Source organism: Papio anubis, chromosome 1, assembly GCF_008728515.1.
Source record: "Papio anubis isolate 15944 chromosome 1, Panubis1.0, whole genome shotgun sequence".
Lineage (NCBI taxonomy): Eukaryota > Metazoa > Chordata > Mammalia > Primates > Cercopithecidae > Papio > Papio anubis.
Window position 1 is genome coordinate 67,606,293 of NC_044976.1, and position 1,084,288 is coordinate 68,690,580.

The 1,084,288-nt window shown below is 36.0% G+C and overlaps 5 protein-coding genes, 1 long non-coding RNA gene and 1 pseudogene across 41 annotated transcripts; 5 read left to right on the forward strand and 2 right to left on the reverse strand.

Moving 5' to 3' along the window:
• Positions 1–275,239: 275,239 nt before the first annotated feature.
• LOC103885957 lies at positions 275,240–281,245 on the forward strand. Its single transcript, XR_002524084.2, has 2 exons — positions 275,240–277,233; positions 279,072–281,245. It is a non-coding gene; the product is annotated as an uncharacterized LOC103885957 (long non-coding RNA).
• A 13,366-nt stretch (positions 281,246–294,611) lies between these two features.
• LRRC7 (leucine rich repeat containing 7) lies at positions 294,612–847,697 on the forward strand. Of its 12 annotated transcripts, none has more exons than XM_017962453.3 (27): positions 294,612–295,883; positions 407,896–407,993; positions 491,598–491,800; positions 523,770–523,887; positions 560,083–560,161; positions 569,904–569,993; positions 573,334–573,390; positions 649,620–649,683; positions 703,899–703,973; positions 709,765–709,909; positions 717,908–717,980; positions 732,523–732,652; positions 733,710–733,825; positions 737,183–737,252; positions 739,455–739,554; positions 741,767–741,891; positions 743,898–744,146; positions 748,950–749,150; positions 756,881–756,992; positions 757,204–757,384; positions 758,507–760,187; positions 764,343–764,483; positions 773,444–773,563; positions 799,479–799,700; positions 813,649–813,741; positions 829,958–830,032; positions 845,255–847,697. In XM_017962453.3, coding segments are annotated over exons 1-27 (4,728 nt in total). In that variant the 5' UTR covers positions 294,612–295,881; the 3' UTR covers positions 845,363–847,697. The 12 variants fall into 12 exon arrangements, with proteins under 12 accessions (XP_017817942.1, XP_031525598.1, XP_031525596.1 ...); XM_017962449.2 differs by lacking the exon at positions 294,612–295,883 and adding an exon at positions 295,993–296,048; XM_021942826.2 differs by lacking the exon at positions 294,612–295,883 and adding an exon at positions 295,993–296,048 and having other exon boundaries at positions 829,975–830,032; positions 845,255–845,341.
• On the forward strand, positions 638,432–646,125 carry LOC108587415 (annotated as a pseudogene).
• A 19,937-nt stretch (positions 847,698–867,634) lies between the features above and the next one.
• LOC101021668 (leucine-rich repeat-containing protein 40) lies at positions 867,635–930,961 on the reverse strand. Of its 5 annotated transcripts, XM_021942861.2 has the most exons (16): positions 930,678–930,961; positions 912,556–912,737; positions 910,737–910,810; positions 908,254–908,383; positions 904,621–904,744; positions 902,396–902,538; positions 899,334–899,506; positions 897,268–897,355; positions 897,111–897,156; positions 882,383–882,491; positions 878,501–878,608; positions 875,248–875,358; positions 873,952–874,029; positions 871,290–871,475; positions 870,872–870,943; positions 867,637–868,730 (listed from the first exon to the last, which is right to left on the reverse strand). In XM_021942861.2, exons 1-16 carry the CDS (start codon positions 930,826–930,828, stop codon positions 868,625–868,627), a joined length of 1,881 nt encoding a protein of 626 aa, XP_021798553.1. In that variant the 5' UTR covers positions 930,829–930,961; the 3' UTR covers positions 867,637–868,624. The 5 variants fall into 5 exon arrangements, with proteins under 5 accessions (XP_003892099.1, XP_021798553.1, XP_021798556.1 ...); XM_003892050.4 differs by lacking the exon at positions 870,872–870,943 and having other exon boundaries at positions 867,635–868,730; XM_021942864.2 differs by lacking the exon at positions 873,952–874,029.
• Position 930,962: 1 nt separating this feature from the next.
• SRSF11 (serine and arginine rich splicing factor 11) lies at positions 930,963–977,622 on the forward strand. 19 transcript variants are annotated; one of them, XM_021942889.2, is made up of 14 exons: positions 930,987–931,068; positions 946,838–947,059; positions 953,694–953,827; positions 956,356–957,234; positions 957,527–957,636; positions 959,968–960,060; positions 960,810–960,859; positions 962,736–962,863; positions 964,706–964,787; positions 970,252–970,383; positions 972,355–972,444; positions 975,517–975,633; positions 975,960–976,098; positions 976,203–977,622. In XM_021942889.2, the coding sequence occupies exons 7-14, from the start codon at positions 960,840–960,842 to the stop codon at positions 976,398–976,400; spliced, it is 906 nt and encodes a 301-aa protein (XP_021798581.1). In that variant the 5' UTR covers positions 930,987–931,068; positions 946,838–947,059; positions 953,694–953,827; positions 956,356–957,234; positions 957,527–957,636; positions 959,968–960,060; positions 960,810–960,839; the 3' UTR covers positions 976,401–977,622. The 19 variants fall into 19 exon arrangements, with proteins under 19 accessions (XP_009209019.1, XP_017817981.1, XP_021798567.1 ...); XM_021942926.2 differs by lacking the exon at positions 930,987–931,068 and having other exon boundaries at positions 946,611–947,059; positions 956,356–956,464; positions 957,118–957,234; positions 975,538–975,633; XM_021942942.2 differs by lacking the exon at positions 930,987–931,068 and having other exon boundaries at positions 946,611–947,059; positions 956,356–956,464; positions 957,118–957,234; positions 975,538–975,633; positions 976,206–977,622.
• Positions 977,623–984,887: 7,265 nt separating this feature from the next.
• ANKRD13C (ankyrin repeat domain 13C) lies at positions 984,888–1,072,892 on the reverse strand. Of its 3 annotated transcripts, XM_021942947.2 has the most exons (13): positions 1,072,053–1,072,878; positions 1,052,730–1,052,771; positions 1,041,083–1,041,187; positions 1,031,808–1,031,893; positions 1,029,972–1,030,017; positions 1,025,157–1,025,223; positions 1,020,451–1,020,595; positions 1,016,195–1,016,326; positions 1,012,493–1,012,654; positions 998,885–998,964; positions 996,833–996,931; positions 992,955–993,055; positions 984,888–987,136 (listed from the first exon to the last, which is right to left on the reverse strand). In XM_021942947.2, exons 1-13 carry the CDS (start codon positions 1,072,480–1,072,482, stop codon positions 987,006–987,008), a joined length of 1,626 nt encoding a protein of 541 aa, XP_021798639.1. In that variant the 5' UTR covers positions 1,072,483–1,072,878; the 3' UTR covers positions 984,888–987,005. The 3 variants fall into 3 exon arrangements, with proteins under 3 accessions (XP_021798639.1, XP_021798647.1, XP_021798648.1); XM_021942955.2 differs by lacking the exon at positions 992,955–993,055 and having other exon boundaries at positions 1,072,053–1,072,888; XM_021942956.2 differs by lacking the exons at positions 992,955–993,055; positions 996,833–996,931 and having other exon boundaries at positions 1,072,053–1,072,892.
• An 11-nt stretch (positions 1,072,893–1,072,903) lies between these two features.
• On the forward strand, positions 1,072,904–1,073,721 carry HHLA3 (HERV-H LTR-associating 3). The gene has a single exon (XM_009210836.4). The coding sequence runs from the start codon at positions 1,073,042–1,073,044 to the stop codon at positions 1,073,234–1,073,236; it is 195 nt and encodes a 64-aa protein (XP_009209100.4). The 5' UTR covers positions 1,072,904–1,073,041; the 3' UTR covers positions 1,073,237–1,073,721.
• The last annotated feature ends 10,567 nt before the right edge of the window (positions 1,073,722–1,084,288 follow it).

The window sequence follows — 1,084,288 nt, forward strand, 5'->3', positions numbered from 1 at the left end:
TTCGCTCTCTGTTTGTCTGTTACTGGTGTATAAGAATGCTTGTGATTTTTGCACATTGATTTTGTATCCTGAGACTTTGCTGAAGTTGCTTATCAGCTTAAGGAGACTTGGGGCTGAGACAATGGGGTTTTCTAAATATACAATCATGTCATCTGCAAACAGAGACAATTTAACTTCTTCTTTTCCTAACTGAATACCCTTGATTTCTTTCTCTTGCCTGATTGCCCTAGCCAGAACTTCCAACACTATGTTGAATAGGAGTGGTGAGAGAGGGCATCCCTGTCTTGTGCCAGTTTTCAAAGGGAATGCTTCCAGTTTTTGCCCATTCAATATGATATTGGCTGTGGGTTTGTCATAAATAGCTCTTACTATTTTGAGATACGTTCCATCAATACCGAATTATTGAGAGTTTTTAGCATGAGGAGCTGTTGAATTTTGTCAAAGGCCTTTTCTGCATCTATTGAGATAATCATGTGGTTTTTGTCTTTGGTTCTGTTTATATGCTGGATTACATTTATTGATTTGTGTATGTCGAACCAGCCTTGCATCCCAGGGATGAAGCCCACTTGATCATGGTAGATAAGCTTTTTGATGTGCTGCTGGATTTGGTTTGCCAGTATTTTATTGAGGATTTTTGCATCGATATTCATCAGGGATATTGGTCTAAAATTCTCTTTTTTTGTTGTATCTCTGTCAGGCTTTGGTATCAGGATGATGTTGGCCTCGTAAAATGAGTTAGGGAGGATTCCCTCTTTTTCTATTGATTGGAATAGTTTCAGAAGGAATGGTACCAACTCCTCCTTGTACCTCTGGTAGAATTTGACTGTGAATCCATCTGGTCCTGGACTTTGGTTGGTTGGTGGGCTATTAATTATTGCCTCAATTTCAGAGCCTGCTAGGACCTGGCTTCTTTGAAATTGCTGATCCACGCTAATTTTCTTGTCAAATGGTATCTTGGCCATACCATTGTTCTATCCTAAACAGGTTTTTTGATTTGTTTTCAATAGAATTAGGCTGAGCGTTTTCCAGATTTTTAAGTTCTGCTTTCCTTTTGATTAACAATCCATCTTTAAGTCATTTCTCTCTTCTCTAATTTTACTATAAGAACTTAGAAGAAGCCAAGCCATCCCTTGAACACTTTGCTGAGAAATTTCCCCAGACAAATATCCAATTGTATCTCTCACAAGTTTGATATTAGAAAAACAAAACAAAACAAAACTGGAACATGATCACAATTCAGCAAAATTCAATCTGATAACAGATACAGAAACAGAAAGGGGACCTCTAAAAGAAAATGATATTTATTTTGGGAATGGACATTGCAATGGGAATGTACATGCCATAGTGAACTATGCATATTCAGGAAGATAAGAGAAGACAATGGTTTTTTAAAGGAAAAACTAGGAGGATTGCCTGATTGTTTTGAGATACTTACCTTTGGCTACAAGAATCAATAACAAAGATGATGCTGGTTTGAGGTTGGACAAGCATTTGCTGGACAGATGCACTTTCCAAAATTTTATTTTGTGTAAAGTTAAGATGGCTGTTGTGAAAGATTGGAGTTTTTGAGTCTTTTATGATAGTTCTTGTTATCAGGTATTCATGTCTGAGAACCCTCCCTTTATTGCTTTTTTTTGCTTCATTTGTCAGGGTTTTTAACACGAGTGACTCCATTTTGATTCTGCTGTCACAACTGTAAGCACTCAAGAGAAGCCAAGCCACACCTTCAACATTTTGCTTAGAGATTCCCCAGCCAAATATCCAATTTTATTGCTCACAAATTCTATCTTTCACAAAACACTAGAACCAAGCACAATTCAGCCAAGTTGTTTACCATCATTCTGTAAGAAGCACAGCCTTTCCTTCACGGCCCAATAATATGTTCCTCATTTCCATCTGAGAACTCATCAACATGGCTTTTCTGTCTGTATTTCCAAAGCTTCTTTCACATTTTTAGATATGTGTTACAGCAGTACCTCCATTTCTCTGTGCCACTTTTCTATCCTAATCAATTAGGGCTGCTATTAATAATAAAATGTTATAAACTGGGTGACTTATAAACAGCAGATATTTGTTTCTCATAGTTCTGGAGGCTGAGAAGTGCAAGATGAAGGTAATTTTAGTGCCTGGAAAATGCCTATTTCCTCATGGATGGTCATCTTCTCATTGAAGCCTCACATGAAATGATTAGCTAGCTCTCTGAGACTTTTTTATACAGGCATTAATACCATTCATGAAAGCTCCATTCACATGACTTAATCACAGTTCCAAGGCCACACCTCCTAATACCACCTGCATGGGGTTTAGGTTATTAACAAATAAATGTTGAAGGGACCCGAATCTTACGTCCACTGTATACTGTAACAGACTAGGAAGTTATAGTAAACCGTTCGCTTTAATGCATTCCAAAGAAAACTCTCAGCCAAACTTTCTCTTTGGCAAGCAATTCTTACTTTGAGTAATTTATCTGCACAGATCATATTTATTTAGCCTTTATTTTACCTGGTACTGTGATATCAGGAAGTAAAGAAGGCATGTTTCTTGTCTTTTGAGAGGTATAGGAAAAAGTGTGTGTGTGTGTGTGTGTGTGTGTGTGTGTGTAATAAATATCAAGCAGAATAAAATAAGTGGTAGGCATATTTCTTACATTGTATATCAGAAGTATTGTAAATTTAATATTGGAAATATTATAATATGAGAGAGCAGAAGAAATGGGAGAGTTGATCATGACTGGGTTATCAGGAAAGGCTTTATGGAGAAGGTGAGCTGAGAACCCTGATATATGGATAAAAGCTCAAAATTATGAAGACAAACTCCAAAAGAAGACATATTATGATGTACAAACCTACATAATCACAGCAGTTAACCAAGTAACTAGCACATATCTAACAATAAGTGATTATTAAATTAATATAAAAATTAATTTTTTGGTGTGTATTTAACATCGAACAAGAAGAAAGATCAAAGTTGCAAGGTTATGCATATTCATGTTGCATTTGGGTAGTGAGTAGTCTGAAGAGTTTGAATGATGAGTTATATGGCAAGGTTTATGGACAGTTACTTATGGAAGAAAATCAAAAAGTCAAGTAGGAATTAAATTGTGGAAAGTATTGACTTTTTAAGTGAAGCTTGAAGTTAATTCACCAGGAAAAGGCAAGCCTGTGACTTTTAGCACCTAGTATCTATCACAGTGTGTTAAACAATAGTAAACAATAAGTGTTTGCCGAGTGAATAAATAAAAATGTGAAATAACAAATGAGTAAGAGAGTAACACTCATCAGTTTATTCAACAAATATTTGTTGAGCACTGTTCTGTGCTAAGCACCATTCTACAAAAGCAAGAAAGAAATTATCTTTGTCCTCATACACCTCCCTGGCTACTGTGGCATACACACATGTCAGTGAGCAATGATGATGCTGTATGAGATGAGTACTAAAGAGGTGAAAAAGAACATTCTTTGGAGCAATTCAGAAAGATTTTCTAACCTAGTTTATGTGAATTTTCAGGTTTATTTTATTCTTATTTTTTCAGGGAAAAGTGGTTAGTGAAGGACAAATAACATAAGAAAATGACCTTTATATTAAGGCACAAAATATGAGCAAGAGTTATGAAGAAGAAAGAACAAAGTGTGCTAAGATTTAGAAGATAGAAACGTTAGGTAAACCATTCAAAGAAAGCCACAGGAAGAGCTAGCCTGGAGATATAGAAAGGAAAGAGAGAAAAGATAAACTTACAAAATTGAGAAGCTAAATGCCAGGAGGTCAATGAGGTAACTAAAGCAGTAGTTCATGGGAGAAGTGACCAATGCAGTGGCAATGGGAATGGTAGAGGGGGACGTCTTTTTAACCATCATGTACTCAATGTTCAATAAATATTACATGGCAACAAAATCTGGGGACTGATTGCTTGTGTAGAATAAAGTACAAAAGTGAGACAAAATTGACCCCATGGTTTAAAGTTTGAGGCATTAAATTGATTTTTACTATGTAATTTTACACTGGAAATACAGTCATATCAATTAGCATTCTCCAGAGAAACAGAGCCAACAGGACATATGTATAGATATGTAGAGAGGGAGATTTATTATTATTATTTTATTTTACTATTGAGAATTTGGCTTACATGATTATGGAGGCTGAGAAGTTCTAAGATCTGCTGTCTCCAAGCTAGAGATCCAGAAAAGCTGATGGCATAGCTTCAGTCTAACCCCAAAGGCCTGAGAACCATGGTAACCAAAGATATAAAATCCAGTTCAATTCCAAAGGTCCAAGAACCAGCAGGACTCATGTCCAAGGGCAGGAGAAGATGGATGGCCCAGATTAAGCTTCGAGTGAATTTACCCTTCTTCTACCTCTTTGTTCATTCAAGCCCTCAATGGATTGGATGAGGCCCACCCACATTGGCGAGGATGATCTTCTCTCCTCAGTCTACTGATTCAAATGCTCATCTGTTTAGAAAACACACTCACACACACACAATGTTTTACCAACTATCTGGTCATCCTGTAGACCAGTCAACTTGACTCATAAAATTAACCATCACAGACATCGAGGAGATTTTGAGTCTAAGTTAGTAAATTAGTAAATTTAATTTTGTATGTTTTATATACATTTAACAAGCTGATGAGGGTCAGGGCACGCTGCCCCAAAATATGGCACCTTGGCAAGTGAGAAAATGGCAGAAGCAGAAATCTGCTCTCTCTTCCCCCTCGCTTTTCTCCCCTGAAGTAGATCATAAAATCTTCACTCCAGAGGTACCCTCCCTACAGTTGGCACTAAGGAACATTCTTGTCCTCCAAGATACAGACACATCAAGAAGAACAAACAGACCTTGCTAAATTTCCCTCAGTTTATTACCAATAGATCAGACCCCCTTTGCTCAATCATACCTCTGTACCACAATCTACTCTTCATCAAACCTAAGAATAAATCTAAGAATAAGAATACATGTTTCCCTGTTTTTTGGGGTCTTCATTTCTGAAGGACCTGTGTCATGGTCATGTAAAATTTACATTAAAATATTTGTATGCTCTTCTTTTGTTAATCTTTTGTTATACGGGACACAACCATGAACCTTGCAATGGGTGAGGAAAATAAATTAATTTTTTCCCTTACAAAATCTACCTCCCATCTCTTTGGTATTACCTAACAGAGTGGAAATACTGTATTTAGAGCTCAAATATCATATTGGTAAAGGGCAGTCCTCAGGAAAATCCTCTTCCTCACACAACCTTGTGGCAATTTTTCCTTTCTGTGGAAATCAAATGGAATTAACAAATGGTATTTTCTATTGTTCTTAAGCAAGAGATTGGTAATACGGGATTAACCTTTCCACAAAGGTAGGCTGCTTCTCTACATAGAGAATATACAACACCTGCATATCTCCTACTTAAAGGCTTTTAACTTTTGTTTAATCTTTTAATGTATATTCCTAAATAAATAACTTGTAGGAAAATAAGTTCCTTTGAATATTGAATAAAGCAAAACAAAATTATGCTTGGATATTTCTTAATTTCTGCATAAGGAGGATGATGAAAAGAACCAGAATGATCTCTTCTCCCTTGATGAAAGTGTTGCCCATAGACACTTGTCCTTAGGCTGCTACCAAAGATCCTTCCGTGTCCACTCTTTTTCCTAAGCAAGCCCTTATTTCTTAGAACATTGAAAAATCCCATCGTTGACAAAGATCTGAATGCAGTATTGCTTAGCATTTACTTAATTGGGAGTTAAAGGAAAGTGAAATCCCTTCACTAGAGTTTGTCTATTGATGTTCCAAAATATCTATCTAACTGCAACCAGAGAAATCAAAGTATAGTTTAGCCCAGACAGGAAGGCATCCATCATTTTGGGAGATCTTGGAATATTTAGAAAGACAGATATAGCATTTGAGCCCATGAGAAAGAGTAAGAGAGTAGAGACAGAGAGGGGAGGGAGAGAGGAACAGAGAGAAAGAGGAGAGAGGTGTGAAGAAAGGGGAAGAAAGGAGAGGGGAGAGAAAATACAAAATAGTTGAGGCCAAAACTCAGAGGAAAATGTCTCTAGAGAGGCCTGGTGAAGACAGAAACTTTTAGAGGAAAAGGCTGAGATGAATAATTTAAACTGAATATTTTGAAGAAACAAAATTTTAGGAGAGAGGAAAAGTGAAACCAATTTAATGGAAGGTGTTAAGAAATGGTTGAAAGGGTAAAGACAGAGGCGAGACCACTGCATCTGACCACGAGGAGTTCTTTGGTGATTCTGAGAGAGCCATTTTCACAAAACATTTCTACTAGACACAAGGGAAGGGAAATGGATACTGTAGAGATCATATTTATGATGGCAGTGATAAATGTGAAATGAGATAGGGGGTGTGTGAAGGTGAAATGTTTTCGGATTTTAAGAGAAGTCATATTTCTACAGCATTGTGGCCTATTACCCTGCTATGTGCCTGGCACAGACTCAATTTCTTAGTCTTAATAGCTGTAGTAAGGTCTGGTGGGATGACAAAATTAGCCTCCTGTGGAGAGTCCATTTCTCACTAAGTCCATCCTTCAATATTTTGAGTAAACAACAGAAATTAAATACACAAGGTCAGTGCATTTCAGTCACTCAGGTTAATCTTTTTAATTCAGATATATTAGCCAGATAGATGACACTTATGTTTCATCACTTTTCAAGTCCAGTTAATCCTTAATCCTAATTATGCCTGACCTGATCCAAAGTGAACAGAAATTCATTTTCAATGAAGTAAACAGGAACTATAGAGCTTTTGTTATTTGTTAGAACAAGCGTTATTAAATAGCAAGCATCTGCTCTCCATTCCAATTATTGTTCGTGGGTTTTAAGGGTCCAGGTTAAGTAGAGTTGTCAGATTTCACTTTGTTGGATAATGAAATCAGAAACATGAATTAATCGCAGCTCAAATTTGTGTTATATATTGCAGTTTGCTAGTGTATTTATTACTTCATTTGATTCTGATAATGCTAGGAGGTAAGTAGGTTTGACTCCTCTCCTGTATAATGGGAATAAAAATTACACTTTCGTTATAGGGATGATGTGAGGATTAAATAAGTTATTAAATTCAGGGTGTTAAAAATTGTGCCAGGCACTTAGCAAATGTTCAATAAATGAGAGCTGCTTTGGTTGATACTATTATGATTATTAAGGTCAGGGTACTTTATATAGTCTGTATCTCACTGAAAGAAGAGGGAGAGAAAAGAGGATGATCAGAGGGACAGGGAAGGCAGAATAAATGAAAGAGAAAGGATGGATTAATACCAGGCATATAGATGAGAGAATCTGAACCTTGCCGATTTGAAGAGGCTCTTCGGGTTAATGCTATGCCATTAAGAAAAGTGGATAGAAGCTGATATATTAAACTGATATTGATTAGCTTTGTAAATGTCCATTCTCTTGCAGTCAGTAATGGGAGATCATTTAGATTAGAATAAAGTGTGAAGAGACAGGGTATTCTAGGGATTAAATGAAAGGACTGAGAACCACTGACCATCTGTATGACCCTGTGTGCTTGAAATTAGTCTGTCAGGGCCTGAACTACCTTCTCCACAGCATGGACTTAAATAACAGTTTCTTATGTTTATCTTGCAGTGAGGCTATTAAAGCCAGAAAGGCATTTGGGGTCCTTCACATAGGCTGAATCCAATGATAAAGAATGTCAACAAATTGCACCCTCAGTTGTTTTATTCATTATTTGCTTTGTTCTATCTAGCCTGAGTTCAAACCTTCTTTATGCCTCACCTAGACAATTGTATAACTTATTACTCTTCAGTTCTTCCTCCCCTCAATCCATCTGCCATAGTATCTACCAAACATTTACAAGATCAGCTTAATCCCACTGCCCAACAAATAATCAAATCAAACTGCAGCATGGATTTCACCACATGAGATGAGAATTTTTATATTAAAGCTTAGTCATTAGGTCCGTGGTTCTACACTTATACAGACTAATTTCCTATTGCTGTTCCACCATCATTAGCTGTGTGACTTGGCCTTTCCTGATCTCTATTTTTATTTATTAAAAAAACTTTACTGCTTTTTATGTATCAAACACTTTACAAATATTAACCTATTTAATCTTCTGACTTGCCCTATACAGTAAGATCAAATCCATTTTACAAATGAGGAAATTGAGGCACAGGGAGATTGATCACTATGCTAAAGTCACACAACTTGTAAGTTATAGATGTGAGATTTGAACATTGGTGGTCTAACTCCAAATCTGCATTCTGCTTGTATATTGTGCTGCTGTCTTATACTCTACCACCAATCACTTCAGACTTCTGTTTATTTTCATAATATAGCAAGCATTTTTATACTACTGAACAAAACATGATAAGCTTTTTAAAGACAAGAGCACATTGTTGTTCTTAAAATTCTCTGTAACTAGAACAGTGCTTAGCATGGAGTAGACCATATATGAATAAATTAATCAATCAATCCATCAATCTGTCAGCCAGAGTACCCTCATGCAATTTTCCTTCCATTAGTAATACAGGATCCCAGGTACTGTCTTTGACCCTAGAGTAGAATAAAGTTCCCAGAAGACCCAGAGTTTAGATTTAGAAACCTCAGATTTAAGCCCCAGTTCTGCTGCTTCCAAACTGTGTGGCCTTGACCTTGTCAATTAACCTCTCTGTGTTTTTGTTTCTTCAACCTCAGAGAAAGGACATTATTACATGTGCGCGCACACACACACACACACACACACACACACACACTGCACAACTATTGCAAGTATCAAATAAGAGATGCTATATGAAAGTACCCAGAAAGGTTTTATAAACAACTGCATGAATTTGTTAATAATAGGAAAGTAATGATTCCCCGTTGTAGTCCTCAGAAAGGGAATAGGCTAAAAGACTGATTTAGGAGTGTTACTAACTACAAAACTCATCTATAGTAGCTGGAACAAATGGACTTGAAAACTAGGCAGTGCTGCTGATAGTTCATATTTGAGAACAAGCACAGTTTTTATGAACTGCTTGAGCTGTATAAAGGTCTTTTAACTTTCTGGAACCTTCATTTTCAGAGTAAGCAATCAATCAATATGCTTGGTCCTATTCTCCTCCTCCAACTTGCCCTAATTGTTACCCTCATGACAGAAAGTGGACATCACTGTTGTTTACATGGAAACTCCACCAAGCACTGTGCATGCACTCAGGGGGTTGTCCACACCCACCCCACTTCTGTTTCTATGATGTTCCTGGATACAGATTTAGATTTTGTGAAATGTTTGCTTACTACTTATAACCTTGTCCTTTGAATTTGATTCCCTAACTTGACTACTTTTAATAAAAAATCTGGTTCAGAATCAGAATAATGCTGCCCCATGGCACTCTTGGAGAAATATTGACCTTATCCCTCCCTGCCAGTATCAACTCAACTCTGAGATCATGCAGGCTTAAGGCAACCCCCAGATCAGGCACCCAACTATTGAAAGGAAAACCTTAGACAAACTAAACTTAACAAAGTTTAACTGAGCCAAGAATGATTGGCAAATCCTGAAAGACCCAAATCAGAATAGGTCCAGTAAGGTTCTAGCGTGGTTCCATATGGTTCCACATGATTCCAGTAATGTTCCACATGGTAGAAGAACATTTAAAGATAGAAAAAGGAAAGTGAGATATAAAAAATGAAATGAGGTATAGAAATAGCCAGACTGGTTACAGGCCAGTGTCTTTACCTTGTCTGAACATGATTTGAACAGCTGACTGCCTTTGACTGGCCAGACTTGATGACTGGCACAAGAGTAGGTTACAGTCTATTTACATGCCCAGTTAGGTTATGGTTCATTCTGTATGGAGAAATTTTAAGGCCAAACTTAGAATATGTAAGGAGGCAGGTTTAGGCTAAAATTAATTTAATACAACTTATCACATTCTTTGTAAAACTGTAATTCTGAGTATATGTGCTTTGTTATTGCTGATGAGAGAGCTGAATGCTAAGCTTGGCAGTACATGTGGTATTCTCTATCTATTTAGGAAAAGTCATGCACCTATGTGAGAACTTAAACATTACGTAATAAAATTTACTTACTTAGAAATCTTGCATTGATTCATGTTTCTACCCAACAAGAGTTTTAAAATAAAAGAAGGGCTATTTGAGAAACTGAAGTGGGAGGATTGCTTGAGCACAGGAGTTGGAGATCCAGCCTGGGCAACATAGCAAGACCCAGGCTTTGTCTAAAAAACAAACAACTTAATTAATTAATTTAAAATAAAGTAAAATAAAATAACGACCATTAAAGCCCAAGCAGTACATATGGCAGACACTTTGCAAATACAGTGTTTTCAAACCGGAGTTTACTAAAGCCCATTGTCTTCCTTTGGCATCAATTGCTAATATACTTCACTAATCTGAAGCTCCTTGCAGAAGAGTTTCACAAATTCTTGATGCAACTCAATTCCCTATCTCTGCCATCTGGGTATAGGTCGACAGAGAAGTAAAAAAACCAAGCTAATCAGATAGAGCCATTAGGATCCCCGTCGGGCATTATCACAAATGAAATGATTTCACCTCTGCTGCCTTCTTGGCTAATTGACTGGTACTTTTTAAAGTCATCCTAATTCAAATTCAGTTCCTGAGCCCTCATTCCTTAAGTTGTTCTAATTTGTACCAAAATGAGCCAAAAGAGGTTTCATCAAAGGTCAATTTTCAGACTCAAAGAGGGTGAGCCTTAACAAAGAGATAGTTTAAGTAAGGCTTAACTACTCTCAACTAATCAAAGAAAAGAGAGTGAAACTTTAGGCAATTTTAAAACAAATATATTTTGGAGAGTATAATATCTTATTGCCTGATGAAGATTTTTGCTCTCACAAATAAATCAAATGCATTTTGGAGCAACAATCTGAATGCAGTCCTTACAGTTGGCAGATTAAAAATTTCCTCTTTCAATCTTCTTAACTCAATATAATTTTAAAAAAGCTATGAAGATATAGATAAAACAAAAGAAATTCTCAGTATTTCAAATCTCAAATTTTAAAAATGCACAAACTCAGTTTTCTTTTTACCAGAACTTAAAAGACCTGGGTTCTCTTCTCAGCTCCAAACGTTGTTTCCACATCAAATTATTCATCCAAAAACAATGATTTAGTGTCAACTCTGTGCTGCTCAGTGTTTCAGAGCCTAGAGATAAGTGGTAAGAAAAATTGCACACTGCATTATGCATCTTAGTTTGTAGTTATAAGACAGAGAATAATTTTTTAAGTAATCATATAAATATACAGACATCCCCGAGAATTGATTCCAGCACCCTGGCATATACCAAAATCTGTGGACACTCAAGTTCCATAATCAGCCTTGCAGAACCACGTAAATAAGAAAAGTCAGCCCTCCAAATATGAAATTCCATATCTCACGAGTTATCTATTTTCATTCGAAATTTGGTTGAAAAAAATCTGTATGTGAGTGAACACAAGCAGTTCAAGCCCATGTTGTTTAAGCGTCAATTGTATATAATTTCACACAGTGGTTAGTTATACATTTAAAAAATAACTCTGTAAAGGAGCAAAATGTGAAGTGGTATAGGGAAATATGGGAAACCAGAAATTCTACTTACTATATGGTGATTAAGGAATCCCTTTGGGTAACTAACATCTGAGCTGAGCCTTGATAGGATGATTACTCACATTCTATAAACCTCACACTTCTTCACTAAAAAATGAAAATAATAATATTATGTATACCACATAAGGTTGTTAAAGGTATTAAGATGTTGCATTGGAGGGTCTTACCAATCAAATGATGTTGTATTTTAAATACTCAATGAATGATATTAATGTTACTGTGTTAACTATTACAGTGATGATAAGATTGAATATATTTAAATAATAATACAAGTAGCAAATGTTCTCTAGCATGGATGAAATCAGGTGGCATCATTGTCGAAAACATATAGTTAATTAAGAAACTAACTAGGTAGAATGATTACAACATAGCAATAAAACTAAAAATATCAAAAGCCATGTTATGACTTATCACAGTTTTTTACCACTCGTTATCGTATTAGATCAAAAATAATTCTTCACATTTATGTAATACCATTTATCTGTGCATTTTAGCATGCCTGGATCATATCTGATAGAATTAGGGAAGTCATTCCTATTGGTGTTTGATAATAATATGTTTTGGCAGTTATAATACACAAAGTTGAATCAGAATTTTACAGGTGAGCTAGAGTCTTGTATATTATACAGGATATGATTTTCTATCCCTGTAGAACTTCAAAAGCAGCAAGATGGTGTAGAATGTATATTTGTTTGAGAATCACAGATCCTTAGGTAACAATTATTCACTTGTCACTCACTAGATGTACCTAACATCCTGAGACTGTTTCCTGTGTGTAAAACAGAAGACAGTATCTCCTAGTCACAGGATATTCTTGATGTTTAAGTGATATAATATACAAAAAAATCAACTAGTACAATGTTGGTGATGGAGTCGTGAGAGAGCAAATATGGCCCTCTCTCATTTAATCTCGTGAGGAAAAGAGACACAAACAAATATGATTAGGATTGGGCAAAATACTATTAAAAATAAAACAATATAAAAATATGAAATAGCCTGAAAATATCATGAAGAATATTAAGGCCTATTTTTTGCTGTTATTCCTGTTTTGGAAATAAATTTGAAAGGAGTGGAAATCATATTTTCTTCAGTTGCTTGGTCGAGAGCCTAATACAACAAAAATATCATACTTAAAAAATTTATTTGATAAAGGTGATTGATTACTGCAATTTCGAAGTAAAAGTAGGTGACGTGCTCTGGTTAATGCTACAGGAAGATAACGAGCTAACTAACAGACAGTGTCTCATACATCAATGAGTCTAAAATCCTTTGGGCATAGGAAAATAGTCCTCCTTTGTCTGGAAAGATCATCCTCTGAAACAGCTCCTGGAGGAAAGAACAAAGACAAGGAGACGCAAAGGAGAAAGAAAACCTGTCTTGCCAGCAAATCACCCCAATTAGCTCCATGAACCAAAAAGGTGATTATCTTTGTCAGAACCACATCCTTCCCAGTGGCCACAAAAACAAGGCAGAATGCTACAACTGACATAAAAGAGAAACAGATAAGTTGGCTCTGTCCCACATGAGATGAAATAAACAAACAAAAAGAAATCCCTGGTGATCCTCCAAATTTGGGGATTCCAGAAGTTTGTTTCCATTGAAAATAACTTTGAAAGTACTCCAATTTAACTGATAAATTTAGATAAAGCTAAGTTGTAAAAAGAACAATTAATTGTGAGGCCACTAAGCTGAGTGCCTTTTCCTGCCTAAGCAAATTGAATGATCATAACCTTAGAAAAACAGAATATTAACCAATCAGAAACTACCAACTAACTTCTAACTAGAAACTTTGCCAGTCAGAAACCATCAAGTTACCTCTAACTATGGACTCTCCACTTGAACCATCAATTATTTTCTCTGTCTTGCTTCTGGGAATACCTTACAAAAGTTTTCCACCTGTGCCTCTTCATGGAGCCCTGAACTGCTAGTAGTCTGGTGCTTCCCAATTCATGAGAGGCCATTTGCTCAAATAAATTCTTCAAAATTTTGATGTACCTAAGTTCTACTTTTAAAAAATTAACATATAATTGCCAAGTAAGTCTTAGGAGGGAAGTTCTGTGCTGTTAGTTACTTCACTTTGTCATTTTTTCCTTGGATATCCACCCATTTAAAGAACAAAAATTGTGAGCCACCCAAGCTGAAAGAAAGATACTGGTCTCTTGTGTGTAAGATAAATACAAAGATTTTGCTTATATTGCTTCAGAAAATGTGTGCCAAAGAGTAAAAGAGGCCGTGGGGCTCCAGCACACTGTATATTTTGCTTACACAGAATAGAAACTTAAAGATCATTATTGAATACTTGTCCCTATTTTACAAGACTATTTGTCAAAAGGGCATGTTTACATACTCTCTGGCAGCTCATTAATTATCCTGCCACTTCAGTTGTGGAAATCAAAAACAAAAATAGCATCTACAAATGGGAATTTAATATTTTTTCCTTTAAACAGTACAATTTTTATATATACATGTGCAATACATTTCCTTCAAGCAGATTGACTAGCTTCTGCCACTCACATAACTTCTCTTGTTTCTTTGAAAAATGAAAACTCCACATCTTACTGAGAGCAGTAGGCTCCTTGCAACAGAGAGTATTAAAAAATTTGGTGAATACAAATCCCAGAAAGAAAAAACAATTAATGAATATGCCAAATGCTTCATTAGCACTCCATTCTTATTCTTAAGATAAAGAGGTATGAAGAAGTACTAATCCATTTTATTATTTTAATAAAATGTAGAATTGGGCAGATGTGTGAAACAGGAGCCCCGAAATTCTTTTGAATAATAATTATATTCAAATATTAAATGTCATATTTGTTGAGGATGAATGAGATAGGGACAAGTGGAGTGACTTAGTCAAGTTCACACATTAAGTCAAGGGCAGAGAAATTAGATATGCTGACTACCAGTAACATGCCATGTTCCCATGAATGTTCTGAGTGCTGTTATGGACTCTTTATCAGACACATCAATGGAAGGGAAAACACTGAAGCTGCTAACAATAATAGTAACAACATTTTTTTTAAAGGCTGAAGGAAAGCACCCAGCCACAGAAAATTGCTCTGTGAATCTTAAAGGTAGTTAATGTATATAAATATGTTAAAGAACAGAAGGTAGGTGGGATAACATCAACAGCACCTGACACTCCATTTCCAATTTGTAGCACAGAGGAGAGGCCTTCTATCGTCACCTTTGTGTTCCCCTATGCGTCCATTGGCAGAGGAATGCTGTCAACCCAGCAAGTCTCTGGATATCACGAATACCAAAGTCAGATACATTTTGACAATGGTGGGTGACTACTCTTGAACTTTAAAGATATCTAGAGATCTCTTTTTCTTCAAGAAACTTGAAGATGTTTCTGAAATAAATATTTAGGTGCTTAAATTATACATTGCAAAGGCTGTAAAATCATAGCAAATGTATCAAAAGAATCAGCTTCCCTCCAGATCTCAGCATGATGAGATTTGAAAACACAGTATTTCAAAGGAGCCATGTTCTCTGGTTTGATGTAACTTATATGAAGTGTTAGCAGTCCCATATTTTTATCCACAGCAAAAAACTATAACATGATTGATTATTATAATAGGCTAATAATTTGGAAGAATGGAAAAATAATGTATACTGTTTTTCCATTTCTAATCCTTTCTTATTAAGAAGATTTTTCCTGTTAAATACAGATTTAAGTGTCTTAGAAAGCTGCACTTGGAAATGTGGAAGATCTTTGTTGCGGAGGCAGTGCAACACAGGGGTTGAGGGCCAGTTTTGTAGGCAGTCAACCTGAGTCGCACTCTCAACCTCACTGATTACTAGCTCTATGTGATGTCACAATTACTCATTCTCTATGTTGAATGTAACTTATTTGCTTGGTACTCAACATCTATGCCCACCTTCTAGTATGCCTTTCTTTACCATACAGTTTGTAAGGCTGAGAACTATAATACATTTCCCAGATGTTCTTGCAGCCAGCATTCTGGAGGCAAATTAGGTTCACCAATTAGGTGCACTTAGTCAAGTGCTTGAAAGGTGGAGGGGAGATTATGTAGACCATATTCTTACTGCACTTAGCTTTTTTTCTGGCTAAAAGTACCATGGAAATGAGGGCTTTTTTCTGCAGCAGTGCATTAGTGTCTAGCTTTGTAAATATCAAGAGGGAATTGTGATGTTTTTAAGAACTCCCTGATCTTGTATTCCACTTCCAAACTGTGCAGCCGCAGCCGTGTGTTCTCAGATTGAGTAACTCAGCAGGGACCTCCTGATCCTCCACCTTTTTCATGGGAGATCAGGCCTGCCTGTTATGTTCTTTGGGTGTTGTTCCTAGACTCCCTGCCTAGAGTCCACTCCTTCCACTCTTCAGTGATTTTTGGAAGTACCTTAGTCTGTGTGTTAAATCCACTTCTGCATAAATTGCCTGGAATAGTTTTTTTTCTGGACTAAAACCTGACTGATAAAGCTATCCTTCAGCTGGAGCCTCCTCATTTGTAAACTGGTGCAAACTGGGTGTTGTTAAAGTAAGGGAATTTTGAAAATTAAATCAGATGGCTATGTGAAACATTGGACCCAACACCAGTCATACAGTAAGCAACCAGTATACATTAGGTATTATTGCTTTAAATGTCAATTTAATGCTGCACTGCCCACTGATGTAGTCTCTCTAAATTTTGCACACTTGTTCAGTAATGGTAATAGGAACAATTAAGAAAGAGAAATTGAATAGAAACAATTGAGATAGTTATACATATTTTTAGGGTTCATGTGATATTCTCATGATGATCAAATCAGGGTAACTGGAACATCCATCACTTCAAACATTTACCTGTAAGATTTCTTGACTGTATGAATAACAAGGTTAGAAAACAGGCATGTTCCATAAAGATAGATATGGGTCAGAGAATTATCTGGAAAGAGAGGCTCCAAGGAAAAAGAGGAAATCTGTCTCTGGCCAGCAAAGAAAATAATAGTAGGATGATATAGAAATAAGGAAGCAACTGAGAGTGAATGGGGTGGAGAAATCTTTTAGACCAACTGTCACACTAAAATAATTAACTGTGGAAATTTAATAGAAATGAGCTAGTACTGGTTTTACAAACCAGAATGTAAAACTTTTAACACTAGATAACCAAATGTTGTAGGGTAAAGCATTTCTTCTTCTGTCTCCAGTACCTGAGATGCCTGCTGCCTTCTTCACTGCCCCTTGACCAAGAATCATTTTATTGGTATTTAACTCTGACATAAAAGAAACACAGTATATTCAGGGGTTAATTTTTAAAGCTATCAGAAGTAAGGATTATTAGAGTATTTATAGCACAGTTCTTAATCATTTTACCATCTTTTAGCTATGCTTTAAATTAGGCAGTTGCTCCCCCACCTTTGTTAGGTTAAGTCAATCAATCCTGTCTGTAAGCGTAAGTAGTCTGTCTTATGCAAATTGGAGGTCACATCATAGGAGATAAAATTAGAAGAGGCTCTACAAAGAGACTTTAATGAAAGCTATTGATCTGCTCATTACTTGGCCGTCAGTTTTTAGACATCATTAGCAGGAAGGAACTTAACTGAAAAGCCTCATTAATACAGGGAAGGTGTGCTAGCATGAGAAATGTATGAAGGTAAAAACAGATATCAGAACTCTTTAGACAGGTATAAAGTAGTCCCTGTGCAAAGAAAATAGCAGAGAAAATGCCTTTTCTAAAGGCAGTTTTCCTTTTGCCTTATGGTTGTCCCAGCAAAATAATTATGATTATTAATTATAATAATATATATTTAATTATAAATTAGCATACAAATACAACTTTTCAACAGAAATCCATTTTTTTCTGTAACTATTTATACACTCTCTGAAATCTTAAAAATTATAAAACTAATATATAGAATCTATGACCCCGTTGGAAGCAGAGTCCTGATGCACCATTCATGTGAGTTTGCTATCACATTATACTTCTTCCCCCATACTTTGTTATTTGCAATTCATATAATTTATGCCCTAAAGTGATTTATTTTTTTCTGAGTTACCTGGTAAGGCTAAACACACAATTTAATTTAAGTGTTTCATTCTCAGCTTTACATTTCATTATATACTGGGTGGCACTTGTGTCAGAGAGATTCACAAATCTTTATATAAATGTTTTTTCTCAACGTTTCAATTAATTGTCCATGGGGTAAATCTAGTTTTAGAGAAATTCATAAATTTTTATATGAATGTGACAGTCATCATGGAAACTAGGTTTTGAGAAACATAATTTACAAAGTTTAAATGATAGGCCTCATCTTTACTCTTTATAGACTGTGAGAATGTGAGATGGTTTTAAGTAAAAAGTCACAAAAATAACAAAGAAGAAATCCAGAGAAAAGTGAGGAGATGTGTTGGGAGCAAGTCCCCCCAAAACTGGCCGTAAACAAAATCTCTGCAGCACTGTGACATGTCCATCCATAATGGCCATAACGCCCAAGCTGGAAGGTTGTAGGTTTACGGGAATGAGGGCAAGGAACACCTGGCTAGCCCAGGGCGGGAAACTGCTTAAAGGTATGCTTAAGCCACAAATAATAGCATGAGTGATCTGTGTCTTAAGTGCATGTTCCTGCTGCAGTTAACTAGCCCAACCTATTCCTTTAATTCAGCCCATCCCTTCATTTCCCATAAGGGATACTTTTAGTTAATTTAATATCTATAGAAACAATGCTAATGACTGGTTTGCTGTTAATAAATGTGTGGGTAAATCTCTGTTCAGGGCTCTCAGCTCTGAAGGCTGTGAGACTCCTGATTTCCCACTTCACCCCTCTATATTTCTGTGTGTGTGTGTCTTTAATTCTTCTAGTGCCTCTGGGTTAGGGTCTCCCCAGCCAAGCTGGTCTCGGCAGAGATGGAGAGCATTATTTTTATTTTTTATAAAGTCAAAATATGCCTTTGTTTTAGGAAAGATAAATTAGAATTTCAATGGAATGGAAACACGCATAATTGGCATCTGAGCAAGCCATACCAAACTCATTAGGAAACGTCCTCAAGAAATTTTGGCTCTTCTCCTGATCTTGTCAAAAATTCTATAACAGACATCTGGCCAAATCACTTCACCTCTCAGAGCTTTGGTGTTTCTTGTTAGGCAAATGAAAAGATGGCTCTGTGATTCAAGCTGGATTCTGCAGTTCCCTAGGCTCAGCTTCCTCTTGAAGGTCCATGAGGACAAGGGGAAATCTACATGAGTGGGACTTCAAGGAAAACAGAGCAGGTGTGCTTTTGTCTCTCTCATACATTTCACTTATGATTTTGTTTAAAAATAAGAATTCACTCCTTAAAACAAGAAGTCATCCCTATCATTTGAGTATATTCCTAGGTCTGCAATTCTAAGACTCTAAATGGCTGATTTACTTGTCAGATCTCACTTTTAGTAGTTGGAGTAATCCATGTCAGAGGAAATTTGCCTTAGAAGTGGAAATAAAGGAATGTGGCCGGTGGAAACTGTAAGAAAAGATTTTCTTTCCCATGAGAAAATATCTTAGTTAGGCCTCACATTGTACCCTGGTGTCTTGAGTTCACCCCAGTGTGGTTATAAATTCTGTTAGAATCAGCCGACAGTAGGCAGTGGCCAAGTCTTCAGCATGCAGTTATACTCACTGAGTTAACAAATGTTTCCTGAGCTCTTACCAGGAGGTCTTTTGATTCTAGGCCCCAGAAATAAAGAGGTATATAGTCTTGCTCATTGACCTCTGAGACTTAGAGTGTTATGACAGAAGCAGATATTACACAAATCTACACCCAATAAATATGCTCGCTCTTTTAAAAAGTTGTTTATTCTGAAATAATCTTAGATTTTCAGAAAAGATGAGGAGACAGTACAGAGAGTTCCCAACAGTCTTCACCCAGTTTCCCCTAATGTTGACTTCTCACGTAACCATGGGACATTCGTCAAAACTAAGGCATTAACACTAGTAAAAAACGCTAACTAGAGACCGTATTTGGATTTTTCCACTTTTTCTACTAATGTCCTTTCTTCAAAATCCAATCTAGGATACCACATTGCATTTAATTGTCATGCCTCCTTAGGCTCCTAACTTTTTATGACTTTGATACATTGGGAAAAGAACCAGTAAGGTGTTTTGTAGAATGTTCCCCAATTTGGGTTCGTCTGATGTTTTTCTCATGATTAGAGTGAGGTTATGGGTTTTAAAGGAAAAGTACCACATAGGTGAAGTGCTATTTCGTGTTATCACATTAGGAGTACATGCTGGTGACATGACTTATCGCTGGAGCTATTAAGTTATTATTTTAACTTTTTCATACACCATTTTTTTAAATGGAATCTTGCTCTGTCACACAGGCTGGAGTACAACGGCATGATCTTGGCTCAGTGCAACCTCTGCCTTCCGGGTTCAACTGATTCTCACGCCTCAGCCTCCCGAGTAGCTGTGATCACAGGCGCACACCACCTCACCCAGATATTTTTTGTATTTTTAGCAGAAATGGGGCTTCACCATGTTGGCCAGATTGGTCTCAAACTCCTGACCTCAGGTGATCCACCTGCCTAGGCCTCCCAAAGTGTTGGGATTACGGGCATAAGCCACAGCGCCCAGACTTTCATACACAATTTATTACGAAGGAATCACTGAGTCCAGCCCACACTTAAAGGGAGGAAAATTTAGCTTTGTTCTTTGGAGGGAGGAGTGTCTACACTTATTATTTAGAATTACTCTCTAAGAAAGAGTTGTCTCTTCATTCCATTTCCAATAAAAAGTTTTACAAATTATGATAAATGCTGTGTAGGAAAATAAAAGGGAGATGTAAGAGAGAATAACAGGAGAGATCTATTTGGAACTCTGTAAACAAGATATAAGCCTTCAGATGTCCTAGACTGATACCTGTAAGGACATTAGAGAAGCAAAAGAGAAAACGGCAGGAGAAAAATGTACCCTTACTCATGTCCTTTCCTCCCCCATCACCTACAGCAGGGATAACTTACAGATATTCAGAATTAGTGGTACGGGGATACAGCATCATTAAAAAAATAAAATAAAAAATAAAAATAAACAACCGAAAAATGTAACATTTTTTTTCTAGGGCATAAACAGAACTTGTAGCCTTCAATGATGGCTACTATTGAAACAGTATCCTGAAGCAATTCTTGAAGAAGCAGCTAACTTGAGCAAAAAAAAGAAAAAGATCACAAGTTAATTTTGCTGTCTGGGGTGTACTAGAAAGATTACTTCCTCTTTTTCATACTTATTAAACCCAGTTGGTATACAAAAGACAGGAATTACAATACACAGTATCACAGGATCTGAGATTGATATATTTGAGATGTATAAATGAGAAGGGTAATTGAGGTAAGGATATGGAGGACATAGGATGGAGTTGGCATTGCAGAGCCAGCTGGAATGAAAGGAGTCAGAATGAGTTCACATCCTAGTTTAAACCCATGTAGCCCTAGCTTATTGGACTAATGAGAAACTGGTAGATATAGATGTCTGACTTCAGAATCTTTTCTCAATGGAATGTGAAACTACAATCCCCTGTGAGTTTGCAAAATTATACAGAGATAAAATACAAAATGTAAGAAAATAAATATTTTAAATAAACACTTAAGATAACTACATTATGAGACCAAAGAGGAAACAGATTGGTTAGTTAATTGGTACTCTACTTCCAGCAGGAGAGAAGATAAAATAAGCAGACAGAAGTGCTATCTAAGCTTCTCTGCCCTTGTTTTATATGCTTTAACTTTCTTTCCACAGCTCTCAATCCTGTGCCCTATTTCAGAGCCTTTTTTTTCCCCTACTCATCTTGTGAACCTCAGGACACTGAGGAAATTTGATGTTCAGACATTTTATTTTTAGGATATCACATTATGTAATATCTTAGGCTGGTGTCATTCATCCCAAAAACTGCTGTTTTGAACGAGAACTGAGACAAATGTACCCAGTGGATATCAATCTTTTACATCCAACCTATGTCAAAAACACCTATAAAAGTTCAGCAATCCCTTCGGAAAGCATTTTTCTTCTTCTTTCCATTAACAAATATGTATGTGACTCTAGGTTCATTTTCAAAGTCTAATGCCTGCATCTCTATTTCTGGCAGTATTTCTCAGGTAATTAACATTCCTATGAGCACAGTTAGGCACAATACTAAAAAAGAGAATTTTTACTTATTTGATTTTTCTGCTGTGTAAAGAATGTTACAACTCTACTTCATCCTTTGACAAAATATACTCTTGTTCTCCCATCAAGGACACACATGAAAGGAAAATATAGAAAAGGAAAAAAGTTACAAATACAAGGAATAATGAAAGATGTTGCATGTGTACTAAGGCTCCAAATATCTATAGGGCTCTGCCTGATAAAGGGCCCACAGTCACGTCTGCTCACCACTCAATATGATCTTTTCATCTCAAAAAAAGAAATTTTGTGGGGTGTCACTGACAATGAGACCGGTGTCAATTTAAAATTCCACATGGAAAACAATGGTGAGCTTCTGATCAGCAAGTGCTATAAAATCAAAACATCTTATACTTTTATGCTGAATTAGTAGAGTAGTTTTGATATGATATTTATTTAAAAGGCTTTTCATCAACTCTATCAATCATTTCCTCAGTGCATCTTGGTAATGTAGCTGGTGTGATGTTTAAACAGAAAACTGCAGCAGTGAAGTGGGACAGCAGTCCTAGAGTGCTGCTGAAATACCCATGGATCAGCCAGCCTACTCATTAGCTTTATTGCTAACAAAGAGGAAAACCATGCATATAATTACATGAATTGCAGAGCCAGCAACACAAGTTGGCACCGGGAATTCGTTCTCTGCCACCACTGCTTCATCAGGATCAGATATTGCCTGTATGCCTTCAAAGGGGCACAGGTTTGGAAACAAAATAAGCAAGTGTTCTTTTTTCACTGTAGACTATTTTTCACCCCTAAGCAAACCTCTCTCTAGCCATGGCCAGCCCACCTACTATTAGAAGTCAGTGTACCCAATGAGTCAGTGACTTTAGGCTTCTTATAACTAATGTCAATACAATATTACTAGTAACATTACCAGTAATGTAAAAAATAATAACAATATTATAGAGAATATGACTTAAGAACTGAGGTTCAGAGAAGTTTGCGTTATTCAAATTTACAAGCCTAGTAATGTGTGGGGGGTGTGTGTGTGTATGTGTGTGTGTGTGTGTGTAGGGAGGCTGGAGCCGGAACCTAGGTCTTCTTGCCTGTCTAGCATCTTCTACATGTTCTTGTTCATTGTCATCACTACAGTGGGAGATAAAACTTTTGAGGCTCATTCACTGAGAGCAAGACTCTAAGTGCCATGATCAAATATAAATACAGGACCAAATAGACTCACTACTTGGAACTGCTTTGAGAATTCTTATATTCTTATTCTATATGGTTCCTTTGGATATCAGCTTTATAGTTATTTTGCATTTCTATTATTCTATGAACTTAAATATGATAATATGAATAACTCATTAGCATGGCTCCTGACACAAATCAGACATTCTCCATTCTCCAGATACATTCTTATTTTTCTCTCCTAATGTAGTAGAAGGGCCCCCGCCTTGGGACACAAAGGACTTTTGCTGACAATGATTTTTAGTCATTCTAATTATTCCCTATAGTGTGCAGTTTATACCAACTGCCCTACTTTTCCTAAAGAGTTGATATAAAAATTGAAGGAGACAATGCATATGAAATTGTTTAATTTATGATTCATTGGCTGATTTTACTTCAAAGCTAAACAGAATTTTTTATGAAGCATTGTTGCTTGAAGCCATTGGGATTCCTTTTCTCTAGGAAATCAGACTTCTCACTATCCTTGATTTTCTTTGGCAAATCATGGTATCTATTGATTATAGAAATTCTTTTCAACATGTCAAGTGCTTAGAGATTTATAAGCAAAGGGAAAAAAATCCCTGTAAGCTTCATCAATTTGGGGATATTCGTGAGATGAAATATTACCATGTAAAATGAAAATAAATCACAGTTCCAAATAGCCTTGTGGCTGGACGCCTCCCAGTGACCCACCCCAGCTCATAGATGCAGCTGCGGCAAATAATAGCCAGGAGTGATGATCACTGTGCTTTCAGTCCATTACCAGAAGACTGATATACATAAAATATAGGTCAAAGCATTCTATTTTAATGCCATATTTATCTTCGGAACATGAAGCATGAGAATGTTGTTATAGGACTAAAGAAACAGAAGTGATAAATGAATAGTTTCCCAAATGCTATTTAAATGACTACATCGAACTTCTAGCTCCTCATTGAAACATAAATTCCACAAGAGAGAGCACCATGTTTGTTTTCTACTATGTCTCAGGGCTTAGCACAGTGCGTGCCTCATATCAGTCCTCAATGAAATACATGTAGATGATTTAACTCATTAATTTGATTGAGATCTATATTGCTGCACTTATTTACTTACAACTGTTTTTCTTTACTAAACCAGCCCCCAGTGTGGGAAGAGACTATGCTTTATTCATCTTCTTTCTTTTCTTTTTTAGACGGAGTCTTGCTCTGTTGCCCAGGCTGTAGTGCAGTGGCACAATCTGGGCTCACTGCATGCTCCACCTTCCAGATTCACGCGATTCTCCTTCCTCAGTCTCCTGAGTAGTTGTGATTACAGGCACTTGCCACCATGCCCAACTAATTTTTTGTATTTTTTAGTAGAGTCAGGGTTTCATCATGTTGGCCAGTCTGGTCTTGAACTCCTGACCTCAAGTGATTCACCCGCCTTGGCCTCCCAAAGTGCTGGGATTACAGACTCATACAGACATGAGCCACCACATCCAGCCTATTGTATTCATCTTTAGCCACTACCTATGTAGGTGCTCATTCAGTGAACAAATGACTATAAGAAGAGATGCAGTATAAAGAGTAGTTGAGGTCAGTTACTTCTCCTCCAGGTCTTAAGCATATGTAAGAAGAGAATAAAAATTCTGTAATGGGGAAAGTTGTTTTCAGGGATTAAACCAGCAAGAAGAGGAACTGATCAATGAAAAAAGATAGAAACTATTATGGATAGAAAAAGTTATAAGAAAGACAAGAAAATAATGGGATTTTCTAGACATAGGCTCATTAGCACAGAAAACTGAAGGTAACTCTGGAACAAGTTGAGAAGAAAGAAATGCAGGGAATTCATAAACTCAGAGAGGTTTCTAGAGAGTGGTAAATACAGCATAGTATGTTGCTTTTTAAATGTCAGAGCATAAAGAAAATTTCAGAGTTAAGTTATGGGTTTCAACAGCAAAAATTTAAAAGAAACAGCATGGAAACAATTGTTGGAGGGTTAGTGATGTGTTTAGATGTAATTATGTGAAGAATATGGCAGTTTTCATTATGAAAAGCTGTGGTTAGAAATACAGGAAACTGTTTTTTAAGCTAAATGAATTCAGATTGCTGGAGATGATCCAGAAGCTGCTGTGCATAGAATTTAGTATTTGCATCTTGGAGACTAACACATTATATTTGGCCTTTAGTTAAAAATGATTTATTCAATGCTTTCTCAGAGATGATATGAAATTTATCACAAATTAAATTCAGACATTTGAAAATTCTGGGGTAAAAGTTAGACAGTGGCTGTCATTTATGCAAACTTTTAAAAATGTACCTCGCTCTCATGTAAAGATGAATTTTAACAGTTTGTCTGTTACCAAAATATACTTCCTAAAAATTATGAAAATAATAATCTTAAAGGTGAAAAAAATGGCAGAGCAATACTTTGTATTCCTCAAAATGATTGATTTGTTGATTTAAAATTATGTTTATTCTAAATTTTAAAAGTCCTTTCCAGTGTATAAACATTATCACCTAACAGATAGTAATAATTCAGTAATCAACCATAGTGAATTGCGTGGTGATGCTTAAAGCCAATAATTCTTGTGGCAAATATTTAAATGTATCAGTAAATTAAAATGATTTTTGTTATGCTAAAGTTAACACTCAAAGAACCAATCGTCCTATTTTAGTTACATAAAAGATATACTATGTGTTTATATAAAGGTTAAACAAATGGAAATTGGTAAAATGGCAAACATACATTTTAATACACATTGATTACAGGTAGGACTTCTAATTAATGTCCTCACTATCTGGGGTTTTTAATGAAAATCTGAAATATCTACACTATTATTGTCATTTGGGTTGCTACCGGTCAAATCTTAACAGTTCAAGTGTGGGTTTATGTTTCTGTCTGACTGGTTGGGGATTTATTTAACTAGATTTATCATCCAGTTAATGTTAAAATTAGAATGTTAATATTGATTTTGATTCAAGTCTAACAAGCACTACACATGACAAAGTTAAAACTAGAGCATTTGACTACATAATTATGGGCAAAAATCAAAGCTAAAATCAAGTATTTTATAAGTCATGTTTTGTAGACAATTTCAAAGTTTCAACTGTTTTATAAAGAGCAATGACATAAATTGAATGACCTTAAAAAAAAACCCAGCTCTGGAGCACGTGTCTAATTACGTCATGAACAGCTGTGAGGTTGACTTCCTTAACTTTCATTTTAAGCATAAAACTATTGTGGCAGTGCCATAAGGAATATAATTAGGTTTAATTGTCTATTTACTTATGTGCAACAGTGAAACCAAAATATCTTTCTAAAAAAAAAGAATTGATCCTACTGATGAGTTTTCAGACAACCGTCAGAATGGATGTTTATTCCTGTCTCCCATGATCTGTTTAGGTGCATGGGTCTTTAAACAATTGACAGCATAAAATACCTGTTTACCAGTACCTTTTATATGACTAAACAAATTTGAGATAACTATAATGTAATTTTGTCAAAGTTCGTTTGAGAGATACAATATACAAAAAAATACGCGCAAAGCAAACTACCCATTCACTTTTCCAGATATTCCAAAAGATCAAGCTAGGTCAGTGAAGAGCTAAACATACAGATTATATATTAAAGACTACAAACCCTCCCGAGTTGCTTCTTCTGGATTGTCTTTTGATGCGATGATAACTTCAGCCTACACTGACAGTTGTAAGAGATAGTCTTGTGAAATTCAGTTTAGTTAAATGAATTATTGAGCACCTGTTATGTGCTAACCATTAGACTGAGGGAAAAATACAACAGTAAGCAAAACAGAGATAGTCTCAGCGCTGATGAAGCCTGGAAAAGTGTCCAGCTAATTACAACTCAGAGAGATAAATGCTGTGGTGGGAGCCACATACAGTACTCTGGGAGCCACAGAGTACTGTGGAAGGCAATCTGGTGGCTAAAGAAGGGCTTACTACGGAAAGTAATATCCCAACCGCTGATTTGAAGGATGTGTGAGAGTTAGCCAAGGAAAAGGACAATGTCATGCACCATTAAATCTTCTTTAGTCAAGAAATATCCTCAAGAGGATATTTCCAAGTATATATATTTTTTAATGTCAGAATGCTATTTTTTGCTTTTTTTTTTTTTTTTTTTTTTTTAAAGCAGCCATAAGGTCTGGCCTTAATACTATGATTGCTAGCTTCTAAGAGTTCAGATCAAGTGTTTAAGTGACTGTGAGCTAAATGTTTTACCTAGTTTCTGGCAACGACTTATGTCTCTATTCTTTTTTTATTTTATTTTTCAACCAGTTTATTTCTTATAAATAATTTTTCCGGTTACTAATGCAGTACATGTTCAATGTAGAAAACTTTAGAATTTTCTACAGTGATTTTGTATCCTGAGACTTTGCTGAAGTTGTTTATCAGCTTAAGAAGCTTTGGGGCTAAGGCTATGGGGTTCTGTTACAGATATAGGATCATGTCATCTGCAGACAAGGGCAGTTTGACTTTCTCTCTTCTTATTTGGATGCTCTATACTTCTTTCCTCTTGTCTGATTACCCTGACCAGAACTTCCAATACTATGTTGAATAGGAGTGGTGAGAAAGAGCATCCTTGTCTTGTGCCAGTTTTCAAGGGAAATGCTTCCAGCTTTTGCCCATTCAGTATAATGTTGGCTGTGGGTTAGTCATAGATGGCTCCTATTATTTTGAGATATGTTCCTTCAATACCTAGTTTATTGAGAGTTTTTAACAGGAAGGATGTTGAATTTATTGAAAGGCTTTTCTGCATCTATTGAGATAATCACGTGGGTTTTGTCTTTAGTTCTGATTATGTGATGAATCACTTTCATTGATACCAGATATTATATTGTATACCAGTATGAAACCTACTTGATCGTGGTGGATAAGCTTTTTGATGTGCTGTTGGATTCAGTTTGCCAGTATTATGTTGAGGATTTTTGCATCAACCTTCATTAAAAATACTGGTCTGAAGTTTCCTTTTTTGTTGTATCTCTGCCAAGTTTTGGTATCAGGATGATGCTGGCCTCATAGGATGAGCTGGGGAGGAGTCCCTCCTCCTCAATTTGTTGGAAGAGTTTCAGCAGGAATGGTACCAGCTCTTCTTTGTACATCTGGTAGAATTCAGCTGTGAATCCGTCTGGTCCTGGGCTTTTTTTGGTTGGTAGGCTATTTATTACTGCCTCAATTTCAGAATTTATTATTGGTTTGTTCAGGGATTCAGTTTCTTTCTGGTTCAGTCTTAGGAGGATGTATATGTCTATAAATTTATCCATTTCTTCTAGATTTTCTAGTTTATGTGCATAGAGGTATTCATAATATTCTCTGATGGTTGTTTGTATTTCTGCGAGATCAGTAGTAAAATCCCATTTGTCATTTATCATTGTGTCTACTTGAATCTTCTCTCTTTTCTTCTTTATTATTCTAGCTAGTGGTATATATATATATTTTTTTCAAATACCAGCTCCTGGATTCATTGATCTTTTGAATGGTTTTTCATGTCTTTATCTTCTCCATTTCAGCTCTGATTTTGGTTATTTCTTGTCTTCTTCTAGTTTTGGGATTTGTTTGTTCTTGGTTCTCCAGTTCTTTTTTTTTTTTTTTTGAGACGGAGTCTTGCTCTGTCGCCCAGGCTGGAGTGCAGTGGCAGGATCTCAGCTCACTGCAAGCTCCGCCTCCCGGGTTCACGCCATTCTCCTGCCTCAGCCTCCCGAGTAGCTGGGACTACAGGCGCCCGCCACCTCGCCCGGCTAGTTTTTTGTATTTCTTAATAGAGACGGGGTTTCACCGTGTTAGCCAGGATGGTCTCGATCTCCTGACCTCGTGATCCGCCCGTCTCGGCCTCCCAAAGTGCTGGGATTACAGGCTTGAGCCACCGCGCCCGGCCTCTCCAGTTCTTTTAGTTGTGATGTTAGGTTGTTAGCTTGAGATCTTTCTAGCTTTTTGATGTGGGCATTTAGTGCTATAAATTTCTCTCTTAACACTGGAGCTTACCTGTGTCCCAGAGATTCTGGGATTTGTTTGTGCTTGGTTCTCTAGTTTTTTTTAGTTGTGATGTTAGGTTGTTAATTTATGATCTAATTTTTTGATGTGGGCATTTAGTGCTATAAATTTCCCTCTTAACACTGGAGCTTACCTGTGTCCCAGAGATTCTGGTATGTTTTATCTTTGTTCTCATTCATTTTAAAAAACTTTTTGATTACTGCCTTAATTCCTAAAAGTCATTCAGGAACAGGTTTTTCCATTTCTATGTAATTGTGTGGTTTTGAGTGAATTTCTTAGACTTGACTTCTAATATAATTGCACTGTGGTCTGAGAGACTGTTATGATTTTTGTTCTTTTGCATTTGCTGAGGAATATTTTATTTCCAATTATGTGATTGATTTTAGAGTAAGTGCCCTGTGGTGATTAGAAGAATGTATATCGTTTTTTGGGGGGGCTGAGGGATTGGGGCAGTGGAGAGTTCTGTAGATATCTATCAGGTTCATATGATCCAGTGCTGAGTTCAGGTCCTGAATATCTTTGTTAATTTTCTGTCTCAGTGATCTCCCTAATATTGTCAGTTGGGTGTTAAAGTCTCTCACTATTATTCTGTGGAAGTCTAAGTCTCTTTGAAGGTCTCTAAGAACTTGCTCTATGAATCTGAGTGCTCCTGTGTTGGGTGCATATATACGTATATATTTCGGATGGTTAGATCTTCTGGTTGAATTGAACCCTTTACCATTATGTAATGCCATTCTTTTTTTTTTTTTTTTTTTTTTTTGATATTTGTTGGTTTAAAGTCTGTTTTGTCAGAAATTAGGATTGCAATCCCTGTTTTTTTCTGTTTTCCATTTGGTTGGTAGATTTTCCTCCATCCCTTTATTCTGAGCCTATGTGAGTCATTACATGTGAGATGGGCCTCTTGAAGACAGCATGTAAATGGATCTTGGTTCTTTATCAAATTTGCCACTGTGTGTGCTCTTATTGGAGCATTTAGTCCATTTACATTTAAGATTAATATTTATAGGTATAAATTTAATGTTGTCATCATGGTGTTAGCGGCTTATTTTGCAGACTTATTTATGTAGTGGTGTTATAGTGTCTGTGGTCTGTGTACTTCAGTGTGTTTCTCTAGTGGCTGGTAATGCTCTTTCCTTTCCATATTTAGTGCTTACTTCAGGAGCTCTTGTAAGGCAGGTCTGGTAGTAACAAATTCCCTTAGCATTTACTTGTCTGAAAAGGATCTTATTTCTCTTTTGTTAGGGAAGCTTAGTTTGGCCAGATATGAAATATTTAATTATCTAGAATATTTATCAGCAACTAATAGATTCACAATAAATATTTTTGTTGACAAAAGAAAAAGATCACTCTATAGACCCTGTTTTGTGACATGGTGTTGTTTTTGTTTAATAAATAATAATGTAAAAAAATTTATAACAGTAATATCAACAAAAAATCAGATATGAAAATAAATTGCCCAGAAATAACTTCAAACAATTTTCAAATAAGAATATACTGTATATTCAGAATGTTTAGATAGAAAAAGATAACAACATAGATTTTTTAATTGAACTGCCTTGCATTTTAACTAAATATTTACTTATCAATGCATCATAAATGCCTTCCTATATCTCTAAATCCTATTTGGCAAAAGCAATTTAGTGGTTATATAACAGCTTATACTCTGAAGGTATTATAATTAATTTATCAACTGGAATTATTTTCAGACATCTTTTTTTTTTTAATTTAGCGCACATGCACAATTCAAACTTTCCCTTAAGAAATATTTTATCGAAGTATACCTCCATCATTGTTTTCTTTCTTTTTGTTTCTTTTCTTGCCTTCATATAATGTAGCTTTTAAAAATATTGAGTCTTCATCCATCTCTGCTGTGAAAAATTGTATTGTTAATTGAGATTTGATTAGGATACCAAGAACTGGCAATTGGGCCAGCTACCTAGGAATTTCTGAAACTGCCTTATTTAAATGTTTATGCTTTTCTTTAGGTATTTAACAGTTTGATTTATGATATATTGTAGTTTTTTTCAACTTATTTTGATATTATCTCGTATGTAGTTGAAAGTTGTTTCTGGAGTATATTAGAACTCACAAGAATGTTTCTTTATGTTTATATCTTTGGTTATATTCTTGGGAAAGCACTTCACCATACCAATATCTACAAAATGCACACACACACACACACGTATATATTTCTTTTTTTATTTTTTTTTACTTTGGTTTCCTATACTCTTAACTTATATCATCTTATTTTATTTTACATACTTTTACATGTTGTTTTAAGTCATTTCTAGAACAAACCAGTATATAAATAACAATATATTTCTTGAGATCAAAACAAACTGAAATCTGAACACATACATTTAATGTATAACTTAAAGAAAATATTTTAAAGTAAAATATTTATTATTTTTATATAAATATTAAATTAGCAACTTATAACTTGACTCTAAAAATCATAAGTTTCACTGAGTTAAGGGCATTTATTGTGGAATGCAAAGTACATAACATTTAAATGTAATTTTGAAGCTGAGAGCATATTTTCACTTAGTCATACTAATTAATAGCCTTCATCAAGAGAAAGTGATAAGATCTTATTTAAGCCCAGAAAAGCATAATTTTCACAGCAAAGGTGCACAAATGTGTGCATTGCTAGTCTTTACTGTAGACATTAGTCAGTATTCAGCATTTTGCTGTGATGTCCATAAGAAAAGATTCATTAAAAATGGCAACTTGAGGTATCTTTTTATTGCCATGTAATTGGGAAGACTATGTTTTTCTCATTTTAAGCAGAAGTTTAGTCTCTTGAGATGACATATAAGCATGCGATGGCAAAGCAAAATCTTTTTCCTCCTCTTAATCAGTAGCTTTTGGATACACACTAAATTGGACCACATGGATTAAACACACATAAAAGTCTCTAATTTTTTAATGTCTATATTCATAATTTTGGTGCTATGAATTGAGATATTTGATTTTACTGAAAACTAATTTAGTCATTGCAGTGGGCAAAATTTTTTTATAGAGTAAAGAATATGGATTACAGTCAGAAACATCTGGGTATACCTCCCAATTTTCTAGCATGTTGTATCTATGACTTTGAAAAATTATGCAAGCTGCATGTCTCAGATTGTTATCTATAAAATAAGAGTAATAATAATTACCTTACCATGGCTTACTCTAATAATTAAATTAGGTTACAATCATATAATTTTAAGGCATGAAGCAGTGAGCCCAGAGTAGAGAAGGTGCTCAATGGTTATTTATTTATTTTTTCCCTTAAATATTAAACTTCATTATTCTTGTTTATATAGAAGAAAGAAACTTCAGTTTAGCAGTTACGATATTATAAGCATTACTGGACACTTTTTTGACTGTAAAAATTTGTTAAATATTTCTGGTTCAAAGCGGTAGAATAAAGTTCACATTATCCCACTTTTTCTTCTCAGATACCACCACAGTCAGCAAGAATAACACAACTAGAATCATAAACACTCCTTCCTGTAACTATGGGCTGTCTATGTCTACAATATGCAAAATATCTAGAAGTGTGGCTGCAAGTAATAAACACCAAGAAAGCTGAAGTAGGAGTAAAAAGAGAATGTCAATCTAGCAATTTCTCTCCTAGTTATATACCCATAAGAACTGAAAGCAAGGACTCAAACAGATACTTGTACACCATGATATAGAGCAGCTTTACTCACAATACCCAACAGGTAGTAATAACTGTTTTCCATCAACACTTTAATGGATAAAGAAACTGTGATGTATACATGTAACAATATACCATTCTGCCATAACAATTTTGTTGTCATGCTACAACACAGATAAACTTTGAAAAGATTGTGCTAAGTGAAATTAGCCAGACACAGAAGGAAAAATATTGTATGATTTCATGTATATGAGGTATCTAAAGTAGGCAAATTTATAGAGAAAGAAAGTAGAATAGAGTTTACCCAGGGGAGTGGAGAGTTATTGTTTAATGGGTACTAAATTTATGTTTTGGGTAATGAAAATGTTCTGGAAATAGATAGTGATGATGGTTGCATAATATTGTGAATGTACTTAATACCACTGAATTGTATACTCAAAATCATTAAAATGGTATATTTTATATTATATATACTTTACCACAATAAAAAGGGGGTGCAGAATACCACTGGCTACAGATCTCAGAAAAAGTGCAAAGTAAACCTCTCCATGATGAAGGAAATGTCCTTAAGGGAAGAATCAAAATATCATATTTACAACAAAGAATAGAATGTCTTGGCCTAACAATGAGTACTTTTTTAAACTTTTGTTTGATTCTAAGTACCAAAATAGGAAAGAAAGTCTACATTGTGAGCAATCTTACAGCTACCTGGATCCACTAGCATGCTAAAGGTGAAGGCTAAAAGATTTCACTCAATCCAAATAAAAATTTCTGCTGACCTTTGAGCAAAATATGGCCTAGATATCCTGCCAACATAAATCTGCTGCAAAGAACTAGTTGGGGAGAAAAAAAATCACAACCAAAAACAAAAGTGAAGAGCAGGAAAAATAAACTGCAGATTACAATCACCCACCAGAAAGATGGTATTATGAACAAATAAAAATTATACTCAAATATGACCATATATTGGATTTTTAATTATTAATGAAATAATGCTATTAAACAGGACTATAGGCAGAGATAAAAGAGTTCAGAGAAGCAATTTTGAGAATTATAGAAGAAATAAAGAAAAAATAGAGGCAGCTCAAGAATAAATAGAAGTGAAAATAGATACTAAAGACAGGAATGAAAAACTGAACACAATAAGGAGGAGATAAATGTCTGACAAGATTATAGAGAAAATGATAAATATCAAAAATAAACAAAGGAGATTTGAACTACGCATTATAGAATTCCACAAAAAAGCAAAATAATGAAACAAAAGAAATTTCAAGAAATAGAATTAACAGGGCCTATCTAGCGAAATTTGGTATTGCATAATTGATCTTGTTAAATCTGTTAAATATCAAATGTGAAAAATAAATCCTTGTTTAAAAAATGCTAAAGTTGAGACTGGGCTAGTGACTCACGCCTGTAATCCCAGCACTCTGGGAGGCCGAGGGTTGGATCACCTGAGGTTGGAAGTTCAAGACCAGCCTGACCAACATGGAGAAACCCTGTCTCTACTAAAAATACAAAATTAGCAAGGCATGGTGGCGCATGCCTGTAATCCTAGCTACTCGGGAGGCTGAGGCAGGAGAATTGCTTGATTCCAGGAGGTGGAGGTTGCGGTGAGCCGAGATCACACCATTGCACTCCAGCCTGGGCAACAAGAGCAAGACTCCATCTCAAAAAAAAAAACAAAAAAACTGAAGTTGAAAAAGAGGGCATGGAAAGCAGAGGAAGATAAAGTCATATCTTCATTTGTCAATGAGAATCCCTTAGAAAAACTGGCCTTATAGTTTATCTATGAAGTTCCTTTCCGTAGGGTTCCTGACCAATGGAAAGTGGAGAGTGTCACTTTCTGACAGACCTAGAAACCTCAAGTTGTTTTGGGTCCTCAAGAAGAGAGGGGTTCACCCAATTCTTACACATATTTTTAAGTGCAGATGGATCCTTGGTTGGGCTCAAGAGGCCTTTGGAAGTCAAGTCTGAGATTCCTAGTGAGAGATTCCAGCAAAGTCCATTTAGGAGAGCCCTGTTGGACAATGATTCTTGCTGTACTCTGTATGAGTAGTCAGACCAAGTACAGTGGGACTGAAGCTTATTTTGCAGGTAGGTTAGTACCGCTGTGATTTGTCCTTGGTGCAAGTGGGGGACTGAAGAGAAAAAGATTATGTTTCAGAAGAAACCCATAGTGTTTAATATTTGATTCCTGGTAGGAACCTGCTGACAATGTCCTCAACATGTAGCAGCGAGAAAGATTGATGACCACATTCCCCATGGTTTAGGAAATGATAAATTGAAAGGGGGAGAGACTGAAACCCACGCAGTTTTCTCATAGAACTGATGTTTGTGGCTTCATCTGAATAAACATAGAAATTGACTCTCCCAGTCTTAAAACTTGAGAAAGTTATATTTGTCTTACCTGAGTTCCTCTCTCAGGAAACCAGCCATCTGTCCTCCCAGATAGTATCAAGGAACTGAATCTTGCCAGATCACTGCATTTGGACAATGAGATGCAGGACTCCTCACCTGTCATGATTGCCCAACCAACCACCTGCTTCCTATTGAAAAACTCCTCTTCTTTATCCCTTCAACATTCCTGTTTCCCACACATAGCTACATTTCTTCCCTGCTATAAAACCCCTAATTTTAGTTGGTCAGGGAAATGGATTTGAGAATTATTTCCTATCTCCTCAAGTGCAGCACCTGATTAAAGCCTTCTTTCCTGGCAATGCTCATTGTCTCAGTGAATGGCTTTCTGTGTGGTGAAGAGCAGGACCTAGACCAAACCCCTGGCATTTCAGTAACAATATCAGGAGTACCAGAGTCAGGGGTAAGAATGGTCACTATGAGCTTTGTGCAGAAGGTGACATTTGAGCAAAATCTTGTAGACATTGAGGCAGTTAGTTGTAAGTATATTTTAAGGGTTTCATAAGAATATTTTAAGGACTTCATAAGAATATTATAAGGAAGTGCTAATAGAAATATCTTAAGGCAATAACACACGTGCAATATTTGAAGAAGTAAAAGATTAGTGGATTTAGAGTAGAATAAGCAAGAAGAAGAGCAACTGGTGATTAGGTCTGTGAATGAATATGGTCTAGATCATGTAGGGAACTGTAGGTGTAAATAAAACCAGCATTAGAGGGTTTGTGCAGAATAGTGACACATGATCTGAATCACAATTTAGCAAAATTACTCTGTTTGTTATGTTGAGATTAGATGGTAGGAGAGCAATAATGAAAGCAAAGAGATCAAGTCAAGAGGACTTTCCAATTGCCCAATGATATGACTTGAATCTGTATCCCTATCTGATATGGCTTGACTCTGTGTCCCCACCAAATCTCATTCTAATTGTAATCCCCATGTTTCAAGGGAGGGATCTGATGGGAGGTGACTGGATCATGGGGGACCGATTTCCCCCTTGTTTCTGTCAATAGTGATAGTGAGTTTTCATGAGATTTGGTTGTTTAAAAGTATACAGCAGCTCCCTTCTCTCTCTTGGTCCTGCTCTTGCCATGATGATTCCTGCTCCATTTTTGCCTTCTGCATGAATTAAAGCTCCCTGAGGCCTCCCCAGAAGCAGATGCTGCCATGCTTTCTGTACAGCCTGCTGAAAAATGAGCCAATTATACCTCTTTGTTTATTACTTATCCAGCCTCAGCTATTTCTTTATAGCAGTGTGAAAATGGACTAATACATCCGAGTGAGAAATGTCAGTGGCTCTTCCCGTGTGATAGTAGCAGAAACAATAAGTGGTTATACTCTTTCTATATTTTGAAGGGACAGTCAATAAATTTCAGAAAAATAAATACAAATAAGTATTAATATATTAAAAGTTTATTGTCATTTATATTAAGAGAAATTCAAATTAAAACTACACTAAGATATAGCCATTAGAATAGCAGATAAAAAAATATGTAATTGCAAATGTTAGTGAGGATCTGGAGCTACTCAAATTCATAAAAATTGCTGATGGTGGTGTAAATTAATATGACCACTTTTTTTCCACTAATTTAGCAGAATCTACTAAATTCAACATATGTATACCCTATGATCTCATAATTTTACTTCTAGATACAAACCTAATAGATATGTATATAGGGGTCCACTGAAAGACATACATAAGAATGTTCAAAAATCACTATTTGTAAAAGCCACAAACTGGAAATTTCCCAATGCCCACCAGTAGTAGAATATAAATTGTGGAATAATTGAAACCAGCAAAGTTCCTTTATCTCTCTCACAGAGCATGCGATCGGGGTGTGGCTAATTTCTTCAGTGCCTGGCTGCTTAAACCTCCAGGGGAAGCATGCAGACAGGCAGATTGTGGGGCTCCGACCCCACTGCAGCATCTAGAGATGAATGCTGACCATTTTTGAAGCCCCAGTGTGTGTGTGTTACAGTGTGCTCTTTCAGTTTAGTCGTTGTGTTTATCAGCTCAATTAGACCCTCTGCCTTACTGCAAGGAGAGAGGGCTTTCTGTATCCCGGGTTCTTGCCTTGGTGTACCAGAAAAATTGGATCACATGTGAGCTTGGAGGATAGGTGCAAGGTTTTTTATTGAGTGGTGGTAGCTCTCAGCGAGGTGGATGGGGAGGCCAGAAGCAGGGTGGAGTGGCAAGGTGGTTTTCCCTGGAGTCAGGCCACCCAGCAGCTGGGCTCTCCTCCAACCACCTGGGTCAAACTCCCCATCATTCTGCCAGTTGACGGCCTGCTGACATCTCCTGGTGCCTGTTGGTGTGCTCTTCTGCCTGTGTGTTCCTCTCGACATCCAGCCACTTGTGTCTGTGCCTGCTAGGATCTCAGGGTTTATACAGGTTTTCTTCTCAGGATGATGCTAGCTGTATAAAATGAGTTAGGGAGGAATCCCTCATTTTCAATTATTTGGAATAGTTTCAGAAGGAATGGTACCAACTCCTCTTTGTATTTCTGTTAGAATTCAGCTGTAAATTCATCTGGTCCTGGGCTTTTTTTGGTTGGTAGGCTATTAATTACTGCCTCAATTTCAGAACTTGTTATTTGTCTATTCAGGAATTCAACTTCTTCCTAGTTTAGTCTTGGGAGGGTGTATGCATTTAGGAATTAATCCATTTTTTCTAGATTTTCTAGTTTATTTGCATAGAAGTGTTTATAGTATTTTCTCATGGTAGTTTGTGTTTTTGTGGGGTCAATGGTAACATCCCCTTTATCATTTTTATTGTGTCTATTTGATTCTTGTCCATTTTCTTCTTTATTAGTCTAGCTAGTGGTCTGGTTTTTTTGTGTGTGTGTGTGTGTTGTTGTTTTGTTTTGTTTTTCAAAAAACCAGCTCCTGGATGCATTGATTTTTTTGGAGGATTTTTTGTCTCTAACTCCTTCAATTCTTCTCTAATCTTAGTTATTTCTTGTCTTCTGCTAACTTTTGGATTGGTTTGTTCTTGACTCTCTGTTTTAGTTGTGATGTTAGGGTGTCAATTAGAGATCTTTCTAGCTGTCTGATGTGGGCATTTTGTGCTATAAATTTCCCTCTTAATATCGCTTTAGCTGTGTCTCAGAGATTCTGGTACATTGTATCTTTGTTCTGATTGGTTTCAAAGAACTTCTTGATTTCTGCCTTAATTACATTATTTATGCAGAAGTCATTCAGGAGGAGGTTGTTCAATTTCCATGTAAGTGTGTGGTTTTGAGAGAGTTTCTTAGTCCTGAGTTTTAATTTTATTGCACTGTGGTCTGAGACACTGTTTGTTATGATTTCAGTTCTTTTGCATTTGCAGAGGAATGTTTTACTTCCAGTTATGTGATCAATTTTAGAATAAGTGCCCTGTGGCACTGAGAAGAATGTATATTCTATTGATTTAGTGTAGAGAGTTCTGTAGACATCTATTAGGTTCACTTGGTCCAAAGCGGAGTTCAAGTTCTGAATATCCTCATTAATTTTCTGTCTTGTTGATCTAATCCTGACAGTGGGGTGTTAAAATCTCCCACTATTATTGTGTGGGAGTCTAAGTCTCTTTGCAGGTCTTTAAGAACTTGTTTTATGAATCTGGGTGCTCCCGTATTGGGTGCATATATACTTAGAATAGTTAGCTCTTCTTGTTGAATTTACCATTTACCTTTACCTTTACCATTATGTAATGCCCTTGTTTTTTTTGGGAGGGGGATGGTTTGGTTATTGTTGTTTTGATCTTTGTTGGTTTAAAGTCTGTTATTCAGAGACTGGATTGCAACCCCTGCTTTTTTTCTTTTTTTTTTTTCTTCTCATTTTCTTGGTAAATATTTCTCTATTCCTTTATTTTGAGCTTATGTGTGTCTTTGCATATGAGATGGGTCTAGTGAATACAGCACACCAATGGGTCTTGATTCTTTATCCAATTTGTCAGTCCGTGTCTTTTAATTGGGACATTTAGCCCATCTACATTTAAGGTTACTATTGTTATGTGTGAATTTGATCATATCATTATGATGCTATTTGGTTATTTTGCATATTGGTTCATGCAGTTTCTCCATAGTGGCATTGGTCTTTATATTTTGGTGTGTTTTTGCAGTGGCTGGTAACCGTTTTTCCTTTCCATATTTAGTGCTTCTTTCAGGAGCTCTTGCAGGGTAGACCTGGTGGTATCAAAATCCCTCAGTATTTGCTTTTCTGGAAAGAATTTTATTTCTCCTTTGCTTATGAAGCTTAGTTTGGCTGGATATAAAATTCTGGCTTAAAAATATTTTCTTTAAGAATGTTGACTATTGGCCCCCAGTCTCTTCTGGCTTGTGGAATTTCTGCTGAGAGGTCCACTGTTAGTCTGGGCTTCCCTTTGTAGGTGACATGGCTTTCTCTCTGCCTGTCCTTAACAGTTTTTCCTTCATTTCGATTTTGGAAAATCTGATGATTATGTTTCTTGGGGTTGATCTTCTCATGGAGTATCTTAATAGTGTTGTCAGTATTTCCTGAATTGCATGTTGGCCTGTCTTGCTAGATTGGGGAAGTTCTCCTGGATAATATTCTGAAGTGTGTTTTCCAGCTTGTTTCCATTCTCCCCGTCTCCTTCTGGTACTTCAATCAATCGCAGGTCCAGTCTTTTTATGAAGTCTCATATTTCTTGGAGGCTTTGTTCATTCCTTTTCTTTCTTTTTTCTCTATCTATACTTGTTTGCATGCCTCATTTCAGCAGGGTGGTCTTCAAACTCTGATGTTCTTTCTTCCACTTGGTTGATTCGGCTATTGATACTTGTGTATGCTTCACGAAGTTCTCGTGCTGTGTTTTTCAGCACCAGCAGTTCATTTAAGTTCCTCTCTAAACTGATTATTCTAGTTAACAATCCCTCTAAACTTTTATCCAAGTTCTTAGCTTCTTTGCATTGGGTTAGAACATGCTCCTTTAGCTCTGCATAGTTTTTTGTTACCCATCTTCTGAAGCCTACTTTTGTCAATTCTTCCATCTCATCCTCTGTCCAGTCCTGTGCCCGTGATGCAGAGACATTGTGATTATTTGGAGGAGAAGAGGCACTCTGGCCTTTTGGGTTTTCAGCATTTTTTTCATTGATTGTTTCTCATCATGAGTTTGTCTAGTTTCAGTCTTTTAGGCTGCTGACCCTTGGATGGGTTTTTTGTGGGGCTTTTTGGTTGTCGTTGTTGATGCTGTTGTTGTTACTTTCTGCTTGTTTGTTTTTTTTCAATGGTCAGATCCCTCTTCCTTAGGGTTGCTACAGTTTGCTGGGAGTTCACTTCAGGCCCTGTTCATCTGATTCTCTCCCACGCCTGGAGATATCACTTAAGGGGCCTGGAGAACAGCAAAGATGGTTGCCTGCTCCTTCTTCTGGGACCTCTGACCTCTAGGGGCACCACCCTGATGCCAGTAGGATCACTCCTGTATAGGGTGTCTGACAAGTCCTGTTTGAGGGTCTCAGCCAGTTGGGTGGCATGGAGGATAGGACCCATTTAATGAAGTACTTTTTCCCTTGGTGGAGGGGTTGTGCCTTGCTGGGGAGAAACACACTTGTCTAGGCTACCTGGATTCCTCAGAGCTACCAGGAGGAAGGACTAAAACTGCTGGTCTGCAGAGACTGTGGTCCCCCTTTCCCCTAGGGGCTCAGGCCCAGGGAGATCTGGGTTCTGTTCCTGAGCCTCTGACTGGAATTATTGGAGTTCCTGTAGGGAATCCCCACCCAATGAGGATACATAGGTCAGGGGCGGGCCCGAAGAAGCACTCTGGCCGCAGACTGCCACATCCAGTGTGTTGGGCTGTGGGGCACAAGTCTTGGGACCAAGACCTCTGGTCTCACTGGCTCCAGCAGTGGAAAAGCACAGCCTAGAGCTATAGAGATGAATGTTGCCCTTTTCCTGCCCAGGGAGCTTAGCATGTTAGGCATTTGCCAGTCCCAGTGCTGGCTGCTGCCCCTCCCACAAGGAGCTACAAGGGCTTAGACAACTAACAGCCACAGCATGGCGCTGGTTGCCCCGCCCCCAGAACTCAGCAGGCTTAAGCAGATTCCAGGTGAGAGAGGCTGACGAGGATCCGCCTGTCCCGAGATTAGAACGCTAGGCCCGATGGCGTGGGTTCGTGAGTGGGGTCTTCTGATCTGTGGGTTGCACAGTTTCATGAAAAAAACACGGTTTCCCCTCCTATGTAGCATGCTCACTCACCGGCTCTCTTGGCTGAGGGGAGGGGACTCCCCTGCCCCATGTGGCTCTCAGGTAGGCTGCAGGACCACACTGTTCTTCCTTCTCTCTCTGCGTCATGCCAGCCTTCTAGTCAGTTCTGATGAGAGAACCTGGATACGCTGGTTGCTGGTGAAGGATTAACACTCTTACTATGTTTTTTTTCCCAATGAGAGCCACATGCTGCTGTTTCTAGTTGGCCATCTTGGCCCCACCTTATACTTTATTTTTAAATTTTCATTCTATTGTTATAAGAATACTTAGCATGAGATATATCCTTTTAACAAATTTTAAGTGTACAATACAGCATTGTTGACTAGAGATACAATGTTGTGCAGCAGATGTCTAGAACTTACTCATCTTGCTTAACTGAAATTTTATAACCATTTATTAGTAACTCCCCATTTCCTGGACCCCTTGGCTCCTGGTAACCACCTTCCACTCTTTGATTCTAAGAACATGACTATTTTAGATTGTTCATATAAGCAGAATCATGCAATATTTTTCTTCATGCGACTGGTTTATATTACTTATAATGTCTTCAAGTTTCATCAATGTTGTTGCATTTTGTGAATTTTCTTCCTTTTTAAGGCTGAAAAATATTCAATTGTATGTATATTCCACATTTTTTTTATTTTTTTATTTTTATTTTTTTTGCAGCAGGGGTTTAATAAGCAGAAGAAAGAGAAAGGAGAAGGGAAAGACCATATTCCACATTTGTAATCCATTTTCTGTTCAAGGACATTTAGTTTGTTTCCATATGTTGACTATTGTAAACAATGCTTCAATGAACATAGGAGTGCTCATATCTCTTCTGGATCCTAATTTCAATTCTTTAGAGTAAATATCTAAAAGTAAGATTGCTGGATTATATGTTGAAGCCCTTGACTGCATTTGGTATTTCATTCATTTAATTATTTAGTATCAGGATTTCTGTTTGATTCTTTTTTTTTTTTTGAGACGGAGTCTCGCTCTGTCACCCAGGCAGGAGTGCAGTGGCCAGATCTCAGCTCACTGCAAGCTACGCCTCCCGGGTTTACGCCATTCTCCTGCCTCAGCCTCCCGAGTAGCTGGAACTACAGGCGCCCGCCACCTCGCCCGGCTAGTTTTTTTTGTATTTTTTTAGTAGAAACGGGGTTTCACCGTGTTAGCCAGGATGGTCTTGATCTCCTGACCTCGTGATCCACCCGTCTCGGCCTCCCAAAGTGCTGGGATTGATTCTTTTATATATGTGTGTGTACATATACATAATATCTATATATATAATAACTATATATATATATATATATATAAAATCTATCTCTTTGGTAAATTTCTCATTCATATCCTGAATTGTTTTTCTAATTACTTTGTATTGTTTACCCATGTTATCATGTATGCCAGTGAGCATCTTTAATACCATGGTTTTGAATTTTTTTTCAGGTATTTCATAAATTTTCTTTCATTGGGATTGGTTGCTGAAGAATTACTGTGTTCCTTTGGAGTGTCATATTTCCCTGCTTTTTCATGGTTATTGTGATCTTTTGTTGATGTATAAGTGCATCTTGTGTAATACTTTCTTCTTTCAATTTTTTGAATTGGCTTTTGCAAGGGGAAGAAATTTTCCTGTAGCTGTATTTATGGTGTTAGTTGGGTAGAGTACCTTAGCTTTGATTATGGGTATGTGAAGTAGTGTAAATTTCGTATCATTTTTTGGCTGTAAATAGCGTCAGTGGTATATGAGATTTCCTCAGTGGTTTATGGTATGGTTTTTATTGCATGCTGTGGTGAGGTTTTGCTGGTGAGACCAGATCAGTCGGTACTCAGGCCCCAAGAGTGGGAGCAGTGGCAGACTGTGCCTGTCCTTGGGGCCCCCAGGTGATGTACACAGGCACCAGTATTTACAGGTCAAGGAGGGTCAGTTCTTTGATGTCCAGTCTGCTTGCTTAGGTGCCAGTAGTGGCAGCAATGGAGTGGTTGAGTAGGCAAGTCTTTGGGCAGCTGGGCAGCATATGTGCTATGGGCGATGGTAGTAGCAATAACAGGACAACCCTAGACCTCTAAGGCATCACTTTGTGTTAGCAGTGGCTGCAGTGGGATGAAAAGGCCAGTTCCTAGGTTCCCAAGTGGCACATGTGGGTGGTGTCAGCAGTGGTAGTGGGGGCATGCTGAATGAACCCTTCATCAGGCCCTTGGAGGAGTGCCCAGATGCCAGCAGTGGTGGATGGGGTGAGTAATCCCCAGGCCTTCAAACAGCTTGCTTGGGTACTGGAAGCAGGTTTTCTAAGCCTGTGGTTAGACACCCTGGTACTACACATGCAAGCCTGTGGCAACTGACAAAGTAAGGTTATCTCCACGAACCCAGGTAGAACGCTTGGGCTGTGGTGGTGGGGGTAGTATCAAGTGGGGTAGGCCTGTTCTCAGGTCCCTCTGATGGCGCACATGAGCATGGGGTATACAAGCAGGGTAGGGCAAGCTCCAGGCCTCTGGTCAGTGTGCTAGGGCACTGGCAGAGGCATGTGTTCTGGGGTTGTCATTAGACCTCTGGTACTGTGTATATGCTCCTGGGGTGATTGACAAGGCAGCGCAATATCCAGGCCCCTGGACACCATGTTCAAGCACTGAAGTCAGGGCGGTGTCTCACCAGGCAGGTCTGTCCTCAGTCCCGGCAGTGGTGTGCATGGGCACAGGCTGTGGTGAGTGGGGCAGGGTGTTCTCTAGACCCTGTGCAGCCAGCTTGGCTTGAGGCAGCAGAGGCAGCAGTAGATGAGGCAAGCCCATCCTCAGGGAATGAGCAAGTATGCAGTGGCCCTTCTTCCACTGCTGAGGGGAGTGGGTTTGCTGTCTGTAGTAACCATCCTAATCAGGCTGGTTTCAGGCTCTGGGGAGCGCAGTCTTCAATCTTTAGCATTGGTAGTGGCGGCAGCAGCAGCACACAGGGAGAGCTTATCCTCAGGGTGAATTCAAGTGCTTGGCAGCTTTGATGCTGGGGGATGGGGCCAGGGTCTGTCTGTGGTAGCTGTACCGGGCAGGTGGCTGTCAGGCTCTGGGAAGCACATGCTTTGCTCCTGGCAGTGGCATTCCTCAGGGTGCATGCAAGTGCACTGTGACTCAGCCTGTCTCTGGGGCAGGGTTGCTATTGATGACAGTGGCCCTAGGCAGGCAGGTTTCAGGTTCTAGAGCACATTTATTTGGCTGTAAATGCTTCAGCTTCCTTTGTCATGAGGGCAGCCTCTCTAGTGTGCTGTGCCACCCTTTCCCTAGCATGCAGGTTGCTGTGTGGGCTGGAATGCTGGGGAGCCAGCCACTCTGCTGGGTTGAACCTGAGTTGCACCACTGCAGCCTTTTAGGCAGATGTAGGGAGATATCAGTGGGGCTCCAGGGACAAGGAGATGCAGGGACTGTTTGGTCCAGGACAGGATGCTGGGGAGCCAGCCACTCTGCTGGGTTGAACCTGAGTTGCACCACTGCAGCCTTTTAGGCAGATGTAGGGAGATACCAGTGGGGCTCCAGGGACAAGGAGATGCAGGGACTGTTTGGTCCAGGACAGGATGCAGTCTGGTGCAGGTGGGATTTCAAAATGGCAACATGCTGCAACTGCCCAGAACTTGGGGGGTAGGGATGCATGGGCCCAACATGCCACTCTCTGGAGCTGTACCATCAGGAGGACTCCAGGGAGCTCTCTATGGTAGTTTCAGGAACCACAGAGGACAAAGGGCTCCCTTGTTGCTAGTATTGCAGTTCACGGTGAGAATGTGAACAACTGGGGATGTCTTATTTGCCCTTTCTCTTGCACTGGGACATCTCTTCAGGCTCCTGACCGATCCCAGCCAGCTGTCCGCCTTGCCTCCCTTTTCTTCAGCATCTCACGTGTTTTGTGTCATTTCTCTGATGGATTCCAGCATTCTCTCTTGGATATTCTATTCAAAGTGTGATTATCTACTCGCTATTTTGGTTCTCCTTTGTGGAGGAGGCAGGTGTCCAGTGCCTCTAGTCTGCCATCATGAAGCCCCATGTGTCCTTTTTAAATTAGGAACTTTTAGAGCTCAATTGGCAGGATGTCCATTTTCAAATGCCAGATATTATTTGCTTAGGCAATTTAATCCCTATGTGTGACATTTTCTTTCCAAATAAAGTATAACGACATGCATATGTAACCACATATCATGATTTTAAGTAATGCTATACTCAAAATCTTTTTATCTGTGTTATATAGGATCAAAATTTTGTTTTGAAAGATTCTTAGTTATACAGTACAAATTTACCTGCTTTAATGTTAGCATAGACTTATTGACTGATTGGTTAAGCTATTCACTAAGCATATTTATTATAGGCTGACTATATGGAAGACACTGTGGTAAAGGCAGGAGATGTTTGAGAGTTGCTGCCATCAAGGATTTTCTAGTTCAGTGGGAAACATAGCTTTATAAACAAATTATTGTAATCAATATTAATATATTCAGAAAGAAAAATAAGGGGCTACAGGTGTAGAGAAGAGAGCTTACAAATTTCAATTTTTGGAGAAAGGATTCACAAAATGACTGATATTTAGGGTCTTGAAAGTTAAGAAAGAGTTCTACCCTGGGAGAAAAGGATATTCCACACAAATGAGGAAAAAGAGTCTTCCATTCAGCAGCATGGAATGTATGTACACAGCCATGAATGGCGGGAAGAAAGAATGTGCTCCAGATATGTTCCAGAAGCTGCAAGTCTTATGCTCAGTGTGACTGGAGTACAGCATGCATGTGTCCAGGAGATATACCAGGACAGTTTGGAAGAGGGGCTGCACTAGGGAGCTTGGACCTATATCCATAGTATGGACAATGGGAAGACACTGAAGAGTGTACTATCATGAATAAAACCAAATTTCCTGGTTTTGTAGCAAAGAAAAGGATGAACTGAGAACTTGGGCAAGTTAAGAGGTAAGGAGGCCAGGTCCCATAATGGTTATAAAAATGAGTGAAAAGTTCTGAAGATCTGAACTAAAGCAGTTGTGGTAAAACAATGACTGGAACAGAAAGAGGTTTGATAAGTATTTAGGAGGTAAACTTAAGATAACTTCCAATTTGAAGTAGTTAATGCATATGTGTGTATATTCATGTGTATACTCATTCATTCATTCATTTCAAAAACGTCTGTTGTGCAGTCTTTATGTAAAATACCATGATAGATCAGTTACTGTTCCTGCTGAGCCAAATCACAGGTGAGAAACAAAGAAATGTCATATTTAAATACATGAAAGGGAAAGTAAAATGTGATTAATATCTCACCAGTCAGAAACTTGATCTATAAAGTGTAAAAAGACTTGGAAAAAACTTGAATTAGAGTATTATAGACATTACTAGCTCATTAGTATGTAAAATGAAACATTGATTTCAAATATTAGGGTATGACCCATAGGCATATTCATTCTAGGAATACTAGTTACTTTATGTACTAAGCTTTCATATGTACCCCTGAACCTAAAATAATAGTTTACAAAAATTGAAATATATATATCTCAAAACAAAACAAAAAAAGTGAAATGACTTTCTTTTATCTTCTTGAAGATAGTGTTATTAAACTAAAAAGAAAGTATTAAAGGCTTCCTACCTTGTGTTTAGAGTGACACAGAGGGAATGGAAGGTATTTAAGGCTGGGCAAACAGTATGAACAAATGAAAAAGTGAAAAGGAGATTCCCTGCCTGACCAGAATTAAGACTGAATTTTTAAGGAGGAGCATTTCTTAAGAAACCTGGATCTTAATGCTAGGGAAAGCAGCCTTACTATAAAACATAAACCATTAACAAGAACAAAGAAAAAGTGAGATGAAGCAAATATTTATCATTATTTAGAAACTCCTTATTGAAAGACAGTAAAATGTCATTAAGCACTGGTTCGTTAGAGGGGCGACCTTGGATGAACTGCTTGAGCTTTCTGTACCTACATTTTTTCTGTGAAATAGAAATAATAATACTATTTACTCTATGGGATTATTAATTAGTTGATATATGTAAAGTACTCAAAACAGAGTACAACACATAGTAGCTGCTCTTTAGACATTCGTTATTATCATATACAATATTATAGGCAGTTTTTTATGGTAGAGAGCTCATCACCTATGGCACATGGTAGGTTCTCAAAAAATATTTGCTGAAAAAAGATGAAGAAATGCTGAAAATGAAAAAAAATATGAATATGAATTCTTACTCTGTTATTCACAATTTTTGTGATCCCAGGCTAATGGGTTAACTGATCTATGCTTTATGTATTCATTCACTTATTAAAATAAGCACTTACTGAATATCTATTTTGTGCCCAATACAATAGAAAATGAGACAGATCTGTTCTTTGTTTTTATAGTATTTACCTTTAGAGGAAAAGACAACAGCAAGCATGTAAACAAATACATAATAAGAAGAATTTCAATTTGTGATAAGCATCCCAATTCTCTCATCTTCAGGTAGAATATAGCAAAACTTACCCTCTAACATGGTTTGGCTCTTTGTCCCCACCCAAATTTCATGTTGAATTGTAATTCCCAATGTTGGAGGAGGGAGCTGGTGGGAGATGATTGGATCATAGGAGTGGATTTCCCTTTCTCTTCTCGTGATAGTGAGTGAGTTCTCAGGAGATCTGGTTGTTTAGAAGTGTGTAGCACTTGCCCTTTAGCTCTCACTGTCCTGCTCTGACATGTGAAGACCTACCTGCTTCCCCTTTGCCTTCTGCCATGATTGTAAGTTTCCTGAGCCTTCACAGCCGTGCTTTCTGTACAGCTGTGGGAAATGTGAGTCAATTAAACCTCTCTTCTTCATAAATTACCCAGTTTCAGGTAGTTATTTATAGCAGTGTGAGAATGGGCTAATACACCCTCTAAAGTCCCAGTAATGATTATAAATAATATGCATAAAAATACTTGCATAGTGCCTGGAATAAAATGTAGGCAAGTACTCAATGATTCATTAGTAGTATTATTAGTATTCAAATAAGTATAGCATAATTTTGGCATTTAGTAGTCAATGGTTTAATATAGCTGTCAGAAATGGACAGTCCTTGGGCTGGCCAGTTGTTTTTGGTTTTATTTTGTAAATAAAGTGTTACTGTAAGTGAAGTTTTTGTAAATAAAGGTTTTTGGGTTTTTATAAACAATCATGCCTATTTATACGCTATCTAGAGTTGCTTTCTTGCTACAAAAATAGGGTTGAGTAGATATAACAAAGACCATATGACTCCCAAGCCTAAAATTTTTTATTTGGCTTCTAAAAAGTTTTCTAACTCCTGATCTAGTGTTCTAGTTATGCTGTATTTACAAATAATTAGATCTAACATAGGGCTATTATGATACATCCAGTGATGGATATAAATCTTTTTTGTTGTGTAAGAAGAGAGATTGCTCCTGATTATCAGAGAAATCTTCCTAGGGGAGAAAATATTTGAACTAGACTTTGAAAGATAAATAAGAATTTAGGAGGTGGAAATCACTGGGGGGAGGGCATTCCAGGCAAATTCTATACAGAGAAAGACATAGTATGAAGCATAGTATGTGACAAACACTATGATTTTAGGAAATGTTTAGTTATAAAGCTGAAAAACATGGGAGGAGAAACACTGATAAGTTTTTTAAAAACCAGATCAATGTGTTTGAATTTAATTTGGTAAGCAATTGAAATTCACTGAAAATTTCTGAGCGTGAGAATGACATAATCAGTATTTTAAAAACATTCATTTGCCAATTGGTGTGCAAAATAAATGGAAGCAAAGAAACATTTTTTTAAAAAGGCAACTCTCAGTAATTGACTAAAAAATTTACATAGGCATAAGATAATGAGGGTTAGTTAGCACTAGGATGATAAACAGGGAGAGAAAATATAACCACAGACATTGCCACAGTTCTCTAACAGATTGTGCATGCAAGGTAGAATTGGGGGAAAAAGTGAAAGCTTTGTGCTAACAGTATCAATGGTACTGAGAATTGATAAGAATGATGAACAATGTCAGAGTCAGCAGAGAAATCAAGATGAATGTGGACTAAGAAAAGATCAATGGATTTTGGTGTGTAGGAAGTCAATTGTTGCCTCTAGAGTGATGGTGACAGATGTGAGATTATGGCTTAAAGAGATGGTGGGCTTGAAGAAAAAGGAGAACAGAAACTATTAAGATAGTGATAATAAAACGTATCATCATTGAGAGTTTATGATGTGCCAGGTAGTGCTTTAAGCACTTCAGGGAACTACTTCATTTAATCTGCATAATGACCCTATGAATAGTCACTGTTATTATCATGCCCGTTTTACAGATGAGGAAATTAAACTTCGGCATGATTAATTTTTCCCAGGCTTTCACGGTTAGTTATGCCAGTGTTTGAACTCAGATAGTCTGACATCAAACCCTTGTGCTTAGCCACACAACTGCACTGCATACCCCGCAGGAACAACAAAAAAGTAACGTAAAATGAATCAAAGCAATGGTGCTTTTAAATTTTCCTGTTGGTTATTGAAATTTTTTGTTGCTATTTGATAAGGGTTATCTGACTACTATTTATAAAGAAATCTTCATTGTTATGTAGATGAGGGCTGCTTAATTTAGAATCTAACATCTAGTCATCAAAAATGTAGCATGATGGTATTTTAACTAGTTAGCCTCTTCGTAAGTGTTGAGAGGAGAGAGAGTAGCTACCTAAGGCTGACCTGGTTTGTAAAAGAAACAGCAGGACTCTGCAGCCACCTGCTGTAATGGTGGTTTCCAATACCCCAGCTTCCTGTGTGCAGCAGAGGTGGCCTGTCTGGTGGGCCAGTTCTGCAGGGCTGTTCTGTGAATCACTTCTAGAAGCTCAACCTAAAGCCTGTCAGACTGACCTCCAGCTCTCTCAGTGATTTTGTAAGCACCAAATTCCCTCAGTTAAATTCCTTTTTACTTCGTCTCCCTGCAGTGATTTGTGTTATATGAACATTAACTTATCTTATAGAGTATTGAAGCAATAAAATTAGTAAGCATGAGATTGATGACATTGACATTCCAGGAATTTCCCTGAAACTTCTTTTTAAACATTCTCTGCCAAACAAGGGCCGTGCACCATCAGGCAAGGGTGGGATTAAAAATGATGTTTCTTTACTTGTGGCTGTTTTCTAAATTGACAAGTGGTTAGAGAAAAATGCCAACAGCCAATAGATAAGGTTTTTCAGGTTTAAGATCTATGTGTTTGGATACCTTTTACTTTCTTGTGAAATTGACCAGAATCAAATAGTCTTGATGCCTTCTAGGATTTTAAGGAAATTGTTCCTAGAAAATCTGCCCAGTAGCTGCTGGTGGCCATTCCATCCAAAGCAATCCCTGGGCTTCTGAATCCACACCAACAGGAACAAGTTCTAAATTCTGTGCACTTCTAGAAGGGCAGCCTCTTCACAGCCTGAGACAGGTGATTTTGGGGGATTTTATATTTGGTCTTAATTTCCAGTTGAATTGTATTGTCATCAGATAACGCAAGCTATACTAATTCAAGTTTGGAATTGAATGACTTTTTCTTTGCAGTTTAATATGTGTTTGTTTCTATAACTGTTTCATGGGTGAGTTCTTTTTTTTTCTGCACTTCTCTATGGACTTATATTTATTCGCCTTCCTTGTAAGCTCCATTAAAATCCCTTCTGTTCTTATATATTTTTTCTATTTATTCTAACATGGAAAAAAGAGATGCATATAAGATTTGGCTTTCACTATTTTGATACTATGACATTTAAGTATCAGGGACAACTGTGTCCTTATTGTGGGTTTCTGCATTATAATTACAAAGTGGTACTGCCTATGCAATTTAATTCTTCTTAAATTTAATTTTGTCTCACATAGTTTTTAAAACTTTAAATACATCCTCACCTGGTCTTATTAAAGAATCATAAAATTTAAAGATAGTTAATAGGCAAAAAGAACCACCACCCCAAAGATAGTGTCATTATTCCCTCTTTTCCTTCATGGTCAGCTTGTTTAATCTGAAGTTTGTAGATAGAAAAATGATTATATCTTGCAAGGGTCATAAATTGTATTTGTTTACATATTTTTAAATATTTGCATAATTGGGGTATTAGAATTCAAGAGATCATTAATTCTCAATATTTAATCTCTTCAAAATCCCAGGTAAAATGTTATTAAGTAATTCTCCCTCTATTTAGTCAATATAATAGATTTTATTAGGGCCTTTAGTAGAAAGAAGCACGCTATTTTCTACCATGCTTATAATCCAAATAATAGATTTTTCATAGCTTTGTGGAATTTTTCTTTGATCTCATTGGGAATTTTAGAAAATTAATCTCATTCACCAGAAATATTACCTTAATAATTCTTACACATGTTAAATAACCACAATGAAATGAAAATATCTTGAATGGCAGCTGTGCCACAATCCAGACTGATAGTTATGATTGGGCATGTTTGGCTAATCAATGCTTATAGTCATCATTTAGATCAAATCTAGAGTGTCTGCCTTTTTTTCTCTTTTATTAGTTTTGACCTTCCTTTATGTTAGTCATGACACACTTAGCAATCAGATTAGAAAATTTATTTTGGCATTTGAAAAATATTCTCAACTCTGAGGGGCACCCACTGTAAATCCTGGGTTATTACTAGTTGGCACTTAGTAGGAGCAAAGAAATGTACAATAGAACTGAGGGAAAAATCTTATTTTATACTTTTCCATTTTTCTATTTCCTCTTAGATTTTATTTTTAATTTGTCACGTTTGTTGCTTTTTCATACCTATTAATTTTTAACTAAGTTCTCAACATTAATTGTTTTATAGCGATTTCCCTACTCAATCTAGTAAAGTCTTGATAATTTTCCCAATTATCAAGAAGATGCACCCCTATTGTGATGAATCTTTTCTCAAATATTTTGGCCAGTCTGATGCCTCTCCCCCAAGAAGTGTCTGAGTTTACAGATATCTCCACATCTATGACTTCATTGTTTGGTCTTCCACAGGGCTAATTTGTGAGTCTGTCCAGATCTTCTACGCTGGTTTCACCTCCTGTTTTCATTCCTTCCTCTGCTCTTTCAACACCATGTTACTCTGCCTCTCTTTGTCTACTACTGACCCATCCCTGTCACCTGCTATGCTTCTTCTTCCTCTAAGTCTATGTCAGCCTAAATGGACAGACTTATATCTTTCTTCCTTGAGTCCAGACTGTCATCACAGGGTTCACTGTGAAGAGTATAGAATAATTTTTTTTTTTTTTTTTTTTGAGACGGAGTCTCGCGCTGTCGCCCGGGCTGGAGTGCAGTGGCCGGATCTCAGCTCACTGCAAGCTCCGCCTCCCGGGTTTGCGCCATTCTCCTGCCTCAGCCTCCCGAGTAGCTGGGACTACAGGTGCCCGCCACCTCGCCCGGCTAGTTTTTTTTGCTATAGCAGTTACTCAGACTAGTTCAGTATTTTTAAAAGTCTACCATCTAGTGTGCAAAAATAATGATCTTACTGAAGTCATTTTACTATATTACTTTTTAGAATCTTTCTTCCATTTATGAACATTTACACTTGGTACCCTGCATACTGCTGGACAGATTTCCCTGCATAGTGGCAATCTGGCGACATTAAACCACACTTCCATCTTTGTATTCTTCATATCTGTTCCTCAAGAAATTACATTCTCACTGGAAACTTACTGGATCACATGGTCTTTTGAGGGACTCTTCTCCAAATCATAGGTCACAGATCAGGGACCTCAGGGCTCCCATGTTCTGTCTTCCTGGCTTTCCGGACTATATTATCTGTCTGACATCACCTAGACTGACTCTTACTTTGAAAAGTAAAAATAAAAAATATTATCTTTCTCTCTGACACGTACACTTAATATACACAATCACACACAGAAACTAACTCTCAGAAAAGACTAGGGATCAATAAGCTCTTTCTAGGGGATTAAATACTGCCTCATGTGGATGACCAATTAATGTGTTTTTAAAAGTAAGGGTAGTGTTAATACAGCAATATGTAAAATTTGAAATGATCAATTATTTATACAGATACACGCCACTATTGTCTTAATTTTCATACTTGTTAAATGTTCTGAAATTTTTTGCTTGTGCCATTGGGTACCAAGAGTTAACTTTATTATAGAAGCAGAGATAATGTCTATTTCCATTGTTTTCAATAGCATGAGGGCAAGGCTTACTAGATGATTTTTTTTCAATAAGGATGAGATTAAGTCAGGCCTATTGTCATGTTTAATGCCAGAGAGATTCAAAGATGTGATTGATAATTTCTTGAGACAAATCCCTAAATTAATCAGTTATACAAGACATCACTGTCAATCAGTATCTAGCTATAATTGGTCCCCAGATTTTTCTAGGTACTGCCCATGGCCTCGTAGGACTAAAGGAAAATTAGAAAAAGCAAAGACTGGTTAGCTCACAGGTACATGGAGAAATTTTTTAGCTATTAGAAGTCACAATATCCCAATCCAAATCTAACTCAGAGAAAGACATTTCATCAACTTCTTTGGGTTTCAATATTAGAGTTTTTCTCCAATGCCCCTTCTAATCTTTTTCCTTCTATTACATCCACCAAACCAGGTAATGTCTATCCAGTCCTTGTCTTTCATCTGAAATCATATGTTATATATATTTAAAAAAATCTTCTAGCACCAAGTTTAGCCATTGTGCTTTTGAAGATTTTAAATATTATAAATCTACATAGATGAGTTTCTCTCAAGGAGCCAAATAGGTAAAAATAGGTTCAATATTTTAAAAACAATCAGTGGGCACAACAGGAAAAATGAGACTAATCATTTATTACACATTGAGCAGATAATGGTGCATCTTATTTATAAAGACCAAGAAATGCTTCTGTCCTCTCTGCTTAGTATTGGTAGGAAAAAGGATTCAAAACTTGTAAATAAGCAAAAGGATGCCTATCTTTTCAATGTCACACTAAAGCATTGTTTAACAGAATCACAGAACCAACGTTAATGTTTTAGAAGGATATATTATTGTTTGACTTTGTTATTTATTACTTATTAAGAGTTAAGACTGTACAGTTATATGTGAATTTTGAGATTTTTTTTATCGGGTAAAACTAGAAACAGTTTCTGCTGTAGAAAAGTTAACCTTACAGTTTAACTGTAGGACACTAACCATTTTTTTTTACTCCAACCTAGTAATCTTTTTCTGATATTCCTTTATCAATTATCCTATATAAGGGTACCCTCTAAAAATTATTTTTTGTGGGTCTATTCCAATTCTGCTTGAATTCTAAGCCTTTTATTGCAATCATTTTTAGACTGTATGGCAAGTGCTTCTGCAAACGTAACTCACCAATTCTCCACAGATGATGAAATTAAAAGGATTCTCAAAAATGAGGAAAAGAGGGCCCCTTCTGTGGGTCTACATTGTTTTTGCTGGGCACTAATCTCATCTGATTTCCTGGGCTTCCTGACAGAGGAACCAACTACTAGAATGGAACGAAGATAATCAGTTGACATGGCCCTTGAAGGTTCAAACTGGATCATTATAAAGGTGGTTTCCAGGCTGCCTCGAACCATCAGCTTCCTGTTACATTTCCATGTTGGCTTTGTTTTCATTACTGTTATGTTAACATTTCTTGCGGAAGCAAGCCTTTTGATTTTACTTTCTGGCCCCCTTCACTTCCACTACTCAAATATCTGGCTATTGCTGCTTGGCCAGTTAACTGGGGTGCCAAAGGAAACCCAAAATATCATAACACAGTTCTTATATTCTATTATATTTTGTAAATAAAAAGGATTCAATAGAAAACAAAACCATTCAAGGAAAGAAACAGCAGGTGAATACAGATTTCTTCTGTGAGAATGGTTTTAGAACTAAGCAGATATATTTATTTTCTACTTTCAAGATCAAAAAATTTGAAAGAATATATCAAAGGCCCAACATCATTATTACAGAAGTTCCCAGGGGTCAGAGAAAACAGACTGGAGACAGTACTGTGGGCACTGGATATGACCACAGTGCAGACTTCAAAGAGCAAAAAAGGGTCTGAAGGATGCTAAAGTGGTTCTGTTGGCAAGTTCTGAAAATAGTTCGCCAACCAGCATTTTAAAGCTGTAATAAATTTTGTAAAACCCCAGGGCCATAATTGACATAGAATGGAAATAAATCCTTTTCTGATGTTACCTATGTAGCCCAGCTTGTTTCTAATCTTTGCATCCTAAAATGGAGGCAGTTAATGGTGGGCATTTTCTGTTCTGTTCTTTTGCAGGAAAAAATCCTAGTGTTCTTATTTTAATTTCAACGTGGTGCTATAGCTATTTATCTTAATAGTTAGCTGGCTTAACACAAAGTGACTGAATAAAACATTTTGACTTACTAGGTTGATTAATTCCATAAAATCAACTGCATATTTGGTGAAACAAGCAGTGGAGGTTTGGTAGGGAGATTGTAAAACACTCGTACGTCCTATGTGCTTGTTTACCGAACTTATTGAATTACTTTGGTTCGGAGACCAAGTATTTGAGCTGTATGTGACAGTAAAATAACACATTGACATGGTTATGTTTTGTTTTTAATCAAACCAATTATTCAATACTTTATAGACCAAAGACTTGATTAGACAAATATAATGTATTTTTCCAGAATGCACTTAAATGACTTATGTGCTAGTGTGTATTTTAAAACTCATACAATGAAATTCCTGAACAATGAGATTCCTGAACAGATTCAGATTTTCTAAATCTGACTTTAGAAAATGCAGACATCTCTCTGAGGGAACACAGCAGGAAATCCAGCATCTGCTACAGCAATAGGAGAAATCCCTTGGTTTCAGAACTGCCTCTGTCTTAATTTCCTGTCCTCCTTTTTGTTAGCTTATTTAACCTGCAATTTTATAATTAATGTACAATGTTTTCAGCTCACTAAAAATAATCTTAGTCAACCTTTCTCCCCTCATGTGGATACAGAAGTCCTGGTGGATTTTCAACAGGTTAGAGGAATGTCTCTTTTTTCCTGAGCTTCTCCACTCGGCACAGAGTTTTACAAATTGAGTGCCTCATCATATAGCACAAAAGGGAAGAAGATGTGACTACTCGTGTGGCATTTGGATCAAATGGTATGGGTTTAATTCCTTGGATCAAAAATAATAATAACAAAATGACCCATTGAAGATGTTTTGTCTGGAATTCTAAGGAACCTTTTAAATGTCAGGCCTCACAAAGAAAAAAGCCATCTATTTCCTTTAAAATTCAGAAGATTGTATGCCAGAATAAAATTCACATTCTATCTTTAATGTGATTTTGCATATTTAATTCTTATTCATTAGGTCTTGATTTCTTGGTTAAATTTACACAGAGAAATCTTATTTTCCTAATTTAAAGGGTCTTATGGGAAGCATCTCAGTGGCTTTATCTACTGACATCGGTGTCATCTTTACATCTTTTCTTTTGAAATTTCTTTCCTTTCTTTTTTGCTCAGCAAGCCTTTCTCCATCTAGCAATTAGAAAATACCTACCATATTAATCAGGATTCTTTCAGATATAAAAATCTAATTCAAACCCACTTGAGCAAAAAGAAAACATAAAGGAAATGTATAAATTCTGATGGTATGCAGCCTGCTCTCCTCAACTCCTGTCATTTTTTATAATAATATTCTCCTTTCCTTAGGTAAAGATGGATACCATGGATTGCAAATATTATTAGGAATTTGTCTCTCTTCATTCCTTAGCTCTACTTCTCTCCAGGCAGTCTCTACATGAGATGGCCTGTGGTAGTTTCAAACTTACCTCATCCCAGCCTAGTAACCACAATGGATACAAAGTGCTTCCTTCCTGAGAATTCTAACAAAAGTGTATAACTTAACTTTTATGGGGATAGTGTGAATGTCTTTTCATTTGCTTGTATCCTCTTCAATTTCTTTCATCAGCGGTTTACAGGTTTCGTTGTAGAGCTCTTTTACTTCTTTGGTTAAGTTTATTCCTAGGTATCTTGTTTTGTTTTTGTAGCTGTTATAAATGAGATTGCTTTCTTCATTTCTGTTTCAGCTAGTCTCAGTATGGGTGAATGGAAATGCTACTGTTTTTGTATATCAATTTTGTATTCTGCAACTTTACTGAATTCATTTATCAGCTTTAAGTGGTAGGTTGCTGGTGGAGTCTTTCAGTTTTTTATATATAACATTATGACATCTGCAAACAAAACCAGTTTGACTTCCTCCTTTCCAATTTAATGCTCTTTATTTCTTTCTATTGCCTAATGCCGTGGCTAAGACTTTTAGCACTATGTTTCACAAAAGTTGGAAAAAGTGGGCATCATTGCCTTCTTTCAGCTCTTAGACAAAAGACTTTCAGTTTTTCTTCATTCAGTATGATGTTAGCTTTAGGTTTGTTATATATGGCCTTTATTATATTGAAATACATTCCTTCTAAACCTAATTCATTGAGATCTTTTCTTGCAGAAAAGTTAAGTTTTGTCAAGTGCTTTTTCTGCATCCATTGAGATGAGCATATGGATTTTGTTTTTAATTCTGTTAGATGTGATGTATATCATTTATAGATTTGCATATGTTCAACCATTCTTGCATTCCCAGGAAAAATCCCACTTGATCATAGTGTATACTGTTTTTGATGTACTGTTGGATTTGATTTGCTAGTATTTTATTGAAAATGTTTACATCTCTGTTAATCAGGGATATTGGCCTGTAGTTTTATTTCGTTTATGTGTTCTCACCTGATTTTGGTATCAGGCTAATGCAGGCCTCATAGAATGTGTTGGACAAATTCTCTCTACTTTATTGTTTTTTTTTGAATTATATTTTGAAAACTGTGTGTTAGTTCTTTAAAAGTTTTATAGAATTCAGCATTGAAGTCATCTATTCCTAGCCCTTCTTATTGGGGATACTTTTTGTTACTGATTCTATCTCATTATTCATTTTTGATCTGTTCGGAGTCTATTTCTTTATGGTTCAGTCAGGATATGTTCTATGTGTCCAGGAACTTACCCATTTCCTCTAAGTTTTCCAGTATGTTAGTGTATAGTTGTTCAAATTATTCTCTAACGATCCTTTGCATTTCTGTGGCATGGTTGTAATGTCTTATTGTTTTTGATTTTATATATTTGGGTCTTCTTTTCTTTTACCTTAGTCTAGCTAATGTTATGTTGATTTGTTTTACCTTCTCAAAAAACAAGTTTTTATTTTATTTGAAGAAAAAGCTTTCAGATTTCTGTTTAAGTCTCTATTTGTTTATTTCTTTTCTGCTCTTATTATCTCTATCTATTACTTTTAGGTTTGGTTTGTTCTTGCTTTATTAGTTCCTTGAGATGCATTGTGCATTGTTAGGTTATTTATTTAAAATCTTTCTACTTTTTTGATGTAGACATTTATTGCAGCTTCTCTCTTAGTACTGCTTTTGCTGTATTCCATGGGTTATGTATATTATGTTTCTATTTTTATTTGTTTAAGGAAACTTTTCAATTTCTTTCTTAATTTTTTCATTGACTCATTGGTTGATCAGGAGCATGTTGTTTAATTCTCATGTATTTGTATGGTTTCCAAAGTTCTTCTTTTTTGAAAAAAAAAAAAAAACCTGAAAAAAAAAAGTTTAGAGTTGAATGTTGAAGTCCCCAGGTACTTTTGCATTGGAATCTATCTCTCTCTTTAGATATAATAATATTGTATTCACATATCAATGTGCTTTGATTTGGGGTGCCTATGTATTTACAATTGTTATATCCTCTTTCTGAACTAATCCCTTTAACATTACATTATGACTTCTTTTTTCTCTTTTGGTAGCTTTTGATTTAAAGTCTTTTATTTGATATAAGTATAGGTACTTCTGCTCACTCTTGGTTTCTGTTTGTGTATGTATTAGTTTGTTTCACATTGCTTTAAAGAACTACCTGAGACTGTGTAATTTATAAAGAAAAAAGATTTAATTAACTCACAGTTCTGCATAAATGGGGAGTCCTCAGGAAACTTACATCATGGCAGAAGGCGAAGGGGAAGCAAGGAATATCTTACATGGCAGTAGGAGAGAGAGAGAGGGCAAGTGTATCAGATCTCATGAGACTTCACTTTCTATCAGAAGAACAGCATGGGGAAATTTACCCCCATGATCCAATCATCTCTCATCAGGTTCCACCCCCCACCCCCCGACATGTGGGGATGATAATTTAACATGAGATTCGTGTAGGGACAGAGAGCCAAACCATATCATTTCACCACTGGCCTCTCCCAAATCTCATGTCATTCTTACCTTCCAAAATACTATTCTGCCTTTTCAACAGTCCCCCAAAGTCTTAAGTCATTCCAGCATTAATCCAAAAGTCAAGATTCAAAGTCTCATCTGAGACAATGCAAGTTCCTTCCACCTATGAGCCTGTAAAATAAAAAACAAGTTAGTTACTTCCAAGGTACAATAGGAGTACAGGCATTGGATGAATTCTTCCATTCCAAATGGAAGAAATTGGCCAAAACAAAGGGACTACAGGCCCTATGCAAGTCCAAGATCCAGCAGGGTAACCGTTAAATCTTAAAGCTCCAAAATAATCTCCTTTGATTCCGTGTCTCACATCACATCCAGGGTATGCTCATCCAAGTGGTGGGCTCCCAGGGACTTGGGCAGCTCCACTCCTGTGGCTCTGGAGGGTACAGCCCCCACAGCTGCTTTCACAAGCTGGATTTGAGTGCCTGTGGCTTTTCCAGGCTCACAATGTGGGTTGTTGGTGGATCTACCATTCTGAAGCCTAAAGGATGGTGGCCCTTTTCTCACAGCTCTGCTAGGCAGTGCCCCAGTGGGGACTCTGTGTGAGGGCCCTAACCCCACATTTCTCCTCTACACTGCCCTAGTAGAGGTTATCCATTAGGGCTCTGCCCCTGCAGCAGAATTTTGCCTGGTCATCCAGGCATTTCCATACATCCTTTGAAATCTAGGCAGAGGTTCCCAAATCTCAATTCTTGCCTTCTGTGTATCCACAGACCCAACACCACGTAGAAGCTGTCAAGACTTGGAGCTTGCACACTCTGAAGCAATGACTCGAAATGTACCTTGGCTGCTTTTACCCATGGCTGGAGCTGGAGCAGCTAGGGTGCAGGGTGTCATGTCCCAAGGCTGCACAGAGCAGCAGGGCCCTGGGCCCAACCCACAGAACCATTTTTCCCTCCTAAGCCTCCAGACTTGTGATGGAAGAGGCTGCTGTGAAGATCTCTGAAATGCCCTGGAGACAGTTTCCCCATTATTTTGGTGATTAACATTTGGTTCCTTGTTACTTATGCAAATTTCTGTATCTGGCTTGAATGTCTCCCCAGAAAATGGGGTGTTCTTTTCTCCCACATGGTCAGGCTGCACATTTTCCAAACTTTTAGGCTCTGCTTCCCTTTTAGATATAAGTTCCAACTTCAGACTATCTCTGTCTTTGTGCATATTAGTGTACAGTTTTAGTAATAGCCAGATTACCTCTTGAATGTTTTGCTGCTTAGAAATTGTTTCCACCAGATACCTTAAATCATCTTTCTCAAGTTTAAAGGTCCACAGATCTGTAGGGCAGGGTCAAAATGCCACCAATCTCTGTTCTAAAGCATAGCAAGAGTGACATTTTATACAATTCCCAATAAGTTCCTCGTGTTCATCTGAGACCACCTCAGCCTGGACCATATCACTATCAGCATTTGTGTCACAACCATTCAGCAAGTCTCTAGGAAGTTTCAAACTTTTCCGTGTCTTCCTGTATTTTTCTGAGTCCTCCAAACTGTTCAAACCTGTGCTTGTTACTCAGTTCCAAAGTCACTTCCACTTTTTCAGGCATCTTTATAGCAATGTCCCGCTTCTCTTGGTACTAATTTTCTGTATTAGTTTGTTTTCACAGTGCTGTAAAGAACTACCTGTCACTGGATAATTTACAAAGAAAGGATGTTCAATTGACTCACATTTCCACATGGTTGGGGAGGCTTCAGGAAACTCACAATCATGGTGGAAGGGGAAGGGGAAGCAAGGCACATCTTACATGGTGGCAGGAGAGAGGGGAAAGTGCCACACTTTTAAATAATCAGATCTCATGAGAACTCATTCACTATCATGAGAACAGTGATCCAGTTACCTCCCACCATGATCCAGTTACCTCCCATCAGGTCCCTTGCCTGACATATGGGGATTACAATTCAACATGAAATTTGAGTTGAGACATAGAGCCAAACCATATCAGTGTAGGATATCTTTTTCCATTTATTTACTTTCAGCCTATGTGTGCCTTTACAGATGAAATGAGTTTCCTATAGGTTTCTTATCATTGGGTCGTTTTATTTTTATTTTTATTTTTTTACTTATTTAGCCAGTCTATATCTTTTAATTGGGAAGTTTATTTGTTTACACTCAAAGTTATTATTAAGAATTGAAGCCTAACTCCTTTCATTTAGTAATTGGTTTGTGGCTGTTTTGAATGTTCTTTATTCCTTTCTTTATTGTTGTCTTTCAAATTTGTTGGTTTTTTGTGGTGATAAAGTTTAATTTCTTTCTTATGCCTATTTGCATATTTGATCCACAAGTGATTTTTATCACTTCGTGTGCTTCCATGATGGCAGTTATTGCCCTTTTTCTTTCAGATGCAGGACTCCCTTAAGTATTTCTTGTAAGGACAGTCGAATGGTGATGAATTTCCTCAATTTTTGCTTATTTAGAAAAGACGTTATTTCTCCTTCATGTCTGAAGGATAGATTTACTGGGCACACTATTCTTGGCTAGTAGGTTTTGTTTTGTTTGTTTTGTTTTGTTTTCAGCACTTATATCATCCCATTCTCTTCTTGCTTGTAAGATTCATGCTGAGAAATATGCTTTTAGCCAAATGGGGATTACTTAACATGTGACTTGACACTTTTGCTGTTTTTAAACTTCTCTAACTATAATGTGCCTCAAAGGGGACCTTTGTGGGTTGAAACTATTTGGAAACTTTTGGGTTCCCTGGATCTAAATATTCATATCTTCTCCGAGATGAGATAAATTTTTCAGTTACTATTTATCAAATATATTTTCTATGCTTTTTCTTTATATATTCTTTTTCTGAAATTCGCATAATGTGAGTATGTGTTCATATTTTTGTCTCACGAGTCTCTTAAGTTTTCTTTGTTTTTTAAATTTCTTTTTTTCTCTCACAAAGTTATTTCAAAAGACCTGTCTTAAAGTTCAGAAATTCTTTCTTCTGTTTAAACTTGTCTGTTTTTGACGCTCTTGCTTTTCTTTTTTATTTCAATCATTGAATTATTCAGCTCCACATTTCCTGTTAGGTACTTCTTGTTAAGTTCTATAATAATTATCTCTTTGTTGAATTTCTCATTCTGATAGTGAATTGTATTTTTGATTTTGTTACATTATCTATCTGTTTTCTCTTGTGTCTTACTAAACCTTCCTCATAATCATTATTTTGAATTATTTTTTCAGGCATTTCATAGATTTACTTTTCTGTGGATTCTGTTACTGGAAAATCATTGTGTTCCTTTACAGGTATGTTTCCTTGTTTTTTCATGTTTTTGTGTTCCTATATTGATATCTGCAAATCTGATGGAATAGTAGCCAATTCCAATTTTATGGAGTAGCCTTCACAGGAAAAGACTTTCCTGTAGATATGCCCTGTAGAATAAGTTGGGTAAGGCATTTTTGGCTTTGGTTCTGTGTGAGCGTGGCACACAGCAGCTCCATTTGTAAAAAGAACAAGGTTGCCTGTTGCAGCAGGTGCTGGGCAGACCAGCCTTTGGTCCCAGGAAATGCACCTGGTGTTCAGGATCAGCAGTGGCAGTGTGGTTAGATAGCCGATCCTTGGGCCCTGGGTTCACATGCTTTGCTTCACCCATTTGTGAGAGCAACCTCCCTGCTATGCTGGGCCACTCATTTTTAGTGTGAATGGTGCTGAGTGGGCTCAGGTGCCAGGTTCATGATTGTACTTCTGAGTCTAGTTGGGGTCATGACACTGCAGCCTTTCATATGGGTGTGGTGGGATGATCATGGGACTTCAGAGATGTGGAGATGCTCAGGGGTATTCGCTTCTAGTACAGAATATACTCCAGCAGTGACTCTGTTCTCAAATGGTACTGTGCTACAGCAGGTTGTGTACTTGGCAGTTGAGGGTACCCAGTGTGACTTCCTTCGCTTGAGCAATGCAGCTGCCAGAAATGCAGGCAGCTCCTTATGCTGAGCTCATGGTCTTTGAGGACTGCGGGTCTCTCCTGTAGCTGGAATAGCAGGCATCCATAGTGGCAAGGGGGACCACTAGCAATCTCATGCCTAACTTTTCCTACAATGGGGAGTTCGTCTTGTCTTTGAGCAAATCCCAGCTAAGTGCTTCACTCTCCTCTCTGTGCTGTCATCCTGAGCCTCTGTGCTTTAGAGGATTATTGTTGCTTCTCTCCTGAACTGCATTGTTCTCTCCTAGACACCTTACTGGAATTGTAGTTATAGACTTGTTTCCCTGGCCCCTCCTATCTCATGATTTTGACATTATGTTTCTCACTAATTTTGAGTGGCATCAAAGTCAAAACCACTTCTATATTTGTGATGATTCAGTGAATATTTCTTTTTCTGATTTGAATTATAAAAATCTCTTTTCAACTCAAAGTAATGACTGACTGATTATACACTCCTCCTATAGAATGGCAATGACATTAAAATCCAAATATGCTCTCATCCTTTTATACCTTAAAACATTTAATGCTGATTATGTCAAGCATCTAAACATCTATTTTTCAAATACAGAGCTTGAAAAGTATTAAAAACATTTGATTGGACAAGTATTCTACTTTTATATCAGTTCTCAAATTTCAAGTGTTGCTATCTTTAGCAATCCAGCAATATTTACCACATCTGTGAGTGATCAATAACTACTGAAGTAGGTTTATGCTGATTTTCATAAAATTAGATTGATAAGATAATATTTGACTTTAAGGTTTTTAAAACCTTTGCATCACAATTTGGAATATGGTATCTATTTTGTGTCTGTTTGGATGTGGAGTATTGATTGAGTTGCTGAGTGAAATTTTTCAATACTAAGGTTGCAAGTCTTTAGAAAGAGTTAATACAGCACAGTATACTTCATTTCACTTTTAAGTGCTGATACATAATACAAGGGTTTATTATAACTATATCCAACTACATTGAAAACATTATTTGTAACACATATGATACAATGTAGTATAACACACTGTATTATAACTTGTTGTATACTTTCCTATAGAGCAAGAACTATGCAATGCATTCCACTAGTTCACTGCTTAGCCTAGGGCCTTAATAACAGAGAGTATTTGATAAATGATTTTTGAAAACACATCAATCAATAAGTGTACAGGAGTTCTACATTTTAATAGATGAAGTTTCTAGTAATGAAATGAATATCAATGTTTTCAGCATATAAATTGATCCACATAATGATCTGTTTATAGTTGTGTTATCTTTTATTATAAATAATCAAATCACAATTAAGTTAGTAACTGGCTAATGTTAATTAATAAAAAACCACCTAAAAGGTTAGGCCTGTGACACATTTTTTAATGATTTTATTGTTTTGTTTATATTGAAAGAAAAGATCATGTATATTTATTGAGTACAACATGGTTTTTTGAAGTATGTATACATTATGGAATAACTAATAATTTATTTTAAAATTTCCATCCTCTTTGAAGTCATTTAATCAACTAAGGTGTGTTTGTTGACTCTATCAGAGGGAAAACGTGTTTGAACTGACTGTTTTTTTCATTTTGGAATGATTTTGTCAACATGAATATTCTTATATTTGTGACTTGAATTTCACATATTTCTATATTCATAGTCATATTTTATTTTAACAATCTTATATAAATATAAAACTAATATATGTTTAATTACAAACACTTGCAAAATAAATAAAAGTACGAAGGAAAAAGTAACCCATGATGCCATGAATGAAATGCCCCATTGTAAGTAGGTTGTTGTAATGCAATTCATATGTAAATAGCATTATGTTTGTTTAAATTTATACATTATAATAATGTACATACTGTTTTAAAACTATTTTATTTTTACATAACATTTACCAATCAGGCAATAAATATTTTAATAACATTATTTTTAACATCATACATTATTAAAACATGATTTAATAAATTAATTCCTCATTGTTGAATATTTAGGTATTGCCATGTTGCTAGTATTATTAAATATAATGTCCTAAGCCTTCTTATATCTGTTTTTGTTTTGTTTTGTTTTGTTTTGTTTTGTTTTGTTTTTTGAGACAGAGTCTCGCTCTGTCGCCTAGGCTGGAATGCAGGGGTGTGATCTCGGCTCACTGAAACTTCCGCCTCCCGGGTTCAAGCAATTCTCTGCCTCAGCCTCCCGAGTAACTGGGATTACAGGCGTGCACCACCACGCCCGGTGAATTTTTGTATTTTCAGTACAGACAGGGTTTCACCATCTCAGCCAGGATGGTGTTGAACTCCTGGCCTCGTGATCCACCTGCCTCAGCCTCCCAAAATGCTGGGATTACAAGCGTGAGCCACCACGCCCGGCATCTTATATCTGTTTTTTTGCACACATATCTGCAATTTATTGGTAGGAAAAACATAAGTGAATTGTTGTTTCAAAGTGTATGTACATATTTAAGCCACACTTCACCTAAAAGATTATTTCAGCTTCCATTGTCTTCTCCCAACTTAAATGTAGAAGAGTTTGTTACATGGTATTTTTTTAAAAATCAGTGTAAATTGAATAAGCAATTTGCCTTACCTCACATCATTTGTTTTACAATCACTTATGAATTATAATGAACCCTTCTCATATAAGACAGTATCAATAGTATAAAGAAATAACTGCAATTATAATCATATTCGGTACTGACTGAGTGCTTACTAACGTCTGGCACACTCCTAAGACCAGCATGCTCCTAAGACCAGCATGCTATAGCATATTAACTCACCTAATTTTGCAACTCCTATGCAGTCAACACTGTTAGTTTTCCCATTTTAAAAGTGAAGAAACAGTCACAAAGAAGTTAAGTAGTATGTTCGTGGTAAGAGAGATAGTGAGTGACAAAGCTAAGTACTCTGGCTCCAGAATCTATATCATTAATCATTATGTTGCAGTGTCTCTAATATAGCAATTGAGATATGAATAGTCTGAATAATCTATTTTCTATTGATTGGCAATTGGCAACCCCTAGCATATACTTCATGGAAACTATGTTCAATTTTTTTAAAGTGCTTACAGACTTATTTTAGATTAAAATGTTTTCAAGTAAAAGTAATAGCCATTGATCTGGCCCTTACTTAGGGTTTCATGTATAAGATGTTTTACTTATACTGTTTTAAAATACGGAAAACTGAACATCTTTCTCCTTACGGGATAATGTATCAAGTGTAATATTTGAAGAAAGGAAAAATATGATCTGATGGATACCTCAGCAAAAACATTGCTAGTCTTTCTATGAAAGCTAATCAAATATGTTTATAGTTGGTACAAAACAGAATCCTCTAGATGTATTTCATTTGAAATCTCTTGTTTCAAAAGGCATATTTACTTCTGAAAGGAAATTAACTACTACAAACTCTTATTATTAGCCTAAACTACAAAAGAGATTAAATTGCTCCATTCTTTCCTACAGCTGAGACCTTGATCTATTAATTTTCCTTACTCTCTTAGTCTACTTTTCCATATCTGCTTATCTCTTCCTTTAAATTAAACGGTAGAACACCACAGACTTTGGAACCATGCAGAATGATGCCATTAGGTAAGAATAATATAAGGGGCCAGTGCAGTGGTTCACACCTGCAATCCCAGCATTTTAGGAGGCCCAGGAGAAAGGATTGCTTGAACTCAGGTATTTGAACCAGCCTGAGCAAAATAGGGAGACCCCATCTCTACCAAACAATAAAAAAATAAATTAATTAATTAACTGGGCATGATGGCATGTGATAGTAGTCCCAGCAACTAGGAGGCTAAGGTGGGAAGATCTCTTAAGCCTGGGAAGTTAAAGCTGCAGTGAGCTTAGATTGCACCATTGCACTCCAGCCTGGGCAACAGAGTGAGATTCTGCCTCAAAAAACAAAACAACACAAAAAGAAAAGAACAATAAAAGGAATAAAGATCACAGTAACACTGTTGTACATGGATTATTTCATACTCAGTCTTTGAGGTAGATAGCTTTCTTATCTCCATTTTACAGGTGAAGAATTGAAGGCATAAAGACATCACATGAATTACCCCAGAATACACAGCTAGTAGGTAGAAGATTACATAGACTTCAACCCAAGCCCTTTGACTCTATAGCACTTGCTTGTAATTCACTATTAGCAGATTTTCTATAGCATTAAAACAACAATCACTATATTGCAGAGTTTCTGTGAAATTATCTATCACAGCAGCTGGAACATGATGTACAATTAACAAATAATTGAGTTGTTGATGATATTACTATTGTCCCATTAAAAATATACCTTATTATGCATGTTAAATATTTAATACACACAAATAATATATTTATTATGAATAATCATAAAACAAACACCTACCCACTACCCATTTTAAGAAATAAAACATGACCTCTGCCTCTAAAACACTGTGCAGGCCAGGTGCAATGTCTCATGCCTATAATCTTCACACTTTGGGAAGCCAAGGGAGGCAAATCGATTGAGGCCAAGAGATTAAGACCTCTCTAGCTATAAAAGTCCTAGGTGGCTCATATGGTTTGGTTGTGTCCCCATCCAAATTTCATCTTGAATTGTAGTTCTCGAAATACCCATGTGTTGTGGGAGGGACCCAGTGGGAAGTAATTGAATCATGGGGACAGGTTTTTCCCATGCTTTCTTGTGATAGTGAATAAATCTCACGATATCTGATGGCTTTTATAAAGGGGAGTTCCCCTGCACATGCTGTCTTGCCTGCCGCCACTGTGAGATTTGACTTTGCTCTTCCTTCACCTTCTGCCATGATTGTGAGGCCTCTCCAGCCATGTGGCACTGTGAGTCCATTAAACCTTCTTTCCTTTATAAATTATCCAGTCTTAGGTATTATAGCAGTATGAAAATGGACAGGGTAGTGGGGCATGGCTGTAAAGATACCCAAAAATGTAGAAGCAACTTTGGAACTGGGTAACAGTTAGAGGTTGGAACAGTTTAGAGGGCTCTGAAAAAGATAGGGAAGTGTGAGAAAGATCAAAACTTCCTAGAGACTTGTTGAATAGCTTTGACCAAAATGCCGATAGGGATATGGACAATAAAGTTCAGGCTGAGGTGGATGGAGATGGTGGATCTCAGATGGAGATGAGGAACTTGTTGGGAACTGGAGTAAAGGTCACTCTGCTATATAAAGAGACTGGCAGCATTATGCCCCTGCCCTAGAAGTCTGTGGAACTTTGAACCTGAAAGAGGTGACTTAGGGTGTCTGGTGGAAGAAATTTCTAAGTGGCAAATTGTTCAAGACCAAGCAGAACTTAAAAGTTTAAAAAATTTGCAGGCAGATGCTGCAATAGAAAAGAAAATCCCATTTTCTGGGGAGAAATTCGAGCTTGCTGCAGAAATTTGCATAAGTAACAAGGAGCCAAATGTTAATCACCAAGACAACGGAGGAAATGTCTCCAGAGCATGTCAGAGACCTTTGGGGTGGCCCCTCCCGTCACAAGCCTGGAGGCCTAGAAGGGAAAATGGTTTCCTGAGCTGGACTCAGAGCACCCCTGCTTTGTGCAGTCTTGGGACTCGGTGCCCTATTTTCTAGCCATAGCTAAAAGGGACCAATGTGCAGCTCAGGCCATTGTTTGGGTGCAAGCCCAAAGCCTTGGAAGCTTCCACATGGTGTTGTGCCCGTGTGTGCACAAAACTCAAGAACTGAGGTTTGGGAACCTCTGCCTAGATTTCAGAAAATGTATAGAAATGCCTGGATGTTCAGGCAGAGGTGTGCTGCAGGGATGAAGCCCTCTTGGAGAACCTCTGATAGCGCAGTGCAGAAGGGAAATACTAGGGCACTGCCTAGTGGAGCTGTGAAAAGATAGCCACTGTTCTCCAGATCCCAGAATCGTAGATCCACCAACAGCTTGCACCATGCACCTGGAAAAGCCACAAACACTAAATGCCGACCCATGAAAGCAGTCATGGGGAGGGGGGCTGTATCCTGCAAAGCCACAGGGTTAAAGCAGCCAAAGACCATGGGAACCCACCTCTTGCATCAATGTGTCCTGGATGTGAGACATGGAGTCAAAGGATATCATTTTGGAGCTTTAAGATTTGACTGCCCTGCTGGATTTTGGACTTTCATGGGTCCTATAGCCCATTTGTTTTGGTCAATTTTTCCAATTTGGAATAGCTTTATTTACCCAATGCCTGTACTTCCACTGTATCTAGGGAGTAACTAGCTTACTTTTGATTTTACAGGCTCATAGGCAGAAGGGGCTTGCCTTGTCTCAGATGAGACTTTGGACTATGGACTTTTGAGTTAATGCTGAAATGAGTTAAGATTTTGAGGGACTGTTAGGAAGGCATGATTGGCTTTTAAATGTGAGGACATGGAATTTGGGAGGGGCCAGGGGCAGAATGATATGATTTGGTTGTGTCCCCATCCAAATCTCATCTTGAATTGTAGCTCCTATAGTTCCCACATGTCATGGGAGGCATCTAGTGGGAAGTAATTGAATCATGGGGTTGGGTCTTTCCCTTACTGTTCTCATGATAGTGAATAAGTTTCATGAGATCTGATGGTTTTATAAAGGGCAGTTCCCCTGAACATGCTCTCTTGCCTGACACCGTGTAAAATGTGACTTTGCTCCTCCCTCACCTTCTGCCATAATTGTGAGACTTCACTAGCCACGTGGAACTGTGGGTCAGTTAAACCTCTTTCCTTTATAAATTACCCAGTCTTGAACATGTCTTTATTAGCAGTTTGAGAACAGTCTAATACAGTTGATGTCATGCATAGAGCTCATCTGTGATCCCCCAGACACTGCAAAGGAAATAGGACTCATTCCAGATTCCAAGTATTAGTGGAAAGTAGCTCCTAAGACACTAATACATTTTTTTTCTTCTAAATTCTCAGCAACTGTCTGCCATGGATGACACTTGAAGTTTAAATGTTTCACAGTCTGACACCAAGTAGAGCTGGTGAAGAAAGCAGGGCATATTCCTGTTTCTATGTTTTCAGTTTCTACTTCCCCCTTCTCTTGTAAATGTGGTCTTTAGTTGTAACACTTTACCAAATTTTTCCCATTATCTTAGTTTTTTAGCCCATTTTCCTTTAATTTTTCAAATATTGTCATGTATTGCATAACATTGTTTCTGTCAACAATGGGCAATATTACAACAGTGGTCCCATAATATTATAAAATCATATTTTTATTGTACCTTTTCTATGTTTGAATATGTTTAAATGCATAAATAGTTAGCATTGTGTTCCAGTTGCCTGCAGTAATCAGTACAGTAACATGCTGTGCAGGCTTGTAGTCTAGGAGCACAGGGCTATATCATATAGCCTAGATGTGTGGTAGGCTATACCAACCAGATTTGTGTGTGTAATCTCTATGTTGTTTCACAAAGATGACATCACCTAATGATCCATTTCTCAGAACATATCCCCATCATAAGTGACTCATGACTATATTTGAAAATATCAACGAATATTTCTAAATCTTTCTTTTTTTCTTAAAATGAGTATCTCCTGGTTCTCCTATTATTATTCCGTATCTTACTTGTTTATCTCATTTGCTGGTTGTCATTCTACTTCCTTTTTCCTAAATATAATTTCAAATGATCTGCCTTCATATTTTTTTGTAATTTCCACACAACCTCCTGTTGACTAACCCATTCCTATAATTCTGAACTACTGTCTAACCTCTCCTTTGAATTCTTGTTCCTCACTTCCAACTTGTTATAAGTAGCCTTACATACATATCCCACATCTATTCTTAGTATAATCTATAACTGATCTAATTAGCTTCTGCCCCAAAATTGGCCATTCTCGCGTTTCTTGTTGATGATTAAAGCATCGACATTATGCCCAACACCCAAACACAAAACCTTGGTGCTGCAGTTCTCAACCTCTCAGAGAAATCTTTCCTGATTAGCGCATTTTTAACATTTGTAAGGCCTGTTGAGTTGGGATTGTCATAACAATTCAGGTTTGCTAGCACTACTGAGTATGCAGAGGGTTAGAATGCTACACATCTTGCAGATCAAGCTGCCCATGCACCAACGAATTGTTCTACATTTTGAATGAATTTAAAATGTCCTACTAGACATTTAGATAGGTGAAAAAGAAAAACCTATTTTAGAAATTTCCTCAGCACAGAATCTAACTGTTTTACATAAAACATAAAGGATTTTTGGCAAAGTTTTAATATATATTGAATTTCCAGAAATTCATACACTATGTAAATTGTCCTTTTTCCCCAAACATTGCCAGGAGTTTTTCACCATTATAGAAAAGTATATCATTGTTGGCAACACTGCTCATGGTGTTTGAGTCAGCAAGTACACAAGCAGGCCATAAGTTTGCATTTACAGCTGTTGCATTTTTAGTGATTATTCATGTGGATGCAAATGTCTGAAGAATTACTTTTTCATTTATTTACTCATTCAAAACTTATTGACTTTATTATTTCCTCACAGGTTACTTATGTTGAGGATTTATATACCTTAGTATTTGCTATAAATTATTTTCCTTTAATTTCTCTTTTATATGTCACATTTTAAACATTTAATCACTTTGTTTGGGGTATATAAAAATTACATTGCAAGGTAAACAAAGGGGAGTTGTTAGTAATATTTACATAAAAAGGGAGTTTAGTGGTCTCATAGAATTGAGAACTATTAACTTAGAGTCCTTTGTAAATTTTCCCTCTCTCCACTATCATAAAAATATTCCCAAATTCTACAAATGTAGGTTTCATTAATATTGTATTTCAATAATTTTAACTTTTATTTTAGATTCAGGGAGTACGCATGGTGTGATGCTAAGTTTGAGGTATAATTGATCCCATCAGCTACATAGTGAGCATAGTGCCCAAAAAGTCTTTTAATCCTTGCTTCCTCATTACTATTCTTACATGTATTTTCAAATATTACTATTCTTAATTTCAGTTTACATGCTCTTCATCTAAATGCTCAATGGCTTCCTAATTAACTTTGTTTATTTGAAAGGTGAGGTTATACAGGTTTTTAAAATATAGGTTTTGGAATCAGACTGACATAGATTTATATATTATCTTTTCACTTATTATAGCTTAACTGTTTTTATATTTAAGAAGAAACTGTTCATATCCTTTGCCCACTTTTTGATGGGGTTGTTTGATTTTTTCTTGTAAATTTCAGTTCTTTGTATATTCTGGATATTAGCCCTTTGTCAAATGGATAGATTGCAAAAATTTTCTCCCATTCTGTAAGTTGCCTGTTCACTCTAATGATAATTTCTTTTGCTGTGCAGAAGCTCTTTAGTTTAATTAGATTCCATTTGTCAATTTTGGCTTTTGTTGCCGTTGCTTTTGGTGTTTTAGTCATGAAGCCTTTGCCCATGCCTATGTCCTGAATGGTATTGCCTAGGTTTTCTTCTAGGGTTTTTATGGTTTTAGGTCTTAGGTTTAAGCCTTTAATCCATCTTGAGTTAAGATATAAGGTTAAGGTATAAGGAAGGGTTCCAGTTTCAGTTTTCCACATGTGGCTAGCCAGTTTTCCCAACACCATTTATTAATTAGGGAATTCTTCCCCCATTGCTTGTTTTTGCCAGCTTTGTCAAAGATCACATGGTTGTAGATGTGTGGCATTATTTCTGAGGGCTCTGTTCTGTTCCATTGGTCTATATGTCTGCTTTGGTACCAGTACCATGCTGTTTGGTTACTGTAGCCTTGTAGTATAGTTGAAGTCAGGTAGTGTGATGCATCCAGTTTTGTTCTTTTTGCTTAGGATTGCCTTGGCTATGCAGGCTCTTTTTTTGGTTTATATGAAATTAAAAGCTCATCATCACTGGTAATTAGAGAAATGCAAATCAAAACCACAATGAGACACCATCTCATGCCAGTTAGAATGGCGATCATTAACAAATCAGGAAACAACAGACACTAGAGATCATATGGAGAAAAAGGAATGCTTTTACACTGTTAGTGGAAGTGTAAATTAGTTCAACCATTGTGGAAGATGGTATGGCAATTCCTCAGTGATCAAGAACCAGAAATACCATTTGACCCAGCAATCCCCTTACTGGGTATATACTCAAAGCATTATTTATTCTACTATAAAGAGACATTCACATGTATGTTTATTGCAGCACTGTTCACAATAGCAAAGACTTGGAACCAACCTAATTCCCCATCAATGACAGACTGGATAAAGAAAAAAATGTGGCATATATACACTGTGGAATACTATGCAGCCATAAAACATGATGAGTTCCTGTCCTTTGCAGGAACATGGATGAAGCTGGAGACCATCATTCTCAGCCAACTAACACAAGAAGAGAAAACCAAACACTGCATGTTCTCACTCATAAGTGGGAGGTGAACAATGAGAACACATGGACACAGGGAGGGGAACATCAAACACTGGGGCCTGCCAGGGTGTGGGGGACTAGGGGAAGGATAGCATTATGATAAATACCTAATGTAGATGACGGGTTTATAGGTGCAGCAAACCACCCTGGCACATGTATACCCGTGTAACAAACGTGCACGTTCTGCACATGTATCCCAGAACTTAATGTATAATGATAATAATAAAGAAGAAACTAATATTTCTTATCTACCAATAACAATGTTGTTAGAAATAAATAGGCAATGTGATATGCCCAATGTATAATAGTAAATATTCATTTAATGTTAGATGTCTCTTTCAGTTCTCTGTTATGTATAAGGTAATCATAACATTCTGGATTTTCTAAAAGAATCTTGATTGTAGTGTCATATACAGCTTGCCAAACCATGTGACATGATGGTAGGCTTAGAAAATAAGGTGAACATAATCACAATGTATCTTTTGGTGTATGTACTGAAGCCTCAAATGTGTTTGTATCCACCTCACAAATAATTGAGAACTCCTTTAGTAACAGGCGTTACGTGACCTCAGGAGATAAATTTTCATTACTTCTCCAATAATCTTGCAGCTAAATTTGATGCTGGGCATGAACCAAATTTTCTTCTCCCTTGCAAACTGCCATTTCTACTGAATGTCAGCAGCTTACTTATTTTCAGCTTACATTTTTTATAAACTCTTTTCCATTCAATTTCTGTTCACCTGAAATAAAAATATGAAGTACTTATCAGAAAGCAGGACTTTTTCTGCCTTGTTATAAATGCAACATTCTTGAAAATTAATGTGGTACCTTAAGTTAATAGCAGTAATTTGAATGCCTGCATGGATGCTACATAAAGGAACTGGAAACATAAGTCTTTTATTATTATCATTATTATTATTATTTGTAAAGCCCATTTCAGAAGATTGTTTATTTCCTCCAGTTTGGACTTTCTTATTTAAATATTATCATTATTATTATTATTTGTAAAGTCCATTTCAGAAGATTGTTTATTTCCTCCAGTTTGGACTTTCGTATTTTAAATATTCATTTGTAAAATAACTTGTCAGAAAGCTAGTTTGAATCTGCAATACTGGCCAGTTTCCATAGATGACTTTTTAAAACTTTCACGGATTAGTTCATTTATGTCAGGAATATTCCCAAAAGGAGATCAGAGACAACTGTAGAAAAGAAGGAATGAGTCAAGTCTGGGACATTAAGGACAGTAAAAAAAAACTTGCCTTTAACTGATTCTAAAGGGCTTGGTATACCCACAGAAATACAGAGAGGGAGCTCAGAGTATTTTGAGTCAGCAAGGAAAATGTGTGAGGTTGTTGATGAGACAAGATTTGCAGGCAGAGAGGAGAATGTCATTCCAAAGATGCAGACTACGCACAGTTCTGAGAAATAAATACAAAAGTATTGGGAGGATTACAGAGTAAGAAAATATGAAGAGGATTAGGGAACAGGGAGATGTAAAATTGATCACATTAGATTGAAAGAGAGAGAGATTTTGAAAGATTTTGAAAAGAGAAGAAAGGAGGAAGGTTGGATTTAACACAAAATGTAGGTATCAAATTGTATGTGTGTTGATAAAAAACATTGTCAAACAAAACATACAGTCAAAATCCAGGATGAATATGCTTAATATAAGAAAACTAGATGGCTCCTTTAGTTAAATCAAACAAAACCTAGAGTTTTATGCATGACTTTACATTTGCAGCATGTATTTTTTAAAACATAAGTTCATTGTCAGGTGTCCAGCAATTAAATCAATAGCTTTCTTTTACTGTTAATGACAAAAATTAATCAAATTTGAAATCACCTAGATTTTCTAATTAGTTAGCATTTTGGAAGCTAGAAAATTCTGGCTATATTGTTAACCCAGACTTTCTGAGAATTAATTTAAAATGTCAACGTTTAGGGACATAAAATACAAATGATCATTGGAAATTCTGCTTCCAGCCACCACAAGAAGTTATAGAGTAAGTTGTCTGAAACTACCATCCTGCTTTAAACAGCTATAACACTATACAAAATATACGAGGCAACTGATTTAGGCATTGAAAAACCTGCAGTGCAGGACCGGATACTTGAGAGAAGTTAATACAAGGGGTGGTGAACTCCCTGTTCAACCCTTTCCATCTAGATGGAGGCATTCCCCTGACCATGGCAACAGAAGGTGGACCCCCAGTAGAGTACAGTGAGAGGCAGAGACTGGAGATCAAAGCTGCAGAAACACTTGTAATTTGCAGGGCAGAGAAAGGGTAGCTGTGGAAGAAACTACCAGAAGTCAGGAGAGGGTTCTATGAAATGTATTGCCAAGGACAGTACTGCACATCACAGGGCAAGATTCTGCAATACCTTGCAGAAAGCAAGTGTTGTGGGTCTGAGAGTTGAATGATATGCCAATAGTCATATGGTGCTGAGAGACACTGGGGTCCTAATCTAGCTGTGGGGTAGAGACCTCACTGAATGAAGAACCTCTGACATTCAGTAAGTTAGAAAGAGTAAGGACCAAAGTAACAGCCTAGAGTAAAAGTCATATCCTAGAACTGAAGTAAAACACTAAAATAGATTATTTTCCAGTAAAGAATAAACTCGAAGTTGACGGGATCAAAAGTACTTGCTAGCAACTTAATTATCTGCTAGAACAAAATTCAGTGTCAATTAAAAGAAGACATCATAATCTAGACTCTCTACAACACATCATTCACCAAGTCATCCACAAGAATTCTACATGTAGTGAAAATAAGGGCATTTTCAGGTAAATAAAAGCTAAATGACTTCATTTTTAGTAAACCAACACTACAATAAATGCTAAAGAATTTTTTAAGGCTAAAAGGAAATTATACTAGATAAAAACATGGATTTATAAATAACGTATTAGTTTGCTATAGGTACTATAGCAAAGGACCGCACACTGCATGATTTAAACAACAAAAATATATTGTCTCACCATTCTGGAAGCTAGGAATCTGAGTTCCAGGTGTTGGCAGGATTGGTTCCTTCTAATTCTCGAGGCTGTGAAGGAAAGTATGTTCCATGCCTCTTTCATAGTTTCTGGGGTTTTATTGGCAATCCTTAGTATTTCTTGACTTGTTGAAACATCAGCTGATCTCTGCCTTCATCTTCGTGTGTCATTTTCCCTGTGGGTGTCTCTGTGTCCAAATGTCCTCTTTATATAGGACACTAGTCATACTGGATTAAGGCCCATTCTGTTTACCTCATCTTAATTAATTTAATCCACAAAGACTATGTCAAGTAATGTTAAATTTTGAGGTTCTGGGAATTAGAACTTCAACATATAAATTTAAAGGGGACATACTGTAACCCTTAATAAACAAGGATAAGGAATACCAGAAGGTATAAATAGCTGGATAAGTAAAATAGACTACTGTGCGTTTTTTCCTTTTCTTTTTTTAAGAGATAATTGATGGTTTAAGTTAAAAAATAACAGCATTGTCTCATAAACTTTATAATGTTTATAGAAGTAAAATATATGACAATATAACAGTGAAAGGAGAGGGAAATGGAGTTATTTAATTCTAAGGTGTATTTTTGTTCAAATTTAATGTGAAATACACAATGCTGACTCTAGGAAGACTTCGTAAGTCACAGAAGCATATTGGAATACAAAAATAGACATTAAAATGAAAAAACTAACTAGAATAATAAAACTGGAATACTCAAAAATATCTAATTGAACAGAAAACAAAAAAGAAGAAAAGAAAGTGGGGGCAGATCCATATAGAACAAAAACTATACAACTATCAACATTTTTGAATAAAATGAAACAACATTTTGAATAGAATTAAAACTAAAATTTGAATAAAATTAAAAATAAAATTAAATGTAGCTGAATTAGACACTCTAATTAAAAGTCAGAGATTCTGGCACTTTAATTAAAAGCCAGAGACTCTCAAGCTGAACAGAAATGCATATCCCAACTACATACTGTCTACAACAGATGTCCTTCAAACATAAAGTCAATTCTTTATGACTTTAAAGATAAGTAAATATATAGAAAATATATATCATGCAGATAGTAACTTTTAAAAGGTAAGTATGGCTATATTAATATTAGACAAAATATACCTCAAGACAAGTAGTATCAGAGATGAACATTGCTTCAAAATGACAAAAGTGTCAATTCATCAGGAAGTCAGAGTGATTACATATGTGTGTGGCAGTGTACCTCCGTGTGTACACATATACACACATGTGTGTGTACTGCATATGTGTGTTTATATGTGTGTATATATTGTATATAATTACACATATTATATATGTGTCAGACTTCAAAATACAAGAGGCAAAAATGGCAGAAATAGAGAAATAGAACAAATATTTGATCATAGTTGGAGAGTTTAACACTGCACTGTCAGCAATTGATAGAACAACTAGATTACAATCAACCAACTCAATCCAACTGATGTAGAATACTGTACCCAAGAACTACAAAAACCACAATCTTTTCTGAAGTGCACAAGGAACATTTACCAAGGTAGACCACCTACTGGATCACAAAATACTTCTTATTAGTTTCAAAACATTGATTCTTCTAGAGTATGTCCTTTGTTCACAACAGAATAAAATAAAATTGGTAATCAATAAGTTAAGATAGCTGAGATATCTAGAAAAATCCAGTTATTTGAAAAGTAAACAAGACACTTCTACATGAGCCAAGGCTCAATAAAGAAATGACAAGGGGAATTAGAATTGATAGCAAGCAATGATAATGAAAAAACAACATAGCAAACATTGTGGGAAACAGCTAAAGCAGTGCTTAAAGGGAGATTTATAGTTCTAATTTCTTATGTTAGAAAAGAAGAAAAATTTAAATTCAATGTTTTAATTTTTCAGCATGAGAGAGTAGGAAAGCAAGGAAAATTTAAGTCAAGTAGAAGCATGAAAAATAGGACTAAGAATAGAAATCAATAAAATGGAAAACATATAATAGAGGAAAATAACAAAGGCAAAGTTGTTCCATTGATAAAAAATCAATACAATTTTTAATACTGTAAATAAAATGATAAGGAGCAAAAGGGAAGAAAATATAAATACCAGTATCTAAAATAAAATATGAGATAAATCTATAGATCTTACTATATACTGAAATGATCAAAAGGAAATATTATGGACAATATAAAGCCAATAAATTTGATGACTTATGTGAACTGAACAAATTCCTTGAACTACCTGACTCAAAAAACTGAAAAGAGATGTTAAAATAGAAAATATAAATAGCAATTATATATTAAAAGAATTCATTATCAAAATCCTCATAAAGTAACACCCACGCGCACAAGATGTTCTTGTGAATTCTATGAAACATTGAAGGATGAAAACAATAATATTCTTCACAAATTATTTTAGAAAGTAGAGTACCCAAGAACACGTCCCCATTTATTTTATAAGGTCAGCATATCTCCAACACCAAAACCTAAACTAATAGAAATAAATTCAACAAAAACAATGTAGGGCTTCTACATTTAAACCACAACACTTTGCTGAGGTAAATTAGAGAAGGTTTAATTGAGTGGTGATATTCAATGATTGGAAGATACATTGTTAAAATATGAACAGACCAATTGAACAGAATTTGTAGTTCAGGAATAGATTTTAATCAAAGGCACCAAGGTAACTGAACAGGGAAAAGAAAGTCTTTTCACAGATTGTGCATCTCAATAAATGTATAGACAAAAATAAACCTTGACCTCCTAACTCACATAATATCCAAAATTTAATTTAATCAATTATTTTTTTAGAGAAGGAATCTCGCTTTGTTGCCCAGGCCGAAGTGTAGTGGCATAACCTTGGCTCACTTCAGCCTCAACCTGCTGGGCACAAGTGATCCTCCCACCTCAGCCTTCGGGATAGCTGGGACTACAGGTGCATACCACCATGCCTGGCTACTTTTTGTATTTTTTTGTAGACAGAGTCTCACCATATTATGTTGCTCAGGTTGGTCTCAGACTCCTAGGCTCAAGCAATCTTCCTGCATTGGCTCCCAAAGTGCTGAGATTACAGATATGAGCCACTGTGCCCAGTCCAAAATTTAATTTTTGACAGATTATAGAATTAAATGTAAAAGGTGAATGTATACTGCTTATAAGAGAAAACACAGAAGACTATATTTGTCACCTTAGGGTAAGTACAAACTTTCAGACAGGTTACAGAAATTACTAACATAAGAAAGATAATTAATAACCCATACATCATCAATATTAAAAACTGCTCATCAAAAGACAATTAAGTAAGATCAGGAGCTGCAGATGGAATAATATTTTGCAATACACATATATAACTAAAGACTTGCATCTAGTATTAAAAAATTTTGAAGACTAGTAGTAAAAAGGAAACAACCCTGGCCGGGCGCGGTGGCTCACGCCTGTAATCCCAGCACTTTGGGAGGCCGAGGCGGGCGGATCACAAGGTCAGGAGATCGAGACCACGGTGAAACCTCGTCTCTACTAAAAATACAAAAAATTAGCCGGGCGCGGTTGTGGGCGCCTGTAGTCCCAGCTACTCGGGAGGCTGAGGCAGGAGAATGGCGGGAACCCGGGAGGCAGAGCTTGCAGTGAGCTGAGATCCGGCCACTGCACTCCAGCCTGGGCGACAGAGCGAGACTCCGTCTCAAAAAAAAAAAAAAGGAAACAACCCTACAATTCTTAAACATTTCACAAAAAGAGATGTAGAAATACTCAAATCATTTAGTCATAAAGAAAATGAAAATTAAAATCACAATGCGATACCAATTTACACTAGAGAGGAAAAAATTAAAAAGTGTGGCAGTGTTAAATGTTGATGAGCAGGTGAAGTAAATGGAAATCTTATTCTTTGTTGTCTATTAGGAAGAAAGTGTAAAATAGTATAACCACTTTGGAAAACTCTCTTTTTGTTTTTTGAGACAGAGTCTCGCTCTGTTGGCCAGGCTGGAGTGCAATGGCGTGATCTCGGCTCACTGCAACCCCCATCTCCTGGGCTCAAGCAATTCCCCTGCCTCAGCCTCCCAAGTAGCTGGGATCACAGGCATGGACCAGCATGCCCGGCAAATTTTTTGTATTTTTAGTAGAGACGGGGTTTCACCATGTTGGCCAGGCTGGTCTCGAACTCCTGACCTCAGGTGATCTGCCCGCCTTGGCCTCCCAAAGTGCTGGGATTACAAACGTGAGCCACCGTGCCCAGTGGCAGTTTCTTATAATGTTAAGACAACCTACATTATGATTCAGTAATACCCTTACTTGTTTACCCAGGGAAAATGAAAACTTCCATACACTCCTAGGTGTTTCCCCAAGAGAAATGAAAACATCCACAAAAGAGAAAGTTTATATGAATGTTTATATGTTTGAACATATATATTTATCCATAATATGAGAATGTTTATAGCAGTGTTACTTACAGTAATAAAAACCTGGAAACAAAACAAGTGTCCATTAATGAGATAATCAATAAATATGCTCAGAAATTCAGCAATAGAAAAGCAACTGAACTACTGATAGACACAACAAAATGGACGAATCTCAAAAATAGTATGTTGAACAGAAGAAGCCAGGCACCATGGAGTACATATCATAGGATTATGTTATATGAAGTACAAGAATAATATAAAATTAAGGTATGTTGATAGAAATGAGAACCTATGGCTGGGGTCTGGATGAAGTGAGTGGTTGGAAGAAGGCACAAGGGAATTTTCTGAGATAATAACAAAATTTTATATGTTGATTTGAGTGTGTGTTACATAATTTTGCTAAAATATGTCAAATTGTACCCTTACAATTTTTACATTTTACCATACGTACATTTTAACTCAAAATAATGATCATGATAAACCATCTCAAAACTATTGTTAAAGTTCAAGTGCTCATTTTTCAAATGTCTATAAAATCCCTCTGCCTCACCTAATGAAAAGTCAATTATCTTCAACCTCCTTCTCTCTGCTCTTATAAACCAGTTCTTCTTGTTTTTCATGTCATTTCTGACAATGGCAGCATTCTTCTCCCAGTCAGTAAGAGCTGGGAACATTTGATTTATCTTCTCTAAATCTCTTTCTTTCAAGCCTGTTGTAGCCAAATTCAACCTCCTTTTCAGAGTTACTTTTTACCTCCTGTCAACATTTTAATTTAGACCAAAGGCGATTATGCTTTTTCTGCAAAGGATCAAATAGTCAATAGTTCATGCTTTTCAAGCCATACTGTTCCTGTTGCAAAGACTCAACTCTGCCTCTGTAGCACAAAAGACATCTGATATAGACAATCTACAAATAAGTGAGCATGGCTGTGTTCCATTAGACTTCATTTACCAAAACTGGTCATAGGCTGGATTTGGCCAGTGGACCAAAGTTTCCCAACACTTCATTTAGATTCTCATTGGGGTTAACAATTTTGAAAAATCTTTTGACCTTTAGTTACTTCGGTAAACCCAAGCTGCCACTAATGCCATTAAAATTTATTCTCCAGACATCATCCAAAGTAATGGTCAAAAACATAAACCAGATCATATTATTCTGTGGCTCAAAATCTTTCAGTGACTTCCCACAGCTCATAAAATAAGACACCTAATCTTTAGTATGACATTTAAAGGACTTCCTATCTTGGTCCTTGCTACCACTTCAAGCTTATCTTCTATCACTCTATGTTTTCTTCGCTATGATTTGCCCACATTGTCTTTGTGAATCAATAATTCACACTAAGCTTCTTTTTAAGGGGACATTTTGTTTCCTGTCCTTCTGCCAGGATTACTTTTCTCTAATCATCACAAGCCACTTCTTTTTATCATTCACGACTTAGCAGAAATGCCACTTCCTCAAAGTATCATTCTAATATAGCCCTCCAAGCCTCTGTCACAATCACGTTATCCTATTTTACTTTTTTTTTTTTTTTTTTTTTTTTTGAGGTGGACTTTCACTCTTGTTGCCCAGGCTGGAGCACAGTGGCGTGATCTCGGCTCACCGCAACCTCTGCCTCCCAGGTTCAAGCAATTCTCCTGCCTCAGCCTCCCCAGTAGCTGGGATTACAGGCATGTGCCACCACGCCTGACTAATTTTGTCTTCTTACTAGAGATGGGGTTTCTCCATTTTGGTCAGGCTGGTCTCGAACTCCTGACCTCAGATAATCCACCCACCTCAGCCTCCCAAAGAGCTGAGATTACAGGCAAGAGCCACTGCATGTGGCCCATATTTTACTTTTTATAGCATGAGTCTCTAGTATTATTTCACTTATTTATTTTTTGTTTAGTTCTGCTGTGTTTCCTATACCACACATTCCATATAAAACAGCAACTTTGTTGTATATTCATTACTGTCTCAAATAGTACCTGGCCATAGTAAGCACTCAACAAACATTTGTTGCATGCAAGCATGCACGCATGAATCCTAAATCATGTATACAACTAGGAGGTCCATTTTCATACACACCAGCCAGTCTGGACTATTAAGTCTTCCCTAAAAGTACCATCATTTTCTTGTTATTCACTAATTTTACACACACACACACAAACACACACACACAAACACACACACACACGCACACATGCATGCACACACACACACTCATATTCCTAGAAATCTTACCTATGCTTTTAGGCTCTTCTAAAATGTAATCTACTGTACGAAGCATTTTTAATTTACTAACTAAATGCAAACTCCTTCTCACTTGAAATCAACATTAGACTTATACTAGTTGTAGGACATTTATCTTACATAGATACTCATTTAAATTAATCTGGACATTTGCTTTTCTCTTCTAAGCTACTTAACTGTTAATTGTTGTTAATATGCCACTTAACAACAGCCATACATCTGAAAAATGCATCATTAGGTGATTTCCTCCTTGTGTGAACATCATAGTGTGTACTTACACAAACCTAGATGGTATACCCTATGACCCACCTGGGCTATATGATATATATAGCCTATTGCTCCTAGACTATAAACCTGTATGGAATATTACTGTACTGAATACTGTAGGCAATTATAATAGAATGGTTGCTATCCAAGAATAAAAACTGCGACAGTAAAATACAGTATAAAAGATAAAAAATATACTTATATAGGGCACTTGCCATGAATGGAGCTAGCAGGACTGAAAATTACTCTGGATGAGTTGGTGAGTGACTGTTCAGTGAATGTGAAAATCTAGGACTTTTCTATTCACTGCTATAGACTTTATGAACATCTTCCACTTATGGTACAGTAAATTTATTTTAAAAAAATTTTCTTCAGTAATAAATTGACCTCAACTTACTATAACTTTTTGCTTTATAAACTTTTAATTTTCAAAATAGTCTTGACTCTTTTGTATGAACACATCTCGAAACACAAACATATTGTACAGCTGTACAAAACATGTATATCATTCTATAAACTTTTTCTATTTTTTAATTTCCTTTTTTTTTACTTTTTAAAACTTTGCTAAAAACTAAAACACACACACACATTAACCTAGGCCATCAATAACACTGTCTTTCACCTCCACATCTTGTCCCACTGGAAGATGTTCAGTAGCAATAACACACACGGAGCTGTCATCTCCTAATAGCAATACCTTCTTGTGGAATACCTCGTGAAGGACCTACCTGAGGCTGTGACTACATTTTTTTTGCTTTGTTTCTACAAGTAGAAGGAGTACACTCTAAAATGATAAAAGTATAGTATAGCAAAGGCATAAACCAGTAACATATTTATTATCGTTATGCAAACCAAGATTGTTTTGTTTTGGCCGAGTTTACAGTTTTATAACCTTCTATGCCAAATGCTGACATCTCAAAATAACTAGCAAAGACAAACTTAAAATCTAGAAAAAAAATGTATGCTGTCAATTCTGAAGGCATTTCTATTTTTATTTTACCAATAATTTTAAAGCCAGCTTGTTTAGTAAAGTTATACTTAAGTAGCGTGAACTTGAAAATTGCTTAGACTTATTTGCTTAATTTATGGGCACTCTTTTACTTTTAAGCCAATTTAGTAGCCACAACATACAACAATAAGTGTACATACAAATAAACACATTTAGACATGTACACACACAAAGACCTGATAGCTTTGAACCCTAGCCATGAGATAGCAATACAAGCTCACCAGTTTTACTTTGTTTTCCTTAATAGATAATCCAATGAAGGCCAGGAATCAAAATTTGGGGGAAATCAGTTTCCATGGCAGTTTGATTTTCAAAGACCAAACCTCCCCAGACTTCAAAGAACACCGAGGCCAAATAGCACCACAGGAGAGCATCACGCGTTAACCAACCCCACGGCTTAGAACAGCAGCACAAAAGCCTGGATATATCCAATGCCCTCCTACTTTCCCATTCACCGGTAAACTCCAGATTCCAAAAACATTGGGGCCAAACAGTATTGAAACTGTGAGAGAAAGTTCTAAGGAGGATTCAGTGTTAAACCTCAGAACCATTGCCAAGGATGTCCCTTTTGGAGAGGCTGAGGTCCACAGGATTTCCTGGGGCTTCCCCCTGTGAGGGCCAATCTTGGAGCGCCAGACACCTCTGACCTTAGGTGGGCACTAGTGCTGCTTTGCATGCTTTCCTCCAGGGGGCAATGGCTTACCGTGAGCTTCCTTTGGTTCCTGGGTATAATCCCCGACTTTCAGCATCTTTATAATTTGGTAAGGTTACACTTTCCTATGCTTCCTGTTCCACTAGAGTGATAATCATGAACTATAGTGATAGGAATTGGAGGTTGAGTAGGCTTCTTTTGTCCTTGGCCAGTTGAGTAGGGGAAGGAAAGAATTTAGAATAAAAAAAGAAGGTTTACGTTTCCTGAAACACGTGGGAGTTTGCTCTGAGCTGCACCACACTACAGATCAGGGATCACAACTGGAAAAGATAGAAGAGTCCTTCAGAAGGGCCCGGCCAGAAATCTGCAGTTGCCGCCATGTTTAGGTACTACCCACCAAGGGTCCCAAGTTGGAAAGGAAAAGAGAGAGGGAGAGATTCCTCTGTATGAGGCAGAAAGAAAAAGGAGAAAAATAAATCTCAAACTTTGGGCTTACCTCCTGACTAGCTTGCCAAAATATGTCACTGGTGGAGGGTGTCCAGGTTCTTGGTGTCTTGGAAAAAAGAATTGGACAAAACACACAAACAAAGCAAGGAAAGGATGAAGCAACAGAAGCAGAGATTTATTAGAAATAAAAGTATACTCCACAGTGTGGGAGGGGGCCCAAGCATAGGGGTTCAAGAGATCAATTACAGAATTTTCTGGGGTTTAAATATCTTCTAGAGGTTTACATTGGTTATTTGATGCACACCTTATGTAAATGAAGAGGATATTACCTGTCATTGCTGAAGTGTTTCCATTTGATTTAGTCCTTAGGTTCCCTGCCTCCAGGGCCTATTCTGCTGGCTCACAATTATTCTTATTTCTTTATTTTTGCTTGTTTATTTATTGTTATTATTATTTTCACTGGAATGGAGCCATAACTAACAGAATAATATTTCCAGAGTTTAAGAAAGTCAGCATGGAACTCAATAGGATTGAAACTGATTACTAACTATGATGTTTATTTCATATATTGTCTTGAACCACTTACATAACTGACCTAAGATCCAATTCTTTCATCTGTAGAATGGGCAAAACAACAACAAAAACTTGTTTGATAGGATTGTGGAGAGGAGCGAATGTCATAATACATACATGAAAGCATGTAATACACAACATGGTACATGGAGGTGCTAGGTTAGTGTTAGCATTTACTAATAATATTTACTAATGTTACTATTTTGAAGCCAATTTCTTATTGTTCTTATTTTAATACGACTTTCACAACAAAATCATAGAGATTAAATCAAGGATAAATCCTCATAGGAGCTGATGAGATGATGGAGAGGTAGTGTACTTCTGAGAGGTGTTCACAACACTGCTCTGATTCATCCAGCATATCACAGGTACTGGCCTATAGCTCACAGGTGACCAGAGAAATCTGCAGTGTGACATGATCCTCACAGCCACAGTCAATATTTTTAAACTGATTAGTATGTGCTGGTCCAGAAAGCATAGAGAACATGTTTTCCTCAGTGGCTGGCCACTGATGTTAGTCAAATCTGAATTTATCTCTAGACAAATGAATGTCTCAAAACTAGACAAACTTCTTAGGAGACATGAGCTAAGCCTATAAAAAAATAGTAAAGTAAAAAGGCAAGTAGTACAAACTCTAATTAATAAAGATTTGGAAATGTGTATGATGAATGTGACATCTGCCTTCTATTTTACATTTAAGGCACTTTCCTAAATATTATCTCAGACCCTTTATTTAATATAAACTAATTTAGTAGTTCAGCAGAATTTCTGAAAAGGCTGCAGTATGCTAATGTGCATTACAACTCTCTAAGAAGTGTCATAAAATTAATCATTTCTCATTCATTTCCCTTCAAGCATTATTAACCTTCCATGGGTCCAAAATTCCACAGAGCACAGCTTAGAAAGTGTTTACACTGAAAGTTTTTGAGGTCTTTAGGGGTATTGTCTGTGCTTCAATCGAATCTCTATCTTCAGAACCAAGATCACAGATTTTAAAAAAATACAACAGCAAATAAAAACAACATTTTAATGCCCATATCAAATAGTTAATGGCAGAGATGGGATTTAATTCTTATTTGCAGTCTTCTGCTCTGTGAACTCAAGTGGTCAGGCTTCCTGCTGGAGGTGGACAGGAGATAGGGCAGCAAGGATATCAAATTGGTAATTAACAAATAAATGCTCTGGTAGTGTGTCTTGAGGCAAATTATGCAAACCATCTGGGCCTCATATGCTCCTCTGGTAGGAAATAGAGAAAGAATTAGCTTAATGATTTCTGAAATGCCCAGTACCTCTAAAATTATCTTATTTGATTTGAGTTTTGAAGGAATGACAATGTAAATTGGTGAAGAAGATGAGAAAGATAGTTTCAGTTATCTGGAGAACAACTTGAGCCTTCAAAGCTATCTATTGGCAGACTCTTCCTAAACCTGAGCAATCACCACTAGTCATCTTGTTTAATTCATGTTGCTTGTGTTTTTAATCTCTTTATTATTATCAATAACAGTATTAATAACAATAATAATGGTTGCTTAAATTAATAGAGCATCTTCATTTCTTAAAACTGTTTCATCATTTATTTTCCCATCTTATCCTTTGCTAATTATGAGGTAGAAAGTGAAGGCAGACATATCTCATTGTATCTATTCTGTTAAGGCAACAAGGGATTTGCATAAGGTCCCCCAATAAGCAAAATGCAGAGTCAAGGCCTCCTGACTTCCAGCCTTATGTTTTTCTTTAAAAAAATGCTTTTTCCTTTCTCTCACTGACATTTAAAATTTTTTAAACATGTAGACCTCTTCCAGATTTATATTAATCAACATTAATTTTGCACAGGGATTGTGATCTCTATATATCTGAAGCCAGAGCTGCTTATTTTCTTTAAGTCCTGCAACTTTCTTCCTTACCTACATATAGATGATTAAAATATCTCACTAATTGTAGGACTGCCCCTTGTAACATCATTGTAAATGCAGACTTCAAATCTCCTCTGATGAAAATGCCTTAAACATCAAATCACAGATAAAAGTATCAGGCATTGAAACTATATCAGAGATTTGATCATTCTCTCTTTAAAGGCAGTTTTCATACAAATTATTTTATATATTCACGGTATAATAAAAGATAAGAATGTATTTCAGGTTGCAAACATGTTTGTCAGTTATTTAACGGTGAAGAAGATGTTGGTAATAAAATGTAACTACAAAATTTGGCAATGAAATATAACTACAAAATACCTGATAGATTAGTTAACACAATAATGTTCAATAATTCTCAAATGATGTATCTTAAGTGGGTAAAATCATTCCTTTTATGTGGTAACATTTATGCTTCCATAAAATATTGATTGAGCAACAACTTTTGTCAGGTTTTCTGCTAGGCTCTGTTGGATTTAAAGATAAGTAAGATAAAAAGAAAAATAAAATCCTTGGCTTCAAAGACTTCATAGTCTACCGGGGAAGAGAGGAAACAGCTTTATATTGTTGAAGTTCAAGATAATACACCTCTAAAGGCAGGTCCTTCTCAGGACTGATTCAGAGAGGAGGTGGGGCTTGAGTGGAACCCTAAAAGATGGATGGGAATCCTCCAAGTAAAAAAATGAGTGAGGATACGGTAACTCCAGGAACAAATTTCAAAATATGGAAAAAGCATGTCACTTTATGGGTAATGGATACTCTTTGTTACGTCTGGATTACGCATATGGATGTGAGAAAGTTCTCTCTGATGGCTAAGTGAAGAAAATTGGCTTGAATGAAATCATGTGGAAAGCTTGCAGAAGTCTAAATGAGGACAGTGTTTCTTGTATTGGGTTGATCACCAAGTGAGGGAGAGATATAATGAAATAGAACATTTTGGATATAGAATCAATACAGGTAATGGATTAGAAAGGATGAATAAAAATTTTTCTCAAGTTGTATGTATTAACAGAAAAGTAGTTACTTTGAAAAGGGAAATTTGGGAGAACAAGGGTTCTCCATTACATAAAATATTAACTATCCAAGTAGAAATATAGAAATTTGGATACACAAATATGTAATGTAGGGAAGATTTATAGGCTGAAATTATAAATTTTAGCAACATCAGCGTAAAGGTAAGACTTGAAACAAGGGTACTAATAAGTTCACCTAGAGAAAAAGTGTAGAGATATCTTTCAGTACCTTGGCTGAGAATACGTAAGGGAGAGATTATTATTTGAAGAAAATAACTGCTATTAGAGAAAATCAAACCTCATTCCTTCCCTTCCATTACCAAGTGCAATCCAAGACTGTACCTGGAGCATAAACAAGAAAGTCTCTCTGCAAAAAATGAAGGCATTACTTAAGTTTGAGAATACTCATTGTGGACAGAGATTACAAAGCAGATAAAATGCTAGCTAACTTTAACATGGACTGCTCTTCTTCCTCTTCCACCTATGTTGTAGAAGGACCTATTATTTTAGGACAAGAATAATCCTTCTGTCTCTTCTCTTTGGTAGATGACCTTTCTTTTTCCCATGTGACTGTGAAGCTAAGGACTATTTCCCTAACCTGGACAACCATGATGCAAACAGCTTAGACCATATCTGTTTAATGAATTTAATTTTGTTAATTAAAAGAAATTAGCACAATGAACCATATCTGATATGTAAATAAAACTTTGAAATGTGACAAATGGAGTATTAAAATTACCAGCAGAGTATCCTTCTGTAACCACTGTTTTTCATTGTTGATGCCAATATTGTCAGGCATTTATCTCTTTCTAAATCTTCTTTTTTTTTTTACGATATGGAGGCTGATGAACAATTTCTGAAAACATGAATATGGGATAAAAGAATGCATTCTGATCAGTCATATTTTAATTGCCTATCTTGAGGAGATCTGTGTTATTTAGCTTATATCCTACTTACAAGCCTCAACTAACCAATTAGACTGAAGCAAATATAGTATTTCTTATTGATCAACTTGTGAATGGTACATGGTTCACACCATGACTAAAAACTCTTCCAGGGGAGGGGTGAAGACAATGTGTGTTCTTTTTATTATCACACAAAGCCAGAAAGTGAAGTCGTAACAACAGATATTCACTTTATTTTTAATTTTTATTTTAGGTTCAAGGGTACATGTGCAAGTTTGTTATATAATAAACTCGTTTCATGGAGTTCATTGTACATATTATTTCATCACTCAGGTAATGAGCATAGTATCCAATAGGTACTTTTCAGTCCTCTTCTTCCTCCCACCCTCCACCCTTGGATAGGCCCTAGTGTCTGTTGTTCCCCTCTTTGTCTTCACAAGTTCTCATCATTTAGCTCCCACTTATAAATGAGAACATGCAGTATTTGGTATTTTGCTCCTGTGTTAGTTTGCAAATGATAACGGCCTCCAGCTCCATCCATGTTCCTGCAAAGAACATAACCTCATTCTTTCTTATGGCTGCATAGTATTCTGTGGTGTATATGTACCACATTTTATTTATCCAGTCTACCAATGATGGGCATTTAACTTGATTCCATGACTTTGCCATTGTGAATAGGGCTCCAATGAACATACATATGCATGTGGCTTTATAATAGAACAATTTATAATCCTTTGAGTGTACACCAGTAATTAGATTGCTGGATTGAATGGTAGTTTTGTTTTTAACTTTTGAGGAATCACCACAATGCTTTCCACAATGCTTGAACTTATTTACACTCCCACCAGCCGTGTATAAACATTCCTTTTTATCTGCAGCCTCACCAGCATCTGCTATATTTTACTTTTTAATAATAGCCATTCTGATTGATGTGAGATGGTATCTCATCGTGGTTTGATTTGCATTTCTCTAATGATCAGTAATATTGAGGTTTTCCTCATAGGCTTATTAGCTGCTTGTATGTCTTCTTTTGAAAAGTGTCTGTTCATATCCTTTGCCCACTTTTTAATGGGGTTGGTTTTTTCTTGTAAATTTGTTTAAGTTACTTATAGATGCTGGGTATGACACCTCTATCAGATGAATAGATGTTTAGGCTGCAAGTATTTTTCCCAGTCTGTAGATTGTCTGTTTACTCTTGATAGTTTCTTTGGCTGTGCAGAAGCTCTTTAGTTTAAATAGCTTCCATTTGTGCAATTGCTTTTGGCATCTTTGTTACAAAATCTTTGCCAGCTCCTTTGTCCAGCATAGTATTGCCTAGGTTGTCTTCCAAGGTTTTTATAGTTTTGGGTTTTACATTTAAGTCTTTAATCCATCTTGAGTTGATTTTTGTATATGATGTAAGGAAGTAGTCCAGTTTCAATCTTCCACATATGGCTAGTCAGTTATCCCAGCACCTTTTGTTGAATAGGGACATCTTTCCCCATTGCTTGTTTTTGTAAGTTGTGTCGAAGATCAGATGGTTGTAGGTGTGTGGCCTTATTTCTGGGCTCTCTATTCTGTTCCATTGGTCTATGTGTCTGTTTTGTACCAGTACCATGCTGTTTTGGTTACTGTAGCCCTATAGTATAGTTTGAAGTTAGGTTGTGTGATGACTCCAGCTTTGTTCTTTTTGCTTAGGATTGCCTTGGCTATCTGGGCTCTTTTTAGTTCCATATGAATTTTAAATTAGATTTTTCTGGTTGTATGAAGAATTTCTTTGGTAGTTTGATAGGAATAGTATTGAATCTATAAATTGCTTTGGGCAATACTGCCATTTTAACAATATTGATTCTTTCTACCCATGAGTGTGGAATGCTTTTTTATTTGTTTGTGTCATCTCTGATTTCTTTGAGCAATGTTTAGTAATTCTAGTTGTAGAGATGTTTCACCTCCCTGGCTACCCGTATTCCTAGATATTTTATTCTTTCTGTGGCTATTGTGAATAAGATTACATTCTTGATTTCACTATGAGCTTGTGTATTTTTGGTGTATAAGAATGCTAATGATTTTTGCACATTAATGTGTTTATTCTGAAACTACTGAAGTTATCAGTTTAAGGAGATTTTGGACTGAGACTATGGAGTGTTCTTGGTATAGAATCATGCCTTCCGCAAACAGATAGTTTGACTTCCTCGCTTCTTATTTGGATGCCCATTATTTATTTCTCTTCCTGATGCTTTCACCAGGACTTTCAATACTATGTTGAATAGGAGGGGTGAGAGAGGGCATTCTTGTCTTGTGCCAGTTTTCAAGGGTAATGCTTCAGGCTTTTTTTTTCTATTCATTATGTTGTTAACTCTCAGGTTGTCATAGATGGCCTTTACTATTTTGAGGTATGTTTCTTCAATACCTAGTTTATTGAGAATTTTTGACATGAAGGGATGTTGAATATTACTGAAAGCCTTTCTACATTTTTGAGATGATCATGTGGTTCTTGTCTTTAGCTCTGTTTATGTGATGAATCACATTTATTGATTTGCATATGTTGAACTAACCTTGTATCCTAGGGATAAAGCCTACTTGATCGTGCTGGATTAGTTTTATGATGTGCTGCTGTATTTACTTTGCCAGTATTTAGGTGAGGATTTTTTGTTCAGTGTTCATCAAGGTTATTGGCCTGAAGTTTTCTGTTTTTGTTGTGTCTCCACCAGGTTTTGGTATCAGAATGATGCTGGCTTCATAGAATGAGTTGAGGAGGAGTCCTTCCTGCTCAATTTTTTGGAATAGTTTCAGTAGGAATGAAACCAGTTCTTCTTTGTGCATCTGGGAGAATCCAGCTGTGAATTCGACTCGTTCTGGGCTTTTGTTGATTGGTAGGCTATTTATTACTGATTCAATATTGGAGCTAATTATTGGTCTATTCAGAGAATCAATTTCTTTTTGGTTCAGTCTTGGGAGGGTGTACCTGTCCAGGAATTTATCCATTTCTTCTAGACTTTTTAGTTTATGTGCATAGAGGTGTTCAAGTTGTCTCTGATGGTTATTTGTATTTCCCTGGGGTCAGTGGTAACATTCTTTTTGTTGTTTCTAATTGTGTTTATTTGGATATTCTTTCTTTTCATCTTTATTAGTCTAGCTAGCAGTCTATCTAGTTTGTTAATTTTTTTTTTTTTTTCCAAAACACCCGCTCCTGGATTCATTGATCATTTGAATGTTTGTTGTGTCTCAAGCTCCTTCAGCTCAGCTCTAATTGTGGTTATTTCTTGTCTTCTGCTAGTTTTGGGGTTGGTTTGCTCTTGCTTCTCTAGTATTTTTAGTTGTGGTCAGGTTGTTAATTTGCAATCTTTCTAACTTTTGGATGTGGGCATTTAGCACTGTAAATTTCCCTCTTATCACTGCTTTATGTATGTCTCAGAGATTCTGGTTATGTTTATCTTTTTTCTCATTAGTTTCAAAGAACTTCTTGATTTCTGGCTTAATTTCATCTTTACCCAAAAGTTATTCAGGATAAGCTTGTTTACTTTGCAAAAACTGTATGGTTTTGAATGATTTTCTTAGTCTTGAGTTTTATTTACTTTTTATTTTTTTGCACTGTGATCTTAGAGGGTGGTTGGTATGATTTCAGTTTTTTGTTTGTTTGTTTGTTTGTTTTGGGGTTTTTTTTTTGCATTTGCTGTGAATTATCTTATGTCTGATCATGTTGTTGATTTTAGAGTATGCACCATGTGGCAATGAGAAGAATGTATATTCTTTAGCTTGGGGGTGGAGGGTTATGTAGATATGTGTTGGGTCTATTTGGTACTGTATTGAGTTCTTTGTTAATTTTCTGCCTCGATTATCTATCTAATACTGTCAGTGGGGTGTTGAAGTCTTCCAATATTATTGTGTGGGAATCTAAGTCTCTTGGAAGGTCTCTAAGAATTTGCTGTATGAATCTGGGTGCTCCTGTGTTGGGTACATATATGCTTAGAATAATTAGGTATTCCTGTGAAATTGAACCCCTTACCATTATGTAATGCCATTCTTTGTCTTTTTATATTTAAATTCTGTTTTGTCTGAAATTAGGATTGTAACCGCTCCTTTTTTCTATTTTTCACTTGCTTGGTAGATTTTTCTACATTCCTTTTTTTGAGCCTGTATTTGTCACTGCAGGTGAGATGGGTCTCTGAAGACAGCATACCACTGGTTTTTGCATCTTTATTCAGTTTGTTGCTCTGTGACTCTTCACTGGGGTGTTCAGCCCGTTTAAATTCAAGGATAGTATGGATATGTGTAGATTTGATACTTTCACCACGCTGTTACTGGTTTATTATGCCACCTTGTTTTTATGGTTGTTTTATAGTGTTAGTGTTCTGTGTACTTAGTGTTTTTTTGTAGTGACTGGTAATGGTCTTTCCCTTCCTTATTTAGTGCTTTTTTCAGGACTGTTTTAAGGCAGGTCTGGTGGTAACAAATTCTCTCGGCATTTCTTTGTCTGAACAGGATCTTATTTCTCCTTTGCTTATGAAGCTTAGCTTGGCTGCATATGAAATTCCTGATTTGAATTTATTTTCTTTAAGGATGTTAAATATAGTCCTCTGATACCTTGTGCTTCTAGGGTTTCTGCTGAGAGTCTGCTGTTAGTGTAAAGGGTTTCCCTCCGTAGGAGACCTGTCCTTTCTCTAGCTGCCTTTAACATATTTTCTTTCATTTCAATCTTAAAGAATCTAATGATTATGTGTCTTGGAGATGATCTTGTGAAGTACTTTGTAGGTACCCTTTGCATTACCTGAATGTGAATCTCGGCCTCTATAGTTAGTTTGGGAAAGTTCTCATGTATGATATCCTTAAATATGTTTTCCATGTTGTTTCCATTCTCCCCATCTCTTTCAAGGATGCCAATGAGTCATAGATTTGGTCTCTTTGCATAATCACATACTTCTCAGAGATTTTGCTCACTCCTTTTATTCCTTTTTTTCTTTATTCTTATCTGACTCTCTTATTTCAGAAAGTCAGTCTCAATTCAAGCTCTGAGATTTTTTTCCTCCACTGGGTCTATTCTGCTATTAATACTTGCAATTGCATTATGAAATTCTTGTAGTGTGTTTTCCAGCTCTGTCAGGATGGTTACATTATTTTCTCTATTGGCTATTTTGTCTGTCAGCTCCTGTATCATTTCATTGTGATTCTTACCTTCCTTAGATTGGGTTTTGATGTTCTCCTGAATCTCAATGATCTTCATTCGTATCAATATTCTGAATTATATTTGTGTCATTTTACCCATCTGAGCCCGGTCAAGGACACTTGCTGGAGAGCTAGTGCAGTTGTTTGGAGGAAAGTAGATACTCTAACTTTCTGAGTTGTCAGTTTTTGCACTGCTTCTTTCTCATCTTTGTGGGTTGATGTTCAATCTTTGAGGTTGCTGTCTTATTTTTGCTTTCATACTATTTGATGACCTTGGGGGTTTGATTGTGGCATAAGAGGTGTTTAGTTGACTGGCTTCATTTCTGGAAAATTTTAGGGGGCCAAGTGTCAGCTCATAACTCCTGGACTGTGTGCTCTAACTCTGGGAGACTGGTATCAGGTCTTGCCTTTGTTATCTAGTCCCTCAAGGTTAGGACGTGCTGTGCTGAAGAAACTGAGGTGCTCCCCAACCACAGGTCACAACATTCTGATGGGTGGTGTCAGCCAAAGAACTTCATAGTTCTGCCACATAGGTGGCAGCAGGATCTGTCCTTCACATCTGTCTGAAGCAGCAGCAGCACCAGCACAGCAGGGGTACTCCTTGTTAGCTGAGACAGGGTACTAGTGGGTGCTGGGTTTAGGCCTCCATGCAGACGTTTGCAGCAGCAGCAGTGGCAGTGTGACTCAGGGGCTTGGGGGACCCCATCAGTAACTGTATGCATCCTAGCTGGTGTCGTAGTGGTGTTAGCATGGGGGCAGGGCACCTGTGGCTGCAGGACAGTTTGTGCTCTCTGTGCACATTCATAGTGGTGGTGGTGGCCACTCAGGCCAGGAGCAGGTCCTTTGTATTCCATGTCTAGTTTCATGCTAGTGGAAGTGTCAGCACAGGGGCAGGATGCTGGCAGGTGTGGGACTGGCAGACAGGGTGCCCTCCAATGATCTGACAACAATGGTGACGTGGTGGAGAAGGGGTGCACTCCTTTGGCAACAGTGGCACTAGCAGTAGCAACAGTGCACTCCTGTTGGCAACAGTGGCAACATACACGCTGGTGGGGAAGGGAAGGCAAGAACATCCCAGAGCTTCGTGAGGGGCTGTCATGGGTGGTTGCATGCCAGCAAAGCAGCATGGGTGAGGCTGCAGTGAAGGGGATAGTAGGGGTGGGCTGGTGTGTCCATTGGGGCTGCTCTGTTGGAGCATTCTATCAGTCAGGCACAGTCCACTAGCACAGGGGCTATGATGTGGGCCCTCAGAAGGTATCTAGGGACTGCAGTGCAAGCATGCACAGCCATGCTGGACCCCGGGAGAGGCCATCAGACCAAGTAGTGCTCAAGTCAGACTGACTCCATCTCATGGGCAAGGTTGTCCTGCAGAGTGTAGGTTCAACCTTTCCCCTAGGGCTAAAGTCTCATATTGGAGGAAGTTGAGTCTGGGGGTTGAGGGTCCCTGGCCATGTTTCCCTACAGATGCTCTGTTCCGAGCCCTCTGGGCTTTGTAGGGGCTGGAGTTCTGCCCCTACTAGTTCTCTAAATAGCTCTCCCTGTCAGCTCAAGTGTCTGTGGTGGTTACGGGACCCCATCCTCCTGGCAAGATTCCAGAGACCTGTCGTGAGAGCAGGTTGCTCCTTATTTGTTCAACTCACCCCTTCTCCAGGAGTCACTGGGGTCCAGGAATGAATCCTGGTGTGCAGAAGCCCCATGAAACATTCCCAGCTTCCTCCCACTTCAGCCCAGCATCTGTGTTTTCCCTCCATTCAATCTCAATGCCTTTCCTCTGAAGATGAGTTGGAAGTGCACCAGTCTTTCCAATGTCCCATTCCCTTGGTGGAAGATGTTCCTCTTGGCTATGTCTAGTTGGCCATCTTGGAGCAGCTCCTGAATATTCTATTTAAAATAGCCCAGAAATGTAGTAATCTTGACCTGTATTTCCCTTGAGTGCTGGCAAGATTATTGCTTTGCCATCCTATTTTGTTTCTCGGGAAAGTAAAACAGTAACTACATATGCCGTTCAAGTGACAAAGAGCACAAAAAGTCCCATAGCTGCACATGTAAATGGAGCATGCTGTTTCTGGTGGTTTCCAGGGAATAAAGTTTGTTCATATGAAGAAAGTAAACATATGGAAGGTACGAATTATTCATCCATTTAAATTTCAATGTATGCTTTCATAAACAATAATAAAAATCTTCTCAGCATTCCTATGCTTAGTGTTATTATAATTTTATAGATGAAGTCCAGAGAGTATATAGATTCACCTAATCTTATGGGAATAAGTAGCACAACTAAAGCCCAACATAAGACTTCCCAGAAAGGTTCATGAGCAGCTAGGAGAGAAAATGAGATCTCAACACATTAATCATGACAAGCGCAATAAGGAAAGAAATCCTAGATAATGTTCTACAAATGCTTACTGAATTTTGACACACTCAATAAAGTCTTCAGAGTCTCCATAATCCTTTATGAGACTCTTCTCTGACCTTTTTGTTTCCCAATCTGCTTCATTTAGCAAGTACAATTTGCAAGTGAGGATGCTGATACCCATGAGCCCATCCACTCCAAGCCTAAGAGCTTCACTTTCTTTCCAAGAGGGAAAAATAAACAGAATCAATGCAGGGGTGTGTGTGTGTGTGTGTGTGTGTGTGTGTGTGTGTTGATCACACTCAGGCTAGAGAGAGTGACCGGACCAAAGACTGAATTTATCTCCAAATGTAGACTGACAAACCAAGTTAAACAAGAAGGATTATGAAAACACAGTAAAAATGAAACCAGAGTAGGTTTAATCTTTTAAAATATATACATATATATTTACTGTCACTTTGAGAATTTGGTTTATTTGATAACTTGGACAAATATTTATGTACTGCATTATGCATTTGAATTTAATATAAAATCAGTTTAAAATATTCCCAATTGCAACATAGCTAACAAGCTGAATACTGAATAGGATTACTGCTGTAAGTCAGAGTCTTCTCTTGGTTTTCCTTAGGTGAAATGATATTCTCATCTGCATGCCCCTAACATCAAATACACCAACTTGTTATCAAAAGGCCAGTTTGGAAGACTTCCATTTTCAATTACTCTCTTATCTAGTCAAATAGAATTACAATGAATAAAAAAATTACAGCCAATGTAATTCCAAACATTAGAGGGTAGACAAGAAACAGTCTCTTGCTCTGAAGGAATAATGCCTTACATGAATATGACGCTTTGTCATTTTTAACTTGCTTTAACACAAACAATCCCATTTTTGTTTCCTTTAATAAATACTCTATTTTATAAATAAGGAAACTGGATCAGTCACCTAAAATTACACAAGTAGGATGAGGTGGGCCTACGGCTAACATTAGATGTCTGGTCTACTTTCTAGTCTCTAGAAGTCTCTGGCACAAACTTCCTCTAGTATTTCCAGAGTATGTTATTTGCAAATTATAAATTTTGTGGAAAATTAAGGCAATCTTTCATTGTAGGGACTAAACTTTCATGAAAGCTACTTCATTATTCAAAACCAAGAGGCTATTTCTCTTATTGCAATAATAAAATTTAAAAGTTCTGCTTTTGTTGCCTTTCTCTTCTGGTAATTGGAAGAAAAGAGAATGGAAGACAAAAATAAGACTGAGTGAAGACAGAAGAGAGAAATAAAAAGAAAGGAAGAAGAAGAAGAGAAAGAAGAAGAAGAGGAAGAGGAAGAAGAAGAAAGGAGGAGGAGGAGAAAGGAAGGAAGGGAGGGAGGAAGGAAGGAAGGAAGGAAGGAAGGAAGGAAGGAAGGAAGGAAGGAAGGAAGGAAAGAAGGAAAGAAGGAAGGAAGGGGAGGGAGGAAGGGGAGGGAGGGAAAGCAAAGGTGGGAAGAAAGGAATGAATGATATTGTGAAATTATTCAGATTAATTGCTTTAGCTATATTAAATGTAAATAATCCAGAAGATGGTAAATCTATCTTTTCTTCACTATTTAAGACAGAAGGCACCTAATGTGTAGCTGTTTTTCCACAAAAACAATAAGCTAGCTCATAAGCAGGCTCTCTCAGCACCAATTCTCTTATATCACCTAGAAATTATTTTCAGATGAAATCTAAGTACTTTATTTCATTATTTATAGGTTTAAAATATACTACATGTATGACATACAAATTTTTCTGTTCACTAATTCCACAATAAAAGCCTTTTGATTCTATTAGCCAAACATTCCTGAGCTGGCAGATAGAGGCCTTGGAAAATAGTACAAATGCTTGCTTATCAAATTAATCTTGCTTATAAATTAAGAAGTGATTCAAACAGCAATTGTTTAACATGCATATCTACTTCAATAGAAAGGGAGAGATGGTTTGTGGACTCTAAACTGAGTATAGTTTGAATTTGAGGAAACCTAATGTTAATAAGTAAAAGTTTTTAACATGCAGCATAATATGAATTTTATATAAACAATTACTTTACAGCCTTTTGAAATTATACAATTGATAGCACAGAGGACTACTTAATTTTTAATAACTCAAAACTTTTATCCTGTGAAATTTTCATAGCAGAGCTTATCATTACTCAGTAGCACTACTTGTAAAGTGTATTGCTAAAGCCCTGCTCTTACGGACAATATATTATAGTATATGGGGAAAAAAAAAAAAGAGAAAGAGAAACAGAGATAGAATAATTTGATTATGGTAAAATTGTTTATTTAGCATGTTATCCAAATTTTCCGATGTATGAGAAAGTGTGATTTCCAATTATTGAATACATTTCTATGTTCCACGGCCATATAGAGATATAACTAAAGGTGGAACAAAGATCACCAACAATAAACAAAATATAAAACAATGTTCAAGTAGGGACTATATTTTTAGGAAACTTCTTTATTCTTTTACTCAGCAAGTATTTATTAAGCTGTTATTCCATTGAGGGCACTGTGTTTGTTTCCCTGGTATGTAGCAGTCCATCTTCTCATGTGGGTGACCATGTGTTATGAGAAGAGTTTTGACTTTGTTATATGTAGACCAGGGATTAATTTTTGAATCCATCCCTTGTTAGTGGAGTAGTACTGCATTATCCTGAGATTGTTTCTTATCTGCAAAATAGAAGTACAACAGATGTATCATGAGTTCATGAGCGTTAATTGAGATTCTGTCTATAAATCAAGTGGGAGAGCATCTGATTTAGAATTCAGTAGTTCTGGGAATTTTTGCGGTGAAATAGGTAAAACCGAAGATATTTACATGTCAATAAAATCTCTTTCATAATGAAAAAATAACTTTATATAAAAGTATGTGCTGAGGCCAGGCGCGGTGGCTCACACCTGTAATCCCAGCACTTTGGGAGGCCGAGATGGGTGGATCACGAGGTCAAGAGATCAAGACCATCCTGGCTAACACGGTGAAACCCCGTCTCTACTAAAAATACAAAAATTAGCCGGTGCGGCGGGCGCCTGTAGTCCCAGCTACACGGAGGCTGAGGCAGGAGAATATGAACCCAGGAGGCGTGAGTTGCAGTGAGCCGAGATCGCACCACTGCACTCCAGCCTGGAGGACAGAGTGAGACTCCATCTCAAAAAAAAAAAAAAAAAAAAAGTGCTGAAATCAATCACTTAGGAATGATAAAATATTTTATAATGATAAATAAATAATAATGACATTTATTTTAGTTTTAAAATAATTATTAGATATTGATGATGGTTGATTTTATATGTGAACTCAACTGGGCTAAGGGACGCCCAGATAGCTGGTTAAACATTATTTCTGAGTGCATTATTGAAGATGCTCCCATAAGAGATTAACATTTGAATCAATAGAACAAGGGAAAAAATAAAAAAGTCTGCCCTCACTAATGTGAGTAGGCATCATCTAATCTATTGAGGGCCCCAAGAGAACAAAAACTGAAGGGAAGAAGGGCCAATTTTCTCTCTTCTTGTGCTGGGACATCCATCTTCTCATGCCCTTAGATGTTGGAGCTTCTAGTTCTCTGCCTTTAGACCCTGGGACTCACATTGTTAGCCCCCCTGGTTCTCAGGTGTTCAGACTCAAACTAAATTATACCACTGGCTTTCTTAGTCCTCTAGCTTGCAGACTGCAGATTGTCAACTGCTCAGCTACCATAATCTTGTAAACCATTTGCCAGAAAGTAGGAATATACATATATATATATATATATAAAACTTATACATAAAGAATATACATATGTATATTCCTTATTTTTGGGAAATAAGGTACATGTATTAATCTATGTCTTCATAGAAACAGAACCAATGAGGAATTTATATATATGTCATATATATTCCTTGTTTTTTATTTATATACATTATATACATATGGAATAATATTCATGATGGTTAATTTTATATGTTAACTTGACTGGACTAAAGGATGCCCAGATAGCTGGTTAAACATTATTATTAAAACATATATGTATCAACAAAGATAAATTCTATATATATGGAATATACATTACAATATATGAAATATATATAAATTAAGAACTAAAGAATATATATCTTATAAATAAATAAGGAATATATATATGTATTCATTATTGGTTCTGTTTATGTGAAGAAACAGACTAATACATCTCCCTGACTAATATATTTACCTTAGGTTTAGAGAGTTTGAAAACATATATTCAAATATATATAATATTAACTAAAGAAATAACTAGAAATCCATAACCAAAGTTAAGAAATGACATGGCAAGCATTTTCAAAGTTTTTTTTTTTTTTTGAGACGGATCTCGCTGTGTTACCCAGGCTGGAGTGTAGTGGCGATCTCGCCTCACTGCAAGCCTCCGGCCTCGGCCCACGCATTCTGCCTCAGCCTCCCAGTAGCTGGGACTACAGGCTTCGCCACCACGCCTCCGCTAGTTTTTGTATTTTTATAGAGACGGGTTTCACCCATGTTACTGTGATGGTCTCGACTCCTGACTGACTCCACCTCGGGCCCCTCGGCCTCCCAAAGTTGCTGGGATTACAGGCTTGAGCCACCGCGCCCGGCCTCATTTTCAAAGTTTTATCATGTTCCTGGGCGTCCCTCCTCAATTATACCAGCCTTATTCACCTTCAAAAGGAAACTACCATTCTGATTTGTGTGCTAATAAGCCCATTACATTTCTGTACAGTTTTTGTTATGTATACTGGTGACTCTAAGGAATATGTAATTAGGGTTTTCTATTTTCACATTTTTAAATTATGAGGTTATATTTTATTTGGTTACATGATGTATTCCTCCCAATATTATGTTTTGGGAATTAAATTAATCTAATTCATAACTGTAGTTAATTTATTCTGACTGCTGAGCACAATTGTTAATTCTACAACTGATCAGCATTTAATATGTAAACTTTTCTTTTTTCTATTGCAAATGTTATTGCCTTGTAAGTTGCCTTCTGCACATGTGCAAAATTTTCCTCAATGTGTACACCTAGAAATGAAATTTGCCTATTCGACTTTACTACACACTGGCAAGTTATCTTCCAAGGTGTCTGCAACAATTCTCACCTCATGAGCAGTGGATGAATGTTGCCATTGTGCTGCTGGTTGTCAACACATGGTGTTGTAAAATGATATGTTATTGAAACATCAATATACATTTCTGGAGTTGCTAATAAATTTGAGTGTCTATTCGTGTATTCAAAGGTCATTCATCTACCTCCTCTATGAAATGTCTGTTTGCTTTTTGTTGTTGTTCAATTTTAATTGGTTGTTTCCTTTGTTTCTTGTTGATTGATTGGCAGGATACTAGTCCTTTGTTGGTTATATATGTTGTGAAATTTTTTCTCAGTTCCTAGTTTCTATGTTGTAGTCTCTATGATGTCTTTTGATGACCAAAAGTTCATAATTTTAATCAATACTATATTTTATGTAAAATATAATCTATGATGTGCATTTTCTGTTTCTTGGTTAATAAACTGTCTCCTTCCCTGAGGTCATAAATTGTCTTGTAATAATTATAAAAGTCTCCATTCCTGCTCACATTTTTATTCATCTACAGCTGATTCTTTGAATGATGTAGAGTTAATCTGACATTTTTTCTCAAGTGATAAACAATGATCCCAGGATCATTTATGAAAAACCATACTACTCTCCATTGCTATACATTGCCAACTGTCACAAATTCAGGTAAATTTTCATATATGCATGTGATCATTTCTGAACTGTCTATTCTGTTGCATTTGTCTAGAATTCTATTCTTGAACCAATGTGGTATTATTAAAATTACTATAGCTTCACAGTAATTTTTATTATAGTTAAGAAAATATTCTTCTTCAGGGTTAGTTTTGACTCTTTATTCTCTCTTTAAATTTATTTAAAGACTCTTGAAAATTATTTAAATAATTTTAAAAACTAGTTTGTAAAATGTTACAAAGATCCTGAGAGCATATTGATTAGAACTGATCCTTAGAAAAGTGGCATTTTTATTACAGTGAACGTTCCTAACTAAATATGTAGACACCTTTTCATATTCAGGTCTCGTATAACATCAAATCAATGTCAAAATATTTTTCACAAGGCTCTTGAACTATTTTCTTAGCTTTATTTATAGATAGCATTTGCTTTTTCCCCTTCCTATAAATAATAAATAGTTTATCTTGAATTCCATTGTTTAGTCAATCATTACTTTTAGTTTACATATTGATTTGGTATCCATTATCCTTGTTAAGGTCTTTTATTAATTCTAATATGCTATCTGTGGATTTTTAACTTCAATTTTATTATCTGCCATCATGACAAGTTTTGTTTGCAATTTACTCACTATAGATTATTTGTTGTTGCTGTTAATAGTTGTAATCAGTCGTCAGACCTTCAGTGTCTTGCAGAAGGTTCTCAGATACCTTCAGTATCTCTAAGGTCTTCTTTTAAAGATACCTCTGTGTTCTTTAAAGTACCTTTTAAAAGATACCCAGTATCCTAAAGGTCTTCTTTAAAGATACCTTCAGTATCTCTAAAGGTCTCCTTTAAAGATACCTTCAGTATCTCTAAAGGTCTTCTTTAAAGATACCTTCAGTATCTCTAAAGGTCTTCTTTAAAGATACCTTCAGTATCTCTAAAGGACCTTCAGGACCTTTAATATCAGACCTTGTCTCTGATATTAAAGAGAATAATTTCAACATTTCACTTTTATATATAGCATGTGCTCTAGATATTTTTTAATGTGTCCTATATCAGCTTAAGGAAGTCCCTATCCTTTTTTGATCTCTGTTTGTTTTTATGTCTTGAATGGATGTTTTTAGAATGCCTAGCCCTTACAAATGGTCAAAACAAAAAGTCTTACACTCTCTGGCTATTCCCAATGATCTTCTCCATCTCCTTTTCCATCCCACTTCTACTCTACCACAGTCCCAGTCACACTGGACCCCCTTTTACTCCTCTAACAATCCAGTCATGCTTCTGCCTCATGTTTTTGTTTGATGTATCCTCTACTCTTTCCCCAAAATATGTGCATGGGTTCTCCCTTCCTCCTCCACAGTCTTTGGGTTATTACTGGAAAGTCTCCTTCTTAAAAATGTATTCCAGGGATGCCCCACCTAAAATTGCAATTCTCGCTCTCACCATGATGCTTCCTGTTTTCCTTCCTCACTTTATCTTGACATTGGAACTTATTTGTAATATGCTATATGCATTTTTTATCTTCTTAGTGTTTTACTAAGGAACATTTTCTCTTTAAGTATGAATCTCTGCTTTCAAAAACAAATCAACTGAGAAACTGTGTTAGAGACAAATAGACTTGGTTCTGTCTCCTCCATTAAATGCTTACTATCATTCTAGGTAAGCTGAATGTTCTTTGTCAAAAGGTAAAAATACTTCAAAAAGTTTTCAGTAATATATAGATATATTTGCTGCAATTTATTCCATTGATCATGTCTTCTCTGACTAGGCACAAGGGCTAAATTATGGTTATGGTTGTTGTTCATTTGTTTTTTAAATTTTATCTATCAGATAATGATTGTCTCAATTATAGAGGAATACAGTTCCTTTCCTAGTTAAAAAAGTGACATATAGAAGCAGATTGACTAGAACTATGTTTCTATGGCTACTAAAATTATCCAACAACAAGAGATAAAATAACAGGCAGATTACTGAATATTATGGTCTCAGTATATTTTGTTTTCTATGGGCATTTTACAAGTAACAACAATTGTCTTTTATTTAAACCAGAGAAAAAGTGAGTAAATTTTCACTTGTTTATAGAATCATTGCATTGTGATAGACAAAAGCATGCTTGTTGACTTTATCTGGCATTGAACTGTTGTTGGTAGTTTTACAACAGGAGGAGGGATTAGGTAGATAATACATGGAAAAAGGGCATTGTATTAGTTTGTTTTCATACTACTGATGAAGACATACCCAAGACTGGGCAATTCACAAAAGGAAAACGTTTAATGGACTTACAGTTCCATGTGGCTGGAAAGGCCCCACAATCATGGTGGAAGGTGAGAGACACGTCTCACATGGTGGCAGACAAGAGAAGAGAGCTTGTGCAGGGAAACTCCCATTTTTAAAACCATCAGATCTTGTGAGACTTATTCGCTATCATGAGAACAGCATGGGAAAGACCACCCCCATGATTCAATTACTTCCCACCAGGTTCCTCCCACAACATGTGGGAATTCTGGGAGTTACAATTAAAAATGAGATTTGGGTAGGGACACAGCCAAACCACATCATTCTGCCCCTGGCCCCTCCCAAATCTTATGTCCTCACACTTCAAAATCAATCTTGCCTTCCTCACAGTCCCCCAAAGTCATGACTCATTTCACTTCAAAGTCTCATCTGATACAAGGAAAGTCCCTTCTGCCTATGAGCCAGTACAATCAAAAGAAGTTAGTTACTTCCTAGGTACAGTGGGGGTACAAGCATTGGGTAAATACATCCATTCCAAATGGGAGAAATTGGCCAAAACAAAGGGGCTGTAGGCCCCAAATAAGTCTGAAATCCAGTAGGGCAGTCAAATCTTAAAACTCAGAAATGATCTCCTTTGACTCCATGTCTTGCATCTGGGTCATGCTCATGCAAAAGATGGGTTGCCATGGTTTTGGGCAGCTCTGCCCTTATGCCTCTTCAGGGTACTGACTCCCTCCTGGCTGCTTTCACAGGCTGATATAGAGTGTCTGTGGCTTTTTCAGGCACACAGTGCAAACTGCCTGGATTTCATTGTCTGTATCACTATCAGCATTTTGGTCAAAGCCATTCAACAAGTCTCTAGGAAGTTCCAAACTTTCCCTTATTTCTCTGTATTATTCTGAGCTTGCCAAATTGTTCCAACCTCTGCCTGTTACCCAGTTCCAAAGTTGCTTCCACATTTTCAGGTATCTTTTCAACAGTGCCCCACTCTACTGGCACCAATTTACTGTATTAGTTTGTTCTCATGCTAGTGATAAAGACATACCCAAGACTGGGAAATTCACAAAAGGAAAAGGTTTAATAGACTTAAAGTTTTTCACATGGTTGGGAAGGCCTCACAGTTGTGGTGGAAGGTGAAAGACGTGCTTCATATGGTTGCAGACAAGAGAAGAGAGCTTGTGCAGGGAAACTCCCATTTTTAAAACTATCAGATCTTGTGAGACTCATTCACTATCACAAGAACAGCATGGGAAAAACCCACCCCCATGATTCAATTACCTCCCACAAGGTTCCTCCCATGACACATGGGAATTCTGAGAGTTACAATTCAAGATGAGATTTGGGTAGGGACACAGATAAACCATATCAGGCAGACTGTGACCAATACTGCAGATTAACTTTTCAAGTCCCTTCCAAGCCACTCTATTGGGGAAGCTGAAAAACTTAAAGCTTCTCAGCACAGGGTGGGGGGACTAGGATGAGACAAGTGAGGTGTCTAGGCCCCCAAATTTAAGGAGGCATTCAATTTCAAGCTTATACAAGTATGGGACTGGCATGTGAGAATGAGTGCCTCCTTAAATTTTGTGCTCTGGATATCTTTCTTGCCTTACACTAGTCCAAATCTTGCTTCTCAGGTTCCCTGTCAGCTTATCTCCATATGTGACCCAGCTGCTGCTAAGACAGCGCACCTTTGGAGATTTAGAAGTAAGAAGTGATGCAGGATCCCTGCTCCTGGGACTTCTTTTGTTCCTACTGGAAAGCAAGGATGAGAAGTTTGGTGTTTGGGTTTTATTAGCTTCATCAGAGGTTTCAGTAATTGTTTCCCACACATGTAGGCATTGAAAGGAGAATTCAAGGAAGGACATTCATTTTGCTGGCATGAAACAAAGATGTGTTGAGTAGTGGCGTGTTAGAGCTAAGAGTTTGATGGCAACATCTTGATCTTCAGAATTCAGCAGAGCTGGGATGATCCTGGAACCATGAACTAGAAAAGCAGCTTCTGACTCCAGAAGCATCCTGATCAGACAGGCAGCAACTCCCTTAGTGGCCTTTCTATATTGGTGTTCTGGAAGTAATCTTAGATGCTTAACCTCCACCTGCCCTTTTGACGTGCCAACAGTTTTCTTAGCACATTATTCCTTTTTGCCTTTCTGATACCTGCGACATGAGCCTTGACTGATACAAACAGAATGAATGGTTTTCTCTATTTCTCTAAAGACTGAAATAAGGAGTTTTCTGGTATATCATCAGGATTGACTAGAAACAAATGAATCCCCAGGAAATATGTGTTTATGTACATATTTATTTTTACATATATACATATGTTTATGTACATATTTTATTTTTAATATTCACCATATGAAACATATGGATGCTAGTTTAGACTGATAAAGAGAAAATTCACTTTGTGCCATGCAAATAAATCAATCAACAATTCTGTGATTGTGATTAGACTCTGCTCTAGAGTCTGGGAGATGAGAGACACAAAAACTATATGATAAAAAGTTCTTTAAAAAGCATGTAACTGGTCGGGTGCGGTGGCTCATGCTTGTAATCCCAGCACTTTGGGAGGCTGAGGCAGGAGGATTACCAGGTCAGGAGATCGAGACCATCCTGGCTAACACGGTGAAACCCCATCTCTACTAAAAATACAAAAAATTAGCCAGGCGTGGTGGCGGGAGCCTGTAGTCCCAGCTACTTGGGAGACTGAGGCCAGAGAATGGTGTGAACCCAGGAGGCAGAGCTTGCAGTGAGCCGAGATCGCACCACTGCACACCAGCCTGGGCGACAGAGCGAGACTCCATCTCAAAAAAACAAAATAAAACAAAACAAACACGTAACTATTATCATTTTAATGATAATAAAGAACTTTAAGTTATGAAAATAAGATCGCTCTCCAAGAAGGCAAGAAGTTTCTGTAAGAGACAATATATAATGATTCAGGACATTCATATTCAAAGTTATCTAACCGAATATATGAGTGATTACAAAGAAAGAATCTATCAATGAAAGGGGTGAGGGACTGGTCTGCCACAGAATAATGATAAAAGAAGAGTCAGAGAGGCAAGATTGTTGTCTCCAGTGAAGTACTGGCCAGAATAGAGGATCCATAGTCATGGGTCTTGAGTAGCTTCAGTTTCTACCACACTGGAAAGAACATTTCCATTATACAAACATGACAAATTATTTTAGCTTTATACCACTGCACTTCCGATTTCTCCAATACCCTTTATTCTATTTTTCTGCCCCAAGTTATAGTTTAATTATGTTTTGGAGGAAGTATACTGATCATGTTCATCCACTTTCCGTTTTGTTGCAGTACTTATACGTCTCATAAACTGTGATATTGCTATTCTTTCTTCATTCGTCACTCTTCAATTCACTTTATGGGTATCTGTGGCTACAAAATATATTCCTTCCTGATATCTTTATAAAATCAAGTTTGAAGACTAAAAACTGAAGGCCTAGACTCTGGAAAATTTACCAGTACTAACCCATGATGCCTCTTCTCTGAAAATGAATGCATCCTTCCACAGGAAACAGGCACAAACCAGACACTGTAAGACAGCAAGTAAAATGTACTTTCCTAGAAGCATAAGAGAATGAATCCTATAGGTCCTATCCTACTTATTGACCCATTTCATCTGAACTTCTAAAGTTTTCTAAAGCTATGTCCAAATTTTCTTTTCCTGTACAGGTATATTGAAGTCTAATCCAAATAATGCATACTATACTAAAATAGAATATCCATGCCATATAATTTTAAATGGCAGCAAATGTTTTCTATATGATTTATTATTCTAGATGATCTCTAAAGTAATTTTCAACTATACAAATCTAGAGTATCTAACATGTTCACCATCTCTTTAGGCTCCTGAGTGCTTCCATATGGTGGCTTTAATGTTAAATTATGAATACTTAAAAATAAAATGTAATCTAAACTACAAAATGCCTTATACTTATTTTTCATCATGCCCGCTTCAGTGAATAGTAAATGATTTACAAATATTTCTTGATAATGATGAAACAAGTTTATTTTAACTAGACTATGCTAAGAAATGAATTGTACCTTTCATAATTTTCTTCTATAGCCAAATTTGAGGAAATGAGTAATATATTTGCCACTTAATCTCTTTATCTCTTTTAAAAAGTAGTCACGATAATTTAGATTCAATTTTGTACCAAGAGAAGGGGATTATGACTTGGGCTTTGTGGACACCTTACCAGCCCTCCAAAATATATCTAATCCCAGACTATTTATAAGCCACAAAATATTATCCCCAAATTTTTGATGCAATAATAATATTTCATAACTCATTTCCAGTGCTTTGCATTTTTAAAAGCACTTTTGTAGCTATCATCTATTGACTTTAGCTTGTAAGCAAACTTGTTATGTAGGCTGGACAAGTGTAATTTACTATTCCTAGCATGTAGTTGTAGAAAATGGGGCTTAGAGATTGTTGTACTGGGTTCCTACTCATCTGGTTACTTAGTAGTAGATCCAAGTCTGAATTGAAGTGTTTTTTTCCTTCCTTGAATCAACTGTATTGAGGTATAATTTGCAAACAATGCAATTCACTCATTTAAAAATATACAATTTGGTGTTTGAAAATTTTATATACCCATGAAACCACTATCACAATAAAGATTTACAACACCTACATCAACTAAACCAATTCTCTTGTGCCATTTTGCAACAAATCCCTCATCACCACTACACATGGCCCTCGGCAATCATTGACAGGTTTCTCTCCATAAAGATTGGTTTTACCTCTTCTAAAATGTTATATAAATGAAATAGTGCAGTATGTGCATTTTTGTGTCTGGCTTATTTTGCTAAACACGTATTTGAGAATCACTTAGGTTGCTGTGTGTGTCATTATGGACTGAGACCTTTGAATCCTACAAATGGTTATTTCTAAGGGACAGTGTTCTAATAATGTTCCCTTCTTTCCATTCCAGCTTTAAATAGCCCTACATTTTCATTCCACTGGACTATTAAAAGTCTCTTAACTAATATGCTTATTTTGAGTCTCAATCCTATCTATCGTACTGTTAAAGAGTGCTGTTTCAAATATACAGCTTTGTCAGCCCATTGCGTAACATCACTTCTCCAAAAGCAGTAGTTCTCCAAGTGCTCCACAGAGTGTAATGAGGTGGCAAGAGCAGGATGGATAAGCTCTGCTTCTGGATCCACCTTTCTGCCTTCAATCAGAGCAAGCCAATGTCTTATCCAGTTATATATCATACTTCCATGAAAATTTTTAATTTTAGAAAAATATATTTCCTTTAAACATTTGAAGGTAGCTAATCTATGGAACACATCTACTCTCTGGCGACTGCCTGCCCCTCCAATTTGTGTTTCACACTGAACCCCCTCTTCAGTCATTTTTCTACCATCACAGATATGAATCCCACATAGCTATGCACCACACCCTTAAATCCCCAGGCTCTTTCACTGGCAAGTCCTTTGCTCCAACTGCTCCATTTTCCTGGAGTAATTTTCTACTCCCCACCTTTACTTACCTAGCAAACACATACTCATGGCTTAAGACTTTAAGCTACAGGTACATCTTATTTATGAAGCTTCCCAACTTCATCCCCTAATATGTAAAAATAATAGCTTCTTACTTGTAACCATACAGTTTCCTAAACATATTAACACTGTACTAGGAAAATACTTTTTTATATCCATGCCTGTTTTTTAGTAATTATATACACTTATACGATTATCTTGAAAGTAACCACTGTACACAACACTGACTAACCAATGGCCACAGTTAATTTATATGGAGTAATTCATAACTCAACTCAGGCCAGTGAGAGACTCTCCCCACGTGCTGCCACCTAGACACATCCATTGGTTCAGGATGGGCACGTGATACAGAATAGGTCACTCAGAGGTCGTAAGTTTTCATTTTTTGATTAGGCTAAATCCAGTTAAACTATTCTTACTTGTGACTGAAAACACTCCTAAAAGTTTTCTAACACCAAAGTGCATTTATTTGTATTTTCTAATTTGTATATTATCTTTCTCTCTCTTTTTTTAAATTACACTTTAAGTTGTAGGGTACATGTGCACAATGTGCAGGTTTGTTACATTGTATACATGTGCCATGCTGGTGTACTGCACCCATTGACTCATCATTTACATTAGGTATTCCTCCTAACGCTATCCCTCCCCGCTCTGCCCACCCCACGACAGGCCCTGGTGTGTGATGTTCCCCACCCTGTGGCCAAGTGTTCTCATTGTTCAATTGCCACCTGTGAGTGAGAACATGTGGTGTTTGGTTTTCTGTGCTCGTGACAGTTTGCTCACAATGATGGTTTCCAGCTTCATCCATGTTCCTACAAAGGACATGAACTCATCCTTTTTTATGGCTGCATAGTATTCCATGGTGTATATGTGGCATATTTTCTTAATCCAGCCTATCATTGATGGACATTTGGGTTGGTTCCAAGTCTTTGCTATTGTGAATAGTGCCTCAGTAAACATACATGTGCATATGTCTTTATAATAGCATGATTTATAATACTTTAGGTATATACCCAGTAATGGGATGGCTGGGTCAAATGGCATTTCTAGTTCTAGATCCTTGAGGAATCACCACACTGTCTTCCACAACAATTAAATTAGTTTACAGTTCCACCAACAGTGTAAAAGTGTTCCTGTTTCTCCACATCCTCTCCATCACCTGTTGTTTCCTGACTTTTTAATGATTGCCACTCTAACTGGTGTGAGATGGTATCTCATTGTGGTTTTGATATGCATTTCTCTAATAACCAGTGATGATGAGCTTTTTTTCATGTGTCTGTTGGCTGCATAAATGCTTTCTTTTGAGAAGGGTCTGTTCATATCCTTTGCCCACTTTTTGATGGGGTTATTTGATTTTTTCTTGTAAATTTGTTTAAGTTCCTTGTAGATTCTGGATATTAGCCCTTTGTCGGGTTTGTAGATTTCAAAAGTTTTCTCCCATTCTGTAGGTTGCATGTTCACTCTGATGGTAGTTTCTTTTGCTGTGCAGAAGCTCTTTAGTTTAATTAGATCCCATTTGTCTATTTTGGCTTTTGTTGGCATTGCTTTTGGTGTTTTAATCATGAAGCCCTTGCCCATGCTTATGTCCTGAATGGTATTGTTTAGGTTTTCTTCTACAGTTTTTATGGTTTTAGGTCTAAACATTTAAGTCTTTAATCCATCTTGAATTAATTTTTGTATAAGATATAAGGAAGGGATCCAGTTTCACCTTTCTACATATGGCTAGACAGTTTTCCCAGCACAATTTATTAAATAGGAAATCCTTTCCCGATTTCTTGTTTTTGTCAGGTTTGTCAAAGATTAGATGGTTGTAGATGTGTGGTATAATTTCTGAAGGTTCTGTTCTGTTCTATTGGTCTATATCTCTCTTTTGGTACCAGTACCATGCTGTTTTGGTTACTGTAGTATTGTAGTATAGTTTCAAGTCAGGTAGCATGATCCCTCCAGCTTTGTTCTTTTGGTTTAGGATTGTCTTGGCAATATGGGCTCTTTTTTGGTGCCATGTGAAATTTAAGATAGTTGTTTTCCAATTCTGTAAAGAAAGTCATTGGTAGCTTGATGGGGATGGCATGAAATCTATAAATTACCTTGGGCAACATGGCCATTTTCACGATAATGATTCTTCCTATCCATGAGCATGGAATGTTCTTCCATTTGTTTGTGTCCTCTTTTATTTCATTGAGCAGTGGTTTGTAGTTCTCCTTGAAGAGGAACTTCACATCCCTTGTAAGTTGGATTCCTAGGTATTTTATTCTCTTTGAAGCAATTGTGAATGGGAGTTCACTCATGACTTGGCTATCTGTCTGTTATTGGTGTATAAGAATGCTTGTGGTTTTTGCACATTGATTTTGTATCCTGATATTTTGCTGAAGTTGCTTATCAGTTTAAGGAGATTTGGGGCTGAGATGATGGGGTTTTCTAAATACACAAACATGTCATCTGCAAACAGGGACAATTTGACTTCCTCTTTTCCTAATTGAATACCATTTATTTCTTTCTCCTGCCTGATTGCCATGGCCAGAACTTCCAACATTATGTTGAATAGGAGTGGTGAGAGAGAGCATCCCTGTCTTGTGCCAGTTTTCAAAGGGAATACTTCCAGTTTTTGCCCATTTGGTATGATATTGGCTGTGGGTTTGTCATAAATAGCTCTCATTATTTTGAGATATGTCCTATCAATAGTTTATTGAGAGTTTTCAGCATGAAGAACTGTTGAATTTTGTCGAAGGCCTTTTCTTCATCTATTGAGATAATCATGTGGTTTTTGCCTTTGGTTCTGTTTATATGACAGATTATGTTTATTGATTTGTGTATGTGGAACCAGCCTTGCATCCCAGGGATGAAGCCAACTTGATCGTGGTGGATAAGCTTCTTGATGTGCTGCTGGATTCGGTTTGCCAGTATTTTAATGAGGATTTTTGCATCAATGTTCATCAGGGATATTGGTCTAAAATTCTCTTTTTTTGTTGTGTCTCTGCCAGGCTTTGGTATTAGGATGATGTTGGCCTCACAAAATGAGTTAAGGAGGATTTCGTCTTTTTCTATTTATTGGAATAATTTCAGAAGGAATGGTACCAGCTCCTCTTTGTACCTGTGGTAGAATTCGGCTGTGAATCTGTCTGGTCCTGGACTTTTTTTGGTTGGTGGGCTATTAATTATTGCCTCAATTTCACAGCCTGTTATTGGTCTATTTAGGGATTCAACTTCTTCCTGGTTTAGTCTTGGAAGGGTGTATGTGTCCAGGAATTTATCCATTTCTTCTAGATATTCTAGTTTATTCACATAAAGGTGTTTATAGTATTCTCTGAAGGTAGTTTGTATTTCCATGGGATCAGTGGTGATATCCTCTTTATCATTATTATTGCATCTATCTCATTCTTCTCTCTTTTCTTCTGTATTAGTTTTGCTAGCAGTCTATCAATTTTCTTGATCGTTTCAAAAACCAACTCCTGGATTCATTGATTTTTTTGAAGGTTTTTTTGTGTCTCTATGTCCTTCAGTTCTGCTCTGAACTTAGTTATTTCTTGCCTTCTGCTAGTTTTTGAATGTGTTTGCTCTTGCTTCTCTACTAATTTTAATTGTGATGTTAGGGTGGCGATTTCAGATCTTTCCTGTGGGCATTTAGTGCTATAAATTTCCCTCTACACACTGCTTTAAATGTGTCCCAGAGATTCTGGTATGTTGTGTCTTTGTTCTCATTTGTTTCAAAGAAAATCTTTATTTCTGCCTTGATTTCATTATTTACCCAGTAGTCATTCAGGAGCAGGTTGCTCAGTTTTCACGTAGTTGAGTGGTTTTGAGGGAGTTTCTTAATCCTGAGTTCTAATTTGATTGCACTATGGTCTGAAAGACACTTTGTTATAATTTTTGTTCTTGTACATTTGCTGAGGAGTGCTTTACTTCCAACTACGTTGTCAGTTTTGGAATAAGTGTGATGTGGTGCTGAGAAGAATGTATATTCTGTCAGTTTGGGGTGGAGAGTTCTGTAGCTGTCTATTAGGTCCACTTGGTGCAGAACTCAGCTCAAGTCCTGGATATCTTTGTTATCTTTCTCCTTGATCAGTCTCCTTGATCTGTCTAATGTTGACAGTACGGTGTTAAAGTCTCCCATTATTATTGTATGGGAGTCTAAGTCTCTTTGTATGTCTCTAAGGACTTGCTTTATGAATCTGGGTGCTCCTGTATTGGGTGCATACATATTTAGGATAGTTAGCTCTTCTCGTTGAATTGATCCCTTTACCATTATGTAATGGCCTTCTTTGTCTCTTTTGATCTTTGCTGGTTTAAAGTCTGTTTTATCAGAGACTAGGATTGCAACCCCTCCTTTTTTTGTTTGTTTGTTTTCCATTTACTTGGTAAATCTTCCTCCATCCCTTTATTTTGAGCCTATGTGTGTCTTTGCATGTGAGATGGGTCTCCTGAATACAGCACACTGATGGGTCTTGACTCTTTATCCAATTTGCCAGTCTGTGACTTTTAACTGGGGCATTTAGCCCATTTACATTTAAGGTTAATATTGTTATGTATTAATTTGATCCTGTCATTATGATGTTAGCTGGTTATTTTGCTTGTTAGTTGATGCAGTTTCTTCCTAGCATCAATGGTCTTCACAATTTGGCATGTTTTTCCAGTGGCTAGTACTGGTTGTTCCTTTACATGTTTACTGCTTCCTTCAGGAGCTCTTGTAAGGCAGGCCTGGTGGTGACAAAATCTCTCAGCATCTGCTTGTCTGTAAAGGATTTTATTTCTTCTTCACTTATGAAGTTTAGTTTGTCTGGATACGAAATTCTGGGTTGAAAATTCTTTTCTTTAACAATGTTGAATACTGGCCCCCACTCTCTTCTGGCTTGTAGAGTTTCTGCCGAGAGATCTGCTGTTAGTCTGATGGGCTTCGCTTTGTGGGTAACCTGACCTTTCTCTCTGGCTGCCCTTAACATTTTTTCCTTCATTTCAACTTTGGTGAATCTGACAATTATGTGTCTTGGAGTTGCTCTTCTCGAGGATATCTTTGTGGCATTCTCTTTATTTCCTGAATTTGAATATTGGCCTGCCTTGCTAGGTTGGGGAAGTCCTCCTGGATAATATCCTGAAGCATGTTTTCCAACTTGGTTCCATTCTCCCTGTCACTTTCAGGTCCACCAATCAAACATAGATTTGGTCTTTTCACATAGTCTCATATTTCTTGGAGGCTTTGTTTGTTTCTTTTTACACCTTTTTCTCTGAACTTCTCTTCTTGCTTCATTTCATTCATTTGATTTTCAATCACTGATACCCTTTCTTCCACTTGATCAAATTGGCTACTGAAGCTCATGCATGCATCACATAGTTCTCGTGCCATGGTTTTCAGCTCCATCAGGTCATTTAACATGTTCTCTACACAGTTTATTCTAGTTAGCCATTCGTCTAATCTTTTTTCAAGGTTTTTAGCTTCTTTGCAATGGGTTCAAACATCCTCCTTTAGCTCAGAGAAGTTTGTTATTACTGATCTTCTGAAGCCTACTTCGGCCAACTTGTCAAAGTTATTCTCCATCCAGCTTTGTTCCACTGCTGGCGAGGAGCTGCACTCCTTTGGAGGAGAAGAGATGCTGTGATTTTTAGAATTTTCAGCTTTTCTGCTCTGCTTTCTCCCCATCTTTGTGGTTTTATCTACCTTTGGTCTTTGATGATGGTGACGTACAGATGGGGTTTTGGTGTGGATGTCCTTTTTGTTGGTGTTGATGCTATTCCTTTCCATTTGTTAGTTTTCCTTCTAACAGACAGGACCCTCAGCTGCAGGACTGTTGGAGTATGCTGGAGGTCCACTCCAGACCCTGTTTGCCTGGATATTACCAGCAGAGGCTGCAGAATAGCAAATATCGCAGAACAGCAAATGTTGCTGCCTAATCCTTCCTCTGGAAGCTTCATCTCAGAGGGGCACCCAGCTGTATGAGGTGTCGGTCAGCCCCTACTGGGAGGTGTCTCCTGGTTAGGCTACTTGGGGGTCAGGGACCCACTTGAGCAGGCAGTCTCAGATCTCAAACTCCGTGCTGGGAGAACCACTGCTCTCTTCAAAGCTGTCAGACAGGGATATTTAAGTCTGCAGAAATTTCTACTGCCTTTTGTTCAGCTATGCCCTGTCCCCAGAGGTGGATTCTACAGAGTCAGGCAGGCCTCCTTGAGCTGCGGTGGGCTCCACCCAGTTTGAGCTTCCCAGCTGCTTTATTTACCTAGTCAAGCCTCAGCAATGGTGGACGCCCTTCTCCCAGCCTCACATCACCTCAGAGTTTGATCTTAGACTGCTGTGCTAGCAGTAAGCAAGGCTCCGTGGGCGTGGGATCCACCAAGCCAGGCACGGGCTATAATCTCCTGGTGTGCCGCTTGCTAAGACTGTTGGAAAAACTCAGTATTAGGGCGGGAGTGTCCCGATTTTCTAGGTACCACCTGTCAGGGCTTCCCTTGGCTAGGAAAGGGAATTTCCCGACCCCTTGTACTTCCCAGGTGAGGGGATGCCCCACCCTGCTTCTGCTCACACTCCATGGGCTGCACCCACTGTCCAACAAGTCTCAGTGAGATGAACCCTATACCTCAGTTGGAAATGCAGAAATCACCTGTCTTCTGTGTCACTCATACTGGGAGCTATAGACTGGAGCTGTTCCTATTTGGCCATCTTGGAATGATCTCCCATCTTTCTCTTTTTAATTACAATTTTTTTTTTTTTTTAACAAAAGACAGGGCCTTCCTCTGTCACCCAGGCTACAATGCAGTGGTGTGATCATATGTAGTCTCAAATGCCTAGGTTCAAGTTATCCTCTTGCCTCAGTCTCCGAAGTGGATGGGACTACAGGCATATTCCACCATGCATGGCTTATTTTTAAACAATTTTTGTAGAGATGGGGTTGTACTACATTGCCCAGGCTGGTCTTGAAACTCCTGGCCTCAAATAATCCTCTCACCTCAACCTCCTAAAATGTTGAGATTACAGACATGAGACAGCACACCTGGCTCCAGATTTGCATTTTATCGTGACAGCCTTCTTGGTCTTTATATGTCTAACACCTAGCCTAATGCCTTCTACAAAATGGATATTTAATACATACTCAAGGAGTGAATGGAAAAATCGGTGAGTGAACCAAATATGCCTATAGAACATAATAATTGAGAACTTATAGCAGTGAATTTATTTAGTAATTAAAATTAAAGGCAATTATACATAAAATATATAGAAAACCTGATGGAATTTAACATAACAATATGATAGAATAAAGGCATAAATTCAAGTGGATATAGAAGGATTAAGTCAGAGAACAAGGTTAAGTAACTTGAAATTTCAGACTGCCATAAGGATCTGGTAATTTTAAATCTTGTAGGGTACCTTCTTTAATAGACTTTTTTTATACATAGTCTTCCCTCGGTATCCATGGAGAATTGGTTCTAGGACCCTTCTGTGGATATCAACATTTGATTGATGTTCAAGACCCTCATATATTAATAAAATGATGCAGTATTTGCATATAACCTAAATACATCTTCCCCATATACCTAAATTATCTCTAGATTGTATGTAATACTTAACACAATGTCTACACATCACTTCATTCATGTGGAATTAATGTAGCACTCAGGGCACAGCAAATTCATATTTTGCTTTTTGAAACTTTGTAGAATTTTTTTCCCTGAATATTTTCTATCAGAGTTGGCTGAATCCACATATGTGGAACTCATGGATACAAAGGGCCAGTAGAGACCAACTGTATATACAATTGCTAATAGTGATTTCCAGGAACCCCAAAAAGAATGAACCAAAATTGCACAAGTAAGCATTTTCACAGATGAGCAGATAAGAGTGAAAGTCACAATATTGGCCTTTGCTTTTTAACATAAATAAATGAGGCTTGTGTATTCATTCTTCCATGGATAATATATAACAGAACCTGATTAATATCTCATGTCATCTTCAATGTAGGATGAAATAATAAAGATCATTTGACCTCTAGACTTTCTTTAAATGTCATTAAAGCATTCATATAAACAATGATGTGGAGAGTGCATTTTCTTTATTTTACCACAGAGTTTTATTGAGTGCGTAAGGAGTACCAGGCATTTGTTATACAAAATCAGTACAACAAAGACCATATCCTAGAATGCATTACAATGCTATAGAGGACATCAACCACAAAAGAAATTATAAGACAGAATGATAAAGTGCTATAAAAGGGTATGAATAAAGCACAGCAGAGGTAGACTTAAAATTCACCAAACAAAATTCTCAAATATCTTAGTAAAGAGATTGAAGGATATGATCTGTTCTGAAAGTGAGAATTTTAACAACTATTCGCATCTCTTTAGCTAACTGTAGCAAGTTTTATTGGCTGTCTCTTCCCCCCTTCCTCATATTTCATTGAGTGTCATATTTACTAAAGGGTTCTAGGGAGAAAGGGCAATTCACTAAATAGAATAGAATCAAATGGGAGAATGATTTGGGTCCAATTATTTATTACCATCACAAATATTTATGTTGCATATTCTTGTGCTTGATCATCTACAAGGTGCTAATTCTTATGAGCTTAAAAACCAAGGATAAATTAATGAATTACCTTCATACATATATGAGACATGTTTAATAATGATGCATAGGTAGGAGTGACCTTATGAAAGATGAGGATGGGCAGCTCTTTATTTGATTTGAGAAATACAGGCTCTTACCTGCAAAAGGGGTTAAACATATTAAATTTTGATTTGGTAGTGAATTTGCTACTTGTGACTGAAAACATTCCTAAAAGTTTTTAACACCAAAGTGTATTTATTTGTTTTTTCAAATTTGCATTTTATGTTTTTCCTTTTAATTAAAAAAAAGGTTTTTTTTAAAAAAAGGACAAGGTCTTCCTCTGTCACCAAGGCTACACTGCAGTGTATTTAACCCATAAATGGGTTAAGAATATTACCTTCCCACTGGGCTGGCTTTGAATACATTTCTTTTGATGAAACCCATATTTTTTGTTTAAGTTATTTCCTTTAGAAAGTCACTTATACTGTGCATATAAATTTACTGGAAAAGGAAGTCTCATTGGAATTCTGGCAATGACTAATGTGCTAATGTGTCAATTAGTGTCCTGTCCTAAGAATGATCTGAGGAGATAGGATACAAAATTGTTCAGTCTTGCAGGAACACAGGGAAACTAAAAACATCTTGAGGATGAAAAGACTTTTTAAAAAGACAGATCCAGAAAACAACAACAACTACTACTACTACTGCAGTTGGATGAAAAAAAGGAAATCAAGCTCAGAAAATACAGAGAAGCACAAACCATTCCAACATGGAGAAACCCCATCTCTACTAAAAATACAAAATTAGCCGGGCGTGGTGGCACATACTTGTAATCCCAGCTACTCAGGAGGCTGAGGCAGGAGAATCACTTGAACCTGGGAGGCAAAGGTTGCAGTGAGCCGAGATCACGCCATTGCACTCTAGCCTGGACAAAAAAAGCAAAACTCTGTCTCAAAACAACAACAACAACAACAAAATATGTTGCTTTGCACTTTATATTGTATGTTATCCTTGTAACCAATTATATATCTTTAGTACAATGTGTGTTTGTGTATGCATGTGTGTGTCCTATTTTAAGTAACCTACACGTTTATGTAAGGGAGTGCTATTGAACACCTACATTTGCCAGAATATTGTGGGAATTGGAGATGTGATAGTAAGTAAGAACCCAGATTTCTACATCTTAAAGAGCTTACAGTATACTGGAAGACATGGGCACATTTAGTGAAATATGCTCTATGATAGGAGATATACCACAAATATCGGAGCATTGAGAGGAATTTATGTCTGATATGAAAGGTTAAGGATGGCTTACAAAATTAGGGATTTCTGAGATGAGATATGCAGTATGGGCACAAACATGCCAGGAAAGCCAGGAGAGGTAAGAAGTGAGAAGGTAGAGAGGGCAACATGTGCAAATATCCAGCAAGAGGAAAGAGAATACCCAATTCAGCGATCTAGGAAACATTTGCTCCTCTAAAGTTCAGAGGATAAAGAGGGAATGTTGAAAGATACGGCAGTTAAGTGTATTAGAATTCTTTTGGAGCAAGACACGAAACCAGATAATTCCCAGCTTAAGTAAAGGAAGAATATATTACAAGGCTAATGTGATAGATATCTTGTAAATTCAACTGTGAGGAATCTCTTTGGCTTCAATAAAGAAAGGAATTGAGCACTTAAATGGTATCGAGATTGCTTCAGCATCATTCCTCTCTGCTCCACTGTCTGGGTTGGCCCCATTCTCCATGCTCACTGCTGACAGACTCTCTCTACTCAGTATAGAGACTTTCATCCTCCTTATTTCTTATAGTGGATACCCAGGAAATTATTTGTTTAGTGCCTCGTCTTATACTGAAAGACCTCTTTATACTACCTAAGCCATCCTTGTGGATTCCAGTGGCAATTTTGTACCTAACTGATTGATACAGAAATGGGCATTAGGCCCAGGAAGATATAATAAGAATATTTCCCCTGGCTAGTCCCTTTAATGGAGATACTTTAAGCTTGGTTTATACGGGACCAACATATCACCATGAGGCTCATATGAGGAGCTATTTAGAATTAGACAAGAGCTAAACAAACACCTCTGCAGGTATTTACTACAATATAATAAATGGGATTGAGAAATTTGGACTAGAATGATTAAAAACGAGTTCATCAAACTGCTGAAATTTTTTGCTTTTTGAGACGGAGTCTTGTTCTGTCACCCAGGCTGGAGTGCAGTGGGGTGATCTTGGCTCACTGCAACCTCTGCCTCCCAGGTTCAAGCAATTCTTCCACCTCAGCCTCTCGAGTAGCTGGGATTACAGGTGCATGTCACCATACCTGGCTAATTTTTTTTTTTTTTTTTTTTTACTAGAGACAGTGTTTCACCATGTTGGCCAGGCTGGTCTCAAACTCCTGACCTTGTAATCCGCCTGCCTTGGCCTCCCAAAGTGCTAGGATTACAGGTGTGAGCCACTACACCTGGCCTTTTTTGCTTTATTAAAATAAAAATTATTTGAACTAGTGTGCTTTTCTTTTATATTTAACATTTGCTAAATTTTCATTTGCTTGCAACTTATTAGGAGCAAATTCACTGCTAAAACAAAGTGAATTTTTGTGTGGTTGAATCCCCTTGGTGCATATGAATTTCTGACATCAGGTCTGCAGATGTGAGCCATTCTCATCAAATACCACACTGGCCTCCACAGAGCTCGTTATGATTATTTGATCCTTCAGACTCCATGTGAGCTAGAAGTGGTGGGTGGGAGCAGATGCTATCCAAGCATTTCCATCACTTTTGGCATTTTAGTTTCTGATCTGATAACATTTTCCTACATTTATTTTGGATGTAGTCCTGCAATTTTCTCCTGGGCACTATTATCTGCACTTGACAGACTGTGTACAGCAGAAGTGCTGATCCTTGGTCATGGGGCAGATAATATGACATATGAATGGTGCAGTATGCTACACACCAATAATCAAATCCCTTGAAAAAGCATGGAATAGAACAAACAGGCTGAGTGGACCTTTCTTATTCCTACCGACACCGTTTTGAAAAATAGTTTTAAAAAGCCCTGGATCCTGTGATATTGAGAAGAAAAGAACATTTTTGTTTCTTGTGCTGTCACAAGTAAGAAGAATAACAACAATCTTTTATTAGGTACATGTCATATTGCAGGTACTTTGAGTAATAATAGTACACTCATATGGGAATCTTTCTTACTTGGCTTTGGTAGCGATTTAAAGCTGGGATGACAGGGGGCACAACAGGTACCTCTTCTGGTTATTACTGAGTGACAAATGAAACCAACATTTAGAAGCTGAAGACAGCCCTTTGATTGTGCTGACAAATTCTGTGGGTCGGGAATTTCAATACAGTATCTGAGGCCTCAGCTGATTCCAAGGAAGGGGATTATTCAAAACCTAGGGACCAAACTCACCTGAAGGCTCATTCATGCACACTCCTGACACTTGGGCTGGAGGATTCAAGGACTGGAATTGACAGCTGGAGTTCCTGCCTGTGCCTTCTCCAGGTGTCTTGGCTTCCTCATAGTATGGCCACGTCAGGGTACCTGGCCACTTACATGAAGCTCAGGGAATCCGGTGCAAGTGTTTCAGCAAACAAAGCAGAAGCCTCATCACTTTTCATGACCCAGCATCAAAAGTCACATGGTGTTACTTTTAATATATTGTATTGATCAAACCCCACCCATATTCACAATAACATAGATCTTCCTATTAATGGACACCAAAATTTTGGTGCCATGTTTTCAAAAAGCCAAAGTATCAGACCACAAAGGCAAAGTGGCATTGTCAGTTTAGGCTGCTATAAGAGAATACCATAGACTGGGTAACTTAAACAACGAACATTTATTTCTCACAGTTCAAGAGCCTGAGAAGTTCGAGATCAAGATGCCCATAGATTCAGAGTCTAGTGAGGACACTTCCAAGTTATAGAATGCCAAGTTCTTGTTGCACTTTACGTGGTGGAAAGCAGAAAGAGCTGTATGGGGTTTCTTTTATATGGACACTATTCCCACTATGAGATTGGCATTACCTCCCAATCGACTTACCTCCCAATCTAATTACTGCCCAAAGGCCTTGTCTCCTAATACCATCACATTGGAGGTAAGGATTTCACCATATCACTTTGGTGGGGAAAGGGTACAAAAATGTAGATCATAACACTTATAATGGTTTAAAAATTATAAAAATGGTATTGCAGCCAGGAGCAGTGGCTCACACCTATAATCCCAACTACTTGGGAGGCTGAGGTGGAAGGATCACTGTAGTGAACTATGACTACGCCACTCTACTCCAGCTCAGGCAACAAAGAAAGACCCTGTCTAGAAAAAATATTGTAAAAATGGTACTGAAATTCTTAACTCGCCATCTACTTCAAAGATTAAAAAAAAGATGCTAAGGATTAGAGAAAGCAGACATGAGAACCGCTTTGGAGAAAGTGTCAGTATTTCCTGTATTCCACTGCTCCATGTCAACCGCTATGAAAAACATAATGAGAGGAGATAACTTTGCTCTCGCCCGAGAGGAATAGACACTTTCAGAGTTTGGGGAGCCTGATATGATATGCATCTCCTGAAATTTGAGGGATGCAGTGACTGGTATCTGACTCATGCCTAAAATGTCTAACATTAGCAGTTTTGACTAGCTGAAATAGTCTACAGCAGCAGAATAAAATAGTCTTCACTGAAGCAAGCCACCTTTTCAGAGTCTGTCTGGCTAAGGACACCTGTGTGATTTCCACGTGTCAGAAAAGAGATCACTGTGAATTGTCTTGAAAATGACTCAGCTGGGCACAGTGGCTTATGCCTGTAATCCCAGCACTTTGGGAAGCTGAGGTGAGTGAATTGCTTGAGCTTAGGCATTTGAGATCAGCCTGGGCAACAGGATGACACCCCGTCTCTCCAAAAATATAAAAATTAGCTGGGTGTGGTGGTGCATGTTTGTAGTCCCAGCTAGTCAGGAGGCTGAGGTGGAAGGATAGCTTGAGCCCAGGGTGTCAAAGCTGCAAGTAAACCACGATCAGGCCACTGAACTCCAGTCTAGGTGACAGAATGAGACCATGTCTCAAAAATAAAAATAAAAATAAATAGAAAAAGAGAGAGAGAGAGAAGATAGATTACGCCAATCTCTTTTCTTCAAAGATTAAGAAGACCTTGGCATAAAGAAGCTAGGATTAGAAGGAAGAACTAAAGGGGGTTGAATGTTACCAGCTTGAAATTATCACCTGCACCAAGGAACTAAAGTCAAATATTCATAGAATTGATGCAGGGAATATGTAAATTGTTTCAGATATCCACCACATCTAGAAAGCATCACTGCAAGATTACAAGTAAGATCTCCTTTGTCTCATAACTTTCCTATCTCCCATTGTGTTAAAAAACAACTATCTGGTGATGGAGGTGTCATATGAAATCATAGTAGAATCCCATTCACACTAGAGGATAAGGGAAAATAAAAGTTTTTAATTGAATGAGAAACCTGTGTTTCAATGTCTACAGACTGATCTGCTGTCATTAAAACCTGGGAAAGGAAAGTATTCTTGGAGTACCTGAGAATGACTAAATGTTCTCTGATATCTGACAGAGATTTTATGCAGGATTAGAGATAAATGAGCCCTAAAAAGATGACAATTGGCAGGATCAGTTGGTAGGAGGGAATAAAAATTTCTTGCTTCCTAACTTTTTCAAGTATTTCAATAAAGTTGACTTATATACAGTCATGCACTGTATAATGAGATTTTGGTCAACAACAGATCATATATATGACAGTGGTCCCATAAGATTATAATACTGTATTTTTGCTGTGCTTTTTGTATGTTTAGATATGTTTAGGTATACAAATAGCTAAAATTGTGTTACATGCCTACAGTACAATAATATATTGTACAGGTTTGTAGCCTAGGAGCAATAAGCTATATCTTATAGCTTAGGTTTTTAGTAAATGATACCATTTAGGTTTGTATAAGTACACTATGTTGTTTATACAACAATAAAATTACCAGTTGATCTATTTCTGAGAATGTATCCCAGTCATTAAGCAATGCATGACTATATATTAAATTTATTTAATTCTCATAACTCTAATGAGGTAGGAAATAATATCTGAGGCAAATAAAGGATGGCTATAAACTCTTTGTCATTCTTCCCATCAAGAGCTGAAGTCTGTGTCTTCATCTTGAATATAGGTCATCTCTGTGATTGCTATCATAAAAAGAACATAGCAGAAGTGATACTGTACCAGGTTCCAGGCTGACACCTAAAAAGACTGACAGCCTCCATTTCCTTTCTCTTGGAAAACTCTCCCCAGGGGTCTGGAAGATAATGAAGTCCAATTACTCTGAAAGCACCCTGCTAGAGAGGCCATGTATAAAGCTGACTAGTCCCAGTAGAGCCCAAACATTCTCCCCACACAGGTGCCAGTTCAGGGAGGGAGTGAAGTCATCTAGGATGCTCTAGACGAAACTCTCTCTCAGATGAATACTGTTGAATGATTCTTAGTCAATGCCTCATGGAGCAAAGAAATTGTCCAGCTAAGCCCTGCCCAAAGTAATGACTCATGAAATCATGAGCTATAATAAAACAGTTAATGGTTATTGTTTTAAGACACTGAGTTTTACAGTAATTTGTTACACAGCAATAAATAGCCAAAATATCTCTATTTATAAGTAAGGAAACAGACTAAGAAAGGTCAATATTTTCTCAAGAAAACCTGTTTAACAAATGGACAAGAAAAATATCCTCATAAAGCTGACCTACTAAATAAGGGGAATAGAGATAATAAACAAGATAAAGGATAAAGGAAAAAAAATAAAGCAAGGAGTGGATAGAGGTTGAAATATAAGAAGTGGTGGTCAAGAAAGGCTGAACTGAGAAGTTGACTATTGAGTAATGAGCTCAAGGAATTGTAAGAACAAAACATATGGATTCCAGGAGAGAATATTCTAGGCAGAGGGAAAAGAATATGCCAGAGGCACAGACAAAACCAATATTTTCAAGTAAACTTTGTATTATTTTGTTCACATGTATGAAAGATTATCATGTACATTATTAGCTATATCCAGTCAAGAATTAAAATGAAGGTGACTTAGACCAAGGTAGTAATAGAGCAGATGTTGTTGAGAAGTACAAATGTTTTGAAGGGAGAGCCAATGGAATTTGCTGACATATTGGATATGGTATATGAGAGGAGTCAAGATTAATTTCAGTGTTTTGACCTATGTAACTAGAAAACTGGAGTAGCCATTAACAGAGATGGTGATGGCTTTGGTAGATCAGGTCTACTCTGTGGGAAGAATATAGCAACGACAACATGAGCGGATGAGTGGATAGAAAGGTAGTTATAGATGGAAGAAAAATTAAAACATACAAATGTCACCAATGCTACACCTAAACCCAGCTATTTATATATATATTTTAAATAACTAGTGTTTATTGAGTTCCTATAAGGAATTAGGTGTTATACCATGACTCTGACCCTTAATCAGAGTCCTGTTGGGAAAACAACAAGTATGTCAAGTATTTAAACAGAGTCTATTTTATGTAGAGAATCAGTTACACAATTGTAATCACATTTGTTGTCAGCTTTCCCCTAGATCTGTAAAGAAATGTTATAGAAATGTAAGATTAGGTAGATATCATGAGCCAGAGTTAGGTAGCCAGGCTAGAACTTGTAGGAAACAACACAATGTTTTCAGGAAAAAAACAGTGGTGAGACATCAGGTGGATAAGACCTAAGACATTTCAAATTTGCTATGGTAAAGCAAATATTGAAAAGTGCTGTGCTGCTCTTTGGATGTGTCAACTTGGCTAGACCATAGTTACCTTATTCAATGGAACATCAATTTAGCTGTTGCTTTGAAGGTGTTTTGTAGATGTGATTAAAGTTCATAATCACATTATCAGTTGATCTGAAGTAAGGGAGATTATCCCAGATAATCTGGGTACCTGTGATTCAATCAATTAGAAGGTCTTACAAATAGAGCCGAAGTTTCCCTGAAGAAATTCCATCCATGGACGTCACCTCTACTTCATGTCCCAGAGCTCTAGTCTGCCATTCCTGATGGCCTGCCTTAGTGATTTTGGATTTGCTGAGCCAGCCCCCACAAACAACATGAGTCTTGCAATAAATCTTTTACCTTCAGGTGAGGAACTATGGGAATGGAGTGTACACAGCAATAAGAAGGTGGAATCATAGTGAATGAAATAACTTTTGCCTCAGCAATGGGACTTTGGGTTATCTTTTCTGTTTGGATAGTAGTCAGTCCTTAGCATGGGAGCCAATCACAATCCCAAATGCCATAATCCTGAACACCATAATTTTGAATGTTGAAATCCAAAAAGGTCAAAATTCTGAAATATAATTCTGGAAAAATAATAAAATTATTTAAAAGATATTTACTTACATGTTTAAAAGAGGATTTATTTGAGAAACATAAAAATACAACAGAAAACTTCACAGACCACTTTACATAGTAGGCAATAATAACATAAATATTTTTGAAAGCATAAGCACTCAGGTATACTAACAAGAGTCACATGGGTATTTTAGTTATGAGCAGGCAAACTGGATTCATGAATAAATAGCTCACATAACTATGGTCATTTGAAATACCATGGTTGACAACCTATGTGTTTTGACAAGATCAATAAAAAACCATGATAGGTCACCAGTACATGTACAGTCATCCAAAAAGCCAAGATCTCAGTAAATTTTATCTTTCACAAATGCAGATGTACAAAAAAGACATCTCTACATTTATTGAGGAAGTTTCAATGTTTTTATGTACAAACACAATGCTTAAATACAAATTCAATATTGTGATAACGCACCTTTGTGGAGTCAAGTTTGCAAAAAATACATAAAACAAATTACAACTTCATAAATGTCTACGCGATTTATACTCTGGTATTGTAAATAATGCAAAGATGAAATACACAGCATAGCAAATTTACCAAAATAATGCTGACAACTCAAAATAGTGAGAGCGAAATCCAAAAAACAACAAAGAAAACGTAAAAAGGAAATTTGGTGTATGAGAAAGCATCTTACAGGGGTAGATTAGGGGCAATTGCACAGACGTAGTCCATAAGGGCTGGCCAACTTTCTATTAACTATATTTCAAAATCTTGCATTGCAGTGAATAGCTGCTTTTTCCTTGGAGAATTTCTTGCATGGCTTTCCTTGAAGAATACACTCATATTAATTTTTTTTAATAGAGGCAAGATCTCACTCTGTTGCTCAGGCTGATCTCAAAATCCTGGGCTCAAGCAGTCCTCACACCTCAGCCTCCCAAAGTGCTGAAATTACAGGCATAAGCAATGGCGCCTGGCCTCGCATTCGTTTTCTAAGTGGTGTTGCTCTTTTTGAAATTCTTTTGTGATTCAATACACATGGACATGAGCATGCACTATTAAATTTTTCCATCTTCTGTGCCATGCTTCTATGTAGTTTTCAGCACCATAAGTCAATTTCACATACACTCATATACGGACCACAAATTTGGTGGAGTAGTGAGTGAACTGCAACACCATTGCAAATCATCTTATCCTACAGTGCATGTAATTATTTTCAAAGCAGTCAGTAATTTCATGGGCTTTTTAAAAAAAAAATCTATTTTAGGTTCAAGGGTACATGTGCAGGTTTGTTATATAAGCAAACTGTGTGTTATTGAGTTTTGGTGTAGAGATCATTTCATCACCCAGGTAATAAGCATAGTGCTCAATAGGTAGTTTATTTTGTTCTCTCCCTCTCCCCACACTTCACCCTCAAGTCAGTTCCCATACCTGCTGTTACCTTCTTTGTGTTCATGTGTTCTCATTGTTTAGCTCACACTTATAAGTGATAACATACAGTGTTTGGTTTTCTGTTTCTGCATTAGTTTTCTTAGTGTTATGGCCTCCAATTCCACCCATATTCCTGCAAAGGACATGATCTCTTTCTTTCTTATGGCTGCATAGTATTCCATGGTGTATATGAACCACATTTTCTTTATCCAGTCCTACTATTGATATGCATTTAGGTAGATTTCATGTCTTTGCTATTATGAATAGTGCTGCAATAAAGATATGTGCACATGTGTCTTTATGGTATACAATTTATATTCCTTTGGGTATATACCTAACAATGGGATTGCTGGGTCAACTGGTAATTCTGTTTTAAATTCTTTAAGGAATCACCACACTGCTCTCCACAATGACTGAACTAATTTACCTTCCCACTAGCAGTGTATAAGCATTCTCTTTTCTCCACAACTTCACCAGCATCTGTTATTTTTTGAGTTTTTAATAATAACCATTCTTACTGACGTAAGATAGTATCTCATGGTTTTGACTGCATTTATCTAGTGACTAGGGATGACGGACATCTTTAAAATGTTTGTTGGCTATGTGTATGTCTTTTTTTGAAAAGTGTCTGTTCATGTTCTTTGCGCACTTTTTAACAGAATTGTTTGCTTTTGTTTTTTCGCATGTAAATTTGTTTAAGTTACTTACAGTTTCTGAACATTAGAACTTTGTTGGATGCATAGCTTGCGAATATCTTCTCCCACTGTAGATTGTTTACTGTGTTGATTGTTTCTTTTGCTGTGCACCAGCTCTTTAGTTTAATTAAGTCCCATTTGTCAATTTTTGTTTTTGCTGCGATTGTTTTTGGCATCTTTGTCATGAAATCTTTGCCAGGTTCTATGTCCAGAATGATATTTCATAGGTTATCTTGCTTTTTATAGTTTTTATAGTTTTAGGTTTTACATTAACGTCTTTAATCCATCCTGAGTTGACTTTTGTATATAGTGTAAGGAAAAAGTTCAGTTTCAGTCTTCCACATATGGCTAGCCAGTTATCCCAGCAACGTTTATTGTATAGGAAATCCATTCCCCATTACTTGTTTTTGTTGACTTTGTTGAATGTCAAATGGTTGTAAGTGTGAGGTGTTATTTCTGGGCTCTCTATTGTGTTCCATTGGTTTATATGTCTGTGTTTGTACCAGTACTATGCTGTTTTGGTTACTGCAGTTGTGTGGTATAATTTGAAGTCAGGTAACATGATGCCCCCAACTTTGTTCTTCTTGCTTAGGATTATTTGGCTATTCAGGCTCTTTTGTAGTTCCATATGAATTTTAAAATAGTTTTTTCTAGTTCTGTGAAGAACATCATTGGTAGTTTGACAGGAATAGCAATGAATTTGTAAGTTGTTTTGGGCACTATGGCCATTTTAGCAATATTGATTCTTCCTATCCATGGGCATGAAATGTTTTTCAATTGTTTGTGTCATCTCTGATTTATTTGGTCAGTATTTCATAAGTCTTGTAGAGATCTTTCTCTTCCCTGGTTAGCTATATGCCTACGTGTTTTATTTTTGTCAGTGTGGCAATTGTGAATGAGATTCCATTCTTGATTTGGCTCTCAGCTTGGATGTTGTTGATGTATAAGAATGTTACTGATTTTTGGCTGGGTGTGGTGGCTCACACCTGTAATCCCAGCACTTTGGGAGGCCAAGGCGGGCAGATCATGAAGTCAGCAGTTTGAGACCAGCTTGACCAGCATGGTTAAACCCCATCTCCACAAAACATACAAAAATTAGCCAGGCATAGTGATACATGCCTGTAATCCCAGCTACTCAGGAGGCTGAGGCAAGAGAATCGCTTGAACCTGGGAGGCGGAGGTTGCAGTGAGCCAAGATCACGCCACTGCACTCCAGCCAGTGCGACAGAGACTCCATCTCAAAAAATAAAATAAGAATGTTACTGATTTTTGTACATTAATTTTGTATCCTAAAACTTTTCTGAAGTTGTATATCAGGTCAAGCAGCTTTTGGGCAGAGACTATGGGGTTTTCTAGCATAGAATTATATCATCTATAAACAGAGATAGTTTGTCTTCCTGTCTGCCTATTTGGATGCTTTTTATTTCTTTCTCTTCTCTGATTACTCTGGCCAGGATTTTCAGTACTATGTTGAACAGGAGTGGTGACAGAGGGCCTCCTTGTCTTGTTACAGTTTTGAAAGTGAATGCTTCAAGCTTTTTCTTATTCTGTATAATGTTGCCTGTGGGTTTGTCATAGATGGTTCTTATTATTTTGAAATACGTTCCTTCAGTGCCTATTTCATTGAAGGCTTTTAATATGAAGTGATGTTGAATTTTATCAAAAGCCTTTTCTGTATCTATAAAGGAAATCATGTGGTTTTTGTTTTTAGTTCTGTTTATGTCATGAATCATGTATGTTGATTTGTGTACAATGAACCAGCCTTGCATCCCACATATAAAGCCTGCTTGATTAGCTCTTTGATTTGCTGCTGGATTCAGTCTGCTAGTATTTTCCTGAGGATTGTTGTCTCAATGTTCATTGAGGATATTGGCCTGAAGTCTTTTTGTGTGTGTATTTCTCTGCCAGGTTTTGGTATTAAGATGATGCTGGTCTCATAGAATGAGTAGGCAAGGAGTCCCTTCTCCTCAATTATTTTGGAATAATTTTAGTAGCAATGGTATAAGCTCTCCTTTATACTTCTGGTAGAATTCAGCTGTAAATGTATCTGGTCCTGGGTTTTTTTTGATTGGTAGGCTATTTATTACTGATTCAATTTTGGAAATCATTATTGGTTTGTTCAGGGATTCCATTTTTTCCGTTTCAGTCTTGGGAGTTTGTACATGTCTAGGAATTTATTCATTTCCTCTAGGTATTCTATTTTATGTACATGGAAGTATTTGTAGCAGTCTTGGAGGGTTTTTTTTGTGAAGTTAGTGGTAATGTCTGCTTTGTTATTTCTAATTGTGTTTATTTAGAGCTTCTGTCTTTTTTCTTTACTCATCTAGCTAGTAGTTTATCTATTACTTTTTAAAAAGAACTATCTCCTGGATTTGTTGACCTTCTGTATAGTTTTTTTGCATCTCAATTTCCTTTATTTCGGCTCTGATTTTGGTCATTCTTTGTCTTCAGCTAGCTTTGGGTTTGGTTTGCTCTTGTTTCTCTAGTTCCTCTAGTTATGATGTTAGGTTGTTAATTTGAGATCTCTCTAACTTTTTTATTTTATTTTATTTTATTTTATTTCATTTTTTTGAGATGGAGTCTGGCTCTTATCACCCAGGCTGGAGTGCAGTGGCATGATCTCGGCTCACTGCAACTTTGCCTCCTGGGTTCAAGCAATTCTCCTGCCTCAGCCTCCCATGTAGCTGAGATTACAGACACCTGCCACCACACCTGGCTAATTTTTGTATTTTTTAGTAGAGATGGGATTTTGCCGTATTGGCCAGGCTTATCTCGAACTGTTGATCTTGTGATCTGCCCACCTCAGCCTCCCAAAAATGCTGGGATTACAGGCGTGAGCCGCCATGCTTGGCCCTTTCTAACTTTTTGATGTGAGCATTTAGTGCTATAAACTTCCCTCAACACTGCCTTTGGTGTGTCCCAGAGATTCTGGTACATTGTGTCTTTATTCTCATTCATTTCAAATAATTTCTTGATTTCTGACTTAATTTCATTATTTGCCCTAAAGTAATTCAGAAGCAGGTTGTTTAGGTTCCATGTAATTATGTGGTTTTAAGCAATCTTCTTACTATCGATTTCTATTTTTATTGCATTATGATCTGAGAGTATGGTTAATACTATTTCAGTTATTTTGAATTTACTAAGAATTCTTTTATGTCTGATTGTGTGGTCAATTTTAGAGTATGTGCCATGATGTGATGGAAGGAAAGTATATTCTGTTGTTTTGGGGTGGAGAGTTCTGTAGATGTCTATCAGGTCCATTTGGTCAAGGGTTAAGTTCTGGTCCTGAATATCTTTGTTAATTTTCTGCTTCAATTATTAGTCTAACATTGTCAGTGAGGTGTTGAAGCCACTCACTATTATTGTGTAAAAATCTAAGTCTCTTTGTAGGTCCCTATGAACTTACTTTATGAATCTGGGTGCTCCTGTGTTAGATATATATACATTTAAGAAAGTTAGATCTTCTCATGAAATTTAACCCTTTACCATTATGTAATGCCATTCTTTGCCTTTTAAAAAAAAAAAAACAAAAAACTTTGTTGGTTTAAAGTCTGTTTTGTCTGAAATTAGGATAGCAACCCCTGCTTTTTTCTGTTTTCCATTTGCTTGGTAGATATTTTTTTCCATCCTTTCAGTTTGAGCCTATGTGTGTCATTGCATGTGAGATGGTCTCTTAAAGACAGCATACCATTGGGTGTTGCTTCTTTATCCAGCTTGCCACTCTGTGCTTTTTAATTGGGGCATTTAGCCTGTGTACATTCAAGGTTAGCATTGATATGTGTGGATTTGGTCCTGTCATCATGTTGTTAGGTGGTTATTATGCAAACTTGTTTTTGTGGTTGCTTTAGGTATCAATGGTCTGTTTACTTAAGTGCGTTTTTGTAGTAGCTGGTAGTGGTCTTTCCTTTCCATATTTAGTACTCCTTTCAGAACCTCTGGTAAGGTAGACCTGGTAGTACTGAATTCCCTTAGCATTTGCTTTTCTGAAAAACGTCTTATTTCTCCTTCAGTTATGAAACTTAGTTTGGCTGGATTTAAAATTCCTGATTGAAAACTCCAGCCTGGCTGACAGAGCGAGACTCCATCTCAAAAAAAAAAAAAAGAAAATTCTTTTCTTTAAAAATGCTGAATATAGGCCCCCAATCTCTTCTGGCTTGTAGGGTTTCTACTGAAAAGTATGCTGTTAGTGCGATGGGCTTCCCTTTTTAGGTGACTTGCCCCTTCTCTCCAGTTACCTTTAACATATTTTCTTTCATTTTGACCTTGGAGAACCTAATGATTACGTATCTTGGGGATGGTCTTCTTGTGTAGTACCTGACAGGGGTTATCTACGTTTCCTGATTTTGAATGTTAGTCTCTCTAGTGAGGATGGGGAAGTTTTCACAGACAATATCCTGAAATCTGTTTTACATGTTGCGTGCTTTCTCTCTTTGTCTTTCAGTTACGTCAATGAGTCATAGACTTGGTCCCCTTACATTGTCCCATATTTCTCAGAGGTTCCTTTGTTCTTATTTATTCATTTTTATTTATTTTTGTCTGACTGAGTTAGTCTGGGGAACTGGTCTTCAAGCTCTGAGATTCTTTCCTTCTATTCTGCTGTTAATACTTGTGATTGCATAATGAAATTCTTGTAGTGTATGTTTAGCTCTGTCAGTCTGGTTCTTTCTTATAATGGTCATTTTGTCTATCAACTGCTGTATCATTTTACAGTAATACTTAGATGCCTTTGGTTGGGTTTTGAGTCTCTGCTAAATTTTGCTGATCTCCATTCCTATTCCTATTTTGAATTCTCTTTCTGTCATTTCAGCCATTTTATCCTGGTTAAGAACCCTTGCTGGGGAACTAGTGTGATCCTTTGGAGGAAAAAAGATAGGCCCCTAATCTTAAAAAGCTTTTTAAGTTGCCAGAGTTCTTACACTGGTTCTTCCTTATCTCTGTGAACTGATATTCCTTTAACTGCAGTGTTATTTGAGTACAGTCAGTAGACTTTTTTTTCTGGATGTTTTCAGAGGATCAGGGGTTTGTGCATGATCTTTATTTATAGCTGAATTATTGTCCTTGGTTTCACAGAGGGATATAGCAGCAAGTATTTTTGGTGTTGAAGTTTGGGCTATGATCCAGTAGACGGCGCTTAAGAGTAATGGCCAGTAGGTAGGCTCTTGCTCAGTCACATGGCTCCTCTGTGTTTCTTCACTATTGCAGCTGTCCTCCCACTCAGTGTTCTGAAAGCAGGACCTTCCCATCCACTTAATTGTTTGCTGTAGATCTTGAATTGGCAGTCCCGGGCTGTACGCCACAGCTCTGGGGTGAGCTGAGGCTTTATGTTCTCACCAGCTTGAAGACAGATGGGAAAGGGACCTTGGCAGTGGCTACAGCAAAGGGCCTTCAGCTGTCTCTTGGGGCTTCACCCCAGAGAGATGTAGAGCTGCTGTCAATCAATGTGATCAATCCAGGGTTGGTGGCTGCACTGTGGGCCAAAGCCAGGGAGTTCTGCCTGGTGACAACCAGGGGTTTGGGGTAGTCTCAGAGAGACAGGCTGGCCTCTTCTCCTTAGGGCAACTGCATCTTGCTGGAGGTGTGGTAAAAACACGCAGGGTCTTTGCTCCTCCTCAGTCCGAGGGCAGCAAGAGCCATACCACCACAGCTGCAGTGGCACGGGGACTTGCAGTTGCCTTTGGGAGCTCCACCCCAGCAAAATACAGAGCCACTGCTACTGGGAATGTTCAGCCAGGGGATGGGGTGGCTATACTGCTGGCTCAAGCTGAGGGCTCTGCTGGGTGAAGAACAGGGGCTTGAGGGCTCACAAGGAAGAGAGACTGGGCTCCTTTCTTTATGGTGATTGTGGCATGCTGGGAAGTGTGAGTGAAACCCTTAGGCATTTTGTTTCTTCTCCAGACTAAGGGCAGCAGAGGCAGAACCACTACCATGGCAGTGGCAGAGGGGCTGTTGGTTGCCTCTGGGAGCCCCTCCTCAGGGAAACACAGAGCCACCACTGATGGCAGCAGTGTCCTGTCCGGAGTGGCTGCTGCAAAGACACCAGCTGCAGTGGGGGAGGCACGGCTAAGGCTGTGTGCCCCGTGGAAATGGTGGGAACTAGGAATGGGGAAGAGCACTGCCCTTTTCCGAGTTGGCGGGGCAGGAGCTCTGCACTCCGGGTCGCAGCTTCAGCTGCTCTGACATGGCTGTGGACCTGGGCATCCCTGTGCTCTCATGGGCCTGGGAAGCCCCCCTGCTCCCTCAGGCTCAGAAGAACCTGCTCCTGCTGCCTAGCCTCTCACTGCTCCCAGCTCCCACTTCAATTTCAGAGCAAAGTTGCAGCCAAGCCTGGGCACTGTCATGACCCAGCTGGGTGTGTGAGTGCTCAGGGCAGTACTGATATGTCAGCCGCCTGCCACCCCAGCCCCCTCTGGATCTTGTGCACTGACAGCCACAAGAGGGAGGCCAAGAAGGGGCTGAGGGTGGCTCAGCATAGGCCTGCAGGTACCTCTCAGCATGAACAGCCTGGGTGCCATGAACAGTGGTAGGAGGCAACAGCCTGGGTGCCATGAACAGTGGCAGGAGCCTGGGCAGAAAGGGGAAGGTCTCCTGTGAAACTCCACCTTCAAGCCAGGGATGGCCTGAAGCCTGGGCCTGGGCTGCAAGTTCCGTGGACTGGAGTGAGCACCTATGGTGCTGTCTCTGGCCCCGCCCATGGCTGCTCATGGACCAATCAGCACACACTCCCTCCCCTCTGAAGCCCATAAAAACCCTGAACTCAGCCAGATTCAGGCAGATAGTAGAATGACCTGCCTGTGGAAAGGAGCTACCCATTTTGGGTCTCTTGAGAGCTGCTCCCTCGCTCAGTGAATCTCCTCTCTTCCTTGCTCACTATCCAGTTGTCTGCATTCCTCATTGTTCCCAGACACAGGACAAGAACTCGAGAGCTGCTGAATGGTGGGACTGAAAGAGCTGTAACACAAATGGGGCTGAAACATGCCCCCACTTGCCATGTTTCAGGCAATAAGAAGGAGAGAACTGTGGCCCTTTGGGGATCCCAAACCTAGGGGCTCCCTGAACCAGGTCTGTGACACCCTCTTTGGGGTTCTATGGTTCCTGGTATCTCCAAGCTTCTAGGTGCCAAAACATTCCCCAGTGCCTGCAGTGGAAGTCACTTGCAGTACACCTGATCCAGCCACAGCCTTGCATGGAGCCAGCACCTGTGCTGGAGTGTGCTGCTGCTCACCCCTCTGCAGCCAGCACACCTGACTGTGTGCAGTGTCTGGACCCCATGCTCACCCACCCCTCACTGCTCTGCACCTGGCCCACCCTTGGCAGCCATGGGATCCAGGCCTGCAGTGTGAGGTCTCTCCTGGCTCCATGCCATGCCTGGGTGGGTGGTCATCCTGTCTCACTCCTCTCCATTCTCCATGGGTCGAGTTGTTTCCTTGATGAATCCCACTGTGTCCACCTGGATGTTGCAGTTGAAGAGCTAGTATTTACTTGACACTTTTTCTTTTGTGAAAGCAGCACACACTAGCTGCTTCTAGTCAACCATCTTAGGGCCCTCCCTATCACTGGCTTCTTAAGGCAAATGCAACTTTAATTTATTAAAACCTCCTTGAATGTTATCAGCTGGAAGGAATTCCATTGCAGGCAAATGATGCCTTTTTACCTTTATTTTTACTGTTATATAATGTGTCTGCATATTTATGGAGTACATGTGATATTTTGTTACATGCATAGAAAGTGTAATGATACAGTCGGTGTATTTAGGGTATCCACCACCTCCAGTATCTATCGTCCAGGAAATGGGAACATGTCCTATCTTACAACTATTTTGAAACATACAATACATTGTATAAATAAAGGTTTTCATCTTTTGCAATTTCAACATTCAGGATTGTCAGTGGAGATGGTGTGTTTGGGGATCATGATCCAAATCTGTAAAGTAAGATAGTTGCGATAAGCTATAGGCTGAGTTTGTGGAATATAGAGAGCATTCAATATCAGTAGCTGTTACTAGTGGCCATGGTTGTTATTTTCATGTGTTTGCTGGAGGGAATACTTGAAATTCTTCCCAGCTAAGTAAATTAGAAGACCAGTCTATCAGTAACTTATTTGCTGGCCCACACAATGCTAAAGATCTCAGATAGGAAAAAATGTCACTTTTTCTCATTTGTTATAGAAGGTAATTCTGAATCGGATTTAATGAGTTTTACATCTGTGGACTTGAGGCTGAGTCATTCATCAAAGTCTGCTATAAGTCTTCTCTGCCTGCTCTAACAGTGGCAGTGTCTCTGCTCCTGGTGACCCTCATAGTGTGCCATCACTCACAGGTGTTAAACCTGCTTTATCCATGGTGTGGCTTTTATATACAGAACCTCCAAGCAAGCTCCAGAGGGCTTTATCAAAATCTGGCACTCTGAAAATGAAAAGCCCAGTGTGTGTGCTGAAAGTTGTCATAATACACGATCTCAATAATTGGTTCCACAGAGCAAAGGATAGGCATTTGGGCTATGCTGCTTAGAAAGCTATATGTGGACAAAATCTCTTTTCTAAGACAGAGATTCTTTGCAGAGAGTAAGAGTGATGTAATGAGATAAGCATTGAACCTGGCATCAGGAGAACTGGCATCCCAGATCAGTTTACATATGAATTTGTTCCAATGGTTTCCATCTCTGTGTCTCAGTTTCCTCACTGGGAAATTGGAGATAATTATACCTACTCCAGAAGGCTCTGTGAGGTAATACATGTGACAGAACTTTCCACTGTGCATATTAAATAATGTGTATATGAATCATGTTTGCACAGGAAACATTTAAATGTCAATTCCTGGGCCCTCCACCAGAGATTTGGACTTAGATCTGGGGTGAGACCGACAAATTTAAATATTGATCATGCATTCTGTAGATGATCATGCAGGTTACCTGCTGACCATACTTTGAGAAACTTTGGAATTTTTGTATATTGTGTACATGAGTTATTTAGTACTACTAATGGCTATAAAAGAAGCAAATGTACTAAGTTATTTTCTCTAATGTTTGAAAATATCAAATAGAAAACTCCCCAAGAGAAATATGTAGATTCAGAATATTACTTTCTTCCCCACTGTTTTCAGCATAAGTATTCTTATCAAGAGTGAAGCAAGCAATGAAAACATGCCAATAAGTAAAGACAGATTCTAATACCCTATTATATCATGAGTCTAAACAAACTGAAGGCTTGAATATGAATAGAAAGACTGTGTTAAAGAACAGAGAGTGACATAAACTAAACGTATCTTTGTTTTGGCTTGAGTAAGATAGGCAATACCACTAACCTGTGTCTTCTCCTTAGCCACATAGCTACGGCCTCAAAATTAACTAGCAGTGTCTTTTTAATCAATACCAAAGTCCTGGGACAAAGTAATAAATGGGGAAAAATCAATACCTAAAGGAATATCACAGTATTTCTATCCTATCAAAACCAGGCTCTGAGCCACTATTGTCTTTGTGCAATTTATACTCTTGAAACAGGTGTTATGATTAGTTTCCAGACACCAGTATTACAAGCACAGATGACCTCTACCACCCGTATTACCAGGAAAGCTATTTACAGAGACAGAGTCATAGTTTCCCTCTGGGTCATTATTTGAAAGGTGCATAACGGACTCCCTTCTCTGGCCAAAAATGTATTTCTTCCACTGACCTGTCACCAGCTGATTTCATATAACCTCTCTTAAAAAAGCTTTTAGGAATCAACTAAGTAGTTTTGATGAGTTAAATTAAATAGATGTTTTATTATATGGTAGGAAGAGTCAGAAACACAGGAATATCCTGGATTCCTATCTCTTTTAAGAAGTTAAGTAGTCATTAGAGGTCTTAAATTACATTCTGTAAGTTTTGTTTCAGACAACGTAAACTAGTTTATTTTTAAAGAACTCTCCTGCTTAGAACAACTGGAAAATTGCAGACAAAATAATAAAGTAAGGTCTGTGTGTAAGCATTGTTTGCAAGCTATCAAGGAAATAAGGTTTATCAGCCCAAGATCCAAAAAATGAAAGAAACACAGAAATATGAACCTGATACTTGGGACAGCTCATTCCCTTAAAGCATTTGCTGATTTGAAAGTGGAAGTTGATAGGCTAAGAAAGGGAAACAAGAACTTTTGGCAGCTTCAGAGCCTAGGGGAATAAAATTGGAGATCAAAGACCATCAAGAGTGAGGGGTCTCAAATTGGGGCGTCCAAAGTTTACGCCCTAGGAATAAAAGTCAACCTGAAATATACCAGTCCTTTCGAGATTAACATTTTCTCAATCCCTGTTTTTATGAAGGTAGCATGCTCTTCCCCTAGGTATCTGACAGGAGAAAATTCATGACCCCACTACTGTAACGTATCATTATCTAAAACTTCAAATTATCTCTGGAAATGTTTACCTAATCTTTTCAACCAGTGCTACTGGTTTAATTGGATTATCTTTACAGAAAAACAACAGCTTCATTTTTACTTTGTACTCTACACACAGAAAATTCCAGTTATTTAATAAAACTAAAAGTGAAAGGCAAAACAGTAAAGCTTATAGACCATGACACAGAGGTAATAACTATCCAGAAGAACATTTTTAACTACATTAAAATTAAAGCTTCTTTTAAACAAAAGAAACCTTTAAACATGAGCAAAACAAAACATGAGCAAAACAACCTACAGACTAACACATGACATTTGCAAAATATGATGTATCCAGTAGGACGCGAGGCCAGGTTATATAAAGAATTTCCATAAATCAATAGGAAATTTTCAGACCCCAGTGGAAAAATGAGCAAAAGGCTTGAACGGGCACTTGAGTAGAGAGGATACCCAAATTGTCATCAATAGGGAAATGGAATGAAATGAAAAATAAAACTGCAATGAGCCATCATTACATAGCCACCATAATAGCTAAAAAAATTGTAGAAGATTGACCATAATGTTGATAAACACATAGAACAATAAGAGCTATCACATACTGCTTGTACAAGTAAAACTTAGTATAATCACCCTCAGAAAGCTATATGAAAGTAACTATTAAAATGAACATATACATGCTTTATGACTCAGCAATCACCATTCTAGAAATGTGTACACACGTGCACCAAAAGACAGTTACAGTTCAGGAACATTTACAGCAGCATCATTTATAATTGCTCCAAACTGGGAAATAACCCAAATGTGCATCAACAGATAAATAATTGTAATGTATTTAAATAGTTGAGAAAATATAGAGAATAACAAGAAGCAAACCTTTGCTACATACAACAGCATGAATTAATCTGGCAAATACAATATTGAGTGAAATAATTTAGATTTTTAAAACTCTATTACTTCATCAGTATGAAATTCAAAATAGGTAAAACGATCTTTAGTGCTAACATTCAAGGAAATGGTTGCCCTTGAAAAGGCAGTGTTTAATGCTTTGAAAGGGTTATGGTTGGGGCGGGGTGTGGGGGGGCTCTGATTTTTGTTATTATTCTATTTCTTGACATAAGTGTGTATTACATGGGTATGCTCCTTTCTGATTATTCATCACTTGTGACTTTGTACTTTACCTATATTAAACCTCAATTTTTTAAAATATACTTTAAGTTCTGGGATACATGTGCAGAACATGCAGGTTTGTTACATAGGTATACACATGCCATGGTGGTTTGCTGCACCCATCAACCCGTCGTCTACATTACGGATTTCTCCTAATGCTATTCCTTCCCTAGCCCCCACCCCCTGACAGACTCCAGCATGTGATGTTCCCCTTCCTGTGTCCATGTGTTCTCATTGTTCAGCTCCCACTTAAGTGAGAACATGCGGTGCTTGGTTTTCTGTTCCTCTTTCCTGTTTTAGTTTGCTAAGAATAATAGTTTCCAGCTTCATCCATGTCCTTGCAAAGAACATGAACTCATCCTTTTTTATGGCTGCATAGTATTCCATGGTGTATATGTGCTACATTTTCTTAATCCAGTCTATCATTGATGGGCATTTGGATTGGTTCCAAGTCTTTGCTATTGTGAATAGTGTTGCAATAAACATATATATGTATGTGTCTTTATGGTAGAATGATTTATAATCCTTTGGGTATATACCCAGTAATAGGATTGCTGGGTCATATGGTATTTCTGGTTCTAGATCCTTGAGGAATCACCACACTGTCTTCCAAATGGTTGAACTAATTTACACTCCCACCAACAGTGTAAAATCATTCCTATTTCTCCACATGTTCTCCAGCATCTGTTGTTTCCTGACTTTTTAATGATCACCATTCTAACTGGCATGGGATAGTATCTCATTCTGGTTTTGATTTGCATTTCTCTAATGACCAGTGATGATGAGCTTTGGTTCATATGTTTGTTGGCCACAGAGTCTTCTTTTGAGAAGTGTCTGTTCATATCCTTCACCCCCTTTCTGATGGGGTTGTTTGTTTTTTCTTGTAAATTTGTTTAAGTTGTAGATTCTGGATATTAGCCCTTTGTCAGATAGATAGATTGCAAAAATTTTCTCCCATTCTGTTGGTTGCCTGTTTACTCTGATGACAGTTTCTTTTGCTGTGCAGAAGCTCTTTAGTTTAATTTTATCCCATTTGTCAATTATGGCTTTTGTTGCCATTGCATTTGGTATTTTAGTCATGAAGCCTTTGCCCATGCCTATATCCTGAACGCTATTGGCTAGGTTTTCTTTTAGAGTTTTTATGGTTTTAGGTCCTACCTTTAAATCTTTAATCCATCTTGAGTAAATTTTTGTATAAGGCGTAAGATTTCTACATATGGCTAGCCAGTTTTCCCAGCACCATTTATTAAATAGGGAATCCTTTCCCCATTGCTGTTTTTGTCAGGGTTGTCAAAGATTAGATGGTTGTAGATGTGTGATGTTATTTCTGAGGCCTCTGTTCTGCTCTATTGGTCTATATGTCTGTTTTGGTACCAGTACCTTGCTGTTTTGGTTTCTGTAGCCTTGTAATACAGTTTGAAGTCAGGTAGCGTGATACCTCCAGGTTTGTTCTTTTTGCTTAGGATTGTCTTGGCTGTACAGGCTCTTTTTTGGTTCCATATGAAATGTAAAGTAGTTTCTTCTTATTCTGTGAAGAAAGTCAATGGTAGCTTGATGGGGATAGCATTGAATCTATAAATTACTTTGGGCAGTGTGGCCACTTTCACGATATTAATTCTTTCTATCCATGAGCATGGAATGTTTTTTCATTTGTTTGTGCCCTCTCTTATTTCCTTGAGCAGTGGTATATAGTTCTCTTTGAAAAGGTCCTTCACATCCCTTGTAAGTTGTATTCCTAGGTATTTTATTCTCTGTGTAGCAATTGTGAATGGGAGTTCACTCATGATTTGGCTCTCTCGTTTGTCTATTATTGGTGTATAGGAATGTTTGTGATTTTTGCACGTTGATTATGTATCCTGAGATTCTGCTGAAGTTGCTTATCAGCTTAAGGAGATTTGGGGTTGAGACGATGGGATTTTCTAAACATACAATCATGTCATCTGCAAATAGAGACAATTTGACTTCCTGTCTTCCTATTTGAATGCCCTTTATTTCTTTCTCTTGCCTGATTGCCCTGGCCAGAACTTCCAATACTACGTTGAATAGGAGTGGTGAGGGGGGCATCCTTGTCTTATGCCAGTTTTCAAAGGTAATGCTTCCAGCTCTGCCCATTCAGTATGATATTGACTGTAGGTTTGTCATGAATAGCTCTTATTATTTTAACATTCGTTTCATCAATACCTAGTTTGTTAAGAGTTTTTAGCATGAAGGGGTGTTGAATTTTATTGAATTGTAAAGACCATCGACACTATGAAGAAACTGCATCAACTAACGGGCAAAATAAACAGCTAGCATCATAATGACAGGATCAAATTCATACATAATAATATTAACCTTAAATGTAAATGGGCTAAATGCCCCAATTAAAAGCCACATGCTGGCAAATTTGATAGAGTCAAGACCTATTGGTGCCCTGTATTTAGAAGACCCATCTCATGTGCAAAGACACACAAAAAATAAAGGGATGGAAGAATATTTACCAAGCAAATGGAAAGCAAAAAGGCAGGTGTTGCAATCCTAGTCTCTGATAAAACAGACTTTAAACCAACGAAGATGAAAAAAGATAAAGAAGGGCCTTACATAATGGTAAAGTGATCAATGCAACAAGAAGAGCTAACTATCCTAAATATATATGCACCCAATACAGGAACACCCAGATTCATAAAGCAAGTTGTTAGAGACCTAGAAAGAGACTTAGACTCCCACACAATAATAGTGGGATACTTTAACACCCCACTGCCAATATTAGACAGATCAATGAGACAGAGAATTAACAAGGATATTCAGCACTTGAATTCAGCTTTGGACCAAGCAGACCTAATATACATCTACAGGACTCTCCACCCTAAAGCAACAGAATATACATTCTTCTCAGCACCACATCACACTTATTCTAAAACTGACCACATAATAGGAAGTAAAACACTCATTAGCAAATGCAAAAAAAAAAAAAAAAGGAAATCATAACAAACAGTCTCTCAGACCACAGTGCAATCAAATTAGAACTCAGGATTAAGAAACTCACTCAAATCACACAACTATGTGGAAACTGAACAACCTGCTCCTGAGTGACCACTGGATAAATAATGAAATTAAGGTAGAAATAAATAAGTTCTTTGAAACCAATGAGAACAAAGACACAATATACCAGAATCTCTGGGACACAGCTAAAGCAGTGTTTAGAGGGAAATTTATAGCACTAAATGCTCACAGGAGAAAGTAGGAAGATCTAAAATCAACACTCTAACATCAAAATTAAAAGAACTAGAGATGCAAGAGCAAACAAATTCAAAAGCTAGCGGAAGACAAGAAATAACTAAGATCAGACCAGAACTGAAAGAGATAGAGACGTGAAAACCCCTTCAAAATATCAATGAATCCAGGAGCTGGTTTTTTTGGAAAGATTAACAAAATAGATAGACCACTAGCCAGACTAATAAAGAAGAAAAGAGAGAAGAATCAAATAGACACAATAAAAAATGATAAAGGGAATATCACTACTGATCCCACAGAAATACAAACTACCATCAGAGAATAGTATAAACACCTTTATGCAAATAAACTAGAACTAGAAGAAATGGACAAATTCTTGGACACATACGCCCTCACAAGACTGAACCAGGAAGAAGTTGAATCCTTGAATAGACCAATAACAAGTTCTGAAATTGAGGCAGTAATCAATACCCTACCAACAAGAGAAAACCCAGCACCAGACAGATTCACAGCCGACTTCTACCAGAGGTGCAAACAGGAGCTGATACCATTCCTTTTGAAATGATTCCAAGCAATGGAAAAAGAGGGACTCCTCCCTAACTCATTTTATGAGGCCAGCATCATCCTGATACCAAAACCTGGCAGAGACACAATAAAAAAAGAAAATTTCAGGCCAATATCCCTGATGAACATCTATGTGAAAATCCTCTTTAAAATACTGACAAACCAAATCCAGTAGCACATCAAAAAGCTTACCCACCATGATCAAGTTGGCTTCATCCCTGGGATGCAAAGCTGGTTCGACATATACAAATCAATAAACGTAATCCATCACATAAACAGAACCAATGACAAAAACCACATGATTATCTCAATAGATGCAGAAAAATCTCAATTTTTAAAGTTAACATTAAATCCTTGGTGCAAGGATACTTGGTGCAACCTGATTTTTCAAGTATGTTTTTGCTTACTTTAGATTGTGAGCTCCCCAAGGACCTTGGCTAGTGCCATTTCCAAGATTATGGTCATGACCTGCAATTGAATTAGAATCTTTCAGAATGGGACCCAGGAATTTATTTGTTTGTGTTGTGTTTTATTGTATTTTTTTATATATGCCTACGTGATTTTTGGCAGCCAAGATTAAGGACAACTGCACTAAGGCCTCCAAGTTTTCCTCAGTTGCACTTACATATTTTCCCCCTTTGGTACCCAACAGTTACATTTATTAGTATGCAAATGTGTATAAAGTAAAACAAACATTTTATTATCTTTCCATAATTATTTCTCTAAGCCCAATTTTTGCAGTAAAAGATATTTGATCTTTGGGTGAAACTGAATTACTTGTATTTAAAAGACTTTTTCTTCATGAATGATTTATATAAAACATAGGTTTCTGTTATATTTAGTGTATTGAGTTTTATCTCAATATAGATTTCACTGGGATTCATCAAGCATTACTTAAAATAGTAAAGCTCAGAATACAAAAATTATGGGAACTTTGCAACTATTATTGCCTCCTTGTTATTATATCTGAATGCGAAAAAAAAAGAATTAAACCTGATTTATATAGGCCTTTAGAGGCAGACATTGAGCTAGATGATATCATTCAAGACAATTTAACATATTATTATAATGGTAGGTAGAATCCTAAGATACCTCCCCAAGATATTCCATGCCTCTGAAGTACATGCCCTGTATAATCCTAGGGATCATGAAGATAACAGATTTTACTCCTGTGATTAGGTTGTGTTACAGTTGACTTTAAGAAAGGGAGATCATCCAGGTGGGCTTGACATGATCACATGAACACTTTAAAGTAGAGTTCTCTCCAACTGGTAGCAGAAGAAGTTGAAGAAAGATGCATTCTGACTGGCAGTAAGAAAGCAAGCATCATCTTGTAAACCGCCAATAGAGAGGGGTGACCATGAGGAGTTGAGGCCCCCAGCTGATAGCCACCAAGGAGAGAAGGACCTCAGACCTACTATCACTAGAAACTGACTTCTTCCAACATACGGTGAGCTTGGAAGGGGACTCCAAACCTCACATGAGAACTGCAGCCCCAGAAGACATCTTGATGTCAGCTTTATGCTACTTTGAGCAAAGAACCCAGTTGTACCATGTCCATACTTATGACCTAAATAACTGTGAGTTAACAAATGGGTGTTGTCTTAAGCTGTTAAATTATGTCAATTTATTACATTGCAATAGAAAACTAATACAGATTTTGGTACCCAAAAGCCGGGTCCTACTGTAACAAATATCTGAAAATGTGGAAGGGCTTTGGAACTAAACAGTGAGAAGAAGCTGGACGTTTGAGAATACTGTTGAGAAGCATGCCAGAGAAAGCCTCAATTGCCCTGAACACACTGCTAGTAGAAATATGAATGTTGAAAATGCTACTGATGAGGGTTCAGGAGGAGAATAATATATTATTGAACATGGGAGCAAGGGGGCTGAATCCCTGTTCTATAGGGTGGAAACTGTGTCCTACAGTTATGTAGAAAGCTGAATTTATATGTAATGAACTTGGATATAGAGCTAAGAAGATCTACAAGCAAGTAATTAAAGATTCTGCCTGATTTCTTCTTGTGGCTTATAGTAAGATGAGAGAGGAAAGGACAGAGATTGAGGGAAGAACTATTAAACTAAGAAATTCACCATCTGGAAGCATATTCTAGAGAAAAGGCTGACCCTTTTGCTGAAACTTCAAAAAGCCTTTTGCTGAAACTTCTAAAGATCAAAAGGTCAGAGTATTCATTCACAAGACATTAAGAGCTAGCCCTACAGAGCATCTCAAATAAACCAGAAGGCCTCGAGGAAGCTCGAGAGTATTATTCCTAAACCACCTCAACAGAAGGCCAGAACAGAAAAGTCATTATTTCAAATATCTGTGGATGTTGCCTTTATCTAATAGAATAAATGCCCTATGAAACAACACAAGGTCCACAACATTCTTGAGAATATTATGTCAGCAGAACATTTTCCGCTTAGAGGACAAGAAACAGAAAGAGTGTGAAATAAAAAGAGGCTCTTGAATGCTCAGAATTTTATAGGAAGATTGATAAAAATACTCAGCCCCACTGTGGATAAACAAAGATGACTCAGAGAACAGAAACAAGAACCCAAAGGCATAACCAAGTTCCAGGAGGCAAAATCAAGAGCCATGGAGGATTGTTCCCAGGCCTAGAACCCTAATCAAGGAAGTCTGGCTGGATTGCCCAGCAGGATTTCAAAATTACTTGAAGACTTCTTACTTTATTTTACTTTAATTTTAATATTTGTGTTTATTTTTGGTTTTGCTTTGAGCAGGAATGCCTGTAATTGTTATCCTATACCTGCCCCATGATGATTGTTTGTTGGGAGTGTTTGGGGCACATAATATGTTTCTTCAGTTTCAAAAGTTCAAGGATGTAGAGGAATTGTGCCCACAACCTTCATTTAATGGGTTACTCATTTCCACTTGATTTAAATGATTGAGATGAGGAAATTTGGAACTATGAACTGAGGCTGTAATGAGGTGAGATCCTTGGTCACCTTGGGAAGTGGAAGGGGAAGATACAGAGTGGACTAAAAGTGTGCAGCATCTTAAGGATAGAATAAGTGGTATATTCCTTAGGTAATAGGAAATCAGAAATAACTCGTTAATTTTAAAAAGTGATAAAGTTCAAGAAATGCCTAAAGTAAAAGCCTCTGCCTCTGTAATGTAAGATTTTTTTAAAAAAATTAGTGTGTGAAATGAGTCATTCTTCAGAAAATGAAAAAAAAAATTACTGTAAAATAAACTTGATCTCAAAGAGATTTAGCTTCTTGTCAGGGATGACCCTACAGATATAAAGGTTCTATAAAGTAGGATGTAAAGATTTTTCATCATTAATCATTTTAGAATTTGCATTTTGGTTGGAAATATTCATTGAGCTCTTTGATGTTTCAGAAAGCTTTCTTCCCTTTATGTCATGAATGGTTGTGTAAATACTCTGATGTTTGTATTTATTTATTCCTTACAGATTTAAGGCAAGTGCCTCATCAGTATTGCATATGTGATAGTATTTTAAAGTACAAATTATAAAAACCTTAATTTCCCCCAGTTACCTTTATTTTAACTGTAAAGGATGCCATTTCTCCCAGAGTATTATTGTATCATGCATTCAACTATAATGAGGCCATTTTTTCTTTTGTTTAACAAATTCTAGAGTTGTATGCTTTACACTCCCAAAAACCTCGTCATAGTTTCTTTAGCAGATTATGGCCTCCTGTGCTGTAACTGATGACAGTATATCCTGGATTTACAATGTGAATAAATCTTCTAGACTCTCTGTTGACAATGGAGTTTTCTGAATTTTAGCAGAAGCATTGAACCACAGTCCCACCAATTAATGAGAAATCAGTTGCAATAATGGAGCATTTTCTCAGAAATTTTGGCATAGGCCTGAGCGATCTAGAAATCGTGTCATATGAGGAATGACGGGAGAAATTAGGGGCATTTAATCAGGTGGAAATGAGGCATACTCAGTGTTCACTAAAGGGGCTTGTAGCAGTGGGAGAACATTAAATACAAATCACTATTTGGGAGTCATACCTAAAACCTTGATTTTTTTTTTTTTTCAGCAAAATAGTTTCTCCTAAGTGATCTGTTAACCTTTTTCTAGGACAGCTAATTGATAACCTATCAAGTATTCATTGGGCATCACAGACTTTACTGTTTGTGTAGCAGCATCAGGTAAAATGGACTAAAATTCCTTTCAGCACTCTCTAGGATTCTCTCTTGCAGGATTTCTGATGTAAAGAAGGCCAGCTCAGCTGGTACAAAAAGAAAAAAGGAAAAAAAATACATGACTAAAGGTGACCTATATTATTTTTGAGATAGAAACTTTGCCTAACAGAATTATAAGCAAAAGTAAAAGCATACTATTCCAAAAAGATCTGAGAGCAACTTTGGAATTCATCTAGTTCAAACTCCTAATTTTTCTAATGAGGAAACAGACCCAGGGAGTTGATGTGACCTGCCTAAGATCACACTAAGGTCACACTCCTAAAAGGTAAACAAGTCAACTCCAGATTCCTGGTACTTAGGTTGTAGCTCTTAGCACTGGCCTGGGCTGTGTTACAATTGCAGCGCTGTTGGTTATTTATTCCTTACTGAATACCTTAAATAATAGTGTGTCCTTCCTCAATTTCCCTCTATCATCTCACACAGTTCATTGACAATGTTGATTTCTTCTTCTTTTCCCTATCCTTCCACATCCTCTCCAACCTCACACTACACACTCAAAGACCTAGCTACTTCAGTGAAATAACAATGGGCAGACAGCTGCCTGATCTCAAGTAATGTGGACTTGAGGTCTTAGGGACAAGGTAGCAATACTAAAGGGGGAAAAACTATTACTTGCTATGGTCAGAGCAGATCAGAAACCCTGATCAGAAGCCAAAAGTCATGACAATGAGAATAAAAGGGAACAGGAAATATAAAGAGGTGATTCTGTAGGAAACCTAGGACTAAAAGATTTCTAGACACGGACAATGCACGAACATTTGGTGACAAACTCCCTTTCCCTTCCTTGGCCTTCTGAAGCTCTGATCCTACTCATTACATAAGAGGACCATATGCTCGCCCTAGAATATAGACACTGTCAACAAACTCTGACACCAAACTTACATAGAAAAACACATCTCCTACAAGTTTCCAGACCTTTCTGGAATTGTTTATTTACACTAGGGACAACAACACAAATATTAAGATGCTGTTCTCTTTTATTTAGTGGGTTTCAAAGGTTTTCAAAGATTTTTCTGATGATAGCTTAAACATTTAATGTAAAACTAGTTCAAACTGCTTATCTCAAAATTTGATTTTAGGATTCAGAATGAAAAGAAAACTTGTTTTTAGCTGACAATGCATACTTCAGCTAAACCCACCAAGCACCCCCAGACCTATGTCAATGTATTTTTTAGTTTAAATATGTGCATCAAGTACTATGTAGGATATTAGTCTGTTTATTCTCAGATCCTTTTATCTGAAGCATTTAAATGTGTAGGGTAGTTCAGTCTATTTTTCTAAGTCTGTTTTCACCTTGAAATTTTGTTTCCCTTCCACTATTATGCATTTTATATTCTAAATAGGAAAGTGCATTAAGTAACCATTGATTTTTTTCTCCCACTCTCCTCTGCACACTGAATACTTTTGAGAAAACATTAGGCTTCCACATGGGAATCTAGGTTAAGTATCAAAATGTATTTTTTACACAATGAAGCTAGAGTAGGATTGACAGGGAGACGAAATATTAATGTCATTTTGTGATGATCAATTAACTATGCTTGTTTTCAAAAATGTACTTGATAAAAATTTAGAGGAACTTATATCCATCCATATACAACTGGAAGGTTGGGGTATTATAACATCTATGTCAAACAAGTCCAAGGACTCCAGCATGGATATACAGTAGTCAGTAAACCCAGAAAATAAAGAAGCCTTGATAAAATACATTTGGTAAGGTATACTGCTAACTTATTTTATCCATCCAGGGCTCTCCTGACATAAAAGTCAGAAGGGAGCTACTTTGGTCAAATACCTACCTGTAACAAGGCCTGAAGGTGTTCTTAATCTCAGGACATATGAAGATGAAATGCCTTGTTAAAAATGACCAAACTCACGATGAGAAAATAGATGTCAACCTATGTTACTGTATGTAATTGTATACTACTTATTCTAAATTGTATTTAGGTTGCAATAAAATATTTGAAATGTATCATTTTTAAAGACTGACAGAAATGAGATTCTGTGTCTTTAAGTCTAGGTCTGTTTTCTGATCCTCTTCTGTTCCTCATTCTTCTGCCTACGTGGCCTATGGTCTGAATCACAGGATGCTCTTGTTTATACTCACTTACAGTGAATGTTGATATTTTGTATTTGGGAAGACTACAGTGTTACTTGAGATCAGGCAGCTGTCTGCCCATTGGAGAGCAGTGCAGCCATGGCATATGGATTAGTGCCATAAATTTGGAATAAACAGCAGCCTGGGTGAATCTATGACCATAGGTCAGATAGGAACACGTATGTGTCAATAGGTGTTACAATAGACAAATAATAACATAGACTTTGTTGTGTTATCTCACTCCTAACATGGGAAGACCACAGTGATACATAAACCCACTCTTCCTCTGGAATTTGTACAGTCAATTTCTGAAAGCATATTTAAAATAAATTAAAGCCACTAAAATAAAATATAACACTTCGGGTTTTACACACTCCAATTTGTGGCTTTCCCAATACATACAACATACCATTGATAAGGACCTAGTGCTCAACTTGAATTTTGAAGAAAGATAACATACTTCCCATTTATGGCACTAATCCCTACGCCATGGCTGCACTGCTCTGCATGCATGAAGGATATGTTTTATGAATTTGAAACCCATCAGGCTCTGGGTACCTTTCACACTAGTACTTTGGAAGGCACCGCCTTAGTTTTACTTTAGCTCTGTGAGCATTCTTAATAGGTGGTCACACCAAGTGTATGCTGAATAATTTCCTATCTGCTTCCTCAAGAAATCTTCATGTGATGTGTCAGGGGCAGGGCGCAAATCTACATACATACTAAATGCCACATACTAAGCTGTTTACATTCTCTCTCATCCTTCTCTCATTTTCTCCCAGAGAAACTCCACCTAATCTGGGGAGGGAGATAAGGTGGGTAGTCTGTTTTCTCATCCTTTCTTTCAAAGTTATCACTTGTGCCATGTGATATATGAGTTCTTAAGAGTTTAGGCTTTTGAATAACTGAGGACTGGATTTTGGTAATCCTATAGATTTTTATTTTTTTAAATGCTTGTGTGCTGTATTGTTCCTCCAAAGAGGGAAGTACAAAGGGTACAAGAAAATCTGAGGAAAACTCTTTGGTAAACATTTCAAATACCAGCCTTGGTATTTGCTTTCCTCTAAAATGGTTTGCACACATCCTGCTGTGCCTTCAGGCACTATGTGAATTTCTCCTCCAGTTGCCTCTGTCTTCTACACAAACTGCAACAACAGGAGGGAACGTTACTTTCCCTACAAAAGAGCTGATTTTTAATTTTCTGTTTATGACATTAGTGGCTCCCCTATTGAGAAGAAATATGGATGCCATGACACACACTGAGCTATGTCATTAAACATTTTCCATTCTGCCACACCTCCATCCTGCTGGCTTTGGTAGCCCAGCAGTATAATCATGTAATAAAACTATACTCAATATTTTATGAGCTTCAGAAGCATATAATAAACTCTTAAGTGCTATTGATATATGTAATGCCAAGCAATCAGCACAGATCAAAGAATCAGCTAGTTTAGCAGGATGAGATTCAATTTGAGCGGCTGTCATTGAGGAAGGGTCATGTTTAGTGGTTCAATATCAAGAGTATTACAGTAATTGACTCTTCTATTGAGTACAGTGCAGATGTTAACACTACATTGCAGTAGAGTAACATATTTAATAAGTAAATGACACAACCTCAATCTTGGCTTAAAGGACAGTAGCTGAATGTGCTGCAAGGCCGACATATAACACGAACACTATGGACTCTATGAACACTATAGACTCTATGTCCATAATACATAAACCTTATGGCTGCTAGTAATTAATTAAACTGAAGAATTATTGTCTTCTAAAACAGATCCTTCCTGAACCTTAACTGAAATATGTTGTCTGATTAGAAAAAAAAGTTAAAATAAAATTAACAAGTATATAATTAAATTTTAAAAAGCAGGACAAGCATCATAAGAGAAATAATCTTTTAACATGTTATGAAAGGTAAGCTGAATGTTCACATTCAGCTGGAGAGATCCAAAAGTGTTCATGGAGAAGTTGTCACCTAAGACAATCTTAGAAGATGACTAAGACTTTAAATAGCAGACATCGTGCAAAAAAGTAAGAAAATATTAACGTGAGTAAGATGGAGAATAACATGACTAAATAAGAAAAATATGGGGGATATCCAACGAGTAAGTTTGACCTATGTGACTGGAGCATAGGATTATTAAGATAAACTAAAAGTGGGTCTGGAATTGGTAGGTGCAGCAAACACCATGGCACATGTATACCTATGTAACAAACCTGCATGTTCTGCACATGTATCCCAGAACTTAAAGTAAAATTTTAAAAAAGAACTAACCACCACCCCCCAAAAAAAAACTGGGTCTGAAGCCAGGTACTGAAAGACCCGACATATCAAGTTAAGAGGATGTACCAAAGTTGTTAGGCAATAACAAGCTACTGAGGGAATCAAACTATGTTGAGTGTGTTTTCTGCAATTTTTCTGGATTAAGAATAAGCTGTCACATATAAAAACTAACTCTTACTCTTTTTTCTTGATCCCTTTTTCTATGTCTATTTTTAAATCTAGGTTCCCAATATTAATCCTTATATTTCACTCACCTCTACCACATAAACACACAGACACACACATGAATGAATGATCATGTGTCCACAACCCTGGCAAGCTCCCTTTCAAGCTGACTTACTGTTTGTTGTCTTATTATTGCCTATGCGTATGTTTTTTCTACCAGGAAAATATACCCAATAGCTTTAGATTAAAATTATGATGATTTCTGGTCAATTTTTTGAGAAGCCCAGCTTCCATTCAGTATATTTTTTTTTCTTTTGCTGTTTATACCACAGAGGCTAAAAAAAAAAAAAAAGAAAAGAAAAAAATAAATACTCACTCTGTCAGATTTTCTTGCAATGGAGAGCTGTCATGTGATAAATATCTTGGTGCACAAACACAAATCTTTTTTGGTGGCTTCTGGGAAAGCTCTTGCCCAGGCAAAGGGGTTGAATTAGTATCACTAGCACCACTTCCTTCCTCTGTCTTCTTCCTGAAATGTGAACATGATGCTTGTAACTGAGGACAGTAAGGAGACCGAGGGGATTTCAGAAATGTTGGTTTTGATATCTTTGAGCTATTGAACTAATACTAACAGACTATCTACATATATCTGATTATATGAGAACAGTAAACCTCAAGTTGCTTAATCCACTGTTAGTATACTTGTTGCCAAAACAATGTTCCTATTATATGACATTTATACTTTACATAAATCTTGACTTTACATAAATCTATAGAGTGTGTTTAAGTCAATAACTTATTTGCTGAAGTCCCCATATGCTGAGTCTCACTTTTTTCATTTATAGAATGAGGAAAATATCACCTGCTAAGAAGAATTATCAGAACTAAGCACAATAAAACATCCAATACAGGATTTAAAAAGACATCTACAACAAGGCCTGGCCCAGAGCAGTCAATAAATAAATACATTAAAATAAATGAATAGATGAATGAATAAGACATTTATACCTCTGACAAGCTCATTTGAATGGTATTAAATTTTTATTGGGTTGATTGCTTAGAGGTATCTTTGAACAATCTTTTTGGTGATCTTTTCTTGCTATTAGAAGAAAGTTGAATATCAAAGAATATTTGCAACCAATCCAAATATAGATTTTCAGGTCAGTGTTATGTCTATAGTTAAGGTCAATGATTGAGACAGCATTTTGGGTTTTGTGTCTCTACCTGGAAGCAGAACTTGATACTAAATCAATCTCGGTGATCAATACGTGACAAATATCGTATTCAAATTTAATGCTGATGTGATTTCACAATGTTTGGAAGCTTGCTAATGAAACCTTTTGACTTCTGTGACCCAAGATTATATTCCTTCTTTATTTGTGAATGGCTTAAACCCTTACTATACAGATAGTTAGATATACTAAAAGCTCTCAACATTGTATAGGAGCTACAGAATACTGTTTGTCAAGGACTCCTGCTATATTATGATTCCACTCAATACCATTGAGCTTTAGCGTGATGCTGACTGATACTAAAAAATATTTATTATTTTAGTGCTTAAACAGCAAAGAAGCAGCCATTGTATGAAGAGGAGTACTGACATTTAGTCACTGTCAAATCAACATCACCCTCAAGAATTTGATACATGAGCAGAAGATAATATCCAACTCCTAGATGAAGAGGGGGTGTAGCAAACAAAGTCAGATCAAAAGTGGTTGAAGAGTATGTAGGTTGAAGCTGGCAGCTTGGGGTCTGATCATATCAATCTTCAGCATCTTCTTGTAAGATTAATCTATGACAATTGAATTTGTGTACAGATTCTTACAAAACTCTATTTAGAATTTTTGAAACTGATTTTGTTTGGAATCACAAAAGTTGGCTACAAGGTCTTGTATTTAATGACATCAAAATATTTTTTTCCTTTATAAATGATTCCTACCCAGAACTCCTGCTGAACATGTAGAGAGTCAGAAGAAATTTTACAGAGGGTTTTTTATTGTGGCTCACTCCCAGAATCTAGGTTGAACCTTTAAAACAATAAACATGACCTCATTGGCCACAATGTCACAAGTGAAAGAATCATGGACTTCAAAAAGCTCCAGTAAGACTTTTTGCTTTCGAAGTTGAATAAAGGACAAGTAGAAATATGCTCAGCATTTTAACAGTTTCACATTTAAAGAAAAATTTTCCATTCAGAGCATTTTTCAGGGTCTTCCTATCAATGATGTGAATGTATTGTTTACTTCCTTTATTATTTCAGTGGATTGTAATGAAGACACTTTCTTCATATATCAACATGGGAGACAGCAAAGGTGGGAACTTTTACACAGAGAAATAATGGATGTGGTTTTAGATTTAAAAAATTTTCCACCAGTTAAAGTAAAATTTTTCCTAAATTTCCCAAAAATAGTTTTTATTAAATGATAAACAAGTATTCCAAACCATACTGAAGATAGTGGCTTTTCATGTCAAATTTTGCCAGATAAATTAAGATAGAGCTGGGCACAGTGGCTCACTCCTGTAATCCCAACAGTTTGGGAGGCCGAGATGGGTGGATCACTAGAGGTCAGGAGTTTGAGACCAGTCTGACTAATGTGGTGAAACTCCGTCTCTAGTACAAATACAAAAATGAGCCGGGAGTGGTGGTGCATGCCTGTAATCCTAGCTACTCGGGAGGCTAATGCATGAGAATCATTTGAATCCAGGAAGCAGAGGTTGTGGTAAGCTGAGATTGTGCCATTAAACTCCAGCCTGGGCAACAAGAGCAAAACTCCATCTCAAAAAGAAAATAAAAATAAATAAAAAATAAAAACAAAAATAAAACATAAGTTAAGATAGAATAAGCTAATCACGATGGCAATACCTTTAGTGTACGTCTTCACAGTCAAGGAGCACTTCACTGACACTAAGAAGGGGATGAAAAAAAAAGAAAAAAGCACATTTGTGTGTAGGGAAATTTAACATAAAGGTAATTAAGGTAAGGACTAAGATTACATCATCCTGAATTAAGGGTGGGCCCTAAATTCAATGAGAGAAGCCATAGAAACAGCAGAAAAAGTTACACAGAGACAAAAATGGAGGTGATGTGAAGACAGTTTCAGAGACTGAAATTATGCCAGCCACAAGCCAACAAATGCCAGGAGCCACTGGAAGCAGAAAGAGGCATAAAACCACTTACTAGAACTTTTGGAAAGAGTGTCATCCTGCTAACATCTTGATTTTGGACTTCTGACCTTCAGAACTATAAAAGAATAAATTTCTGTTGTTTTAAGTCATCAAGTTTGTGGTCGATTGTTGCAGCAGCTCTAAGAAGTAAATATAAGTAGCTTCCATCCTCTGAGACTTCTTGTGCTTTGAAAGCTACAAATTTCAGGTACTCATTTTTCCAACATTCCTCACAGATAGGGCTCAGGACCAAGGTCTAAGTTCGTCACAGATTTAGTTATCTACTGCTAAATACCAGTAGCCACGCTCTTGGTGGCTTAAAAAACACACACTTTTAACTTCATAATTTCTGAGGGTCAGCAGTCTGAGCAGTACTTAACCAGGTGGATGCTCTGTCTTGGGGTCTCATAACACCTCAAATTGTCATCCAGTGTTGCAATCTCATCTGAGCCTCAACTGAGGTAGGTTCTATTTTCATGTTTATGTGGTTACTGTCAGCATTCAATTCCCTAAGGATTCTGGACTGGGGGCTTCAGTTTTTGCTGGCTGTCATCTGGTGCTACCCTCAGTTTCTTGCCAGGTGGTCCTTTTCAGCATGGCTGCCTGTTTGCTCAAAGTCAGTAAGGAAAAGTGTCTCTTTGGAAAAGGTGTATTACAATCTTACGTAACATAATCACATACCTTCCAATCACTGTTTTCTATTACTTACAAGCAAGTCTCAGGCTCTGCTCACACCCAAGGAGAGGGGATTACATAAAGGCCCTAGGAGGTAGGTATTGTAGGGGCCACCTTAGAGTCTGTCCACACAGTAAGTTGGACCCATCTGTACTTTAAATGGGGAAATGCTGACATAGAGAATTAGGAAGAGTGAGGAATCCATTCTGGAGTCACTAGCGATGGTGGCAGCAGTTTTCTGCTCCCAAGACAGCAGTCTCCAGGGTCCAATACCTGCATTTTACTGGCAAAATACCAGTACCAGTAGAGGGTGCTACTGAGACTTGAGTTCGTGGGGAGGGGCTGCTGTCATCAAACTAGTTCTAAAGCATGATTTTGGCTATGGTTTTGGCTACAAAACCTCTCTTGCTTCTACTCATTTTATTCATCTGTTTTTTAACCTTCCCGGTGATTTTGTGACCTACCTGAAAACTTTCCAATAAATTCATTTTATGCTTTAATCAACTACACTTGATTTCTATTGTGTGTAATCAAGAACCCTCACTGATACACTTAGTAAACTAAAGATTGCTTTCTAGGATTCCAGTCTGCCTGCCTACACCTCTCCTGCCTTTCCTTACTATAAACAATAGAGTCTACGATCATTAAACTTGGATATAAACATAATCTTATTTCTCTCTAGAAGAGCCTCCCTGACTCCTCACTTAGGTTAAGTATTCCAGTTATATGTTTCTATAGCATTTCCCCTTTGTAACAGTTATTACGCTCGACTGTCATTATTTTTCAAATAAAGTCTTCCCAAGTAAACTCAAAGTTTCCTTTCTCCACAGCCTTCATTAACATCTAAATCAGTGCTGTTAGATAAATAGAATTTAAGTGCTAAAATAATAAAGGTATGAATGAAATTTTATTACTATGTTCTCCACGGACCCAGTCCCACCTAGTAATCAATTCTAACATTGGATAACTATTTGTCAAAAGGGTAAAGTTAACCTTTGCTGTCATTATTTTGAATTTTTTTTCTGAAAATACTGGTTGCAAAATTCGTTCATGCTAAGAATTCACAGTTCCTCAATTCAGTGTCAGAAAGCAGAAGTATTATTTCATCTTTTGGTCTACCTAGATTCCTTATAACATGTTCCAAAATTTTCTGATATTTATACAATAGCAGATGAAATTCTTAGTGGATGTTTGCAACCAAGTTTATCTGTTTTATTGCCATATGTTCACTACACTTTCAATATTCTTTTTTTCTTCCCTTCACATATTCTTTGCTGATCTACTAGATCACCATGTTCTATCAGCATAGCTTTGTTTGTATGTTTCCTTTCCTTCCAATGCTCACTTCCTCCTTCTACAAATATTGACATGCTACTCATCCAACAAAAATATAATGCTTTCTGCTACCATTTCCCTGCCAAGTCCAAAGTGACATTTTCCTACTACAAACTCTCACACTTATTATTTTATAACTTCTGTAATAATTATGTATGTCTTATCTCTTTTAGCACAATATAAGTTCCTTGAGTATAATGTATGACTGATTCATCTTTATATTGTCTGATTACTTTATATATACCAGGCATGCTATAAATACCTGACTGATCTTACAGTGAGGAGAATACAGAATGGAATGGATATAAGAGCAATTCCCATTAAAGACTACCTGTGGATATTAATCATCTTCCAAACAAAAGATGCTGAGTTCTCTAAATTGCTTCACGTGAGATGTAACACAAAACCACATGTGAGTATAACCTAAAAGAATTGTGTAATCCAAATAATACCATGCATAAAAAAACTTGTAGAATTAATCACCTCCCTCAGTTTCTGTAGTATTCCTTAATGGTACTGTGTGCCAAATATTTCTGGCTTTATTCCATCTATCTTCCAGGCACACACACAATTTGGGATTGTGTGGAGTTATGTGACTTGTTTGATGAGTGTGAGTGAGAGTGACATCTGCCAATTCAAAACCATAGAATTTAATGGCCTAATGAGATTTTAAGAGACCTTCTTGTACTTGGGCATGGTAACTTACTGCATTTGAGATGATGCCACCCCACATTCTGGGTCCCTGGCACACTATGATGAAGAGAGTTTTTGCTAACCTAAAATGGACATTTAGCATGAACAAGAAATAAAACCATGGATTGTAAGTCACTGAGAATCAAAGTTATTTGTTAAAATAGTGTAAGCCTACTTATTCTAACTGATAATACATTTATTTTCTTTACCATCCAGGAATCCTGGAGATGTTTAATAACACAGTATGCTTATGATTTTTAATTTCTCACTGTTCTTTGCTTCACATTTCCCATCACCAACTGTTTAGAACATCAGCCATAATTTATGCATGTGCAAAAGGAAGTTAGAATTATTGATGGGAAAAATTAGCTGTTATGAATTGCATATGAAGAAAGATGTATTCAATAAAAATATAGGGGTATAATAGAATAAATTCCTTTAGAAAATAAGTAAAGGAATAAAATTTAAGTGTAGAATGTCATTAATATTATACTACTCTCAAATTCCTGTGGACTTTTGTTGTTTATTTTGAGAATTATCTATAAAAGGAACACAAGATGATGAATGCAACTGATAAAAAGTGTGGGTTTTAGGCTATGATTATAAAGGTAACTTTTTCTATGGTAAAAATCTGAATATTTATTAGATGAGCATGTTCATAGAGAAAATTTATATTAATATACAAATACATTATTATGCTTTTTAGAATGTTACATTTGTCATATGTTACCCAAAATTTTAATGAATTATTTTTCTTTTATAGAAGATCAAAATTTTAGAGATAAGTTACTTGCCGTAGGACACAATTGCAAGCAGTAAAAGTTTAAAAAATAATATGGTCTGCCCACTTAGTCTTGGAGTAACTAATTTAACCATGTGATGGCCAAGAAGCAATTTTAGCATAACAAGCGTTTTCTATAGAAGATTAGAGTAGGAATTCTATCCTAGAGGATTCTTAATTATGATGAATTAAAAATTCTTAAAGATGATATTATTTTAGCTCACTATGATGTTTGAGGTGTTAGGAAACTTCTTTATGTGTCTAAGAAGGAGCATATATGACAATGGTAAAGCATGGAGAGGACAGTAAACAAGGGAGCCATCACAGTCTTATGGGAGCCAAGAGGAAGGATAGAGTGAGGTCTTATCTTGGAACATGCAAGGGCAAGAGTGGTTGAGGCAAAAGAGTGAAAGTTTTCATAACTATGGTTATTTTCTAGACATACAGGGCTCAAGATAAAGTTTATCATCATCAATCCCAAATCCAAGTTTCAGTTAGGACACAGAAATCACTCTAAGTATTTTTTAACAAAGAGAGATTTCACATAGGGGATTAATTGCTTACAAAATCTTTGAAAGAACTAAAGATGCAAAAGTCAGAGGTAACTTCTGCTAGCTTTCAGGTTCACCACTACAGGAATAGTGTGGAAAACCAGGTGGTAACCAGGGCCTGCCTACCAGCACAAGGAACTCCAGAAAACTATTCTTGATGATCACAGCAAAACCTCTACAGAAATTTCACATCTGCTGAAGCACATGGCATTTGCCTAGCACTGCCAAAGGAAAAAATAATGTATTCGTGTCTCTCTTCCACCTTCAAAATCATGCTCCAGTGCACCTTGTTGTTAGAACATAAATTGTATTCTATTCCATAGAGTCAAGAGAATCTAGAGAATGTGGTTTCTAAATTCCCAGCTCCTTCAAAACAGAAGAAACCTTAGAAGGGTTTTGTTGCTTGCAAAATGAAATTAAACCTGCACACCTATTTCTGTTCTCTTAATAAAGACTTTGAAGAGATTAATTCATTATACCTGCAATGTTTCTCACATTTTCTTAGACCATCTCAAATCATTCATACCTGTGTTTCTCCCTTGCTTTTCAGTTGCCCTGCTCCCAAATACCTTCACTCTCATCCACTGTTTTTTTTTTCCTCTTTGTCCTACTCCCTTCCCTCCATTCCTTTATGTTACTCAACTTAAAAACGAAAAGCAAACAAATAAACAACAACAACAAAAAAGACATTGAGCAAGCTTTGGATTTCCCACTGGATGTAAGATTCAGGCTTTTAAGCAATTGTATGTAAATTTCCTAAGCCCACTCAATGTGTGTGTCTTTTAAGTTCTTAGGTGTTTATGAGATCCTGGTCACTATGTATAGAGTAATATGTTCTCTAATCAAAATTGACCTTTTGTATGGGACCTAGTTCCTTTCTTTTGTTTACTCACAACAGCACTCTTGAAAGTCACTATCAGCGCAAAATGTTTGGCCTGACTGAGTAAGGGATACGTAACAGCATCATATGGCAAAGGTAGATTAGATATTCAACACTTCTTTTTATTTGGCCACCCATACCACTGAGAACTTCTTTCTCTTGTCCTTCTCTTCCCCTGTTTTTGCCTTCCTTTTTTTCCAACTCCTAATCACTCTTTGTTTCTTATGCAGAATGTAAGTTTCATGATCTCCTTTTATACTACAGTAGGTGCAGGGAGATAAGGAGCATCTCACTTTCCCTTCCCAAGGAGACCTATGAAGTATTTTATTAAATGAAAAATCATCTACTCTAAAGAGCAGTTATGTCATTCCCATACGGACAGAAGTAGTGGCCAATATTGTTCTTCTAAACAGAGCAATTTATTTCATACTATGCTATTCAAAGAAATACCAGTGCTTTCATTCTCAGTTCTTAACCTCATAAAAGGGTGAACTGTATAATTAGTACAGAAGCAAACTGAAAACCAGAATGCACAGAGAAACAGACTATTGTTATTACTAGTTTGATAATCTGACATAGAACCCAGAGCAACACAGGCTTCCTCAGTGAAGGCTTCAGTGATGTTTGAATGAGTAGAGGAATTGCAATCCTCCCTTCCTGAGCCATGTTTGAATTATTTCTATGGAGAAATGGTGGGTGTAGTGGATAAGGGTGCGGAGCGTGGACTCAGCCTGCCTGAATTTGAATCTTGTCACTGTACTTAATTATGATGCAATCTAGAAAATCTGGATCTAGGACAACTTCGCTAACATTTCTAAGACTCTGTCTCATGGATAAGAGATGAAATACAGACAAAAACTTCCCTCATAGCCGTTGAAAGGATTAAATAAGGTGATATGTGTAAAGCATTCAACAACACACACACAGATGTGTGCATTAATGCACACATACTCTTATAAAACCCAAGTTACCAAAACAAAAAACCTCATTGTCATTCCAGGCTCCTTTCTCCACTCAGCCTCCATATCCAATTGTTCACAGCATTTAGCCAATTACACCTTTTAAATATCTTCCAAATCTTTTTCCTTCCTACTTTAGTTTAAACCCTCAAAAACATCTCCTGCCTATACTGTGGCAATCACATCTTAACTCATTGTTATTATTATGGTTGTGTCATAACCCTACCCACCCCACATTACCATTGATTACTCACACCACAGCCAGTGTTCTTACTGTACAGAAAATGTGACATCTAACTCCAATTTAAATGCCTTCACTGTTTCTGAAATTCCTACAGAGTAAACTTTAATCTTTATATTTTAGTAAATATGAACCTTATCATCCAAATTTGCCAACATCTACAACAGTGAGTATCAAACTCCAGAGTGTATCAGACTTTCCAGGAATATTGCAAAAAATGCTAATTTTAGATCCTTACTCCATGAACAGCCTCATACAGTAGGTCTCAGTTAAGACCGTCAGTCTGAATTTTATCAGTTAATCCAGGAAACTCTGAAGCAAGATTCCTGTGGTCATCCCATGAGACCTGTGGCTTCACTATGTAGTCACATAGCCACCCATTTCTTCACTACACCCACTTTCTGTCCACCCTACACAACCAGTGGATCTTCACATACAATATAGTTTAAATGCCTTCATGCCTCTACTACTTGGAAAGTACATACATACTTGGGAAGTACAACCCCATATTTCTACTTCTTGGAAAGTCCCCCCACCCTTTCTGTCTAGCTAATTCTCATTCATCTTTCAGCGTTTCATTCAAGGTCACTTCTGTGTGAGTATATCCCTAGTCCTCTCATGGGGCTGTTAGTTATATCTTCTCCTGCATTTCAGTAAGCTCTTGTACTAACCTCTGCTTGTACTTGTTGCATTGGGTTACAAGTGAATTTTAAATGTTATTCCTCCCTACTAGACTAGGAAATTATGGCATGCAGGGAAAACTTCCTACTTATTTTTGTGTTGCCATTATTCAGTACCTGATACATACTAGATGCTCAACAAACAAATATTTGTTAGCTGAATGAATAAACTAATAAATATTAGAAAGTCACTTACTTGGGATTATTTAAAAATTGAAGTCACCTCCATATGACAAGATATTTCTTCCACAAGCTTTCTGTTCTTATTCGAACAGCCATCATTGGATACCACCTCAAATCTTTACAAGACTAAGAGCTAAATGTTATTAACTTTATACTTAAAACATTTGACAAAATTGAAGGCTGTTTTCTATTTATCTGATTAGTTGGTTTAACTGAATGAGAAATTACAAGACTCAATGAGATGGAAAGTGGAAAGGAGTATTACTTTTCCTTTATTTCCTTTTAAATACGATGTCTGGAATAACCCAGGTGTCACCTGAAATGTTGATGACTTTGCCTGACAGTGGAATTCTCTAACCATCTGCAGCTGGTGCAATTGACTGTAGGAGTGGATGAGCTATAGGTTTACCTGACACTTGTAGCCAAGCTCTGTCTGCACAATAGAGTGACCATTTAAACAAAGGCTAGCATTCTTTCCAACTTTTTACTATTTCACTGAAAGTAGATATTAAAGACTAACAGTGCTGAACTTTACCCGAGTTTTGTGCTCCTAGAAAACAGCAGTGATTAAGAAATCCTTCTACCCTTTTGTATTTTAGGAAATTGCTTATTACAAAGAACCATCCTTTCTCATGTGATTTAAGTAAGACTCCCAGATGACCTCCTTGTTTTTCTATGACAAAGCTAGATGCACATCCTCCAAGTGTTCATTATTTGTCTTCTAAATGATTAGCTAAAATGTTTACCCCCACTCACCAATCTGGAAAAAATGCCTACTAATTTGACTTGACACAATTGTCTACAGGCTTCTCTGCTTCCTTAGGCTCCTGAATTGGGCCCACCCTGGAGCTTAATAAGCAAGCACTGAGAGCTTATTTATGCAGTAGAACATGGAAAAACTCCATTTAAAACCCCTTCTCAAGATTCAGCTGGTTCTTAGAATGACATGTCTGCTCAGCTATCCACTCATGCCCACCTGCTTATCCAGCTTCTCATACTCATGCACCAAGGCATCAGGGTAGATAAAGAGGTAAGTTATGATTTTCTTCTTGTCAAAAGGCACTGGTCTGCAATCATTTCTACTTTAGAATCATCACAGAATAGACTTTATGGCAATTTATTAAGTGCAGAGGGATGAGAAGAGTAAAAAAGCGCCGATCATACACTGAGTAGGGTTGCTCCTAGGGGCTAAAGAATGTGCTAGGATTTTACTTCTCAATGAAATTGGAGGAAACCAGAATTAAAAGGTAACTAATAATGCATTACTTAAATAAGGTAACCATGGGTCAAGTTTGAGATTTAGTTATGAGAACCAGTAAACACACAAAAGTAGATTACCAATTATCAGACTTTTCTTAATTTTAATAGGTAGAAGCACAGGCATTAGGCACTTCAATTTCTGGGCATATTACCCTAGGAATTGCAGAAAGAAAAATGTAGAAAATTATAGAGGATAATTGTCTAATACAAATGTCACGCTGGCTTTTAAAAAATTGATTTACTTACCTTCAGCTGGGCCCTGGCATACAGCTGGAGGCACTGAAAGATTTTTGTGTGAAGGGTAAAATCTCAGGCAGCTCTACTTAGCATGATTGATTTTTTTTTTTCTCAATTCCATGATTCTCAATTAGAGTTCTTCATCTAGGGTATTTGTTAATTGAGATATCACTGTACAAGGCAGCATGGCATGCAATGTATTTATTTTAAAAATGGCATTGTTCTTTGGCTTGAAATTCTACTACATAATACCAGAATGTTTAGGTTTTGTAAGTTTACAAATTCAATGTTTCATTATGTCCCAATTCTAAGCATGTTATAGAAATCGTTATCTTTTGCCTGCATAGTCTAATCACATTGCTAAGAAATATAGATGTGATTAGAAACACTTTGATATTGAATGTAACATAATGACTTTGAAAAGTGATATTTATGGCTGATAATATGTATGCTTCATTATTCTCTATCTGAGCTATCATTGCCTTAAAGAATGGAGATAGCTATAGTTATAGTAATGCAGACAGAATATTCAATAAAAATTAACAATAAAACAAGAAAATAACATTTCCCAAATTCTACCATTACAACAGTGGATGACTTATAAAAATAAGAATATTGGCCGGGCGCGGTGGCTCAAGCCTGTAATCCCAGCACTTTGGGAGGCCGAGATGGGCGGATCACGAGGTCAGGAGATCGAGACCATCCTGGCTAACACGGTGAAACCCCGTCTCTACTAAGAAATACAAAAAATAGCCGGGCGAGGTGGCGGCGCCTGTGGTCCCAGCTCCTCGGGAGGCTGAGGCCGGAGAATGGCGTGAACCCCGGGGGGCGGAGCTTGCAGTGAGCTGAGATCCGGCCACTGCACTCCAGCCTGGGCGACAGCGCGAGACTCCGTCTCAAAAAAAAAAAAAAAAAAAAAAAATATCAAGAGAAGGAAATAGAAAACTGTTAGCAATTAAAATTTAACTATAAAAACACTAGTAGTACTAGGGGTAGGGGTAGAAATACTGGAAAGCCATCATTTGGCATATATGATTTCTCATGCAGCATTTTACCAAGCGCTCATCACTTAACCAAAACAGGACAGTTACTTTTACACAACTATTAATATTAGAATAACTCCAAATTCATATTAAGAGAGATTCACAACAGCTGGGTAGAATAGTACTCCTGTTCTGCATTATGCTAATTTTATTTGGAAAGTGTTTTGTCTTAATTACGTTGGCTATCCACCTATTTAAAAACTAGGAAGATTATTTTTGTTTTAAAGACAAGAGTTTCTGTGAAATTTTCCGGACTTAATGCACTGAAATCAAATTTGACTATTTCCAGTATAGACTACTCCTCCTCACAGAATCTTAGTCAACTTCAGTTCTTCTACCCACTTCCTCAACTCTCTTTTTAAAATTCTATTTATAAAATATGGCCATGGAAGAAACAACACCACGTTTCAAAACATATTCCTGATCTTATAGAACAACACCCCAACTTCACAAGGTGTTGCCTCCGACATGACACTATAGTCAATTAGTTAATGGGCCATTTCTACATCCTATAAGGCCAGCTGCAACATGGTAATTGAGAATCAATGAATCCTATAGTTTTAAGCCATTGCTCTGCTTCTCTTTCTGTAAAATTCGTTATTTGGTCAGGAAAATTTTTTTAGCATATTATACTGTAAATCAGACATTTTATGAATCCACGTATGGAAGCATTGCAAGTATGGAAGCCATATTCATATCAAGAAAAAGTGTCTAACCAGTTAGGATTAACCACTACTCACTTCATGAGAGAGGGTTTCTGATGTAATTATTCTGCTACCAGTGCCTTGGTGGTTGAGTACATACATAATCTTCAACCGCTGATGCCATATCCACTTGGCCGTTGAGCAAGTACCATGTGTTAGGTTGCCTAGGGCTGCCATAACAAATTATCCCAAACTGAATAGCTTAAATCAACATAAAATTTTCCTTTTATACTTATGGAGGCCAGAAGTCTGAAATCATGGTGTTGGTATGGTTGGTTCCTACTGGAGGGCCTTAAGGAAAAATCTATTCCACCTCTCATCCCTGGATTTTGGAGACTGCCAAAAACCCTTGGCACTCCTTGGCATAACTTCAATCTCTGCCTCCATCTTAAATGACCTTCTTCCCTGTGTGAATTCGTATTACAAATCTCCCTCTTCTTTCTCTTTAAAGGATACAAATTGTTGAAATTAGAGACCACCACTAAATGTAGTATGATATTATCTAGAGCTGCTTAAATTAATTGCATCTACAAAGACTCTATTTCTAATTAAAATTATATTTACAGGTACCAGGTCCTAGGATTCAGTAATAACTTTTTGTAAGACATAATTCCATTCTACACAGCAGTTGAAGAAAAGTGATTGACTGGACTTGACTGACTATAACTAAAAGTTTTTTCTTTTCTCTGTGAATATTGAGATATTGTTCTGCTCTGAACACCCTTTGTTATTCACGTGAGGCACAAATATCATTATAATCTGCCTGTATTAAGCTAACCACCCATATACCTCATCTGTATATCTTTTTGTTAACAATTCACCAACTTTTTCTCTCTAAGTTCTGACCATTTGGCCAAACCATTAGCCATGCTCCATGAATCAATGTAAATACATTCAGCGTAGATCCATTCATTGTAGATTCATCATCTCTCAATTAAAGTGTCAGTAAGATGTACTGCTTTAATTTCTGATGTATTTTCTTTAATCCCTTTGAGAGAACTCCTTATTCTTTATCTTTCAGGAATTTCCTTAAGTAGAACTTTAATGTTGCAAAAGTTCTCTTCTGGCTAGTGCTAGCATATTGTGGAGAATGATTAGTAAGCCCAGACCCAGTATTTTTCTCTTTCAGTCAACGAGATGTAAGAAACTTTCTGTGATAGGGGTTGGTACACTATGACCCATGGGCCAAATCTAGCCCTCTGCCTGTTTTTATAAATAAAGTTTTAGGAAAACACAGTTATATTCATTTGTTTTCATATTGTCTGTGACTGCTTACACACTATAATGGCAAAATTGAATAGGTATGATCAAAGCCATAAGTCCACAAGCCTAAAATATTTATTTATCTAGCCCTTTACAGAAAAAGTTTGCAAACTCATTCTATGAGGTCTTAGAAGTTGGTTGAAAGAAAGTAAACGATATAGTTTTCATGGAGTCCAAGATCACAACATTTCATTATGCTTTCAAAACCTATTCATGGCCAATCTTGTATATCCACTTCCACTTACTGATGATGTACTGGCATACTCAGCGGGTGGGTCAGATAAGTCCAGTCGTGTCACTTGGTGTCTCATGGTCTGGAATCCAGACATTATTATGGACAATAGCAAACTACATATATTATTATTCTAAAAGACAATTGTTATTTTTTAGAAAGAATATGCATTTTTTCCCAAAACTCTGTTATTCACCACATCTGGATTGTATCAATAGCATTCCTGTCTGTTACATATACTTTCAGCATCAGCTAATCTCTTGGATCATTTGGACCAAGTGGAGAGAAGCTTGCATTGCATAACAGATTGTTATGAAAAAGAATGAAATTATTTTTCCAATTTGTTCATGTCTCAGATTACTATATTAAAACAAACTTTACTAAATTCCCAGAATTGTCACAAATATGTCTTCCACACTGGGATTTTTGTGTTTTGCCAAGTCATTTAAGACATTCCTTGCAATGATGTCTACTTCGCAGAATGTTGTCAATGCAGGGGACCAGTGGGTGTTTTTGTAAAGGCAAAATGGTCAACATGCTTGTGATATAGATCATGACAAAGAGTCAAAGAGCTGACATACGTCTGAGACAACACTCTAAGGCATACAGTTGTCACTGTCAGATGAAATCAAACTCTTTCGTCTAGTCATCACTAAACAGTGTTAGAAGAGCATTTTTCAGCCCAATAACTCTGTACCAAATGCCAGTGGCTGTGTTGATTTGCTCCAATTAAGAGCTCAATCTGGAACAGGAACTGCAATTGTAGTAACCACCTGGTTAGGTTTATGATAATACACAGTCATTCTCCAGGACCCATAGGACTTTTTAATAAGTCAAAAAGTAAATTAACTGAAGATGTTACAGGACTACCTTGCATCTTTCAAATCTCTGATAGTGGCACTACTTCCTGAAATGACCCCAGAGATGCAGTATTACATTTGATTTTCTACTTTGGTAGGTATTGACATTTCAGTAGCTTCTACTTGGTCTTTCATAATAATAAACCTCACTGAAGAGGTCAGGAAGCCAACGTGGGGATTTTACAAGTTGCCAAAAATGTCTATTTCAACTATACTTTCAGGAACTGATTATGTCTGCATAATCACTGGGGCTGTCTTTGAGAAGGTCTTAGGTCCAAATTCAATTTAACACCTGACCTCCATAAGCCTCTGTTTGGACTATTGAACCACTGTGTTATTTTAGGTCTCTGGGGATTAATGTCACATCAGAACCATTGTTTAGTAATCCTCCAAAGGTCTAGATGTTTCCCTCCATTTCTTCAATTTCTTTAGCAAAGATGAAGATTTACAGTATTACTTGTGACAGTATTGCAAAGCAATTTGATTTTCCCTTCAATAAAGTGGCTCTGGATCTGTGTTATTTTAGGTATTGAGACTAGATAAAAACCACTGTGACAACTCAAGTCAGAGTTCTGAGCACCAGATCTAGAGTTTTATTTTGATGTTATTTAGATCAAGTAATATTTCAGTTGGCTCTTGAGCCCTTTCCTTCCTAAGAACACCATGCTTACTTAGCCACTGCCAAAACTCCTTGCAGGTGAAACATTGTAATTGTTCTGTGGTTTTGCTGCCATTTTGTTAACTACACCCTGCTTTGTATATGTGTTTTAAGTACTATCAACAGTCCTCCTCTATTCCAGGATCCTATTATCTGAATATGGATACATTCTAAGGTTCTGGGGTTGGGGCTTCAAGAAGTAAATTTGGGCAGAAAGGACAGAATTCAGACCATAAGTGTTAGGTAAGTGCAGCCATATCAATAAATTCATCTCAGTGTAAGATGATTTCATCCTTCTTGTTCTAGCACAATCCCATATAAATTTCTTAGTCTCTGCTGATACAAATTGTCAAAATCTTGCAAAACTTTTAGTGGCTAGATTATCTCCTCGATGCTGAGACTTTATATTTGTTGTGCTGGGACTATCTGAGGTATCTGATGCTAGTTAAATGGAAATGAAGGCTAATGGGATGACAATTGAGGAAAATGGGCATCATTAGATAAGATCACTGATGCTCTTCAAGCAAGAGATGTCTAATTTCCTCAAATAGAGAAGAAAGGGTTGCTCTTACAGTCAAGGGAGGCTCTGATTCTATGGGAGTTCAAAGTTCTCTAATCCATCAAATCCAGCTGAATATAATTCTCATTCTCACAGTCTCACACCTTTACAGTCATTGATTTAATATCAGAGACATGGAAAAGCTGAATTTAATGTATGTTGTAATTCTGTAACCTACATAAAAGTCTTTGTATCCCCAGTGTAGTAACTATTCAGAAGTCTTTCCTCATGGACCCTGCTGAAGAGAGTGGAATAAACAACACCAACAGCCCGGCTACTCAAAGTCTAGATACCTTGGTCCCAGAGAGAGTAGCAAATTACACAGAAACCACTCAAGGTCTTTAAAGGAGGCAGAAATTGAATCCAGGTTTTATTTTTAGGTTGTTTATTTTTCTGTTTCTGAAATGAGAGAGAGAATTCCAGAATTTTAGATTAAAACAAAAAAAAAAAAAAAAAAAAAAGGAGGGCTAAAGGAACAAGAGTTTTTGCTATTATCTTTGGATTTAAGAAACATGAGAAGTTATAATCATCACTCCATAGGAGTCCAAAGGTTCCCACAGAGCTGATATTCCTCAAACTCCCAACTCTATTCTTTCGCAGAATCTGAGTGGCCCTCACTCAGCATTGTCACTTCTGGAGCCATTAGCTGCAACTGGCCTTGCTGGAGCTATTGCTGCTGTTACTTCCCAGGCAGAGTGGCTTCTACCTTCTCTCTGCCTGGTAATCTCAATTGAGTGACTCTCACAGTCTCTAGAAATTCTCCTCACAGCATCTATTTTTGTTGATTTGTTCTCCCAACAAGGTTTTTCTAACCTAGAGATACATTTAAGGAGGTAAAAATGAAGAGAAGTTTCTAACACATCTGAACACAGACATGTGTGGTCTTTGATTTCGTGGATCCTGCCTTTACTGGGATTCTGCCAACTTCAACAACCAATGAAGGCCCTTCCTCACTGCTTCTCTAGATTTACCTGACCACCCCTCTTTTGTCCATAATTTTTTTGGTAGATAGGTCAATGTTACGGATTAAACTACAGTCAAATCACTGATCCTAACAACCTAGTAGACCTTCTACATTCAAATATGAGTTATCTAGCTTTTTTATCTAACAAATAGTGCCTTAAAAATACTAACACATGAATCTTAATATGAACTTTATGAAACAAATATAGTCATGCTCCACATAATAACATTTTAATCAATGATGGGCCGCATATATGATAGTGGTCCCATAAGATTGTAATGGAGCTATATGATGGAATAAACTATACCACCTAGGTTTGTGTATGTACATTCTATGATGGTCATATGACAAAATCACCTAATGATGCATTTCTCAAAATATATTTATGTCATGAAGTGAGCATGCATGTAGTATCATTACCTCCACCTTACAGCTGAGAATTGAGGTAAATAAAGGTTGAATAACTTGTTTAAGGGTATATAATTAATAAATGGTAGAGCTGGGATTATCAGCCCAGGCAGTCTGACTCCAGAGGCCATGCTGTTAACCAAGATGCTATGCTGCTTATGAAGTTAAAATTTTGTGGCTGGGCGCGGTGGCTCACACCTGTAATCCCAGCACTTTGGGAGGCCGAGGTGGGCGGATCACAAGGTCAGGAGATCGAGACCACGGTGAAACCCCGTCTCTACTAAAAATACAAAAAATTAGCTGGGCGCGGTGGCGGGCTCCTGTAGTCCCAGCTACTCAGGAGGCTGAGGCAGGAGAATGGCGTGAACCCGGGAGGCAGAGCTTGCAGTGCAGCCGAGACCGCGCCACTGCACTCCAGCCTGGGGGACAGAGCCAGACTCTGTCCCTCACCCAAAAAAAAAAATTGTAATTTTATAATCCATTTTATGTTTCATGATTTGGTTTCATAGTATGAATTTTCTCTTGTTGTCTCTATCTCACCTTTGCTAAACGTCCCCAATGCACATGTGAGTACACATCACACCTGTGTACATATGTCCATGCACACACACACACATATACATCCATACATACTTCAGGCTTCAGAAATGTTGAACTGCTGGTTGTTCTCACAGCACAACCTGTTGCTTCCTACTTAAATTATTTTGTATTTGCCTCCTTCTCCCTAGTATGCCCTCCCTTACCTTATTAGCCTAAAGAGCACTTCTTTGATGTATGAAATTCTCCTCCCCGACCATGCACATACTCCAAATAGAGTTTGTAGCTTATTTTTAATCAGTGAAGTTTGTACAAACTTCTACTATTGCAGTTGTTATTTATATGTCTGCCTCTGTTATTGCGCTACATGCCCAATGAAAAAAAAAAATCAGGTCTCATTTATCTTTATAGCCCCAGCACCTAGCATAGTACCTGGTACATAGTATATATTCTGCAAATACTTTGTCATGTTAAACTGAAAGTTATTTTTCCATTCCTTTGCTTAAACAATCTTCAAAAAGTCTCTATTGACTATATTTTTAAAAACCTAAAATCTCTTAGCACAATGGTAAACCCTCCTTAGTTTGCCCACAATTTACTTTTCCAACTTAAACTCTCACATAAACACAGGTGAAAACACATACCACTTTGGGCTCCAGCAAAACAAAACTGGGATCATGTGAAGGTTTCAGAACACAGTTTTTAGGGGGAGCAAAAATTCACCATTGTACAAACATATCTTGTGGTTTCTTGCTTTTGTGCTTTTTCTCACATTGTCTTCTCCATCTAGAATGCATTCTCCAGTTTCCACTATTCTCTGAATTCTGCTGAGCTTTCAATGCTCCACTTAAATGCCATTCCCCATTAAACTGTCTTTTATTCTCTAAATCAGATAAAATTTACCTTTTTATCTTCTGTTCGACCACTCATTATACTTCACTCTCCCTCTAATTTATAAACAGCCATGCTTTATTTCATGCAATGCACTGTTAGCTCCGTGGAGGCAGGCACCGGCACCTGTTTAACTTTCCATTTTCCTTACCGTCTCCTCAAAGCATTTTGCATTGAATGTTGCCCTCATACAATTTCCCAGTATTTGTTATTGCACTGACATAGTAGAGTGGCATGCCTGTCCACATTCTTACTCACTGCTAAGTATAAACACATGTATTTTATGACAGAGTAATAATTAAGATATGATAATAGCAGAATAAATATGGTTCGCCAGTCACATTTCATTAATAAGCATGTAGATTCATAAAACTTGAAAAAATAAAGTCAGAAAGTAATACAAGTGGCTACCATTTACTAAGTGCTTACAGTATGTCAGCACTATGTTACCCATTGATCTAATAGTGTAAGTTTTAGCATCCGTATTTTTGAGATAAGAAAACTAGGGCTCAGAAAGTTTAAGAAACATGCCTAAGATCACACATGTAGTAAGCTGGAGAGCTTTGAGTTAAATCCTGGTCAGTCTCTTGCACCTGTGCTCATAACACAACCCTAACTATATTTCCCACTTTTCATACACAAATACATTACCCTGAGCATTTTACATGTACTATCATATTTGATCCTTACAATAACCTCATAAGGTAGGTATTGTATTCTTCATTTTACAAATGAGAAAGCTGAGATTCTGGAAAATTAATTTATTTCTTAGAATTCATACAGCCAATAAGTGGTAGAGTTGAAATTTGAACCAGGACCCACTCATGTCAATCTTAATCCTAAATTCTAAACTGTTTTCTGCATGGATTTTTCTGCTCTAACACTTTTTTCCTTTTTGGCTGTGGACTATTTGGAGTGTAGAGAGGAAGCCATACTAGACTCACCAGGTTTTAAGATGTTATCTTCTGGTAGATAAAGGACTTTGAATGCCCCTAATTTACAAGCCATTATCCACTTTATACTGCTAAACAATTTCTTGTCTTCCCTAGCCTTGGAGTAGAAGAAAGACCCTAAATCTACATCTAATTGATTCGTTGGGCACCTAGTTCTTATTTCACGAATCATTTTTGGAAGGATTATTGATTCAAGTGTGAGCTGATTTTTAATTAGTTTACCTCTTTATTGCAATAAAATTTATAGTTAAATTGATCAGCAGGCAGGTAAATAACTCACGGCAGGTATACATGCACCTAAATTCTCAATCAGTATCTGACATTTTGGCTTTGATAGAAACCCTATGTTCAGTGATTTGTTGAGACACACTAAGGTTTCCAAAGGGGAGAAGCCCATACTCTCAGGCAACAACTGGTAAGGTAAACATGGGGGCTGGTGCTAATCCTCAGGAAGGGAAGAAAAACTGAATCCCAGCCTGGTGTGGCCCTGAAACAAGCAGCCAGGCCTCACCCCACTGTATCTGCTCATTAGAGCAGATGCCCCAGAGAACAGGCAGCTGCATATTGGCATCCTAGCTAATTTCTTTATCAACTTAGTAGGCTTATGATAAAAATAATAGGAACAGTGATGCCTTTCGCAGTTAATAGTTTTAAAGGCTTTTCCTTGTAGCTGTGCTTCTCAAGTTCCATAGGCATATACCTTGGAGACATGTAGGTACTCCAGAGGTTGCCACAGCTTCTTAGAATATCAATTCTATTCTGTTTTAAGTAATGTAAAACATTATTTCATATTAAGTCAAACATAGGTGTATTATGAAGTAGACTGAAAAATAAGCATAAAATTTTAAGATAAAACTACAACTTCAGAGAAACGTGTCTAAGTTTTACCTCTAAGTTGTTTCAGTTAACTTGAATTATTCATTCAGAACCTTGGGGGGTTGCCTCCTCTTTTACCTTTGGAGGTACTTACGAAGAAAGTTTGGAATGCACTGATACATTCTTTTATAATTTTACTAAGTGGATCAGAATGATTTTTATGGTTGTAGCCTAGGCATTCTAAGATTTGCGAGATATATCTATAATTCTTGCCTTTCCCACCATCCACTTTAAAACCACTCAAAGCTCTGGGTATTTCCTGGAGCATATGGGAAATAAGTGGGTGCTCTTAGAACATGAAAGATCCCACCATACTCTACATTTGTGCTTTCCGTGAATGTTCCATTAGCACCCATTGACCATTTATTGTCTTTTTCATTAACCTCTTGGATTAGCTGTTTGTTGTGACTCAGTAAACTCTTTTGGATGGCATAAGTGATCAGTTGATATTTTAGATACTCAATGGCTCACTTTTTCAAACTTCAGTTCATAAGAATCTATAACTAGCGATAATTCTGCCAACATTCCCTAGTTTCTTTCATAACTTGATCTCATAATTATATCTTATGTGGCACTTGGTCATTCTAGCCTAAATATTTTATCATATTTCTCATTTGCAACTTCTCTCCTAAGACAGATCTTCAACTGACAGCTCTTTCCTTCAACGGGTGCAATAGTACATAGCATTTGGGAATGGTATTATGGAATAATTTAACACATGCCCTTTGATGTCTGTAGACCTGGGTTTTATTCCCAGCTCTACCACTGACAAGCAAATTGTTTAACTTTTCTAGGATCAACTTCTTAGTAGTCAAAATGAATACAATATCCTCATGAAACTGATGTGAGAATTAAATAAAACAATCACTTAAAAAGTATTCTGTTCTTAACTTAGAACATGATAAAAAAAATGATAATCATATTTATTATTGTTGATATTATTGTTTTTAATGTTTAAGTGTAATATTAAAACTTCAAAAACCTTATTTTTACAACTCAATAAAGTTTTACAAAGTTATTCCACTGTGGGCAGACCTGTGAAAACCTACTGTCAAAAGTCCGAGGAAGCCGGACTTTTTGTCCGAAGAGGACAAATAACGTGGCTGACATATACAGCTCCTCAGAAAGAAACATATAAAGATATAATGGGCATTTACAATCAGAAGCCATATGTGTGTCTTAGGGAGCAGCAAGACAAGATGGTGAGTCTGCATGCCATTGTGGCTCAGACTCAAGGAAAGAATATATGTGCTCCAGAAGGGGTGTATACAACAGTTGCTTAAAGGTAAGATTAATTTTAAGTATGATAACATCAAAGTTGTCTTTACCTAAGGGCAGGATTCACAGTAAGGACATGTTGTTACACAAGGAAGAGTAGATATAACAGAAATCTTAGAGGCCTTCCCCAAACCAGGGTTAATCAGAAGTCAACATGATGGATTAGTATCCAAGATGGAGTTGCTTTAGACTTCACAAAATTAGCTACTTAGGTCAAGATATCAGCATACTTAAAACCTTGCTCATGCCTCCATTCAGTCATTAACCGTCTTAAGGAAATGATATCTTTACTTCTATCATCATGCTACGGCTTGAATGTCCCCTCCAAAATTCATGCTGAAATTTAATTGCCATTGTAACAGCGTTGAGAGATGGAACCTTTAAGAGATGATTAGTTGATAAAGCTCTGCCCTCATGAATGGATTAATGCTGTTATTGCAGGGGTAGATCAGTTTTCTTGAGAGTAATTTCATGATAAAAGGAAGAAGTCTGGCCTTCATCCTCTCTGACTCATGTACTTGCTTGCCCTTCTGCTTTCCACCATGGAATGATGCAGCATGAAGGCCTTTGCCAGAATTAGGTGCCATGCTCTTGAACTCCTCAGCCTCCATAACTGTGTGCCAAATAAACTTCTGTTGTTTATACATTAGCCAATCTGTGATATTCTGTAACAGCAGCTGAAAATGGACTAAAAACAGAAAATCGGTACTGAGAATAAGATTGTTGCCATTAAGAAAACAAAACATTCTAACTGATGTGAGATGGTATCTCATTGTGGTTTTGATTTGCATTTCTCTGATGGCCAGTGATGATGAGCATTTTTTCACGTGTCTGTTGGCTGTATGAATGTCTTCTTTTGAGAAATGTCTGTTCATATCCTTTGCCCACTTTTTGATGGGGTTGTTTGTTTTTTTCTTGTAAATTTGTTTGAGTTCTTTGTAGGTTCTGGATATTAGCCCTTTGTCAGATGAGTAGATTGCAAAAATTTTCTCCCATTCGGTAGGTTGTCTGTTCACTCTGATGGTAGTTTCTTTTGCTGTGGAGAAGCTCTTTAGTTTAATGAGATCTCACACCAGTTAGAATGGCAATCATTAAAAAGTCAGGAAACAACAGGTGCTGGAGAGGATGTGGAGAAATAGGAACCCTTTTACACTGTTGGTGGGATTGTAAACTAGGTCAACCATTATGGAAAACAGTATGGCGATTCCTCAAGGATCTAGAACTAGATGTACCATATGACCCAGCCATCCCATTACTGGGTATATACCCAAAGGATTATAAATCATGCTGCTATAAAGACACATGCACACGTATGTTTATTGCGGCACTATTCACAATAGCAAAGACTTGGAATCAACCCAAATGTCCATTAGTGACAGACTGGATTAAGAAAATGTGGCACATATACACCATGGAATACTATGCAGCCATAAAAAAGGATGAGTTTGTGTCCTTTGTAGGGACATGGATGCAGCTGGAAACTATCATTCTTAGCAAACTATCACAAGAACAGAAAACCAAACACCACATGTTCTCACTCATAGGTGGGAACTGAACAATGAGATCACTTGGACTTGGGAAGGGGAACATCACACACCGGGGACTATCATGGGGAGGGGGGGGGGGGGAGGGGGGAGGGATTGCATTGGGAGTTATACCTGATGTAAATGACGAGTTGATGGGTGCTGACGAGTTGATGGGTGCAGCACAGCAACATGGCACAAGTATACATATGTAACAAACCTGCATGTTATGCACATGTACCCTAGAACTTAAAGTATAATAATAATAAAAAATTTAAAAAAATTAAAAAAAAAAAAGAAAACAAAACAAAAAGTAAACCTGAGAATGTGGAAGTGGCTTTGGAACTGGAAAGTGGATAGAGACTGGGAGAATTTGGAGAAGCAAGCTAGAAATAGCCTAGATTTCTGGTGAATGGAGCATTAAGGTCAATTCTAGTGAGGGCTTAGAAGAAAAGAACTGTAGGAAGAGTCTGAAACTTCTTAGACGTTGCTTAAGTGGTCATGACCAGAATGTTGGTAGAAATATGGACAAAGAAACCATTCTGATGTGGTCTCAGATAGGAATGAGGAAGAAGGTACTGGAAATTGGAGTAAAAGTATTCTTGTCATACAGTTGCAAAGAACTTGGCAGAATTATGTCCATGTCTTCGGACTCTGTGAAATGCAGAAATTAAGAGTAATGAACTAGGATATCTGGTGGAAGAAATATCTAAGGAGCAAAGCATTCTGGCTACTGTGTGGCTACTTGTGAACACATACAATGAAATGTGACAGAAAAGAAATGACTTAGTGATAATTTATAAATGAAAGAGAAGCAGAATAAAAAGATTTGGAAAATCTGCATTCTGAACATGTGAAAAGTAAAAAGGCATGTTTGAGAGAAAATACTAAGAGTATGGTCAAGTAATTGTTTGCTAAAGAGAATCATATGGCTAGAAGGGAGCTAGGTGCTGTTCATTAGCACCATGGAAGAAAGACTCTAAAGGCATTTAGATCTTGGAGGCCATCCCTCCCTTCACAGGTCCAGAGCTCTAGGAGGGCAGAATGTTTTGGGAAAATGGGCTTGGGGCATCCTCTGTGTACTCACTACCCAAAGCTGCCTCAGGACTCTTCTTCCTGCATTCCAGCACCATGCCCCTTAGGCATGGCTCAAGCAGGCCCAGGTATACTTCAACCCATCACTCTGGAGGTTACAAGCTATAAATGTTGATGGTGTCCATGTGGTGCTAATTCTGCAGGAATGCGGAATGCAAGACCTGTGCAGGCATGGCTACTTTCACCCTAGATTTCAAAGGATGTTCTGGACAGCTTAGGGGCCCAGAGAGTCTTCTGCAGAGACACTGCAGAGACCTCCTCCTCTACTAGGGCAATGCCAAGTGGAAATGTGAGGTAGGAGAGTTTCCACTAAGGCAATGCTTAATAGAACTGTGGGAGTGGGGCCATTACTAAGACCTCAGAACTGTAGAACAACGAGTGTGCAATGCCAACCTGAGAAAGCTGCAGGCATTAGACTCCAATGGAGAGAGCTGAAACATGGGCTGAGCCCAGAAAAGCCATAGGGACATGGCTGCCTGAGGCCTTGAAGTCCCAACAGCAGTCACAGTGTGCCCAGGATGTAGGACATGAAGTCAAAGGAAATTATTCTGGGGTGTTAAGATAGTGGTGTGGGCCGGGCGCGGTGGCTCAAGCCTGTAATCCCAGCACTTTGGGAGGCCGAGACGGGCGGATCACGAGGTCAGGAGATCGAGACCATCCTGGCTAACACGGTGAAACCCCGTCTCTACTAAAAAATACAAAGAAAAAAAAACTAGCTGGGCGAGGTGGCGGGTGCCTGTAGTCCCAGCTACTCGGGAGGCTGAGGCAGGAGAATGGCGTAAACCTGGGAGGCGGAGCTTGCAGTGAGCTGAGATTCGGCCACTGCACTCCAGCCCGGGTGACAGAGCAAGACTCCCTCTCAAAAAAAAAAAAAAAAAAAATAGTGGTGTTCCCTGTGGAGTTTTGGACTTTCTTGGGATCAATTACCCTTTCTTCTTGCCTATTTCTCCCTTTTGGAATGGGGTTGTCTATCCTGCATCTGTTTCACCACTGGATTTAGAAGCACTTAAATTGTTACTTTCGTAGTCTCACAGCTGGAGAGCAGTTTGCCTCAGGATTAATTGATCCTTGAGTCTCACTCAAGTCTGATTCAGATGAGACTCTGGATTTTGAACTTTTGAATTGACGCTGGAACTAGTTGACACTAGGGCTACTGGTATAGAATAAGAGTATTTTGTATGTGAGAAGGTCATGGATTTTGGGGGGCCATGGAAGGAATGCTATCATTTGAATGTCACTTCAAAAACTAATGTTGAAATTTAAGTGCCACTGAAACAGTAAAACAGATGTCAGACTTTTAAGAGGTGATTAGGTCATAAGCTCTGCACTCATGAATAGGTTAATGTTGTTATTGTGGGAATGGGTTAATGCTGTTATTGTGGGAATGGGTTAGTTATCATGAGAGTAAGTTCTTGATAAAAAGAATGATGTTTGAACTTCATCCTCTTCCTGTCTCATGCTCACTTCCCCTGCTGCCTTCCTCAATGGGATGACATAGCACAAAATACATTGCCAGATGTTGGCAGCATGCTCTTGGAATTCCCAGTCTCCAAAACCATGAGTCACATAAACTTCTATTGTTTATAAATTACCTAGTCTGTGGTATTCTGTTGTAGCAGCAGCAAACAGACTAAGACATATGATAAATTAATTTTTGTCTGTGTTTGTAATTTACATGCACACAGTGAGATTACATGTACTCTTCTGTGTCTGACTTCCTTCTCTCAATATTTTGTGATTCCTTCATGTTATTGCCTGCAAGAGCAATTTTTTCATTTTTATTTCTGGCCTGCATCAATATAAAATATTTTCATTCATTCTTTTGTTGATATTTACTCTACCATTAAATGTTGATAACATTTATTTCTAGTTTGGAACTAATGTGCTAATGCTACTATGAGCATTCTTATACATCTTTTGTTCTCATTTTTGTTAGGTTCCAACTTCGTTTAGAATTACAGGACTATGAAATGCGTATCTTTGGCTTTAGTAGATACTACAAAACACTTTTCTAAAGTAGTTGATCTAATTTGCACTTGTACAAGCAATGGATGAGAGAGTTGCAGTTGCTCCACATCTTCATCAACAGTTGGTACTGTCAATTTTTAAAATTTTGCAGGTGAGTAGGAAATGGCATCTGATTGAGGATATAATTTGTATTTTCCTTATGATTAGTGAGGTTGAACACCTTTCAATATGCTTATAGTCGATAGGATATATTCATTTTGTTGAAATCTTTCACTAATATTTCTATAGTATCTGCTTTCTGTTTTATGACAATACAAATTTTGTACATACCATGGGTTTTAGTTCTTTATAACCTGTCTGTATTTCAAATATTCCTATTTATTATGTGGCTGGATTGTTCATTCTGTCAATGGAGATTTTGATGAACAGATTTTTAAAAATGTTAATGAAGTCCAATTTTCTACCTTTTCCTTTGTGATGAAGTTTTTTTCATGTTTTTAAAATATTTGCTTATCTCAAGGTCACAACAATTTTTTTAGTGGTATCTTCTAGAAGATTTATTGTGTTAAATTTCACATTTGGGTGTACAAATCATATATTTATATATGTGAATTTATATATGTGAATTTTCTCCTTTAATTTTACCAATCAATCTAGCATCATATTTTCTTCACTGCACTGCAGTGTCAACTTGTTGTGAAGTGACCATATGTAAGTGGGTTTGTTTCTGAGCTTTCTGTTTCATCAGTCTTTTATCACTCCTTGCATAGTACTATACTGTTTTAAATGTACTAACTGTACTAAGTTTGTGTACCTGATAATATAAATCCTGGCTTAACTTTGTTCTTTTAAAATATTGTCTTTACTATTCTTGGCCTTTTAGGTTTCCATAAATATTTTGAAATTGGCTTGTCAGTTTTTAATACCCCACCTCAAAAAATGTCTTGGGCTTTTAATTGGGATTGTATTGAATCTAAATTTTTGTAGCCTTGAATCATTTGATATTGGCAAATATTTTACAAATATAATTTTTTATAAATAAACCTATTTCTTTTTGGGAAGAAATAACATCTTTACAATACTGAATTTACTAATCTATGGATATTCAATATTCCATCATTTATTTAGGTCTTTGATTCAAAGTGAGATTGTTCATTCTCTCTTTTGAATTGGTCAGTTTTGCTAAGAAGTCAGCATTTTATTTGTTTTTACAATCAACTTTTTGGGCCTCCTTTGTTGTATGTATGTTTTTATTTCATTGAAGTCTACTATATTGCATTATTTGCTTTATGACACATTTTGTGATATTTTCTGTTCTTTTTGTTGTTTTGAGACAGGTGATTATAATCATTAATTTTCAGCTTTCTTATTTTCTACTTTATGGGTTTATAGCTAAATGTATATCTCTAGCGTCCTTCATGTTTTGATATGTCACATTCAAATAATTTATTCTGAATATATTAAAATTTGTATTTTTAAATAACCCATAGGTTACTTACAAGTGTGTGGCTTAACTTCAAATCATTTGGGGATTTTCTAGCTATCTTTTTTAGTATTCCATACTAGCTTAAGTTCTTTGTAGTCAGCAAATTCTCAGAATTATCATGAGATTTGCTTTATGGCATACTAATCTATCACTTTTGGTAAATGTTCCATGAGTGATATGGTTTGGCTCTGTGTTCCCAACCAAATCTCACCTAGAATTGTAATCCATAGGAGTTGAGAGAGCGACCTGGTGGGGAGTGATTAGGGAGGCAGTTTTCCTCACGCTGTTCTCCTGATGGTGAGTGAGCTTTCATGAGATTTGTTTGATAAGTACTTGGCATTTCCTCTGTGCTCTTTCTCTCTCCTGTCACCTGTGAAGAAGGTGCTTGCTTCCTTTCACCTTCCACCATTTTGTAAGTTTCCTGAGGCCTCTCAAGACATGCAGAAATGTGAGTCAATTAAAATCTCTTTTGTTTATAAACTACCCAGTCTCAGGTTGTATCTTTATAGTAGTCTGATAATGGACTAATACAGTGCATATTTGAATACAATGTGTTTTCTTCATTCACTGATGCTGTGTTTTAAACATGTAAATTAGAACATTTTGTTAATTATGGTGTCTACCTCTTACTAATTTTTTGTCTTTTTTTTTCCTCTCAGTTACTGACAGAGGTATGATAAAATCTCTGGCTGTAATTATAGGTTTTCCTGTTTCTCCTATAATTCTGCCAGTTTTTGCTATGGATATTTTGGATCCATGTAATTAATTGCACACAGATTGTGAATAGTATGTTTCTATTGAATTAACACTTTTATTATTGTGAAAAGTATCTTTTGTCCCTGGTAATATCTTCTTACATTGAAGTCTAAGTTGTCTTCTATTAGTATAGCTCTCTGGCTTTCTCTTAATCATGGATTTTATAGTGTATCTTTTTTCATCACTTTACTTTCAATCTTAGTCTGTCTTTATGTTCTTGACTCTACTATTAAAATCTATCTTTTTAATTGGATGTTTAGGTTATATGCATAATAAAAACTAGTTTGATTTTAATTTGTCATATTTTTTGTTCTTTGTTCCATCTCTTGTTTTTTTTTTTTTTTTCTATTAATGTCTTATCTTCTATTTGTTGGATCAAGTATGTTTCAGTTTTTGTTTCCCTATTAAGCTTGTTAGTTACACTCTTTTTTACTGTCCTAATTGTTTCCTTAGAGGTAGCAATAAATATTGTATTAGTACAATTAATGTACTAATTTAAGGTAGAATGTACCTTAATTTTCCATTTTGTGAAGTGTTTGGAACAAAACTCTTTTTACTTCACACCCAACTTCTAATATCCTATTTTTACCATGCATTGCAGTCACACATACTATGAAACTACTCAAGGCAGATAGTTAGTAAACCAATCATCAACTGATTGTTTCTCAGCCCCAAACCCAACCCTGTTTGCCTGCTTTTCTCAATTCAAGTGGCACCCTCTGAATGTTCCCCTTGCCATCTGGAGTAATGCTAGACTTTGTCAATAGAGGACACTGTGATGACAATAGAGGACAATAACAGCAAGGAGACACTCTTTCTGGCTGGGGTATTCTGTGTTTTTATTTAGCATGAATACCCCGCAAACCTCACAGACCAGTTTCAACCAAACCTTCAAGACTTGCTCTCCTCACCCAATGGCCATTTCCAAGTGCACCATTTGCTCTGTTTTGGCAGCCATGGCTGAACCCATTTCTCCCCACCTCATGGCGGGTTCTGAGAAGGTCCACTGCACTGCTTGCCTGGCAGCTCTGGCCACACCCTCAGGCAACCATGTCCCTGCTTAGAGGGTTTTTTCCATTTGTCAACTCTAGTCTGCCCACAAGTCCCAGCACTGACAGGACATTTGTAAAGATCATTCCTGACCTGTTACCTCTGGCATCTTGCTTCACAGCTGTTAGGCAGCATTTGCTGTGGTAGCCATGCTCTCCTTAAAGAAGTCTGCATCTCAGCTTCGGGGTGGGGAAGCTGTCTCTTGAGTTCTCAGTTTGTTTATTTTCTATATTCTCTCAGTCTAGAAATACCAGCTGTTTTATGTTTGTTTTGTATGCACATACTACTTATGGACCCTTTTAAGTCTTCGTTTATCCTTTTAGGTAGTTAGTTATCTTTGAAATGTACAATTCTTCACATCACATTTTCTTTGTTCTAATAACTGGTTTGGTTTCTGTCTCCTGACTAATATACTCAAAATTTGTGTTTCCGTAATTTAGCATTTCTGATGCTTTTTTCCTTTCTGCATTTGTGTGATTCCATCTGAGAGCATTTTCTTTTTGTCTAAAGAGTACTCTTTAGTGTTTTTTATAGTGCATGTCTGCTGACAATAAATTATTTAAATCTCTGTCTAAAATGACTTAATTTTACATTACTTAATAATTAATAATTTTGCTTTGTGTAGAATCTGAGGTTGGCAGTTATTTCTCTTTAGCACTTTAACGATGCCATTTCTTGTTTTTGGTTTTACTGTTTCTATTGATGAGTCAACTGTCATTCCCGTTGATGTTCCTTTGAAAATAATACACCCTTTCTGTTTGTTCTTGCAGAAAAAGTTGTAGATTTCTTTTGTGTTTTTAAGCAGATTTTACCATTATGTGCCTAGAAATGGTTTTCTTCACACGTTTTCTTAGAATTCATAGAAATTCTTGAATCAGAATTTGACATGGATCATTAGTTTTGGCAAATTCTCAACCAATATTTTTTCAACTATTGCTTTTTCCCCAGTTCCTTTTCATCTTCCTTCTGTGACTCTAATTATATTTACATTAAACCTTTTCATGCCCTTTTCACTCATGTAATTTCATCTTTAAATTTTTGTCTGTGCATCAACTTGCAGACTTTTTATTGACCTGTCTTCTAATTTACTATTATTCTCTCCTGCAAGGTCTAATTAGTTGCTCAAATAAATATACAAAGTGTTTATTTTCCATTATTAATTGCTCACATACAGTATTTTCATTTTTTTTTTAACATAGACCAGTTGTCTCCACATTTTCCTCTGTTTCTATGAACACAGTAACATGCTGTAATGTTCTGTTTCACAACTTCAATATCTGGATCACACATAGATTTATTTCTATTGCAAACTTTCTTCATCATTTGCTCTTTCTTCCTGTCAATTCTTGATTAAGCAACAGAAGTTTTATAAAATTTACAAATGTACATTTATAGTGCGTGCCCTGTTTCAATTTTTGCTGTTTTATTTTTATAATTTTTGAAGTATTTTCAAAATAAAATATAGATTCTAGGCCGGGCGCAGTGGCTCATGCCTGCAATCCCAGCGTTTTGGGAGGCTGAGGCAGGTGAATCACAACGTCAAGAGTTTGAGACCAGCCTGGCCAATATGGTGAAACCCTGTCTCTACTAAAAATACAAAAAATTAGCTGAGTGTAGTGGCGGGTACCTGTAATCCCAGCTACTCGGGAGGCTGAGGCAGGAGAATCACTTGAACCTGGGAGGCGGAGGTTGCAGTGAGCTGAGATTGGGCCACTGCACTCCCGCCCTGGTGACAGAGTGAGACTCCATCTCAAATATATACACATATATATATAGTATATCTAAAGAAAAGTGAAGTTTACTCTGACAGGAGTTTTTCTGCATGTCTATCTTTTTATAGGGCCTAATTCTAGAATTACAGTTTATAATTAAATTCGTTATAAACCACTACATATTTATTACTGGCCTTTTCACTTCATTCTGATATCTTCTAATATCTTTCTATGGAAAAGTATATGTAATATATTTTTGGAAAGATAATAAAAAAGTAGTATGAAATAAATATCATCTTTATTAAGGGAGTAGGTCACATTTGGAAGAGATTTACTTTTGTCCCTAGGCATTCACACTATAAACCTACAACAAATAATTGTTTTTGAAATGTAACAATTGCTATTAAAACAAAGAAGAAGATACCAAGCATTTAAAATTTTTGTAGACCTTGTAAAGTCACACATAGTTCACAGCTAAACATTTAATTTCTGGATATATGTCATCATCGCTTCATGTTTTAAAGCCAGAGAATTTCATATTGAAAAAATATTTGTGGAGAAAAAAATCTTTACGCAGTGGTGTGGGTACATGACTATGGGCAAAGACAGGGAAGAAAATTACGTATGATACACAGGAGAGAATTACATATAACAAAAGGTAATATTTCCAAGGAATTTTATATTCCACCATTGTGGAAAAATTGTATTTGCATAAGTCATATCTAAATATAACATAACAAGTCAGTATGGTGAGAAAGGGTATTAAAATAGAATTGCCTGGGCCTGGGTGTTAACAGGCAACAGAGGCAGACTCCAAATTTCAGTCTGGAGGAAGGTATTTTCTTCCTATATTTTACTCCTGTATCTGCACCTCCTGAGAGTATAAATAAGCAGCATTTTTCCTAAGCAACACTGTCTGCCTGGGTTAATTCACCCTGGGACCACTGCTACATAAAAATTTTGATACCCACGCTCTCCTGTGGCCCAATACTTTAACAGGCATATTTACATAATAACTTTTAGAGATGGAGCTACTCCAAATATCTCAGTTTTCAAACATTGGACGTTGATCCATATGGCTGCAGGGATAATGAACTTGGATCTCAAAGGATCTCCATATTTTTAGTAACAATACTGTTAATTATGCAATGAGATAAATATAAATAAAATCAATCTTCTTGTTTTTCTGTGTTCCACTAAAGACCGTTACGTGTATGATGGCCTGCATTAACCAGATTGGGTGTCAGAATATTGACTGTTAACTTTAAGACCTATGAAATGTTGAAATTTGAAAGGAAGAGTAGATAATTATTCAGTAGGAACTCAATATGACTTGTTAAACAAATCTTTGATGTTGTTTGTCAAAATTCAATACAAAGCATTGAACACCATAGACTGAAGTTCCTGGATTTCAAGAGACATTTCAGTTGGAAAAGTTATCACAATACAATAGAGAATTGTTTGATTTTATTAAAAATCACATTTAATAGAAATTATTTTGTATGTTTAGGAAAACACAGGAAAATGACAAACCCAAAACACTTCATTTTATATTTTAATTTTTATTTTAAATTCTGGGATACATGTGAAGGTTTGTTACATAGGTAAACATGTGCCATGGTGGGTTTGTTGATAGGCTGTACCTATCAACCCATCACTTAGGTATTCAGTCCAGCATGCATTATCTATTTTTCCTAATGCTCTCTCTCCCGCAACCCTACCCACCAACAGGTCCCAGTGTGTGATGTTCCCCTCCCTGTGTCCATGTGTTCTCACTGTTCAGTTCCCACTTATAAGTGAGAACATGCAGTGTTTGGTTTTCTGTTCCTGTGTTAGTTTGCTGAGGATAACGGCTTCTAGCTTCATCCATGTCCCTGCAAAGGACATGATCTTGTTCCTTTTTATGGCTACATAGTATTCCATGGTAAATATGTACCACATTTTCTTTATCCAGTCATCATTGATGTGCATTTGGGTTGATTCTATGTCTTTGCTACTGTGAATAGTGCTGCAATGAACATACAATGCTTTATATTCCTTTGAGTATATACCCAGTAATGGGATTACTGGGTCAAATGATAGTTCTAGTTCTAGATCTTTGAGGAATCACCACACCGTCTTCCACATGGTTGGAATTTACATTTGCATTCCCACCAACAGTGTAAAAGCATTCCTATTTCTCCACAGCGTCACCAGCATCTCTTGTTTCTTGACTTTTTAATAGTTGCCATTCTGACTGGCATAAAATGGTATCTCATTGTTGCTTTGATTTGCATTTCTCTAGTAATCAGTGATGTTGAGCTTTTTAAAATATTTGTTAGCCACATAAATGTCTTCTTTTAACAAGCATCTGTTCATGTCCTTTGCCCACTTTTTAATGGGGTTGTTTGTTTGTTTCTGGTAAATTTGTTTAAGTTCCTTATAGATTTTGTGTATTAAATCTTCATCAGATGAATAGATTGCAAAAAGTTTCTCCCATTCTGTAGGTTGCCTGTTTGCTCAGATGATAGTTTCTTTTGGTGCGCAGAAGTTTAATTATATCCCATTTGTCAGTTTTGGCTTTTGTTGCAATTGCTTTTGACGATTTAGTGATGAAGTCTTTGCCCATGCCTATGTCCTGATTGGTATTGCCGAGATTTTATTCTAGGGGTTTTATAGTTTTGGGTTTTCCATTAAGTCTTTAATTCATCTTGATTTAATTTTTTTATAAAATATAAGGAAGGTGGCCAGTTTCAATGTTCTGCATATGGCTAGCCAGTTCTCTCATCACCATTTATTAAATAGAGAATCCTTTCCCCATTGCTTGTGTTTGTCAGGTTTGTCGAAGATCAAATGGTTGTAGATGTGTGGTCTTATTTATGAGTTTTCTATATTCTGTTCCATTGGCCTATGTGTCTGTCTTTGTACCAGTACTATACTATTTTGGTTATTGTAGCCTTGTAGTATAGCTTGAAGTCTGGTAGCATGATGCCTCCAGCTTTTTTCTTTTTGCATAGGATGATTTTGGCTATATAAGCTCTTTTTAGGTTCCATATGAATTTTAAAATAATTTTTTCTAATTCTGTGAAGAATGTCAATGGTGGTTTAATGGCTATAGCATTGAATCTATAAATGACTTTGGGCAGTATGGCCATTTGCATATTGTCTCTTCCTATCCATTAGCATGGAATATTTTTCCATTTGTTTGTGTCCTCTGTGATTTCTTTGAGCAGTGGTTTATAGTTCTTCTTGAAGAGGTCCTTCACTTCCCTTGTTAGCTGTATTCCTGGGTATTTTATTCTCTTTGTAGCAATTGTGAATGGGAGTTGATTCGTGATTTGACTCTCTGCTTGCCTGTTGTTGGTGTACAGGAATGCTTCTGACTTGTCCACAGTGATTTTGGATCCCGAGACTTTGCTGAAGTTGCTTATCAGCTTAAACAGTGTTTGGGATCAGAAGATGGGGTATTCTAAATATAGGATCATGTCATCTACAAAAAAAGACAATTTGACTTCCTCTCTTCCTATTTGAATGCCCTTTATTTCTTTCTCTTGCCTGATTTCCCAGGCCAGTCAAAACTATGTTGATTAGGAATGGTGAGAGAAGTCATCCTTGTCTTGTGCTGGCAAAACATTTTATTTATTTATTTATTTATTTATTTATTTATTTATTTATTTATTGAGATGGAGTCTCACTCTGTCACCCAGGCTGGAGTGCAGTCATGCGATCTTGGTTCACTGCAACCTCTGCCTCCCGGGGTCAAACAATTCTCCTGCCTCCGCCTCCTGAGTAGCTGGGATTGCAGGCATGCAACACCACACCCAGCTAATTTTTGTATTTTTAGTAGAGACAGAGTTTCACCATGTTGGTCCAGCTGGTCTCGAACTCCTGAACTCAGGTGATCCACCTGCCTCGGCATCCCAAAGTGCTGGGATTACAGGCATGAGCCACCGCGCCCGGCCAAAACGCTTTATTTTAAATACTTCTGTTTAGATCTTCAGAAGTCATTTTCTGCTTACCAATGAATTTTTTTTTTCTGTATTTGGTCAACAATCAAGCTTTCATTAGTTTTAAGAAATGTATAGCGTATATTACAAAAGCATTGCAATGTTTCTGGAAAAAATATTGATGACACTCTCAGTGAACATTTCCACTTGAAAATTCTCTGAAAAAGCTTGCAATGTTAGTTTCATTTCATCCAGACCTATTCTATTCAAGGAACTCTGCTAGCCACAGGGAGTACAAAGATAAGTAATAGAGATTTCCTGCCTTTAAGAGATAAGACACAAATTTGCAGGAAGATGTGCTATGCTAGTTTAAATATGGATTTCAGCCCGGTTTTCTAACTGATCTTTCAGCTTCCTAAGGGAAAAAAATTAGATATTTGATCATAGTATGGGTCAAAATACAGCAATGAATTAAAATGATTGTCAATACAAGCTATTTTTTTTGTCATAATTACAAAATTTTTATATAGGTGAAATCATATGAAATAACCTCTTCTTTATAAAATTAAAAAAATATGGCCCTGAGATAAAGTAAGTCACAAAGCATTTCCAAAATCCTTTTTTTGTCAAAGTATTGGTTGTGTAATTTTTTTAATAAGAAGAATGATTATAAAAACAATTTTGTGGGGCTGGGAGAAGTGGCTCATGCCCGTCAGCCCAGCACTTTGGGAAGCCAAGGCAGGAGGATCAGTTGAGGTCAAGAGTTTGAGAACAGCCTGGGAAATATAGTGAGACCCTATCTCTCAAAAAAAAAAAAAAAAAAAAAGCTTTGAAAATTTTTTGGGGCTTGGTAGTGCATGGCTGTAGTCTCAACTACTCGGGAAGCTAACGTAAGAGAGTTGCTTGAGTCCAGAAGTTTGAGGCTACAATGAGTTATGATTATACCACTGCACTCCAGCCTAGGTGACACAGTGAGACCCTGTCTCAAAAATAATTATAATGATTTTGTGAAATAATGTTTGTTATATCCATCTGTGAAGAATCCCTATATATAGTACCTATATATAGTATTAAAATGTTTGCAAAATCATCTGATTTAAAACTTCTATTTCAGTTTGTTTAACCTAGCTTTTTCCAAATTTATTTAACCACAGAGCTTCCTTTGTGAAATACGCACAAAAAATAATGAATTGTGGACAATGCAAAAAGAACAATATCAAAATTTTTATTCTCAAGCCTAGATGCTTTTCTCTAAGTACACTTGCCTGGCCAAGTGATGATAAGAGAGAAAAGTTAATGTCCTCACATGGAGATTGTGTCTATGGCATGAGTCTTATAAGGCAACTGACTAAAAAGTGAAACATTGACCAGAATGCAGAAAGGAGCTATGTAGGAGAAAACATCAAAAGTTTCTGGAAAAAGCCTATATCATGCTTAACAGCAAGGGCTCTGGATTCAGACTGCTTGTAATCAAATCAACTTCAGGCATATTAGCAGTGGGACACTGAAATTTTCATTCAATCCTTGCATGCCTTAATTTTCCTGTATGTAAAATGGAAACAGTAGAGATTAGCACCATCATGTATTATGATCACTAAATTATTTAATATGATTAAGGCACAATGTATGGCACCTAATAAACAGCATTTAAGTTTATAAATAAATAATCCTTGAAGTTCTTTTTCTTTTCAAGTCTCCTACTTGGTGAATTGTTTTCTTCTAATTGGGAAATTCCATTTTTCTTACAAAGTCAAATTCACTGGACTAACACCCATCGAAACCACCATATTTGGGAAATGTTTAAAAATGTATTTCTGGAGTGAATAAAGTGAATGGAAAAAAAGGAAATACTTCTTTATATTTGCTAGCCAAATCTTTAGTGCATGTTCATACCCAATACCTTGGGGCATATTCACTGGAGAAAACCAACTAACCTCATGTAATAAGAACAACAAATTATTTCCTGTATTGGTCCCTGCTGCCTCCAAATGCTTGCTTGTAGACCTTGGTTACCCAATGTTACTAATAATAGTATGTTTACTCAGTGCTTACCATGAGCTGTGTGCTCTTCTTAGGGGTTCATATGTCATTTTTCAATAAATCCCTACAACAATCCTATGCATGGGATATTGTTATCCCCATTTTATAGATGAGAAAATGAGAGATGTCTTCTTAATATTAAATTTAAAGTTTCATAATTTTAAAAAATATTTCAAATGTTTTCAGTTTTTAACATAGAAAATAGCTATTAAATAAGAACCTTTTTTAAATATAGAATTGTTGGGCACAATAATCATAACTTTACAGGTGGATATTCACAATTTGTTCATTATGCACCAAGAAGAGCATAGACACTCACCCAAACTTATGAGGTTGCTATTATTACTCCATGTTACTGTAAAACAAACTGAAGTTCAGTGAAGCTAATTGACTTTGTCTATGTTTACAATAAAAATGATTTATCTCCTTTAAAATAGGCTAAAATTTTTGAACATAAACTACAGATGCTTTTAGCACCAAGGCTAGAGAAAGAACTGTTAGCAGCGGAGTAGATATTTAAGAGATTATTAAACAAAGGAAGGTGTTCCAGTGCTGAGCTAGAAAAGTAAGACATAACTCAGATCAAGCTTTAGTGAGATTTTTTATTACTACTCACTTTTACTGCAAAGGCTGATTATGGACTCATATATCTTATCAAGAACAAAGCATAAGGAAGTTACTTTAGTACGTGTTAAATAGGACACACAGAAGATGAATATTTAAATATTTCAGTATTTCCAATACAGGTATATGTCCACCTCTGAACTGAACATAGGTATTTGAACCACTGTTGCAATTATAGGAAGGGTCAAGAGAAAACTCACAAAGATTTCTTATTATCTCCAATCTTAGCCTGTCTTGTGTTATTATAATAGAACACACGAGACACAGTAATTTATAAAGAAAAAAGGTTTATTTCACGCACAATTTTGCAGCCTGGGATGTTCAAGGGCATGGGCCTGACTTCTGGCAAGAGCTTTTGTGCTGCATCATCACATGGTGGAGAAGCTCAAAGGGGAAGCAGACAGGTGTGACGACATCACATGGCAAGACAGGATGCAAGAGAGTGAAACCGAAGAAGCCAGACACTTTTTAATAACCTACTTTCTCAAGAACTAATCCATTCCCATTAGTGAGCAAGAACTCCCTCACTCCAGCAGGAAGGTGTTTATGTCCTTACTCATGAGGGATCCCCCCCATGACCTAAAAAACTCCCACTAGGTTCCACCTCCCAATACAACCACACTTGGGATGAAATTTCAACATGAGTTTCAGAGGAAACAAAGAAATCATATCCAAACCATAGCAGTATCCATTTATATCTGGTTTCCCTAATAAAATGACATGGAGCACCCTCCAAACAGCATAAATATGCATATCTTAGTTATGTGCATATTTTCAATTCACTGAAAAACTTTCAGTTTCAACAAAGAATGCATTGTTTATTTTTCTCTGTACAAAAAGCTTGCTGTGAGTCTGTCTCCCCCAGGAGAAAAATAAATAAATTTCATGACTTTGTAATTGTCATCTTAAAAAATTTCTTGCCTTCATTTAGTTATTTAAGAAAAACATATCAAGTACTGTTTATGTCACTGTAAAGGTTGGAAAAACATCAACTAATTGTCAGGGAAAAATTCAATTTATATTCAAAGTTTCCAACATTAAATATTGTGAAAATGCAAAGAAGCCCTTCTACTTTCACTTCTCACTTGTAGGATTTAGATCTACTGTCTAAAATATGATAAAATATTGGGTGACAAATTTCCTTTGAATACAAGGTGTGGAAACTAAAATAAAATGTGATTCAGTTCTCTTTTGTAACCTAGATAAAAATAATGCCTGGATTAAAATTCTTATCACATTCAGAGAACTTCAAGTAGTTCATGGTGGCCGTAATGTGTAGGTTAGAATTCTGGGCTCTAACAGTAGGCTACCTTGTTTTTGAATCCCACCCAACTATACCACTAACTGGTTTCATGACTATAAGCCAGCAACTTTACTTTTCTTAATCTCAATGTTTTCTCATGTAAAATTGCAATAATTATAACAATAAATTAATTATAAAATATATATTAAAATTATTTATTACATAGATAAATATTTATTAATTTCCAATATAAAAGAATGCTATGTAAAGCTTTGATGAGATAATGAATGTAGTCTACACATCATGCATTGTAAATGGTAGCCACTGTTACTTCTTTGGCTAGATGAAAAATCGTATTTGAACTGGAGGGGTCATACCCACAGCTTGAAAATCTGTTATTCCATGTAAGGATTTCAGATTTCATATTGTGGTAGACAATGGACAATCACTAAAGAATTTTGTCAGAAGAGTACTATGTTGCATTTTGCATTTTAAATGATCATTCTGCTTGCTATGTGGGGGATGAATTGGAGGGCACATAAGGAAAACAGTTACAAGACTATTTAAGTGGTCCATGAGAGAAATGATAATTGCTTGAACCAAGTCAACCACAGAAACAACAGAGAGCAAAATGTATGAGATTATGAGAAGCCAGAAGTAATGGAACAAAGTTACTAATATATGCTGCAATATGGGAAAGGAGGGAATGAAGAATGACACCCAACTTCCCAAGGGATGACTTTTATCGAATACAATAGTATTTTTACAAATACAATAGTAGACCCTGGTAGGGGAATGTTGGGAGTGTGGAGAGGATGTAAGGAAGGCTAAGTGAATGGGATAAGGTTAATTTTGAAGAAGTAGAGTTTGAGTTATCTCTGGAACATAAAATCACAGGTATTTATTATGCAATTTGTTACATTGGTTTTAATTTGGAGTTCAGAACATTCATGAGTCACCTACACATAATAGGCAGATTAAGTTATGAGACTGTATGTGATTGCCTATATAGACTAGATAGATTAATGAGAAGAGATCTAGAATTGAACATAAAGAAACATCAAAATATAAAATATAGGTAGAAGAAATAGTACTTAAAATGGAGACTGGGAAGGCATAACTAGGTAGTATAAGGGAATTAAGGAGATACTAATGCCAATGAAACCAAAGTGGAAATGTATCAAGAAAAGCAAGTGGTAAACCATGGCAAATGTTGCAGGTATAAGTAAAATAACCTTAAGACAAAATAAAGATCATATGATTTGGCAATTGAGTCACTTGTAATGTTTATAGACCAGTTTCATTGCAGTGGAAAGACTGTAATCAGATTGCCAAAGGTTGAAGGAAAATGAAAAGTTCTGGTAGATTGTCTTTTTCCAAAAGTGAACACAGCAATATTGCTGATCCCAAATATTTCAGAACCTTGCTACACACCTTCATAGGTGGAGGCTGTTTCCTATTTCCTTGAACCTAGGCAGGGCTTTGTGACTGCCTTAATGAACAGAATGCAGCAGAAACAATGCTGTGTGACTTCCAAGTCTAGATCATAAAAGGAAATAAATGTTGTGTGCATCTCCCCCCATATACCCTGACACTCCTCTCTTGTTCTTGAAACCCACCATCCACATTTTGAGAAAGTTCAGACCACATGGAGAGTACATGTTTAGATATTCTGGCCAACAGACTTAGCTATCATTTCAGTTGTAATGCCAGCACCAACTGCTTAAGTGAGCAAGCCTTTGAATGGTTTTCATACCTAACCTTTCAGCTGCTCTAGCTGATAACATTGAAAATAGACATAAGCTGTCCCTGTGGAGCCCTTCTCAAGTTGCAGATTAAATATTCTAGACATTATAGGCCACTAAGTTTGGAATCATATTTTACATAGCCATACTAGTATAGAAGCAAAGGAGTAGAAACCGTAAACATAAATTATCCTTGGAAAGGTCTTAGAACTGAAGAATTGCAGGATGAAAAGAAACCAATAACCAGATGAGCATAGAGTCAAGAATGTTTAGGAATTTTTAAATTTTGTTATTAAAATAAGGTCAATGTGAACAATAGAAGATGTAACATGATAATGCATGTTAGAAAGAGGAAAGAATCATTGGTGTAAATTCTATACCCTGGTGGATACAAGGGATATCACATAGAGAGCATACGGAATGTGATAGTTTTGAATAAGGAAACTGACATTTGTACATAAATAGGTGCTTATAGATGGGACACAGGAAGTTAAAGAGGATCATTCCCAATATTCTAAGTTGTCTCTATGAAATCAGAGGCAAAATTATCTGCATTGAAAAAGAAGTAGTGATATAGATGTTAGGCGGAAGGGGTATGGTGTGCAGAATAGTAGGTTTTTTAAATAAGGAAGCATGTAGAAGAAAAACAAAAGAAGGAGATAATCAATAATAATTTAGAAAAATTGCCAGGCTCAATTGAAGCTGGAGACCATAGTTTTTAGTGGCAAAATCCTATCAGCTGTATCATTTCATTTTTAATAATGCTTAGTACCTCAGGTGCCTGATGATATAAGCATTACATAAATTTAGCAGCTCACTGATTTGTCCTTTTTTAAACTTTCTGCAGAGAGGCACTACACTAAGAGTTCTTGGATATGGAGTTGAGTCCAGCAATGTCAAGGAACAACTCACAAGCTGTAGGGTTCAGGGCTATAGGACATAACTGAGGTGTCTCTCTAATACAACAGTCAGTTACTCTCCCTTTCTTGACAAATACCTCCTCAACAGCATCCCCCAGTACAGGCAGCTTTTTGCCTCCAGGAAATTTATTCTACTACCTACTCCTTATTCTAGGTACTTACTACTTAATTCTTTCAGAGCTGATTAGTGCAAAGTGAATACTTGACTCTACTGCACCAATCATATTGTCTCTGAGGAAATTTGGCATTGGAATAAAAACAGATTCAGTTCATTTCTTCCTTCCCAAAACTTTAATGATTAAATTCAGAGGCTTTAAAATATCTAAATGTGACATAGTTAAAGCTATATATATATAGTGATAAATAAAAGTATATTACAGAGAGGAACAAAATCAAGAAATTGGTACAGAGTATTGTCTAGGTTTCTAAATATTTTTCTATTTCCATAGCTTGATTTTTAACTGAGTTTTTGCCTACAGGATATAGATAGACTGATAATATAGATATGGAAATAAGTGTGGATACAGGCATAGATATAGAGATAGATGTAATCTAGTTTTTGTTATTTTTGAAACTAGCAATCAATCAGAGAGTCTAAACTTGGAACAAAGTTGATGTAAGAGATTGTCTTCCAAGTATGTAGCCAGAATCAAGAATATAAAAGAAATTATAGATAAGACTCCAAACTGAAATTCTTAGGCAGTGGGACAGAAATCAGAAAGATCCAAAAGAAGAGTAACTGGTGAAAAACAAAAAAAAGTGGGAGATTCCTCTTAGAATCCTTAGAATTCCACGTATAGAAGTTTCATAGTATGCCCTCACTGGCCTGGAGAGAATTCTCAAGGGGTTGAAGCCTGATGAACAAATAATACAAAACTGTATTGTCAAAAAATAAATGAAAACTTTTAGTTCACTTAATATACTCATGATTATTTTTGAGAACCAGAGTAAAGAAAAGCGTTCAATACCTGTTAACCTATAAACTGTTGATATTGTAGAAAACACACATCTTTTTATTCCATATATTTAATTAGCAGGCCAGGCACGGTGGTTCACACCTGTAATCCCATCATTTTGGGAAGCTGAGGCAGGCAAATCACTTGAGGCCAGGAACTGGAGACCAGCCTGGCCAACATGGCGAAACCCCGTCTCTACTAAAAATACAAAAATTAGCCAGGCGTGATGGAGCACACCTGTAATCCCAGCTACTCGGGAGGCTGAGACAGGAGAATTGCTTAAATGGGGGAGGCAGAAGTTGTAGTGAGCCAAGATCGCACCACTGCACTCCAGCCTGAGCAACAGAGCAAGACTCTTGTCTCCCCACCGCCCCACCCCCCAAAAAAATTCAATTAATGAACATCATCAAATTCCCCTATGCCCAATCCTTGACTCTGAGGTTAACCATTATATAGTGACATCTATTACTATTAACTAGTTTTGTCTATTTTTAAAATGTATGTAAATGAAATCACAGAGTAGATACCCTTGTGTCTGGCCTGTTTTGCTCAACATTATGCATATTAGATTCAAACATGTTTTGCATGTAGGAGCAGTTTGTTTATTAACATTACCAAATAATATTACATGATATTAGCATAAAAGTCATTTTCTCATTTGAATATCTGGACATTTGGATTATTTCAAGCTTGGGGCTATTAAAAGTAATGCTTTTATTGGATATTCTTGTGCATGGCTTAGCTGCAAATATGAATACATTTCTGTTAGGAAGATACTTAGGGAAGGAATTTCTGGGTTAATATATGCATATTTTCAGCTATAGTACATATTATGAAACAGTTTTGCAAATGGTTATACCCATTGACATTTCCACCAGCAGTGTATGTGAGTTCCAGACCTTCCACATCTTCACCAACACTTGGTCTCATGGATCATGTTAATTTTAGCTGTTTGGGTACATGTGTAATCCTTTTCATTTTTCTATTTGATTTATTGTCTTTTTTCTTAAATATTTGTAGAAGTATTTTTAATTTTTGATTTTGTTCTTATTTTTAATTTTGGGTTCAAATCTTTTTTCATTTATTTGCTTCACAAACGTTTTTTTCCTTCTGTGTGGTTTGCTTCCTCACTCTCTTAAGAGTGTCTTCTGAAGAAATAAAGGCCTTAATTTTAAGGTCATCTACTTTATCAGTCTTTTGCTTTGTTGTTAGTGTTAAGTAAATTAAAATGGAGAGCAAGAGGTGGAGCAAGATTCAAATAAAACCCTCAAGCAACCATCTTCCTGCAGGAACACAAAACTGAACAGCTATCTACACAAGAAAACACCCTCATAAGAGCTAAAAATCAAGTGAGCAATTACAGTACTGGGCTTTCACATCATATCAAGGAAAGAGGCACTGAAGAGGGTAGGAAAGACAGTCTTGAATTGCCTACATCAACTCTTACCCCCAAACCCTTGGCAGAGGGAGAACAAAGTAATGGCAGAACTTTGCATTGGAATCCAGTGCTGCCCTGTCACAGTGGAAAGCAACTCAGGGCAGAATTCAGTCATGGACAGAATATTTAGACCTGCCCCAGACAGAGAGGAATTGTTCATTCCAGTAGTTGGAACTTGAGTTCCAGCTATCCCCACCATCACAGACTAAAGTGCTCTGGGGTACTAAATAAATTTGAAAGGCAGTCCAGTCCACAAGGACTACAATTCCGGGGCAAGTCCTGGTGCTGTGGACTTGCTGTGCATGTGACCCAGTGATACACTAGCTGGGGCAGCCAAGGGAGTGCTTATGTCACTCCTTCCCCAAATCCAGGCAATGCAGCTCATAGCTCTTGCAGAGACTCCTTTTGCTTAGGCAAAGGAAAGGGAAGAATAAAGAAGACTTTGTCTTGCAACTTGGATACCAACTCAGCCACAGTAAAATAAAGCACCAAATGAACTCCTAAAGCACCCATTCTAGGCCCTAGCTCCAAGAGGACATTTGAGATCCACCCTGGGCCAGAGGGAGACTCCTGCTCTGAAGGGAAGGACCATGTTCTGGCAGGATTCATCACCTGCTGACTGAAGAACCACTGGACCTTGAATAAACATCAGCAGTAGCTAGAAAGTAGTTCAGACAGGCCTTGGGTAAGACTCAGTACTATGCTGGTTTCAGGTGTGACCTAGCACATTCCTAGCTGTAGTAGCCATGGGTAAAGACTCTTGCTTGAGGAAAGGAGAAGAAAGAGTCAAAAGGACTTTGTTTTATGACTTGGGTACCAACTAAGCCAAAGTAAAATAAAGCATCAAGCAGACTCCTAAAGTCTCCAATTCTCGGCCATAGCTACCACAGTACATTTCTAGATCCACGCTGAGCCAGAAAGGAACCTGCTGCCCTGAAGGGAAAGACATAGACCCTGCACGATTCACCACCTGTTGGCTAAAGAGCCCTTGGACCTTAAATGAACATCAACAATAGCCAGGCAGTAATTGCCACAGGCCTTTGGTGAGACCCAGTATCGTGCTGGCTTTGGATATGACCCAGCGCGGTCCCAGCAGTGGTGGCAATGGGAGTGATTGCATCACCCTTTTGTCAACTCCAAGCAGCTCAGCATGCAGAAAAAGACTCCAGTTGTTTGGGGGAATGTAAGGAGAGAACAAGAAACACTACCTGGTAATCCAGGGAATTCTGCTGGCTCTTAAATAAGGCTACCAAGGAAGAACTTCTTCAGTGGGCTTAGGATGCCTGCTAATGCAGATATAGTTGCTGTGACCCAAGAGTTAGGTCACAACATTCAATTCCCTTCAAATATTTAGAAGGCTTTCTAAAGGACAGGTGAAACAAGCCCAGACTGCAAATATTAGAATAAATACCTAACTCTTAATTGCCTCAACGTTGACAAACATCCACAAGCACCAGGGCCATTCAGGAAAACATGACCTAACCAAACAAACTAAATAATATACCAGAAACCAATTCCACAGTAAGAGATAAGTAACCTTTCAGATGGATAATTCAAAATAACTGTTTTGAGGAAGCTCAAGAAAATCCAAGGTAACACAGAGAAGGAATTCATAATTCCATAAGGTAAATTTGACAAAGAAAAAGAAATAATTTAAAAGAACCAAGCAGAAATTCTGTAGCCAAAAAATTCAGTTGACAAACTGAAGACTGAATCAGTCTCTCAACAGCAGAATGGATCAAGAAGAAATAATGAGTGAATCTGAAGACAGGATATTAGAAAATGCACAAGCAGAAGAGACAAAAGAAAAAAGAATAAAAAGAAAGAAGCATGTCTACAAGATACAGGAAATAGCATCGAAGGGGCAAATCTAAGAGTTATTGGCCTTAAAGAGGAGATAGAGAGATCAGGGTAGAAAGTTTTTTCAGAGAGATAATATCAGAGAGCTTCCAAAACCTAGAGATAGATATCAACACTCATGTACAAGAAGGTGATAGAACACCAAGCAGGTTTAACCCAAATAAGATTACTTCAACACATTTAATTATCAAATCCCCAAAGGTCAAGGGTAAAGAAAGAATCCTAAACACAGTAAGGGACAAGAAGCAAATAATGTATAAAGGAGCTCCAATATGTTTTTACATTCTTTTTGCATTCTGTTTAAAAAGTCTTTGCTTATCTCAAAGTCATAAAGATATTTTCCCATGCTATCACCTAGAAACTTCAAGTTTATTCTTTGCATTTATATAAATAGTACATTGTGAGTTAATTTTTGTGTATGATTTGAGGTAGAGTTCAAGCTGTGCTATTTGTTATGCAGATGACCAAGGACCTTTTAATTTAAAAAAACATTATTTCTCCATTGTACTAGTGTCATATTATGAACATATGTGCCAGTCAGTTTTTTGGGACTCTATTTCATTTGTCTGTTAGTCCTTCCACCAACACAGCACTCTATTTATGACTGCAGCTCTTACATTAAATACATTAAACTTTGATTAGTGACAATGTTAGGCATAGAGGTTTGTCATCCTGAAGATAGTCTTGGCTGTTGTTTGCTCTTTGCATTTCCATGTATATATACTTCAGAATTGTCATTTTCATAAAAAATAAAATCTTACTGTAATTTTGATTGGAATTACAGTAAATATATAGAATAATTTGGAAACAATTGACATTTTTATACTGTTGAAACTTTCAATCCATGGACATGATATATTATCAATAGATTCATCCATATTGTAGGAGAAGCAAAATTTTACCTCTACCCTCTCTGGGTTTTTCAGCCGAGCCTAATAAAAAGAAACTGACATAGGATAGATTAACAGGAAAAAGTATCCAAATTTACTTAAGTTTTTTGTGTCACCAGATCTTCATAAGGAAATGAAGACCCAAAGATGCAATTTGTATGTATATATTTTATATACATATATAGATACATGACTTTTAGTTCATCCTAATGTATTGATGTTTTTATCATTGTAGAATGTCTTTTTTTCTCTCTTATAACACTGCTTATTTTGAAGTCCATTTTATCCCGTATTAATATAATGATTCTAGACCTCTTTTGCTTGCTGTTTGCATTGTGTATTTGTTCCATCTCTATTCAGCCGCCCTCTGTCTATATTTAAAATGCATCTCTTGTGACAACAAATAGTTGGATCTTGCTTTTTTTTAATCCATTCTAACAATCTCTGAATTTTAGAGTGTTTACTACATTAAAGTTTAAACAATTAATTACATGATCAAATTTACACGATGATTGTTTGTTTACTGATTAACATTAACCTCACTCTGTGCTTTGGTCTCTGTTTCTCCTGACCTGCCTTTTGCATTGCTTAAATATGTTTTCTAGAATTCTGGTTTAATTTTTCTATTGGTACTTTAGTTATGCCTTTTAGTATTGTTATTTTGGTGGTTTTTCAAGGTATTTCAATAAACATTAATCATGTTTTACAGTCTAGTTAGGGCTCATATTGTAGTATTTCATAAAAAAATGTGGAAATTCTGTAATCATGTAAATCACCCTTCCTTGTTTATGCTGTAATTATCTAATATATCACATATATTATAAACTACAAAAGAAAATGTCATAATTTTGCTTCAAGTAATGCATGTATTTTAAAGGAAATTGATGAAGACATTTACAATCACCCTGATACTTAACAAATTTTGAAGCTGTTTGCCATTTCCTCCTAAAGAGTCAAATTTCCATCTAATCATTTCCTGTCAATCTGAAGTACTTCTTTAGCACTTCTTGTAGTGTACATCTGCCAGCAATAAATTATCTTATTTTTTAACAATATCTTCATTTGCCTACTGTATTAAATAATATTTTCATTGCATGTAGAATTCTAGGTTGAATTATTTTTCTTTTAACACTCTGAAAATGTCATTTGGTTATCATCTTGGTTCTATAGTTTCTAATAAGAAATCAGTAATATTTATTTTTCATCAATGAGCATGGTTATAATAGCTACTAAAAGTCCTTGAAGGCTAATTTCAACATGTGGGTCTTCTTGGTATCCTCCATTTTGTCTTTTCTCTTGAAAATTGATTGCATTTTTCTGCTTTGAGTTTTTGTTTCCATTGTTGTTGTTTACACTGTGGACATTGTGAACATTGTTTGCAAGTCTGAATCCTATTATAATCCTCTGAAGAGTTTGGATTTGTTTTTACCATACATCATTTCTCTTGATCCTAATTCTTGATATGTCAAAAAATATTTTTCATAGGCTCGGGATAAAGTTATCCCTCTCTAGAGTTGATTTACCCTCTACTCTGATGGGTAACAAAGAAAAGATCGCCTAGATCTAATCATGCCTGAATTGACTTGAAGCTGGCTTGCAGTCTGGCTGAAACTCTTTTCTGCCATCTTCCTAGAGGAAAGCTCTCCAGAATTATCAATTGACAACCTGGGTTGTATTTTAGAGCTCTCCTTCTTGGTGGCTCCTAAACTCCATTTCTTTTCTCAGCATCAGAAAACTGCCAAAAACTCGCCTCTATTTTATAGTCACTTTCGACATAATTCTTAGCTTCTTGCCATTTACAACTGCAGTGGTAAATGTTTTGGTGGTTAAACATGTGTTCAGTGTCAAGGTGACTTACTTGCACCTTTCTACTCTCCAAGATCTTATTTTTTCAACACCAGGTTGCTTTGGTAACTGCAAACCAAATTTTTATCTTTCCATACTGAAGAGGTTGTCTTGAAACTCGAGTGGCTTCTCTGTTAGCATCTACTCTGGCCATTTCCTTGGCCTCTTGGCCTTTTGACCTCTTGACCCTTACTGAAAATGGGCAAATACATTAAGAAGAAAAAAAAATGCAGAAAGTTGGAAACACTTCAATGAATTTTCCTTCTTTGTTTGATCTGGCCCCTCATATCCTGGTAGCTTAGAAATTCTCTAATATCTTACAGATTTTCATGGGTTTTTTTTCCTGACTTTCATAAATCATAGTAAAAGTGTTAGTCTGCTACAACCTGTTCCACCATTGCCAGAAGAGGTCCCTATAATAAATATCTCCGGAAATTTGTCAGATTATTTTTGTAAAAAAAAATTTATGATTATGTTATATTCCACTGAACTGGTGTTCTATAACTTTCTTAATGTCTTCCTATTTATTGCATTTACAATAATCTTATTTTAAAAATTTTTTGCAGTGGGCATCGTAATTTATGTGTTTTTTTCCCTGAGGAATTTATTTTTTTCCAAATGAATTCCTAGGAGCAAGAAATCCTTTACTGTTTAAAAACATATGAACAATGTATTGTTCATTAAAGACTTTTTTTGGATAACCTTTCAGAAGGATTGTACCAATCTGTAACACCACATAAAATGTATAATTGCTGCATTTTTATTACAAGCTCTCCAGCAGGGAACAATTTTATATTTAATTTTGGATGATTTAATAATTATAAATAATATATGTCGTTTCAATTTAAATTCTCTTTGATCACTTACAAAGTAAAGAAGTGTGTTATATGGGCAGGCCAGGAGTAATTTCAAAGACTGCATGTCAATAGAGCTACGGGGGAGTTTTCATGATTTTAACAGCACATGAGTTCATTTCCCAGTTGTTTCTGGTGTATTCTTCCTTGTATTCTCAGAATTTTGCATAGGCTATGTTCAATAAACATGTATTAATTACTACCATTCTTCTTTCATTTTTCTTTTTTCAATGACTTTACACAGAGTCTTTGAAAAATATTTCTGAGGCTTTAGTTGCACATGATACAAAATTGTGTCTTATCTGTTTAAATCACTTACCATATGTCCAATATCCTCCTTTCCTGGATGCCTCTTTCTGATCTATTTTACCATCATGAGAAATAATAGATTCATAAGTTATGCACCTGTTATCTAGACTTAGATTGGTAGGTTTTCCTTTTTATCTGTAGCAAACTGGCAAAGAGGACACAATTGTATTTCTGGATTTGAGCAGGCACGTAATAACAAAGTTTTGAAAAATGAGGACATTATTCAAGGCTGCAAGATAAAGCATGACAGACAGAGTTTTTGATTGGGCAAACAGTCAGTTCTGCTTAACCATCATTCTGTAAATGCCCATCTTTCTGTAAGCAAAAATAATGCAGCAGCTAATTTGTTATCAATAGTGTGGTTTTGAGTTGCTTTTCCAGGAGTAGTAATCAATTTGCAATGATTCTATCTTGTATTGTAAAATTTCCTGACAAACTAAAATTATGGCAAAGCAGAAAATATTAATTTTTTAGATAATAAATTGTCACTTTAATATACATAATATCTTTTATAAATTTTTATAGACTTTTCACTTAGAAACAAAATACATGCATCTTTATTTTCTCACAAACTATTATATTTGCTGTGTTAAATTCAGATGTATAGTTTATTCAAGCAATAGCTGCAAATGTCCTAATTTAAATTGTTTGCAGTTCTTTTTTTAAATATGAAGTCATAAACTACTTCACATTAAAGATAACATCTCTTGAGTTACACAGGCTAAAATTTGTAAAGTGGAGAAAATGCATTTGCTAAATAAAAATAAATATAAATACATACTTTAGATCTACTCTCTCCTAGAAAGATAAACGGGTAGAAAAATATTTTCTTTTAAACAGAGACACTAAAGAGAAAAATTTTAAAGCTTGGAATAAAGTTTTATTTATTTGGTTTCATTTCCAGGTTGGAAACAAACTTTAAATTTGTCCATTCCTTACTATCCAACAAATCAATACTATTTCAGTTATCTCTCATAGACAGTTTTCTACATTTTGGTATTTCATGGCTGAAGAAAGACATGCATTTCAGGAAATGTCCAGAGAAACAAATGTTGTTTCGATAACTCATCCATTTTGGTGAGTTAATGACAATAGAAACAGCAACCGATAAAACCTAAAATCTACAAACATTATTTTACAATAAAAAGTGGATTTGAATACCTAAATAGAGGCAAAAATTAGTCTCAGGGTAAAGACAGACTTTTCATCAAATCTATTAACCTTTTAGAAAAGTTGTTACTGGTTTTATAGTTTCTTTTTCTCACCTTTACATCTTCATGTGCAATACTTATTTCTAGAACTACATGTCAATTACATGGGTATGTTCACTTTGCTTCAATAGAACAAAAATTGTTTAAAAATTGGAAAAATATAGAAAGCTTTCCCCACAGCCTGGAGCCAATACTCAGACAAACATGCATCTAATCTAAACACTACCAACCACAGAAAATTTACTACTTTATAAAATAGGAAAGCTTTAAGTTTTAAAAATATTTTTATTATTTTAAAACAAAAGTTACTTCCCTGTAATTTCCTGTCACAATACTCTAGGTCAGTCTTTTGGAACTATTTAGAACAAGTCCATTCTCCTTTTCTGTAAGTATTAAGACAATTAGTGAAGTAAAAGGGTTGGGATCGTATTAGTAGTTTCCAAATGTCTTCATGCCACATTTCATCATTTTCAGGGACTTCTGAAACTCAAAGCTTTAAGCATATTCAATACAACTTTCTGCAATTTAATGGGCTAGTTTATTTCTTGATTTGGTCTGAGTTCAATCCGGATATGTGAGCTTCAGATAATGGTGGACATCTTTGAAGTAAGCAAGAAGCAATAATCAGAGACCTTACCCACAGAGTGCCAGAAGGCTTTTCTTCTTTGGCAGCTTCTGCGACTGCATTCCTGGATCAAACACTGGAAGGTGCATTCTATTTTCCAACTGTCGAAAATGCCTTTCCACCACAAGTCTTCATGCGCAGCATGGTTTTCTATCGCATGAGTGCCATTATAGCACTGCCCTTATCTAACGAGAAGTGTCCCTGGAGGCAGACATGAATCTCACTTGCTTCTGAGAGATGTATTATTTGTCCATGGTTACGGAGATAGTAATGATCTGTTCCTGTGTAATTTAACATCCTCCTCTTGCAACATTCATAGGAATCATCTAAGGGAGTAAAAGCTGATAACAGTATTACAGCATTTAACCAAAGGGATATAATTCTAATATTATTCTCATCCTATTTGCCACGCTGCTACAACACTTTCTGTAAATATGTTCATTGCTTTTATACTGGTATCATGTTATTTGCAAAACTTAGGGTCTTCTATGTGGCTTAGAAAATCTTTCTGACCTGAACCTGCCTGCCCTATCTGCATCATCTTTTGCTATTACTACCCTGACTCAAAACTCTGACATTGAACCACAAGTTCCTTGAAACCCCACACTCATTCTTGCCTCAGTGGCTTTGAGCTGGTTACTTCCTCTTCCTAAAATGCCTTGTGCCACCAGTCTTCTTCTGGATTATATAGCAACAGTTCTCATCTCATCAAATAAGCATCCCCTAACTCCTGCATGTCTCTATATTACTACAACATGCCACATGCAGCTCCATTCTGCACAAGTCACACTTGTATTAGAGCTTTTATTTTGTATTTCTATAGATTGTGAGCATCTTAAAAATAAAGACCCTAGCATATCTAACTCTATATCCTCAGCAGTTTGCACAGTGCCTGGCATAAACTAATCTCCTTGGATAATTTATTTTTCCTGTTCTCTATTTTGATAATTGATAAATGCTCTTTCATATTATCTTTTTTACAGCCTGCTATAGACATATATAGGAAAGCTGGCTAGAAGATAGAATAAAAATGGAAAGAAACACCCCTCCATGCCCCAATGCATATCAAAAGAGCATATTTAGGCTCATTGCCAAAGTTGTCCAACGGCATGGTGAATACATCATGAACCTTTGATATATTTTGTCTTACCAGGTATAATTGTCATTTCCCTTTTTGGTAGTGCCGTGATACTTGGTGGTTTTGTAACAATACATAGATTGTACTGTTAGTGTCAATCAGAATGCCTGTGTGACCACTGTATGTAGAATGGCTGACAACTGTGAAGTTGGGATTACAATGAATTCGTCATGCGTTCTTATAGTGACAAGTAGAAAACACTGCTTTATATTTTCAGCTTCCCAGTTAAATATATTTTGTATCTTCTTTCAAATATTTCCCAGTCATCATGCTTGATGGATTGACAACCTCAAAATCATTTTCTTACAGGAAAAATTTAGCAAAGCATCACAACTTTGTTCAAGATAGAATAAAGTTCAGAAAATAAAAGAACATGGATTAAAGAAAATATTGGGTGTATCAGGACATATACTACTTAGATTAAAAAGAAAAGTCAGAAGACATTTCTCTGCAAAGATCATTCCACCTTTATACACACACCTGCACACACATGCATTTTTTGTGTGCACAGTAAAATAATAAATGCTGCCAATCGAAACTTCTAAAAACAAAGCACTTTTTTTCATAGTATTAGTCTGTCAGTAATCATCGAGTAACCAGCCATTTTAATTAAAAGAAAATTAGCCAATTTCTCTTTGGAACCCTCAGCAAGTTTGTGGCTATGGATTTGCTCAGTAGAATTGGCATATCTGTGTGGTGGGCTCCGCCATTCTCAGCATATTCAATCACTTGTTGTATTGCAAGTGTGGCATAGGCAGAGATGGGATGTAATATGCGAGAACTATTTACTCAGCGCCAACTCTTCACCAGATATTGGGTCAGTTTCATTACAGCACTATTTAATTATTATGTGAACTCTCTAGGTAGTTGTATCTCCTTTTTATGAAGGAGGAAGCTGGCTCAATTATACAGGCAACCCAGAATTCAAATCGATGTAAACATGACTTCATAGCCCCTACTTACGCTATGGTGTCACAATATCAATGAGATATCTCATTTGTGGTTCCATCTTCATCTAGTCTACACCAATACTGAGTAAGACAGGAAATAGTTTATGAGGAGCTGCCAAATAGGTGACATGTATATTTTACCCCATCAAGTTGGCCCAGTTCATATGCTTCAGTATTATTTGCTCAAATTTCTTAAAATCCATAAATCTAAGTATTACTTCAGGTCTACATAATCAGAAAACTTAATGAGCAGAGCCCAGGTATCTGTAGTTTTAAAAGCTTCATGGATGATTCTAATGTGCATGCTAAACTATTTTCCGAACTTTTCTATTTTTTTACATCCATAATTATTTATTGAAAACCTACTAAGGTATCTACCAAAAGCTAATTTTGTTACAAGAACCTGGTAAGTACTAAGAAACACATGTTATTATTTTCCTAACTGACATTTGCCCAGGGCCTGGAAAGTGATTTTGATTGACCAAAGATTGTCCCAAGGGTGCTTTAAATATAAAAAGAATTCATCAGCCTATATACAGATGTCTATCACGTATAGGTAAAACTAGGTACATTGTTTTGCTTATGCTCATCAGGAAACAATCTAACCCCGATCTCTGTTTTTTATTGTCAAGAGTGATGTACAATCCTATGGACACATGCTCTGGGCCTTTCTTGAATCAAATCAACAAACAGCATGATTTTGATACTTGAAAAAGAATCAATGAAGTTTGAAATATTATGCTAATGGTCCCATTACATTATCAATAAGTCTTAAATGACCTTGTTTTCTTCAAACTAGAAAGAAAATAAATTTTCTCTTGTTTGGGAAAAAATATTTCCTATTTATGGAAAATCACAAACCACAGATTCCTGGTTTCCAGCCAGGCATATAAAGAGCTTACAAGTCACCACTCTACCCTAACAAGTGAAAAGCTAAACAAACTGAGAAATCAACAACTCTTCTTACATCTATCAGGGATTTCAGGTCACTCAAGTCAAACACTGCTACTGCTACTCTCAAAATTAGAGAGACAGACAGGCAGATACAGAGAATCACACTTCACTGGAGCAAAACCCACTGGCAGAAACCTCCACATGAACCACTGCAAAAGTAGGAAACCTAAACTATAATTGACAGCTTGCTGGAGGCTTGATATGGACAAGTATGAGAGTTAAAGATTTCAGGTAGACCTAATCATAGGTTGGCTTGCATACTTTAGGGAGTTTTCCCTCCAGGAGACCTACCGGGTCCTCACAGTGAATGTCAGGGAAAAAAAATCCCCTCTTCTGTCAGGGAGAGGAGAAAAGGAGTCATTTTTAAATACACCAGAACAGTCTATTCTTCACAAGGCCTGCTCTCAGGAGAAGCTATTTTACCAGAACCTAATCTGCTGGGGTTTTATCAGAGTCTAACCTACCTAGGGAAAAGAAAATGCCCAACTCCATTTCCCACTAGCCTTCCAGGTGGGAGAAGAAAATAGCCAACTCTAGGCCCTCTAGCCTTCCTGTCCCACCTAAGAGGGGAGAAACACTGAGAAGCACTTCAGAAGTTCATAGTTCATGAGCATAGGCTCACCAAAAGACTGAAACCTAATCATAGGACCACAGTATGCATCCCTTTCCCCTTCACACCTTAACACTAGTATCAAAGTCTCATTCATCACAATTCCTTTTACCAGAACATCATGCACCTCTTCCAACAAAAAATTACAGGCATACTAAAAAGGGAAGAGACGGAACATGCATCAGAACCAGAGTCAGATACAGCAAGAATGTTAGAATTATCAGATCAGAAATTTTTAAAAATCTGTGATGAATATGTTAAGGAATGTAATGGAAAAAGTAGACAACATGCAAGAACAAATTGGCAGTATAAACAGAGGTGAAAATTATAAGAAAAAAATCTGAAAAAATGCTACAGATCAAAAGCACTAACAGAAATGAAAAATGCCTTTGCTGGACTTATTAGTAAACTGGACACATCTGAGGAAAGAATCTTTGTGCTTGAGTGTATTACGATAGAAACTCCTGAAACTGAAAAGTGAAGAGAAAGAATAAACTAGAAAAAAGAACAGAATATTCAAGAACTGTGGGACAACTACAAAAGGTAATACTAATGTGTAATGGGAATGCCAAAGGAGAAGAAAGACAGAAAGGAACAGAAGCACTATTTGAAGCAAGAATGATTGAGACTTTCTCCCCAGTTAATGTCAAACACCAAATCACAAATTCAGGAAGCTCAGAGAAGACGAAGCAGACGATAGGTTAAAAAAAAAAAAAAAAAAACTGCACCAAAAAATACATATTATATTTAAACTTCAGAGAATCAAAGACAAAGACAAACTCTTGAAAACAGCCAGAGGAAAACCAAACCTTACCTATAGAGGAGCAAATACAAGAATTAAATACAAGCAAGAAAATAATAAAGTGAAATATTTGAAGTGTCAAGAGAATACAAAACAAAAAGTGTAGAATTCTGTTACTCTGCAAAATTATCTTTCAAAATGAAGGAGAAATAAAACTTTCTCAGACAAACAAAAGCCAAGGGTATTGTTACCTTCATTGCAAGAAATGTTAAAAAAATTTCTTCAGAAAGAAGGAAAATGGTAGAGGTCAGAAGATCAGATTTACATTTAAAAAGGAGCAACAAAGAAGGAATACATGAAAGTAAAATATTTTCTATTTTTTATTCTTAACTGACCTAACACATGACAGTGTTTAAAATAATAATAGTAGCAACGTATTTGATTATATATTTTATGTATACATGTATATGTAATATATACATATGTATATGTTCATATATATCTTACATATATACATATACATGTATACACTTATGTATGCACTTATATATAAGTGAAATGAATGACAGCAATAATATGAGAGATGGAAGAAGGAATTAGTAATATTTTGTGTTGATAAGGTACTTGCACTACCCATGAAGTGATACAGTGTTGTTTGAGAGTGGAGTTGGATTAGTTGTAAATGTATATTGTAAACTCTAGAGCAACCACTAAAAATATTAAAAAGAAACATGTAACTGATATGCTAAGAAAAGAAAGAAAATTGAATCAATGAAAACTCCAGAGGCAGAAAAAGTGTGGAAGACAAAATAGGAACCAAAAATAAGGGCAACAAGTAGAAAACAGTAACAAATATGGTAGATATCAATTCAACTATATTAACAACCACTTTAAGGGTCAAAGGTCTAAATACACCAATTAAAAGACAGAGATGGTCAAAGTAGATCAAGACAAGATCCAACTACATATTGTTTACAAGAAACTTACTTTATGTAATATATAAAAACGTATGAATTAAACTGATGGAGAAAGATATACCATGTTAACACTAATCAAAGAAAAGGCAAGAGTGGCAATTTCAATCAAAATCTGAGCAAATTATTTTGAGGATATCAGCAAACTGATTCTAAAATTTTATTTGGAGAGGTCAAATACCCAAAATAATCAAATAATACCGAAAGAGAAAAAGTCAGAGGATTGACACTACCTAACTTCAAGACTTTACTATAAAACAATACTAATCAAGACTGTATGGTATTGGTGAAAGAATAGACAAATAGATCTATGGAACAGAATAGAAAGCCCAGGAGTAGACTCACATAAATGTAGTCAACTGATCTTTGGCAAAGGAGCAAAGACAATGGCAATACCACAGAGCAAAGATACTTACTCAACAAAGAAACCCATTTCAGCACATGGTATTAGAACAAAGAGACATCCACATGCACACACACAAAAAGTGTCTCAACACAGATCTTACATCCTTTGTAAACATTAACTTAACAATGTGTCATAGACCTAAAAGTAAAATATAAAACTCTTAGAAGGATAACACAGAAATAAATCTAGATGACTTTAGGTATGGTGATATTTTAGGTATAACATAAAAGGCATTTTCAATGAAAGAAGCAAATGATAAGTTGGATTTTCTTTTTTTAAAAAAAAAATTTTGTTATACTTTAAGTTCTAGGGTACATGTGTACAACGTGCAGGTTTGTTACATATGTATACATGTGCCATGTTGGTGTGCTGCACCCATTAACTCGTCATTTACATTAGGTATATCTCCTAATGCTATCCCTCCCCCATCCCCCCACCCCACAACAGGTCCTGGTGTGTGATGTTCCCTTTCCTGTGTCCAAGTGTTGTCATTGTTCAGTTCCCACCCATGAATGAGAATATGTGGTGTTTGGTTTTCTGTTCTTGCAATAGTTTGCTGAGAATGATGGTTTCCAGCTTCATCCATGTCCCTACAAAGGACATGAACTCATCCCTTTTATATGGCTGCATAGTATTCTATGGTGTATATGTACCACATTTTCTTAATCCAGTCTGCCATTGATGGACATTCTTAAAGTTAAAACTTCTACACTGTAAAAGACAAGTTCAAAAGATTAGAAGACAAACCACAGAATGGGAGAAAATATTTCCAAAGACATATCTGATAAAAGACTGTTATCCAAAATACAGAAAAGGTGCTTAAGAACTCAACAGGCAAACCAACAACTTTTTTAAAAAAAATGAGCAAAAGACTTGAACAGACACCTCATGAAAGTAGACATATAGATGGAAAGTATGCATATGAAAAAATGTTCAACATCATATATCATTTACAAAGTGCAAATTAAAATAAAATGAGATACCATTACTTCCCTATTAAAATGACCTAAATTTGGGAGGTGGATGCAGGTGGATCATGAAATCAAGAGATTGAGACCATCCTGGCCAACATGGTGAAACCCCATCTCTACTAAAAATACAAAAATTAGCTGGGTGTGGTGGCACATGCCTGTAGTCCCAGCTACTTGGGAGGCTGAGGCAAGAAAATCTCTTGAACCTGGGAGGTGGAGGTTTCAGTGAACTGAGATCATGCTACTGCACTCTAGCCTGGTGACACAGTGAGACTCCATCTCAAAAAATAAAAAATAGATAAAATAAATAAAATAAAATGAACTAAATACAAAACACAGGCAATATCAAATGCTGGCAAGGAATTTGGCAAGGAACAACAGGAACTCTCATTTATTTCTTGTGGTAATGCAAAATGGTACAACCACTTTGGAAGAGAGTTTGACCGTGTCTTAAAAAACTAAGAATGCTTTTGTCACACGGTCCAGCAATCATGCTCCCTGATACTTACCTAAATGAATTGAAAGTTTATGTCCATACAAACACCTGTACATGGATGCTTATAGCAGCTTTATTTATAATTGCCAAAATTTGGAAGCAAGCAAAATTTCATCCGGTGGGTTAATGGATAAACTGTGTTATATCCAGATGATGCAATATTATTTAGCACCAAAAAGAAATGAACTACCAAACCATGAAAAGAAAGAGAGGAAACTTAATTGTATTGCTAAGTTAAAGAAGCCAATCTAAAGAAAATTACATACTTTATCTTTCAACTGTATGACATTCTGGAAAAGGCCAAACTATGGAGACAGTAAAAAAAAAAAAAAAAAAAAATGAGTGATTTCAAGAGGGTTAGGAGGGGGAGAGAGATAAATAAGTAGAACACAGAAGATTTTTAGGGCAATGAAACTATTCTGTGAATGGCAGATACACATCACTATACATTTGTTAACACCTACTGAATGTACAACTCCAAAAGTGAAACTTAATGTAAACAATGGACCTTAGGTGATAATGATGTGTCAATATAGGTATATGGATTGTAGCTAATATACCACTGTAGTGTGGGTTGTCAGTGGTGGGATAGATTATGTCAGTGGCCAGGGAATACATGGAAACTCTCTGTACTTTCTGCTAAATTTTGCTGAGAACCCAAAACTTCTTTAAAATTAAAGTTTATTAATTTAAAAAGAATCACAAACTATGTAATACTATGTCAAAGTCCCAAAGGTATTCTTTAGGAGTGAAAATATGTGCAGTAAGTAAATACCCATGATTTTTTTTAAAATTGAGGGCACATTGATCTAGTGATACGGAATTTGTTTAGATCTCTGTCTTTACCTGGAGAAATGAACCATTTGTTAATGGATTAGGAATCAACTCATTCCATGGTGTACTTATTTCACTTAAGGATAAGTACCTATTATAATTTGACTTCCAAAAAGGGACAAGCAACCAGAATGTGCTTTTATATATATATCTACTTTAAGTTCTAGGGTACATGTGCACAACATGCAGGTTTGTTCTATATGTATGTGTGTGCCATGTTGGTGTGCTGCACCCATTAACTCATTTACAGGTATATCTCCTAATGCTATCCCTCCCCGCTCCCCACTCCCCACAATAGGACCCGGTGTGTGATGTTCCCCTTCCTGTGTCCAAGTGATTTCGTTGTTCAGTTCCCACCTATGAGTGAGAACATGCGCTGTTTGGTTTTCTATTCTTGTGATAGTTTGCTGAGAGTGATGGTTTCCAGCTGCATCTATGTCCCTACAAAGGACACGAACTCATCTTTTTTATGGCTGCATAGTATTCCATGGTGTATATGTGCCACATTTTCTTAATCCAGTCTATTACTGATGGACATTTGGGTTGATTCCAAGTCTTTGCTATTGTGAATAGTGCCGCAATAAACATAAGTGTGTATGTGTCTTTACAGCAGCATGATTTATAATCTTTTGGGTATACACCCAGTAAGAGGATGGCTGGGTCAAATGGTATTTCTAGTTCTAGATCCTTGAGGAATCGCCACACTGTTTCCGCAATGGTTGAACTAGTTTACAGTCCCACCAACAGTGTAAAAGTGTTCCTATTTCTCCACATCCTCTCCAGCACCTGTTGTTTCCTGACTTTTTAATGATTGCCACAGAATGTGCTTTTTTAAACCATTAAACACTTTAAACCATTAAATGCACATTTAAACCAGAATGTGCATTTTTAAACCATAAACACTCTGTATTTTCTCATTAAAATAGCAGGCTACATTCTTAGTGAATGACCTACCACGTTCACCAAAATTGACAATTTTGAAGAATATTCTTTAGATTCCTTGGTTATAAACAATCACTTTATTGTCTGATTAGACATAATCTGTCAGTAGGCTCTAAATATCTTAACATTATCCATAGAAGTGAAGGAGCATATTGATGTTTCTGTGTGTGTACATACACACATAATGATATAAACCATGAAATTACTATACTCAGCCATAATGCTTTTTGCCATTATGTGAACTCTCAACTCCTACCTTTCTGCTCCACATGTACACAGGACCTATGCGACCATGCATATAGCCAGCATGATAAAGGGCGGGGGGCGGGAGAACAATCTCCCATCTACTCCATGTGCTCAATATTGTTCATGGGCTAGTTACTAGCTTCTTTGTGCCTCAGTTTACTGCTTGTTAAACATTACTTATGACAGCCAACCATATCAAAAGAGAAGAAAATATGAACTAACATGCAAGTATAGAGATGCTGCTATATAAGCAAAATCTTACCAAACCGTAACATTAATGTGGAGTGATAGGAAGCAAGGAATCGAGAGTTAACAAAATTTCCCTTAATGGAGAGAATGTTTTGAGAGTTTGAGAGGTCCTGTGAGACCTTGGTGGTTTGAACTTAACAAAGATCTTATACAACCCACACCTGTAGCTGGGTTAAGGGAGTGTAGGATACAGCTGCTTAAAAGGAATTTTTCATCTCTATAGGAATCTAGCAGTCCAAAGGGACATTGCAAATAGTAAAGATGTAGACTACAGTACAGCAGGCTTAAAACTCCCTATCAAAGCAGGAAATAAAAGGCCATTCTCAAAGTGGGTAAGTAGACATCTATCCAAAGGTCAGAGGAATTGAGCACTTGTGAGCACATCTTGAGAGTTTGTTGGCTTGGTGGCAAAGGACATTTATTGTTGGGAAGCTGAGCAGTGTCACACAAATGTACTTTGTTTCAGCTTCATTGGACTTTCCCCCAGGTATCTAGGGTAAGTAACGCTAGAGGTATCTGGGGACCTAAAATCAGAGTCTGGTGGAAGACATGATGATATACTTCAACATATCAAAGTAGCAAAATCATCTTTCCAGGAGAGTAAACATAAAGGAACCACACCCGAGTTAGAATCTGGAGAAGAACCAGATTCACAGGAGACTTTGATTACCTCAGGTCATCATTCAAAGCTTGGAAATAGCAGTGATATTTTCAGCTCATGTGGATGGAGTGAACAACAGTATGAGTGATAACTGGCAGAAACAGCGAATAGTGAGAATATTTACCAGGGACACCGCAAAATGATGAAAGGACTTCACTGTCATTCCTCTCACTCAGTTGAACTGAGAACTAAATGTACTTTTTCAAACCATTCTATTAACCAAACAGTCCATATATGGTATGGTCCAAGGATACAAGAATGACATAAATAAATAAATCTAAAAATTAATGATGGATATGGGGGAAAGTATTTCTTAAATAAATTAATAACAACAACCTGAAAGCAAAGAAAAAATGAAAATGTATAGATCTCTGCAGAGGAGTCATGAATCTATAAATATAATCTCATTTTACTTAGTTCTCACAGCAAAAGATAAAAATCAGCCATACTGAGGTTTAAGTACTAGATCCAACATGTTGATCTGACTCTACCCTATATAAGTTCAGTTTCCCAGGAATTTTGCCAAGACTGTCTCCTTTGAAAAGGGTACACAAAAGCATTTCAGAATTTTCTCATAGGAGAAATATGAGTCATCATTTGCTTTATACAAGTTTTTGTGTAATATTCAAGGGGCAAAACAAAATACCTGCTTTTAGAGATGGTGTTAGAAGCAAACTTCTTAGACAAACTGAAAACAATGTCTCAGAAATGAAGAAATAAAATTTCTTGGACAAACTGAAAACAATGTCTCAGAAACAATGCTTGGAAATGTGTGTTTCAAACTTAAAATACCTGTGAATGAGGTAGAACTATTTGTAGGAAATGTGTTTGTATCTCTATGAGTCAAGGTTCCCCAGAGAAACATAACCAATAGGATATGTGTATGTGTGTGTATGTGTGTGTATGTGTGTGTGTGTGTGTGTGTATATATATATATATATATTCAGTGATATTTATTTTAAAGAATTGACTCACACAATTATAGAGGCCAGCAAGTCCAAAATCTGCAAAGCGGACCGGCAGACTGGAAGACCTGCAGAGCTGACTGGCAGGCTGGAAGATTGGCACCCAGGAAGCACTGCTACTCAGTTTAGGTCCAAAAGTTGTCAGGCTAAGAAACCAGGAGCCAGTGTTGCACCTCAAATCTGAAGGGTGTCTGGCATGATTCTCTTTTTCTTGACAGAAGTCAATCTTTTGTTCCCTTCAGGTCTTCCACTGCTCGGTCGAGGCCCCCCATTCACATTTGTGGAGGGCAATCTGCTTTATTCAAATGTCACCAATTTAAATGTTACTTTCATCCAAAAATATCCTAACAGAAACATCCAGAACAATGTTTGATCACATATCTTGGCTTCATGGCCCAACCATGTTGACACATAAAATTAACCAACACGGTATCTATATAAGCCACTTTATTTTTTAAAAATTTTAGTCTTTTGCCCAAAAATCATAAACACGTTTTCAGAGAAGACCCCCTAAATGTAGAATATTACATTAATTGTGTATAATTATGAAATAAATGAACTCCTCATAGTTCCTGTTAATACTAGTACTTCAGGTACCTCAGTGGTTTGATAAATAAGCTCAAAATTTGCCAGAGAATTGTATCTCTGCTTAACAATTACAGAAAGAGAGTACGAGAGACCACTATTCTCAGAAGAGCGTCCTTTCCCTCTAGATAACTTTACATTCAAAGCACCTAGATCATTTACCAATATTTGACACACCTGTAAGACCACTTTGCTGAAAAAACTGCTGACTGAGACTCAGCCCAACTTCAAGGCCAATGGTGTTTGACACATACTAGACATTCAATAAATATGTATGGAATATATGAATAGAAGTAGTCTATGAATAACCTGAATTTGTCCTTGCTTCTTGAGATAGTATTAACCACAACTATTGAAACTTTGATATGACTTATCATAAAAATTCCTTCCATAAACAATTTCATGAAAATCTTTCCGTCTGGAATTTGTGTCTTTGATATCACTAAGTGGTGCTCAAGCTAATTTTTGAAAATGTTTGAAATTCATTTTTATATATGCCTGCATGCAGCTCTCAGCACAAATATATGCTTCTTTTATTATGTGTTCCTTTCTTCTTTCTAACTCATTCGTTTCTTTTCTCTTCTTATTTTTCTCTTTTAATATGTTTTGTTTCTCTTTTCTTCTTTGCAATGGTTTAGGCTTAAAAGAGCCCTCTCCAGCCCCCTGTGATATTATTTAGTTCTTTTACAGGCACTTGAAACTATAGTCTTTCAGCTTTTCAGTGGTCTTAAATTCAATCATTTGTTATTTGCATTAATTTGCTTCAGTGTTTATCTCATAAAGTTCTTTCTACAAAGTGTAAAGTTAATGACAGATATTATAAGGATGAATCATGATTGATGAAGATGATGGTGACAATGATGCTGTTGTTGGCAAATGACTTGCAAAGTGGACTACTGACATTTTTTACCACCTGGCTTATCTCTCATTTTGATAGAATAACTGCCCTTTGACAAACATGCCTTTTAAACTTTGCTTTTTAATTTTTTTCTAAGTGAGACAAACAAAATTGCACCTGGCAAATGCTGATTAAGTCAAGGGCAAATGTCTGACTCTAGAAAAAACTCGTATAGGTTGACCAGTGATTTGTGGAACTCTTAGAAAAGAGAAGCTGGTTTATTATTATTCCAACTCCAGGACTTCGATATATAAAAGACTCTGTTAAAATGTGCTACATCTGGGAGGTCACAATAAAAGTTTACATTGGTGGTCATTGCCCGAATATATGTATGAATCAATCAAGCCAGAGGGTGGGTATAGTTAATGGTGGAGATAAATACAGCCAATTCAGGAGAATAAAAGTACAGAGAGACTATATAGCACCTGAGAGATGCAGAAGAGTCAAATTTTCCACTTGAAATTTCTAGTTCTACTTGTTTCTAAGATTCATGAGATCCCCAGGTGGTTTTCTGTTTCTTGATAGCAGAAGAGTCATAAAAGATTTTCAGGAGTCTCTGTCTCAGAAGAAAGAACAATTATAATTTTTTATATCCTTTAACATATATTCTACTAGCTATATTTGTTCAGCATCTACTGCATACAAAATCCTCCCCAGAAATCACAGAAATAGTGTAGGATAAAGCAAAGAAATAGGATATAGTAATCCTGTATTTTATCTTCACAGAATTGGATGAGTTTTAGTATGTCACATATTCCAGAAAAAGTGTGTTTTTCTTCGTTTCCCATGCAGCTAGGTGAGGTCACGTGAGTAGCTTCTAGCTGTGAATTGGAAGTGCTCTGTACAATTTCTAGGTGAAGTCTTTAAAGATAGGGAGCATGCTTTCCACCCTCCCTTATTCCTTTCCTATTGAGTAGGATACAGTCATTATAGTAGCAATCATCTTAGACTACAATATGGTAGCCAGACCATGGCGACGGCAGTCTCTGATATTACGGACCTTTTATTTAAGATCTGGATTCTTTACCCTTGCATTCTTGCATGAAATCTCCATGTTATTTAACTCATTGTTAGTTTGTCTTTGCTACAGCAGCCAAAGAGATATACTAACAAACAACATTGATGAGAAGGAGATTCTGTTAATAGGAGGAAGGAAAAGCATCAAAGGTAATTAGATGAAGTAAGATGATTTAGTTTTGGAATTTAGAAGGAAGTGAATACTTCACCAAGATGTTAAAAGAAACAGGCAAAAAAAAAAAAAAAAAGAGGAAAACTGCATAAAGTTAATGTGTTCTCAACCACAAAAATAAAGTGAGTAAAGAACACAGCAGATGTTTCCCCAAATATAGTTGAGGTAGTGGTTAAGGATGAACTTCATATGCACCCTTCTGATTGCCCTAAAAAAAGTACACCTTTCTACGTTTAATATAATCTATATGCAGATATAGAAAAAAAGATATAACCTGCTACATATTATCTAATTAGCAACTCATCCAGGGTAGATCCAAGTATTTCTGCCATCAACAATAACTAAGGTCATGGTTAGAAAACTTTAATTATGTAGAAAACTATGAATTTGAACTTGTGCTTGAAAAATCGTCTGTGAACGGTATGCTTGTTTTTTCCCTAGGACTTTGTTAAAAGTAATGTAGATAATAAGTATGTAGTCCATATCTACAGTCTCATCAGTTTCGGTTATTGGTCTTACCATCTTGAAGAACTCTTTATCTGAGAAGTGGTTTAAGTTCTTTTTCTTGGTGACCTGTGTGAGCTGCTCTGGGATGAGAGTAATAGTAGAAGTTTGCTGTTAGATTGTTTTCCTTGCACTTATCATTATTAACCAGGGAGAATGGAATGGCCCAGCGAGGGCTGTGGGAGAAAGGGAGGGAGACAAGAATCTGTAGAAACCTTAAGAGTTTAATAAGGGTTCCAAAAACAAATATGCTGCATCTAGATCTGTAATCAACATGAAATGTTTTTGTTTTGGTGATAGGGGGATGGACTGTCCTCTCCACAGCTATAATGATGGTTAATCTAAGATGGAATGCAAGTCTTAATTAGATATATTAAATGCATTTATTCCTATTAAATACTGGCTTTATTTTTTGTATGACAACAATAATGATTAATGTTACAGAATTGCATTTGTGTAAACATAGTTTTTAGTGTTTAACAATAATTATAAAAAGCTATGATTTCCAAGGACAGAGAGAAATAAAGAAGTAAATAATACTAATTTATATGGACATGTTATATTCTAAATATCAGAATAATAATTTCTTCCCTTGAAAGACTTAGACAGTTTTTGCTCGGGGAAGCCTTTCCTCAGAATTCCTACCTGTGTGTCTAGGTTAGGTGTTTCTTTTCTGTGCTTCAATAACACAACTTATCACTCCATTATAATACTTTCATAAATTTATTTTTCTGCCTCTATACAGTAAAGTCTCTGATAGTAGGAACATATATTACTTGATCACCATATTTTCCAGTTATCAATTTCTGGATAACAAATAACTCCAACACTTTGTGGCTTAAAGGAATAATCATTCTGTGTAAACACATGTAACAAATTATGTACAAATTCTGTTGTAAACAAATTCTGTAAAATTCTGTAACCAAAATAGTGGGTAGTGTCCTGCCATTTGGACAGGACTCAGTGAGAAAGTCTTGCCTTTGTTCCACACAGTGGCAGGGGAATGGATGAACTGGGGCTGGGAAATCCGCTTCCAAGATGGCTTCTTTGAATGGTTGGTGTATTCATTATCTACTACTGCATGACAATTTACCTCAAATGTAGCAGCTTAAAAATATTATCAGTATGTGGGTTTTTTCTTTTTAACACAGTTTCTGTGGATTGAGTACGTGAGGAAGAATTAGCTGGGTGGTTCTGCTCAAAACCTGTTCTCAGAACAGTTTTGTGATTGAGAATAGCTACGTGGTTCTGCTCAAAACCTGTCATGATACTGTAGCCTAGGGTTGCAGTCACCTGAAAGTATGACTGAGGCTAGAGAATCTTATTTATAAATGGCTCACTCGCACAGATAGGGAGCTGGTACTGTCTATTTGTGGAAGACCTGAGTTCCTTACCACATGGACCGATCATCAGACTGCATGACACAGCAGTTGGCTTTCCTCAGAGTGGTCTAAGAGACAGCAAAACAAAAGCTGCAATGGCTTTTAATACTTACCCTATGAGGTCACATGCTGTTATTTTTGTAACATCCTGTTGGTCGCACAGGTCAGTCCTATTCAATGTGTGAGGACCCCATGCAAGGCCATGAATACAAGAAGGTAGGAATTATTATAGCCACTGTAAAGTCTGGCTACCTATCACAGCTGTTATATTGGCATTAGCTATCACCTATGCTTTCCCATAAGGCTCCTCGGACTTCCTCAGAGCATGGTGACTGGGTCACAAGGGAAAGAAGAAGCAAGGAAATTAAGAGGCAAGAAGTAACACAGTGGCTAGACCAGTTTTTAAAGCCTATACCTAAAGATAGATACATCATCTCCACTTTATTTTACCAATGAAAGCAGTTATTTCCACACAGCATAATCTATAGAAGGAACGACAAAATAATTTGTAATTTTTTTTTTTTTTTTGAGATGGAGTCTCGCTCTGTCACCCAGGCTGGAGTGTAGTGGCACTATCTCAGGTTGGGGTGATTCTCCTGCCTCAGTCTCCCAAGTAGCTGGGACTGCAGGATCACACCACCATGCCCAGCTAATTTTTGTATTTTTAGTAGAGACAGGGTTTCACTATGTTGGCCAGGATGGTCTCCCTCTCTTAACCTCATGATCTGCCTGCCTCAGCCTCCCAAAGTGCTGGGGTTACAGATGTGAGCCACTGCACCCAGCCATTTGTGATCATCTTTACAATCATGTGTATGACATCTAAACTAAGCACAATGTTCTGAATTCCATAGGCAATCATTAAATATGGGTTCAAAACATGAATATACTCTGAGTTTAATTTGTAAAGTATTGACTGGTATAGGAATACGCAATTTTTATACGCACTAATAAATTAACAAATAGAAGAAATAAGAGATGTTTTTATGTTCCAGTTAAAATGCATATTATATTATTTCGTATTAACCATTATCATTTCTTCCATGGAAGCTGCTTTCTCAAAACATTTTTTTTTTCCTGTAAAAATGAGTTTTGAGTGGAACCTGAGACTATTAAAGGCTACGAAGACATAATACTCTTATTATTAGGTTGGGCACATGGCTCATGTCCATAACCCCAGCACTTTGGGAGGCTGAGGTGGGTGGATCACTTGAGGTCAGGAGTTCGAGACCAGCCTGGCCAACGTGGTGAAACCCCATCTCGAACAAAAATACAAAAATTAGCCAGTCATGCCAGTGGGCACCTGTAATCCCAGCTGCTTAGGAGGCTGAGGCAGGAGAATGGCTTGAACCCAGAAGGTGGAGGTTGCAGTGAGCTGAGATTGTGCCACTGCACTCTAACCTGGGTGACAGAGCGAGACTCCATCTCAAAAAGAAAAAAAAAAAAAAAAAAGAAAAAAATTCTGTTACTATTTAAGGTTGAGATAGTAGACAATATATAGTACAGCCATTAAAGAAAGTTCATAGAATTTATTTGAAGGGATGAAGACCTTTATAAGGTAGAAAAATCAGAAGACAGCTAAGATAAAGTTTCACAAAATATCTTATAATATGTGACTTACTCATAATGAACTATACTAAGAAGGTATAATTCCAAACATTTATTTTTTTTTTGCACTGTTATAAAAAGATATACCCAAATTGGTTCAGGCAATACTCATCTAGTTTAAAAATAGCACTTAAAGCATAAATGTCTATGTTGTTTATACTTTTTAACAAAGAGCTAACTGTATTTTTTGAAAGGTAGTAAAATAAAATTGCAGTTCTGTTGGATCCAGTTTCATCTTTAGACAGTTCTTTTCAACCAAATTATAAAGGTTTTATAAAAGCAAGGCAGGCATTTAATTACTATCACAAGAGCAGTACCATTCCAATATAAGTCAGTAACAACACATACTATCAATCAAATTGAATTTTCAAGACTGCTTTGTGCAGAATACACACTCGATTATGTACTTTGTGTCACGAAGAGTTTTCTAAGGACCTTAATCCATATTGGCTTTAACCCTGTCCCCTAAGGTTCTCTGCAGCATTCAATCTGGAGTGAGAATTTGTAATGAATAAATAAACAGTATGGTATCTAGTAGTTGTAGGCAACCAAAGCATGGACTGGATTTTATTGCTATTTCACAGCTAAGCACAAGCTGCAGCAACTTGACCATGACCTGAACAATCAGAAAAAAATGTGCATTAATTTTCACCTTGAGTAGCTATACTGAAGTTTTATTTATATAATTTATATATAATAAATATAATATTTATTTATAAATGAAATTTATTATATAAATTGTCCATAAAGTTTTCTCTTTATTAATATTTATCCTAGTAAATTATTTTGGAAACAAGGCAAAGTCTATACTACCTTTATATATTAAATACTATACACAATGAAGGTAACTTGGACAGACTGATATGCATTCACAGGAAAAAAAAATTAATAAATAGAAAAAGTCAATAAATAGAAAAAAAATCTCTTCAGAGGTAATATTTAAACTGAAATCTGAAATATGAGAACACAGCAGATTTCAAGGATCCCCAGGAACATGATTTTAGTTGCAATGAAAGAGAAATGCAGAGCAGAGGAAAGAAATGAACTTAGCATACACAAGGGAATATCAGAAGCAAGTGGCTGAAGGGTAGAGATGAAGCAAGGAGGAGGATGATACAGTATAAGTTTGGACACATAGGCAAGCAACAGCTTAGGCAGACAGTAAGTGCCATGATAAAGAATTTAGACTTCTTCCCAAGGACAATGAAAGTAATGGAAGGGTTTTAAATAAGAAAGTGTTATGATGAGATAAAAATTTAGCAAATACATTGTAAAGGTTCAAAGGGAAATATGGAGACAAATTAATACCTGATTCCAACAAGGCTGCAGATGGTGGTTACTGACACTGGTGTGGAAGCAGTGATGATGAAGTGGGACAGGCATATTTGAAATGCATTATATAGAACCAATGGAACTAGGAGTGGATCAGATGTGGGATCTATAAGAGATGAAAATATCAGGAACGATTACCACGTTCCTGAATTTAGCAGCTGAATCTATTTTGGTGCCATTTAGTGAGATGAGGGTAGACTAGAGGGAAATATTTAGAAGGAAACTTATATATTATAATTTGGGGATATGTTAACTCTGAGATGCTTATGAACTGTATAAGTGGGTAACAGTTCTTGCTTTGGTAATAAGAAGTCAGAATATCAGGGGGAAATGTCCATACTGTACATATAAATATGGGAGTTCACAGCATAAAGATGATTTTCAAAATCATAAGAATTGATGAGTTGGCCCAGCAAGAAAATATAAAGACAAAGACCAATGACTGTGCTCAGCAGAGAATTACAATAGTTTAGCATAGAAAGAGAAGCTAAATTCTTTGGAAGAAAACCAGTGGAGCATAGTACTATTAAAATCGAGAAAGGATTTGTTCAAAAAGACAGTGGCCAACTAAGTTGAAAGATACTTCGAGGTCCAATAAGATAAGCATAGAAAATTCCCCATCAAGATTTAACAATATAGATGTGTTTTGTAAATTAGAGAACATCAATTGCAGTGGCCTAGTGGGGACAGAAGACTGATTAGAACGGTTAACAGAATGAATGGGATGTGAAGAAATGAAGACAGTTGATGACTCTTTCAAAATATTTTATTATGGGAGAAAAGCAAAGAAATGTATAGAAACTAAGGGGCATATGTGGAATTGAGGGCAGATATTTTTTAAATGGGAAATACTCTAGCACATTTATATACTTCTAGAAATCATGCGTAGTAGAAAAGGAGAAAATGATGATGCAGAAAAGAAAGGTTGTTGTCAGAGTGTCCTCTTGCCTGGCTGATGCAGAGGTTAAAAAAAAAAAAAATAGAGGAAGCATAGCGAGACTCTGTCTCTACAAAAAATAAAAATTAGCCAGGTGACTGTAGTCCCTAGCTACTCAGGAGCGTAAGGTGGGAAGATCACTGAAGCCCAGAAAGTCAAGGCTGCAATGAGTAATGATTCTGCCACTGCACTTCAGCCTGAGCAAAAGAGGATTAAGGTTTTAAAAGAAAGAGTCATATTCTCAAGAAGACTAGAAGAGTGAGATGTAGAAAAAGAAAGAAAAGATGAGGGGTACTTTTTCTTCTACAGCAGGAGAAATCAGGGACAGATGGGGCAAGGTGTGAAATAATTATTTCACAGAGTGAGAAATAAATGGTATAGGAAAACACAGCAGAACTATGTGCAGAATTAGGGACCTGTTTGAGGTTTGTACTCATGAATTTAAAGTGAAACCAGTGCTGTGTGATTATCTCTGGCAATATTCATTTCCCTGGGTACAGGCACAGAGAAGTAAATAATGTGTTTACTATATGATTGGGGATATATCAGGTGATAACAGAGGGAGAGAGGGGCAATGAGCTAGGGATATTTCCTAAGGTATGAGTATAATTATAGACAAGGGAATTTAACCAGGACAAGGAATGCAGTAAAGGGGGAGGGAAAGAAGCAAAGAGATAGTGATGGTAGAGAGCCTGTTTTAGGACTCGGGGAAGTTGAATAATTAAAGAAAGTGTGGTTCCAGAGCAAACGTCTTAGAAGTATAGAAAGTTATGGTTAGATATTGGGATATTTGAAATCCACATCTAAGAGAAACCTCAGTTTCTGATGATGGCCACATCCAATGTGTATCCAGAGGAGCAAATGACTAGGGTGGAAGGAATTGTCATTGGAGGTGGAGAGGGAAAGAACTCAGATTCAAGTTCCCACAGAGATCATTGACATGTAACCTACTACAGATGTGTGGGGAGAACGACTGTGAGCCGAGAACAGAAGTCTTCAGTGTGCATTAAACCAGATTCTGATTGCTACCCCTATGAGGAACAGAGCATATTTATTTTATTGAATTGGTCTTTTTAATGCAATCAGATTTATTGCTTTTCAGTTTACATAAACTCATGAAAAATGGAACTTTTTCCAATACAAGTTTTTCAGTTATATATTCTGAAAATTTATGCATTTCAAACCAGAACACTTTGCCACTGCAGTTCTGGGAAATGTCGAATCTAGAAATGACTAGGGACAGCTGTTGAGGTTGCAAGACAAAACCAGGGAAGTCATAGAGGAGCAAAACACCTAGGAGCAGAAGAGAGAAAGATCCAGGAGCAAACGACATGGGAATGGAAAGGGGAAATTAATTTAGGAAAAAATAATCATATAATATTAAAAAATGGGTTATCTATTCAAATCTTTTCTCCAGTATATATGAGCTGAAAACCTTGTTACATAGCCTAGTGTCTTGAACAGAAGAACAAAATGGAGATAATACCCAAGATATCTGATGGTTTTAAAACTTAAATGAGGAAATACATCTGAAGTTCATTTATTAGTTGGGGTACAGGCTGAGATACTGGTTTTTATGGGGTTTTTTCATTTTTCATTTTTTTGCCACTAACAGACCGGGATAGGTAGGTGAACCCTGCTTTGCAGGACTTCAGTTCTTTCCACCCCGTCATATCCGATGGTGTGGTTTTCCTTTCTTACGGCTGAAACTAGCTGAACTCCATGTCTGCATGTCTGTCAGGGAGGAGGCAAGAAAGAGTGGAAGTCCAGGGCAGACAGCTTGTCTTCAGGAAGTTGACACATGCTGTACCTGTTATTTCAACTTGCATTCCACTGGCCCAAACTTAGTCACGTGACTAGTGTGGTCTCTAGCAGGCTAGTCTCATTCTCAGCCTTAATTTAGGGGTTTGGGAAACTACTACCAAAATTAGTAAGAGGAAACTGAATTCTGAGGGAGAATTTCAGTCCCTATCATGGTACCTATCACAAAAATTTACCCATATTTTTTCTAATTAATAGTTCCATTAACTACAGTTTCCATAAATTTCTTTATTCAGCCTTTATAGATTTTACAGACATTTAAGTGCAATCACAATGGATTTTTATTTATAAATAGAGGTAAAACTGAATTTGTTAATGATTATAGACATAACCTATCAACAGTTCAAAAACACTTTACAAGTACAAGCATTTAACCTGGTCGTTGGCTGAGTCTATTCACGTAATAAAATGGTAGCACAGTGCATAGTTTAGGTAAACAGAGAACTTTAAAATGGAGCATACACTGAGACACTTGTTATGTATGGAGATGAATGCATATGACTTACTTAACTAAGTGCAACAGGTTTTCAGCCCAAAGAAAAATACTCATAAGTAGCAAGTTAATGCAACATCATAAATCACATCTTATTCACTTAATTCAGTAAATGGCTTCACAGTAATACATTATCTCTGCTAAAAAACAAAACAAAACAAAACAAAAACTGTAACTATTTAATTTAGTTATCTCTATTTTACTTATTAAACATCTTTTTGCTTTTGAATACCTCTGATTGTCCATCATATGTCCAGTGAAGCAAGAGAACATTTGCCTCTAATTCCACCAAAGCATTTCCAATAACGGGCCTGTGCTAAATAAAGCAACTGTAGAGGCACCAGGGACATGTAAATCAGGATGTTAACGAAGAACTAAATGCTATCAGATTTAAAGAGTTTCCAGGAACATGACCAACAGAAATAAAACAGGTCATTACTACTCAAAGTCAATTTTATTGAGGAAATAAGGTATTTAACTTCCATTGACAAGTGAAGAAGTTTGTAAGAGGGTGTCTGTAAAATCAATGAAAAAAATTATACAAGTGATTTTTATTTAAAACAGTAACTTTTTAATACATGTACCTATGTAAAGTGCCTCCTCACTTCTCTCCTTTGAAGTGATATGCATCATCTCCTTTAAGGTAATTTTATAGTTCTACTTCTCCAGAAGGTTTTTCTTGATTATTATACTTCTGTGTTCTCTTTTTAATTCTTTAAAAATATTTGAAACCTTTTTATACTTGTTGATATCTGGGTCTGTAACAGAAACAATATTATGATTTTATTGTTTAGCTACTAACATTATGAGTACAAACAGGGAGGGAGAGAAAGAAACCAGCATATACTTAGCACAGGATATGCATGTTTCATTCACATAAATATTTTTATTTATTTCAATGCAGTATTGTATAGTGGTTGAAGCTCATGTTCCAGAAACAGACAGTACTAGGTTCTGTTGCCAGCTTGCCAATTTTTGCTTAAGTAACCTCAGGCAAAAATCAGCCTAAATTTCTTCATTTTGATAATTATAGAACCTACCCAATAATGTTGCTGAATGATGAAGTGAAGTAATATGTATAAAGCTCTTAGCTTATCCTAATATGGAATAAACTGTTAATAAGTATTAGTTAGCTTTGTTGTTATTACCAATTCCTTCTGAAGCTATAGTTATGATATCTATTGTATAGGTGACAAAACCAAATTCAAAGATTAGATTACAGGTAACTTGAAAATATATGTAGAATGGAAGATTTAGAATTCAAAACGTTGTCTAAATTCTAATGTGTTGTGCTTTCTTATCACTTTTTTTGTTTGTTTGTTTTTTGTATCTTCCTCTCCACCAACACCTAAGCAAATACTGTTGTTTTCAGAATGATTACTAGGAACAGCAGCCCATTTGGAGGAAGAGTGCTGATTGGTTATTCTGTATCTGGGGTGGCTTGAAATAGAAAGATAGTAATTGCTTTTTCATACACTTTGTCTCCTTTGCTTTTCACAAGATGTTGTTAGATAGGCAAATATTTTTACTTTGGCTCTGCAAATCCATCTTCCTTCTTTCTCTGTCTTCTCTTTAAGGGAAGGGAGAGGAGAGAGAAGGAACTAAAATGGATCAGACCAAAAGCAAAATGTATAAACAGTGAGAGGACAGTGAAGGAGCTCTGCATTGGGTCTGAAAAGCCTGGGTTCCTGGATTACAGACTCCAGGGCTAACATTTTTACTATGTTACATGATGCTACTTACTTTGAGAGAAATAACATTTATTATCTTCTGAGAAGCAGTGTAAGGACTTCTAAGCTATAAGTTTTGTGCCAAGCAGAGTTTAAGATAAATCCAAGTTCAGATATCAAAGAGAGAACATAAGAATATCAAGTTTAAGTGTCAACATTCTGAGTCACCAAGCTACACTATATTGTCCATCCTGTTTTGGGGAACAATTTGCAATCCAGCCATAGTCATAATATTCATATATATGTATATGTATATATGTGTATATAACCTATCAACAGTTCAAAAACACTTTACAAGTACAAGCATTTAACCTGGTTATATATATATATATATGTATGTATGTATGTAACTTAAATTGAGTACTCCTAAGGTTTAGTGCTGATTTTAATTAATAGGAAATTTCTTTCTTTTATCTCAATATATGCTGGTGTATTGGCAAGCATGTTCCACTTCTACATGTATCATTTTGTGAAGACAGGTGGTAAAATACTCTGCATGCTACTGGTGTATGGACCTACCTTTTACCATTATTTTACTGTTATTAATGTTTAATACCAGTGTATGGACCCACTTTTAGGAGCAACGTTATGGAAGGATGGGGCAGGATGGGTGGCAGGGAAATAGTTTATAATTGTATTGTTGTGTGTGAGAGGTGATGAGAAACTGAATTAAGTGGAGATGTGGTGACAGAGAAAAGATATGTTAAAATACCTGCAAGCATCAGGCTAGATTAATGCTTGGAATTTAAGAGGACAAAAGAAAGAGACTTGGGATGAAGCTTGGATCTGGGTTTTGAAGACAGGTTAAAAGGTTTGTAAAAGAAAGGTAAAAGTGGGAACAAGTTGAGTTTTAAGGATTATAAAATCACAAAGGTCATTCAGATGAAATTCAACTACATACAGTAACATTTTTAAAATTTTTATCTAAAACCTTATTTAATCATTTAAAAATCTACATCAACCACTATGTGCTTCATCATAGCTCCTTTTAAGCATCATTTAGAGATATTATTCTTATTTTAAGACATAACCCAAAGCAAAATGTAGTATTTTGAAGACATTCATTAAAAATGTTTAAAGTAATATTTTGAATCTGTCTGAAACTTCCTCTTCGTTCAAGATTTGTTTTGGCTTAATGTAAGATTCTCTGACCCAATATAAATATAGTTGACTCTGGTTATTGCTGGAACACTTACAGAAGAAAGTTTCACATATTATATAGTGGGTTATATTTGTTTTAGTTAAAATGATGTCCTGAAAAGGATTTAAAAAAAAAAAAAAACACAAAACCTTAGCTCATTGCTTTGGTATCATCATAACCAGGCAACATTCATTCCATCCAGAGGCCATGTCAGACATCCAGATTAACGTAAAACACTCATTTAATTTGAATGGGCCAAGGACATTGCAAGTACTACCACAAATCAAAAATTCCATTTTAGCATTTTTTTATTAAAGAAAGTGAATTTTATCCAGATTTCTCATACATTGGAACATGAACAGTTCAGTTACTCTAGTTCATCCAGCTGTCTACCAAAATTCAGAATGGATATTTTAATTATGAATACAATAAAATGTATATTTTACTTTTATTAGTGATTCTATTGACATAGCCTTAGACAAGGCAGCAACAAGGCACAACATTAATCAACACTTCATTTCTTTATATCTGTCACAAGGGCATTTTCAGTTTTAATTCTACTTGATTGGAAATAGAAAACAGTTTTGCAGCAGTGATTATAGCTTTCTTTACCATTGTTCCCACTTTCCATATAGAAACCTCTAACTACAGTGTCTAAATAGCATTCTAATGACATACATTTTCTAATAGATGTGACTCTTTTTATTTGTTTCTTCTTATTGAAAAGCTTTATTTATGTATTTATTTATTTATTTAATTTTTTTGAGAAAGAGTCCTCCTCCATCACCTAGGCTGAAGTACAGTGGCACAATCTCAGCTCACTGCAACCTCCACCACCAGGGCTCAAACAATTCTCCTGTCTCAGCCTCCTGAGTAGCTGGGATTACAGGTGTGCGCCATCATGTCTGGCTACTTTTTAAAATTAACTAATGTATTTATTTTTATTTTACTTTAAGTTCTGTGATACATGCATAGAATATGCAGATTTGTCGTATAGGTATACATGTGCCATGGTGGTTTGCTGCACCTATCAACCCTAATTTTTATACTTTTAGTAGAGGTGGGTTTTCTCCATGTTGGCCAGGATGGTCTCAATTGCTGGCCTCAAGTGATCCACCTGCCTCGGCCTCCCAAAGTGCTGAGATTACAGGTGGCAGCCACTGTGCCAAGACCCCTTGTCTATAAAATTAGAGAAACAACCCAATTCTCAGAGTTAGTGCAGGAGTAAGATAATAATTCAGGTATCAAGTGAGAGAGTAAGATAGTAAGCTATTGAGATAGTAAATACAAGGCATTTTGTAAACCTGCTAAATGTAAGTATAAAACCCTATTAATTGCAAAAGGTAACTTGTGCATTCAACAAACAGTAAACATTATAAAAACATTAGCTGGACACAAACTGTGCCAGCTATTAAGGATGTGAAGATAAACAAGGCAAAAGCCCTTTTTGTAAGAAAATCCCAGTCTAGGTGGAGATATGGTAGCATAAACAAACACAATCTGTTTGATACGATATGACAGTAAACACAATAAGGCGTGCACAGGACTTTGAGAATGCGTAGAGAAGTACATGTCTACATTTGCCAAGAGGTTCACTTAAGAGAATTCCTGACGGGCGAGTAGGAGTTGTTCATTAGGTTAACAAGGTGAGCAAGGCAGTCTTACCTTAGGGATAGGATGTCCAAAAGTAGAGAAGCTTAAAAGGAAATGTTGAGGCCAGGCAGGGTGACTCATGCCAGGTAATCCCAGCAGTTTGGGAGGCTGAGACAGGAAGATCGCTTGAGACCAGGAGTTCAAGACCAGTCTGGTCAACATAGCAAGACCCTGTCTCTATATTTAAAAAAATGAAAAATAAATGTAAAAAAAAGGGAATGTTGAGACTTCAGATTCCATGAAGATGGAGTAGCTCTATTCCTTCCAGGTTCTGTTCCTTATAATTAAAAAAAGCTTGAACCTAGCTAAGTAAGCATAAGGAATCTAAAAGGTGGGAAAATGTGGAAAACCTAGGGAACTCAGGATTTGAGGAATGACTCAGTGATGAGTTACCTGGGTTTTCTTATTGTCTCTCACACATCTCAAAAATGGTGCTACAGACACTTCCAATCCATACCACCAATAAGCACAGAAAAAAAAAATTGGGTTTTTAAATAGCCCTTACTCCTGATAAAGGCCCAGGAAAGGGGTGACTAAACAACAGAGAACGTTTATGGCAACACTGGTCCTACTTCAGCCAAATATCACTTGGGAAATCCACACCTTCCCCTATCCCAGCCCTCACTCCCTGTGGTTTGAATGAGCTCTCTGCCCCTAAAATAAAGTGATGTTCTCATTCCCCTAACCAGTAGTGTCTCCAAGACAGAGTGAGAAGCAGAACCACATGGTGCTACAATTCCCTGACTGGGAGGGTGACAGCAGGTTCCAGTGGCCAGTGGAACCATACTACCAGCTAACAAGATTCCAGTGGTAGGGAGGGAGAGCTAGACCAGTAGGTTGACAGCTCAGCTCTGTGGGGAGCAGTAAAGTGACCTGAATCAGCCCCCAACTTCCTTCCTCTCCAGCAGGGAATTGTTCTTACTATCCCATTTGGATATAATCAGGCAGTGCCCACTTTCACAGAGAAATATCATCAGGGTCAAGGGAGAAGCTGAACTTCCACCATACTAATCTGCAATAAGGCAGTGTGAGTCTCAAAGTCATAAAATTAATAATATAAATTATTACTTCAAGTAATTATAAAAAGAAGAGCAAAATAAAACCAAGGCAAATAGTAAAGATAACAACAGAAATCAGTGAAATTGAAGACAAGAAAACAGTATAAAAAAATCAATGAAAACAAGAGCTAGTTCTTTCAAAATGTCAGTAATATCAATAAACCTATAGCAAGGTTAACAAAAATAAAAAGAGAGAAGAGACAAAGCACAATAAAACTGGAGGTATCCCTACATATAGGGCAAGCATTAAAAGAATAATGAAATACTGTGAACAACTACATGCTCATAAACTAGACAACAGAAGAAATGGACCAATTCCTTAAAAACCACAAATCAGAAAAACTCAACCAAGTTAAAATAGATGACCTGGATAGTCCTACAACCATTAAATACATTAAATTTTATTTTAAAAACTCCTGAAGAAGATATATCCAGGCCTAGATGGCTTTGCTGGAAAATGCTATCAGGCTTTTGAGAAAGAATCAACACCAATATTATAAAATCTCTTCCAGCAAGTAGAAGAGGAGGGAAAATGTTCCAACTCATTTTATGAAATTGACATCATCCTGATACCCAAACCAGACAAAGACAATGCAACTAAGAAAACTACAGGCCAATACCTCTCATGCAAATAGATGCAAAATTTCTCACAATGTTAGCAAAAGGAATCCAACACTGTGTAAAAAAAAAAAATCTACCATGACCAAGTGGCTTTATTCCAGGTAGGCAAGGTTTATTTAATATTTGAAAATCCATCAGTCAATGTATCTGACCACCTCAGCAGACTAAAAGAGAAACATTACATTGTGGCATCAATTGATACAGAAAAAGCACTTGACAAAATTTTACACTCATGCATAATAGAAAACACTCTCAACAAATTAAGAATAGAGGGAAACTTCCTCACTTGACAAAATCCGCAAAAATCCTATAGCAAACACTATACTTAATGATGAAAAACTCAATGCTTTCCCTTCATGATCAGGAACAAGGTAAGGATGTTCACTCTCACCATTTTTATTCAATATGGACCTGAAAGTTCTAGCCCTTACAATAATGCAAGGAAAAGAAGTAAAAATTGTACAGATTGGAAAGGAAAAAATAAAACTATACCTATATCACCATGATGTGATATTTTATGTAGGAAATTCCAAAGTATATACAAAAACAAAAACAAATTCTTAGAACTAGTAAGTGAGTTTGGCAAGGCCAAAAGTTAATACAATATTAACACTCACAAATCAATAACATTTCTATATACTGACAATGAATGTCTGCAATCCAAAATTAGAATACAATGCCATTTACTACAACTCCAAAGAAAGTGAAACACGAAGTATTTAGTTATAAACTTAACTAATCATGCACAAAATCTGTATTCTGAAAATTACAAAAGACAGATGAAAAAATCAAGGAATAGCCTACCTACATATTTGAAGATTAATACTGTGTTCATGGGTTCGAATGGAAGGCTCAACTTAGTAATAATAGCAACTCTCCACAGTTTATCTATAAATTTAAATTTAATAAAATTCCTTTCAAACTACCAGCAAGTCTTTTGTAGACATAGACAAGCTTCTTCTAAAATATATATGGAAAGCCACACTCTCTAGAATACCTAAAATAATCATAACAAATAATAAAGTAGAAGAAAAGGCATCACTCTGTCTGATACTAAGGCCTATTGTATAGCTACATTGATCAAGAAAGCATGATATCAGTGAATAAGCAGACAACAAATACGACAGAAAATCCTCAAATAGGCCAACACTTGTCCATGTAGCAAAATGATTCTTGAAAAAGCTTCAAAAGCAATTCAATGGAGGATGGAGGGGGAGTTTGAACTGCATCCAGTGATATCCATTTTTTCTTTATTATACGTTTCTTTCCTTTTCTTTTCTTTTTCTTTTTCTTTTTGGTTGGTGGTTTTCTGATTTTTTTTTTTCTTTTTTCTTTTTTTTTTTTTGACAGAGTCTTGCTCTGTCACCCAGGCTGGAGTGCAGTGGCACAATCTCAGCTCACTGCAACCTGTGCCTCCCAGGTTCAAGCTATTCTCCTGCTTCAACCTCCCGAGTAGTTGGGACTACAAGTGTGTGCCACCATGCCCGGCTGATTTTTTTTGTATTTTTAGCAGAGAGGGAGTTTTACCACATTGGCCAGGCTGGTCTCCAACTTCTGACCACCCACCTTGACCTCTCAAATGCTGTGATTACAGGCATGAGCCACCACACCCAGCCTTCTTTATTATGTATGCTATTAACAAAAATGTTTGAGTCCCAAGATATGAAGAACATATACCAACTACAAAATTTTTAAGTATAAAACTATAACTAGGGGTTCTAATAGTTTATTTATTTAATCCAATAGATCATCTTGTGTACTTATGGGATGTAATCACCTCTGTTTGGTGATGGCCATTATAAACAAAGAAAACTTGGTGTTCTTTTTTTGGTTGTTGTTTTAGTATCACATTTTATTCTATTTATTTTCCTGAAACCACTGCCCTGACACATTACAAAAGACTAAATAATATAGGTGTTATTCTCACAGTATTAGTCAGAGCATGCCACCATTCTCTATAAAATATTTTGTGTATTATTCACAGTGGGAAATTAACCATTTTCTGAAGGCATGAGAAATGTGAAGTAGCTTGAGTTTGCTCATTATATTTAAAATATGAGTGATAAGTTTGTAGTGCTAAGGGTGCAGAAAATAAAAATGTACTTTCAAAATTTTTCTTCTAACCAGTCTTCTCTTATACTTTACACTTCCATGCAAAATATATGTTAATTGAAAACTATAGCTTTTCCAGTGTGCACGCATGTGTGTATACTTTTATATTCCATTCTGCTAAAAACTGATGAGGACTTACTGTACTAAATATGTTACCATAAAATGTTTATGTTCTCTGTTTTTTAAAATTTTTTTCCTGCAGCTTATGGAAACAGCTTATAACAAGTAATCTCTGAGGTTTTTATAGACAGGACAAGCTTTTTGTGTCACATTTCTTCTTATGTGACCTATAGGTATACTTTGGTGAGTAGACGTTAGAAAGAATACTCTGTATATGAAGTACAAAATAATCAATAACAAATATTCCAAATGCATTATGAAAACACTAAGGAGGACTTCCAACAAATATTGTGAAAATGTTGGAATAAACATATTTCCACATCACCATCTTTAAAAACCAAGATTTTAATAATAACAAAAAAAGCCCAAATAGAGAAAAAAGTATTGTTTACTCTGATTCCAGAACAGAACTCAACCTTCTACCACAAATTCTAGTGAAAACTCATCTGATACAAAACAGTCTGGACCAACTTAAGGAAGGATGCTAATAACCAATATACAGCTCAGTTGTAAATTTAATAAATATGTGTTCATTGATTGCACAGATAAACATAAGAGAGAGTCAAGGAGACTTCACCTGTAGCATTTCGTGACAAATGAACTTAAATAGAATTTATTCTACCTAAACATAAGTAAATAGAAAAAAAAATAGGACCTTAACAAAAATGTGACCAAAAATGTATTTTGCAATCAAGGACAGCAAAGAAATCGTGGGTTTTAGGAAACAGAAGTTACAGTAATCAATTAAATGAAAGAGACTAAAACAGAACAAGGCAATAAACTATAGAGAACAACAATGATAGTGCAGAACTTATGTATAAACGTAATAAAAGAAAGAAGGCAGTCAACTTTTCAGAAGACCAAAACAATGACATTCGGTGGAGACTTCAGAAAATCACAAATAATACACTGAAAAACAATCAATAAAAAGGTAATAGATGAGAAAGACAACAGATATCCAACAAAAAGATTATTGATATGCCTGGAGAAGAGAACTGAGTTAGTAAACACAAAAAAAATCAAATTCAAAATATAAATGAAAGAAAACTTTCCTGATTTTTATTATTCCTTATTTTTATTATTGACATTGTATTTATAAACATTTAAAATATTTAAAATGTTTACTTTATCCAAGAAACATTTAGCTAGAAGTACTAGGTTTCCTATAAAAGAATAAAAAGTAGGCTGACCTCAGATTTCTCTGGCAACTATAGATGTGAGCAATGGAGCAGTGTCCAAAACTGAACAATAAGGGTACAAATCAAGAACCTAACCCCATCAAGATTGTCATTTACTTGTATTGGTAATAGAGACATTTTCAAATACACCAGGACTCTGAAAGCATCACCTCTGTATCCTCCTTCAAAAATAAAAAAATGTTTCAAGTATTTTGGGAGAAATGAATAAAAATAAAGAATGTATAAATAGCAAAGCCATTGTCCCAATCTCGGAACTTACAGTCTCTATTTTGAAACTCAAAGCTGAGTAGTGACTTCTTTGTTCAGTTAGTATCTGTCTTCTCTCTGATACAGTGAATGGTTTGATGCGTAAATGGCCACAGAACAATAAGAAAAGAGACAGTAAGAAGAAAAGAAAATGTGGTTCATAACCTCAAAATACCTCACCTCAACTGCATTTAGGAGGAACTATTTTAGCTCAAAGTTTCTGGTTATAGTTCTTTAGTATATCTCATTCTTCTACTAACCTATCTATTGATTTTTTTCCCAGAGAGTCAATATTTTTATTTCGAGTATTTCTAGTTTTTAAATTATACACAACATCCTCAGAAATAGTCTGTTATAGCCTTATAAACACCATTTTTTTCTTTCTTTCTTTTTTTTTTTTTTTTGAGACAGAGTCTCATTCTGTCACCCAGGCTGGAGTGCAGTGGTACAGTCTTGGCTCACTGCAACCACCACTTCCTGGGTTCAAGGGATTCTCCTGCCTCAGGCTCCTGAGTAGCTGGGCTTACAGGCACACACTACTACACCTGGCTAATTTTTGTATTTCTAGTAGAGATAGGGTTTCACCATGTTGTCCAGGCTGGCCTCAAACTCCTGACCTCAGATAATCTGACTGCCTCAGACTTCCAAAGTGCTGAGATTACAGACGTGAACCACTGCACCCTGCCCGGTTTATTTTATCAATATTGATGTTTAGTTAGGTGTCTCTCTTTTGTGGTATCTTTTTTAAAACTGTCAAAGATTATTGGCTATCCTCCCATATTTGTACTGAGATTCTCTCTTTGCCCTCATGCCTCTGGTTCTTGTGAAGGATTATGAGGAGAAGTGGGCTAGTAAGTTGTCTTTGGAGTTTGGGTGCCACCTATCCCTGCTAGAGTTATTAGCAAATGTGAGCACTATCTGATTTTCCAGGTTTCAATGTAGATTTTTACTCATTTAAAGCTGCAAGCAAATATACCAGCTACTCACTATTCAGCGAACTGCTCCAAAAGCAGATCACCAAGTGACCACCCTATCATATTCTTTCCCTTCACTTCTATCCATGTGCTCTGAACTCAGTTTCCACAAATCACTCCCATCACCTCAGGAAACTTTTGCTGATATTCTCTACTTTTTATCTCAGCAATTCCTTGACATTTCTGATGTAGTGTCCTTACTGACTTCATTTAAGCAGAGTAAAGAGTTAAAGTAGGACTGGGCGTGGTGGCTCACGCCTCTAATCCCAGCACTTTGGGAGGCCAAGGGGGGCCGATCATGAGGTCAGGAGATCGAGACCATCCTGGCTAACACAGTGAAACCCTGTCTCTACTAAAAAATACAAAAAATTAGGCGGGCGTGGTGGCGGGCGCCTGTAGTCCCAGCTACTCGGGAGGCTGAGGCAGGAGAATGGTGTGAACCCAGTAGGGGGAGCTTGCAGTGAGTTGAGATGGCAGGACTGCCCTCTGGCCTGGGTGACAGAGTGAGACTCTGTCTCAAAAATAAAAAAAAAAAAGAGAGAAAATAAAGTAAGAGAAGACCTTTAGGGAGGTGGTGTTTGAACAGAGACGTGAATGAAATGAGCCATAATATCTTTAATATAATATAATTTACTATTCCATTATCATTCTATATCTAGAAGACTAGTATTCCACATAGTGAGCACAGCAAATATAAAATCTCTGAGTAAAGAATATGCTTGGCTCATTCAAGAAATCCAGTAGGACTGGAATGCAGTGTGATAGTTGCTTCTTGGTAGAAATGAGGAGGGTAAAACCATGACTGTGTCACAATATAATGAGGGTGACAGAAACACACACATATAAAACAACCCAAAAGGCAATAAGATCAAAATATGAGAATAATTATATGCCAAGCGAGCGTAGGAATAGGAGAGACTAATTCAGGCAAGGTAGACCAAGCAAGATTTTCTGAAAGACTTGGGAAATGATCTGATCTTTAAAAAAGGGGGGTTAATTTTGTGTTTATGTAAAAGCATGAGTTTATTTGTTGACCTTGCAATGTGATTTAATCAAAGGTTTCATAATTTGTAAAGAGTTGCTTTTGTCTGAGTAGTCTAAGATGTCTCATCACTGCGCAGGCATTGCAAATGGAAGAAAGAGGCCAGAGAAGGTTGTGATGATTACCCCTTCCTAATAAGGGCAGACTTGAAAATCACACTCATCACTTCTACTTACATTCCATTGGTCAAAAGTTTAATCACATGGCCAACTTTTCTGCAAATGTAGGGTTAGAAGTGTAACCTTTATAACAGGTTGCACACTACCTAGCTAATCGCTATTACACCGGAAGAGGAATGAGGAAATACAAGGGAAAATTGAGTGTCTACATCAAACTTTCTTTAACAAAACCTTTATAATTCCAAAACCCCAAATTTGTCAGTTATAAACTGCTTAAAGCTCTACTGATATATAAACTTCAGTTTTATAACTATTTATGATGGTTAATATTGAGTATCAGCTTGATTGGACTGAGGGATACAAAGTATTGATCCTGGGTGTGTCTGTGTGGGTGTTGCCAAAAGAAATTAACATTTGAGTCAGTGGGCTGGGGAAGGCACACCCACCCTTAATCTGGTGAGCACCATCTAATCAGCTGCTAGTGAATATAAAGCAGGCAGAAAAACGTGAAAAAGAGAGACTGGCCTAGCCACCCAGCCTACATCTTTCTGCCATGATGGATGCTTCCTGCCCTTGAACATCAGACCCCAAGTTCTTCAGTTTTGGGACTCACACTGGCTCTCCTTGCTCCTCAGCTTGCAGACAGCCTATTGTGGGACCTTGTGATCATGTAAGTTAATAATAAACTCCCCTTGATATATGTGTATGTATATATATGTGTGTGTGTCTGTATGTATAGAGATATATATATATCTATTAGTTCTGTACCTCTAAGAGAACCCTGACTAATACACTATTTAAAGAATCACATTTGCCTTAGGATGGAGATAAGTCCACCTTTCCTCATATTTAGCTATAGATATTATGTGGAATATTATTTGACTTGTTGAAATACTGGGCTAGCAGATTATAGCATAAATTATTTGAATTAAGTAGACATTCTCCATCAAAATGACAAATACTTCATAGGTTACCTGTCAGATTCCAAATTGTATTGAATGGAATTTTTATTACTTTATTCCCATCACTTTCATGGATTTTGATATTGCCATTTGTAAGGGTCTTTTCTACTTCAAATGTGATGGCTATGCATATTATATGAAGCAATCTATATTTATGTTCCCTGGAAAGGCTGGAAGTTGAGTAAACACATCTCAAAACTGCTCCTGTAAAAATGCAGTTGCGCACTTCATGAATACGTTATTGCTGCTGCAGCATCTGCAGTGCATTTGGCACAAACTGCTGCAGGCTTTCATTAGACTGCAGCAAAAGGCAAATACATGCTGCTCCTTGCTCCAAGAAGAAAATTCTGCATATTTTTTGTGAAAGTACAATCCCCAAATTTGCATCAACTGCAACAAAACACAAAAACCCTATATAATTTCAACAGCTCTGATTTTCTATAAATGTAAGTTTAAGTAATTCAACACATATGCTAATCTGCAAAAGAAGTTTATTATTCTATGTTATCAATGACTTCAAAATTCTGACTCTGAATGAACGTTAATTTTCAATCTTGATTTGTTACACTAGTATTTTTGTGACCAGAATTCATCTACAAACACTATAAATATAAATAGAAGAAATGATTTCTAATGTATTAAATGATGTAAAAATAACTATTCTCTATTACTTTCATTGCCTATATAATAACAAATAGCCCCATAGTTTAATAAAAAAGAATGAAGAAAGTACACATTTTAATAACCAGGTATATTTTATTTTTTGGAGGAAAGAATCTCTAAAATTAAAGTGTAGTAAAGAAAATACAACAGTGGAAATCAACCCTAATTTGCAGAGCCCCATGACCAGTTTATTTTGGAAAAAAAAAAAATTAAAATCATCAGAATGATAAGAAATTGAGTTGATAAAATATAGTGTCATAAAAATGGAACGATCAGAAAAGAATGAGATTTTGAAATTTTTAAAGTGACAACCAAAATAAAAATATTCAGAAAAACAGTTGAAAAAGTTGGAAAATAGCATCACTTTGAAGGAGAAGAAAAAGATATCAAAAATAGAAAGGAAGGCTAAAAACTTAAATGGCCAATATAAGGGATGATATATCTTAATAATAAACACTTTTGAAAGATCAGAGAAAAAGAAGGGCGATATTATAAAAGAAGTAATAAAGGAATATTTTCTAAAACCAAAGACATGAGTCCCTGCATTGATAAGACCCAGCAAGTCTCCACCACATTAAATAAAAAGGATTCATACCAAGGCAGCATTGTAAATTTTCAGAATATTAAGAAGTCCAAAATGTGGATGCTGAGAAAATTCTAAAAACTCAGACAGGAAAAAAGTTAAGATTCAAAGGAATAAGAAGATGAAATGTCACTAGACTTCTCAAGAGCAGCTCTGGATGCTAAAAATCAATTAACAATGCCTTCAATATGTTGAGAAAAAAAGGAGTTTCAACTTAAAATGTCATATCTGGCCAAACTCTTAACCAATTGTGAGGGTCAAATTTTTATCATATAAAGAGTAAAAAAATACTGCCTGTCATGCACGTTACTATGTGACCAATGAATGATATGCTTCAGCAAGATAAGGGAATAAAGAAAGAAAGATCTCAGCAACAAAAAAGACAGGCAAAGGGCGTTTCCAAAATGGAGGCAAAAGAAATCTCTAGGCGGCAGCTCTTTGCCAGGGTGAGAAAGAAATCTGTCCAAATTAGAGCAAAAAGCACAAAGAGTTTTATGAAGGAAGACTGGGGTGTGGAAAAAATAAAAGCATGGCAATGACAGATCATCTGATGTTTGGCAGTCTTTGAAAATATCACTGCAAGGTATTTGGCAGACTTGTTAGTACTTAGAAGAAAAAATGGCAACTGCTATATGTAACACTAAACAAATGGATAAAACGAGACAAGAATTAGCTCCAGGTAAAACTGACTGTTCTTTTAAAAAGGAAGTAGAGTCCTGAACAACACAGAGGTTAGAGGTGCCATTCCTCACTCTGGCACAGTCAAAAATCTGTGTATAGATTTCAAATCCCCAAAAACATAACTGCTAATAGCCAACTGTTTACTGGAATCCTTATGGATAACATAAAGAGTTGATTGACACATTCTGTTATGTTATATGTATTATATATACTACATTCTTAAATGAACATAAGGTAGAGAAAATAAAATGTTACTAAGAAAATCATAAGGAAGAAAAAATATATTTACTATTTATTAATTGGAAGTAGACCATCATAAAAGTCAGTCTTCATCATTTTCACGTTAAGGATGCTGAGGAGGAGGGAGAAGAGAAGGGATTGGTCTTGCTGTCTCAGAGGTGGAATAAAGGGAAGAAAATCCACGTATAAGTGAGCCTATGCAGTTCAAAACCATGTTGTTTGAGTCACCTATATAGTCATGGTATACCACTTGGCTCTGTAATTTGCATAGTCCTAGCAATGTAAACTGACTATTGATTTCACCAAAAAATATAATGATATGGAGAGGAGAGGAGGGATGTTAGCTCATCCAAACTCTTAACTACTATAACATAAAATTAAATAGATTCTGTCAAAATTAATCAACCAAAACCAGGCATAGTGGCCTGTGCCTATTATCCCAGCTACTCAGAAGCGTGAGGTGCCTTGAACCCAGGAGCTTAAGACCAGACTGGGAAACATAGCAATTACTTATCTCAGAAAAAAAAAAAAAATTCAATGAAGAGCAGAATATCTGTCATATTTAGATTTATAGATGCAAACATCAGAAAACACCAGAAGCAGCAGCTAAAAATTGGAAAATGGCTGCCTCTAGAAAGCATGACTAAAAGAGAGTAACTGCTGGACACAGCTTCTTTTTTAATATAAGGGTGATGTTTATATGGACAAAATTTAATAATGTACAAGTAGAAAACAAATTGATGCTTCCTCTGCTGTTTCAAATATTAGCTGTGGTCTTTTTGTTATTGTTGTTCTTTTTTTTTGCGTAAAATTTCTAATAGGTGCAATAACAATTTTAGGTTATCCTCAGACAATAAAGTACCCTCTCCTCATTTTTAGACCCAGCATAGTAACTACATTGTCCACACTCAGGTCATAATAGTCGAAATCTATATTCGTTCCCAATTTAAAGCTTTTCCTGGATCCTGCCTCAGTATTGTTGTAGGCTGGGTGTGCTGATGGGAGAGAATGAAAACCTTCTTCTCTCTTTAGTGCGTTTCCTTTTCCCTAACCTCCTGATTCTTTTCTGTGGTGAGGGCACTTTTGTGAGATTCTCCAGGATGCCCTTTCTTTCCTTCTTTCTTTCTTTCTTTCTTTCTTTTTCTTTCTTTCTTTCTTTCTTTCTCTTTCTCTTTCTCTTTCTTTCTTTCTCTTTCTTTCTTTCTCTTTCTTTCTTTCTTTCTTTCTTTCTTTCTTTCCCTTCTTTTTCTTTTTCTTTTTTTTTTTCTTTTTTTTTTTTGACAGAGTCTTACTGTTGTCTGCCCGCCCTGGGCTGGAGTGCAATGGCACGACCTCCACTGGCTCACTGCAAACTCCGCCTCGGGAGTTGCAGCAATTCTTCTGCCTCAGCCACCTGAGTAGCTGAGATTACAGGCGCCCACCACGACGCCTGACTAATTTTTGTTTTTTCTTTTCTTTTATTTCTCTCTTTTTCTTTCTTTCTTTTTTTTTTTTTTTTTTTTTTTTTGAAACGGAGTTTCACTCTTGTTGCTCAAGCTGGAGCGCAATGGCGCGATCTCGGCTCACCGCAACCTCCACCTCCCAGGTTCAAGCGATTCTCCTGCCTCAGCATCCGAGTAGCTGGGACTACAGGCATGAATTACCATGCTCGGCTAATTTTGTAGTTTTAGTAGAGACGGGGTTTCTCCATGTTGGCCAGGTTGGTCTCGAACTGCCAACCTCAGGTGATCCGCCACCTCTGGGCCTCCCAAAGTGCTGGAATTACAGGCGTGAGCCACTGCGCCTGGTCCAGGATTCTTTTTCTAAGGTTCCTATCAACGAAGCTTGTTTGCTGTGGAGGACAATAATGGCTCGCCATTGGTTACCTGTCCTCCTAGGATGGTAACCTCAGGCTCTGAATTCAATGATAACACTTTCAGCCTATAGAATACACTGTTTTAAGTTGTCTCCAGACCATGAACATCTTATGGGTCAATGGGGCTCATGGGAGAAAGTCTCATATCCCTGCCAGGCAAAGTAGAAATGCAGCTTCCGTACAAGGCAGCCTCCCACTTTTGCTCTGCTCCATACAGGCAACTCCACCCACTAATTTTCACCTTTAGCCTTTCCAGATGTGAGTTGCTTATTAGTTCTGATGTTCCTTTAAAATCTAAGAGATGTGTACAAGTTGTCATAGTGATTCTCTAAGACCCCTCTCTTGTATCTTGAGATGTGAGGGAGTCATTCCTTTCCCTCCACTTTAGAGAAGTGAAAAACCACATAGCGCATAAAAATACTTTCCAGGAATCTTCTCTTCTACTGCCTCTCATCTTATTGCTGAATGTGGGTGATTATCAAGGCTGAAAAAATGTTTCACAATTGCTGAGTCTGTATAACATAGGTCTATAAGACACCAGCTTCAGAATACAGGATATTTGGCAGCTAATTTTTGCTCCTGGCCTTTAGGCATCAGCTAAAACTAAAAAAGAAATCTCTATTTATTATCCTATTGCATTAGATTTTTAGTAGTTTTTGAACCACATACTTTTTTATTTGGATAAAAAATAAGTTGTTTTTGTTTTGTTTTTTTTGTTTTTTGTTTTTTTAAGTGAAAACATGATGAGACACCACAATGTAAACTAAATAATTTTAACTCTGACTTTTTTTTTGTTGGGTTTCCTGGTAAAGGAAAATTTGGAAATATGTGTCATAATAAAGCAGCAGGCTTCAGGTAAGAATCATAGGTCTGATATGCAAAAGTTGCAAACCCAAATGCCCACAACAACCAGACATACAATGTACATGCATGAAGTAGTGTAACTGTGCTATAATAAGACATGTATTTGGCCTGTGACCCCAGTTCTTAGCACAGATCTACTAAAAACCCTTAGAATTTCTTAAGTGATAGGAGTGTCTTTTGTTATTCATAACAAGGTACTGAGTTCAGATCACACCTGATTTTATGCCAAGAAGGTGACTTAAGGTGGGGCCCCAAAATAACTTCAGGTTGGGGCTGGTCACCAGAAAAACCAGGTGATTAGAGGGTTGAAACTTACAGTACCACATGAGCCCTGGGGAAGTGAGAGGGTCTAGAGATTGAGACTTATAAAACCTCTTAAGGAGATTTGGACAGCTTCTAGGCTGGGGAACACATGGACACCGTGAGGATGGTGAGCTCAGAAAGGTCATGGAAACCCTACACACCATGCCCCATTCCTTGAACTACGCATTTATATTATCTGGCTATTCTTGAGTTGGATCCTTTATAATAAATTGGTAATGTTAGCCCTAGGGAATGTATCTGAGTCACGTAGCGCTAAAGTATGTTAGTGGCAGTGAATCTGTATGGGTCTGCAGCAACCTCAGTGTTTGACTCCTCAGGAGAAAGAATTTGACTGAGGAGCACATGGCAGAGTGAGAGACCACAGCAAGCTTTAGAGCAGGAATTAAAGTTTATTAAAATTCTTTAGAGCAGGAACAAAAAGAAGTAAAATACACTTGGAAGAGGTCCTAGCAGGTGACTTGAGGGATCAAATGGGTGGTTTGACCTTTGACTTGGGATTGGCATGCTTCTGAGGTTGAATTACTTCTCCCCTGATTCTTCCCTTGGGGTGGGCTGTCTGGATGCACAGTTGCCTGCCAGCACTTGGGAGGTGAACATGCGCAATGTGTTTACCAAAATCGGGTGAGCATGCGCAATGTGTTTACCAAAATCGTGCATATGCTTGCTTGAGGTGTTCTTTCCTTACCGGTAGAATGTTCTTAGGGCAAGGTCATATACCAGTTAAATTCTGCTATTTTTGAGGGGTGCATGCTTGAACCCACTTACCCAACCCTTGAGATTTTATCAGGAAGCTGCTGATCACCAATTTTAGGTGTTTCTATCTATTGGGAGACCCTGTTTCCATTGTACCAGCTCCAACCAATTATTATTTTAGAGAGGCAGTTTAACAACTGCCTGCCCGTTACCTGATGGTTTCCTGGCATTCCTGAGGGCTAGGGGCTCTCCTGCCCTGTTTATGTCTCACTACCTACCTACTGTAACAATAAATGTAAATAAAGTGTTTCCCTGAGTTCCATGAGCCATTCTAGCAAATTGTCAAATCTGAGGAAGGGGTCATGGAAACCTTCAATTTATAGCCAGTGGTTGAGAACTGTAGGTGGCCTGGGACTTGTGACTGGCATCTGAAACGAGGGCAGCCTTGTGGAACTGAACCTTCAAATCTATGGAATCTAATGCTAATTCCAGGTGGTTGGTGTCAAAATTGAATTGAATGATTGGACACCTAGCCGGAGTATGGTGTCACAAAACACCCCAGAGTAACCTTAACAAAAACTGCAGTGCAATTATACTGAGAGGAAGCAACCAGTGTCAGAAAGATGGGAGTGAGTAGTGGGGATTTTAAGAGTCCACATAATCTAAAGCAGGCAGCTACTACTCAGTTTCAGCTAACTATGCAATGATTTTAAATACTCCAGTTTCAAAGAGGAACTCTTAAAAATAAAAACGATAGCTGCTTGAAAAAAATCAAAAACATTTTTAAAATAAACTTGTCTGTCAGCCAGATCTAGCATGTGGGCAACCTCTGGACTGTGGATTTCCTTGCACAATGTCTGTGGTGTATCAATGCTGTTAAATAGGTAAATTATTTTCCCCAATACTGTGCAACTTTCTCTGAGACTATTAGTTCTAGATTACAGAACCAACAAAACCAAGGTCAATAACTCAGTCCATTCAATCATTTAACAAATACTTATTGAGCACTTATTATGCATAAAGTACTATACAATGCAAAGAAATAAGACAATGCAAAGATCTACGTCTATAAAACCTTCTTTTGTGTAAACATTAGGGTCAGAATCTTCAATCAAGTAGTTAATGTGTCATAGATGAAGTGTATCAAAAATAAAGACTTTCAAGAAATGAAAAATCCTTTAAGGAGAAATAACTGATGAAAATTAAAGTATAAGCTTAACCTAAGTACAGTATAGAAAGATAGTAGATTCTCACACAGAAAAGATTAACCATGCTGTTGGTGACAATATCTTTCATTACAATTATTTAATGTTATTGGAACTGGGTACACACAGTGACAACTTCTCCTTTAATAAGCAGTGGCATCAAGAATTTCTTGGCTGGGCGCGGTGGCTCAAGCCTGTAATCCTAGCACTTTGGGAGGCCGAGACGGGTGGATCATGGGGTCAAGAGATCGAGACCATCCTGGCTAACACAGTGAAACCCCGTCTCTACTAAAAAAATACAAAAAACTAGCCGGGCGAGGTGGTAGGCGCCTGTAGTCCCAGCTACTCGGGAGGCTGAGGCAGGAGAATGGCGTAAACCCGGGAGGCGGAGCTTGCAGTGAGCTGAGATCCGGCCACTGCGCTCCAGCCTGAGCAACAGAGCGAGACTCCGTCTCAAAAAAAAAAAAAAAAAAAAAAAGAATTTCTTGTGTATCTTTTAGAAACCTATCCATCTCAGACTCTCAATTGCAAGAGGCAAGACAGTATCCTGAAATGAAACTGCCTCTGTAGCTGGGAACCAACAATATGTTTACTTGATCAAATCAGAGTACCAACTTTTAGTCCTTTGCTTTTCCTGTGTTTCTAGGGCTATGAAGAAAAATTAAATATGAATCCCTTCAATTCACATACACACACACACACATTTAAAAGACAGTTGTATCTTTCATATTTTTTATTGTTGTCTTTCAATATTTTACTTTTTCATTTGTAACCATTTTTAAAAATGTAACTAGTATAGGCTGGGCGTGGTGGCTCACACCTGTAATCCCAGCACTTTGGAAGGCTGACACGGGCAGATCACGAGGTCAGGAGATCGAGACTATCCTGGCTAACATGGTGAAACCCCATATCTACTAAAAAATACAAAAAAAAAAAAAAAATTAGCCGGGCGTGGTGGCGGGCACCTGTAGTCCCAGCTACTTGGGAGGCTGAGGTAAGAGAATGGCGTGAACCCGGGACGCAGATCTCACACCACTGCCTTCCAGCCCAGGCAACAGAGCAAGACTCTGTCCAAAATTAAAAACAAAAATAAAAATTATACACACACACACACACACACACACATACACATAAGCAGTATATAAGTAGTATAAATATTAGGAAGTTATTTGTAGATATTCAGCACACATCTTCAATTTATAATGAAGTCTTTTTTGAGTTTATTTTCTCAATAATGTGAATAAATATAACCATCAGAACCCCAGTAAACAGCAAAGTCATGGCTTATATATCTAGTTTACATTCTCCTTTTCTCCAGCTATTCAATTTCCCTAATTAGTGCCTAACCCATTGTGTCAGATGCTCTCAGTGCTCTACCCAAATATTCAGACACCTTTACTTCTTTTCCATGTATCACCTGCTGGTGTGCTATTCCTCCCAAGAGCTGGAAGTTATCACCCATGTATCTTTGCTCTTGCTGCTGGCTACTTTATCTGCACACAACGAAGGCCAGAAGTACCCCCCTGTTCCCCACTCCCCAATCTCAGTAGGCAGCTCTTAACCAATGACAGATGTGTACAGGAGTTCAGAAGCTCTTGCACCCTTGCCCCTGTCAACCTCAATAACAGAGACTTGCTCTCTGATAGAAAATGATGTTTATTTAAGAATAGGGCACTGCAGTGTAAATACACATGCCATAATAAGCTATGTGCATATTCAGATAAGGTAGGGAAGACAAAGGTTTTCAAAGGAAAAGTTAGGAGGATTACTTGTTTTGAAATAATGATCCTTGCCTACAAGAATCAATAGCAAGGATGGCATCAGTTCAATGTTGGACTGAAGTATTTTGTGTGTGTGTAAATGATATGATTTGGCTCTGTGTCTCCACCCAAATCTCATCTCCAATCATAATCCCACATGTTAAGGGAAGGACCTGTAATCTCCATATGTTGAAGGAAGGAGGTAATTGGATCATGAGGGCGGTTTCCCCCATGATGTGATAGTGAGTGAGTTCTCATGAAATCTAATGGTTTTATAAGCGTTTGGCATTTCCCCTGCTGGCATTTCTCTGTCCTGCTGCCATGTGAAGAAGGTCCTTGCTTCCTCTTTGCCTTCTGCTGTGATTGTAAGATTCCTGAGGATGAATGGTGAGTCAGTTAAACCTCTTTCATTTACAAATTACCCAGTCTCAGGTAGTATCTTTATAGCAGTGTGAAAATTGATTAATACAGTAAGGTTATGACAGCCTTTGTGTGAGATTGTGGATTTTGCAGTTTCTTTTGTGATAGTTCTTGTTATCAAGCAAATGTGCAGGAGAACCCTCCCTTGCTCTGGCTCTATTTGTCAGTGTTTTGTTGTTGTTGTTATTTGTTTTAAATACAAGTGATTTCATTTTGGTTTTGACAAGTTTCAAATTTCTCCCTTTTGATCAAGATCTTTTTCCAAAAGTATTGCTGATCAATCATCCTTTAGTTAGATTTTGATGTCCCTCAATACCAGGATGGACCTGTCCTGGGTTGCTGATCTGTTTCTATGTTGGAGGGAGTGACTGGTGATTAGGAATCGTAGCAAAACACTTTTAGCCACATTTGAGCAACAAGGGAGGTTTGAAGGGAGTGGCTCTCAGGCTAAGTCTACCTGAAGTCCATTGTTAAGTTCAATTGTGTCTGTTCCATAGGCTTTTGCTATCATCTCAAAGTGCAGGACCAGCATTATTCTGTTTGGAGTTGTATTTGTGCAGAACTTTAACAAGTAATAGATGCAAATTTGAAAAAGGGAAAATGCAAAGCAAAATTAATATTAATATGGTAACCCCAGTTTGTGTAATGGTTTTTAGTTATGAATCTAAACTTAATATCAACCAACTGAATAAATAAAATGACCATGGGGAATTAGGTAAGACCTGTTGTAACCATGTGAGTTGTTTTGTTATTTTGTGTATATAAGTGTCTCAACTTCCTCAGAGGAATTTATTTAGGCACAGCAGGTAGTACTGGTGATAGCACAGACATTTCCTTATTTAAACATTAGATACTGAAGGATCTCTTTGGTCAGGTTCTGTCAAGTTATTAGCAGAAGCTACTGATCCACAAGCTTTAATTATACTGCTATTCTGCCAAGTGAAAAAGAGAGCATTAAGAGGAGTAAGAGTCGCATGTTATGGAGGTTTGTTCCAACATCTTGGGAAATGCTACCTACAGAGTAAAACTGTCAACTTCCTGTCCTGGTTTGTAGTTTGAATGTATCTTATTTGGGCACTGGGCAGCTTGGTGAACTTCCTTGTGACTCATACCTCAGACAGGGGGACTGGTTCCTTAAAATTCATCTAGTTTTAGCTTATAGGGCTTCAGGAAGAGAACAACTCACATTTTTAGTAGTTCTATAGAAGAAAGTTGGATTGGAGGGATCTAGAAAAATCCAAGATCTAGTCTAGTCTGTAGATAAATAATAGGAACTTGAAACAATGCAAAAATCTGCAATCTAATAGCAGGTGTATCATAGCTATTCTTTAGAAACATACCTTTTTCTCTCTACATTGATCACATGGAAATCTTAGATTTAAACGTCTCTTGAGGCTAGAAAGCCAAACCAAGGCAGTCTTAAGTTTCCTGGGACTGCCAGGAAGTGACAGTTTCTATTCATTCACTGTAAGGCATGGAACCCTTGAAGTCAGTCATCCTTTGCACATTCTCAAATATGACATTCCAGCCAAACCTAGGTAATATAACTGATGTTTCTAATTGTATCCTGTTATAAAGAGAGAGAAGATTTCCATTGAACTTATGTAAACAATTATATTGTCATAAAAAATACTAAAGAATAGTGTTGTAAATACTACTCAAAAATAGTGTTCAAATTTTGGAGGGACCAAGCAGTGTAAAAAGGCAAATATTTCTACCTTTGTTCACAAAAATATACTTTACCAAATTGCTGTAAACTGTAGATAGCATAAGAGGGAATATTTTCTTAATTCTGAAAACATGTCTGTAAAGAGCAAATAGTGTTTAAAATAAAAGTTATAGAAACATGATCTCTATAAGTTACTTAAGCTCATGTGATTGATTTTTACTTTGTCTTATCTTTATTAAGTTTTATATACTGATCAGTTATACTGAGGATTTTTTTTAATCCTGGAAAATTTTCATTTTATGTATTGGCCTTAAAGTTATTAGAAACCTGCATTTAAAGTATTTGTTACAGTCTTTTCCATGAATCTGATTGCAAATGCTTTTAGAGGAAAATCAACACAGTAATGATAGATGACAGAGGCTTTGAATAACCATGGTTAAAAGTATGAAGAAAGTTTATCATAACCAGAAATTGTAGTTACTTTAGTGGCATACAACATAATAATCAGAATTATGACTGATGACATATTACATTTCTAAGAGTTTACACAATTTTAGAACATTCATATCAATCACATACCCCTAAATGTAACTGATAGATCTTGTAGCACTCATCATTTGGCAATGCCTCCCATACAATTTACCAAAAAAGTATAATCATTTAATGTCTCTACAAGATGAAAACCACATTCTTTGAGACTCTCCAGAGGTCCAATTGGAAGATCCCAAAGTTAATTTTAGACCAAAATCTTAATTTAGGATTTTGATCCTAGGGAAATCTGCCAAAGATGTAAAAACCTTCACATTCAAAATACTTGATCAAAACAAAATCACAGGTCATTGTTAAATATCAGTTATTCGTTTAACCAGAGTGATATTCAAAGAAGTCAAAAGCAATACAGAAAGTTACATGGGTATGAAAACTTTAACTATCTTAAAGCAGAGTATTCTCAAGTAACCTAAAACCTGATAAAGACAATGCAGAAATTATCTTGACAAAACATAAACTCTGATTTTTCAGGCCACTTACCAAAAAGATAAAAACTTCATGCAGCCTGTTTGCTTCTCCTTATTGGAAGCATACTTAGACTTAGGTATCCTGGAAGTTGAACTTCATTAATTTAATCAGACACAGGAAGAGTGTTTACAAGGTTCTGAGTGTACACCATATCCTAGAAGAAGGCAAGCAAGAAAACCAGTACATTGATCAGGGGAATACGTGGCTCTTAGAGAAAGTAAAAGTGTGTGAAATACCTGATTACATAGAACAATTCAGGCATATCAAGAAAAGTCAAGAGTACAGAATCCAATTATACTGGAAGAAAATTCTGCTTTTCCTGGCCTTTAATATAACATCGGAGTTAGAATCAGAGAAAATAGTTACAAGAGCTGATGCAAATTTTGAAGGACAGCGTTATCATCAGAGACAAGCAAAAAGATACACATCAAAATGAGAGAGATGAGAGAGAGCTGAAGGCAATCATGCCAACAACAAAAACAGCAATACCTGACTCATTCACTATTAACTATGCATCCAACACTCTTGGAAGCTCTTTATATATTCAACTTATTTTATTCTCACAATAATAATATGGTTCCCATTTTACAGATGGAACTGAGGCACAGAAAGATTAAGTAACTGGACCACAACTGAAGCCAGACAGTCTCATGCCAGAGCACATAATTCTAACTGCTATGCCAGTGGAAAACTTTATTTATTTATTTATTTATTATTTGTTTTCTGTTAATTTCAGGAGAATCACTGTTAGAAGTTAATATTTGTCCTGTCTCTGATTCCAAATCTTGTGTAAAAGATCTAAGCAAGACTACTAAATCTAACAATTTTTAATATTTTAATGTGAGCTTTGTATCATTGACTCAATTGATTTCACCAGGTAAAGCAGCCACGTTACAAAAACAGAATTTTCAAACAAATCAATATTGTCCGAATAGATACAAGTTGATCTACTCAAATACAGCATATTTAAATCTCAGTGGTAATGGATATTTTAAACACTTCAATTTTAAATAAACATTTTATTTTGCTAAATTTCATGGCTTTAGCTCTTATATTTCCATGTGCTGAAAAGAATCATAGCATATTTGAAAAGGTGCTAAAACTGGCATTTTAGTTTTGGTTTTATGCTTTGAATTTTTTTCTTCATCTTTCAAATAAGGAAGAAGAACTAGATTGTTTCTAATTTTGCTTCTAGCTCTTACATTCATAAATAGAAAACTGATAAAATTTCTCAAAAACATATTTCCTACGGTTTAAATCTATATGTACTTAAACATAGTTATATTAAAAAACCCCAAAGCATCTGAATTTATACACTAAAACATTTTCATATATATTGTATATGTGTGTGTATACACACACATAAATACATACACACATACACACACAAACAGATACGCACATACTATTTTAGAACATGTATTAAAATACTGCTTAAGCAAATAGCCTTCTCTCTCTCAGACAAATGACTACAAGTTAAATTTTCACAGGCAAATTTAGAGTATGTCTGTTAAGTACATTGAGTTTCATTGGCATTCTAAAAACTAATATAAGACATTGGTATGGTTTTAAGTATCAATTATAGTTTCTCTCTTTGAGTCAAATCAGTGTGAAATAGAAAGTAAGTTTAACTACTTGACATAGAGCACAAAAACACCGACATTAATTTTTCTTTTTCTCTTATATAGTTCGAGTAAAAGCAGTTACTTATCATGTATTCAGTTTGACCCAAGGACCTTGGCCACGCATCGGCTCTCAGCACACAAAACAGCTTTCAGCACAGCTAAAACAGACACAGCAGACAAAATACTGTCAGAAGTTCTAGCTTTTCTCTGATACGGATTTGATATTTTATAATACGCATTGAGGGTAATGAGTCAAACTTTCAGTACATAGAATAACACTCAGGTTGTCTAGGAAGTCACATTAAAACTTGGAAGCAGCCTTATGAAATAGAGAAGCATATATTTGGAATTAATGTCTTGCATAATCATCTTGGTTGTATCTGTGACTTGTGGGTATTTTATCTAATATTTGGCTTCTTTATCTATAAAGAGAGGCTGAAGATGATGCTTACCAAACAGGGTTGTTACTATAAATTCTCTACTAAGCTAAAAATATATGGTTTTCTTAGTAAATGAGTACAGTAAATGAAATCAAATTTCTCTCCTAAGCACTAAATCTGTACGTCAGCTGTCCAACAATGAAACCAAAAAGACTGTTAATTGAGCACTTATGATGTGTCAAGATTTTAAAAAATGAAGACTATCTACATTATTGGTAGACTAAGTTGTCATGGAACAGTCTTCTGCTTAAATATATAGACTACTTGATGAAATATGGAAATGTAAAGATGCATAACTTAAAATAGAAAAGATGAAAAGCCCCAGATAACAGAAGTAATGAAATGTCATTTCAATAAGGGCATGGGTTGATTGCATGAGAATTTAGGGAAGCATTACACCACATATAATCCCTAAATGTTAGGGTTTGTGATTCTAACAAACAGCAGGAAGCAAGAGATGAGGCCTTGGCTCACAATAAGGTAAGGATCTAAAACTTAGATATTTATGCTAAGGGGACACCATGGAAGAGTTCATCCCAGCACTAAAATGAAAAAAATAAAAGTTCCTATCTCACCCTGGGTTTGACATGGTTTGGGAGTTCATACTGACACTATGTGGAATGGAAATTTCAAACTTTGAAGTATAAAAGTTGGCCCAAGACCAGTAAAATTCTGGTATTCTAACTATGGAATTCCAAGAAAAGGCAAAACTTTGCATTAAGGAAAGTTTTACAATCCAGGACACATGGGATGCCACCAGATATGGAAAATACAAACAAACAAACACGGCAAACAAAGAAATAAAAACCTCCATAGAAAATGACCATGGGGGAAAAAAAACCTGATAAGCCACTACCAAGTAAAGAAATAATTCAAGAGAGAAAGTTAAAGAAAATAGAAACAAAAGAATTAGCAACTCAAGAAATTGAGATTAAGTCTGCAATCAACAAAACATTCCTGTTTAAAGTAACAACAAAACAACAGTAGCTAACATTAATTTTGTGCTTACTATGAGTCACGCACTGTTCTACCTGCTTTATATGCATTGTTATTTTATTTTTACAATTACAGGTACAACACGAAGACAACTTAAAAGACAGGTCATCTATAAAGACAATATTTAAATGAATAGCAACAATAGTAAAAGTCTTACAGACTGAAAAATATTGGAATACCTTCTTTAAAATGCTACAGAAAAATAACTTATCAATCTAAAATTCTATAACCAAATAAATAATAAACTAAGAGTGAAGAAACAAGGGTATTTTAGACAAAGCCTAAAAGAGTTTGCCATATATAAACCCTGTTTCCAATAGCCACTAAGGTCTATATTTTAATAAGGAGAAATTCAAATCCAGAAGAAAAGAATATTATGTAAGGAATAATGATCAGCCTAGTAATTGGTATTGGCAAATCTAATAAGCGTTGAATATATAAAATCATAATGATGATGACTAATTTGAGGATATAAAGTCAAGTTGGGACTAAAATACTGAACATCAGCATGTAAGATGAGAGGGGAATGTAAAGTTCTAAAATCTTTATAGTTTCCTGGAAGAAGTTTTATGGATTAAGAAAAAATTTTATTAGGTCAAGTATCTAACAAAGGAATAAACATGAAAATGCATAAATCTCCAATCAGTAGAGGAGAGGAAAAGAAAATGCTTATGAATACATTAGAAAGTAAGAAGGGAGTTAAAAAAATCTAAAAGTATTGTGAAAAGAAAACACAACTAAGATGTTAAATATAAGTCAAAATAATCAGGAATAACAATAAAAATAAACATAATTTAGTCATTGCAAAACAGACCACTACACAATCTATGCATGTAACAAAATTGTACTTGTAGCACATAAATTTATATACATAATTTTTAAGAAAGTTTCAGATTGTATTTAACTATTTAAATCCAGCTACTTAATAAGACATTCACCACTATTTCAGACACACATTGAACATATAAAGATAGACAGATTTTTTTAAAAGGGATAGAATACTGTATGCCAGCCAAAGACTAACTAAAAGATGCTGTGGTTCCATTAAAATCAGCTCAAACTGACCAAATAGCAAAAATATTATTTGGGATGACAAAGGTAAAAGTACAACAAATTTAGTTATAGATCTAACTGGTTTTTATTTGTGATTCATGAGTCGGGGGTAGCCTCCATTCTATAAAATAGAATAAGTGCTCCACTAAACAATGTCAGAACAATGAGTTTTGTAAAGTGGCAGCGAGGAAACAGAACAATAGGTAAAAAAACAGATTGGTTAATGTCAGGGTGCTTCAGGTTACTTTTCTGTAGGAGTTAAAGCCAGGGAGACTTTCTTATTATCCTGACTCAAGTAGACTAGAATCTCCTATTTTCAGGAAACAAAACAAAACAAAACAAAAAACAAAAAACTGGTCTGTTTGGTAATCTGTCTGCTTCCTTAAAACTTCAATTGATTCTGTGGCATTAACATGAGTGACTCCATTGTTTGGTCTGGTCTGTTAGGGCTTGGCCAGGGCCTGTGTCCAACGCAAGAACCTCCTTTAATATCACACAATAGGACAAACAAGTATAACACTCACCGTGAAGATACTATAATTCTAAATACACACACACTGAGTAACAAATCCCTCAAATACATAAAGCAAAATTGACAAGATTACAAAAATAATCACAATTAACCACGATTATTGTAAATTTTAATATATTTATCTCAATAATTGATGGATTGTGCAAACAAACATTAGTGAGAAAATGGAATGTTTAAACTACATAATTACTAAATAAAACATTGAACTTATCAATTAGATAATCCATTTTCTTCTCAAGCACATGGCACGTATAAAACATGCTCAAAATTTGATCACTGTCGTAGTTCATTTTGCTTAGCTATAAAGGAATATATGAAACTCTGGATAACATAAAAAAAGAGGTTTGTTTGGCTCAAAGTTCTGCAGGCTGTACACAGGAAGCATGGCACCAGCATCTGCTTCTGATTCAGCTCATGGCAAAAGGCAAGGGGGAGCTGGCTTGTGCAGAGATCACATGGCGAGAGAGTAAGCAAGAGAGCATAAGGTGCCACATTCTTTTCAACAACCTTCTTAGAGTATAGAACCAGAACTCAACCCTCTCAAACCCCTCATCCCAATCCCCAACCCCCAGCCCCCCAGGCCATTAATCTATTCATGAGGGATCCACCTCCATGACCCAAATACCTCTAATTAGGCCCCACCTCCAGTGTTAAGGATCAAATTTCAATAGGTGATTTGAAGGAAATAAACATCCACACCATAGCAATTACCTACTAAACTACAAAGAAAATCTCAACAAAGTAAAATACAAATTACAAATTCAATAATCTCTGTCCATAAAACATTCTTACACTCAATAACAAAACACTCCCTAATTACTATATGATTTAAAACAAAAACTATAATTCCAAATATATTGGAATATCTCAAAGAAGAAATATGTATGCAAACGGCACAATGTTAAGAATATGACAATAAAGACACTAAAAACAAAAACTTTTGAGATGTCACAGAGAAATCAATGGCATTAAATGTAAAAAGATTAAAAATTAATAAGCTAAAAGTTTTAAAATTATGTAAGAACAAAGTAAATCGAAAAATAGAAATAGTGAGAGAGACTGGGCACTGTAGATCACTCCTGTAATCCTAGAACTTTCAGAGGCTGAGGCAGGTGGATCGCTTGAGCCCAGGAGTTGGAGACCAGCCTGGGCAACATGGTGAAGCCCCATCTCTGAAAAAAACAAATACAAAAATTAGCCAGGCATGCTGGTGGCCACCTGTATTCCTAGCTTCTCAAAAGACTGAGGTAGGAGAATCACCTAAGCCTAGGAGGTTGAGGCTGAGGTGAGCCATGATTGTACCACTGCACTCCAGCCTGGGTGATAGAGTGAAACCCTGTCTCGAAAAATAAATTAACAAATAATAAAATAAAGAAATAGTGAGAGGAAGGTAATAATGAAGATACACATTAAAAGTATTGAAATATAACACAAAATGATAGAATCAATAAAAGTAAAAGCTAAATCTAGAAATACCAATGAAATGTGGAAGTTTATTTAAAAGCTAGGGTTGGGGAAAGAGGGAAAAGTGAGAGACAATTATTAATATTTAAAATGAAATGAATCCAGAAACACAAATCTGATACACAGTATAAAATATTAATACTGTAAAAACAAATAACAGCAAAAAGCCTCCTTTCTAGAAAGTTCCTTCCCCAAATACCTACATTGCTTTTTCTTTGCCTACATTTAGTCTATATTCAAATATGCCTCCCAACTGATTGATATAGGTAGTTTGATGGAAAAAACAATAACATATTATTACTGAATGATATGACTGCATATAAAACCAGTCAAATCTACAAACCCTTAGAATTAATAACTAATTGAACTAATAGCTAATTACTAATCAGCAAGTTTCTGGATATAAGTTCAATATCTACAAATCAATAATAATAATTCCCATCTAATATCACTATCAGTTAGAAAATACAAGTTTTAAGGAAATGGTTATATTTACAATATGAAAATAATTTGTGGCCGGGCGCGGTGGCTCAAGCCTGTAATCCCAGCACTTTGGGAGGCCGAGACAGGCGGATCACGAGGTCAGGAGATCGAGACCATCCTGGCGAACATGGTGAAACCCCGTCTCTACTAAAAAAAATACAAAAAACTAGCCGGGCGAGGTGGCGGGTGCCTGTAGTCCCAGCTACTCGGGAGGCTGAGGCAGGAGAATGGCGTAAACCCGGGAGGCGGAGCTTGCAGTGAGCTGAGATCCGGCCACTGCACTCCAGCCTGGGCGACACAGCGAGACTCTGTCTCAAAAAAAAAAAAAAAAAAAGAAAATAATTTGTAACTAAATATAAATCTTGATGATCAGAAAGATCATGAGGAGCATGAAAGAATATTTTATTATATCTAGCAATCTAACATATTCATCAGTTGTAAACCCATGCTTGCTAGAAGATAAATTTTCCCCAAATTGAATCTGTACATTCAATGCTATTCCCATCAAAATTTCATCAGGGTTTTTCAGTAATTTTTGAAAAGCAAATCAAAGTCAAAAATTTGTGTTTAGGTTAATGGATGAACCAGAATAGCCAGGAATATTTTGAAGTATAATGAAGGGGAACTTGTCCCATCAGATACTAGAACTTACTGTATTTATTTTATTGTAGACTCATTTGACATAGTGTCACTTGTAGGAGTGAAACAGAAATGGTTCCACAAGTACAGGGGAAATTGATTTATAACAAATTTTGGAAATTAGTAGACAAAAGATCAAGATCAACTAGTTAATGTATGGCATTGGGAAAATCAGCTATCATATGACATAACAATGAATTATTGCTATTTTCTTCTCATTTCCAGGAAAACTCACCCAAACAAACTTCAATGTTTTTATCATCCAGTATTCCTTTAACTTGAAGTTTTTTTGTTTTTGTTTTTTGTTTTTTTGTTTTTGTTTTTGTTTTAATTTTTTGCCTGCCAATATACCTCTTTCTGTATTCAACCAGCCTCTTGATCTTTCCATTTTATTTGTTTCTTTCTGATCTCAAGTCCTTCCTTAGATTTCTTGGTTGATTACATGAACCCCTCTCTCATCAACACCCTCAGATTCTTCAAATTCATGTTTTTTGTTTGTTTGGTTTTTGTTTTTGTTTTTTTGTCTTCCATATGGAAAAATCCCAACCTTGGATCATTTTCACAGCTGACTTTTTCTGATCAGAACACTGACTGCATGGTAAAAATTACACAGTCACGCACATTGGTGCCATTTAGATTCAAATTTATGGATTTTAGTCTCAGCATTCGATCACTTTTTACACTCAGTCAGAACTTTGGTTATCTCCTCTATAGGACTTTTTGGACCTTCACTATTTTTTTCAGTTTTCTTCAAATCTCCTGTTCTAATTACTCTCAGCAAATATCTTTCCTTCCTACTTTTTTTTTGGGGGGGGGGGACAGAATCTCACTCCGTTGCCCAGGCTGGAGTGCAGTGGTGTGATCTCGGCTCACTGCAAGCTCCGCCTCCTGGGTTCACGCCATTCTCCTGCCTCAGCCTCCCAGGTAGCTGGGACTACAGGCGCCCGCCACCACGCCCGGGCTAATTTTTTTGTATTTTTAGTAGAGACAGGGTTTCACTGTGTTAGCCAGGATGGTCTCAATATCCTGACCTCGTGATCTGCCCGCCTCCGCCTCCCAAAGCGCTAGGATTGCAGGCGTGAGCCACCACGCCCAGCCTTTCCTTCCTACTTTAACAAACATTTAAGGCTGTTTGGCCTTAAATACCTCATCTTCTCTGCTGTCCACTTAGAAATATTTGACATTTATGCTCATGCACACTTCTTTCTTCCTACCTGCCTCAGGAGTAGAGGTGGCTCTCATCCTATTCTTGATGTGGCCCTCCTTTTGTACTCTTGATGTGACCCAACTTCATGGCCTTTGGGACTTTACTCTATTCTCCTTTCTCTATATCTTCAATAGCTTACTCTGAGTAACTCATTTCCCTCCATGTAAACATCTTCATGTCTCACCCATCAAAAGCAAATATTTCCCATTGATGGTCTCCCCTCTAGCCACTGCCCTATTTTACTCCTTCCTCAACCAAGCTCCTTGGAAACAAAATAGTGATACTCACTGCTTCCATTTCCTTACCTCCCACTCTTCAGTCTCCTAAAACAAGCAAACAACAAACAAAAATGTCTTAACATCCCCAAGAAGTTCATTGATCATTCAGCAGTGCATTCCAAGTCCTCATCTTGCTAAACTTTTCACTTGTATTTTACTTGTCGTTTATTTGTTCCTTTTTAAAACTCTACAGTCATTCTTAGCATTTCAAGAAAATTTGTATCTTGAAATATTCTTTTTGTTAAAAGGTCTGTGTGATCAAGTTTAAGAGAAAAAAATAGATCACTTCCTTGCGGATCTTTACATACATTATTATATTTAAATGCAAACGCATACCTTTTTACTCCTCTGTCACAAAAATCATGCTCACTGCAATATTTCCATTAGTCTAACTTCAGGGAATGGAAAATGGACTCAATATTTTCTCTGGAAGGAGTATACTCTGAATGAAAGGAAATCTGGTCAAATCCTGGGGAAATGGAAATTTTGCCTCTTTCATTTCAGATAGATAGTTGGAAGGAGAAGAGATCCTGAAGAGGAGGAATTAAGCAATGGGATATGTGTGGCCTGTTCTTTCATTTCCAGCCTAAAGTAGGGCTGTTTGCTGTGTAGGTGAGGGGAAATTCAGGAGCAGAAAGGCCATTCTCTCATTGGTCTTAGTAGGGAGAACCTCCTGCAAAATTATTCTGCATAACCAGTGGCAACTACATTAATATATTTAAACAAAGTCAAGTCAGTGGCATCATGTGTTTGGACAGAGGCTAACAAGAGTTATCCGTCTAGTGTCAATTCCACCTTGCCCTTTGGGTTTAGCAGGTGTCCATAAGTTCCAAGTAGCCTTCGAGAGGCACGCGAAGCTGCTGGCTAGCAAGCTTACCCTACAAGTTGCTGTCTCTGCAGTTGTAGATTAGGGTTCAATTAAGGTACATCCAGACCTCAAGTGATGGTGAGGACTAAGATAGGGTCGAGTTATCAGCGGGGACAAGAGGCCCTGGCCAAACTCAGAAAAAACATCATATGCTCACCAGCTGCCAACTTGGGTAGTAAATTTTAGCTGAAAGAGCAGTGACCAAGTAGACAAGAGAGTAATTGCTGCAGAGTCCAAAAAGAACACCCATAGATACAGGGCTCTCTTTCTAGCACAAGAACACAGTAATCTCCTATAGAACTCCAAATGCCATTTGCAGGAAAAGCAGAAGTTTGCAGAACTATGAAAAACTGAGCATGTACCTATGAGAAACTAATTTAAACTAAAAATTATTACCATTAGGTAGTTTGTAAATTTAAAATGATTTTTAAAAATAAAAAGCAACTCCCTAACTAACCAGAAAAGTGAGGGTGAATTAGAAATATTAGATTTGAAAATATTTTAAAAGTTCACATTTTACACTTTACATGGGTTGTGCTATGAATGCATTTAAAATGGCACCAATAAATTCCCCAGATATAATTACAGCAAAACTCTTTCTTTCTTTCTTTGTTTTTAGCACCCATTAGCATGCAATAGAAGAGATATTCTGAGGAACTTATTTGATTACTCTCCCCTCTACAAATTTATTTTCATGATAATTTGCTTTCACAGTTTCTGAATTACTCAGGTTTCTCCAGAGAAATAGAACCAATAGGACTGAGAGAGCCAAGGGGTGTGTGGAGAATAGAGATACGCCTGGCAAGTTCACATCTGATCCGCAATGTGGGCCAGTAGGCTTGAGACTCAGGAAACCTGATGGCGCAGGTGAAATCTGAGAGCAGTTTGCTCAAGAACTTTCTCTTCCCTGGGTAGGCTGGTCTTTTTGTCCTATTGAGGCTTTCAGTTGATTGGATGAGACCCACCCACCTTACAGAGAGCAATCTGGTTACCCTAAATTCACTGATTTAAGTGTTAATATTCATCCAGTAACAGTTTTGCACTCATCTTTCTGCCTTTTCATTTGCAATGTCGTCCATAGTTTCCTTTTCCCCTGCTAACTCTCATTTCCTGAGACATCCACTCATCCACTCTTGGTTCCCTGCTCTTTTCTCTCCACAGTCTTTTCACTATTTCATCTAGTCTCAAAATTTTAATTTTAATTGCCATTTAGACACTAACAGTGTAAATCCATCCCACCCATGATGTCACCTTTAAGCTTCAGGTGCATATATTTATATTCTAGCAGCACCAATTCACTTGGCATGTTATAGACACAGATTCAACAGCTTCCAAGTTAAACTCTCCAAATTTCCCTTTTCCCACTCCACTCCTTATTGCTGCCTGCTAACATTCCTTCTATGCCTAAATCATCCCCTAGTCCTGCTGACATAATCTCAGCATTTTAAAGTTGTAACAACTTAGCTGGGCACACAAAGCTCTGAGTGACCTAAAACCCATCTTTTTCTAACTTCATTTTTTGAAGTATCAAAGTATATATAGATGTTGTGTCTCCATACCTTAATTCAGGGTTACTCTTTGGCCTAGAGCACTATCCTGTCTCCTGTTTATTCACCTGGGAAATCTCTTTTCAACTCTGGATGTCGTTTCCTGAATCTGCAGACAGAACTAGGTGTCCCCCTGTCTTCCTGTGTTCTACTCATTTCCCTCTGCTTGTCTATCAGAGCACTCACATTATAAGGGTCAAAATTCTACTCTCAGGCCTAGAATGATTCTAGCATGTTCCTGCTCCTTGAGAGCAAAAGCATTCTACATCTTTCTAGCCTTAGCACCTATCACAATGCCAAGGAGAGAAGGTGGTTACAAATATTTTTTTTTTAAACCTTTGAATTGAATGTACAAGTTAAATTGGCTGACTTTACAAGGTTTCTGAAGAGCAGTAGTTTTCAGACTTTAGACCCTTGAATGTCCTTAAGGTCTTTATAAGTAATGTGAAAAGTCAAAACTATTTTCATAATAATATCAAGACATTCTTTGCTTTACTCATTACATTGAAATTTTCACTAATGGTGCAAGAGCAATGATCAGAAAAATTGCTGGCTTTTAGGCAAGAATCAAGGTGGTGGCCCTGAGTTATACTGTTAATTTCTAATACAAGCTATACTGTTAGCCATTGCATTTTATCACACACTTTCATTTTAAAAATAAAATTACATAATAATCATACTAATAATAAGAGAATGTCAATTTCACTTAAGAATGGTTTTGGTGAAAAAAATTAAAATTATTAATTTTATTAAATGTCAACCTTAGAATATATTTCTTTTCAATGCATCCTGTGGAAGAAAAATGAGAAATATGCCAAAACACTTCACTACATAACCAAACATATTTGTATCAAGAAAAGCACTTGTGTGATTGTGTAAATTGCAAGCTGAAATAATCGCTTTTCATAGAACATAATTTTCATTTGAAAGAATGACAACTAGGCAAACTATAGCTATTCATACTTGGATATTTGGCACACATGTTCTCAAAAAATGAACAAAGTGAGCCTGACATCTCAAGGACAACTGACAGTATTTTTGCCAGTAATAAAATTTGAACTTTCAAGTGGAAGAGTTGGAAAACTTACGTCTGCTTCTGTAAGCCTGACAGCTTCCCAATACTTACAGACTTTCCTAATAAGATCAGTGGCAATATTAATAAATATGATGTTTATTGCATAATGAAATATGTCAACTTTGGAAGATCTGTATAAATAAGTAAACTAATATTTTTAAATTAACATGCATAACAGTACAAAAGTATACGTGAATAAAAGATTCATTCAAAATTCAAGAGAAGCCAATGGATTTTGTTGTAACAGAATACAGAAAATTCAGTGATATGGTTTGATTGCATATTGCAACCACCTTTTATAAAGTATCATATGTCAAATTTTAGAGTGGTATCAAGGAAGAATATACAAAATTATCTTAAAATACTCATTATTTGCCCAGCATGGTGGCTCATGCTTGTATTCCCAGTACTTCGGGAGGCCGAGGTAGGCAGATCACTTGAGGTCAGGAGATTGATACCAGCCTGAGCAACATGGTAAAACCCCTTTTCTACTAAATATACAAAAATTAGTGGGGTGTGGTGGCACATGCCTGTACGTCCAGCTACTCAGGAGGCTGAGGCAGGAGAATTGCTTAAACCCAGGAGGCAGAGGTTGCAGTGAGCCAAGATCACGCCATTGCACTCCAGCCTGGGTGACAAGAGCGAAACTCCATCTTAAAAGAAGAAAAAAAAAATGCTCATTCTTTTTCTGTTCACTTATTTATGTAATGACCTTGTTTATACACTTCAACCAAAAAATAGATAGCATGGATATAACAGATAAAATAACCTAGCTGTCTTCTATTAAGTTAGACATTAAAGAGATTTACAATAATATAAACCAATGCCCCTCTTTTTAATGAATTTTAAAATTTGAAATATATCATTATTTTTAGCAAAAATATACTATGTATGTTAACATGTCATGGGCTTATTAATGTTATTTGAAATGAATTAATAATTTAAATTTGTTTCCATTTTTAATTTCTAATATGGTAAATAAAGATAGGTATAACACATATTTTTAAATCTCTTTATGATCCTGGATGGTTTTTAAGAGTGTAAAGGGACATTAAGGCTGGGTGCAGTGACTCACTCCTATAATCCCAGCACTTAGGGAGGCCAAGAAGAAAGGACTGCTTGAGCCCAGAAATTCAAGATAAGCCTCGGCAACATATAGAGACACTACTTCTACAAAAAAAATAAAAGAGAAAAATTAGCTGAGCATAGTGACTCATGCCTGTAGTGCCAGCTACTCAGGAGGCTGAGGCGGGAGGATCACTTAAGCCCAGGAGATTGAGGCTGCCATGAGCTGTGATCATGCCACTGCACTCCAGTCTGGGTAACAGGGTGAGACCCTGTCTCAAAAAATAAAAATAAATAAATAAAGGTAATCCTGAGATCAAAATGTTTACAACCACTGCTATAATAGTATTTACCTTAAGCTGTGAACAACTGACCTAGATGTATTTTTAACAATACCACTGATTCCTAAATTGGCTACCTAACTTAAATATTTATTTAAAAATATATTTAAAGTAATTTATTCTGTATGTTTTCATATTCAATTAGACCACCAGTTAGAGAGGTGCATGGAGTTATGCAGACCAATCTTCAAATCCTGGCTCTATGACTTAGATGCATTAGGAGCAAGGAAGGAGAGAAAAAATGGATGTCTGTTAGAGGTAATTGATAGAGTGTATCACTGTTCCAAATTATTATGAGAGGATTCGATTTTGCTGATGGGATAATTTGACTTTCCTGCAGTCATGACATCATAAAATTAGCTTTACCCAATGAAATGTGAGTTGAAGTGATATATGCCAATTCATCATGAGGTTCTGACGTTGTCTTTTTCTCTCTCCCACGAAGGCCCCCAAGTCTCATACCAGGCTACTCCTTCAACCCAGTTCCCAGAAGGAAGAAGACATGGAGCAAAACTATATGGACAACGTAATATGAACAAGAAATAAAGCATCATTTTTGTAAGACAGCATAACCTGGCAAAATTTGATAAATGTGCTAGGTCACTAATAGTGTCTATCACCATAGTCACTGTTTATATGGATAATATGATAATTACATATTTTATGAGTAGTAATCCTATTATAATATCTTAATATAGTAGGCTCTTGGTGAATAAAAAATGCAATTGACTTTTTTAAAAAACTTATCCTCACCCATTCACTTCTTTCTTCCCATGAGAACCTCATTTTTCTTTCATATAGTAGCCTTTTCTATGCAGGAAAAGGCTCATGATTCAGGACAAATGTCCCCATTTCTTAGCTCTGAGATAGCCCTCATTATTCTAACAGTCCTATTCCTCCTTGTCAGAAATTGGTCAAAGAATATGCAAATGTGTTAGTCAGTTCAGGCTGCTATTGAATATAAAACGTATAGCAGACTGAGTAGCTTATAAACAGCAGAAATTTATTTCCCACACTTCAGGAGGCTAGATGTCCAGGATCAGGGTGCTAGTATGGTCAAATTCTGATGAGATCCCTTGCTAAGGTTTGAATGTCACCTCCAAAACTCATGTTGAAATTTAATTGCCATTGTAGCAGTGTTGCAAGGTGAAAGCTTCAAAAGATGGTTAAGTCATAGAGTGCTCTGCCTTTCCTGCATGAATTAATGCTGTTATGATGGGAATGAGTTAGTTATCAAGGGAGGGGACTCTTGATAAAAGAATGAGTTTGACCTCCATTTTCTCTCTGTTTTGCATGCTTATTTACCCTTCTACTTTTCTCCAAGGGATGACCCTAGCCAGGTGCCAGCTGCATGTTTTTGGACTTTCCAACTTCCAGAACCATGAACCAAATAAATCTCTTTTCTTTATGCATTACCCCAGCTGTGGTATTAGGTTACAGTAGCAGAAAACAGACTAAGATAACTATCTTCCAGGTTGCATACTGCAGTCTCCTGATTATATCTTTACATGATAAAAAGAGGGTGAGATAATTCTCTAGAGTTTATTTTATAATGGCACACTAATCCCATTCATGAGGGTTCTACACTCATGACCTAATTATCTCCCAAAGGCCCTCCTAATATTGTCACATTGGGAGTTAAAATTTTAACTTACGAATAATTTTTTTGATGGTGGGCGGGTGAGACAAAAACATTCAGTCCATTGCAGCAAGTGACCCAATTCCAGATCCCTGAAACAAAACCCAGAAAAATATATGGTAGAAGATTCTAGAAATTTTTTCTTTCTTTTCACTCCATATATTTGTATATGAACAAGACAGAATATGGATTCCATTACTACTAGCTATAATCTAATCATCTAGGTGTCTATAAGTAGGGATATAAAAAGAACCTGGGGTTTTAACAATACTATTGAGATATTAGATCAACCAACCCTGAGACCTTTTCTCCATTTGGACTTCATATTATTTGAGCCATCGAATTTTGTTACTGTTAAACTAATTTGAGCCATATTTTGTGATCTCTGTAGCCAAAAGCATCCTAAGTGCTATAAGACATCTATTTTTTATTATCAAATTTCTCATAAAGTAGAATTTTACAGATTTTTGATCCTCATATGTTGCTTTTTGCCATAGGTAATAATTTGCAGGGAAACTGACGTTAATGTTATTCCACTAGTCTAAAACACCCTCCCCACCCATTTGGCTGATTTATTCAGGCCCCAGGTAAGGTCTTTTAAACTTTGGGTTTATATTTTTCATAGCAATGAGAATTTATGATACTGCACTAACAGATTTGCTGCTTACCTAGAATTGCTAGTGGTTTCATAAATGCATCCTTCTCACACTTTTGAGAACCGTATTGGAGAATAAAATTACACTAAATCAAGTAATGCATTGATGACTATCCAAGGATGCTGTAATTTTACTCCAAAATGCACTGCTGATGTTTTGTATATCATATTTGGTGTGTGATCAGATAAGATATCAATAGATTAAAATATAAACTAAACACATAGTTCATGTCTTTTAAACTAGGCCCATGAAAACTACCCCATGAATCTGTAAAATTTAAGAAAGTGTGTAATTAAATGTGACTTAAAATTGTTGTTGTTTTTTTTTTTTTTTTTTTCAGTAATAACAAAATGTCTGGCAGAAGATAGCCCAGGATTGATTCAACAGGTGAAAAATGTCAGCATGCTGAGTCAGGTTATCAGTGATTCTCTGGGCTTTTCTTCATAGTCTGAACATGACTGCCACAGTTCAACATTACTTTCTCAACTTACACAATTCGAACTCAGAAGCAACAGAAAGCACAAGTCTTTTTTGTATTCCTCTTTTTTTTTTTTTTTTTTTTTGACTGTGGCTTCCCTCTGGACCTCTTTCCTTTTGATCAGGAAGGAACTTATTCCCCTAGAATATCAGGGCATACTACCCCTCCCATCTTATGGCAAATGCAAACCAAACACTGACAAAGTGTTATGGGATTATTATGACTGGCTAGCCCTCTTTTCCTTATCATATTGATACTCAATATCTGAACAAAAGTGGGACTTCTTTATTAAGTAAGAAGAGGATACAGCCTGAACATAGGCAACCAAAAATATCTGCCCCTTACCATCCCTAGATGAGATGTAATTTCATCCTGTTTCTCCTAAACAACTCTACTCCCTCCAAAATTGAATTGACCACTTATCACTTTGGAAAATTAAAGTTGTTTTCACCTACTTCAGAAAAAAGTAGGTTGACAGTGCAAACCAAGAAGGATGGGAAGGACCAGTCTGCAAATCAGTGTCATTCACCTATGCGTAATAGAAAAGGTGACCCAGTCTGGTGTATTCAACACCTGGTGACTTAACAGATAGCACGTTTCCTAAAAGAATGACATTTCAGCATGAAAAATCGTGAATGACATAATCTCAAAATAAAAGGTAGTTCTCAGGAAGAGAACAGCTGTAAACCTATGCTGATAATGCATAGACAGACATAGATAGGTAGATCAATTTTTTTTGTTACGTTTGAATTTCCCTCTGGACCAAGACTGGTCCTCAGATTAACAGTGTAAGTGAACTAAGTACACATTAGAAGTAGTATCTAAACAAATTGAGGCATTGTATAGCAATATGTAGAAAAAATACGAATCCCTTTGTACAAGTCAATTGTCCATCATTTTTCCTCTAACTTTCATCATCAGACCCAAATTAAAATAATCCAACTTTGCTAGTCCCATCTTTCTAAGTAGCTTTAATTTATTCATTTATTTAGTCTATTAGCACAAATTGAGCATGTATTGCATGCAACCACAGTGATAGATGCTTTAGGAACATAGTGAAGTAACGCAGGGGTCCCCAACCTCTGGGCCAAGGACTGTTGGTAGAACCAGGTTGCACAGTAGGAGATGATCAGCAGGCAAGTGAGTGAAACTTCATCTGTATTTACAGCTGCTCCTCATCACTCTCATTACCACCTGAGCGCCTCCTCCTGTCAGATCAGAGGCAGCATTAGATTCTCATAGGAACACAAACCCTATTGTGAACTTCATATGTGAGGGATCTAGGTTACATGCTCCTTATGAGAATTTAATGTGTGTGATCTGTCACTGTCTCCCTTTACCCCCACATGGGACCATCTAGTTGCAGGAAAATAAGCTCAGGGCTCCCACTGATTCTACATTATGGTGAGTTGTGTAATTATTTCATCATATAATGCAAGATAATAATAACAATAGAAATAAAGTGCATGATAAATGTAATGTGCTTGACTCATCCTGACACCATCTCTCCCCACTGCCCTCTACCAGTTGTTGGAAAAATTGTCTTCCATGAAACTGGTCTCTGGTGCCAAAAAGGTTGGGGACCACTGATGTATAGAACCGGGTCCATTCTGTCAATTACTCTCCCCATTCCCCAGTTCTGTCCATCAGGTTCCCAAGGTATTAAAATGTCTTGCTTAAAACTTATCAAAGAAAATGAGAATATTTTCATCTTATTTTTCCTTTTTAAGTTCTTTGTGTTACTTACTCTGTGCATTTCTCTCTGTTCTAACAATGACTATCTTCTTTGCCACATTTAGAAGAGGTTGCCTTTAATGTTTTTTTAACTTATAAGATTAGCTTTACAATCAGGCATATCGTCTTGTTATTTGCTTTCATAGTGCTTTCTCCTTCATATAATTTACCATGAGAATAGGCAAATTATGGCTTGATGTCTATTTTTCCTGCTAGCCTACAATCTGTATTAAGGCATAGTCAGAACCAGCCAGTGCACCATCATATCCGCAGTACAAAGAGCAGTTTCTTAAACATTGTCAGAACCCAGTCAGGTTTTTTGAGGGAATAAATGAATGAATTCCTAACCCAATTCAGCATTATCTTCATTTTTCACTGGCAGTAGTCGGTGTATACCAAAGCAATGAATATCCATTGAGCAAAGGTTGAATGAGCACGTGCTACGTGTCAGGTATAAAGGTTGAATGAGCATATGCTATGTGTCAGGTAATGCAGAGTTAAAGCTTAGGTTCTCAAGGAGCTTACAGTACAGTGAAACTTACTTTACTACATTTAAAAAGTTGAATCTGATTTATAAAACCAGTAAAAATGGTACCTACCCATTCATCCATATCATTCTCCAGACATTATTTTTCTTTCAGTATTTTAAACAAACTTGAACATAAGGAAATTGCTTTAAATACAAGCTATATAATACATTCCTGTTAAGAACTCAGACAGAAAATAGAGAAGCTAGAGGGGAATGTTTGAAAGCCAACAGAGTCATGCAAAGGGTGATTAGGGACGTTTATGATGTCCAGTGCTCATGGAGTGAAAGCCGGGGGATTGAAGGCACACATGCATGAAAAAACATATCTGAACTATACAAATAATGATCACAGTTACATGGGTTTCTTTCCACTCAAATAGTGGGATTCATAAGAATTGTTAAATAATATTTTTATTGTGGAAATGTGGTATTTTTTCATATTATTCTCCAGTTGTCTGACCCATGCTTCAAGTGCCATCTCTTCTAAGAAGTCTTCAGTGATTCCTCTAGCTAAATGTAACCCTACCTACTGCACAGAATTGTTAGGAAGAGTAAAGAACAAATTTAGGTAAGCACACTTTCTGAACTGTAAATATTAAACAACCTTTAGTTTATTCATTCTTTATTTCAACCAATTTTGATTATCCACAATGTATCAGCATTCATTTTTCCAGACACTGGACAAATACTAATCAAGAAAAAGACAAAAACAAAAAAAAAAACAAAAACAAAAACAAAACAAAACAAAAAAAACCTCTCATGAAGTTTACACTATAGCGAAAGAAACCAACATTAAAAACATAAGTAAAATGTATTATGTGTAGAGCTAAATGCTTAGGAGAATAAACAGAAAAGAGTGATGTAAAATAGGTGTATGTGGTTAAAATTTATATAGGATGACTGGGAAAGGTCTCATTGAGAAAGTGATTTTTGACTAACAATCAGTAAGTAAGAAGGTGAGCTCTATGGAGATCTGGCAAAGAAGAACTCCAGGCAAAGGAAAAAGAAAATATAAAATTCTCTAAAGAGGACTTGTGTTTGGAATATTGGAGGAACAGTGAGTAGGTGTGTGGCTAGAGTAAATGAGTGAGGGATAACAAGTAGAGAACGAGGTCAAGAGATCAGATATGGAGATTATATAAGGACTCAGTTATCAAATATGCCAATCGGTTATTAGCAGTTAGTTTTTATAATTAACAATAAATATTTCCCTACTTGAGCACTCAAAGTGCACTTTAATGGTATCTCCTTAATGGTCCTTATCATTCTCTTTCTTGCATTCATGGTTATTCTTCTCTATTAGATCATAAGATTAAATCTTACTTATCATTTTGTACCTTTCAACATTACACTGAACAAATTGCTGCCCATAAAGTTATGAGACTAAAACCCGAATCACTTAATTGACCTTTACTGGGTTTTTTTAATCATAGAAAAATGGCCATAAACATGGCTCACCCTCACATCAGCCAAAGAAGGATTCACTGAAATTTTACAAGTTTTATTTAGTCACAGTCCAAACACCTGATGATTGACCCTATGTAGATATGTACTTTTCCAAATTTTGTTTGAAACTATTAATGTTCTCTACTAGTTGCCTAGATGATACCTATTCATTCAGGAAGTCAGCAAATGCAATTCAATGACTACCACATGCCAAGCATTATGAGGATACAGTAGACAATATGATAGACATTATCTCTGTTCTCTAAAACTTATACTGCAGTAGGGAAAACATTCATTTTTTGTGGTTGTAATGCTTCTGATATGAAAGTGAATATTTTTGCTTCTAGACTAAATTAACATTTAACTATGAAGGTTAATGGTAAATAACAACTACCATTTATAGAGCTTTTATGTGTGCCAAGTGTGTGTGAAACACTTTATAGGCATTACTCTATTTAATATTCATACAGTCTAGAGAAGTAGATATCATTCCTATTTTCTAAATGAAAACACTGAGGCACTGATAGTTTTAAAATTTTGCTTCCAAAATACAGACAGTGTTTTGCAGAACTGAGATTTCAACCTAAATCTGCCTAATTTCAATGTCGTATTCTTAACCTCATAGACAGTGTGTTTCTGCTTTAGCGTGTTATATGAAGTAATGTCTTTAGCGTATTATATGAAGTTTTGTATATATTAATTACTTTTGAATGGCAAAATGGCAGGGAGAAGTATGGGTTAATTTTGGGCTTCCTGTAACATTTTTCTCATAATGTCTGAGCACTGTAAATGTCCTTACAATATCCAAATTATCAGATGTTACTTCATGTGATATTGAAAATTAGTGTGTGAGTGACCATAAGGAGAGCAGTAAGAGTATAGGAATGATTCAGGACTACTCAAAGATAGCCCAAGCATATTAATTCTTAGTGAAGGTAATACCTAATTATTATAATTAGTTGTTATTTCAAGGATTTTTTGTATATTTCTTCACAAACACTTCATGGTTGCTTGAGCTAATTTTAAGAATGCAATTTAAGATACCATGTCATAATGAAGCAGCACTGTTGTCTGGGGTAAATACCCAAGGTTCATTGTCTTGCATCAAGAAGATTAAGGACACAAACACACATGAGGAGTGAATTTAGGAGCAGAGGTTTCACAGACAAATGAAAGAGAAAGGAGAGCAGCTCACTCTCTCTCTTGTGAGAGAGGGGAATCCAAAAGGGAAAAAGCTGGCCTGCAGCAGACTGTAGCAGATTTTTTTTTTTTTTTTTTTTTTTTTTTGAGACGGAGTCTTGCTCTGTCACCCAGGCTGGAGTGCAGTGGCGTGATCTCAGCTCACTGCAAGCTCCGCCTCCCATATTCGTGACATTCTCCTGCCTCAGCCTCCCAAGTAGCTGGGACTACAGGTGCCTTCCACCACGCCCGGATAATTTTTTATATTTTTAGTAGAGATAGGGTTTCACCATGTTAGCCAGGATGGTCTCGATCACCTGACCTCGTGATCCACCCGCCTCGGCCTCCCAAAGTGCTGGGATTACAGGCATGAGGCACAGCGCCCTGTCGACTGTAGCAGATTTTATAGGCAGGCTTGAGGAGGTGGTGTCTGATTTACATAGGGCCCACAGATTGGTTTGACAGATGTGACATTTACCTAGCATATGGGGAAGACTGGTTGCCCCACCCTAATCTTATTATGCAAATAGGCTTTCCACTTGGCCAGCGCCATCTTGTCTGATCCTTACTGTACACGGGGCTGGTCAAGAGAAGAGAAGATGGAGCGGCCATTTTGATCATGGCTAGTCCCAGGTAAACTTTTCCTATTGGTGCAACTGTCAATATTCACCTGTGCAAGCTTGCAACTTGCTCGTCTATTTCTGCAGCTCGATTTTACAGGCTGCTCTCTGTTAGAAAAGAAAATGATTTGAGGGCTGCTTTTTATTAACAGGAAAGCCTTACCGAGGATTCCTTATCCTCACTATCTGCCTAGATAATTTCTTTTTAACTCTTATATCAATAATTTGACAAAATATCTTTTTTGAGAACTCCAAAAGATGCAGTAAGCTCCTCTGTCCCATAAAGTAGGCAGAGAACTGACAGAAGCTTTAAAGGAATTGATTTTATGTCAGAGTTTTGTGAGAGAGTTAATAATAATTTCTCTGATGGATAATTTGTCCCATGTACTGTAAAACAATAATAATCTAGACTTTACTGCCCAGGCTAAGAACAGGACTAGAACCTATTGTCTTAATCTCTGAAATACATAGTTAGTTTCTGGTATGAGCATTATCCACAGGTGCACGTGTGCATGCTTTTCTTAGGAGCTTTAAGATTCCCTGAGTTTTGTGAGTTATATAGAAAACTGTTGCTTGGATTATTAGACAGGGGTGATTTTCAACACAAACTAGCAAGGACTTAGACATCTCCTCTCCTTTATGAAAAAATTCCTGATTATCCCACTGTTGAACTCATAAAATATTTCCAGTTGATGTATTCATTCAAAACTAGTCATGCTCTGCCATAAATTCTTACTACATTTTTATATGTATAACCCACATATAAATTGATCATTCTCATAGGCAGATTTTTCTCACCCGTTCAGAAGCTTGTAGGTATTTTTTGTAGGCCTCATTGTTGCAATAAGATTCTAAACACAATTAGCGTTTTCTTACTTTAGCCTTTTTTGCAAAGATTTGGTAAGTTACAAGGCAGAATCACATTTTGGCATTTGATTCCCTTAATCTCACTACGTGATTTTCCAAACTTTCTCATTCCTTGTGATTTCTTCTATAGTTCTACACCAAATAGTGTCCAGTATCCTAGCCTGTACCCTTTTCTTTGATTTTTCTCTTCATGGCAATTGTCAGCACTACCACTACCCACTTGATTTTGCAGAATAATATATCCAGTATCACATTCTACCCTCAATTATTGCACTCATGCCCATTTTAGTCCTCAGAAAATGTGACAAAAATAAGCAATTTCAGCTACAATGAATGATCACATCCTAGGAAACAATGAGAGTTACAAACAATTCTAAAAGATTTTTGTACATTTTACCCCCCTTACTGGTTTGAACATCCTTCAAGGGATTGCTTTGTAATTGTCTGTGTCGTTTAAAGTTCTTTGCACTAGGCACTCTAATATATGTTGTTTGGTTTATTTCCCTAGAATATATCAGCTGTGAAAATAAATGAGTAAAAGAAAGATTTCCTTATCTCCAACATTTCTGGGAAGGGGTGTGTCAGTGGATTTTATGTTACTGGAAAGAGACAATCCAGTAGTCCACTTTGTCAGGAGTGTTTCAAACAACATCTGTGAACTCACTGGACTTCAAGCTCCTACAGGCTAGAGATTTGGTCTCTTTCATCTGCATTGTAAAAGGTCATGGAGATCGAGAATCTGGAATTACTAGACTATAATGGATGAGATTTATAAAAAGTAAGATGAAGGTAAGCAGCTGTGCACAACTGCTCTGCTATATTGTGAGGAATCTAGAACAAAGATAGGGAAACAAGAGTTGAAAGGGTATATGTACATGTTCTGCCTGTGTTTAAGAGCTTATCTATGTTGCACTTTGAGTTATCTTGCCTGAAGATAAGTTTGCAAGTTTGAGGCAAAAAATCTTTGGGATCTTGTGGTAAGATCATCAAGGAACAGCTCTCAGGAGGTGGTGCAGTGCATCAGAGAGAAACTGGCTAGTGGTGGAAAGAATAGACTCCTTGGAAAAAGAAAAAGAAAATTTAAAATGGAGTCTATCTTCTGGATGCAAAGAAATTCTCAGCATCACATGGGAGCAAGGTACCATATATTTGCTTCAACTGTATGGATTATTGAATAAGTTGTATTATGTGGCTAGGATATTTTTACCTTCTTTCTATTCTCTAAGACACCCAAATATCTAAGCCAGTCACTGCCAAGTTAAGTAGTCTCGCTATTATAATTTATATTTTGCATTGCACTTAAAGTGTTTTGCCCATAGTATGTGCTCATTAAATGGGTCAAACGACATTTTATACAATTAATCATGTATTCAGTAGAAGTCAAACGTGAAAATAGAACTTTAAAAGGCTTAAGTTTTATTATAATTTTATATAAATAGTTAATGGCCTGTAATTTAAAGAAAATAGGCATATTATTGAACACAGAAACTACATAATAGTGAAAGCATAAATAAAAAGGAATTTTTACTGAAATCATTTTGATGTAGATTACAGTTACAAAGATATTTGAACGTGCATTGTGGGTAGTATAAGCAGACAGTTCCATCGTAAATTAAGAAATTTTTAATGTAATAGCTCTTCTACCTTTATAAAGTTTCCATTTATTTCCAGGAAAATAACCTAATCCATTTAAATTTAATGTTGGCATAGCTTGAAGATCTTAAATTAAACAGGTGTGTACTTCAGAGAAACAGGAATACATCTAGACATATTTAGATATACACAGTCCCTAAAGGTTACATACCATGGTAAGACCTTCCTGGTTCTCTTAGATATGCATTTAACATCGTAAAATAACCTGTTAGATTTTAGAAGATAGTGTTAGCATTCTGATCCAGTATCTACTTATGTAATAAAAGTAAATCACTTCTGCAGGTTTAATACTGCAAATAAATTGCATTAACAATGATTTGCATATTATCTATTCATTCTCAAAACTTTCCAGATTCTTACTTATGTTTAAGTGCTTTGTATTATACAGAGAAACTACTGTAGAGAAAGAGACACTTCATTTTTATTTGAAATCAAATATCAAGTTTAAAACAAAATGACTGACTGAAATGTATTTAATTTTACTTTCTTATGCAGGAAAAAATACACTAAATAAATCAAGCTCAGATATAGTGGTCTATGGCATTTTCAAGCCATGAAACTGAAAAAAAATAAAATAAAACAATGTTATTGAGTTGAAAATTACACAATGTGAACTATCAGTGTGTGATGACAAGAATAAGGTTATCAAAAACCTTTTGGCTATGCCTGTGTAATGCCAAATTCCTGTATGAATCTTAAAACATTTATTTAACTCAACTGGGGTAAGGTTAGTTTATTGATATGGTTTAAATCCTGGAGGATATCAGAGACTCTCAGCTCTGTGACCTTTTCTTGAAAGAAATGAGAAGGAGCTGGATGATGGGAGAGTGGGGCTATATAATGAGTTGACAAAACTTCAACACGTTTTCCTTTTACTACCAGACAGTATCATGAAACTTAACTAAAAACTGATTTTCTATGGGAAAAAATTATATCTATATTGATACCTAATTTTTACGTATTTTTGGCCACAGATAGAAAATATGATGACAACAAAATCTCGTCCGTTTTAAATAATAAGGTAAGTCCTCTGCATTTCAAGCTTATATAATTCTGTATTTCAAATTTTCATTGTTGTAGGTATAGAAATTAAATAAATGAAATATGTTTGTCTATCAGACAGGGAATATTTAAATGATGTTTGGTATGCAGTTAGGTAGTGTGAAAACAAGAATTCTGATACACAGTTATTAAGAACATGAACTAGTTTAACATTTTGGGAAGGGAAAGTACTATCAAATTTGTGTAAATGTATAGTTTTTATATTATCAATAATATTTCTAAAAATATATGCTATAAAAGTGTTACACCAGAATGCAAAAACATATGTACAAAAATGTTCGTTGCAAAAATTGTTACAATAGTGAAAAATTTAGGATCCATCTAATCATTAATAGGAAAGAGGTAATATGCATGATAGTACGTCATGCAATAAGATTCTATGAAGCCTATAAAAAGAAGGGATGTAGTACATTGGTACTAAAATAGAAGGATATTTCACAATATATTCAATAAAAAGCAAGTTATAAGACAGTATATATAATAAGAATACATTTCTGGGAGATAAAACCAATAATATAACTATGTTTCTATACACTGAAAAAATTTAGAGAAGTATACCGTATTAATAACTGCAGTTATTTCAGGGATATGAATTATACAGAGCTTTTATTTATTTATTTATTTATTTTTTTTAAGATTTTTAAATTATTTATTTTAAAGCAACAAACAATCCTATGAAATATGATGCAGCTTCAGTTTTCAGTTAAATTTCTGCCATGAGTTTCATCATCATGTCTCTGAATTAATGTCTCAAGAACATTGCAGAAATTATTTACAAGGTAAAGTCATGGAGTAGCTCTACTTTGTAATTTTTAAAAATAAAACTTTAGTTACCTCTCAGCTCATGATTTTTCCCCTTTGAGTGTTTACATTTTTAAAAATATACAAATGTAACCAATAGAAGAGTTTAAATTATAAGTCAAATTCTTTTATTTAAAGTAGCAAATATTTACCATACTCTTCAGTTTCGAAATTATAATGCATAACATAAGAGGCCTCTAAAGATCAAAGAATCAAAGATCTCAATTTAAACAGTTTAAGAAAAAAAGACTACCCTTTTATATAGGTTGAGTATCCCTTATCCGAAAAGCTTGGAACCAGAAGTGTTTAGTATTTTGAATTTTTTGAATTTTAGAATATTCAAATACATACAATGAGATATCTTGAGGATGAGACCCAAGTCTAACATGAAATTCATTTATGTTTCATGTACAACTTATACCAATAGCTTGAAGGTAATTTTATTCAATATTTTTAATAATTTTGTACACGAAGCAGTTTGTATTAAGTCCTTATGTCTGAAATTTTCCACTTGTAGTGTCACGTTGGTGCTCAAGAAGTTTTGGATTTTGGAGTATTTCAAATTTCTATACAGAGCTTTTATATTTCACAACATAAAATGTCTATGTTGCTTTGGATCTTAATAAGAATATATTACTTCTATGTTCAGAAAATATAAAAATATAAAAACTGTCAGAGAAATAGGTAATTTTTGTTTTTTCTTGAACAATGCTATAATGCTACTAGTTTTTTTATTACATAATTTCTAGTTTATTGAGTTATCTTGTATGTGTTTATCAGAAAGTTTAAAAAGAGCTAAATTTGCTTGGCTTTCTGTTTTTTAGGTCTCAGTATTAATTGTTAACTGAACATTCGGAACACCTTTCATGATTCAACTTGTTTATGCATTTTGCGTTTACAACACGAAGAGATTTCAGTCAAGTAATTACCATTAATGCTAACCATGAGTGTGCCCTACAATAAAAAAATAACGAATTTTGCATTCATCATCTAGCTGATGGAAATAACCACTATTTAAAAGAGATTTTTGCTTACACTGACCCTGAAAACATATTAGGGTCATTAAGAAAACAACCAAAAATATGTTTTTGTTTGTTTCACTTAGAAGCTATTGGTAAGTAAAGTTAACATTATGTCCTGTGTAATAGCATCATGGTGGCAAGGCTTATTTCCACTGCCATCTCTTAAAATACCATGCTTGACAGAAAGGCAATATACAAAATGCTACTTAACCTAGCTAACTTCAGCATTACTACACCAAAAAAAAAAAAAAAAAAAAAATCACCTGAAAAATTGTTACGTAAACAGATGTTAGTCTACTTCCAAAATATGGCAAGCTAAATGCCATGAAAATACCTCTAGGACAAAACACCTAGAAATGCGGGGGAAAAAATAACAAACTACGTTTTTTATTGTTTTGTGAACAGTGAACTTCCCAAACAGAAGGGAAATGTTTGGAGACCAAAATTAAGAGAAAACAGGAAACCACAATGGCAAGAAACATTAAGTTTACAACTACCCTAAAGGAATTTGTCCATTCTCGTAATCTAGAACTTGTCTACAAAGTGGTAGCTGAACAAGATCCTAGACCTCTAACCTAAGAAAGGTGGGAGGTAACTGAGATCTCTGCTTAAATGTGAGATCCTTGAAGGATTACATCTTCACTAAATGGTTTGTTTAGAAAATATCTACCCTCTTGAAAATACAGATTATAAGACACTTGTCTCCTTCAATCTTGATTCTAGGTGGGGAAGGAAGTGGTGCTAAGGATTGATAATCACAGATGTGTCCTTTTTAGCACTCAGGGTTTATCTGTGTCATCTGGGAAATTCACAGCTTAAGTTGAAACAGTTTAGATAGTTAGCTCCCTGAAGCACCTAGAAGAAACAAATAAAAATCCTCATTGGAAAGAAACAACCAAGGGTTTATGTGATTTCCCCAGATAAAATCTAACCCAAAATTCAAGAAAACATACCAGCATGAGCAAAACTGAGGAGAAAATAAATCAGTACCTCAAATTAGATCCCATGGAATTCAGATAATAAAATTATCAGATACAGCATGAAATATGCTATATAAAGCATAGGTAATTCACTCCTATATCTGAAGGAGTGAATCAAAAATATGGGGAAGAAACATGATGCTTTCAGAAAAGATTAGAAAAAATTGACTTATAACTTCTTGAAATTATAAATGTAATTAATTGCATTAAAACTCAATGGTGAGTTAAATGTCACATTGGATAGTTTAGAGAGAATTAATTAGTCAACTGGAATATAAAGGTCAGAAATTTACACAAAACGTAGCACAAAGAGGCAAAGCGAGAAAAGTATGAAAGAGAGGTTGAGAGATGAAAGATGAAATGTGGAAACAATACAGAAAACGAGGGGAAGACAACATGCAGAGAGTAAAAGGCTAACTTCTTATCTGAAATCAATTTTGAATCCCTAGTGGCATAAAACAAAATAATAGAAAATAAAAAGAAAGGAAATTCCATGCCTAAACATGCAGTATTCAAAGACAAAAAAAGAGAAAATATCTCAACAATGACCAGAATGAAGGAATGAGTATTAGCTACACCAAAATGGTAATTAGACTGAGAGCAGATATATCAATAGCAACAATGAAGACCAAAACTCTTTGGATAACATTTTTTAAATGCTGTCAACTCCTGACTTTGAATCCTATACTAGTTAACTTATTATTTGAGAATAGGTTATGAAAAGACATTTCCATCTAACTAAAAAGTTTATAATTTGGGGTTTCTATACTTATAGATGACAGGATATCAGGTGAACAGGTGAATACTGTTCAGGAGAAAACGTCATGAAATAAAATGTTTTCCTGTATCCTTGTGAATCCCTACTTGTTTCATATTAACAGAATGCTGCTTTTCCTAATGATAAAACTGAATGGTCTTAAAGAAACAAAATTGAATTATACCCAGTAGTATAACTTTATATCAGTTATTCTTATTAATCAATAGTATCAAGACTCCATCTTGAACTGTGATTAAATTTGATGATAAACATCACCATTTTAGAGCATATCGAAATATTCTGCTGGAATTTAGGTACTAAAAGGCATTTCTTCAGCTTTGAAGAGCAAAATAGTGTGACCTAACTAAAATGTCCTGGGCTCTTGACAATATATAATGTCCAAACTCCCCTGCTTTTACTAAAAATAAGTAATTTAATAAACTTATCAAATTGTTAAACTTGCTGGATTTAATACCACTATCTGACTATTTTCTGTCAGGCAAATAGACTAATAAGATTGTACAGACTGGAAAAGTTGGAAAAAACTTGTACAGCAAAATTGTCGAAGTTATCCCAGCTTAGTATATTATCCCATAGTCAAATTAGGATATAATTCTACTTCTATTGTACTCCATCATTTTTATTTAGGTTTAAATGTGGTCTTACATAACAAAAATGTGGTTATAATATTGTTCTTGCTATGTTTATTCCCCCATGATTAAGTGGAAATACATTCTTTCCTAGGAATTTGCTTTCTGAACAAAAGAAAATTCCTGACATTGCAATTGAAGTCCCAAGACTTGAGTTGTGAAAGAAGACAATTTTAGATGGACCAGTGTGACACCATGATATTTTCCATTACAAAACATCACTCCGGCAGTGATTTGAAAAAGTAGAACCATTAGAAATATTTAATTATTGCTAATTTTCCAGTTATGCATCTGGAGGTAAGACAAACACAAAGCAGAAAAAAAAATAAGTATTATTTTTCCCCAACCTCTAAGAAAATATATCTGGTGTGTCTCTACTAACTGAGTTAGCACAAAAAACAATTTAATATTAACAGTATTCAGATTCTTGAATTAAAAGATTACCTAAGGGAAAGGGAGTATTGTGTATGCTCTGGATTATTGGCACATGTAATCTTCTGAACTCTGGTCATCAGTATAATTTGTATTCATATATATGCAGACCACTGGAAGTTTTTCAGTAATTTATAGCTGTCATTAAGAAAGATTTTGTGAGAAAAAAACATCAATTCCCCACCAGATTTTTTTTAATGATTTCTAACTTCTCAAATTAACAATAATGTACTATGTTAAATTTTGAGAGGGGCTGGAGCGGCCAAGATGGCTGAGGAGAAGCAGCTGTGATCTGCAGCTCTCACTGAGAAGAGCAAAATGGCGCATGAATTCACCACTTTCAACTGAGGTATCCAAGTTCTCTCTTTAGTACTGATAGGTGGTTGGCATGACCCACAGAGAGTGAGGAAAAGCAGGGTGGGGTGACAGCCCACCTGGGTGTGGCATGGGGCAAGGGCGGCTCCCCCCACAAAACCAAAAGAGGTGCTTCCACTAGTGATACCTCCAGGTGTACGACAGACCTAGGTGAATAGGGTCTGCAGTGGATCCCCAGCAAACCACAGCAGCCCTACAGAAGAGGGACCTGACTGTTAAAGGAAAAATAAACAGAACATAATAACAGCAACAACATCAACAAAAAGCCCCACATAAAACCTCCAAGCAAAGGTTAGCAGCCTCAAAGATTGAAGGTAAATAAGCCCACAAAGAGGAGAAAAAAAATCAATGTAAAAACACTGAAAATTCAAAAAGTCACAGTGCCTCTTCTCCTCCAGATGATCACATCTCTCCAGCAACAGAACTCACCTGGGGCTGAGTTGGATGAATTGACAGAAATGGCTTAAGAAGGTGGGTAATAATGAACTTCGCTAAGCTAAAGGAGCATGTTCTAACCCAATGCAAAGAAGCTAAGAACCATGATAGAACATTATAGGAGCTGGTAATCAGAATAACCAGCTTAGAGAGGAACATAAGTGACCTGATGGAGCTGAAACACATGAGAACTTCACAATGCATGCGCAAGTCTCAATAGCTGAATAGACCAAGTGGAGAAATGAGTCTCAGAGCTCGAAGACAAACTTGCTGAAATAAGACAGGCAGACAAGATTAGAGAAAAAAGAATAAAAAGGAACAAACAAAACCTCCAAAAAATGTGGGATTATGTAAAAAGAATGAACCTATAATTGATTGGTGTACCTGAGACAGAGAGAACAGAACCAAGTTGGAAAACATACTCCAGGATATCATCCAGGAGAAATTCCCCAACCTAGCAAGACAGGCCAACATTCAAATTCAGAAAATACAGGGAATCCTAGTAAGATACTCCATGACAAGATCAACCCCAAGATACACCATCATCAAATTCTCAAAGTTCGAAATGAAGGAAAAAAATGTTAAGGGCAGCCAAAGAGAAAGGCCAGGTTACCTACAAAAGAAACCCATCAGACTAATAGCAGACCTCTAAGCACAAATCCTACAAGCCATAAGAGAGTGGAAACCGATATTCAAAATTCTTAAAGAAAAGAATTTTCCACCCAGAATTTCATATCCAGCCAAACTAAGCTTCATAAGTGATGGAGTGGTAAAATCCTTTTCAGACAAGCAAATGCTGAGTGAGTTCATTACTACCATACCTGCCTTGCAAGAGCAGCTGAAGGAAACACATATATGGAAATGAAAAACCATTACCAGTCTCTACAAAAACACACTGAAGTTCACAGACCAGTGACACTATGAAGTAACTACATAAACAAGTCTGCAAAATAACCAACTAGCATTCTGATGAGGGGATCAAATTCACACATAACAATATTAATCTTAAATATTAATGGGCTAAATGCCCCAATTAAAAGATACAGAATGGCAGACTGGATAAAGAGTCAAGACCCATCAGTGTGTGGTATTTAAGAGACCCATCTCATGTGTCAAGGCACAGATAGGCTCAAAATAAAGGGATGGAGGAATATTTACCAACCAAATGTAAAACAGAAAAAAACAGGGGTTGCAATCCTAGTATCTGGCAGTACAGACTTTAAACCAACAAAGATCAAAAAAGACAAAGAAGGGCATTACATAATGGTAAAGGGTCAATTCAACAGGTAGCACTAACTACCCTAAATATACATGTAGCCAATACAGGAGCACCCAGATTTATAAAACAGGTTCTTAGAGACCTACAAAGAGACTTAGACTCCCACACAATAATAGTGAAAGGCTTTAAAATCCCACTGTCAATATTAGACAGATCATTGAGACAGAAAATTAACAAAGATATTCAGGACCTAAACTCAGCTCTGGATCATGTGGACCTGGTGGATATCTGCAGAACTCTGTACCCAAAAACAAGAGAATATACATTCTTCTCAGCACCACATGGCACACTTACTCTAAAATTGATCACATACTTGGAAGTGAAACACTCCTCAGCAAATGTAAAAAACTAAAATAATAACAAACAGTCTCTCAGACCACAGCACAATCAAATTAAAATTCAAGATTAAGACATAAACACCACAGAACTACATGGTAATGGAACAACCTGCTCCTGAATGACTCCTGGGTAAGTGTTGAAATTAACGTAGAAATCAAGAAGTTCTTTGAAACTAATGAGAACAAAGAGAAAACCTACTTGAATCTCTGGGACACAGCTAAAGCAATCTTAAGAGGGAAATTTATAGCACTAAATGCCTGTATCAAAAAGCTAGAAGACCTCAAATCGATATCCTAACATCACAACTAAAAGAACTAGAAAATCAAGAGCAAACAAACCCCAAGCTACCAGAATACAAGAAATAATGCAGATCAGAGCAAAACTGAAGGAGATACACACATACAAAAAACAAACAAACAAACAAAAACCCTCAGGACATCAATGAATCAAGTAGCTGTTAAAAAAAAAAAAAAAAAAAAAAAAAAGTAAAATAGACCACTAGCTAGACTAATACAGAAGAAAGGAGAGAAAAATCAAATAGACACAATCAGAAATGATAAAAGGAATATTACCACTGACTCCACAAACAACCATAAAATAATACTATAAACACCTTGATGCAAATAAATTAGAAAATCTATAAGTAATTGATAAATTCCTGTACACCCTCCAAAAATCTGAACCAGGAAGAAGTTGAATTCATAAATAGACCAATAAGAAGTTCTAACATTAAGGCAATAATAAATAGCCTACCAACCAAAAAAAGCCCAGGACCAGACACATTTACACTGAATTCTACCAGAAGTACTAAGAGGAGCTGGTACCATTTCTTCTGAAACTATTCCAAACAATTGAAAAGGAGATACTCCTCCCTAACTCATTTTATAAGGCTAGCATCATCCTTATACCAAAACCTGGCAAAGATACAACACAAAAAAAGAGAAGTTCAGGTCAACATCCCTGATGAACAGTGATACAAAAATCCTCAGAAAATTTTTTGATTTTTGATGTGCTGCAAACAAAATCCAGCAGCACATCAAAAAGCTTGTTTACCACAGTCAAGTTGGCTTCATCCCCAGGATACAAGCTTGGTTCAGCATACACAAATCAATAAATATAATTTGTTACATAAACAGAACTAAAGACAAAAACCACATGCCTATTTCAATAGATGCAGAAAAGACCTTCAATAAAATTCAACATCCTTTCATATTAAGACAATAAGCTAGTTATTGAAAGAACACACCTCAAAATAATAATAGCCATCTATGGCAAAACCAAAACCAGTATTATACTGAATGAGCAAAAGCTGAAAATATTCCTATTGAAAACCAGCACAAGACAAGGATGCCCTCTCTCACCACTCCTTTCAACATAGTAGAAGTTCTGGCCAGCACAATCAAGCAAAAGAAAGAAATTAAAAATTTATTTAAATAGGAAGATACAAAGTCAAATTGTCTTTGTTTGCAGATTATATTATTCTATATTTAGAAAACCTCATCATCTCAGTCCGAAAGCTTCTTAAGTTGATAAGCAACTTAAGCAAAGTCTCGGGATGCAAAATCAATGTGCAAAACTCACAAGCACTACAATACATGAAAAACAGGAAAGCAAAGAATCAAATTACGAATGAACTCCTGTTCACAATTCTTAAAAAGAAAATGAAATACCTAGAAATACAGCTAACAAGGGAAGTGAAGGACCTCTTGAAGGAGAACTACAAACCACTGCTCCAAGAAATCAGAGTGGACACAAACAAATGGAAAAACATTCCATGCTCATGGATAGGAAAAAACAATATTGTAAAAATGGCCATGCTACCCAGAGCAATTTATATATTCAATGCTATTCCCATTGAACTACCATTGACATTCTTCATAGAATTTAAAATAAAACTGTTTTAAAATTCACATGAAACCAAACAAGAGCCCAAATAGCCAAGACAATCGTAAGTAAAAAGAACACAGCTGGAGACATCATGCTACCTGACTTCAAACTATACTACAAGGCTACAGTGACCAAAGGGCATGGAACTTTTACGAAAACAAACACATAGATCAATGCAACAGAAGAGAGAAATCAGAAGACTGCACGTATACAACCATCTGATCTTTGACCAACCCGACAAAAACAAGCAATGGGCAAAGGATTCCCTATTTAATGGTGCTGGGAGAACTGGCTAGCCATATGCAGAAAATTGAAACTGGACCCCTTCCTTACACCTTGTAAAAAATTAACTCAAGATGTATTAAAAACTTAAATGTAAAACCCACAACTATAAAAATCCTAGAGAAAAATCTTGGCAGTGCCATTCAGGATATAGGCATGGGCAAAGATTTCATGATGAAAACACCAAAAGAAATAGCAATAAAAGCAAAATTTGATAAATGGAATCTAACTAAACAAAAGAGCTTCTGCACAGCCCAAGAAACTATTATCAGAGTGAATAGACAACCTGCAGAATGAGAGTTTTTTTTTTTTTCTTTTTTTGCAATCTATCTATCTGACGAAGGGCCAATATCCAGAATCTACAAGGAACTTAAACAAATTACACGAAGAAAGCGTACAAACCCATTAAAAAGTGGGCAAAGAACATGAACAGATACATCTCAAAAGAAGACATTCATGCAGCCAACAAACATGAAAAAAAGTTCAACATCACTTATCATTAGAGAAATGCAAATCAAAACCACGGTAAGATAACATCGCAGTCAGAAAGGCGATTACCAAAGTCAAGAAACAACAGATGCTATCGAGGTTGTAGAGAAATAGAAATGTTTTTACACTGTTGGTGAGAATGTAAATTCGTTCAACCATTATGGAAGACAGTGTGGTGAGTCCTCAAAGACTGAGAACCAGAAATACCATTTGACACAGTCATCCCGTTACTGGGTGTATACCCAAGGGAATATAAATCATTCTATTATAAACATACATGCAGGCCAGGTGTGATGGCTCATGCGTGTTATCGTAGTACTTTGGGAGGCCAAGGCGGGTGGATCATGAAGTCAGGAGTTCAAGGCCACCTTGACCAATGTGATGAAACCCCGTCTCTACTAAAAATACAAAAATCAGCTGTGTGTGGTGGCGCATGCCTGTAGTCCCAGCTACTCTGGAGGCTGAGGCAGGAGAATAACTTGAACCCGGGAGGCAGAGGTTGCAGTGAGCCAAGATTGCACCACTGTACTCCAGCCTGGGCAACAGAGTGAGATTCCATTTCAAAAAAAAAAAATACACACATGCTTATGTTCATTGCAGTACTATTCATAATAGTGAAGGCATGAAATCAACCCAAATGCCCATCAATGATAGACTAGATAAAGAAAATGTGGTACATATACGCATGGAAAACTATGTAGCCATAGAAAGGAACATGGTCATGTCCTTTGCAGTGATATGGATGGAGCTGGAAGTCATTATTCAGCAAACTAACACAGGAACAGAAAATCAAACACCACATGTTCTCACTTTTAAGTGGGAGCTGAACGATGAGAATACATGGACACAAGAAGGTGAACAACACACACAGGGGCCTGTGAGGGGCAGCGGGGAGAGTATCAGGAAAAATGGCTGGTGCAAGCTGGGCTTAATACTTGGGTGGTGGGTTGACAGGTGCAGCAAACCACTGTGGCACACATTTACCTATGTAACAAACCTGTACATCCTGAACATGTATCCTGGAAGTTAAAATTTTTTAAAAAGTAAGAGCATGCAATTTCTTAATATAATAACACAATTTTAGAATTAGGAAAACTTTTGCTTGCTTTAACTACATAATATCCATTTTAGAATGAAGAAAAGAATTTAAATTTTTGTATACCTATAAAACCACCTAGAGATGGCAGATACTTTTTCAGGATATTTGTATACAGTAATGTGGTGGTGAAGTTATCTACATTGTTTTTAAAGATATATTTCATTCTTGACTAGTCTTTTTACTCAGTTTTTATCTAAGATAAACTTTCTGTTGGAGTACTGGCATGATAAATTTAGTCTGAATTTCTTGTGAGACAGAATTGCTAATTTGTTATAACACTACACAGAACAAGGTCTTGTGAAATAACAATCTGTTTTTAAAAGACTTGTGGTGTGAGAAAAATTTTAAATGCTATTATGAATTTGCACCATGCTTAAAAATTAATGGTACAAAAAGAAAGGATTAAGAATAGTCAAACATTTTGAAGAACAAGATGAGGCTCCTTGTTCTCCCTAGATATCAGTGCTGATTATAAAGCTTGAGTAATCAGGACAGTTTTTTCAGTTTTCAACTTGCATAGAATAGAAAGAACAAATTGCACATCCCCAAAAATAAACCAATGAACTGATATATGATATGCTATGCAGTAGTGCAAGCACTCATTTCATAAGGAAGAAAGTAGAAAAGTAAAATTAATCCCAACCTCACACCATAGAAAGAATCAATTTCAGATGATTTAAAGTCTGAAAAGTAAAACATTAAAATTATGAAGCTTTTAGAATACGACATAGAAAAATACATTCATAACTGGGGGAGGGTAATAAAGGTTTTCTTAAGCTAGATATAAAGCACATTCCATAAAGGAAAGTATTGATAACGTTATCAATTAAAGCTTCTTTTTACAAAAATACACCATTATATGAAGATTGAAAGCCAAAGTGATACAACTGGCAGAGGGTTAAAATCTAGGCTACACACACCGACATAGATATACAAATCAAGAAAACCCAATGAAAATTAGTGAAATATATAAATAAGCAATTCATATTGAAAATCGGAATGGTAAATAAACCTATTAAAAGGTGCTCAACCTCATAAGTAAGCAAGGAAATGTGAATGTAAACCTTAATAAAGGACCTTTTTACACCCCTTAGACTGGACAACATGAAAATATCTGATAATACCAAGTATTGCCAGGGTGTGGACAAAGAAAAACTCTTACAAATACTAATAAAACTGTAAACAATGTGAAAAACAATTTAATATTGACTGTAAATCTGCTCCTAGGTGATACATAAACTAGAAATAATTTTAAGGCACATTCATAAAGAGATATAAACAAACATGTTCCCAACAGTATTACTTACAATAGTAAAAACTGTCATCAGAATGTGAATATGATGAGTTTATACAATTAACTATTATGCAGCATTACAAATCAGTCAACCAGAGTGACACATAGGAAGATGAATCTTTCTCATTTACATAATGTTGATATTTTTTTAAAGCAAAAGCAATTTGCAAAAGAATACATACTGTATTATATCATTTATACGAGGGTTACTTATGCTAAGCAATACAAAAAATACTGTTAGTAGTAAAAGTGCACAAAATGTGTGAATGTATAAATGTACAAATAAATACAAAGAAATGAGGTTACCTTTTGTGTGTGGGGGAATGGGGTGGACAGAGAGAGGAATGGGAGAAGAGACATCAGTCATATCCATAATGCTTTCTTAATGGGCATCAATATCAGTGGTCATTGTATTTTTTCATCTTAAACAGGCAAATTAATGCTTACAAAATAATTATTCAAATGAATTAAAATCCACAATAAAGAAGCATTTTCTTGAGCTAGAACAGATTGCTAATTTGAGGGCCAATTTCATAGTAAAACCCTCTAACAAATTCATTTGAAGAAAAATCTTAATGACCTACCCCCATTTTCTATTCAGAACCTCCGCCTGGTTTTTCAAAAACTAACCACAACAAAGCATCACCCTCTACCCTTATGGTATCCCACTCATACTGATCCTGTCTTACTAAGGTCTACTGTCTTTGAGGTTTTCAGACCTTCATCTTCACACATCAAAATTTAGTAACATTTTCTATTTCCCCAATTACCAGTATCTAATTAAGCCAATCCTGTTAAGATATTAACAACTCAAAAACTAAAAGTGTTATCCTCTCTATATGTAGTTTTATATTAATGAGTAATTGCCAAAGGGGATATCTTTTAAGACAAGGGTAACATTTCAGGCATCCAAAGAGAAATATTAGAAGATATTTGGCATCTTATTGTTTAATATCACCACGAGTTTTATTTTCAAATAAGGTTAGTCTTGTTTATCCTAAGAAGCATTATCATTTCAAAGATTTTAGTAGTGTGGGTCAAATAAGTTGATTAACAACTTGCAAAATTTTATAGCCTTAATGTCTAATCATTTATAGATGTAATATGAACATCAAATCTGTTAAAACTGCCTTGATCTAATTTTTAAAATGGTGATAATTTTTAGTGTTGGGCCTCTGCTTGAGCAACATCCAAATGATATTTAGCATTCATCTTTCTCCAATTTTTAGACAGTCATCTGCATTTCCAGAGGGTTGATGACAGGGCAGCTTGAAGTTTAAAGACAGCACCTGCATTTGCATTTCAATGGTTCCATAATTCTATGAAATGGTTCCATAATTCTATGAAACCATTGAAATCTCTTCAATGTCTCAATGTTTAAATAGTAAAGGTGGCCAGATTTTGTTCAAGATTCATAAATCTTACAAAAATATGGAGCCATTGTATTCAAAGCTTATTCTAAAGAAAACACCTTTTCCTACTTTTTAATACCATAATCATGTTTGTTAAAACCCATAGCCATTAGGTGGACATCTGAACATATTTAAAATATTTTATCCATTGGATCTCTATGATCCAAAATCAAGATTCTAGGACAGGATAAATGGGAAAGGAGGACATGTAGTTTGAAATATGTTATATCAGCACCATCCATTTTTAATTTGGGGTTCCAAAATTACCTTTTTCTCCATTGGAAAGGAATATGTTTGTTTTCACTTAGGAAACTACTTCCGCTTAACACACAGAAGGTAACTTCATTGGTAGGTATGCTGCCTTTATGCAAGGATCTGCAGTTACTCATAACTGGCCATGAGTTTAAACAGAATAATTTTTGTCAAATATTTTGATACAAAAGAATGAAACCTGAAGTTAAAATAAATTCTAGGCTCAAGTCCAGGGCAACTGGATACCCCTTATGAGATGAGCCTTTGTGCGCTTCCTGTAAGTGTGGATTAGATTATCCACCACCTAGATTTAGGAAAGGATTAAATGAAAGAATATGTGTGAAAGTACTGTGTTGATTGTATTCAAAAGAACTGGAAACCCGTAAAGGACTGCTATAATTGTGTAATTGTTGTGCCAGGTTATTTTGTCAACACATTTTTAATCAGCACCTAAAATATTTAATGTCACTCCATCCAACTGAGACATTGAGATGTGGCAAGATGTTTAAAAGGACAATACTACAGGTGAAAAAAACAGAGCACAACACTAGTCAATTCGAAAAAATTCTTTTAACAATTTTATTCCATTTCCTTGCCATTTTCAGAACTCTTTCTTTTGGTGTTTTGTAACAATATAAAAAATGATCTGGCCTTTCAAAATATACTCCTTTTCCTTTCTATGTGCAAATGATATGAAACACTGGCAAGTTGTCCTTAAGAGTCAGCCCACCTTCATGGCCCAGATAAAGTGGGCAATAATTCCTCTCTAGGTCCTCTGAACATTAGGTGCCAGTCTCTCAAGACTCTTCTTACACAATTTCTAGCAGCCAGGAAGCATAATTTTTGACCTTGAAGACTTTAGCATTCCAAATTTAAGAATACAATCAGGTGTGTTTTCTTTTGGCAAACTGTGAGCTTACACACACTCCAGAGTGGCATTTGAATGCTGTGCACAGTCTTGACTGTGTTTGAGGTTAGAGAACTAAAGCAAGATTCTTTCTCTCTTGTAATGAAGAAACAAAAACCACATAGCCTATATTCCACAAAAGAATACCAGCATAATATATCCATTTTTAAAGATGTATTTCATTAGATGTGTGTAGAGATAAAAGTGTAAATATAGGCCGGGAACGGTGGCTCACGCCTGAAATCAACACTTTGGAGACCCAAGACAGATTGGATCACCCAAAAGTGGGGTCCGAGAACAGTCTGGGCAACGGTGAAACCGTCTCTAAAATAAAAATTAGCCCGAGGCGTGTTGCGTACTGCAATTAGCCAGTGGGAACTGAGACAGGGTGAGAATCAGCTTGAACCGCAGAACAGAGGTTGCGAGTAATGAGCGAGGATCGCGCCATTGCACTCCAGCCTGGGCAACAAGGCGAAACTCCCGTCTCAAAAAGAAGTGCGATATGGTGCAAAGCCGCAATGTCTTGCTGCTTATGGGACTTTAGAGAAGCCGTATGAGAGGAGAAAAGATGAAATTGGTATTTAAAGGAGCATATGGAGAGAAAGGAAAGAACTATAATGTCAAGAAAAAATGTAATAAAAGAAAGTCAGGTGATGGGAGGTCGGCTCCTGCCAGTGCTCGAGGAGAAGAACAAAACAAACAGGATCTCCTGTGGTTTCTCTTATCTCAAACAGACAAGGCAGGCTCCTAAAGACTCTTTCTCAAAGTCAATGGGCTGGTGCAGTGCAGGAGTGCCTGAGCGGGCGCACAGGCCGGGAGCCGCTTCTGCCGCTCAGGCGGCGGCGCTGCAGGACGCCGCGCCGCGCCGCGCTGCCAGAGCGCCCGGGGCTGGCCCGCGAGCGGGAGGAGCCGGCCGCCGCGCTCCACCCGGCGCTGAGATTCGTGCCACCTGCCTCGAACACCACGGAGACGAGAGGAACCCAGAGAGCTCGGCCTCTCGTCCCGTTATCGAAAAGCAGCCTATGGTGACGGAGCCGGGAGAAGGCTAGCGTTTCAATTCTGTGCGGGACTGGGATTTTTCTTCTCATAATTTGGGGTAGCCCGAGTAGAGGTCAGAGGGACAGGCGAGGATCTCAAAAAGGGACCGAGGGTTGTGAACATGGTTACCCCCTCCTATCATTGGAAAATCTCCTTGACATTTTTCACACTTTGAAGCAGCTGCAGCTGGTATAGTCGGAAAAGGGGGTGGGAAGAAACAGAGGGGGCGGGGAGAGCGGAGACACAGCCAAGAGCCATGAGCGGCGCCTCCTAGCCTGCCAATCCTGGCACCTGTGCGCCGAGCCACTGCACCGAGGAGGACCCTACTCCAGGTGAACACCGGGCTTGAAGCCACGGACACCCAGCCCCTGTGCAGCGGGTTCTCGCCGGCGGGACCTGCAGCCGCCCACTCGGGCCACCGCCACCGCCTCCTGCAGCCGCGGAGCGCTCAGCCCCACCGAGACGCCCGCTGCGCCCTGGCCCCTGGGGATCCTCGCCCTGCACAGGCGCGGCAACGGGCAGGGGTTGTTACAGAGTTGGGTGCAGGATTCGCCTTTCCTGCTCGTCTCTTCTCCGCCCAGGATTTATTGTCTGTGGAGCCTTCTGGGGGCGGGGAAGGAGCTGCGCCTCCGCCACCGCCGCCGCCGCTGCTGCTGCGGTTGCTAGCGCGGCGCGCTGGGCAGGCTGAGGCTGGGGAGTGGACGCGCTCCTGCCTCCCCCGCCGGCGCTTCGGGCTTCCCCTCGGCCCCTTCCCGCGGGAAGCTCTCCAGCCGTCTACCTGAAGGGCACCGGCATCATGGTCTAACGTGGCACCTTCCTGGATTCCCCTCTACCTCCTGTTCTTCCTACCTTCTACTCCTTCCCTCCTCTTCTCCTCCTCCGAGGACCCTGGCGCCCACTCCACTGCGGACCCCTGAACACTTAAGGAATAACCCTTGGCAGCTGCACGACTACGCTCTCCGAAACCTCATGGGCAGTTTCTCCCGCCGGCGATGTAAGTAAGGCACGCTCGCTCAGTGGCGGAGGGTGCTGCGGCGGCCGTAGGCGCGCTAGGTGTGGGACCCCAGAGGCCGGCCGGGGGCGGGGGTGGCAGGGCGGGAGGCTTCGGCGCTCGCGGGAAGCTGCTCGTGCGGTGGCCAGCGGAGGCGGCGCTGATGTGGTAGGTTGCAGAGCGTTTGGAAATGGGGTGCTAACTGGGCGGGTGCATGGGAGCACCGAGTAGCTTGAGCTGGCAAGAGACCTTAAAGGGTTACATACTGCGAAAAGGAAAGGTGAATTTTGGGCGCTGGTGCTGGGACCATTGGTTCCGCTGAAATTAGGTTTAGCTCCTCGTTATTATCTTGGGCATCTCCAGTCAGCTTTTTTCCCAGAGGTGTCTGAGGGATGAAGCGCGTGTTTGATCGTGACACACACACACTCACACTCACACACACTTGTGGCAGGACGCACTTGTCTCTATCTTGGAAGGTGTTGTATCAGTGTCTTGATGTCTGTTTGAAAAAATACAATTAGAAGATTTTTATGCCATTGGGATTGAAGGGAAAGGGTGGGGTTTGGGGGGATGGAGGGGACGAAGGAGCATGAAAGACTGGAGGACGGAAAGAAGTGGGGGAGCCCGTTCCCTAGGAGTCAGGGAGAACCTTGCCTCCCTCCCTGTCAGCTAGACAACTCCTACCCACACATCTCCTTTGTGTGGCACGAGAAGCTGGTGAACCTGCCTATTCCCAATCCAGCGCTGGGTCCCCTTGAGGATCTTGCGTCCACCTCTCCGAGTTATTAAGGATGCAGGACGTGTTTCGGATTCGACGTGGAAAGAGGGAGGGAAGCACATTAGCATTAAGGTAATCATGGCACCCTGGCTCGTGGACTATTAGATTGGCTACCAGTAGTCTCTAATCTTACTGTTTGCAGAGTCAAGAATGGGGGCGGGGGTTTGGGGGACTGTACAGATTGCCTTTTAAAATAGTGTGACTTCATAATAACGGAGATGGCTGCAAGATTGCTTCCTTACACTACTTCTCGGCCATCAGGGCTGAATAAAGGACCCGCCTCCGCCCTCTACTCCCGCTCTTCCCTGACTGTCTCTTCCCCATCAAGTCACAAAGCGAGCGGGTTGGGCGAGAGGGCACAGCTCCAGGCAGAGAAGAGACGGGGTCACTTTCACAACTCCCAGGAATTGGCTTCAGAAAGGAACCATCTACGACTCCCACGTTCCTTTCGAAGTTCTCCTTCAAAAGGAATTACAAAAAAATAAAAAAATAAAAAGCGATGGGGGTGGGGATCGGTAAGACGCAGGGGCCCTCCACCTGCTCTTCTTGATTACTTTTCCGATACTCTTTAAACACATCGAATTTACCTGCAGTGGTAACTGGGTCAGCAGGTAAATAGATTTGTATCTGTGTATGTAGAAATGTGGCTCTCCTGATGGATGAAAAGCAATTTTATGTGAGCATATTCTAACCTAGGCGAAATTTCTAAGCACAATAGAGATTTTTATAGCGTGGGCGAGAAGAGTGCATTCCAGCGAAAGCAGGACACGTGATCCCTCCAACCGGAGAGATACAGTATTAGGAACTCGATTTTCTTTGTTCCAGCCTGAGCCTATGAGATGCTCAGCATCCCGGTTGCTTAAGTCCTCCTATAGAAGGAAAATGATAATAATAATAATAACAACAATAAAGTTGATGGGAGGCGAAATAGAGGGAAAATAAGCACAGATAGATATGCGTGAACGGTTTGAAAGCTTCGCCTCTGCCTTTTTTTTTTTTTTTTTTTTTTTTTATCGCCCACCCTTCACCCCCACCCCTTGCTCCAGCCAGCCCCCTATTTTAAAATGAGACATTTCCTCTGGGAGACGGTGGAAAAGTTCTCCAGCCCCTGCACACGTGGGTTCTCCAGCACTTCAGAACCTGCTGTGATTCACAACAGATTACACCACCTCCCCATTCCAAGTGTCACACCTCCGTCCAGGCTTCCTTGAGTTGGCTTCCAGGACTCTAAGGGAACTACCACGAGGTGTTTTTTATTTGTTTGTTTGTTTGTTTTTACAAAAGACAGTAAAGCAATTAAGTCTTTACTTTTTAGAAATCATTGATTGCGCAGGGGGGGAAATGAGAAAGTAGGGATGTAGGAATTATTTTATTTTTCCTTAAGAGTCATAGGGCTAAAGTATATTGGGGGTGTGTTTAGCGATTGCGTTTGGACTTCTGAGGTGTCTCAGGCCTGTGAAAAATGTCCTGAGGACAGAATATTTATTAATTTAGTGGAGATATAACTTGTTTACCATCCAATATTTAGAGTTACCTGACTTGGAGATTTCTTGTTTCATTTTCACTTAATGCTTTATAATTCATCTTAGTAGGCTAAAGTTTTTAAAAGACGGTTTATTTCTGTATTATGCTGCATTGCATCATACTAATAAGTAATGATAAGAAAAACAGTCAATTTTCATGACTTATTATAAGGTGAGAGTTCTTTATACATTTTTAAGAAAAAATTGACTATCCAAGAAAAAATGTGTACTTACCATGGCAACACTTACATTCTACATCACTTGTGTCTGCACATATGCAGCTTCAGAATTAGAAACAACTTCATAAAGAAACCTGGTCCAATTGCAGTAGCCATATTTTATTCAGAATTTTAGTGCAGCTTTAGGCTGGCATTAACATTTTCTCAATTAAATTCTTATTCCACTTTCTTGTATAAGCTTTTAATTTTTCTAATTCCTTTATAAAATACAGAACATAAGCTTACAGTGTTTTTGTGTGTCTGCATTTTTGTTTCTTTGGATTTCAAAAAATCACTAAAATATAAATTAATATTATGAAATGTTATTGCTTATGAAAGTGATAAACTATATTATCTATATGATGTTCATTCCAAAGGTACTCGTAGATCTCTCTTATTTCAGTACATAGTACATGATTAAATATTTGATACAAAAACTTGATCTTGTTAATCACAACTTTAAAACATTCACTTCTTAGAACAGGTAAAATATTGATGTTAGGTTTTAATTGATGTATCAAAATTACATTTATAGATACTAAAATTTTATTTTCAGATTTATATATTTAATTTATAACTTCATTTCTTATCCAGATTAACAGACTACACGAAGAGTAACCAATTATTGATAAATTATCGTTTGAATTATTTATGGATTCTTCTTACATTTTCTTTCTTCACATAAATTATTTCATAGTTTTTTGAAAAAAATATTTCAAACATATATACTGTTGAACACAATAGTTATAATAGCCACACTATCATTGAAAGACATTATTTGGTGTATTTTATTGTCTCTAATAACAATGACTGCTTTGCAGAGTATCATCCACATTCTTTTTTGAAGCCATGTAAATTTGCAAGATGACTTTAGGGGAATGTTAATTCAAATCTGTGACATATAACAGACTCTTAGTTTATGACAAACTGACTTACTATTAACTAATTTTTATTGCCATGGAAAGATATCATTGGAGATGACTCTAGGCTCTTTGGAGAACCTTGAAGTTTTCACTCTGAATTTCATTAATTTAGTAGTCAATATCAGTCTTCAGTAGAGAGTTCTCAATGTTCCAATATTAAGAAATAAAATTTTAATATAAAATAGCAATTTAAACCTATAATGAAACAAATTATATTCTATTCTGACAGAATAAAAAAAGCAAATTATATAAGCTGTTGTAATTAAATCAAATACCTAAATCAAAGAAGGAGATTCATAGACAGGCTTCACATATGTTTTAAAAAATTGATTTGTGAATTGTCAATAAAAACTCAAAATGAAAAGTGACACTATAAATTAACAATGTTTGAATGATGGTTGCCACAAATCAACAGTATTTTTTCTTGATGTGGCTTTTAACCATGTTATTTATGTGACTCAGGTTTGAATCATTATAAATAATTTTATATTTTTATAGAACCAACTGTAGAGTATTACCCTGAGATAGTGAAAGAGGAGTAAGAAAAACTTAGGTACGTCTAGAAGTAATATGCAGTCTTAGGTAATACGTCTCTTTTAACAAGATAAAATACAGGTGGCAATAATTACCATTTTATAACTGTAGGACGTACCAGATAAGACAAAGGGGTACAATGAAATGTGGTTTGGAAATTTTACAAGAGTGAAGTATAAACATTTGTGTACTGATTAGTTTTTTTATAATAATGTGTGTGTGGGGTATGTGTGTGTGTGTGTGGTTGTGTTTAGTGATAGCATAGTATAATTATGTGTATTATATAATGGTGTAATTAAAAGCATGCCATTTAAATAACCAAATATGTCTATTTCCTATCTCAAAAAAGTGAATATGCTCAGAAATCTATGAGTATCACTTGTCACATTGCTTCCCCTACCATAGTACCCGAACTGTAACGATAATTATAATAAGTTACCACTTGCTAAACTCCTACCATGAGTCATGTACTTTACTTCAAAATAATCCTATAGGAAGCATGATTCTCACTGTTGTAAAGATTAGAAATCTGAAACTCAAAGACAGCAAGTGGCAATTCCATGCCAAATGGAAACAGATGGGCCAAGATTTAACCCCAGATTTGGTCCCTGTTCATTTTTCCCCATTCTGTGCTCTCTCCTTCATGGCATAAATTGCAGTTCGGTAAATAACTGAAATCTGTAGATTACAGAAGTTTTTCCTGGTGTACAAAGAAAAATTAAGATTTTGAGTCAGTTTTTCAAAGCTGCATATTTGACAATAATACACCCTATCATTTTTTGACTATTATTTAGTATAGGTATAGAAAATACTATTGCTTATTATCTTGGAATAATTCATTCATGACAGAAATTTGATAACCTAGTAGAATCTGTCATATAAAAGTACATTATGGAAATTTTCAATAAAGCAAATTTTGAGCCAATAGCTGTCATGTCTATTTTGAAACTATGATGATGCACTTGATAATTAAGCCCCTGGGGAGGCATCATATATGCTAATTAAATTATTAATCATAATAGAAACATTATCATTTGTCATTCAAAGACATATGGGAAAAATATTAAATACATTAATAACCCAAAGGATTTCCTGTGTACACTCATTCTCATTTTATTGTTCACTGCTTAGTAAACTACTTAAAATCTCTATACAAAATATTATTTTACTTCAATACATGTGAAAGGAATAGTAGTTGTCAGGGATGAAGCATTGAAATGTCTATTAACATTGACATGATCTGTTTAAATATTTTAACAATGGAGCAGTTGTTTACATTGTTTAAAGAATTCATTTATAGACTTCTTAAAGATGCAGTTTCTTCAGTTGTACCAGGATATTTTTGCTGTACATGGAGTTCAGTAAGGTTGAAAGCATACTTAACACCAGGGGATAGGTATACCCAAGGTAGTATCATAACAAATGGCTTAAGTTAAAAACAATGGAACTGTAGGATATTTGTGTGTGTGGCGGGGTGAGTCAGATGAGGGAGATACTTAAATGTTGTGATACTCAAGAGGTAAAGCAGTATGAGAACAAGTGAGAAACTATTGATTTCAATTGTAGGAAAGAGGTAGCTGACCTTAAAAACAAAACGATAGCATAAGTACTATCATTATCATCATGAAATTTTCATAGGTAAAAAGAAATGGTACTGTGAAAAGCAGAAAAACAGAGCTAACAGAGGAAAATGTGGGACAAACAATTGGAAAAGAGCTGTTAGACAAGTCACTGAGAAACTACAGGATTTTATGTTATTACATTGAAAAAGAATACTCTTGGTGTAGTGGCAAAATATAGATACTTGGCTGTATTGTCAATTTATTCAATAATGGAAGAAAAGGTAAGAAATGGACTTTATTAAGATAGTGCCTAAGTATTATGAAGACATTTGTTGCATTAAAAAGGTAAGTAATGGACACAAAGCTAAAATATGACAGTTGAACTTAAAGAATTAATGTGTTATAGATGGTGTAACTAAAACAATCAAAACTTGCAAGTAATAGACTTCTAAATACTAACGACTTAAGTGTTCTGCATCAAAAGTATTCATCACTGTAGTTTTTTTTGTTTTTTGTTTTTTGTGTTTTTTTTGAGACGGAGTCTCGCTCTGTCGCCCAGGCTGGAGTGCAGTGGCCGGATCTCAGCTCACTGCAAGCTCCGCCTCCCGGGTTACGCCATTCTCCTGCCTCAGCCTCCCGAGTAGCTGGGACTACAGGCGCCCGCCACCTCGCCCGGCTAGTTTTTGTATTTTTTAGTAGAGACGGGGTTTCACCTCGTGATCCGCCCGTCTCGGCCTCCCAAAGTGCTGGGATTACAGGCTTGAGCCACCCTGCCCGGGCTTCATCACTGTAGTTTTTACCACCAGTAGGTACCTTACAGAGCCATGTTGGATGGAGATATACCTTGGACCACGTATTTTGAGCACTCATAATATTAAATAGTTACTATCCAGTGCTATTCTGATCAGTGTAATTCAAGACATGAAAAAAATTTCTTCCCTATATCAAGTGTGATTAATTTCTTAAGACAATTATAAAAGCTATTGTAATTAAATCAAATACCTAGTTAAACTTAGAGTGAGTGTTAAATATTAGCGAAGTCCTTAGGGTAATATCGTATTGTTGAACACTGGGCACACCACACACATACACACACAGCTGTAATTGTTCTATTTCTCAACACACATGCACACACAGATATAACTGTAATCTTACTATTTCAGGAGTTTATAACACTTCAGAGCTGGAAAGGAATGTAGAGTGTCTCATTTTATAAAAAGAGGAAACTGAGACCCCACTAAGTATACTTTCTTGCTGAGGATCACCAGCTGTTAATGAGAGACATAGCAATAAAACCAGGTCTTGTGGCTCCCACTGTCTGCCAGTAAAACCACACCCTTAGAACTACTGGGGTCTCTTATACCCGAGCAAAGTAGAAGAGAGAAAGGAACCTTAATTCAATAGATCTAATTAATATATCTAGCCAATTTGATGACACCATCCAAAGAACATTTCTTTTTCATTTAATTTTTGGCCTGAATTTCAATCTGAGTTTAATTTTTGGCCTTAATTATGCCCTGAGTTTTTATTTGGCTTAAGCATTTTGGACAATTGCCCTATCCTCCACTTTGACTTGACTGTCTAGGCAAACTCCCATGCTATAAATTTAACATCTATTAAGTATTCTATTTTTAAAAAGATATCTTTATTTAAGAAATGTGGAATTAATTTTCACTAATATTGAAGCATTCTAAATTTGGATACTATATCCTTTCTTAAAATATTAAAACTAAAATGTTCGTTTTAAATCATTGATCTTTTTAGGATAATACCAGCTAAATGAATGTTGGATGATGAAGAAATGTTCAATTCATTTTAAGTATATGAATTCTCTTTTAAATTTGCTAATTTTATTAGGGATCAACCAATGAGTTTTCTCACCAAAAAACAAGAAGGATTTTAAGTGCTGTTAGGGCTTTCTATAAACTATTACTTTGAATATTAATTAGGAAACCATTCTAATCAGGAATATAAAATATAATACAGTTGGAATTTGTAAAACAGACTCATTTCTGAGAAGTTTTTTGCATTATTAAGCTACATTTTGGGCTGGGTGACTGTAATCCAGCACTTTGGGAAGTTGAGGTGGGAAGATTGCTTGAGTCCAGGAGTATGAGACCAACCTGAGCAATATAATGAGAAGTCGTATCTACATTTTTTTTTTTTTTTAAATTAGCCAAGAGTGGTGGTGCTCATCTGTAGTCCCAGCTACTCAGGAGGCTCAGGTGGGAAGATTGCTTTAGCTTAGGAGGCAGAGGTTGCAGTGAATTGAGTTCGTACTACTGTACTCCAGGCTGGGTGATAGAGTGAGACTCTGTTTGAAAAAAAAAAAAAAAAGTTACTTTGGAAGGTCCTTTAAAATAGTAAGATCCTTCCTTCTTCTAAATATCTGGTTATACATCTGTTACGACATAGTTCTTCTAAGACAAACTTGAAATAAACGTTTCATTTATGTTTTTTCTAATGCAAAAATTCTTAGTCCACCATATCTAGAAGCATTGACTACAGGTAAACTTAAGGCAAGATGTTTTATAACCCACCAGCAAACCATATTAGCAATGATTGTAAAGCATTTTTGAAATTATGGTATAATTCTCTTAAAATATGTATTTGGGTTGTAAACAATGAAATGTAGAAATATTTACAAAGAAAAGTTTTGATTAAACAAGATACCTACACAGTCCCATCTAATAATCCTTTTTAAAAAACATAACTCCTTATTAAGGAAATAATGTTTTAAATTGAAGAAACACCATGATGACTAAATTAATGCATCACATATCAGCACATTAGCTATGCTTTTCCTTTGTAAAATGGTTCTTATTCATGCCAACTTTCAGTGTACTGTTCAGAGGCTCGTGGGTGTGATAGAACGGAACATATTTCTGCATCTGTGAGTGTAATCCCACACACCATTTTACATGACAAAATCTCAATGTCCTACGTCTAGGTGTTAACAGTAATACAAGATGTCAACCTCTCGCAGTCCAGGGTTTCAATTACTCCATAATAATACCTGTTTTATCTTTTGCACTATCTAATTTTATTTAATGAGCGGTTATTTACACATGTAATATAAGGAGGATGGACATTTTTTGTTTGTTTACCTGCTTTTTCTGCCTCGTTATAGCTAAGGTTTACTTCCTACAGACAAAAAGCAAGCCACTGAAACTCAAACACAGTAGACATCAATGTGGGATGTGAACACAGGGGGCTGGATGCAAAGATGATGTACTTTTGTACTTTGGTACAAGAAGAAACTACTAGAACTGTTATGCATGTTTAAGTTCCATATAAAAAGGGTAAACTTATCCATAATTTCTATAAAGGAATATTAATCTCCTTCCCCCTCTTCCCTAGTAGAATTTCTTTGTATAATCATGTGCAAAAAATAGAAATGCATGAAAAAAAGTTGTATTTTAGTTCTGGTAATATAGATGAATACTTCCTTGTTTTAAATGCCACTTAATGGTTTAATATTATTGCTTAACAATGGAAAAATAGCATATTTTAGTGTAGAAAATAGAAACTTTATTGGGCGTCAAGAGTTATAATTTAATGAATCAACATAATAAAATGTAATATGATAGCTTCTAGTATTTACATTAAAAAGGAAGGTAACAAAAAAAGAAAAACCCTAAAGTGTTACTTGGGTTTTGTATTCTCTTTTTCTGGATGTGAGTCGACTGAGAAATTTACCCTCACACTGAGTAAAGATCACCATTAAGTTGAATATGAATATAGTTTAATGAAACTTCAGAATCCCTTGGTTATATTCTCCACCTATCTTTTTTAAAAAAATAAAAAAGGTTAAACCTTTAAACTGTGTGATTTGTGTGATCACACAAAGGTCACTTTATATTGGTATTTTTAGGATACTTCAATATATGGACCATTCATTCATTCCCAGTATCATTGTTTAAATAATTATTAAAATGACTGTTTCCCAAACCAGCATATATGTAGAGACTCACTGGATATTTTATCCCAAGCAAACTAGCTCACAGCCTGGTGCAGAAGAAGATGCATGTTGTGTGAATGAATGTTTCAATGAATGAATCGTTCCACTTATTCTTCTGAATGCCTCTAAATGACCTTGTAGTCATTATCCCTCAATTCCTTCTTCTCCTCCTTTCTGAGAATATCATAGGATTCTGCTTCCCAGCCATAGCCATATGACTTGCTTTGGTTGAGGCAATCAGAACAAAAGGTAAGGAGTGTCTCTTTTGAATAGATGCTTTTTTTTTTTTTTTTTTGGTAGAACCAGCATCTTGCCATGTTGCCCATGCTGGTATCAAACTCCTGGGCTAAAGCAATCCTCCTGCCTTGGCCTTCCAAAGTGTGAGGCTTACAGTCAGGAGCCACTGCACCTGGCCTGAATAGGAGTATTTATGACCCAGTGCACTGTCTGCTCTTTTCCTAATATAGTAATTGTGGAAGTACATGGCATGATAGAGCCTCCATCATCCTGGTCCCTGAACAACTACAGTAAATGCAGTCCTCTTGGCACATATGTATTTGACATGTGGTGTGAGAAAGACATAAAGCATTGATATGTTGGGATTTGGGGAGTTGTTTGTTAATAGAGAATAACCTATACTTCCCTCTTTCTCGAATTTATTGAGTTTGAGAGACAAAGTGTAAGTGGAATCCTATTCTATTAAAAGTAGAATCCTGATTTCCAGTTTATGGTGTCACAACTACAGAAATAAGTATGCCACTAATTTGGATTGTAATATTAAAATATATTACATTTTATGACTGATTAAAGATATAATTTTTAACAAAGTTATTTAATACACAAATATATTATTTAAAAGATAAAAAATCAATCTATTTGAGAAAATTTTATAAGTCTTAAGCACTTTGACTTTCTCAGTTGGAAATTTTGTGCACAAGCATATTTTAATATACCAGAAGTCTAAGAACTAAGCTACTGTTCTTGTACAACTCAAGAACAGCTCCTCGGATTTGGAAACAAATCAAAGAAACTAGGGTGCAATATATTTTCTCATTCTGTATATTATTGGGAGAACTTTTATAATAAAACTCTACCGTATCTACTGGAATCTGCAACTTTTTCTGTTTAATAAATTTTACTAAGTTCTTGCCTGCCTGCATTCATTCATTCTAAATATTTACTGTGTTCCAAGCCTCATGCTAGGCACGGCTGAGTACATACCTGGTCTCTGATTTCATGGAGTTTACAGTCTAATGGTATAGACAGACTTTAAATAAATAATAATTCTAGGGACATATAATTACAAATTAATTATGATAAAAGCTAAGAAGAAAAAGACCAAGGTACTCAGAGTGAATATTTTGAAGTTCTGAGATGCAGCATCTTTGATGAACTTCTATTGAAATAAAACCTCTAAGATGATAGAAGTTAGCCAGACAAAGAAAGAGGACAGAAGAATTCTAGTCAGGGCAAATGGCAAATGCAAAACTTTAAATCAGAAGAGGATGGTACATTGGAGGGCAATGTGATTGGCAGGAGGCCAGTGTGACTGGATATGGGGAGCAGAGGGAAACTGGCATAATATGAGGCAGACATGAGCCAGACATCCAAGGACTTACTGACCAGGTTAGGAATTGAAGTTGTTTATCCTACATTCTGTGCAAAGTCATTAAGCATTTATAAACACAAAAGTGGTGTGAACTGATTGAGATTTTTAAATGATTACTCGGGCTCCTATGTTTACATAGCTTCTATTTAGACGAAGGTCAGAGTGGAAATAGAGATTCATGAATTAGGAGATGTTACAGTGAGTTGGACAGTAAATTATCTTGGGCTACAATTTTGGTAGTGGAAATGGGAACAGGTAGATGGAAGTGAAATAAGCTTTGTAGAAGGTATTGGATTCATTGCTGAATTGATAGTAGTGAGGGCTAATGAAAGAAAGTGTGGTATCAAGGATGTTCCAAGATTTCTGGCATGAGAAACTGAATACATATAAGTACAATTTGTTGACTGGAGGATCTGGAGAGGGAAATAATTTATTCATGTGTAACTAGAACATTGACAGAATGAAGGAAACTGAATAACGCTGACATATTGAAGAAGCATCAACTTATAAATGTAAACACTTATTACTAAATAAAATTACTGGAAATGAATACTTCTATAGGGAAAAATAATTAAAGCCTCATTTTAAGAAAAAAGTTTTTAAATACATGAAATTTGGGTATGCATTAGAGTGACTCACCTTATGTTGCTATCTTGGCTTTGTTTTAATTATTTTTTTGGCATGAAAAGAAAATACTAATTTCTTCCATCTTTACTCGGTATGCTTTACGGTTTAGAAGGGCAGTTTACTCCTGGTCCTTTTATACCTGGATTCCTAAGATGAGTAGAAGAGTGTAAACCATTGATAGAGTTTGTTTTAAGCCACCCATCTCAAGCACTTCCTTAGCCTCTTGCAGCGCTACCAAGGGATCCATGCTGTGGGATTCTCTGGGCAAGGTTACACCCATTTGCAATTTGTCCCATATGTGGTACCTTATCCTAGAGCTCTTCATCTTCAAAATTTTTCACAGCTGAATTCTGTCATTTAAGACATGCTGTAGATTATTGCCCAGAGGGTGCACAAATAAGTAGAATGAAAGTCCTTTGCTCATGGATACATCATCTAGGAGTGTATTTAGCTGGAAATAAAAGAAGTATTAATGATTAGTAGCTTAACTAAGATACTTATTTTACCCTTTCTTCCAGTTAGCTTTTGCAGTGGTAATTTTAATCTCAAAATATCTCAGTGGCTTACACCACAAACATTCATTTCTCCCCTACAGACCTGTGGGATAGCAACAACTCCACTCAGCTCTCTTTACCCAATCTTCTCACTCCAGGATCCAAGCTGAAGGAGCAGCCTTCATCTCAGATGTGCTGTTTTCCTGGTAGAGGACAGAAGCAAGAGGTCAAACTGGCCAACTGAAGTTCAATGAAAGCTTCTGCTCACACATAGCATATTTTAGGTCCATTTGCATTCCTCTGGCCAAAACAAGTCACATAACCATACCTGGTACGGCAAGGGAACAAATGGTTAAGCAACCATCTGGTATAAGTGGCTCAGTGATGCCATCAGGAATTCCAGCTCATTCCAAATCTTTATCTACTTCTTTGGTAGTAGTTTAGCACATATACTTTGAAAGACAGTGTTTTCCTTCTTAACATAACTGCCTCTGAGTGGACTGGCACCAAAGGAATGGCAGTAATGGATGCCAATTGTTGAGTTCCCTGGGTCTCTTCCTTGGCTCTTGTATCCTGGCCAGGATGCAAGTCTGTTTAATGCAGTTGTACTTATGAGTATGTTTTGATATTTTTTCTTCTTTGATTAGCTTGAAATGCATCTTACAAATTTCTCAAGTACATTATTTTTGCCCTATTTTCCTAAGTTATAAGACATTTGGGGAAAAATAACATTCATATTAAAATTTAGATATTAATATAAATATCTAATATCTAAACAAATCAATTTTAGCTTGGTTAAACAGTTTCTTATCTTTCAAACACTGAAGTTTAGTTATAAAATAAAATTTTATTTTTTATAATATCTGGAGGATTTATGGAGCATTTTATAATTTAGGAATGGACATACTTAAGCATTTTTCAGATAACTATCAATTCATAAAGCCTGAAATTCCCTTTCATACTCAAAACATTATATATTTTATTTTTGTTCAGACCTACTGTATCTAAAACTTTGGATTATAACTATTATTTATTAAATTAACTATACTTTTACAAATAAATTTTTTTGTTTTGTTAAATGGAATCACAAAAATATGAAATATATCTAATTAAATTCTTCAGAAGTAAATAGATTAGATTATTTATGTTGCTACTTGCTTAGGTGTTTTGGGGAAACTAGTTGTACTCCTACTTTCAAGGGTAACACAGTCACCACTAGGTCAGTGGTTTTGAAACATTTTTATAATTGTGGACTGCTTTTATCCAGTAAGATATTACAAAGAACTCCAGTATATAAAACAGAGACAAGTAAGACTGCTGTGTTTAAAATGACTATGTTTTATGTTCAAGAATTATTATGCCAATGCATGATTATTTTATAATTTCTCACTTCTTTTTTTAACAGAAAAATAACTTGCCCCCAGTTGGGGAAATGATATAAAAATATAGGCATTATTTGTTATTTTCAGCTACAGATTTGTCAACAAACTTGGGGTTTAGCAAAGTCATTTGAATTGTTTTATGGGTACAAATAGGGCTGCATTGCACTATCTCTCAATTTTTTTTCTTTGATTGACAAAGAGTGATATTATCCACACAAAGACTTTCAGAGGGGTTCATTTCATCACACCAATTATCAGTACGTATGCAAGGCCTCTCCAAGACAGAAAGGTATTTGGGACTGCCAGTTCTGCCTCTTAATGAATATCTTCTGTGCCCAGCTAAATAAGCAAAATGGCAGAGAAAAAACACAACTCTAGGGTAATCTGCAGCAGATGAAAAGACTTACTCATTTTGATGAATATGGCTCATTAGGATGGCTGGTTTTGTACTTGTCAATGCTTGGAATCACTTACTTCTCTCATCCTAAATATCCAGTTGACATCGGCTATAGTTTTGTGAAAGTGAACCCCAGGCTGATCAGCAAAAAATAGTTTCAGAGGCAAAGGTGGAAAGAATTATTATTTTCTTAAATTTTATTTCTCTGTTATCCCATTAGATAAAAATATTTGAGGTTATTTTGGGGGTCTTCTATTTTAGAAGACTTAGAAGTTTTACTACTCTTTGTTGCCTACCTTCTGTTACTCCCTTGCCATCTGCTACCCTAGCCTTCAAAATTTTATTTTATCAAATATCTCTCAAAATTGTGTTTTGCCAACAGCTGTGGTTTAGTGGCATGCATAGTTGAATTTCAGTAATACCAAAGATATGGATTTAAATTTGTTTTCTGTTACTTTTTAGCTAGGTGACCTCAGAAAAGTTATTTTAACTCTCTACATCATAACTTATCCCTAAAGTGAACATAATACCCATCTCACATAAATATTGTGATGATTAAGTAATTTTAATTAAGAAAAGCAATCTAACACACTATTACCTTAATAATACTTTAGAAATAATACTTTAGATATACAAACTGAACCATCTTACCCCTTCCCCAATTAAAACAATTTATTGCCTTGCAATTTCTTTTGAGATAAAGACCAAGATAAAGACCTGTGCCTCATAGGAAAACATATGGATTCCTGTAAGTCTAGCTATTATCTACACTCCAGCTTCACTTCCTCAGTGTCCACAAATGTGAGTGTTCTTTCAGCCTAGGAAAGGCCTTCTTTCCTGCCACCTCAGGCCCTTTGCATGTGTTGTTCTCATTCATTTCTCTTTTTATCTGGTTAACTACTATTTTATCTTCAAATTTCAACTCAGTCATCACTTTCTAGAGGAAGCCACTACTATCATCTTCTCTTTTGGCACTGTACATATAGAAAAATATTAAAGAAAATGTTCCATCCATGTTCATTGATTGTAAACTGCTAGACTGATACACAGTTATATGTTCCTGATATTTTGAAATGCTTTATCTCAAACCTTTACAAAACTACTTCAAAATGAATTTGTATTCTAATGGAATAAAAGGAGAAGAAAGGAGTTAATATTTATTGGGGACCTACTATTATTTGAGGAACTCATCTAGGCATAATATATATATTTTTCTTTATGTAATCCTTACCATATTTACTCTGTGAGCAAATATGATTTTTAACAAAAGAATGAAAATATATAGTCATTGAAGATCTTTCTGCCAATTCAAGGAGCAAAAGGGAAGCATATACAATTTATAGACAAAAAGGTACCTTTTCCTTTTGTTGAAGAGCTAGAAGAATCCAGGAAAGTTTTATTACATCAGGAGAATTCTGTGTTGTAGAATATTCTAATCTTTCCAAAGATGCCTCTACCATTTGCATAGATCAGGCTAGATGAAATTCAAAGCTTCTAAAAAGTTGATAAATGGTATATATCTTGCACATAGTGTAATATATTTACATATTGTGTCATTATGAAAATAATTTCCATCATATGTGTAAGTGTGTATGATACCAATACTAATTTGCACCATAAACACAAAAATAGATACTTTGAAAGAGTCTGCAGATGTCAAGAATAAGTTGTGAGCTATCACAGTAAACATTTCTTGGAAGTACAACATGTGATAAAACACTTGCAGCCTGTTAAATGAGGGCCATGGACCCTGTCAGAATGACACAGCCGGCCACCGGTGAGTTCAGAAAGAACTACATAAACTATTACCAAGAAATATATTCTTGTAAGATGTTTAATTAGCAAACTGTTCTGTTGTTTATCTTAAACATTGTACAAGATACTGCTTTTGCTTCTTTTATGTCACAGATGAAATCAGCTGCTAAAAATCTGGCTTACAAAAGTGATTCTTAAAATGGAGAGACTACAAATTTTTGTAACTCTGTAAAGAATTGAGGTTTACTGTAGACTTAAATCTACTGTTGTTAAATGGTGAAATTACCAAGAGCTAGTCTGATAGTCAGCCAGCTTTACTACATCCAGATGTTGGAGGATAAGTCAAAATACTGAAATAAAATTAATTTAAATTTTTGACAATTTAAAATATTGACCTACTTAAAGGACTTTTCTTTCCTTGTCCTTCCTTTCCTATGTGTAAGAACTTAAATATTATTGTAATTGTACTCTCTGACTTTAGTCTCTGTCACCATTTGTCAAACTAATCTTTGTAAATGCCTTCTTTGTAGAATTAATTTTCCTTTTAGAAGATTCCCAATAATTTCCTCTAGACTTAAAAAAATTCTCATTTGGGGGCGGGGTGGAGACAGATGACTTTATTGATGGTACATGGCAAAATGGGGCTCCCTAAGCCTCTTTCAGTCTTCAGGGTGTCTGGCATGAAAACTGTGAGTTGGGGAGATTTTCAATGTGGTGGGGGACTGAGTGCAGTAGGGACTGGCCAGCAGCTGAGGGCCTCTCTCTTTTTCTGGGATCCTAAATAATCTATTAGATTATTTAGGGGGAGAATTCAGTGAGGTACTACATACCATCTACTTAAAATTATTCCAGTAACTCTTGATAACTGTTATTTATTATTATCATAATTGAAAAATGAAATAAATCTTTCAGCTGAATAGATATCAGTGTCAATTTTAAAAATTGAACTATTGATGTAAAAAAGACATTTTACCAAAGTTTATTATAGGCATTTTGAGTATTGTTTAAATTTGTGCCTTAATTCTTTAAAATACTACCCTTTGTTGATTATTTAGCAACAAAAGCTGAGATTCTAAGAAATTCCATTTATTGTTAAACTTTGGATTTTCTATTTTCTGAATTCTGAGGAACAATATAGAATTCAAGTGACTCTAGTAACTCCCAAAATGTTCTTGCTGTTTCACATCTACATCTAAATAATGACATTTGTAGAGGTATTCTCTTGCATTCAGTATACTTAACTGAAGAAATATATTGTACATGTTTGCATATCTAGATATCTGTTGTGCCCCTGGGATATTTGTAAGTATGCAAGTAGCAAAATGTGGTACAATACAACAGAGTGTTTTCCTTTTTGATAGGAAATGGCTTCCTTCTTCAATCCCTTCTCTTTGTCTTTATATTACTTACTCATCCAAACTTAAAATATTCTACTTCTTTCTTCCCTTATGAGCATACGCTTTTTCTTCTAATTTTATGGTCTCCAATTCCTAAATAGTTTTCATTTTCCTTTTCTGTCATTGTTCCCACAACAGTTCCCCAGTTCAGGACTCTTTAATGTCTCCTGTTGCCTGATTCCACTGGGCCCTGAATGGACCTCACTGATCCCTCACTTCCTCTGGACTTTTCTTCCTTCACTCTCACCTCTATGGGGTCCTCCCACCTTGAGATTTTGTGAAACACAGGTCTACGTAGGACACTTCTCCTGATTAAACCATCACTGACTCCTTGTCCCCCAGCTCTTTGATATGGATAACGTATTCACACAGTGGTTCTGCTTCACCCTCTGATACGGTTTGGCTCTGTGTTTCCAACCACATCTCATCTCAAATTGTTATCTCCATGTGTTGAGGGAGGGATCTGGTGGAAGGTATTTGGATCATGGGGTTGGTTTCCCCCATGCTGTTCTTGTAATAGTGAGAGAGAGCCATGATAGTTCTTGTGATAGGTCTTGGAAGAGCTGATGGTTTTAAAAGTGTTTGGAAGTTTCCCTTTTATTATCTCTCTCTCCTGCTGCCATGTAAGACATGCCTTGCTTCTCCTTCACCTACCTCCATGATTGTAAGTTTCCTGAGGCCTCCCAGCCATGTGGAACTGTGAGTCAATTAAACCCCTTTCTTTATAAATTACCCAGTCTCAGGTATCTTTATAGCAGTGTTAGAATGGACTAATACACCCTTCTATGTGCATTCAATATTCTGGCCACACTGAGCTATTAGGAGCTCTAAAAATATACCCTGTCTTGCCCAAGCCTTATTATTTGCCAGAAATACTGAAAAATTCCTTCTACTCATTCCTTAGATTGTAGTTCCAAATGTCATTTTCTCCATGAAGGCTTTCTATACCTTCTGCCTCCTTCCATCCCAGGGAAAGTTAGTGGTTTTTTTCCTCTGTGTTTTGAAAGTGATTTACGTACATTTCTACTGTAAGACTGATCATGTTATATTTTAGTTGTTGATGTGTCTCTTTTTCAGTAAGATGACCATGATTTTATCAGTAATGGCATCTTATTTTTTTGCATACCTAGCTCTTAACATACATTATCTATTCATTAAATATTTATTTGAAGGATAAATGAATAGCCAACAAAATGAATAAACCAGATGTGAAATTAATGACTAACCTATAGACACATTGTACTTTATCAGGCATAATGTGATCAGGCCTATATTCTAAATTATATGAAATAATATATTAAGCATTTAGTTTTATAAATTGAATAGATAAATATAAAATAAAACAAATGCAAAATAGTGGATAAAGTTTGAGTTTTGACATTGTAAAACCTAAATATGGATTCTACCCATGCCAAGTAATAGTGAGGAAATTTGAAACAGGCCATATAATTTTTGTAAGCCTTGTTTCTTTCATCTGTATGAAGAAAAAATATTAATATCTATCTTACCATTTGCTCATAAGAATCAAATGAGATAAATAAATGGAAATATTTTATAAACTATTAAAGTCGAGGTCTTTAATTTATAGTTTAGTAGATTTAAATTTATGGTCATTGTCACAAACTCTGATGTGACAAAATATAACTTTAAAAAACCTATAACTGATATTAAGGTATTTAACAAGGCCTAATTTCTGTACTTGTTAACTGTATGTTTCCTTGACAAACTTATCAAGTTGCTTCGTCTGAGCCAGTATGTTCTTCTTTCCTTCTTCCCTATGCAATTGGTACTGCTGCTTCTGCTGGGTTCTGTGTGTGTGTGTGTGTGTGTGTGCGCACGTGGGATGTAATATACATTTTTAGTTCAATTTGTTCATGTCAATATCTAAGGTTTCTGAGAATTTTGTTGACACTTCATAAAAAGGGTAGGCATGTGTGTGTGTGTAGGTCTGTGTGTGTGAGAGAGAGAGACATGCTGTGGGAGCGGTACTTACTCCCTGTGCCATCCTTTGCCTCTGCTGTCTCTGGCCTCCGCTGAGGTGTCCAACTACCGGATCAACTGCAGTCACTGAAACTGTCTTTAAAATTTCTGTACATCCCCCAGGACTACTAATCACTCAAGTACTTTATGTTCTTATCTGAATGTTCCATCCTTTCAAATCCTTCCACCCTTTCAGCACTTCACACTCACGTCAGAAACACTTAGCTCAGACGCGTTCATGTCTCACTAGGGTATGAAGAATCCACTGGGGAGTGGGTCCTCTGGCCCATGTCTGTAGAGATCTCCCTTAGTCTCTAAATTGATACTTTGTTGCTCGGACCAATTGTAGATCTGAGATGTTCTTAGAGGTTTGTAGACTTCCAGAGTTATATTTTGGGAAGAGGAGCACAAACTTGAATAAGAGATGCTATTAAAGGTATTAATATTTGGATGTTTCTGCCATACCCACCTTGAACTTTTAATCCTAGTGATGGGCCTGTTATTAGGCATCCGCCGGGATTCATACTATAGTTTGACTCACTTTGAATCACTCTCTCTTTCTAGATGGTGAAACACTTGTTTCCCTTGGGGTGGGAAATCAGATACTACATCAACTACTCTTTTGTAGTCTGTGGCTAATAATCACAATCTATCCCTATTTCTCCTAGCTTGATACATAATGTACAGCTTTTGAAATTTCAAGAAAAATCTCTCAGCAAGTGTTTGGCTTTCTGACTATTGTGTCAGAGAATGACATTAAACACTCTATTTTGAAATTCAAGCCTGAGCAATAACTTCTTTGTCCTCAGCTATATTTACCCTCTCCTTCTGAAATGAAAGCCACTGCCTCCACAGTTGTAAGGAAGAAAATGTAGGAAAAATATTATACATGAAATAGCTACAAATATTTTCTGTTCATAATATTATTAGTATAATCATCTGCAATTTGAAGATTCCACTGTTTCTTTAAGCTACTGAGAAAATCCTAAATTTTCCCCAAAATATAGATAACAAATTTCATTGTACTGTGTGGTGTATCTCCAACTAGACTATAAACTAAAGTCAGGAGGCATGCTTAAGTTTCTTGATCTATAAACTAGGGCTAATAATGTCTACATCATCAAGTTATTCAGTATTAAATGGGATATAGCACGTGGTAGGTGCTCAAAAAAGTTAACATCTTAATCTTACTTTCATGGTGTTATGTTGTATTCCTCCATAGTACTTGAAAGAATTAGTTGGCAACCAGGATCAGCAAAATCTAATAATATTAACAATAAATGCAACAGCTCACAATTATTTCCTGTGCTAAGTAAGCCCTACTGTACTCCAAAAATTGTCAGCAACAATGGGGATTGGAGAGCCTCTTCCACAAATCACTACCGTGACAAGTGAAACACATATAAAAGAGACTGTAGTATCACATAAAAATAGCTTTTCATGTCTTTGGGGCATTTAGAAAGTAGTAGGAGCCATGTTCTAGGTTTCTAACTGGTGTGTCCAACTAATCACAATGCCAGCCATAGGCTAATTGCATCTGCCTATTTTGTATTGTTAGGCTCTTTTAGATAGTCTCTGGTTCCAGCCAGTTCTTTAGTCCAGGCTTGATATCAAATATGAGCTTTAGACATAACAAATACATACGGGAAGTAATCTTTGTAGACATTTAGCCTCTCTGAGTTCTTTAATCTCACAGGAAAGGACTGAGAAATAATGTTGAAAAAAGTTTTAGATATATAAAACATGCTATAAAATGTCAGAGACAAGTATTATTATTACTATTCTTTTATTAAGAAGCAATTGTTGGAAACTATAACTGTTTTTTTCAATATAGAATACCTTAGCTACCCATAAAGTTTAATTTTCGATAAAGGTGATGATGATTAATTGAAATTGGAAAAATTAATTCTAAAAAATCCCATTAAAACATTGATCATTGATTTTGGATTACATACCAGAGGAATACCCTGTGCCAAGTCAATTATAGAAGTTTGCTTGCTGTATCTCTTGAAACTTTTCAAAGATTTCCTGACAATAAGCAGGCAGAAACAAAAACGTGACAATCAATGCCAAACAAACATGAGATGTTCAGTTACTATGGAAGAGCTTCCACAGAATATACATTTTTGTTCAATTTGATCATATCAGTATCTAACGATTCTGAGAATTTTTTTGTGTTGCCACTTCATAAAAAGGGTGGGGTGTTGCCACTTCATAAAAAGGGTGGGAATAAGAAACTATTTGGCAGAACAGTGGTTTCCTCATAAATGTCAAGAGGAAAAATCTCTCTGCCCTGCAAACATAAATCACATGTACTTCAAAGGAGTATGATCCTCAAATAATCTCCCTATAGAAAATTGTAGTAAAAACGATAACTTCCACGATGGATTTACTCTAAGGGCATTTATGAATCTGGTCCTTAGTGTTTTCACAACTCTCTGGTTCCACAGTTTTACATAATCCAATATCACCAAGATAAATATTTTTATTTTTCTATATTATCTGGAATTTCACCAGAAATCTAATATGTGATTCAGGATTGATGATCAGGTGAGTACTTACCTATCCATTTCTTCATCCAATTAGAATAAACAAGAATCCAATAAAGCAAGGAGTGGCCATTTTTTATTCTTATTCATAAGTCATTAGCAATCTTATCACATCCATTTGTAGACACTCTTTTTAAGGCTGGTCTACTGTTTTACTCAGTAATACAAAAACTCCCTCCCCTGTTCTCATTTCTTCTTTTATTTCCTATTTAAAAATTTTTTTTTGCCTTGTATACATTTATTCAAAAATATATTAATCTAATTATGTTCCGTATGTGCAAGGCACTATGTTCAGTGTTGAGGAAGGAACTGATCTCTAGTCTCATTCGCCTTATAGTCTACAGGAGAATAAAGGCAATTACATTACTTTGTGCCACTTGCTATAGGGTAGCATAAGGGAACACAACTCTGCCATAAATTTAGTCCTCTCTCTCTCATTTTATCTTTCCTCTCTCCCTTCCCTCACACACATATACACATACCACCCACAACACATGTACTGTATCTCTTTAGTGTGTAAAAAGGTGCAGACATTCCATTTAAATAACAATTTTAAATGAAATTAAATTATTACATAAAGTCTGCTGATTCAAAAGAACATAAGAACATTACCTAAAATGGATCTCCCTCTCAAATTCAGGCAGATCGTATTGTAATTCAGACAAACAAAATAATTTGGAAAAAAAAAAAGTGAGTGCATATATTTTTTTACTCGAAAAAAGCTGACTTTTTAGAAACACTTGAATATTTTCATAACTTTTAAGCTTTAAGTTGTTACATTAAAAGTACCAAATGCCAGCCAAACACCATTGTAAATGTTCCATCTAGCTGGCGAAGATCGCCTGATTTGAGTGCAGGACTAAATTTATGGCTGTTTTCTTTCCGTTAAGATTTTGGCTGAAGCATAGCTGAGCATTTAGGGGAAATTGTGGAAATTTAAGAACATATCAGAGGAGTAGAAATGCTAAGCCTTTTACTTTTAGATTTAGCGATAACAGCTAATATTTTCATTTACCAGATATAATTCAGTATATACCTAACACATACAAGTACTTAAGCTTCACAACATATCTGGGAAAAAGCAAAATTTATATCCCCAATTTTGCAAACAAGGAATGTGTGAATGAGTGCTTTGGGAAGATGAGTAATTTTTTGCCAGGTCTTAAAAGGCAAAGCTAGGATCCAAACCTGGGAATCCTGACACTTGAAGGATACCTTCTAATGTCTCGGAATTTTTAGCATTTTTTTTTTTTTTTTTACATAACTATTTTAAACACACCCACACAATGCAAGTTTAATTCTCATATATTGTAAAAGTTCAAATATAGCTGATCCTGGCCATGCGACTCACTTCTAAACAAGTGTTTCTAATTAATACTTGTTTAATTCTATATATAGGTTTTTCAGAGAATCAGCTTCAGAGAATTAAATTTGTTTGAATTTGTAGTGTATAGCATGGAAGACAGGCTGAGTAATGAAACATAAAGAAGAGCATTTTTTAAATTTGAATTAAGAAATTTCATTATTAGAATTTAATTAAGAAATAAAAAGTCATATTCTATTATAAGCAAATTCATGAAAAATAAAAGTAAGGTCATGAAAAACCTACAGTAGAATCCAAATGGATTTAGTAATAACAAAACAATATTAGGATGTCTAACACATGCTTTGTATTTTTTTTTATTGTTTTTATAGTTTTGCTTTTAGAACCAATTCACAAGTGGTTGAAGGGATATTTCAGATTTATTCCTAAGCAAATAGGAGATATTCGATAAATATTCTGATTGATTTTCAAAAATATACTGACAGTTCAAGGTGTCAGCAAAAGATTTGAGTGTGTGGGGTATACTATAAAATATGTAAGTATTCTCATATGATTTTCATTTTTTTCTTAACCTTAATATCCTCTTGTTTTTAAATGCTCTGTTTTTGTAACACCAAATTGCAACAATAAGGAAATGTTTAAAACTTGCAAAACACAGCAGTTTTCATTTCTCACGTATTCTTCTTTTATCTGCCTTTTAAGGTGTACATATTTACATTTGAAATCAGACACTGGGCATGATTTTCAACTTTTGTCATTTAAACAATAGTTTGTGAGCCGGATGTTCAGAACACAGGTTTTGTAGTCAAGTAAACCCGATCTGAGTCTGAATCTATGTTCTGTTATTTCCTATCTGTGGAAGCAGAGGCTGGGAACTTCTTACAACCATGAATACACACAATTGACCCTAACTCCCTTAATACAATCTATCCCTAGGCAGTTATCTCCTGAGTCTTTGCCACTCATAAGCTGGGAGAGCTTGGAAAATTTTCTTAATTTTCTGCAGCTATTTTCTTTCCTTTTAAAATGGAGATGACAATTTGTGCTGTGGTGTATTGAGATGGATGGCTAAAATAAAGTGTCTAATATATTGAACTCAATAATTGGTAGGAGTTATTAAAATATTAATTTTTACTGTCCGTATCACATTCAATGAAGTTGACATACTACATACCCATTTAGTCTAAATGGATATCCAGACTACACAGACATTTTCCCTATCATTAGTAATTACCAAATTGCATCTTTGTGTACGCCGCTCTTTATACCCTCATTGTAAACTCATTGAGATAATTTATTAGAAGAAAAACTCTAGTAAGTTAGATTATGAACAATTTTATGACTTTTTATATGTACCATTAATTTATTTTCCAAAAGGATTATAGTAATTTTTAGTGTTTATTGAGACCAGTTTTATTTGGCAAGCATTCCAGATATAAACGATCACATGACTATTCTCACGTTTTCTTCTTCAAAGTAGCCCCGAGGACAGCTCTGCTTTGATGCTAATTCTGTTACAGATCCTAATCATTCTGAAATGGCTTTGGAATTACTTTTATTGCCTGCCTCTTGGGGCTTGATATTGAATTTCCCTCTCCTTCCATTCCTATATTCTATACTAAGTCCTGTCCATACTGCATCCATACAGACTTTCACACTCATGCTATTATCTTATTATTAGTATACTAGTAATTTCTCATAACCAGATCCTCATAATCTCTAGGCTGAAATATTCCAGTTGCATCTTTACTGGTCTTTCTGCCACTCATATTTTTCCCCTCCAAGTCATAGTCTCTGGTGCTAACGGGTATCTTTCTAAAACCTAGATGTGGTCAAATCATCATCTTGCATTGAATATCCACTCACGCTGTTTCTCTCCTCGGTGACTTTGTTACCTGTTTGTTTGACTGACTCTTACTCAACCTGGAAGACATGCTACCTAAACTATATGAAAAAATGAAGTTTTTTCATCAGTCCCTTTATTATTAACATACATAGAATATGACATTACCTACAGAACATTTTGTAAAAATGATCATTGTTACTTTTTTTTTTTTTTTTTTTTAGCGCTTACTGTATATCAGGCAACTTCTTTAAACATTGAATATAGACCAACTCATTTAAACCTCACAGCTGCGTTATGAGACAGGCACTATCAATGTGTCCACTTTTCAAATGAAGAAACTAGGACCCAAGAATGTTAAGCAATCCCAGCACTTTGAGAGGCTGAGGCAGGTGGACTCCGAGGTCAAGAGATCGAGATCATCCTGGCCAGCATGGTGAAACCCCATCTCTAGTAAAAATACAAAAATTAGCAGGGCATGGTAGTGGGCACCTGTAATCCCAGCTACTCAGGAGGCTGAGGCATGAGAATTGCTTGAACCCAGGAGGTGGAGTTTGCAGTGAGCCAAGATCGCGCCATTGCACTCCAGCCTGGCTACAGAGAGAGACTCCTTCTCAATAAACAAACGAACAAACAAATAATGTTAAGCAACTTGCTGAAGATCTACAGTTGATAACTGATGGGGCTGGGTTTTAAACCCTGGGAAGTCTGGCCTTCAGCCACTACTGAAACAACAGCTTCCTAGTAACTCATATTTTTTTCAATAGTGGTTACTCCACTGCAAGTACTAACTTTACAACCTTATTTTCCCTGCCTTTGCATTCCTAACTGTGCTAATGGACACTACCACATTTAGTAAAGTTTAACCTGTACTGACTTCACAGCATGTCAGAGGTGGTGAAATGATACCTGGCATTCCTCATTTCAACAACAATTCAGTCTGCCAGATGGTACTTCAATAATATATTATGGTGTATTATGAAGACCGTACAGATATCCCAGCATTTACCTCTTGAAAGTACTTACCTACAATTATACCATTTAAGTCTCCAGTCACTTTTCCTTAACTTCCTCAGCTTTTACAATAAAGCACATATTTTTATCTTAAAAAAAATTTAATAACATACCCAGTGAGTGATTGCCTACTCGTAGACTGTTAAACTGTCGCATATAAAGTAGCTTGTGTGATTTGATGTGAGAATTTAATTACTTTTTACATGAATCTTTTATATAATTATCCTTAATTACTCACAGGATGATGATACCTGTGAGTCTGCATCTGCAGAAGAAGGACTGCCCAGGTGCTTTAAAGCATAAGACTTCTTGTTTTCTGTTCACAGGCAAGTCCATTATAAGAAGAGCACCAGCAGTATTCCAACTAGTTTAAGAAGATTATCTCCTTTGCTCTTTGCAGCAATACTAATGTCACTAACTTTTTTGGATAAAAAAGTTAAAAATCCAGAGAGGTTAGATAACTTGATCAAGGTCACACAGCATACTAAGGGATTAAACCGGAACGAAACCCTGGAAATTTGGCTCCAGAGCCTTTATTGTTAATGATTGTGCAACAACTGTCTCACCATAATGGAATGTCCCTGTGCCTAGATTCCTGTATATAAATGTGATAATACTTACTTCTTCCCAGAGGTCAGTTGAGGCATAAGCAAACTGGTACATAACAACGTGCTCTAAATTCTGATGATAAACTACCTGATATAAACAATAGTATCCACAGAAGTATCTCAGAGAGAGAACCTGTTTTATAACTAAATTGTGGTTACAAATACATGTTAAGCTTTAAGTGGGACAAACTATTTCTTTCATCTTAAGTGAACTGGAAGTCAATCATTGGAATATTGGAAAATCTGTCACAAGATTTAGCTAAAAGCTAGATGACTTATCTTCTCCTTTAGAATTAAAACTTACTTTAAAACATTTCCTTGTACCTATTTTGAGAGCAAAATGGACGGCAGATGATATCAAATGAATTCCCACAAGTTCACCCATGAATGGACTTTAGATTCATTGTGCAGTGTGCGGTTATAAAGTGAGACGTGTTCCTCTTTCCCCTCTTTCACTGGCGTCAGTTGGTTGCATTTGATATACGCAGAGCTAATTTCAGTGTATTGAGTGAGAACAATCTGGTGTCAGCCACTTACTGTGTTGGTGAGGCAGGCAGAGAATGATTAACTTCAGATATTAATTCAAATTTTCACTGATTATATAACTGAAAAATCAAAGTTAATAAATATTTAGTTTCCAAGTTTCCATTTTCCAATATTTTCCCCTCTTATTGGAGCAGTAATCAAATGAATGGTCAAATAAAAATAAGTCTATATGTGATAGTAAGTGTCTTATGACATTTACTTTTAGGTTTATCTTTCAATTGTAAACATAGTTTCAGTGTCTATATTAACAGAGGGGAGGACTAGGAGAAGGAGTAAAAGACAGGAGTTAGATAGGCCTGGGAATTAATCTTATTCCACCACATTCTAGCTAACCTTGGATGGGTTATTCAATTTTGCTGAGTCTCAGGTTCTTTATCTGTAGAACAAGGATATCTGTCTGAAGAATCATTACGTGAGTTAGAGATAATATATGTAAAGACCTTAATATGTTACCTAAAACAAAATAAACACCAATAAATAGTATCTACTATTACTCACGGTTTTCCCACTCTTCTAGGTTTCTACCACATGCTATAAATAAAAAATTTCCATTAAATGAGACTGATCTCACTAGCTATAATTTGAGCAATACATCTTCCAGATTGAATTTGAATCCTGGCATCAAGCGTAATGTCTCTAGCACCTAAGAAAATGCCTGATCCATAATAAATCTCAATAAATTGCTGTGGACTCAAAAAATTTATTGATTGGAAACCCCAAAGTGGCAGGTTTCAGAATGGATGTGAAGATACAAAGTAGAGCTATCCGAGGGACATTCTTCTAGACTGACATCCATTTCACAGGATGGCCATTTACCTGTAACTTCAAAATTGAGTACTAGGGTATTAATTCAAAGAATTAGCATCAGGCAATAACACGCAGCAATATGATCATTTTATTTGCAGCTTGCATCTTTACAAGTATTTGTGATCTCATTTAAATCATCGTAATAGAAAATAGAGTGGAAACAAGAAAGACTCAACTTACCTCTCAAAATAATCACTAGAGAATATTCTAGGAGAGACTCCTTTCATCTACCAAACAGAATTTTTAAAGTGACATAAAATGATTTGTTGAGCAAAATCCTGCTAATATATACTTGAATAGATTTAAAGCTGAATGTGTTGTCCTGTCTGCTAATGCATACCTGGAAAGATGGGTTTAGTCACAGGTAACTAAATTCCAGCTTTCTAATGAGGTGTGGGCTTTTCCTACTCTGCTGCTATAGACTGTCAGCTAATGAAGCTTCATTTACCTACGATCCCGAGACTAAACTTTCAGGAATATAGTCTATGGTAAAGTATCAGAAAGTATGTTTTGATCTGGTTTAAACAAACTAAAATAAGTAGTGATGGCAGGATCTTGGGCAAAATCAGTAGTACAATTATGGCCTGAAATATGAATACATATATTTAGATATATCTATCTAGAGAGAGAGAGATTTATTTTAAGAAATTGGCTCACATGATTGTGGAGGTTTTGCTCACAGGATAGAGTGGGTTGTGGAGACTCAGGGAAGAGTGTGTGGGTCCAAAGGTAGTCTACTGGCAGAATTCTTTCTTGCTAGGAGAAGTCAATCATTTTCTATGAAGTCCTTCACCTAATCAGATGAGGCCCACCCACATTATGACGTGTAATCTGCTTTATTCAAAGTCCATTGATGTAAATGTTCATTTCATCCAAAAAACAATTTCACAGAATGTTTGACCAAATATATAGGCACCATGATCTAGCCAGTTGGCCCATAAATTTAACCATCACATATTCCAGCATGTTTCCAGACAAAAATGTTTCTCAGTACAAAGGGATATTGGATGCAATTAGTTAAATCGAGGATCCAATCAGCAAAGTCAATAATCCAACATTCTGTAGATTTCATGTTCCAAATATTTCTACTGAACTTTATTCACTTTGGTCCCATTTGAGGCTTCTACTTTTTTTAAATATCCATATGTTTCAGACTATTTCAGGTCATCAAGGAATTCATCTATTTTGTTCACACATTTCCTACCTTACCTAGCATGACAAATGAGGCATAATAATTGGCTCAAATGTGACTGAAGCTCTAGGAAGAATCCCTATAAAGTAGAAAAAAGAAAAACAGCATGTATGTGTACCACTAGCTGATGTATGCCACACAGGAATGAGGTAGACATTATCTCAGTTTTACAATTAAAATAAAGGACCAGACAGGATAAGTAATAGGTCTAGGATCACCCAAGTAGGATGGAATATAGTTGGGGTTTACACCCATTTCTTTGTGGTACATGTTCTTTTCCTTTTGTTCCATGTGCCAAAAATAATTGTGTATACCTGAAGATGCAGACTGGCAACGTTCTTGCCACTTATCTTGGTGCAATTTTCCTTTAGTCCGTGAGCATATGTGCAAGCTAAAATTTCACTGGAAACTTTACTGCATTCCTTGAGACCTTCTGTTCTCATGAGATAATTTATAACAGGGGACTAGATAGAGCATAGAATGAACTCTAGTCTTTATGTCCTAAGCCATTTTGTAAGCTATTTGCCAGTATTTTTAAAACTCATTATAAATAAAATCTAAAATAAGATTTCTGATTATATAAGCTTTAGAAAATAATATGCATCAGGGAGTCACATGTGACAAATTAGAACTGATAGAAGTTGAAGCTTGGGTTATATAGCCTTGGCTTCCATTTGCTTGGTTCTGGGATGGCAGCAGACATAGCTGGTTATCTGCGTGCCATCCAGTCCCTTTTTCTTCCTTGCTGGCAGAGCTCCGATTTTATTTGGATATCTTTCCTTCCCCACAAGTCCTGGGGAAGGATAAATCTATTTTGACCTCCAGGATGAATCATGGTTGTTCTAGCTCAAACGTTGCCATTCCAGTCTCTTTGCCAAAGATTGGTTTAAACCCAGTTCCGAGACTTGAAAGGAGGTCTGCAAAACTGTTTACTCACTCCTAAGAAGACACAGAGAAAATAAACTGCCACTTTGGGCAGAATGGGCAGATGGAAGCTACCTAGTTCCTTGTGATAAAAATTTTGAGACATAGATTAGACTAAGTCTAGAGCCACTCCACCTCTAGGCTTTATCTTATATGTCAGGCAAAGCAATTCTTAGAAAAATTTATTAAACTTTTTATTTTAAAATACATTTAGATTTATAGAAAAATTGCAAAGATATTACAGGGTGTTCCCATATAACCCTAAACCCAATTTCCCCTTTATTATCATGTATTAGTATGATACATTTATCACAGTTAATGAACTATTATTGAGATATTATTAACTAAAATCCATATTTTGGTCAGACTTCCTTAGTTTCTACTGAGCGTCCTTTCTTCTGTCCCAGGGAATCATCCAGGATACCACATTGCCCTTAGTCATCTTGTTGCTATAGGCTCCTCGTGGCTCTGACAGGTTTTCAATGTTGCATATTTGTAATGACCTTGACAGTTGTGATGTGTACTGTGCAGGTATTTTTTTAGAATTGTCCTTAACTGGGATTGTGTTATTTTTGTTCTCATAATTAGACTAGGGTTTTGAGAGGAAGACAAGAGAGGTAAAGTACCATTTATATCAGTAGGGTCTCATTGATGTTGACTTTATATTTTGAGTTATAATCTAATACTACTTTGTTTATTGTATAGCACACCTTGTTCCAGCTTTCACTATTCACTGCTCTTCATTTGACTGCTATGCCCCTTTGACTTTCCCCATGCCTTTTTCTTATAATAACTTTCTTACATCATGGGCAGTACAAGATACGCCAGGCTTATCTTGTATTTATTTTCTGCTCCAGTCTTAGAATTAGCCATTTCTCCAAGGATCTCCGGTTCTTTTTTTTTTTTTTTTTTGAGACGGAGTTTCGCTCTTGTCACCCAGGCTGGAGTGCAATGGTGCACTCTTGGCTCACTCCAACCTCTGCCTCCTGGGTTCAAGCTATTCTCCTGCCTCAACCTCCTGAGTAGCTGGAATTACAGGCACCTGCCACCATGCCCAGCTAATTTTTATACTTTTAGTACAGAGGGGGTTTCACATGTTGGCCAGGCTGGTCTTGAACTTCTGACCTCAGGTGATCTGCCTGCCTTGGCCTCCCAAAGTGCTGGGATTACAGGCGTGAGCCACCGCGCCCGGCCTCTGGTTCTTTTTATTAAAGAATGGTATTAAAAAACCAAGATCAGGACACTAGGTGTACTATTGCTATGTGTCATTGCTTCCAGGACCTCTCCACTGACAAAGCAAGGAAATATATGTGTGTATAATAAAATGTATAGATACACATATTCAGAAATATTTCTGTTTGTAATCATCTGTGTCTGTATCAGCCAAACATGAGTTCATACTGTTTCCAACTCTAAACCGTTACTGCGTGGATCATTCTAGCCTCCCCCTTTTGCTTGTCTGTAACCTCCCTGTCCGACAGTAAGAAAACTGGTTTCCAACATCCACCATCCATCTTTCAATATTTAAATCTGAATATACATGTATAATGGTTTCAGAACTTTTCAGTCATATCTTTGTGGGAGCCTATTTTCTCAACTAGAGGATAATGCTTCTGTGTGGTTACTTATACATTTAGTATTATAGGCTCTTTTCATTTACAAAGTTACTTAGATCAGTATTTTCCCCAGTCAATAATGCCATTTTTAATTTAACAATTTAATCTTTGATTTATTAATGATAAATATGTTTAAAACAAATATCAATATATAAAACTTTTTCCAGGTCAACATGGGAAAATAAAAATATTGGGTTAGGCTACTGACCTCTTTTATAGTATCCTCTTTTTTGCTTATTAACAAGGATAAAGTGAATACACATGTTCTTTTGAGGCCCAGAACATTTTCAAATTTAAAATGTGTTAGTCTAAAGTATTAGTTTTGCACCCTGCTGCTTTAGGACAGCTGAATTCAGTTTTGTAAGGGTACCTCCACTGGTTCACACGTGTATTTTCTTTGTAGTTTTTTGATAAAAACATTATTTAAATAAGAAAACTTTGAAGTATGTAACTCCAACAATGTATAAAACATTCTTATATGCCTGTCATTTGGTTCAAAGAGAATCTTAAGAAGTTGGAGGGGCAAATTCTATCAGTTTTACTTTACAAGTAAATAAATTGAGACTCAGTTACTTTTATGTTCACATGACTTTAAAATGTCAGAACAAGAACAGAACCCAGATGCTCTGTCTTCTGTCATTCAATTTAAAATTTTCCAGAATCTTTCTGTTTTCTCCAAATGGATTCAATCTAATACATACATTTCATTTTTTTACACTTTCATAATCAACCAATGGTATTGATGACAAAAGTAACATTCCTAAACAGCAGTGCAAGGTTGACTGTAGCTTTGCATTAAAATATTGTATACAAAGTAACTACAAGATAGTAAATGTCCTTTGGAATAAACTAATGAATCTTTCAAGTGGTAGACAGCTAATGCTACGATACATATTTTATTATTTTACAAAGTCTTAAAATGGAACATTTTAAATAAAATAAAATTTTGTAAAAATAAAGCTGATTTTAAAATTATTGGTGTTTATTACTAAGGTTAAAACTTTGCTCTGTGCTATCATAGTATTTAGTTTTCGAGGGCTATCATAGCAAGTCATCACAAACTGGGTGGCTAAAACCAACAAAAATGTATTCTTTCATAGTTCTGGTGACCAGAAGTTTGAAATTATGGTGTTAACAGGTTTAAGCTCCAAGAGAGAATCAGTCTGTTCCATGCCTCTCTCCTAGCTGTTGGTGGCTTGAGAATCATTGGGTTACACAGTCATGCACCATATAATGATGTTCAGGTTAGCAATTTGTGGCATACACAGCAGTGATCCCATAAGATTATAATACCTTATTCTTACTTTATCTTTTTATGTTAAGATAAATTTAGATACACAAATACCATTATGTTACAATTGCCTACAATATTCAGTATAGTAACCTGCTGTACAGGTTTATAGCCTAGGTGTGTAGTAGCCTATGAGATCTAGGTTTGTGTGAGTATGCTTTATTCTGTGAGGTTCGCACAATAACAAAATTGCCTAAAACACATTTCTTCAAATGTATTCCCGGTGTTAAGTGAAGCATGACTATACATGCATTATTCCAATTGCTAACTCTGTCTTCACATGGCTTTTCCCCTTTATGTCTTTTCTCTTTTTCTCTCTTACATGGATACTTATGATTGGATTCAGCACTCACCATAAATCCAGCATGACCTCATCCCAAGATTTAAAAACCCTATTCCCAAATAAAGTTATATGCACAGATACCAGAAGTTAGGACTTGGTCATATTTTTTGAGGCAGTTATCCAATCCACTGCAGATATATAGCTTAGAGAGAATTCATGAATACCTTTTGTTAATTACATTATCCTGGTGACATTTGGTAATGCTGATGATGGTTGTGAGAAACAGAAGTGCTCCCTTGCATCTTAGGAAAAGAGTTTACGTATGAAGTGTTTTGCAAATAATTTAGTATGTTATAGTTGTTACATTTTGTGAAGCTTTTGTTACATAAAGTGATAATTTCTACATATACTGTAATTCATATTAACTTTTATTACTGAAGTAGCATTCTGCTAGATCTTTTTTACGGATATTATACAAATAGATATCCTATTTGTCTAATATCTTAATCCAGAAAACTAATAGAAATGTAAGGTTATTAGAAAAAAATAAGTAGAAATTCTTACTTTAATTATTGCTTTTTAGATTCTAGAGGCTAGATGTTTTGTACGCTGTGGCTGAAAAATAATTGTATTCTTTTGTAATAACTCTTTGATAACCTTCCAATTTCTTATTTTCTTTTACATTTATTTTATATTATTTGAAATACCAGAATGTAGATGACAAGGTAGGAAGCATAATAACCACTCCCATTGGCGGTTGTTTCGTTCGTGCCTTTTTCTTCCTTTATCCTTAGGAGTTTGACACATTTTTGATATTAAAATGTAGTTCTATTTTTCACTCCTAAAAATTTAATAAAAAATAAGTGAATAATTCTTCAAATATATGAATAGTGTAAAACATTCAAAAATCAGATTTATAAATTGCTTTTTTTTTTACTTTATCAAACTCTGGAATATTTTAAGATTTTGTTTCCTTTTCTTCAGACCTGGGGAAATGAATTGTATGCTTGGGACTTTTTAAAAAGGCAAGCTACGGCTTCTATGTTGTTTTCTCTAGGAATTTACGTAGATGAATTGTTCAAATTCAAAATCTAAAACTCCAAACCTCTCAAAAATTGTATAGTCTGCTACTTTTACATTATTTGGCCAAGTCATTCCATATTCTATCCTAGCCCACAAAGTTAAATACTACCATTTTATTTTTGGTCTTCAAAACAAAATGATTCTTCATTTTAAATGTGTCAATAAAAAATAATATGAAGTTATGTATTGGCCCTTTAAAAGAATTTGCAGCTTGTAAAATCCCCTAAATAGTTCTCTTGATTGGTGAGAGGCAGATAAATTATAGAAGTCTGCTGTTAATATTCAAAACATGAAACTAGAAAAACATTAATTCATTAATGCCTTAACTTGATTTAGTGATTTGGTTTATTGGATTAGCTCTAGCAGAGAACAGAACCCCAAGAGAGTAACACACATGATAGATTGAGTTTTGGTGAAGGAATGTGATGTTTTTGGCATCACCTTTTATTGTTTTATGAGTTTTGCTGCAATTATTTTTAAGTAGTTCTAAATCTACCAATATTTTTTTCACATTCCCCTGGGTTTGCTTACATTAGGTTTAAGCTGGTAGCACATATTAGGGTGGCTCTAAGGAATTTCTTGCCACTTTAAGATTTGAAAGATAAGAAAATAAAAAGTAAAAAGTGTCCACTCTGTAAAAGAAAGTTAAGCTATTTACTACTAATGACATTATACAAATAAACTAGAAAAGATACTTCATGCACATATAACAAAATATTAAAACTAGTCTTTCGGCAAACGTATGAGAACAATCTGGTTTTAAGATGTGATACCCCATTGAATGTCAGAGTGATTGGCTAGGCTGGCTGGCTAGGCAGTTATCTTCTCACCTTAGTGAGGGTGTGATATGGTGTGGCTGTGTCCCCACCCAAATCTCATCTTGAATTGTAGCTCCCATAATTCCCACATGTCGTGGGAGAAACCTCGTGGGAGGTATTTGAATCATGAGGTCTTTTCCATGCTGTTCTCGTGATAGTGAATAAGTCTCATGAGATCTGATGGTTTTATAAAGGAGAGTCCCCGTACACAAGTTCTCTTGACTGCTGCTATGTAAGATGTGCCTTTGTTCCTCCTTTGCTTTCCACCATGATTGTGAGGCCTCTTCAGCCATGTAAAACTGTGGGTCCATAAAACCTCTTTTTCTTTATAAATTACCTATTCTGGGGTATGTCTTTATTAGCAGCATGAGAACAGACTAATACAGGATGATTGTCCTCATTGACCTGGATGATTCTATTAAATACATAAAATGCATTCAACAAAGCTATTGAGAACTTGCTTTGTGCAGGGCATTTACTGCATGTCATAGAGAGTGCAAAAATTAACAAGGCATAATCTCATCTTTAAAAGTAGTTAGTTCCGTTAAGGGACATGCAATGTATATATGGATAATCATGATTGATGCTACTGGGTAAGTGCTATGTGATGATAGTTTTGATTAGATGGAGAAAATACACAACTGGCTCAGGTACTGGCACAGTTCCTAGAAAAGGGGACATTTCATTTGGATCTTAAAATATAGAAAGTATTTTAATAGACCAAGAAGAAATAAACATATGCTACAGAAAACATACATACATACATTGAAGTAAGAGGACTTGAGTTTTTATTTATTTATTTAGAATGAAATCTACTTTGACTAGATTGTAGGGTTATTTTAGGACTCAATGAGAGTTACGACTGGAAAATAAAGTGTGCCAGAGGTAAGGAATGATTCTAATGCTAGGCCAGAAAGTTAGAGTAATATTATCTAAAAAACTTAAGTCAAACTAAAAGTCACTTTTTAATCTTTCAAATAATTGTATTGTTCTTTTTAAATGGATAAAATACAGTTGCTTTAAATGCATATGTATTTATACATGTCTCAAACTTTCTATACTGAACTAATTCCCTTTCATGCAAGTACAAAATGCCCTTAGCGTTCACACATTCAGCATTTGAGATTTTTTACTAAATAAGGAGCTCTTCAGAAATTCCATAGCACAATAATCTGGTTTTGCTGAGCCATCACACTGAACGGTGTATCTTTAGAGCTGGTTCAAAGCTAATCAGACCACCCCGAGCCTAAAAAAAATCAGTTCTCTAATTATGATGTCATACATTTTGTCTGAGAAATATAACAATGGTATAAAGGATTCACAAGCAACTTAGGATGAACCCTCCTCTAAATGTCAAGGATTTACTTTGCTCAAATATCATAATAAAGAGTTTTTAAAAAATCTTTTATCTTCAAACATCATTCACTCTCCTTTATCCTACCAAAGGAAAAAAATAAGGTACCAAAAGCTGATAATTAAAATATCTTATTAATTTCCAATGATGTCACTATAATATGCATTTTTACTAAAAGAGTTTTAAATTAGTATATGAAATCTCTATTATAGTACACAAGTCCAGCTATTTATATTTCAAAGGAAAAATAAACCTAGATTTATTAAAGGCTTAAGGTAAAGTATAATTTTGACGAAGTGTTCATGAGCTATAGAGTCCATGGCAGTTTGACCTACTTGTGTAGTATCATAGATTCTTTCCTTGAGCAATATGGGGGAGGAGGTAGGTGTAGAATGAATTGCAACAACATCCAACAAAGTCATCATTGCATTTGGTTAATACTTTCCTTTTTGGAGTTTTCTTTTTATTATTGGGAAATAGAAGATTTCAAGAAACACAAATTTTAAAAGATACCATCTTGTCAGTGTCAAAGCAAGTTTGGGTTCCTTATAGTTCATGCTGGTGGTTCACCTACTTAGGTTGTCAGTGCTGGGCTTCATTATGTTTTGGAAAAAGATTTGGTTTTATGATTTGACTATAGGAGATAAATAGACATTGGTGATACTCTTCAGAATGAAATGAGGTGACTGAAGAGTTTCAGGTGGTCCAGGGATACGAATTTTTGTTGGTTTGGCGTATTCAGTCTAGTTTTCTATATTTTAAAACCCAAATTAAGTTTGTTTTAGTGCTCTTCTGGATGGAAGCATAGTAATTAGGCTCCTGTCTGATTATGTGGCAAGATTTTGGATGTACTTGTGTATGTTTTTGTAGGCAAGTAAAAGTCATCGTAATAATCTCCTGGACTTGAACACTGGGGCTCATCTCAGACTCATTGCTACTTTCTTCTCTTTTGGAATAATTTCTCATTTTATTTTATTATAAAGGAGTGATATGATACAAAGTTAAAATTGTAAGCATTGCTAAAAATGACAGGCCCCTCCCAATATTTTTAGAAAGGTTTTTTAATTTTCATTTTTGTACCATTTATACCTTGATATACATTTTGATTTGTTCCAGCTCCTATTTTTTCTGCCTTATGCATCTCTAAGCTTAGTTTTTGCTTGTTCATATTTAGTATCAAAAATGACTTCTTTTGATTTATAAGTCTTCCTAGGTGAATCAGCCTTGATGATGGGTTAGTTTTGTCCTTATTTCATTGTAAAACATTTTGTTCTACATTTTCTAGTGTGCATGTGTTTACTAGAAGCCCAGTAAATCTAATTTTTTCCCATTGAAAATATTTTCCTGCCAAATGACTAGATTAGATACAGGTCTATCAAAGACATTGTCAGTAGATTACGTTCAACTAGAATAGTCAATATCAATTTTTAGTTTGTCCTGAGGAATAGCAAGTATTGACTCTTCTATTTGGAATGATATTCCTTATCCTAGAAGGTCAGTTTCCTGAAGAGGAACTTGTGTTAACCCTTCCCAAATGAACCTTGGAGTTGTCATTACTGTTGGAGCCCATTTCAAAGGGACACATTTCCTGGTTTTGAGCACGATCTTCTATTTCTTCTGAAATATGTTTATCTTTTAAAGCAAACAGCTGACGTGGGGAGTAGTAACATTCTTTTCTCGTGTTGGATTATATCTTGGACTTACCTCACTTTGGGTTTTCCATTTCCCAAATCTCAAACTAACATTCTATTGTTGTCAAACTAATTTTCAATAATATACAAGTGTTGTGATTATTTAGCATAGCATATCTACAAAAAATTTGTCATTTACCAATTTCTGCCAAGTTTTTATTCATTTCTTTTAGTCTTCAAGGCTAATCTGAAAGGGCTTTTTTAAGGCAGCTTTTCTTGGTCATTTTCTCTTTTGGTCACCACTTCTGCCACAGCCCTCTTCCCCTTTAAATTCCAAGGCTCTGCAAGCCTGTTAGCATAGCCCTGGGCACCAAGGCTATGGCATCATCTCCAGTCACCTAGGACTTCTGCAAGGGTATTTAGAATTGTCTGCAGCAGTTGCCCACGGGCTGGCTGAGAGGTAGTCACATGAGAAGATCATGCTGCCAGCCAGTGCAAGCAGAGCCTAACTCAGCCAGTAAGTGTCCCATAATACCTTAAAATCACTTAATAAAAAAGTACCACAGACCAGTCACCTTGCCATATTCAGTTCCTAACATAATTTCTTTACAGCTTCTTTAACAAATTCAGTTGTATTTGTTAAGTGCTTAAACAGGCTGGACATTTTGCTGAATGATTGACATACAGAAGTGAACAAGAGATGTAAGAACTCTGACATTAAAAATCCTTTATTTTACCAAATATTTTACCTAAGTAACTTTAAAGTAAGGACTAGCATCTCCTATAAGTTGCTATATGTATACATATATATACATATAGCATATATATACACACATATATACATATATACACATATATGCACACGCATATATATAAAATTATATACCTATAATTTTATACAGAAAAACATACATTTAACAGAAAATATGTTCATATTACCTAATATGATATGATTTTATAAAATTGACATTTCTCCATGGAAAAAAAATGTCCAGATAATGGGATATTTGAAAGATGAGGAGAAGCAGCTTGAAAGCACCCAGCTTTGTAGTTTGGATGGGAGAAAAACTAGTCTGTAAAAGCAAAGAGAAAGAATGGAGGGAGACTATGGACTTCACAATTTGACCTTGGGCAAATTTGTTTATTATAGTTCTTAGAATATTGCTTTTGATCTTTACATTCAGAAACTATGATATACTCCAGTTATTTAAATCTGACTCACGTCTATGTATTCATGAAGGTGATTAATTAGACACAACAATGGTAGAAAATGATTTAATATGTTAATCTATATATTATTCTAATCTCAGCTAATGAAAAGTTTTATTGTATGAAATTGAGATGAAATAAATTTATTAGCTTATCTTAATTTTTTTCATATACATACACACAGATAGAGGAAATAAAGTAAAACTGCAAGAAAGAAAGAAAAAAATAAAAATGACCCCACCACTGTTTATCAGAAATGAATACTGATGACACTGAACTCTAAATATATCTTGTTAATATGTGTACTATTATAATTACCATCTTATGGATTAAAAAGTTGATGCTTAAATGAGTTAAATAACATATGTGATGGGGTTCAACTGGTACATGGAACAGATGCTATTTGAACCTGTCTACTTAATTTTAAAGCCCTGTTTTAGTCAATGAGAGAGCTGCTCTTCTAAGTTACAATTTTTAATTAGTAATATATATCTATTTTATCTATATCTTCTGATATTTAGATTGTTTCTTTTAAATATACAATGCAACAATAAAACATTGAACATTCTTACCCATTGTTTACATAGAATAATGCCTAGAAATGAGATGACTCATACAACTGACATTTTATAAGCTGTTTCCAGAGTGTTTTTCACAGTTTTTACATTTATAACCAAAAAGTAGAAAGAATGTTAAAATGGACCCACTATGTCCAATCAGCTATCTTCAATAGTGATCACCATTTTATTACTCTTGTTCGCCTATGTTGGTATTTATTTTGCTTACTATAATATTTTAAAGAAAATCCTGATATAATACCAACAAGTGTTTCAGTGTGTATCTCTGATAGATAAGAACTGGACTCTATAATGGGCTCTTGTCTCTTTCTTTCTTGCAATTTATTTGTTGAAGAAAGAGGATCATTTTTTTTCTAAAGCATGTTCATTACCCTAGATTTGACTAATCCTTCGTGGTAGTGTTCAACCTGTTCTTTTTTCCCTCCTTTTCTCCTGTGAACTGATGGTTAGATCTAAAAGCTCAATGAGATTCAAAATCAGTTTTTCTTTGGCAAGAATATTTTATCTATGGTGTTGTATACCGTGTTAGGAAGTAGCATAATTGCATAACCATTTTCAGTGAGACAAGATTGGTCATTGGGTTCAGGCACATGTCCTTTAGTCTGTGTCTCCCACTTCCTTTTTCTCCCCTTAGCCTGAAATTGATGACTTCTTGTTGTTTTCTATGTTTATGATTACTAGTAATTTTGATTTTTTAAACATGCTTATTGGCCTTTAAAGTGCCTTTGTAAATTGCTTCTTTGCCTTTTGTTCATCATAATATTTGCTGTTGTGGAAGAATAAATATTTTGTTGTATTTTAATGTAATTAAATTAGTGATATATTGAATTTTTTACATAGGACATTTTTAAGAGACAACACTTTTAAAAATGTGCTTAATGTAACAAGAAAACACATTTTTTATATGCTAGGCTAATTGATTATAACATATAGTGGTCAACTGTTACAAGATTGGTAAGTATATTCATCTCCAGGGCAAAAATATTTCACAAACCTAAGAAAAAAACCATACTTTTCTATACCAAATATTTTAACAAATATAGTTTTCAATAATAAATATCTGCAGACTGAGAATTACATACCAACAGTCCTTGATTTTTTAATTAAATCTATCATAGGAAAGACCTTTGCTTTTCTTATTAAACACACTTAGGCAAAATGCAACTTTATGATGACAAGATATAGACTAGATATAAATTTAATTAAAGTATTTGTGTAAATATACATAGATATTTGCTAAATTGAATTCAACAAAAGGCAAGTAAAAACATGGTGTTTTCATTCTCAAAACGCTTATGTCAACAGCTTTTTTAAACTTTAAGTTTCCCACTAATACTTTTGAAACTTTTGACCAATGATTTTGACTATGATTTAGCAAAAGTTAAGTTAAAGTCACTCAGTTTTAATATACTTTATTTTCCCACCTTTTTTTTTTTTTGTCATATATTGTCAGTATTAAACCTTTGCTTTCTTAAGTATTGTAAATATTTTTCTAGGTTGTCATTTGCCTTTTACCTTATTTACCTTCTTTTGGATTTATATTAATTTTTTAAATAATGTGAGATAATATAGGTCAGTACAATTAATTCTAATCATGTTCTATCAAGTTGTGTTTCATAAAGTGGTAGTTATATTCTGAAATGTTGCTATAGGAAATACTGAATGAGTGAGTATTGAATCATTGCTCTTAGAGGAAATACAGGTTTAGTTTCCTGCAAGCCTTTAGCCACTATATGTTCATTAACTGATCAAAACCCAATCTTGTTTTATGTGTTCCTGTTTAAAGACACTTCATTTCATATATTTTGCTGATTAATTAATGTTGAACTCATGTCCAACAATGCTGCAACTCATGCCTGAATCAAGCTTACCTAACACACACATTGTCTCCTTAAGGCACATGGCACCCTTTTTGCTCTTAGCAACACTAGACAGTACTTCAGCATCATGTTTGATAGCTGTTTTCAAAGGTGGAGTCTCCAACAAAAAAAGCACAGGAAGCAACAATGTGGCACTAAAAATCTCGAAAAGGATATTTGTTTATAACAGGATGACACAAGAAAACAAAGCATCATCTTAGCCAACCTCAGCTGGAAATGTGCACATTGAATGATTCAAATATTCTACTGTTTTTTGCATGCACATGTCCACAAATGACCATGAAAGTGTCACAAGCATTGATTTTGAGGTACAAATTACTTCTTGCCAGTAGGAAGCTACATAAGTTTGTAAGCTATGCATATTGAGAATCGACTGTATTTTCCTTTGTGATTTTCCCTTTGCTCTTCTATGTCACCCACATTTAATGATGTCTTAGAATAATTCCTATGCTACCCTAATATCATTGATTTATATTGCATTAAAAGTGAATAAATGTATTTCAGCAAAGCTGAAATTAAAATAATATACCAAACCAGTGTTTTCTGCAATAAAATAGTATACTATATATTTTTCAGACTTTAAGAATTAACGCTACTATATCAAAACTTGATCTGATATGAAATTTAAAAATCATCACTTATACTTTCTTGCAATCAATAATAATTATATTTTATATAACTTTCTATTTTATTTTGCTAGACTCAGTATCCCAATAACTTGAAAATACTTGAATATTCATGAATTAAAGACAATTAGGTTATTGGACATTCTGCTGTGTGCTTTAATATACTGAGTTTCATTAATAGAAAGTGGCTACAGCCTAGCACGAATATAAGGACAATATAATGTTCTTATATTCAATATAAGGAAGGTGGAATATTAGGTTTATTCTAAAACTCTTGTTGCTGTCATAGAAGCTTTCTTTTGAGTTAAGGGAATGCCCATAATGGTGAAGGAACATGTAAGGAATTTCTGGATATTGGTGCAAAGAAGTGTCTTTTTAAAATTAATTTGTGTATTTTATACCATATACTGTAACTTACCTAAATAAGTTCTAATGTTTTGACTTTAATTTTGTAACCATAAATGAAACCTATGTATATACATATAAAGTCATTTTTAAAATTCTATATTCAATATATTATTATCTCTCCTATACAAATGAAGAGACTGAGGCTTCGGGGTTCAAATAACACGGTCAAGTAACTTGCCCAAGATCACATAGCAAATGGTGCTAAAACCAAGGCTTATCCTTCTACTCCCCCTATTACAAGCTCTAGCCACACTAAACAAATTCAGGTTCTCTATGTGACATATTTTTTCTCACTCCTTGACTTTTTTACATGGTACTTCATCTCCTGAAATAATCTTACCTACCCCACCCATCTTCACTTAATGAACCTTCCACCACTGTCTTAGCCAGTTTGGCCTGCTATGACAAGTATGGCATACACTAGATGCTGTAGACAGCAAACATTTCTCACAGTTCCAGGACACTGGGAAGTCCAAAGTCAAGGTGCCAGCAGATCCTGTGTCTAGTGAGGGCCCTCCTTCCTGGCTTGCAGATGGCCATCTTCTCATTTTATCTTATTTAATCTGGCAGAGATCAGAGAAAGAACCGACAAGCTCTCTCAGGTCTCTTATAAGGACATAATTCCATTCATGAGGGCTCCATCCTATGACCTAATTACCTACTTCCCAAAGGCCTCACCTCTACATATCAGTATCATTACATTGGAGGTGAGGATTTCAGCATATGAATTTATGGGGGCACATTAAGTCCACAGCACTCATCCTATGGTTTTCACCTCAAGTATCACCTTCCAGTCTGTATAAGGTGCCTCTCAAAAGATACCGCTGAATGCTCATGCATCTCTGTTGTTGTTTACCACAGTGTGTTCAATGAAGTGGCCTTCTTTAACTGCATTCCCAAGTGGTGAGGTCAGAGAGAGAATGTGTTGTTCACTGTTATATTCTCAGCCCATAGCACAATGACTGGCATATAGTGGAAACATTTGATTTGAAATACTTGCTCATTAAGTGGATGTATATTTCAAATGTTGGGCAAAGCAACATGTTTCTAGATTTGGCAAACAGAAGCATTTTGATAACTACTGATGGATTGCCTCAAACCATTACAACTGGCTTATGGGAGGAAGTTAGAAAAGAATTATTCTGGAAATGTGTCTTTGTGCCATTAGGTTACACTTGCAGAATAAATGGCAGAAAAAGTACATATCAAATAACAGAGAACAATGAAAGACAATTATGGATTTTATTAAAAGCCTGGAAAACAATAGGGAGTAATAAGACAATATAATAATATTTATCTAACCTACAATTGTGATAACATAATTATCATTCATAAAATTTCAGAAATTTGAAAATATTCATCTAATCATACATCTAATAGCTATGTTCTTGACAAATCTGCACACTTTTTATTTCATGTTCATTAAATACACATGGGTACATTATATACAAACATAAACTCTTCATTGAAAAGTTTTATTGGTTTATTTACATTACCAGGAATATTTGGTAATCACCTTTGTGCTTGAAGTGGCACATGTGATAACAATGGAAAATGAATGGCACAGACACAGATCCTCTCCTCAGATTTTATTGTAAAGACAAACACCAGGAACATAATAATAAACTTTTCATTAAGACAAACAATTTCCAAATGCAGTCCCATTTTCAATTTATTTCAAGCAATATCAAATACAATTAGAGTACACCCCTGGAGTACATGATAACTGTGTATCGCTATTTTCTTTGCCACTGAAACTGAATGCAAATCAGCTGGGGAATGTGTTCATTTTTACTTATTAGTACTGTAGACAGATAAAACTCTTATATGCCCTGGCCTCTGAGGCACGTTGGTATCATTGACCAAACACCAATTTGGACTGTGCTCTTTTGTGCAAGAACAGGAGCAATTTAAAATCACCCTTAGGCAACTTTCATTGTCTTCATTCATGTTTCCTTTCTTGGCACTGATTTACTTATCTTGGCTCTCCTGTTAACTTCTGTGTGACTTAAGGGATACAAAACTTAACAACATTTGTGATCTCTCTTATTTGTAAAATGCAGCGTATCTACTTACTATGGCTATGTGTGAAATTCCTAACGACACCAGGCAACTCTAATTTCTTGACTGACTAGAAATAATTTGCCCCAAATTTACAAACTAGGCATGGGTTCTAGAAAAAGTCTCTCGGTGTGACATATAGATACCTTCACAACCTATCCCATCTAACAGGATAAAACTAGCTGAAGTATATTTTTATTTGTGGTTTTGCAAGAGCCTGGGATAATTTTCTTCTACTTTTTCCATCTTTGAGCCAAATATTTGGCATTAAATAATCAGACTAAATATAAATATGCTGAACTATAAATCCATGTAATTATCTCTGCTTTAAAATTATTGTTAAATTTTATCACCAACAATCCCTTTTATGAAGAATTTATAAACACTTTTATAGCAAACACTCTTAGTCTCCCTATCCCTCACCACTTCCATTTAGGGAATGAAAATTAATTTCTTTTTAAGAATTTTTTATCTTATTTCCATCTCCCTTTCCTCATACAAAAATTAATTCCTCATTTCCTCAGCTTCCCTTGGAGCCAGGGTCAGGTTTGCAGCAACAGTTCTGATCAATGAAACTCCAGCAGAAGACTACTAGGAGTTTCTTAGAATGTTTTTGCCTTCCTTGTAATAGAAGCAGGGACTGTTGATAAGGTTCCTTCTCCCTTCTCATGTTGAAAGAAAGTTGCATTAGCCATCTTGAGGGAAAAAAAACAGCATAATAACAGACAACATGGAGTTGACATTGTTGAGCTACTCAATCAATGCCAACAGCTTTCTACTTTCAGAATTCTAATCATGTGAGAAAAATAAGGCTTTTTAAAATTTAAGCCACCATAAGTGGATTTATTTTAAGCTAAATACAGTCTTGAAACGAGATGAAAGAGTCTACATATACATGCAATTTTGTATACATGTATATACATATAATTGTTAATAAACCAAGAAATTTGAGAAGAAAGGGTTCAAAAGATTCAATTGTACAAAATTCAGATTTGGGTTACTGTGAGGTTAATGAAAATCACTATTTTAGCATAATTAGTATAATTAAAGATTTAAAAATTTATACAGTTCATAATGAACCACATACTGAATTGGAAAATCTCAAATGATCAGGAAGCAATCCCTTCCTACAGCTAAACTTCCCACTTACACTCCACCATAAGGAAGACATGAATTTTCGCTCCTTCAGAGCTGGTCAGGGGATGGAGCTTAATCACCAATTATGTATTACCCAGATTTCTATTAATTTACTGTAGTGAAAAAGACAAGGCAAATTTTAAATGTGTTTATCAAAGGAATTCAACAACTATATCTGTACTACCATTTATAAAACCAATGTCATGTTAATATTGTGAAGTATACAAGAAAGCACAATTCTTAATACCTGTCCTTAATAAGCTTACAGTAAATATCATATTTACTTAAAACAGTCTTCAATGTTGTAATCATAATGCAATAAATAAAAATTAATGTCAATTTTAGATGTCTGGGAAATTAATTTTTCATTGGTAAAACCTAGGTCTTTTGGGTTACTTTAAATAAATATGCCTAGCTTTTGCACTTACATTTGAAAATGATTAATAGCTCAATTATTCTCTATTAAAATTAAAATTGCTAGTACTATACTGTACATAAATCTATAAATTTTTAGTAAAAGTATTCTATAAGATAGCATAGTGAAGCCTTCAAGCTTTTTGTGAGTTTGCTTCCTCAATTAAGCAATCAAAGTTTCAGCAATCTTTTATTTAAAGTTATCATTATTATATTATAGAAAACTTAATGTAAAATGTTTCTTTCCAATGGCTTGATGACTTGAAACATTTATGGACCTTATGATGAGGAAAGATGATAACGTAAAGCTGAGACTATTAGAAAATAAGTTTCACTTAATATATTCCACATTGCTCATGAGTGACCAGCTTAGTTTAGGCTCTGCCTTAAAGATATGCTGTCAAAAATGTCAACCTTGCTAGGCCTCTAGAGAAATGAGTGGTATATTTCACAGGAGAAGGGCATTTTCAAAATGGCAAGGAATAGGCTACAGTAAGGGCAATGTGAGTAACTTAGGAATTGTCCTACAATGAATCATTTATTTACAACCAATCAAACTTCGATGTTTTGAATATACTGCTGGAAAGTGAGAGGAACATATGTTCATGAAGAAATTCTGTCAGAACATGTGCCTAACTTTATATCACTAGATAAAATTCAAATGTTAAAAGTCAAGGTAATTCATTGTCCTTTGAGAAGAATTTAATTTCCATAACATATTTGCATTTGTAATCCTGCATCTATATATCCCAAGCTGCATGTCAAAGAAATTCAATTTCTAATCTGTAACATGGCTGAGAATTGTAGTGGTCAGTTTCATTGTTAATGTCTCTCATTCAAATATTTGACTCACAGCTGTGATAATTGAATGGATGTGCAAATTATATTGGAATATGAGTCGCAGCAGTTAGAATTTGGGGTTCAGTATTAAGCAGGACTAGTATGGCATATAATGCAAATCGAGTCAAATGCAAATATGTCAGCCAAAGCAATAATATTATTTATATGAGAGGAGGGACCACATCGGATTTGCTTACCATTGTATCACCAGCACTTGCTACAATGCCTGGCACTAGTAATTTCTCAATCAACAGTTTTTGCACCTCCAATTTTAAAAAAGTTTAGAATCTTTTTGGGAGTCATTTGTAAGAAGAATGTATTAGTAAAAAGGATAGAGTGTGGTGCAAAAATCTTTGTGAGTTGAAGGTTGTTATATACTTAGAGTAAAACAAAAATCAGAACTACTCAGACTTTATGGGAGCTGGAGTCTACAAGTGGAGGAAATGATTTTGTCTGCAGGACTCAGCATCTGGGCCTTTACAGTAGTCATTTAGTATAAGCACTAGCAGTACCTGTTGCAGTCTGCTCTTCCTGACTTCATGTATCTGTTTTACTCTTCTTCCCACTCATAGGGTGTACTCAAACTCCTCCTCAAGGAAGTTAATACAAGATTGCATTTAGCCACTGGATCCAGGTCAACATATAGCTACTTGGATAACAGACAGTTCTCCTTATGGAGAACTGGCAGAACGTGGGCCTGCAGCCCACAAACTAAAAAGAGAATTAATCCACAGCCCCATGCATGATGACAATAAACAGTGTTGGGTCATAATCAGAGGGACATCATAGGAACTCTCTCTAAGATAGAGAAATAATGGAAGACACTGGCCCATAACAATTATGAAATCTGATTAGACAAAATGGGAAGATCCCTACTACGGTGGTGGTGGTTTAAAGGAGTGGTGTCCCTTAATTAGAGTTCAATTCTGCTATGTAAGAACACACTTATCTCATTTTTTCCCCCGCAGGAACTCTGGCTCCAAGCTCTAGGAAGTTCTTTTTCCATTACTCTCCATTACCAGATCTGATCGAAGCACTGGGACTGTTCCTTTCTTGAGGGCTGCCCAATATTTGCAGCCTGCATCTGGCTCATGCTGGTATTGAGGCCAGAGAGTTATCTGAATACCAAAGTTTCAGGTTCCTAGTTTCTTTGGCCACACAATTTCCTTGAGAACTTAGTAAGTTTTGATCTATTTTATTTCAGTCAATTCTGTTTCAGCAACTATACCCAAAGTTCTTTAGTCTACATTCCAGTGTCTCTCTGCTTAATCACTGCTACATGAGGCTGTTAGACATAGTTGGAGAGGCTATATCCTTTGTTCCATCTTTGCTATGAAAGCTGTCTTAGTCGACTTAGACTCAGCGACAATTGTTTTTGGTCTTATTTTTTATTGCAAGGAGCCTATAAGCAGTTGGTTTTAAAATTCCTTCAAGGCTTCAGATTTATGAACTTCTTCTTCCCTATTATTTCTGCTAATGAAACCTGCCAATTCTTGTTTTGAGCTCAACTCTTTCTAGTAATATTCTACTTAAAACAGCAATACCATTCAACACACATGATCATGTTGATATTTTCTCATCACTTTGCCTAAAGCTATATGATCTTGTAAGCTGGTGCCTGCTTTCCAAGTTATCACTAGTAATAGTTTTACCAAATATTGGAAAAGGTAGACTAAGGCTTTCTAGCCTCATAGTTTCTGTCTCCTTGCCACCTGTTTTCCAAACACTTAGTATTAGCTTAATGCCCAGTATTTTAATTTTGTGTCATAGTTGCATCCAACTTCAAACTATCAAATTTAGAAGGGTTTACTGCTGCAATAAACAACCTTGACAGTGAGTGGCTTAGACAATAAATGCTTATTTCTGAATCATGTCTCAGTCCAGTGTAGATCTGTGTTTGGTGGAGGGGTCAGCATATGTGTGAGCTTCGCTCCAATCCATCAAAATGTATGTCCTATTCATCTGTGATTCCACTTTCTCCTGATCAGCAGTTCTCAAACTCTGGTCCGTGGACCTGAAATGGAGTGCTCTGCAAGATCAAAACTATTTTCTTAATAATATTTGAACATTATGTGTCTTTTTCAGTATGTTGACATTGGCACTGATAATAAAAAAATCAATGGTGAATAAAACTACCATTATCTTAACACAAATAAAAGCAGTGGCATCAAACTGTAATACTAGTACTTCTATTCTTCACTGCAGCTTACTTACAGTCAAAACACCACCGGTTTCTACTAAGAATGTCCTTGATAAGGAGGAATAATTACTAATTTTAATAGATCTTAATTTTTGAGTTCAAATCTTTTTCATATTCTGCATAAAGAAATGGTGTCTACATACAAAGAACTGCCGCACACAAAAGCACAATGGTTGTCTCATGGAAAAGCTCTTGAAAAGTTTGAATTTCAAGCTGAATTTGTCTTTTTTCCCTTCAGAAATACTATTTTTGCTTGAAAGAAAAGGCAGCTCGGACTTGGGTATTTGGCATTAATTTCCCCAAAAAATTAACAGAGTGAGCTAATTGTTTAAAGGACAACAAACAGAAGGTATTTGTGGCAAATAAGTTCAAGTGAAAATTGGAATTTTGGAAAACTTTTATCTGCCATCAGAAACTTGAAAACTTCTCAATATTTAAAAGCTTCTCTGGTAAGATTGGTGGTGAGATTAATATTGTATAATGAAATGTGTCAACATTTAGAGAATATGTATAACTCAGTGAACCAGTAGTTTCCAAACAACCAATGCATGAAATTGCAAACCTATGTATTGGTAAACAATCTGTTAAAAATGAAAGATAGAGTCATGGATTTTAATATAACAGAATGTAAAAAGTTCACTGCTTTGACTGCAGATCGTATCTTGCAAAGAGACTTCAAGAAACAATGAAATTTTGTGTCATATCAAAGAAGAATATCCAAAATATTCTGAAGATACTCCTTCCTTTCCCGATGATTTATCTGTGTGAACCTGGATTCTTCATATACAGAAGTAGATATGATAAGCCAGCTATCTTATATGAAGCCAACATTAAAGAAATTGGCAACATTCTTCTCACTATTTTTTTTTCTTTTAGAAACCATAACCACTTTGATTAAACTATGTTTTTTTTTAATTAACATGCAATGACTTTAAATGGATTAATAAATAACTATTTACATGTTTTTTACTTTTACACTCTAATACAGTAAATATATTAGATATAATCCACATTGTTTAAAACAAAAAAAGCTCCTTGGGCTCCTTGGATGATCAATAATTAATTTTTAAACGTATATAAAAATTCAAAGACCAAAAAGTTTGAAAACCACTGCTCCAGAATCATGCCCTTTCAACTGGTAACGGGGAAGAAGAGTAAGTATTACAAGTGCAGGTTTTAATAGTTTGGCCCCAGATTGACACATATCACTCTCATTTATTTGCATTAACTAAACTTCAGTCAGGCAGATACATCGTGCTGCAAGGGAGCTGGACAATATCTAGCTGTGTGTCCAGAAATAAGAGAAGACTACTAGTGGGCACTGACCATCTCTGACATGGCACTGAAAGCTTGTAATGACTATACTTTTCATATGACTATAATTGGAAAGTTCTTAACAATATTCCTCCTTTCATAGGATATTGTTCTCATCTTCTACTATTCATTTCTACTGGATATTTGCCTGTCTTGTAAAATGTGTCCTCCTTTTATGTAAATGCACTTTGTTGAACCCTAAACATGAGTTGGCCTGGACAAGATGCTTTATTTGTATTATTTAAAGTCATACTCACAAATATCTTATGAGGTAGTTTTCTTATCCCTGTTTCACAGAAATCTACGTGAAAGACTGAGGTAGCTTACCCAAAATCCCCCGGAATTAGAATTCAAATCTAAGTTTATCTCACTGCCTTTTCTCCTATGTTCTTTCTACTTTCTTATATTTCTTATTTTCTTTTTTTTTTTAATTAATTAATTTTTTTTTGAGATGGATTTTCACTCTTGTTGCCCAGGCTGGAGTGCAATGGTACAATCTCGTCTCACTGCAACCTCCGCCCCCAGGTTCAAGTGATTCTCTGTCTCAGGCTCCCAAGTAGCTGGGATTACAATCATGCGCCACCACGCCCAGTTAACTTTTTGTATTTTTGGTAGAGACAGGGTTTCTTCATGTTGGTCAGGCTGGTCTCATACTCCTGACCTCAGGTGATCCGCCCGCCTTGACCTCTCAAAGTGCTGGGTAACAGGCATGAGCCACTGTGCCCGGCCTCTTATATTTCTTTATAGAAAAATTGACTGTTCCACATCAGAGTCTGACCATTTGATCTTCTGTCAGATTCTATTAGTTCTTATATATTCTCTAATTCAGATTGGATCTTAAAACATTAGCTAATCTTTAGAACTGAATTTACATCATGTTCTTGACTCAGATGCATACTGGAGATATTCTCTCCCTAGAAAATTTCCTGGTTGAAATATCATAGTTGTTTAGTAATCACGTGCAATCTCTTTACTAGAATAAGGTCTTTATTTTTCTACTCTCAGAGTGTTAGCTTGCAAATTGCCTTGTCAGGTTCTATTATGTTTATTTGTGAATGTAGGCCCATACCAGACTTTCTAGCTAGTCTAGTAGCAACTGGAATTATATTCAAAAACTTCTTCCTATGCCTTGGCCTTTCTTTCCTTCTTGCCATGTACTTTCTCTAATCCCTTACTGGACTGGACCACTCCTTTTCTGACTTGTATTGCATTCTCTCAGCCCTTTCCTTTCATCAGTAATGTCTTCTTCATTCTATTCGTGCTTTTGATTCTTCAATGTCCCTCTGAACCATGACCTTTCCCAAAGCTTTACCAGATTATTATCTATAATATTTTCCTTCTCTGAACTTCAAGTTTTCTATTTGTATCTTTTTTAGAGACTCTTATGTTTTGTCTTATCTCTATTTGCATATTTGGTTTATCCTGAAATTAGACTAGTAACTTCCTTGAACAAAGAAATACTAGCTACTCATCTTCTGTCTTAACAATGCTTTATACATAACAGCTGTTAATTCTGTGTGACTATAGGTGAATATAATTTCTCCCCTTCTCAGTTTATAACCACTAATAGGTGAAGAATTCTGAGTTTTAATAAATAAAGTAAATGGATTTCCAAATTATAATTCTCTTGACACTAGTTTTGGAACAGAAACGTTCTTGTTCATGTGTGGCTTACACTTTCATTCTAATTATTCTACAAATGACTTTGTCTAGATATGGCTTTTAAATTATTAGTTCAGACCATTTCCTACATGCTAATCTATTCAGAAAGTTCATGAATAGATGAAAATTGTCTCTTCTAAGAGCCTGAAGATAATTTATTATTTTGGCCCTACCATCTCTGATATGGACTTCAGGACAATCCAAGATTATTCTAAAGCTGGAAGAAGACATCATAGACTTTGTATATTGACATACAAAGATGTGGAACTCTTAGGAAGTACTGGCTCTTGCAAAAACACAAGACCTGAGGTAATGCTGAGTATTAAGAGATTCTGGAGAACTGTATAGAAACTCACCTTGAGGGTAGTGGTGGTGGTTAGAACAATAAGGAATTTTTACGAGGCTCAAGGTCTCAGGAGAAATAGCAGTGCTCTAATCATATGTGTTGCTTTTCCAGGGATAGGAGAGATCTTCTGAATAATTCTCTATAATGTATCAGAAACCATGCTATTATTCAATTTGGCAAGTGAAAACTCAAGTTACTAAATATAGGCAAGGATAAGAAGCTTACCCATCTATTTGAGGTGGCTGCTCCTAAGAGATGATGGGCTCAGGTCCTTCTTAAGACTGTGTCTGAGTAGCTCCTACTTCATTGTCTGTTTCCTCTGGACAAAAACCAAGTTGTCTACTGCTGGAGATGTTCAGAGTATCCCTGTAAATCAGAGTTCAGGTTTTCTGCCACTTGGATCTTTGAGAAGAGAGAGAAAAAGCTTTTTACCCATATCCTAAGTTCTGATCCTAGCTGAAAATAAAATTATTCCCTGTATAACTGACAGTGAAAATTGACATTCCTTCAGGGAAACTCCAACTTCAACCACAGCAACATGATCTTAGGAAACCTTGTGAAGAACAATTAAATTAAAATTGAATTGACTTAAATCAATACCTTTGGGGTTATAGAGTTTTAAATGGTACTTCAAGACACAAGATAACTTCTGTAGTCCTCCATGACTTGGAAATGGAGTGATTATCTATTGACTCAGAGAAATCTCAGTCAACTGAGAGAAAAATTACATTTTAATCTGAATTCCAAAGATACATAGCTCTGCTACAAGGGAAAAAAAAAGAAAGAAAACAGGTCACATAAACCTAAGGAAATTACCAACTTAACTTCTAAGAACATAGTTGATTTTGCATACTTTTAGGCAACTTGGAGAAAGACATAGTTTTTTTTGTTTGTTTGTTTTTGTTTTTGTTTTTGTTTTTGTTTTTGAGACAGAGGTTAGCTCTTTTGCCCAGGATAGAGTGCAATGGCATGATCTTGGCTCACCACAACCTCTGCCTCCTGGGTTCAAGCGATTCTCCTGCCTCAGCCTCCTGAGTAGTTGGGATTACAGGCATGCATCAGCACACCCGGCTAATTTTGTATTTTTAGTAGAGACAGGGTTTCTCCACATTGGTCAGGCTAGTCTTAAACTCCCGACCTCAGGTGATCCACTCGCTTTGGCCTGCCAACGTGCTGGGATTACAGGCGAGGCATGAGCCACCGCACCTGGCCAAGACATACTTTTCTATGACTTCCTTCTTTCAGTCAATATTATATGTATGAAATTCAGTTTATCCATGTTCATTTATGTATAGTTTCCATTGTTTGGTGATATTCACCTCTATTTGCTTGTTTCTCTGTTTTTGTAATGATTGATGAACATTGCATATTTCTCATTTGGGGCTACTATGAATAATGGTTCAGTGAACCTTCATTTCGTGTACATGTGCACACATTTCTCTTGGCTATATATACGTAGGGGTAGAATGGCTGAGTAATGAGAAATATATACTCAACTCCAGTAGATGATGCCAAATTGTTTCCCAAATTTATTGTACTGTTTACAGTCCCTCCAGAAGAGTTTCTGCTATTATATATCAGCTCTAATGCGTAGTGTGATTAGTCATCTTTAATTGTAGACATTCTGGTGGACATGTAGTAGAATCTCATTGCTGTTTCCAATTAACATCTTCCTGATAACTAATGATATTGAGCACCTTTTTATATGTTTATTATCCATTTGTGTATGTGTACTTATGAAGTTCTTGTTAAATATGTAAATATATCACAATTCATTTTGTTCTTTTTTATTAATAGAAATCCTTTATTCCATAGAAGTATTCCATATTATTTGTAAATATCTTCTCCCACTCTATAGTTTGATTTTTCTACTTATCATTCAACAAGCAGTAAGGTTAAATTTTTTAAATATCAAATTTATTAATATTTTGTGGGTGGGGTATGCTTTTTGTATCCTGCTTAAGAAATATTTAGATGCCCAAAGTCATGAAAATATTTTCCTGCATAAAATTCTAAAAGTTCTTTGATTTTTACATTTTAATCTACACTCATCTAGATTTTACTTTTGAATGTGGTGTGATATGGATGTCAAGTTTTATTTCATTTTGTCCAATATGACTACCCAATTCACCTAGCTGTGTTTACTGAAAAGCTCATCCTTTTCTGAATGTTTAGCAGTGTCATCTTTGTTACTAATCAAAGGTCCACATATGCCTAGTCACCTCCTGGACTCTTCTTTTTCATCGATCTGTTTCTCAATCCTTAAGCCATTGCCACATATGTTTATTACTGTAGCCTTATATTAATTTATACTATTTGTGAGAATATTCCCTTTGCTTGTTCTTCAATACTGTCATAAAACTGGGCTATACCATCCCCATTTTCATATACATTTTAGAAATAATTTGTCAAGGCCCTCAAAAAATTGTGATTTTTATTGAGAAAATTTGTGTAAGGCTGGAATTTTTTTTTGTTAAATGATTAGCAAAATTCATTTCTAAAGCCATCTGAGCAAGTTTTCTTTGTGGGGAAATTTTAATTACAAATTAAATATCTTTAATAGTTAAGAGGAGTATCATCTTATGTCAATTTTATTAAGCTGTATTTTACTTGGAATTTGTCTTTTAACTTAATTTCAAATATGTGAGCATAAACTTAGTTATAATATTCTTTAACAATTTTTTATATTGTGGAACCTATAGTGATGGCCTCATTTTAATTCCTGATTTTTATACCTCCACTATCTTTTATTTCTGAATCAGTCTAAGGAGCTTTATCAATTTTGTCAGTCTTTCCAAAGAACCATTTTTGGGCATTATTAATTATCTGCACTCTATGTTTTCTTGATTTTTGTTAATTTATTCTATTAACTTTACTATTTCCCACCTTCCCATATTTTTGGATGTTTAATTTACTATTATTCTTAACTCAAGAATTGTAAATAAATGCTTGATTACTTATATCCAGATGTTATTTTTAATTAATATATTCATTTATAGCTATAAACACCTCACAAGTTTGGCTATAAACAGATTTTAGCTATAACAAATATAGCTACAAACTTCTCACAAATGTAGCATGTAGCATTTCCATTATTGTTGTTTCAAAAATATTTTTTAATTTGTATTTTGAGTTATTCTTTGATCCAGGGTCATTTAGAATACTTTGTTTCTGAATTTCTAAACATCTGGAATTTTCTAGTTACCTTTATGCCAGTTATTTCTTGCTAAATTCCAAAGATTTGAAATTTGAAGAAACTCATGTGTTCCATGCGTATTTGAATACAATGTGCATTTTGCCATTGGTCTGGTGTTCTATAGATGTAAATAAGATAATTTTTTAAAATAATATTGTTCAAATGTCCTGTATTCTTACTACTAATTTTGTTATTGCTTGTTCAATGAAAATTTCTCACTATAATTGTAAATGATCTATTTTTGCTTTTAATTCTGTCAGCTTTTACTTAACTTATATGAGGCTCCATTATTAGTTATGTAACATCTGAGATTGTTCTGAGATGGATTTCAGTCCATCTTGGGACCCATTAATATCTAATTCATTCTTATTTCTAAGGTGTAACCCTCAGGAACATCTTGCTTAAGGACCTTGATCTTATTTTGGCCCCCAAAGACTGTCAGATTCTGTGGTATGTTTTGAGAATTGGCAGATGCCCCTGAGGAAAAGGCTAGACTTAGATTTTTGGGTATTTATTGTCCTGGATATTGACCCTGTATTTCTTTACTGCCTTGTTAGTTCTGTGATGCATTTACTTAGAATTAAAAAAAAAAAAAAAAAACTGTCCAGATTTTTAAATCCATTTTCAGTTGGAATGGTTGGTCTGAATTACTTTCATTACCATTAATGAAAGCATATTTTTAAATATTACTTATGATTTTTTTCCTCTAGAAGTTACACTTTAGTGTAGACATTTCTTACGGTACTTTATTTGAAAATTTTATCATTAGAAAAGTCTTCCCACTCGGAGAATAGCTATTTGTGAGTATATTATTCTCTTAATTTTTGTTGTATATGTTTTGATTTCAATTTGTTTTTTATTTAAGTCTTCAGTTGAATTGGAATATAATTTGGTATATAATGTAAGATAAAGATCTAACTCCTTTTGCTCTAAAAGCTTAACGAATTATTCCAACATAATTAGTTTTATTTTTTTCTTTTCGTTAGTGATTTTAAATTTTGATTTTATATGTGCTTACTTATTTTCAGATTGTATTATGTTTCCAGCTTTATATTTTGGCTCATTTTCTATTTTTTTTACAAATACCGCAGTTTACTTTTGTTAGCTTTACATTAGAGTTAACATATTTGGTATATACCTCCTTTCACTAGGCATTGTCTTCCCAAAATTGTTTCCTTAATACTATACTTAATGGGGAGGAACTGAAGCTTTCCCAAAATGAGGCAAAAATGTCTCTCTCAATACTCATTTTCAGCATTGTACTGGAAGTCCTAGCTAATGCTATGAGAGAAAAGAAGGAAATAAAAGGTATATGTATTGGAAAGAAAGAAAGAAAATTGTCTGTTTGCAGATAACACACTCATTTCTATGAAAAATCAGAATGAGTAAAAAAATACTTTTGGAATAAGTGATTACACCAAAGTTGTAGGATAGAAGGTCAACACACAAAAGTCAGTTGCTTTTTTATATACAGCAATGAACAAGTGAAATACGAAATTAAAACACAATACCATATACATTTGCATTCCCCCAATGGAATACTTAGGTATAAGTCTAGCAAAATATGTACAAGATCAATATTAGGAAAACTACAAAACTGTGATAAAAGAAATCTAATAACTAAGTAAACTCAGAGCTATTTAACATTTATAGATAGGAAGATTCAATATTGTCAAGATCTCAGTTTTTCCCAACCTGATCTATAGATTCTATGTAACCCCAATCAAACTACCATCACGTTGTTTTGTGGATATCAACAAAGTGATTTTGAAGTTTATGTGAACAGACAAACACACCGAATAGCTAATACAATATTGAAGGAAAAGGACAAAGTCCAGATGATCAAAGTACTGAACTCCAACTACTATAAAGCTATAGTAATCAAGACAATGTGGTATTGGCAAAGAAGAGAGAGCTCAGAAATTAACTCAGAATATAGTCAATTGATATTTGACAATGAATCACGAACAGTACAATGGAGAAAAGACAGTCTCTTCAACAAATGGTGCTAGAACAACTGGATATCTATGGGCAAGAAAATGAATCTAGATACAGACCTTACACCCTTCACACACACACACACACACACACACACACACACAAATGGATTATAGACCTAAAGATAAAACTTAAAACCATAAGACTTCTAAAAGGTTACATAGGAGAAAATCTAGATGACCTTGGGTTTGGAAATGCATTTTTTAGCTATAACACCAAAGGCATGATCAATGAGAGAAATAATTGATAAGCAAGATTTCATTAAAATTTGAAATTTCTGTTCTGTGAGAGAAACTGTCAAGAGAATTAGGCAACAAACTGGGAGAAAATGTTGGCAAAAAACATAACTGATAAAAGACTCTTATCCAAAATATACAGCTCCTAAAATTCAACAATAAGAAAATGAATTATCTGATTAAAAAATAAGGAAAGGATTTGAACAGATACCACTTTGGCAACTTTTTTAGTTGAATAGAGATTTTGTTTGAAACTACAAATAAGAATACATAAATTAAGAAGTATTAAACTCTTTATAGTATTTAGACAGTATTTCCATCAAGGAGTATGTTGTGCCTACCTTGAACCATGTTATCAGCTGGAAATACCAAGTCTTTGTAACCTTACGCTTAAGCAATCCCACTCTGCAACCTGCACGTCTCCAAGCTCACTCACTTGGTCTATAACCTATTATTCAAACACACAGAGATTCTAGTCCCAGGGTGACTCTACACTTTCTCTCTCTAGATTCGCCTTATTTCATCTCTGTGTTGACCATAGTTTGGCTCTTTAGTATGTCACTTTATCCAATGTATCTCCAATATATTCTCAATTACTTTCTCTTTGTTATTCTTAATTACTGTCATGTTCTTTCTGTCTCTCTCTGCCTATGTTAACTGTAGAGGAAAGTAAATAACGCATAGATTGATGCTATTAAATTTAATATTTCTTTATTTTACTATTAATCTCTTGTTCCCATTTTATTCAGTAACTATTTCTTATCTTTGTCACTTCCCCAAAATCTAACTTCACTACAATGCTTTCAACTCTCAACAGCTGAGCTAGTTTTCTTCTTAAATTACAGAATGTAGACATCATCACATGTTAAATTTATCAATTTCTTGTCACCAAATATGTAATCATCTTGGCATGTGTACCTATCCTCTTTTTTTCCCTCCAGCATCCTGCTTCCTATAATGGTGACTTCTCTGCCTGTGTATTAGATTACATTGTATTCTGCCTCCATCCATGCATTTATCTGTATTTTCTGTATCTTCCACATCTCTCTATTTACTTGTTCCTTCCTCATTTTAACTTCTACAAGAATTTTCTATTAATAGCAAACAACTTTGTATGTCTTCCGTATATATAATCTATTCCTCTCCTATCCACTGCAAACATTCTTAAAAGAGTTGCCCACTTCCCTACTGATGGACAGTTTTCAATATTGTGCTATTTCAAACAATAGTAAAAGTAGCACATATTTCTATCGGGTAGATTTACAGAATTGCTATTAATAGGTTGAGAGTTAAGTGTTTAAAGGCATGATACTGCCAAATTGCCTTATAAAATGTCTGTAATGATTGCCAACCCATCTACAGTTCAATTTACCTGTATTTGCTACCTTTATTTTGTTATTAGTAACAAATATTATTTAATCTAAAATCTAAATATTTTAATCTAAAATCTGAAATTTTCTGTCAATCATTTTTAATTTCACATACTTTTGATTAATCATATTACTTCATAGTTTTAATTTTTGATTGATTAATAATATTGGACACCTTTCCAAATATTCATTGGCTATTTCTTTTTCTATTAGTTGCCTATTTTCTATCTTTTACTCTTTTATTTTTATATTTCTTGGGGCCATTTATGAGTAAATATTATAATTTTTTTCTTTTTTTAATTGCTTGATATACCAAATAAATTTGAAATTTCTGCTGTGTGAAAGAAACTGTCAAGAGAATTAGACAAATAAACTGGGAGAAAATATTGGCAAAATGCATGATATATAAGCAATTTTGTAAAAATTTTGTAAAAATTGCTTATATAGCCAGATCTGTAACTTTTTCTTTCTGGCTTTTGGGTTATATGTTTTAAAAATCTCCTTTTGAGGAAATTGTGTACATTGACTGCCTGCACTTCTTTTTTTCATTTTTTTTTATTGAATCCTAATAGAGGTACATATTTTCGGAGTACCTGTGATAATTTTATACATCTGTATAATGTGTACAAATCAAATTAGGGTAACTGGAATATCTATCACCTTAAATATCTTTTCTTTATGTCTGTACTTTTTGAAACCCTATTATACCTTAATTCATTGCAATATGGATTTCTGTCTTCATTGCTTGACTTAACTTGCCCTTACCAAGGCTGCAAGTGACCACAGTAAGCACATTTTCTATGAAATTTTTTTTCTGCTGTTTTATATGATACCATATCCTATTCATTTTGGTCCTTGCTTTCTGATTACTCTTCAGTCTTTACACACCTTGAACTCAAATCATCTCATTGTTGATATTCTTTAGAGTTTTGCCATAGAGCCACATCACTCCTCATTTTTCAAAACTCTGACTTATAGCTACAAGGTTTATCTCAAGGTTTGATGTAATCTTGATGATTGTGGATAAGGGTGATGTTCCAGTTCTGTTTGACATCATTATGGCCAGGGCTCCAGGAAGGCCAAGGTCCTCCCCTGACAGTCTTTTCTTTCCCCTCTCCATAAAGCCCCGTGAGAGCTTTTCTGGCAAGAGTTGCCAAAAAATAAAGAGAAAATGCCATTTTGTTATCAAAGGTGCGCTGGTGTGAGATAACCCTCTACGCAGAGCTCTGTTCAATTAAATAATAGTGAAGTGTTTAGGCTTCTTCCACCTCTTCCCCTAAAAATCCAATCTCTACCTTTGGATCTTACTACACTTTAGCTGGCTTGATAAACTCAAACTCATAATCATCCTGCTCAGTGTGTTCACAGTCTGTTTTCAACTCTCTTGCCAGAGTATACATCTTAATCTCAAATCTGGTCATGTCTGTTTCCTATTCATATCACTCCAAAGCCTCCCTTGTTGACTTAAGGTTTAAATACAAAACCTTTATCATGTCTTACAAGACTTTCTGATTGAAAGTCTTTCCTCCTTTTCCAATACAGCCTCTTTTTAAATTTTTAAATATTTTTCTTCTCTCTGCATCAGCCAGTCTGAACCTTTAGGTTATCTAATAAAATGTATTCTCTGTAACCTTAGAGACTTTGTGCAAGCTGTTCCCTCTGGCTAGGACCCCATGCATTTCTTCCTGTGGCAAGTGGCCACTCAGGTGTGCCCACAGCACCCATTGTTTCCCTCCATTCCTCCAGCAATGATCACGTTATATCGTACTTCCCCAGATACTTCGTATTGTAGCTTCCACACTAGACTCTGAGCTATGTGAGAATAGGACACAGTTTTGTCCTCAGCACCTAGCACAATACCCACACTGTGATATATGGTTTATAAATATTTATTAAATTTACGGTTAGCTGAGTGTCAAGTATTCCCTTATAGCATTTTAAATGGTCTCTATCATTCCTTCTAAATTGTATGTAATTTTGATTAATCATTTTATGTAATTGGAGAGATAAAGCCCACTTTACTGATTTTATTTTTCAAGAAGCCATTTTACATTAATTTTTCCCTTTAACGTCTTTTAGTACTCCAAATCACTGTTCTGTTATCATCATATTTTGTTCTCTTCTCATAGTGTTTGCCTCACTGTGGTTATTTGATGACTTGGGTTTATTGAGTGAGTGAGAGGTTGAGTTAATGAGTAAATGCCTCTCACTTTTCCCCAAGCAGACACTAAGTGCCATCTAAGCAAGTATAGAATTCATCTTGTTCATTATTGGAGTTTCAGTGACTAGAATAATGACTATATATGGGATTAATGAATAAATATGTAATTTTATGACTACCATTTTGCTAAATCGTTTCTAATTTTATAATTAAAATTAATGAAAAATTAAATAGTTTTAATTTTCTCTTTGGACCAAGAGTTAAGTAGAGCATTTCTATAATTTCCAAATAATTGAAAGTTTTTTCTTTCCTTTTTGCTTTGTATTAATACTTTGTAATTTTAATGCAATGAGATCACAGAAATATATTATTTACAATTGTACTATTGAAAACTTGTTAAGTCTTTTTTTGTGGGATAATATCTGATTAATATTTTTAAATCTTCCATGATTACTTTATAAAGTTTCCATAAGGTAACAAGTTTGACCTGGAACTATTAAATCAACAATCATATAGTATCCAGATGCCATTCCTTATATATTTTTTGTTTACAGTTCTGTAAAGTGCTTTCTTAAAAAATGAGTTAAATCTACAATTACTGTCCTTTTTATTTTAATTTGCTTGATTCCAACACTTATGCAGATTATATGTTAATGTCCTGTTATTGTTAAAGATTAATGATTATGGAATAGCTTTATCTTTTTATCAAAATTATATTACCATATCTGTCCAATTTAAGGTGATTTGCTTTAAAATGTGCTTTTTGTTATTTATTTATTTATTTATTTATTTATTTATTTATTTAATTTTTGAGACAAAATCTCCCTCTGTCGCCCAGGCTGGAGTGCAGTGGTAGATCTCAACTCTCTGCAACCTCTGCTTCCCAGGTTCAATCAATTCTCCAGCCTCAGCCTCCCAAGTTGGTGGTATAACAGGCATGTGCCACCATATCCAGCTAATTTTTCTATTTTTAATAGAGATAGTATTTCACCATGTTGGCCAGGCTGATCATGAATTCCTGACCTCAAGTGATTTGCCTGCCTCCGCCTCCCAAAGTGCTTGGATTACAGGCGTGAGCCACCGTGCCTGGCCAAACATACTTTTAAAATGTTATATTTTATAAAAACTCTTTTTACTGTTTTAGTTATTTATTTTTTAATCTAGGGCCCATCATGGGGCTGGGGACCCCTCACCCTGGCAAGGGGAAATAATTTTTAATAGTATTATCTTAATGTTTGATTTCTCTTTTTGTTCTTGTTTGATGATATATTTTTGTCTAAACTTTACATTTAATCTTTCGTGTCATTTTGTTTTGAGTGTGACCCTTATAAATAGCTTGTAGTTGTACTTTGCTTTTTGATCCAGTCTGAGTCTTTCCAGTCTGTTAGGAGAATTTAACTCACTTATACTTAGTGACGTTAAAACTAATATTTAATAAAAATTAACAGTTTGGAAGTACTTACAATCTGTCATGTACTACTCTAATTTTTATCTACTAGTACATTTAATTTTTATAATAGTCCAACTAGATAGAGAGTATGAATATACTCATTTTACAGATACGGAAACTGAGACACAAAAAGATTATAAGTGATGTGTTAAGGTCACAAGGGTAAAGAGTGAAAGAGCCATGAAGTGTTCCTAAGTAGTCTGTCTCTAGAGCTTGCTATAGCTACAAGCTATATTGTCATCTAATTTTATGTTAATTTTGAAAACTTTAGATAATTCATTATATATTCATGTGGTCTGCAAGATCTTTGAGATAATCATTTGAAAATGTTGCAAATAGATTTCTTTAAAAATCTGTTTTCCCATGTGGCCCAGCTGTTCTGTGACAGTTTTCATCTATGCTTTGAGTCTTAAAACTACCTCTTGGTTCTGGAAGAATAATGCTATTCATACCTGATTTATGGTTCTATTGAAACTTTGTATCTTTTATGTTTTCTGGATAAGCAGATGCTCACTCTATCAACCTAACTATGAATTCCATTAGATTCCTGTTCCTTTATGTCTATGAAATCCAAATTACCCTTGCTTTCTTAGCTTTGAGCTCTGGTTGTATGTACACGATTCCTGTGACCACCTTTCTTAGGTTACTTTGGACATGGTACAATGCAGCCACTGGCATCTCACTTCTGGGATGGTTTTTAAACTTAAAGATGATTACAGAAAGCCAGTGGTCCTAATGATAGAGTCAGACTGGGCCACAGACTGAAGCACACATAAAAGAAAATTTGACTGAAGAGGAAAATTGAGAAGTGAGAAGCGAAAAATGTCTGATATGCAAGTGTTTAAAATTGCTTGTTTAAACTTCTTATTTTAAGTTCAAGGGTACATGTGTAGGTTTGTTACATAGACAAACTTGTGTTACGGGGGTTTGTAGTACAGATTATTTCATCAGGCTAATACCCATATCTTGTTTTCCTGATCTCTTCCCTCCTCCACCCTCCGCCCTCCAAAAGGCACCAGTGTGTGTTCCCCTCTATGTGTCCTTGTGCTCTCATCATTTAGCTCCCATTTATAAATGAGAACATGCAGTGTTTGGTTTTCTGTTCCTGTATTCGTTTGCTAAGGGTAATGTCCTCCAGCTCCATCCATGTCCCTGCAAAGGACATGATCTCATTCTTATTTATAGCTGCATAGTATTCCATAGTGTATTTCGTGTTTGCTTTAAGCTTAGTCAATGTGATTAATCCATAAGTACCAAAAGATTAAAAAGAGTTCTATTAAAGCTACTTATGGCAGTAATAATTTTGGTGCATTGAATTTAAAAGGATAATGCAGTTATTTTGAGAATCTAAAATAGATAATAAATAAGGTCAAAAAGCAAAAATTAGAGGTAATAAATGGTATAGATAATCAAACAATGCAAACTTTGTGTTTTTGACAAAAAAAAGATTTCTTCATTGTTTATCCATCTAAAACGCTTTTGTAATAAAAATAATTGGAATTTTTCCTGTTGAAACTCATTTTACAGACTACGTTTTCAATATAGTCTTTTTACAATGTCTGGATTTTAAAAATAATAACAATTTAGAACAAAGGATAATGTTTGCTCACAGAAAACAACCAAAAGTTGATAGTGTGCTTGAACAACCTAGCAATATACTCCAGTACTTATGAAACTAATGCAATTAAAGATATATTAAAATAAGTTACACATCACATTACTGATGTTTTTTTTAAAAAAAGTATGTCAATAGTAATGACATGAATCATATAAAATCATCTAATAGCGTGTATTAAATTAGTGAAAATGAGCAAAACACATATCAATTTTTACCTAAATCATGCAGATATTAGTAAATGAATTAAACAAGTTCCCTTAATAAATGAGATGTGTTCATCTTTTTAAGTTGGTAGGTAAAATATTAAATTGAATAAGTTTGTTCAGGTCATAGTCATTGAATGATTGAATAAATGAATGAAACCAAACCCACTTCCTGGTTTCAAAGAATCTACTATGCATCAACTCAATACTACCTAGGATAAGTGTAGAGTTATATACTTCTTCAAAAAAGAATGGCCAGATTCGTGTTTTCAGGTCTTGCAACCACATATGTGATTCTATTCAGTTCTGTTCAATTTCAAATCTATTGAGAACTTTTTATGTTACTTGTATATGACAGTTTCATCTGTTAGGCATTTTTCTTAGACAAAATGAGAATTCAAAGTCCAGTTACATTTTAGAATATATTCTCCTCACCAATAAATTCAAAAAATGAGCTCTACTATCACTACAAATCCAGAGGATTTTAAATCCAGACACACACACACACACACACACACACACACACACACAGAGAGAGAGAGAGAAATTTTGTGGTTAAGAAGTAGGAGGATTAAAGGCTATGGTTATCTAAACACCTTCTGTAATCTTGTAATCATTTTTTTTTTTATTATGGCTGTTCAGAAGTTCCAGCAAAATGTTAAATACAAATGTTGATAATGGATTCATTTATTTTGTTTTTGGCTATAAAGGGAATGTTTCTCATGTTCACCGTTACATTAACCATGATATTTGCTTCTTTAACCTTTCTCAGGTTAAAGAAATTTTGGTATCCCTCATTTACTGACAAATAAAGACCTCAGAGTTGAAATTCATCTAAAATATTTCTGCACATATTGAAGTGGTTATATTATTTTTATCCTTTAATGTATTCATTGGAGGAATTACAATGGACAGTCTAGTGGTAAACCAACCATGCAGTCTGGAATACTTGGAAACTTATATTGATCATAAAAGATATAAATATTTATATCTGACTGGATTTAGTTTGCTAATATTTTATTCATGATATTTCAACTTTGTTTATGAATGAAATTAGACTCTAATTTTATTCTCTCATATTGTCCTTGTCGTGTTCTTTGTATAAAAGTTACACTGACTTCTTATTGGTTGGGGAAACTCTCTCTTCCCTTCCTTCGCCTTCGCCTTCGCTTTTCTCTCTCTCTCTCTCTCTCTCTCTCTCTCTCTCTCTCTCCCTCTCTCTGTCACACACACATACACACACACACACACACAGAGTTTATATAAGGTGGATTAGCTAACCATCTAGATTTAGTGGGGGAATTTAGAGTAGCATTTGTTTCATTTTGAGGAAGTATATCTTAAACTACTGAATAAATGAGTTTAATAGCTCTAAATAAGTTTAAGTGGTTTTGTAATTCTTCTTTGAGTTTGTTTCACGTCAATGTTTCACACTGTTTTTATATTTTCCATAAAAAGTATTATTGTCTTTACATCTTCATATTAAAAATAATTTTGTTCTAAGTCTTGGGGTTAATTCCAAGTAAATATTTGAGCATTGCAGAGTTGGACAGAAGAGTAGCAATACAAGACTGCTAGTTAGAAGACCTGATCTCTTATCACATCCCACATCCCACTTATCACAACTAAACATGGAGTCTTAGGCAAGATATTTAATCTTACCAGTTCTATTTCTACCTAAAATTTTGGAAAATTGAAAGGGTTTTTTGAGAATTAAATGCGGTAATTTATTTAAAAGTCAAATAGTATTTCTTGGGGTTACCAAATACACATTAATTCTCTTTCCCTTTCTTACCTTTCATGACTATTTGTAAATATCTATTCTGTTAAATAGCTTTACCTTATGTAATCCATCACCCTGTAACTAACATATTTTACTTAATTACACAGAATCATTTTAATATGTCAACTGTTGATTTTCTAAAAGACAAATAATTTTTAAGATAAGCAGAGACTTGAAAAAGCAAAGCTGAATTTCTTAAGCCTAGTACAGTAAAAGAAAATACCACCTTGATATAATCTTAGTATTAGTCCAGAATAGAAAGAGGACAAATTTTTAGGGTTTAAGAGACTCACCTGAGATTTTAAGGCTGATTTTGCAAGGAGAGAGAAAGGGTGGGATTGGAGGGCACAATGAAGTGTGTCTTGATAAGCAATATGTCAGTGTCAAGAAAAGAAATTTGGGATTAGTTCACAGAATTATCTTTCAGAAGCAAATATTTCCTAGAGAATAGCCAAGTTTATTTCGTTTGTTTTAAATTTTAATATAAAGATGGGAAAGTATGCACTGTCTCAATGTTGCTTAATTAAATATAGGAAAGAAATCCAGTTCTCAGTAGTGTTTAACACTATGTCAAAAATTATATTCATTTTAGTTCTTAATATTAATCATTCATTTGATCATTTCCAATCCTATGCCTGAATACAGACTATTGTTGTCTGGGAATGACTAATTCAGATCTGTACTTCTGTTTGATACGTCATGATCAAGTGTAGAATTTCTGATGGTAGTCATTCCAGTTTCTGAAAATGGCATATATTCTTGTTCTTTTCATTGGAAAATCATTTGTTGCATCATTTAATGAGACAGAACAGTGACTATGGAGCACCACCTAACACTGGAGATCAAAATTTGATTCCTCTAATGGATACAATAGGGAATTATTCTCCTTAGAGTTTGTAGTCTGCTTACGGGTTAAGAACCGAGAATATAACAATTAAGCCAAGAGCACTCAAACCTAATATGAAGAATCTGTAGAACCAGATATGGGGACATTAAATAAATTATCTAATCTTACTATTTCTTTGCTTTATGAAATTATTTTTGTTTTTGGAACCATAGAGATCTGTTCAAATGAAAGTACAATGTTCTTCACCTAAGACAATACATATTCCACTTCAAGATTATTATTATATTTAAAGCAACTCTGTTTTGAATCACCACTTGTCCAATCTTATGAACCTCTTGGGTGAGTTCTATGGCATATTGTCTTGTTATCCTCCTACTCTTTGCACCGTACTGTGTTATATAGCAGGTAGTCATTTACCCAATTTTCACACCCCCAGTGTAAAGAGTGAAACAAAGTGTGAACAAAGAGGCTTGGGCTGAAAAAATTAATCTAATCTAAAACTCCTTTTAGTATCTAAGTTTTTTAACTCAAACTGAGGCACAGTTTTTTCCTTCTAAAATTAATTTTTCTATTTTTTTTCAAAGGAGGAAAACTGATGGTCCAAACAGGATCCTGGATAATATCAAAGACTAACTTAATGACAGGCATTAGTTTATTGAGTAACAGGTCCTGTCTAAATTAAAGGTAGTAACCAATGGACTTTTGTGTCCCAAATTTGGTAAGAGTTATTAAAGCCTACCCAATTATCTGTCTCAGTCACAATAGCCAAATGGTGTTTTTGAATAGTATTTTAATGTTCTACTATGACTCATCAAGAATTATCATACATTAGATAACGAAACTTCTCATACAAAGATCATCAGATACCCCTAAAGCAAAAATTTAGAGATGAGCCTAGGTGGTATGGTCTCCTAATCGCTTCTGTAAAAGTGAAACATCAGCCTCACAATTATATACCAGTACTTCTTTAGCTTCTCTGCAAACTCTACTTTTGTGAAAATTTTACTACCCAAACAAGCTCCTTGAAAGGACTCTGAGTATTGATTCTGTGACGATAGGAGCCTTCCTGTATAGGTACATCTTTTTTTTTTTTTTTTTTTTTTAAGTGTTTCTTTAAAATAATTTATTCTTTTTATTATTATTATTATTATACTTTAAGTTCTAGGGTACATGTGCATAACGTGCAGGTTTGTTACATATGTATACTTGTGCCATGTTGGTGTGCTGCACCCATCAACTCATCAGCACTCATCAACTCGTCATTTACATCAGGTATAACTCCCAATGCAATCCCTCCCCCCTCCCCCTCCCCATAATAGGCCCCGGTGTGTGATGCTCCCCCTCCCAAGGCCAAGTGATCTCATTGCTCAGTTCCCACCTATGAGTGAGAACATGCAGTGTTTGGTTTTCTGTTCTTGCAATAGTTTGCTGAGAATGATGGTTTCCAGCTGCATCCATGTCCCTACAAAGGACACAAACTCATCCTTTGTTATGGCTGCATGGTATTCCATGATGTATATGTGCCACATTTTCTTAATCCAGTCTGTCACTGATGGACATTTGGGTTGATTTCAAGTCTTTACTATTGTGAATAGTGCCACAATGAACATACGTGTGCATGTGTCTTTATAGCAGCATGATTTATAATCCTTTGGGTATATACCCAATAATGGGATGGCTGGGTCATATGGCCATACTACCCAAGGTAATTTACAGATTCAATGCCATCCCCATCAAGCTACCAATGAGTTTCTTCACAGAATTGGAAAAAAACTGCTTTAAAGTTCGTATGGAACCAAAAAAGAGCCCGCATTGCCAAGACAATTCTAAGTCAAAAGAACAAAGATGGAGGCATCACACTACCTGACTTCAAACTATACTACAAGGCTACAGTAACCAAAACAGCATGGTACTGGTACCAAAACAGAGATATAGACCAATGGAACAGAACAGAGTCCTCAGAAATAATACCACACATCTACAGCCATCTGATCTTTGATAAACCTGAGAGAAACAAGAAAGGGGGAAAGGATTCCCTATTTAATAAATGGTGCTGGGAAAATTAGCTAGCCATAAGTAGAAAGCTGAAACTGGATCCTTTCCTTACTCCTTATACGAAAATTAATTCAAGATGGATTAGAGACTTAAATGTTAGACCTAATACCATAAAAACCCTAGAGGAAAACCTAGGTAATACCATTCAGGACATAGGCATGGGCAAAGACTTCATGTCTAAAACACCAAAAGCAACGGCAGCAAAAGCCAAAATTGACAAATGGGATCTCATTAAACTAAAGAGCTTCTGCACAGCAAAAGAAACTACCATCAGAGTGAACAGGCAACCTACAGAATGGGAGAAAATTTTTGCAATTAACTCATCTGACAAAGGGCTAATATCCAGAACCTACAAAGAACTCAAACAAATTTACAAAAAAAAACAAACAACCCCATCAAAAAGTGGGCAAAGGATATGAATAGACATTTCTCAAAAGAAGACATTCATACAGCCAACAGACACATGAAAAAATGCTCGTCATCACTGGCCATCAGAGAAATGCAAATCAAAACCACAACGAGATACCATTTCACACCAGTTAGAATGGCGATCATTAAAAAGTCAGGAAACAACAGGTGCTGGAGAGGATGTGGAGAAATAGGAACACTTTTACACTGTTGGTGGGATTGTAAACTAGTTCAACCATTGTGGAAAACAGTATGGCAATTCCTCTAGGTACATCTTTAAAAGGGTTTTAGATTTCTGGCTTTCTGGCCCGTTGTGCTGTTTGCCCTCAATTAATGCTTTAGTTGTTAGTTCAAATATCCAGGAAACCAAGTCATTTATTTTTATAAACCGGTGTCAAAGGAAGCTGAATAGAACTGAAATAAAAATGAGTACCAACTCAATGGCTAGATTGCTTATATGTTTTAGCTAAATCATAAGAAATTATATTGCTGCCAGTATTTGAATTATATCAAGGCCTACAAATGCCAAAACCAATATTAAGGATAGAAACTTTCAAGAATCATCATTACCAGCTAAAAAATATCTGTTAATAATCCAAAACTTTAAAGCAAGAAAGAGGTCAGAAAATGGCTAGGACAATAAACAAAAACGTGCAGTTTGAAGCATGACCATCTGTGACTCTAGATATCTCGTTCTTGTTCTGTTGGCATTAGGTGCAAGATATTTACTTCTTGCAATTGTCTACTTGATCTGAGGGCCTTTGGCAAACACTTTATCATACTTTCAAGGTTTGTCCACTTCTGAGGATTCCTAAATGTCTTCATCTTGAAGTCTCCAGGATACAGATCTGAGGAAAAAGACTCTAGCATTTTACTGTTGCTAGTTTTTAACAGTACCAGATAACATCCCTTTCATTGTCTTAAGGGAGATTTTTTTTTCTAATGTCTTTTCCACAAGATGAAATCTCCCAGAACATTATAATGGTAGAAATTGAAATCCTCTATTTACATATAACACACAATTAATTCTTGAGGATGTAATCCATGACTGTCCTGGGAGGAAGAACATGTTATAAACAGTGTAAACTTTTTGATTTGTATAATAGTGAGCACTGTGATTGTTCCTGATTAGTAAGAATAATGAATTAATAACTCAGAAACAAAGTCACTTTTTAGACTCATTATGCATTGTTCTTTGTAGAGAACACAAGGGTGTTTCTGAGAAATACACAATCGTCAAACATAGATATTTTAATTTATGTTAATATAAATATTTATTTTGTTATATTTACTTTATTTAATTAATAGAAGGACTGAATTTCTCTTTTGTCATCCTTTAAAAATTCTATGTTTGGTAAATAAAGTACCTATAATTTTGAGTTAATTAAAATTTGAGGAATGAATCACAAATAGTTCCATTGTCTTTTCACTTGTAATATGGAAGAGCAAAGATAATTTAGGTTTAAATTAAATATTAACAGTTTTATTATTTTGAGTTGCTACTTGAATTAGGAAAAGAAAAAATCAATAAAGGTTGTCAATGCAGTAAAATACTAACATAAGTCATAATATCTACAAAGTCGTTATTGGCAATATTTCATAAACACATAATTAAAATGTTTATTAGGAAATTACCTTTCTTTCAAAAATAATGAAATTTTCTGTCAAAATGATTCAGTAAACAAAAAAGTTCAGAGGGTCATATAAAATATTTTTGGTGATAGAAGGAAATTATTTTGCCTGGATAGAAAACTTGGACATTTTATGACAAAACACACCAGATTCTGAATTTATTCCTTTCTTTTTTCCATGTAATAAGTTATAGTAATATTTTATAAGCTTTTTACATTAGGAATAAATTGGCTCACTCTGGGACAACAGTACTCAAAACAATTTTGAGCTTTATTTATTCCACTCATATATTTCTCATACATTTCATATATTTATTCATTCTCTCCATCAGCACTAGAAACCTAGACAAGCTGAAATTACGTATCTCAGACCTTTTACATCGGCAATATTTTAACTTTGTCTTCTATTTTCTTTTTATTATAAATCTTTCAATTAATCCTTAATACTCTTATGTTTATTTATTTAGACATATACAAATATATATGAGTAGAGAGAAATAAGGGGTAAAATGAAAACTCTAAACATTAGCTTTAAGAAATAAATTAATCAGCACATTCATGTATGTATTACTAAATTTATCATATTAATAAACTTTACAGCTTATTAGAATTACAAACTACTTACAATTTGTATGCATATTTTTATTCCTATGGAAGCATTATAGCTAGCATTATCTCAATTTGTTATAGTAATTATCACCTTTAACCAAAATAATTAACTCACTTTTTGGGCAAAAGAGAACTAGAAGATGAAAAATTAATAATTTTGTAGCTATATTTTCTATAAGCACACATTTTTTTAGAACCTTAACAAATTTTAAGACATATAATCATCAAGACATTTGCACATAGCATTGCTTGATAGCCATTCTACATATAAAAGTTTTAAAAGTTAATTTAAAACTGTATGGTGACATATGCCTGTATCTTTTTCTTAAAATTATTCAAGTAGTCAAATATCATTTCTTAGTTAACTTGTTTTAATAACAGTAAAAAATTTTAAGTTGAATAAAGATCTGGAAGTTATAATTTAAGTTAGCCATTAGAGTTTCACAGTTGATAACATGGTAGCATTAAAATAATTCATAACACTAAACCGTTTAACTGATGCTTAATATTACTTCATGTGGTTGAATGCAATTTTATATTTTTGTAATTTGAAAGCCTTTGAGGAAGCAATAAGAGCTTATAAGGCCTATTGCTATTATGATAATTTTATAAAGTTTAAATCATGAAATGTTAAAACTGAATTTTCTTTTAATAAAAATATGCTAATGTTATTTTTACATGGGTACCATATCAGAGAGAAAAATGTAGTCATTTTACATTTTAAATTAAATCACTCTAACTTACTCAAAATATAACAAATCTTGCTTGAAATTGTTCTAACACAAATAAATCATTGTATTCAAATATCAAAAAGTTGTGATCAATTAATGTGTAATATTTCCCAAGAAAAAAGGAAAATATAAGGATAGGAAGATTAAAAAGGAAATATGAGAAGAAATTACCTTCAAGCAAAATTTAGGAGATCTACTATAGTAAATATAATAACTTACTTTTTAGGCAGACGAGACAGAATCTGTTCATGAGGAGTTTCTCTTTCTTTCTCGTCTTTTCTTTATCTTGTTGTTTGCTGTAAAGTGCCTCTCAACCACACTCAATAATGTCAAAGTTTTCTCAAAATAGCCAGTGCAACTTCAGATTTTCCCTGATAAAATTATGCCAGTTAAAAAGATATGCATATGGCTGACAACATGAAAACATCATGTGTTTAAGTAGAGATTTTAAATAGACTGAACACTTTACAAACATTGCAGAAGTCAGCTGGTATTCCCTAGAGAAACAGAACTAATGACAGATAGATCATAGATAGATAGATAGATGTATAGATAGATAGATAGATAGATAGATAGATAGATAGATAGATAGATAGATTGATTGATTATATGATTGATTGGAGGGAATTTATTGTGGAAAATGGCTCATGTGATTATGGAGGCTGAGAAGTCCCATGATATGACATCTTCAGGCTGGAGAGCCAGGAAAGCCAGAGATGTAATCCATTCTGAGTGAGAACCAGGGGAGCTGATGGTATAACTCTCAGTCCAAGGCTTGAAGGTATGGGAATACTGGGGCAGCCAGTGGTGTAACTCCTGACATCTGAAGCCCCAAGAAGCAGGGACTTCTGTATCCAAGGGCAGGAGACAATGGGCCTCAGCTCAAGAAGATGGAGGAAGAATTCAATCTTCATCGGTCTTTTGTTCTTGGTCCTAAATGGATGGAATGATGCCTGCTCACACTGTTGAGCTTGGATCTTCTTTACTTAGTCTACTGATTCAAATACTAATCATTTCAGGAAAGACCCACACAGACACACAGAGAAATAATGTTTTACCAGCTATCTGGGCATCCCTTAGCCCAGTTAAGTTAACATATAAAATTAACTCTCACAGTCAGTAAAAAAAGAGTGCTTGTACAAATGTGTATCTGCAGAACCTGGCCAACCGCCAGCCAATATCACATGAGGGCCCAATAAAACAACTCTATTCTCCGAAAACAGAAATTCCTCTGCAGCACATTCTCCTCCAGCCTCCTTCAGCTGTTTTCCTAATGATGCGTCCCACATTCTTTTGCAGTTCAAGTCCTCTTTCCCAATGATGAGCAATATGTCTTATTAACCATAGGAAAGTTTTGCTCCTTGCTAGGTCAGGTGATGGATGCACCTAAACTACCCTAATCCCTCTCTCTGTTTAAAATTACTCTCAACTTCTTTGCTCTCTTTACTCATCAGGCTGAGGGATTAATGTCAGATTACTATAAGAAGTTGACAGAAATTCCAAAATTATGTAATTGTTTTGAGGCATCCTCCACTCCCTTATTTGATTTGAAAAGAAGACCAAGTAACCCCTCTGCTGGCCTGTGAACTGTATTCTCTGATAACAGCATAATTAGGAATTTTTTTAAAAAATAGAAGATCCCTAAATGTTCTAAATTAAACAACGTATTTAAAAATAACCCATGCATTGAAGAAGGAATCGCAAACAAATTAAAAATATTTCAAACTGAATAAAAATAACAATGTAGCAAAATGTGTGGGATGCAGCTAATGCAATGTTTGAGAAAAATGTTTAGTTTTGAAGGATTTTATTGTTTCAATGTTCTATATATGGTCTATCTTGGAATATATTCTATGTACATGTGAAAAGATTGTTCTGCATTTGTCGGATATAGCGTTCTGTAAATATCAACAAGAGCAAGGTGATTGAGAGTGATATTCAGATCTTCTGTATTCTTACTAATTTCCTCTAACCTTTTTCAATTTCCAAGAGAGATGTATTGTAAAATATGGCTGCGTATTTTTCTATTTCTCTCTTTTTTTCTGTGAGTTTTTGCTTCATACATTTAGACTCTCTTACTTGGAGCATACACATTTAGGGCTGCTACATCTTCCTGATGAATTATCCTGCTTACCGTTATCAGACATCTCTGTCTCTCTTTTTAAAGTCTTTGTCTTATATTTTACATTTTTCTGATAAAACTGTAGCCTCACTAGCTTTCATATGCTTCCAGTTTGCAAGATAGATTATTTTCCATCCTTTTATTTTCAGTGTACCTCTTGTGAACAGATAAAATTGGGTCTTGCTTTTTTAACCATATGGTTTCACTGGTAACTTCTATCAAGTATTAAAGGAAGAAATATTACCAATATTAAGCATACACATTCAAAAAATACTGGAAGAGGAAACACTTCCCAACTATCCTTGATACCAAAACCTGGTATCAAGTTTTTGCTAAGGAACAGACACAAAAATCTTTAACAAAATGTTAGCAAATTTAATCTACCAATATACTAAAAAAAAAATGCATATTAACAAGTTAGGCTTATCTGAGGTTTAACACTGAAAAATCAAACAATTTTATTCACCATATTAACAGGATGAAGGAGAAAAATCATATGACCATCACAATAAATGCAGAAAAAAGCATTTGACAAAATTAAATAAGCTTTAGTCATAAAAACCCTTACCAAGTCTAGAATAGAAAAAAAATTTCCTCCATTTGATAAGAGTACCTACGAAAATCTACAGCTAATGTTAGACTTAATTAATCAAATGTATTCTTCAAGGTAGGGAGCAAAGCAAGAATATTCATCGCTGTAACTTGTACTCGACATTGTATCAGAAGGTTCAGCCATGGTAGTACAGTAAGAAAAGGCACAAAATTTGGAAAAGAAGTAAAATCTTTTTTATTCACAGATGACACAATTGATTTTATACAAAACCCAAAGGAATCTATAAAACAACTACCTGAACTAATTAAGACTGACAAATTCTAAATATGCAAGTTCAATATAAAATAATCAGTTGTATTTCTGAAAAATTTAAAACTGAATTAACTATAGCATCAGTAACTATAAAATACTTATATGGTGGCTCTTCACCACATAGAGGCTCAGGCCTTCAGTTCTGGAAAACTACCTTGTCTTTCTGTAATGTTTCCTTCATTTTGTGTGTTCTTTATGGAACTGCAATTAGTTAAGATCCTTGACCTCCTACATTAATAACATGAATTTTCTTTTCCCTTTTTGTTTGACTCTCAACATTTTCTTTATATTTTTCATCATTCTTCACTTTTAGAATGAGGCACAGAGAGCCTGGGTAATTCTTCAGGATCACTCAGTTAACCTTGGTTTGAACTGATCTCTGGAAACAGAGCACGTGACTTTAGCGACTACACAATACTGCTTCTTTTAGAAAATGCTTTTGTAATGAATAACCTGATGTTTAATTAATAAGTGTATCCTGTAGGGCAGAGAAGCCACAAAAAGATATTACAATGCATTCATAATACTATGAGAAAATACAAAGGTGAGGTTTTATAAAAATGATACTATAAAAGGTTCCAACTGTTTTGGTTTGGAGCTATGATAAATCTTGGTATTGAATTGATTTTTCTAGTAAACCTTTAAAATAAAATAGAACTGGAATTTTTTCTTGTTCCAGGTTGCAAATTCCTCAAGGTCAAAGGCCATGTTGTATTAAGTCTTACACCTCAGAATGGACTAATAGCTTGTTATAGAATTTTGGAAGTCAAGTTATTTACATGAATGATTAAAAAGATGTACACAATGGCTAACTGGACAGCATACTTATAATTAGGCTCAGAGCTTACTCTCTTTTTTTGAAACTGAAACTATGGCTAATACATGCCATATGTTTTTAAACTCATTTTTGTAACTATAACTTAAAATTGCTATTAAAGTGCTAGAGCCTCATGTATTTATTTTACTTTATTATTTTTTCTCATCTGCTAAGGGATATTTTAAATAGATACAAGAGTCTGATGAGTGTCTTTGCATAGATTTCTACTTAAGCCATTGTTTACATTTTTCTTCATCTTTTTGGAATAAAGCAATAAAATAGTGTAAATAAGTAAATTCATATTTCAAACAGTTATAATAGTATGTGGTACATATATAACATTTAGAATAGCACTAATATAAAAAGGGATATTAGGGACTTACCAATATTTGGCTTTGTAGTTTCATGCATAATCAAAGTTAAATGTTGACTTCTAATTTGAAAGTCAACACTTCCTAATCTAGCTGGAGTGCTTGATGCAAACTCCTTGGCTGCATGTGCTATGCTGTCACAAAGAGGGAAGCCGCTATCATTAAAGACAGGAATGTTGGTCTTCGAGCATTCCTACGCAATCTTCCCACAGATTCAGTACACATTCCCTGCTCCCTATGATATCTAGTCCTTGGTTCTGAAAAATCTGTGTCAATTTAAAACCAGTGCAGCCGAACCTCTATAGTAGTGCTTATCAATTCTGGCTGCACTAATACATCTATTAAATGATTTGACAACAACACAATCCTTTTTAATGTCTGAAATAGGGTTTAAGGATCTCTATTCTTAAGAGGTTTCACTGGCTATTCAGATTGAAAACCCTGCATCATGGGAGTTGCTTTTAGAGGCAGCCAAAAGTTGGGTCCAGCAACCACATATCAGAGCTGGCCTACATCAGTCTAAAGATTACAACATCTAGAGAAAAATCTTGGAAAGAAAAAAAAAGTGTCATAGTAGGAAACAGAATCCTAGAATATATGTCCCCACTAGAAATGTATTATAGGCACAAACCAAAAGATTCCTGCTATCAATGCCAAAAAATATGTAACACATTTTCAGGTCTTTTTGTCTTCAGTGGGAAATGAGTTTGTACTTAAATGGGCAGAAAGTTAGCCAAAAGTCATCCACACACTTTGCTAGCCAGCACGAGATGTGTATAAGGCCCATGGGGTGGGCATTTGAATTCTACTTTCCTACCAGATTTAACTTTCTTTTTATAATGCACTCTTTAAAGATTCTGTGAAACAAAAGAATGCCTAATTTTCAAATTAAAGTGCCTTTATTTTGCTTTCAATCTTGAGTGCTAGAACTCAAGTGAATGTAAAATGCTAATTTTTTGCTCACTTTCCTCAACACAGAAGATATTTCAGTTCTGGCAGCCATCTTTGTGGATAAGCTGGCCATGATTCTGATTTTGATGCTCTGTAGGCTCCCTGGTAACTTTCAAGAATTTATCTTCGTATCTAATGTTTTGCATTCCTTCTACAATTTATTTAGTGTAGATTTATTTTTACTTATTTTTTTCTAAAGCCTATAGGTCCCTTCAATTTGAAGCTTGTATTTTCATTTACTTATGGAAAAATACCTGTCAGTTCTTCAAATACTACTTCTAACTCATTCTCTCCTTTTCAAAATCCCATTATATGTATATTAAGTATGCACAAGCAATCACACATGTTTCTTAATATTTCTCTCATATTTTCTATCTACTTTAGACTACATGCTACATATGGGATGATTTTTTCAATTGATACATTATTTTATTGAGTGTATACTTGCTATTTGCTTCTTTTCCAAATTTACCTGAGATAGCTAGCTAGCTATATTCCAGATCGACACACATAAAATTCAGTGATTCTTTGAATAGATTTATCTAAATACAAAAGAAAATGCTTTTAGCTAATATAAAATGTTTTCAAAAGTTTACCCAGTAATCCTTTTTTCAAATTTATTTCTAGGAATTTTAATAATTCAATAAGAAAGTATGAGTTTCCGGAATGCTAGGTTAATAATACAGAACAAGGTAAATAGACATGCACCCTGTCTTTATGGAACTTAAACTTTAAGAAAAAATACAGACTTGATTTTATAATTGTTGGGAGGTTTAAATGAGAATATGTATAACATTTAGTGTCTGTCCCTTGGTAATTGTTCATAAATTAACTATTATTAATTTGTAAGAAAATAATACCCGAGGTGTTATGAAAAGTGAATTACATGGTTCTATGGGAGTCTATAAGAGGAACAGGGAGATCTCCTGATGAAGGCCTAAGAACAACATATTCACTAGGTGAGCAACGATGGAGCCTATTAACCCTGAAAACCAGTCCTTGCCCTTCTTCTGCCTTGCTCCAGGTCTAGGGAGAAGACCTATTAGCTGGTTTCTGGCTGTAACTAACCAATGGGAGACAGTGGTTGGAGAAGAAAGAGGAATGGGAAAAGCCAGAGTATTTCTCTCCCATCACAGGGGCCTTCACTAGCAGCAGCTACATCTCCTCCATCATGGTTTTGGCTCCTGCCCAATAAGCCTACTATGGTTTCAACCTCTGCTATATGAATCAAGGCCCTGGGCTTCAGAAACATGCCTCTTCCTGTTTACATACACAGTGGCTTCTGGCTCTTGCTACTCTCTGCTTTCTTTTGGGCTTCTCAGCTCCTCCACCTCCTGTGTAACCAATTTCCTTGCACTCAGTTCTCTCTGTGACAAATATTTGAAGCGCACTCAGTTCTCTGTGACAAATATTTGACTTTTAGTAACACTGTGAGACACTAGGTAAAAACATGTGATGAGATGTATTGTAGACAGCACAAAAGGTATATTTACAGGTCTCACTATGAGAAAAGGCAAATGGGGTTGTATTTTTATGGATTCTGGAAAGCCACCAGAAAATATTGAGAAAATATTCTTCTTTTGAGAAAGTAATCGTATGCTGACACAGAATTAAAGATTTTTTTAAAGATTTATTAAACATTACATTGCAGTTTTTCAAGATTTCCCATTATCTAAAATGTTATTACTATTGGAATGTGAACATAGAGATATTATTAGATTCTGATTCACTCACTATACACTTCAGTACTTGGCTTCACCACTTACTGGTTACATGACGTACAAGTTACTTTACTTTTTGTTGCCTCAGTTTATTCATCTATAAAGTGGAAATTATAATAGTAACTTATTTACTTCATAAAGTACCTACAATGGTGCCTAGTTACAGTGAGTATTCTCAAATTGTTAGTTCTTGTTTTATTTATTTTTTCTCAATTTTGAAGAGAGAGAAAGCTATGGGAAGTGAGGATGATATATGTGCTTTGCCTAACCAAGATTTTAAGCAGACCTATAGTACTATGGAAGAAAGGAAGTGAAGTCTGGAAATGTTACTAGGCTTCAGATTTTGAAGATTTGTGTATGACATAAAAGATAATTAAATATCTAGAGTATTCAAAAATATTCTGGGACTGCTTTAGATAATGAAATTGGAAGGAAGTGATGATAGACATTAGAAGTAATTTGGAAAGTTCTGGTAACCCTCCAGAAAAGATGTCAACAAAGACACCACTAGCCCTTATGGCACCTTTGCTAATTGAAAAATGACTCCCCTTCCTCCGTGCAGATGCAGTTCCATGCAAAAGTATATGGTTTGGTAGACAGGCTTCTAAGCCTGGTTCTCTTATGCAGTTCACAAACTGCCTCCAGTTTATTGTGCAAACAGCTTTAGACATTTCAAAAGGGCTTAAGGGTGGTAAAGATGGCTTAAAGAATCAAAGTGATTGAAAAAATAGCAACAACAGCACCCTCACAGGATAATTATTGGCCTTCAATGACAGTCACATGAGGATTAGGCTCACTCCTCAAGAAGATTTAATAGATATGAATACTTTATGGATGATGACAGGCAAGCATGCAATAAGGGATGGTAAGATGCAGTTAGAGAATCCATCAATGTTTTCCAAAACAAATAATAATTTCAAGTCAGTGTGATGCTTTCTGCTAATGAAACTCAAGACATAGCACAACAGTAATAATCTTACTTCATTATTAATTTTGTGGGTTTTTTTCTACAAGGAAAATTCTTTCCCTGGCACATATTAATTTTATTTGTTCCTTATAAAAGAGGAGCAAATTTGCTTTTTAATATTCTTTGGAATATTATTGAAAAACATTCTCATAAAAAGCCAAGCATCTTTGTCATTTTTTATACAAGAATACATTACTTCATACATGTAGCAAATATTCATTAAGCATGCATTGTAGGCTATCTGTGAAGTCTTTGTGTTTGATACACTCATATCTTTAAGCTTTCTATACAACTAGTGTTTGTAGCCATAGCTTCCTAAACAAAATATATATTGTGCAATTTGTTATAATCAGAAAATTTTAATCATTTCTTTTAAAATATACTCTGAGTGCTTCAAGTTTTCAGGTACTCCTTGGCAGAATTTGGGAACATATTGCGAGCATCATTGGTTTGGCACTGTTGATAACTTACCTAATTTACTGGGTATATTTCAGCACATTTTTCATTTGATTATAGCTGCCACTGATAGAAATGCTATCCTCACATGAAAGTTACAGCAGTAGTGACAAGTATAGATGTCAATTTCAAAATTATGGACTGAAGCTTCGAGCTAAATTATTCCCTGAGACAGTTTGGCATGTCTAGATTCATGAAAATAAGTGATGAATGTCAACTCTTTCTAATTAGATGACATGCTGGAGGTACCATATGAATACAGCTAAGTTTTGGCATGAACTTAGAGACATAAATATGTTAACTTTTCCATATTTTATTCATATACTGTATAAATAACTTCAAGTCTGCATATTTATTTAAAGAAAAATATTTTTAAAACCTTGTTTTCTGAGGCAAGTTTAACCTGGTTTACAAATCATTCTACAGTACTGATTAGAAAAAAAAGTGGACCACATTTGAAGCAAGAGCAACTATAACTTTCTCTATAGTTGAGAGCAAAATTATGCATCCTTTGGGACATAATGGAACTTCGAAAATCCAATTATATCTGCCAATTCAAAGAGTTTTCATTTTGTCTTGCTGTATCTACCAAAGTTATTTTTAAAAGCACTGGCAGATAAAATTAACATAATTTATTTAAAAGTTAAGAGAAAAGCACTGTGGGAGTACTGACATCAGCAAAATGACATAATAAGAAGTCCCAGCCCCTCCACAGAAATATTGATTAAGCAATAATAGATGGAGCAAAATACCTTTCTGAGAATTCCAGAATTCAATTAAAAAGTTGCAGTATCCCGGGTGAGCACAAAGCTGGGAACACTTGCATTAAAACAGGTAAGAAGAGCAATTTCACTTTACCTGCATCAGCCCATTCCCAACACTAAGAGAGAATGTCCTGGCTCCCTACTTCTCTGTCAAGGGAAAAGAGAAGAGTGGAACATGCATGTAAAGTTCTAGCTCTTTGGAGGGCTGTCTGGTGGACTGGTTTCTGTGAGTGCCTCATTGAGAGCACTGACAGAACAGGCAGAGTTTGGATTCCTGGAGAGCCACTGAGAACACAAAAAAGGAGGGGATGGCTTGGTCCAATCAGCATGACTTGGTGTGAGTAGAAAAGGTACACAACTTGAAGCTTCTCCTTCAGGAGGAAAGGAGAGGAGTGGAGAGTGTATTCTGCATTTCAGCTCCTGGGATGGCTACCCAAGCAACTGGTAATTGTCTTGCCTGACTTAGGGCCCTGATTAGAAACCAGAATACTTTGGATTTGGAGTTCAACTCTCCTTATATCTCAAGGAACTGGCCAGAACAATTAGGCAAGAAAAAGAAATAAAGGGCATACAAATAAGAAAGAGGTACAATTTTCTCTGTTCACAGATGACATGACGTTATACATAGAAAACCCTAAAGATTCCACAAACTGTTAGAACTAATATATCAGTTCAGCAAAGTTGCAGGATACAAATCAACACACAAAAAAATTGGTTACATTTCTGTACATTAACAATGAATAATTCAAAAAGGAAGTTAGGAAACTAATCTCATCTATAATAACACCAACAAAAATAATTAATTAGGGAAGCAAAAGACCTGTAAACTGAAAATTTTTACTTATTGATAAAATGAATTAAAGAGGGCCTAAATAAATGAAGAAGCTCTTGTGTGTATGGATTTGAAGACTTAATATTGTTAAAATGCCCATGCTATGCATAGCAGTCTACAAATTCAATGCAATCTCTACCAAAATCCCAGTGGCATTTTTATAGTGAATTATATCATTGTTTTTTCAATTCTATAATTTGGAAAAACTCCCCTACCTCCCATGGAACCTCAAAGGACTCTGAATAGCCATAACAGTCTTTAAAAAAAAAAAACCAAAATAGAGGCTTCACATTCCTTGATTTCAAAACTACAGTATGAAAACATTGTATTACTGTCATAAAGACATACAGACCAATGTAACAGAAGAGAGCCCAGAAATAAACTCACTCATCCACGTTCAAATGATCTTTGACAATGGCATCAAGACTATACAATGGGGAAAGGATAGTTGCTTCAAGAAATAGTGTGAGGAAAACCACACAAAAAAAATCAACTCAAAATGGATTAAAAATTTAAACATAAGACTGGAAGCCATAAAATTCCTAAAAGAAAACACAGAAAAAGCTGCTTGCCAATTGGTCTTAACAATGATTTATTGGATTTGACACCAAAAACATGGTCAACAAAAATAAGAATAGACATGTGGGATAACATCAAACAAAATTTCTGCATCACAGGACAATCAATAGAATTAAAAGGCAACTACAGAATGGAAGAAAATATTTACACATGATATATCTGATAAGGGGTTAATATTCAAAATATACAAGAAACTCTTACAATTCAAAAACAAAATAAATAACCCAATTTAAAAGTGGGCAAATAATTTAAAAAATTTTTCCAAAGAAGAAAAACAAATGACCAACAGATCTGTGAAAAGATGCTCAGCATCACTAATAATCAGGGAAATGTAACTCCAAACCACAGTGAGGTATCACCTCTCATCTGTCAAGATGGTCGTGATCAATTTGTTTACGTGTTAACAAGTATGTGTGCTAATAAAAAAAAGAAAACTGTTAGCAAGGATGTGGAGAAATTAGAACCTTTTTGCACTGTTGGTGAGAATGTAAAATGTGCAGCCACTTTAGAAGACAGTATGGAGGTTCCTCAAAAATTTATAAAAAGAGCTACCATATGATCCAGCAATCCCACTTCTAGGTATTTATCCAACACAACTGAAATCAGGATCTCAAAAATATATTTATACCCTTATGATTATTTCAGCATTTTTCACAATGGCCAGGAGGTGACAACACCTTGAGTGTCCACAGTGCAATAGTACTTGGCCATAAAAAAGTAAAGCCTGTCACATGCAAAAACATGGATGAACTTTGAGGATGTTATACTAAGTGACATAAGCTAATCACAGAAGGACAAATATTAAATGTTTATACCTATGTTGAGGTATCTAAATAGTCAAACACATAGAAACAGAAAGTAGAATGGTGGTTTCCAGGGGTTGAGAGGAGGAGAAAATGGGGAATTGCTGTTCAATAACTATAGTGTCAGTCATGCAAGATGAAAAATTTCTAAAGATTTGTTGTACAACAATGTGTATATAGTTAATAATCCTGTACTGTACACGTAAAAATTTGTTAAGAAGTGAGATCTCATGTTATTTTTTTTAACCACACAGACAAAAGCACTATAGTACTAGAATAGATATGATACTAAGCACCTTACATTTATGTTAGAAACAAAATGAAAATATCAAAGTGTGAAAGTACAAGAAACTTTAGATAAAAATATGAAATATGTGAACACTTAAAACTTACATCATTTGTTTAATTATGTTGTTATACTTTCATCTTACCAATGGAAACTATATGTATAAAATGCAAATGAAATTTTGGGTGAATTATAATAATATAAACTGCCAATAGTTTACTTTTTATTTCAACAAATTCAGATGAGCAAAAATATATCATAATAGCTTTTTCTCCATTTTAATTCCTAATAGATCCTCGCTTCCAAAATTAGAGTTGTGATAACAAGTCATGATAACCCTTATTGAAGTTGCCAGTCTTATCACACAAATCATGTGCCAAATAGACTTTAAGATGCCTCTGTATCAGTGCACTTATGTAGTTATGCTCTGTGAAGAAGCAATGTTATTACTCTAAATATAGGAAATCCAGTTTCTTAATTTTAAAACCCCATTTTTGAATCTTTTTTCTATCAGTTCATTTTTACAAAGATGATAACTGCTATTAGGCTTCAAGAGAAGTTATGCATATTATCTTTCTGCAAACAAGTGAGAGGAAAGTTGGGACAAGTTAATAGTGAATATGGCAACTTGCCTGCTACTTATTCACCATTAATAAATGATAAATTGTTTTAATAACAAACTGGCTGTGCTTCTCAGAAATAAAATTAATGTTTAAAATATACATTTTGATAAATTATCAAAATTACCCATTCCAAATATGCTGGCCAGTATTTCAAATAGTTTGGCTTCAACTTGGATGCCCTGTTGTCATTCATCATAATTGAGGTTTTCCCCTAAGTTGGTGCAATATTCTATATCTCAAAGCTAACTGGTCTTATCCAACCAGTAGGCAAATTAATCCCTGAAGCAAGTTAGGCACTTTGAGAAAGCCATGAACTTGCTCAGGTTCTGTGATAAATTACTACCCCATAAATATTTAATGGAGTTAAATAAAAGAACTCACAACCCTTACACATGTGGTTGAATATATTTACTGCCAAGACAGTTGATAAGTTATGGGTTACATTCAAGTGCTAATAATATAAACCACCTAAAACTGTCCCAAACCAACCTGTGTTTTATTTTTTCTATAATTATCTCTACTACCACATAGGAGGCTGATGAGGTCGCTCAGCGACACCCCTGGAGAGTACAGCTTCTTGTAGTTTTCTGCCTAGCCATTTGGCTCTTGTCTTCCTGCTGTTGTGTGCATGTTGTATTTGCCACCGATATACCATCATATCCATATTACAAGCAGAAAGACGGGAAAGGCAAAGGGAGGAAGACACTGAGAAGCCGACAGAGCCTGTCTTCTTTTTCCTTTTAAAGGGCTTTTCCTAAGACTCCTAGCAACTTTGGCTTATATCATTTTAGCTTGTATTGGTTCACATTGCCACTCTTACAGTCATTGAAAGTTGGGAAATGCAAGATTTTAACATGTACAAAATTGGGGCTCTATTAGTAAAGAAGAGGAAAAAGGATAAAAGGCAGCTAGGAATATCTTCCAAAACATGCCTGAATAAAAATCTTTGACTTTTACTTGTACATTAATTGATAAATGCAGGAAATTTTATGGTTTGTTTCTTGAGCTACAGATACTGGAATTGTATCACATTACATGTAAATGATTTAAAACATAGTTTGTACCTAACGTTAATGCTTCCTGAAAGTCAAACCATCAAATCTTCAGTGTGGCCCAATACTGTAAATAAGAATGTCCTGACTTAATATTAGCTATTTGAAAAGCCTGTATGTTAATTTGAATATTAGACTACATATTGAAATTAATGTTTCATATTTACATTGTTGTCCAGATAAGGAGTCTTTTGAACTGCCTGCATTCTCACTTACAGTTATGGGTGTTTCATACGTTGATAAGAATGCCTTTTGCTAAAGAAACAATAAGTGATTATTTAATTTAAACTTGATATACACAGAAATGGGATGCAAAAGAGCCAGTTAGTATATTTTTTCAAGTAGAAAAAAAAAAATAGTAACAATTTGAAGCATTCCCAGTACCGTAATCACCAAGATGGAAACATCCTTAATTTTTTTGTAAACTTTTAAAATTTTAACCACAAACATTACTCTAAGGAAATTGCTGAAAATTTGAGTTCTTAAATTTATGAGATGGTATATTGTCAGTTTGACATACTGGCTTCTGTAATAATAATAAGCTAAGTAATAACACGAACAAAACTACAACTGCATAATAATTGTTAGCAAGGCCTGATGAGTGATCCTGCAAATAGACTATATTATATCACGTTTGTCATATGAGTTTATAGCACTAAGGTAGACTATTGCTGTTTTGAAACAATGTAGTACTTGGTTCAATTCCCATATGTGGAATGGTGACTGTTTCTTTTTTATTAACTCACATATTTCTGGGAACTTTCTCTGAAATACACATAAACTTAAGACTTCATAGTTAAAACTGCAGGTCTTATATTATCAAAGTCTGTGGCAGCATATGTTTGTTTAACTTTCGTCAAATGGAGTACTGATTTGTTCAAACCACTTTAATTGACATTGAGGCTATAGTGGTGAATATGATTTGATTTCTTCCCTCAAGGAGTTAATAGTCTGATTCAATGAATGCCGGTGGTAACTCACACTTGAAAGTTGCTTCCTCCATGTTATTGTAATGAGAGGGGTCTGGGTTAACCACTTGGGTATAACAGTAACGACAGTACGGATAAACAATTTTAGAAACAATGTAATGGGAAGTATCAAGAAATAACTACCATAATCCTTTACTACATTATAATTATTTAAAAGGAAAAGAAAGGGAATAGGAAAAAAGGAAAGGAAAGGAAAAGGAAAATTAAGGAAAGGACAAGACACAAATATTTAATGAGAAGCAAAACATTATAATGTTTCATTTTATTGTAAACCTCCACAGTCTATTATAAACCCCAAACTGGATACTTACATTGTGTGTCTGTGTATGTGTGTGTGTGTGTTACTGGTTACTGACCTAAATTCACACTGACCTAATTTCTCACCAGCATTTCTATGTTACTAAAGTGATAAACATTCCTAACATATCATTATTCTATGATTAATCTGAATATTTTAAAAGTATAGTGACTAGGAGCATTACAATTATTTAAGACAACAATTTATTGGAATTTTAATAGCACTATCTTTTACATAGATTATTTCATGCAAAGGATTAGCAGTGCTTCAAGATATTTCTTATAGGTAGAACTATTTCAGAATGACTTATAAAATCATATATGCAGGATTCCCTCTTTGTCTATTGATTGGAAAGGTTTCAGAAGGAATGGTACCAGCTCCTCCTTGTACCTCTGGTAGAATTCAACTGTGAATCCTTCTGGTCCTGGACTTTTTTTGGTTGGTAGGCTATTAATTATTGCCTCAATTTCAGAGCCCATTATTGGTCTATTCAGGGATTCAACTTCTTCCTGGTTTAGTCTTAGGAGAGTGTATGTGTCCAGGAATGTATCCATTTCTTCTAGGTTTTCTAGTTTATTTACATAGAGGTGTTTATAGTATTCTCTGATGGTAGATTGTATTTCTGTGGGGTCGGTGGTGATATCCCCTTTATCATTTTTTATTGTGTTTATTTGATTCTTCTCTCTTTTCTTCTTTATTAGTCTTGCTAGCAGTCTATCAATTTTGGTGATCTTTTCAAAAAACCAGATCCTGGATTCATTGGTTTTTTGAAGGGTTTTTTGTGTCTCTATCTCCTTCAGTTCTGCTCCGATCTCAGTTATTTCTTGCCTTCTGCTAGCTTTTGATTGTGTTTGCTCTTGCTTCTCTAGTTCTTTTAATTGTGATGTTAGGGTGTCAATTTCAGATCTTTCTTGCTTTCTCTTGTGGGCATTTAGTGCCATAAATTTCCCTCTACACACTGCTTTAAATGTGTCCCAGAGATTCTGATATGTTGTATCTTTGTTCTCATTGGTTTCAAAGAACATCTTTATTTCTGCCTTCATTTCGTTATGTACCCAGTAGCCATTCAGGAGCAGGTTGTTCAGTTTCCATGTAGTTGAGTGGTTTTTGAGTGAATTTCTTAATCCTAAGTTCTAGTTTGATTGCACTGTGGTCTGAGAGACAGTTTGGTATAATTTCTGTTCTTTTATATTTGCTGAAGACTGCTTTACTTCCAACTATGTGGTCAATTTTGGAATAAGTGCGATGTGGTGCTGAGAAGAATGTATATTCTGTTGATTTGGGGTGGAGAGTTCTGTAGATGTCTATTAGGTCCGCTTGGTGCAGAGTTGAGTTCAATTCCTGGATATGCTTGTTAACTTTCTGTCTCGTTGACCTGTCTAATGCTGACAGTGGGATGCTAAAGTCTCCCATTATTATTGTGTGGGAGTCTAAGTCTCTTTGTAAGTCTCTAAGGACTTGCTTTATGAATCTGGGTGCTCCTGTGTTGGGTGCATAAATATTTAGGATAGTTAGCTCTTCTTGTTGAATTGATCCCTTTAGCATTATGTAATGGCCTTCTTTGTCTCTTTTGATCTTTGATGGTTTAAAGTCTGTTTTATCAGAGACTAGGATTGCAACACCTGCCTATTTTTGTTTTCCATTTACTTGGTAAATCTTCCTCCCTCCCTTTATTTTGAGCCTATGTTTGTCTCTGCATGTGAGATGGGTGTCCTGAATACAGCACACTGATGGGTCTTGACTCTTTATCCAGTTTGCCAGTCTGTGTCTTTTAATTGAAGCATTTAGCCCATTTACATTTATGGCTAATATTGTTATGTGTGAATTGATCCTGTCCTTATGATGTTAGCTGGTTATTTTGCTCGTTAGTCAATGCAGTTTCTTCCTAGCATTGATGGTCTTTATATTTTGGCATGTTTCTGCAGTGGCTGGTACCAGTTGTTCCTTTCCATGTTTAGAGCTTCCTTCGGGAGCTCTTGCAGGGCAGGCCTGGTGATGACAGAATCTCTCAGCATTTGCTAGTGTGTAAAGGGTTTTATTTCTCCTTCACTTATGAAGCTTAGTTCAGCTGGATATGAAATTCTGGGTTGAAAATTCTTTTCTTTTTTTTTAATTTATTTTTTATTATTATTATACTTTAAGTTCTAGGGTACATGTGCATAACGTGCAGGTTTGTTACACATGTATACTTGTGCCATGTTGCTGTGCTGCACCCATCAACTCGTCAGCACCCATCAACTCGTCATTTACATCAGGTATAACTCCCAATGCAATCCTTTCCCATGATAGGCCCCGGTGTGTGATGTTCCCCTTCCCAAGTCCAAGTGATCTCATTGTTCAGTTCTCACCTATGAGTGAGAACATGCAGTGTTTGGTTTTCTGTTCTTGTGATAGTTTGCTAAGATTGATGGTTTCCAGCTGCATCCGTGTCCCTACAAAGGACACAAACTCATCCTTTTTTATGGCTGCATAGTATTCCATGGTGTATATGTGCCACATTTTCTTAATCCAGTCTGTCACTGATGGACAGTTGGGTTGATTCCAAGTCTTTGCTATTGTGAATAGTACCGCAATAAACATACGTGTGCAGGTGTCTTTATAGCAGCATGATTTGTAATCCTTTGGGTATATACCCAGTAAGGGGATGGCTGGGTCATATGGTATTTCTAGTTCTAGATCCTTGAGGAATCGCCATACTGTTTTCCATAATGGTTGAACTAGTTTACAATCCCACCAACAGTGTAAAAGTGTTCCTATTTCTCCACATCTTCTCCAGCACCTGTTGTTTCCTGACTTTTTAATGATCACCATTCTAACTGGTGTGAGATGGTATCTCATTGTGGTTTTGATTTGCATTTCTCTGATGGCCAGTGATGATGAGCATTTTTTCATGTGTCTGTTGGCTGTATGAATGTCTTCTTTTGAGAAATGTCTGTTCATATCCTTTGCCCACTTTTTGATGGGGTTGTTTGTTTTTTTCTTGTAAATTTGTTGGAGTTCTTTGTAGGTTCTGGATATTAGCCCTTTGTCAGATGAGTAGATTGCAAAAATTTTCTCCCATTCTGTATGTTGCCTGTTCACTCTGATGGTATAAAAAAATAAAATAAAATACAAAAAAAAAAAAAAAAAGAAAATTCTTTTCTTTAACAATGTTGAATATCGGCCCCCACTCTCTTCTGGCTTGTAAGAGTACAAAGAGAACTCAAACAAATTTACAAAGAAAAAACAAACAACCCCATCCAAAAAGTGGAGTGAAGGTTATGAACAGAAACTTCTCAAAAGAACATTTATGCAACCAGCAGACACATGAAAAGTGCTCATCATCACTGGCTATCAGAGAAATGCACAAATCAAAACCACAATGAGATACCATCTCACACCAGTTAGAATAAATACGTCATTAAAGTCAAGGAAACAACAGGCTGGAGAGATGTGGTGAAATAGAACACTTACACTGTTGGTGGGACTGTAAACTGGTTCAACCATTGTGGAGAGAGACAATGTGGTGATTCCTCAGGATCTAGGGCTTCGCTCTCATTTTACCCAGCCATCCCCTTACTGAATTATATACCAAGGGATTATAAATCATGCTGCTATAAACACATGCACGTATATGTTTATGCAACACTATTCACAATAAAGACTTGGAACTAACTTAAATATCCATCAATGACAGACTGGATAAAAGAAAATGCTTTATATACACCATAGAATACTGTGCATGCATAAAAAGAATGAGTTCATGTCGCTGGCCAGGGACATGGATGCAGCTAGGCTCCCACCATTCTCAGCAAACTATCACAAGAACAGAAAACCAAACACTGCATGTTCTCACTCATAAGGTAGGAATTGAACAATGAGAACACTTGGACACAGGAAAGGGAACATCACATACCGGGGCCTGTCATGCGGTGGGGGGAGAGGGGAGGGGGAGGGATAGCATTAGGAGATATACCTAATGTAAATAATGAATCAATGGATGCAGCACACCAACATGGCACGTGCATACATATGTAACAAACCTGCCGATTGTGTACATGTACCCTAGAACTTAAAGTATAATTTTAAAAAATCATATATGGAAGTAGATTATAAGTTTATCCATATCATCCAATTTGAAAAGTATAAGATTCCCCAGGATCCTCTTAATTCAGGTGCTATATATCTGAACTGCCACAAATAAAATTTATACTTTGTATTTTTCCACATGTGTCTTCTGTATGTAAAGTATTATAAGTTATAATATTGAATTAATTTACCCTATGATATTATTGTCTTACCTAGGTCTGCAGAGAATGTAAAAAGGATAAAGGCAGAGAAAGCATGGGAAGAAAGGAAAATTAACCAAAAGAGACTTGAGGGCTCATGCAGATGAATTTTCTTCCTATTTTAAAATTTTATCTAGGAATAGTCCTGCTAAAATAACCAGGTTTTGTCATGTTATGTTTCAGGCTGTTCATTATTTCAGGTTCTTCACCACAGTCACAGACTTATTTATCCTCTGTGCTTTTTCATAGAACATTTATGGCCAGTGAAATAAATTCCTTTGATTTAATACTATTGAAAATGATGGGAGTCTTTTGGTTAAAATCCATATACTATTTTATTGATTCTTTCCAGTGTATCTCATAGCAGCTGTTTTTCAGTTCATTACTTTCATACCCATAGAATCAGCATTTAATGCTCTAACTTGAGCCTAAAGTAACAATATGGGTTCTTAGTAATATTCTGATGTAATACAAAAAAACCAGGGTTAACAGAAGTGTTAGAGATTTCGGAATGAGTGAAATGTGAATCCTATCTTTGCTACTTCCTGTCTGTGTCATTTCTGGCAGCTTAGAGACAGCATTTGTAAGGCTCCATTACATCATATTTTTAGTATAACATATTTTAAGTAATTCATATTAGCTTGTTTTATCTCTTCTAAAATATATCATCATAACAACTGAATTTATTTGTTTTTTAAAATGGGATTTCCATTATCGTCAGCATGAAGCACTAAACACCCTGAAAGTACCCTTCCAAAAAAACAACTACAAAATCTGGATAAAATACAAGCGATATATTTTTAAGTGATTTGCCACACTGGCTAAAATATTAGGAAGCAGCTAAAAGCCAAATCAAGGAGAACCTCCTAGAAGGTAGGTAAGAATTGAAGGAAGATTTAACTGTAGACCTTGAGCTCCTGTTTTAGTGGCTGAAAATGGTCTTGGAGTCGGGAAATAAAGCTTAGATATTCTTTGGAGTAAAATACACTAATGAGGACCTAAAACAAATCCTCAAAGACAAATGTCCAGAAAAATAAGTTCATTATATAAAACATACAAAGAAACAAGAAACCATAAAAGGAACCACATCCTGTATCAAAGTCAGCAGGAACAAGAATCAGAAGAATCACATGGCAAAGTTCTTAAATACTAGAACCTTCTAAAGTTTATGTGTTTCAAGAAATACACAATGGAAATGTGAGAAAAGAACAAGTCTATAACAATAACTAGGTGGATTTCTGAAAATAAGATAAGTATAATTAAACCAACAAGGTATGATAACAAATCCTGAGGTTAACAACAGCAAAAAGTCATTTTCGCCTCTGTGTCTAAAGGAGCATAGAAAAGGAGAGGTTACAAGAAATTAGAGGGAGCTGTAATTGGAGTTATAGAATAGGGTTGTCCAAGAGGAACTGCAAACTTTGGTAGAATGCAGCTTCTGCTCACCCACAGCCTACTAAGGAGGCAGGTTGGGAAATAAATACTCCTGTCTCTCCCCCACACTCAAATGTCCTGCTGGTAGTTTTCATTGGCCAAGCACACCTGGACACCAGACACAAGAAAACTTAGATGATGCATAATAGAGAAGTTACTGAGCCAGAAAATAGAGCAGAATGGAGAAGAGAGAATCTAGAGGGGGTAAAAAGAGAATCCCCAATGCAGGAGAACAATGAGGATAGAGTGAAAAGGCTTAAGCTACAGAGTTATAAAAGGAAAAAAAAAAAACAACAACAACAAATATTCAAAGATAAAATAGATGACCATATTTCAGAATTGCTGAGACAATACATCTCCAATCCAAAAAATAAAACCAATAAAAAAGTATAAATAGACAATGTCATAGTGAAACTGAAGACCACCAAAAACAAAGAAGACTTTAAACAATCAGCCAAAAAAAAAAAAAAAAAGATTACCTTTCAAAGAAGGACAGTTGAATTAATAACGAATGTCTCAACAGCTGCAATGACGCCATAGAATACAACTGTATACATTTAGTTCCTCATCTAGAAAAGACATTTTTCAACAACAAGGACAAAATATGGATATTTTCAGATGAACAACAGAGAGGGTTTAAAAAATGTCCTGACACACTTTAAAGAAAATTCTAAAGGATAAAGTTCAGAAAGAAGGAAAATAATCACAGATGAAAGGCACCAGATGCAATAAAGAATAGTAAACAAATATTACAAATGTAGATATATCTAAACATAGAAAAATCATGATTTCCAAAGTAGAAAACATAAAAAATAAAATGAAACAAGAAAAAAGGGTCCCAATTCAAAAGAAGAGAAGAAAAGCAAAATGGAAAATCTGTATAAATAAAAAGCACAAAATAAGATAGTAGACTTAAATTCAAGTTATCAGCAAATCAGATAAATGCAAATATAATATTCTGATTTAAAACTCAATTAAAAAAATATTTTAAAATTCACAACCATATTTTTTTCAACAGGCATATCTTAAAAGAACCCCAAAACAACTTATTGCCAAAGTATGGAAAATGATATTCCAGGCAATTAATATTTATGAGGGGTTCTGCAACTATATTATCTGACAAGCCGACTTTAAGGCAAATACTATTTTTAGCTCCTACAATCACTACATAATGATAAAAGGTTCAATCCATCAGAATATTAAAACTTCTGTATACTCAATAATATAGTTTCAAATTACATAAAGCAAAAAAAATGACAGAACTGTAGGAGAAATAGACAAATTAACTAGTTACTAGACAAACAGAAACAAAATCAGCAACTTTCAAATTAACACACATTCTTTCCAAAGCACACCTCAACAAAGAATTCGGCAAAAAAGTAGATAAAAGCCGATGTTAGATGTTGATATGCAGTAAGGTAAAAGAAAAAGTACAGCCTGGTAAGGAGGATCCAGAATGTTGATGTGGTATCCCAAGTGTAGGATTAACTGTGGTTCTCAGGAAAGGCACCTGAAAAAGTAACATTTGAATAAGGACTGAATAGAGGTGAAGGGATTCCAAAGAGAAGACACTGCTAGTGTAAAGGCCTAAGGCGGGAGAATATTGTATATGCTCAACTCCATTAGAAGGGGAAATAAAAGATTTGAGGGAAGGTTACAGCAGCCAAACATAAAGCGCCTTTGTAAAGATGTCTTTTGCTCTGTGTGAAATACGAAGTCCTTGGAGTGTTGCAGGTGGTGCAGTGACACAATTTGACTCATGATTTAAAAGGACCCTCTGGCTGTTGAATTGAGAATAGATAATGAGGGAGATGGGTTGTAGCATAGAGGCTGTACATGTATGCTCTAACATTCCTTTAATGTGTTATGTATTTAATATATTTACATTAATATAAATAACTTATTTAGACACCCACAAAAGAAGCCAATAGAAGATAGCCAAAAAGAAAAAAGAAGGGAAAAGTCTTTGGCCACGTTGGGGTAAGGAACTGAAAATGAAATGCCAGGTGCAGAGTTTAAAGGGAAAGTGTTATATCCCAGTGACGTAATACTTCCTTGTGACTCCACAAAGTTTTAGGAAAAAAAAAAAAAATTTTTTTTAATGCTCCTGGAATTAACACAGAACTGTGATGTCCACTGACCACTTCAAGTTGCTAGTATATTCACTCAATCGCAAATAAAAATTTAATTTTTCCCAAGAACCTATCTTCCTAAATAAATGAGTCATCTTGATTCTTCTTTCCCTAGTAAAAGATACAGCACATTCCATTTTCTCATCTCAGTATAAAATACTAAGAGATTAAAAGTATTTTATGCCTTACAACATCCCAGAAATTACAACCATGAGTGTGATCATAATGTTTTATTTTTCTCATCAATGAGTCATAGCCATCAAACAGTACTCACTTGATTAATCATAACAGTTCATTTATTTTAAAAAATGCTGAATATCTTTTACTCTGAGTGGTCAGCACCATCTGCGACAATCCTAGAGAATTTACCAGGAGAACATTGTGTCAACACTCAAAAAGCCCCTGATCTAGTGACTAAAAACCACTGCCTTAAGATCATAACTACAGCTCAAAGATCATCACCATGGGTAGGACCCAGAAGAAGAGCAGGCTGAAGGCAGAAGTCCAGGGAAGCACTAGGTCTTTACTTCCCTGGTTTATAAAATGAATGTCATTTATATTCTGTGTATGGTATATATTTAGACATTTATGAAAATTTTGAAAAGAATGACATTTTTTTCCTATTTGCCAACTCTCCCCATTTCACTTTGAGGAAGGAATGCATGCTTTTCTTACCAAATCATTACATTCCCTCCACACGCATTTTTATTCTGCATCTAACAGCTACCACATATGGTAGTAGTTCCTTCCCTGAGACATAGGCAGGCTCCAGGGGAAGGTGCAATAATCTGAACCTGAGCAGAACAGTTTTTTCATTTAGGCACTGTGCTCCGGTAGGAAGATTATAGGAATCAGAAAATCTGAGCTTGAATCTGGCTTTGCAGTGACCTTGGACAAGTGGGTCTTAATTTCTTCATCTCTAAAAGGCTAAACCCACAGGTCTTATCCTCACCTTTATGAGGATAAATAATATATGTAAAGATGTTCTGTAACCATAAACTCATCAGTACTGTGTAGGGCATAAATTTAGTGCTAAAACCATTCATTCAATCATTTAAAAATAAATATTTAATGTTTGCTGTGTTCAGTGTTATTTACAAAAGGTAAAATCTAGATTTTTCAAGACATTCGTAATGATACCAATCTATTCTGAATTCTATTTCTTTGAAAATAAAGTGAGAAAATGTACTGTTGTGTTTGATATTTCCCTAAATGTGTGACATGGTGATGTACAAACAAGTTTCTCATTTCTCTTTTGGTAAATCATTGCTGCCCTTACAAATGAGGAATTTTGTTTAGTTTCCAACTTACAGACCTTCACATCTTTTTGTTTTGTTAAGCCTCACCCTTTTTAAGCAGTTTAGGTGTGGTTAATATATGGTTTCTTTTCACACTAATCTTGCCGTTAAACTTTATTTAGATTGTCCTTATTAGCTATCAACTCAACATAGTTGGCTGAGATAATTGGGTACTGATTATTTTTGCACTGTCATTTGCAGTTCAAATTGGATCTTTATAAACACTTGAGACTATTTATCAATGGCTATTGAAAGCTTGATATGCATATGCTTTCAGCATAGTCCTGGTCTGGGATTTGGTTCACTGTGCTTCAAACTCTACTTTCCTTGGAAAGAAACTTAGCACCTCACTGATAATGTAAGGCATGTGTCACTGCTTCTTCAACAATTTTCTCATTTCTCTTGAATTCAGAGCCAAATAAGGAAATCTAGAATTCTGGAGAGGTTTCTTGGTTTTAGGGTTTCATGAAGTTGGATGGTCAAAGTGCTGCCCTGTTCTTCTCTTTCCCTGGGCAGGACAGAGAAGACTATTTATTATTATTTCCAACAATAAGATAGAAATCTTATTTCTTCTTTCTCCATAAGAATGGTTAGTCCTACTTTCAGTTTTAATTCCTAATCTTTTAATTTATTTTTGCTTCCCATGAATTATTTCTGTTGAGTTTTTAGACTTACAGAAGTGTGAGTCATATGTATGTTCAACAGTCATGCTAAGTAGAGGCTTTTAGATGTGCTGTAGTATGTAATACAGCTGTCACATGGTTATTTAGATTCAGTAAGTTAAAATTCAATACATTTTTTAATTTTAATTTTTAAGGACACATAGTAGGTGTATATATTTATGGGTTGCATGAGATATTTTGATACCGGCATACAATGCGTACAATCATATTAGGATAAATAGGGTATTCGTGACCTCAAGCATTTACCCTTTGTGTTATGAGCAATCCAATCATGCTCTTTTAGTTATTTTTAAATACACAATGAAATTATTTTGACTATAGTCATTCTATTTTACTAGTAAATATGTAATACTAGGTCTTATTTATTCTTTCTAATTTTTGATACCCATTAGCCCTCCCTATCTCCTCCCCTACATCCTCACTACCCATCCCAGTCTCTTGTAACCATCATCCTACTCTCTGTCTCCATTTGTTCAATTGTTTTAATTTTTAGCTCAAACAAATAAGAGCATGTAACGTTTATCTTTCTGTGGCTGGCTTATTTCACTTAACATAATGACTACCAGTTCCCTCCTGTTGTTGCAAATGACACAATCTCATCCTTTTTCATGGCTGACTAGTACTTCATCATGTATCTGTACCACATTTACTTTATGCATTTATCTGTTGATGAACACTTAGGTTATTTCCAAATCTTGGCTGTTGTGAATATGTCTGCAATAAACATGGACTGTAGATATCTTTTTGATATACTGATTTCCTTTCTTTTGGATATATACCCAGTGCTGTTAATGCTGGATAACAAAGTAGCTGTATTTTTAGTTTTTCGAGAACTTCCAAACTGTTCTCCATAGTGGTTGTACTGATTTACATTCCTATCAGCAGTGTACGAGGGTTCCCATTTCTCCACATCTTGCCAGCATCTGTTATTGCCTGACTTTTGGATAAAAGCCATTTTAGCTGGGATCAGATGATATCTCATTGCAATTGTGATTTACATTTCTCTGATTTTCAATGATGTTGACCACATTTCATATACCTAGTTGCGATCTGTATCTCTTCTTTTGAGAAATGTCTATTCAGATATTTTGCCCATTTTTAATCAGATTATTAGATTTTATTCCTATCATGTTGCTTGAGTTCTATATTCTGGTTATTAATCCCTTGTCAGATGGTTAGTTTGCACATATCTTCTCCAATTCTGTGGGTTGTTGCTTCACTTTGTTGATTGTATCCTTTGCTGTGCAGAAGCTTTTTAACTTGATGTGATCCCGTTTGTCTATTTGGTCTTGGTTGCCTGTGTTTGTGGGGTCCTCTTCAAAAAATCTTTGCCCTGATCAATGTCCTGGAGAGTTTCTCTAATGTTTACTTTTAGCAGTTTCATAGTTTGAGGTCTTAGATTTAAGTCTGTAATCCATTTTGATTTGGTTTTTTTATATGGTGAGAGATAGGTGTCTAGTTTCTTTCTTTTTTTTTTTTTTTTTTTTTTTTGCCAGTGGATATATAGTTTTTCTACCACCATTTATTGAAGAAACTGTCCGTTCCCCAATGTGTATTCATGGCACCTTCATCAAAAATGAGTTAACTGTAGATATATGGATTTATCTCTGGGTTCTCCATTCTGTTACACTGATCTATATGTCTGTTTTTATGCCAGTGCAATACCATTTTGTTTACTACAGCTCTGTAGTGTAATTTAAAGTCAGGAAATGTGATTCCTTCAGTTTCATTCTTTTGCTCAGGATAGCTTTTGCTATTCTGAGTCTCTTGTGGTTTCATATAAATTTTAAAGTTGTTTTTTCTATTTCTGTGAAGAATGTCATTAGTATTTTGATACGAATTGCCTTAAATCTGTAGATTGCTTTGGGTGGTATGGACATTTTTACATTGATTGATTCTTTGTTCATTGTTCATTGTTGATTCTTCCAATCCATGAACATGGAATATATTTCATTTTTGTGTGTCCTATTCAAATCTTTGCATGAATGTTTTATAGTTTTCATTGTAGAGATATTTCACTTCTTGAGTTAGGTTAATTTCTAGATATTTTATTTTATTTGTAGCCGTTGTGAATGGGATTACTTTCCTTAATTCTTTCTCAGATTGTTCTCTATTGACATATAGAGGATACTACTGATGTACGTTGATTTTGTATCCTACAACTTTGTGAATTTGTTTATAAGTTCTAATAGTTTTCTTGGTGGAGACGTTACATTTTTCCAAATATAAAATCATGTCATCTGGAAACAAGGATAATTTGACTTCTTCCTTTCTAATTTGTGTGCCCTTTCTTTCTTTCTCTTGGCTGATTGCCCTATCTAGAAATTCCAGGACTATGTTGAAAAACAGTGGGGAAAGTGGACATCCTTGTTGTGTTCCTGATCTTAGAAAAAGACTTTCAGGTTTCCCCATTAAGTATGATACTAGCTGTGGATCTGTCACAGGTGGTTTTTGTTATGTTGAGGTATGTTTCCTCTATCCTCAGGTTTTTGAGGGTTTTTAATCATGAAGGGATGTTGAATGTTATCAAATGTTTCTTCAGCATCAATTGAAATGATCATGTGGTTTTTGTCTTTTATTCTGTTGATATAATGTATTACACTAATTGATTTGCATACGTTGAACCATCCGTACATCCCTGGGATAAATCCCACTTGTTCGTGATGACTGATCTTTTTAATGTATTGTTGAATTTGGTTTGCTAGTATTTGGTTGTAAATTTTTGCATTAATATTCATCAGTGATAGTAGCTGATAGTTTTCTCTTTTGATGTATCTTTGGGTTTGGTAACAGGATAATACTGGTCTTATGAACGAGTCTGAAAGCATTCCTTCCTCCTCTATTTTTCAGAATAGTTTGAGTATAATTGGTATTATTTCTTTAAGTGTTTGGTAGAATTCAGCAGTGATACCATTGGGTCCCAGGCTTTTCTTTGCTGGGAGACTTATTACTGTGGTTTCAATCTCATTACTAGTTATTGGTCTGTTTAGAGTTTGGATTTCTTCATGGTTCGATCTCGGTAGGTTGTACGTGTGTAGGAATTTATCAATTTCTTCTAGATTTTTCAATTTATCATCATATACTTCCTCATAGTAGCCACTAAAGATCTTTTGAATTTCTGTAGTATCAGTTGTAATGTCTCCTTTTTTATCTCTGATTTTATTTATTTGAGTCTTCTCCCCCTTTTTAGTCTGGCTAAAGGTTTGTCAATTTTGTTTACTTTTTCAAAAAGACAATGCTTTGTTTCATTGATATTTTGTATTGTTTTCTTCATTTCAAATTCTTTTATATTTGCTCTGATTTTTATTATTTCTTTCCTTCTACTAATTTTGAGTTTGGTTTGCTCTTGCTTTTCTAGTTCTTCAAGATGCATCATTAGGTTGTTTATTTGAAATTTTTCTTTTATGATGCAGGCACTAATAGCTATAAACTTCCTTCTTGATACTGCTTTTGTTTTATCCCACAGATTTTGGTATGTATTTCCATTATAATTTGTTTCAAGATTTTTTTTCATTTTCCTCCTTAACTACTTCATTGTCCCACTGGTTATTCAGGAGCATATCATTTAATTTTCATGTGTTTGTGTATTTTCCAAAATTCCCCTTTTTATTGATTTCTAGTTTTATTCCCTTGTGGTCAGAGAAGACGCTTAATATTATTTCACATTTTTTGAATGTTTTAAGACTTGTTTTGTGATTTAACATATGGTCTATCCTTGAGAATGATCCATGTGCTGAGGAAAATAATATGTATTTTGTAGCTCTTGGATGAAATGTTCTGTAAATATCTATTAGGTCAATTTGGTCTGCACTGCAGATTAAGTCTGATGTTTCCTTGCTGATTTTCTGTCTGGAAGATCTGTCTAATGCTGACAGTGGGCTGTTGAAGTCTCCAGCTTTTATCATGTTGAGGTCTATCTCTCTCTTTAGCACTAATAGTATGTGTTTTATATACCTATGTACTCCTGTATTGGATGCATATTTATTTAAAATTGTTATATTATCTTGCTGAATTCACCCCTTTACCATTATATAGGGACTTTTGTCTATTCTTACAGTATTCATCCTGAAATATATTTTGTCTGATATAAGTATAGGTACTCCTGCTCTTTTTTGATTTCCGTTGGCATGGAATATCTTTTTTCTGTCCTTTTATTTTCAGTTATGTGTGCCTTTATAGGCAAAGTGTGTTTCTTGAAAGCAACAGATCACTGGGTCTTGGTTTTTAATCTGTTCAGTCATTCTACATCTTGTGATTGAAGCGTTTAGTCCATTTATATTCAATGTTATTATTGATGAGTAAGGACTTACTTCCGCCTTTTTATCATTTGTTTTCTGGTTATTTTGTCATCTTCTCCTCATTCTTTTCCTTCTTGTCTTCCTTTTAGTGAAGGTAATTTTCTCTGGTGATATCATTTAATTTATTGCTTTTTATTTTTTGTGTACCCATTGTATGGTTTTTGATTTGAGGTCACCATGAGGCTTGCAAATACTATCATATAACACATTATTTTAAGCTGATAACAACAACACTCTTTGCAAAAACAAATGAGCACAAAGAAAACGAATAAAAACTCACCACCTTAACTTTGCCTTCCCACTTTTTAACATTTTGTGTTTCTTTTCTTTTTATTATACTTTAATTTCTTGGATACATGTGCAAAACATGTAGGTTTGTTACACAGGTATACACGTGCCATGGTGGTTTGCTGCACCCATCAACCCATCATCTATATTAGGTATTTCTCCTAATGCTACCACTCCCCTAGCCCCCATCCCCCAAAAGGCCCCGGTGCGTGATGTTCACCTCCCTGTGTCCCCGTGTCCATGTGTTCTCATTGTTTAACTCCCACTTATGAGTGAAAACATGTGGTGTTTGCTTTTCTGTCCCTGTGTTAGTTTGCTGAGAATGATGGTTTCCAGCTTCATCCATGTCCCTGCAAAGGACATGAACTCATCCCTTTTTATGAATGCATAGTATTCCATGGTGTATATGCGCCACATTTTCTTTATGCAATCTATCACTGATGGGCATTTGGGTTGTTTCCAAGTCTTTGCTATTGTGAATAGTGCTGCATTAAACATACGTGTGCATATGTCTTTATAGTATAATGATGTATTATCCTTTGAGTATATACCCAGTAACAGGATTGCTGGATCAAATGGTATTTCTGGTTCTAGATCCTTGAGGAATCACCACACTGTCTTCCACAATGTTTCAACTAATTTACATGCCCACCAACAGTGTAATAGCATTCCTATTTCTGCACATCCTCTCCAGCATCTGTTGTTTCCTGACTTTTTAATGATCACCATTCTAACTGGCATGAGATGGTATCTCATTGTGGTTTTGATTTGCGTTTCTCCAGTGACCAGTGATGATGAGCTTTTTTTTGTATGTTTTTTGGCTGCATAAATGTCTTTTTTTGGGAAGAGTCTGTTCATATCCTTTGCCCACTTTTTGATAGGGTTGTTTGTTGTAGTTTTTATTTATATCTTATCATACTGTCTATGTCTTGAAAGGTTCTTATAGTATTATTTTGATTAGTCCATCCTTTAGTCTTTCTACTTAAGATAAGAATAGTCTATATACCACAGTTACAGTGTTATAATACTCTGTGTTTTTCTGTGTCCTTACTGTTACCAGTGAGTTTTGTACTTTTAGATGGTGTCTTATTGCTTATTAATGTATTTTTCTTTCTGATTGAAGTACTTTCTTTAGCATTTTTTTCAGAACAGATCTGGTGTTAATGAAATCCCTCAGCCTTTGTCTGTCTGGGAAGGTCTTTATCTGCATGTTCAAAGGGTGTTTTCACTGGAGAAAGTATTCTAGGGTAAAATATTTTTCTTTCTGCACTTTAGATATGTCATGCCATTCTCTCATGGCCTATAAACTCTCTACTGAAAACTCTGCTGCAAGACATATTGGAGCTCCATTGTGTGTTACTTGTTTTTTTGCTCATGATGCTTTTAGGACCTTTTCTTTTTCCTTGACCTTTGGGAGTTTGATTATTAAATGACTTGAGGTAGTCTTATTTGGATTGAATCTGCTTTATGTTTTCTAACCTTCTTGTACTTGGATATTGATATCTTTCTTAGATGGGGAGTTATCTGTTATTATTCTTTAAAATAAACTTTCTACCCCTACCCCTACCACATCTTTAAGGCAATAAGTTTTAGATTTGCCCATTTGAGGCTATTTTCTAGATCTTGTAGTCATGCTTTATTTTTTTATTCTTCCTTCTTTTGTCTCCTCTGACTGCATATTTTCAAAAGCCTGTTTTCATGCTAATTGTTTCTTCTGCTTGATCAACTCTGCCATGAAAAGACTCTGATGCTTTTTTCAGTGTGCCAATTGGATTTTTCAACACTAGAATTTCTGCTTGATTCTTTTTAATTATTTCCATCTCTTAAAGTTATCTGATAAAATTCTGAATTCCTTTACTGTGTTATCTTGAATTTCTTTGAATTTCCTCAAAACAACTATTCTGAATTATCTGTCTAAAGGTCACATATCTCTGTGTCTCCAGAATTGGTCTCTAGTGCCTTTTTTAGTTCATTTCATGCGGTCATGTTTTCCAGGATGGTCTTGATGCTTATAGATATTCATCTGTGTCTGGCCATTAAAGAGTTAGGTATTTATCATTGCTGTCAAAGTCTGGGCTTGATTGTGCCCATACTTCCTGGCAAGGCTTTCAAGGTATTCAAAAGGACATGTGTGTTGTAATCTAAGCTGTATCTGCATTAAGGAGAACCCCAAGTTCATCAATGCTGTGGTTCTTGCAAACTCATAGAGGTACCACCTTAGTTGTCTTGCATAAGATCCAGATATTTTCCCTTACTTTCTCCAAAACAGAGTCTCTTTCTCTTTTCTGAGCTACTTGGAGCTGCAGGTGGGATGACACAAGCACCTCTGTGGCCACCTCCACTGAGACTGCACTGGATCAGACCTAAAGCCAGCACAGCACTGGGCCTCACTATAACTACTCTCTGGCTATCATCTATGTTCAGTCAAGGCCCTGAAGTTCTATAATCAGTAGGTGGTGAAGCCAGTCAGGCCTGTGTTTCTCCCTTCATGGTGGCAAGTTCCCCCAGGTCCCAGGGAGGTCCAGAGGTCCTATCTGGGAGCCAGGGAGTAGAATCAAAAACTTTAGGAGTATACCTAGTATTCTAATTTACTGTGGCTGAGCTGGCAGTCAAACCATGAGACACAGTCCTTTCCACTCTTCCCTCATCTTTCCATAGGGAGAAGAGTCTTAGACCATGGCCACCATCCCCACAGACCCATGGGGATTAGTGCTGGGCTACCACCAATATTCCCTTAAGGCTCTAGCATTCTTTATTCAGTTTGTGGTGAATGTTTTCTGGCATTGGACACATCATTCAGGGCATCAGGCTTCCCTTTGGCCCAGGACAGGTCCCGAAATATCATGCAGGAGTCAAGGCCTGGAACTGGGGACCCCAGGAGCCTGCTTTGTGCTCTTTCCCTCTGTGGCAAAGCTGGTACCTAAGGTGCAAGACAATGTCCTCTTTACTTTTCCTTTCACTTTTCTCAAGCAGGAGGAGTCTCTTCCCATAGCCACCACAACTGGGAATGTGTGAGTTTCACCTGAAGCCAGCAAGTCTGAGTCTCACCTGAGGCCCACAGCATAGGATCTGGGTATCACTGTTGGTTATTCAGGACCTGAGGGCACTTTAGTCAGCAGGTGATGGTCCTTCCCCTCAAGGTAGCATGTTCCCTTCTTGCCTAGGATGTGTCTAGTAATATCATCTAGGAGGTAGGGCCTGGAAAGGGTGCCTCATGAGTTTGACTGGTGCCCTATCCTACTGTGGCTAAGCTAGTATCAATGATCCAAGACAAAGTCTTCTTACTCTTTTCTTTCCTCTCCTCAAGCAGGAGGAAGGAGTGAGTCTCTTTTGGAACCACGAACTGTGCAGCCTGGGGTTAGAGGAGAGGTGGCAGATGAATTCCTTAGTCACCCAGTTGGTATCTCAGTAGGTCACATATTCTCCCAAATCCACTGGCGCTGAGTCCAGTTCAGTCTTAGGACTTACCTTAGAGTTGCAGTTCTAGTGGCCTAGACTACCTTTCAAGTTTACTTATGACCTCAGAGCATTTTAGCCATGGTGGTGAGGCTTGCTGGAGCTCAATATCCTACTGCCGGGATGGGCAATAGTCCTGTGGCTAAGGCTTATTTAAAAACTCCCTCTGTGGTTGGGCATCAGCTGAGTTCAGCCTAGTTATGCTTTCTGCTATGACAGGGGCAGCATTGAGTTCAATGCGATGTCCTAAAACTGCTGCATTCATTCTGTCTCAAGTGCTGAGACTCTCCATGCCATGTGGCCACTGCTGGGAGATAAGGGTGAAGTGATGTTTGCAATTCAAGACTCTTTCCTGCCTTCTTCAATGCCTCTTTCAGTGATATGAAGTTAAAACGAAGCACTATGAGTGCTCACCTGATTTTTGGTTCTGATGAAGGCATTTTTTGTTGTGTGTGTAGATAGTTGTTAAATTGGTGTCCTTGCAGGGTGAGGGTGGTGACGATTGGTGGAGCCTATTTGGCCATCTTCCTCTGCCCTTCTACTTAATACATTTTTTTTAAAAAGTTGTATTAAGTAAAGTTCAATTCCTCTGTCACACTAGCCACATTCGAAGTACTCAATAGCTGTACGTGGCTAGCAGGTACTTTACTGGACAGCACAGATACTGAACATTTCCATCATTGCAGAAAGTTCCATTGCACAGCCCACTTCATAGTTAATAGATCTGAGGTCAAACAGATCTGGATTTAAATCTTGATTTTTTGTACTTATTCTGTGTATGATCCTAAGCAAGTCACGTATATTTCTTAGACTCAGGTGATCCATGGATAAAATACAGATGACGTAGATAATGTACCTATAAAGAACCCAACAAAGCACCTGGCATATAATAGGCATTTGAGAATATTTATACGTGAAACCCTTATTCTCTTATCCCAACTCCCTTTTCCTCCAGTGAGCCAATCATTTTCCTTCTTCTGCCTCCATCAAGTGTAAATCTATTTCAACTAGATTTTCACCCAGACTTCACATCCTTCATTCACCAGAAACACTGCCATCCCAGTCCATGATTCTAGATTAGTCCAAACATATTCCCTGATCCAGCTGAGTCAGCCAAACCTTGTTAGGGGATATTATCTCACTATGGAGATTATCGACAGTGAGTTAATAATATAAATGAGCAGCCTGTAGGTTCCTGTGAGTGACCTCCAGGCAACTTGGCAAGCCTTTGATTGTGCTTTTTTGGTTACTCTTCATTTTCGATAATGTCTGTTCTACTGCAGTCTCTTCCTCAGGCCCTACACCTCTGTGTTAGTAGACAACTTTATCACCTGAATGAATTCAATGGACTTGTCTTCCCTACAATTCCAAGTATATATTTTTTATTTACAGAGGTTCCCAAAGGCCAGTATCTAAACAAGTGTACAGCTGGCTGGCTACTTTCGAAGCACCTGATTAATCTAAAAAACAAAACAAAACAAAAAAAACCATCAACTAGGACTTGACCTCAACCTACTGCATGATAGTCTTTAGTACTGGGAAAATCACTCCTTGGGTGATTTTGAGACCTAGCCAAATTTGGGAGACACCATCAAGAATGTCGTGGACACTTTTTGCTTATAACGGCTGATTGCTATTTCACGCTGTTTGATATTAACCTGGCTGCCCTCATTTCTTCCTAGCAGTCGAACATGTAGGCTGCACTTTTTCAGAGCTCTTCAATGAGTTGTTAGAGCATCTGTCTCACCTGTGGTCATTACATTTCATCTCTCCTTGCTAGAATTGTTAACACACTCCTACTGGTGACTTGCCAAGCTTGAGAGTAGCTAGAACAGCTCCTTTGCCGTGACCTGGCTGTGCTCCAAGATTTCATTTTTGGTCATTTTGTCTGACTATTTAATGCAAACTGTAGATCATAGATAATGGTGGTGAAAGAGTTCAAGTAACCAGAAGTGTAATCTTAAGAAGATGCAAGTTTCAGTTATATAATAATTTAGATGTAAACATTGCTCTGTAAAAATTTTAACTTCATTTTAAGTATGTTTCCAGTGGGCACGACATACCGCATTCCAACGAACAAAATGACTTTTAGTATCTTCATCAATTAGTATATCATTCATGTAATTTGTAGTGAATTGTTTTGGCCCCAGTTATCTTTTTGGCAGTTCTCAAAAACTTAAAATGTCACTGATGGAAGCAAACATTTCAGTGACAATAGCAAAATGATAAGAAATCAGCATGTAATCAACAGATTAACACTAAAAACATATATTTGAAAATAAATATCATATATATGTATAATTTTACATCTATAACATATAAATATGGAGGCAGATTTCACTCTGTTGCCCAGGCTGGAGTACAGTGGCATGATCATGGCTCACTGCAGCCTCCACCTTCCCGTGCTCAAGTGATTCTCCCACCTCAGCCTCCTGAGTATAGATATTAATATAAATATTAATATTATGTTAATAATTTTACCAGAATTAAAAACATGTTATATATTTGAATCTCAGGTATTCAGTCCCCTAGTGGAATTACAATCATGAACTCATGGAAATAAGGGACTAAGAAGCAACTAGAAAAGTCCAGAAAAGATTGGTTAAAGCTTAGTTGAGCCTTCTTCTACTTCCGATGTGGCCTTGAGCAAGTCACTGAGCATATCTGAGCTTAATTTCTTCATCTTTAAAATATTCTTTCACAAGGTTGTTCAAAGGATTAATGAAGTAAATGGTAAATGGTAAAGTAAATGAAGTAATTTAATTCATGAAGGGATAAAGTAAATGGTAAATATATTACAAAATATTTTAATTGTTTCTAAGGTCCAAGTTAACTATAAAATTTTGAAATATTTTCTAAATTCTCTACAAAACCTGTAATGTTGTAGAACTTTAGTTAATTCATGGTGACGACAACCCACTTTTATCCCTGTTAGTGTCCTTGGAAGATTGTCATTAGTAATCCCTTAAATCTTATTGATAAAAAATGAAGTATATTTAGTTAAGTTCTTCATCTATGAAAATTGGCCATTTACATACCTGGATATTTTGTGTTTCCCTAATAATCAGAAAATTTGTAAGCCAAATTTTTTTTTCCTCAACAGTACTATCTGTTTTCATTTTCTTTACTAAAGACCAGTTGTAATATTTTTCCAAATATATGGAACATTTAAAATATTAGTATATGATCACATTTCTATTTGTGATAATCATTATTAATAATAGCTTCATTTACTGAGCTCTCCATTGTGACAGGCACAATGCAAAGCATTTTACGTGTGTTACCATATTTAATCCTCACAACAATCCTGTTGTTGTGTATGTAAGCATGTAAGTAAGGCACAAAGTATGTGAGTAACTTTACCTAAAATCATCCTTTAAGAAAGAAAAAGAGAGGTTAAACCCAGGCATTCTGAATCCAGAGTTGAGGAACATTACATTTAAGCCATACTACATTGCCAGCATTGTATAATCTCTTGCATATCTGCTCATGAGTATTCCCAAGATACAACTTCAACACCATTATTCCTGGGAGGCTAACCTGAGGGTCTTGGATACCAATAGTAATCATCTAAGTCCTCCTAAAGCCTTTGAAAGTACTTTCTAATATGTTTTTGAGTTTTTCTGACATACCCTCAACCATAATTACATGGAAATCCAGTAGACCACTTTTGTTTTCACATATTCGATAGTCAGAGATAAAAAGGAAAAGTAATAGCCTATTCAAGAGAGTAGTTTTCATGTATTCCCCAACCAACATAACTTGTCATTCCCCATCAGAGTGTAATCACAATGAGTAAAAGTGTTTTTAAAAATTACACTACAATTTTATGTAGACATTTGCATGTGCAGGTTCTGTTTGCTATAATTTACTATCTTAAGCTTGTAAATACTAGTGAATAATTATAAGCTCACTTAAATTGTTATCAGATCATCATGGAGAGTTCTGCATTTGCCAAAACACATAATCAAAATTGTGCGTTGAATTAATTCAAGAGTCAGAAACTAGAAAATTTGATATAATTTAGTTCGCATAGCTAATCTTCATGGTGAAATTGCAGGGACAGACCTAGAAGCTTACTTTTCACCCCGCCCCCCACGCACACATATAATGTTGAAGCAGTTTATGTCTTCAATTCTGCAAGTTTCCACTTGGTTTCCTGTCATTGTATTATCATTATCTTGAGAGAAATAACTTTTTCTCACTTGAAATGAATTTTGAGTGAAACTAAGATTCAAGTTATCACTGCACATTAAAAAACAATTTCTTATACTTTACAAACATAGGCATAGGCGTATGAGTGCATGCACACACACACACACACACACACGCGCGCGCGCGCGCGCACATAAAGCAGCCTCTACATATGAATGGACTGATTTCAGTATATTTGGAAGACTATTTTTAAGCCCCAATGATAAGTTCCCATAGGAGTAGTATTATGTTACTATTCCACCCCAAAAGCCTTTTTATCTCATATTTTCCACCACTTAACACACTGCTTTTATGGAATCATCCTTTCTCAATTTCCCCTCCAGATACAAGGAACATAATCCTCTCTATATACTACTAATCCTAGAAAACCCTCTGCCAGTATACCCATAATAATCACACTGTTTTCAATGGTATGCATGTTATCAACCAGGACAGTTATCAAAACCAGTGATATCCCTGGCTGAGGATAATCATATAGATGTTAAGAAATAACGTTTATATTTTCAAAATGATAAATATTATGGTTTACTTTTTCAAATCCTGAGCATTCAATTTTTTTAGTGTTATAGAAGTTAGTAGAGTGTACACTGATGTGCAAAACTGTAAACTTTACTGAAAACAGAAAATACCACAAAGTATATGCTGCTACAGATGCTCACCCAAGTTGTGTTTGATTAATTTATTATTTTCTGGTTGTCAGCATCACCATGTAACTGGTAACAGAAAGGTACAATTTATATTAACCACTCTTTTCAAAAAATCACAATTATTAGAATTTAAAAACGGTCTGATTCAGTCATTAGTATTGAATGAAATCAGCAGTTCCATTCCTGAAAACTGGTACTTTTTGAACATGTTTCTTATTTCAATAGTTTTAGGGGTACAAGTGGGTTTTTATTACACAGATGAATTGTATATTGGTGAAGTCTAGGAATCAGTGCACATGTCACCCGGATAGTGAACATTGTACTCGATAGGTAGTTTTTCATTGATCACCCTTCTCCCACCCTTTCCCTTCTGAGTCTTCAGTGTCCATTATACCACTCTGTGTGCCTTTGCATACTCATACCTTAGTTCTTACACTTATAAGTAAGACATATGGTATTTGCTTTTTGTTCCTGAGTTACTTCACTTAGAGTAATGGTCTCCACTTCCATCCAAGTTACTGAACATTATTTCATTCTTTTTGTGGCTGAGTAGTATATTCCAGTAGTATATATATCCTACACACATATATACATTTTGTGTGTAGATATATATGTGTGTGTATATATTGCACATATACACACCCCACATTTATATATATAGTATATATCATACATATCATATGTCATATATATTTTATATATTATATATCAATATATCATGTATATCTCACATTTTCTTTATCTACTTATAGGGTGATGGGCAGTTAGGTTGATTTCATATCTTTGCAATTGTGAATTGTGGTGTAATAAACATACGAGTGCAGGTGTTTTTATGAAATAGCGTCTTCTTTTCCTTTGGGTTAATCAGTAGTGGGATTACTGAATCAAGTGGTAGATTTACTTTTAGTTCTTTGAGAAATCTCCATACCGTTTTTTGTGGAGACTGTACTAGTTTACATTCCCACCAGCAGTGTATGTGCTCCTTTTTCACATCCATGCCAACATCTATTGTTTTTTGACTTTTTAATAATGACCTTTCTGGCTGGGGTAAGGTGGTATCTCATTGTGAAAAACTGATACTTGAAATGTTGGTAAAAGATATGATTTTTCTTTCCGAATGATGTCCTATTTTTAAATTTATTTACTTTACAAGTAATTACTCTTAGTCGATAGGTCTTTATTTTATTCAACTTGGGCTGCTATAACAAAATACCATAGACTCAGTGCCTTAAACAACAGACTACTGCTCTCAGTTCTGGAGGCTAGGAAGTTCGAGGTCAAGGTGCTGATAAATTTGGTTCCTTGTGGAGGCCTTCACCGTGGCTTGAAGACAGCTTCCTCCCTGTGTCCCCTCATGGTGGAGAGAGAGAGAAGTCTACTCTTTTTCCCTTTTTATTTCTCTCTCTTCCTGTAAAGACACTAATCCCATCATGGATGTTCCACTCATAACCTCCTCTAAACCTAATTACCTCCCACAAGCCCTACCTTCAAATCATGCTGGGGGCTGGTGCTTCAATATTTGAATTTTATGGGGACATATTCAGTCCACAGCAGTCTCTAATTAAAGAATGTGCATAAGTTTCATACACATGGTGTTTTAAATTTTTTTAATTGGAATGCTGGAGAAGTCAAGCACTCTCCAATTTACTATGGTCCCCAATGCTCCTTGCCAGCTCGCTCCTTGCCAGGTCATCTTCATGGTGTTGTCTAGCAAAGTTCTGTGGGTATTTGAATTTTAGACCATTTAACTTGTAAACATCTATCAAACTTTTGGTATTAAAATACTCTTTTGATTCTCTCTTATAGGATGGAGAACCTAATAAGGGGAAGGAACCCCCCACAATACCAGAGAAGTCCTTGTAAAGAGGTTCGTGCAGCACTTCGGAAAAGGCCTGAAGAGGAGTGTAAGTATGTTTAATAGGATTAACTGTGTTCTAGATAGATTTTGGTGAGTAGCATAGTAAAATGAAATGAGTGACCTTTAAATGATTAGTCAAGTAATAGAATATTTGCTGAGTTGAGTTGGTCTTTTAAAAATAACTTACCATATGTTACCTGAATGTAAGTGCTTACTTAGAACATTGCTTTCTTAAGGATATTTCTCTGGTACTTCAAGATGTTCTACTGATAATCAAGTTCCCTGTTCAAATGAGATGGGAAAAGGCTGTACGGTCTGACAAATCTTCCTTAGATATTTATACCATGCAGGTAATGGTTCTGAGACGTCCTGAAGTAAAGAAACTTTTGAAATGTATCTAAAATCAACACTTTCCAGTTTCCCTTTAGCCACAGCACTCTTTTAACATTTTTTTTTTTAACTGAGAACTTTTTAAAACCACTCCTTTAGACAAAGTACTAGATATCTGCCGGTAAATGTAAACCTGTTTGCCAAATGGAAACATTTGATTTAATTGAATTTAGTAAAATGTTCTGAACGATAGATACCATGAATCCCAGTATAAAGTCATGTTAGTTCATCCTCAAATTATTAAATATTAGAATATGCCATTGGCTGTAGGGATTTTATTTATTTTCTATAGCATGTAGTAGATTGTTGGAGACTCTTGACATAATATTCACATTTTGAGTTTATAAAATGATTCATAAGACTATGTTTCCTCATGGTATTTGCATATAATTATTTTCAGGGAACTAAATCACATTTCATTATGATAAAAATTTATCAGAATTTTGCCCTTTTACAGGAACTTCCATTTTACAAGGATAAAGCTAATGTAGTGGGTTCACTGAAGTATACAGTTAAGTAATATTTTAAGATTATAGTGGCATTTTCAAATTAGTTTGAAGTATACTGCTGTGGGTAAAGACCAACTACATTAAAGCAGGGCACACTCATGGTAAATGAAGTGTTCTTGTTTTGTTTATTATAAAGTTAATAGATAACCTTACTGAGCTGACATATATGTCATTCAGTAGTGTTTTGGCCTTCTTTAACCTGGTAGATTTATGGCTTATAACACCACAAACAATATTTAACTAAAACTAAAACTTGAAAATAAAGATAGAGTTCGTGGGCATTTATAACTATGCAGACTCTTGCATAAAAGTATTACGTATTTCTGTTGGGTTTATAGAAAAACTTTGGGGTTTCTTCTCTAGGCTTCAAGGAGACCATCAGTTTAGTCTCTGGTACAGTTCTGTAGATACTTAAATAAAACTTAAAAGGGATATTTGTAGATATGTTTGCAAACGATTATCACAGAGTTGCCATTTAACATAAACAAAGTGATATTTCAGGGCTCTTGTACTGAGTTGGTCTAAGCCAGGGGTTGGCCAATATGGTTTGTTGATGAAACTCAGCCTGACACCTTTTTTGTAAGTACAATTTTATTGAAACACAGCCATCATTTATTCATTGTGTATTATGCACAACTGATTTTGCACTACAAAGGAATAGTTGAGTAGTTGTGACAAGAGACCGTATGGCCCCCAAAACCAAAAAAATATTTACCTGGGTCTTTATGGAAAATCTTTTTGAACCCTGGTCTGGGCCAGTGGTTCTCAAATTGTGATCTCCAGGCTATGAGCAGCAGCAGAAGCATCTGGGAACTTGTTAAAAATGCAAATTCTAGTGCTGCAAGCCACACCTACCGAATCAGAAACTCTTAGAGCGGGGCCTGGTGACCTGTATTTTAAGAAGCTCTGCAGGAGATTCTGATGCAGGCTCAAGCTTGAAAACTACTAGCCTAGGTAAAATGACTGACATCAGATGATACTAAATCGTTATCTATACAAAAGAGGAATAATCATTGGTATAGTTCATAATCAAGTTTTATTGTTCTCTAATGTAAAGTACATATGTTAAGCTACCTAATATGTGCTTAGCAAGGTACATGATATAACCGACACTTGTGTTATAAGTTCTTACCAATTGGATCGTGACAGTCAGGGAAGTCTTTGAAGTGTCACCAAGGAAATTCAGCTGGAGTATGTTATTGAACATGGAAAGATGTACTGAAAAATGCAAAATCTATGCAATTGTTTTCTTTTCCATAGAGGTCTTTATTTTCCCTTGTTAGTGCAGTGAGCAGTTCTTCTTGCTATGTGACAGACTAGTGTGAATTCCATGAGAAAAATAAAAGCCACAATTTTTTTTTGTAATGGAAGCAACATATCATGGTAGTGAAAACTATTAATGTTAGAGACACACAAAAGGATTTTTTCTCTAATATGACACTTAATTTGACCAGATGCAGGACCATGAATAGATAGTTATTTTAAATATAAAATTCAGTTTATCTGAAGAAAATGAGGATACGCTAAAGCCTACTTAATGTAATTATTTTAAGAATGAAGGGAGACATTTATATTAAGTAGTTGGTACAGAACCTGGGATGTAGTGAGTTTTCTTTCCTCTCTTCTCTTTTTCTGTCTCTTTCTTTAATTGTTATTATTGTTCTCTTATTTCAAACTAAACATTTGTTTGAGGATAATAAGGCAGCTTTTTGAGATCAGGAATGCAAATGCACAGATATTACCACCACTGTTTTTAGAAACAATCATGCATGGAGAAGAGGTTCTAAGTAAATATCATAAAGCTGAAATTCTTGCAGCAATGTTCGATGGTAATTCATGTTTGATATTAGTTTAACACAATGGCCTAGTTGTTTTTCTGTGACTCTACAGATTCAGTATAGATCTACACCAAGATTTGTTGGTCAAATCCCACACAAAGGTTCCACCTTTGAGAACTATCGTAGAAAGTCAAATCAAAGCTTTTCTGCACTAAGAATTGAAAGGAATAAGGAAACGTGGTTCAGACCATAGGATCCTCCAGAGTAAGGAAATCACTCTTTCATTGGGAGATATTGTATACGGGAAGGTTTTGCTAAATAGCATACTTTGTATTGTTTTCTTTTATAATTCTCTATCTCACTTTACAATATTTGCAATGTTAAAATCAACGTAAGGTCACCAGACGTAGATCTTAGTTATTTAATGTGAATTATATCTACCTATGCTGCATCTGGCATGGTCAAGTAAACGTTCAGTAAAAATAGATTATTGTGGAAGACAGATTTTTAAACATGTTTAAGTTATTCCCCATTAAAATACAAAATAAAAACTTTGTCCTCAAAGCCACAGCCCCTTTGAGCTACAGCCCTACACTCTTGTTTTCTGTTCAGGAAAAATCTCTTGATTTATCTAAGAGTTATCTATACTCGCTCCATTTACTTGCCTCCCACTTACTCCTCCAAACCAGTCCAGTCTGGTTCCTGTCCAGTCACTCTACTGAAACAGCTTTTGTTCAGAGAGCATCAATCAATTTTTTATGTTGCTCTAATAGTTTTCTATTGCTATGTAACAAATTAGCACAGACCTGTGTCTTAAAACAACATCATTTATCATGTCACATTTTCTGAAGGTCAGGAGTCCAGAGTTTGCTGCTTCAGGTATCACCAGGTTGAAGTCTTATCAAAAGCTCAATTGGGGAAATAATTCACTTCTGAACTCATTTAGGCTGTTGGCAGAATTTGTTTCCTTGTGGTGGTATGACAGTCCCAGTTTTTTGTTGGCTGCCAGCTGAAGTCACTTTTAGGTTCTAGAGGCCTCCAGAAGCTCCTTGCTGCATGGACATTCTAAATTAGCCCATTTACTCCCTATTCTCAGAGAGAATTACCTGTCTCTCTTTTAAGTACTTTCACCTGATTAAGTCAGGCACACCCAAGATAATTTCAATTTTGATTAACTCAAAATGTGGGATCATAATTACACCATTGACTTTGCCATATTTTATTGTCCAGAAGAAAGTGATAGGTCCAGCTTATATCCAAGGAGAGGGGATTATACACGGTTCAGGCATCAAGGAGTATGTTGATGATCATGGGGCCATTTTAGAAGTTAAGCTATCATTTGCTAATCCATCAAGCATTGTTTTCAATGCTCATCTTACTTGACTTTTTAGCAGGGATCAATACTGTTGACCATTTTGTCCTTTTGAAAAATGCAATGCTCTGAATATTACTATCCCTCCAAACTGTATATGTTAAAACCCAATTGATGTTATATCATGAGATAGACTTTTTGGAGGTAATCTATGACAAGGCACCATCTATAAATCAGAAAGTGGGACTTACCACGTACCAAATGTGCCAACATCTTGATCTTGGATTTCCCAGCTTCCAGAACTGTGAGAAATAAATTTTTGTTGTCAATAAGCTACCTAGTTCATGGAATTTCATTATGGTAGCATGAATACGCTGAGACAGAGATCATCTAATGCTTTGGCTACCATAATAGAATACTTTCCTGATTTTTCTATAGTCCCTCTGGTTACTCTTTTGCATGCTAAACTTTCTCTTTACAGCCATCATATATTAGAATTTTGGAAGATAGTTTGAAGTCTTCTTTTTTGTCCCAAATATACTTCCTCCACAAACAATGTCATTACATACAGTGTTAGTTATTCCTATAATCAGATGACTCACAAATTGATGTATCCAGACCAAACCTCTCTCTGTTCATCCCAGTGTGCACTTGACACATTCTTGAATGTTTCAACAACACAAAAAACCCAACAAATCCAAAACCAAATCTATGATCTTTCAAAGCCCGAGCTTCTCCCAGTGTTTTCTGTCTGAATGTGTGATGCTGTTAACCATCTAGGTTCAAAGTTAATAAACCTAGGAGTCGTCTTCCATACATTTCTTCCCCTTTTCTCTCCTATGTTCACTCTAATTTCAAGGCCTCTCAACTTGACCTCCTACGTATGTTTTGAATCTGTTCACAAATCACCTTTGCAAATATTCTATGTAAGATTCTACCAAATGCTCCCCTAAGTGGATTTCCTACATACTGTTAGAAAACCCTCTTTATCTTAAAATAACCCTATGGTTTTCCATTGCTCATTCAAGAAAGACAATAGCCATACTGTGGATTTGAAGATTTTGCAGAGTCTAGCCCCCACCCACCCAATCAGCCTCATCTCATACTCTATTCCTGTGCTCTCTGTGCTTCAACCAAACTGACTGTCTTATAATTATTGATCGTACTCAGTGATAAGAGAAAAAATATATATTTTGAAATAATGTAGAACTAGAGGGAAGAAGTTAACCTGGAAAGGAAGAGTTTGCCTTCAAAAAATAAATTGAAGAAACTAGAAGAAAAATTAAAGAGATTAAATTTTCAATAGTCACAAGAAATACTCTAAGAAATACCTGCAAAATAAACAATGTGGAAAAAACTTTTTTTAGAGAAAAGAAAAGGAAAAATGAACATTATTGAGCAGGGAATTAAAAAAAAAAAAAAAAAAAAAAACCTAAACATGAAGATCACAATTAAAATCTTTACTGGAGTCAATAGAAGAATTTACATGCAAAAATATCAGAAATTGGAACAATTGGAACTGGAAGCACTCCATGAATACAAAGGAAAGATGATGAAATAATAAATAATGATGGGAAACAATTACATGTAGAAAAATGAAGAACGAACATCCAACCTAAGAAGTGTAAATTGTCTTAAAGGAATCAGAACAATTCAAACAAAAATGCTAAAAGATTTAATGTAATGTACTTTCTGAAGCTATTAAAATATCTGATTGCATATTAAAATGTTTTCTGATGTACTGTATAAAAATCAGTTATATAAGATCCATACCCAGATACATACAGATATTTTAGAATTATACTATCAACTTTCTGAGCAGCAAGAACTCCCTCTTATTCACTATATTAATAACACATGACATATTGTCTGGCAGTTAGTAGGTGTTCAACAGATATTATAGAATGAATGAGAATGAGTGAAGGAATTAATTACTTAACTTCAAACATGAAAATTCACAAGAATCTGCCAGAAATAAAGAAAGAGATGGGTAGGAGAGATAAAAAGAAGGAGGATAAAGGGAAGGGAAAGAAAGGCGTAGAGGAAAAAGAAAAAAGGGGAAAGAGAAATGGAGGTTCCCTATTGTCGTGGTGCTGAGGGAGAATTGGCTAGCCTGGTGAAAGCTAAGAGCACCTGGATCCGCTGCTTGCTCATATGAATTAAATTAAAGATGGATTAGGGCAAGCTCATTTAGACCTAAAAAATACCATAAACCCTAAGAAGAGGAAAAACTACGTGGTAAATTCAGGACCTGGAGCATGGGCAAAGAGACTTCGTATCTAAACTTACAAAAACAATGGCGTAGGCCAAAATTGACAAATGGGATCTAATTAAACTAAGGAAGCTGCTGACAAAAGAAACTACCATCAGGTGAACAGGCAGCCCTACAGAATGGGAGAGATTTTTTGCCGTCTGCCTCTCATCTGACAAAGGGCTAATATCCAGAACAAAGGAATCGATCAAATTTACCTAGAAAAAACAACAACCCTGTCAAAAAGTAGGCAAAGGATGAACAGACATTTCTCAAAGACATTCATACAATACATGAGAGACACATAGAAAAACTGCTCATCATCACTGGCCATCAGAGAAATGCAAATCAAAACCACAAGGATACCATCTCCGCACGGATTCAGGTGGCGTGGTATAAATTCGAGCAAGCAGGTGCTGGAGAGGATGTGGAGAAATGAACGCGCCATTTGGTGGGATTGTAAACTGGATTCAGCGGTGGCGGAAAACAGTAGCGGCGTTCCTCGGGGTCGAACTAGATGTACCATACGTTGTATCCATTACTGGGTATATACCCAAAAGGATTATAAATCGGCGTAACCTTCGCAGAACCATTTTACATGTATTGGGCATATTCCTATTAGCAAAGAGACTGGAATCCAACCGAATGCCATCAGTGACAAGGCGGATTTAGAAATGCGGCACCGCCACTTCACCATGGAATGCTATGCATGCGCGGGATAAAGGTTGAAATCGCTGTAGGGACATGGATGCAGCTAAAACCATCGTTTCTCATCAAACTATCACAGAACAGAAACCGAAGCCACATGACCTCCTCACTTAAATTGAAGCAGACAAATGAGATCCGCCGGACTCAGGAAGAACATCACACACGGGGCCTATCAGCAGGGAGGGAGGTGGGAGGGATTGCATTGGGGTTATACCTGATGTAAATAACGAGTTGATGGAGTGCGCTGAAGCAGAGTTGATGGGTGCCTGTAACATGGCACAAGTATACATATGTAACAAACCTGCGTTATGCGCACTTATGTACCCTAGAACAAAATATATTATCGTTGGAATACAGAAAAGAAAGGGAGGGTGAGCTTGCAGTTTATATAACAGATGTGGTATAGATTCACCTTTCCTGATCCTCAATTCTAAATGAAACTAAAAACTCTGGAAAAATTCTTTCATTTAAAAGGAACAGAAACTTACAAAGAGCAAACGAGCTGGGAATAGGACTTAAAGAAAGACATCATGGTATGCTGCTTGCGTTTTCTTTTTATCTCCTGTATATCCCTCGACTGCATACCAGAGAGGCTTGCAATCTGGTACTGTCGACAGGCATGAAGAAAAGAAGGAAAAAAAACAAAAGCGAATCCTACTCTCTCAGTCCAGAGGACCAAGAGAGAAAAAAACAACAGAGGTTTGGAAGAGAGCCACCGATATCTTATTCTATAGTCCTGATCGACAGGCAGTTCAATTCACCTGCAGAAACAGAACAGTAAGGCCACAGGCCATCCCTGCTCTGCTCTCCCTGGTGGGCAGATCTATCTGGTAGTAATGGTGGCAGCAGTAAAGCCCTGTGTCTTCCTATCTTTCACCCAGTGTCATAAAGAGACCCAGGCCCAGTGGCTTCTGTGCCTTCCCAGAGATTTACCTAGGAATATTAGGGAACCCAGAGCAGCACTTTTAACTCTAGCAGATGACACCAGCGGAGTTTTGGCAGAAGCTCCAACAGTGCCGGAAGAATGAAGCAGACCAGATCAGCATTAGCATTATAAAAAATCAGAACACTAACTGCCATTGGAACTAAAGCCCACAAAATTAGTCCAAACCCTATAAGCTAAACCTAAACAGGATACATACCTGCTCAAATAAAGGATTTCAATAGGATTAAAAGTCTCCTAACATAATAATCAAAATATTCAAAATGCAATTGAATGTAACTCATCATACCATGAACCAGAAAAACCACAATCTGAGAAAAGACATTCCACTGACCCCAATACTCAGACGAATTAGATAATGGAATTTCTGAGAAGGAAATTGAAGCATCCATCATAAGAATGCTTCAGGAGACAATTACATAATCTCTTGAAACAAGTCAAGAAAAACAGAAAATCTCAGGGGAAAAAAAAAGGACTTATAAAAAAGAACCAAATGGAAATTATGTAACTGAAAATCAAAATTACCAAAATAAAAATATCACTTAATGGACTCAATAGTAGAGTGAAAATTACAGAAAATAGATTAAACGAATATGTAGATTGGTGGAATTTACTCAATCTGAACAACAAAGAGAATATATACTAAACAAAAATGGACAGAACCTCAGGGATTTGTGGAAAAATAACAAAATATATAATATTTGTATCATCAGAATCCCAGGAGAGGAAAGGAGTATGGGACAGATAAAAGTATTTAAGAAGTAATGGTTGCAAACTTCTACAAGTTGACAAAAGACATAAATCTAGATATTCAAGAAGCTGGGTCAACACCAAAGAAGATAAACCAAAAAAAAAAATCCACAACAGGACATTTCATAATTAAATTTGTGAGAACCAAAGATAAAGAAAAATCTTAAAAACAACCAGAGTGCAATAATACATTACATATAAAGGAGCAGAAATAACTCATTACATATAAAGGAACATCAATTAAAATGACAGTATATTTTCATCTGAAACCACAGAGGCCAGAAGGAAATGACACACAAGATTTTCAAGTGTTATAAGAATTGTCAACTCTGAATCCTATATCCAACTAAACCGTCCTTCAGCAATCAAGGAAAAATAAAACCACTCTCAGAAGAAGGAAAACTGAGAGAATTTGTTGCTAACAAACCTTCCCCAAAACAATGGCTACACAGAACTCTCCAAACACAAAGAAAAAGTTTAACAAAAGAAGACTTGTACCTTCAGGAAGTAAAGAACAGTAGAATGAATAAAAATAGAAGTATGAATAGTAGAATTTTCTTTACCTTATGTTTCATGGTTGAAGCAAAAACTATAATACCATCTGATGTGGTACACATGTATGTAGATGAAATAATTAAGTCAATTAATATTTAAAAAGTAGAAAGGGTAAAGGGACCTAAATTGGTATAAGGTTTCTCTACTTCACTTGAAATTGTATAACACTGATACCAGTAGACTGTGATAAGTTATGTATGTATATTGTAATACCTAGAGCAACCACTAAGAAGACAACAAAATAATAGACTCAAAAACATTTTAGGTAAATCAAAAGTGAACTAAATATATTTATGTAACCTAGAGGATGTGAAGGAAAAAGAAACATAGAAACAAGAAACCAAGAGAACAGAACAGAAAACAAATAATAAAATTAGATGTATTACACTTAAGTCGTAATATATCAATAATTACATTAAGTGTAAATAGTGTAAACACCGTGGTTAAAAGACAAAGCTTGTCTGATTGGATAAAAAAGAAAGACCAACTATATGTTGCTTATAAAAATGTCCTTTAGATGCAAAAATACAAAAAGGTTAAATATAAAGGGATGGAAAAAGAAATACCATCCTAAATTATTTAAATGAAAGCTAGAGTGACTATATTAATATCAGGATAAAAGTAACTTCAGAGCAAAACGTTACAAGGGATAAAGAAGGTCAGTTCATCAAGAGGACTTAATCATGAAATTGTATGTATTCAAATTAATTTTACAAAATTTGTATTTTCTTTTTTTTTTTTTTTTTTTTTTGAGACGGAGTCTCGCTCTGTCGCCCAGGCTGGGGTGCAGTGGCCAGATCTCAGCTCACTGCAAGCTCTGCCTCCCGGGTTTACACCATTCTCCTGCCTCAGACTCCCGAGTAGCTGGGACTATAGGCGCCCGCCACCTCGCATGGCTAGTTTTTTGTATTTTTTAGTAGAGACAGGGTTTCACCGTGCACCATGTTAGCCAGGATGGCTTCGATCTCCTGACCTCGTGATCCACCCGTCTCGGCCTCCCAAAGTGCTGGGATTACAGGCTTGAGCCACCACGCCCGGCCAAAAATTTGTATTTTCTTAAACTTTGTTTCATTAGCTTTGCCACATCTTTTCATTTATTTATCTTTTACTTAGTCCAACTTAGTTGTCAATAGCAAATAAATTCTTGTTAGTAAGTTGTGGTTGCGGTCTGCTTAAAAGAAGAAACTTATTTTAGGCCAGGCCTGTTGTCTCCCTTCTGTAATCCCAGCACTTTGGCAGGCTGAGGAGAGTGAATCACCAGAGGTCGGGAATTCGACACCAGTCTGGCCAAGATGGTGAAACCCAATATCTACAAAAATACAAAAAACTTAGCTGGGCATGGTGGCACACGCCTGTAGTCCCAGCTACTCAGGAGGCTGAGGCAGGAGAATTGCTTGAGCCTGGAAGGCGGAGGTTGCAGTGAGCTGAGATCACACCACTGCACTACAACCTGGTCTACAAAGCAAGACTCCGTCTAAAAAAAAAAAAAAAAGAAAAAAGAAAAGAAAAGAAAAAAAGAGAAATTATTATTTTTATGCAGAAATATTTATGACGGTGTAATTTACTTTCTGAAATCAACCTGAGTCAATATTATGTACACTAAAAGTACATGATGCCTGTCTATTGAGTTTTTGAATAATAACAGAAATTCATTGAAGGGTTTTGGTCCTTTATTTTACCCTTCTAACAGGATTTCTTTAATATTAGCAAGAGATAACACTTCAAATTATTTTGCGTTTATATAACTGAATGTTACCCTTTCAAATGTGAAAATATTCTAATATTAACCAGCTTGGTAAAAATCATTATGATTCGTGACATTCCTACCTTCGCAGTAGAAGCCATTGAATATGATTTAGGCTTTTCCTAGTAACTCAAGGATGGTTTTATAATCTGCCATTATTATAAAGTGTAATAATGGAATTCTGTCTGTTTGCTTCCCTACATATCAAGTTGTCAGCTGTCACTTTTGCTGTAACTGTTCTTGCTTTTTAACTACCTCTTCTTTTGACATTCTGTTTTCCATTTTAGTTTCCTCCTTCAAGAACTGAGAAGTCTGACAAACCATTCTTGTTAAGAATTATAAATTAAACGTGTGTCAATGAATCAGGGATTGAGAATTAATCAAGCTTCAGATGCTTTATGGTAAATCGGGTAAAAGAAGTAAGGAACATTAGTGCAATGTAAGGAGTAGAGTTTATTTGTTGAGTAGATCCTGGAGCCACCCCTTTTCCAGTTGACTTCACCTCAAGTCTGTGCTGGATCCCCAGATACTGGTATTCTTTATCAGTTCCTTTTTTGTAAGCCATGTCCCAGGGACCCAGCTATGATGTTAATGACCTGGTGCTACTATGGTCAGGAGCTTATGAAACAGGGGGTGGGGGAAAATCTCATATCTACTAAAGAAATTTGATGGTTTGCATAACTGGAAGTTTAGAAATAAGACAGGCTTCAGAACGTCACCATTCTCTGGATGTCAGCTTTATTCTTGGGCTGGCAGCGATGTTCTGCAGTTATAAACCTCATGCATGTGCATGAAAATTTACAGAGGAAGAAATGCTGTCTCTTTCCTGGACTCTTTTTATGTTAAAAAAAAAAAAAAAAAAAAAAAAAAAAAAAAAACTTGTAGAAGCCTTAGGAAAATACTCCCTATTTTATCATTTTATTGGCCTAAATGGGGTTACATCCCCATTCATGACCATTACTGTACACCAGGAGAATGCTATGTACTCATTGGCCTCACCCTATTGTACTAAACCAATCACTTTCAAGAGCTGGTTTAATATTAGAAGCAATCTCAGATTTTATATTGGCTATTTGGCTTAGCATAAGCAATGGAGCAGGTAAGATTACTCAACACTATATCCCTTATTTTGCATATACTACATATTTGTCTATACATACTCAACTATCCCAAAATATTTTATGGTTGCAAATGGGAACAAAGGATAGAGGAGGTGGTACTTGGTATATCAGGAATCAGGGCACTAATGTCACAGTGACTTCCAGGCACCTATATATCATTCAGTTCCCTCTTTTTCTATTTGAGCCCTGTAGTTTGTGAGCAGTTTACATTGTCATCATCTTCAGTTTCTCCTTTAAATTCCTTAATCCAATGTCTTTCTGTTTTAAAATCAGACTCACTTCCACTGTGTCTCTCACACTCTATGGCCAGCCCTTCTTCCTTTCAACTTTAAGCAAATGTTAGTCAGATTTTACAGAAAGGGCTGCAGGAGCTCAGAAAGGTTCAGTAATTTATGCAATGTCACATAGCTAGTAAGTGCTGAAGCTGAGATATAAACCTAAGTTTTACTCTAAAAACTGTCTTAGTCATACTGTTTTATGCTATCTGCCTATACCATGCTATATCCTCATTTTCCCTCTCTGGAATTCATCTTCTGCTTAACCCTTAAATTTTTAAAATGTAAAATATCATACCTACAAAGAAATGCATATAACATGTATGTATAGTTTCACAAATTATAAATTAATATTCATGCTGCAATATCAGAGACACCAAACTAAACATTCCTACCCAGCTCTGTTTATCTCTAGTCAGGTGCATGCATTCCAGTCTTCCCCACTTCTGATTGCTTAGGTTCATCATTAAGGTGACTATTACTAAGTTTTACAACAAAGCTGAAAGAATAGCATATATGATTTTAGTACAAAGGGGCTCAAGAGAAACAAGTGGTTAGTGATTTCTCATTATCTCTAAGAGTAAGCTAGAAAATCCTATTACATATTATGCTTCTATTACTATCTTGGGTTGCAGTTAAACAGTTTCATAATAATTTTAAAAAGTGAAGTTGTACTCAGTTGAATTTTATCTGCACATCCAAAATTAATACAGTTGACTATTTATTTTAGCATAATATAAAAATAAGATTAAAGGATTATATCAAATTAGATTCACAGCCTGAATGTTCTTAGACCTTCAGAAAACTGAAATCAAGTTAATGCAAATTTGGTACCAAGTTGAAGTATTTTAGGTGTATTTAGATGGTTTTTTCATTCAAACTTCAGGCAAGTAACTTACCAGAAGTGCATCATAAGCTCTTCTATGGAAGGTCCATAGCTTGGCTCCAGCCTCCATAGTTATTTTTGCAGCCAAACCCTTCCTGAGATGCTACATAGGATATAATTTTTTAAAAGATCCATTGCCACTTATTTTCCTAGCACCTATGGCTTAGCAAATCAGTCATTTGTGTTAGGACTTGAGCTCCCACTGGGCTTTTTAAAAAATGCAAATGTCTGTGAGGAGTAACTGTAGTCAAGTCATAAAACTCTTCAACGTGAAAGTGTTTTCAGATCAATGGCCTCAATAACTAGAAGGAATCAGACAGCAAGAGATCTTTGGATATTTGGAAAGAAGTAAGAAAAAGTCTGAAAAATATTTAAGTGAGGGATTTGAAAAGCAAATTTCAACTACTACATATTTTTGACAAAGGTTAGTTTTGTTATCTGATGAAGGATTTTTTTGAAAAAAATGTCAGCCCTTTTTACACCCTTCCTCTCATATTAGTAGTAACTGTCTTGTTATTCATTCCTTCCTTATGAAAGCTTCCCTGATGCCTCTCCTCCTCTTCTTGGCAGAGGTCAGGACTGTTAAAGGACCAACAGGTTCACATGCCCCCCATGCAATAACACACCAGTTACACTAAGGCAGCTGGATTTGCCCCAGAGAAAGAGTTAAACAATCGCAGAGCAGAGGACCAAGTGCGGAGATAAAGGAGACCCTCAAATCCATTTCCCCATCCTGAAGTTCTGGGCTGGGCTTTTTAAGGGAATCATAGAGGATAAGGAGCTGGAAAATTGGGGTTGTTGGTTGATTGAGGTAAAGAGAATGAAATCATCAATACATGGAAGCCCATTCTTTGGTGAGTCAGCTTGTTGTGGGGTCTTTCAGACCAGCTTGTGTTAGCGGGGTCCTTCAGAGCAGCTGATACCAGCAGTTTTACTAGTATGCAGGACCTGAAAGAATATCTCAAAGGGAAAACCATGTTTCATAATGTTCAGGAAGTTATCTATAGAGCAGCTAAGGGAAAATAATCTTGTAACAGAGTCTGGGTGATTCTGAGGTAATAGGCCCCAAACAACCACCAGGAAGCAGGTCAAAGGGCAAGCTGGCCTCGTGTTTAACATTGAATGGGCTGAAAGTTTGGTTTATTTTTGTTTCTTGTTTCTGCCCTCCCTTCTTACCTGAATAATTTTATGAAGTTTATAGAGATGGTTTCAGGACCTCCCTTCTATGTGTTCTTGAAGCATTACAAAAAGATTATTATTGTAGCACTCATCTAATTGTATTTTATCTCATTGTCTGCATGTCTATTTCTTCCCCAGTGAGTTGTAAATTGCTTAAGGGCAAACAGACACATCCTATCTATCACTAACATTAAGCACAGCGTTTGGTATGCAGTCATCACTCTAATACAGTTTGAAAACATAAAAAGGAATGAATTATAAAAGATACAACTTGGCCAGGCACAGTGGCTGACCCCTGTAATCCCAATGCTTTGGGAGGCTGAGCCAGGTGGATCGCTTAAGCTCAGGAGCTTGAGATCAGCCTGAGCAACATAGCGAAACTCTGTCTCTACAAAAAGAGCAAAAATTAGCCAGGAGTGGTGGCACATGCCTGTAGTCCCAGCTACTCAGGAGGCTGAGGTGGGAGGATTGCTTGAGCCTGGGAGGTCGAGGCTGCAGTGAGTTGTGATTACCCTGCTGTACTCCAGCCTGGGTAACAGAGGGAGACTCTGTCTCAAAAAAAAAAAAAAAGAAAAAAAAAGAAAAGAAAGAAAGACAGAAAGAAAAAAAAAGAAAAGAAACAACTTGATTTAAGCCACCGTAGTTGTAGTTGAAAGTACGTTTGGAGTTTAAAGGCATCCGATAGATAATTTTCATATTGCAAAACAATCTTGAAACCAATTAAAATATTAACAAGATATCATGCATTATTTTTAAATGGTAAAGATCCTGATGATGGTTGATCTTTATTATTTATGATGGTTAGATTGAAGAACACAGTTGGGATTTTTAGCAACCATGGGGTTTTTTCATAATATACTCTAGAAATGGGCATATCCATCCACCTAAACACAGCAGTGCAAAAAACCACAGGGCTTCTTTTTTGGGGAACTCCTCCTACAAAACTTACAACAGTGAGGAGCAGATTCATGTAGTGTATCTTACCTGAAGCAGCTCCATCTCAAAGAAAGATGGAACAAGGCACTGGGCTACTTATGCCCAGTTCTCCTCCAAAGTTTATTAACTGGGTAAATCACCTCACTTCCTAACGAGGTTAGAAACCATATAAGACATCAAGAGTATTGGGGAAATCCCTCCACACAGAAAATAGATGAGTGCATGATAAGCATCTCACTTCTAATGTTCCCTAAAATCTTTATCTCTTAAGCCATTAGGCTTAAATATTAAGGCTTTAGACAGCTAGAGGGGCATTTATTAGGGCAGCCTTTACCCAGATATCAATCCATACTTTTTCATAGGTCCTTCTGAGATTACTGGGAGCAGAGAGGAGCAGCAATGTGGATTTAACTCCAAGACCATTCTAAACCAAGGCCTTGACACTTTATATTCTACTGTCATCTCAAATTGTGTCTTACATTGTTCTCGAAGCTTCCAAAATATGATGATCAAATTACACTAATTTATTCAACAAATATTGATTTAATGTCCGCTGTATGGCTCTCCCTCTTGTGTGCTTGTAATACACAGCATGTTGGATAATTTTATATGTAAACTTGACTGGACCACAGTATGCACAGATCTGGTTAAACATTATTTCCAGGTGTGTCTATGAGAATGTTCTCAGAAAAAAAAACATGGTATGTAAGTTGGTGGCCCTCCCTAATGTGGGCTCTCCCTAAAGCAGGCAGCCCTCCCTAATGTTGGTGGGGACCATCCAATCCATGAGGACATGAATAGAACAAAAATGTGGCTCTGTTCACTGCTGGAACTGGGACATCAATCTTCTCCTGCCTTTGGTGCTCCTGGTTTTCAGGCTCACAGACATGGACAGGAGTCTACACTGTTGGGTCCGTGTTTTACATGCCTTCAAACTACATCACTGGCTTTCCTGGGTCTCCAGCTTATGAACAGCAGATTATGGAACTACTCAACCTCCATAATTGCATGAACCAATTCCTTACAATAAATCTCATTGACCCCTCTCTATATAAATCTATAGATTAGATATAGATATAGATGATATAGGTATAGACATCTGTATATCCCGTACAATATTTAGGCTCATTTCTACTAAAAAAAAATCATTGCCTATCTGAAACTCAAATTTGACTGAGTGTCTGTGTTAGTCAGTCTTCTCAGGAGAAACAGAACAAATAGAATGTTTGTGTGTATGTATACAGAGAGATTTATTTTAGGAAATTGGCTCCCATGATTTTGGAGACAGGCAAGTCCAAAATCTGCAGGATAGGCTGATAGGCTGGAGACCTAGGGAAGAGTTGACATTGCCATTCAAGTCTAAAAGCTGTGTGCTAGCAGAAATACTTTCTATAGAAAGGTTGGTCTTTTTCTGTTAATGCCTTCAACTGAGTGGATGAGGCCCAGTGACATTATGCACGACAATCTATTTTACTCTAAATCCACCAATTTAAATGTTACTCTCATCCAAAAGCACCCTCACAGAAACATCCAAAATAAGGTTTGACCAATTATATGGGCACCGTAGCCCAGCCAAGCTGACACATAAAATTAGCATCACAAGTGTCTTTTATTTTTATTTCCTAAATCTGACAATTCTATTTCAGGGGTCTGAACCGAGTTGCTGAGAGTTTAAATTGCTCCCATAGTCAATCTCTTTCTTTCTTTAACAATGTAAAACTGGCACTATTTACCAGTACTTTGTGTTTTAGTTGTCTATTGCTTTCAGAAGCAAACATATTTTTTTGAACTTATTTTCTTAAATGTCTCATGAGGTTTCATATGTGAGAGATACAAAATCAACAAGTTCTGAGTCTTCCAGAAGCCTCCACTGTTCAAGCAGATCATGTCCATTCTCTCCTTCCTGGGTTCAATAATCCCATCCAGGAAAAAATTTCCCATGAAGTCACTATCAAACCCAAGCCTGGACTTTATCTCTTATTGCTCTGCCTGCCTTTTCCAAGGCCACTTGTAACTTGCCTCATCCTGCTGCATTTCCCCTAATTCCTGAGATTTCTAGAGTGTTCCCTTAGGGCAAAGCAATTACATGTACCCTCAACTATAATAATTTTACCACTTTGAAACTTATCTCATAATGCTTTAAATTTTTTTTAATCTTTTGCCTTCTTATATCTGCTCAAATTTCCTGGACATTTGGTATAGTGTCATCATTCTTCAAGCTATAATTCTCTAATTGCTCTCACTCTGGACTTGTTATCCATAGCTTTAAAAGGCTGATTTTCCCTGATTTATTTCTCCTCTTGGAGATTCATTCCAGACATTCCACACTGCTCTCTGAATTTCTGTCTCTCAGCTTCAGTTAGATGTCTTGATATTGTTTGGATATTTTCTCCCTCCAAATTTCATGTGGAAATCTGACCTCCAAAGTTAGAAGTGGGCCTAGTAGGTGGTGTTAGATTAATGAGGGTAGCTCCCTCATGAATGGCTTGGTGGTGTCCTCATGATATCAAGTGAGTTCTTGCTCTGAGTTCACATGAGATCTGGTTGTTTAAAAGAGTGTGGTACCCCCACCCCCGCACTTCCTTTTCCTCCTTCTCATCATGTGATACGCCAGTTCACCCTTTGACTTCCACCATGATCATAGGCTTCTTCAGGTCCTCACTAGAAGCAGATGCTGGTGCCATGCTTCTTGTACAGTCTACAGAACCGTAAGCCAAAATAAACTTTTTTTCTTTATAAATTACTCAGCCTCGGGTATTCCTTTATAGCAACGCAAATGGACTAAAACAGAAAGCTGGTACTGAGGAGTGGGGAATTGCTATAAATATACATTTGGAACTGGATAATAGGCAGAGGTTGGAAGAATTTGGAGACCTTGAAAGAAGACAGTAAGATAAGGGAAAAATTGAAACTTTTAAGTGGCTTGTTAAGTATTTGTGACCAAAATGCTGATAGAAATATGGATAGTAACATCCAAGCTGATGAGGTCTCAGATGGACATGAGGAAATTATTGGGAACTGGTGTAAAGGTCACCTATGTTATCTCATAGCAAAGAACTTGACTGCATTGTGTCCATGCCCTAGAAATCTGTGGAGGTTTGAACTTATGAGTGATGACTTAGAGTATCTGGCAGAAGAAATCTATAAGCACAAAAACATTCAAAATGTGGCATGGCTTCTTCTAACAGCCTGTCATCAGATACAGGAGCAAAGAAATAACTTAAATTTGGAAATTATAATTAAAAGTGAAGCACAGCATTAAAGTTTAGAAAATTCACAGCCTGGCCATGTGATAGAGAAGGAAAAGCTATTTTTAGGAGACGAATTGAAATAAGATTCAAAGCCACCACCTGCTGGAGAGCTTTGCATGACTAAAATGGAGCCAAGCACTAATAGCCAAGAAAATGGGAAAAGGCCTGAAAGCCCTGTCGGAAATCTTTGAGGCAAACCCTCCCATCATAGGCCCAGAGGCCTAGTGGAAAAGAATGGCTTCAGGGAAGAGGCCCAGGCCCTTGATGCCCTGTGCTATCTCAGGACACAGCCCCCCACATGCCAGTTGCTCTGGCTCCAGCCTTACATTAAAGGGTCTCAAGTACAGCTTAGACTGTCACTTCAGAAGGCACTAACCATAAGCTTTGGTGGCTTCCATGTGGTGTAAAGTCTGCAGCTGCACAGAATCCAAGAATAAAGGAAGCTTGGCAGCTTCCACCTAGATTTCAGAGGATGCGTGGGATATCCAGGGTGCCCAAGCAGAAAGCTGCTGCAGAGACAGAGGCCCTGCAGAGAGTCCCTACGAGGGCAGTCCCAAAGAAAACTGTGGAATCAGAGTCAGCACTGGAGCACTGCCTAGTGGAGCGGTGGGAATTGGGCCACTGTCCTCCAGACCCCTGAATGTTAGAGCAACTGGCAGCTTGTATCCTTGACCTGGACAAGCTACAGGCACTCAACTCCCACCTGTGAGGGCACCCACAGGAGCTGCATCATACAAAGCCACAGAGGTGCAGTTGCCCAAGGAGTTGCCTTGAGAGCCTGCTCGGCACAACCTGGGGTGTTCCCAGGTTGTGGGACATGGAGTCAAAGATTGTTTTGGAGCTTTAAAGTTTTAAGTCTGCCCTGCTGGGTTTCGGACATGTGTGGAACCTACTGCTTCTTTCTTTTCGCTGATTTCTCCCTTTTGGAATGGAAACATTTACCCAATGCCTATACCACCATTGTATCTTGGAAGTAAATAACTTGGTTTTTTTTAAATTGACAGGCTCATAGGAGTCTCAGATGGGACTTCAAACTTTGGACTTGGGACTTTTGAATGATGCTGGAATTCGTTAAGACTTTTAAGGATGATCAGGAAGTGATGACTGTATTTTGCAATGTGAGAAGAACAAGAGATGTGGAGAGACAGGAGTGGAATGACGTGGCTTAGATGTTTTCTCCCCCTCCAAATCTCATGTTGAAATGTGACCTCCAGTGTTTAACATGGGCCTAGTGAGAGGCATTTAGGTCATGGGGCAGATTCCTCATGAGGCTTGGTGCTATCCTTGTGATAATGCATGAGTTCCTGTTGTGAGTTCATGTGAGTCATGATTGTTTAAAATCACTTTCTCTTGCTTCCACTCATCATGTAATATGCTAGCTCCCCTGTTGCCTTCTGCCATGATCATAAGCTTCCTTAAGACCTCACCAGAAGCAGATGCTGGCACCACACTTCTTGTACAGCCCATAGAACCATGAGCCAAAATAAACCTCTTTTCTTTATAAATTACCCAGCTTCAGGTATTCCTTTATAAGAATGCAAATGGACTAACACATCTGATAATAGCTGAAACATCTGCTTTTCTACCTTCCTTTTTAAGATCAATCAGATCTGGGTCTATCCTTCTGCTTTTAATATCTGTTTCTTTCAAGCATCAAGATACCATTCTCTACTTCATGGCTATATAATTTGTCTCATAAAATCTCCATATTTCTTCTAAGGAAATCTCTCTTTTCCTCCAAAGTAATCAACCAGTTTTTCTATTTGTTTAATTTTCTTTTCCACTGCTTCTGTTCTAATAAAAAAACTAAAACATGCCTCTTTCACACAACTGCAGTTCCTCCTGGAGATATTACACAAACTCAATTCTTAAAATCCAGGTGCTCCAAACACAGCCTTTATTCTTTCTCTTCATAGCCTTTAAGTGTGCAATAATTTTAATAACTTATTTGTTAACTTTTTCAGTTCCACTGAAGAGAGAGTAGATTCTCTGTATAGTAAGCACTTGAAACTACTTTTCATGTTTGTTAATCAGATTCACCACCCCACTGTGGGCAAAACCATAATAAGCTTTCTCTGAGTGATAAGGCCGTGGACAGTGCTTGTGTGATAATATAGTTCAAAGATCAAGATCAAACTGCAGTAGCTCAGCCAGCATCTGCTCAGGCCACCAGGGCCAGTACATTAATGATAAAACTGTCCCATTTGCCCAAAAACCACTATTTGCTTAGGAATAAAACCGCTATGCCCTACAATAAACCCCAAAGTCAAAATCTTGCATAGCTAAAGCTGACAGCCCATAGCCCCATGCCCTAGTTTCATCAAAAATGTCTCCAGGTGTTATTTGAGTCACCAAAATCTACTTTGTGTCTATTTATGTTCATTAGTGATAAAACTGATACTGGAGGAGGTGGTTTAAGTGCATGGCTGCAAGGATCTTCCTAAGACTTAGCACGTCTAGCCTCATCCCATGGGGCTTACTGCTGTACAACTGAGGCCTTGGAGGCAAAACCAAATATCCTCGGGTAGACTCCACGAGAAAGACAGAGGAAGTGTCTGAGCTTTGTATCTGTGCTCACATCTTCTTCAGAACTTGCCAATCAGACAATTCCTTAAACATCTGTGAGAAAGAAAAAATGGGGCAAGAGTTCAGAAAGTTTAGGGAAAATGCCTCCTCTTGAAACTTGAGAAGTGAGCAACAAGTCTGTCCTCTCCAACAACACTCCAGTGGCATCTATAGCTACCCACAAGCTCCGACAGAAGTTTTTGTGGACTCAGTCTGCCACGATGTGACTACACATCAATATCTAGGACACCCGCTCTGGATTAAAGTCCCATCGAGAGAGCCTCTCTTGATAAAACTTGCATATATTCAAGGCACTTAATTTCATGAAGATTGCCCTATTTTAGCTTAATTTAGTTTTCAACCCCCAGCACTTTCTTATACTGATGTCAGTCTATCTGATATTTGACAAAAATGATGGTTTGCCGAAACATGTAATCCAGAATGTCTTCCAAATCATGCCCCAGAAAGCAATGGTTCTTGCCAAAGCTACAATTAACTAAATGAACAAGAAGCTTCCCATAATCTTATAGAGAAACCCATCTAGATCTCCTTTTATTATTTCTGCTTCCTAGGAATATCCAGAAAACTGAACAAAATTTCTAGTACCCTTCCTCACCCCTACAACCAGGCTCATGACATCCTCCTTCTATTCTAGACGTCCCAGTATGTATGATTTTGAGTCTGAACAACCACATTTCATGACACAATTAAGATGTAACTGTATTTTCATTACCTTCTGTGCATTGAAAGGGGATTCATCTTACCCTGCCTTGATATCATTAACCCATCGTTGGGTAATAAACAGCCTTGTGATTGCTTTAATTCACAAAACATGGTCTCAATGTTGTTATTAGACTATCTCAGTCCAAATTGTTGGTCCATGCTTTAGTCTTCATTCAAATTTTAGACTTTTCCTACCTCACTCACCATCCCATCTGTAACTCTCTGCTTGTCTGACTTTAGGCTGGAAGATATGGTCAAAGTTACTCCTATCCCTTTCACCTTCTTTCTGACTTCTTTGTTACCATTTCAGAGCCCCTTGAGATTTGAAAAAGGAGCTGGAGACACTTTGTGAAGAAACAGAAGCACTTACCTGGCTAAAGGACTTGCCCATCTCTGAGAGAAAGTTCAAAGTACTGTGAACTATGTTCATGGCTTTTTTTAAGAGAATCCCAGCCCAGAGTGGTGGCTCACCCCTGTAATCCCAGCATTTTGGGAGTCCAAGGCGGGTGGATTATGAGGTCAATAGATCAAGACCATCCTGGCCAACATGGTGAAACCCCGTCTCTACTAAAAGTACAAAAATTAGCTGGGCATGGTGGCACGCGCCTGTAATCCCAGCTTCTCAGGAGGCTGAGGCAGGAGAATCGCTTGAAACCGGGAGGTAGAGTTTGCAGTGAACCAAGATCGTGCCACTGCACTCCAGCCTGGTGACAGAGTAAGACCATCTCAAAAAAAAAAAAAAAAAAAGGGTCCCTTCAATGGCAAAACTTCTTTCCTGACCTCTGCAGATACAACTCTGTTTTGAATGTCCTTGCAACTCCTCCAGTAGCATCTAGAAATTCAATACGTGTCTCCAAGTTTTTGCCTGTGGGGTTCATCTGTCTCTCCAGGCAGCTTTATCGAACAGGGCCAAAGATGGCCCCACATGAGCTGTCTCCTCTGTGTGGCTTACTTCTGATGGACAGGAAAACTGGCACATTTTTTGCTTTCAGCATGGAGATAAATCCTGATGCAGCCAGGTAGCCTCCCATAACCCGCTGACATCTGAATTACTTCTCTAAGTGTAAGCCAAGTACCAGTCTTCTATGTTTTCAACTGCAGGGAATTTATTTCCAGCTCACTGAGGGGTTCTATGGAAGTCTTTCTCACTAAACTGAAGTAGTAGAGGGTAGCGTCATTGACTTCACCCCTGGGTGGAAAAGGTACTCATGTTATGGTAATAGCTTTTGGGGAGATACTCCTTCACAAATTCACCTTCTTTTTCAACATTCTGATCCCTTTTAAATCACTGATCTAGGGATCCAAAAGGTGCAGATCTAGGGATGCAAAAGGTGCGGAACCTGAACTTAGCTAGCACAAAACAGTCAGGAGTGGTTTAGGATGTAGATCCTGGAGCCAAACTGTCTGTGTTTGTATGATAGTTTTAGTACTTACTAGCTGTGTAACTCAGACAAGTCACTTAATCTTCCTGCACCTCAGTTTCCTCTTTGAAAACAACAGTAAGGATTGAGTTAATGTATGTAAAGCATTTGGAACAATTCCTAGCATATAGTAAGCACTATGTAACTATGTGCTATTATTATTCCTTTGTAAATTCTTCATATATTGATCTGGCTTTCTTGCTCCCTTTACTGAAATCTGTATTTTAACACTCTGTAATACTTTTGAGTATCCTATTCTTCTACTGGCCTAGCAGAAGCCCACGTTAACCTTCATGTCTCCTTCCTCACAGCATAGGACAGGAATGTGAAAGATTTCAATCTACTTTGAGGCTGGCTTCACTATTTTATAGAATAGCAATGCTACCCCCAAAAGAAAATGACGTAGGAGCTTAGAAACACACCTAGCGAGCTCACTCAAGCCAAGGGGGAAGAGAGGACCAAGAGAGAAAGAAAGGAACAGGGATCTAGAAAATTACAGGGAACTTGGTTGTAGGAGTTTGTGTTTATTCTCTCTCAGTTGCCACCGTTAATATGACTCAGTTCCAAAGTTTGAAATTACTATGTCCCCATTTTAAGTTTATTTCTCAGGAGAGAAATAATTTGATCAGCCCAAGACCAGGGTCATATTGTGCTGTATATCAAGGCCATTCCAGAAAGAAGAAATCCTTGCATGTCAGACAACCCTTCAGGAGTCCACTGTAGCTCTGAGCCCATGACTGTCCTGCGCCCCCTTGTGACTCCCTCGCTGTTGTTAACCTTACACATCCTTAATTTCAAACCTGCACCAGCCCTAGCTATAAAACCACAAGTGATTGCATTAGATTCAATATATTTTTAAATTCTACTAAATGAAACTGTACTTGTGGCCTTAAAATTATGGATGAAAGTTACAGACCAAACCTCAATAAACTCCTCTCTAGATTGTCAAATCAGTTGTTGCATATAAGGTACCGAAAACTACCCTAGAAGAACATATCAGTTAGGATACCAACACATTTCAGATGTTTCAGGCTCAATGAAGTAAATGAGTGTAAAAATTCCCACCCCACCCCAAGCAGAAATACCATTAATAGATTGTTGTGCTGTTCATTTTTCTTCACCAGACTCTTAGGTCAGTGGAAACGTACTGTGATCTGTTGCACACATTTGTATCACACACACTGAGCCCAGTGCCTGGCACATGGAGATGCTTGAGACATACTTGTTCATTGCATGACTGAATTAATGAATAGGGCAGAAGACATCTGCATTTAAAAAAAACATCCACTTCCATTTTTGTTCTCATCCCCCATATTAAATGAAAATGAAAGTCATTATAATGATAGCATTTTAAAGTCAGATATATTTATGAATTCATGTTCCTTGACATTTACTGATGAACCCATTAATGACTAAAACTCTTTCACATGAGGCTGTTTTTGTATGTGGAATATGTAAGTGTTCCTACAAAATAAAAGTCCTGATAACAAGGAATGCATTCCAGCCTCTTTGGAAGATTCTCTGGTTTCATTAAAGAAAACTTAATTATTTAATCAGAGCATGCTATTTTAGAAACAGTTGACTTAATTTACTTTCGAATTAGTGCACAGAGGATATTCATACTTAACAATTTAAAAATCGTATCACTAGTGTTATCCAAGCTAAAGGAAAGATTCCATTTTACGTATTTAAAATGCTTGAGTTGATGATGTGTCCATGCAGTATAAAGTTCGGAAAGTCTTTGCATTAATAATTTTTAAATTCTGTTTTTATTTACAATTTTGTAACAATATCCAAAAACAAGGCATTGTGTTTTATTTTCTGCAAGTTTGAACACCTTCTAGCCAAAAGCAAAATCAAATACTTCCTTTTTAATTTTAAAAGCAAAAATATATGTGACATTTGTGCCACTTGGCTACATGCCCAGAGGATGAATGATGTGACCTATCTGCTCGTGGGCCATCACGCACCATATTTAATCAAGAACATACTTTCATCTGTAGTATTTGACATGTCACATGCCTATCAGTTTACTGTCAAGTAAGATAGAACACATCATCAAGTGCATCAGTTCTTACTGCTCTCGTCTGGAGCGCAGCACTGCAGATGACAGTAAACATGACAGCTTTTGTGATCAGCAACATTTTTGCTGGCATCTTGTTATTAATAACACTTTGGCTAGACAGTATTTCCAGGGATAATCCATGGTGGGGCAATCGGCCCTGCATTATTGACCACAAAATGATTTTTAAGCCTTTTCTGAGACTTTTTCTTTTCAGATTTTTTTTTCTCTCTTTGCCCAAACTCTTAACTAACTTTGTTATAAAATTAATTGGGAAGGGGAAAAAATGGGAAAGAGACCATTAAGGACTAACTTTTTAATTCTTGACATGGAGGCTATTCATCAACTTTTAAGAGCCACAATGTGTGTGGAAGTATCCAATCAAGAATAAGTGTGGTAAAGAGGTGTACCTAAAAGACAAATATAAATGACGGAAAAAATGATTTTTGATTGAATATACAATTCTAGCACTTGGGGAGTTCATTATTAAGATGAATATTTTTGTTGAGATGTGAAATATAGATAGTATCCTAGGCACAAAATAATATTACTTAGTAGTCGTAAGTACTTTTATGTGGTTTTTCTTTAATCAATAGCAGTCAGGAAAGGGTGAGCAGTTTTATGACAAACCATTATTCAGATGTGTTTTCCTCTCCTAGGATCAATTGCGCTGTTTATTACATGGATGTAATTTCTGTTTCTGGTGTTATGTATTATCAACACCATCATTAAGCAAAGTTCAGAAGGTGACTTGTTCTCTGGCTCACTGATCTGTCTGCAGAGTCCAGCCTTTAATTACTTAATGTTTTTAGTTCTTATGAGACCCTAGAACAGTCTGAAAAGAAAACAGTCAAATTTTATATGAATTTTACCTCAAAATACATTTTACTTTTACATCAAAAAATGAAAACACATTTCACTTTTACTTTGTCCTGACTTATTTTATCTTGAAAAATCTCACAGGACTGAGTCTCTCCTGGGATCATTTTTCTTAAATTATAAATAGTAAAATTAAGCAGATTATTTACTTTCTACAATTGTGCAGTATTTCAAGATAAAAATAAATAAATCTAGTGTTACTTCATTTCATAAAAGTAATACTATAGTTTCACATTTCAATGACAGATCTAAGTATTTTAGACAAATTTTTATATTTCCTAGAACTCATTTACTCTAAGACTTAGCAAAATTTTATTTCATTTCATATTTTTATTCAGAGTAATGGAGCCATGAGAATTGAGAAAGAAGATTATGTTGCACTTATACTGTACTTGCTGGCTAGTTTATCAAAGGACAGTATTACTTTAGAGCTATTTATAATTTGTATTAGTTACATATCAATATATCTATTCTAAGAACAAATTTTAATTTCTTATCTACAGATCAGAAATTAGGAAATCTTCAACAGATTACATAATTGTTGCTTCAAACTCATAAGTTATTGAACTATGTTTGCCAGTGTGTGTACTTATAGCATGTATATGATGTTTTTATTAATATGTATTTGCTTCATTTTGAGGTTTGCCTTTTAATTAACAATCCTTCCTAGTTGAAGAGTATCACCAAAAAAGTATGCAAAGATAGATAGTGCAGATAATAATGTAGTCAACTTTATCAATGTTCTTTATTTTATCTAAAGTTTTACCATTTCTTTTAGAAACCTGATAAAAGATTTGGTCAGAGTTCTTATTTGTAGGTGTTCTAGGTTCCAAGATACATATATCAACAGACTAAATACCTTTCCGAATTTTATAACAAAATTAATATGCTTCTTTGTAACAGATAAAAAAAATGTATAACCTGTACTTTTCCTTCATTGCCTCTCTTCCAGGAACCACAAATATACACTGGGTGCCAAGTCACAATAGATGTATAAGTTTTATGATAAGGTATCTTTTTCTTTTCTTTTTTAACTTAAAACTAGTTTATAAAAGACCTTTTTCTAACTTAAAACTAGTTTTTGGGTATCTTTTATTATGTCTCTTCAATTTTTTTGAAGGAGATAAAGAAAGAGAAATACAATTTTAACAAAATAAAATCTCTGTTTGTGTGTACACTTTATTCATTAGTTCAGGAGGCAGTTACTGACCCCACGATATTTGCACAGTTTTTAATTAGGTGCTTTAGGTAGACTAAATCTCTTCCAATCTTTAGGAATAATCCATCCAGCTTCCATTTCCTCATCAATAAAATGGGAAATATGTTACTACTTCCTAGTGACTTCTGTTGTAAATTTTTAATGTTCTAGAATGGTTTTTGTGCATAGACTATTTATAGCTATTCACAATTTTTAATTTTTACTTCATGAAAGTTAACATTTTTTACTGAAATCTAGTATTTTAGTGTGTTTACAGGGAACATACTAAATTATTATTCTGTTTATAAATATGATCAGTTTTAATAATCACTTTATAACTTTATTGTTTCCAGACTTTGTTAAATTTTTTTATTTTCTTCCTAAATCTAATACATTGTATCTATTTATTAATCACTTCAAGCCCAGATACAACAAGCAAAATATCCCCAAAGGACTAAAACCACTCTTGTAAATCTAATCAATTATATGTATACATGTAGTAAATTTCAAATTGTCTTAAGCATTACAATACTATTGTTAGCCAAGGAAATAAAATTCTCCTACATGTTACGACTACAAATCAAAATTCAATAATTTATTTCTCATTTCATTTGTAATCATGTGTCCTTATACCCTAAGACCAAATTCCTTTAAATATTATGAACACTTTAAAACACCATTTATAGATTTTTTCTACATTAAATCCAAAATTATTTCTGTAAAGTGTTTTCTTTATTATCTCACTTTCTAATTTGTAAACTTTCCCAAAATTAGAAAGATGCTGTTACCCACTTCTTCTTACACAACCTTTATTTTACCATTGTAATGATAAGTAACCCCCAAACCTTAGTGTTTACAACAAAAAGGTTTATTTTTCACTACAATTACTTGGCTCCATATTGGCTAGGGCTCTGCTCTACCTTCTCTTTGTTTCACAATCTAGAAAGAAAATGAAGCCCATAGCTGTGATTGGCCACAGAGGGAAGAGAACACTGGTAGAAGCACAGGAGAGCTCCTAAAGCTTCTCCTTGGCTTGTATTACATTAGTCAAAGTGAGTTGCATTGCCTAACTAACATCATTGGGACAGGAAGTGTAATCCTTCTGTTGAAGTCAAAATAAAACATAGAGATAGGCCTCTAAATTAAACATTTTCTTTGGGAGTTACAGACTTGCAATCCAGGGCATACACCCAGACTAGGGTTATCTTCAGTATGTCTGAAGAACAAAGAAAAGGTTTAGAGTTTCATTAGAAAGAGAAGTGTTTTGGAAGAAATTTTGACATTAGAGAAGACTGGTAAGTGAGGGTGGTAGGTAAAACTAGCTCTAGAGTCATGGCAGGTTGTTTCAGCAGCTACTACATAAAACTGGTATTTGGGTTACAGCAGGCCATTTCAGCAGCTGGGCTTGAGAAAAATTCAGTTCTTGAAGATGGTGCTATATGCCCCAAGTGTTTTATCTCCCAGGCCCCGAGACTCTGATTTTGGACATGACCAGAATGACCTAATTTGTATGGTTAATTTTTAACACTCCCAGAGGAAGGAACATCCATACAGATGAGCCTGATAGTACAAAGAAACGCTTCAAATATTTTTGATCAATTAATGCATTCTACCACATCTTCCCTCCAAAAAAAAAAAGTCATATCATTACCTGATTATCTCTTATATGAGTTTGTAACCTAGCACACAGGGTGCAACTCTCTTCTTTTGGTAATTTATTTGCTGCTTGACTGAATGCTGAATTATTTTCATGTATTTGTCTGGCTCTATATTCAACTAATCACCTTGTCTTAAGGCTTACATTAAATAATGTAAATGAAAGCATCTACACACCCTTAGCAAATATAAGTAGGTATGTATTATTTCTTGTTCTTCTGTTTCCAGCTTCAACCTTACTGATTCCATTTTGCTTGCATATTTCTGTGGTTCTTGTTCAGGTCCAACTATCTTGAGCAAAATCACTCACCTGTACATGGATAAAAGGAATTTTGCTGTCCTGTCCTCAGTTACTCTTGAGTGTTCCAGTCATTTCGACCTCAGAAACAGAGTCTAGCATTCACCATCACTTAACCCAACCTTCGACAGCTCTAGAAATTATATTCCCATTCATGCAACATTTTCACATTGGACTTTTTAAAGACTAGATCACACTGTTTTCTCATAGTACACTAACTGTTGACAATAAGCGACCTGCAAGTCATTTTCACACATGGCCTTAAGAAATATTTCATTCATCCTATAAGGTATGTGTATGCTGTTTTTATTAAAGCTACAAAACTAATCTAACTATCCTGATTATAGAAGGATTTGAAAGTCAGGCAGAAAAGTTAAGATTTAATGATGTAGGAAATAGAAAATGATTGAGTTTCTGAGGCAGAAAGCAGGAACACAGTATGGTGTCATTATCACGATGTGGTAGAGTATGGGATTTATGTCAGACTTTCCTGTATTGGAATCCTGTCACCACCAATATGGCCATAGCTTCCCACCCATTAACGAAGAACACACTACCTATGTCATAGAGATGTTTTTATTCATTGGTTCAACAAATCTCAAGTGGTTCCTACTTTGTATTCGATGTTGATGTACAAAATAAACTCAATTCTGGGCCTTATTATGCTCACAGTCTAATGACAAATATAGAAAACACAATTGTGATAAGGGATCAGATAATATAGAAAATACAATTGTGATAAGAAACAAGTAATAGAGTGTGGTAGGATGTGTCTTTAAGTTGAGCAATAAGGGAATTAAGGGTGTAAAATGATGATGATTAATGAGGAATAAATAAGCAAAAGTTTCTGTAGCTGTTGAGGATCCTCCCATGTCCATTTGATCCTTGTTATTCCAGTCATGCCATGGCATATAAGTGCAGGCACTGTCATATCTGCCTGAGAACAGTCTTTCAGCTTGTGTTCAATGCAGCCTATAAGTACAGCGGAGAGAATGCCCCCAGATGCAGCCTTCCATCATTGACAGATGGGAGTAGAAGAATAAATAGCCAACCCTCTTCATCCCTCTACTGAGTCACCCTGAGGCATATTCCATGGTGTCTGTCAGCATCTGCCCGCAGAATACAGCCTCAGTTACCCAGATTGGTAATCTGCTTTATTACGCGCCCATTTCTGGCTTCCTTTCCTTCCCTGTTTTATTTCTTTACTCTTTTATTGGTGTTTCCTGGTGTTCCCTCCCAAATTATTTATTATCAACTCTGTCTCAGGCAGAGTCTGAGGCAGGGGAAACCAACCTGAGAAAAATATAATCTCTAATCACCTAGAATAATATCTAGAATAAAATATGCATTCAGTAAATGTTAATTTTCCTTTTCCTCATTCTTGTTCCCTTGCCCCCAAGTCAAACATGCATAATGCAAATGTTTTAGAAAGTCATCTCTAGACTGGATTATAGTCTTGGAGGTAGGTAAAGTTAGAGTCATAGAGACTCGTGAAGAAGCAGACTCTTGCTTTAGAACTAATGAAGTGCAATAAAGACCCAGACAGACCAAGGTGAGATGCAGGTTTCATTTAGCTATAATGGCCATTTTATGACTCCTCTGTATCCTTCACTGCACATTATATACTCTGCTGGACCACATGGTTCTAAGGGGTGGTATAAGAGAGTAGTCGTTTTGCAAAGAAACCCTTGGGTATCCTTTATACACACTATTAGGCTAACAAAAGTAGGCTGAGAGATCAGTCTCAGTAAAATTGGTCAGAGCTTCCTTAGTCCTCCTGCTCTTATCTGGCATTCTTAGAAGTACCAAGTGGAAATGTAGAAGGGCCTCTGATGTCCATCAGCACCCTTAAAGCTACAATATATACATATGATGCATAAAACCTAAGTGAAAACAATGTGTTTGCTATATATATAAGTGGATTTTCAAGTCAAGTATTTCTGTCTTCTCTTCCAATTTATTTCCCACCCTTAAGCTATCCTTCAACAGTCCCTATTGGCTGTTGTAAAATTTAAAAATTAATTTCCTACCAGAGTCTACAAGGTCTGATCTCCCCCATCTATTACTGAACTCCCCTCCTTCATGCTCATTAGGGTTAGGCATACTGACCATCATTAAGTTTCTCAAAATATGCCACATACTTTAGTGCCTTCTTGAATGTTGTTTCTTCTCTTAGAATTTTCTCCCTTTTGGTGTTCACTGAAATGTTACCACCTCATTGAGGTCTTTGTCTGAGAAGATATGTTAGTTAGTTTTTACTGTAATAGTGTGTATATCAATAACAAAATTTCTGTGGTATGCAATACTGAACATCTATTTAAGCCAAATGTGTGAGAGCATTGGTTGGGGGCCTGATGGTCAGGATGGACTTCACTCAGTGATTGTGCTGATCTCATATGGGCATGTTCATGTCTGGAGGTCAGCTGATCTAAGGAGTCTCTGTTGGTACAACTCTGCTCCATATGTCACTCATATTCCTCCTAGAACCAGTGGGCTAACCTGCACAGGTTTCTTTTATAGCTTTTATGTGTGGCAGAAATGGAACAATGTGAGCAGAAACACACAAGACCCTTTAGGGGATAGATTGAGAACTGGTCCACCATTACTTCCACCTATTTTATTGACTAAAGCAAGTCACAAAACCAAACCCAGCCAACATCACTGGTATATTCCTTCTATAGAAATAAGGGGGGGGGGTGATTAAATATTTCTGAAATATTATCTGATCTACTACAGTAAGTCTCCCCTGTTACTTCAGTTCAGAGCCCTCAGATTGTTCCCTTCAAAGCAATTGTATTTTCTGTTACTATTTGGTTAGTGTCTGTCTTGCCCATGAAACTTTGTATTATATTAGACAAAAAAGAATAGACTATGCAGTGGTAACAAATTAAACTCCAAAATTAAACTCCAAAATAACATAGTAAACTTTATTTCTCCTTCATGTCACAGTTTAATGCAGATTGAGAGGCTCTCATTTGTAGCTATGCCAACTGGGTATTTGCAGCTTACCAGGGAAAGAGAGGATAAAAAGATCACAAGACTATATTTTTCCAGGGCTAGGCCTAGAAATATTTTTTATTATGTTCACTCATCATTGACCAAACTTTCAGTCACATGGCCCCAGTCTAGCTGTAGTGGGAGGTGCCGGCAGAAAAACCCAATCTTCTTATTTACTAGGGGAGAAAAATTGGTATGGTGAACACAGCTTTGTTTTTGTCAGGACTATGGGGGTTTTGATGACAAGAGTCTTCTCTAGCCCCACAGTGCCTAGCAAATGAAGCTCTTAATTTGCTCAATGAATGAATGAATGAATGCTATCTGACTCCAAGGTCAGGTTTTACATCTGTGAAAAGAGAATAAAGATCCATGCCTAACAAACAGAATCCTTAACTAGATTAAAGAAATACTCTGTATGACAAGGAGTTGTGTTATAGGAAAGACGGACTCTCTGGGGCCTCTTTTAGTTTATGACTTCACTTCTGTTTCAAAAATGCATAAGAAATATTGAGTATGAGTTATAGTTTGTAATAATAATGAAAAATTATTGATTTATGCAACTATATGTGTGGATATATGAAGCAAGACTTTTAAAGTTTCATTTCTTATGATAATGGTAGGGGAGGAAAAGTTATTGATTTATGCAACTATGTGTATGGATATATGAAGCAAGACTTTTTAAGTTTCATTTCTTATGATAATGGTAAGGATGATCTAGAAAAAAAAGTCAGCCAGGCACGGTGTCTTATGCCTGTAATCCTAGCACTTTGGGAGGCGGAGACAGGTGGATCATGAGGTCAGGAGATCAAGACCATCCTGGCTCGCACGATGAAACCCCGTCTTTACTAAAAATACAAAAAAATTAGCTAGGTGTGGTGGTGGGAGCCTGTAGTCCCAGCCATTTGGGGGGCTGAGGCAGGAGAATCACTTGAAACCGGGAGGAGGAGGTTGCAGTGAGCCAAGATTGCGCCACTGCTCTCCAGCCTGGGTGACAGAGCGAGACTCCATCGAAAGAAAGAAAGAAAGAGAGAGAGAGAGAGAGAAGAAAAGAAAGGAAAGAAAGGAAAGAAAGGAAGGAAAGGAAGGAAAGAAGGTCAAGACAGGTGACCCAGAGCAGAGGAAGGCAGAAACAGTGGCCCAGTTTAGCTCAGAGTCTTCACTACAGCTTCAGGGCTTCCTTCTCTTGCCAGCAGCAACCAGCAAAGCAGTTTTGTACTGTCTATTCCTCCCTGTAGGGTTTATAGATTTGGAGATGGGTGCATGTTTAAAGTTAACAATGAAAGCTTTATAGATATCTACAGTCTCTGTTGTTTTTATTTTCTGTCTTTTTTTACTGAGCTGAAGGCAAAACCATGTGCATGAAAGAAACTTGAAGAATCTTGGTTTCGTTTCCTGAAATTTAATTAAAATGTAGTAAAGTATATCAAATGCTTGGAATATCTAAGGCAGTGCCCCATCAGAAGCCCCTATGAATCCCTAGATTGTACTGAATGCCCCTCTTCCAGATTCCTATGATACAATGTATACACATCCAAAATAGCACTTCTCAGGTTATATCTAAATCTGTTTTAGATCCCTGCCCCTCAAAGATAAGCTCTTCTGCGGGGCTTATTCATATTGCATCCCAGAGCCCACACTGACTAGATAACCAGAACTTGGCCTCAATTTGGAATTCTTTTTTTCCCTTTTAGTTTCTGAAGATATTTATACATAGACTTTAAAGACCTGCTTTTAAATTCAAGTGACTCATAGCACTTGCCTCAAAAACATTCTTTGCTCCACCCAGATCTCACAAGTCCAGTATTGAGTGTAGGACCTCATGCTTTCCGGAAAGCCCTCCAACTCTAATTCTTACAGGTTGAGCACCTGTAAGATGTAGCAACAAATCGTAATGAATCTTCGGAAGATATTGGTGACCTTCAAAATATAGTAAATTCTCCCTTACTGAGGATGGCTGTGGTGCAATTTTTCCTAAAATGATAAACTGACTGTGGCTGTTTAAAATTTCCGTCAAACCTGTAATTCAATCTAAATATGTTCTCTATCATAATTCTTGCCTGAAGTAATGCTTATCACTTTTCTTTGCTATGCAGTGTCTGTACTTCAACAGCTCCTAGCACATTGTTGGCACTAAATAATCAATGACTATTAGTAATCATGTCACAGAACACTAGAGACATTGACCATGAGACTGAGTTAAAGTTCTCAGCCAATTCAGTAACTGTTTCAAAGCACCCTTGACATTTCAAATCCCCTGAATTTTTCATTTATTCAGTAATTGAAAACCTAAATCTAAAACTGTGGTATTATCCCGAGTGCCCACTGCACCCTCTCGATTCAAAAGGTTAATTTTAATGAACTTTTAAACACTTGCATTAGGCAATTTCCTTTAAATATAATTGAAATGTGAAGCTGGGTAGTTGTAGTGCTTGGCATTCAAATCTGGCCTATTTACCGTGTCGTCACGGCTCAAGTGCTGTAGCAACACTTGATAAATATTACAGTGTCCAGAGTCATAAACACTGATTATAAGCATAACTGAACAAGGTCTTTGTCCCTGGGAAACCATGTTTTAAGTAGGAGCTTATACCCTAAGGACTTTTAGCACGTACTTTCCACTTTTGAGTAGCATGTTGGAGGCAGGTCAAACTGGAGTCAAATGCAGTTTGGATCACAGAAAGATGTAGAAAGTTCAGGAAGTATATGCTGATGAGAATTAGCATGTACCTAATATGCACAATGAGTGGGGATCTTGTGTCATCATTTACATGTAATCAAAGCACTGCATGAGGAGATTGTATTTCCAAAATTTTGACTAAAAATCTAGAAATCAGAAATGCCACTAAAAAGAGTTATGGCCCAAAGCAAGGAGCCTTTCAAAAGGCTTTCAAACAATACTTTCATATATAAGTTATCTCATAAAGTCATTTAAAATAGACTTTAACCTGGAGGCTCAGTCACTTAGCCAAGTGTATCCCCAACCAATGAGGACAGTGGTAGCACTGAGAAAAAGAACACACACACACACACACACACACGCGCGCACACACGCACACACTTTAAAATTTAATTTTTTAAGTATTTTATTTAGAAAAAAAAAACAGACCAGGTGTAGTGGCTCACGCCTGTAATCCCAACACTTTGGGAGGCTGAGTCGGGCAGATCACCGGAGGTCAGGAGTTTGAGACTAGCCTGGCCAACATGGCGAGACCCCGTCTCTACTAAAAATACAAAAATTAGTCAGGCTTGGTGGTGGGTGCCTGTAATCCAAGCTATTCAGGAGGCTGAGGCAGGGAGAATTGCTTGGGAGGCAGAGGTTGCAGTGAGCCAAGATTGCACCACTGCACTCCAGCCTGGGCAACAGAGCAAGACTCCATCTCACCAAACAAACAAACAAAAGAACCATTAGGGCTGGTATTCTGGTCTTATAACCAAAAGTTCTTTTTATTTTTTCTTTCAGCATTAAAAATGTAATATCACTAGTGACTAAGTGCATTTGGTCTCTTATAAAAGAATAATAAAATACTGCGTTTAAAAGTATGTGTGCCTTGCTGGCTTTATTTCTCTTGTATGAATGAGTGGAGTGATGATGTTCATATTGCACTAGCCATGGAAAGGCCCAATTTCAGCTATCTGCAAGAGAAAAAAGCAAGTCTATGCATACTTAAAATAATAACTGCTGCCTATGTAACACAAAGAACTGTTTTTCTAAATTCAGACACATATTCCCTTCAAGGTATTGAATGGTGAATCTCCCTGAACATGAAGGGGCACTTTTTGTTTTCAGCAAAATGACAAGATTACAGACAACAAGAATATAATAGTTTATTTTGAAGATATCACCTTCATGGATACTGTAATAATATATTTTAGGCACATATAATTTTACCTATTATGATAAAAAATAATAATAACAAATACTCATCTTCTAAGGAGAGTCTTTGCTCTTAAGAAGAACTTATTTTAGGCTGGGCATGGTGGTTCATGCCTGTAATCCCAGCACTTTGGGAGGCCAAAGCAGGAGGCTCACTGGAGCCTAAGAGTTCCAGATCAGTCTGGGAAACATAGTAAGACTTGGTCTCTCAAAAAAAAAAAAAAAATATATATATATATATAATAGAGTCTCACATTGTCATCAAGGCTGTATGTATATATAAAAACCACAACACAAAAAAAAAATTAAACAGGTCTGGTGGCCTTCACCTGTAACCTCATCTACTCTGGAGGCTGAGGTTGGAGGATCACTTGAGCCTGGGAGGTCCAGGCCACCAGTGAGCTGTGATTGTGCCACTACACCCCAGCCTGGATGACAAAGCGAGACCCTGTCTCAGAAACAAACAAAAAGAGCTTATTTTACTTTAAAAAAAAAAAAAAAAAAAACTATGAGATGTTAAGTTTGATGATTACTGCCATTTTACAGAAAAAGAAATTAAATTATCTGATTCCTGTTTTCTAAGTTGTAGGCCTATGCTATATCAAATGGTATTTAATCAGACTGTTAAATGGCTGTTTCCTTAATTTCCAGCTACATTTATGATCATTTCAGCTAAATCTTAGTTACTTGAATTACACAGAGTTGGAATCTGCATGGCATCTGCTATGAAACTCATCAAAGGGTTTGAATTCTGGGAAATAGACAGAATTGTTTAACATTAATACAGCCTTTTGCCCAAATAAGAATTTTCAGTCACAAAATGTTAATCACAATAGCTGAATGCTTGTTGTGTATCAGACACCTAAGAGCTTTGCTTAGAAAATCTACCCAGTAATCTTGCTAATTCCCGGGACTCTCTTCTTCTCTCTCTTCTTATTCTGTCTCTTATTAATCCCAATGCTAAACTCATCCAGCACCCTCATAACAAATATTTTGTACCACTTGCAAAAAGAATCATATGCAGAGAGGTATGTTATATGAAGTGGCCACAGCCTTACACCAATTCACCTTGCTCTCCAGGCCTTCCCTCTTCCTAGAATGAGATCCTCCTTCTGCCACTCCCAGACACACTCGACTCCCCTGTGTTTCTTCTTCTACACCAAGAGGACATACTAAGGAATTTTTCCAACAATATCTAGTCTCCCTCTAGGAGGAAATTTCTTACCCACAAAAATTTGTCCAGTTTAATACATAAGCAATCTTTATCAATTTTTTTAAAGTAGGAAGTGCTTATACTCTACAGTGTACCGTCCTGAAATTTGTTGAAATGCAAAGATCAATCATGGAGGAAAGCAGCTTATGGAAAAGTTACAGTTTAGTCATTTGATGTGATGAAACATAAATAATTAGAATGTATTGAAAAGTGTTATGAGAGGAAATGAGAAATGGCAATTTAGAGGACGGTGAAAGATTACATACAACCGAAAGGAATCAGGAAAGGCTTCCTGGAAGAGGAACTCGTTATCTGGACTTTGATGGGAGTGGTGAAACCACAGCAGAAATCAGTAGAAGGGCAGTGCTAGCGGGAGGAGCAACAAGAACAAAGATGTAGTGGGGGGTAGGGTGGGGAAGATTCCACCAGGTGTTTCAGTCTTCCTGGTCCATAAAGTATGTGTTGAAAAACTGTTGTGGGTAAAGTCAAGGGCAGAGAATCACTTTTTAACTTGAATACCAAGATTAGGAATCCGATGTTTTTTTTTAATTCTGTGAACAGTGGCCAGACCAGAAGGAGCATTTTTATCACGTTAAAACCGTAATTTCTATCTCACTTTAACAATGGATTTATTATCAGGAAATTACTTCTGCCTAAACACATCATTTGCTAAGCTTTATTGATTCTAAGAACATGCATTTTGTGCAAATAAAGAATTATAGCAATTAAACATAATCTTAAGCATTTTATCTGCTATTTATATATTGTCACTGTCGTTTTTATTTTCCAAAATACCCTTTAAAGTTCCAAATCCAAGAAAAGATTTTAGTATCTAAGTCATACTGTGTAAAATTGGCTTGTTTAAGTAGATCTTGAAGTTTTTGGCCTTTTGATTTCCTTTTTTAAATTTTTAATAGAACCATTGCACTAAGTAATAATGATAATGAATCCTCCCTTTATGACTCTTAAGACATACCAGGCCCTGCCTGACTCTGGATATGAACTAGATACTTCTCTGTCCCACTGATAAATGGAAATTCCCTATAGTCCTGACTTATACATTTAATGATTATATAGAGAGTCTTGGGTTTTATAGACATAGATATAAAGGCTTTATATTGAGTATTCATATTAATAAATTTAAAATACATTTTCTTTTTTATTTCCCATATCAACCATGGGATAATAAATGTATAGAGTGCAAATTGCAACAGCAAGTTAATGTGTATATCTCCGTCAGTCTCATGCAAGTCACTTTTCTAAAATACGCTTAATTACAAATGCATTTGGGGATTTTGGGCTCAGTTATTTTAATTATAATATACTGAATACATTAAGCTATGACTATATGCACATATAATAACTAACAATGTCAAAGCATTTAGTTTTGTTTTAATGATCACTGTGAATCACCAAATCAGTGTTTAAGGTATAATAGCAAGAATATAAAATTTTATTGACTCAGAATAATTAGAGGAGAAGGCAACTCTAACCTGTATGAATCTAAATTATATATTTTTTAAATTTTTTATAAATTCAAGATAAGAAAAAATACATTTTACATTTATTATTTAGTTATTAGAAATAAAGTGGGCAAGAAGGAAAAGCACTATACAAAGCAATTTTGCTTATAAATATTGAAGTGTTGCTGTAAGGAAGAATATTGGACAACAGTATCATCCTTTTATTCCACCATGGATTTATATACCCACAGCTCTAATGTTTAGTGGTAGTGTTTGTGGAATTATTTTTATAGGATATGTAACCTGACAATTAGGGACACATCTAATTAAGCTCTTCACATTCCATTCTTGCTTATTATGTTCATTTAGATGTATTTGTCAATTTATAATTGCAGTTAATTGAAATTTTTTAAATTTTCTTTTTTTTTAAAGGAGCCCGCTACATGAAAAAAAAATGCAAGTCAAAGTGGTCACAACCTAGAAGTCTGCAGAGACAGGAATAACTAGCAAGTAGATACTATGTTATTTTACTATGCTTAAGTATATAGAATTCAGTAGTGTTATGGGAATTTTACTCTATAATTACCAAATAGTCTTGTAATTTTAAATTTATACTTAGCAGTTTTCATGTTAACATATATCACATCACAAAAATAATTAGGAAGAAACATGGATCTCAGGAAACTCATTTTCTGTCAGTAATAATGAAATTACTTTCATAAGAAACATGAATTTAAATATTGTATCCTCTCTCAGGTCTTATTTTTAGAGCCCTTAATTCAATACTTATTCCTTCATAAAAGGAGTAAATGAATCTCCCTATGTCTTGTGACATATTTATCCACTATGTAAATGCATTGGTTCCTCTCATAAGCCGTTAATAAATATTATTTTATAATAATGCTTCTAAGAAATAAAGTGAAATTATATTCCTTTTCGAAGGTTACATTTCAAAAATTCAAGGTGATTTCAAATGAAATCCAGGCACAAAGCGGGAGCTTTGCATTTATCAGTATTTCCTGACATTTTCAAGAAATGAAATTGGAGGTTCGATGATAAAAGCATGAAATGTTTAGATAAATGGATAAAAACTGAATTTAAGAATGTGGGAAGAGTAAATAAGATTATTTGAATAGCAAGAAGAATCTTTGAAAATCTCATTGCTCCATGTTAAAGTGGTCGGAGTTGATTCTTTATCCACAAATGTATCCTGAAGATTGTAATAGAATCAGAAAATATTAAATCTAAAAGGATTTTAGAAAGTATTTGCATAAATATTTCATTGGTATGGAGAAGGGAACTAAGTTTGCAATTAAAAACGTATTTTACGTGTATATCTACATATATACATATATTTTTTCAAGATAGAACTTAATACAGCTAATTCTTAATTTAATAGGACTTATTCGATAGTAATGATAATTAAAATATACATGCAAAGAAAAATGTATACGAAATGATGGCAGTATCCATAATCAAAATTTTGTGCATACATGTTTTATATTTAAAATTTTATAGTAGTAGATATTTCTATAAACACAGAAAATGTGTAAAATTGTGTTTCAATTACTTAGCAGTACAGATTCAAAAAAAATTATATAAACCAACAGAAGTTTCTTCCTTTTCAATTTTCTTTGACGGCTTTGTGAATGACAGGTCATGAATGATAAATACTTCACAGATAAACTCTATCTATATATATACAATTGGAACCACACATTTTGATAAGAAGAATACTAAGCAATAACTCAATAGAGATGAAAAATATTTTTATAATGAAAATTATTAGTCCTTAGTGTATTTTATTTATAAAATTAGACTCTTCATCTTTGATTGCCATGAAGTGGCACACGCTTATCCTATGAGGGAGTGGAAAGGAAAGCACCTTCAAAATTCAAAGTTCAGTTGGGCCAACTTCATATTGAAGGAGGGAAAATTGTAAAACTGTATTTATAGATACCTTGGTAATAGTCAATATCAGTTTTAGCTCAGAAGGAACTCTAGAAGGCCATAATTTAAAAGATATTGGAGAATTGAAAGAAAGAGAGAGAGAAAGAAGAAAGAAAGAGAGGAGGGAGGGAGGGAAGGGAGGAGAGAAAGAAAGAGTAAGAGGGAAGGATGGAAGGATGGAAGGAAGGAAGGAAGGAAGGAAAGAAGGAAGGAAGGAAGGAGGAAAGAAAGAAGAAAAGAAAAGAAACAAGGAGGAAAGGAGGGAGAGAAAGAAAGAAAAACAGAGAAACAAAAGAGAAAGTAGAAGGAAAGAGAAAGAAGAAAGAGAAAGAGGAAAGAAAGGAGAAAGAGAAATGAAGAAAGAAGAAGAGAAAAGAAAGAGAAGGAAAAGAAAGAAAGAGAAAGAAAAAGGAAGGGAGGGAGGGAGGAAGGAAGGAAGGAAGGAAGGAAGAAAGGAAGGAGGGAAGGAAGGAAGACATTTGGTAGCAATATGAGACTAGACTGCAGGGAGTTTGATGCTGGGAAACAAGGAAATCAATGGCTTGTTGGAAGCCAGGCTCAGGAATGTGGTTGCAGTAGAGAGAGAGAAGAAGAACTTGATTTGAAAGAAATATCTTCTTTACCAGGGTCCACAGGAACTTGGTTTGTAATCTCGTTATTTGAGACCTGGAACACTAAAAGATTAACAGTTAACTTCAATAGAGGATATTAAAACTGTAACTTTAGCATGGAACGTGACATTCGTATGCCTCCTGCAGAGCAAAATGGGGGATGATCACAGGGATAGTGAAAACACAGAACTGGAGCTCTGGGATTGGATAAAGCGTGGGTTGATCTATTAGAATAGAGATGCTGATAGAAGCTGCCAGAATTTTATCAGGCAAAAAACATGTACTGAGTGAAAGGGAAACATTGCCACAGGTAGAACTTTTAGGATCATCAATGTTCAGTCATCCAAATTCTGTTCGAAGAAAGAGGAATTAACCACAGAAACTGATAGTTAGAAATAAGAGAAAAACTGACTTCTACTGTCTTTGTTTTGTTAACAGAAACCAAAGAAGCCAAGAGATTCAAAGAGGGCAACAGTGTTAAATGCTCTTGAAAATTCTAGAATGATTGAGGGAGAAAAAGCTTTTGGATATTGCAATTAGTAATTGGGAACCCCAACAGAGCTAATCCAACTTTGGACGCCAGATGGTTTTTGAATCCTCTTCAACAGCATCTTTATTCTTTATCTCCTTCCTATATCAATCCTAATGATTCATTAATGTTTTTCAGATTTATCTATGGGTAGTTTTATTTTTGTAAGTCAGATTTACTTATTCTCAGAATATCATTGTTATAAACACGTTAAGTCTTCCCATAATTTGAATAGCAAATTCAATTCAATGTATGTTAGTTAAGGAATTGTTATTCTTCGGTAATCCCATCAAATATGCATGACTTATTCCATCAAATAATCTCAAAAGTAATTTCCCACATTAGACTGACAAATATTCTGTTTGCCTCAGAAATAACAATTTCAGTCAGTACTTGGCACAGAGTAGGTACCCATAAGTAATTATTGAATGAATAAATGAATGAATGAGTGAATGAATGGATCAGTTCTTTCCTCTCTTTGGATCATTCCCACATTCTTTTTGTTTTTTTAGTACTCCTGTATCATCTACTTGCAGAAAATACACTCAGAATTATCTGACTATTTTCTACTCCTAATATAAATAAGTAGAATTAAGAAGAAAATGAGATTACATAACACTTTTTTGTGCAATTTTCCACCTGATTCTCATTAGTTCTCTTTTCATTTCTCTTGACCTGGCATTATAGACTTAATTTTCATAATTGTAATCAGAGCATAATAACCACTAAATCTTTTTAAACTTTTTTTATTTATAAAGATTACTCTTAAATCTTTGTATTGCATTATTTCTTTTTCTGTCTACAGTAAAAAATGGCTTTATTGTTTTATTTCAGGTGATATAAATAATTCATGCTTATTGTAAAAACCTCAAACAATACAAAAAAGTATGATGAAGAATGTGAAAATCACTTTAAAAACCACTCAAAAGATAACCACAATTAACATTTACATTATTCATAGGTTGATCAGTTTATCATTACAAAATGTTACTTTTTATCTCTAATAATGCCTTTTGCTTTAAAATCTACTCTTTCTGTTTTTAGCACAAACACTACCAACTTACATTTGGTTAATATTTGCGTTGCTTTTCTTCGTGCACCCTTCATTCAGCCTTCTGGTTCTTATATTTAGGATCTCTTGTAAGCATCTTATAGTAGCCTTTACTTAAAAATCCTAATCTGATTGTATTGATATTTATTGGGTTATGTAGTCCATTTGCATTTATATTTATTAAAACAAACTTGGGTTTCTATCTATCATGTTACTATTTATTTTCTCTTTAACTCACCTACTTATTTTTTTCTCTATTAACTTCTTTTGGATTCTGGAAATAAACAGATACTTCCTGTTATTCCATTTTTAATTTATTAATTTATTAGATATATATGCTTATACTGTTCTTATAGTGGTTACTCTAGAGATTTCACATTCATCCTCAACTTTTATAGTCTAACACAAATAATTACTACTAGCAATTCCCTGATACTGTTAGAATTTTAGAAAATTTTAACTCCATCTTGTGCCATTATGAAGACATTTTTCACAGTTTATTTAAGGATTACTTAGAACGTTTCTATTCTTGTTTATACAGTCAATATCCATTTATGTTTACCTTCACATTTATTTTTCCATTGTCATTCATTTCTTTTGCATATCTGTGTTTCCATCTGAAAATATTCTCCTTGTGTCTGAAGGAGTCATTTTAGAATTTCTTTTAGTGCTGGTATCCTGGAAATACATTTTCTGTTTTCATTTCTCTGGAAATTCGTTATTGTATCTATGTTTCTAAACCTTATTTTTACTGGTTATAGAATTTCTTTCAGCACCAAAGATTTCATTCCATTGTCTTCTAGCTTTCATCCTTTCTGTTAGGAACCGTCATTAATCTTATTGTTGCTCTTTTGATACTTATTGGTTTTATTGCTTAAATAATGTTTAAATATTTTTTAATTTTTTTACTTATGATAAAATACTCATAGTATAAAAGTTACCATCTAACCACTTTTAAGTGTACAGTTCAGTGACATTAACTACATTCAGATTGTTTTGCAACCATCACCATCATCCATCTCCAGAACTCTTCAAAATAATCATGGAAACATTTACATGTCAACTAGTACAGACTAATGTATCCTTTCTTTCCTTTTACTGAGAATTCTTTTTATTTGAAAAAACATAGACATTATTTTTACAGCAGTGTTAGATTAATTGCAAAACTTGAGCAGAAAGTGCAGAGAATTCCCATTCGCCACACATTTACAGGCTCCCACACTATCGACATCCCACACAAGAGTATTATATTTGTTATAATCGATTAACCTGCATTACCATATAGTTATTGCTCAAAGTCTGTAGTTTACATTAGGTTTTACTCCTGGTGTATATTCTATGGGTTTGGACAAGTGTATAATGACTTATATCCACATTTATAGTATAATACGGAATAGTTTCACTGTCCTAAAACTCCTCTGTGCTCCATCCTCCCTAATCTCTGCCAACCACTGATTTTTTTACTGTCTCCATAATTTTGTCATCTCCAGAATGTCATATAATTGGAATCAGACAGTGTATAGTTTTTTCAGATTGATCTTTTTCACTTAGTAATATGCATTTAGGTTTTCTTCACATCCTTTCATCGACTGATAGCTCATTTCTCTTTATCACTGAATTATATGCCATTATATATCACAATTTATTTATTCATTCATAAAGTATTCTCTTTAATGGCTGCTTTCAATTTTATATCTGGATAATTTTTATTTAAAAATCCCTTAATTAGAGATAATTTATTATTATTTTTTTGCCATGTAAAATAATGGCATATGAGACAAATTGAATCTATCCTTATATACTTACATTTCTCAAAGGATATATACATCCTTAGGTACAGACTTGTTGAGAAACAGGCACTTTAAGAAAATTATTATTTTTAGAAGTATTTTATTGTGTGAACATATACATAAAATTCAATTTACCATTTAACCTTTTTAAGTGTATATTTCAGTGGCATTAAGCACATTCACACTGTCATGCAAAAAAATCATCTTTAATATCAATGAGCAACAGCTCATGTGATTCAAAAATCAAAAGCTTCTAAATGATAAACTGGAAATAGTCTCTCCCAGCTCTATCCCTAGCCAATTTCCCTCTCTAGAGAGAATTAACTGGCATTATCAGCTTCTTATATAAATTTCCAGAAATATTTTTCATATATATAAAATATATATATATTTTATATACTTACACATATATATATATCTATTTTCTCCTTTTCCATTGAAATTGTAGCATATTGAGACACTATTCAATGCCTTTTTTACCTAATAGAAAATATTAGAGATAATTTCATATGTGCTCACAAAAAACTTTCTAATTTTATTTTCTGACAGCTCCTTAGTGACGTACATTGCATTGATTTATTTTGCAACCAGTCTTTTGCTATCATGAACGTAGCTGCTCTAAATGAGCATGTACAAGACTGTTTTGCATTTATGTAAGCATATCTCGAAGAAATAAAATTGCTATATACAATGGTATGCCCTTTTGTGATTTTGATAGATTTTATAATATTGCCTTGCATAGAGCTTCTTCCAAGTTTTCGCCATTATCCATAATGTAGTGAATAAGACTTTCTAAATTTAATAGATGGATAATGCACTCAAAAGCTGTGATGGTTTACATTTCCACAGCATTATATATTCAATATCCTTTGCCCATATTGCTATCCAGAAGTTGGATATGATCACTTTTCTCATTTTTCTCATTCTGCCAGGCATAAAGTAATGTCTGAATTACTTCAAGTTGCATTTTTTCTGTTAGAGAGATTCAGCATTGTTTCATATGTGTATTAGTCATATTCTTTTCTATAAATCGTATATTGATATTCTTTGACTAATTTTTAGGGTTGACTTTTTCTTATCACTTTGTGACTACCCTTTGTATGCACTCTATACCATATATAGTATACACCATACTGTTTGTATGTGATATATACACATACATATATTCTTTGTATGTAATTTTCTTTCAAATGCATTGCAAATATTTTCTCCAGCTTAAAATTTAATTTTTATGTTAGTTTTTTGCCATTTTTATGTTAGTTTTTACCATTATTTTTAAAGGTGTATGAGGTAAAAGACATCTTTTGTTTTTGTAATGGAATTAGCTATTTAATTCTATTATATGTGGTTCTTCTATATATAATTTATATTGGTATTTAATTCTCTTGAAGCAGTTAGGTAATTATTATAGCTGTTAATGACAGGGACTGTCTGTCTTCCTAAAATATTTAATTATTTTTATTTTGACTCACCTGTGATTGTGAAAAAGTTCACTTTTACATTTAGGGAACAGTTAACATCTGCTGGGAAATGCATAAATGAATTCATACGTTTTTTATACAGCTATCCTGAAAAAGTCATTTCCTAGATAAGAGATGTCAATAAACGGAAAGCAGTACAACTTCATTTGAGACTTAACGTATTAAGAGAAAAAAATTATCTCAAAATACCAAAAATGGGAAAGGCATACAGCTGATTTTTTTTTTTTTTTTAATCATTCTGACAGTAAATAAGTTGCCAGAAGTCCTTCTGAGTTCTTTCTTGTTTTCCTTTGTGTTTTACTGGACAGTTGTCACAAATTATTAGTAAGAGAATTTGGAAATTAAAACTTTCATTTTCATGACTATTCATTTCATATGATATTTAGAGACCCTTCTATTCTTTACAAGTTATAGTGGTAGAAAAACTATGTTAGTCCTTTTGGATTGTTATAAAAAAAATGCCGTAGATTTATGGCAGTGACTTATAAAGAATCAATGTTTATTTCTTACAGTTCTGGAGGCTGAGAAGTTCAAGATCAAAGTGCCAGCAGATTCAGTGTCTAATGAGGTCCCCTTCTTCATTGGCAGTTGTGCTCTCACTGTAACCTCACATGGTAGAAGGAGCAGTCTCTGGGGTCGTTTTTATAAGGACATTAATCCCATTTATGAGAGTTCTTCTCTCATGAATTGAATACCTCCCAAAGGCCCCTTCTCCTAATACTTTACTTTGGAGGTTAAAATTTCAACATATAAATTCTGGGGATGAAAAGACTCTATTCATTGCAAGTAGGACTCAAGGCTAGCAAAGACATAGAAGTCAAGGAAGCAGTACTTAAAACCATATGTTCTAGAGTTGAATTGTCTAGTTTAAAATCTAGCACTACCTTCTATGACTGTTTAAAATTGAGCACATTCCTTCATTTTTCATTACTTCTTTTTCCTCATCTGTAAAAAAAAAAAAAAAACAAAAACAAAAAAAAAACAAAAAAAAACAGGGACATGATTGTACTCATCTCTTAATATTGTCTAACTATTGGGAATAAAGCAGCAAACAAAACTGATAAAACTTGTGCCATTCAGGAGAATCGCTTGAACCCAGCAGGCGGAGGTTGCAGTGAGCCAACATCACGCCACTGCACTCCAGCCTGGGCAACAGAGCGAGACTCCATCTCAAAAAACACATGAATACCTGTGCCTTCATGAATACGTGATTTGGGGCTATTCATATGAAATATAAATGTGAGAGCAGTTCGAGAGATGAATTAGTATAGCAAGCAACAGGACACATAGCACATAACATGCAATAACCATTGTTTATGATAATTATTTGAGAATCAAGAAATATAAATCAAATTAGACAAATTTATTTTTGAAAAGAAGTTCTTGCTCACAATTTGTAAAGAAGAATAAAATATGATAAAATTATACAAAAAACTGACAAATTTATGCTTTTTTAACACTAGGATTTATTTATGCAACTAATGTTTATTGGGCATCTGTTACCTGCTGAGTACTATTCTAGGTGCCAGAAATCTAGCAGTAAATGAGATGAGAAGTCACAGAGACTTATACTTTTGGGTAGTAGAGAAATTCCAGAAAATTATACAATTGTGTGGTTATTGAATTTTTTTTAATAAAATCATTTCACTGTACCACAGGAACTTGCTATTTTAGAATAAATCTTTTTCAACTATTACTATAAATAATTAGACATTTATTTGATTCATATATTTAGTTTTCTTAAAGTGTGATAAGCTTATACTATTACAAATACAGTTACCCTTGAACAATGTAAGGGTTTGGGACACCAATCCTCCCAAGCAATGACAAAACCAAATATAACTTTTGACTCCCCAAAAGCTTGACTACTAATATCCTCTGTTTACTGGACACCTTAGCTATAATATAATCAATTAATATGTATGTTTTATATATATGTATATTTGAGAGTATATGAGGCACCGCATTCTTACAATATGGCCAGAAAAAAAGACAATGTTATTTAAAAAATCATAAAGAAGAGAAAATATATATGCTGCTCATTAAGTCAAAGTGGATCATCATAAAGGTCTTCATCCTTGTCTTCACATTGAGTAGGAGGAGGAGGAGGAAGAGAAGAGATTGGTCTTTCCATCTCGGGGGTGGCAAAGGTGGAAGAAAATCCCTGTTTAAGCGGGCCCATACAATTCAAACCTGTGTTGTTCAAGGATCAACTGTACTAACTCCAAACGACTTCCAGGTGCATATCCTACTGAAAGTATATCAGTCATTCTGTTAGGAAGCCAAAGAGAAATTTTAAGTAATATAATATAATACTGTCCATGAAGAATAACCAAAAATTGAAAACCAACTGTTACAGGTTAGAGGTGGCATTTATATGGGCAGAAATTGAAAATCTAAAGAATGAAATTGATGACAAGATTCTTCAGATTCTGTATAGGTACGAAATGCCAGCATACACTCAAGGTGCCTAAACATTTTTAATATAATTAGGGGAAGTTATTGGAACTCTGAGGTGAGCCAGAAATAGTCAACAAAGGAAAGAGAGATTGGAGGCAAGAGGGCAACTTGTCAAACTGTGCTTGTCTCTCAAGACCATGATGGCCAGAGAGAGACTACAACCAGCTTCACACCCCAGGCTCCTGTCCAGACCTGTGCTGCTCTGGGGAGCCCTGCATGATCCAGCAGCTTGGTTTCTGTGCCCTGAGTGTTCCAATGCCAGGAAAACAAGTGGCCAGACCTGTGCTGCTCTGGGGAGCCCTGCATGACCCAGCAGCTTGGTTTCTGTGCCCTGAGTGTTTCAATACCAGGAAGACAAGTGGCCAGACCTGTGCTGCTCTGGGGAGCCCTGCATGATCCAGCAGCTTGGTTTCTGTGCCCTGAGTGTTCCAATACCAGACCTGTGCTGCACTGGGGAGCCCTGCATGACTCAGCAGCTTGGTTTCTGTGCCTTGAGTGTTCCAATACCAGGAAAACAAGTTTTGATGCTGCCATGTCTGTTTGGCTATATTTCTAAATTATCTGTGCTGAACAACGGGCCTGGACCCTACCTGTAGCCTAGAGAGCACTCTCTAGCTGGAATTGACTAACTGAGTTTAGTTGTTTAAACTAAAGCTGTGACCACTAACCTAGAGAAAGATGGAACAGCAAAAGAGAGTAAAATTCACATTTATCGAGTCATTTCTATGTAGTCAAAATACATTCATACACATTTTCTTACTTACCTTCATATTATCTCTATAAGAAATATGAGAAACTGAGATGCAGAGCAGTTACATAAGTGACTTTTTGACAGTTACCCTGGTTACTAAAGGGAAACCCTTTTTCTATAGGACTTAAAGGGGCATTCTATATCTACTGTATTGCCAGGAGGAAAGAGTTTCCTTGAGAGAAATTGGATGAAGAAGCTATCGTAAAATTTTATCACTATAATAAACCTCTATAGAGGTATAGGCTTATTAGATAGAAATGTAAAGATTCCTTAAAACAATAACAATGGAACAATGACAATAATTGTATTGTTGTCATTAAATATGGCGCCTCTGGTCATAGTGTAAAGGGAGATTATGGCAGAAGGTAGAGAGAATGCCCACCAGGAACAGTCATAGACTATCCAGGTAGCAATACTAAGTGGGTAAGTGGGTTTCTGAAATGAAGGACAGAGATCTGGGCTAAAGACGTGGATTCAGGAGATTTTACCATGACGATCAGAACTAAAATCAAGGGTATAAATGAGGTTGACCAAAAAAAAGCAAAAAGCAGGCTAAGAGGAGAATAAAGAGCATAACTTGCCTTTACATTTCTTTAAAATTTGAAGATGTAAGAGGGCCAGAGTCAATTGTGTCCACAGAAGAAGAAAAAAAGAGAATGCCAAGGAAAAAATAACAGAATTAAATAAAAACCTGCAAAGAAAAGAAAGTCTGAGTTCATAGAATCTGGTGGTTAAGATATTTGGGGACCTGCAGGAGAACTTTATAACCATGTAGGTTAAGCTATTGAGTGTGTCTTAGGTTGGATTCTTTGGAAATAGACTCCAAGGTAAAAATTTGTGTGCAGGAGAATTATTGGGTGGTTCTGGGTAGAGAGAGAATTTGAACTGTAGTGACGTTGCAACACAGGCCTCAATGGAGCCTAAGGGTAGCACTGGAGCTGGGAAAGCCCTTCAGTATTGTGCCAAAGTGAGGCAAGGCAGCTGGGCTTTCAAACCAGCCTCAGTCATAGGTGGGACGTATCCTGGATGAGGTAATTCCCTTCAGTCAAGGGCAGGGCCCAGAGAGGGATGCACTGGTGAGCCATTAGTGGCCAACCTTCTGGCAACTGGGAGAATGAATGATTCCATCCTGCAAGGGATCTGGGATGGTCAGCACCTCACAGCTTCCCAGGAGAGAGTGCAGAAAATGAATGTGAAGAATGCTTTGCTGTAAGGTTTTTATAATTGCAGCCACTAATTCTCTCTTCCAAATTTTCCCCGCCATCATCTTTTTGCCAATCTGACTCCTTTACTGACAGATTTTCTTCTTAGATAGCTACTTCTTTTACTTATATGTCCTGCAATTAAGTAGCTGTCTTTTCTGTCACTGTTTCACGGAGTTGTTACTAGTCCCACAGGGGACAATGCAAGTCTAAGTGGATTCCTATAGCCACTCCCATTAACACTTTTGTGCAAAATTGCCATACTTTACAGAATTGCTTTTTTCTAGATCAATTTTCATTAGAAATGAGGCTTTCTGTGTGAGCTCCAAGTTAAGGAATTTAGAAACTATAAACCAAGAGTTGATGTATTATTTGAAGGCTCTGACTGTATTGAAGAGTCTGGTTTTACATATTTTCTGTGGGACTTTACACTTCCTTAGAAGAAGACACTAAATAAATAGGCTACAATTATAACTATGAAATCTTACCATAATCTTATGTTCATAAATATAGAAAAAGATTAAATAAAAGCTGTTAATCATTTTGGCAATTATTAATGTGTGGAAGCTCTGAGTGTAAGGATGGTGTAAAAATAGTTCCCAGGTGGGATTTGAGTCAACATGAACTTATATCATCATGTCAACCATTTTTATCACCCTGTATCTTTCCATTCCCTTCAGGTGCTTAATACAATATCCAGCTGTCTCTAGCAGTCACCTGAGATGTGTATTTACTGGCAGTTTTATTACTTTTTTCAGAATATATAGTACCATATATTTATTTCTCTTTTTAATGTATTGATAGAATAGTTTACTATTTAAGATGTATTAGTGACAGATGTTTTGGAAAGTATGAAATTCTAATCTATTAAATTTGATTTTACCAAAAACAACCCCCACTCACACCCTCCCCATTTAAAAAAATGGGAATCATGTAACATCTTTACTTAGATCTAACTAGAAACTGTTTGAGATGGGCATATTTGTTCTTGCTTTGAAAATACCATACAAACACCAAAAAAAGTCAGTCCCATCTGTCAAATTGCCTGGAGAATGCATTTAACAAGGATTGAAGCTACGATAAAGGCCATAAAATATGCAGCAAGGGAAGGAAGGATAAAGCTATCCTGCAGTTCATTGGCTTCACCTACTGTGCAGTGTACTCCTTGTGAACAAGACAGATTAGATAGTTATTGCTACATCAAAATATCTGCCATTGTGGAGAGTAAGAGAATTGGAAAAAGAAAAAGTGGACTGCAAATCCCAGCTCTTTCCATGATCATGAGCCAAGGAAATGTGAAAATTAATTACATTTTCTTTCATTTTATGAAATTGGATCAACTTTTCCTAATAGAGAATAGAACTTATTTGCAGTAAAGTAAGCTTCAACTTCATTCATACTATTACCCATTTGGCAATTGAAAGAAGTGAACTTAAAGGTTTAGAGCTGAGCCTAAAGGAAAGGGAATAAATTGCTGAAGAGGGTGCACATAAGCTGGATAATACAAGAGCAGTACAAGGGGGTAACCGCCCCTATGATTCCATTACCTCCTACTAGGTCCCTTCCAAAACGTGGGGATTATGGGAACTAAAATTCAAGATGAGATTTGGGTGGGGACACAGCCAAACCATATCATTCCACCCCTGGACTCTTCCAAATCTCATGTCCTCACAATTCAAAACATAATCATGCCTTTCCAACAGTCCCCCAAGCTCTTCACTCATTCCAGCATTAACTCAGAAGTCCAAGTCCAAAGTCTAATCTGAGACAAGGCAAGTCCCTTACATCTGTGAGTCTGTAAAATCAAAAGCAAGTTAGTTACCTCCTAGATACAATGGGGGTACAAGTATTGTGTAAATATACCCATTACAAATGGGAGAAGTAGGCCAAGACAAAGGAGCCACAGGCCCCATGCAAGTACAAAATCAAGCAGGGATGTCAAATCTTAAAGCTCCAAATTTATCTCCTTTGACTCTATGTCTCACATCTAGGTCAGGTTGATGATGCAAGAGATAGGCTCCCATAGTCTTTGGCAGCTCTGCCCCTGTGGCTTTGTAGGTACGGCCCCCTCCAGGCTGCTTTTATGGGCTGGCATTCAGTGTCTGCGGCTTTTCCAGGCACACGGTGCAAGCTATCAGTGGATCTACCATTCTGGGGTCTGAAAGACAGTGGCCCACTTCTCACAGGTCCTCTAAGCAATGCCCCAGCAGGGACTCTGTGTGGGGACTCCAATGCCTCATTTCCCTTCTGTACTGCCCTAGCAGAGGTTCTCCATGAGGGCTCTGCCCCTGCAGCACAATTCTTCCTCAACATCCAGGCCTTTTCAGACATCCTCTGAAATCTATGCGGAGGTTCCCACATCTCAATTCTTGAATTCTAGGCACCTGCAGGCCCAATACCACATAAAAGCTACCAAGGCTTGGAGCTTGCACCCTCTGAAGCAACTGTCCAAGCTGTACCTTGGCCCCTTTTAGCCAAGGCTAGAGCAGCTGGGGCGCAGGGCACCAAGTCCTGAGGCTGCACACAACAGGGGACCCTTGACCTGGCCCAAGAAATCATTTTTCCCTCCTAGGCCTCCAGGCCTGTGATGGGAGGGGTTGCCAGGAGGGTCTCTGACATCCCCTGGAGATATTTTCCCCATTGTCTTGGTGATTAGTTTTTGGCATCTGGTTACTTATGTAAATTTCTGCAGTGGGCTTGAATGTCTTTCCAGAAAATAGGTTTTTCTTTTTTACTGCATTGTCAGGCTGCAAATTTTTTAAATTTTTATTCCTTGCTTCCTCTTGAATGCTTTGCTGCATAGAAATTTCTTCCACCAGATATCCTAAATCATCTCTCTCAAGTTCAAAGTTCCACAGATATCAATGGCAGGGGCAAAATGCCACCAGTCTCTTTGCTTAGCAAGAGTGACTTTTACTCCAGTTCCCAAGTTTCTCATCTCCGTCTAAGACCACCTCAGCCTGGACTTTATTGTCCATATCACTATCAACATTTTGGTCAAAGCCATTCAAGTTTCTAGGAAGCGCCAAACTTTCCCACATCTTCCTGTCTTCTGAGCCCTCCAAGTCTCTAGGAAGTTCCAAACTTTTCCACATTTTCCTGTCTTCTTCTGAACCCTTCAAACTGTTCTAACCTCTGCCTGTTACCAGTTCCAAAGTAGCTTCAACATTTTCAGCTATCTTTAGAGCAGCACCGCACTACCTGATGCCAATTTAATGTATTAGTCTGTTCTCATGCTACTAATAAAGACATACCTGAGACTGGGTAATTTATAAAGGAAAGAACTTCAATTGACTCACAATTCGGAGCTTAGGAGGCCTCAGAAAACTTACAACCATGTCAGAAGGGGAATCTATCTATCTTCACATGGCGGCAGCAAGAAGTGCTGAGCAAAAGGAGAAAAAGCTCCTTATAAAACCATGAGATCTTGGCCAGGCGCAGTGGCTCATGCCTGTAATCCCAGCACTTTGGGAGGCCAAGACGGGCAGATCACGAGGTCAGGAGATCGAGACCATCCTGGCTAACATGGGGAAACCCTGACTCTACTAAAAATACAAAAAATTAGCCGGGCATGGTGGTGGGTGCCTGTAGTCCCAGCTACATGGGAGGCTGAGGCAGGAAAATGGCGTCAAGCCGGGAGGCAGAGCTTGCAGTGAGCCGAGATCCGGCCACTGCACTCCAGCAAGACTCCATCCCCCACCCCCCAAAAAAACCATGAGATCTCATGAGAACTCACTCACCATTACAAGAACAGCAGCATGTGGGTAACTGCCCCCATGATTCAATTACCTCCCACCAGGTTCCTCCCACAACACGTGGGGATTATAGGAACTACAATTCAAGATAAGATTTGGGTGGAGATACAGCCACACCACATCAAGTATAAACTTACTATTGTTTTACCAAAATGTGGAAGAAACACAAGAAAATGTGCTTATTTGGAGAATGCTAACAGGAAACAAACTGTTCCTAACTTAGCCCTCTGAAAAAGCTGAAAAAGAGAATGATACATGTTTTTAGACATCCTTTTCAAAGGTAGCTTTTTGTCTGCATTGTACATTTGAAAGGTGTTCACTTTGCTATTGCAGGACCAATTTGAAAAACATTATCTTGGACAAAATGTTCAATGTCCAACGTATTAATAGGGGTCTCCATCTATGAATGTTAGCAAATCTATACAAGGATTCTCTATTGATGAATTTTGACAGCAGGAGAATATCATTAGACGTTCTGGGCAGTTTATAAGCACTTATGAAATAGGAGCTACACTATTACAAGATCTTGCTTATTATTAGTGAGAAGTTATTTGGATATTTCCAAGTAAAATGTGAAAATGTCCTTTCTACTGTCCCTAAATTTTCTCCTTATAGAACAAAAATAACATGTTTATTGCTAACTAGTTAATATATTAAAAACACTAGATAAAGCATTTTGCTTGATTTCTTTTATACCAATGGAATGATTATTTGAGCCATTTAGTGCCTTGAAAATGAAATAAAAAAGGAAAACAGTCTCTCAATTTAAAGAAGTATTACATATTACAGAAGTAATTCTAATTTAGTAGTAATAATAATTAGCTAGTGTTTAAAATACTGCCTTTTTAAAAAACTGTCTGGAAGTTAACTTGAAGAAAAAGCTAAGTATTTTTTTAAATAAAGGAAACATTTAGTACTAGGACAAAAAAAGGTTTTTTAAAGGTTGTTTAGAATTTTTTTGAGTTGGATAGATTTATACAATCTAATGAAAAATAGGAAAAAAAATACATACAGCTAATTGCTCAAAGAAAGATGAATACTGTTATGACTAAAATACGCAGTCAGTGAGAAATTCCAAAAGCTCTGGTCAGGTTAAAAAAGTCCCTGAAAACGTAGAAATAAAGGATCCAATTTTTCCCCAAATTCACAGAACTTTAAAAGAGCAGTTGTTTAAAGGCCAGTATGTTAACATTCTGTTGCAAGGGAATTTTTTTTTTAAGTTTCATGTTGACAAACAGGTACAATAATCTAGAAAGATTAGATTTAAGTAAATATAATAATAAAGTCCCATATTGAAGAAAACAGAATTCTTCAATCCTCAATTGGGCTTAATATATACTTGCAATGTTTTGATTCTGAATTTTGACAAAATGAAGAACTCATATGTCTCCTTTTTATATACAAAAATATTTTAGTTTCCTTGAACTAAAAATTAAATGTGAATGAAGACGGGGCTGCAACTGACACATGTTTTGAAGATACTTCAATAGAGTAAACCACTTTAACACCTTAGGTATACAGCATATTTATGGTTAATAGGGATTCCATACACTCCTGAGAACATGGGAATTAATCAATGGCTCAGGAATTGATCCGGAGGCTCTGTGCCAGGCGAATGTGATAGGGATATCTAATTTCTAGAAGAGATTCAGTGTAAGAAGAAATCTAGATGTGTTTCTGCAGAAGAGACAATTTAAGAAAAAATACATAGAACATGTATTTTCTTATCTATTTAAGACATTCAGAGTTAGAGAGTCACAAAAATGAGGATCAATGTACTCTATTTATAAATGAGGACATGTGAAAAAAGACGCTTTGACTCAGATGGTGTGGCTACTTAATGGCAGAATTGAGACTAGAATTCACTTCTCTTGACTCTTAATTCAAAGCTCTTTAATGGAATTCTGGCAAGATTCCTGATGATACTTGATGTTCCCTGTTAGACATGCAATTAAGCTTATAATTGGTCCTTGTTCCACTTCTCTGTGAACATGACTTTCTTCAGATTATATGAAATGGCACATTATTCACCCAGGGACAGAGAAGAGAGTATAAAATTAAGTCAGTGAAGTAATTTTATTTTAGTCCTCCAGGAAAGGAGGAAAAATGACATGATTTGATTATTTGTTATTTTCAACTCATGTTTCCTTATTTGCATTAACTGAGTATCTGTTCATCTTTGTTAGCTACAAGTGACTCTCAATTTATTTTTTATTTTAGTTCTGAAGAATGCTAAAATAAAATGGTTGTAAATTGGGGCCTCTCCTGTTGTAACTTCAGATTTCCCCTGAATTTTGGTGCTATATGTCATGCCCGACATTGCTCTTCTTTAAACTATCAAACCATTCTTTGCTAACACTGTAAATCTCTTCCACTTATTTCTCAATACTGCACCTGTTTTGTGCAGAAAAACAGTGCCTTTGCTAAAAATGTCATCTTGTTCAAAGGCATTTGGCTCTCTGTATCAGGTTATGCATCTATAATAGCAGAAGTTTTCCATCTCAGAAATCATGCCATCATACTTTCTTTTTATTGTTAACTGTACTGATTACCCACCAACCAACTCAGCTAGGGTTAGTGTCTCCTAAATAACCCTGTTGTCGTTTTTAGGTTATTATAAACAGGAGTTTGAGTTGATGCGGTGGTTCTTTTGTTTGTAATAAGAAACATCAAAAGTTGGAGCTGCACTTGAAATGACATAAATAGCAAAAGATTAAGTTTGGGAGTGTCACATATATTTATCAGCAGTCCAAGCTCCCGTATAATTGTTTTTGTTTTATATGAGTTTTTTATCTTACTACTAAACCAAAACACAGACATTATAGAAAAATTTAAAAATACACAAAATCAAAATAAAGAAAATGTAAAGCTTCCATGTGCCATCATAGATTACCCCTATTAAACCTCAGTTACCTCTACCTGAACACCCTTTCACACACATATACACATACTACTGACCCATGAGAAGGAATAATTTATAATATGCAGTTTGTTGAGCTTCTCTTACTCTTAGAAATATATAGCAAAGATTTTTTAAATAAATATAATCATTTTAATTTAAAAATCATAATACAGCATGTGAGTTTTGCATGACCATTATTTCTGAGTGAATAAGGTGCATATGAACCAGCGAACTAATATAAACAATATGAACTTTTTATCATCATTATCTACAATATCATTTTAATGGCTATATAGTATTTCATTCTAAGTGCATTCTATATTTGTTTACCCAGTTCTCTATGACTGCATTTTAAGTACTTCTAAATTTTCTTTGCTTTTGTAAATGATTATGCATGACTTTATACATATTTAATTCTGGATAGATTTTTAAGGGTAGAATTATTCTTCAAGTAACATTTCTGAATAATAGTTTTGAGTTCCTTACTTCCTATTTCTTTATGTCCTATTTCTATAGGAAATAGGAAGCAATTAGCAGTAGAAATTTAATTTGGCTTTATGCTTCGGATATTTTTTACTCCAATTTTATGGACTATAGACAAAATGATTGATAAATACTTTTTTAAAGTTATATAGATAAATAGCATGTTTATTCAATGGCAACATACAATAAACGTCACAAGAACAATAAAATGTTTCTAGATTTTTCAGAAACTACTATAAGAAACTGTTAACAATAGGGAAAAAAGCACCTATATAATCTTTACCTAGATTCACTAATTTCCAACATTGAGCCATATTAGCTTTATGTAAGTTGCAGATATCACGATACTTCCTCTTTAAATATTTCATGTTACCTCTCCTAAATTAAGGACAGTCTTTTCTATAACCACCATTATCAGGTGGTTTTCTATAACAACATTATCAGGCTTAAGAAAATTTGCAATAATTCCATAATAATATCTAATATATAGTTCATATTTAAATTTCCCCAGTGGTCCCACAAATGTGTTTTACGACTGTTTATTTGTAATCCAATCAGTGTTCATGCTACAGTAGTTTCTCTTCATTTCTTCAATATGTTTGTTTTTTATGACATTGACTTTTTAAAAAGTCTTCTCCAGTCATCTTTTAAAAGGTCCCATACACTGGATTTGTTATTTATTTCTTCATTATTGTATTTAGATTATCCATTTAGGCAAGACTACTGGATTGTTGGTGCTGTACGCTTCTTATTCTATCACATCAGAAGGCATATTATATCAATTTGTCCCACAACTGATGATACTAAATTTGACCACTTAGTCGAGGTGATGCTAAATTCTTCCATAGTACATTTCCCCCTTTGTAATTAGTAAATAACGTGTGGGTTTTGAAAGTGTGTGAATACCCTGACTCTAACAACTTTTTTACCCAATAGTTATAACTTCCATTGATGATTCTTGACTGAATTCTCATTTGGGACTACAAGATAGACATATCCTACCATTTTTCTACATGGTATTAGCATTCTTTCAAGAAGCTTCCTTTTTATTCCCCGCCTCTCTCTCTTTCCCTCTCCCACTCCCTTCCCTTCCCAATCTGTCTCACTCCCTTCCTTGCAAAGCTTCCTTTTCCATCTTTCTCTCTACCTCTCTCTGTCTCTCTACCCCCACCACCACACCATACCTCATCACCATGGACTCATGAATTTATTTTTAATTACATGATTTTTAAAATTCAATCAAACAATAGAAATTTAATTGTAAGTCTAGCTCACTTTGGCTGGTTAAATGCTCAAAATTATGGTACTGAGAAAAATGGATACATTTAGTAACATTAGCATTGTTCTGTTTCTTAATAATAATTTTGATGCTTTCCTACAAGTCAAACGATAACATGTTGAAATCAATTACTTCACAATTTCTCTTTCCAAAAATAACATTTGAAATTTAGGAGAGTAAACACTACAAAAAAGTATTATATAATATGCTTTTTGATCCTCATAAGATTTGACTACTTTCTCTGACCAATTCACTAACAATAGAAAATTATTGATTTATTCAGTCAACCAAGTAGGTTTAAAATTTTAACATTTGCTAAATCATTTGGCTGTGCTTCATCTCTTAGAAAACAAGGAATATTATTTATAATTACTGCTTTTCTATTTTTAACGTTTTATACAAATAAAATTACTTAATGTTTTCTTCAGACTTTAACAGAATCCAGTAGTATTTGAATGACAATGAGACATTTTTATCATCAAAAGCAGGTTTTTCAAAAATAAATTTATCAGTGTTTGGGAATAAGTTCTCTTTCCAAGGAACAAAATATCTTGTGAGAGATAAAAAAAATTTACTGGGAAAGTTACAGAAAATTTGGGTTAATTTTAATATAAATGTGTGTGTGTGGTGAATAAATACAGTTTCATAGTAAAGCCATCACCTATTTGAATAGGAATTCACTCAGTCATGGCTTTGAGACTTTGTTGCCTTATCTGTAGAAAGGGGTCCAGGCTGTAGGTTCTTTCTCCCTGTTGAGGCTCACAGGAGGCCCTTGCCTATTTAGTGTAGCCATTGTAATTATTGTCATCACCATCATTATCATTACACTGCCTTTGATATTATCAGCCTTTGGATTAATTTGAGATAATAAGTTGTAAACCAATGTTCTGAAAGTATGAGTCTTTTTTATAGAAGGGAGATAAAGATGACCTTTGTGTATTGGTCTTTATATTGTTTGCTTCTTCATAGCTAGCTCCAAGCCTGCCAGTGCAAAACTCAAATTCTTACACCTCTGATTGGTTTACATATAGCCCAAATTATTATATTTTAAGCTCTTAGAGCCTGCCTGCTTTGCATTCTTTACAAAACTTCACTTAACATCCACTAGCCAAAAACTAGACAAACTCTGTGATATGGTTCAGCTGTGTCCCCACCCAAATCTCATCTTGAATTGTAGCTCCCATAAACCCCACGTGTTGCAAGAGGAACCTGGTGGGAGGTAATTGAATCATGCGGACGGGTTTTTCCCATGCTGTTCTAGTGATAGTGAGTAAGTCTTACGAGATCTGATGGTTTTTTAAAGGGCAGTTCCCCTGCACAGGCTCTCTTGCCTGCTACCATGTAAGACGTGCCTTTGCTCTAAAGATCCCTCACCTTCTGCCATGATTGTGAGGCCTCCTAGCCATGTAGAATGCGAGTCCATTAAATCTCTTTGTCTTTATAAATTACCCAGTCTCAGGTATTTCTTCATAGCCCTATGAAAACTGGACTAATACACCCTGTAACAATTTGATGCTACCCTTTGTAGCTTTGACCCAGAGACTCCCCCACATGGCTGCTGAGTGACATCAGCTAGACATATAAGCGCCCCCGTCCAATTCCCTGCTTTCCCAGAATTTCCTTGGCCTAGTTTACTTCTATGTAGTGGTCCCATGCTACTGTATCTGGAAGGTCTTCCAGTGTTAGACACTTCCCAGAACGCTTGCAAACCTGTCCAAGTGCCACATAATAAAGACTGTTGTGCAATACTGCCATCTTGTGGTTGTGTCTTTTCCTTGCTTAGCCCCAAAATCCTTGAACTCACCACAGTCTCATACCAGAGTTTTGGATCAAAGACTAAGAAGCTGAGAGTCTTTTAATAAATATTAGGGCTGGACTCTACTCTTTTGCTTTGTAAAACAGGAGGCAAAGAGAAGGATGGGCTTTGGTCTACATTTATTTCACAACCTCATCCCAGGGAATCTGTGGGCTCTATTGCCCTTGTCAAATAGGGAATCTGACTATTTGGCAGAAATGGCTTAATCTTATTCCAGAGGATGACACATCTTGTCTGGGCTTACTGAGATCGGTTTTAAGTGTCAAATGAAGGCTGAATCACTTAAGGAGGACCATATATGTCTCACTGAGACCACCAAAAAGGGCCATGTACCAAGTTCTAATAAGTAATATTGCATTGATTACTTCACTCGGTTTTATTTAGAGGGAACATTTCTCTTTTATTAGGAAGGTAACTAGAATGATAGAGCTGGTAATTGGAAGAGCTGGGATTTGCACCCTGACCCTGTCATCTCATAAGTCGTGGTCTTTCCCTCTTATCATCCTGCTTACCTGCGCCAGAGCTGGTACTGATCTACAACTAAGCATTTCACAGGACCTTTGAAAACGATACAAACCTATTTTTTAAAATATTTTTTCTTCATCTTTTTACTCCTTGCCTTGTTTTTCTATTGTCAATTCATAAAGTATCTTATAAAATTGAAAGTTGAAACTCTTTAAAATAAAAATCCTACTTTTAGAAAAATTGCCTTTGTGTGTTTCTCTTATCACAGAAAGTGTTAGTTTATCAGTAGGCTGTTGTATAAGCCTGTTGCTTAGGGAGACTGAATAGTACCCCTTTGAGAGAGAGAAAAAGAAAGACCATTTTTATTCAAAAACAACATACTGGGGGTTCAGTTCCTTGTAAAGGCAAGGCCCCCCAGGGAGAGTTTATGTAAGAGAAATAAGACACAGAAAGAGCTAAACTGCTTTATTTAATAAGCTATCAGGAATTACAAATTTGAGTCTTGGCAGATGGAGAAGAAAGAAACTTAAGTGGACCCTGGAGACAGAAAAAAGTAGATAGGCAGGAGCAAGTTATTGAAGACTCTTTACAGCTTGGAAACAAACAGGGCCTAGAAAAAGATGGCCAAGTAAGAAAGCCCTTAAAGGGGAAAATCGGACTATCATTACGCCAAAAATATCAGCTTTTAGGTTACTGGGTATAATACAAAATTCCTGTATTAAACAATAAAAATGGTTTGAGAGGCTTCAGTAAAAGCAAGATAGCAGTAGCTGGTCACTATGGTAACCAGAGGTAAAACGATGCTGATGGGAAAGAACACTGTTAAGATTAGGTTGAGATTATGTGTAAAGGACATAGAGAAAGAAAATCAAGTTGCTTTTTCCATATATTCTTCTCTGACTTAGAAAAGGAGAGATAGAGGGGGGATAGGTACTAGATAGTAAATATAATACAAACCATATAGTTTTTCCTGGCCTTGCTGGGGGCTAGCAGAAGGCAGGCCAAGCTAAAGGTAAGCAAATAATTAAATATATTAGTCACAGAGGGGGCAGCCATAGGGCTTTCAGCTGGTCCCCTGTAAGCCCAGGAATGTAGAAGAAATGCTTCCTACCCACCAAAGACCAGAACAGCTTGAGGTCATCTTTCTACTACTGCCAAGCCTGCTTAGCAGCTGTAGGATGATTTAAACTGTGCAGCCTAAGAATGAATACAACATCAAAGAGCAAAAGATCGTAATAAGATTGGGAGCACACTTTGACAAAGTTAATGGATTTGACTGTAGGCCTTTGTGTTCATTTTTTCAATTGCTCCGAATAGGATTTACATTTTTATTATCAAAGTAAAAGTGAGGTGTTTACTGGTTAACTGGACAATCTACTGGTTAATTGTGCTAGGTAATTTACATCTCATTTAATTTAATGAGGAGCTAGTTACTGAAGATACAAAGTCATATTTTGCCAAAAACAAGTTTAATTTGTGTACAATGATAGCTACAAATCTGAATTTTCAAGATGTCAATCACCAGAGAAGAAACTGGCTGCTGATCTATGCTATTAAATAAAGAATTATCATTAAGCAAACTGAATGCACTCAACAAGTTTACAGTAAAAAAAGGTCTTCTGTTACTTAGAACCTGGTTTTACAGATATGAGCAGCATCGCAACAGAATGCTACTAAAGAGAGCAACCAAATGGAGGAAATAGGCAATGAGAGGTTAGACGTTCTGCTTTATGATTGGTCAGTTTTCTAAATAGAAGGAAAGAAGTACAATGATTTACGATGGCTCTGCAGACCATGGATGGCTGGATAAGTCTTCCAGGGCTGCCATAACAAAACACAAATCGGGTGGCTTAAACAACAGAAATTAATTTCCTCATAGTTGTAGAGGCTGAATGTCCAAGAACAATGTGCTAGCAGGATTAATTTATCCTGAAGCCTCTCTCCATGGTTTGCAGATGGCTCCTTTCTTGCTGTGTCCTCATGGGGACTTTTCTCTGTGTGTACACATCCCTAGTGTTCCTTCTTCCTCTACTTATAAGGGCACCCACACTTTCATATTGGGACCCCAATTTTGTGACCTCTCTAAAGGCTCTGTTAAAATAAAAACTTCAGCCAAATTAAATTTAAAGGAGTTTAATTGAGCAATGAACGATTAGCAAATCGGGCAGCTCCCAGAATCACAGCAGATTCAGGAGATTCCAGTACAGCCACGTAGTAGATTTATGGACAGCAAAAGGAAAGTGAGTTACAGAAAACAGAGGTGAGGTACAGAAACAACTGGGTTGATTACAGTTCTGAATTTGCCTTATTCGAACAGGGTTCCAGCAGTTTGCTACGTGTGATTGGCCAAAACTCAGCAATTGGCACAGCCGTGGACTACGTTCAGTTTACCTCTCCACTTGTTACAGTTCACGGTGTACAGAAAACCTTTAGGCCGAACTTAAATATCTAAGGAGGCAGCCTTAGACTAAACTGATTTAACAACCCTGTCTCCAAATACAGTCACAGTGGGAGTTAGGCTTCAACACATGAATTTGGGGAAAACATAACTCAGTCCATAACAACAGCCAATGCCCTTAACAGAGCAGACTAGTGGAAGTGTTCATTCATAAATATATACAATATTTATTGGATAAATAATGAATATTTATTAAGTATCTATTATATGTACTAGGTACTAGAGGAACTGCAGTGACCAAAGGCAAACTTGCATGTCGTTCTACAGGCTGGTGGGTAAGGGAGTCATGTCAGCAATTTTACTACATGATGTGGAAAGTGCTGAGCTCACTGAGCTATGCAAGAGCATTTAGCAGGGGCTCCTAATCTAGTACTGGCAGATAAAATATACGATGCCAAGTTATGCTTAAATTTTTTAAAAAACCAGTTTTTTGTTAATATAGATATGTTCAAAATATGGCATGGAGCATTCCTATACTATCCATTGTTTATCTGAAATGTACATATAACTGGGTATCCTGGGTTTTTTGTTGTTTGTTTGATTGTTTTTGTTTCTCCGCTAAATCTGGCAACTCTATAATCCAGGAGGTGACATGTAATCTAAGATGTGAAAGAGTAAGAGCAGGAAAAGAAGAAAAGAAAAGAAAAGAAAAGAAAGAAAAGAATCACGGACAAAAGAGAGATACTAGAGACTAGAAGTGGAGGTACAGGCCAGACCACCAAATGCAGTGTAGATGAGAACCAGTGATGAGAAGCAGAAATTTGACAGTGATTAGTGTAGAAAGAGAGGGAAGAATTAATAACCAAATCCTACTAGCCTCCAAAAGTATTCACAACAGGGACAAGCTAAAGAAGACTTACCAAACATGACTAGCCAGTCACTGAGTCTTGCTGATTGCGACTCTAATTTAGTCATTTATTCACTGGATTTTTTTACTGTGTTCACTCCTTTCTTCTGTACCTCCTTTCTGGCCACAGCTTCTTCAGGAGCCTCCTGATTAGTTTCCCAACCTTCTACAAACTATTCTCCACAGAGCAGCAAGATACAAATGCAAATCTGACCAGACCTTTCTCCCACTTAGAAGCCTCACCACATTTCAAAGTGAACTTCCATCGTGTGTGTAAGCCCACATAAATTATTCAGAAAGTGGCACTGAGATTTACACAGTGAACGGAGACTGCAACATAATTTTAAAAGAGCAAGAACAGAAATCTAAAACTATACGTGTGTAGGTATGTTTTTATGTGAGTTATGTGACATAAAAACTCAGAAGAAAAACAGCCTAAAATCCTTAAGGTTATAAATTAAATAAAGTACAGTGAGTACATGAAATAATTGGAATTGTAAGTATTATTTTTGGAGAAGATATGAGCAATCCCAGTCAAAAATTGTTATTTTACATTGAAAAACTAAATATCAAATAGGTTAGGACACTTATTGGTTTGCATCAGAATTAGGGTTAGAATGAGGGTTTCTTGACATCTTAATATAGTTAAAATCATCCTGCTTCATACAAGTTATATATAACTAAGTAACATAGAATATTCAGTGAAAAGATTTCCAAACCAATAATTTCAGTGGCACACATTTTTAGGAGGAAAATAATTTTATGTAATCATATATTTTACGTTGGGTGTATTTAGCATCTTTGGATTAGATGTTCATTAGAAGATATTTATATGTGTGTATGTGTGTGTCTGGTTGTGTGTGCGTGCACATAGTCATGTGTCTAAATACTGTGAGATTTCTCAGTAACCAGCTTTGAATACTTTGGGATGTGAGGTATTTGTTTAATAATGTTTACTAAATTTTGCAGTAGCATGATCAACCATTCTGAGATTAAAGCAGAAAAATAAGGTAACTATTATTTCACAGAGATAACCATACACCTTAGTTATTTTAAATCTTTGTGACTGAAAATATAATTATATTAGTGTCTTTAGCTCTATTAAACCTGACCTTATTGTTTATAGAGCATAATTGTAATGTATAAATGACAAAGAATTTTTTAATGTTATATATTCCTTTTGTATGCAGAACAGAAAAGCATTTCTGAGCCATAGATTTACTAAGAATAACAAGATATTATATTGTTAAAGGAAGCAGAATTGGTGTCTGGTCATGTTTATTATAACCTACCACTTTATTATTTAGAACATTAGTGTCACCACAACAGATATTTTATTAGAAAGATGATTTGTCATTTAGAAGACACCCATATGTAATGTCTAGTAAAGTATGAATATGCTTGGACTTTTCTTTCTGATAAAACTTTAAAAATAAATTAGAATTATCAGTTGGCTAGGAATGGCTATTTTCAAAGCAAAGAATTCTAGAATTGTCTTAGTCAGGAATGAGCAGATTAGAGTCAAGATAAATCCTCAGATACAGCTTGACAGCTTACCACAATAAATGTTAGAAAGCGCTCCAAGAGCAAAAGAAGAGAGTAACTTACACCCTGAGGAAGTTGGGAAAGAAATGCAGAAGGAGTGACATTTGAACCGTCTTAAAGATGATGATTGATTTCTCCAAGAGTGAAGTTTATTCTAGCAGAGGAAAAGAATGCAAAGGCATCATGGATGTGTGTTTGGCAGGAAGAAGTTGACCATATATATAGGGTAGGCCAAGAGGAAACCAAGTAGAAAGCAATTTAACATGTCAAAGCAAGAGAAGAAGACAACATCCAACATTCCAGCATTGTTAAAAAAGGAGGAGCCACATTTAAAAATCAGACTTATTTGTGGCATTGAAAGTAGGAAATGATAGAAAATATAGAGTGGATGATGCTTCCAAAGGTTTAGTGTAGGAGATGGAAAATTGATTCATTAGCTGGAAGGTAGAAGTACCTTAAGGTCAGTTTTGGGGAAAAAAATAATGACAACATATGTTAAACATTGTTATAAGTTTAAAGGACAGTGAAAACAACAGTTGCTAAGAGTCTGTGCAGAGGGAAAAACTTACTGAGGAAAACAGTTTTATGAGACTTACTTGAAATATAAACTTGTAACAAGAAATAAAACCTTTTGTCTGATACTCTGATATTGAGATTGTATGATTGTACGTATTCTTTATACTTCTTTTTAAAAGTGGAAAATTTCTTTAAAATGCTAAGATTCCCTATAACTACTTACTGTCCTCTACCCAATTCTGTCTATTGTAATTTTTACCAAACAGCCCATCAATACTCATGATAACTCAGAGGCAAGCAGAAAAAAATATTTATTATACTAAATATGTTTTCTTTACTATGATTGGGGAAAATATGTTTTTAAAATATAAATAAAATGCTTAACCTAAGAAGGTTAAATAACTACTATACATTATCTAATATATTTACTTATTTCCAAGTGCCCATCTTTTCCCCTGCTTCAATACCATATGCTCTCAACTGCAATACACACGTATATACACACACAAGTACAATATATATAAACAACATATATAAACTCATTTATTGATTGCTTTTCTACTATCCTTAAAGACTGAGTAGGTGGTGCAGGTGAATGATGAAATTATGTCACTTTTCTGCTTCAGGTTAGATTTGGCTCTTGGTTCAGAGACAGTCTAGGAAAATAGTTGTCACTACTTAATGAGAAAGCAGGCGCATTTTGTCTCCATCAATGTTCATTTCTGTACCTTGTTTTGTTCTCCATATATCTGGAAAATGTGAAATAAAAAAAGGATTTGTCCTGAATGCATTCATATGTTAATCTCACTATAATTGCCAGAGGTGGATTGAGTTCTAAATGGGTTCAAGAAAGAATGTGAAACATTGAATTTAAATTGCTAAGGAATTATTTGCTCTGTGGCATTCTATGTCAGTAAAAATATAAATATTCTTGATCTAAGACTTAGTGCAAAATTTCAAGCCCACTCAACAAAAGTGCTACCATTACCAAGAGACATTTCCATTTGAAGAGATTTTGTTTTCCATTGTCACTAATGGAAAACAAAAATAAATATTTTTTCCATTTATCATACTATTATAAATACACTTCCCTAGAAACACACAAATAAAAGATAATATAGTAAAATGTTGTAAATTCCATTAGTCTTCAACATGTAAAGATGTACCCTTTATTTAGGCATGTACATGGTTCTCTTATAATGGATCCACCTGCTCAAAAACCATGGACAGCAGCAAACTTCCAAAAATATCTGGATAATTTATATACTGTGCTGGAACTGTACCTGAGAATTAGCCTAATTATCAAAATGAGACAGTTCCTATAACTAAAATTGCAAAGCTATGGCATTGGCAGATGATCCTGTTCAAGAGATGAGAAGGGAATTCTCAGAAATGATGTTTAAAGGCAGTGAATGGTGAAAAAATAGTTTCCTGTTTGTAGTCCATTGAGTTAAATCCACAAACTATTATAAGCATAAATCAAAGGCATAACAAGTAAAGATATAGACTTAAAACACTTTAAATTACACTTTCCTTCACTAAACTGACAAAGATTGAAAATAAACCTAACATCTGTTGGCACTGGTGCAAGAAAATTGACATTCATATATAATACTCTGGGGAGTATCCATTGATAAAAATAATTGAGTAATTTTGCAATGCTTAATCAGGAAAAGTGTTTAAATCCTTTCAACCCAGTAAATGTACACAAGTTTATATTTTAGGTTGTTTGTTAAGGTATTAATTATAATTTGGAAAAATAATAATATGATTTCCTAGTACAGGAAAAAGATTAGTCAAATAAATTGGTAGACATATCACAACAGAACATTTCAGTCTTCAAAAAATATGTTTCAAGGAATATTTAATGATATTGAAAAATATTCACAGTATAATGCGAAATTTAAAAGCATGACACAAAACGATATATTAATTCTTAATAATATATTTGTGTGTTGGTGTGTGTGTGTGTTTGTGTATGTATTTATTAGTGCAACCTTAAATGAAGGACAGGAAATACTCTACTACATTAATAGTGCTTTATTTCCAGATTATTGTAATATTGTGAATTTTATTTTCTTATACTTTTCTATAATTTTAAAATTCTTAATAATAAACATATATAATTATTATATTCTGAAGAAAATAAATAGTAATTTAAATAACAGAATTTTGATTGAGTAGAATTATGTGTCCAAAATATCTAAATAGTTCTCTCAGTACTCTTTTTTGTCTCTGTGCCAGTGTGCTAATACTCATTAGTAAAGTATCACCCAAATTTATTTCACATGATCTAGTGGCTAATAGCGTATTTTCTAGGGTAATATAACTTCTATTTTTATCCTCTCTCAAAAGCTCTTCAATTTACATCCATGATGAATTTAGGATATCCATATTAACATAAAGTGCTGTCTCTTTTCCACTATATGTCATTCTGCTTCCTCTGAATTAGATATACCCATTCATTTTCATAGGATGTCCATCATATCAATTTTTCAAGACATTTTTGAAATCTTTACTTGATCCTTTGCGTCAAGTTTTTAGGCTCCGGTAGTTTATTATAACGACTGTGTGCATGGCTCAGAAACACTGGGAGTTATTTCTTCTTCTGGATGTTTATTTCTGAAAATGAGTGGACACCTTATTGGTTTTGTTCTCTCTGTGGAATCATACATGTTTTTTAGAGTATCTAATTTTGTAATCTTGTTGAACATTTTTTTACCTGTATCTGAAAATACAGTTTTAAATCCTCTCCAACAGATTGGTGAATCTAATTTCAAGCAAAATTTATATATTTGCTTTATTTATTTATTCATTTATCTGTACAAAACAGAATTTTACTGAGAATGTATTGTATGTCTGCCGTGCAATGTCTGCCATCTATTAGGAGTACAAATAAAAGAGTCTGTGGTCTAATAAACAGCTCATGCTACCTCTAGAGAATGACAAGAAAGCAATGGCAATAAGTCTATGCCAGAGTTGGGCCCCAGGTTCTATAGATGTCAGAGAAGAAGCTGAAGACAGGTGTCACATTAATTTTCTAGAGCTGCCATAACAAATATCACAAACTGGATGGCTTAAACAACAAAAATTCATTATCTCACAGTTCTGGAGCCTGGAAGCCCCAAATCAAGGTGAATCACTGTTGGCTCCTTTTGAGGACTGTGAGAAAAGTATGGTTCTGGGACTCTTTCCTTGGCTTGTAGATAGCCATCTTCTCCTTGTGCCTATTCCCATCACCTTCCTTCTGTGGAACTCTGTCTTTTCACAAGGCCTTCTTTTTAGAAGGATATCAATCACATTGGAACATACTCCAGTACGACTTCATCTTAACTAATTATATCTGCAACAACCCCTTTCCAAATAAGGTCACACTCTGAGGTACTGAGGGTTAGGACTCAACAAATGAATGTTGGAAGGAATACCACTCAACCTATAACAGGGATTGGAGGGAAATTTTTCTATGAAGTTAATCCTTGAGTTTAGTTCAAAATGATAAGGAAAGTAATTCAGGAAAGATGAGCAGGCAGACAGTTCAGGAGAAGAAATAGGAAAATACGAATGTGCAAAGGCATGGGACATAAGGTGCCTGTATGAGTGTGGTCCCAGAGGAGACCAATGTCATGCCAGAGGCTTGTAAGTCCAGCTCAGCAATATGTGATTGATAGTGAAGGTAGCAGAGAGCCAGTGAAGAATTGTATACATATTCAGAGTGGAATTTTAGAAACAATTACGCTGGTAGCACTGTGGTTTCTTTTGATTAAATTCTGTCCACCAACAGGATCCCATTATCTGAGCATGCTTTTTTCATTCTATTCTCTTAATTCATTCAACTCTTGTTGCCTTTCATCATCTTCTAAATAATTTAATTCAGTAACAATTACACTTGATTTCAGGAAGAAATGAATAAATTTCATTTATGGCACTTATTACAACATGAATCAGGATAAGTATTTAAAGATTCAGGATATTGTAAACTGTTTTTTGAAATTGTACTTTGATCCCATAGCATAGACTAACAGTAAAAAAAATTCAAGATGGTAACAAAATCATTCTGTTTTTAAATGAGCTTCTGATTCTTCCATTTCAAGCATTCATGAACCTTTCATTTAACAATTGTTAAATCTGTGAATGCATTCACACATGCCTTTAACTTCCTTGCAGAAGGATTCTTAAATTAATTCTTTTATTTTAACTCTTCTTTCAGCCTGAGGGTGACATTAAGCAGGCTGGTATATTTTATGAATCTCTTAAAAATCTTTCTAATTTTAAAGTAACTGCCTAAATTTATACCCAAAGCAACTTAGTTTATTAAAAGATTATCACAACAAAACCCTGGTTATTTAGTTGAGTCTCAAAATTGTAGCATTTGTTCTAAGTATCCTGAAGGCACAAGTACAGCCATCATCAGCATTAATTAAAATACTAATAAACTTAGAAGACATCAGAAGTTATCTATAATTATGATTGAAGAATGAGTATAAAACAACATGAAATATCATTTTAAAATGCTTTCTCTACATTGTTTATATCAGAAAAGATGAGTCTCTTATCAGGTGTTGTGAAGGGCACCAAATTAACATTGTGTCTTATCACAAAAGGCAAGGAGTCTCTGGGATGAGACAACTACATAGAAAATGATTTCCTACTAGTGCTTACTAAAGCTCCTACTCAAATCTCTAGAAGAGGGTATGGAGTAAAATGCTTCACATAAAGTGGAAATTTTAACAAAATAAATTTTGACCATCAGTATACCCAAAGTTTTATAAAATAAAGTATTTGATTAAAACACATTGAAAAGTATTATACACACCTCTGGCTGCTTAGTAGACCATGCCGAATCATTGATCTTTTTCTTCATAACTGACTCATGGTTAAGAACATAAATCTTGTACTACAGTATGAAAATTTCTTAGGAGATCTTAAGGTGTAAGAACATCATCTGAGTAATATATTCAAGAATCAGGTAAGTGATTAGACTGAGGGTCCTTCCAAACTTGAGAGTCTGTGAATAAAATAGCCTGTATCTGGCTACTTCTGCTCCACTCTTTTATTCTGTGTCTTTTTATTCTTTCATTCCGGGTCAGGCCTTCAGATATTATTCCAGAAACTAGTCACTTTAGGTTATGACCTTATGAAAGTGAGATCTTTGAGAGTATCCTAATGTTTAGAAATGTGTTTCTTCATGCAGCTCTTGGGTCAGGTTTACAACTTGCCTGGAAGCCAAACTCTTCAAGAAACATAGGCGGAATAGTTTATGACTGACTTAGAACTTGTCTCTGAACTTTGGCTAATTTTAACCTGATGTGGTAATTTTCTTTCAACTGTCCTTAGATGTGTATTTGCATATTTGAATAAGTTAGTAGACAAAAATTACAAGAGAGAATGTGTAGAAAGAGAAAAACAAAAGTACTATGGTGTAGTTTTTCATCCAGGTGATATGATGAGGACAGATTTTGAGTGAGTTTGTACATGCCACTACTTAGTACAAACCTTCTCTCAAGGAATTGCTTCTAGCTTGATCCTATAATCCACAAGTTGATGTTCTTTAGTGTTACAATGACTATAATAATGGTGAAAAGTAGAAGACAGACCAGGAAAGCAGTGTTATGTATAAGTATGGAACAGAAGATTTTAAAAAGAAGACAAATTTAAGTTTCAATAAGTGCTCCAAACTCAAATTCTGTGGATTTTGTTTAACAAAAGACACATGCACACGTATGTTTATTGTGGCACTATTCACAATAGCAAAGACTTGGAATCAACCCAAATGTCCATCAGTGACAGACTGGATTAAGAAAATGTGACACATATACACCATGGAATACTATGCAGCCATAAAAAAGGATGAGTTTGTGTCCTTTGTAGGGACATGGATGCAGCTGGAAACCATCATTCTTAGCAAACTATCACAAGAACACAAAACCAAACACCGCATGTTCTCACTCATAGGTGGGAACTGAACAATGAGATCACTTGGACTTGGGAAGGGGAACATCACACACCGGGGCCTATCATGGGGGAGGGGAGGGGGGAGGGGGGAGGGATTGCATTGGGAGTTATACCTGATGTAAATGACGAGTTGATGGGTGCTGACGAGTTGATGGGTGCAGCACACCAACATGGCACAAGTATACATATGTAACAAACCTGCACGTTATGCACATGTACCCTAGAACTCAAAGTATAATAATAATAAAAAAAAAAAACAATGCACACTATGACTAGAAGACAATGACCTAAATAAATTAAGGAGTGAAACAGAATATTCTATCAACCAAAAAGTTCCAATTCACAGGTTTCTGTAACATCATCTACTGTGATGTTTTAAGATTTACAAATTGTAATTACAAACAAATATCATTCAACATTATTTTTTAAAATATCAGTTTTACCACAGATTGGTAGGGTTGACATAGATGAAGAAAATGGATGAAAGATATTCAGTTTGGGGAGTAGTGTAAGCTAGAGCATAGAATAGGGAAAGTGTCTTCATGGAAGTAGAAGGTAGAAAAACTGAAAAGTTCATGCCTGTAATCCCAGCACTTTGGGAGGCCGAGGGGACGGATCACAAGGTCAGGAGATCGAGACCATCTTGGCTAACATAGTGAAACCCCTTGTCTATTAAAATACAAAAATTAGCCGGACATGGTGGCATGTGCCTGTAGTCCCACCTACTCGGGAGGTTGAGGCAGGGGAGTCGCTTGAACTCTGGAGGTGGAGGTTGAGCTTGAACCTGGGAGGTGAGCTGAGAGCACACCACTGCACTCCAGCCTGGTGTCAGAGCAAGACTGTGTCTCAAAAAATAATAATAACAATAATAAATAATAAATAATAACTGAAAAGTTAAGTTAAAGAGAACTTGAATGTCAAGCTAAAGAATCTTGTAGAGCAGCCTTTCATAAAACGGGTAATTCAGAATACTAATGAGGAAAGGTTGGTTAATGGATAAAAAAATACAGTTAGAGCGAAGGAGCAAGTTCTAGTGTTCAGTAGCACAGCAGGGAAACTCGTATTTAGCAAGAATGTATTGTATATTTCAAAATATTTAGAAGATTCAGCATGTTACTCACACAAAGAATTGATAAATGTTTGAGGTTATACATATCCCAATTACTCTGATTTGATTGTTACACATTGTACACTTGTGTTACAATATTGCATATACCCCATAAATATGTACAACCATATGCGTCATTAAATTTTTAATTAAAAAGGTGTCTAGAAAACACTGGTTTGAACAAAGAAAAATGCAGTTTTTAAATTTATCACAAGACCTATGCCTTAGTTCATTTGTGCTGCTATAACACAATACTGAGGAATTTATAAGCAGTGGAGATGTATTTCGCACAGTTCTGGAGGTTAGGAGTCCAAGATCAAGGTGCCAGCAAGTTCATAGCCTGCTGAGGGCCCAGTCTCCGCTTCCAAGATGAGGTCTTATTGCTGCATCCACTGGATGGAACTGTTGCTGTGTCTTCACATGGCAAAGGAACAGAAGCGCAACAGAGCCTAAAATGGTTTCCTTTAGCCCTTTTGTAAGGCATTAATCCATTCACGAGGGCAGGGTCTTCATGACTTAGTCCCTTCTCAGAAGGCCCCACCTCTTGATATCACCACATGGGGATTAAGTTTTAGCATTAATATTGAAGGAGACACAGTCAAACCATAGCAATTTCCATGAGTCCTTAATATGCTAATGCATATGGGATTATGATCTCCTCTCAGCTTATGTCTAAGAGTAAGGTGTAACCCAGGAGCATGGTCTGGGAAACACTATTGTTGAAAATGTAGACTCAGTGAAGCTTTTAAACTGGGGAATGGATGTGCATTTTAAGAGATTAATTAATTTCTTAAATGTATGTGTCAATACGTAAAAAGGATAAAACTCTAATATTTGCTTTTATAGCAATTATAATGTGCAATTATGGATTTATTTAAATAACTTTTTATTTGATGTTCATCTCTCTTACTATCCAATAAATTAAATAGAGCAGGCACCATAGCTTTTTATCTCACTGGTATTATTCAACATATAAACCAGTACCTAACATATAGTAGACAATTAATAAGTATTTATTAAATGTCTAGAAACAGTGTACTTTTGTACAGTATTTTCATTGGCATTGCTACTAGAAGATGGCAAGGGTCTGAATTAGATTGACAGAATGGTAAAGAAAGGAAAAGAAAGACAAAATATTTAATATAGAAGGAAAAAAGGAAAGAAGGAAAAGCAAAAGAGGACTGCAAAGTACAGAATTAAGATAATTAAAGTATAACTAATCAAAACAAGAAATTATGAAGGAAAGCACAATGTCTAGTAAGGAGGAGTAGGAGCTTAGTAAATATGTCCAAGTTCTGCTTTTGACAAGTGGAGATTTATTTAAATTTGGCATCTCATTAAGCAGTTAGAGGCAAAATCAGGGATGATGGTCTATAGTAAGAATCATTCATAGAAAGAAGCTCTTTGAAGTCAGGCGATGAAAATTCCTGGGAAGACCATGTAGAGAAAGAACAGAAGCATGGCTCTTCTTAAAGGAACTAATTTGCCTTAAGTAGAACATAGAAATATGCAATAAGCTCCTTCTTGATAACAGGCACTATGCTTTTCTTCTTGATTTCATGTTTTAATTGCTGATATGATACATCAGCATTAAAGACCATAAGGAGATTTGTCCCAAGAACAGTCCATTGATCTTGGTGAAGAAAAACTGGTTTCCCTGTATTGATAGCAAATCAAACCATGTACAAGGATTCTAGACTTTCAGATACTGTGATAAGATGAAAACAAACCCATGAAATCTGAGTAGTTTCCAAATGTGATCATTTCAAGAGTCAAAATATCCAATAAGCCTCAGATGCCCCATTTTGGAGTACCAGAATCACCATGTATATTCTCTTGATAAAGGGGTTTCAGAGATGTACTTGAGGGTAGGTAATGATTTTAAAGATGTTCTTGAAGTAGGACATGGAGCGAGGCTGGCAGATTTCCATATCCCTGTGGCACACTTAATGAGGAAAAAGGTTTCTCGGTGAATAAATCAGATACATTTGTCATTTGAAAAATGCAAGACTGTGCCAACTAATGAGGACAGCCAGAATATTTTTCACAAGAAATCTTGGAAAGATTGAACTTTCCTTTGTCTCTTTCTCTTTCCAGGTACAGAATATTAGGCAAGGATAACATAAATGAGCATTGATCTAAAATTCTAGAGAATGCATAAGTATTGAAAGTTGAATGTTCTTAATACATATATTGTTGTTGTTTCTATCTGCTACAGGCATACTTCTCAAGTGGTTGAAATTATTTTTGGTTTAAATTGGCAATAGGAAAGGATTTGAAGAAGGTAGCAAGATGCGTCTCACTGTTATTCACCTAGGTTAGGCCATGCTAGCAAGCACTGCTGTTCAAATGCATTTGACTCTGTGGGATAGTATTGAAAAGGAAGCTATTGACTGCACACTGCAGTTGTAGGAAAAGAAAAATCCCCATTAGATATTCAATTTAAATTGAAAACAATATCATTCAAGAGAGAAGGGAATCCATGCAGCATTGTGGATAAACCAGAAAAGGATGTCCTTATCTTTGATTTTAAGAAATTTACTAGAAGGGCCTTAACAGAAAGAGATGAATACCTGTTTTCTTCTTGCCTTTTTTAATGCCTTTGAAAAACTGAGAATCTAAGAATTCCTCTTTTGGCTGTGTGCAGACATGTGGTAACAGAGGAAATCGGATTGTTACTGACTCAAGTCCAAATACTGGATATAAAGCAATGTGTCTCTAATGTATACTGGACAGTGGCCATGTTTCAGGAAAATGCAGATATGTAATTCCATATATTATAGATGTAACATATTTGTGAGTTCTTGTGTATTATGCTCAACTCAGTTTCTGAAACACTTTCTCCATTCTACCATATGGTATGCTCATCCTTTTGACATTAAAAGATCTGGATAAGCAAATTGTTTCCTTTTCTGCTACTTCCTCATTCTGTTTTGTACCTATAAAGTATTCTTTACATAAATCATTGTCGTGTGTGTGTGTGTGTGTGTGTGTTAGCACTACTTCTGGTAAATTCATGTCTGTAAATTCTTATATGCTGATCTATAAATATTACTATCAAGGTAATGCAGAGTCTGCTAACAGGAAAATCAATGGCTTTAGGGCAAAGATAGTGAGATCCAAGCCTAGGTCTACTAATTATTCTATGTGTGACCCTATGCACATCACAGACTCACTAAACCTAAATTAGTTTATCATCAAAATGTGGAAAATAATATATGATCTATTTCTCATGAAAACAACAAGGTGATAGATTACAAGTTGATTTGAATTTTTGCAAGTATTGCACAAATAAAAGTAATTAGTCATCTTTTACACCCATATTCATTTGCTTATACAGGTAATATTTTAATATATCTACTTTAAATCATAGACTTGGCAAGTTACCAGAAATACATATTTTTGAACAATCTAGGCATGCTCTCTATCCTCATAAAACTTTCAATCTAGTAAAGATTGATATTGAGTGAGTAATTAAAATATGATCAAAGTGAATTACAGCATATGGTAATATAGTCCCAAGAATCATAACCTACCTTGATGAACAGAAAGAAGCCATTCTCCCTTTTTAATTTAAATTTTTTAAAGCAAGGGAAATGTACCTTTGTGCCTTATGCAGAGGCAGCCATAGATCTGAAGGCTCTAGTATAGGAGAGGTCATATAGTCTTAAAAATACAAAGGAAGCCATAAGTGTAAAGAGCACAGAAAGCAGTGAGAAGAGTGGTACCTGGCCAGGTTGTGCAGCGGGGCTGGGTGTGAATCTGGAAGGCAAGAGTCAGACAATGAGACCATATCATACTTGGTAGGTCATAGGAAACATTTTGGACTTTGTCTTGAGGACAGAGAGGAGTCATTGAAGTATTTGCAGCAAAAGAGTGACATAATCATATTTGTGTTTTCAAAAGGTCATGTAGCTACACTGAGGAGTGAGAACAATAGAAAGAGAGACACAGGAATAGATGCAAGAGATGATAATGGTTTCAACTAGGTCAATAGGCAGTTGACATGAAGAAAAACAGGCTGGTTCAGGAAACGTTTAGGGTATTTAATGTTTAGGATATGGTGACTGTTAAATGTGGAAAGTGAGACAATTGGAGGAATCAAAACTGATGCCAAGGTTTCTGTCTTGAGAAACAAGGTCAGTGGTACTGCTGTTTGCTGAGATTGGTAATACTGGAGGAGGAGGTTTAGGTAGAACAGTAATTGCTAACACTAAGTAAATGCTTACAACTTGAAGATATAGTTTTCAGAGTTTTGTATGTATTCTAGTATTTTACAGATGAGGAAACTGATAGAGGTAAAATAAGGTGCCCTGGGTCACAGAGCCAGGCAGTTTGCTCCAGAGTCCAAGCTCCTGACAATGGTAATGTGCTACAGACCTCTCAAGAGCACCATGCCAATTATGTGTGTGTGACATACAACTTCTGAGAAATGTGCATCTTTGTAAATTGTTAGATGCCCATGAAACATAACGTAGAAACGACAAGGAAAGTAAATCTGTGTTAAACATTTTAAAAAATGTGCAGTCATCCACTTACCATTTAACTTATGATAAATGAAGTGAGAGTTGGGAAAGCTGAATGATATTGTAAAGAAAAAGAGGGTACAATTAGAAGGGTAACAGGCTAGAGGAGAAATTCTAACATGGTATCTCTCAGTGTCTGGGTAGAGAAAGTGACACCTGGAAAAATTGAAAGGGAAGAACCAAAGTGGAAGGATAAGTGTCAGAAGAGTTGATGTCAGGGGAGCCAAAGGAAGAGGGTTTTTAAAAGGAAGATTTAGTTCTGTGCCCAGAACTACTTGCTAATACGTCAACTAAGGAAAGATTAAAAGGATAAAAGGAACTAAGATCAAAACTTCCTTTAAACATTAAAATTAACCTCTTGCTTTCCTAATACATCTATTCTTATAACAAAGACTCCACTAACATTGAAATTAATCTCTCACTTTCCTAATGTATCTATTCTTATAATGAAGACTCCACTAAACTAAAAGGAATATATATATATACACACACACACACACATATATATTCTCTATCCTTGCAGATATATATATATTATATATATGCAAAAGTGTGTGTGTGTGTGTGTGTGTGTGTGTATATATATATATATATATATAGCAAGGATAGAGAAAATATAAAAGGAGACATCAGCAGGTAAGAAACTTCAGAAATTTTTAGAATACAAGAAAGAGGATGTCATATATATTTATATAAATGCAATGTATATCTACATTGCATTGCATATATATGTGTGTGTGTGTATGTGTGTGTATATGTGTATATATAGTACAAATTACAAAGCACGTTATTGGCAACATTATAATAAAGTACCCACAAATGGATATGAAAATTGATTATATACCACAGACCTTCTTAGAATCTTGGAAATACTGGGTACCAGCCAAGAAATTGAAAAGACTTAGTATTGAAAATAGGAAAACTGACTGAAAGTCTCTATATACATAGTAACATGGCTACACCCCGGGCAGAAGACCAGAATATTCTTCTCCAGAATATTTTTCTGGAATATCTTTTGGCTTACTGCCAGATTACCCTGCAGTAAAACCTATCAAGCCTGCAAAACTTCCAATTAGTTTTTTAGGGTTTCACGCTTCAGTATAGGAGGACAGTCAGGAATCAACAGATATTTGTGGACAACCTTTACCATGAAAGATGAAGATCAAAACAAACAAGCAGAAAGTAGAACTCAAATAACACAGGGAGCAAGGGAAAAAAGAAAGTCTGTAGTTAATATCTTCTAAGAAAACAAAAATGATATGGCACCTTGAGGCACAAATAGGATACTGTGAAAAAAGATCATTCAGGAAACAACATACAACTCTTGTAAGTAAAAATATGCTGTTAGATAAAGGGTAAGTCAGGACCTGGATTTAGGAGATAAAGTTGTGAAAATCTCACAGAAAATAGATGAAAAAGAAAAAAACATGGAAATTTCAAAAGAAAAAAATACTTGAATTATAGAATAAGTCCAAGAGATAGGTCCTCCATCCAGTTAATGGAAATCACAGAAAAATGATTTTTTTAAAAAAAAAATGAAGAACTTATCGATTAAATAATAACACAAATTTAACAGAATGCAGGATAACTGCTTCTAGAGTGAAAGGACTCATCAAGTACCTTGTATGATAGATAGATTTTAAAAACACACAAAGCACTTTGTCATGAATTTTCAAGAGTGAGGAAAAACAGAATTCTAAAATTTTCTGGTGGAGAAGAATGTGGGTGTGAAATAGGATTTTGAATAAGAATGGAAACTAGAAAATATGATAAATAAAAACGTTTTTATTTATAAAGAAAAGGTACTTCTGACATGCAGGTCCTCAAAAAATATACCTACCATAAATCCTTTTTCAGCAAGTGAACAGACATTATGTTCCACAAAACCAAAGGAATAAATCAGGAAAGAAAATGACATGGGATCAAGAAAATAGGAAATATAACACAGGAAAGAAATGAAAAAATTCACAGGATGATAGTGAAGAGAAATTCTAGTATGACAGCTGGAAAAGCAACCACTCCAGACTAAATCAAAAAGATATTTTATTCCTAAAAGGTTACTCCAGAGTGGGGGTTAAGGGGAGTCAAGGAGTAGCACTACAATCAGATTGTTTAGAAATTCAGGGGGAAGAAACCTCTACAAAGTTGAAAGTTATTACGTGTAGGGAGCATAAATCAGGAATAGAAGGAATTGTGATTGAAAGTCAATAAACTAGATACCAGAGTCATCAATGAAAGAATGGGAATGTACAAGAGATTGGTAAACGAAAGGTGTGAGGACAAGTAGAAAGATATTAATACTTTCTACTTATTACTGTCTAATTAATAGAGCATGAGACCATCAAATGAACAGAGATTTTACAAGATGAGAGAAGAGTCATAGTTTTTAGAGTGCAAGGGGTACAGTAATCCCATCTTCCAACCCAGAAATTGGCTAATCAGCATGTGATGTGAGAAAATCAGCTTGCTCTACTTTTAAAGGCTATAAGGTAATTAATGACCTTAGGGGAGAACCAAGTTTTAGTTGGGTCTATGAGGATGAGAGTGAAGAGCATTCAATGAAGAGAGACTGAGCCTCAGTAAAGATGTTTATCACGGTATAGACACAATTGAAGAATTCACATGGAGCAGAGGGAAGAGGAGAAGCTGGGCCAGGGAAGTAGTTCAGCCTGTAGACAGTGGACATTTGCCAAATGGTTTAGGTTCAGGCCTGGATATTCTGTTTTTCCTCTTGGTTCATAATTTAAGAAGTGCAATGACAGCAACACAGACATCAAGAAATAGCCACGGTAAGTGAGAGATGTTGGGCAACAAGAAGCATGAACAATTGATTTATTACTCCTCTGTGGATACAGAGCAAATGGGTGTGTGCCTTGGGTCAGCTCTACTGCGTCACTGGGGGTGGGTTAAAGTGACTACTAGTTACCCAAATAAAAAACCTGGAAATCTTTCAAGACCCTCCCCTCTCTCACAGCCTCTCTCCCACCTCTCATTTAATCTATCATCAACTTTTAGATTCAGCTTCTTAAATATCTTCCCAATCCATCACTTCTCTTTATCCTCACTACCACTACCATAGTCTATGCTATCACCACGTCCCTTTACAACCACAATAATCACAACAAACATTTACTAAGCACCTATTATATATAATATGTTAGATACCTATGAGAGTGCATTTACTGGGTGCCTACTATGTGCTAGATGCCAGGTAATGACATGAAAGGCATCAATCCTGCAATCAAGAATTTCAAGTAAGGTTCTGTAAAGCAATAGTTACAAAATCTTGCAATTCTGGTTCCCAGAAATGAAAAGAACAGGAATTTGAAAGATAGAAAGTAATGGAGAAGAAAGGTTGTCTTTTTAAATGTTTTTATTCAGCCTTCTACAGATTACCATGTGCAAACAATCATATATAAGTATTTATTCATGAACCCGTCCCTAGAACATCCTTTTATTAATTTCAGAAGTTGAAGAATGAAAAAGGATCATTTTAGGCTGAACATCTAACACCTCTTAAAGCATATTCTACTTGATTGCCTCCAAATATTTTTTCTTCTACCTTTTATTTAGGTTCATGGGGCACATGTGCAACTTTGGTTACATGGGTAAATTGTATGTTGCAGAATTTTGATATACAGATTATTTCATCACCCAGATAATGAGCATAGTACCCAACAGGTAGTTTTTTGAATCCTCACCCTCCTTCCACCCTCCACCCTCAAGTAGGCCCCAGTGTCTATTGTTCCCTTCTTAGTGGCCATGTTTGCAGTGTTTAGCTTCCACTTATAAGTGAGAACATGCAGTATTTGGTTTTCTCTTCCTGCATTAATTTGCTAGATAATGATTGTTTCCAAATTTGACTTAACATGAGCAATTTTAAAAACAAAATGCTACATTGTTTTTATAAATGTTACTAATTTCTGTGTAAGCAATAAATTTGTGTTTCTAAGTAAAAATACATTAGCAAGTTAAATGCGAGTTTCAAATTCATGTTTATTAAGTTTTAATTCTGTAGCTGGCAAACTGTACTGTGTACTGTAAATTTAAGGATAAGTGAAACAAGATCTCCTCAGAGAACTTGCCTGATACATGGGGAAACAGCACAAACAATTAGGAAAACAATATGATTAGTGGTCTGGGAAATCAGAGGAAGATACTACTCATCTTTCCTGGGAAGACATTCACCGAGATAGTGACCTTTTCGTTAAAATAAGTTTTTCAAGCAATTATCAGTAGCTGATGGTGATTAGGAGGAGAGTCCCAAATATATTCATTTATTCATTCATGCTTTCATTTGTTTATTCTACAATTATTGTTGAATACATACTATATATCAAGTACCAAGATAAATACAAGAATAAACAAAATAATCACTGCCCTGAAGAGGCCTTACTGTCTAGGAGAAAAATCACATGAAAAACAGTAGATTGAATAAAATGTTGAAGGTGCCATGATACAAGTCTTTGCAAGATTTCATGGCATTTGGTCAGTTTAACCTAGAGGAATAGGAGAAAGATGTGTCAGCAGTGTCACAGTAATTTCTACCATAATTACAAGTTGTTTTATTCCATATTACAAGGTTCATAAAGATAGATCCCCATTTGGAAGTGAATAACCAATCCAATTATAATCTGTGGTTTCAACAGAATAAAAACGCCATGAAAACAGGGTCTCTGTTCAATGCATCACTGCTTCCACTAGAGCAGTACCTAAAACACCTGTTATTCAGTAAATATCCATTCACTGATGACATTTGCAGGCTAAAAAGAGTACCTCAAAAACTTTGGGACTGAAACATGAATATTTTTACAGAAATAGGAGAAATCTTTTTTTCCAACAAATTCTGGAAGTTTCTGTTCTACCCTGTAATTTGTGTAAAAATAGAAAATATATATAGTTCCATGTTTCAAGTGAGGAGGTAAGCATGATAGTAGCATTGAACTGAGACAGGATTGTACTCTAATTAGATTCTGCCTTTCCAAAACTGTGTGATGATGGGAAATCTCTTATACTTTTTGAGTCATTTTCGAATTTGCTAGATGGGAATAAAACCTGTTTCATACCTCGCAGGGCTGTTTAAGGATTTAATGATAAAATGCACGTGTGTGTCCTACTTTAAAGTATTCTAGACCATATACCAAAATTAAATTTCTAAGCTTTAAATATTACAAGAATACCTTCCAAGGGCAGTGGATAAGCTGTTTTGTTTTGTTTTGTTTCTGCGTTTCTCTAGTGCAGTGCCTGGAGATGACCACCAAACGGAAAATCATCGGCCGTCTGGTGCCGTGCCGATGTTTCCGAGGTGAAGAAGAAATCATCTCAGTTTTAGATTACTCCCACTGCAGTCTTCAGCAGGTGCCAAAGGAGGTCTTTAACTTCGAACGAACATTAGAGGAGCTTTACCTAGATGCCAATCAAATTGAAGAACTACCCAAGGTAACTTTTGACAACCTAAAATATACAATGTAAATGAGTATTTCATAACTTTCAGAGACTTTATTATGATGATAATGTTAACTATGGGCTCCTATCTAGGTAACTGACAAGCCATTGAAATTGATATAACTTCGCCCAATATTCTCATCACCTTTTAATATTACTCCATTTATGATTTCACAGAGCTCTGTTAATAACAAATTGAACTCTATGGAAATCACCATTTGATGGATTATGCCTCGTTATCTTCATTTAAAATGACCTCTATAAAAATATAGAGTAGAGGGTTGAGATCAATAGTTTATGTTTAGAAACAAAGGAATAATATGACACTACTCCAGAACTGAAAATTTGTATGTTGTATATTAAGGTGACATTACAACCTTGAATTGTATGCTCTAAGTCTAAGAAATGCTTTTACACACATTAATACTATTATGAAAAACATGTTTTTGTACCTGTATCTAAAATATTTGATTATTACAAGTAGCACTGGATGTATGTGGCATACAACTACTAAAAAGTTTACTAGGAATTTGAAACTATCAAACTTTGTGCACATACACACACACACACACGTGCACACCTGCACACACACACTGCCATTATGGCATTGTGCCATGCAAAGAAAACCAGGTCTCCTGTGACCTTATTCCTTACTGCAAAAAAGACTGGATGATAAGAGATTAGCTAAAGCAGACCAAGGCCACACAGCAGAGAATTTCAAAATCTAAATCCAGGGTTCCTAACAGTCACCTGAGTAAGTAACCCAGATTAAGTAGTGGGCATGGTATTTGCCTATGAAGGGTTTATATGGCTGAGAAGGGAAACAAACGTCATGCACTCAATTTCTGTTGCTTATGCTAAAAAGTAAAAATGTATATTAAATATCCAGCAATCAAGAAAAGAACCTTCCACAATAAAAACTTGAAATTAATTATCAGAATCTGATATTTCAATATGCTGATCAAAATAAATTATGAATAATTATTTTTACTTAGAACTATAAGTTATCACTTGTTGGCCTTTTGGCTAAGATCAAGTGTAGAATTATAAATTATGCTGTTTACATAATACTTCAAAGTTAAGAGCTATTTGACATGTACTTCAAAACCAATATACCTCATTTTTGACAACCTGTGTATGGTGTCGTCTGTCTGGGATATTTCCTTAGATGACACTATAAACAGGTATAGTATATTTTTTAGGGGTAGGTCAGGCCTATAAAAATATTATTGACTACATGTATTCACACTAGGATTGCACATGAAGTAAAGCCTGTACTGAAATGGACTGTCTGTTCTACCAGATGAGGAACTACTTGAGGGCAAAGATGGCACCATATTCATCTCTGTTTCCCAGTACATGGGCAGTCATGATGAATTTCACATACTAGATACTGAGTCTATGTTGTCTCTGATTGATAGAACAATGCAGAGAACTTCATATGCCACCAAGGACTTGATTAGCAAAAGTATATAAGATTGAATAAGTCAGAAACGTGGTAACCCATTCTAATTTAGGAAAATAGGCATGGGGGGTGGGGGGTTTCTAGGTCAGGCTAATCTAGGATTGCCAGAAAAAAATAGAGGACACCCAGTTATATTTTACTTTTAAATTCAGAAACAGACAACATTTTTGTACAATTATGTCCCAAATTTTGCGTGGGATACATTTACACACACACACACACACACACACACACACACACATATATATGTATATATTTACATGATATTCAAATTTAGCTTGTCATCCTGTACTTTTATTTGCTAAATCTAGCAACTCTAGGCCAATCTGGTCATTTAAATCTTTTTCCATTTCTATGCAACAAATTGTGTAAGATTAATTTATCAAGCAAGTATTTATTTAATATCTGTTCTACTACACAGTACTTGAAGCTTTAGAGGGGTTACAAGAGAAATAAATCTCAATCTTTGCCCTTCCGGATCTGACAACCTAATTACAGAGAAAAACTGAAGCATTAGAGGCAAGTGCTCAGTGATGTACAATCAGAGCCAAAGAGCCAAGTACCATTGTAGAGCTTATGTATAGAGACGAGCCCTATTTTTGGAGAAGTAAGGGAAGAACTTCACTAAAAAGCACATATGCAAAATTTAAGATGCATCAAGAGTTAAAGGGAGCAGAGTTGTGAAGAGTCTGGAGTTGCAGGTGCATGGATGTGGATGCGGGCAATATATAGGGAGAGTTGGGGAGGACTCTGGTTATGAAAGTTCTTGAAAGTCACATAGTATTGTTTGAATTAACACATTGATAAGATAGTTCCATTGAAAAGTCTTATACATCAAGGAACTCACTAGGATCCTAAGTAGGCTTGGAAGAGAAGTTTTAAGATATTTTGTCTGTTTGGTTAGTTAAAATAATTGACTAACAATAATTAAAAATAATATAAGTACACCAAAGACTTAATATATTTTACCAGTATATTATAGTTAAGGAGAATTTATTATCCTTATCATTGACCTGCCTTATATATTTCAAAGAAGTTTTACATAATCTTTTAAGGTTTCTGTGAGTGTCAAGGTTGAATTTTTTTTACTTTCATAAAACAACCTTGTAAGCTAGGTTCCCTTAAAGTATCTGCCATATTGAAATATGATCTAAATGATCTGATATTGAGGTATGATCCAAACAGTACATAGATGTATTTGTGCATCATTGGAAAAAAATAAGAAATACAAAAATGAAAGGAATAATGTATCAGAGTTCATTATATGTATTTCAAGTAACAGAAAACCCAATGCAAACTGACTTTACAAATAAATAGGTTTGATTGGCTCTCGTAAGTGGAAGGCCCATCTCAGGACAGTAATCAGAACTGGTGTGTTCCTATTCACCTTGGCAGGAATAAATTTATTCTGAGGCTGACTTTTCTCTTGGTAGCAGAACGGCTGCAGGGGTTCTAGAGTTCACCTCCACAGCATCCAAAAATGGAAATATCTGACTCCTTAAAACTCTTTCTGAGAAAGAAAAAAATTGTCTCCCCTAAAATTCTTCAACTAATTTGTCTGCAGATCTCATTGGCATTAATTGTGTCACATGTTTCCTGCTGATGTAATTCCTTTGCTCTTTGAGCACAGAATAAGCTACTATAAGAAAACTGGGATTACTGTAATTGGGCTAAATAATAATGGGTCACCTCTGTAGAGCTGTGGCTTCTGGTAGCAGTACAAGGGGAAGGAGTGGAAAGGGTAAAACAGCTGTTACAGAGATAACCTTAATGTGCACTATAAAGAAACTGCTATAAAATAATTATTTCAGGAGGAGAAATGGCTCAAAATAAAAAAAAAATAAATAAAGTTCTTAATGACCTATAGGCAGAGCATTGAGCTCTTTAAGGATTTAAATCTTTAAAGTTAGATTAAATAAATTATTTTTGTCTGCCATTTTATTTTATGGCTTTCTTTGAGTTGTTATTCAGATTTGTTGGGTAATAAGATAGCCATTTTTATTCTTGATATTACATCATAGTAAGAATTATCTTTTATATATGTATTTATTCTTTGCTTTCTGATATTGTACACAGACAATATTATAATTGGTCATGAATCTCTACTATAAGATGTTATATAACACAATTGATAGAGAACAAAAAGACAAGGTAAAAGGCATTAGGGAAGATATATCAAGAATGTGTCAGAAAAGACACAAGAATAGACATGAAAGAACAGGAAGTATTTTGATTAGGAATAGTTCAATCTGTGTGTCTTAATTTTCTGTAGTGAAAGGTAAAAATACAAAATGACATGTCTTTCACACAGTGATAGAAACCCACGCAGCTTATAATTTAGCACTGTTTTGCTTGTTATTTTGAATTAGGAACTTAAAATTATAGACAGAATAATAGACCATAACAGGTGCATATTATATATGAAGTAGAGTGGGATGGCAAATTTGAAAAAAGCAATAAAGAGAAAAACTGCCAAAAAAACTTCTTGAAACTGAAGAACTTTTAAAAAGAGATTATAATTAATTTTGGAAAAGCCAATATATGACTAAACTGAAAGACCTGGAGGGTGAATTTGGTAGACAAAATTAATTTAACCACATGTAAAAGAAATGGGACTAAATTTTAAGCACCATACTTTCAACATTTTCTTGGCTTAAAAGTTTACAACCCACTCCAAAAATATTTTAGAGATCAAGAACGAGAGCTCTTGACCCAGACAAATCTGGAATTATATCCTAGCATTGGTATTTGGTTAGAAAAGTATTTTTCCTGGAAACCTGTTTCCTCATTAGTAAAACTAGGGATGTAACAACACTGTCTCCTGTGGGTGGGTAGGTGGATAGATAGGTAGGTAGGTAGGTAGGTAGGTAGGTAGGTAGATAGATAGATAGATAGATAGATAGATAGATAGATAGATAGATAGATAAATAGATAGATAGGCAAGATGATGTCATTGGCATACCTGGAATAGAAAAATATTCAATAATTGATATTTATTATTCTATCACAGCTGAAATAAGATTTCCACGTTAAGTTACCCTGAATCAAACAAAAGTAAGATTATGTAACATCTCAGGATAGTTCTAGGTGTTGACTAGTCGACAAAAAATATTCTGGCATGACTTTCTCTTTATCTGAAATCTTCAAAGACATCTTTTGGGAAAACATTCCCTCGTCCGTAAAACGTGATAGGGTTCTGACCCTACACAATTACAGCAACACATTTGTGATAATACCACTACTTCCCGAGATAATTTTCTTGACTCACACAATAACAATATTACATTATTTTTATTAGAAGCAACCCTGGAGATTATTTAATTTAGTTCTCAATTTTTACTAATAAGTAAATCCAAAGGGAAAAGTTAATTGACTTTCCTTAGGCCACATGGCATGTTTGAGTCCTATCCAAAATTATTACCAAAGACTATGTATTAGGAAAGGAGAGGTTATGCTGCAGTAAAAACAGATCAGAATCTCAGAAATTTTGCTTTCTGTCCATTAGTGCCGGCAGGGACCACTGCTCTTCACGAGCCCATCCTAACAAGTAGTTCAACTTTCTACCCAATGCAGAATCATATGCTTATTATTTCTCTTGCAATGGCCACCCAGGCTCTTCATGAACATTTTTAGTAATGGAAAAAAATCAATAATTTAAAGGATAGACCATTATATTACTGGAAAGTTCTAATTTTTAGAAAACTCTGTAGTATGCTAATGATGTTTCCCTATTTCCATCCATCTATCTATTCATTCAACACTTGGAGCTCAGGGTGATACAAAGATTGTTAAGGTATGCCTTCACTCAACAAGAAACTACGCATCCATCGTCACTGCCTTGATCCTTCAAATATTTTTAAAAATTCATGTACTTTGCTTAATGGTTCTCTTTTCTAAGACAAGTTTCCAACTTCTCTTGACTATTTTTCAAAGACATGGTATCTAGACTCCTAACCATCATAGTTACTTTCTTCTGCACAGATTGCAGTTGTTAGCTTGGTTTTACATATTGCATTATCGAATAAAAATATTTATCCAAGTGAAAGAACCCCAAAAAGCAATATACAAAATACAATCAAACTCAGGAGTGGAGTCATAGTGGGAGACAGATATTTAAGAGTCATCCTTCCAAGAAATGAGTTAAAATCAACAGACAAAAAAAAAAAAAATCCTTAGAAAGGAAAAAGACAATTGCAGAGAAAAAAATATTAAACCTTAAAAAGTGAAATGATAGTATAAACTTACTGCTGGAACGTGCCTAGAAGTTATTTGTGTTTCTCCCAGCAGTCATGACAACTTTGCATACAGAGGCAAAATTGGGAAATGTTATTATGCTTATGAAGCCAAAATATCTCTCCATGGGTGAGAGGAATGTTAACATCGCAACTGATTTTGATCTAGGTTTCTATAACTTATAAAACCTATTTGCTCTAATGAACAGGAGACAAAGAGAGCAATTTACTGTGTAGCACTTTTAAACTAATTCTAGATATTTTCAATCCTCTAAGACATGTGAGATTTGAGGTCTTGCTCATTTCACTTATAGAGATCACACATTAACTGTTTTGTGTCTGAAGGGTGAAGTTCTTGCTTCCTATCAGAGTGCCATAAAACACTCAGAGTGGATAAAACATTAGTGAGATGTAGAAAAGTTATACAGATATTTTAAATGAATTAGCAGGAAAACCAAGCTATGTATTCTTAAAACTTACTCATTTCCTGGAGGCACATTGATGGTGTCTTCATTTGATGCTGCTTTTACCTCAGCATGACGCAGATCAGTTGATCCTAGGCTTCTGGGCTGAAAATCCAGCAAACTGTGGGAACTGACATTCTCTTTCTTTTGCTAAGTAAACATTTTTAAAACACTCATCTATGACTTTTATTATTTAATTGTAAATGCTTTCACACCCAAATGTATATAACAATCATAAGCACAAAACAAATGGCATCCTTCTACAAGAAAAAATAGGCAGTAAACTTACACTGTCTTTTTTTCTTAAAAGTTTTGTCGAGATGTAATTTACATTCCATCAAATTCATTTTTACAAATTCAGTTGTTATTTTCACAGAATTGCGCAGCCGTCATCACTGTCTAATTCTAGAACATTTTCATCACCCTTTGAGAAACCGCCCATATCTATTAGCAGTCACTCCATGTTCTCTGCTTCTCCTCACCCCTGGCAACTTATTTCTCCATCAATTTGCCTATTTCAGAAATTTCATATAAATGGAATTACATAGCAGGGTACTTTTGTGACTGTCTTTTCACTGAGCATAATGTTTTCAGGGTTCATCCATGCCATAGCCTGCGTCAGTACTTCATTCCTTTTTATTGATAAACAATGTTCGTTTGTATGAATATACTGTATGTCATTTAAAAAATAGAGTATAACACTTTTATAAATGCAGAAAATTTGTTGTTATTTTTCTATAATACATATGTGTAACTATTTTCTTAATACAAATCCATCAGTTTGTAGCTTTGTAGTCTTTAGTATACATAAAGTTGAACTCCAATACCCAACGTCCTCCAGTATTTAGGGTTTTGTTTTTTTATTATTATTTGTTTATCTTTTAAGAGACAAGAGTCTCACTCTGCCGCACAGTCTGGCATGCAGTGACACAGTCATAGCTTACTGCACCCTTGAACTCCTGGGCTCAAGTGATCCTACCTCCTCAGCCTCCTGAGTATCTAGGACTACAGGTGTGTGCCACCATGCCCAGATAATTTTTTATAGAGAAGTGGTATTATGTTCTTTGTTACGTATATTGCCCAAGCTGGTCTCAAACTCCTAGCCTCAAGTGATCCTTCTGCATCAGCCTCACAAAGTGCTGGATTTATAGACATCAGCCACTGTTCCTGGCCAATCCAGTTACACTCAATATAGAATATTGTCAGTAAGCTGAGAGATGCCAGAAGAAAAACAGCCTCCATATACCTACAGTTGCTTGCCCTAGGTGAGGGGGAAAAAAAACCCAACATTAAGAAGCCAGATCCAGGTGAGGGCTGCAGGAAGACAGCCGCATGGTGCTCACTACTCCATGCCGGCCACTCATGCTGGGCTATGTAGCTGAAACACCGATCATTCAATATAAAGTAGTCAGGGATTTATCACAAAGGTGTGTTTTAGGCTGGTGAAAATTTTTTCATGGGCTGGCTTCAGTCACTGGCCCATGAAATAGCAGAAATCCTCCCCAACTCTTTAGAAAATAAATGAACAACAAAAATGCATCTGAGACAAGCCAAGCTAGAGCTCCATGTTCATGAATGGCAAATAGGCTCTGACAATTATGCTCGAGCAGTTTGGGCACATAAATGCCAAGCAGGCTTTCTCCTGGGAGACTTTACCCCTGGTCTTTCCACTGCCAGGCTTGCTCTGAACCATGGCTCGCTCCTTTGTTTCCTTCAGATATCTGCTCAAACATCACTGGAAAAGCATTTCCCCGTTATCTTACACAAAATAACAACACCCACTATCACCACCCCTTATTTAGCCTGGACAAAATTTTAAGCCTCACTGTGTCTCTAAGAGATGTCTCATACAACTTGATTGTGTTAACCAGTATTAAGACACTGCCTAACTACTTTATCATTGCCATAAAACATCTCTGTAAATATCTCCCTCTGATATACTGTCTATTATTTTACAAGGAATAAGAGCTTTGACAGTGGCCATAGGTGAGGAAGGAAGGGGAAAGTTGGAGTATATCTGCATATGTGTAAAACACAGAAAATAAAACTCTCATGTAGCAGTTTTTACATTTTTGATGCTCATCCTGGGAGTTGGGGTGACATAGGATAGTTTATGTGATTCCTCCATAAGGCAGGACCTGATACAACACACTCTTTGCATTTTTCCTTCCTCTCAAACTCTGAGTACTTGTATCCATATAAATTAGAGCTGTCACATAATGTTTGCTCAAATAAAGGAATGTGCTGTTTGAGTCTAAGAGCTGTCAAAGGTCAGATGTCATGGAACATGCTTTTATGTTTGGGGATGTGGGGTGGAATAGATTTTGTAAAATTCCTTCCAAACAATATTTTGTGATTCACTAGTATAAGCTTCTTTTTAAATAGAAAAAAAAAAAATAACCAACAATAGAAGGAAGCATTCTGACAAACAGCATAGTAACTATAGTTACCAGTTATTATCACAGATGTACTATAGTACAATGTAAACAATTCCGGTAAGAGAGGACCTCAGTTTAACACAAGTTCTGCCACTAGTTAGTCATGTGACTTCAGACATTATTTAACTCCTTTGAGCCTTAGCATCTTCATTTGCAGTAGTTGCTCATCTAGGTTTGTTCTTCCTCATCTCCTACAATTGTGGTGATGATCAAATAATATAAAGTATGTGAAAGTAATTTAAAAACAGCAAAGTAATCTACAGATTGAGCATCCCTAATCTGAAAATCCGAAATCTGAAATGCTCCAAAATCTGAAACTTTTTGAGCACATACATAATATTACAGTTAGAAAATTTCACACCTGATCTCATATGACAGGTCACCGTCAAAACATAGTCAAAACTTAGTTTCATGCACAAAAGTTATTTTAAAATATTGTATAAAATTACATTCAGGTTATGTGTATAAAGTGTACATGAAGCATAAATGAATTTTGTGTTTAGACTCTGGTCCCATCCCCAAGATATCTCATTATGTATACGCAAGTATTCCAAAATCTGAAAAAAAAAAAATTGAAATCCTAAACACTCTGTTTCCAAGTATAAGGGATATTTAACATGTATAACTGTTGAGTTAAGAGAAATGGCTTATTTTAATAAGAAATAAGAGTCGTTTAATGAAGTTGCTTTTCATATTTAAAATAAAGATGAATCTAACACTAAAATAACAGAAAGCTTTTTTAGTTGCTTAACCAGTGGCTATAGATTACTATTTAATATGGATTTACAGCTGCATCAGTTACTTTTTTATTGTAGGCCAGAAAAACCAACTGGCCATTTTAGGTAAAGATGAACATTTACTGGAAATATATCCAGGCTCTTAGAATTAATAGAAGCCTAAAGGGCTCCTACATGGAAAAGGGACAGGAACCAAGACAGTTCTAGACTGCTGCTCAGAATTTACACAACAGTGATGGTCTGGGCCACACAATGCTGATCTTCTGAGGATGGCAATTTACAAAGACCCCCATGTAACCGTGACAGTTGCTCAAGATTCAAATTCCTGCTGCCTCCACAATGTACAATGAGGAATGTCATTAAAAGGAAGATGAAGGTTCTAATGGAATAAGGGGAATGGATGTCTGATAAGCAAAATAAGCAAAAATAAAGCATTCTCTAATATTCTACATATCATATGCTTTCAATTTTATTGATGCTTCTTTTCATTCACTGATATTTGCAACTTAAGATGTATTAGTTCAAGGCCATGTTTTTCTTAAAACTTTAAGTAAAATTATTTGAAAACAAGGACACTTACTTATTTTGTGAGAGGTCTAATGAGATCAAAGGAGCCATGGAAGAAAGATCTTAGGGTGACAAATTTTGAAATGCTATTTCATAGTTGTGATTGTAGTTTATCAAAACTTGAATGATCATTCATTATTTTATTTTTTCCTCCTACTTAAAAAGGAATCTTTTGAAATGAAAAAAATACTTGTATCACTATAATTGCTGCTTAAACAATGGTCATGATTGAGAATATGAAATGTGTTGCTCGAGATTTAACACAGCCTAAGCTTGCAAATGTAGAACAAAAAAATGCCACTTGTTTAATAAAGTTGCCCCATTTTAAAATTTCATGTTAACACTAATTCCCTGAAGGGTTTGTCTTTCATAAACAAGGAGTTTTCTGTACCCTTGGCATATGTAGCCTCACATATATCTATGGAGGGCTCTCCTTAGATCCTGGATTTGAAAAAAGGTTTTAAAAAACGACCTTTTAAAATGCCTCACTTTCTCACTAATGATTTTGTGCATGATTCTATCCTCCAGTAGAAAACTTAGATTCACCTGACCTAAGTCTTGTATCCACTCTTTGATTAATGTTTCCAGAAATATGAGAACTTATAGCTAACAAGGTTGCATGATTTTGTCCCCCAACACCAAATGTATACAATTTTTCTGAATATATAAAACTACATCTAGGACAAAACTATCTCATATATATGCATATGTGATACATAAATGATCAAAATTTGACTCCGTTTAATCTCTTTCCTAAAGCATCTTTTTTTCATATATGTTCTTTAATTGCAATTATTTTTCAATTTGAATAAATAAATAATGTAGATTAACTCTCTAAAGCCCTAAGGAAGAGTGAGATGAAGGACAGATTAGCAAAAACGTAGTTTGAATGTGGAAAATAGTAAATAATTTTTGCTTACTGAGATTTTTGTTTTTGCTTAAAATGTTTTATTATTTAAAAATGTGTAGTATCAGCAACTCTTAATTATGTGAGTCAATGAGAAACTGACAATCTTCTACAAGTTTACAATGAGTAACATGGCTTACACATGCCATCATTTATTTCTAACCTTTACCCAAATATCAAATCTCATTAAAATCTGATTCGACAACAAATTTGCTGATTTTTCCTGCCAGTTTTTGAGAAATTATACAAAAAAAAAAAAACCTCAAGATTTTAGGTAAAATATATCAATGGATTTGTTCATTCACTCAGCAAACATTTCTTGGTTACCAATTATGTGCAAGCATTGTTCTAGGTGCCAGAGATATATTATTGAGGAAGATCAACAAGTTTCTATTCTCACAAAATCTACCTTGCTGCAAAAGGAGCATATAAATCAACAAACAATTTAAAATAAAAATGTTAGGTGATGGCAAACGCCATTGTGAAAATAAAGCAGGGGGCCGGGCGCGGTGGCTCACGCCTGCAATCCCGGCACTTTGGGAGGCCAAGGATGGCAGATCACCTGAGGTCAGGAGTTCAAGACCAGCCTGGCCAACATGATGAAACCCCATCTCTACTAAAAATAAAAAAAAAAATAGCCAGGCATGATGGCGATGCCTGTAATGCCAGCTACGCTACTCAGGAGGCTGAGGCAGGAGAATCACTTGAACCTGGGAGGTGGAGGTTGCAGTGAGCTGAAATCGCGCCACTGCATTCCAGCCTGGGCAACAAGAGAGAAACTCCATCTCTAAATAAATAAATAAATAAGGAAAAAAGAAGGAAAAATAAAATAAAATAAAGGAGGGGAATTGTTGAGAGGGCATTTGAGGTGGAAAGTGCAGTAAATGCCTAAAAAATGATCTTTTGTGTTGAGTTCTGAATGACAGGGAGGGGTCAACCAGGCAAGATCATGCAAGATCAGAGAAAGAATATTCTAGGCAAAAGGGACACTCTAAAGTAAGGAGTGTGGCATACTTACAGGACAGGAAAAAGGAGGGTGTGTAAAGAATGAGGGGAAGAGTGCTACAAAGGCACCACAGGAGAGTAGGTGGGAGAGGTTGCAGGAGAAAGAGTGGGGCTAAATCATACAAGTTCAGATAAGCTAGGAATGGTCTTAAGATTTTATTCTAAGTGACGTGAAGGGACACTGAAGAATTCTAAGAGAAACAGTGACATGAAATTACTTATATTTTAAAAATACCACTCTGGTTGCAGTGAAAATACATTGTAGCAAGTCAAGAGCACAGAAAAAGAGATTAGAGGCTACTGCAGTTGTACAGGTGAGAGGTTGGTGGCTTCAACTAGACTGATGATAGTGAAGAAAAGGAGAAGAATTTCAGACTATGTTTTGTAGGCAAAGTTAACAAAATTTGATAATGAAATGGATTTGGGAGATAGATTAGGACCAGAAAGGAAATTTAGAGAGAGTTGCTGTTGATAGAGGAGGAAAACAAGGAAAGAAGGGTTTTTGAGGATATAGGAAGAAAACTTATGTTGTCATAAAAGCCAGGAAAAGAACAGAAAGTGTTTTAAAAAGAGGGAGTATAAACTGAGAGATTGGCTAAGAGGATAGAGGAGAGACCGTTGTATTTGCTAGTATGGAAGTCGTTGGTGACCTTAATAAGAGTAGTACAGTGAAAACCTGATTGAAGTAGATTAAAAAGACAATGGTGAATATAAACATCTCTATTTAAAATGTTTTGTTGTTAGGGAAAGCAGAACAATGGGACCAGCTAGAGAAGTGTATGAAGTCAAAATACATTTTGTTTTGTTTTGTTTTAAGATCAGTGACATGAAGGCACATTTGTTCATGACTAGAATTAAATAAGGAGAAAGGGGGAGAAACTAGCTGCAGAAAATTGATGTAATAATTATAGGAGCAATGTCCTGAAGGCAAAAGTATAGGAGATCCTCAGAATGTGTGAAGGGGAGGAATAGACATACTTCATTCATTGTAATGAAAGAGAAAGAAGAAAATATGAGTGCAGATGATGATGGTTGACAGGACTTGAGGGACATAATGACACTGAAGTTTGGTTCAAACCATAGAGGTTCCAATGTGGGAAAGAAATGCTGTGAGCTGAAAGGATGGGAAGTGACAATCTTACAATGTGCCAAGAAGGTGAGAGAGTGGGGTACATGAAAGTTGGGATTAAAGAGGAATATTACTTATAAAATGAATTGAGGGCCTTAAATGTATAAATTAACTGTATTTTGTAAAGTTTCCTCTTAAAATGGTGGTTAGTTGAGAAACAGATATCAAAGGCAAGTTCTCCTAAAGTCTTATATATTGTCTTATATGCCTGGACCAGAAAAAACTAAGAAGACAGATGAACAGCTAAGAAGGCAGGATATGCAACAAAAGTTTATTGATCATCTGCTCTGTGCTAAGCACTTCATATGCGATAGCTTTTCTGTCCTCAGAGCAACCCTGCCCAATAGGTTTTGTTATCTTCACTAAATTTAAGGATCTTAAAGCACAATGAGGTTAAAGAATGTACTAAAGGTTATACAGCTAGAAAATAGAGCTGGGCATGGTGGCTTACGCTTGTTATCCCTGCTGCTGGGGAGGCTGAGGCAGAAGGATCGCTTAAGCCCAAGAGTTCAAGACTGCAGTAAGCTATGACCACACCTCTACAGCCTGAGAGACAGAGTGACACCTGATCCCTTAAATAAAAATGGCCTGGCCCAGGATGGTGATCCTGAGGATGGATTTGAAGGACAGAGTTTGGAGAGGTTTTTAGAAGGCAAGCTTTACTGGATTGGCCATCTTGATATTGGGGGAAGCATCTTGATATTGGAGGAAGGAGTCACAGGTGACTCCTAGGTTTCTGCTACAGGATATCTGGGTAAGCAAAAAGATGGAAGGCATAGAATCCAGGGACCAGAGCCCAGTTCAGAAGAGCAGTAAAGGAATATCTTACAAAACCAGCTGTACATTACCTTGAGAGAGCAATCTTCCCATGCTGCAGCCAGCTATACAGGGCACAGGAGTGAACTGCTCTAGAATAAAATGTAGACCTAGCAATTTATCTGATGTGCTTTATGTTTAGAAATATAATTGCTTGGCATTTGACAAAGCTTTTTGAGCATTTGGAGAAAATTAAGGATAAATGTATAGAAAAAAGCTAAACAATGAAGCAACTTCTGGAACAAAAAAAAAAATTTATGAGTAGCATATACATAAGATGAACAAATCTATAAATCTAATGTATAGCATGAAGACTTTAGGTAATAAAATTGTACTGTATGTGAAATTCATGCTTAATGAGTAGATTTTAGCTACTCTTGCCACAGAAACAAGGAAAAGTGAGGTGATTTATATGTTAATTTGCTTCACTACAGTAGCCTTTTTGCTATCTATGTGTATTCTGTAACATCATGTTACATACTTTAAGTATACATTTATGTTTTAAAAAACTTTTATGAGTAAAGTAAACACAGGGTACAAATCCACTTATTAATGTCAGCATTTACCGCTGATATAACCAAAGATTTGGATGTAAGTATGCTGGGAAGATAGGCAAAAAGAATGGTGGTGGCTTTGGTGGTGAGAGATGATATGATTTTTCAAATACCATAATATGAAATAAATACACAATCTCTACAATTGATAGAAAAAGACAGAGAAATACATGCACATCTTTAGAAATGTAGAAGAACATACAAGAAGTAATAGCTAAAAGAGTTGAAAGCAAATAACTCTACAAGAGAGACTGTGGCATGTGAAGAAGAGGAAAAAGAACTGAGATATTTTTATTTTAAAACATTTTAAGAGGAAAAGAGAATTGAGCTAGAAGAGAAAAACACAGGGATTAGTCGTTCGGTAGAGCTGACCAAATCTGACAATATAATAGCACTTCCTTCTGAAAATGATTTATCAATGTGTCTTATAAAAGCCACACAAATAAAAATATATGTCCAGAACTCCAGTACATTATAAAACATGATTTGTGCAAATTAAATTAGGTAAAAAGTAAAAATGTAATTTCAGGTGTGTCATTTTCTGCTCTCTATTGTTTTCACTACTTCTTTTAATAGTTGTTACTTGGTTATTGCATGTTTTAATATTATTCATTTCCAGCTTAATCCTTAGTATGTGACTTGACGGTTTGTTATACTCTAGAGAATTAATCCCCTATCAACCCAAAAGGCAGATTTCATTCTAGAAGTGAGTCCAAACTGCCACATTAATAGAATGCCCTCTCTGATTTAGAACCACTTTGAGATCCAGTTCTTGACCAGGCACTCTTAGAAAGTCAGGTCACTCTTAACTTGTTACAGAAATGTAGAACTACTTCACAGAGATTATGAAGCTTACCTTGCATAGAACTGACTTCTAGTCAAATGTAAAATTCATATATGGACATTTGCTTTCAAAAATTAGGAGAGCTATATAAGGCCAGGAGTCAGGATCTACTATAGCAAATATGTACTGCATCTTTCTATAATGACAATTAATTAAATGATTTCTAAGAGAAAACCATAAATATGTCACAGAATCAAATGCAAAATTCATCTGAATTGTGAAGAGAAATCATATTTACTGTATTCTGTTGTGAGAGATACTGTGGCAGAAAAGTTTAAGAGACCTTGGACTAGACTTCAGAGATAATGAGCAGTTCCCCAGATTGTGAGAAATGATGGGAAAGAAAAGAAGCAAAGGATATGAATAATGTAAGCTCACCCTTATTGCCTTCTAGCTAGTATTATTTAATTTCAAAGGTCAGCTCCAAAATCCCAATAGAGCCTCTGATTACGGAGACAAAAAGCAGCCCTAAGTGAAATGTCTGGGGTAGGGAAAACCACTAAAGTCTTAGAGTTGGGCAGACTTAAGTTTGAATCCCAGCTTGGGGAAGGTTCTTAGCCTCAGTTTCTCTCCTATGTAAACTGAAGAAAATAGCATCTACCTTGAAAGACTGTCTTACTCATATCTTATTTTTATCATCTACTGACCTTGTGGTAATTCTTCTTCACTGTTATATATTATATAACATAATATATGTGAAATGTGAGTATGGTGTCTGCAAAACATAATCTTTCAACAAATGACAGTAATTACTATGAGCCGCAATACAGTAAAGAATACAAAAAAGCTGGCCTCTCCCTATAAAATGAGAAATGATAGTTGCGCTTTCCAGAAAGAAAGTTATCTTCTATTCCAAATTAACAGCGATATGAAATGAAACAAATCTTTTGCAGATACTTTTTCTTCCAAAATGTATGTGGAAATAAATTTTTAATAAAATCCTAGACATATGTATCCCTTCTATGCATAGAGGCAATTTGTTGTTTCCATAACGAACCTGAAACAGCACTGAGTTAAGTCTCAACCAGTCAGAGATTAAAGGAAACATCAACATTCTACCTCTTTCTTTAGAACCATTTTACTGCTTCTGCGTTTCCTGGTAATAATGCAACCTCACTGCCTTGCTATTGATTTTTCATTTTGGGGTGTGTGGGGGTGTGTGTGGGTGTGTGTGAGCGGGGGGTGTGTGTGCCTGCATGTGCTATTTACTGCTTCTTGCTTTCCTGGTAACAATGCAACCTCACTACCTTGCTATTGATTTTTCATTTTGGTGTGGGTCTGTGTGGGTGTGTGGGTTTGATATTTATTGCTCAGACAGTTAAGTTTTCTGTTTTCTTTAAATTTTAAGTGGGTGAATTAAAGGTTTGTTTCCTTTTTTTCGAGATTCTTTATGGTGAATTTCCCATGGCCCTCAATGGAGCCTGTCCTGTGTGTGAGTGACCTTAAATAGGATTGAATTTTGCTTTCTACCAAGAGCCCTAAATAATTAAGAGCTAACTGATAAAAGCTTGTAGTTTATGTTTATTCATTAACATTAATGACATTTGCTTCTGTCATCACCAGTGGAACACTGCCACTAGCCTACAGAGGAACCCTAACACTTGAGAGGAATGGGGCAGAGCCAGGGCCCACAGAGGCCAGGTATGCTGGATGCCCACAGCAGAAAGGAGCTCTTTTTAGAAGAATGAAGTCAGAGATATCAGAATGGAGTGGTCTCAGAAGGGAGGGATGACATCGTTAAATGGAATAGGGAGGCCAAGAAAGGCAAGAACTGTATAATCCATTAGACCAAGCAATAAAGTGTCATTTGTATCTTTTACAATGCCAACTTCAGGGGAGCAGAGGCGAAAGCTCCTTGATCTTGCTGTTCTCTCTGGGTTATCACCTTCATCTGTTCTCATATTCTCAGTGCCACGGTGAAGACTCACAAATCTACGATGCCAGCTCATCCCAGTCTCTCAATCTTCAAACTGGTACATGCCTCCTGGACTTACCTGAATATTCACACTCAACAAGTATAATTCCCCACCTTGAAACCTGTCTTCTGTCCTGTATTCCTTGTTTCAGTTGGTGACTATCCATTCAGTTTGGTTACCAAGACAGTCATCATTTACTCTTTCTATTTGTTCAGCTTCCACATCAAATCAACAGTTAAGAATTTTGTTACCTAAATATCTCTTAAATCTATCTCACCTCTCCACCCTATGACTGGAGCCTTTGTCAGACCTACATCTCACAGCTGACTAATGGAATCGTCTCCTTAGTGTTATCTTAAGCCAGCCTTTTCCCCCATTCTGTTTCTCACACAGCCAACAGTGACCCATTCCAAATATAAATATGACCAGACTGTAACCTAAGTTAAGGAAGTTACCTGTCTCTTCTCTAACTTCAGGGGAAAAAGCCACGCAGCTTAGCATGGAATGCTGACATGAGGCTTCTATAGTCTGGCTACAGCCTATTTCTTCAATCTCTTCCTTCTTCTGCTCTCTTAGGAAGTGTTCCTGAAACACAAAGCTTTTTCTTGCCTGTAGGTTCATGCTGTTTCCTCTGCCTGGCACACTACTTTGATTCATCTCAACTGTCACTTCCTCCCACAGCCTTCATTATTCACTCCCTGGCACATTTGTTCCACTCTCCTCTGTGCCTCCATATTACCATGTTCCATAGTTGTACTTGCCAAACCTATGGCAATTATTCATTCTATATATATATATTTATTGAATGCTTACTCTGTTCCAGGGAAACAAAGGTGAAGAAGAAAGACACTAATGTGTGTCCGCCTCCCCTACCAGAATACTGAACTATGTCTATTTAATCTTTGTTTCCATGGGAACTAGTGCAGTGTTTTGTCCAAAGCTAGCTTCTCACTAAGTATTTATTGCATAAATACTTATAATTTTGTAACAGTGGGTTATAGAAATATATATGCAAAAGTATGTGAAAACACAGTAGAGAGACAACCAATCCTGCTTTGTTTGGGGGTCAGGGAGGTCCACCTGGCAGAAGTGCATTGCTGAAGACAAGACTAGAGCACAATCTAATTGGGTTTTCAGATTAAAAATGGAACCTTAGAGAACATGGAACTAGCTCAATAATGTGGCTAAGTATGAATGGAGTCAGAATTCAAATCCTGGTCTATCTGATTCCAAAGTTTATAATCTACTTATTATCACTACCAGTGGAGAAAAAACTCCAGTTATACCATGAGCCATCTCTCTGGCTCACTGACCTTAGTAGAGCTAGTCAGCAAAGTTAGCCTTTTGTCACTCACAACTGATCAGGGCATAGAAGGGCAAAACAATATATACATATATATACATATATGTGTGTGTATATGTGTATATATGTATCTGTACATATATATACATATATGTGTGTCTGTGTGTGTGTGTATATATATGTACAGATACATACACAAACCAGCTAACACTAGTGTGGAACTCTAGATTGATGCCGTTCAGCCTAATTGTTCACATACCACATTGATTACCCTCTATAGACAAAGCAGTATTTTTTTACATGTCAACTAACAAAACTCTTACCAACCAATAATTACTAAAAAAGCAACAAAAGGAACCCCCCTTCAAAGGCACACCTGTGAACAAGCATACTCATACACACATATCCTTAGTCTTTAGCTTAATAGAGATATCAGGAATTTACCCCAAATACACAGAAACGATGAAACTGGGTTGAAATTAAGAACACTTAAAGCTATGCTTTTAAGTTCAGCTTTCACATTTTTCTATTTCATTCTGGGTATTATTAGCTTGCTACCATCACATAAAGTAATCAAGGATATGCAAGTTAAATAACACTTTCATTTAAATATTTTAATGCAAATTTTTATTGAATAGAGTAGGTATGGCAATGTGCTGTGTCTTGTACATTCAAAGCAACAGCCGTTATTCCAATAAAACAGATATATTCCCTTCCTTGTAAGATAATAACAAATGTTAAAATAACCTTGGTCTTCCAAAGGGAAAAATGATACAACATCTTTGTACAAATTGTTGTTTAAAAGATCTGTATTTTAAGAACAACAGCAGTGATATTTATTGTTTTCTAGGATAAAATGCCTGGGTATCTACTGTAGTCACCATCTTTCTGCAGGAAATAAAAAGAGCTCTTCTCTGCAGTACGTTCAACATTGCTAAAATGCACTAGAAAGGACTATAATTGTTCCGTTTTCCTATAGCTCCAATCTTACTTGATACTGCCAGCACTTGTCCAGCGCTATACCTGCCCCACCAATCCTACACCATCACTACTACTAGAGACCCTAAAGTCTTGTTTGACTACAAAATCTCTTCTTTGCCCATGCACTGCTGGCACCAGCTCTTAATGATTTCTCCTCTTAGCTGTGTCACTCTGCTCACTTCTACTAACAGTGCTTTAGTGAAGACTCATTATTTTTCATCTGGATGTTTTCTAATCTCCCACTTGCCTGTCTGTTCATAGGTGCCAGTTGTTTCTCAAAAACAAAAATCTGAGTAAGTCACTTCCGTGATATTCACTGCGTATGAATATTTAAGGAGTGGATGTTAGTGTGGGAGAGTAGCATAGAAGAGTTTTTAAAAGCACACAATTCCACGTATTTAAATCCTGCACATCAAGAAAAAAGTATAGGGATATTTCTTTGGGAATAAAATGTTCTTTGCAAAGCCCTCTCTCTGTTATAGTAGTTATTACCTTTAATTTTATTTATAACCATTAGTTAGCTGTATACATGAGGAAGGGGATTCTTTGTTATTAATCTTTGAATCCTGGCACTGTTCCTGTCACTGAGTAGATGTTCAAGAGGTGCTCACTGAACACAAGCAGTCTAGGGGGAAGGGAAAGGATAGAAGGGAGGAAGAAAGGGAAAAGGAGAGATAAAGGAAAGGAGAAAAGAAGGAGGGAAAGGAAAGGTAAATGATGTCACAATTGGAAGTTTACAATTTCACCAAGTAAGTACATAAAACCATTTTTGCTCTCTTATTACTTAGAGTTGGCTCTTTTCTAAGAAAAAAATTATTAACATTTGTTTTAAATGAAAGAATTTTAAAACATTTTATTATAATGTGCATGATATAATTATTTCTTTGAAACAACTTTCAAATGAACTGAACATCTTTAACGGGATTCAAAGGAAGAACTTGTAAGAAACCAGCCATTGAGTGAGGCCAACTCATTAGACAATCATTTCTTTTCCCTGGTGAAGTCTACATGTGCCTACATATGGCATCAATAAACCTCTCACTGAATATTTATGATTTAATATAAAGCTTTTCAGGAAAAGGATTTATCTTTTGAAAATTTGCATACAACTAATACTTTTGTATTTGTGGTGAAAACTATACAGCTTATTTTATTTTTTCTAAGAAACTAAACTATGTTTGAGATATAGTCATCTACATTTATGCCATTTTTATAATGTTCTTAATTTTCCAAGCATGAGTATAAAGATATTAATAAAATGATAATCCAAATTATGATATTTTTCATTTATATGGCACTTTGCTAACCCCAAAGTGGTATAACATATACTCATATTTATGCTATGCTCCTCTCTGTCAGTAGATAGTTGTTGAGTCTGAGTCTTCTGTAATTCTCCTGGGGCCTGTGGCCTTTGTGAGGGCTCACTGGTTCCTTGTCTTAACCACTCTTCCCTCCCAGGAAGCCTGGGAGAGACTGTTGTCAATTCCCACCATTATCTTTCCAAAGCTCGGATCTGATCATTCAGAGGTGATAGTGTGCTAGTATAGAAATGGCTTTGTGGCCCGGCACGGTGGCTCATGCCTGTAATCCCAGCACTTTGGGAGGTGAAGGCAGGTGGATCACTTGAGGTCAGGAGTTCGAGACCAGCCTGGCCAACATGGCGATATCCTGTCTGTACCAAAAATGTAAAAAAATTAACCAGGTGTGGTGCTGCACAACTGTAATCCCAGCTACTCGGCAGGCTGAGGCAGGAGAATCGCTTGAACCTGGGAGGTGGAGGTTGCAGTGAGCTGAGATCATGCCACTGTACTCCAGCTTGGGAGACAGAGCGAGACTCTGTCTCAAAAAAAAAGAAAAAAAGAAAAGAAAGAAAGAAATGGCTTTGTACCCACACGGAACTGATTTTGAATCTTAGCTCTGGGACCTGCTAGCAATATGACCTTGTAAAAGTTACCTCCTGAGTTTTCTCATCTACAAAATAAGGATAACAATACCTTCTTTACAACATTGTTGTAAGTAGAGACAATATACATCAAAGTGTAGTTTAGTCACTTGCACCTATGTAATAGGCACACATAAAAATGGTGACTATCTTGCTATTATGCCACTCTCCTACATAGAATATTCATGAAAGAATAACCATTTACTGAGAAGGTACAATGTGCCAAGCATTATGTTCCACACTTTCCATACTACAGGAACCGGAGAAACTACACTTCAATTTTGTAACCACAAAACTCGGACATCCATGTTTCAATAGGTATAAACGTACAGAACGTTAAAAAGTATGCAGGTGGAGCATGCAAACAGGTCTTAATCTGTGACCTGGAACTTGAACAAGAAGTAGAAGGGAGGTGGGATAGGGTAGAGTGGAAAAGAGCGCCAGTTGGAGACTGGCATTTGTAAAGTCAAGGCAGAGTACACCAGGTGCAGAAACACAGCTGCTGAGTGTGGCTGGAGATGTGGTAATGCAGGACAGCAGACGAGAGCTATGGATGGAGAAGGGACAGGGAAAAAGGGAAATGGCAAGATGAGAAATTGGAGAGGCGAAGAGCCTTGGAAGCCACATTAAGGAATTTGAACTGTCCTGAAGAGAGCAGACAACTACTGAAAAATTATGAGGAGGAGATGGACCTAATCACATTTGCTTTTTTAGAAGGAACATTCCACCACTTCCTTTCTCAGTGGCCATTAACCTAGCCCACAGATCCATGCCTGGGCTTCAGGTGGTTTGCAAGTTCCCTGAAATTGGTTGCAAATGTATGTATTTGTGTGAGTGGATGCGTGCACATGCGCATATGCGTGTTCTCATAAACATTTTTCTGGAGATAGCAACTAAAAGGTTAACTCAAAATTGTGAACAATGACCGTCCAAACACTTCCTACAGGATAAAGCTCAGACCCTTACAGCCTTTTACATTCTGACTAAAACTCTCATTTTTCTTTCCTCTCCAGACAGCTTAGAATACAGCCACTTGCTTTTTGTTATTGTTGCCATTCTGAATATGCTTCTGAGCCTTTCTTTCATGTACAGCCTCTTGGGCTTCTCTGCACTTTCCAATCTTCCCTACCTCCCCATCCCCACCGTCCACTCAGAAAACCACCCCTCTCTCTAAACATGGTTGAAATGTTTCTTCCTTCTCCAGGCATTCTCTCATATTTCTTTCCCATTTTTTAAGAAACGCACACATCGAAGCCATAGAATTCTGGTGACCCAGCTAGAGTGAGAGAGGGATAGACAAATAGACCAGTAGGCTAGAAAGTCCAGAAACTAACCGACACTTGAAGTGGAAATCAGATATTCAAAAAGGTTGTCTTGCAAACCAGTGGAGAAATAATGAAGTTTTTAAAAAATGATGCTGGAGGACGGGCGCAGTGGCTCACAACTGTAATCCCAGCACTTTGGGAGGCTGAGGCAGGCGGATCACCTGAGGTCAAGAGTTCAAGAACAGCAACATGGCGAAACCCTGTCTCTACTAAAAATACAAAAAATTAGCCAGGTGCGGTGGTGAGCACCAGTAATCCCAGCTACCCAGGAGGCTGAGGCTAGAGAATTGCTAGAACCCGGGAGGAGGAGGTTGCAGTGAGTCAAGATCATGTCACTGCACCCCAGCCTGGGCGACAGAGCTAGACTCCCACCTCAAAAAAGAAAAAAAAAAAAAAAAAAAGATGCTGGAAATGGTCATCTATAAGGGGGAAAAGAATAAATCCTTACTTCACATCATTCTCATCAGACCCTTACAGCCTTTTACATTCTGTCTAGCGACAGAGCTAGACTCTTACCTCAAAAAAGAAAAAAAAAAAAGATGCATAAATGGTCATCTATAAGGGGGAAAAGAATAAATCCTTACTTCACATTATTCTCAAAAATAAATTTCAGATAGTTCAAATCAAAGCATTAAAACATTTAGAAGAAAAATAAATAATTTTATTATCCAACTTTTGTGTATGTGCACTAGCAGATGTATATTAGAATATTTTTAGCAGCATTGTTCATGTTAGAAAAAATTAGAAAGAACCCAAAAGCCATGAACAATAGAACGTATAAGAAAGTTGTGTTATATGAAACATAAAGCAGTGAAAGTGAATGAATACATTTTCTACATCAACATTGAATACTATTAATAACATAATATCAAATGAAAAAGGAAAGTTACAGGTGAAAACATACAGTATTACTCCATCTATATAAAGATAAACACACAAATCCAAACAATATATAATTTTAGGATTATTAAACCTGTTGTAAAAATTTAGGATTATTAAACCTGTTGTAAAACCTGCTGTAAAAAAAATAGAAGCAAGGGAATTCGTAAAATAAAATTCAAGAAATTGGTTGCCTCTCAGTGGTGGTGGGTAAAAGACAAAGGGATATGATAGAGAGAAGCATAGGTGAACTTTCTTCAACTGGATTGAGAAATATGGGTCGTAGTTATAATTAAAAAAAACACATATTACATATGTTCTTGGGTATGTGTATTTCACAATAAGACATTTTAAAAGACACAAACAATAATAAAAGAAATACAATGACTCACAAAAGACATGGTTCCTCTCCTTGAGATGCTCACAGTTTGCTGCTTGCTTCAGTTCCTGTGTCCTCCTTGTTCCATAGATTGTTGTGAAGGGCTCCTTTCTCAACTACTGTCTCCCTTCTACGTCCTTTGGGTTTATTCTGTTGCCTTTTGCTGTACATTTTCCTAAGCTGCATGCTTAACTCACTCATTTTCAGCCTTTTGTCTTCTCTAATGTAAGCATTTAAGGCTACACATTTACCACCTATTATTCTAGCTATGTTGTGGCATTTCTGTTATGTAACATTTTATTATTTAATTGTTTTGTAATCTCCATTATCATTTATTTTTTGGTGCATGAATTATTAAATTTTATCTTGTAAATATAGAACACAATATAAATGTTTTTAAAGTTATTTTTTAGTTACAAATTTCTAACTTAATTGCATTATTGATCAAGAATATGGTCTTTTTGTTATGAATTCTTTGGTGTTTGTTGAGACTTCTTTTATGTCTAGCACACGATTAATTGTAAATTTTTATATGCATTTTAAAAAAATACTGTGTAGTAGTTGAGCTCAGTGTTCTATGTGTGTCCTGTAGAACAAACTCACTAATTGTAGCCATTAGTTCTTCTATAGCTTTTTGTATTTTTTGTCTCTTTTTGAGTCAATTATTGAAAAATGTGTTAAACTATCCTGCTATGATAACAGTTTTATAGTATCTCCTTGAAGATCCGTCATATTTTCCTTTAAATATATTAATACTACTATACTAGATAAATTTGTAATTGTTTTACATTACTGGTGAACTGATTATCACTTTGTGGTCACTCTTCTCTAGTAATGTATTTTGCTTTATCGGTATTGCTGTGTAAACTTTCTTTTAGTTAATTTTGACAGTTTTACAACTTTACATCAAGTTTTGGGTGCACCACTGTTAAACAACATAGAAATTGCTTGTTTTTAATTTTAATTCACTCTGACAGCCTGTTTCTTAATTGGAGAAATTAATCCATATTTACTGAAGGCAATTATGGATGCATTTGTATTAATGTATTTCACTCTATTCTTTATTTTTATCTGTGTTGCTACTTCTGAGTCTTTTTTTCATTATATTTATTAAAGTATTTTCTGCTTCTTTATCTCATTCCATTTATTTTGTCTCTATCAACTAGAAATCATACACTTTAATTCTATTTTTTAATTTGTTATTCTAAAAATGTAAACATACCACTTTAATTTAACACGAGTATTTAACTTTGATCTAAAGTTAATCAGTATCTTTGCCTTCCTCCCAAACAATGAAAAAATCTGAAAATGTTTGTAATCCAAGTATTTTTCTCTTGCTATACATGCTTTTGTTGTTCAGAACTTTAGTTCTACATTTATTTTTTAATCCAACAATTATCCATTTTGTTACTGTTTTATGTAGTCAATGTTTAGATGTAACCACTTATTTTTTGTTCTTGTTTTTAATTAATATTCTTTCTTGCTGCTCTGACCTCTCTTCTTGGTCATATTTTTTTCCTTACTAAAAAATATTCTTTCACAGCGGCTTCAGTAGTCTCTCAATAGTAAAGTCTATTTTTGTCTGAAAAATTTATTTTTCCTTTATTAAAAAAGATAACTGTAAATATAAGATTATTTACTCTCAATACTTCAGAGATAGCATCTAATGAATTGCTGCTGTACTTGTTGTTGAGAAGACAGCCCTAATTTCTGAGCTTTTGAAAATAATCTTTCCTTGACAAACTTTAAGATCTATTACCTTTGATACTCTGCAACTTCATGTAAGTCTAGATATAGATTCCTTTTTTATTTATCTTGCTTAGAATTTGTTGGGCTTGCTCAATCTGAATATGAGTGCCTTCCAACAATTCTGAAATTCCTCCACTAACTCACTCATTTTATTTTCTATGGTTTCCCAAAATTCCAAAAAGACCTTCTTACCCTCTCCTCCATGTCATTTAGGCAGTCTTTTAAATCCTACTTTTATTTCTTTAAACATATTAAATGCATTTATTTTACATTTTATGTTTCATAATTCTATTATATCCACCATTTGCAGGCTTGATTCTTTGTTTTTCTGTAACATCTCACTCAAGTCAATTATTTTATTATATATTCAGTGATTTTGTTAAATGATGTTATGTTTTTTGCAATGTTATCTGTGAGACAGAGGCCTAAATTTAAAGTTGAGTTCCTTAGGGGAGACTTGTGTATGCTTCTATCTGGCACTTGGGGCAATACTAACACAGGACCACTTGTAACTCTCAAGTGGGTTTAAAGAAGCCCCATAGATACTGTGAATTCCAGTCTCTAACACAAGAGAGGTCAGGCTTGTGGTTGGCAATTCCTAGAGGACTTTTTTCTCTCTCTCTTTCTTTTTATTATTTTTTTCTTCCTTCTTCCTTTCCTTCCCTCTCTCTCTTCATTCCTTTGCTATTCCTATCTGTCCTTCATTCTTTCCCTTCCTTTCCTTTTTTTCTTCTTTTTCATCCCTCTTATTTTTTCTTCTTTCCCTTCCTACCTGTATTAGTCTATTTTCATGCTGCTGATAAAGACATACACAAGACTGGACAATTTACAAAAGAAAAAGTTTATTGGACTTATGGTTCCACATGGCTGAGGAGTCCTCACAATTATGGTGGAAGGTAAAAGGCACATCTCCCATGCTGGCAGACAAGAGAAGAGCTTGTGCAGGGAAACTCCCCTTTTTAAAACCATCAGATCTTTTGAGATTTATTCAATCACAAAAACAACACAGGAAAGACTATGATTTAATTACCTCCCACTGGGTCCCTCTAACAATGCATGGGAATTATGGGAGCTACAAGATGAGATTTGGGTGGGGTCACAGCCAAACCGTATCATTCTACCCCTGTACTCTCCCAGATCTTATGTACTCACATTTCAAAACCAATCATGCTTCCCCAACAGTCCCTCAAAGTCTTAACTCATTTCAGCATTAACTCAAAAGTCCACAGTACAAAGTCTCATCTGAGACAAGACAAGTCCCTTCCACCTATGGGCCTGTAAAATCAAAAGCAAGTTAGTTACTTCCTAGATACAATGGGAGTACAGGCATTGGGTAAAGACAGCCATTCCAAATAGAAGAAATGGGCCAAAACAAAGGGGCCACAAGCCCCATGCAAGTCGAAAATCTTAAAGCTCCAAAATGATCTCCTTTGACTCCATGTCTCACATCCAGGTCACACTGATTCGAGAGGTGGGCTCCCACAGCCTGGGGCAGCTCTGTACTTGTGGCCTCGCGGGGTACAGCTCCCCTCCTGGCTGCTTTCATGGGCTGTCATTGAGTGTCTGCAGCTTTTCCAGGCACAATGTGCAAGCTGTCAGTGGATCTACCATTCTGGGTTCTAGGGGAAGGTGGCCCTCTTCTCACAGCTCCACTAGGGGGTACCCAAGGAGGGACTCTGTGTGGGAGCTCCAACCTCACATTTCCCTTCTGCACTGCCCTCACAGAGATTCTCCATGAGGGCCCCGCCCCTGCAGCAAACTTCTGCCTGGGTACCCAGGCACTTCCATACATCTTCTGAAATCTACTCAGAGGTTCACAAACCCCAATTTTGGACTTTTGTGTACTTGCAGGCTCAACGCCACGTGGAAGCTGCCAAGGCTTGGGGCTTGCACCCTCTGAAGCCATGGCCCAACCTCTATGTTGGCCCCTTTCTGCACACAGCACAGGGCCCTGGGTCTGTGATGGGAGAGGCTGCCACAAAGGTCTCCAACATGCCCTGAAGACGTTTTACCCATTGCCTTGGTGATTAACTTTCAGCTCCTCATTATTTATGCAAATTTCTGCAGCCGGCTTGAAAGACTTGCCCCATGATTCAGTTACCTCCCACCAGGTCCCTCCCACAACATGTGAGAATTATGGGAGCTACAGGATGAGATTTGGGTGAGGACACAGCCAAACTGTGTCACTTCCTTTCTTCATTCTTTTTCTTTTCTTTACTCCTTCTTCCCCCTCCCTCCATCCCTCCTGCCTTCCTTCCTTCCTTTTTTCCTCCTTCCTGCCTCCCTTCCTTCTTTTCTTCCTTTTTCACACTTCACTCAAAGCCGAGGCTGAGAAATACATGTATCCCCTGCTAAATCCCTTTGCAGATCCAATTTTTTCCTAGTTCACTCACTGGGGGTGGTCTCTAAGCCAATCTCTCACTCTGTTCAGACTCCAAGCAGTCTTCTATCCTTCCACTTGCAATATCTTTAACTCAGGCTTAACCCATCAGGGACCAACAGACACCACCAGAGCAAAAGCTAAATCCAGACTCATGTAAGTCTATGTGTTATTTTTCCTGTTATTCTGGAATTCAAATAATTGCCTCAAATTACAGTCAGAGCTCATTTTATACAATAAAGCAGTGGGTGAGTGTGAGGGTGTTTAGTTTTGCTGTACCAAAAGATTACTCTTTAAATATTTAGTTTACCATACTTGAGAAACAGAAGTTGATATATTTTCATACCTTTATCTTTAGTGTTGAAGACAAATCATAGATATAATAGATATTCCATAAATATATTTTAGATGCATATAGATGTTGTAGGCTCATACCATTCACTCCAAGATTCAAGTCTCCTTATGTTATCAAGCAAATATCTGAAACTAGTTTGAGCTACATATTCTTTGAGTTGGGATTATCTTTAGATGTTTTAACAAAAGTGTGACATTATTGCCTCTTTAGCCTTCATCTGGCTAACTTCCGATGGCTCTCTCATGGTCCACTTTTTCACACCTTTCCTAAAGATACTTTCATAAATCAACTCCAGCACCATTAACAATAAAATCTGGTACAGATATCCTACCTGTGCATTTTCATTACAACTGATATTTGCCCCAACATAAATTTCAATTAAATTAATTTAAACTTAAATAAACATCTGAATATTAAAGTACATTCGTGCCCAAATATGAAAATATATTAATGTCTGAATATTAAAATATGAAGAATCTGGGCTCAAGTATAGTTGTTTCCCCTGCACTTAGCATAGTGTCTACCTTGTGGCAAGTATCAATAAATGGTTTTTCATGAATGAACAAATGAGTGAATGAATGAAATATCTTGGAATATACATTTTTAGCTCCAAATGTATTTTTATTTTCAACTTTTGAGGCTTTTTTCTTTTTGTTAACTCTCAGAGAAGACATCTAGCTGCTGTGTTTCAGTTCTAAATGTTTACTTTGGTGTCAGTAATTTATATTGTATGCTCTTCTCAAACCAATTTCTTCAGAGTTAAATTGCTTCCTTTAGCCCAAGAAAAAAAGAACACTTGAGTACACAAATATTTTAAGACTTGAAACAATTTTATTGTTTTTGCAATGTAAAATACCATTAGCAAATGAAGACAGGATAACCATGCCTTCAATTCAATTCAAGTCTTTGAGAATCATTGAGAAGTTTACCATGACCACTAACAGTTTTACTCTAATTATAATAGCTATCAATTATATTTGCCGTATTCTACTGTACTGAAGAATTACAGGTATTTTGTAATCATTCCTCATTTTATTCAAAGCTTTTGAATCTTGAAACAGCTGTTAAAATGCCTTTTTAATTTATTTGCCAATTTGTATTCTTCATAGTTATATTAAGAAGTTCACTGTTTTATATTTGCAACCTGGATTCCACTGAGACTATTTACCTATCTGAAGTTCCCAATCCAGTGAACTACCACTCTCATCTGGAATTTAGCATTCTCTTTATTTCCCTTTTAATTATCTATGCAGAATTTCAAAAATATTTCCTCAGTATATACTATGTACAGGACACTGTACCAGCCACTTTGGTGTATAGAAGGAAGAAACTGGTTGATACCAAGATAGATCAGGCATGACTCCTGCCTCCATCATCTAGAAAAGTAAAAAATAGATTACTATATAGGTGTGCCTCTGTATCTGGTACATAAATATTAATAATAGCTTACAGTTATCAAGCTTTACTCCGTGACAAACACAGTCTTACATTTTCACAAGTACCTTATTTCATCAAATTCAAGGCCATTGATTATAAGACACATCAATATTATAGTACCATTAAGGAAGAAAAAATACTCCTTAAAAATCATAACTTACTCCTGACTGCAGGGTGCATTCCAAATATCAAAGCTGTTAATATGTGAAAATATGTGTGACTTAGAACTGATGAATCTATTAACTCATATAATTCTCTCAGCAACTCTTCAAGTTAGGTAACGTATTGTTCTCATTTTAGAGGCAAGGAAACTGATGAGTTCAAAGATATTATGTAACTTGCCCAAGATTGCACAGCTAGTAAATAGATGGGTGGAGATTGAACACACGTCAGTCTGATTCCACATACCATATTCTCAGCTTCTACACCAAGGAGATCTTAGATTCTTTTTGTTACAGGCTGTTCAGAAGTTTCTGTGTCTTTTCTTTCTCATGTGACTTCATTTAAAGTTGAAAAAGAATACTGGGACTATTAATAGTGGGACTATTAATTCTTGAGCTCATTTCAGAATTTAGTTGGGATGATGAGACAAATTTATAAAACAAACAAATTGTGTTTTGAAAATCATTATCCTGAACATGGCTTGAAATGGTTGTATAATAGTGATCGGACTAGAGAGTTGTTAGTAAATCTTACCAAAATCAGTCATAAGACAATTGATTTTTTTAAATCTACGAATCTATAACTGACCACACTGCATGCAGATATAGATGTAATAGTCGTAACAGAATTATAGAGACTGGAATAAGTATAAATTAACTTTTACCAAGAGTGTAGGCATCTGTTTTCCTATTTATTTAGAAGGAAAATTAATAGTGGAAACTATCCATCAAAGTATGCATCCAAGTTCTCTTTTTGGGGTTTTATAAAAAGAAATAGCAACATTTATGTCTGAGATATTGACAATTAATTCTACACTACATGAAGTGTTACAAATAATCTTTGTAAGGCACCAAACATGACCCAAAGTAAGAAACTGCATTATTTCATATTAAGTAACAACCAGCCCAATTTATTTTTTAAAGGCTAACGAGTTAAGACATAACAACCATGTGCTACATTGTTTTTGCCTATAAATAACAAATTACATGTAAGAACAAATGGTAGTTAAATGTACTGTAGGCCAATTTCATAGCCATGGATACCAGACTTCATCTGTGGAAATTCAGCAAAACAGAATTAGAAATGTCAAACAGAAAAGATCTCATTAAGATAATTCTTCCAGAAATGAATCAAAAATTCTGTCCCAGATGTTCATATCTGGCAGGAGTCAAGATGAATTAGACAGAGCTAAACCATCTAATTTATTGTTTCTCAAAATATGATACTGCAAACACCTATGTCAAAGCTTCCAGATCACTGATGTGCTTGTTAAAAATGCAGATTGTTGACCCCCTTCCAGGACCTATTTGGGTAAAGCTCAAGAATTCACATTTTAAAGAAGCATCTGCCTCAACCAGTGAATATAAGCATGCTGGATTTCACAGCTATTACTTTAACACTTGGCTCTTTCCCACCTCATCCTTTGGACTGATGGCAGAAATGAAGCAATTACGAGTGATTTTTTTCACCAAATATCAGAGGTTAAATGTCTCATGCACCAAATATTTATGAAACAGTTGGGGGAGGGAGCACAAAAAAAATGTGAGCTCAGGTATTCCAGTGTATTGCAGTTTTTGCATATTAGATAAACAACTGTTTAATGTGATTCAATTAAAATAATACCTCATGAAATCTAATGTGGTCACAGAAAAACAGAACTGAGGTAATCCTGGTAGCTGTCAGAATAGAAAAGAAGGGACAACTCCAGAAGTTACTTAAAAGCAAAAGCAGTCAGTGGGGATTCAGTGGCAAATTGAATGTGAATGGTAAAAGTAGGGGCAAGAATCTGGGTAGCAGAAAATAGAAGCGCTAATATGGGAACAGAATGTGAAGCCATTCAGAAGCAATTGAGAAGATGAGTATGGAGGAAAATGAGGCTTTTATAACTGGTTCTTTTACTACTACATATATAAACATCATGACTTTAATTTTGTTACTGAGTTTATGAATGAATTTAATCAAATTGAGATCTAATTAATGATTATTTTCTATTACAGCAATTGTTCAACTGTCAAGCTCTACGAAAACTAAGTATTCCTGATAATGACCTTTCAAATCTGCCAACCACTATTGCTAGTTTAGTTAATCTTAAGGAACTCGACATCAGTAAAAATGGTAAGACTTTTCTCTCATCATAAAATACCTGGAAGTTTTTACTGAAAATGTGTTTTAATGTCTTCTCTTAGCAAACAATCTAAAATATTATTTTTCTTTGATTTTGTTGCAACTGTAGTTTAATGCTCTTGTAAAGTTAAATCCTAAATTTTAAGTCCAAGACAGACGTCCTCTCTCTCCTCCTCTTACTAATGTGCTTGACTCATTCAAGCCTTGTTTCCCTCTGCATTCAGATATGTGATCTAATCTTTTCTATAATAATTTACTGCCCTCACAAAGGTGACTTCTGTCATTCTCAGAGTAAAATTTTTTCTCAACATGTGTCAAATATCACCTGCAAAACAAGGTCTACCCGTTCACCCTATTTGAAAATATACTCTTAATTTCCCTTACTGGGTTTCTGTTTTTTTCCCCTAGCACTAACCATCCTCAAAATATTGTGTAATTTACTTATTTCCTATGGTTATGGTATATTTTCTCCTAACTGAGAATGTAAACTCCATTTCATAACAGGAAGAATTTTTCTTTGTTTTGGTCACTAATGTGTCCGAAACATCTAGAGCAATGCCTAATAAATAATAGGAATTTAGTAGTTTTTGTTATATTCCTGGACAGACTTGTATATCTGGTGCTTTTGTTGATGATAATGCTGATGTTGATATTCAGGTTGATTATATTTTCTCTTGAGTATTTATGGGAGTGACTTGGAGCTTCAGAAAGTCTCTTGCACCTTGTTCATTCATTAAATCTTCATTTCCTTTCAAATGAACTCAGCTCTCCCTTTTGTTAGCAAGGATCAGTCAAAAAGGGTTATGTCTAGTACAATGAGGATACAAAATATGACCCCTTCATCATTAAGGAAGTCCGTTAAACTTCCTGTGTGTGCACCATATCTGCACAAGTAGTACTTTGGTAATTTATTTGGTTCTATTTAGTGCCAAGGAGACAGGAATGCAGGCATGAACGAAACAGATCCTGCCCTCATGAAGTTTACATTCAAGTGGGTTGCCCATTAAACAGGTAATTGTAGATGTTTAAATAAGCACTTTTGTGTGAAGGTGCATTCAACATGAAGGGCATGCCTAGAGAAGGATGCAGTGCAATCTTTGTAGTTAGGGAAGGTTTTCCTAAGAAGTGATAACCAGATAGGACCCAAAGAAGCTAGGTAAGATTGGCTTGACATCCTAGGAAATAAGGATCTGTTTTGTGAAAGGCCACCAGACAAATACCTTGGTCACATGTAAATATAACTTTCCTAAGAAATTTGGTGCCTTTAGAGCTCCATGACAATATCTCAGTAGCCTTGTCTCTGTTCGTTTGACCAGAACTCTCCTCCACAAATATCTGCAATGCTCATTTGCTTATCACCTTCAGGCCTTTTCTTAAAAGTACTGTCAACAAAGCCCTCCCAGACCACCCTATTTAAAAATAAGATACTGCTGTTATTATTCAATAGAATCACATTCTACTCTTTCTTTCTTTTTCTCATATGAAAAACTGACCCAGTGTGTATTTAAATTATTTATCTATTGTCTGGAATCTCCTTACTAGAATTAAAATTCACTCATGGCCTAAATTTTTTGTTGTTGTTTTGTTTACTGCTATATCTCCATTGCCTGAAACAGTGTATGTCACATTTTAGGAGCCCAATAAATATTTATTCAATGAATTCATGAATGAATGATTGTTCTGAAACATGGAAAACTTGTTGAAATTTACCAGTGTGAAGTGCTAGTGATTTTCTTCAATTCAAGTCTTTGAGAGTAATTGAGAAGTTAATAGAATCACTGTGGATAAGACTGACACTCTCAAATAATCAGTGAAAATTATAAAATACTATACAATGAAGTACCTAATTATAAAGCACATGTTACAATTATAAATTCTTAGACAATGGAAGATTAATTAAGACTGCTGTATTATTAGGGAAGAGTTCAAGTAAAAGATGTGGCCTGAAGATTTTCATGAAACACTGTAGCATCTTAATAAAGACAGTATTTCAGCTGAAGGAGACAATCAGAACATAAATAGGGGACATAGACCTCTTTCTACACCAACTCGACTTGCCACTTAGAAGGTTTTCAGGAAGAGTTCAAGTAGTTGCCTGAAGATTTCCATGAAACACAGTAGCATCAGAATAAAGAGAGTATTTCATCCGAAAGAGACAATTAGAACATAAACAGGGGATACAGATCTCTTTCTACACCAACTTGACTTGCTACTTAGAGGGTTTTCAGGAAGAAAATTCTAAAAGTAACATATGCAGATGTGTAAAGAGAAGAACAACTAAGTTTTGACCCATGGAAAGATGACCTTAGGGATACCATACTTTGAGAACAGATTTACCTATTTGTATAGAGTTGTATTTTGGTACAATAAAACAATCACTACTACCTCCTTATTTATATACATTCACACTTCAAATTTTATTTTTGTTATGATTTCTGAGAAATAGTATATGGACAATTATCACATTCCTTGATTTTCAGGCAGGATTAGCTGGATAGTCCAAGTAAAGAAAAATCTACCTTATTTTTGAAGAAGATTTGAAAATAGTTTATCACCCAATATAAACATGAAATTCCTAAGTGATTTGACATTTTTGTGAGCATGTAATAGTTTCTGGTGGCCCTCTTACATCAAGAAATGTTTGCTCTTAGAAAGTGAACCACAGGTTATATTTTTTCAACTCAGAAGTATCTGTAAGCATCCTTAGAAGTTTTTGCAACTATTAGGGGCTTTTAGTTATGCTTATGATTCTGTATAGTCTAGAAATATTTATGCAAAAAGTCATGCAAAAGATGGTGAACCACTCTGCAATACTAGTACAGTACTATAGGCTTGATGAGTGTAGTGATAGCAACCATTGCTAGAACTTACACAAACAGTAAAAGATTTCATCACATCAGCCATTTCAGAAAGCCATACCTAAGAAAGCTGTCGCTGCCTGGCTCGGTGGCTCATGCCTGTAATCCCAGCGCTTTGGGAGGCCCAGGCATGGGGATCACGAGTTCAGGAGTTTGAGACCAGCCTGGCTAACTTGGTGAAATCCCGTCTTGACTAAAAATATAAAAATTAGCCAGATGTGGTGGCACATGTCTGTAATCCCAGCTACTCAGGAGGCTGAGGCAGGAGAATTGCTTGAACCTGGGAGGCAGAGGTTGCAGTGAGCTGAGATCACGCCACTGCACTCCAGCCTGGACGACAGAGCAAGACACTGTCTCAGGGAAAAAAAAAAAAAGAAAGCTGTCACTGGTTCTGTGACAGAAAACTAGACAGTTACTTAAGGAACATAATACATTCTTTGGGAGTCTGTCAAGTGAAGAAAGAGTAGATAGCAAAAAAAAATAAGTGTAGTGTCAGAACCACAGTTAACAATTTGGAATAGCCCTGATGAGAAAGAGGCAAGACCTGAGAGAATACAAGCAGTATGAGTATTTAGGGACAGGACATACTAGAGTATTTTGAGACACAGACTCATTCAAATATTAGTCAATCTAGGTTAAAATTACCTAAAATGTGCTTAAATTAGATGAGTGAGCCCTTAATGAAATTAATTCACTCTAAGGTCAAGGTTCAATCTGATCTTGATTGTTGATGTGGCCTCCTGCTTTTACTTTTCATGTCCAGTTCTTCTGCCTGTAATCCTGATCCACCATTTTTCCTCTCCATAATTCAAAAATACTATTTTATATTAAAACCTTTAGATAAGTGAACTATTGTGTACAGAAATATATCTGCACAATTTGAGTAAACAGATGTTATCTCCATCTCTAACCACAACTCCAACTAGTCATCGTTCTTCCATTTCACGCTCAGGTAGTACCAGATCGTAATTTCCAAATGCATCAAGCTGGTTGCTTGTGACACAAGGAATCATATTATCTTCTCTACCCAAAATACCCCTTCCTCCCCACTGTCGTACCCCATCAACCAGACAGAGTCCTCTTCACCTTTCAAAAGACATTTCAGCCTGGTGCGGTGGCTCACGCCTGTAATCCCAGCACTTTGGGAGGCCGAGGCAGGCAGATCACCTGAGGTCAGGAGTTCGAGACCAGCCTGACCAACATGGAGAAGCACTGTCTCTACTAAAAATACAAAAAGAAGAAAAATTAGCCGGGTGTGGCGGCGCACGCCTATAATCCCAGCTACTCAGGAGGCTGAACCCAGGAGGCGGAGGTTGCAGTGAGCCAAGATCGTGTCATTGCACTCCAGCCCGGGCAACAAGAGTGAAACTCCCTCTCAAAAAAAAAAAAAAAAAAGGAACAGATATTTCAGATGTCATTTAGTCTAGGAAACTTCCCTGACACCGTATAGTAAGGAGAATGAATTCCTTCTCCCTCCGTGATACTTTTTTACATTGCATGTGTATTTGTTTTGAACTTATTTCACTTTTTAATTTAATTTCTATATATTTGACTAGATAGTGAGACTCTTGAGAATAGGGGCTATTTTATTTATTTCTCTGTTTGGAACTACTAGCGTGATACCCAGTACGCATGGTAGGCATTCATCAAATGTTTGGCAGGTAAATAAGAATTATATAGAGACATTCTTTTAAAAATATATAATGTTGGGTGCAGCACACCAACATGGCACAAGTATACATATGTAACAAACCTGCACGTTATGCACATGTACCCTAGAACTTAAAGTATAATAAAAATAAATAAATAAATAAATAATAAAAATATATAATGTGTATTTAATGACATTAGGGACCCAACATAGGATAAGGTCCCCATCCAAATGTTTTAAGTGAGTGCTGGAAAAGATAGAAATGATGCTGTGATAAGTAATGAGTAGCCACTAAAGTCAGCTCTAACCTGCCATATAATAATAAATTCAATGTTTTTGTTCCTTAGAATAATGACTACCTCATGTCAAGCTTTGGCCTTTCGCCTGAGCTTCAGACTAGAATAACCGACTTAATGTTGGGCATCACTACAATTTATTCCACAAACACTCCCAATATAAAGTATTGAAAACCAAATTCATCATTCTCTCCAACCTGCTTTTCCTCCATTGTCCAGTTCTCTGTTAATGTTACTGTGATCTACTCAGGTTTTCAAGGCAAAAATTCATTCTCTTCTTCAACTTCCATATCCATTCAGTCTTCAACTCCTGCCAAATTTACCTCCTAAATATATGGCAGGTCTTTTTCCTTCTTACTGTTCCCATTGTTACATTCATAAACTAGTCCCATATCTCTTTCCTAGATTACTTGATAGCCTCCTAATTGGTCTCAACTCCATTATTGCCACCACAATTACCAAACCCATTCTCTGCAAAATAGCTTCAGCACTCTTTCATAATTTCTAATATGACAGCATTACTCTCCAACATAAGATACATCATTTGAACTGGGGTAGAATGTAGAGTTCCTAACACAAATTAAAAGTACCCGTAATTGACCTCTATTAACTCCTACATTCCATCTGCCAATCCCACCACGCATGATTTGCACTTCCTTTTTTTTTTGTTGTTGAGATGGAGTCTCACTCTATCACCCAGGCTGGAGTGTAATGGCGTGATCTCAGCTCACTTGCAGCCTCTGCCTCCCAGGTTCAAGCAATTCTCCTGCCTCAGCCTCCTGAGTAGCTGGGATTACAGGCGCCTGCCAACACGCTCGGCTAATTTTTATATTTTTAGTAGAGATGGGGTTTCACCACGTTGGTCAGGCTGGTCTCGAACCCTGACCTTGTGATCTGCCCACCTCAGCCTCCCAAAGTGCTGGGATTACAGGCGTGAGCCACTGCGCCTGGCTGATTTGCATTTTTTAACTTTATGGCCTAGATACTGAAGAGCTTCCTCAAATAGTGAATCTTTGTGACTCTATTTACATTATTTCCTCTTCCCTCTGACTAAATCATTTTTTACACCTCTTTTTACCTGGTTCAATCATACTTACTATTCAAAACTCAATTCAGTTGTTATTGTTTCCACGTGGCCTCTGACCTGACTAAATTAAGTCAAGAGTCTCCCCTCTGTACTAATACACCCTGTGTATTGTCCATCCTAACAATTAATATTGTATTAAAAATGCTTGATAGTTACATTAAAATATTTGTGCACCTTTAATTTTTAAACTATTTTAACGTTTTAAGCATGAAGAAAATAACGTGAGGCACCAATGTACCCATCATGAAAATTAAAGTGTTAATGTTTATTATAGATTTCTTACTTTAGGGGTTTTATTAGTAAATAAAAGGTTAGAGAAACTTGTAAATGCTCATCTCAATCCCTTCCCACTTCCTCCCTCTCAGACTTAATGTCTTTAAAATTTCAGTGAAGTGCTACCACACTATATATATTATTCTTGAAGTTTTTCATTCTATATTTTCTAAGATTTGTCCTTGGTATTACTTATACCAGAAAATTACCAATGTCCCCAATGTGCCATATCTTTGCCACACATAGGGTTATTAAATATATTAGTTGTTGGCCAATCAGATGGCTATATAAGAGTAGCTTGATACTTTATATTTCCCTAATCACTAGTGAAGTTGGCATTTTTTTCTTTTTTGTTTTTATTAGCCAGTTTAGAGTCTCTTTCTTTACATTGTCTCTTTGGGTTCATTTTAGTTTTGAATGTTTGTCTTTTAGCTTTTTGGTGACTTGAAAGATTTATATACTCTGAATGCTAGTTTTTTGTTGTTGTTGTTGTTGTTTTGGTTTTGGTTTTGGTTATGTGGGCTACAAATATTGTCTCCCAATTTGTGACTTGTCTTCACTTTGGGATGCCATTTGTCATAAAGAAGTTGCCAATTTGTTTTTAAATTTTATTTGTATCTCTTTAAGGGATACAACAGTTTAGTAAGATGCACACATTGCATAGTGGTAAATTCTGGGATTTTAGTATAACCATCATCCAAATAGTGTACATTGTACTCATTAAGTAATTTCTCATCCTTCTCCCCACATCCCACCTTACCACCTTTCTGAGTCTTCTATGTCTATTAATCCACACTTTATGGCCATGTGTACACACTATTTAGCTTCTGTTTATAAGCAAAAGTATGCAATATTTGACTTTCTGTCTCTGAGTTGTTTTACTTAAGATAATGGCCTCCACTTACATCCATGTTGCAGCAAAAGAGATGATTACATTCTTTTTTGAATTGCAGGCTAATATTCCATTGTATTTGTGTGCTACATTTTCTTTATCCATTCATATATTGGTAGACACCTAGGTTGATTTCAAATCTTTGCTATAGTTTGCAAATAATTTCTCACATTCTGCCGACTTTCTGTTCATTCTGTTGATTATTTAATTGTGCACAGGCTTTTTAGTTTAATTGTCTCAATGTCTCTTTTTGGTTTTGTTAATTGTGCTTTAGAGTACAAAAGCTCAGAAGGTCTGAAGTCATTAATTATTTGCCTAGTTCAATGTCCAGATGTGTTTTCTCCAGATTTTCTTCCAGTACTTTTATAGTTTCATGTTTACATTTAAGTCTTTAATACATTTTGAGTTGATTTCCATATATGGTGGGAGATAGGGTGAGTTTCATTCTTCTGCACATGACAATCCAGTTTTCCCAGCAGCATTTATTGAAGAGGGTGTCCTTTCCCCATATTATGCTTTTGTCAACTTTGTCAAAGATCTGTTAGCAAAGATATGTCACATTATCTCTGACTTTTTGACTCTATTCCATTGATATCTGTATTGATTTTCATATAAGTATCATGTTGTTTTTGTAACTATAGCCTTGTAGTATAATTTGGGAGTCAGGTAATTTGATGTTTCCAGCTTTGTTCTTTTTGCTCAGAAATGTTTTGACTATTTAGGCTCTCTTTTAGTTCCACGTGAATTTTAGGATTGGTTTTCCCAATTCTGTGAAAAATGGCATGCATATTTTCATATGGATTGCATTGAGTCCATAGATTGCTTTGGGCAGTATGGTCATTTCAACAAGATTAATTCTTCCAATCCATGAGAGTGGAATGTTTTCCCATTGCTTTGGGTCATCTACAATTTGTTTCACCAGTGTAATGTAGTTTTCTTTGTACAGATGTTCCAACTCCATGGTTAAATAGATTCCTAGGCATTTTATTCATTTGCAGCTATTGTAAATGGGATTGCATTCTTGATTTGTTTCTCAGCTTGTTATTGGTGTATAGAAATGCTATTGATTTTTGCACATTAATTTTGTATCCTGAAATTTTGCTGAATTCCTTTTTCAAATCTAAGCATTTTTTTTTTATTTTTTGTCATTTATTTATTTATCTTATACTTTAAGTTCTAGGGTACATGTGCACAATGTGCAGATTTGTTACATATGTATACTTGTGCCATGTTGGTGTGCTGCACCCATCAACTCGTCAGCACCCATCAACTCGTCATTTACATCAGGTATAACTCCCAGTGCAATCCCTTCCCCCCTCCCCCCTCCCCCCTCCCCATAATAGGCCTCGGTGTGTGATATTCCCCTTCCCAAGTCCAAGAGATCTCATTGTTCAGTTCCCACCTATGAGTGAGAACATGCGGTGTTTGGTTTTCTGTTCTTGTGATAGTTTGCTGAGAATGATGGTTTCCAGCTGCATCCATGTCCCTACAAAGGACACGAACTCATCCTTTTTTATGGCTGCATAGTATTCCATGGTGTATATGTGCCACATTTTCTTAATCCAGTCTGTCACTGATGGACATTTGGGTTGATTCCAAGTCTTTGCTATTATGAATAGTGCCGCAATGAACATACATGTGCATGTGTCTTTATAGCAGCATGATTTATAATCCTTTGGGTATATACCCAGTAATGGGATGGCTGGGTCATATGGTACATCTAGTTCTAGATCCTTGAGGAATCGCCATACTGTTTTCCATAATGGTTGAACTAGTTTACAGTCCCACCAACAGTGTAAAAGTGTTCCTATTTCTCCACATCCTCTCCAGCACCTGTTGTTTCCTGACTTTTTAATGATCACTATTCTAACTGGTGTGAGATGGTATCTCATTGTGGTTTTGCTTTGCATTTCTCTGATGGCCAGTGATGATGAGCATTTTTTCATGTGTCTGTTGGCTGTATGAATGTCTTCTTTTGAGAAATGTCTGTTCATGTCCTTTGCCCACTTTTTGATGGGGTTGTTTATTTTTTTCTTGTAAATTTGTTTAAGCTCTTTGTAGGTTCTGGATATTAGCTCTTTGTCAGATTAGTAGATTGCAAAAATTTTCTCCCATTCTATAGGTTGCCTGTTCACTCTGATGGTAGTTTCTTTTGCTGTGCAGAAGCTCTTTAGTTTAATGAGATCCCATTTGTCAATTTTGACTTTTGTTGCCATTGCTTTTGGTGTTTTAGACATGAAGTCCTTACCCATGCCTATGTCCTGAATGGTATTACCTAGGTTTTCTTCTAGGGTTTTTATGGTATTAGGTCTCACATTTAAGTCTCTAATCCATCTTGAATTAATTTTTGTATAAGGAGTAAGGAAAGGATCTAGTTTCAGCTTTCTACTTATGGCTAGCCAATTTTCCCAGCACCATTTATTGAATAGGGAATCCTTTCCCCATTTCTTGTTTTTCTCAGGTTTATCAAAGATCAGATGGCTGTAGATGTGTGATATTATTTCTGCAGACTCTGTTCTGTTCCATTGGTCTATATCTCTGTTTTGGTACCAGTACCATGCTGTTTTGGTTACTGTAGCCTTGTAGTATAGTTTGAAGTCAGGTAGCATGATGCCTCCAGCTTTGTTCTTTTGACTTAGGATTGTCTTGGCGATGCGGGCTCTTTTTTGGTTCCATATGAACTTTAAAGCAGTTTTTTCCAATTCTGTGAAGAAACTCATTGGTAGCTTGATGGGGATGGCATTGAATCTATAAATTACCTTGGGCAATATGGCCATTTTCATGATATTGATTCTTCCTATCCATGAGCATGGTATGTTCTTCCATTTGTTTGTGTCCTCTTTTATTTCACTAAGCAGTGGTTTGTAGTTCTCCTTGAAGAGGTCCTTTACATCCCTTGTAAGTTGGATTCCTAAAGGAGTCTTTAGGGTTTTCTAGGTATAAGATCATATCAATAGTAAACAGAGATCATTTCACTTTCTCTTTTCCAGATTGAGTGCCTTTTATTTCTTTCTCTTGGTTGAATACTCTGGCTAGGACTTCTAATACTATATTGAACAGAGTAGTGAAAGTGGGCATTCTTGTCTTTCAGTTTTTACAGGGATTGCTTCCAGCTACTCCCAATTCATTTTGATGTTGGCTGTGCCTTTGTCATATATGATCTTTGTTTTTTTCAGATATGCTCTTTCTATGCCTAGTTTGTTGAAGGTTTCTATCATGAAGGAATGCTGAATTTTGTCAAATGCTTTTTCTCTGTCTTTTGAGATGATCATATGGTTTTTGTTTTTATTTTTGCTTATGTAATAAATTGCATTTATTGATTTGCCTATTTTGAACCATCTTCACACACTTTGAATAAAACCAACTTGATCTGTTTGATGTGCTGTTGGATTTGGTTTACTAGTATTTTGTTGAGAATTTTTGCATCTATGTTCACAGGGATATTGGTCCATGGTTTTCTTTTATTGTTGTGTCCTTGTCTGGCTTTGGTATCAGGATAATACTTGCTTTCTAGAATGAATTATGGAGAATTCCCTCCTCCTCAATTTTTTGGAACCATTTCATGAGGATTGGTACCAGTTCTTCATAGGTTTGGAAGAATTTGACTCTGAATCCATCTGATCCTGGAATTTTATTTTTGAGGAAATGTTTTATTACTGATTCTATCTCACCACTCATCATTGATCTGTTCAGGATTTCTGTGAATTCCTGGTTCAATATTGGGAGGTTGTATGTTTCTAGGAATTTATTCATTTCCTCTGGAATTTTTAGCCTGTGAGCATAGAGCTATTCATGATAGTCTCTGATTATCTTTTCTATTTCCATGGCATCAGTTATCATGTCTCCTTTTTTATTTCTGATTGTGTTTATTTGGATCTTCTCTCTCCTTTTCTTGATTAGTCTAGCTTGTGGTCTATTCTTTTGTTTATCTTTTAAAGTACCAACTTTTAATTTCATTGATTGTTTGTATTGTTTTTGTTGTTGTTCTCAGTATCATTTAGTTCTGCTCTGATTTTTGTTATTTCTTTTCTTGTGCTGTGTATTTGGTTTGCCCTTGTTTTCTAGTTCCTTGGGATGAGCCTAGAAGCTAGTTTGTGACCTTTCTATTTTTTTAATGTAAGCATTTAATACTATAAACTTCCCTCTTAATACTACTTTTACTGTATTCCATAAGTTTTGGTAGGTTGTGTCTCAATTTTCATTCATTTCAAAAGTTTTTTTTCTAAATTTGTCTGAATTTCATTATTGACCAAATATTGTTCAGGGGTATATTGTATAATTTCCACTTATGTGTAGTTTTGAGAGTTTTCCTTGGTCTTCATTTCTAGTTTTATTCCACTGTTGTCTGAGAGTATACTTAATATGATTTTACTTTTTAAAAATTTATTGAGACTTGTTTTATGGCCTGTCATATGGTCTATCTTGGAGAATGCTCCAAGTGCTGATGAGAGGATTATTTATTCTGCAGTTGTTAAATAGAATGTTCTGTATGTCTATTAGGCCCATTTGCTCTAAAGCTGAATTTAAGTCCACTGTTTCTTTGTTGATTTTCTATTTTTCAATAATCTAAGTGTTGTGAGTGAGGTGTTGAAGTCCCCCACTATTATTGTATTGCATCTATCTTTTTTAGGTCTAGTAATGTTTGTTTAATAAATCTGGGAGCTCCAGTGGTGAGTGCATATATTTTTAGAATTATTACATCTTCTTCTATAATTGATTCCTTTATTATATAATGACATCTTTCTCTTTTGTTTTCACAGTTTTTGATTAAAGTCTGTTTTATCTGACATAAGTATAGCTACTCCTACTCTCTTTTAGTTTCCCTTTGTGTAGAATATCTTTTATCATCCCTTTACCTTCAGTTTGTAAGTGTCTTTGCTTACCAGTAAGGTGAATTTCTTATAAGAAGCACATAGTTAATTCATGTTGCTTAATCCATTCTACTAATCTATATCTTTTAAAGGAACATTTTATTCATTTACATCCAAAATTAATAATGATTTGTGAGGCTTTTTTTCCTATTGTAATGTTGTTATCTAGTTGTTTTGTGGGTTCTTTGTTTCTCTCAATGTAGCAAAATGTATTACTCTTTAATATGTAATTTTAAAAATTATTTAAGAAAGTCTTCCCTACTCTAATATCACAAAGATATTTTTCTATATTTTCTTCTAAAACTGCTTGTTTTTCTTTTCACATTTAGATAACTAATTCATTTGCAATTTATTTCAATGCTCTATATGATCAAAATTTATCTTTTTCCATGTGAATAGATGATTCATTGTTCCAACAACATTGTGTGGTCCCTTGTTTCCCCCACTGATTTGTAATTCTACCTCTTTTACATACAAAAAGCTTTTTCCCAAACTATTCATCCTGCTCCATTGCCTTATTTGCCTATTCCTGTGCTGTTACAACATTGTTCTAATCACCATAATCTAATATTCAGTCTTAACATCTGAAAATACAAGTCGACTTTTTTTTTTTTTTTTTTTGGTTTTCATTTTCAAAAGTGTTTTGCCATTCTTGATACTCAATTCTTCCACAGGAATATTAGGTTCAACTTGTTGAGGTACATAATCTATTGGAATTTTTAAAATTGGCTTTAATTGAAAGGTTAATTTGGGAAGAGTTGACATCTTTGGCATAGTAAGAGTTGTAATTCATGAGCATGGTAATTCCCTTTATTTAGGTCTTACTATGTGTTGTTCTATAAAACTTTGTGATTTTCATCAAGAATATGTACATATTTTGTTATAGTTATGTTTAAGTACTTTAAGTTGTTAGTTTTGCAAATTGTATCACTTTTTAAGAAATATGTTTTCTAATTTTGGTTGATTCTATATAAAAACATTACTAATTTTGATGCCTTGATTGTACATTGAGCTACAGAGCTGGATATAAATTCTAATACATAACCAGCAGATTCTTTTGAATCTTTATTATAAAATCATTTAATCTACCCGTGACAATATCATTTCTTTCTAATCCAATACCTTTATTCTTCTTGAGTCACTTTTTCATAAATTACAATCTAATTAGGAAATAATCTATTTCATCATACTGGTTTTTTAATTTGTTTTCACATATTATCCACAGTCTTCTCTTTCATAAATCTCTACTCTATCTGTGACTGTTTTCTCCTTTACATTCCTAACATTGTTTCCCACGATTTGTCTTTTAGTCTTTTTAGCAACCTTTCCAGAGGTTTTTCTACTTTGTTAATCTTTCAAATAATACTGTTTTGGTTTGTTGGTCTTTTCTATTATTTGATTTGTTTGTTTTCCAACTCATTAATTTCTACTTTCTACTGCAGTTATCATTATTATATCCCTTCTTTTACTTTCTTATTGTTTACTAAATTGTTTTCTAGTGCTCTAATACATTTAGGACCTTTTTACTCATTGTTGTTTTTATTGAAATACATTGCAGACTACAGTTTTGATGATACTGAGTTCTTATTAGTTATTGCCTTTCACATTGTGGCCAAGTATATTGTTAATTTCTTAAATGTTTCTTCTTGCTCGTAATAAAAATACATATTCTTTTATTATTAGGTATAGGCTAGAGATCTATTAATAGTACACTTTATTCTCCATTATATTATAAACTTCTGTAAGACAAATACCACATTTTATGATTTTTACATACTTGGAACATTGAGAGGACCCAATACTTGAAATATTTACTTACTTAGAACATTAAAAACACCTAATGAGCTGGAAATAAATGAACTGGAAAATGAGGTTTTAATCTCTTATGTTCAGTAAAACATATTCTTTCTTTGAAAAAATAACTGTATTAACATTGACCTTTCTAAAGAAATTTTGGTTAATTTTAGTAAAACCTGGTTAGCTAGCCAGCTATCTAGAGGAAATACATAAATATCTGCATTGCATGTAAATTATTCTTCCTCTCTAAATTCTTTTTGTTCCCTAATTATATGCAGCAATCCATGAGTAAATGCATCAGCTTTCTATGCCAATGAATTTTTATCCATGATTCCTCTCATCTTAATTCAACAGTAAAATAAAACTACTATGTGCATCAGAGATGAATACATTTCATGATATTATGATTTCTAAATAAATAGTCCATGCATGTTTGTGGAGATGATACCTGGTCACAATGAAGTAAATTGTTTTGTTTTGTATGATAAAGCAAGATAATGAATTATAAGATTTAATTAGGCAGTGATTCTATTTCAAGTCTGATTGCTGATTTTTCATTGCCTTATAGACACTATGACACTATAAGGACTTTAATGAAAATGAATTAATTTGAAAGCGCTTCCTAATTCTGCAGCAATTAAGTGATTTTTCTCTCATCCACTAAAACTTATTTCTATACAAGAATGGATTTGCACGGCACCATAGTGGGGAAAAAAATAATTATTGTTAGTTATAATGATAGGCAATCAAAATTGAAGGCATTATTATGTGTTTTACCAATTTGCCAACTATTCCACCCCTTCCCTCAAATACATGCAAAACACTGAAGACAAATCATATCCTCTACTTGAAGGATAGGAGGGCGACTTTTTTTTCTCTCAAATACACTAGAAAAAGCATCTATGGGTAATCAGTTAAACGATAGAAATCTTTAAACATTTGAGCACATTACTCTTGAGGCTCTGGTAGTGTATATATTATAAATTCATAAAGGAGTCTACTCTGTAACACCTTGTGTCAGGGAGAAAATGGAACCATGCAATTGTTATCAATAAGCAATAAGTGTGTTCTCTGGTGTTTGGCAAATCATTACACCATTTATTTAGAGTAAAGTTCATTATTTTGTTCCATTAAATACCTCACTTTCAACATTGTCAATGAGTTATTTATCTGAAGTGTGATCAGCACTTCTCTCACTTTAAGACTACCTTCCCTTTCTACAGAATCAACTTCTCCCCTTGGTTATATTGTTAAAATAAACTGAGGATTGACTCCTTCTGTTTCCATTAAAGAACATCATGGTAACAAAACCCAGGGGTTTTTTTAATTGTTATTTCCTCCTGCCACCTTTTTGGCTTGATGCTGGAACTTTTAACTCTTTCTAATATTTTCATTAGGAAATAAAATAAATAATGCCTTATGTGTGTCACTAGCACTTACTCCATGGGAGATAAAACTTACAATCTGGTTATGTACTAAATACAAGGAAGAACACTTCCTAACACTTTTTAAGTCTGTATTGGGTTCTGTTACATAAACTGATCAATTTTCCTAGAGTTGCAGCAGAGCTAAGTGATGAACTTGTCTTCCATGTCTCAGTAGATCCTTAAAAAAAAAAAATTAAAAGAACACGCTTAAATGGGCAATGAAGCATTGCGAGTCCTTCCTCCACAATGCCATGCTCCCTTGCAGCTTCAGTATAAACTCCTTGAAAACAAGAATGAACCTTACATTGTTTCTAGATCCACAATAGCCCCTATCGATGTCCAGGCATAGTGAGTGCTCAGTAAAGTGGTAGATTGATAAGGAAGGAAAAAAAACGTTTCTCAAGTATGAAGCAAGGTTATTAAACAGTTTATTTCACATAAAATGACTCAATGTGTTTGTTGTTGAAGCTGAGAGAGAGAAAGAGAGAGAGAACAAGAGGAATTGAAATGTCACTTAAATTAACTCATTTAGACTAAGTCAAATTCATTCCTATGTGAACTCATTGTTGGCCACGGTCATAAGCACTCCTCAAAATTTTCCCCAAATATGTTTGTAAGGCAGAATCCGTTGTATTACTGTCTCTGTTGATTACCAGCATGTGGCTTTTCACTTTACGATGCTACTAAAATAGGCAGAGTCTTGCAGGAGATCTTTTAACTCTTCTTGCTGAGATTCCTAGTGAGTTCCTGGCTCCCTTTACTGGAGTGGTTAGAAGTAAAGCAAACCATTCTAGTCTGTTTGCTCTTTTGCTATTTTTTTTTTTCTCTCTCTCTGTCCATGAGATCTGATTGGCCTATACAATTTCTCCCAAATTTACTAACCTGACAGCTGTGTGCATTTTTCTTCTATTATACAATATGTTACCCTCCTGAAAGCTCCATATAATCTGCATTTCCTACTCAATAGAGTATTGCCCCATTTGCCAAATATCCTTAAGTTGTACAGTTATACCCACAAACTATTTTCAAAATAAAATTAAAGTTTATCCTTTTATATATCAAATTTTTAATATTGTTTTAATCACTGTGGTAATAAATTATCATAACAATGTTTCTTATTGCATTACCATAGTTAAATGAGTGTAATCAATGAAATTTAACTTATCTATGTTGACTTGAGTTCATCATGGGTTTGGTATTGAACCTTCTTTTTAGCATTTGTGGCTGTTTGCCTCTACAAAAAATAAGAATGGTAGACATGAAGATTTCTGGTGTCAGCTTTGTCATTTTTTCTATCATCTTCTCTATAAATGATACCATCAGCTATAATTTCTTCAGGCTGACACCCTGACAATTACGGAGGCATCTCTTCTTACTATCTCTAATAGCTATTGGTTGAATTGTATATAAAGAGTTACACCTGCATTGGGTACATATATATTTAGGATAGTTAGCTCTTCTTGTTGCATTGATCCCTTTTCCATTATGTAATGCCCTTCTTTGTCTCTTTTGATCTCTGTTGGTTTAAAGTCTGTTTTATCAGAGACTAGGATTGCAACCCCTGCTGTTTTTGCTTTCCATTTGCTTGGTAAATATTCTTCCATCTCTTTATTTTGAGCCTATGTGTATCTTTGCATGTGAGATGGGTCTCCTGAATCCAGCACACCAATGGGTCTTGACTCTTTATCCAATTTGCCAGTCTGTGCCTTGTAATTGGGACATTTAGCCAATTTACATTCAAGGTTAATATTGTTATATGTGAATTTGATCCTGTCATTATAATGCTAGCTAGTTATTTGCCTGTTAGTTGATGCTGTTTCCTCATAGTGTTGATGGTCTTTACAATTTGGTATGTTTTTGCAGTTGCTGGCACCAGTTGTTCCTTTCCATGTTTAGTGCTTCCTTCAGGAGCTCTTGTAAGGCAGGCCTGGTGGTGACAAAAATCCCTCAGCATTTGCTTGTCTGTAAAGGATTTTATTTCTCCTTTGCTTATGAAGCTTAGTTTAGCTGGATATGAAATTCTGGGTTGAAAATTCTTCCCTTTAAGAATGTTGAATATTGCCTCCCGACTCTCTTCTGGCCTGTATGGTTTCTGCCGAGGGATCCACTGTTAGTCTGATGGACTTCCCTTCATGAGTAACCTAACTGTTCTCTCTGGCTGCCCTTAACATGTTTTCCTTCATTTCAACCTTGGTGAATCTGACAATTATGTGTCTTGGGGTTGCTCTTGTCGAGGAGTATCTTTGTGGTGTTCTCTGTATTTCCTGAATTTGAATTTTGGCCTGTCTTGCTAGGCTGGGGAAGTTCTCCTCGATAATATCCTGAAGCATTGTTTCCAACTTGGTTCCTTTCTCCTTGTAACTTTCATGTACACCAATCAAATGAAGGTTTGTTCTTTTCGCATAGTCCCATATTTCTTGGAGACTTTGTTCATTCCTTTTCATTCTTTTTCCTGTAAACTTGCCTTCATGCTTTACTTCACTAAGTTGATCTTCAATCTCTGATATCCTTTCTTCTGCTTGATCAGTTCAGCTATTGATACTTGTGCATGCTTCACGAAGTTCTCGTGCTGTGTTTTTCAGCTCCATCAGGTCATTTATGTTCTTCTCTAAACTGGTTATTCTAGTTAGAAATTCATCTAATCTTTTTTCAAAGTTCTTAGCTTCCTTGCATTTGGGTTAAAACCCAGATTCAAAAAACAAGTTATTAGAGACCTACACAGAGACATAGACACCCACACAACAATAGTGGGAGAGTTTAATAACCCACTATCGATATTAGACAGATCAACAAGACAAAAAATTAACAAGGATATTCAGGACTTGAACTCTGCTCTGGACCAAGTGGACCTAACAGATATCTACAGAACTCTCCACCCCAAATCAACAGAATATACATTCTTCTCAGCACCACATTGCACTTATTCTAAAATTGGCCACATAATTGGAAGTAAAACACTTCTCAGCAAATGCAAAAGAATGGAAATCATAACAGTCTCTTAGACTACAGTGCAATCAAATTAGAACTTAGAATTAAGAAACTCACTCAAAATTGCACAACTACATGGAAACTGAACAACCTGCTCCTGAATGACTACTGGGTAAATAATGAAATTAAGGCAGAAATAAATAAGTTATTTAAAATGAAACCAGTAAGAACAAAGACACAGTGTACCAGAATCTCTGGCACACGGCTAAGGCAGTGTTTAGAGGGAAACTTATAGCACTAAGTGCCCACAGGAGAAAGCGGGAAAGATCTCAAATCGACACCCTAATGTCACAATTAAGAGAATTAGAGAAGCAAGAGCAAACAATTTCAAAAGCTAGCAGAAGACAAGAAATAACTAAGATAAGAGCAGACCTGAAGTAGATAGAAACATGAAAAACCCTTCAAAAAATCAATGAATCCAGGAGGTGGTTTTTTGAAAAGATCAGCAAAACAGACTGCTAGCTAGACTAATAAAGAAGAAAGAGAGAAGAATCAAATGGACACAATAAAAATGATAAAGGGGGTATCACCACTGATCCGATGAAAATACAAACTGCCATCAGAGAATACTATAAACACCTCTATGCAAATTAGCTAGAAAATCTAGAAGAAATGGATAAATTCCTGAACCCATACACCCTCCCAAGTCTAAAATAGGAAGAAGTTGAATCCCTGAATAGACAAATAACAAGTTCTGAAATTGAGGCAATAATTAATAGCCTATCAACTGAAAAAAGTCCAGGACTCGCGGATTCACAGCCAAATTCTACCAGAGGTACAAAGAGTAGCTGGTACCATTCCTTCTGAAACTATTCCAAACAGTAGAAAAAGAGGGACTCCTCCCTAACTCATTTTATGAAGCCAGCATCATCCTGATACCAAAACCTGGCAGAGACACAACAACAACAAAAAGGAAAATTTCAGGCCAATATCCCTGGTGAACATCGATGCGAAAATCCTCAATAAAATGCTGGCAAACCGAATCTAGCAGCATATTAAAAAGCTTATCCACATGATCAAGTTGGCTTCATCCCTGAGATGCAAGGCTGGTTCAACATATGCAAATCAATAAATGTAATCAATTGCATAAACAGAACCAATGACAAAAACCACATGATTATCTCAATAGATACAAAAAAGGCCTTTGACAAAATTCAACAGCTCTTCATGCTAACAACTCTCAATAAGCTAGCTATTGATTGAATGTATCTCAATATAATAAGAGCTATTTATGACAAACCCACAGCCAATATCATACTGAATGGGCAAAAACTGGAAGCATTCCCTTTGTAAACTGGCACAAGATAAGAATGCCCTCTCTTGCCACTCCTATTCAACATAGTATTGGAGGTTCTGGCCAGGGCAATCAGGCAAGGGAAAGAAATAAACGGTATTCAAATAGGAAAAGAGGAAGTAAAATTATCTCTTTTTGAAGATGACATGATTGTATATTTTAAAACCTCAATCGTCTCAGCCCAAAATCTCCTTAAGCTGATAAGCAACTTCAGCAAAGTCTCAGGATACAAAATCAATGTGGAAAAATCACAAGCATTCCTATACACCATAACAGAAAAACAGAGAGCCAAATTATAAGTGAACTCCCATTCACAATTGCTGCAAAGAGAATAAAATACCTAGGAATACAACTTACAAGGAATGTGAAGGACCTCTTCAAGGAGAACTACAAACCACTGCTCAAGGCAATAAGACAGGACAAAAACAAATGGAAAAACATTCCATGCTCATGGATAGGAAGAATCAGTATTGTGAAAATGGCCATACTGCCCAAAGTAATTTATAGATTCAATTCTATGCCCATCAAGTTACCATTGACTATCTTCACAGAATTAGAAAAAAATACTTTAAATTTCATATGGAAACAAAAGAGTCTGCATAGCCAAGACAATCCTAAGCAAAAAGAACAAAGGTGGAGGCATCATGCTACTTGACTTTATACCAAAAGGCTACAGTAACCAAAACAGCATGGTACTGGTACCAAAACAGATATATAGACCAATGGAACAGAATACAGGCGTCAGAAATAACACCACACATCTACAACCATCTGGTCTTTGACAAACCTGACAAAAAACAATGGGAAAAGAATTCCCTATTTAATAAACAGTGTTGGAAAAACTGGCTAGCCATATGCAGAAAACTGAAATTGGATTCCTTTCTCGCACCTTACACAAAAATTAACTCAAGATGGATTAAAAACTTAAATGTAAAACCTAAAACCACAAAAACTCTTGAAGAAAACCTAGGCAATACCATTCAGGACATAGTCATGTGCAAAGACTTCATGACTAAAACACCAAAAGCAAGGGCAACAAAAGCCAAAATTGACAACTGGGATCTAATTAAACCAAAGAGCTTCTGCACAGCAAAAGAAACTATCATCAGAGTGAAGAGGCAAATACAGAATGGGAGAACATTTTTGCAATCTATCCATTTGACAAAGGGCTAATATTCAGAATCTACAAGGAACTTAAACAAGTTTACAAGAGAAAAAACAACCCCATCAAAACGTGGGTGAAGGATATGAACAGCCACTTCTCAAAAGAGGACGTTTATGTAGCCAACAAACATATGAAAAAAAGCTCATCATCACTGCTCATTAGAGAAATGCAAATCAAAACCACAATGAATACCATCTCACACCAGTTAGAATGGCCATCATTAAAAAGTCAAGAAATAACAGATGCTAGAAAGAATGTGGAGGAACAGAAATGCTCTTACACTGTTGGTGGGAGTATAAATTAGTGCAACCATTGTGGAAGACAGTGTGGCGATTCCTTGAGGATCTAGAACCAGAAATACCATTTGACATAGCAATCCTGTTACTGGGTATATACCCAAATGATTATAAATCATTCTACTATAAAGACACATGGACATGTATGTTTATTGCGGCACTGTTCACAATAGCAAAGAAAAAAAAAGCCCAAATGCCCATAAATGATAGGCTGGATAAAGAAAATGTGGCCCATATACACCATAGAATACTATGCAGCCATAAAAAAGGATGAGTTCATGTCCTTTGCAGGGACATGGATGAAGCTGGAAACCATCATTCTCAGCAAACTAACACTGGAACAGAAAATCAGTCACCACATATTGTTGCTCATAAGTGGGAGTTGAACAATGAGAACACATGGACACAGGGAGGGGAACATCACACATGGGGGCCTGTCAGGGGTTGGGAGGCTAGGGAAGGGATAGCATTAGGAGAAATGCCTAATACAGATGACAGGTTGATGGGTGCAGCAAACCACCATGGCACATGTATACCTATGTAACAAACCTGCACATTCTGCGCATGTATCCCAAAAGTTAAAGTATAATTTAAAAAAAAATTTTTTTTAAGAGTACAAAGACTATGAACTAAGCTTCCAGGGCCTCGCATTAGTAAGTGATTCAGAAATAAAGGACTTTATTACCTGAGCATAACACTCAAAAAAGCCAGAAAGTTTATACTATCTGAAATTTGGCCTAAGAAAATTATAGAACAAATTGAGCTTACAATGATGCTTTAAAGATGCTATATAGTCAACCTTGGTTGTGCTTTAAACTCAGAGTTTCAGAAATTTAAGGTTGTTTGTATTTGACCTGAAGAGTAAGTATGGAACAAATGTTGTAAATGTGCATCGCCAGTCTTGTGTAGCTAAAACTTATATCCCAACATAGTTTAAATCTTTGATTTGATGGAAGTAGTTTAACACAGGTTAATATGATAGCATTTGAAATAAGCTTGGCCTAGTTTCAAATTCTGGGTAGCCTCTGAACCTCAGTTTCTTCATTAGTTAAATGGGAATAATAAATCACTTTATAAAATTATTGTGCAGATGGAATAAAGTGCTTATTACATTTTCTTAATACCTTCTGTTCTGTCTATTCTTTAAGTTTAATCCAATTTGTTAGATATACTAATATCTGACTTGCCTTCTCAAAACTGAAAAATAAAATTACAAAAATTTTATCACAATTAAAATATCAGATGTAGATATTGAAATCTTCTAAACATGTTTTCTGTCTTTATTTCATATGAGATATATCATTAGAATTTTTGTCTTTATTAGCATATAACATTTATATCACAGAGTAAACCATTTGGGTTGATGATATGTGTAAAATTCAGAAAACATAAGCATTCAATAGGCAGTATTCCTATTATATGTGTATTGATTTATACAAAAATGTATAAGAAACAATTTTTATGCACTTGAGAGGACACTAAATCATTCAAAATTTGGTACTTGTAAAGAAGTATGTTATGTCTGGTGATGGTTACTTTTTTCATTTTCAAACGGGGAATTAGAATCCATAGTCTCTGTACTAAAATCTATTGTTTCATCTCATGTTTGTAAAGTGTTTTAGATCATCACCTCAAGTTATTGATGTGAAACTGTAACTAGATGCAATTTAACAAGCAATGGCTGAGTTTCCATTGTTTTCCTAGTGTTAACTTAGGTACTGTCAGGAATATCAGGAAATTTAGTGTCAATTGATAAATTCCTGACCCCAAATATCTGACCCCATTCTTCCATCTCCAGAACCCTCCCTATCTTCAACCATCTTTGACCCCATCAGAACCACCAATCCATTATATTGGCATTTCTCATGCACTTCTCCACAACATCGATGTTTTCTCTGCCCTCTTTACGTGATTCAAATTCTATAGTCAATTATCAAATTACTCCCTTGTGGATCCCCTTGACACCCCTTCTTCTCTCTCATGTGATTGTGCTTACTCAGCAAAATTACAACCCCGGCTGAATTCAACTCTCTATATAGTGCTGAAAGGAACTGGAAGAATGACTCAACTACACCAACTGATGGAATTCACGGTTGCAAATCTGAAATTCAGTCTTGAGGCTTACCAGTGATCATTTCATACTTCCCTAGTCCGTTGACTCTCCCTCTGTCCTGGTGACAATTTCATCATATCTTCTCCTCTGGCTTTAAACCATCCATACCTCCTCTCCCATCTTCATGGCTACTAATCCTACTCCTCTAAAAAACTAAAGCTCGCTTCAGAGAAGAAACACGTCTCATTTGCTATTTGTGAATAGGGCAATTTTCCATTTTGTAAATTAAATATACCATTTTACCTATAAAACATAATGCTTCCCATATAATTACTTTAGAGTACAGTTCTTACTGTAATTGGTTGTTCAGCCTAGGTTTGAATATAACCTAAATATAATAAGCTTGGGTCTCCAGGGAATTCAAAGGAAGTGAACTTGTGGGTTCTCTTAGAAGACAATTCATTGTGGGCCTGTGACAGAAATTTGTAGGATATCTCAGCTGAAAAATAGAGACCAGAGCTTGGATTATGTGGTCTACAAATTCTTGACCCTGTTTAATCACAAGTCAGAATGTTTGATATAAGATATATTGCTAAAGTAAGCCTATGTATTCCATGTCTGAATGAATAAATGTAAAAAATCAAAACAAAGTTATATCTTCAAAAATATGTATATGTATATATGTAACAAATATATATAACATATATAATTAAATATATGTACATAAAAATTTCTTTATAAATTGAAAAAAGTTGTTTCTGGGTACCAGACAGATTACAAAGGCTGATTAATAAAAGTATGGGCTCTATTTGTCTAATGACAAATCTAACAGTTTTAACAGGTGGTGGCATAATGGATTTTAAAAAGATACGGTGTTTTAAAAATTTTATTAAATCCCATATATATCTATTCTCATCTATAAACACCCATTAGATATTTAAATAAACCTTCTACTCTTTGTAAATGTGTGGTTCTTCATTTGAAAAATGAAAATCATATTGCCTCATACAGCTTCAGAATTATTGAAAGAATTAAATAATTTTTTCACAGTGACAAAGTGAAGTATAAGTTACCTTATACTTATTAATTAAAATTCTTATTCATACAATAATTTTATCTAGAATTTATCAAGTACTTATCAAGGGCCAAACATGATACTCAGTGTTTTACATTCATACCATCAGATGCTTGGAACAATCCTTTGACTTAAACAAGAAATGACAAATTCATTCAAATATTATAACGCTTGTCTAAGATTAAATGCTCAGTTAAGTGACAAAACTGGTACTTGCTCACCTTTCCAATCTGTGCTTGTAACCATTATACTTTTAACTACTACTATTTCTCTGTGTTTGGGTTGAACTCCTAGGTGAAGATATGCTCAGAGAACTTTCCCTAAACTCTAGAACTCATATATTAATATACATGGTGAAGAGCCACTGGTAACCTACTTTTCTAAATGTGTTCCAAGAAATTAAGCAAATTAAGATAACCATGAAAGCCTCAGCAAAAATGTTGCTGAGCATAAACTCCATTGACTCAATAGCTGAAACAACAGCATACTCTTACTTCCTTGCCATATTTTGTTTTTCCTGAATTTAATGTTTGTTTTGTTGATTTTACTGCTTAACTTTTTGTGTGTTTTTCATCAGTCCAACCCAGAACTCTCCCTAAGCTGTGTAAATTTCCTGTCAATATGTTTAAACACATTAATTGTTCTATCACTTACAACTTATTGGCCAGAAATTCTCTAGGAGCTTTTTGACCTGATGCAATCTAGACTGCTTGCTCTCCAGGCCTGCTGTGAGGCTTTGCCTTGTGAAACCTTCACCATCATTCTGGGGATTCCCTTTGCCTCTCTTGTGTTGGAACATCTGGTTCCTGGTTACCACGTTTCTCCTTTAATACATCATTTTGGTGGCAAACATCCTACACATCTTTGGAAAATGGTGTGTGCAAAATAAAAATTGGGGGAACTTGAACATCTGAAAATATCTTTAAAAAAAATCTAGGAGGTTATTACTTCCAATCAGACAGCTTATTTCCAGCTCAGTTAAGTTTAAAAATCTGTTAGCTTTTCTCTTTAGTATCCTCAGAAGGTTGGCTGTGTCTTTTTTTTTGAAATACCCTTTCACCTGTTTAGTAAGGACAAGACAACTTTAAAAAATTCTGTGTTCTTAGGGAATGTCATTTATCTGGCAGGGATCCCAATGTGCAGCACAGCTTGATCCCCCTTCACAGTCCCCAAAACAGCTAGGCTTGACACCAGGAAGCTCTTTCAATGACAGCCACTCATTTATCAAAATTATTCTCAACTTAAAGAATATGGTTTTAAAATATATATATATATACTCCAAGAAGCTCTTTCTCAGTCTATTCAGGGTGCTATAACAAAATACTGCAAACTGGGTGACTTATAAACAACAAACATTTATTTCTCACAGTTCTGGGGGCTGGAAAATGCAAGATCAAGGCACTGGCAAATCTCTCTCATGAGGACCTGCTCCTTATAGACAGCACCTCAGTTGGCACAAGGTCCCTAGTGTCCTTATTAAAAAAGGCCACTGGGAACAGTCTTGCCTCTTCTCACTATGTCTTCACCTGGTGGAAGGAGCAAGACAACTCTCTATAACCTTTTTTTTTGAGACCTAGTCTTGCTCTGTCACCCAGGCTAGGGTGCAGTGGCATGATCTCGGCTCACTGCAACCCCTGCCTCCTGGGTTCAAGCAATTCTCCTGCCTTAGCCTCCTGAGTAGCTGGGATTACAGGCGCCCGCCCCCACACCCAGCTAATTTTTGTATTTTTAGTACAGATGGGGTTTCACCATGTTGGCCAGGCTAGTCTTGAACTCCTGACCTCAAGCGATCTGCCCGCCTCAGCCTCCCAAAGTTCTGGGATTACAGGCATGAGCCACTGCGCCCAGCCTTAGGGACCTTTTTAATAAGGGCACTAATCCTATTCATGAAGGTTCATGAAGGCTGTGTTATCATGACCTAATTATCTCCAAAATGCCTCACCTCTTAAAAACGTATCACCTTGGGTGTTAGGATTTCTTTTTTTTTGTTTTTTTTTTTCTTTTTTCTTTTTATTTTTCATTATACTTTAAGTTCTAGGGTACATGTGCACAACGTGCAGGTTTGTTACAGATGTATACTTGTGTCATGTTGGTGTGCTGCACCCATCAATTCGTCAGCACCCATCAACTCATCATTTACATCAGGTGTAACTCCCAATGCAATCCCTCCCCCCTCCCCCCTCCCCCTTCCCCATAATAGGCCCCAGTGTGTGATGTTCCCCTTCCCGAGTCCAGGTGATCTCATTGTTCAATTCCCACCTATGAGTGAGAACAGGCGGTGTTTGGTTTTCTGTTCTTGCAATAGTTTGCTGAGAATGATGGTTTCCAGCTGCATCCATGTCCCTACAAAGGACACGAACTCATCCTTTTTTATGGCTGCATAGTATTCCATGGTGTATATGTGCCACATTTTCTTAATCCAGTCTGTCACTGATGGACATTTGGGTTGATTCCAAGCCTTTGCTATTGTGAATAGTGCCACAGTGAACATACATGTGCATGTGTCTTTATAGCAGCATGATTTATAATCCTTTGGGTATATACCCAGTAATGGGATGGCTGGGTCATATGGTATTTCTAGTTCTAGATCCTTGAGGAATCGCCATACTGTTTTCCACAATAGTTGAACCAGTTTGCAATCCCACCAACAGTGTAAAAGTGTTCCTATTTCTCCACATCCTCTCCAGCACTTGTTGTTTCCTGACTTTTGAATGATCACTATTCTAACTGGTGTGAGATGGTATCTCATTGTGGTTTTGCTTTGCATTTCTCTGATGGCCAGTGATGATGAGCATTTTTTCATGTGCCTGTTGGCTGTATGAATGTCTTCTTTTCAGAAATGTCTATTCATATCCTTTGCCCACTTTTTGATGGGGTTGTTTGTTTTTTTCTTGTAAATTTGTTTGAGTTCTTTGTAGGTTCTGGATATTAGCCCTTTGTCAGATGAGTAGATTGCAAAAATTTTCTCCCATTCTGTAGGATTTCAACACATGAACTTGGGATGATACAGATATTCAAACCATAGCAGGCATGTTCTGACAAATCTACAGCCAATATTTCTTCTCCAAAAGTTGTTTTAGCAATAGCATGGTTTTATGGGCACTTCTTATCTTTATATTTTAGTGGAAGGCCTGAAGTGTCCCAGTGAAAAAGGTGTTAAAACATTTTTGACAGTGTCCTTATTTCACAGTTGGCATTTGACTATGTTTAACTGAAAGGTAGAACATAAATATTTAACTTCCATTTTCTATATAATTAAATAAACTATTTTTTTCAAGTATACAGCAAGTATAATGACTAACTCTAGTCCCCATAGTGTACATTAGATCTCCAGAACTTGTTCGTCTTTTAACTGAAAGCTCATACCCTTTGGCCAACATCTCTTCATTTCCCCCACTGCCCAGCACCTGGTAACAACTATTCTACTCTGTTTCTAATAATTATACTTTTTTAGGTTCCCATATAAGTGATATGATGCTATATTTGTCTTTCTATGTCTAGCTTATTTCACTTAGCATGTCTTCCAGGCCCATCCATGATGTTCCAAATAAGAGGATTTGCTTATGTTTTAAGGCCAAATAATATTTCATTGTCCACATATATACTATGTGCATATATTACATGTATAGATAAGATATACATATATTATATGTATCTAGATTTTGCTGTGCAAAAACTTTTTTATTTTATGTAGTCCTACTTCTTACATTTGCTTTTGTTGTTTGTGCTTTTGGTGTCACATTCAAGAAAATCATTGCCAAGTCCAATGTCAAGGAGATTTGCCCTTACTTTTTATTCCAGAAGTTTTAAAGTTTCAGGTTTTTTATATATATATAAGTTTTTTAAGTTTCAGGTCTATATATAAGTCTTTAATCCATTTTGGGTTGATTTTTGTGTATTATCTAAGATAAGGATCCAATTTCATTCTTCTACCTGTGGGTTTCTAGTTTTCTCAGCACCATTTGTTGAAGAGACTATCCCCAATGTGTTTTTGGTACATTTGTCAGCAATTAGTTGATTGGTATATGTGTGGCTTTTTTTCTGGGATCTCTAATGTATTCCAATAATCTGTAAGTCTGTGTTTGTGCCAATATCAGCCTGTTTTGATTGTAATAGCTTATAATATAATTTGAAATGAAGAAAGGTGAGGCTTCCAGCTTGTTCTTCTTGCTCAAAATTACTTTAGCTACTCAGAATCTTTGAGATTTCATATAAATTTTAGGATTATTGTTTCTCTTTCTGTAAAAAGAAGTCATTGGGATTTGATAGGAATTGCATTTAATCTGTGAATTACTTTGGATAGTATGGAACTTTAAGCAACATTAATTATTTCACTCCATGAATACATGATATCTTCCTGCTTATTTTTGTCTTCAATTTTTTAATCAATATTTTGAAGTTTTCAGTGATATAGATTTTTCACCTCAGTTAAATTTATTTCTAAGTGTGGTATTCTTTCCCGCACTATTGTAAGCATTGTTTTATTTCTTTTTCACATAGTTTGTTGTGAGTGTATGGAAACAAGATTGACTTTTAAATGTTAATTTTGTAGCTTGTGCTCTACTAAATTTGCTTAATAGTTCTAATACTTTTTGGTGGATTGTTTAGGGTTTTCTTTGTATAAGATCCTGGCATTCACAAACAGGGACTTTTCAACTTTTCTTTCTGAGTTAGTTGACTTTTTTTTCTCTTTCTTGCCTAACCCTCTGGTTAGGACTTTCAGTACTTTGTTAAATAGAAGTGACAAGAGTGATCATCTTTGTCATGTTCCTGATCTTAGATGAAAAGCTTTCAACTTTTCACTGTTGAGTATGATGTTAGCTGTAGGTTTGTCATATGTGTCTTTTATTGTGTTAAAATACATTTCTTCTACCTAATTTGTTGAGAGTTTCATTATGAAAGGATGTTGCATTTTGTTAAATGTTTTTTTCTGCATCTACTAAAATGATTATGTTTTTTATCCTTCATTCTCTTGACGTGGTATATCACATTTATTGATTTGTGGATGATAAGCCATCTTTGTATCCCAGGGGGAAATCCCATTTTACTATGGTATATGATCCGTTTAGTGTGCTGTTGTATTGGGGTTTCTGGTACTTTGTTGAGGATTTTTGCATGTATGTTCATCAGGGATATTGGCCTGTAATTTTATTTTTTTGTAGTTTCTTGTCTCGGTTTGTTGTCAAGGTAATGCTGGCCTTGGAAATTGGGTTTGAAAGTGTTCCCTTCTCTTCAATTGTTTGAGAAGGATTGATATTAATTCTCCTTTCAATATCTGGTAGAATTCACAGTGAAGTCATAGGGTACTGGGCTTTTCATTGTTGGGAGATTTCTGTTTACTCATTCAATCTCCTTATCAGTTATGTCTGTTCAAATGTTTTATTCAGGATTCAGTCTAAGCAGGCTCTATATCAATAATAATTTATTTCTTCTAGATTATTTGGTTGTTTGTTGGCATATAATTTCTTGTCGTGGTATCTTATCATGATTTGTATATCTGTAGTATCAGTTGTAATGTCTTCTCATTCATTTCTGATTCTATTTATTTAAGTCGGTTCCCTTTTATTCTTAGTCTAGCTAAAGCCTTGTCAATTTTATCTTTTCAAAAAAACTAATTCTAGTTTCATTATCTTTTCTGATTTTTTTCTTGTCACTGCTTCATTTACTCTGCTCTGATATTTATTGGGTTTGTTCTTATTTTTCAAATTACTTGAAGTGTAAAGTTACCTTGTTTATTTGAGATCTTTCTTTGTTCTTAATTTGGAATTTATTGCTATAAACTTCCCTCTTAAAACTGCTTTTGCTGCATCCCATAAGTTTTGGTATATTGTATTTAAATTTTTTTTTGGTATCAAGATTTTCTTTTAATTTTCCTTTTGATTTCTTATTTGACCTAATGGTTGCTCAAGATGGTACTATTTGGTCTCCACATATTTGTGGATTTTCCAGTTTTCCTCTTGTTATTCATTTCTACTTTTATATATATCATTGCTGTTGAAAAAGATACTTGATATTACTTCAGTGTTTGTAAATTTTTTAAGATTTATTTTGTGGCCTTGCATATAATCTTCCTGCAGAATATTTCATATGTGCTTGAGGTTAATGTGTATTCTGCTGCTGTTGAATGGAATGCTCTCTGTGTGTGTACGTGTGTCTGTGCGTGTGTGTGTGTGTGTGTATGTGTGTGTATATATATTAAGTCTTGAAGTCCAATGTTTCTTTGTTGATTTTTTTGTTTGCATAATCTATCCATTGTTGCAATCAGGGTACCGAAGTCCCTACTGTGTTTTTTTTTTTAATTTTTATTTATTGTTTTTTTAAATTATACTTTAAGTTCTAGGGTACATGTGCACAATGTGCAGGTTTGTTACATATGTATACTTGTGCCATGTTGGTGTGCTGCACCCATCAACTCGTCATTTACATCAGTTATAATTCCCAATGCCATCCCTCCCCCCGTCCCTCCTCCCCATAATAGGCCCCAGAGTATGATGTTCCCATTCCCATGTCCAAGTGATCTCATTGTTCAATTCCCACCTATGAGTGAGAACAGGCGGTGTTTGGTTTTCTGTTCTTGCAATAGTTTGCTGAGAATGATGGTTTCTAGCTGCAGCCATATCCCTACAAAGGACACGAACGCATCCTTTTTTATGGCTGCATAGTGTTCCATGGTGTATATGTGCCACGTTTTCTTAATCCAGTCTGTCACTGATGGACATTTGGGTTGATTCCAAGTCTTTGCTATTGTGAATAGTGCCACAATAAACATACATGTGTGTGTGTCTTTATAGCAGCATGACTTATAATCCTTTGGGTATATACCCAGTAATGCAATGGTGGGGTCATATGGTATTTCTAGTTCTAGATCCTTGAGGAGTCACCATACTGTTTTCTACAATGGTTGAACTAGTTGACAATCCCACCAACGGTGTAAAAGTGTTCCTATTTCTCCACATCCTCTCCAGCACCTGCTGTTTCCTGACTTTTGAATGATTACCATTCTAACTGGTGTGAGATGGCATCTCATTGTGGTTTTGATTTGCATTTCTCTGATGGCCAGTGATGACGCGCATTTTTTCATGTGTCTTTTGGCTGTATGAATGTCTTCTTGTCAGAAATGTCTGTTCATATCCTTTGCCCACTTTTTGATGGGGTTATTTTTTTCTTGTAAATTTGTTTGAGTTCTTTGTAGGTTCTGGATATTAGCCCTTTGTCAGATGAGTAGATTGCAAAAATTTTCTCCCATTCTGTAGGTTGCCTGTTTAATCTGATGGTAGTTTCTTTTGCTGTGCAGAAGCTCTTTAGTTTAATTAGATCCCATTTGTCAATTTTGGCATTTGTTGCCGTTGCTTTTAGTGTTTTAGACATGAAGTCCTTACCCATGCCTGTGTCCTGAATGGTATTACCTAGGTTTTCTTCTAGGGTTTTCATGGTATTAGGTCTAACATTTAAGTCTCTAATCCATCTTGAATTAATTTTCGCATAAGGAGTAAGGAAAGGATCCAGTTTCAGCTTTCTACTTATGGCTAGCCAATTTTCCCAGCACCATTTATTGAATAGGGAATCCTTTCCCCATTTCTTGTTTTTCTCAGGTTTATCAAAGATCAGATGGCTGTAGATGTGTGATATTATTTCTGCAGACTCTGTTCTGTTCCATTGGTCTACATCTCTGTTTTGGTACCAGTACCATGCTGTTTTGGTTACTGTAGCCTTGTAGTATAGTTTGACTGACTGAATAACCTTAAATGAGCTGTCTCCAATGTACATTCGTTTTTCCTGCTTGATCAAGTCTGCTGTGGAATTCTATATTGCATTTTCCATTTCATTTATTATATTCTTCAGCTCCAGAATTTCTGGGATTTTTTAGTGATTTCTGTCTCTTCATTTAACTTCTTGTTTTGTTCATTGTTTTCCTGATTTTATTGATTTGTCCATCTGTGCCCTCTAGTTGCTTACTCAGCTTCCTTAAAATATTAATTTTGATGTTTTTGTCAGGCAATTAATGGAGCTTCATTTCTTTCAGTTTGGTTACTAGAAAATTGTGTTCCCATGGTGGCTCACGCCTGTAATATCAACAGTTTGGGAGGTTAAGACGGTTGAATCCCTTGAGTTCAGGAGTTCAAGATCAGCCTGGCCAACATGGCGAAACCCCATCTCTACTAAAAATACAAAAAAATAGCCAGGTGTGGTGGCAGGCATCTGTAATCCTGGTTACTCAGGAGGTTGAGGCTGGAGAATCACTTGAACCTAGAAAGTGGAGGTTGCAGTAAGCTGAGATTGTTCCAGTGCAATCCAGCCTGGGTAACAGAGTGAGACTCTGTCAAAAAAAAATTGTGTTATTTTGGTGGTGTCATATTCCCTTGTTTTGTTTGTATTCCTGAAAGTCTTGTATTGTTGTCTTTGCATTTGAAGAAGCTGTCACCTCCTTCAGTCTTTACTGACTGGCTTTAGGAGAGAAACACCTTCATCAGTCAGCCAGATCAGGGATTCTGAGTCTCTCTCAGACTTTTGCTATGGATGTGCCTGCTCCACCTATTTGGTTTCCTCTTGGGCAGAACTTCTTAAGATTGTTTGCCCTTTCTCAGTCCCACAAAGCCAGGCTGCGTGCTGGGAGTCTCTCACTTGTTTTTTTAGGCAATGCTCTGAAATGCTCAAGTTTATGTTCCTTCTCCCACTCCCACAAAGCCAAGGTGGCTGGCTGTGTATCCTGGCCAGACAACTGCAAGTGCTCACACTGACTATCTGTCAGGCACATGAAAGGAGCTAGCTACAGTTATAGAGGGGAGGCTGAAAAACACAATCTGTTGGGAGGACCTATGGGTCAGTTATGGTGGTCCACAGGTGAGGCATACCGAACAGGTCATGGGCAAACTTTCTGTTGGAGAATAATAGAATATACAGCTCTTTGTTTAGTTTTGAACCTTGGTTGCTGAGAGTCCCTACCTCTCCTCCCAGCTCCTAACCTCTCCCAGCCACTCAGCCTTGTTGATGCCCTCAGTATTCTAAGTGGGGCAAGAAAGAAGTAGGCCTCTAGGACAATGTCCTGCACAGTTGGGGAATCCTCACTCATTACATTTTTACTTTCCCCTGTGGGGACAATTGTGAGTTGAAGGAGTTTCTCCTGGCATGGAGCTGTGCCACCTTGAGGGAGGGGCGAAATGGGTAAAATGAAACTATTCTTACTCTCTTCAGTGAGTCTAATTTCATAAGCTTTGTTCCAATGATATGGTGGAATTTCTCCACTGGACTTCCAAACTCCCACAAAAATATTCTTATCAGCAGGTGGTTGCCAAAATCAGTAAACTGTGCGATGTTAGAAAACTCCTATTTTGCCATCTTGCTTATATCACTTTGCAAATATCTTTATTCCACACTTATTTTCATAGTTTTGGAATATTAGTTTGGTGGTGTATAGGATTTTAGTTGAAAATCATTTTCCTTCAGAAGTTGGATATATTTCTGTATAATTTTCTCATTCCAAATATTTTTGAGAAGTCAAATGTCATCTAGATCTTGATCCTTTGTGTGAAACCTGATTTTTCTCTCCCCTCTTAATCCTCAATACTCCTTGAATGAGTGAGCTTTTCTAATCTGAAATAAACTCGTTCATTGTTTGAAATTACTGAAATATTCTTGAATTGTTCCTTTAGTATTTTCTGTCCTTTGTGTTCTCAGTTTACCCTTCTTACAACTTCATTACTCAGATACTAAAATGTCTCAACTATTAAAAATTCATCTTTACTGTCTTTTTGCCTAATATTACCACATTTTCTAGAAGACTTCTTCACATTTATCTTTTGATTCTTCTATAGTTTTTCTTTCAATCATTCTTCTGAGTTAGAACATCAATTTAAGAAAAATGTCATGAAGTCTTTTTCATCCTACTTTTTATGTCTGTAACCTTGGCACAATGTCTGACACTTTTAAGTCCTCAAAGAACAGCAATTTTAAAAGTGTGTGTGTGTGAAAAAAAAGTGTGTGTGTACACACACATCCACACACATTAATAATGTATATATTCACAGTATATATATTATATTATTTTCTTTCAGCACACTAATTCTTTTTCCTGTGTTCTCTAAGGTAGATAAATTTTACACATTTTTACCTGAAGCCAGATCATTTTGGTATGTTTTTGGTTCTTTTTTTGACTTACATTCTCCAATTCTTTTTTATTTCTAATAATTATAGATAACATTATTACAGCACTTTGTCCCAATTGCTTTTCTGTATAATCTCTTTTAATCTTCACTACAACTCTATGATAAAACCATTCATATAATCACTATTTTTCAGAGTAGGAAACTAAGGCATTGGGAGTTTAAAGGACTTGCCTAGGGCTACCCAGCCAGAAAGTATATAGCTAGGATTCCATCTTAAGCCAACAGACTCTGCTCTGAATTATTTTAAATCTAAACTGTAAACAAATAATATAGCACCATTTTCACCACAGTAGGCAATTCCATTTTCAGTAGAAGATAAAGAGACATCATCTTTTTCTTAAAATCATATTTTAATTTACTTCTGCTTCCATGTCCTGGTTTACACATAATTTAAGGATATACCATTTTAAGGCAGGGACTTGTGGAGATAAGGCATCATGCATATCAGCATGCAATGAACCCAGATTGGAGAGTGAACAGAAAAAGCTAAACAGAGAAAAGGAGAAATTTATACTCCTGTTCGTTGAAGATATTTAAAGTAAAGACTTTTAAGGGAAAATGTTAAGAATGATTCACAACTTATATTATTGACCTGGCTGCCCATTTTTTAGTGACTATTTAATGGAAGAAGTTCTAGGTGTTATGGCCTTCCAAAAACAAGAGAAACAGGCTTTTTCATTAAATTCATACATAATGGAGCTCCCAAACTTTTGGAGGCTCTTATTTAGAAGTCAGAATAGTTCAGTAATAATTTTAGGACCACATGATTTCATGAAATTTTGAATGGAGAGAAGTGGGGTGAGAAACATCACAAATCCCCTACTTTGTACCCCTTTGTACCCCTATTTGGCAGTGGATAAGTGACCTGTTCTGGATTTGACTACCCTCCTGCTGCTTCAAGGGCTTTGAAGTCCTGCAGACATGGTGGTCTAGATGAATGGAATCTAGAAAGGTGGAATCTTTTGTTTCTTGAGCATCCATCATCAAAAAGTTCAATTATATCCTGCCAGAAACTGTTCCTTATCCTTCCGTCAGATATGAAGTACTGGGAAAGGCCAGTTCTTTTTGAAAATTTTTACATCCTTAATAATAGTTTCAAAAATTGAGAGAAAGTAGTACTGCAGGCATATCATATCATAACAGCTTCATATAGCTTCTTCCCTTGTAACTTTTGCAGGGCCTACTACATTGATCCATTTCTGTCAATTGATTGAAATGTCCCCCACATCTTTTATTCCTCTAACCCTCACATTTATGGATTAGGTTTGCAGCTTTTGCATTTTCAGTTTCATAGAAAAATCTGTGTTTTTCTGTCACACAGCCAGTAGCACAGCTGTGACAGCAGATGAGCAAATCTCCAAGGGCAATCAGCCAGGCTGGCTACCTCAGAGACTCCAGGGAGGACCCAAGGAAAGCTGCTTGTCTCTTCACACTTTCAGGCAGATGCAGAGCTACACTCTGTACGCACCAAAAAAAGAATTGTATAAAATTTAGCAGAGCCCAATATTAGTTTGGGAATATCTATCAGTTTTGGGTGTGTTCTTAAGTATTTTTCACATGTATATGTTCAACCTTCCTAGCCTTATAAAATGATTATTGGAAGAAAGATTTTATCTTCTGTTTTCTTTACATCTACTTGTTCTCCCTTCTCTCAGTAGTGGCACTATAACTTAATAACTTAAGCTATTTTTATTTCTTTAGGTTACTAAAGATCAAAGTTTTATCTTAGGCCAAATACACAATTGTCCTCAATCTTATAACCAATTTTAAACTTTTATTATAAAATATTATTTAACATTCAACTTTTATTAAAAATAATGTATATATGATTAATAATATTGATATGTTATTAAGCTTTCATTTCTACTTCAATGGTTATTCTAAATGGTGTTTATACCATATACTGACTCATAGTTTAATAATTATCTAAATATTAGAACTGTAGTTTAAAGAATATTTGTTGGAACATTTTCATGTACTTTGTTTTTTTCACATTTTAGGTGTACAAGAATTTCCAGAAAACATAAAGTGCTGTAAGTGTTTAACAATTATTGAAGCCAGTGTCAATCCCATTTCTAAGTGAGTATGAGTGATTAAATTTTATTTATTTTTATGTTTCCATTGTATAATAATGTACCAAGATAGATGAAATGCACATCATAATTTAAACTGAAATGTAACATTGACATAGCATTTAATAGAATGATGGGGAAAATTCATCAGAATAGTTTGACAAAAGATGATTAAAAGCATTGCTGAGTAGCAAGGAAGACCCAATTGGCAAAAGATGGTATTACTTTGAAGCAAACTTTATCACCATTTTCCACAGCTCTCAGGTAACACTCCATAGATAAGAATTGAAACTAATAAAACGGTTATTAGTAATGGTCATGGTGGAAAACTAGCATAAAGGGCCTGGCAGAAGTTCAAGATAGTGCAAGAGTTTAAGGTAAGGATAAGTGCATAAAAATAACCTATCATGTAGTTCAAGGGAATTAAGTATGACCAGAAATAGAAAGTACTTGTATACCAGAGATCGCAGCAAGAGCAAAGAGATAACCCTAGGAGGTCAGGAAAATGGAAGGCCTGGATGATAGAGATGCTGTGATCAGAAAATGGGTATTTGTAGTCCAAGATCTGTTAATTAAGAAATGCCGTAGAAAAATGATAACCAGAAAGTGACCATGTTGGTGAATTGAGCATATGGTGTAGTGACAGAAGTCTGTGGAATCAAGTAGGTCAGGAAGCAATAAAATAAATTGATTGGAGGAGTCATGAACCTGAATGTTAAAGTCACTTAATAATGGAAGTAGAAATAAAATCTAGAAAGGTTACTGACAGTTGTAATATTTAGAAGAGGTTGAAACAAGTCATTGGTATTGGGCTGCAAAAAATGAGCTTCAGAGTAAGACTGGCATTTTAATTATACAAAGCTGACAGTAGGATTTGAAAAAAATTCCTCAATATTTTGTCTGATGAAGTGCAGGAGACTGGGGGAAACTGAATCCCACTGGAAAAATATTTAATGGATGGAGTGTTTTTAGAAGAAGACATAAATAAATTTGTCAAAGGGAAGTTGATGGGAAATTGTATACCAGTAGAGTTGAGGAGAGGGAATAGTGAAAGTGGTTCTCTGTGGATGATGGAAAGAGGCTCTAGACAAGGTGAGGAGTGGAATAGAATGTAAAAGAATGAGATCAAAGTTTAGATGGAGATCTTTATAGTGAATGGTTTGTAAAATAATCTGAGGCCTTTATGTTAAAAATTACAGTTTTTCTTCCCGAAAAGTAGATAGGGAGGGAAAAAAAGAGAAAACAAAACCCTAAAAAGCTTTTCCCAAAACTCTTAGACCAAAAAAGCAATTTTTTCAACATCTCAATCAAATAGATGTTACTAATTTCTCCCACCAGGACTATAACCATGTCCCTGAATTGAGTCAAAACAATTCAGTATTGACAATAAATTGCTTTTTTTTCCCCCTAATTATTTAATTCTAGTAGCTCATCTTATTTAGGAATCATGGTAGGTCTTTGGGAGTGGAAGCCAGATGATAAATTACATCTCCGAGAAATTTCAAGTCCATAGGTTTATTGGATATGTCTAATTCCCTTCATATGTTTAACTTTTTAAAAGATAAATAAATATGACCTATTTCAGCAAAATGCATAACACTATAAACATTAAACAGTTTTGGAATTCACAAAAATTATGAAAAGTCATTATAAATTGTTTATCAAATTTTAAAGTCAGGTTTTTAAATATGTTTTTTCTATACAATAAAATTCACTCTGGCCAGGCATGGTTGCTCACACCTGTGACCCCAACACTTTGGGAGGTCAAGGCAGGAGGATCGCATAAGTTCAAAACTGGCCCTGGCAACATGGTGAAATCCTATCTCTACAAAATATACAAAAAATTAGCCTGGTGTGGTGGTGGATGCCTGTAGTCCCAGCTACTTGAGAGACTAAAGTGGGAGAATCACTTTAGCCTGGGAGGACAAGGCTGCAGCGAACCATGATCATGCCCCTGCACTCCAACCTGGGCATGAGAGTATGACCCTCTCACAAAAAAATAAAATTAATTATATTTAGGTGTATGGTTCAATGAATTTCAACAAATGTATATGGTCATGTGACCATCTCCATAGTCAAGATATAGACTATTGCATCATCTCAAAGAGTTCCCTTAGCCCAGTCATCCACTGATGATTACTATCCCCATTGCTTTGTCTTTTTCAAAATGAAAAATAAATGATATCATACTTTTGTGTCTAACTTCTTTTACTTAACATAATGATTTTGAAATTTATTTGTAATTTTTCAATAATCAGTACTTTATTCCTCTTTATTGCCAGGTAGCATTCCATTGTGTGGATATAACATTATTTATGTATCTATATTTCAGTTGATAGGCATTTGGGTTGTTTCCAGTTTTTGGCTATTATGAATAAAGCTGGTACAAACTATGCACAAGTGTTTATGTGAGCATGTATTTTCATTTCTATTGGGTGAAGCCCTAGGAGTAGTTTTCTGAGTAGTATGGTATGTGTATGTTTAACCTGATAAGAAGCTTCCAAACTGCTTTCCCAAAGCTATTCAATTGTGCATTGCATCATTTCAGTTGTTCAGAGTTCAGTTGTTCCTCATCTTTGCCAGAATCTGGTTCTATCAGTTTTTTATTTTTTTCCATTTTAACCAGTGTAGTAGAAGTGGTATTTCATTATGGTTTTAATATATATTTCTAATGTCTAATTATCACCTTTCCATATATTTATTTATAATCTATATTGCTTCTTTGCTAAAGATTCAAATTTCTTGTTCATTTTTATTGGCTTGCCTTTTTATTGTTGAATTATAAGAATTATGTATGTATTCTGGACCTTTAGAAGATATTTGGAAGTGAAGATTTGCTCTTATTCTATGGCTGCTCTCTTTATTTTCTAAGTAGTACCTTTCAAAGAGAGGGTTTTAAATTTGATGAATTTCTATTTAATAATTTTTTATGGTTTCTGCTCTTCTTTTTTATCTAGGAGATCTTTGCTAAATTTATAGCCATAGTGATTTTCCCCTGTGCCTTCTTCTGAAACTCTTATAGTTTAGGCTTTACAGTTAGGTCTATGATCCATTTAAAGTTGATTTTGTATACATTGTTGTAAAACAATTGATCACATGTAGTTGAGTTTATTTCTGGATTTTCAATTCTTGTTAATCTATATGTTTGTCCTTACACCAATTCCCTACTGTCTTAATTACTGTAGCTTTATATAATAGTAAGTCATGAAATCAGAAAATATGAGTCCTTCAACTTTGTTCTTCCTCAGAATCATTTGGGCTAGTATGCTCTTTGCTATTCTATGTGAATTTTATAATTAGCTTACTAATTTATACATAAATGTACAAGCATGTTGGAATTTTGATAGGGATTGCATTAAATCTGTAGATCAATTTGGGTAGAACTTAACATCTCAAAAATGTTGAATATTCTCATCCCTGAGTATAGTTTAGCTCCATACTTATTTCAGTATTTAAAATTTTATCAATGTTTTATAGATTTCAGCATACAAATTTTGTTCATTTTTTTCTATGTGTTTTATGGTTTTTGTGCTATTGCGAGTGATTTTTTATTATTCCAATTGTTTACTGCCAGCATGTACAAATACAATTGATTTTTAATATTTATCTGATCTTCTTCAATCTTACTAAATTCACTAATTCCATTAAATTGCATGTGTAGATTTTTGTGAAATTTTCTATGTAGAATATCATGTTACCTGTGAATAAGACGGTCTCATTTTATCATTTTTTGTCTACATGCCATTTATTTGTTTGTTTTTCTTACCTTTTGGTCTTGGCTAACACCTCCTTTACATGTTGAGCATCAGAGGTGAAAGCAGGCATCATTATCTTGTTCCCAATCTTAGAGAGAAATCATTTAGAGCTTCACCATTATGTATGACTGTTACTTGTTTTTTAAATATATGCCATTTATCAGATTGAGAAAATTTCCAGTAATCTGACATTCACTTCCTTTTGAGCCCTCACTAGCAGGGCCATCAAAGTTTAGATTTCTTCTAAACGTCTTTTTAAGAAAACGTATGCTTTATCATGTTTTTCTTACCGTTCTCCAGTCTGTGACCACTGAGTGCTTTCAAAGCCACTGCACATTTTTAGAAATCAGTTACAGCAGAACCCCAATTCCAATCATCAAAAATCTTTATTAATTTTCTAATGCTCTGAAACAAATCGCCACAAATGTATCAGCTTAAAACAACACATATTATTTATTTCTCCATGTCTGTGGGTCAGGAATTTGAGAATGGCTTATCTGGGTCCCCTGCTTCAGGGTTTCACCAGGCTGCACTTTTTGCTGGCTGTCAGCTGGCAACCACTCATGGGACCTGGAGACTGTATGCAGTTTCCTGCCATATAATTCTCCCCCAAGGCAGTTTTGAGTCTCTTAGCCAGATGGAGTTATATAATGTAATTTAGTTGTGGGAGAGACATTCCATCGTATTTGCCACATTCTATTGATCAGTAGCAAGTCACAGCTCCTACCAACACTCAAAGGAAGGAGATTATACAAGGGCGTAAACATCAGGAGGCGAGGATCATGGCGGGGCATTTACAATGTGTCTTCCACATAGCTGATATTATGTGCCCAACTGCTAAACTATATGGGTGTCTGGGTCTATTGTTATTCTATCTTTGTTGTAGTTTTTTAATTGATATATATAGATGTACATTTTGGATGGGCACATGTGATCATTTGATACATTCATATAATCAAATCAGGGTAATTGGGATATCCATCATTTTAAATATTTATCTTTTCTTTACACTAGGAACATTCTAATTCTCTTCTGGCTATTTTGAACTGTAAAATTAATTAATGTTAACTAGAGTAACCCAACTGATCCATCAAACACCATATCTCCTTTGTTCTATGTAACTGTGTATTTGTACATACCACTTCTAATTTAAGCAATTAATAAAAGGAAAACATTTACTTAGTAGAATGAATTATTTGCCAATTTATAAAACATATATATTCTTTGAATTTTTAAATAAATCTGTCACATGTGAAAAGCCACCAAGTTACTTTAGTATAGTAAAATCATTTCATTATTGAGAGCTCCTTACTTAATGTCAGATATTGGATTTCATTGAATACTTTAGAGGAAAGTAAAGGCAGCTTAAGATTGTCATCTTTATCAAGTGTGTCCCGCTTGCCATGGAATACTTTCTTCCTTACAGTTCCTCATACATTTTTCTGGAAGTGATTATATTGATAAGTCAGGCCCTTGTCTCTATTAGAAGCTACAAAATGTACCATAAAATTAATGATAAAGTTGAATATCTTTTTTTGGCAGACTTACTGGCTGTATATATATGATTTTTCAAATAACATCAAATCCATTTTTCATTGTATGTTATTTTCAAAATACAATAATGGACACTTTAAGAGATTTTAAAAATTCCTTATCCCCAAATAATTTATAATTTTTCCCAGGAACAGAAAATTTCCAATACTAGTGCAAAGCATAATTGTATAAACATTCAACTAAATCTGTAAACAGAATCATATGAGAAAAGTAAAGAAGACATTAATTTTGAATCTAAGTGCAGAGTAACGATTCAATAAATTTGTGTTGAAGTGAATTGAAATAAAACATAGATGTCATTAAATAAGACATACTATGTAATCATATTCTTAACTCTACATTTTTAAGAAGAAAAGTTCAATAGAAAAATGTCAATACATCTTTTTTTTTTATAATCAGGCTGATTAAAACTAGCTTACTTTGCAAGCTGGTTTTTCATATAACCTATTTTTGGTGGTCCAATTTTGTCATTGGAATCTGCAAAATGTGGTCAATTCTTAAACCCTGAACAAAATGTTCTATGTAATAAGCCAGATTCTTCTAGGGCATAAGCATTACCAAAAAAGAAGCAAAAAAAGCAGTATATTTTTTATCAAAGAAGTAGTACAATATCGTTTATTACATACATATGGAGAATAGTAGACTGAGAGAACCTGGATAGTTTTGATACATAGGAAAAATATTTGTCCCTACAAATAGAAAATTTGTATTTTAAAAGCCATTTTTTACTGAGTAGTGACACTGTTAAAGTAAATTATTAGATTAATGGTTTTAACAGTCGTCTAATTTTACATGTATCTTACTGATCATCTTTTTGAAAAGTCATATGTAACTAGTTGTTTTGAATTACAAGACATCAAAGATAATACTTAAATCCCAATGGAAACGTATTTAACATCTGTGTAAACAAATGTATTTAACATCATAACAACTGTCATACTATCAGGACATGAGCTCTAATGCATTACAACAAAGTAAAACACAGAGAAAAGTAATGACCTACCATAGCCTTTCATTTCTATAAGATTAAGTTCAAACCTTTGAGTTGAGCATTCAAGGACTGTAAACCCTGCCCTCTCCTGATATTCTTAAATATTAACTCCCGATACTCTCATACATAAAGTATTTGCTGCAGAACTCATCTACTCTTCATTATACATCTCAAGCGTCTTCTTACCTCTACATCATAAAAACCCTCATTTTTCACTTGCCTCCCTTCTTTTTCTTTTCTACTTTCATAAATCCTATGTCTCTTAAAAGCATATTTATGGCAACATCCTCTATGAAATCATATCCACACAATTCAGCTCCAAAATACAAACTAGAAAAATGTATTTACAGCAAAAAAACCAATATCAGATTAATATACAGTAAGTCTTCACTTAATGTCATTGATAGGTTGTTGGAAACTCCAACTTTAAGTTACAGGACATACCAGCAAGTCTTCAAATAACATTTTTTCCTTCAACATCATTTCATTATAATGTTGTAGAGAAGATAAAAAAATTGTTTTGTTATACATAGTTGCACTTAAACTTGCAGTTTCCAAGAACCTATCAATGACATTGAGGACTTATTACTAACAATGTGTAAAGAATTCTCATAAATCAGTATAAAAATATAAATGTGTTTGTTTTAGATTCCCCAGAAGCAGATGTTTAGAAAAGAATATAAGCAGTATATTTAGGAGATGAGCCCAGGAAATACTTGTTGAGGGTGTTTTTTCAAGCTGTTTACAGTATTTGGCCATTGGACTTTAACTTTCTGGGGAGCTCTGGGTAACAGTGTAAAACACATACCAGAGCTGTCAAACACAATGGGAGAGAGAGCAGAAGTATTTATATTCCTACTTGTCATTAGGTGAGGACTGTCTCTGAGAGGGACATTAATTCCATGGAACTTGGGCTACCAGGTGCATGAAGAGACCAGGCTTTAGCAGCTGAAGAAAGCCTTCAAACACGAAGGAAAGGGGCAGGCAATCATGATTTGTTCCAGTGTACAACAAAATGATAAAGGCAGGGAGTTCTGGTTGGGGCACCAATAGAAAAATAGGTAAAATAAGTAAACATGTATTTCACAAAAAAGGAAACAAATATTGCTAATAAACTTTTATTCCTAACTAATCAGTGAAGTGATTATTATTGCTATTTTATATTTACCAAATTGGCAAAAACGAAAAAAGCTAACAAAACCAAGGGTTAGGAAGGACATGGAAAAATGTGGAACTATTTTGAATGAAATTTGGCTACATCTAGTAAATATAGACTTGCATTCGCTATGACCAATGATGTCACTTCTAAGGATATAACTTAAGTAATCTTTTGTAAATGTATACTATATGTTCAAAAATATTCACAGAAGCCAATATTTGTAATAGCAAAATGAAAAACTAGAAACAACTGTAGGCCGGGCACGGTGGCTCATGCCTGTAATCCCAGCACTTTGGGAGGCCGAGGCGGGTGGATCCCCTGAGGTCAGGAGTTCGAGACAAGTCTGGCCAACATGGCGAAACCCCATCTCAACTAAAAATACAAAAATTAGCTGGGCGTGGTGCAGGTGCCTGTAATCCCAGCTACTCGGGAGGCTGAGGCAGGAGAATCACTTGAACCTGGGAGGCGGAGGTGGCAGTGAGCCGAGTTTGCACCATCGCACTCTAGCCTGGGAGACAAGTGTGAAACTCTATTTCAAAAAAAAAAAAAAAGAAGGAGAAGAAACAACTGTAATGTTCATTAGATGGAAAACGGCAAATTGTATATTCATACAATGGAATACTATGCTATGATGGCCAATCAGTCACATCAAAATGGATGGATTTTTTAAATCTAATACTAATTTTTAAAGCCTTTGGAAAATGTTCACAGTATGATTTGATTTACATAATCTTCAAAACCATGCAAAACTATGCAACATGTTTTGTTTTAGGGAATTAAATATTTGTGGTAAAGCTGTTTCAAAACAGAATAGTAAAGATGATTCAGGAATTTGTGTGGCAAATAGGAAGATGTAGACAGGGAGGGACACCCAGAGGGTTTCAAAAATACTGATTCTATTTCTTGATTCTATTGTGGGTACACATATATTCTTTTATACATATATGTATGTACACACATACATACCCAAATACTAAACATTATATATTTATATATATATATCTCTATATATATATATGTGTGTGTGTGTGTATATATATGTGTGTGTGTGTGCATATATATGTGTAAGTGTTTTATATATACATATAACAAAGTATTGGACACAGGAAGAGAAACCATGAATAAAACTCATATAATGTCCCAGGAGAAGGAGAAGCAGCAGGAAAACTGTTGTAGAAGCAAAGAAGGGGAGAACAAGCAGTAATGGCAACTGTTGCTAGGCAGTGTAGGATCCGAAATAAAATGAGGCTAATGGGATTGGAACTTAGGATGTCAGTGGAGGCCTTGGTGAGTGCATTTCAGTAACAGAGTTGAAGTAGATGCCAGAAAACAATGGCTTGAGTAGTAATAAGAAGCAATGAGTATAGGCAGTTTTTAAAATAATTTTAGCAGTAAATGCAAGGAGGAAGACAGGCTGTAATTTGAGGAGAAGGCAAATTTGAAGGCTATTTAAGAGTATTTTATAAAATAACAAAATCTGGACTAGACTATACATAAAAGTATTACAAATGTTTAAATAGAAATTTACTAATAAAAAAGTCAATATTCCTCTAAAAACAAGTCTCCTGAGAAATCCTTGAACTAAATCTTTTTACATTTAAAATAATAATTTAATCTAATTTCTAAAACTCATAAAGGTTATTTTCTTAATTTTTTGATGCAGTTTATAGCCTTTATGATTGTCTAATTATCTTTTCAATGTTCTTTGTCATTTTTAATAGATATTAATTAGACCAATTTGAATCATGATTTACATACATATTGAGCAGGCATTAAAGAAATCATTAGTCAAGGGGACAACATGCTCCTTCACTTTTCATACTGGGCAACTTTAGTCATCACTGTAACAAATTGTAAACAAATTTTGATGATTAAGTGAAATAGTAACTGGATACTCTTGCCTGACTATATATGTGCATATTCTGTTGAAAAAGGAACATTAGTTTTAAAATTACAAACAAGCCAAACAATTTGAGATTTCCATAAAAAATGTCCTGGCTGGTGTGCATAAGATTAGGCCAGCAATAAGAGATGATGTTGCTAATTTTAGCAGTGACATAAATCTTAGTGTAGGAGAGTAGCATGGAAGTGGATAAATGCTATTTACTTTAATAACAGGCAAAATTTTCAAACTGTAACAACATGCTCAATAAATTCTTTCATTACTGTAATACCAAAGGAGAGTTGAAAAATGTATTACATTTATATTTTTTCTCCTCAGAGATACATATTTTTGTTCTGTTTCTATAGCAGTATCAATGCAATGACTAAAACTTTAACTCCTTTTTAGACTCCCTGATGGCTTCACACAGCTCCTAAACCTGACCCAGCTCTACCTGAATGACGCCTTTCTTGAATTTCTTCCAGCCAATTTTGGAAGGTAAGAATAAGAAATTTAAATTATGCAATTATATTTCACCTTAGGTAAGTGCTTTACTAGTGTCAGTTGATGAGACTTCAAAAGTGCCAGCTGTGATTAAAGATAGGCCTCATTATTATTCAATAAATGAAACTCTGTTAATTAATGAAACTTTTGCAAAAAATAAAGTAAAATTAGGCCTTTACATGACATTAATAGTCAAATAAATTCTAGATGAATTAAAGAGTTGAATATAAAAAAATAAAGCCAGAAATGATCTGAGGGGAAAAAAGGAGATGAATATTTATGGCTATTTTGTTGAGAAATACCTTTACAGGCACAGACGCAAAGAAGAATACCATAAATGGATAGATATGCTGACCTAAATACTTTTATCATAAAGTATCAGAAAATCAAAGATTTAAGGTAAAACAATAAACTGAAAAATAGTTTCATTATATATGAAAAAAATTATTTGTATATTTAACCTAGAATTCTTACATATAAATATGCAAACAAAGATTTTAGGGGAAAATGGTCGAATTACAAGAAAAAAGCAATTCATAATAACACATATGAATGGCTGGGGAACACATAAAACATGTCTGTCTTCACAAATAATAAATATAATACAAATTAAAACAATAAAAGACCTTTATGTTCCAACGTATTGCAAAAACTTTTTTTTAGAGTATAAGAACAGAGATGATCTCCTGCTCTCTGATAGGATTGTAGAATGTTATGACCTTCAAGCAGGGCAGTATGCTTTTAAAACCTTTGAAAATATTTACAAATTGTTGCCTCTGTGAATCATTTCTAGAAATGTCTATTACCATTGTCAGTATCCCACTGGGATTTATGGACAAGTTTATTGTTATTTACAAAGTGAAAAAAGTGAAATCACATATCTGTCTAGGATATTGGTTAAATATATTATGGTTCATCTATATGATAATACTGTATAATAATTAATATTATCTTAGGAAAGTATTTTTTTTAATTCTTAAGATGTTTCCAATATTAATATGAATCTATATGAAATGAAAGACTGGTATCTTAAAAGTAAAATTACGAATAATTTTTATTGTCATCTTGACATGTTTTTCAATATTTTTCAGGTGTTCTACAATGAGCTTTTTTGTGCAAAAGATATATCTCAACAGCTAGGACATTTTTAAGTTTATTGTCAACTACATTTATGTAAATGAATATCTTTGAAATTATTCAAATAATAGACTAAGTGTAGTTTGACATCAATCTGTTGACCGAAGCTGGCACAGGACATTAAGAACTCAGTTGAATAATGAAGTCACTTAACATGTGACAGCCTCCATTTACATACTGAGAGCACATCAACATTTCCCAGATTCCCTTACTTTTGCACATCACACCATCACAACACTTATGAACAGCATATACTTGGGCAGTTTTAAACTTCACAGAGCGTCCAAAGAGCATTGCCTGGCTTCTAAATGAATTGGCATTTCATCATTCATCCATAGAAACTAGCCTTGCCTTTCTGGCACTGACCACAGCATTACAATATACTTTGGATTTATCAAATCAGAAAATATTTAATTATTATCTTAAGATACATTTTTTTCTTGAACTTTTGTCAGTTCTCTTTAGTCGTAATGTGAGGAAAAGATTTGGGCAAGTGAAAAACATAATACCAACACCAAAACCACTTGAAAATAGAATATAATTTTGCATAAATTGCCTACAAAAAATATGCTCTGTTTTATTATTATCATCTAAAAAGGTCTCTAACCTTCAACTGTGTAGTTTAACAAGAGGACACTTAAAATTCCTTTTAACACCTGAGATTCTGTGCTCCTAAAAGCCAAAATCAGTACAAAATATCATACTAGTACAATTGTTGACAAGATTTGAGACATGCAAATGCTTAAGAAATCTCCTTTACTAGAATATACCCATGCTGTGAAGAACTGAATCACTTTATTTCATATACAGATTAATCATTATAAGATTAAAATTAAATAAAAAAGCTTGATAGGAGGCAAAAAAGAAAGGGAGAGAGACCTACATGAAAACCTAAAAGTACAGTAAATATGGGAGATGGTAGATGAAAAACTTCGAATAGTAAAATATTTCCCAAAACATTAAGAATTCAGATAATCCAGTTAATATCTGTTCTAAAGTAGCTTCATCTGGGTACATTTTAACGTTCAGTATGGACGTGAATAACAATAGTGTGTCCTAGACTACAAAACTTAACAAGTAATTAAGTGTGAAATGCATTCCTAATCACAAATGTTACTCAAGCAACAGAAACTATGAATACCTCTCATTCTTCTCACGTGATTTCCCCAACCCCAGCATTGTCATGGGACATATGATGCGATAGATTTTTAAATGCATGAACTTTTCATAAATGTTAAAATATGCACCTTAGAGTCAATGAAATATGGTATATTGCAACACTTCTCCCATTGTGTAAATAATGAAAATAATAATAGCCAATTCTTATTAAAACTTGTGATATACAAGAAATTATGCTTTACATGTATTACATTATTTAATGTTCCAAACCATACAAATTTGATACTGCTGTCACACACTTATGGATGAGGAAATTGAATTAAGAGAGGTTAATTAATTTGCCCGGTGTCAGAGAGGCAGAATATGAAAGAGTTTGGATTTCACCCAGGTTTGTCTTCTATAAAATCCCATTTTTTTAACTCTATGCTATAGTATTTGCTTTTTAGTTTATTTATAGTCTCTTGAGAGAAATTATTGCCATATTCCAGTGAACACAGCATCTGATATTTAGTATACATTCAAATATCAATGAAAATATTGAACAACAAATATATTTTTATAAAACGTATGAAATTTAGAAGGCTGGAATCCAAAGATATCTTTTAAATATCTCAGTTAATTTTAGGAAAATGATATTTGTCATTGCCCAATACTGATGTAACCCTACTCATAATCAATATGTAAATTTCTTTAAAATCTATAACCATAGTTAAAAGAATATTTGAACATGGCTCTTTGAATAGTGATAATGATAGTTTACCATAGTAAAATTTATTTTTATTTTAATTTTTAATTATTATGGGTGCATATAGTTGTATATATTTATGAGGTATGTGTGATATTTTAGTACAGACATACAATGTGTAATGATCAAATCAGGGTAATTGGGGTATCCATCACTTCAAGCTTTTATCATTTCTTTGTGTTAGAAATATTCCAATTCTAGTTTTTTAGTTATTTTTAAATATACATTATTGTTAACTATAGTAACCCTATAGTACTACCAAATACTAGACCTTACTCAATAATTTTTTAGACAGAAATACTAAGAGGAAATTTTAAAAATTCATTTCTGTAGACTTGTCAAATTGCGGATCTTGGAGTTAAGAGAAAATCACTTGAAAACTCTACCAAAGTAAGTGACTGTGTATTTTCTGAATTTTGAACTGTGATATTTTTTCACTAGTAAGAAAAATAACTACTTTTATTTTGTTTGTGTTTTGGTACTTTAATTGAGTTAATTTATCTACACATTTTTCCTAATGGCCAAAAAGTATGGTATACTGTAAAAGATTCATATTACATGAGAATGTATTCTGTTTTATAAAACTGTAATTACAGGTAAAGGTGGAAAGAGTTCACTTAAGTTTCTTCGCATGGCTGAAGATACATGCCAGAAAATTATTGCACTAAAACATGTGAAATTGTCATTCTTATAGCTAAAAACAATAGTGTCACAAGATTCAACTTAATAGGATGCTTAATTCTTCAAGTTAATTTATGGATTGTAGTATACCTTTCAGTTTTTAAATCAAGAATATGCCACAAAGTTTTAGGAAAAAAGATTAAAATGTTTCAAGAGATCACAAAGTGGTTTAGCTAAAAGTTATATATTCTTTCAAATTGTTCATTTTTACTAGTCTATTTAAAATTTGGTGTATATAAAAATATAGGGTATTTTAAAGTAAAAACTAATCCTTAAAATTTTATGCAATGTTTACCATAATAAAATGCTTTGTTTCACCCAGCTTTGCCTTATTCATGTGTAACAATAGAATTTTGTGTTTTACAGAGTTATTTTTGAAAATCAAAATGGATTTTTTACTCAATTAAATCATTACACTTGTATATATTAAGATGAAAATATTTAAAGTACTATGTTGCTATTATCACCCTTCTGCAGTATTATAGAAAACTATTGAGTACAGTGACTAATTTTTTAAACATTTCAGTAGGACTTAGATACATCTGCTGAACCAAAATGTAACCTTATTTTTTACTTATTAAATCCTTTTCCAAAGCAAACTGGATTGACTAATATTTCAACAACATACCTTCAAGTACATTTTATGTATGATATTGTGTACTAAAATTGTCATTGTAATATAATAACACAATTATGAAAATAACTTTCAATAATGATATGGATTTAATTTGAATATATACATAAAGATAAAATACCTACTTAATCCTCCATAAGAGAAGACAAGGAGAGAGCATAGTAATGAGGAAATGTCTGCGTATTTCACCATCCAGCACTTCTGAATTATGCCTTTCTCTAAGCTAAAGCACTGGGTATGGGCCTAACCCAGGGGACCCCCTCCCAGGCTGGGGGCATAAACAGGTGGAAATATGGTTGAGGGTGTTAATTGTTCAAGTGGAAATTTCCTGCAAATGCAGCTAGTGCCACGGAGTCCATCCCTCATGCTTTTGTCTGCCACATTTAAAGTAAGTGCGAAACATGGCTAACTGGAAGCTAAACCAAGATAGAAAAGCAGGTGTCCCCTTCACCTAAATATATACATTTAGGTCAAGGAGAAAATATTGAGTATGCAGAGGAGAATCCTTTTCCCTCTGTTCTCAAATAATGGCTTTCCTTTGAAGTAGAAAATAAACCTGACATAGGTTGTTAGGTTTTTAAATATATATCTTTAAATACGAATCTTAAATATAAATTAAAACCTGATATAGATTGATAATACGGACTTTATATGAGGTAGCTGTGTGAATAAATCAGAGTACTGAGGAACAATAATAACAACAATAATTGGTGCTGGGGTATTGTGCAGGCTTTCAGATTTTGGTTCAGTATTAAACAGAATTAAAATAAGTAGAATAATATGCATAAATGAATTTGGACATAGAAAAATGTTGTAAAGATATATTAGAACTGGTGTTGGGTCTCTTTGATAGACTCATATACATATAACTTATATAGCTGTTACATTTTAAGAAACATTTTCAAAGTTACTTGCAATCTAGTGTGTTCATTTTATAACCCACAGACCAAAATCTAAAGAACAAAATTCAGGCATAAAATATAGATAACTTTAGTTTTGGGTCTATAGAATGAGAATCGCAGAAAGAAATTCTTCTTTGAATAAAAATAAACTTTGTTTTCACTATGTATTATACCTTTGATCACCAGTCTATACCTGTAACTTAAAGCCACGTGAGAGCAGTATAGTATCCTTTATTTTGCACTCCCAATAAAAATAAAGGTAAAAACATAGTTTTAGGAAAAACAATTTTAGTTTAACAATAACTATTCTGAGAAGAGATAACTCATGATTTACTTAGGGAAAAAAACAAGATGTTGGATTTTTAGTTATTTTCTCTTCTTTTCATCTTTTAAGTCTATATGCTTAGCGATCTGTGCAAAATGTGAATGTGTGTAAGAATTATAATATAACATGCATTAAGATGTACATCCTTTAAGCAAACTGATAGATACACTTAAATGTATGCAAATTCTAGGATAATTTTTTTCTGTTAAGAAAATAGTATTATAAATTTCCTTATAATGTTTATGATCATTACTCTACATACATCAAGGAGGAGTAATAAAATTAAAAGTCCTTCAGAAATGCATTTGCCTAAAACTCATTGAAACAGTCAAGTCTTGATTATTTGTAATAATAGAAGATAGTAAACGTCTGAAAATAACTAGAACGCCAAAAGGAAAAATTTTTAGATTCCATGATACAGTTTTTCCTTATAGAAGAATTATCTTCTTCATTGTGTTTTTTGAGGGATAGTCAGAAAATGTGGAGATGGTAAAGAGAATTCAAATGAATGTTAGATGTCAAGGGAAAACCAAGCCTTTGTTTCCTTATTTGTTTGCTTATTTATTCCTTCCTTCATTTGTTTGTGTAAGAGCATCTCAGGGTCAGGAATCAAAGAGAGGCTGGATTCTCAGTGATGCTGTCTCAGGGTGTCTCATGAGGCTTGAATGGGCCAGGGTTTGCCTCAAATCTCACTCAAGTGGTGGTTGGCAAATGGATTTCTCACTGATGATAGGCTGGAAGCTTTCCATTCTTTTCCTATAGAAGCTCATGTGTGCTTCTCTATAGGGCTACTCTCAGTGTGGCTGCTTGCTTCCTTCTGAGCAAGTGATTTGAGAGAAAGCGTGTACATCTAAGACAGAAGCCTTGGTCTTTATCTAATCTCAGAAGTGATATACTATGATGTCTACCATATGCTATTGATCACAGAGACCAAATCTGGACCATTTCTTCCAAAGTATGGAAGAAAACAATGTTAAGACTATAAATACCAGGAGACAGGGATTAATGGAGTCCATTGTAGAGGTTCCTACAACAGGTCTGGTTCTCAGCATTGCTAGTCTAGAAATTCAATGCCAACATATACTAGATGCATCAGACACAGGAGGCCGACACACAAATCATCAAATGCACGGGGGATTTTATCTTAGCACAGGACACTCTGTTTTCCAGAACTCCAGCTATACTGGTGTTCCTCTTGAACAAAACAAGTGTGTTCCCATTTTGAAGGTTTTACACCATTGAGAATTTTCTTTCTATACCTTTGCATCGTTAGGTCTTATGATTTATGTCTCTCTTCAGATAACTGCCTCCTCGGGGGCCTTCCCCAATTATGTCATATAAAATTGTCTCCCTTCTTCTTTACACCATTTCATTATTGTATTTGATTTTCATCATAGCACTTACTGCTTTCTGTATGATTTTGACTCTTTGCGTACTTGGAGATACCTCCTCAAGACAGTATAAGTTCCATTAATGAGAGGTTATTTCCACTTGGTCACTGTGGACTCTCCAATGCCTTAAACATGGTAGACATTCCAAACGAGAATGCTGAGCTCCGGATTCACAATAACAAGTATCTGTCATGTGACCTTGACATTTTGCGTCACTTGATTATTTTTCTCCACAGAAAATTATATGGGAAGCCAAACACTATAATCAGATTAATCTTGAAGAGCAGCATGAAGTCAGACAAGGACAAACGATTGGGATTTCTCAATAGCTGATAGCCCAGACTTGGATTTTATAAACCTACACACATTTTCTCTCTCTCTAAATGGTTTCAAGTTAGGCACAATAGTTAAGACATGACAGGGAGAAAAATAACTTCATATTAACTAAATTAATATTTGTAACAACTAAATAAAATACAAAAATGGTATAATATTTGCTTTTTATTAAAATGTGTCACATTTCATCAGGAAACAAAATATATGTCAAGATAAAAATGAAGGGATAAAAACAATTTTTTAAAATGAAATTTAGAAATTTTTTCCACAGAAGTAACATAACATCATATAAATGATTGGTAATAATCATGGGTTTTAACTTTAAATAAAACTGTCCCATATGTGTGAGAAGAATTTTTCTAATACCCTAAAGTTAAAATAAGGCCTCATTCATTAATAATTTATCAAGGCCATGACTAATTTTGTTTCAACTAGAGTTTAAATATATTATGTAAATGCATGTGTTAATTATGAAACTATGAAGTAATATGAAGAAAAGGAAACATAAATTAAGGTAACATGAATATTCATGTCTCCTGATGCACAAGGCATGAAGCATGATACCTCACTTTGCTGTCATAAACACTGACTAAGAGAGGAATGTTCAAATATATTCCAACAGAATTAATGGGGTAATATCGGTAAATACAGTAAAACCTGATGAACATATTCAAAATTGGGAAAGTGGATAGATTTGGTAGATGAAGAATGCTAAGAGTTGTTGGAAGAAGTTCTAAGTGGAAACATAAATCTGAAGTAGTGACAATATCTTTTGGGTCATTGACCCTTCAGAGAATCTGAAAAAAGCTATGGAATATAGAAAAGTATTAATTCTAAAGTTCAACTTGTATCTATTTTCAGTATATGAATAGTCTATTGTGAATATACATGTTCTTATTTTCACCTAGAAGTAGAATATTTTGCCTTTTATGTAAAATAAGCCACATCAAAATACCTAGTATTGGCTAGGAGCAGTGGCTCACATCTGTAATCCCAGCACTTCGGGAGACCAAGGCAGGTGGATCACTTCAGGTCAGGAGTTTGAGACCAGCCTGGGCAACATGGTGAAATCCTGTCTCTACTGAAAATACAAAAAGTAGCCAGGCATAGTGGTGTGCACCTGTAACCCTAGCTACTCGGGAGGCTGAGGCAACTGAATCACTTGAACCTGGGAGGCGGAGGTTGCAGAGATCATGCCACTGAACTCCAGCCTGGGCAACAGAGTGAAACTCCATCTCAAAAAAAAAAAAAAACAGAAAACAAAAAAAAAACCACCCTAGTATAGAGCACCAAAAAGAGGGCCCTCCCGATTTTAGGGTTCAAATTTGTCAAATGGATAATTTTAGTCATATAACCGTTTCTAGTATGTTGATTGAAGATGTTTTTAAGAAAAGAATATTTTATTGAGTAAATTTTATTTTGGGTTGTTAATAGGATTAGATTTCATTATCATCTGTGAAGGTTTTTAATTTCCCATAGTAGAAATTATTAAGGAATTATTTAAGAGAAAAATTTTCCAAAGTACACGCATAAATGATACTTTTAAACTACTAAGCTGTGTATGCTAGATATCTCATAAATGGTGTATCTATTATTTATATGATTTTATCCCTCAAGCATCGTTGCTTTTATTAAGTGATTTTGCCCCTGAAAACAAAGGTTCAGGAACTCTGTAGTACCACCTTTGTGAATACCTAAGGACATGTACACAACACAAATATACTTACAGAAGATGCCAATACATTATACCTTAACTAGACATACTCTTCCAAAAAGATTCACTTTAAATTATGTACGTAAATTAAAACCAGAGCTACACTGACAGCTGCACACTGTTAAGGAAAGATATTAGATCATGAAAGTCGAAAAAGACTAAGGGACTATTACAGATTCAAGAAGACTAAAGAGACTAAAAGAAATGTCCTTCTTAACTGGTTCTTTAGCTATAGAGGACATTTTTGAGACACTGACAAAATTTGGGTTTGAAGATTAGATGCTATTAATTTCCTGATTTGGATGGTTGTATTTTGGTTGTGTAGAATGTTTATGTGTAGGAAATACTGAAGTATTTGGGAGTAATGGGACACCAGATTGGCGGTTTATTCTCAAGTAATTCAGAAAAACATGATTTTTAGTTTTTAAACATTTTTGTAATTTTGTGACTGTTTCAACAAAAAAGTCACTTTATTTTTTATTGTGTTATTCGATTTCCTTTTTAGTTTTTTCATTGTGGTAAGACTACTTAACATGAGATCTACCCTCCTAACAAACTTTTAAGCATACAATACAGTATTGTTAGCCATACACACAATGTTGGACAGCAGATGTCTGCAACTTGTTCATCTTGTATAACTGAAACTTTATACCAATTGAACAACTCCCCATTCCCTCCTGCCCTCAGCCCCTGGCAGCCATCATTTGATGCTATTTCTGAGTCTGACCATTTTAGATACCTTGTGTATGTGGAACGTGCAGTATTTGTCCTTCTTTGACTAGCCTATGTCACTTAGCAGATTCACCCATGTTTTAAGGTGGAATAATATTCCACTATATACATACCACATTTTCTTTATTCGTTCATCTGTTGTTGGAAATTTAGGTTGATTCCATATCTTGGCTACTGTGAATAATGATGCAATGAACACGGGAGTGCAGACATCTCTTCAAGATCCCAGTGTCAGTTCTTTTGGATATACATTTAGAAGTGAGATTACTGGATCATATGGTAGTTCTATTTTAAATTTTTTTAGGAAACTATTCACTATATTTTACCATACTGTTTTCCATAGGAGCTGTACCATTTTCCAATATAACAAAGGGAACATAAAAATGTGTTTTAGAAATATATTTTCAAAGATAAATAAAGATAAAACACTTTCAACACAGATAAAATTATTAACTGTATGAAATATTTGTCAATATACAGGTTAAGGGAAGAATTTACACTTCCATACTAAAATGCTAAGGCCATCAGGCCTATAATTCCAGCATTTTGGGAGGCCAAGGTGGGAGAATCACTTGAGCCCAGGAGTTTGAGACCAGCCTAGGCAACATAGCGAGGCCCTGTCTCTACAAAAATTTCTAAAACTTAGCTGGGATTGGTGGTGTGTGCCTGTATTCCCAGCTACAAGGGAGTTGAAGTGGGAGGATCACTTGAGGAAAGGAGGTTGAGATTGCAGTGAGCTCTGATCATGCCACTGCACTCCAGCCTGGGAAACAAAATGAGACCCTCTCCCAAATAAATAAATAAAATGCTTAAATATTTATAAAAATCAGCATTTTAGAAGTAAAGGTTCTATGTATATGAGTAATATATGCACTGTGTATTTTTTTCCTAACCTGAATGGCAATAAGTGCTACATATTTATAATTATCACTCAAATTTCTAAACTATTCATTTCCAAGTACTATGTTTTTGTTTCTCATATAAGTTCATTTATTCTTTTTTAATAAGATTACTCCATAGGCAGGCTTATCTAAATATAAATTTGCTATGTTTTCTTCTTTTAAAATCCTTCCTTTGTTATCTAGTTTACTACCAGTTATTATCAAAATAATGAAGAAAGCTCATAGATTAATATGTATTCTAAACTGGACAGGTGTGACTAAGTCATGTTTCCATTCTCATTTCAGGGTCCTATTAATGAATTTACCTCATTTGGCATTATGCTACCCTACTAGCTATTTTAATGAAATACATCAATAGGTTCCTTAGTGCCATTGTAATGAAAATTTCATTGTCAGGCACAGCTTACAGAATGGCTTTTTGATGTTTCTATTAACTCTGTATTTGTAATTCTGTTTTGTAACTGTAATACATAATTGGATACTGTGTGATTGTGTTATCATATTACCTTATGCTTTTACTAATTTATATCAATTTACAAGGTACAGTGTTTTTCCTGAACCCATAGTACCATCCTCTTCAGGATTGTCTTTATCAAAATCCCCAGTTTGACAAGCTAACTAACCAAGGGAAACCACATCAGTGCCCTCTGCTTTTAGAGAATTGTACATGGAAACATATATTTTCTTATCACTTGGTGCTATATTTTCAATTCAAATGAAATAAGTGGACAATCATGACATTCTATATTTAAAAGTATTCTATAAATTATAATGTGTTATAACAGAGTGATTATTAGAGTCACTTCTAAAATATCAAATATGTGCTTTCCATAGACTCACAAAGGAAAGACTGAGTTCTGCCTTGTGAACTAATTGTATTTCTTTTTAAACTGATACTCCCCACACAAAATTAAGAATGATAATATTGTGATTAGCTAAGGATGTATCAGGAATGGGAGGAGCTTGGAAGAGGTCACAAAAGCCAAGTAACACCACGGTATTCAAATTGCTCTTTTCAGACTACTTCATTTTTTGTTTGTTTGTTTGTTTTTTCTTTTTTTCTTTCTTTTTTTTTTATTATTATTATACTTTAAGTTCTAGGGTACATGTACAATAGCTACTCTGATCCCTGATGATTAGTTTACCAAAAGATAGAAACTGCCTGCAGTAACAGTGATGCTGAAAATGCTGGGCTTCAGTTTTATAAGATCTCAGAGGCTTAGTCTATAGTGGAACAATTAGCCCACACTCTTACTTCTGTTTCGCTGAGAAGAGCTGTAAAGTACTTGAGTGGGAATGCACTTTGCAGGCAAAAGGCCCTTGTTGCTTGTTTATGAGTTATTTACCTTCTCTGAATCTCAACGTCCTTATTTGTAAAGAGTGCTAGATGTCATTACCTCTTTTAAGCTGGGAAATGTATTTTGGGTAAGAGTTGATGAAAATAAGGCTTATTATCATTTAGACCCAGGAAGAATTTTAGATAAATTTAGTATACACTGACACTTAGAAAATCTGGGCGTGTGCAAGAAAAGATTGGCATGAGTTCTAGATATTTTTCATTTTATCTCATAAAAAATCTTTATCATAAATGAAATAATGTTATTTTTAGTTTCTTATAATAAATTCTTAAAAATAATGCGTGATGCTAACGTGCCTTTCTTACTTCACCAGCAGTACTCTAATGAAAACTTACACGACTCATTTTCTGTCATTCTCAATAAAAAAATATAGAAAATGTTTAAATAGTCTAGTTATTAATTCTTAATGACTTTTTGCTTTTAAAATTGGTAACTTCTTTAGTCAAATATTGAACTTAGCAACTAAAACACATGATAGAAATGAACACTCAACAAGGATTAGGAAAGGCATACATCCATGGTTTGTATCTTCATGTATTTTATAAATTCATTATTGTGGATTTTTGTTATATCCTTTATGGTCTCTAAATAAATATAGTATCTTTCCTAAATGAACATTCTGAAACATTATACTAATATTGACTTTTGTCTCAGCGTCTCAGGCCAGAAAATACACAAACAACCTAGTAACAGATATATTCCTGCGGTCTCAGGTATTACCTCTGTGCTGATGAGCTGCAAACATTTATTTCCAACCTGAACTTTTTATCTGAATTCCAATTCCATATTCCCATAGCCAACCTCATATGGAATATTCAACACATGTTAAAATGGAAATCATCCTCATTGCTCTTTTCCACCCAACACCCCATAACAAAACCAAACTCGGTTAAACCAAATCAAATAGAAATCCTGTTTCTTATTATATACTGCCTAATGACAGCACTACTATGCACAGAATCACCGAAAGTAGAACTAGCCACCTCATTTTCCTCCCCTACTAGCCCCAAATCATTAGCCATCAACTTATGTCACATCTGAGCGCTCTTCCCTTCCCATGTTGTTGCCCTACTTGAGTTTCTTAATAACGCTTGCCTGTGCCATGAACAATTCCTCCTCCTTCTCATCTCTACCATTGGAATACATCTTCCTTATTGTTGTCAGAGCTTTCTTATTAAAACATACCGAGGCACATGTCAATTTGAAAGCGCAGATTGACTGCTCACAGCTTTCAGAAGACAAAATGTCAAGAATTGTCATAGCTTGGAGTCAACATTTCTGGCTTCATTGCCTCCCAACACTTTCATGATCTCACGAGGCTTCTGCTACGTCCAATATACAATGCACCTTTATATCTCTAAGCATCTTCCTTGAGATATTCCCTTTTTCTGTCTGAAAAACTTCAAACTATCCCTTAACTTTCCCACCACTTTAACCATGAAATTAGCCATAGATTTTGCATTCAGAGTGGTAGCTTAGAAATTCTTCTTGAGTTTTTGCAAGGCAAAGTTTCCATGGGAATTCAGATCTAATTATAGTTTTACTCAGAAATATAATAAGCTTAATTCTGTGAGGGTTTTTTTGTTATCTTGAATATATTATCTGAAGCTTTAACTCCATAGTTCAACTGTCAACTAAGCAACTGCTGAGCAGTGTGCTTTCCTACCCAACTGCAGATTTTGGAACGGCACAGTCTCTGCAACAGTGGACACATAACAGGTATTGAGGGATTGATTTTTGCCAGGCTCTCTTCTATGATATTTTAGTAGGTGCAAAAAAAAAAAAAATTAAAAACAACCCTGAATTTCATCAGATATATTTTATTATAGCATCTTAAAAAATTTCCCTGCCACCTGAGCTTTGATTTTTACTTTTAAAAAGGACTCTTCATGAGTAAACAACAAACTACCCCATTATTGATAGTTGGTTCAATAAGACACACTAAAACCGCTGAAATGTATTTAACTCTCCATAGATTTTCTGCTTTCTTCAGGTCTCCTCTCTCCTCTCTACTCAAGTCAGGGTTATTTCAGGTCTTTCAATATGCAAAATACATCTTTAAAAAGCTCGCTTTTCTGTCGAACAGATGCAAGGGGGAATATTTCTAAATTGCTATAGTTTGCCATAGTTTCTGTGACATTTAAGATAAGTGGCTGAGCAATATTAAAAATAAAAATTCACATAAGAAATTAACTTCATGATATTAATTTCTTTAGATGCATATTGTATCTTTTCTTCTGGTAATATAAGGTTATAGCTTGTCCTTTCATGGATTTAAAAATATATATCATTTTCTTACCAAACTAATTTTTCCATTGTGTTTAATTTTATACTGTTTATATTGCATATACCCCAAACCTTTACCTAACTACTTTGCATTTCTATTCTTTTTACTTTAAATTTAACCTTTTCCCATAACTTTAATAGGACTCCCGTTCACATTTACTGCTAAACAGCAATCTTTTCTAGTTATAAACTAAATGCACTACAATTTTATGAGCAAGATTAGAAATAAAATTAATTAGATTACAAAGCTATGACTCTTATCAAGTATTAGCTGTTTACATTTATGTGCATTCTAAAATGATGGGATAGAATAACTTACGCCATATGAGTTGGTTAAAAAGTAAGAACATTCTTAGGAAATATTCAGTGGCACTGTAGATAAATGAATTATTTTTATTTTAATTACAGTAAAATGTTATTAAGGCTATCTATTGGCTCTGGATTATACTGAAATACATCTAAATTAAATGTATTTCTAAAAGCAAAAGCTTCATTTTGCTTAAATGTTTCATGAAATTTTCAAAAGAAAATGGAACAGCATTTCTTGTACTAAATGTAATCTTAAAGAGCATCTTTTAAATTATTACTTCCATCTAAATGGGTATACATTGTAAAATATAAAACACATTTTAAAATATATACATTTTAAAATTTATACTTTAGTTTTATAGAAGGAAGACCAAATACCTAAAAGGTTTACTTAAGAGAGAATATAAAATGAAAAATCTTTGACTTCCTATTGTTCATACAATAATATCTAAACCCCAAAACATGGCAATCCGGGCTCTTCACAATCTGACTCCTACCTTTCCTCCTACCACTCCCTACTTAATTCCCTAAATATGACTCGCAAGTTTGTGCCTCTGAAGATATACTGATAAGTTCTCACTTTATGTAATGAATAAGTCAGTTAAAAATAACTTTAATTGATCATGTACCTAATATGTGTCAGACACTATTCTCGGTGCCAGGGGATCTAACAATTTTCCACTGTTCAATGACTTTCAAGTGTGGTGGAGGGAGACAGATAATAAAATATAAACAAATAAATGAGTAAGATTGGTAACTGCTATAAAGAACACAGGATGATGTTATAGAGATAGTTGGGTTTTTGAGGGCTCATGGAGAAGCTGGATGATTTGGGGTGGGGGTTGGACTTTTTGTTGTTGTTGTTTTTTCTAGGTTGGTCCAGGAAGACCTTTATGAACAGGTCCAGTTTGCATCTAGATTTGAATGGTAGGAATGATGAAGTTGTAAAGAAAGAGAAAGAGCAAAAATAACAACAAAAGAAAAAAAGAAGAAAACCAGGTGTACAAAACTTGTGATGGCAGCAAGCTTGAGATGTCTAAGAAGCACAAGGCCAGAGCAGTTGAACATGCCCAGTGCAAGGTGAACGAATATAAAAGGCCAGTGGGGTAAAATTATGAAGTGCCTTGTGAGCCATGTTGAGAAATTAGGATTGTATTCTGATCATAATGGGAAGCCATAGAGACTTTGAGCAAAGGAGACATGTGATTTGATCTAAGCTTCACAAAGAACAGTGTGACTTCTCTAGAGAGAGGGGATTTTAGGGAGACAACATTGAAAAAGGGACACCAATCAGGAGATGATTGCAATAGTGAAGATGAGTAATGCTGGTGACTTTGTCTAAGATTGTAGTTATGGAGAAAATGAGTGGGAAGATTTGTGATCCATTTTGGAGGTAGGTCCTTGCTGACGGACAGAATACATGGTGAAATGAAAAAGTAGGAATCAGGGCACATTTCCAAAGTCTGGGTTTAACTAATTGGATATGGTGACACAATTTCCTGATATAAAGAAACTTCAAAGAGTAGTAGATGAGGGGAATTGGGAATTTGATATTGGCAATGGAAAGTTTCAGATGTCTATTAAACAATCAATTGTTGGTAGTTAGATACATAAATCATCTGCTCAGGGAGATAGAAAGGTGAATTTAAGAGTCATCACTGTATAGACTGTATTTAAAATTATGAAACTCTGAAGTTATGAAAGGAAAGAACACAAATAGAGAAGAGACGAGGAGCCAGAATTGAGCTTGGAACATTTACAGTTTGAGTATGGAAAAGGAGCGTATAAAAGATTGTGAGGGTGAGTAGCCAGAGAGTTAAGAAGAAAACCAACTACAGGTAGTGCCACTGAAGTCTGGAAGAATGTGGGAGGGAGGGGTCAATTGTACCAAATGTTACTGAGAAGTCAATTAAGAAGGAAAAAGAAAACTAAGCATTGGCATTAGCAAGATATAATTCATTGAGAGGAGTTTGATAAGAGCTATTTTAGTAGTGCATTATGTGCAGCCTTATTAGAGTAGTTGAGGAGCAAATAAGGATTAGCAAAAAGAGACAACAAGCACAATTTCTTCCATTTTTAACTGTAAGATGCAGCAGTGCAAAGATGTCAGTAACTGGACAGGGACATCGCGTCATGAAAAGGACTTTTTAAAGACAGATTTTAGTGGAGCATACTTGCAAGCTGATGAAAATGACCCAGTAGAAAGAAAGGAATTAATGATGCCAAAGAGAAGGGAAATACTTACCATAAGAAATGCTTGAAGGGGTGAGGGAATGGGATGTAGAGCACAGATGAGCAGGTGTCCGTAGAACCAGGGACTCTTCTAACATGGAAACACTAGTGGCCTGGGAGTGGAAAGATAAAAAATGTTCTCAACTAATTTCTTTGATGTTCTCTATAAAGCATGAACAGTCATCACCTGAGCACAAGGAGAAAATATTAGAGATGTGAGGAGACAAGGGAAAGCATGAAGCACTCCGAGACAGAGTGGAAAAGTTAATGGACAAGGGTGGTGTCCTAGAATCTTCTGGCAGTGTTGACCACCGATTTGTGATTTAAGGTTACACATCTGAAGAAAATCCAGTCGGAAAAGTTAGGTAGTCTTCTTCAGAAAGTCAGACACTTTGCAGGCATAGAAGGAGACAGCCAGATAGCTGGAGTTTGCCAAGTTAGCCAGATGGAGGAAGAGGGGACAAGGAAACATAGGTTGTTTATGGGACAGTGACTGGGATCTAGAACTACAAAATTTAAGATGGGAGACAGATGTGAAGATATGAAAAGGTCAGGAAGAAATGTTTTATTTGTCTTTCTCTCCTTTTTGATGTACCGTAAGTCTTTAAAGTGCATTCCAAATGCTACTCTTGCTACAAAGTGTCTCATGACACCTCAGGCAAACAATTATTCTTTTCTCTTCGTTACATTACCATTTATCACATTATGTTGAATTTGTTGTCTATGAGTATATCCCCAAGAAGACTCTAACTTGTAAAGGGAAGAACTACATATATCTTATTCATTCGTCTGTATTTTAGCAACAATGCGGGGCATAAAGAAGGCTTGCAAAGAACATTTACAATGTAGTATGGAAGGAAGTACTTTAGTGCCTAGACTCATGCCAAGCACTTGATGGAATCCTGTGAGTACTTGATTGATTGGAAGGAACAGAAATGAATAGGAAGTTAAGCTCTGTGATATTTTCTTATACAACAGCTGGCTCTTGATTATTGGAAACTTAATAACTCAAGTATAACGTTCATTGTTTATCTTTCTTCTCATTTCACTTGCATACCTATAGCTATTACATCCATCACTAGCCTTGGCGAGAGTTCACTACAGATGTCAACTTGTTTTAGTATCTTTTGCTTTTTAAATAATGTTGGGAATATAATAACATGGCTTAAACTGACACTTTTCGGTTACACGTGGACTTTATTTGCTTTCTTAAGTTAGTTAATTGAACATATAATTGATTTTAATTGAAAAAATAAATATCAACTTTGGGCATATTCTTAGGTGATGTTTCCTTATAGGATAATTTGTTACAGTACATTTTAGATGGAATGAATTTCCATAACATTATGTAAAATGAAAATGTGTTCTAAAGAAAGAAATGACGAAGAAGTTACAGTGTATTGCAAGGCAATATGGCCTTTTCTGCATTGCCAAATGTTGTTGCCTGGTGAGCAAACTGTGTAAAACACTTTGTATCAGAATGTCCATAATGCAATTATAATTGCTATAGGTAGCTTTTTCCAAAGCTTCTGCAGCTTACTAAATGCATCCTGCCTCAAAATTTTACAAAATCTTTTAAGTCATTCCTGATGCCCAAATGCAGCTACTGTAGAGCCTCCTCATGAGGCTGATACTGTGAGAGAAAAAAAAAAAAAAAAAAGCTAATGAATGACAAATGTTATGTTCAAATGATTATTTGATTTATGATCTATCTAAAATTATAAAATAAGCCATATTTTACTGGAATTCTGTTCTATTTGATTTCTTAATAAGAAATTAGCACCTTCCATTTGTTTCTCTTTTTTCTCTTTCTTTCTTTCTTTCTTTCTTTCTTTCTTTCTTTCTTTCTTTCTTTCTTTCTTTTTTTTTTTTTTTTTTTGAGACAGAGTCTAACTCTGTCACCCAGGCTGGAGTGCAATGGCGTGGTCTCAGCTCACTGCAACCTCTGCCTCCAGGGTTCAAGTGATTCTCCTGCCTCAGCCTCCCAAATAGGTGGGACTACAGGCATGTGCCACCACACCCGGCTAATTTGTATATTTTTAGTAGAGATGGGGTTTAACCATGTTGACCAGGCTGGTCTCAAACTCCTGACCTTGTGATCCACCCATCTCTGTCTCCCAAAGTGCTGGGATTAGGGTGTGAGCCACCGTGCCCCGCCCATTTGTTCCTCTTAAATAATTTTAAATAATTTCTGATAGAAAATTTTGCATTTGAAATAAGTTTCAGATGGTTGCAGAAAGAAACATGTGAAAGAGTCTAATCCAAGATGAAGGCAGAGCTAAACTCAGCAAATTGTAGGAGAAAATGGATGAGAAATATGAACCCAGCTGATTTAGGGAATCAGATAGCTTTTTCCTTTTATAATAACAATGAGAAATCTGAAATCCTTGCTTCCGTTGTAATTCAGTCACTTATATAAATATTTTGTAGTGTTTATATTAAGTATAATGATTAGCATTCAATATTGGTTCATAAGTAAACTGTATTACCTTGTAAAGCCTGGCAGATATTTCACTGATAAAGTTTTGAATAGTTGATACAGAGCCTCATTAAATTATGATTGTGTTTGTTAGTCCCAGTTTATCCACAGAATAAGCATTAAATAAGTAAATCAGCATAGTTCTAACTATGGCCTGTTTTTTACTTGAGATCCTTGGATATATTTGAAACAAGGATAATTAACTTCTCTAAAATTTCTTGTATTGTTTTCCATCATATTTTCCATCTGTAGTTTTAAACAGAAATGCACACTGATTCTTCACCCTTGTATTACTGAACAAATAAGATAAAACAGGAACATGGAACCAGGCACAGTGGCTGGTCTGTAATCCCAGCACTTTGGGAGACTGAAGTGGGAAGATCACTTGAGGTCAGGAGTTTGAGACTAGCCTGGACAACATAGTAAGATCCCATCTATACAAAAAAATAAATTTAAAAATTAGCCAAGCCTTGTGATGTGTGCCTATGGTCCTAACTACTTGGGAGGCGGAGGCAGGAGGATTTCTTCAGCTCAAGAGATCTAGGCTGCAATAAGCCAAGATGGTTCCATTGCACTCCAGCCTGGGCAACAGAGCAAGACCCTGTCTCTAAATTTAAAGAGAGAGAGAGAGAGAGAAGCAGGAATATGAATTTTTTGGTAATCGTAAACTATTTTTAAACCAACTTACTTAGGGTAACTTGATCCAATGGGAATCCAGATATCTTTACAATCTCATATAGAATGAAGTTATTACTTGAAAATTATATAGTAAAAATGAGTATTCCTTTGGAGGAAAAACAGCTGTTAAAAGAGCTGTTCCAACAGTTTAATAGCAAAATTAAAAATATTAAAATCAATTACAAATTTTAAAAATATGCCTGCATTTTTAAAAATCAACAGTTCTATTGGTGATTCTTGTAAGTTTACAAGATAAAATCTGGATTCATTTTCCTCAACTTAGTCTTTGGTTCCCTGCCTTTGGCAGAAACATCATGGCCAAGTGGAGGGGACCTGGGCTTTAGAGTGTGGCAAATCTTTTTCGACTCTTAGTACCTTCATAGCTTATAGCAGGGCATTTAGCCTTTCTGATATGCCTTTCTATTTAGGCACTATATGTAATACGATATATGTATTATACCCAATAGTGTCTTTACATGGTTGATGCATGATAAATGAAAGTGGTTGTTAAGTTTGCAGAGGGAAGGAGCATAAATGAAGCCAAGAGAAGCTTCCTAGAGGTTCTCAGTAGTGTAGTAGCCCTGGCTTAAAATACAAATAAATCCAGAGAGAAGAGGGCCATCCAGGCTACACCGATATTAGCACACTAGAAGGTCTCTTTCTCTTTTTCCTTTCATCCTTTGAGTTGGGAGTTGTGGCAGGACCTCTGGATTCAAGGTTTACTATTTCTGAACTTGCTTTGCCTGATTTACTTCACAGTGGCAGTTACAAAGCAGGATCCAGATGACAACTGCTCAGGAAGTCAAAATATTTATATCAGAATCAACTCTTCCTATCCACTAAATTATGAGTCATAAGATAATTGCTCTAAAATGCCCATGGTGCTAGTGCTCATTTTGCATTTCCTGAGTTATCTGACCTCTAGTTCTCAAGGAATGGTCTTTTGAGTCGTTTTATTTATCTTGGTAACCTCCTCAATGCCTAGAATCTTGTCTGTAGAGACAAAGAAGATTATTACATAATATAAAAGGGTCAATTCAACAGGAAGATGTAACAATTGCAAATATATATGAACTCAACAGCAGAGCATCTAAGTGCATAAAGCAAATATTGACAGATCTGAAAGGAGCAACTGACAACAATACAATAAATTTCACTCTTAACCCCAGGTAACTGATCTGGAAATGAATGTCGCTATTCAAAAACAGAAATAAATTCACCTGCTCCTCTGCCTAAAAAATTTTGCATGGATCCTGAACCCGAATCTACTGCTTCATATACAACTTATAATGTTGCATGTTTTTGCTGAGTGTGACAAGCTGTGTATCATCTGTGTATCATCTGTGTATATGAGAATTATATGAAGAAATGCATTAGAATTGAGTCTTGATATTTTTCAGCAAGTAGAATGAAGACTAATTTTAATACACCTCAGTTTGCAGACAGTAAGTACATGCATCATGATTCCTGAAGTTTATTCAACAACTTTTCTAACCCATTATTTTGGCATCACACACCTATATAGTAGTAGGCTTAATATATAGGTGGTATCGAAACTTTACCACATTCATTTATGATCCCAAAATCCAATATGCCATTGACAGATAGCTAATTTGAATATTCTGCCTTCCTTTGTCAGGTAGTGAAGGTTTTTATTATTAGTTGATCCAAGAGATTTTATTCCCTTTTATTTTGCTCTGATGGCAATTAGCGTTAATGGATTCTGATATATATTTAAGTCCATTTCTTTTGACAAGTGTAAATTAATCACTTTTGGGGAAGGTTTTGTTAGCTAAATTGTGTAAATTTAAACGTTAACTTTTCTGTAAAAGTAATGCTTTTGTCAAGAGCTAACAAAGTTGAGAAAGAAATAAGGAATTCAAAAAGGGGAAAATGTTTCTTTAAATGACAGTATGATATGTTAATTTTAATCCATTTTAAAACCAACAAGAAAATTCTCCTAGAGAACCTACTCAAATTAATTAATTTAGGTTTTAATAATATGTATTAATATTTGGAGAAATTATATTAATCTTTTAGTATCAGTAAGTTAAATTGAACTAAGTGATGTGATTTACACTGAATATCTCTATTTCTACTACAGCCAACTTATGAGCTCAATTCTCTTTTTTTTCCAGTGGTTTCCAAAATTCACAAAATTTGATTCACCTTCTATTCCTATTGTATATTTCCTTGTTTATGCACACATCAATACTCTCATCAGGGTTTTTGTTTTTATTTGTTGTTTTTTAAACTTTAAAAAGTTTACTACTACCTGAAATACATTCTTTGTTGAATTCTATTTTTCTAAAAAGTCAGCTGGCATTGTATTTTTTATCTGGACCATTTTTTTCCATGTTGCTTGGAGAATCTCTTCACCTCATCATTTCTCAGTGCTTTATACCTGCCAGATACTAGACTAAAGTACTTTATATGTATTAATACTTCAAGTTCACATAGTATCATTATAATATAGGTACCATTATCAGTTCCCATTTTATAGATGAGGAAGAAAAGACTTAAGGAGACTGAGCAATGTGACCAATATTGCACAACCCTGAAAGGTAGATTAGGGATTCAAAGACAGATCTGTCTTACTTATAAATCTGAGTAGAAATAATGATGAGTGACAGTTATATTCTTTGCTAACCATATGACCATACTATGTACACTTAGCAAATCTGAGGCTTAATATATACTGAAATGAATAAGAATATTTTATAAAATGATTGGAAATAAAATGAGTAGATTAATATCAATAGGTTTTTTTCATTCTAAGAAAAAAAGCATTGATGAAAGAAACTGAAATAAATATTCCATTCACTAGAGCAACAAAACCTATGTAGTATTTAGGAATAAGTTTTACAACAAAGGCATATGCTTAGGAAATGAAACCATAAATTCTTATTGAAGGGCATAAAAGAAGATTTGAATAAATGAAAAGGCATATATCACTTCTTATATGGAAAGATTTAATATCACAAAAGTGTTATCTCTTCCCAAATTATTCATTAATGAAGTTAAATATTTGTCTAACCAACTTTCCTTAGAATTCCAGAGACTTTTAATTAAAAGAAATAATCTTAGAATTTATATGAGAAAAAATAAATTGTAGGTTATATGTTTGGGTACTTGAGGCTGCAGTCAAGGAGAGAAGTAAGTAAGAGTGTGAGAAAGAGGAGGAAAACACTCTCATAAGTACAATTGTAAAAATTAAAACTACAATGAAAAAGCATATATGAAATAATTAGTTATAAATTTATGCAAGTTATATTTTAATTTTATTTATATACAAAGCATTTTTAAATAGAAAAGTTGAAAAGGACTGCCATTTAATTACTTCAATTGCGATTGGCAATTTACAAATTTTTGCATTCTTATCTGCCACATCTTTAATAAAGTTCACATTTTTCTAGAAAATGTTCACAGATAATGTTCTTTAGATAAATGCAGCAAATGGCATTCTTAAACAATTCAGCAGACACAACTTAATGTGACCTTGTATCAACATATTGATTTAGAAAAATGAAAATGTTAGTGAAAAATCTTGCAGTGGTGACTAAAGAATCTCAAATACTTTTTAATGGATTTTGACTCCTAAAGAGTAACAGATTCAATCTACATTTTGAGTCCTGCTGAACATGACAAGCAATTTAACAAGTCCAGCCTACAGAGACATGAGAGCAGAAATCAGACCAAAAAGGAGTAACCTCACAAATGGATCTGATAAAAGTTGAGTTCATCCAAGGAGATAGAAAATCAAGTTCAAGGATATCTGCTAGGGAATAAAGTGTTAAGCTGGGCCATAGAAGTGAAACAGAAAGCAGGATCCCGCTGTCCCTAGAGGTATCCAACTAGAATAGCCGTAACAGAAAAGGCTAATGGAGAATCTTAATTCTAAACCAGAGGCTCTTTGCTTTATGCCTTATACCCCGCAGTGTCTGTGTGTGGTGGAGCTGGAAATCACAGGTGTTCTTACAGTTCAGAGACAAGTGCCTGTCAGGCCCTACCCACACTTCATAAAATCAGTTGCTACAGTGTAGCTTTCTGGTACTTTTTAAAAGTTATCTGAAAAACAGGGTAAGTTTATGAGGTCAAATTACTTACAGCTGTGCCTTCTCTGTTGCGATAATTCTTCAGATCCACAGTAGCTGTGTGTCAGGGTAGCAGGGCAGTCTCTGGCATGTCTGTACACAAAGAGCACTGTCTAGCTTGGATGGTCATTAGCATACCACCTTTCAAAATTAACCACAAAAGTATCCTTGATGAAGAAGTCTAGTCATCACCCTTCTCATTTATAACATAAAGGAAACCCATCTATGGCCCAAGATAATATTGAAAAATATTTGCAGTAAACTACACAACTCTCAACCAGACCCTCATGTCTAGGTTGAACATGGAAAACTGGTAGTGTGTTCTTATAGATGGCATATAGATTATTATGATGGGCAAAAATAGCAAGTGGGATCTTAAAAAATCAGGCTCCTTTCAACGGAAATGAAACTTTTTATAATAAAATCAAAAATTAAAACTGAGTATTTTGACTGATCATTATAGGGAGGAGTACAGTAAAAGACCCCAGATATTCAGATTTCTGCCTGGAAATAATTAGTCCTGGACAAAGCCTACCAAGAACTAATAGTCATGTTACCTTTGAATGTCCACTTTAACAGAAAATTCTGAATCATCAGAACAGAGTCTATTTGCCCTGAATAGCTGCAAGTATTTGGAAAATTTTCAGCAAATGTAGTTAACTAAAGATATTGCCAGTTAAGGAGTTTCACCTAGAGAACATAATTGTAATAATTTTTTAGAGTCATGGTTCATATCTTTTTTATTGTATTTTAAGTTCTGGGGTACATCTGCAGAATGTGCAGTTTTGTTACATAGTTATACGCATGCCATAGTGGTTTGTTGCACCCATCAACCCGTCACCTACTATGCCTCCCTTAGCCCCCCACCCCCAAACAGGCCCCTGTGTATCATGTTCCCCTCCCTGTGTCCATGTGTTCTCATTGTTCAACTCCCACTTATGTGTGAGAATGAAAGAAAGTATATTTTCGAGGTGAATTATTATCCATGTATTTCAATGCATCACAGGTACCTTAAAGTCAAAAGTTTCAGTATTGAATTCATCATTTACATCACTATCTGTACTTTTTTCCAGTATCTCCAAGCTCAGTTAATAGAAATAACATTTTTTAGATCCTATGAATCATCTTAGGTCTATTTCTTACTCCCACATCTGATCAGTCAACAAGTTCTGTCAAATCTATTTCGCTTATTCATTTCCTTCTGTCTGGAACTCTGTGCCCCCAGAGGCTGACTCCTTTTTTATCATTTAAATCTCAAATCAAATGTTACTTGCTACAAAAGGTCCTTGATGACCCTCCAATCTAAAGCAGCCATTCCGACCCCAGACACCTTCCAAAAACTATTTTAATTTCTGCATAACACTGGTTAATATTACAAATTCTCTTATTTTTTTACTTGTCTCTCCCCTTTTAAAAACTTGTCCTTGAGAACAGGAATCTTGCCTAGCTTGTTTATCTCTGTATCCTCATTGCCTAGTATTCTTCCCAGTGCATGATATGCATTAATAGGTTGCACTTTTTAAATTCATTCATTAGAGCATTCATTCCACAAATATACTTATTAGGCATTTCTATGTCCCGCATTGTGTTAGGCGTAGGAAATATGGTAATGGACAAAAGTAAATGCTATCTTGTCCTCATGTAGCTTACATTTAATCAGAGAAACAGATATTAACAGAATAACTACATAAATAAGTGTAAAGCTACAACTATGAGTAATTACTCTTTTCTCTTAATCTCTATTACCATTGCATTAGTTCAGGTTATCATTATCTCCTGCCTCAACTATTAAAATCAACTATTTCTCTGCCTCCACTGTGCCATACTCCTCTCTGTTTTTCCAAAGCTAAAATGCAAATTCAATGTCACTTTCCACCTTAAAAACCATAATAACTTCAATGACAGTCAAGAAAATGTTTCTACATTCCTTAAGATAATGGCCCTTCATGACCTGCCTATCATCTGTCTCTCCTTTCTCTCCTCATGCTGCATGCTTCAGTCACCCTAAATTACACTCTTATCTTGGGGCCTTTGTAGATATCGTTCCCTCTGCCTGATACATTTTTTTCTACTCTTTGATTAACTTACTTATCCTTTATGGCTCAATGAAAAAAAGCTCCTTCAGAAAGCCTTTTCCGGACCCACTCAAACTGGTTCTGCCATCCCTTCTATGTGCTCTCTTAGCAAAAAAATAAAAAAATAATAATTTCATTGTGCTAGAATTGTTTATTTATTTGCTTGTTTCCCTTGCAGGTCTATGAGTTCCCTTATGGGGACTCATAGATAGAAATATGAATGTCTTTTATATTTCTATCTTCATTGCCTAGAGCAGTAGCAAGTATGTAGAATAAAATAGTTGGAAGAATAGTTGGATGAATAGATGGATGGAGGAATTTGCTTCATAAAACTAAAAACAAAAGTCTATAATGATATCCAACAACACAGCTTCAAACATGTACTATTAAAATGTGTGTGAAAAAGCATATTGGCCAGAACAGAAGGCTAGTGAAGCCCATTTGGATGTTTCAAATACTGTGACAGTCAGCACTCAGTAATTTGGTCACTAAATTTATTTCATGTTTTTTAATGTTAAGAAGAGAACATCAACTATCCATAGCCCTGTGTTTGAAGTGTCAGAAGATAGGGCAACATGGCAATTACATTAGCAGACTAAAAGACAATTTGCCATATTTCTACTAGTGATGGCACACTGATTAAAACAGAGTATCCACATTCTCTAGTCTTCCATGAGGAACTTTGTAACTGAAGAAGAAAATACATGGCTACAATTTATTTGTCACTGGTTATAAGGAATTTCTAACAAATAGAGGCAATACCCTGTCATGTGTTAAGGAACGCTGAATATTTAGGCCAATAAATAAAGTATAATGCTGGGTGGAACTTACTGTGGCAACTGGGAATATATGACAACCATTGCTGTCCTAGGGAAACAATGACAATTGTTTCTAGGGAAGAGGAGCATGAGGGCACAAAGATTGCTGGTCCTTGAAAAAGTCTCAGCATCTGTTTGCCATCAGAAAGTTGTTTGTTGCCATTAGTCATTAGGGACAGAATGAGTATATAACAAAAGCATAAAACAAGGTGACTCTGGTTATTTCACCTGAGAACATCCCAGTAGAGGGGAACTACTTCCACCCTACCCCCAATGAACCTAGAGAAAACAACTTTCCTTGTTTTAAAAGGGTAACTTAAGCACCAGGGAAGGTGCTTATATATCAGCGATGGTTCCAATAGAGGCTTCAGTTGACCAGATGGTCAATACAACATCTGCACAACATGCAGTCAGTATTTGTTTAAAATGTACTTTGTTTCAAGCACTTGGTTGCATGATGCCTAACTATCAGAAAAAAAGAGCTAAGGGTAACCAATAAGAATACAACTATGGTGAACATTTGAAGTGCCAGCACTAATAGGCACCAGATTCCTACAGCTAAGGAATTAAGCACCTTGAGAGCATCAGAGTAAGCAAGCCACTGAAGACAGTTCCTTTTACATAAGTGATAAAGAGAAATAGTGCTATAGAACAAATGCCAGTCACCTCAGGAGTGACCTGGCAACCAGCCTGTGGCCAGGATTACCTCAGATTCACCAGCAGTAATGTGTGAAAACAAAGCTCCCTAGGTGCCTCTGCCAAATGGAAAATAACATTTTGTGGCAGATAGAAAGTTTGGAAATAAATAGTTAACTATGTCTGAAGGTACCCGTAACTTTCAGTAGTGGATCAGTTACCATTTGGCAAGATGACACATTCTCAAATGGCAAAAGAATGAAGCCCAAGATAAATTCAACACAAAGCTCTTGCTTTCGTATATTATTATTTCTAACACTCAAATGTTGGAAAGGAAGAGCCCAGGAGGGTGAGTCTTCTAATGACAAAGGTTTGTTGTGTTTGTCTATTTTAAAATCACTACACCTGAAAAGAAAACAATAATAGATGGTGAAAGTGAGAGAAAGTGGAATCTTCTACTTACTTTATCTCCACTAAGGCTAAGAGCTCTTTATGGGAGCTTGGGCTTTGAAAGGAGACAGAGTTGTTGTGTCAGAGGTGGAAGAGGCGTAGGGTCTGCAAATGCAGCATCAAACTGTAGGGAAAGTGGAGAACCAGCAAAGTGTTAACTAAGCAGCAGGCTTGGTAATGAAAGGGTATATACTTTTACCCTCCCAAAGTGAACTTAATTACTTTTTGGAAGTTAGACTCTGATGGCATTCAGAGTTTGCAAGCATGGACCTCCTGATTCCAAGGGTTATTTATCAGTTTCTATTCCTAAATCTTCTTTCTGTAATTGTGCCCTAAATAAAAAGATCTTTACATCTTATAAAATGAAAGCATCAGAACATTCTTAAACATCATAATAGCAAAAATCATAGCAATAAGCATGCCTCGTAGTGATGTCATTCAAAGCAAAGTTTCCTCTCAATTAGACTCAAAATTAATTCATTAGCACTGAATGTCAATTCTGCATTAGTGCTCCTTTGGTAATGATTACTCACTGCCAAGGCTCCATTAAATTTCCAGTTAGAAATGACGAATGCGTACCTCTATTTATCACTGACTGTGATTTTATGAGTTATTTTTAGAATAATAATATTTTTAGCAAAGTATCTATTGTTTTTCCAATATTCCTTAATCCACTAAGCCTTGAAAAGTTTATATATATTAAGCTCACAGTAGGAGTAAAATGTCATTTATTTTTCAGACTCTTTGAGACACTGGAATAAATAAACTAGCAAAGTCTCTATTACATAGAGAAATTTATAAAATTATCATACACCTCAATGTCAAAGGAATTTAGAAATGTGAAAAAATAGTTTTTATTTTTGTTCTGATTATGATTTTATTACAAGTTCTTTATTCTTTACTTTCCTCTCTCTTTTAATATACTTCCCACCTTGAACCTATAGTGAAGATATTGCCAACATAGATGTTTATACATGTTATATATTTTTAGTTTTTATAGATTCTTCTTTCAAATTTCCTATCTTGGGATGGAATCAGGTGCACAGACTCATAAGTAATAATCACAATATCGTTTTCTGAGAAGTAGTGATATAAAATAGAAAACTCGGGCTGATTCCCTCAGATGTTTGTGAGAAAGACTGAATAACATTATATATAAGGTACCTAGTACAGAACCATACCAAAGGATTGGAACTTGGTTTTGAAGGATCCAATGATCCACTGAAGAACATTAAGCTAGGAGTGACGTGATCAGGTTTGTATTTTTCAAGGGTAACAAACAGTTATGAAGCAAATCTAAGGAAGGTAGAATTGAGTAGTTTAGAGACAAAAGGATGGGTTTAGAGACCATTTCAATAGCCTGGAAATTATGAGAACCAATTTAAATCAATGGCAGTGGAATGTGGAATAGAAGGGAAAGATACAAGGTATGCTTAGGAGATAGAGCCGAAACACTTTAGTAAATGATTGAGTTTGAATCAGGAAAGGTGGCAGGAAAAGAGAAGTCAAGGATAACTCATTAGTTGTTAACTTGAAAGACTTGATGCTTGGTGCTTGGGTGAATTATTATGCCATAAAATACAAAATCTTATTATGCTATAAGATACAAAAAGTTTGAAGAAAATTGGAGGACGGGACAGGTACTAGATTAAAATAATGAGTTTCATTTTGAATATATGAAGTTTTAGTGAAATTCCCTGGTGAAGAGGTCCAAGAGATACACAGATCCAGAGATGAGAGAGAGGTCTAGAGTTAGAGGTATGAAAAACATACCATACCATTTGTCATTTTACCCCAGAACAATCAAAAACATCTTCTGAATTTCTGGTTATAGAAGAATAATTAGATTTATTGAAGTCAGCCAACACGGTGGAATATATTATGAAGCCATTAAATTTTTTTTTTTAATGATGGGAAAATGCTCAAAAGAAAATATCAAATCAAATAAACAGAATGCAAAATTTTGTACAATAAAATCTCTATTGTTTAAATAAAATAGGCCTTAAAAAGCTGGAACGAAAATCATTAAACAGTTATAATGCTCACATTAGGGCTAAGAGTTTATGGTAATTTTTCTTTTTTTTTTCTATGTATCAATATTTTACAAGTTTTCTATGTGCATTTCTTAAAAGTCATTTGAGGGTAAGGATAGGCTCCTGAAAAGATATTGATTTAACTGAGTCTAAAGAACTGATAGAGTTGAGCCAGATGAAGAGGGTGGTGTTAGCAGAGGTACAAAGGTGAGGAACATAGTGTGTACTTGAAACTGTAAGCAGTTAAGAGTTGGTGAAGTATAGCATGATGGCAAAGAGTCATCAAAGAGGAAGCTGAATAGGGAGATACGGTCACACTGTGGGGGGTTGCTACATTAAAATTGTATCCTATGTGCTCTGGGAAACTCTTGAAGAAATATACATAGAGGCATGTATTCATTTTCTAGGACTGCCATAACAAAGTGCCACAGACTTGTTGGCCTAAACAATAGAAATTTATCTTCTTATAGTTCTGGAGGCCAGAATATCAATATCCAATATCAAGGTGTCAGCAAGGTTGGTTTCTTCTGAACGTGCTCTCCTTGGCTTGTGAATGGCCATCTTCTCCCTATGTCTTCACATGGTTTTTTTTTTTTCTCTCTCTCTCTGTGTGTGTGTGTGTGTGTGTGTGTGTGTGTGTGTGTGAGAAAGAATGTGTGTGTGGGTGGGTGTGTGTTTGTATATCTTAATCTCCTGTTTTTATAAAGATATCACTCATTGGATTATGGTCCACCCTAGTGACCTCATTTTAACTTAAACACTGCTTTAAATACTTATCTTCAATATAGTCTTATTCTGAGGGACCGGGAATTGAAATTTAAACATATGAATTTTGAGGTAACACAACTCAGTCCATAAAAGGGAAAGATGTGGTTAAATTTCATTTCATAATCCTGTGGAGTTTTGAGGAAGAAGAGATAAATTAACAGGTTATTGTAATAATCAAGGCAAAACTCAGATTATTCTATAGAACTTTGTTAACAGAGATGGAGAGAAAGGGACAAATTACTGAAATATTTAGGAAACAAAATTGGCACAGGATTAAAGTTACTTGGATGTTAGAAATGAGAGGGAGAAGCCTAATCTAGGTCTCTGGATTTCTGATTTGAATGAACCAGTAGATGGTGACATCATCAATGAAGGTTTAAAAAAATCCAAAGTAAGAAGCTTGTTCAGAGAGGAAATGATGAATTCAGTTTGAGGAATCCAATTAGAGTTACCTGAAATACAGTTAGATAGAAGACTGAAGCACAAAGACAGATAATTGGGCTGGAAGTCTATATTTTGTCTTTATTATTCTCATATGTTATATGAAACTATGGGAACACATCCTCACATACTGAATGATAAGAACAATACACTTAAAAAAAAAAAGAAAACCAACATTTATGGGACAGGAAAAGAACAAGCCCTGAAAGAGACAGTAAAGTGCTATGTGAAGCAGGAAAGGCACCTGTCATAGACTCCAAGAGAGTAGAGAGCTTTGATATAGGGAATAATCAATAGTGAAAGACAGCAAAGGGATCCCAAAGGTAAAAATTGATAAATGTTAGCTGGATTTGAAATCGGAAGGACTTTTGGACATTTATGCCTAATAACAATTCCTTAGGCTTTCATGTGCTAGACAATAGATAAAGCATGGCATGTGTATGATATTTCATTTTGAGATTCATTATAATAGATTGAGGAAAGTGTCATTATGTCCATTGTACAGATTGCAAAGATTATAGCTCAAGACAGTCAAATACCTTGCCTAAGTTCAGTCTGAGAACAGCAGATGTGGGAGTCAGTTCTAGCTTCCATCTTACGTTACCAAAGCAGGTGTGATAAGTGGAGGGGCTCAAAATTCAGAGAGCAGTAGGGCAATGAATGAATGGTTGGTGAGGAAGTAAGATAGACTGCCCTTTTCAGCCTGGGAGAAGGTTTAGTACATTGCCTTCACACAGTAGATGCTCAATAAATTTTAGTTCAGTGAAGAAGAAATAAATGTCAACTTGTGCTAGTTATCAGGTTTACATGTTAGGTGTGGAACAGGAGGTAGCAGAGGCGTCGAGTACACACAGCCCAAGATTAGGGAGCCAGTAAAGAGAATAACACCAAAGAAGAAAGGGGAAAATTTAGCAAGCCAGGTCCTTTGTAGAAGAGGTTGATTGAGCCTGGTATCAAGTATACAAGTAAGAATTTTACCTGAGTAGATGAACTCTTTCTTTGAGATTGAATACAAAAGAGTGAGGTATAGAAATAGGTTTAAAGGGACAAAAGGCAAATTGTTTCATCTCCCAACAATCCCCTCCATATTAAACTCCCTTATGAAAAAAATCTCATCATCCCTAATAAGTTATTTGCTTTAAAGTTTTAATAAATGTATACATGCAATTCCCAATGCCTAGAACTACTTCTCTCTTTTTTTTTGTATAGTAAATGCTTATGGAGAAATAAAGACCCAAATTATAAGTTAGCTCTCAAAATTATTTCTTGAATTCTCCAAACAGATTTTATCACTTCCTCCGTTTTCCACCTCTTACAGCACTCACTCCCTCCTCTGTAGAGTCTTGGAATCCATAGATAATTATGCTTTCATTTTTTGTTAAGTTTTTTGAAACACTTTAACATATCAACAAAATATTTGAAAATGTTATAAGGTATATCTTAGAGCAAGCATGACTTAACTTGAACACAATTGCATGTATTTAGCTCAAACTTTTATATGCCAAAAATTATATGATGTAAATTTTCTTAATGGTTAGCTAAACACTACTCTAGCAGATGACTGCATTTTGTAATAAAAATATACTCTTAATTCATTGACTTTTAATAATGTTATACCACAAATGATGCATAAATTGGGAAAATTTCTACAATGTATTTAAAGAATAAAATGTTGCTTGCCATTATAAAGATTTATGTATTGATCATCGTGATGTTTAAAGAAAATGATGTATACTTATGCCCTATCTTCAAAACCAAATTGCACGCTGTAATACCTTAAGCTTTCAGCTGGTGTTAAATTTTGGCTGGTTCGATAGTGGGCTGAGAATATTGATTGCTATATTACTGTTCTGTTAGACAATTTTATTTTTGAACAATCTGTATGCCCTATGAGAAGATCAAATGATACGGCAGAGAGATCTGAGACAAAATACTAATATTTAATTGTTTTAAGTTCAGCAGGATCAAGTTTCACATTTCAGAATCATTCAAAAATGCACAGAATGCATAATTATATTCAATTTGAGTTTGAGCTATGTAGCATGATCTATGTGTAATTTATAAAATATAGTCGAGTATTTAAAATATAAAAATATAATATTCTTTGTAACAGTTTACATATGCTGTTATTTTCCTTATATCAGCAAAATAAGAATGTGAACTTTATAAACATACATTGAGAGAGTTAAGATAATCATGTGAAATGGCTATATCAATCTGTAAACACCTCTTTTAAATGACTATTTAATATTCCATCCAAAAATAAATATAAAACCCAACGTATAGCAAAATCCATGAGACAAAATATTCTCACAAAGAATCTGTTTATGTATTGCCTGTCAATTAAACATGAAGATAAGTAATTTTTGTTCAAATAATCTATGTATATTCCCAGTGTACCTATTATACATGAAATTGTTCAACCTTTAGAGTATTTGCCAAAGTTTTCTAATGTAAGTAAAAATTATATGGATTTGAGAACTATACTTCTTACATTCTATTGTGAAAATATTTTAAGATTCATGTGCACTAATTTCAGTTGTTTGCAAACATACTGTAATGAAACATTATATTTTCATTTTTTAATGTAAAATATAAAAGTCTCTTTAGATGGAGCAAAAAGAAATTTCTAATGCAGCTAATGTATTCAATCATCGTTTAATATTCTGTGTAGTCATAATTGCATTTGTCTGAGCATATCCAACGTTTAAATTAGTACAAGTTGGTAAAATTCTAGCATTTAATTAGTTTGAATAAAATGTAGTACACAAAAAATTGTAAACAAAATATGTGTGAGTCATTAATTGAAATGTGATTGGTGGATTTTCTGGAAGAAATGGGGAGAAAATTAAAGTAGAGTAATAGCATGATTAATTGATTCAGGATGGTTCCTACTGAAAAATTATGTTCAATAAGAATCTGTCATGACTTTTGATCATTTGTTACTCTACAGTATATCAAATATAATGGAGTCAGGTGCACAAGCTGTAAAAGCGACTGTTATAAAAATGCCAATTTCTTAAATTAAAAAGGTGGTTACTTAAATGATTTAATTCCAAATAGCCATACTTTATTAATTTGAGCTATTGCTGTATCTAGAGATGTTAAATATTTTTATAAACGATTTTGTTCTCATATATACATTTATCATTCTGCATTCAAGTCAATGGTTTTTAAAATTTCCTCTCAAGGTCCAAATTACACATATTTTTATCAAAACATGGAGATGCCTGGCAAAAGTTGCTATTTAAATATTTAACAGAAAAATATATTGGAAGAATAATTATTTGTTTACAACCCAAAACATTATTTCAATCAAAATTATTTTAATAAAATGTGTTCTTCTACAGTGTGTTCATTTACATATACCTCTCTCATTGGTGTCTTTCAGTGATGTTTTCTCATATGAGATCTTTTTCAAACACTATGGAGATTAAACTGAATTATCTTAATATGATTTGAACCACTATACTGGAGAAGAAAATTTCATAGAAGGGAAATTCATAAATTTTGTCATTTTCAGAGAGTGTAGGGGACATTAAAATTCATAGTAAAATATCAATGTGTCCATTTCTATTATGCCTTAAACAGTATGCATTAATCATGCTTATTGTCGCAGAGGGTTATTGGAAATCAGTAGAAGCTTGGAAGTGATAGTGTAAGCAAGTTATTTTCATGACAATGGCTTATCACCTGATGATCATCATATGAAAGTTTTGCTTGCTCCTTTCAGGGGGTATGCATGTTTTTCATCATCTGGTCCAATTCCACTCTGAGTTTAATTTTCTGTTTTTATTTTATCTAACATTTTTCCTAATCCTAGAACTATGCCTCTTTACAAAAATATTACTTAAAACCTATTTCTATGGAATTACATTAAAACAAGTAAACTTTCTACCACCCTGTACTGTAAACCAATTGGTAATTATTTTAGTCACCTTCTGCATTAGGAGTTCCATCTTTTGGGCATTGAAATTGATTTTTTTCATCTTAGCATCTGAAGATCCAGAGTGTGCCCCTTGCCCAATCGCCTGAGACTATACAGTGACACCTACAACAGAGGATGTGGAGGGAGCAGCTTTTCGGGCACCAGAAATGGCAGCATCAGGAGCATCAGCACGAATAGACTTTGTAGAGGTAGTTCTCCCAAACTATATTACGAAACCAAACATTTTTGGTGCGCTACCTGCTGATGGGGGCTGCCTTCTTACTGCCTAGTATCTACAAAATGTTTGGTCTTTGTTAAAGTTTAACAATGACATTTCTGACTAATATAGAAAGACCTGATTTTTTTCCAAGTGTGTTCAGTTGCCATAACTTTCAATGAATATGAAATTTTATCAGTCTCAAAAAAACATTAATACCCATATTTTTATCTGATTGATTTCACTATTTGTTATGTTAAGGTGCTGTTGTGTATAATTTGTATATTTTTTATATGGATCAAACTAAGCCATCTTTTAAAAGTCATCCTAATGCAGTAAATAAGATAATTTCTCTAGTTTGTTAAATTCTTCAGAGACTGAATACAATTGCCTCATTTTTCTGTCATACTCCCTGATGATGTTCCATTGTGGACTTATTTTGCAAAGTTCCCAGATGGCACAAGTCAAAATATGAAACGCTGGTGATTGATTGATTTTATGTATCCTTTCATCTTAAGTAGTTTAATGTGAAACAGTTATTTTCTAGCTCTAAAATACATTTGTTAATTAACCATATTGGCTTTTCGTGCAGTTCAATGACTTATAGCATTTCAATTTGCATACAAAATGAGTCTCTGTAATGGTACTTTTGCTAAATAAATAACAATCGACATAATGGGTTCATTTGCTTTTAACATTTTATACATATAGTTTAGAAGTAGGATATATTTCATATTGAAATTTTGAAAAGATTGAAATTCAACATACAAGGGTCACCATCTTCTTACTGATACCTAATGCAGTACAGCAAATTCACTCTTCATCCCATATTAACTCCTTTTTGGAACAAGGCAAAATACAAATAATTTACAATGACTGTGTTGGAGCTAGTGCTTGATTAAATACAATTCAAAGGTTCTTTTTATAAAACAGGTATGAGCAGGACACACTGAGCTTACAGGCTTTTCCTATTGTTTAGTTTCTATTTCATTTTACTGCCTAGGAAAGAAACACATTTTTTTGCAAAACCTATGCTATTGGAGCTGAAATGTACTTTCTTGAATATTTCTATTCTGTTTTATGAATTTCAATTATGTGAAATATATAAATATAAAATTGCCTTAGAATGCGTAACTCTTTGTATAAAACATATATCTGAAAGTAGATGTTGATTTTTTGTTAAACTTGTGTAAATGCTGATTTTTCCATGAGTACTTATGAAGATCTATATGTAAAAATTTTAAGTCTACTGTGTTTGTACCATTTGTTTTTAGCTGTGTATACTATATGCTAATTGACTTCTGTCATTGTCACATATATTGAATATATCACTGAAAAAGTAAAAGGTATATTGCTATTCTAAAAACAAAATTGTAAATTCCTGACATTGCTTTAGAATAAGTTGCACTATCTTAGTGTAGTTTTATAATGTGTTCTTATGAATTCTCAGTGCCCTTCAAATGCCATCAATTTATTTAGCTTTCCGAAATTTATTTTAGAGATTACTTAAAAAGAGATTACTTAAAACATTCTGTGTGAAAGTAGCTTTAAAGATTAAAGAAACATTGCTGTTTTGACTTTATGATGGTCTAAGTAAGAAACTGGACCTTTCATTATTAAAGCTTAAAAATCTTATGCAGCGGCAATGAAAGTCCGCATCAGTGTGTAGACTGTTGAATAATTAACTTTACTGCAGTAAACCATGTTGTCTTTCTGGTCTTGACAATATATAACAATTGAAAACTTGTATGTGTAGCATAAAGGAAATTTTTCTTAATGAAAAGAAGTTAACAAGTAAATTGAATAACTGTTATCAAAGCTAAAGTTCTTTAAAACTTAATCAGCAGAAGTGATTATAAAAGTAAAAGGTTAAAATGAATACAATTGAATATAATACATGATTTATTTTGCCCACTGTCCATGTTATATATCCTGGTTAGTGCTCCAACAATCATAAGTGATTGTAAATTCATTCACAATATTTGTGTGACTCTAATCTTTTATTCCAAGAGGAATCATGCATACCAGTTTAACAAAATACTGACTGTGTTTATCTGTGAAGTTTCATATAATTTCAGCCTCAATATATACTTTTTAAAAAAACAGGTAAAAATGATAATAAGATGAGATGTTTTCATATGCATTTACTCTTACTGAAATAATTGTATTGAACTCTTTTATAAATATATGCTATTGATTTTACATTCAGGAGTAGTAGGATATGCATATTATGCCAGAATTTGGCTAAACATATTCAATAAAGAAAACAACAAAAACGACCCCTTAAGAAAAAGGCAGTACAGTATGTGGTTACCCATTCTCCAAGATACAAATACCATACAGCCCTTTCTCTCTTCATAATATTAGACTACTCTCAGGAACCTGGGGCATGATGTGAACAACAACTATGAAGGGGCTCTTATGCCATAGTTGGGCTTTATTTTCTGGGCAATAGAGAGGTTTTGATGAAATGGTTTTAAGCAGCAGAATGACAAGTTAGATTTGTAAGTGATGAGATAAAACTGGCTAAGTAAGAATTCACACTCTCCTTGCTAAGCAAGCAAAGAACAAAAGCCACTCTGGGCCAAGTGTAGCAGTGTACACTGTATTGCCTTTCATCATTTTATTGGCATCTCATGAAGAGAAGCCAGTTGTTATGCCTTTTAGGAGTGCCTCAGAGAACAGAATATGTATTCCAATATGTTTCTCAGAAGTTACAGGTTTCTGGAACTTCAAGAATTTCATAAATTTACTCTACCAGCCGTATTTTTTGTCTATATCAAACTTTGACAGTTAAGGTTCCTCCTATTTTGTCTTATCTTTTTAATCAAATCAACTCTTCTTGAGCCAAAACTGGCAGATCTAAATTTTGTCACCAAAAATTATGATTATTTTGTCAATTTTTAAAAGGAAGGCATGTTAGGCGTAGTCAGTTTTATTTTGTGTCACTTGTTTCTGCCACTAGCAATCAATATAAGTTGAATAAAGACTGATAGTCTGTATTTATTCATTGGCATAAAAAACACTATTACCAGGGCAAAAATATAGCATCTGGAGGTCTAGTAGAGTAAAAATAATAATTTCAGAACAGATGGGTTTAGAACAGCATGAGAATGTGGAAACTACATCTTGCTCAAATCTCAATGAGGTAGAAATCTTGTATCAAACCAGTAATTCTTCCAACCCTCACACAGGTACAACTTGCTTTGATTTCAGCTGTATTTAACATATAGATAGAACATCGGAAATCCAAACTCTTCATCGCCTCTGGTGCTTGGGCAAATTTTAGAGAAATATAAACCTTTAATTCAATCCAATTCAATAAACATTTGTTGAGGACTGACTGTGTGTCAAGCACAAGGATTAACACTAGAGACACCATGTACAAAGAGCCTCTGCTGTTCAGAAGCTTAAGGTCTGACAAGGAATAGAGACAAGTGAAGCATTATATGCAGTACAGCATAGTACATAGGATTATGGAGATGTGATGAAGGCCGAGAAATAGTAAAGAGAAGTTCTATTTCTTAGTCCTATCTGTAAAGTCCAGGTGAAGCCTGAGGAGTCTTTCAAACCATAAATTGGAATTTTAAAATGGGCAAAAGGAGAATGAGTGTTGCTCATAGAGAAAACTCCATGTCACAAGTGGTTGAATATGTAAAAGAGAAAGCATGAGGAAGGAGTAACCATGAGGTAGACAGAGGAGAAACTGTGAAGGGGCTCTTATACCATAGTTGGTCTTTATTTTGTGGGCAATAGGGAGGTTTTGATGAAATGGTTTTAAGCAGCGGAATGACAAGTTAGATTTGTGAGTGATGAGATAAAACTGGCTAAGTAAGAATTCACACTCTCCTTGCTAAGCAAGCAAAGAACAAAAGCCACTCTGGGCAAGTGTAGTGGTATACACCTATAATCCCAGTGCTTTGAGAGGTCAAGGCAGGAGGATCACTTGAGGCCAAGAGTTTGAGGCTACAATGAGCTTTAATCACACCACTACACTCCAGCCTGGGCAACAGAACAAGACCCTGTCTCTAAAGCTACTTAGACAATTCTTTTTTAAAAAATCAGCTTTATTGAGGTGTGTGAAATACATAATATAAAACTAACTCATTTTAAGTGTACAATTCAATATTTTTAGTAAATTTACAGAGAAGTGCAATTATCACCACAATTTAATTTTGGTCATTTCTGTTACCCAATGCCCAAGTCCCTCCTGCTTATTCACAATTAATCCCCATTCTAATCTCCTTTCCTACCCTAGCCCCAGGTAACTACTAAACTGCTTTCTGTCTTTATAAATTTTCCTTTTCTGAACATTTCATATAAGTAGAATTATTCAAGTAGACATCTTTTGTGTCTGGTTCCTTTCACTTAGCATAATGCTTTTGAGGTTTCTGCCAGATTATTATTAGACAAACAGAATAAACATATTTTACTCCTAAAGAGACTATGAACACTGGGAAAACAAGACGTGTGATAAGGATGTAGTATGAGACTCTCAAAGGTGTAGAGGAGACAAGAGATTGAGGGACCAAGATAGTGAGGGCAGGAGGGCAGGAAAAAAGAATCAGTTGGAGTAGAAGAATCAGAAGTGCACAGTTATGTGAAAGTAGAAGAAAACATGTCAAGATATTTTAATATAATTTGCTGAAGACTAAAGATTTGAACTGTATTGCCTCCCTACCTTAAAGATTTAAAATAGGTATTTGTAAAGATTGGACTTCCTGATTGTCGTTACTACTAGATTCTAGATACTAGAGGTATCACAAGCTTCGTTAGTTTCTTGGAGAAGTAAAGTCACGTCTCCAAAGAATGCTTACCTTAGGAAAAAAAACAAGAATGCATTTGAATAGTGACAGACTGACATCTGCAGTTAAAACATAAAGGGGCAAAAGTACATCTAGAACAAGCTGTGTTATCTTTGAAAAACCACTGTGGAGCCAACAGGACATTTTGATAGTCACACTGAGATTGGAGTTACAGTGGTTTTAGAGAATGCACAATTGATTCAAGAATGCTTGTTCAGGGGGCAGGGGGGAGGGATTGCATTGGGAGTTACACCTGATGTAAATGACGAGTTGATGGGTGCTGACGAGTTGATGGGTGCAGCACACCAACATGGCACAAGTATACATATGTAACAAACCTGCACATTATGCACATATACCCTAGAATTTAAAGTATAATAAAATATATATATCAAAAAAAAGAATGCTTGTTCAGATGAAGAAACAGACTTAGGTGGCATGATGAGGCCACTCAAGTCATAAAAATTAAAAAATTCTTTCTGCAGGAGAAGACAAGGCTACTGGCAGATTTTCTGAGTCTCTATTCAAGATCCACCCCACTAAATGAGAATGGCTGCCTTGCTGATTTGACTGTTACCGTAGGCCTGAAGATAAAGCAAATTTTGGAGTTTTTTATGTGATCTACCATTAACTAGAAAAATCACAGGTTTATAGCACAGCTAATGAGATAAACAGACTTTGATTTTAGGGCAGTGAAGACACTCTGCATGATGAATAATGATACTATATATATAAATAAATGTATATATATAAAAGAACAAGCTGTGTATGATATATATTTACTCTGCTATGTATAATATTTATATATAAATATATATTATAAAATGTATATATACATATATTTATATATTTGGTGTACATTTGATGGGTTTGGACCAATGTATAATGACATGTATTATCCAGGATGGATACATTTGTCCAAACCCATCAAATGTACACCAAGAGTGAACCCTAATGTAAACTCTGGACTTTGGGTGACTATGATGTGTAGATGTAGTTTATCAGTTGAAACAATGTACCACTCAGGCTGGGGATGTGAATATTAGGGAAAGCTATGCATGTGTTGGGGTGGGGAGTATATGAGAAATCTCTGTGTTTTCCTATCAATTTTGCTGTAAACCTAAAACTGCTGGGGGGAAAAAAAAAAAAAAAAAAAGACTGCGCACTGGCCAGAATATGCCTGCCACTTAGTTGTTACCAGGAAGGGACAAACTCAAAAACAAAGAACCCACTAAGTAGGAAATCTGACAAAAATCTCCCCGCCTAATGTTACGACTGGCCTCAGGCCAAGAACTCTGATGAATAAAATTGGAGCCTCAGAAGACAGCACCAAAGATGGTTTCTGAGAGGCTACTGAAAGGACCATCTCTCCAGAAACCACATCTCCAAACCCCTAGGAGTGGGAAGTGGTCCTGCCAAGCACCGTTCCTAGAGGCGCTAAGTGGTCTGCTGTGGCCTCAGTAGGAATGAGAGATTTCTCAGCGCTGATTAGAAATACTGCAGCACCGCGGGCGGGGTGGCACATGCCTGTAGTCCCAGCTACTCAGGAGACTGAGGTAGGAGGATTTCTTGAGCCCAGGAGTTCTAGGATGTAGTGTGTTATGCTGATCGAGTGGTAACAGTAAGTTGGGCATCAATATGGTGACCTTCCTGGAGCAGGGGCCCACTAGGTTTTCTAAGGAGGGGTGAACCAACTCAGATCAAAAACGGAGCAGTTCAAAATTCCCATGCTGAACACAAATTCTCAGGAACAATCCCAGGTTAAGGATTGCAGATTCATTTCCTAAGCCACGGAGTCAGGGTCCCCTGCCTCGTTCAGGGTGAACAGGACAAACCCGGAATCCTGAAGGTTGGTCTTGTTTGCTGCTGTTAAAGTAACAAGGAGCCATTTTACCACCCGTAAAACTAAGACTCTATTCTTTAAAAGAGAGGAAGTTAACTACTAATAGGAATGTGTTTTAATTACAAGAAGTTGATATTTCTCCAGGAAATGCTCCAAGACACTGGAAAAATGTTGGCATACTCTGAGTAGGGCAGAAAAAAAGGCAAATTAAAATGGTATGGGACAAAATGGAGATTTTTGTATTTTTCCTTCCTCCTTGCCCACTTAGCTTTGTTCTCTGTCTCCACTTCCTGAAAGAAGAAAAGACAACAGTCACTGCAAGATGCTCTCAAATAAAAGCCAAAGGAGGAGAATTATTCTCCCTCGTGGACTCTGTGTGGGAGCTGGAGGTGAGGGGACATCAGGAGCTCACTCTGTAGGACTTTAGCACTGAGCAAGGGGATGATCAGGGCAAAAGATGGGGTAAACGTGACGTCAGGAAAGAGAGTTCTTTGGGTAGGAGGGTAAGGTTTTCCTAGGAGTTTTGGTGTGCTATGCAGTAGGATAGAAAATATCAGTAAGAAGTGCTGTGAGTCAAGTTCTCAGATCCCCTTAAATGTTGACAATAACCTCAGGACGGAAATTGCCATTTGGGGTCTATGTTTCTCTAAGTAGCCTTTATGCAAGTATCATAGGCGTGAATATGAGGGACAGGGAGACCAGTTGCTGTAATCATGACAAAAGAAGGACAGTATAATAATAGGGAAGAAAAAGTAAACAGAATTGGGAGACATTTTTGGAAGTGAAATTCAAAGAACTCTCATCAGAGTGTACCTTATTCTTGTCATATATAAGGAAAAATGGAAAAAGTTTGACAGAAACTGCTTCTAGATTGTTCCTTAAATCAAGGCTTTACTCTGTGGCTTTATGATTTAATTTGAAAAGGATTTTCCAGAAAAAAAAGACACAGCCATGTTCAAAGCAACTAACAACAAATTGCAAAGCCAGAATAATGCATCTTGCATTTATAACTGTTTTATATTGACTTATAAATCTGCTTGCCTTTATTAGTTTGACTAAGATCCAGTCCAAATATCAATGCCTCTTTGAAGATTTCTCTGGATCCCCAAATATGTGCATATGGGACTTTGGATATAAAATTTCTAAAATGTTATCACATCGTATTTTCATTAGTTGTTTGAAGGTCTGCTTTCTTGAGCTCTTTGAAAGCGGGTCTATGTCTTATTCATCATTATATCTCCACTGGATGGAAAAGTGCTTTGTCCAAAGTTAGATTTGTTAAATGAATAGAGGAGATATGGCAACCAGAGGAAATGCAATCTTCTGCTGAGTGTCAGAAGTACTATTATATGCAATAACAACAAAATTAAAATGTCTAAAATTAGTCCCTGTATCTATCATCATAAAAATATGAAACTATTTCCAATATTATTCCTATTAAAATTTCCAATGAAACCAGTACTTGTATGTGCTATTAGTTCAAATCATGCTACTAGAACATTGTTGAGTTTGAAATTATTAGCATCATTCAACTAATATGTGTATAGCTGTCACTTCCATTTGAATTATGATGACACCAAAAGCTCAGGCAAAAAAAGAAAAACAAATGAGACTAACTCAAACTGAAAGGTTGTTACAGAGCAAAGGAAATAGTCAACAAAATAAAAAGGCAGGCTGGGCATGGTGGCTCACACCTATAATCTCAGAACTTTAGGAGACCAAGGCAGGAGGATCACTTGAGGCCAGAGTTCAAGACTAGTCTGGGCAACATAGTAAGACCCCCATCTCTACAAAAATAAAATAAAATTAACCAGGAGTGATAGTGCATGCTTGTGGTCCCAACTACTTGGGAGGCTGAGGTGAGAGGATCACTGAAACCAAGGAGGTCAAGACTGCAGTGAGCCATGATCACATCACTGCACTCCAGCCTGGGTGACAGAGTGAGACCCCGTCTCCAAATAAAAAAAAAAAAAAAAGAACAAATACAAGGCACCCTATAGATGGTGAGAAAATATTTGCAAACTATATATCTAATAAGAAGTTAATATCCAAAATATATTTTAAAAGCCCATACAACTGAATAGCAAAAAAAAAAAGCAAACAAAAATAACTCAGTTTACAAAATAGAATTGACAAAGTATGTAAATAAACATTTTTCCAAAGAAGAATTATGAATGACAATAAGTATATGAAAAGGTGTTCAACATCACTAATCATCAGGAAAATGCAAATCGAAGCCATGAGTTATCACTATATATCAGTTAAGATGGGTATTATCAAGAAGACTAGAGATAACAAGTATTGAAAAGGGAGTAGAGAAAAGGTAAATTGCTGAGAATGTAAATTGCTACAGCCATTATGGAAAACAGTATGAAATTTCCTTAAAAAGTTAAAACTACCATATGACCCAGCAATTCCTCTTCTGTATATATTATACCCAAAGGAAATAAAACATGTACCTCAAAGGGAGATTTGCAGGCCCATGTTCATTGCAGGATTATTCACAGTAGCCAAAATATGGATATAATTTAAATGCCCATTGACTGATGAATGGATAAAGAAATTGCATCATAATGTACATACCTACACACACACAAATATAAACACTATATAAATATCATTTAACCTTAAAAACAGAGATCCTGTCATTTGTAACAACATGGATGAAACTACAGGACACTTTATTTATTTATTTATTTATTTATTTAAGTTCTAGGGTACATGTGCATAACGTGCAGGTTTGTTACATATGTATATTTGTGCCATGTTGGTGTGCTGCACCCATCAACTCATCATTTACATCAGGTATAACTCCCAATGCAATCCCTCCCCTCTCCCCTCTCACCCCTCCCCATAATAGGCCCTGGTGTATGATGTTCCCCTTCCAGAGTCCAGGTGATCTCATTGTTCAGTTCCCACCTATGAGTGAGAACATGCAGTGTTTGTTTTTCTGTTCTTGCAATAGTTTGCTGAGAATTATGGTGTCCAGCTGCATCCATGTCCCTACAAAGGACACGAACTCATCCTTTTTTATGGCTGCATAGTATTCCATGGTGTATATGGGCCACATTTTCTTAATCCAATCTGTCACTGATGGACATTGAGTTCATTCCAAGTCTTTGCTATTGTGAATAGTGCCGCAGTGAACATACGTGTGCATGTGTCTTTATAGCAGCATGATTTATAATCCTTTGGGTATATACCCAGTAATGGGATGGCTGGGTCATATAGTACTTCTAGTTATAGATCCTTGAGGAATCGCCATACTGTTTTCCATAATGGTTGAACTAGTTTACAATCCCACCAACAGTGTAAAAGTGTTCCTGTTTCTCCACATCCTCTCCAGCACCTGTTGTTTCCTGACTTTTTAATGATCGCCATTCTAACTGGTGTGAGATGGCATCTCATTGTGGTTTTGATTTGCATTTCTCTGATGGCCAGTGATGATGAGCATTTTTTCATGTGTCTGTTGGCGGTATGCATGTCTTCTTTTGAGAAATGTCTGTTCATATCCCTTGCCCACTTTTTGATGGGATTGTTTGTTTTTTTCTTGTAACTTTGTTTGAGTTCTTTGTAGGTTCTGGATATTAGCCCTTTGTCAGATGAGTAGATTGCAAAAATTTTCTCCCATTCTATAGGTTGCCTGTTTACTCTGATGGTAGTTTCTTTTGCTGTGCAGAAGCTCTTTAGTTTAATGAGATCTCATTTGTCAATTTTGGCTTTTGTTGCCGTTGCTTTTGGTGTTTTAGACATGAAGTCCTTGCCCTTGCCCATGCCTAAGTCCTGAATGGTATTACCTAGGTTTTCTTCTAGAGTTTTTATGGTATTAGGTCTCACATTTAAGTCTCTAATCCAGCTTGAATTAATTTTCGTATAAGGAGTAAGGAAAGGATACAGTTTCAGCTTTCTACTTATGCCTAGCCAATTTTCCTAGCACCATTTATTAAATAGGGAATCCTTTCCCCATTTCTTGTTTTTCTCAGGTTTGTCAAAGATCAGATGGCTGTAGATGTGTGATATTATTTCTGCAGACTCTGTTCTGTTCCATTGGTCTATATCTCTGTTTTGGTACCAGTACCATGCTGTTTTGGTTACTGTAACCTTGTAGTATAGTTTGACTGAATAATCTTAAATGAGCTGTCTCCAATGTACATTCGTTTTTCCTGCTTGATCAAGTCTGCTGTGGAATTCTATATTGCATTTTCCATTTCATTTATTATATTCTTCAGCTCCAGAATTTCTGGGATTTTTTAGTGATTTCTGTCTCTTCATTTAACTTCTTGTTTTGTTCATTGTTTTCCTGATTTTATTGATTTGTCCATCTGTGCCCTCTAGTTGCTTACTCAGCTTCCTTTCCCATTTATTAAATAGGGTGCTGGGAATTTCTTCTTTTTCCCCCATTTCTTGTTTTTCTCAGGTTTGTCAAAGATCAGATGGCTGTAGATGTATGGTATTATTTCTGAGGACTCTGTTCTGTTCCATTGGTCTATATCTCTGTTTTGGTACCAGTACCATGCTATTTTGGTTGCTGTAGCCTTGTAGTATAGTTTGAAGTCAGGTAGTGTGATGCCTCCAGCTTTGTTCTTTTGACTTAAGATTGTCTTGGCGATGCGGGCCCTTTTTTGTTTCCATATGAACTTTAAAGCAGTTTTTTCCAATTCTGTGAAGAAACTCATTGGTAGCTTGATGGGGATGGCATTGAATCTATAAATTACCTTTGGCAGTATGGCCATTTTCATGATATTGATTCTTCCTATCCATGAGCATGGTATGTTCTTCCATTTGTTTGTGTCTAGAGGACACTTTTCTGAGTGAAATAAGCCAAACACAGAAAGAAAAATGCTACATGATCTCATTTACAGGTGGAATCTAAAGAAACACAGACAGAAGCTGAGAGTAGAACAGCGGTTACCAGCTGTCTGGGGGTAGGGAAGATGGGGAGATATAGCCCAAAGGATACAAACTTGCAGTTGTAAAATGGATATGTGTTGGAGACCTAATATACAGCATAAGAATATATTGAGTATTTGAAATATGCCAAGAGAGTGGATCTTAAGTACAATCATACCTCAGAGACATTGCAGGCCCAGTTTCACACCACCACAATAAAGGAAATATTACGATAAAACTATTGTTTTCCACTGAATATAAGCATTATGTTTACAATATACTGTAGTCTATTAAGTGAGCAATAGCATTATGTCTTTAAAAAAATATACATATCGTAATGAAAAAATACTTTGTTGCTAAAAATTCTAACAATCTTCTGATGCTACAGCAAGTAGTAATCTTTATGTTAGTAGAGGGTCTTTCCTTGATGTTAATGACTGCTGACTGATCAGGGTGGTGGTTGATTAAGGTTATGGTGGCTCTAGCAATTTCTTAAAATAAGACAACAATGAAGTTTGCTGCATCAATTGACTCTTCCTTTCATGAAAGATTTCTCTAGAACATCTTTCTCTTTAAATGCTGATTTCTCTGTAGCACGTGATGCTATTTGATAGCATTTTACCTACAGTAGAACTTCTTTCAAAATTTGAGTTACATTTTTTACATTTGTGGTTACTCAAACATTTGTGGTTACTTTATTAATAAGTTTATGTAATATTCTGAATTCTTTCTTGTCATTTCAACAATGTTCACGGCATCTTTACCATCTCAAGAAACCACTTTCGCCAGGTGCAGTGACTCACTCCTGTAATCCTAGCACTTTGGGAGGCTAAAGCAGGTGGATTACTTCAGCCCAGAAGTTCGCCATGAACCTGGGCAACATGCCAAAGTTCTGTCTCTACAAAAATATACAAAATTAGCTGGGTGTGGTGGCATGCACCTGTAGTCCCAGCTACTCAGGAGGCTGAGGTGGGAGGATCACTTGAGCCTGGGTGGTTGAGGCTTCAGTGAGCCAAGACTGTGCCACTCACTCAAGCCTGGATGACAGAATGAGACCTGTCCAAAAGAAGAGTAAGGATATAGAGGAGAAGAAGGAGAGGAGGAGGAGGAGGAGGAAGAAGAAGAGGAGGAGGAGGAGAAGGAGAAAAAGGAGGAGAAGGAGGAGGAAGGAAATCAGTTTCTTAGATCATCCATAAGAAGCAATTTCTTGTCTGTTAAAGTTGTATGAGATTGCAACAATTCAGTCACATCTTCAGGCTCCACTTCTAATTTTAGATCTCTTTCTACCTCACTGAAATTACTTTCTACACTGAAGTATTAAACCCCTCAAAGTAATCCATGAGGGCTGGAATCAATTTCTTCCAAACTTCTGTTCATGTTGATAGTATGATCTCCTCTCATAAATTATGATTGCTGTTAATGGCATCTAGAATGGTGAATCCTCTCCAGAATGTTTTCAATTTACTTTGCCCAGGTCCATGTGAGGAATCACTATATGGCTATATACAAAATGTATTTCTTAAATAATAAGGCTTGGAAGCCAAAATTATTCCTTGACCCATTAACAGCAGAATGGATGTTGTATTCACAGGCATAAAAACAACACTAATCTTGTACATCTCCATGGGAGCTTTTGAATGACTAGGTGCATTGTCAATGAACAGTAATATTTTGAAAGGAATCTTTGTTTCTGAGCAGTAGGTCTCAACAGTAGTCTTAAAATATTCAGTAAATCATGTCGTAAACAGAGGTGTTGTCATCCAGACTTTGTTGTTCCATTTCTAAAGCACAGGCAGAATAGATTTAGCATAATTCTTAAGGCTCCTAAGATTTTCAGAATGGTAAATGAGCATTGGCTTTAACTTTAATTTACCAACTGCATTAGCCCCTAATAGGAGAGTCAGACTGTCCTTTGAGGCTTTGATGCCAGGAATTGACTTTTCCTCTTTAGCTTTGAATGTCCCAGATGGCATTTTCTTCCAATAGAAGGCTATTTCATCTACATTGAAAATCTGTTTTTTGGGTTTTTTGGTTTTTGTTTTTTGTTTTTTTGAGATGGAGTCTCACTCTGTCACCCAGGCTGGAGTGCAGTGGCATGATCTCGGCTCATTGCAGGCTCCACCTCCCAGGTTCATGCCATTCTCCTGCCTCAGCTTTCCGAGTAACTGGGACTATAGGCGCCCACCACCACGCCCGGCTAATTCGTTTGTGTGTGTGTGTGAGTGTGTGTGTGTGTGTGTGTGTTTAGCAGAGACAGGGTTTCACCGTGTTAGCCAGGATGGTCTTGATCTCCTGACCTCGTGATCCTCCCGCCTCGGCCTCCCAAAGTGCTGGGATTACAGGCGTGAGCCACTGGGCCCAGCCAAGAACCTGTTTTTTAATGTAGCCACCTTCATTAATTATCTTAGCTAGATCTTCTGGATAACTCACGGCAGCTTCTACATCAGCACTTGTCACTTCACCTTGCACTTTTATGTCATAGAGATGACTTATTTCTGTAAACTTCATAAACCAACCTCTGCTAGCTTCAAACTTTTCTTCTGCAGCCTCCTTACTTTTCTCAGTCTTCATAGGATTGAAGAGAGTTAGCGTCTTGCTCTGGATTAGTCTCTGGCTTAAGAGAATGTTGTGACTGGTTTGATCTTCTGTCCAGACCACTACCACTTTCTCCATATCAGCAGTAAGGCTGTTTCACTTTCTTATCATTCATGTATTCACTGAAGTGGCATTTTTTATTTCCTTCAAGAAATGTTCCTTTGAATTTACAACTTGGCTAACTGTTTGGCATAAGAGGCATAGCTTTTGGTGACTCCAGCTTCTGACATGCCTTCCTCACTAAGCTTAACCATTTCTAGCTTTCCATTTGAAGTGGAAGACCCACAAATCTTTCTTTCACTTGAACACTTAGAGACCATTGTAGGTTTATTAACTGGCATAATTTCAATATTGTTGTGCCTCAGGGAATAGAGATCCCAAGGAGAGGGAGAGAGAGGAATGGTCTTTTGGAGGAACAGGCAGAATATACACAATATTTATCAAATTAACTTTTCCATCTTATATGGGCATGGTTCATGGCTCCCCAAAACAATTACAATAGTAGTAACATCAAATATCATTGATCATTGACTGAGCATGGTGGCTCACACCTGTAATCCAAGCACTTTGGGAGGCCAAGAGTTCAAGACCAGCCTGGCCAAAATGGTGAAACCCCACCTCTATTAAATACGAAACTTAGCCAGATGTGCTGGTGTACATCTGTAGTCCCAGCTACTCAGGAGACTGAGGCAGGAGAATCACTTGAATCCAGGAGGTGGAGGTTGCAGTGAGCCAAGATCGTGCCACTGTACTACAGCCTGGGCAACAGAGTAAGACTCTGTCTCAAAAAAGAAAAAAAAAAAAACACTGATTATAAATAAACATGATAGTTACAACAATAAGGAAAAGTCTGAAATATTACCAAAAGTGACACAAAGACATGAGTGAGCATATGCTGTTGGAAAAATAGTGCCAATAGACTTGCTCAACACAGGGTTGCCACAAACCTTTAATGTGTAAAACATGCAGTATCTGTGAAGCACAATAAAGTAAAATGAAGTGCAATAAAATGACAAGTGCCTGTATTTTAATCACAAAAAAGAAAAAAATAAACATGTGAAGTGATAGGTATCATAATTCACTTGATTGTGGTAATAATTTCACAATGTATACATATATTGAAACATCACTCTGTATACTGAATATATACTATTTTATGTCAATTATAACTCAATAAAACTGAATAAATTTAAAACTCCAAAATATTGTAAAAGGGGAGGAGTTTTATTTCAACTATTGGAAGGATGGCAGTGGCATATCAGGCAGAGAAAATAGTGGATGTAGGAAAGTCTAGTATCTATTTATGGAATGAGGACTGACCTGGGTTTCTGATCAGGGAAGTAAGTTAAAACAGTGGTAGAAAATAAAAGTGGAAAGGTAGGGTGAGGACTTTGGACCTCACTAAGTGGTAACTCTTAAAGATTACCTGTGTGAGTAGCAAGGACACAGTTGGTACTGAAGGCATGAGTTAAAACCTCAAACGAGAAAAGAAATGTTCGAGCAACATCACGCAGAAAAAGCCAATGATGTATTTAAATATGATACAATACAATACACATTTTTAAAATTCCTTCTGGTACTGTAATTGACCTGAAGATATATGAAGTCATATGAATTATGACTCAAACTGTCATCCCTCTAACAAAACAGTAAGCTAGACAAAACTGATTTAGCCCCTAAGTGATCCCTTATTCCAGAATAATGAGGGGTAAATAATATTTATTTACTGGACATGCCAAGCTCTTTACCTACATGCATTATTTCACTGACCCTTGTAACAACTCAATGAGGTATGTGTTGTCACTGTGTTACACATGAGAAAATTGAGTCTCAGAGAAATTAAACAATTTACTCAAGATCGCTTTGATAGGAAGTGGCAGAAACTGGATTCAAACCCACTTCTCTCCAGTACTCAATCTTGTATTAACTTGATTGTTTTGCCTACAGATTATAGTTTTGCTTAAATTCTGTTTAAGAAACCAAATTATTTATGTCGGTGTCACTTATTTGATTTACCTCCAAGCACTTGATTAAGAATCAAATTATGTTAATGCTTCTTGTGGATGATAGATATTCATTACACGTTACAAGAATTGATTATTCTCTTGAGGTGTTTTTCATTTTTAAAAATACACCCAGGTACATTTCGGGTTCTTGAATCGCAGATTAACCATTCAGTCCTCATAACGTGAGATTAAAGAGATAATCAATGGGTTTCATACAGTTAAAAGAGTGTCAGTTTCTTTGCAATAATGTAATACTGTCCTTAATTTACGACTCAATGTCTTTAGCTATCAATTTTATTTTTCCAACCTTTTAAAATCAAGGTGGTTTCTTTTGCATTTCCTAAGATTCAAGATTGAAAATGTAACAAAATCTCAGACAGCTAATATGTATTAAACTTTTGAAAGCACATGAAACAATACTTTCAAGAATGTGTTTTCTGATCTACACATTAACCTGGTAAGAGGAGCATAAAAAGTATTTCCAATTCCGCTAATAAGAACTTTAATGTTATTTGGTAAGGATAATACACTACTTTTTTGTTTCAGCTTATGCTATGTATTGAAATACATTCTAGTTTTTTTTTCTTGAAAAAATGTTTGGAATTGTAATTTTTATTATAAGTAGAAGCTTTGTAGAAAGATTTTATATAAACTGGTAAAACTTTGAAATGTAAATTATTTCCTACAGTAATTACCATAAATATGGGTAAATAGCTCAGAATGTTTCTATATGTAACCACTGAGTACTTTCAGTATTTCTTGATACAAGTAGATATGGGAACCATGTAGCTTCTAATAATGTCAAGGCATTTGCTATTTTAAGAGATTTTTAAATTTAATTTTTAATATAAAATTTTTCATACTTGAAAACCAAACTTTTTTTAATCCTCTCAATGAGCTCTTGGTTTTGTGGAAGAGATATTCTAGGCCAAAGAAAGTCATGTGCAAAAGCAGGGAGATGAATGAGAAACTGATGAACTGTGCAAAATACCAGGAGATTCATTGGTGTGGGAGGCATTGGCTACTGAATGTCAAGACATTGGCTACTGAATGTCAAGACATGTTCTATTGTCTATTGAGCAATAGAACAGAGCCTATTCAAGAGTGGTTTTATATTCCAGTATAATGGTTAGATCAACAAAGAGAAATAAACCTCATTGCATTGATTTTTTCAAGAAATATTGATCATTTTATTTTACCTAATCTAGGGACCAGAATCTAATAGGTGATATAGTTCCTAATATTTATTGAGTTCTAAATTCTTCACATGTATGAATTCACATAGTCCTCATAGTACCTTGAAGTAGGTATTATTATTATCCCCATTTTACAAATAAGGAAACTAAAACACAAAGAAGTAACTTTCCCAAAGTCAGGAAGCTGGTAAGGTGTGGGGGAAGGATTTGAACCCTGGCAGCATGACTCTGCTCTTGTTCTTTATTACTGTGGCACAGCTGAATAGAGATCAGCCAAACCAAATTGAAGATATGAGGATATGTGATGAGTTTGTTAGAGGTTTGAATACATATTGAATTCGTTTCCTCACATTTGTTAGTAAAATATACTAGCCTTCTTTTTGGTTTTGAAAAGTTTTATTGAAGTACAGTCACCATCTAATAAACTGAAATACTTAACATGTACAAATTCACAATATTCAAGAAGGAAAAGCAACATAAATGTCTATGGACAGATGAATAAAAAACGTGTGGCCTTTGTACACATTACACACAATGAAATATTAATCAGCCTTTAAAAAGATAAAAATGCTACCATTTTAAAAAACATGGATGGACCTGGAAGACATTTTGTTAACTAAAATCAGTCAGTTGTAGGACAAATGCTGCATGATATCTCTTATATGAGGCACTTAAAATAATCAATGGTATAGAAGTAAATAGCAGAATGATCGTTACCAGAAGATGTCAGGGGTATAAAGTTACAGTTACACAATATGAGTAAGTTCCAGAGATCTGCTGCACAACAAACAGTGGTCATAATCAACAATAAGGTATTGTGTACATAAAAATTTAGGCCGGGTGTGGTAGCTCACGCCTGTGATCCCAGCACTTTGGGAGGCGGAGGCCGGCGGATCACCTGAGGTCAGGAGCTCAAGACCAGCCTGACAAACATCTCTGCTAAAATACAACGTCTCTACTAAAAATACAAAATTAGCTGGGCGTGGTGGTGCATGCCTGTAATCCCAGCTATTCGGGAGGCTGAGGCAGGAGAATCGCTTGAACCCGGGCGGCAGAGGTTGCAGTGAGCCAAGATCGTGCCATTGCACTCCAGCCTGGGCAACAAGAGCAAAACTCCATCTTAAAAAAAAAAAAAAAAGAAAAAAGAAAAAAGTATTAAGAAGGTAGATCTCATGATAAGTGTTCTTACTACAAAAATAAATGAACAGCCGAGAGTGGTGGCTCACACCTGTAATCCCAGCACTTTGGGAGGCCGAAGTGGGCAGATCACAAGGTGAGGAGATCGAGATCATCCCGGATAGCACGGTGAAATCCCGTCTCTACTAAAAATACAAAAAATTAGCCGGGCGTGGTGGCGGGCTCCTGAAGTCCCAGCTATGGGGAGGCTGAAGCAGGAGAATGGCATGAACCCTGGAGGTGGAGCTTGCAGTGAGCCGAGATCGCGCCACTGCACTCTAGCCTGGGTGACAGAGCAAGACTCCGTCTCAAAAAATTAAAAAAAAAATAAAAAATGAACACACACAAAAACCCCAGAAAACAAAAAAGCAAAGGTACACAAGGAAACTTTTGGAGGTGATGTAAACCTCCTATCTGGATGGTGGCGACAGCAACTTGAATTTATAACATACACAAACTCACCAAACTGTGTATATTATTAATATGAAATTTTCGTATACTAATAAACTCTAAATAAAACAGAAAAAATGTGTAGAATTTTACAAGTTTTGAAATACATGCACACCAGTGAAAGCATCACTGTAATTGAGATAATGAACAAAATTCGTCAGCCCCAACGGTGTCCCCAAGGCACTGTTCACCCCACTCCCCACCCAGACAAACATTGTTCTGCTTTCTATCACTATAGATGAGACTGACTTTTCTGGAGTTTTATGTAAGTGTAATTATACAGTGTATTCTCTTTTTCTGTCTGGATTCTTTCACTGAGCATAATTATTTTGGGATTGATCCATGCTGTAATGTTTATCAGTTTTTATTGATGAATAATATTCCATTGTAGAAATATTCCATGGCTGTTTATTCTTTCACCTAGTGATGAATATTTGTGTTGCTTCCTTTCAGATTTGGATTATTGCAAATAGGCTGCTATGAATATTTATGATATTTATGTACAAGTCTTTGTATGAATGTTGAGGAAAAGAAGCCACGACGAAATATATGTCTTCATTTATATAGAATACAAAATGAGGCAAAATTATTCTATGGTATTAGAAATCACAATAGTAGTTATCCTCTGGGAAGTATAATAGTGACTAAAAGGGTGCCTGAAGTGGGTTGCTTTTGGACTCTGGTAATAGTGTGCTTCTTTTTTTTAAAATTTTATTTTATATCGATGCATAATAGATGTACATATTTTTAGGGTACATGTGATAATTTCATATATTCATATAATTTGTAAAGATCAGATCAGTATAATTGGGATATTTATAACCTTAAATATTTTTCTTTTATCTACACTGGAAACATTCAAATTATTCTTTTGTAGTTATTTGAAATATGCAATGGATGATTATAAATTATACGCACCCTCCTGATCTATCAAACACTATATCTTATTTCTTCTGTCAAACTATGTATTTGTACCCATTAATCAACCTGTTTCTTCATCTTGATGTTGATTACATAATCAGTCAGTATACGAAAATTCAGTGAGCATATTTTAGATATTTATTATTTTATAGGTATCCTATACATGGATTAAAAGTGAGGCTGCTGAAATAGTTGTGGTTAGATCTAGATGGTTCTGTATACATTGCCTGAGTGGTATGTCTGTTTCTTATTTCATAGCCTATTACTGTTCCACTCATAAACTCCCAGTATCCTCTCTGTTCTTCCTATACCACTGCCTTTATAGCCTGTACTGTAATTATTTATTTTAGTTTAGGTCTTTCTTGTTACACTATAAATCTTCTGCAACAAAAAAAAGATAATGTCTAACTTTTCACCTTTGTTTTTATTCTGCAGTATGGTGCTTGGTACAGAGCAGATATTCAGTGGACCCTTAGATGAATACTATAAAGCCTTCTTTGTTGTTTGCTTACGCTTATGCTCAAAGGTTAGCCCCTGAGTCTTCATTATTTGACTTCTTCTAGAGCCTTCAGTTTTCCTACTGTCTACAAATTATTGACTAGGTTGTGTGATATTGAGAGATTTTCTTCCAAATGAAATGCTTTGTTTTAGCATCATTTTTTCAATGATAATAATTTGTGTTATTGAGTACTTACAACGTACGTACTCTGTTTAAGCACTTTACATCTGCTAACTCTTTGAAGATGCACAACCCAACAATATTCCAATTTTATAAACCAGGAAACTGAGGTACAAAGAAGTAGAATGTCATATCACATTGTTAGTAAGTCACAGAACTCAAATTTGATTCCAGACAATCTGGCTTCAGAACTCATGCTTTTATTCAGTTTAGTCTTTTATGTGTATATATGCTATATTATATCATTATGTTTCCTCACTTCCTTCAGAACTTCAATAAAATGTTAGCTTTTCAGAGTGGCTTTCTTTGGGCACTTTACATGAGATAGCATCTCTTACAATACTGTCTATAATTCTTACCCTGCTTTATTTTTTTCACAGCACTACCACCACTCTATATGTCGTATATTTATTTCTGTTTTCTTCTTGTACATTTCTCCCCACAAGAACAGTATTTCCATGAGAGCAGAGACTTAATCTGTTTTGCTTTTGACTTTATTCCTATCTCATAGAATAAGGCCTGGGACATAATAAGTGTTTAATAAATATTTGTTGAATGAATGCATGAACGTTTCATAGAATCAATCTATGCTATGGCATCGTGGTGCTAAGTACAAAGGGACAGCAAAGGTTTGTAAAAAAAAAAAAAAATCTTCTAGCAGAATCATTTTCTGCTTATAAACCAAAATGGATCTTTCTTAGACAGAAACATGGATACCAATACAAATTCATGCCCTGTCAATCTTAACGCAAGGCCATTTTTAAAGATTCTTTGAAGATACACTGTCAAGTGAGTTTTTATTCTGGGGAAACTTTCTTCTGGCAAAGGGGAATTGAAAGAGAGTTTTTATATTACTTGCATTTTGTCACTTGCATTTTGGAAAGATTTCTATGGCTGCTCCTTGCAGAGTGGATTATATAGTGGGCACAATGGAAGACATGGTAAGCAGTTAACGAAGTCGTAGTGTTCATCCATGAGAGAATTAACTGAAGCCTTGAACTAGAACTATAAAGTAGCTATGTAGATGAGAAAGGGTGGATTTCAGAGAGAGTAAATTCATAGGGCTTGGTGAATAATTCATCATGGGGTAAGGAATACCTCCCAGGTTTCGGTTTTAGGGAATATCAACTACATAGACAGAAAATAAGGAAGGTCTGGGAAGATGATGAATTTTGTTTTCAACATAATAAATTGGAAATGCATGTAGTATATTCAAGTGGATCCAGACAGTAGACAATCAGAAATTTAGACCTGGAACTTAGCACCTGTGGCTGGAGAGCTATATTTCAAAGTCATCAAATGCCCCAAGTTGCATAGGGAGATTATGAAGAATATTATTCCATTGGATTCATATGTATCACACAATAACCAACTCTGTGATTGTAACTGAAAAAGTCTTTACTGGGAGGACCTTGAATAAATGAAATAATTGATGGCAAGACAGGTCAAACTTAGAAACTAAGCAAAAGCAAGTTTAAAAGAACACTACAGTGTAATTCCATTGCACCAGCACTGAACACTGAATGCCACAGTTTGCACTGGTACTCTGCCAGCGCTGAGTACTGGCCACTGCTACTGCATTATCAGCTTGCAGTTTCTGTTGCTATCATCACTGTTGTTGCTGCTGCTGCTGCTGCTCAAATGATCATCAATTCTAAGTGGTCAGGAACTTCTGTAGATAGTATCCATGGAGGGTAAGGAGCATGTGTCTGACTTGTATAGCCTGAGTGCCCAATTAACTGATACCAGAAAGCCTTAAAATCCAAATCTCTGGTTTCTAGGAGGGTTAAAAGTTGAGACCCACCAAGAAGATACTACCAAATATACTTAGTTAACAACATTAGGTTTATTCATTGCTGCTGCAACAGAGATCATATATGATGGAGAACCATGCAGCATCTCAGTAAGAGGGAGTTAGAAGGGACCTATAGATTATTTTGAAAGGGTTCAAAAAATGGGGACTATTACTTTGGGATCTGGAATAGAAGTCACCATAATAGAGGTTCCATTTAGTTTTGGTCCTTATCAGAAAACTCAGAATCTACATCTATTTTAATAGCTTTCAAATTAAGAAATAGTAATAAACTATCTAACACTTTGTTTTTCTTCATTGTATTCGAGGATAAACTTCTTCCCATATGTCTTTAAAAAGTGTTATTTATTGGTCAGCTTCAGAGGAGAGCTCTCAGTTGGCTGCATACAAATCAAGAGTGTTGATATTGTTTTCTTGTTTTTGATCTATAAAAATTATGAGTTTTATTGTAGCATACAATATTCTTCTAAGGTGCCAAATCATAATAAATATTCTCCCCAACCATTCTACCTTAAAAAGCAATTACTGGTTGAGCATCACTAATATGAAAATTCAAAATCCAAATTCTGAAATGCTCCAATGAGCACTTCCTTTGAACATCATGTTGGCACTCAAAATATTTCAGATTTTAAAGCATTGTAGGTTTTGGATTTTCACACTAGGGATATTCAACCTTTATTCTCAATTGTGTGTTTTTCATCTGAGGAGTCCTCTGAGATGTATTTAAAATGACTAGCTTTAGTTTCATGACCTCCAAAACTAAATCTACCGAGAATGACTCCCATGAGAGAGCCGAATTCATTTAGCCACTATAAATAGTTCAGTATGCCTGTAAATTACAACGTATACAGTGGTTTTGCAGGCAATAAAACCAGAAAGGTGTAAGCTGGTGTCAAATTATAAGGTTCCTTGAATGCAATATTAAGGAATTTAGAACTTTTCTTTAAATAATTGTATTTCTGAGCCCAGAAATGATATGATCAAATTATTTTGGGGTTTACTCTGGTGATGATGTATGGACTGGAAGCAGCTGAAAGTAGAGGCAGGAAGACTAGTGAAGAGGCTGGTACAAATGCCTGGGTTTCCGTCATCTAAGAAGTAAGAAGGGCAAAACTAAGTGGCAGAGGGGATGAAAAGAGAGTATACATTCAAGAGAAAATAATGGAGATAGAATACATAGGTGTTTGTAACTAATTGGAGAATGATAGAGAAAAAAGTTTAGAACAGCTTCCATGTTTCTATTATTTAAGGCTACTGAGAGCATAGTAGTAATACTCATTAAAATAGCAAATAGACAAGAGGCAAGTTTTTTCTCCTTGTTTCATTTGAACTCATTCCTTTTCTTATGGGGGAAGTGGGCTTCCTCATCTAGTTTTGGTGCTAATGGTTGTTCTCCATTCCTAAGAATGAAGCCCTGCTCACAGTGTAAAGTGTCAGTACAGTTTTACCCTGGCAACATGACCTACTGTAGCCTGACAGGGAAATAATTTTCTGAACCAGCCTTCTCCAAGAGTGAATTGCTCTTGAGAAATAACTGTCTATCTCTTCCTTGGCCATTAATGTTAAGAAAACAAAATCATCTTTGATCTCCTTCATGTTGCAGAGAACTTTATTGAAAAAAATACATTACTACTTCTAGAACATGCAAAATGCTTTTACACCTAACTGAATGCTGATGGTAGTGTCATTTACTTTGCTTGGGATTCCCATTCTACCTTCTCCATCTGGTGAACTCATTATCTCTTAAGTCCTAATTCCAGTGTTATCTTATGTAAAGCCATCTGTAGGTCAAGCTCTGATTATAAGCTCTCATAGTACTCTGACTTCTGGGTATCATGAATCTCAGCTATAATAAATTAATATATTAATTTCATAATAATTTAACATCTAAATTGTATGATAGAATGTATGCTCCATCAGGGCAGGAACTGCGTCTGCTTTGTTAACCCTTGAATTGCTATGACACACATAATAAGACTTCATAGTAGCCATTATTATTACTAATTGGAAGCTTTTATAACTACTCCATTAGGTTGCAAGGACCTGAAGGCGACAGCTCATCCTTAGCCCAGTGCCTAGAATCTAATACATACTCAAAAGATGTTTGTTAAATTGATTTTAAAAATTAGTTATCTAGTTGATGAAATTAAAAAGCTTTAATTGGGACCAGGTGTGATGGCTCACACCTGTAATCCCAGCACTTTGGGAGGCTGAGGTGGGCAGATCACTTGATTCCAAGAGTTTGAGACCAGCCTGGGCAACATGGTGAAACCTTGTCTCTGCAACAAAAACACAAAAATTATCCAGGTATGGTGGCATGTATCTGTAGTCCCAGCTACTCGAGAGACTGAGGCACAGGAATTGCTTGAACCCAGGAGGTGGAGATTGCAGTGAGCTGAGATCGCCATTGCACTCCAGCCTGGGTGACAGAACCAGTTTCAAAACAAAACAAACGAAAAAAAGCTTCAATTTTCAGAGACGTTATAAAGTGAAGTATCAGTATAGTACAAAAGTAAAGAGACTACATAATCAACCTGTTTTGTCCACATGATAAAAATAATTTGAAGAATCAGACTTTTCTTGCTCTTTGAGCAATCAGCCAAGTGTTATCACATTGACAAAAAAAAATTAATCTTTCTTCAATAAAACTCAAGTTCAGAAACATAATGTTTTATGACAGTATGTTGAAAAGCAATGGTTGATATAAGATTTGCTTTATGTAACTATAATTGCCGATAAGAAATAATGCAATTAGACTTCATGTCTTTTACAGTTCTTTGATTGAAGTGAGCTTTCATTATGAGACACATTTCACAATGGTCTCGTTTAGAGTAGATTTCTTACCCATTGTTATTTTTATTGTACAGTCCATTATTTCTGATAGCTGTCCTATTATATTTTATTTCACAACTTCCAAGTGCTGATTGATAATAGTCATTTTTTTGGCATTATAATCTTTATGATAAATTATATCCATGGGAAAAAATTATTCCTGGTCAGGGTCAAGCAGAAAGTTATCCTAAGTGAAATTTGTTCTTAAGTTGCTATTGCACCAGAGAGCTGAGCAAGGTGGTTGAATAGGAACAGCTCCAGTCTGCAGCTCCCAGTGAGACCAACACAGAAGGTGGGTGATTTCTGCATTTCCAACTGAGGTACCTGGTTCATCTCACTGGGACTGGTTAGACAGTTGTTGCAGCCCACAGAGGGTGAGCGGAAGCAGGGTGGGGCAATGCCTCACCTGGGAAGCGCAAGGGGTCAGGGGACTCCCTCCCCTAGCCAAGGGAAGCCATGAGGGACTGTGCCATGAGGGATGGTGTACTATGGTCCAGATACTGCACTTTTCCCATGGTCTTCACAACCCACAGACCAGTAGATTCCATCAGGTGCCTATACCACATGGGCCCTGAGTATCAAGCACAAACTGGACAGCCGTTTGGGCAGACACTGAGCTAGTTGCAGGAGTTTTTTTCATACCCCAGTGTCACCTGGAACACCAGCAAGACACAACCATTCACTCCCCTGGAAAGGGGGCTGAAGCCAGGGAGCCAAGTGGTCTAGCTCAGCAGATCCCAGCCCCACAGAGCCCAGGAAGCTAAGATCCACTGGCTTGAAATTCTCACTGTCAGTACATCAGTCTGAAGTCGACCTAGGACGCTTGAGCTTGGTGTGGGGAGGGGTGTCTGCCATTACTGAGGCTTGAGTAGGCAGTTTTCCTCTCACAGTGTAAACAAAGCCACCTGGAAGTTCAGACTTTGTGGAGCCCACCTCAGTGCTGGAAAGCCACTGTAGCCAGAGTGCCTCTCTAGATTCCTCCCCTCTGGGCAAGACATCTCTGAAAGAAAGGCAGCAGCCTTGTCAGGGGCTTATAGATAAAACTCTCATCTCCCTGGGACAGAGCACCTGGGGGAAGGGGTGGCTGTGGGTGCAGCTTCAGCAATCTTAAACATTCCTGCCTGCCACCTCTGAAGAGAGCAGCAGATCTCCCAGCACAGCACACAAGCTCTGCTAAGGGACAGACTGCCTCCTCAAGTGGGTCCCTGACCCCTGTGCCTCCTGACTGAGAGACACCTCCCAGAAGGGGTCGACAGATACCCCATACAGGAGAGCTCTGTCTGGCTTCTGGCATATGCCCCTCTGGGATGAAAATTCCAGAGGAAGGAGCAGGCAGCAATCTTGACTCTTCTACAGCCTCCACTGGTGATACCCAGGCAAACAGGGTCTGGAGTGGACCCCCAGCAAACTCCAGTAGACCTGCAGAAGAGGGGCCTGACTGTTAGAAGGAAAATTAACAAACAGAAAGCAATAGCATCACAATCAACAAAAAGGACGACCATGCAAAAACTCCATAAACTCCATCTGAAGGCCACCAACAGTAAAGACCAAAGGTAGATAAATCCACGAAGATAAGAAAAAACCAGCACAAAAAGGCTAAAAATTCCACAAACCAGAATGTGTCTTCTCTCCAAAGCATCCCAACCCCTTGTCAGCAAGGGAACAAAACTGCATGGAGAATGAGTTTGATGAACTGACAGAAGTAGGCTTCAGAAGGTGGGTAATAATAAACTCCTCTGGGCTAAAGGAGCATGTTCTAACCCAATGCAAGGAAGCTAAGAACCTTGATAAAAGGTGTATGGAATTGCTAAATAGAATAACCCAGGTTAGAGAAGAACATAAATGACCTGCTGGAGCTGAAAAACACAGTACAAGAACTTCGTGAAGCATGCACAGTCTTCAATAGCTGATTTAATCAAGAGAAAGAAAGGATATCAGAGATTGAAGATCAACTTAATAAAATAAAGCATGAAGACAAGATTAGAGAAAAAAGAATGAAAAGAAATGAACAAAGCCTCCAAGAAATATGGGACTATGTGAAAAGACCAAACCTACATTTGATTGGTACACCTGAAAGTTACAGGGAGATTGGAACCAAGTGGAAAACACGCTTCAGGATATTATCCAGGAGAACTTCCCCAACCTAGCAAGACAGGCCAACATTCAAATTCAGGAAATACAGAGAACACCACAAAGGTACTCCTTGAGAAGAGCAACCCAAGACACATAACCGTCAGATTCACCAAAGTTGAAAAGAAGGAAAAAATGTTAAGGGCAGCCAGAGAGAAAGGTCGGGTTACCCACAAAGGGAAGCCCATCAGACATACATCAGATCTCTCTGCAGATACTGTACAAGCCAGAAGAGACTGGGGCCAATATTCAACGTTCTTAAATAAAAGAATTTTCAACCCAGAATTTCATATCCAGCCAAACTAAGCTTCATAAGTGAAGGAGAAAATTCTTTACAGACAAGCAAATGCTGAGGGATTTTGTCACCACCAGGCCTGTCTTACAAGAGCTCCTAAAGGAAGCACTAAATATGAAAAGGAAAAACCAGTACCAGCCACCGCAAAAACAAACCAAAATGTAAAGATCATTGATACTATGAGGAAACTGCATCAACTAATGGGCAAAATAGCCAGCTAGCATCATAATGACAGGATCAAATTCACACATAACAATATTAACCTTGAACAAAAATGGGCTAAATGCCTCAATTAAAAGGCACAGACTGGCAAACTGGATAAAGAGTTAAAACACATCAGTGTGCTGTATTCAGGAGACCCATCTCACATGCAAAGACACATAGGCTCAAAATAAAGGAAAGGAGGAAGATTTACCAAGCAAATGGAAAGCAGAATAAAATGGGGGTTGCAATCCTAGTCTGTGATAAAACAGAGTCTAAACCAACAAAGATCAAAAGAGACAAGGAAAGGCATTACGTAATGGTAAAGGGATAGATGCAACAAGAAGAGCTAACTATCCTAAATATATATGCACCCAATACAGGAGCGCCCAGATTCATAAAGCAAGTTCTCAGAGGCCTACAAAGAGACTTAGACTCCCACGCAAATAATAGTGGGAGACTTTAACACCCCACTGTCAACATTAGACAGATCAACAATACAGAGAATTAACAAGGATAATCAGGACTTGAACTCAGCTCTGGACCAAGCAGACCTAATAGACATCTACAGAACTCTCCACCCCAAATCAAAAGAATATACATTCTTCTCAGCACCACATAGCACTTATTCTAAAATCGACCATGTAATTGGAAGCAAAACACTCAGCAAATGAAACAGAATGGAAATCATAACAAACACTCTCTCAGATCACAGTGCAATCAAATTAGAACTGAGGATTAAGAAGCTCACTCAAGCTGAGATCACGCCACTGCACTCCAGCCTGGGTGAAAGAGGGAGACTCCGTCTCAAAAAAAAAAAAAAAAAAAAAAAAAAAGCTCACTCAAAACTGCACAACTACATGGAAACTGAACACCCTGCTCCTGAATGACTACTGGGTAAATAATGAAATTAAAGCAGAAATAAATGAGTTATTTGAAACCAATGAAAACAAAGACATAACATACCAGAATCTCTGAAACACAGCTAAGGCAGTGTTTAGAGGAAAATTTATAGCACTAAATGGCCACAAGACAAAGCGGAAAAGATCTAAAATTGACACCCTAACATCACAATTAAAAGAACTAGAGAAGCAAGAGCAAACAAATTTAAAAGCTAGCAGAAGACAAGAAATAATTAAGAGCAGAACTGAAGGAGATAGAGACACAGAAAACCCTTCAAAAAATCAGTGAATCCAGGAGCTGGTTTTTTGAAAAGATTAACAAAATAGATCTCTAGCCAGACTAATAAAGAAGAAAAGAGAGAAGAATCAAATGAAACAATAAAAAGTGATGAAGGGGAGATCACCACTGATCTCACAGAAATACAAACTACCATCAGAGAATACTATAAACACCTCTACACCAATAAACTAGAAAATCTAGAAGAAATGGATAAATTCCTGGATACATACATCCTCCCAAGACTAAACCAGGAAGAAGTCGAATCCCTGAATAAACCACTAACAAGCTCTGAAATTGAGGCAGCAATTAATAGCCTACCAACCAAAAAAAGTTCAGGACTAGACAGATTCACAGCCGAATTCTACCAGAGGTATAAAGAGGAACTGGTACCATTCCTTCCGTATTTATATACACTATTCACAAATAGACCAGCAATACAGGTTTTAGCATTCAAGTGGTAAGAGAAGAATCTCTAGGAATATCTTACATAGAAGGAATAACTGTGTTGAGTCAGAAACAAGTTGAGTCTGATGCTATATTATTTTAAGAAGAAACAACTTACAAAAAAAGAATTTTTGAGTAATTTCTGGAAGATATAGTAAATATTAAAAAAGAGGAATACTAATTTGAAAAATGTTAACATATTTAATTGTGAAGTAATTAAAAGTAAAAGAAACAATGCATATAGAATCATAGACATGGTTTCTGAAAAAGCAGAAATTATAAACATTGGAAATCACTCTGATATCCACAGAATAACTGATGAAAAACCATGAAAATGGAAACCTAGAATATTGGAAAGTTAAATGTGGGAAGGAAAAAACATAAAGGATACTCCGAATCTTAAATGATTTATGAAAATTTCTTTTGTTAGTTTTTTGAGTAACATAAAAATTATGCAAATATATTGCTATATTCCTTCTATTTCTTTTAAATTTAAATGCACTTTTTCCTGATCTTTTTTTTTTTACATCTTTAAAATTTTGTTTTAGGTTCAGGGGTACATATGCAGGTTTGTTACATAGGTAAATTGCATGTCACAGGGGTTTGAGGTGCAGATTATTTTGTCACCCAGGTAATGAGCATCATACTCAATAAGCGGTTTTTCTATCCTCACCCTCCCCCCACCCACAACCCTTGAGTAGGCCCTGGTGTCTGTTTCCTTTTTTTCGTCCATATATACTCAATATTTAGCTCTCACTTATAAGTGAGAATATGTGGTATTTGGTTTTCTGTGCCTGCATTAATTCACTTAAGATAATGCCCTCCATTATGTATAATTACATATGTAATATTCTACATTTAGATCATAGAACACTACACAGTCATAAAGAACTCAGTTATGTCCTCAATGGTAGACTTTATTCTGTCTACCATTGATGGGCATTTAGGTTGATTCCATGTCTGATTCCAAGTCTTTGCTTTTGTGAATAGTGCTGTGACGAAAATACACATGCATATGCCTTTATGATAGAATGATTTATATTCGTTTGGGTATATATCCAATAATGGGATTGCTGGATCAAATGGTCATTCTGTTGTAAGTTCTTTGAGAAATTGCCAAACTGCTTTCCACAATGACTAAACTAAGTTACTTCCCCATCAACAGTGTTTAAGTGGTCCCTTTTCTCCACAACCTTATCAACATCTGTGATTTTTTGACTTGTCATAATAGCCATTCTGACTGGTGTGAGATGGTATCTTATTATTGTTTTGATTTGCATGCTTCCCTCCCTCTTAAATCATGGAGGAAAATGTTTCTTAGAATCTCCTCCAGCAGAGTCCTCTTCCTATTCCAGTGGCCAGAACTGGGTCATAAGTTCATGTCCTAGTTGCAAAAGAAATTTGGAGAGTGACTATATGACATTTCTTGTCTGATGCAGGGCAGGTTCTGCTGACAAGTAAAAAAGGTAGTTGCATGGGAAATAGCCATGGCTACTTTGGCAGATTACTTGTAAAGGTCCTTAGCCTCTAAAGTTCAAATTCTCTGACAGCTTCGTCACGGAGTTATGCCTGTATAATACACCCATCAGGATATCGACAATCTAAGACCAAACTATGTAAAAGCACAGTTAGACCTCTGCAGATGGAAAATGTTTGAAAAATAATAATAATTACAATAATTTTAAAAATACAAGAAAACAATACAGTATAACAACTCTTTACAAAGCATTTACATTGTATTATGTGTTTACATTGTATTAGGTTTTTAAAGCATACAGGAGGATGTGTGTAGGTTAGGTGCAACTACTATGCCATTTTGCAGAAATTAGAGTATCAGTGGATTTTTTTTGTGTCCATGAAGGTCATGGAACCAATTCCCCCAAGGATACTGAGCAATGATTATACACAAATATTAATACTCAGAAAGCCCAATATAACAAGTAATAACTTTTTCAATGAAATATAGACAGAAAACAATGAGCCTGACACATTGTCTGTGTGTCCTTGTGTATGTACACATGCATATGTATGTGTTAAAAGGGTCTTTTAGAAAAGAAACTTGGTGATGATGGTGGTGGTCCTTTCCCAGTTATCTATAAGAGTTTTAAAACAGCTTAACTTGGCTTAACTATTTTTTCAGTGGCATTCAACATCTCTTCATGAGCATATAATGTAGGTTGCAATATGTTCTAATGAAAATGGGCATATTAGTAACTGATTATGTTTCTCATAACCTTTTGATCGAACTGCTACTACATGCATTCTAGGACCTTCAGCTCTGACAGAGTAGCCCCCCGCCCCCAGATATAATGTCATTGTTATTGCTTATAGGGCACCTTTTCCCCCACAAGGAGCTCAAAAGGTCTATCAAGCATGATCATATCTTTGCTATGTAATCATGAGTTAGGATTGCACAATAATTTTCAGTCAGTGGAAAATTCATGTACAGCATGAATGAATAATTGGTTCTGGTTATAAATTCAAGAAGACTATATAGAAAGTAATGAAATTCAGACTTCTCCTCAGTCTAATTAAACCCTTCATTAAAAGCAGTAGTGCAGTATTTGTCGTATAGCCAGTTGCTGTTATTAAGGTACAATTTTACAATTTATTCTTTCTGTTTTATTAACAAATATTCCTTACTGTATAAACAAGATGTATTCTTAAAAGGTTACTAATGAAGTTATTTCTTTGTACAGTGTCTTTTTTTTTGTATTGTGCATTAAACTAGAGACAATTATAGGAAAGAAAATTTTTTCAATAAGACATCACAATATTAACGTAAACTGTTCACTGTTGAATATCTAAAAGGAAAAAATATTTCCTAAGGAAATCCTCAAAATACGTGACAGCTTAATGCAAATTATATATTTTCAATGTTTATCCTAATAATTTAAATACTGAAAGGAGGAATACCTTAACTGATAAATATTAACAAAGTGGTTTAAAAAATTAGGTCTTCCCAATATTCTTTTACAAAATAATAGATGTTTAATTTGGTCACATATCCTTTTGGAAGATGCCAGAAGCCAGTTTGGCTTTTTGTTGTTCTTGAGGGAAGTTGAGTTGAAATGCTGAAAAGCACATAGCAATCACAGCTGTGACGTTGATTTAAGATATAGTATTAACTAAAGGAAACATTTGATCATAGAAATCATGTTTTATCTGCCATCAGACACTAGGTATTTAATGTTTCCTGGTTTATAACAACAATGAGGTGTTATAATAAGGTGTTCTCATATATGAGGTGTTCTCATAATGAGGTGTTCCACAAGTTTCCTTTATTTATTGATTTATTGATTTATTTGTGTGTGTGTGTGAGACGGCAGTTTCACTCTTGTTGCCTAAGCTGGAGTGCAATGGTGCGATCTCAGCTTACTGCAACCTCCACCTACCAGGTTCAAGCAATTCTGCTGCCTTAGTCTGCCGAGTAGCTGGGATTACAGGCACCCACCACCAAGCCCAGCTAATATTTTGTATTTTTAGTAGAAATGAGGCTTTACCACGTTGGCCAGGCTGATCTCGAACTCTTAACCTCAGGTGATCCACCCACCTTGGCCTCCCAAAGTGCTGGGATTACCAGTGTGAGCCACTGTGCCCGTCCTGAGTTTGCATTTTTGAAGAATATAAAATCCTGGGCCTTGCAGTCTTCAGTAACTGTGCTGTAAAGAGCAATTTATTTCTAAAATTTTATAATGTGCAGTATATTCAAAGAGATTAATTAATAACAAGAGAAGAACATGATTATGTGATAAAATTGACAGGTCTAAATCATAAAATCCAAATGTCCATTAAACATAGGACACAGACTAAGCAAAGTGAAAAAATTCTTTTTTTAAGTTTCATTAAGAGAGAGACATCAGACAGCAATAACTGGGAGAAGTTTTCCTGTCCTCGTGCCATGAATAGCCAGTAATTGGAAAGAGTGAGCACATTTGAAAAACAAGTTAAAAACTGGAATGCGTAAGTCCATGCCAAAAATTTGCAGAATCCTGAGTCAGCAAATCCAAGTTACTGCTCTGGAAATTTATGGGAAAACAACATTCCAGCCAAATTTATGTGGCTTCAGAGGTAATCATACATTTAAATGGATAAAATCTCTGAATCTGATAGAAAGAAAATCATAGATTGTACAATTTTATCAAAGTGACAGATGTACCAAAATATTGCATAAATTCCATCACTGCTTCAACTGGAATATTTTCCAACTTTGCAATTGGATAAATGCTGTAAAGTGATAGCATAATAGGAAAGACTTAATTTTAATAAATGCAACCAAAATGACAATATTGAGAGCAAATGTCTCTGGATTCCAGCAGTATTCCTCATTATTTGAAATAATACATACATATAAATAGTTAAGGATTTCAAATAACACACACATATAAATAGTTATCTAGTGGCAATTTTATAATAATAAATATTCTCAATCCTTAATTTATCTATTATATCTTTATTCAAGGTCTGGAAACTTAAATATTAGACTTTAAGAACAGGCATAGAATAGGGTTGATAGACTATGTCTTTTCCAAATCTGGCAAGTCAGCTTTTGTAAATAAAGATTTGTTGGAACAAAACTATGTCTATATGTTAACATATCATGTAACATAACAATGGTAGAATTGAGTAGAGCCAGAGACCCTATGGACTGCAGATCCTGAAACATTTGCAATGTGGCCCTTTACAGAGAATGTTTGCTGACTCCTGGCATAGAATATAGTGAACTGTAGAGCATATATTTTTCATAAAAACATTCATATTTAAACAATGGTCAAGCCAGACAAAACAGGCCAGATTCAGATGACTGGCCAGTGCTGGAAAAAGAGATGAAGATCCTGTGTCAGCACTGTCACTAATTTTCTGTGTGATATGGAGCAAGTCACCAATTCTCCTCCAGTGAGAAGGGAGTGTCTCCCTTTGCTGAGGTTACAGTGCATAAGGCCAAATGGCAAAACCGCATCGTCTTTAAGGGGAATGTGACACTAAGCCAGAGAACTATGTCCAAAATAATCATAAATGCAAGGAGAGCCTGAAGTGAATATTGGGAGCGGAGGTGCAGAGCCTAACAGGTCAGAGTTTCAAGCAGACAAATGAGGATGATCCAATCTAATTTAAATACTCACAATAACCTACTTAAATATACCCAGGCCTGTGTTTTCATAAATTAAGTATGTATATGCAATCATAGACTGAGCTACACAAGAACTGTTTCATCTTCTGTGAAATGAAGTTTTGGCAGAAAACTTCTGGCAAAGTGTGCTTCTAGTCTAAGAAATGTCCTGCAGGAAAGAAAAAAAGAAAAAATTCCTTGGTTACATAAACAGGAAATAGTCTAAACTATTTCCATCTGTTAGAAATTCACAACGAACATTTGTATATTTTGTCTGAGAAGTCCTGCCAATAAGAAGCTTAACATTTTTTTCAACAAGCTTTGCCAAAATGTACTGGCCATCTGAAATTTTTTAAAAATCATGCAACACCTATAAATCCTTGGAAAAACTTTAGACAACACTTTCTTAGACAATCTCTAAAGCTTTTTCAAACTCTAAAAGCTTTCACTAAGTATTTTAATGTCTAACACAGAGAGTATTTATCATGTGTCAAGCACTATTTACATGGTTTACTTATATTAACTATTTTAATCATAACAATAACCCTATAACATAGGGATTCTTATTATCATTCTTATAGATGACAAAACTGAGGTTCAAAGATGTTATTTAGCTTGTTCAAAGTCAAACAGCTAGTGAGTGGTGGAACCAGGATTCAGACCCAGGTAGTTTGAGTCCAGGGTCTGTTGTCTTAGCTACTATATATATATATAGTTTTGTTGTTGCACTTCAGATATTCAGAGAACTAAAAACTACCTAAACATCTCACCTAGTATTTCTTTCATTATTTGAATTTTTTAAAAACCTATTATTGGAAATGTCAGGAAGTTAACACAAGATTTGAACATACAGAGATTGGGCACTTTGGCTTTATCTGCCTTTAGCTCCATGCATATTCCATGATAAGTGAACTAATGTATCCTCATTATACTATTCATTAAAATAGGCCTATCAGGATTTCTCATTGACCACTGTTAATTAATTGTAGCTGCCCCCTTGGCAACTATCAATTAATTATAGATGCTTGATAGAAATTGAGTGGTTTCTCTTTGTAAATATTCTAGAATTCCAGCTTCTTACTGGTAAAGAATCATTCATTCATGCCTGTGTAAATGTCTTCATTTAACCATCATTGGTTGATAAGCTATTTATGTTGTGAATAACATTGGCAAGTTACTGCTCTAATGGACTTTAAATCTAGCAGAGGGGGAAAAACAACAAGTAAACAAATAAAAACTAAGATATTTTCAGTGGTCGTTAATAAGAAAATAAAACAGGGTAATATATAAAATGAAGGCAGGAAGGATAGTTTATTTTGGTTGGTGGAAAATGGACTAACATATGAGCTGAGATGAGGAAAAGGGACTGGCTATGAGAAGATTTACAGGAAGAACATACAGGCAGGAGCAACAGCAATAATAAAAGTAACGATTTAGAAATTTTACACATTTCAACCATTTTACACGTATAATGTGACTATAGATTGGTAAATATTTAATACAACCATTTTCATTAGAAATTTTCTCCTTAAGATAACTGAGTTAATATGCAAATGAGCCTAAATAATCAGCAAGATATTTGATTCAGAGGGATGAAGTTCAAATAGTTAGCATTACTGATGGAGAATGTGTGCCAAACTTGTGATCAAGTCCTAATATTTGCTCCCTGACCTCCAGTAGTGATCATATCTTCAAGTTCAGCTATTTGTATAGGGAAATCACACCCATGGACTTCCATGTGGGGAAAGGGAGATAGGCCCCAGACCCACCCATGCTTACTTTCACGAAGAAGGAGTAGAGCCAATGAGGGCATTCCTCAAGTAAGCTAGTTTGAATAGCTAAGGGAAAGCCACGTGGGAACCCACCTAGTAGCATAAGGAGCTAACAAATGGAGGTAAGATGCTTACTTTTCTGACAATCAGTAAAGAGAGGAGACATTTGACAATGTCTGGAGACATTCTGATGGTAACAACTGTAAAGAGTGCTGCTTATATCTAGTGGGTACTTTGTATGCTGCTAAACATCTTAGCGTGCACAAGATAATCCCCCACAACAAACAATTATCCCATACAAAATGTCAGTCGTGCCAAGGTTGAGAAACACTACATCCCAGAAATTTCCTTTTCCGTTCATGAGAATAGGATAATAGACTTTCCTGCAACACACTCTAATGGGAATTTTTAGAGCTTCTTCACTTTGGACCAAAATCTTTTACACCCTTTGAGGATGTATTACATATATAAGATTATGTGCCTAACGCTATCTCGAGCTACAATCTCAAAAAAATCTGTTGATTATATCCCAACTTTAGAATTACTCTTTCAGTATTTTCATTATTTCTCTTTACATTTGCAAGTACATGTGATTTTTATAACAAGTTTCTCTAAAAACCAGCTCAAATGTCACTTCTTAAAATTATCCCTAATTACTGAACTGTTCGTTATTCCTTCTTCTGTGTTCCTATAGCAATCTATACATACTTTTATCGTGGCACTTATCATTCTATGAAGTAATTATTCATTTAAAGGTCATTCCCATTTAGAAAATAAGCCCTTCAGAGTAGAGGCTGTGTAGAATGTGCAAAACATCCTACAATGCACACGATAGTCCCCTATGTCAAAGAATTAACCTGTCCAAAATATCAGTGGTGCTGAGGTTGAGAAACCCTGCGTCTCCGGAATCTTTGTAACTCCAGTACCCACAGGGCGCCTGCCACAAAGAAGCACATTACAGGAATGAATGAATGAATGATTGCTTACAAAGAACACTACTAACATAAAATCACCATGAGTTCTATTTTATTTTTTTGAGAAAATCTTACTTGTTTGTATGCTCATTAAATTAAAACCCTATTACATATGTTCATCTAAAGGAACTTTTTTTGGACAATTCGACAGAATGATTACAGTTTAGCAACTGACACATAAAGAAGAAAAGTAATAGACTGTGTTATGGGCTGTCTAAAATCTTGTGGGTAAGTGAAGACAGTCAAACTTAGAAGAGTGAAATATAGCAAATAATACTGAATGCCATCTCTAAAAACAGAAATAAGAATATAATATTTTTAAAGGTATAAAATAGGGAAACAGCAGAAAGACAACTTCAAAAGTAGAAAATGTAATGACAGAATGAAACTATAGTGATAATAATTAAAAACTGATGGAAACTAGGGTCATATAAATAAAATGAGATAAAATTAAAATGGAAGAAATGGTATTTTAAATAAAATAAATAAGCTTCAGGAAATGGGTCATAAAACCCTACGGGACAGCTTTTCTTTCCCCCAGAACAAGCAAAAGAAAAGAATTGTTGCCCATTCAAAAGAATGTCAAAGGAATAGTAGAAAGCTATATTATAAATTTTAAAATATAGTTTCTTGGGCATGAAGTTATGAACCAAAGGTTTCAAAAGCAATAGAAAAAGACCTAGAGGTGGAATAGGAATCAATCAAATTTAAACTACACTAACATAAAAGTAAGAAATATATATATATTTTTATACATTGTCTTAAGTGCCACCAGGCCCTCAAAGATAGGAAATGTTTCAGGCTCAAGTATTCAGTTCCATGGTTGTAGTACACAAGCAGCCAAATGTATCTGCTAGATACATTAGCAAATAAATATGACTGTGTTCCAATAAAACTTTATTTACAAAAACAAGAGCGTGAGGAGGGAAGATGGCGGACGAGAAGCTGCCGCCTGGGTGGGAGAAGCGCATGAGCAGCCCCCTCGGCCGAATGTACTACTTCAACCATATCACTAACGCCAGCCAGTGGGAGCCGCCCAGCGGGAACAGCAGCAGTGGCGGCAAAATCTGGCAGTGGGAGCCCACCAGCATCCATTGCTCGCACCTGCTGGCGAAGCCAGTCAAGGCGGCCCTCGACCTGGCGGCAGGAGATCACCCAGACCAAGGAGGCGGCCCTGGAGCTGATCAGCGGCTACATCCAGAAGATGAAGGCAGGAGGGAAGGACTTTGAGTCTCTAGACTCTAGACTCACAATTCAGCGACTGCAGCTCGTCCAAGGTCGGGGGAGACCTGGGTGCCTTCAGCAAAGGTCAGATGAAGCCATTTGAAGACGCCTGGTTTGCGCGGTGGACGGGGGAGATGAGCGGGAGTGTTCACGGATTCTGGCATCCACGTCATTGTCCACACGGAGTGAGGGTTGGGGCCCCAGGCCTGGCCTCGGAGTGGGGCAGGGCGGCTGGGCCCACCTGCTCCCCCGCTGTCTGCTGGCCCGTGGCCGAACCCTCCACTCCCTGCCACCATCACACAGTATTTATTGTTCCCAAAATGGCTGGGAGGGGGACCTTCCAGATTGGGGTCCCTGGGGTTCCCCACTCCCTGTCCATCCCCAGTTGGGGCTGCGACCACCAGACTCTCCCTTAAGGAGCTGACTTCAGCATGGGTAGGAGGCTCGCAGACCTAGGGCAGTGTGGTGGGAGGGGTGTTCCAAAGAGAAGATGTGGTCAGCAGAGCCGCCCCATGTCCCAGAAGGTCCTGGAGGCAGATGCAAGGGCCCAGAGTTGTTTCTAGTTAAGCCACGCTTCTCTGTTCAGTAGCAAAAGCAAACACTTGTTGGCCCAGCTGTGGGCCCTCTGAGCCACTGTGCAGCACCCTTTCATCCCCAATTAAATCCGGAACCACTAAAAAAAACCACCAAGAGTGCCAGATAGATTTGGGCCTGCTCTGTTTTGGAAAGTAAACATTGGCAAATTTTAGTAGATCTAAATTGAATAATCAGTGTGTTTAGGAGTCTGGAAACACTATTATACAAGGGATTTAAGAGATCATTAATATTTAACCTATAAAAAGATAAGTCCTATTACTAATAAAATATTCCTTAAGACACTGAAGCATAAGATATCACTCATTTCTTCTTTTAATAAAATTAGTTTTGTCTTGGGCCTCAACCACTGGACTGGCAAAAAATCTACTCTCAGCTTTACATCATACCTCCTTGGACATCAGTGAGAACTACAGAATTCAGAGAATCCCGGAAATTGCCAAAGGACCTCTGGTCTTTAGCTTACTATGGTTCTCACTAGAATACATGTTGCCTAGAACTATACAGTCAAGTCAAAAGCAGGTGACCTACTCTTCCTATGAGCATTTCTTATTCACTTGCCACACTTAGCTACTTGGTCCTTCCCCTGGGCCTGCAATACTTTGGTGCTTATTGTTTGTTTGCCACTCCGTATTTCCAGGCTCAGAAGATGATCTAATTCTCTCCTCCTGGGCCCCAACTATTACCCAACCCCCTTTCCCTAGAAGCACCTATTCAGTGGTATAGATTTAGTGAGAGGTGTAGCAGATGTTCTTATAACATTGGCCAAGGTTTCACAACTATCTTTGGACTGCTGGTGGTCCCACACAGGACGTTCTGGGCATCTCGAAACATATTTTAAGATCTGGGGGGAGAAAGGAGACTGATAGATTTGAAAAAACTAACAATTCAAGAAAGTGTGGTAAACTCCAAGTAAATGATGCAAAAGGAAGAAAATGGAATGTGGATTAAAAAGGAGCGTTCGTTTTCAGGTAGAGTAGATAAGATTTTATTCCTCGAGTCTTTATTTCCAGTGAAGACTTTTTGCCTGAGCTCCAGACACATACATACACACATACACACTTTTTCCTGATATAAGTGTCTTGCATTCACCTCAAAGCCAATACAGTATTTAAAATACAATCCATTACATTCAACCTATCTCCACCTTAGATTTATTCCATTCTAATATTCTCTCACTCCGATTCAACTGAGAGCCTATCTTTAATTTTTTCCTCTCCTTTACATCTGACATCCAGTCAGTCATCATCATTAATCAAGTCATGTCTTTTTCCAAAGCATCTCTCCTATCTGCCACCACATTATTCATATTGCCATTGCCTTATTTCTGACCCCAATTATATCCCACATGAATTTCAAGACAGTCTGTTATCTGGCCTTATGGCTAGCATATCCTCTCCACATTCCCCATGTCATTCCAAGCTGCTGATGTGAGCTTTCTAAAATAAAAACCTGGTATATTTTTCCTACCTGAACCTTAAAGCCTTCCATTGCCTTCAAGCTAAAACTCAAATTCCTTGGCTTGACACAGGAGATAACCTCATGATCTAGTGCTTACCTACATATTATTTCTTACTTCCTATCATTTTTCTTATTTCTTATCAATTTTTACATTCTTTCTTTATTTATTTTTTTATTTTTTTTGAGACGAAGTCTTGCACTTGTCCCCCAGGCTGGAGTGCGATGGTGCTATCATGACTCACTGCAACCTCCCAGGTTCGCCTCCCAGGTTCAAGCAATTCTCCTGCCTCAGACTCCCGAGTACCTGGGATTACAGGCACCTGCCACCAGGCCTGGCTAATTTTTGTATTTTTAGTAGAGACAGGGTTTCATCATGTTGGCCAGGCTGCTCTCGAACTGCTGACCCCAGGTGATCCGCCTGCCTCAGCTTTCCAGAGTGCTGGGATTACAGGTGTGAGTCAACACACCCGGCACATTATTTCTTACTATTCCTACTAAACTGCAATTCCTTGAATGGACCATGATCTCTTCCATCCCACCTCTTGGATGTTTTCTCCTGAAATGACCATCTCCCCTGACTCTGTAACCTCATCAGCTCCTCCAAAGTAAAGCTTCAGTAAAGCCTTCCATTTTCTATTCCTACCTCCCTACTGAAAAAGTACCTCTCCTTTTTGTTCTTTAGCAACCTACATGTATGATTTTTATGGCAAATACCATATTAGTAGAAATTATTCATTCCATTTATAATTTATCTTGATTATGAATTACTTAATATTGGGGACAACACCTTTCATCTTTAAAACCCTGAAACTTGAAAGAAAATAGAAAATCAACGTATTTTTATTATTGAATAAATGATTTTGAGTGATAAATGGGTAAAAGCATGTTGAATAGAAGAAAGAACATTAGCAAAAGATTAAAACTTCTAAAACTAATCACCTCAAAATTACCACTAATCTCCATGTTGTCAAATTAAGTGGTCAGTTCTCAGATCTATCAGCAGCTTTTGTCACAATTGGTCATAGCATCCACCTTGAAATACTATTCTTACTTGGCTTCCAGGACTCTACACTCTTCTTATTTTTTCTCCAATGTCCCTAGTCACTTTTCAGTTTTATTTATTTATCCTTCATATCCATTTAGACCTATTCTCTTTTCATCTACATTTATGCCCTTGATGATCTCATATTCTCAAGACTTCACAATAGTATTTTTTCTTCACCTATTATAGGTAAATGCGCAAACTGGCCCAGTTGGAAAGACTTGACCTAGGCAGTAATGAATTCAGTGAGCTGGTAAGCTGGTATGCTACCATGCTCAAATTATGTCTTTCCTAGACTTTTTTCTTGATGTCTAGGCTTGTTTATGCAACTGCATGATTAACATCTCTAGTTGACTCTAGAGTAGAAATTTCCAACTGAACACCTAAAACTGAACTTCCAGTCTACCCAAAACCCTGCTCCACCTGGTCTTCCTCATCAGTCACTTGCAACTCCATCCTTCTAGTTGTTCAGACCAAAACACACCTTTAGTCACATTCAAGTCTCATTCCCCACAGCTGACTCATCAAGACATTTAGTCCTCATCTTAACTATATCCAGAACCCAACCACATCTCAACACTTTCGCCATTGCTTTATTTATGGCCACCACTGTGGCCATAAATTTCTTATAATAAGAAATAAGAAAAAAAATGGATTTGGTCCAAGCCACCATCACCTCTTATTTGACTTATTACATTAGCCTCCTATTTGATCTTCCTGCTTCTACTGTTGTTCCCCTCAGTCTGTTTATAAGCCTGCAATCACAGATATTCATTTCAGAAACATCTTTCATAAAAACTTTTCAGTGACCCCCCATCCTACTCAGAATCAAAGCCAAAGTCTCTACATTGTGCTGTAAGATCCCATATTATGCAACTCCCCATTACATCATCTCTTTACTCCTCCCTCTCTCTCTCTTCTTTAGCCATACTGGTCTCCTAGGATGTCTTCAAGCAAGTAAGATGTCCCTGCTTTAGAATCTCCATATTAACATGCTTTTTCTTTTTCTTTCAGCCTTGGCTCCAATTTCATATTCTCATTGAGGCCTTACCTGATCACCCTACTAAAAATTAAATCCTTATATGTATTATCCCTATCTACCTCCTCTGTTTAATTTTTCTCCGTAGCACTTGTAACCTTTTAATACATTATTTTATTTTATTTTATTATTTTGTTTACTCTCATTCTTCCCTGCTGGATGTAAGGTCCTTTGAGGGAGGAATTTTTAGCTGTTTTGTTCTCTGCCATACCCCAGATCAGCACATGATACTCTCTCAATAATAGTTGCTGAGTGAAGAAAGAGTACACACTTTTTATTTTATTTTATTTTATTTTGCATTTCTGAGTATCTCTGATAGTGTCTGGATTGCAGTAATATTTCCTTTAAGGTTCATAAAAGCCCTGTAAAGTAATTTCTACATCCATTTTAAATGTGATAAAACTAAAATTTATAAGATTTCAGTCAATGGTGTCTCAAGAATTCCTGTATAGGCAGGACTTAAGGACAGAATTCTGATTAGTGGGGACATTAAAAAAAAACTTTCAGAAATTTTATATTTTCTCATAGTGTACGTTTACTTGAGAGTGCTTTGAGAAATGCTGACTGCATGTGGAGTGCACTTGGGTTCCCTGAACCTTTGACACCAACTCTTGCCCAAGGTTTCTGTATTAGTCTGTTTTCACACTGTTATAAAGAACTGCTCCAGACTGGATACTTTATAAAGAAAAGAGGTTTAATTGACTCACAGTTCCACATGGCTGGGCAGGCTTCAGGAAACTTAAAATCATGGTGGAAGGGGAAGCAGATACATCTTACATGGCGGCAGGCGAGAGAGAGCATGTGAAGGAGGAACTGTCAAACACTTATAAAAACTTCGGATCTCATGAGAACCCACTCACTTTCAAGAGAACAACATGGGAGAAACCACCCCCATGATCCAATCACCTCCCACCAGGTCCCTTCCTCAATATAGGGATTATGAAGATTATAATTCAAGATGAGACTTGGGTCAGGACACAGACCAAAACCGTGTCAGTTTAACAACTATTAATAGCTATAGCAGCTTTCAAGTCAATATGTTTGGGAGACAATTACTACAATTTGTCTATAACAGAAGTTTGTTTAAGGGAGTAGAAAATAATAAGACTGATGATGAAATGGTGCCATATTATGAGGTTTTAGAGTGGTTTGCTGAGAATTAGTTTCAACCATTGATTCCCAGACCTGTAGTGACTCTTAAAAATATTGAAGTGGGGCCCCACCCTACACCTCCCACTGGTGTAGATATTTAATAAGCTTCTTGGATTTTTGTTAAGCAGGCAGCCCTGCATGCCAACCATATTGGCATTTGTGAACAGGTGCTGTAGATTATGTAAACTACTAAAGCTTTTCAGATGGCAGTTTGCATAGGTTTTGTGTATTTGAGATTTACTTCTTGCTGAAGAGTACCCCCAGTTTTGTGCACTGCACAATCAGGTAAATCTGACAGGAAGGTGGTTGGAATGTCTTTTAGAGCAATGTATCATGCACTGCCTCACAATAGTATTTTCCTCCGTCTGTTGTAGGTCAATGCACAAACTGGCCCAGTTGGAAAGACTTGACCTAGGCAATAATGAATTCGGTGAGCTGGTAAGCAAATGCATTTTCTAAACTTGATAAATACACTCCAGGAGATTATTTCTTTTGCTCTGTCTTTGTAAACCAAGGTATTAACTCGATTGCACATTTGTATTTGCTAAATGTAAAAATAAAAAACTGGAAGTTATTATTAGCTCTCACTTTTTGGAAAAGAAAATGGAATCGAGCCAGAAACAAATTGATAGTTTTGAGCACCAACTATGTGGCAGGTACCATGCTTAGTATGTTACGTATGTTATCTCTTCTAATCCTGATTAGACATGTTGCCATTTTAACCTTATGGAAATGAGCTTAAAATGGTCACCGTCATACATAGCTATTATGTGGCTGAACAGGGATTCAACCCAGACTTGATTAACTGCAAAGACCATACCTTGAAAACCTACTTTGGAGGCTTCTTGGTACCATTGCATGAGAGAAGTAAGTCACCAGTGGCGTCCTGATTCTTACTGTACTTAAAGCGTCTTTCTAGTGAACTACCTTACTGCTGGCAAGACTGGCAGAATTCTGCCTCCTCCTTTTTAGCATCCATTTTATTTAAAATTTGCCTGAAGACCAGAATCTCAAATGCAGATCAGAAAGCATATACTTCTTTACAAGATGACTCAGCTTTCTCTATCCAGAAGTCTTCCACTTGAATATCTTCAAATTTCAAAAAATTCAATTCATCTAAAGTGTATTTTAACTAATTTAAACTTAAAACATTTAAGTAAGAAATCCATTCCCTGTCCCAGGTCTGTTACTAGCTGTGTGACTTTGTGCAAGTTGCATAACCTCTTTTAGCCTTATTTTCCTCATGTATAAAATGGGGATTATAATGTTCTCCCTCACACAGGGCTTGTGTGAGAATTAAATGAGATAATGTAGGTACAGGACCTGGCAAAAGTTATTCTAATAAATGCCAGTGTGCAAGGGTGAAAGGGTTTAACTCACACTGTATTTTGAATGCACAAAGAAAATTAATTTGTTTTACTTCAACCATAGCTAATATGATCATCACCCCAGCCTCCATCAGTTGTTTATTAACGATAAAAACTGAGTTTTGGCCGGGCTCAAGCCTGTAATCCCAGCACTTTGGGAGGCCGAGGCGGGTGGATCACGAGGTCAGGAGATCGAGATCATCCTGGCTAACATGGTGAAACCCCGTTTTTTGTACTAAAAATACAAAAAACTAGCCGGGCGTGGTGGCGGGCGCCTGTAGTCCCAGCTACTCGGAGGCTGAGGCAGGAGAATGGCGTGAACCCGGGAGGTGGAACTTGCAGTGAGCCAAGATCGTGCCACTGCACTCCAGCCTGGGCGACAGAGCGAGACTCCGTCTCAAAAAAAAACAAAAACAAAAACTGAGTTTTATTCTTCTGTGATTACATTTAATCTGATTTAAGAAGTTAGATAGTCCTTTTAGGTTGTTTTCATGTTTCTTACATAAAAGTTCCTGGTCTCTCATGTTCCTCTCTCCATCCCCTGCTTTCCTCCCTAAGACGGAATTTGGGTATGTGCAGAGGAGGCTAAATGTCTTCATGACCTGGGCAGTAAGGACTCTCTGGCCTCAAGCTAGTTTTCAGAAGTAGGCTGGCAGCACATGCTGGTCTCTGGGCTGCTGTCTGCAGCTGATGCTGCCTCCTGTGTTAAATCTTCTGTTCTGAATCTGTAGTCAGGTCTTCGGGCTCAGACAAAACTCTCTAGGAGCATTGGCTATCTTCCTCTTTGGGCATTGCTATACTCAGCTCTCACTGGCTATAAATGAATGAGACTGTGCCCTGTCCTCCCTCCACCACAGGATGAGCAGTCCATCCCCAGTTTGTGTTGTGAAGGGCCCTCACCAGCCATGACCCCAGTAGTGGCCCCATGGCCTGTCTGCTGGCTCTGAGAGTCCACATAACATACAAACTGAGAGACACCAAGTAAAGCCGAACTCCAGAGACTTCTTTGCCTGTCAGATTACACTGTCAATTTACTCTGCTTTGTATGCACCCAGTATTGTCACAAAGCAGTTTGCAGGGTGGCCTCAACATAGATATTAAGGCAAAAGTACCTCGTAAATATATAGCCTAATGTACCTCAGAAATTTTTAAAGGAGATATTTATTAATGTAGGTAGAGAGATTGGTGAGGGTGGTAAATAACAGATAGTGGCAAAACTAGTAGTTTTATATAAGTTGTTAAGGACCTAAGATCTGCTCACACTTTTATTAAGACATGTAGGTCAGTCTAATAATTGAAAAACATGGACAGTGGATTCAGACAAACTGAGGTTTGATTCAACTTCATCACTAGCTAACTGGGTACCTTTGGGTCTATAGCTCACTATCCAACTTCCTTATCAATATAGTGAGGGCACCAATCTCCTCTATCTTAAAGGCTTTGTGAGAGAATTTCATACAAGATAATCTACAACAAACATTCAGCATGTTAAATGAATTTCAATTCTGTCAGGTATATTATTCTGCAAGTGTTTCATATGAATATGTGTGAATCAGTATTTTACTGTAAAGATTTGGGTCAACAATGATGAAAAAGGTGGGTTTATTTTTCAAAACTAGATATACTAAAAGTAAATTTTAAATTATTTCAGTAATGTGTGATTTATGGTATCTAAGAAATCCTATGAGCAGAAAACTTTTATTTTGTGATATGCCAGTATTTCATGCTAGGCACAAAGTAAGTCTCTTTTTCTATTTTGTTTTTCTATTTTTTTCTTACTTTTGCCTTTGTTCTAGGAGGTTTTATTTGATAGTGCTTAGGTATTTGAAGAGTATAACTGTGAAACTTTATGTTTCTGATGTTACTCACTTTTAATCATAGTTTTCTCTTACTAGTCATATGCATGGAACTGGCTGCTGTTGTAACAGTAATAACTTTTAATGAGAAAATAACAGACTTTGCTCTGATAAGTGACCTCTAGAAGCAATGTCATGTGAAGGAGAGGAGATCAAATCCTATTCTGTAGCTAGATATTGACACCATACGAGATTATCATTAGATGATTTATTTTTGCATGACATGGTAAAGAGACAATGTGGAGAGTAGATGACTATAATTTTAAAAATAAAATGTGAAGGCCTAATGAGAACAGAAGTTGGCTTCCTTGAGAAGCAGTGTAAATGTCCCAAATAAGATTCAGAGTAGAAATATCTACTTACGGAAGCATTCATAATATTGAAAAATTCTAAACAAAAGGAATTATTTTATATTTTTAACAGCAATTATCCCCAGAAGATATTAGGCAAAGTTCTGAGAACATAATAGATATTTTTGGGGAGTTTTTTGTTGTTTCTTTCATGAATTGTTTTGCTCAACATAAAATGAATAAATGTTTGATTTTTAAAAAATAGAAAGTTAAAAAGTGAAAAAATGAGAGTAAAGATAATTCATGATCTCATCCTATATATAACCATTATTAATATTTTTTGGTATATTCTTCCCTTTACTCTCATTTTCTTTAATGAAGTCAAACAAGTATTATTTGGGGTCAGGTCAGAGATGGAGCACTATTAGGCCGATGTATGGAACCAGATAACATCAACCCTTAGGATCATCCTCTTTGCTGACCATGGCCAACCCTCCCCCAATCTAGACCCAGCTTACAGCTGCAAGCCTCCTTCACTGCCTCTCTCCTCCCCTCCCTGTGCTGGAAAGAAGAGGGCTGTTCTGTAAAGGAGAGTGTCACTCAAGGCCCCAACAAGTCTGCCATGGGAGCCTTCATCAGAAGAGTCAGTGATAAGAAGCAAAATGTGCTTTTTTGTAAGCCAGAAAGAAAGAAGATCCCAGCCCAGAGGAGACTAACAAACTAAGTGAGAAGTAGTCTATATGTGCTTTAGAGTTTGGGAGTTCAAAGAAAGCAGCATGGGCAGGGACCCACTGACCACAGAGTGGCAATGGGTAGCAGGGAAGGAAGGCAGGGAGTACAATGGTTATTGGAGCAGCATCTCCCCTTTGCCCCCACCAAAGCCCCACAAAGGACTCCTAAAAAGAATAACTGGGGAGGACTATTTCAAGAAGGACCTAATTTCCTTATCCTGAGCTATTCAAGCAGGGAGTGCTTGAATAGATTTAAAATTTTACTCTAAGTGTGGCATAATACATACTGGTTATACGTGTCTGCACAGATATTTCTACCTACCAAATTGGAATTATAGTGTGCATTCTATTTTATTTTAAATCATGGGTATCAAATTCAAAATCTAGATTCATTACAGGCGTAATATATAACCTTTCTTTGTAGCTAAACTAGAAAGATTGCCAAATAATGGATACAAAATAAACACTAAACTAACTTGTCTATCCCTGATTTCTAATGAGATTGATGATTTTTTCGTGTATTTGTGGCAATTTGCATTTCCTCTTTTGTAAAATGCCAGTTTATGTATTTTTGCCCATTTTTCTATTGGTAGTCATGTTCTTGTTGATTTATGGAGATCTTTGATATATTTCACATACTAATCCTTTGTTGGCTGTAGGTACTACAGTTATTTCTTTACAGTCTCTGGAGAGTCTTTTTATTTTCTACCTGGTACATTTTGATGGATAGAAGGTCTTAATTGTAAAATAAGAAAATGTATACTTTTTGGTGTATAGCACATTTTGTTTTGCTTAGGAAGTCCTTCCTTCCTCAAAGCCAAAACATTTTTTCATGCGTTTTCTTCTAAACATTTGAAGGTTTAATTTTTTCATAACCTAATTGGTTTCTGTGGGGGGCTTCATTATTTATACTGTGTACTGTGTATTTTTGTTCCAGAGACTCAGCTTTCCAAGAACCATTTATTAAGTAGCACTTCCTGTCCACGTGGATATGAGTATCACCTCTTAACAAAATAGGATTTCTCTACATTCATGAGTTACTTTCCTCATTTTCTAGGTACAAACACTACATGATTGTAATTAGCACAAATAATAAGTTTTGACAGTGGATAGGGAAAGTGTCTCAAACTTAGGCATCTGGACATTTACTTTTTGTATAAATTTAGAATTAGTTTGTCAAGTTTCTCAAAAAGAAAAAATGTTAGGACTTGATTACAATGGCATTGACCCTATAACTCAATTGTTTATTGGAATAATAATAAAGAGTTGACATTTCTATCATATCAAATTTTTTTAGGGATCAACATGACATAATCTTCATTTATTTTCTATTTTAATATCTAAGTTTTATAATTTTCTTCAGAAAAAGATTTCACACATTTTTAATTAATTTATTCCTAAGTACATTATTTTAAAATTGTAGTTATAAATGTGCTTCTTCAAAAATTATAGTTTCCAGTTGCTTGTTGCAGGTTTTTATTTTTTCTTCCAAATTTATTTTAGGTTCAGGTGGTACACGTGCAGGTTTGTTACGTGGATAAATTGCATGTCACTGGGGTTTAGTGTACAAATGATTTCATCACTCAGGTAGTGAGTGTAGTACCTGACAGGTAGTTTTTCAATCTTCACCCTCCTCCTACCCTCCATCTTCAGGTAGGGCCCCAGTATTTACCTCTTTGTGTCCATGTGTGCTCAATGTTTAGCTCCCACTTATAAGTGAGAACATGTGGTATTTTGGTTTTCTGTTCCTGCATTAATTTGCTTAAGTTAATGGCCTCCAGCTGCATCCATGTTGTTGCAAAGGAAATGATTTCATTCTTTTTTAACACTGCATAGTATTCCATGGTGAATATGTACCATGTTTTCTTTATCCAGGCCACCACTGATAGGCATCGAGGTTGATTCTATGTCTTGGCTATCATGAAAAGTTATTGCAGGTTTTTTTCACTTATATCTGGCTATCTGCTAAACCCTCTTAATTAAATGAATAATTTGTTTATAAGTTAGTTAGGGATTTCTATGTAACTAATCAAATAGTCTGTAAATAATCACAGTTTGTTTTCTTGAACCTCAATTTTTAAACACGATTTCTTTTTTTGCTTTATGTGTGACTAGTACTATGTTGAAGTGAAGCAACTATCATTGTCTGATTCCTGATTTTAATGGGAACACCTATAATGTTTTGTCATTAATAATCTCTTTACTATTAGCTTTGTATAGATATTCTATATCAGGTTCATAACATCCCTTCTTGCTTCTAGATTACTAAGAGAATTTAGCATGAACAAGTACTAAACTCTGTGAAATGCTTTGTCTGTATTTATTGATATTCCATATTTTCTCTTTTATTCTGTTAATACAAAATTTCTAGTGTAAAACCGCTTTTGCATTTCTGAAATACATACATGATCATGATCTAATCATGATCATGACTTTCTATATAAACTATTTGGTTCATTCCTGCTTAGAATTTGTAAAAATCTGTACTCATTATGAGATTTGTATAGATTATTCTTGCATACTTTGTCTGTAGGTTCATATTACTCATCAGTTTTGGAAAATTATCAGCCCTGTCCCTTTAAAAGTTTCCTTTCACTTATTTGCTCTGTCTCTGCTGCTGGAATTTGGATTAAATATGAATATAAAACCATAAGTGCTTAGGAATCACTAGCTAATTATATTAATTATTTTATATTTTTTTTTCCTGAAAAAGGAATCAATCAGAGAAGGGGAAATTTTAAAATATTTCTTTCATATCCTTAAAGAGAGGCTTTTTTATCTTTTTACATAAAATTATACAGTGTAATCCCCCCAGAATTTGGAGACTTGATGATGAGGTTATTTTGAGAGTGTTTTTAATGTTTTTTAACTACTTAATATACTCGTTACTCACAAAGATATTTCTAAACTATAGGCTACTCAATTTCTGGATTAAAGAAGAAAATATGATTTTAAAAACACAACATCTAAATGATAGCAGCAAAAACATTTGAAGAGCAAGATAAGTTATTCTATGTGAAAAAGAAAACAATATTTATTTATTTATTTATTTATTTATTTATTTATTTATTTATTGAGATGGAGTCTTGCTCTTTCGCCCAGGCTGGAGTGCAGTGGCGCAATCTCGGCTCACTACAAGCTCTGCCTCCCAGGTTCATGCCATTCTGCTGCCTCAGCCTCCTGAGTAGCCGGGACTACAGGCGCCCGCCACCACGGCTGGCTAATTTTTTGCGTTTTTTTTAGTAGAGACGGGGTTTCACCATGTTAGCCAGGATGGTCTCGATCTCCTGACCTCCTGACCTCGTGATCCGCCTGCCTCAGCCTCCCAAAGTACTGGGATTACAGGCATGAGCCACCGCGCGTGGCCCAATATTTAATTTTTTAAACACAATGTAAAGTTGGACTGAATGTAAAAGTTCAAAAATTCAGTAGGAAATAAGTAGTATCAATTTAACTAACATTCGAAACAGTAAATCAGGCAGTCTTTATAAAAACATTTCATAAATTCAGTCATCCACGGACTATATTAGAAGACTTGTATTCTGTAAAATTTCTTTGTAGAAAACTTTTTAAAAAATATTCTGCACTCTACAAATCACCATTTTAAATGCTTAGTAAGGCTACAGATTATAATAAGTGAGAATTGTTCATCTCAATGTTTAAATGGAATTTGTTTCTGTTTGCTTTACTCACTTTATTTCAGAGTCAAATAAAAATTTCAAAGAAATGAATTAAATAAAAATTCCTAGAATAAAGATATTCTGAATGATACAGTTGACAAGAAATAGATGCTTTGGGCTAAATAAATGATATGAATGTGTTTTCATAGAAATTTGAGACAGTTGAGTACTTATGCTAATGTTTTCATTATAACTAAAATTGACTGGAATTAAATTAAACTCATTTTACTAAAAGCATGGCAGCCAATAGTCTCACCTCCCTAGTTCACCCAAGCTGTGCTCATTTTTAATTACCTAAAATGCATATATACCTGAGGCAAGCACTGTATTTACATAGCCAGTAATTTTCTTATAAGCAATTACAGCATAGGTTTGCCACACCTACTAATCAAATTGTGTGATTATTTCTTCAAGTTGTACTCACTTTTAAAAAAGAGCAAAATAATAAAATACAATTTGTCATCATATAACTGGTCACCCAGTTTTAAGGAAAACACTTGAAACATGCTAATTTACTCCTCTATTTTTCTGCATTTGTAAAGCCACTAAGGCCGTAGATTGTAGATATATCACAGACGTTGCCAGAAGTTATTAATACATCAAAAGAAACTTGAAAAATGGAACTTATTTTTGAAGTTATTGGGGGCATTTCAATTTCTGTATCAATGAGAGTCCAGTCAGCAGGTGAAAACCATATTGATTATTTAACAAAGAAAGTTTAACATAAGATGGTTTATCGTGTATGAGAGAACTGAAGGAGCAAAATGGGGACACTGAAAAAGGAATTATGAGAAGGTGAAGCTGGGTCTTCGATCTCTAACGAGGGGCACCCACAGGCTAGTGCTGGTGTCTCTGACATGAAGAGGCTGATTCTAGTTACGTGGAAAACTACATGCACACTGGAAACACTTGCTGTTACTGAATTCTAGTGTCACCACAGTGAAGTCTTGCTGAGGAAGTGCAAAGAGAAGCCGAATGTAAATAAAAAGAGCAAGTCCCTCTTCCTCCTGCAGCCTCTCCCCAGGACACTCAATTGTTAGAGCCTAACATGGAGCCACCTTGTCAAAACGGCAGTGTGGCTAACCCCAGAATTACGAAGTAGAAATTAGAAGAGTTAGCTCACAGCTGAAAAGCCACTGTTTAATAACCAGCAAGTCACTACTGTGTCCTGAAAACAATAGACAAGAGAAGTGTTGATTTTTGTGATTCAATTTTGACATCATTTTCTCCAGAAAGTTTTCCTTGCATCTAGCCAAGTACCCAGCTCCCAACTGGTACTTGACGTTTATAGACAAATCATTTGATTTTAAAAGCAAACAGATCAGTCAATTCTCATCATCAGAATCATGCCTATGTAAATACAGATTTTTAACTCTAAACAATAGTAGAGGTAGAGAAAATGCTTTCATTTATCTGAAAAGCAGTCATTCCATAATTAGCTGTCTTTTGAAGTATCAATCCCAATTTACTTTGAGACATAATTCCAAATGAGTTTCTTGATGAAACTTTAAAGTACAAAATTTGAAATTGTGACCAATAAATACATACACACATGCAAATATGCATATGTGTACATAAATAAATAAATCTGCAGTCCCACTAACTATGAAATTTGAAAGGAATTCTTGAAGAATCATTCAATTAAAATGAACTTTCTGACTGAAACTAATTATAGAGATACTTCTTTCAGAGGAGGATCAAATTGGGGTCTCCACTTTTATCAATGCAACATCTCTTGACCTATGGCTTTAATAAGCAGACTCCACTGTCATACATAGAAGTAAAGAAACTCCTTTTCTTGCTCTTGAATTTTCCCTTTGCTAGCAGTAAAATAAATCATCTTTGCTTCTGTTTTCCAAGGAAGCAGCTTTTCCCTCATTGCCATTTCTCATTACCAAAATATCATGACTGGGCACTATGAATGAAATTAATTAGCTCGGTTTGCATTTCCATAAATGGATTTTTCTGAGAACGGCATGTATCTCCATGTAGTCAAATACCCTGGTGATTCTGTCAACAGTTTCTACCAGAGAAATTGAAGGAGGAATAATATGTAAATTAATTAAAAGCTCCCTGATGGAACCAGAGTAAAAGCATATTAAATAGGAGTTCAAATGTATAATCAAGACTTTACAAAGAATCGCCCCCTGCAAAAATAAAAAAAACAAGTCAGACTTTACAAAGAAAATAAAAGTATTCTGCAACCAAAGAATAAACCGTATATATGATTCCTATTCACAACTCAAAAACATACTTGAGTTGTGAATAGGAGTTGTAAATCACCCCCAAAAAAACTAAGAAAAATTATATTTAAAGTAATTCAAACTAAAATCTTCATTTATATGCTGAAATTGAAATATCTGGATGTATTGCCTAAAATTGAGTTAATAGAAAACAAACGTTATTTGATTTCAGGTTTCACAACAAACCAAAACTAAAAGTAAAAACACTGAGGAGAAATATAAAGAAGGAAAAGATGACATGGGGTGGGAAGATGTCATTGGTTAGTCTGGCTGGGTAAGCTTCATTCTCAGAAGGTAGCATTTTAGTAAAAACTGAAAGGAGGTCAGGGAGTGAGCCCATGCAGATATCTGGCCGGAAGATAGTTCTATGCAGAGGGAACAACAAGTACCAACACCTGATATGAGACCAAGACTTCTTGCTGTGGACAGCAAGAAGCCCAGAAGGATGCAGTAGACCAAGTGAGAAAAGTAGTGAGAGATAAATTAATTTGTGGAGTGGGAGAGAACCCTGTAAGACATTTTAAGGATTTAGGATTTTATTCTGAATAAAATGGGAAGCTCTGTGGAAGGGTTTGAGCAAGTAGAATCTCCATCTGACTCACATCAAATTATGTTACTTTATATTACATTAGGTCATATTAATTAATTACATTATCAGGACAACTTTACTATGTTGAGAATAGATGGGGCAGGCAGTGTCAAGGTACAGTCAGGGAAACCAGTTAGGAAGTTATTGCAGAAATCTAGGCAGGAAATATTAGCATGCTGGATTAGGGTAGTAGCAATGGAAGTGGTAAGAAACTGATTTCTGGGTACATTTTTAAAATATAGCTAGAAGAAGATATGGTAGGATCTGAATTTTGTGAATTAGGAACACCTTCTATCAAAAATTAATACAAAATTAGAAATACATAATTACATACAAAAGGGAATGTTATTCAGAATTTAAAAAAAGAAACTACACATTTTAAATTACAAATAAAAATCACAAAATATAATTTTGAAAGCTGACAAAATGCCACAGACATTATAAAATCCAGGAAAATAACACAATAGCACACATCTATAATGCTTCCCTCCCCCTTACATTTTGGTGTCATGCTCTTTGACAGCCTTTCCACATGACAAACATCGTGTAGTATTTTCTCTGGAGATAATAGAAAAACAATCCAGTCTTTCCTCTAACATGATTTTTAATATTGATAATTTGGAAATGCTTATAATTTTCATTGATATGCCTTGCAAAATTTTAGGATTGTTGTCAAATTTGGGAAAACATTTGCCTCCATATATTTCAAACCTTCTTTTTCCTCCACCACCTATGTACTTATGGTGCCAGGAACCAAAGAACAGGTTTATGTCTCAATACATCCCCTGGCCCTGCACCTTCATGTCTTGATGGTCAGGTGAGTGGGCACAATGGGCAGTAGGAGGATTTCCAGAAGCCATTTCTAAATAAAATGGCTGGCTTGCTAGCACAAGTTAAGTACGCATAGAAATTATTGCAGATCATATAAACATATTCCACAAAACCTGTATTAAGGGTATCCCTATACAACTTTCTTTTAGCAAGCTTTTCAAAATGCCTAGGGCCATTCAGTCACCACAGGACATGACAGAAATTGCAACAGAGGGGAAGCAAAATAGAAATTCTAGTTAAAATATCTTACTTTTATCCAGAATTCCAGGACTACATATATTCCTGTGTTACTTTTCTATTTCTGAATGGTAACAAATTACCACAAATTCAGTGTATAAAGGCAATACAAAATTATTATCTTATAGTTCTGGAGGTCAGAAGTCCTACAGTCGAGGTCTCATCAGGGCTGCACTCCTTCTAAAAGTGCTAGAGGAGAATCCATTTCTTCTCTTTTCCCAGCTTCTAGAGGCCACTTGCATTCCTTACGTGGCCCCTTCCTCACATCGCATTGGTCTCTGCCTCTATCATCACATTTTCTCTATCCTCTCTGACCCCCTTGCCTCTCTCTTATAAGGACATTTGTAATTACATTGGGCCCCTTCAGATAATCCAGGATAATCTCTCCATCTCAAGATCCTTAAATTAATCACATCTGCAATTTCTTTTACTATGTAAGGTAACATATTTATAGGCTCTTGGAATTAGGATGTGAACATCTTTGGAGTGTCATTATTCCGTCTCTACAAGCTTGTCCAACCCTTGGCCTGTGAACCACATGTGGCCCAGGACAGCTTTGAATGCAGACCAACACAAAGTTGTATTATGAGATTTTTGTGTGATTTTTTTTAGCTTATCAGCTATCATTAGTGTTACTATATTTTATATGTGGCCCAAGACAATTGTTTTTCTTCCAGTGTGGCCCAGGGAAGCCGGAAGATTGGACAGCCCTAGTGTAGTACAATACTCAAAAAAATTGAAAACGCTGTGTTCACACAAAACTCACACATGAATATGCAAACCAACATTATTGATAATAGGCAAGAAGTTGAAACAATAGAAATGTCCATCACCTGTTGAATGGATGAGCATAATGTGGTATATCCATACAATGGAATAGTATTCAGCAACAAAAAAAATGATTAAAGATTCGATATGTGCTACAGCTTGGTTAAACCTTGAAAACATTATGCCAACTAAAGGAAGCCAGAAACAAAAGGCATGTATTATATGATTTTACTTATATGAAATGTCCAGAATAGACAAATCCACAATGACAAACAGTAGATTGGTGCTTTCCAGGGTCCAGAGGGAGAGGAGAATGGGGAGAATGAGTATGGGTTTTTTGGGAAATGATGAAAAATACTGGAATTAGATAGTGGTGATGTTTCCCCACTGTGTGAATATGCTAAAAACCACTTAATTTTATGCTCTAAAAGGGTGAATTTTATGATATATGAGTTATATTTCAATGTTTTAAATCTTAAAAAATAAAACAATCTTACTTTTGCAAATATTCCAAAAACATACGGCCAAGTGAACACTTTTCTAGGCTGCCTCCCAGGATCTAGAAAGGAATTCATGCAAATAAGGGCTTTAAAGCTTAAGTTTCGTTAACGTCAAGGTAAACCTGCCTCTAGGTAGAAGCAACAGGATTTGTTGACAGATCACATATCAGGAATAAGAGGGAGAGTAGTTAAGTGTAACTTCAAGATTTGAGACCTAAGCAGCTTAAAAAAGTGAAATTTCTAATTCCAAGTAGCAAACAATAAAAAATGAAGGGGTTTTTTTTCAGTTCTTTTTTTTTTTTTATCATGGTAAACACACACACACACACACACACAATGTGAGATTTACCCTCTTCTCAAATTTTTCAATAGCCATTACATTATTGTGAACTAATAAGCACAACGTTGTGCAGCAGATCTCTAGAACTTTTCTGTCTTGCATAAATGAAACTTTTGCCCATTGACCTGCAACTCCCCGTTTTCCTCTCCCCAGCCCCTGGAACCACCATTCTGCTTTCTGCTTCTGTCGGTTTGACTTTTTCAGATACGTCTTTTCAGCAGAATCATGCAGTATTTACCTTTCTGTGACTGGCTTATTTCACTTTCCAAAATATTTCCAAGGTTCATCCATGTTTCTACATGATAGGAATTTCTTCTTTCTTGAGGCCAAATCATATTTCATTACATATATATGTTACTCATCAGTTGATCCACTCATTCATCAGTGGACATGTAGGACATTTATTTATTCATCCATCAATAGACATTTGGGTCACTTACACATCCCAGCTCTTTTAATAATGCTGCAATGAATACATAAGGACAAACTTTTTTGAAGTCTCTATTTCAGTTCTTTCAGATAAGAATCCAAAAGCATGATTGCTGGATCATATAGTAGTTTTGTTTTTAATTTTTTGAAGAAACTTCATATTGTTTTCCATAATGGCAAAACCATTTTACATTCCCACCAACAGTACATAAGAGTTCCAATTTCCCCACATCCCTGCTAAACTTAATACTTTTTTCTCGAGAATGTTCGTTCTAACAGGTGTGAGGTGATTTCTCATTGTGTCTTTTATTTGCATTTTCCTGATTATTACTGATGTTGTGCATTTTTTCATATACCTGTTGGTTATTTGTATGTCTTTTTTTACGAAATGACTCTTTAGGTTCTTTCCTGTTTTTTAACCAGGTTGTTTTACTATTATTGAGTCTTTTTAATTCTTCATATATTTTAGATATTGATCCATTATCAGATAGGTAGTTTGCAAATACTTTATCCCATTCCATATGTTGCCTCTTCACTCCGTTGACTGTTTCCTTTGACTTGCAGAAGATTTAGTTTGCTGTAATCCCACTTGTCTATTTTTACTTCTTTTGTCTCTGCTTTTGGGTTATATCCAAAGAGTCTTTGCCAAGAACAATGCCAAAAAACTTTTCTCTGTATTTTCTTCTAGAAGTTTTACAGTTTCAGTGCGTACATTACTTAAGTCTTTAACCCATTTTGAGTTGATATTTGTATATGGGGTGGAATAAGGGTCCAATTTCATACTTTAGCATATCGAACTTTCCCAACATTATATATCAGAGACTATCCTTTCCCCATTATGGTGTTGTTGACACCTTTATTGACGATCAGTTCATTAGTATAAATGTGGTTTTATTTCTGGGCTTTCTGTTTTGTTTCATTGGTCTATCTGTCTGTTCTCTGTGCCTGTACCATGCTGTTTCAATTACCATAACTTTTTAGTAGATTTTAAGATCGGATAGTATGATGCCTCTAGCTTTGTTCTTTTTGCTCAAGATTGCTTTGTCTATTTGTGAACTTTTGTGATTTCATGCTTGTTTTAGAATTGTTTTTTCTAATTCTGTGAAAAATGTCAGAATTTGTATGGGGATTGCATTAAATATGTAGATCACTTTGGGTAGTATGGGCATTATAACAATATTAATTCTTCCAATCCATGAATACAGGATATCTTTCCACTTATTTCTATCTTCTTCAATTTATTTCATCCACATTTTATAGTTTCAGTGTACACATTTTTCACCTCTTTGGTTAAATGTATTTCTAAGTATTTTTTATGCTATCATAAATGGTATTTTCCTGATTTATTTTTGGACAGTTCATTTTTCTATATAAAAACTCTATGAATTTTATGTTGATTTTGTATCCTGCAACTTTACTGAATTTGTTTATTAGTTCTAATTTTGGTGGAACCTTTGGGGCTTTCCATATATGAAAGCATGTCATCCATAAGCAGAGACAGTTTACATCTCTTTTCTATTTGCATGCCTTACTATTTCTTTTTCTTGCCTAATTTCTCTGGCTAAGATTTCCAGTACTCTGTTGAACAAAATTGGTAATAGTGTGCATTCTTGCCTTGTTCCTGATGTTATAAGAAAAGGTTATCGTCTTTCAGTGTCAAGCATGCTGTTAGCTGTGGGTTTGTCATATATGACCTTTAGCATGTTGAGGTACATTTTTTCTATACATAATTTGTTAAGAGTTTTTAATCATGAAAAGATGTTGAATTTTGTCAAATACTTTTTCTGCATCTAATAAGATGATCATATTATTTTTATCCTTCATTCTGTTAATGTGGTGCATTTCAAACATTGATTTGTACATGTTGAACCATCCCTTTATTCCAGAGATAAATCCCACTTACAAATGTTCTGTGTGCCCTTGAGAAAAATGTTTATTAAGCTGTTTTTGGGTGGAATATTCTGTACATGTCTGTTAAGTCCATTGGTATACAGGGTTTTTCAAGTCCTGTTTTTGGGGTTTTTTTAATTGATCTGGAATGTTCTAGCCATTGTCAAAAGTAGAATATTGATGTCCCTTACTCATATTGTGGTGCTTTCTATTTCCCCCATCAATTCTGTCAACATTTGCATCATATATTTAGATGTTCTGATATCAGGTCTTCATATATTTATAATTGTTATAGCTTCTTGGTGAATGGACCCCTTTATCATTATATAATGTTCTTTATCTATTTTGACAGTTTTTAAAGTCCAATTTGTCTGATATAAATATTAGCAGTCTTGTTGTCTTCTCATTACCATTTGCATGGAATATCTTTTTTCACCCATTCACTTTTATCCTATATTTGTCTTTAAATCTAAAGTGAATAGGCCAGGCAACAGTAAATAAGTATTTATATACTGTTACCTTTTCATTTCTGTACCAGACTTAACAATGGTTTATGCACTACTACAATATTCCCCCTTTTATCTGCAAAGAATATGCTTCAAATCCCACAACAGATGCCTGAAACTATGGATGGTACCAAACCTATATATACTATTTTTTATATATACATACCTATGATAAAGTTTAATTTATAAATTAGGCACAGTAAAAGACTAACAGCAATAACCATTAATAAAATAGAACAATTATAACAATACACTGTAAAAAAAAGTTATGCAAATGTGATCTCTCTCTCTCTCCCCCCCCCCTTTTCCCTATTTCTCTCTCTCAAAATATCTTATTGTGGCATACTAACTGTTCTTGTGATCTGTCAACCTGATAACTGAGAAGGTTACTAGGTGACTAATCAAGTGGGTAGTGTGTACAGCATGAATACGTTGGACGAAGGGATGACTCACATCCCAGGAGAGACAGAGCAGGACAGTGTGAGATTTCATCATGCTACTCAGAACAGTGCACAATTTAAAACTTATGTTTGTTTCTTGAATTTTCCTTTTAATATTTTCAGATTATGGTTGAGCACTGGTAACTAAAACTATGGAAAATGAAACTGTGGATAAGCAGGAGATTATTACAGAATTATATACTATGTATTTGTTGGTATGTTTACCTTTAACAGTAGGCTTTGTACTTTCATATGCTTTTGTGTCACTGTTTAGTGTCCTTTTGTTTCAACTTGAAGGACTCTCTATAGCATTTCTTGTAAGGCAAGTCTAGTGGTAAACTCCCTTAGCTGAACCACTCCAACTGTAAAGTAATTATATTTTACACAGTTCTATTTCCGGTGGATTTTCCCCTACCCCACTTTTCCTAGGTACTCAAGCAGAGTGCTAGATAGTGTCTATGGTGAGTGAGCAAGCAGATTTACAGACAAGCACATATCATTTGAGTCCTTCAAGAAATGTGGATGGCAGTAGAAGGCCCTTCTTTATGTGACCAATTCCCAATTCATAGCCTCCTCTGCACGACTAAGTAATCAATGTTGTGATTGATGTGCCAGCTACTTTTACGAGGCACTCTAGCTGAGTTCCAAATGAAGAGAGCTCCCCAACCCACCATCTCCTCCAGCCATTGATATAGGATTCTTAAGGCCTAAAGCTTTACTTGACAGCAAGACATGGATGAAGAATTACTGATGGGGACGTGCACATTGTAGACTTCCAGTGTTGTTCTGATTGTACTGACTTGAAGTTAGGTAGAACACTGCCTCCTTCTATATCTGACTCTATTACTCATATTAGAAGTCAGTGGGAGCAGACATTTAATGAGAATTATCAGCTAGTGAGATAACTCTAAGTACTAAGCCATAGCTGTCTAGAAATCTTTCAGTCTCTCCTTATGGACTAACTATGGCCTGTTTTGCTCTCAGCCCCTGCTGTTTCAAGTCTGGAGATTTTGTTTAAATTGTTAAGCTGATTATATTGCTCTTTAGTTACAAAAGTAGTTGTAATACAGAAAAAAAAAAAGGAAAAAGAATGGTCCCTTCACCAATCTCCCAGTCCCACTCCCCAGAGGTAGGCACAGTTTAATGTCTACCATGCCACTTCTTTCTCTATGCATTTACATTTACATGTATGTGCATCTTTTTCACTTAAAAAATATATTAGGCTGGGCACAGTGGCTCACACAGGTCATCCCAACACTTTGGGAGGCCTAGATAGGCAGATCACTCGAGCTCAGGAGTTTGAGACCAGCCTGCCCAACGTGGCGAAATCCTGTCTCGACTAAAAATACAAAACGTTAGCCAGCTATGGTCCCAGCTACTCCAGGGCCTGAGATGGGAGGATCACTTGACCCCGGGAGGCAAAGGTTGCAGTGAGCGGTGATTGTGTGGCTGCACTCCAGTCTGGGTGATAGAGCAAGACCCAGTCCCAAAGAAAAATAAAAGACAGAGAGAGAATTTAAATATTGTACATCTTTTATTATTTATATTCTTTTATTTAATCTATAACCTATTGATGGGCATCTTTGTTGTTTCCGATATTTTGGTATTTTAACAATGCCATAAACAACTTTTTTTATGTATATACGCATATACTTTCAAAGAATGGATTCTTACAGGTAGAACTACTGGATCATTGCGTGTGCATATTTTACTTTAATAGATAGTAAATTTTACCTTCCAAAAGCATTACTAATTTATATAAACTTTTGGAACTCATTTAAAAAGCCAAGCAGTTCTGACATCCCAGAGGGACTCGTTTTGGTTTGTGTTATCACAGGCAATTGACCCTGATTTTTTTTTAATCTAATTGAATCTACTTAGTTTATTCTACAAAATTCTATGTGTTTATGGCCTCTTTATTTTTTTTCTTTTCTGTCCACTAGCAGCAGCATTTTTTTTTCTTTCACTTGTTTTCAGTGGAAGAAAATCTGAATCAACTTGCTGTTTGTCCATTCACTACATGTTTATGTAGCTATTCTCAAGAATTGAGAATACAAAACTTAATAAAATACAAATTTTGCCATTCAGAAATCCAAGCCTAATAATAGTAATGAAAATGACGTACCACAATTAATAGACAGAGAGACACATGGATGGATGGATGGATGGATGGATGGATGATAATATAGGAGAACTGAAGAGTGACTTTTGGGGGGAAAGGCAGAGAGGTCCAGGGTAAAGAAATAAATGAAAGGTAAATAGGGAAGAGAGAACAACTCATAGACATTAGGAGTGATAACAGAAGACCAGGCTTGGAAAGCTTGACAAAATTAGATAGGCTGGAGTTACAGATCATTTTGTAGAATAAAGGGAGGCAAGGTTAGAAAATTAAACTGAAGTAAGACTACCAGAGTCTTTGAATGCCATGCTAAGAATTTGGTATTTATCCTATGAATGACAAATAGTCTCAAAAATTATAAGCAGGTAAATAATATATTAGGGTCTACATTTTAAAATTTGCTCTGACATGAATGATGAGTTAATCAATCAGCATTTTTATTGTAAACTAAGTGTCAGAAATTGTGGTAAGTGCTAAAATTTTAATAGAAACTGACTGAAAACAATGATAATTGAAAATTATTATAATAGTTTTGGAAATATGATACAGCCAGAACTGAGGTGGAAACAGAGGAGGAAAATGATAGAATCAAAAAATAAAGAACTGAAAGAACACAGGGGAGATGGATAAAAGAGAGAAATAATCTGCTATGTTGCTTTTAGTTGTAATCTGGATGCTTTGGGCATAATGTTAGAATTGAAATATAGGAGGACAAAGAAATTGAGTAGAAAAAGATGAAACAGTTCTGAACACACTGAGTTTGAATTGCCTTTGGAACACACAGGTGGAAATGTCTAAAAGATAGAGAGTAAACAAACAACATAGAGAATGGGAGAAAATATTTTCAAACTATGCATCTGACAAAGGTCTAATATCCAGCATCTATAAGGAACTTAAACAAATTTACAAAAAAAATTAAAAAGAGTACAAAGGACATGAACATACTTTTCAAAAGAAGACATACATGTGGCCAACAAACATATGAAAAAAAACCACAATATCACTGATCACTAGAGAAATGCAAATCAAAACCACAATGAGATACCATCTCACATCAATCAGAATGGCTATTATTAAAAAGTCAAAAAATAACAAGATACTGGCAAAGTTGCAGAAAAAAAGAACACTTATACACTATTGGTGAAAGTGTAAATTAGTTCAACCACTGTAGAAAGCAGTATCACAAGTCCTCAAAGAGCTAAAAGCAGAACTACCATTCAATCCAGCAATCCCACTACTGGGTATATACCCAGAGGAATATGAATCATTCTGCCATGAAGTCACATGCATGAAAATGTTCATTGCAGCACTATTCACAATAGCAAAGGCATGGAATCAACCTAAATGCCCATCCATGACAGACTGGATAAATGAAATGTAGTATATATAGACCATGGAAAACTATGCATCCATAAAAAAGAATAAGATCATGTCTTTTGCAGGAACATGGATTGAGCTGGAGGCTATTATCCTTAGAAAACTAATGCAGGAACAGAAAACCAAATACTGCATTTTCTCACTTAAAAGTGGGAGCTAAATGATGAGAACTTATGAACACAAAGAAGGAAACAACAAACACTGGAGTCTACTTGAGGACAGAGGGTAGGAGGAGGGAGAACAGAAAAGATAACTATTGGGTACTAGGCTTAATACCTGAGTGATGAAATAATCCGTGCAACAAACCCCCATGACATGAATTTACCTTCAAGTGTACCCCCAACCTAAAATAAAAGTTTAAAACATAAATTAATAATAATAAAAGATAATTAGAAATATCGCTTTGAAACTTAGTAAATGTGTCTGAGCTAGATGAATATTTGAGAATCACTGATGAAACTGACCCTATGAAAACGGATCAAAACAGAAAATAAAATGTACAGAATCAGAAGAAAAAGGGGTTGTGGAAAATAACATAACAAATACATAAAAGATTTACAAAGTTTAAGATGTTATATACTATAACTAATTATTATTGCTGTTTCTGAACAATTGAACCAAACTACTAGATCTAATTTAAGTTCCACAAAATCAATCAGTTTGTCTCCCTGGTTCACCAGTATATTCCAGAACTCATAGAATATTGTCAAACATGTGATGTTTTTAGTAAATATTTATTCCTGTCCAAATGCATTTATTGAATGCCTTAGACATATGTATTTATTATACGGGTGGATTAGGAGTCATGACATTCCCCATGAGAGCTCTAACAATTCTATTCCACAGCCACACTGTTGAATTTGTAAAGCCAGATCATTAAATCTGAAAAAAAGTCTTCCTTAAATTTATAGCCCAATTAAAACTACAGAAATCAGTCGTTACTTCTTAAATTTTCAAACAGTTGACTTTGCAGGGTAATTATTATTTTTTCCATTCCAAGTACACATTTTTGTCTTATGTTAGTAAGACGGAAGTACAAATTTAAGAAAATATTTACAGTTAATGTGGAGAAAATGAAAAAGAAGCATACATCTATAGTAAGGTTCCCAGTGAACTAGAACTGCATTCTTCATGTTCAGACACCTCCAGTGTCTTCACAGAATGACTAGAAGACTGTTAACAGTGACAATCTTCTAGTCTAGTGCCAACAAAGTAGAGAAAACCCTAGTGGTGCGTGGTCCTCCTACATGCTGTGGGAGCCCTCCTTTTGAGAACAAAACAACCTCCATTAATCAGTCAACAGAAATTTTTTGAACTCCTACTGTTTGCCAGGCATTGCACTACATTCCGAAGGGCTTATAAAGAAATGTGAAGCCTGCCTATGCCTTCAGGAAAAGTATGTTTGTAAGAGACACAAGGCAAAAAAAAAAAAAAAAAAAAGTATTGTCAAATGAGTTGTCCAAGGAATAAATGCTGTTCTGTGGTGTAGTATTCAAGGTCTCCTAAGATCTGGCCCAGTTTACCTTTCTGGAGTGTTTCCTTAAATCCACCACTTCAAGGACAATTGTTCTTCTCATAGTCTTTACTAACCTAAATTGAACTGCTTGCTGTCCTTCCTATGTGCAGCATGCTTCCTACCTCTGTGTTCTTGCTTTTACTAATTCTTCCTTCTGGAATACCCTTGCTTTTCTCATCAGCAACTCTATACTATAGTTTGTAAATCTTATCTTTTCCTCAAGAAACAGCTCAAATACAGCACCTTCTCCAAAATTCCCTGACTTTACTAGCTATAAATAATCTTCCCCTCCTTGAATCTCCTCTACAAAGAGATCTGTACTGCACCCATTATTTTTGCCTTATGTCTTAATTGTCCCTATTTATGGAGCTGCATAATCATGGCACATGTCTTTCCCTTCTCCCTCCTCTACTGTTTGGTGAATAGTGCCCATAACAGGATTCTAACCTTTGGGAACCCACTGTGTTTTCAGTGCATCAAGTGCTATTGGCTCTTTCCTGTTGTTCCCGAAACCATCTCACAAGCCTTTTCATTTTTTTACATGTAATAATTGTGTAATATTTGATCTGTATTGGGATTAACCAGCTGCACTAACTAGGATGGGAGCTCCTTAAGGAGCTCTTTGAAGAGCATTCATCTTAGTGACCCCTGTGTCCAAGCAGTGTATGTTAAAGAATCATCCACAGATTACCATCAACACTTGTTACAGATTTTTATTTCTAGGCCACACTTGTAGAAATTCTGTTTCAGTGAGTTTTGTGCAGAGTTCAGGAACCTGCATTTTATCAAATTTTCTAGATGACTCTTCTCTGATAAATTTAAAAATGGTCACCAGTTAATAAGTATAGAATTTGTTGAATACATGCTTACTTTTCTCTCTCTGTCTCTTAAACTATAAGCATCTTAAAGGAAGGACATGTGTTTCCACTAAGTACCTGGCCCAGCCATTTGAACATAGTAGTTTCTCAAACACTGTGGAATTGGTCTATGTTAATGGGGTGAGTTATGACTGGGGTAATTAAGAAAAGCTTTCCCTAAGGCGCAGAATTTTCTGAGCCTTGAAAAATGAGTTGGATTTGGATAGGTGGGGAGGGGAGAGAGCATCCTGGTCAGGAGATTGACATAATCAAAGGAAAGGAGTTGAGGAAACACAAGCATTCTGTGGGTTGATGATTAAATTAGTTTAACAAGAGCAAGAGATTATTGTGGCAGAGGAATGCAAGATGAGGCTGCCTCCCCACTGTATAAAGTAAACATTGATTAGCAGAGCTCTCATTTTTGTTTTAATTTAATAAAAGCAAAAATAAGTGGTTTTGATGTGATTAATGACCAATAAGGGGTCCATGGTGCTGATTTGGCAAGCATCCACCTTCATGGCACATGTGGAAACACAAGATTTAGTATAGAATTAACTTGCCCAAGCATCTGTTCACAAATCCATATGAAAAAGAAAAAATAGACCAAAGCATATGTTATAAGCTAAAGTCTCAACAACTTCTTTTTCATATCATGTTGATAGGAATTGACATTTTTAGCAAAATCTCTTACTGACTGGGTAATGTGAATTCAAATATAAGATAACCACAATAATTATAAAGAAAAACTTTTTTTAAGAAAAGCATTCTGTTCACACATGAAAAAAATATTAACTTGTTACAAAAAAGACAGTAAATTTGTAGTTAAAATATATTCCTTCTGTCTTATGACACTGCCAGCACCAACCTATACATTTATAATTAATTCACTTGGACATTTACTCATTCACTGATCTGATAAATAGTTATTGGCAATCTACTGCTTGCAAAGCTGTACACAAGATGTTCATGGCAAAGCACTATGTGCATGATACAAATTGAAGATCATTCTTACATGGAAGAGAGAAGAAAGATTGATTAGAATAATTAAGATCAAATTATTATTCATTTCTTCATTCATTCAACAACTCTTAGATGAATGAATACAGCCCATGACTTTGCTTTGTTCTCTGTTATATGCCACACACTGAGCGTAGCACTTGATATATAATAAGTACTCAATAAACATTTATTGGATGAATACTTGTATTGATCACTTTTTCAGGTTCTCAATTTACAAGAGTAAAGTAAAACCAGAGATGTCCCTGCCCTTAGTGAGTTCATAGTCTAGTGAGGAAGACAAATATTAATTATGTATACTCAGGAATGTAAAATTTCAGCTATGCCAAGTGTTGAGGTGCCTCTATCAGATTTAGCCTAACATACAAAGACTTCCTGAATAAATGGTATTGCAATGAAATCTAAAGAACAAGTGGAAATTAACCAGGCTAAGAGAAGGAGGAGGAGTGCTTTAGGCAGAAGAGGAAGCAGGAAAGAGCATGATGAGTCCACTGTGGCTGCCATGCAGATTGAGAGGGAGTCACAAAAATGGGAATGGAAAGGCAGGTGGCTAGGGTGAAAGTATGTAAAGACAACTCTTCGGGACTTCCAAGTTTATAAATATTAGGCAAGATTATATAGATAAGGAAATATGTTGTTTAAAGTTGATGAAATCCAAATCAGTTTGATGAAATTGGTATGTTTACAAAACACATTTGGTTAAAATTAAAACCTTAAAACTCATTGCTCATCTGTAATATAAATGAAAATTTTGTCTGATAAAACTAAGCAATTTTTTTTTTCAGTGACAAGCAAAACAATTGAGCATCTAATTCCAAATTACATAACCTTGGACCCTGTACATTGAGCCAATAAATATTATAATTTTACTAAATTACACAGCAGCAATTAGCCCTCAAATGAGGGTTAATAACAAAATCAACACAGTATCATAAAAATAATTTGGGTGTACTGATGTAGAACTATATTGACAAATTAATATATCCTGACAAACAGTTCATTCAACTTTTGTGTAAGACTAATAAAAAATACCTAATTTATTGATATAGTTCACATGATAGAATTTATGCAGAGAAAAGTAAAGCTGAGACTCTTAAAGAGCAGTTGTGGAATGTGGAAACAATGACATTAAGATATGACCAAAGAAGTAGCTGACTTTACTCTCTCACTAGTTATTATAAAGTATTTGGTCAGGTAGGCTAATATTATTTTATACAATTTCTTTAGTTTTTCCTTTTGCCTGTTTCCTAGTATAATTTTTACCACAGTATTTAACTCTGGATTACATATCTCTGTCCATTAATCTATATCAACATTTTGTCTGAGATAATATTATAGTAATATTGAGTTTCCCTCTTCTCCATGCCCACACACATATATCCCATAACACAGAGCTGGATATGGGATTGGTGCTTGGTAAGTACTTGTTAAATTTTCAGGAGTGGACAATTAGAATACTTATGGATAAATATTACATGTTTTAACAGTAATAATGAGAAGTATTTTAAGTTCTGACTAAGTTTAGTTTATTAATGTTATTAATATTTGAGTAGTCAGGTTTGGGAATAGATGTTGAAGAATGTTATAAATTGTCTCTTACCAGTTTATATTATTTATGTAGGATATGGAAAATAAATATAATAAATATCCAGCAATAGTTACATCATTTCTATTCTAACCTGATACCTAATTGAAAATAAGTATAAAACTAAAGAATTAAAATTAGAATGTATTGTAAAAATAGGATATAACACATTCAGGGTAATAAAACTATAATATATTTAGGAATAATAAAATAAAACAAATATGAAAAATGAGTAACTCGCTTTCCACTTAAAATAATCCATCTAACTCTAATAGTGTTTAAAAATTTTGCATTTTTTCAAAATTCAGCTTAAAAGCCCATGATATATAACACACGAGATTTTATTGCTCTACATAACATTACTATGCAGTGAAGTCAAGTAGGATAAGTATAAGCATTCCTACTTCTCTAATGGGTAAATTAAAGCACAGCAAAATTAAAGGTTTCTGCTGATGACACTATCTTCTTTTTTCATTTAACATAAATTTATGAAGCATTCACTGGGTATCCACTAGGTAGAAGCTAGGTGATGACTCGGTTTAGCATTTTCTATCTACCACAAATTGAAAGCAGGATAACTTTGGAACTGATATATGAATGGGTTTTTGTTATGACTTGGTTCTTGCCTGCCTCTAATGAGGTATTTTTTTACCAAGCACACAACCAAATGGTCTTTACCTGGAAAGACTTACAATTTTTTTCATATAGATTATCACTTCCATTGAACAAACGTAAGGTACTGACATAAAAAGCAGACTATCTACCTTATCATTTGCTGACTTCCAGGCAGAAAAGATAATGCATGCACACTTGACAGCTTAACTTTTCATTTGATAAAATGCTCACTGTTTAACAGATTGGTGATATAATTTTTTTCTTATTTTCTGTTCAGGTAATTGGGTATTATGTAGTTTAGTAGAGAATGAATGATCCTATACTGGATATTGATTACCAACTTTCAAATAATTCAAATTTTGAATTACATTGAAATCATGCTGAACAGAAGTAGTCTTTTCTGCTTCAGAAGGTGTTTCAGTTTTGCAGTACATCTTTATGACCCTCAAATGTTATTTCCAACATTTTTTGCAACAGGCACACTGCTGAGTACCAGAGATTCAGAGATGCAAGTTCTACTTTAAAAGCTCACAATAGTTCTAGAATTATCAGTAAAAAGAAATTTCAGGTTACCGCTTTGCCAATAAAAAATAATGACCTTATTTGTTTTCCATTCTGTGAACTATCTAAATTGGAAAAAATATTTATCTACTCCAGAAGAAATGAAACATTTTTGGATATTTTCAGAGGTTAGCTCATAGGAATGCATAATGATAGAATGTGATGCATGCAATATATATATATATATATGTATTTTCAATATTCCAAATATTAATAAGAGAGAAAATAGATATACTGTAGAAACTATATAATTTACTATAATTATAATTTATGTTAGTGAACACCTATATGTCATCTAATGATTCTAAAATGAAATACTGCATTGGCAACTTCAAATTTTCTCTATATCTTAAAAACATTTACAGCCATAAAATTTCCTTTAATCAATTGGACTTTAATGTAAGTTTTGCATTTAGACATTTAAAATTGTTTTTTCTTCTCTAATTTGCTATATGCCCTTTATTGGCTGACTTCACTAGCTAAGTATTTAGTCTGACTTATGTAGCTGTATTTTATGGATCCTAGCTCCAAAATGGAGATTGTAAGGACTTCCACAAGAGCAGTTTTCAGTGCCCTATCAGAGTGGGTTGAAGTGTGAATGGGAGATAAGGAAGCAAAAGCAAAGAGTTGGGCACATTATTTCTACTGTGATCCTGTGAAAAACAGCAAACAAATAGGGAAGTAGATGGAAGGAGCTGTAGCATCTATAAAAACAGTATTTTTTTAATCATGGAAGTAACTAAAGCATGTTTTGTGTTCTGCTGAAGGTGACCTGGTAGAGGCAGAGGTTGAAAGTGTGTAGGAAATAAGTCCAGATCTAGAGTTCCTGTAAAGACAAGAAGAGATTTAGATCTCAGATGGACAGGAAGGAAACACAAATTTGGGAGAGCCAGAGGTAGTTAGTGAGAGAAAACTACTGAAGTGACTGCAAAACACATAAATGTATTGCACTAAATTCAGACTAATTGTATCCCCAATTCAACTTCAACTAAGCCAGATCCTAAATATGCCACATTATGCCAGAGGAAGTATGATGAAGCGAAAGTGAATGTAGCAGAATACGGCAGTCTTAACCAATTGTCTTAAAATATATTCCTTTGCAAATTCTCTAACTATGCATGTGAAGCTCAAGCTTTATTACCTTTGGAGTAAATCTACCTATTATTGGTTGTGTTTGTTTCAGTAAATAATGGGGTAAGTGATGAGCTGTGGTAAAAAGAGGATACTTTTAACAAGACTGAAGAATTATGAAATAGTCTCAGAGAGTTGAAAAGCAACTTGGGAAAAAGTAGCAAAGTTGCAAGCATTATTCAATCCCCATTTCAGGTGTTTGTTGGGAATTTAAAGTTAAAGCAGTCAACCAAACCATGATTTTCTCCAACAAATCTTCATGCATTTGCAGAAAAGGCAGAATGTTGGATTCAACCAATGTTAAGTTCAACTAGGGAAATGTAACAAAAGAAACAGTTTGCTAAGTGATGTTTGCAAGAAATTGTTCATAACAATGGACTGTTAAAGAATCTCAGCTTAGGAAGGAAGGAAAGATAGGTAAATAGAAGGTAAATTTAGCATATCAGTAATATATCAATAACTGTGGCAGAGGAATTCTAGGATACTGTAATAAGTGAACTGAAAGCATAGGAGGTGATGATCAGCCAGTGGTATGTTTGCAATTGAGATTTCAAAGGTAATATAGATCATTGTGATGGCAAATCTAAGTGTTATCTTCGGAATAGGTTACTGAGGTGGAGAAGAAGAATAGATTGGTCATGAACGTAGATTGTTTATTTTGTTCAATTTAGATGGAATTCTTGAAGCAGTAGCATGCACGAATTATCTTGGAAGGAATTGGAGACACAGAGATGAACAAGATTCAGTCCCCTGCTTCAAGGAGCTCAGTATATATATGCACAGTGCTACAGTAGGGATACTAACACAGAAGGAAGGATACCTAACCCAATCAGAGATCAAGTGAATGGGCTTAGAAAACAACATTTGTGTATGTTGAACCAACCTTGCATCCTGAGAATGAAGGCTACTTGATTGTAGTGGACAAGCTTTTTGATGTGCTGCTGGATTCAGTTTGTCAGTATTTTGCTGAGGATTTTTGCATTGATATTCATCAAGGATATTGGCCTGAAGCTTTTGTTGTTGTTGTTCAGTGCCAGGTTTTGGTATCAGGATAATGCTGGCCTCATAGAATGAGTTAAGGAGGAGTCTCTCCTTTTTGATTGTTTGGAATAGTTTTAGTAGAAATGATGCCAGCTCTTCTTTGTACATCTGGTAGAATTCAGCTGTGAATCTGTCTGGTCCTGGGTTTTGGGGGTTGGAGGCTATTTATTATTGTCTCAGTTTCAGAACTCATTATTGGTCTATTCAGGAATTCAATTTCTTCCTGGTTCAGTCTTAGGGGAGAGTGTGTGAGTCCAGGAAGTTATCCATTTCTTCTAGATTTTTAGGTTATGTGCTTAGAGGTGTTTATAATTTATGATGGTTGTTTGTATTTCTGTGGGGCCAGTGGTAATACCCCCCACATCATTTTTTATTGTGTCTATTTGATTCTTCTCTCTTTTCTTCTTTATTAGTGTAGCGAGAGAGCTATCTGTTTTATTAAGTTTTTCAAAAAGCCAGCTCCTGGATTTGTTGATCTTTCAAATGATTTGTCCGTTCTCTATTTCCTTCAGTTTGACTCTGATTTTCGTTATTTCTTCTGCTAGCTTTGGGGTTTGTTTGCTCTTGGTTTTCTAGTTCTTTTAGTTCTAATGTTGGGTTGTTAAATTGAAATCTTTGTTGTTGTTGTTGTTGTTTTTTTATGTGAGCATTCAGTGCTATAAATTACCCTTTTAACACTGCTTTAGCTGTGTCCCAGAGTTTCTGGTATGCAAATCAATAAATGTGATTCATCACATAAACAGAACTAAAGACAAAAACCATATGGTTATCTCAATCAATGCAGAAAAGGCCTTCAATAAAATTCAACATCTCTTTATGTTAAAAAAAAACTCTTAATAAACTAGGTATTCAAGGAACATACCTTAAAATAATAAGAGCCATATATGACAAAACCACAGCCAATATCATACTGAATGGGCAAAAACTGGAAGCATTCCCCTTGAAAACTGGCACAAGACAAGAATATTCTCTCTTACCACTACTATTCAACATAGTGTTGGAAGTTCTGGCCAGATCAATCAGGCAAGAGAAAGAAATAAAGGGCATTCAAATAGGAAGGGAGGAAGTCAAACTATCCCTGTTTTCAGATGACATGATCTTATATCTGGAAAATTCCACTGTCTCAGCCCAAAAACTTCTTAAGCTGATAAGCAACTTCAGCAAAGTCTCAGGATATAAAATCAATGTGCAAAAATCACTAACTCTTCTATACACCAGCAATAGTCAAGTTGAGAGTCAAATTACTAATGAGCTCCCATTCACAACTGACATAAAAAAGAATAAAACACCTAGGAGTACAGCTAACAAGAGAAGTGAATGATCTCTACAAGGAGAACTACAAACCACTGCTCAAAGAAATAAAACATGAAACAAACAAATGGAAAAGCATTCCATGCTCATGGATAAGAAGAATCAATATCACTAAAATGGCCACACTGCCCAAAGCAATTTTATAGATTCAATGCTCTTCGCATTAAACTACCATTGACATTCTTTGCAGAACTAGAAAAAACTATTTTAAATTCATATGGAACTAAAAAAGAGCCCAAATAGCCAAGGCCGCCCTAGGCAGAAAGAACAAAGCTGGAGGCATCATGCTACATGACCATAAACTATACTACAGGGCTGCTACAGTAACCAAAATAGCATGATACTAGTACAAGAGCAGACACATAGACCAATGGAACAGAATAGAAAACTCAGAAATAAGACTACACACCTACAATTATCCAATCTTCAACAAACCTGACAAAAACAAGCAATGGGATTAACAAGGATTAACAAGGATCCTTAAACAAGGATTCCCTGTTTAATAAATGGTGCTGGGATAACTGGCTAGCCATATGCAGAAAGTTGAAACTGGAGCCCTTCCTTATACCGTATACAAAAATCAACTCAAGATGGATTAAAGACTTAAATGTAAAACCCAAAACCATTAAAACCCTAGAAGAAAACATAGGCTACAGTACCATTCAGGACATAGGCATGAGCAAAGATTTCATGACTAAGATACAAAAACCAATTGCAAAAAAAAGCAAAAATTAACAAATGGGATCCAATTAAACTAAAGAGCTTCTGCGCAGCAAAAGAAACTATCAACAGAGTAAACAGACAACCTACAGAATGGGAGAAAAATTTTGCAAATTATGCATCTGACAAAAGTCTAATACCCAGCATCTATAAGGAACTAAAATTTACAAACAAACAAACAAACAAACAAACAAACAAAAAACACTAAAAGGTGGGCAAAGGACACGAACAGACACTTCTCAAAAGAAGACATACATGCATCCAACAATTACATGAATAAACAACTCAACAGTATGCAAATCAAAACCATAATGCAAGACCACTTCACACCAGTCAGAATAGTTATTATTTAAAAGTCAAAAAACAACAGATTCTGGTGAGATTGTGGAGAAAAAGGATCACTTATACACTGTGGGTGGAAATGTAAATTAGTTCAACCACTGTGGAAGATAGTGTGACAATTCCTCAAAGACCTAAAGAAAGAACTACAATTTGACCCAGCAATCCCATTACTAGGTATATACCCAAAGGAATATAATTGTTCTGTTATAAAGATGGATACACACGTATGTTCATTGCAGCACTGTTCACAATATCAAAGACATGGTATCAACCTATATGCCCATCAATGACAGATTAGATAAAGAAAATGTAGTACATATACACCAAGGAATACTATGCAGCCATAAAAAAGAACAAGATCATCTCTTTGCAGGAACATGGATGGAGCTGGAAGCCATTATCATTAGCAAACTAACACAGGAACAGAAAACCAAATACATTTGCAAAGACCAGATTGCAAGATCAAGCATGATGCCTTTATGAACTGCGGACAGTTGAGTTTTCCTTAAGACTGGAAGGTATAGTGAAAGGAGAGCCCAAGAAATAAACAAGGGTCAAATAAGAGACTTTTTCTATGATATGGCAAAGGCCTAGTGGGGGCTTTGTATTCTTTGGATAATGGGAAGACTGTTTCAAGCAGGAGTAATTATACTGAAATGACCCACAGGCTGCAGTGTAGATACAAGATGGAGGAAGGTAGTAGCCACAGTGTTTGCTTTTTTTTTTTGGGGGGGGGGGGGGGAGAAAAAAATAAGACAAGTTTGAATTATAAGATGAGAGTACCTGTCTTACACGGTCTTTACTCTTAAATTTAGATTCAGATGAAGTCACCAAAGTTTGTGGTATAGGTGGAGGGTAATGCATTAAAGTGCAGATCATGAAACCTGAATTGCTTCTTTTGTCCAGTTGTTAACATTTTGTAGAACCCAGCCCAGGAAACATAAAATACTGGAATGTAACATCTATGAGGGTTTGTCTATTTTGTTCGCTGTTTCTCCACTACTCGGTACATGATAGGCCCTTAATAAAGATTAACTGAATATAATCATTGAAGGAATTAAAGTCTGTCTTTAATATCTGATCTCCTATGCTACCTTCATTCTAAGGCCTCCTGCCTAAGTAACATCATGCTAGGTGTGAACGACTCCTTTACTTTTGAACCTTACTCATCATATTTTACAAAACCAAGACCAGGCTCTTGCCCTCCCCATGTATTAGCTGTATGAGTTTGGGCACGTTCATTTGGTTTTTTATGCCTAAATCTCTGTAAAATAGAGATAGTAGCTAATGCCCATTGAGCATTGAGCACTAACACTTAGAACCAGTCTCTGTCCTAAGAACTTTAAATGCCTTAACACAGTTAATCCTCAGTATCCTCCTATGTGGGCTATACTACTGTCATTCATCTATTACCAAGATAAGTCACACAGCAAGTAAGTGACAAAGCCTGGACCTGAACTCAGTCCAGCTTGAGACCATGCTCTTAACCATTATGTGTACTGCCTGTCCAGGGATGCTATCCCCCTCATTGGACAGTCATGAAGATTCAGTGAGAACAATCTACATAAAAACACTTAGAAAAGTGCCTTACTATAGTAAGTACCCAATAGAAGTTAGATTTTTTTGTTGTTATTGTTTTATTCTATTTATAGCTTCTAGGATCTTACATGTTCATTGATAGATGAGTCACTATTTCTCAAAGGAAATTAGATTATTTCATTTTAGACAGATCTAATTGGGAAAAAGTCATTGTTTGTTTGATGCTCACTTACACTTAACTTCCTGTGACTTTGCTCATTGTTTCTAGTTCTGAACTGGGGATAAAGAGAGGCAAGCCTAGCCCCACTTTCTTACAACAGCCCTCAGATATTCAAAGAAGAATGTTTTTGACACCTACATAGTCCATTCTTCAGTTTAAGCAGTTTGAATCACTTGCTATTTCTCTTATGGCATGGTTTCCAGATACTCTGGTTTGATGCAGATACTCTTATACCTGGGCATCTAGATGAGAACAAAATATTATAGCTCATGCCTGGAGTAATTGCTGCATATAAAACAGGACATTAAGAGAAAAGATTTGAAGATAATCCTGTCAGTCTGAATTATATTCTCAGAGACAGTTATGGTGCCTTCCTTGCATGGAGTAGGTAGTAATTCTTGACTGAATGAATTCACTTATAAACAAATGTGTTAATGAACCCTGAGCTTGCTCTTGACTTAAATCCTCATTCTTGTTCACATGTACTTCTGCTTCTGGTGCTATACTTCTGTGATTGGTTTGGGAAATATATGGTAGGACATCATATTAGTCCCTATTAAACTTCATTTTGTTTGAGCTATCCAGCCTTCCAACATTTCAGATCATCTTGGATACTAATTTTGTCATTTCATGTATTGTCATTCCCTCCAAACATCATGTCATCTGTAGATTTCTCCTCTGGGCCATTAATACAATCCTCTGAGTATTTAAATGGAATATATTATGCTCATATTCTATTAAAATATTCATAAGGGCTTATGGCTTAAAGTGTTTTAATTATAAATCAATTACATCTTCTTAGCAGTACATTTTATCATGAATTGTCATTAAGAATATCTACTTATTTATTCATTCAATAATTATTAAAATTTAAACATTTTTTCCAAAATATCACCCAAATTTGAGTAATTAATTTTTTTTAATTTCAAAAATTTATGAACATTTTAGTGTGATGGGCTTCTGAAATAAATTTGAAAAACATGAATTTAATGTAAACTGAAAATAGGGTTGACCTTATGGTGCTAACCTTGTCATCACCAAAGAAATTAACTGAAGAAGCTAAACAGTCTCAAGGCATGTAATACATTACTATTGGGAGAATGTACAAGTAGGGTTGTCATCAAAAGGTGAACAATTTTAGTCATCTAATTTTGCGTATCAGAAAGAATTTCAACCAGGTACTATGAAATTCATGAATAAAAGATTTCCCACTTGTGAGAACTAAAGGGCTAGTAATAAACCAAGTGTATTGTTAAATAAAAGATTTAAATAAAAATGGAAGAAAGTTTCCTAAAATGAAGTCATGCTTCCTTGGTGGATTTCAAAGTCTAAATGTTATTAAACAAAGATAATAAAATTAAAAAGAAATAAAATGTTATACTCTGAAATATTGATGATCTCAAAATTTAGAAAAAAATGTAATAACTGGAATATCTCAATGAAATATCATAATTATGTCACTTTGGTTAGAGAATATAGCTTTAAAAATTTTATTGGCCAATTTGCATTTATTAATTTGAGTAAACACCTTCACCTTAATTCAGATTTAAATTTTAATTTTAAAACGGGTTTCATTCTGTTGTCTTCCAGTTGTATATTGCTTCTGGGAATAACCAGTTTTTTAAATTACAGTATCTACCATGTAATCTCATGCAATTTTAAAATTTAAAGTTCTGTTGTATTTTACTAGTTTTACTTTGACAAAATTAGATAAATGGCAGATTATGTTTTTCATTAGTAACATTTCTCTTAATCTCATTTCATCTTAACCCCATAGGTATAAAAATAAATACAATCAAACTCTATCATCCAAATTAGTAGAATAATAGTAATTCATATAGTCAAATAAATGGGCAGGAATACATTAGGAAAACCAGGAGAACCCACAGACTCTTTGAAGGAAGTGAATTACTCCTGCAGGACCTGGGAGACACCCCAAATACTGCGAGTGCCCAAACCGTGAAATGGGAAAGGGAGATCATCCACCCCTGAGCACATAAACCCACCAGGGAACCTGAAGGTCTAGATTACAGAAGAAGATTCTGACCTTACCTGGAGCTGAGTCAATTTAGAGAGCTGAGCAAAATACAGAGGTAGAGGAAACAGCGGGAAAATCTCTAAGCCATTTCTGCCTGGCCTCACAGGGGTCCTTGAGCAGGGCTGCCAGAGGCACTGGGCAAAGGCCACAGGGAGAAGGAAACCTCCAGTTGAACTTTGTAACAATTTGAACTGATCCCAGAAGTCTCCTGGCCAGAACTCAGGGGAGGGTGTGAATCTGGCATATAGACTCCACAGTTGGGAAAGAATGAAAGCCCTACTTTCACAGCTGGGAGGCAGGTAGCCTGGGGCAAGTTCTCAGCCCTGCTTGCCCACTGCCTGGAAACAGACTCTGTGCTGTTGGAAGGGACACAGTGAGAGTGAGACCAGCCCTTTGAATTGCGTGGGAGGTGGGTGAGGCCTCTGACTGCCACTTTCCCCTACTTCCCTGACAACCTGCATGATACAGCAGAGACAGCAGTAATCCTCCTGGGAGCATAACTCCATGGGACCTGGGACCCTCACCCACATCCCCCACAGCAGCCACAGCAAGACCTGCCCAAGTAAAGTCTGAGCTCAGACATGCCTAGCCCTGCTCCCACCTAATGCTCCTTCCCTACACACTCTGGTAACTGAAGACAAAGGGCAATATACTCTTGGGAGTCCTAGGGCCCCACCCACCACCTGTTTCTCCCCATACTGCCACAGCTGATACTTTCTTGAAAGCGCCACCTCTCAGCAGGATGCCAGATAGCACAAAAATAGTGCACTAATCAACCACCAAAGCTAAGGACCCTCACAGAGTCCATTTCACCCCCCCTCACCACCACCTGCACTGGAGCAGGTGCCAGTATGCACAGCTCAGAGACTCACAGATGGTTCACATTATAGGACTCTGTACAGATAACCCCCAGTCCCAGCCCAGAGCCTGGTAGACTTGCTGGGTGGCTAAATCCAGAAGAGAAATAACAATCCTACAGCTCAGCTCTCAGGAAGCCACATCCCTAGAGAAAGGAGGAGAGTACTGCATAAAGGAAACACCCATGGGTTAAAAGGAACTGAACAACAGCCTTGAGCCTTAGGCTTTTCCCTTCAACAGAGCCTACCCAAATGAAAAGGAACCAGGAAACTAACTCTGGTAATATGACAAAACAAGGTTTTTTAACACTCAAAAAAAATCTCAGTAGCTCACCAACAATGGATCCAAACCAAGATGAAATCCCTGATTTACCTGAAAAATAATTCAGAAGGTTAGTTATTAAGCTAATCAGGGAGTCACCAGAGAAAGGTGAAGCCCAATGTAAGGAAATCAAAAATATGATACAAGAAGTGAGGGGAGAAATATTCAATGAAATAGATAGCATAGATAAAAAATAATCAAAACTTCAGGAAACAATGGATGCACTTACAGAAATGCAAAATGCTCTGGGAAGTCTCAGCAATAGAATTGAACAAGCAGAAGAAAGAACTTCAGAGTTCAAAGACAAGGTTTTTAAGTTAACCCAATCCAACAAAGACAAAGGAAAAAGAATAAGAAAATATGAACAAAGACTCCAAGAAGTCTGGGATTATGTTAAACGACCAAACCTAAGAATAATCAGTGTTCCTGAGGAAGAAGAAAAGTATAAGTTTGGAAACTATATTTTGGGGAATAATTGAGGAAAACTTCCCCAGCCTTGCTAGAGAACTAGACATCTGAATACAAGAAGCTCAAAGAACATCGGGGAAATTCGTCGCAAAAAGATCATCAACCAGGCACATTGTCATCAGATTATCTAAAATTAAGACAAAGGAAAGAATCTTAAGAGCTGTGAGGCAAAAATACCAGATAACCTATAAAGGAAAACTCATCAGATTAACAGCAGATTTCTCAGCAGAAACCCTACAAGCTAGAAGGGATTGGGGCCCTATCTTCAGCCTCCTCAAACAACACAATTATCAGCCAAGAGTTTTGTAGCCAGCAAAACTAAGCTTCTTAAATGAAGCAAAGATACAGTCTTTTCCAGACAAGCAAATGCTGAGAGAATTTGCCACTATCAAGCCAGCAATAAAACAGCTGCTAAAAGGAGCTCTAAATCTTGAAACAAATCCTGGAAACACATCAAAACAGAACCTCTTTAAAGCATAAATCACACACAACCTATGAAACAAAAATACAATTTAAAACAAAAAACCAAGGTATACAGGCAATAAATAGCATGATTAATGGAATGGTACCTCACATCTCAATACTAACATTAAATGCAAATGGTCTCAATGTTCCACTTAAAAGATACATAATTGTAGAATGGATAAGAATTCACCAACCGTGTGCTGCCTTCAAGAGATACACCTAATACATAAGGACTCACATAAACTTAAGGCAAAGGGATGGCAAAAGACACTCCATGCAAATGGACACCAAATGCGAGCAGCAGTAGCTATTCTTACATCAGACAAAACAAACTTTAAGGCAACAGTGTTAAAAAAGACAAAGAGGGTCGTTATATAATGGTAAAAGGCCTTGTCCAACACGAAAATATCACAATCCTAAATATATATGCACCTAACATTGGAGGTCCCAAACTTATAAAACAACTACTACTAGACCTAAGAAATGAGATAGACAGCAACACAATAATAGTGGGGGACTTTGATATTCCACTCACAGCAACAGACAGGTCATCAAGACAGAAAGTCAACAAAGAAACAATGGATTTAAACTATACCCCAGAACAAATAGACTTAACAAATACTTACATGATATTCTACCCAACAGCCACAGAATATACATTCTGTTCAACAGCACATGGAACTTTCTCCAGGATAGACCACATGATAGGTTACAAAATGAGCCTCAATAAATTCAAGAAAATTTAAATTATATCAAGCACTCTCTCAGACCACAGTGGAATTAAACTGGAAATCAACTGCAAAAGGAACCTTCAAAACCATGCAAATACATGGAAATTAAATAATTTGCTCCTGAATGATCATTGGGTCAAAAACAAAGTCAAGATGGAAATTTAAAAATTCTTCAAACTGAACAACAGTAGTGACACAACCTATCAAAATCTCTGGTATACAGCAAAGGCGGTGCTAAGAGGAAAGTACATAGCCCTAAACACCTTCATCAAAAAGTCTGAAAGAGCACAGACAATCTAAGGTAACATCTAAAGGAACTAGAGAAACAAGAACAAACCAAACCCAAACCCAGCAGAAGAAGGGAAATACCCAAGATCAGAGCAGAACTAAATAAAATTGAAACCAAAAAAATACAAAACACAAATATAAAAAAAGCTGGTTCTTTGAAAAGATAAATAAAATTGATAGACCATTGTCAAGATTAACCAAGAAAAGGAGAGAGAAAATCCAAATAAGCTCAATTAGATATGAAACGAGAGATATTACAACTGACATCACAAAAATGCAAAAGATCATTCAAAGCTACTATGAACACCTTTATGTACATAAACTAAAACACCTGGAGGAGATGGATAAAATCCTGGGAAGATACAACCTTCCTAGCTTAAATCAGGAAGAATTACGTACTCTGAACAGGCCAATAACGAGCAGTAAGATTGAAATGGTAATAAAAGAATTATCCACCAAAAAAAAGTCCAGGACCAGACAGACTCACAGCAGAATTCTACCAGACATTCAAAGAAGAATTAGTATCAGTCCTTTTGACACTATTCCACCAGATAGAGAAAGAGGGAACCCTTCCTAAATCATTGTATGAAGCCAGTATCACCCTAATATCAAAACCAGGAAAGGACATAACCAAAAAAGAAAACTACAAATCAATATCCCTGATGAACATAGATGCTAAAATCCTTAATATAATACTAGCTAATTGAATCCAACAACATATCAAAAAGATAATCCACCATCATCAAGTAGGTTTTATACCAGGGATGCAGGAGTGGTTTAACATACGCAAGTCAACAAATGTGATACAACACATAAACAGATTAAAAAACAAAAATCACATATCATCTTAACAGATGTAGAAAAAGCATTCAACAAAATCCAGCATCCCTTTATGATTAAAACTCTCAGCGAAATCGGCATACGAGGACATACCTCAATGTAATTAAAACCATCTATGACAAACCCATAGCCAGCATAACACTAAATGGGGAAAAGTTGAAAGCATTCCCTCTGACAACTGAAACAAGACAAGGATGCCGACTCTCACCATTCCTCTTCAACATAGTATTGGAAGACTTAGCCAGAGCAATCAAACAAGAGAAAGAAATAAACGGCATCGAAATTGGTAAAGAGGAAGTCAAACCGTTGCTGCTTGCTGATGATATGATTGTTTACCTAGAAAACCCTAAGACTCCTCCAGAAAGCTCCTAGAACTGATAAAAGAATTCAGCAAAGTTTCCAGATACAAAATTAATGTACACAAATCAGTAGCTCTTCTATACACCCACAGTGACCACGTGGAGAATCAGATCAAGAACTTAACCCCTTTTACAATAGCTGCAAACAAATAAAATACTTAGGAATATACCTAACCAAGGAGGTGAAAGACCTCAAAAGGAAAACTACAAAACACTGCTGAAAGAAATCATAGATGACACAAACTAATGGAAACATATCCCATGCTCATGGATGGGTAGAATGAATATTGTGAAAATGACCATACTGCCAAAAGCAATCTACAAATTCAATGTAATTCCCATCAAAATATCACCATCATTCTTCACAGAATTAGAAAAAAAAATCCTAAATTCATATGGAAACAAGAAAGAGTCCACGTAGCCAAAGCAAGACTAAGCAAAAAGAATAAATCTGGAGCCATCACATTACCTGATTTCAAACTATAGCATAAGGCCATAGTCACAAAAACAGAATGGTACCGGCATAAAAATAGGCACATAGACGGATGGAACAGTGAGAGAACTCAGAAATAAACCCTGATACTTACAGCCAACTGATCTTTGACAAAGCAAACAGAAAGATAAAGTGGAGAAAGGACACTTTATTCAGCAAATAGTGCTGGGATAATTGGCAAGCCACATGTAGAATGAAACTGGATCCTCATCTCTCACCTTATACAAAAATCAACTCAAGAGGGATCAAGGACTTAAATCTAAGACCTGAAACTATAGAAATTCTAGAAGACAATGTTGGAAAAACCCTTCTAGACATTGGCTTAGGCAATGATTTCATAACCAAGAACCCAAAAGCAAATGCAATAAAAACAAAGATAAATAGCTGGGACTAAATTAAACTAAAGAGCTTTTGCACAGCAAAAGAAACAGCAGAGTAAACAGACAACCCACAGAGTGGGAGAAAATCTTCACAATCTATACATCTGAAAAAGGACTAATATGCTGAATATACAATGAACTCAAACTAATTAGCAAGAAAACAAACAATCCCATCAAAAAAGTGGGCTAAGGACATGAATAGACAATTCTTTTTTTTTTTTTTTAATATTTTAAGTTCTAGGGTACATGTGCACAACGTGCAGGTTTGTTACATATGCATACATGTGCCATACTGGTGTGCTGCACCCATTAACTAGTCATTTACATTAGGTATATCTCCTAATGCTATCCCTCCCCCCTCCCTTCCCACAATAGGACCCAGTGTGTGATGATCCCCTTCCTGTGTCCAAGTGATCTCATTGTTCATTTCCCACCTATGAGTGAGAACATGCGGTATTTGGTTTTCTGTTCTTGCGATAGTTAGCTAAGAATGATGGTTTCCAGCTGCATCCATGCCCCTACAAAAGACACAAACTCATCCATTTTTTTTTTTTAATTATACTTTAAGTTCTAGGGTACACGTGCACAACGTGCAGGTTTGTTACATATGTATACTTGTGCCATGTTGGTGTGCTGCACCCATCAACTCGTCAGCACCCATCAACTCATCATTTACATCAGGTATAACTCCCAATGCCATCCCTCCCCTGTACCCCCTCCCCATAATAGGCCCTGGTGTGTGATGTTCCCCTTCCAGAGTCCAAGTGATCTCATTGTTCAGTTCCCACCTATGAGTGAGAACATGCGGTGTTTGGTTTTCTGTTCTTGTGAGAGTTTGCTGAGAATGATGGTTTCCAGCTGCATCCATGTTCCTACAAAGGACACAAACTCATCCTTTTTTATGGCTGCATAGTATTCCATGGTGTATATGTGCCACATTTTCTTAATCCAGTCTGTCACTGATGGACATTTGGGTTGATTCCAAGTCTTTGCTATTGTGAATAGTGCTGCAGTGAACATATGTGTGCATGTGTCTTTATAGCAGCATGATTTATAATCCTTTGGGTATATACCCAGTAATGGGATGGCTGGGTCATATGGTACTTCTAGTTCTAGATCCTTGAGGAATCACCATACTGTTTTCCATAATGGTTGAACTAGTTTACAATCCCACCAACAGTGTAAAAGTGTTCCTGTTTCTCCACATCCTCTCCAGCACCTGTTGTTTCCTGACTTTTTAATGATCGCCATCCTAACTGGTGTGAGATGGTATCTCATTGTGGTTTTGATTTGCATTTCTCTGATGGCCAGTGATGATGAGCATTTTTTCATGTGTCTGTTGGCTGTATGCATGTCTTCTTTTGAGAAATGTCTGTTCATATCCTTTGCCCACTTTTTGATGGGGTTGTTTGTTTTTTTCTTGTAAATTTGTTTGAGTTCTTTATAGGTTCTGGATATTAGCCCTTTGTCAGATGAGTAGATTGCAAAAATTTTCTCCCATTCTGTAGGTTGCCTGTTCACTCTGGTGGTAGTTTCTTTTGCTGTGCAGAAGCTCTTTAGTTTAATTAGATCTCATTTGTCAGTTTTGGCTTTTGTTGCCATTGCTTTTGGTGTTTTAGACATGAAGTCCTTGCCCATGCCTATGTCGTGAATGGTATTACCTTGGTTTCCTTCTAGGGTTTTTATGGTTTTTAGGTCTCACATTTAAGTCTCTTATCCATCTTGAATTAATTTTCATATAAGGAGTAAGGAAAAGATCCAGTTTCAGCTTTCTACTTATGGCTAGCCAATTTTCCCAGCAACATTTATTAAATAGGGAATCCTTTCCACATTTCTTGTTTTTCTCAGGTTTGTCAAAGATCAGATGGCTGTAGATGTGTGGTATTATTTCTGAGGACTCTGTTCTGTTCCATTGGTCTATATCTCTGTTTTGGTACCAGTACCATGCTGTTTTGGTTACTGTAGCCTTGAATTATAGTTTGAAGTCAGGTAGCGTGATGCCTCCAGCTTTGTTCTTTTGGTTAGGATTGTCTTGGCAATGCGGGCTCTTTTTTGGTTCCATATGAATTTTAAAGCAGTTTTTTCCAATTCTGTGAAGAAAGTCATTGGTAGCTTGATGGGGATGGCATTGAATCTATAAATTACCTTGGGCAGTATGGCCACTTTCACAATATTGATTCTTCCTATCCATGAGCATGGTATGTTCTTCCATTTGTTTGTGTCCTCTCTTATTTCACTGAGCAGTGGTTTGTAGTTCTCCTTGAAGAGGTCCTTTACATCCCTTGTAAGTTGGATTCCTAGGTATTTTATTCTCTTTGAAGCTATTGTGAATGGGAATTCATTCATGATTTGGCTCTCTGTTTGTCTGTTACTGGTGTATAAGAATGCTTGTGATTTTTGCACATTAATTTTGTATCCTGAGACTTTGCTGAAGTTGCTTATCATCTTAAGGAGATTTTGGGCTGAGACAATGGGGTTTTCTAAATATATAATCATGTCATCTGCAAACAGGGACAATTTGACTTCTTCTTTTCCTAACCAAATACCCTTTATTTCTTTCTCTTGCCTGATTGCCCTAGCCAGAACTTTGAACACTATGTTGAATAGGAGTGGTGAGAGAGGGCATCCCTGTCTTGTGCCAGTTTTCAAAGGGAATGCTTCCTGTTTTTGTCCATTCAGTATGATATTGGCTGTGGGTTTGTCATAAATAGCTCTTATTATTTTGAGATATGTTCCATCAATACCGAATTTATTGAGAGTTTTTAGCATGAGGGGCTGTTGAATTTTGTCAAAGGCCTTTTCTGCATCTATTGAGATAATCATGTGGTTTTTGTCTTTGGTTCTGTTTATATACTGGATTATGTTTATTGATTTGCGAATGTTGAACCAGCCTTGCATCCCAGGGATGAAGCCCACTTGGTCATGGTGGATAAGCTTTTTGATATGCTGCTGGATTCGGTTTGCCAGTATTTTATTGAGGATTGTTGCATCGATGTTCATCAAGGACATTGGTCTAAAATTCTCTTTTTATGTTGTATCTCTACCAGGCTTTGGAATCAGGTTGATGTTGGCCTCGTAAAATGAGTTAGGGAGGATTCCCTCTTTTTCTATTGATTGGAATAGTTTCAGAAGGAATGGTACCAACTCCTCCTTGTACCTCTGGTAGAATTCGGCTATGAATCCGTCTAGTCCTAGACTTTTTTTGGTTGGCAGGCTATTAATTATTGCCTCAATTTCAGAGCCTGCTATTGGTCTATTCAGGTATTCAACTTCTTCCTGGTTTAGTCTTGGGAGAGTGTAAGTGTCCAGGAAATTATCCATTTCTTCTAGGTTTTCTAATTTATTTGCGTAGAGGTGTTTATAGTATTCTCTGATGGTAGTTTGTATTTCTGTGGGGTCAGTGGTGATATCCCCTTTATCATTTTTTATTGCATCTATTTGATTCTTCTCTCTTTTCTTCTTTATTAGTCTTGCTAGCAGACTATCAATTTTGTTGATCTTTTCAAAAAACCAACTCCTGGATTCATTGATTTTTTGGAGGGTTTCTTGTGTCTCCATCTCCTTCAGTTCTGCTCTGATCTTAGTTATTTCTTGCCTTTTGCTAGCTTTTGAATGTGTTTGCTCTTACTTCTCTAGTTCTTTTAATTGTGATGTTAGGGTGTCAATTTTAGATCTTTCCAGCTTTCTCTTGTGGGCATTGAGTGCTATAAATTTCCCTCTACACACTGCTTTAAATGTGTCCCAGAGATTCTGGTATGTTGTATCTTTGTTCTCATTGGTTTCAAAGAACATCTTTATTTCTGCCTTCATTTCGTTATGTACCCAGTAGTCATTTAGGAGCAGGTTGTTCAGTTTCCATGTATTTGAGCTGTTTTGTTGGAGTTTCTTAGTCCTGAGTTCTAGGTTGATTGCACTGTGGTCTGAGAGACAGTTTGTTATAATTTCTGTTCTTTTACATTTGCTGAAAAGTGCTTTACTTCCAACTATGTGGTCGATTGTGGAATAAGTGCCATGTGGTGCTGAGAAGAATGTATATTCTGTTGATTTGGGGTGGAGAGTTCTGTAGATGTCTATTAGGTCCGCTTGGTGCAGAGTTGAGTTCAATTCCTGGATATCGTTGTTAACTTTCTGTCTTGTTGATCTGTCTAATGTTGACAGTGCGGTGTTAAAGTCTCCCATTATTATTGTATGGGAGTCTAAGTCTCTTTGTAAGTCTCTAAGGACTTGCTTTATGAATCTGGGTGCTCCTGTATTGGGTGCATATATATTTAGCATAGTTAACTCTTCCTGATGAATTGATCCCTTTATCATTATGTAAAGGCTTTCTTTGTCTCTTTTGATTTTTGATGGTTTATAGTCTGTTTTGTCAGAGACTAGGATTGCAACCCCTGCTTTTTTTTGTTTTCCATTTGCTTGGTAGATCTTCCTCAATCTCTTTATTTTGAGCCTATATGTGTCTCTGCATGTGAGATGGGTCTCCTGAATACAGGAAACTGATGGGTCTTGACTCTTTATCCAATTTGCCAGTCTGTGTCTTTTAATTGGACCATTTAGTCCATTGACATTTAAGGTTAATATTGTTATGTGTGAACTTGATCCTGTCATTATGATATTAGCTGGTTATTTTGCTCACTAGTTGACGCAGTTTCTTCCTAGCACCGATGGACTTTACATTTTGACATGTTTTTGCAATGACTGGTACCTGTTGTTCCTTTCCATGTTTAGTGCTTCCTTCAGGATCTCTTGTAGGGCAGGCCTGGTGGTGACAAAATCTCTAAGCATTTGCTTTTCTGTAAAGGATTTTATTTCTCCTTCACTTATGAAACTTAGTTTAGCTGGATATGAAATTCTGGGTTGAACATTCTTTTTTTTAAGAATGTTGAATATTTGCCCCCACTCTCTTCTGGCTCGGAGAGTTTCTGTGGAGAGATCTGCTGTTAGTCTGATGGGCTTCCCTTTGTGTGTAACCCGACCTTTCTCTCTGGCTACCCCTAACATTTTTTCCTTCATTTCAACTTTGGTGAATCTACAATTATGTGTCTTGGAGTTGCTCTTCTCGAGGAGTATCTTTGTGGCATTCTCTGTATTTCCTGAATTTGAATGTTGGCCTGCCTTACTAGGTTGGGGAAGTTCTCTTGGATGGTATCCTGCAGACTGTTTTCCAACTTAGTTCCATTTTCCTTGTCACTTTCAGGCACACCAATCAGGCATAGATTTGGTCTTTTCACATAATCCCATACTTCTTGGAGTCTTTGTTTCTTTTTACTCTTTTTTCTCTACACTTCTCTTCTCGCTTCATTTCATTCATTTGATCTTCAATCGCTGATACTCTTTCTTCCAGTTGATCGTGTCAGTTACTGAAGCTTGTGCATTTGTCACGTAGTTCTCGTGTTACGGTTTTCATCTCTGTCAGTTCTTTTAAGGTCTTCTCTGCATTGATTATTCTAGTTATCCATTCTTCCATTCTTTTTTCGAGGTTTTTAGTTCCTTTGCACTGGTTACGTAGTTCCTCCTTTAGCTCTGAGAAATTTGATTGACTGAAGCCTTCTTCTCTCAAGTCGTCAAAGTCATTCTCTGTCCAGCTTTGTTCCGTTGCTGGCGATGAGCTGCGTTTCTTTGGAGGGGGAGATGCACTCTGATTTTTTGAATTTCCAGGTTTTTTGCACTGCTTTTTCCCCATCTTTGTGGTTTTATCTGCCTTTGGTCTTTGATGATGGTGACGTACTGATGGGGTTTTGGTGTGGGTGTCCTTTCTGTTTGTTAATTTTCCTTCTAACAGTCAGGACCCTCAGCTGTAGGTCTGTTGCAGTTTGTTTGAGGTCCACTCCAGACCCTGTTTGCCTGGGTATCAGCAGTGGAGGCTGCAGAAGATAGAATATTGCTGAACAGCGAGTGTTGCTGTCTGATTCTTGCTCTGGAAGCTTTGCCTCGGGGGTGTACCTGCTGTGTGAGGTGTGAGGTGTCGGTCTGCACCTAGTGGGGGATGTCTCCCAGTTAGGCTACTCAAGGGTCAGGGACCCACTTGAGCAGGCAGTCTGTCCGTTCTCAGATCTCAACCTCTGTGCTGGGAGATCCGCTGCTCTCTTCAAAGCTGTCAGACAGGGCATTTACCTCTGCTGAGGTTTCTGCTGGTTTTTGTTTAGCTATGCCCTGTCCCCAGAGGAAGAGTCTACAGAGGCAGACCGGCCTCCTTGAGCTGTAGTGGGCTCCACCCAATTCGAGCTTCCTGGCGGCTTTGTTTACCCACTTAAGCCTCAGCAATGGCAGGCGCCCCTCCCCCAGCCTCGCTGCCACCTTGCAGTTAGATCTCAGACTGCTGTGCTAGCAATGAGGGAGGCTCAGTGGGTGTGGGACCCTCTGGGCCAGTTGTGGGATGTAATCTCCTGGTGTGCCGTTTGCTAAGACCCTTGGTAAAGTACAGTATTAGGGTGGGAGTTACCCAATTTTCCAGGTGTTGTGTGTCTCAATTTCCTTTGGCTGGGAAAAGGAATTCCCTTCACCCTTGCACTTCCTAGGTGAGGGGATGCCTCGCCCTGCTTCAGCTGTTACTGGTCAGGTTGTACCCGTGGACCAGCGCCAACTGTCTGACATGCCCCAGTGCGATGAATCCGGTACCTCAGTTGAAAATGCAGAAATCACCCATCTTCTGTGTCGCTCACGCTGGGAGCTGGAGTCTGGAGCTATTCCTATTTGGCCATCTTGGGCGCCCCCGGCACCATTTATTAAATAGGGAATCCTTTCCCCATTTCTTGTTTCTCTCAGGTTTATCAAAGATCAGATGGCTGTAGATGTGTGGTATTATTTCTGAGGGCTCTGTTCTGTTCCACTGGTCTATATCTCTGTTTTGGTACCAGTACCATGCTGTTTTGGTTACTGTAGCCTTGTATTATAGTTTGAAGTCAGGTAGCGTGATGCCTCCAGCTTTGTTCTTTTGGCTTAGGATTGTCTTCGCAATGAGGGGTCTTTTTTGGTTCCATATGAACTTTAAAGCAGTTTTTTCCAAATGAATAGACAATTCTAAAAGAAGATATACAAATGGCCAACAAACATATGAAAAAAATGCTCAACATCACTAATGATCAGGGAAATGCAAATCAAAACCAGAATGTGATACCACCTTACTCCTGCAAGAATGGCCATAATCAAAAAATCAAAAACTATTAGATGTTGGCCTGGATACAGTGAAAGGGAAATGCTTTTACACTGCTGGTAGGAATGTAAACTAGTACAACCACTATGGAAAACAGTGTGGTGATTCCTTAGAGCTAAAAGTAGAACTGCCATTTGATCCAGCAATCCCACTACTGGGTATCTACCCAGAAGAAAAGAAGTCATATGAAAAAGATACTTGCACATGCATGTTTATAGCAATACAATTTGCAGTTGCAAAAACGTGGAACCAACCTGAATGCTCATCAATGAGTGGATAGGGAAACTGTGAATACTACTCAGCCATAAAAAGGAATGAATTAATGGCATTCACAGCAACCTGGATGAGACTGGATACTATTATTCTAAGTGAAGTAACTCAGGAATGGAAAAACCAAACATCGTATGTTGTCACTCATATGTGGGAGCTAAACTATGACAATGCAAAGGCATAAGAATAACACAATGGACTTTGGGGACTTGGGGAAAGGGTAGGAAAGGGGTGAGAGATAAAAGACCACAAATTAGGTGCAGTGTGTACTGCTTGGGTGATGGGTGCACCAAAATCTCACAGATCACCACTAAAGAACTTACTCATGTAACCAAACACTCCCTGTTCCCCAATAACCTATAGAAATAAAAAATTTTAATAAAAAATAAAAATAAAAACAAAGTAATGGAACAGCCTAAAATTGCATATACATGGCAGGAGTTATTGGAATTTGTTGCAGTCATACAAAATATTTATTTTCCTTGTGTTAATATTGGTGTAACCATTTTCGTAGCTCATTTTGATCAATCATGGTAAAATCACCTTGAAAAGGATGCACTCTGTCGCCCAGGCTGGACTACGGTGGCACAATCTTGGTTCACTGCCTCATGGGTTCAAACGATCCTCCTGCCTCAGCCTCCCCAGTAGCTGAGATTACAAGCATGTAACACCACACCTGGCTAATTTTTGTATTTTTAGTAGAGATAGGGTTTCGCCATGTTGGCCAGGCTGCTCTCAAACTCCTGACCTCAGGTGATCCACCTGCCTCGGCCTCCCAAAGTGTTTGGATTACAGGCATGAACCTCCGTGCCCAGCCATTTTGTGTTTGATTTCACTGCAGCTGTAAAGCAGACATCTTCTATGTTCCCCCTCCAAGTCCTATTCCAAGCCCTACTTCACCAAGGAAATTACTTCTTTGAATTTGGCATACATCTATTCCATATTTCTATTTTAAAATGCGTGTATGTGTATTCTTCAGTATATAGCAGTTTTTTTGACTTGTGTAAATTGATTTGTGCTGTATAAATTTTCTGTACTTGCTTACTCACACAATGTTGTTTGCAAGATCTATTCATCATATTTCATACATAAAAATATAGATAATTCATTTTCATTGCTGTTCATTTTACCAACATATTACTTCTTCATAATTTACCTTATACTGTTGTTTATTTAGGTTGTGACCAAATTTTTAATATTAATTATTCTGTAATTAATATTTTTATTTTGATTTTTCTATATTTTAGATTATTTAGGTAGGATAGTTGCTTACAAGTAGATATGAAAGTTTTTGAGGTGTGAGATTCATATTTGAAAATTTTTCCAAAAAAATTACAGTTTATAATCTCAAAACCCATTTATGAGAGTGCTCATCTTATAGCACTTTCACCAGCATTGAATATTCCAAGTTATTCTGGAGTTAATTCACTCATTTTTAATGGAAACAATTGACTTTTTGATTAAATTAAGTAGCATAGAAAAATGTGATCAATGTGTTGGTTGGATGTAAGCCATTTAGTTAAGTTCCAAGATCCACTTTAAAATCATCTATCGATTATGAAATGCTATTGTATCATTTTATGTTGTGATTTTTTTTTTCTTTCCAGAAAGGCTATATATGGATCTGCTATGCTTTATCTGTGCTATTAGGAGGCTATTGAAGTTTCCTCTGTAGTACATTCTATTATAACATCCAGTAATAAAAATATCTTTTTTTAGAAATCCAGGATATGCTTTACTTTCTTTATTGGGTATTTGTGATCACCAACTCTCTTCATTATTTTGGAATTTCAATTTTAAGCTCTAAGATGATGTCATCTTTGTAGCCAGAAGACCTGAGCAACAATATCATCTGCAGTTATGCAACCTTCATCAAATTATTCTCATTTTCCCCAGGAAATTATCAGATTCTATATCCATAAAGTGGGATTATTATCACCTTATTATGTTCTTAAATAGATTAAATGAGATCCTTTAAAATAAAGTAGAAATATAGATTAGAATCAGTGATCTCTTTCCAAGTAGCCATAGATGACTAAATTCCCCAGTAGAACCCAGAATTAGAGAAATTTCAGAGGTATGATTGATCATCTTTCTCTGCCACCTTGCCTGACACAGCCAAGAGAGCAATTTATGCAGTGCATCACAGGTTGCCCAAATCCTTGGAAATCATGAAAGGCCTTATGTTCCCGCAGTGTCCTCCCCAACCTACGCACTAAGATTTTATACTTTGTACCTTAGCCAACTCTCCCCAGAGTTAAAGTTTGAATTTTGCCATTTTCCAAAATGACTTTAGAAATCTCGAATCCCTAAATTCTACCATAAATTCTAATTTTTCCTTCTTCCACTTCGGTCTCTCCCCTCACTCCTGCTACGCTCCTCTCTGACCTGTGGAAACCTGAAGTCTCTTGTTTCTTCTATTTTCTCCTAGACTGTCAATTCCCTTCCTGGCCCAGAAAAAAAGTTATAATTGTTATCATTGATTTGATACAATCTTTTGATTGCTCTCAGTGATTCCTCTCAAACTTCTTCAGTATGGACCATTCTCCCCAACTGCTGATGTATACAAAATTCTTGTTCCCTTATGTTAACAGATTACCTCATTTCCTACTTCATCAAGAAAATTTGAGATCTTCAGAAATGCCTCCCTCAACTACCAGCCCTCCTTCTACCATGCCAACTTACACCCATACCATCCCTGCAGTCTTACCTCCAGTCTGAACGAGTGAGGTGCCTCACTTTCATTCAGTGTCAGCCCCTCCCCTTGTGCTGTCAATCTCTCTTCATTGTCCCCTCTTGGAAATTTACTCCAATTTTTTTTTTTTTTTTGGTACCATTTTATCTATCTTTAACCTGCTCCTCTTTGCCAGTGTCTTCATGTCAGCTTTCCTTTCCCTTGACCCCTCAGTTTTTTCATAGCCCCTTAACTTTTCTCCTCTCCTTTCATTCAGGCTTTATAAAGAATATTCTACCTGTGTTGTATCTATTTTCTTCTTCTTTATCTTCAACCCACTGTAAGATAGTTATCACCTGAAATGTCTATATTAGTCAAGGTTCTCTAGAGGGACAGAATTAGTAGGATAGATAGATATATAAAGGGGAGTTTATTAAGTAGTATTAACTCACACAATCACAAGGCCGCAAAATAGGCCCTCCGCAAGCTGAGGCACAAGGAAGCCAGTTCAAGTCTCAAAGCTGAAGAACTTGGAGTCCGATGTTCAAGGGCAGGAAGCATCCAGCGTGGGAAAAAGATGTAGGCTGGGAGGCTAAGCCAGTCTACCCTTTTCATGTTTTTCTGCCTGCTTTATATTCGCTGGCAGCTGATTAGATGGTGCCCACCCAGATTAAGGGTAGGTCTGCCCTCTCCAGCCCACTGACCCAAATATTAATCTCCTTTGGCAACACCCTCACAGACACCTCCAACATTAACACTTTGCATCTTTTAATCCAGTCAAGTTCACACTCACTATTAACCATCACAATGTCTATCACCAAGGTTACTAGTGACCTACTGTTTTTAAAATGGAGTGGATATCCTCGATCTCTTATTTCACTGGACACCTTTCCTGAGTAGGATGCTCTTGTTCACTTCCTTTTTCCTAACACAACTCTATTCATTGGACTCTAGTCACCCTTACACTTCTGGACACCATTCCTTCTTGTTGCTCTTCCTGTTTTCAGCCCTCAAGTATTAGTGTCCCTTAAGGTACTGTCCTCAGTCAACTGCACTCTAGTTCCTCTCACATTCCCCATGGAGAGCTCATTCACGTGAGTTTCTACTTCCGTGATACTGCTAAGTTGTATCTCCAGCTGAAACTTATTCCCTAAGCTTCAGTTTTTGATAGCCAGCTGATTCCTGGTAATCTCCACCTATGTCCTCCAGGAACCTGAAGTTAATTATGATCAAAACTGATTTCAGTCTCTCCCATTTATCTGCTTCCACCCCAATACTCTGCATCTCCATTGGTGACATCACCACATGCTGGGAAACTGGAAGACATGTTTGTGCATGACTCACTCCCTCGCCCCCATATCCTGTCACCAAGTCCTACCATTTTTATCTTTTAAATGTTTCCTGAAGCAGCTGCTTTCTATTCCTCATTACTTCTTTCATTACCAGCCCTGTTAAGTTTCCTGTTTTTGTTTTTCTTTTTTCAAAAAGGATAGAGTATATATACAGAACACCAATCTGCCAAAATCACTTTCCATTAAAAATATTTTAATTATGCTCCTTCACTTATGCAACAAAGTCTATCTCCTTTAAAAAATACAAGCTTTGAGTTTCTTGAGGGCAGAGGCCATACCATGTACTGTGACTAGTGTAATGCCTAGCACTTAGAAAATGTTTAATTAGATCTTACTTAATGAAGGGATGAGTAAATTATAGAAGTGCTGTGTATCCTTTCTTCTTACTCTTTTTTTCATACAGTGTCACTGTGTGGCAGAGACAATACTATTTGCCAAATAATCCACATCCTCCCTCTATGTTTCCCAGCCTTCCTTGCACTTAGGGTGAGGCCACATAAGTAGTTCTAGACAATGAGCTATAAGCATAAATGTTGAATGTCACTTGCAGCCCAATATCTTTAAGAGCAGTGGTGAATTTTCCACACTCTCTCTTCCCTTGCTTTGGCTCTCCTGACAATCTTGAGATGGTGTCACAACATCATGGGGCAGAAATGCATGCTGAACATACAGTAGTAGGGATAGGGAAAGTAAGCCTTTTGTGTTAAATCACTGAGATTTCAGTATTAATTTGTTAAAACAGCACAATCTAATCCACCCTGAATAATAATAATGTTTACTGTTACAAGTTTATACATCAGTCTCTGTCTTACTGTATACATATGAGCTTTTATTGAACCTCGCCCAGTGGGCAGCTCTTTTGCTTCTCCTTACATGTGCATAATGCATAGGTAAAAAAAAAAAAAAAAGAAAAGAAAAGAAAAAAGAAAAAGAAAAAAAAATTGGGAGGCTGAGGCAGGTGGATCACCTGAAGTCAAGAGTTTGAGAACAGCCTGGCCAACATGGTAAAACCCCGTCTCTACTAAAAATACAAAAATTAGCCTGTGCCTGTAGTCCCAACTACTCGGGAGGCTGAGGCAGGAGAATCACTTGAACCCGGGAGGTGGAGGTTGCAGTGAGCTGAGATCACACCATTGCAGTCCAGCCTGGGTGACAGAGTGAGACTCCATCAGAGAGGAGATGAGGGGAAGGAAGGGGAGGGGAGGGAAAAAAAGGGGAAGAGAGGGGAGGGGAGGGGAGCCACACATAACTGATGTTTTCCAACTCACCTGCCTGTTGCTAGCCAGCCCTCTGCCTCAAAACCTCTGAATATCAGAGTGTGCCCCCTACACATGATTTATATTTTCCATCCTTGCCCAGCCTGACACATAGGCAGAGCAGTTCATTGCCTATTCCCTGTGATCTAAGTGAGAGTAGAAGTATTTTTCTACATGCTCACACACACACACATCCTCCGTACTACCTCATGGATGCCTCTGATTTCGCAGCAGAATGCCATGTCTCTAAATTTCAAACCTTGTTATTAAGGAAACTTCTCCCAAGAATCGTACCATGTTCTGTTGCAAGCACAGGCTAAAGGAATCAGAGACTATCTCCAAAGTAGATCTGGAAGTCTTAAGCCCTCCTAATTTGTTAGGGATGTGTAGATAACCTCCACTGACCTACAATTACTAATATTCTCATGGTAACTTTGATATAATTCCATTCTTTTCTACAAGTATTCTACAAAATGCACTGCTTTTGTATTTGGAACCTAATTAGGTTCCAAATTTCATTGAACAGATTTATATTTTGTTGTTTCAGTAATAATTCTTTCAGTTAGAAAAAACAAAAAACAAAAAACAGAAAATCTGCCTTCCAGGCTTATATAATCTTACCAGGATCTATCCTTTGGCTCTACTTTCTGTAGAAATGCTCCATCCTCAGACAGGCTCCCTTTTTGTCATGCGTGAAGTTCACAGGGCCACACCCTTTCAGTTTCATATCCAGTAGAGAAAAGCAAAAGTGTTTTCCCCAGAAGTCACAAAGATTCATTGCTTTGTATGTGTTCTGAATGGGCCATGTTCCCATCCCTGGACCAATCTTTGTGGCGAGGTGGATACAATGCACTAGTTAGCTGAGGCCTTAATCATCTCCCAAAGTGGTAAAAAAACACAAACAAACAAAAAAGGAATGGGCTTCAAAGGAAGCACAGGCCTAAGAATAGGGAAGGGAATAATTTCTGGAGAGAAATTAGGCTACCACAAGGAAGGTTATGATGTTGGCAGCAATAGCAACCTCTATTCTCTCTATACAGTCTGCTGCCTGGAGTTAGAATTTAGAGACAGCATCTAGTTAGAGAAAAAAAAGTGTTTCTTTATATACTACATGTTACACTTTGATCATATTCTCTCTGTCCCTTCTCTGAACTTTTTAAAAAACATATTCTAAAGTATTTTCCTATATGCTGCCTTGTGTTTTAGTTATTTATAAATATTTCTGTCCCCTAGATCTAGATCTAAATCATTAGCTATTTCAAGGCAAGTACTGGGGTTTATATGACCGTGCGTTCTGCATTGTGCATTACATGTAGTAGGCATCCCCGACTATTCAACAAATAATTATTCATTGACAAAATGAAAGGATTAAAAGTCCATAGGTCTTCAGGTGGTAGCTTGGGGACTGATTTTTTAAAAGTCACTGGGTCTTACTCATCTTACTCATAGTATTAGGTTGGTGCAAACATAATTGCAGTTTTTTTGTCATTGAAAGTAATGGCAAAACCACAATTACATTTGCACCAGCCCAATATTATCTCATCACAGTTCTGTAACTCCTGTGTGTGCATGGATGTTTGTATGTGAGGTACTAATAGACACACAGTAAGTCTAATAGACACACTAATAGACACACACAGTAAGACACAGCTACTGTGTGCCCATGGTAAGCAACAGGGATATGAGGATATAGTGATTACAAAACAAACATTTCCCCGGTCTTCAAAAGTTTATACTCTAGTGACAAAGACAGATGCTTATCAAATAGAGTATAATAAGTGCTCCAAAGAATAATTATAAGGTATTCAGGCAGAATGTATGTGAGTAATAGATCTTCAATTTTATTATTATTGTTCTAACTGATTCCAGATCAATTCCAAATTGGCTATGTCAGGGAATACCAGTTTTGCTAGAGGTCGATTAAAGGTGGAATTTCTTAGATGATTAACACTAGATTCCCAAGTAAAAGCTCAAGATCCAAGAAATTACATTTTATATTTGTGATAAGTAAAAACTAATTTAATTTTCTTTTCCTCTCTCCTTCCTCCTACCTCTCTCCCAGCCTGAAGTTCTGGATCAAATACAAAATTTAAGGGAGTTATGGATGGATAATAATGCATTACAAGTGTTACCTGGGGTATGTAAGTTTTTATTCTACCATGTTGTCTAATATTTATGTTATACATTTGTTGTATTTGATCATAATCTCAACTCTTAAATGTCAGTGTTTGTATTTCAAACTAAAATAACACTCATTAGGAGTGTTCAGTCACCAAGTGTTTTCACCATTTTTTTTTTTTTAGTATTTTGTGTATCTTTTTGAGTGTTATAGGTGTACAAAATATAAGAAAGATTTTTCTTATTCCCTTTGGAGTATATTTGTCATCTCTTCCCACATTTACTGTTCTTTAAAAGCCGAAATAATTTATAGTTATATTTTTAAAAAGCAAAATACTATATATAATACCAAGTTTTATTTTTACAAAATCAACCTTATTCTTACAGGTAACTAGACAATGGTTTTTATTCATTTTATTAGAGCTCTTTTACAAAACAAAAATCTCTCTCAGTTCAGGTGATTTTCAATAGAACCCATGTGAATTTTTGAAAATGGCAAGGATCATACAGTATTAAAAACAGAAAGTTAAACCAAAGACAAATTTTTCCTCGACTAAAGGCCAGCCCAGTAGTATCTCCTGAGTATAGGTTTACCAGTCAACTCGTTGAGTATGATTATTCCTGCTTTTTCCATCTAACAAAAGAATGTTCTCATAAAACACTGCCCCTTGCCACTTGCATACACACACACACTGAGAGAGAGAGAGAGAGAGAGAGAGAGAGAGAGAGAGAGAGAGAGAGAAAACACAAGTCTCCCTATTGTTTTGTACAACTCCAAACTCCTGGCATTGGTCTAAGTAGGCACAGCAGGTGAATATGTAATAAATCTTCAGCCAACACAGAGGTTTAGATGTGTATTCTCAAAACCAGTTTTATTTATTTTTTGAATTGACATTAAAAATTACTTAAAATGACAGCAAAACCAACAAGAACAAGACATTTATTCTGCCTTTGAACAAGCATAAGACCACATAAAGGAGAAAATCTGAAACAGAGATTATGGAAAAATAATTAATGCTCTTATCAAAAGATACATTTATACCATCACAGACACAAAACAGAAAAATATGCACATCTATTATTCACTGATTTATTTAAAAATCATGTACCAATAAAGCTCTATGAAACAGAAACTATGCTAATGTCAGGGTTACAAAGATAATATATTCAATGACCTTGAATATATTTGTTTGAGAAGCTCACGCATGGCAGGATAAACTGATCTGGATTTCACTACTCATAGCAGAGCCTGATTTGTGCTATAGTCAAGGTATGTACAAATCCTGAGGCAACACAGGTAAGACACTTACCAATCCCTGCTCAAAGATTGAAGAATCCGAATGTATGCCTAGCTGAAAGTTTATACCTCTTCTTCAATATATTTATTTGTTAAAAATTACATAGCATTTACCACGGGCTAAGCATTCTCTCTCTGTTTTACAAATATTGATTCACTGAATCCCTACAACAACCCTATGAAGTAAGTTCTACTACCATCCCCATTTTATAGATGAGGAAACTAAAACACAAAAAAAGTAACTGGCCCAAGATAACACAGCCAGTAAATGGTGGAGCTGTAATTCAAACCAGCGCCAGAGGCTGCTGTTGACTGTAAAGCTCCCAAAGGCTCTCTATTGGAACCAATGGAAGGTACAAATGAGAATTTTACTTTTCACAATGTTTACATTCCCAAAATCCACTGTGCAAATCAACTCACATGCCAAATTTCTCAATAAGTTTGTCATTTAAGTGGAAAGGCAGGGATGAAATCTTCCATAAAGTATATAATGCTGCCTAATTTGTCTGTCTCGAGAGTAGATTTTTCATATGTACTGCTAGCTTTATATAGATTCCCTACTTTATTTTGTGTACTTGCACTTGGTATTTTGTTATACGCTGTGTGGGAATACTCTACACCTCCCTGCCTGAAATAGCCATGGCTTTCTGGATGTTGGTGCTGGCAAAGAATTGCTTTTCAGTTACCCCAAAATACTTGACTTTGAACGGTTCATCTTGAGTGCGGTCTCCAGCCTATGTCAGTTTCACAGAATAATTAAAACATTTAATATCATTAGCCATGGGGAAAAGAAACACATTCACTTTTTTCTTAGTTCATGTATCATAATAAAGTTAATATACTTTGTGAATACTTTTGAATAGTCTGGGCTATTATTTTCCACTGTGTTTTTCACAAATCAGAGAAGCAAATAGATAATGATCAAATATTTAGTCTTTTACATAGTTCTATCTTGTGACCATCAATCTAAGGTTAATCAACCAAAATATGACTAAACCATGTATTGAATTCACATTTATTTTAAACAAACTCCAGTATCTTCTTTTACTTGTGGTTTCTACTCTTTTCATCTGCTGTCCACTGCTCACCTATAGACCCTTCTATGCCCAGAGGATTTGAGATCAACATTCAGTATCCTCAGGGACTGTAAGAATTTATGCCTTTACAGTCCTCAGGCTATGATTGCTTTGATACAGTGTTTTCAACATCCAAGTGTTATTCCAAAAAGAATGTTTAGGAACTGCACATCAAAATATTAAATTATGCTGAAGATAGCCATTAAGGAAGCTTCAAGGAGAAAATAAATTTTCTCATGATATCTCATGATCAAGGAACAAAAAAGAAACACACACACATCATTCTTTCATTGCTCAATGGGAAAGAAGAGTGAACTTAGGTAACATGATAGTTCCTTGGGATGGAAAGCTATGAGTAAAGTGACAGTATTTTTCCAAGTGACACATTTCCAAGCATGAGGAGAAACTCTGTCTCATCCAAAGTACTCTGATTCTAGCTAGCAAATACTCAGTCACTCCAAGCCTGTGCTCACACTCTGCACCCACATGGGAAGCTGAGGGAGCAGGGCTAGAGATTTGCATGGGGTTAATTAAGGATATGTGCCCTCCAAATGGGCTTTGTAGCCTGTAGTCTGATAAAATTGAGTTTGAAATCAGCTCCACCCCATATTAATGGGATAACTTTGGAGTGTTACTTGTAGTAGATGGTCTCATGCATCCTTCTTCAGGACTGAAGAATTTACTCTATTCCTTCAGCTTCTGGAAATGCTGCTTGCAGCTCTCCAGCCTTCTTCAGAAATTGCCTCACCTAAAGAGAACATCTTCACTCATGGTCATAACCCCATTCCCAGAGACCTCCATCCAATGATCAATCAATGCAGGTATATAAAGGCTCAGCCCTTCATCCTCTACTCAGAACAACTTCAGGGCAATCCCAAATTCAGTGATCTTGGAAGTGCCAGCCAAGGACTTTCTTAAGACTTCATCACAGCCCAACTTCGTCTACCCAATCTTGCTCCCTTTCTTTCCTGTCTCTTCCTTTCTACTGGCGTTGATCCTAAACACTCTCAAAAACTTCTCTCTTTGCCTCTGCTTCCCAAGCAATCCAACATGTGACATGACTTAATCGCCAATCGTTAATATGTGTTAAAATGCAGATTCTGATTCAGCAGGTCTGGGGTGAGTCTGACATTATACTTTTTTTTTTTTTTTTTTTTTTTTTTTGGCAGAGTCTCACTCTGTTGCCCAGGCTGGAGTTCAGTGGTGTGATCTCAGCTCACTGCAACCTCCGCCTCCTGGGTTCTATGGATTCTCTTGCCTCAGCCTCCTGAGTAGCTGGGATTACAGGCACCCGCCACCATAGTCAGCCAATTTTTGTATTTTTAGTAGAGACGGGGTTTCATCTTGTTGGTCAGGCTGGTCTCAAACTCCTGATCTCATGATCTGCCCACCTCGGCCTCCCAAAGTGCTGGGATTACAGGTGTGAGCCACCGTGCCTGGCAGAGATTATACATTTCTAGCAAGCCCCCAGATGGTGTCAATGTGCTGGTCTGCCGAACACATTTTGGGTAGCAAAAATATAAAATATTGAATCAAATAATATATATATAGCATAGTGCCAAGTGCAAGCTTGTGTGTATGTAATAAATGTATGTGCTTATTGTGTGTTTATTTATACTCTGTCAAGTAATTAGAGATGGTAAAGTATGCACAGGTAGACCAGATAAACAGAAGAACCATTCATTGAATAACTGAAATGTGTGGAACATTTATTTACAAAACATGCCCTAAAGGAAAAGGAAAATGAAGACCTTTGCCCTGCCCTAACTCCTCTAGTCCGTGTCCCACCCACATGTTCACTCCTTGCCCAAGATATGGGTTTCTCCTCAGAAATCAGTTACTAATCCAGTCGTTCCACCTCTAACTTACTCTGGAGTCCATCCCTCTTCATCCTCACTTCTGCTGCCTTAACAGCTAAAATACTTCTATATCCTTCTAACAGATCTCCTTGACTCCAGCTTTTGAAAGTTCCCTGAAGTTATTTCTTCTAAGCATAAGTCTGTTCATGTTATTCCCCATTGTACAATCCTTTTGCTTTCCTTGCCTATAAAATAGAGTTCGCATTTCTTCACATGACATAGAAACCCTTTCAGCAGCTGGCTTCTCCCTGTAATCTCAGCTTCATCACTATACTCAGCCACTTTGAATTTCCCAGTCTTCCTCAAACATAGCATGCTTTGTCACACTTTATAAATGTACATGCTGTTCTCCCTTCCAGGTACAGGTTCTCTTCTTTTGACAAGCAGCATCTTCCAGGCCATTTGCAGTCCTTCCCTGTTCTATGGCATTCACTACATGCTTTTTTATTGCACTTGTCACAGGGTATTATAATTGTTTCTTACTTGAAAGTTTCCTTCATTACTCAGAACCCCTTATTGATAAAAAACTTTGTCTTCATCATGGCAAGTCTGTCCCCATACTTAACTGTCTTACTCTTGATTGTTCTTCAATACATAACACAGATACTGGTACATAGTAGATCCTTCAAAAAGGGCCATTGAATGAGCAAAACATTGACCCTGATTAATAGGGTCATCTCCAAAATTATAATTTAAAACCTTTCTTATGCATTTGAAGTTTTAAGGATCAACATGCCAATGTCATTGTTTCAATGGCAGCTTATTTAGTTGGGAGTTGTTTATTTTATTCAGTGCCAACTTCAAGGTTATTGTGTGTTTTCTAACTGCTGCACTGAGATATAATTCACATACCATATGCAGTTCCTTGGTTTTTGGAGTACTCACATAGTTGTACAACCATCACCACAATCTAATTTTAGAACATTTTCATGACCCCTAAAAGAAACCCTGGACCTATTAGCCGTAACTCCCATACTCCCCATCCACCCAGCTCCCAGCAACCCTACTCAACTGTCTATCTCTATGGATTGGCATATTCTGCACATATCATATAAATGGAATCATACAATATGTGGTCTTTTGTGACTGGCATCTGTTACTTTGCATGCATTTTCAAGGTTCATACATTGTGTAACATGTATCCATACTTTATTCCTTTTTATTGCCAAGTAATGCTTCATTATATGTATATGCCACATTTGATTTATGTGTTCATCAACTGATGGACATTTGGGTTGTCACCAATTTTTGGCATTGTGAATAATGCATCTGTGACCCATTTGTGTAAGTTTTTTTATGTATATATGTTTTTATTATCAGTGGTGTGTACTTATACTGGTATAAGCCTATTTATTGTTGAGTCATTTTGAGAAACTGCCAAACAGTTTTGCAAAGTGGCTATACCATTTTACATTCCTACTAGCAATGTTTGAAGTTTACAATTCCTCCATTCTTGCCAACACTTGTTATTTTTGTGGTTGCTTTTAAAATAAACTTTACGGTGTAGTGGTTCTTACAACTTTAAAATGTCTTGTGAAAGTTTCTCAACTAACCCTGAGTTTATGCAATGTCATCAAGTCTATAGGGAAGTTAAAGATGTTGGTATACCTGGATATGTCAAAAAACAGAATAGAAACAGTTGACATGGACATTTCGGGATGTGAAGCCCTTGAGGACCTCTTATTGTCATCCAATATGTTGCAACAATTGCCTGACTCTATAGGTGAGGATACAATATTTTGTCACAAATATTTATGTCAAATATACCATTTTCTTTTTTGGAAGTATAGTTTGTCTATAGATATAGGTAATATACTGTTAGCCTGATGTTAATACATTTTAAAATATGCTATGGAAATCACAAAATAGTATCTAACAAATATCTTAAGTGAAATATTAACTCTAGTGTCCAAATTCAAGAAGGCTCTCCTGTTAAAATGATCCTACCAAATTGATATTGTTTAAAAATTGTTATATCTCCTAAGTTGCAAAATGTTATTATAAGGAATATGTGTGTTTTCTTTAGAGTAATTTAATAATCATGTATGTATCCTTATATTATGATAGAATTACAATAGCTTCCATCCAAAAGATGTTGCTATATTCTATTTGTAATATTGTTGTAACATTGGTATAATATGAGTAACATATAAAAAGTATAAACATAAAATGTCTTCTTAGTTCTATTATTTTCAAAAAGTCACATCTCCTTAACATGTTAAGATTCATTAGATCAGATAATTTGCCTGTTAGTATATAAAAAGCACTCATACATTTTCGTTTAAGAATGTTTATATGGCCTGGGCACGGTGGCTCACGCCTGTCATCCCAGCACTATGCGAGGCCGAGGCTGGTGGGTCACAAGGTCAGGAGTTTCAGACCAGCCTGGCCAATATGGTGAAACCCTGTCTCCACTAAAAATACAAAAAGTAGCCTAGCATGGTGGTGCATGCCTGTAGTCCCAGCTACTTAGGAGGGAGGCTGAGGCAGGAGAATCACTTTAACCCAGGAGGTGGTGGTTGCAGCGAGCCAAGATTACGCCACTGCACTCCAGCCTGGGCAATAGAGGGAGACTCCGTCTCGAAAACAAACAAACAAGCAAAAAAATTTATATGAGTAAAATAGTGAAAGATTAATTTAAATAAGGAGTAAGCTTTTTTTATAGGTATCTTGCTGTTAGTATTTATATGAGAACTCTACGAAAAGGGTAATCATTAAATCACTTAACTTTGTAACATAGATTTTAGCCTCTTTGAAACAGATGTGTTATATGTTCTGGAACTTAATCATTATTAAGACTGACTGAAGTTCAGAATCAGTCTTATATTAGCAATGTGGTGCTCTTATCCTTTGTGGATGCTGCAGATCCAGTCCAAGCCAGCTTGTGACTTGCCATAGTTTTCCACAGTGAATTTTCTGTTCCCCTTTTCCCTAGCTCCACATACTAGTTGTAAATTTTTAATCATTATTAAGTTCCAGAACGTGTAACTTTTTAAAAATTAAGCCATATCCTAGATAATCCAGTTGAAGATGAGGCAATTTCCCAAATTTTTCTTCAATGCATTATTACTTCTATTTAGCCATTCTTTGAGGCTGATAAAGAACATTAGTTTTAGCAAAATTGTGGTCTATCTTTTCTTTCTTTCTAGAATTGTTGACTTTTTATTTACAAAATCACGTATTTTATAATGGTATTTCTCTAACTTGCTCAATCATGGGTCTTAACTGAGAGTTTTATTAAACACTTCCACATTTCTAGGCTTTGTCTCTTAAGATTCTGATTCAGTAAATGAGACAAGCCCCCTGATCTGTATTTTTATTAAACATCATAGATGAGACTTGTGATCAGACAAATTAAGGAAATACTGGTTTATGTTGTAACAGGTAAAGAAGTATGATTATAGAGAATATCCACTGGTCAAGATGACAGAGCAACTTAATACATAACCTTACACCCCTACTCAACCACCATCCCATACCATTTTAAATATATCATGAAAATATAAAAACTATATATATTCAAAGAACGTATTTTTCTTCATTACTGACTCCTCAGTGCCAAGAACTGTGCCTGGCATATTCTATGTGCTGTTTGAACACTTAGTAAATAAAATAGTTTAGCCACACTCACCCAGGCATGGTGGCGTGTGCCAACAGTCCCAGTTACTCAAAAGGTTGAGACAAGAGGATTGCTTGAGCCCAGGAGTTCAAGTCCACCCTAGGCAACATAGCAAGACTCCATCTCCGGAAAAAAAAAATCTGATTTTTAAAAAAGAAAAATTATCTTTGCTTAAGAAGAATGAACATCAACCTGAACCTGTGATAGAATGGAAAGCCAGCAATATCCCCAGGCCTGATGGGCTACAAACCACAAACAGCAGCTGTGAGTTTGGTTCTTACAGTGAAATAAGAAATAGAAGGACCTTAAACACAACAGAGGAATCAGAACTTACAGAAGATTAAGGTGGGACCTCTTTTCTGTGAAAAGGGACTGAAAAAATTTACAGCTAGTATGTGGAGCTAGAGAAAAGGGAAACAACAGAAAATTCACTGCGGAAAACTATGGCAAGTCACAAACTGGCTTGGACTGAATCTGCAGCATCCACAAAGGATAAGACCACCAACATTGCTAATATAAGACTGGTTCTGAACTCCAGAAACCTGGGGGTCAGGTGGAGGTAACCAGAAAACTGCCAAACAGGGAGAGGTGAGCATAGTGAAGGGGGAAACGTTCACCCTCACAGATGAGCTTGCAAACAAAAATGTTGAAGGAAACTAATGTTGCTTTGACAACCAAAAATTCAACCAAATAGCAGAATTTACCCTAAGGGAAATAAAAGTTATCAACCAATATAAAAATTATTTTAAGTATGTATAGAACCTCAAATAGATAAAAGAATAACAATTAGTTGTTATATCCAAATAATTAGTGCCAGTAAAAGAGGATTCTTTTATATTTAAAATGCTGAAATACAATAATATGACTTATCAAACAAAAATATGAGCTATGACTAAAAATAGATGGTTAAGAAAAAGAATCAATTAAAAATCCTGAAAATGAAAAGGAAGATATTGGTCAAAGGGTACCAAGTTGCAGTTAGACAGGAGGAATAAATGATTAAATGTACAGATATGTTAATAAGCTTGATTCAATCATTCTAAAGTGATACCACTGCATCACTATGTACCTGATAATTATTTACAATTTTAATTTGCCATAAAGTTTTCAAAAATAAATTTTGAAAAATAAATCTTGGAAATTAAAATACCACCTTAGGTATGAAATACCACGTAGGGAAATTTTAAAATACAATTCAGCTATAATGAAGAAAGTATGTATAGTCAGGTAAAAAATTTGTAAGTTGGAAGACAGTGCTGAGGAACAGAACAGGCACATAGAAATTTGTTAATAAGAAATATTAAAGATGACTTAAGAGACACAGGGAATAGAATAGAAATTGCATTCTAAAAATGAAGAAAAGCAAAAAAAAAATTACATTCTCCGGGAATAAATACAGAATTCTAGAATACACAACAGAATAAATGGAAAAGAGGAGCTATTCAAAGAGAAAACAGTTGATACTATTTTTCAGCATTAAATACACAACTAATATATCATACTAAATGCATAGTGCTAAAAGAGATAAATATAATAAATTTGCACTGGCTCATTGTTCTGAAACTGCAAGGACAAAGAAAAATATTGTTTAAAGCTGCCATAGAACAAAAAGAGCTTATCTACAAAATAATAATTAGAGAAGTCATAATTGTCATCAGTGACAATATCTTCTGGACAGCGGTGTAATATCTCCAGAATACTGAAGGTTAATCACAGGCAGACTGGATTTCTATACCCAACTAAACATTCATTCAAGAGTGAGTGCGCAACAGATATATTTGAACATATACCAAGAATAAGAGAATCTGCTCTTAAAAGATGTACTTCACTCAGAAAACAAAAAAACTCAGAAGGAAGGAAGTGAATACATAAAGCAATGGCAAGCTTTACCAAATTTACCAACTTAATTTGGTGAATTGAGTAACTAAATTTACCAACTTAAGTTGGTAAATTAAATTAATTAAATTACTCAATTTGGTAAATGATGTTGTTATATCTAAATAATTAGTGCCTGTAAAAGATGAATCTTTTATATTTAAAATGTTGAAATAAAGAACAGGGTAGAGCAATGTTAGACAGGATTAAGGAATGTGAAGGACCTTATCTTATTCAAGCAGAGGCTAGAAATACTGCATAACTTTGCATGAAATATTCAGTTAAATAGATATGTTAAAAATGTAAATGTATCTACTTAATAGAAATGAAACTGATACTTCCAAACCAGGAGAGGAGAGGAAAAGTTCTGAAAGAAAATATTCATATGGTGGAAGAAAGAAAAATAAAATGTAAAAAAATGATAAAATAGAAGTTATAAAATAAGATGGTAAAAATAAATTCAAATTGTCATAAATCACAACAAATGTAATAGATTTAATGGATTAAACTTATTCTGTTAAAAGATCCAGAATTTCAAGTTCAGCTATATTGTGGTTATGAGACATATCTAAAACAAAACACAGAAAGTTTGATTTTACAAAGGCAATAGAGTTCGTTACCAGACTGGGCAACATAGCAAGTCCCCAATTCTACAAAAAAATTTAAAAATTAACCAGGCACAGTGGCACACACTTGCAGTCCTAACTACTAGGGAAGCTGACACAGTAGGATTGCTTGAGCCCAGGAGTTCAGAGGTTGCAGAGAGCTATAATAGCACCATGGCACTCCAACCTGGGTGACAGAATGGGACCTTGTCTCAAAAAAAAAAAAAAAAAAACTGGTAGAAAATGAAGCATTATTATTAACATGATATAATTGTTTGTATAAAATAGTTTCCTTTAAGAAAGCAAACTAGGAAATTAGCCTTCTGGTCTGAAGAAGTCAGCATGTAATGGGTAACAGAGAATATCAAGCTAGACACTGGATTGGCATATGACACACTAGGATAGGTAGGTGGTATTATATATTTTACACATTCATTTATGACCTGAATGCTTCTCAAAGTAACTGTTGTAGTAGCTTACTCCTTGAACTATCTTTGGACCTTATTGACCTGTCAGGGAAATTTGTGTTTTTACATCTGCAGAGTTGCCACAGTCCCTGATTATAGATGTAGAGTAACTGACTCTCCTCAGAGAATTCCCTTTCTTGATCAAAATAAATATCTGGAATAGAAAACTGAGAGCTCTGTTCTGAGGCCCTAGAATGGTTCACTGGTGATAATTGCATGGCGAATTGCATTGTGTCCTCCTTATTTGGAGCATGGATTATCTATTGGACTACCAACATTTAAAAGAATAAAAGATAAGAGTCTTCACAGTATTAACAGAGGGATATGGCAACTAAAATAAAATCTTTACTTTCTTCATGCCTTTTTTAGTTCCTCTGCAGTGATAGGGTATTTGAATGGAGTGATATACTCAACAACAAGCCCTGTATACTGAGTCACTTTTCCTGTGCTGGTTCCAGGGCAAATGAAAGGGACTCTTTTCCTCTTCTAGATGGAGAGTTTTAATAATCTTTGGATAGCAGAGAAACTCAATAAAGAAAAATAAAAATAAAGAAAAAAATTTTGCTTAATAATTTATCTTACTCCCTTACAGGTTAAGGGCACGGGCTTTATAGTTAGGTTACTTAGAGATCTGATTCTGGCTTTTCTACCTTACTTGCTGTGTGACCTTAGACAAGTAATCGTGCCTCAGTTTCATCATCTATTAAGTGATAGTAGTAACAGTACCTGACATATAGTAAACAACTATTGTAATAATATAATATTTATTATAATCTTAGATTTGATGAGTGCACAACTATTTGCTTTCAAAGTTCTATTGTATATTTGTAAATGTAAATATTAGTAAATTAATGTTTAATATATTGATGCTGATCATATATATGTGTATATAGTTAAAATTATAGGAAAAGGCCTTCTTTTTCTATCTCTTCAGTATTTCTTAGTTGAGAGTATAGGATGAAGAGATGGAGACTTGGAGAAGTGCACAAGTAGAGAGAAGGAATAGGATAAAATACCTTTGATTACTCTAGAGAAAAGAGTCCAAGTGCATATGATATAGAAATGCAATAAATATATTATCTACCAGAGGAAGACATGAGCAACAAGGGTGAGGCTTGCAGCCTAATTTCATCTCAGGAGCAGTCATGATTCTACAGAAGCTCCATACTGTCCAAAGAGTATCTCTTGGATGGAATATGAGTGTTGGCAAAATAGCCACATCACAGATGAGTGAAATTCCTTTAAACCCACAGACTTGGAGCTGAGCGGGAACTAAATTGCTTCAACCTTTAAAAATATTGAAAAAGATGCACTTAACAGAAGCTTCTTGTGAGAGCCACTACTCTAATCTTCAGGAAAATCTGTCACATCAGCATTTAGCCTTAGGCCCTAACCTGCCTCAGGGTTTTCTCTGCATTACTTCAGACCTGGAGACCATGATCCTCTGAAAGTACTTTGCACCCTGACTTTGTGATGCTTGCTCAGCCATCTGTCACCCACTCCCAAGCTTCTTGTGACCCAGTTGAGTGATGTTGAGACCATCAACCCACCTCCAGCTCCACTGGCAGGCAGGGCGCTCGTCTGATCCAAGCTACCAAATCACAAAAAACTTAACTATAATTCATACTTCCCTGTTTTCTTTCCATAACTGAAAAACAAGCTCAGGTGTTCTTTTATACTTCCAAGGCTGATATTTTAATATACGCTCTAGAGAAGCTAAAATGATTCAATCACCTTTTGAACATAGATGGATATGGCAGTGGATGTTCAGACTTCAGTGATAAATTGCCACAGTGTGAATTGTCCCTTTCCCAGGTGATGCTGTTTTCAAGCTGATGTATTCAGCTCCCAGGTATTTACTTATAACAGTCTGATAGTGATAACATTTCTCTCTACTGCAGTAGAGATTCTGAGTGCTTCTGAAGAATACGTAATAGAACATACTGAAATGTGAAGTGCAGCCACAGCTTTATTTCAGACTTTTTGTGATTTACTCTATGCCTTTGAGGAACCCTCAAAACTCTTGAGAAATATGAGCATGATTTATAGCCAGTTTCTCAAAACATGTGCCCAAAAACTAGCTCGACAACATGTTGTGCACCACCCCCCTACACACACACACACACGAATTCCATAACAACTCTGGAGAGTCACATTAGTATATTAAAAGCTCCTAGAAAAACTAGGATTAAATTAAACAAAATTAAATTTTGTGGGTTTTTTTGTTTATTTTGTTTAATTTGGTGTCTCTCAAAACATATTTGACCATGAAACTTACTATGTCAATTAGAACAATTTTTTTTTTTTTTGCAGAATGGAGCATTCTATAGTGTATGTATGTAGTTCCAATGTAAAACGAAATTTAAGTGTTAATCCTTTGCCCTTGGATTTGGACTATTTAAGCCATATCAATATTGTAGGTTATTTTATGGTTGGGTAAGGAAGTTGATTATGCCAAATGCAACTGTTCTTCAATTACTGTGTGGCTATTGCTCATTAAAGCCCTGGGAAGAGAGCAAGCCGTTAAGGGTATGGAGGCCGTAAATCAGATAGTGAAAGATAAATAGTTGTAACTTAAATTCCTGGCCAGTTCTAAGTTTTTGTGCTTATTGCTGATCCAAGGCAGGCTTTATGGTGCCAAAAAGAATATGAGGTCATATATTGTAAATTTCCAAGAACATAATTATAACCACTGCATTGCAATACTTCAGTATTCACTTTTGTTGATCACTGGGCTCAATTCAGATTTGTTTCCAATTTGTATCACAACAGGGATGTTAGTTATTACTGCTTAGGAGTTAATTAAATATTAAATCACAGCTGGCTTGAAAAATTTCAACTGGTCCATTTGCTGTAGAATACAAAAGGGAAATGTAGTAGTATTAGTGTCAACTGGGGTGTATGTGGAGCTGTATGTTTTGTTTATTTCTGTGCATTTTTATTCTTGAACCGTCATTGATGTACGCATTTTTTTGCAACTAGAAGGTCAAAATTATACTACACACAAATGTCAGTTTTATGAGTGTGTATTAGCAGAGTGTGGCCAATTAGCATGCCAAGCATTCAACACAAGTGATTCATTTGATTTCTTTTATATAACATTTTCTGTCATAAATCTGCTTTTATGTATTAATCAACCTTCTTCTCTGTTTTAGGACTTTTGAAAAAACTAACTACTCTAAAAGTAGATGACAATCAACTTACAATGCTACCCAATACAATCGGAAAGTAAGTGCCAACTTTTCATACCAGTCAGCCTCTCTAAAGCCAGAAACTAAAGGATATATTGAGTTTTCTACTTCAAAACGTTTTCTACTAAAGATACCAATAATCCTGTTCATCTGTCAGCTTATTTTAAACTATATTTTATTTATATATATTTGTATGTATCTTAATTTAATTTTATATCTAAACATTGCATTTGCCATCCAACTTTATAATATCATGAGAAATGTTTACCCATGAAACTTTCACAAGCAAAATGATTACCCAGACCTTCAATTATACTCTTGCTGGTATTTTTCAGATATTATTAGTTTGATGTTTTTGACTGTGTAGCAGCTCTGAATTCACTTGACTATTTCTTGCAAAATTAAACCAATTTTTATAAGGCTCTGCAATATGTATATGTTACCATTACACTATTAGTAACATTTGATATTCATAGAATCTTAATGTATTTTTAGAAGCTAAAGAGAAAAGCATCTGCTTAACTAGCATTTTTTAAAACTTCAAGATGAAAGTCTAATATTGCCTTTTAAAGATAAAATATACTCCATTTATTTGATAATAATTTCTTTCTAATTTTACATTGTCATTAACATTTCGTTTACAATTCTTTAAGAACTATATATATTATCAGTGTTCCACTGAACTACTATTGTTTACAATCTGTGTAAAATGAGAAATCAATAGAGGCTGTCTTCATTCTGAAATTATGTAAGGGCATTTTATTGAGATCTTGCCCTACATCTTAATGTGAAGAATCATATAAATTCTTAATTTAACAAATTTGGTATTCTCAAGAAGGGAAAGCCTTATTTTTTAAATAGCTTTTTATTAAGCATAATTGACATACAAAAAACTGCACATTTAAAGTCTACAATTTGATAAACTTTGACATTGCTAAGAAGCCTTGAAACTATCACCACTGCAATGAAGACAGCGAAAATGTCTGTCACCTCTCCCCCAATCCTCCTCCCCATCACTCCCTCATCACCTGCCAAGTCAGCATATAGCCCCTGATCTAGAAAGTTTAACTTTTATAGAGTGGAGCAACTTGCTAAAATTCAAACTCAGATGTTCAGACTTTGAAGAGTAGTAAAATTCTCAACCATTTTTTTTTTATTTTAATGCCCTCACTCTACAGTGTGTTTCTCTCTACAGTTACTTGCATTTTCTCCAGTATAGAGCAGAGAGAACTTAACTTTAAGGGTACACAAAACTAATTATCTTTATCAGCCCGGTGTTTTTTAAAAGCAGGCACTAAGATAGGCACTAATCTTTCTTCTTTGGGTCAATACTCAGGGGAAACTGAATTCAACTTCTTTTATCCCTGCTTACATCATGATTGGTATTTGCCACTTATGTTCATATTTCTTATGAAAGTACCCTGGCTCTTTGAAGACAAATTAAAAAGTGTCAATAGCCTAAAAATAGACAAAGAAAGGTAGCTTTTTCAGTAGGAAGTATAACCCTGATTTTGGTCATCTTGAGAACTAGATTTGTTGGTAATTTTTAGCCAGAATTTTGGCCTCTTGACCTCCCAGGTGAGGACCTCCCAGCTTTTTCTGGAGTCTGGTTTCAGCCCATGACCAACACTGGATACATGTGTGCCTTGAGCTCCCATCATACCCCAAAGCAAGTTCCTGCCTCTGACCTTCACCAACAGAACCTCATGCCAGACTTTGCCTCAGGAACAGGCAACCTGAAGCTCTAACTCTGTCTCCTCCCCAGCAGCCAAGCGGGGCTTGCAGCCTGGCTCTGTACACACAGCCTAAACTACAGTCAGTCTTAGTTTTTATGCTACCACCAGAATTTAGTCATGTCCTTTGAAATCTTCCTGGTAGTTGAATTATAAATGTGGAGAAAACTGAACTGTTTAAATAGTAACTTGGTATAAGCTTTTATACTACTATATTCAAAAGGAACAGATATGGAAACATCAGTTGGCTGTCAGCAGCTTTCACTTGCTTGGACAAAAAGCTTATTCCAGAAAAGCAGGGTGAGTGACTGAGAATTAGAGCATCTATGAACACTGAGAAGGCAGAATAGTGAAGCTTCTTATTGAAAGCTTCTCATTCTTATTAAATTTTCAGATACCACAAAGCCAGAAAAAATACTTACGTTCGATGACAGAAGCAATATTTCAAAAGCTGAAAAGAGTGGGTGCTTTGTTGAAAGACCCAATAGAACTTAATAGAGATTCTTGGAGAAGTAGGGAGAAATCAGTGCTTTGATTGGCCATAATCAGTATAGCCAATATAATAATGGAACTGTCCAGAAAACCACTGAAGCATTAGCTGGGTAGACGGAAGTATCCACTCAAAAATAATAGGTACTAATAGTTCAAGTGTTCTCTGACACTTCTGATTCTGTCAGTTCTGGACTTCATCTATATCAATTGACAAGAGGGCAACCAGCATGAGAGATGTGGAACTGTGATTTATAAGAAAAAAGCAGGAGAAATTTGTGATGTACATCTTCCAGAAATTTTTTTTTCAAATCATCTGAAGTAAGGATGTAACTACTTGAGAAATAGAGTATCCAAAAGTGTGGGACCATAGGCCCAGCTCTTCTTCTGTACAGCTCCCATTCCACTTCCAGACTTATTGGCACACTGTGCTCTTCCTCACTGAAGCACCAGGAGCCCAGAAAGCTGCTGCTGCCACCCGCTCTAGTTCTGGACTCTTTCCTCAATGATGGCTTCAGAGTAGAGGAGTACTTTCAATTCCCACCCTACTTGCCTTCGAGGACACAAATGTCTAGGGGTCTCTGCTATAGGGCTTTCCTACTAATTACTGGGGAAACATTGCCAGAATATAACAAAAAATTCATGCTACAAAGTTAAGAAATTTTATTATAAAATGTATAAACAGCCTATACAGACGGGCCTGATGATAGTGATAGTACGGTCATGCCAGTAGTGGACTACATATACGACTGTGCTCCCATAAGATTATAATACTGTATTTTTACTGTACCTTTTATATGTTTAGATACACAAATAGATACCATTGTGTTACAATTGCTTACTGTATTCAGTACAATCACATGTTGTATAGTTTTGTAGACTAGAAACAATAGGTTATATCATATAATGTAGGTGTGTAATAGATTACACCATCTGGGTTTGTGTACCTACATCTGTAACAGTCACATAGTGATGAAATCACCTAATGATATATTTATCAGAATTCATCCCAGTCATTAAGTGACACATGACTGTAGTCACATCTACCATTCAATAATCGTACCACTCTTCTTGTTCACTAGGCTTCAGTCATACTGGCCCTTCTCCTGTGCCTTCAGTAAGCCGGGCTTTTCCCCGTCTCAGGGCTTTCTGATTTGTTGTTACCTCTACCTGAAATATTCTTTCCGCACTCTTCATGAGGCTAACTACTTCACATCTTCTAGATCCGTACTCTTAAACTTCAGTGAGCATTCAAATTATGTGGGAATTTTGTTTAAAAGGCAGGTCCTGATCCAGTAGGTCTGGGACCTGAAGGGCCTGGGTTCTGCCCTTGTCACAAGCTCCCAGGTGATGTAAAAAAATGCTGCAGATTCATGGGAAACATTGTGAATAACAAGACTATAGATCTAGATTTAAATATCTCTTCCACAGTGAGGCCGTCCCTAAATGACCTTCCACCAATATAATCACCAGCAAATTTCCTGTCCCTGTTCCTGCTGTTTCTTTCATGCTACTTTTCACAACTTATAATTTTATGTCATCTCATTATTTTATTCTGTCTCATAATGTATATACCTCACCTCAATGAAGATCGTTTTTGTTTCCCAGCTCCAGAATTCTATAGTTTCTGAAAATTATTAACACTAGATCCTAACCTACTTTTGTTTTTGATTCCATTATAGTTGTTGTATAGTTATCAGAACAGCTATATAGAAATCGAAATCAGTGTTCTTTAGTAAGAGGATGAAAATATCAAACATTAATGATGTTTGTAATGAGTATGGCTTCATATTTAGAACTGCCATGCACCTACTTTCCTACTGAATGCCTTGATTCAGAGTTAAAATGCAAAATAAGAAGTAGAGAAATTATGTAAGTGAATATGGATGCTAGGTTATTCACATACTTCATTTTATTTTCATTTTAGTTTTTACTGGATAATTATCTTAAAAGTATTAAAAAGTTTTATCAAAAATAAAAGTTTCATAAATTGCCAAATGATTTATGTTTTTAATGCAACATTCTACCTGTAACTTGGGGCAATGAAAGCCTAGAAATGTGAGGACCAGATACAGTGACCAAAAATATTCTTATTCTGCACACAGAATATTTCAGTATTTCAGACTTATCTTAAAAACTCCTGGAAGAATTCATTTTTCACAGTTAAAATGGATTCCATGACTTTTGTGCCAAATGGCTTGTAAAATTAGTTATTTTGTTGTTGCTGAACTTTACTATATGCCTAGGAGTTTCAGCAGCTCTAAGAGTTTAATATCAAATAAAAATGATAATGTATGCCTTTTTTTGTACTCACGGTGTTCCAGACCTCATGTTTGGTGTTTTCTTTACAGGTACTATCTTATTTACTTAAAGGCCTCGTTAGCACTATATGATATGTATTATGTCACTATCAACAGATACAGAAACAAAGGCAGAGAGAAGTCACCAGACTTCAATGCCAAGCTGTTAACTGAACTATATGTGATGCCTCTTTATATATATGGTCGTTGAGTCACCTATTTTGTAAATAACTTCATATTTGGTCATTCAATGGGTACCATAAGTCTACCTGCAAAGGAGGTACACTGCAAAGGAGGTACTACCGCACTCTGAGCCTTATCTTCTTAGCTTTGTGTCTTGGATAAAAGCAATGAAAACTTAGAAATCTGAATGGGTATTTTTAAAAGCTGTTCCTTCGTAGAGTATGGTCAAACAGAAAGATTGCTGGACTAGGAATCAAGAAATCTAAGTGTCTATGCAAAGCTAAATAAATCCCTTCTTCTCTATGGGCTTCAGAGGCCTGAAGGGTAACATGTGGCTTTGAGATGTGAGGTGACTTGCCAAGGGTCATTAATAGCTATGACATAAAAGCAAGCTTCATGGACAAATAATTTTGGAGGACTCTGTATACAAGTTAAAGAAACACTACTAACTTATCATTTCTTTTTCCAGATATAATATCAGTCTCGTGTTTATCTTTTGTATCATCATTTAACTTTTTGCTTATTTTTCCAAGTTTTCTCAACTAGAATATAGGCTCCTTGAGGGCTGGACCATGTCTTGAATGTTGCTCATCTCTTTCATTGTGCCAAGACAGTATGGCACAGAGGATTGTTTGCAAGCCTTGGAACTAGACTTCAGTTTTGATCCTGGCTCCTCCACCCATTCACTAACTGACCATGAGCAAGTCATTTCATGTCTCTGAGCCACATTTTTCCCATCTATAAAATGGAAATAATAATTGTCAGAAATTGTTGTGGCACTTAGAACTAGATAGCCTTCAATAAATTATTACAGTCATTATTTTATTAATAGTAAAATCCAAAAAGATATTTATTTATTGATCATTGCTTATGTTCATCTATATGAGGTTTAGTTATATTACATGAATGAAATATCTGGGTCTAAAAAAGAAAAATATTTTGTAAGTATTTGCAAATGTAGTAATAGTACAATGTCTTAGTCTGCTCGGGCTAACATAACAAAATATCATGGATGGGGTGGCTTAAACAATAGATGTTTACTTCTCACAGTTGTGGAAGCTGGGGAGTCCAAGTCCAAGGCACCAGCAAGGTAGGTTCTATTCTGAGCCCTCTTCTCTTGGCTTGTAGGTGGCCACCATGTTGCTGTGAGTTTACGTGACCTCCTCTTTGCATGGGTTGGTTGTCGGAGGGAAGAACAGGCCCCAGTTTCTCTTCTTGCAAAGGCATTAATCCCATCATGAGGGCCCCACCCTTATAACTTTATCCAACTCTAAATTATCTCCCTAAGGCCCATCTCCAAATACCATCACATTGGGGGTTAACACTTCAACATATGAATTTTGGAGGGAAGCGTTCAGTCCATAACATATATCTTTTAAACTTACAACATCTATTCTTAGGAGATGAGGTGTTTGAAATTGTTTCCATGCTTTGTGACAGAGTCCTGAAGAATAAACTGTTTTGAATCATAGTAGTTGGTTTTCAAGTCAAAGAACTTAGAGCAGTTTAAAAAAGAAAAGAAAAAAAAAAAAGTAATGCATTTGCCAGAGTAATAAAGGCATCTTCACATTTGCACAAAGTTATTGAGAAAAGTACAAAGAAATGATCAAATGGAATTTCATTGATGATCGTATAAGATTTCAGTTAAAGCACAAAACCACTAATGATATCAATTTAAGAGCCATCCTCCTTCACTGCCTACTTCCTCCTCTACTTCCTTCCCCAGCATTTCAGAATTGTGACTGTTTATGTGCTGTGAACAAATATTATTTGCAGTACTTACTCCTGCATGCATGAAATGTTTCCATATTTTTCATTAGTTAAGAAATCTTTCAGTCTCCCAATGTGGAACATATAGTGTCTTTTTTAAAAATTAGTCTTTGCTAATGAATGAAGCTATTCTCTACTCATGGGTTGCAGATCTGTTGACTAAAAAATACTTTAAACAATATATCACATTTGGGTGATATTTTTCTCCAATAATCTAATGTAATTTTTTTGCAAATTTTATTTTCAAGCGTCTAATCAACTTTCTAAATAGTGAAAAGGAAAGCAAAGGTTTCTAGTTGTTTTAGATAGCTGGGAAAATTTGGTTCAAATGAAAAGTTTATTATCTGTATGATAATGATAGCTGCTTAAAATCACTCAACATTTCAGAGGTAAAATCTAGATATTTACATTTCTAATGAATGCTGTTTTTGTCATACTTCTGGATTCAGCATAGGCTGTGAGATTTAGTACTAAAACGGGGTGTGTTTTATTTAGAAAACAGTATAGAAAAGAATTAGTCTGACTGAAGTTTGCAAATTTCCTACTATTATTTAGAAGCAGCCCAAGCAACTTATCTAATGTTAAAAAGAAAATTAAGAATAGAACCTAAAACTTGATTCCTAGCCTAAATTAAATGAAATTGATTGTAGAATCTCTGAAAATGAGTATAAAAGCAAAAGTTACTTAACATTTACTATGTGCCCATTCTAAGTGTTTTACATGTATTAATTCTTTTATGTGTATTTAGGCATTATGACACATGATTAAGTACTGCTGTCACCTGCTTTTGCTCAGTAATGAAACTGAGGTACACAGTGATTAAGTAACTAGTAATTATTAGGGTCTAGACTCCAATCCCAGCTGCCTGGCTGCAGTTGGGTGTCTACTTTGGATTATACTGGCATTTTAGGCAGTGAATATTTAAGCAGCTCATCTTTGGCAAACAAGTCAATCTCTCTCTCTCTCTCTCTCTGTCTCTCTCCCTCTCTCCCTCTCTCTCCCTCTCTCCCTCTCTCTCTCTCTGTCTCTCTCACTCCCTCTTCCTCCTTCCTTTCCTCCCTGCCTCTGCCACCCTCCCTCTCTCTCTTATATTCCTCTCTACTTCTCTACTAAATCTTTGTTAATACAACAACAGTTCTTCAGAGTCATCTGAAATTTACCTCCCCCACATCTTACTAAACAATTTTACATTCTGTTGAATAGAAGGCAGTTTTATTTTATGAAACAACTGATCTTAACAAGGGAATATCGCAGGACAACTTTTACAGGTTTCAGAAATAGATTGTTCAAGATGTGTTTTTGTTTTTCAGGGTTCTCTACCTCATAACAGGCCACTTTAATGGAATGTGATATCTATTCCATTTAGCATTCAGGGGTTTAGCATATATTTAATCTTCATTGAAACTCTATATGTTAGATGTTATCAACCAATTTTATAGGTGAGAAAACAGGGGTTAATAGTAGATAAAGGTCACTCAACTATTAAGTATCTACACTAGAATTGGAACTCACACCTGTCTAAATATTTTCCACTGAATTACATTACTTCTGTTAAGAATTAAAAGTGAATTAAGAAGGTGAAGCCCAAAGCCAGTTATTTTTATATTTATTATCATCTACATTCATCATAGATTAATTATATCTAATGGTCACCACTGATGTTAAAGTGAAATTATAAATTATCTATGTAGTATATTCACAATCTTTCTTCCATATTAGCTAGGTAATTGAGGGTTAATGATACAGTAATATTTTTCCCATCCAAGAGCAACTCATGAACATGAAACTAAAGTAGAGAAAACTGTACAGAATATTTTTAGAAACTGAAGTCAATAGTGTTGATTTCAAACATGATTATTCCCAGTAGCATCATTCATTCTGAAGCATATGTGACCTAAACAACTATTGTAATATTTGTATGTCATTTAGTATTTATTGACATGTCTATTTTATGTGTTTAAATGATACTCTTGATAGATTTGGAAAGGTTTTATTTAAATCCTTGCAACTTATTGTGTGGCCCCTGCACTGGCAGCATCTCATTATCTAGGAGCTGGTTGTGAATGCAGGACCCGGGCCTCACCCCAAACCATTCAATCATAATCTGCATTTTATTAAGTTCTCCTTGTGACTGGCATGCACACTGAAGTTGGGGAAACACTACTTTAAAGTACTTCACACATTCTTTGCAACTTATTTTTAATTTCCACAATTATAAAAATAAAACATCTAAAAAAATAATGGTAACCTTTGGTCTATTTTTTGACTTCATTACAAAATGTCAGTGGTAATCTGATTAAGTGCGATAACTGTTTTAATACAGGATTTTGTATTAAAACATCTTAAATGATTTTTAACAAAATAGTGACCAATAAAGTCAGCTGGAATTGTAGGTTATGAGTTTGAATCTTTGGAATTTCAGAGATCATTGAGGAATATGTGTTTTGCACCTGAAAGCTCTTCGTTGCAACCCAAAGATGTAAAATACTTTCAGGCTCTAAATTATTCATTCCTTATTGCCCATGGTGCAGTAAAAATGTCTTTTTAATATAGGAATTCTTTGCTCTGCAGAGTAGTGCGGGACTGTATAGAAATCACCAAATAATGGTGGGCGCCTGTAATCCCAGCTACTTGGAAGGCTGAGGAAGGAGAATCGCTTGAACCCAGGAGGCGGAGATTGCAGTGAGCCGAGATCATGACACTGCACTCCAACCTGGGCACAGAGCAAGATTTAGTCAAAAAAAAGAAAAAGAAAGAAAGAGAGAGAGAGAAAAAGATGAAGGGAGGGAGGGAGGAAGGGAGGAAGGGAGGGAGGGAGGGAGGGAAGGAAGGAAGGAAGGAAAGGAAGGAATCACCAATCTGTATTTTTCCTACTGAATTATCAACACTCAACACAGACTAGTTTTGATCACTGATGTGTATGGCATTTCCCACACCAAGCAATTCTCCAGTTCTCTGTGGACACCAGCTGGGTGCCCTACAATTTAACTCAATTTTGACACATCTACCTGAAGTTAGAATCAGATCCCACAGGTTCAGGGCTCAGTCCTACAAAACTATCCCCCCTCTTCAGATGCCAACCACAAGTCCAGGCCTCCTGTACGTCTGACTGACCACCTACAAATTGGGGCTTCCTATCACTCCCTCTTGAGGCTCAATCACTTGCTAGAATGGCTCACAGAAATCAGGAAAACACATTAACCATTTTATTATAAAGGATATTACAAAGGATACAAATGAGCAGCCACATGAACAGGTACAAAAGGAAAGGTGTGTGAGAAGGAAGGGATGCTTCCATGTCCTTGCTGGGTGTGCCACCTGCCCAGCACTTCCGTGTGTTTGGCAACATGAAAGCTTTCCAAGCCTTGATCTTTTGGGTTTTTATGGAGTCTTCATTATATTGGGCTGATGGATCACATCATTGTCCATTGCTGATCAACTCAACCTTCAACCTCTCTCCCCTCCCCAGAGGTCAGGGGGTGAGACTGAAAGTTCCAACTCTAATCACAAAGTGGTTCCCTTGGCAACCAGCCCCCATTCTGAGGCTATACCAGAGCCCTTAGCCATAAGTCATTTCATTAACATACAGAAAGACGCTTATCACTTTGGCAATTCCAAGGGTTTTAGGAGTTCTGTGCCAAGAACTGGATGAAGGTCAAATATGTATTTCTTATTATAAATCACAATATTTCACAGGGATAGTAAAAATTACCATGCAATCTGAAACTGTGCAAAACAGTCTTAATAATCAATGGGAAACATTATGATTGTTCTTACAAAAGGTCTTTTAACCCTTTTGTCCAGGCATTAAATACTGTTAATGTAGTTTACAAATATATAGGAAAATGAAAAAACTGGTAAAACTAATAGTTATTTTTGTATATGGTAATATTAAACATTAGAAACATTGAGAATTAAGGCTTATTTTAATTTAAAAAAAATATCAAGGTTAGGTTGAACAATGCTTGCCTTCTTTTCATGATATGTTGTTAAACAGTGTGAATATCTTTTCTGTGCATTAGTGAATTGTCATTTTCCTTTTAAGTTTAGATCCACTTCCAAATTTTATCTTTTGTGCTTTCAGTGTCATGAGATATCTCTGAAAGTTCCTTTTATGTGAGGTTTATTGCCAGCAACTTCCTCTGGGACATCTTCGTTCTTTTCATCACACTTTCCTCATTTATGTATATAATTTTGCCTTCACTAAGTCCTCTGGAAGCTTATCTAGAGTCTTTCTAGTAGTAGCAGTGTCAGCATTTCCATGGGCAGCAATTTTTTCTATTATTCCATTTACATTAGATTCAACTTTATTTTGTACAATATGCTTGTATTAGTCAGGGTTCTCATAGGGGAACAGAACTAATAGGAGATATATGTGTGTGTGTGTGTGTGTGTATACACATATATATAAGCTTAAGTATTAACACGATCACAGGGTCCCACAATAGGCTGTCAGCAAGCTGAGGAGCAAGGAAGCCAGTCCTAGTCCCCAAACTGAAGAACTTGGAGGGCAGGAAGCATCCAGCACTGGAGAAAAATGTAGGCTGGGAGGCTAGGCCCATCTCACCTTTTCACATTTTTCTGCCTGCTTTACATTCGCTGGAAGCTGATTAGATTGTTCCCACCAGATTAAGGGTGGATCTGCCTTCCCCAGCCCACTGACTCAAATGTTAATTTATTTTGGCAACACCCACACAGACACACCCAGGATTTATACTTTGTATCCCTCAGTCCAATCAAGTTCACATTCAGTATTAACCATCACAGTACTAAAAGTTTATTCTATGCTGTATGCATATTACCTATTGTTACTTTCTGCCATGATGCTTGAATGTTTTAAACTGTATATTTCATGTCATATTTCATCTAGAACACAGGTAAAGAAACTTCATGATCACCAGTTGTAGCATGAATAGCCTATTCAAAAGTCTGTGTAAGATAATACACTTTAAAAGTTGAAATAACTCCTTGGTCTATAGGCTGGATTAATGACGTTGTCCTTGGTGATACAAAACAAATTTTCACATTTTAATTTCAATCTCCAAGAGAATTAGGGTGACCAAGAGCATTATCCAATAGTTGTAGTGCTTTAATGGTTAAATTATTTGGTGTATAGTATCTGTCTACTGCTGAGAGACAGGAAGGCAACACATATTTTGCTGTCTGTGTTGCCAAATAACAGATGGGCAATGACCAATCCTTGACAGACTTTGAAGGAAGTGATGTGACCGGTTACTGATCACAATGTGCATCTATTTTCACATTGTGATATGTGGACTGAAGAAACTGAGATGCAGTTACTCAGTTAAGGTAACTGAAATTTGAGCCAGGTTGTTGGGAGACTAATGTTGTTTAATAAAACATGACATCTGAAATGTGCACACATTGGAATTGTGCAAGGTGACAACCACCAAGACTAACTACAATACATGTTTTTATAAAAAAGAAAAAAGAGAGAGAAACCTTAATCATATAATTTTCATTAAATACCTTCTCTAACTTCTGCCTCTGAACATAAATCTGTAATTTTTATTTTAAAAAATTCCTAGTATTTATGACTCCCTGCTGAGTACACAACCCCAAACTATTGATAGAGACTTTTATGCAATTCTAAAAAATTTATTGACTGCATTATATATGTAAGACCCAGTACTAGACTTCTTTTTTTTTTTTTTTTTTTTTTTTGAGAAACAAACTCTGTTACTAGATCTCTCACACATATGGATTCCTGCCCCCGCAAACACACATCCACAGAGTAACACAGTTGTGTACACTTGGCATCCCAGGAACATAACCATCCCTGCATAGGAGGGGCCTCAAAGGATGTTGAAACAAATGTAACCAGTTTGCTGATAATAAGAGCAAAAATGTGCTGAACATGTATTTTATGACAGGTGCTGTGCTACGTTCTTAACATTTCATTTTAGAGCAACTGCACAAGGCAGGCATTATTAGTATCCTCACTGTAAATATAAAGAATCACTGGCTTAGAGAGAATTTCTATGATGTGTCAATATAAAAGGAAAAATTTTTACTTAAGCAACACTTTCCTAAGAGCTGTTACCCAAAATTGAATGCTGTGTTTCACCACAACTGGTTCTAACCAGCTGAATCTGTTAACGTGATGAAGTTTGAATGACCCTGGTCAGAATCAGACTGGTCCTAATTGCATTAGATTTTCTCCTGACCCATGGGCAATAGTACTTGATTTGCATAGCTGCACACAGACTTGTGCACTCATCCCACCTTCTCCATAATGCAAATTTTCAACCCTTAGTGAGTATAATCATCATGACCCACTATCACCAGCCCTCCTTTTGTCACTGATTTTTTTCTCCTCAGCATGCTACTCAGTGAATTTCTTCTCTCATGTATTCCCTTGCCTGTCAGACAAATAAAATCTGCTTTGTTTTTTGAGCTGTGGTGGTCTGTGTTTAATTTATTGATACCCAAGATAATACAGTTAGTAAGTTACAAAGCTGGAACACGAATCCATTCTAACTGACTTCAACCCATATGCTTAATTTCTGTGTTCAATTGTTAAATAAATAATAGAAGGAAACAGCATTCAAGCTAACTAGTTTTAACATAAAAAAAGGATGCTGACCAGGTACAGTGGCTCACGCCTGTAATGCCAGCACTTTGGGAGGCTGAGGATTACTTGAGGTCAGGAGTTTGAGACCAGCCTGGCTAACATGGTGAAACCCCATCTCTACTAAAAATACATAAATTAGCCTGGTGTGGTGGCGGGAGCCTGTAATCCCAGTTACTCAGGAGGCTGAGACAGGAGCATCACTTGAACCCAGGAAGTGGAGGTTGCAGTGAGCTGAGATTGTGCCACTGCATTCTAGCCTGGACGACAGAACAAGATTCTGTCTCAACAACAACAACAAAAAAAAAGGATGCTAATTCTACAAACTTACTCCACCTAACTCAAATTCATTTTTCCCTTTACATTGGTAGAATCTTCACCCCGGGGGTTCCTTCCTATTATAATAATATAATAGGAATAGTAAGAACAGTGTAGTAATAATTTCAACAACACCAACACCAGCTGCAGTGTATCTGGTGCTTACTCTGTGCCAGGCCCTTTTTTCCCAGCTATCTCAAACTGGGCATTGAAGTGTCTTGTTGCCTTGTGATAACTTCGATGTACATCCATACGATTCCTTTCTGTAGATCTGGAGTAAAGCCAGCTAAGTATGGACTGGTCGGGATTGTGACAAACTGGAGGCAAACTGAAGAACTGTGCCCATTTGAAGGCAGCAACTATTAATCCACTTCCATTACTCATCATGGAAGAGTACAGACCCAGTATTGACAGATCTTTCTCTTTTTCAAGAGGCATCAAAAATCTGGGTCATTATGTAAAATTTTAAATACTTAAATAATTTAACACTTTCTAAAATACCACTGTATAAATCAAACAAAACACATCTGCAGGCTGAAATGAGCCCTGTCCATAGAACCTGCTAAGAGGCAGGATAATACAGTGAATCTCTACTGTCTGCATTTAATTCCCAGGGTTATTTTGTGTGACCTTGAAGAAGTTAGCCCCTTTAAGCTTCAACTTTCTTATGTGTAGAATGGGCTTTAAAATATTACACATCTTAAGGAGTTTTTATGAGGAATTGTTTTTTTTTTTTCTTTACTCTCTAAAATGCTTAATAAAATGCCTAACATTTTATCAATGTTTTTCTTTTTATTGTTTCTCCCAACTCAATCATCCCCTGGTCCTGCCTTCTCTACCCTTCTCCTTACCCCATGACAGTTATATTCACTTGTTCCAAGGATACACACTCTGAACATCTGGCTAAAAGAACACCTAAGTTGTAAACAAATGAAAAATTATTTTGTTGTTTTCAATGGCTATTAAATAACAGATAAATTTAGAAAGGGAAAAAATAAACTATATTTATTTTACCAAGTTAAACCACTTATTTGATGGTATTAAATCATTTGAACTGGTAAATTAATTTATATAATATTATGTTGTCAACACATGAATAATTTTTATTTTGGTGAATTTGGGATATGTGGCTTTTTCAGAACGTTTTGCCATCTAAACTTTTAAAATGTCTAACTAATGTATTTAACTTTTCAGTTTATCTTTATTAGAAGAATTTGACTGTAGCTGTAATGAACTGGAGTCATTACCTTCTACTATTGGCTACCTTCATAGTCTTCGGACATTAGCAGTTGATGAGAATTTCCTTCCAGAATTACCCAGAGAAGTGAGAAATATACTTGTTTTCTATTTATTAACTTTTAATTAATCTGTTTTGGAATAAAATCTTAATGGGTAGAATAGCAGTGTAGATTCATGAGTTAAGCTGTGAATAATATTGGAATTATCTATATATATATTTGCTAATTATTCTATTTTAAATGGCAAGTTCTTATATTTGACCCAGAAAATGCATTTGACTTAAATCTCACATGCAAATAAAAGTAAGAAAATATAAGTCAATTCATGCTAAGAAATATCATTTAAAGTCACTTAATTTCTATCTTTTGGTTTTCAGAATAGTTATAAATAATATTTTGGAGTAATTACATTTTTATTTCTGTAGCAAACTTTTTAAATGTACATATGCTTTTTAAGGTATCATGTTGCATTATAATATTAGTTTAACTTCCGAATCCACCAAGAGATTCTGTTAATTTTTACATCTAAGTGGTACATTACTTACTAATATCAAAAAACTATGAAGTATATATTTTTAATTTACTTTGTGCTCAAGTTTGCTGTATGTGAAGTACATTTTCAATTGAGCATTTTCTACTAAACACTCTTATGATGATACAACAATAAACAATACATAATTATTTTAGAGCCAAAATATGTTATTAAAAATAACAAAAAACACTGTAATGTGAAGCAAAACTAAGTTTGCCTAGGAAATGTCAACAATATTGTATTTTTTGAGTGTGTATGATCTTCTGTTATAAACAAAGATGTATTAGTACTCATTTCGACAGACAAAATTATATGATATATGAAAACACTAATGTTAGCAAGTATTTTAAGCATAAAATTATAAAGAAAATTCTTCATTTTTAATATGTAAAAGAAAATCTAGTATAAATTGCCTTAATATCTAAAAGAATTTATATAATATACATATATTTTAAAGAGATACATTATAAAAATAAAACAATGCACATATTAAAAGAAAGTTAAAAATAAGAAAATCTATTACTTAAATTGTTTTAAAAATGAGAAATTTTAATATTAAAAATAGTATTGTGCTCTGATTTTTTTAACCTATTTTATTTTGTTACCTACAGATTGGAAGTTGTAAGAATGTAACAGTCATGTCTCTACGCTCCAACAAATTAGAATTTCTTCCTGAAGAGATTGGACAGATGCAGAAACTAAGAGTCTTAAATTTGAGTGACAACAGGTATTTTTACAACATTTCACAATCATATATTAGTTATTTGCTGAAAGCAAATTATAGTTTTTTTGCCTATAGTTTTGATAGCATTTTCTGCCTTTCATAGTATATGGAATGCAAATACTGATACTTTCTTTAAAATAGCAGAAGGTAAATTATTTTTTAAACCAGGTATTTCAAAATTATGTTATTTGATTATATCAAAAGCATATGTAATGTATTAAAATTATATAAATATGAATCACACAAATTTATACACAAAAGTCTTCCCATATGCAGAAAGCATAATAATATGAAGACATGGAAAATAACTATAATAAAAATATATAAAATATATTAATAAAAATGTGCATATGTATGTATGTATGTATGCACACATATGTGTTTTCATGTCCATATTTTGGTCTCCAACAAATTAACTGGGCAATGTGTATATTTTCAATTCCATCAAAGTGCTAGTAAGAATACTGACAATGAAATGGCTATTTAGTCATGTTTAGAGCAGGATGAACAAGGAAAGGATAGATCCTTTACTTCTAATAATGGCATTATATTGATAGATGAGTAAAAAGAAAAAGTGCAAACCTCAATTCGTCTTTGTTTCCACCTACTCTATAAAAGATAATTATCCTCAAATAGGAAAGGATAAAAACAAATATTGACTAGAGATAACTGCTAAGAAAATAAAATGATCACTATGTTTTCAATAAGTTTCAGCCAGACAATTGATAATACAAGGGACTGAGAGAACTTGCAATGAAGTGATCAAAGATTAGCTTTTATGGAATCACAAGAATAATCAGATTTTGGAAGTTTCAGGATAAGCATTGGAATTCTCATTTTTTTCTTAGTTTAAGGAAAAATGTGAATTTCAAAGCTTCACTTACTGGTTAATAATATTCCCACATAAGGGAATAAAACATTTTATTTAAAAGTTTGGAATTTTATTTATAGTATCGGGGGCAAGGAAGCACCAAAGCTTTATGCATCAGAGCAAGTCACGTCAAACCAACCTTGCTTCCTCTTCCGACTGTGTTACTATCCTGGAAAAATGAGGAAAATGTATTGAAAGTTGTTTCTGACTTTTGGCAAGACATTTTTAAAAATCTCTAATTATATTCGTATAAATAAGATTAGGAAATTCTTGGTATTATGAATGAAAATAATTCATTCATAATATGCAGAATATACTTAGCAAATATTGTCAATGATCAATTAATTAGAAGTTCTATTAATACTTTGAACATACTTATTCAACAACTGTAGCAGACTTGAGTTCACCTGCAATGAGCCAGACACACTGCTAGGTGCTGGGGCAAAATTTATGAATAATACATAGAGGAGCTCACAATATCAGAAGTTTAAAATAACTTCATCAGGACAGAAATATAAGCTTAAGTTATGTCCTAGTACAGTTGCTGGAACATACTCTGGAGCCAAATTAGTATTTTTAAATTAATAAATCAATCAGTAAATCAAGCAGAGGTGAAAATCAATATTCAGCTAAAGTTAAGGCCAAAGTTAAATATTACCACCAGAGAAGGAACTGTTTGGAGAAAAGATTAAATAAGAAATGTCATCCAAAAGTAATGATTATTATAATTTCATATTTAAAATGTAATAGATTTTTAAAGTTTGACATTGTAGTTAGGAACAGTGATTCCTCTGCCTTGTCAGCTGCAAGATTGCTCCTGTTGTCAATGTACTGCACATTTATGTTACCAAATAAGAGCTCACTTGAAATAGAGATCACTGGAAAAGGAAAGAAAAACAAGGGTACCTTGTCTTTTTCTAGCAGTTCCTTCATATTCTACATTTATGACTGGATTGATGATGATATTATGGATGTTGTTTACATGATTCTGGATAGTTTTGAACTCATGTAATTTCAGTGCAGGAGAATTGACATTCTGCTTTTAATGTAGCCCATACAATGTAAGAAACTCTCCCAATAAGATCTTACTTCACGATTTCTGGCTTGAGTGAATTGAAATAACTTTTAGTTAGGAATAACTTTTATGGGTAATTTGGCTTAAAGTTATAAATGTTACTGTAACAATTATATAAAAAAGACTTGTGATATAATTTAATAACAGTTATTCTTCATATTCATGTTTATATTTTATAAATATTTATTAGCTCAGAAAGGTTATTATATTTTTTCTAAAGTTATATAATGCACAGTTTTAATATTTTTATTGCCTTTCAATCTCTTTTCATATTTATTAGATTTTTAAGAAGTGTTTAACTGCTTTTGCACATAAAATTAACTACAAAATTAATTTTTAATTACTGTAGGATTGCCCACTTCCATTATCAAAATAAATTTATTTGTCTATTGGCTGACAGAATGCTAATACATTAAAGACAAGAAAATTTTCCTTCTATATTATATCTAAAATGTTTATCTGTATTCAAAAGTGAATATCCAGAAGTTAGTAATAAGTCTCATTGGCATGCCTTGTTTGTACTACTTGCTTTGCTAGCTAGCTTTGATGGTAACCCATGTGATCACAATGTATTGATCATGCACAATTTGAAGGATATCAGATAGTGTGAAGTATTTTGGCCCTCCAAAGGCTGAAGCCAAAGCTAAATATATAATTTTGATTGAATACCAAGGCTAATATCAAGCTATACATCTTAGAAATGCTAATTTTTTAAAGATTACCCCCTTTGAATATCTACTACACATTGCATGAAGGTCAAAAGAACATTCTTGCTGAAGGTCAACATACTATTGGGAGCTGTATGTTCCTTTAGAAGTAAAACAAGCATGGCCCTTTGCCCTCATGGAGCCTACAGTTTTGGAGGGATAGCAAAGAGTAAGCAAATTATCACAAAATAAATGTGTAATTAAAAACTGCAATGTGTTCCATGAAAGAAAATACAAGGTGCTTTGAAACCAGATTGAGGGAAGTAATTTAAATGAGGAGTCAAGAAAAGCCTCTTTGAGAGGACGGTATTTAAGCTAAGAATGAATGGATATGTGGGGTTCAGTAAAGTGAAGTATGGGAGAGAGTGTTCCAAAGAAAAAAGCAGGCTGATAGAGCCAGTTGTCCTGATGGGACTGAGTCAGGAAAAGAGTTGCAGATAAATTTCTGGAGGGTTTTTTAGGGGCCAGACCTTTTAAGCTCTAACCATACATGTTAACCATTTTTTATTTTTATTCAGATATAATGGAAGTATTTGAAGGGTTGTAAATAGGATATTTTCATTTTTTAAAATATTGTTCAGGCTGCTCAGTGGAAAACGGATTCGAGAAAAGAATGAAACCAACAAGTTAGAGTATGTTAAATAACTCTTAGAAATGAACTTTTATCCATCTTTACCCATGCTATTAGACTTTTTGTATTTTTGCAGATTGAAGAACTTACCATTCTCATTTACCAAACTTAAAGAGCTTGCAGCTTTGTGGCTTTCTGACAATCAGGTAAAAGGTTTTATTGCCTGATTTGTTTATTAAGATGAACTATAATTGAAAATTTGAATTACTAATTTATTCCCCATAGATACCTTTGACAGCCACTACAAAATGTAGGTTGTTTTTGTCCCCTGAAAGAGAGATTTTTGTAAAGATAGCAATTCAAACATTGCTGAAGTCAAAACAGTACTGTAAGCCCCACCCTCCTTAAATACTTCTATTTAACATCTACTTCATTCTCTGAGATCTAATACACAAAATGATCATTTTTACAGCTTTTTAACCTCTAGGTGGTACATGTATGTCCTTAGAGGATGTACTTTAATTATATCTCTGAAGGTAAAGTATAAGAAATTGTTACCACAATCCCCACAACAGGGAATTATTATCCTCTGTGTTTCTTTTTCTTCTTATCCTTTTAATTATAATCAACTTAATTCAAAAACTTCATTCAAGAAATTTGAAACATCAGGCCAGGCGCAGTGGCTCATGCTGTAATCTCAACACTTTGGGAGGCTGAGGCACACAGATCACTTGAGGTCAGGAGTTCAAGACCAGCCTGACCAATGTGGTGAAACCCTGCCTCTACTAAAAATACAAAATTAGCCAGACACAGTGGTGCATGCCTGTAATCTCAGCTACTTGGGAGGCTGAGGCAGGAGAATCGCTCGAACCCAGGGGGCACAGGTTGCAGTGAGCCTAAATCACACCACTGCACTCCAGCCTGGGCGACAGAGTGAGACTCTGTCTCAGAAAAAAAAAAAAAAAAAGGAATTTGCAATATCTTTTTGGCAACTATTAGTATTTTCTATAAAATTGTTTTGATATTATTTTTTATCCTCTTGAAAACATATATTTTAATTGAATCAGTAATATTGCATTAGTAAATAATTTTATTAACTGGAAAGTAACAAGAAATCATTGAAGGTTTCTGATTTACCTACAGAAGAACTAATGATAGACAATTTTTATACAGTTTATTGGTCCTCTTTTCTCTTGTGATCCTTAAATTTTGATACACCTATCCTCAACTATGAATGGCTAAATGAAAACAATTCATCTTGGATTTAGTTCGTCATTTTCTGAGCATAAAAGTAGCATTACTGGTACGTGAATTATTCATACTTACAGTCATTGGACACTTTTGTGGAAAATTTAAAATAACCTTTACAAATTATAAAATGTAAATATAAGAATATTGTTTGTGTTCCTACAGTAATTACAGCATTTGCTTCCATCTACTGAGTCAAAAATTAGTAATTCAAATTCAAATCTATCAATAAACTGTAGATTTTTCAAGGTATCAATATATCATCATAAATAATTTCTGGAATCAATGTGAACTATGCTAATGTAATAGTATATTCCACAATATTGCATTGTGGGAAAAAAATATGATTTATTATTCTTATGGGAGAATGAACAGAGCAGTGACTGCATCATTTAACTTTTATTTAGAACATTAATGTAATGTGGTTATGATTCAGTTTCATAAGACAAACTGATGTCAAAAATCCCCTTTGTGTTTCACTCCTATTAATATCATTAAATAAGCAGATTTTTAGTATATTAGATAATATTATTTCCAATATATTTCTGACATGGAATGTAAGAGTTCTAGAATACCCCTTCAAAATGAATATTTCTGAAATCAAATTAATAACAGAATGAAATATGCACAGAGGTCAATATATTATGATATATATTAGGTACAAGTACAGTTGCTTATCTATAAAGTGGACTCTGTCTTTGGCTATAAAAATATCTCTTATAAATAAATGAATGCTGTTTTAACCTAATTAAATTCATAGATGATCTTGCATAGCATAAATTTGATAGCAAATTCCATTTGTCTTTCTAGGGCAACAATCCATGAAAATGAATAGGCATATAGAACCATACCAAAACCTTACTTAGTTGAAACAATTTAACACATTTTGAACTCTTCAGGATTAAATCTGACATTGCTCAGTTGAATAGGTTTTGGTAAGTTTTGTAAAAGGGTATACTAAAGAAGAAGAAAACTTTATTATGAAAATCTTAGGATATGAAAATATTCCTCAGTAATAGTGTTATTTCATGTTGTAATTTCTTATTTTATTTCCTTTTTTTTCACTTTTTTTCCCCAATGTTTATCTGGGTGAGACCAGACTATTGACTGTTATATATTTGCAATTGTATTCATCTAAGTTGTATGTTCTTTGCTTCTAGTCCAAAGCCCTTATCCCTTTACAAACAGAAGCCCATCCAGAAACAAAGCAAAGAGTATTGACTAACTACATGTTTCCCCAGCAGCCTCGTGGTGATGAAGGTAAATTGTCAGTAGAAATTTCTTCTCTACTTATAATGATTATGGATAGAAATGACTAATTTTATTCGAATCTCTGGCCAGGAGTACTGGCACATGGACAAGCCTATAAAGATAATTACATGATACACAAATATCATTTGGGGATATACTTTAAGCATAAGTCTTGTTTTCTACTCTATTTTAGGTAAGCTTCCAAAACAAAACTCTTCATCTTTATATCTTACATAAAAATATTGTTGATTTTTAGGAGCAACTATTTCTCTTTATGGATTGCAAGACACATGACTAGTAAAGCAAATCTGGTACCCAGCTAACTGAAATGAGCTAAGAGCAGTCAGATCCTAAGGAAGTTTCAATGAACTGGTTTAGTTGATGTGTTCACTTATTGCATGAACACAATTTAAACATCTAGTCCAATGATCTCTGGACTCAAATTATTTCATAGTCTAAGTTAACCATAAATAGATACTTGCAAATAAGACCATTCTTTCTTTTTCAAGTTGAGTTCCCCTAACCAAAACCCCAGATCAAACCCCAAATCCTTTTTCAATAATTAAATCTTCTCTTCTATGATCACATTATTCATTTAAAAAGGTTAAAAGAGCTTTGTCCTTTGCTATTTGAAACTTAGTGTAGGCTCCTTAGCCCAAACCAACACAAGCTGATATGCACATTTTCTACAGTTATAGAGTAAAAATAATTCTTGGAAGAGTAAACTCATTTTAATCCAGCCATGGATTAAATCTACCCAATCCATGTGAATGAGGCCAGCTTGTAAAAGAAACCATTTGTTTATGTATCTTTTATTTCCAGGGATAATTATAATAAATTACTTTGGTCTTTGACCTCCAAATGTAAGTGAATCATTTTGGAATTTTTAGGATATTTTTCTTTAAATTTTGTCTATATAAGTAGGAAAAGAAAAGATTGTTTTAATATGCATTTTTATAAGTCAATAAAATTAATCTTTTGAATTGATAAAAGAAAAGCCCCCATGTTTATATATTTTATAAGAGACATCTTAAGTAAGGATTATGTTATATTCATGCAGCTTTACTTATGTTTTCATTTTAATAGCTCTATATTATCAAAATATTTAACTTCAAAAGAATATAGGGGAAACAATGAAAAGTATCTCATATTCACTGGTCATTTCTGAGATGTGATCTCACAGATTGAATCCCTAATTTGTCCCAACGTAGATTCAGTTAGGTAAGGTGGAGTGTTAAAGAATTAGCCTAGCTGAGTTTGCTTTTGTTTCTGCTTTTTTCTTTGAGAAAAGAAAGGTTGGTAATTGAAAAGTTTCCTTGAATTTAAAGTAAGTCATCCTTTGGTTTTCCAGGCAGGAGTGTAATAAATGAATTTTCAGAATCCCTTGTAACAAAGAAAGACATGTATGATAAAGGACCTCCTTTGGAAAAGAATTTAGCCTTAACTAAGTACTTCCATTGCATTTTCATGTGATCTTTACCATAATGTTGCACAGAAAATATTATCATTAACCAACATTTTATGTAAATTAAAGATTTATAAGCCATTTCCTTGTTAATTTGACATATTTAAACTAATTGAAACAGACTATATTTTCCACATTCTCTACCATAAAAACAAGCTCCCCTCATTGACCCCACAATAAAAGGAAAAGGTTGCAATCTTAGATACCTTATTGCAAAGTAAATGTTATAATGTTATGTGGTAACTTTTATAAAAGAAATTTTTATAGAGTTTAGCAGTTACAAATAAGGATTCTATTTAGACAGGAACAGAATCCTGCACTAGCCACTGAGAAGTCTCCTAACACTTTGAGCAAGTCTCTTCAAACTCATTAGTAAAATAAGGATGAGATTAGTAGTACCATTATGTTGTTGTAAGGATTGAAAAAGATAACGCTTTAAAATGCTCGCTCCAACTCTGTATATTATTATATTGTCCTATGGGGAGCCCATTTCCTACACTAGAAAATTTCCCAATCCTGAGTATTTTAGGAGTACTGAATTTGAGTTAAGATTACAAAAGGCCATGTAATAAATATCAAGGGAATTTTATTGTTTTGTTTCTCTGTCCTTCTTTGTCTTTCTTTTTTTCTTTGTTTCTTTCTTCTTTATTTTTGTACTTGTTTGTAGTATCTATCACCATTTTTGCATACTGTATTAAATACTTTGTATAAAATTGTTTTTTAAAAAAGCAATAATACTTTGGAATCTAACTGTAGATTTCCAGTCAGACAGTGACAGCTTTAACCCTACACTGTGGGAAGAGCAGAGACAACAACGCATGACTGTTGCCTTTGAATTTGAAGACAAAAAAGAAGATGATGAAAATGCCGGGAAAGTTAAGGTGAACCTTTTAGCTTTTGTTTCCTCTTTCTTCTCCTTATCTTTTTGTTTGCCCATGGTTCTTATTCAGATAGATTTTGGGACAAAGTCAGACACCTCTTCAAGTCTCATGGAGGTACCTTTCATTACAGCATGCTGGTAGTTCTGGAAGCATTGGTGTGCTTCAGAATGAGACTAATGTCCCAAATCTGAGTGAGCAAATTTGAAATGCCACCTCATCCAACAGAATAACTGCATGAGAGAGATTCAAGCTGAGAGAAAGTAGAAAAAAAAATCTGTATGATCGACTTCATCTAAGAACCTTATTTCATTGTTGACACACTACACACTACAATGATTTTTTTTTTAATCACTGAGCAAAGCATCATGCAGACTGAATGAGGCCAAAATAAACATTTCTGGAAGGGCCAACAGATTAATATATTGCATTGGCATTAAAATCTCTGAAAGGTTCTGTGTCCTTGGGCTATTCAAGAAGAATTTATGAGTTTCCTTAAATGTGAGGACAAATTTTAAGGAAGATTAGTGCCTAATGGCAGGCGATGTTCCTTAGGGAACATAACTTCAATTTTTTTTTCACCTCAAAGTATATTTTAAAAGGTCTTTTATAGGGACTACTAAGTCAAGTAACAAGATTGAATTTTAAAATCTGTATTTCTCCATTACTTAAAATTTTAATTATCATCAGAATTGATTTAGATTTTATCAGCATCACATTTTCACATTGTCATGGCAGCATCTTGAATCTCTCATTTACTTTTTATAACATTGTATGTGTACTTTTTCTATCATGGCTACTAACAGCTCTCACTCTTAGTGACTAATTACCTTTATAATTGCATATATGTTCTATTAATAAAGCTAGATTGTGCGTTATGTTTGTCTCTGTCCTCTCCTTTCCACATTTTCTAAACTTTATTTCTTAAATCAGCACATGAGCACTTACTGGCAAGGCCTACTAATATCGTTACGGAGAACCCAAAATGGATTCCCAAATCCAAAATAACAATTTTGTTAAAGATTTGGGTTTAAAAAAATGTCTCTGGATAGTTGATTAGTACTGTCTAACAGCCAAAGAGACATCTTTTTGAACTTGTGAATTCCTGGAAAAAATAATGCTAAACTGAAAACAAACCTTCAGAACATTTCAGTTCTTTTACGGATTTCTTATGTTAAATCCAGAACCAATGGATGATGCATTCTATACCAGACTTCTGATTCATCTTTATATTTCATTGAATTACCAAAAATTACATGCTTCTTCCTGAAATTCTATATTCAAAGAATGCAAGAAGAAAGTGCATTTAATATACTCTGGTATATGTGTCAATGAAAACTTAAAATATAGTAAATGCTTATGGTTATTTAGAAGCCCTGTTTGTGTGTTATGTGTTCAAGTTTGTTTATAATCAGAGTAGGTTCATTATACTTTAGAGTGTTTTTACTCTGTGTTTATTTACATTTGGTTTATTTATGTATTAATGAAACAGTGTGTGTTTCAAAATCTCAAACTATTCAGTTTTGATTAATTTGAATATTTCCAATGCCATTGGCTATTGGACAAATTAGAGCACAAACAAACTTCTAAATAAATCATCATGGAAGTATGATGAATAGAATATATTGTAATCTTACACTGAATTAATCACACTTTTCTGGTTCATTACATGTACATTAAATTCAGCACCATTTTACCTTTAATTTACATGAAATTTAAAAAGGAATCATTGACCTATGCTTTCCACTTTCAAATGGACTAGAGTATAATGCCCTACTTATAGTCTGTATAGTGTAGTATGAATGCTGCATTGTGTGAAGAAATTGTGACCCTTTAGCATCATATAAAATTAGTACTGTTTTATATGTGGATTGAAAACTAATTTTATGATCATTGTTTTAAATGCATAACTCAGAGTGAAAGAAAAAGAGACTAGAAAAATGATAAAGTGAAAGTATTGCTACAGTGCTCCTCTTTCTCCCAGAAAATGGAGATTCCTTCTCCCACAGGATCTCTCCTGCCAAGCCCCCTGGGAAAGGGGCCAGCGTGGGATTACTCTCCAACCTGCCAGACTGTCTGGCGATTGCTGCACACCATGGGCCAGGTGTGATCAGCAGATCCAAGATATGCCCGTCCCCCAGAATGACCCACAGCTGGCATGGGGTTGTATAACTGGCCTCCAGCAGGACAGGAGCATGTGTACTCCATTGCCAGTTGCAGCACAATCCACCACTCTTCCCTCTCTAAGTGGCAGACAGGTAGGCCTAGGTGTCTGGGGTAGGAGAATCTCCCATGTAGAGGCAACCTTGGAACAGTGGTTTATGGGGTATGTTCTGCATGATTTGGGGTAAGAAATGTTGATCACATAGAAACCTTCAAATTGCCAGTGTTTTATCTCAATTTAACATTTTGTTTATTGACATTGGCAATGGGGTGGGGAGGACTGAGCCAGAGGGGAGGGAAAATCAATGTGAGGTGCCTATTGGTGGGATATCTGGCATGGTTTTTGAGTTGAGTACTTTTTTTTTCTTTAATTTAAAGTGTGGGAATACCAATAGTTGGGCAGAATGTTGATGACACTATTGATGCATTCTAAATTGTCCCCTCCACATATATGCACATTTTTTATAATGTGAATTCTGGGGGAGATTAAATAGCTAAAACTTAATTCTTAAAATAGCATCAGATTAAATTGAGATTTGCTGAGAGTGGCCTTTAAGCACAAAGATAGACAATCTGTTGAAAAGCATCAATTTCCTTTAATTTGAAGACACAGATCATATGAATTCCTGTAAGAGAAGATTGAATTCGGAGTTGTGGCAAGTAGGGCTTCCTTATCTTTGTGGTTGGGTGTTTTAAGAGGTTAATGGGGGGGAAAACATGTTTTACTGGAATATGAAAGAACACTGCATGTCTTGTAAACTTTACTATCCACATGTAATGGACTAGATACTTATCCATTGTCTTATATTTTTGCTATAATATAAGGCAAGCTGAGAATGCATTTTCCTAACTAAAACTGCTATAAGTTTCTTTTCTTTGTACATCATTCCAACTAATTCTCAAAGTAATATAATATTTAACTATCAATGATCAAAGTATTAACTAATATTTCTCTTACTGGAATTTGCAATCAAATCAAATTAGAATTTGATCATGATGTGAAATATAATATATTATATTACGTAATATAATATAATATATAAAAAAACAGTTCTGTGTGAATTCAAGATATCATTTCTAAATGCCCTAAATGCCCTAGCTATTAACCTTAAGTGATTCTTTATTGCTAAATTTTTGGGGGTCTCCAACATCTTGCAGCTGCTATTTGCATTTACTGCACTTTATTTACATCTAAGATACAAAGAATGCTGTGAAACATGTCTGTTCTTCAAAATTAAAGTAATATTTTAGTAAAAATCTTGCATTTTAATCAAATGTATATGTGAACTGAGCAAATACTTTATAGTGAGTGATCAACACAACACACTTTTGCGAGAATATAATTGATTTTCCTACCTTTGTGTATAATAAATGAATTTATATATTTTATCTCATATTGGAATAAGAAAACATTTACAGTCTATATATTTAGATATATAGAAAAATTGCTCTTGTATTTGGGTATTACTTAACTATTAGTATAACTGGGTTTATGATCATATTCACTTCTGATGCACTGCATATATCCACTGAAAAATAAAGCAAAGCAATCTATAAATGGGCATAAAATTTGCTTGCGTAGAGCTTCCAAACATAATACAATGATAAAATATAGTTTTATCTTTAAAAATTATAAAATATTGTGTTACTTAGCTTTATTTAAAAAATAGAAATTATTTTGCCATTTAACTCAGAGAAATTCACATTTTAAACTTACAGTATTTCTTCCACAATATTGTACAAATATGTGCTGCACCCATACTCTGAGCTACCATAAGCATTGGAGTCAAAAGACCTAAGTTTGCATATTGCATCTACTAGCCATGTAATCTTAGGCAAGTTACTTACATGGTCTGAGCTACACTTTTTTTCTGTAAAGTGGCAACAGCTGCTGCAATGGGTTGTGAAACTTAAGTGAGATTTTATATAATGATTAATTATATAATTTTTAATAATTAATCATTTATTATTTAGTGTATAAATATTAATTTATATTTAAACCTGTAGAATTTATAATAATGTTTATGTAAATAATTAATAATAAATTAAATATCCCTATAAAACATTTATCATGGTGACTGGAACATGGGAGATACTGAATTAAATAACTGTTGCTACATATAATTGAAAAAAAGATCCAGACAGTTACAGATATTATGTTTAGACATATACAGAGTAGAGTCAAAATCACCAAAAGGAATCCAGATTTTTAAAATATATTAAGTAAAATGTGACCTTAGAAATAGTATCTCATCTCCTCATAGAACTTACAGATTTTCCAAGAACTTTCACATTTTTCACATTTTAGCTCCAGATTAACTCAAATGTGTAGGAAATACATTATCATTTCCATTTTACATGAGTAGAAACAACAGAAAGATTAGTGGATGATAGCTAGTTGGGAATAAATCTGTGACTTAAATTTAAATCTTCTGACTCCAAGGCCAGTCAATTCTGCTAGTAGGCTAGTAAGTGAGAAGCAAGGAGCTTACTTTTTAGGTGAAACAAATCCAAGCTTTATAAGACCTGGAACTTCCTCAATTTAAGGGGGATCCTCTTTCAGGAAAAGAATATAAAATGACTCTGTAAATAATAAGACCCCTCACAAGACTTTGGAAGAGGTGTGTAGCTTAAGCTGTGTTAATGCATAGTAAATCTATTTCTAGATGTAATTGTTGTCACAAGAATAAAATATTCAAACATCTTCTGGTGATGTGACCAAAATATCACATGTACTTGCTTATAAAATAACCAGAAAATATTAGTACCATGTCAAATAGTGATCTAATTGTGTCAGATGGGACATAGCATCTAACAAAAAATACATTACATTATTCAATGAAGTATTTAATTCAATTAAGGAAGAACACTTCACATTTCTTTTGCCTTCCATTCAATTTATAAGTGTAGTTTTAGTGTTAGGGGTTTTTTAAGTTGCATAGAATTTTAATTTAATGCCCTACTTTAGCTTATTTTTTATTCACAGACAGCTGGTTATTAAAAAATAAAATATTCTTAATTGGCATGATAGTCATAGCATTCTACAACTTACATTTTTAATGTAATTTTTTTTTTACTTCTAGCACTTTGATGTCAAGTACTTTTAAACAAGTTCAATGATATAATTTTTAAAGTATACTTAATTTGTGATTAACATTTCTAATACCAATTTAAACAACAGATCTAAGAATGCATGTATCCCAATGGACTTTGTCTAGTAGTCATATCATTCCTTTTATGTTTATTTAAGAATACATTACAAATTAAGTACCCTGGGATTTATTTATATTACAATCTAACAACTTACATTTTTTTTTTCTGTCAATTCTAACTTTGTTTTGGGTTATATTTTTGTAGCTATATTTCTATATATTATCAATGTCATCCTTATTTATTTGAGAGTTTAAAGAGATTAAACTACATTTAAATAGCACTTACATTAACAAAATTATCTGGTTTTTCATTTGTTTTCCAAATATTTACTGGAATATAATTTTATATCTTTAATATTAAAAGGAATGTTAGAAGTCATCTAGTGAAGTCCAATTCCAGTATTTGATGAGAAAAATGAGCCACAAGGAAGACAAAATATTGAGAAGAATAACACAGTTGGTGGATTTGCTAAAACTGCAGATGGGCAAAAGTGTTTGAATTCATATTCATAATTTTCAGATCTATATCACCATCATAGTTACTTACATCCCATGAATTACATGGGTGTGTGGGGGTGGGTGCGTATGTGCCCCTCACTCTTTTTTTCTCTCCCTTTTCCACTCTTCCTCTTCCTTTCACTGCTTCTCTTTCGCCTTCTCTTCTCTTACCCTCTCACCCCCACACACACTTTCCACAGATACATACCTACCACAATCACATAAATCATTTCATTTTGTAAAGTTGATTCTACTCAGATGCAAAACATGATTGTTGGAACAAGCCAGGCCAAGTAAATCCTTTTTTTCTCAGTCCCTTTTAATTAGCAAATTATCATGCACAACTTGTACTTATTCTATTTTAAATATGTTATAACAAGTACCCTGATGATGAAATATTCTATATGGAATGTCTCATATTTTCTACCTCTAAATTTAATGCTAAGAATAGTCATTAACATGTGTTCCCAAAAGTTAGATTGATACCCTAAAATGAATTCAAGAATGGAAATAAGTAGCTGGATCGATAAAAGCCAAAATTTACACATGTCCCTAAAATATGTTAGAAAGTGGTCCCAATTTTTAATTTCTCTTCATTATAAGATATTACTCAAGAAGCATGTCACTTTCTTAGGGTAAAAAGTAAATATAAAAACTACCCTGAAGCATTTTTTTCCCTTAGGGATTAATGAGAATTAGCTAGTCTACCTTTTGATATAACATACCAACTGTTTAACAAAGGCTAATGCATATTTGGGCAGCAGATATTGTCAACTCCCCATTTTTTAATATGCAACTCTACTTGTAAAGCTTGTTGGGTCTCCTCCCATCACCTGCATTGATACTCAAAAGATACTCTTAATATCAACATAATTACTTACAAATATTAAAATAAGGAAGAGAACAGTGTCTAAAGTAAGAAAGCAGCTGGTATAACGTGATTAAATTTTTCAAATTACCAATCACTTAAGTGTTTTGACCTACTGCTATTTCAGCCATCTATAGGGTAGGTCTAAAGACAGAATATGATTCAAAATTAGTTTATAATCCAGAAGAATGGGAAGGGGTGGGAAGTCCCACAAGGCTAAATATGAAAACGCTATGCATCCTACTCTATAACAGTTTCTCAGCCAGCTCAACACTCACTGTATTGCATTTGATTATACTACTGAATATAAAATGGGGTAGTTTTGTGAACATGCTTGCTGAAGTTATTTTTATGTTAAATTTCTTTTTGTAAACTTCTAGGTTGAAATAAACCTAAAACGATATCCAACTCCTTACCCAGAGGATTTAAAGAATATGGTAAAATCTGTTCAAAATTTGGTGGGTAAGCCAAGCCATGGAGTGCGTGTTGAGAATTCAAATCCAACTGCTAACACGGAGCAAACTGTGAAAGAAAAATATGAACACAAGTGGCCGGTAGCCCCAAAGGAGATTACAGTGGAGGTACTTGAAGGTTATTGGTAATTGCCAGTGTGGTTTGGATTTTTTGGAATTTTAAATATGTTTTTTAACTGAATAGATCTTCCTTGATAAGTGCATTTTTCCCCTAAAATATAAATGATCTCTCTACTTTTTCAAACTATGAGGGTTGCATTTAATCAATCATAGAAAAATGATACCCTCATGGCCAAAAATCATTAACATAGCTCCAAAAGTTCCAATACACACAGAATGAATAAGTTCATCACCCAGCAAGGCCTGGCCAGTGAGTGCATTATATCATATTAGTGACATTATTTTGGCTACCCCAAACTTTTATTGTATTAATCATTAAGAAAGACTAATCCAAGATTTTCTATTATGCAAATCTCATAAAATTCCTAATTAGATCTAGAGCACAATTTTTAAAATGTTTTTATCTTTGGCTTACAACTTTTCTAGGAAACACTGATTAACAATAAAAGAAGGATATAACTTTGAAATTTAGATTTATGGAATCTAGTCATGTGAAGTTTAATTCCTATATTTTAGAATGAGTTAGAAATCCATCCTTATTGATTTTGTGGTCTGAAAAGAATTCAACTACACTAACGCCACCTCTACTATTTCATCACCTCTTCAGCTAATTTGGTTATCATATTTTTATCTTCATTAGAAACATAATTGATCTGAGTACATCTGTAAGTTCGCATAACTACTTCTCCAAAATCTAGATTGGCAAAACTCTTTTACAAATCTGCATTTCAGAGCATCATTTTGTTGCATTTATTAAACACCAACTGCATATGTAACACTGTGCCAAACACTGTGAGAGAGAAAAAAGAAATATAAAATGTGTCTGTAATCCCCCAATAATTTAAAGCCGACTCAGATACACTTAAGACACATGAAACAATTAAAGAGCATATTATTTAAAATATGATCCCATGGTTAGTTGAGTGATGGCAAATATAATGCTCTAAGTTTAGTTTAGACTGTGTATTAAAGGTAGGGTGATTCTGTTAGAGAGGAAAAGGGAGGAGGGCATTCCAAGCAAAGGGAAGAGCTTGAGCAAAAATAAGCATAGTGTGCATATCTGCCAGCAGAGGTACCAACCTACCCTAGAGGAGGGGAATACACCTAGATTTCTAAGGGAAAAAAATGTTAACATTCATTTTCATTGTTTTTTGCTTATAAAATCAGTATCACTATACTTTTTCCCTTCTAAAATATTATGCACATATTATAGTAAAGCAACAGACTGTTCTTTTATCTCAAAGATATTGCTGCAATATAAAGGGAAAGGAAACCAACATTTAGCAGATACACATTAAATACATACATATACATTTTATATTTAAATATCCTGTAATCACAGTTTGACATCAAAATAACTGGTGGTCATGAAAATCTATAAACTGGATAATTTTACTATAAAATAAGAGTCTAAAATGTCTTCATGCAGGGATGGGATAGATGAGGCTTTGGTCATGAATTTAATAATAAATCTTAAAACTGTCCCAGAATCAGGTCAAGCATAACCAATCTAAAATTAGATTTAATGTTTCCTTTGTAAACTTGCTTTTGCTTTCGTGTTCCTGATCTTGATCTCACTGGCACCATTATCTTCCATTTCACTCAAGCTAGAAATTTGAGAGATGTCCTTATTTCTTCTTCCTTCTTTCTCTCCACTTCCTGTGTCTTCCAAATAATTACCAAAGCCTGTGCATTCTCACCTAAGTGTGTCATTTCTACCTCTTCAGGCCCTCAATTCTGTCCTGCATTACTATAAAAAATACCTGTTTTTTTGGCTTCCCTTGTCCCCAGCCTCCTCATTGCCTTGTCAATGGTTTTCCTAAAACAGAATTCTAATCATTTCTTTGCCCTACTTAAAAACACTACAGTGACTCCTTATTGCTCAGGCTAAGATTAAAGCTCAACTTTCGGCTTTAAATTTGTCTGTGTGATTTGCACCACCCCTTTCTTAGCTTTCTTCTACTAGTCTTTTCCTCTTGAACAGAAATTTCACTGGCAATTTCAATACTTTATCTAAAATTGAGATTCTAGATCTTCTCTCTCTAACTTTTAACCATCCTAGAGCAAGGAGAAACTGTTGCTTTCTGTATTATCCTCCTGTCTCAAAATAACTGCAGCCAAAGTAAAGGTTCACACTCTATTTTTCAATGTCCAGATTTAATAAATGCATATAATCAAGCATTTAGCTGATCAGTGCATACTAAATATTTATGTTTTGCACTTGTATGCCATTTTTTGGGTCATTGTTATTAGTTCACACTGCCAAGGATATGGAAGAGGGTATTATACACTGCATGATATATTTATTCATGTGATTAAATATACAAAACCCCCCAGAGAAGAATAAAGGTAGGCAGGACCAGAAGTGGAAAACAGAAAAATTAAATAAGGTAGAAAGATTACAAATGCAACTAAGGGGAAAAAGGAAAGGTAAATATTTATTGCTCACTTTCATTTTGCCAACTATATGCCAGTAGTTTTAACATACATTATGCCAGACAAAGAACAGGGCTGGCAGAGCCATAAGAAGAAGGAGGACAGGGAGATTTTCCTTTATAATGCCTTGTACAGTTTGCATTTGCCTTTTCCCCAGATCTCTTTATATGGCTAGCACTTCCTCATCCTTCAAGTTTCAGCTTAAAGGTCACCTCAGCAGGAAGGCCTTCCCTGGTCACCCTGATCAGTTAGACGCTCTGATATTCTCTGTCACGTCACATTATCACATTAAATATGATGAACAGTTATGATTACTTTGTTTATTGACTTCAGACTGTGAGTTTCATGAAGGCAGGGATGCTTTCTTTCTTGCCCGTCCTTTTATTGCCTGAGTCTAGCACAGTGCCTAGGATAGAGTAGGAGCAAAATAAATATTTGTTGAATAAATGAATGATTGATATAGTCTAGTATAATGACTCTGGTAACATGTCTGTCTCTCCATTCAATTAGATATTCATTGAAATCAAGGAGAAGTTCTGAGGTTTTTTTGAATTAATAATTTAATTAATTGATACCTATCCACACTTCTTCACCTGTGTGTTCAATACACTCTTGGTATATAAATGCCCACAGCGTCTCAGTGATGTTATGGTGATCCTAGACAAAAATAAATACCTAGGAGTTTCATTTAAGTTGTTATTCCCAAACAGCTTAGTAAATATTTATGCCCTACTTTGTGGTCATTTGAAAAAATCAATGCAAGTAAATTGAAAGAGAAAATGTTTACCTTATTCTTACCAAATCAAAGCCAAAATATTAATGGCATACATGTACCTGTTAAACACCACCTATCTTCTCACAGCTAGGAATCATAGTAGACACCACAATTTTAATTTCTGTTTCTCATTGATTTTCAAGTGCCACTTGGTTTTTGATCACAGCAACCACCAAAAACCCAGCCTCACAAGGATTTTGGTTTTTTGTTTTTGTTTTTTGTTTTTTATTTTTTTGGGATGGAGTCTCGCTCTGTTGCCAGGCTGGAGTGCAGTGGTGTGATCTCAGCTCACTGCAACCTCCAACTCCCTGGTTCTAACGATTCTCCTGCCTCAGCCTCCTGAGTAGCTGGGATTACAGGCACGTGCCAGCACAGCCAGCTAATTTTTGTATTTTTAGTAGAGACGGGGTTTCACCGTGTTGGCCAGGATGATCTCGATCTCCTGACATCATAATCCACCCATCTTGGCCTCCCAAAGTGCTGGGATTACAGGCATGAGCCAGCATGCCTGGCCAAGAATTTTCATCAAAAGGAATGTGCAATCTAATGTTGTAACTGAGAGCTATCTCAAGCTAGCCATTTGCACAGTGTCTGTCTAATGTCAAGTATTGCTTTGTTTCCCTCAAACATTTAATATAACTCACAGTGTCCCTGTTAATTGCAGCAACACCCATGGGTGCCTCAGAGTACAGTTTAAGAATCAAGGGGTAGGGCTTTTAAATCTAGCACACATGAATTGAAATCTTGGCTCCACCTTGTGACCTTAACAAGTTCCTAAAACCTTTTCGATCCTTGGTTTCTTTATCTTAAAAAAAACACAAAACAGAAAATATAACAGCTATTTGTATACAGCTCCAAGCACAGTTATTGACACAGAAGAAGCCTACAGTAAATCATTCTCTCTTCTTTCTCAAGAGAATTATATGCCAATTCCTTTCTCATCCTCCTTTAATCCTTCTGCAAGTAACTACCAAGATACATGTTCACCATCCAAAAATGTTCTCCATTTTTCTCTTTGTTAGGAGACTCAGCCCAATTTTTTTCTATAGAGGAACATCTTTCTTCCAGTAACAGAGAATTGTCAATTACCCTCAAAATTTTCCTTAAATTACTTTTATTCATGCTAGGCCTAGACTCTCAAAAGCTCAGAAATAAGCTTGCTTGCTTTCCTTTGACTTCTTCCTGAGGCTTCTTTTCTTTATGGCAGTAGCAGCCAAGATGTAGTTTGAACAGTGGAAGGGCAATTGTGTGAAAAAGGACATTTTACCTTTTCTTTCTCTCCCACTTCTGTCTCCTCACCAGAAAGAAAATATGGTTCAATCTACTTGCAATGGAATCCCCACTAAATTCTATTTTCTACCAAAAACTTCCTCTGTCATTGCCCATGGAAGCAGTCCCCAAAACTTTGCCCACTTTTCCAAAAGGAACTCTATTCCTCTAGCCTCTATAAAAGAAATTATAGAAACAAAATTAGTGATTTGTTTCCTTTGTTGGATAGTTAACTTTATTTTGTGAAACCCATGTGAGAAATGAGCTGTTCTTAGGATAGACAATACTGCATACACAGTATCACATAGATCTTTGAGTAGCACAGATCTCAGTTCAAATCCTGGCTCTACCACTTATTAGGTTTGTGACTTAGAATTATGATTTTACCTCACTGAGCCTTCATTTCCTTATCTGCAGAACAAAAAAAAAAAGATGATAATAAATAATTTGAATGCCACATAATGATAAAAAAATAAGGTTGTCTTTTAAATAATTAACAAGGATAATAGAGTGTTTAGCATAGTAGCACCACAGCAGATGTAATTAGTGCCATGTAATTTATGGCCATTATCATCATTGTCATCATCATCATCATCACTTTGTTCATAAGGGTAAGAGAATCTACTCGGATCACTGCAAATTCATCATTCTTGTTTCAATAATGTCCTTCTAAGAAGAAATACAAGTTCATAATTAGCTGATAATCATCCTCTCTTCCTGGTCATTAAGGCTGTTTTTGATTCCCAATAGAAATTCTTGAACAGGATCAGAAGCTTGAACCTGAGTCAAACCAGAGCTACCATGCAGAGTTCCAGTCATAATTTTGGTATACAAGTTTGAAAGTCTAATCAATACAAACAAGATGACCTGAGTACTGAATGTGTAGAACATAAGGGGAAAAAAAGCAAAACCCATAGTTATTTTAACATTCTGTACTTGTACAACTATTTGGTTTGCTTTTTTGTGTTTCTATTCTATTTTTGTTTTTCTTTTGAATAAAACGAAATTCCCATTCTTGTAATTAGGTATCATAGGAATATTTTTAGATTATTATTTCAACAAATAACTTACCTTTAGATTCATAGATTGTTAGTACTAGACAGGAATTGGCACTAATTCCTGTTACTGATTACCTTTATTTTAATGATGATAATGCCCAGAGAAGTACACTGACTTGCCCAATGTGACTAACAAAATACAAAAATAGAAATAGGATGAAAATATGACACCTTGTAACAAATTTTTTGGCAAGTCAGCATATTTTATGCCTTTCATGGTACTCTTTCTCAAACTCATATCTTCTTATAAATTTCTCCAAAGTATATAAAGGCTTTTATCCTCCATTCTGTCACCTTGAAACTTTGTCATACATTTCTTATGCTAAATCTTTGAACTAACTTTCAAAATCAATCAAAATGAAGAATATGTACCCTCTGAAATAATTTTTAAAATCAATCAAAATAAAGAAAATATGGCCTCTATAAAAGAATTTATAAAAAACAAAGTCAGTGATCAATTTCTTTTGTTGGGTAGTTATCTTTGTTCTGTGAAGCCCATGTGAAAAATGAACTCTTCTTAGGATAGGCAATATGGCATACACAGTATCACATAAAACACTTTTGAGTAGCAAATATAGCCTCTTCAACTACTGAATTTTCCATTCTACTCCTTTTCCTGTTCCTCTTTGCAATTTGATACCTCATTTTAAGTTCCTTGTGTGCTCACAGCTGAGCTCACCAGGAGGCAGCACAAGGTAAGGAAAGATCACTGGAATGGAGCCCAAGAGAATTCTGCTGCAGTGCTGGATCTGTGTGCCCTAGGCCTAAGCCGAGTCTCAGAACCCGCCTCTAGAAAACAAAAGTGTTGGACTAAATGATCTTGCCATTTTCTTTTATTGAAATATTCTATTTAAAAAATTAAAAAGTATCAGATATAACCAGGTTTTTCAGGCAAATATTTCCATACAAACCTAACCCAAAAGAATCCCAAAAGATAGAACTTAAACCAAAAGTTAAAGAAATGGACGTGCTTCTCTGCAATAACCAAAGACCTGAGCATGTCTCACTATGGGGGTCCTTGGCAATATATAAAATTTATAGTAAGAGTTTCTGCCTGTTCATTATACCAACCGATTAGTTTTAAGACAGGACTTTTTAAATTTACAATATTTTTGTCCTCAAGTATATTTTTTTCTCTGATTTAACAAAATATTTCTAAGTATTTTACATTAGTGCTCCAAACTCACAAGATACTAATGAATTAAAAAGCTGAAAAATTCTTATTTGAATTAAAATTAATCTTAAGGGAAAAGAAGACATAACAATAGCTGCTATGCATAAATATATCTCACTACTTATGGGCATAGATAAGGTGTTTTTATATCTAGAAGAAAGTGAGAATTTGGTATTTTACCTTCCCCTAATGCTCTCCACACTCCCTGGTTAGCTGAGAACAGTAATTTGAATTGTGGAAGTTTAAAATTCTTGGGTTTTCTACATGTTTATTTGTCATTATGAAGTTATAGTCGTGTATCGATATTGCTTGTTACACTCAAAGAAGGGGTATAGAATGAAGATTTAGCACGCTAGATTAGGTGTGAGAAAACCAGGAACCTTTGGAAGAAGACATGATAGAACTTGAGAAATTGAGGAGATGATCACTTGGGGTACAGTAGAAAGTGAGGAGGAAAGTGGTGGGAAGAGCAGGATTTATAGGACCCGACAGTGAATTAATGTGGCTAGGGATGCACACACACACAAAATCTTAATTAGTCAGTGACATAGTTTCCTCTTAAAACTCTTAGAGAGTTCACCACTTAGAACAATTACATGCATATATGTCATATTTGTGTGAATCATACTGCTCATTAATGGCTTATCATAATTCAGTCTGGTGTTCTAATGACTTATATCTCATCTCTCCAACTAGATTATAAACTCCCACAGGGTACCAGCGACATTTTGTCTTTCTTTGGAACCTCCACAGTTCATTGCACAGTGCCAGGCATATAAACAACATGCAAAAAAAAAAAGGATGAATAAATGGACTCACTTACGTTAGAAAAAAAATTTTTAATGCTTACCTCAGAGATACATATGGTTTATTTCTCCCAGTGCCCCACAGTGAACTGAATTCTAGAGTCACATTTTTGAATCTGAGCCAAATAAACATACTGCCACTTCGGTTAACCATTGTTTAAATGTTTACTTTCCTTGTCCTGTATTATTATATCTCTCAGGATTCTTTTGTTCATCCAGCTAATGAAATGAGGATTGGGGAACTTCACCCTTCATTAGCTGAGACCCCTCTGTACCCACCCAAACTTGTTCTGCTAGGGAAGGACAAAAAAGGTAACATTGTGAACCCAATGTGGAAAATATGCTACAAATGCATGTGCATGATGAATCGCCAGTTGTAAATTATGATACACCATAGTCTATACAAATGTTTTACAAATATGCATTTCTAACCTTAATCGGTATGGTTTCCATTTTTCATACTTGCTTTTCCGTGTAATTGTCAGTGTCATAGCATTATAACATTTTCCCCTTTAAATTTCAGAATCAACTGATGAGTCTGAAGTTGACAAAACTCACTGTCTGAATAACAGTGTTTCCTCAGGCACTTACTCAGACTACTCGCCTTCCCAGGCTTCCTCAGGATCCTCTAATACCCGGGTTAAAGTGGGGTCCTTGCAGACAACAGCTAAAGATGCAGTACATAATTCTTTGTGGGGTAACAGGTGTGTTTAGAATTCCCTCCTTTTGTTCCCAAACGTTTATTTTCAGCAACTTTTTAAAAAATAGAATCTTCTTAATTTTGGAATTGTATTCAGCACACAAGTGGCACAGAAGACAGAAGGGGCAGGTAAGCAAATGTTGTTCACCTGGGACTGCCAAGAACAGATGAATCCATCTTACAGGGAGAGGCCATTGGTTAAGGAAGACATGGTAGGAGTTAACAGGATGAGATGGTAGAACAAAAAATTTTTAAAATAAAAAAAAAATGTTAGCCCACTGATACTTATTGATGAGACATGGATGTTTTACCATACAAAATGGCATAATGAATTAAAATAAAATGCCAGTAAAACACTTATGTGTTTGGTCCAGAGTAAGTGTTCAATAAATTTTCATTGCTATCATCATCATCATAATTTTATCACCACCTGGAAAAGTTAGGATGTATTTTAAAGTACTTAATCTTTCCAAAATGCCTCCTCCTCTAATATTACTCTAACTTTACAGATGAAAAAACAAAAACCACACACAGAGCACAATAAAGTGACTCAATAAGGCAGTGTTTTCCAGTTCTAATTCCATTTTGTAACTTGTTGCTATGTTTTATACTACAAATAGCAAATTAAAATTGTTATATGATATAGGTAGTCAATAACTTTTACTCATATTTTACTGAAAATATTGCCACTATTAGCAACGTCTTCTTTAGTAATTCATGAGTAACTTTTCTTATTCATTGATGCTCATAATAAAAATCTTAACTCTTTCAGTCTGTAAATTCATTATCTGCATTATTTCAGTATCTGCTAGAAATAACATGGTCAATGATATAAACATGTCAGGGATCTAAAGTCATAATATAATTTACATTCTACAAAAACATACCTGAATATGCTCTCTATATAGTAGCATTTAGTGTCTTCAAAACCTGACCTTCAAGTAAAAGTTATCCGAAGACAATTTAGATTCATTACATACACCAAGCATTTGTAAGAAAGGTACTCTCAGCCAATAGTTCGAAATGTACCAAATCAGAATCTCCAGGAATGGATATCAGGAATCATGATTCTAATTAGACCCAACTCTTCGTCCTTTTCAATTTCTTCTTCCCATTGTGTTCACAGGATTGCACCATCTTTCCCACAGCCTCTTGATTCAAAGCCATTACTCAGCCAGCGGGAGGCTGTTCCCCCAGGCAGTATACCACAGCGTCCTGACCGGCTGCCCATGAGTGATACTTTCACTGACAACTGGACTGATGGCTCACATTATGACAACACAGGGTTTGTTGCTGAGGAAACCGCAGCTGAGAATGCCAACAGTAATCCTCTCTTAAGTTCGAAATCTAGAAGCACATCTTCGCATGGACGCAGGCCTTTGATCAGGCAAGACAGGATTGTTGGTGTTCCCCTGGAACTTGAGCAGTCTACACACAGACACACACCAGAAACAGAAGTGCCTCCTTCCAATCCTTGGCAGAATTGGACCAGAACCCCTAGTCCATTTGAAGACAGGACCGCTTTTCCTTCCAAATTAGAGACAACCCCTACTACCAGCCCATTGCCTGAAAGGAAAGAACATATAAAGGAATCTACTGAAATACCTAGTCCTTTTTCTCCAGGCGTACCATGGGAGTATCATGATTCCAATCCCAACAGGAGTCTTAGTAATGTCTTTTCTCAAATCCACTGCCGCCCAGACTCTTCTAAAGGTGTTATTTCAATTAGCAAAAGCACAGAGAGGCTTTCCCCTCTAATGAAAGATATCAAGTCTAATAAATTCAAAAAGTCACAGAGTATCGATGAGATTGACATTGGTACATATAAGGTGTATAATATACCATTAGAAAACTATGCTTCTGGGAGTGATCACTTAGGAAGCCACGAACGACCAGATAAGATGCTGGGACCAGAGCATGGTATGTCCAGTATGTCTCGAAGCCAGTCAGTCCCGATGCTGGATGACGAGATGCTCACCTACGGAAGTAGTAAAGGGCCACAACAACAAAAAGCTTCTATGACAAAAAAAGTCTATCAGTTTGACCAAAGCTTCAATCCTCAAGGATCAGTAGAAGTGAAAGCCGAAAAGAGGATACCACCCCCTTTTCAACACAATCCCGAGTACATGCAACAGGCCAGCAAAAACATCGCCAAGGATTTGATTAGTCCTAGAGCTTACAGAGGATACCCACCAATGGAGCAAATGTTTTCATTTTCTCAGCCATCTGTGAATGAGGATGCTGTGGTGAATGCCCAGTTCGCAAGTCAAGGGGCCAGGGCAGGCTTCCTGAGAAGGGCCGACTCCCTGGTGAGCGCCACAGAAATGGCCATGTTTAGAAGGGTCAATGAGCCTCACGAGCTGCCCCCAACTGATAGGTATGGCAGACCTCCATATAGGGGAGGGCTGGATCGCCAAAGCAGCGTTACAGTGACTGAGTCCCAGTTCCTGAAAAGGAATGGCAGGTATGAAGATGAACACCCTTCATATCAAGAAGTGAAAGCTCAGGCGGGAAGTTTTCCGGTTAAAAACCTTACCCAAAGGAGGCCATTGTCTGCGAGAAGCTACAGTACAGAGAGTTATGGTGCCTCCCAAACCAGGCCAGTTTCAGCTAGGCCTACTATGGCAGCTCTTTTGGAAAAAATACCATCTGACTATAACTTGGGTAACTATGGTGACAAGCCATCAGATAACAGTGATTTAAAGACGAGGCCTACTCCTGTGAAGGGAGAGGAGAGCTGTGGTAAAATGCCTGCAGACTGGAGACAACAGCTGCTTAGACATATAGAAGCTAGACGGTTAGACAGGGTATGTCTGGCATTTCTCTGTAAGAATATCCCTCCTGCCTTTAGTGTTACTTTTTTGGCATTTCTAAGCACATGTAGTGAAGCATGAACTACGTGAATGAATTAGATGATCAGTATTTTATTTATCTTTATATTGTGGGGGAAATGGATCATAGTAGTTTTTCATGGTTGTGGCTAAATGATCTCTGAGAGTTCATAACCTGCAGGTGAATTATTCATCAAATCTAACCCAAATGTTGTTAGTAAGAAAGAATTTGACTCCATTAGAGGGGATGGTGCTTCAACTGTTTTCTAGTCATTAAGGCAAAATGCCTGTCCTAGGACACAGAACTGTTCTCTAGTGACCTAAAGAGTATGATTTTTATTGAACCTATAAAAAGTGGATATTTCCCCCGTTTCTGAATGGACTCACTTATATTAAAGTCAGGCATAATTTGTTTATGAAATTTGCACATAGTTAGTGCTATGGGACTACTAGTTATTATTTCTAACGAGCAATAATTTTCCCAGCAAGAAACAGAAAAATAAGCAGGGATTAAATGCCCTCCTACACATTATTTTATTTAATAAAAATCCTGCCATTTAGAATTTTGGTTTTTATATAGAAAGAAATGTTTAAACTCAAATTATACTACAGACAACAAAAATAGATGGTGTCTTTATGAAGACAACAAACGTACAAATTAGTATGTGTATTGCAGCAAAAAAGAAAATTCTAGTTCAGTTAAAAATTGGGTCACAATAGGTGAGGCATGGTGGTTCACGCCTGTAATCCCAGCACTTTGGGAGGCCAAGGCAGGCGGATCACGAGGTCAGGAGTTCAAGACCAGCCTGACCAAACATGGTGAAACCTCATCTCTACTTAAAATACAAAAAAAGAAAAACTGGCCAGGCGTGGTGGTGCACGCCTGTAATCCCAGCTACTTGGGAGGCTGAGACAGGAGAATTGCTTGAACCCAGGAGGTGGAGGTCGCAGTGAGCCAAGATCACGCCACTGCCCTCCAGCCTGAGCGACAGTGTGAGACTCCATCTTGGAAAAAAAAAAAATGAGTCCACATATACAAGGATCAGGGACAGTGGAAAGAAAAAAAAATCATATGATGCCTAGAATTACATTTTGTTGCCTGTTCAAATCTCTCTAAGAGAAACCTGGTACTCATTTTCTAGAACTATTTTCAATTGACCATCATCATTCAGTGTACTTTGTGGCTTTTAGTGTAGAGGGCTTGATGTGCTCTGCATTGACATTAGAATCTTAAAGATCCTTTTTGTGAAAATGGGGCTTTTTGTTCTCATTTTCTAGGGCTGAATTCTCAGTGCAAATTGGGGATCTGGGTAATAATATACTATTGCATTGTCTCACTCAATAGTTTTATTATTTTATTTGGTGTCCTGCTAAAAGCACAGGTCACTGCATTTATTATGTATTTCTTTAATACTGAATTTTATGTTTACAGGTTTACTCTTTTCAAATAATTATATTGCTTGTAGGTCGTGTCTACATGACAAGAAAACAATTATTTTTAGGGAAAGAGTGAACTAATAAATGTGGGTGTGGGTGTTAGTTTCTCAATGTGGAAATTGGTTCTGCCTTGCAAAATATTTCATCAGAATGTCTGTTTCAAATAGGTTTGCTCAGTCCCATTGAAGGGAGCCTCATCAAAGCCTCATGACTGGCTGTCAGTGGGAGACACCTGGTCGGTTGTCACCATGCCTTACCTCAAGTATACCCTCCATGTAGACAGATAACTTGGAGGGCGAAAATATTTGGGGCCAAATAATACAGTACAGTTTGGGAACTCTGGCCTCGTGTAGACACGACCATACATAACAGGGTAAGATGAACTAGTCAAGAAAGGTTGTAAGAAGCTTTTTGGAGCATATGTACAATGACTAGTAATTTGAGGCAACAGAGGAATGAGTGGAAACAACTAATGAAAAGGAAAAGATAAAATTCTAAGCATTTGGTTCCATCACTTAGTTACTGGTATCCCAGATCAATGGTTCCTCTCCTTTGACCCCAGCTACTGAAAAGTAGGTGACTCTAGATGAAGCAAGAATTTTAAGCAGGAATATAGGGTTAGGGGAGAGAGATTTGAATCAGCAAATGTTTGAAGGTCCCTTCCTATCCCAGATAACAAAAAGCGAACTCATGTATTTTTCATTGCTATGACACTTCCCTTCTTAATTGATCTTCATATAACCTCTGTTTGTGTACAGTTCCCTAGGTGTCTTTCATTTTTCAAAGCAATTTCAATGTACATTCAATAGCTTCTCATTTAATTCCAAGAAATTAAATTACCTTAGAGTATTGCTTGGGGTCATCAGATCCTAGAAGCTCTTTCTTTTGTTTTCTCCAAGTCGCATTTCTTTCTTTCAGCTGAGTTACTGAGCTATTCAGGCTATATCTTTCATAAAACTTCCCAGCTACTCAACAAGGTGAATTCGGGGTACTGAAGCACAGACTTATTATGTGAAACCAGTTTCGACATAGCTGTGCTACTTAACATTCTGTCCAAAGGCAGACTGCACCAGAGAAATAATGTGCTTCTTTCCCTGTGAAATTTAATTGAGTCATTTGAACCCTGAAAATCAAATAGTTACACAAGAAATTATGAGATTTCTGTCCATTCCACATAAAAGACAATTGCCTAGAGACTTGGACGTTGGATAAGCTTAACAGTTCAACATAATGTTGGTGAAAGATCTAAGTGTTGACCTTGAAGAGGCAGCTCCAAGAACTACGCTAGATAAAAGATGCTTGTTTCCTCTTTTAGTTTAACCACAAGGCCCATGCTTTCACTGCAGAGCCACACTATGACAGAGAATTTAAAATATGAACCCATATGTCTGAGACTGCTTCTGTTCTATAGAAGCTGAGAGAGCACTAGACTGGAGGAATTTTAAACCTTAGGGAATTTTCCAAGTGCTAGATTGAGATGTTCAGTGTCTTTTTCAGTTTTGGCATGGTGACAATGGAAAATCTCTATATGAAATAATAATGGATCCATAACAAATATGATTGGTAGACAAGCACACCATCAGGAGTATAATAATCTTTCAGCTTCAGTCAATGAAACTTTGATGCTAAAACTCATTACTTTGATAATATTGCCCTCAGAATAGAATAGCTGCCTGCTGTTAATGTTCAGTAATATTTGGCTTAGAAAAAGTGTGCTAAGTTAACTTTTTTTTCCAAAATGAGAAATTTTTTTTCCAAAATGAGAAAATTACTTAAAGGGGCCAAATGCTGTCAATGATTACATTTCCATTGTAGACTGAAGAAGGAGATTGTACAGGTGGAAACAATTTGATGAGAGGGTATCTAAAATTTTACATTTAAATTTTAAATAAAGTTTTATAGGAAAAAAATTATCTATCAGTCACTTAAATGCAAATGCCACCAGAGTGTTCTGTAGGTATTTGAATATATTAGATAATTCGCATTAATAAATCAATAAATTATAATTGCTTTAATATTACTATGAAATTTCTTTAGTTTAAAATATAATTTTTAAGAAACAAAAAATAGAATATTTGGATCCACATAAAATGTATTTGATTGATTTAACTGAATTAATAAGTAAGTTCAATCAAGCCTATGGTCAGCTCAAATGACATTTACCAGCTGTTTTTTCTGAGTTGCTGTAATTATGCCTACAGACTGAGCAATAAAGGAAACTGATTTTGGCTTTAACATTGCAATGCATTAGCTTAAGACAGAATTAGAAACTAATACTTGTCTTTCACAAGTGATGATCTCACAATGTGAAAGAGAACAAAGATCTGCAGCTGGTAAAATTTAAGATCTCACTGTTTAAATGGCTAGATTACCACAGATGAATAATAGTTGTCCAAAGTCACTACTATCACGATGTATAAGAGACAGAATTTATGACGTTGAGTTAGCAGCAGATGTAAAACAGAATGTATCTTCTTTGCTTTTTGTCTTTTCTGTAGTTTTGGATGGTACTCATTATGTGCATAACTAACACTGTTTACTGTATGCTTCTGTCTGATCAAGTGCATGTTTTTTTAAAAAGTTACTGTTTGCCTGCCTAAAGTTAAATGTTATAAATTTAAACCTGTTCATGTAATTTATCAGTTTGTTGAGCATGTGTTCACACCCTGTCACATGATTATTTCCTCTACTCAGAATGCTGCTTACAAACACAATACAGTTAACCTTGGCATGCTGCCCTATGGAGGTATTTCAGCAATGCATGCAGGCAGAAGCATGACTTTAAACTTGCAGACTAAGTCTAAATTTGATCATCAAGAACTACCTCTTCAGAAAGTAAGTATGGACTGCCCTACATGTGTCAGCATACCAAAGCCAATTAATGTTGTTTGTTCACTTAATGTGTTTAGGCTGTACATACAACCCTGCTTACTATAGGCTCCTATGAGTCCAAAAAGCACAAGGGCAAATAATGTAGAGCCTGAACTCTTAGCCGCTAAATGAATATTTGTAGCTGGACTGATTATCAGGTTCCTGCTTTTTGGATTGAGCTTTGCTTTTTGGATTGAGCAGGTACATGGCTTTTTGTGTTGCTTCAAGGTTCATTTTTCTTATTATTCATTTCCTTTTTTCCTCCTTTGTTTTTCTTTATTTTGTGTTTTTATATATATATATGTTTTTTACTTTTTTGGAGATAGTCCTATCATCTCCTGGTGATGCATTCTGAGAACAGAGCTCAAAATTATTATTGGATTTCAATTGATTCTTTTGGAAAAGACATAGAATCCTAAATTAGGAGGAGAATTAAGTAGCTGGTACTTATAAGTGCTTCTTCAGCCCATTTTTTTTGCAGGAAATATAACCCAAAAGAAAAATATGAGAAACAAGTTTGTGGCTTAGGAAACTAGGTTAGTGGAAAAGTAGCAAGTTTGCATGGTATTAGATGAAAATGTAGGAACACTGAAAGGGAATATACTGAAAGAGGAAACATTTCCATTGTTAAAGGAACATTTCTGTTTGTTTAATTCAGCCAAAACTGAGAATGCACATTTTACTTGTAGATCAATTAATGCCTTCTGTCTTAGTTACATTTTAGTGGAAACCAATGAGTCATTTTCACAGTATGTCATTATGCCTATATATTTATATAGTCATTAGCTTAGTAAGTTTTTATGAAAAAAGCAATGCAAAGTAGGGATAACAGAGTGACAGTAACTTCTAAACACTTCTCTCTTAATAAAATGAATGAACATTATGACTCACCCCATCAAAATGAGGGTCATAAGACCTCAAATTCCTGTTTTATTGTTAATCTAGTTTTTTAATAACATTCCCAAACTGTGGATAGTTTGGTTCATACTGTGAGTAGAATAACAAAATCAAGAAGACATTTATAGCCACAGCTTTTTTATCACTCACCATAACTTAAAAAAAAAAAAAAAAAAAAAAAAAACACTAAATTGAAAACTTTTGAATGCTGTTTTTGCTGTGCCTGGTCTATACTGCAGGACCAGTGGAGTGCTAGTAACAAATCAAGGACAAGGCCTTGATTTGTGGTATCTGCCAATGTCAGCAATATAAATACTCTCCCTATGGCTAATTTCAAGGTACCAACTTAATGTCACTGAACTTAGAATTGGGAAGATTCACGTGCAGTTGGCTCTCATGAGCCAGTACAAATTGGCTCCAACACACCATCAGCATGACTATTTTTACTTCATTTCCTACTTTAATGGAACCTATTTTTCATGTCCTCTCAGAGGCCCAAGACTCTCATCCTCTTCCCTAACAAAACCAGTTTTCAAAAAGACCTTGAAACTTAATGGCATTAAGGAATAGATAAGATATCACAATTTTAAATAGGGACCTTTCTTATAGGGCTTGCCAATTAAATAGAAATCAAACCTTGTATTAGTCTGCTGTCACACTGCTAATGAAGGCATACCCAAGACTGGGTAATTTACAAAGGAAAGAGGTTTAATTGACTTACAGTTTCACATGGCTAGGGAGGCCTCACTATCATGGTGGAAAGCGAAGGAGGAGCAAAGTCACATCTTACATGGCAGCAGGCAAGAGAGCTTGTACAGGGGAACTCCCATTTATAAAACCATCAGATCTCATGAGACTTCTTGACTACCACCAGAACAGTATGGAGGAAACTGCCCCCATAATTCAGTTGTCTCCACCTGGTCCCACCCTTGACACATATGGATTATTACAATTCAAGGTGATAGTTGGGTGGGAATACAGCCAAACCATATCAAACATTTAAACTAAAAAAATGGAATTTCAAAATTCAGTGAACAAACTAAAGAGATCTTAGTATGATGGAAGCTATTGCCTGAACCCCCCTGAAGTTATATCATATGAAGATGCCCCTATTTTGCTAAATTTTTGACCATATTTACTTATCAATCTGTATGACAATATAGATACATACAGTGTGTGAAAAATGGCAATACACTTGAAACAGTGTTTCCTAACATCTAAATTACTCTCCAGATATAAATTAGGTATCACTGTATTAGCATATTAATTTTCTGATGTCATTTGGGGTACCCTAGAGAATGGACTCATGCGAGCTCTAAGAAGAAATAATGCAGAATTATATTTGGGGACTTTCAGTAATCCTCAGTTGAGCACATAGGTGACCAAAACGAATTTTCTTTGGAAGCCACATTAATTGCAAATCAAGAATCATTAAAGTATTAAAAGACTCCACCTCAAAATAAATTATCATCAATATTTTATTATCTGCACCAAAAAAAGAAGAAAAATAGAGAAGGCAAGGGAGGAAAAAGATACATAGGCAGGGCGAGTAATGCATTACTCCAAAAGATTTTATGATCCAAAACTTACCACTTTAAATCCTATAAACTTCAAGAATTTAGGCATCTGGGACAACTTTCCCACCCTGTCACCAATGCAGGAACCTTATCAGGCACTGGATAGTTAATGGGCTGCAATAATAGCTCTGGGCTCTGCTTCCTCCCATGAATTCCAGTCTAAGCCTCTGTCCCTTCGCTTTTGTACCCTCATACGTCTCTTGTACAGAGCTTTCATTTGAAAATTTGTTAGGTTTTTCTGCCACACTCTAGAATCAGCCTCTCTTTAAAATGCAGTCTCTCCAATTATTCCTCCTGGACTCCACTGACCAATTGCTAACAGGTCCCATGATTGAGGTTCAATCTCCCTGAACCCTTCTCCCCAGGAGAGGAGATAGGCAAAAATTACTTAACTTTGATTTAGAAATGCATAAAAATCTGTTATAACATGTTTGTCTTTCTACTTAAGATAATAAAAATTACTGTCTCAGATCCTTAAGACTTCTTTGCAGCCCCTAAATACTCATTAACCATAAGAATTTCACTAAAATGTAGGGTAAGACCAATTTATAAACAAACATTTTCATTAAATAAAATTGACATAACTATTTCTTCTCCTGTGGAAATTCTGGAGCTGTCTCTTTTATTCATAAAATTCTTGTATGATAATACTGGCTATCTCTAGTTAGATGCTGTGACAAATGACTTTGGGGTGTCCTAGAAAGAATGAAGGAAGTTTCCTAAGGAATCTAAATTAGTGTTTTCACCTGTTGGAAGTTAAGCACTGGAAATGGAGTTGTAGTATCCATTGTGCAGGTGCTGCTCTCCGAAGGAAACATGTATCCCCACCCTGTTTGCCAAGGCTTGCCTCTTGCAACTAGGAGAAAGAATAAACTTTTTTATATTTCCTGTCCTGCACCAAGGCAATCTTTAAACAAATTTGTAATAAACTAATCAAAGGATATAATTATTTATGAATGAAGCTTGAAGAACTCTGCACTTGATAAACTATTTACATTGTGAATATTTATATGAACAAAAAGGGAACCCTCTTCAAGATTTTGCAATGTATTTTAAATATTTTCCATTTTTTCATATTTATTACATGTCAGATCAAGTATGGTACATTTTTCATGGATTACAAGCTACATATAGGCTGTCTATACTATAAAGAGTAAATTACGTCTTCTATAATTTTATAGAACTCTTTAAGATATTAAGAAAATGCCAACAAATATAACAAAATTTGTTTAATAAATTTAATTTCCTTAATATATTCATTTATTTAGATGCTTATGCTAATTTCCCAGAAAATTTAGTAATACTTAGGAACCAGAACATTTAGAACATATAAATCTTTTATTAAATTACAGAATTATTAGTATTCTATTTATTTTTATTCATTCATTCAGTCATTCATTTATTCATTTATCATTTATTTACTGCCTTTCCAAAAAGCATATAAGGCAACTTTCTATGATGTTATTAATGGTTCCATGTGCTTCTTTGGATGTATTTTATTTGTAATTAAGCCTAGCTATTGCCTTGAAATTTTATGTTATCGTAGAGAAATACAAATTGTAAAATGTCAGTTCAAACTACCATTTTTAATATTAAAATTAATGGTAGAATGGATACATAGTTCCACTGTGAGAAAAATAAAGACAAGGATTTATTGAGAATCTACTGTGTACCTGGTGCTATGAGGTACTTTAACTATATTTTGTCTTGCAACCCATAAAACCCTTAAAGGGCATATTTATCTCGATTGTGTAGATGAGGAAACTGAGGCTCATGTGTCACACAAAATAACTCACCTGTATTGTCACTGTTTCACTGTTGTAACTCCTGCACTTGGCAAAGTAGTAGGTAGAATTTAAATCTGCTTCTGCCTGGTGCCTACATACATACTCTTTCTACTCTATGATGATGCCTTCTCAAATGTTTGTAAAACCTAACATTTTCATAGAACATGACTCATAGATTAAAAACCTCTTACCTATGCATTATTACCTCACATAACCTTCAAAACAATCTAGAGAAGTAGATATTATAGGATGGAGAAAAGAATACACAAGTAGAATATATTGACTAATCCAAAACATATCATGACCCCAATCATGCCCTGTGTGCTACAGGTTAGTGCTTTCTTAGTTAACTGAGCTTAATGAATGCTAGTAATTACCTTGTGCTCTTTCAGATCCACTTACATTTCCTGAGCACTCAGTATCACCAAGAATTATTTTCAGTAGCAATGAAAAGCTAAAGGTTATGGACCCAAGAAAATAACTTATTAATCATCCAGGCTACTGTAGCCCTAGACACAAGCAGGGCTGGGGAAGAAATCCTTGGCCTTTCCTACTTCCATGTCCACAAGTGGCCAGCTGCTAATATAAATAGTGTGGTCTCTTCTATAATGGAGACATTGATAATTTTCTCTTGTTCATTTTTTAATTTCTACCACCATAACAGTATACCATAGCACCCACTGTTTACTGGCTTATTGAATTAGGCATTAATATAAATCAATTATAATTTCAGGTGAGGGAAGGCTAAAATAATATAAATATATGTAATAAATTATCTTATCATAGAATTTTGCCTGGAAGAAATTAGCCTCACTATCTGTTTTACTAAAGTTGATTGAAATTACTTAGTTGATACTCGTCTCACTAGATTTTGAGTTAGAGAAATTTAGATAGCAATATTTGCACCTAAACTATTTTTAAATGTCTACTGTCCTTTCTTTCTGTATATATGCAAATGACTCAGTATCAGATAGTACCAACATTTGGTATGCATTTATTCACCCTAGTGCCAAGGCTTATTGGCTTATTTAATGCCATTTTTTCTGCTGAAAGCAAAGCAAGATTTATGCTGCACCTCAGGGCAGCTCATGCCTATAATTTCTATTGATTCTGCTGCATTTATTATTGGCTACCTGTCCCTCAAGAAAGATTCACTTACCTTTCTAATTATGAAAAAAGCTTTCAGCCTATAAATCCAAATAAATTCTTATAGACAGTGACTAAATTTACCAAAATAATAATTTAGTACTCATGTGGAATTTCGTTATAATGGAATTCTGGTTTAAAAATTACTTGGGCATTATATTACCACCTTCAGATTGAAGCCCATGATATCACTATCATTTAGATCCAAGCTTGGCATATTTTTACCTTTGTAATACCTATTTCTTCCAAAAGATATTATGAAAGTGAATAATGTAACAATAACTTCACTGGAAAAACTTTGGGGATGATTGTTTTTAACAATTTTTACTGCAGATGTTTTGAATCTGTGGTAGTGTCCTTTATGAACTATGTGCCAATTACTTAGCAAAAGAAATTCTTGTATTCTTAAGGGATATGTCCTGAGACCTTTGAAAATTGCCAGATTCTAGTACGACTCTCATATAATTGTAATAATAAGTATAATTTCACAAGCATACTGTACACCCATCAGTTACCAAAGCTGCTGTACCACCTAAGCTTATTTAACTCAGTTATGTGACTACTGCACACACATATATATGTTTATACACATATATATACATAAGAACACATGCACATGCTCATACAAATGTGCAGACATATATAGATATAGAGAAAGAGGCATACATATGCATGCACATTTATGTCTCAGCAAAATTAGAAATTACTTGATCAAGTAGACACTTGGTGATCATTCATAGCAGTCAAAATTATAAATGTTAAATCCACAAATACCCACACTCATCTCTGGGCATAGCATCTGTTCAGCAAGACTTCTACTCAGAATTATTGCATGTCTTATCAAATACAATTTCTGGTTTTTCACAAAATCACACCAGCTATTTTCTGTATTATTTTGAAATATTTAAAGATGTGCAGAATTTAGAAGCTAAGGAAATAGTGCATTGTGATGATTTTCCATGTTATTATCTTTAGTTATATATGATAAGGAAAATAAAACTCATTCTTACTCCTTAAAATATCCAAAGAAAATACAAAGAATGTGGTACAAAAAATAATTGAATTAATAGCTGAACCTCAGTTCAATTATTTTCTCTGGAATAATAAATTTCAACAGTGACAGCTTCATTTTTTTAACATTTTTTCAGTAGCTTTTTTAACCTTTAATAGAATTTTAACTGCTAAGCTACTGAATTTATATACAATAGCTATACTCCTTTGGGAAAGAATGTGCACATACTGCATAATTCTCTTTTTGGTCTGCACCACCACCACCACCACCACCACCAAATGTCAATAAATTGTTTTTAATGGTTTTTCTATTTCTGCAGACTTAAGTCATCCCTAAGATGTCTCATGTAAGAAAAACAAAAAGGCCAGAGCATTCTTAAAAGGAAGTTGCTTTCAGGAAGTTCCTTTAATTTGTTACCTAGTGGAAAGTTCTTTTTAATGTGTCTGCATGTTTGTGTTCCTTTTGGCCCCTGTAATAAAGACTTGGTGTGATTTTTAATTCTAATTTTAAAAAGAAATAGATTAATTTATAAACTAGTGAAGCACCTACACCATTATGTTAGAATTTTGACTAAAAGGATTTCACATTTTTTAACACCAAAAAGAATTTTGTAATTCTGTTTCTCTGTAACAGTGACTAGGAGCCATGTCTGGGCAGTCAAAGCAAGTGTGGTGGAGGAAACACAGATAGAGATGAAGAGGATATGGAGAAAAAGGAAACCTATGTTAAATTCTGGCCACTTCTTAAAAATCTACATTGCACAGACCTGGCCAAATGAAGATATTAATTATCCCACTTCACTAGCAAACAAACTAAGTCAGAAAAGACAAATACTAAAAATTCAAAAAGAAAACACTGGCCAGTAATGCTTAACCTGAATAACTATGTTTTAAATCTTAATTTTAATTTTTATTTACCATATTTTCATATCTAGAAAAAAATGTGTATGGGCACATGCAAACATATTAATCTGGAAAAGGTAAAACTAGAAAAGCAATGCTGGAAAACAGATAGTCATTGAATAGCTACCTGCTTATTTTGAAGTAACACATACTTTTAAACGTGTTGTCTAGATTGAATTTTTCAAATAAACACACATCAATTCATTCCTAACTCAGGAGCTCAAATTCAGTCCCTTTTTTTTCTTTTTTTTCATACTTTTTGATAGGATTATGAAAAAAGAATTCACATAACCAAAGAACAAGAAGAAAACTGAGTTAATTTTCATTAAATCCATTAGATACTAGGAAGACTTCATCTAATGTCATAATAAATCCTATTTTAGATTTTTTCCAAGCAATGCTTTTAAAAAAATACGTGTGGTCAGAATGCAGGTAAGGAGGTTCTGTCGTTGTTTTTCAGAGGAGAACAAACTAAGACCACTAAATGTAACCAGATGAAGCTTAGCAAACAGCCCATTTGTAACATGTTATGATGAGAATAGCCCAGTTCTCCCTTTCTAGGGTAGGAGGACAATTCCTTACACAAAGTATAGTTGCACACTCTCTAGCTGAGCTTTATCAGTAGGGATCCTTTAGAACATGTGCAGAAAATGGCATAGGAAATACTGGAGTATCATAGCTCAACCACAGAAGATTCTCTCAGGAAACCAAGCAGTACTTGTGTACCCTACACACTAGGGAAGGAAGGAACCTTTATGAAAATACATGTAAATATACCATTATACTCCCTCCACTGGAGGCTTTCTGATGGTATATGATTGCTTGCTATTACTCAGGTTAGAATATGAAATCACCCAAAATAAAGACGGGCAGGTATTAGTATTTGTTAAAAATAATAAGCAAGAAATCAGCCAAAATGAAATATTTATGAAGAGTTTAAACTTTAATATATATCATTTATGTAAATAAATAAATTTGGTAATCAAAACAGTCATGATTTACTTACACTACGATTCTAATGGCACATTTTTAATAGCATATTTTTTATGCCTCCCCAAAGCTATTTGTTGATAATGCCATAGTATCATAAATCTTGCACTATGCCAGTGTTAGCACTATTTGGGTTTAGTGCAGGGCATATTCTCCCAGAATTAATACAACCTTATAAAATTTATTTTAGGTTATGACTTGGAATATTAGAACTTACATTCTATGTATTATATGGTTTCAATTTCTATTCTAGATGGTGAGATTATACTAAAATTAAGCAAGTTTTAAGTGCTGTGGTTTTTAACAACTGTAACAATTGGTTAATTTTATTCTGATTATTTTTATTCAGGTACTGTAAATAAGCTAAATTTTTCCTTAAAATTCAGTGAACAACTCTAAGATGATTATTTAATTGCATTTTTAATTGCTTCCAAAAAGCTTTCAATTTACAGTTCTTACCCAGTAAATAGTATATAATATTTCCAGTTCAGGATGTATGTTTTTCTGCAATTAAACAAATTTAATTTTACCATGATCATTAGGGACTCTTTTCAGAAAACTATGGTAAACTTCTACTACATCACTAAAGAATGCCATACCATTTTTGCAATAGACCCCGTCCCAGCAAAGCAACATTTTAGACAATGGACAAGAAGATGTATCTCCTAGTGGCCAATGGAATCCTTATCCACTTGGGAGGCGGGATGTACCTCCAGACACCATTACTAAAAAGGTAACCAATTTTTAATTAATGATACAAACCATGAAGCTTGCACAATCTACTACAATATATAATCAATATTTTGTGTCTTATCATCATTTCTAAGTTTGTGATAACTTTAAGGTAAATAATATCCTACTACAGGAGTTTGGTTGACTGTAAGTACACTGAAAAGAATGGAAAATGAACGCTGCCAGCTGTTCAAAGTTGGTAATAAATGTTTATAAACAACGTCCTGCAACCTTTCTACAGATACTCTTTCCTCTTACCACTCACCTTTGAAGTGCACATATAGAATGATATGTGATATACTTCTGACTCTCTTGGCTTTAACAGTGTGTTGTAATCAGTTTGCATAAAAGAAAATTTGATTCACTATTTCTAAAGTTATGACAATTGATTCAGCAAATATTTAGTGAACAACTATATGTACAACTATGTGTGGAGTACTTGCTAGATATTGAGGAAACAAAAATGAAAAAGATACAGTTTCTTACCTCAAGAGCCTTTTTATCTAGTAAGGTGTGCTGAGTGATAAGGAGGTAATTATAATATTGCATAACAGATTACCACAGCAGGAGTAAAAAGAAAGCCACAACTTGGGATAAGATACTTGCTACATATATGAGAGAAGAGAGAATTTGCATTCTAAAATATATTTTTTAAAGCTCTTACAAATCAGTAATGAAGACATACAACACAGTTTTTTTAAACTGGCAAAATACAAGGTGAATCAGGTGGGTAAATAAATACTAAAACAAAACTGAACCTTTTTATCAATCAGGGAAATGCAAAAGAGATGCCATTTATGTTTACTAGACTGGCAAAAATTAAGAAACCTGAAAAATACAAGTTGTTTGTAGGTATAAGAGCAGTGGAAACTCTTTTAGACTTCTTATGGGAATATGAAACACCATCACCTTGGTTACAAATTTTCCTGCAAAGCTGAATGTGCACATACCCTACATTCTATCAATTCTCCTCTTAAGGTATTAAAGTAGAAAAATTATCATACATGTCATTCAGGGTACATGAAATGTTTCCAATACCAGAAAACTGGAAAAAAACAAATGTTTACCACCAGGAGAGTATGTAAATAAATCATGTTAGTCACACAAAGGAATATTTCAAAGCAATGAAAATTAGTAAACTATAATTACAATAATGTGTGTTAACTTTAGAAACATAATTTGAATGGAAAAATGTTTCAGGAGATGGCATAAATATGTAATACCATATTTACAAATCCCAAAACAAGCAAAACTCAAAATATATTATTTAGGCATAAGTACATAAGAAACCTATTATTATAAGTAAATGGTAAATATAGTATTTAGAACTGTGGTTATCTCTAAAGGTAAGGTAGGGGATGGAATCAGGGAGAAAGTGGATATTATCGTTGGAACTATTCTAATTCTAAAATTGAATTATGGTTCTTTACACTCTACTTTTTAAGCTCATGAGTGTTCATTTTATAATTGTGCTTTGTAACCTACATATGTATTACATACTTACATTCTTTATAACCTAAGTGATTTTTCCCTTGATGACTACTTCAGTGCTTTCAAAAAATGCATTAAATATCAAATTTTATTTTATCCAAAATATTTGGTAATGCCACTGATTTACAGGCATTTATTTTATGCATGTTATTAATTTGGCTATTGGGTAATATTCAGCATCATAGGTAAACATAATATGATGTGGTTAATGCTAAGAAGATGGGATACAGGGCTATGACACCACCTGGAAAGGGTACCTGTTTAGTGAGGAAACTAAGAGCAGTGGTGTCAAATAAGGCTAGAGGGATATGCAGGAGCCAGATGATGCTGGGATTTATCCTGTGGGAAATGAGAATGGGAATATAAAGTGTTTTAAACAGAGAAAGGACATGATCAAATTTTTATTTAAAGAGCCCTCTGACAGCTTTTCAGAGAATGAATTCGCGAGGAGAAAGACTGGAGCCAATAGAACTAGTTAAGATTCTATAGTAATTCAGGTGAAAGTAAATGGAAACAATGGGTGATGGAAAGAAATGCTGTATTAGTCCATTCTCACATTGCTATAAAGAACTACCTGAGACTGGATAATTTATACAGAAAAGAGATTTAATTGACTCACAGTTCCTCAGGCTGTATAGGAGGCATAGCTAGGAAGGCCTCAGGAAACTCACAATCATAGTGGAAGGCAAAGGGGAAGCAAGCATGTCTTCACATGATTGTAGGACAGAAAGTGAGAAGGGGGAAGTGCTATATACCTTTAAACAAACAGATCTCATAAGAACTCCATCACAAGAAGAGCAAGAGGAAAGTCCACTCCCATGATATAAACACCACCCACCAGGTCCCTCCTTCAACACATAGGGATTACAATTCGACATGACATTTGGGTGGGGACACAGAGCCAAACCATAACAAATTCATAGATCCAATATCATGATAAATGTTAGAGCCAAAACAATCTTGTGATTGGACATAGGGCATAGAAATAGATAAAAGTTCCAAGGTTGATACCCAAGCTTCTAATTTGGTCAGGGGAGTGATGATGTTCCATTCACTAAGATGGGAAATACAGAAAGAGTAATAGGTGGAAGTGGAGGAAGAGAGAAGAGTTTAGGTTTTTACATGTTGATTTGAGGTAGTTTTAAGGCATCCAAGTGGAAATGTTCAGTGGATGTTTGGATATATTTATCCTAAGTTCAGTAGAGAAATCTTAGCTGGAGATACAAATTTAGGAATCATCAGAATATGTGTTATTGAGCCATGAATGAGGCAGAAGGATGACACAGAACTCCATGGAACACCAACATTTAAGAGATGTACAGTACATAGGAAAAATAGGCAGAAAAGAAATAATCAAAGATTGGATCAATACAGTGATTTTACTGCAAGCTGTAGAAAATTCAAGGGAGACATTGTTGAACTTCAAGGAAACACTTCACTAAACATGAGAAGTAGTTGAGGTTTACACTGTGCCTCAACTTTAGTACTTTGTTCTCCCTTATTAAATACTTAGGGATTTATTTTCCCATTCCGCTCTGCCACCACACTGTTGGCTCTATCCTAAAATTGGTTTCTCTCGTAATTATAAGATTACGACCAATGACGATTGGTAATATGAGCTTCCTCTTTCAAATCCAGCAAGAGAGAGAAGCAAGCTTCCAGTAGCTGTCTCTTATGTGCAAAACCTTCCTTCCCTGAGTCTTTCAACAAGCCTCATCTTACATCTCACTGACCCAAAATAGCTAAGGACTTCCCATCCTAGAAAAAGAAATGGAGTTTTATGATTGGCTTTGGCTGATCAGTTGGAGTAGAGTAGATGAGGCTCTCAATTTCAATGACCGCTAAGAAACATGTAAAAGGAAAAACAAGGGAAAGTGGCACCTTGGAAACAGTGAGGGAAAAAATGTTTTTAGGAGGGAATGATCAACTGTCAAATGATGCACAAAAACGTCAAGCAAGATAAGTATGACTAAAGGCTCCTTGGATTTAGCAACAAGGAGGTTATTGGTGATATCAGCAAAAGCAGTTTGCTTAAATGATGGGATGGAATCCATAGGAATCTACATTAAAGGGTAAGTAAAGAAACCTATAAAATTCAAGAAAGAAGTAATGTACTAAATGTACTGTGTCTTCTTCCTACTATTATGATAAGCAGGTTCTGATTATCCCATATTATAGCAATTTTGCCTAAAATCTGAGATTCCTGAACCTATAAATAGATATGTCCACATATCACCTCTCAGAGTAGAGAAAATAAGGACCACTTTAAATATTCAAATTTACTTTATTATACATATTATATATTAGTTGAATAGTCAAGTTAATATTCAGTGAGAATCAACCTAAGGAAAGAAAAATGGTCATGGGAGTATTAGCCTGGGCTGCAAAATTTGCTGAAATAGATGCGATAATTGTACTATTAGTTATTGGGTTTCTATTTGACTCTACAATGACATTTTTAAAAGTTAATATTATTTTTGCAGTTGTTATGGAGTGAGTACTTAGGCTAGACATAAAGGGAATGGAAAGATAGAAAGTGAACTATAAATTGAATGGGGAATCAAAGGAGAATAAGTGGTAAAGAATTCTTAGCCAGTGTCTGATTTGAGACTATTTCTCCAAGCCTCTGTAGATTTTTTTTTTAATCTTGTTTCTCCAACGAAGCCATCAGAAAACACAGTAATACTGTAGGGATTTGGGGGGAAATTATGGAAAGTCTTTGACTGAACTTGTGGCTCTCTGTTGTGGCTATCATAGATTTTTGGTTACTCATGGCCATGCCAGCCAGCACTTCAAGCGCTACAGAGAACAAATATGGGTATCTTCCAAGCTGTGGATCCAAAACTTAGACACATAAAGTAATTGGACAAGAAGTGTTTATTTCTCAGAATTTTGCTTCTGTCCTATGCACCTGAGAGTGACAAAGTGATGGAAAAATGCCAAGAGTGTTAAATGCTGTCTTTTTTTTTTTAATGGAGTAAAATTAGGTGGTAGATGTTATTCCTTTCTTGCTATGCAGTCCCAGAGTCACAATATATATATATATATTTTTGCATAATCTTGCTCTGTCGCCTACCCTGGAGTGCAGTGGCACGATCTCGGCTCACTTCAGCCTCCCCGTCCTGGGTTCAAGTGATTATCATGCCTCACCCTCCCAAGTAGCTGGGATTGCAGGCATTCACCACCATGCCCGGCTAATTTTTGTATTTTTAGTAGAGACAGAATTTTGCCATGTTGGCCAGCCTAGTCTCAAACTCCTGACCTCAAGTGATCTGCCTGCCTTAGCTTCCCAAAGTGCTGGGATTACAGGCGAAAGCCACCATGTCCGGCCCAAAATCTCAAATTTTGATGTCTGTTAGTGTAAAAAGTTTAGGATTCACTGCTAGAAGAACATTTTATAGCTATGTAAATCCCCCACCCAAAATTCCAGGCAGTATTATATGAATACTTTAAGAACTGCTGTTTAAAAATTTTGCAATTGCTGAAAACAACCATGGTTTCAGAAGGAGAGTTTGTATTTTAGGGTTCTATTACATCACTTCTGTTACTCCTACAGTCTATCAGATTATGCCACAGTCACTATAGTCACAATATTTGGTTCCATATATTAAATTTTTACATAAGGCAGTGTGTTAAATGCTTTAACATATTTCTTTATCTAACTTTCACAGCAACTATATGAAGTAAGCACTATTATTTTGTTAAAGAAGAAACTCATACTCAGAGATTAGGTTACTTGCCAAGCTCACATGGATAACTTATCATTTTATATTTCCCTCCAATATGTAACAGAAAATAATATGAAAGTGATATTATAAAAGATAAATGCAAAAACATGTTATTTTAAATTCAGATATTGCACTCTGATTTGGTCAAATCCTCTATAGGGATGACAAGGCTGTTTTGCCCTAATTCTAAAATGATACTCTTTGAAAAGAATTAGGAGTCTTAAACACGTTGATTATCTGTAAAATGTAAAATTAAAGGATAATATCTGCAAGGGTATGTTAGAATGATGGAGCAGAAAAACATTGCAGCTAAAAGGCTACAGTGACATATTAAAACCATTGAAACCAAACATTTCCCTTCTAGAATGGATAACCAAGAAACTATAAAATCCTAGCATTTTAAAATCTGAAAATTCTTTAGTAACAAAAGACTAGGCATTCAAAGGTCTCCTTTAGCATCAGTGACTCTTTCCACCCTGAGTGTCTGTTCCCTCCCTGAGTGTTCTAGGTTAAGTGCATAATGACTTGGCAGTTGGAGTAATAAAGATGGCTAACAAGGGTCAGTATCAGGATGGACTCAGAGGAAGAGGAAGGCTTTAAAAATTTGCTGATTAGTCTTGGCTCACAAACTTACCTCTTATGCTGAACTTGCCTGTGATTTTCTCACATCTACAATATCAATTCAGATATGAAGCACTTCAGGATTGCCAGGATTGTCATCTCTGGGACATATCTAGGAATTTATCAGAAGAAGAAGAAACTAGAAGAAAGTGTGTGTGTGTGTGTGCGTGTGTGTGTGTGTGTGTGTGTGTGTGTGTGTGGTCATTTTCATGTTCTTATTATTCTTCCTTTACCCCACCCCACCCCCAAATTGTAATTTTTGCTTTTTCTAAAATACTTTTTTTAAGATTTTTTAATTAAGCTTATCAGGAGGAATATTCATTTCTTATTTTAATTGTGTAATTTGTCATGTTTTTTAATGTAATACATTTCAATGTTTCTTTCTATAAAAATTTAGAAAGGTAAGATCTAAAATACCTTTTGAAAATCATAAATTGTTTTTCTGTCAACCATGTGGCCAAATCATCATTTGTGCTTTAAAATAACTGGATCAAATTTCTTTTTTTTTTTTTTTTTATTTAAGTTCTAGGGTACATGTGCACAACATGCAGGTTTGTTACATATGTATACATGTGCCATGTTGGTGTGCTGCACCCATTAACTCGACATTTACATTAGGTATATCTCCTAATGCTATCCCTCCCCCCTCTCCTCTCCCAACAATAGGCCCCGGTGTGTGATGTTCCCCTTCCCATGTCCAAGTGATCTCACTGTTCAATTCCCACCTATGAGTGAGAACATGCAGTGTTTGGTTTTTTGTCCTTGCGATAGTTTGCTGAGAATGATGGTTTCCAACTGCATCCATGTCCCTACAAAGGACATTTTATGGCTGCATAGTATTCCATGGTGTATATGTGCCACATTTTCTTAATCCAGTCTGTCACTGATGGACATTTGGGTTGATTCCAAGTCTTTGCTGTTATGAATAGTGCCGCAATAAACATACGTGTGCATGTCTTTATAGCAGCATGATTTATAATCCTTTGGGTGTATCCCCAGTAATGGGATGGCTGGGTCATATGGTATTTCTAGTTCTATATCCTTGAGGAATCGCCACACTGTTTTCCACAATGGTTGAACTAGTTTACAATCCCACCAACAGTGTAAAAGTGTTCCTATTTCTCCACATCCTCTCCAGCACCTGTTGTTTCCTGACTTTTTAATGACTGCCATTCCAACTGGTGTGAGATGGTATCTCATTGTAGTTTTGATTTGCATTTCTCTGATGGCGAGTGATGATGAGCATTTTTTCATGTGTCTGTTGGCTGTATGAATGTGTCTTCTTTTGAGAAGTATCTGTTCATATCCTTTGCCCACTTTTTGATGGGGTTATTTGGTTTTTTTCTTGTAAATTTGTTTGAGTTCTTTGTAGGTTCTGGATATTAGCCCTTTGTCAGATGAGTAGATTGCAAAAATTTTCTCCCATTCTGTAGGTTGCCTGTTCACTCTGATGGTAGTTTCTTTTGCTGTGCAGAAGCTCTTTAGTTTAATTAGATCCCATTTGTCAATTTTGGCTTCTGTTGCCTTTGCTTTTGGTGTTTTAGACATGAAGTCCTTGCCCATGCCTATGTCCTGAATGGTATTACCTAAGTTTTCTTCTAGGGTTTTTATGGTTTTAGGTCTCACATTTAAGTCTCTAATCCATCTTGAATTAATTTTCGTATAAGGAGTAAGGAAAGGATCCGGTTTCAGCTTTCTACTTATGGCTAGCCAATTTTCCCAGCACCATTTATTAAATAGGGAATCCTTTCCCCATTTCTTGTTTTTGTCAGATTTGTCAAAGATTAGATGGCTGTAGATGTGTGGTATTATTTCTGAGGGCTCTGTTCTGTTCCATTGGTCTATATCTCTATTTTGGTACCAGTACCATGCTGTTTTGGTTACTGTAGCCTTGTAGTATAGTTTGAAGTCAGGTGGTGTGATGCCTCCAGCTTTGTTCTTTTGGCTTAGGATTGTCTTGGCAATGTGGGTCTTTTTGTTTCCATATGAACTTTAAAGCAGTTTTTTCCAATTCTGTGAAGAAAGTCATTGGTAGCTTGATGGGGATGGCATTGAATCTATAAATTACCTTGGGCAGTATGGCAATTTTCACAATATTGATTCTTCCCAAACTGGATCAAATTTCTACGGGGATTTTACTTGGTAATATAAGTCAGTCTATTATAAAAACTTTTCAGAAGACCAGAATAAACCAATGTAATTTAAAATAAGTACAACTTATTTAAAAGATATTTAAAAGTACAACTTAAGAAAAATCACCTTAACCTATATATCTAGAAATTTAAATAAATGCATTTTATTATTTTATAAATATCTAAAATAGATAATCATGACCAGTTGTGGTGGCTCACACCTGTATTCCCAGCACTTAGCACTTTGGGAGGCCGAGGCAGGCAGATCACTTGAAGCCAGGAGTTTGAGACCAGCCTGGCCAACATGGCAAAACTCCATCTCTACTTTAAAAATGTCAAAAAATTAGCCAGGTATGGTGGTGTGCATCTGTAGTCTCAGCTACTGGGGAGGATGAGGCATGAGAATCACTTGAACCCAGGAAGGGAAGGTTGCAGTGAGCTGAGATCATACCACTGCACTCCAGCCTGGGTGACAAGAGCAAAACTCCATTCCCCCCTCCCCCCAAAAAAAGATAATCGTTAAATTACAGTCACTGAAAAGTAAATTTATTGAAATTGTTTTCCACTGAAAAGAAATATTGTTATCAGTACTCTGTGTATGTAGAACTGGAATAAAAGTAACTATAATTTTTGGCTTTTGTAATTTAACTGAGACTAGGCATTGTGCTGTTGAGGTCCCTTACGTCAAAAGTTGGGGAGAATGTAGCTTATTTACATAGAAATAGAAAAAAGTCTGAAATAGATGAGAGAGAGAGAGATGAGGATTTAAATATTGGGGAAAAAAATAGATGGCAGAAAGTAGAGTACATCATGAGGCTGTAAGCAAGCAAGTCAAGATGTGGAAGAAGCAGATACAAAAATCACCCAGGTAAACATTACATATAAGAGATGCAGAAATAGAATTGTTTCTTATTTCCGTTAACCTCAAAGTCAAGAATATCTGTTCTGGTTTAGAGTAAAATTGAAACTGAAAAATGATTCTAAAACCTGAGTGATTGTCAATGCTGTAACTAAATTTTCCTTTTGTACAGAAGCAAATATGTCAAATAGAATTGTTTTTTGCCTTAGGCTTTGTATTTTTTCCCTCCCAAAGAAATGCATGTTGTTAACAGTGAAGAACCCCCAGGAGTAATGTCTTTACTTCATTGGTCCATAAGCAAATGAGAACAATCTTCTCCATCACTGGGAGTAATACCAGTCTCAATCATGAGACTTCTCTTTCCTGGTTCTCTTTCCCAAGCCTCATTTTTCTCCTCCGACAGTAACAAATTTTTCACGGATCGGAGTAAATGTTGTTTCTGGTAGACTAGGCAGTCACTAAAACTCAGAAACAAATTGGAGTTCCTTACAGAGAGTCATTCTCAATTCCAAACAGCTTTCTAAATGCTAGGAAAAGGGATCTTTTGACTCAGTAGGTAGGTGGAGATTCTCTGTTTCTCTCATCTTCTTCCCCTACCCTCCTTTTGGTGGTGTCACTTAGAACTTTGTGTCAAGCAATGTAAAGACTGCATTGGTACCTGTGGTAACAACATATTCTGCTGAGGCTGCTGAGGAAAAGTAGCTTCAAGAGACAGCGGCCAAATGCATTCACTGTCGGTAAGCTCTGCCCAGAAACAAGAAATGAGTTCAGTGAAAGGCCAAATTGATTAAATCATGTAATTAAAATTTTTAATTTAAAAAATGTTTAGCACAATCTGTAGCCCCTGGAGAGACATTTCTTAAAGAGAAATTATGCAGTTTTTCTCCTGACCAAAAGCCATTTTTTTCAGGACATAAAAAAGTGGAAAAGTGGGAAGATACCAAATGTGTCCAAATAAAAAGAGCCTTCATCTCCAGTGAGACTTTGAAAATGACTCTTTAGATCCACAGAAATGCAACCCTACTTTCCTTGGAGTTTTGGTATCTAGAAATAGCCTAGAACTGAATTATTTGTGTGGCTAATAAGTACCTACTCTTTAATTTCACCTCTGGTTGAAAAGGAACTTTTAAGTAGTAGTTACAATCATACCGGTCACCCGAGAGGCAATCAACCACTGTCACACAAACATCCTCCAAGTTAGGACAGATTAGGAGAAGAAGAGGTAGGTAGATGAAAATTATACCTTATAGAACTTTTGATTAGTGGTCAGTTATTGACAACATTGTTAGGCACCCACCAAACACCAATAGGAGGCTTTTGAGATTTCTGATGCTTATATTAATGATACATTAGTAATATATTAAGACACCCCTTTACTTTCCCTGCCTATCAAATGTATGCCTGCATCCCTACTAAACTTGTTTCAGTATGGTCTTTATGGCGGTAACATTAGTTATTGCTCTGGAACAAAATAAAAATGCACTGTTGAGGTTGTAAAAATTATATTGTGCAGAACAATCCAAAGAACAATTATATGAATATCTGCAGGCTCAAATCAAGTTGCACTCCTTTTACATAACTTTGCCAGTAATCTCATTCAGATGAATTCCAGGTACTCTTTTAAAACATATCTTAATTTATATATTACCATGTTATTTTTTTTGCAGAAAATCAGTAGAGCCATGCCTTTTGCTATACTTGGGAAAATAAGACTAAATACGTCCAATTAGAGTCACTGTCCCCGCAACTGCAAATTATTGATATAAGATAGAGATGGTATATACATATGTAGACTTGCTTATTAATAATTATTAGCCAATGCCAAATAAACCAAAGTACATGACCTGGAGGAAATCAAAAATTCCATGAAAATGAGACCTTTCAGAGGCAGCTCCATGATTTAATAATAGCAGTTGAATCAGGAAAAATGATTTGAAGAAATCAGTGAAACAATTTATTTAACAATCCATTTCAAATATTTATTTTGTTAATCTGAAGAGCTAGGATAATATATTTCTAATTGATTGATTTTAGTATTATTTAATTCATGGGTGTTTTTAAAGCTCATTCTATTTCTATTGTTATTAGACTTGTTCTCAGAAATAGCGGGGATAGGAGGTTGTGAAAATGTGAATGGAAAAAAATCTCTAACTGAAAGCAAAAATGACAGCTGAATAAAATACTGTTTAATTTACAGTCACTTTTGTATTGGATTTTTCTCAAGACAACATTATTCTTTAACTCACAAAGCATACCTTTATTTCCTAATACCAGTGCAACAATACAGCTGTCTGCAGTATTGAAGGACATCACCGTCACAAAATCGGGGATTGTTCTCACCCAGTCTTACTCTAAATTATTTCCTTAATAAAAGTGTAAACCCCCAAAATGTCTGTCAAAAAGCTATTAAGTCAGAGGTAGAAAATAAACTTGCCACAGATTAAAGCAATAGAAAAACTGGCAGATTAAAGTACTTACTCCATCAATATTTGACATAGATGTTCCTTAAAAACAAATGACTGTTCTCCAGAAAATTGAAATAACTCAATAGCATTTATGCTGTCTTTGGGGAGAAATCTAAAAGCAAAAATATGGAATTAATCCAATGCCATAAAAATGTTCCTGGTTGAGATGAACTGGCAGAGATCAAGGATAGTTGCCAGATAGAGATGTCAAAATTATAAGATTCCATTTCTTGCCACTTGGTCTTTATCTGACTTACTCTACTAGCTGTAGGTTCTTAGAAATCTTAAGGGTGAAATAAATTGTTGTCAAACTTTTATCGTTATTGTTAACATCTTCCATTTTGGGAATATACGTCAGCATCATCACAAAACAAACCATAGGTTGAAAAGTGTAGACTCATCCTCAGTTTCATCATTCAGCTACTAAGGATGCTCCATTGTTTTTTAATTTTGGTTAATAATTTCCTAAATCCGTAGCTATGTTTTGTTGGTTGACATTTAATCATAGGAGAATGTACTTATAGAGATTCAATATGCCAAAGATGACTGCCTCTGTATATCAGCCAGCGGCTATGCTAAGACACTTACACTGAAGTGAAAGGTCCTACCACCTCATTTTTTATCTGTCATTGGAGACACTTATATTACCAGTATCTGACTCCCAAAAAATTCAAGATCAGCAAATATTTTGAATGCCCTCTAAAAATACTGCGGTATGCCACCAGGATGAAATGTCACCAAAACCCCAGGACAGAAGGAACATCTTCCTGCCCCCTTTATTTTAAGCTGCAGAGCTTCCTTCCATATATTTGTGCAAGTTTGTCTTCTGGCACTGACATGGAAGAACATAGATTTTGGTATCGAGCTGGCCTAAATACAAGTAAAACAGGATGAAAAGATTCAGCTTAATAGGTTGTTATAATCAGAAAAATAATATCTACAGTACATACAGTAGGCACTGTACTAAGATGCTTAACATGCAAAACACTCTCATATCATCTTCACAACTTTATGGGGCGTGGAGTTAGGTGTATGAAACTGAGAGATAAGGATTGGAATCCAGTGTTGTCTGGGTATACAGCCTACTCTACCCACTAATTATTCCCCTCATTAATTTTATCCCACACACCCCACCCAACAAAAAAAATCAGAAAACATTATAGCATAGCCCATTGAAATATTAAATAACCTCAACACCAGGAATATATTTGATATATATGTAACTAGTACTTTTTGGCACGGCTTGGTATTTTTTTGTTGTTACATTTTCAAAAGAAAGAAACTCAAGCACTAGTCACATTTTTTAAAATAATTTTTGAGTCATCTTCAATTTGTTTTTATTGGTCTACGCAAATCAGAATTTTTAGAGATTTTGAAATGCATCTGTTTTCCAAACCTTCATGTTCTTTAATCTGAAACATTTACAAGTTCTTTATTGACCTTTGTGAATCTCAGAACAAAAAGAATCAGGAGGACTAAGCACAGTATAAACTTTAAAAGGTCTCTTAAGCACTAGAGGCTTCTTCTTCATATTGAATTTAGTTCATTTTGTTAATTTCATTTCTCAATAACATAGTACATCAGACTTCTTGAGTATATTCTTTGTGATTTCTGTCAATGCTTCTTGGTTGATGCTGTCACCGTTTTCCACAAGATAACCTGAGTCCTGTCACCAAAACTACCTGTGAAAGTGATACAACTGCACTGAATATTGACACATCCAGCAAAATGATAATTACACTAATACAGGGTACCTTGCATAGGTGATACACTAAACTATGTAGTAAACTGTAATAAAAAAAAAAAAACTCAGCTTTTTTTCTTAGTTCTTACTAAGATCTTGTCTTCTGTTTTCTTTTAAGCAAAAGTTCAGGAGAAATGTTCACCTTAACTTTGTCTTTATTGGACCTTGAGCATATTAAACTTTGCTTCTCGGTTTTCCCATCTAAGAAGAAAAGACAATGATGCTTATCTTATAGAGTGGCTTTGAAAATTAACCATGATTATGATGTAAAATACTTACCACAGTGCCTGTTATATAAGTGTTTAATTAATGGTAGCTATTATAATTTTTATTATTTTGGATATAAATCTATGTGAATTATGGATAAGGTAACTTTCATTTAGCTTTGTTCCTAACAATACGTTGTTAATGAGACCAAAGTCATGAGTTATCATCTCTTTGAATTACTTATCCATGAATACCGACTCCTCTCTTTACCTAGATGATTGTATTAAAAACATCTACAATGATGGGGATGGAGATATCTAGGGGTGAAAAAACAAAGATGAATCACAGCAACCTAAAATATTAGTCATGTTAATAGTGCAGAGTAGGTAGTATCATCTTGACTTATGGCAGAATGTATTTAGTTAGTTATTATATATTCTGTCCCCATCCATAAAAGAGGCCATGTCTCAACATCTGAAACAGAATGCATAATTTACTGCTTGCATACAAATAACTTGCAAGGTACAACCTCTCTGAGCTAAATAGGATTTCAGGAAGCAAGGAGCTCAGTGATTGGTGGATTTTCAGAAGTTAGACTATTTAAGAATAGTTGGCAAAACTTTCACTGGGAGAAGCGTGGTTACTTGAGTCAGACTGTTGCTGACTGGTTGACTTTCAAGTGCAGTTTCTAAAGCAAGTTGTTATTGATTAATTACAACAGGTTTAAAATCAGTTTTTTCCAGTGGTTATTTATTGCTGTAGCCAGACAGTTAGACCTTCACTCTTTGCACTGCAGATAAGAACTTTTTGTTCTCATTGCCATTAGAGTGCTATATCCCAAGCAATACACTCAGTGTATTACATTATCTTCTTTAATCTTCACAATATTCTCTTAAGCACTAATTATTATATCTGCATTTGCATCTGATAAGCAGAAATCTTAGGTACCTTGCATAAGATTGCATAACTAAAAAGTGATAAAGCAAGGAATAAAACTCAGGTTCGTTTGACTCCAAAGACTATATTATCTGTACTGTGTGTATAATTATTTTTTAATTAACTCCTGGCATTTCTGTAATCCCCTTCATTTCTTTAATTTTGCCATTTCAAGAATGCTATATAAATGGGGTCTGTATGTATGTAACCTTTTGGGATTGGCTTTTCCAGCATACTTCTCTGGAGATTTATTCAGGTTGTTGTATGTGTCAATAGTTCTTTCCTTTTTATTGCCAAGTAGTATTCCATGGTGTGGATATATCACAGTTTGTCTATCATTTACCCATGGAATGATATCTGGGTTATTTTCTATCTTTGGCTACTATGAAGAAAGTTGCTATAAACATCTGTGCGCACCTTTTTGTGTGAACCTGTCTTCATAAGTCTCTGGGATGAATGCCCAGGAATACAACTGCTGGATCATATGGTACTTGCATGTTCAGTTTGTAAAGAAACTACCAAACATTTTTCCAGAGTGTGTCTACCATTTGACATTGCCAGCAGCAATATGTGAGTAATTTAGTTTTTCCTCATCATCTCCTGCATTTGGTGTTGGCACTGTGTTTTGTCTTAGTCATTCTGTTAGGTATGTAGTGATATATACACTTAATGAAAATTAACTCAGATTATGAGGTGAATTATGCAAATATTGTGGTTTTAATTTGAATTTCCATAATGACAAATAATGTTGAACATCTTTTTATGTACTTATTTGCCTCTATCTGAATATCCTGTTTGGTAAAATGTCTCTTCGTATCTTTTGTCCGTGTTCTAAATGGATTGTTTAGCTTTTTACCGTTGAGCTTGAGAGTTCTTCATATATTCTAGGTACTATCCTTTATCAGATACATGATTTACAAGTATTTTCTCCAACTCTGTAGCTTGACTTTTTTTCATTCTCTTAGCATTTAACATTTAAGTCTGTGATCTATTTTGGGTTAATTTTGATATAAGATATGAGACATAAGTCGAAGTTCAATTATTGTGCTTGTGGCTGTCAAACTGGGCCAGCATCATCTGTTGCAAAGATTCTTTCCTACATTAAATTGCTTTTGCATCTTTGTCTCAAATCATTTGGACATATTTTTGTCGATCTATTTATCAGTTCTCTGCTCTATTTCATTAGTCTATGTGTCTATTCCTCTGCAAATACAGTAACACATGATCTTTCTTGATTACAACACTAATAAACTTCAAAATAGATAGACTGATTCCTCTCTATACTTCTTTTTCAAAGTTGTTTTAGCTATTGTAGATTCATTGTCTTTCTGAATTTTAGAATAATCATATGTATTAAGATATAAATCTTGCTAGAATTTTGGTAAGAATTAAACTGGTATATCAATTTGGAGAGAATCTTTAGTTTTTAAGTCTTTCATTCCATAAGTATAGTCTATCTCTCCACTTATTTAAATCTCCTTGGATATCTTCATCAGCATATAAGTGCAGTTTTAAGCTTATAAGTTTTATACAAGCTTTGCTTAATTTATACCTAAGTATTGCATTTTTGAATGATTATGTATGGTGTTGCATTTTAAATTTTGGTGTCCATGTGTTCATTGCTAGCATACATAAATACACTTGATTTGTGTATGTTTATCTTGTATCCCATGACCTTGCTAAACTCACTCATTAGTTTTAGATTTTTTTGGTTGCTGATTCTTTTGAGTTTTCTATCTAGACAATGTCATCTGTAAATAAGAGCAGATTCTTTCTTTCTTTTCAATCTTCATGTGTTTTACTTCCTTTTCTTCCATTATTTCACCGACTACAACTTTCAGCACTATGCTGAATAAGAGCAGTGATAGTGTACATTTATGTCTGCTCCCGATCTTAGTGGTAAAGCATTTGGTTTTTTGCCATTAAGTATATTAGCTATACATTTTTGTAGATGCTCTTTATTGAGTAGAGGAAGTTCCCCCTCTATTCCTATTTCTCTGAACACTTTAATCATGAATGGATGTTGAATTCCGTCAAATACTTTTTCTGCTTCCATTGATATGATCACAATTTTTCTTCTGTAGCCCATTAATATGGTGCATTACACTGGTTGATTTTCAAATATTGAACAAGTTTTGTATCACTAGAATAAACATCTCTTGGTCATGGTATATAATTCTTTTTATATATTGCTAAATTTTCATTGCCAATGTTTTATTAAGGATTTGTGCATCTATATTCAAGATGGATATTGGTTTATAGGGGTTTTTTCTTCCCTACTTCCTTCCTTTGTTTATTCCTTTATTTCTTTGTTTTGGTTTTTTGTTTTGTTTTGTTTTGTTTTTTGGTATCAGGGTAATGTCTGTTTCATAAAATAAAGAAGTGTTCTCTCTTTTGTTTTCTGAAATAGATTACATAGAATTGGTATGAATTTTTCTTTTTTCTTTTTTGAAACAGTCTCATTCTGTTGCCTAGGCTGGATTGCAGTGGTACAATCATAGCTCACTGTGATCCTCCTACTTCCACCTCTCGAGTAGCTAAGATGGCAGGTCTGCACCACCACCCTGGCTAATATTTTATTTAAAAATTTTAGAGATGGAGTCTTACTATTTTGCCCAAGCTGGAGAATTCTTAATTAAATATTTGGTAGAAATGTCCAGTGAAACCATCTGGGTCTGGATATTTTTTTCCTGGGAGTTTTAAATTACTGATTTTATTTCTTGATAGTTGTAGGGCTGTTCAAATTATCTATATTTTATATTGGGTGAGCTGTGGTAGTTTGTGTTTTTCAAGGAAGTAGTCCATTTCATTAGAGTTGTCAAATGTATGTATGTAGAGTTGTTTGTAGTATTACCTTTTTATTATTATGTCTAAAGGGTCTTAGTGATATCCTCTCTTCATTCCTAATTTTGGTTCATTTGTGTCTTCCTTCTTTTCTTCTTTCCAGTCTTGCTAGAAGTGTGTTGATTTTATTGATTTTTTCAAAGAAACCACTCTTTGTTTCATTAATTTGTCAGTTGTTATTCATTTTCAATTTCATTGATTTTTACTCTTCTGTTTATTAATTTCCTTCCTTTCATTTGCTTTGGGTTTATTTTGCTTTTCTTTTTTCTAGGCTCTTGACATGGGAGCTTAGTGATTAACTTGATACATCTTTTTTTCTAATACATGCAATTTACTGCTATTAATTTTCTTCAGCACTGCTCTAGCTGTTCCATGAATTTTGATATATTGTACTTTCACCTACTTAGAGTTTAAAATATTAATTTATTTCCTTTGAGATGTCCTCTTTGAACTGTGGATTATTTAGAAGTGTGTGTTTAGTTTTCAACTGTTTGAAGATTTTTGTTTTTTCTGTTACTAATTTTTAGTTTGATTCCATTAAGGTTAAAGAACACATTCTATATTATTTCAATTATTTTAAATTTGTTGAATTTTGTTGTCTGTTTCGGGATATGATCTATCTTCATAAATATTCTATAGGAACTTGAAGAGAATCTATATTCTATAAGTGATAATTGGATATGATTAGTTAATGGTATTGTTGAATTCTACATTTTTTATAATTTTCAGCCTAGTTTTTCCATCAGCTATTGAGAGAAGGGTGTTAAATTTGACTAACATTTAGATTTTTCTGTTTCTCTTTCAGTTCTATCAATTTTGCTTAAAATATTTGCAGCTCTGTTGTTTAATGTGTACACATGTAGGATTGCTACTTTTTTTGGTGAATTGAATCGTTTTTCATTATATAAAATCCCTCTCTGTCTCTCATAAAGGTTTGTTTGCACTGAAGTCTACTTTGTCTGGTATTAATATAGCCATTTTCCTTTTCTTTCATTAATATTTGCATGATGTATCTTTTTAGATTCTTTTACTTTCTACCTGCCCATATCATTATATTTGAAGTGATTTCTTATAATCTGCATATAGTTAAGTAATGTTCTTTAATCTGCTGTGCCAAAATCTATCAATTGAATTCGTGTATTTAGATTTCTTACGTTTAAAGTAAGAATTGATACATTAAGATTTAAGTCTCAACTTAATCTTTTGTTTTCTGTTTATGCTTGGTTTTTTTTAGCTTTTCTGTTTTCTTTTTCTTCCTTCCTGCAGGCCAGCTGAACATTTTTCAGAATTCCATTTTTATTTATACTGTTTTTAGTGTTATATAGTTAGTTTTGAGTATTTTATATTTATAACATTTTTAGTATGTCTCTTTGTATAGCTTTTTTTAGTGGGTGCTCTTGGTATTACATTATATATACATATTTTACAAGCGTCTACTGGTGTCATTGTTTACCAATTCAAGTGAAGTACAGAAACCCATTATGTTCATCCTCCTCTGTGAATAATTGTCTTAAATATTTCCTCTGCATGCATTTAAAGTCATATCAGATGGTGACATAATGTTTACTTCAATCATGAAACATAATTTCAAAAATTCAGGAGGGAAAAAAAGCTCATTGCATTTACCTGTATATTTTCTTACCATGTTCTTTCTTTCTTCCTAATGTTACAAGGTTTTTCTTTTACCATTTCCTTTCTATTTAGGAAACATCCTTTAGACATTATTCTAAGATAGGTCTGGTAGCAACAAATTATCTTTGTTTTCTTTCACTTGAGAGTGTCTTTTGATTTCCCTTTCATAGCTAAAGAATATATTCACAGGTATAGAATTTCAGGCTGACAGTTCTTTTCTTTCTGCCTTTGAAAAATATTAGGCCACTACTTCTGTCATCCATGGTTCTCAATAAGATACCCACTGTTAGGCAGTCTTCTTCCTCTATATGTGAGGTGTCGATTTTTCCTCTGGCTGCTTCTAAGATTTTTTCTTGTCTTTAGTTTTCAGAAGTTTAATTATACTGTGTCTATATTAGTGCATTCTCACATTGCTATGAAGTAATACCCAACACTGGGTAATTTATAAAGGAAGGAGATTTACTTGACTCAGTTCCACATTGCTAGGGAGTCCTCAGGAAACTTACAATCATGGTGGAAGGCAAAGGAGAAGCAGGCACTTTCTTCAAAGGGTGGCAGGACAGACTGACTGCAAGCAGGGGAAATGCCAGATGCTTATAAACCCATCACATCTCATAATACCCACTCACTATCAGAACAGCATAGGAGAAACTGCCCCCATGATCCAGTTACCTCCACCTGGTCCCGCCCTTGACATGTGGGGATTATAGGGATTGTGAGGATTACAATTCAAGATGAGATTTTGGTGGGGACACAGCCAAACTATATCAGAGTCTATTCATAGATTTCCTTGGGTTTGTTCTATGTGGAACTCTTACTTCTTGAATCTGCTTCTTGCTTGCTTATTGAATTCTTGCTTCTTGAATCTGTAAGTTTATTTCTCTTACCAAATTTCAGAATTTTAAGCCATTATTTTATCATGTAATTTTTCAGCCCCAACTCCTTTCTTCTCTCCTCATGATAACGTGATTATTAGAACTTTTGTATAGTCCCACAGGTCCCTAAGACTCTGCTTATATTTTTGTCAACGTGTTTTCTCTCTGTTATTCAGATTGAATAATTTATATTGTCCTGTCTACCAGTTCACTGTTTCTCTCCTCTGTTTTCTACAATCTGCTGTTAAACCTATTCACTGACTGAGTTTTTGATTTGTTATTTATTTTCAGCTCTAAAATCTCCATTTGTTTCTTCTTTATATCTTCTGTTTCTTTCCTGAGACTCTTTTTAATTTTTATGTATTTTTTACTGACATGGTCTTACTCTGTCTCCCAGGCTAGAGTGCAGTGATGTGATCAGAGCTCATTGCAGCCTGGACCTCCTGAGCTCAGGTGATCCTCCCACCTCAGCCTCCCGAGTAGCTGGCACACATCACCACACCTGGCTAAGTTTTTTTATTTCTTAAAAGACAGGGTTTCGCCATGTTGTCCAGTCTGATCTTGAACTCCTGTCCTCAACTGATACACCTGCCTCGGCTTCCCAAAGTGCTGGGGTTATAGGGTTGAGCTACAATGCCCGAGATCTTTGCTGAGACTTTATATTTCTTTGCTGAAGGTTTCCAGTTTTCCTTTGGTTTCAAGTGTGTGTGTGTAATTGATCATGGAAGCATTTTTAAGTGGCTGTCTTAAAAGTAAGATAATTCTAACATCTTTGTCCTCTCAGTATGAGCATCTATCGATTGTCTTTTTTTATTTGGTTTGAGATCTTCCTGATTCTTGGTATGATGAGTGATTTTTTTATTAAAACCTGGGCACTTTTATATTATGTTATAAAACTCTGTATCTTACTTAAAGCTTCTGTTTTAGCTGCCTTTCTCTGATACCACTCCAGTTGGGGAAGCGTGTGGTGCCGCCTTGTTATGGCCAGGTGAAGGTAGAAGTCCAATTTTCCAATTCAGCTTCCAGTGACAGTTGAGTCAAAGGCTCTTTATCATTGCTAAGTGAGGATGGAAGTTTCATCTCCCCACATGGTCTCCATTTAGTGGGGGTAGCATCATTACCACTGGATGATGAGGAAAGTCTTGACTCTCTACTAGGCCTTCTCTGACACCACCTCATTAGTAAGGTAAAGGGTGCTTCATTACTGCTGGGTAGGAGTGGAAGTCCAAACTCCTTGTGTGGTCACCACTGACACCACTGAAGAAGAGGGGCTTATTACTAGTTGATGGGAATGAATGCTGTGCACCTACTTGCCTTTCCTAACACCACTCTAGCAAAAGTGTTTGTGTGCCTTGTGACATCCTCACAAGGGTAGAAGTCTAGGTTCAACACTTGACTTTTGCTGGCATTGTTCGGGGTAGGGCTACAGTTTTTCTCTATGGTGTTCAGTGGAGGAGTTATTGTCTAAAAGCATTCTGTCTTGTTAGACTGCATCTTTCCTATTCATTGGTTAGAGAGAGTAGACTTTTGTTGGAGCATTGTTTATACTTATTGGTATTTTCAGATTGTCTGCTTCTTCAGCTCCAAGTCTGTGATATGTGACACAAAAATAAGCCCAGAGAACTTACCACCATGCTGTGACTTGTTCCCCAGGTCCCTAGCTAGTCTGCCTTCTCTTTATTATTCATAGTCTTCTTACATTTATGTGTAATGCCCAAGGTTTTTTAGTTGTACTTCATGGAAGAAATAGGGCAAAGTACATCTACCCCATCTACCTGGAAGCAGATGTTCTACTGGCCTAATTTTTAACAACTAACCTGCATTTTAAAAAAAGTGGGGGTGCCACGGAAAACACGATGTGAATAGAAAGTAATAGGCCTGGGTTTTGTTGTTATTGTTGTTTTATAAAATTACTGATACTGACTTATTTATACGAGTGCTAATTCCTCGAAATCAGTAAGTAAAATATGCTTTGGAGATGATTCTGCTTCCACACATTTTAAGAACTCTTTTGGATTTAATTTTAGAGAATGAATTATGTTCTTTTGAACATTCTCAGTGGTGTAAATTGTAATCTTTTAAGGCAGTGTTTTATTTTTGGAAGCAAGCCCAGGTGGTTCAAGAGCCAAGATGGGTAATAAAACAGATGACCAAATTGGGTAACATAATACACTTCTCAGTCTAACACTCTTTTTTAAAAGAACGGCGTAAACCAAATCATTTTTACAGTGATAAAGCTATGTCTTTTATATTATACAAAACCTCCCAAATACTTCCAACTTTCATATAATAAGCCTGATTCGCTGTGGGATGAATTTTGCATGAACAGTGCCATTTGCTATCAAATCAACAATTCTTTTCTGTGGTTTTTGACATAAGTATTTTCTTGGGTCCTATAGATATTGGAGTTTTCCCTGTAAACTTTGACAGTTTTTAGGGGGTCAACTTCAAAACAACATATTCCATCACTCTTCTCCTCAAATACTTGTTATTTTTTACAACCAACTTCCCCTTGAAAGTTCCAAACAAATGTCAGATCTTCTCTGTTTCTTTTTACTATTCAAAATGTGTAGCACAAGCTTTACAGAAACCTTCATGTTCAAATTTCCCTTCAGTATGAGTCAGTGTTCTCACAGCTAACCCTCTGCATGAATAAGTCTAATCTCTTACATTTTCTGCATTTTCATCAGTTCTTTGAACTTCATCATGAACATCCTTATTACTTTTCTCAAGCCTTTGTGCCAGTAAAAAACAACTTCCTCTTTATAGTCCTTCTGAACCATTATTGTCCCTCTAGATGTCTTGTCATTTACGTTTGTTTAACTTTACAAAAAAACTGTGTTAATTCTTTGCTTTCTACAGCTGTCATTCCCCAACGTCATTCATCACAGCCTATAGCCCAAGAGAGACAAAAAACTGCTGCTGCTACTGCTGCTGCTGCTGCAAACAGAATGACTTTACAGCATGTTCCTTTCATGCCTATTGTTTGTTTTGCCAAGCCATCTAAGAGCATAAGCTTAATTACTTCATAGTAATAGATTACTAAATACAAAAGCATCATCCTATTTGCTTAACTATAAAGCTCAAAGTCACATGTGCAACATCTAAAACAGATGATAGACCTAATCCACTAAGTAGGAAATTGCCTTTTGGCAAATTAAAGAGCTGCTAAAGAAATTGAATAATATATGCTCTCGCTGAACAACTTGATCCTTTTGTTCCTTTTCATGGTTCCTTTTCACTTCATGGTTCAACTAATCGGGGTGGGTGTCAATTTGCGGGGAAAGGGTTGCAGTATAATGTAGTGTTTAAAAGGACAACCTTTGATAGACAGACTTGGTTCAAATGATGGTGCTGTCAGGTTACCAGTTGTATTACTTGGGAAATTTACTTAACCTCTTCCACCCATAGTTTTGTCCTCAGTAAAATTGGATAATAAAAATTACTTCTTAACACTGTTGTAAAGTTTAAAGAGGTAATATGTATATGGTGTTTTAGCACATTTGCACTGAGTGTTTGGGTGGTAGCTATTATTTATTAAATGCCAGTTACTGTGTCAGTCATTAAAAACTGTAAGTAAAATATGATGCTTGCTCTCAAAGAGTTCAAAATCAGCATAATCTTGAGCTCACATCCTGTCCTATTAGAAGAAAAAATACACCCGAAAAGTAAGTCTGAAGGCTATTACACCGGGAGTTCAAGGCTGCAGTGAGCTATGATCACACCACTGTACTCCAGCCCGGGCGACAGAGTAAGCCTCTGTGTCTACAAATAAAAATTAAAATTAAATTCAAATAACAAAGGCTATTATAGTTCTCCAATATATAGCATTTGCTTTTCACCCTTGAATAGACTAGCACTATAATACTCTAATCAACAAAGTAATCCATAAGCAGTTATTCATTTTCTCATGTAGATTATATTTCATGGAACCAAGCTATGTTCTGGATCCTTCTAAGTTTGTCTGGGTGGAAAAATGCTTTGCTTATCTATATGATCACTTTCAATTAAACTGCCAGTTGTCACTTGCACTGGTTCAAGCACTGACTGAAGACCCATGAATATTCTGCCAGTGGAAGCAGATATAAACTTAAAAATCAGTTGATTTCTCAGTAGCCAGGCCAGTCACCCTCAGTCAGATAGTTCCACCCCCAGCTCCTCTGACTCCTGAAATCATTTTCTCTAGCTATGTAACTGGGCATGCCAGTGAGTTCATTCAAAATACAGCAGCGCAGGCCAAGCACTGTGGCTCAAGCCTTTAATCCCAGCACTTTGGGAGGCTGAGGCCGGTGGATCACTTAAGGTTAGGAGTTCGAGACCAGCCTGGCCAACATGGTGAAACCCTGTCTCTGCTAAAAATACAATTAGCTGGACATGGTGATGCAGGCCTGTAATCCCAGCTACTTGGGAGGCTAAGGCAGAAGAATCACTTGGACCTGGGAGACGGAGGATGCAGTGCACCAAGATCGTGCCACTGCACTCCAGCCTGGGCAACAGAGAAAAGACTCCGTTGCCAAGAAAAAAAAAAAAAAATACAGCAGATCAGAATGTGATACTGAGCTTATCATGGCTGTCCTCTCCTCCAAACAAAAACACAATGCAACTTACACCCCCTGGAAAAAAAAGAAAAGATATTCCATGGCAGCAAGCAAGAATTGAATTTGCAATAAGGAAAAACTTGACCACAAGGGTGTTCAATGTTCTAGAATGGCTGAAAAGGCTGAAATATCTTCTTTCATTAAGATTTCTGAGAAGGGAATAGATATAATGGAGAAATACAGATTTGCCCTTTATGAGGTTATCTTAGTTGTATTTATGAGGTTATAGATCTGTAATCACTGGATATGTGTTGGACAGAGTTGGATTGATAATTGATTTCACATTGTGCTGGTATAGTCTGAAGCCCTTTTTTGCATCTTTTCCTCCAGTTTCTCATGTCTGAGATATCTTTACTGTTTTTGAATGTAAATAATTGTAAATGATACCAAGACAGTCAATTGGACATCTAAAATATAATCAAATGGTTGTTTGTTTTGCCTTACATATTGCCAAATTATAATTTTGAATATTTTCTTTTGAAATTGTCTCTTGTTTGGAATCCAGTAGTATATTTTTCCTCTGCAAATGATTTTTCATTATCACTGTAGTATTTTTTATGTTGCTCTTCTTTAAAAACTTTAAAATAATTAAATTTAATCTCTTCCGTGAATACTTATTTAATAATTATCTTTTTATGACTCCAACCTAACTTTTTCATAGTAATCAAAAATCTTGATTAGTCAGGAAATTTCACAAGCTTTCCTAGCTAATGAATTCAAAGATGAAATTCACTTTTGAATTCATGTCACCTATCCTTAAAAGATCAATAGGAAAGAAAATGAATTCAGGAAATAAATCCCCACATCTTTCAATAGTAATGGGTGAAGTACTAAGCACAACATTAAAATATATGTTTAAAATTATTCATGATCAGCATTCATTTTCCATGTTAGACTTCCATGTTAAGCCATTCTCAGTTTAGAAAGGCATATTCTGGCTTACCAGCTCACACACAAAACTGCTTGCTTGGTTGGTAGAAAAGACATCAGATAGAATGACGCAAGGAGCTGGTGCTAAAATGAAGGTGAGAAAACAGGAGTCAACAAAGAAGTAGGGGTATGATCATATCATTTAAAGACGAGAGACCGCAGCAAGCATACCCTCTCTCCTCCACCTTTAAGAATTTAGAAATTATCATTATCCGTTTAAATAAGGGGTGCTGATTAATCCATCTGGAAGCTCATGACCAGATGATCTTCTGCAGAGAGAGCTCATTTTGAAGACGTTTCCATAGCTAGTGCCCCCACAGGAATTTATCACATGATTAATTTTTAATGTAACTTAGAGATTTCAAAGGCTGTATTTGAATAATGGTGATAATTGATAAATATTGGTTATACTCATCTGAACAAACTTAGTTGCTTCTGAATCAGAAAACTGTTTCCAGCATTTCCCCCCTGGTGTTACATATATTGACATCTCTCTGTCTCTCTCTGGTATATTTCAAGATGAAATACCAGATACAGCTTCCCTTTAAGTTGTGACTTAATTTTCTTCCTGAGATTTTTCAAACTGAATTTTGTTCCTTTAAAGTGAGGTTAAAATTATCTCTGGCAAGCCAGTAGATGACTATGAATATATTTAATGTGACCTTGCTCCAATATTAACATTTTCACAAACCGCAGTAGGCAGACCCTTACTGTTTCTTCATTATCCCTTCCGGCCATGACTGAGAGCCCAAATGGTGCCGCTTTACCAGAGAAGTATTCTGTACATGCTTTCTACTTTAATCACATCCTTTCAGCACCATGAATCTTTGCCTGACAGATTATCTTCTCCACAGGCAGGCAGCCATATCCAGACGTTGATGGGGTCCCAAAGCCTTCAGCATCGCAGCCGGGAGCAGCAGCCATATGAAGGAAATATAAACAAAGTGACCATTCAGCAATTTCAGTCACCATTGCCTATTCAGATCCCCTCTTCACAGGCCACCCGGGGACCTCAACCTGGACGGTGCTTAATTCAAACGAAAGGGCAAAGGAGTATGGATGGATATCCAGAGCAGGTGAGAAGTGTTTATTACTGATGAATTTTCAGGAAAGAAAAGTCCAAACAATCCATGGTGTGCCTTCCCTCGTTAATGTGGTCCAGGACACAATGCCATCACCACGTTGAATGGGGTAGGGTCCTCTTTGTGGGGATTTTTATCCTTCTTTCCAGTGGTTAAGTACTACAACATAATAGGGATTTATAGTTGGTAAAATACCCGTTTTACAAAAGGAAAAATTGATGGGGTGGAATAATTTTTCCAGTACTATCCTACACCCTGTCCTACCCACTCCTGACTCCAATTTAGCTCTACAGTACAGATTTTGAATGTTATAAAGGACTTCAATGGATTAGGTATATTTACCAAGTCCTCTGGTGAAACCTACAGTGTGAAAGTAAACTGTTTTATTTCCCCCATCTGTGGGAAGATATCTTTTAAAAGTCCTATCTTCGGATTGTTGAATGGTGCAGAAATAAAGCTTTGCTGTGAAGATGTGAAGATAACTATAAAGAACAGTTAGAAAGGAAATGTTTCTGACATGCTTCAAGTTACTGATAAATGCCATGTAGCGAAAAACAATTGCATTCTTCACACCTATCTAAAATTAGGGTTTGCTTTTCCATTGTAGAATCTGTTTTAGTTCCTTAGGACTGGAAAACTGAATGGGATTGCATCTGTTGAACTATATTAATCTTAGAAAGTAAAACATTTAGGCCGGGCGCGGTGGCTCAAGCCTGTAATCCCAGCACTTTGGGAGGCCGAGACGGGCGGATCACGAGGTCAGGAGATCGAGACCATCCTGGCTAACACGGTGAAACCCCGTCTCTACTAAAAAATACAAAAAACTAGCCGGGCGAGGTGGCGGCGCCTGTAGTCCCAGCTACTCGGGAGGCTGAGGCAGGAGAATGGCGTAAACCCGGGAGGCGGAGCTTGCAGTGAGCTGAGATCCGGCCACTGCACTCCAGCCCGGGCCACAGAGCAAGACTCCGTCTCAAAAAAAAAAAGAAAGTAAAACATTTAGATCTTAATACATTCTTAAAATTAATTTCTCTTATTTCATTATTCAGATAGATAGGCTACATTCCTACTGACTTTTCTAACTTTTAATATGGTCTATAAAAGCTTCATTTTATTATTACTTATCAAAGTTTTACGTATCTCCTCACCTGACTTTCTAAACATATCAAAATTAACTTCATTCTCCAGATTTTACCTTTATATTGTTAAGAGCCATTTATCATTTGGATTCCAGGGGCTTTAAACATCTCCTCTATTTCTTAATATCCTTCTTGAAGCCTAGATTATGTACTAATCATTCTCAGAATCATAGGTACTTTTTAAAGATAATTTTCTCCCTCTCCTGCCTTAATCTAGGTCAAGTGTTGAATTTAAGGTATTATAAACCAGACAGGTGCCTTTAATCAGATAATGATATGGGGTTTTTAAGTCTCCAGATACTCTTAAAAGTTAATACAATTTTAAATTATGCTTTACCAAAGGCATCTTAGGAGGTTAAAAAACTGTTCATAGATATTACTTGCCCACAAGTATCATAACTCAAGCGAGTTCTCTGATTTAGTTATTCTTATTAAAAGCTACATGGCTTTTTCCTCCCAGAATCAATGCATTTGAAAATCCACTGAGATTAATGCTCTCTGTTCTCACCTACATTGAAAAGTAGGTTTAGTGTTAGCATGCAGTTATTCTGAACACCCCAAATTTAAAGGCTATTTTAATACTATTTCTCAAAAATATGTAAATTATATAAAGTTTGACTAGTAAGAGAATTACTAAGTTTTAAAGTTTACACATGTATTGAGTTTAGAACATTATGATTATTTCAGAAAAATGTATTTATAGTAGCTCTCAAATGTTTTCATTCCCAGCTTGATAACATCAAGTGCCTTTCAAACTGAGAGATAAAATTGAAACATTCAATTGAATGCTTAAACCTGTCTGAACTATAACTCAGAATTGTAGAACTGCCTATATGTTAAGGAAGGGACTTAAATATAACACCTTTTGGTGTCCCAGTTTTTTCTGCCTTGGTTTCAGGCTGAAATGGTTTTGAATGTATTGTACATTTCAAAATAGCTAGAAGTGAGGACTTGGAATGTTCTCAACATAGAGAAATGATAAGTCCTCGTGGTGATGGATATTCTAAACACCTTGACTTGATTACACATTCTGTGCATGTGACAAAATATCACATGCACCCCATGAATATATATACAAATATCATTATGTTTCAATAAAAAAGACTTTGGAGTGAAAGAAAGCCTAAAGGCATTTAAACAACCAGTTCTGGTCCCCAAAGTATGCTACCTCTCATCCCGTTATAAATCTTGAGTCAGTTTCTTAAAGCTGTTTTCGCAATTGGCCAGCTCATATTGGCACATTGCCATGTGCTCCTCTTCCCAGTCACACCTTCAGTGACATCATATTAATAGGTTGAAGTTGTGGGAAAAATTATACCAGGAACATCAGCAAACACTGCAAATTAGGGCACTCCCCCAACCCCAACCAGTTGTTTATTAAATATTTTCCAGCACGCTACTGACTACTACCCTGATTTCTTTCATCTCTTTTTCTTTCTCTAACCTCTCCCTTTCTTCATTTAGCTTAGTGTTCAAGAAAGAGATACTAGGACTAGGTCTCAGAATTTGGAGTTCTAGTTTCATGTTTACGTTTATTAGCCACTTGTCCACTTGTCCTTGGCCAAGTTATTAACTCTTCCTGAGAGTCAGTTTCTCTCCTGATAAAATGAGAGCATTGCTACCCACCAACGACATTCAAAAAGAATTTGTGAGAGTCAAATAATAAACTTCTACACACACACACACACACACACACACACACTCTGTAAGCTTGGCACTGAGGGTATAGAAACAGAAAACAGAAGAAATAGAATATTTTAAGAATTCAAATATTTGAAGAAACTTAATGATTATCAGTCCCAACCTCCTTCATCTAAAGATAGAAAAACAAACCAAAAAACATTAAAAGAGGCTGAGAGATTATATATTTCACTCTCATAATGAAACTATTTCATATGTTTTTTACTTTCCTAAGTTATATTTCTTTTGAAAATTCAGACCTTTTTAGTAAGTATATGTGGCTGTGTGTTTTAAAAGAAGACTTGTATTCCAAATTTAACAAGGAAAAAAATGGAGAAAAACATTTAAAACATGTAAAGACTTTATGGAGCTTCACATGAAAATTATAGAGTAGTGATTTAAGTGTAAAGAGCAGTGATGTAACATAAAATTTCTAATGTACATTTGGGGCATATAAATCAAAACATTCTATTTTAATAAGACATTTCTAGTGGTGCTATAAAAGAGCCATAAAGAGAAAAGCAAAGTTCAATTTAAATTATCTAACAAATGGTAAATTTGGTCAGGTACAATATGGAAAAACCTAAATTATTCAACATTTTTAAGAGCAAGGAGACACAATAAATGTGGTGCAAAGAAAGTCTACTCAGTATAATAACACACAATAATTTCTGTTAAAGTAAACCTTGGAAACTTTAGTTAAACAGTAGTCACTTATTGAAATACTACAGGTAAAACAAAATCTGATTACAGTGAATACACATTTTTTGATTCAGGGAAAGGAAATCTGAATGAAAATAGCAAAGAAAGGGACAGCAGTTACCATATATTAAGCACCTGCTATGTGTTTTACACTCTTATTTCTCACACACAGGTATGGCAGCAGAGGCATGTGACCTGTAGAGTTGCATAAGGCCCTGCACTTAAAAGGGCCCCGCATTTGGATTAATGCCCTGCTGTCACCATCTTGTAATTCTTAATAATTTTTGATAAAGGAGCCCACGTTTTCATTTTGCATCAGGTCCAACTAATTATATAACTGGGCCTGCTTACATATACTATTTTATTTAATCCTCGTAATAATCTTATTTTATTTTTACAAGTGAAGAAACCAAGGCAGAGAGAAAATAATTTATGGAAAGTGTAATTGGCCAAGCTGGAATTTTAAGTCAGGTTTTTTCTGACCCCAATCTGAGTCCTGTGTCCTAATCTTACTGTAAAATTCACCACATGATCTCAATGCCCTCTCTGTCAAATGATATTAATTAAAGCTGCCTGAACTATAACTCAGAATTAGAGAACTGCCTTATGGAGTGTTCAAGTGAACTCATGAATACTTCCAATTGCTTAGAAAAGAAAAAGCTACTGAACAAATGGAAATTATTTTTAATGAAAACATACTTCTATATCCCTTAATGTCACCCAAAGAACTGGTGTCTTTTTAACCTGATTAAAATAAGTTCCATGTGGAAATGAACATACATAATCAATGCCAAAACTGACGACATTGAAAGAATTAGAATGAGTGTCATTTGTTATGTAAGCGGAGTAATGAACTTTGTTTAGCCATAAAGAAGCATTTAGTGAGCTTTGAGGCTCCCCTTCAGTGATAAAACCATCTAAACTTTCAAACCAGCCATCACAATAAAAAGGATAAAATATTCAAGAACTCTAGAAACCTAAACTTCTAGTTTAATGAACTTATTTTCATGTTTATTTTTCAGAAATAACAAGTATCAAGTCTGTTTTCAACTCTAGGTTTAAATTAAATATATGGAAGTTATGTTTCAACTATAAAATGTTACCCAGATTCAATGTATTAATTTCTGTAAACTATAAATCTGACTGCAAATAATATCTGCAGCAAAAACCATATACATGTCACCTGAAGTTCATTATCAAGGGATTTTACTTGAAAAGGAGATTTTAATGCATAAACCATTTAGATTACTCACAAACATAATAGAGGGTAAGAGTCAGAGTTGTATTAAGTAGTGAACTGAATAAAACAGCCAGAAAGTGAAGGTTTGACTTCCATTCCACATGGAAAACTCTTCAGAATAGTCATCCTATTAGATCTTTCGTTTGTGTCCCAGCGGAACTAAAGAAGCTTAAAGATCCCATCCACCTTATCCTCCCCTTCACAATATGGTAATGCTTTATATAAGTTGTTCTTAACCACAGCTGCAGAATCTGTTGAGGGGCTTTAAAAAATCCTGATGTCTTGCTCTCATCCCCAGATACACTGATTTTAGTAGTCTACATGTGACCTGGGCAGTGAGACTTTTGAAAATTCCCCAAGGTGCTTCTATTGTGTAGCCAAGGTTGAGGAGCACTGCTTTAGATATTCTGTAGCTCAACAATTTATCAGCTGAATAATATATTACAATATCACTATTTAAAAGCATACATAAGTTGCCCATAAGCTGTTGGATATTTTTAAAAGAAACTAACGTCATCTTTGTTTTTCCCTTTTACAAATGTGTAATACAAGATAGAGTATATTTAAATAAGTAGATAATATAGATGCCAAAGTGGAAATAAGAAGGACAAACATCAGCATGATGCTTCAAACCTTTCAAAACCCTTTTATGTATTCACTGATTTAATTGATAATGCTGTGATATAGGCAGAGCAGTTTCCATTTTATAGACTACAAAACTAAGGCTAAGAGAAGTTAATGTCTTGCCTGTGGTCACACAATTTAGAAGCTGGGCTGGGATTAGAACCGAGTCCCATGAGTCTACCACATCACATGCTGCAGCCTGCTGCACTATAGCCAAGCATACAAGTCAAGATTAAATTCACATTGGAAGAGTGAAATGATGGAAGAATACACCCTTCATTCCATGTCTGCCCTGGACAAGAGGACCTCCCTAACATATCAAAATGGCAGGAGCCCAGCCAACCTAACGCATCAGGATAGCAGGAGCTCCATGGCTGTCTCCTGCCAGTGCCTGCAAGTATACATGTGAACTAAAGTTTGTGTCTGAAAGAGAACTTGTAAGCTCACATTAGAATCAGCCTCAGAAAGTTATAAAAAATGATATGCATCCATCATATTTAAGGGGAAAAAGTTCGAAAACGTACTCACAAGGAGATGCTGTAGTCTATCCTGGAAGAAATCATTTTAATACTTAATATTATGTGGAATACATAAAACAGTTAGCTGAGAGACAGGATTTCAGACATTTCTTTAGATTAAATGCTGTGGTCAGCTGCCCAAAGAGCACTCAAGAGTTCCAGGTGAGGACTTCATTTATTGTATGCAGGTGAAGAAAACTACATTCTGCTGAGTGATGTAAGAAGAAACATTTGGAGAGATTTGTTTTATTTAAACTATAAATTTTTTAATTAAAAGGGAATAGTTCAATAAAGGTAGTTGTAAAATAGGTATTAATGTGGTTTTAATCTATGTTATTTACTCAAATTATTTCAGGGACATCCTATACCTTATCCTGTCCCAGTTAAAGAATTGCTATTTGTGAATATTTCCCACATAGAATTTTATTCTCCAGTCATCAAAATAATGCTTCAGCTCTGAATTCGTAATTCATAGTTTGAAACAGAGAATGTGTAACTCAACATCAGAAAGTCTGTCAATCGACTTTATAAGTTGTGTGCAGTCACATGGCAGAATGCAGTAAACATTGCAGTGGGAATAAAAAGATTTATTTCAATGTTGCACTAAATACATATTATCTCATTGGTTTCCTTAAGTCCAAAATGAAGGAAATGAAATGACTAATCTTTAAAATTTATTTCCAGACTAAAAATGCATTTGAGTTTCTGTTTCCTAGATACATACAGAATCAGCTAATTTTTTCTGAAAGACCCAGAAAATGCTACATCAGGGGATTTTATTAGTCAATCTTGATACCAATACATCTTCTTTTTTTTTTTTTTTTTTTGAGACAGAGCCTCTGTCACCCAGGCTGGTGTGGTGTGCAGTGAGGCAATCTCACCACAGCCTCCACCTCCTGGATTCAAGCAATTCTCCTGCCTCAGTCTCCTGAGTAGCTGGGATTACAGCATGCTCCACCACACCCAGCTAATTTTGGTATTTTTAGTAGAGATGGAGTTTTGCCATGTTGGCCAGGCTGGTCTCGAACTCCTGGGCTCAAGTGATCCACCCATGCCAGCCTCCCAAAGTGCTGGGATTATAGGCGTGAGCCATCGCACCCAGCTGACCAGTACATCTTTTTGAAAGATTTAAGCTGGATTTGAATCTTTCATTCACAACAGAAAAAGATTTGAAAATAGAAGAATTTGTATTTCAAAAAATATTAATTATCCTTGAATATTAACATATATACATTTTTATAATCACTGTTTCCTTTTTGAGCCTATTTCATGGGCTTTTTAGAAATTTTTGAAAATGCAGAGAAGTTTTATGTGTATTTTGTGTGGCTAAGTAATGCACATAATGTAAGTCAAAATGAAAAGTTATAATAGCTTATTACTGCATAGCACTCTTTATCACAAAACTGCTGTTATATAATAACCCATAAAACGAGGAGCTAAAAGTAGCAGTAACTTTAATTTCAAGCTTAATTTACATACCATGAAGCATTCTTTCTGCTTCTGTCAAGTCTTACAGTCAAATCTCCATCCTCATCTCATTTGACCTCTCAGCCATGTGGTTTGACCTTTTTCTTGAAACATTTTCTTCACTTGGCTGCCGTAATTCTATTGATTTTCCTCTTACTACACCAGCCATTATTTCCTGGTTTCTTTGTCGATTCCTCTTGTGTCCTTGACCTCTAAATGTTGGAGTGATCCAGTGCTTGGGACTTGACTCTTGTCTATCCATACTCTTCCCTGAATTCAGTTCTAGGCTGAGTAACTCCAAAATTTGTATCCCCAGCCTTGTTCTCTCTCCTTTACTCCAGATGTTTCTATGCAATTAGCTACTTGTTGACATCTCATCCTGGATGTCTGATGAGGTTCTTAAACTTAGCATGGTTTTAAAAAACCACTTCCTGCTGCTAACTCTACCAAACCTACTTCCCTCCTAGACTTCCCCATTTCAGTTAATGGCCTATCACCCTTTTGATATGACCAAACATCCTTGCTTCCCCTTCCTCACAGCCTACACTCAATCCACAGCAATTTTATCAAGATATGCCTTGAACCCACCGCTTCTCACCACCCGCACAGCTACCATCTTAGTTGGCCGTAACCTCACTCCTGACTACTTCAAATGCCTCGATATTGCTTTCTCTTCTTCCAGTTTACCTCCCTTTTGTCTATTATCCACTACTAAAGTGATCCTTTTTAAAAAACATAAATTATATTACACCATTCTTCCTCTTAAAACACTCTAGTGGCTTTCAAAATTTCTGAATAAATTGTACATACTTACTATGGCATAGTGTCCCTGCAGATCTGGCCCCACCTTCCTCTCCTTCTATTCTTTCCGTAGCTCTGTCATGATGACCTTGTTTTTTAACGGCTTTATTGATATAATTTATATACAATAAAGTTCACCTGCTTAAAGTGTATAATTTATTGTTATCATTACATTTGTACAGTTGTGTAACTATCACTATAATCTAACTTTACAACATTTTCATCATTCAAAAAGAAACTTTGCATCCATGAGCAGTCACTTTGCATACTCCCTCCAGCCCTAGACAACCACTCATCTACTTTCTGTCTCTATATATTTGCCTATTCTGTACAATTAATATGAATGGGATCATACAATACATGTATTTTTGTGATTTGCTCCTTTCACTTAGCATAAGGAACTGAATGTAGCATGTATCAGTATTTCGTTCTTTGTCATTGCTAAATGATACTCCGTTGTATGGATATACTACATTTTGCTTATGCATTTATCAGTTGATGGTTGATGAACATTTGGGTTGTTTCTACTTTTTGGCTATTAAGAATAATGCTGCTCTGAACATTAATGTACAAATTTGTGTGGAGATATATGTTTTTGTTTTTCTTGGGTAGATACATAGAGGTGAAATTGCTGAGTCATATGGTAATTATATTTAGCATTTTGAGGAACTGCCAAATTCTTTTCTAAAAGTAGTTACAACATATTAATTCTGAACAGCAATGAATGTGGGTTCCACTTTTTCCACATCCTTACCAATACTTATTATTGTTTGTCTTTTGTATTATAGCCATCCTGTTCATTAGTATCTCATTGTCATTTTAATTTACATTTCTCTAATCACTAATGATATTGGGTATATTTTCATATACTTTTTGAATGTTTATATATCTTCTTTGGAGAAATATCTTTAAAAAATATTTTGCCTATTTTTACATTTGGATGTCTTTTTATTATTGGATTGTAAAAGTTATCTATATATTCTGGATATGCAACCTAATCAGATATATCATTTGCAAATATTTTCTCTCATTCTGTGGGTTTTCTTGTCACTTTTTGATTGTCTTCTTTGAAGCACAAAAGTTTTTAGTTTTTATGAAGTCCAACATATCAGTCTCTTATATCGTCTTTGGTTTCATATTTAAGAATCATTGCCTAATGTAAGGTGATGAACTTTACTCCTTTTGTATTTCATCAAAGAGTTTTATAATCTATGTCTTATGTTTCAGCCTCTGGTCTACTTTACATAACTTTTGTGTATGGTATGAGATATCAGTACAGATTTATTCTTCTGCACATGGGTATCTTGTCCCAGCACCATTTGTTGAAAGACTCTTCTTTCTCCCAGTGAATTACCTTGAACCCTTTGTCAAAATCATCTGACTATAAATGTTAGGATTTATTTCTGGACTCTCTATTCTATTAAATTGATCTATATGTTCATCCTTATGTCATCTTGTTGTTTCTTGACTTTGTAAAGACCAATCCATCTTCAGGGCATTTACAATTGCTGTCCCCTTTGCTTGGGATAGTGTTTCATTTTTCTTATTATTCATTGTTTGATCTTTGACATCATTCACATTTCTGCTCAAATGTGACATACTCAGAGAGGGCTCTTTTACCTACTGTATCGAAAATAGCTCTTTCCTGAGGCAAGAATAAGCTTAAAATAAATAAATAAGTAGAACAACTCCTGACTCCATTTCACTTACTCTCTACTACCTTTCCTGCTGTTTTCCACAGCTCATCCCACTATCTGAAATTACTTATTTGTTGTTTATGTTTGCTACCTATCTTCCTCATTAGAATGTAAGTTCTTTGAGGTCAAGGATGTTTTTATCTGCCTGGTACTTAGTAGGGAATCAATAAATATTTGTGGAATATTTATAAATATTATGTGGAATAAATATTATGTGGAAGTCATACATCATTATTTCTGCAACAGTTTTTATTGTCAAAGCTATGACAGTTTTCCAGAGTAGTTTATTTCAAAGTCATTGACAATTGAGGCACTCTTTGAATAACTGACACTCTTTCTTTCTAAAACTCATCATGTATTTTAACAAGGAGTCATCATATCCTTTTTATTGAGAAAGGCAGGGAGAATTTTAGCCTTTATTCTTTATTTATTTATTTACTTACTTACTTATTTATTTTAGTGAGAGGGCTCACCCAGGCTGGAATGCAGTGGCACAATCATAGCTCACTGCAGCATCAAACTCCTGGTCTCAAGTGATCCTCCTGCCTCAGCCTCCTAAGTATCTAGGACTACAGGTGTGCACCACCATGCCAAGCTAATTTTTGTAACAATCCATTTTATCAAAAAAGCCCTTCCAAAATAAGACCCAGTATCGTAACTAGAGTAAGATTAACACAGACTGGAAGTATCAAGTAAAGTAGAATTACGGAAGCAGACTCTGAAATACCATTGATTGCACTACTACTGGATGTGTTTTCAGCCAAAACATTCATTCTTTAAAACCAGTCTCTTAAAAGAAAACTGAGGCTGGCATGGTGGCTCACGACTATAATCCAAGTGCTTTGGAAGGCTGAAGTGGGAGAATTACTTGAGCACAGGAGTTCAAGACCTCATCTCTACAAAGAAAATTTTAAAATTAGCCAAGCATGGTGACACGTGACTGCAGTCCCAGCTGCTCCAAAGACTGAGATGTGAGGATCACTTGAACATGGGAGGCAGAGGCTGCAGTGAGCCAAAATTATGCCACTGCACTCCAACCTGAGAAACAGCAAGACCCTATCTCAAAAAAATAAATAAATAAATAAAAAGAAAATTAAAATACTGGTTCTCATTAAATAAACTATTTATTAGCTTCCTAGACCTAATCTTTTACTAGAACACTGCATTTCCTCTTTGCTGATCCTCTTTAGTTTCAGACTGTTTCTTGGATGTAAGGTATTCTGTCCTCTTACATTTTATGGCTTCTTTGGGCCTTAGCAGGCAGGTGCAACTACTTATATGTGAGAGGAATACTCTCTCTGACATGCTTTATGAGACCCACTAGTCATAATACAACGTATTAGCCATATCTTAGCATGCCCAAGAGCAGTCTAGCTTCAGATCAGAATTTATGTTTGTCACATTTATAAAACTCCACTGTCATCTTTATGATTTCTATTATTAAAAAATATATTAAGGCAGTTCTTCATATACTTGGCACATGTGAAATTTGTCTCTCTTAGATTTTTAGTGCCTTCAGGATTTACAATAATATAAAATAGATATAGTCACTACCTTGAAAGAGAACAACTGGAAACTACTCTCAGCAATTTACTTTGTAAATTAAACCTGTTATATTTGTTTCCTTTGAGTTTTATAGTGGCCTGGAGAAAGCCAGAAGTGCATATACCTTCTACATATTATGTTGTGGCAATATGAAATATTCACACTAGAAAGATACAACCTCAATTTTAAATAATGTAATTGGAAATGCATAAAAACGTGGAAAAACACAAAAGAAAAATGATTTCATCATATTGGTTGCTTTCTTCTCATTTTCTAATTAATAAATAATAACAAAGAGATCAACTAGCATACTGAATAAAGCTAAAATATTTCTTTCAGCTACATCAGGCTATTGTAAGTTTATATTCATAAACTATTCATAAACTATGATCAATATAAAAATACAAAGTATTATAAACTGTAAATTCTAGTACCTATGATAACTAGTTTTAACAAATCTAGCTGAATTGAAGGAAAAGTTATAACTAAATATCTTTAAAATAAGGGACAGTACTTATAGTTTTACTCATAATTTAAAAACTATTCATTAATGACTACATAAAGATCACATTAGTGCATAGGTTTTCATCCAGGTTTTTCATCTTGTATTGCAAGTGAACTATCTAATAGTTAAACATTATATTTACTATTATGAAATATGACAATGAATTAAGTATAGGATTATTAAACAGACAAACCTAATTGATCCAGGTTCCAGTGACAGTATGTGCTAATTAAGTCAGAAATAGGACTCGGTTTGCCTTGAACTAAGAGGTAGGGATTGAAGATAGATTCACAATCAAAATGTAAAGAGTATTTTGGGCATTTACATTTGCCATAAGCAAATTAATAGGCTAAGCAAGAATGCTGGGGGTAAAAATGTGCTACTTAAGAAGCAAATGTTTACAATCACGTTTAAGAACTTTTCCAGTATGTAGTTACGTAAATACAAAATATATGCCAAAGTATGTCATCTTATTTTTTTTCTTAACTCTTTATTAATCTTTTGCCTGCTAACCTTTGGTAACACTTGGTTCACCTAATACTTACTCTGTACTTAAAAGTTGTAAAAGAGCTGGGCACAGTGGCTCACACCTGTGATCCCAGTGCTTTGGGAGGCCAAGGTGGGAGAATCACTTGAGGACAGGAGTTCGAGACTAGCCTGGGCAACACAGCAAGACTCTATTTCTAGAAAAAGAAACAAACTAAAATTATTCAGGCATGGTGGCATACACCTGTAAGTCACAGCTAGCTGGGAGGCTGAGGCAGGAGGATCCTTTGAGCCCAGGAGTTCAAGGCTGCAGTGAACTGATTGCAACACTGCACTACAGCCTGGGTGACAGAGTAAGACCTTGTCACTAAAATAAATAAATAAATAATACATAATAAAGTTACAAAGTGTTTTTTCTTTATGTAACCAATGTATACTGCCTCATGGTCCAAAATCTTTCAATTATCTGGGATCACTCTGTCCCACTTTACCTGGAGAACCAACATTTTTACCATAGCCCACACACACATCTCCTGCTCAGGGTCTCCAGGAATTCTTAGGTTTGTTAGAGTTTCTCTAGGTCATCCCTGGCACTGATGTCATTTCTGCTGAGTTCTTAATCTACACTCTTTTTATTAACTTCTATTATTGCTATCATTTTTACTACAGCCTTATCCCAAGGCAGACCCTACTCCTAATGCCGTCATTCCCCCATACTACTATAAAGCAAAAGACTTTCATGTTTAATAGACTTTTATTGATGATTTGTGATGTTGGGGAGGGAATATAACACAGAACATTAGAACGTTTGCCCTTGTGTTGCATATTGGCCATTCTCTTTCCCTAGCAATGTCTCCATATTGTTGACCTCTTTCTTTAACCTGACCTCATCACACTGTTCTCCTCTTTCTTCTAAGGTTCCTAACTCCTACTCCAGGAGCTGCTGCTAGACTTGAAGCTCTCCACTGAGCATTTCATTTTTCCTTTTCTTCACCCTCACACAAGCTGTAGCTACTTTCTCAAACTAAAAGATCTAATATTCCTAAACAAAGAATTATCTAACAAGGAGATGAATTATTCTACTCCACTACAAAGCAGGCACAATTTATTTAAATAGCTGTATTTTCTCTCACTCTACATTTTAAAATTTTGTTTCACTTATTCAGACAGTCTTTCTAATCAACCTGAATACATGTGCATTTATGGTCTATAGCTAAGATAATGCATAGTATTTTAAGTGTTTATAAGACTTTTAATTTTTAAAAATGGCTAATCAAAAGTTAGTCCTGTACATGGTAACAAATAAGTACTTGCCAATATATTCTTGCCCAGGTAATTTCAAGCTAGTTTCCATCATAACTGATGCATATAGAAGCATTAAACCTTTTGTCAAAGTTTATATTGCCTTTTGTGTATCAAGTCAACATAGGCTAACCCTAAGAAATCACGTGAAATGTGAATATTTTCTACTGAAATACAGTTATTTGAAATATTTAGTTTTGATAGCTATTTACTTACCTTTTTATATCTTTTTTACACAGTTTTGTGTGAGAATAGAAAAGAATCCTGGCCTTGGATTTAGTATCAGTGGTGGAATTAGTGGACAAGGAAATCCATTCAAACCTTCTGACAAGGTAAGAAATGAATATCTTGTTGACAATTTTAATTAGAAAAATACTATCTACTACAGTAACAAAGGTTAGAAAAAAGTTCAAGGGTTTTTGCTGTGTTTTCATGAGCTAGCTAACTCTGAAGCCAATTAGAAACTTTTTCAGCACAGGGATAAAAGAATTTACTGCAGCACTTGACACATACTAAGAATAAAGGGAAAAGTCTCTAAACATTCTACTTAAAAGGCAGAGTTTTTTTTGTATTTTTGTAGGAAGGCTTTGTGTTTTGTTTTTATTTTTGGCTTCACAGTTGTCTATATTTGTAATGAAAGGTATATAGGCAGTTTCTTACAAGTTGTTTCCAAAGGTTAACTTGTAAGTCACTTATTTAGGAAACTGTTTTCTCACAATAGCAGAATGATATTGACAGAATACTAATGACTATGTAGTAATTCAATGCAAAGGCAAGCTGACTGCCATCTCTTCAATTTATCAAGCATATAAAGAATTTTGCTAATAGAACTGTAGAATTGAGAAGCCACAGAAAACAAATTTTCTATTAGAAAATCAGTTAACATTAGCAGAAGAATTAGGTCCTCCTCTCATACTTACCCCTGCTTGTCAAACTGTGGAATTAAGGCACGCCAACTCTAACCTCAGCCATTTCCTGGACATTCAAGATGTTGCCCTTGCTCACATGTGACCTGCCTGACGCTGATGTGAACCATCTGATTTTTTATTTTTTAAATGTTTACCTGGAGCTATAGAACCTGCCCTGCTACCATCAGTGTTTAATACTCTCAGCTTTGAATCAATTAGTAATTATTCAATGATAATTGAAGCTATCTACTTTTGACCTCATCAAATTGCATTAAGTGACCCCATAAAACTTTAGGATGATGAAGAAAGACAAAAATTAAATATGAATAAAACCTCCACACGCTCTGTACTTACCTTTGAGTCACAAGCTAGTCCACACCCTCTCAACTCATCATAATTATAAAAACCTACAGATTAATTTCTGATTATGAGACCTACTTCTGAAAAACCAAGATGCTGTTACTCTGGAGCTTTCTGTAGCCTGAAACAGAGCCTTTAACACCACATTTTCCTCCTCTTGTTCCCAGTGATCTTGTTTCTTACACTCTTCCTACCCTTCTTCCTTTCCTTTTTGGAGAAGGTCAGGAGAAGAGGATGGTCCAAAAGGAAGAATTGTTCGCACGATTATATACATTAGGAAGGAAGAGACCAGAGGAAAATCTCCAGTGACCATGGATGAGAGCTCCTTTGGTCAACAGGCTGGAGCAGCTACTCATATAAAAGGAATGTATATGAGGCAATCTTATAATTAGGGGAATGCCAGTTGGAAACATCTGTTCCTAAGTAACTACTATATTTCCATTTTGAAATGATGTTGAGGATACCATTGATTTATTACAATTAAAATATTCATGGCTTAGACCAACTGCTTAATTTTAATAAATTTTAATATATCTTAAGCATAAAAGTTCAAAATTATCAGAAACATGATAGCATTTTTTTAAAACCTCAAATCATTATGTCTTATTTATCTTGACTCCTATTTTTGTCTTTCATTTTACATCTCTTTCATAAATTCTTTCAATGAAAAGTTAATAACCTTATGATACTTAAGATAGTTGAAATTCAAGACATATTTTTCTGTTCTTTCTCACGAGCATATAAATCTTTTCACTATATTTTTGGAAGGTACAGGGTAAAAAATATTTTTAAATTAAGGATGAATAGATTGTTAAATAGTCAAAATGTCAGAATACTGTTGCATTTCTGCTCTTTGCAACTGAAAGAGACTAGATCTGAGGCTTTCAAATCATTGCCTGCAATTCTTCCACTATGATGAATATGAACACTTTATAGCTATTCATTTAATTTCTCATTTGTAAGATTCTGATGACTCTAGTGAGACTGAACTATGTCTATGATCTTATAATTTGCTCTTTTGGTTAAATGTAACAGATAAAGCACTTGAATTGTATAATGTTTCCATTGAAAGATTTCTCCTCAAAAGCACTTTTCTTAGGCTGATTACACTCTAAAATCATTCATAATTTGAAAAGTAAATCTCTATTATTATAAAATAGGTAGGAGCAACTAGGAGTTCCAAATCTACAGAAGAATCTCAATACTGCCTTTCATTTATTGACCAGTTTTGGTGGCATGCCAAACATATGGGTACACTTTGGTTAACTGTTCAGAGGATCTAAAGACACTGACTGACAATTTATGTAAGAATTTAGTCCACTCACAAGGAAAGGGATTAATCTGTTGGAAATTCAGTTGTGTGTGTTTTTTTTTTTTAGCCCTAGTGCCCTATTCTGAAAGTGTTGCATAAAATTTAGAGTAAAACCTAGTGCCTGAACCTACCCAAAAATATTAAACACTAAGAAAATGAAAATGTAGAGAAACAAATTGGTTTTTCATGAAATGGCTGATTTACAGCTGGAAGTAAGAGGAGCCAAGTTAAACAGATGTTTAAATTCAACAAATACTGCCTGAGTGTGAGGTAGACTTGTAAGGAGTCTACTCATGCAAAAGTTTAAACTTTAATATGATACATACTCTCTTCAAATAAATAAGTCATTGATTAGGAATATTCTCAGAAATACACTATATTATTTTCCTTACTGCTTATGGATGTTTGAATATTTTGCTGCTCAAAAAAGTATCCAAGAACGTCTGAATGTCTTAGAGGTACTGAGGACTTTCTGTACTGAAGTTAATTAATACATTTGTTCCGTTCTCTTCATTATTGTTGATGGAAATTAGTTTCAGGGAAATGTCAAGGACCAGTGTGAGAGCATCCAAAATGATTACAGCCAGACAGGGAAAGACTGAAACAGTCATCTCAAAAAGCTGAGAGCCGCAGCTGAGGCAAAAGGGAACTGTATTGTTCTGTCTGGCAGACGTTCTGATCTAAGTTCTGGGGTAGTGTGAGATTATTGCAGAAAAACACTTAAGGCAGCCCAAAAGTTAACTGGGGCTTTATGGAGGAATCAGGATTAAGCCAAATATGACGGAATATTTTTACCAGACAGAGCATTTAGAACAGCATCTCATCTAGCAAACTTAACTACCCTTCAAGATCCAAGGTAGTCTTGATCAAATATTTTCTCCTCCAGTTAAAGGGGTAGAGCACAATTAGCCCTGCAGTTGATATTGTCAAAACAACGTTTAGTAGTTAAAAACACCAGTCCAGTCACCATAGAACTCATTATGTCAGTGTTCACTGTCAAGCAGAAACTGCTTTTACATACTTGGAAAGAGAAAGCAGTAGAACACTGGATGGAAATTAGTTGTCTCTGCCCTCTCAAAGAAGTGTATGATAGCCATTATCTGTTTTATTACAATAAAGAAACATCACTGTCAAATTGTCAAGATGTGCAGAAAGATGAAAGATTTTGAGCCAATAAATCTGATAGTACAGTAATAAAAATAATAGCCTTTTATTGAGTATATACAACATGCTGGGCACTGTATTAGGCTCTTTATATATATGAATTGATGAATTTATGTGATCTCCATAACAGTTTCTGTTAATTGAGTAGTATTATTATTCCCCATTTTACTGAGGCCCAGAGGGGTTAATTAACTTGCCCAAGGTCATTTAGCTGATCTGTGGCAGACAAGATTTGAAACAAAATTGAGCTGACTCCAAATGCTTTCCTTAATAAGCATTATAATACATGCCTCTATCTGCAAATGTCACCTAGCAGAAGAACCACATGACAAATTTATACCCTGTAGAGTTGAGTCTAATATGATATTCTAATATTGAGAGTATTACAGAGCCCTCTAATTAGTCATAGTCTAGATATTTGCTTCAACAAGTCCTTGGGAGTCAGCATGTATTCTCTATTGAACCTAGATAATTAGGAGCATATTGTACAGAGAAGATTGCTCAGCAATTATATAACTTGTGGACTAAGGTATCATTACAGTGGTGATTCTGCCAATGGAGCAAGCCACAATACTCTTTGCTTGTATGTAAGCACTCATAAAATAATAATTTCTCATTGCAAAATTTAAGGAATTTACCAGTATAATTTCCACAGGATATTGTTAGAAAGAGGAAACTGCATTAATAGATAACTGATGCCATGCTGTTGTACTATTTTATAAGGCAACCCAGGACTCTGCAAACAAGATAATTTTTAATGATGCATTCACAAAACTCATCATTCAGGGATTCATATTCTTCCTTGCTCCATCTGCGGGAAGAGGAACTAAGCTCCTGGATCTTAAAGACATTAAAAAAGACTCATAGCCCCTTTCCCTATATGGTGTAAAGGTGTTGCACTGAACAGTCACATGAACGATTATCTACTCATAGTATCAAAATGAAAGCTGTTTTATGGATTCAGCCCATCCTCAAAGGACCTGACAGCAGCAAATATACATACTGGGGCATTGGGGCCAGAGAATCAGTTATCCTCCACGGTCCACCATTTATGTGGAGAATAGTCATAAGTGCCTAAGCTCAACAGATGCCAGAGAGCTCATCCATATTTCCACTAAGTTGGGCCATCTAAATGTAGCCATAGAAATGATAGAAAAAAACAAATTCATGTTTTTTCTTAAATGCCTTAATTTGCTTATGGTACAGGTCAAATTCCAAGACATCGAAAGAATATTAGGAGCATAGAAAATGTAAACTATTATCACCAATCAACTCTAAGTAAATGTCCTAGAATTTCAGATTAAATTACTATAAATTATTTACATTACATTTAAATTATTGCCTCCAGATGCCCAAACAGCCTGCAACAGGACTTAAGCCCCTCCTCTTTTCACTCCATCTTTTTTGTGTAGATATGTATATTACATCAAATAAAAGTTTTTACATGATTAATATTAAGAAAAGAAGGACCCTCAGACATGCAGAACTGAAGCTTTTGTTTAATACTTTTACCCAAGGATAACAATATTCAGAGGCACGTGGGGCAATGGCAAGTTCGAAAATGCGCAAGAATAATGTTCCAGTTTAGCTCAACTTCATGACATTGGGTGATCCATAAACAAAAGCTTGCTAAAGATATGTTTTTCACTCATAGAAAAGGTACATACCATATGCCTATTTCCTGTCAGGTTTTCTCCATGGATATAAAAAACGAGAATAGCAAACATATTTGTTTAAAACTCCATATAGCGCAAGATGTATATTTACTACATAAATATTAAACTACTTTTAGCATATTTAACTTTGTGCAGCTACTAGACAAATACAATTTGTTGTATATGTTTCTAAATTCATTTTGTAGGTAATATAATTTATATATGTGTCACATCTTTAATTCTACTTCAAGTGATTATGTAAGGCAAAGTAATTTCAAAAAATTTATGCATTATATGAAAATAAAATTCAGGAGCAAGGGACAGAGATCAAATTGTTTTAGTACTTCAGACTAAATTTAGGAAGGGGCTGAAACAGATTTTATTTTATATATAAAATGATTTTTAAAAATAAATTTCAAGCATAAATTATTTTATAAACATAACTGATTACTTCAGCTGCATCTTAGTCACATTGCAATTTGAGGTTCAGAATGCCACTAGGTTGTTTGAGGACATAAAAGTGAGATGAATTCTTTCTTTAATAAAAAATGAATTTTCACCTTTCAGTTCATTGTCTTAATGTTGGAGTAAAAAGTCCAAGATCTATTCAGAAACATTGGTAGGAATGAAATGTAGTCTTCACAGTCTCCTACAAATAGTATTCCTACAGGTGTGATGACTTATATCAAGCTTTCTTTAAAAGGCATGGTAGCGTGCTTTAGCCAATTGAAAAAATGTCGGTATCTAGACATTATAATAGAAAGGAGACATGAATTTCAGCTTATGAAAGCAAATAAATATCATTAATTCTTCAGGAAACGTTCACTGGGGCATAAATGTGGAAAAGTAAGGTCATTTAAAAGTATCAATGTAGAGGTAATGAACAATTAAATAAATGCATGTATGTGTACTTTGGAAACCTAAACATTTTTAATCAAAATATGAAAGCACTTAAAATTAGCTTATCAATAAGATCTTACATAATTACTAAAAAGAATAACCAATAAATCCAGAGTTAAATAGTAAGTAATAGTAGTTTAGGATTACTGAATAGGTACCAAAGTACACATATATGCACTTTTTTTTTTTTTTTTGAGACAGAGTCTTGCTCTTGTCACTCAGGCTGGAGTGTAGTGACGTGATCTCGGCTCACTGCAACCTCTGCCTCCAGGGTTCAAGCGATTCTCCCGCCTCAGCCTCCCGAGTAGCTGGGACTACAGGCGCCCGCCACCACACTCAGCAAATTTTTGTATTTTAGTAGAGACGGCGTTTCACCATGTTGGGCAGGCTGGTCTTGAACTCCTGACCTCAGGCGATCCGCCGCCTCAGCCTCCCAAAGTGCAGGGATTACAGGCGTGAGCCACCGCGCTTGGCCTATGCATTTATTTAATTATTCATTAGCTTTACAATATAAATAGTATAGTTATACATAGTCTAAGTATCTGATTCTAAGTACAATGGAAAAGAAAACTGCTTCCTATATTTAAAAATCGTGTTGAATAAACCCATCGCCATGCACAAACCACATTTCCATTAAAAAGGACTATCACTTAACCCCTGAGGACATTCATTAATAGAAAACAAGCAACCTCTCTAGGGTAGAATTAAACATTAAAATGATTAAAGAAAAGTCATATGTATTTATTTGTCATTTTTTGTTTATTGAGGTATACTGAGTTCTCTGTTGAAAGAGAGAAAAAAAAATCAGATGTTCCCTTTGTCCTCTCTGTCAACGAATGTTTCTACCTTGACTCAGAATGACTAACTTAATGGAGTACCTAGACTTGGGAACCTTTGCTTATTCCTACACTGAAGAAAAAGACCCATGATATGTTCAAGTTTTGTATGACTTGCACTAGCTGGAGTAGCTTCAGCTGAGGTGGTGGCATTAGCTGAGGTGGCTTCAGTTCCCTGAAGGTGTTCATCTCTGGACCATAAAATGAGAGTGGCCAGACAGACAAAGAGAGAATCAAGAATGACTTTTACTTCTAAATCTTTGCTGGTTTTGCTGAGTGTGAACTGCTACCGCTTCATCCATCAGCCACAGGCAGTCTCAATGCTTTTACTCTGTGTGGCATAATTATCCTCCTTTAAATGCACTCTTAGTCTCAGATGTGTACAACTACAATATCCTTTTTCTTTAGCCTACACCTTTTTAAAAACACATAGGAAATGAATGAAAATATCAGCACTGTAAAATTTTTAAATAATTATATAAATATCGAGACTAAATATTATTCCCCCACCCCTTTCGTTCTACTCTACACCACCTATGCACAGCCTTGGCCCAACAGCCACTTTGTTAGTCATCATATCAAGAATTCACAGCTGTAGTGTCTTCTGGCACTTGCCCCCAGCCTTTTTGACTTCCTGAGCCATGTCTAAGAAATGTTCTAGCATGTTCTGACCATAAAATGATGCATTAGCCATTGAATAAAACCATATTAAACCTATAAGAATCAGTTTGACTGAATATAGCTTACAACGAAACAATTTTTCACTTCAAAAGCCTTATTTTAGCAGAATTAGTTAAAGAAAGTTTCACTGAATTCTTTACTTTTCAATTCATGATTTTAAAATAGTGCAGATAGTGTCAAAAAATTATACAACCAGAGGGGCTTTGAGGGAGCCTTCAGGAATTAGAAACCTGATTGTCAATACTCTTTTAAGAATAGCTAAAAAAGAAGAATCCACAGCCTCTTACATTTCCCACTCCTGTTTTTAATCATTTTTACTATTTTATGTTATTTGTGAAGCTGAGAGGAAAAGCCATTAGGGGCTCTGACTGGATCAGCAAACTGTACAAATCTTAGCAATTCACATATTCACCACAAGTTGGGGTCCCGTATTAAATACAGGCTTTAAAGAATTTATAAAATAAAATAAATGGTAAATAGTTCTTTTATTTTTTCCTAAGAATCCAGAAATCCAGAAGGGTTGTAAGTGAATGAAAATGATTATTGACTTTTAAAAGAACATATGACAAGCAAGTCAAAAAAAATTCAAAAATTTCACTAAGAAATAAACAGGATGCAAATGCACTTTCAGTCACAATAGACAGACATCCCCGACGTGTTTAATTGTTAAACAATAGTAGAAATACTAAGCAATTAATAAAAGTTAAAACATAATTGTGAAGTAACCAAAACCAAACACAATTTTAGCACTTACGTTCAAATTCTCTAAAAAAGAACAGCCCACAATTATCAGTATCAAACTATAAAAAATATTCTAGTACTAATATATCATTTCTAAAAGCAATCTCAGAGAAACAGGGATAAATTGCTTATTTTTGGTTGCTTTTAACAGGTCTGAAGAGTGTCATCTTGACACTCATATATATGCTACTAAACAAACTTTTAGAATGACCTAAAAGAATGATGCAAGTCCAAAGACCAAACAACATGTATTTATTTTGCTAGAATATTACATTTCATTATCTTGCCACTAAGTGATTTGTGATCCCATAGTCCATTTCTTTGGGTTGCACTAGTCTCTTTGTTGCTCCAATGCATTATTAATAAATCTTTTTACAAATACAACCAAGTGATTTCCATGGTAATATTTACTTTTTTACAAATTAATGAAACTGAAATTCCTTTCCATGCATAAAATTTTTGTTAAATTTTTAGAAGACTTTAGTAAGTTGCAGAATTTTTACTTGTATCTCTACCTCAAATTTTCTGTTTCTAAAGCAGTTCTCCTTTCTGTTCATCTTTTATGGATTTTACACTTAACTGTTTTGTGAGCTAAGTGCAGCTATTCATGGAAGCATCATATTCAGCTGTCAGTCTCCTTTTCTTTCTCTCTCCCCCTCTTTCTCTCTTCTTCCCTCACTTCTCCTCTCTCTTAGCTTCTAATGGCCATAGAATAAATCTCTTGATGCATATGAATTTATCAGTTGCTAAGGTATCAAATTATTCAAAGCCTAAAACTTGATGCGTAGCAATTAACCTTAAAATACTTTGTCATGACACTTTTGATTCATGGAGAGGAGCACTATTGATAATACCTTTATCCTTGATATGTCAAGTGTTCTAATAATCATAGGGACTAAGTAAATATAGGCTCTGATGTATATCTAATGTTGCTTCTACAAGCCACAATATAGCTTCAATATTAACACTGCCCACATTATGAAAGAAAATTAATATTTGCCACGTTTTTAGGGGAAAAAAAAAGTTTCCCCCTAAAAATTGAATCTATGGCTATTGAATCTATGGCTCTGTTTGCTGTTTTCATGAGTCAGTTTTGCCTCTAGAAACACTCTTTGAACTTTCATAGTTATATGAAAGCATGAAATACTGTATGCTATTTTTAACTAATATGTTCTGAATTATAGTTGTATATAATTTTTACTTGAGATATGGTCTTCTAGAAACCAATTTCTCAGCATCAGCTAGAGCCAAGACTTTTCAGAATTTTAAGGAAAAGCATATTTCATATGTTGAAGTCGTAGGTCCCTTAAGACAAGTTCTATTTTGGTGTCTACGTTTACAATAGCTGGACTGTCACAATCGTTCACCTTCATCATTAAAAAGCCATATAAAGTTCCTTTCTCCTCTAAACTTAGAATGTTAAATGTTGGCCTTGTAAACTAGCTTTCTAAGTCCTTTAAGGTTTATGTCTAGAGATGTAGAGGCTAGGTAACCAGTAAGGCAAGGTCAGATCTTAACAATGCAAGAAGCCTCCCAAACTTATCCTTTTCCAAAATTACTTGTGAAAAGCAAAACGTTTTATAAGCACATTATGAGTACTTCTAGAATAGTCATTACGACTTGTATAAAGACTATTGATAGTTTTAAAATGAGGTGGAAATAGGAAATGGTAACAGATCATGCCTATGTGGCACATCCAGCTAGCCCTCTCTAAATTAACTTTGGTTCAAACCTAGAGGAGTCCCTCTGTGATGCATGAATCCACAGGATCTGTGCCTGTCTCAAACACGTCCAAATGCTGGTGTCTGAGAAGAGCAAAGATTTCCATTCTTTTGAAAGGAGTTTGCAGTACCTACCATATTGCTCTGTTGTGAGATACCCTCTAGAGGTGGTCCTGAGGGAAAGCCGTTGTGCTTTCAAGTCACTAAAGAACCTGAGATGAGAGACATAAGAAAAACCCATTTAAAGATGCCACAAGCCACTAACTACAGTGGATTCTATTAGCCATTACTATAAAGGGTTGAGACTCCTGACTTGGAGCTACTAAAGGAAGTGGTCCCTGAAAGTTAATAAAAAATCGTTTAGAAAGCCCTCCAGATGGGACCCATGTCCACTACTAGGAGTGAACAGTAATTGGAGCCATTATCACTGTGAGTCACAACCAGGAAACCACAGGTGAGGCAGGAGGAACTTTCCAGCCCCTTCCCATCCCCTTCCCTAAATAAGAGATGCCAATGTCCCCTTATTTGTTAGAAATTCAAAGGAAAGATGGCAAATATTGGCCTTTCAATATACTCTAAACAGAGAGGAAAATAATTTTTTCTGCCAATAAATCTGGTATAGTTGGAGACTCAGAAACTCTCAATGTGGGCTTTGCTGGATTAAAGACCTTGAGTTGTAGATTGAGTTTCAGACTTTTTTTTAAAAGTAAAAATAGAGACGGGGTCGCACCATTTTGCCCAGGGTGGTCTCAAATTGCTGGGCTCAAGCAATATGCCTACCATAGCCTTCCAAAGTGCTGGGTCTAAGGGAGTGAGCCACCATGGCTGGCAGAGTTTCAGACTTTTGATAATTAAAGTAACATTTATTGATGCTAGACTGAGTGTCATCCATTGTTCTATTTTATCTGTACTCAGTCACTTCATCTAACAATTCTGTAAAGTATGTACCATTTATTAACCCATTGTACTGATGAGGAAATGTTAAGTCCATAGATATTAACTCGCCCAAGGTCACCAATTGTAAATGGTGAACACAGACAGGTAAACTCAAGAGCTATACTCTTGACCACTACTTGCAGTGTGGTAGATAGAAAAAATGGCTTCTCAAAAACATCCTAGGCTGGACACAATGGCTCAAGCCTGTAATTCCAGGACTTTGGGAGGCCAAGATGGGTGAACCACTTGAGTTTAGTTCAAGACCAGCCTGGGCAACATGGCAAAACCCTGTCTCTACTAAAAATATATAAATTAGCCAGGTGTGGTGGCACATGCCTATAGTCGCAGCTACTCAGGAGGCTGAGGTGGGAGGATCACCTGAACCCAGGAGGCAAAGGCTGCATTGAGCCACGATCATGCCACTGCACTCTAGCCTGGGCGACAGAGTGAAACCCTGTCTCAAAAAAAAAAAAAAAAATCCTAATTCTCTAATTATCAGAACTGTGAATATGTTACATTACATGGCAGACAGGACTTTGCAGATGTGATGAAGTTAAGGACTTTAAAATGAGAAGATTACCCTAGATTATTCAGATGGGCCCAGTGTAATCACATGGGCCTTAAAAATGGAGAATCTTTCCTAGCTGCAGTCAGAGGAAGATGTGACAGCAGAAAAACGGTCAGAGAGATTCACCATTGCTGGCTTTGAAGATGGAAGAATGGGATCGTGAGCCAAGGAATGTGGACATTTCCTAGAAGCTACATAAGGCAGAGAAATGGATTCTCCCCCTGAAGTTTCCAGAAAAGAATGCAGCCAGCCATACCAAAACTTTTATTTTAGCCCAGTGAGACCTATGTTGAACTTCTAACCTACAGAACAGTAAAATTATAAATTGGTGAAGTTTTAAGTCACTAGGTTTATGGTACTTTGTTACAGCAACAGTAGAAAACTAATACATATTGCCTCTTGGAAAAAGAGAGTTATTGATTCCCTTCCTCTGGGACTTGACAGAAGCAGAGAGAATGCTTCATGGTATGTAAATTAAACTTGAAATTAAAGTTGCTGCTACTTTTAGCTCCTAGTTTTATGGGTTATTATATAACAGCAGTTTTATGATAAAGTTTTATGATAAAGCTATGCAATAATAAACTATTATAATTTTTCATTTTGACTTACATTAGTACATTACATAGCTAGTTTTAAATGTATTGCATCATAATTTGTCCTTCATTTAGCATTCTGCCAAATGTTATAAGAAACTGGCCGGGCGCGGTGGCTCAAGCCTGTAATCCCAGCACTTTGGGAGGCCGAGACGGGCGGATCACGAGGTCAGGAGATCGAGACCATCCTGGCTAACACGGTGAAACCCCGTCTCTACTAAAAATACAAAAAACTAGCCGGGCGAGGTGGCGGGCGCTTGTAGTCCCAGCTACTCGGGAGGCTGAGGCAGGAGAATGGCACAAACCCGGGAGGTGGAGCTTGCAGTGAGCTGAGATCCGGCCACTGCACTCCAGCCCGGGCTACAGAGCAAAGACTCCGTCTCAAAAAAAAAAAAAAAAAAAAAAAAGAAACTGAACACATTTAAGATCTTGCTAGCAGACTTGAAAGATTTATAAGATGCCATTATTTAGATATTTGATACACACAAGTTGGCTTGTTATTGTTTGGAAGTTAGGAGATAACTTTTCACCAAACAGTAGGAAGTTATTGTTTCTAATTTTTAGAATACAAACAGACTGATTATTTCCCACCAAACTCTGTCAACAGCGCCAAAGTATTCTTTAAAATCTCAGGATAAAATGAGTTGTTAAAAGGGTGACACATTGCTACAATGAGCTTTTTCAAAGCAGGGTCAGCATTTTCACATTTCTCATCAATGTTCATCATAAAAGAGACCACAAAATGGGTTTAGATTTATCTGGTCTCTTTCATATAGCAACGTTTATATGCCTAAATGCAGTTAAAAATTAGGGCACTGACCTTTGCAGGCAGTCTTGGGAAACATTCCACCTCCACAAATAGTGAATGCCAAAAACTGTGATCAAATGGAGCAGTCATTGCTTTCTGTTTGGATTAATGTGGCAGTATGCTGGCTGATAGGATATATATGGAAAAAAGGAAACTATACCAATGGGCAGGACCAATTTCTTAGTTGATAAAGTTTATTGATTGAAAAGACATAATAAAGTGAAGTAATAAAGCTTTCGGAAAAAAGCAATACATGCTTTGGAAGACTCAGGCCACCATAAGAGTAAGCAAAGCAAGTCTTCAGAACAGAGGTTGAATCCTCCAGAACTATGTGATCAGTGAAATTAAACCTGCCACAGACACCACATTTGTATTCTTTCAGCAGTTCAGGTGTGGACTGTTGGTAGTTCCTCCAAGCATTGCAGATATGATGGCTATAATTCAACTTCTATGAACTGGATTCATACAAACATTACTAAAACTGTTCCTGTACAATGAGCTAAAGAAAGGCAATCAAAATTAACTGGGTAGCAGACATTTTGACTGCTGAGATAAAATAATAGTCAAAACAACTTCACTTCCAGCTTCAGAGATGTAGTGGCTTATTTTGGGCAACCGAGTCATTCTGCCTATTGTACAGAGACCCCAGTAGTAAAGGAGGGGCTACCAGGGGAACTGATTGTATATATAGTCTCTTCAAATGATGGAACATGAGAGCTATTTGCCCAGTGTGGAAAGAACCATGGGTGTTATATTTGTTGTCACAACTAGTGCCATTCACTGGCCTGGTGGATGAATCATTGAGCCTTATTGAACTCTTTTTTTCAAACAACTAGTTTTCTTTTTTCTTTTGAATTGACCATTTGTACAACTGAATTGGCCAATGCTGTTAAAGCATCACTCCTAAGAGTGCCACCATTAACCCAAATTTTTTAAGTTTGTTTTATTTTCTTAATCTTATAAGTAGTGCGTAATCATTGTAGAAAAATAGGAAAACACAAATAAGAAAACAGAAAAAAAATCTGATGTCCCGTTACCCTTTATTACCACTGTTAATGTTTAGAAGATATCCTTGCAGATATTTTTCCACACAAATATACATAAAAACACATTTCAGCAAAAATAGCATCCCACCACACACAATGTTTTATAACTTGCTTGTTTCATTAAACATTTGTGTACTTCTACCTCAGCCATTTAGGACTTCACTTTTAGTGACCACGTATCATTCTACTGTATGGATTTACTATAATTTCTTTAATCAATACCCTGTTATTAGACTGTTAGGTATGGTTTGTAATTTTTGTTATTACAAATAATACTATTATGGACATATTAGCATATGTGTATTGCATATTTGTCCAGTTATATCCTTTTAAGTCCTAGAAGGCTAATTACTTGGTTAAAAGTTATACAGTGTTCTAGAAATTTTGATGCCTATCTGTAGTTTCATCTCTAAATAAGAAGGAAAACAGATTAAAATATGAAAGATAAAAATCATTCAAAAGTCTTACATTAATAGGTTTCACAAACTTCTGAAAAACCAAGTGAAAACACAAGTAGAAATATTTTAGTTTGGGTCTGTCTGTTAAACCATTTACACATACACACACATATACACACACACAAAGTTATGAGTTTAAGTGAGTCATGTTTACAGATCAGCAAATAACATGCTTTTCTAAATAACAGGCAAGAATAACAAAATATTGTCTTCTATTTTATTAATAATGCTTAGGAATAGAAAACTATTAACAGCTATATTGAAATATAATTGATATACTACAAAATTCACCCTTTTAAAGTGTACAATTAAGTGATTTTTATGTGTTCAGAGTTGTGCAACCATCATGATTATCTAATTTCAGAACATTTTTATTATGTACAAAAAGAAACTCTGTACATGTTAACAGTTACTCCCCAGCTACTGGCAAATGCTAATCTGCTCTCTGTTTCTATGCATTTGCCTATTCTTGTCATTTCACATAAATGGAATTATATGATAGTTGGCCTTTTGTGACTTGTTTCTTTCACTGAGCATAATGTTTTCATAATGTTTTCTTCTATGTTGTAGCATGTTTCCATACTTTATTCCATTTTTGCCAAATAATATTTCATTATATAGATATAACCACATTTTGTTTATCCATTCATCAGTTCATTCTTTGGATGTCAATTGAAATCTTATCACCATCATGTTTAAAATCTTTCAGTAGCACCTGAAATTGGTAAGAAGGTTTATGAAAGGCCATCTTAATCTTGCCCTAACCTACTTTTTGGCCTGATCCTCTGCTGCACTCCCAGCCCCATCCAGCCCCATCCACTACCACCCTTCCATCAGCACTCCAGCCATAGCAGAACCACTTGCAATTTCCCAGATATAACAGGCACACTCACTGATGTGCTGTGCCTTCTCTCTGCAATATCCTTCTTCCCCTTACCTGTGTGGATGACTTTTGCATATTCTTTGTTATTCAGCTATCAGGTATCTTCTCCTCTTGGAAGACCTAACACACAAATATAAGCTAGGTGCAACATATTTTTACAATCCATTATACCTCTATTATAACACTTGTCACAAAGTTTATAATTATTGGTTTTCTTGACTTCTCCTCCACTAGACTGTGAGCTCATTAAAGTCAGAAACTATATTCTGTCTATCTCTATATCATGAACCATCCAGGCCTAGCATGTGGTAGACATTCAATATATGTTTTCTTTCTATACATGGTCAACAAAATTAATTTGACTTTCTTATAAACTGCATTAATCGATTTAGGGATTTTATAACCATATAGTCATACACTTTATTTAAAATGCATGTCCAGTTTGCTTATATTTAATTTGTTCATACGCATTTTATATTAAAATTCTCAGTAACATATGAAACAATATGCATTAAAATAAACCCGAATGTATATATAATTCTAGTAAAACTTTTAAAGTATACAATGAACTATCAAATAGAAGATGCTTTTTCAAATACCTTCAACTGCCTTTAATGGAGACATATTTAAGAAGAATAACTTAAGACAAATTCAGAATTTATACAAAAAATGGTTCAGCATCACATTTCAAATGATTTAAGAAAAAAGTCATTAAGAATATGCCATGAGATCAATTTATAAATCATAATTGCACTTTCAAAACGAGATAAGCTTCTTTTTGCAAGCAAAAATGTTGCTTCTCTTAAACCTGGCTTGGAGAGTGCTGCCTTGCTTAAAATACTATAATAATCTTTGAAGCCTACACGCATAAACTGTTTCTGAATCTGTTTTCACTGTTTTCTATGTGCATGAAGATTTGTTTAAGTAGGCCTGGTTCTTGATAATAGAATCCTAACCTCTGTTACTTCTGACTTATAGGGTATCTTTGTTACTAGGGTTCAGCCTGATGGGCCAGCATCAAACCTACTGCAGCCTGGTGATAAGATCCTTCAGGTAAGGCAGATAAAAGAAATGCATGCAAATGCCAATACTGAAACAGATATGTAACCATGTTACCACGTTAAATGATTTGAATTCCATGACTGAAAATAAGTCCTTCTCACATTGCTTATTTGCCTTTATTGTTTTGGGGCTGAAAGTCAAGTCAAAAACAATTCAGTCTGACAAATCCTATATCCTTAGCACCTTACACAGTACTTGGCACATGACAGATGTTTTGCATATTTTTGTTGAACTGAATGAAATTACTTGATAATATAAGAAATATATATATATAATATATGTATATACGTGAATCTATGCATAGTTATCAAGTAAGAGTAAATGCCCAAACACAGTATGTGTGTGACTTTCATGAGGGAGAAGGAACTGGTCCATATTTAATTTCTCAGCCACAGGCTTATTACTGTTTGAATGCTATGAAATATATAATACATCATTCTACTCCCCCTGCTTAGATAAACAAAAGTTTAGCTGTATATAAGGTGACTTTTTAAAATGCATTGTGTGATGGAAAATGACTTTCACTAACTTAAAGCTCTGGCATATCAGAAAAGGTTCACCCCAATAAACAGTTAAGCAAATACTTTACATAACCTCATTTATTTGGCTTTTTTTGTCCTTGTCTCTGAATTCATTGTCTTTAATTTTTTTGCTTTGTTTCTTATCAGTGATTTGCAGCTCATTAATTCACTTCCTATATAAGAGGTACATAATCATTTTCTACATTCCAAGGAAAAGCTCTTAAGCATTATCGACATATTTAAGATTCAGTATTTTGACTCAGAACCCCAGAAATTTCCCATTATATAAATAGGTGGAACTACTTGATACTGCTGATATTTGACCATGTGCAACAATTATGAAATGGCTCAACATAATATATTGATGATTTAGATTCACTGAGAAGACAGGACATGTGAAAAAGGAACCTTAGATCAGTTATACAAACACAGTTGACATGTGAAAAAAGAACCTCACATCAACATATTGGAAGAAAACCCCACCCCCGATATTTAACGTGGGTTCTTTTCTATTTCCCTAAGTATCGCGGCTGGTTTGAAAAATAAAGGAAAAGAGTATAAGACAGAGAAACTTTAAAGCTGGGTGTCCGGGGGAGACATCACATGTCAGCAGGTTCTGTGATGCTCTCCGAGCCGTAAAACCAGCAAGTTTTTATTAGCGATTTTCAAAAGGGGAGGGAGTGAACGAATAGGGTGTGGGTCACAGAGATCATAGGGCAGGGTGAAATTAAAATTGATAATGAAGTTTCGGGCATGCATTGTCATTGATAACATCTTATCAGGAGACAGGGTTTGAGAGCAGACAACCTGTCTGACCAAAATTTATTAGGCGGGAATTTCCTCATCCTAATAAGCCTAGGAGTGCTACAGGAGACCAGGGCTTATTTCATCCCTTTGGCTTCGACCATAAAAGACACTGCCCCCATGGGGGCCGTTCATAGGCCTACCCTCAGGGGCGCATTCTCTTTCTCGGGGATGTTCCTTGCTGAGAAAAAGAATTCAGCGATATTTCTCCTATTTGCCTTTGAAAGAAGAGAAATATAGCTCTGTTCCGTGTGGCTCACCGGCAGTCAGACGCCAAGTCTTATCTCCCTTGTTCCCTGAAGATTGCTGTTTTTTTTTTTTTTTTTTTTTTGAGACTGAGTCTGGCTCTGTCGCCCAGGCTGGAGTGCGGTGGCCAGATCTCAGCTCACTGCAAGCTCCGCCTCCCGGGTTCACGCCATTCTCCTGCCTCAGCCTCCCGAGTAGCTGGGACCACAGGCGCCCGCCACTTCGCCCGGCTAGTTTTTTGTATTTTTTAGTAGAGACGGGGTTTCACCTTGTTAGCCAGGATGGTCTCGATCTCCTGACCTCGTGATCCGCCCGTCTCGGCCTCCCAAAGTGCTGGGATTACAGGCTTGAGCCACCGTGCCCGGCCGAAGATTGCTGTTATCCTGTTCTTTTTTCAAGGTGCCCAGATTTCATATTGTTCAAACACACATGCTCTACAAACAATTTGTGCAGTTAATGCGATCATCACAGGGTCCTGAGGCGACATACATCCTCCTCAGCTTACGAAGATAACAGAATTAAGAGATTAAAGTAAAGACAGGCATAGGAAATCACAAGGATATTGATTGGGGAAGTGATAAGTGTCCGAGAACTCTTCACAATTTATGTTCAGAGATTGCAGTAAAGACAGGTGTAAGAAATTATAAAAGTATTAATTTGGGGAACTAATAAATGTCCATGAAATCTTCACAATTTATGTTCTTCTGCCATGACTTCAGCCGGTCCCTCCATTCAGGGTCCCTGACTTCCCACAACAGACATGTAAAAAAGAAACCTTAGATCAACTATACAAACACAGTTAAACAATGCAAGGATCCCATCAAGTCAGCTCCAAGGAGATCTTCTACCTCAATGTACTGCATTCTCTCAGAAAGTCCTAGAAAAGTAGAAATCCTAAGATTGCTTTAACATTTCATTCTCAGAAATTTTTGTTGTTGTTGTTTGTTGTTGTTGTTTGTTTTGTTTTGTTGTTGTTGTTTGTTTTTTGAGATGGCGTTTCACTCTTATTGCCCAGGCTGGAGTGCAATGGCACGATCTTGGCTCACCACAACCTCCGCCTCCCAGTTTCAAGCGATTCTCCTGCCTCAGCTCCCCCCAGTAGCTGGGATTACAGGAATGTGCCACCACACCCAGCGAATTTTTGTATTTTTAGTAGAGACAGGGTTTCTCCATGTTGGTCAGGCTGGTCTCGAACTTGCAACCTCAGGTGATCTGCCCACCTTGGCCTCCCAAAGTGCTGGGATTATAGGCCTGAACCACTGCGCCTGGCCTCTTGGAAATGTTTTAAACTAATTAACAAGATCACAATCAGCTACTCAAGTTTTCAAAAATGATAGTTCTCTGAAAAGAGTTTAAGCTACTTCGGCCTGTGCCAATGTCACAATAGAAATACCACCCAGCCGGCCTGAGTCCATTCTATGCAGGCAGAAGATGCAAACAGCAGTTGGTCTTTTGAGCTAGAGCTGAGAAACAATAACAACCACACATATAATAATCTAAAATTTTCCTTTACCACTTTATTATGGAAGTTCTATATTTTTGGATAGCCTAACTAGTTCTTTGATCTTAGATATTTTACATCATGTCTATGGGCCTCAGATTCATTATGTGTAAAATGAACTGCTGTTTATATGTCTGAAGTCCCTCCCAGCTCACAAATTCAACTCTTTGAAAATTGTATGAATTGCAGTGAAAAACAGCTGAGAATAAACTTAAACTAACAACGTAACTCTCTTAACATTTGGTAAATGCTGCTCATTAGCAAAGGAAATGGCTAATTTTTTTCTCCACTGAATTTCAAAGAAATTATTTTAAATCTTAGAGTCTGGAAAAAAAATATAGCCAATTAATCTCAGATCTCTTACCTACTAGAATATGAGGCTGGGTAGAGAAGTATGCTATAGCTTGAGCCAATGTTACAGAGTTCCTTCCTCCATGACAGAAGCAAAATAAAGATTTTTCCCTTCTGCTAGAATTCAGAAATGTATACATAAGTATTATAACAAAATTATACACAGTATATCTTGCAGATGGAAACATAGGTTAGTGTCAGATCAGACATGATGGCTCACGCCTGTAACCCCACCACTTTGAGAGGCAGAGGCAGTAGGATGGCTTGAAGCCAGAAGTTTAAGACCAGGCTTGGCAGCACAGTGAGACTTCATCTCTACAGAAAATTAAAAATTAACCAGGTGCAGTGGCAAGCACCTGTAATACCAACTACTCGGGAGGCTGAGTTGGGAGAAGTACTTGAGCCCAGGAGTTGGAGGCTGCAGTGAGCTGTGATTATGCCACTGCACTCTAGGCTTAGTGACAGAGTGAGAATCTGTCTCAAAAAAATAAAAAATAAAAATAAAAACATTAGTGTCTACTTGCAAGGTATTAGAATGCTCTTTTCTGGTTATGAAATTCTAGAATTATATGTGGGGACATGAGGGTTATGAGGGTTCAGTATTTCTAATCCCGGAGAGGTAAAAATAACAGCAAAATGCAAGGAAATGGATTCCTCATGCAAGAAGTAGCAAGAAATTTTCAGCCAAGAATACTGCAGAAAAGCTGCACCCAAGATGTCTCTTCTCTCCACAAATGACTATCAAGGATGTGACATTTTATTTTTGTCATAGAACTCACTTGTACCTAGTCCAATAAAATCAAAGCCCATTTTCAATAAAGAAAAAAGTACATGGACTTTAATCAAATTATATATTTACAGTTTCATTCATACTAGTTAAAAAGTACACATGGCCAATTATACTTTCTGAAAGAAAGAAACGAGAATGAGTAATTCTAAAATGAAATTGTTTGCAACATCAGATGCTAAGAAGGCAAGCTATATATTTATCTATTTATAATACTATTGTCTCTTAGCTTAAAGAATGCTGGGGAAAATTTGTTTCATAACATTGGGTTATCTGTCACTTAAAAGGTCAGAATCGTGTGTTTTCAATGGAGCGAATTTATTTACAAAGCTCAGTGGCAATGTTCGACCTAAAGAATCGAAGTAAAAGAAAGGAAAAAAGAAAAGAATGGCCCTTCCTAAGTGTCAGTACTTTTGGGGTTTAATCTAACCCAATAGCAAATAGCAAAAGATATATGAGAGAGCACAAGAGATGCACCTTTCCTAATCCCTCTTCCCAAACCCAGAATTTATTAGATCTCTTTCTTTCTCTGTAACTCTTTATACCGTCCACTCTTTTCTTATTCTGCTGTGATATTATGAGGATGTTATTTGAATTACATGAAGATGTGTGCAATAAGGGATGATGTTAATTAAAACATATTTGCATCATTTTTCTGTTGTACTATTCGTTTTCCCAGAATAGACACATTGTAATTACCCTAAGACAGTGTGGCATATGGAAAGAGCAACTGACCCTTCATAGACTCACCTTCTGCTAAGTTCAATTATATAACAGTAAGAGAAAAAACTGAAAGCATATGGAATATAAAAATATGTCAGAATGAGCCTTTTGAATTTGCCAATATTTGAAATGACAGTTTTGTCAATTTATCATCATAGTTTCTTTTTTCTAATGTTCTTTTCAGCTAAAAAATTCAGTCTAATTCCTCATAAATTTTATAATTCAAAATATATATGAATACAGAAAATCTAGTAATTATAGTTACTCTGTTGAAAAGATGAATAGACTGGAAAATATATATATACTGTACCTGATAGTTAACAACATGATTCACAGTTGTAACCTAAAACTCACTTGCAAGTATGTCCTGTTCTATCAGGGAAGCCAAACCCTCTCCTCTTCATTTACCCACCCCCATCTCCATACATAAGCCTAATTTTGGCAAGAGAAGAGAAATAATTTATAGAGAATTAGTTAACGACATCCAGATTTTGCCAATAACCAAAACAGATTTTTCTAATATGAGGTATATAAATAAGGTACTTAATTGAAGATAATTTTATAGTCTCTTTTACCTTGTCATCATTTTAAGGGTTTTGGAGTTTGTAATCAAAACGTACTCTTTGTCTACGGCTCTATTTCAAGATGCTACAAGAGAATAATCAATGAGATAATAATTCAAACAAGCCAGATATTTTTCTTTTTTTCTTGTCTTAGAAAGAACCTTGGCCCTACAATTCATATAGACAGTTCAAGAAACTACTGTCAACAATGTCTATCAACAAATACTTGGACTATTAGCAGAGTCATTATTGCACTTTTTTTACTTTTTTAAAGTTAGTTTTTGGTAAGTCGTTTGGCTCAGAGCATCTTATCTTGGCCAAAATCGTGGGGTTTGATGCCCGTTAGACCTATTATCATTGCTCTGTTCTATACCCACTGACAACTCCACTCCACATCCTGATTAGTGTCTTATAAGGAAATATCATTAGAAGCCCCTTAATAGGTAGAAGGGAAGTCATGTGTCCTAAGGGAGCTAATAGCTAGGGAGACAAAGTGAATGTATGCACTCATTAGGAAACTAATAAAGTACTTGATTTTGTGATGTATCTAATAAATATTGTAGCTGTGTTAACGGAATGGAGTAATTAATATAAAAATGTGTATCCTGGGATGCAGAGAGGATGGCCACTCACAGACAAAAATACAAGATGTAAGACCCTCCTCTTATTAGCTCCTCCAGTGAATCAGTGAGGGAGTGGGAGAGGAGACCTTTGTGGCAGGGTGCACTGGGGATCATGGAGATCTCTGGTTGTAGGGGGAGTCAAAAGAAGGGAGTTTATTCCTGGTGGAGCAGAAGTTCCTCCAGGATTAACAGAGAGAAAAGAAGGAGGAGGACAAATACCTGTGGGCTAGACTGACATGAGTTTTCAGGGGCAGGGGTAAGAGGTTTATGCTAGAAAGGGTGAGTATGGAGTATAAAGGAGAGAATATTGGGGAAGAAGACCCCAGACTCGTGTTAGAGTCATGAAGAAAGGAAACCCTGGGATTTTAATAAGTTTTTCATGGACTGGGAGAATTTCAAGCATGGTGATGAGTTGGAGTGAGGCTCAGGATGGCGGTAGGGAGAGACAGCAAGCAGGATATGGCATTCAAGGCTCAGAATGGGAGAGGTAAGTTCAGACTCCCCAAAGAGAAGTCTAAGTGAAATGTCTGTGTATGGGTGGATCTGTTGTACACAGATATATATATACAAACACTGAATCAATGCTTCCTTGTCTGAATGGAAATCTGATGGCTCTGTTAATGACCAGTAGGTGTGATTAGCTTGCTGAGAGAATTTTCTTACTTAGCTAAAGCTCACTTATTCCACAGCCAGAGCTATAAGAAACAAAAACATAAGCTAGAAAACAAACAAAGTGCTTCTGAGGAGCCATAATTAATGTCACAAAGTCCATGCACTACATTTCATTCCTTTTACTCATAAGAGAGGATTTATATCATACCTGGGAGTCTTTTATCTAGTTGTCCAGACCACCAAGGTGAAAGCCTTTGGCTCCAGGCTCATTGCCAGAAGCAAGAAGTCATAGCCAACAGCTTCACTCTGCAGTAAGAGAGAAACTTCTTTTAAAAGCCAGAAATAGAAGAGAACAACTTCTTTTAAAAGCCAGAAACAAGATTTTAAAAGTACAGCAGATTGTACTTCTAAAATCTTGTTTCTGGCTTTTAAAAGAACGTTTTGTACTTTCAGTATGGAACAGTTTTTCTCAATGACATTTTTTGACATATCTTTGAAAAAAAAAGAGTTCATGGTGAACTAAGTTTCGTAATCACTTCATACTCTATCCCTTGTTTCAGGACTTTACACTGTACTAAATAGGCTAAGAACTCTAAGAAATCTTACAGATATATGTTTCAACATGTTTAACTATACAGTCCTCTTTACCAAAGCATCAATTAACTACTTCCACACAACACACTTTGGGAAATGTTTGTTATAAAAACAAACTAACGGGGCCATGGCTGTGTCCAAGAGAGTGTTGATGTTCACAATTATTACCATAAATCATTAAGAAAGGGTTAATGTTCAGTTTCTGAGTTTTTAAAAATTTCTCAAAAAAAACCTCCAAAAATAAAACCCCTAAAGAATGAGAAATTGTTTATGGTTAAAATGAAGTGTTGAACCCTTAAAGAAATAAAGTATTTGAAAATTGTACTAAAGCATTTCCCAACAAGGCCAAGTAAGTTCCACATTTCTATAGTTTATCTTATTTGTGGTTGAAAATCAAAAGCACCAGAGACATTGGGGGTGGGGGACTATGGAGGAATAATCACATAACTTTTAATGTTTAGGTAAATAATTGCTTATAATGATATAATACATTGAAGAGTAAGATTTCGTTTAATACAATTGGATTAGAAAGGAACCAGAAATAGGTTTGAAAACTATGTGTTGGTTAGGCACAGTGGCTCACACCTGTACAATGCTTTGGGAGGCAGAGGCAGGAGGATTGCTTGAGGCCAGGAGTTCAAGACCAGTCTTGGCAACATAGCAGATCCCATCTCTACAAAAAAAATTAAAAATTAGCCAGGTGTGATGGCACGCACGTGTAGTTCCAGCTACTAAAGAGGCTGAGGTAGGAGGATCCTTCCAGCCCAGGAGGTTGAGGCTGCAGTGAGCTATGATAGAGTCACTGCACTCCAGCCTAGGTTACAGAATGAGAACCCATCATTAAACTGTCTTTTAAAGTATGCTTTTATATGCCAGATTTTGACTGCATATTATTATACATTTAGTTTTGTTCATAATATACAATGTTCTTGCACAGAAAACCAATAAAAATATTGAGGAAATACTTTTTGAAAATCAAAACATATTTTGAGTATTTAGTAAAACATGAAAACCAATAAAACAAATTAGGTTTTTTAGGGTGACTCTATCCTTCATAGTTTAGCTAGTAGAAAAGTAACATCCATTAAGTGTCTCTATTGTGTCATTTAAATCATACAACAACCCTGCAAGACATCTATTGTTGACAGATGTTCGATAACTTATTTGAGTTCTTCCATTGTCAACAAAATAACAAACAGAGAGACTCTTTAAAAGAAAATGATGTTTATTTGGGAATAGAGCATTGAAATGGGAATGCATATGCCATAGTAAACTATGCATGTATTCAGGAAGTTAAAGAAAGACAGCGGTTTTTAAAGGAAAAAATAAGAATTATGTAACTACTTTTAAATAATTATCCTTGGCTACAAAGATCGATAGCAAGGATGATGCCAGTCCAAGACTGGACAACTAATTGCTGGGCAATGTCCCTGCAGAAGTATTTGTTGTGTAAGGTTGCAATGGCTTTTGTGTAAGGTCGTGTTTTTGCAGTCTTTTGTGACAGTTTTTGTTATCAGGTATACAAGTATGAGAACCCTCTCTTCATGGCCTTCCCCGCTCTATTTGCCGGGTTTTTTGTTTTGTTTTGTTTTGTTTAACGCTAGTCACTCCATTTGATTCTGACAACTTTCACACCATTACACAATACTGATTCTATGGAGCAAATTTTGCTGATGGTATCATATTTATTACATTTTCTAATTTATTTATTTATTTGGAAAATGTGCATCAAATGCCCACTGTGTACAAAGTATTGTGCCAAGAAATGTAAACAATGTTATATGAATGTAACCAAGTTCCTGCCTTCCACAACCTAGTCCTGGAAATAGACATACCCAAATTATACAGAGCAGGAAACAAAGCAGGAAGAGAGACAAAAAGAGCTGAGTATCAAACATTTGATAAAATGAACGCCAGCCTGTCATTTAAGAGCAAGTTCTTCATCAAAGTGGAGAGCAGCCTGGCTACAAAGAGCCCCCCGAAAATTAAGGGTTGATTTTGCAGTTATTCTTTTTGTGAAAAGTAAAAGGATTGTGACTTGTTGGGAAATTGGCTTGCAAATCAAGGTAGGAAATTCATTTGTTGGAGATGATCATTTGATATGTTTGATAAAAAGAAAACAAGCATTTAAAAATCAGAACAGATAAAGAAATAAATTTATTATCAGTTCCACACCTGAGTTTCTATTCAAATAATTCAGTCTTCAGTTGAGTATATTCTACGTTGCCATATCTTTTATGAGCGTTAATTAATGAGAAATTCAAGCTGCAGTACATGTGTGTACTTAACACAGAAGAGAAATTCTTGCCGGGTGCGGAGGCTCACGCCTGTAATCCCAGCACTTTGGGAGGCCGAGGTGGGCGGATCATGAGGTCAGGAGGTTGAGACCATCCTGGTTAACACAGTGAAACCCCCTCTCTACTAAAAATACAAAAAACTAGCCGGGCGTGGTGGCGGGCGCCTGTAGTCCCAGCTACTCAGGAGGCCGAGGCAGGAGAATGGCGTGAACCCGGGAGGCGGAGCTTGCAGTGAGCTGAGCTCCGGCCACCGCACTCCAGCCTGGGCGACAGTGCAAGACTCCGTCTCAAAAAAAAAAAAAAAAGAGAGAGAGAGAGAGAAATTCTTATTTATGTTTTGCTCTGCAAAGGTTTTTTAAAATACTAGAATAAAACTCATTAAAACTTCAAACTTTCTCACATTTACAAAAGCAGTGTAAATTTTTCATATGAACTCTCTAAGAACTGAAAGTCTATAATTCAGGTTTTCGATAGAAAGGAAAGTTTTTTAAATAGCTTGACATAAAGTCAATGTAGTATTGATTATTAGTATACTCAGCCCTAAATATATCCTAATACTTAACGAGTACTCTTATCAGATTAAAATTTGAAATGAGAATTAATTCTAGTTAGTTAATGTGAAGCACAATGAGTATTATCTGAGATTCCTACTCTTTCTCATAATACCTGGCAATCAGAATTGAACACCATGAAGCCTTGCTCTTATGGCACTAATTTGGTTGCTGCGTTATTTCGTTTTCCCTCATTCTAAGAGCTGTAGGCATTCAAAGTGCAATATATCAATGTATTAATATTTCTCTAACATACAAAATTTATGTGTACTGGCCCTTTAAAAAGGCTTATCCCTTGGAGGGTGAATTTAAATCAACCAGAAATCACATGCCCATATCTCTAAACTGATTTCTTGTTTTGGAGTTTAAAAAGATCTGTGCTGTCCTCCCTGTTTGGATAATCCCACCAACCCTGTGGTCTGGCCTTCTCTGAGGCTAGTTTTTAAGCTTAGAGCCTTGAATAATAAGAATGCAACAGAATTTCTAGGAGAATTACAACATCATCTGGACTGTTTCTGCAATATGAACATCCATAATTTATCCATTTAACAAAACATTTACCAGAAGGTAATCAAACATAAATCCAGGAGAGAATAAGAGAGGAAATTCAGAAACCAAGTGTGTTTTACGATAGATTGATGAGCTCTATTTGCAAAGCTCTACTTTTTGTTGGAATTGCAAATACTATTTTCATTAACCTTCAGTCTTTTCATGTCTAAATCATGAAAAGGGACAATTAAAAAGCATTTTGTGGCACAGAAGATATCAAATAAAGTTAAAATAACAAGAGATGTCTTCTGGAAATTACGTAACAATTATAGTAAAATGTTCCTTCATACTTTCAAATCAGCTAAAGCTAGAAACCCATTAATTACATATTTTTTAAGGATTAAATTTTCAGAATATCTTTTCCCTTTTTAGATTGTTTTCTTGGTAACTTCATTTCAACTTAATAAGTGATTTCTCATTTTTCATTAGGTTATAATTTCCTCAAAATGGTACATATTTTTTTCAAATCTATGATAGTGTATCTATATAAAACATATAGGTAGCCAAAGGTGGCAATATAGTTTAAATTTTTTATTAATTTAGCATTTGTTCTTCATATCATCTTTTACATAGTATGCATAATTTATTAATATAATAAATTATATTAATACATGTAATATAATATACATGTAAATCATATGCATTTATTTTTTCAAAGCATCATTGGGTTTATACCCTGCAATGAACATTGCATAGTAGCAGTCTTTATTTCCTCAGCCTCTTCTTTTTCTGTGCGTGCGCGCGCGCGCACACACACACACACACACACACACACACAAATGTAAAACTCCATTAGTTGGAATATTGTGATTCTTCTGGTCTTTATTTTAACTGAAGAAGCCCTACACAAATATAGTAACATAGTTGTTTGATTCCCTGTCTGAACTATCCAAGATTTAAGCCTGATAACCACATTCATGTTAACAAATACAATGTCAATTCATTTTGCTCTTCTGTCCTAAGAATGAAAGAAGTTTCTCTGGAACTGAGATTTATTATTATCTTCTTCCACTCAAAAAAAAATTGGAGATTCAGCATTTCTGTAGATATTTAATTTAGGACTAAATGTTACTTCTACCAGTATTTTTAGAATAAGTTAAATTAAACCTGATAGAAATTTGAATGGGAATCACAGCTTGGCAACCACTGTAAAGAACAGAATTATCTTTGGAGGTGATATAGCAACAATTTTTTAAGGGAAAAATGTTCATTATTTTATCATGGCCAGTGAAATGTCAGCTCAAATTACTTGACATGATTGTGGTCTTACTATTTCAGTGAAGTAATGAAAGAAACAAGAAGAAGGAATATTACGGTATCAGGTGATTCAGCCTTAGCCCTTTCCCTCATTGTTTGACCTCAGACGATTTGTTTTGTCTCCTTAAAATGAAGGCCTTTCATTTATAAAATGACAGGATTAGTCTAAACTAACAGTTTTCACACTGGGCTTTCATGAGCACTATAGGGGTGGGAAGGTATTGGCAAGTAAGCTGGTTCGCTGGGTCCAATCTGTCTTCCACCTCTCTCCCTTTCTCTGTCTCTCTCTAAAAAGATCTGTTTAAATGTTTTACATATTGAGCTATCTCTCTTCCTTTTGAAGAAGAGGTTTTTTAAACTAATGCCTTGTTTAAAAAAAAAAAATAGCCCCTCTACATAAGTTTATTTTTATGGTTGCTTCCCATGCTAAAGCCTATGGTCTAAATTCACAGGTTTTAGATTTGGTGCTTTTTTTGTGTTTTATTTCTTAGAAAAATGATTCCACACATGAACCATTTTAGAACGCTTTATTCTGCACATACTGTTACAGAATTTACCTGAAAAAAAACAACTGTTAACATCCTGAGGGCTCGAGGAGACACTAGGAGTGAGACAAGACAAGGACTGTAGTCCTTTGGGAATCACACTCGTTCTATGCCTCAGAGAAACAGCAGAGAGAAGATGTCCCTCTCTTCTTTGCCCTCCTCTGAGCTACTCTAGCACTTTATTTCCCTCTTCAGATATTAATTCAATTCAGCATATATGTACTGAGGGTTCATTCTACATGCGGCATTTTATGTTATTTTTAGTTACGTGCATGACTTATTTCCCCTCCTGAATGGCTGCTGCTTCGATTGGAGCCTTCCTGTTTCATCTCTTTCTTACTTCCCATCCCAGTGCCTAGCAAAATGCCTACGGAAGTGAGTACAAAACAGACATTCTTTGATTGAAAAAAATGCTAAAGTAATCACATTGAGAGCAGACTAACCTTCTTTGAAGATCTTTCATAATAAAAGTACCACTCTAAATTAACAGCTATGATTAATTTGCTAAGTTTTATACCACTTTTGCCCTTAACACTGATATTTTTAACATTGATACTATGTCAAGTATGATGATGAACAACGTACCATTCATGGCCTCCAAATCCTAGAAAATTTTTTATTTCTGTAACTGTGAGATATTTAAATTTTGAACAATTCCCTGAAAATTCTTAGTGGATTTTTAATTCATTGCAATTCTAGGTTTGAGTCTGCAGATAGAGAAATCTGAGCACTCAGAAAGTCATTATTATGGTTTGACGTTCAAGAACTCCATTATTAAAGTTCAATTTTAATTTCACAATTAAGTTATAACTTTTGGTCAAATCGAAAGGCATTAAAGTATTTTGGTCAAATTGAAGGCATTAAGGTAGTCAGTACATCCCTCAAAGCTACAATGGAATAAATATTTATTTCATGCAAGTTCGCTATGTTCCTGATGTCTGAAACAGGTTAAGAGTAGAAAAAAGAATGGACCGTATGCTGTATTCTTTACTCTCCATCAAAACTGATCAGAAATGACACCAAATGTAACCTCATTGTCTGATTTTTAGTATAACGCAGAGCAAGAAATTTGGGCTGTGTAACACGCCCAAACTTCTACTCAACTACTGTTTCCTGACACTGAAACAGCCAAGACCAACTTCTTTTTTTTTTTTGAGACCAATCCCAACTTCTATGGGTATTTTCATGTATTAAATATCGTTAAGGAATGCCTTTAAGGTTTCTTTAATTAAAAGCAAATTTTTACTTCTAATTACATGAATTTCCAAGAATTTATATTCTGTCACCTAGTATTTTTTTACTGGCAGATGTACTATGGTTTACAAACGTAATATTTTGGAATCTTCTTTACCACATCATTAGTCAATCAATTTTAATGAACTAGTGATGAGATATAATGTATCATATAACTTTCATCTAAGTTTTAAAGGTTGTATGATATTTCTAGAGATATAATGCTGCTTTAAATTTGAAAAAGCTAAAGTCAATGAAAGAGTCTAATTATTAAGTGATTGGTTATTTGAAATATTAATCATATTTTAAGAAAGCATAAAAAATAGTAAGTAAAATAAAAAAGGCAATGTGTAACCAAAATAAGTATCAGTCCATTGAAAACTGAAAAAGTCAACCAGTGAGCTGGCTCTATTACCTCTACTCAGCCAAGCTGTCAACTTGATCGACTCTTTTCTGAATCAACTGAGTCTCAAACCGCAAAGAAAACAATTACATAACTGTCAGTCATTCAGTTGCCAAGATTAATTTCTATCAAGTTTCAATAAGGTTGTATTTAATTTTACCTTTATGGCAGTGAAGGCTTATGGGATACACTTCTTTCTGTATTAATAATAAAAATCATTCCAATCAAGACCATCTGCAACTTAATGTGGAGAAAATCAAAGACCCATGGCATTCAATACAGAGAACAATGTACATTTTGTGACATAAAATTCATATAATAGACGGAGGAAACTCTGAAACTGTAACCTTAGGCTATGTTTAAACTGATTATCAATTGCTTATATCAATGATTCTTAAACAGAAGACAGCAGACATGTCCTCTGTTACTAATGTCAATGTGTTTTATCCCCAAGGGACACATTCCTTAAGTATAGTGGATTGATTGAGAACCACTACTATAGATAATAAGTATACTTGCATTTAGCAATAAGGGAAATAAAAAATATTTCTCTAATATAAAAGTGTATAAACCAGGAACTTTCCAGTGAGTCAAAATAAGATTTAAATGTACTATAAGCGTCCAGTCATGTTTGGCATGATTGAAATATTTGTTCTTGTTGATGAGTTTATATTAGCATTTATATAACACTAAGGTAATGGCCATATGCCCATTTCCAGACCACCCCAATCAGCCCCTGCAAAAACAAATCAGGACAACAACAATGGAACTGAACTGCTATGACACCAGTACATCTATCTGTTATTTACCAGGGCATCTTGATGATTAGCACAGTGGCAAAGACATACTGGGTACTTAATAAATATTTGTTGAATTGATAAATTTGGTTGAATCTGGATAAAATTAGTTACTTCCATAATTGCGATTCCATTGTGAATTATAAAAACTGATAACTTTTTGTTGCTCAGTGCTCCCATGAATTTTATGAATAGAAACAATGATACAGTGATAATAGTTTGCATTGATTGCCCTGTTTTATTTGTGTATTTACAGGCAAATGGACACAGTTTTGTACATATGGAACATGAAAAAGCTGTATTACTACTGAAGAGTTTCCAGAACACAGTAGACCTAGTTATTCAACGTGAGCTTACTGTCTAAATATTTTTTATAAATAGTGAAGATACGTCTAGCCAGACCTAATGTTCAAAAATAAATTTATACATAGAAACAAATTTTGCCAATTGCTGGACCAATGGCAAACATTAGTGCCAAATGTATAATACTATATGTTAGCACTGACCATCCTTAAAAATGTTAACTCTATAAATATGATGTTCATGTGGTTATGTATTAGTTTTAATTGTCAGCCTCTGGCTGTGCATTGGTGCAGTTTTGTTTCTGTTTTTGTTTTTGTTTTTAATCAAATAAGTTTCTTCTCAAAGTGGATTTCATATAATTTCGGAGCACGGAAGCACACACAAGCTCTTTATGAATTCTGCTCTCCATCAGAAACACTGCCTCAAAGTTGTATATGCCTTTATATAGAAACTACAAATATAAAGAATTGTAATTCCCATAAAATATTTCTAGCACAAGGTATATGTTGGCATATATACAAAAAGAATATAGAGAAAAACAATATTTTCATAAACTAAACGTCTCGGATAGAGAAAAAATATATCTTAAAATAAGACTTTACTATATTGAATCTTTTTCAATAAAAATTACATGATAATGCCTTATGAAAGTAACTGTACATATGGTATAAAGTGTTTATATTTGGTTCCATATTCATTTGCTAAATTCTCATGACACAGAGTGAAATATTTCATAAATTAGCCATTTATCTCTGGGACCCGAATAAAAATAGGATGAACTAATTTGTTCAATGCCTTTAGCTAATTACAATACATGCAGAGTTTAGAAACAGACTAACGGTCATTGTAGTTAAGTCTTTTTCACCACAAATTTAAGCAGTGGATGATGGGTGGCAGGAAAGGTATTGCTTTATTTCTTTCAAGTTCCTGTTGATTATAAACTGTAGCCCCTGTGATTTCTTTACTTGTAAATGTGGAATTTATTTGTGTGTTGCTTAATCTAATTTGCTACTTTTTAAATTATTTAAAATGAGTTTTGGAAATTGATAAAATTTATCATTACGAAAGACTGCTGTTAGAAAGTTATGGTGGGTGATTTTAAATCCTTGGTATTTAAATATGAAACTTCAAATATAATTTCTCAGAGCTGTGGTCTACCTGTATCATTAATTTCAATGGCTGATTTTCTAGGCAGAAATAGATAAAATACTTTTTTTTCCAAAAACAGTTTCAAGGTATGTACAATCCTGAATGCTTTCTCACCGGAGAGAAAGACAAGCATGGTTAATGTAGAATTACTTACTTTTCCATTGAAAACATTTTCCTGTATAAATGATCAAAATTTATTTTATAATCCTTCAAAATATTTGTCTTTCATATTAGTCATTAATTTAATTACAATATTAATTTGAAATTCTAGGATAATTTCCCAGAGTTGGTTGCATGCATTCTCTTTCATAATTTTACATAGTTCTTTTGTTATATAATGAATTTACATGCTAGTGTTTCAAGTATTGTATGAGGATTTTCACAGTAGTATCACTGATTGATGTCACCAAAGCTCTGAGAATAATATTTGTAAGTTAACTGTTTTATGGGGACATTGAAAATATTGTATTTTTGTAGGGTCTATTAAAATGAGTGTCACTTATTAGAAGTACAGTGGTATTTTTTGGCAATAGAATTTGTCACTTGGAAGCAAATAATACTTCACTTTATAAATGATGCACTAATTTTGATGTTTGCTTTATGTCAGGGTGACATTATACCATGATTTTATAGGGTTTGACAATTAGCTAATGATTAAATGATTGGCCTATTTAATATGTTTCCCAGAAGTAACTTTTAAATGTATTTTAATATATTGAGAGTTTCAGATGAGAAATGTCTTTCAGAGACTAATTTTCTTTGTTGAAAACTCATGTCAAGCCACCATGTCCAGATATTATAGGATGATCATCATTAATCAAGATAGAGGCCTTTACTGGCATCATAAGATCACTTAAAGAAAAAAAACTCATGGCTGTAGTTTGGTGGCAATGAAACATCTGAAATCATCCCATCAGTTTTTCTTAATCTTTTATAAGAGAAGTGGGAGAAGAGCCAGATATAGAACTGCCCCAAGTCTTTTTTTTTTATGGTTTCTATATCAAACCCAGGGCTTCAGGAGATCCTTCTGAGACACGCAGCTGAAAGGATCATAATACTAATAAACACCTCTGCCCCTCCTGATGTGACAACATTGTCCTGAGCCACTGCTTTAGTACTTCCTGTTCTGCAGTTCAGAAATGATGAAAAGAGAAAAGGGATCCTTGACCAAATGGAAAAGTGATCTGATATGCCAAAGCACCTCATTGTCAATAGTACTGCCATGTTGTATACTGAGAACAGGCAGGTAATAATGAAAACAGACGGGCCAGGCATGGTGACTCACACTAGTGATCCCCACACTTTGGGAGGCCAAAGTGGGCGGATCACTTGAGGTCAGTTCAAGACCAGCCTGGCCAACATGGTGAAACACCATCTCTACTAAAAATACAAAAATTAGCTGAACATGGTGGTGGACACCTATAATCCCAGCTATTTGGGAGGCTGAGGCATGAGAATCAATTGCTTGACCCCGGGAGGCAGAGGTTGCAATGAGCTGAGATTGTGCCACTGCACTCCAGCCTGGGCGACATACCAAAACTCTGTCTCAAAATAAATAAATAAATAATATTTTTAAGTAGAAAAGAGGCAGTTTTTTTAGGTTGACTGAATAGAATCACTAAACACTTGAGGGGTATAAACCTAACTAATTCTATAGGTGATGAAAACCAATTATACATTGATTTTTGATTATTGACTTTTTGCAGTAATTGATTTTGCTGCCTGAAATTAGAATCTGGTTATTTTAACAATAAAAAAAGTCAAGGGTGTGCCTTTAAAAAAAAAAAGATAAATCGATAACAACATAAAGGACTGGAATTCATGATGGCTCCAATAGACTCTACCTCTTGGTCTTTAATTTTTATTGGACTCTTTCTGAGGAAGCTGTTTATATGTGATGAGTCAGTAAGATCTAATGGAGGACACTGAGAAACATTAGAGGTAGAAAGAGCAAGTGATGAAAACTACTAGTAAAATTGCAAATTTTGCAAGACAAATAGACATTAGTGGATAATTTTTAAAACTATTTACAAGGCTCATAATATTTTATCATAAAAGCTCTGCTATGATAACTCCAGCCTTCTGACAAAACAATAATGTAAACACACATAATAACTTAAAAGTGTAAGTGCACTTTTGACAAGGAATATTCAAAGTCAGTATGAAATACAAATATTTACATTATGCTAATGCATTGCCCATTGAAACCTATAAAAGATAGGTATTTCCATTACTTAGAATTGTAATTATTAGGTTGCTGAAAAAGTAATTGCGGTGTTTACCATTAAAAGTAAGGGCACAAACCACAATTACTTTTGTTCCAACCTAATACATAGATGTAAAACAATCTCAATTGTTTCTGGACCTTACCTTAGATCATGACCTTTGAGATGGAAAACAGCTTTAAAGAGACTGACAAGCCAATGTTAATTTGCTCTTAATCTTAAAGATGATTGCACACATATCGCTAATGTAATTGTTTATTTAAATATAGGACTGGCATATCTTTCAACTGGTAAGCTAAAGAGAGAAAGATTCAGAGGGGAGAAAACATGGAAGAAATTTGATTTATATATTCAAATATTAAGTGAAAAGTATCTGAATTTGCCAAAATGATTAGATTAAAGAAACCAAAAAAAAACTTTATTTTTAATCTTAAAATCTATTTAATATATATTTAATATCTCTTAATATTTAAGCTTTCCAATGTAAAGCTTTGGAAAATATAGTGTGCTTGCCACCTTGTCTTTCCATTGTCTCTTGACGCTGTCCTTAACTAATTTCTACCCCTTGTTGGCACACCGATCAAATATGTCTGATGAATACATTCTTATCAAGAGGCAAGAATGCAACATAACGAGGTCAAAGCCATACTGATGTAGGACTGACACTCAAAGTCTTTGATAAATTCGATCAGACAACACATTTGACTAATTCCTGATATGCCAACCAAACAGCGAGTTTATTGGCACACTGGGTCAGTAAAATGTTATGCAAATAATGAAATCCAATAGGTTAAGAAGATGGGTCCTTTATCTAGTATAAAGAAGCAGGGTTGAAGTTCCACTGTAGTTCCTTTCACAGAAATACTAAATCTTACTGAGCTTAATTAAATGTTCAAACTCTGGGTTGGTAATGTGTCCTCTCTTCACACTTGTAGCTACCTGATTATCTGGGACTTGGGGGGACTCTCCAGATTGGTGATCACTTGCATGAACATTTTTCCTTAGCAGTACAACCACCTTCTGTTAAGAAAAGCATATTGCCTTGGCTCAGAATATTTCCTATCACTCACCATGACCATATCCAAAGAATACATTATAGCAAGAAAACAGAATGTGGGCTGTGGACAAATCCATGTGCACTATGTATGGAAAGCATGTGGGTCACTATTACACGAGATCCTGAGTGTCAGCTCCATTTTGATCTAAACTATTCAGGAAATGTATTTTCTAAGACGCACCACTTGTACAAACTAAGGTAGATGCAATCAAGTTTTCTAGTTATATCCTGAACCTTCTGGGGGCATTTCTGTTTCTAGCGTGTAAAACTGACCTGTCTTCATTGCTGCAGTTACTACTGTAGATCCATCCCTCCACCTCCCCATGTTTTTCCAAAGGCAGTGGATGTCTGCTTCTATCCTGCTGAAAAAAAGATAAGAGGCCCCTTTAGAGTGATAGCTGTTCGGCGAGCCTTGAGTATCAACAGATGGTTACAGCTCCCAATTTGGGAGGAACTTTCTTGGGTGATCCTGGAACCTGGAGTAGTAGCATTAACCAAGACCCAAAGATGGAGTGCTTATAATGTTACTGACAGCAACAAACAAAGCTTGTGTGCAATGGTGGGGGTGGCAATGCCTTTATAAAACTGTTTCCACTTCTGTTTTTAAAATGCTGGATTTTGCTGGATTGAGGGACTTTCTCTAAGCTTCTCAGCTTCTTTTTACTGGGACAGGTTCCAATCTTCCTTACTGTCAACACTGCCTGCAAGAGAATGGTTTGGAAACACTCCCTGGTAAGGATATGAATTGCACAGCTTCTACTTTGGAGAATTCAGTGATTTTTGAAAAACTGAGGGGGAAAGTCTACTCTAAGTTTTTATTTAGAAAACATACAGTTAAAGTATAGGAATATTAAATCCCTTGAGATTTTAGCCATGTGGTTATGTCAACCTTCCCTAAGAACAGTTCTATGGGAAGTAAGGAGAAAAGACCTGAGAGAGGAGAAAATTTTCTGGTTAACTTCAGAGGCATTTTTTCAGCTGGTAGAGTCTTCCCAGTTGGGTTCTGAGCTCATGCTCTTTGTAACAACACACTGAGCACTAAGCAATGTAAGAAATGGACCTGGATTAAGGCATGCAGAAATGAGAAGGATACCTCTGCAGCTCTGTCAATACTTCCACAAATTGTCTGCAAAACACCCCTTTTGTGCCTAACTTTGTTATGGTAGCACCTCAAAAAGTGGAAGGTTGTGAAATTCAGGCAGCATTTATATAAAAATTCCATGACTCTTGTTAGTCTACAGTTGGAATCATTATATAGTCCTACCGAAAGACAAGATCTGGGTCAAATTTCCACAGGTGAGATTTTCAAACCTAGCATAATTTTCTCTTCTCCTTTTTTTTTTAAAAAAAAAAAAAAGATTTTTATGTGGCTTTTTCTTTCCTTTTTTTTTTTTTTTTTTTTGATACAGAATCTTGCTCTGTCACCCAGGCTGGAGTGTCGTGGTGCTATCTTGGCTCACTGTAACCTCCACCTCCCGAGTTCAGGCAATTCTCATGCCTCAGCCTCCTGAGTAGCTGGGATTACAAGTGCGAGCCACCACACTGGGCTAATTTTTGTATTTTCAGTAGAGATGGGGTTTCACCATGTTGGCCAGGCTGGTCTCGAACACCTGGCCTCAAATGATCCACCTGCCTCGACCTCCCGAAGTGCTGGGATTACAGGCATGAGCCACTGTACCCAGCATTTTTTTCATTCTTTAAGCTAGCATAAATTTCACTGGGTGTAGAAATTGGTGTCAAAAGAAAGTTAAATGAATCACCCAATCTTTCTCTAGTTTTGAAAGTGTATTTTTTTATATCACTGTTGCACAAGTGTATTGTTTGTGCTTATTTTTTTCTTCTTTAAAATAATAGTTTAAATAAGCAGCCTAACAAATAGCCAAGTATCTTTACATCCAGAGTGAAATATCTTAGTACAGGGACTTTTATTTTCATAGCAAACTCTTGTATTTCCTCCACAGGAAAACATTTACTGTAGCTGAATCTTTGAGGCCTAAAGTATATTATTCATAAACTCAAAACATTTGGAGACATTTCATTGAAGAATATAACAAAAACATTAAATATTATGATTATAAATATTAAAATAAATGTGTGTTGGGCATCAACTACATATCAGGTACTACAAGGGATATAATGTGGTCCCCTCAGGACAGAATCTCACAGTCAAGAGGAAAGATGAGAGATGTTCCAGATCAAAGACAGTACAAGGCAATGTGGTGAGTCCTTTTGTTCCTGCCCTCAACCATCCTATTGCAAAAGGAAATAGAGTCTTTATCTAGTCAAATCTGTTTCAGTCTGAGCATGGTTTGTTCCATTTGGAGCTACAGATAGGTCTTCTGCTGGTTCCTGTGACCTTCATACAGCTAACATAAAGAGTGTCACGAGGCCGGGTCCGGTGACTTATGCCTGTAATCCCAGCACTTAGGGAGGCCGAGGCAGGTGGATCACTTGAGGTCAGGAATTGGAGACCAGCCTGACCAACATGGTGAAACCCCATCTCTACTAAAAATATAAAAAATTAGCCGGGCATGGTGGTGCGCACCTGTAATTCTAGTTACTGAGGAGGTTGAGGCAGGAGAATTGCTTGAACCCAGGAGGCGGAGGTTGCAGTGAACTGAGATCGCGTCATAGCTCTCCAACCTGGGTGACAGAGTGAGACTCCGTCTCAAAAAAAAAAAAAAGTGTCACGAAAAGTGTGAGCTGGATGAGTATTTGCCAGGATTTAGGGCAACATTTGATAGTCTAAACGTGGCAAGTGTGAATGCCTTACTAGACAAGATAAATAGCAACCAAAATCTCTTGAATCTCTGGGAGAGGAGTGAGAATTTTGCCAATTTGTTTGTTCTAAAGAGGAAAGGAAATGAAGAATGGTGTCCCTCAACTTGGTCCAGCACCGCGTCTGTATGCCCCTGACATTATAGGAGGAGATGGAATTCGACACTTTAAAAAGCAAGGGGGGTTTGCTTGAAAAGTCTTCTAGATTCTGTGGCCCCAAAAAGTCCCTCCTATGACCACTATCAGGGAGCGTGGGAGTCCTTGCTGTCCAATATTAGAGTGACCCACTCAGAAATGCAAGGAGTTGAACAATCAGCTGGCTGCATTTCATGTTTATTTACTCCACTTTTTGGGTGGAGAACATTTTCACTGCACACTGCTCAAGTGATCCCCTGAAAATGCTGTTTGCATGAGACTGGATCACACATATCCATATATTATCAACATCTGCTCTTCTAAGGAATTCTGATCCTCTGAATCTGGAAATTGTTTTCTTTTCTTCACCCTATGCATGCTCAGTGTTTTAGACACATACAAATCCTTACTTTTCTGTGTATTCACTGTGTTTTGTATTTCAGCTTTTGCGCACACTATCCCACTACTGGAATGCCTTCCTCTCCCTATTCCCTTTCTAAATTATTAAAATCATATGCAGCCTTCAGAGCCCGGCTCAAACAGCACTAGAACCATGAAACCCTCCCTAATCTTCATGGAAAAAACTTTCTGTACTGAGCACTGCCATATTAATTTTTTCTTATATTTTTTAGTATCTTTCCCATTCTGCCTGAGATCATAGCTATTTGGGGTTTGTTTTTCCTATGAACTTTAAGCTTTTTGAGAGAGAGGATCAGACAATACTTAACAAAGGCCTTCTAGACAGAACAGCCTCAGGAGAGGTAAAATGACCAGATGTTTTGTTTACCATATATCCTTAATGCCTGTCATAGTATCATAAGCACAGTATAGGTTCTCAATAAATATTTGTGTAATTATAAAGTGGATGACAGGCCTGGCGCATAGAGCACTTTATAAATATTGAACTAAACAGCAAGTTGATGTTCAATTTGTGTAACCTTAAACTACCAACCTTTCATCTTCTCAGTTGACTCACAATTCCCAGTTAAAAAAATTTTTTCCTTTTTAAATCAGTTTTCCTCTTCAGCATTTTTCTAAGACATTTTTGGTCTTTTCTGCAGTGTTTCAGCAGTTACATTTAATTTTCCTTTTATGTGTTCTAAGGACCTTAACACTACCCAAAAAGTAACACCATTCAAAAAGTTTAAGAAGTGGCATTTATTTAATTAGAGCACATTATATCTATCCTGTTGATTTGCTTGGGATTTATTTCTCTTTGAGAAGTCAAGCACATTGTGACTTGGTAGATTACGTTACCTAAGCAATTTTTACAATTTGGAGGTGGAAGGAAGAATAAAAGCTGTCATGAGAGAGACGGGGCTATGGAAGTGTAGTTGGGAGAAAGGGGTTTCTACCCCCCAATTTAGCTCTAAATTTTAATTAAACTGCTGCCAAATGCTGCCCGTCCTGTAAGTAGATAATCTGAATCATCTGTCCACAGGCCTTTGGCCACAGTTGAGCATGACAATGTTTACACACTGCATTTTGGCATCATTTCATGAATAGATCCTACCCCCTATATCCCTAAAGTGAAGATGTCATATAGTTCAGCCACAATTCTCAAGCCACTGTCAAAGCTATGTAACTGATATGATTAACTATTAAGATAGAGCACAGAAAAGAATCAGGGTTACCTTGACAAAACCATATTCCCCCTCCCAAACTTTTGTAGAGATAGAATCTGGCCTGTTGATCTCAAAGTAGAAAGAGAGCATGCTATTTATACTGCCATGAGCATTGGCTTCATTAGATCCTTCCCTTGAAGGGACAAAAAATGGAATCCAGCCCCTTGAAAGAAAAATGATATCTAAGTGGGAATCCAATGATATCTAAGAGCCCCAGGTTGGTAAGCTTCTAACTACAATCCCTTTATTACCTCATGGGACCTTCATTTCCTTTCAAGTAAAACATTTCTGTCCTAGCTTTCTCACAAAAATATTTCCCATGTCTTTCCATTTGGGTTTCGCAGCAAAGTGACTCCAGAATTGAGTGAAATATTCCCAAACATCAAATGTTTTGTCATTGACTATTTTACTTATACTATTAATATAAATTACCCCTATTCTACCTCTGCTTTTTAATTTCTTTGTATAAAGAGAACTTGATAACTATCAAGTTAATTATGTCTTCTTTTCATAAAATTTTTGATTTAGAAAGATTTAGATAAAGACATGAGTATGCCTTGAAGGCAACGGCCACCATTGCTGTCTTTGATAGCATGCTGCCCCAAACTCTCCAGGGGGCTACTCTTTGGTATCTTATAGCCCAGTGTCTATACATTTATATGGGTAAAAAATGCCAATGTCTCTTTGAACAAAAATCAATGAGAAATGAACTGGAAAAGTGAAATATTAATTGAGATAGTGACATTATCTTAGGATAGTAAGAATATTTTAGAATAGTAAGAGCACTTTAATGAAATATTTTTAAGAGCATTTTGGAATAATGAGTGAGTAGGAACAAGAACAGACTAGGGCTAGGAAAGAGGGAAATTAATAAGTTATTAAGGAAGAAAGAATGAAAAAGACAAAAGAAGGGTGATAGAGGACTTATACAGAGAATGAGAGAGGAACTGGATAAAAGAAATCAGATTCAGGCAGATCGTCCGGTCTCTTGGTGCTGGTGACCATGCCAGCCCCGAATTCCCCTCCTCTCTCTGCTGTCTTGGCCAGAAGGGTAATCGTTCCGCCCTTCTTGGTTTCTAACTTCCCTCCTGCTCTTCCAGGTGTCAAAAGAAAAATTTACAATAAAATAAGGTGCATATTAGAAATATATTTAGTTTAATTGCTATTCATTTCTAGAAACTATTTTTTCTAATGTCATAGGTAATGCTTTAGTCATACAACTTCTCAGAACAAGGAAAAAAAGTTATCTCATTTTAAAAAATTACCAGAGTACTTAAATAAAGGCTAATGTCAGACAGTGTGGCTGTACTGTAGGTAAAAGCTCTGTGGAGAAAGGAGCAAAGGTAGTGTCCTATCAAGACAGAAAGGAACCTTGAGAGGATCTGGTTCATCTGTCTATCTTCAGGGAAGGATTCATGCTATTCTTAAATTCCTCCAGAGAAGGGGTGAACACTTCCCTTTGTAACCTACCCTTATAAAGTAACAAATTGTGTTTCATCTCAATAAAATCCTGCAGTTTAAATTACTGCGTTCAAGTCTGACAAACACTGTCCTCATATTTAGTTGTACACATCCACATACTTTATTTTAAAGAAACATGTGTCTGCAGTTCAGAAGAGCCACCACTAGATGGAGACCACATATCTACATTTTAAATCGCAGCCTTGGCAATGCTCTAGCTTGGGTGAGCACAGGCTCTACACAGTCCGATATTTGTTGTTGTCGTGGGCGTTTTTTGTTCGTTTTTATTCAGACAGTGTCTCTCTGTCGCCCAGGCTGGAGCGCAGTGGCGCGATCTCGGCTTACTGCAACCTCCACCTCCTGGGTTCAAACGATTCTTCTGCCTCAGCCTCCCGAGTAGCTGGCACTACAGGCGTGCACCACCATGCCCGGTAATTTTTGTATTTTTAGTAAAAACAGGTTTTCTCCATGTTGCCTAGGCTGGTCTTGAACTCCTGGGCTCTATCGATGCGACGCCTCGGCCCCTCAAAGTGCTGGGATGGCCTTACACAATCCGTTTTTATGCCCCTTGTGCTGATACACTTGCTAAGAACACCACTTCCCTTTCTCTTCTGAGAAAATTTGAAACAGTGCTCTAAATTTACACAATTTAAGGGAAAAAAAAAGAGCTTTGAGCTTATTTTAAGCAGTTTATGTGTTTTTTTACTAAACCTCTTAGGTTGTATCAATCACCCAAAACCTAATGAGACGGAAACCACTCTCATCATTAAGTCTTGAGTGTTTAAAGTTTTGATGTTCTTTAATTGTTCAGTTTAATTATTATGCCCACCAGTTTAATAGTTCTTCTCTAACTTGTGTTTTTCCAAATATTTTGCTCCCATCTCCCATTACTTTAGCCACACTTCCTTCAGGTATGCCCATCGCAAGTATGTGGGTTTAGATTTGCCTCAAGTTATCAAAATTTATTTTTAAAGTTGACTTTCCAAAACTTAAACATCAAGAACTGCGGTTAATTTTCCTAGCCTTCTTTATGTAATTCTAAAACTAGTCCAATCTGAATATGTGTGTATCTGGGTATAGGCTTTATTTCCATCTGGCAATAACTAGGCATCTAGAATAAACTCCTAATTTTTCATTTTATTTGTGTGTATGAGTAATCGGCATAATATGACAGATTTTATTTTATTATGAAGTGAATAAGAAATGTATTTCAAAATGTCTCTAACAAAGTGATCATTGGATTCCCAAGGTAGTTTGCAATCTCCCCAGCCTCTCTCCTTTCAGTGGGAATATCTAGGTGTTGAAAGCAGAGAACCCTGGCAGCCTTGGTGACATGTGTCTTCAAACTATTTTGGTTCTTCTTAGTCATTTGAAATTCCAGGGCCTCTGATGGCTGGACCATTGCTAAAAAGGCCAAATGTTTTTGTCCACTTCCTCTAAGCTAATTATATCCTCATCCTCGCAACTTAGCCAGCCTCCTGGTCTGGGCTTCTCCTTTGCTAATTCCATCGAAGCCCTACTTATTTATGGGTTTCAGGTGCTCCCCTGCTGAGCGTTTAATCTTTTTTCTTCCAACCCCGGAGCAAAGGTAGACGGAAGACAAGGTGTTCTTTCCCAAAGTTGATGTGAAGCCATTTATATCCTCTGGTGTTTTCCTCCAAAAAAACAATTTCCTTCTAGCCACATGATCCCCAGATACTAGTACAGAGTACTCTTTCTTAGCAAATTCCATTTAACCTTCTTTGGGGGTTCATATTTTTTAAGTTCTTTCTGACCTCAAGCCTGCCAATTTTAATGCACCATTTCAGGTTTGTTTACCAAGTGTTCTTCCTCTCTTTTCAGAGAAGTTAAATATCTCCTTAACAAATTTAAATTGTACACAACAGTGTCACCCATTTTAAAGCAAATCTCAGCAGGTGTCCACCATTGTTTTGGATACAGTTTTTGAGTTTTTGATTTGCCTGATTTTCTATTTCATCTTTTTTATTCCTTCTATTTTCCATAACCTTTTAATGATAGGTTTAGTTGTAAAATCTAGAACTATTTAAATACTAGAATAAAAATTAGAATGTTACTGAAGAGTATAAGAGAAAATGTCTTGAAAGTTTCTATGTATTCCAACTGTGCTTTTTCTTTTTTCCTTTCTTTTGCACTATCTCAGATTTTTGATATCAACTATTATCAAAGTACTTTTTTCTTTGTCTTCTACGGATAATCTTACTTTTTTATTCCTAGAAGCAACCTCTTGCTCAGTGCTTGCTATCCAGCCACTAGCATAGTTCCCCAGGAGCAGGCTATGGTTATCTCCTCAAAGCACAGGGGTTTGTGGCTTCTTCTTTTCACTTTTTTACTCATCCCCGTGCCATACTGTAGAACAAACATCATTTTTTAGTTCTGTCACGATGTAAAGAGGTTGAGAAGCTCTGCTTTTAGGTACAACAAATGGAAATATCATCTAGGCTGGGTTGGGGTGCAGGACCCCCAGCAGCTGCGTGAAGAGAAGAAAGCAGGAGAAGCTGTCACTTAAAATGCACTGAGATCCTTTTGAAATATTTCATGCACACCTCCCCTCCCCCAACCCAAGGGTGCTGGTTGTCCAATTCTGTCACCACCCTGACAAATAAGTGAATAACTGTCATATTCAAGACTCCGCTTTTATTGATGATCATTAAGCTAGAATCTGTAAAAGAGAAAAAGAGAAAGTTGTTAGAAATCTGTAAAAGAGAAAGTTGTTAGATTATTAAAACAGTCAAGACAGTATAGACAAATATTACAAGGCAAGAACAGTTTGGATGATGATATCCTGGAGAAAAAAATCACTTTTAGGGAATGGGACTTGTTCACTGTCTGTCTTGATTGTTTTAAACCAGCCATCTTTGATAGCCAGTTTGGGGACATAAATCTTCAACCATACTTGTAGAATCATTCAACTAAGCAACAGGTGTCTTGCACTTGATAGGCTCTCACAGTCTCATTATGATCAAGACGGATATTCCAGCAGAACATCACTGCTCTATTCTTTATAAAATGATGAATGTTGCTAGCAAACAGTTCAGGCATTTGTGGCTGTTTCCCAGAGAAATTCAAACTTGGGAATTAATATCTCTCTGTGTGTGTGTGTGTGTGTGTGTGTGTGTGTGTGTGTGTATGTCTATGTATCTCATCAGGCACTTTTTTTTTTTGCATTTCCACATAATTCCCAAAAAATGATAGTTACTATCCCTGTCACCTAGGGCCCTAGGTCATCATAAACTACTCAAAGTGAAGGGACTATATTTTCTTCTTTTGCTTGGTCTTGCCATAAATATACCCAGCAGGTTCACTCATACCCCAAAATATATACTCATATTTCGAATATTCATCCAGACCTGTAGGTTTGAATACAGGGATGTTTAAGTAATTCTATTGTAAGTCTGCCTCTGGACCATTCTAAGGTTTGTCCTCTAGCCAATCTATATGTTTATCCTTTTTTAAAAGAATTATTAAACTGTTAAAACAATTTGTCTTTTTCTCACTGTGCATTCAATTAATCAACAAATGTTAATGAACAAAAGGTTATGTTAAAAATTCTATTATAAGAACAATGGAAGATACAGATATAAATAAGCCATATTCCTGCCCCTCAAGAAAGTCTAGCGGGGAGACACACACAAAGTCTAATAAGTGCTATCGTATAGGTACAAAATATGGGGAGAGAACACTGTATTCTCGCTTTCTCTTACAGTTTAGTAAAATGGTAAATGCTTCCTTTCTGCTTTATTGCTTTTTAATGCCTTTTTTTTTTTTTTCTGAGACAGGGTCTTGCTCTGTCACCCAGGTTGGAGTGCAGTGGCATGATCATGGCCCACTGCAGCATTGACCACCTGGGCTCAAGTGATCCTCCAGCCTCAGCCTCCTGAGTAGCTGGGACTACAGGCATGCACCACCACTCCTGGCTAGTTTTTTTATTTTTTGCAGAGACAGAGTCTTGCTATGTTGCCCAGGCTGGTCTCGGACTCCTGAGCTCAAGTGGTCTCGGACTCCTGAGCTCAAGTGATCCTCCCAGCTCAGCCTCCCAAAGTGCTGGGATGATAGGCATGAGCCACCATCCATGGCTCTATTGCTTTTATAATATGACCTAAGGAACGTTTTTCTGTTATCTCAGGAAGGAAAGTTCTTGTCCCTTGTGTGTATGTGTGTGTGTATATATGTGTGTGTGTGTGTGTGTGTGTGTGTATATATATATATATATATCTCTTGTCAAAAAGGACAAGGCTCAGGTGACAGTGGGGACATAAATAACTGCAATATCATCCTGAATAAATCATATCATGGAGAGATAGTAACAGACTAGCTAAGCTCAAGCTTTCCACTTTCCTTGACTCTGTCGTTCCGAGGAGTAGCCTTTTTGGGTCAAAGTCAGAGGGGGCTTGCAGGAATCAAGGGCACCTCCTCCTTTCTGGAGGAAGGAACTTCATCTTAAGACTTGGTAACAAAGGCTTACTGTTCCACCTAAAGTGATCAATCTGAGGAAAGAAGAGAAGTTAACCATTAGTGTCCCTTGAAAGCTTTAAAATAATGCGTTTGTGTTTTAAACACCTAAGAAAAATGTCATACATCTGGTGGACTTGCATATCTTTAACACTTACCACTTACACACAAGGAAAACATTACACTCTTTACTGTTAGCGAACACTCCACTACTGGGGGTTGCTTTGTGTTTAACCACCTGATAGGACCCACTAGAGTTCAGTAAGAAATGCAACTGGAACAACCCATAAGATAAAGTTTTCTAGAAGTAAAAAAACTAAAGAAGGCCTGGAATTATGCAGACACAGATCAAGTCTCATGCATGTCATTTAGACAGGCAGCCGAAATGCTGACATGGCCTATGCAGCCAGAGCCTTCGCTTAAGAGTTCTCCAATGTTGACAATTACAGCTGCCCTAGCAGCCTCTCTAAGCACTAAGTAGTGTAGCCTCTAAATCCTTACAACTTATTCTAAGGGAAGAATCTCTTTAGAGATTACATTACACCAGCAAGAGAATATTAATAGCCCATATGGCTTTATTTCCAACAAAATCCCAGAGTTTTTGCTTGCTCTTAGAGGTTAAAATCAAAGATTTTTCACTCAGGATTAGCCTAGATGTAGAACTGCGACTGTATAATAAAGTTGAGTTCAAAAAGTGTATGAGTTCAGTTATGGTCTGGAAAATTAGCTGCCATTTTGTGATGAAGTGTTTGGTTTTCCCTTGTAGAAACTTAGTGTCATGGCGCATCAACTTAGAAAATGTGAATTTATTAAAAATATGTGATGGATTGTGCAGCATGCTTACATTTGAAAATGGAGATTGTGCCTTTAAATACTTAATCAAAGGATTCCTGACCTTCAAGTACCAGTTTGGGCATATTACTGGAGATCCAGGTTGAAAGGTATTGAAAAAAAAGCTCTGTATCTTTGTATATTCAGTTGTCAACATGGAGAAGCCACCTTTTAAAAAATATCAGTTCTGTAAAGCACAATGCCTACTACACAGACATCATTATTCTACTTAAAAGTCTTTTTTTTTTTAATTCCAAATACTTGTGGTAGTAGAAAGCAATAAATATTCTAAAATGAGGGATATTGGTCCTTTTGTGACTGAGTTATATGATAAACTAAGGGAAACTACGTAAGTTATGTCTATAACTCTTTAAGGTACATGATATAGCAAATAATCACTTATACAACCTCATAGAAAGTTGAGAGGATTAATCAAATTGCTTAAAAATTTTCAAGGAGCCAAATTTAAATTCTCAATACCCTATGAGATTTTTTGTAACTATTTTAGATTTTTATCTGAAGAATGCATAGATGTAGTAAAACTATTAAATACAGTAGTATCTGGTGGCCTTTCTGTGTGGAGGAGCTCGTTTGTCCAAGGTATGATCTACCAGTGAGAGGATCAGTGCCAAGGCACAACAAAAGGTAATCATTCTTAGTTTAATCCTGACCAGCTAGTCTTCCTCCAGACATCAGCTACCTGATTTTAAAGAGATCATGTTAGAAATGAAAAGCAGCAGTCTCTATCATGTTAAATTCAAAGGCCTAGCTGCTTGTGAAGACCCTATTATGCTTTATTTGCCTATCTAAGAAAGAGATCTACCTACCTGTCTTTAGGAAAAAGCAATGCTTTATGTAGCTTCAATTAGTCCTACATCGGGTTATTCTAATGGTTCCTGCTGCAAAAACCAAGCATGTAAGTCTCCAATCCTGAAAGTCACTAGAATATCAATATAAGGAATTCTGCGTCAGCAATATCACAGTATTCAAATCTCTGTTTAGGGTCCTGCAAGTATTATCAAATTGGCCTCCAAACAGCAAGTGATAGAAAATTCAGGTGTTTTATTGGATTTCAGAATTCAAATTCAGAATTAAGTACTCTTGGGATAAAGGAAATTAATGAGCTTTTGACATTTCAATAACCCCTTGAGATTGTCAAAGGCTTCAATAAGGAACTCTGACAAATAGGTCAGAAAGTCCTAAGTGAGAAAGAAAACAAGCATGTCTAGTGAAATCCGTCCAGTGTACATAACACTGCACACAAAGCATATTTTATTCAGACCATTTGCATTCAGATGTACCCCAAAGAGTACTATGCTATAATGGCTTGTCTCCTACTTCCTGGCCTCTAGCCCTCCCCATTGCCTAGGTGGACGTTATGTTTTTAGTTTTTCCTTTGTGGGAGAGGGAAGAAGAGGACATCAGGTGAAGTGTGCCATTATTTTTGAAAACTAGCTCTGCAGGAAGGGTTAAATCAAATCCTTTACAGGGTGACCTTCCTATATCTCCTTAGAGCAACTGCATTTCAAAATAGGCCAAAGCTGAAGTCATAGAATGAGACATTAATTGTAGGTTTTCAGGAAAGCTTCGGGGACACAGCAGGTACATTCTCCTAGAGCCTTTGAAAATACAACATGTAAGTCCTTCTCAGATTAGGCTGAAACTCCAAATCCTTGTTAAAGGTTTTCCTGAAATCCTACCAGATCAGTTTATTATTAAGTACTGACTGAATGACAGAAAAAGGTACACAAGGAGGACTTGTATCACGTGAAGTAAAATCATTATTTCCTTAATGAGAAACTTAATTCTAGGTTACTTACAATAGCTGCCTTATTGGGGGAAGGGAGGCATAGATTTGCAAATGGTGGGTTTTTTTTGTTTTTGAGTATTTGAAAAGATGCATCAAGCAATAATAAACTAGATATGCAATAATCTTGTCGAGTAGTATGTGCTGGTTTTGGAAAGGTGAAAAGAGAATTGTTACATCAGGCCGCTTTTATCAAGCTAAGTATGGGCATGCCTTTCCAAAGGGTATATTTGATCCTACGGTTAATTTTAACATTTGGACTGGAAGCTTAACCTCATCAGGAGTGGAGTTAGATTTTACAGAGTTCCCCTTATCCAAACTACAGTATGCTCACTACTTTCTCCCTGCATTTTTCACACCTCAGCCTCCTAGGGCCAGCTACTGGCAAGTCATTTTGTCCATTTTCATTGATCTGGCCACATAAGGAATATCCTGTTTCTTTAAATCAATGCTTAAATTGCCATGTAGAAATCAGCTCCCTATCAATTTTCTACATTTAATCCTTGGCTTCTTGTCATATTTTCATTTTTCTGCACTGGTTCCCATGGCAACAAGTCTGTTGGCAGAGAAAGTATGACTCTGCTTTTAGTCTTCTGCACAGGACAAAATCCTTCTGGTGATCCTCAGGCAAGTATCATATAAAAAGTCAGGAATTGACTACACTTCCCTTGGCTAATGCCTCTAATCCTTTACTCTCTCGCATGCATTTTCCACCTTATTCCCAAACGGCTTGAGAAAAAAAGCATTCAAGGGCCCTGCCCAGTATCTCTTTAACTACTGATCCAAGTATTCAAAGGCCCTCCTGTCCAATCACAGCTGCAAAGACTGAATATTTTGGTTCAGACGGCTTTCCCTTCTCCCTAAGTATCAGCGACTTAACTGACATAAATGCATAATTAATGACACGGACCACTGGGAGCAGCATCGAGAAGCAACTTTCAGTCATTTTTCTATAAACTTTCCTCAGTTAGCATCTAAGGTGTAGCCCAGGGAACAAGTATGTCCTGAATTGAGCCTTAAATCAGTGTCTAATAAGGCAATGGAACATTCAAGCAGATTTTCCCCTAATGAGTAGTTAAGTGGCAGAGGAGGAGAGGCCAAGGAGTCATCCCAGAGTTCTAAGCTCATAAAAAGGAAGAGATAACAAAGATGTAGGTAAGAAAAGAGGACATTGTAACTGGTAGCTGCATATGAGCAAGGGCGCTTCATTCAGTTGGGACCATTCAGGGTTCAAGTATGAAAAAGGTATGAAGGCTACCGAAAAATAAAGAAATGGAGCATGGAGAAAGAAAGGGTTAAGAGTTAACAGTCAGTAGAAAGGGAGCCTGCAAATGAGAGAATAGCTTCATGCAGACTTTGGCCCAACTCTGTCTACAAATATTTTTGCAAATAATGTTTCTCTTAATAAAATGACATATTTTGTTTTGAACTTTGGAATTCCATTGCGACTTGGCACTAAATTATAGGCCTAGCAATCCTAAATCTCCTATGTCCTCAATATCTAGAAACAAGCAGGAACTGTTTGTCAGAAATTAAACAGGACTTGTGTGAATGTGCTTTAAAAAAAAAAATCAATGAATTCAGGGGAATGAAAATACATGTTAGAAATAAAAATGTGGTTATCTCAGCTATACTTAAGAAAATTATCAAATGTAAGTGATCCTTTTTTGCTAGATCTTATAAAATATGTGATACTTAAGTATATGGAAGTTTTAAAGTTAGCTGCTTATATTATACAAAGATATTTTTGGCTCTTTAAAGGTTATTTTCCTATATTAAGAAAAGCTTTCTTATATTAAAAACTTTTATTGTGACTCAGGTTTTGTGTCTGTACAGGCACACATACATAGGAGGTGTTTTTCTTTGCACATTTGTTTTGCACAGCTAAAATAATGAGGTTAAATAATGCCCAGGTATGCAGGTCAATTGACCTTTTTAATAGCTTAAGGAAAGCATTTGACAAATCACATTGTATTTCTTTATATCTCTCCACTCCTCTTACCCTTCCCCAACCCTCTACTAAAGAATGTGTCTTATTTAGTCAGGAAATCTTATGTAATTTTTTTGGAAAGTCCATAGGAAAAGCAAGATGAAACTCTCAGGCAGACAACATAAAGCAGCTCCCATATCTGCTAGAAAGGTCACTGATTTTCAGAATATATTGTTGAAATAATTTTTATTTTCAATACTTATAGTCTTTCCACTCAGAGGACTCTATTTGTCTTGAATGTGGAAAAGGCATCTGGTTCAGGTCAGTAAGGACTGTTGTATGTTAAGTTTTACTCTAGAAAATTTGGTTTTAGCTTTGATGACACCTAGTGTCAGTGGAATGCAATGAATGCTTAATACTTCGGCTTTATAATGTTTGGGCATTTCTCTTGAACATCCTCAAGTACACTTTCATCCTTGAAAATGCAAGCCTATTTTCTGTTTGAAATGAAGAGAAAGGTAATTGATAGATAAACCAGGCAGTTTTTGTCTGAAGAGCCAATCAAGTTTCTCTTTGTACTCAGTAGGGACTAAAGGAAGCTTAAAGATAATGACATTGTCTTCATATGAAGAAGAAATTTTTTACTAGTGGAAAATTAGAAGTAAATCTACCAAATTCTGTTTGTAAATTTTAAAGACCACCACAAAAGACCTTGAAAAAAGTGAGATGACTGCAAGATTACTGTCGGTTATTGAAAGTACTACAGTTTTATTTTTTCCACTTTGTAACTGCCCAAGGGCTTCCCCAACCAGGTATATATAAGAAAACCATAACATGAACTAGGCTCTTTCTATTCACAAAATAAATATTAAACTAACATAAGCAATTCTGAAGGAAGACAGTGGTAGGTTTTCAGATGGTTTCTTAAAAATTATATGTAAAAGGATACTAGATATTATGTTTTGGATGTTTTTTAAGTATCTATGAAAATTATTTTTTCCTAAACTATTTGATAATTGATTACTTTTGACCTCAGTTATTTTGGGGCATAATCCTTTTACTGCTCTATAAAGAAGTTCTAATTCTACCTATATGAATTGGTATTTTCCCATATGCCAAACACACACACACGAATTTTCCTTTTCTCATTTCAGGTCATATAATTCAGTTAGTGAAATATTTCACTCTTCTGTAAGTTTAAGAAAAATTCCTAAGCAGTGATCCAACTTTGGGTCACTATTTTAGTAAAATGAAGATAGTCTCTAGACTTTTTTTTTTTTTTAATGATACCTGACTTCACTACCATATGTGCAGCACAACAGTGACATCTTAAGGCCAAGTAACCAGAGCTCCTTTACCCAGAGAAAGAACTTGAATTGGGATCTGATTTCAAAGAAATCCCATTATATTATCAAGTCGTTTTCAAATTTACAATATTCGATTGGTAGAGAAAGTGCTTCTTTATGACTTCTTTTGCAGTCTTTGTGAATCTTTTATGTGCAATAGTAAACATTGACATTTTACATAGACATATTGTATATTAATGCATGCATTTCACTGCATAGTTTATTGACACTCCCCTTGTAAAGCTTTTATGGAAGAACCAACAAGCCACAGCAGTATAGCAAAAGAGGCTTAATCTTTATAAATTGGGGCCTTTTCTGTCTCTTTGCTAGCCTAGGTGGCTGTATACAAATTCGGGTGGGAGGGGGCAGGAAACACCTCTTAACATTTAAGGTTTTCTACTTGGGTGTACTCTAGCCAATTCAAAACAAATTGCTTACTTTAATAATACAATTTTACCATTTTATAAAAAAAATTAAATCACAACATGTTTAACTGAAATGGCTGTATTGTAATTAATATTTTGAGATAATTGTGATTTTGAGCTTAAATTATATATAAAAAATTGTCATTTTTGTATGTGTTAAAAAGACTACTATATCACAATTAAAAGTACTTTTTAGTTGAACTACATATTGATGTAAATAAAACTGAATGAAGACATATTTACTACTTTATTAACATAGATCGTGAATGTACTTACTGGTTTTTTTGCAGTATGAGACCATAACAACCTTGAAAGCTGCTTCATTTTATGTGCAAAGAAGTCCTATGAAACTATATTTTAAATTTACTGAACCAGTGAAATTAATTACTTTGTCAGTTAATTTGCAAATGCAAGCTGTATTCTCAAGTTTTATTTTATGTATTGACACTAATTGGTAAAGGTGTACAATGTGATTAGAATGCATTTTGAAGATGCTTTCTGTACAGATACAAAATACAGGGACTAAAATAATGCTGTGCAGTGTATAGCAGAGCCATTTTTCGGCTTTGGTGTACTCAACTTTTTCAGTATTTAAAAAAGTGTTTTGAATAACATAAAAGTCTCCTTATTGTATAAATAATAAAATGTCACCTTATTGTAAAGTGTCTTTTGTTTACTATCAAAGCAGACCTCGTAGTCAGCAACAGAGTTGTAATAAGAAAAATACATGTTTTTGTTTTTATATTTTTTTGAGATGGAGTTTCACTGTCACCCAAGGCTGGAGTACAGTGGTGCGATCTCGGCACTCTGTCACCCTCCACCTCCTGGGTTCAAGTGATTCTCCTGCCTCAGCCTCCCAAGATGATGGGATTACAGGCACATGCACCATGCCCGGGTAGTTTTGTTCTGTTTTGTTTTGTTTTTTGTATTTTTAGTAGAGATGGGGTTTCACTATGTTAGCCAGGCTGGTCTTGAACTCCTGACCTCAAGTGATCTGTCCGCCTCAGCCTCCCGAAGTGTTGGGATTATAGGCGTGAGCCACCAAGGCCAGCTGAAAAGGCATGTTTTTTAAAACAAAAACATAAACATTGTAATCAATATTTGAAAAATGTAACTTTTATTCTGAACATGTAGTATTTATCTTTATTGGCAATTTTTTTCATAATATAAGCATGCCTCAATCATCCAAAAGCTATCTATCTATCTATATAAATTGATATACATGCTACTGAATTGACTTCTTAATAGAATCATATGGTGTTATAATAACTAATCAACCTATTTCTGATAATTTTGGTGTAAACAAAAATGATATTTAATTTTTATTAAATCAAGTTTATCTATATCAAATTCCCTTTTAGAAAAATAGTGCAAGTTTAGTCTTACCAAGATTGCAAGTAAATTTTAAAATTATGGTGCTGTAAATAAAAAGGTTTTAAGTTGAAATGTGTACTGAGATTAGTCACATCACAAAAGTCCTATCATGGGCAATGAAAAGTCTTACTTTTAATATATTTTTGTTTCCTTTTTCTTTTGACATGTGGCCCAAGATGAGGTCTTATTTTTTAAATGCCGAAGAACAGCATTCAACAAAATTCGATTTAATTTTATATCTAACAAAAACATAGAAACTGGCTAGTCATATTCAAGTCAATTGGTCACATTGTACGGAATACAAAAAGAAATGAGAAAAAAAACCAGTTCTACAAAAATGCTTTGTTATTATAATACTAAACCACATTAAACAAAAATTCACTTTTGAAGAAATTGCTTGCTATAAGAAAATGAAAGTTAGTAGGATAAATCCTATGCAAAACATTTAGAACAAATGTATGAACACTTTGTGGTTATCACCATTACAAATGTATACAACACCTTACAAAAATCTTAAATAAAAATGTAAAAATATTTACTGGCAGTGAATATGGCCCAGGCTAATTATACCAATGGGTAGGTGATACTGGGAAACTACAAGATCAATTATAGCAATCATTTTTTAAGATGATACTAAAACAAATGTTATATCCTCCTTAGAATTAACCAGGGTTAATAATACATGACAAGGGTTATAAAGCAACTCCATGTTAAGTAGGAATTCGGTCTCTCAAATATTCAAGTATAGCAGCTGTTCCTTTGATTAATATGGCTGCTCGAGGAACTCGGAATGGATTTCCATCCAGAAGTAATGTTCTAAACAAAAGAGAGAAACTGAGAATGTAAACATTTTCCATTAACAAGGTTTTTCATCTAATTTCATTTGCAATTTTATAAATAAAATTTGTGTATTTTTTTTTCTATTTGCCCCTTTTTATTTTTATTTCTTTTTTTTGAGACAGAGTCTCGCTCTGTTGCCCAGCCTGAAGTGCAGAGGTGCAATCTCAGCTCACCGCAACCTCCACTTCCCAGGTTCAAGCAATTCTCATGCCTCAGCCTCCCGGGTAGCTGGGATTACAGGTGTGTGCCACCACACCCAGCTGATTTTTGTAATTTTAGTAGTGAGGGGGTTTCACCACGTTGGCCAGGCTGGTCTCAAACTCCTGGCCTCAAGTAATCCGCTCGCCTCAGCCTCCCAAAGTGCTGAGATTACAGGCATGAACCACCATGCTTGGGTTATTTGCCCCTTTTCAAATCTGAGCATTTAAACATTAGAATTATAACTAATTAATAACCCAAAACATATTAATTGAATACTTACTTTGTGAAAGGTACTGAGCCAAGTAATTTATATTCACTAACTCTTAACAATCCTACTCTCTCAACAATCCTATGATGTAAGTGCCATTAATAGTTCTATTTTAATAGATGAGGAAATACAAATTTAGGGAAGATATATTGTCTAAGATCAAACAGCTACTAAATGGTGGAGTTGTGATTTGAACCACCCTTTTATCCAGCCCTCTCAATCTTATTAAATGACTATATACTAAATGATCAAGTAAGATTTAAACAAATATCAGCAAGAGTCATCCAAGCCAAGGACTGTAATGTAACCAATGTATCACCACCACTGCTCCACCCCTTGCCTCCCCAAAACATTAACACATTCTGCTCTCTCCCTCCTTTGAGCAGATATACATATATAAATCTATTTACATGATCTGAGAGTTCAACTTAAGATTTAAAAGCTTGTTTTGTTTCATTATATAATAAAATATCTTCAGTTAAGAGAGGCTTTTATATTACTTTTTAAGTTAAGTGTTTATATAAATAAAAATCAAAGGACTCACACCATATTGTTGATCTAAATTATATCTTCAAATATTTCTGTTTCTTGGGAATTCTTTTAAAGACTTATTTTCTTAATTTCTAGAAAAAAGTTGATTACAGTTGATCCTCATTATTTGTGGGTGCTGTATTTGCAAACTTGCCTACTCACTAAAGTTTGTAACCCCCAAATCAATATGTGTGGCACTTCCGAGATCATTCATAAACATGCAGGGAGGAACAAAAAATTTGAGTCACCCCACGGGCATGTTCCCAGGTGAGGTTGAACAAGGTGATGCTTTGTCTTCTTGTTTCAGCTCTTATACTGTAAACGGGTCCTTTTTGGTGGTTCATTTAGTGCCACACTTCAAATTTTCATACCTTTGTTGGTGTTTTCACTGTGTTAAATGGTCACCAAGTGTAATGCTAAAGTACTGTCTAGTCTTCCTAAGGACAAATGGGATTATGAAAAAAATACATGTGTCAGGTAAGCTTTGTTCAGGCATGAATTATAGTGCTGTTGGCCATGATTTCAATGTTAATGACATGACAATAATATTAAATGAAGTATCTTGCTACAGAAACACATATATAACAAAGTTATATATTGATTGGTTGCTGAAAATGTTGTGACTAGACTCTTGCAAGAACCTAATCCCTGTATTTCCCAGCAATAGGTCAGTATTCACTAACAGGGTGTTCAGAGTGTCTATAGAACATAACTGCCACAAAGAATAAGAATCAACTGTATTTGTCTCCTATAACTTACTAATATGAGGTACTACAGCAGATACCAGTGTTGCCCCAGTGAAGGAAAATATACCGAATCATTAATATGCAGTTTTCAGCAATTAAATTACTCCTGACTATTCTGCTTAACCACTTGGTTTTCTGTTGATATCTCAAACCTCCTTTATATTCACTTAATAAGCACTTACTGCATGTTTACTATGTTTTAGGCACTGGGACAACTCTTTTCCAAAGAAAGACCCAAAAATCGTATAAATAAGTCCACATGAAGCATGACGGGAAATCAGGTTAGGGACTAATTCTGCTTGGAGGACAGGGAAGGCTTTCAAAGGTGACATTCAATAGGCCAATTATTGATGAAAACAGGGTAAAAGTACCTGATGCTGAGGGAACAGCAGATGTAAAGAGTGAGAAAGACTATGCTGGGCTCGAAATGGAATGGTGGTAATCTGCAATCAATTTCAAAAAAACCCTGTATTCAAAGCTAAAGAGTTAATATTTCCCTGACATTTTCATGCAGTAGAGATTCAGGTTATAAACATACACAGTGATAAGCAAAGTGCCATTAGAAACAATTAGTTATTATATTTACATATATACCATATAAGCAAAACTAAAAATATACATTTGGTAAAATTTGAAAAACAGAACTGGTACTCTGGGTTTTGTTACTTGTTATTTTTAACAGGATATTAAATCTGTTACTTTAACTTCTTGCAAATTTATCTCAAAAAGAAAAATCACTTCAATAAATCAATAAAATAAATGAAATAAGCAGTAGAATGGTGTAGTTACCTTAGGTTCACACAATTACCGAGCTCTGGTGGAATTTGTAAAAGGTCATTATTTTGAAGGTCCAACGTGGTCAGATTTTCCATCATCTTCATTTTCTGAGGGTCCACAGATCCAACCTGATTATTACTAATCAGAATTGTTTCAAGTGTGAAGATACGATACAGAACTTCAGGTAGCATTTTAAACCTATTAATACATGAACAGAACACCTAAATATACTGGAATCAGACATCAAAACATTCCTTAAAACAGATTATCTTAAATTTGACATGACAGTTTTTTCTTTAGTTTATGTTATTCTGTAATTGGCATTAAGTCCTTTATTTGAATTTTACAAAAAATAAAGAGAAAGGGCTAATTTTGAAAATCTTGAAATACATGTTAAGCAGACAAACTTGTAAAACTTACTATTTATTGTATAAAATCAGCAAAAGTTCAGAGTAGATTTTCCCATATTTCTCTGTTCACATTCAAGAGAAGAGGAAATCTTCTCTAAATGTATCCATGTAGGTATTCTTCCTTTCACTTTTACTTCTTATGAAACATAATCACTCCCAATATATTAAGTAAAATTTGAGATTTATATTTTGCTTTGACTGAAGCTTCCAAAATGAGTACACTTTGGGTTCTTAAAAAGACAGCAAATTAGCATAGACTGCTGGCTTTCTTGTCCAAGCAACCCTGAAGATGCCACAAGATATGGGAAGGCTAACAGCTCTCAAATCTATACTTGCAATTAACACAAAAATGGCTCAGGACCCCGCAGGGGAGAAAGGCTAGCACAGTTTTAGCATAAGGTAAACTGCAGCCTTGACTAGAAAATACAAGAATGGGTCGGAAAAGAGAGCTTTGGCCTTTTCACTTCCGCATACCGTCCCCTTCCTTTGCTGCCTTGATGAAAAAAGCAACAGTGAAGTGTAAACTCAAAGCAGTGCTGAAGTTCCAGTGAGACTACAGAAGCAATAGCCAAGAGTACAGATGGACCAAATGACCCCTTAGTAGGCTCTTCTCTTCCCTCCCTGCAACCCATGAACAAGATAATTATCTGATAACACAGAAATTTAGGCTAGCTTTTGGCACTTCCCCAAAGATATCACTTGCAAGGCAACTGTTAGCTCAATTGACAACACAATATAAAACTGATAGCTCAATTCACAAGTAAAACTTAGGAGAGATCTGAGAAGTGCACATATTTTAAAACAATGACAATAATGGTGCAATCTATATACTACTAGGAAGCACAAGTAATGGAGCAGACAGAAGAAAATTTTAAATAAGCAATATTTTAACATCACTATGCATTAGCTTCTTCATCTATAAATGAGGAATAATAATAGTACTAAACATATACACTTGTTATAAGGATTAAATGAATATATTTGAAGACCTTAGGACATTATCTGGGTTACATTAAATATTAGCTGTTAATATTTTATTTTTTAAATTTTATTTATTTATTTTTTGAGACAGTCTTGCTCTGTCGCCCAGGCTGGAGTGCAGTGACACAATCTCAGATCACTGCAACCTCCACCTCCTGGGGTTCAAGCGATTCTCCTGCCTCAGCCTCCCGAGTAGCTGGGTTTACAGGCCACCACCACGCCTGGCTACTTTTTGTATTTTTAGTAGAGATGGAGTTTCACCATGTCGGCCAGGCCAGTCTCAAACTCCTGACCTCAGGTGATCCGCCCACCTTGGCCTTCCAAAGTGCTGGGATTACAGGTGTCAGTCACTGCACCTGGCCAGTTATTCATATTTTAATTAAATTGTCTTTAGAATCCATTTTCATCATAAGAAACAATGTGACATAGTTGTTAAGAGCCAACTTCTGGAGCCAAACCACCTGGACTCAAATCTCAGCTGTATAATTAACTATTTATGCATACCTTAGATGAGTTACTTAGCTTCTAATCCTTGATTTTTAAATGAACACAGTAACAGAACCCACCATGTAGGGTTCTTGTAAGCATGAGCTATTACATGTGAAGTACTTAGTACAGCACCAGCAGAATAAGCTCTTCTCAATAAATATGTTACTCTTAATTATCTGCAGTATCTTGATAGTGTTTGCAGAATAAAATCTAAGTTTCGTTGAGCATAAAAAGCTCAAGGTCTGGCTACTGCTTACTTGCCAACCTTTATCTGTTCCTTCTATTCCTCTACCTGCTTGTTTGATTGTCCAAAGCACACTGAACTTCTTGAAGTTTCCCAAACATCCCATATGTTCTCACATCTTTGTGCCTTGGCATACGCTTTTTGCTCTAACTAGAATGCTCTCTACCTGAATGGCTGGCAAATGTCTATTTTTCAAACCTCGGTTTCAATGCTATCTCCTCTACCTTGAAGTAATCTCAGAAGACATTTTCCCCTGCACTATGCTTCCATTAGAGCAACTGTAATTATTTATTTGAATATTTGTCTTTCTAGGCTACAGGTTTCTCAAAATGGTAAAAAGAAACAAAAAATATGTTAGACATCAACTATGAGAATTCTAAGAAAATAATATTTTTAACTCTAAGAGGAACTAACTGAAAATAAAATCTGGATATTGAAATAAAGTAGAAGGGGCCTTTTTGTTTATTTGGCTTTTAGTTGTTTTCTCCAATGAGAAAGATCTACATATTTCCACAGAATAACAATTAGAATTGTCTGTTCTGTCTCTTACCTATTAAAGGAAAGATTGATTGTTTGTAGTCTTACCAGTGATTCCATTTCTTCGGGCAAAGAATTTAAAAAATTGTTCCTAAATTGGAAATCAAAACAGATGATTCACAAAGTTTGAAAAATTTTACAAATTTAATTTATAATTAAAATGTTGAGCAGGAAAAAAAATATGTAGATCAGTTTGTCAGTCCTTGATCTGACTTTATTAAGGCTGAGTTCTGAGAATTCTGAATCAGTCACCTACTGCAGTTATTCGATTAGTATGCCAAATCTTAATAATATCAATATGCAACCAATTGATAATGCAATGAATTCTTTATAGGTTTAATAGTGATTACATGGTAAACATTGTAAACTAACTCCTTCAAAGTGGGGTCTTTAATATTTCCCCCACGTCTATAATACCACATAAAATAAATATTTTATTGGTGTTAATACATATGATACAGACATGAAATTCTACTCTAAGAAGAATTTTAAAATTATTTTAAAAATGAACCAGGAAGTTAAAGAGTTCTATTAAGAGATTTGGAGTTTTCTTCTCCATAGGTACAAGGCAAATCTATTCCTAAGTTTAGAATTTAAATCTACACAATGACTATTTTTTTTTTTAGCTCTTACAATGAAACATGGCAATAAAGAAAATCTTATTTACTGTTGGAATGATCTGGGAGCAATGCTAGAAGAAAAGTTAACAAAAAGATAAAAGGATTTTAAAGCCAATATAACTACTAATAATGAAAATACCTGTGAGAAAATTATTCCCAACTAGATGACTACCTATTACAAATAAATACTTTTCTCTAACCTATTTCTTTGTGTTCAGAAGTCAAGCCTAATATGTAAAAGTCATACTTTCTACAGTACAATCTATATTCTTTTTCTATATCTATATTCTCTGTACTTTTCTCCAGTTATTGTCTGCATTAAGTTGTGTTAAATAACCCACTCAGCTGGTTTTATGCTATTTACTTTCAGAAAAGAAACAATGTGAAGAAAATACTTTCCATGTGTTATTTGTAATTTTGCTTAGAATGGGTTAATATTTTCAGTAATTTTGTCTTATCACATAACTTGTAAATTGCTTACAAATGATAAATGTCTGATTACAGTATTCTTCCTAAATTCTTTCTTGGGTTTCCTAAACACTATTTTAGGATTCTCCTAAACTATTGTTAATAAATAAAGGCCAGTTTCCATACATACCTAGGAAAATATGAGGCAAAAGGAATGTTAGGCAAAACTCAAAGACAAGTTACAACTTTTTAAAAAGTCAAGCAATAGTATCAATAAATACCTGAGATCTAAAAAAGTCAATTTTTGAAGCATACATAACTCCAAGGATATAAAGGAAAGTTTATTAAAACTGAGATTGACATCAGAAACCATTTCCTTCAGTTCTACCATCCTGAAACAAAAATAATTTTTAAATGTTAGCACTTGAATTCACTGTCAGAACTTCAAAACTGTAAGCAGATCAAAGGAGGAAATTCTTATATTTAACTTCTGCTAATTATGACTTTTTGTACCTTTTACTTTTTCACAGGAACATTAATGAGTTTGGATATGTAACTAATAAAAATAATTTTTTAAAAAAGGCTCACTCTTATCTGTCCAAAAGTTTCTATTTGGCTTTAGATGTACATTAAAGTTTCACTTAAAAAACTATTTATTTTGCATTTAAACCAACTATGGCACGAAGGAGAAAAATCAAATCTAGAAAATTTTTATACTTTATTCTGTTAATAACTTGAATCAATAAGACAAACTGTTAGACAGACATCTGTAACACAGTAGTTTTCTACTACAAAAGTGGTGTATCACCACTAAGGAGCTTTAGTTTAAAACTTAAAGAGGAAGAATTAAACATTTGTAAGTAAGCCTAATCAAGGTTTATAGTTTTAATCCTGTTATTAATATGATTTACTAACAAATGAAAGTTGGCTGGGTGCAGTGGCTCACACCTGTAATCTCATCACTTTAGGAGGCTGAGGCAGGTGGATTACTTGAGGTCAGGAGTTCAAGACCACCCTGGCCAACATGGTGAAACTCCACCTCTACTAAAAACACAAAAAATTAGCCAGGCATGGTGGCAGGCACCTGTAATCCCAGCTACTCGGGAGGTTGAGGCAAGAGAATTGCTTGAGCCTGGGAGGCGGAGGTTATAGTGAGCTGAGATCACGCTACTATACTCCAGCCTGGGCAACAAGAGAAAAACTCTGTCTCAAAAACAAAAGAAAAGAAAACCAAATGAAAGTTGTACAACTTAGTCTATATCACATTAGCAAAGAAAAAAAAAAAGAAAGGATATAAAATGCTGTGCTGAAAAAGATGTAGTGAAAAAAAGTGAGTTTCAATGTGTAACTGATAAAACTTTTTTTGATATATCAAGAGTCAAACTCTGACTTAATAATTTTTCTGGAAATCTGGCCTAGAAAAACAATATGTTTCCTTTATTGTCATAATCAACCTTATAGTATATAGTTAAATTACATTTTTAAAGTATTGTTTATAAACAGAAAAATACTTATGACAAATAAATCAGTCAAGATACAAATTATGGCCAAGCACGGTGGCTCACACCTGTAATCCTAGCACTTTGGGAGGCCAAGGCAAGTGGATCAGTTGAGCTCAAGAGTTTGAGACTAGCCTGGGCAACATGGCAAAACCTGGTCTCTACAAAAATTAGCAGGCTGAGGTGGCATATGCCTGTAGTCCCAGCCACTAGGGAGGCTGAGGTGGGAGGATCACTTTAGCCTGAGAGGTTAAGGCTGCACTGAGCCGTGATTGTGCCAGTGAACTCAAGTCAGGGCAGTGAGATCCTGTCTCAAAAAAAAAAAAAAAAAAAAAAAAAAGATATAAATTGCAAGTATGACTCCAAATGGAGAATAGCTTGAAATAAAATACGCAGTATGCCACAAAGTTAACAGAGTAAATAAGTGATGAAACTACAACTGATATATTCCTTTATCCCAAAATTTTATGAATATGTATTATTTTTATAATCTTTGGTGAAAAGTATGAATTGTTAATTAAAATTTTTTTACAAAGGGTAAGTGGTTTGGGAACTTTCTAGAGAAAAGCATGGCTTTTTTAAAGCAACATGTCCCCGTAATAAGGCATGTCTTGATTATTTTCTTGACATTCTAAGTTGCTCAAAATGTGATACAATAGCTGTGTCAACAGAATGACATTGTTTTGCAAAAGAAGAGTCAGATAGATAAAATGAGGCAGTAAATAATAACTAATGTCTCTTAAGTCTATCTTTATTCCCAATTAACTTATTTATTCCAGGACCCCCCCAAAAGCAAACCTGTCCTATCTGAGAGCAAATCTAAATGCTCGATTCTATCAAATATCCTCTCAGTCCTTTAAAACAAGAGAGAACGAGAAGACAGACTAGAGATCCCTTCTGCCATGGACTATCTTAAATTTGTCATCTTTTAAGATCTACATTCCCTAAACTATGCTCTGTGAAATAGAAAGCAAATTATAGTTTGTCTCATTTTTTAAAAGTTTTAAACATCTAAAAAAATTATGATAGTCAGATGAAAGTCATTCAACTTCCTCAATTCATCACATCACTCTCCTCCACGACATCACCTTTTTTTTCCCTTTTAAGTATTTACGTGCATAAAAGCATTAGGCTCTAGCTGAATGCTTTGTGTGGATTATGTCATTTAGTTTAATTCTTATAAATAGGCACCATTATTATCCCTATTTCACAGGTGAGAAAACTAAGAACAGCTAGTTAACCTGTCCAAAAACTACACAGCAGGTCTGGCATATGGTATAAGCAATTGACTCTATTGCTCAAGTTCCTTATCAGTATCCTATCCTGTCTCACACTGGGTTGTTTTAACTGCTAGATTATCTGTCAGCTTTCTTTCGGTATATAGTTTACTGCTAGATAACAAATGTTTTTTAAAGTTCAACAATATACTAAATTAATTGTTTCTCATAATCTAAAGATTTTGCTATAATTAACAACAAAAATGTATTAAACAGTACAAAGTATAAAGCAAATGACTGCATGTGAAGAATCCTTTTCTAGGAGAAAAATATTAACAGGCTTCAGTTAATTTTGCTTTTCTTATCAGTGGAAAAATTCTAGGCTTTATTAACATAAAGCCCCAAATGGAAATTCCTATTAATCCATATGGACCTGATGTTAGACAGTCTTTTAATACTTTTCTCTAATACTTCATTTCATTGTATGGCGCTATATATATATATATTCCCTATATTTCATTATATGGGAAAAATAACAATGTTTTTAATAATTCTTATACCCATTTTCCAAGTTTAAATATAAAAGAAGAAGAAACAAAACTTTGTAAAACCTCTATACCTCTCAGAACAAATGATAAAATTGTGTGAGTAAATATTTAATGACATTTTGCTAAATCCCTCTAATATTAATAATGTAAAAATTTTTACATATAGTTTTAAATTTAAAAACCAATAAAAATAATTTTGATTGCAATCAAGATGGAAAAACAACAGAATGAGTCACAACCTATAGACATGACGTCATAAATAGTTCTTACCTTTTTGGAATTTCACATAGTTGATTCTTACTGAAGTTAATAGAAGTGATGATGTTGCTTTTTACTGCATTAAACACCTCATCAGGAATCAAAGTTGCTTGTTTATCACTAAATGAAAAATGGTTTTAAAAAACGAACCATTCTTAGCAGTCAAAAAAGATAGGATTATTACTCTTCATTTTTAAAGGTATTTAAAGATTTTATGAAATTTTTCAAAGCCACTGATTATAAAATTTTGTAATAAATGCCACATAATCTACCAAGCCATAAAAGGTTCACTGTTAAGAATTCAGACAACATATTGTGTTAGAACATATTGTGCCACATTTTCTGGGCATTCATATACTCAATGTGAACAAAAATAGATATTTATCTTCGGAGTCTAAGATATCTACAAGTCATATAGTAAATGGAGCCCATTCCTTTACCTCTAAGTAGAATTAAGTCTATAATTTTAAAACCTAGTTGTTGCCCCATCTTAAAAATCTATAAAAGGAGTTTTCTGTCAAATTTGTTTGGGTATATAATTTCTGCAAGATAATAATTATTTTTAAAAGTTAAACATTATACTAAAATAAAATTAGTCTAATAAGTTTAAAATTAGTTTTAGTTTAGTAACCTAAACCAATTTCTCTCTCCTTTAGTATGTGACAAGGTAGACAGAGCAGAGGACTGAGATTAAACTATTCCTATTTCTACCATTAATGAGCTTTGTAACTTACCTCCCCTATCTCAGTTCTGTGACATTAGAATCTGAAGGACTATTTATTGTTATTTATGCCACATGTTTTCAAATGTAAATATAAATAAATTTCCATTTTATTAAAATTTTCAGTAACGTTTTCAATAAAATACAAATTTAATCTTAAATGAAAATACAGTAGTTCCCCTTTATCCAGACCCCTCGGGGATGCCAGAATCTTCTGAGAGGACCAAATCCTATATAGTATATACCATATTTTTTTCAATCTGATAACAAGATGACTACTAAGTGACTAAGGATGGGTAGCATATACAGCATGGATATGCTGACAAAGGGATGATTCATGTCCTGGGCAACTCGGAGAGGGATGGCATAAAATTCCATGATGCTACTCAGAATGTGCGCAATTTAAAACTTATAAATTGTTTACATCTGGAATTTTCCATTTAATATTTTCGGACTGCAGCTGATCACAAGTAACCCAAATTGCAGAAAGTGAAACTGTGGATAAGCAGGACTACTATTTAGAACTCTAACATTTGCAGATTTAACTGTTTTTTTTTTTTTTTAATGTTATAATTAGCCATTATCCTTACATTCTTCTTTTAAAATTATTAGTGCTTGGCCGGGCATGGTGGCTCACGCCTGTAATCCCAGCACTTTGGGAGGCCGAGGCGGGCGGATCACAAGGTCAGGAGATCAAAACCCCGTCTCTACTAAAAATACAAAAAATTAGCCGGGCGCTGTGGCGGGTGCCTGTAGTCCCAGCTACTCGGGAGGCTGAGGCAGGAGAATGGCGTAAACCCGGGAGGAGGAGCTTGCAGTGAGCTGAGATCCGGCCACTGCACTCCAGCCTGGGCGATAGGACAAGACTCCATCTCAAAAAAAAAAAAAAAAAAAAATTATTAGTGCTTAACACAATGTCATCCACCTACAAGAAACTTCAACGGAATGCCAAATGAATGACTGTATGAACAGAAAAAACATCACATATAATATATAATATGGAAGAATTGTATAAGAAACGCGTTGTAATACAAATATGTGAAAAGACAGCCTACATTTCACAGTTATTATGCCTTCTACTTCTGCTTTAGAATTTCTTCTGTGTAGATGCAGCATTTTCATCTCTTCAATCACAAATGCTCAAGTTCATGGGGAACTGATTCATGCTAGTCAGACTTAAAAGATTCATGCTATTTAAAAATTTTAGTTGAAAGCATTTATGCCTTGAGATTGAGAATTTATATTTTAAATAGGATACTCCTTTCCTGTTAAAGTCTTTAAGAAAAACAAATTCCAATACATTTAGAATCAAAGCAACCTAAGATTATGCTTTTGTGATATCTGTGCCTTTAAGAAGTAGAAATGGTTATCCCAAATAAAATTGGACCAATACTGCTTTATAGATTGTCTGCATGATTAAAAGCAACAGCATATGTACCTAGTACAACGCCCTAGGTCCCCTTAGAATAGAGACTCAATAAATGATCTCTATAGGAGGGAATGGAAGGCAGAAGCCAGGCATAAAAGAAATTCTAAGCTAAAAAAGCCTAAGGCAGGACTGAAGTCTGTCTCATCAATCAGTTTATTTATGATACCTAGCACAGAATTTGATACTTAGTAGACTCCAAAAATACTGAATAAATGAGTGTATTATTTGGAAGATAAGATATGCTAAATTGGCCATGCATGGTGGCTCATGCCTGTAATCCCAGCACTTTGAGAAGCTAAGGCAGGAGGATCACTTGAGCTCAGGAGTTCAAGAACAGCCTGGGTAACATAGAGAGGCCCCATCTCTACAAAAAATTAAAAAATTAGCTGGGCATGATAGCATGCAGCAGTTGCAGCTACTTGGGAGGCTGAGGTGGGGGGATCGCTTGAGCCAGGAGGTGGAGGTTACAGTGAGCCGAGATAATGCCACTGTACTCCAGCCTGGGCAACAGAGCAAGACCCTGCCTCAAAAAAAAAAAAAAAAAAAGGCTAAGTTGCCATGCTCTGTAAGAAGGAGTCAAATGTAAGTACAGAAGAGTGCTACCTGTGCTAGTGTGGCAAAAGAAATTTAGCTTAGAGTAGTGATTTCTAAGAGTGGCAGGCAAGAGGTGAGAACAATATAAATGAAACACAACAAATGTGAAATGGAGACTGTATCCTGACTGCTAAGAAGATAGTTCCTACTGATACATTAAGGATAAAAGACCATACACTGATGTTGGCTGTGTAGATTCTTGAATAAATCTAGTCACGTATCTGACTTTAGTATATATTCTTTTGTATTTTCACTACAATACCCATAAATGAACCAATTGCTACAAAAATTTTGACAGTATTGCTTATGTTTTTGTTGTTGTTGCCTTAGACAGTACTGAAAGGATACCTGACAACTACCTTCAATTTCTGCATAGGTATCTTCTTTTCCCAATTTAATATACTTCCATAAAAAATATTTAAATTTTTTTGGCTTTGTCTCAATTTATATACTAACTTGTAATTTTTTCAGTTTTGGAATATTTGCTACCATAGCACATTATTACTATGATACATTATTTGACTTATGTTCAGATAAATTAGCAGGGAACAACCGCTCAAGCTTTGCCTGCTGGTCAAGGTTTTCATTAACCAAATGATTCTAGTTTCTTACTTACTAACATAGACACCCACCAATATGAAATTCTCTCTGGATGCTGGTTACTGAGTCAGAGAACTTTATTATCAATATGGTCATTCTTTTTTTTTATAATAATGTTCCCATTATAAAAATATCACTATTAACAAAACCATCTCTCTCTCAAGCATAGTAAAACACAAACTGCAGAAGGAAAGGACACTGAAGGTCATTTATACTTTTAATATCCTATTTTTACTATACTTGTAATATCCTTCTATTTCATCATGGTTTTTTGCAATTACTATTATTCTAAGTCAAGTACTCTGATGAATTTTTCCTCATCAATTGTCCTTTTTTCTGAAGGATTTCTTTCTGAAAACTTTCCTATGTGTTTGGTAGTGTTTAAAAAAAATAATAAATTAGGCCAAGCATGGTAGCTCAAGCCTATAATCCTAGCACTTTGGGAGGCTAAAACAGGAGAATGGCTTGAGCCCAAGAAGCTCAAGTCCAGCCTGGGCAACACAGTGAGACCCTATCTCTACAATAAAAATAATAATAATAAATTACATACCTATAGTCCAATATTTTTAATGTAATGATGGCATGTATATTGACTCTGGATTCACTTGGTAGTGTCATGGCAGTCTCAGCAGCAGATTCACTTTGGCTAGGTCCATCATCTAGCAAAAGAAAAGTTATATGAAGCCAATGTTAATACTATAGAGTCATTGTTAAAATTCTTGATAATATATTAAAACAGTGTATGTGATTTCTAGATATTATTGGTGAGAATGCCATTAGTCATATGCTTTATTTCCAATGGCTCAAATCTCAATCTGGAATTTAATATTTAATTAATAGAAAATAAAGTTACCGTAGCATGGCTTCAAAACTGTTTAATGAATCCTACCGAAAGGAAATTTAGCAGTAAGAAAGAACCTTCATAGAATAACTATGGTTCTATAGAAGAAACAAATAACAAGCAATCCTTCCTCTTAAGGAAAATAATATGGTCCACTAGAAGAAATTTATTAATGAAGGAAAACCATTATTTCCTCCAAATGTCTACCAAATAAGCATAGGCTTTTCAGTTTAGGAGACAACAAAATTGATTATCCTCAATCACTTAAAATTTGACGATCTGCATAATTGGGTAAGTCTCCGGTACATTTTATATGTTAAGACTTTTTTCTTCGCAAATGCATACTTTATTTTTTATAGATATTTTCCTAACATGCTGCATACTCACACATTCACACACCATCAACCACCTTACTAATCTCCAGAGACTGTTTATGGTATTATATTTTTTAAAATACACATTTTAAAAGAAATGGCTTTGTGTTATTTTTGCAAAAAAGACTTGAACAATAGAGAAGTAAAATAAGACTATCACTTTTCAACAATGTGAAAACAATGAAACAGTCCCAGCATTAACACATAAGAGCAGAAGGCATGCCAAAAGAAAACAAAAAATTAGTGGTATAACTGATCTTGCTTCAGCCCAGTAGGCATTCAATAAACATCTGTTGAATATTACTAAGTATATTCCTCTTGCATTGAGCTCATCAGTTATTCATTAGCCAATAATGATAAAGCTATTATTGTTTCTCATGCAAGTATCATATGAATACTTTATTCACAGAAGTAGCACAGAATAAATGACAGAATATCAAACAGAAATGAAAGGACATCAAGGAAAGTATTAACATCAAGTTAATGCTCTAGTGGCAGTACTACTCCCCTAGCAGTTTGGTTAAGTTACTTTAAATAATATGCAATACAGTGCCAAAATTAAATAAGCAGAGAGACAGTATTAAACCAGCAACAAAATCCAGCATTGTTTTAAAAATATCTACGTATACTACCATGATCATATAATGAGATAGGGTATTCTCAACAACTTCCAAAGAGCTCCTTTTAATAATTAGCATCAAGGAGAATATAAGGAGAGAGTCTATTGTCTCTGGGGAGAAGACTGTTGTAAGAGAGATTTCCTTTCATTATATATCTTTGCATATTGGTTGACTGTTTTTTTTTACCATGTGCATTTACTGTCTTTTTCATTAAAAAAAAAAAAAAAAACTACATAATTTTTAAAAACATCAACATTTCAAATTGAAAGGGCCACATAAGTGCCAAACACAATACATAAGAACCACACCAAAGTTAATTACCAGAAAATTTCAAACAATGGCAATGAACAGAAGATCCTGTAAGTTTCCAGAGAGAGAAAAAAAAAAGTTGTACAAGTGACTGACAAGAACATAGCCAAATAAGAGGTCAATCACATAAGCAAAAACGGAGATTTCTTTTTTCTTTTTTTTTTTTTTTTTTTTTTGAGACGGAGTCTCACTGTGTTGCCCAGGCTGGAGTGCAGTGGCGCGATCTCAGCTCACTGCAAGCTCCGCCTCCCAGGTTCACGCCATTCTCCTGCCTCAGCCTCCTGAGTAGCTGGTACTACCAGGCCTGCCACAGGCGTGAGCCACTGCGCCCCACCACGGAGATATCGTTTTAAGAAATTTTTGGCCGGGCGTGGTGGCTCATGCCTGTAATCCCAGCACTTTGGGAGGCCGAGGCGGGAGGATCACGAGGTCAGGAGATCGAGACCATCCCAGCTAAACACAGTGAAACCCCGTGTCTACTAAAAATACAAAAACTTAGCCGGGCGTGGTGGCGGGCGCCTGTAGTCCCAGCTACTCAGGAGGCTGAGGCAGGAGAATGGCGTGAACCCAGGAGGCGGAGCTTGCAGTGAGCCGAGATCGCACCACTGCACTCCAGCCTGGGCGACAGAGCAAGACTCCCTCTCAAAAAAAAAAAAAGAAAGAAATTTTCAAATGTATTCATTTGGTGAGTTTGGAGGGCATGATAGGTGATTTAGTTGAACGAGTGTCACCTAGAACGAAGTCTTCAGAACTTCAATTTATCCCTTTGAAGCAAATAGGCACTGATTACTCTGCCTCTCCAGATTTAGAAGGGGTTGGAAAAGTTGATGAGCCTGTCTCTTAGAAATAAAAGTAAAAAACTAGAGTTCATTTGGTTATTCATTTGTTCCTTCATTCTACATTATCCATCACACATAAACTGGTAGGTACTACTGTAAGTAAGAGACAAAGACAGAAGATGAACTCGATCTAGTGGACAAGATAAACAAAAATTACAAAATAGTATGGTAAGTACAGTAATATATGTATGTTGAAAGTATTTTTATGGGAGCAGTATGTGTTGAGGGTAATTCCCAAGAGAGTAACCACCTCAGAATGGAGTGAGAAATTACAAGTTCCTGTCAATAATAGAAGAATTGAAAAGAATTTGTCATATTTTAAACATCTCCATTTCATTTTTTAGATTTTTTTAATGTTTGATTTTATTGTCCTGTATTACTCTTACAATGAGAGGAACTAAGTGAACCATCATTTTCTGAGGCAACAAGGCTGGGGATTGGAAGAACGAAGTTTAGGAAAACTACTAAATATGTTAGCCAGGCCTGTAGAGTATAACCCCTAAGGATGCAGTGGTTGGCTACAAAAAGAAAAGCAGATAGTTCTTGGAGAACATGCAGAGCTAGTTTGTCCCCTGAGAAGACATCTGAGAGGGACAGAGGCGTAAAATGCCCCAAAGTGTGGTCCCCAGAATAGCAACATCACCCTAACCCAGGAACTTGTTAGAAATGCAAATTTCCAGGCTCAACCTAAACCTATGAATCATAAATTCTGAGAGTGAAGCCCAGCAATCTGGTTCACCAAGCCCTCCAGGTGAGGCCAATGGACATTAAATATCCAAACCTATTTCTTTAGTCAAGCACTCCACTTTTATCACATGAAAGATGATGAACATAAATTGGTAATACATAACCAGTAGCAATCCCTGGGTCTAGATCTAATCACTACAATTGTATTCATTTATCCCCCAAACTGTTACTGTGCTTCTACTCTGCGGCAGTCATTGTACTAAGTGATGGGGATATAAAAATGAGTAAGACACTGTGTGTAATAAACTATGGCCAGGCCTTTTGTGCAGAGTCCATCCTAAGCCTGATAACAGACACAATAATTGCCCAAAGACTGTTCCTTAGTACAAGAGTGCAAAGAAACTAAAAATATGATTCCAATTCATTAATATATAATTTACCAGAATAAATTATTTTATGCCCAATTTATGAGCAGTTTTCAGTTTTCTATGGTTGCTTTAACAAATTACCACAAACTTAGTAGCTTAAAACACATAAACTTATATTACAGTTTTGTAGTTCAGAAGTCTGCAATGGGTCTCATTGGGCTAAAATCAGGGGTTTGGGAGGTCTGCATTCCTTTTTCCTTTTCTTTTTCTTTTTTTTTTTTTTCAGACGGAGTCTAGCTCTAGTTGTCAGGCTGGAGTGCAGTGGCACCATCTTGGCTCACTGCAACCTCCGACTCCCTGGTTCAACTGATTCTCCTGCCTCAGTCCCCTGAGTAGCTGGGATTACAGGCACACACCACCATGGAACTTTACCATGACCAGCTAATTGTTGTATTTTTAGTAGATACGGGGTTTCACCATCTTGGCCAGTATAGTCTCGATCTCCTGACCTTCTGATCCACCCACCTCAGCCTCCCAAAGTGCTGGGATTACAGTCGTGAGCCACCGCCCCCAGCCTGTATTCCTTTTTCTAAAAAAGAATCTGTTTCCTTGCCCTTTCCAACTTCTAGTAGCCACCTCATATTCCTTGCTTCAAGGCCTTCTTCCTCCATCTTAAGCTAGCAACAGTGGTTCTTCTTATATCCTATTACGCTGACCTCCTCTTCTGCTTCTCTCTTCTACTTTTAAGAATCCTTGTGATTATATTGGGCCAACACAATTCATAATAATATGCTTATTTTAAAGTCAATCAATTAGCAATCTTAATTGCCCTTTGCCATGTAAGGTAACCCATTCACAGGTATCAGGGATTAGCGTGTGGCCATCATTGAAGGGTCATTATTATGTCTATCAAAGGTAGCATAGCAAGATGATTCTGGTGACACAGCAAGAAATTAAACTCAGAACACAGATATCAGAATCAGGTGATAGAGCTTGAATAAAGGCAATGTTTGCAATCAAATAAAGTAATTAAGCTTAATGCCATGATGGTGTAATTGGGGTTGGCACCTGTCTTAGTCTGTTTGTGCTACTATAACAAAATACCACAAACTGGGTAATTTATAAATAATAGACATTTATTTCTCACAATTGTGAAGGCTGAGAAGTCTAAGATCAAGGCCCAGCATTTGGTGTCTGGTGGGGGCTTTCTTGCTGTGTCTTCATATGACATAAGGCAGAAGTGCAAGAGAATGCTGCCTTCAACCTCAAACCCTTTTTTTTTTATAAGAGTGCCAATCTGGTCGGGCGCGGTGGCTCACGCATGTAATCCCAGCACTTTGGAAGGATGAGGCAGGCAGATCACCTGAGGTCGGGAGTTTGAGACCAGCCTGACCAACATGGAGAAACCCCATCTCTACTAAATATACAAAATTAGTCGGGCACGGTGGCACATGCCTATAATCCCAGCTACTCAGGAGGCTGAGGTAAGAGAATCACTTGAACCCAGGAGGCAGAGGTTGCAGTGAGCCAAGATCGCACCATTGCACTCTAGCCTGGGCAACAAGAGTGAAACTCCGTATCAAAAGGAAAAAAAAAAAAAGAGTGCCAATCCTAATCATGAGAGTAGAGCCCTTAAGACTCAATCTCCTCCCAAAGACCACAATTCTCAGTACTGCTGCACTGGAGATTAAGTCTCAACAAAACTGTAGAGGGGAAACCATCACTGAAACCACAGCAGCACCCACTGGGGAACTTTACCAATCTGGCAGGACCTCACCCTTGGCAGGCATAGTATCATCACCACTGGAACATATCTCTCACCAATAAACTGGGGAGGCTTTAGAATCTGCACTCACTTAACACCTCCAACTTGAGATGCTCTTCTTACAAGGGTTTTTTAAAATCTAAAATTGATCCTTTAGGCTTATCACAAACTGTAATGAGTGTAAGATTTGCTTGTCAGATTGCTACTTTGCAAACCCCAAACCTAGACCTTAAAAATATATTTTATAAACCATAAAAACAAAATTTAAATTATAGTCCATTGATATTTACTTAGCCTACTGATGTAGAATGGAGAACAAGTAAATAGCTATCAGGATTATTTGAAAGTCTGTGATAACCAAATAAGAAGGTTTAATACTATTTAGATGAATCAAAGACATTGTAGGGTAATTTCACACAATGCTACCTCATGAAATTGTGATCCTCAAAACATACCTTTCAAAAAGGTATTATCTGCATTTTACAGATAGAGATGTGTAGGCTCAACATAACAACACACCAATTAAAATGTAAAAATTAGCCGGGCGCGGTGGCTCAAGCCTGTAATCCCAGCACTTTGGGAGGCCGAGATGGGCGGATCATGAGGTCAGGAGATCGAGACCATCCTGGCTAACACGGTGAAACCCCGTCTCTACTAAAAAATACAAAAAACTAGCCGGGCGATGTGGTGGGTGCCTGTAGTCCCAGCTACTGGGGAGGCTGAGGCAGGAGAATGGCGTGAACCCGAGAGGAGGAGCTTGCAGTGAGCTGAGATCCGGCCACTACACACCAGCCTGGGTAAAAGAAAAAGACTCCGTCTCAAAAAAAAAAAAAAAAAAAAAAAAGTAAAAATTAGAATAATGATCATCTGGAGAATGGTTTAAGTACTCTAGAAAAATATTAATTTTTCAAAAATAAGAATGTCAGAGTTATATTTGTAGGCTATCTGGGATTTGTATATTTACTCTTCCTAGCAAAAGATAAATAAGAGTACATTGCAGAAAGTTTTTCTAAATCCTGCATGAATTACTGCACTTCTGTTAGACACTGGGAAGAATATAAATTAATCATAACCAAAACTTAATAAGCTGTAAAAGAGAAGATTTTTCTTTGACACAGTGGAGTCTGAGGAATCTGTGGACTACGTTTCTACATTTGAAGCATCACAGATAAGTGCTTTTTAATGAAATTTTAAGTTTATTTTAAACTGGTACATAACTTCATGCTTCTGGATTGTTCAGTTTCTTTAAAGTTAGTAGTTTCTACTCACTTCAGCACAAAGTTTTTATCTCATTTTACCAGCATCCTTTGAATCAAATGATCGGCACTGTTCTCAATTTTTACCAATCAATTTCTACCTCTAAAACTGAGATGAGAGTAGTTTAAAAGCAGAGAAGAAAAGCTGAAGGAAAAAAAATATATATGAAGCAATGAAGTGTCCTAACTTTTTCCTCAAAGAGCTCCAGAAAATTTAGAGATAATTAAATGCAATTCCGCTCTAACTATTGTTTAAATACTTAGACCCCATTACCCCAAAATTCAGATTCAGATGGGCTAAAGTCTGGGCCTGAGCATATATATTTTTTTAAAAGCTCCACAGGTGATTCTTACATGCCTCTAGATACGTACGTAGATTGCTCTTTCACCGAGCATCTTTTCACTGAGAAAATACTTATTACTTATAAATAATAAAGTTATGCTTTGATAAGGAAAAAGTCTTGGGCCCTTGTATGTATGTGGAAAGTTAAGTATTAATTCAAAATAAATGTTTCAGTTCTATTTGAAATTCCCCTTAGATTATGCACACACATAATTGTTCTCCATACGATTATCACAATTTTAAGAGTCTTGCCAATATATGCTTTGAATAATTCAACCTATTTTGAAGTCCAAAGGAATTTTCTAAGTATGTATTTTCTAAGTATGTATACCTGTACAAATACCAAGAAAAACGGAAGAGATAATTAAACCCCAGAAACTACAAATGTCTAGAAATACCAAGGGATTATTTAAATGTGATTGAACAACCAGGGAGAGAAGGAAGAATGGTAAGATGTTAATAACATGACCAATTATTGGCAAGAAGCAGAGCAACAAATAAATAACAAATAAATATGGCCTGGGCATGGTGGCTCACGCCTGTAAATCCCAACACTTTGGGAGGTTAGACAGGAGGATCACTTGAGTCTCGGAGTTCAATACCAGAATGAGCAAATAGCAAGACTCTGTCTCTACAAAAAAGTAAAAATAGCCCGCTGTAGTGGTGCATACCTGTAGTACTAGCTACTTGGAAGGCTGAGGCACAAGGATTGCTTGAGCCCAGAAGTTCGAGGCTGCAGAGAACTAGTATAGTGCGATTGTACTTTAGCCCAAGAAACAGAGCAAGATCTCACTTTTAAATTTAAAAAAAAAAATAAAAATTAAAAAAATGCTTTTTAAGTAAATTACTCTCTCAGGCTTTGAATATTTATATTGGGATATTCCTTTTTATTATTTTTTTAAGTAGCTGAGCTGGATATTTTCTACTTCTGAACTTCTTAAACAATAAGGCCATTGCTTACATGTATTTGGTTTTGGCTTGATTTTCCCTTGGTTTACAATCCTGTTCTAAAAAAATTTTCCCCATCCCCAAAAGAAAGGAGAAAAAAGGGGGAAAAAAAAGAGAAAGAAACAGGGAAAGAGACAACATAAAGGGTTGAAAGACAAAAGAGCTATGAAAAACTGAGAAGAAGGCAAAGATATATATATGGAGAAGTTCCCAGTAAAAGATTCTACCGATATATGGCCAATGGGCTTTCAATTATTGCTTATTATGGCAGACTGCTAGTTTTACCCAGTTTTTGTTCTCCTTTTGCATAGACTTCACATAGAAAATATACTTCCCAAAGATCAACTTCCATCACGACAGCAAGAGGAGCTCTGTTAATCTGCTCTGCAGAAAAGCTGGTTAAAAACTGTAAAAAAAATAATTTTTTTAAAAAAATTTGGCGGAAGGGGATGCTGAGCACGGTGGCTCACACCTATGATCCCAGCACTCTGGGAAGCTGAGGCAGGCAAATCATCTGAGGTCAGGAGTTCAAGACCAGCCTGGCCAACATGGCAAAAACCCATCTCTACTAAAAATACAAAAAAATTAGCCGGGCGTGGTGGCAAGTGCCTGTAGTCCCAGCTACTCAGGAGGCTGAGGCAGAAGAATTCCCTGAACCCGGGAGGTGGAGGATGCAGTGAGGCGAGATTGCACCACTGCACTCCAGCCTGGGCGACAGAATGAGACTCTGTCTGAAAACAAAAACAAAAACAAAAAATAAGCATAATTTAAAGCCTCTGGAAATGAATCTATTTTTATTTATTTATTTTGAGACACAGTATTGCTCTGAGTTGCACAGGCTGGAGTGCAGTGGTACAATCTCAGCTTACTATAGCCTCCACCTCACAGGTTCAAGTGATTCTCCTTTCTCAGCCTCCTGAGTAGCTGGGACTACAGGTGTGTGCCACCACTCCTGGCTAATTTTTGTATTTTTAGTAGAGATGGGGATTCACTATGTAGGCCAGGCTGGTCTCGAACTCCTGACCTCAAGTGATCTGCCTGCCTTGGCCTCCCAAAGTGCTGGGACTACAGGCGTGAGCCACCATGTCTAGCCTTGGAAATGATTCGATTAGCAAACAGCAAATGAAGAAATAGCTGTTCAAGAAAATCTGCGAAAATTTGTTAAGAGGTGAGTCTGTGGTATTTGAACCTAGACTGCTTCCTCTCTCCCCTTCTCTAGGTCAGAGAGGCAGAAACTCCACTCCAGAAGGCTATAACTAAGAACATAGGGTTCCCTCTCCCCCAACCCTCCAGCCCCAAACCCTATCTCCCAGCCAGAGGGCTTTCTTCCTGAGAGCAATGTCAGCATTTCTCATCCTGCCACCAGCTGCCTGTTGCTAATGCTAAATCCCTGATGAGTAAGGTGAGGACTCCCTTCTTCTATTCCAGTTCCATGCACAGAAAGGAGGCTCTACATTGAGCTTGGCATGATGAGAATACTGGGGCTCTGACTGCTCTTCCCCTGGCTCATAAGTTGGTGGTTCAAAGAAAGGAGAGGCAAACCAAGAGAACCTGTCTATTGCTGACTCTTTCTACTCAGTGTTCAGCTCCTAGAGGAGAGAGTTATTCTTAGAGAAACTTGCCATCTTCCATATTCCCAGCTTCATAGCCTGGGCTCAAAGATTTTGCCTGGGGAAGAAACAGGTCATAAAAACAGCTCCTAATCTCTTCCCAAGGGAACTGATTTCACTCACAACAAAGCATGAAAGCTCTCAAAAACAATGAAGGTTGTGGTAAAAGGCAGTTGGGATGAAATTTCTGGATCTACTGAAGATACAGCCTAGATTGTACACAAGCAGGCTGTACACAAACTAGCTCACAGGAGGAAACCAAGGAATAAGACAACTACAGAAAAGCTGAGTGTCTATGATAATATCAGACAAAACAGACTTAAAACATTTTTTTATGTCAGGGACACATTATAATGGAAATTCAACAACATATCCTTAAACAACCAATGGGGTCAAAGAAGATATCAAAAGAGAAATCATAAAATACTTCGAGGTAAATGAAAATGACACGACATACCAAAACGTATGAGCTGTAGATAAAACCATGCTTAGAGGGAAATTTATAGCTGTAAATGCCTATGTCAAGAAACAAGATCCCAAAATCAATAACCTAACTTTCCAGCTTAAGATACTAGAAAAAAAGAACAAACTAAACTCTGGAGTCCTGATAAGATAAGTAAGCAACAATTAAAAGGGGTGGGGTGGGGGGAGAACAATTTTTCCAAGAGACAGCTAATCATAGACAACTCTAATCACAACTTGCTGGCACAACATCCTGTTCCCAAATACCTCCCTCTGTACACAGCCCCAGCAGCATGACCTCGTTCTGCATAGCCCTCTCCAAGCATGAACCTATAAAACTCCCCTCCAGCACCTGCCTCTTGGCAGATAGCCCCTTTGCTAATGGGCTACTTGTTGCACCCTTGCAACGTATCTTCGTACTTTCTCTAATAAATCTGCCTTTCTTTACCACAACTGTCTTGGTAAATTCTTTAACCACTCACAACGCTGGCGCCAGTCAGTCGCACCTGCAATAGAAATCTAAACCAATTAGAAGGAAACAAATAATTACAGTGTTAATTAATGAAATAGAGAACAGAAAAACAATAGAGAAGATCAATGAAACTAAAAGCTCATTCTTTGGAAAGTCAACAAAATTGGCTAATCTTCAGCTAGTGTGGCCTAGAAAAAAAGAGAGAAGACTCACATTACTAGAATCAGAAATGAAAGAGAGGACATTATTACTAACCTTACAAAAATGGAAAGGATAAACTATGGCAACTATATGCCAACAAATTAAATAACTCAGATAAAATGGACACATTCCTAGAAAGACGCAAACTACCAAAACTGACTCAAGAAGAAACAGACAATCTGAGTATATCTATAACATGTGAAGAGTAATAAAAAAACCTAACCACAAAGAAAAGCCCATACCTAAATGGCTTCACTGCTGAATTCTACCAAACATTCAAAAAATTAATATCAACTCTTCATAAATTCACCCAAAAAACAAAAGAGGAGGGAACATTTCCCAACTCATTTTATGATGCCATTATTAGGCTATCACCCAAACCAGGAAAAAAAAAAAAAAAAAAAAAATCACAAGAAAACAAACAGATCAAAAACTCTCAAATTCTCAACGAAACACTAAAAAACAAATCTAGCAACATTTACAAAGTATTATACACCATTACAAAGTGGGATTTAACCATGGATGCGAGTTGATTTACCATCTGAAAATCAATCAATGTAACACAGCATATTAACAGAATTTTTTAAATCACACAACCATCTCAACAGATGCAGAAAAAAAAATTGACAAAAACTCAACAACTCATTTAGGATAAACACACTGAAAAACCAGAAACAGAAGGGAACTTCCTTAACACAATAAAGGGAATCTACAAAAAACCCACAGCTAACCTAATGTTACTTAATGATGAAAAACTAGAAGCTTTCCCCCAAAGATGTCCAGTCTCAGTCCTTCTATTCAGTACTGTCCTGGAGGTAGGTCTAGCCAAGGGAATTAGGCAAGAAAAGGAATAAAAGGCATCCGGAATGGAAAGGAAGAGTAAAACTATCTCTATTTGCAAATAACATAGTCTTGTTTATAGAACATCCAAAGGAATACACCAAAAAATTATTGGAACTAATAGTTTCATCAAGGTTGCAGGGTACAAGATCAGCATTCAAAAATCATTGTATTCCTATACAGTTGCAAATAACAGCACAAAAATGGAATTAAGAAAACAATTATATGCCTAATAGCATCAAAAGGAATAAAATGCTGAGAAATAAACAAGAGAAGTATAAAACTTATATTCTGCAAACTATAAAACATTGTGTAAAGAAATTAAAGATCTAAAATGGAAAAATATTCCATGCTCATGAATGGAAGACTTAATATTGTTATAATAATATTCCCCAAACTGATCTACAGAAATGCATAATCTATATCTTTGTAGAAATTAACAAGTTAATTCTAAAATTCATACGGAATTGCAAGAAATCCATAATAGCCAAAGCAATCCTGAGAAAGAAGAGGAGCCCTCCTAAAGTAGGAGCCCTCAATCTTCCTAATTTGATTTCAAAACTTACTACAAAGCAATGGTAATCAAGACAGTTTGGAACTGGCACAGGTCAGACATATAGATCAATAGAATAAAACTGATGGTGGAGAAATAAACCAATACATTTATAGTCAGCTGATTTTTTACAAGAATGCCAAGACCATTCAAAGTAGAAAGAATACTCTTTCCTTTTTTTTTTTTTTTTTTTTTTTTTTTTGAGACAGAGTCTCACTCTGTCGCCCAGGCTGGAGTTCAGTGGCGCAATCTCAGCTCACTGCAAGCTCCGCCTCCTGGGTTCATGCCATTCTCCTGCCTCAGCCTCCCAAGCAGCTGGGAATACAGGCAGCCACCACCACGCCCGGCTAATTTTTTTTTTTGTATTTTTAGTAGAGACAGGGTTTCACCGTGTTAGCCAGGATGGTCTTGATCTCCTGATCTCGTGATCCGCCCGTCTTGGCCTCCCAAAGTGCTGGGATTACAGGTGTGAGCCACTGCGCCCAGCCAGAATACTCTTTTCAACAAATGGTGCTGAGAAACTGAATAGCCACATACAAAACAATGAAATTGGACTCTTACCTCACACTGCATATAAAAGTAATTCAAAATTGATCAAAGACCTAAATTGTAAAACAATGGCAGTATAAAATGTTTAGAAGTATAGGCCAAATCTTTATAACCTAGGATTTTGTAAAGCTTTCTTAGATATAAAAAAAAAAAAAGAACAAAAAAAGGAAAAAATGAAAAATTGGACTTGCTCAAAATTAAAACTTTTATACTTCAAAGAACAACATCAAGAAAATGAAAAGATAACCCACAGAGAACTATAAAATATTTGCAAATCATTTATTTAACAAGGGATTTGTATCTAAAATATGTAAAGAACTCTTACAGCTCAATGATTAAAAAAAAAAAATTAAAAAACAGACAAAGAATCTGAATAGCCATTTCTCTAAAGATGCACAAATGGCTAATAAAGCACAGGAAAAGATGCTCTACATTATTACTCATCAGAAAAAATGCAAATCAAAGCCACAATGAGATGCCATTTCAGACCCAACAAGATGGCTAGAATCAGAATTAGATAAGAAATGTTGATGAGGATGTGGTGGAATCAGAACCCTCATATACTACTGGTAAGAATGTCAATTGGCGCAGTTGCTTTGGAAAACAGTTTGGCAGTTCCTCAAATGATTAAACATAGAGTTATCATATGACCGAGAAATATGTTACTCCTAGGTATATATACCCAAGAGGAATGAAAACATACATTCACACTGAAACCTGTACATGAATGTTTATTACAGCATTATCTGTAATAGCCAAAAGGTCTTTCTGATCTACTAACTCAGTCACCATCTGTTCTGTTATGCTATGGCTTAAATGTATGTGTTACCCCAAAATTCCTATGTTGAAATCTAACCACCAAGGTAACAGTATTAAGAGGTAGGGCCTTTGTAAAGTAACTAGATATTGAGGGCAGAGCCCTCATGAATGGGAATAGTGCCCTTGTAAAAGAAGTCTTAGGGGGCTTTTTAGCCTCCTTTTGCAATGTGAAAGCATGAAGAAGATGCCATCTATGAGAAACAGGTCCTTACCAGACACCAAATCTGCTGGTGCTTTGATCACAGTTCTCTAGAACCATGGGCAATAAATTTGTTATTTATAAATTACAGTATAAGATATTTTGTTATAGTAGCCTAAACCAACTAAACAACTCACTTTCCAATGTTCACATGTTTATTATTTTATTTTTCCCCCATTCTCCCTATCTTTATGGAAGTATACCTTTAAAACATTTCCGTTACCAATTTTCTTTTTGTAGGGTTTCTGGAAAGAATAAAATTATATGAATGGATTCACTCTCCCATCTTTGGATAGAAACTGTCTAACAGAAATGTTTGTACATAACTGTAACTTACACTAAGTTCATCTTGGCTTTCTGTTCATGTAATTTTGATCAGTCTGACATGACATGACCTCTAACTGATTCATGACAGAATAATCAATTTGTTCTGGACGAGAAAGCATATTTGGAGAAGGAAACACTTTCCTTGATAGAAAATAAGAGTCTTAGAAAATTATTTTAATAATTTACTTGAAGGATAAAGCAGAAAAAATAGCTAAACTATGCATTTAACTTACTCATTTAATATATGTTGACTGGCAACATAGTGCTAAACTAAGCTATGCATAACCAACAAAGTTGTGAACTAAATTAACAGCTACCACATTTAGCCATTGTGGTTTGGAGTGGTTTGTTACTTAGCAAAGCACTCGTACAACTATTTTTTGGGGGGTATATGACATGTTTAGTAAATTACTAAAAATTAATTTATTGTATTATTTTCACTTTTAGTACATATTCTTGCTAAATTAACATATCCTGAAAAGTGTGTTTTGTCTTAATTTTTGTCAGAGTTTAGCAAAGCTGGGCAAGAAAAATAGATAATGAAATACTTGTCAATATACTTTCTAGTCAATAGAACCCATATATCCTGAAAGTCAAGTTTTACTCCTTTTTCAAAGCTGAAGTACTAAGTGCTTACTGAATCTTTCTTGTTAAATTTTCTAACTGGCAGACTTAACACAATTCAAAGAGATTACAGACAGAACATTATTATTGTAAGTTTAAAGATATTTTTATAACCTCAGCATACTTACAGACTATATGGATTTAGAATTAGCCACATCTGCCAGGATCTACTACTTCCAAATATGTATACCCAAAAGACATTTAAATTTATGTACTATTAATTCTTCACTTTTTATGAACCCTTCAAAATATAAGAGAACATTTTAAAGTACCTTTGATCTTGCTTCGTAGATATTTTAGGACTTCTTGTGTTCCTTTCTAAAAGGGTGGAGACAAAGACATTCACCAAGACATGCCTTGCAGTTTTATAGATCAACATATATGTCTGAATTTCAATTTAACAAAGAGTTGAATTCCAAATACACTTACATTTATAATTTCTCTTCGAATTGTTCTCAAAGGATTTCCTTCTAATGCCAAAAATTTCAAATGAAGGTTTCCCAATGAATAGGGAAGACTATAAAAGATTAAATTGATTTCAGGGAAAGCATCAAATATACGTATACTCCAACCATAGTTAACTATAAAACAACATACGGCAAACAACGTATCACAGAATAGCCTCAAAGAAAGGCCAAGTAATGCAGACCTAAAACATTTCCCTTCAAGATAAATGCTAAACATATAAAAGAAAAATCAGATTTGTTTTCAAAATTGTCATATTGGGATTAATTTAAAAAGAATGTGAGCTATAAAACATTTGTTAAATTATAACATTTGCTAAAAAAGTAAATGTTAAACATAAATTTGAATGAATCAGTGATTCAAGATAGACATCCTGACTGATACTAAATGTTCTGATTTTGCACTTAGAGCAAGGAAACAAAATTCTAATTGAAAAAAGATGACAAATAGAAAGAAAAAGATATTTTTTGAATGCCCAATTCATGTTTCCATTCAATAAGGAAAGTCATCTTCATCTCTGGCACATTTAAAAAACCATTTATACACAAAAATTCACTATCAATAAAATCTATTAAGCATCTACAAAATATAGGGCACAGGTATATTGATAGCAAGATTCTTGTTCTCAAGTCCTCAGTTGAACACAGGAAAAGAACACATACAGGTAACTAAAATATAATAAGTATTATCTTACAATGCTAGTGGGAATATAAAATAGTACAGTCACTTTCAAAAGTGGAGTCTTTAAACATATGGTCACCATACAACTAAGCAAACACACTGCTACGCGTTTACTCAAGAGAAATGAAAATAATGTCCACCAGAAACTTGCACACAGAGGTTTACAATAGCAAAAAATCAAAAATAACTCAAATGTCCATCAACTAACTATTGAAAAGACACATGAACTGTGGTATATCTATCTCTGTACAACAGAGTAACATTCACCAATAAAAATAAAACTACTGATACATACAACCACATGAATGAATCACAAAAAACTTTGTTACATGAAAGAAGTCAGACACAAAAACTACATTCTATGTAATTCCATTTATGTGACATTCTAAAAAGGACAAAACTGTAGTAACATAGCACATCAGTGGTTGCCAGGGGTTGCGGTATGGAAAAGGAATTGACTGCAAAAGGTATGAGGAAACTTTTTAGGGAGATAGAAATGTTCTACATGGCTGTGATTATGGTTACACAAATACATACCTTTGCCAAAAATCATCAAGTTGTATGCTTGATTGGTAAATTTTATTGTATGTAAGTTACATATTAACAAATGAGTATGATATAAAAAGATAAATGCTAAACAAGTCAAGTTGCCATGAGAGTAGAGATATAGACACTGGTGAGGCTTTAAGGGGGAGAAGGGAGTAGCAGAAACCAGATTTGGACTTAAAATGAAAAACGAAATACTATTAGGAAAAAAAAAAAAAAGCACTCTAGGGTAAAGGAATAAAACAAAGAAAGGGTTTTTATACATGGTTCCCAGTTCATTGCTGGTTGGAGGACCAGAAGCATCAAATTCTAGGAACTGTTTTAAAGAAAACAAAGAACAAAAATTCTAGGGTCCCATCATCAGAGATTCTGATTCATTAGTGTCCCAGAAACTGTATTTTTTTTTTTCTCAATGTTTCTCAAATGATTCTAATACATACCCATATTTGGGAAACAGTGCTATGGCAATGCTTTTAAAGTAAATATATTCCAGCGTTCTTAGAATTTAGTTCTGGGGGTAACTAGAACTAAATTATACTCTAGTAAGAGTAATAATACTAACACTAATGATAATCTAGTTAGAGTAAGTCATAAATATGTCTGCTTCTATTATCATATCTAGCTTGCTGTTAAAGACAAAACCTAATTAATCTTTCTTTATCTGTTCATAATTACTGCTCAATCAATATTTAGTGAATTCAATTTAGAAAAAAGGAACCTCATGGTTTTTAAACAAATGTTTCAAATTATGAATTATAACCAAATACAAACACAATTTCTATTCATTTCATATTTAAACTTACCTACTAATATCATTGTTGCTTAGGTCAAGCCTTTCCAAGGACTGTAGTAGTGTAATTTCATCTGGAACAGATTTTAACTTGTTATCCCTCAGGTCTAGCACAAGAATTGAATTCAGATGTTTAAGATGTTCTGCCTCTAACATTTCAATCTGGTTTTCACCTACGTGCAATTCCTACAAAATCAAAGATGAGTTATGTGTATCTCTGTATTCAATTTTATAGTAGATAATGAAAATAAAATTGTAGGTACTCTTAATTTCAAGCGATTGAAAAACACATAGAAAAAATGCAACTTTATAAATATCAAGATGTTTACATTTTCAATTACATTTAGGCTGTCTTTCAGCTAAAGAAGAATGTCAAATGAGAAATTTTTTTTGGCAATTTAAAAATAATCAAAGGTTGAATCTGGCAGAAGCATCAAGTTTATAAAACCAAAGTAGGCTGGGTGTAGTAGCTCATGCCTGTAATCCCAGCACTTTGGGAGGCTGAGGCAGGCGGATCACAAGTTCAGGAGTTTGAGACCAGCCTGGCCAACGTGGTGAAACCCCGTCTTTACTAAAAATACAAAAAATTAGCCAGGTGTGGTGGCACATGCCTGTAGTTTCAGCTACTCAGGAGGCTAACGCAGGAGAATCGCTTGAACCCAGGTGGCAGAGGTTGCAGTGAGCAGAGATCACACCATTGCACTCTAGCCTGGATGACAGAGCAAGAACCCATCTCAAAAAAAAAAAAAAAAAAAAAAAAAACCAAAGTAGAGAAATAATTTAGTAGTTACATTTAAATAATAAAAATATAAATCCAAAAACTACTTGCAAAACAAAGTTATATCAGCTTTTAAAAAAGTTATTTATATTATACAGCTGGTCCTTGAACAAGGGTTTAAACTGTGAGGGTCCACTTTTATATAAATTTTTTTCAGAAAATATATTGAAATTTTATTTTGGAGATTTGTGACAATTTGAAAAAACTTGCAAACCAACTGTGTAGCCTAAAAACACTTCTAAAAATAAAAAAAAAGTTACTATGTCATCAATGTATTTAATATATGTAGATACTAGTTTATCATTGATTACCATAAAATATATACAAATCTATTATAAGAAGTTAAAATGTATCAAAACTTACATACAACTTACAGAGAAATGTAAACAAATGTGAAGATGCAGTCATAACTACATAAAACTAGGCCAGGCACGGTGGGCTCACGCCTGTAATCCCAGCACTCCGGGAGGCCGAGGCAGGCTAATAACCTGAGGTCAGGAGTTTGAGACCAGCCTGGCCAACATGGTGAAACCGTGTCTCTACTAAAAATACAGAAATTAGCCAGGCGTGGTGGTGGGCACCTGTAATCCCAGCCACTTGGGAGGCTGAGGCAGGAGAATCACTTGAACCTGTCAGGCGGAGGTTGCTGTGAGCTGAGATTGCACCACTGTACTCCAGCCTGGATGACAGAGCAAGACTCTGCCTCAAAAAAAAAAAAAATAATAACAATAATAAATCAGAGACTCTGCCTCAAAAAAAGAAAAACCATAACTAGATAAAATTAACTGTAGTACATACTGTACTATTATAATAATTTTGTTGCCACTTCTTGTTGGTACGGTGGTGAGCCTATGTTGTGAGCATCCACTTAAAACCTGTATGAAGCTAATCATTTCCAGGTGAGCAGCTCACCTCTCCAGTAAATTGCGTGTCACAGTAAAAAATGATCTCTTGCAGTTCTCTTGTGTTTCTCTTGTGTTTCTCATAGTGTTTACTGCACTAGTAGCACTTCAAATAACATCATGGGACTAATATGAAGTGCTACTAGTGATGCTGAAAGTTCTCCCAAGAAGGAGTGAAAAGTCATGACATTACAAGAAAAGTCGAATTGCTTGACATATACCATAGATTGAAGTTGCTCACCATTTTAGACACAGGATTCATCTTGTAAGCAGATGATGTAAATTGTGGTATCAATACAGCATGGTACTATAAACACAGTTGATCCTTGAACAACAATAGGTTTGAACTGTACAGGTCCACTTATATATGGATTTCCCTCCACCTCTGCCATCTCTGAGACAGCAAGACTAACCCCTTCTCTTCCTCCTCCTCAGCCTACTCAACATGAGGACAATGAAAATGAAGACCTTTATGATGACTGACTTCCATTTAATTAATAGTAAACACATTTTCTCTTCCTTACGATTTTCTTAATAAGATTCTTTTCTCTAGCTTACTTTATTGTAAGAACATAGTACATAATACATATGGCATACAAATTATATGTTAATCAATTGTTTATGTTATTGGTAAGGCTTCTGGTCAACAGGAGACTACCACTAGTTTTTGGGGAGTCAAAAGCTACACACAGATTTTCAAGTCCATGGGGGTCAATGCCCATAACATTTGCATTGTTCAAGGATCAACTGTAATCAGTTGGTTACTTAACATTTTCATTAGTGATTATTTTATATACTGATTTGCCATTAACAGAAACTACAATTATCAGATGATGAAAAATTATTCTTAATTAAAGGAAAACTTTTTCAGTTCATTTTATATGTCATCGTTCTGTTTAAAATAAACTCTTTTAACACTAGAGCTTAAAGGTATATATAAAAAAAGGCAAACCATGGCAAATTTAGAAGACAGTATTAATTCTACATACTTAAAGCCAAAAGAATGTAATTCATTTCAAACATACTTGATTATGATTAGGTAAAGGTAAGAGGTGGCACTTTATACTATAATTAGGTGCATAATCCTGGTTGGTATTCCAGGTCTCCTACTTACAATTTTAGCCTCTTTATCTACTACTTCTCCAGTTATGAACTACTGGTCAGATGAAATGGACAAATCTCTATTTTTGAAATTCTTTTTAAAAATGTATTACTAAAAATACTACTGATGTAAGTAATCATATTCAAATTCTGAAAAGTATTAACATGGGAAAAACACAGTACTTATAACTAATACATAGTCCCAATGTAAAACAACATTAGCTCCTTTAAAAAATGCATTTTAATAATTAACTTTTGGAAAAAATAGTTATTTAATAATCAACTAAATAGTACCTTCAACAGACTACAAGAAGGAAATTCTGGTAGAAAACGTAATTTATTCCTCCGCAAATACAGCAATTCTAGTGATTCCATGCCAGCCAATTCAGGAGGTATAGTTTCCAAGAGATTTGAATTACAATCCAAATGCTTCAACCCTGTAATATATATTCAGTGAAAAACAAAAATACTAGAGAAAAAAAATTAGTTTCTGATCGTATACAACTTTAAAGAATGTGTAAGAAATTGCTATGAGGACTTATGAACCTGTGCCATATAATCAAGAATATTCAAACACCATTGAATTAAATAAATGTAAATTTTTCTACATTTAATTATAATTAAAGAGAAATAGTAATATTAAAATTCTTATTTAGGCCAGTTGTGCTGTAATGCCAGCACTTTGGGAGGGCCAAGGTGGGCGGATCACTTGAGTTCTGGAGTTCAAGACCAGCCTGGGCAACATAGAGTGAAACTTCGTCCCTACTAAAAAGAAAAAGAAAAATTAGCTGGGCATGGTGGTACATGCCTGTAGTCCCAGCTACTTGGGAGGCTGAGGCAGGAAGAATGCTTGAGCCTGGGAGATAGAGGTTTGCACTGAGCTATGATCACGTCATTGCACCCCAGCCTGGGCAATTTAACAATAATCCAGGTCATTTTCATAATACATTTAAAAATAAAGTTCTGGTACTCTGTTAAAGTACAACTAAATGTACTCTGTGTAATAGCTTAAAAGTATCATTGTCATGGCTGAGAAACAGAAAGCATCTGGTCATAACATTGGATATTAGAAAAATTACTATAAACTCAAATGTATTTTTCAGTTGATTTATCTGTATGTTCCTACCTCTCAAGATATTTCCACTCAATTTATGCAAAGTCCATGCTGCTTATATCTTCATTCTAGATATATTTTACATTTAACTGCTCTTTATAATATCCTTACTGAAAAAAATGACAAATACAGGAAAATCTTAACTATTGGTATCCCAAGTAAAGACTCCCCTAAAATGTCAATTTGATTTAGGGCAGATTTAACTCATTTTAAAACTCCAATTTTAAACAACAAATAACTATTAATCTAAAGCAAAACAACACAATTTTAGAAATTTACCTCAAACTTATCTGCAACTGAATGCAGGCAATCATTTCTATGACTTGCTCCACAAAAGGGAGGTTTTTAAAATTGAAGAAGGCTTACAAATATCAGGAAAAAAAAAAGACTAACCATCAACCAAGAAATAACAACAAAATAACAGTTTTTTTAATTAATCTATTTTATTTCACTTTTTTAGAGAGAGAGAAGAGGTCTCACCATGTTGCCCAGGCTTGAGTGTAGTGGATATTCAAAGGGGCAATCCCACTATTGATCAGATGGGAGTTTTGACCTGCTGTTTCTGAACTGGGTTGGTTCACCCCTCCTTAGGCAACCTGGTGGTCCCCCACTACGGGAGGTCACCATAATGATGCTGAACTTAAGTGTGGACACCCAATCGGCATAACCGCACTATGGCCCAGAACTTCCTGGGCTCAAGCGATCCTCCTGCCTCAGCCACCTGGGTAACTGGGACTACAGGCACATGCCATGGTGCCTGGTAATAACAGTTTCTTTAAACAAACAAAAAAATCACTAATGATTTTAGACTCTTAAGAATTTTATAATGAAGTATACTAATTTAAAAGGTACTAAAATGTACCTTGACTTTTTTAATCCCTTAATATTAGTTCTACAATACTTCAAGTACTGTGGTTTGATGGCAAACTTTAATAGAACGAATAAATTTTGACTTTTTTTTTTTTTTTTTTAAAAGACTGACAACCTGGGACCTCAGACAAAATAAGACTTATTTCTCGACATTATTACTTATGGACCATGAGGAGGCTACAGCTTTAATACAACTACATATCATAGGTAGATTCACCAGTAAGAGGGGACTAACCTCTCTATGAATGTAGAATGAATGAATGAAAGACAGTATAGCTTAGGTATATAATCCTACTACAACTAATAATCATATTTTCTTCTTTTTCATATGCCTAAGTATCTTTATGACAGTATTTCTTTAGGCAGTTGATACATAATAACGGTCTGGAGAAAATCTGACCCATTGCTATTGTTCACATTTACCACTATAAAAATCTACTACTTTAGTTCTCTGTAACTATATTAAAAATTACTTTCTAAATGTCAGTTGCATCAACTTCAAATTTATGTATTATATAAAACAGAAAATACTTACTTTTCATTCTATTTATTTCTGCTGGTAAACTCTTCAGTTGATTACTAGAAAGATTGAGTCTCACCAGACTGGACAGAGAAGAAAAACTAGCAGGAACAGTTGTAAGACGATTGTTTGAAAGATCCTTTAAAAAGAGAAAGACAAAATAAATGAATAAACAAGTAAAAAAATAAATAAATAATGCCCTAAAAAGGATTTCAAATTTTTGAAGGAATTACAACATAAAAAAGACTACTTAAGATGTGATAAGTTTTGTAACCCTCATTCACTGAAAATTTCACAGATCATCATTCATTTCAAGATTCTTTTTCAATATCTGCAGGCCCACTATATGTTCATCAATGGTACTAGACAGGATATAAATGAATTCTAACTTCAAAACTATTTTACATAACAGATTCTGTTAAAACTAGGTCATGTCATATTATGCATCATATTTTCAATGCAAAAATTCATGTATTCATCCAATATTTATGGAGTGCCCAAGAAGAATTAGACATATTATTAATAGACTGTCATGTGAAATGAAAAACATCTTTGCAAGAAAGAAAAATTCCTGAGAAAAGGAAAAATAAGGCTGAAAAAATGGTCATTCAAATTTTTGAGGGAAAAAAAATATTTTCTGTTGGTTCTTCTGCTGACCTCAGCAAGTCAGCTCTGACTGGTACTAGAAGTCTACCCTCTACTCTTCATTCACTCAAGATTGCTTAAATAATCGCTATACCTCAATGTTTCTTTAAACAAAGTGTTCTTTAAACGAAGTGTTCTTTAACAAAGTGTTAAGTAGTATCAATGGCAACAATGAATAAGAAAAAATGGTTTTCCTTTAAAGAACGGAAAACCATTCTCTGAAGATTTTCATGTAATATAACATTAAATAATCTAACACTAAACAATTCATTTAATCTAACAGTAACATTTTGTAACTCTGAAGAAACCAAGAAGATAGAAAAAGGTAAAAATACTGGATCAAATCTTTTTTTAAAAACATACTGCTATAATTATTTTATAATAACAATATATTACCATCATCTACAACAGACAACATATTCTACAATTCTAATACTAAAAACTCTAAGAATCAAAAGATTGCTAATAAATAAATATTTTATAATATGAAAAGTTAGTAACACTAAATGCAATGTGGTATCCTGCATTGGACTCTGAAACAAAAACAAGGACATTAGTGGAAAAACTGGGAAAATCTAAATAAAGTCTGCAGTTTAATTAGTATTGTACCAATGTGAACATTTGAGTGTTCCTGTGGTTATATCAAATATTAACATTACAGAAAGTTGGAGGTAGGGTATATGAGAACTCTTTTACTATATTTGCTTTTCTATAAACCTAAAATTATTCCAAAATAAAAAGCCGAAGATAATTATTAACAAAAAACTTAATTCAGAAATTTTCAAAGCATTTTTAAAAACCCAAATAATTCTAATAAACTCCCTTGTAAATTCTAAATAAAATTACTAATAAAGTTAAATAATTACTGCAGTTAGTAATTGCTTGATATAAAACATAAATACACTGTATATAAATTAATCCATAGTTATGCCAAGTCATTCCTTTAGCAAATATTTAATTAGCTGCATTGTGCTAAGCAGTTTTTATATAAGTTATTACTTATATTACTAGTATATATTAGTAATATTACTAGTTTAAATTATAGGTGTTTAATCTGTTTTAATATATCGTTGCTCACATTTATGGTTTGACACTGAGTCCGTAGAACACAATTCTGAAATGAAACATCTTTTCATTATGCAAATGAGCCTCTGGGAACATGTAAGGTGGATAGAAGAAATTTTATTTATTTTAAATTTTCCTTTCAGTTCTCAACTCCAAATGGACTCTTTTAAAACAACTGCTACCTTTTACCACCAATTTTTATAAGAAAATCTGATGGCTTCTTCCTTTGCCATTCATTTTATCTACCTACGCCTTTTACTTTCCAAACCTTATTTCCGATCTGATCATATGGAAAGACAAGAAGACATTGAAGGAATGGTTGAGAAGAGTATATGTTTTGACTTTTAAACACTAGAGAAAATGATGGGAAATATCAAGGAGGATGCACACACAACAAAAATAGAAAAGCAAGCTAAAATGACAGGAGTTTTCCAAAACATGTAAAAGGGAAAAGAGTAACAATGCAATATGAATTAACTATGTGGAGTAGATATTATATATTAGTATATTTGATTTAATACAGCTAAAGTCTTTCAGATGGTATAGCCTACAGTGGAATCTTATTCCTTTGGTGGTAAAATGGAAAAAAAAGAGATGGATACACTTTGGAGTCAAATTGACTTATACGCAAATTCTAATTTTGTTACTTATCAGTTGCGTTACTTTTGACAAATTTCCTTTTCTCTGTCTCTTTCTTTCTTCCTTTCTCTCTCTTTTTCTTTCCTCTCTCTCTTTTTTTGAGACAGGGCCTCCTGTCACCCATGCTGGAGTGCAGTGGCTCAATCATGGCTCACTAAAGCCTCAACCTCCCTGCCTCAGCCTCCTGAGTAGCTGAGACTTATAGGCATGTGCCACCACACCTGGATAATTTTTGTATTTTTTGTAGAGACAGGGTTTTGCCATGTTTTCCAGGCTGGTCTCGAACTCCTGGGCTCAAAAAATCCACTTTGGCTTCCCAAAGTGATGGAATTACAGGCACGAACTACCATGCCCAGCTCCAAATTTCCTTTTTATCAGCTTCACTTTCTTATTGTATTAGGGGATAAAACTGCTTACCTTGCCATATGTAATGCTCAAAGATAAATGTCTATTGCTTTTATTATTCTTAATAATACCACTAGGCCAGCAGTGGTGGCTCAAGCCTGATTAATGCTGGAACTTTGGGAGGCTGAGGTGGGTGGATCATTCGAGGTCAGGAGTTTGAGATCAGCCTGGCCAACATGGTGAAACCCCATCTCTACTAAAAATACAAAAATTAGCCAGGCAGTAGTGGCACATGCCTGTAATCTCAGCTACTCGGGAGGCTGAGGCAGGAGAATCACTTGAACCTGGGAGGTGGAGGTTGCAGTGAGCGAGATCCCGCCACTGCACTCCAGTCTGGGTGATAAAGTGAGACCCTGTCCCCCCAAAATAAAATAATAACAATATATGACTAAAATAATATTTGTATTGCTTTATGGTTATCTCTGTTTAAGATAAGCAAAACAACAGAATTAAAATTTTGCCAGGAAGTGTGGCCATTTTGAAAAGTAGAGAAGACGGACCTTCAGTGAATTACCTGGGCATCTGGAATGCAGAAGGGCCACAGGTTATATAAAGAAGGAAATGGAAATGGGCATAGAAAAGAGAATTGGTATATGCCAAAGACAACTTTCCTCTATTCTGCTATGCTGTAAAGCCTCTGGATAACAAAGTAATCTTCATTGCACCCTTCCCAAAATCTTCCTAAATTTAAACTTAAAGTTGATTTCATAATACAGGAAAACCAAATTTACAATGACAAATTTAGCTATCTAATTGAAATGCACATTTCTGATTATCTGATCACAAAATCAGTTTTCCATGTTCCCACAGTTTCAATCATATATCTAATTTCTCAGCCTGATGAAAAATCCCACCAGCCCAGAATTATATAAAAATTGGAAAATCACAACTTACTAAATCTTCTAAATTGGAAAGTTGTTCAAATCCCTCTGATATGCAGGTTAATTCATTATGCTGGAGATACAGGCACTTCAGATTTCTTAGGTTTGTAATTTCTTCAGGGAGTATTTTCAGTTTGTTATGGCTATTGGTTGATAAAATAAATGATGAATAATTTAGTGGCAATACAATAAATATTTATCAAAGACATTTCTTGCTAACCAATGACACTGGACTCACAAAAATCAAATATAGTTACTAATTTTAAGTACTTATCAAAATTCATATCCAAAAATATGTACTCATTACAATAATAGTAATCTAAAGTAACCACATTGGGGTTTCAAAGAAAAATAACATAAGAAATAAAGGCTTTTAACCAAACGTAAATAATTTGTGATGTTTTGATTGCATGCCTATAATCAACTCTTGATGTGACATGCAATATGATAGGACATACAAGACTCTTAATTTGTTACACTGTGATATGCTTTGATTGTGTTCCCACGCAAATTTCATCTTGAATTGTACTCCCATAATTCCCACGTGTTGTGAGAGGGAGCCGGTGGGAGACAATATGAATCATGGGGGCGGTTTCCCCCATACTGTTCTCGTGGTAGTGAATAAGTCTCACAAGATCTGATGGTTTTATCAGGGGTTTCCAATTTTGCATCTTCCTCATTTTTCTCCTGCCGCTGCCATGTAAGAAGTGCCTTTTGCCTCCCACCATGATTCTGAGGCATTCCCAGCCATGTGGAACTGTAAGTCCAATTAAATCTCTTTTTCTTCCCAGTCTCGGGTATGTCTTTATCAGCAGCATGAAAACGGACTAATACATACTATAACTGACTTTCAGAATTTTGACAAAACTATATGCACACATATACCACAATGGAGTTACATCTTATATGGAGATTCGGCTTTAAGGCAAAAATAGCTATTTCTGTTTGAGGACCTAGGATGTCAAGTTGAACGTAATACGCAATTCCACTCTTCTTCATACTTGGTCTTTTCAGTTAAGCCCTTCTGTAGAGATATTCAGCGTAATGGTTTAGAAGTCCCAAATCATGGAGGATGATACACTCCGTGATAATTAAGAGATGACTGAACTAGTTCCCAGGTTTATCACAACTTAAATATTCACTTATGAATTCCATGCTATTTTCATGCCATATACAGATACTTTACAAATAACAGGTGGAAAATGGGAAATATAAGGTGCTTACAATAACCCTAAATTACAGTAAAATAAAACTTGTTGGGACAAAAAAAGTCAAAAGATGTCTTCTAAAACAAGAACCAATAATATTGTTAAGTCAGTTACTGTTATTGGTTACTTAGCTGAAATCTTTGCATACTTGATAGGGATCTAACTGGGAAGAGATGTAATTTTAGCTATATATTTCCTCCATCTCCTTTTCTTAGCTAATTATTCCATCCTAAGAGTCATACTTTTTTTTTAAACTTCTCCACTGAGAACATACCTGCACACTCTTAAGTATACAATCTAAAACTTAAGCCATGTCACTCAACACTTACTGCTTCTTCTCTTCCTCTCAACAATCCCCACTCTTGTCTTTACAGGCCACATCTATGCCTTTGACTTGTAAGTGGAAGATACTCTGATAGAGTTCTAAATAATTAGTACCTTTTTATGTATGTATATTTTCACTGGCCAATGGTAATTTTGTGTTTTCCATCAAATGAGGAGTGTTACTGGGAGGGACTATTTTCCCTCAAACCAGTTAGCTTATCTCCAAAAAACAAACTTGACTATATTATGTTACATAGCTCTGTAACCATACCTATTTTATAAGCCACAGTTTTTCAAACTATGCTTTCAGTTCTTAATCCATTTATTTCTACTACAAAATAAGACCTCTTTAAATCTCCTTTCCCATAGCCTGTCTATAGAACAACCACAAGGCAAAGTTATTATTTCTTAAAAGTCTGGGTATGTATCAGAAAGCAAACAGAGTTAGCTAGACCCTTTGCCACTGAACATCCCATGTACCAGTATGTCCATGACAGTTACAAAAATATATCTGTAGAACCCCAGGAGTCCTTGGAGAAGTTTAAAAACTACTACTAATAAAAACTACGAGATATTTCATTTATGAAAGAATTGTTTTACATTTCATTATTGTTTAGATATTTTTTAGAATATCAAGGTAACTTAAAAGTTGAGACGTCAACAAAGAGGTTTACTACAATAACAAACCACTAAGAATTGTTTTATTAAAAAAAAAAAATTTAAGCATTAAAAAAAAATCAACTAGCCTTGCATTAGCAAAATCAGAAATCATGGGAGTAATGCTAAAACAAAGAAAAAAACATACAAACTAAGAATTAAAGCTTTAAAAAACTTAAAATTCTTATTCTGCTTTAAGTACTTTCTGAGATAATTCAAAGATATTTTTAATGTTGACAAAATTTAAACAATATTAAATTTAAACCATTATAACGGCAATAATAGAAGTAAATAAGCTAATTTTTACCTGACATTAAGTTTCTGAAGATTTTCTAGCTCTCTTATAGCAGAAGGAAGGGATGTCAGCTGATTATCATGTATCTAAAAGTTTTTAAAAGACAAAGACAATATTTTTAGTCTTATCACTAACAATATATAAGCTTTGCCTGTGTACAAAACAATTAGTCAATAATCTCCTGTTCCTCCAATTAAATGGCAACAAGCTGAACTACTGAACTACTGTTCAACATACTTGTTCTGTATGTAGAACAGTTTGAAGATGACCAAATGGCTGTTCAGAAATCACGAAGTAAGGCCAGGTGCAGTGGCTCATACCTGTAATCCTAGCACTTTGGGAGGCCAAAGAAGGCAAATTGCTTGTACCCAGGAGTTTAAGACTAGCCTGTGAAAATTAGTGAGATCTTGTCTCTACGAAAAAAAAAAATTCTCATTAGTCAGGCATGGAGGTGCACACATGTAGCCCCACCTACTCAGGAGGCTGAGGTGGGAAGATCGCTTGACCCTAGGAGGTCAAGGCTGCAGTGACCCCAGATTATGCCACTGCACTCCAGTCTGGGCTACAGAGTGAGACCCTGTCTCAAAAAATGGAAGAGAGGAGAGGAGACAAGGGGAGGGGAGGGGAGAGAAATCATGAAGTGTTAAGTCATCCACTTTAAATATTATATTAAGAAAAATTTCAACTCATTGAGTAGAGTTTCAATTTCAAAGAAGAGATGAGGGGGTTAGAAACTAAAAACAGCTCTCTGATGACATGATTTATGTCAATATATACAAAAATTGTATGAGAAAAGAGAAAGGGGCTTTTCTCATGTTCTCACAGAATCATAGTTTTTAAGGTAGAAAGAACCTTAGAGTAAGCCAATCCATTTATTTTACAAATTAAGAAAATAAAAAGGTCCCTAAAAATTGGTCTGTTTAGATTCTACTTTTCTACACATGAACTGGAGGATTTTTTATGTTGATAAGTAAAGTATACCAGATTGTGAAGCCTGCAGGTTCTGAAATATACTACTCATGGTTCCCTTTACGACAGGACATGGCAACAAAGGACTAAAAAGAATCCCTGAATAAAAACACAAAAAATTTAAGTTCAATAATTGAACCCAATGAGGTTGAAGGCAAGTAGTATATATACATATAGACCTGCTTTAATATCTAGAATAATGATGATAAAAATAGTAACAATATGCCAGGTGCAGTAGCTCATGCCTGTAATCCCAGCACTTGGGAGGCTGAGGCAGGAGGAGAGTTTGAGGACAGGAGTTCAAGACCAGTCTGGGAAACATAGTGAGACCCTCGTCTCTACACACACAAAAAAATAGCCGGGTGTGGTGGCATGCACCTATAGTCCCAGCTACTTGGGAGACTGAGGCAGGAGAACTGCTGGAGCCCATAAGTTCAAGGCTGCAGTGAGCCATGACCATGCCATTATTTTGCCTGTGCAAAATAGTAATAATAAGAAAAAAAGATGAGCAGAAATAACCACTTGTTGAATATTGATTCTGTTTGTATTCATTAACTTATTTAATTCTACAAACAAAATTTTTATATAGGTAGTAGTATCAGTCTTGGTTTATAGATGTGGCGACTAAGGCACAGAGAGGTAACTCTTCCCAGGTCACACAGCCATTGAGTAGCAGAAGTCAGAATTAGAAACTTAGTGCTCCAATCCTGCACTTTTAACCATTATGCTATGCCTAGCATAATAATTTACTATCTGTCCTTGCATTACCAACTCAACATGAAAGGTTTTCTGCTATCAAAGCCTAAATTTAGCTTTAGAGTCTCTTCAATTAATAATCCATATTTATAGTCACTCAACTTACATCAAGAACAGTCAGTGCAGGCAGGAGTCGTAGGTCATCTGTAAGTGACTGAAGTTTATTGTTTGATATTATGAGTTTGGTCAAATCTGTCTGCTCCCACCATCTTTCAGTAGCACCAAATGAAAGATTCTGATTAGCTTCCTCAGGGATATCCACATTTATTCTCCAGACACACTGCGGCACTAGTTCCATCAGCACCACACCAGAAAAAACAAAACAAAACAAAACAAAACAAAAAAAAACAGATGAAAACAAGAACTAGATACTAAGTGACATACTTTTATAATAGCCATTCCATTTATCTATTGAAAAACATTTTTCTGAAACAAAAAATAAGTCAAATAGCAATAATTGTAACTAGAGTGAAAGTTGATTTTATTTTAAAAGGCTATATACCAATAATACGTCTTCTACATATTAGCTCTCACTCTAACCTTCATTCAACTATATTTACTAGGTTTACATACACTGAAAAGCACATACACTGCACAGCACATTGTGGTAAATATGTAAGACAAAGAATGCATTTTACCATCAGGCTAACAGATTAACAAAGAAGGCATGGAAATCAACATGTATATGTAATAACTTTTATAACAAAAGCATATACTAAGGCTCAGAAAGAACTAGTAATAATAGCTAACACAAATATTTCTAACATAATAATTCATCTAAACCTTGGAACAATTCTGCAAAGTAGGTATTATTATTCCCATCGGATGGATGAGAAAAATAGAGCACAAAGAGAATGTATAATTTGGCCACGGTTACAAAGCTAGACAAGTACCACAGATGTGATTCAATGCCTAGCAGTGCTATATTGTCTTGCTTTCTATTAACATTTGGGAGAAATATCTGACTTTGGTAGCTACTCTCTATTTTATCTGACGTATAATTTTATTTCTTACGGCACCATACAACACTGTGTTATGCTACTGCAGCAAGTGACAACACCTGTATAGAAAACAAGACCGTACAAATTAAGCAGGGATAACTTGAAGCTCCAGAAGGTAGAATGCTGTAGTGCTGTAGCAAAACTATTTTAAATACAGTCCTTCACTCCTTGTTAAAAGTAGGACTCCATTTAGGGATGATGTAGAACTTCAAGCTGGTATTAATCAAGGCAAAAATTGGTTATACCTTGCTGCCACAGGCTATAATTTCAAAACCATCAGAGATTACGTGAAAAGATATAGTCAAAGTTTCAGATTCAGGACACTTAAGTGCAGTTTTGGATGATTAATCAGATAATATGGTGTTACAGAAGCAAAGCCAAGCCCCTGAAAGGCATGAAACTTATACTCACTCAAAAAATGAGCTAGCCAGGTGTGGCGGCTCAGAGCTATAATCCCTGCACTTTGGGAGGCTAAGGTGGGAGGATCACTTGAGTCCATGAGTTTGAGACCAGCCTAGGCATCAAAGCAAAACCCTATCTCTTAAAAAAAAAAAAAAAAAAAAAAAAAATCAGCTGGTGTGATGGCACACACCTGTAGTCCTACTACTTGGGAGCCTGAGGCAGGAGGATTGCCTGAGCCCAGGACTTTGAAGTTCAGTAAGTAACTGTCATCACACCATGGCACTCCAGCCTGGGAAACAGAGTGAGACCCTGTCTCTTAAAAAAAACTTAAAAAAAGAAAAAGAAAAAAACTGAGCTATCTACATTCATATTAAAATAAATTATAAGGTCCCTCTCTTACTCCTTATGTCTGATTAGGTATTCTCTGCTTCTCTACTCTTCAACCACTGAATCTCCTTTAAGTATTAGCAAAATAAAACATGAATCCACCTGTGTTTCTGTTTGTGGATGGAAGTTTACTTTTAAAGCAAAGCAAAATAAAATAACTTTACCATTCTTGACTGATTTGAGAGCGAAAGCACCGCACAACTTATCATCATCATTGTTATTTTGGTATGCAGGTATGGATAATTAGTTAAGTATGAAAGAGAAAAGGAGATCACCCAAGCAATTGGCATGTGAATTTACTGACAAAAAAGCAGCCAACAGAAATGTGGTCACACATATATTTTTCTAAAAATAAATGGGACTCTTGAAAAAAAAAAAAAACTACTAATGTGCCATATAGTATGAGTAACAAACAGAAAGCTCCAGATTAAAAAAGACAAGATAAAACAATACAAAACACTAGAGAAGTATATAGAAAAAGCTATGTGAGATGCACAATTCTACTCCTAAAGATGAAACATAGAATATTTGTGCATGCATTTTTTTCTAACATCTATACATAGGTATATTAATGCCGTTATACCTAAAAAGCAATGTAATAACAAATGTCTTTTTCTGGATGGAGAAAGGTGGGGATAATAAGAAATTTATACATAACATAACAAAAATACCTGTTACCCATCAACTATACTAAGTAATAATGTTTTATTATTATTATTCAGATATTTTTATTAACAAACTTGGTCTTTGAGGGAACTATCAAGGGGCAGATACATGTTGATATTGTACTATTATTGAACATATATCCATCAGCTTTTCCATAAACAATTACTTACTACTCATTCTTTTCCCCATTAATCGTTTTTGAGGTATCCCAATTTCTTCCAGAGCTTACAGCATCAAGATTCATGTCACTGTTGCAACTGTCCCATAAGAACCACTAAAAAGCATATACAGTCTTAATTGTTAAGAAATTCTGTGGAGCTATCCTACAAGTAGTTTACCAATATCTAAAATAGAAACTACCCATGTAAAAACGAATGTCAATAGCATATAAATATGAAAATAATTACTATGGAGTTGGATATTATAAAAAATTTCAAACATATACATACATTTAAAGAGCAGCATAATGAAATCAGGTAGTGTAATGCCTCCAGCTTTGTTCTTTTTGCTTAGAATTGCCTGGGCTCTTTGGACTCTTTTTTGGTTCCACATGAATTTTAAAATAGTTTTTTTTCTAGTCCTGTGAAGAACGTCATTGGTAGTTTGGTAGGAATAGCACTGAATCTGTAAGTTGCTTTGGGCAGTATGACCATTTTAACGATATTGATTCCTCCTATCCATGAGCATGGGATGTTTTTCCATTTGTTTGTGTCATCTCTGATTTCTTTGAGCAGTGTTTTGTAATTCGCATTGTACAGATCTTTCACCTCCCTGGTTAGCTGTATTCTAGGTGTTTTATTCTTTTTGCAGCATCTGTGAACGAGATTGCCTTCCTGATTTGGCTCTCTGCTTAGCTGTTGTTGGTGTATAGGAATGCTAGTGACTTTTGTACTTTGATTTTGTATCCTGAAACTTTGCTGAAAAGGGAACCCTTACACACTGTCTGCAGGAGTGTAAATCAGTTCAACCATTTTAGAAAGCAGGATGGTGATTCCTCAAAGAGGTAAAAACAGAACTACCATTTGACCCAGCAATCTTATTACTGGGTACATACCCAGAAGAATATAAGTTATTCTGCCAAAAGGATACATGCATGCAAATATTCATTGTAGCACTATTCACAATCGTAAAAACATGGAATCAACCTAAATGCCCATCACTGACAGACTGGATAAAGAAAATGTGGTACATATACATCATGGAATACTATCCAGCCATGAAAAAGAACAAGATCATGCCTTTTTCAGGAACGTGGATGGAGCTGGAGGCCATTATCCTTAGCAAACTAACACAGGAGAAGAAAACCAAATACTCTACGTTCTCACTTATAAGTGGGAGCTAAATGATGAGAACTCATGAACACAAAGAAAGGAACAACAGACACTGGGGTCCTCTTGAGGGTGGAAGGTGGGAAGAGGGAGAGGATCAGAAAAAAATAACTAATGGGTATGAGGCTTAGTATCTGGGTGATAAAGTAATCTGTATAACAAACCCCTGTGACACAAGTTTATCTATGTAACAAACCTGCACACGTACCCTTGAACCTAAAATAAACGTTTAAAAAAAAAACAGTATAACGGAATAAAACTCCATGTATCCATGGTCCAGTTCTAACAATTATCAGCACATGTCTCCTGTTGCTTCATCTATAACTCCATCCCACAATGATCTAAGCTACAATCTTAGGAATCTAGAAAAAAGAATTAATTAAATCCAAAGAAAGCAGAAGCAAGGAAATAAAAAGTGGCAATCAATGAGATAGAAACGAACAGAGAAAAAGCAATAAAAAATACTTATATAAAAAGACTAATAAATTGATAAACTCTTAGCTAGACAGATGAAGGAAAAAAAAGAAGAAACAAATTATCAAAATCAGGAATCAAAGTGAGAATGTCATAGATCCTACAGATGTTAAAAAGATAAGGGTATATTATGAACAACTTTATGCCAACAAATCCAATAACTTGGACGAAATAGATAAAGCCCTAGAATAGAAAAAAAAAAAAAAAAAAGCACAACCACAATAGAAAGTAGCCTTGCATCTATTAAAGAAATTGAATTAGCTACTTAAAACTCCCCACAAAGAAAATTCCAGGCAGGCATTTTCACTGGTGAATTCTACCAGACATTTAGAGCAAAAATAATACTAATTCTACACAAGCTCTTTCAAAACATAGAGAAAAGAACAGTCCCTAATTCATCTTATAAGGCCAGTCTTACTCTGATGCCAAAAGCAGATAAATACGTTAAAAGAGAACATAAAACAAAAACTACAGGCCAACGTATCTAATGATTATAGACCCAAATTCCTAAACAAATTTTGCAACTCTATATAAAAAGGGCAATATATCATGATCAAGTGTGAGTTATTTTAGGACTGCAAGGCTGGTTTACCATTTGAAAATTAATCAATACAATCTACCATATTAACAGAAAAATTTAAAATACTATGTGATTGTTGAGATACAAAAAAAGCATCTGACAAAATTCAACAATAAAAACTCAGAAAACTGGGAATCAAAGGGAACTCCTTCAGTCTTATAAAAGGCATCTGTGAAAAACCTAAAACTAACATCATACTTAATGGTGGAAGACACAGTGCTTTCTCTCTAAAAGAGTATACAAGGCAAGGATGCTCATTCTCACTACTTTAATATTTTACTAGAGGTCTTGACCAATGTAGTAAGATGAAAAGAAAAAAAAAGAAATAAATAAAAGAAACAAAAGGCATTCAGATTGGACAAGAAGTAAAACTGCCCTGATTAACAGACAACATGATCATCTATATACAAAGTGCTAAAGAATCTACAAAAAAATTATATGCAATCAATGAGTTTAGAACGGTCACAAAATTCAAGCTCAATATGGAAAAATCAACCACGTTTCTATGTATTAGCAATCAAATAAAAAGTTTTTTAAATGTTAAAAGATTTACAATACAAGACAAAACCATGAAAGAGTATTAAATTTACAAAATATGTACAAGATCTGTATGTGAAAATACAAAACATTGCTATGAAAACTTAAAGAAGGTCTAGATAAGTAAAGAAATGTAACATAAGACAGCTTGGAAGACTCCATATTATAAAGATGTCGCTTTTCCCCAAAGTGACTTACAGATTCAGCACGATCCTAATAAAAATCCCAGAAAGCTTTTCTGTAGAAATTAACAAGCCAATTTTAAAATGTGTATTGAAATGCAAAAGAACTAAATTAGGTCAAACAATTTTGAAATAAAAGAACAAAACAGGAGGCTTTACAGTATTTGATTCCAAGTCTGACCATAAAGCTACATTTGTCAAGATAGTGTAGTATTAGCATAAGGATTAGCATAAGCATAAGGATAGTGTAGTATTAGCATATAGGTCAATGGAAAAAGAGTTCAGAAAACATTCCACACAATAAAATACTGAAAATTGATTTTCAACAAAGGTGCCAATAGAATTTACCAAAAATGAATCATGTTTTCAACAAATGGCACTGGAATAACTATACAATAAACTATAAAGATGAACCTCAACCTTTACCTTGTGACACACTCAAAAATTAACTCCAAATGGACCACAGACTTATATGTAAATGATGAAACTACAAAAATTCTAAAAGAAACAGAGGAAAAAATTTTCACAGCCTTCAGATAGGCAAAAAATGTCTTGGGACAGAAAAAGCTCATCATAAAAGAAAAACAATTGATAAATTAGATTCCATAAAAATTTATAACTTACATGTTTCTAAAGCTACCATTAAGAAAATAAGCTACACTGGGAGAAAATATTAGACAGATACTCATATAGATATCTGAGAGGGAGTTGTATCTCAAATATATACAAAGTCTTGTTACCCAAGAATAAAACCCTATTTTAAAAAAAAAAAGAAAAAAATTGGAACAAACACTTAACAGAAGATACACAAATGGCTAAGAGGTGGTAGAAAAGATGCTAAACATCATTAGTTTTAAAGGACATACAAATTAAAACCACAAAAAAATATGCCAACACAGCCACAAGAATGGTTAATATTTAAAAGATGACAACACAAAGTGCTGGTAATGATGTGGAGCAACTGAATCTCCCATATGTTGCTAGTGGGAAAGAGTTTGATGAATTCTTATGTTAAATAAACACTTTCTGGGATTTTTTGAGACAGGGTCTCACTTTCTCACCCAAGGTGGAGTGCAGTGGCATGATCCTGGCTCACTGCAACCTCCGCCTCCCGGGTTCAAGCAATTCTCTGCCTCAGCCTCCCGAGCAGCAGCTGGACTTTCAGGCATGTGCCACCACACCCAGCTAATTTTTGTATTTTTAGCAGAGGCGGGGTTTCGCCATGTTGGCCACACTGGTCTCAGGTGATCCACCCGCTTTGACCTCCCAAATTGCTGGGATTACAGGTGTGAGCCACCATGCCAGGACCTATACTTACTACTAACTACTACGCAATACAGCAATTCCATTGTCAGGTATGGATTCAACAGAAATGGTATGTCTACACAAAGACTTATACATGAGGCACAGAGATCCACCACCTTATCTCACCACTGCCCAAGACACAGTCATGCCTTCTGTTTATAAGACCTATGAAATGTTTCTAAGGAAAAAAAAAAAAAAGACTACACAAGAAAGCTTATAGCAATTTTATTCATAATAGCCAAAAACTGGAAACCACTCAAATGTCCATCAACAGGTTAATGGATACATTGAATTGTATACACAAATGGACTATTATGCAGCAATTTTTTTTTTATTATTATTATACTTTAAGTTCTAGGGTACATGTGCACAACGTGCAGGTTTGTTACATATGTATACTTGTGCCATGTTGGTGTGCTGCACCCATCAACTCGTCAGCACCCATCAACTCGTCATTCACATTTATGCAGCAATTTAAAAAACTGCTGGGCGTGGTGGCTCATGCCCATAATTGCAGCACTTTGGGAGACCATAGCAGGAGGATCATTTGAGCCCAGAAGTTTGAGACCAACCTGGGAAAAAGAGCAAGACTTTGTCTCTATTAAAAACAAAAAAATTAGCCAGGCATGGTGGCATACACCATGAGTCCCTTGAGACCAGAATTTTGAAGCTGCAGTGAGCTACGACTGTGCCACTTGCACTCTAGCCTGGGCAACAGAAGGAGACCCTGTCTCAAGAAAGAATAAAAAAAGAACAACTGATATAAACAACACGGATGAACCTCAAAAATATGATTCTAAACAAAAGAAGCCTTAAGTGAAAAAGAAAAAATAGCAAATGTAATATTTCATTTACATGCAATTTTAAAAGAAGTAAAATTAATCTACATTGACAAAAAGTAGATCCGTAGTTATGTGGAGCCAACAGTAGGACTGACAGCAAAGGGGCACAAGTAAACTTTTCAAGAGGTTGAAAATGTTCTATATCTTGATTGTAGTACTGGTTACATGATGGTATATATTTGTCAAAACTAATTGAACTGTACACTTAAAATGGATGCAACATACTCTTTGTAAATGATACTTCAATAACGTTAACCTCAAAAAAGAATAATTTTAAAATATAGGTGATATAACACATCAAGGCAACTCTATGGGAAAAATATACATATATAATATATATCACAGGGTAGATACAATATCCTTAAGCAGCACGGCTCAACAGAACTTTCTACAATGACGTAAATGCCCTACATTGGCACTATTCAATAGGATAGCTACTACTAGCCACATAGCCATTGCAATGTAGTTAAAGTAACCGATGAACTTGATTTTTAATCTTATTTAATTTTGATTATTTAAAATTTAAAAAGCCAACATGAGTACAGGCTTCCACAATGGACAACATGGACCTTAAAAATAGTGCGGGGAAAAAAAGATTTTTTTTTTTTTTTTTTTTTTGAGAGCCTGTCACCCAGGCTGGAGTGCAGTGGTGTGATCATAGCTCACTGCAGCCTCAAACTCATGGCTTCAGGATATCCTCCTGCCTTCATCTTCCAAGTAGCTGGAACTATGAGGACTACAGGCATGTGCCACCACATCCAGCTTATTTTTAAATTTTTTGTAGAGACGGGGTCTCATTATGTTGCCCGGATTGGTCTCGAACTCCTGGTCTCAAGTGATCCTCCCACCTTCGCCTCCCAAAGTGCTAGGATTATAATCATGAGCCAATCACACCTAGCCCCCCAACCCCCGGCCTTTTTTTTTTTTTTTTTTTTTTTTTTTTTTAGCAAACTGTCTTACTCTTTTTTTCCACTGGTAACAGCTAACTATACAAATAAGGACTCACAAATGGGTTGATCACAGAGAACTACCTAGTTTGGGGAGAATATTTATGATACAGGTGGATAAAGAGACAGAGAAGAAATAAAAAACATGTTTAAAATGGCGTTTGCACAGAAGGATGAAAGAATGTAACTGGGCACAGTGGCTCATGCCTATAATCCCAGCACTTTGGGAAGCCAAGGCAGGTGGATCACCTGAGGTCAGGAGTTCGAGACCAACCTGACCAACATGGTGAAACTCAATCTCTACTAAAAATACAAAAAAAAAAAAAAAAAAAAAAGAAAATTAGCTGGGTGTAGTGGCAGGCGCCTGTAATCCCAGCTACTTGGGAGGCTGAGGCAGGAGAATCTCTTGAACTCGGGAGGTAGGGGTTGCAGTGAACCAAGATCACACCATTGCACTCTAGCCTGGGCAACAGAGTGAGACTCATCTCAAAAAAAAAAAAAAATGTAGCCAGTAAACTATAGGAGCAACAAACCATGAGATTTAAAAATCTTTTTTGACTTTTTTGGACAACTTCATAGATATCACGATCAACCACAGTAATGACAGTAATTACTTCCTTAAGGCAGAAAATCATGTCCAATTCCCATTAAGGTCCATATCCTAGCCTATGTCAATTCCTATCTTCCAAAAAACAGTAAACATGTTAAACTATTAAACACCGTATGGTATCTCAGACAGACCACTGATCTAAGAGTCAGGGACCTAAGGCTGTGGTTTAAACCCTGCAACTAATTATACTGATCAGCAACCTAATATGGCATTCTCTCGTCCCCAGTTGCCTTGTGGATTAAATGAGAGGTCCCCATTGACACTTAAATGCTAGGACCTAACAACAGTAGTATAAAAAGGGTTATGCTAGGTTTAGGATAGTATTCTGAAGATAACAGCTTATCCTACAAATGTTACTAACTGAACTGTCTACCCAATTATGAGCACTTTAAAAGAATAAACCAAGAAATCAAATCACTATGTAAAAAATCAGGGAAAGCTCATCGATAAATATTCCAGTTTTCTCCACAGTAGTTTATTCATGGCCACCAATGGACTCATACGTTAAAGAACCCTATATTGGCAAAGCACAATACTGCATTATCACTTTCAGATAATCTTTAAATTTTAATGAGAAAAAATACACACAAATACACACCCCAAAGATAAAGAGTTATATGAAAAGCATCAACTTAGTTGCAGCTTGAGTTTGACTAAATATCTTTGTGATTTAGACCATCTGAGCCATTATTAAGTTAGAAAGCATAATGGGAACTGTTCTATCCTGAAGTCCATCAAGGACACTGTAAGAAAAAATGAAACAATGTTTAACATATGAAAAGGAAAGTATTTTTACCAATCTCTGTAAGAGAAAAACATACCCAAATTTATTACTTTGAGAGTACCTTCACCTTTATGATGAAGATAAGCCTTAATAAAACTGTAATTCCATTTTTCCCAGTCTTTTTTTTCCTATGACAGTATCTATGACAGAGGACATTCACTTGTTATCTAACTCCTCCTTTTCCTCTCCTACTCAAGAAAACATATTAAAATGCAGATGAGTGAGTTGACATTAATACAGGAATAATTTAAATTTGCACTAATTTATAAAAAAAGCTGACATTGGTAATAATAACTTGACATATATATCTCAAGAAGTTGAGACGTTAAGTTCAGAACAATTATTTTAATGAATCAAGAAACAGGAATACGACTTTCAATTAACTATCTAGTTCCTTGTCTTGTAATCCAAACACAAAGCCTTCCTTAGATTTTAATAGACTAAAGATTAAATGTTCACCTTAAGATTCTGGCATATATGTAAACACATGGGTATGTGTGTATGTATACTTGTGTGTATGTGTACATATACATATATACATATATATGGGCTTTCCTCTTGCTTTAATTTCTAACAATTATTTAAGAATTAGCTTGTTTTAACAATCGCCTCACCTGGAAGCACAGTTTTTTCTGGAATTATTTGTTATTAAAATATTCTGGATACTTTGGTTAATTTTCATTAGCTATTTAGAAATATCACAATAAGTTCCATTAAACCACTACTAGTCAAAATACAGAATCAAGCTAAACAGTAAAGCAGAACATGGATTATACAGATTTAAAATGGCTATTTAAAACCTTGAAAATATATAGTTCATGTTAAACTTTTTTTTTGTTAGTTTTTTGTTTTTGGAGACAGGATCTCACTCTGTTACCCAGACTGGAATGCAGTGGCCAGATCACAGCTCACTGCAGCCTCGACCTCCCCGACGCAGGTGATCCTCTTGCCTCACCTTTCCAAGTAGTTGGGACTACAGGGGTGTGCCACCATGCCCGGCTAATTTTTTTATTTTTAGTACAGACGAGGTTTTGCCTTATTGCCCAGACTGGTCTTGAACTCGCAGGTTCAAGTGATCCACCTGCTCTGGCCTCCCAAAGTGTTGGTATTAAAGGTGTGAGCCACAGTACACCTAACCCTGTGTCACACTTTTTATTCTGTTCCAACAAACTATATGTATTGAATAAGGCAAATTCTCATTACCCTAGAACAGTAGGTTATCTTGATGATTAGGTGCCCTAGACCTAATTACTTAATTACACAAATAAAAGGTAACCAAACTGCTCTCTTCAAGATAAGGCAGGATAGCCTTACACCCATATTTTCCTTTCAAATAATTAGTTTCCAGGCTAATTTAACTGGCTTGTTTAATGAATTATCCTCTTACCAATTTGCCTTTCAGATCAACAGTGCAGTTTCCATTAGAATTTACAGTATTCTTTTGTTTCAAACTCTGGCACCTTTTACTTTTCCTTAGTTTTAGATAATCATCCAATAACATTCTTGCACTACTGTTCTGCCATGGTCCTGCAGCTGAAAAGCAACAATCAACACCTCCTTTACAACTCCATCTTCATTTTATCTAGTCCAATGAAAAAGAGCTGCAACACTGAACCAAACTGACAATATATTCTCATGTTGCTGCTCATAAAAAGAGCTGTCACTTAAATGTACAATATTTTCCTTTGAAGATGGTCATTAACAATTATTTCTATTTGAGAATATCTTTCTAAGTAAGTTATAGAACTAACAGAATTATTACTTAAAATTGCCAACAAAATTTGATTGCTTAAATATTAATACATATTAATTACAGTAGTCATAAGATGGATTATACAGCCACTAAAAATAAGATTTTTCAAGTGACAATGAAAATGTACAAATAGAAGTCAGAAAAACAGGAGTCAGTACAATTCTAAATTTGTTAAAAATAAAAAATAGGGCCAGGCACAACAGTTCATGCCTGTAATCCCAGCATTTTGTCAGGCTGAGGTGGACAGGTCACTTGAGCTCAGGAGTTCAAGACCAGCCTGGGCAACATAGCAAGATCTCATCTCTACAAAGAATATAAAAATTGGCCCGGCATGGTGACACATCCTTGTAGTCTCAGATACTCGGGAGGCTGAGGTGGAAAATCACTTTTGAGCTCAGGAGGTCAAGGCTGCAGTGAGCCATGATCTCACCACTGCATTCCACCCTGGGCAACAGAGTGAGATCCTGTCTCAATCAATAAACTAAATTAAATAAAAAATAAAAAATAGTCAAATTATACATAGTCTCACACACACACACACACACACACACACACACACAGTATTAGAAGAAAAATCTCTACAACATTTAACAGTGATTAACCCTGGCTGGCTTCTTCACTTTTCATGCTTTTCTCTATAGATTCTAATCTTTCCACAGCAGACTTGCTTTTATAAACAAGAAAATAATAAATATTATTTATTTATGGTAAATGATATTTTTCAAAAAAGAACGAGAGCCTACAAAAAGAAAGTACAATTTATCCTTGCACAATATGTGATTGAATTGCATAGGTTCACTTACATATGGATTTTCTGCTGCCTCTGCCACCCGTGAGAAAGCAAGACCATCCCCTGCTTTTCCTCCTCCTCCTCAGCCTGCTCAATGTGAAGATGATGAGAATGAAGACTTTTATGATGATCCACTCCACTTGATGAATAGTAAATATATTTTCTCTTCCTTATGATTTGCTTAATAACATTTTCTTTTCTCTAGCTTACTATTCTAAGAATATAGTATATAAAACCTATAATATACCAATATATGTTAATTGACTATGTTATCAGTAAGGCTTCTAGTCAACAGTAAGCTATTAGTAGTTAAGTTTCGAGCGAGTCAAAAGTTATACATGGATTTCTGACTGCACAAGGGAGTCAGCCCCATACCCCCTGAACTATTTAAGTATCAATTGTATACCTAAACACCCCAAAGAGTAACCAGGTTTCACTTATGGGTAAAAGTTAATACCCTCAAGACTTACTCTACCTAAACAGGTTTAGGAAGAGTAAACCTCTTTATCACTGTACTGGACTGGGTTAGCAGTCTAGTAAACAATACCATCAGGGTAATAAAATCTCTCACTGCCCTTGTATGGCTTCCATTAAGAAAATTTCTATTTAAGGAGGCTACCATCTAAGAGCAAGAATCAACAGAATTTTAACTGTTTTCCATTATATATGTAAAAATTAAAGACTACGTTTTGTTTTCCCAATGTAGAAACATCAGGAATGGGGTCAGATACAGTGGCTCACACCCACAATCCCAGTACTTCAGGAGGCCAAGGCAGGAGGATTGCTGACAGCAGGAGTTTGAGACCAAGCTGGGCAATACAGCAAGACCCCATCTCTGTGAAAAATTTAAACATTAGTGGGGCATAGCGGTGCATGCCTACGGTCCTAGCTATTTAGGAGGCTGAGGCAGGAGATCACTTCAGCCCAGGGGTTCAAGGTCTAATAAGCTATTATGCCACTGTACTCTAGACCAGTCAACAGAATGAGACCCTACCCCTAAAAAAAGGAAGGAACAGAAATGACTCTACTTTACAAATATGACTATGTAAATGTGAAGAGAGAGACAAAGAATTAAAGTATAACATGAAAATTTAAATTATTATTTAACAAGTACAATTCTTAATAATAAATAAAGCTTATGTTAAAACACTTATGAGACTATAAATTATTTGAAGGTGTCATTAATCTTTATTTCCTCTACAACTATATCTGGAAGAAACATAGATAGTAGATAATAAATGCCATTTGAGTAAGTATCTGTGTAATTCCCTATAGCATACAAAATAGTTTCATATTTATCTCATACATTTCACATAAAATATCTTATATATACATATGTATACAGGGAGAGAAAAAGAGAGAGAGAGAGCATGCAAGAGAGAGAGCAAGGGAGAGAGCGAAATCTGAAAGAAGCCATGTTTTAAAATATCTTTTGGGCTGGGCATGGTGGTTCATGCCTATAATCCAAACACTTTGGGAGGCTGAGGTGGGAGGATCGCTTGAGGCCAGGGGTTCGAGACCAGCCTGGACAATATAGCAAGATCCAGTCTCTACAAAAAATAAAAGAAGTAGCTGGGTTTGGTGGCACACACCTGTAGTTCTAGCTACTTGAGAGGCTAAGGAGAGAAGATGGCCTGAGCCCAGGAGTTTGAGGCTGCATTGAGCCACAACTGAATCACTGCACTCCAGCTTGGGTGACACAGCAAGACCCTGTCTCTAAAAAAAAAAACAAAGAACAACAAAAAAAAACCTAAATATATCTTGAACGTAATTCATAATTTGAGGTACTAATATTTTGGGGTAAAAACAAAGATAATAAGACTTTTTTTAGATTAACATATATTAAAAATACAACATGCAAGGAATCAGTACAAGGGACAAGTTAGTAAGTTTATCAGAAAAGAAAAGAATAATCACTTTCTGCAATTACTTTTGACTGGGTCAAAAAACACCTCTGCCGCATTTATCTAGGCTTTATATGATACAAAATTTAAGAATCATAACCAACAAGCCACCAGTCTATTTATATATGTCACTTATTCATTGAACAATCAGTTGCTGAGCAGAAACAAGTAGCATAAAAAGACAACTATGATCAACAATAAGGAAGTGAGCCCAATTAAAAAACGGGCAAAAATTAATAGACACCTCACCAAAGAGATATACAGATGGCAAATGAGCATATTAAAAAATACTCAACATCATATGTCACTAGGAAATATTAAATTTAAACAATAAGATGACACAATACACCCACTAAAATGGTTAAAATCCAAAAACCTGATCATACCAAATGCTGGTGAGAATGTGGAGGACAGAAGTTTCATTTATTGCTTGTGGAAATGTGAAATGGTACATATTAGTAATCTGACAGTTTCTTACAGGGCTCATCATAGTCTTATATGATCCAGGGATCATGCTCCTAGGCTCTTATCCAAATGAGTTGAACATATATCCAGACAAAAACCTGAACATAAATGTTTATAGCTGCTTTATTCATAACTGCCAAAAACTGGACGTATCCAAGATATCCTTCAAAAGGTGAATGAACAAAATGGTACATTCATACAATGGAATATTACTCAGCAATAAAAAGAAATAAATGATTAAGTCATCAAAAATACATGGATGAACCTTAAATGCACACTGATTAGTTAAAAAATCAGTTTGAAAAGGTTATGTACTGGTATGATTCGAATTAAGAGACATTCTGGAAAAGGTAAAACCACAGAAACAGGAAAAAGATCACTGGTTGCCCACAGTTCAGGGGAAGATGGGTAAGGAATGAATGGGTAGAGCACAGGGGATTTCTAGGGCAGTGAAATTATTCTGTATGATACTCTAATGGTGGATACATGACATGCATTTGTCAATTTCACGGACCTGTACAACAGTAAGAATGAACCCTAACAAACCTATGAACTTCAGTTAATAATAATGTATCAATATTGGTTCATCAATTAGAATAAACGTACTATATTAATGCAAAATGTTAATAACAGAGGAAACTGTAAGCTGGAGACAGAGGGTATATGAGAATATAATGTACCATCTGCTCAACTTTCATTAAAATAGTCCTTTAAAAATTTTTTAAGTATGGTTTTTTGGGGGGGAGGTAATTTTTGTTAGTGTCATTATTATATTTTAGAGACAGGATCTCACTCTCTTCCCCAAGCTGGAGTGCAATGGAACAATCATAGCACTCACTGCAGCCTCCAACTCAGGCTCAAACAATCCTCCCACCTCAGCCTTCCAAGTAGCTAGGACTACAGGCGCATGCCACCATGCTCATCTAATTCTTTTATTTTTTGTAGAGATGAGGTCTCACTATGTTGCCCCAGGCTGATCTTGAATTCCTTGACCCTCCTGCCTCTCAATTTCCCAGAGTGCTGGGATTACAGGCATGAGCTACTATCATTATTAAAGCATAAGATGCTGAAAAGAGGCCACAGAGTAAATAGTTAAGGGAAAGGTTTAGAAAGCCTTTTGTATGCTGTGCTAAAAACTTTACCTGTACTGTATCTTCTGGGCTATGGGAAGTCATTAAACGTTTTGAGTGATGTAAGATCTGTTTGGGAAAAAATGACTCTTGGTAATGACACTAGGATTTAGAGTCTGAGGGTAATTGTTGTTGTTGTTTATGGACAGGGTCTCACAATATTGTCCAGGCTAGAGTGCAGTGGCTATTCACAAGTGCCATCATAGGGTACTACAGCCTTAAACTCCTGGACTCAAGTGATCCTCCCGCCTCAGCCTCTGGAGTAGCAAGAGTGAGATGTAAAGTAAAAACTCCGGGAAACCAATTAGAAGGTTACTGCCATGATAACAGCAATGGTGAATTTTTACTGTGTACTTTTTATGTACCAGGCACTTTATTTCATTTTATCTCATTTAAACCTTAATAGGTCCTGTTATTACTCCTGCATAATAAATGAGAAATTAGGGCACAGAGTGATTAACCATCTCAATGTTATGTGAGCAAAGATAGGAAGATAAGAAGCATGACCCTGTAACGAACTGCCAATAGTTCAGAATTACAGTGGTTTGCCTATCAAAGTTTCAGTGACAAGTGATGAAACTGAAGGCTACATACAGCCACACAGGGAAAGACCTTCTATATTATAGTAACAGGGATTCCTTTTTTATATATAAGCTACAAATACCATGAGTTTCTCCCATTTATATTTTTCCCTCCTATGAAATACTGTTTATTCACTCATTTAAAATCATTTTATGTACCAGGTAAGTGTTAGGTTCTGGTTACACAACAATAGCCTAAGCAGTTCTAATCCATATCATCACAGACCTAAGAGTCAGAATCCATGTGCTCTCTTAAAGTTTAACAGACTAAACCACCTGAGTCTAGTCAATAAGTACACTCCAGCACACCACTTATGATTTGAGAATACTCATTCACTTACTTATTGCTTCCACAATATTTAATAAGACTCTACTATGTACCAAGCACTATTTTCAGTGATAGAAATACAACAAAGCACAAAACAAAGCTCACTAACTTCATGGTATTAACCTTTTGGTTGGAGGGCAGAGAAGACAAAAAACATAAATGATATAAATTCTGATAGTGATAAATACTGTTAAAAAATTAAACAGGTAAGAGAACAGAGTGTTAGCATGATAGGTATGCAAGTTTAGAGAAAAATGTTTCAGGCTTCGGGGAAACCAAATATATATATATATATATATATATATATATATATATATATATATATGTGCACAACTGTAGTTTGAAAATGCATATGTTCCCATTGATCAAAAACTCTTTTAGGTGGAGTAGGGATTCCATGTCATATGTCCTTTCATTCATTCAGCAAGCATTTGCTTGCCTAATCTACTTTATACATGTCACAATAAGAATGCAATCATTAGAAGGAAAATGGAAGGTTTTAATCAGTCTTAAAACCTAAATATAAACGAAGAAAAACATTACAGGAAGAATGCTGTATTTCTCCATCTCTCCACTCCCCTCCCTCTCCCTCTTACATACACACGACAATCAGAAGAGCATCTGACCATTCATTCATGATATCCAGATTTGTGCTTGTTGGTCTTTAACTGGTTTCTCAAGATGTCCCCACATTGAAACACTCTGTGTGGCATCTATCCTGATCTTCAACTCAGAAAATATACTCATTATTCCTTGTCATTAGGACTCTGCACAGTTGCATACAGAAGAGCGTCTCGGCAGGGAACAGTGCAGTTTCACAAAGGGGCCGATAAAATACATAATTTTGGCTTTGGTAATTGCCCTTGAAGATCAAAATAAGAGGAGGAAAATAAGAGCCAAAGAAACAAAAGATTTGCCCGTGATGTGATAGCTAGTTTCGTCACATATTATGTTGCTCATCCCACAGACTGTGGGAATCCCAGAAAGCGCCCCGTTTAAATTTAGATCATATTTTTAGCAGGGTCCCTTTAACAGAGATTCTGGGAACCTGGGAAGGAACTGAACTGGGCTGACCAAACCGGTCGAAATGAGCACAGGGATTAGATTAGAGCACAGAAATTCTGGCTAGCAATCTGAGAAAGCGGCCAAAGCCAGCCCAGAGAAAAGGGAGGTTTCCTGGGCCAAAGGCTTTCTGACAGGAGACACAATAGGATGATACCTCTGGGTCTTACCTTCACTGAGGTTTCTACCCGACAGGTTTAACTGGCCGCTCTTCCTCGCTGCCTTCAATAGCCCTTGGGGTACCGAGGTACCGCAGTCTCTTCCAGCGGCTTTGAAACCAGCGCGGGGATCCTGCCCCGCTATCCGCTTCAGGCGCGACATGTTCAAAGTCCTCAGTCCAGAAGCTGCAGCCCCGCCCGTGACGCTTAAAGGTGGCGCTGCTCGGATGCCACGCCCCTTTCGTGAGCGCGCGCTCTGTGAGCCTGGCTCGCGGACTCGCGCTGGGCCTTCACTCTCTGCGGCGCAGTCCAGATGTCGTCAGCACCAGCGCCTGGCCCGGAGGACAGAGAAGCCCTTTCCGTTGCCGGTGCCGACCTAGCGTCCTGGAATTACTTCGCTCAAGTAAGTGCGTTTGACGGGCTTAAGAGGGGTTTTTGGGTATATTGTTTAAACTGTTACTGCGACTCCACCCTTCTCCTCCGTGCTTCCACCGTGGCGAGGGTGTCGGGAAAGATAACCCTCTCTTCTCCCCTCTCCTAGTCTGAACGTGGGCCTGAACTAAAACTTGAGATCTGGGCGCGGTCGGCAGCCTTTCTGGACCCCAGCCTGTGTTTGTCGCTTGTGGTGGTGGCGCCAGACCTCCGGCGTACGGAGAAAAACAAATTTTCTGTTCTTAGGGCCTGTACTCTGACACCATTCTTGTTGTATTGAGGGTACATAGCCCACCCAGCAAAGGAGGTAATGTGAAGTGGAAGAACTGGCAACATAGAAGACAAAAACAAAAATCCTTAAAATCTAATAAATGTTCTCTGTATCAGACAGTTTAGGGAAACAGGTAGTGATACAAGCTTTAGTGAAGCTCAGACAACTTGGATTTTTGAGCCCCAAAAAACAAGTTCAAATCTCAGCTGCTTCACTTTAGAAACTGTGTTAACTTTAGGCAGTTTACTCAACCGCTTTTAAAGCTCATTCCTCTTTTTCATTACTTTGGGGATAATTCCTACCGCATAAGGTTTTTGAAATAAGTGAAGATAAAAATTTGAATCTTGAGCTCATGGTAAGTCCGGAATAATAGCAAATGAAAATTTTGTTCAATAAGTCGGTGTTTCCTAGGAAATTAAAGTTTTCATCTGAAATGTACAACTTATTGATTCATTCAACAAGTAATTATTAAGATTCATCCTGCCTAGTATGTACTATCCTGGGTGCTAGACTTTTCTTTTGCCTGAAATGATTTTGTTTTAAAAGCATATGCCAGGGAATACCATTCTAACCCCCAACAAGTCTACTGAGGATTGGTAGAATAGTTGAAAGGTAGGATGAAGTCCCTTTGACAAATTCTTCATCACGCACTTTTACCTGAGTCCAGGTTACTGCTACGTGTAAAATTCGGTTTTTAACTCTACCCTTTTTGTTCTTAGTTCTGTAGAGTCCTTTACAGTAATATCGAACAAGAGAAAGTTACCAATAGTTGTTACCCTGCAAAAAAAGCAAAGAGTGGATTTTTGTCTTGAATTTTTTTTTCTTTTTTTTTTTGGAGACAGTCTCCTTCTGTCGCCTAAGCTGAATTGCAGTGGCGTGATCCCGGCTCACCGCAACCTCCGCCTCCCGGGTTCAAGTGATTCTCCTGCCGCATTCTCTCCAGCAGCAGGGATTATAACCGCGCACCACCACGCATGGCTAATTTTTGAATTTTTTAGTAGAGGCGGAGTTTTGCCATGTTGGTCAGGCTGGTCTCGAACTCCCGGCCTCAAGCGATCCGCCGACTTCGGCCTCCCAAAGTGCTGGGATTACAGGTGTCAGTCACCGTACCCAGACTGAGTTTTAAAGGAAAACGACCATAGCAGCTTTTGCAAGGTTATTAATGAGGTCCCTGGTCAACTTGCCTTCACAGTAATGGTAATAGCTGCCTTATTGGGCCCATACCAAGCTCAGTGCTAATAATACCTCTCTTTGCTATTTCTTATTTAACACAGTGACTAATTTTGCAGATGAGGAAATTGAGGCTAAAAGGGGTAAAGAAACTTACCCAACCTCACAAGTTTCTCTGAATAGCACAACCAGGAATTTTAACCTGGATCTGTTTCCAAAACCTTTCTTTTTAATCACCATGACTTGCCTAGTGGCTTTTCATAATTCCCAACTTGCTTTTTTTTTTAATCCTGCAATCATTGTAAGAGACACTTCAGTTGTTTTTAAGAAGATTTATTTATTAAAGAACCACCTTTTTCTCTTTTGTAGGAAGTAACAACCTACCTTTGGGGAAGTAACAACCCACCTTTGGAGAATTGAATTGCTCGAGTACAAAATTTTACAGTCACCACGCCTCCCCCTACAATAGATTCTTCTTTGGTTCTTTTTTTTTTTTTTTTAAGAGACTAAGTCTCACTCTGTCACCCATGATGAAGTACCATGGTGTGATCACAGCTCACTGCAACCTCGAAATCCTGGGCTCAAGCGGTCCTCCCACGTCAGCTTCCTGAGTAGCCATCACACCACCATGCCCAGCTAATTGTTTTTATTTTTTGTAGAAACGAGTGTGTGTTGCCAAGGTTGGTCTTGAACTCCTGGCTTCAAGCTATCCTTCCATCTAGGGCCTTCCAGAGCACTGGGATTACAGGCATGAGCTGCCTCAAGCAATCCTTCCATCTAGGGCCTTCCAAAGCACTGGGATTATAGGCATGAGCCACCACACTGTGCCTAGTTCAATTTATTAAAAAATAACAGCAAGGTATAATTTTTTAATTTGTTGTTCTTGAAGTTAAATATTTCATTATTGACATTTAATGATACTGTATTAAAACATTGTTTCATCTTGTATAAGGAAAGTATATTCTGTTAAATGGCAAAGAGTAATTCTGAAAAAAAAATCCCGGTGGCCATATGCTTGTGGTAAACTCCAATAGATATAAACTGACATATGTAAGAATGTACTAGTTACTGTAATACAATGTGTAGTGTGTGCGTGTGAGAGAGAGAGAGAGAGAGACAGAGAGATGGAGTCTCGCTCTGTCACCCAGACTGGAGTGCAATGGCTCAGTCTTGGTCACTGCAACCTCCACCTCCCAGCTTCAAGTGATTTCTCCTGTCTTACCCTCCCAAGAAGCTGGTATTACAAGTATGCGCCACCACACCCGGCTAATATTTTTGTATTTTTTTAGTAGAGGCAGGGTTTCACCATGTTGGCCAGACTGGTCTCAAACTCCTGACCTCATGTGATCCACCTGCCTCGGCCTCCCAAATTGCTGGGATTACAGGTGTGAGCCACCGCACCCAGCCTGCTGTATTGTATTTATGTAGTAAGTGCAGATTGAGCAAGTTACAGTGAAAATTATTACCTCATGCAATAGAGAAAATAACATGTTTTGTCTCAAATTGATGGAAACTGGAAACTGAAAGCTAATCAACTTCAATTGAGCTTCTTTATGAAAAAGTAGTTATAAATACTTATGTGAGAATTAGCTCCATTTCAATTGTTTTAAGGAGAATACATTGAAAGCAAAAATTCTAACACTTTTCCAACACTGGCGTTTAAGTCAAAGTATTTGTTTTTTTTAGAAAAATTGACTTTATATACATTACTAAAATAATATGAAATGAATGTCTCCTGTGTCAAGACTGCAGACTACTGCACAGCTACCTTTTGTAATGGAATTGTCTAGCTAGTATTTATTATATTCATTTTATTTATGTGATGAAAGCCTTCCCTCTTCAAGCTTCTTTGCTAAATGCAAAAAGAAAGTGAAGAAACCAAATTTATGTTAAGCCTAAAAATCACATTGGCCAAAGGGTACTGTTTTGTTTCATAACAGAAAGTAAGACTGTTATCAAAGTATAGCGCAGCTTGTCTCTACCATTAAAATTTATAAAGACATAGATAAAAGGTACAATTGATGGGATGGATTATTGAAGTCTGAAATTATAGTAAGAGTAAATTGAGTTAATTTGTGCAGATTTGCAAGCACATTTGTTTACAAAATGGAGTCAAGAGCAAAGTATATTTGTTTTGCAGACATTCCAGGAAGTTTCTTTTTGTGTAAAGTAACAAATTTAGCCTATTTCGAATTGTATTATGTTATCTTTCAGAATATTGCCTTATCTATGGGGGCTGCTATCTTATGGTAAAAGTTATTTTTTGAGAGAATATTTTAGCTTTCTTTAAAAATTTAGACTTGCAATTTCACATTTGTTTTCCCTTCAGGCCTATCATTGCCAACTTTAAAAGTAGCTAGGAGAGGACATTCTTTTTTTGTTTTTCCTTTTGTTCTGAGACGGAGTCTCACTCTGTTGCCCAGGCTTACTGCAGCTTTGACCTCCCTGACTCAAGGGATCCTCGCACCTCAGCCTCACAACTAGCTGGGACTACAGGCACCTCACTTTTTTTTTTTTTTTTTTTTTTTTTTGGTAGAGATGAAGTTTTGCCATATTGCCCAGGCTGTTCTCAAACTCCTGGGTTCAAGCAGCCCACCTGCCTTGGCCTCCCAAAGTGTTGGAATTACAGGCATGAGCCACGATGCCTGGCCAAGAAGACATTCTTTTCTTTTCAGTGAAGGCAGTACATATTTTGCATTTTATTGATAGTTTCAGATGTGGCTTTGAAATTTGTATTATGTTGTTTTTGGAGTCGTATATGGTCATTTTTTCTAATGGAGAAAGTGCATTGTCTTTGGAATAATGCATTTGTATATTCTTTGTTTTCTCTGCTTCTCTTACATACTTTTGAATCGTGAAATAGCTTGCTCTAGGAGATTTAATATTTGATTCTAGTATTTTGTCTCCCCCGCCCTTTTTTTTATTTCCCAAGACAGAGTTTCACTTTGTCACCCAGGCTGGAGTGCAGAGCTTACTGCAGCTTCAAACTCATTGGTTCAGGTGATCCTCCTGCCTCAACCTCCACCCCATGCCCCCCAGTAGCTGCAGCTGTAGGCTCATGCCACCACATCCAGCTAATTTTTTAATGTTTTATAGAGACAGGATCTCCCCATATTGCCCAGACTGGTCTCAACTCCCAGGCTCAAGCAATCCTCCCACCTCAACCTTCCAAAGTGCTGGGATTGGCCAGGTATGGTGACTCATGCCTGTAATTCCAGCACTTTGGGAGGCAAAAGCAGGCAGATCCCATGAGTTCAGGAGTTCAAGACCAGCCTGGGCAACATCTTGAAACTCTGTCTCTACAAAAAATACAAAAATTAATTGGGCGTGGTGTGGCATGACCTGTGATCCCAGCTACTCGGGAGGCTGAGGTAGGAGGATGGCTTGACCCCAAAAGGTAGAGGTTACAGTGAGCTAAAATTGCTCCACTGTACTCCAGCCTGAGCCACAGAGCGAGACCCTGTGGGGCTGAAATTACAGGTATGAGCCACCACACCCAGCTCTCTCTATTTTCAACACAAAAAAATTTTAATCCCCAGATTTAGGAAAAATTTCTTTTCCTCTTATATGAGGGCTTTTTTTAAATGTTAGTTTTATTTACTTGAACGTGGAAGAACTAGTAAAAAAAAAATTATCAAAAATGCTTTTAATTTGGGGGTTTTCCAGTTTATTTCATTATATTATAAAAATAAACTGAAACAAGGGTGGTGGTAAACCAATCCTGCTTATGTCGTTTTCAAAAAAGCACTATAATACTGAGATTTGTTTATTGGTTGTTCTAAAATCAGCTGGAAGTGTTTCCTATTATTCACAGTGATTATTACTCCTAACCTTTAAAAGCTAGTGCAGTATTCTTGCTCTGTTTTCCAAGATTAATGTGTTCTCTGACTTAAAGTCTCAGATTTTGTATTAATTGTATGGATTTTATGGTTTTTTTTTTGTTTTTTTTTTTTTTTTTGGCTTTAAACTAGTAAAGTAATACAGAAGTAAAGTTAGGGCACCAAACACTATCTTTATGTTAACACATACACTACTGAGTAAGTCTGTTTTAAAAACAATTTCAATGAAAATCCACTATTTTAAAATTTGACTTTTTATCCACCCCCTCCCCACCCACAATTTTGTTCAATTGGATTCTGCTTGCAATTTAATTTACTTTAAAAAGGGAGATACAGTAAATGTTTATAATTGGCAAATACTGTTTATATAGCAAAGCTTGCCTACAGTTTTAATAAGACACAATATGGTCCCTGAGACTTTATCCTTAAACATCAACTTAAGGAGAGAAATCTGAATAATTTGGTAGTTTGTTAACAATCACAATCAATAGATTGTTAATTTAAAATTTGATACTTAGATTTCTAGACCACATATTTATACTCACAATTTGGTAAGTGCTAGTTTAGCTTTCAGAATACCTTCAAGACTGCTCACAATTTTTTTTTTCTACTTGAGGTTGGTTTTTTCCCATCGTTTGCAATATCACAGTTACATATGCTTAAATATTTTAAAGGTATGCATCATTGGAGTGTTGAAATACTAGTGGACATTTAAAGACTTGGTACCTATGATGAAAATCTGTGAACCCAGCCATCATCATTCTAGAGGTACATGTTTTTCACTCAACACTAAATTTATCAGCCATCAATACAACTTTATGGCCATCTCAGAGGTGCTGACATTTTTGCTTTTCTTTTTAACTCATTTCCTAGAAATATTACATCTCTACCATCTCATCCCTCCCCTAAAATAATTACTTAATCAATATCTCCAAGTGCTTTAGACTTCAGCCTGAGCTAATTGTGGCTTGAAACTAACAACAGTTTATTGTTTCAAGTGCCTGGGGTGGCAATTGGGGGAAAGAAACATGGCCCTTAAAAACTACTTACTGTACTTTATTTTTAGGAACTAAAATTGTTTAATTTTAGTAAAATTGTGAGTAGTATTTTACTTTTTAAAAATTTATGCTTTGGTTATTTGATAGTTTTTTTGTTCTGACCCATGTCACGGTACTTTTAATTAATATTTATTTATTTATTTTTGAGATGCGGTCTCACTCTGTCACCAAGGCTGGAGTGCAGTGATGAGATCTTGACTCACTGCAACCTCCACCTCCTGGGTTCAAGCGATTCTCTTCCCTCAGCCTCCCAAGTAGCTGGGATTATAGGCACACACCACCACACCCGGCTAATTTTTGTATTTTTAGTAGAGTAATTTTGTATTTTTGGGGTTTTGCCATGTTGGCCAGGCTGGTCTCGAATTCCTGACCTCAGGTAATCCACCCACCTTGGCCTCCCAAAGCATTGGGATTACAGGTGTGAGCCATTATGCCTGATTTTAATTTAATATTAATCAAAGATAGGTGCAATTGTTTTGTGTCTTTTTATATTGGTGTCATGTTTGCATTGCAGTAGCCTATTTAAAGAGAAGGGGCATCTAATAATGGTATAATTCTTATCTTTACTATAACTTAACTGTTTATAGGGTATGTTCTTATCAATTTAATTTTGACAATAATGCTGTAAAGTAAGACAACTATTACTGTTGTTAGTCATCAATTGAAAAGATGAGAAAAGCCAAGTGTGGTGGCTCATGCCTGTAATCCCCCAGCACTTTGGGATGCCCCGGTGGGAGTTCAAGACCATCCTGGGCAACATAGGGAGACCCTGTTTGAACAAAAGTTTAAAATATTAGCTGGGTGTGGTAGTGTGAGCCTATAGTCCCAGCTACTGGAGGGGTGGGGGTAAGGGGCTGAGGCAGGAGAATCACTTGAACCCATGAGTTTGAGGCTGCTGTGAGCTCTGCACTTCAGCCTAGGTGACAGAACAAGACCCTGTCTCAAAAAAAAAAAAATTAAAAAGAAAAGATGAGGAAATTGGAGAGTTGGAAACTGACTTTCCTATAATGACATGTAACATTTGTTTGATGCCTATGTGTTGGGCACTCTGCTGAGTGCTTTGTATTCATATTTTTAATCTTAGAACTTCAAATGGCATCATTATCCCCATTTTTCACATAAAGGACACATTAGCTCATGTGGTTAATTAGAGGAAGTATTTATTACAGTAGATGAGAACACACATAGGGGAGTAGAATTAGGGAGTAGAATAGAAGCCGCTTATGTTTTTTACAGTCAAATAGTTTGAGTATTTAGCATTAAACTTATTGCATTATAATTTTTAACATGCCACAAAAAAACCTATGTTAAAATATGAAATCTAAACAAGAAACTGTTCTCACTATGTAAACTAACTCTCCTGAGTTATATCTTTCATGTGAGTTTAAATTTTTCTGGATTTATTATGAGAAGACATAGTAGGAGACAGTACAACATAGTGGAAATACAGGCTTTGGCGTGAGATGTAGTACCTGGTTTGGTTTTTTTAATCCCTGCTCTACTATTACCTGCTTTATATGTTAGACAAGTTGCTTAACTTTTCTAAGCCTTAGTTTATTTATAGAATAGTCATTATAATAGTAATTTATTCTAAGCATTTGTATTAGTATTCTCACTATCCTCATAACAACCCCAATGAGGTGGGCATTATTATTACCCTCTTAGTTTAAATAAGGAAATTGAAGCACCAAGTAATGAGCTGAAGTTCACACAATTATCTTAATTGGTAGAGCCCCTTCAGGTTGACTCTAGGGCCTGCATTATTAATCACTCCAGCACCTTTTAAGTGTTATGAGGATTGAAGGTCGTTTTAAAAGCATTCAGTTAATGTAATTCAGCCTTATTAATGAAATGTACTGATTTGAGTACACTTTCATTTTTTTTCCAGTTTTAAGTAAGTCTTTAAAAATAATTTTCCTTCATGAAGAGAAAGTTAATTTTACTGCATGGGGGAAAAAACATAAAAGGTCAAATGGTACATGTGTTTAATTCCTTGATTACGAAAAACTAATATTAAAATGCATGAAACTATTAGAGGTAAAGATACATATAACTCTACTGGATATTTTCTTGCATTGAAATTTTTTTTATTTTTTAAGATTGTGAAGCATTCCTTCCAATGGCTTTTTGTCAGTTAAGACTCCAAAAGAATCTTTTATAACATAGAAGATAGTATTGAGTAATCAGTGTCTGGAGCTTCCCAGCCAAATGTTTCTTTTGAGCCGATTAAATAAAAAAGCCAAGCAAATCTGTACAAATAAACTGATTCTGATTTTCCAAGCAATACACGTGCACTATAGCTGAGAATACTATGCATACGATGCAAGCAACAGTATCTTAATTCTCTGACTACTACTTTTTCCCTCTATGTTAATCATAAAACAAAGCTATGAAAAATGGTCACAGATAGATTTTTACCTATAATTTTAGGGTGTTCACAGACCCTGCTCTGTCAATTTAAAAACATACATACAAAATCCTTGCTATTGGAAGACAATATATATTAAACGATATGAAAGAAGTATTTGAAAATAAACATAGGTAGACTTTTTTTCTGTCCTGGTATGTGTGTCCATGTGTTCTTTTGTCTGTCAGTCAGTCCCCTAGTGCTAACTCATCCTTATCCTCTCCCCTTCATTTAGATGAAGAAGAAATGGGAGCATGGGATTTACAATTTGATATTTAAATACATCTGCAGATAAATTTTTTTTTTTTTTTTTTTGAGGCAGAGTCTTGCCCTGTTGCCTAGGTTGGAATGCAATGGCACAATCTCAGCTTACTGCAGCCTCCGCCTCCTGGGTTCAAGCAATTCTCCTGCCTCAGCCTCCGAATAGCTTAGACTACAGTTGCACACCACCATGCCCAGCTAATTTTTGTATTTTTAGTAGAGGCGGGGTTTTGTCATTTTGGCCACGCTAGTCACTCCTGGCCTGAAGTGATCCACTCATCTTGGGCTCCCAAAGTGCTGGGATTATAGGCATGAGCCACCGTTCCTGGCCTGCAGATAAGTTTTTTAAAACTTATGGATTTGTAATCAGCAATTTATTTCCTAGGTTTTTCTTATTGCTCTCTATAGCCAAAGGGAAAAAAAAATTATAGCCAAATACTTTGAGAGTTTGCTCAATCAAATTTCCCTCTAAATGAAACAAATACATTACCATCTTCATTCACAAAGCCTTTACTGCATGCATTCCCTTAATATACTTTAGTGATAAGCCATCTGCCTTACAAGAGTTGAGCAGATTGTATGAGGCATTTGTAAAGTTTCTAGCACATAGGTGATGGTAGATTTTTGTTTAATGCTGGACTTGTTCCAGTATAATATTGTTAGGTATCAGAAACCCAAAGACTGATAAATTGACTTTTCTAGCCTCAAAAAATGTATTTGCTTGGGGTGGAGGGAAGAGCTGTTTAACAACTAATTTCATAAAAGTCCTGTTGCTTGTGTCGATTTGCAAAATTGTGTTAATTGGAAGGACTCCACCATCTTTTCCATTAGTGTGAACAAAAGTGGTAACAAAAAGTGATTTGATTTATCCAACTGGAAACAGGGTGTCCAGTGGGTAGGGGGATTATGCATACCTGTGTCTGCTCTTTTTTTTTCTTTTGAGACGGAATTTCGCTCTTGTTGCCCCAGGCTGGAGTGCAGTGGCACAATCTTGGGTCACCACAACCTCCACCTCCCAGGTTCAAGCAGTTCTCCCTCCTCAGCCTCCCAAGTAGCTGGGATTACAGGCATGCGCCACCACGTCTGGCTGATTTTGTATTTTTAGTAGAGACGGGGTTTCTCCATGTTGGTCAGTCTCGTATCAAACTCAACCTCGGCCTCCCAAAGTGATGAGATTACAGGCGTGAGCCACCACGCGTGGCCTGTGTGCTCTCTTTTATCTAAAAGACCTTCCGTCTGAATACAAAGATCTTTTTAGAAGCTTGAGATGGGAAAGAACTAAAGCTTGTTCATTAGGACTAAGAGGATTAGTATTGTTTTAAGAATGTGTACAAAGACTCATTGTCTAATATTGTTTGACATGCTTTCCTGCCAATATCAAGCACCAGTTAATTTTTTTTTTTTTCAGTGTGGCAGTAGTGGTTCCCTACCTGTCCTACCTGTGAATCTTCAAAGTATTTTGGGGAACCTGTAAGTTATTTCCTGTGTTTCAAAAGCCTATCAGAAATCATGCACTTTTCCATAATGTAACTTTATAGGCCAAATGATAGGTTATTTAACTTTTTTTTTTCTTTGAGATAGGGTCTCACTCTGTCACCCAGACTGGAGTACAGTGTCACGATCTCAGCTTACTGCATCTTTGACCTCCCAGGCTCAGATGGTCCTCCACTTCAGCCTCCCAAGTAATTGGGACCACAGGTGCACACCACTACACCCAGCTAACTTTTTTGTACTTTTTGTAGAGGTGGGGTTTCTCTGCGTTCCCAGGCTGGTCTCAAACAACTGGGCTCAAGCAATCCACCCACCTCTGCCTCCCAAAGTGCTGGGATTACAGGCATGAGCCACCATACCTAGCTGCATTAACTCATAATAAAATTGATGATAATGATCGTTTATAGGTAACTAGAAGCTTTCCCTTACTTACATTCAAAGATGAGCTAATTGAACCTTCTCTGTGCATACTTCCTTCACTTTGCTTTCCACATGACAAGATTTCTAAGTCTGTCTCTGAAATATAAACTGGAAAGCATTCACTTCACAAAGAGTGGTCTTCTTTTCTTGAAAGCTCCAAACTTGTTCATATCGTTAGGGTCTTTCTAATTTGTTATTTCCTCTGTCTGGAATACTCTTCCTCCAGAAATTCAAATGGCTTGTTTCTTCCTTTTAGTAAGGTCTCAGCAGATAACATTTTTTCCGCCATCCCCTGTCCTATTTCATGTCATCACAACACATCACTCCTTTCATCTTTGTGGGGTTTTTTGGTGTGTTTTTTGTTTGTTTGTTTCTGGTTTTTTGTTTTTTTTTTTTTTTTTTTGGAGATGGAGTTTTGCTCTTGTTGCCGAGGCTGGAGTGCACTGGCGCGATCTCAGCTCACTGCAACCTCTGCCTCCCAGGTTCAAGCAATTCTCCTGCCTCAGCCTCCCAAGTAGCTGGGATTACAGGCATGCGCCACCATGGCCCACTAATTTTGTATTTTTAGTAGAGACAGGGTTTCTCCATGTTGATCAAGTTGGTCTCGAACTCCCGACCTCAGGTGATCCTCCTGCCTCGGCCTGCCAAAGTGCTTGGATTACAGGCGTGAGCCACCGCACCTGGCTGTGTTTTTATATTGAAAGTTTGCCATGCTAGACCTGAAGTTTTATGATATCAGGGACATTCACTTCCTTTTCCCTACTCTATTTCCAGCAGCTAGGAAAATCCTTGGAATACAGTTAGGTACATAATATTTGAAGAAATTTGTGAGTTTTTTGACTGCCTCTTAATGATGTTGTAGATACAGTGAATAAAACAGGCATGAATCCTGTCTCCAGATTCTATATTTTCTATAGTCCTGTTTAATTGTGAGCCTAAATAAATCTGAAGTGATTTAAAACTCATAAATTGGTTATATTTATTTGCTTTAATGTATTTGTCATTTGTCTTTAGGTATATGTCTTATTCCTGTATAAAACAGACATTAATGTAATTATTTAATCTATATGACCTACAAGAATCTTCAAAATTATGATTCAGCTCTTCATTTGACTGACAAACTGACATAGATTTTTAGAAATTAAGTGAAATTTCCTCAAATCACATGCTTAAAGACAGGGCTGGTTGTTTTTTGTTTGCTTGCTTGTTGTTTTGTGTGTGGGGTGTTTTTTTTTTTTTTTGAGACAGTCTCGCTCTGTCGCCCAGGCTGGAGTGCAGTGGCGCAATCTCGGCTCTCTGCAAGCTCTGCCTCCTGGGTTCACGCCATTCTCCTGCCTCAGCCTCCCAGGTAGCTGGGACTACAGGCACCTGCCACCACACCCAACTAATTTTGGTTTTGTATTTTTAGTAGAGATGGGGTTTCACCATGTTAGCCAGGATGGTCTCAATCTCCTGACCTCGTGATCTGCCCACCTCAGCCTCCCAAAGTACTGGGCATGAGCCACTGCGCCTGGCCAGCAGGGCTGGTATTTTAAGCCAGCCTTCTAACTTTAAATTCAGTAATTTTTTTTTTTTTTTGGTAGCTGCTAAATGATTTGAAAATAAAATATTTTAAAATCCTCCTCATTTGAATGAACTTTTTGCCACCTAGTTTCTCTGTAGCAAAGTGTCATCTATTTGTTCAGTAAGTTATTGTACATAAATTGGCTTCTGGTGGTTTAAAGGATTTTATTACAACTACCTTTTTCTTTGGTTTGAATTTGTAATTTTAATTATGAAATATGTCCAACATACAGAAAAATGTAGAGTCATATAAAAGATTTATGTGTACCCATCACAGAGAATAAATAAGTGTTAACATTTAAGGAAAAAAAGAAAAAGGCATGAACCCTGACCTTCTGTTATTTGTCCTTTTATCATCAAATATTTTAGCATGCGTGGCATATAGTAGGCACTCACAATAAATGTTAAACTATTTAAGAATCTGTAACTGGCAGTTACATATGTCTGATTCAGAATGAGAAAATGAATTACCATTCTTTGTATTCACAGATATTTATGAGTGACATGCAGTTAGTTGTACAATCAGCCTCCATACCATGTGTTCCACATACTTGGGTTTAGCCAACCCCTATCAAAAATATTCAAAAAATAAAAAATAATGACATTAAAAATAAAAGTTTTTAGAAATGCAGTATAACAGCTATTTACATAACATTTACATTGTATTCAGTATTAAAGGTTGAGTATCCCTAATCCAAAAAACCAAAATCCAAAATGCTCAAAAATCTGAAACTTTATGAGCACTGACGTGACACAAAGTAAATGCTTATTGGAGCATTTCAGATTTTAAATGTTAGGATTAGGGATGCTAAATCAGTAAATATAATGCAGATATTCCAAAATGTTTTTTAAAAATCCAAAACACTTATGGTCCCAAGCATTTTAGATAAGGGTTACTCAAGAGTATGAGAGTATGTGCTTACATTATGTGCAAATACAGTCGTACCAGTCCTGAGGTGAGTATTCATGGGGAATTGATAACAGGACCCAGAGGATACCAAAATACACAGATGCTCAAATTCTTTATGTAAAATAGTATAGTGTGTGTATATAATCTGTGCACATCCTCCCAAATATTTTAAATCATCTCTATACTAATAATTATACAATGTAAGAGCTGTGTAAATAGTTGTTAGACAAGAAATAAAAAGTCTGTACATGTTTAGACCATCAATTTTTTCCCAAATATTTTCAGTCCCAGGTTGGTTGAATCCACATACATGGAGCCCATGGATACAGATCAAATGCACTGTTACACAATACCATTTTATATAGGGGATTTGAGCACCCTCTGGTTCTGGTATTTGTGGGAGGGTCCTGGAACCAATCCTCCACAGATACTGAGGGACAACTATATGCTTTTCTTTAAAATTCTGAAAAGTCTTGGCTCTAGCTAATACTAGTTGGTTTCTATGAAGGCCATAATTTGTAATTTTGCTGAGGCTCACATTCAATCCATCCATCCATTTTCTATATAAGCACTAGGGAAAGTCACTTAGCCAGTTGGCTCTACATCCTAATCTCAATAACCTTGTGCTCTAATCTCTCACATATTGCATCTTGACTGCACTGTGCCAAGAAGTATTCACTAATGTAAGGCTTCAAGTTGTTTTTACCTCTAAAACCTCTAAAAGTTTTACCTCTAAAAACATTCAAGGTCAAGTAAATTATTTAGTGAACTGTCTTAAATGACATTGTCATTAAGGTATGTTTGTGCATGTGTCCAGCACATGTATTGGGACTGACTGTGTGACAACATTGTGCCAGGTTCTGGACTGACCCAGGAAGCTCACAACTTTGAGTGATACATGTCAGTAATAAATATATGTATCTTCTGTTACTTAGCAGAAAAGAGGAAGCCTTAACAGCTTGCAGAAGTCATAGCAGTGAGGGAAGGAATGCTCTACAGAAGATGACAGATGAATGATGTTATTAATACCTGGTATATAGGCACAGAGATATTATGGTTTTTGTCATGTTTGGGGCACTACAAGTCACTGGACTACACGCTGGATGCAGTTGAGAGAATAGTTCAGATGAGGTTGAAAACTAAGGCAAGGATTTTTTTAATAGTCAAAAGCTTCAAAATTATTTTAAGCAAGAATATGTATGTGAAACAAGTTTTTCTTGAGAAATTGCAGTATTTTTTTTAGAAATATATAGTTGAATATATTTAAGTACTGTAAACTGTGTTTCCAAAAAGTCCGCTATTGTGAAATTGACTGGGCACAGTGGCTCACGCGCCTGTAATCCCAGCACTTTGGGAGGCCAAGGCGGGTGGATCTGCAGAGGTCAGGAGTTGGAGACCAGCCTGGCCAACATGGTGAAACCCCACGTCTACTAAAAATGCAAAACTTAGCCGGGCGTCATGGCAGGCGCCTGTAATCCCAGCTACTCACGAGGCCGAGGTAGGAGAATGGCTTCAACACAGGAAGCGGAGGTCGCAGTGAGCCAAGATGGTGCCACTGCACTGCAGCCTCGGCGACAGGGCGACCAGAAAAAGAAAAGTCACTCAAAAAAAGTCATTCATTGTGAATAAATGTACAAAACGCTTATTAGTAAGTGTAATATTAAAATGTATCCTTTCTAAAAGTTTGTGACAAAACAAATTGGTTGCAGATTTAATGTTACCGAAATTCATGATACATTTAAGATTCCGGGACATTTTATAGTGGTGGTGGTGGGGTGGCATCTTAGCTTGGATTTAAATATCATTAGTAATTGGATAGATCTGTAGATGATTATCAGTATATGAAGACATATCGTGCGCAGCATTTAGTAAGAATAATTGCTGAAGTGACTTTTTGCAGGGGGATGAATGTTTTTTAAAAAACAAAAGTTTATACGTGCTTCTTCTCCCTTCCAAAGAAAAAGAAAAAAACGAGAGACGAAGGTGGATAACGCCTTTCTCTAGACCGCGGTGCCTCACATTTCTCGGGCTGCGGGCGAGGGTTGCTGGGCCTGCGCGGGGTAGAGGCGACGCTGACGCGCCCTGCGCCGCAAGGCATTGTGGGAGCTCGGGCCCGCTAGTGCTGTAGTTGGAGGCAAGGGGGGGTGGCCGTTTGTTTTCTCGTGGTCTCGAGCTCGCGCGCTCTCTTCCCCTCCCCCGCGGCGTGCAGCGGGGCGGAGAAACGGCGGCGGCGGCGGCAACGGCAGCAGAAGCAGAGGCTGTAGCATCGGACACCCTCCTCTCTCCCGCGAACCGGTTCCTCTTCCCCCTCCTTCTCACTGTTTGTTGTGTGTTTGATGTGTTAAAGCAGGAGCGAGAACCCGAGCAGCGCCATGAGCAACACTACCGTCGTCCCCAGCACTGCAGGTCCGGGCCCCAGCGGCGGGCCCGGTGGCGGAGGTGGTGGCGGCGGAGGCGGCGGCACCGAGGTAATCCAGGTGACTAATGTCTCCCCGAGCGCTAGCTCTGAGCAGATGCGGACTCTCTTCGGTTTCCTAGGCAAGATCGACGAACTGCGCCTCTTCCCGCCGGAGTGAGTATCGTCCACCATCACTGTTCCTGCTAACGCCGCCTCAGCCTAGGCCTAACACACACTCAATTTCCTTAGGCCTCTGTCGCTGCTTCCCCGGGCCAGGCTGCTTGAGTGGCTGGTGGCTGTTGCATTTACTTAAGACGGTTGTGTTCCAGGCCTGCAAAAAAATGTAGAGAGGCAGGGCCAGGGCATTTTGGGATTAGGAAACTCTGACTCTTATTCTCGGGAATTTTTTTTTTCTGCCTTAAATTGTGCCAACGTGGTCGTTTGGCTTTGCGGGCTTAACACAAGACTAACTGCACTCTGTACGCGTATATAGGTTAAATCCCCTTTTAAAAAAACTGAGTATTTTTTCTTTGCGTTCTTGGAAGAAAGAAAACAAAATTATTCATGCCTGTGTTAATTTAGTGTTGAACTTTGTAGGTTGTTGGTCCCTTACTGCTCTTCCTGTTATGTGGTTCTGGCCCAGCAATATAATTCAAAGATCTTGTTCTTTTTGACAGACGCTTACTTTAGTGAGCCTGATTACTTAATTTTTATAATGTCAAAAAACGGGTTATATCTGAAACCAGAGATTTTCCTTTGTTTGAATAATACACAGATTTGTGATATTTCACAGTTGTTCTTGAGAAGAATTTTTATAAATGTTGAAATGTGAATTAGAGTGTATGACTTTTTATCCTTTCGTTTCACTTTTATTTTGAAAATCATTTCTATCGCAAGAATATTAAATAAATGGATTAATTGTAAAGAAAAAATAGTTAAGCTATGAAGTAAGATAAGGTGTACTTTTAAAACAGACAATTGGAATAAAAATAATAGTCTTGTGCTTTTTGGAAGACTTATTGGCGGAGAAGTGACAATTCAAGTGTCATTGTCAGTAAACACCATATATTGAGAATTTTATGATGTCACTTGAATACTAAACAGGAAATTGGAATTCTCTAAGAATCTACTGTTACGGTACAGGTAATCATTAACTTTCTGCTCAATAAAATAATTGACAAAAGTTTATCATAATGAGATATTTGTTAAGTATTAACATATTTCATCACTTTCCACTTAAAATACTTTCGAAGATTGTTGGTGTTTTCAAATTGGTATGTTGCTAATTTTTAGGGAAATGTACATGTGGAGAGAGGATTTACTTAGTATAGCATGCCATGGAGTTCTGGGAACAAACACATATGTTTTTATTCCTGTTATTTTGATAGATACTTGATTTGGTAATGAAGGACAAATAGCTTTCATAATACGAACATACAAAAATAGATGCTGTTGTTCAGTTTTCTCAAGACTTACTGTTTTAAGCTTGTAAAATTAACAGTAAAATAGCAGAAAATACTGATACATTGGATAATTTTAATCGTTTTATTAGTGGGATATTTGAAGTATTCGATTTATGACAATTCTTTCCAATCCTACAAGAATTTTATTATAGTTGCTGACTTTTAAATGCTGTTTATTCTCTGAAGGCAGTTTTATGATGCATTTAGAAAAAAGATGAGAGAGATGTAGGCATTATACTGGTTCATCTTTTACCTAATGCATGACCAGTATCTTAGAGGAAGTTGTGATGGACCAGAGTCTTTCTGTTTTGTAATCAAACGAGTAGTTCCTTCATAACCAGGACAGCTAGTGTGTGCTTGAGAATTTCTCCCTAAACTATATGATCTGGATACTCTGCATTAAAAGGACTCCTTTCCCCGTATTGAGAGAAAGAGAGATAAATTGACACATTTTTACTCTGACTCCTTCATTTATCTTTCCACATACAAGATCATTTTGTCTTTTAAAATGTACGAGGTTACAATAAGTTAAATGTTACTAGTGGCATTCTACATTTGATCAGTAATGTAGATGGCTACTTTTATTTACTTGATGTTGCATTTTGGTTTTTTTAACTATAAGTTTCAATAAACTAAACTGACTTGCACAAGTTGCATATACTTTGTTGGTAGTTTCTATCAACTTAGTAGAGCTTTCAGCAGTAAACTTGCCGGGGATAATGTGCTGTGGATTCCCAGTGGTCCACAGGGTTCATCATTCCAAAAATATTTACTCGTAACATTGAATGGCTCAGATTACATAAAATTATGTCTGTTGTGAACAGGTCACCTGATTGTAACTAGTATCGATACACAGTTGGCCTTCTTCATCTCTGGGTTCCACATCCATGGATTTAGCCCACTGTGAATTGAAAATAGGAGAGAGCGTCTGTACTGAACACGTACAGACTTTTTTCTTGTCGTCACTCCCTAAACAGTACAAGTATTTACATTGTATTAGGTATTATAAGTAATCAAGAGATTTGAAGTATACAAGAGGATGTACACAGGTAATACGCCATAATTTTATTTTTCCTCCACATCTTCCCCCTCCCTACATCATTTTATATAAGAGACTTGAGCATCTGGAATTTGTTATCTGCAGGGAGTCCTGAAACCATGGATACTGAGGGAAAACTGTGATTTCCCCCAAGAAGGCGGTGACATGCACCTGTAACTCTTTTTCCCCTAGACATATCTGTGACATGCTTAACTACTTTTGTTTTTCCAATGTCACTTTAATCAGAGAAACCTTCCCAGACCACCCTGTGTAAAATAAAGCACCTCTGCTGCTGCTTTATTGTACTTAACACTAGACAGGTTTTTTTCTGTAACACCTGTCACCAGTTGACAGGTTAAGTTTAACAACTTCTCTCCTATAGAATATGAGGTGCTTTAAAATACATATATGACTGAACCTCACCCACACCTACTGAAACTCTTCATTTTGGTTCTGAATGCCTATTTTGGGGAAACATTTCCAGGATCATGACAGACATTTCAGTGACAACCTGCTCAAGGTGATTTCCTGCATTGTCATTGTTAAATCCATCTATTCCTCCTTTTAAACCAGAATTTCTGGCCTATAATTTCACTGAGAAATAAAGATACTATCTTTACAATAGGGGATATTCTAACCCTCTCTACAGCATGATGGCTCTGCAGCTATTTGAAAGCATCTGTCAGTGTACCCCACATATACTCTTGTTAAACTGTTTTGATTCTGGTTGTTTCTGAAATGTGTATTGGAAATGCAGCATTGTTTGAATGTCTATTGTGAGTTAGTTGCTTTCTAAATTTATCTTAATCCTTACAAACCCAGAGGAAAAAATGTTTTTGACCCTGTTTTACAAGTTCGTGAACTGAAATTTACGTAGGTATTTTTTGTATGCCCAGGCCATACTGCCAGTGTCAGAACTAGACCTCAAACCCAAGTTGTGACTTTCCTTTACCACTTGATCAGGAGTTTGTTGATTTAGCCAAGTAACTTGTAAGATCTTCACATGCTTTCTTTTAGTGGGATTGCCCAGCAAAGTGCTTATCAGGTATCAGGTAATGATCCCAGTGAAGTATGTCACAGCTATGCAGTAACTTAAGGCTGCTGTAATACCGAGATAAATTGAAGTTCATTAGTAACTTTTCAGTGACCCAAAATGGATACTTTAATGGTCATATAAGTATAAATTAGTATATTAGGTAAGGGAAAGAGTTTAGTGCATCTTTAAAGAAAAAATGGTTTTAATAAATGCACCATTTTACTGTATATTTCTTTATGTAGTGAGGAGGGGGCACATGAGGTCAACAGTCAAGTTTTCAGGTTAATGTCCTCTTTGTCACACACCTCCTTTTGTGGGTTTTGGAGATACTTTCATTTATGAGCTCAAAATTCTCCACTTAGCACACTATTAAGGTGGAAGTTGAAAGGCTGATATCAGTGGCCTAAACCTGAAATTCTGGTACGTTAGTAGGCATGAATACCATGTTAAGAATCTGGGCCTTCACATAAAAAAGATTCTCTACAGACCTTAGGTGAACAACAGAAATCTCGGTTTTCTGTGTATCGCCTAGAAGATTCTGAAATAGCCCTCAGAGGACACGTAAGAACTGTTAAAAACTGTACAGCCAGTCTTGGAGGACAGAAGTGGCATGCATGACTCACTTTACCTATCTTGTTCCTCATTTCTCCCTACTTTATGTTAATTTTTAAGAGATACAGAGTAAAATACATGTCATATTTGGAAGCAGTACTTCCACAGAATTTTAGAGCACAAAAATTAATTTCAGGCATCAGTCCTCTATCTAATATTATCTTACTAAGATAAATTTTATTAGGAGGCTGAGGCAGGTGGATCACATGAGGTCAGGAGTTCAAGACTAGCCTGACTAAATGATGAAACCACGTCTCTGCTAAAAATACAAAAATTAGCCAGATGTGGTGGCGCATGCGTGTAATCCCAGCTACTCGGGAGGCCGAGGCAGGAGAATTACTTGAACCTGGGAGGCGGAGGTTGCGGTGAGCCGAGATTGTGCCATTGCACTCCACCCTGGGCTACAAGAGTGAAACTCCATCTCAAAAAAAAAAAAAAAGACAAATTTTAATTAAGAATGTAATTCTGGGCCCAGATACTAACAAAAACTTGTTTTAAATCCATCTAAAGGAGGCCATTTGAAGTGGAGAGAGATGAAATTATATTTTCCTTTCTGAATTACTATCTTATTCATAGTATTCAAATTCATATTTAGTCTGTACCATACCATCTCTTAACAGGTTTTGATATAGCCAAAATAATTGGAGCATTCCTATGATATTAATGGGTAGGAAAAAAAATGAGTCCCTTTAAGGTTGCCAAGTATAAAGAATACAATTTGAGCACGGGGGCAGTATTTTTTTTCCTAAGGAACTGTTCATTAAAAATACCATATTTGGAGTCATTTCTTTTCATAAGATAACAAAAAGTGTTAAAGAATTGGTAGAGGCTAGTTTTTAAGAAGTGTTAAGTGCCCGCTATTTCCCAACACTATCGTGTTGGGTGTTAAGATTAGAGATGATAGCATTAAAAGAGCTTTGTAATTTAGTGATGGAAACATGGATGTCGGCAAAGAAATGTGAAGTGCCATAGCTTACTAAACCTGCTAAAGTACTTGACAGTGAGGCACACCTGCAGCCCCATCTATTTTGGAAGCTGGAGTGGGAGGCTGGTCAACATGGTAAGACCCCTCCTATTTCTTTAAGGAGAAATTGCTAAAACATTCTTTTTACTACTGCAGGTGCAACATTGTTAAATTTTATACCAGCAGTGTTTCACATCTAAAAACCACTGTATTCTTTAAGAAACATTCAACAGTGAGCCTATATAACAAGGTAGCTTAACTTGCTTGTGGATACCCTGTTAATTTTGCTTTGATCTTGGGTTAGGGTCTGTGCTTAGCCTGGGAGATCCTTGTAGGGAAACTTGTATCAGAAGTTGTAATGGGTTTGAGTTCTCAGGCCATGTATAGCATCATGTTGTTAGTGTTTGAGTTGTGATAAAAATTGTGGGATTTTTTGTTAGGCCTAAAATAAATTATTTTTCTTTTCAACAATGAATCTGAAATTCTTAGTATAACCAAATCTGATGCAATTACAATTTTATGTACACATGAGTGTGTTTCATTTTTTAGAAACTGAAGCCTCATTCAGATAGTGTTAAAATAGGATTTTCCTTTTCATTAATGAGTCCTTTGATGTGTTATATTAACGTTACAATGAAGTAGTTTTGCACCTCAGGTGCATAAAATTGTCAGAGAGAATTAAAGGAGAAAGAGCTCAAACTTCATCAGAGATCGTGATTTAATTGATGTGGATCGAAGAGTGTGAATTACCCCCAACTCTCCCCCCCATGACTCTAATACACATTAGAGTGTATTAACTAGGGATGGTGTGTTTATTTCTGCCTTAGGGCACTAGCTTTCCAAATAACTTTTGGTATGGGCTTGAGTCATCTCTGCATTCTTGCACAGAGTTTCAAGGCAGAAATTTGAACTACCCTGTAACTTAACAGTTGGAAAAAAACCCTGCTTCCTGTGTTACCTATCTTACCTACACTGCCATAGGTTGCAGTTTAGCACTTGTCTTTCTTTACCTAAGGAAGTAATTTGCTGAGGGAACTGGCCCTTTTGCTTATTGAAACTTTACAAGGTAGCACTAGTGGAGCATAGTACTACTTCCATGTGTACCTAAATTTTTTCTTTTATCTGAAAGTGCTCCAAGCCAGAAATCCTTGATTATTTATAGTGCATAAGAGTTCTTATATGCTGTGGGTGAAAGAGCGCAGGGCATGGGACCTGTTTATTATGCAGTTCAAGAAAACTCATTGATTGTTGAGTACATGTTCTTTCTCCTGATATTCTTTTGTCCCTGACGTAAAAATTGTTCATCTTTCTTACTCTGAGAAAGCCATAAGGAAGTTTCTAAACCCAAACTACTGTTACCTGTATCTAAAAATAGCTGGTATTAGTATTATGAAAGAAACTGCTGACAATTTTGTGGTCCCCTCAGTCTCTGAGACTTTAGTACCAAACTGTTTTTAACCTGATACCCTGTAAATATAAGCTGTGATTATAAGTTTTTGTCTGAACTGCAATTCACTACATTATTTCAATGAAGAGTATATTATTGAGAGTGTTTTCTTTTGAATTTAACTACGTTAGTATACAGTTAGTTTTTTTTTTTTTTTATCTGTTTTACTTTTGAAATGTGTTGGTTTGTGAATTAGCATTTGTTTTAACTGATACTCTGTTTCTCTTTTATGTTGTTTATTTTTTAGTGATTCACCTTTGCCAGTCTCATCTCGTGTCTGCTTTGTTAAGTTCCATGATCCAGACTCAGCAGTTGTGGCACAGCATCTGACAAATACTGTATTCGTTGACAGAGCTTTGATAGTCGTACCATATGCAGAAGGTTTGTGCTTTGTTTAACTACCTATGTGGGCATCCTAAGATGACCATCTACCTCAGTAAATATAGAGTGAGCATTAGTAGCATGTTAAATCTAAGCTATTAACATTTTTAAACCCTTGTTATACTGCAGTCCGTAATTTTTGCTTGCAGTTTTTTTTAATTCTAAAAATGAGAAATTAAGTCTGTTATTATAAGGTATTTACCTTTTGTTTTCTTTTAAAACATTTTTAAGTTGTTTAAAACCATGTCCCTTATTGTAACTCCCTGAGATACATCTACTTAGTTAATTTAATGTTGAGTTTTATGAAAAAGCCCTGAGAGTAAATGATTCACTCCATGTATGCTTACAGAGCCTTCAAATAAATGCATGATGTTATTTCTGTTTTAAATAAATGAGTAGGTTGATTTTATTTTCTTAAAGTTTCCTCACATTGATAATCGGAAAAAAAAAAAAAAAACCACATTGAATTTCAGTATACCAAGGGTTACAACGATTTTGGTTTTCGTGAAAGTTCAAGATTTCCTGTAGCTTAGGTGCCAAATGGGCACTGGGTGTTTTATTTATGCCAGGTTTTCTTGTTCATTCTTGCTATATTTCTAGAATATCTCTAAATAATAAATTCTTCTCTCTGTTATTTGTGTGTGTGATTTTTGTAGTGGAGAAGGCAAATGCAAAACCCTTCCAGATGCCTGAAAAACAGTGGGTCCTCTGCAGCTACAGGGGATTCTAGACATTAACTAAAGGCCAGCAAGCACTCAAGTGCCCCAAGTGTTTTCCTGGTGTAACCATTTGTTAACTACATTTTCTCTCTTTTTACATTTTAGGCTGTTAAAGTAATTTGACAGAAAAAAAATGAGCAGGTTTTTTGGATCTAAAAAGCCACTGTGACAAGAAATTTTAATACCATTTTGTAAAATTTTCTAAGGCGTATTTCATAATTAGTTTGTTCCCAATGTACTGCTGCTTGATTTGCTTTTTGGTAACTATAAATTTTACTCGAATCATTGAAATATGATGAAACTGCTGGATTTTAAGTTAATAATTTAATATGCTGACCAGGATTTAAATGCTTTCCCCTTTCCTTAATAAACTGGTCAGTGGAAGTGGAATCTTGATAATGCTGTCTGAAATCTTTGAATACAAATGTGAACATTTACACCATACTTTGTAAAAGTTGTGAAATGTCTAGTCCTTAACACTTAGAGAAATTGCCTCTGGTTTTTTAAAGAAATTATATTTGTAAATGGGTTAAGGCATGTTATGTAATACTACCTCTGTCTCCATGATATTAAAGTGTATCAGCCAAGTGTTAAGGTTTTATAATATATAGATAGATAAATTTCTGAGTTAGTGTGTTTTGGTTAAGCAATTTCTTTTATGTCAGTGTGCCTGTTGTAGGATAAGACCATCAACAGAAAATTTACAGAATTCAAATTCAGGATGAATAAAATAGAGTATAGGTCTTGGAACAAGGGTCAAATCATGTGAGTAATATGTAAAACATTTTGGTTAGCCTGTAAATTTAAATTTTTTATTGGCTAAGTATTATAGTTCCCAATCCCTGAACATAATACAGTATATCATATAAACGACTTTCATAAATATTTTCAGGCCGTAGTAATTTTTCTGGACCTATTTTTGGAAGTGAAATATTTAGGAATATGCAGTATATAGAATTAGGGAAATACTTCATTCAGAATTCTATTGTTGGTGAATTTAATTCTGGTATGATATGCTGTATTAATGTTACCTCCAGTAAATACCATTCCCTCCAGATTTAGCTATTACACTTTGGTGTTAGCTCTTGGTCAGTGTTTTAGAACAGTAGACATAGTCTACGGTAAGGAATAGTCTTAATTGGTAAAACTAAGATAGCTTAATTTGGAAGGAACTCTTAATAGTAATGGATTTGGGGATTTTTTAGGTTCCTTGGTTAATGTTTGTTTCTTTTGTCTGTTTCTTTTTCTTTCATTTCTACACATTCATGCAGTATTTCATGGTTCTATCAAAGCAGCAGTAAAAAAAATACTCTTGACGCATGAAAATTAACTGGTGAGGGGCCTCATTGCTATTTTTAAATTGTAGTTTTATTTTTAAATAGTCTTTTTTTAATCAGAGGATCAGATGCATGACTTTTTTTTTTTTAATGGATGCAGATCTTCTATCAGGTGTCTCACAATAAATTCAAGAGGATTTTAGTTTGCCAGAAATGTTGCAAATGCACTAATTTGAGTAAGATGTTGTTACTGAATATATCCTCTTGAGACATAATTTTGCATGCAAAATTATCCCATAATCTTTGTAGGTTTGTTAATATTGATGCATTACTGCCCTATATCTAAATGATCTTCTCCCCCTTCCCCTCCATAACTCTTGGTATCTAAATTGATGACAGCTCTGACACAAGCAAGATAACAGTGCTGTGTAGTATACATTTGTTTATATTATCGGCACTTCTCAGTATAGGTGGAAGGAACCATTACCTTTATTTAACAGTGGTTTTTCTTTTTTGTTGTTGTGTTTTACAGTTCTTTTCCCTGGTTCAGCCTGAACTATATACCAGGCCCTGCTGAAAATACCACCCAACAGTTTTCTTCTGCAGCTTATCCAGTTTCTCTTAAGTGCCCTGTACATATTGTATGTTTTATGATGAGATGCAGTTTCTTAATATGTATTACAGAAATACTACTGGTATTTGCAAATATGTAGTTTAATTGTATTATTGAACTCTCATTTTGGGGGCTTGGGCACATTAACAGATTAATCCATCTGTATAGGGCTTTTGCTGTTGGATAGAATTTAAATTGTCTACATAAATATTTGTTTTAGGACCCTTAGATTTTATCTGTACACAGATTAGGCTTTAAAAACAGATATATATGTCATTTTTGGATTAAGGAGTTTGGCTAAGTTAGCTTTTCAACTGGCACTATATAGCAGCATTTTTTGGTATGGTTAGCATGGCACATGGCGAAACGTAAAGCATTTTACTGTACAGGTAAGGAATGTGCCATGTTGTTTTACCTATCTCTCTCTCTCTCTCACTCCCATGCACACATCCTGTGTGTATTCAGAGACCTTCAGAAACATTCATATTCATTTTCATGAGTCAGCAAAAGCCCTACGCTTGATTCCAACAGAATATTTCCTTTACATACTTTCTTCTCTTAGTTTTTACAAAATTTGTATGGTAGGTGTAAAAGAAAATCATAGTAACTGTACCATATTATTAACCCCTAAATCAAACTTTTTTTGTCTTGTGTATCTTGATTTTTCTGTGTGCTTTATAGTGAAGCAGCCGACACGAGTCGTTGTTCATAAAACAGCTTTTGAAAGTTGAGAGCACACCCCTGGAGAACCGACTGTGCTTGCTTACGTTTGGTTCATGACTTAAAAATCGAGTACAGGTGATGAAATCTTGGCAGTGTTAACAAAAAAGTAGTGTGTATTGTGCTATTTTTTTTTTACTCTAGAAACTTAACCATTTGTAGAGAAAAAGGAAAAAATTTTCACACATTGAAGTTCATTCTGACATAAAATTAATGATAAATAATCATAGAAATCAAGCTTTGTATTTTAGCGAACATAAGTACTTTCAACAAACTCAGGTGGTGTATCAGGGAGACATTTTCTGGGTGTTTTTGTGTGTTTTCTGTCTTAGAAAAGAATGTGTTCTAATGCAAGGATGTTTCTCTGCAGGAGTTATTCCTGATGAAGCTAAGGCTTTGTCTCTGTTGGCACCAGCTAATGCAGTGGCAGGTCTTCTGCCTGGTGGTGGACTCCTGCCTACTCCTAACCCACTTACCCAGGTACTCGTTCTATTGAATTCTTAAAAGATGGGGGGGAAGAAAACACAGAATTGTGGATAAAGCTAAACATATTTGAGCTTTGTAGGTACTCATGAGATTCTAGTTGAGATAGCATTATCATGTGTACAGTATTGTAAAGGGCTATATCGAAATCACAAATAGTATAGAGGATCTCTTAGACTTTTGTATTTTAAGAACATTCTGAAAATCGTAAAATATCTGTTATATCACTTTTACCATTGGCTTTCAAAATAACCCTAAGTAGTTTTGGAACCGTCCCATGAGGCACGAACACTTCTCTGAACACACTGTTAAAAATGTGTTCATTTGGACCAGGAAAGAAAACTGAGGTTCAAATTTCACAAGTGAGCCCTTCGTGGTTTTTTTTTCCTTCCCCTTTATCTTTTCCTGTTACTTTTACGTATTTGGCTTGAAAACAAAGGCAATTCTTGATGGTGACCTTTGATATGGGAACATGAAAGAAAACTGGTTGCAATAGTGTTTCTAAGACTGACAATGCTGTAGGAAGCTTAGCATTTTAGAACTAAAAGACACATTTTTAATACGGTGTATTCTAATTAATGAGATTGTAACTGGTCAGTAGTTTCAAAGATTGTAGTGAATGATGAGCCTCAACTGGAAATTTATAAAAGCATTCTTTTTAGTATATCATTTTGCCTGTGTAAATAATTGACTAATTGACTCTTAACTGAAGTGAACTATAAAATGAAAGATTAGGAGTTCTTAAGCTTTTTGGGTGTGACTTTTATCACTTAACTCTGAGGGGTTTTTTTAACCTATAAAATGAGGATCTGGGTAATTTTCTTTTTTCTTTTTTTTTTTTTTTTTTTTTTTTGGTTTTTGTGTTTTTGTTGGGTTTTTTGTTTGTTTTTGTTTTTGTTTTTTTGAGATGGACAGAGTCTCACCCTATCACCTAGGCCGGAGTGCAATGGCACAATGTTGGCTCACTGCAGTCTCCACCTCCCTGGTTCAAGCGATTTTGCCCCAGCCTCCCAAATAGCTGTGACTACAGGCGCGCCACCATGCCCAGCTAATTTTTGTATTTTTAGCAGGGGTGGGGTTTCACCATGTTGGCCAGGCTGGTCTTGAATTCTTGACCTCAAGTGATCTGCCCGCCTTGGCCTCCCAAAGTGCTGGGATTGCAGGCGTGAGCCACCGCGCCCAGTCCAAATCTGAGTAATTTTCTAAATTCCTTTAATGTATAAAGCTATGCAATAGCTATGTTGGACAGTAAGTTAAAGTAGTAGTAACACAGCATTTTGCCTGTACTGAATAAACAGTTAAATTATAGAAAGTTTGATAGTTTGTATTTACTAAATAAATTGAAACAAGGAGAACTTGTAGCACAGTGTGGAGAAAGTGAGGCTGTTTCAAAAGCTACAGATGGTTTTAAAGCAGCCTCACTTTCCTGGTTTGTGTCTGTTACATTATGCATTAATCAGAATTGTGTCAAGCAGGTTGCAGAACCCTGCAATAATTTGAACAGGGAACATTTAAGGAATTACTAACTAGTGATAAGAGATTACTCGGGGAACTCTAATGAATACAGGAATCACAAGTATAAGAAACAACCACTACCTCTGAGGCTGAAGCAGAAGGAACACAAACCCATTTAGTTTAGGGGACTCCTCTTTCCCCATCTATGCTGAAATTTATATTTGTTTTTGGAAGAATGACTAATAAAGAAGTTCTCTTGGGTGCCCTGGGAGCTGCATAACTGAAACTCACTGAGAGGTGAAGGCTACTAGGGTTTGACATGGTGGTACAGGAATGATCACGGGACACACGAACCAGGAAGAGCCCCTTCCTTAGTGTCCTTCCAGCACTCTTTCCAAATGAAGTGTTATATCATGGCAGCTGTCAAAGGAGAAATGCTTTATAAAGGTCCTGCCTCCAGTATCACAAAACAGCGGGGCAAAGAATAGTAGATTTTGATCCTGAGAAGCAGTAAAAAATTAAAATCAGCACAAGAATATGTTGAAATATTTTGTCTTTTTGTCTTAATCTAGGATTTAGGGGGGAAATGTGTTGTAAGGGATGGAACATGGGTGTCATAGAGAGCAAGACCCCTGTTTCTATTAATATTGTTATTGGACCACAGCCATTTGTGTAGTTATTGTCTCTGGCTGCTTTCAAGCTACGATAGCAGTAGTCATATGGATTTGTGTACAACTGAGTAGTTGTACAGAGACCAGAGACCATGTAGCCTGAAAACTGAAGTTATCTGACCCTTTACATTAAAAAAGTGTTAACCCCTGGTATAAGGAACTGAAATGAAGCTTTACATAAATAAAATTTGACATTTCACAGATTGGCGCTGTTCCACTGGCTGCTTTGGGGGCTCCTACTCTTGATCCTGCCCTTGCTGCACTTGGGCTTCCTGGAGCAAACTTGAACTCTCAGGTATAACTTAGCAACTTCAAGTTTTTCACCCATTTTTACAGAAAATCTGTTTGCTGTTGGTTTGCATTTCAAGAGCAGGAGCTAATGGCTATGTTGTAGTAATTTTTTTCTTATTTAAACTTGTTAGAGCTTTAAACAGTCACTGAATGACTAACTCCTTATCTGTTCATGGATTTTTTTTTATATATAGTTCAAAATAGAAAACAGGTTCACAAGAAGCCAATACATTATCAGTGTGTCATACAGTCAGAGTAAATAGTCATGAAAAGATAGGAATGTGGTTTATAATTTTTCTATAATGGAAGTTTTTCTTTTATTGTAATTTAGCTAACCTTTGTTTCTGAAGTTCTTACTTTGTAGAAATCTTTTGTATTATATTGGCTAACCTGTTTTGAGTTTTACATATTTCTTTATGTCAAAAAGTCTTAAAGGAGACAATTGTATAATATCAAGACTGTTCAGCCTCATAATCTTTATATAACTTGCTAAAGCTGCTCTATCCAATACTGTAGCGACTGATGTCACCGGTTTCTTTTTTTTTTCTTTTTTCTTTTTTCTTTGTCAATGTGGCTACTAAAAAAAATGTATGTTTCACGGCATTTAGTTTGCATGGATTTCTGTTGTTCAGTTTTCTGCCTACAGCATACTTGTAGGTTTGGCAGTTTGTCCCAGGGCATTTCAACATAACTCAGAAAATATTAGTTATTGTTTTATGTATTCTCATTGTTCTTATGTTTTATTTTTTGCAGTCTCTTGCTGCAGATCAGTTGCTGAAGCTTATGAGTACTGTTGATCCCAAGTAAGGGTTTTTTCTTTGTTTTCATTGGTGATGTGATATCTGAATGTCTACAGAACTAGAGTTTTTTTTTGATAGTTTATAAGAAAGTTATCAAGTTTCCTTTCTCAAGACAAGCAATATATATTGTTACCTAGAAACAAGGAGAGAAATACAGAAGTAAGCCAGCCCCTCTAAAATACTTTTAGTGTCATTTGAGTCTTGAATAGTAACTGTAAATGACTTACACCTGGATGGTAGCAAAGGAACTATTAAGGGGACAACTTAGTTTGAACATCAGAGGCTGAGTCCTGAAGATAGTAGGAGTTAGAGGTAAAGCTGAGGGAATCACTATCCCAGAGCAAAGTAGTATTACATATTATATAATTAAGAGCCAACATTTTCTTTTAGTGCTTTTAATAAGTGCTCTTCATGCTGTCACAGAAATTGTTTCCGACTTGATAATGTGACAAATTCATCAGTTTTTTTCACTGGTTATTTCTTGGCATAATAAATTTGAACTTTATACCTTTTCCCCTTAACTTGGTGAAAGCCCCTATCAGTAAGTGAGGGAGCATGGAAAGAAGGACAGAATCGTTCGACTTCAGTAGTCAGTGGCCTTTTTTGTTAGAAATTATCTAAAAATAAAACCAAGCATGTACCCATCACCCAGTTTATAAAATAAAATAATACCAATACAGTTGAAGCTTCCTGTGTACCCATTATTTAGTACATTTCCCATTCTGCCCACAAATAACTACTAAATTTGGTGTCTGTAATCTTTTGTTTTCTTTCTTTTTTTTTTTTTTTTGAGATAAGTCTCGCTCTGTTACCGAAGCTGGAGTGCAGTGGCGCAATCTCGGCTCACTGCAACCTCCGCCTCCCAGATTCAAGCAATTCTTCTGCCTCAGCCTCCCGAGTAGCTGGGACTACAGGCGCATGCCACCACGTCCGGCTAATTTTTTGTACTTTTAGTAGAGACGAGGTTGCACCATGTTAGCCAGAATGGTCTCGATCTCCTGACCTCATGATCCACCCGCCACGGCCTCCCAAAGTGCTGGGCTCACAGGCGTGAGCCACCGTGCCTGGCCTATAATATTTTTTTACATGTGTTAACCTGTAAGGGGCATCTTCAGCCTTTCCACTCAAGATCTCATGTGTAATTTTGGTGGGCCGTTGGTCTCTGCCTTAGTTCCTCCCCATCTACAGAGTAAAAGGTAATGTTCTTCCTCCGCAAAATTACTATGTCATAAATTTTTTTTGTTTATTTATTTTATTTTTGTTTTTTTAGACGAAATCTTGCTCTGTCCCCCAGGCTGGGGTGCAGTGGCGCAATCTCAGCTCACTGCAAGCTCTGCCTCCCGGGTTCAAACAATTCTGCTGTCTCAGCCTCCCGAGTAGCTGGGACTACAGGCACCCGCCACCACGCCTGGCTAGTTTTTTGTATTTTGAGTAGAGATAGGGTGTCATCATGTTAGCCAGGATGATCTCGATCTTCTGACCTCATGATCCGCCCACCTTGGCCTCCCAAAGTGCTGGGATTACAGCCGTGAGCCACCACACCTGGCCAGAAATTTTTAATTTATATGAAAAAAAGCTCTTAGCATCAGCATATTTTCTTGTACTGGCATTTCTAAAAATGTGTTTGTTTATGGAAAGTCAGTGGATGTTCAGCAAAGGTATTTTTCTAATTCCAGATGACTCTTAGTCATTAAAACAAATACTTGTAAATATTCAAAACAATGCTATACTATATGTAGTTTACCAAAGTTATCATGGAGTCCTCCCCTCCGTTTTTTTGAAGGAATATTTTGCTAAAATGGTATTATATACTTATTTATTTGAAATGCTGGTGTGCATTTTAAAATATTTCAGATACCATTTCTTGATTCTGTTTCAGGTTGAATCATGTAGCTGCTGGTCTCGTTTCACCAAGTCTAAAATCGGATACCTCTAGTAAAGAAATAGAGGAAGCAATGAAAAGAGTACGAGAAGCACAGTCCCTAATTTCTGCTGCTATAGAACCAGGTGAACAATGTTTATGCAGTTTTGTTGTGTGATTCTTGGCAAAAATGACTTTCACATGTGGAATTGTGTGGAATGACACCCTAGTCGTTTAAAATGTTCTAAATTCTGATAAAAAGATTGAATAGTTGAGTGCCACTCAGACGTATTTGGTGACAGTTATGGTGGTCACAGGAGTGCCAACTGTATCTAGAGGGCGAAGGGCCAACATGTTGCTAGATATGCTGCAACAAACAGGACAGCCTTCCACAGCAATGGTTAATCCAGTCCAAAAAATCAGTAGGATTATCTAATACTTGATATAATTATTTATGTTTATCTAAGTTGAGATAGCCTAATTTTAAATTTTTTCATTGATCAAGAGAACCTAGTGAAAATGCTTCTCTTTAAAGTGTTATTTCTTTAAAGAAAATTAGTTGTCTTCTTTGCAGATTGTCTTTTTGAGATTAAATGAATAGATACCATTATTATCTGCCTATATATATTTAGATCTATGGCCCTGGATTTTCTTTCTTATAAATATCTTACTCATTTAATAAATGGGAATTTTTTTAATATGCCTAGTATTAGGAAAATAATTTTAAAGTATAATAGTGGATAAACTGATACCAAATGCTTTATATGTGTTATGTTATTTAACCAATAAAATGTCAAATAATTAGCCACAGTCACATGGCAAGCAATAGGAGCTTTTAGATAGCACAGCCGGGTCTATGTAAAGTTTACTACACACCGTGTTCTAACTGCTGTTTTTATTGAAAACATATGACTAAAATGACTAAATGTAGTTTATGAACTGATGTTTTTACCAATATTTTTATGAATTTATTATTGATAATGACATTCATAATGTATTGAACCCTATTAATGACATGACTTAAATGTGGAAGAAACTCAATCTCACTTTGATGATAGTCAATGAGTGTAGAATACAATGGCTTTATTTCTCTTGTTATGTCCCCAGTTAAGAAATTCCTTATGTGTAGTTGTAGATCCCCTTTCTGTACTTACACAATTAAAGATTGGTAGGTAAGAGGAGTGATGAACAGATAATAGGAAGCGAGCTAGCTTACTAAAATCTGATTCTGTCACAGAAGTGGACTAAAATCAGTGAGTGAATCATGACTTTCTGCATTTGGGGGCCAAATACTGAATCTGTGAAGAACCAAGGAATGGAAAAGGGACCCCCTCATTTAGAACCTTGTCAAGAGTAAATTAGAGCCAAAGAATGAGAAATTTAGCCTCTTTTTAGATTGCTTTACAGAAAACATTTCACAGCCTTTTAAGTCTGGCAAGTAAAATAGTCAAAGGAACCTTTAGCTAGCTGAGAACTAGAAGTCTAATTTGGATCTACCAAAAGCTTGGATGATTTATAATTTATAGTATTTCAGTAAGCGTCAAAATCATAGTTGTAAAATGGTTGTTTGTAACATTCAAGGGTTGTATGTAAAAACTGAAAACTAAGGTGAAAAATTATTAGAATAACTTCTGAAAGGGATTAATCTTCCTATTTGATATGATTTTTAGAGTCTCTGTTGCCGAGGCTGGAGTGCAGTGGTGCAATCACAGCTCACTGCACCCTGCATCTCCAGGCTCGAGCAATCCTCCCAGCTCAGCCTCCCCAGGTAGCTGGGATCACAGGCACATACCACCATGCCCAGCTAATTTTTGTATTTTTTGTAGAGATGAGGCCTCACTATATCGCCCAGGTTGGTCTTGAACTCTTGGACTGAAGTGCTGCTCCCACTTCAGCCTCTCAAAGTGCTGTGATTACAGGGATGAGCCACTGCGTCTGGCCCCTATTTAATGACTTCTAAATGCGAGTTCCTTTTCTTTTAAATATAGATAAGAAAGAAGAAAAAAGAAGACATTCAAGATCAAGATCACGTTCTAGGAGGAGGAGGACTCCCTCATCTTCTAGACACAGGTTAGGTTGCTTTTTAGTCAGTTATACCTTAGACAAAGATAGCTTACATATGTCACATCTTTTTCAATTTGCTATTAATCTGTTAGCCTCTGGTTAAAGTGTTTTAGTAACCTCTGCTGTTAGAGTGTGTGAATGTCTGTTCACACATGTATAAAGTAAGAAAAGGTACAGACGAAATAGATGATTTATACTTTAAAACCCCAAAAAATTCAGAGGTGGTAGGAAAGCATTGGAACTTGAGCAACAAAATGAAAAATAATTGATTCATTGAATTATGCAAGTTTCCAAATTTCTGACTTGTATTTGTTACCTAGTATCAAAAAATGACATCTGATAATATCACCTTAGATTTCATCAGTGAAATGCAAGTACTAGGAATCTGGCATGCTCATAACAATGGAGTCATTTTCCAAAATTTAATTTTCTCAGATTTTTATTATTTGTAACAAACTCATCTGTTTTCCTTATATAATAGACTTCATTTATTTTTCAAAAAATTGTCTGCCAAATACACAAGTCTGAGTAATCATTTTGTAGATTCTCAAAGGTGATAATGAAAAAGCACTTAGTTCAGCTCATAACTCACACAGGTGTCTTCTTTAATATAGCCATTATACTTCGTAAGCATCAGAAGTGATTTATGCATACTTTCCATTTCATCACACAGAATATTTACTCAAGAGACTAGATTTAATTTTGCTACTATGTTAATAGTGCTCAAAGGAGATTTAATAAAATTAACTTCTACTGCTTCATCAAAGACATCTTTATAAAAGTGGCGTTATTTTTTTCTTTTACTACAAGTGCATACAGAAGTGCCAGTGAAGAAGATAGTGACTCCTAGGGCAGTTCAGTAGCCCTTACCTTGATTTGTGTTGAAGAGTTCAGTATTTCTACCCACTGTGGCTTTTGTGACATTGTTGCAAACGTCAACACAGTGGAAAAGGCAGTAATTTATTATTATTTTGAAAATAGGAAAAGGCAGTAATTTATTATTATTTTGAAAATAGTAGGCCGGGCGCGGTGGCTCAAGCCTGTAATCCCAGCACTTTGGGAGGCCGAGACGGGCGGATCACGAGGTCAGGAGATCGAGACCATCCTGGCTAACAAGGTGAAACCCCGTCTCTACTAAAAAATACAAAAAACTAGCCGGGCGAAGTGGCGGGCGCCTGTGGTCCCAGCTACTCGGGAGGCTGAGGCAGGAGAATGGCGTGAACCCGGGAGGCGGAGCTTGCAGTGAGCTGAGATCTGGCCACCGCACTCCAGCCTGGGCGACAGAGCCAGACTCAGTCTCAAAAAAAAAAAAAAAGAAAATAGTTTTGACTTTATGCACCCCATAAAAGGGTCTTAGAGCATCCACACTTGCGCAAACGACAACATGAAAGCCATTGCTCTAGGTTATTCACCAACTATTTCGGCCATTCTTCGATTTTCTTAGTTTCCAAACTCAATCCTAATTGGCCTAATTGCATTCTGGTTCTAGTCAGAACCTTTTAGGGTTGACATTCAGAACTAGAACATTCCAATTGTGGTCAGTTACTTCAGCTAGTTTCAGCTTCACTTTACATACCCCTCCACCACTTGACTTTTTTTTTTTTTTGGAGATGGAGTCTCACTCTTGTTGCCCAGCCTGGAGTGCAGTGGCACAATCTTGGCTCACCACAACCTCCGCCTACGGGTTCAAGCAATTCTCCTGCCTCAGCCTCCCAAGTAGCTGGGATTACAGGTGTGTGCCACCACGCCCAGCTAATTTTGTATTTTTAGTAGAGACGGGGTTTTTCCATGTTGGTCAGGCTCATCTCAAACCCCCGACCTCAAGTGATCCGCCCGCCTTGGCCTCCCAAAGTGCTGGGATTACAGGCATGAGCCACCATGCCCAGCCAGTCACCATTTGACTCTTAAACCTTCACTCCTGGGTTCGTCTGTTCTGGAACCTAGTTCTGTCAGTTGTCTGCCTTTTCTTAGTGTCCGTTACCCCTTAGTTTTTACCAAGGATTAGATAAAATCAGTTCTCCTAGTTATTGTCAGGATTTTTTAAAGAGCAGTGTGACTTGAATCCTAGACTTTGTCACATCTCTATTAAAAGCACTTACATCATAAAATAGCTAAAAAGTCATATTTGTTCTGTCTCAGAGATGGCCTTTTCACTCTGTTTTTATTATCTTCTAATATCATTTTCTTATTTTAAGTCATTTCTTGGAGTATTACAGGAATTATCTATCCTGTATGCTATGTTTATTCCCTGTCACCCACCTTATCCTAGTCTGTCTCATTCTCAGAGATATCTTTCAGAAACCCAAATATAGATCATGTCACAGATACTGAGAAGCTCCTTATTGCCTTGATAAGGTGATAGATAAAACCTTAGAATGGCTTTCAGGCTTCTTTAGTGTTCTGTCTGGTTTACTCTTTACACGTGTCATTTGCCACTCCAAAAGTTACAGGACTAATTGCCTCAACATATCATTTTCTTTATGTCTTCATGTTTTTGCTCATGATCCTTTCTGCCTAATGTTTTCCCACATCTTCCATTTCCACCTTGAGGAGCTCCTTTTTCTTTCTTCAAGTTACAATCTTTGCAGTCTTAATCTTCCATGACAGTGCTCTCATAGTTTAGTTTAACCTCTGCAACAGGATGTACTTCATAATATGATTACTATGGTTGATATGTGTTTCCTTTCCCTTTACCGAACTCTTATTAAAAAGGAGAGCCTGGGCCGGGTGCAGTGGCTCACGCCTGTAATCTCAGCACTTGGGGAGGCTGAGGTGGGTGGATCATGAGGTCAGGAGATTGAGACCAGCCTGGCCAACATAGCGAAACCCCATCTCTACTAAAAATTCAAAAATTAACTGGGAGTGGTGGTGTGCGCACCTGTAATCCCAGCTGCTTGGGAGGCTGAGGCAGGAGAATCGTTTGAACCCGGAAGGCGGGGATTGCAGTGAGCCAAGATTGCTCCACTGCACTCCAGTGTGGTGACAGCAAGACTCTGTCTTAAAAAAGAAAACAGAAAGAACCTATGTCTTTTTCTTTATATTCAATCTTACTGGGACTCTCATTTTAATATTAATTACTTTACTATGACCAGTGAAAAGTAGAAGTGAAATATATCCCTGAATCCAGATACTCGTGATACATCGTAACAGAGATCATTGTTGTGAGTTGTGGGAACCCCCACCACGTATGCACGCACACGCACACACACACACACCCCACCCCCCAGCTCAAACCATCCTCCCACCTCAGTCTCCTGAGTAGCTGGGACTACAAGCATGCACCACCACACCTGGCTAATTTTTACGCCTTTGTTGTTGTTGTTAAGAGACAGGGTTTTGCCATGTTGCCCAGGCTGGTCTCAAACTCCTGAGCTCGAGCTGTTCGCCCACCTCGGCCTCCCAAAGTGCTGGGGTGACAGATAGAAGCCACTGAGTCCAGCTCAGTTGTAATATCTTAACCATCACATCTTAGTGTGTTAAATGATCGTGACTTTCACAAGCTTTTTGACTTTATTAAACACTAATCTCTTTGGCTGGCTGTTAAAAGCTCATATGAACTAGTAGGTGTAGAAAAGTGACTCTGTAGTACATTCCCCTTGAAAAACAACTATTTAATCTCTTAAGGTTATGATTCTGATATTTTATATGCCTCTGTTTCATTCAAAGTATATTATTGATGCCTTTTATTTAAATCAGGCAGTGTGATAGTTGCTCAAGAATACAGTCATGAAAAGACTTACTTCCCATGTCTTTGTGGAGCCTATGGAAGGGTAGTTAAGTACATAAAAACATCTTAGGATGTGGAGATGTTATTGCAAGGAATTATTTAGTAAATAGTTCCAAATGTGGCTGAAAATAAAATATTAAAGTTGAGTTCAATAACTCAAATAGTTTATTGAGGCATTACTATGGGTTTTGAGGCAGTTGTTTTACGGAATTATGGCAACAGAAGCTATATTAGCACATCAGTAAGAGGAAAGAAGGACATCAATATTTAATGTACAGTCCCTCCATATATGCAGGGGATTGGTTACAAATCCACCTATACCAGAATGCATGCATACTCAAGTCCTCTGGAATCCACTTATAGGAAAAGTCAGTCCTTAGTATACATGGGTTCCTCATCCTTAGAATACTGTTTTTAACCCACATTTGGTTGTGGCAAAAAAAAAAAAAAAGTGTGTAAGTGGACCCATGCCGTTAAAGCTCATGTTATTCAAGAGTCACTGGTGTGTGCGTACACTAAGGCACCGAGCTAGACTCTATCTTTGCCACCATTTGGTGATGGAGACGTTGACTGCTATTTGGTGATGGAGGTGTTGACTGCTGAAGTAAACAGGTCAGAGAGGTTAGATAATACTCTTAAGTTACCTGGCTTATAAATGAGAGTTTAACACAAGTCTTTAAGATGTCCATACTCTCATACCTTGAAAAGTAGGCAGAAAATTTAGACTGCATTTGAAATGTTGCACAGAAAGAAGTTGAATGGTCAGTAAAAGTGATCAAGACTAAGCAAAGGACTGCAACTTATTTTTAATTTTTAAAATAGAAGAGAATGGGCTGGGTGTGGCGGTTAATGCCTAGAATCCCAACTCTGGGAGGCCAAGGTGGGCTAGTGGCTTGAGCCCAGGAGTTCGAGACCATCCTGGGCAACATGGCAAAATCTCATCGCTTAAAAAAAAAGGGGGGGAGAATGAGTATTTTAATGCAGTGGGGGGATGACAGTATCTGAAGGTTAAATGTGCTTCTTACGTCCTGGAAGAGCCAGGTCAGGACACAGTGGATGGGGGCTCGGTGTGGGGAGTAGAGAAACAGATATGTCAGGGAAAAAAGAGAGTAAAAGAGGCAGTTTATACAAATTGTATATATTTATAAAATGTCTGCATTGCCTGGAGTTTCTTAAATTGTGGATTAAAGGAGTGGAATTTGTTTAAGAGAAAAATTTGAAATAGGAGATGGCAACACAGTAAGTGGTTTCTCTTTATAAAATAGGAATAATAGTGGCATTTATGGACTAATGAGACCAATTTATAGTTTATATATAGTATGATATAAGTATTTGATTTATGATAAGGTTTAAACTGCAGTAGTGAGGAATCAAATAAGAAATACATGCTAAAATGCTATATAATTGTATAAGATGATGCAAATAAGTCATATTTTTATTCTCCTTCATGATCTAGTAGTAGTTTCAACCTTGGAGTTGTAAGTACAGTGGGCATAGAAGGACCTATCTGACAAGTTGAGCAAATCATTAAAAGGTGAGGAATTCCAAGTGTTAAAAGGTATTACTAATTCCTAAGGTGTTGAAGGTGTTTGTTCTATGGGCTAAATAATAGCAACTGAAAGGGAATTATCCCCCATTTAATTGTTTAGTCCATATGTCTGAATCTTTTGTCTGATACTAAGCACAAAATTTATAGTCTTTTTACATTTATACGCATGTATTGGCTTCCTTTTACATTGTTAGGCGGTCAAGAAGCAGATCGAGACGGCGGTCACATTCTAAGTCTAGGAGTCGGCGACGATCCAAAAGCCCAAGACGGAGAAGATCTCATTCCAGAGAGAGAGGTAGAAGGTCAAGGAGCACATCAAAAACAAGGTATAGCATTGGGTGAGAAAGCAAATTTTAGGGTTCCCAATATCGCCACTACTGTGCTACTTAGTAACAAAAGAGGTGGTTGGGTGGGGGGCAAGGAAATAGGGCTAGACAGGGGAAGAAACTGTCAATATTTGAGTTTAGGAGGCTGACGTTTGTTTTTCTGGTGCTTCATTATAAACTGAAACTTCAGCTTATAGCTGAGGGCCTAAGTAAAATTTGTTAGTAGTAGGAATTGTTAGCTGTCCTGCTACCTTCTTTCATAAGAAACACCTTAACGTTTTATTTCCATCTAAAAATACATTCAAAAACCAGTCTTTTTGTGTAGAGCCAAGCACTTTTAAATTAGTATGCCCCCAATCATTTATAGTTGTGAGGCATACAGTTTCACAGCACTTAGTTTTTTTAGCAACTGCTTTTTATCTCTTGCTAAAATATCTTAATTTTCTAGAAGCTACTGTATTTGGCATTATTTTGTTCATTTATATATTTAGTTAAATCATGTCATTAAGTATATAGCTGGGGACACAACATAACTTACTCTTGGGAAGCATAAAACTCAACTGATGAGAACAAGAGTGGGGGTAGCTTTACTGTCTTTGTTAAACCCTTATGTGCTACAGAGTGAATCAAACAAGGTCAATAGAACAGTTATACAATGGAATTAAACATTTCTTGAAGGACTTTCTGATTGCTAGGAGAGGAGTGATGGATTTAGTTACAAGGGAGGAACTGTTAAATGATGATTGCTACTTGCTGATGTTGGAAGAAGTTTGAGAATGACTCGAGTATTAAATTCTGAAAGATTTGACTAGACTTCAACGTGGGGCATGCTTTCAGGTCGAGAAGGGTGTTTCTTGAAATAACAGTATTTTGGTGTAGTAGGACTAGAAAATGAGATCAGGAAAATATAATGAGACAGATCATGGAAGGCTTTGTTGTTCACACTATGCCGTTGATCCAGGAGGCAACTGGAATGGGTTGAAAATGGTGAACAGGGAATTAATATTTTCAGGTTTGTACTTTAAAAGATTCATGACAGAGTACAGAATCAGTTTATGGGAGGCATGACTGGAACCTACTAGGGGACTGTTCGAGTAATCCAGGAGTTAGATGATAAAGATTTGAATGAAGAGGGAACAATGATAAAGACTGAATGAAGAGGGAACCGAGGATGAGCAAAGAAGGGGAAAAAAATGAAATAGAGAATATAGAGTGGAAACATTAGCTTAGAATAGTAAGAGAGGGATACTTTGATTCCTAAAATTAGAGAATAAAGAGGGGGGTTATGAGACTTCTCATTCAACAAATATATATCATTTATCTACTCTTTGCTCAGCGTCTTGGGGAGAATGATGATCTTGGGGAAAAAATATTGTGAGGAGTAAAAATTTATAGGAATCTGTAAAAAAATAAAATTGAGTTATGGCTATAGTCACAATCTGTTAATGATATTTTTCTAATAAGCCCTGAATAGTTCATAATACATAGCAGCAGAAAAAGATAAAAGCTTGTTTGATCCATGATAGAGGTTGACAGGGGATATGTGTCTTGGAAGAATATTCATGATGTTGATGAATGATTTTGGTAGTGCTCTATGGGTTTTGGCCTGATAGGAGAGGTGGGTTGGGGAAGTGGTAATAAGCTGAGAGAAAAAGGAGTCTTGAGGAGACTAGAGACAGTTAACTTACTGGTTTTTACCAGACATTTCAAGCCAACATCCTAGTTATTTTCTCACCCATCGTCTACTTTAGTCTACTCAGGAGAAAACCTAGGAAGATAGGATTTTAAAAGAAGTTACTGTACTTCAGATATGCCATGTGAAGTATTATTTTTAAAACAGTTTCTGTCAGAATAACATTTATGCTTTTAAGAATGGGATTAGATCTGATTATATTCTTGTGTATGTAGTGCTATATAAATTGGCATCAGCTGAGTCTTCTAATGCATTGATCAATTGTGTTCGTTTGTTAGAGACAAAAAGAAAGAAGACAAAGAAAAGAAACGTTCTAAAACACCACCAAAAAGTTACAGCACAGCCAGACGTTCTAGAAGTGCAAGCAGGTAAGGTGGCATTGTGAATTCTTGGCAATTATTTTTTAACTTTGCTTCTAACAGTATCAGTATGCTGTGAATATGAAGTCTTTTCCAGAACATAAGTATTTCAGTGTTGAAAAAAGTTACATTTTGCCGTTATTGAAGTTTTTAAAAGGCAATTTGTGAAGAATAATGTAGTTTATTTTTCTTTTTACTTAATATTTTGTGGTCTAGAGTATATTTGAAGTAACATGGAATTCAACAGAGGTGAGTTTTTCTCTTTATAGTTTTAAGTTTTAATGGCTAAACCATACTAAATTGTTCCATTAAGAAAGTTTATTATAGTTAGCTATATTTATCATCTGCATGTTAGTACTTGATAATTTTTCTATCCCTTTTAATGATTGTTGAATTAATGGGAAAGTAATGCAGATTCTGGTTTGTGTCATTCTTAGACTAATTCTATCTTTAAGCTGTCAGTGAAAATTGAAATGTTGCAGACTTTCAATTGCACAAACTGCACGAAAAGCACATTTTCATCCTTAATTTGGGATTTGTATGATATTAGTAAGGGCTAGACTTCATTCCATTTTTCAGATCTCATTCACATGTTTTGCTGCAGTGCCTGTTTTATTCATCAACATTACTTAAATTCACTAGGAGGTTCATGCCATATAAAAAATTTAACTGAAATGTATAAAAGACCTAAATGTAAGAGCCAAAACTGTAAAACCTTCAGAAGAAAACAAAAGTGAATCTTTGAGACCATGAGCTTGGTGGTTTCCTAGATATGACTTCAAAAGCATAAGAAACAGAAGAAAAGACAAATTTTTGGAATTCACCAAAATTTAAAACATTTGTATTCCAAAGGATACTATCAAGAAAGTAAAAACCTAAAATGCTAGATAGAAAATACTTGCAAATTATATATCTGATAAGGAACTTAATATAGAATATATAAAGAACTCTTACAACTCAGCAATAGAAAGGCAACCCAATTTAAAAATGGCAAAGAATCTGTAGCCATTTCTCCAAGGGAGATATACAAATATCTAGTAAGTACATAAAATCTGTTCAACATTATTAGTCACCAAGGAAATGCAAACCAGACCACAGCGAGATACGTCACAGTCACCAGGATGGTTTTAAATCAGAAAGACAGATGATAGCCGAGCCTGACAGATGACAGTAAGTGTTGATTAGGATGTGGGGAAATTGGAACCCTGTGCATTGCTAGTATGAATATAGACTGATACAGGTGTTTTAGAAAGCAGTCTGGCATTTCCTAAAAATGTTAAACATAAGAGGTTTTTGATCCTCCAGTTGTACTCTTGGGGAAAAATGAAAACACAGAAACTTTACGTGAATGTTTGTGACATTATTCGTAATAGCCAAAAAGTTAACTCAAATATCATTAACAAATGGATAAACAAAATGGTATATCTATATAGCTGAATATTTTTCAGCAATAAATAAGATTGATACATGCTACAGTATGGATGAAACTTGGAAACATCCATAAAAGGCCATGTATTGCGTGATTCCTTTTATGTGAAATGCCCAGAATAGGCAAATCCATAAAGATACCAAGTAGATTACTGATTGCTGGGGAGATAGGATTGGAGTGATAGCTAAAGGTTAAGAAGTTTTTGGGGTGATGAAAATTTTCTTAAAAACTAAATTTTTAAGGATGAAAACGAAACCAAATATAAATACAGAAGGAAATGCTACATCAGACCTGAGGGGTAGGTGACAGATAGAAAAGATGGGAAGTACTACATGTATTTTCTTACTTTAAAAACTGTTGAGGCGTTTTTTGTTTTTTTTTTTTTTAACCTGTTGCTTTATATAATGTAAGTACCTTCTCATGCTGTATTATTGGGTCGCTCTAAATTAAGGCATCTTCTGTGAGTTATTAAATACCCACTGTGTTTGTAGTCGTGCTACAGTCTATTGAGGGACACGGAAATGTAATACAAAATATTTCTTCCATCTAGAGAATTTGGAGTTTCAATTACACAAGACAGTAGCAAAAAGTATAAGGTACACAGTCGTGACAATGTTTGATAAGTGAATACTCAGTTATGTGTATTGTTTCCAGGACAGGGATCACAGAGGGCTATATAAGTAGAAAAAAAGCTTCATTTGGAAACTAGACAACTAAGTACAGGGTTTTTTTAAGTCTGATAACTTTTGAGAATCAAGAACAGAATTTTTTTTTAAGTCACAGTAAAAAGGAGAGGAAGGCTGTATATCTTCAAAGTAATTGGTGAAAGCAGGGTTGTTGGGGTACTGGGGGGGCAATTTTGCTAGAGTATAGGGTTTCTACCTTTGCTCTAACTAGTTCTCTGAATTTCATCTAATGATTTAAAGGTGAATATGGGGATATTTTATTAGTAACTACCTTCTGTATCACATTATTGAATTATTCTGTACTTACTTTGAACACTGAATGTTTGAACCAAAAACTAACTACTTCAGTAATAGTTTACTTCACACGTCACCCCTCTCACATTAGTTTTGTTAAATCAGTTTTTTCTTAAGCTTACTATTTCTAACATTTTGTCAGCAATTAAAAGAATTGCTAGAAATTAGGAGTTTTCTTGAGGGTAGTAAAGGGAAAGGTACATGGTTTGCAGATGTTTATATTACTCATTTAATTGTTTAGCTCATACCAGTATTGTGAAACAATCTTTCATTTATCGGTTTTTTTTGTTTGTTTGTTTTTTGTTTTTTGTTTTTTGAGACAGGGTCTCTCTCTCTCTTGCCCAGGCTGGAGTGCAGTGGCCCTATCACAAGTCACTCCAGCTTCAACCTCCCCAGGCTCAAGTGATCTTGCTACCTCTGCCTCCTGAGTAGCTGGGACTTCAGGCATGCACCACCACACCTGGCTAATTTTTTTGTATTTTTTATAGAGACAGTTTCACCATGTTGCCCAGGCTAGTCTGGAACTCCTGGGCTCAAGCAGTCCCCTCACCTCAGCCTGCCAAAGTGCTGGGATTACAGGCGTGAGCCACTACACCCGGCCTCATCTTTCATTGTTAGAACCATCTATGATGTGTCTGCATTTTTAAGATCACACTGTATTTTAAAACCTAGTTTACACATTTGTGGTTCTAGAGAGAGACGACGACGAAGGAGCAGGAGTGGAACAAGATCTCCTAAAAAGCCTCGGTCTCCTAAAAGAAAATTGTCTCGCTCACCATCCCCTAGGAGGTAAGAATGTTAATCATTTAAAAATATTTTTGTATTTTTCAGAGGTTTTTCCTTTTAAAACTGTCCTGTAGTTTTTCTTTTCAGCAGTTACAGTTCCTAAGAATATTTTAATGTATTCTCTTTCTGACTTGTGACTTAAACACCATGAAGGATTGAACACTTTAGTCCTGTAACCAAGTTAGTTTTGTAGCCTATGTTACTTGTGTACTTTGATGGTCCAAGATTTTGAAGTTGGATCTTTGCTGTACTACTTACATCCTGTGAAGTTGGGTCAGGCTTATCTAAACAAGTTAAACCTGTTGCTGCACGTTTTACTGTCATTCTAGACATAAAAAGGAGAAGAAGAAAGATAAAGACAAAGAAAGAAGTAGGGATGAAAGAGAACGATCAACAAGCAAGAAGAAGAAGAGTAAAGATAAGGAAAAGGACCGGGAAAGAAAATCAGAGAGTGATAAAGATGTAAAAGTATGTTTACAAATTGATTTATTTTTATATTTGGGTTGATGTTGGTACTTTCAGAAGTTATTTTTCTTTGGAGAAGTTTACTTGTATTATTCTCCTTGGCAAAGCAGGTTACACGGGATTATGATGAAGAAGAACAGGGGTATGACAGTGAGAAAGAGAAAAAGGAAGAGAAGAAACCAATAGAAACAGGTTCCCCTAAAACAAAGGAATGTTCTGTGGAAAAGGGAACTGGTGATTCACTAAGAGAATCCAAAGTGAATGGGGATGATCATCATGAAGAAGACATGGATATGAGTGACTGAATATTGCCTCTGTGGGAATCCAACTGTATACCTGCATCAGTGTCATTCCTTTGTGTGATTTCTTAATGCTGTATTTGTTCATCTCAAACCTAGATGTATACAGCTCTGAGTTATAAATGGTTATAAAGCTCCTGTTACTGATATTAGTTATTTACATCAAAAAAGCTTTTAGAAAATGGTACGAGGTAACCAATTCTTGTCATGGTGAAATCTGATTGAGTAACCAAGCAGTTTTACTATTCTGGTGCTGCTTCATAACAAAAATGAAAAGCTGCATGCATCTACATACAGCAGGCATGGATTGTTTATGTCGTATGATCTCCTTTATTAAGTAAGTTCACTTATAGTATTTCTATAATTTGATTCATTACCGTAATAGGGCCATGTAGGAAATGCACTGATTGCATGTTATTGTGGCAAGAATATCCTAAATGTCATTAAAATCCTCCAACATGATGGATCTGCTTATGGTCTTGTTTGTTGACATGAGAAATTAACATTCTTATAGTTACATCTGGAAATGAGCATTTGAAATAGATAATCCTTTAAGCCTTGTGGCAAAATTTTGTGGCTTTTATTTAACTTTGAAAGGTTATTATGCACTAACCTTTTTTGGTGGCTAATTAGGGTTTAAATACAGAAACAAGATTTCAAATAAAACTGTCTTTGGCAGTGAGTAAATAGCATATTTTGAAGTAGAGTTGTATACTTTTTCATACAATGTTTGGGAATTTTTTTCCTGAAGTAATAATTTATTCCACATCTACATCAGTGAAAGCTATCTACCTATCCTGAGTCCATCTTAAAGGGAAAAAAAAAAAAAAACAAACTTATCTCTTGCCTTTATTTTTAATTTTCCACTCTTTGATTAATTTGTTTTAAGCTCTGTGTTGGAAAAAAGGGGTAGTGCATTTTAAGTTGACCTTCATATGCTTTTAAAATAAGACAAATCTACTTGATAATGTACCTTTATTTGATCTCAAGTTGTATAAAACCAATAAATTTGTGTTACTGCAGTAGTAATCTTATGCACACGGTGATTTCATGTTATATATGCAAAGTAGTTAGGCAACTGTTAGTTACAGAAGTGTCAGGCTTCACTTTTGTGCAGTAGAAACAAAAGTAGGCTACAGTCTGTGCCATGTTGATGTACAGTTTCTGAAATTGTTTTACAAGACTTTGATAATAAAACCCTTAAACTTATGTTCATGTTCCTGTAAAACTGTATTTGTATTTATTTACACTATTGAATGTATGACATTTACCTCATTCATTCTACAAATTATTTCCCTTTCTGTCCACATGTTTCAGTATAGTAAAAAGAGGAAGTCTATCACTGTAGTGATAATTGCCATCAAAATTGTCAAAAATGATTTAATTTCTATCCAAAACAGTCCTTTTCTTAGCTTAGTATCATTTTACTGCTTATTTTTTGTGTGAGAATGGGGTTGGATAAAGCAATGAACTTTAGTATAAACAAATCCCACCTATATTTAGCAAATTTATATTTTCGGTGAATATAGATATTTGCCTTTTCTGGAGTAGTATAGAAGCTGTCAATGATATGTATTTACTGTACAGTACTAAATAGTGTATTCATTTATGAAAGGAGTAGTGTTTGGGTGGATGGGGTTAAGGGAAAATGAGACTTGGAATTGTAGCTTTTATCCAAGTTTTGAGTATAAATAGAATTTTTTTTTTAACCTAAAAACTGAAATGCCATATAGAAAAGCAGCATTGTTTTTATGGTTTGTAGTAACTTTTTAAAGATTTTATCAAAAGGAATTTTGTCTATAGTGAGTAAAAGAAGTTCTAATAATGGTCCTAATCACTGCATTTTTAAAAAACAAAGTTGAACACAAATGACATTTGTTTTAAACTTCAGTAGATAAAAGGTGAACCATGTGACATGGCCATTTTTGTAAGACAAAAACAAATTTCACGTATGGTAAACCTAATAACATTTACAGTCTGCTCCCTCACTTGTAATCTCTGAATACAAATACACTAGCTTTTCTAAAGGGAATCATTTTTTTAAAAGTAGTGCCACTGACAAGATGCTGCAGTGAAGATTATCCATTCTTAGGATATTTATTTTCAGTGAACATTTTCTGCACAAAGGTAGTGTTGCACTGGGACATAAGCCTTTTAACAGATAACCAGTTGAAATCAAACACTGCCTCCACACCGAGTTCTGTTCTGTATTTGATAGTAAATTGATTTAAAAATAAAAGTGGTTTTTGTTAGAAAAAATGTTTTGTCCTTATTTATTTGCTTTAATTCTTTAGGAGTAAATGAGAGGTGGTAGCTATACAATGAGCTTTTTTAAATGGAAAGATAGAGTCCAGTCATGCATTTGGTCTTTATTTCATAGAGCTGGGGTAACTGTTCCTTACCTTCAGTATCCTAGGGGTAAAATGGAAGTGATTGCTACCTTGTAAAGTACAGACATACCTCGGAGGTATTGTGGGTTTCGTTCCAGACTACTGCAATAAAGCAGGTCATGAATTTTTTTGGCTTCCCAGTGCATATAAAAGTTGTTGGCTGGGCACTATGACTCATGCCTGTAATCCCAACACTTTGGGAGGCCAAGGCAGGAGCGCTTGAGCCCAGGACCAGCCTAGGCAACATAGCAAGACCCTGTCTACAAAAAAAAAAAAAAAAAAAAATAGCCAGGTGTGGTGATGCACACCTGTAGTTCTAGCCACTGTGGAGGTTGAGGCAGGAGGATCACTTTGAACCCAAGGAGTTGGGGCTGCAGTGAACTATGATCATGCCACTGCACTCCTGCTTGGGTAACAGCAAGACCCCATCTGTATCTGTAAAACAGTAGTTTTTAAAATGTAGCCTTTGGTGCCTGGGACATTAAATGATAGCTGCTGTTTGATTATGAGGCCCTTAAAAGTTGTGTAATTAATTTGTGCAGGGGATAATGTTAAAAGCACAAAATAAATTGCATACCTTTTATTGAAAAGGCTGTGTTGCCCTTAATGTTTTCATGAAGATGAATCTTAGGTAAGTTTCCTAGTGGTAATTCTATACATGGAAGATAGAAAAATGTAAATAGGCACTTGGGAAAAGGAATTAAAGGAGGTAGAGGATAAAAATTACTGTTAACCTTGGAGCTACATCTTAAAACTGAGTCAGGTTCTGGAGTGTGCATTGTGCAGCTTATAAAGATTACAGTATTATCAATACATCAAATTTATCTCTAGCAAAATTTATCACTTTCAATTTGGCACTAGATGAAGGGTTGGATCCATGCATACTGTTTGTAGATTGGTACACATCTTTTCACATGGAATTGAGATTTCTTTTCCCTCAGTCTGCCTCAAAACCAACGAATGCATTTCATTCCTGTGCTGCTTGAACTATTTTTTCTAATCAAGTACATGTAGTTGTGTTTTAATTAAATATGGGTGTAATGGAATTGTTACTCGTACTTTTAAAAGCATTCAGAATGTCTATTAAAGTTTTATTAGCGGAAGTAGTAATTATACCTTTCTAAATTTCTCAACAAGACAATTTTGGAGTGGTAGATATTTCAAATTTCAACCTGTTTTACTCAGTTTTGTTTCTATTCTCATTTTCGTTTTATGTCAAAGTATATGTGAAATTTATTTAGACATTGTTAGCAAACAGGTGAGTACCATGACAATTCTTTTATCAGTGGGAATATTCCTTAGAATATACTTAAGGTTTATCATAGAAGATGGTTAGCAGTCATGTGTGTGTGTGTGAGTGACAGAGTTTAATTCTGTCATGGTCGTCGCCAGGCTGGAGTGCAGTGGTGCAATCTTGGCTCACTGAAACCTCTGCCTCCCGGGTTCAAGCAACTCCCCTGCCTCAGCCTCCTGAGTAGCTGGGATTACAGGCATGCGCCACCATGCTCAGCTAATTTTTGTAATTTTACTAGACAGGGTTTCACCATGTTGACCGGGATGGTCTCCGTCTCCTGACCTTGTGATCTGCCCACCTCGGGATTACAGGCATGAGCCACCGTGCCCGGCCAATGTTTATCAGTCTTAAGGCAATTTAGAGTCTGATATGACTAGTATTTTTAGGTGACCAATAAAATGTTCTTACATCAATAATAGAAGTGACACATTCACATCATTCTCAGATTTCTCAATTTATTAAAGGTGATTTTTGCAATGCACTGTCACTAAAATTAGTACCATGATGTCTTTTTTAAGAAAAAGCTAGTTAGGGCAGGGTGCAGTGGCTCACGCCTGCAATCCCAGCACTTTGGGAGGCTGAGGTGAGTGGATCTCTTGAAGTAAGGAGTTCGAGACCATCCTGGCCAACATGGTGGTGAAACCATCTTAATAAAAATACGAAACCATCTCTACTAAAAATACAAAATTAGCTGGATGTGGTGGTGCATACCTGTAATCCCAGCTACTTGGGAGGCTGAGGCAGGAGAATCGCTTGAACTCAGGAGGCAGGCACTCCAGCCTGGGCAACAGAGCGAGACTCCATCTCAAAAAAAAAAAAGTTCATTTAAATGCCAAACTTTGGAAGACAAGCATCAAGTAGATTAAGAACATATTTATCTTTCCACAAAATTAATATATCAGTCAGGATTCAGAGAAGCAGAACCACTAGAAGATACACTTTTTAACAGAGAGGTGACATCAACAATGGTGAGACCTGGTTAAGTAGTTTGTAAGGCTTCATCTTTGCATCTGATGCTGGAGGTTGAAGTTCATTTTAGGCAGTTGGAAAGCAAAGGTGAATGATTGTGGGAGGGATGGTGGCACTAGGAATAAGCTGGAACCAGCCACAAGCACAAGCTGGAACCCACAAACATGGACTGAAACTCTGGTCAGATCTCACTGCTTCTGACCTTGGTGGCATGGATGTCCTTCCAAAGCCAGGACACTTCATCATGGAGCAAAATATAGCTGGCCAAGGAGTCTGAGAAGCTGAAGGAGGATCTGGGGACAGTGGAACAACTGCAGGCCCAACTGCCGCCTCATCCCAAAGGAGCAGCAGATAAGCAATGTGTGTAAGCTACAAAATTTGTTTCACTTCAGCCCTCCAAAACTCCTACATTATCCATATTCATTAGTCATGCACTGCATAATGTTGCCTCGTTTTGGTCAACAATGGACTGCATATAGGATCGCGGTCTCATAAGATTATAATGGAGCTGAAAAATTCCTATCACCTAGTGACATCGTAGCCATTGTAACATCCTAGCCCAGTGAATTATGTGTTTCTGGTGATGCTGGTGTACTCTGCTGCCAGTTGTATAAAAGTATAGTACATACAATTATGTACCATACATAATACTTGGTAATAAATTATTACTGGTTTATGTATTTACTATTTATTTTTGCAGTATGTGTGTTCTACTTATTACAAAAAAAAAAAAAAAAAAAAAAAAACAGTTATCTGAAAAACAACCCCAGGCAGGTCCTGCAGAAGGTATTTCAGGAGGTACTGTCATCACCGCAGATGACAGCTCTATGCATGTTATTGCCCCTTAAGACCTTCTGGTGGGACAAGATGTGGAGGCGGAAGACAGTGACATTGATGATCCTGACCCTGTGTAAGCCTAGCATAATGTGTGTTTTAGTTTTTTAAAAAAAGGCTAAAAAGTAAGGCCAGGTGCGGTGGCTCATGCCTGTAATCCAAGCACTGGGAGGCAGAGGTGGGTGGATCACAAGATCAAGAGATCAAGACCATCCTGGCCAACATGGTGAAACCCCGTCTCTACTAAAAATACAAAAATTAGCTGGGCATGGTGGCGTGTGCCTGTAGTCCCAGCTAGTCGGGAGGCTAAGGCAGGAGAATCACTGGAACCAGGGAGGCGGAGGTTGCAGTGAGCCGAGATCGTGCCACTGCACTCCAGTGACAGAGATTCCATCTCAAAAAAAAAAAAAAAGTTAAAAAGTAAAAATTTTATTAAATAGAAAAAAGCTCGCAGAATAAGGATATGAAGAAAGAATATTTGTAGATAGCTGTACCATGTGTTTTAAGCGAAGTGTTATTGCAAGAGTCAGTTAAAAAATTTAAAGCGCTTTGGGAGGCCAAGGCGGGTGGATCACCTGAAGTCAGGAGTTCCAGACCAGCCTGACCAACAAGGTGAAAATCCGTCTCTACTAAAAATACAAAAATTAGCCGGGCTTGGTGACAGGCGCCTGTAGTCCCAGCTACTCGGGAGGCTAAGACAGGAGAATTGCTTGAACCCAGGAGGTGGAGGTTGCAGTAAGCAGAGATTGCACCACTGTACTCCAGCCTGGGTGACAGAGAAAGAGTCCATCTCAAAAATATATATATATAATAAACAAATAAATTTAAAAACTTATAAAGTAACAAGTTACAGTAAGCTAAGGTTAATTTATTATTAAAAGAAATGTTAAAAATATATTTAGCATAGCTTAACTGTGTTTATGAAGTCCACAGGAGTGTACAGTTATGTCCTAGGCCTTCACATTCACTCACTACTCTCTCACTGGCTCACCTAGAGCAATTTCCAGTCCTGCAAGTTCCATTTATGCTAAATGCCCTATGCAAGTATACCATTTTTATCTTTCTATATCATATTCTTACTGTAGTTTTTCTATGTCTAGATACACAAATATATTATTATGTAAGTATAATTTGTGTAATACACAAATTGTGTTAGAATTGCCCACGGTGCTCAGTACAATAATATGCTGAACAGGCTTGTGGCCTCAGAGCAATAGGCTTTATCGTATAGTCTAGGTGAGTGGTCGGCTATACCACCTAGGTTTGTGTAAGTACACTCAATATGGTTCTCACAATGACAAAATCACCTGCTGCATTCCACAGAACATATGCCCATCATTAAGGGACACACAACTGTATTTAGAACATCCCAATCACTGTCATCCTTCTTTAGTCACCAAGAACTCTATATATGGGAGGTACAGGTAAGTAAGTGGTGGGTTTTATCTTTTTGGTCTTATGTCAGATAATGTTTCTTCTCTAAGCTAGTTAAAGTCATTTTCACCTACAAAACATGATGAAAACCAAGAATGATTAACAAGTACCTTTCTTAGAAGTTCTTAGGAGATTTTGCTTCAATATTTTTCAGTGTGTGGAAAAAGCAAAATTGTAATTCCATGTACCATAGGTACCATTATGACTAAAGAAAAGTACTACTCTTCTAAAATCAACTATAACAATTAAAAAGCTCATCACAAGGTAAGCTCACTCTGTAAGGATGGTTTGCATGATGTAAAAAATGTGATACTTAACATGTTATGAAATTTTTAAGTGGCAACCAGAGTTATTACTGCCCCAGATTTCTGACATAAACTGCTTTGCAAGAGTAGTTTTGGCTAATTTATAGTATACAAACAAATCATGGGCTTTTACTAAGCTTAGTTCTGCTATCTCTTTACAAGTGATTTAATACCTCCTGTCCACTTCTCTAATAGGGGCAAGTTTTACACCAGCTGTTTTTGAAAGTTTCCAAAGTTTGCAAATATAGTAACTTTGGTAAGAATGCATTTTGTTCATTTCAGAAAACAAGATTAAAATACCTTTTGCTGGAGTTAACAGCAGAGGCATATTATGTCCCATACTAAGCTGAGATTAATAATTTTTTACTCCATTTTAAAAGCTAGCATAATACAAGGACTTCTAATTCACCTAAAGTTGTCTACTCCAAGTTTTTCTCTAGCATGTTTGTAAATATGGGTAATATCAATGAGGAGAAGGAAGCACCTTTAATTCAGCAGTTGAACAACACAGGTTTGGACTGCACAGGTCTACTTATATGCAGATTTTCAACTGAACCCCTAACCTCCATGTTGTTCAAGGGTCAACTCTGTTTATTTACAATATTTACTTCAGCCCTTTCCATGGCCTGGAAACAGGATCTTTGTCTTCTGTAGACTTAGGGAAAACTAGGAAGAGGGCTCATTAAATAATCATTATTCATTACCCTCCCCCAGGGTGTGAATAATAAACTGTATGTAAATAATACTATAAAAACCCATTTTTATTAGCATGAGTGGGGCTTAATTCCAGTTCTGAGCAGAAGGAAACTAGTTTTTCATCTACCAACAGTTATCAGCAGACAGATGTGACAGTTTCTAAACCATCATATGTACTTATACTCCCAAAAATCAGGGCATCTACTTCATACTCCCCTTTTATGAAGTGTGGCAATTCTCTGTATGTGAATGTCTACAGAGGGCAAATTGTCTTATCAGAGAATTATTTTCTCAAAGATGGAAACCTATCTTCTCTGGATACCATACCAGTGGGGAAGAATATTACGCATTTCTAAATGGCTATTGAAGATGACTATGCGATGGTCCCCTACCCAATTTAAACAGTTTCAAAATCACAAATGGAGAAGAACATATAAAATTTTACGTACCTATATTGCAAAATCTTGATTTTTCATGTGGTATTATGAAAACATATGGTGTTTTGACTTATTCATTTGAAACACTGCATATAGCTTCATTAACTGGATTAAAAGGCACATTTCAAAAAATCTTCATTAAAAGTAATACTGTGAAAAGTTTATTTGCATCGATTAATTCCTTTTTTTCACCATCATAAGAGATATTGACATTTGTTTGCTCTTTGTGATCACAGAAAAGACACTTTGGAATGGATAATCTGTTTCTACCATTCTTTAAAGAAAACAGCTTTAAAAACAAAATTCAAGTGCAAAAATTTCCAGTAGTCTTCCTACCTCCAGTGTACCCCAGCAAAATATTCATAGCTGTGCTGTTAGGGAATTAATAAACCACAAGCTTCAATTACCCATGTTTTTTTCCTCCCTAAGTTGTCTGTACTTATGAAAACATATATAGAATATTCCTGAAAGTATACCATATTCCTACAAAGTAAGGGAGCCTAGAAGCAACAGTGATCACTGCCTTTCAGCGTCTCCAACCCCACATAACCACTGATAGGATAATTCAGTCTCTAAGTCATTTGATCTACCCATTTCCTAAATAACAGGGATCAACTTCTATTCAACAAAGCTAGTCTGGGTTTACTAACACGTTCCCCAAAATTCAATAGGCTCATGTAAGGTAGTAATTAGGTCTTTCAATTTTTAACTATGATTATTTTTCTTCATTATAAAATGTACTTAATGTCAACATATGCAATGCATGTATCAGTATGGAAGATGTAGCTTTAAAGATGTTTATTTAAAATTTTTCTTATGGTTTATACTTTGGATTTTTAAATCATATTTTCAATAAGGGTCTCTAAACTCCTTTCAAATTACCTAAAATCCTGGAAAAAGTTTAAGCTACTGGTCAGGCTAAAAAACTTGACAGATGCATTCTTCAGATATTCATCAGGATACATTTTAAAAACATCGATGTAAGTAAGCTCTTTAATACAACATGATACTTTATAACTGTTATACATTATTCCCCCTAATTTATTTTCATACTTGGACCTTCAAACCATCTTGGAATAAATAAGAAAAATTTTAAGTGCAAAAATGACTAATACATGATTTTATCACTTTGGAGACAATGAAATCAATATTTTCCTGTGATTTAAAAAAAATAAGCAATAGGAGTAATCAATCTTGCGTATACTTCTGGACTTGTAACAAATATATTGTTAGCATATAAAATGTTTTTATCTTATTTTGAAAGGATTAAATATGTAGGGTTGTCCAAAATATGTGTATTGTTTTTTAAAACTGACACCAATGCATCCATATTCTACTAAAAACAAACAAAATAATCAGACTGATGTGCACTTATTAGGAAGCAAGTTTAAAAATTTGGAATTCTTTTTAAAGTGCTGAGATTTGGAAGAGGAATATTTTAAACATGCTAACCATTGCCTTATGATGAACATAACAAGGACTCAAACTCAAGTTTAGAAAAAAAAAAAATAGAGGTTCTATGAAAGGAAGATTAGTAACAAACATTCAGGTAAAAACAAATAGCACCACAATGAATTGCACTAAGGTGCTAAAGGAGGTACCTTATTCCCTGCAGAGTGAACGCTCCTTCTGAAATGTATTGCAACATATAAATGCAATTGTTTAATGGTTACCATTTGGTTCATTCATCTACAGAAAATTGCATTCCTTCTAGTTCATTATATTGAACAAACATTCAAATTACTGAACTATACATAATGTTACATAGTTTACATTTTATGAAAACAAAGCTCGAAGGAATATTTATAAATGTCACCTTGCATAAAGATGACAAGTTTAAAAGGGCTCCATACCTCTTAAGACATTTAATTTACGTTAATGGTCCAGGAGTGTTTTAGATATAGATATAGATATATTTATATGCATATATATTTCAACAAGAAGTGTAAAAATTTTTAAAAACAAATCACAGCACTCATAGCTGCTTTACATACGAAGGTCTTAGGGTCATTAATGTGTCAAACTATTACATTTATAATATGTATATTTTTAAAAAGACCAAAAATGGCACATCAGAAAACTCGCTGAAATCGTTATTAGAGGCCCATTTCACTGTATCGTATTACTGATGCGTCAATTCAACATGTAATTCCCTTTTCTTCACTGAAAGCATTTGTCCCTTCTATTTGGATCCACTTCTAGGGTCTCTGCATTTTCTTTCCTTGGTTAGACAGCATCCTTTTCCACGTCAGTTAAAGATCAGGAAAACGGCTTGGGTCTTCCTTGTAGTCATCAGGTATAGTAAAGATGGAGCCATCAAATTCATCGTATCGAAACTCCTGAAAAGTCACAGTGGCTGTGATTGTGGGAAACACAGGTATATCTACAGAGAGAACATCAATGATAACATTGTAAAATCAAATGTTAATATTCATAGACTACAAAGTACTAAGGAGATGTCCATACTCTTTAAAATGTTAAAATAAAAAAAAAAAAAAAAAACACCTCAAGAATCAGAAGAATATGTAGTACTGAGTGTGTGTTTCAGAGAGAGTTCTGGGTATTAATTAGTGAGGAGAAAAAGACATTCAGGCATCCAGTGTTATATTGAAAACTCAAGATCCCATGCCTTCCTAGTCTTAAGAATATAATGCCAGATTCTACAGTCCTTTTTTCTTTGTCTTGGGGCAGAGGGACAGCTACTTTTGGACTTTTTGCATTCTGACTTTTTTTTCTTCAGATTATAGTATATATACTACTCCAACTCTTTCAGCTGATTTCTTTTCACTCTTACTAGCCCAAGTAAAATACTCTAATCCTTTTTTGTTTTAAAACATTAAAAACAACCTATCCCTTAAATATATGGGATAAAAACAGTCTCGTCAGAAATGGGAAAATATCATGCCACCACCACAGCCTAATCTTCCAAATGAAATATATTTCTGGCTGAAATTGTAAGTAAAATCAAGCAATTAAAATGAGCAAGTTAATGATTATACGGGAACCAGAAACAGTAAAATAAATAAAATGAACAAATATATTAAATTAAATGTTTAGTTTCATTCCTCATATGAGTTACTGACATGAGTACAAATCATAAAGCCTGGGTTCAGATTCCTATAAATCATTTTACTCATGAGCCTCAGGGATTTCATATGTAAAATAAAGAAACTCCGAAATTCCCTTAAAACTCTGAAATGAGGTTGGGTGTGGTGGCTCACACCTATACCTATAATCCCAATACTTTGGGAGGCCAAGGCAGGAAGATCACTTGAGCCCAGGAATTCAAAACCAGCCTGGGCAACATAGGGAGACCCTATCTCTATTTAAAATAATAATAATAAATAATTTTTTTTAAACTCTGAAATGAGTGTATGAAAGCTAATTCAAGTGTCTAGGGTAAGGACATACAGTAAACTAAGTCTAACTGATATAAGCTAGTATTTTATTGCAGAAAGTTATGTTCTTATGTAAAAAGCAAAACAAAATACCTTAGTTAGATTTAAACACAATAATCGACATACCAGTTATACAGTTTCCAGTTATTTCTGGAGGAAAAAGTCATTCCTTTGTACCTACTATGTGCAGATGCTATCCTTATCCAGGGGTCTGTACAGTAAGTCCTATGGCCATGCCTATTTTGGTAAGGCCCATAAGCTAAGAAAATATTTTACATTTTTAAATTTTTAGGTGAGAAAAAAGAATAGTATTTCACGAAGTGAAAATTAGGCTGGGTGTGGTAGCTCACACCTGTAATCCCAGCACTTTGGGAGGCTGAGGTGGGTGGATCACTTGAGGTCAGGAGTTCAAGACCAGCCTGGCCAACGTGGCAAAACCCCGTCTCTACTAAAAATACAAAAATTAGCTGGGTGTGGTGGCGGGTGCCTGTAATCCCAGCTATTCAGAAGGCTGAGGCAGGAGAATCGCTTGAACCCAGGAGGCAGAGGTTGCAGTGAGCCAAGATTGTGCCACTACACTAGTGCCTGGGGAACACAGCAAGACTCCATCTCAAAAAAACAAAACAAAAAAAACATTACATGAAAGTCAAACTTCAGTGTCTGTAAATAGCTTTTTTGGAACACAACATGCCCTCTCACTTACCTATTGTCTATGGCTGCTCTCATTCTCCAAATAAAAGAGTAGTTATGACAGAAACCATAGAGCCCATAAAGCCTAAAATGTTTATTATCTTTCAGACAAAGTTTGCTGACCCCATTCTAGGTTTTGGATATACATCACTAAATAAGAAACAAAATTCATGCACTTATAGAGATTACACTGGTTAGGATGGGCAGACAACAAGTAAATGATGATGAGTATCTAGAAAAAAATAAAGCATTAACAGCAGAATAGGGAGTCTCAGTGTTGGGGGTAAGAGTTGTTGAACAGGGTGGCCAAAGGAAAACCTCAATGACGGGACTTTTCAGTAAAGACCTGAGATAAGAACAAACCATGCAGTTGCCTGGAGGAAGAAAATTCCAAATAGAAGAACACGAAGTACGAAAGCCCTAAAAAGAAAATATCTGGTTTATTCTCGGAACAGCCAGGAGGTCAATGTGGCTGCAGCCAAATGAATGAGGGGAAGATTAGCAGGCGATGAGGTCAGAGGGCAAATAGGCTGCCAGATCCAGTGGGGTTTAGGCCAAGAAAAAAGACTTCAGTTTTCACTCTGGATGAGGTGGAAAGCCAATGGAAGGGTGTGACCAGGGTAGTGATGTAACTTGAATTTTGGCAGATGTAGTGAGAATATAATACAAGGTGACAAGAGTGAAGAGGGAAATGTACTCCAGAAGGAGCAGCCAGAGAGGGAGGAAGAAAACCAAGAGAGAGTCTATAAAGGAAGTCAGAGGAAAATGGAATGACTTGTCTCAGTTATTCATTGAGCCAAGGACTTCAAAACAAGAAAAGTCAAATCTTAAAGAGATTAAGATAAAAACAGAAAAGTTTCTACTAGATTTAACAATAAGGATCAATAATAAATAAAGAGGAAGAGAGAATCTGTAATGAACTAAGGGAGTACGCTTTTTATTCTGAGATAATTATAGATTCATAAGCAATTTTAAGAAATAATAGAGGCCAGGAACAGTGGCTCACACCTGTAATCCCAGTACTTTGGGAGGCCACAGTGGGCAAATCACTTGAGCTCAGGAGTTTGAGACCACCCTGGGCAACAAAGTGAGACCCCATCTGTACGACAAATACAAAAACTAACTGGGTGTGGTGGCTCATGTCTGTGGTCCCAGCTACTCAGGAGGCTGAGGTGGGAAGATGGCTTGAGACTGGGAAGCAGAAGTTGCAGTGAGCCGAGATCATGCCACTGCATTGTAGCCTAGGCAACAGCGTCAGACCCTCTCTCGAAACAAGGAAACAAGGACCCTCTCTCGAAACAAGGACAGGAAAGGACAGGACAGGACAGGACAGGACAGGAAAGGAAAGGAAAGGGAGAAAGGAAAGGAAAGGAAAAAGAGAAAGAGGAAGGAAGGAAGGAAGGAGGCTTTCAGATAGCTTGGCTGTGAAAAGCAAAGATTAAAGCAAGTGCTAGTGAAGTTACGGGGACTGTGTTTTTTTGTTGTTGTTTTTTTGTTTGTTTGTTTTTAGTTTTTAGTTTGATTTTAAAAGGGGAGAGACCTGAGCAAGCCTAGCAACTGAGAGGAAAAATGCAGTAGAGAGAGGTAGAAGGAAAACGAGAAATATGAAGTGACTGATACAGTTAGCTTATTTCTTTTTTTCTTTTTTTCTTTTTTTTTTTCCTTGAGACAGAGTCTCTTGCTCTTGTTGCCCAGGCTGGAGTACAATGGTATGATCTTGGCTCACTGTAACCTCTGCCTCCCGGGTTCAAGCGATTCTCCTGCCTCAGCCTCCTGAGTAGCTGGGATTACAGGCGCCCACCACGACGCCTGGCTAATTTTTAGTATTTTTAGTAGAGATGGAGTTTCACCATGTTGGCCAGGCTGGTCTCGAACTCCTGACCTCAAGTGATCCACCCGCCTTGGCCTCCCAAAGTGCTGGTATTACAGGCCTGAGCCACCATGCCCAGCGATACAGCTAGTTTTTCAAAAGAGCTGGGAAAACAGATTCATAATACAAATGAAGAGATTACTCAAGCTAAGCAGAGGGGCACTTCCAGTGAGACAGGAAGATGAAAGAAAAGGTTGGGCTTGGGGCAGAAAAGTCTGTATGGGGTGTTGGAAGTAGTGAGGGAGGTCCCATTTCTGATATTATCTTTTTGTATCAAAGGAAGTAAAAATCATCTGTGCTTAAGGTTGTAGGAGGAAGTGGTGGGGGAAGACGAAGATTTGATGATGAAAGAAGATCAAATTTAGTCTGAGCAAAATGAGAGAAGAAGCCAATCAGAGAAAAGACCATTCATAATCAGCACTTAAAGTTCTGGCTGATTCTGAAACATGTAATTGTGTTAACAATAATTTCCAAATTTTTATAATTTATCCCAATTGTGTTTTTTATCCTAAATGTAGAAAAAGAAATGGTGAAAGATTAAACATACACAGGAGGAAGTTTTACAGGGTTGGTTTAAAAGAAGGACAGTGAAACAAAAGAGAAATAGTTAAACAAATATCCCATAACTTTAAGTATACAAGCAAAAGATTATTCCTTGTTAAAAATGTGGTTCTACATCAAAGAAATGCCTGCAAAAAAAGGATTACAGATTTTTTTCCTTCTCATATAATGAAAATATTTCCTTTGCATAAAAATAAATGTATTGTGGGTTTGATTTGGGTTTAGAACTTAAAAATAGATGTGAATACAGAGATAGTTTGAAATTCTCATCTGTTTAACTCCTGTTCCCTATTCTGGTTTGTCTTGGGTCTCTTAACAGTACCTAGAAGGGAGTCTAAAACTTGAAATATTTCCCTCACCATAGAAAATGGCAGTGGAGTTTTAAACTTCTGCAGAAATGCTAACGTGAAGATCCCTTATGGCTACGGCACACAGCTCTGAATTGCATTAGTTTTCTAACCATTTCTGCCTAAGATCTTATCACTGATTTATCCAAGTAGACACTGGGTTCCTAGTGCTTTTGAATTGCAAAGGGCAACTAGAGGGACATTTTGAAAATCATTTATTTAAAAGTCATTTTTAATCTAGAAAACGTTTATTTCCAAGTGTGCAAAAGGGTGAAGATCAGGTTTAATTTTTAGTAATGAAAAAATTTTGGCCTAAGTATTCTGAGATGTGGTTTTAAAAATATTGAATAAAACAAGATATATCTGAAGAATTATAGTACTCATTAAACATTGAGTGGCTGAATTGATGGATAGTGTTAAAGGATCTCCTGAAGCTTGAATTATTGCTAAATCTAAATCTAAACACTCAAAACACCTTTTAACAGTCTCTTCTTCCTCGGTTTCTGATATGTTAGAAAGAAAAATATATGCAAAAATGACTGTGCTATTTCTAAAGATTATTGCTTAAGACTAAATTAAACATTTAGGGCTGAAAAATAAAATGTATGAGTATTACTTTATCCGTCAACAGTGACTGCTGACTCCAGAAACATTCTAACTACACAGAAACTCAAAGCATAGCTGAAAATCTGGGCTAATCTCTAGTCTCCCTATTTCACATGAAAAACATTATTACAATACATCATTTAGTTCACCCACACTTTTCTTGTGTGAAATAGATCCCTTACATTTAATTTAAATCAAGTAGAATAAGAATTCTCATCAGGCACTTTAAATACTAGACAAAACATAAATAAATGCATATAATTACTGAAAACCTTTACAAAAATGTAAGCAACTAGGACATCTATTTTCCTTTAAAACAGCAGCCCCCAACCTTTTTGGCACGAGGGATCTGTTTCATGAAAGATAATTATTCCACAGACTGGTGGGGGTCGGGGGAGGCTTTGGAATGAAACTGTTCCATCTCAGATCAGGCATTAGATTTCACAAGGAGCATGCAACCTAGATCCCTCACATGTGCAGTTCACAGTAGGGTTCATGTTCCTACAAGAATCTAATGCCACCACTGATCTGACAGGAGGCAGAGCTCAGGTGGCAATGCTCACTAGCCTGCTGCTCAGCTCATCTCCTGCTGTGCATTCCATTCCTAAAAGGTCATGAACCAGCAGAGGTGTGGGGACCCCTGCTTTAAAACAAATTGCTTATTAAATGTTAATAAACAGCTCCATATTCCTAATGGACACTAAAATTACATCTAAATTTTTCTCTTACCTAATTTTACAGGAAAGCCTGGAGGAAGCTTCATCTGAACAAATTCTCTAAGCTTGTTAAAGTGCTTGAAGGGAGCTATTACTTCTAAAACATTCAATAATCTGAAAAATGGAAGAAGAAAAAAATGTTTTCATTGTTCAAATTGCTATGTGTCCTTACGCTTTTTAACTACATGCTTCAAACTTGGACAGTAGTATTGACTTCCAGATATTAAGGATGAGTAAATTACACACTTTATTCCTCCTTTTTACTCTATAATGGTTTGTAACTTTTGATTGTTCAGCCATAATTTTCACAGTTGTTTGATTTTAGGTCCATATTTAGATGGACTCAAAGCTAATAACTAGATTCACTGTTTGGGTGGCTGATTTCCACTGTCAATTTATTGTGTGTGTAAAAGGCTCTTAAGTGCTTAATATTCCTTGATTTCCTGCATATTTGATAAATGATTGTTTATCTTTATTATGTTTAAAGGGAAATTTGACTCATATAAAATTTCAGGTTATACTATCTTTCCCTCTGAACTACAATTTCATAATATATCTTAGCATTCTATATCATATTAATCATTATGCTATAATTTCTTTCATGTTTTGGTTGGATGCATTTCTTTTTTAAGTAGTATTATTTTTCTTTCAAAAAAGTCCTATGACTGCTACGTTTCTTGAATTCTTTCGTGCTTGAGAATATCTTCAGTTGCCTCCATACATAAATGAAAGTTAGAAATACTGACAGATCACACTTCTGTTACTTCAGAAAAGCAAAGATATATAAAAATATGTAAGGCCAGGATGATTTTACCCCTTTTCTGCCAGGGTGCCTTTGGATTTCTTTATCAATAACTAAAGCCTAATAGTTAGATCAGGATAATTTTTGTTACTAATCATTCTGTATCAATTTTTCGTGGAACCTAACGTCATCCTATAGATTTAGTTCTTCATTACTGAGAAAATTTCTTCTATCATATTTTGAATATTATTTTGATTATACTTGGAGGCCTTTTAAGTAAAACATGAATGACTCATATTGAACCACTTTTGTCCTCCATACAAATTGCTTGTGTAATTTCTTTAATCTCTTCTTCTACTGAATTCACCAAGAGCTGTCAAAATTTAATTTTCAGTTACATCTATTCTATTCATTACTGTTTCTACTGTATTTGTTTTGTAACAGTGTCATTTAGTGCTCAATTTATTTCCTTAGCTTTACAATTTCCTTTTCATTTCATTTTACTGTCTTACATTCTCATCTCAGAAAGATCTACTTTATACTGATTTCGTGTTCTTTCTTGTTTTCTATGGCATATATAGGTAATTTTCTTTTTTTTTTTTTTTTTTTTTTTTACCTTTTAGAACAAATTCTTTGGCATTTGTACTCTGTGTTCTATATTTCTTTTTCTTTTCTTTCTTCCTTTTTTTCTTTTTTGAGATGGAGTTTCACACTTGTTGCCCAGGCTGGAGTGCAATGGCGTGATGTCGGCTCAATGCGAACTCTGCCTCCTGGGTTCAAGCAATTGTCTCAGCCTCCCGAGTAGCTGGGATTACAGGCACGTACCACCACTCCTGGCTAATTTTGTATTTTTAATAGAGACGGGGTTTCTCCATGTTGGTCAGGCTGGTCTCAAACTCCCGACCTCAGGTGATCCACCCGCCTCAGCCTCTGAAAGTGCCGGGATTACAGGCGTGCGCCACTGTGCCCGACTCCTCATTTCATTTTCTTTTTCAGGAGTAGTGGTTATAACTGCCACATTTTATAAATTCTAAGATACTCTTTTTTTTCATATAACATATCTGAAATTAGGATAACTCCTAAAATTGATGACATCTTAATATTTGCTGTAATTTTCATCTTTATTAGTAAGTAGAATATAAAATTGGTGAATCTTTGGCCAGGTGTGGTGGCTCACACCTGTAATCCCAGCACTTTGAGAGGCCCAGGTGGACAGATCACCGGAGGTCAAGAGTTTGAGACCAGCCTGGCCAACATGGTGAACCCCATCTCTACTAAAACTACAAAAATTATCCAGGCGTGGTAGTGCACACATGCCTGTAGTCCCAGCTAATTGGGAGGCTGAGGCAGGAGGATCACTTGAACCTGGGAGACAGAGGTTGCAGTGAGCCGAGATTGCACCATTGCACTCCAGCCACAGCAACAGAGTGAGACTCTGTCTCAAAATAAATAAATAAATAATAAAATAAAATTGGTGCATCATTGAGTCAATTGGGTCCTAGATATGACAGATTATGGCAGATCTGTATGTGTAGCTAACTTTCCACATTTTCTGATACTTATGTCTCTCTGACATAACTTGAGGGCTATACAGAACATTCTATCTACTTTTCTAAAGCCTAGGTATGGGGAAAGCTCAGGTATGTACATACTTTTTTAAAAAAATATGCACCCTGCTCTCTTCTCCAATCATTTTTTAAAAATGTATTAGGCCGTTAAAAAATTAATGCATTAGGCCAGATTTGAAAGGGAAGGAACTAGTAAGAGAAAATAGCCCAGTGCTTCATCTCCTCCCTCCCACTTTAGTGAGGAGCCTAAAACTATCGTTGTATCAGTCAGTTCTTGCTACCCATCTCTCATTCCAGTCATTTTTCCAAATTGAGTATTTTTAAAAAGGAGCATCCAATGAGTGCATGTTTGAGAGGATATATTCAATATGTTTACCAGAATATTATTGAAAATGGTGACAAACTACAAATAACCAAAATGTTTATCAGTAAATGAATGATAAACAGTATATCAACACTACAAAATATCAAGGAAAAAGAATAGACGAAAATATAATCACTGTAAAACTTCAAGACACACTCATTTTTTCCTTTCTTTTTTTGAGATGGAGTCTCCTTTGTCGCCCAGGCTAGAGTGCAGTGGTGCGATCCTGGCTCACTGCAACTTCTGCCTCCTTGGTTCAAGCAATTCTCCTGCCTCAGCCTCCCTAGTTGCTGGTTTTACAGGCATGCGCCATATGCCTAGCTAATTTTTATATTTTTAGTAGAGATAGGGTTTTACCACGTTGGCCAGGCAGATCTCAAACCCGTGACCTCAGGTGATCCGCCCGCCTTAGCCTCCCAAAGTACTGGGATTACAGGCATGAGCCACCACGCCCAGCCAAGATACACTTACTTTTAAATGAAAACAAGAAACACATAGAACAAAACATGAATGATTCCCCCATTTTTATTTTAAAAAACGAAAAATATGGATAACTCTAGTCAAAAATACACCAAATAGTCATTAACTACTGATGTGTTAAAACATCACATTTTATTCTGTAAATTTCCATACTTTTTGATTTTTTTAAAAAACAAGCATGTATTAATGTATTACTTTTATAATTTAAATAACCTACTTGGCTGGGCATGGTGGCTCGTGCCTGTAATCCCAGCACTTTGGGAAGGTGAGGTGGGTGGATCACCTGAGGTCAGAGGTTCGAGGCCAGCCTGGCCAACATGGTGAAACCTCATCTCTACTAAAAATACAAAACTTAGCCAGGCGTGGTGGTGGGCACCTGTAATCCCAGCTACTCGAGAGGCTGAGGCAGGAGAATCGCTTGAACCCAGAAGGCGGAGGTTGCGGTGAGCCGAGATTGTGCCACTGCACTCCAGCCTGGGCGACAGAGCAAGACTCCATCTTTTAAAAAAAAAAAAAAGAAAAAAAAATCTACTCAAAAATGTATCTGGTGAAAGTAGTAAAACTCAATACTGTTGCAAACCAGAAAATTTCCAGCGTGGGGCACACACTATCAAGGCAATGGCTATCTGCTTTTCATTTCAAAGGTCTCAAATGCACCACTGGGGTACAAATATTATTACAGCCTTTAGGGTTTAATAGTTTCTTTCATAAACATTTGTAGTTAGTAACAAACTTACAACTCTATCCCTAAGGGAAATTCCTGGCTCATGGCTATCGTAGCTTTAAACGTTTTCTTACTCTCTTTGCACACCAATTCTCTACCCAGATGAGGAGCTCTAAAATGGGAGGAAAAAAAAAAGTTAGGAAACTTTTTCCATAGTCTACCACCTTCCTAAGAAGCATCTGTCATCTTTCAACGACATTCATTAATATTTCAATTTTTCTTACTGTCTGTAGAAATAAAATTATGCTAAAAGGGAATAAGATATGCATAAAAAATTAAGACAAAGGCAATAAAAAAGAATAGCAAAGAGTAAAAGTTCAGAAATTATCAGATCTAAACTAATTTCACATTGAATATAATCTTAATAATCACTATTTTTAGGAATAAAGAAAATCATTAGTAAAAAACTTTTTAAGGTATCATTGTATATCTTTAAAGCCACTTATTCAATTCAACTTCTTTACTGCATATTGCAGTCTCTTCACTGATTAATAAGAAATATTGTGAAGAATAAGGAATTCTATATTAACTATTATCAAAAGAAAATTATCAATTTAGCCTAAAGATCTAATTGGCTTTTATTTGCAGTTCTAGCACAGGACAGTACCTAATTCTGTGAAGTAGAATGAGCATTCCAATAAGCTGAACAGAGGAGGTTATCTTTAGAGACTGAAAAGGGCTGAAGTGGAAACAGTGGGGAAAAAAGGTGATCTGGTTATTTCAAAGTTGCTTTCCTTATACAGTTAAAAAAAACAGAAGACTTCATTACTATGCCGACTCAGGTTGCCTGGAATGTCCTTTTTTTCTTTTCAAACTGGCCCATTTCAAAGTTCAGTTTAACTATGTAGTACTTAGCAGAAGTAACTGCATTCTGGTTTGGTATGGTCTGCTGGTGCCTAGTGCATGTGGGAGGCTAATCTAATACAACAATCCACTCACAAATTTTGTTTAACACTATAAAATATTAAGGTGAGGCACAGTGGCTCATAGCTGTAATCCCAGCATTTGAGAGGCCGAGGCAGGTGGATCACTTGAGCCCATGAGTTTGAGACCAGCCTGACCAACATGGTGAAACCCTGTCTCCACTAAAATACAAAAATTAGCTGGGCATGGTGGAGCGCACCTGTAATCCCAGCCACTCGGGAGGCTGAGGTGAGAGAATGGCTTGAACCTGGGATGCGGAGGTTGCAGTGAGCCGAGATCACACCCACTGCACTCGAGCCTAGGCAACAAAGTGAGACTCCATCTCAAAAAAAAAAAAAAAAAAAAAAAAAAAACCTATAAAAATATTAAGATGGAAACATCTTGGAGAAATTAGAAAAATACAACAAAACTTTCAATAAGAAAAAAAAACGATGACAACTCCTTCCTAAACAGGAGCGGGAAAGTAATATTTTATATTTTATTCTCCACCAAAAGGAAATAATGGTTGACCAGGATACACTTTTTACTTATCCATTTATCAAAAATAAACCCTTTCTTTATTCATTCATCATTCTTTCAGTCAATAAATATAAAATGAGTATGAGCTATGTGGTAGGCACTCTACTGTTAGTAATATTACATCAGCAAAGGTCCTATGGAAGGATGGTGAGTAGTCTAGCACAGGTTGAAACTAAAGGATAATGACAGGTGAGGAGCTTGGAAAGGCAAAAAAGAAGATAAATAATGAATGGCCTTGCACACTATGCTAAAAAATCAGGATAATCACAAAATAGAAAAGCTCATCATACAATGGGAAATCTCAAATAAGCAACTGTCCTGTGCAATTTCCTACATCCTATTTCCTTAGAACAGTGTTCTTTAGTTTTTTAGGTGTGTATAAATTGACAGGAGGGATACAGAAAGAAAGATCTACAACCATTTGCAAGAGTTTACATAATTTGGGACATTTTGTCCTTATTATACTTAATCCATATTTTTAAAAGGTAGAAGAACTGCTTCAGTCAAAAATATATCAATAATTCTCTCCAAAATAATTTTACACCTAAATGTTCACATATTCAGTTTTTACAAATTATTCTTTCTAAAAGTCAAATAATACATAAACAACAAAAAAACTTACTTTCCATTTTCAGCAGATATATATTCTTCCCATGTAATAGTGTTCTGAGGAGGAGGTGTAAGCGACTGTCTTCGAATCGGCTGCCAAAAACAAAAAGAAAGAAAGAAAGCGGGGGTGGGAGAAAAAGAAAAATGTTATTTTTTAAATATAAGATGAAAATATATAGTAAACGATTAAAACCAACAATCTACTTAATCTCTTCAATATAATACTTGAAAAGGTTACTTCTAAGATCATTCCATGGTGATTTAAGTTCTATTGGTAATATTTATTATCAATTTTTTTCTAAATCCCAAAAAGACAAATATCAAAGTAATAACACCCATTCATTGAATGTGTCAATCATCTAAAATGTTCCTAGCATCATACTAGCTGCTAAACATAGGAACTACAAAGAAGTGTAAAAACTAACTCTGGGCCCGGCATGGTGGCTCATGCTTGTAATCCCAGCACTTTAGGAGGCCAACGTGGGTGGATCACAAGGTCAGGAGTTCAAGACCAGCTTGGCCAAGATGGTGAAACCCCGTCTTTACCAAAAATACAAAAGAATTAGCTGGGCTTGGTGGTGAGTGCCTGTAATCCCAGCTACTCAGGAGGCTGAGGCAGAGAATTGCTTGAACCCAGGAAGCGGAGGTTGCAGTGCGCCGAGATCGTGTCACTGCACTCCAGCCTGGGCGACAGAGCAAGACTTCGCCTCAAACAAAAAACAAAAAACTCTGACTTCAAGGAATTTATAATTCAGTTAGAAAGAAAAGAAAAATAATACAGACATGAACAGTCAACCAGAAATACAAAAGAGCATATTAAAGGCCAAATGAGATTACAGAAAATGGAAAATATGTCAGAAATGATAGCAATCTTCTGTGGGTAATAATCAAGACTATGCAATTGGACTTCAGATTTAAATGAAGATGAAACAGTGTTTTTAAAACAGAGAAAATTAAAGGTAAAAAACACAAGGAGACTGATTTAAACTCAGATGGGAAGTTTAAAACGGAGATCAACTTAGATGATAAAAATTGCAAAGGTCAGATTTTAAAACTTTCACCTTATCTTTGCTAAATATGAATTTCAATCACTGTAAGATGGACTGGCAATAAGGAACTAAACTCTGGAGCACAAGTGGAAATTGGAAATTCCTGGGCCAGGTGGAATGGCTCATGCCTGTAATCCCAACACTTTGGGAGACAAAGATGGGAGAATCACTTGAGCCCATGAGTTTGAGACCAGCCTAGGCAATAAAATGAGGCTCTGTTTCTTAAAAAAAAAAAAAAAAAAAAAAAACAACAACAACAACAACAACATTAGCTGAGTGTGGTGGTGCATGCCTGTGGTCCCAGTTACTTGAAAAGCTGAGGCAGGAGGATCACTTGAGCCCAGGAGGTTGATGCTGCAGTGAGCCAAGATTACACCACTGCACTCCAGCCTGGGTAACAGAGTAACACCCTGCCTCATAGGAAGAAAAAAAAGAACTGGCCAGGCATGGTGGCTCATGCCTATAATCCTAGCACTTTGGGAGGTCAAGGCTGGTGGATCACTTGATGTCAGGGGTTCAAGACCAGACTGGCCAATATGTTGAAACCCCATCTCTACTAAAAATACAAAAATTAGCCAGGCGTAGTGGCTCACACCCGTAATCCTAGCTACTCAGGAAGCTGAGGTAGGAGAATCACTTGAACCCAGGAGGCAGAGATTGCAGTGACCTGAGCTCACGTCACTGCATTCCATGACCCAAGATGACGCCACTGCACTCCGGACTGGACAACAGAGCGACTGTCTGTCTCAAGAAAACAAAACAAAACAAAACAAAAACCTCATACATTTTTTTTTTTTAATTTTTTTTCAATTGCTAATGAAAATCTAACAGGACTATGGAGCAAAAAGATAGTAAGTGAAAGACTAATATAAATAATAAGATGATAACAACATTAAGAGAGGGTCTCATTCAAGAAATGTGGTTTTACATATAATCAGTGTAAGATGTTAATGAGCCGTATATTAGAGTTGTTAAAATCAAGGACTGTTAAGACACAAAATTGAGTTAGAATCCCAGCTCCAATACCTGGTAGTTGTGTGAATTTGGGCAAGTTACTTTTTATTATGTCAACTTAACTCACCTGCAAAATGGGAATTGGGCCACTAACTCATAGTTAAAAATTAATAGAGATAACATATGTTAAAAGCTTAGTGCAGGCCAGGTGTGATGGCTCATGCCTATAATCCCGGCACTTTGGGAGGCCAAGGCAAGTCGATCCCTTGAGCTCAGGAGTTTGAGACCTGCCTGGGCAGCAGAGCAAAACCCCATCTCTACAAAAAATACAGAAAAAAAAAAGTAACCAGGAGTGTTGGCACACACCTGTGGTCCCAGCTACTTGAAGGGCTGAAGTGGGAGGACGGCTTGAGCCCAGGACATGGAGGCTGCAGTGAGCCAAGATCATGCCACTGCACTCCAGCCTGTAGGACAGAACAAGACTGTCTCAAAAAAAAAAAAAAAAAAAAAAAAAAAGAGAGAGAAGCAGTAAATGGAGGAAAAGTTTTTTCTCTGTCCTCCCTGTTTTCTGCGTAACTACAGAACATAAATTTTGCTTCACTGGAGATAACCTATACTCTTACTGGCTCAGCAACAGCACCAGAGGAATCTGCAAACAAACCTTACTCCTTTCCTGTCCTTGGAAACCTAAAATCACTTTCGTTTGTCCTGTCATTTCTCTACAAATTTATTGTTCTTTGTTGAAGATGCTATATAAGTTGAGTTCTAAGCCACTATTTTGAGTTACTTTTTTTTTTTTTTTTTTTTTTTTGAGACATAGTCTCACTCTGTTACCCAGGCTGGAGTACAGTGGCACAATCTCGGTTCACTGCAACCTCTGCCTCCCAGGTTCAAGCAATACTTCTGCCTCAGCCTCCTGAGTTGAGATTACAGGTGTGCATCACCAAGCCCAGCTAATTTTTGTATTTTTAATAGAGATGGGGTTTCGCCATGTTCGCCGGGCTGGTCTCAAACTCCTGGCCTCAAGTGATCTGCCCAACTCAGCCTCCCAAAGTGCTGGGATTACAGGTGTGAGCCACTGTGCCCAGTCCTTCAGTTACTTTTCACTGGGGTTTCTCGTGTGGTGTGCGGCACGCATTAATAAACTTGTGTGCTTTTCTCTTGTAAACCTGTCTTTTGGTACGAGAGTCCATATCAACTAAGAACTAAGTTTGGAAGAAGTAAAGTTTAGTTTCCTTTACAGTATAATGGAGGCCAAAAGAAAAGACTGTTTCAATATCAAACTACAGAGACTTTGAGGAGAAAGAAGCCTGAAAAAGGCCATAAATTTTGTTGGTTAGCAGTCACTGGTAATGTCTGATCATGGCCACCAGGTCCAGCTAATGTTTTGTATGTTTTAGTAGAGACGGGGTTTCACCATGTTAGCCAGGCTGGTCTCGATCTCCTGACCTCATGATCTGCCCACCTCAGCCCCCCAAGTGCTGGGATTACAGGCGTGAGCCACCGCGCCCAGCAGTATGAATCATCTTATACCACGTGAATGGAAGGCCACATCCTAGGAATGGCAGAGAAGACAAAAGGAAAAAAGCTGTCTGAGATTAACTCACAGAGCAGAGAAAAACCACACAAACTCAGATTTTTATATGAGAGAAAAACAATCTTTTATCTTGTTTAAGTCACTGTTCTTTTGAGATTTCTTATAAGCAGCCAAACTTACATCATAACCAATACCAAATTCCAAATTTACACTGGGATATTATACATAATACTATGGCATGTAGCAATGGCTTATCAGTAGAATGACGAAGAGGCTTAAAAGCTAGTAAATGAACCTCACAAATGCTGTGGCAAAACATTAGGTAAAATAGTATCTAGTGATATGCTAGAAAGCAGAGAGACATGCGTTAATAGAACCTTTAATTTTAGGGGAAACTGTTGGAAACATTTAAGATTGCTCTGCAACCTAGAACCACAGCAAAGACTAATCCCATATCCACCGAAATCTCTATTAATATTTTTAATATTATATATATAACATTTTCATGGTAAAGACACATTTGTCACATGATTACATAACGTGGCACGTCACATCATTATATTTTTTTCAGGTAATAACTTTTCCAAATAAGTTTCTACCATTTCTAAATAAACTCTTTCTAAACAGTACATTATACATTCCCCATCTTAGTAAAGAGTGTAATCAATGTAATTTAACCTTTCGTTGAGCACTTTATCTCATTGTTATAAATATCAATTATCATATTCTAAAAATGTCTTTCTAGTTTAAGTTTATCCTAATTAGTCCTTTATTTTTTTTCAACAAATCCCAAATAGATCCAGAGTCCTTTATTATATACTGACACTTCTAGCTGAATCCTTCAGTGCCCCCTCTATACTGATGCCATGGCTATCTAATGGAACAGGAAGACACAGAGGTTGGTGCAATACCAGATAACTCTTTAATGTTATTTTGCCAAATCAATCAGCTCTGTAACTGAAATACCTTCAAGCCTTTCCCTCATAATTAAATGTAAAACTTCTGACGACTATTTTCCTTGAAGCATATAGGAAATACTTTATTTCTAGGTTTGTTATCATTCTAATATTTTATATGGCAAAGCCTTCTGAAAGTTTAAGATATTCATGTATTTTATTATGTATTCCTATTTAGATTTGTAAATAAAGAAAAAAATCTATGCCAGTACAGTGGCTCACACCTGTAATCCCAGCACTCCGGGAGGCCGAGGCAGGTGGATCATGAGATCAGGAGTTCGAGACCAGCCTGACCCATATGATGAAACCCCGTCTCTACTAAAAATACAAAAATTAGCCGGGTATGGTGGTGCACACCTGTAATTCCAGCTAGTCAGAAGGCTGAGGCAGGAGAACTGCTTGGAGCTGGGAGATGGAGGTTACAGTGAACTGAGATCATGCCATTGCACTCCAGCCTGGGCAACAGAGCAAGAGCAAGACTCCATCTCAAAAAAGAAAAAAAAAATCCATAATCATGAATAGGGCTTAACTCAATATTCTGAACATACAGTTGGCACAGTATAAGTGCTGTTATCACTGACTCTGACTAAGGTATAAACGGAGCATTGTTCCCTACTCCAATGATAACTGGTTACAAGAAGGAGCTAAAAATACAAGAGCAAGTATCCATGATTTAAGAATTTCTGAGCACTTAAATTTTGCTATCAAAATTTTTGTCAAAAATATATATTAAATGCTAGAACCACATCTGGGAAAGAAGAGAAAAAAAGGCAGAAGAAGTACAGTAAAAGTAGTCAAATGGCAAATAATTCCTTCTAAATATTACCTATAAGCCATTTCTTGCAGAAATTGAAATAAATGTTTGGCTGGGGGTAGGGGACAAGAAGAAACCCAAAAGCTATTTATTTAAAATAAAGTATATAAATTCATTCCAAAAAGGAGTAGACATTTATTTTTAAGAACTGAAATTCTATTAAAACATGGCTTTAAAATATAGAATTTTCATGTCTTTTGAAAAAAATAAGAAATCATATATATTTTCTAGATTTTTGAAACTTTTAATAATTCTCCAAAATCAAAAATATACTTTTTACTATTATGTGCTCTACTAGTTTTTACTACATTTACCAATAACATATTCCCAGGATTATTTCTTAAGGTTTCCCCACTCTTTCCCAACTTCATTTTCTCAGTATGTTGAAAGAATTGCTAAGACATGTTAATACCTGGATATACAGAAAGAAGAAACTATAACAAAGACAGACTAAGAAGCAAAGTACTTAGAGCAAGAACAGGCTTGCAGTCAAGTTCCTAAAATAAAAGCCCATCTCTGCTTCTCTATCTTCGTAACTCAGACAAATTAACTTACTTAAATCTCAATTTCTTTTTTATAAAATGGGCAATGGCTCTCACCTCTTTAGGTCATTACAATAACTAAATCAGATAATATATGGAAAATACTTGGTACAAGGCCCATGCTAACAACTCCAGTGCTTTAAGTCAATATCAATAAGCAAGAAAACTCTGTTGAGGTGTATATGAATTCAGTTTTTGTTGTTTTCTTTTTTCAGCCAGCTATGAAAGACATCCAATAAATTTAGTTTTTAACCTGCAGAAGCTGAAATTGAGTTTATGGCACTCAACTCAGATTAGGTGGGCCACTGGAGAATCCTTCATTACTCTCTGATAAAATATAATGCTTTCCACACAACTGTTATTAATTAAATACATCTGAGTTACTAATCTACAATTCACGACTTGAAAATTAATATAGCATATAGCATGTCTATTTCTACACTTGATTTGTTCTTACATTGTCAGCTGTGATCTTGAAAGCATCAATTTTGAATATTGATTTATAATGTCTTTTTTTTTTTCTTTTTTTGAAATGGAGTCTCACTCTGTTGCCCAGGCTGGAGTGCAGTGGCATGATGTCGGCTAACTGCAACCTCTGCCCCCTGGGTTCAAGCAATTCTCCTGCCTCAGCCTCCTGAGTAGCTAGGATTACAGGCGTGTACCACCATACCCGCTAATTTTATTTGTATATTTAGTTGACATGGGGTTTCACCATGTTTGCCGGGCTGGTCTTGAATTCCTGACCTCAAATGATCCGGTCACCTCAGCCTCACGAAGTGCTGGGATTATAGGTGTAAGCCATCACACCCAGCTATACTATCTTTTAAAACTTTAAATTTTTAAATCTAGTTCACCATTAAAATGGGAATGTCTCTTGAATTTATTTGACAGATCTCTCCTCTTTGACCCCCTATTGTTTAACCTCACATTAAATAATAGAGTTGAACACTGTTTTCTTTTTTTTTGAGACAGTCTCGCTCTGTTACCCAGGCTGGAGTAGAGTGGAGTGATCTCGGCTCACTGCAACCTCCACCTCCCAGGCTCAAGCAATTCTGCCTCAGCCTCCAGAGTAGCTGGGATTACAGTGTACCACCACGCCCAGCTAATTTTTGTATTTTCCATACAGACGGGGTTTCACCATGTTGGCTAGGCTGGTCTCGAACTCCTGACCTCAAGTGATCCGCCTGCCACCAGCCGTGCCAGCCAAGTTAAACTTATATATACCGTTCTTAAAAAGCTTATTATGTAGGCTTAAAAGAACTGTACTCCTAAAATTATAAACAAAATGCATACAAATATTTCTTTTCCTCTTTCATGTCCACTATTACATATATATAAACTGCTAACAGCTCCATGCTGCTTTCCAGGTGCTCAATTCTGTGCCTGTGTCTAAGAGAAAAAACAACATACAGCTACCGGTATCCTTCTATAATTAGATCTATCAATTCTATTTTGTTGTTCTTGCATCCTATACCTTACCTAATTAAACCAAATCAAATTATACGTATTGATGAATATCTGATAGAATTACTATTAATATTTTCTTTAAATTTCTTCTAAAAAGATTTATAATTGAACTCTGAAAATATTCTCAAATGCAATTCTTCGATTCCTCCTTATCAAAAGTCCAAACAACATATAACAAGGCACATTTTCTTTATTCTAAAAATATTTAAAATATAATATTAAAAGGATTACTATGCTGACAAACAAAAACAAAATCTTGGTTCCTAGTAATCATTAAATGACTTAAGTCAGGTTGAAAAATAATAGAGTAATTTTTTAAAAAATTAATGTTAGTATAAAAAAGTCCCTTCTAAGATCAAGAAAAAGCCATGTGCACCTGCTCATAACATTTTTATTCACTATTATACTGGTGTTACTTCCCAGTGCAGTGACGTAAGAAAAACAAATAAAAGAAGTAAGAACAGGCAAGAGAAAAGTAAAACTATCATTATTATTTGATGACATGAGCATTTGTAGAAACTCCTAAATAATATACAAAAGAGTATACAATATGCCAGGCACAGTGGCTCACGCCTGTAATCCCAGCACTTTGGGTTGTCGAGGCAGGTGGATGACCCAAGGTCAGGAGTTCTAGACCAGCCTGGTCAACATGGCGAAACCCCATCTCTACTAAAAATACAAAAACTAGCCGGGTGTGGTGGTGGGTGCCTATAATCTCAGCTACTCCGGAGGCTGAGGCAGGAGAATTGCTTGAACATGGCAGGCAGAGTTGCAGTGAGCTGAGATTGTACCACTGCACTCTAGCCTGGGAGACAGAACGAGACTCTGTCTCCAAGAAAACAAAAAATAAAAATAAAATAAAATAAAATAAAAAGACTATAGAATATATAAATGTAGAAATATAAAAATCACATTTATTTTTATATATAAAAAACAAACTGGGAAATGAAATTTAAAGACAATCTTTTAGGATAACCTCAAAAATATTAAAAATTTACAAGATAAATTTAATAAAATATGGTAATATTTATACACTGAACACTTCTGAGAGAAATTATAGAGAACCTAAATAAGAGATACACCATGTTCATCAAACAGAATATTCAATATTGTTAAGATATCAAGTCTCCCCAAATTGATCTATAGATTCAACAGCATCCCTATACAAACCTCAGCGGGCAATACAATGGAGGAGGAATAGACTTCTCAAAAAATGATGCTGGAGCAACTGGGCATCCAAGGCAAAAAAAATAAATAAAACTTTCACCTAAACCTCATACTTTCCACAAAATTAACTCAAACTGGTAATTTCCTTAAATGTAAAATATAAAGATATAAAACTTTTAGAAAAAAACACAGGAGAAAATCTTAGACACCTGGATCTAGGCAAAAACTTCTCAGATTTGGCATGTGACACAAGATAAAAACTGATGAATTAGATGTCATCAAAATGATAAACTATTTTTCAATGAAAGCCCACTTTGAGAAGATGAAAAGACAAGCTACAGAGTGAGAGGAAATATTTGCAAAACATCTATCTGATGAAGAATTAACATCTGGAAAATATAAAGAACTTTGGGCCAGGCATAACGGCTCATACCTATAATCCCAGCACTTTGGGAAGCTGAGGTAGTCGCCCAGGAGTTTGAGACCAGTCTGGGCAACATGGTAAGACCTTGTCTCTACAAAAATAATAATAATAATAAAAATAAAAAGTTAACTGGGCATGGTGATGCATGCCTGTAATCTCAGCTACTTAGGAGACTGAGTTGGGAGAATTGTTTGAGTTGAGGTGGTCAAGGCTGCAGTGAACCAAGATTGTGCCACTGCACCCCAGTCTGACCAAAACAGTAAGATCCTGTCTCAAAAGCAACAACAACTTTGAAAACTCAACAATAATGAAAAAAAGAAAATCCAATTAGGAAAAGAGCAAAAGGCATGAAGAGACATGCTACAGAAGAGAATATACAGATAGCAAATAAGCACATGAAGAGATGACCATTCAATATCATTAGCCATTAGGACAATGCAATTAAATCAAAATGAGATCACATTAAACACTATCAGAATGAGTAACATAAAAAATAATGACAATACCAAAAGCTTGCAAGGATGTACAAAAACTGGACCATTCATACACTGCTGATGGGAATGTAAGAAACGAAAAACACTTTGGCAGTCTCTTATAAAACTAAACATTCAGCTAACTACAATATGACATAGCAGCTGCACTCTTGGGCATTTATCCCAGAAAAATGAAGACTTATATTAGATTCATACAAAAACCTATGTGTGAATGTTTTTTGCAGCTTAATTCATTATGGCCCAAAACAACCCAGATGTTCTTCAACATGTGAATGGTTAAACAAACTGTGGTACACTGATACCATGAAATACTGCTCAACAAAAAAAAGAACAAACTATTGACACATACAACTTAGATAAATCACCAGTGAATTATGCTAAGTGAAAAAAAAAGCCAATTTCAAAAGGCTAAGGCTAACTATAAAGCCAATTTCAAAAGGCTAACTATATGATTCCATTTACAGAATATCCTTGAAACAGCAACACTAAAGAAATGGAAGAACACATTAGTGGTTGCCAGGCATAAGGGACAGAGAGAGGCTAAGGGGGCAGCAAATGTGCCTAAAAAAGAGGAACATGAGGGATCGTATGGTGGTAGACATCTTCTGTGTCTTGACTACAAATGCCAATATCCTCGCCCTGATATTGTTCTACACTTTGGTAAGATGTTACCATTGGGGGAAACTGGGTGAGGCATACGTGGAATCCCTGTATTATTTCATACAACTGTATGTGAATTTATAATTATTTCAAAATAAAAAGCTTAATTAAAAAAAATCCAAACAGGCTTTTATGTCAAAATTGATTTACCTACCGATTCAACATTATTATCCCAATCAAAATCCCACCAGATTTTTTATCTTTTGTAGAAACTGACAAATTGAATTTAAATATTCATCAACTATAAAGTTCAAAATCCTATGGTTCATATGGGAAGTGTTTCCTTTAATTTCTGATTAGAAGTTGAAAGCTTAATTATTTAATGTAATTAATATTAATTTGTTCCACTATGTAGTTATCTGGCATTAAACTATGTTTTAATTTCACCTTGCAAAACTACAGCTGCTTAAAATGCTACTTAAAGACCTCTTTAACTATTCAAGTACATCCGGTTACAATCTCTGCCCTTAAGAAAATCAAGGTGTGTATCGTAAATTTAAATGTACATAAATCAGACCAAAAGAGGCAACCGGCAAATAGTCCATGAAACGGCATTCTATAAAGTCTTATTTCCATATACTTATCCCAAATTAGTTTGTTGCCCAAATTTTATTTATTTATTTACTTATTTATTTATTTATTTATTTTGAGACAGAGTCTTGCTCTGTCACCCAGGCTGGAGTGTAGTGGCACGATCTCGGCTCACTGCAAGCTCTGCCTCCCAGGTTCACGCCATTCTCCTGCTTCAGCCTCCTGAGTAGCTAGGATTACCGGCACCCGCCACCACGTCCGGCTAATTCTTTTTTTTTTTTTTTTTTTTTTTTGTATTTTTAGTAGAGACGGGTTTTCACCGTGTTAGCCAGAATGGTCTCGATCTCCTGACCTCATGATCCGCCCACCTTGGCCTCCCTTGGCCTCCCAAAGTGCTGGGATTACAGGCATGAGCTACCGCACCTGGCCTGTGTTGCCCAAATTTTTAAAAAAGTAGCAATAACGACCAACACAACAAAATCACTTTTTTTCAAAAGAACTCTAATAAAATTTAAATCACAATATAAGTCCAAAGAGATGGGCTTTTGTCTGGTCAACAATGGGAGAAGATAGCAGCCCTGTCAAAGACTGAGCTCAGCATTCCTGCTATTAATTCATCTCCATTTCTATTTCCTGAGTACATTTTGGCCTGTATTTCCTACTGACTGAGAGATCAGTAAACACTAGCAGGCTCCTGGAAAATGAAGTCTGGTGAAGCTTTCTCCCAAAGTCAGAAGAAAAATGAGGAGCACAGATGAGATGTGGCAGGAAGGGGACAGGATCACACTAAAGTGGCATGATCACAATTTTAAACATTTTACATAATGTACTCAACTAAACTATGGTTGATTCACTCGATACATGATCTAAGCATTAACATGTTTTACTGACAAACATAGTACTACCATGAATTAGTTGAAACCTGGCATACTATTCTGGAAAGTTTGACCATCACTAAAACATAGAATCCAGGACAATACTATAGGGAAAGCACTAAACATTCCAGGAATTCAAGCCTCCTTGTAGCAGCCTTTCAACCTTTCCATAACTGTGACTCACTATTTAAAATCTGGCACTCACACATATGCATGTTTATACAACACACACACACTCTTGAAACTATTGCTTCATGAAGTAGTAGTAATGACTCTCATTATGTATAATGTGCTCTGATTTTTCTCTTTTTTTTTTTGGTGACAGGATCTCACTGTGTCACCCAGGCTGGAATGCAGTGGCAGTCGCATGATTATAGCTCACTGCAGCTTCAGTCTCCTGGGCTCAAGTGATTGTCCTGCCTCAGCCTCCCAAGTAGTTGGAACTACAGGCTCATGCCACTGCACACAGCTGATTTTTAATTTTTTTTTTTTTTTGGTAGAGGCAGGGTCTTGCTCTGTTGCCCAGGCTGGTTTCTACCTCCTGGACTCAAGCAATCCTCCCACCTTGGCCTCCCAAAGTGCTGGGATTCCAGGTGTGAGCCACTGTGCCTGGCCTACCATTTTCATATAAATACTATTTTTTTCAGTATTGCCACAACTGAGGGGGAGAAAGGAAAAAAGTAGTCATGGCCCACTAAATTAATTTCTTATAATCTACTAAAGGATCCCTATATCGCAGTTTGAAAACCAGTGCTATACAAATGGCAGTAAAATGTTAACATCTGGGAAATCTTTTTTTTTTTTTTTTTTTTTTGAGACGGAGTCTCGCTCTTATTGCCCAGGATGGAGCGCAATGGCATAATCTTGGCTCCACAACCTCCACCTCCCAGGTTCAAGCGATTCTCCTGCCTCAGCTTCCCGAGTAGCTGGGATTATAGGCATGCACCACCATGCCCAATTAATTTTTTAGAGGCGGGGTTTCACCACGTTGGCCAGGCTGGTCTTGAACTCCTGGCCTCAGGTGACCCGCCCACCTTGGCCTCCCAAAGTGCTGGGATTACAGGTGTGAGCCACCATGCCCGGGCCCATCTGGGAAATCTTGATGAAAGTGTCCAAGAATTCTTTGTATGAGTCTAGTATTTTTTTGGAAATCTAAAATTATACAAATAAAAAATAAATTTAAGAATGCATCTAATTCACTTCACAGAGGAATAAGATTTAAGGAGCAGTTACCATGTCTCACACATCTTTTATTTCCTAATTTCCCCTCCCCTTTCCTTACTGTCACACATTTCTTTGCATATAGCAGGCTTTCAGTAAACATATGCTAAACAAAAAATATATAGGAAGGTATAAGTCAGAGACGACACCATAAAGTAGGTAGATCTTTAGCTGGGCCTTCAAAGCAGTGGATTTTGATTAGCAAAGTAGAAAGAATTAAGCGACTGTAATCCCAGCTACTCGGAAGGCTGAGGCAGGAGAATCGCTTGAACCCAGGAGGCGGAGGCTGCAGTGAGTCAAGATCTCACCACTGCACTCCAGCCTGGGCAACAGAGGGAGACTCCGTCTCTAAATAAATAAAGAAATAACACTGGACATAGTGGCTCGCAATCTGTAATGCTAGCACTTTGGGAGGCCGTGGCAGGCAGATCACTTGAGGTCAGGAGTTTGAGACCAGCCTGGCCAACATGGTAAAACCCCATTTCTACTAAAAATACAAAAATTAGCCAGGCCTGGTGGCAGGGCCTGTAATCCCAGCTACCTGGGGGGATGAGGCAGGAGAATCACTTGAACCCAGGAGGCAGAGGTTGCAGTGAACCGAGATTGAGTCACTGCACTCCAGCCTGGGCAACACAGCAAGAATCTGTCTCAAAATAATAATAATAACATTAGGTTTTAAACTTTTAATCTACTTATTAATGAAGACTCAAAGATAAAGTACAGATTCACAAAAAAATCCCAAAGGCCATTTTTTTCTTTTTTATCTTCTTCATAATAATGACATCAACAAAATGAAGATTCACAGAAAAAGGTAACACATCGTAAATAAAAGCTGTGAGTATATTTATATACTTACTGAATGCCACCAAGAATGAAATCTATCCCCTCTCTTCTTAGAAAACTACAAATTAGGAGAATTAAAAATTGTACCTCAAAATTCTGTTCCATTATGTTTCCACCTTTACTCAAACTCTCCATGATGGCCTTATTTCGAAGAATATCCTCTTCACTGAGATGTTCTCTTCTTTTCCTTGATTCTAAAACAAGTCCATTCACCAGATAAAAGTCTGCCAAAAAGTTTCCTACTCTTTCCTAAAACAAAACCAAATATTTAAAAGTAAAATTTTTAGGTTAAAAAAAGTGTCAAGGTAATATATTTTTCCATAAACATGTAACATGTAGATAAAAATAAATATTCCTTTGGTACTTGAAATTATCAAATTATTTTGCATTTTCTAGGTTTATACAATATATACATCTAAGTTATTCAATAAGTTAAAACATATACAAAGCATACATTTCAAATCAGTAAAGAGAAATTTAAAACACACAAAAATGTATGGTAGTTAACTTGCAAATGATTTTAAATAAAATTGCCACATAGCATTTCTTTAGATCCTACTCCCAAGTAGCACAAAGCTATCTCAAAACTATTAAGTTGGCAGTCAAATATCACAAGTAACAAGGAGGGGTCAGGGATAACACTGTTCCCATTTTATAGATAGAAAAAGAGTGGAATAAAAAGAAATAGTACACATCACATAAGAATCTCTAGTACAACCAGAATTAATGACGTCTTCAAATTCTCTATTCTCTAACAGGCACCAAACTTCAAATTATAGCTGCTTGTTTTCAACAAAGAAAAGAATGCCCTTGCTCACCAATACAATTAAAGTGTTTTAGGGAAACTCAAGTGGTGTAAAGGACATCAAGAAAAGTCATTACTTCCTTTCAACAAAGTCCTCTTAAACCTTCAACATTAACTTTTACCTTTTTCAGACCCACAGGTATTCAGTTTGAAATACCTTACTTAAAAAAAAAAAAAAAAAAAGATAAATAACTTACTGAAAACAAGCTTCCCATTTCTATCTGCATGCAAATCACATGTCTCCACCCTGCTGCTGTTTACTGACACTCCAAAACTACATGTTCAGAGTTGTGTTCCGGTCCACTTGCAAAAAAAGCAAAGCATTCTGTACCTGTTTCTACCTACAAAATGGGAACCTTAGGCATTACTGACTCCCTCCTTACCTGTCAAAGATTTAAGAAGATCACCTAGATGCTTCAAGAGCTTTGAGCTGCTTAGCAGTAGGACTAGATGATTAGCAGTTTCAATTTTTATCTTCTCTTGAAGTGATCCATCTAATGCTGCCCAGAAGAACAAAGTACAAACAAATAAGACTTTAAAGCCAACAAATGGACTGCAATGTAGGACCTCACAACTGAGAATGCTATAATGCCATTAGGCTTAGAGAGGAAAATCAGTGAGCTTAGATTTCCTAACAGAATTTATCTGTGGCTGGGAAATAACCAGGGGGTAATTATCAGTTTTTGAAACCTTATAATGAAAAACCACTTAGTAAATGTAAATTATCATATCAACAAAATGTTAAGAGTGTATTCCCCATTATCCAGCCACTTAATTTCTTGCTACTTATAATTGGCAAAAACATGTAAAAGGATGATAAACATGTCATTTATAATGGCAGAAAACTGAACACAAATATGTTTCTATTCATTTAAATGTCCAAAAACAAGACTGAATAAGTTAAGTTAGAGTATATACATCATATAGAATACTACACAATTGCTAAAAAGAGTGAACTAGCACTACATGTACTGGTAAGAGAAGACTTCTAAGACATACTAAAGAATGAGGAAGAAAAGCTAGCTGCAAAACAGTAGATACGATATGACACTTTATGAAAAAGTAAGCATCAGCAACAAAAGGCTATCTACTATTATGAGTTCATATTTATGTATTGAGAGCATAAAAAAGGTCTGGAGGATATAAAGACTGGTGACGTTCTACAAGAGGATGTGGGACTGTGGGCAGTGGCCAAGGAGGGCTTTTTAGCTTTATGTATACAGTTGTATGATAATTTTATGTGTCAGCGTGGCTAGGCTATGATGCCAGGTGTTTGGTCAAACACCAGTCTAGATGTTGCCGTGAAGGTATTTTTTAGATGTGATTAACAACCAATGGACTTTAAGTAGAGCTAATTACCCTGCATAATGTGGGTGGGCCTAATCTAATCAGTTTGAAGGTCTTAAGAGCAAAAACTTAGGTTTCCAGGGAAAAAAAAGCAATTCTACCTCAAAACTGCAACACAGAAACCCTGCTTGAGTTTCCAGCCTGCAGATTTCTTTTTCTCTTTTTTTTTGGACAGGGGTCTGCTCTGTCACCCAGGCTAGAGTGCAGTGGTGTGATCACTCACTGTGGACTCAACCTTCTGGGCTCGAGTAATCGTCTTACTTCATCCTTCCAAGCAGCTGCGACTATAGGCTTGTGCCACCTCAGCCATCTAATTTTTACATTTTTTGTAAAGTCAGGTCTTGCTCTGTTACCCAGGAGGCCAAGCCTGAACATTTCCAACTCAAGAGCACAATATCCACACATTACTAAATTTCCAGCCTGCTAGATTGCTCTCCATTTCAGATTTGCCAACTCCTACGGTTTCATGAACCACTCCTCAAAATAAATCAATTTCTCCCTCCTTCTTCTCCTCTCCCCCTTACTCTTTTTTCTTCCTCTCTCCTCTCCCCACTCCCCTTCTCTCTATTGGTTTTGTTTCTCAGAGAACCCTAATAAGGCTATTTTTTTTATTTCTCCAGTGAGAATATATTCATTTCACTGTATATAATAAAAATAATTTTTAATAGAAGTCAATCTTGACGCTGACTTGATGTAGTTACTTATTGCTAAATTTAAAAGTTTATAAAAATGCTTCTTCATACAGCTCCTTCAATTTTTATTTATTTATTTATTTATTTATTTTTTGAGACTGAGTCTCACTCTGTCTCAGGCTGCAATGCAGTGGCGCCATCTTGGCTCACTGCAATCTCCACCTCCCAGGTTCAAGCGATTCTCCTGCTTCAGTCTTCTGCGTATTACAGGTATGCACCACCACACCTGGGTAATTTTTGTATTTTTAGTAGACACAGGTTTTCACCATGCTGGCCAGGCTGGTCTCGAACTCCTGACCTAGTGATCCGCCGGCCTCAGCCTCCCAAAATGCTGGGATTACATGCATGAGCCACCGCACCTAGCCTCAAAATTTTTCGAATATATATTTGAATGGTCTTATATAACCTCTTGCTGACAGATACAATGGGGAATTACGGAAATAATTTATACTAATGGGGAAACTTCCACTGAGATTTGATTTAACATTTCTACAGTGTTGCAGAAATGTAAGGTTATTTAATCTTAGTCATACGTATAGAATACAAGAAACAAATACTAAGTAAATGAGAAGTCTAAAGTAGGGAGAAAAACAGGTTCACAGAAATAGTCAAGTTTATCCCTTTTTGTAGTCTTCTTATGGAATAAAGCACTAGAAGTGTGGAATCATGTGAAAACATTGTTCCCTGTATAATAACAAGGCAGCTAGCAGTAAGAGTCCTTCCTGACACAGAATTCAAATGAGCTCAGTTTTCTTTCCTGAATTCTCTAAGGACACATTCTGACTCTAACCATCCATTATAATTCCTTATCTGGATTCAAGGAACAGAGAAAAAAAACTACTTGGAGACAATGTTGTAAGCTACTTCTTGCATTTCATCACATTATTTTGGAAATACTAAATACCGAACAATGCTTAAAGTTTAAAAATCTAGATTTGCACATACTGTTTTATCTTCCCGAAAAAGCCATCCTGTCTGGGCACGCGTGAAAGAAATTGATTTTGTTGATAAAGTTGCAGAGTAAATATCACTGCTCATTAAAATATCAACCTCTTCTTCTGTTTCCATCTCTGATTCCTGGGATCGGAACAAAAGTTAAATATAAAAATCTAGGTTTTTCAAAAGTTCTTAGTGCTACATATGAAAATATCAACAATTATAATGTTACAAATTTTTAAAGACAAAAAGGACAGTTTCTAAATAATGTGAAGTGCTACTTACCCTAAAAAGAATTAGATGTTTAAATTGTACATATTAATATCTTCTGTAAGTTAGCATTATGACTAATTATGAATCTACAAAAGCAGGACACATGAAATATAGTACTCTTACCCTGTTATAGATATGTAATGGAAGCAGTACTAGATTACCCATTATAAAACTATATAGTCCATAAAGCAATGTTTAAAAACTACTTTAAGAATTAAGTTGACAGATCTGAAAAAAAGCCTAGATAAAGAATATTTTTCTTTCAACACAGATGAATCTTACTTTAGTTCTTTTTAATGCAAAGATCCACCACTGTCATTTCAGCCTTTCTTTCCCAGTAAATTCTAAGCGGAAGAAAGAAAGGAAGGAGAGAACAGAAGGGAAGGATAGAAGAAGGGAAGCAGCAGAGAGGGAAGGAAGGAAAATAAATAAGAAGGGATCTTTTCTATATTCCTTATAAAATGGAAAGGAATCCATAAATATCAACCATGATTTCTAAACTTAATGAGTAGCCATGCTTCAGGTTTTATCCTGTACATATTCCCTAGTGCTGGTATATAATAATTGAGCAATAATTATTTTTTATATGAGAAAAAAGGAAAGTTTTGTGCTTGCTTCAGGGACAGAAGACTAAATGATCAAGTATAGAAAAGTAAGTGAGCAGGTATAAGATGAGATTCTATTCCATAATAGGCCAAGAGAGATATCCTAACTAATATTTAAGACGTTAAAAGGAAGAAAAAAGGCAAAACCTAGGGAGTCGTCTGAAGAATAGGGTTTACAATAGTTAGAGATGCCATTCTCCATACCTCCTTATTCCTAGGTTCCCAAGAGGCCCATTTCCTATTCTTCACCGTCTAACTTTAATCTACATATAGTCCCTTTCTGAATTTCTAAAAACAATACCCATGGCAGCCAGGCACAGTGGCTCACGCCTATAATCCCAGCACTTCGGGAGGCAGAGGCAGGCGGCTCACAGTCAGAAGATAGAGACCATCCTGGCTAACATGGTGAAACCCCATCTCACTAAAAATACAAAAAATTAGCCGGTCATGGTGGCATGCGCCTGTAGTCCCAGCTACTCAGGAGGCTGAGGCAGGAGAATGCCGTGAACCCAGGAGGCAGAGGTTGCAGTAAGCCGAGATTAATCATGCCACTGCACTCCAGCCTGGAGACAGAGAGAGACTCCGTCTCAAAACAACAACAAAAAACAATAGCAATAGCTTGGGCCTGGGACAGTACCATTTCCTCTACCCCTACAAGTAAAGAATGCAAAATCTTGGTATTACTGCTAAAGCCGTAATGAGTGAAAATGTATTCCTGGTAACCCAAATTAATTCTGAACACAATTTTCTTTAAAAAAAAGTTTGGTTGCAGTAGTTAAACAGAACTATTAAACACTATACTTCAAATACATTATGAATCAACTAGAATTTTACATATTAGCTTGGAAACTGAACACTATATAACCCATTGTCTATAAGCAAATTTGCCTTACATTTCAAACATCCTATTTTCAATAAACTTTTGGAACAGAATTCTTATATAAATCAGAGACTATCTCTTAACCACATCACAAAAAAATCTGCTGTTTTAATTAATTACATTGCTTCAACATTTAATGAAGTTATTACTTATACATACATATTAGGATAAAAAACAAGTATTCTCTGCTCAAAGGAATACTGCTCAAAATCTATCTTTCCTGTATTGTAGGCATTATAAAATACATAACACATATATGTATGTATACATACATACCTTAATACCTTAAAACTGGTAGCCTTAATACCAGTTCTTTGGTAATACTATGACATTCGCAAATACTTACGCACTATTAGCCTTAACTTCTAGCTTCTCTTTCAAGACCATATTTCCAATTCACTTATTGCCTAGTTGGCTATCCTGTTGTAATTTCATAAGTAAGAGGTCAAACTAATAAATATCTGAGAGTCTAATATAGGAGTAAGCAAACTATAATCAGTTGCCTCTTTTTATGAATTAAAGCATAAGGTAATAAACTCATTTATTTACATATTGTCTGTGGCTGCTTTTAACAACAGCAGAGTTGAGTAGTTGTGACAGAGGCCATATGGCCCATGAACATATTTTAATATCTAAAAATATTTATTATCTCTTCCTTCACAGAAAGAGTTTACCAACCTATTGCGTAGAATGTACTGATGCTGTATTAGATACCAGGGAATACAACAAAAAGAACCCCATGCCCTTGAGGAGCTTAGACTAACAGAATGGTAAAAAGCTATGTCAGTAAATGTAACATTAGAAGTTTTATGGTTCCAAATTTAATAGGAGCATAAGGACAACAAAAGTCATTTGGCGGCAGAGAAAGTAACACCAAGTGCATGCCCGACAGGTGTGAGGGTGCAAAAAGAAAAGCATTCCAGGAAGTGGAAAGAATATGAAAAAAGGAATAAAGGCCCAAATAGCCTGGTACATCTGGCAAACTGCCAAGAGCGCAGTATGATGGTATCTGAAATAGCAAGGTAAGAAAAAGGCTAGAAAGGTGAGCAAAACTAAAGTGACAAAAGGAAACATGCCATGCTAAGGAGATTAGATTTCACTCTAGGTAATGGGGAACTTTTTAAGTATCTTTAAGTAAGTAAGGTTTCACAAATGTGTTTCTAAAGTTCAGTGTATCTCCAACATGTGGGATAATTTAGAAGCAGACAAGAAGGGAGCCAGGAAGATCATTTATAAGACTTTCCAATGGTCCAGTTGAGAAATAATGAATATTTAAATTACAGTAGTGACAGTGTGAATAAAAGAGGAATAATTATGAGACATTAAGGAGAAATAAATGACCAGATATGTACTCTGATGAGAAAACATACAGTACAAGAAAAGATACCAGAAATAACTCCTAGGTTTCTGACTGAAAAGAGAATGACATCATTCATCAAAAGAGGAAAAACAGGAAAAAGAGCAGGTTTTGAGGAAAAGTAGTAAGGTTAGTTTTAAATAAGGTGAATTTTGAGGTACCTGGGAGACACACATGATATCCACTAGGCATTTAAACACATAAGCCTCTACTCAGAACTGTCTGGGACACAAACATGTATTTGTAAATCATCAACCTATAGGACTGTGGGAATGGAAGGGATTATTCTGGCAGTTTGTAAAAATGAGAACCATATCAAGGGCCTATCAATGGTTTTTCAACACAAAGATATGGCATGAGAGAAGGAAAATCATGTTGTACTTGAAGAGGGAAAGGACACAGAAAGGAAAGGCAGCCAAAGAGTTAGGAAAAGTAAGACTGCAGACAGAGCCAAAAGAAGTATTTGTATTAAGGAAATAAAATAAAGATTGTCAACAACATTAAAAGAAGGTAAGATAAAAAGATAATACATGGTAAAGGTCCAGCACAGGTTCAACAAATGAAAACTATAAATGAGAATGAAGAGAAGTTGGAGTTCATTGATCTAGGAGATAATCAGTTGAATTCTGAGCAGACTCAATGGACTGGTCAAGATGGAGACCAGAGGATAGAAATAAAAAAATGAAAATAGGCCAGGAGCAGTGGCTCACGCCTGTAATCCCAGTTCTTTGGGAGGCCAAGGTGGGTGGATCATTTGAGGTCAGGAGTTTGAGACCAACCTAGCCAACAAGGTGAAACAAAGCCTCTACTAAAAATACAAAAATTAGCTGGGCTTGGTGGCGGGCGCCTATAGTCTCAGCTACCCTGGAGGCTGAGGCAGGAGAATTGCTTGAACCCAGGAGGCAGAGGTTGCAGTGAGCCTAGATCATGCCACTGCACTCCAGCCTGGGTGACAGAGCGAGACTCCAGTCTCAAAAAAAAAAGAAAGAAAAAAGAAAAGAAAGCTAGTGGTCAGGAAACTATAGCTTTAGGAGCAAACCATCTCAATTATACCTTAAGCTTTTAAGCAAATTATACTGAGGTTTGGCTAAAAACCTAGATTTTTTTTTTTTAACAATTTAAAGGAATATTGATAAGACAACATGCTTACCTCATGATGTATTCGCTGATAAACTTTTTGTTCATTGTCTAATACTACAAAAGATTCAGAGGGTGCCGCATCCCCATTGAAAATGAAGCTTAGATCCCCTCGTTGGCACTTCATGTCAGTAAAGTCTATGAGAGTTGTGTCAAGCCTGTGAAACATGGGTAGATGAGAAACTCTGACAAATATAATTTTGATAAAACTTCACTAATAATTAAATAAGCTTTATTCCTTCTAAACTCAAACCAAGATGCTAATACCATATTGCAAAGTCAAATTTATACATAAAAACTAAATTTAAAATATTTTGTTAAAAACCAAAAGACTAATGCCTAACCATCTGATACCAAACCTTGCTTTATCCTTCAACTTGATAAACCATTTAAATTCTTGGCCATTCTATTTGACTTCTCAGATTTGGACTAGTATTCTCTTTCCCAGCCAACATCTCCACACCCTGGAAACCTTACAGATCATTCTGTATCTAATACTCATGGATTCACACATCTGTGTGTTTACTGTGCTCTTTGGTAACCTGGACCCGTCATGGTCCAGCCTAATGTGCTAGTCTCAAACAACATTCTACAAAGCACTACTTGCTGAAATTAGGAAAAATACTGAAAATAGAAAGCTTACAATACATTGAAGTGCTTCAATCTTGCACATGGCTTTATAAATCACCAGATCAGGATCACCCTAGCTAATGGCTGCTAAACCCAAGAAACTGGTTGGCCCCACTGTCAAGAGATGCTGGTCACATCCCCAGGAAGCTCCTTTAAGCCTCCGTGAAAGATCCACCCTGGCTACTGAATTTCTAATGCAACTGTAATAATTCATTACTCTGTATGTTTTTCAGTTCTTATCACAGACAAGGCAAAATGAGTTGGTATTCTTGGTTTCCCTACACAGGAAAAACAGAAATAAAACATGCCTCACATGCTGCATGAAAATAATAACTAGGGTTACATAGAATTTATCATCAAAATTAATAACAACTAAGAATGAAAGTGACACTATTGATAATTCTGCCAGGAAAACAGGGGTGAGCCAGAGCAAAGAGGGAAGTATGGTTACCTTATGTATCAAGAAGCCCTAAAAAAGTAACGCATCAACTCACCGGGGGCTGGGGTGGGGGGACCTTGTCTGTTGCTTTATAGCTGAAATCTAGTTTTTAGTCCACTCCCAGAAGCTAGAATTCAGCTATACTATTAAATAGCACCTATCACTGCTTGAGCATGTGTCCTAAAAGAAAATAGTATTAAAAAGGACTCTTCCCCTATCTCTGTAAGATGTGGGCTCCTGATAATACCAAAAAGGAACAGATCATTCTATATGTAAGTGCACTATTTGGGCTCCAAGCTTCAGCTATCAGGGAATGTTATGCTCTACATAAAAGAAGAAATGGGCTAAAACAGTCTTCTGCCTCCATTCCCTGCTTGCCCATCATAGGTGAAAGTGGTAGTGGTTTGCCAGGAGTGGTGATGAAAAGGTGAGTAAAGAGATGCACAGAAAGACAGATAAAGAAAGACAAAGACAGACTGACATGGTGACCTTTGAGATTTTAGATCTAACGATATGTAAAATTAGTCATAGAAACTTCCCAGTTATATAAATTAATACAGCCTATTTTTATTTCATCCGTGTTTCTACAATTTACAATAAAAAGGGTAATACATTTTCTGTATTTCCCTGACATATTAGATGACCTGGTAAGCTGCATCACATATGCCTCAATAAATAATGTTAATTATCACGATGGCATTTTAAAGTACTCACTAGTCCTTGGCTTTAAGCCTATGAACCTAAATATTTTTAATTTTTCCCATGTAATTAGCCATGAAGAAGAATTTCTTTATACAAATGCAAATATTTGAATAGAAAGTATTATTTTTAAGACGAAAGCCTGAAAAAAATGCCAAATAACACTGAAAAAGGGAACTAAAGGCTTCACTTCAGACAAGAAAATCCTGGAAAGTGTGCAAATATACTTTCAATCAGTGATTACAGATTACCTCTTAATTATTTATATTTATGGTCAAAATCTTTGTTAGTACTCTCAAGAATAATGTTGCTCACACTTTCCTATTTCTACTGAAGTATTAGTTTCTCTTTGATACCAGAGAAGACATTTCAAATGATTACATGGCTGCCATGAGATAAAAGTAAACTTAAAGATTTCTCTTTGAATATATTTTAAAATTTAGCTTTATTAAAATGGTGTTAAAAATTGTCTTATGACATTTAAAATAGCAAGTTTTTAATTTAATGTTAACAGATTTTTTCCTTTAGATTCTTATCACCTAGGCAAAAAACCTTTTGTCATGCATCCTAAAAGCTATCCTCTCCATTAATCTGGTAAGCCTTGTTTGATGAGAGCTTTAGAACCTATCACATTTGTCCTTCATCCTCAGTTACTAGTAAGCCCCATGTCTGAGTTGCTAAGTTATAGTAATTTCCCCTTAACCTACAACCTCTCTCACAATTTTTCTCCCCCAGGCTTTTACCCTCATGTTCCTGTTTTAACTTTTGTGTGTGTATGACAGGGTCTCACTCTATCACCCAGGTTGGAATACACTGGCACAATCTCGGCTCACTGTAGCCTCAACCTCCTGGGCTCAGGTGATCCTCCCACCTCAGCCTCCTGAGTAGCTGGGACTACAAGTGTGTGCCACCATGCCCAGCTAATTTTTTGTATTTTTTGAACAGACAAGATTTCATAATATTGCCCAGGTTGTGTTTTAACCTTTTTGGTTTTATTACCTATACTTATTATATAATGTGTACCAAAACATTTACTTTAAAAAGTCATATATAAATGTGAAGCAATTTTTTTCAAAGAGAATCCTTTTTGCCTAAACCTAGGACTCAAACAGAATAAAAACTTTATTTTTTTTGAGACAAGGTCTTACTCTGTTGCCCAGGCTAAAGTACAGTGTCATGATTATGGCTCACTGCAGCCTCAACTTGCTGGGGCCAGGTGGTTCTCCCACCTCAGTCTCCCAGGTAGCTAGGACTATAGGCACGTGTCACCTTGCCCAGCTAATTTTTAATATTTTTTTGTAAAGATGGGGTTTTGCCATGTTGCCCAGGCTGGTCTTGAACTCCAGGACTCAAGTGATCTACCTGTATCAACCTCCCAAAGTGCTGGGGTTACAGGCATAAGCTACCACACCTGGCCTAAAACTAACTTTTTAAAGTATCACATAGAAGATAATAGTATCCTCCAAAATTGCCTATCATCTTTGGCAAGCACCTATATTAAAAATGTCTAAATTAATGAAACCATAATAATTGCTAACAAAAGGCTGCTGAATTAAATCCACATCAAAAATCCTTTTCTACTTAATTTTTCTTCTATTTTTCTGTATTTTCCAAGTTTTCTGTAATGACAATGCATTTAAGGTACATGAGCACTTTTAAAATTAGAAACACCTGAAGAGGTTTTTTAAAAAAAACAGGCTGGGTGTGATGGCTCACACTGTAATTCCAGCACTTTGGGAGGCCAAGGTGGAAGAATCACTTGAGTCTGTATGTTCAAGACCAGCCTGGGCAATATAGTGAGACTCCATCTTTATTAGTTAAAAAAAGAAAAAACAAAAAACAAAAAACAAAAAAAATCTACCTTAACCAAATTCTATTGCTTAAGAATAATATCCTAGAATTTACTTCCAACTAAAAGTTATTGCTTCACTAATTCAAAATACTAAACAATAAATTTCTCTGAAATAGCTGATTTTTAAAAACTTCTGCTTTGTGTCATGGTGACAAGAACAACGAACAAGAAGTCAGAAGTCCTGGTTCAGCCATTAATTTGTAAAATGCTCTTGTAAAAAAATCACTTAACTTATCTGAGCTTTCTCATCTCTAAATGAGGACTTAATATGAGATAATCCTTCAAGTTATTTCTAGTTCTAGACCCTTAAACATTCAAATTAATATTCTGGAGATATATAGACACACACATACACAAAATTTTATATATACATGTATACTATTTATAAATATACCAATATATGTACACATATATATAGAAGTTGGCATATTCACTAGCATTATATATAGTTTACAAATAGATAATTTATAAATATGGCTATATTATTATAAAGCAAAATAAAGAATGATAAAAGTAAAATTCTCATATAAGTTAAATAGATGTATTTTCCATCAGATCCAAACATTAATCTTAGTTATAAAAGGAATAGAATAGAAGGAAATTAAAATTAGCCTCAAAGTATTCACTGGAATGGCTAGATAAATGAATGAATGGAAGAACAGATGCACGGATGAGTAAACAGGGGAAGGAAATATATGAAACAGATGGAGAAAAAGTCAATAATTGGGTCTTCCTTATGTGTCCCTTATTCCTTAAAAAATCCAGGATCAGGAAGGTAACCACTGTAAATCTTAATATTATATCAAGATTCTCACTGTTTGCCTTCTAGATAGTCTGTAGTTACATAAGAATAGTATCTTTGCTTTAGTCAAGATTTTATGTCTTTTCCACTTTGAGTTTGTTCTCTAAGTAATAAAAAATAAAACAAAGTTTCTATGTCTTTGATTTTTTATCTATATGTCTCAAATGAGATAAAATATTGTGGATCTGTTACAGCATTTTAACATCATAAAACATATGTAAGTTATGATTACAGGGAAAAAAACCTTCCTCTAAATCTCAACTTTCTTTTACTGAGAAAAAAATCAAATCACCTTACCTGATATTGATACCTTGTTTGTATATTTTACATGCATCGGAAGGCAGAATTCGGGAAAGTAAAGGCACTGTATTTTTAAAAACAAAAGATAAAAAATAACTATCTAAATTTTGAGATATTTACAAACTTTTAAATTAAAAGAGTAATGTGACATTTTATTATCAAATTATAATAATTTCTTTTCAAATAGTATTTTTCCATTTAAAAATAAATAAAATATAAAAAACAATTTTGAGCAACTTCAAATATCTACTAGTTACTTGTAATTTCTGTATAGTTTACTATACTCCTATCCCACCCACAAACAAGGGTAGCAGACTCAATATGATGCCACTCAGGTACAGACTGCATATTATAGATGAGTAAACAATACCCTATGGTAACTAAACCCTCCTGAATGGGTAACCAGATAGACCTGAACCTTATCTAATTTTTTAAATAAAATTTGGAAAAATTGCAGGAAAGTAATGTGTATAATAGAAAGAGGCATCTTTGAAGTGAGACAGTTAAATTTGAGTTTGAATCCCAAATATATGCCTTATTTAGACTTAATGTACCTGAGTTTCAAAATCTGTATCTATAGACTTCTACATTCCTATGTTGCTATCTATAGCTCATATACAAGCCACAAGCTGTATTCTGATAGTTTTTTATTATTTATTATCTGCTATTTTGGGGAGATAGGAGTTATTCTACGGATAAATAAAGCTGTATAACAGGCTATAATAAACTACCATGTATAAAGAAATGAAAAAAATGTGAAGCTCAAATTCTTGAAATTAAGACCATATCACAGGCACATGTGTACATAAGTGTGTGTGTAATATACAATTAACAGTCGCAAATACAGGATGGATTGATTCTGTAGATAACAAATAAAAATAGAAAATTAGTCTTTTAGTTAAAACATGCTATCTGCATAATGCAAAATTTAAAGTAGTGATCATATTATAAATCATTTGACACTTTATAGTATATAAAGGGCTTTATAGTATACTTTATAGTATACAAAGTATTACAGTATACAAAAGGCTTTCTTCAAAAAAATGATTTTATTTCATATACATCAAAAGAAAGTTTGCAACAGTTGGGGTAGTTAGTATTATCCTCATTTTAAAAATGAAGAATCAAGCTCAGAAAACATATAAAATATGTGATTTGCCATGTCAAATACTTAGGGGCCGGTACTTCTGATTCCAATTCAAAGCTTTTATATACCTAAAAACCCAGGCTGTAATATTTCAGTTACCTTCAAACTTGTTACTAAGTCTGTGGCTATTTTCTCCGAAGTCTGAATATAAGTAACAGCATAAAAAAAAGTATGCTCTACTATCTCAAAAGTAAACTCACCCTGATTTCAGTATTTCTTGGCTTCCCCTTATTTTTCGCTTACTGTTTTAAAAATTATTATGTGTTTTGACAAGGGAAAGAAATATGCCAAAACTCTTAAAGCTTGATCATAAAATCTAATAAAAGATCTAGGCTATCTAGAAGCCAACGGGTTTCGTTTTAGAATTATATATGACATCTAATCATCATGTACTAATAGTTGTGACTTTAAATCAGTAAAATCCTTTATTAGGAATGAAACAGATGTGCTGACTTTTTGCATCAAAGTCAAGTTCTCAGAGAAGAAATACTTCGGACAACTGTCTCATGGTTACTTCAGGAACTCAATTATGCAACATTTATAATGTGTTGTTTATAACTGTAGATATATACACAATTTTAGAAGTGATTGCATGTATTTATATCTTTTAGTATAATTAAAATATCACTTTTAAACTATTTTATAACATTTTGTTCAGCAATATACATTGACTATTTTAGAATTCCAACCACTAATGATTACTAAGGGAATCAGTTAAAGAGCCAAAATACTCAAGGAACAACCCAGTTTAGGATCACAAAGCAGGACTGGGGTCTCTATAGATGGGGAAAAAATGGGGTAAAAAAGATAGTATTCATGTTTTAGACCAATCTAACTTGGAGCTCCTTTACTACACAAGGCTACTATAAACCTGTTTTTCTATGTGTTCTAGGACACCAGGACCCCCGAATAAGGCATAAAAGTAACAGAGCAACAAGACTGCATAATCTTTAACAGAGTCAAACTAGCCTGAGCTAGAGTTATAAAAATGTGAGAAAAAACTGATTAAATTTAGAATTAAAATTCTTTATACAAGGATTAAACACACTAGAAAAATCTTAATCATCCATGCCACAAAGTATTATGCAGCTGTTAAAATTAGTGAAGTATTACCACATGAAATACGGTAAGATGCCTATAATTGGTTGAATAAAAATGACAGCTGGGTGTAGTAGCTCACGCCTGTAATTCCAGCACTTTGGGAGGCTGAGGAAGGCGGATCATCAGAGGTCAGGAGTTCCAGCCTGGCCAACGCGGTGAAACCCTGTCTCTACTAAAAATATAAGGCGCACGCATGTAGTCCCAGCTACTCAGGAAGCTGAAGTGGTAGGATCACTTGAACCCGGGAGGTGGAGTTTGCATTGAGCTGAGATCACATGACTGCACTCCAGCCTCGGTGATAGAGTGAGACTCCCTCTCAATAAATAAATAAATAAATATGCCAACTTGCATAACAATATAATAGTATGATGCCATGGGAGAAAAAAACCCTAATTCTGAGGGGTTGTGTGTGCGTAGATATATACACAAACACTTTAGCAAGCACTGAAAAGCATTTGAAAGTAGTCATACGAAATGTTAACAATGGTCACCTCTGGGAAGTGGTAACAGAGAAACTTAAAAATACCTGATTAATTTTCTATAATGTTCAAAACTTTAACAGTGAATAGTCTATTAAAAATAGATTAAAATCTTTGTAAATTCTGAGGAAAATTTTAGTATTAAATTATAATTTGTATTAGTCAAAACTAACTAAAAAGCATAATACAATTTGTAGAAATGTATACATGTTATAAAATCAATGTTTAAAATTTACATAAGCTGTAGTCTGATTTGTATCTAAAAGTTCCAAATAGAGAAGGCAGTTTATCAAAAATATAATTTGTAGAAAATTATTACTTGTTGAAAAGAGGCCAGACGCTTTCTCAAGACAGTAGAAAACTACTATTTTTTCATACAGTAGAGAGAAATAAGTGTTAATGGACTTCAGATTTATGGCTGCATTTATTTTTTCAGAAGAAATCAGAAGATATAAGGGAATTAGAAGAAATAACAAGTATAATTGTTAATTAAAGTTTAAATCTGGTAACTTCCTAGGCATTTTACTGCTATATAGTATATTGTATAACCTATTTTCTTACTGATGAGTTGAAGCTGAATTTGCAAACCCAAGTATATTGTGAGAATATCATAACTTCCTCTAGGTTAACAAATGCCAGAATGTAATGTTTTAAATTAAGTTGCATTTATTCACCTAACATAGACCAGGCCTAAAACTGTGAAATTTCTATTACTTTTCCTTTTTTTTTTTTTCAGACAGAGCCTTGCTCTGGAAATCCCACTACAAATTGCCTGGGAAGGGCAGTAGCAGCACTGGATGGGGCTAAGTACTGTAAGTAATTTCCATTTCACAGTCTAGAATTTGTTTTTAAATGTATAGAGAAAATCATAGAGGCACAGAATGTAGAACTGAAAAGAAACAGATTTGCTAGTTCATAATTCCTATTCTACTGACTTTGAATTATTAGCCCAAAGTTCCTCATTTGGTATAATATGCATATGTGCCTGGGCAACACAGTGAGTGAGACTCTGTCTCCAAAACAACAAAAATTAATTTAGATGCTTTAACAAAAACGCACAGAAGCTCATTATGTCCAAACATTTTTACAGATTACATTTTTTTAAATCTTTAAAAACAACAAAATTTAGTTGTTTAGTTAGTAAAATAAAGGTCACTAGAATCAAACTTCATATTTGGATATGAAAGTTTTATGAGGAGGAGAAAAATCTTGTTAAGGTAAGTCAATAAATGACTGCAAAAAAATCTGGGGCAAAATTAGGGTCTTTCATAAGTCATTGGAATCACTGTTCAACCAAATGGTATGTAAAGAAAGTGGCTATAAAGTATGCAAGAGGCAAAATAACTGAAATACAACAAAATATACATAAACAAAAGATGTTAACTAAATTCTCCACATTCAGAGATCTAAGTACTAGATTTCAAACATCCTTAAATTCAGTAGTCCTATAATCCCATAATTATTTTCTTTTCTGAAAACTCCTTGCATTCTATTATTAAATTTTAAATGCTGTTTGTAAAACAAAATTTTTAAAACTAAAAGTAGCATTTTCAACCTTAAAAATATAAACTATTGGCCAGATGTGGTGGCTCACTTCTGTAATCCAAGCACTTTGAGAGGCCGAAGTAGGAGGATTGCTTGAGCCCAGGTGTTCTAGACCAGCCTGGGAAACAAAATGAGATTCCATCTCTACAAAAAATAGAATAATTAGCCAGGTGTGATGGCATGTGCCTGCGGTCCTAGCTACTCAGGAGGCTGAGCAGGAAGGATTGCTTGAGCCCAAGAATTCAAGGCTGTAGTAAGCTATGATCATACTACTTTCCAGCCAGGGCAACAGTAAGAACTTGTCTCAACCAAAAAAAAAAAAAAAAAAAAAAAAAAAAAAGATTTATTAAAGTTACTAATCAATTTGGAATAATTAAATATTATAGGGCTTTATAATGATTACAGTCAACGTCACGAAAAATACTTTTCCTCACAGCAAGTATTAAATTTGTTATCTTAACATTTCTATATGATAGGCATTTTTGTACTTGCATTTCTGCATGAGTACATATTTTATAGTAAAACATAGCACACTCTTACCCCAGCTTTGAAAATCCCAGTGAAGTTCTAGATAAAAGTCACCTAGCTGAAAAATGAAATATGAATAATTACTAAATGCACCTTAGTTAACAGCTCTTATGCTTTAAAAAATCTTTTATCATCAAAGGTCTCTAGTCAGAAATAGAAAATGATAAAATATTAACTTTAATGTTTGGAATTTGATAGAAAAAATATGGCTATTCCTTAAAACATTATAATACATGCATTACTATACTTAATTACAAAGGAAAATATGCACCTGTATATTTTATAAGAACATTTTAATTACATAGTAACATATCTGAAACTGGTAAGCATTTAAATTTCCATCAACACATATTATACTTCCCAGTATAAACAAAATAACAATAACAATAAATATTATTTTTTAAATAGTTAACTTTAGAAGTGTTATTAAAAATTACTACCAAAATGATTATTTGTATAGCCTCATAATGGCATTTAAAAAATGGCCCATTGTAATAGAAAATATTTTTCTGTAAAGCGATAATACAAGTTTATAAAATCTGAAACATGTCATCATATAATATCTATGAAAAAATTTTTTTATTTTTTTTGAGACACAGTCTCACTCCATTGCCCAGGTTGGAGTACAGTGGCATGATCTTGGCTCACTGCAACCTCTGCCTCCTGGGTTCAAGCAATTCTCCTGTCCTAGTCTCCCAAGTAGCTGGGACTACAGGCGCCTGCCACCACGCCTGGCTAATTTTTTTTTTTAATTTTTAGTAGAGACAGGGTTTCACCTTTTTGGTCACGCTAGGCTCGAACTCCTGACCTCAGGTGATCCACCCACCTCGGCCTCCCAAAGTGCTGGGTTTACAGGCATGAGTCACCATGCCCAGCCGAAAAAAAATTTTTATTTTGCAAATCAGAAGTTAGACACCAAAGATTGTAACTGTGAAGAGTGTATGTTCTAAATGGAAGTAGAGCATTAGAAATATAGCACCATCAACAAGTTAGTCTTTCTTTTTCAAAAAGTGATAAAAGTGAATGCTAATAGTAGAAATCATTGCAACACAAGTAAAATATTTTTCTGGCTTTTTCTTTATTTCTTCAGATCTTTAAAAAAAAAAAAAAAAAAGGCACGGCTAACAGAGACAAGCTATCACCATAACATCATGACAGGTCTAATCTTTCTCCCACAGTTCTTTGAGGCAGCAGAAATACAGAGGAAGAGAGTAACAACAGAAAACAAACCACTCTCTTTTTTGTGCCAGCATACCCAGCTCTTACCACAAGGACGTAGGACAGATAAAAAGGGTTTTTGTTATATAAAGAATATACAGGCTGGGCACGGTGGCTCACACCTATAATCCCAGCACTCTAGGAGGCTGAGGCAGGTGGATTGCTTGAGCTCAGGAGTTTGAGACCAGCCTGGGCAACATGGAGAAACCCCATCTCTACTAAAAATACAAAAAATTAGCTGGTGACAGAGTGAGGTGCTGTCTCAAAATAAATAAATAAATAAAAATAAAATAGCCTGCCACTTCTCGTAGCAATGGCTTTAGTTCTAGAGAATCTTCTAATTCAAAGGCAAAGGAAAATTATTGCCATTAACTACGACTTATCTCCTTTTTTTTTCTTTAGACCACTTATCTAATTTATTGAAAGTAATAAATCTTTATCTTCCTAGTTCAAAGTGAGGTGTAGAAGATCACATTTATACACTATAATTATTACGTAATTTAGGTATAATTTTTTACCATATTTTGGCCCTTAATAAGTGAGAATTTCAATTGTATTAAGAAAAAAATGCTTAAAACTACACTTATAATTACTCCCAAGGTGCAAAATAAACAAAGAAATATAGCTTACCTCTTTCAGGGCTTTTAATAATCGAGGTCGTTTTTCTTCAACACTTTCCCTGGATTGCTGCTTAAGCTTCCTCAAAAGAGCTGTAACTAAAGTTTAAATTTTAAAAATAACTAATTTAAATTTTCATCATGCAATAAAAACACCACTGGCTTATTACACATATAGACAGATAATACATGTACACACATGCACACATGCATGTGCGTGTATATGTGTGTGTGTGTGTATCTACAACCACAATACATTTTGAAAGGCCAAAAATCAAAGAGCAATGTTTAAATTACTGAAGGTCTCTTGGAATAGTAAAAGAAGCTGAGACACAGAAGTCAGAGAACATGGGACCTATATAGATAGAATAAGTTAGTAAGTAAGTTTAATAAAACTGGTATGATCCCCAAAGAAAAATGAGAAGAGATATTTCAACATCAACCTACACCATATTCACACTAGCTTTTACTAGTTTTTAATTATCAGTAAGGATTTGCCTAACTGTGCCAAGATAACCAAACTCATTCAAACGATGCAATATCCTAATAGAACACTGACCTCAAGGAAGATCTCAAAAACAACAGATCTCAAAAATCCCACTGGAAGCCACTTTTCTAAAAACATATAATTACCTATAATTGTTACCAGGTGTATCTGTTCTTTTTTCACTGGAGGATGTACCTTCACATACTACCAGCACAGTATAAAAAACACAAAAATGAATCTTATTGTATCTGGAAAAAGAACTTCTGAATCTAAGAAAACCTAAAGTCCTCCGCAGTATATTTTCAATTACTAAGAGACTGAGATTTAAGCACATCGCTAAAATTCAAACCCCAGCTTTACCATTTAGTGGTTGTGTGTAAACTTGGACAAGTTACTACCTAATTTCTCTAAACTTTCTTTTTTTTCCCCTCTCCTTTGTCAAGTAAGAATAGAAGTAAGGGCACAGTGGCCTGCATCTGTAGTCCCAGCTACTCAGGAGGTTAAGGTGAGAGGATCACTTGAGCCCAGGGGTTCGAGACCAGCCTGGGAAACATAGTGAGACCCCATTTCTATTTAAAAAAAAAAAAAAAAATTAGCCAGGGCTTGATGGTGTGTACCTGTGGTCCTAGCTACTTGGGAGGCTGAAGCAGGAGGACTGGTTGTGCCCAAGAGTTTGAGGCTGCAGTAAGCTATGACCACTGCACTCCAACCTGGGTGACAGAGCAAGACACTGTGCCTGCAATTAACTAAACACAATTTTTATCTGTTAGAAAGAAGGTCTAAAATTCACTGGCAAAAATCAATCAATTAATCCTTAACATTTATCAAAATAAGAAAAAATATTAGACTTGAATGAAATAAACATAGAAAAAATAAGAACATGGAAAAATGTACATTGGGGGAAATATATACATCAATACATGCTAATTTCCTCCTGATTCTAACATATTTTTCATATACATACATATACATATGCGTTCTGAGGGCTTTTTAAAAATCAGTAAATTATTTTTACTATTTCACAGTATGCATTCTTATAAACCACTTCAAGTCCCACGTGGAACGCAGAACCAGAAGGCGAATAAAAAAAGAAAGTAGTGAAAGCTTGGACCAGATTTTTTTTTGTCCACATAGGCCCAAAATTAGGAAAAATCTAGGGAAGGATATAAAAATAGTAGGAGCTCTTCTTATTTTTAACTACAGGTCTAACTAAATTCCAATATATTTTAAAAAGCCAAAAATCAAAGAACAATGTTTAAATTACTGAAGGTGTCTCAAAATAATAAAAACTGAGACACAGAAATCAGGAAACATAGGACCTAGTTTCAGTTCTACCATTTATTAGCTCAGTGACCTCAATCAGTAGTTCCCAAATACGAACCTACATTTCTGTGCCCAATTGTTTGAGTTTCCGATGATATGCAGAAAATGAGAAAAAACGTGTACTAGAATGAGTTTTTTCTTAATAAATTTTTAGAAGACTATTCTTCCTACTTTTGGTTTCAAATATCTTTTTAAAAAATAAAATGTGGATCACAAAAGACAGTAGTTATCTTTTTTATAAAGTTCTGATTGTCTAAAATGAAAAAGTTAGATTCCCTATATCAATCACCAGTAAAAAAATTTTTTCTGGTCTGTGAAATCCAAAAAGTCTCAGAATCAATGACTTAGATAATCATTTACAGATTCAAGTTCGTATGAATCTGACAAACCTTCCTGTTCGTTATATTTAACTTTAATGTCAAAGTTACATTACCCAAATGTAGTAAAATTCTTTTTAATGGTCATTGTTTTCCACTATAAGCTCAAGTACCTTAATAAATCTTATTCAATCTACCTTCAGATTGAAATGGACCTTGGTTGAATGTAGAGAATGAAAAGAATTCAATTCCTAGATAGAAAGGGTCTTTCAATAAAAAGCAGAGGCTATATATTTTTTTATCAGCCTGATTTTATTAACTAAATATAATTGTAACTGACTGAAGGCATTCAATAAATAACGACTAAACATTATTAAAAAGGTAATGGCAACCACTGTATATAAGCATAGTATAATAACACATGCAAAGAGATTCCTTTTTCTATATAAGACTTCATATTGAAAAATACCAGAAACTCAAACTTCTTATGGATGCACAAACATTCAGAAAGCAATTACACAAAATTACCAGTATCCTTTTTAGGCAGCAGTATTGCAGTATTTGTATTCCCATATTGTAAGAATTTTACTAATACTGATTAATAATGAAGATAAAATTAGCTTTAGAGGATTTAGGTGATAAGAGAATTCATACAAAGACTCAAATGCAAAAGTCCATAAACCGCAAATAATTTTACTTTCTCATTCCTCCTTCTCCAACTGAAGTTTACAGTTTGATGTAAAACTTTTGGACTATGCCCTACTGCTCCAAGTATTACTTAAATCTGCATCTTTTGCACTCCTCTTCCTTCTAAGCTCCAATCTATTTCCTGCTTCCCACTTGGACAATTCTACCTGATGTGCTACAGCTGATTCAAACCCAACAAATCTAACACAAATTAAAGACCATACTGCTCTTGCTCCTATAGTCTACATATCAATTAATTAATGAAATCACCATCAATCCATAATAGAGACCTTAGAGTTACTCTGAATCATTCTATCATTACCTATATCCAAGAGATAATCCATTCTGTTAAATCTTTCTTTTTTTTTTTTTTTTTTTTTGAGACGGAGTCCTGCTCTGTCACCAGGCTGGAATGCAGTGGCGCGATCTCAGCTCACCGCAACCTCTGCCTCTCGGGTTCAAGCTATTCTCCTGCCTCAGCCTCCAGAGTAGCTGGGACTACAGGCGCGCACCACCACGCCCAGCTAATTTTTGTATTTTTAGTAGAGACGGGGTTTCACCATGTTGGCCAGGATGGTCTAGATCTCTTGACCTCATGATCCGCCCACCTCAGCCTCCCAAAGTGCTGGGATTACAGGCATGAGCCACCACGCCCAGCTAAATCTTTCTTTTAATTACTTTCTAATCTATCCCTTTCTTCTCTAAAAACACTATGTCTTTAAGTCAAGCTTAACTCATTTTTCCAAAAATGTTTTCTTCTAAATATCTCTTGCCTCCCTGACTCCACTGTATTAATTAGAAAGTCTTTTCACTTATCTAATAATATCAGTCCCTGCTTTGAAGTCTTCCAGGCTTTTGCAGAGACCAGAAATTGAGATTAAAATCTTGAATAGTACATAAAGCTGATACCAATGTGGTCCCTTTATCACTACAACTTCATTTCCCAACACTGGTCTTTGCCCCTTCATCCATCTTTGCCATGTATCATTAAGAAGCCAAATACAGGGGCACGGTGGCTCATGCCTATAATCTCAGCACTTTGGAAGGCCAAGCCAGGTGGACTGCCTGAGGTCAGGAGTTCGAGACCAGCCTGGCCAACATAGTGAAACTCCGTCTCTACTAAAAATACAAAAAGAAAAATAGCTGGGCATGGTGGCAAGTACCTGTAATCCCAGCTACTCAGGAGGCTGGGGCAGGAGAATCGCTGAACCTGAGAGGCAGAGGCTGCAGAGAGCCAAGATCGCACCATTGCACTCCACCCTGAGCAACAAGAGGGAAACTCCATCTCAAAAAAAAAAAAAAGAAGCCGCCAAATATATATTGTTCCCTAGCATATGCCTTGTTTTTTTACATTTCCACACTTTATACACATTCCACTCTCGCAGAGTAGAATGTCTTCACCCACCTTTTTAGCTCCTAAAATCCTTTGAGACAGTTTTAAGAACCAAACACCTTGCTAAAAACCTGAATAACTTTTCCACTCATCTGTTTCCCCCAGGACTTTGTAAATACTTCAGAATGCCACAGAATATTCACTGGTCTCTCTCCCTAAAGTAGGATGACTTCCTCAACATCATACTTAATGGCACATCCTGACTATGTTTCTGACACATCCAGTAGGTATTTAGAACACAAATAGACAACTCCTGGCCTCATACACTCTGCCTAAAGGGAATGGGCAGAGTTCTGACACAGTATATGAGCAGAGAAAATTTCCTTGTACTTGAGCTGAGATCTGAAGAATCTTAAAGAGCTGTGACAAAAAGAGGGGGATATATAAGTATGAGGACTATGAGAAACCAAAAAGCCAGCCCAGCTGACACATAGAAAGCCAGATGGAGAGAACAAGATGAGGAAGGAGACAAAGAAGTGATACTATCATACTGGACCTCATAAACAAAATTAGCAATTTTGGTCTTTGTCCTCAGAACAGGAAGTTTTAAAGAATTTTATGTAGAGAATAATATGACCAGAAGATGAAACTAAAATATAACAAAATATCAACAGTGGTTGTCTTTTTTTTTTTTTTTTTTTTTCCTTGAGACAGGGTCTCGCTTTGTCCCAGGCTCCAGGCTGGAGTACAACGGCACAATGTCGACTCACCACAGCCTCAGCCTCCCAGGCTCAAGTGGATCCTCCCATCTCAGTTCCCAAGAAGCTGGGACCACACACGCACACCAACATGCCTGGCTAATTTTTGTGTTTTTTTGTAGAGACAGGTTTTTGCCATGTTGCTTAGGCTGGTCTTGAACTCCTGGCTCAAGCGACCCACCTGTCTCAGCCTCCTAAAGTGCTGGGATTATAGGCATGCCCCACTGCACCTGACCCAACAGTGGTTATCTGTGAGTGATATTATTTTCTTTTTTTCCCCCTATAATTCCTAATTTTCTACAATGAATGTCATCATTTTCTTATAAGAAAAAACATTATAAAGTTTTGAAAACTCAGGAGAGTTGTGATAAGTAAAAGTCCTACTATAATTCTTTACTTTTTTCTTTTTTTTTTTAGACCGAGTCTCACTCTGTTACCCAGGTTGGAGTGCAGTGGTGTGATCTCAGCTCACTGATACCTCTGCCTCCCAGGTTCAAGCAATTCTCCTACCTCAGGCTCCCACATAGCTGGGACTATAAGTACACATTACCACACCAGCTAATTTTTGTACTTTTTGCAGTGTTGGGGTCCCCCTATGTTCCCCAGGCTCAAGCAATCTGCCTGCTTTGGCCTCCCAAAGTGCTGGGATTACTGGCATCTAATATAATACTTTTAAGAAAAATTTTGATTCTTGATACACAGTCTCGAATTTTCTTTGCAGTTTTTATTCATCTCTTCATTAATTCATTAAACAAATATTGTACCAGAGATAAAGGGGTGAATAAGACAACATATGCATGACTTGAAGTCTCACAAAGCTTATATTATCAAGATACACAGAGTAGGGAACACATACTGAAAAATTAATAAGAAGTATGCAACATATTGCAAAGGAAAAGACTAAACCACTTTGAAAATGTAAAACAAGAAGAACTTAAGCTACTCTAAAAGTTGAGGAAAGCCTTCTCTCAAAAAGAAATATAAAATTGAAGGCTAAATGAAGACTTCTAGTTCAACGTAAGACTGTAAACCAGTACGAATTGCTGTCTCTCACACCACATTAACCTTTGATGTGCCACAAAAAAAAGACAAAGGCCGATAGAATTCCCAAAGCTACCATAATATAAGTATACCATGACATAAATCTGCACACAAACTGTGAGCAACTTCTGGAGAGACAAAACACAACTAGATCCCAGAGTGCATAAAGAAACCAGAGCTGTCTATATCAGAGAAAGCTAGGGACCATGGGTGAGGGACAAATTGTGGGGGAAAAAAGGCTTTTTACTTGTATCCATATCTCTATCTCACACTGGTCTGGGCTGATCACTGTTTACCAGGTAACCACTGTAAGGCACAAAAGCAATATAATCTTGAAACTTTATTACTTATTAGTGAAATGATTCTAAACAGTTTCTGACAAGTAGTTTGCATTGTGTGTTTTGTGGTACAAGAATGTTAGCAAAATTATCAGAAATCAGAAAAAATGGACAAATAGGTGACAAAGTTTTGCCAATAATTAATAATATTAGATTATCTCTGATTTCTCAAAAAATATAATTTTCTGAGCCCAGAAAATGTTAATGTAACACAAGCTAAAAAATCAAAAACTTAATCACAGTGCTTAAGATAATTTCAAAGTACAGACATAGCCAGGTGTGGTGGCTAACGCCTGTAATCCCAGCACTTTGGGAGGCTAAGGCAAGTGGATTACCTGAGGTCAGGAGTTCGAGACCAGCCTGGCCAACATGGTAAAACCCTCATCTCTACTAAAAATTCAAAAATTAGCCAGGTGCGGTGGCAGGCACCTGTAGTCCTAGCTACTCGGGAGGCTAAGGCATGAGAATCACAGGAACTCGGCCTCAAAAATAAATAAATAAATAAAAATAAGTACAGACACATGTTTAACACCATTATACATTTATATTAATATTTCTAAATATGCACCATAAGAGTTATTCAATTAATTATCCTTTAAGTTAGCAGTTAAGTATTTGTTTTACGTGATGGAAAGTAATGAAAATATCAACACTGAGCAATTATGGCTATATAATTACATAATAATAGTCAATGGAGTATTATTTAGAATGGCTAAGATATCACTCTACCTAAGAAAATCACTTTAAGAACAGATCTCAACTATCCGAGCCTCAATCTTTTACCTTTAAATTGATTGTTAAATATCCTTTAACTAATTTTCCATGATAATTTTGTTTATTGGCCTTCCCAGTAATTATGAATTCTTAAACAGAAGAGACGAGGTATTTTATTCTCCACATCTTAATATGCACACATGTTTTCTAGTAAGGACTCAGTAAATACTGATTCTGAATAAAAGAATCCTTGAGGCCGAGTGCAGTGGCTCACACCTGTAATCCCAGCATTCTGGGAGGCCGAGGCTGGTGGATCACCTGAGGTCAGGAGTTTGAGACCAGCCTGACCAACATGGAGAAACCCCATCTCTACTAAAAATACAAAATTAGCCAGGTGTGGTGATGCATGCCTATAATGCCAGCTACTGGGGCAGGAGAATCGCCTGAACCAGGGAGGCAGAGTTTGCTGGTGAGCCTAGATCCTGCCATTGCACTCCAGTCTGGGCAACAAGAGTGGAACTCCATCTCAAAAAAAAAAAAAAAAAAGAATAATTGAAAGTCACAAAAGTCACACTAGACAGAAACCCAGAAGCCAATCTGCTTTCCTCTCCACTGTGTTAATTAGTTAGAAAAATCAGAGGAAGTTTCTTCAGACCAGTTGTTGCAACTCTTATTATCACTTTCTTTTGCATTTTCACATTTTTTATCTTTTCCTTGAAATAGTTCTAGGATTAGTATTGTTTCTTGCTCTCATGAGAGTCTCCTGATACATGTCCAGAAAGGACAACTGTCAATGTATAACAAATAAAAAAAAAAAATACACTCATTTTAGTTGTTAAAATATTACAATTTTATCTCAGTAAATCTTAGACCCAAATATAACTTCACCATTAAAAGTTGTTTATAGGCTGAGCACGGTGGCTCATGCCTGTAATCCTAGCACTTTGGGAGGCCAAGGCGGGCAGATCACGAGGTCAGGAGTTTGAGACCAGCCTGACTAACATGGTGAAACCCCGTCTCTGCCAAAAATACAAAAATAAGCCAAGCGTGGTGGCAAGCGCCTGTGATCCCAGCTACTTGGGAGGCTGAGGCAGGAAAACCCCTTGAACGCTGGAGGTGGAGGTTGCAGTGAGCCAAGATTGTGCCATTGTAGAATATACAGCTAAATAATTTTTTTTTTTTTTTTTGAGACGGAGTCTTGCTCTTGTCGCCTGGGCTAGAGTACAATGGCGCGATCTCCGCTCACTGCAACCTCCACCTCCTGGGCTCAAGCGATTCTCTTGCCTCAGCCTCCTGAGTAGCTGAGATTACAGGCGCCCACCACCATGCCCAGCTATTTTTTTGTATTTTTAGTGGAGACGGGGTTTCACCACGTTGGCCAGGCTGGTGGTGAACTCCTGACCTCAGGTGATCCTCCCGCCTTGGCCTCCCAAAAGTGCTGGGATTACAGGCGTGAGCCACTGCGCCCAGCCTGCCAAATCTTAAGTGCCCAGAAGAGCCCAAAACATAACATCAAAGTAAGACTGAATCTATGTAACATCCTAGAAGAGTTCCACATTATGCATTTCTTTAATAAAGCTGCCAACGTTTTTTATTTTTTTCCACAAAGTTAGATTTAATCATTTTCAGCCTAAAACTATAAAGATAATATTATCAGCAAGATAATATTCCCATTCGTCCAGATTAAGTTTTGTAAAATTTTCCACTACTGAGATATACTTGACAAAAATAAGATCTGTATGTGAAGTTGAAAAAAATTACGGGTAGGAGGAAGGAGACTGGAATAACTGAACATTCAGCATATTATCAAAAAGAATACAACATGTTTTGGAAATACTCTTTTAATGACTAAAACAAAATAGAGACAGTCTTCTTCCTTGCTTCCAGCAAAATCTATACCTACCAACTAAAGCAGGTAACTATTGTAACATTATGGTTATTTTTAGTTCCAATAATGGCCTAAATAGTTAAGCAGTTGCCAAAAAGACAGTCAGGTTATTCATTTTTTTAAAATCCTGTATTATGGATGAATAAAAAAAAAAAATCAGAGAACATCAGTAAGGTAGAATGCTGCAAAAGAAAAAAATTCATAATTTTAAACGTGATTTCTCAATTCTTTCTGTGTACCACCCAATGTTCAAGTTCCTAAGTCATAAATAATTCATAAGTAAGTTTATATATAATTGCAAATGTTCATATCATGGCAAGTTAAATTGAATGAAGAATATTTCAAATGCATGACTTCATATTTTTAGAAGATACATCAACAACAGTAATTCATATTGCTTACTCATCTGTCTATCTCCATAGCTGATGGCTTCCGCCAGAGGGCTCCATCCCTGAGCATTTTTCACCTTGACTGGAGCATTGTGAGCCAAAAGTAAATGGGCACATTCTGCAAAATAAAGTAGTAATAATATCAAACATCATGCAATTTTTAGAATCTCTAAATATAAATATATAAAAGTTTAAAATACCAAATTAACATAAATAGATTAAATAAACGCTGTACCATGTAGAATTATGTAATTTGAAAAATTCCTGTGTATCTAACTAAACCAGGTAATTTCAGATCCCTAGATTTAAAAAGTATCCATTCTACTACCTAAAAGTAAATTGGATCTCTCTGCAAAGAAGGTATCATGTTCCCTAATAATTGTTCCCAAGAGTATTTTTTTCATGTTTTCATACTCTAAAAGATAACCCAAGAACTTCAAGAGTGATTTACATGCAAATATCTATCAGCTAGTAAAACCCAAAAGAGGATTTTTATGTCCATAATGTCAAATAGAAAGTTCATTTTTTATTTCAGAAACAAAAGTGCTTTCAAAAAGAGTCAGTAATGTTTCCTATAAACACTTATTTTTCAAATTTTATAATTCTTATTGTTGGAAAAATGTTCAAAAAAGGGGCAAAACTCGGCTTATGATACAACGACAAATCTAGATAGTTTTTCAAATAATCAAAAGAGGTCTAAGGTATAGACCTTTCTATAGGTTGAGAAAACTTTTTCTTTAATTAAAAATAAAAAGTTGGCCGGGCGCAGCGGCTCATGCCTGTAATGCCAGCACTTTGGGAGGCCGACGCAGGCAGATCACGAGGTCAGGATATCGAGACCATCCTGGCTAACACGGTGAAACCCCGTCTCTACTAAAAATACAAAAAATTAGCCAGGCATGGTGGTATGCGCCTGTAGTCCCGGCAAATTGGGAGGCTGAGGCAGGAGAATCGCGTGAACCCGGGAGACAGAGGTTGCAGTGAGCCGAGATTGCGTCACTATATTCCACCCTGCGTAACACAGCCAAGACTCCATCTTAAAATAAAATAAAAAGTTTATTTAACAGGAAAAAAGTTAAAACTGAGGCCCACGCCGGGCGCGGTGGCTCACGCCTGTAATCCCAACACTTTGGGAGGCCGAAGTGGGCCGATCACCTGAGGTTGGGAGTTCCAGATCAGCCTGACCAACATGGAGAAATACTATCTCTACTAAAAATACAAAATTATCTGAGCATGGTGGCGCATGCCTGTAATCCCAGTTACTCAGGAAGCTGAGGCAGGAGAATCGCTTGAACCCGGGAGGCAGAGGTTGCAGTGAGCCGAGATTGCACCATTGCACTCCAGCCTGGGCAACAAGAGCCAAACTCTTTCTCAAAAAAAAAATAAATAAAAAAAGACAGCCATCCATCCATTCATTCAATCAATAATTCAGCAAATATTTACCAAATGTCCATTATATGCAATTTCTAAATACCAGGTACTAGATAAGGTATTGCTATCGAACAGCGCAATTCCTATGTTGGAATATAACATGTAAATTAATAACTAGAAAAGAAAAATAATGCAAGATAATGATAAGTGCTTTAAAAGAAGTAAGAGTGTCAAGACAGTGTAATGTGGGTTGGCTAAGGTGGAGAACAAATGGCACTTTAGCACTATTCCTAGTGATAGAGGAAATAAATATACTAGCAGGGAACTTTATTACAATAATGTAAAATAAATACAGAAATTTCATAGCAGTGTTTCAATCCAGTAACAGTATATAAAAATATAGGTATTCTTATATACCTATATATATAAATAGGTATAAAAGAAAATAAACGAATGTTTATTTTAGTGTTGTTTGTATGGCAATTATACTGGAAACAAAGTGAATGTCCACAGTAGGGCAATAATAGGCATGTTGCATCTACATTACAGTAATAATATACAGTCATTTTTTTAAGACTAGAGTCATATCAAAAGTACAGAGAAGCTAGCTTGAATGGTGAGCCAAATTTGGGAAATTTAGCATCAAAAAGAATAATGGCTAACTAGTTGTAACACATTGAAAAAAAAAAACTGATAAGCCCATAACAACATCAAGAAATAAAAGGGAGGGCAATAAGTTCTTACTTACAGAATAATGCAATGCTACCTAATAAATGTAGAATAAATGATAAAATTAGAAAATTTAACATAATACCCATGTAATTTAACATAAAACCCCATGTAACTGGTTTAGGCAAAGGTCTTTATTGAACGCTAAAGCCAGTAGGTAAAAGGCTTTATGCTGGGAATAGGATATTCACATGGAACCGAAGTATTGTCCCAAGAATATTTACTAATAACAAACAGAAAAATGTTCCTTTACAATGGATATGTTTGAAGATCATCACTTAAACTATCTAACTTAGTGGCAATTAACAATGAAATAATCTAGTATTGTGTGTTTCCAATGTGATATATGTAAAGTTCCTAATTTCACCTATGAAATATTCTATCCAGAAATGTTTAACCTGAATCTAATAAAGCCTCTATAGCTAATTTTCAATTCACAGAAAAAACAAAGGATAAAGAACAGGTTAAGAAATATGGAGAGAAAATGATCAGGCAAATCCGAGAAAAAGGACGTTCTACAAGTTAACTGGTCAAGACTTTTCAAAAAAGTTGGGCACAAAGTTGGGGAAAAGGTGAGCAAACTGCTCTAGATTATGAGACATAACAACCAAATGCAATGAGTGACCCTCAACTGGGTCATGTTTCAATATAAAAAAACCTATAAATGACATTCTGGGAACAATTGGAGAAATCTCAATATGCATTGGGTATGACACGATATTTTAAAGATATCATTAATTTTCCTTGGTGTGATAATGATAATGTGGTTATGAAGGAGAACATCTGTATTCTTAGAGGTGCATGCTGAAGTATTTGGGAGTAAAATGTCATAATATCTACATTTAGGTTTCAAATGGTAAAACAAAAACAATATATACAGGCCAGGAGCAGTGGCTCACACTTGTAATCCCAACACTTTGGGAGGCTGAGGGGGGCAGATCATCTGAGGTCAGGAGTTCAAGACCAACCTGGCCAACATGCTGAAACCTGTCTCTACTAAAATACAAAAAAATTAGCTAGGCATGTTGGCATTGGCTTGTAATCCCAGCTACTACGGAGGCTGAGGCAGGAGAACTGCTTGAACCCAGAAGGCAGAGGTTGCAGTGAGCCAAGACCATGCCACTGAGTGAGACTCCAGCTCAAAAACACAAACAAAACAAACAAATGACAACAACAACAAAAATTTATATATATAAAACATACAAAGATAAATTAAAATATGAAACAATGTTAATTATTGAGTCTATGTGGAAAGTATTTGAGTGTTTGTTGTGATAATCTTTCAATTTTGGGGGTATATTTAAAATTTTTTATAATAAAATATTGAGAAGGATAAAGGAATTAAATAAATCAAAAAAAGGAATCAATTAGAGCCATCCCAACAGGCTTAAAGGAATTTTCATGGTGTACTGCTAAGTGATACAATTCATCTGCTCAACACAAAAGTATATAATGATTGCATTGTTTAAAAAGCAATGAGTAAGCCTAGGTGCAGTGGCTCACACCGATAATCCCAGCACTTTGGGAGGCCAAGGTGGGCAGATCACCTGAGGTCGGGAGTTCAAGACCAACCTGGCCAACATGGTGAAACCCTATCTCTACTAAAAATACACAAAGTAACCAGGTGTGGTGGCACACACCTGTAATCACAGTACTCAGAGGCTGAGGCAGTAGAATCGCTTGAAGCCTGGAGGCAGAGGTCTCAGTGAGCCGAGATAGCGCCATTGCGCTCCAGCCTGGGCAACAGAGCGAGACTCTGACTCAATAAATAAATAACTAAATAAATAAATTAAAGGAATGAGTAAAAAACTACATACACGAATGTATATATGTTCAGACACATGCACAAATATTTCTATATAATAATAAGCATACAGAAATGTATATAAGAATATCTAGCAGGTTTTAACATGCGTTACCATGTTTATTGAAAAGGGGATTAATAAGAAGAGGGGATGACAGCCAAGATAAAAAGAAAATTTTTTTAAAAAAAGAATAAAAACAAATGGACCCATCTCCCAAAAAACCACTGGGTTTTGTAAATATGTTTGTATGTATACATGTATACGGGAATGTAAACATGTAAGATATCTACAAATTTCTATAGCTATTTCATGGTAGACTTTTGAAAGAAAAGAAAAATATGGCAAAGTACTATCTGTAGGGATTCTACTTCCATGAAGACAAAGTCTGTGTTGTAAGTAAAGCATACGATATGAAAGGATATCCATGAGGCTGTAAATGTTAACTACATCAGGAAAAAAAGTAGAGAGATGATGTTTTTATATATCTATGTATTGTATGATTTCAAGTGTTTCAACATGCATGTGTTAGTAACCAAAAAAAGTCATTAAAGAAAAAAATGGGCCAGGAGCAGCGGCTCACACCTGTACTCCCAGCACTTTGGGAGGCTGAGGTGGGTGGATCACAAGTTCGAGACCAGCCTGGCCAACATAGTGAAACCCCGACTCTACTAAAAATACAAAAATTAGCTGGGCGTGGTGGCACACGCCTGTAGTCCCAGCTACTCAGGAGGCTGAGGCAGGAGAACCGCTTGAACTCAGGAGGCGGAGGTTGTGGTAAGCCAAGATTGCATCACTGCACACCAGTCTGGGCAACAAAGCAAGACTCTGTCTCAAAAAAAAAAAAAAAAGAAAAGAAAAAAAGATAATATAAAAATATTAAAAAGCAAGTTGCACAACAATATCTAAAGCAATACCTTAGAATTCATATAAGATTTACATATTATCCTAGACATGTCAACAATGTTTCTGATATGCCACAGACCCAGCAGAACAGATGCCCTTCACTCACTAGTCACAACTCAGCTGAAGTAGAGATTAGCAACTAATAAAAAATTAGATACTCATAGATATGCTAATAACCTATGACATAGTCTTATAATTTTAAAAAAAAAAAGAACTGGTGGCCAGGTGCAGTGGCTCACACCTGTAATCTCAGGACTTTAGGAGGCTGAGGTGGGTGGATCAGGAGGTCAGGAGTTTGAGACCAGCCTGACCAACATGGTGAAACCCCAGCTCTACTAAACATACAAAAATTAGCCAGGGGTGGTGGCACACACCTGCAATCCCAGCTACTCAGGAGGCGGAGGCAGGAGAATCGTTTGAAACCAGGGGGCAGAGGTTCCAGTGAGCCGATATCGCACCACTGCACTCCAGCCTCGGTGACAGGACAAGATTCCGTCTCAAAAAAAAAAAAATTAGATCAATCAAATGTCTTCTCTCGGTAATGTTAACAATGCATAATAAGAAAAGAAGGTAGTTAACAATTAGGCACTAAGGCTTAAAGAATGCATAAATGTGCCAGGAAGAAGTCAAGACAAGGATTGTGGAAAACGCAAATTATGAGGAATAGAAATCACACATTTAGACCAGGAACAGTGGCGCATGCCTATAATCCCAGCACTTTGGGAGGTCAAGGTGGGCGGATCATGAGGTATGGGGTTTGATACCTGTCTGGCCAACATGGCAAAACCCTGTCTGCACTAAAAATAAAAAACTTAGCCATACGTGGTGGCATGCGCCTGTAATCCTGGCCACTCAGGAGGCTGATGTAGGAGAATTGCCTGAACCCGAGAGGCGGAGGTTACAGTGAGCAGAGACCATGCCACTGCACTCCAGGCTGGGTGAGACTCCATCTCAAAAAACAAACAAACCAAAAAAAAAAAAAAAAAAAAAAAAAAAAACAGAAAGAAATCACAGATTAATAAGTAAGAACTATAAAGGTGATCAAATATACAGAGAATCAATGAGAAAAATAGGTCAGTTAGCTGGGCGCGATGGCTCACGCCTGTAATCCCAGTACTTTGGGAGGCCGAGGCGGGCAGATCACGACGTCAGGAGATCAAGACCATCCTGGCCAACACGGTGAAACCCCATCTCTACTAAAAAAAAAATACAAAGAATTAGCCAGGCGTGGTGGCGGGCACCTATAGAGCCAGCTACTTGGGAGGCTGAGGCAGGAGAATGGCATGAACCCAGGAGGCAGAGCTTGCAGTGAGCCGAGATCGTGCCACTGCACTCCAGCCTGGGCAACAGAGCAAGACTCTGTCTCAAAAACAAAAAAAAGAGAAAAATAGGACAGTTGGAAACAACAGAATATCTAGAGTTATTAAAGTGAGAAACCTTATTAATTCTAAAGTTACTTTAGGAAAAAAATTAAAAATTGCAGATCCAAAAAAGACTGAAATGAATTAAAAGTTGCAGCAACTGGTTTGAAAAACCTTTCTCTGATGTTTTCAACCAAAAGGTTAAGAATTAAAGATTACTTTTTCTATATCATCTCGTAAAACTTCCTGAAATCTTCCTTAATTAAGTATAATATTCTTCTTCATTTCCATCCAAATCCACAGTTCAATAACCTCCCATGTGACATCACTAATATTAGTCAATGGACTCAGAAATTCAGAAAAAAATCAGTTTCTGTGGTGAAAAATTAACGCTATTCAGTAGGTTAAGATGCGTGAAAGAAAGAAAGCATGTAGAAGTATAAAAGATTCTCTTTACCGCAATCAAAATATTATTTGAAGGCCCTGGGAAATTTTGTTGTGTTTATAGAAAAGTACACAAACAGAACACGCACTTCAACAATGAAATCACTAAAGGTACAGTGTATCTTAAAAGAAGATAAAAGAGAATAGACTGTCTAGGTTGAACAATGATATAATGTAAAAGCAATGTATAGAACACTAAGTAGGCCAGGCATGGTGACTCCTACCTATAATCTCAGTACTTTGGGAGGCCAAGGTGGGTAAATCACCTGAGGTCAGAAGTTCGAGACCAGCCTGGCCAACATGGAGAAACCCTGTCTTTACTAACAATACAAAAATCAGCCGGGCATAGTAACACACGCCTGTAATCCCAGCTACTACTAAATGAAATCACTAAAGGTACAGTGTATCTTAAAACAAGATAAAAGGGAATAGACTATCTAGGCTGAACAATGATATAATGTAAAAGCAATATATAGAACACTAAGTAGGCCAGGCGGGGTGGTTCTGTAATCTCAGCACTTTGGGAGGCCGAGGTGGGTAAATCACCTGAGGTCAGGAGTTCGAGACCAGCCTGGCCAACGTGGTGAAACCCCATCTCTGCTAACAATACAAAAATAGCCTGGCATAGTAATGCATGCCTGTAATCCCAGCTACTACTAGGGAGGCTGAGGTGGGAGAATGGCTTGAACTCAGGAGGCAGAGGTTGCAGTGAGCCAAGATCATCCCACTGCACTCCAGCCTGGGCAACAGAGTTAGACTCCAACCCAAAAAAAAAAAAAAAAAAAGAAACACTAAGTATAAAGTAGATGTTTTATTTTCCGCTACATATTCCAATCTCACTCTTTTGCAACCAAATATAAAAAATATAAACAGACTTTCAAGTTTGTTTGGAGTTATTTTAAAAGAGAATTATACAAACACATACATAAAGATCGTAAGAAAAAAAGCAAAAAAAAAAAAGGGTACACAACTGGAAAAATGCTAATGGATCAGTATGTAATCGGTTGTGTCTACTCTATTTGAAAAGGATTCAGAAACAACAAATGCCAACATTATTTGCAGATCCTGAGTCATCTAACCAAGTGTTTCCCAGAATACATCCCACAGAACTCTAGTCTGTCAAGATACTTGCGAAAAAGAGCAAACATCAAATAACTGTGGGGAACTCTGACCACTATGGCCAACACATGCCCCAACTTGAAACATTACAATGCATATTAGCATATCAGATTTCTAACAAGTTCCACAACAAAGAAAACTTTTTAACTTTTATTTACCTAATATTTTTCAAATTGATTTGCTCTGAAAACTCTATTTTCTTCTAAATACCTTTCAATATCCCATGAAACTAATGTGGTTTTTCTCCTGTACTTCAATGGATGCAAAGAAACTAATATTTTATGAAACATATTTTAATTTGTTGTTGTTGTTGAAACGAAGTCTCGCTCTGTCGTCCAGGCTGCAGTGCTGTGGTATGATCTCGGCTCACTGCAACCTCCACCTCCCGGGTTCAAGTGATTCTCCTTTCTCAGCCTCCCAAGTAACTGGGATTATAGGCATGTGTCACCATGCCCGGCTAACTTTTGTATTTTTAGTAGAGACGGGGTTTTGCCATGGTGCCCAGGTTGTCTCAAACTCCTGACCTCAAGTGATCTGCCCGCCTCGGCCTCCCAAAGTGCTAGGATTACAGATGTGAGCCACCACGCCTGGCTGAAATACATTTTAAAACAGGCTGATATAAACATATGATGAAGCATAATAGTACATCTATCTAAAATTAGAATACCCTCTGTCAGAATATATTTGAGTGGAAAAATAAAATTAGAACCCTAAACCAGAGATGGCAGATAGGCTTCATTTCACATTCAAATCCTGGTAAATCCATATTAACTACTAAAGTGCTAAATTAGGAAGGATTCCAGAATAGCAATCAGATTTGGCAAGCTGCATCTTGGCCAACTTTGATAATAGACCTTTCTGAATGGTTCTTAGTGAAAAAGAGGGCAAAGCAATACACCGTTAAAACAGATTTTAGAGCCGGGCACTCCCAAGTTGAAATTGAAACTTGGCTACTTTAGGCAAGTTTTGGGGCTGTTTTTCTTCCATAAAATGGAGATAATAATAGTACTTCACTCACATGGTTGTTGTAAGAGTTAAATTAGTAAATACATGTAAAGAACTAGGAAAAGCATCTGGTATACTGTAAATAATAAATTATAGTTATTTTCTAAAGTTCCAATCCAATGTTCTTTTGGAAAAAAAAAAAAAAGCGTAAGTTTTTATTGATCAAATTCAGCTGACTATATCTGACATATTTTCACCAAGGTTGCTAGAGATGTCAATCATGGCCTGCCCTATATACATTTCTGCTAAAGTAAACATACTTCCTCTGTATTCCTGATTCCCTCTCCTACCCCCAAATCTCACCCAAGTCAGTCTAGCTAACACTAATTTCAAAGAAGCAAATAACTATCTTAAAGACAGATAATTAATAAGTCCGCCATCACCCATCACTTGTGGCTTGGCTTGAGATAAACTGGACCAATCAAACTTTTTGCTCAGAAATTTGGGAACCTAAGAAACCCGTCTAGTTAGTAGTGAACACTGAAACCAGAAAGTCACTAAAACTTAGGATCCTAAAAGAATTATTTTAGGTCTGTTCAATTTCAGTAAACAGAAAAAGTCAATCATGAAAAAGAAGAATACTGCAGATATACAGAACAGCAGACACACCATAAGAGATTGAAAGATGATAAGGAAATAGATAGGAGAACGACTGATTCCTCCAAACATCTTGGTTCCCACTCTTCCTGAGACCTGGCTGGCCCCTACTTCTTGAGTTTCTCTAATATGTAGCCTTTTAATGAATATCTCTTTACTTAGAAGTTACTCTAGTTAATCTTCCTTGTTAAGAAGAAGAAGAAGAAAAAAAGCCATAACTATAACATTGAAGATACAGATTTGAATCACCAATTTTATAGAATTAAAATAAAAATTAAAGTCAGGCACAGTGACTCACATCTGTAATCCCAGTGCTCTGGGAGGCCCAGGAGGGAGGATTGCTTGAGGCCAGGAGTTTGAGAATGGCCTGGGCAACATAGTAAGACCTCATTTCTAAAAATAAATTTAAAAGTTAGTTAGGTATGGTGGCATGTGCCTCTCTAGTCCTTGCTACTTGGGAGGTTGGAGACGAGAGGATCACTTGAGCCCAGGAGTTTGAAGTCCCAGTGAGCTAGGATCGCACTGCTATACCCCAGTCTGGGCAACAGAGCAAGACCCTGTCTCTAAAATAAAAATTATACTATCCTACAGATCATATGCTTCATTTAAACATTTGGACTTAAAAATCAAACTAGCAAAATAACTTTGTTTTTCAACAATACAAGTTCAAGCCAGGGCAACACAGGGAGAACCTGTCTCTACATAAAATAAAAAAATTAGCCGGGCATGGTGGCATGTGCCTATAGTCCCAACCACCCTGAAGGCTGAGGCAGGAGGATCACTTGAGCTTAGGAGTTCAAGACTGCAGTGACCCATGATTGCATCATTGCACTCCAGCCTAGGGAACAGAGCGAGACCATGTTTCAAAAATAAAATAAAGGCCAGGCGCGGTGGCTCATGCCTGTAATCCCAGCACTTTGGGAGGCCAAGGTGGGCGGATCACCTGAGGTCGGGAGTTCAAGACCAGCCTGACCAACATGGAAAAATCCCATCTCTACTAAAAATACAAAATTAGCCAGGCGTTGTGGCACATGCCTATAATCCCAGCTACTTTGGAGGCTGAAGTAGGAGAATCACTTGAACCCAGGAGGCAGAGATTGTGGTGAGCCGAGATTGTACCATTGCACTCCAGCCTCGGCAATAAGAGTGAAATTCTGTCTTAAAATAAATAAGTAAATAAAATAAAATAAAATAAAAACAAGTTCTAACAATATCCCTAGGTCAGTAGACATTCAGATCAAATGTTTACATTGACAGATACATTATACCATATAACAACAACAGATGTTCATAATGATACCTCTAGATCATTGAAAAAAAAATCTTAACCGAAGTTCATTAGCCTGTTTAAAAATATACAATAGTATTTCTTTAAAAAATTTTATTGGCTGGGTGCGGTGGCTCACACCTGTAATCCCAGCACTCTGGGAGGCTGAGGCAGGCAGATCATGAGGTCAGGAGATCAAGACCAGCCTGGCCAACATGCTGAAACCCCGTCTCTACTAAAAACACAAAAAATTAATCAGGCGTGGTGGCACGCGCCTGTAGTCCCAGTTACTCAGGAGGCTGAGGCAGAAAAATTGCTTAAACCCGGGAGGCAGAGCTTGCAGTGAGCCAAGACTGCACCATTGCCCTCTAGAATAGGCAACAGAGCAAGACTCTGTCTCAAAAAAAAAAAAAAAAAAAAAAAATTCTATCAAACACATTTAAAATATAAAAATCTAGTACTCAAAGGATTGCTATTCAGCTATCTAAAATCCTCACTTTCCAGAATAACTGGGGATCCAAATAACTGAAGTTTTACTGCACTTAGGAATAACCTACAAAAGTAGGTATCTTTTAAATCACCTGCCTATAAGGTTTTTTAAATTAAAGAATGAATACTTTAACAAATACTTAATAAACAAGTATTAAGTTTTCGCAATTATCTACCATACAAAAGGCTCAACTTATGACTTTAGAGATATAAAATATTATGTATTAAAAATCATATAAAACTCTAATATGAAAAGTATAATAATTAATGAATCTTAATATTTGGAAATAAATCTTCTAAAATTATAAATTCCTGCTTGATAAAACAACCAAGTAAGGGGAAAAAATATAGTTTCAAAAGACATAAAAATTAGCACAGGATTTCCACCAACACTTTAAAAAGGGCTATGGAAAACAAGAAAATATTTACTAATTTCAATATACTGAATTCCAAGTTCAATTAACAAAATAAGTGAGTTTTTAAAAACTCAAAACACAAAATTGATCTTAAAAAGTTTAAACAGACTATACCTAAATGAAGTTAACCATAAAAAAGAAAAGATTTACTAACCTTTATTTCCTAACATCACAGCAAGGTGTAAAGGAGTATTTCCTAAAAAAAATAAAATAAATAAATTAGAAGGTGTCAAAACATAAGAACATTTACTTAAAAGTGGTTTCAGTTCCTCCAGAAATTTCACTGGCAGATTTTAAGCAAAAATACTGTGACTGCAAAATAATATTGCTTATATAGTAAATTTAAAGTCAGAAGATACCATGATTTCTGAGTACAATGTACTCCCCAACCCCTCCAAAAAAAAGGATATCCATTTTGAGATTTATTTTTCAAACAGATTTCACAGATTCCTTTGGCTGCTAATTTCTCTTTCACATTATTCTTTGTTCATTTAGCAAACAATTTAAATATCTAGTCATCCTTGGGGACGAAAATCAGTAAGACCGAATCCCACTCTTCAAGTTGTTCAGAAAGTCTTCTGTTAGACAAATATGAAAATAAATAATAATTATTATTTATTAAATAGAAGGGAAGATAGCCTGACTGTGGAACATAGTGCAGGGCTCATAACTTTGCAGAGAATTAAATATTGAAGAATGGACCACAATGAAATGAGCCTTAAATAATTTGTTAGAAATCTGTAGGTGAACAAAAGCAACACTGGCTAGCATTCCAGATTTTTTTTTTTTTAAGTTATCCAAATCACACTCAAGTGCAGGAGCAATTTATATTTGGGAAACAAACAAAAAGTTATTAGTGAGAGTGAAGAAGTTATAGAAAACAGTAAAGAATGAAATTGGAATGATGAGCAAAAGAAAAAGACTTGAAAGCTGTGCTATGAAGTTTGGACTACATCCTATAGTTGTTATAGAATGACTAAGTTAATTTCAAAATGATACCCTAAGCCACACTTATGATCTAAATATTAAATCAACAGTAATATTTGAAATTAAAAAGTTAGTAAATAAATTTGCTAAATTTCACATATTAGCAATTTTACAGAAGTCATCACATTAATTACGACCAAAATAATAAGCTAAACATTATCAAGGGATCATATGCAGGATGAAATAAGAGATATGCATGTGATAAATTCCAGTTTCCTCTTAGCTTGACAAGAGATCGGCCATGATTAAAACACAAACACACACACACACACACACACACACACACACACTTTTGCTCAATAAAGGCAGAATGGAATGGGAATTGTTGGCAAAGTCAGCAAAATACTATTTTGAGCAAAATTTAGAAAACAGCACAAAGAAATTCACTACACTAAAGTCATCTCCATGGCCAGGCACGGTGGCTCACGCCTGTAATCCCAGCACTTTGGGAAAGTGGCAGGCAGATCACCTGAGGTCAGGAGTTCAAGACCAGCCTAGCCAACATGGTAAAACCCCATCTCTACTAAAAATACAAAAGTTAGCCAGGCATGGTGGCACCCGCCTGTAATCCCAGCTACTTGGGAGGCTGAGGCAGGAGAATTGCTTGAACGTGGGAGACAGAGGTTGCAGTGAGCCAAGATTACCCCATTGCACTCCGGCCTGGGCGACAAGAGTGAAACTCTGTCTCAAAATAAATAAATAAAATAAAGTCATCTCTGTAAGCAATTTTACCAAAAACAAAACAAAACTCTGGATTACAGAAAATCTCTTTATCTTAACTAGGGACAAAAAAACAAGGCAGATTTGGAAATACAAGTCACATTATGCTTTTCAGAAATAAGAACTGGAGGTACAAATTTCCATTGGTACTTAGTACTTTAATATGAAATATGCAATGACGGAAAGCATCTTTCGGCCAGGTGCAGTGGCTCACGCCTGTAATCCCAGCACTTTGGGAGATCAAAGTGGGCGCATCACCCGAGGTCGGGAGTTGAAGACCAGCCTGACCAACATGGAGAAGCTCCATCTCTACTAAAAATACAAAATTAGCCAGGGGTGATGGCGCATGCCTGTGATCCTAGCTACTGAGGAGGCTGAGGCAGGAGAATCGCTTGAACCTGGGAGGCGGAGGTTGCGGTGAGCCGCGATGGTGCCACTGCACTCCAGTCTGGGCAACAAGAGCAAAACTCCATCTCACAAAAAAAAAAAGAAAAGCATCTTTCATTATAGGCAGTTTTATATATGAATTTAGTAAAACTGGTTTCTCTCTCCTCCCATGTAGAAATTCCATACCTATCTCATAAAGATATTAAAGAAACCACCCCTCCCCTCACAAACAGCTCTATGTCTGCAATTTTTCACTTTCTGCAAAGGACGTATAGAGACACTCAAGCGAATTTTCCACATTAGGAACTCTCAGTAAAGCACAGTTTTCCTACTACTACTAACTAATATGTTCAGTTCAAATAAAATGAAAATGCTTAAGAACGTTTTTTGTTGTTGCTGCTGTTTTGTTTTGTTTTGAGACAGAGTCTCATTCTGTTGCCCAGGCTGGAGTGTAGAGGTCGATCTGGGCTCACTGCAACCTCCGCTTCCGGGGTTCAGGTGGTTCTCCTGCTTCAGCCTCCTGAGTAGCTGGGATTACAGGTGAGTGCCGCTACGCCCAGCTACTTTTTATATTTTTAGTAGAGATGGGGTTTCATCATGTTGGCCAGGCTGATCTCAAACTCCTGACCTCAGGTGATCCGCCCGCCTCGGCCTCCCAAAGTTCTGGGATTACAGGCATGATTGAGCCACCACGCTCGGCCCTTAAAAACAATTTTAAGCACAGTTATGCACTGATACATTAGGAGCCACCTGTGGGTCAGATTCATAAACTATTCAGTGCCTTCAGTCTTCAGCATAATACAAGGTTAAAAAAAAACCAACATGAGCAAGTAACAATTTCCAATTTGATTGGTCTAGAATGAAGTCCTCTTCCTTCTTTTCAAAATATTGAACTAAATTTCCTAAGTTCGCATTCACATTCGATGATAATTTACCAAGACCTAAAAGTAGTCCCAAAAAGCAAACAAATTTGGCTGGGCGCAGTGGCTCTCGCCTACAGTCACCGTACTTTGGAAAGCTGAGGTGAACAGATCGCTTGAGGTCAGGAGTTCAGACCAGCCTGGCCAACAAGGCAAAACCCCGTCTCTACTAAAAATACCGGGTGTAGTAGTGCACACCTGTAATCCAGCTACTCGGGAGGCTGAAGTAGAAAAATCGCTTGAGTCCGGGTGGCGGAGGTTGCAGTGAGCCGAGATGGCGGCACTGCACTCCAGCCTAGGCAATAAAGTGAGACTCTGTCTCAAAAAAAAAAAAAAAGCAAACAAACTTGTTGACAATTTGGTGTTAAAAACAAAAGGTCAACACCAGCTATGCCAAAACCAAAGCTTTACTTTGAGCTATCTTTTTTTTTTTTTTTTTTTTTTGAGACGGAGTCTCCCTCTTGTCACCCAGGCTGGAGTGCAGTGTCACGATCTCGGCTCACTGGAACCTCCGCCTCCCGGGTTCAAGCAATTCTCCTGCCTCAGCCTCCCAGGTAGCTGGGATTACAGGTGCCCACTACCATACCCGGCTAATTTTTGGATTTTTATTAGAGACAGGGTTTCACTATGTTGCCCAGGCTGGTCTCGAATTCCTGGCCTCAAGTGATCCGCCCACCTTGGCCTCCCAAAATGCTAGGATTACAGGCGTGAGCCACCGCGCTCGGCCCTCTAATTCCTTTATATGTGCATTCTGACAAACTAAATATTTCTAGCATTGTTTATCTATTTTCATTTATTGGCATAAAATTTGTTCGAAATATCCATTAATGATATACTATGACCTTTGAATTTATACTGATGTACCACTTCTCATTCCTATTATCTGTTATTTGTGCCTTCTTTTTCTCTTGATCAGTCTGTTTTTTATTATAATTATTATTATTATTATTATTATTTTTGAAACAGGGTCTTGCTCTGTCACCCAGGCTGGAGTACAGTGGCAAAATCATGGCTCACTGCAGCCTCAACCTTCCAGGCTCAAGTGATCCTCCCATCTCAGCCTCCCAAGTAGCTGGGATTACAGGCACACATCACCACACCCGACTAATATTTTTTTTTAATTTTCAGTAGCGATGTCTCACTATGTTGCCCAAGCTGGTCTCAAAATCCTGGACTCAAGCAATCCTCCCACCTCGGCCTTCCGAAATACTGGGATTACAGGCATGAGTCACTGTGCCTGGCCTATTAATTTTATTCATCTTTTCAAAGAACAAAGTGTTGGTTTTGTTGTTCTATTTTTCTAATTTAATCATTCCTGCTCTTTTATTACTTCTATTTTATTTGGGTAAAATAAACTCAAAATGGGAAATTAAACAACTTAAAATTGTTCTTCTAATTTATTAAAACAGATTTGATGATTGATATTTCAGCCGTTTTCCTAATATATCTACCTTTTTAAAAATGTCTAGCAATGCAGATAAGCTAGAGAACGGGCAGTGTAATTTCAGTCGTCTGAAATGCATTGAGATTTGCTTTATGGTTGAGTCTGACCAATTTTTGTAAATGCTGTCTATATCCTTGAAAAAAAAAACAACTCTTTATTCTGCAGTTGTTGGGTTCAGCATTTTATATAAATCTACTAGATCCATTTTAATGGTGGTGTTCATGTTTTTTATATCCTTATTGATTTGTCGTCGTTGTTGTTGGCTTGTTTGGTTACAAAGAGAGGAATGTTAAAAATCTCCCACTATAATTGGGGTTTCTATGTCTTCTTGTAATTCTAGCAAGTTTTGCTTGATATATTTTGAAGCCATGTTATCAAGTGCAATCAAACTTAAAATCTTCATAGATTCTTTGTTAATTGAACCACTTTTCGTTGTGAGACATGCACCTTTTTTTCAGATAATGTTTTCTGTTTTAAAACCTATTAGGGGGCAGGCACGGTGGCTTATGCCTGTAACCCCAGCACTTTCGGAGGACGAGGCAGGCGGATCACGAGGTCAGGAGCTCGAGACCAGCCTAGCCAATATGGTGAAACCCCGTCTCTATCAAAAATACAAAAATTAACCAGGTGTGGTGGTGTGTACCTGTAGTCCCAGCTACTCAGGAGGCTGAGGCAGGAGAATCACTTGAACCCAGGAGGTGGAGGTTGCAGTCAGCCAAGATCACACCACTGCACTCCAGCCTGGGCGACACAGTGAGACTCCATCTCAAAAAAAAAAAAAAAAAAACCTATTAGGATATTAACACCATTACCACTATACCAACTTTTTTGAATTGGTATTCGCATGGAATATATTTTTCAATCCTCTTACTTTCAACTTTTTAACATCCTGATGTTTTAGATACGTCTCCAACTGCATGCAGTTGGGTGTTTTTAATCCTACAGTAAGACAGTATTTGTCTTTTAACTGAAACATTTAATCCAGTTTCATATATATTTACTGATATATCAGGATCTAAATCTAGCATCCTTTTTGTGTTTTCTTTTTTTTTTTTTTTTGAGATGGAGTTTCACTCTGTCACCCAGGCTAGAATGGAGTGGTGCGATCTTGGCTCACTGCACCCTCCGCCTCCCAGGTTCAAGAGATCCTCCTGCCTCAGCCTCCCGAGTAGCTGGGATTACAGGCATGCACCACCACACCAGCTAATTTTTGTATTTTAGTAGAGACAGGGTTTCACCATGTTGGCCAGGCTGGTCTTGAACTCCTGACCTCAAGCAATCTGCCTGCCTCAGCCTCCCAAAGTGCTGGGATTACAGGTGTGAGCCACCACCAGCCCAGCCCCTTTTTGTGTTTTCTATTTGTCCTGCCTGTTCTATATTCCTTTTGCTCATCCTTCTTACCTTCCTCCAGATTGACAATGTTTATTATTCCATTTTGTTTTTTCATCTATCTGAAAGGTATACATATTTTACTTTACTATAGCAGGAAAGTGGCATGATACAAATTACATTTTAAAATCATTCTTGTTCTCATGTAGAGAATAGATTGGAGGGGGACACAGAGAGACCAGTTACGAGTCTGATGCAACATTCCCAGGAAAAAAATATAATTAAAATTGGTCAGTCTCAATGTCGGGGCAGAGGAGACAGAAGTAGACTGGTTCAAAATAACTTGCTAATTATATGTGCATAGGGAGTAAGAAGGGGTGAAACAAAGAATGATCTCAGTGACTGGCTTGAGCAACTAGATAGTTAATGATGTAATTTAAAAGAATGGGTGGCCAGGTGAAAGGGAAGGAGGCAGAAAATGGTAATTCCAATTTGGACAAGTTAATTTTAAAACAACTCTGAGATTCCAAGTGAAGACGAATACAAAATCTAGAATTCAAAGGAGAAGTATAGGCTGGAGATACACATTTGGCAGTAAAAAAGAAGAGATGAGCCTGAAGCAGTGGCTCATGCATGTAATCCCAGCACTTTGGGAGGCAGAAGTGGGCAGATCACAAGGTCATGAGTTTGAGACAAGCCTGACCAACATGTTGAAACCCCATCTCTACTAAAAATACAAAAATTAGCCGGGCATGGTGGTGCATGCCTGTAATCCCAGCTACTCAGGAGGCTGTGGCAGGAGAATGACTTGAACCTGGGAGACAGAGGTTGCAGTGAGCCAAGATCGCCCATTGCACCCCAGCCTGGGCGACAGAGCGAGACTCCAACTCGGTGGAGGGGAAAATAAAAAAAAGAAAAGACGTTTACAATCAAATGTATAAATTCCTGAATATCTCTTTTTGTCTCAATAGTGAAAGAGGTGGCAACAGTTCCCTTTCTTCACTTCTCTATCTTTCAGGAAGAAAAAGAAGTACCATGCTCCAAATGGTAAAAAAAAAAAAAACAAAGAAAAACACACATACACACAGATAAGGAACTGATAACACTAGTTGCTGCCCAGGAGGGGAACTAGATAGGTAGAGATTGGTGAAAGGAAAACTTAAAATGTATCCTTTTATTTTTAAGAATTCTGAAGCATGTGAATATAATATCTATTCAAAAAATTTTTGAATTTAAGTCAAGGAGTGTCCACCAGAGTCTACACAGATAACCTAGGTGAAGAAGTCAAGGTGTCCATGTTCCTGGATAATTATCCTTTGTTTTCTTAACCCCTCAAGAAAAGAGAGGGTAAAAGCATCAGTACCTACTGAAGTTACAAATGAAACCTTCCATTACAAGTCCAAATTTTAATCATATTATCACAAGATTTATGAACTAGAAGTCAGTTCAACAATTCAATCCCTCTTTTTACAGATAAGAATATAAACAGAAATACCTTCTACTATGATGCTAAATATAATGCTGTGCTAATTCAGTATTTTAAATGGCAAAATCATCATCACCACCACCTGGCTAATAGTGAATTTACTGTATCCACCAAGTATATCGTAAAACTAAGTGCTCCAATATCCTAGTTACCTCCATCTAATATCTCCTCAGTTTTCTATGTCCTCAACCTGCTGCTTAAGCTAATTTATTACACAAAGGATTATAAAAACATGAAATAAACTTTGTTACCAACTTTTCATACGTACTTTTTAAATCTGAAATTGAACGCCTTCATTCTAACTTGATAAACTAAATCAAACTGTTTTGTCGAACAAGTGAAAAACATCCAGTAATATTAAGACCACTTTAGCTTTTAGGTAGGTTGGTTTGTTTGTGGCAAAGTCTCTCTGTTGCCCAGGCTGGAGTGCAGTGATGCCATCTCGGCTCACTGCAGCCTTTACCTCCTGTGCCTCAGCGTCCCATGCCTCAGCCTCCTGACTAGCTGGGATTACAGGCGTGCACCACCATGCCTGGCTAATTTTTGTATTTTTAGTAGGGATGCAGTTTAGCAAAACTGTGTTGGCCAGGCCAATCTCAAATTCCTAGCCTCAAGTGATTCGCCCACCTCAGCCTCCCAAAGTTCTGGGATGATAGGCATGAGACACCACACCAGGCTGACTTTAATTTTAAAATATCTAAAAAACACTGGCCGGTACAGTGGCTCAAGCCTGTATTCCCAACAGTTTGGAACACTGAGGTGGGAGGATTGCTTGAGCCCAGGAATTCAACACCAATCCATGCAACATAGGGAGATCCTGTCTCTGCAAACAATAATTTTTAAAAATTAGCTGGGGGCTGGGCACGGTGGCTCACGCCTGTAATCCCAGCACTTTCAGAGGCCGAGGCGGGTAGATCACCTGAGGTCAGGAGTTCAAGACCAGCTGAGCAACAAGGTGAAACCTTGTCTCTACTAAAAATACAAAAATTAGCCAGGTGTGGTGGCAGGTGCCTGCAGTCTCAGCTACTCGGGAGGCTGAGACAGGGGAATTGTTTGAACCCAGGAGGCGAAGGTTGCAGTGAGCCAAGATCACGCCACGGCACTCCAGCCTGGGCAACAGAGCGAGATTCCATCTCAAAAAAAATATATATATATATTAGCTGGGCATGGTAGTATGGTATGCCTGTGGTCTCATCTACTCAGGAGGGTGAGGTGGGAGGATTGCCTGAGAGTGGGAGGTCAAGCCTGCAGAGAGTCATGGTCACACTATTGCACTCCAGCCAGGATGACAGAGTGAGACCCTATCTCAAAAAAAAGAATAAATAAATACAAATAATCAATAGAATCGCTGGCATTTCATGGGTATCTATTAAATGTGTTGGGCATTATGCTGTATACTTGTGATACCTTATTCATTTAATTTGCTCAATAATCCTATGAAACAAATATTATTTCTATTTCTCAAGAAGAAAAATAGACCTAATAGTAGTTATTTTCCAAAATTACATATCTAGAAACCAGGACAGTTAATGACACAAAAATTTATATTCTTTTTACTGTATTTACAGTTTTCAAGCTTTTGAATCTCAGGATTCCTTTATACTTCTAAAAATTATTAAGGATCTCAAAACCATTTGTATAGATATATCTATTGATATTTACCATATTAGAAATTCAGATTTAAAAAATTTTAAATTTATTAATTTTAGAACTATAATACTCATTACCTGTTAATATAAAATTTCTTATGAAAAAATTAACTACATTTTCCAAAACAAATAAGTGACAAGAGCAGTACTATTTTAAATTATTTAATTAAAAATAAAAATAAATTACATTTCTTTAATGTCTGGCTTAACAGAAAATGGCAGCTGCATTTTTATATATGCTTCACACAAATTCACAGTTGATGAGAGTAGGAGTATTTTAATACCCTTTTCTGATAATTGGGGGATATTTTTCTTTGCTACTACACCAAAATTCACTTCTTAAAAGTTGGTTGCACAGCCGGGCGCAGTGGCTCACACCTGTAATCCCAATACTTTGGGAGGCCAAGGCAGGTGGATCACCTGAGGTAGGAAGTTTGGGACCAGCCTGACCAATATGGAGAAACCCCGTCTCTACTAAAAATATGAAATTAGCCGGACGTGGTGGTGCATGTCTGTAATCCCAGCTACTCGGGAGGCTGAGGCAGGAGAATCACTTGAACCTAGGAGGCACAGGTTGCAGTGAGCCAAGATCGCGCCATTGCACTCCAGCCTGAGCAAGAAGAGCGATACTCCATCTCAAAAAAAAAAAAAAAAAAGATTGCAATATGAAATCTAAAATCATATCAATAAGTTTTTTGTACTGTGTTACACTGAAATATACTGATCTGTCTTGTGCTTTGAATGGATCTTGTACTATACATGATTCTGTAACACCATGCATTGATCAGTTGAAAAACACCAGTTGACCAGGTTATGGAAATCTTCAAATGCTGACATATTTCACTGTACAACAGCAAAAAATCACATTTGGCAATATCACCTCCAATCTGACTAGAACAGTCTTTTATGTACTGGGAACCCATCAAGCTTACCATAGCAGAGGTAAGTTCTTCAAATTTCTACTTTTCATTTGAAAGCTTCAATTTACTATCACTTGTTTTCCTTGAAGTCATAGGTTTACTTCATTATTTTCCAAAAAAAAATGCCAAATATTCAAATTGTGATAACTACAGATTGTCTGTAAACTGTTCTTTGAAGTAAAAATGGTGTTCCATGAAAAAGGTGGCTAGCTCAGCTCAAATACCCCTCAAACTTTTTCCTAATACTTTTTTTTCTATTTTTCTTTTCTTTCTTTTTAATAGAGATGGGGTCTCACTATGTTGACCAGGCTGGTCTCGAACTCCTGACCTCAAGTGATCCTCCCATCTCGTCCTCCCAAAGTGCTGGGATTACAGGCATGAGCCACTGTGCCTGGCTTCACCACTCAAACAGTTTAACAATGTTTTCCCTTATTTACCCGCGCTGTATGCAGCAGAAGAGCAAAAGGCACAATCCCAATTATGTCACAAATACCAAAAAAGCATGTACTCAAGATTAGGATGTAATAAAATTCATAATTTTTACAGTTTCATCAAAAACATTAAGTAAAATTGGCTTGTTTTAATTTTTAAAATTAAAAATTAATTTGCATGGCAGTGAACAATACAATGACTACCAGCCCAGTTTGCTACTCTGACTTGCACTAAGATGTCAACAATTTTACTCACCATTGCTTTTGAACCACCAATGAAAATGTCTGCAGTGAAAAAGGCAAGCAATGACTAGATATTATTATAAAAATAGTTTTGACTTTGTGCACCCCCAAACTATAGAACAAAGCCGGAAATTAAAAGTACTAGTACAGAGCTCCAGATTCTACAGACTCCTTCAAGTCCCATCCAAGCAAGCAGTAAAAGGAGATAATTTCTGCATTTTCTCTCAAAAATGCTAATATATTACTAAAATATACACACATGTATCATCTGACATCAAATCCATCATCAACTTCTACCAGCTCTATCTTCTTATCACCCCCCCAGTTTCCCCCAACTATAATAATTTTTTATACTGACCCCTGCCTCACACAACAGCCCGAGCGAGCCTTTTAAAATCAAATCGTGTTACTCCTCTGCTCAAAACCCTTAAACAGCTTCCCACATTGCTCTGAGTAAAACCCCAAATCCTTAACAAGGGTCTAAAAAAGTTGTGCCTCTCAAATCTCATATCTCCTACCACCCTCCCCCTTACTTTGTTCCAGCCACGTCAACCTTTCTTTCCTTGAATGTAGTACCTTTGCTTTTGCTATTTTCTGCTTGAAACTCTGTTCTGCCAGATATCTGCTCCCTAGTTTTCTTTAGGTAACTGCTTACATTTCTTATTCATTGGTATCTTTCCTGACTCTGACCTCAAGGAAATAATTACTACTTTTCCTTCCCCGTACTCTCAGCACTCTTTATCCTCTGCTTAATTTTACTCTATAATACTTATCATTATCAGTCATATCATATATTTATTAGTTTGTTGTCTGTCTCTCCCACTGGAATGTAAGCTCCATTAGAACAGACACTTTGTCAGTTTTGTTCACTGCTATAACCTCAGTACATAAAACACTGTCCATCACATATTATTAGAAGCTTAGTATCTGTTGAATGAATGAAATCAGAGAAAAAAGAAACTATAAAGAACCAGAAGAGCATTGTCAAAATCTGATTTTACTCTCCAAAAAGCATTTCATACTAGGACAATGCAGGTCTCCACCTAATTCTGTATGAAAACCAAACAAAAGCTATATATGCATAAGAGGATATGTAACATAACATAAGTTTTTACAGAACTCACTACAGTGCTAAGAAAGGGCATGCATTAACTGCCTGATAAGATATTTGCAGCCAAGAATCCAACTTCATAGCTGGGCACGGTGGCTCATACCTGTAATCCCAGCACTTTTGGAGGCCAAGGTGGACAGATCACCTGAGGTCAGGAGTTTGAGACCTGCCTGACCAACATGGAGAAATCCAGTCTCTACTAAAAATACAAAATTAGCTGGGCGTGGTGGCACATGCCTGTAATCCCAGCTACTCAGGAGGCTGAGGCAGGAGAATCGCTTGAACCTGGGAGGAAGAGGTTGCGGTGAGCCGAAATCGTGCCATTGCACTCCAGCCTGGGCAACAAGAGCAAAAACTCCGTCTCAAAAAAAAAAAAAAAAAAAAAGAAATCAACTGAGCTACACCAATAGTAAACTAAAGGTAACTTATAGGAGAGTCAAATAAACCTAATTAACCCTTTAGGAGACTCACACACAGTATGAATTCAAGCATCAGATAAAACCTCAATTGAGGCCGGGCACAGTGGCTCACGCCTGTAATCCCAGGACTTTGGGAGGCCGAGACGGGCGGATCACCTGAGGTCGGGAGTTCGAGACCAGCCTGACTAACATGGAGAAACTTCATTTCTACTAAAACACAAAATTAGCCGAGCTTGGTGGTGCATGCCTGTAATCCCAGCTACTCAGGAGGCTGAGGCAGCAGAATTGCTTGAATCCAGGAGGCAGAGGTTGAGGTGAGCCAAGATTAAACCATCGCACTCCAGCCTGGGCAACAAGAGCGAAATTCCGTCTCAAAAGAAACAACAACAAAACAAAAACAAAAACAAAATAACCCCTCAATTGAAGTCCTGTCTAAACCTCAGAAAGAAAGAGTAGCTTCTGAAAGACGGTACTTAATACCAAAGGTGAGAGCAACATACTGATATTAATTGGTACTGTGCGAACCTTCAGAGTTAAAATATTTCAGTCCTTTTCCCATTTGAGACTATAAAGCTCCAAGAGGCAGATATTATTGTATCTGCTTATTTCAGAGGTTAAATAATATCATTAAAACCAGTTCATAGAGAAGCATGGTCTCACACTCAGATATGACCCTGATCTGATCAATACAGAAAAGGCAAAAGAACTTTTCCCTTTTTCCTACCCCTATTTTACATACTTCAGTCTTTCCCTAAAACTGATCTCCCAGCTCTCCCTCAAGAAAATAAATGGTATAGGAACAGAACCATATTGTTTGTCTGCCTGGCCCCCATCCAATTCTCTAGGAACTGCACTCATTTTCTGGAACCCAAGCATTCTGATAATTACATTGTACTCTGAATTAAAGTAGATTTTTATGACTTAAGAATGGCATCAACTTGGGGCAGCTATCCTACCGAAAACTCAATTCTCCAATGAGTCCTCTAGAATTCTCCTACCTCACTGAGGATGCCCAGGACCCAACATCACCAATAATCACCCATTTCTGCTACCTTTTTTGCCAAAGCTAGATGGTCAGAATTTCTATTCCTATTGAGCCCAGTGCAGAAAAGGGGAGAAGAGGATCCTCCCTCCCTTTTAAGACACAGTTCTGAAGATGTGTTCTTATCACAACATTTGTAAGCAGTGGGTGAAGTTCTATAGTACTAATGGTGACACCATCAAGAAACACAGCCACTTAACCCAAGGCCAGTCCTACTCTGTTGGAGATGCACATGGTGAAGAAAGACAAGAAAGAAGGAAGATGACATTCATCTAATAATGAAGATCAACTATATCAACCCTGATCAATGGAGTAACACTTCACCACCAAATCACGCCCACACCCAGGTAAGGTGTATAACACACTTTAATGTGTTATAAACTTGAGCCTCTAGACACCACTTTCTTCCTAAGGAAACTGAGGTCTGTCCTACAAAAACAAAGTTTAAAAAAACCTATAAAACAAAAAGCAAATAAACAAACATAAAACTACTAAAGTTCTTTTAAACACAAGCCATCATTTTAACCCTCTCCTGGTTAAAATTATTCACCAGGAGCTTAAAGTTTTTGTTGTTTTTTTTTTTTTCATGCAGAGATTAGCTTTATAGTCACCTCTTCTAAAAGAGATCTATTACGTATTATTCTTTTGTATCACCCATCATGAAAGTTTTAGTGACTAAAACAAAGCAGAGAAAAAAAATATATCAAAAGGAAGATACGAAATTTATACAGAATAAACCAAAATAAACATACTCTATGGCCACCAAATAGATTATCCTATCTTTTCAATCCTCAAAAGCACTTTTTTTTTTTTCTTTTTTGAGATGGAGTTTAGCTCTTGTTGCCCAAGCTGGAGTGCAATGGTACAATCTCGGCTCACCCCAACCTCCACCTCCTGGGTTCAAGCGATTCTCCTGCCTCAGCCTCCCGAGTAGCTAGGATTACAGGTGCCTGGCACCATGCCCGGCTAATGTTTTATATTTTTAGTAGAAACAGGGTTTCACCATGTTAGGCTGGTCTCGAACCCCTGACCTCAGGTGATCAGCCTGCCTTGGCCTCCCAAAGTGCTGGGATTACAGGCGTAAGCCACCATGCCAGGCCTGCACCTTTTTAATCTTTCTGAAATTGAGATTTTTTTCAATCACTGGCTAAAGAAATCTGCCAGCCACGAGGCAGACATTTTACATGTTAATCATTTCATTGTCACTTCCCTGTGGCAACTGCATCGGCAGGAATATTCTTAATTGAATTTTAACTTATAATTCGAAATCTCTAACATTGTGTGAAATAGCTTCAAGAACATATTACCATGAAAATATAAGTAAATATGAAAATTAACAAGGAAAAATTAAAATTAAGTATATATAGAGAAGATGGCTTGTCACCTGCCAGGCAATGTAATTAAAGGCAGGAGAAACTGCCAAATTTCTCAGAATAAATCAGAAATTTTTCACATCTAGGAAAGGCTGGCTTGAGCAATTCATATGTTCAGGACTTTCATCACTTTGGCACCTAAAAGCTTCTGACTAGCATCCAAGAGAAGCTGCTTAGCTTCTTAAGGACATTTAACTCAAGGGAAAAAACAAAATTACAAGTCTAACCAATAGGAAGTATAGTCAAACCAAGAAAATCTATATGTTTCATATTCTCAATTCTCAGTAAGTAAAATTATTATCAATTATAAAAAATGTCATGTCATCATGATCCTTTGCCAAACTATCAATGGCAAAAATTGATTCAGAAAAATCCTTACACTGACAGTGGAAAAAGGCTTAGATTCAATCTTTTAATTTTACACTAAAGAAAAAAGTGGTATATAACCAAAGACACAGAGTTCCATAATTTTGTGTACATTTAATATTTCTTCCCCATCCAAAAAACAGCTGCTATTAAGTGATAAGTCACAATTATCCGGCATATTTGAATACAATGTATACATCACTTTATAGCTGTTACTGTACTTAACATACCTCAAGAAATATGTTTGGACCCAGAATACAATACTTCACAAAATAACTGATGACTCAAAAAAAAAATTCCTATTCAACCAATATTTTACCACAAAAGTAAAAGCTCTATGCTTTCTCCTATTCAATTTAAGTCAATAACTTGCAAATGCACACACATACCAAAAAATTTTACCAAATGAGAGTTTAAACTCAAATAGCTTATGAACGGAACTAAATAGTTATCAAATCAGGATTCAACAAGCTCTCCAGGTACAATAAAGGACCAAAACTAACAAAATGGCCGGGCGCGATGGCTCAAGCCTGTAATCCCAGCACTTTGGGAGGCTGAGACGGGCGGATGACGAGGTCAGGAGATCGAGACCATCCTGGCTAACACGGTGAAACCCCGTCTCTACTAAAAAATACGAAAAACTAGCCGGGCAAGGTGGCGGGCGCCTGTAGTCCCAGCTACTCCGGAGGCTGAGGCAGGAGAATGGCGTAAACCGGGGAGGCGGAGCTTGCAGTGAGCCGAGATGGCGCCACTGCACTCCAGCCTGGGGGACAGAGCGAGACTCCGTCTCAAAAAAAAAAAAAAAAAAAAAAAACTAACAAAATAAAATGTAATAATGCTGAAGTCCTTTGTTGAGGTTAAAAAAATAAATAAATAGAAGAAGGGATAGAATGGAAAGACAGCAGATCACTTGAGAACAAAACATAATTTAAAAATTAACATACTCTTGGGCAGGCACGGTGGCTCATGCCTGTAATCCTAGCACTTTGGTAGGCTGAGGTGCACAGATCACTTAAGGTCAGGAGTTCCAGACCAGCCTGGCCAACATGGTGAAACCCTATCTCTACTAAAAATACAAAAATATAAAAATTAGCCAGTGTGGTGGTGCATGCCTGTAGTCCTAGTTACTCAGGAGGCTGAGACAGGAGAATTGCTTGAACCCAGGAGATGGAGGCTGCAGAGCGCCAAGATTGCACCACTGTACTTCAGCTTGGGTAACAGAGTGAGATTCCATCACAAAAAATAAATTAATTAATTAACATACTCTTGCACTGCATAACTGTGTGCTGCTTTACAGCAATATAGTCTCCCTGTTGTCTTTGCTAACGAGGCTAATATATCTCCAGCAATAAGGTTAGTTCTGGGCACCATCTTCTAAGGGAAGAATTAACAAACAAGTTCTACTAAACAATGACGAAGATTTTCATTTACTTATTTAACACACATATAGTATTTACTATGTTTCGGGGACTATTCTAAATACTTTACAAACAATGTCCTAACAAAAGTTAGGAATATTTAACCTGAAGGCAATCTTGCCAAATATCTAAAGGGCTATCATGTGGACAAAGTAGCCCATTTATTTGGGCCATTATATTAAAAAAAGTAACAAACAGGGCTGAGATCTGGGCTCCACAGAAAAACCTGAGCTGTCCAATGGTAGAATCTCTTTACAAGACTCTTGTAAGGAATGAGAAAAAAATATATTAAAGAACTTTGCTATAAAACCCCAAATGCACATTATGAGAATTGACTTCCTTGCAATATAGTGCACTGGTCCCAATCAATAGAAATACTTACAAAGAGGTTCATGATATGCTTTGGAGTCCTTGCTATGATTCATAGCTTTGAGATTTATACTATGTAACTTTAGTGACGTTTCCTTGCCTCTCTAGGCTTTACTTTTCTTATTTTTAAAATGAGTATAAAACTATCTGCTTTGGGCTGGGCGCGGTGGCTCATGCCTGTAATCCCAGCACTTTGGAAGGCTGAGGTGGGTGGATTACCTGAGGCCAGGAGTTTTAGATCGGCCTGGCCAACACGGTGAAACCCAGTTTCTACTAAAAATACAAAAATTAGCCGGGCATGGTGGCACACGCCTGTGGTCCCAGCTGCTCAGGAGGCTGAGGCAGAAGAATCCCTTGAACCTGGGAGGCAGAGACTACAGCAAGACCCGATGATTCCACTGCACTCCTTTGCAGGGCTGCTGTGAGGATTAAATGTTACAATGTATGTAAACACTTAGCACCCTGCTGACCTACTGGATAAATTGTATCTATAATAAGGACAATAATCATCACTGTCACCATGTTGGGAAAGGAATCCTTATGATGAACATAAAACTATGTAATACATGGTATAATTGTCTGGCTCTGCTATGTACCTGTATGAGTGTATTATTCCGCTATGCATTTATGTTAAAGCAATCCAAAGAGAATATACAGCTTTTATTTATTTATTTTATTTTTATTTTTATTTTTGAGACCGAGTCCCTGTTACCCAGGCTGGAGTGCAATGGTACGATCTCGGCTCACTGCAACCTCCGTCTCCCGGGTTCAAGTGATCCTCCTGCCTCAGCTTGCCAAGTAGCTGGGATTACAGGCATGCACCACCATGCCAGGCTAATTTTCGTATTTTCAGTAGAGACGGGGTTTCACTATGTTGGTCAGGCTGGTCTTGAACTCCTGACCTCAGGTAATCCATCCACCTCGGCCTCCCAAACTGCTGGGATTACAGGTGTGAGCCACCGCACCTATCCCAGTTGCTTTTGTTTAAGTGATCAAGACTAAAAGTAATAACGTATCCGAAAAATTTATGAGGCTATGGGAGAAAAAAAGACTAAATAAGAAGCACATTAAATTGAAGCCACTGTTCCTAGGACGCCTCACTGTAGGAGATGAGCATGTACACATTGCAGGGGGGAAAACAATTATATTTACCCCAGGTATGTGAACCACTGGTTACATTAATCAGAAACATCAACGATATAAGGTCAGCTACACACAATAAAAAAACCTTACTTTAAAAAAGTGAATTTCAGTGGGCTAAGAACAAGAGTTTAAGAGTATATAGGATTCTAATTACTTTGAACAGAATTTGAACTTAAACAAATGTACTCCTAAATGTTGGGTTGAAGACAGGGAAGCCCAATAATCCTGTAATTCAATACCTTCAGTGATACTCATCCATCTCTTATTTCAAAGGGAGTTAACTCTCAAACTTTTTATCTGTTTCAGGGATATTTCAAGGTAATGTAACTATGGCTACTATGTAGACCAAATTTGAAAAACTTCCTAATAATTGACTACTAAACTGAAGCTACAACCCATCTTCCACTAACAACTGTTTTCCAGAGGGTTAGAATAAAATTACCATCATCAATCAACAAACAACATTATGCTTCAACTATAATAATAAAATGATTAAGTAATTTAAATGTAAGAATGAAAAACTGGCTGCAACTTTAAGATACTTTTTTGGGGATTTACGATAAATGATAGGTGGTGATTTTATTACATTACAACATTGTAAATTCGGAAAACAAATGCAGTTGTTAGAGAACTATACAGCCAAGAGAAACCTTACTCTTTTTTTATCTGAATTTTTGTCCTAAAAAGCCTACAATCCGATGGAATTAAGGGAACTTATTTCACAGGCAAATATTTCATTGATACGTATATCATTCTGAGCACAAACTTGGTTGAGCGTGTTCTAACTGAATGTATACACTTTTCATATTAAAAACAGAGCGATCAACAATATGTGCCAATTACCCAGTTTAAAACGGCCTATTAAATGTTAAAATGTCAGTGTTCACATTAGTTTTCATTAATAAATTTACTGTTGCTTAAAAGTTAACTCAGTCACACGATTTTTTAGAATTAAACAAAAAATTCAGCTTACAAGGCAAAAAGAAATGGTTAATATAGACTAAGATAAAATTACTATGAAAATCATAATTCTATTTTTAGTCACAGTCATCAAGATTAGACATTACTATTAGCAATTATCTACTTAAAACAAGCAAAACATCAAATCCCTACTCCAACAAAAATCGGCTGTTGAGAAGTCTAACTGTTCTAGGTATCAAATACCAACAAATTTCTACCGTGTGGCTTTCAGAAATCAAACATTCTAAGTTTACTATAAGCAGACAAAAAAGAAAGAACCTGGTGGCAGGCAGAATCACAACCAGTTGCCGTCAAGATGGGATCTGTTGTGAGTAATGAAGGGAGGAGGGCAATTTATGTGTTCAAAATTTAAAATGCCAAGGTGGGGGGAAGTGGAGAGAAATAAAAAATACATAGCTCCATAAACAAAGGGAGAAAACCAGGTTGGGTGAGAGGCAACCTAAAATTTCTGGCAGTCCAGAATCAGCAAATCGAAGGCCTGTCTCAAACAAAACAGCTTCTCACGAGAAACTTTGAAGTGGGCAAGGAGGATACATTCCTTTGCACCCACAAGAACCAACCCCCTGACCACTGGCACGCTATTACTGAGTCGGTCATGATTTACCGAATGGCCCGGATGATGGGCAAAGGAGAGGAAAGAAGAGTCTGCTGGAGGGGGGGCCTAGGATTCCAGAAGCCTGGGGAGGCACACCCTAGGCTCGGGGAAGGAGAGAGGTGGAGAGGGGCTAGCACTCCTCACCGTGATTATCTTTCTGCCCGATATTGTGCGTGCGGATGAGAGAGGAAAGTCTCCTCACATCCCCCTTGAAGACGCACTCGTGCACTGGGTAGTGTGCAGGGCAACTGCCTGCATCCGCGACGACAGCAACGGGGTTGGTGCCGGCCAGAAGGGCCGGGGACTGGGAGGTGGCAGTCACGGAGGAATTGTGCAGCGGCAGAGCCGGGGCGCCGGGGGGATTGGAGGAGGACGGAGCTGCCTTCAGCTGCAGCCGGTGGTGATGGTTACTGAAGATCTTATGACAAGATTTGCCGCCCTTGCCAATCCTGCTTCTGGTAAAGGTGCCGCCAAGGGCAGCCGCCGCTTCCTCATCCCCGGGCTCCAGCAGGTCCCCTTCTTCTTTGCTGGGCTTGTGGTCCCTCCGCAGTGAGCGGATCTTCTCCCCGGTCATCGCCGCCGCCAGGGGCAAGGCGGGGAATCGGGAGGCTCACCGCTGGCGACGGAGCTGGCGCTGCGGCGGCCCAAGGCGATTAGAGCGGTGGCCAGGAGCCTCCAGCGCAGCATGAACTCCCACTGCGCCCCCGAGCCTGGGACAAACGCATCTCCCGGGGAAGAGCCGGCTCTCGCCTAGGCACGAAGGGACGCGCGCTCGCTGGGGGGAGCTAGAGCTCAGGTGCCCACGACATCAAGATCTCAGCCTCGCCGTCGCAGCTACGGTCGCCGCCTCACACCGAAAAACAGAGCACGGCCATCTTCCTCTTGCTCCTCTCGCGAGAGCTCCCCCCGCGAGAGCTCCCCCCGGGAGCGAAGAGAGAGGAAACACCGCGATAAGAGAGCCACCAGCTCCCTCCCTCGCACCTTGTATTCCCAGAATCACTAGGCGCCGGCGCCTCCCAGGCAGCGTGTTTACGCCCCGAGCTGGAGTTTCCCAGCTGCCAGCCGACCTCGAGACCGCACTCCCACCAACCGCGCTTTTTGTGGGCGGTCTGAAGCCACAGCCTGCGTTGGATATGTTCGGTGCATGTTATAAACAACCACTTAAACCCTCCGGATCTGCGCCTACCGCAGAGGAATGCAGAATGACGCCACGGTACGCAGGATGTGATGTCGCCGAGATGCACAGAATACTCGTTCAGTCAACATTTACTGAGCATCTACTTCGTGCCATACACCGAGCTAGCAAATATGTAGAGCACCAGTCCTGATTGCAAGGAGCACTATACAAGAGGAATGACAGCCAAACAATTAAAAGAGGAGGCGGGGTTGCACGCAAAAAAGGGAGGGGCGAATTTTTGTGTTGAGTTGTCAGGAAACTCATAGAAGAGTTTAGGGGCTGACTTTGGAAAATGATGGGCTGTCCAGCAAACGGAAAGAGGGGAGGCCACTCAAATATGTATTCGATGAATGAATTTCGGGCAGATGTTAGAGTTAACAGGGTGGAGACACTCAAGGAGCGCAAATAATCGTGTAACTGAAATATAATTGTATTAGTTCATGGCCAACCTCAACCTAGTGTCAAACTCTGAAGAAACGTGAATCTGCCAACCATAAAACTTTAACAAAGTAACTAAAGCTGGCCACTGAGGAGGTAAGGATGGGGGTTAGCAAAACATCCTAAAGATCTTAACCCATTTAGCTCTCCAAAGTTCCCCTATATTCTGACAGCAAATACTTCAGGTCTCTTTTTTTTTTTTTTTTTTTTTTTTTGACCTCGTCTCTGTAGTCCAGGCTAGAGTACAGTGGTGTGATCTCGGCTCACTGCGACCTCCATCTCCCAGGTCCAAGTGATTCTCCTGCCTCAGCCTCCAGAGTAGCTGGGATTATAGGCCCGCGCCACCCCACCAAGCTAATTTTTGTACTTTTAGTAGAGACGGGGTTTCGCCATGTTGGCCAGTCTGGTCTTGAACCCTGACCTTAGTGATCCGCCAGCCTCAGCCTCCCAAAGTGCTGGGATTACAGGCATGAGCCACTGCGCTCAGCCAGATCTCTTCTTTCTGAAGTTTATACTACCACTAACTCATCTCCACAAACAAACAATTCTGTGGGCCTCTCTTAATCCTCCCCGATCACTCAACTTTTCACCTCCAATTTTCTTCCCAGTCTATTCAAATAAACCTCTTTCTTCCTTTTCTTTCTTTTTCAGTGGAGTGGAGAGTTCCGTTTATGTTAAAACATTACCCAGTCAGCAGTTCAAAGCATCCTCTTGCGACAGCAATAGAGATTGAGCAAATACATGCAGTAATATTTTCTTCTTCCACAATAGCCAATATTTATTGTTAACGCTAAGCCAGGCAGTATGCTTGGCACTTTATATGCTGTTATCTCCCCCTGATTAGCATTAATATCCTCACTTGAAGTTTTTTAACTTCAAGTTTAAAAAACTTGCCCAATATTTCAATGCTAGCATGTGGTATAATCAAATCTGACTGTAAGGCTAGAGAGAGAGGAAGGGCCAGGTCATGCAGGGCTTTGTATGTCATCTTAAAAGTTTACACTTGGCCAGGCGCGGTGGCTCACGCCTGTAATCCCAGCTCTTTGGGAGGCCGAGGCAGGCGGATCATGAGGTCAGGAGTTTGAGACCAGCCTGGCCAATATGGTGAAACCCCCTCTCTACTAAAAACACAAACATTAGCTGGATGTGGTGGCATTCGCCTGTACTCCCAGCTACTCCGGAGGCTGAGGCAGAAGAATCGCTTGAACCCAGGAGGCAGGGCTGCAGTGGGCCGAGATCATGCCACTGCACTCCAGCCTCGGCGACACAGTGAGACTCTGTCCAAAAAAAAAAAGAGAGAGAGAGAATAGTCTTTTTAGAGAACTTAAAGCAGGGAATAGCATAATGCAATTCACCTTTTTAGAAAATTCAGTCACTCAGGCTAAGCGCAGTGGCTCATGCCTGTAATCCCACCACTTTGGAAGACCGAGGTGGGTGGATCACCTGAGGTCAGGAGTTCAAAACCAGCCTGGTCAACTTGGTGAAACCCCGTCTCTACTAAAAATACAAAAATTAGCTGGGCATGGTGGGCACCTGTAATCCCAGCTACTCAGGAGGCTGAGGCAGGAGAATCGCTTGAACCTGGGAGGTGGAGGTTGCAGTGAGCCAAGATCGTGCCATTGCACTGCAGCCTGGGTGAGAAGAGCAAAACTCCGTCTCTAAATAAATAAATAAATAAATAAATGAAAATTCAGTCACTCATACTTTAGATAAGCATCAAGAACAGAATTTTAAAGAAGTGTGCAGTAATTCAGATGATGAGAGCATGAACCAAGTTAGTGAAAGTGAGGCAGAAAAAGGTTTAAGAGATTTTTTTAAAAATGAGTTCAATCTTAGCATATTGAGTTGAAAGTTGCTTATCTGTAGGGAGTTAGATGGTCTACATTTTAGATATTTGCAAGTGATCCTTAGGTGACAGAGAACCAGGTATAGGCTGGATTCAGAAGTTATTATTACACAGAAGTTGATGCTCAAGAAGTAGGTGAGTTCCCCAAAGAAGAGTTTATAGAGTGAGAAATTAAGAAGGTCCAGTATAGAACAAAATCTTGAAAACACCAATATTCAAAGTGTGTGTATAGGGAAAGTGGCCAGCATACTATTATTACTAAAAACCTACACCAAATAATATCTCATTATACTTGTGAAGTATTCTATCACTAGATCCTAGATTTGAAATTTCTTTATTAGTGGCTGTCACCCATGAATGACATGGATGTCACCCATGGAATGTGGAAACTCCTAAGTATCCCTCCAGTAAAATCAAACACCATACATACCAAAAATAATAGTCAGGCCAAGTGTGGTAGCTCACACCTATAATCCCAACACTTTGAAAGACCAAAGCGGGAGGATCACTTGAGGTCAGGAGTTTGAAACCAGCCTAGGCAACATAGTGGAATCCCATCTCTATCAAAAAATATAAAAAATTAGCCACCTGTGGTGCTGAACACCTGTAGTCCCAGCTACTCAGGAGGCTGGAGTGGGAGACCCATTTGAGCCCAGGAGTCCAAGGCTGCAGTGAACTGGGATTGCACCACTGCACACCAGCCTGAGTGACAGGTAACCTGTTTTAAAAGTAAATCATCATTCTCAGCAAACTATCGCAAGAATAGAAAACCAAACACCACATGTTCTCACTCATAGGTGGGAACTGAACAATGAAAACACTTGGAAACAAGAAGGGGAACATCACACACTGGGGCCTGTTGTGGGGTGGGGGGAGAGGAGAGGGATAGCATTAGGAGATATACCTAATGTAAATGACAAATTAATGGGTGCAGCACACCAACATGGCACATGTATACATATGTAACAAACCTGCACGTTGTGCACATGTACCCTAGAACTTAAAGTATAATAAAAAAGAAAAATAAATAAATAAATAAAATTCATCTTTATTTATTATTTATGTTATTTAATTTTGAGACGGAGTTTTGCTCTTGTTGCCCATGCTGGACTGCAACGGTGTGGTCTCGGCTCACTGCAACCTCTGCCTTCTGGGTTCAAATGATTCTCCTGCCTTAGCCTCCCAAGTAGTTGAGATTACAGGTCTCCATCAGCATGCCCAGCTATTTTTTGTATTTTTAATAGAGATGGGGTTTCACCATGTTGGACAGGCTGGTCTCGAACCTCTGACCTCAGGTGATCTGCCCACCTCGGCCTCCCAAAGTGCTGGGATTACAGGCATGAACCACCACACCAGGACTTATTTTTTGTTGTTTTTTTGAGATGGGGTCTCATTTTGTCAGCTAGGCTGAAGTGCAGTGGTGTGATTTCAGCTCACTGCAACCTCCACCTCCCAGGCTCAAGTGGATCCTCCTGCTTCAGCCTCCCAAGTACTGGGACTATAGGGCCTGGCTAATTTTTGTATTTTTTTGTAGAAACTGGGTTTGACCATGTCACCCAGGCTAATCTCAAACTCCTGGACTCAAACCATTAACTCACCTCGGCTTCCTGAAGTGTTGGGGTTACAGGTGTGAGCTACTGTCCCCAGCCCATTCATTATTATTATTTTTTTTTATAGAGACTGTGTCTCACTGTGTTGGCCAGGCTAGCCTTGAACTCCTGGGCCCAAGTGATCCTTCTACCTCGGCCTCCCAAAGTGCTGAGACTACAGGTGTGAGCCACTGCACTTGGCCCCATCTATTATTTTTAAGGGCTTGTAAAAATGGCAGAAATATAAGATTACAATATATTATAAAAAAAGATAGAAATATGACTGTAATACATTATGAAAAATACAAGGATTGAAATTATATAAGCTCCCAATATAATATAAAAGAGGAAGTCATTAATTCTATTTGGGGAAAATAGAAATTGGATGATCGGAAAATCTTTCTGGGGCTGGGCGTGGTGGCTTACGCCTGTAATCCCAGCACTTTGGAAGGCCGAGGTGGGCAGGTCACTTGACGTCAGGAGTTCAGCCTGACCAATGGTGAAACCCCATTTCTACTGAAAAATACAAAAGAATCAGCCAGACATGGTGACGTCTGCTGGTAGTCCTAGCTGCTCGGGAGGCTGAGGCAGGAGCCTCAGTTTGACTCCGGAACCCAGGAGGCAAAGGTTGCAGTGAGATTGCGCCACTGCACACTAGCCTGGGCGATATAGAGTAAGACTCTCTCTAAAAAAAAAAAAAAAAAAAAAAAAAAAAAAAAAAAAGAATTACGTCAAATTTTATCTCTTCTTAGCACAAGTATTTTTTTTTTTAACTTGGCATAGAATTCAGAGCCAGGAAATTGTGTTGAACTAACTCTCTAAATAAAATTTAGCATGTCATTCTATTATGAACGTATGCCACAAACCACAATAGTATTAGCATTAGTAGTACCTGTGACTTCACAACAAAAAAAACCACAGGTATTTTCATTTCACATAACAGTTGCTGCAGACAACTCAAAATTTCATTTGTAGCCATTAGTACCTCTAAAATTAGCTTAATACGTATGCTCATTGGTATGTCTTGTTCTTTAATGAGTTAATGAAGAAGCATATATACTACTGTATTACGAATTTGCTTTTAAAATATTTTGTTGGCTATTTCAATACTCAAAATTTCCTTGTAATCTAGAATATTTTACGCATTGAAAAACACTGTTCTGAAAATGGGTCCCTAGGTTTCTCCACACTGCCAAAGAGTCAATGGCACAAAAACAGAAGTTAGGAACTTCTTCATAGGAATATTTAATGATACCTGCCCATTTGTCTCCTTTTCTCTCCTATCCAGCAACCCATCATTCTGAATTAGGTGTCCCTCCTTTGTCTTCTTTCTGATTTCCCATTGTAACTTCTGCTTGCCTCCTTGATATTCTTATCTGGTCTCAACTAATCCTTGGAGCTCTCTGAGTACTGGAACCATGCTGACCATTGCTGTATGCAGAGTGCTCTACAGGGAGTGAATGCTTAATATTAATAATAAGCAGTTGTTGAATTAATCAATTCATTAGAACACAAAACCCCAAGTATCTTCAAGGTACTAAGACAACTGCAGACTCAGTAATGAGATGCTTTAAATAATCCCAATATAACTACACTGAAATTAGCTACTACGCTCTTGGATTCTTACATGAAACCAAAGGGTAGATACATCATTTAGGACTTTTTGTTTTTCATATGCAAGTAACAATAAATTCAGTTGAAACAGGGTTAAATTAAAGGAATGTATTGACTTACATACCAGAAAGGTGCAGAGATAAGTCTTCAAGAGTGGCCCCTCAGGATCTCGTGTCAGTTTTTCAGTGAATCTCTCAGTGTTTCTCTTTGTATGAGGAGTCCTCCTCAGGCCAGCTTCCTTCAAGAACACAAGATAGCTGCCAGCAGCTAACAGCGGCCACATGCTTCCTCCTTAAGGTCCAAAGGAGTTCCTGCTCCCAGATAAATCATCCAATCTGTGTCCTAGAGAATGGTGATTGGCTCAGGCCTGAGTTATCTGACAAACCCCTGTGAAGAAGGGGATTACTCAGATTAGTTTCACCCAATCAGAATTGATCTTGGAGCCAGAGGTGGGGCCAAGCTCTCCAAACCGTGAACTGTTTCATAATGGGAATGAGGTGGGGAATAATGTTGGAGATACAAACGCGAGAGTGGTCAGCAAAGGTACTACACCCAAAGACTTAAAACAGGATTTTGCTTCAAAAAAATCTGTTATCACAGTGTCTTAAATTCAATATGATAAAATATGTAGTGATTATCAATTATATCAATATGTAATGAGTAAATAACTTCACTGGTAAACACTGTATTTACTTTTTATTCAAATTTTACCAAGATAGAATGCAATCCAACAATTCAAGTGTGGAACTAAACTACTGGCCATGTGCTGTGGCTCATGCCTGTAATCCCAGCCCTTTGGGAGGCCAAGGCTGGTAGATCACCTGAGGCCAGGAGTTCGAGACCAGCCTGTCCAACATGGCAAAACCCCATCTCTACTAAAAATACAAAAATTAGCCGGACATGGTGGTGCACCCCTATAATCCAAGCTACCCAGGAGGCTGGGGCAGGAATATAGCTTGAAGCTGGGAGGCGGAGGTTGCAGTGAGCCAAGATTGTGCCATTGCACTCCTGCCTGTGTGACAGAGGTAGAGTCCATGCCAAAAGGAAAAAAAAAAAAAAAAAAAAAAAAACTCAAAACTAAACTACTGAATTTGCTAGATAATACTCTGTAGTTCTACAAATTAGCAAATTAATTTCTCTCATGGTGTAGTTACCCTAAATAATGCTCAATTTGCCTTGAATAACAGAAAGCTTCTGAAAAATGAATGTTTTTCAACTTTTTCTAATGACAGTTTTGTTAAATAGTTTATGTGCTCACCAACACAAAACACTGACTAGACAGTTAAATCTGGCTCTAAGAAAGAACATTCTGAATTCTGCCAGAAATTTATGTATCCATATTAGCCCTATACAAAGCACCTAATCCCCACCTAATACCTAATCGTGGTATCTTCATTTAACAAAAGCAGTAGTATGGTAACATGAAATACAGAACAGCAGTACTGTACAAAATAAAATCTCACTCGTTATATTTTTTAAATGTATCATCAGACATCTGTAGTTACTAACCTTACTCAATTCTCATTGCATTGCATACTAATGCTGTTTCTAGTGTAAACATTAGTGCAAGTTTAGTCTACATCTTTTTTCTTTCATCTTCTCTGAAGATGTGTGTTTTATATTCTCACAATAATCTGGAATATGATTTCCTACACTCCACATTGGTTGAACAAGATCTAGGAGTATTTTGTTTGATAGATGATACAGCTGTCTGACTGATGAGGTAATCGTATCTGAAATCTGACAACACAACAGTACACTGACAGATGAAAATAACAAACCATGTAAATCAATACTTTCTTCACACATTTTACTTCCATCTCCCTGGGTCTCAGTATTTTTCTGTTTCCTCTAAATCTGCCCCCTTCCTTTCTCAGAGGCAATGCAGAGCACTTTCCCTTTCTTCTACAGTTTCTGATCAGTGGTTATCAGTGATTTTGTAAAATTTCTCTTAAGTAATCAGAAAAAAATCTGAGAAGCAGGGTTTGCCAAGGAAACCAGAGCCAATAACAGCCGGAAGTTCCTGAAGGAAGAAACTCGTTTGATACAGATAAAACCCACAGACTGATTTGGAGGAAGAGGGAGAAAAAATGCCAGGATCATAGTGAAAGGCTAAGTCAATGACATGAAAAGGAAAAGATAAAGTACAACATTCATAATTAAAATTATTTTTAGATCGACAAAGGCTAGAAACAAGAGAATTAGAACAGACACAGGAATGGGTTTTTTAGTGAAAGAAGAGGTTAAGACACAAAGGGTAGGCCCAACACTTTGGAAGGCTGAGGCAGGTGGATCACTTGAGGCCAGGAGTTCAAGACCAGATTGGCCAACATGACGAAAACCCATCTCTACTAAAAATACAAAAATTAGCCAGGCGTGGTGGTGCATGCCTATAATCCCAGTTACTACAGAGGCTGAGCAGGAAAAATGCTTGAACCCGGGAGGTGGAGGTTGCAGTGAGCCGAGATCCAGCCTGGGCAACAGGGCACGACTGTCTCAAAAAAAAAAAAAAAAAAAGGGTAGTGTGTAAGAGATTAAATGGTATAGATAGACAAGGGTCAGTACTTGTGTCCATAGCTTCCTGGATATGTTTTATTTTAAATTAATTTATTGCTCAGAATATATGTTACTATATTCTGTATCTACAGTCTAAATACTCTGGACTGGTGCAGTGGCTCACGCCTATAATCCTAGCACTTGGGGATGCCGAGGCGGGTGCATCACCTGAGGTCAGGAGTTCAAGACCAGCCTGGCCAACATGGCCAAAACCCGTGTCTACTAAAAATACAAAACCTGTGTCTACTAAAAATACAAAAATTAGCTGGGCGTGGTGGCAGGTGCCTGTAATCCCAGCTACTCGGGAGGCTGAGGCAGGAGAATCACTTTTACCCAGGGGCAGAGGTTGCAGTGAGCCGAGATCGTGCCACTGCACTCCAGCCTGGGTGACAGAGTGAGACTCTGTCTCAAAAATAAAAATAAAATAAAAAAAATTAAATTAAATTAAAATTAAAATAAAATAAATAAAAATTCCTGAAGAACAACTAACTCAAAACTTCCAAAATGAAGCTCATCTCCATCAGCAATCTCACTGGCCAAATCCATATTTCACTTTTCATTACCTTTGACTCCTCCCTTGCCATGAGGCAGGAAAATAGTGTCTGGAGACAGGAAACATAAGGCCAATTCACACTTGAGCTATGACAGGAAATATCCTCTCCATAGGGTGTATGCTGTAGATAACTTCGTAATTTTACTTCATCCTCTCCATTTACATAGGATGTAACCCAAGTAACTAATGGAATCCTCTAGGGGGTATTTAAACTCCCAAAAAAATCTGTAACAGGTCCTTTGAGCCCCTATGCTCGGGCCGGCTCCCACGCTGTGGAGTGTACTTTCATTTTCAGTAAAACCCTTCGTTCCTTCCTCGCTTTGTGCATTTTCTCCAACTTTTTGTTCAAGATGCCAAGAACCTGGACCCCCTCCACCGTTAACAGTCATAAACTCCACATTCAACCAGTCACAAAATCTTGACCTTTCTACCTACTGCAGAGCTCTAAAATGGTACTATTTCTCTTGATTTTTCCACTGCTGATGAAAAGAGTCAAACTCTGTAAAATATTTGAAGAGATTCATTCTGAATCAAATATGAGTGACCATGGCCTGTGACACAGCCGTCAGGAGGTCCTGAGAACATGTGCCCCAGGTAGTCGGGGTACAGCTTAGTTTTATACATTTTAGGGAGGCACGAGACATTAACCAAACACATTTAAGAAATACATTGGTTTGGTCCAGAAAGGCAGGACAGCTTGAGGTGGTGAGGGAGACTTCAGGCTATCAGTAAATTTATTTGTTTTTGTTTTGTTTGAAATGGAGTCTCCCTGGGACACCCAGGCTGGAGTACAATGGTGTGATCTCGGCTCACTGCAACCTCAGCTTCTTGGTTTCAAGCAATTCTCCTGCCTCAGCCTCTTGAGAAGCTGGGACTACAGGCATGTGCCACCACGCCTGGCTAATTTTTGTATTTTCAGTATAGATGGGGTTTCACCATATTGGCCAGGCTATTCTTGAACTCCTGACCTCAAGTGATCCGCCTGCCTCGGCCTCCCAAAGTGCTGGGATTACAGGCCTGAGTCACTGCACCCGGTTTATAGGTATATTTAAAAATTTTCTAGTTGACAATTGGTTGAGTTTGTCTAAAGACCTGGAATTAACAGAAAGAATTGTCTGTGTTAAGATAAAGGATTGTGGAGACCCAAGTTCTTATTTGCAGAAGAAGCCTTCAAGTACTAGGCTTCAGAGAGAAGAGACTGTAAAATGTTTCTTATCAGACTTAAAGTCTGTGCTGATGTTAATGCTGGAGAGGTGTAATAAGGTATGTTCTGTTATGCCCAGACCGTTTGTTCCCCAAAGAAGACCACCAGAGTCCAGAGCCAAAGCCAAGCGGCAAGGATCTTTACTACAAGTTCGAACCTGGTCCCTCCTTTACACAGTATACAAGAGGGCCCCGATCAATGCGAGCGTTTGCTTTTTATAGCCCGAAAGTTGTAGGGGAACAAAGAAATTCTTTTGGCTCCCGCGCTTTCAGTAACCTTGAACGGCTGTCTCCTTATCGGAGACTTTCCAGGTGGTGTTTGTACTGGGCTCAGGGAGTTTGAGAGATATATGGCAGTATGTGGTGGGATGGGAGGATGGGATGTGTTTGTACTAGGCTCAGGGAGTTTCTGTGTCTCTTCCTGTAAAGGAATATGGGTTAGAATCCCTGTAAAGGAAATCCGCACCGGAAGCCGGGAGCCCAGGGACCGGGGCCACAAGCACAGCGCCGGAAGCCGGGAGCCCGGGGACCGGGGCCGGGAGCGCGCGCGGCACCGGAGGCCAGGAGCCCGGGGACCGGGGCCGGGAGCGCGCGCGGTGCCGGAGGCCGGGAGCCCGGGGACCGGGGCCGGGAGCGCCGAATCCTAACCACTAGACCACAAGCACGCACCCGGGGACCGGGGCAACTCAGACCGCAAGCGCGCACCCGGGGACCGGGGCAATTCAGACCGCAAGCGCGCACCCGGGGACCGGGGTCAGAGTCAGCTGTTGCCCGGATCGCTAACGCGCTCTGGCAACTCAGATTGCAATTTAAATCAGAAGAGAGCCAGGGGACGTCTCCCACCGGTCTCCACTGGCCGTCCTATAGCGCGTCCGCCAGGACTGTGCCAGCTTCAGTTTCAGACCTCGCGAGTCACAGATTCAGATTCAGAACAGACACTCAGACACAGACAGACAAAACGGAGATGAGCCAGCTCACCTATCAGTAGATCGATCCTAGCAGATCCATTGACCAGGGGTCTAGTGGGCTTGGGGAATCCCGGATGGGCCCCCAGATGTTATGCCCAGACCGTTTGTTCCCCAAAGAAGACCACCAGAGTCCAGAGCCAAAGCCAAGCGGCAAGGATCTTTACTACAAGTTCGAACCTGGTCCCTCCTTTACACAGTATACAAGAGGGCCCCGATCAATGCGAGCGTTTGCTTTTTATAGCCCGAAAGTTGTAGGGGAACAAAGAAATTCTTTTGGCTCCCGCGCTTTCAGTAACCTTGAACGGCTGTCTCCTTATCGGAGACTTTCCAGGTGGTGTTTGTACTGGGCTCAGGGAGTTTGAGAGATATATGGCAGTATGTGGTGGGAGGGGAGGATGGGATGTGTTTGTACTAGGCTCAGGGAGTTTTGAGCCCG

Bases quoted from the DNA above. Each gene is read 5' to 3' on its own strand.
- HHLA3 (XM_009210836.4), top strand. From the start codon at position 1,073,042: ATGTTCGGTGCATGTTATAAACAACCACTTAAACCCTCCGGATCTGCG.
- LOC101021668 (XM_021942861.2), bottom strand. From the start codon at position 930,828: ATGTCGCGCCTGAAGCGGATAGCGGGGCAGGATCCCCGCGCTGGTTTC. The intron at 910,811-912,555 runs GTAAGTTGAGTG...AAAAACTTTTAG, and splicing joins CTGCACTGACTGTTCTTGAT to ATACATGATAATCAGCTGAC. The intron at 868,731-870,871 runs GTACTTTTACCC...TCTTTTGTTTAG, and splicing joins TGCTGTTCCCTCAGCATCAG to AACATTACTTCTGGATGGAA.
- LRRC7 (XM_017962449.2), top strand. The intron at 649,684-703,898 runs GTAAGCAAATGC...CCTCTCTCCCAG, and splicing joins ATAATGAATTCGGTGAGCTG to CCTGAAGTTCTGGATCAAAT. The intron at 757,385-758,506 runs GTGTGTTTAGAA...TTGTGTTCACAG, and splicing joins AATTCTTTGTGGGGTAACAG to GATTGCACCATCTTTCCCAC.
- SRSF11 (XM_009210755.3), top strand. From the start codon at position 946,860: ATGAGCAACACTACCGTCGTCCCCAGCACTGCAGGTCCGGGCCCCAGC. The intron at 957,637-959,967 runs GTACTCGTTCTA...GACATTTCACAG, and splicing joins CTCCTAACCCACTTACCCAG to ATTGGCGCTGTTCCACTGGC. The intron at 960,061-960,809 runs GTATAACTTAGC...TATTTTTTGCAG, and splicing joins GAGCAAACTTGAACTCTCAG to TCTCTTGCTGCAGATCAGTT.
- ANKRD13C (XM_021942947.2), bottom strand. From the start codon at position 1,072,482: ATGACCGGGGAGAAGATCCGCTCACTGCGGAGGGACCACAAGCCCAGC. The intron at 1,030,018-1,031,807 runs GTAAGCTATATT...TTCATTTTTCAG, and splicing joins TATTAAAAGCCCTGAAAGAG to CTAGGTGACTTTTATCTAGA. The intron at 987,137-992,954 runs GTAAGAGAAAAA...TTCTCTCTGTAG, and splicing joins AGGCTTTCCTGTAAAATTAG to ATATACCTGTGTTTCCCACA.